At 41.4% G+C, this 1091244-nt stretch overlaps 8 protein-coding genes and 3 long non-coding RNA genes across 36 annotated transcripts; 6 read left to right on the top strand and 5 right to left on the bottom strand.

Moving 5' to 3' along the window:
* Positions 1–83294: 83294 nt before the first annotated feature.
* On the bottom strand, positions 83295–135133 carry PTEN (phosphatase and tensin homolog). The gene is made up of 9 exons (XM_083740748.1): positions 133412–135133; positions 112427–112511; positions 109411–109455; positions 106304–106347; positions 105010–105248; positions 93930–94071; positions 91779–91945; positions 87436–87663; positions 83295–86141 (listed from the first exon to the last, which is right to left on the bottom strand). Exons 1-9 carry the CDS (start codon positions 133488–133490, stop codon positions 85956–85958), a joined length of 1215 nt encoding a protein of 404 aa, XP_083596874.1. The 5' UTR covers positions 133491–135133; the 3' UTR covers positions 83295–85955.
* An 8734-nt stretch (positions 135134–143867) lies between these two features.
* Positions 143868–165099, top strand: ATAD1 (ATPase family AAA domain containing 1). Of its 2 annotated transcripts, none has more exons than XM_083740198.1 (10): positions 143868–144087; positions 151145–151320; positions 153110–153208; positions 153778–153898; positions 154996–155196; positions 156650–156756; positions 158531–158620; positions 159099–159149; positions 159476–159609; positions 160566–165099. In XM_083740198.1, exons 1-10 carry the CDS (start codon positions 144075–144077, stop codon positions 160684–160686), a joined length of 1113 nt encoding a protein of 370 aa, XP_083596324.1. In that variant the 5' UTR covers positions 143868–144074; the 3' UTR covers positions 160687–165099. The 2 variants fall into 2 exon arrangements, with proteins under 2 accessions (XP_083596324.1, XP_083596325.1); XM_083740199.1 differs by lacking the exon at positions 143868–144087 and adding an exon at positions 147199–147386.
* A 2883-nt stretch (positions 165100–167982) lies between these two features.
* On the bottom strand, positions 167983–212530 carry PAPSS2 (3'-phosphoadenosine 5'-phosphosulfate synthase 2). Of its 2 annotated transcripts, XM_083740706.1 has the most exons (13): positions 212211–212430; positions 187633–187747; positions 186523–186758; positions 185551–185689; positions 184931–185049; positions 184687–184800; positions 182063–182174; positions 180968–180997; positions 176266–176471; positions 174745–174880; positions 173395–173663; positions 172031–172260; positions 167983–171166 (listed from the first exon to the last, which is right to left on the bottom strand). In XM_083740706.1, exons 1-13 carry the CDS (start codon positions 212235–212237, stop codon positions 171025–171027), a joined length of 1875 nt encoding a protein of 624 aa, XP_083596832.1. In that variant the 5' UTR covers positions 212238–212430; the 3' UTR covers positions 167983–171024. The 2 variants fall into 2 exon arrangements, with proteins under 2 accessions (XP_083596832.1, XP_083596833.1); XM_083740707.1 differs by lacking the exon at positions 180968–180997 and having other exon boundaries at positions 212211–212530.
* An 18290-nt stretch (positions 212531–230820) lies between these two features.
* On the bottom strand, positions 230821–255727 carry MINPP1 (multiple inositol-polyphosphate phosphatase 1). Its single transcript, XM_083740716.1, has 5 exons — positions 254107–255727; positions 246911–247108; positions 243615–243712; positions 241507–241640; positions 230821–232739 (listed from the first exon to the last, which is right to left on the bottom strand). The coding sequence occupies exons 1-5, from the start codon at positions 254696–254698 to the stop codon at positions 232328–232330; spliced, it is 1434 nt and encodes a 477-aa protein (XP_083596842.1). The 5' UTR covers positions 254699–255727; the 3' UTR covers positions 230821–232327.
* On the top strand, positions 255352–255821 carry LOC310845597. Its single transcript, XR_014564858.1, has 2 exons — positions 255352–255451; positions 255718–255821. It is a non-coding gene; the product is annotated as an uncharacterized lncRNA (long non-coding RNA).
* Positions 255822–256913: 1092 nt separating this feature from the next.
* Positions 256914–258264, top strand: LOC310845595. The gene is made up of 2 exons (XR_014564856.1): positions 256914–257030; positions 257115–258264. It is a non-coding gene; the product is annotated as an uncharacterized lncRNA (long non-coding RNA).
* A 15497-nt stretch (positions 258265–273761) lies between these two features.
* On the top strand, positions 273762–345016 carry SGMS1 (sphingomyelin synthase 1). Of its 11 annotated transcripts, none has more exons than XM_083740738.1 (8): positions 273762–275392; positions 306380–306438; positions 316155–316226; positions 333096–333936; positions 337166–337283; positions 340712–340865; positions 342589–342755; positions 343390–345016. In XM_083740738.1, exons 4-8 carry the CDS (start codon positions 333317–333319, stop codon positions 343567–343569), a joined length of 1239 nt encoding a protein of 412 aa, XP_083596864.1. In that variant the 5' UTR covers positions 273762–275392; positions 306380–306438; positions 316155–316226; positions 333096–333316; the 3' UTR covers positions 343570–345016. The 11 variants fall into 11 exon arrangements, with proteins under 11 accessions (XP_083596864.1, XP_083596863.1, XP_083596866.1 ...); XM_083740740.1 differs by having other exon boundaries at positions 275134–275403; XM_083740744.1 differs by lacking the exon at positions 273762–275392 and adding an exon at positions 275466–275526.
* Positions 345017–379168: 34152 nt separating this feature from the next.
* Positions 379169–1009974, top strand: PRKG1 (protein kinase cGMP-dependent 1). 3 transcript variants are annotated; one of them, XM_083740692.1, is made up of 19 exons: positions 379169–379429; positions 437827–438240; positions 564550–564716; positions 706355–706468; positions 830401–830506; positions 860736–860799; positions 885067–885144; positions 889146–889240; positions 927400–927465; positions 939655–939729; positions 973257–973353; positions 989566–989705; positions 990888–990977; positions 993327–993468; positions 994899–995062; positions 997518–997640; positions 998169–998231; positions 999010–999076; positions 1003331–1009974. In XM_083740692.1, the coding sequence occupies exons 1-19, from the start codon at positions 379272–379274 to the stop codon at positions 1003427–1003429; spliced, it is 2322 nt and encodes a 773-aa protein (XP_083596818.1). In that variant the 5' UTR covers positions 379169–379271; the 3' UTR covers positions 1003430–1009974. The 3 variants fall into 3 exon arrangements, with proteins under 3 accessions (XP_083596818.1, XP_083596819.1, XP_083596820.1); XM_083740693.1 differs by lacking the exons at positions 379169–379429; positions 437827–438240 and adding an exon at positions 510537–511476; XM_083740694.1 differs by lacking the exons at positions 379169–379429; positions 437827–438240; positions 564550–564716; ... (3 more) ...; positions 885067–885144; positions 889146–889240 and adding an exon at positions 924577–924801.
* On the bottom strand, positions 487267–496074 carry LOC310845582. Of its 3 annotated transcripts, none has more exons than XR_014564840.1 (4): positions 495839–496074; positions 491298–491463; positions 489633–489679; positions 487267–487532 (listed from the first exon to the last, which is right to left on the bottom strand). It is a non-coding gene; the product is annotated as an uncharacterized lncRNA (long non-coding RNA). The 3 variants fall into 3 exon arrangements; XR_014564841.1 differs by having other exon boundaries at positions 495876–496074; XR_014564842.1 differs by lacking the exon at positions 495839–496074 and adding an exon at positions 492260–492278.
* LOC310845579 (uncharacterized protein) lies at positions 945994–1045952 on the bottom strand. 10 transcript variants are annotated; one of them, XR_014564833.1, is made up of 5 exons: positions 1045660–1045950; positions 1044890–1044993; positions 1003444–1003494; positions 1001370–1001490; positions 997418–999829 (listed from the first exon to the last, which is right to left on the bottom strand). XR_014564833.1 is itself a non-coding variant. In XM_083740814.1 (4 exons), exons 1-4 carry the CDS (start codon positions 1018991–1018993, stop codon positions 946427–946429), a joined length of 315 nt encoding a protein of 104 aa, XP_083596940.1. In that variant the 5' UTR covers positions 1018994–1019402; the 3' UTR covers positions 945994–946426. The 10 variants fall into 10 exon arrangements, 2 of the variants coding, with proteins under 2 accessions (XP_083596940.1, XP_083596941.1); XR_014564834.1 differs by having other exon boundaries at positions 1045432–1045923; XM_083740814.1 differs by lacking the exons at positions 997418–999829; positions 1044890–1044993; positions 1045660–1045950 and adding exons at positions 945994–946548; positions 1018973–1019402.
* DKK1 (dickkopf WNT signaling pathway inhibitor 1) lies at positions 1027803–1031218 on the top strand. The gene is made up of 4 exons (XM_083740796.1): positions 1027803–1028213; positions 1028365–1028527; positions 1029633–1029770; positions 1030601–1031218. The coding sequence occupies exons 1-4, from the start codon at positions 1028004–1028006 to the stop codon at positions 1030849–1030851; spliced, it is 762 nt and encodes a 253-aa protein (XP_083596922.1). The 5' UTR covers positions 1027803–1028003; the 3' UTR covers positions 1030852–1031218.
* Positions 1045953–1091244: the final 45292 nt, after the last annotated feature.

Raw genomic sequence — 1091244 nt, 5'->3', positions numbered from 1 at the left:
CATGTGGAGTGGAGCTGTTAGAGAAGAGCACATCACTCGAATTTTGAGAGTTCTGTGTTGGCTGCCAGTGACCTTTCAGGTCCCCTTTCAGGCATTGGTACTAGTGTAAAGGTAAAGGTAAAGGAACCCCTGACCATTAGGTCCAGGCGTGACTGACTCTGGGGTTGCGGCGCTCATCTCGCTTTATTGGCCGAGGGAGCCGGCATACAGCTTCCAGGTCATGTGGCCAGCATGACTGAGCCGCTTCTGGCGAACCAGAGCAGCGCACGGAAACGCCGTTTACCTTCCCGCTGGAGTGGTACCAATTTATTTACTTGCACTTTGACGTGCTTTCGAACTGCTAGGTTGGCAGGAGCAGGGACCGAGCAATGGGAGCTCACCCCGTCATGGGGATTTGAACCACTGACCTTCTGATCGGCAAGTCCTAGGCTCTGGTTTAACCCACAGCGCCACCAGCGTCCCTTGGTACTAGTGTACAAAGCCCTAAATGACTTGGCACCCAAGGAGAGCCTTCCTCCATATGCCCAGATTTAGGGAAGGCGGACTTCTCTCAGCGTCACCCCTGTGGGTGGCAAGGAGGACAGGAATGCAGCAGAGATCTTTCACTGTGGGAGCATCCCCACCTCTGGAATACCTTTCCATGGGATGTAAGACTGTCCTCTTCCCTGTCCACGTTCAACAGAAATTTGAAGACATTTTTATTTGTCCAAGACTTTGTAAGGAAATAGGTATTGTTAAGCTATGGGTTAAACATTGCTGTCATGTTAATTTATGGACATTGGATATTGTTTTGTTTGATTTTATGTTGTTGACATAAAAATTTTATGCTGGAGCTTTTTTGTGATCTAGCAGAGCTCTCCTTATACTCTTCTTCTTAAGGAAGCCTGCTCCCATTTAGATAGCCCTGTCTTAGTTTCTGTTCCTTGGTCACACTAGAATGTGACATAAGGTTCAGAGAATAAGACAAAAAGTTTGAAGCTGGATCTGATGTATATAAAAATCTGCATTGAAGAAGACCAAGATTCATCTGTGCCTCATAAAATTTCCAGAATCTTCTACTGATATTTAAGCACCTGTTCAAATATTAAATATATATTCCTTAAAGGTTGCAAGTTGCTCTCTGACCTGATGAAGGCTGTGTAGTTTCAGATTATAGATAGGTAGGATATACTTCTACAGATAAGGTGCATATTATTATTATTTTAAGGAAAGATACTTTATTTGTTTTTGTAATTTTGTGTTTTGTTTTATTTTCATGTATTTAGGTTATGGTTTGTATGTTTAGTTCTGTCTGTATGTAATCTAATATATTTGAGCTATGAAACTTCAAAGAATTTGGGTTTGGGAGGGTTAAAAAAGAGATTACCCCCAAAAAAATCAGGGTGGTATAAGGAAAAAATATGGTTCTTGGTGTGGTACACATTTAAGAACAAAGCAGAGGAATAGAATTTCCACAGATCCAGAAACTTGTGGTCTTAACTAACATCCTAGCATAGATTCGCTTCCAAGATATTTGTGGAAGATCAAATTCACTGGTGTCATCAGTCATGACTTCAGAGCAGAAGTCCAGGGCCCCACTTAGCTGAATGAGCTACAGGTTCCAAAAAACAGTAAGGCTGGCTTAATACATTTTAAAGTAAGTGAAATAATACTCAGAACCATCTAAAAAGCCACCCAGGTAAGACTTTGAAATCCGGTGTCTAAAATTACCTCTGCTCCTATTATTTGTTAACTTTCATATTATATGTTTACTCTTAATTGTTGAAAATATAGATGGATTTACCATCTCTACACTGTGACATAGGATTTTCATCTAGCTATTAGAGGAAAAAAGTAAACTAAGTCAAACTTAAGCTGTGGATGTTTGTTATTCTGCAAATGAACAAGGAAAGCTGTAATGTATGGACTGTAGGCTTCTTTTCTGCTAAGGCCATTCACAATGTATTTTGGAGGGATGCAAAAGCTCATATTCACTATTATAGAGGGGTGTTTATCAGTTGTGCATCAGAGCTGCATCAACTTGTCATCATAAATCTGCCCAACTTTCAAAAATGTTCAGAGAAACCAACTGGGAAAGATGAGAAATGTCAGAGAGGGTAAAAATAGAAGACGAAAAAAAGATGAAAGATAGTTGGTTTTTAGGTCCTAAACAAGGCTTTGTGAGGGGAGATGAAAACCAACATAGGCCTCACAATGGATTTGGCCACTGAAAATCTTGTTCCCTAAAGTCTTGTTGAAGAGAGATCTTCCCTTGCTGCCTTTCTTTTTCTTTTAAAAAAAGGGCAAGCAAGAAGAAGCCCTTGAAGCACACAATGTGTACACAGTGACTTACTAGCTTCATCCAGGTTGAGGGTGCCTGTCATGTGTGTCTAGTCTACATATGTGGTGTTTTGAGCAGGCCTGTGAATTCTACTCCAGCCTTGAAACTTGAGACATTTCACAGCATCTCAAATGTGTTACATGTGGTAACCAGCATCACTGAATAGAGCCACTGGGGTGTCGTGGCTAGACTGCTGGGGTTCAAAGCCCTATTCAGCCATAAAGTCTGCTGTGTGACCTTGGACCAGCCAGTCTCTCTCAACCTCACCCAACCTCACAGGTGGTCGTGAGGATAAAATGAAGAGGGAGAGAAGAAGTATGTAAAACCACCTTGAGCTCCTTGTATCAAAGGTAGAATATAAATGTAGTAATAATAATATAAATGTTTTAAGTGGATTTCTAGTATAAAAAAGAAGCTTAAAAAAATCAAGCTTAGGGTTCCATCAAGCTTACAGTCTCTATCTATGGATGTGGTTTAATTATGTGTTTAAAAGCAGTGCTCATCCACACTGTCTTCTTCTGTTCACTGCCTTACCTCTCTTTACTAGGTACAACTTCCTGGTATGTCCTCTCCATTTAAGCTAATAAATTATTCCAAATTGCCTGCAACAGACTATAGTCTTTTGCAGGCAACTTGGGTTATATATAGCACTGGTTCACATATATGTACAGTGGTACCTTGGGTTACATACGCTTCAGGTTACACACTCCACTAACCTAGAAATAGTGCTTCAGGTTAAAAACTTTGCTTCAGGATAAGAACAGAAATTGGGCTCTGGCGGCACAGCGGCAGCAGGAGGCCCCATTAGCTAAAGTGGTGCTTCAGATTAAGAATAGTTTCAGGTTAAGTACAGACCTCCGGAACGAATTAAGTACTCAACCCGAGGTACCACTGTATACCCTCAGTTCAGTATATTGCATCATCATAACAGAAATACTATACACCACATATGGAATCTCCTTAACACCTTGCATAGACTCAAAAGCAATGTTTTTCAAAGGAGTCAAGTCACACACTCAGCTCCTAGTCCTCAAGCAAAGAAATATTAAGTGATGTACATTGTGTAAGCAAACCACCAAACTTCAAGCTAGCCCCCCACCACTCACTTAGGCTGTGTACACACTATACCTGTAAACTGCTTTTTTTTTCTAGAAAAAGAGGTGCAGCTACTCACCAAGAAGTTGTTACAGTAAGTGCCGCACTTTTTAACAACAACAACAAAAGGAGGTACCAGTACTGCGTACCCTTAAGTACTTTGGGGGGGGGGGGAGCACTGCCTGTAAAGCACATTCAAAATACATTATTTCCCTCAAAGAATTCCAGGCACTGTAGTTTATGCCTTACAAAGTTACTATTCCCAGCCTGAGAACGGTCTGTACCTGGTCAGGTGGAAGCGAATTAAAACATATCTGTGTGGTGGTTGCTCCAGTCAGGGATGTGAGGATAGAATTGACACACTGAGCCATTTCACTACTCTTACTGAAATCCTTTTGGTTTCCCTTGAAATTATTCTAATGTTTCACCTAAGGAGGGCCACCCCATTTTTTCTTCTGCTTTAGGTGAAATTTCAGGGACAGTACCTTTCTTAAACATTAGCTCAACCTCGGTTAGCAGAAGCACACAGATTTTGTAACAGTTGTTCCTAAAATTGCAGATGGTTACAAACTGGCAAGTTCCTGTTTGAAAAATGCAGAACTAGAAGGCTGATGCGGCACAGCTCTGTGGCATTAGGTTTTGCTCGTCGCATCGTAGAACTACATGCTCCCTCCCACCCACCAGATTTAACTTCACAAACCAGAAGTGAAATAATGAAGAGTAAGGCTCAAATGCCTGTCATTAAGGCACAGTTATGAGTGGGCTAGACAACAGTGATTGTGTCTGGCGGATCAGATGATCTGTTTGAGAGAGAATAAGGGATCTTCTTCCTGAGCCTGTTTACTCTTGAGCTGGCGAGCAGACATTCAGGAGAAATCGGGGGGATGTGATTTCCTCCCCCCCCTTTCTAATCCTGATTCTGATGTGCAGTTGGTAAGCTGCTTTGCTAAAATCCAGAGACATTGATGATGTCACCTTCAGCCACTGCCCCAGGCATTGTATTAGTTGGATAATAGCAGTTTCTTATGGGTTGCACTTTCAGTCAAATCAATCTGTACCCAGAATGGTACCAGTATACTATTTGGGAAAGTAGCTGATATTAAACTGGTTGATAAAGCAGCCCTACATCACACTGCCCAGTGCCAGCTTTGGAATAGTTATATAGTCCCTGAGCCAGCGAGGTTGGTTGATGACCACACAGGGAGATAAATGCTTATTATAATTTTAGTCTGGACCACTAGAGATTGAAAATTGGTGCTAGAAATGCATAATTCTTTGCTGTTGTTAGAAATTGATAGGGAGGCCCTGCAGTGCAGCTTCAGAAATCTAGCCACAGGCAAGCTCAGATGAATGGTTGACAACACAGAGAAGTCAAGTGTTATGATCTGCTATCACTTGTTTCCTATCCCTCCTGAGTTCTTGACTATTTTCCTGATGCAGCCATTGCAATCCTGCATGCCTATGAACACACTGTTTCAGTATGACTCACACACACAAACACACTCGCCTAGGTGGTACCAAAGGTACTAATGGTCAAATTTGATATCTTGGCTCCTTGACAATATGTGTGTGTCTTTCTGAAATAGTATGCATGAAGGTCTCACTATCGAAAACAATGCATTCACAGGATAGTGTTAGGCAAGCATTTGCATGATGAGGCAACAATTTCCATTGATCTCTATGGGGAAATTTCTAATGTGTTCCTGACCACAGAATTTTGACTCTGGAAAGGGGGTGGGGACAAGAAAACCCTGTGAAACCTTGCAAAAGGCAAATGTGGAAATGAAAAATTCTCTAATATGACCATTCCCTCCCCCTTCCTAGCTCCTCCCTCTTTCTCTCCATGGTTTCTGGCAAAACGGCTATCACGGACCAACAAAACACAAAAAGTAAGGCTTGTTTAAGGTTGCTTAATTGTGTACAGTACTGCACACAGGTCCAGTTGTTTGGATATCTGAATCTGCAGTGTGTATAGTGAGGTTTGGGTCCTAATTCCTCAAGTTTGGATAAGTGAGATTTGGGTAGCAGGACATGCAAGAACAAGCAGGCTTGCAGCCACTATGTCAAAAAAAAAATAGGCAAGGGCTCTGAAGAAAAGGTTATCTGCTGAGTAAGGCTGGTGCTATCCATCTCATGCCAGAGTAAAGCCTGCAAAAAAATTAAACATTCCCGACATTATATTTTGAGCTCCCTGCTGTGTTCGCCATCTACAAACATCTTATTGGGGGAGAGGAGATAACTGTCCCGTTTGATAAGCCATTCAGGGTTATCATTAAATTACAAGTGGAACGACGAGAGTGCATATAATCATAAAAGAAAATTGAACTGCATTAAAACGACCCATCCAACCACCCCCACCCAGCCTTCAGTCTGGGAGGATTAGTGCTAAAAGCCATTTCTGCAATCACAGACGATATCTTAACCCTTTGTACACTACGTGCATCCCACACATTTTAAACATCCTCCTGTTCTTGTCAGTGATTCACAGAATACACCAGAGAAATAGTGTGTAGTCCTCACATGGCATCTTAAATTGCCATTTTAGATTTATTTACTGGTTTATAGGGTTATTTTTGTTTTACAAGCGGTGCACAAAGTATCTCTGTAGCTTATGACGTTTTAATTGTGCCTTTATTTGTGTGTACGTGTGCGTGTGTGTGTGTCTACACACAGAGAGAGATAACTATAGACACATGTGTTTCCTTTTTTGTATGATGCCTTAGACTCCATATTGAAGGAAAGGTAGGGCATAAGTCCAACTGATAGATTAAAAAGTGGTGTATAATAAATCAATAAAAGTCATTCCAATAATAATAATATAATCCTAATGCACGAACACAACCAGCCATATAGGCAGCTGAGCATATACTCGCACACACTAAAAGCAACCTTAACATACGAAGGATAAGGAGAATGCTAAGTAACAAAAGACTAGGGCTATGCAAGTATTTAATGAAGTGTCTACAGCTATACAGGAATGCATCCTGCCACATGCCCAGAAAAAGAGAACCCTGGAGTTTTGGTGCCACTACTGAGAAGGCTCCGTTTTAGGTACACATCAACCAACACCGAGGGCAAGGAACCACTAACAGGACATCAACAGAGCTTCTTTGATTCCTATGGTTATATAAGGATCTGGCTTCCTCAAGTATTGAGAGACGACAATGTTCCATTGTCCTTAGACCTGGAAGAGTCTTTGTTCATTTCTGGCCTTCGTTCTTTTATAGAGAAAGAGATCGTGCTTGACTCTCATGCTTTCTTGAACTGTGGGAGCACGTACATCCATAATGCACTCAAAAGGCTACTTATGTTTATAAGTGAAAATTTTAAAGGAAGAATGGGTTAAGCTGATGCAATTAAAGGACAGAAGTTTGTTTGTATTGTGAATGTTCTGCTTAAGCCTAAGTCACAAGGGTTGGGGGGGATGTCTTAAGCCTTGCTGCAGCCAGCATCTGTAATGCACAAATGACCTCTGCATGCATGCAGAGAGGTTTTGTGCATGGGCACACCCATATGTGCACATGTCTGCATTTCTCTTACTGTGGGAAAATGAACTTGCTTTCAGTCGCCTTATGCATCTGACCACTCAGCTGATCAGTAGAGCATTGTGGTAAACCACAGCTAAGCTTCAGAGATCTTTTTAAGAACATAGTTCCGGTAGGACTGGATGGTACCTCTTGCATCACCTGCTCCTGCACCGAGATGGCCTTCCTTCCTCATCTTTTATCTTTTCTGAACATGGTTGCATACTCCTTGATAACACCATTACAACAAACACACGTCAAATCTTTGTCTGATTAGCAGATCGATAGCTTCTCGGGTTAGTTGTCGTGTGCACGACAAAGGATGCAGCCAAGTACACAATCTGCAGCTTAACTAACAACAACGGAAGGTTTGAAAACAAAAATACAGTACGCTGATTAAATAAAGAGGAAAACGGTGTTGCAAGTTGAGTAGGATTTAAGCAACAGCATCACACAAGAGCATCCAAACAAACAAGACTTAGATACATGATTTCTCAGCTCTTGCAAGATCTTACCATGTAAACTACACAAAATGCTTATGTTCAGATATAACGATGCTGCTGTAAATAAATAAATGAGGGTAATGTAAGTAGTAATGAATTAAAATAATAGGGATTCACAATTTAAGAATTTGGTGCCCATGAAAAAATAAGATAAAAATGTACAGGTGTATGTTATGATTTTATGATACTGTATAGGTGGGAAATTTGAGGCCTAGAATCCAAATACAGCCCACTCAGTCATCTCTTATTGGGACCTCAAAACTCCCTCTAGGACACAACCCTCTCCCAGGACCGGGGCAGCTCCCTCAATGGGGCAGAGGTCCCACTGCTGCTTATGTGAGGTGATGGCAAGGCTGGGGCTGCACAGATGCACCAGCAGGAGTACTGGATTGGCTCTGCTGGTGCACCCACACAACACTGACCTCACTGCCCACTCTCAGTAAACAACAGAGATGCCACTGCCAGGAGGGTTTCGCTGTAGCTTCACTCCACTGGGTGAGCCATTACACCAGGGGAAATTGCTTTGCAAAAATATGTACATTAGCCAAAATTGCATACAAAAACAAATTGTGATATTAGATATGAGTATCTGAGAGCTTTTCTCCTAGCATTACTTTATGCTGTTACATGCTCTGCTGATGCAAAGCACTGCTCATCCAGGATAGAGACAAGACGGCTGTACAAAGCCGGCTATACTCCTCCATTTCCAGCTTAACCAACTTAATGCAATGCAATGCAATGCTTAGCTCTCTTAACACGCCTTACAGAATATATAGGTCAGCTTCTGCTGGAGTCCTCTGCCTTGTAGGGCTAGCCCCAGAACAAAGCTGTACAACCCAGTCTGCACCCCAAATGCTTGGGTCTGTGGTTTATGGCCCAGATCCAACAAAACAAGTTTCTGGGAAGGAGAGCCCTGAGAATGGCCATGGGTGGGAGGAGAGGGGAGATCATTCCACCTGGCAAGCTCAAACACTTGAGTTTATGGCACAAACATAATCTGCATGAAGTTGAATTTGTCATAATGTAACTAACATCCGAATATTTGACATATTTCCATGTCCAGTTGCTTCTAAGGACCAAACTAGATGTGACACCATTCGCACAATTAACAATTACATTAAAAATAAAATTAAAGATGAGGCACGAGGTCCCATATCTGGATCAGGGCCACAGTGGGTTATGGTCAAAGGGATGAAGTCCCTTTAAACCCTCCCACCAGAGTCTCCATCTCCTATTATTTACTTCTTTTTTTTAAAAAAAAGCTTTCATGATACTGCTAATTGCTTGCAGGGTCAGTTTGCTGATTGTGGTCAAGTTTTGGCTGGTTGGGTTATTTGGACACTTGAGGCAGAAAATCCCCCAGGGAGTAGGGAATATAAAAATAATAACTAACAATTTACTGCCCGCAATCTGTTGCCTGAGGCAGCTAGCTCACTCTGCCCAGTGGTAGGGCCGGCTCCAATTGTTCAAATAGTGTCACATCTTGTTTGGCCCTCAGTAAGTGAGCTTACAATGTCTGGCTCTAAATCTGCTTAGATTCTAAACATGATGGTAAAAGGAGAACTAATTTGCATAAATTAAAACTGCTCAGATCCGTCCAGTCCATGTCACTTTGGAGCTTGAATTGGAAAACCGAAATGGCCCATAAAAACTAATTGGCAGAGGACACGATCCACCAGAAAGCCCTCTTACAAGAATGAGAGCTTCACAAAAACACATGAGTACTTCCAGCCTAGTTCCTATGCCTGTGTCTTCAACTATGGGAGTTTAATCAGAGTTCCTCCCAAGCAAATGTGCATAGGATTCCCATCTGAAAAAGCAAGGCAGAACAGAAATATTTGCATGTCGGAAGCACACGTCCTGAATCAAGCATAGCACCCACACGCTATGTCATATTCCCTTTCAACCAGGGAATGGGGGAAAACATTTGAGTCAGTTCACACTTAAAGGCAACCCCCCCCACCCCCCCAATTTGCATTTTTTAAAACAGTACTTGAACTGAACCGCAGCCATCCTTCAAACTTGGCACTTCTCTAAATTTTGCAATGCACTTATACAGCCAAGTAATGTGTACAGAAATGCATATATTAGTGAAAAGGATATGGGAGGAAATGCATTATAGCAGGGGAAATCATTTTGTTAAAACATGTAAACTAGGCTAAAGTGCATGGAAAAACTTGTAACAAGAAATTCGCACAGAAATGCTGGTGTGTTTTCATGAGGACTACGGGGGAGGGGAGCCATAGACCATTGTTGGAAATGGGGAGAACTGAATTTCAGGTTAGAAAAATGAGGAACTGAGAGACACTGAAATTGACAGATTTGCCCATCTCTACTTTCAACACAACCGTGTGCCAGGACATGTGAATTGCAAGAGGGGTACAAAAAAAAGCCTTGCACTTCTTATTTTTGAAGGGGAAATGAGCAAGGCCAAGAACCACTAACTAGCATCTTAACAGCCATCTTAACAACTACAACAACAAACAGCTTCTTCTTTACACACTACTCTAGAAGATAGACAACTCCTCTTCTACATATTAATTACCGACTTGCTAACAGTACTGTTCACATATTCGCCACCATAGGATGGGAGGCAATATTCACTGGGCAAGCAAATGCCTGCCTGCCTATTCTGAAAAAGTTCGGCACACCGGTCTTTACTGAAGTAGGAAACAGCTTCATGTGGTTAGTACTACTGCTGCTGCAACTTGGCCAGGAGAGCAGAAAGAAAGGGGAACAAAAACATTGGCATCTTTGACAGATAACTCCTGAGCATGCACAGAATCCTTATCCAGATATTTCTAGAGATTTTATGTTGCATAGCATACAGAATTCAAATTGCAATCTGAGGCAACATTCCTACACGGTGCGTGCATATAGTTACGACAGCAAAAACAGCTCAGCAAAAAATTTTCTTTCTTATTCTGGAAACTGGCCAGGAAGATGAAAATTGGGTGTGCCTGTAAAATTCCAGGAAACCTACAACCCTGAAAAGGTGAGAATGGAGAGATGTGATGGGGAAGGGAGGGAAGTCAAGCGAATCAGACCCTTCTACTGCATAGGGAGTGGCTTTATTTGCCAATGACATATGGTGAAAATATGGGTTAAATGGCAGAGGATGTATGTGGAGTCTCTATACACGCACAATAACCAAACTTTTGAAGGCAGAGTCGGTGTCACTGTATGCTGCAGTCAGAGGATGTGGTGATGCATATTGTCATTGGCAACGTCAAAAGCAGAAATTCAGAGGGGACAAGAAATTTTAAAAAGAGCAGAGGGAAGTTAGAGACAGTCTACAAAAGTACAAAGAAATACAATTCAGCAAAAAAAAATAATGATATGTCCTTCAGTTGTGCACGGCTCTGGCTATCCCAGGGGAGGGAGTACAGCTCTGCAGAATCGGAGACAACCCTGCATGCATGGGCACGGACAAACTGCAGCTTTGAAACGTTTAGCTCTCGGGGGCTCCTTTGAGAATGCAATTGTGTGTAAGGGCTGAGGCTGTCTATGGCAGATTTGGAAAGCACTGGCCCCAGTGCCCTTGGGTGAGCCTGCCGCTTGCTCCCCCACCTCCTGCACTGTAAGAACAGCCCGATTATTCCTTGTCTTTGCTTCCTTAACCAATTGCAGAACCGTAAAAGAACTAATCCTTCTAGGCCAGCTTTCATAGGCATCTGCTTTATACCAAGTCAGACCATTGGTCCATACAGCTCAGGGCTGCCTACGTTTGACCAGCAACAGCTTTCCATGGTTTCAGATGGGGGACATTCCCACATCTGCCCAGAGATGCTGTGGATGGAACCTGGGACTTTCTTACACACAAAGCAGATGCTACACACAAAGATGAGCTATAGCCGCCCCCCAATGTTTTTGTTACCCATGCTAATAGCATTTCTGTAATTCTGTGCCCTCCAGACGTTATTGAACTCCCATCATTCCCAGCCACGGGCTGGGGCTGATGGGGATGGGAGTCCAGCAACATCTGGAGGGCACCATATTGGCTCCCCCTGCTATAGTTATTCTGGGATGTAAAATTTTAAAAAAAGCAGCCCAGGCAAATGCTTTCAACATGCAAGCTAGTGGTTGTTTCGGTTGGGGGTTTTGCTTTGCGATTTGTACCGCAGTCCTCTGCGTGTTTGCTCCAAGGTAAATCTCACTGTGACCAGTGACGCCTCTCCTCCCTGGTGAGTGTGCAGTCCAAATCTTGGATAGATGAAAGAGAAGGCCTTTTATGCCTTGCTCAGAATCTATGCCACTTGGCTGCCTGAGGTGAAGCTCAAGATGACATCCCCTTTCCGTTGCACCTGCAGGGTCCTCCCCTACACCTGAGGGCAGTGCAGGACAGATCATATGGCTTATGCAGCTCCATCCTCCAGGGCCTTGCTGCGGCTCGCTCACTGCTCTGCCCAATACCTGTTCACTATCCACTCAAGCAGGACTGGCCCTACCATGAGGCAGAGTGAGAGAGGCACCTCAGGTGGCAGTTGCTGGGAGATGTGGTGTGGTGCCCCCCAAATTAGCCTGCTGCCCTCTGTTGCAGAGCAGGACACCACCAGAGTCCATGTAACATTCAGCTTCTAGTTTGGTCAACTTACGTACATGGCAAGGAGAGGCACCATCTTGTCTTTCGTCTCAGGCTGCAATATTTCTCGTGCAGGCCCTGCACTCAAGACAAATGCAGAAATGCAGCCAGCATTTGTCACATGAGCAGGTCATCACGCACCTGCTAGAGTGTGCAGCCTGGGCTATCTTATGCACACCCAGCATGCCTAATGGTAGGGCTGGCCTTGCATATCCCCCTACTACTGAAATCTGGAAAGTTACCATAGGCACATAGACCATTCACCTGATCCAGTAAAAGCCAACTTTACAGCACTGAGATAATGCCTTCTATTGAACCCAGCCAGTTTAGGTCCTTTAATCCAGGTTGCCTCAAATTTCACTAATGTGTTTTTTTTTTGTCCCTATGTGTCAATCTGAAACAATCAAATGCTGCACTGTTTTCAGATGCTTGCCTTTTTAAAGGGGGGGGGGCGCGGAGACACACCCTCCCTAGCCTTCCAAACGGCTGTATCAGTTTCAGCACAAATCTGTTCTTCAAACGGCCAGCACATGTTGAATCTTGCTGTCCTCTGAGTTTACAGGAAGAGGCCTCGGATGGGTTAACCGCAGTGGAGCCAACCTTTTCAAGTCATTTAAGGAAAAGAAAAATACGAGTGCTTGCCCCACAATGAGTCGAATCATCGCAGAGGCTGCAGGAAACCCTGACCAAATAAGTGGGGTGGGGGGCAGTCATTGGGTCCCTGTCTCTCTCTCCCCCCACACCCCACCCCAGGCTAGCAGCGCAAGCCAGCAATGTTGGTTCTTAATAAGAGAAAACGCAGGCTTTGGGTATCAGTAAACAGTCACATAACCCAGATTTGAAGCTGCTCCTAAAATTACAGCTGTGGAGCAGACATCCCGGCAGTACAACCTGCTCCTGCGTGCATTTCTCCAACTGCAGCCGAGTGATGTCATTCCTCACTCCTAGGGCTCTCAATTATTGCTATTCTTGTTGTTTTCATAACGTCTGGGAAGAAGCTGTCTGTTATTTTTGTTAGCCGAGCATGAGTGTTCTGTAAATTCCCACCACGTCGCTGTGCAGCTGACATATTCCACGTATCTCTTCGACTCCCACTGCTTTGGCTCAGAGGCTGGACTGCCTCCTTCCCTGGGTGGGAGAGGACAAATAATGCACAGCTTTATGGGAGCTGAGGATCAACCCTAATGAACCCACCACCCCTTGGCAGGGTCGCAAGATAAGAAAGCCCTGTTGTTTTTCTCTTCGTTGCTGTCCACATACACACACATTGCACACAAATTTCAAGTGTATGCTCAGGTGGTGAAACCGCTGTTCAGGAACTCATTTTGATCAGGGGCCGCATTCTGAATTTAGCAAGGGCTGAGGGGCCATCTCTGTGGGTGGTGCTGAAGGCTAAACAAGATTGTATGTGAAACGTGTCATTGCATCTCACCGATCTGTTGTGCTTTTCTAAAATTCAAATAGCAGCAGAAGGGGTGTTAAATCTCCCTACCCCACTTGCAGTTTCAAATCGGTACTCTCACACACACTGATTTGAAACGGCAATATGGCCTGATAAGAGAAGCTGTTGTTGATGCCACACACTTGGAGGTAAGTCCAGTTGCGACCAAACTTAAGTCCAACAGAACTAACAGAGCAGGAGCGGGAATGAGAATACCACGTCCTTAAATTGGGGGAAAGTTGCTGGGTATAAAACAAACATATTTACTGACCTCCACTGTGAATACACTTTCAGTCTTTCTATACTGCGATACTCAGTGTAGATGGTGTGACATTTCTAATTATATAAACATAATTAAGGAAGATTACACCCAGCCTCCTTCACTTCTGGAACATGAATTGCCCCAACAAGGTTTCACCATTAACACCACAATAAACCATACACTATAACTATTATATCTACAAAGACACTCGTTGTAGCTAGTGCTACGCTGTGTTTAAGGAGAGGGCTGTATCTTTAACATGCTTTGCATTTGCAAAAGTCCGAAGCAAATAAAACTGGGGGGGGGGGGGCGTAAACCAAGGGTCTGACTCAGCATAAGCTATGTTCCTAAGCTAGATCAGGATCCTTCTCAAAGCAGAATCTGAAACAAGCCAAAATTTCACATCCTGAATTAAGTGGTGACCATTGTTTGTGTGTGTTAACCATGGTTAATACTGCTACAGGCATGATAGTTAGCAATACTTAGAGACCCCTGTTTCCCTCACAGAGCTAAAATGCCCAATGCAGTTTAGCAATCCCACTATGACTGCTTAACATGGTGTGATACTGCTTTGAATGCCTAGTAGAGATCAGGCTTCATTGGTCTTTCTAATATGACAGAATAACAAAGTTACAATTTTGGACTTTAGTCCCATTTCTATTCCTATTGAAGGGACGCAGGTGGCGCTGTGGGTTAAACCAGAGCCTAGGTCGGCGGTTCGAATCCCCGCGATGGGGTGAGCTCCTGTTGTTCTGTCCCTGCTTCTGCCAACCTAGCAGTTCGAAAGCACATCAAAGTGCAAGTAGATCAATAGGTACCGCTCCGGCAGGAAGGTAAACGGCATTTCCGTGCGCTGCTCTGGTTTGCCAGAAGCGGCTTAGTCATGCTGGCCACATGACCCGGAAGCTGTATGCCGGCTCCCTCGGCTAATAAAGCGAGATGAGCGCCACAACCCCAGAGTCGGTCACGACTGGACCTAATGGTCAGGGGTCCCTTTACCTTTACCTTTACCTTTACCTTTACTATTGCTGAGCTGCACACAGTTTCGCATGTGATTTTGAAACACCTTTTGTTGCCAAAGTTGGGACCCCTCGCCACAGTTTCAGCAGCGGCGATTATAATTGCAGCAGCGGCAAAAGGGAAATAAAAAGAATGTAATTGGAAGTCAGTAACCTGGAAGGCTGGGAAACGCTGGGACATTTCAGAAACAGCCACAAGTGGCACGTTCTCAACAAGCAGAAAACAGGAAGTAGGAGGCCGTCTGCAGCTTCAGAAGCCCCAGGAGGGAAGAATTCTTGCTGCTGACTCAGTTAGAATTTCTCATGGGTTCTCTCCCAGCAGAAAAGCATACAGCTGCCATAGCAACACCTTTCCCCTCTAATTATTTCATGCATTTGAGAAAATGTGCTCCGTACAGCAAATCAAAGCAAATCTAGTAGACTCCACTGATGAAAGGAGGAGATGAGGATTCCTCCCCTCCATCCACCAGCAAGAGATTAATAGTACATCTAACTGCAATGTATGCATTTTGCATCCAGATAATTCCTACACTTTTCTCATGTGCAAAGACATAGAGAGCAAGAGAGGGGGAAGGACAGGAGCAAAAGTTTCTTTGAACATCTGTAGATGATGTATGTGTGTATTGGGCACCCCTGGGACTTTTTTTTACTGCAAAGGATAAGGGTGACTTCCTTTCAGGCTGTGCTTCCACCAGAAAAAACTAGTTGGACCTGCATTCAGACAACGAACTGTCACTAGTAATGTCAATACATTAGTCACTTGCTGATGCTATGTGGCACTATTGATAGCAAGGTGGTTTTCTGACACAGAGCAGTACCATCAGTTCATCCATCATTCCTTTCGTTTTGGATTAAACCGGTGATTTATTTTTTTATTTTATTTTTTAGCTTTTAATTTCAAAACAAAAATGGACAAAATCATTTTAGAAAGCTAGCAAGCAGAAAAAATTCTGGAACCCTGAGTTTGACTGGCAATGATGTTGGTCAACAGGGCTGAGTTATCCTTTTGGGGTGTAACTTTATGTCCTAGGGCTGATTCATGCATGTATGTTCAACACTGGATAACAAATGTACCAATTGATGCCATGCATGTTCAGGTAAGTCAAAATACTATAACCAGAAAATGTTTCTATCACTTTCCAACTAATTCAGCTCAGACACACCTTCAGCTGCTGGTCATCAAATGCCAGAAAACCAAATGCAAGTGTAAACCAGAAATATTAAAGAGATGCTAGTTGATGTCCCTTTAGAACAGAAAGGCCATGATTCAGAACTCAAGTCACATATGGAGCTTTCCATGACATTGAAAAGGATAGGCAAAACTGCTGTTCGTACTGCTATGTGCTCATTTGGAAGCCAGCAAATGTAACTGAATCCTAGGCTTGAGTATTCGAGTATTATCACTCTATGGTCCATCTCCAAATATATTGTTAGATTCTCAAAATAAGAGGCACTTGTGTAGTTTGGTTGACATTTCCATATTGCTGTGACCCATACTCTGAAGCCATGTTGGTCATGGCAACAACACATGCCTTAGTCACATCATAATTGGATGCATGCCATTTTATTATTATTATTCTGGAACTGGCTTTGAAAAGTGTTTGAAAACTTTCAGTTGACCAGAGCTAAGCATGGGGAGTTAGAGCATGTAATTTGTTGTTGGTCAAAGTATACTGGCTTCTAGTCCATGTTCAGGTTCAGTTCAAAATACTGGCTATTATTTTAAATGGCTTGGGGCCAGGTTACATAAAGGGCCATCCATGCAGGCCATCCAAGGAGGCCTCCAGATTCCATTGTGATCCAAAAAACACTCAGTTGGCAGGGACATGGGAGAGGGATTTCCCCACTGGAATGCCCAGGCTCTCCAGAACAGTTGTGCTATCTATTTTTTGGATCACTTTTGATCACGCACAGTGCTATCTGTTTTTTGATCACTTTGAGATTTTCTGATGAATATTTTAAATAAATAAATGGTGTCTTCTGCTTTTTGTAGTTGAATATCAAGGTGTTGCAAGATATTCTTAAATGTTGTGTTGTGGGCCACCTTGGGTGGGTATCTGCAACTGAAAGATTAGATGTGCACATTTGAGTTAATAAATAAGAGTGGTTTTACTTCCTGCACCAGTGCCACCCCTCCTCAAAAAGTCATGGCATTTGGCATGGGTAGCTGTGCCAACTTCTATGTGGTTTGCCCATTCCTCATGTTGCCCATGTGATATGGGAAGCAGCTGCATAGAAAAGATAACCATGCTGTTGGTGTTCTAAGAGCTGGCTTTAACAGAGACCCGCTTTTAAACTGATGCTTCATCGTTCCCTGGCCAAGTACAGAATTAACTGAAGACCAAAATGTTTGCCGTCACACAGCTGATTTTTAAAATAGCCGGGGAGCGGGGGGCAGAATTGGGTCAGAACCATTAACCATTGACTCTTTCCAGGGTTCCAGTTAGAATCATAGAATCATAGAGTTGGAAGAGACCACAAGGGCCATCGAGTCCAACCCCCTGCCAAGCAGGAGACACCATCAGAGCACTCCTGACATATGGTTGTCAAGCCTCTGCTTAAAGACCTCCAAAGAAGGAGACTCCACCACACTCCTTGGCAGCAAATTCCACTGTCGAACAGCTCTTACTGTCAGGAAGTTCTTCCTAATGTTTAGGTGGAATCTTCTTTCTTGTAGTTTGGAACCATTGCTCCGTGTCCGCTCCTGCGGAGCAGCAGAAAACAACCTTTCTCCCTCCTCTATGTGACATCCTTTTATATATTTGAACATGGCTATCATATCACCCCTTAACCTCCTCTTCTCCAGGCTAAACATGCCCAGCTCCCTTAGCCGTTCCTCATAAGGCATCGTTTCCAGGCCTTTGACCATTTTGGTTGCCCTCCTCTGGACACGTTCCAGTTTGTCAGTGTCCTTCTTGAACTGTGGTGCCCAGTTAGAATGTGGGTGCACCAGTTAGAATGTGGGAGGATAGAAAATTGCACTATTTCTAGTTTTGAAGAAAGCTACACAAAGGCAAGCTTTATGACAAACCTTCACCTCTAGTTTGGCCCTTTGGGGCAAACAGCTTACTTAAAATCTTTATATATCCCCCTTTCTTCAAATCTGCATCATTTCCCTCATCACCCGTTAGCAAAAAGAAAAAAAAGAAAAGGTCTTGCAGCCCCTGTGACTGCTGTCTATTCTATTGCTCCAAAGGTTGGGAGAAATAGCGGGATGGGATTGGCGGTAATTGTTTACAGACAGCAACCCAAGTGGCATGGCTTGATTTATTATCGGCCCACAGGATTCAATCCCCGGGAAGCCAAGCTTTGTGCCCAGTAAAACTGGTAATTTTAGAAAGAACATCTGTTTGAAATGAATTTTTATGCTGATGACAAAAGTTGATGAGCAGACCCCTACATGTGTGTTGTGTCCATATGAGCACCACACTCTTTCTTGCCTCTAATGAGAAACATGTACAGCAGATCTCAAAAAGGAGGGAAACAGAGAGAAACAAAAAAGGGGAAAAAAATGAATATGAAAGAGTTAATCCCCTCCTTTCCCTGTTCCCCCTCCCTCTCATTTCCTCTGAATAATGAAATTAGTTGTTCCACAGTCTCTTGAAGGACTAGTCTTGGTCTTCTTACAGAATAATACATGCTGAGCTCGCTGTGAGAATGCTCTTCCAGTGAACTTTAATCTCCACATCTGTTATAGAGAAATAACTCTTATTCCCAATTGGCCATTACTAGCAGAAGACTCGGAGTTCATCCATGCTTTAGTGTGTGTGTGTGTGTGTGTGTGTGTGTGTGTGTGTGTATCAATGTACTTCAGTCTTACAGGCATAATAGATTGTTAGTTGCTATTTATACACCTCATTAAAATGCATCCACAAGTTTTATTCTTTTCATTTGACAAATGGGAGCCCAGGCTCTCATTTTGCAAAAGGTGAACAGTTGACCATTATCCAGCATTACCCTTTGGAATGAAAGAAAGAGAAAATGACTATGAAGCGAGGGAGTGGAGGGGGGAGGGATCAGTTGCTTATTGCAGATGTGCAAATGACATCGTGCAAAGACTTTCCTCGGGGCTCTGTTGCTTGATGTTGCTGCTTCGTGTATGAATTAACATTAAGTGTCTTGGGGAAATTGTTGCAGGAAATGATTGATAGTCGCCTAATCTTTCAGGAATAGCTTTTCACTTTCTTGCAAATTCTGTCCTTCTGGCCCCCTGCCAATGCTCTTGCCTTTAATTTGGTTTCGATGAAATGATTGGGACAGAGACTAAAGGCTCAAGTGATACGAGTTCAACTCAGATATTCTCGCTTACTGCAAAGAGCACTGACATGCCTCCTCTTTGTGTATCTCTTTTAAAGAAACAGTTTAAAGAAACATCTCCCAGACTGATTGGATGTGATTTATGATTTTAAAAAAACTGATTTGATGGCCTCTGCTCAATACTTTAAAGGCTAGGTTCATATTTGATGGGTTCCAATCCTGGTGGAGAGAAAAACTATCTCCTAAGATTACAAAGGCCAGCCTTACCTAGGGACTTTCAAAGGTGGCATTGACATACAGGGGGAATTTCCAAAAGGCAGTGCTTTGTCCTGGATCTTAGGCAAGTCAATCAAAATATCACTTCAATTTTGGCATTTTTGGAAAAACAACTTTGGGATTGGTCTAAAAAAAAGCTCAACAACTTTTGGGGTGTCCTGCCCATTAGTGTAGATAATATTGAGCTACACTCAGTTTGTGGTCACTGCCATTCGGCGCAGACAGTGCTGAGCTGCACTCAGTTTGTGGTTGCCACGACCCCAACGGGGACCCCTCAGGGTGCCCCTATTCGATGCAAGTCATAGGGCTCCCCCTATTGGTGGTTTACCCTTAGTTGGACTCCCTGCAGATGGGAGGGAGCCGAGATATAGCCTGGCTTCACCCAATGCCTAAGCCAAACCGCTCACTTCTGTAACCAATTAAGTTGTGGCCTATTTGAACCCATAAACCTAAATACTCAGGTCCATGTGTTTATTAACTGCTAGGGAACTGCGGGTCATGGGGCCTTGGCACGGAACTGAAATGGACAGATCCTTCCATCTCTATGCTGTGAATCGTCCTAGAGTCGGGTGCAGAGAACACACCTACTTCCCCAATTGCCCCTCTGCTCAAGCCAACGGTCAGAAGATGTGCAGCAGTATCAGGTATCTTTCATGTTGGCTCAATAGACCCATGTCTGAAAAGGCATTCCAGAGTTGCTGTTCACCATCATATGAGTGGTTCCAGATTGAACAGAAGGGCTGCAGCAACAGTTGACAGAGCTGCGCCGAAGACATTTGCTGATAAGATGTCACCCACCCCCAATTCTACATGAAGGAGCCAACCAGGCTGATATTGAATCAGACTTCAACAGTGGCTGCCTACACAGCACCTGAGGGCAACAGGTGAGCTTTGGGGGCACATAACAGATTGCCTGGCATGCACACACCTCTTTCCTTCAACTTCCCTCTCCTCCAGCTGCCCTGCTCTGCCCAAAGGTAGAAACCAGAGAAAAGCTTTAAAAATGGAAAAGAAATCAAACTGATTAGCAATTGTTGATACTTCTTACAGTTCGGTAAGGAATTTTTTAGAAGTGAATCACATATGTAGAAGTAGATTCTTAAAGGAACATGCTTACCTTTATGTATGTATGTATTTACTTTTTTATTTTAAAAAATTGAAAAGCAATTTTAAAAAAACCAAAAAGATGTTGTCTTTATTTTCAAAGAAAAGGAAGCTATGCTGAAAAGCAGAGAAGCGATTTTAAAAATCAAAAGAGTGTTCTTTGTAATTCATACTGCAAAAAAAAAAGAGGGTGGGTAAAATGTAAACTACAGAGAGAGAGAGAGAGAGAGAGAGAAGGGGCAAAACACACAAACGGTGGAAAGATTTTCACAGGTCTCGATTTGTGTATATAGGCAGGTTGTGTTAGTACAGCAACATATACACTTCCAACAGCATGATGACAGATGGTGACTCAAGCTGCTGTAATAAAACCGAGTGAAAAGCGGTGTTGGGTTGATGGGCGCTCCTCAAGCGCCACAGAGGCTTCAGATGTTGCATTATTTCTCGGTACAACATTGCAATTAGGAGAAAAATGCCAAATTAACATTTACCAAAACTTCGCTGATTAACAGTCTTGCCTAGACTTGCCTAGAGGGGTGGACACTGCAGAGACGGGTATTTTTGTGCGATAATTGCTCTCGTGTCACAGGTGTCTCTGCAGTTTGTCAGATGCCGCTAGGTGGAAGATCTAGCACCACAGATTTAAACTGTGGCTGCCATTGGAGTGCCAGCTCCCATCCTGTGAAAAGAGTGGGAGAAGTGCGGTGGGGAAGAAAGTGGACGGAACAAGAATAGACCTGCAGAATAAAGAAGAAGGGACAGAGAGAACTTGTGCTGTGCATTCTAGGAAGTCGAAGAGTACCAAAACAAAACGCACCTGCCATTTAAATGACAGGTTCCAGGATAAAGGGCTTCATTAGGAGTATGTGGTAACAGTGGGCTAGTAAGAGGGTGAACTTATTTGGTGATGTGTAGGAAAATAAAGCATATTTTCTAATATTTATCAAGTGAAATAGATACGTTGGCTCAGCCTTAGCTATCAAAAGCTAGGATTGCACTAACTAACTGCATTGCAAACAGTGCCGATGCCCCTAATACCTTGATGGTTGTCTTGTTGCTTTACCCCCTAAAATATGTGTCAGACTCTGGGGAATTCTTTCCCTCCCCTGGTGGCTGCAAGGAGCAGATAAAAACAAAGAGTTCTTACTAATGAGTTTATTCAATCATCACAGCAGGAGACAAAGAGTGCAGGCTGCCTCCCTTGATGTTGTTGCTCCAACTGAGCTCCTCCTGCCTCCCTTCCTACCAACAGCACTTCTGTTTACGGTGTCCGTCAGGGGCTAATTGTCTCTGAGACCTTTGCCCTTGCACCCTCAATGAATGCTGAGTTCTGGGAGAAGGAGGGTCAGAAATACTCTCCAGTGATAACCTGTCAGCTGGCTGCTCTGTCTCTGTCTCCCCTGTCTCTGTCTTCCCCCCTCCCTTCTTCCAACACCTCCCAACTCTTCTGTTTGCCTGTCTCTGAGCTGTGACCTTCCTCAAACCACTGCTGTAGTTCAAGGCTGTCTTCCTCTCCTCTGGAAGCTCCAGGAGAAGGGGGGAGGCAACCTCCACCATTCCTCAATCTTTCCCCCTTCAGCCCAGTCCCTTAGACCCAACAGGTACAGATGACGACAACTTTGTGGGCAGTTTGTGAAATGTGCCTCCTTTTTCAGGGTATGAATAGCTTTATACAAATTCTCCCATGAACTGAGAACATAGGAAACTGCGATGTAGCTACACTCATAGGAAGTTCTACCTTATTGGGGACTGAACCATCACTGCACCACACCACAGCATACCTAGCCTAATTATTTATTTGGCACCGCCAAGCAGCAAGCTCCAGAAGCTGCCATCTCAACACATCTTAAATTGTTATGCGTCAACCGGGGCTCTGTTGCAGACCCCAAGCGACACTGCACTCGGAGGCCAGTCAGCATGCACTAAACTTACAAGAACGTCTCCAACCCGTGGCAAGGATGAGCATGCAAATCATTCCCCCTTACTTAACTTGGGTTTATTTTGCTTATCATCCATCTCAGTTCTGAAAGATAATGCAGAGAGCAACCTTAACTCTGCCACATTGGAGGTTTATTTTTGGGTTAATTTCTATTGTCCGCAAGGCTCTTAAGTGACATGTGTGTGATAACAGCCTAGAAATGCAGTTGGAGGAGGTAGCAAGCCAGACCTCATATCTGGAGCACTTCTTAAATGTCTACTTGTATTCATATAAATCTTGACTCTGTAAAAAGCTTCATTGTTCCCTATCCCTCTCTCTCTCTCTCTCTCTCCTCAAATTTAAATGCCAGCAATCCAGCAGCCTTCTTGAGTAAAACTATACAATAAAGAGCCCTTTCTCACTTTCCATGAACGGCAATGACGGCAGCATACATTAGTCTAATGGTTTATATACTGTAATGGCCTGGTAATGGGGATTTGAAAGGGGGAGTCACAAAGACTTGCCAGCCACACTGGTATATGTGGCAACTTTTCCAGCAAGGTATTCTCTATGCCTAGAGCAATGTTTTCCAGCTATGCTTCTGGGCTCCACTAGCATCCCCCAGGAGTGGCCAAAATGTTAGTGCCCACCATGCCTTGAGTTTACGTTTGGTTCATAATATTGGAAGCATACCCAAGATATAATTATTGATGTTGTCTTTGCATTATGCAAATTGCTCTGGGGAACTGCCATGTGGCTCAGTGGCTGAGCATCTGCTTTGCATGTTCAATCTCTGGCATCTCCACATCGGGCTGGGAGAGACCGTTGACTTGCAGCCCTGGAGAACGGCTGCCAGTCCTTGTAGACAATACTGATGTTGGCGAACCAGTGGCCTATCTCAGTATATGCCACTTCTGATGTTCCTTTGATCTAGTTGTTAATCAGATTACTTGTTATCCGTTTTTACCTTGTGGGGTGGGACCAGGACAGGGAGAGAGGGCTGCGGTTTTGTAGGGTATCACACTGAGTTTCAGGGCTTCCTTAAGAAAGGGCTGGCAAAACCACCAGCCTAGAGAATGGACTTGCTAACTGTAGTCAGCCCTGCAGCTTTGAGATGTAACCCATCTTATATTCTAAAGGGAGAACCCAAGGCACTTTCCCCTTGGAAATTTCTACTTTTGCTACACCTGAAAAGCAGGCTTCTCTCGGTGGCTTCTGCTGCTAGTCTCTACTCCTAGGCTGGAGAAGGAACAGTACTTTTAAAACCAAAACAAAAAGGCATATTTCTCAGGTGAGTTGCGTGCTGCAACAGGAAGAAGAAAGGAAGTTGCAGCCCTGCCAACCCAAGAGAGAAACCTTAGAACAAAACTGAACTTAGAACAAAACTGCAGCCTCCTTTCCCAAGAACAGTTTTACAGATGGCTATGATTTATTAATGTGCTAAGTGCCATCAAAGCATGACACGAAAAAGCAAGTGTGGTGATGAGTAGGTGGTGGTGCCATCATCTGTCCTTTGTTATTTGTTTATAACTTGTTTCTAGACATCACCAGAGAGTAGTGAAAAAGTGAATCACTCTTGCCCTTTTATTTGCACTTGGAGGCCGGTGTGCAAAGGGGTAGTGGGTGTGCCTCTCCACGCATGAGAAGTCCTGCATCCAGGCACCATCAAGAGCCGTGCATCCTCCTCTTTACTAGAAGTAAACTTAGGCAGAGGGAGAAGTCATGGATTTTACATGTAAACCGAAGTCATGTATTTCTTCAGCAACCAGGTCAATCGTCCTCATCCCCACAACTAGCTTTTAAATCCACTAACAGAGGATCGATTCATTTTACCTCCCAGAAATGGTTCATTAAAAAACAAAATAAAACTTATTAAGAGCATAAGCTTCTCTCGACTCCCTTACTGCCTCCTCAGTAATGCTTTTTAATAGTTTTAGGTATGCTCCAACTAGTCACATGTCTAGCATGTTGCACTTGTATCTCTTCTCAGCTACATCAAGGAGAAAGCAGGGAATCCATGGGTCTAAGCTGATACAGACAAACTTCTAAAAAGCAGTCATCATAGCTGGCGACAATAGATGGATAGACAGACAGACAACTTGCATACTGCCCTTCATCCGAAGGTCCCAGGGCAGCTCACAACATAAAAATACAAATGAGAACACAAAATACACAACAGATGTGTCAACTCTAGGGGACAGAGGTGTCACCAGCCCCCACAATATTGAGTGGGTGGAGAAAGCTGAACCACTGAGCTTAGTGCGGTACAGCATCAAAGGCAGGCTGCTCTTGAGCATGAGACAGGAGGAGTCGCCCAGCGCCACACAGCTTCAATGGCTGCAAGGCCTCCTCCCAATGACACTCCTCCCCTGACGAGGCTGCGTGATGTGACATCACATGGTGCAAGTGTGATGTCACGTGTGTGCCCCACATCGCTGCACCCCCAGTCTTCAGCCTGAGGAAGATAGGAACATAGGAAGCTGCCTTGGAAAAACATCAGACCTCAGACTCCTGCAGAGGACTTTCCATTTCAAAGAATCTTGGCTTCGTGCAAACTTGGTTTAAAACAAACAACGACTAGTGGCTCTTGCTGTAGAAGGCAGCTTCCCAAGTCCATGGGATTCTTTTATGAGCGTGCTGTGGGTGACCCAGTTTCATAAAAATTGCCGCATGATTTCAACCACTTCTAACCTGTAACTGTATTTGGGATTCAGCTTTGGTCATGCTACCGGTAACCCACATTTAGGGTGGTTTGCAATGGTATGACAAAAACGGAATCCCACATGTGGCGGAATGTGCACATGACAAGCTTGTCATGAGCTGCAGGCGTGGCTGGAGTTAACACAGGGGTCAGCGTTTTCTCAAATGTTTTCACATACAGCGATGAGTCAAATGACTGTTGGCATGAGCACACACATGCCTTTATCATAAATCTTCCTACAAGATCAGAAATGTTCCTACAAGACCTCAGGTGGGCCAACACTGACACCAGTATATGCCACTGCAGAACATAGGGCTGAAGCTCCGAAATGTCCTAGCAGCACAGCATAATGCATTTATATCTATATACATGGTATGACATAAGGCATGGTTGGTCTGCAGACAAGTCTGGATGCAGTGATTGCCAATGAGTATCTCATATATATGGGGAGGCAGGTGGTGCTGTGGGTTAAACCACAGAGCCTAGGGCTTGCCGATCAGAAGGTTGGCGGTTCGAATTCCCGTAATGGGGTGAGCTCCCGTTGCTCGGTCCCTGCTCCTGCCAACCTAGCAGTTCGGAAGCACGTCAAAGTGCAAATAGATAAATAGGTACCGCTCCGGCAGGAAGGTAAACGGCGTTTCCGTGCACTGCTCTGGTTCGCCAGAAGCGGCTTAGTCATGCTGGCCACATGACCCGAAAGCTGTACGCCGGCTCCCTCAGCCAATAAAGTGAGATGAGTGCCGCAACCCCAGAGTTGATCACGACTGGACCTAATGGTCAGGGGTCTCTTTACCTTTACCTTTACCTATCTTTCATATATATATATATATATATATATATTTGCTTTCGTAGATTTTCACGGGTACAGGAATGCAGGTTTTGGTGTCCTCGGGTGTCTTCCCGTGTAAAAGTTGGGGTGTCTAGGCGACGTTTCGACGAGGTCTCACTCGTCATCTTCAGGCTGGTGCTTTCGGCTTCTTGTTACTGGAACAGAGCGGGATCTCAATGTTTGAGTTCCTATAAATACTGTAGAGGGGGTGTGGTGTCTAGCCTCCAATGTTCTGGGCAGAGAGGAAGTTCCCAGGCTAGTGTGCCTTTTCTTCTTTTGTTCCTTAATTACTTGAGAGATACCTTGAGTGATTTCTTGAGTGATATCCTGAGTACCACTTAGGTGGGTCATTAGGTGTGGATTAGTTGCTAAAGTCTTTGTGTCTTGACCTCTTGAACTTTGTGAAGAGTTTTCCTGAGAAGATGGCTGTATTGCACTTAGTTGTGCTTTGGCTTGGCTTCGTGTATAGGGGCGAGCTGTGGTTTTGTGGCTTGTGTCAGCCAGATCTGTGTAGGGATTGCAGGGGGGTGCAGCATCCGGAGGTGCCACCATGGATTGGCTACTGGATGGTGTCAGTAATTCATCTGTGGAGAGGGTCTGGGTTTGGGTCTGGTGTGGTTGATTGGTGTTGGCGTTCTGTGTGCCTCTGGATCTGGTGTCAGTTTTTGTGGGGAGGGCTAATTTCCAGATGTCTGGCAAGCGGGATGTGTCGTCACGCTTGTTCATGTTGTGAGGGTGTTTCTCTATCTCGATGGCTTCCATGATTATTCTCTTGTGGTGATGTTCCGTGTTAAAGAGCAATTTGGAATCTGCAAAATTAATTTCGTGTCCTGTTTCTTTCATGTGTTGGAAAAGAGAGGAAGTTTTTTCTTCTTTTTTGACGGCATTCTTGTGTTCTGCGATACGTGCATTTATTCGTCTGTTTGTTTGTCCAATGTACGTGGCTGGGCAGACTTTGCAGGGTATTTCATAGATCCCTTGGTTTTCCAACTGGATTTTATCCTTGGGGTTTCTGAGGATATTGGCTATTTTTTGGTTGGTGCAAAAGGCTGTTTTGATATTGTGTTTATGGAGGATTTTGCTAATTTTATCTGTAGTGCCCTTGATATAAGGAAGGAGGGCCATGCCATTGTTTTCTTCTGTGTCTTGGTTTTTGGGGGGTGTTTCCTTTTGGATTAGCTTCGTAATCCTGTTTTGCTGGTATCCATTGGCAATTAACAAAAGAAGAAAAGGCACACTAGCCTGGGAACTTCCTCTCTGCCCAGAACATTGGAGGCTAGACACCACACCCCCTCTACAGTATTTATAGGAACTCAAACATTGAGATCCCGCTCTGTTCCAGTAACAAGAAGCCGAAAGCACCAGCCTGAAGATGACGAGTGAGACCTCGTCGAAACGTCGCCTAGACACCCCAACTTTTACACGGGAAGACACCCGAGGACACCAAAACCTGCATATATATATATATATATATATATATATATATATATATATATATATATATATCCAATAGTAAAAATTATTGGAAGTAGCAGCTTCATCAAATACAGAAACACTTCCTCTTTTTACTATTTAGGGATCCTTCTTTTGGATCAGCTTCAAGCCTATATCTAGTCCAGAAGCCACCTACAGCAAACATTTCTTGCTGCCCCCTCTGGGACTGAAATATTTTTGTCTTACAAGGCCTCTCAGAAAGAGAGAAAGCAGGAAGAGGAGTGTTTTGGAAGGTCAAGCTGATAGCTCGAAAGTGATTGTTTCCACATGTATACTTGGTCATATTTCCTTGATATGAACAAGGACAACAAACAAAAATAGCATCACCCCACCACAATCTATTAAACCAAGGCCCCGGGTTCCACAAGCCACCTAAAGCCATGGCTGATATGGCCCTTAACAGAAAACGAGTAGAATGTTACGATTGTTCTATTCTGGGTGTATTTCTAGCTGTGTCAGCCTTGTGGGAGAGGGACAGCCGTGTTAGCCAGTCTGCAAATGGAAAAGGTCAGAGTTCCACAGCAAGACACCATAATTCTTCAAAGAAAGAGGCATCAGAATGTGGATGTGATGATACCATTTTGCTTTACCCCACAACTTGTTCATGTCATTTCACCAATGTGATATTTTGTTATTAAGGAGAAAGGAAGATGTGCTTTGTCATTCAGCTGTCTGCTGAGAAGAATAAACCAGCATTGACTCTCCCCTCCTCCCCAAAAATAAAGCTGCATTTGTGTCACCTTAAATATTTATTGTCACCTGTGCAAAATGAGTGCAATGCCTTGGCAAGAATGGGATGCCTTAGTTTTCTTTCAAAAAGAGACATCTAAAAAAATCAGATGCTGAAAAAATCAAATAGCAGAAAATTATATTATAGCCTAATGAGAGCCCTTTTGGAAGGAGGCATAAAGGGAAGTGGGATTTGATCTCTCTGAATTAGCTTTGCTTCAAAAAGTAAATTTCTGGATGAAGCTGTTTATAGAACGTGGGTGTTACTGGAAGAAATCCAGCACCCCCAGCTTCTAAAAGTTGTTCAAAGGTCAGAAATATCTTTTTGGTATACTATCACTGAAAAATATTATCTCTTTGTTTCTCCCTTACCCCTGTCCGATTACTGCAGCTTTACTTCCTCTTCCCAGAGATCTCAGGAGACTAAAGCTGTGCAAACAAACACCCCCAATTTAAAAGGCTAGCTGATAAAAACCAAACATGATTTGTCACTTTCCCTACATAGCCATTCTCCCAGTTGGCTACCATAAGTAACTGGGGGAAATCCACAGTCAGGAGCTTAAAGAGTCTGCCTGCAGCTGGTCAGGAGGGTCAGGAGGCAACTCACTAAGCCTCGTTAGAGGGACCTGCTTACAACAAACATTTCACCCGTTTTGCCCCCTGAGCTACACAAGCAAGGCTATCTCTTCTGTCTGGTTCCCATCCTTCGTGGAGCATAATTCAGATGAGTCAGCAGTGAGGTTTTCCATATTATTTTTAGCTTTTCATATGTGGTGACCATATGGAACAGATCACCATTCCCAAGGCCAGCCATGTGTGTGTGTGTGTGTGTGTGTGTGTGTGTGTTATCATGCTCCTTCATTTCAGATACTATTACTGCCCAAAATGATACATAACATGTGGCGGTGCTGGAAGTTTACATTCTGTTCTGACTACACAGATGCACACAGAGTCCTTCGTCTGACAACAAAATAACTCCTGGTTCTTGCTTAGCTTCACAGCATCACCATTAAGTAGCGTAAGTGTCACTATGCTTCAATGAGTTTCTGTCCTGCGATCAAGAAAAAACACACTACCGAAGCTGCATGGGATCCCACCACAAGCCGATGGCTCCCACCTGGTTGGGTAAAGGGCATTAGAGAAAACATTGACTGTGATATTTTTCCAGACCATCTTACAAGGATGGGGTTAGAAGGAGCTGCTTTCTGACAGTTTCAGGCCTCTCTTGAGGGTCGGTTCCAGGATATAGCATTGGGTGGGTTTCTTGCTCACCCCCTAGCAGAGCCAGCCCAAGACATTTTGATACCTGAGGCGAAACACAAAATGGCGCCCTCCCTGCCCAGGGAAGAACGGATGAGCAAAGATCTACATCAGGGTTTAATTCAATATTAGCTGACAGTTGAAGCAGAAATCTAAAGCTAATAAGGAGGTGCTCTAAATTACAGAGCCCAGGGAACCCCAGAAGGCATCTTCTGCCGTTTCCTTCCTAGGGGTGGGAGGAGACCAGCAACATCCCCTATTTGCTGAAAGGCCATTGTGGGGACAGCACTTGGGGGGTGGCTGTCGGGGAGGCAGCAAATCTTTCGTCCAGGGAGTGTGCCACAGCTGTTGCTGGGGACGCATTCCTTGGAGGCTGGATCTGCTACCCCTGTGGTTCCTACTACCCAAGGTGGTTGCCTCAACTTGCCTCCTGGGCTGGCTGGCCTAAGTGCCTAAGGCCATTGGCTTCTTGTGTCCCACAGGGCTCAATCACATCCCCATGTTATTTAATATTTGCATGGAATTGCTGGGAGAGATCATCTGGGGATTTGGGGTGTGCTACGTTCCATCTGCTTATTAGGGACATCTCTCTCCTTTTCAACTTGTAATTGTGGAATTTCCTTCCAGTTGACAGGACCCCTCTCAACTGAACTTCTGATACTTACTGAAGACATAAAAAATAATAATATAGCAGGCCTTTTAATAGAATTCATATTTTATAGTTTTCTCTTGTTTTTGTTTTTATTGTGTTTGATCTCCTGTGGCTAAGCAATATACCAATTGCCAATACAAGCAAACAGTAAACAATATCAAGGAAGCTGTAAATCTTATGAATCAATGCTTGGAATCAGTAATTGATTGGATATGGGCAAACTTAATCCAGGACAAGACAGAAGTGTCATTGGTCACAAAGCATTTGGACCCGGGAGTAGGAATGTAACCTGCTCTGAATGGCATAGAACTCCACATGAAGCAGCAGCTTCACCATTGGGTGGGGGGTGTTGCTACTGGGTTTGGATTTAGAGTTGCATGATCAGTGGTGGCTGTGGGTCAGGGGTGCCTAAAGCTAGTGAGCCTGCCGCACGCCTTGGTTGCCACACGCTCAACATTAGGCTACTTTTAGAAAATCCTTGGAAGCTTTTGCTGGTCCAGAAGGCAGCTGAAAGGATACTGGGTGAGCAATACATTCTCTGCCACTTGCAGGAACAAAGAAACTCAGTGCAATGACATTGAGTCATGCATATATCTTTTTTATTAGGTTTATTTATGGTGGGAGAGAGGGAGGAGATGCAGGGCTGCTGCTTTTGGCATCAGCACCACAAGCCTCTCATAATATCTAGTTCCAGCCTTGGGAGCAAAGTTGTCGAACTGGGTAATTGGTTGGGTAGGCAAGAATTTCAAGAAGCACTAATGCAATTAATCCAAAAAGAATGCAAATAGGAGTTCCAAAAGCCAACTACTAATCTGCCATTCAGTCAAGAACGCTGCCTTTGGATCATCCCATGTAGTATTGTTTGTTTGTTTAGCTTTATTACAGCTTGCTTGCAGTCATGTAGCCAAGGACATGAAGTCTGCTGGGGATTTTTTCCTTTCTTCTTTTTTGGTGTTGCCTCCAAGGATTCATTATTCTGAAATATAGAGTCAATAGACTTTCCCATGAATGTTTCCAAGCCACTTTTGACTTCACACACACAGAAGGGGGCTCTTGCACAACTGGGTGGAACTGGTGTCAAAATTCAGTGTGATGCTGGCAACTTGAAAGCAAGGTCTGGGTCATTCTGGGGGCTTATGCAAAGCAGAGGAGAATGTCTTTCAGGTTTAACAGAAGCCTTTGTTATTAAATGAATTTTAAAAAATAGGAATAACAGAGCTCTTTAAAATGTGGATGTTGTTCTTTGTTGTGAATAGTCAGGAGGAGGTGGGATTTGTGCTTTGGGATTCTGTAGGGTTGGACGCTGTACCCTGTGCTGTACAATATCTACTAGAAATTGCTGAGCAAGGTTCTCCAGGTGTTTGAAGTGCTTTGCCATCAGCATGCAGATGGCATGGAAGCAATTCTATTTCTCTTATTCATCTGGCTCTGGTGAAGTGGAAGAATATGCTAGACCAGTGCCTGGCTGAGGTAACGGGACTAGACGAAGGTGCGATCCAACCATTTATGACATAGCACTGTAAATCTCTAGAAATGGTTTAAATGGTTCTTTCGATTTTTGGGGGGGGGGTATTTTGTTTAATTTTGATCTTGTACACAGATGCCATGAAGTGCAAACTGAAGCTCAATCCACATAAGACAAAGGCACTGTTAGGAGGGGCTCCTCCACCCAGATGGGGTAGCTGCTTCCTCCACCAGCTTCAGCTGAGTGGCCACATGTCCAAAAACAGGTCACTTCATGACATTGTGACACCAGTGACTGACAGGTGGATGACCCCACCTATTCAAACTTCACCTATTTAGGGCAGAGCAAGAAAAAGATCCAATCTGCCAGTTGGATCTAGTTCACCCACCTTAAAGGATCGTGTTCATGGTCAGGGGGTCTTCAGCTCGTGGATCCATCACTGTCACTGGAGATGCAACCAGCCACAATGCCAGTTACCCCCCCCCCCTTTATTCTTCCAACACCCATCAGCCCCAGATAGCATAGTCAACATTCAGGGAAGATGGGAGTTCAGCAACATCTGGAGCGCCATAAGTTAGCCATTCCTATCTAAAGGAACACCTCTTCCCATATGTATCTCTAACTGTGCCCTTGGGTGGTCTTTGGAGGCCTTGCTCTGAATGGTCCCTCCCAATGAAGTGCAGAGGGTAGCTATGGGGGAAATGGGCCTTTTCAGCAGTGGCTCCCTGTCTGTGGAATGTTCTCCAGTACTTGGAATGAAGGGGATGTGATATTGGTGAGATAAGCACCATGCCTGAAGGAAGCGCATCCTATTGCATCTGCTTCCTGCAGCAACTTGTAGCTCACAGAAGCAGCAGCAGCAGGGAGGATACATGTGGTGGTGAGGCAACTGAGCAGCAGTAGGTGGTAAGGCCAGCAAGCCTGTGCCTGTATGCCATGTGGGTGGGAATTTTTATTGTTGTTAGTGTTGCATGTGTGGGAATTGTAGCCGGGCAGAGAGTGGCAGTGCACCAGTGAGTTCAAGCAGCAGCAAATGGTGGTGCTACTGGCATAGATAGGTCACAAACCGCCCACCCATTGCAGGAAGAGATCCAGCGTGGTGTAGTGGTTGGAGTGTCAGACTAGGACCTGGGAGACCAGGGTTCAAATCCCCACAAGGCCATGGAGCTCAGTGGGGGATCTTGGCCCAATCACTGCTGCTCAGCCTAACCTCCCTCAGAGGGTTGTAGTGGGGATTAAATATGGAAAGGGATAGCCACATACACCACCCTGAGCTCCTTGGAGGAAAAGGGTGGGATAAATAACTAGTGGCCTGTATCTGGAGTCTGGAAGAAAATTTGGCCACCACCAATACCTCTTATTCCAAACTCAGCAACACACCCCAAAACCACTGTGCGGCCCAATTATTCACCTAACACTGTGTGTGTTGGTTTCTTCTTCTTCTTCCTGTATTTTTTATACTTTAGCAGGGCAATTTGTAAAATTCTGACGGCTGACAAAGATTGCCAAGCACCAAGACTGTGAATTTAACTAGTTCCCTTTTGGAGGAGGTGAATTAAAGTGAAACTAATTCCTTTTTGAAGAAGGTGAACTGGAAATGGAACTACTTCCTTTTTAAAATGAACTTTCCAAGCACTGCCTAGGACCGAGAAAGCAAACACACATTCCTATCTGAGTACAAACAATAACTATTGCCCTCTTCCAGTTTGCCTCTTTGCAGACTCAGAAAACCACTAGTCCTTTCTCCATGGGACTGGCACCAATTTCCAAAGAGCACCAGCTCAATTTCAAAGTCAAGGGAGTGTAAGTTGAATCAGAAGGACCATAAGCTACATGTTGTTTGTGAGCCACAGATTGGCAGGCACCATACTCCCAGCCAGCTCCTTTGGCAGGGAAGCAGCAACCCTATTATTTGCATTTCATGCCCACACTGTTGAGTTTGCTTGCTCATTTTCAGGATTACAAGTCAAAGCAGGGCACATGCTTTTTAAAGGGCATTTGATATTATCTAATGCAATCTTACAAGTTTCAAACCACAGCTTCAAACGAATTGCTTCCTGTAAGAGATTAACATAATTGGGCTAACTAAAATGTGGCCTATTTACCAAACATAGGGAAACCCACTTTTATTTTCCTCCAAGAAACAAATGTTAAAAAGCAAGATTTGTTGAAATCAGACCATGTGTGCAAAATATGTAAGTAAAGATGCTTCAGTTGATAATTAGTGGAGACGCATAATTCAACCTACTTCAAATCCGATAGTAGTAGAGCTCCTGGCTTCTATATGGATTTCAAGTATCACGCAATCTGACTGAACATCACTGCCCAAGCATAATTTCCCTGGGACTAGCAGAAACTTGTTAACATATGACGCCCATAGCCAAAGGTACCTGAATAAATAAAGTACATTTATCAGGGCCAAATAAATGTCTTAAAGTACTGAGAAAGTTTTGAAGTTCCCCATAATGCTTCTTCAGGCTGGATGTTAAACAACTTGGGGCCAGGAAATCTAAGGACCACATCTTTCCCCATGAAGCTTCCCATCAACTATGGCCTTTTTATTATCTGAAATGTAGCAGTACAATAAAATAACTTCTATTCCAAAGGTGTTTGGTCCACATGGAAATTTCAACTCTTCCCACCCCAAGTGCACCCATGCCTTCTTTAGAGAAGAGCTAACATGGTGCCCTCCATATGTTTGAACTACAACTCCCATCAGCCTCAGCAAGCATGGCCAATAGTAGAGGCTGGTGGAAGCTGTAGTTCAAAATGTCTGGAGGAGACCATGTTGGCTATCCCGGTAAAGACCTTTAAGTATTCTTCCACCCTCTGAAAGTCCTATCCCTAGAATGCTCAAGCCTCAAAAGGCACAACTGACTAAATTAGCAAACAAATAGTGAAAGAGAAGCAAGAGGGAAAAGAGAAATATAATTATGATAAAATAATAGTAACAGCACCAAAAAAGGAAGAAGGGAATGTCTGATATTCTCAGTTAGCCACTCAGTGTAAGCAGAAGACCAACACGCCCTCTTAATTCCTGAATAGGTCAAGAAAGCCCTGCCAAGTATCTTCAGATATAGCTAGTTTCTCCCGTTTCATGTAAATCAGTATCTCATTGACTGCAAGGGCTAAGACCTGACAAAAAAAAATGTCAGTTTTGGTTCCTCTCCATTTCTAACTTTTTCATCCTTAAGTTCAGCTTGCCCTCGGCAGTTTAAAAACTTTTCTTAAAGTTTGCATTAAAATATGTAAGTATTTTTGAGTACGTTTCTTCTAATATACACATTTTTTAAGCAATTTCCCCAGTAAAATGCATTTTTGCATGCTGTTTTCACTAACACGGGCATATTTGTACAGACCTTTTGTACACTTTTTTATTTTTGGTGCAAAATTGGGAAAAATGTGGATTTGAGAGACTAGCTATGTTTTGGTTCATATATGGTTTCAGGAAGTGCACAATAGATACATTTGCATTTAAATGTGAACAAATTCCTCCCCCATGAGACCAACGATCCATATCTCAGCCTGTTTTGTCTTTCTAGCTTTTTCAGAATCAGCCTCTTGGACAATTGTAACAATCTCAAGCTAGAATGCAAGAGGAGTTATGCAAACTTAACTAAATCATGCTGGGTGAAGACATACCAAGAGCTTGCTCGCTAATTTGAGATATTTGAATAGTCATAATCAAGGTATTACCCTCTGTCACATTTAGATTGCTATTGTTTTTCTTAAATGGACCACAGGGTCACCTGCAATTTTAGTGTCATCCTAAAAGTATTTGAAAGAGCTTCTGTCAGAAATGGAAAACTTCAATATAGCATGAAATATGATTTTATAAATGGGAAATCATGATCTGAACTATGTTGTGCAACCAGAACGGCAAGTTCAGCTAGCTAGAGAGAAGTAAAATGATACCATCATTTTTATGATTGCTTTAAAAGAATTTGGCAAATTGTAGAGATGATAAAATTGACTAATTTTGTGTGAGTCAGAAGTCACCAGCCATCTGAAAGTTTTAAGGATTATGTTCAGCTATGACTTGCTAGTATTTGACACCTGCTGGATTTCTTCTTGTTGTTTTATGTGCCTGATATGGGCACGTGTTTGTGTGTGTGATGCTGAGTGTGATCCTGGCATATCTGCCCCACAAGCCAATCAAATGTCAACTGTGTTCAATGCTTAAGTCTCCCACCAAAGTCAATGGGACTTCAAAAATGCCTAATTTTGGCTAGATAGTGCTCTTGGAGTTATATTTGGAGTATTTCATTTCTTGATATAATGCATTCCACATTTGGATTCTCAAGACCTTATTGGGATGAAGTTATATAATAATGTTTTGACTGCCTGGAATTAATTTGCATTTGACTTTCTTTCATGCCTCCTGTTTAATGGCATTTTATAACTACATTTCTGTTGCCAGTGTGTATTCATGTGGTTATGTTGCATTCCTATTATTAAGAGTTCTTGCTTTTGCTCTATAGCTCTAACATGGCTGTTATGTGTTTATTTATTTGTTATTTAATAAATTTCTAGCCTACCCTTCATTGCTGTCAATACCAGGATGGGCTTAACAGCATGAAATCACAACATAAAACAAAAAAAAATCAGTTACAACAGACAGGAGCTTCTGTGGCATCCGCCCTTCATAAAGATGGGAGTGAGGTAATAGATTTTTGAGTGGTTTTTAAAAAATGGACCCTCCCTGTCAGAACACTTGAGAAGTCTGTTATTAACTGTATGTGGTAGCATTTCTTGATAATCAGCAGCAAGGTATGGCAATTGTGTGAAAGGGAAACTTGTGACCACTTATCCTTGACTCAGAGGCTATGCTTTGGCACTTTTGAAACTAAACTAGAACTTCACTTTATTTACACTCCAAGAGGGTTATAGCTTCATGGTTACATTGAAAGGGCACAACACTTCGTTTCAAGAAAACACTCTTTACAGAGATAGCTAATAACTTTCTTAAAATTCACACTTGAAACCTGTCTCTAATTAGACGAATTCCTCATAGAATGACTATTGGTCTTACACCACAATTAGAACACCCCCAGCCACTTCTAGAGTCTTTACTTTCCCCTGAGAGAAACAATCTGATTTGCCCAGTCTAGCAAACCCCTAATTCAGCCCTAGTCAGGTTCAAAACTGATCCCCATCAGCCCTAACTTGGAAAACACTCAGTGATCGACAAGCCCTATTTGGTAGAAGAACTAACTCCCTACCATCTTCTGATTGGAAGATCACTACACCCAGCCCTGATTGGTTTCTGGGTCGCCAGGAAGCTCACCCAGGGGCTGGCTGTGACAACATCACTGACACAACATTTATTAAACAATCCCTAACGTTTCCACAACACTACACAATTGCACCAGTTTCCATAGGTTAACAGTCCTCAAAGACCTGAGCAGATAAATGGATCTCGACCTGGAAAAAGAACGAGTGCCAACAGAGGGGAAAGGAGTTCAGAGACAGTGGGGTGCCACCACAAAGGAGGCCCTTTTTGTTTCATAACATTACAAATGTCTCCCCATATCTGGAAGTAGAGAAGGGCCTCTCATGAAAATATTAAAGATCTGGTGAAATATTTCATTGAGCCTGTGGGAGTTGCTTGATTTCAGAGTGTGTGTGTGTGTGTGCGCGCACACACACACACACACGCGCGCACACACACACAAGCACACATTGTTTCCCATGAAAGCATCTTGAAGCAATTAACAATAAAAACACCAACAATTTCAAATCCAATACAAATACTGTCTGGGGGGGCAGGGGAAATCCGTTTAAAGACTTGTTGAAAAACAAAGCTCTCTAACAGTAGAGATGGTTCCTATCTGCCTCCTATGTATAACTCCTTTGTAAAAGAAACTGTGTTCTTCTACATCCCAGTTAAGGTTTAATAAAGAGGGTTTGAAATCCCAAATGTTAATCAATTGGAATTGGTAGATTAATTAAGTAAAGCTGGATTAATCATGCTTACCTAGGAATCAACCACACTGAATACACTGGAACTTCTTTCTAAATAAACATGCAAAGGATTGTGCTGTTATTTGTTTATTTGGTGAGGTCAAATTTTAAACTGGAGCCAAGAGCACTTTATTATTATTAAAATCAGAGGCTAATTTATCTCCGGTGTTTTATTATGAGAGGGGATGAAATACTAAAGATTGCCTTTCCCTCTAATAAATGAGGCTTAGGATCTCATACTTGCTTTACTCTACATAAAAATCACCTATATTGAGATTTGTATAGTACAGTGATTTATTTAAATGTGATTTGAAACAATTCTCTGAAATAAAAGGCAGGTAATTAATCAACTAAAATAATTTTATCTGTAGGCACCATTAAGTAATAACGGAGCATTTGCTTACAATACAGTATTCCTATTCCACAGTATGGACAGGACCATATAAAGCAAGGCATCATCCCCTTCCCAATATTTCAAACAGCTGACGCTACAAAGGATCTGGCAGCAGCTTGAGCATTTTACTCATAAACTTGTTTTGGACACAGATTTTCAGAGTAGCCCATGTCAATGAGAGCACCTTGTGTCAAATGGCTGCAGCCTGTAGGAAATTATTCATCTCTGGATAAACACCACCACTTGGAAAAGACCATTCAGGGATTGCTTGCATCACAACGTGAGGAATATCTGTTGTTGGCATTTGGAATTTGGGGATATTCCTTAACTGTACTGTTTGGAATTTTGACACGGCCCCTTAGGGCAAAGCAATTGCTTTAGTTCAGTTTAAGTTTCAAGCCTGTTTGTTAGTGTGGTTGTTAGTTGTGCCCAGGCAGGAACCAGAAGATTCTTTCTCTGGGTGTAACTGAAGTTCTCAACTCTTGTTCTACTGGGTGTTTGTGGAATTATTACTGTTTTTTAAGGACTTCCATTCACATTGTGGCTCAGGAGCTGAACTTATACCTGTTCCACATGGTATTATCTTATCCCTTAAATACAAAACAAATCTCTGTGCCCTGCAGATTCCACCTTCTTGAGAGGTCCGTCCCACACAATGTCAGAATTGGGTCTTGAGTGTGGCATTACCTGAGCCTTTTGAACACTTCCCCATTACATATCAGACAAGCCCCATGTCTGCTGTATTTTTTTCCTGGCATCTGCTGAAGACTTACCTCTTCCAACAAGTCTTCAAAAAGGAGATTTTATTTTATTTTATTGTGTCCCAAGCAGGATATGTGCTGGATTTGTTTTCTATGTGTGTGCACGTAATTGTTTTAAGTGTTTTTCTGTACGCGTTAAGTGTGTTCAAAAATTGCATTGAGGTGCTTCATAGGAAGAGGTACATAAATGAAATGATAAATAATGTGCAAAATCAACTTCATTTAGGTCTCCATGGCCATCTGAAAGCATTTTGCCATGTGAGGTAGAGGAAGAGCAAACATGGTGCCCCTCCCATTTCCACATACAGAAGCCAACTAGACAGGCAAGCAGATTTTACTTCACCACTGCCACAGGAGCAGCATCCTCCACAGCATCAGAGAGCAGGCGGCTTATTTAGATACCACAGCCCAGCTATGTGTTGCACACAGTGCTCTAGCCTCCACCAGTCCCTGCTGCTCTCATTGAGACAGCTTAAGACCATTCCCCCCCCCCCCAATAGTGGAAGACAGCATATCCAAAGAATAAAATGACAGGTGCAAGCTTATATAGAGAAAGTAGGTTCACGGTAGTAAAGCTTGAGGGAGCAATCCTAATTTATCATACCGGCTTGGTGGGATTTTACAAAGTGGCAAGGCCACTGGCCCGTCACACATGGCAACTGGGACAAAAGTTGGGAGCAGGCAGCTCTTTGTGCCAGACTGGAGCTGGTGCAGTGATCAAGCCTAAATAGATGACAGTGGGGCAAATTTGGGATCCAGTGAGAACTAGGGCAGTTCAATCATTTCTCCCACCTGGCCCCAGAAAGCCTATTTTTTGGGGGGGGGGGTGTTTTGTTTTTGGTGGTGGTGGGGCTTTCTACTGGATGCCATGTCAAGATCTGCTGGAAACATTTCTGGAAACGTCACATTATAGCTGGCAGCCAGCTGGAGGCCAATGGAGCCCAGTACAGTTGGATGAAGAGACCTCACTAGCCTACCCTATCTCCCACAGCCCAGCATAAAGGATGGAGGTTGCATTGCTCTTCCCAATGGCCATTGGAGAAATTCTGGTGCAACCTTTTCTTTACGTGTCCCTTTCCTTTATGGGCTTACCTAGGCCCTGATATAGGCTCCTAAGCCCAGCTTTCTAATCAATTTTGATGCTGTATGTTAATGTTCTGAGTCTGGTCTGCAACAATACTGAACATCACGCCAACGAGGCGCAATGTTTCTTTCTCCCCTCTGCTTCCCCTTCTTCCTTTGGCTCCCTTCTTTCCTTGTATGTTCATTAGTCTGCTCTACAAATCACATCCTGGGTACTGCTAATCCTACCTCAAATCTGCTCCACAAATTGTAACGGACACTGTCCCAACATGACATGCACTAAATGCACGCTCGAAAGGGTAAAATAAGGTTGTTCTGAATACACACATCTTTCATTCCCTTGCTTTAACTATTCTCCCTTCGTGTTTTCACATCTCACCAGCTCAGTTTCTTGGAAGCCTCTGCAGTTCACTTCTTATCTCCTGTGTTCTTTATAGGCTATGATTTGTACCACGGCTATTTTAAAGAGGCAGAGTTGAGCAAGACTTACCAGACGTTTTATGATCTGTTTCTTAGAAAGGTTAAGTATCTCTCAAGAAAATGTTCTGATAAAGTCAGAGAAGCGGATTAGGATCTCACAAGACTGGATGCATTTGAGGACTCTCTGCCTTGCCTCCTACATGAGTGCTTGTGGTGAAGTGTCCCAAATGCTAAGGAGCAGCTCTGCAGTCCTGCTCTGAAGGGGAGGCCTTGCTCAAGAAGCCATCTATAAGAGGACTGGGAGTTCCAGTGGGTTTTCCAGAAGAGAACCAGCCCTTTTTTAGTCTTATTTAATTAAATTGGGGGGTGGGGAGTTCAAGGTAAGAAACATGTTGTAGCCACAAAGTCAACTTGTAGACTCAGTTCCAAGATGGAGACTGAAGGATGGCAGCCATTTTGTCATCTTCTAACAGGTTAGAAAACCGATCACGGCACTGAACCCCTATGTCAGTGCCCAAGTAATAACATTAATGACTGGGTGTCCTTAATAGTATGCCTCCACTATAAACATCTAACATAAACTTCCTCTCCAACTCTGTTAAAAATGTCTTGCATAAGCTGATCCAAAATGTTAACATCCTAATAATGATGGTTAAGGAAGTTTTCTTCTGCAAAGCAGGTCTCGGGAGTTATTAATCCATTGGTGAAGAGCTGGGGTGCGTATGTGTTTTAACCACTAAAGCAACAAAACAAAACTTTTCAACCACCTGGACTAGCTTCTTTTCAAGCCTATCCCTGCCTCTGATACTGCTTGAAAAGTGAAATGCAATCAAAGAGGTTTTTTTATTTATACATTATTATAAACAGGATAATCGGCTGCATAAATGGAAGTTAATGGGAGCAAGGACTATAGGCTTTCACTTTGAGAGTTTACTCAAATCATACTTTGACTCTGTTTTCACTTTTAAAAAAAAGACCTGGTGTGTGTATACAAATGCTTTTCCTGAGTTTATTTCTGCTGGTGCAAAGTAGTCGCCAATTAATAAAAACTATTGGCTAAATCCCCATGTGACTACTTGGGTGGGTGGGTGGGGAACTGGAATATGCTTCTCGGCAATGATGGTAGCAAGCATTAAGCAGCTGCCAAAATGCTACTGGTTTGCAAAAAGGTGCTGGGCAAAGAGGAAGGCATTTTCCAACCTTCCACTCCACTCTCTTAGCCAGGCTCATGGCTCAGTGCTCCAAGAATAAATCAGTACAGCCCTCCGCCATGCCCCAGATGTCATCTTTATGGTGCATTCATTATTATCTGTGCTTTCATAGAATCAGACAGTCATATGGGATCCCACTTTCAAAACTCTGTGTATGCGCAAAAGTATCAGAGATGCTGCTTCGTTTCCAGTCGGTGCACATCCTATAACCTTCTGCTGAAATCCTGTAACTTTGTACACCACAGATATGTGCAAGAGTGCCCCTCCAGATGGCAATAAAGCAGTAACATTGGGAAAACATAACAGGACAAGTCAAAGTGGAATGAGGTGTGGCCAGTCCACTAAATTCACCACTAATGTGCTACGATTGTGCCTATGCTGCTGCACTCCCAGGAAAAGAAAAGAAAAATCAATCTGGGTTGGTCCTATACCTTCTTTACTCAGACCAGAAGTTCCTAGTTGTAGGGGCTCTGAGAAGTCTCTTATGGGGGGATTTGGCTTGGAAGAATGGATTGGCTGCCACAGACAATTCCCCTTACCTTTCAACTGCTAGGAGATACAGCGGAACCTCAGGTTACAAACAAACTGGGTTACAGGCTCCGCTAACCCGGAAGCAGTACCTCGGGTTAATAACTTTGCCCCAGGATGAGAACAGAAATCGCGCACTGGGGGAACAGCGGCAGCGGGAGGCCCCATTAGCTGAAGTGGTACTTCAGGTTGAGAACAGTTTCAGTTAAGAACAGACCTCCAGAACGAATGAAGTTCATAACCTGAGGTACCACTGTAGTTCTCCTCGCTGCAGGAAGTATTCTATTGGGTGGGAAATTGAGTTCAGAGCTCCATCCTCCCCATTCATACAAACCCTGCTTCAGCTCCCTCCCTCCTGCACATTTCTCCGCTTCCCTGAGTTTCCTCCTCCCAGTTGCTTAAAGGTACTGCTGAACTTCCTGCCAGGGAATCAAATGGTGTCTTTGTGTGGTAGGGAAATGGCATTTTGGCAATGCTTTTGCCACATACCTTAGCATTCTCCCCCACCAGAAGCAACGGCATCCTGCGTATTCCTCGAGCTCTTTGGCACCAGGTGTATCTCCATATGGTGCACCCAGTTTAAAAATGGCAGGAGGGGTGATAGAAACACAAATCTGGCCATTCCTAAAGATCCCTTGCTCAGTTTTGAAACATCCAGAGATAAGATGGCCTTTCTTTTCATTAGCTTCTTTTTCTAGAGGGACATTGATATGTAAGAAGCAGGGCTGGGAGGTCTTCAGTGTGATTCATTGGCATGTAGACTTCACAAAGTGTAGGTGGCAAGAGCTTACACGCCAGGGCTTCAACATACATTGAGGAGCAGCACGGAATAATAATTTAACCACATCTTTCATCCCTCTCTGCAGGGGATCCATCTGGACCTGGCACTTTCTCACAGTTCTGGTTCTTAATGGTGGATGTTATTGATCTAGCTGCATAAAGTGAAGTCTAAGATCTGTCAAAGAAAAACTTGAAGATCATCCGTGATACATTTCCATTTGCAACGGTCCCATACGGGACTTCCAAAAATAACATAATTGTATAAATCACTCAGATCCAAAGTGTCTCAAAAAATGGGAGAAATGATCCCTTGCTTTCTGGAGACCTGGTCTGGAATATACTGGACAAATCTCCATTGCCCAGATGTGAACAAGTCAGTTTAACGACAACAAAAACTCCAGCTACTGTAATAGCCAGGTGAATGGATTCCACCCTTTGCTTCTTTTTCTTTTATCAATCTCTCTGAAGGTGACTAGACTTTTAGTGGCCAAGGAGCCTCTTTTAATAATAAGTTGAACTTTTTAAAAATTTGGTCTGACACAAGTACCCAAAGGCCTCATATGGTCAAGAAATGGAGACTTCATGTGCTGATATTTAAATGCTGCATGCAGTTTCTGCCTGCTGCTAACTTTGTCCAGATGCGGGTACTCTGTGTGCCCATGGAAATTAGACAGATCTCTTTCTTTTCAGCTTGTCCAAGAATCTTTGCACTCTGACTCACTCCCAAAAAGAAAGAAAAAGAAAGAATGGAAAGAATGTGAGGCAACAGCATTCAGTACATAGTATTTTATTAGTGCAAGGTCTACTGGAAAATGGGGATCTCAGCACGCAAACAGCAAACAATTGGATATTTTTCAAAACAATTGGATTTTTTTTTCCAAAAAGAAAAGAAAAGATTATGACATGAAAAATATATTCCCTGAGAAGGAAGGTGATGCCCAGTTATTGATTTCTTATTCATGTCTTCTTACTCCTGTGTAGAAAAATAATTTGTATGGCAGTCCCCTTGAGACTGTATTGAATATTGAATGTATTTGCCCTTCCTCCCAAAGGAGTGTAGGGCAGTAAGCACATATTTAGGAAGAATTTGAAAGAATCTTAAAAATATTTCCAAACAATAAAACATTACAACAAGTGTAGAAGCAGATGAAACCAAATGTGTCTGGATAGGCCTGCTAAAACCTAGAGGTTTTACACAAGCATCTATAACAGTATTGTGAAGGTGCCTGCCTAATGTGAAAAGTGCAAGAAGTGAAAAGGTCAAAATGGACCTCCCCATTGAAAGCAGCAGCTGAAAAGGACATCTCACTATTGCCCGCTGGTGTTATGATAAGTGGCCTGGGGAGGTGGGCCACAGGTACAGTAAGGTCTCAGGTGTTGGTCTGAGCATGTACATTTCTATGAGCAGCGGCAATCCTGCAGATATCCTGCAGGTAATTATTGTCTTCAACAGCACTTAGATCAGTGGGGGAACACCAAGAAGTAACAAGAGGTTACTGAGCCCTCCACCCCCCAAATATTTCCCATTACCCAATTTGCCCTCCCAGGTGCGAGTCACGGCATATGTATATTTAATGTGCAGAGCACATCCTTACTCCCCAAATTTGCTAACCTTTCACTCCCGTTATCTGCAGCCTTCCCCATCCATAATTTTTGGAGTTGCCGTGATAGAAAGATAGGTAGACACACTCACGCACAAGTATTATGATGAGAGGGGTCAGGAAGGTAGATGAAATGTCCATGTTACAAGTGGTTATCTATGCAGCAGACTGATACCTATCAAAGCCGGTTGCAAATGCTTTGAGGAAGATGCTACCGGTACATGGAACAGCAGGAAGATACATTAGTCACAGTCGACACCATCAAAAGTCTTGGCAGGGATTGGCAAGTACTGGCTCACGATGAGTGCAGTTTGGAAAGCAAAGGAAATCTAAAGAGTGCAGAGAGTCCATAATGAAACCGATACGCACACAAAACGTGATGTGTAGACCTTCTCGGTGTTACACTGCTTGAAAAAGAAAATGCGAGAATGATGGATTTGACTGAGTATAGCGAGCGAGCTCATTAGAACTACAGAAAATGTGGTGGCAAAGGAAAAGTACAAGGACGGTTCCAGCCCGAAGAGCTTGTTTATTGAGCTCATGGCTTAGTTTACAAGTGCAGAGGCAACAGATACTAATAATACATAGCACTTACATAGTAGAAGTGTTTTATATACATTACCCTAGTGAGTCTTACAATAATCCTGTTATAGATCAGGGAGGGGTGAGTTTGATATATGGCAGCAACCTCAAGGTCATGGGAATTTTCCTCTCTGGAATGTCAAACATCGACAGATACACTTCTATCGTTACAAAGGCCCCTGAGTAAAACAAGATCCAAACTGGTGAGAGGCAAGCCAACTGGACAATAAGCCCAAAGGCTGCTAGTGTCACCCAAATGGAGGGTGGTGCCAAGGACACAATGTGTAAACTGAGAGATGAACCCCAAGCATTGTACCTGAAACTGAAAAAGAGGACCTGCTGCTGTGCTGTTTAGAGGCCTGGGGTGAGTGGGTAGACTCTTCGAAATAAGAACCAGGACTAAAGCTATGGTTGTTGTCTGAAGAGGTTTATTTTAGAGTACTGTCTTTGCTCACAGCTACATGCAGACTGGTGTTTTTCCTTACAGAATTCTCTGTAAGATCTGGTTGGAGTCATCAGTGCATAGCCCAGAACAGCTTTTTCTAACCTTAGGTCCTCAGATATTGTTGGACTACCAACTCCCATCAGCCCCAGCCAGCATGATCAATTATCAGGAATGATTGGTTCAAAACAGAGTACTTTAATTGCATAACACAAATATGTGAAACTAGTAATTACTACAGAATTATGGATGCTAAGAGAATTGTGACTGCGGATTCAAATATGTTATTTCATGTGCACAGGAGTTGCAGCATCACTGCCAAGACCCTCCAAGTGTCCCTATTTTCCAGGGACAGTCCCAGCTTTACAAAAGCCAGCCTGGTTTCTAATTTGATCTCAGAATATCCCGTGTTTCCTTAGGATATCCCTATTTTTATCAGAGAAATGTTGGAGGGTATGTACTGCACCTTCCTGTGCCTGAAGTCACATCCAAAGCTGCTCATTTCAGAAGCCAGTGGTAACCCGAGTTAGTGAAATGTGGCTTCTCCTTAAGGAGGCACTGTTCCCATGTGGTCCAGAATGTCTTCTGTTGCCCAGGCACAGCAGCAAAGGAAAGAGCAGCAATGCACATTGAGGTAAAAGGCTGCATGCCAGTTCAAATGTATAACAGAGATCAAAACAGAGAGCCAGTGTGGTGCAGTGGTTGGAGCATAGGGCATGAAGCTTGCTGGGTGGCTTTGAGCCAGTTGCCTCACAGGGTGGTTGTGAAGATGAGGGTGCGGGGAGAGAATCATATGCAGGACTTTGTGGGAAGTTGAGATATAAATGCCATACTACTACTAATAATAATAGAAATAAATCAAGCTGAAATACCTGCAGGAGATCCCCCATCCACCCGCATTTAAATGCATGGCCCTCTGGAGTCATGAGAATGGTTTCTAAAGCCCCCAACAGCCCAACTGGAGTAGACTTTTATACATAGAATTTGGCCTTTCCTGCAGCCTCCCAAACATAGGGATATCCTTCTTTCGTCTAAAGCAGATCCATGAAATTTCATGGTAAACAAAAGCGCTCTTGTGCCTTACGAGTCAGGGCGAAACATGCCAGCTAGAAATCTGAAGGTTAAAGTGTAAATTCCTTTTGCACAGTCACATGACTAAACTTTTCTACAACCGCATGTGAACAGGCTCTGCAAACTCACGAGAGGCAGTTTGCTCTGATGGAACCTCTTAACTTTTCTGGGTTTTGCAAGGATAGGTTTAGCCAAGGGGCTTTGGAGAAAAGTATGGGGGGGTTGCATGCCTTTGGATACAAGATGTGAATCTTTCAGATGCTTGTGTTCAGTTCAGAATGTGAGAGATTAACACATTTTAATAGTGTGAGGGGTTTTTTTATTTAAAAGTTTATACAGAAAAATAAGGAAGAAAAGTGGTGGCGAAAAGAAGGAGAGGGGGAGAAAGATGAGCCTGACAATAATAAACAAGTGGATTAAAAATAACAGATGGCAAGGAAAACGCCCCTGGCCCTTCCAAAACCACCATTACAGCCTCCTACACCCTGGCCAAATTAGAGCGAGTTTGACATAATGAAGTCAAATGCTGCATTTGTGAGAGATATTTTCAACAAAAGCAGCAGGGATTGTAGGGGGGCAGGAGAAAGCAAACAGGCTGGATCTCAGTGGGGCTATTCCAGAATGAATAGTTTGGGGATCTGAACGTAAGTAATGAATGATCGGTTTCCCACATAAGTTTTGATGTGTGGGGCTATGTGGGGCTTTGAACTTTTCCTCTGAACCCAAATCGCTCATTTGTAGCTGCACTACAAAGCGGCATTAATTGTATTGTTACATGCCACCCCTATCTCCACAGCAGTGCGAGATTCCAGGGGTCCAGCAGAGACTTTGGTCTCTTTATGATATATGGTTTATGGTGCTGGAGGAGACTCGTGAGAGTCCCATGGACTGCAAGAAGATCAAACCTATCCATTCTTAAGGAAATCAGCTCTGAGTTGTCACTGGAAGGACAGATCGTGAAGCCGAGACTCCAATACTTTGGCCACCTCATGAGAAGAGAAGACTCCCTGGAAAATACCCTGATGTTGGGAAAGATGGAGGGCACAAGGAGAAAGGGACGACAGAGGACGAGATGATTGGACAGTGTTCTCGAAGCTACAAACATGAGTCTGACCAAACTGCGGGAGGTAGTGGAAGACAGGAGTGCCTAGCGTGCTCTGGTCCATGGGGTCACGAAGAGTCGGACATGACTAAACGACTAAACAACAACAACAAGATAGAGAGAGTGCGGAGCATTCACATCCCAAGAGCGTCCTGTTCCTCCTGTTGCCACAGCCTCAGATTCCAAGAGACCCTCCCTGAAGCATAAAACTGACTGATTGCCTTGTGCTCTGCCCCCTCCCTCCAGCTTGCAAAAGGGGCTCTTTTTTCCTGTTCGTTTACTTTATTACCCACTGCAGTTCTGGAAACTTCCCTCTCCTGACTCTTTTATCTTTTGCTAATTACCCAGGTCTCAGGACAGGGTCTCCCTCTCTGTGTCCGGGAGTCTCTTGCTTTGTTGGTGGCTTTCATTGATGGGTTAATGACTGACCATCATCTTCTTTTGCCCTCCTAACAATCTATACTCAGCGAGCTCTACCAGGCTGGCCTGCTCATTAGCATAAACAGAGCCCAGGGATTTCAGTGCTTGGTGCAGTTTAATCAAACCTTGATTAACCCTTTTACTAAATACAGGAATTATGAGGAAGATCTGGCACCCAGAGGCTTAGGAGATCCTTGGCCCCTCAAAAACTTAAAACAGTATACATGTTTTAATTGTCATGGCTTTGTCTCCAATAATGGTTTGTGAGTTTGTGAGGTGCTGGGAGCTCTCCAGTAGAAATCTCTACTCCTGTTTAGGGGATTTCAGTGGGGCTTATACCCAAGTAGATGTGCATCAGGTTGCAGCCTTCATCTCAGGTCTGTAAATATGCTTCCTCACACCATTAGAGATTTCATCTTTCTCAGAGTCTTCAGTTCCTTCTCCTTCCTTTCATCTAACAACCAGATCATTGCCAAGTCCTCTTGCTTCAGAGCATGTCAAAAATTCACCCTTTGTTGTATGTATCTATTCTTAAAAGATTGTTCTAGGGGCGATACCGTGGGATCCCTTCCAACTCTCTGATTTCAGTGTGGGTATCTCTAAGACAATACCTCTCAAGGCCTGGCAAAAGACTATAGAGAGCCAGAAGATAGCTGAATACATAATAGGTGGTACAAGGAGAAAACTCCTTCCCACTGTCCTAGGGAGAGGAGATATACCTGTGAGAAAGATCAAAGCAAGCAACCTGCAGTTGTTTGGGGGAGTAGACTGAGTTGAGGCAGAGGAAAGGAGAGAGACAGCTGAGCTGCTCTCTGTAAGAAATATGACAGAAATATTTCTCTGTAAGAAATATGACATTTCCCCTAGATATCTGATGGGGCAGCAGTACATGTTGGGGGCTTAATGTTGTGAAACCTGCCTATATTTGTGTGTAAATCAATCCTGTATCATAAAATGCCAAAACCCTTCCACAACCTTATTTCAAAGGGAAACAAAACCCTGAGCACCCACTGGACCCCTGGAGTTTTCACTGCTCAGAGAATTGAAGTGTGTAAGCCCCTACCATTTCTTATCCCAATCCCTTTTCCACTTTGATTAGTACACCCACTCATTGGCCTTCATGTTTATCCTATGTCTTCACTTCAGTCAAGTAAAAAGTGTTCTGCAAATAGCTTTCCTCCCTGGCATGATGATTGTACTTCCCTTTGAAATGAAACTAGGCAGGCTACCTGTCCTGTCCCTCGTCCAATCCCCACCCTACATTGCTTTTTGTTTACGCTTTTATATCCTAGTTTTGATCACTTACAGTGCAAGCCTACATGCGTCTACTCAGAAGTGTGTCTTACTGATATTGATGGAGTTATTTCCAGGTAACTGGATATAAGCTTACAGACACACATATTCAAGGTTACTATATAGAGAGAGAAACACAACAACTAGAACATAACACAAATGTAATATTAAATACAGCCAAAATCTTGATAATTAGATACAAAGTCAGGCCTTTCCTGATGTGGGGCTCCACCTTTGGAACTGACACCCCAACTAAGTTCAGCTGCAACCTCCAGTTACAGAACCCCCAAGTGTCCCTATTTTCCAGGGACAGTCCTGGATTTACAGAAGCCATCCTGGTTTCTGATTTGATCCTGGAATGCCCTTCTTTTCCTTAAGGTGTCCCTATGTTCATTGGAGAGATGTTAGAGGGTATGCAGTTATCTTTTCAGCAGTAAGCTGAAACCCTTCATTTGCCCAGAATGTTTATTACGACGGATAGGTTTATCTGGCTTTTAAAATGGACTTCTGTTGCAATTATGTTTAGTTGTACTTTGAGACAACACCATTTCACAGTTTTTAGACTGTTTTGGAAGCTGTGCACCTGAAAAGTGGTGTGTGTGTGTGTGTACTTCGAATAAGCAGATAAATTAAATCAAGCAGCATCAGGGTATTTTCAGTTCATCATAACTCAGTCTAAATGCCCAGGGGGCAGCAGGGCAGAATTATCTTCATGACACATCAAGACCCAAGAACTAAGTGATGAGTCACAGAGCCAGACAACCTTTCCAGGAAAAGGGAGTTTCAGGGACAAACTAGACATTTCTTAGATATGCAGCATTTAAGTACATATCTAGGTTTTGTGCTGTTACTTAATTGCTGGCCTTACTGGAAAGGCAGCATATAGGGGTGAAGCCTTATTTCAAGGGAACTGGAGATTTCTCACACACACCATGAGACGAGGAGCCTTGCCAGTGGGATTCCCCATTGGTGCCAATGGCTCTCTCCATTCCAAAGGCACTTATTAAATAACCGATAGATATGAAGCTTCATGCTACATACCTAAGTGAACATCTTCTTTCGTCTCATGGCTGTGTGGGAGCAATCACCAAAAAGTCCCTACCTAGCCTGTGTGATCTCCTGCCTTACATCAGATGAGAGGAAGGGGAGCATAAAGCTAAGTGAGGAGCTGAGTAAGCAGGCAGGCTCATATGGAGGCCATATTAACTCAGGGACTAAGTACATGTTACCTGCAAGTGTGTTGAAAGGCTCTGTGTGGTAAAACAACAACCATGATTAGTCAGTTAACCAGTTCCCTCCTTAAGAACCCTCCTTAAACAGACTTTCTCATGAGCTATGGTTTGCTAAGAAGTCAAATTAAGTGGCCCATTTCTCAGCAGATCCTTGAAGGGAGTAAAAGGGGTGGAATGTAGGATGTTGGAGTAGATGGGACTGTCTAATACGCCATTCCATTCGCTGGAACGCCAATTCCCACTGCAGCATTTCGCTGCAGGCTCCACTTGTTGAAGTGCAAAATATCCTTACATTGCAACAGGAGGTTAGACTCAATTATTCTGAGCCATTTCTACCATTATATATTGCTTTTCAATCAGTTAGGATTCCTGTATGGAGCCTCTAAAGCCATGCCTCCACAGGGAGAACCAAAACTCTGGGAGGGTAGGTAACTTGCAGCTTAACACACATTCAACTTTACACGCTTGGCAAAAAAAAAAAAAGTAAACAATTAAAAAGGGTCCGGAAAGGAGGGGTGTGTGTGTGTGCCCAGGATGAGTTGAGAGTTGCCTGTATGATGGAGAGGATTGCCTGAATTGGCACTACTCATGTGTAGATGTACATGCAAAATACCCACAGCATCCTGCCCTGATGAGAGGCACCTGCCCCTTTTGTTTTGCTGTAAGATTCCTTGCAGGCTGTGTGTCTGAACCAACCATATATATATATATATATATATATATATATATATATATATATATGGGCTCTGAACCCCCATGCTACACTTGAGTACGCCACTTCTGCCCATGTGGTTGAGAGAGAACAATATGAAACCAGTATGCAGTGCAAATGACTGACTTCCCTCTAGGAAAGGCATTGGCTCAGTGGCCAAATATCTGCTTTGCATGCAAAAGCTGTCAGGTTCAACCCCTAGCATCTCCAGCCAAGGTTAGGAGAGAACCCTGACTGTAACCCTGGAGGGGCACTGCCAGTCAATGTGGGGGGGGGGATAGTGAGCTAGATGGAATAATGGACTGATTTGGTATAAGCTAGCTTCCTGTGTCCCGAAAGCAGGAATACTAGTAGTAGTACTAATAATTTAATACATGTATATAGCCGCAATAGAAATAGATACAAACACAACATTAAATTATGGTTTTTAAAAAAATATTTGCAACTGATATGAGATTTCTCTGCTCTGGAAACTTTCCTTGTTATTACGACATCGTTGCAAGCTTGCGAGCAGATGGTTGTAAGCCTATCTGCTAATGAAGTTGCACAGGACTGTGGCGCCAGTCACTATTTAGCTATTTTTATATATAATCAAGCCCAAAGAGTTAAGATTCAAAAATGAAGAGGTCAAGATAACCTAACACTGAAGTGTGACACAGCCCAGCCAACTAAACGCTCAGCTGAGATGCTTCAGTTTAATCCAGCATAATCCTACTGAAATCAATTATTTTGCTTAACTCGTTGTTGTTTTTAAAGTGCTTTTATCATTCAAGAAAATTTCCAGTTCACCAGAAGTCTCAGTTTTCATACAGATCAACAAAAGGTATAGTAAAATGATATATTTATTAGAACAACCCAAAGTTCAGTGTTTTAATTATAAAGTTAAATAAGCATATTTAGCTCCTACTGGATTCAAAGGGAGAGAGAGGCGCATCTTTCCTCATTGAAATTGGGGTTTTCCAGCTTTGGCTCTTAAATCAAAGTGTGCTGAATGTGAGCTTTTAGGTTACACAAAACTGGTCCGCAAGCTGGATGTTCAAAACAATTCAATAAGGGGGAAATATATTTCTTGATTTAGTCATATATACTACAGTGGTACCTCAGGTTACATATGCTTCAGGTCACTAACCCAGAAATATTACCTTGGGTTAAGAACTTTGATTCAGGATGAGAACAGAAATCATTCGGCGGCGGCATGGCAGCAGCGGGAGGCCCTATTAGCTTAAGTGGTGCTTCAGGTTAAGAACAGTTTCAGGTTAAGAACGGACCTCCAGAACGAATTAAGTACGTAACCAGAGGTACCACTGTATCTGTTGTGTACTATCTAGAACACACAATGTATATGTTCTTGCAGGATACCAGAGAGAGTGATATAGTTACTCCACACTGCTGAAAAGAAAGTACCGGAAGCCTGAATAAATTTTGTTGTTTTAGAGCAGCAATGGGAAGCCTTCCACGTGGTGTTGGACTGCAATTCCCATCATCCTGTCCACTGGCTTGTTGGCTGGGGATGATGGGTGTTGGAATCAAACACATCTAGGGGGCCAGTGGTTCCCCACACCTTGTCTAGTGACAAGGTGGTGTTGGCCTGTTCTTATATATTGGTTTGAGACACAACATGCAGCTTGTTTCTGTCTCTTAACGTATTATGTTGTTTAGTCATGTCCGACTCTTCGTGACCCCATGGACCAGAGCACGCCAGGCACTCCTGTCTTCCACTGCCTCCCACAGTTTGGTCAGACTCATGTTTGTAGCTTCGAGAACACTGTCCAATCATCTCGTCCTCTGTCGTCCCCTTCTCCTTGTGCCCTCCATCTTTCCCAACATCAGGGTCTTTTCCAGGGAGTCTTCTCTTCTCATGAGGTGGCCAAAGTATTGGAGCCTCAGCTTCATGATCTGTCCTTCCAGTGAGCACTCAGGGCTAATTTCCTTAAGAATGGATGCATTTGATCTTCTTGCAGTCCATGGGACTCTCAAGAGTCTCCTCCAGCACCATAATTCAAAAGCATCAATTCTTCGGCGATCAGCCTTCTTTATAGTCCAGCTCTCACTTCCATACATCACTACTGGGAAAACCATAGCTTTAACTATATGGACCTTTGTTGGCAAGGTGATGTGTCTGCTTTTTAATATGCTGTCTAGGTTTGCCATCGCCTTTCTCCCAAGGAGCAGGCGTCTTTTAATTTTGTGACTGCTGTCACCATCTGCAGTGATCATGGAGCCCAAGAAAGTAAAATCTCTCACTGCCTTATAATGCAGTGCAACTAAGTTGAAGTTTATTGAGAAAGAGAAAGAACAGATTTAAGAGCTTTAAAAGCACTAATATTTCATTTCTACTCATTTTGTTTGTTTGTTTGCAGGAGATTCTGCAGTTTCTTTTATAGCAATAATATTTCATTTCTGCTAATTTTTGTTTGAAGGGGAGGAGACTCTGTAATTTTTTCATCTCCCTCCTTTGCATGCATTTGATCGCGACAAGCTGTTTTAAAAATGAAGAGTTGTACATAGCTATCCAGTGGGAATGATAACATCAAACTCAATCTGAACATTGATGCGAAACATTGGTTTTCAAATAGCCTAAGGAGTCACTAATGTTCTCGAATGGATGGAATTTCACAAGAAATTATGTACTGTCAAATGGAAAAAGAATAGACCGAACCTGTCTTCTGCATAAGCAGCTGTGAGAGATTCTAATCTGGGCCTGGGCCCTTAGTGTATATGCAGATGTATCTTGGATAAGCAGTTAATTGGTGTGCACATGCTCTGTATTGTGTATGTGGTTCTCCCTTGAGCATCCTGGCAGGTCTTTAAACAAGCTAGAGCATATGATATTTTGGGGGTTTTAGAATCAGCACTTCCTTAGTGTTTTTAAAATCAAAGAACTGAATTGCTGTTTCTGAATCCAGCCCCCCCACCCCCAGCCGCCGCCAGAAACCAAACTTTGTTTGGGCATATCTGAACTGCAACAGAGAGAGCCAACAGAGTGATGGATGGAGAAAGATCAGAGTAGGACTGTGGGGCGAATACATCAGGTAAAAAACCTCTTATCTATAAGCCTTTGGATTTAAAACTTTTCCAGGGAGAGAGCAGCTCACTATACACACCCAAATAGCAAACTTTTTTTTAAATTAAGTTTGAATATTCTATTTGTTGATTTAAAAAAAAAGAACCTCCTAGCTTAAGATCGGAGTTAAAACTATCTCATGTTGGTTCAAGCCCGAATAGAGCACATTATTAGTTTTCACCAAAACTGAAAAGAAATGCAGAATATACTTTCTTAAAAACTTGGGGGGGGGGGGAGGCTGTCATTTTCAGCACTTGATTTGCTGGACTGGGTTTGAAAATTGGCACTTTTGTAGATTTTAACAGGTGGATCATGTCTGCCAAGTTTCAAGTTATTAGCCCAACAGATGCAACTCCTATAATCTATAGAATTTTTATCCTTACAATGACAGAACTTGTTGTATGCTCCTAAAGCAAAACAGCTTTTCTTATGGAAGCAATGCATCCACTACATATTAATTTCGAACAGGAGCCTTAGCTGTACTTGGAACTAGGACTAAAGTATTGTAAAGATAATCCTGTTGCATAGTGCCAAGTGAAGAAGAGATCATCAGGCCCTTGTTTAGGTAATTACTAAAGATGGGTGTTAATGGCTAGAAAATGCCATCTTTGTAGACTTTGACACCTACTAGTTACTGGACAGGGACGCCGGTGGCGCTGTGGGTTAAACCACAGAGCCTAGGACTTGCTGATCAGAAGGTCAGCGGTTTGAATCCCTGTGACGGGGCGATCTCCCGTTGCTCCGTCCCTGCTCCTGCCAACCTAGCAGTTCAAAAGCACATCAGAGTGCAAGTAGATAAATAGGTACCACTCTGGCGGGAAGGTTCGCCAGAAGTGGCTTAGTCATGCTGGCCACATGACCCGGAAGCTGTACGCCGGCTCCCTCGGCCAATAAAGCGAGATGAGCGCTGCAACCCCAGAGTCGGTCATAACTGGACCTAATGGTCAGGGGTCCCTTTACCTTTACTAGTTACTGGACATACAGCTGGAGACATGGAGACATGACTGGTCAGCACTGGAGAGAAGCTGAAACCAGACATGGCAGCTCCCAAAGCTTTCCTAGTGCTACTTTTTAGCAAGTAGCAAGGACAAAAAACATCAGCACTACTTTAATTAGAGACTAGTTTGTTAAGCTATGAGCAGACTGACCTGGGTTAAAATATCCACATAGCCATGAAACTCACTGAGTGATCTTGGACTACTCATTATCCGTCAGCCTGAAAGGGATTAGACCAGGCATAGGCAAACCCGGCCCTCCAGGTGTTTGGGGACTACAACTCCCATCATCCCTGACCACTGGTCCTGTTAGCTAGGGATGATGGGAGTTGTTGTCCCAAAAACATCTGGAGGGCTAAGTTTGCCTATGCCTGGTTTAGACAAATTAAATGGAGGACAAAGCTGTCACTGACTTCTAGTCATGATGAGAATCAGTGGTAGTATGACTCTGAATGCCAGTTGCTCAGGGAAGTATTTCTTGCTCCCAAGGGGAGGCAGTGGTGGCCGCTAACTTAGATGGCTTTAAAAGAGGATTAGACAAATTCAGGGAGGAGAAGGCTATTGGGGACTACTGGCAACAAGGGCTATGCTCTGCCCTCACAGGTGGAGACAGTAATACTTCCGAATACCAGTTGCTGGAGAACACAGAAGGAGAGAGGGCTTTTGTGCTCAGATTCTGCTCATGGGTTTCCCACCGGCATCCAGTTGACTACTGTGAGAACATAATGCTGGAGTAGATGGGCCATTGGCTCTTGTTATGTTACTAGTGTGTTCATATACCGCTTGTTGTCTTCCAGTAGGCACCTGGCTGGCCATTTCAAGAACAGAATAGTGGGCTAGAGAGACCTTTGGTCTGATCCAGCGGGGCTTTTCTCACATCAGCCAGCTAGAGGTCTCAAGAGCATTGCCTTCATCCTTCGGGTGGGACTGAGGCCAATGGCACTGATTTGGGAGCAGTAGCTGCAGCAGTAGGAACCCTGGTGTAAGCAGTAGAAAATGTGATTATAGCCACTACTAGTTAGGGAGCTTTAGGACATTAGAAGGAAAATAAAAAGGGAGTCAAGGGCAAAACTCAAAACATCCATAATGCAGATTATACCATTACTTCAATTGATTAAGGTTGCTTTATGGTCCCTCTGATGGTACCTATTTCTATTTGGCTTTAAATCCCCAACTCAAGAATAATTCGTTTGGCTAAAGTTTATGATACAGATCAGATCAATGTTTGTCAACTAAGTCCGCAGTCTTGGGGTTTTCTAACTTGGAAGCAAGTTCAACTGAATAGCATCATGATTTGATGACAAGGTGTGTGGGATCTTAATACAAGAGATAAGAGAGAGAAGGCAGCTGTGCATGTGGCTGTGATGAACAGACGACATTGCGCTGACTGAACATCCAAGACCTCATATCTACACCACAGACTTATAAAAGTTTTATATCCATTTAATTGCCACCCATCCTCAAAAATGAATTATAGAAATTGCAGCAACAGACAGCATCAGAGATGTACAGGAGAGAAGACACAGGATCAACTAAAACCCTCAAAAGGAGGGAAAATAGAGAAAGAATAAAGGTCAAGTAAAAGATGAGCAACTGGAGTAAAGAATCTCTGGAGGAAAACAGTCAGCAGCAGGTTCTTTGTGGTGCTTCTCTCTGTGGCAGAAGGAAGAATCTGGACAGAACAGAAGTTAGCTTGTCCTCTCAGCCAGGCTACGATTTACTTGCTACAGTGTGCATGTGGACAGCTGGTAATAAAGTCATATATAATTTTACCAATATGTATCATTTTCACATGGACTGCTGGCAAAGCCAGGTATCCCCCAGCTTATATTTGTGCAACTAGTGATTCCTGCTTGAGTACCTAACAAACCTAACATTTGTCCCTACTCAAAACAAAAAAAAATTCCTTCCAGTAGCACCTTAAAGACCAACTAAGTTAGTTCTTGGTATGAGCTTTCGTGTGCATGCACACTTCTTCAGATACACTGAAACAGAAGTTTTTTTTTTTTGTTTTGACTATGGCAGACCAACACTGAAATCATTTTGTTAGTTTTGGTCCAGTTCTCCAATCTGTTGCTGGGGAATTTGGGAGAGAAAATGAACTAGAAATCAGAAGATGTCAAAATGGTGAGTGCTGCAGAAAAACTGGACTCCGGGAACAAAAAGAAGCTGGAAGCTGCACTATATCAGCATTGTGGGATGGGCTGACATTGCTAAACCTTGGCTTAAATATGAAAACACTAGCCCAGGTTTCAGGGGATGCATTTTTCCATATCCCAACTGTGTTTATGGTTAATTGCTAGAACTGCTTTTGACTTCCCCACCCAGAAATATCTTAACTGCAACTTTAATAGCAATCAGTTTAATTGCTGCTTTTCAAACATTTTAATAAAAACTTGGTTTGTTTTTCCTTGGCCGGATGCCTTTTTTTTTCTTCTTCACCTCAGCCTAATTGTCTTAGCACACTAATACAGAAGCATAGCAATCCAAACCGGGGGGGGGGGGGGCTGGGAGAGACCAAATGACAGAACCAGCACTGCATCTATCAGCCAGGGAGGAAAGTGGCAGTGTTGTTTTTTTTAAAATATCTGCTGTGCCAGCTCCAGGCTAGCATAGCCAAGGGGCCCAAGGATCAAACCCTTTGGAGAATCAGTGGGACTACAGATGACTATACTGTCTGGACTCTGTTGCCTGTGGGAGAACCACCAGCAGAAGCTTACCACTCATTTTGGTCTCTGCTGCAGAGAAAGCCATTCACTGGTGCTGTGCCTCCCTTCCAGTGAAGGCTAGCAGATAGAAACCTATTGCCCATCCTGACTTTAGTGGAGGCATGCAAGAACTAGCAACATCCAGTTGGTGACATCCAGTGAGAAGCATAGATGGTGCTAGGTTAGCTCTCTAGTAGCCAACATGGTGCTCTTCAGATGTGGTGGACCACAACTCCCATAATCTCTGACTATGGCCTATGCTGGCTGGGACCAGTGGAAGGTATAGTTCAAAACATCTGTAGGGCACCACTGCATTGGATATTCCTGGATTAGCTGGCTAGCTTGCCTCCTGTCCTTCTTACTAGGCAGACTACAACCCATGCTGTCACCTCCCCTCCTTTTCTTAGACAGATAGTGGTGAAAGCATCAGACAAGTTTGTTGTGCATCTTAGTAGCATGCAGTTGATCACTAAAACCATGTATTTGTTGCAGTGACTAACCAAACAGAAATTTTAAAATCTTATAGCAAAACGTTTTGGCTTTCACCTTTATCAGTTGCTCCAATAAAAATGAGGATAAATGATATACGTATGTATATTTTCAAATGGAAACCAAATCAGAAAATTCATCTTTGCTCGACAGCAGTATAAACAGCCTAGTTTTCAATACCATTCCATAATATAAAGCTGCACACGGAAGAGAACTGCCATAATAAAATAGGTGCTACGAAAGCACAAAGGAAATCAAAATACATTTTAAATCATTCTTATTTTTATCTTTTTGCAAACTTTCCATGACCTGCAGAAGCAGCTTTAAAACTAAAACAGATCTTGCCTTGGATGGAATAATAATTTGGCTGACCTATATAGGCAGGAGGGGATTTGAGAAGAACATAGTATGATACCACAACCTAAATCTGGCACAAATGTCAACAAACACAAGGGAAGTATCATTCACAAGCAGATCCGGTCTACTATTTGAAAGACACACAGTGTAGACAGTCTTTTGAGGGATCGTGGCCAAGAATAACTGTAGGCTTCAAGCCGTCCAAAACACGAACTTGAAGGGCAAGTCATGCGCACAGCAGTAGTTCAGGGAACATTGGGGCGCCACTGAACCTTATTCAGGTTCCCCTGAGGAGAAGATCAAGAGCAGCAGAAAGCTGCCCTGAGCGTCAACTTGACCAGTCCCCGTCATTACTTCTCCTCCTCAGGGATGCACAGTCACGAGAGAATGTGTTGCGCCTTTTAGAGTGAACTCTCAGTTCATGGCAATAGTATCGCTTTCTGGCTTCTGCCATGTGTAATTGCAGAGTGTGCCCTACAGTGTTTACCAAAGTTCTCTGTAATACTCAGGCTTCCTTGGCGTATGTTTAAAGTGCTCCCAGAGAATAGGACATTTGCCCTGAGCCTCCATCATTTTCAAAGTCAGGAGGAGCAAAAGGCTATTAGAAAGTAAATAGCAACATACTAAAAACTTCTTAAAAAAATTAATCACATCTCCTCACACCAATCTCTGTGTCTTTTTCTTCATGTGCCCTATTCTTTTCCTTCCACTTTCAGCGTGTACCTCTAGAAGTAGTTCAGAAACCACTTTTGACTGTGTAAGGCAGGCTTGAAATGGGACTGCATTTTTTCCTCCCATTAAAAAAGATTTGCAGCACCATCCAACTCAGACTGTCTACTCGGAAGTAAGTCCTACTAAGTGCCAAGTACGTGTGTAGGGGATTGCAGCCTTGCTGCACCATTATATGTTCTTTTAAAAATCGGATTATTCAGAGTTAACATCCCATTAATTGGCCTGTACCGTTTGCTGCCAGCTATTCAACTTTTCCATCTGAAGTGGTAAAGTGTAACCTATGAAAGCTGATGCTGTATTAATAATTAGTCGAAAAAAGCACAACTCAATTACTTTAATACTGCAGCCCAAGACTATTGTGGCTGTTGGAATACACTTCTGGTTTACAGTAATTCACTAGAGGTGAGACTGTCTTAGGGTCAAACTGACATTGCCTCTAGTGTAACATGAGCACACGTAGGTGTATGGCCACTGCTTTAGGATCAGTATTTCAAAACAAGGTATTCATTCATCCTAAAGCTGCAGGAGTCATCCAGAATAAGTTGGTTGCCAATGACAGACAAAACCACCCTCTGCTATCCTTCTGCATCTGTTTGAAATTGCCCATTCATCTCCATTACAGCACAGATTTCATTCAAATTATCTACGCAAGTATGTCCGTTTCCTTTCCACAACAGAAAAATTTATTTTATTGCTTATTTGGGCTCTAGTTCTGCAAGTGTAAACCTAGACACTACGTGCCTAAGCACATAGCTGCAGCAGAAACACAATCCTAGTCTATTGCATCCATGCAGCATCTATTATCCCAAATAACATGTTTAATTCGCACGCGCTGCTCATCTAACACCAAATAAATGCTTGCCAAATGACTGAATCTGTAAGTAAACGTAATTTTGAAGGGGCTACATTTGATCTTGATTATAATTAAGTAGACCGTTCCAAGCGATTAGGGCTTGTAGTGACTAGAGCCTTGGCAACCCACAGCTAAGGAAAACGCAAGATGTGTTTCATAATGTCTACTCCTCAAAGGGGTTGGATTAACCACAATGCTGAATAAGCTATAGTGGAAGGCCCAAGCCCAATCCAAGTTTCTGCTGTGGCATAATTGTGGGAGAGTTTCCCATTGTGTGATGATACTACTCAACCTTATTCTTTTTTCATCAGTCTCATGCAAAACACTCTGCAGCTTCCTTATTTATTTGTGGCATTACTAGGGTTATCAGGGTGATGTACAAATGAGAAGGGGGGTGGGATAATGTGTGTGTGTGTGTGTAATGATTGGCTCCTCCTTCATTGTGAAAAATGGGAGGTGCAGCTGTTTGCACCGTCCTTGAGTTTTTCAGCTCATACATCCCACCTCTACAGCGAATAGCAATACTTGGGGTAGGTTTGGACTGTGGGGAATAAAAGTTAGACTCTCCTTTCCCTTATGCCATTGCCCCAGTCCAAATCCCCCCACCTCTGTAACTATTTTTTGGAGGGGTGGGAAAAGAGATGCTCCCAATGGGGCACTCCCTAGTCATGCCGCAGATGAAAATACTGATCTGTGTACCTTTCAGGACATTAGATAAACAATGCTGGAGCACAGTTTTAATTGTGATAAGATAAATATTCATTGAGAGAATTGCGACCACCAGGATGATTGCTACAAGCAAGGTGTGGGATATGCTGTGGCAGTTAGTTGTTCATATTATGAGGAGTGAGAAGGGAAATTGTGCTGTCCACAGCAATCCTCACGTGAGGCGGTCGTGGGGTTTGAAATTCTGCACTTGCACCTCACAAGTGCACTAACCAGCACTGGACATCGCTTTCAGCATCCTGGGGATACTAGCCTTCTTTTAAAAGTATCAGGCTTGTAGTTTTTAAGAATGTGAAGAGGGGTTTCTCTTTCTTTTTCTTTTAAGCCTCAAAGTGAAATGCTAAATTCCCAGGGATACTAATTTATGTGCCTCTTCCTGAAGACTTGGGCCCTCAGCTATAGTTTATTCAGCAATGTGGTTAATCCAGCCCTGCTGAAGAGCTGACATTTTATAGGCAACACTTGCATAATATTACATGTGAAGTGTTTAAGAGACTCCGACAGCTTTGAAACAATTGGAATCTTACACAGAAACAGGAAAGGGGCTGTGCACTGAAATATATAAATATCTTGTCATCATATATCAGTGCTTTGGGATTAATTCATCGGGTTGTTTTATGGCGGGGTGTGTTTGCGGGCATTTGCCCTGGACTTGTAGAAAGCTCCATAAGGCCAGGAACAGCAGAAGGTTGGTGGGAGAGTTTTAATGTCATGTTCCTTCACCATCTCCCTTAACTGTCCTCCATCAAGACAAGTTAATAGCTTTATATTGAATGGCATAATCTGCTTTAAACTGCCTTGGGGATCATTTAAATACAGAGGCAGAGTATTCATCTCCGTAATAACAACTATTTCACAGTCAAATGGCGGCCAGGGTGGGGGGTGAGGGGAGTGGAAATATTAGAGATATTAATCCCTAAAAGTATTTGGCAGTGCATTTTGACAAAAGAGGCCAAAACCAGCACCATGTATGAATATCAGAGTAATAATGTAAGTGACAGTGGATCAAATATAGACTTTCCACATTAGTGTACATGATCCAGATGGGGGAAAGGTTTTATTCATTGTTAGTCAAATGATAGAAAATGCTTCTAGCAGGGGAGGTTTGGGAACCTCTGACCCCCCTGCCCCAGATATAGTTGGGTTGCAACTATCATGATCCCTGACTATTGGCTGGTGGGATTTGTAGTTCAACAACAGCTGGAGGGCCACAGGTTCCATTTATCTGTCCTAGACCCTTTATTTTTTCTTCAGGACGATACGCATGGATCTGTGTATTCCAAGCATCTTAAAATGGTCTGGAATTTGTCACAAAGGTCACCATAGCTAGTAAAAAACCAAATTCTGATTGTGTGGATTAAATTTATTTGAAGCTTTTTAAGTATTATGCTCTGAAATATTTTGATGAAGGGGTAGTTCAGGAGTATTTTAAATGAAATAAAATACATAAAATAACTTCCTTGGTTGAAACATTGCTCAGTCATAACACGGTGTATTGCCAAAATGTAGAAAAAGTAATAAAATATACACATTTATGTGGCAATGCTATACCTTCTTACCTGGGAGTAAACCCTACTGAACTCAATAAGACTTACTTCTGAGTAGACACATATAGGATTGTGCTATTAAGAGATGGTAAGAAGCAAACAGACTTTTTGCAGGATGCCATTCATTTTATGAAGGTGAAGAATAAATTGGATCCACATATGCAAATAAGTCTTTTTCTCTAAATCTGTTTAATATTGGAGATATTGTCTTACAGTCTATATTTTCTGTTTCCTGGGAATTTTCCTACCTTGTTAAGTTCTGTTTAGTGCATTCTTCTTCTTTTTTTAAGAGTAAATGTGAGGAGGTGAGGACTCCATGTGCACAGCTGTGCATTTGAAGATCTCAATTCCAAAGTTTATTGGTCAACCAAGTTCAAGTTATAGCCAAAAAGGGGGGAGGGGAGGGGAAAAAACAAATGAGCAAACAGATTTTGACAGACAAGCAAAGATAATAAAAACATAATAAAACACACACACATAAAACATACAAGCACGTTTGGAGATCCAGCTTGTGCAAGTCTAATCCTTTATGGATGGTGAATGAGTGTGTAAATCACTCTGTGGCTTATAGTCTTAATGGCAGAAGTGACTTTGCGTGGCCAGCGTAGAGCAGCACATTCCACTGCCACCTCCATACAGAGGGCAACCAGGTAATAGTTGGTGCTTTGGCATCACATTCACAGCCGTCTTAGATAAATACGTGGTCCCTACTGCACAGCGTGAAAATCCCATTGTTCTTATTTCTTTTACACTCATTGCTTAAGATCGCATTTGAAAGTTCAGCAAAGGACTCCGAGACCTTAACATACAGCTGAGGTGTGCTGGCAAGATTATTCCTCAACTAGGCCAAGATACAGATAGCACAGTATTTGCAAAGTTTTATGTAGTCCCCAGTCACTCCTTAAAGCCTACCTAATTTATATCATGCGTATCTTTCCCTCCCTTCCCTGTTCCTCTTTTTGCAAAAGCTAAAAACAACACACCGCATCCAGAGAGAGAGAGAGGGAGAAAGGGCAGCGAGAACTTGTGCGTTTCTCTAACCACTCCAGCAGCTCCCAGCAAAAACTGGCATCAAACCCCACAGAGGTATGCCCCTAAAACCCAGTGGCACAACTCAAGACAGTCCACGGTGCCTTATAAGCTGTCGGGAGGAACATTCTGCCCTCATTTTTTCCTCACCGGGTCTGTTCTAGCGCAAGAGCAAGCCACCAAGACCACAAACAGATGTCAGATTCTGGCATGCATTTTTCTGAAAGCAGCATCTGTTTGGCATCTTCCCATGCTTGTTGTTTGGCTCCACAGCTGGCTGCTGGGGTGGCTTCAGCCCTACCCATGGGGCTTCCACAAGCTTACCAAGAGTCCAGATTATTGTGCCCTACTGAATTGTCTATTCCTTCCCATTCCCCCCACCCTCTCCAGTGAATATGGCAGGAGCCTTCAGAACATTTATCTGTCCTTCCAAAGTGGTGACTTGCCAGCTCATTCATAATTATGAATTCCCCCACCCCACCCCCCACAAACAAACTGCAAAGTAAGAATCCCAACAGCAGATGTTTGAGCAAACACACGACCCCTTAGAAACTCAGGGCAAAAGGTTTAAGATGAACACTGTCACTTTAACAAAGTTTTATTCCTGTTATCAGACCCATGCCAAAAGCTTACAGCACTGGAAGGTTCGTAAACATTAACACATAATAGGCTTGAAAACATCCCTGTCCGCAAGCAAAGCGTGGGCAGAACAAAATAACATGCGAAAGATTTTATAGAACAGAGGGGGAGGGGGGATAAAAGCATGGACTTCCGTGCACCTTGGGTTTCTTGCGGACTCCAAGATCTAAAAACTGAGAGGCAAAAGCTTCATGTTATATTTCTTGGCTGAGTCATGTCATTTCATGCTGCCACTGGCGGAGGATCAAGTGTAAATTGTCCCCCACATAAATCCATTCCACCTAGGCTCACCCAAGATGCCTGGGGAGAAGGGCAAGATGGGATGCTCCTCCTTCCCCTTTAGAAGGAGACCAGTCTGGCACCTGTATCTGGTGTGGGGAGACTGTTCTCCTCCATTGCATTTGAGGGATGCAGGCTGAAATAAGGGGTACAGACTGCTCTATCCCACAAGTCCTCACTCCTGCTGCCTGAGGCAACTGTCTCACTCTGCCCAATGGTCTGGAAAGGGTTACATTAGAAACTCCCCCCATTGTGCTAGTTTTGTAAGAACATCCAAACTGCCCGCCCTTCACATTCAGTATGAAACGGCAAAGCCTCAGATCACATTGTTTGGCTAAGGAACGTATGCCTCCCAAACCCCCTAAAAACGGGGCTTTTCCCCTCTCCCTAAAAAGCTCAACAACTTTCGCCTGAACCCCTAAAAAACAGGGGTAGATCACTGCCAGTTTTTAATTTTGTGAGCAGATCGCAGTCTATTGGAAGTTGGCCACCCCTGTCCTATGGTACCCACAAAAGGGCTTATTTTCCCAGTTCCAGCACCTCTCAGGTGAGCACCATTGCCATTCTAAAAGTGTCCAGAACCTCTAGCCTACCTGGCAGCAAGTCAGTAGGTCCAGTCCAGGGTTAAATCCACATGTCCAAAGTCCCGCAGAGATCCTGGCACACCCAAGCTGAAGTCCTTCAGCATGGGCTATTGAGCAGACACAGCACCTCAGCTCTGCTTCCCTTTTGCACTTTGCCTGCTGATTGCAGTATCTGAGCTTGATGAGGCATATGACCCTCACCTGTTCCAAGCCTACTCCAACTGAGGAATCAAACACTTCCTCCCAGAGCTAGCGAGACCCACCTGGCCAGCTAGGGAGCTGGGCTGTGGGCCCTTGCCTGCCTCAATCTACTGGACTGCCCTGTCTGCTGCTCCCTATGCCTCAGAGCCCCTCTGGCTCTTGTGATGGGTCCTGCTGCTCCAGTTCCTGTGCACTGACACCCCCCATCCCCTTATCATTGTCCATCACCCTGTACTTCCTACACCAACCTCTCCTTCCCCATCCCCAGCTTGCTCTGGCATGTCCCAGACCTGGCTACACCCATGGCTGGGATTCTCTTCCTCCTCCCCATTGCCCTGCCAGTTCGTGACATCAAGGGAGGAGTTTGTGGTGATTTCCGGCACCTCTTTTCCTAGAAACGTGGCACTGGTTTCAGTAACTATCACCTTAATAACCCCCATGCACAAGAGGCTGTTTGCTCCTCCTGCTCACTTCCTGTTTGTTCTGGCATGGCCTTTCTTACATTAAACGTGCCCCTTAAGCATGTCCACATTTCACTGGATGCCAGGACTTGACAGGTACTCTCCCTGCTGTTCTGAACAGAGAGTTGCAAAGAACTTCTTTCTGCAAGTGACCATAGAGATGACTGATGTAGATGCCTTTTTTACATGGGTGGGTGTATGCATTGCATATAAAGACCCCCAAGACCTCGCAAAGAAAGACACAGTTGACACCAATATTAGTTTAAGGTTATTGGCATAATGTTGGCCACAACTTTATTGATTACAGGATGTGAGTGGTTAGGGTTAGGCATTGGTTCGACTAGCTGCACCTACACTGCTGGCAGGGCAGCACTGACAACTGGCAGAAGTCAGTAAGGGTAAACATACTGGGGGAGCATTGGCCCTACCACAGATGCAACCTCACCTCAAAATGCTCCCATTGCTCTGGTGTTACCCTAACCCCTGGAAAGGAATCGGACAAAAGCATGGCAAGCACCTGGATTCCTTTAACGGAATACCCTATCACACATTGGGAGGGACAGGTGTGACAACCTTCCCTCACCACACCTTGAACCAATGTCTAACCGCCAAACCTTACAAAGTTGTGAAGATTTGCTACGCGGCAGGAGAAACCCAAGTGGCACCAGCCAATCAGCCAAATGGGAAAATTCCTACTGGGGCCCTGCCCCAAAAGCAGACAACCCAAACGGCATAGCAAGGTCATAATGAACCCTAAATATAGGGAGGGTGGGCGGGTGATCCAATGCACGATGCGAAAAGAGGAAGCTGGACACAACGTGCAGCAGTATAAATAGGTCCCCGTCTGCCAATTCTCTCAACCCTATTGGCCAGAATTACCCCAGCAACCGAGGGACCCAATCGGGTTGTTGTGGCTATCCAAACAATCCCACCCACACAGTGAGGTCAGTCTTCGTGATCTCACCGCAACACGTGCTCTCCGTGAAGAGGACACGATTACTCACACCATTTTGTGTCTCTGCTCTTTTTTCTTTTCTTTTGAAATGTGGTGGCCGTTTTGTGTTATTCTGCTGTCCCCCATAGCAGACATTTGGGGTTATGACACACACACCCCATAGCAGACATTTTATGTTGTGGCTCATCCCCATGGCAGCCATTTTGTGACTAGCACCCACAGCACTTTCTCAAAATTCCAGATATATCCACTTGTCCAAAAAAAGGGTGGTGAACCAGAGCTTAATCAATTAAATGCTGGGATCCAGTTGATCCAAAACATTTAATTAACAAAATAGGTGTCCCTCATGAATTGGTTTGTTTGTTTTTCAATTAATAGTCTCTGTGAAGACACTATCATTTTAAGAGGGTTGTACCTAAATACTATTGCTGTGTAATTTTACTTGCAGCCTGTTAGTTGTGTGATCAAACATCATAGAATCTTAGAGCTGGAAGGGACCCCAGAGGGTTATCTAGTCCAACCCCCTGCAGCAGTCCTGTCTATTTTTAACCTTCATTAATGACTCCTTATTAATAATGTAAATATTTAAGAAGGTTTTACAGTTGGTTTGCCTCCTTTTGGGATCCTGAAAGGTACAAAGGCAAGAATGTGACACCATGTTGAAAGAGGCATTATTCGCACATCTCTCGCAGACCAAAAGAATGCCTCTTTTGAGATAACCTGGTGCTACAAACTAAGAAAGAAGTATGCATCAGAAATACTTATACCCATATGCAAAATTTAAATCAATAGGTTAATCAACTAAACCTCTTCTGATTGATTGGGTTGAAGCCTCATAGAGCCCAACAACAGATTCATCACCTGGGGCTTGTCGGCTGCAGCTCTTTATTCACTTTTCACTGCTTGCTAAACAGAGATGACCCAAATACTAATAGAAAAGCATATGCTTTGTATGCAGAAAGCTCAGGGTCTATTTTTTATATTTATTATTATTATTATTATTATTATTATTATTATTATTATTATTATTAGAATTAGAATTAGAATTAGAATTAGAATTAGAATTTATATACCACCCTACACCCAGAGGTCTCAGGGCAGTTCACAGAATAAAATGAAAATATAAAACCACAAAATACATAATCAAAATAAAAACAACAACCCAATAACCCCCCTCAAAAAAATCCACATTTTAAAAGGGCATAGGATGTCAATCAAATCAACCAAAGACTTGGTTAAAAAGGAATGTTTTTGCCTGGCACCTAAAGGTGTATAATGAAGGCGGCAGGCGAACTTTCCTGGGGAGAGCATTCTGTAGATGGAGAGTCACTGCAGAGAAGGCCCATTCTCATGTTACCACCCTCCTGACCTCTCAAGGGGGAGGCACACGAAGAAGGGCCTTAGAAGATGATCTCAAGGATCGTATGGAAAGAGGCGGTCCTTGAGGTATTGTGGTCCTGAGCTGTTTAAGGCTTTATAGGTCAAGACCAGCACTAGGCCTAGAATCTAACTGATAGCCAGTGCAGTCAGACCAGGATCAGTGTTATATGCTCAAACCGTCTTGCTCCAGTGAGCAACCTGGCCACTGAATTCTGCACTGAAGATTCCAAACCGTCTTCAGAGGCAGCCCTATGAATAACACATTGCAGTAATCTAACCCTGAGGTTACCAGAGCATAGACAACAATAGTTAGGCTATCCCTGGCCAGATAGGGGCGTAGCTGGGCCACCAGCCAAAGCTGATGGAAGGCACTCCAGGCCACTGAGGCCACCTGAGCCTTGAGCGACAACAAAGGATCCAGAAGTACCCCCAAGCTACGAACATGCACCTTCAGAGGAAGTGTAACCCCATCAAGAGCAGGCAATCTCCCACCCATCTTCTCGCACCCACTAACAGTGCCTCAGTCTTATCTGGATTGAGTTTCAGTTTGTTGGCTCTCATTCAGTCCATTACTGAGGCAAGACACTGGCCCAGCACTTCCACTGCCTCACCTGCAGATGTAAAGGAGAAATAGAGCTGAGTGTCATCAGCATACTGCTGACAACATACTTCAAACCTCCGGATAACCCCACCCAGCGGTTTCATGTAGTTGTTAAACAACGTAGGGGATAGGATTGAGTCTTGTAGAACCCCACATTGAAGGTTCCATGGGGCTGAAAAGCATTCCCCAAGCAACACTCTCTGGGAATGACCATCCAAGTAGGACTGGAACCACCGCAAAGGGGTGCCACCCACCCCTAGTTTGGACAGTCACTCCAGAAGGATATCATGGTCAATGGTACAGAGAAGAATTAGCAGGGTTGAGAAGAATTAACAGGGACATGTTTCTCTTGTCTCTCTCTCAATAGAGGTCGTCATACAGGGCGACCAAAGGAGTTTCTGTGCCAACACCGGACCTAAACCCGGATTGAAATGGATCCAGAAAATCAGTTTCTTCCAAAAGCACCTGGATCTGGTCTACATATCCAGCATCTGCAGGGCTGGAGACTTAGCAGGCCTCCTCCCCATCGGAGTAGATGGTGCTGAGCTTAATGACTGCACACTCTGACTCAGTATAAGGCAGTTTCATGTGAGCATTTGTCCTGCAGTTGCTTCTTGCAAAGTAACTGCAACCACATGTGGTTAGCTGTAAAACTGATGAACTGATAAGGAGGATAGTGGGGAATTTGTAAAATCTGACCCACTTTGTGCCTGGAGCCTCCAGCTGATGACTGGCTCCTCTTACAATACCAGTCGCCTCTCAGTGAACTTTTAAGTGGTCAGCACGGGACAAGCTGTCGCCAGGATCGAGCAATTGAGACACAATGCTAAAAAATTGCCCCAGACATAAGAGATGTTAACATAGAATGCTTCAAGTTAAAAACTGTGCTCCAGAGCCAGATATTCAGTTGGTGGGGGGAATACTGAGAGGCAAATGAGCTTCTGGGGTAGAGTTCTGCCTCACACATGCAAACTATTAAGAGAAACTCATCTGCTCCTACAGTAGCTGCCAAATTCCAGTTGCACCTCTGTGACTGTACCATCAACCTAAGATACCAGAATATAGGAAGTGAGCGGCACATAACGACAGCATGAGCAAAACCAGGAAATTCAGTGGTGTGGTAGCCACAGCTTGAAGGCTGGTTCTAAATTAGGGGTCCTGCCATGATCCATGAGTTCAGGACACGGGCAGGGCACTTGTTGTTCTAGCTCCATAGTTTAAAGTGTCAGGCAGCACTATGCTTGGATAATTGGTAGTAGCCAGTCTTCTGTCCACTCCTGCTATATTAACACACAGCTCCTAGGCCAGTATAGGCTCAGAAGTGTCAGAGAAATTAGGACACCAAGCATGCACACATGGAAACTAGCCCTAAATCTGGAATTGGCATGCAGCACACACTAACTTGGAGAATCACGGAAACATCTGTCCCTGTCAAATACCCTCCAGAGAGCAAGCTCCTTGGTTCCAGCCTAGCTTACCATGCATCTGTGACATCAGAGCAGCTAAGCCAATGGCAACAAGAGGGACTTTGAAATCTCTCTGCTGATTCATCAGTATGATCAGTCACTCTTAGATGACACTGGCCTTTTCAAATGGCACCAGAAACATGACCCTTTTTTTAAAATGGAAGAACATAAATGTAGCCCACTGACTGGCAGTCCCTTCACTAGTAATTAATGCCAGCTGTGCCACAGGAGAAGAGGTCCATGCTGCATAATTGCCTGCTACCACTTCTGAAGCACCAGCGCCTTTGCCAAATGCCAGGCATGTCATGTGGGCCCCCTAATGCTCCGCTGGCCAAGGCACATAGAAACATGGAGCCGGGATTGGTTATACAGAAATCTCATGCATTTCATGATATAGATGTGTGGGACTACAATCCAATTTGGAGTTCAGTGAACTCTTAGGTTTGGGAAGGAAATTGCTGTTAATGAGTTGCAGCAAAGACATAGGCTTGAGGCCAGTGCAAGGAAAAATCACTTTAATGGGCAGAGCAGATGTTGCTTAAACTCATTGCAAAAGTTAGGCAGGCTAAGAGCCAAGAACTGCTTGGAGAAAACAAAGAAGCCTGCTTTGTTTTGTTTTTGTTTTTTTAAAAAAGTAGTACTTTGTATAAGGAGTCCTTTGATGTGAAGCATGATCAGATAGGATGACTAGAAAGGATAGAAGGCTCGGCTCTCTAATGTCAGTGGACATACTGCAAAAAGTTGTAGTGCAAGCACAACAATGCCAACTTGGTTGATGTGCCTAGAAGGAGGACCTCCTGTGCATTCATCATCCTCCTAACGCAGAGGTGAGGAACATGTAGCCCTCCTGTTATTGTTAGACTGCAGCTCTCCTTATCCCTAAGCATCACTGGTCCCGGCGGCTGGACCTGATCAGCAATGGAGTGTAACACTATTTGGAGGGCCACATGTTCCCTATGTCTGCTCCAGCACAAGTCTATACATTATTAGCCATTGCCATGGCACTCTTTACACTCCCATCCTAAAAAGGTTATTTGGGAGATCTTAATCATTTCCATGGGATTTAATTTCAAACAATATACTTCCACCATGTGAGAATTTGTCCCTACAATAATCCTGTGGATTGAGGTCATGGTTTTCCCCACATGACTGTTATAAATCCCAGGTTTGCCCAGAGGGTCTACGGGTTGGTTCCAAAATGCAGGAAGTCTTAGGGAAGTTCAGTGGAACACACAGGGCCATAGCTGGGCTTGAACAGAGGTATGAACAAGCACCACTCCAGAATTTATTTATATGCATGCATCTCAATCCACAAAATTGCTTTTGCTCACATTTATGGCTTCTTCGCTTTGCTTCTTGCAAACTCTCTTTTGGCTTTCTTTCTTTTTTTCTCATCTGGCCCACACTCTCTGGGGGTAGTGTGCTGGTGTGAGTCAGGCCTAACCCAAAAGTAGGTGGGGCCAAAGCCCAAAGGGAGGAGGCCGTTCCCTTTATCTCCATCACCTTATTTCCTCTCCCTCACTCCGCCACTTTCCCCTCCATTCTTCTTTCCTCACCACCCACGTAAACTGATCTGAACACACAGTGTGCAAAGTGTGTTATTATGCAATCCTAACAACTCATTTTACTGCAGCCCACAAGACCTGAACTCAACATAAGTCATTACCCAAGGGAAGACTCAAAATGTAGTAATAAAAACATGGGTCTAGTTAATTAGAATATTAGACAAAGAACGGTACATATTAAGAGTATGACAAAAACAGAGAAAACTCCATTCCTTTAAGGCAGAGTTGCCTTTATTTTTCTCTCCTACTTGGGCAGGGGTGGGGAAATAGTATGTTTCCAAAAAACTTCTGCCGTGACAAACTACAGGTCAGCTCTTCTGGATTCCATGACAGCAGAACAAAACTCTTTACTTTTTACCACACTACCACAGCCTTGCAAATAATGGCACCACAATTTATCAGACCACGTTACTTGCATGTGTGCAAGTTTCACAGTGTCTTACAAGGTACTTTCCCACAAGGAATCCTTAGCAATTCACTTTCCTAATGAAAACAATATGCATGGCTGCTGTACTCAGTGAAGGATGCCCACAAATGTAACACACACCTCTTGTGTGTCTGTGTTTTCCACTTAACATTTTACTGATTTTGTTAAGAAGTGTAAACATAACAAAAAGAAGAAAAGCAAAGAATAAAAAATTCTTGGAAGGACAAAAGTAGAAAGGTACAGGGCAGCTCCAAAGAAGTAGTCTGATTCATAGAAAGATTCCCTTTACAAGTAATAAAGTTATGTAAAAATAAAAGTATCCTCCACCTGTGAGTGACATCATTATTGAGAGCAAACAATTAAGTTTTGGACCAGCCAGGCGTTTGAATATTATGGTGACTCTGAGAGACCTTGTGCCTCAATATTCTTACGAGAAATAAAATCATGCCATAAAGCAAAAAAAGGAAAAGGGGATGAAAGGTCATTCGAGTCTGCCCTTTAGATATTTTTAGTTGATGAGGTATATTTCCAAAGAGGGCAACGCACGCCACTTGTGAGCCATTGTGGACAAATGCGCCCAGCTAGCTATGACTCTCCCCCTACCAGATACTCAACATTCCCCTCACTTCTGTGGGTGCATCAGAAACTGCCTTATACCAGGTTTGACTGTTTGGTCCATAAACCTACTAACTGATCCTTGTAACTGGAGATGCCAGGGATTGAAGAAGGGACCTTCTGCATACTGTTGGGGGGAAACTACAGGGCCAGGAGATGAGGTGGTTGGAAAGATCCACAAACACTCTCCAAGAAAGAATGGAAGATTTGCATCCAGTGTCAAGGTAGCAGCCCTACCATATAAGGTTTGAGGTTCCAACCCATGTGACTGAGGTAGAGACATTACTTTTAATACAGGGTTTGCAATACATAGCAGGTCTTCCATGGCACCCAAAGGGTACCTCCCCCTACTGAAATTGAAAGAAACATTCTGTTGTAGCCAATAAGTGTAGCTTGTGGTGCGTGAAGTATGCCCAAATGTTTCTCCATTGCACAAATGTGCCCATGGGCCCCGAATGGTTGGGGGACCCTGTTTTAATAGCATTGCCCAACTTTGTAAGCAAACAATGCTGTTCTCAAAACACAAGGGCAATTCTTCAAGGGTCAAGAATGGCTTGTCTTCATGTGACTTTTTAACAGACCCAGCCTCAGAAGTGCTTAGAGCTGTTTGCAGATTTGCTAATCTCAACTAGACAGTCCATTGGTGCTCACTGGAAATTGGTCAGAACTACTCATACTTCATACTCATACTTGGGGTCTTTTCTAAATAAACTTGCATATTTTAAAATAGATGCACAGTGTACAGACAGCTTAACAGAGAAATTTCGTACATTTATAGATGAAGCAAAATCATGATGTCTACCTGTATACTTTATTTTCCCTTATTTACTTGGCTTTTAACTATTTTAATCTTTCTGATCTAATATCCATGTATTTGTGATTTCTCTGTATGTGTATGTAGGCACATTTGCCCTTGGTACAGATCAATGAGATCTTTAAATATGTTGGCTAGTAAGAGGATATTTCTCAATATCTTAATAATAAAGAATGGTTTTAGAATGACTTAGGAGTGCTGAATCCACTCTAAGCACAACATCAAAGAAGATGGGGGGGAATCCACGCTGACCAATGTCAAGCCAGCACTTCTCTCTCCATTAAAGGCTGGGTAAGGACTCCCCTGCATTCCTAAATGACTGTGCCTTTGATCTACTGTGTACTATTTGCTTTTGAGGCATTTGTTTTGTTTATTCATTTGTTTTCATCTTTCCTGGTCAAAAAGGCATTTTCCCACATACCCCAATCTGCCTCCAATAAAAACCTGCCTGCTAGCATTCATTCCAGTCAATTTTTGCTCTTTCCCCCTCCCACACCCTTAAATCTAATTTACAGGTCGTAACTCTAATATCTTGTCCGAAATTGCCTGCATACATTGGCTAGGCCCATCTCAAATAACCACTTTCAACTTAAAAAACAAAACAAACAACAGCTAATTTAAAAGTATGGAAAGCTTGCCATACTTGAATCCTCTTGCCAGACAAGCAAGTTCGCAGTACTGAGGAAGCAGAACATTATCTATTCTGAGCAGCAACAAAAATAGGGACAAGGACAAGGAAGATCTTGGGAACAGATGCATTCCATGAAGTGTCTTCAGTGAGTTAGCTGGGATACTAGAGCGGGTTAGGTCAGGGTCACCGCCATTGCCATTTTTCTTGGCTTTTTTATTATTCTTATTTTAAAAAAAACCTTGTCACTCGAGCATAAACCCTGCCTGAATCCTAAAATACATCAAATATTCTCAAAGGGTTAGTGCCTTTCCTCTTTTGTGAGAAGTAACCCGAAAGAAAATGTACATATGGTATTGAAAGGTCTCCTAGACAACACACTTGGCCTCATAGAAATACATTCTGCCACCTGAGGCAAAGGGACAGATGCCACCTTTCCCATTCCACATCTGGACTGGCAGCTGAATTTTCCATTAGCGGTGTTGAAGTGACACCATCCATCATACCTAAGGGAGACACTACCTTACAGGGCACAGGGAAGGCCATGTGGTACATATAGCTTTTGGCATCCCCACCCTCTAGTTTATGGCACTTTACTCTGCCCAATGTTAGGGGCTGGCCCTGTCTCAAAAACCAAATCAGCTATCAACACATGCTATTCAGGAAATACTCCCTCCTGTCAACATGGGGGGAAATGCAACCTCAGTTTACTTGAAGTGATACAGTCTGAAGAGCAGCACATCTAGTGCAGAACCCAGTGCACTAAGGCCTTCCTCTTTCGGAGATTAAGCGGGGAAGGGGCCTTTTCAGGGATGGCACCCCAACTCTGGAATAGCTTCCTAGGCTTCCTATACCTCTTACTGATTTGTGGTTTACTTTGTTGCTGGTGAATCATTTTAGATGCTGTCAAAAAGCTACTCAAATGTTTTAAAATGAAAGTCTCTCCACAAACAGAAGTTTATCACTTCTTTTGCATGTTCTTAATTGATAATAAGAGCTTGTGAGACAATGTAATCATTTGAGAAGTGTAAAATAAAAGCGCTTTTCAGTTTCCAAAGCATGTTTAGCCACTCATAAAAAGCACTATCGTCACTCTTTTGGGGGCTGGACTAATGTTGCCAAGCAAGAAACTATTCAAAATATATTTGAGGCTGCTTTTGAACCTACCATGTGCCATGATGAGATTTGAGGTTTCTTCTAGATTGCCCAGAGTTATACTGCCTTGCTTTTGTACTGGTTGGAAATTTCAGCATATGCAAGGTACAAAGTTGCCCCCAAAAATGCTATTTGGAGCAAATTGCTAATAGATGTGCACAAAGCTGGGTTAATAAATGTCAAACCCTCTTAACTCAGCATGGACTGTTTCCCAACCTCCTTAAGGTTGCAACTCCGATAGCAAAAGCAGTGATTTAAAAATAAGGTTAAAGAGTAGGATCTCTTGCTAACTAGATGTGATCTTCAAGCGATGCAATTTTCATCATTTTATTATTCTCAGAAATATGATTATGGTCTTTCAGATTACTTTTCTGAATTATCTGCTTATGCGGTGGGGAAAGCATTTACAGCTTTGAAACCCCAAACTATGCCCACAGGGGAGATATGCTAAAATACCTGTAAGCTGGCATTTGTGCATTTGCAGTCAGAGGATTGGAAATGATTGTTCCACAATGCATTATATTGTTCTCTCCACAGCTTCTCTTTGAAAGAGATTCTTCAGACAGTTTGACTATGTACACATTAGCAGCTTGAACTGCAGCGAGGGCACCCGTTGCATTTCAAGTTGCATTTTTATGCTGATGTTCACACCAGAGTCTCCTGCCAACCTAGCAGTTCGAAAGCACATCAAAGTGCGAGTAGATAAATAGGTGCCGCTCTGGCGGGAAGGTAAACGGCGTTTCCGTGCGCTGATCTGGTTCGCCAGAAGCGACTTAGTCATGCTGGCCACATGACCCAGAAGCTGTACGCCGGCTCCCTCGGCCAATAAAGCGAGATGAGCGCCGCAACCCCAGAGTCGGTCATGACTGGACCTAATGGTCAGGGGTCCCTTTACGTTTACCTTCACACCAGAGCATAGGTGGGGAGGCCTTCACCCAATGCCCATTCCCTGATTTATTTCCCTCACTGAACTCCAATTCAGCGGAATGCTGTGGACATAGTGTATCTTGATTTCAGTAAGGCTTTTTGACAAAGTCCCCCATGGTATTTGTGCGGAGAAGATGGCAAAATGTGGGCAGGATGAAGTTGCTGTTAGGTGGTTTTGTAGCTGGTTCATTGGCCGACGAGTGTTCACAAATGGTTCCTCATCATCCTGGGAAAAAGTGACAAGTGAGGTGCTGTAGAGTTCTGTCCTGGGCCTGTTGTTCAGTGCCTTTATAAACAATTTGGATGAAGGAACTGGGGGAATGCTCATCCAATTGCTAGATGACAGGAAACAGGAGGGGTAGTTAACGCCACAGAATGTGGAATCAGGATTCAATACGACCTTAACAGGTTGGAGAAGTGACCCCCCCCCACTAACAAAATGAATTCCAATAGGGTCAAATGTAAGGTTCTACATTTATACAGGAAGAACAGCTGCACAAATATAAGATGGGGGAAGCCTGACTTGCTAGTAGTACATGTGTAAAAGATCTAGGGGTCTTAGTAGATCACAAGCTTAACATGAGTCTACAACATGATACAGCAGCAAAAACACACAAAAACAGCCCTAATACTATTCTTGGCTGCATCAACAGAAGTATAGTGTCCCAATCAAGAGAAGTAATAGTACTGTTCTATTCTGACTTAGTGAGACATCACCTGGAACAGTGTGTGTAATTCTGGGCCCCACAGTTTAAAGATACTGACATGCTGGAACGTGTGCCCAAGAAGATCAAGGGTCGGGAAACCAAGCCTTATGAGGAACAGTTAAGGAAGTTTGGCATGTTTAGCCTGGATAGGAGGAGGCTGAAACGAGATATGATAGCCCTTTAGACATTTGAAGATGGCTGTCACATGGAAGATGGAGCAAGCTTGTTTTCTCCTGCTTTGGAGGGTAGGACTCAATCCAATGGCTTCAGGTTACAAGAAAGCAGATTCTGACTAAGCACCAGGAAGCACTTTCTGAGAAGAAGAGCTGTTTGACAGTGGAACAGACTCCCTCAGAAGGTGGTGGACTCTCCTTCATTGGAGGTTTTTAAGCAGAGGTTGGATGGCCATCTGCCATGGATGCTTTAGTTGAGATTCCTGCATTGCAGGGGGTTGGGAGTAGATGAGCCTCAGGGTCCTTTCCAATTCTACAGTTCTATGACCTTTGGACTGTGACCAAGTACATCATGTGTTTTTTGCATCAAACACCAGTGGCAGAAGCATGCTGAAACCTGTGTAAGTAGCAAGGTATACATAGCCTTAGTTTGCTTCTGGTAGATAGCAATAAATGTGTTTACATAGGTTTCTATGTCTGCTGCAGCGGCCCAACTTTGTGTTTTCAGAAATCACTTTTATGAAGGTGAAGGCTATAGCTAGTAAATATTTTGAAGACAGTAAAAGGAGTTCTGCTCACCTCTGTATCACTTTCATTTTGCATAGCTCATTAGTCCCCTTTTTCCTTATGAGAGGAATTTAAGTCAATTCCATGCAGCTTTGTTCAACCCTTTTAATGCTGGAGTCAAATTCAAGAGCTGGGTGAGCGAAAGTATGTAAACTGAATCAGACGGAATTTATGGACCTTGGAGTGGACAGTTCTTTCGCTCAAGTGATACACCCAAATATCTGTCAAATATGGTGAACCTTTAAAATGAATAACGAAAGCTGACTGTACAAACTATCCAATCCAACAACAATAAATACCAGGAGGAAAGGAACAGTATATGAATAAAGCAAAACTACAAAGACAAAGACATCCAACATGCTTTCTGCCAAAGCTGGTGGTAGCATGCCTAAGTTTTCCTTCTCCACTGGCCTGAGAAGAGCTAAATGGAATATAAAAGGACAGAAAAGAAAAGCAGCTTATATAATCCTTAAGAGGCAAGATGGCCTCCTCCATATGCAACTGAATGCATCAACTGAGGGCACAGCAACTCAGGTTGATCATTTACCAGAGTGGTGGGGAACTTCAGGCCCAGAAGTATGTCCCTCTGGTCTCTTTCCAGGCCATGCCCTCTATCCCTAGACTTTGCCCCTCATGGTCCTACTCTGTACCTTCAAGTGCTTTTTTCTGGCTGGAATGTGTCCTTGAACTGTGGCAATGCCCCTTGCTTGACTGGCTGGAAGATGCTGAGGAAGATGTGGGATTTCACTGTATAAAGGTAAGACTCCTACCTAAAGAAAGGGATTTTTAAGATGATACAGAAGGGATTCTATAGAAATATAAGGCTATCTGTAAAACAATAATGGCATTAGAACTCACTCACTACATCTTATCTAACTCAACATCTCTCATTAGGTCTGATGGAACATTCTCAACGTCAGTAAATTATGAAGTTTACTCAAGACAGAGGAAGGACTGCAGCATTTGCTAAAATTGTGGTTGACAAAAGTAACTACCTTAGTTGCAGTGAGGGGAGGGAAAGCAGACCTAACATAAGAGCCAAGCTCACACAGCAGCAGTGCAGGAGAGACCCACCAATTATGCAGGACTGTTGGCTGCAGTGAACTGCTTTGCTGACGTGTTCCTGCAGTGAACATGCCAGCATACCAGGATCCAGCAGGATTGAACCATTATGCTCTCTATGGTTCATCAGGAGGTGGGGAAACAAGCTGCAGTGTCATTGTCCCCCAATCCCTAATGAAACATTAGCCTCATTCCCAAACTGATCTAGACCTGGACTTTTTTATTATTACTTTGCTAATTTTTATTAAAGCTTTTTTTTTGATAGGTAGGTAGGACTCTAGGGTTGTGCGCTCATCTTACTCTATAGGCCGGGGGGCCAGCGCTGTCCGGAGACACTTCCGGGGTCACGTGGCCAGCGTGACGAAGCTGCTCTGGCGAGCCAGCTCAGCACAGCACACGGAAACGCCGTTTACCTTCCCGCCATAAAGTGGTACCTATTTATCTACTTGCACTTAGGGGTGCTTTCGAACTGCTAGGTGGGCAGGAGCTGGGACCGAACGACGGGGAGCTCACCCCACCGCGGGGATTCGAACCACCGACCATGCGATCGGCAAGCCCTAGGCGCTGAGGTTTTACCCACAGCGCCACCCGCGTCCCTTTTTTTTTTTTTTTTTTGGATACAGCAAAATAAAAGGGGGGGGGGAGAAAAAAGGCGAAAAGAAAAGGGACTTCCAATTCTCCATCTGTCAGTTACATTAAAAGAATTATTCAAAACATTTGCTCCATGACAACATCCAACTATTGCACTTTCAATAAAAAAGTATTTTCCCAATCTTCAAACCCAAATATTGCAAAAAAGGGTCCCAATTAATAATATTGATCTAATTAAACATAACAATTTTGCCGCCAACCATTTCAGCAACCATGCCTCTATGGTAAATTATGATGAATCTTTCCCGCTCTTTGCTGGTAAGTCTCTCTGCTGTGAACACATCGAGACAATATTCCATATCCATTGGTCCACGCTCAGTTCTGTATCGTCAATTTCCACTTCCTGTTGTATCTACCATGTTTTTCCAGCCTTCTCTTTTCAGTTTCCATATGCATTTCTTCTATTCTTTTTCCAAAAAGAATACCAGGGATTTAATAGCTCTATCCCCTGGGATCACTCCCAAGTCGTAGGTAAAACGCTTCCTCCCTCAATTCCATAGATGTCAGATTATCAAAATATCTCTCCATTTTTAACTTTGTTTTTCTTTTCCAGAATCTCAGCTTTATCATTTAGTTTCTTCATTTCTCCATAGTGGATAGTGGATTCTTCCACCTGATCAGTTGCTCCTTCTAGCTTTGCCAGTTTCATCCCTCAGTCCTACCTGTTTTTTATCATCTAGAGCATCTATAACATTTCTGATCCCTTTTTCCATTTCATTCATCTCCGATTTAGTTTCATTGCTCATTTCATTGACTGTTCCTTTTAATCTTGTGAAATTTTTATCTATTTTCCCCCTCTAAAACCTCCATTTTTGCATTATGAGACTGTTTGCTCTGTCAGTATCTGCTTAAGAATATCCACAATAAGAAGGAACCCTGAAGATCTCCTTTCTTCCACCATTTTTCCTTTTGCCTCCTTTTTTCCTTTTCATTCTTGTGATATTCTGGATTTTAATGCTTTCCCTGCATTTTTAAAAACCCCATATTTTTCCGTGTATAATACACCCCCATGTATAAGATGCCCCCTACATTGAGGGACCCCAAATTTAGAAAATGGGCATATGCACTATCCTTGTATAAGACGCCCCCAGATTTTTAACCTTATTTTAAAGTAAAAAAAACCCTAGTCTTATACACAGAAAAGTACGGTATATTACTTCTCTCTAAACAGCTTCCATCACTACAATTTCACAGCTTGCACCTGCCTCGTTTTGAAAGAAGCATATTCCATTCCCAGGACGTGTCAGCTGGCAAAGTAACTTTCAATTTCCTAAACACACATTCGCCAAAATAATAATAAAAAATAATCCACTTCAAGCTGCATAGATTCCCCTTATCAGGTTAAAACTTTCTCATTCCACGCCATAAATCCAGCTTTTCGTCACTTTTACTTGACGCTATAAGCAGTAGCTTTTTCCTTCTCCTTTATTCCAGAAAGCAGTTAACCTACGATTTTCACTGGCAGACGCAGAAACGCTTCCGAGTTGTAAATTATCTTGTTCTGAAGATAATTAAGAAAGGGACGTGTTTGCGGTCAGTGTCCATAATACGACTGCAGCATGGTTTGGGCAAGATGACAGTCCTTGGCCTTGTGTCACTCAACCCACAAGGCAGGAAAATTTGCAATCTCCCTATCTCACAAAGAACAAACTTCTTAAAGCAACAGTTCCATTCCTTCGGTTCAACTTCTTTTGACAAACATGTGTCTGGCTATCATCAGAGGCTACACTGCTATGTCCATCAGTAAGAAGCCGATGAGAAACCTTCAGTCTGCCATGATCCCTCCCCTCTGAAACACCCCGGACCTGGCTTTGTGTATAGCCCAGAAATCAACAAATTAAACAATCCATTAATAAATCTTGGAGGCTGTTGTGTTGTTTTGGTTTCTTATCATTCCCAAGCAACACTGGGTTAACTACCAGTTAATTTCATATATTTTGCATACCGGTATTTTATACTTGAAAAGTCTGTAATTTTATTGGGGCAAGTTGTTTGTTTACTGTTGCAACAATTGTTTTCTCAAAATGAACTTTCTGTACCATGAAAAACAAATAAAAACATTTTTTTAAAGTATGCAAGAACTTCAGATAAATGTGTCATCAATGTAGCCCTCTTCACACATTATGTGCATGCAGAAGGAAAACCATGGTGGAAATGGTTAGCCCAGACCCCCAGAATTGTGTTCCTCCTCCTCCTGCTCCCATCACCGTGCTAAGCATACTTTCTGCAGCAGGGGATCTTTTCTGATGGAGGCTCCTTACAGGGTTTAGAACCTTGATAGAACATTCTGCAGCTGTTAATTTTTCTTACATTTATATCCCGCTTCTTCTGTCATTAAATTCAAACCAAATGTGGCTTCCAGGCAGTCACCCATCCAGACTAAGGCCTGCTTTGCTTTAGCAGAAGGTAGGCTCATGCGCTTTCAGACCATACTCTGGGAATTACATTCATCACAGTGGCAGTGGAAGCAGGAGAGGTGTGACTTTAAAGGTGGAACTTACAGAGTGTCTGAAAAGGACAGTTGTGTCCTCATTCAATTTAGAATGTATGTTTCCATATGATGAATGGGGAAATCAGGTAATATATAATGAGCAATACATGGGTCTTTTCTCTCTCTTCTTCAAGTGTTACTATCAAAAGCTTGACTACTTGTAGGAAAGAACTGAAAGGTTAGGGATTTTTAAACCAACAGATAAGCAAGCACTCCAACATGATTTTGGGACTATGCATCACAAAATGGAAAAAAATCTGAAATGTAAGTGTATCATAAGGCTCAACTTTTCAGTTTTCATTTCATGTAAACATGGAACGGTTACAGTACAAGGCTTCTCTGAGCCTCCATTAACACTATTCTGTGGTTTTAGACATACATTCATATTATTCTGAAAGTACTGTACAAAGGTCTAGGACAATTAGGAGCAATCTTTGCCCCATACAGCTTTTCACAACTTAAGGTATTAAATGAACACTAACATGGCAATGCTAGAAATTAGACAATCTTGCCTAATTTAACAAAAGCATATAGTTTCCTTTCTTCACGCTTTATAAAAAATGGTAAAGCAATATATAGTGTCCACTGTAAGGCTCTTTTGAGTAGGCTCTTTTGAGCACAATAAATACAAAAAACTAGCATCAAAAACCATTCTGGACCAATGGGAAAAAAATTGATTGTTCAGTAGCAGTCACCTCTGAAACAATACACCAAAGCATTTGATTTCTTACACAGGAACAGGTTGATAGAAATACTTGTTTCTGGTGGTAATATTTTTACAGCTACAAAATTAACCCATCCCGGATGTTCAAGTTTCATTTACGTATTCAGGCTGACAGTTTACCATGAAAATAGCTAGGTGTGCAAATTGTCCTGTGCTAGATGTATATTAGAATGAACAGGAATAGTTTAATTGCTCTAGATCTGCACAGATATAAAGGAGTTGCCAAATAACCATTTTAGACCAATGGCCTATTTAGCAGAGCACTGTCTTTCTTAGCTCTAAGGTCTCAAACAGGTTTTTCTCATCCTTGCAACTACAGTACTAAAAACAGCCATTGAGGATATGCTCTGTATTAACCTTGAACTTTATTATGTAATGCTTGAGCTTTACCCCACTAAGCTATACCTCCTCTTTCCTGCACCAGAAAAAAGTTCACCATACTGAAGTTATTACAGAAGATTCAAAAATACAAAACCAAATTATGTAGTCATATTCATATTCCTACACTAGTCTAATCACAAATTGTCAAAACCCCACCAATTTCCCCCCCCCCATGAAATTTGGGTATACTTTTGAACATGTTCATCTCTATTAAGCAATCCCCAGGCTTTTAATCACATGTGCTTTTCATTATTTTACTGAAATATAAGTGATTTTATTCCATGTGCTTCCATATAATAATACACCCAACACAGTGACAAGAATGAGACTTTAATCAGTTTTAAGTGGAGTTTTAACACTACGATAAAGGGCTGTTAAACACAATAACAAACGGACATCTGATTTGTATGAGACATTATCCTGTACATGTCATTTTCTTGTTTTGTGTATCCTCGGTGCATAGCATTACACACAGAGCCACTGTTGCACAGCACAATAGTATCTGAAGAGGCTGAATCAGAATAAGGCTGCTTAACAGACTTTTTTTCTTAGTGTATATATATATGTATATATATATGTATATATATATATATAATATTCTATATGAAAACAGACTGAGAATTTTGAACTGGCGGAGTAAAGAGGCAGCTCTACCAAACATTGCAGTTAAAGCCTCCTTTTAGTGCACAGTTCCACCCCTTCCATCTGCATGCATGACACATTTTAACAGTATTTTAAAAAGGTAAACGAGGCACTTTGTGGCAACCACAGGCATCGTTAACATATTGCACGTTTGCTAGAATTTTAAACATGGAACTGCACACTGGCACCCCAAACTCTTTTTCCTTAAAGCTGAAAACAATTGATGCTGCATGTAAACATCCCTTCAGTTTACAATTTGTGCCACAGCATATAACCTTGGTGCTATTTTATACAACTGCCCTTTAACTACTGTGACAAACTATTTTAAATGGGGCTACAGATGATGAGGGATGGCACAGGGCCTAAGAGTAAGCTCCTGTCAAAGTGATGCCTTCAAGTAATTTCAGACATGTAAGCTGCTGCACATCCAAGAATTTAAGCACACAGTCCAGAAACTCAAGAAATTACCTACAAGAATGCATTTTCAAGCTAAATGATGAATACTGTCATAAATAAAGTTTTAATTAGGACTCAAACCTTTCAGTCATAGTAATTCTTGCCATGTTCTATGGGGATGGTAGCTGAAATAAAGTATAGGAGAGTATGCATAATATATATTATATATATAATATATATATAATACCATTTTCCTTTTCCAATGACTATACCATAAAAACGTAAGCAAGGCTTCTCAGAACCACTGACACATTCAAAATCCAAACCCTCATTCAGACCTTCACATTCCAAAGGAAGAACAGTGCAAAAGGCCACTGAAATATTTCCAATCTGACCCTCCCATGTTACACAGTAGAACTGTACAAGACACCGAACACTGTCAACATCCAAACATTTTAAAGCACAAACTTTTTAGTTGGCTAATGTGGCTTTCAAATTGTCTTAACATAAATCAGGCTCAACGTAAGTTGCAGGAGAAAGTCAACGGTGACACGGTTGTCACCTCTCGCCAATAAGGTCCATCTATGGTATTGTAGAACTGGATTGAATCTGAGGAAATCTGAACATTAACTTTGAAAAAAGTTTACGTAATAGATGAAAGCTATGATCCTGTGCAGTTACACGCAAGTTCCACTAAAAATAATATGAAGTTATAGGCACACAACTACACAGATTAGAAAAGGGAGCAAATTTACCAATGAATGTTGAAGCAGCATGCTGCCCCTTTGTTCGGTATTCAGCCTGAGTTCTGCCTTGACTAGTTACCATATATACCCTTGTTATCAATGCTAACGGACTAGGAAAAATGGATTATTCCAAATTCTTTTACTCAAATGGGACAATAATAAACAAGTTTAACTCCAATAAACCAATGGGATTTTACACCATGAAATTCGAAATAGCAGTTCCAAATGTTTGAAAGACAAGGATTTTTTTTTATTTTCTTTTTTTAGAAAAAATATTACTTCAACATTTATCATCCACAGCTGGGGGCATGGCAACTGTAACACACAAACAACTGTGTAAGCCCATTTCTGGTAGACAGCCTCCACATTTGTATGGTTAAGTCATTGTTACGGTGTCTCACATGTAACCAAATTTTCATATCCCTTCATTTGTAGATCTTTTAAGATGCTGTAGAAGGTTCATTCCTGTACCCCTAATACAGAACCACTCCCTCTAGCTGCCTTTTCTAGCACCATTATGCTTTAAAAAAAATAAAATGCACAAACAAGCAGTGACAGCGGCAATTCCTCAAATGTCCAGGATTTATTACTGTAGCATGCTAAAGAGGTGCATGTAAGTAAGCTGGAAATGGTACACAGTCCAGGGTCCAGCACAAAACAATCCTTTCTGAGCTTCTCTTTCCACTCTCCTACCCATATTACATGCATTTGAATGTAGTAAAACCCGTTACTTCTCCAAGCCAACTGCAGACTTATCTGTTGCCACATAAGTGCAAAGAAAGGGGCAGGATGTGAACCTGTGTATTAGAAAGAGCTTTACAGCCACTTCAATTGGTGACAGAACACAAAAGGAAAATTCCCTACGTATACACATCAGATCTGTCTCCACTTTTATAAAACTGGAATCAAATGGGAAAGTGCCATCTTTGTGTTTTCCTAATTGAAGTTTAAATGTTCTCTTGACACGAAAAGGTATATACATAACATAGCTACGTAACCTTTTTTTTTCAACTGGACAAGAAGTGTCAAGCCCAGAGACTTCATAGGGCAAAATGAGATTGGTCAGGAAAAGAACTGTTCCTACAACTGATAATTGTGACACAATGTCCTATTGCCATTTCAAAAGGTCCATAATTCAGTTTATTCAAGTTTTCTTCTTTGTGGTATTTTTTCCCAAATAAAAAAAAATATTCAGACTTTTGTAATTTGCGTATGCTGATCTTCGTCAAAAGGTTCATTCTCTGGATCAGAGTCAGTGGTGTCAGAATACCTATAATGATCAGGTTCATTATCACTAACATCCGGTGTTACTGAAGTTGAGCTGCTAGCCTCTGGGTTTGATGGCTCTTCTACTGTTTTTGTGAAAAATAGCTTCACCTAGAAAAAAAGACAAAAGATATCAGTCCATATTTGCTTGGAAAAGAAGGAATAGGTTGCTCCCTGCATCTGTAGTTCTTTGTGTGGTCATCTGTGCACAGCAGTTATGAACAAGAAAAGTGAATGCAGAATATTATCACAACCTAAGCATTAACACTAAACAGAAACCCAAATAGCAAGTACTTTATGTGATTAACTGGGGATCTTTAAGGCAGCACCAGTAATTTCAAGGTTTATTAGTATCTTACATTTTTCATTTCTTCTAGACTGACTGATCCAATCTTTTATTAATATGGCAAAGCCTCATATTTTTAGCTTCTTCGTAGTTATTCTAACTGTTATTCTACTCAGGATCTGGTCACTGTCTACTCTATCAAAAGATTTTAGCGAGATCCCGGAAACCTTAAGAAAAGTCTAACAAAGTACTTATTAAATGTGTGCTTCTGAAATAGAATTATAAAAGGAAGCTATTCCCCCCCCCCCTCACATACTATAGACCAAACATCAACTAAGAGAATTCAGCTTGGGTTCTGCCAAAATCAGCTCTTGCTGTATTTGTGTGCAGGTACGGATAACACAAATGAAAGAGGAAAACAAGTCAGTGTAATAGTAGTTTTAACATACAAATAAAACAGTTTAACACAAAATTCTCTCAAATTTGAACATCTTCCTGTTATTGATATTCAAAGGTAAGATTGCCAGAGTAATTCATGCTCTAGTAACTGCCAGTTAGATCACTATAATATGCTTTACAAAGGGGTGCCCTTGAAGATGACCCGGAAGCAGTGCAGTCTGCTGGAAATCTTATGATACTGATTCTGAAGCTGCCACTCTCATTTTATATTTATTGGACAGAATGATGTTGTGTTTTTGTACCATACACTGGGATCACTTGTGATGAAGAGTGGGCTAAAAATATTTTAAATAAATAAATTCATTGCTGGGTTGTCACACATTTACCCTTAAGATATACAGTGGAACCTCAGGATACGTACTGTCTTCCTTACGAACGCTTTGGGTAACGAGCTCTGCTAACCCGGAATTAGATGCTCCTGGTTGTGAACTTTGTCCCAGGATACGAGCGGAAGTCGCGCGGCAGCAGCGGAAAACCCCATTAGCGAAAGCGCTCCTCATGTTAAGAACGGTTTCAGGTTAAGAACGGACCTCCGCAACAAATTAAGTTCATAACCAGAGGTACCACTGTACAATAAGACCCCGGATTTACTATGCATGGCATACTTTCAATCTCTCTGAGTACACTTCAAGTTTCTTTGATGCCTCTGAATATACCTACCTTGAAGTTTGGAGAAAAGTAACGATTTGCCTTGTCTTTATTTGCCTTGTCCAAATCATTTTTTGTTAGTGTAAGTATTAGATATTCCTTATCATTATCTGAACGCTCTGTACTGAAAATCCCATCAAGTTCCTGATCTCCAAGAAGACTTCCGTTTTCTACTTTGTCAGAATTTTCTTCTGGTCCTGGTATGAAGAATGTATTTACCCAGAAATGAAACATTTTGTCCTAGAGACAAAAAGAAAAAACTTGTTTTAACATAACATAAACATGGCACAATATGAATATATTCTATTGAAATTTGGCTGCACAAATACATACACAGGAAGTTTTATAGTGAGGAGAGTTTTCCCCCATCTTCATTTCTGCACTGACACATATACCTCCACTGCCCTCCTTTCTGGTAGAGCTGCCCCAATGCCTAGCATGATTATTCATTAAACTTTTGTTGAGTGCTTAATTTCAAAATCTTTTCTCCTCTTTTTTACCGTTTGAAAATTGACTGCAATAATAAGTAGCTTTCTAACTGGCACAAAGACCAGATGATCAGTGCTGCATATAAGGCCTTCTCTGAGAAGAGGGCAGATGACACGATATGAAAAATTGGGGAGGTTACCCCTAATTCCAATCTTGGGGAGAAGGCTGTATGTGTTAGAATTCGCTGCATGCTCTTCCCACTCTGAATTTATGTATACCTGTATACACAGCTGTTACATCCTGAAATCTGGTCAGCCGAAATCATGATATGAAACATGTGAATTAGGAGCATGCTGTCCCCCTAACTGTAACTACCATGGCAAGAATTTGAACACAACCCCACCCCACCTCAGTCCAACTCTTTACTGGCCTGGGGAACTGAACTTTTTCTTCCTCTTCTCTCCCACTTCCTTAAAAATTGAGAAGTGGCTTGACATATTTCAGGAGTAATTATAATTTGAACTTGTGATGATTGCAATGAGGTTGTGATGGGGTCACCTCCATCCTCAGCTTCCTTTTCCAGCAGAAGGTAAGCTGTATATCCACTTTATACAAGTGCTGGTACATAGTTTACTGGTACAGCATCAGACCAGTGTCACTGGAGGAGCAGGAAGAGATAGATCTTCCTTTGCTACTGCTGCAGCAGCCACCACCGTCAAGTGAATGAACAGGTGCAGAAAAACAGTACGGATGGCAGTTGGAAGGGAAGGAGAAAGATTTGAGTTCTCTCGCTCATATTCAACCATGCACTAAAAAAGAATGCTCTGTAACGCTCATCCTCTTATTAAAAAGCAAGCACTATAAACCAGGGTTCATAATCCAGGCCTGGAGGTTACAAGATGTGGCAGCATCAGATGCAATTCATTAGAGGCTTTCCAACAATTAAGGATCACTTCAACTAAGTACCACCACTCTGTACAAGTACAATTAAAACAAAACAAAACATTCACAACCTCTGATATGTGTGTCTACTGATGTTAAACATCCATGAAAGTCTGTATGGTAAATTAGACACCGCTAGTGGTAGCTGCAATTGGTAAGAAATGAAAGTACCCATTAACCAAGGAATAAAATTAACCACAATGGGGATACTGAAATTATCCATTGCTACAGACAAATTCCCTTCAAGAAATGTTTTCCATGATATACTTCCTAGAAGAAACTGTTCGTTTTCTCACATGTATATTCTGTCTTTTAAGTTGAAAAAGGAGACAACCTGCTTTTCATCAGTGCAAGGAAAGCATAAAAAGTTGCCATATTAAAGAAACATTGTTTCTATAAGGAGTAATTTTGCTGTTACAGTAATGTTAAAGAAGATAAAGAACAAGATGTTGCCTTACACTCCACTAGAAAGCTATTGCCATCCCGTCCCTCCCAAAAAGTTTGTGCTGATTGTTTTAGTCAGATGTTTCATAGTTCTATACTGAAAGGATCATAGAAAAAACAGAAATGATTCTAGACTTCTATATTTACTTTCCTGGTCTGGGGATTCTATGAAAAGGCTGCTAAACCGAGCACCTGAGATTGTTAATTTGGGGTTTTCATCAGCTGTACGCCATAAACATCACAATTATAACAAATAAAGGCTTGACATATCTCGCTTTGCATGTCATGAATCTATCTCATATATTAGTTTCACCTTTTAAGTTGAATTACTGAAATAAATGAACTTTTCCACAATATTCTAATTTTTCGAGTTTCACCTGTATATATACAAGGTAGTCATGTACGCAAGATGGCAGATTACATTCCAAGTAAAAGGTAAAGGTACCCCTGCTCATACAGGCCAGTCGTGTCCGACTCTAGGGTTGTGCGCCCATCTCACTTAAGAGGCCGGGGGCCAGCGCTGTCCGGAGACACTTCCGGGTCACGTGGCCAGCGTGACGAAGCTGCTCTGGCGAGCCAGCACCAGCGCAGCACACAGAAATGCCGTTTACCTTCCCGCTATAGAGCGGTACCTATTTATCTACTTGCACTTAGGGGTGCTTTTGAACTGCTAGGTGGGCAGCAGCTGGGACCGAAAGACGGGAGCTCAGCCCGCCGCGGGGATTCGAACCCGCCGACCATATGTTCGGCAAGTCCTAGGCACTGAGGTTTTACCCACAGCGCCACCCGCGTCCCACATTCCAAGTAGTTATGTGTATTAAGACACCATTGTGATAGTCAGGATCATAACCTTCTAATGTCTTAAATGCACACTCATCTGTGCTTTCAGGGCATAAAGCCAGGTAAATCCACAAATCTCTAAAGGCAGACCAACATAACTAGATTCCAGAATTATTTAGGAATTACTGATTTGGATAACTGTTGATGATCTGGGTGAAAGATGTTGGCTGCAACTATATCTCATTATTACAGTGGCAGAGGACACTCTGGTATATAGGATACAAGAGGTTACTAAAAATAGGAATGAAACTTACTAGAAATGCAAATTTGTGCTGAAGCCAATTATAGCAACATCTTTTAAAAAAATACTCTCATCGTGCAAAAATCAGCAGCAAAGAAAGCTTCCTTTGCAGGTGGTATGACTGTACCAAAGCACAGTTCAAAAGTGCTCCCAATGTCCTAGTGCAACTGGGCTGCTTCCATCCCAGAACACATTCTGCTAATGCAATACATCTGAAGCCAGTTCAAAAACAAAAGTTACTTTTGTTCAAAGCAGCTCAATTAGCACAGGCTGAAAAACTGGGTACAGTTGAGCCAACCTCGTCCTACGAAATTATGTTTCAGTGTTTTTGCTCATTTCTGTTAAGAAATGCTGACTGGTAGTTAGAAAAACTAACTACCAACCGGTCAGCTTGACATCAATACTAGGAAATGTTGTAGAACAAATAATTAAATGGTCAGTCTGTGAGCACTTAGAAAAGGATGCTGTGATTACTAAGACCCAGCATCAGTTTCTCAAAAACAAGCCATGCCAGACAAATCTCATTATTATTATTGTTGTTGTTGTTGTTGTTGTTAATTATAAAGTTACAAGCTAGGTGGATCAGGGGAACGCTGTGGATGCAGTGTATCTTGATTTCAGTAAGACTTTTAACAAAGTCCCTCTTGAGATTACTGCAGAGAAGCTTGTAAAATTGCAATATCTCATGCCAATATCCTCTGACTACAAAGAACAGCTTTTCTGTGGCAAGGGGAATGGACTGTAGCTGTGGGAAAAGGCTGGGAAACCCCAGTTTACAAGCCCAGTACTACTGGTACCACTTGCAATGTTTGGGCTTCAGCCCTGCAATCTCATTTTTCACAAAAGGTTGCTCAGATGATAACAGCAAAAGAAGATAAGATTGTACCAACATGTTCCCTTTTATGCTAAGATTAGACCTATCCTACCCTAATTCTTTACACATAAATAGGGCAGGCATGTGAGCAGCAGCCTGCCATAATATTCGATTTGGCCCTCAGACTTGAAGCACTTGTGGGTCCACTGAAGCATTTAGAAACATTTAACCACCTAATTAGCAAGTTGCCATTCTTTCTGATTTGGGCTCAACAACCACCATTCATGAATATATAAGCTAAAGACTTCAGCAACTGATGGTTTGGAAACTTCAGATAGTGCAGAATGTGGTAGTCCACATCTCTAAGGTAAAGTCATGGAAAACAAAGCAGAAATCAGTCATCTGCACTGACTTCCTATAACATTTGATACAATACTAAGTGGGCAGATGGATATATACATTGTCCCCTTTCACACAATATCCAGAAGCAATGACAAGAAAAGCATGAGTGAGTCATATCTCCTTCCTTATCACTTTGGTAGAATGCCTAAAGCCACCAATAGCAGACTGAACTGCAAGGATTTTTTTTTTTTGGGGGGGGGGGGGGGTTGGAATCAATATTTTTTCAGATTAAAACAAACACACCTTTTTCAACATCTTGTTTTGCTTATGGAAGAATTCCACCTTGATATCACCACACACTGGCAATGGCTGAGGGAATTCGAAGTACATGTATTTGTCTTCACGTCTTGGGGGTCCTGAAGAGGAGGTGAATATCTTTACCTTAAGTTGGTAGACCACAAACTGAGGATCTGCAAGATAAAAATAGCCAAGCAGTTTAAAATTAATTTAAAGTCCAGAATTAGAAAGACACTTACCTAAAGCAAGTATTTTTAAAGCTTTTGAGTCATGACTATCAATATGAATGTTGTTATACTAAGCAGTCAACCATTCCAAGTTAAGTCTGTTGTGAACAGTGACATTTTCAATACATACATCAATCTAGCACTGGATTACTTACGAGCCTTCTATAAAGGTAAAGGTACCCCTGCCCGTACGGGCCAGTCTTGCCAGACTCTAGGGTTGTGCGCTCATCTCACTCTATAGGCCGGGAGCCAGCGCTGTCCGCAGACACTTCTGGGTCACGTGGCCAGCGTGACAAGCTGCATCTGGCGAGCCAGCGCAGCACACGGAACGCTGTTTACCTTCCCGCTGGTAAGCGGTCCCTATATATCTACTTGCACCCGGGAGTGCTTTCGAACTGCTAGGTTGGCAGGCGCTGGGACCGAACGACGGGAGCGCACCCCGCCACGGGGATTCGAACCACCGACCTGACAATCGGCAAGTCCTAGGCGCTGAGGTTTTACCCACAGCGCCACCCGTGTCCCTTCTATAGAAGAATGTTAATACAGTGAGCCTCAACTAGAACGCAAGTGACTGGCAATTTAATCAGCTGAATTAGCTAGAAAACGTCTAGCCAACCAAGGATCAGAACTACTCAACAGAACCAAAGATTTAATATAATGGCCTGGTTTGCATAACGGCAAGCAAAGCTATGGCTTACTGGGACTATGTGAAGGCCAAACTAGTTTGTTCACTTCAGACTCATAGCAGCAAAGTAATGTTAAGAATCAGTTATGCTTTTCTAAACTGGGAAGAAAGTTTGTTCTATATACTTGATCACATACAAGTTTAAATTAATGCAAACAGTTAATATAATAAGAGTTGAAACAAATTAAGCTCTTGTCAAATTGTCAAATTACACGTGTAAAGATACTGAATCTCTTAAAAATTAGGTATTCTTGCTGCCAAGTATCCATGTGGCAGGGGAGCTCATTCCTTTTCCCCTTCTAACACAGCTTGTGCTTACTGAGGACAGAGTTTAACTATAAGCCATGGGTCAGACGACACACTAAGCCAATTCCTGGCTTGGTGCAGCAGCAAAAAGGACCAGGGAGTAACAAAACAGCTACAAGCTTCTCTCTTGAGAGCCCATATTCTCACCTCTAAAGCTTCTCAGCATCTTCTCACCAATTATGTATATTATGATATGATGTAAAGTTTTTAAAAAACCAGAAAATACAGTAATGAGAATTTATGGCTTGAACTAAAGGCTAGTATGGAAAGGTCTTACCTTGCCTGTCCCAAGAATTTGGGCAAAAGCAAAATAAGCTTGCTGACCAAGACAACAATCCTATGCATACATATGTGGGAATAAGCTCTATTCAACTCATTGGTACTTATTTTTGAACAGCTTAAACATGCATATGATTAGGCTGTGTGCCTCTTACATGGAATGTAGAGTGGGAATTTCATAATTCATTCTGAATTACAAACTAAACTAGAAAGGAGAAGCGACAGAAAAAAAATGTAATGAAGCATTTAGGTTAACAAATGAATACTCCAGCCAATTTCTTTAGCAGGCAGGGAGGGAAGAGAGAAAATGGAATTCAACGTTGTACTAATATGATAGTTCCATCAACACAAGAATTTTTACTTGCCAGACAAATGGACTCCCCTCTCCTCGCATGTGCTGTTTTAGGTGTCTCCTGACCCTCCAGAGAGGATCTGAGGGAGGAGGGGGGCACAGAGGAGGAAAGCCCTATTGTGCTAGTATGAGTCCTTACACTAGCTGCCACTGTGCACCAGGCTAGTTGACTCTGACCCTTAGTCTACAGACATGGCTAACTCTGCGAAAATTAAAGTGGTTATGAAATGAGATCAACAGTGAACAGATGTAAATACAAATATTAGAAGACAACCTTTCAAAGTAAAAATGTTTAAAAAGATACTTACTGCAAGTGCCGCCACTAAACATCGGAATAGTTTCAAACATCATCTTATGAAACAGGAGGGCCACTGGTCTGTAATCCAGATGATTCTTTAACAGGTAGCTATAGTAATATACATAGCGCCTCTGACTGGGAATAGTTACTCCCTAAATAAATAAATAAATAAATAAATAAATAAATAAATAAATGAGCAAGAATATTAATCATGTATGCCATTTTCACACTTTGTTACTTGACTTTCATAGATTTCTGAATATGAATCTTATCTCTCAATTAATTCCAATGCTCCTTAATATGTACACTTCAAAGCCAGTATGAGAGCACTTAAACATTGGCAAGCCTGTAGCATGTTATAAAATTAACTGTAACCAAAAAGAAAAGAAAAAAGCTATCAGTAAATGCTTTCCCATTATGTAAATCTTGGAATGGTTTTCTATGTATATTCAATGTTTCTTGAACTTCTTCTTTTATAACAGTTTAATTCCATATTCTGTCACTCACTTCCATGATGCTGCATAGAAGACTGGTTACCTACAATAGTTGTTTTTTATTATTATTAAAGATTTTCTTGGTTTACAAAAGTACGTCTTGTGTCTTTTTACAAGTTGTACAGTCTTTTCTACAGATCATTTACCTTTGTTATAATAATAATAATAATAATAATTTTTTTTTTATTTATACCCCGCCCTCCCCAGCCAAGGCCGGGCTCAGAGCGGCTTACAAGCAATAATAAAAGCAAGATGAATGATTACAACTTAAAAACAAAATAAAATACAACATTAAAATAATGGAACATTAAAATATTAAAATGTAGCCTCATCACAGGAGGAGAAGGAAAAGAAAAAAGAGAGAGAGGGAGGGAGGGAATCAAATTGGCTCCAAGCCAAAGGCCAGGCAGAACAACTCTGTCTTACAGGCCCTGCGGAAAGAAATCAGATCCTGCAGGGCCCTGGTCTCATGAGGCAGAGCGTTCCACCAGGCCGGAGCCAGTGTTGAAAAGGCCCTGGCTCTGGTTGAAGCCAATCTAACTTCCTTAGGGCCTGGGACCACTAGGGTGTTGTTATTTATGGACCTTGAGGCTCTCCGTGGGGCATACCAGGAGAGGTGGTCCCGCAGGTACGAGGGTCCTAGGCCGTGAAGGGCTTTAAAGGTCAAAAGCAGCACCTTAAATCTGACCCTGTACTCCACCGGGAGCCAGTGCAGCTTGAAAGCACTGGGTGAATATGCTCCCATGGCAGAGACCCCGTGAGGAGCTTCGCTGCAGCATTCTGTACCCGCTGGAGTGTCTGGGACAGCTTCAAGGGCAGCCTCGTGTAGAGCGAATTACAGTAGTCAAGCCTGGAGATGACCGTCGCATGGATCACTGTGGCCAGGTCGGGGCGGGAAAGGTAAGGGACCAACTGCTTGATGCGGCGAAGGTGAAAAAATGTCACATTTTTGAGATATTATGAGATATTAGTGTTGAGTACAGTATGAGGTCAGGAAAAAGAGCGGAGAGAGGAGGGGTGGTGGTGAAATTTATATTTTTTACAGTGTACGTGCGGAGTTTTGTGTCAGCATCAACTAGATAGCTTATCTTTCTAGTCACTTGTTACTTTTCCTTGGTAGTGAGAGAGTTTGGAGGCCCAGGGTGTGGTTGGTTGTCTGTGATTAGTTGCAATGGGGTGTGTTTGCATGGGGGGGCGGCTTGCTGGGTCAAGTAAGCCAGGTTGATTTGTATGCTGTTGGTGGGTTCTTGTTGTCTTGCTGGGCTGTGTATGTGATGAAGTGGAGCCATATTGGGGTGAAGGCGCCCTCTTCTATTTGTCCCCGTGTCAGTTCCAGTTTATAGGTTAGCTTTTCTAGCAAGGCTGTTTCCCATATGATTTGGTACCACTGGTCCATGTTCACCTTGACAGGTCTCTCCAGTGTCTGGCTATGAGGCTTCTGGCTGCTGAGAGTAGGTGGGTTATAAGCTCCGTATAATGTGAGTTGTCATTATGGTCTTGGAAGGTGTTCTGTAGTGCCAGTTCTGAGTTGAGTTCTAATACAGGTTTAGCTATTTGGCATATTTCTTGTAGGACTGCTGTCCAGAAGAGTTGGATTTGGGGGCATTCCCACCACATATGGAGGTATGTGCCTGTGGAGGTGAAATCTCTCCAAAATTTTGGTGAGGTTCCTGGGCATATCAGCCCCTGTTTCCATAGTGTTAAGTACCACCTGTAGGTGAAGTTCAGGGCGAGTTCCCTTCTTTTGGCTGAGATGGAATAAAAGGGAGATTTAGACCACATTCTAGTCCATTGGGTGGGGTTAATTAAATAGTGGATTATCCAGGTCCTGTCTTCCATTACAGCAAAGTTACATGCAAAAATACATAAGTAGTTCATTATAAGTAGAAATATAAGAAGAAATGGGCAGAAGGAGAAATTTCAGCAGGCCCTGTAGTTCTGATATTTTAATTGGTAGCAGGAAGTATCCACAGAAAGCATCAAGATAACACTAATTTATTCTACTAGACTCCACTGATCTTCTGCTTTTCTCTACTTTACCATGTATAAAAATACTAATACAGAAGATTAAGTTCCAGTTCAGTTGTTCAAAACAGACTACACATCACCAACTATCACTAGTCATCCTGTTATTGTATGGAAATAAGTACCAGTCCTTAAAACAAATAAAGTGCAGTCAACTGTTTTAGTCAAGGAAATCACAGCTGAGTTGTCATAGTTTATCTGAATATAGGCCTAAATTCATATATATTCCACACAGAGAATAGGATGGATTATTTGTACAATTCTGATCATGAGAGCTGAGCTGAAAGTTATAGTATAACCACTATCCTTTTCCTTTGCAAACCAATACTGAGAATCGTAAAACTGTTTTCAAAACCAGGACTGTACATTATTTTTCCATTCTGCACTTTACTTTGATCTGCATGCACATGAAAGCATCTGCATTGTAAACTATGGAGGCTTTTTCTTCTATAATGAAGTAACTATTTTTCAGAATTTTCTATTCACAGACATGTTCTTTTCCAGTTTCTAAACACACCAGTCATTTTTCAGAAGTTTGGAATATAGCTAAATATATTAATGACCGAACTTTGCAGCACATACAAAATATTTTGGTATACTGAAAACATTTTATTTTAAACAAGGGGTAGTTCTCGTAATCTATGCCATATTTGTTCAATACTGTAAGCCATTTACATGGTACAACTCAAAACAAATGTTGATTCTATTCAGCCCAAAATGAAACAAGGTATTTATTGAGATTAGAAACTAGAAAATCATGTTGTTTGTTTTTATTACATTTTCTGTTTTACAATTTCAAATACTCATTTTAAATCCTTAAGATATCAGTGACTTCCATTCTTCTCTTTCCATGGTTCATTTTACATATCTTAAATCCCTGCATATTTTACAAAAACTATACCAATCAGTATTCCATTATTGCATCCTTCAAGACTTATTTACACTGTTGAATTTATCTTAATGCTGCCAGCGTTTTCAGCTGTAAAGAATTATTTTACATATATTCAATAAATGTTTAGAAAATCATTTTGACCTTAACCAGTGCTGAGCATCAATACACTCAGGTATAGTTACGTAAAGTGTTCAGACTCACTCTTGCCAAACTGCATCCAAATGAAACAAAAATCACTTGAAAATTTCTCTCATTAACTTTCACAGTTCGTAACATTTCTATCCTCCAGATTCTTCTTCACATGTAACTGATTTCTTTTTCAAGCTATAAGTCATTGTTGTTGTCCCCAATCATAAATGCAACACTAAAACTTCAGACAAAAAAAAAAACCTCAAGCCAGAATGTTGAACCAGGGATATCACCTGTAGAAAATCACTAAATAGCAGTACATTAATGTACTGAAAAGGACAACTCAACTCTGATAACACTGAGTTAATCATCCACTTCTGAGGGTATATACAGAATCCAACTCCAGCAAGGTACCCTCAATTCTGCATTCCAAATGAAGAGAAAAATATTGATACCTGTACATTCAGAGATTTTCCATTTGTTTTGATGTTCAGCCTACTAAAGCAAGATTAATTCTGAACCTTTTTAGGCGCTTTAAAAAGCAGCTCAATTCTGCAAAAACCTCAAGGCTCCAAGCAAAACACTGTATTTACAATAAATTTCTTATGTCACAATACCGAATACATAGATATCACATCCCCCCTCCCCTCCCATGAGCAAGATCAACAGGAAATGTATTCAACTAGAACTACAGAGAACAGGGACCTAAGTGAAAGCATAAAAATGTTACTGGACCCCATGTGAAAAGAAATAGTTATTAAGTTCAGAGCTACCAGGGGATGGGAAGGTGGAGAGAATTAAAGAGCTTCCAGGTATGCATCCTATTAAGAAAGGTAGCTTGGAGGATTAAACCTGTTATCCTCCGAAATATATTGCAGTGGAGAAGCTCGTATTCTTCATAGGCTGCAATGCTGTGGAAGAAGAGAAAGTTAAAGAACTCCAGTTACCTCCTGAAGCCCTTGCCTGCTCAGAGATCATGGATAATTAAATACGGCACCTTGGATTTTATAATGATAGTGCAATTAATATAAGACTTTGTACAAGAACACTAGCACCATGATGCCTCATGTTTTTCAAGGTGAATCTGAATAGAGTTACTGCTTTTCCACCTCGCAGCAGCACTATAAAGATTGATATACTATGACGATCAAGCACTGCTATTTCACACACCAGACCATGCCCCTACCAGCCTAGGTCTCTCAACTTGCTAATGGAAAGTAGCCATGTCCAAATAATACCGAATTGATACAAGAAGCAACCATGCAAGTTCTGTACTCTAAGATTCTATCAATACTGATGGCTAAAACTCTCTGCAAGTTCAAGCACAACAGCATGTTCTTCTCCAGAAACCTTAGAGGAGGAAAAACGTTGTGAGTAACTGTTGTGGAAATCATGAAATTAGTGGATTAAAAGCAGGTAAGAGTTAACATGGGACGTGGGTGGCACTGTGGGTTAAACCACAGAGCCTAGCACTTGCCGATCAGAAGGTTGGCGGTTCGAATCCCAGTGACGGGGTGAGCTCCCATTACTCTGTCCCAGCTCCTGCCAACCTAACAGTTCAAAAGCATGTCAAAGTGCAAGTAGATAAATAGGTACCGCTCCGGCGGGAAGGTAAACGGCATTTCCGTGCACTGCTCTGGTTTGCCAGAAGCGGTTTAGTCATGCTGGCCACATGACCCGGAAGCTGTACGCCAGCTCCCTCAACCAATAAAGCGAGATGAGCGCCGCAACCCCAGAGTCAGTCACGACTGGACCTAATGGTCAGGGGTCCCTTTACCTTTAAGAGTTAACATACAAAGCTGAAAATTCACTAATATGACTGGCTGAAGTAAGTGCCAAAGCAACAATATTGTAGGATCACAATTTGTACCCTATCTTAACTATAGGTTCCAAGAGTTTACTTATGACTGATGGAAGCGCAAACTCCAGGTGTGGTACTCAAATTAAATATGACAAGAAAGTTTTTCACTATGGCATATCAACCACAGCATCTTGTCCAGAGGCAAATGGGAAGCCCAACCTACCAGTGCATGTACTTTGATCAAAGATCAAGATGATTCACTACTAAGTACTATACATAGAGGCACCCTAGGAGGAAAATAATCAAGAAATCCAGAGAGAGAGAGAGCCGTATGCACTTAGATAAGCAAACCTTGTGGGTGGAAAGTTTTCAAGCATTAATAAGTATATCCACACTCCCCTCCACCAAACATGAAAGGTGGACAAATAAGAAGTGAGGTGTATTGAAAATAATGGACTTGAAAGAGAAGTGCTTAACTGCAATGGTTACATGACATGACCAAAGAGGTTATGTAGGTGAAGCCAATAAGGTCACATGGGCAGGGCCATTTGGTTTTATCCCATCCTCTCTTGCAAAGGTGAGGACACTAAATCATTGCAGTTACATACTTAGTGCCTAACCAAACTGAAAAGTGTCCAATCTTCATTTAGAAGGGATCCCTGCTGTCACAATTTTGAGTGTGTGTTAATATCACAATAACCATATATTGCTCAGAAGTAAACCGACTAAATTTCATGGGGATGGCTCCCAGATAGGACCAGAGCCTGAACTGTTTAAAGGTGCCAATCTGAACTGCTAAAAAAGGTAATGCCCTAAACTTTCAACCCTACTGATAATATAATCCCCACCCCAATGTATTCACTTCTTTGCCTTTCCAGAACATGGAAGGACTAGGATATAGGAGACCAGAGTTAAAATTACCACAGAACTATGAAGCTCCCTGGGTGACCTTGGGCTACTCACTATCAGCCTATGTCTCAGTCATAAGGATAACACTTGGAGGAGGAGAATCATAAATTCCAACATAAGTTCCTGATAGGACAGAAATACAGTTGTTTTTATTCGATGAGATATATCTTCAAAGAAGAAATTACAAACTCAGTGCAATCAACTACTGTAGAGCCAGATGCCATTTCCCAAATCATAATCATTTGAAAGTAACCTTGTATTTGTTATCAAGGGAGATTTAGCGGCCATGGAATTAGAAATAACAAAGAAGGTAGGTTCCATAGCTTCAGATCTAGAAAAAAAATATCTCAATGCCAAGATATAAAAAGTAAAATATCTCAATGCCAAAAATTTAAAGCTAATCATCTTGAAAGTGGAAGGCTTGCATGACAACTTTGAGGACAGATGATAAGTCTTTGAAGAAGTGGACCCTGTAGCTTGCATGAACAACACAGAATGAGTGACCGTCAGAAGAGAGTGCCAGAGGGTGTTGAACACAAAGTGCGACCACATGATAGCCTAAAAGTATTTGTCCAATAAACATTAAGCTTTCTGGGTTTGACCATTCTTACTTGTGTCAACAACAGGATCCTCTCCCAAGCAGATGCCATGTACCGTATTTTTCGCCCGATAGGACACACCGGCCCATAGGGTGCACCTAGTTTTTTGGGGGGGAAATAAAGGGGGGATTTATTCGCCCCCAGCCACGGCTTCAGCACACCCCGCGTTCCGGGCAGCAGGCTGCTATCCGCAGCTTAGGGAGCCCTACGGGAACTCCTGCAAGGCTCCCTAGGCTGCGGATATCTGCCCGAAGTGCGGGGCGCTCTGAAGCAAAGAACTCCCGCGGGCTCCCCAGGCTTGCTGATAGCTTCCTGAAGCCTGGAGAGCGAGAGGGGTCAGTGCACACAGATTTCACCTTCATTTTTGGAGGGGGAAAAGTGCGTCCAATAGGGCGAAAAATACGGTAAATGACTCTGAGATTTTACTACTGCATTTTCAGCATGCCTTAGAACTCATTTTGTAAGTTGCTTTGAGAGCCCTTCTGGCTAAATGGCAGGGTATAAACGATGAAAACAATTAATAAAAAATACATAATTTCTAAAGTAAGGTTTCAATTATTACAGAAGCAAGATGAAAGCCACTATGTTGATGAAAAGGTGAACTAAGAGATTCAAACACCACAACTGACTTACAGAGCTCCCAAAGAGAGGTCCCTTTCTGATGCTACTTCCTGTGTGGTCAGGAAGAAACTAAAGCGGAAATTACAGCCTCCGATCCCCATGAGAGAGTGAGTTTACTGCATGATTGGTAGGCAATGCTCCTAATTTTCGAGAGCTTTTTTAGGTTCCAATGGCAATCTGTACAGGTGTATTCCTACATATAGGACTGCACAAAGCCAATTAGTATTTGGATTAAAATATAGTATGACAGAACCTATAGGGTAACAATTTAAAAAGGTAGAATGTCAAAACACCCTTAAAATTATTGTAGTCAAATCAGTAATGTTTTTATTATATATTTCTCTAGTGGAGACTGGTCTATTAGGGCTAATGGTCCTTTCCTGGTCCTGCCTACCTGCTTACTTGTCTCCAATCAGAAAGGTGGCCCTGCCTGTCAGTTTCCTCCTCCTTACTCTCAGTGTTGCCCTTCTAGAACACAGCTGGGAGGAGGGTGGGGAAGAATTAGTTGGCTCTGCCCTTCATTGGCTCTGTCTCCACCTACTATGGGGACTGCCAGGCTTCTGTCCTACCAGTCCCAATGGGCACCAGCAACTACTTTATTTCTCATGCTTCATGCTCAAATTCAGATTCTGAAATAAGTAATCATATACCAATTATATTACACTCCATTTGACTGTTTGAGCTGCTATTGGAAGGAAGAAGAGGCTCGGCATCTGTGAACTGAAGACCTATCTTCTTTTGGCAGAACTTGTGTAGATGCTATAATAATAATAATAATAATAATAATAATAATAATAATAATAATAATAATAAATTATTTATACCCCGCCCTCCCCAGCCAAGACCGGGTAGGAGAAAGGAAAAAGAAAAAGGGGGAGGGAATCAAACTGATTCTGAGCCGAAGGCCAGGTGGAACAACTCTGTCTTACAGGCCCTGCGGAAAGAGATCAGATCCCGCAGGGCCCTGGTCTCAAGAGACAGAGAGTTCCACCAGGCCGGAGCCAGTGTTGAGAAAGCCCTGGCTCTCGTTGAGGCTAATCTAACTTCCTTAGGGCCAGAGACCTCTAGGGTGTTGCTATATATGGACCTTAAGGTCCTCCGTGGGGCACACCAGGAGAGGCGATCCCGTAGGTACGAGGGTCCTAGGCCGTGAAGGGCTTTAAAAGTTAAAACCAGCACCTTAAATCTGACCCTGTACTCCACCGGGAGCCAATGCAGCTGGAAAAGCACTGGGTAAATATGCTCCCATGGCAGAGACCCTGTGAGGAGCCTCGCTGCAGCATTCTGCACCCGCTGGAGTTTCTGAGACAGCTTCAAGGGCAGCCCCACGTAGAGCGAATTACAGTAGTCAAGCCTGGAGGTGACCATCGCATGGATCACTGTGGCCAGGTCGGGGCAAGAAAGGTAAGGGACCAACTGCTTGATGCAGCGAAGGTGAAAAAATGTCGCCTTGGCGGTTGTTGTAACCTGCGCCTCCATGGAAAGGGAGGCGTCAAGGATTACACCCAAACACTTAACGGAAGGCAATGGCACTAATTGGGACCCCGCAAGAGAAGGGAGTTGGTCCCTCATCCCCATACCATCCCGACCCAGCCAGAGGACCTCTGTCTTCAAAGGATTTAGTTTCAATCGGCTCCCACAAAACCATCCAGCCACAGCTTCCAAACATCTGGTCAGTGTGTCAGGGATCAAGTCGGTATGGCCATCCATCAGCAGATAGAGCCCAGTGTCATCAGCATATTGGTGACAACCCAGCCCAAAGCTCCAGATAATCTGGGCAAGGGGGCGCATAAAGATGTTAAAAAGCATCGGGGAGAGGACTGCGCCCTGCGGCACTCCACACACCAAGGGGTGGCGCGCCGACAACTTCCTCCCTAGTGCCACCCTCTGTCCCCGACCAGAGATAAAAGAGCACAGCCATTAATGGACTATGCCCTGTATCCCCACATCAGCGAAGCGGTGGTCCAAGATCATGATCGACTAGTTCCAATAGAGTCTAATCCATCTCTGCGATGTTACATTATCGATGCACACTTTAATATAGGAGAGTATAGCATCTGTGTATCTATGCAGATCTTGATGTTCAAACACGCTCCAATCAGTGCTCTCAAAACAATCCTGGAGCTGACTAAGAGCACCCTCTGGCCAAATTCTAACTGTTTTTATAACTGACTGAATTCTTCTCCTGAGAGGGATGTACTTCGGACATAGAAAAACTGAAGAATGGTCGGATGAGCCTAAGTGGGGGAAGGGGATTGCCCTGTATGCCTGTTTCAAGTTGGAATACGTGAGATCTAGAATATTCTGTCCTCTAGTGAGAAATTTCACAAACTGTTCAAACTTAGAAAAACCGTCTTTAGGCAGGCTTGATTGAAGTCCCCTGCCACAACAACGGCACCCTTTGGGTGGATATGCTGCTGCTCGGAGATGACGTCATATAGCTTAGAAAGTGCCACACTGACATTAGCATCAGATAGAATATAAACAGCTATAATAATGACAGTTCCTTCTCTAGGCAAATAAAATGGCCGACATGTAACTGCCATCAATTCTAGATCTGGGGAGCAATACTTGTAAGCTACTTTGCTATTAACGCACCAACCATTGTGTATGTAAATACAAACTCCTCCGCCCCTAGCTTTACCAGAATTACCATTTCTATCAGAGCGATAAATTATTCGATTTATCAGCTCAACTGCCGCATCCGGTACTGCTGAATGTAGCCAAGTTTCTGTAATAATTACCACACAGCTCCCACAAAGAAGCTTGTTTGCTGCCATCAGCAGCTACAGTTGGTCAATTTTGTGGACGAGAGATCTGGTGTTGGTAAGGAAGACGCTTGGCAGTGCTGGTTTCGTGGGTCTTTTTCGAAGCCGGGTTAACAGACCAGCTCTGCAACCACATTTTTGCTTTCGCTCTTTTCTCTTTCGCTTCTTTCGGCACTTCCCCCTCCCTTCGACAATCCATAGAGATCCTGGAGGTCTTACTATGCAGTTTGGTATACAGTGAGACCTTCGAAACGCTCTAGTTATCTCTATTTTTCTTGTGAGCCCAATGTTTACCAGTTTTGTGCGTGAGTAGGTGAGGTATTGGGAGCTCAGAGCTGCAGCGTATGAATGCGCCGCCATCTTGGAACGGAATTCCTGCCCATACCTAATACAGGTAGGTAGCCATGTTGGTCTGCCGTAGTCGGGGGGAAATAAAAAATAAAAATAAAAAAATTACTTCCAGTAGCACCTTAGAGACCAACTATCTGGAGGTATCTGGAGGTATCTGAAGAAGTATCTGAAGAAGTGTGCATGCACATGAAAGCTCATACCAATAACAAACTTAGTTGGTCTCTAAAGTGCTACTGGAAGGAATTTTTTTATTTTGCCCATACCTAAGACTGAGTTTCCTCTCCCCCAACCTTTTATTGGCAAAGGTTGCTGACTCCATTTGTGGAAGAAAAAAATCTTAAAAATTGTACCATTTTTTGAATTACTGTACATTCATGGCACAAACATAAGCATGTCAAAAAAGCAAACAAAAAACAAACCACCCACCAGTTTCAAGATACCCTACACAATTGATTTACAAATAAAGGCATAATGCATATGTAGTAAAATCTAGCTTCTTACCTTTTTATCTCTGGTCCTTACTTCACCATAGAAATCTAGGGCTTCTTGTGCCTTCTGAAATCTTCCTCGATGTAACAAATATGCACAAATCATTACACCAGTTCGTCCCTTTCCAGCTTTACAGTGGATTGCTGCAACATGACTGCCATCTTCACTAAGCCATTGGTCAAGATCTTCACAAAAAGGTTTGATAAGCTCCAGCTGTGGTGGATTATGGTCTTCAAAAGGATACTGTGCAACTATAAAACAGAGTGTACTGATTAGTCAAGAGTCAGATTACTGTTAAATCTAACATATCAATATTAGATGTTTTAATCATTATAGGATTTACAGTATACAAATTACATAAGCAATCATCTATTAAAGGCTTGTGTAATTTGTCACATACTATGGCAAATGCAGCCCATCAGGCATTTATTATGACCTGCCAAGTGTTTGGGAATCCCAGTAAGGCAGCAAAAAATTAAGTCACACGTGGGCTACTATATGCTGTTCATGGCCTACACAGAGTTTGGTATGTCATAATTTGGTGTGGAATAAAACAGAGCCAGCCAAAAATCAGTAATTTATATTATCAAAAATTTATAGAGAGACTGCAGTACATAGAGCAGCCTGTTATAGCCATACTGTTATATCCAAAAAGTCTTCACTGCCGTTTAACACAGGGTGGGGTGGGGCTCCTTTTTGGCTGGGTATGCCAGATTTTTATCTTCCTCCATTCCGCGGGTCAACTAGACAGGTGGGCAGGACCCACAAGTAATCGTTTGGTGTCATAATGACATCAGGTGACTGACACCTGAGAAAACACAGTGCTTTATGCACAGACATTGTACTTAGTATCCATACATGGGAATGTCAGTCCTTGCCAAGTACAAGTCTCTTCTGAATAAATTTTGAATGATATAGAACAGGAAAAATTCATTCATTGAAAAGATAAATTCCTTTCCTAATCATTATTTACTGTCTGGGGCAATGTAAAGACCCCTTCATCGTCTGTTTAACTTGCTGCTCGTTTTCCCTCCTTTTCTATTTTGTGGGAAGGTTTTGTTGGCACAGTATGTAATGAATTTTAATATTTTTAACTATTGTAGTGTTGATTTTTGTGCACAGGCATGGTCCTCACAATAAATGGATTTTGACTTTTTTTTTACTGTCTGGGGCCAACACAGAAATTACTGGATATCAAATTAACAGGAAATCTGTGGCTTGCTACATTAGCAACATCCCTCTCTAATCACTTGCAATCCATTTTGCTTCTTAGTTTAGGAGAAATAATATGAAAGAACAGGCATACCTCTGCAGTTAAATTTGGCGGTGTCATAATGTCTTTCAGCACATCTGAAATAAAAGTTGCAATACATTAACTACAAGTTCAACAAAACTACTCACCAGGGAGAAAATTTATCATTTTCAAATACATTTTTAACTAATACTATATCCATATTAGAAACAACACTTCCATTAAGCTTTATATATATGTTTAGCCAGAAGTTTCAGATGTTCTTCAAGCCATATAAATAAATATGTGGGGCATGTAAGTCCACAGATATGGAAGGGAGGGTAAGTCTGTAACAGTGAGGCATCAGACCTGGATCAGAGAGAACCAAATCCACATTTCCATGCTCTCATGAAGCTCAATGGGTGACCTTCACGCTCTGTCAGACCACCAACTCCTGGCCTAATAAGCCTACTCCAAAAAGTTGTTATGAAGACAGATTTAGATGGAGGTTCCCTTTCTATTATATTGCCATATGACATTTTAGAAGATTCCTTTATTTCGTGAAATTTTCCTTTTTTTTCTTTCCTACAGTTTTGGGGATCAATTCTATCCCTACTGGAATGACTGAGAAAACTGAAAACCATACACAGATGTTCCTGTGGGTCTATGTGACCATGTAGGCTGCTATGTATTAGGTACTCATTATGTCTACAGATACTTAGCACAAAACTAGTTCTTTAAATTTATTGTAAAAGAGGAGCATAGAGGGTAAAAACAATACTTTCAAAATAGACAACTTTTTCAGTTTCCTTAAGATCACTACAAATGGTACTGTGAATTTAATAGTACCCCATAGGTTTACAAAACCCAATGTATATATTTGGTCCCCAAAAACTAAATGCTGTATTCCGTCCTCCAACCGCAATCAACAGGCTGTTGGTAAACTGCTTTATAATGGTAACATTCTCAACTGGCCAGCAAGCTATTTCTGAATTTTAGATTGAAATCTGCCCTGGTGAAAGGCACATTTTGAGAGTGCTGTGAGCACCAATTATGGCAGTCATGGAAAGAGCATCGCATAGCACATTAGAGAGACAACACCACCCCTGACATGCTCATCACAGGAAGTCAGCTATATGCTGCTGGTCCCGATTCCTGATTCTGGAGACCACATACACAGAGAAAGAGAGAGATGCTGTTGCTGTTTAGTAACAGGGAGCATTTCTCACTACCGGGGAGGGGGGGAATGAGGTAGCCACACTAATCACTTTAAAGATACCTGCACATTTTGCTCCACAATTTTTCTTCTAGGAGGGCTACTTTTTTTAAAAAAATGAAAGCTCAGAGTCTGGGACACCTACTGGGTTGCTGATCCCTGTGCTAGATCAATACCACAGCTGTCATGAAGCCAGTTACTGAAAAGTGTGCAATTTCTTCTAAAGCTAATATGGTTGGAGTTGTAAAAAATGCTTCCATTGCAAGTTGTATATATTACATTTAAGGAAGCCTATGAAATGCAACATTTTGAATCTACCATGGAGTTTTTAAAAAGGTATTTAAAAGTTCACCATGTACAGTATCCAAGTGACAGTCCTGAGTACCACATAGGTAAAACATTTAAAGCCAGTAGAAATAGGTGAAGTTAAAACAAAAAGAAGCTCAGCAAATCAAAATACCAAGCAGATTATTCCACCAAACTGAATTACTATTAATGAGTAACATTCTGGAGAAGTAACAGATATTACAGACTTGAACAATAAAATGAACCTGTAACACAAAAAAGGAAGAAAGCTTTGCTACTGATATTCTTAGTTAAAACCAATCATTTTGCAGAATTTGGATGTCACTGTGATTAGTTCTAGAGGGAAAGCTTTCAATTTTCTCTGTGCATGCACAAACTAGGAAGACAGACAGAACAGTACAAGTCTGAGGCTTGTGTAGGCTTATTCCTGTAACATAGGGTTGAAAACCTTTTTGGCCCAATGGGCCAGCTCTTTAGCTGACCCCAAACTGCCAGCTAACTTTGACGGAGGGGCATGACAATCAACCTGTCAATCTGATCTCATTATGACAAAAGATGGGTGACAGGTAGGTTGTCATGCCCACATAATGTAGCTGGATAGTACTTCTCAAGTGCCTGACAGCCAGCTGTTTGTCAGGCACCTGAGAACTGCAGCATAAGAGCTTTGCTGCTCCAGTAGCACCAAGTGGTTTGCATTGAAACTGCTGCTAAAACTGAGCTTTCCCCCTCTATTTTACCAGCTGTTGCAATGGAAACCACTTGACACTATTAGAACAAGACTGAGACATGTTGGTCTGATCATATTACATCTGGGTTGAAAAAGTTTTATTGGGTCTTACTGAGTTCCCAGGCACAATTCAAATGATTTTGACCTTAGGTACTTCAGGGATCACTTTCTCCCATATGAATGTAAATTTATGTTGTTGTTTTTAATGGGCAACTGATGGCTACTGCTCTTTTTATTGGTTTGCTTTGCTCTAGCTGTTACATCAAGAAATGTTACATCATTTCTTTTATTAAAAATCCTAAACATTTAACAGCTTGAAAAACATAACTTTTTTAAAATGGTAAACTGTTCTGGATTTTAAAAAATCAACTGTTCAGTTGATTAAAAATCAAATCTGGAACATAAGTATCATGTGTGGATGTAGTCATTCTTATGTTTTTCTTTATATATATATTTCAATTGATAAAAATGTTACTCATACATCTGTTTCTTTCTAGTTTACTATAAGCCCTAGGATCCTTGACATGAAATTTAACTATATAGCAAAATCTGAAAGAATTCAATATATAAAATGTAGCCTGAGAGTAGCAAACTAAGGCTTTCCACAAAAAGTTTAATGAAACACATAACAATTTTGCTTCAATGTGACGATGTCATCAAATCAACAAAAGCTGCCGGAATAATTTCACTTTATCATAAGGTTACAAGCTGCAAAGTAGGCATTCTACCATGTTATTTAAAGCAGCCCAAGTAACATTAAACTGCACGATACCTCCACCCTTACAAAATAAGTTCCCAATGCTTACATTCAGCATTTTTTCATGTTTAAGTCTGTTGAATATCTTTGAGATCTACCTCTCAAATAAAAAGGAACTTAACTTCCTCTGTTAGAAATGTTTGGGTCAGTATATGTAAGAAGCAAAGTATACTTACAGATTGTATATCTTGTAATGGTTTTTATGTTTTGAATCCAAAAACCTTAAAGAAAAACACACACAAGTCACACAAACATATATTTGACATCATTATTTTACATAGTTGCTCGATAAGACGTATCTATCGCCACCTAAATGTTGATATCAATTTGGAGGTGTATGTAGTACCTACTATTGCTGCTGCCCTTAATTTGCACAAATGTTTCCTCACAATTACTAATGTGGGAAAGTGTGTGAAATTAAAATTGCAGTTTACTCCACGAAGCATTTTTATTGATAAACTGAAGCAGGTGTTGTTCTAAAGATGTCCTTATTGTTCTATGCAAGGGTAACAATTAGTACTCTTTAATACTAGCATTTAATTTTAGATTTCATAGAATCTGCCTCAGAATAAGGGATTCAACCTCAATTTAGATGAGGAAAACTAAAGCAGCTAAATGAAAGTTAATCACAAACTACATTAATTGCCTAATTCCAAATAACTTGCAAAATAAATGCAACTGAGAAAGTGCAAGCCTTAATCTCATATAATCAATCCCTACTCATTGCATAACCAATGAAAAACACTGCCTATTGTTCTATGCACACTTTCACTTTTGCACAATTCCCCAGTACTCTGCTCTCACAAAACAGGGAACAAAGCAAGGTCACAGTGAGGAAGCAAACAAGAATTTAGCAAGGGTCCAAACCATGGGTAGGCAAACTAAGGCCCGGGGGCCAGATCCGGCCCAATCGCCTTCTAAATCCGGCCTGCATGTAGAATCAGCATGTTTCTACATGAGTAGAATGTGCCCTTTTATTTAAAATGCATCTCTGGGTTATTTGTGGGGCATAGGAATTCGTTCATTCCCCCTCCCAAAAAAAATATAGTTCAGCCCCTACAAGGTCTGAGGGACAGTGGACTGGCCCCCTGCTGAAAAAGTTTGCTGACCCCTGGTCCAAACCTTAAGCAGAAAGCATTAGTTATTGGCACTATGCCACTTTTGATATGCGGTAGCTCTTTCACTTACAGGGTAATAAAGGCCACTGAAACCAACATCCCTGATAAAATTCACTAACTTATTTAGATAGATACAAGTATATCTTGCAAAAACATCACCTACCTTTATGAATCAATACCTCTCAAACTCTTTTTTTTAAAAGCCCTGATACCTGCATATCACTTAAGTATCTGCTATTTCCTTGACCATTTCATGTTAAAAATATGACAAGAAACTCACTCTATGGTTTCAATAGCAGCCAAATTTTCTCCCTCCCCCGCTCAACTGCATTGTTCACCAAGTAGTCTGATGAAGAATTCTGAAGAACTTGAAAGCTTGCAAAATATTTTAATATGAGCTGTTTTTTGGTTGGTCTACTAAAGTTGTTAATAAAGGTTTGTGCTAATATTTGCAATTTTCTTACCTTTACTTTTTGTGTAAAAAAAAATTTTATAATGGTTTTTAAAAAGAATTAACTCATATGTGGCTATTCCTTTCTAAATACACAGAAGTGCTCCATTGTAAAGCTATTAGATAACCAGCATATCAAACCACAACTAACTAATAAAAATCTAGGGAACTGCATAGTAGCCACCAATATGAGGACATGCAAGCTCAGTAAGTTATCGTGATGCTGTGCTCCATACATTTTTCTCACACAATCAACACCTAACCTTTACTGGCCATGAACATTTTGTGTATATGATATGTGAAGGAGGTATGTGCTAGAGATTGTGGTAGGTAATGAGAAATTGGACGAAGGTGGAAACACCTGAACTACTTTGTGAAAGGTTGTAATTTTATGCACAGATGCAACTGCAACATCCAAAGAGTTCCAGGTGCTTATACATATGCCAGTGCAATGCATTTTCTTAAACGCCCCCCCCCCCATTTTTAACAGGTGAAAATGAAATGCCTATGTTGGAGATAGAGCATGAACATTCATATTTCAGAAATCATCAAATTCTCCTTTAACTCAATTGATCTCGTAGAAGCATCTACTTAGCTTAAAGTTTAGTAACAGGACTTACATGTTTATATCCATATTTAATATTAGTCTAGCATGTAATATGATTCCCCCCCCCCAAAAAAGTGGGGTTTCTTTTAAAATAATATTTTTATTAAATCATTGATCTTATTTACCCTGGTTTTAGATGAGTTTCACCTTTCAGCACTAAAATATGATACTTCTCTATCACCAGAACTTTGTGTAGCTGCCCTCCCGCAGCTTTTAGATTATAACGCTAAAATAAATTGTTATAGTCACCCTAGAAGTCATTTACGGTGGAAAATTTTGGGAGGGTAAATACTTGAATTACAGTTTCACAAAACAATGACAAAAAAGGAACAAGACTATATAAAATCATCATGAGGTCATTCCTGTTCTGTCATCCCCCTCCCTTTCTTCCATCTATTGTACGTGTGTGAACTGCTATCTGTGGGCTGGCATGGAAGGAGAGGATTAGAAAAAAAGTGAAGGGGATTGGGATTGGAATCTGTTAATGTTACACCTAATACGCAGATTTCACATACTAGCAGAGATTAAAATTAGAGAGGCAAACGTTCATTGAAGAGCTGGAGAATTAACAGCCAAGCTTGTCAACTAATTTCTGCCTTACACAATATGGCTATTAAGTGCATAGATGAATTCAGAGGTACTAGATTTGCTGAACTGACACCAAACTGCAGAATTATACAAAAAAAAATAATAGTAATGATGAATGCACTAGCTAGATTAAACATAACGCTGATATATTGTCATGTAAAAAAGTAATACTTCAGTTAATTACCTTAAAACTTCAAATCTTAATATTTGCTTTTGTTTCAGATTTGGCAGAGAAAAACACACTGCATTGTAAAAGATACCAAAACATTGTTTTAGTTCTCATTTGAATAAAATATGTGATAATCTCAGAAATGGGGAAACCTGTGGAAGGGAACATACAGAGGGATGTAACATTTTGTCCCCAAGAAATCTCATATTTATACATTTACTCCCAGATGACATTAAGATGCACAGACACAAATTCTTACCTCACAACGTCATCAATATTGTTTCTGTATACTCCTTCAAGTCTTTCTGCAGGAAAACCCATTGCAATTATATTTGGATAAATATCTGAATAGTCAAGTTAAGAGAAATATTTACAGAGCAACATTGTGAAATAGTACATAAAGTGTTAAATATTTCAAGTAAGTAACTATAGAGACTGGATTTAAGCAACCATTTCAGACACTTTCTATAGAGAAAAAGGTTCTAGTATTCCACCATCAGGGAAACAACTGTTTGGCAGGCTAAGAAGAACAGGACTGGAAGTACAGAGGGGCACAGGCGGTGGTTTGCCAACCCATAAGGAAGGTCTTTGAGGATTGCTCACATGTAATCTTAACAATTACAGTACTTGGAAGCAGAATGGTCTTGTTTTCAATAGAGAGAAATTAATATCTACCATTTTGAAAGATCAAGCAGTGTAACAACAGTATTATATGTCATATAATTCACAATTTTATTCAGACTACCCTTCAGCTTGAGGGTCAAGAAACTGTTTCATACCCATGCAGCCCCTATCATCAAAACAGCCACCATGGATCTAGTGATTTATGCATAGTTGACCACTAAGTTTGACTTAGTTGCTCTCTAGTGTTTCCTAGCTGCCAAGACACAGCCTTGCAAGGATCAGATTACTGAAGAGCTACAGAATCTCCACATCCAGGGCGCTTCCTTCCCTTCACCAGAACCTCCCAAGTTGCAAGCTTGCTCCAGTCAGACCATCTGTGGAGTACAAATAGAAGCATTCTGTCCATTTGGGCTACTTCGGCAAGCTCTGAGTATTCAGAGACTGGGTAGCTGCATATGCTGCCAAGAGAGATAGAACATCTCCTGTTCCTGTACCACAGCATCATATGGCTCCAAGCCTCTCACACACAACACAGGGGAGAAGAATGCAAGTCCTGGGAGCTTGAAAGCAGTCCTTCAGCTCTTTTGTATGCATGAAGGTACATATAAATCTGCATATAAACACAGGGAAAAGAAAATGTTCCAATTTGTTAAGATCTAGTCTCTACTCCAAAAGCCATCATCCTGTCTCTCACCAGAATAATGCACTCAAATCCAGCTCACACTATTTTATGTACTCCAAGTTTTACAATTTGTTAAAGTCTCATTGTTATAAATATTTGTTCATAACTACAAAACTAGACTGACACTTGCCTTTCCATCATCTGCAGCAAAATGCACCTGCTCAACAGACACCAGCTGTTATCTCCAGAACCTTCTGTATAGTAATATCCACTGAGCCATGATGCTCACTGGATTACCTTGGGTCAGTTATGGTCTCACTTACCTCACAGCCTAACCCACAGCATAGGGCTGTTGCAAAGATAAAATGGAAAGGGAGAGACCTGTGTAGGACACCTTGAGCTCATTGGTGTAAAGGCAGGATATAAATCTAACAAAAGAAAAAAACTTTTCCATGCATGCCACTCATTTTAAACTGATGACAGCAACTCATTTCACCCAATCAGAGAATTGTGATTATTATACATGGTAGGAAACAAAGCCAGGATCGTGAACCATATTTTGAAGTTGGCTTGTTTCCCGAAATCATAGTCAAGTCTAACCAAACAAAAGCAAAAATCTTCACTTGCACCTGCAAGTAAACAAAACAGGTAATTACAAACCAAAATAGCACTTATCCAAGTGGAAAGCATCCATGTTGTTTGGTTGATCATGCTACTTTTTAAAATTTGCAACAATAATTCATATAGACACACACAAACTGTGTTATGTAAATAAAGAAATACACAAACGCCTTGTCCTCAGAAGTAATTTTTTTTAAAAAAAATCTTCTACACAGAAATTCATATCGTATGCTTGACAGAAATGAGATTCATTTCAAGGTAAATGCAGAATTATCTGATTTTATCTTTAAAAAAAACAACCTGTACACTATCTTGTACACTAGTAACTTTTGTGTTGGAGTAATTTGCAAGACATCCAGAAAGAGGGTAAGTTCTTCTATTCTACACTTTTCACCAGATTATACATAATATGATTTTTAATCAGTCTTTCGCTGATTTCTGCACTTCATTGGGAACTTATGTAAAAGGAAGTGAAATCTTAATTCCACTGAAGCAATTTACATGATCTAAGTACAGGTATAGTTCAAAAATAATAGTAAGCTACGTTCTGACATTAACATGCTTGGGCCTTAGCCTTGCTGACATGGGATATCCCTCTCTCCCCTGCTGATGTAAGGTAGCCATGATGTTCCATTTAATCCAAACCAGCAAAAATATGGTTTGCCCTTGCCCTACTAACTAGGAAAGAAGATCTAATTTTTAAGTGGGTTTTTTTAAAAACAACACTTACCATATTTTTTGTCCCATAGGAGGCTCCATCCCATAGGACGCACCTAGTTTTTTTGGGGGGGAAATAAAGGAATTCCCCCCCCTTTATTTCCCCCCCAAAACCAGGTCGGGGAAACTGAACCAGGTCGAGAAACCGCGGGATGGCGGCGCCGGACGGCAGGCTGCTATCCGCAGCGAGGGGAGCCCTGCAGGGAACTCCTGCAGGGCTCCCCACGCTGCAGATGTCTGCCCAGCGCAAGGGGCGCTCTGCTTCAGGGCGCTTCTCGCGCCGGGCGGCAGGCTGCTATCCGCAGCGTGGGGAGTCCTGCAGGAGTTCCCGCAGGGCTGCCTAGGCTGTGGATGTGTTCCCAAAGCGCCGGGCGCTCTGCTTTCAGCGCAACCGGCGCTCCGGGAAGCAGGCTGCTATCCGCAGCCTAGACAGCCCTGCGGGAACTCCCGCAGGGCTGCCTAGGCCGCGGATGTCTTCCTGAAGCCTGGAGAGCGAGAGGGGTCAGTGCGCACCGACCCCTCTCACTCTCCAAGCTTCAGCGAAAGCCTGCATTCGCTCCATAGGACGCACCCAGATTTCCCCTTCATTTTTGGAGGGGAAAAACTGCGTCCTATCGGGCGAAAAAGGGACGCAGGTGGCGCTGTGGGTAAAAGCCTCAGTGCCTAGGGCTTGCCGATCGAAAGGTCGGCGGTTCGAATCCCTGCGGCAGGGTGCGCTCCCATCGTTCGGTCCCAGCGCCTGCCAACCTAGCAGTTCGAAAGCACCTCCGGGTGCAAGTAGATAAATAGGGATCGCTCCGGCGGGAAGGTAAACGGCGTTTCCGTGTGCAGCTCTGGCTCGCCAGAGAAGCGATGTCACGCTGGCCACGTGACCCGGAAGTGTCTCCAGACAGCGCTGGCCCCTGGCCTCTTAAGTGAGATGGGCGCACAACCCCAGAGTCTGTCAAGACTGGCCCGTACGGGCAGGGGTACCTTTACCTTTACCTTTATCGGGCGAAAAATACGGTAACCATGTTGAGAATTTTATTTAAGTATAGTATATACATATATGTTAAAAAATAAAGCGAGGGTGGAGAAAGCAATGAGGCCAAGAGTCCAGTCAGGCTCATTTGCATAGTTTCAACCATCACGGGCTATACACAGCCTACATTCCTCTTAAGTAAAACTACAGATAATTTTCTATAGGTTCTCATACTGGATCTTTTTATAGCTATCTCATCCAGGAATTGAAATAGCATAAATTCAGCAAACAAATAGAAACCTCACGTTAACATTAGATTGTCAGTAAGTACTGTAATAAAGAAGCAAAGTATCATATATTTAGCCTGATATACTGTACTCTATCAAATTACCTTTGCACAAGCACTTAAGCCTACTAAAAAGGAAAGGAACCATTTTTCTTGAAATACGTTTCTCAGATGGCATGGTGGGCTATGCTACCCATTTTTGCCCAAAGACACAAAACACAGACCTTTCTCTGTTCCTTGCTCCTTCATCTCTTGACCAGTCTGTTTCATTACTCATATACAGAACAAATCACCAAAGCAATGCAGCACAGGAGAAAACCTAAGAACATAAGAGGAGTCCGCTGAATCAGGACAATGGCCCTTCTAATCCAGCATCCTGTTCTTACAGTGGCCAATCATTTGCCTGGGGAAAACCAGAACCTGTGCTGGACCTGAACACAAGAGTATTCTCCCCTTTTGTAGTTTCCAGCAACTAGTATTCAGAAGCATATTGCCTCCAACTGTGAAAGCAGAACAATCCTCCCTACATTCATTCATTCAATTTATATAACACGCTTCATTATAAGATCTCAGGGCAGTTCACAGAATTAAGCATTTATGCAGCCTGCCAGTCATCCCCAAAATTCAAGGACCTACCATGTGTTCAATGCCTCTGAGAAACCCCTTTCAAGTGAGAGCAAGGGTTCCTTCTCTAGAGGTGCTAATATATGGTATGGTGAGATGCACTAAAGCTAAAAACCTCTCAGTGGCAACCATGCAACAGTTGCCTATTAAATAACCTGCTGGAGGACTTCCTCCCCAAAGCTGCCTTTGCTGAAGAACATTTATCAATTTTGTAATGCCTAATGAATGCTGTTGGTGTAGCCTGCATAGCCACTCTGCATACCTTGCAAGAAGGCGCATTTGCTGAAAAAAGCTGCTGAAGTTGTCATGGTTGAATATGCTGAGATGTTCTGGCACAAATAACTTCAGTGATTCATAAGCTAATGTGATGCATGCTTTAATCCACCTAACTAAGGTGTAGCTTCTTACTTTCTATCCCAAGGTATTAGGGTGGAAAGAGTTTGTTTGCCTCAGTAGTTTGTTCTATTAACGTATGCTCTAATAGCTCTTCACACATCTAAAGAATGCCAAGCCTACTCATGGAGAAGTGGGATAAAACTTTGGCAATATCAATTCTTCTTGTTGCTGCAAAATTGAATTTATTTTAGGCATGTCCTTAGAACCACCCTGCCTGAATGAAAATACATACAGATGTTTTGCTACTGAGAGCTGATACATCTTAAACTCTAGAAGCAGGAGAGACAGGGTACAGCTAAACAACTTTCTCTTCAGAGAAGCTGAGTGAAATGAAACAAACAAGAAATCAGATTGTCTGAAAGGTTAGGAACAATAAATTAATATCAAAAAGTCCTGCACACATCAAGAGACCGCCACCATTCTCAGAAGGTTAGGATGTGACCATGTGGAGATTCAACAAACTTCGTGTAGGGTATTATTTGCAAAAACTGCAGATACTACCACCAATCTGCAGAGTAAGTCATAAAGTTAGATGGAACAGGTAATTTAGAGTAACCTTCCCCAACCCTATGTCCCCATATGTTGTTGAGACTACAATTCCCATCATCCCTGACCACTGAGCCATGCTGGATGAAGCTGATGGGAGTCATAGTCCAACAACATCTGGGGGACTCAAGGATGGGAAAGGCTATGTCAGAGAATATGAAAGCAAGGAAAATATAGCCTTTTATTCACCTTGCTCTGGTGGACGCTCCCCGTCATTTTGGCTGAAAAAGGTTAAAGAAAGCCTCTGACTGCCTAAACTGTTTGGTTCCCAAAGCAAACCTCAAAGCTCTTCACACATCCAGACAATACCATGCCCTTTCCAAGGCTGGAAAGCAACAGGTTGTAAGGACAAGCTCCTGCTCCTGCTGAAAACGGAAGCATGTTTATGAGATGAATGACAAATTTGTGCAAAGAACAACCACCATGACAGACTGAAGTGATGACAACTAGGGGTAAAAAAAAACCAATCTGAGAAACAACAAAGAGACACAGATTTTAACAACTCAAATGGCAGCTTCTGCAATGCTGACAAGGTAGTATGAAGATGCTGCAGTAATCCCAGCATTCTTTAAATGCCGTTGACCTTCTTTACACTGTCTAGGAAGACTGCTCATGCAGAATAATAAATGCAGAGCACGGAAGGATACCTGGATGACAGAACGGTACCTACCACTTTAGGTGGGTGGCCTTTAGAAGCCTTCTATTCAACTTCCAAGCAGAGACATTCAGCCAAGGCAGACTGGAATGCAGAAGCATACCTTGAGACATGGTCTTCTCAATAGTGGCATTGGTGGAAAAGTGAAAAGGAGACCTGATGGCTATGGTGAGTGCAGAGCAGTGGTCTAGAATAGAGAGTGTTAAGTTTTCTTAACTATACAGCTAACTCACAACTTACGTGCATTTAACTTGCAAGCATCCAGCTTTACACAGTAGGCAATTCTTTATTTTTAGAAAATTGAAAAGGAGGCAGAAAGAGGGCAGGTGTCCAGGAAAAAAACTATTACTTTGGCAATCCCACCCACCACTGAACCCAAAATGTGTTTTGACTATATGAGATTTTGGCTTTATGCACTATCCCTGGAATGTAACTCGCGTGTAAGTTGAGTCACCTGTATAGGATTCACTCCTTTGCAATCAGCACTATGCTCTCCCTAATAAAGAGGCATGGAACCTGACAGATATTTGACTACTTGCTGAAGAACCCATTAAGCACTGCACTGCATGGTCACCTGAAAACTTCAGAATTCTACTGAAAGTATAAGCCAACTGCACTGTTTAGGCAACTAGAAGTTGAAAGTGCACAGATGAAGTCTTGAGTCAGATAAGCAATCAGCACTGGAAGAAATTCTGAAAGTTGAGCACTTGAATGAAAGTAATGTTCTAGCGCAATTGTCTTCAGAAGCCTATCAGAGTTCCTTGTGGAGCTTCTGGCATTCGCAGAAAAGACAACACACTTCATGGAATCCACGAACGGTGGGGAGTTCCCTTCCTTGACAGCCTCTATTATTATCTTAAGGCTTCACATGTGTTTACATACTTAAACAAAGAAAATGGAATAAATACTCCAAAACATTTCTGGCTCAGTACCTGAACTACAACCAGAATACTGGAATAGATATATCTGCTCAGCATCCTGCAATCAGAGGACGAAGAGAACCACTAATGGGCAAAAGAAACAAAGCCCCACTTTAAAGTCAGTGAAAGAAAGTAGTATCTTCTCAAACCTCCAGGCAATGGCAGAATATTGTCATGCAATAAGAACTTGCTCAGTGCTAGTCATCTTAATCTGAAACTGCTATTTAAATGGACACAAAGGAGCAGTATAAGACCCAGAAACCTTATTTTTGGTTTAATTATACAATATAGAAAGACTCATCTATTTGTCTTTGATTCTAAAGTACTGACATCTTCAAAAACTATCCAGAAGACTATCTGTCAAAGAAACGATTAAAGCCAATTTAACTTACATTTAAAGTATACTTACTTTATTATTGTACTGTCCATATATACATAGTATCTCAGCTTGCATCTACCATCCTGTGTAAACCCTCAGCCAAGTCACTCAAATTCTACCAAGAACTAAGTACTATCAAAGGTGTCATTTGTTTTAACTGTTTTAATGATGAATTTTAAACTGTTGTAACCCACCCTTCGGACCTGATGGTGAAAATCAGATAATAAAAGCTGGAAAAAAATGATGTTGTGGGAAAAGACCAGTAAGGTAAAACCTGGAGGGGGGACTTCTGGCAAGCAATACAAAACACAGATCAGACAAAGACCAACCACACACACCGACAAAATGTATTTAAAACACCAACCACAAGTCTGAGGAGTAGGCAACTGAGGAGTACACACACAGCTCTGCTCCTGGTCAAGACAGGAAACAGACTGGTCAAGAGGAGGAAGGGAGCTATTAATGGACAAAGGTATGTGTTTCCTGACTTTCAGCACAAGAGGGCAGCATAACCCACTATGCCTTGTGTTCACCACCTCTGCACAATGAGATATTCAGCAGTGAAATCTATTACCGTAAATTACACTCCTAGAGATTATTCCAATTTCTACTTATCAAGCTTTCCAAAAAATTGTGGGGGGAAAGATTAACAGTAGCATTGTAGCTTCCAATGAGTATATGCGTGAAAGAGCAGCACAAACACTTCTGAAGACTAGAACTCAAAAATATTATATCTATAGGTACACCTAAAGTGCAGTTATGACCACAAGAGACAACTGCTAATACCTGTGGGTATGAGGAGAAAGACCAGTGAAACAATTTTACTAAATTGCATTAACAAGGAAGCACAGATAAGCAAAGGCTACAATCAAAAAAAAAACTTTAACTAGCCATCCAGTCTGCAACCTGCGAGGGAAACCCAGTCACTGTCCCCAGTCTTAGGTTGCATCATACTTACTCACCCTACCCATCCACTATTGCTGCTATTCCTGAAAAGCTATTTTAGGAGTCAGGTGTCAAAGCTAATTGCTGCACTTCTCTACCTTTTTCATATTTAAGGGCCAACTAATATAAAAGCCTGCAAAAGAGAACATAGGCATGCAAACATACTAACAACCACAGTTCTATACTGTTTCACCTAGTTAGGAAAAACTGCAGCACAGTGCTCTATTACCTGTTAGTTCTACCTCAACATTCTATCACCCATCTCTTTCAACCACAAGTGTTAAAGACTTACGAATCCAGATATCCTAACTATGTAGATTTGATACTGAAGTCCAGTTATCAATTAACCTGACTTTTAAGCTCATGGTGAAGTGTCGCAGCAACAAGAAGATAGCACATTTATAGTAGGGGTACAATAGTAGAGGCAGAATGGGGTAGGATGAAGGAGCAACAGCACAAAGTATACAGGGTTAGTTAGGGCGGGCAAACATTCCCTGTGTAATTATTTGCAAAGCTGCTTAAGATGTTTACATAGACTAAGGAGCAAACCAGACATCATGGCAGCAAACCAGTGTCTGAGAAATCTAGTCACTGCTGATTTCCGGGGGGCCGGGGGGGGGGGGGGTATAAAAGTGCAACAAGGACAGGAAGGAGGTTTTTTCAGTCATAATAGCTGCCCAGCTGTTCTTCCCCAGGTGGGGCTGTGTATAAAATGGAAGGACCAAAAAAAGAAGAAGAAGAAGCTAAAATGTAGATGGTTTCCAAGAATCACTCCAGCCTATTGTACTTTTCTACCAGAGACTTACCTTTGCAATAAGAAGTCTAAACCAGTGGTTCTCAACCTCCCTCACCCTAAGAACACTAGAAAACAGCTGATGGTCTTGGTGGACAGTTTAATGGTTTTTCTGCCTGTTGTAGAGAGTGTATGAGGTATACTGTATAATTTTTTATTGCTATTTTTTTGTTTCTTTTAAAAGAAGCAATAAAAATGCAATTAAAAATCAGTATGAATATTTAATGGTAGACATACCAGATCACCTGAATGAAGATCACAGACCATTGGTGGTCCATAGTTTGGAAACCCCAAGCCTAGACTCTAAACATGAGCAACTGCCAAATATTATATATCATTTATGCATGCCCTACTTAATGTGGTGGACTGCAGACTGGTGTTGATTTGCAAGCCATCAGCTACTGGTCCCTGATGACTCTACCACAGCCCAGTTTGTGTGGGACACTTCAGGGACAGGTCCCTGGCTTATTTGAATGGGGAGGGTTTACAGGTCCACCACATCAGATAGCTTGAGAAGCACTGATTTATATAGCCTATAGATGTGGACTGATCTCCAATTTACAAATAAACTACTATCAATTTTAGGAGGTTTAATGTAATAAATAATTAATTTATCAGCACTCCTGGAAGAGTAAGAAAAAATAGTTGTCACTGCATAACCTCAGTGTGCCTTAACATTTTTTTAATGCTGTTTCAGCACAGCTATAATGCAAAGAGGTTAAAAGCTTGTTTTAGAAGTGGAAGCAAGCTACAGTTGAAGACTTATGGCTTATTAGCTATTGGCAGTGAATTTGGTTTTGCTATTCTACCTGATGTCCAGCATTCCTCTTTGCTAACATTTTAGTACAAAGTGATGGAATGGGAGAGCAATGAACAGAGCAGGAGGGGAACATGACATCAGAAAACATAAACTCATCTTTCAGGAACAACAAGTTCTGACTGACCAGCTTAAATATGCAAGTATTAATCTCCAGGAAGAAATCATATGTGCACACCCTTAGTCACATGCCCTATTTCTTTCTCTAGCACTTATCAACCCTGCAAAAACCTCTTTGTAAAAGGCCTCAGCCATTGCATACTTTTAAATACCTGGCATTTTAGGAGATATCTTACTCCACCTCTCTGCAGTTGACAGCAAGATATAGTTACGTTCTGGCTGGAGGTGTCCCAAGTAAAACATACAAAACCAATACTCTTATGTTGAGCTGCACAGTACAGCATAGGGCCTGCAGAAAACACAAACTTGTGTCCTATCTACACCTATTTCAGAATAGGCCCCATTGAACTCAATGATAATTTCTTCCTAGAATTCTTCAGAAAAAGACACCAAAGGATTTATTATCAGTGTGCACTTAACCTCTGAGAATGCTGATCTAGGCGCAGGCCAAGGAACAGCTTTTCCCCCTCAAAGGTACCAGCCATCTCTGTACAGCCATTAATTTAAAAACTTGCCTCCTTAGCATCTCATGGTTTGATAAAAACAAAAGCCTAGTTTCCCCCATATTGTTTCTTCTCTAGTAGAATGCAAATTACTGAAAAACTCATCTAGCAGCAGCGAATTTCTAGAAAGCATTGCTCAAATGCCTAGGAATGATTCAAAAGAACCAAGTACCAAGGAATGGTTCAAAAGAACCAAGTACAAAGTCATACAAATTAAGCAAAAGGTATGCAGTGCAATGTGACTTAATTATGTAAGGAAAGCTATTTATAAAAAATAATAAAACATAGGATATTTCACAATGGGGAGGGGGACCAAGGGAGAGGAAAGGTCACAGATCACGAATTTTAATTTGTTTTAGTCTGTTCTATTGTGCTTTTAACTTTTTGTATGTTTTAAATTATGATAATAATTTTAAGTAATAATTTTTAAATCTTTTTTTGTAAACTGCTTTGAAGCTTTTTTCAACAATCAAGTAGTATGTATATATGTGTGTATGTGTGTGTGTGTGTGTACACATACATACAAGAGTGTTTTTAGCAGGTGACAAAAAGAGTATGGTGAGGTTATTTATTTCATATATATATATATATATATATATATATATATATATATATATATACTTCACCATACTCTTTTTGTCACCTGCTAAAAACACTCTTGTCTGGACAAGCATACTGAGATACTTAGACAGTTGAGGTAATTTTTTATTTGTTTTAGTATTTTAATTTTTCTAAGTACAGTATGATTATGAATTTTTCTCAATGTTGTTTTATTTTTTTGCACCCTGCTTTGAGGGGGGGGGGGGTTACCATCAAGTGGTATATAAATAACCAAAGAGGAAATCAAAGAAATATTGGAGAATGTAAGCATATTCAAGTCGGCAGGTCCTGATGACATTCACTCAAGGATCCCATGGGAGTTACGCTGGTCTCTCAGAACCACTAGTAATTATGTGTGTGAACTCATGGAAAATGGCATAGTCCCAAAAGACTACAGAGCAAAAGTAAAGTGCATCTTTTTTATTTTAAAAGGAAAGCAGAAAAAATTATTCTGGCTTCTGCATTTTAAAATTGGAGCACATACTGAAGCACAGAGAAGAATATGAGTGACTAGCATTCAATGGTTATAAATTGTACTGAGCCAAACTAAGTTGCTTTTTTAAGAAGTCAGACTGGATTAGGTAGAGAATAACCCACTGATATATCTTAGCTATGCCGAGGCTTCTGATCTCCGTCTTCATGACAACCACACCAGAAAGGTTATTTGGGAGGGTAGCAAACAAACAACAAACTATTGCAAGAGAAATATAATTTGTTGAAAAACTGCACAAAGAAATAAAATAGATCACTATCAAATTGTAAAGAGATTTCCAGCCATGCTGGTAATTCTCTCTTCAATTTCTTAATCAACACAGCGGAAGATGACCATACACCATGTTGGATCCAAAATAAAGGGATTGCAAACACTAAAATGTTAGATGTATCTATGAAAAGTAAGGTACACAGCAATATGATAAAAACAAAAAAAGTTGTATATTTAAAACAAAGAACTATACAGAAACACACATACAATACTGTGGGCAGGGGAGACGACGGAGAAAAAATTTAACTGGGTGAACAGCTGCACTTCTAAAAACTTCAGCTTATAGGGAATAAACTGAATGAGTCAATGTGATGTAGTGGAACAAAATAGCAATGCCATTATAGACCACATTAAGAGCAATACTGTCTTTAAGATACAAATGAATAACCATAGCATTCTATTCAGCACTGATGAAGATCTCATTTGTGTTCAATTCTGGGCAACAGAAGTCAACAACGATGTAGATAAACTGCAAAAGATTGATAATATAATAAGAGCAGCTTTGCTGGATGAGAACAAAGATCAATCTAGTTTAGCATCCCGCTTCTAACACTGCCTAGTCAGATACATCCAGAAAGCATACTACCAGGTCATGCAGGTAACAGCCATCCCCTACTGTTCACCATCCCCCAGCAACTAGTCTTTATTAGTTTACTCTGATTACTCTTTACTCCAAGTAAAGAGATACAGGCAAGTAGGAGACCATGGGCCCTCCTACATTATATTCAAATTTAAAATGACAGCACTAGTTAGGAACCACCACTTTCTAACTGAACTAATACATCTTATGGCAGACTTACTTGGCAGTAAACCTCACTGAGTTCATTGATATTTATACCCAAGTGTGCATGTATATATTTCAATCTAAGTTCTTAAAAACCTTAAAGATCAAATTCCAGTACATTAGTGCATGCATGTAAACACCAACTTCTGGGAGGAAAAAGGTCTGGGCATTACTTGTTTTGAAAATCACTCAATTGGAAAGTTCTATGCATACATCATGTGAATAAGACATAATAAAACACCCTTTTAGGTGTTTTATTCTACTGTCCCCCTATCAATGTAAGGATTTTAAATTTGTAGAGACTAAGGACTCATTTTCATTTAGTTGGGGAACATACAAATGGCCTGTTAAAACAAACAGCAAAGTAGTAATGGATTCTTACTGTAAAAATGGCATTTCTCTGAGTTTTCAATCAAGTCTTCTTAAAGCTACTGAACTGTACCATTAGAATATTTACCAAAGCAGCAGTATGATGTTATTAACCACTGATAACTCATATATATGTGCATAACACACACATGCAAAAAAAAAAAAATCCCTGCCAGGAAAAATACACTTTTTAAGCCAAACCAGAACTATTTTATAACTCATTATTCCTTTTCAGAGTCATCGCTACTTTCCCTAAAAATATGCACTACCACAAGGAAACTTTTCTGCATTAAAATATTACTGTATTCTATCATTATTGTTCATGAGATAGGTACAGACGCATTTTTTTTAATCCAAAAAAATACAATCCACTGAGGATGTCAAATATATGGTCTTAAACTATAATACTGCTCTTTTCCCAATGAACATCTGGCGCAACTTTCAGAACATTTATGACCCGACTTAATTTATTTCATAGCAGAAAAAACATTTACTATCTACCGATCAAAAAAGCCTGTCCAGGGAGGAGGCCCCCCCATAATGGTTTTTCTATGGCAGAAGAATAAAATTCCCATTTTACGTGAAACTTGTTATATTGCGTAATATGAACTTTACCAAATTCATAAAAATTATGATTAGAAGCATAAAAAATGAGTAACAGCTTTCACATACCAATATATGGCATGGGATGACTGTATTCATTGCACCAAAGGAATCAATTTATTTATTTTACTTACTTATTCATTCCATAAAAATTTATACACCATATGATTGTAAAAAATCTCAAAGCACTTTACAGAAAACAAAACTGTAAAATAAAAAAAAATTACAACCCTACATTAAAATCTACAAAAGTTAAAGTAATAAAACAGTTTAAAATTATCTCAACTTTCTAAGTATTTTAGTAACCTTGTCTAAACAGGAATGCTATTAGCAGGTGCCAAAGAGTATGGTGAAGGTGCCTGCTTTATGTCAATAGGCAGGGAGTTCCAAAGTGCAGCTGCTGACAAACTAAATAATTTTGTTCAAATAGCACTGAAACTACCTTTTTAAAGTATTTAACCCCACTGCTTTTTAGGTATTAGTAACAATATACAACAAAAAATGTGAGCAAAGGACCCATACACTGCAGGAATACCAAGGGACACAATGCTTCTGTAAGCTATGTTAGCTTACAGTTAGAAGAATACATGACATTCTTCTGCAAGAACCATGTTAGTGGGGGCCAAGTCACATAATATTAAAAGAAACTGTGCTTAATTTGCACTGACCAGTGTTGCTAAGTACAAAGCCCATAGGAAAGGCATTCAGCAGTTTTCAGGAACTAGTGGGAAATGGAGATAAATATCAGATTTACAATAGAATTATTTCTGGTTTCTTTGCTGCCAAGAGTAAATGCACATTGTACATAGTATCGAACTTTATGAAAACGACGCATCCTTTCTGAGAGGAAGTGTACAGATTAGAAACACTATTTAGCCTTGTTTGCCCAACCACTGGAGAAATGGGAAGGTTCTGCTATTCAGAACTCTTCTTCCCCACCCCATTTTCTTTGGCACCACAAAACTAATGCCTTTACCAGTGTACCCCTTCTGGATGAAACTTCATCTACAGAACCAATATTGTTAATGTACATCACATACTTGCTTGATACACACACACGGAGAGAGAGAGAGAGAGAGAGAGAGAGAGAGAGAGAGAGAGAGAAACACTGTATTTTAAGTTAGATATATCTTACAAATGGAGCCGCTAAAAATCTACAATCTGAAGCATTTTGTTTTAAGACATATATGTATGCGTATATCTCTGTGCGCACAAATAAACACAGAATGAATCCAGTTCTCAAAGTGAATATCCTTACATAGCAAAAACAGGATCATACAAACTCCAGAGAGATGCATCAACAGGCTTGGGGGGAAACTAAGTTGTGTAGAAGTAAAAGCAAATTAGGAAATCCCTAAGGTGGGGGTCCTCAAAAATCAGGACAACGACTGAGCATGCTCAGCAGCTATAGAGTGCAGACTGACTGTTGCAGGGGGGAATTACAAATCCTAGCGGTAGGCTAGAAAGAGCATGGTGGTTGGCTGACACCCTGAATGGGAACACTCCATGCTGCAATCTTGTGTCTTCTATTTTAAGTGCCTGTCATAAGAAAGTGCAAGTGCATACATGGAAATAAGCATCAAAAGTGGAAAGGTCTTCCAAACATTGCTTCCATTCAAACCCTGCCTTTCATTCTGGAACAGATTGTATAGCACCCTATCTGTCAGAAAAGACATACTACAATCACAAAAGTCATTGTGGTATAGTTAGTGGCAAGGACATCTGGCTTACAGGAGAGAAGACATAGCTTCAGATCTCTCACTCAAAAAAGTCACTAGGTGACCTTGGGCAAGTCTGTCTCTCAGCCTAATCTATCTCAGATTATATACTACTCTATACTGCTAAAGTATAGCCAAGTATTCACAGAAACATGCATTCAATTTAGCCAGTCCAATAAAAAGGCAGGTTATTTCTGGATCCGTTTTACACAGGAATTACATTTTAGGCTGGTCCAACCTAAATCCACAATACCAACACCTATAGGTTGATTTACAATATTTTGAACTCTTTAAGCAAGATAAAATTGACATACTAAGAATAATATTTCATGATCTTCACAAATACAAAAGTTAAACAATCTTATCTGAAGAAGTGTGCATGCACACGAAAGCTCATACCAAGAACTAACTTAGTTGGTCTTTAAGGTGCTACTGGAAGGAATTTTTTTTGTTTAATCTTATTGAAGTTAAACAAAATCCTATTGAATCAGCTAGCCAAATATAGCCAAAAGGCAGTTCATAGCTGCACAGGAGCAGTGTTGCCATTTTGATTTTGCCTTTTGTGGTAGGATGCAACCGGCTAAACCATGATGCAGAGAGAAACTAAACTCCCAAGACAAAAAGCAGGACCTGTCTCTAAAGGCTAAAAAAACCTGGGAATCAACCACTCAACCACTCAAAATGCACCTATCAAGACTGCATGACCAACAGTCAATTCAAATGGAAAGCTTTGCTACTGGGGGTGGGGGGAGTAACTACCTGTTGAACCTATGCTGAAAAAACAGAGACAAAGTGAAAGGAGTTCCATCTCTCTGGAAAACTACAGTAAGCCACTGAGCATTCCCAGAGGCAGAAAGAAGTCCAGATAGAGAAACAGTCTCCCAGAAGCCTGCATTATATTCACTAAATTAAAAAAAGGATGAAAAAGATTATTACTAGAGATGATGTGTTTGTGTTATATAATCCAACTGACAAGGTACACTCCATTGCAGACTACCATCTACTTTGTGTGGTACTTGGCTCACCTCAAAGCAGGTAAAACATTATTTGAGACCCAAGACAGCAAATGAAAATGTGCAGTTAACACCCTGAATTTCTACAAATTTTCCATCTTTGAAACACTTGTGTTAACAAGGGACGCTACTGACAGAGTAAGCCATTCTACCTTCTGCACACCATAATCTGGATATTTGCAAACTAAAATGTTTATTTTATTCCTAAACTCTTATGAATATGGGTATATGGAAATCCTGGGGAAGACTCAGCTTTAAGGCACTTCTATGCAATATCTAAAAACCATGATATTTATAGGTATCCATTATATGCATCATTACTCTGAAATAGTGGTTTTGTGTCAGAATTAGTGAAAATAAACTGTAGATGCCAAAAAATTATTTTCAGTGGGACATGGGAAGTGTACTCCTTACCCACCAGGAAGGACAGAAAGTGGTGTTTTCCTTGCTACTTGACAGATGTTGAAGATGCTTATGAGTGCACAGATTGACTTGTAAATTACAGATATTAAATGTGTAATTTGTAACACAGTTCAGAATCTAAAGAGATTTAAAATATTGCTGTAAAAATGCATTGTGTCTCCTACGTCTAAAATAAAGCCTCTGATTAATCTATCCTCAATATGGGAGGAGATACTTTAAAAAGCAGTTTGAAGTGAGTTTATAAAGACGGATGCACAAGCATCAGAATATAACACATTTTGCATTCATAAAGGCCCAAAGTTCAAAACATAGAACTCCAATTAAAAGGTGTATTCAACAGTAAGGCTGAGAAACACCTTCCTGAGGTCATGGAGTGCCACTGCCAGTCCAAACAAGCAATATTAATCTAGACAGAGCAATGGCCTAACTTATACACACTCACAAAGTCATAATCAGGGGAAAAACAATGCCATTTTCAGTGCAAATTAATGTATAGGTTACCCACCATTTCAAAGTTTCCACTAAAACACAGATCATATAGGAACTGCTTGTACTACAACTATTACTGACGAAAAGAGGACCAAAAGTTGAGACTTAAACTGTGTACACAGTAACACTTGTTAATTGTTAACTTCATGTTTAACTTGTATAACTTTACAAATCTGCACATTCTATATACAACTTTCTAAAACACAAGTTAAGTAATTCCAGCTGAAGGGGATGCCATTCCACATCACTTGAAAGAACTGAGGAAAACTCAAAGGAACTGCAAGAAGAATCAATCAGGTATTTAAATTTACCACTATGTACCAAAACTATATGATCTCAGACGTACACACAATAAGAGAATCTATTAACTATCTATTTTAATGACTTTCGAATTGGCAAAATAGAATAATTACACCTTTTGCAAATAAAATGTGAATCTTAAGGAAATTAAGGTAAATTCTACTACCTCTTTCAGGATCAAATATCCACTCTTATTCACATACTATGACTTACATTGTAATCATATACAGAGTAATAGCTAATTTTTAAAAAGAATGCAATCTTTCAGATTAGGCTGCAGTCCTAAACACATGAACATGTAAACTGCATTGAACACAGAAGATCTTACTTCCATGAAAATATCCACAATTACTCCATTTATCGGGTATTTTAAGTGTACAGCAATTTAGATTTTGATAACAATGGCCCTCCTAAAAAGAAAGGATGAAAAGACAGATATACTACAGAAACAGAATTTAAAATATACGAAGTTATGTCTGAGAAATCAAGACATCCCGTTCTGTTTTCATTAAAGCTAGGTAACTAAATTCACAAAATCCAAACTGCAGCACTGCCTTAATCATATGTACTCTGAAGTAAGTTCTATTTAATTCAATGAGACTTATTCACAGGTACATGAGTTTAGGACTGAAGTCTCCCAAGCCCACTTACCTGGGAGTAAGCCCCATTACATTAGGTATTACATTCCAGTGAAAGAAATGGAAGAGGATTTACAATATGTAATTCTAGGCATGTATACTCAAAAGTAAAGTCTCCCCAAGTTTAAACAAGCTCAACCAAGTATGAACAGGATTGCAATTAGCTGCAACTAACTTCTGTTTGATCATGTACACTGTCTTTCATATTAGCGAACAGGACATACAATTACTTGTCTCATCAAGTTAAGTAGGAAGCACAATTTTCTACAAATGGAAGAAGTGAAATATTTCCAGGCTACATCCAAGGAAGAAATACCCATGCCACAGCACAACTACAATCCTTAGGTACCGTAATTGATTCCAGAGGAGTAATTCTGAAATAGGTATTTTCATTTATTGCTTTTTGTATATATGGCTAAGAAATGCCTTGTACAATATTTCTATGCTTACCAATAGGTTATTTCTATATATGAGTTGATTTATTTTTGTTTGTCTAACAGCACAGCCATAGGTATGTTTTCTCAGAAATAAGCCCATCTAAGTTCAATGGGACATGCAACATAACACTATACATATTTCCTTGGAAGCAATCTGTGTTCAGCGAAGCTTATTCCCAGGGATAAGTTTGCAACCTCAAGCTCTAAGAAATGTTGCTAATATTGCAGAATAAGACAGTGATGTGCAGACCTCAGGTTTGCAGAATCTACTTATTTTTTACCTTAACTCCAAGACCCAACAACTAAAGCCAGGTACAAAAGACATTCACTTAGAATTAAAGAAAAGAATGTCTCTGAGCAGCTACTGATCAAAAGAACCAAAAATGAGTTCAGTTACTTCCTACAAAAATCTATTCTTGGTTACCCAAAGGTTTGCTTATGTCAGCGACTTATTTGGGGAGGGGGACACTTTGCTGTTCTTATTGTTAAACAATTTGAGACTCAGATCTTTGGATTATTGCAATAGATCAAGAATATCTGTCAGTAGATTCTGATCTAACTTCTGCCTGTGCCTGGCCTAAGAGATTCATTTTAACCTTGTGATGTGTGAAGAGATTTCAATTTATTAAATGGCTGGAAGATTCTCCAATACACTGGTGACACTTTACTGTTCCAGTATCAAATATTTAACCTTTGGATTCTCCGTGCTACAACTTCACACACACTGTCCAACAGTGAGTTAAAAGAGCTGTCTTTCAATTATGTATTGGAATAAGAACTAACTAGTTTTCATTTTTAAATATTTTTGAATGCTGTTAGCAGAAACACCAGTAGCAAGATAATTTGAATTTTCTTGCTCTATGATCAAAAATCTTGCCATGTAAAAGCAGCTCTATTATTCATATATTTAAAATAATCAGTGATATAATTAAGTTATCACTTTCATGCAGTGTGAATTGCTTGCTACAATATCAGCAGCACAAATATACTATACATATTTACCTGGCAGTAAAGCCCACTGAACATAGTCATACTTCTGAGGAAACATACACAAGTACTGCAAATGTGGTAAACTAATTGAAAGAGGGAATGTAATTTGAGCTAATAAAAAAAAATAAGTTTTGTTGCTTAAACGAGTATTTTATTATAAGAATATGTATCTTTCACCAATTAAGAATACCTAACATTCAAAAGATTAGAAAAACCACCAAAGGGTTAAGCAGATGTAACAAACTGTTTGGTAAGCAGTTCTGAACACTTGAGATTCCAATTAGAGAAATCTAGAGTAAGACCACAGAGCCTCTCAATACAAAATCTTTACAAATTTAACAGCCTCCCGCCCCATAAAACCACCTATCTCATCAGTATTCCTTCTAAAGAGATATTAGCCTAATGCTGGTATACTGTACTGAAAATGTGTTCCCACTTTCATTGTTTCTCAAATTTACTAGGCTACAATTTAACACAGAATCACTTCCCTATAACATGCTGTTTCTATTGGGGGAGGTGAAAGAATTCACCATGTTAAACAATGTAGGCATTTGCAGATGCAACATAAACTATTGGATGAAAGTTTTGTTAAGAACCAACTTCCCAGTTCTAACTGCTTTGGGGTCATATTATCAATGCAGTATTTTAGGACTGTTAAAGAAAATTGTCTTCTCATCCCTATGTATTTAAAGTGATGCTGCCATCAACCATGGGTACATCAACCACACCAACACTTTAACAGAAAATAGTTACTGAAGTAATAGTCTGAAGCTTATTAGGTACTTTTAAGTAGGACGTAACACCCCACATTAAATGCATGTTAAATAATGCCACGCAATAATTTTATTCCAAATGACCACTAATACTCTTTGCTTAAAACATATAAATATGCATTAATCTATGTGGCATTATCATTTAGGAGTTTTATTTTAATAGCTATGTTAAAACACAAAAATTGCAACTTATGAACAACCCTCAATCTACTCATTCTACAGGCAAGAAAAGGAACAACACTAAGTACTGTAAATTGACTCAGTGTGCATTTTCTATACTCCAAAAAGGAGCATTTTCCAGAAGACAAAAGGCATTACAAACTAACCAACCAGATCTTTGTCACTGTAACTGGTAAAGTCTTAAACAGACGAAGCTGCAATCCTAGATTGCACTACACCATGTAACGCATTATACAAAAAATACTGAAACATGCTAGATAATCGCTGCATAATTCTGATGCAACAGCTGTATGTGCACTACTGCTTTCCACTTGAATTTCATCTCTACCTTTTAGTGCCAGGCCTAGGCCTGAGCCTGCCAGATTCTAGCTGCTGCAAATCAGCGAGGGGGGGGAGGGGAGGCGAGGCGAGGGGGGAATCACAGCAGCTTTTTTGAAAAAACTACCTAAGGGGGAGAGAGAAAGCGATGAGGGACAGGGGGACACAGGTCTCCCTTTGACTGAGGGTGGGGGTGGGGAGTACAGGGAGGGTGGGGGGGATTTAAGACATATGGGTTCCACCTCCCCTAAGGAAGAAGAAAAAATGAAAAGCGTCCCCGGCCCAGCCAGGCCAGGCCTGCACAAAATTTGGGATACAGGTCAGGTCTAAATCGAAGCCATCCTCCTGGTATCGCCTTTTGTTCCTGCTGACGATCTCTTTGATGATGGCGGTCATGTCTGGGAGCCGGGAGCCGCTTAGGAACAGCGCGGATAGGCACGGCGGCGGCTGCAGGGCGCAGATGGCTCGGAGCCTCGGCGGAGGAGGCTGTTCCCCCACCTCTCCCCGCCGCCGGTGATGAAGAGGGCGGCCGCGGCGGCGGCTGGAAAGCGATGCTGCTGCTGCTGCTCCTTCTTCGGGCGCTGCGAGGACGGCGGCACCGCGGACAGGGCCCGCTGCTGCTGGTGGTTGCGGCGGCAATTCAGGCGAAGGCCCCGCAGCGGCACAAGGGCCCTGGCCAGAAGGCGGCGGCGGCGGCTGCTGCTGCTGCAAGGAAAGTCCTCCTGCCGCTGCTGCAGCTCCCGCCACTGGCGCGGCTCCCCTCAGCTCAGGCAGGCTATACCTTGAGCGCGGCGGCGGCGGGGGAGAAATGGGGCCCCGAGTCTCCTTAGCGCTGCTGGTGGTGGGCGAGAAAGAGGAACCGCCGCCGCCGCCGCGCTCCCTTTCCCTCTCGCTCGAACGGCGGCGCTCCAGCACAAACGGTGACAGCAGCTCCGCGGCCGCGGCGGGGCTCTGGGCCCCCGGCTGGCTTCCTTCTCTCCGCGCCCCCCGCCGAGCACCGCACCCCGCGTGAACCGGGGCCGGGCGGGCGGGCGGGCAGGCGAGCAGGCTGAGGCTTTTCCGCGGAAGGCGGCCGGCTTGAAAGTTTCGGTGCTCCTTTGGCTCGCACCTCCGGTGGTTTGGGGGGGGGAGCAGCAGGCGGGGAAAGGGGGGGGAGGAAAGGGAGGGGGAGGCGGCTGGGCCTGGAGGGAGAGGGAGGGAGGGAAGTGGAGAGGGAAAGAGCAAGCTCAGGTCCTGAGGGGCGCGCGGGGCTGGAGGCTGCCCCGTGTCATTTTCCTTTTCTCTGCTGCCGCCGACGTTATAGTTCCTTCTCCCTCAGTCCATCGGGGCGAGCGCGCTCCCTCGTCGCCTCAGCGCCAGATCTCTGTCACCGCGAGCGAGCGAGCGCCACCCCCCCTCCCTCACACCGCCGCTCCCGCGTCGTCGTCGCTGCTGCTGCTGCCGTCTCCTCCGCGCGCCGGCTTCCACGAGCGTCACTGCCGTCAGTTCGTCCGACCGTTCCCCGGCCGTTGGGCTGTGGCTCCCGAGCCCCAGCGCCAACCGCCTGAGCTTCAAACTGCCATCATGGCTGCAGTTTCCGAGAGGAGGGGGGTGGAGGAGGAGGAGAATGAGGGAAGGGAAGCAGGGAGGGGGGAAGGGAGAAGAGGGAACGGCAGCGAGAGAGGGAGAAAGAAGCGGATGGGAGGGGGGAGAGACTCAGAGAGAGAGAGAAAGAGAGAATCGGAGCTACGGCACCACTCCTCGCTTAGGTCCTTCCGCCGTTGCTGCCGCCGCGTACGAAAAAATTAGTTCTCTACCGCCACATCACCGCCTCCTCGGCTCCAGCGGGCTCGCTGCGCGCTCTGGCCAAGTAGCAACCCCCTCCCCCTACCGCCGCCGTCCAGGTTCCTTATAGCGCTTAACGAGAGGAGGTTTGGCTCTTCTCACACGGAAGGGTCTGGCCGAGACATAAGCGATCAAAGGGGGGGGGGGAGGGCGGGAGGAACAGGGAAAGCGCGCGCGCGCACACACACGTACTGAGTGGCGGAAGGATACAATAGACTATTGCCTCATTGCAATGACGGGCTGATTCCCTGCGGAGTCACGTGACGAGCGCTAGGAGCGGGGGGACTTCCCGCTTCCCTGTCTCCCTACCCACTGCTGCTGCCAGCTTCGACCGCGCTCCTATGCAGCGACGGGGCTCCCCCCCCCTTCTTAAGTGGTCAGGTTTTTTGTACTTTAGTAACAGGGACTGGCGATATTAGACGTTGGCCGTTGCAAATCTTGTCTCTTGAAGTCCGGGCCGTTTGCAAATATGGGAGCCAAAGTGACGGGGGGGGGGGTAGCCTGACCTCGCCTGCTCTTGCGCTTTTTGCAGCAGTTTGGTTTTTGTAGAAATCGGCAGGTGCAAGTTTGCAACGGTTATCGCCTGATAATGTCTGCAGATATGTGCGTGTGTGGGCTTTAATGTTGGTAAAATTAACAGATTGGGCCTTGGACAGCTGGTTCCTTCAGCAGCATTATTCGATAGAAAGCGGTGGGCGAAATGGGTGGCTGCGTCGTCCTTTCTGCAAAGCTGAGCGTTGGATCCCTGCAATGTGGCTCTTAGCCTCCTGCCTGGTGCTGGATCTTTAATTAAATAAAAAAGTGTTCTTTCTCAGTCCTGTAGACACCTGTAAACTTTTAACAGGGAAGAGATGCCTTTCGTGGCTTTGCGTGCCTAGTTGCTGATGTCACCCGGCGCTCAAAAAACTGACAGCAAAGTCGCCCTGGTCACAAGTGGCTGCAGGAAAAGAGAGGCCAGGCCAGGCGAGTCGGGGCGATCGTGCAAGAGCAAGTAGTGATCAAAAGCAGCGGGGCGAATACAGGGAAGTGCCAAGAGCAGCCCTGAACGCGGTGGCCCCCAGGTGGCTGCAACGCAGCGCGAACTATCAGCAGCAACCCTTCGCTCCATGGCTTCCGTCTGAGCTTGGTCTTTAACAGCGAAGCATGGCAAGAAACGGATGCAGCGGTCGCCAGGGCTGCTGCGCCACCTATTGCCTTGGAAGAGGAAACCGCAGTTGCAATGAGCGCACGCAACGCCCGACCTCACCCCGCCGCTGTCCTGCTCCTCAAAATTCCCAGGGCCACCGGCCCAGTCGGCCCCACCCACCTCTTGTTAGGGCACCCAAGCTATGCTTCAGTGCTTGCACGTCAAAAAAATAAATACACGGGCTACTCCTTAGAGAGAAGGGGTGGGGTAATACTCAAAGCCCAACAACAGCGAAAAGCAAAACTGATCACACACCTCTGCTTTCCCAACCTTTAAAAAATGTTCTCCATTATGTGGGCTAGAGAAGACATTAAAATATTTATCAGTCCCTTAGGATTCCATGGTCTTATGTGGAAACTTATCTTGCACATGCTGCAGATTTAGAGTTGCCAACTGATAATTTTTAGCAAACTAGATCTTGTGTCTTTTACAGTACAGTACTTTGCTTTGCATCAGTTTACAGTCTTCCCGCCCCCCTCAGGCTGATGAACATTTTTCAGCTGATGGTCCTTCACCTTTGTGAGGACAGATGGGGAGAATTCATTAGCTTTCTGCAACGTTCCTGTCTTAAGTGGTTGTCTTATGCCTTGATGCTCTGGTGGCCTGGCTAGTTCTTTGGTAATTTTCCTGCCTTTAGTGAATTTTAATGTATCTTTCTATCATGAGAAAGTATGAGCACTTGGATTTTACTCGTTTTAGTTATTCTGTTAGAACCTGTGGCTGTGAACCATTAATATGCACACTTTAGTTTTCCTACTTCCCTTCCAGGAACTCCCTCATCAAACATCCCTAAAAAGCTTTTAAACTAACTTGAATTTTAAAAAGGCTAAGGTGCTTCTAAAAGGGTTCACAGAACACTCTAGAGAACATGCACTATTTTTAAACGCTGATTACTATCCTACGATTTTTATTACTAAACTCACATCAGAGTGTGTAATGAAGATTGTGATTTCTCCCCTTTCTTCAAAAGATGTAGAAATGTATTTTATTCATTTATAATAATGGTTGCAACTTCCTACCAGCTAATAGTTTGCTTATGGAATCCACTCCACTTGGGGCTCCGATAAAAGGGGGAGAGCACAGTGGTTTCCTAAACAAAGCAAGTGGAATTGCATCTATCTCATTGTAACTACTTTCACAGACTTATTTCACTTTAGAATGAAGGAGAAACCTTTAGGACAGTAGATATTTAAGTTGATGCTACACCATTTATGAATGCCATGCCATGCCATGAGACTGCTTTGTATGGCAACAATATTGCTGCACACCACTCCAATCCCCGAACAGTGCAGGATTCCAGGCATTCCAGGTTCCATGCTTACACGGGGTGCATGTTTCCTTTTGGAAATGAGGCATAGTGGAGACTGTGGTGTCTTTATGTTATGTGGTTTATTTACATATATATTCAGCCCAAGCCTGCAATGGAGGGGTTCACAGCATTAACACCTCAGAAGGGTCTTGTTTCTCCCATAGCCGCAGCCTTGCATTCAGCCACAGCGCTCTCAGCCTTCATCAGCCAGCAACCTTTTTTTGCTATGGGTCACATTACAGCCAACTCTCAACTCTGACCTTGTTGTTTTCGCTATTTAAAAGCTGGAGGAAGGGCCCTACACATTTGGTGTCTAGCACAGAGTCCCCCCTCTCCTTTGCTCTCTTAATGGCCTATCACTTTTCCTTTGCTCTTTTCTTAATGGTCCATCATTAGGAGATTGCCTGAAGCTTGCTTGGTTTATATTTTTAGCACTTTTGGATACAGGGATTTAAAAGGTCTGGCATCCAGTTTAACATCCCAAGCCCTGATTAAATTCTAACACTTCCTGGATCCATGTATTATAGATGTCTGGCACCCACAAACTCATAGCATTATGCTCTCGTGAAGAGAATAGCTATTCTGAGTATCAGTCCACCAGTCTTTATTATTGCACTAATACCCCAAGTCCATTCTTACTGTCGTCAAAACATCATTGCTATAAAGGAATTGTTTGGACAATAACATTTGAGTTCGCTCACAGTCCAACTTTATTGGACTTGTAAGTAGAGTTCTAAGAATATTTTTTGGGAAAGCCCACGAACTTAAGGTCCTGAGAACTGCATGTAGATGCTACATGTAATAACAGGTTCAAAGAGAAGATCCAACTCCAACTTCTGTGCCTTGAACATATCGTGTGAAATTGCTGTGGCGTGTACATAACATAATTGGAAACTTCATCACCATGCATTTCGGAAATAATTGCATGCTCACATACATTTTGTTTTTTCTGAGGCAACTTCAGCTATTCCTAGGGAGGTGTTGGTATACTTTGGTCTCTATTGTTCTCCTACATCCTCTCTACCTCCAGATGCTTACTGTGAGAATTGTGCAATTGTGTATTCATTGAAATCATTTGTACCTGCTTTAATTAAAAATGGTTTTGCATTTTCAAGGTTATTTCCTATCTAGGAGCCTCTAGAGACACATTTAATGCATGCCGCAGATTGCACGAGGGTAGAAAAGATTGGGAGGGGGGAGATTGCTTCACCTTGGTAACAAGTAATCATTACGGGGCAGGAACTAAGGAGGGGGCAAGAACAGAACAAGCTGGTCACAGATGAGGCCTCTGGTGTCCCATTTGCATATTTTTGTCTACAAACATTTCTGAAGTGTTTGAAGAGGGGAAGCCCCTATTCACAGCCGTACTGTCTGATTTTCTTTGCAGTAACACAGCATGTTGACATCACAGCTCAAGCAAGGCAGTTCTGGTACATCATTTATAACTAGCTCCAAACAACCAGCTGGTTTCAGAGGGAGGTGGAATGCACTCCACAACCTCCTCAATGGTTGTATATGATTACTGCAATAGAATGAAACTGGCCTATACTAGGTGCTTGGCTCATCTGCATAAGTGCTACATTTTTTTCATTAGTTGCAAAAACTCAGCACATCTACAGTGAGGATGTAAAAGTTAAGTAACCTTCTAGCGTTTGCTTCAGCCTTTCAGCCTTTTCAAGGCCAAAATATGTAACCCAATTATTGCTTATGTACACCTGTATTCGCTGCTTTTTACCTCCCAATTATTTCCCTATATAAAAACTAAATCCCAAAACAAAAATGATGGAACAATGCTATCAGTGCAAGCCATGCTAGGTAGCATGTTCCAAACCAGCAGCTGAAGACCGTTAACTGATAGTTAAGAAAACTGAGGTACAGTGAGAAAGCAAATACTCCAGAGACCTATAATGGGCTATATAGCTCGCCACTTGAAATGTGTCTCAGTACCCACATTAACAAAAGCAAATGGCTTTAATTTCTAGGCCTACTTGTCTCAGTTTAAATATATTATCATCCAACAGCTCAGCCCATGCTGGACATTAGCTGCAAAACCATGAAAGAGTAGAACAAACATTAAATCAGATGTACAGTGTAGGGACTTACTACACATACTTGCCTTTAAAAAAAATAATAACTTTGCTAGGGGCAAAATTGTATCAACTCAGGATTTTCTCTTACAAGTCACCTTTAGCAGCAGCTATTTATATAGCAAGCTCTTCAGGGTAAAGAACACATCTTAATCTGTGTTTGCAAAGCACAGTGTAAATTTAAAGTCCTGTAAAAGTGGAATGTCCGGGAATAATAAAGCTGTATGAGCTTTATAATGAACTGTTTGCCTCTCAAGTGGGATGAAATAGAATCCTCCAAGCCAGTTTTTGTTTGGTTTGGTAACAGCTCCCCCATCATTTTCCCCCACCCACTTTACAGAACACGACAAGATGAGTCACACAACTCTCTTTTCGGGAATGTCAACAAAAGAGACTAAAGACTGTGCAAAATTACATAATAATAAACTATATTAAATGGAAATTAGCTTGCCATTTGCAAACTGCAAGGCTGACAATTTTCATACAATAGTAAGACCACTGTAGTTAAACTAGTGTTTTCATTATTAGTGGAGTAATATGGAGTAGCCAGGAGTAGCCCTCTGGAATTAGTCTAGCAGATGTAGACCAGTGGTATGTAGGCTTGGTCAGATGGTAAGTAGTCCAACAACATCTATCAGTCTCTACAAAAAAACAGTAAAAAGCCTGCCTGATAAAAGCCACATCTTAACAAGACAGCAGAACAAAACAGGAAGGCTTACTTGAGAAGGGTATTCCATAATCCTGACATGGCAAATGAAATGGCCTTCTTTCACAAAGTCAATGGTGGAACCCAGTGCAGGATCTCTTGAGTTCTCAGGAATGAATGTATGGAATATGGTCCCTAGGCCATTCAGTGTTTTTCCAGACACCTTGAATTAAGCCCCCAAACAAGCAGAAAATCAATGGAAATTACAAAGGGGCATAGTAATGTGCTCTATCCAAACAGCCCCAGACAAAAACCTGACAGCAATCTTTTGGACCTCATGCTTTTCAATGGCAGCTCCACGTAAAATTTGGTAAAGGTGACTAGTTTGGAGTTTTTAAAACATGGAAAAATCATAAAGGTTTATTTATTTTGATTTTCATATCCTACTCTGGTTTGGGGAGGTTGTGGGAGCTTATTACAGAATTAAATTTTATATATTCCATGTCTGTCACAAGACTCAAAATTGCAGTGTATAAATTATCCCAGAAGGAAAAGAGGAGACTAAAAGTTGGCCAAGGTCCAACTCTCATTAGTAAAGCTGCTTAACTAGTACTTGTCCTAGTTCACACTGTGGACTCCATAGAAAGCTCCATCTTACTGCAGCTCAAGCAAACTAACAGTCCATCCTTTCGATTCTTCAAATTTCTGCCAATATGTTCAGTAAAAAAAAGACAGGTCACGTGATTACAAGGTCAGAGTTAAGCAAGCCTACCTGGTATGGGGAGGAAAGAGTTATGGTGGATGCAGTAACAAATCTGAAATAGATTGGGAGCAGGCAGTGTTTTTCCTCCTCCCCTCCCCTTTGCATCCGTGGGCCCCCTTCACTCAGAATGTTCCCTGCAATGGTCCCAGTGAGAGGGAAAATTAGTAAATCAGCTGGCACTTCCGCCCCCTGTTTCCCCTTCTCAGGATTGAGAGGACTTTGGGATCCAGCATTCCCTCTTTTTACCATTACAGCCAGCATGACAGCAAGAAGAGTGAAGGGCAGTTCTGAACATGCAAGAGGGAGATTTCCAAGGACAAACGTTTTCATTCATGGGTCTCCCTCTTCACAAGCCCCATAGGATCGTTCTATAAATCTCCTATTTAAATAAATGGGACTTAACTTTGGCTGCATTGTGCCCATACTGTACATAATATTCATATCATAATATATAGCTCTAACAAGGGGATCTGCAACAAAAGTTGTTGTGTATAGTACTCCTGTTCAGGGCACAAACCACTCAGGAAACCCATCTGCTGTGCCTTCCGCCACCCACACTTCTGCTTTTCCTGTTCCCCACCCACCCAACAGACAACCAGCATTTCATAGCCACTGAGCATGCTCACTGAATTGGTATATTTGGGGTAGGGGGGGCTGCCCCCTTAGGGTCTTTTTTTCTAAGGGGGGGGGAATATTTCTGCAAATCTTGGGGCTTGTACAAGTCTGCTGATACCTTTCTCTTGTACCTGGTGTCAAGGATCAACACTCAGAGAACGAGTTTGCTACAGTATTCATATATCATATGAATTTGCAACTAGCTGGTACATTGTAGTGGTCAGACAGTGTCAAATTCAGATCTGGGGGTATCCGGGTACAAATTCCCACTCAACCATTAATTTCACTGCTTAATCTTTGGCCAGCCATTGTCTCTCAGCCTAACCAACCTCACAGGGTTGTTGTAAGGATACACCGGAGAGGGGAGACAGACATCTATGCCACCTTGATTTTCTTGTACAGTAATAAAGAATATACCATATATAAATATGATTAATGCAAGTGTGTTGCAATAATTCTATAATTACTACCTAGTTCAGTTTGCCATAGCTTCCCAACCACTCAGAAATAAAATGAAGTGGTGACATACTGTTTTACAAATACATTCAAGGGCATTCTTCCACATGCAGGTAAATCAGAAGTTGCAGGTGGCCTACTTACAATAACATAGCTCCGGGTTATAGAGATAGGGAAAGCGAGCACAGCTGAACAGTTAGGAAAACACAGCATCTGGAACCATTTTATGCCTCATCTATCAATCTGCTTTATGGGACTGGAGAATTAACATTTCAAACCACACATCATTGCTTCATGACTGATATATCCCAGAACTGTGGTCATTACTTCACCCCAAAGCAATGCGGATGGACATCTGCAGAGGTCACATTGAAGGATCATGGGTAACTACCTTCCAATGTCTTTCAATTAAAAGTTGCAATAAAATTTTATATGTTATAAAGTTAGCAGAGACTGTAAGAAATATTCCAATATAACCCCACATTTCCACATCTCCAAAGGTCTTTTAAACATCTCAGTAAGCTTATATTTCTCAGTGACAGCAGGGGGGCCAAAAAACCATGAATACCTTCAGATAAATGCAGCAGTGTTTTTTAAAAAAGTCATTTCAAAGTTAAGAGTTTCTGCATAACTTAAGAGGCTTGGTGTCCTACAGTGTAGCTCTTGTATTATTTGATAATTCTACCCCCACCCCCTACCCCCCAAAAATGAAGACACATTTAGGAAGTGTTGTATTAAGAACTATTTGTCATGCTGGAATAGATTGGCCAAGCTATAGGAAATATATTTGATATACTGCTTCATCCCCAATCCCAGCCCACAATTTCACCAATGTAGCGTTGAAGTTGGAGAAGGGCAGGATCTACTCATAGGCTTTTATGGTTCATTGAAGCTGCAGAGATCTGCACAGTCCTGCATCAGCCACAGGGACTGGAGTTTCCAGAGAAGCAGGGCAGTCTCAACTTGCTCAGCATTGAATTCACCTTCACTGGCACAAGCCACTACTTGCATAGCAGCAGCTTAGGCCAATAAAACAAGGTCAAGGTGCTACATAGAATGTTATCTCCCAACGAAAGGTTTGCAGAATGTAAGGGTTTGTCTATACGGCAGGCAGCAAGTCACGTGTCAAAATTGGGTACAGTTGCAGCTGATCCCAGTAGTTATACTTGATACTAATCTGGGAGGAAAAATACTTATACTGTACCATAAGGACAGTGTAGTGGGGGCAAACAAAGCACCCACAAATCTGTAGACAGTCTTTTTCATACTAGAAAGTACTGATTAAGTCATGGGGCAGTATTCTAACAAGTCCCGTCAGGATTTCCTATTGCGCAACAGAACTTCCCTTTCTCTCCTGCGGTGAGGCCTATGATGATAATGAATGTCATTGTTAAATTTTATGCCACATTTACCCACTGCTCAATTTTTATTATTGATTCTGTGGGTCATTCTTCAGCCTTGTATTGCCTGTTTGTACTTGGGAGGCGCCCTGAGAAGACTTTGGGTGCTTTTCAACTAAGTTTTACTCAGAGTAGGCCCATTAAAATTAATAGACCCAACTTAGCCATATTCATTCATTTCAATGGGTGTGCTCTGGGTAAAACGTAGCTGATTACCAACCTTTATGTTGATGCATATGCATCTTAGAAACAAAGTTATGATTTTAGTTTATAGACTGCAGATTAAAGGCTAGCAAAATCAGCTTCAGCTCAACCTATCTCTGTAAAAGACTGACACATTAGTCAAACTTTAAAGATATTCAAAATACTACTGTCTTATGTCTGTGCTGCTCCCATACCTACTGTATTATTATGCGTGTGGTAGTCACAAGACCATTGTATTATGCCTGTACAGATCACACATCCTTAACATGTGGCCTTGCTGATTTTTTTAAACCTGTTTAATGCACTATGTAAATGCCTTGAATTGGATTAGGTATAATATACTGTGACTATATAAACAATCTAAATTTGCAAATAAAGAAGAAGGATGGGATGAGGAGCCAAAACAAGAAAATGGGAGGTGGAAGAGGGGACTCACTAGTTAGTTTTCTCAACTGTTAAGACAGCAAGTGATTATACCACTTAGAAAAACATGGAATCTTTCGGTAAGGCAAGAAATACCTGAAATATTGTTTTTTCCCTTTTACTGTATCATTTACATACGGGCAGCAAAGCCGTTCAATCTTTCTGAGTTGTATCCAGGTAAGTCAGATTAGACACACTGATTAAGTTGGTCAAAGCTATTGATTTCAATGAGACTATTCTGCATGTGACATAGGCCGCAATCCTAAACTCAGTGATTTTTTTCCTGGGGGCACTCAAGGGTACGCAGTACCTGCACCTTTTTTCTGGAAGAAAAGCACTGGTTTGAAATGTGGCACTTAGTGTAACAACTTCATGATGAGTACTGGCACCTCCCCCCTCCCCCAGAACCCCACTGGTTTCAATAGGACTTCTCTGAGTAGACGTGATTTGGATTTTGCTGCTAATTGGCTACAACGCTTTGATTGTAGAAGCACTGCCATGAGTGCATTCATTTAATATTGTTGTACACCAACCCAATCTCTGAGCAGTGCGAGATTCCAGGGGCTTACTTTATACTTCAGGAATAAGGCATAGTGGAGACTGGTGACTTTTAAAATACATGAGTTATTTACACATATATACAATATGTATATATGCCTACAATGGAGGGGTTCACAGCATTAGCATCCCAACAGGGACTTGTTTCTCTCATAGCTGCAGCCTTGGATTCAAACAGAGATCAAACATTACTCTCACTCTTTCTCCAGCTTGCTGCTTTACTTCTAGGTCACATCACTGCAACTCTCAACTCCAAAATCTGGCTTCCTTCTTCTAACTAACCACAAGCTGGGGTCCCACCCATTTGCTGCCTCATATAGAGCGCCTTTCCTTTGTTTCTTTTAATGGCCCATCACCCGGCATATCACCTTAACGCAGGAAGATAGCCTGGGTTATATTTTAACACTTGCTGGATCCAAGAGTTAGAAGGATCTTGCATACAGCCTACTTCCTCTACCCCAAACTCAAAACAATATGCATATCCCACCTCATCTAATTTGTTTGTGACACCTCAGACTCCTTACATTAAGACAAGAATGAGTTGACAGAAAGTAGATTTTGATGGTGAGGTACCATGAGAATCAGGACCATGTTAGGCAAGTTCAATGAAAATAGATTTCTCTATAATATCTTATTCTGATGGGTAGTTGTAATCTTTCCTTAAGATATATTTAAGGTAGGCTACAATATTGCCAGGTAGAGTCTAGTTCACAGTAGAACAACTACAAATACAAATGTCCATATATCTGCATATATAAACATGCAGCAAATGATGTGGACCTCTTGTAGAAAATCTATTTTTCTCTCATGATTGTGGAGAAATGGTGGGAAACGTTCACGAAACCCAATCCATGTCATGAGTCCTTATAATTTCATTCATTATTGGGCCCCACACTGTTAAAAATACAATTCCATTTTGGAACGTCGTGCCTGTGCAATATACTGTGGAATTAAGGTCATCCAACATGTTTGCTGGAACTGTGATATTTTGAAAGCAAACCAACTGTAAAATAGGGATTTATGGAATCACATAGCACTTGCTCTGGGTGGCATCTTTGTATCATGTACACTGTCAGGATGTGATACTACGAAAGCTTAAAAGGAATGAATTACTTCCTTTTAGAGACCAGTTGGTAAAGTATTGGTATTGCTCCTGGGAAATTTTGACCTAATCTCATTTCAGACAATGACTCATTTAGATAAGTCACTTTCAACCTCAGTTCCTTAATCTGGGTGGGGATTTGTAACATTAGCCAACCTCACCAAATTGGGGGGGTTTTCTCAGGGCAAGCAATAAAATAATGTAACACTCTTCATAGTAGAATCCTAGGCATGATTACTTAGGAGTAAGTTCCAACATGTCCAAAGGAATTTAAGGTTGTAATCCTGTGTACACTTACCTGAGAGTAATCTCCACAGACACAACAGGACTTCTGAGAAAACATACAAACAACTGCAGCCTTAGATTGTAGTGTGCATGTACAGGATTACACCCTCATCCTATTAAAAATATAAATACTTTGTGATAATTAGCATTTAACTAGAGCTCAACTCAATAGCCATACAGTTCCTACGCAATCAGATCTTGTGCCTCATTCTAAAATATATCCTCATTCCATGCAATTTATCACCTGACCTGTATTTATTAAGAATATCCCACTGAGATCTAGAGGATGTAGAAATGAACTAAGAACACCAAAACCACCCCCAATAATCTGCTTTTAAAATCTGACCAAACTCTAAAAGAAAATGTTTTTTTTAATAATAATAACTTGCTTGTTTAATAAAAGGCAGAGTAGAAGATATGTGTGGGTTACATAGGGTTGCCACAGCTCCCCACCATAATGCCAATGATTCCCATCAGCTGCCCGAAAGAGACCGCTTTTCACAACTTGGAAGTACGGTGAAAGTAAGAACTTCACCTGCTGAATTTCTGCTTGTCGCTGCCAGTGTGGTGATGTAGTGGTTAGACAGGGAAGACTAAGGATGGGAGTAACCCAGGTGTGAATCCCAATTCAGCCACGGTATCGTGAGAGTTGTGAGAATAAAACGAGGGAGAGAAGGGGGAACCATTTGGGAAGCCTCGACCTCCTTGGAGGAAAGTCGGAATGAAAATGATTTTTTGATATATATTTTTTGTGCACGCTCAGGAACTTGCTACGAGGAAAATACCCAACTTTCATATCAGTTGTGCTGCCATTAATTCCTCCCCAAAACGAGTACAGCGCAGGATTGCAGTTCATTTAATCCCCCAGAACGCTGCGATGTACTGACAAATAAGCAAGGACAGGAAGGGGCTCCCATGATGCTTAGGACTCAATAAATATATTTGGGATTGTGCTGCCTTTACATCCGAAGAGGCAGTTCTGTATAGGGAAGCCTTTTAACGCGTAATGTTTATATATACATATATAGAGAGCCGCCCAGAGTGGCTGGGGGTGACCCAGTCAGATGGGCCCTGGGTACCAATGATAAAATCATCATCATCATCATCATCATTATTATTATTAGCCTGGGCTCTTGAATTGCTGCCTCAAGAATGCGTGTCCCCACCCCGCAGCGCGCGCCCAAAGTCAGAGCAGAGGAAGTCCTAGTAACGAAACCACCCCCGTTCGCCGTTGCCACAGCGGCAGCTCTTCCCCCTTCCGTCTCGAGCGGAACCTTTGCGACGAGGCTCCGGGGCAGAAGCGGAGGGAATTCGCAGGCGGCCCTGGGGCAGGCGGGGAAAGAGGCGAGGCCTACAAGGTACTGGCGGCTGCTGCTGCTTCTGTTGGTGCCGCTGGAAGCCGCTTCCTTTCTCGTCGCTTGCTGGCCGGTCGGGGTGAGTGTCCCTCGTGCTGCAAGCCCCGTCTCCTTTGGGGGCTCCGCGCCCTGCTCCTCCTTTGTCCCGGCGCCGAGGAGGAGGAGGAGGCGCTGCAAGGGGAAAGGAAGCCGGGCGGGAAGGTCACCGCGAGGGAGCCCAGCGGCTGCGGCCGCTCCTTTCGCTTTCGTATTCCTTCACGGGCTCGTCTGGACCGTGTGAAGCGCCTTCCTGTGCAACCTCTTTCGAGAGGCCTCAGACCCTGGGTGACTTTGCGGGGAGGAAGGCGAGTCTCTGGGAAACCCAGCCAGGTGGGCGGGGTATCAATAATAAATTATGATTATTAATATATTGTGTCTCCTCCCCTTATGTGGTCTTGCTTTCCCTTTTGTGCGCTTGCCAGGCTCAAAGCCCACCCACCCCGCTTTATGGTCAGTGTCTCTCCTCTCGCTGACCCAAGGTCACCCCAGGCATTGGTTTCTCCATTTCCTCCCTCCGCATCCCTCCACAAAAGCTGCCTGTACTGGTGTCGTTAATACCGCTCAGAGCACTTGGCATCTATGCATTGCTTTGCAAGCAGCCTTCCCCAGCCTGCTGCCCTCCCTGACCAACTCCTACCCTCCCTGACCATTGGCCATGCAGGCTCGAGGTGGGGCAGGGGACAGGTAAGGCATCCCTGTTGGTAAACAGACTCCAAGCTTTTATGGGGATTTATATACTGATAGCAACACCTTAAACTGGGCCGGGTAGCCAAATTGGCAACCAGTGCAGGTTTCTGAGGAGAGGTGTTGTATGCATGCATGCATGGTCTCATTCCTTTCAGCAATCCTGGCACAGCATTTTGCAGTCATAGAAGCTTCTCGTCCAAACACGAGGGACATCCCATATAGAGTGCATTGCAGTAATCCAGGCTTGAAGTAGCTAATACAAGAACTACTGTGGTGGTAGTTTACCAGTTGCAGATAGTAAAAGGTCTTCTAGCCACTGAGGGCTCATTCACACTTCTGCTTGTTCTCTGCTTTCTAGGCACAGGTTCGAGCTGTCTTGCCTTTGCCATGCTGCTTCCTCCCTGTGGAACACACTGCCAGTGGAAATTCAGTGGGCGCCTTTTGTAAAAACTTTTAAATGCCTGCTGAAAACTTTTCTAGTCTGTCGGGCCTATGCAGGCAATTAAGAGTACATCCCCCATAATTGTCTACTGAAGTTTGTTTTTAATTATTTCCCTTTTTTATTATTTTACTGTATGGTTTAACATTTATATATTGTTGTAAACCACTGTGATATTTCTGTGATACAATGGTATATAAATAATTTTTTTACAAATAAATAGCACTCCCTGCCTTGCTTCTCTGAGTTTCCAAATAGTTGTCCAAGGCTGCAGTCCTAACTCCCATTTACCTGGAATAAGTCCCATGGAATTCAGTGGGACTTCTGAGTAGATAGGGTTAGAATTGTGCTACAAATGTTGTAACATGCTGTTCATCATGTCAATGCTTCTCACTGAAGTTGGAGCTATCACAACACAGGTTAATAGTACTGTGGTCCTGGCTCTTTTAACTCAGCTTTTTAAAGAAACTCAGAAAGCAGGTAGAGAATGTCATACAATGCCTATGCACTTGGCACATCTTAGCTAAGCAGCCTGGCAGCATAGGACACTGGTGATATGTGAGGTCTGTCATGTTCTTGATGAATCCAATTTTTGCCTGAGCAGGCAACAAGAATTATGACTACAATGCACCTGACAGGCCACAACTTATTGATAATATTCTGTATATGGCTTGAGGGCTTCAGCTTTTGGCTGTATGTGGCATACTAGCTATGGATGCTTGACCACTTTCTGGCAGATAAATAGTACCTCTTGTAGTCTACTGGCCTTACATTTGATTTGTATTTGCGTCTATATAAATGTTCCTATTTAAGAAAAGAGAAGACTTAAGAGTGGTAAACTTAAATGTAACTCTTTAAGTCAATATATAATATTGAGTGATGTAATTGGCTCAACTTTAATGAAACTACAGTATTCTTCTTTTCACTGAAGAGCTAGGAGAGGCAAATAGCTGTTTGTTGACATTCCCATTATGTTATGGACAAACATTTAGAGCTAAGTTAACTCAGTTGTTTTGAATGTAAGAAGAAACACTGAGATAATGTAAATTTCCTTCTGTCTTCTCAAATATCCTTGTTGTGGGCTTTGGTGCTCTGGGGGGGGGGGGGGACATTTTCCACTGAAAAAGCTATTTTTAGTACCAGAAGTTCTGCTTATAGTAAATTAAGCACTGTTGAAAGGGGGGGAAATGACGCATGTTATGAGACAAAGATAAAAAGGTTGTGTTTAGTTGACACAAAATCTCAGTTTGAATTAAGATTAGGAAATATGTTTGGGCATCAGGATTCAGTCTCTGTGTGGAATTGCTTTGCATTAATTCAAAATGCAAAATTATCAGTCTTGTTGGTTGCAGGGAGGGAAGGGGGGACCATAGAGCAGGGTATGAAGTAAAGTGACAATAGATGAATAATTCTGATCAATAAGTACTTGTAAGAAATGCAGCCATAATATATCCACAGGGCAAATAATCAATTTGACCCAAATACCAAGTTGATCGTTGTGTGCCTCTCTCCAGTTATCCTCTTCTGTTGCAGTAGGCTCTGGGTCGGCCTACGGCCTGAAGCCATTGAAGTTGATGTGTTTTAATTGCAATCATTAGTTGGAGCATAAGCTGTATGGAAGCAGAGTGGAAAGTGAGAGCAAAGACTCTTACTAGGTGCCTTCTTTGTTTTTCTTGGGCTTCAGCTCCTTCTATGTATGTGAGATTTGGTTGGAACTCCATCCACGTTGTATGACTTTCTTGTACTGCCTCTGTCCCATCAGTGGTGTAGTACATTTTTGTATCAATATCCTATATGAAGGTAATGTATTCTCATGTTTTATCTGGAGGATCCATTCTAAGGGCAATGCCCACAGATCTCCAAAATTATGTAGTTTTGGGGGCGTGTATCAGATCTGGCTCCTGGCAAGAGTTTGTACTTGAAGAAGGGCTGAGACATTTTGTGTGTGTGTGTTCAACTGATACGCGACCACTGATGCACGAGTCCTTTTGGACCCAGAAAAGGGTAGAACAAGGGGTGTAGCAGGCTTATGCATGCTCGGCCAACACATGCAGAGGCCAGGAATGGAATCCCCATGCAAATTAGTTGCCACCTCTATTTGTAAAGGCAGTAGTAGAAAGCAGCATTTTCACAGTACAAGGCCTATGAATTCAGGTGATGTTTGCAGTTTGCAATTCCCTCTAGTATCCAGAATTTAGCAGCTGTAATTCTTGCTTGGTGCGTCCAAGGTTGAGGACATTCTGCAGGCTTGCATACAGCGGTACCTCGTTTTGTGTCTGCCGCATTGAGCGTCCATTTTGTTGAATATCCGCGGCAAACCCAGAAGTACCGGAACGGGTTACTTTCGGATTTGCTGCATGTGCAGAAGCGCAAACTGCTCCGTGCACGTGCGCAGAGCAGCGTTTTGCCATGTGTCCTTTTAGTCTAGTGTCCGGGCCTCCAGAATGGATCCCGGTCGCAAAACAAGGTATGACTGTAGTGGTATAGACTGTTTTTAAATACTGTCTATCTTAAGATGGGAACAGTGCTTCAGATGACGGCAGTTCCTTGATAGCAAGTAGGAATAAAGACACATGAGCTGGACGCATCAATAGTCTTGCCACTTTGCCAGTTAAACACAATATGAAAATACTCTTTTATAAGAACTTTCTCTTTCCTTTCTTTTGTCGTAGGTGAAACAAGCAAAATGGTACATGCTGAAGCCTTCTCTCGTCCTCTTAGTCGGAATGAAGTTGTAGGTTTAATTTTCCGATTGACAGTATTTGGTGCTGTGACCTATTTTACTATTAAGTGGATGGTAGATGCAATCGATCCAACAAGGAAGCAAAAAGTAGAAGCTCAGAAACAGGTAGGAGCATATAAAAATATTTCTTCTTAAATATCAATTATTCAGAATGTTCTTTTTGGAGCATAAAAGCTTATGAATGGGAAGGCCAAGTGCTCAAGGACGTTTTCCAAATCCTTATTGTTGTCATTAATGGCTGCTAATATTTAGACATGGGAGTGAGGAACTGAATCTGGCCAATGGTGGGCCATTTTTAGGGGAGGTACAAACTAGTCAATCATCTGATGTCACTGGTGTTAGGTGACCAATTTTCCTATGTGCTGTAGTGAATTAAGCCACGCTAGAAAGGAAAATCCAAGCCCAAACAAACAAGGCTTTAAAGTGACTGCCAGTGTTATGCTCCACTTCTTGCTAGATCTCACAGAGCTTAAAGTCAGCACCTGTCAGCTGAGATGTTTGGAGCCTGGACTTACTCTCACTAACCTGTCACATCCCTGGCCTAGGATATTTTTAAGGAACAGGGTAAGCAGTAAGGCACTTGGCTGCTTTCCAGCTTGACTTTCATGGGGCATTTCCTCAAATTTGCCCTGAGCAAGTGGTGGCAAAGCATTCAGCTCCCCCCCTTTACCAGGATCCTTTTTGCTATGTCCGCTGCTCAGCATGGTCTGAGTCGCAAGAGCACATTTGATTTGCTGCTCCCCTTCAAGCTTCTGGAAAGTACTTGCTACATTTTTTGGATTTGCATCACTAAAGGCGGAAGAAGGAAGGAAAAGCAGAAGCCAATTTTACACGCACACAGTGCCTTTGCTAGAAGCCTGATGTGCTTTCCCATGAATCATTTCCCTCTTTTTCGGATCCACACACAAAAAAATCACGAACCTGCATACGCACACCATCTAACTGATACAAAATCAGCTGAGGAGCAGGAAGAGGTGTGTGTACATACACATGTAAGTGTGAAGTGGCTTCACCCACCACGGATGTGTGGACAACGGCCAACTAGCCATGAGTGAGTGAAGCCCTAGGGCAATAAATGGTCCTCAGCTCCTGGGCTAGTTAGAAATATAGGAAGAGGAGTCAGACCATTGATCCATCTATCTTAGCATTGTGTGCTGACTGGCAGTCACCTTTCATACAGGAGTCTTCCCAATGCTACCTGGAGATACCAGGAATTGAACCCAGGATATTCTTCACACAAAGCCCTTGCTCTGCCACTGTGCTATATCCCTTCCCCAAGCGTTGATTTACGTCTGCCCTGCATCTCTTACGTGGGTGTTGCATTGTTCCTTTTTTGAAACCACAGGTGTGGGTTTTTTTGTTGAGGAAATATTATTTTCCCCAATAGTGTATGTTGCTGTATGAAATTCCTGCATGAAAGTCAGCTGAGTTTTTTTGTCACAGCATCTCCCTTGAATATTGTTTGTAAACAGGGCAAGGGAAATTTGCATCAAGGCTGTCCCCCCCCCCTTTCCCCCTTCCTGCCCCAATCTGTTATGTTTTGATAGGATGTTGTGCTGCTGCCTTACTCTAACAGTAGTAAAATGCAGGTGGGGCTTGCCTTCATTTATCACAGAGGAAGACCCTGAGACAGTGGCCTCGTTCTGTGTACTTAACCTGTTGAACAATTATCAAATAACAGAGGAGTCACATTTTAACTAAAAGGGGTGGGGGTGAAGTCACGCTACATTCAAACAGGTGAAAAATTTGATGGTTCTGTGTAAAGATCTTCGAATTTCAATTCTTTGGCCTTCAGTGTTTTCAAGTAACAACACACCTCCAAATTATTAACTTTAAAAAGCGAACAGTGTAATGTTATTGAATGTTAACTTCTTTTTAAAAAACCTCTTTATAGGCAGAAAAGTTAATGAAGCAAATAGGCGTGAAAAATGTGAAGCTTACAGAGTATGAAATGAGCATTGCTGCACATCTCGTAGACCCTCTTAGCATGCACGTAAGCATCTCTTTTTCTCACTTTTTCTTACTTATTTAGAAAAACGGTGCTTCGGGGAGACAATAAAGTGTAATATTTGGGATAAAACTTTGTAAAATGCAGCTGCTGTTACTCATGCAGGGATTACACTCTAATAAATGAAGAGTCTTCCTAACTTAGGAAACTTCCAAGTGTTCCTGACTGTTTTCTAGCAGGAAATCATCTTCTATATTTTACAGAACAGGAAGTGGGTCAGGAGACTTTACTTCAGGGCCAACTATAATCTGCTTTGCATATCACAAAACTAATTATAATTGCAGTCATATCTGTACAATAGAGATAATGTGATCCTATTCATGTTTACTCAGAAGTAAGCCACACTTAATTCAATGAGATGATTTAGGATTGCATCTTAAATTGACTTAAAACATGATAATCAAAAAAGGAATACCACAAATCTTATTGTGGCTCCACTCTTATCTGCTATATCTGAATACACACAATTACAGATAGACATAAACTTCTTTAGCTGAGAATGTGACTGTTTTCTTACTTGATGATGATTCTTTAATATTGTAATTGTGCCTCAGGTAACATGGAATGACATTGCAGGTTTAGACGAAGTTATTACAGACCTGCAGGACACAGTAATTTTGCCAATCAGGAAGAAACATCTGTTTCAGAACTCCAGACTCTTACAGCCACCGAAAGGTAAGTATAGAGAGGTCATAGAGGATGTTTTCTTGAAACTAGCCATGGTAGATTTCAGCTGCATTCAGACACTTGTATCTCATCTTAATAAACAAAGACATGAACAAGCCTTTTCAAGTGCACACACAGAGCCCATTTTCAGAGCAGGTGAGCAAATAAATCGGGAAGTCTTCTCTTAACTACAATTTTTTTTCTTCTGAATCAGGAATCTAGTTAATAGCTTTGGCATGATTACCAAGCCATTATTATGATTAACACTTACACTGATTGTACATATATTAAAAGGTAAGATAGACCCTTCCTGCAGGCTAGTAATCCAATAGACATACAAAAGGAAAAAGAATGGGAAGGGAAGAGGAAGGAAAGCAGGCACTAGAGCAGCCGCTCTTTCACTGGCCGGTGGAGTGATTGTTCTGCCCCTTGCCATGATATTCCTCCGGAGAGGCAGGGGCTAAGATTTCAAATATTCAATTCGTAGTAATCAAAAGGTTTAAAAGATGTTTCCTTAACAAAAAGCAAGAACCCTTTATGTCGAGAGTTGCAGAACCTGTATTTCTCCAGGTGTTGCCAGACTGGATTTCCCATCATCCCATGCTGGCCGGGGCTGATGAGAGTTCCAGTGTAGCAATATCTGGAGAGCCGCAGGATCCTCTCTTACTCTATGTGAACAGAAGAATGCAGATTGAAACGTTACGACCATTTCCTATGAATATTGGTGAAACACAAGGCTATGTGTATTTACATGAGAGCAACTTCCGGTAAACTCGGTGGGATTTATTTCAATGCTAAGCTGTATGGAACCAGTGCTCTTTAACTTTCAGCTGAACAGATCTTAGTGACAGTTTATGCCTCTGTTGCTCCCTTTTCTCTTCCATTGAGATCACTTTTGTTTTTAACAGAAAGATTGTAGCCTGGACAAAGTAACATGTTCAGGATTCATTGGGTATGGGAGCCATATATGAATGGCGGTGCAAATCTTGAGTATCCGAAGACACTTAGGAGCAATCTTATTAATAGCAAATGTGACTCCGTTGGTGTTCATGCTGTGTCTGTCAAACCAAGCGGCAATAAAATGTTAACAATGTGTTGCTTTTTAGGAGTACTTCTCTACGGCCCTCCAGGCTGTGGTAAAACCTTGATTGCCAAAGCTACAGCAAAGGAAGCAGGTTGCCGATTTATTAATCTTCAACCCTCCACACTGACAGACAAATGGTACGGGGAGTCTCAGAAGCTGGCTGCAGCTGTTTTTTCTCTTGCTATGAAGCTTCAACCTTCCATCATCTTTATTGATGAAATAGGTAAAATACGTACTTTCTGTATGTAGTCAGAGAAAAATATAATTGCATTGAAGTTTTAAAAATGAAATGAATCTCATCAGGTATGCATGCCTTATTTGGCAAAATATCAATGTTAAGAAGGCAGTCACTCTGAAAATAAGGAAATGCTTGGTAGCACAAGTTTATCTTGGTTACAGCCAAAGATGTTTATTGCTAATGCCACATATATGTGTACTCAATATCTGGTGTTTACTACAGGAAGAAATTGAAAGGTTTTCTGCTTTCATTTGGATGCAGAGATTGCTGATGTAACAGAGTTATCTCACCCACTTCAACCTTCATTTACATTCACTATGAAACTCCAAATTTCAAATGTAATGTACAAATTAAACCTCTTTAAATTTTTGCATATTTTAATTGTTTAGCTCTTAATTTATTATTTATATATTGTCAATTTGGCTATTCCAGGAGCTGAACAGTTAAAATATGGTGGGAAAAAATTAAAGTAACATTTGCCTAATGTTGTGCTTAGGTGTGAATATTATATGTTGTATGCCACTTAATTCTTACAAGAGTGAGGCAGCAGGCATGCTGGGGGGGGGGGGGGAGAATTCTGGACCAAGCAAATACAATTTATTTGCCCAGAAGAAATCAACAATAGTTTGTGTTAAATCAGTTTAGCAGTCCTGTACATTTGCATACTTCATTCTTCGTTGAACTTGCACTTTTTCATTCACTTTTTAAAATAGTAGTTGTGTGTTGGCAGATGGATGTATTGGTTAGGGAAAATGGTTGGAGGTGATGCTACTTAGCAGATATGACAGATTCTTCTTTTTTATGATGGCACATCCAGTTCTCTGAGAGACTAATCCTTTTCATCTAGAAAAATGAACAGCATTAGGTGAGGCAGCTTGTATTGCAGGATCTGAACAAAATCCACTTAGTTTGACATTCCTTGAAGTCTTGTCTCCATTCTTCCCATATCACAATCAGAAGTAGTTTATGGCAGGAGAGGAACTGTGGGCTTCTTGCTTGAGAAACACCAGGCAAGACCCCCGCCCCCCTTAAGTATATACAGTGGTACCTTGGGTTACATACGCTTCAGGTTACATACACTTCAGGTTACACACTCCACTAAGCCAGAAATAGTGCTTCAGGTTAAGAACTTTGCTTCAGGATGAGAACAGAAATTGTGCTCCAGCAGCGCAGCAGCAGCAGCAGGAGACCCCCATTAGCTAAAGTGGTGCTTCAGGTTAAGAACAGTTTCAGGTTAAGAACGGACCTCCGGAACGAATTAAGTACTTAACCCGAGGTACCACTGTAGAACTAGTTGTATGGTTTCTGGGAATCTTCTAGTGTTTTGTAGTTGGTGCATGTTTCTTCAGTAATGTTCAATACAGTAGCGGTAGCCAGAGTAATAAGATAAAATAGCCATGAGCACAAGCTTTAATTAAAGCGCTCTCTTAAAATTCAGATTCCTTTCTACGAAGTCGTTCAAGTTCCGATCATGAAGCCACAGCTATGATGAAAGCCCAGTTCATGAGTCTCTGGGATGGCCTGGACACCGACTATAACTGCCAGGTTAGTAATAACTCTAAGAGAAAAGGGCAGAAATTTATATGCATAAAAAGGCCAGGACAATTTAAATGCTAAAGAGCAAGGAAATGCAAAATTCATCCGTTTCTGCTAACTGCAGCTAAACTGGTATTTTATTTTACCTTTTTGCCGTTCTTTGAGCTCTCTTTTCCTTGAGAGCAAGGAATTAACACCAAGGTTCACTTTCCCATGTGGAGGTTTTGAAAGGTTGTACAGGAATGCCCCTCTCAAGGCAGCTACACAAGGCAGGCTCCTGGGACTTTGGCTTCAGTGTTTTGTAGACGGCCACCGATCTTTCCTGAGATGATTGTCATATTGGGTATTTAATTGGATTCACTCTTACTTGGCTTGGTCGTGTGTGTAATTCAGGAAAAGGGTAGATGACTCTGGCAGTTGAGATCTGTATCTCTGAAGCATCTCAGATTAAGAAACTTGAGGTGGTGATCTCATAACCACAGAATTTTGTGGTTGCCACCACAGAGATCAGAGAGGGAAAAGGCCTCAAGTCAGCTTTGCAGGAGGGAAATTGGCCTGCAAGTTACAGATAAAGCCTCTCTGTCCAGTATAGGCTTACAATAGGAAGCCTCCAAAATTTCAACGAGATCCCATTTGCTCAGAGGCCCTGGTGATATTCTTGGCTCTCACTACTAATGACTAGTGTCCTGTTGGCAGGCCAGTACCTCACTTTCTCCTCTGCGTAAAGGGGAATTCTTTTGGCATGGTTTGTCTTTTCAACTCTAGAGGGCAGTCTCTCTCTCTCTCTCTCTCTCTCTCTCTCTCTCTCTCTCTCTCAGCAAATAGAGCAGTATTTCGAAGCCAGGCTCCTTTACACATTGCATTTTTCTCTGTATAGGAAAATAGGGTTGTCTGTGGCACAAATGTGTGTTTGTCTCATTGTGGGTGTTGTACAAAAAGTGATGATGCTTGGAACAAATCTAAGCCAGTGGCATTTGCAGGGCAAGGGTACAAGACTGAGAAAGCAGTACTTGAGGATGAATGTCAAACTAAATGAATTAAAAAGAAACCCCCACTCCACAAAAAGTCTCAGTATTTATGCTTGGTCAAGTTCAAGTTTGGGAAATGGTCGCTGGGAGACACGTAACCTAGAATGGTTAAATATTACTTTGCATCAGTTGTAGAAGGTGAACATCAGAACTTTCCCCCATTTGATCTGATACTATTTTATGTTTCTGAAACCACATGCAACTTTGAAAATGTGACAATTGACTCCAGATACCAGTTTTGTTACTAGCAGATAACTTTTGGGGTGGAAGGCTTCTAAGACTATTCCCCAGCAATTTATTCATGGCATCTTTAATCAGCCTGTTTCTTTCATTGTTTAGAGGCAATATGGTGGTATTTTCTCAGGTTTTTGAGACTGACTATTTAGCTTCATATTGGGCAGGAGAGCTTTTTAAACCAATTACACCAAAGCACTTTAGTACTTGAGGAAAATTGTGGAATATATTATGGAACATACTGCTTCATAAAGTACATTGAGCTGAGCCAAACCTTTTAGAATCTCGATTGTCATGCCAAAATTTTCATCTTCAGCTGTGGTGAACTTTTTTTGTCTTTCAAAGCAGGAAGTGTATCTCTACTTTTCACCCAAATCCTGGGCACTAATCACTTTTGGTTTTAAATACTCGTGGGAGCTATATATTCCCTGAGTTTGTCTGGCCTGTGTTGACTTCTGATTCTGATTTATCTTGCAACAAAAAACCTTTCTGCTCTTCCTTCCTTTTTTGACTTCTTTTAGGTGATAGTGATGGGAGCTACCAATCGCCCTCAGGATCTTGACTCAGCTATTATGAGAAGAATGCCCACACGATTTCATGTCAATCAACCTGTAAGTCATAGAAGATTCACAGCCGTGAATTGTATGGCCTGAATCCTCAGTTATCTGTTGACCATTATTATTTATTATTTACAGCTACTTTTCTGACCAAAGGATCCCTAAGACAGTATACAATATACTGATAAAAATGTAATACAATCGGGTAGTTAAAAAAAAGTTTAAAGTTCCTTTCCCTGGAATTTATTGTCCCAGCCAGTCCTAGTTCTTCCTTGAAGAGGGAAGGGAACTTTGGGCGCTGCTAATGGGGGGAGAGTAAAAGCCTATTGCTTCAAGGGGTAGTCTTCACTTACTTTTGAAGATTGTGAATGTATTACCACTCTGCTGTCCTTCTGTAGGCCCAGTGACACGAATGGGAATTGCACAAGCGTGATGCCGTGCCATTACAGCATATCAATTACTGTTTATCCAAAATCAGTGAGAATGCTGCCACCCAGTTCTTTGTAACAAATGTTTTGTTCTCAATTTAAAGGCACTGAAGCAGAGAGAGGCAATCTTGAAGCTGATTTTGAAGAATGAGAATGTAAGTCGGTTGTTTCTTATGCAGCAGAACTTGGAAAGGTTTGCATTATTGGAAGGGCTGTAGGATCCATAATGGTTTCAGCCAGCTATTGCATCCCAGTCATGGTGCTTACTTTTCTGTAATGGATGCCGGTTAAGCTGAAAGGGCGCAGCTCTCACTGTGGATTGTGCCCATAGCCTTTTGTTGTTGCTGCTGTTTGCTAAAGTCCATGTTGGAACAGAGTCAGTTGTGATAACGTTTCTTAATCCTCCTTCAATCTGAACCGCTGTTAGAACTTGGTAAAATGTTTTCAAGGCATTCACATCCTGCTGCTTGTTTGCTGGTAGGTGGACAGGCGTGTTGATCTCCTTGAAGTTGCTAAGGAAACAGACGGGTTCTCAGGAAGCGACTTGAAGGAAATGTGCCGTGATGCCGCGCTGCTCTGCGTCAGGGAATATGTTAATTCAACATATGAAGACAGGTAACTTTCATTGAAACTACAGAGATTTTTAATATGAGCTCTAACCCGGTGTCTATCTTTAAAGTGGTTTTTTTAAAACAGAAATCATAGACTCATAGCATTGTAGCGTGGGAAGGGGGGGGTGGAGTACCAAGGGTCACCTAGGCCAACCCCCTGCAATGCAGGAATCTTTTGCCCAGCTTGGGGCTTAAACCCATGATCCTGAGATTAAGAGCCTCGTGCTCTACCAACTGAGCTATCTCAGGATGTTGTATTGGAGAGTACAACTTCACATTTACTTAAATGTACACAGAGTACAAAGGGACACGGCTGGCGTTGTGGGTTAAACCACAGAGCCTAGGACTTGCCGATCAGAAGGTCGGGGGTTCGAATCTCCATGATGGGGGGGGTGAGCTCCCGTTGCTCAGTCCCTGCTCCTGCCAACCTAGCAGTTCGAAAGCACGTCAAAGTGCAAGTAGATAAATAGGTACCACTCTGGCGGGAAGGTAAACAGCGTTTCCGTGTGCTGCTCTGGTTTGCTAGAAGCAGCTTAGTCATGCTGGCCACATGACCCGGAAGCTGTACGCCGGCTCCCTCGGCCAATAAAGCGAGATGAGCGCTGCAACCCCAGAGTTGGTCACGACTAGACCTAATGGTCAGGGGTCCCTTTACCTTACACAGAGTACAACAAAAACGGGAATGACATCCTTGCTATCCCTTCACTTTCCCTGGTGGGATCCGTGTGCCCCTGAGGCAGGAACAGTGTGCACATCTCTCTGCCTATGGGGGGCAGAATATTCACTAATTCCACATTGGACTTTACAGAGAAGTTCAAAGAACAGGAAGTGAGAGTCATTCAAAGCACTCACCTTTTATATGTACCGTGCTCTTGGTGTGTTTCCTTACTGAGGATTAAACTACCATACTTGTGTTGCACAGCATTTAAATCCTCTTTACGCTTTTTGGGTCTTTTTTAGTAATGAGGAAGATGAAATTCGACCCGTGCAGCAGAGGGATCTGAACCGGGCAATTGAGAAGATGAGGAAGTCCAAGGATGCTACAAATCAGAGTGTTCTAATGCACGTTAGTTTAGATTAAGGCTAAGGAATGCCCTCACACGGTCTCACTTGGTGACTGTTTTTTTTGTCGTTTAGATAGTGGAAATGAATTGGAAGCAGAAATATCCTTTTAATAAGTGATGACAGAATTGTTTTTTTATATGCAGATATCTTAAGTTATTGAAATCTGATAATATTGCAAAATTGGATATGGCCTCTGTAACAGATCATGACATGGAAGAATGTAGTCTAGCTCGAAAACAATGTCTTGCTTCATGGTTTCAGCCTTAAAAGCCTGTTGGTTGGTTCAAGTATGGCACATTGTTTCTTTGGGGAGGAGCAAACTCAGTTCATGTATATATATATGTATGAGTGTGTGTATGATATGTGTATATATATATATATCTCCACACAGTTTTTATATATAGACATAATGTGTAGATATCTTGAATATGAAAAGCCTTCTCTCTCTCTCTCTCTCTCTTTTTTTTCTTTTCCCTCTTTTCCTTAAAAAAAACAACCTCATTTTCAGGATCAAACCAAGTCAGGGGATTAAAATATTTCAGTAAACATCTATTTTTTGTGTAGTACCTTAATATGAAGGAAGAAAACCTGCTTCAGGAAAACAAATTTCTGGAATGCAGACAAATTTGACTTCTTCCATTTAACTTATGGTATCCACTGGTGCCAATCAGTTTAGGTAGAAAAAAACACATAATGCCTCGTGAACCTTTTGATTTTATATGAATCCAATACTTTTTTTTTAATAACTTTTTTTATATGGTCACATGATAACCATTACGGAACATCAGTAACTGCATATTACCAAAATTTATTTTTCTACTTCTGAATTTCTGAACTTCAAAGACCTGGAGGGCTCCTATTGCTGAAGTTCCTTTATCACTGTAAGACTATATTGTCTCACTTGCTGGTATCTATAAGTGGTCACAACATTATAACATTAAGTACAATGATCTTAAACATTTGCTTCATTTAATTTCTCCCCTACCTTTGCTCAATTGAGAAGTTCTTCACAGGTCTTGTAGTGGATAGAGGGAATGGCATAACATTCAGATATTCTTCAGTAATGGTGAGGTGGCATTTCAGCATAAAGAGTAAAAAAAATTTCACCCTTAAAGCTGTTCAATGGTCATATGAATCCACACTAAGAAAAGTAGCCAGTTACCCAAAACAGTCACAGCCTTCATAAGCTGCTTCTTCTTCTTTTTTTAGTAATTGAAATGAGTGTTGAAAAAGATGCGTAAAAAAGCTGATGAAGGGAATGATTAATTCTAGACTTCCCTCAACTCATTTTATAACTTGATTATGGTTATTCTTGCAGGTGCTATTTTGGGCACAACACGTTTATATAAAATGCAGAATGTTCCTGCATCTCAGCTCACAGGCTTGCATTTTCTTTCAAGGAAGGAAGTTAGCAAATGGTTTGTGGCTAAATAAAACCAAGTGCAGTGCAGGTTTCATGTCAAGATCCAGAGGGGCTTGTGGGTATGGGTTTATAACCTGTGTTTACATCACTTTTTCTCAGTTTTCTTCCCAGAAGGAGCCTGTAAGAAAATCCCCAGATCCGTTTTACTATTTGGGTTAGATTGAATAGGTATTTGAGGTTTTGCATGAAGCATTTCCTTCTTTAAGGGGAAATATTGCTGCAGTATGTGATTTCTTTTACTCTGTCTTTCAAAACTTCTCTCATCCAGTCCCAAAATGGTTATTGGGGACGATTTTGTGGAACAACTTCTAGAGGAAAATCCTGATGCTTATTTATGTGCTGCTCTGGATTTCAGCCATTTTTTGTCTGAAATGTTGTTACTTGTTCTTGCAGCTAGTGTCTACCGATACATCTGTGTTACTGAATCCTTTTAAGAGTGAGCTGCTTTTGCAAAACTGAATCCTTGGACACTGGAGTGCATAGGTAGAATTATGACAAAAGTACTGCTTTGTACAGTCTGTCACCTGTCAGTTCCTTTTGATAATCATGAGTGTCTATATTTTGAGAGAGTGAATAGATAGCATTTTTATGTTCATGCCCTTCATTTTATTTTTCTGAATTTCATTAAAAGCACAGAATTCAAAATCAGTATAATTATCTGAGCACCTCATAGGCGTGCTGTTTGTTTCTATCATTTCCTATTGCTTGTGAATAAAAAGGTCACACAAATTGAGCTAAACCTCCAAATAATGAGTTCATATCAGAAAATTTGTGCCTTAAAAATAAGAAGTTGTCAGTGTATTGTTCCTGCTTGCATTCTACCTAATATGTTAATTTACAATTTTGTTAACTCAGGCGCAAAGCAGCCCCAAATAATAGAAGGTGTGCCATTCAACAGGAAGGTTTCCCCCCCCCCCCGCAACCAAGTGAAAGGCTTTATTGAATCCCTTTTCCAGTTATTTACAGTTGCCAATTTTCCTGGAGGAAAATGGAATTTCGTTTGCGATTGCTAGGCTCCAAAGGTAGTAGCAGCTCAGGAAACTCAGCATCGTCTCTCTGCCTGCACAGAAATACTAAGTGTCCATACAAGTCTCTTTGGATCCTGCTCAGAATTCCTGTGATTTCAAACAATAGAGCCTTTGAAACAAGAAGCCTAGCTATATCACTATATGTGATACATTATTTGGAAATTTCAAAGTCTTTGTGTCCCCCCCTCCCCCAACTGCTTTTCCCATAGTGCTTGTTTGCTGGGCATGATTTAGAATGGTTGAGGGCAGTAAACCATACGAAGATTTTAAATTACTAATGCAACATAAATTGGACCATTCTGCCATAATAATTCCCAGAACAATTCTTTGGGCATTTATCCTTCCAAATAATTCTTTTATACTTATATTTCTACCTGCTTTGTCGCTGCATGTTCTGCACATTTAGCTCTTGTCTGCTGGTATGTCTCTAGCTTTCCAGCCAGTGACTTAATTCTTTACTATAAGTGTAGGTTCTGAAGTTGCTATACTAAGTTGTTATTCGCAGCATCCTTTCCCCACCCTCTCTCACTACATAGGGTCATGTTAAAGTTTCCGGTTACTTCCTCAAAAAGGAGAGATGCCCCAGTCCAGCAGATGTCTGCCTGAGTTTTGGGCACTTCTCTCTCTCAGTTAAAAATCAGGCAAATCACATTTTCTCTGGATTGAAGTCTTTACTGTGATAACATTATTTTATTTTTTTATTGCTCCCTCAAATACCCCAGTAAACCCTAACAATGTTTTTTTGCCTTTTTGCTGAAACAACTGCCTTCACTGCAACCAAGCCATCTCTTCCTTACATTAATTTCAACTTAATGCTCTGCTCGTTTTCTCCATGTTTTTCAAGGCTCAGTCTTAAGCAGTATCCAGTCACTTATTCTGGAGAAATCTTTGTGGAGCTTTTCACAAAGACAAATTCCACTTGGGATTTGTTGTTGGTGGCGGTGGCGGCGGTGGAATTGTCAAGTTATGCTGCTTCATGGCTTACCCTACTTCTTGGAACACTGTAGATTGATTCAGCAACCTTTTTTTGCACAGTGAAAAAACGTTTGAACACCTTTCCCCTGTACCATGCACTTAACATGTGAGGTTGGGGTTCATTGTGTGCACCTCTTGGAAAAGAGACAGAGAAAAGATCAGGTGTACATGTTATGTACCATGTAGCTGTACATGGAGCTTCTGCCGTGTGTGTGTGTGTGTGTGTGTGTGTGTGTGTGCGTCTGTGTGTGGGTCTGTGTGTGGAGGAGGAGGGAAGGAGTCTATACTTGTTTCTCCAACACACGAAGATGTCTAAAGTGGACCTGCGAACAGTAGTTTTGTGGGTGGCCATTGCTTATCCTTCCTCGTTTTGAAGGCTGAAAAGTTGTCTTTCTTTTCACTATTTTCTCCCATTTGCTTGAGGAAGCTTTGCTTCGGTGAGTTACCGTATTTTTCCATCTATAAGACGCCCACATGTATAAGACGCCCCCTATTTTTGGGGACTCAGATTTAAGGAAATGGGGGGGATACATCCGTGTATAAGACTCCCCCTATTTTTTTACATATGTTTTAGGGGGGGGAACCTAGACTTATATGTGGAAAAATATGGTACTTAACATATAAGCAACGAACAAAGTGCTTTGTCTCTAAGGCACACCTGCTCCTACCTGAATGCAAAGCAGAGTTCCTCGGGTCTCAGGAGAAAACAATACAGCTACTACCATTAACCAAGAATTGTTATCTGTACGGTCCCAACCCCCAAATCCAAAAAAAATATGTTGTGACAAATGAGACTGGCCTTGGCGCTGTTTAAATGGATGACAAAGCAATAAGCTTGATGCTGATTGTAGCAAAACATTTGCAACTGTGCTTTTTTTTCTGTGTGCTGCAAAAACATTTTCCACATGGTTTTTAGGATCAAGCAAAAGTACACATATTAATGGTGAAATGTAAATGAGGGGGAAAGAAATAAATCTCTTATCTGGCCTCCTTTCGAAGTCCAGCTCTGTCTTTGTGTTCCATTTCATTTCCCAAGAAGATTCTTCCGTTAGGGTGGTATGGGTCAGTCCCCCCCAAGTACGGGGACTGGGCGGAGGTGGGGAATAGAGGTCTAGCCCTTTCTGTCTGTGTTGCTGTGAGCTCTGCTACAGATTCCCCTGCTTGAGTTGCTGCTGTTAGTGTGTTCAGGATTACAGTCTTCGGCCTGCATGTTTCCCTTGCCATTGCAAAGGTGTAAAGTTGGTTGAACATAATAAGATTTTGCAGTGCAGCTTTATTCAGTAGTAAGCTTTTCCCTCAGTGACTAGCAAGACTAGAGCGGCATCTGGTTTAGCACGGCTCTCTCCCTGCTGCCATTATAATCCAAATTAGGAAGTCCCATAGCTTTTATAAAAAGAAACTTGCATTGGAGTGATGGCAAGCAGAATGTTGATGGATTTGAGTTAATGACGTTTTGAATTAAGCTTGCCTCCTTGAATGCCTGAGCATAATTTGTATGACCCTTGTAGAAAGTTGTAATGTTGGCCTCCCCAAAGGCCTTTGCTTGTCAGGAGAATTATTGGTTTCCTTTTGCAACTTATTTCTGACCCTTTATTTAAGCTCATAGTGTTTCATTCACGCTGGAGGACTGTCTCTTGTTCTGAGTGTTACACTGTGAAATTTGTAAGCAAACTGGAATGGATTACTGGGAGGGCAACAAAGATGGTCAGCTGCATGGAAAACAAGTCTGATAAGGAAAGGCTGAAGGAACTGTGTGTGGCTTTCCCAGAGAGGACTAAGGGAGACCATGATGGCATTCTTAAAAATACTCGAAGGGCTTTCTCATAAAGGAGGCTTTGTTTCTGCTACTAGAGAGGGCAGAGTAGATCTAATGGACTTAAGGTTCAGGAGGGTAGCTTTCAGTTGACCATTAAGTTCTCCTGTCCGTAAACTCAGTTCAACAATGGACCAGTTGCCTAAAGGGATGGCGAAGTCTGCCTCACTAGAGGGCTTTAAGCTGCATCTGGACAGCCATCTCTTGGGAGATGTTCTAAACCAGCTTTTCTCAGCCTGGTGCTCTCAGATGGTGTTGGGACCAACTCCCATCAACCCCAGCCAGTGTGGCTAATGGCTGAGGACGATGGCAGTTGTAGTCCAAAGAACGTGGAGGGCACCAAGTTGGGTGAGGCTGCTCTAAACTGGACTTTCCAGCTCCAGCAAGAAGTTGACAAGATTCCTCCAACTCCAATCTTACCTGTATTTATGGCCCAACACAGCAGTTTTGCCTGGGTGCATATTAATTACATGCAAATGCTATTTAAATCCTGCTTTCAGAGTGCAGGATCTAATATCAGTTCCTCTGGATGGAGACCAAAAGCATAATGTATGTCCTTGTGCTAGTAAATGCTGTTCTTATCAGCCCTGCCTTGTGATTTCTGGAATCTCAGTGAACCTGAGTGTTCTAGGGCTTGCCAGGCAGCTGCCACACCCTGCTGCCTGTGCACAAGCGATGCCAGCAGGAAGGAATTTGGGGTCTTGTGTGTTGTTGAGAAATCAGGTCACCTTGAGTGGCACTCCTCTTTTAACATGCTCTGTACTAGAGTTCACATAAATTTGCTTGAGCAAATTTCAATTTAGCCCCTATTTTCTCCCTCATGGTAGTAAGTGCCAGATGGTAGTAAGTGTCAGATGGACCTCAGGCCGGATACCTGAGTAAAGTTCACAAACATACCTACTTCTGGTCTCAGACATCCCTTGTAAAGAAATCTGTTGTATTACAGAGCTCTAGAGCTTAACACTTAACCTTGTCCAAAAAGTGCTTGTTGTCCTTCAAGTGAGCAGTTAAATCTCCAAAGTGTGTACATGGAAAAATAACTTCCACTCCCCCCCTCCTAATCTCATTTTTCATTAAACAGGAGCTCTTTTTTCTCCCTTAAAATAATTATTTAAGCCACTAGAGGTCTTGGACCATTTCATGCTGATTTGCTGTGTGACTTTTACATATGGCAAAGCACACGAGCAGGACTCAGGTTAGCACATCTCCCCTCACCGTATGTCAAAAGCCTACTGCCTGGATTGGACTTTTACGTACATCCTTCCATGCATCTATGCCTCACCCATCTGTGGTGCATGACAGAGCATAGGGACTGGACATAGCTGCATGCGTGTTTCAAGCCCAGTCCCTTCTGCACATTCTTGGGCTGCCCAAGCACAACCTGTCATGTGCAAACTGGTTGTTTGAATGTGAGACAAGTGGGGAATAAGTGGAGAAGAGTTGGGTTTGTAGAACATGTAACCCAATCTCAGTGCAGAGCCCTCCCTACCTGAAGCTCCAGTCTCATTCCATATAGCCATCTTCCCCATTCAAACCAGGTTAAAACCGGGTTACTTCATTCCAGTAATAGTGTTGCCATAACAAAGCAGCAGGGGAAAATCAGCTGCCAGAGGTTTCTGTCTCGCCTTTGGGTTTTTTCCTCAGCTCTCTCTGTGCTTCTGCTTAGTACTTCCGAGACATTTCCATGGAATCATCTTACTGACTCCATTAGCTCTCCTTTTGATTTAAAATACTTAACATCATGCTTTTTAGCAAAAGCTTGCCATGTGATTCCTTCCTATTATGTTCTCGGCCTTCACTCTGCACAATGCGTACACACACCCTGTTTGTTCCTGCCTCCACCTTGCCTTCCTAGTAACAGCACATAGCTCTTCTGCCTATGTAAATGAAGCTTCGCTTTCTTCCAAGTTGGACCCTGACAACATTCTGCCACTGGCAACTTTACACTGAGCATGACACAGTGCCACACAGAACATTCCATGACATCACAGCATCTTAGCCAATGGCTTTTGGGGTTGCAGACAGTAGGCAGCAGACTTTGGCCTTCGATAAATAAGAAATGTCAGGAAATAGTTAAACAGAGAAATATTTATTGATATTAAAAGCAAATTCTAGTAGTAGAATACGAAATTCAGAAGACGTTTTAATCAAGATAGATATATCAGTTAAGGCATACATTCCAGTCTCGTGTCTGTAATAAATATGCTATAAAATATTACAGAATATTCTTCTTTTAACTATTTAAAAGGAGTAGTACCCCATATATATTTGAAATGATGGCAATGGATATAGTAGTATAAGGTTAAAAAGAAAAGAAATATATAAACACTATTTAAAATATCAATTAAATTATAAAATGGCAAGATCGTTTCTATCTTCAAGGTCCCTTCCAGAGGGCTTGGATACAAAAGGCACTCTTGTTAATATACATTAGCTGATTTTCAATCTCTAGTTAATTCATTGCAGTTTGCTGCAGATCCCATGCAGCCTGTTGTACAGCAAAAACAGCTGATTCTCTCTGCCCAGTGGCTGCATTTGTTTCACACAAGTTGTAAGAACACATGGGCTGTATCTGACCAAGTCATCCCATCAGCTTCTGCTTGCACAATGGAACTTCCCCTTCCTCTTCCTGAATGCTGCCGCACCCCCAACCACAAATCTGTTCTGGAGTTTTGGAGGAACCACCAGAACAGATCTGGGGTGCACAGGGGGAGGAGGAATTCCAGTGCACAAGCAAAAGTCCTTGCGCCAACAGAACAACTTTTGGATGCAGCCCTACTATACTTTTAGGGTTTTTGTCATGAGGATTCCAAAACTTTAAAAGCTGGAACTGTTAAAAGGCATTCTCAAATACGATTTTGAGACGGTAAAGATGCGTTTGTTGCATGATTGCTACAGGAAATAAGAACATCATTTCACAATCTTTAGAAACCTTATTATTTCATTCCTAGATAAGACAGATGGAGAGGCAGATCCTTTTTTAAGTTTGCAATTTGTATTGACTTAAACACTTGGCCCAAGTTTGGGCGCAATCCGGTCCATGCCCTGGCCTAGGGCCTCTGTTGGGCCAGCTCAGCTCTCAACATGTTGGGAGGAAAACTTATCGGAAGAAGAGCAGGAAGGGAGGGAGTCCCACATATGCAATCTGCTCACATGGGAGAAGGGTTTGGTCCCCCGTGTATTGTCATTAACCTGTTATATTCTTAACTTTTACAGCAACTTTACATACACAAGTACTGCCTGTTTCTGTGCTCTGTCCCTTGTACGACTGAATAGCATTCAGATCAGGTGGATTTGGTGAAATTGACTTCAATGGGTTTGTGTTATCTTAAATCCAACTACTACTACCACCAGCATTTTGTGAATTCTGCGGATAAGCTGTCCTCTTCTCCAAGACAAATAGATGGGACTCTCTCTGCTAAATCTATGGTTCCTCTTCTAAATCTATGGATGCTTTTCATGACCAAAACACATGCTACGGTTCCAGAATCTGTAATTTGAATGTAAAACCTACGTGGGCTACAAAATACATTTCTCTTTGTATTCCATATACTCACCCAAGAGTAAGCGGCATTAAACTTAATGAGACTTCTGAGTTAGCATGCATAGGAATGCACTGTTAAAAAAGGCATTTTTAGCAGACTAGGGAACTATTTAGTTACTATTCTGAAAGAATAAGGTGGACTGATACCAGTGTGCTAGCTCTTGTGCCTAACTCAGTGTTGGGCTTCAAGTGCCTTTTTTATTTTAACTACAGCAGTTAAGATTGAAGAGAAGGAATATAGCCTGCTTTCTCCCCCCCCCCCTCTATGCTAAAGTCTCATAATAAATTTAATATGCAGTCATAATCGACTGAAGCACTGGCACAAACAACCACTGCTTTTGTAAGCGTATTAATATTTGTATAACAAATCGTGTTTGCACTCGAATGCCTAGATCACATTTCGGAAGAACCTTAGATTAACCAGAAACCTCAATGAGGTTTAGTACAACTATTGCTAAATTGTGAGAATATGACTAGCAGCTGGAATTCCCATACAGCGCCAGGGATGGCTGATCTGTTCTGCATTATGGAACAATCTTTGCCAATACAACATCCAGTTTGCATTCATGAAGGCTAGGGGTTCACTTAAAAAGCTTGGATTCAATAAAAGTTCCAGGCTGTTCCAAAGAGCTTCACATATTGAATGTGGCAGACAAACCTCAGCAATGGATTCATGGTATCAACCTCAGACCACAACACCCTAGTTCCCTCACGGCACCTGCAATGTTTACCGTCCAATGTGTAAAAATCTAGGAGTTCAAAAGTAGAACAATGATCAAACCTGCGATGTTGGATTTATCAGCATCATGCTCTAACCAACTGAACTGAATTTTCTGCCTAAGGTGCCAAAATAACTTGACTGGCGTTGGATACTATGCCCTTTGAACTGGAAGGCAGGGCACTGTTTGCTGTTCTGCCTCAAACAACAAAGTGCTCTGAGCTGGCCCTGCAACCCCTGCTAAGTGTTAAATCAACTTCTCAGGACTCTCCAAATTGCTTGCAACAGTTTGAAAATTGATTTGAGATGATGGGAGAAATCTGATGTGGAATTATGAGGGTTTCTGCAGATGAATCAGGATGCTGGTGTTTATTAATAATCACCATAATTTAAAAAACAATGTCGCATCAACCTGCAAAAAAGGGATATGAAAGGCCATGCCAAAGTTAGGCAGAAGGTAAACTTCCCATTTAGTGCTGCTCAGGAGGAGGAGGAGCAAAAGTCCTACTTAATTGCATTGAGCAAGCTGGGAATGAATTAAAAGCAAAAAAAAAGAACATAATTCTGCACAGTTCAGACAACCTCTTTCGAAAGGCTGTGATAAATCAGTATATGGCTTTGGACTCCCATAATCTTTCTCTTTTTATATATATATATATGTACAATAAAATCTCTTCTATGGCTTTCCTTTGAAATTAAGAGGAAATTTCCTAATAACTTCAGAGGGGGGAAAGCTGGGAAGAAAATGCCCACAAACAGCAGAAAAATTCAAAGTAGAAGATGTAGAACAGCATATAAATCAATTGAAAGAGCCCATCTTTAAAAACCAAGACGCACTTGGATAAAAGCAAAATTAATTATTTTTCCCCAGTGACATGTAGTATTCAGTTAGCACTTTCCAAGCTTTTGGCGCCATGAATCCTTCAGGGGGGTTTTCGCCTTCACGAGCCAGCTTCCTCATTCGTGTGCCAGAAATGAAGTCAAATTCATTGTGCCTAGTAAGCAAAAAAAGTTATCCATGAAAACATTACAAATACAGTTCTACCTTGGTTTTCGAACAGCTTAGTTCTCGAACATTTTGGCTCCCGAACACCACAACCCCGGGAATGAGTGTTCCGGTTTGCGAACTATTTTTGGAAGCTTCCTGCAGCCAATCAGAAGCAATGCTTTGGTTTCTGAATGTTTTGGAAGTCGAAGAGACTTCCGGAAAGGATTTTGTTTGACTTCCAAGGTATGACTGTAGAAAGAATGAAATACCAGCAGCAAAGCACAGAAGTTGCAACTTTTCTGTTCATCTTAATGAACATACAAATGAGATGAATATGGTTGCAATGGCCTCTCCAACAAACCTAGAACTGAAACCCAGATTTCAAGATTGCGCTTCACAATATCACGCAGGAACAAATCAAGCCCATGAACCAGAACGTAATGTTTGCCGTGCTATTTCTCTATGGGCACTTATCGACTGGGCAGGTCTTTTTGTAAACTCTGATTTTGTGATTTTCCAAAATGAATCTTGGACAGGGCGAGCTGCCACACAGCTACAGGCAGTTATATTTCAACATCCTGGCTAATCCAAAACCCAGAAACAGATTTTTCAAACATTTTCGCATGCTGCAAAATGAGCCTCCCCACAGTTTTGAGCAATTTGAATTAACAACATATACTTTTTTCATCTGTGAGGCTTCAATTGCCTTTCAACATACCTTGTGCCATTTCATTTGAAGTCTCATCATAGTTCGTGTGGAGGAGAATGTGGGAAAGGAACGTTTCTGATGCACATGGGCACATAGGCCTAGGTAAGCCATTACAAGACCACTAAGCCTCTGCTACAGGTGGTCATTTACCGTGTCACTTACCTGTCTGGATCATAGAAGACCATCGCCTTTTGTACTATGCTGTATGCTGCTACTCGGAAGGGAATGATTTCCACAGAGTTCAGTCCTGGAGCCATGCTGAGCACCTTCCCACCTTGTGTGGGTTCGTACAGATCTTTCTTGGTCTCTGGGTGAGGCATACCGGCCGGATCACGGCCCACAATGTAGAAATTGGCTCCAGCAATCATCCGAGCCCGACAGTGCCACTGGACCTGAGGAAGTGCCACAGGATTAGAGTTTGACGGATGGATGGATGGATTGAGTTTGGCTGAAAAAACTTTGAGGGATCACAGAATGGTAGACTTGGAAGTCCACAACTCCCTGCAATGCAGGAATCTCAGCTAAAGCATCCATGACAGATGGCCATCCAACCTCTGCTTAAAAGCTTCCAAGGAGGGTTGGATGAAAACCCATAACAAATTCATGGTCCTCCCTCAACTTTCAGCAGCCATTCCATCACAGTGTAGGAGAGGAGAAACGACAGGCTACAGGACTTCTCTCTCGGCTTTGCTGGAAGATCAGCAATTTTACTCCCCTCTCCATTTCCCCCCAGCTCCATATGCTCACCACAAAATCCCTGTAACTAAGAATTAGTGCCTGAACTTGATTTTGCCTGCTCCCTCCCAACCCCTCTTTTGTGTTGCATCTATAGTGAGCCGTGGGTGGTGCTGTGGGTTAAACCACAGAGCCTAGGACTTGCTGATTAGAAGGTGGCGGTTTGAATCCCCGCCACAGAGTGAGCTCCCATTGCTTAGTACCTGCTCCTGCCAACCTAGCAGTTCGCAAGCACATCAAAGTGCAAGTAGATAAATAGGTACCGCTCTGGCAGGAAGGTAAACGGTGTTTCCGTGTGCTGCTCAGGTTCGCCAGAAGCGGCTTAGTCATGCTGGCCACATGACCCGGAAGCTGTACGCCGGCTCCCTCGGCCAATAAAGCGAGATGAGCGCCACAACCCCAGAGTCATCCACGACTGGACCCTTTACCTTTACCTTTATAGTGAGCTTGAGGGCTGTGACTGATATTTGTAAGCCCTTTTGAGCTTACAATGGTTTTGCACCAGTTTGCAATGTTTATCTCCAAAGAATCCTGGAAATAATAGTTTAGGCGAAAATCCTATACACATTTACTTAAGAATAAGCCCCACTGAACTAAGTATGCACAGGATTGTTCTGTTAGGGCATTGGATTGTTCTGTTAGGGCATTGGTCATGTTCTGTGGGAGATTTGTAGTCCCCATCACTGCAGCTACAATTCCCAGGGAATTCCCAAGAGTTAAGAGAAATAATTTAAAAGGAAAAGAATCCCACTGTAGGGAGAAGCAAAGGAGGACAGCAAAATGATGCATACCTCTGTTGGTCCAGCATACAGCATTGGAGAAGGGAAAATGGCCACAATGGTGGACTTTGGATCCAGCACGTGCTCCTCCAGCACTGCAGCATGCTGCTTCATGCGCCACTCGAGGGGCACATCATCATCCTTGGTCCATCCCCCGAGAGGGTGCAAGAGCAGCACAGGATGCTTATAGCCCCTCTCAAGGAGGCGCCGTTTGGTATCCTGCATCAGCAGGGCATGTCCGTTGTGCACAGGGTTGCGCAGCTGGAAAGCAAACACCGCATCTGAAACATAAGAAGGGGGAAATGCAGATGTGAAAGGATCCAGGACATGCAAAACTGCACCATGATGTTAAGCAGTGAAAAGTAGATGATATGGACCTACATTAAACGCAGCAGCTTTAATACTTACAGGCTTAATAATAATATAAAACATACACACAGAGATCCCTAAACCAGGGTCGTTATAAAGTAGGGATGGGGAATCTTCCACATTGGATGTTACTGGACTGTAATTCCCATCATCCCTGACCGCTGGTTGGGGCCAATGGAAGCTGGAGTCTAGTGACTTCTGTAGGGCCACTGGTTCCCCATCCCTGTTAATAAAGCCAACATCAGCATTGGAATTCTAGCATGAATATCATTCACTCCTGGGAGGCCTTTGACTTTCTATAGTAGGAAACTCATTTTTTCTCTCCAAGGCACGATCCAAAGAACATAACTTTTCGTTCTCTCCCCACCTTCCATGAACGAGAGAATCACATTGTTTTCATTTCTAAACATTTTATGGTCCGCCTCATTTTCAACATCTCTTGACTTCCACAACAACAAAAATCCTAATAAAAGAACAATAAAGCCGTCACAGAGACACTTGCAAATCTGTACATCAGAAACAATCATCCTAATAAGAAAATTAAGCATCCTAAATCAAAACCTCTCTCCAACATTGGTCTCCAACAGAGCTGCTCAACGCCAGCTATGCACTCAGGAAAACTCCTGTTTTACTGCCTTTTTGAGGCTGTGAAAATGCTGCTGTCCCATCATTTGGAAGAACAGGACAGCCACCACTGTGTTAGTCTCAGTGGACTATAGAGCAGGGTCAAACCATCTGCTTCTGCAGAACACCTGGAGGGTGGGAATAGATGAAGGCAGGAATTGGTGCCTGCATGGTGCAAATCTTTTTAACAATTTGCCTTAGTGGGGGATGCCACTTGGGCTCAACATCAGGCAACATAATGTCTTGGATCAGTGTGGTTTATATATGTTCCTTAACACTTGCAGGGCATCTAGTTCCAGAGTGTTGGAACCCTCTGCTCCCTGCTCCCTGTCACATGATATAAGCAATGTTGCAAATGCAAACACTTACCAGCATTCATTTCTGTGAATTTCTGTCTCAGCTCCAAGGGAGTCAAGCGGTATTGGTCCAGCCCATCATTCCACTTAATTCTCTCTAATACAAGGAGGTCTCCACCAGCCAACCAGTCTCCACTTTCCATCACCATCTATCAAAGGACACCACAGTTAATTAAGGCAAAATGATACTTATAATGTAACTGTGGGGTTACAGCTGCTATCCATGGTAAAATGAAGGAGGGACCTTATCAAAGAGGTTTTGTGGTGCTGACTGCTTAAAAAGCAGAAATTGTAGCAGGAGTGGCAGGCAAACTGTGGATTCCAGGCAGTTCAAGAAAGTTCAAGATAATTTGAAGCAGAAAATGACAACTTTCGCTTCTCCTCTCCCAGCTACATGTTTAGAAAAACATTGCTTGAAAATTCTGATATCATGGCCATATTGCCATATACTTAGATCTCGGAACTTTGCCTATTTACAGTATAAATTGTCTACTGTTGCTAGCTTCCGATTCATAAACTTGATTTTGCAATGAGTTCAGAAAGACTTTCCAGGATCTAGGTTGGAAGGAGTGACATGTAGAGCCCTGAGCATGCCAGGGAGGGCAGATTCTGTTCTCACTGGTGCATTCTAATCTGTCCCCACCCCCCATGCGCTGCCATCCTTTCAATTTTTCAATTTTCAGGCAGTGCTTAGGTGAGAGTTGCAAAGGCTCAGGCTTAGCTGGAAGGCACAAGCCTTCAGCAACCCCAGCAGCCATTCAAAAGGCCAGGGGGTGGGAGGTGGACTGGTGTAAAATAGCCATTGAGACTTCTGCATGCTTCCTTCTTATGAAACTTGCTATCTTTAGCTCCTAATACAAAGATGTATTTATTTCAAACCTTGCCAACCTTCATTTAAAAGAAAAGAAAAGAAAAGAAAAGAAAAACTCAAGGCATTAAAAAACCCAGTATTAATAGCCACAGTAAACAACAACAACCATGTGTTGTATTCAACGTAGTGTTAAGCATATTGTTCTGTCAGCACAGGCATTTCTCACTGTACAACGGAATGATCTCACCCTCTCCTAAACCCCCTAAATCTGTTCTGGGGGTTCCACTAATTCTCCAGAGCACAACTGGAAATGATGTAAGTGGCACTTGGGGGGACAACCCATTACACTAGTGCAAATCCTTGCACTAGCAACATAATTTAGTTGAAAAGCGCCCAGTGTAATTACAAATGCGACTGTATCACCTTTCTCACCTGCCCCCAAATAGAAATGTTGTGAGCAATTTAAAAACATAGCAAGTGGCTACTGAAACCCCAAAGTTTTTCCTGATAAGTGAGTGAGCTTTTACATTGCCGTTGGGGGAGGGTATGCAACCGCACCTCTTGAAAGAGTCCTGGGGCCACTCCCGAGGAGGCCCTAATTCTTGCTGCAGGAGAATTTCTATTTTCTATTGAAGTGATGCAGAGCTATCAATCTAAATAGGTAGACAGGTTGCTCATATTCATCGCCACAGAAATAGAGGAACTTATTCTGTGATCACTTGCCTTTACATGCGGGTGCTTTGCACATGTGGTTCCCCAAACACGTGCACAACGTTCTTCTTTCCTGTGCTCAAAAAATTCTGGATTTTGAAGTATGGCCACCCTCCGCCCATTGTACTCCAGTGTAAACGCATTGCATCCTTCCAGGCGTTTCTTGTCTTCCGCAGTTATTGGTAGTACAATTGGAATGGTCAGGTTAATAACGCCATCTGTTGAAAGAAATTTTATTTCAATTAACTTTTTTTATATATATATGAAAAAGTACATCAGGGATGGCTCCACAGATGTTGCTGGGCTCCAGCTCCAGCCAGCATGGCCAATAGCCACTGATGATCAGAGCTGTGGCTCAACAAGATGGGGCAGGGCACACAGATATGTGAAAAGGATGGTTAAGTTGCTCATCTGGAAGCACTGAAACAAGAAGGTCCTTTGGCGATTTACTTATTTATTTAATCAATCAATCAATCAATCAATCAATCAATCAATCTATATATCATGCTTTAATGTTAAAACAAAACACCCAGGTAAGCTTACAACATAAAACTTAAAAGAAAAGAAAAGAAAAGGGTAGTACCCCCAGGATAAAAACAGCAGCAATTAAAAACAGATCCAGCATAAATTGATATGTAAAAGAGAAAAACTTGTCCCCATCCAATTTCTCCATGCTGAGACACCTCCCAATCAGCTGCCCCACTTCACAGTCTAACAACCATATTTTGAACTAACTGTAGTTTCCAAACAGTCTTCAAAGACAGCTGCACCTTTAACATATTGCAGTAGTCTAATCTGTAGGTTAGCAGAGAATGGATCACTTTGCTAAGGGTGTCTCTGTCCAGGAGCTGTCACAGTTGACACACCCAATGGTGAATGTATTTGTTTTATAAATGAACCTTTTGGTGTTTCTGCTCCAAGGGCAATACCCTTCAAAATGCAATAAAAAACCATTTGCAATAATTAAAGCATCGGAGCAATGAAAAACATTTTACATTAAATCTGTGATTAAAACCAGGTTAAATAACACCAAAACACGGGGAGTCACAAGAGAGTACACTGGATGGCATAACCTCATACTTTGGACTTAACTTGAACTGACTTGAAAGGTTGGACACCAAATGAGCTACTAAATAAAAAGTTTATTCACCTTGTAAAAAACAAACACCCTTTCATACCACTACAGTTTGTTGGTACCACATCAACCTCAACAAAGATGTTAGAGGATGCAATATCTACCTCCTTATTGGACTTTCAGGTTGTTGCTTTTATTTAGAACGTTACAGATCCATACACACTGGTTCCTCGCATGTTGCCACAAGAAATGAGCATTCAGGTGCAAGTAAGGATTTCTTCATCCACTTCAATAGGAGGAGCTCTGTGTCAACATCCCTTTATGCACACAGTACTGTGCCCTCTTATTGGAGCGAATGGGGGAAAACACACAGGAACACTTAGGAGTGGCTGTGCAACTCCTGGATCAAGGACAAAGTGAATCCCTTAGTTCAGAACCAGAGTTCAGAACGATATGATGTCTTGTAATGATTACTGGTTTGTTTGCTGATTGCTTCCAAGACTCATATAATCGTTAGCATTTTATATGAGTGATCTTCGGACCTTTGCTCTTCACCAGTAGCTACTCTCTTCTTTTTTTAAACTAAGGTTCGTTTTCTTTGATTTTGCAGCAAAATTTATCTATAAATTTGTAGGGTTGCCATATTTTGAAGAGCGAAAAAAGAGGAGACATTGGCCAACTTCTACTTTTAATTATGGATCTCTAGGATGACTCTACCCATGAAAAAGAGGAAGTGTCCTGGAAAAAGAGGACATATGATTGCTACACTGATCAAATGACATATATAGCCATAAACTCTGCACAAATTGCTCCTTCAAGTAGGTGACTCAGTGGAGTCACAGCACAGCTATAGCAAGACTGACATTTCAGTTCAGTTCGGTTCAGTGTGCTCTCACATCAGCAGAGTGGCCTGCTCAATTTCTTCTGCCACAGCTGTATTTTGTCTGCAGAATTAAGCTGCCAACCAACAAAGCTTTTTCAAAGTGTTTTTAGAAGGTCTGCCTCAGACTCAGTCCAGGCCTATATTTGGTCTGGTCAACTGAAAGGCCTGACTAGGAAAAAGAGGAGTCTAGTGAGCAAAACCAAAAGGGATTAATAAATTAGTAGGGAGTTCTCTGGATTACGGTAGTTCACTGACTGGATCTCCTCTGCCTGTTATACCCAGCTGAAGTTAGATATTTGTCTTTCATGCAATGGGGGAAGGAAAATGGTGAGTGTAGCACTCCTCCAAGATATGTATCCATACATATATACATACATGTGAACTATGTTTTAATTAATGAAAAATTGGGTCATTTTGTGCTGAGAGTGTGTGCTCCATGGATTTGAAGGGCAAGGTCAAATTCTTTGTAGGGTCATCAGTTTGCAATAACCCTTCTGCAATCCTCACCCGTATATTTGCTACCAAAACCCATCATGCCAGCACCAAAAGGCTGGTAAGTGCAAACACTGGACTCAAAATGAAAAGCAGGACCCAACAATTTGTGGAAACAAAACACTTCTAATACATCCATTATAATATAACATCATTATAACATCAAAATATATAATAGAATATCAAAACACCAGCTGTGTTTGAAAAGACTGAAGAAGGAACACATGGTGTGAGACACTCCTAAGGCACAAAACAGGAGTACTTTGAGAGTATTTACAAGGATGCAAAGAAGCATTATCTTCTCAAAGATGAAGGTGCAGCAAAGGAGGTTCTGGCCCCAGAGAAAAAAGTCTTTTAATACAGTAATATGGAAACTCAGTGCATTCTTTCCTTACATGATTGTGTTCATATTGCCCTCAACACAGTAAAGTGCTTAATAAACAAATATACCTAACATGTCTCATCCCTCACACCAATTTTTCCAAATGCACATTATATTTCCAAATGCACATTATTTTTCCAAATGCACATTTTCCAAATGCATATCCACCCCGCCCCCACCACACACACTAAAAAACCCTGTTACTCATTCTCTTGCTCATTCCAGTATGTACAATACTGGGTAATACCCAACATCAGACCTACTCAGAGTTATGTAAATTGATTTATTTCAATAGGTCTACTCAGACTGTGACTAATGTTGGCTATCACAGGTTGAGTTTATTCCACTTCTTAGCATCAAAATATCACTTTGCCTTTCTGTTTTGTTGTGCATCCAGTGTTCCTATGCCAGGATATTTACAATCAGTTTTGTTTTGCTGTTGTTCAAACACAACATTTACTTTGTAAAAACTATACCCTCTAGTAAACTTACCCAATTTTTTTTTAGCTGGTGGTTGTTTTTAACGCTCGCAAACATATTAAAACTTTTTTTGAAGCTTTCAGTTCATAAAAAATATAATCAATGACAAATTTGAAATGAAGTATCATGGCAGTTTTAACCATTGAATGCATGTGATTTTCATTACAATTTCAAAGTAAAATTTTAATGGATTTGGTTATTATTTGCACTACTCTAACTATCCTTGAGATTATCCAAGGATCATCTTGGTTATGGGTTGGATCCAAAGACGCACAAACAAAAAGCAAGTACAGTCGTTAGCACTGTTCTTTGAAGACTTTATTTAAATCCTTTACATTTGGGCAAAGCAAGTCTTAATGGCTGGGTTACAAGCTGAAGGTCTAATGCAATAAAGTATCTTGGACTACACTGCAGCATCCAAATTAATTGTGCAACTACATTGGACACATGCCGTTCACCCCTGGAAAGTATGACATCATGGCTAGAGAGCAAACATGTCCCCATTGAAAAGTGCTTGCAATAGCCACTTAACAAACATTAGGAAAGCCAGGCTTGCTTGGCTCTTGGTGCTTGGGGATTTTAAATAGCTGTGTTTGCAAGTGGCTGCTGTAAGTGCTTTTCTGCATTCCAGCTGCGAGGGCTTGCTTTGCACATATGTCGGGGATGTAAAGTAAAACCAGTTACTGTATGGAATCCAGAGCAATAATAGCAAATGGTATTGCGGAAACAGAAGAACTGTTCTTATGCAACACTCTTCCACAGCCCTTCCATGATCAAAAGAGGTTTTCTGCTCACGGAGGGGTAACCTTTGAATCCAAGCCACCGTGCAGATTCTGCTGACCTTAGTTTAAATTTTATACTTACCAAGTCTATAGGTCACCCATATTTAATCCATGCATAATCAGGAACTTTTAATATATTCATAGTGCAATTCAACCAGATGCATTTTTATTTAAGTCTTGTCAAAAGCTCTTTGGAAATATATAGATTTTAGAGATAAAACTTCGGATTCTGCCAATGGCCTTATCATCAAATATTCAGCATATGGGACTGGAGAGCTGCATGTGGGTCAGTGGTTGACAAGTTGCACATGGCTAATATTCAGTGAGGAATCGCCTTAAACAAAAGAACTGAGTGCAAGCCTGATCTATGGAAATTAATAAGAGCTTTGCCAATCAGGGATCAAAGCCAATTAAGACATATCCTTTCCCAGCCAATAAAAATGCTTGAGGAACCTGGTACTGGTAACTGGTTGGATCACGAATATACTCGTAACAGATTGCAGCCCTCTACATCAAAATTTCATTTCTATAACATACATTTTCTAACTTTTTAAATGAAAATCTCATAACTGTAATTATTTTCATACCATAGTGGGGGAAGAAAACAACTGAATACGTACCAAGCTCGGATATATCAACTCTACCCCTTCCTGGCAAAATATAAGCACAATTATCAACCATATTTTAACTGGCCCACCCCCAGGCAAATAACTTCAATTTGATGTTCTAACCCTCAACATCCTCTTGCTTCATTCAGACCAATGCAGGAAGAGAGGAAAAGGTTCTCAAGGGTGCAGCTAACACAGGTGCAGTTGTGCATCCTGTTCTGTATTATGAGGCAAGGCTGGAACCCACTGACTGAATCTGTCCTTTTATGCAGGTGAGAATGTAGGTTTTTATTTGGGGCCGCTAGTTGCACATGATAAGGGCTCTGAGGTTTTCCTATTTTATGTTAATAACAGCAACTCCATATAGTAGGCAAGATTAAAAGATCACATGTGTTATCTCACGAAGGTTCTTTGCAAATAAATATTATGGCAAGCAGTGGAATAGGACTTAAGTGAAGAGGGCTCCATTCCACTTTCCTAAGATTTCCAGGTTGTGCATTCTTTCAAAAAAACAAAATCCTATTTGCAGGGGGCAATGGTGGGACATAAGAAATGTGTGCATACCCCATGGGAAGTAAAGCATCCCTTAAACTACTTTCAGCTCTAGGTTTCAGGGGAATTTACGGTAGTTACAACTAACTTTTGCTGCATTGTGCCCAGTAAGTGATCCAAGATAACTGAGTGAGATTCATGCATGTGGGGGTTTGAACCCAAGGCTTCCTAGACCAACACTCTATCCATTACACCACAAATAGCATTTTAAAGCCCAGCGACTTGGGAAATAAAGAGGAAAGCTTTTATGACGGCCTGAAATGCTCCCCCAAAACAAAGGCTTAGGCTTTGTGCATTTTCTGTGGCCCTTGGGAGTGAGGCTAGGTCTAGTTCAACTGGACATGCCCAGAATCTGGCATGGATGCACCTGTGATCAGCAGGTTTTTTCACATCTCCCAATACAGCAGTAATGTGAACTGTTTCATTCAAAAGCTATGCTCCAGTCACCTCAACAGGTAAGTGTTCTGAACTGATTTATTCTGCTGAATTTCCCGCAATGTGCATATAGGCAGGCAAAAGCTCTAAAGACAAAGTGTAGGAGCCGGCAAATCATACCATCAAGCAAGGTGCCAAAATGGATAACTTGCAAGTATTCTTTCTCCCGCATAAACCCTTTCAATGGGCTGGCCCAACCTTCACTTAGGACTTGAACCCACTGTAGATCCAACTGAAAAAAAGAGAACACCATATGGCAGATTTACAACACAACTAAAGACTGTCTGTTTTCACACTTTTAAGTATTGCAAATTACTTTCTAATTAAATACAATGGAGCGTCCCTGATTCTTGTTTGGCCCCCTCAATTATGCAATTAATAATAATACACACACAGCCCTCAAAAAAAAAAAAAAAGCTAGCATTTCTACAGAAGCAGCCGGATATTAATTTCTAATCATGCAGTTGTAGAAGCGTAAATGGCTGCACCTGCAAATATTAGCCAGTAGATGGCCACAGGTGTCGTGGGAATCATTTTGAGTCCAATTGCATTGGGATCAAAAGCATCAAAGATAAAAGAAGCCTGGAATAAACTCAGTGTTGACTAGCGGTTGTTAAATCTTCATTTTATGTTTGTTTGGTTTTTTAAAAAAAGAAAACAGCAAGGGCATTGCATTTAAAGAAATCTATTCTTAGCTAGTACAAGGAATTTCAAACATCTTGACCTCAGGGAATCCTTTCTAAACTGATTTGTCTGTAAGTCGGCCACAGGACACCTGTGTGTAGCTGAGTACCTTAAGGAATGTTTTAGACCCTGGAATTAACACAGGGTGCAGACTGGGGCCACTGGGCCTTGGTGTAGTCCTGGCTGAAGTGAATGACTAACCTAGAACATTGGTCTTCAGATGGTGAAGTTCCCTCACACTTACATGGTTGTGGCCTGATCTGAGGTGGGCCACAACAACAGCACTACCACTATACAGATACACAGTAAAAATAATAATAACAATTAGGAAATGGGTCCCCAAACTCACAGGTAAGTTAAAGGTTGGTGGCCTAAGCATACATCAAACACTCTCCTTTATCAACTTAGTGCATTCTAGAGGGAGACTGGCAGTGGCAAACAAGCAGCCTTTTACTCCTCTTATTATTATGAAAGTCTGGATAAGCTTTAGAGGGTTCCTTAGAATACGGTTTGAATATTATGGAACTGGGAAAACCTAAGGTACACGCAGGATTTTGGATTCTGGCTCCCTGAGGCATAATGGCAACCCATCTTGTAAACTCTCTCATTAGCATGTCCATGACAGATAAGGGGGCCAGCAACTTCTGCCAGAGTTAGCTGAGAGGAAACAGGTCTTTCTGAGGAACCTTTCCATAGTGTAAATCAGGAAGGGAAATCCTTAATTCTCCAGATGTAACTCCCAACAAGCCCAGCCTGCATAGCCAATGGTCAGAGATTATGGGAGTTATAGTTCAACAAATAGTTCCTCACCCCTGGTGCACCCAATGATGGCACAAGGCATAAGGTAACAAAGAAATGTTTTAAGTACTGATTATATATGACTGTATTTTACTGAACACACTGAGAAGGATACATATATTTAGCTAGACCCTGATTTCCCTAGTTACACAGTAGACAGAGTGATATGGATGATTACCTAGAACAGAACTATTTATCCAATTTACTCTCCCATCTTGCATTTGAATAAGTAGATCCTAGTCTACAAAGGCATATGCCAAAGTGAATGTGTCAGTCTTTAAGGTGCCCTGGGAATGTTTATTTACCACCTTTGCCAGCCGCCTCTCTACCAGGTAGGTGGACAAGGTGACGGGCAATGAAGTTACAGTAAGTTCATAATTAAAATCTGCAAAGATCACTTCCAAAATGCAATACAAACAGGAAAGCAACTATTTTATAATTAACATATATCCATTAAAATCCAGAAGTAGTTAAAAGAAGCCAGTAAAAATCTAGGATTGGAAAGCATTCAAAAGGCAATCCAAGAGATTTTGATACCCGATGCAGAACGTTCAGATGGCACCCCTCCAAGAGTAATAAAAATATACTAAAATTGGCAAGCTGATGCAGTTTGCTCGATCGGCTTGATGGCAGAGCTAGTTCTGGGTCTTTTTTTTTGTTATCTTCTGATAGAACATATATAGAAATAAGGATTGGAGAGCCTTCTTGGGAATATACTGCCACAGGCTTTAGTCCCATCTGCACTACACATTTAAAGTAGCATCATTTCACTTTAAACAGCCAAGGCTTCTCCTCAAAAGAATCCTGGAAACTGTAATTCATTAAAGGGTGCTGAGAGTTGTTCAAAGACCCCCCTCCCCTTTACAGAGCTACAATTCCCAGAGAGGTTTTAACAATCAAGCCCTCTTCCCAGAGATCTCTGGGAATTGTAGCTCTGTGAGGGGGAATAGAGGTCTGCAGTCCTAACAACTTTCAGTGCCCTCTAGCAAACTACAGTTCCCAGGATGCTTTGGGAGGAAGCCATGACTGTTTAAAGTGGTATGATGCTGCTTTAGATGTGAATGAAGACGGTGGTGAAGAGGCACCAACAAGAATTAGTGGCTCCATGCACTGATAGACCTCCCTGATACACAGTGCACCAAACAATGCATAATCCTTGGAACACAGGAAGGAATGTAAGGGTGAAGAAATCCACTACCATTGGATGGTTTTGCTACAGCAGATTAACACAATTTCACTCCTCCAGGTTACTACTCTCTTACCTTGGTAATCTTCACAGACGGCAGTGTATTGGCTTCAGCCCGAGCTTGTTCAACTTTATTTTCAGGGACAAACAGTTCAAGAACATCTTTGATCGCAGTTGGCGGAACAATGTTCTAGAGGATAAAAAGAAGATGTGTAGGCCCTTAGTGACAATATTCATTTTTTAAAATGGGTCTGGGAAGGCGGGGGGGGGGGGGGAGAGACATTCATGCTTTTCTAGGTTTCGTTACTTAAACAGTGTACCTGGTCTTGCAAGAGGTCCACAATCTGCTGGATGCATTCAGTGACAGAATATATGTTGGTTTTCAGCACAATCTCAGGCGCTTCTGGTTTCTCATAATCTGAGTCAATTCCAGTGAATCCTAGAGGGTGGAATATTCATTTACATAAACATAAGCATGGCAGTCAAGCGGTTAAAAAGGGCAAGGAAATGTGTTCTCTTTCAGGACACCCATGCTTAGGAATGGCTTTTGCATTTTTGCATGAACTGCTGGAGACCTCTCATCAACTACTTAAGTGAAAACACGACAGAGAAATCGTTACATTCCAAGGCAGCAGAGTTTCCTATCTAGCTCATTGGGTTTCAAACAGGAGAATGTGTCACCAGTGTGCCCCTTCCTTCCTGCAACACAGCTGTGTTGGGTCCATAGCTGCAGCTAGCCATGGCACAGCCATGGGAGGCCCCTGGCATCTCTCAGCTGGGTATCTAGTAACACACAAATTCAGACTGGAGCAGAGTTCAGCCAAAGCAAGTCTGCTGCTGAAGGGAGACTTCTGGAAGAAGTGGTGTGGCGGGTGATGTGAACTGGGGATTTCATGTGGGGAATAGAATACATTATCAGTAGGCGCAAAAACTGGCATACCTTTTATTTCTCCAGCTCGTGCTTTTTTATAAAGGCCTTTCACATCCCTGCTCTCACAGATATTCAGGGGAGCATCCACAAAGATTTCAAAGAAAGGAAGTCCAGCTGCCTCATGAATGTTTCTTGCATTCTGGCGGTCCTGTATAAAAGGAAAGCAGAGTAAATAATAGCATACCAATGCTAACATTTGTTTCCCTTTACGTTACAGTACAAACACTCACACTCACACAGAGAGAGACAGGACAGGACATTGATACAAAGCGCTCTCTCTCTCTCTCTCTCTCTCTCTCTCTCTCTCTTATATTATTTGTTCATTTGTTTCTAGGTATTTATCCTGCTTTTTTAGGGCATCTACCCACAAATAGCAGCAAAGCAGCACTATACGTCAGCATTAAGATAACATTTAAAATAAAAGAAGAGATATACCCACATTTAAAATACCAATATCAATCCAAACATGGGATGTATCCAGACCTACAGGGCACACAAACACAGGACACAGCCCCCCCCTCTCTCTCTCTCTCTCTCTCTCTCTCTGCCAGAAACATGCTTATATTTTATAAACAGAATTCTTTTGCATAATGCTGAATAAAAATATTGGACCAACCTCCATTCCAACACTCCTTGACAATGCTTTACATGGAAACAATATATTTAAAGGACTGTATTTTTAGCCCCCAAATGTTGAAAGAGGAAGAAACAAAGTGAGGTTTGGCCAAAGGGGTTGGCCTCTTTCCCTTGGCCTTCACCCCACCCCCAGCTGGCCGTCCATTGTCCTCCCAGGCCGGGGGCCGGACGATAGCCACCCTGACCCAGGTGGGAGGCACCAGACCAGGTAAGCCCGCTCAGTGTCGCAAACCACGCCCACCTGTTGGGAAAGGAGGGCGGAAATTATGTATCTTCTTTCCAAAAATACTAGGAAAAGTAGCTTTTACAGCATGGGAAATATACTGTTTTTCTTGAAAGGTTTACCTTTGAGAATGGAGAAATGAAACTTGTTATACAAACAAGTCCGGCATCGGCAAACAGCCTGGCAACTTCAGCAATGCGACGGATATTTTCTTCTCGGTCATCAGCAGAGAAGCCAAGGTTTTTGTTGAGTCCGTGACGAATGTTATCCCCATCAAGGGAGTAGCAAGGGATGCCATGAGACACAAGGTACTCTTCAAGTGCAAACCCAATGGTTGTCTTGCCAGCACCAGAAAGACCTGTATTAATAATAGGCAGTGCATAAAATCTGTGATTTTTCATGTAAACCAAAGGACCCATCACATTCACAAATGTGTCATAAAATAAGTTCTCAAAGATCATGCAACTAAACTCATTTAATAAAACATTTTTATTCCTTTATAAACAAGTTATCTAACTTATCAAACAAAAGGTATGTGTGTTTGTCTTTGGTCATGTATGAGTCTCTTTATCCATTGACTGAGCTGCTGGGAAATGTTCACAAATATTCTAACTGCTCAGGGAAAAGCTGTCTACAGTGGAGTGTTGACTAACAGAACAGTTTGTGCAAGCTTCTTTCAGTCCATTTTGGCTACAGATAGACATAAAAAAAAGCTCTAGCTGGGGAAATGGGAGCCAGGGAGCTGCTGTGGCCACCCAGGACTGCTCTACATGAAGTATGGCTCTACATGAAGTCTCAATTTCTGAGTATCCAGTGACAGTAACAAATACGTTGCCTCACATATGCACCTATGCCACACGGACCAAACACACGCAGATACAGGGCACACGTAGATCAGCTGACACACAGGGGTTGTCACCCCCTAACTATTTGTCAGATGAGCCACGCCACTGGCAAGGTTGGTGGGTGTCTGTGGCAGGAACAAATGAAATAAAAATAAAATGGTTGGGGAGACAAGCACAAACCATGGGCCGGCAATTCACCACCGCTGTATTAAAGCATTTGGAACTCACACCTCTTGGCCATGCTGAACTGAACATTAAACAACACCTCTTTCTCCTTATATGTGACTTATTATAATGGACCCATCAGTTGCAATACAGTAATTTTGTTCACTGTGTGAATAGCTTTTCCCATGCGCCAACTTGCTGAGTTAATCATGAGTACAATACCTGTGAGCCACACTGTACAGCCTCGAAAGCCACCTCTTGAGCCCACGACTTGCCCTCTCTTACTCCTGCTAACGTGGTGAGCTTGGTAGACCACATTGGTGGACCTATGGAGATTCTAAGCACACAGAAACACACACAGATAACATGAAACGAAACCGTTTATGTCATGACTGACAGTAACGAAAGAACCTGAGCGTATCATAACGCAAAAATAATAAGAAGGAACACATGTTGCTGCGCAACCACAGGGCTATGAGGCTTTACAAAGGGGGAGGGGTTTGATCCTCAGGAATCAACCCCCAACCCCAACCCCCATGCTTGCAGAACGTACTTCTGTTCATACGAGACAGGACACTATACACTGAACCATTCTGTGCTATATTCCATACTGTTTTGGAGCACCCTTCAATCCTCAGGAGCAGCTTTTGGGCTGGGGCACAGGTGGCTGAGCAGGGCAGGGGGTTGGAACCAGTGAAAACCAGGTTCTCAGCCATGCACAAGCAGAAGTCCTTTCAGTTAGCTTAAAGGTCACCATTGGACAACCCTCCCTTATCTCAATAAGTCTTACAACAATCCTGGAAGTCAACACCCCCGCATATTTTGATTCTCAGACTGCAAAATCAGGGACTAAGACTGCAGATACATTTAAAGCACATTTCCACCCCAAAGATTTCTGGCAACTGTAGTTTACAAAGCTACATTCTCCGGCACCTTAAACTAAATTTCCCAAGATTTGATGTGGCAAGGTGTGTGGTTTAAATGTATGGTGTGTACACAGCCTAAGAGTCACAGACAGAAGCTTCCTTATCACATTGAAGAGAGATTTGAAAGGAGGACTTTGTATATCGCACTCTTTGAATCTTCACTATAGCATCTCCCAAAACTCTATAAAATTCCAACTAAAATCCGTTTTTGTTTATCACCACAGAGTCCCAAGTAAGAAGCTTGTCTTTATAAACTCTAGAAACGTTCAAGGTTTGTTTAGCTCTGTACCCTGCTGGAATTATTTAGCTTGCAGGAAATACCAGCATGGGCCCAAACTCCCTTTTGACCTGTTCTTTCTTCGACTTTTAGCTGAATCATTCTTAAAGAGACAAAAGTCCCTAGCAGCTGTGTTTTGTGCAGAATAAATCCACACTCTTGTTCATCCCTCCCAATAAATATCCTGTTGTTTTCAATATGCAAAAGTTTCATATTATTACAGTCAGGCAACCTTACGAACCTTTTTAAAAAATCAGATGGGTCGAAAGCAGTGTTCGAAACTCCCATTGTTTTAGGTGCATTTTGTGACAGGGAATTTCATTAGCGCAAGCAGTTTCTGAGCTCTGGGTGCAGTACTGTGCCCAAGATTTCAGATTAAAACTGCAGAGTGGAAGGAAAGGAGGAGCTTTTTCTGCCTCCCCATTTCCAGCTACTCTCTGAAGACTGGAGAAGAGACCCTCTTAAGAATAATTAGGGGGGTGGGCAGAAGGACTAGATCATGTGAAAAATGAACATAATATTTTAGTTCATTCATTTTCAGCTTGGTATTCTTATTAAAAAAATGTGCCTAGACATTCTGTTGTTGCACCCATAACCTAAGCTTAAGATGCCATTTAGCTCCTAGCTTTCATATCTCAGTTTCTAACACTGTTTGAAAGTGGGGTATACAAGGTCTGATTGTTCACCAGGACATACCGCCTTAATTCACAACCATTCAGAAACGTAAACAGCAACAACTAGAGTACAGTAAAAAATGTCGTCATCAAAACTCTCTGTATATATATCAGACGTTTGAGAATGATTCCTAGAAGAAGATTGCAACTCTATAATATAAACATAATGTTGCTATGTTTTTGTGCAACAAGTTGTAAGCAGAATATATCTGCTTTGTTGGGAGAGAAATGCTTATAAAATTTTGAGAAACGCGGAAAGCTGTTTTTACCAGTACATATAACTGAAATCTATCTTTCTGATCTAAAAGAAATCACCGTTATTCATAGACCTTATCAATCTAATGCATTCTAGAGAAACATGTATATTTATAATGCCATTGAAGTCCCAAGTCTTTAAAGAGAGAGAGACAGTGTCGGTTTTTCACAACACATCTGCATCCCAGATGAAGCAACCAATCTAGAAAGCATGAAGGAGCAGGCAAACTGCAGACTATCAACTACTCACCCACTTCCTAGGCTTCAAACTATAACACTGCTAATGTGCAAGGGAAGTGGGGTTGGGAACGCTGATACTTTTGAAAATCCTGTTTCAGCGACAAAAACCCCCTCCAAATTAACATGCAACATGCTTGTACCTACTACGGCATCCTAGGTAAAGGTAAAGGACCCCTGGACGGTTAAGTCCAGTCAAAGGCGACTATGTGATTGTGGCTCTCATCTCGCTTTCAGGCCGAGGGAGCCAGCATTTGTCCACAGACAGCTTTCTAGGTCATGTGGCCAGCATGACTAAACCACTTCTGGCGTAACGGAACACTGTGACAGAAACCAGAGTGCACAGAAACATTGTTTACTTTCCTGCCACAGCAATACCTATTTATCTACTTGCACTGGTGTGCTTTTGAACTGCTGAGTTGGCAGGAGCTGGGACCGAGCAACGGGAGCTCACTCAGTTGCGGGGATTCGAACCGCTGACCTTCTGAAAGGCAAGCCCAAGAGGCTCACTGATTTAGACCACAGTGCAACCCACGACCCACTGGCATCCTACCGCGATACAGATTCCAAAGTAATAATAACATACAGTTTCTGTTCTTTGTCACTTTCAGCATTCACACTCCCAGCCTAGCCAGAGTTGGTGCTGGGCACAAGTCCCAGCAGGGACAGAATTAGAGCCTGAGAGCATCTGCAGAAGAACCAAGGTGGAGCAAAGGTAGCTGAAACCAGCAAGACTGTTATTAAGAGGCAAAGGGAACACCTGCTTCCCGTCAAAACTTGCTTGTGTTACTTACATAGCACCAGCAACAAGGGCAGAGTGCAGGTTCAGAGCCTCTCTAGACCTCCCCCCTTACTGCGCATTCATGATGATTTGTGCTGCTGATGACATTGAGGGAGTTAAATGTGTCCTTGCTGTCCTTGTGAGAGCCAGTGTGGTGTAGTGGTTAAGAGCAGTAGACTCGTAATCTGGGGAACCGGGTTCGCGTCTCCGCTCCTCCACATGCAGCTGCTGGGTGACCTTGGGCTAGTCACACTTCTTTGAAGTCTCTCAGCCCCACTCACCTCACAGAGTGTTTGTTGTGGGGGAGGAAGGGAAAGGAGAATGTTAGCCGCTTTGAGACTCCTTAAAGGGAGTGAAAGGCGGGATATCAAATCCAAACTCTTCTTCTTCTTCTGTCGGTCCTGTTTGCAGCTGCAAGGGTTTGGAGCAGTCTTAGTGCTTTGTTTTCAATCAGCGCGTGTCCCATAACTCAGAATAGGCCCCATAACTTCCTGATGGAATCCTTTGGTTTTTCTCCATAGCTGGGGTGTGTGGCACTAGTGGGGGGTTTTTGCCCAGGGTGAAGCTGCCCGAGGGGCACCATGAAGCTCCCAGCCTGTGCATGTGTGTGCAAATGCACATGGGAGGTGACAAAATGGGTCTTTGACCTGGGTGAAACAAAGCCTAGTTTTGCCCCTGCTTGAAATACATTTGGAAAAACCAGAGGTAATCAGCCTTTGGAAGGGGGCAAGGACAGCAGGTGTGATCACTCCCTGCAACACAGAGAGAGAGAGCATACATTTTGAAACATTTTTTAAAAGAACAGCAGAAAGGAAACTATTTACCTGCATCCCCAAGGAATGTGATGCAAACGACTTTATCCTAGATGGAGTTGAATAGAATTAAGAGTCAGCAACTGGAGACTCCTGGGCCAAATCTGCCCCGCTATGAGGCAAAACTTGCTCCCTCAAGTGCCGATGTAGGCCAGAAAATAATGTGAAATAAGGTGGGAACTGAACTTGCCAGCAGGCCCACTTAGGAAGCCAATGGAGCTGAGGAGATGGGCTATAACCCCTCATTCAGTTCTTAAAGTGTTCTTCCAAGAAAGCTGGCTGACAGCCAGGGATCTAGGTTGAAGTTAAACTTTAAAGAATAAAGTTTAAATCAGAGCAGCTCGTTACAGTAGCAAGTCACTAACAGTTGTACACCTTGTACCTTTTGAGGTTTTTCAGGGAAATGGTGGAAATACACATTCAGGGAATATTTTAGATAGCAGGGCATCCTCCCTCAGAATAGGCAGGCCCCTGAACAAGATGTTCCTTTAGGAACTCTACAGTTTGTGTACACGCTGTCCTCATTCACTCCTGCGTAGTGCATAATTGAGCAGGGTATTCCTGAGTCCAGCCTTAGTCCTCAGTGTCTCCAGTGCCAAAAAGGCTTCCTTGTAGCCTAAAAAGCAGCAGTCTGACATGGAGGTACAGAATCTCCTACATAAATATTCATTTATTCCATGGCCTCAGCTATAGTTACCTACCAGTGCCAGAGCAATTGCTCTTTCAGAATCTCATTTTTCATTCAGTGCTCTTTGAGCAAACTTGAGAGAAACCACTTTTGCCCACTGGTACAATCTTAGCACTTTGTTCCTGTTAATTTTGGCACTAGTATCCCAGTCTTTCGCCTCTACTGGGATATGTAACACAGAAGGTTTTTTTTCTCCCAAGGAGATCCACAAAGACAACCTAGTTACCTCAAACAAGCAGCTATTCAGCTTGGAGACAGACAGACCAAAATGCCAAGGTCTCTGAACTGACAAAAAATTTCCTCCTCAGCTGCTAGCCCAACAATACTCTAGCTGTTAAGAAATCAAGCTTTCATGTATCATTCAACATGAAATGCAGCACATAAAGTTCATTTTAATATACCTAGATCTTTCCGTCTGTGGAACTGCAAGTGCTGTTACACTGAGGCATAATCAGAACCAATTAAGAATATACAGTCGAACGCCTTGCAAGTCAAACGTTTTGGCTCCCGAACACCACAAACCTGGAAGTGAATGTTCCAGTTTGCCAATATTCTTTGGAACCTGAATGTCCGACGCAGGTTCCGTGGCTTCCAATTGGCAGCAGGAGCTTCCTGCAGCCAATCAGAGCTGCGTCTTGGTTTCCGAACGTTTTGGAAGTCGAACAGAGTTCCAGAACAGATTCCGTTCAACCTCCAAGATGCGACTGTATTTATATAGGTGTTTATATGTCACTGTGTTTCTGTTCACTAAATAAGTAATTATCCATACTTCAGGGACCCATCAGGAATATGCCACCCATTGAGGGGAAAGAAAGGAATCACAAAGCTGTGACAAAGTGAATATTTCATATTGGTTTTATTGATTTGGCTAAAACATTGCTAAAATATGACAAGGAGAAAGTGGCAGTTTCAAAATTTGTTACAAAGTGTGACAAACCTAATGGATAGTCTTCCCAAAACAGAGAAAAACAATGTGTTTCAATCACATAGTCAAAAGAAATCCACACTGTTTTGTCCTCCTGCAGCGATGAATCAGCAGTTTCATTAATAAATTCAAAACACATTTTGCATAGTAGCATATAATAAAATACAACCTTTCCCCCTTCTATTACTAATAAATTAAGGAAGCAATTTATAGCCATGGTAAATTATAGCAAAATGAAGGAAGCAATAATCTTTCAACTGTAAATCGTCAGTTTACAAGTGGAGATTTTTTAAGAGATCCTTAATCATTTGAGGTGGAGCGCAAATTTGTTCTGACGTTCTACAAGCAAAAAGGGTGCAGCAGGGCTAACTAATACGGTGCCCTCCTTATGTTGTGGGACTACAACTCCCATCAATCCTGCCAACGTGGCCAATGGCCAAGGATTATGGGAGTTGTAGGCAGCATGTTGGCACAGGTGCAGTGACATTGGGAGAGGCACTCTGGCAAAATGGCGGAATGGGGCCATCTTGGGGAAAGCATAATGGCAGCAAACCCCTGTGCCCTTTAAATCAATGGCCACAACCCCATGGATGGCACAACTTTATACCAGCCCCAAACCTGGTGCAAGAAATCTCTCCCCCCCCAATAAAGTCAACATGAGGGTTTTTTAAAAAAACCAAAAACAAAGCAGTACTCTGTCAACAGATCTGCTCATGTCACCATGGCAGAGCCTAGATTATAGTGTAACTCCACATGCACCCTATGAAAACACATTACAACCAGTATGCAAGCCCCACAATGGTGAGACCACTTCTCTGATATTATGGCATGTGGCATGGAGCTGTATCTCTCTGGCCCCATCTTCTGCACAATTAGACCCTTGCACAGCAGAACTCTGGTGATGGAAACCTGGAGAAAGGGCACTTCATACAAAAAAAGGGATACCATTGCACAAAACAGTCTGTCTTCAGAACACACCTGAGAACTTAAGCTCACTGCTACACTTCTCTGCCTACAGCTCTAAAGCACCTCAGCTCGAGACTCCAGGTACAAATACGCCATACCAAACTCTACGCCACTCCCAACAACTGGGGGTACCAGGCAGAACTGTGTGTACTCTCTGCAGCCCAAGGGGAGCTTCATGGGTGCTGCATTGTACAGGCTGTCCTTCCTCCCCTTTGCATGTTGGGCTCATAAAGCAGTGCTTGGAAGGAGCATAAGGGGGCTTCAGACCACTGTCTGAAGGGATGCTTGGGGTTTGGCAACTGCAGACTTGTTGCGGGCTGAGTCTGTAGGGCCGATGAAACTGGGGCACTGCAGGATTGTCTTGCATGTTGTGTATATGGTGGTGCAGGGATGTGGACTGGGGGTATATCCTTATCACATTGTGTTGGCTCTCCCCATGTGTGAGCAGCATTGGGTGTCATTGCTGGCACAGATCTTGACTGGTCCATTGGCAGCATTTCTAGGGATGCTGGGGAAAATGCCTGTCATTTTCATGCCATTTTTGTATTTTCTAGCTGTATGGTTTTTCCATCCCCTCCCTGAGTATTCATCACAGCAGCAGTATAGCTCCAGTCCTAGTGAAATGTGAATATGTGTGCCCTTGGGTAAATGGGAATGTCTGCAATGCCTGTTTTCCAACACAGGAAGGGCAACTGCACATAAATAAGATTTTAAAGCACACAAGAAAAACTTGCCAAACAGAATCTTTAAAGTCTGTAGAAGTTAACACACCATCCTGCTGCATTGTAAACGCACAATACATATATTGTATATCACACTATTTTCCTCTCAATGTTGAAATGAATCGATTATTTTGAGTCATTTCTGTAAACTGGTGAAATTTGTGTAGAAGGCTTGAAAAGTAAGTTTTGCCAGATGCCTGGGAATTATTACCCATGAGCTGGACAATACATCCAGAGTGGCCCTGCTAGCCTGAGAGACCAGTGAAAATAATAATAATAATAATAATAATAATAATAATAATAATAATAATAATAAAAATTTTATTTATATCCCGCCCTCCCCAGCCGAAGCTGGGCTCAGGGCAGCTAACAACACTAAAATAGTGCAACATTATAAAAACATTATAAAAATTAATTAAAATCAAAATTGATGGCAACCATAAACTAAAGCTCTGTAAAGATTGCCAAAGGAGGGAGTCAGGCTGCGCCCTGACCAAAGGCCTGGTGGAACAGCTCTGTCCTGCAGGGCCCTTGTCTCTTGTGACAGAGCATTCCACCAGGTTGGAGCCGTAGCCGAAAAAGCCCTGGCTCTAGTTGAGGCCAGCCTAACCTCTCTGTGGCCTGGGACCTTCAAGATGTTTTTATTTGAAGACCGTAAGTTCCTCCGTGGGGCATACCAGGAGAGGCGGTCCCGTAGGTACGAGGGTCCTAGGCCGTATAGGGCTTTGAAGGTTAAAACCAGCACCTTAAACCTGATCCTGTACTCCACCAGGAGCCAGTGCAGCTGGTATAGCACCAGATGAATGTGATCTCGCAGCGAAGACCCCGTAAGGAGTCTCGCCACGGCATTCTGCACCCGCTGGAGTTTCTGGGTCAGTCTCAAGAGCAGCCCTATGTAGAGTGAGTTACAATAATCCAGTCTGAAGGTGACCATTGCGTGGATCACAGTGGCTAGGTCAGGGCGAGAGAGGTAAGGAGCCAACTGCTTAGCTTGGCAGAGATGAAAAAATGCCGCCTTTGTTATAGCTGCAATCTGCACCTCCATGGAGAGGGAGGTATCGAACATTACACCCAAACTCTTAACGGATGGTGCTGGCACTAATTGCACCCCCGCAACAGATGGGAGTTTTCCCCTCAAACCCATATCGTCTCATCCCAGCCAGAGGAACTCTGTCTTCGAAGGATTTAACTTCAACTGGCTCCCACGTAACCATCCAGCCACAGCTTCCAAGCCTCTGATCAGTGTGTCTGGGGCCGAGTCAGGATGGCCATCCATCTACAGATAGAGTTGGGTGTCATCAGCATACTGATGGCAGCCCAGCCCAAAACTCCGGACAAGATGGGCGAGGGGGCGCATAAAGATGTTAAAAAGCATCGGGGAGAGTATCGCACCCTGGGGCACTCCACACACCAAGGAGTGGCACGATGACAATTCCCCCCCAAGTGCCACCCTCTGTCCCTGACCAGAGAGAAACGAGCACAGCCATTGAAGGACTGTGCCCTGGATCCCCACGTTGGCAAGGCGGTGGTCCAGGAGTTCGTGATCGACCATGTCGAAGGCTGCTGACAAGTCTAGAAGAATCAGCAGCCCCGACCCGCCTCGATCCAGCTGCCTGCGGAGATCATCTGTTAGGGCGACCAGTGCCGTCTCGGTCCCATGACCAGCGCGGAAGCCAGACTGGAATGGATCCAGAGCCAATGTTTCATCCAGAAACCTACCAAGCTGTTCAGCAACTGCTCTCTCAATCACCTTACCCAGGAATGGAAGATTCGAAACCGGGCGGTAATTGGATCGATCTAAGGGATCTAATGATGTTTTCTTTAAGAGCGGGCGCACCACTGCCTTCTTCAGTTCCCCTGGGAATGTCCCGGTGCCAAGGGACAAATTGATGATATCCCCCAGGGGGGCCCGCACCTCGTCTGGACACGCTCTAATCAGCCAAGACGGGCATGGTTCAAGAGGACAAGTGGTGGGCTTTCCAGCTCAGAGGAGTCTGTCCACATCGGCCAGGGAAATCCGGTCAAAGTGGTCCAATACTGGACCCGAGGATAGTCGAGGGGCCTCCAGTTCCTTTATTGTATCCAAATTGGCAGGAAGGTCACGGCGGAGCAACAGGACCTTCTCCGCAAAAAAGCTCGCAAATGCCTCACAGCTGTATGTCAAATTGTTATTTAAATTTGGCTGTCCTTCGAGGGACGTTAAAGACCGAATTATACTAAACATTTAAGGTAGTGGAAGATGATACAGCAAATAAACAAAACAGAACACCAAAAGTTACACATGAGGTTCGTGCGTTTTTATTCTTTAAAGAGAATTGCAAAAATAAAAATCCAACTGCAATGTTGAAGTTGCTTTTGTTCACTGTGGCTGCTTTTGAGAACTGCCATCAAAGTTACTCTAAACACTGCTTTTAATTAAATGGACTTGAGTTGAAATGCCAGCTAGCCAATCCTGTCTGTTCATTAGTCCAGCAAATTGAAGGGTTCCACTTCACATTAGTTCCACAATCTAGTGAAAAACTAGATCAACTGATTTCCAATCCTATGTTGTGACAATAATATAGAGGGAAATCCAATGTTGCAGGAGTAAACCTGCTCATGCAATGGAATTTTCCCTTCTTCCACTTGCTCCTACAGCCCCCCTATCCCAAAATGTGCTCTTAAGGGTTGGGGAACCCAATAGAGCAGCCCATGGAGGTTGATGGGACCTACAGGGAGGATTTTTTTGACAGACCGTCTCTTATTTTCAAGTTAATAAGCTACTCCATGAAGCATTTAGGGTTCCTCAGTTTGACAGAATAATTACTTTCATGGTACTCTTTTAATGATAGTGACTAGGTAAAAAAAAAAGTTAAGCAAATATGAAACATAGGTGGAAAAGGGGGAATAAATCTCATAGCATACATTTCCCCCAAAGCAAAGTGAATGCAAGTTTCTACAAAACAATCAAAAGGGCCAACGCACATGAATAAAAAATGGAAAATGCACTTGAATGTTCTGTTCCTTCCAAGATCAGCCAGTGTCTGAGTATTAGTCTTTTTAGATTATATTAGACACACTTTTCTTCCATTGTCATTTCCTTTAAAACACATGCAAAGATCACGCAAAAGCCAAGATCCTGGTTTTAAAACAGCTTGCTGACCACTGAGGCCATCTCCCATTTTTTGTGTGAAGCCCTAGACAAGAAACAGTGGCTATTTCTCCATCCCTCAAGGAAAGAGTTTATCATTTGCACACTTCTCAATTCACTTCTTCCTGATCTTCTGAGCACAGGAACTGAAGAGGGTGGATAATTACGCCATATCTATGGTTCAGCTTGATGAGCCCTTCAAACAACCATCGGCCCTGAACAACTGCCCTGCCTTTCCAAATGCCATTACCAGCCATATTCCTCAGGCAGAGCAAAAGTTTAACCCTAGACTACCTTATCCTAGCTTAAGTTCACATATAAAATCCTGTCTAAGCATGTACAACAGCAGCCAAAAAGGAGCTTTGTATTCAGAGTAAGGATGGGTTGCCTATGGCAAGCAACATGAAATTTGCACAACATAGGCAAACTATAAACATATCCAAATTGTTATGGAAGGATCCATAACACTGAAGGACAACCAAAGCTGAATCCTGAGCAAATTCATCATATTTAGATCCCACTGGGCTTAAGTTGATCGTGACCAACTTTCCACAAATAATAAGCTCCAAGCCCATGTACTATACTGTAGCAATCGAAGAGCAGGTTTAAAGAAAGTTCCTGTTTTAAGTCACTACTTTAAAGTTGTAGCAGGACATAGTTTGTGGGCTTTCTACACTTTGCATATATGTGAAAGTAGAAAATCCTTAGGTACTATTTCAGAGCACACAACATACCTTAAGCAGCTGCCTTGCACCAAATTCAATTGTCACTCCATCTAGATAGGTATTATCTACACTGCTCCATCAGGCATCTTTCCCAGCCAGACCCAAAGATGTGGAGGACCAAACCCGCAACCTTTTGTATGCAAATCACATGCTCCATATGGCCATTCCCCTCTGTTCTTCACTACCTTAAATGAACCTGGGACACAACTCAAGTCCCTTCTGTCCAAGGGGTAACCATAAAAGAACATTACCTTTGTTACTGCTGTACCAGTTCAAGATAAGCAAGATAATCTTGATCATCATATATCATAACACAATCATCTGTTAACTGCAAAGCTTATCTAAAACGGATAAACCCAAGATTAAAAACAGAATGTCTCCCACTTTTAAGGAGTCGTATTGAAACATAGTTGTTCTCAAGTTAATGCAAGCTTCAAAACCATTCTGATGAACCAAAACATAGCTCCTGATAAGGTTGGGGAAATTTCATTCTTCTCCATTTTCCTGCTAAAAACATATGACCTCCAGCTCAAGAATTTTTATTTATTCATTTGTTAAATTTGTATACTGCCCTATAACCATAGATCTCAGGGAGGTTCACAATAAGGAATCCCCTTGCCAACAAAGGTCTGTATAGTTAAAGCTATGGTTTTCCCAGTAGTGATGTATGGAAGTGAGAGCTGGACCATAAAGAAGGCTGATCACCGAAGAATTGATGCTTTTGAATTATGGTGCTGGAGGAGACTCTTGAGAGTCCCATGGGCTGCAAGAAGATCAAACTTATCCATTCTTAAGGAAATCAGCCCTGAGTGTTCACTGAAAGGACAGATCGTGAAGCTGAGGCTCTAATACTTTGGCCACCTCCTGAGAAGAGAAGACTCCCTGGAAAAGACCCTGATGTTGGGAAAGATGGAGGGCACAAGAAGAAGGGGACAACAGAGGATGAGATGGTTGGACAGTGTTCTCGAAGCTACCCGCATGAGATTGACTAAATTGTGGGAGGCAGTGGAAGACAGGAGTGCCTGGCGTGCTCTGGTCCATGGGGTCACGAAGAGTCGGACACGACTGAACGACTAAACGACAACAAAGTCCACAAAGCTAACCAGCACTCCTGTTGCTGTGCTTGACATTAGCCCCGCCAGACAGATCAGTTAACAGGGCTGATAATCTAAAGAAGGAGAGAAAGGAAGTGCCTGAAGGCGGACTGGTGCTGTGAGGGTCCAGGTGGCTAAAGCAAAGAAAAAAGGATTGGAGGAAATAACACTTTTTATCTGAAAAGTTAATATTAATATCAGTCTCCCGAATGCCTCTATAGCAGCTGGCTCTCTGTGTCTGTGCATAATCAAACTTGACAACCCAGTGCTGCTCAACAAAGCAGATAGCATTAAAGTCAACCTAAGGCAAGTATTTTACACATTAAAGTGCTGAATAAATAAATTAAAAAATCTGCTTTCCATATTGAGATGCCTACTGGACCTGAAAGATATACTGAAACTAAATTATAAAGCAAAATGGAGCGTCATATATTTTAGACAATGTTTATTTTGCTTTACAAGGCTACAAAATCTCTACTAACTAGAAATAAACCAGCTGTATTTCACTAATACTGTGTAACGTAATGGCATTATATATCACAGCTTGGAAGTAAACACACTTGAGGGAAAAATGTCAAGGGGGAAAAATCCATCATGTACAATTGCAGTAAAATCAGTTTATTGCAGTGTTGGATGTTAACATTTCACTATTATTATTTTTTTAGTATCTGCGATTTCTTGAAATGTGCAGAGCAAATTTATGATGTAGTTACTGGCCAACCTTATGACATTTTGTGCAACCTTATCTAAATATTCATACCATTCACGACACATAATAAATCTCCTTTTTTTTAACATTATGGTTTCAGCTGAAGATGTTCAGCTAATGCAATGTACTTAATTTCTGCAATAATACAAGAACATTGTGTTTGTTTAAAGTAATTGCTCTTCTCCATAAAATGTTCTTTGATAAGCCATTGTAGAATTGCAGTCTCTTTGACCTCAGTCTAGAAATATTTCAGGTGTTGAACTCTGGCGTTCAAATTCTGATTGAGAGAGGAACCCAAGTTAGTATTTAACATACTTAACATATTTGCTGAAGTAACATTTTACCACTGTTAAGGAACAAGGAAGAAACTTGCCCCAAGGCAAATCAGAGAAGCAAGGGGTGGGATGCAGGTCATATTCACACCAAACATCCAATGCACATAGCTTCCCCCAAAGTATGCTGGGAACTGTAGTTTGCTTAGGATACTTGGAATTGCTTAGGATACTTGGAATAAGGGGATAAAGTGCATTTCCCCTTATTCTTTGGGAGAAGCCATGTGCATAAACAAACAAAAGAAATTATATTTGCCATAGTCCTGCTGTACTCATGTAGGGATTCAAAGTTATGCTAACACCAGGTCCAAATATTTGCATCAATGTATTGGTACAAACAAGGCATTAGGATGTTCTGGCAATGCAATTATTTGCACACTCCAGTCTAAGCTCTTACTGCACGTGCTCTGTTCTTAACTATTAAAAAGTCACTTCCCTTTGAATGATAACCTTTAAACTTCACATTACAGTCTTAAAGCAGGCAGTAAGGTGGAATGTAAAGAAATGGCTTTCTTGCTTGCTTGTTGCTCTTTGTAGCTATAACTTTTCAAAAGGGTTGCAGACATACAGTTATTATACAGTATTATAATGTCCAAAACTGGTTAGAAGATCTCAGGAAGCTCCAATCTTAGGGCCAAGAAATAATGCACAAGAGAGGTGATGGTGGGGAGAATGGCAGAAAACTTCTGTTATAACAAACAGATGTTGCTTGGCTCTACAGTTGCTCATTGAATCCAACAAAATGCCTTTTTTTTGCCAAAAATAAACTAGAAAAGAAAAGAAAAGAAAACATTCACTTGTGTTGCATAATCTTTCTGCAGCCCTAGATCACCAGTCTTCTGAGTTCTTAATGGTTTGGGAAATGAAACTCTTCTCCCCTGAATATATACATGAGAATGTATCTCAACCACTGTTTACATTCACGACCAAAGTTTTAAATGAAATAGGCTAGCTTACTGATCCTGCCTCCCATGGAGCCATGCAACTGATAGCAGCTGGACTACTGAACTGTTATTTGTGGATCAGTTGTAACAGCTTGTTTCTCTTCCTGTCTAGTATCTTTTTATTGGTGCAGATGTACTCTGTGTATCTTACTCGATTTGTGTTTTCTGAGCGGCCTTGGTTTTGTGCACTTTGTATCTAGTGAGTTGCGTTTGCAACTCCATTGTTAATGGACAGCTATAATTCTATCTGTCTCTTTCTGTGTGTAGTATGTTGATCCATTTATTTTCTGACACCTGCCATGACTCTTGGGAAGTTGGCAAGCAAAGGCATGAATTCTAACTTGACCACTCTCAGCATTGCTGCTGCTGCTGCAAGCCTTTAAGTTTGCAAAGATGAGAGAACTATCCCTCAAAACCACCTCATCAGCAGTGACAAAAGCAGATCCCATCTTCTTCCGTAACATTACATTGGCATTCTATACTTAGTGATATATGTGGGTGAAATGTTTTCATTCAGCACCTGAGCCTTCCACCAACCTATTAACCTATGGTGTCTGAGAAGAAACTAGCTGTTTGTGACAGAGAATAACATAATAAAGGAGAGCAGTAGGGAAGAAATAGTTATTTTTCTACTTGAGGGAGTTTCTGTTATGAAAATAAGAATCCCTAGTGTAACTCATATCTTCTGGGGGGAAAGTAATTTCCTTTTTTGGTCTTCACTGGATAAATCTGCTTTATATAATCTGGAACCAAATTAAAGTTTTCACATGGCAACAAAGTCATAAACCTTAATTTCCACAGCATCACAATGTTTACACCTCTAACACATAAATGGGGATCACAGGAGAACTGTACAAAAAACCTTATGACCCAGTTTCTTACAGCTCCACATAAAATATACCAGCTGCATTGGATGCCCATACATTTTTGTTTGAAGTTACAGTGCTGGTATGGACTTTTAAAGGGACCAGGTTCTCTGAAGGGCTGCCTGCACTCCTATGAATCTGCCTGGGCCTTGAGAGAAGCCTCAGAGGCCCTGCATGTGTGCCTGAAATCAAGATCTACTAGACTGAAATAAAAGCTGTAGAATTCTGTCCAATTTCAGAGATGGATGGGACTAGGATACTATCTTCCGCTTGTAGGGCAGATGATTTTTAGCTTGTTTTGCCTGAAGATCTGGACAAACTGCTTGGAATTTTAAGACCTACAACTTCCTTGCTTGACCCTTGCACTTCATTTTGAGATTTGGGGGACTGGGTTGTTAATGCCACTTTGAGAGAGGGAATGGTTTTTCCTTACCTCAAGGAGGTGACAGTGAAACCACTCCTTAAACAGCCAAATTTAGAACCTTTGGTAATGAACAACTACCATCTAATCTCTAATTTGCCCTTTTTTTTGCCAAGAGAATAGAGTGGGTGGTGACTTCAAAACATCAGTCATTTCTACTCATAGGCCTGCTGTACAAAAGCCAAATACTTTTGATGATCATTCAAACGTGTAATTAGCTACTCCTCCGATAACTTGGGGAGACCAAGAATTCTGTCCAGTTGACCAGGCTTGGAAACTTTTGAAAACTTTTGAAAACTGACTATAATTCTCTCTTAAGGTCCCTCACATTTCAGAAATAACTAACGTGTCTTTGTGTGGCAATACTTTCAAGACCTAGTTAGCAAGGCAGTAACAGTAACTATCTGTACAGAATAGTTTTTAAGTACATTATTTGAAGTACAACAATTCTGCTGTTTGGAATGTTGGGCATGTCTCATTCTTTAATTCCAAGGAAACGGTTCCGTCTGGCCTTATTTGAGCTGTTTTAGCGTATATAAAGTGTCATGTGCAAAATAAGGTACAAAATAGTAATGAAGATTAATCACTGCAGATTTGTGGATTCCAAACAGGCTTTTACCAGTAGGAAGAAAGAATGTGGAATTATTACAATGAAAGACACACAGTCATACGTTGACCTGATCTACAACGGCCTTGCCATGATTACACCTTGCAGTTTTCTAACACATCTTGGCACAGGACACATACAACTGAGCACACAGCATAAGCTAACCAGATTTTACATCCTTTGGACTATGACAAGTCCCATGAGGATCTCTCTCTAATGATTTATTTCCAGCCAAAGAACTCCCCTAATGAGTAGTGACTAGGAAACAGCACAATTAATGTGGAAGAACAACAAAAGCAATGCAACATGGTTTTGCTGCCAAAAAGGACATAAATATTACTGTAAACCGTCATCTTATGCACACTCTGTTGATTTCATTGTTGTCTGAGCATGCATCCACTCTTCTAAAATTTGCTAAAGTCGGTTTATGTGATTATGTGTCAATTATCAGTAAAAAAAAATAATGCATTGCTGTCTGAAGCAGCCTTTCAAATACTGTTGAAAACCCACCCAGTTCCCACAAGTCATTTCTTCCCCTGCCTAGCTGCTCACCATTTCTGCATTCTGTAGTATTTCCCCAACTCAAAAAGAGCACCAAAGCACAAGTTCACCTTTCTCTCTCGGAGTAATCACAGATGAGCAGCAAACCATACCTTATGGTTCTTAAGGTTTAGATTTAAAACAGGTATAGCACAACTCTTAAAATAATTGAGTTATCTAGAGCATGTCATTTGAGGACAGCAGTCCTGGGTCTCAATCTACAACATGTTTGCTTTAAAATAAGATCCATTGGAATCAATCAGTCTACTATGGAGCAAGCTGAATAGCTAGAAGCCGATTAAATGTAAGTTAAATTTCAGGTTTTGGGGTCCCCCCCCCATTTTTAAAAAGGAATAGCAAAGCAGAATGCAATTCTTACTTCTAGGTCGATTCCTTCATTGACCTCTGTATTGAAAATTTTAAACAAGTTTTAAACCCAAGGTTTATTAGCTCACAGTCCTGAAGTGTAGACTGACAGATTTATGAGCTTGATTCAGTCTGCCTTGCCAGTACATGTCAGCCATGAGTGGCCTTCAGACTCTGCTCCCGATGTGAGAAAATCATTCACTCGCCAAGTGTATTGTCCTTTAACTTCCAGGCTGCCAACAAGGTTATCAAGTTAACATTTATTATGGCAGCAAGTCCATAAGGTTGACAGCTTATCCACTCATGTCCTGCAAGATTATTTCACTTATATGTATTACAGAGCTGTTATATAACATTCATCTAAGGAATTTCTAGAGGGCAGAGTAATAGTCTCATCCATCCTGGTGACTCCTACGTAGAACATTAATCCACAATGAAACTGTTACGATTTTGAAAAAATAAGATTGTGAACTAGTTAACAGTGTTTAGGTGACCAATTTCCTGGATTTTAACAAATTAATTTAAATGTTTTGCATATTACCAATCATATTAATATGTATTGTCTGCATGCAAGGAGAAGAGCCACAGCTCAGTGGTAGGGCATCTGCAGAATGTCCCAGGTTCAGCTTCCAGCATCTCTACGTAGGGCTGGGAAACCCTGGAGAGCCGCTGCCAGTCTGCAGACAATAGATGGTCCAGTTACAGGGACGCTTGCTCTGTCCCAGCTTCTGCCAACTTAGCAGTTCGAAAGCACACCAGTGCAAGTAGATAAATAGGTACCGCTGCAGATTAGTACATAAAAAATGATGAGAGCTAACTAATCTACATTCTCTGAACTACAGAGTTGTTATTCCAATGCATATTAGTAATGCTGGTAACAGAAGAATGTAAGGAAGCAATTGCCTGACTACACTTCCTATGCAGAAAGCTGTCCGTGGACAAATGCTGGCTCCCTTGGCCTGAAGCGAGTTGAGCGTCACACCCCATAGTCACCTTTAACTCGCCTTAATCATCTAGGGGGCCTTTACCATTTACCTTTACACTTGCTATGTATAATGTTTGTACAAATAGAGCTGTTAATCCAGGAGAAGTGTTAAAAACACTTATCTGATTTTTACTCAGGATTTGCCTGTGAACTTGCGCATTACCCATGTTTACATTCTGCACCTGTGTATTTAGGAAGCATGACCAAGTAAAGATGGATATCCAATTACATTGCTCAGTACCTTATGGTTTAGTCAGGTCAGGTGGCATGGGGGGTCATTTTGAAAGAGGCTGAGAGTGAGAGGAAACCTGGGAAATAACAAGTCTAAACCCAGCTCACTGTGAGGTAATGGTAACTCACAGGCAGTCTGAGTATAGGTTATTTCCTGCCTATACTCCCAGAAGTGAGGGGCAGGCAACTAACAGGTGCCCTATGTCCTAGGTTGCAATCCTATGCACATGAGGGCTTCTAACTATCCAAGAAAAAGGGGGAGTGGCATTCTTGTGTGCCTTTCAGAAAAGCTGGATACGCAGAAAGCAGCACACAAACCTTTTGACAGCATGCAGAGAAACATCACCATCTGATTGTCAGTGCTTGAACATCATTCTGCTGTCACAGGCAAAGCTACAGTGGCTGGCTGGCTCAAAGCCAGGTAACCCCAGAGTACAGTGGTACCTTGGGTTACAGACGCTTCAGGTTACAGACGCTTCAGGTTACAGACTCCGCTAACCCAGAAATAGTACCTCACAGGTTAAGAACTTTGCTTCAATATGAGAACAGAAATCGCGCAGTGGCAGCATGGAGGCAGTGGGAGGCCCCATTAGCTAAAGTGGTGCTTCAGGTTAAGTACAGTTTCAGGTTAAGAAAGGACCTCCAGAACAAATTAAGTTCTTAACCCAAGGTACCACTGTACACTTATTTGGTAGAGCAACCCTAGATCATGCCACACACTGACTCAGGAGGAAGAACGGCCTCCACTGGAAACAATAGGACTTAACTTTCCAATACAGTGGTACCTCGGGTTACAGACGCTTCAGGTTACAGACTCCGCTAACCCAGAAATAGTACCTCAGGTTAAGAACTTTGCTTCAGGATGAGAACAGAAATCACGCAGCGGTGGCAGCAGGAGGCCCCATTAGCTAAAGTGGTACCTCAGGTTAAGAACTGTTTCAGGTTAAGAAAGGACCTCCAGAACGAATTAAGTTCTTAACCTGAGGTACCACTGTAAATATGACTGGGATCAGGGTACATAAAGTAGGCTGAGGTAAGCCCCAACCCAAAGCTAGGCACTTTTTAGTCTCATTGATTTCCCATGCTTAAACAAATGGGACTTGGTGGTACTGAAAGGACTTTGGCTGCAATGAGCCCTTAGTTTCAACTTTTAATATCCTGGCAAAGTTCCTATTGCCAAGAATTGTCAAGCAGTTCAATGTAGATTATATGTAAATACACTGGGTATTTTCTTTTCAGACAAAAACAAACAAACTACAATACTGTTTAAAAGCGTGCATTCCACTCACCCAGCTCTAAACATTTTTAAAAGCAAGGGGTCACTAATTCTGCTTTGTCTGTTGTCATCAGTTTATTTATGGGGTTCCCCCCCTTGTTAGATACAATACACCAACATATCCAGAAAACATGACAGCTGCACAAACCCTGAGGTGTCCCCTGTGACAATGTTAAGCATTTAAACTGTTGTGAGATGCAATGTGCCTAATTGGCTGTGATTAATGTTGGTGAGTGAAACTCTTTATCTGCACATCCATTCCTGACATTTGGAGTTGTTTCTTAACAAGCACAGTTCGGATCTAAGCCAAGGACATGAGGTTCTAAAAAAAATAACAAATAGTTATGTAAGTGTAACATCCAACTAGGGAGAAATGGACTTCTTTCTTCTTTATTTTGTTTTCATATACTGAAAGATGACAATCAGCTAGAGACAAAAGTAATCATGGTTTATAAGACCCACCCAACCTATGTTGGCAACAGTGCTACAAGCTTTCATGCTTCATAGTTCTCTTCTCTTGTAAACAGCTATGTGAAGTCTGAAAGTGCACACACCCTGATTTGGGGACTGCAAAAATCCCAGGCACATCAAAATATTACGTTGTTTCCTGGGCATATATGACATCTTTTACAGGCCTTCTATAAGTCTGGGTCCTACAAACATGATTCAAAAAGACAAAGAAAAGAAGCAAACTTCAAGCAGGTATAAAAAGAGAGTATTTATTCATTCAATTACATTTCTGAACACATTCAGGGAAAACATTCAGAGCCACATTACTGTTTGGTGCTGTCCTTTGTTGTTGCTCCCCCCCCCCCCCGCCCCTAAACAATTTCAAATATTTTCCCATCACTGCTCACCCAAAAGAAATTAGAGCAATAAAGAGTTACATCTTCTGTATTGTCACTTCAGTCCTGTGTACAATAAGATTTTTGAGAGAGCCTTCAAACAGCCTAGGAAACACAAGTCAAGAGTGCCAATTTGTCAAACAATGAAGCTGAACGTTAAAAAGGAAGCAAATGAGATTAGAGAGCTTCCTAGGCTGCAGTAATCACAATATGAAGAAAACCATGATAATAGTGGAGGGAGGGAGGATCTTACAGTGTTTCTACTCTCCTGTCATCTTATATCTCTTAGCTACTTCTTCAAGAATGCATTGCAGTTGAAGCAGAATATATGCTACCAGCCGAGTAACTCTGATGAAATAATGTAAATAATACAGCGGGATCACCTAGCTACAGGATATAAGACTATAATCTGGGCCCCAGCCTTGTCACTCTGACATCTCTGTACCCGAGCCCTGACAGCAGTTTCTGATTTATTAACAATCTTGAAAGAACCATATAACCCCAGCCCAGCCACAAGATTATATGCTCAGTATCTGGCAAGTCTCCTAACGGGCACAGAGGATGATGTTGTAACTGCTAAGCATTTCAGAACACTAGCTTTTCTCTTTGCAGTTTACACTGCTGGTGGTTTTCTTGCCTGAGCCACCTAGGTGTGTCTTGCTAATATCATTCCTTCTCCTGAAACAACCTCTCGCTTCCCGTACTTTGGGCCCCTCTTTCTCTCTGCAGAAACACTGCATTCTGGACCATAATTACTACAAGGAAGGGACTTTCCAGCATTCTGTGCTCAATGAGGACATTTCCAGATACAGAAGTTGTGTCCTGCAATCTAACTCTACTGGCACCTTGGAAGAAATGGCAGACAAAGCAGTTAAGGTGGTCACTGTGGAAACTTTGCAAACTTTGCTGTGCAAAATAACTCTATCTCCCTAGTGGGTTTTGTTAGGTTCCCCACCCCTACCCCCGGAGTACCCCTTTCTCCACGCTGCTTTTCAGTGTTTTGCTATAGCAATCAACTGCAGTAACTGTAGCCTGGTTTTAGCTGATCTTTATCCTTAAATCCAACACAACTGATATTTATTGCTTGTAAGCATAGGTCATTGCAAATACAGTAAAATGCTAATTAGCACAGACCTAAAATGTGGATGGGGATGCAGGTGGCTCTGTGGGTTAAACCACAGAGCCTAGGACTTGCTGACCAGAAGGTCTGCAGTTCGAATCCCCGCAACGGGGTGAGCTCCCGTTGCTCGGTCCCTGCTCCTGCCAACCTAGCAGTTCGAAAGCACATCAAAGTGCAAGTAGATAAATAGGTACTGCTCTGGCAGAAAGGTAAACAGTGTTTCCGTGTGCTGCTCTGGTTCACCAGAAGCGGCTTAGTCATGCTGGCCACATGAGCTGGAAGCTGTACGCCGGCTCCCTAGGCCAATAAAGCAAGATGAGCACCGCAACCCCAGAGTCGGCCATGACTGGACCTAATGGTCAGGGATCCCTTTACCTTTAAAATGTGGATAAATTATACTCCATTTAAAATGCAACCAAATTTAAAGTACATCTTAAAACGTCCTGGGGTTAGTCTTAGATTTGGCTTTTTCAAATTAAGAAGTCTCCTTTACAAACCCCTGACATTTGGATCAAGTGTCTCACTTGGATTTTCTTTGCCGCAGTTGCAAACAGTGCAATGTAATTTTATGGAATCTGTATCTTTTGCCGCATCCCAGTATCCAGTGAAATGAATCCAGAGTTATAAATGCTCTTAATAAAATAACCACACCTATCTTTTTTGAAACAGTTGTATATCTACACAGCGTGACTTAACATATTGTTATCACTCATGTCTACTATGCTGATGGGCAGGGGGCCACATAGGTTAAACTTTGGGTTTCTGTGCAAAGAAAATGATGCTGGGTACTGAAAGGAAAGATAAATCAGCTAAATCACCCTGTCAGGTAAATGTCTCAAATACATCCCCCACCATAGCTAAAGCCCTATGCAGTCATGCCCTAAGCATCTTGACACAATACATCAGCACCTGAATACTATGGCACCACAAAATAGACACTTCCAACTTAGGCAGCTTTCACAAGTCATGCCAAGAAAGTATTTGAATCTATAATTCACCACACATGTATGTTCCTGTAAATGCCAGGGAGAATGTCGAAGGAAACCACTTTTAAATGGAACATATATTTCAGACAATATAGAATTTGTACATAAATTCCCACGGGTGTAGGAAATGCTAATAAATCAATATTAATCAAGCACCCCTTGTTAAAAACTTGTTATTTTAAAATGTTAATTTAGAAACTTTCGAGCAAGCATTGAACTGATTTAGGCTTCAAATCCAGAATCTATTTTCAAAGCTTTTGATGCATGGAAACAGACTTCTTTCCTCTGTCCATACGTAGAGTGTTTTTGCCCTGAATAATCACAGTTGCCACAGTAGGCAAGCAAGAAGCATCATCAAAATTCCAGGACGCATTCCAACCAAGCAAAAGCACTTAGGGTGTGAAGCGGGACCACTATGGGGTGTGTGGCCTGAAGAGAGTTCCAGGGGCCAGATAGGGGGACCTTGGGGTCACTTGGGGGCCATGGGTGTGAGGCTCCCCATCCTTGGCATAAACAATCCATAACATACCACTCATTGAGACAGGGTGATTGAGAAGAGGCAGGAGCAGCTGCTGAGTTTCCATATAATTGCTCAGACTGTTCTTCTCTTGACAGGAAGGATCAGGCAAAGGATGGCTACCCCAGTGCCTCTCATTGCTTGCACATCCTTGCTCCCTAGGCTGTGCAATGGAATGACTGGGCCCCAAAGAAGCCCCCAGATGGATGAATGAGTGAGCGAGCAAAAAGAGGAAATGGCCACTGCTTCTAAGAAGACAAAGCCCAATCTGCTCACTCTCTTACTTGCTCTCTACAGGTAGTGAAGCACAGCTGAAGGTCAGGGAAGGAGCCACTTGACCACCTGTGCTCTCCCTGTAGGCGGCACTGTTATGTGGACTGGGATGACAAAGAGGGTGGGTTAGTAGACAGAGGTGGCTGCTTGCGGTTCATGTCCAATCTCCTCTGCATGGTGCCAAGAGAGGAGAGCTTATGTTTTCCTTGAAGTTCCATTGTACGTAACAGGACTTGCACACCATTCTCCTGAAACCGAAGCGGCTCACGTTTTTAGTGTTCCCAAATGCTTAGCTTTGGAGCATACAGAACAGCAATTCCTCTGTGTCCCTTCCTGAACACTTTCACCAGAGTGACCCTAGGACCCGATCCTCAGCAGCTGACTCACCTCTTTTCACTCTGTCTCCAATCAGCACAGAAGGTGAGAAGATTTCTTCTCAGTAGCTACAAAGCTCTCATTTCTTGCTGACCAGGCAGCTCTTAGTTGTTGGAGGCAGGGGCCCCTCTAAAGAAATAATAGTCACAAGGTCTTTGACTCTCCCCCTGTAAACCTAGACCAGGACACCTGTGGTTACTTGGCCCTGAGACTTGCAGCCAAATTCCTATACTAGGAAGCCCCACTAACAGTGCCAATTCTGAAGACGATGACTACTATGCCTTTAAAACACATTTGAAGAACACACACACACACACAGAGAAAGTTTATTAAGGAGTCCTGGTCACTGTAACTCCATGATGGTTAGACTACACTGCCCAGAAATCTTTGAGTGAAAGAATAATAGCATCGTAGAATTGTAGAGTTGGAAGGGACCCCCAGGGTCAGCCAGTCCAACCCCCTGCAATGCAGGAATCTCAGCTAAAGCATCCATGAATGTGCTTCAAAGGTGCTTTAAGGGTACCATGCGTCTGAACGCAGCCACGACTCTACAACAAAAACAGGATATTTGCCAAGACACGGGCATCATGACCTCAATGTCCTCTCACACACCAGCCTAGCGGACTCAAAAGTTTGCTCAGCATTCATGGCCATAACCCTGGGGTTTGGGAAGACACCCCGACCATAGCTGTCAACTTTTCCCTTTTCTTGCGAGGAATCCTATTCGGAATAAGGGAATTTCCCTTAAAAAAAAGGAAACGTTGACAGCTATGACCCCAACCCACCTCAGCCACAAAGTGCCAGTTTAACTCTTAGCCACAGGATGCTAACGCAACCTACCTCCTCCTCTAACGAGGGTCTCTCTGACAAATATCACCTTTCTGGCTAGTAAAGGGAGAGGACTTCCCCTGCCCCGCTGGTGGTAGACCCGGGGGCTGCTGCGCGGACCAGGATGGCATCTTCCAGCTGTGCCCTGGCGGGACTGCCTCTGCCCCAGCGGAGAAGGGGGCTGCCGCCAGCACGCCCATCAGCGCGAAGAGAGAGAAAGAAGAGCGCGAGCGCAGTGTGGCGGGGCAGATGCTTAAAAAACAAAAAAAGGCGCCTCCCGCAGGGCGCCGGCACTATGCCGCTGCTGCTGCTGCTGCTACTGCTGCTTCTGCCGCCGCCGCGAGAGAACTGCTGAGGCAGCACCTACCATCCTTTGCTTCTTGGTGTCGGACATGTCGCCGGCTTCGCGGCTCCCTCGGCTCCTGGCAGCAGTGACGGGGTGGGGTGGCGGGCAGGAAGGCAAGCGGCTGGCTCCCGCGGGCTGCTGAGAAGCTGCGAGGGGAAGGGAGTAGGTATAAAAGCGGCCGAGGAGACACGTAGCACTTCCCCGGACCGCCTTTCCAGCCCACGGCTCACACCCCGCGCCCTCCTCTGGCTCCTCCCCTCGCTGCTTGCTCTGCTCCCGGCTGCCACAGGCAGGAAGAGTGCGGGGTTTTTTACCTTCCCTGTGAGGGGAAAGGGCTCCGCGAGAGTATATTCACAGGAAAACTTTTCTCCTCTCGTGCCTGCGTCCTCTCCCCCCCCCCCCCGCGCCAGTTAGGACCCGCGCTTTTTTATTGTTTAAATCGCCTCAGACGGCGCTCGCTTAACAAAAACGTGCTCGGATAGGGGACACCGTCTCACCCACGCGTTTCCCTGGCTATAGGTTTGCAGGCTGGTGCTGGACGGAGGCGAGGTCCAACCCTCGCCAAGAATCTCACCTTTGTGCAACGAACAAAAGCAACAACAACCCCGGGCTTTCCCTCGCCTTAAACGCTGGTTTAGGGAAGCCTGAGAGCAAAAAAAGCAAAGTACTGTATGTCAAAGGACACTCTGGGTGATTCTGGGCTGGGAAAGTGGCTGCCTATTTTGTTTTTCTATACGTATAAACCCTGCTTCCCAGCCCAAAGCAGCTTGCAGTGACACAGCCACACAGGCAAGTAAAGGCGCGATATATTAGGGATACTTGGAGGTGTTTATAGCACTTCCTTCTGGTCCTCGGCAGTTGTTATCATAGCCTATCACAGCCAGCCACATCCTCAGCACACCTTTAAAGCACTCTGATGACACTTAGAACAGTCATGGAGAATCAGCGGTTTGTCAAAGGCTGCTGACCTTAGAGAACTACAGTTCCCAGCACCCACGGAAACTACATTTCCCAGGATTCTCTGTGGCTGCTAAAGTGGCATAAGAGTGCTTCACATGTGTCCTAAAAAGAAGAAGCTGTAAGGTGGAGACATGGGCCGATGGATCATAGTAAGAATAACGACCCAATGGTGTGTTTCAACCCTACAGGCAGGGCGTGAGGTGGCAGTGCTACCAGCACATTTAAAAGACACACACACAGCTTTCAGGCACAAAAGCAACACCGTGGCAGCTTCAGGCAGTAGTGCCATGAAAAGTCCTCTCCTCCATAAAGGTAAAGGGACCCCTGACCATTTGGTCCAGTCGTGACCGACTCTGGGGTTGCGGCGCTCATCTCACTTTATTGGCCAAGGGAGCCGGCTTACAGCTTCCGGGTCATGTGGCCAGCATGACTAAGCTGCTTCTGGCAAACCAGAGCAGCGCACGGAAACGCCGTTTACCTTCCCGCCGGAGCGATACCTATTTATCTACTTGCACTTTGACGTGCTTTCGAACTGCTAGGTTGGCAGGAGCAGGGACTGAGCAACAGGAGCTCACCCCGTCACGGGGATTCGAACTGCTGCCCTTCTGATTGGCAAGTCCTAGGCTCTGTGGTTTAACCCACAGCACCACTTACCTTAATTCTTCTATCCTTCCTCGCCTCCGCTTCAAGCCAACTGCATCCCTGTATTTTCTTTCACTCCAGCTGCAAAGAAGCAGCAGTGCTAGGAGAAGCTCACACACTTGAGACAATTTCCACAGGGGCTGCTCTTGCTAGCCTGCTGCTACATAAACAACAGGAAGCTTAAAGACGGGCAAATTTTATTATGGCATAAGATTTTGTGGACTGGAGCCCACATCATCGGACAAGGCCGCCATATATAATACAGTATAGAAAGGGCAGGGATTCGTTGTTGTTTTTCAGGAATCTCTAGTATCAAGAGTAGAAAGCCAACAGTGAAAGATGCGCAGCCTGCCTTGGCCCTAAATTGTTAAGTGTTGCCTTGGGGAGACTGGGAATGTGACACTAGCTGTGTGTGCCATGGAGGTGTGAGATGTGTGAGAACTTCAAATGTTATAATAATAATTTATTATTTATACCCTGCCCGTCTGGCAGGGTTTCCCCATGTTGGCCCCAAGGAGCTGCTGCAGATACATTTAGGTGGTCATTCTTCATTTACTGCAGTGAGAAAGGCAATTTAATTGGAAAATAAATTTATGACACCTGTTCTTTCTTCTTGTCATGTGTGTAAATAGTCAGGGCCAGCCCAAGACATTTTGGCACCTGAAGCAAACCACAAAAGGGTCTCCTTTCCCCATCAGGGAAGAATGGGAGAGTAAAGGTCTACATTGGGAACAGAGGGCGGAGATATAAAGCTCTACATCAGGATCTGCTGCCCCTGTGGATCCTGCCACCTGAGGCAGTCATCTCACCTGGCCTCCTTGTTGGGCCAGCCCTGTAAATAGCATTATAGTGGGAAGGTAAACCCGGCATACATCTTGTGGTTCATTGCACTAAAATAAACCCTTTGTACAGAACAAGCAATTGCTCTGTCACACATTTTAAGTGATATAGAAGGAGAACATGCTATACTCTATAAGCAGTTGATTACATAGATAAGAAAATGTAAAAGCAAGCCATAAAACGTGAATAGCTAATCCACAGAAAGATACTTATGGTGTGATAAAATTTCCATTATGTCACACACATGAGTTTGAACCAACAACATGATTAGAGTCTCTGTACTCATTTGGAATGTAATCCATTGAGATGTGTTTGTTTGTTTGTGGCTCCAAGAGTTAAAACCGGGCTGGAAGATCCAGCAAAAGCTTTGCCACAAAGGAAATTGAAATAAAGTGTTAGAATACTATATAACTGATGTAACTCCAGGTAGGTACAGATAAGCAGAGAGCCTTTTTTCAAAAGCAGCACTCTTCTCACTCCCTTCCTCAAAGAACTGCAATCTGTACACAATATTTCCTGGATAACATTTTAAACTGTTGGTCACTTTTGCTATCAAATATCTAAATAGAGTGAATATGTTGGCCTGAGATATTTCTTCTTGAACAAATAAAAACTGCCCCTCTGGCAACACAACACAGCTCCCTTCTTGTAATAATGATGATTAGTACAGATTAGTATACATTTACTACATTTATTATTCTATGCTTCTGTTGTTTCAGAGGATTTACTTACACACTGTGAATTCTCTCAGGGTTGCTTTTTGTCCTACAGCTGGTGAAAAATAATATCTCATGAGCACATATTCTCATACTTGTGACAATGAGCTTCCCTAAGACAAGAAACATTATTCAAGCTTATTCAGGTATTAGTAAAATTAAGATGGCTGGCTGGGAAACTGGGAAAAGTGGGAGTGTGTGTTACTTCCCTGCACACATATCCCAGGTCTTCTAGCAGTTCATAAGTTGTTAAAAAATAAAAATAAAGTGTCCACTGATAAGAGCAAGGGAAGGGGCTTGGCCTTTTGCTTTTTTTGTTTCCATACACTGGCCCATTGACCAATGTAGTTGCTGACTGTTATTCCTAAATATGGTTTGTTCTCTTAGAACAATAAATTGCAAAACCTGAAAAATGCATACTGAACATTCATAGGTAATGAAGCGAAACTGATTTACAAACAACGGTCCAGTTTGCATGTGAAGCCAAGCTAAACTATGGTTAAGCAAGAACACAAGGGTGTGAAAGTACAGGCTGTGACCATTTTGCGGGCATTCAATTGACTTGTGGGTCATTTTGGACCCAGAAGAGGGCAAAACGGTTGAAACGGCAGCTAATAAATACCAGTTATTGCCAGGGAACATAATCCAACAAAAACAAACTCACACCTCAAATAAGTCAAAGGTCTGCATGAAGAGGAAAACTCAAATTGATGTTTGTTCCGACTGAGCACTTAAGAGCAGTTTTCCCCAGGACTGGGAGGAAGCAGTGGGTCAAGAGGAAGTGTGGATAAACCCACAGTGAGTGCACAGTAAATGGGAGTGTGAACACAGTCTCCACAAAATGAAACCAGAGATCCATCTCACTGTCTGGAGAGGGAGGTTCCAGGTTTTTATTGGAAGCGATTCAACCTCCCCAAGGATGGAAGTGAGTGCTACCATGGAAATCAGTGGAGAACACCAACATCTTAGTAGTGGCTGGGCAGCAGCATGCCTACTGCCATGCAAAAGTATCAGCAGAGATAGGATTTACTACTCTATTGTCATATTCCATGAGAAAAAAACATTTTGAAATAATCCTGCCAATGAAACGCCAGTGTAAATATAATATATTATTCCCATATTGCTGTTTTGGAGGTTGAGAGAGAGCAAGAGAGAGGTTCACAACAGCCATGCAATGGAGCCAATATCAATACTGCAGGTTACAGGTCAAATGCTTGTGAAGTTTGTCCTTGCATAATAGGTTTTAGGAAAAAATAACAGGAGCTTTTTTAAAAACAAACAAATGTGTATTAAGTTAAGCATGTAAAATACTCTCCTGTTTTGATGAGGTGTTGAAATACCCTTGTGTCTGCCCAAAGGAAACAGAGCACTGCACTCATCTTTAAAGAGGTTTGTTTTCCCCCCCTAATCTGAGGCTGAACATCCATAGTAACTCATGGGATTTTATCTTTTGCTGGGCTGGTTGCTCACTTATGCTAGATTCGTTGCTTGCCCAGCCAGAAGGGACTGCAGCTAGAAAAGCGGGGATATTGCTTAAGAGGTTGCAAGGCTCCAGAATCCTGTGGATGGAAGGAATCAAGGAAACCAGTCGAAGTGCCTGAGGCTGCTTTTCATGGGAGACTACGGTAACTGGAGGGGAGCAACAGGCCTAACACACACACACACACATCCCATTTGTTGCAGTGCTTCCCAGGTTGAACAGGTTGGCAGGAAATGTAGTACAGTTTGCTCCTGAAATAAGCTGGCAGGGGCAGGATGAATTTTACAGCCTGAGGACCACATATCAGAGGCGGGTAGGGCCTGAAGCAAAAGCGGATGGAGCAATTAAAGTACAGTTTACCTACACACAGTCCAGAAGATGGGAAACTGCAAGCCTCAGCTCTGCCTCCTGAACTTGCAAAAGGAGCACAGACGATTGGGCAGGCTGTTGAGGAGGATGAAGAACTCTTAAGCCACATGTGTTGGATCCAACCTTAAGGTGGGGTGTGCTAGCCCTGCTGGACAAAGTGGGGCAGCAAAGGGAGGGGATTGCATGGACAGGTGGAGTCCCCCCAGCCCCAGGCGACTCCCGAGTGGAATAACAACTCAAGACAACGTGCTACGGGATTAAAATTGGCCACAACTTTGTTAAAGTTTCAGATGTAGGGAGACCTTGGCTTAGGCATTGGGCATTTATCCCTCCCAGTCCCTGGCCGGGGATCTGGGGAACATCAGGGTTATCCAGAATGTGTGGGGATTGGGCTGGCTCTGGAGAACATATGTTCAAGCAGGGAGCCCACCCCCCGTTTCGCCGCCATTGCAGGGAAGAGCAATGACATCCAATTGGCGTATGGCCAAAGCCTCCCCTCAAAACAACCCCTTTAACAGGGAACCCTGGGATCACCGCTGCAGGGGGAGCGTGGGCCACTGCTTCAGCCCCCCCCCCCCCATTAAGGGAAGATAGAGTAAAGGATTCTGCCCAATGCCTGAAACCGCCAAAGTTGTGACATTTTGCTATAAGGAAGGCAAAACCTGCCAATGCAGGAAAATTCCTTTCCGGCCCTTCAACAGCGACCATAATGTAGCACCGCCCTTGTACCTGTGGAGAAGAGATTAACCTGCAAAGGAAGGCTTAACTGAGGGAGGGCAGTGTGGGAGAAGCTCTGGAGCCAACTGACAATTCCCAGGTAAGATCCACCCTCTATTGTGTGAGTATGGCGGTCCCTCCTCCTACCTGGCCAGGTCCCCTGGCAACGCCTCCCCAGGTGGGATTGGGTAACTGCTTGAGGTAGGTGGAGACCTCCAGATTTCCAACCTGGGAAGGGCAAAGCTAGGCTATATGGCTGGGAGCCACATAGGATCCGGGGGGCTGCATGCGACCACGCAAAAGGTGCCCCCCATTTGATGTGGGGAGCGGTCATTCCTGTCTTAGAATCTGTAGGGCTGGTAATGATGTTTGGAGAGCGCTGCAGGGTCAGGGAGAGGTGCAGCATTTGGCAATGTGCCACAATTGTTAATTAGAATTTACATTTTTTAAAAGGTTGCAGTCGTGTCCACAAGCTGCTTAACACCAACCAATCTAAGCGAGTGTTAGTTAGGCAGCTCAAATGTTTGCTTAATGGTACCCATGTTCTCCAACACTGAATCGATTTCAGTAGCTTACTCTGAGGCTATGGGAAGGACTGGGGCAAAAGTTGCTATGAAGCCCCAGGCAGCGTAATAATTCTTCTGAACAAGTAAGAATGCCTGTGCAAAGGCTTGCACAAATATATTGCATGACCTGGAAGATGTCAGGTGGTAACGACCTCAACAAACGCAGGTTTATGATATACCGCACATTTGTAGGGAGAGATTTCTCATGCAATGCTTTCATCACTGTTAATTGCACTCCTCTTGTATGTAGACAGGATTATGTTGTTGTGGCACAAAGGGGAGCCTAAAAAATGTAACCTTTAGTGTGAGTTTTGTTACCTTGCTCACATCAACTGCCATTTATCACCAATATTTTAAAATGATACTAGTTTGCCCCTTACAAAGCTACAGTTCCAGCACCTTTGAAGAATTACAGTTCCCAATATTCTTTTTTTTTAAAGTATGTGTTTTAAATGTGCTGCAATGTACACAGATAAAGGTAAAAGGTAAAGGTACCCCTGCCCGTACGGGCCGGTCTTGACAGACTCTGGGGTTGTGCGCCCATCTCACTTAAGAGGCCAGGGGCCAGCGCTGTCCGAAGACACTTCCGGGTCACGTGGCCAGCGTGACATCGCTGCTCTGGCGAGCCAGAGCCGCACACGGAAACGCTGTTTACCTTCCCGCTGGTAAGCGGTCCCTATTTATCTACTTGCACCCGGAGGTGCTTTCGAACTGCTAGGTTGGCAGGCGCTGGGACCAAGCAACGGGAGCGCACCCCGCCGCAGGGATTCGAACCGCCGACCTTTCGATCGGCAAGCCCTAAGCGCTGAGGCTTTAACCCACAGCGCCACCTGCGTCCCTTATATTTGTTGGCAAGTCTGCTGTAGTAGGGAATGATCTGCTGATCCCAAACACTCTCCCAGCTAAATTAACCAGGGTAACACCCAGCACCACAACATTGTATTTTGCCAATATTCAGATTTGTTTATTCACCCACATCTAGCCCATTAATATCCCTCCCGAAGCAAAGATCCACAGTGGAGAAAATGACTCCAGGTTGACTGAAAATGAAAAATAGACCTTCAGCCTTCAGATGATCTCATCCAGCCCCTTCTTACAATGTTAAATGGGACCATTTACCCGTCCTGGAGAAATACTTCATAGTGGCTGGCCTTTGCCTTTGTTTACTTCTTACAGGGAAAGTGCAAGACTTGTTCAAGGGAAACACTTCAATGGAGTATAGGTAAGAACAGTTCCCAAGTTCTTGTGTGTCCTGGAGCTCCTTTGGGCTTCAGCTGTGCTGTTTCAGCACATTCAGCCACCCCAACAGCAATAAGGACTGGCCAGGTAGACCTTAAGTGGGTCCTACATGAATTCTGGAATGTAGTTCAGTAAACATTTAGGATGATGACACAACATAATCAATGGAGTAGTCTTGCCAGAAACCTCTTCTCTTGTAATAGCAGCCAAATATATTAACAGAGATAACCATCAGCTGTGGCTTAACTCCACTGCTTTGGTACCGCACCGCTTCATCCAATCTTTGGCTCTGAAACAGGAGTAGCCAACACCCTCCAGATGTTATTGGACTACAATAATCAATGTTTTATATTTGCTGTTAGCCGCCCTGAGCCCAATTTTTAATCTGGGAAGGGCGGGGTATAAATAAAGTACTACTACTACTACTACTACTACTACTACTATTATTCCACATCAGCTGTGGGAAAGGGCAGTAGATCAATGGCAGAAGGTCTTAGGTTTAATCAGCAGCAACTGAATGCAGGGCTGGGAATGCCACTTTCTGAAATCCCAGAAAGCTGCTGCCAGTCAGTGTCGGCTCAGTATAATGTCACTTCCTATGTTGCTCTGCAGCACTACACTGGCTACCCCTGGCCTAAAACTTTAGATTCTAGACTAGCCTTCCTTAACCTGGTGCCCTTTTAGATGTTTCACATTACAATTCTCATCGATGCCAGCCAGAATGGCCAATGAGTGATATTTGTCATTCACTAAAATACCTGGAGGGCACCAAGTTGGAGAATGAAGGATGAATGGGGATGGAGAGAAGCCCCAGAGACATAGTGTGAAAAGGGATATGCAATTTTGCCCCCCCACCCCAAAAGAGAGTCAAAGTGGATTATGCAGGTCTGAAAGACCAGGCCTACATACATCAAATGTAATCGCTGTCTTGGGCCAATGGTTTTGTGAAACTATCATCGTATTCTGGGTGTAACATTTTGTACGGCACTCAAAATCTGTCTTTGTGCTTTTGAGGAATCTTATCTGGAAATGACCCAGTGATTAATTTAAAAGTACACCCACACCATTTCAAGATATGGCGTCCTAGCATATGTTTGTTCTAGCTTTGCTTGAAAAATGTATGAGGCTTTCTGTTGCTCAAATTATAATAAAATGTTGTGGTTGCACAGTGCTGGTAAATTACATTTCATTGTCATCTTTAACCTCTCTCTTTCTCTGTGCTCTAGATGAATCATGTTAAGCAGAAGTGGAACAAAAAGAAATATTATTCACACAGCGCATGCTGAAGAAAAAATATCTAGAATTTATCTGGTTAGCCTTCAATATAAACATACTAACTAGGGAGAAAGCCCTTTTCAACACAATATGACTTGCTGCCGTGTGAACATTGCATAGGATTGCAAGGTTAATACAACTTTTGGCTTTAATTTTGCATCAATGTTAATGTTTTCCCCTAGTTAACCAAGCTAAGAAAACAGCAAGCTTTCACACAGCTAAGATGTTTGGCAAGAAGTTCTCTGAATAGAGAGGGGCGGAGAAGCAGTACAAAAGTTCTATGAATGTGTGTCTGTTATGCAACAAGCCCTGTGCAATTCCTCTTTTGGATCGTGGCAGTTATTTTGACTCTGCTAATCTTGACAAGTATTGGGTGTGTTCATAAAGTATGCTTGAGATCTTCGGGGTGGGGGGGATCTTCACCTAGAAGCACTCAAAACCAGCAAGGTAATTTGAAGGGATTCAGTTAAACAGAATGGAGGGAGCTCAGTTTCAGATAATTCCCATTATCCCCTTTTCGTAGTTGCCTTTAAGCTAGTTATCTAACATCACACAAAGTTCACAGCCTGATCAAGGTACATTTTCTGCAGGTAGTTATTTGCTCACAGTTTTGTTTTTTTGTCAGGACTCTGAACAGAGTTGTGTAAATGGCTGATTCAGCTATTTGCCACTCACATCTAAACTCAGGCTATGTACACACCAGCAGCTCAAAAAGCAGCAAGGTCATTTCTGCCACTATCCCCCCCTGCCACCCCAGCGTTTCAAGTCACTTTTTATGTTGCTCTTCACACTAGAGAGGAGGTGTGGATGTCTTCTTCTGGTGCCCATTACCTGATTCGTTCCCCAGTGCCAAATTCCAATTCATCAAAGCTGTCACCTGCATGCGCTGTCACCTGTTGCATGTGCAACACCTTCCTGAAATGTACACACCACTTCAGTTTAACCATGAATTCCGTTTGCTAATTGGATGGAAGATGGTAAGAGCGAAAGAGCAACAGATGGGGCCATTTCTCAAGAAACCACACAACACCTTTGCATTGCGGCTAATGTCTTCTTCAAAACAGCAGAGGTGGGAGCGCTCTGGAGCCAGAGTAAGCGGTAAAATACAGTATACACAGCCTCAGAATAAATCCTTTTGCCAAAGGATTAAGAAGGCAGGGGCATTACTGTGTAGAGGTCCCAAGCAGCTGAAAAATGATCTAGTTGAGAACATTTTGCTTCCTTCTTGCCTCCACATTGACCTCAAGCAACAAAGAGGAATGCATTTGAAGCTTTTGCTAACACAAAGATGTGTTGGATTTCAAACAAATGCGAAACTAATCTTGCCTCTGGCAAGTGTTCAGAAATGAGAATTACTAGTTTCCCAACAGCTGTGTTAGTCTTCAAATTAATTATTACTAAGCAGACCGATCCTGTGCACATTTACTCAGAAGTAGACCCTGAGGTGTTCCACTTCCTCCCACATAAAAGTACGCACAATTAATTAAGGAGTATCCCACCTCATGCAGTTTTATTGGTTGCAGATTGATCACACAACACCAGTAACAAACAAACAAGGACCCCCCCCCCAAAAAAAAAACTAAAATGCAGCAGCAACGTTAATTTTATGCACTGATGAGTTGAAGCAATGTGTCTTGCTACTGTAATGTGAGTGTTTTCTTTATAGGCTTACTGGAAAAGGTGTGTTTTCATGAGGAATCTAAAAGAAAAGAGGGGGGAGAGGTAACTTCAATGTGTGGGGTATTCCTGGACAGGGCAAGGCAAAACTGGCTGAAAGGGAGAATGAACTGAATAACATAAGGGAGGAGTCCAAGAGACAAAGTGAAGGCCATGGGCAGTTTATCGCAGAAAATTATGACACAGTGCTTTTTTTGGGGGGGGGGGTGTACTCAAGGGTACGCAGTACCAGCACTTTAAAAAATAAAAAAATCATCGGATGACAGTAAGACTGGAGGAGGAGACTGTAATGCAAGAAGGAACTAATGTGATTTAGAAATGGTTTTTGTGTGGAACAAGTTCTGGGTGACCCCATTAGGGAAAGGAAGCTAAGAAGACCTGAATCATTTCAGTTTTGCATATAGTTTGGTAAAAGGTAAAGGTAAAGGGACCCCTGACCATTAGGTCCAGTCGTGACAGACTCTGGGGTTGCAGTGTTCATCTTGCTTTATTGGCTGAGGGAGCCGGCGTACAGCTTCCAGGTTATGTGGCCAGCATGACTAAGCTGCTTCTGGCGAACCAGAGCAGCGCATGGAAACGCCGTTTACCTTCCCGCCAAAGCAGTATCTATTTATCTACTTGCACTTTGATGTGCTTTCAAACTGCTAGATGGGCAGGAGCTGGGACCGAACAAAGGGAGCTCACCCCATCACGGGGATTCGAACCACCAACCTTCTGACTGGCAAGTCCTAGTTCTAATCCAGTATCTGAGGCTCAGCTAAGATGAAATTGTTTTAGAACATAGAGCCAAAATGCTTTGTGAAGGGACATTTTTAAACAGGAGCCTCCTGAACTCATTGTTAGTAGATGCATGAGGATAAGCGGAACGTAGAGCTCTACAGTGCCATAGTGGTACAAGCTGTGGAGTGGAGCCACTCTCTTGACACCAGAGCCACCTCTGCTACTTTCTTGAATGGGAGTAGAACTGGGCTATGTGAATACTGGATTGGCTCCACTGGGCATTCACATAGCCCTTCTCCGACTACTGACCCATCTCTATCCTGGTCAGGTCAGCCACAACAATGCCAGCGTTGGGAGGCTGGTTCTTCCACGCTATATTACCTGGGAAACTACAGCTAAGTGTGTACACACTTGATTCCAGTGGGGCTGTTCAGAACAAACAGCCTTTGCAGAGGGTTAGATTTTTGTGTGTGTGTGTGTGAGAGAGTAAACAGGCCAAAAGTTGACAAAGGGAGTTTTCAGTGCGGCGGGGGAACACCTTAAAGGAACAAGCTGGAGGTGTAAACCTTTGCCCCACTACAAGCCAGAAACTCACATAGGGAACATTATCATTCGAAAATATGCCTTTTATGCATTAGTCTAAAGTGAACAGTTAAGAGAAGACAAATCTTCCATTCATGTAGAAGTCAGTCTAATTATGCAATTATACACTGCATACGCAACATACGTCACACTAGTAACTGGTAGAAGTGCTGGATCAGGCACAATGCCTGTCACACTGGAACAACACCATGGTAACAGCTACCATTGGTAGATGACAATGCCTTTAAAAAAAACTTGTCTGCATGCACCCATGTCCTACAACCTTGGGTCCCCAGATGTTGTTGAAGTATGACCACCCTCAGCCACCATGACCAATGGTCTGAGATGACAGGAGTCCAAAAGCACCCTAAGGTTGGGGAAGGCTGCCCAAGAACTTGTTAGGTTTCAACCCTTTCCACTGGATTTTCTCTCAGGGTTGGAGAACCTCAGGCACAAGAGCTGAAAGGTCCTTCAGGTCCTTCTACCTAGCCCTCAGAACTGTCTCCCGAACACAACCATCAGTGCTTTCGTCTGACTAAAATGTGTCCTTGAGTTCTAATAATACCTCTGAGGGAAGTGTGAATTTGTGTAGCAATTAGGCCACTGCAGGGAGGTAAGATTAGCATATCTCGCTCCACCTGCTTTTGCTCCTGGCCCTGCCCAACACTGGCCTGCGACCTTCAGAAGGTTTTATAGAATTGTAGAGTTGGAAGGGTCATCAGGCTCAACCCCCTACAATTTAGGAATCTTTGGCCCAGCATGGGGCTCGTACCCTTGACCGTGACTCTCATGCTCTACCAGCTGAGAATGCAGCCCTTGGGCTGAAAATGCCCCTCAGCTCTGCTCTAGAAGTTACAGTTTGGAGGGTGTGTGTGTGTGTGTTGCAATCTGACTTCAGTGTGCATGCAAATAAATGCATACGTGAGTGTCATGCCCTTCTACCTCATCCCCTCAATAAATGTCTGTATACACAGAATAAATGTTTATGGGTGTGCGTGACCTGCATCTGTTATATAGGAAGAACAGCTGAAACGATTGTGATATTGTGCTTTCCTGTTTCTTTTTAATAAAGCAAACAGCTATAGTCAGATTACTGTCAAGCAGGTGAAAGAGAATCTCCAACTATATGGAAGGGAATGGTCTAGCATTGGAGTGGTGAGAAGAGAAGCAATACACACACACACAAACATGTATGTGTCTCTATTCTCATCTGTGACATATAACAAGGATAAGAAGCTGCCCGCTGCAAGCTATACTTCCTGTGATGCATTTTGAGTGATTTTAGCATCATTCAGCTGCTAAACAAGAGTCAGGAATTGGAGAGAAGGACTGCTGAAAGAATTACTCAATATTTACAGGGAAACATAAGTTGCCAAGTCATCACGAGTTACTGGCACGCACATTTGAGCCCAATCATTAGGAGAGCTATGTCCTTACGTGACTACAAAAAATGAACTCATCATACTATTAGTTCTGCATGAACTACTTTCCAAGCACCTGTGATGTTGAAATTCACAGCCAGTTGTTCAGATGATGGGGGGCATGGGGTGCTAGGAGTGGAGTAGTACTTCTGGTAGTGGACATGATGTGCTCTTTCTGGGGTAGTTTGTCCCCCTTCAGTCCCAACTCTGCACTCAGCTCTCACCTATGGCTCCTAGAAGCTGTTAGCATAGGACAGTAGCCACACCCTGGGAAGAGCTTCACCTGGCCGGCTAAACCAGGTGAGGATAGCCAGTGGGTCTCAAACCCTCAGTGAGTCTGGGACTTCCCCTGCATGTGAAGACAGTTTCCAACAGGTTGAGCGGACAAGACCAATAGTGGGTCCACTGGTCAGGAAGATGATTGCTGTATTGTAGAGGGGAGTGAGTGGCAGATGGGGTTCAACCACCTCTGAAGGTAGCTAGGAGAAGGAAAACTCTGATCCTAAATCTCCGCTGCCTAGCGGGATATCTGGGGGAGAAGAAATGGCTAAGGAGTAAACCCTACACAAATCTAGAGTCCCTAAGATGGTTGGATGGTGCCTTGAATGCTTCCTTCCAGCAACTCCTGTAGCCAAGCTGGTTCCCAACACATTGCTCTGCTTTCCTTTGGGCCACATCAGTGAGGCCAAGAGGTGGGGTCTTGTCATCTGGACAGCCCAGGACCTCCATACACACTGCCCAGGCTTGCATCCTGGAGAGATCACTTCAGTGCTGCTAATGCAACCAGTTTGACTTCACCCCTGGAGGCACACTCCATTGTCTATTGAGACAGACAGAAACCAATCCCAAATGCTCAGATGATGATAAGAAACGTGACTTCCCACAATGATTTATATGCATAAGCATACTATACCATTCACAGAAGACTATCATATGGAAGAGATACTATCACCCTCTTCTCTCTTTTGTTGTTATTGCTAGTAAAAAAATTGTGTATATAGGTATTAGGGGAACTCTACTCCAAGAAGATGGGAGTAAGATCAATTCAAAGCTTTTAATTCAGCTATAGGTAAAGGGACCCCTGACCATTAGGTCCAGTCGTGACCGACTCTGGGGTTGCGGCGCTCATCTTGCTTTATCGGCCGTGGTAGCCGATGTACAGCATTCAGGTCATGTGGCCAGCATGACTAAGCCGCTTCTGGTGAACCAGAGCAGTGCACGGAAACGCCATTTACCTTCCCGCTGGAGCGGTACCTATTTATCTACTTGCACTTTGACATGCTTTCAAACTGCTAGGTTGGTAGGAGCAGGGACCAAGCAACGGGAGCTCACCCCGGCACGGGGATTCAAACTGCTGACCTTCTGATCGGCAAGTCCTAGGCTCTGTGGGTTAACCCACAGCGCCACCCACGTCCCTAAATTCAGCTATATCTAGTATCTATTCTGGGAAATTGTTCATTGGTCCACTGTGCACTTGGACACCTCTTAAGATATCATAATCATTTTTTTTACGTGATGGTTCCTGAGATCAAGAAGCAGGGTTTTTACCTGTTTGGATACAATTGGATTCCATGTTGAATCAAGATGGTGGACTGAACCCTTTCAAAATTGTACTGATTTTTCTTTTTTTCTTAGGACTTCCAAGCAATGCCAGACACAAGCCTGCTAGTAATTAATGTTTTAGGAAGGTCCTAAAATCTATAACGCTGTGTGTGCAAAAGCCTCTGTTCACGTGATGTATTAACACGTATGCAACTTGCTTTTATGTGTGTGCATTATTCCACCTTCACTTGGGACTGTTTCATCAATGCAAGGGAGGGTGTGGTGAAGAGAGGCTGAAAAGGGAGTCATAAAGCTTTCCATGGAGAAACTGTGGCTTTTCACTACGGAAACAAACCCACACCTTTTCCCTCCTAAGAGCTGCAAAGAACAAACAAGCAAAAAACCCAACTGACTGCAAAGCTGGTTATACAGGCTTAAATACTTTTGCTGCTGCTGCAGCTAGACAGCCCTCTACTTCCCTTTCCCTCCATTTGCCTGATTAGAAATATCTTTGCCACAACATGCAAATAGTCAGTATTACCTGTTTCAAAAGGTTATGTGTCACTCAGGTCCTCTAAGTCTAAGCATGCATGCAAGGCCTATGGAGATAAGGAGGACTGACTTTGCATCAACATGTTTACTCTTGCATTTTAGAACATACAGATTGCTGCTGCAGTCTAAGGCCAGTCTTCAAGAAGTCAGGCAACTGTTTGCCTTGCTTTTAGTCGAAGATTGGGAAGTACACCCAAAGATCTTACAGATCGTCTATTAGGCAAATCGTATTCCAAGTACCGGCACTAGCTACTCCAAATGAGAAATGAGGTTCATTTACGGATGCTGCGATATGCGAACAGCAAATGAAAGCGAGCAGCAGAGAACGTTTATGTGAGCAAGCATTGCATTGTCTCCTCATGACAAGGTAGTATAAGTGCAAGTAGATTTCTTTATAGAATTTGTAATAAATTTACCCACGTTATGACTCACCAAAATATTTGCATGATGCCAGAATTCTTCCTATGGTTGAAAATGCAGAAAATCTTTCTAGAGCAGAGATGGAGCCACAATTAGAGAGCCACTAAAAAAGTCCATTTTGTTATTTTGTTTCTTAAGAAGGGTGTTTGTGAAGCGCAATGGATTGCTAAGATATTTTTGCATGTGTGTACAAACTGACTGCCTTGTGAGAAGGAAATTTCTCTCCAGTGAGCCATCAATGTGACTCTTAGCACCTCCATCTGTCTGCATAATTTCTCTATGCTCTTATTTCTCTGTATCCAAAACTGTGCATTGCAGTGTATTACCATTATTGGGTTCGGACTGTACACAGAACAATTTAAGTCTGAACCTTTTTCTGTCTCTCTCTCTCTCCCTCCTCCATCCCTGTTCTAACAAATGATCTGTGTTTACAATTCTGCTGTGTCAGCTTCCTGATCAGCAGGAAGGTAGAAAACTCATATGGGTAAATTGTGTAACCATTCAAGAAGAGTTTTACCTTAAAAAAAAAAAAAGCTTAATTGTAGGGAGTTTAAATTTCTTTGAAGCAATGTAAACAATACTTTTTAATCCACTTGTCATCACTTCATTGAAAGTTGTTGAGGACTAATGGCTTGCTGCCAAGAAGAAAAAGCTTACATAAGGCAAATACAATGCAATTGTTACTTTGTAGGTAGTAACTATTTTGGGGTACCATTGCAAAGCTGCTCTGTAAACATGAAACTGCATTTTCCTGGACATTTGACTACAGTTAACATTATACAGTCGTACCTTGGTTGATGAACGCCTTGTGACTTGAACGTTTTGGCTCCCAAGCACCGCAAACCCGGAAGTGAGTGATCCAATTCACAAACGTTCTTTGGAACCCAAACATCCAATGCTGCTTCCTGAAGCCAATAGGAACCCATGCCTTGGTTTCCAAACATTTTGGAAGTCGAACGGATTCCGTTCAACTTCTGAGGTACCACTGTAGTCTTAAAATATGGAGATATCTTAAGTGTTATGACCCATGCTAGGACTACCAATGAACAGCTGAATGAAAGACCCAAGGGCTGCCAGGTTAAAGCTCAAGGACAGAAGCATTTGACCCACTTTGTAAATTACAGAATCCAAAGCCTGTTCCTGCACTAAAATACATTTCCCCACCTTCTGCAAACATTTTTAATTGATTGCAAATCATGTCCCCGTTTTATCTTCAATGCTTTAAAAGTAGCCGCTCAAATCACTATTTTAACAAGCACTTAGGAGTGGCAATTTAGAAAGCAGGTGTGCTACCATAACCTCATACCACATTTAAGTAGGGCATCAGGTACGAGTCATCATTATTTCTTCAAATAGCAAACTGCAGTGAATGGAGCTACCTTAGTATTATTGTTTATATACTTCAGCTTTATTCTCCAAGAAGCGTAAAGTAGCATAAATAGTCCCCCCCCATATAATCCCCACAAAACGACCCTGTGAGGTAGGTCAGGCTGACTGCCAACCTGAAAGTGCAGAACAATAATTAAAATGTTTTATTTAACATACAGAAAGGGGCACCATTCTTTCACCCTAGTTTTCAAGTAATGAAATACTATATTTTTTGCTCTAGAAGACTCACTTTTTCCCTCCTAAAAAGTAAGGGGAAATGTGTGTGCGTCTTATGGAGTGAATGCAGGCTTCGCAGCTATCCCAGAAGCCAGAACAGCAAGAGGGATTGCTGCTTTCACTGCGCAGCGATCCCTCTTGCTGTTCTGGCTTCTGAGATTCAGAATATTTTTTTTTCTTATTTTCGTCCTCCAAAAACTAGGTGCGTCTTGTGCGTCTTATAGAGCGAAAAATACGGATATAGTTCTTCCATCTCCCTGCCCTGCCACAAGTAGAAAGGAAAGCTGCATGATGCCTCTAGTTGGTAGAGTTATTCATCGGGAATTGCATGCATTTTTTGCATCTCTTCATTATTCCACCTTTTATCTACATAGCCCTGCTCTATGACTCATCACTTCCTTTTGATGACTCATCACTTCCTGTTGATTCTTATCTTAGGACATGGGTTGCTGAACAGGTATAAAATTGTGCGTGTATATGTGTGTGCACATACAGGTATATATGTATAGAATACAACTTCAAGCAGAGAGGCAGAGGCTGCAATGGGAGGTGCTAAACCCTTTCCCAGCCCTGTCACCACAATACCTTCCCAAAACTGAGCTCATTTCCAGTCTCCAAGCCCAGATAGGGGGGAAAAAGCAGCTGGCTGAGAAAGGCCTCTCTAGTTTGCTCTTCTTCCACTTGAAATGACTACTCCCCACATTTTAGGTCTGTATGGTGCATTTTGTGCCTTAAGCCTAAACATCTATCCTGCATTTAACAAATGAGACAAATCAGTCCAATAATTACTTTTTTTATTTAATTTTTTTTCTTGGAATGGCGTGATTTAGCTATCTGACAACATTTGAGGTGTTTAAACAGCTTGTACTATCGTGAAGTTTTCCTTCCTTTGTTATACAGCAACCAAACCATTATATGATATGCAGGAGTTTGAAACCATAAACTGAATTATAGGCACACAAAAGGCTCCACTGTAAGCACACACCTTAGCAACCACATTGCTCACAAATACGTACTTATATTCATCCAATATGAAAGCAGCTTTATCATGTGATATGCTACATTTTATTTCTCCTGTGGAATTGGATAGAGGAGACTTCAGTGTCAACAGACCTATCCTTACAGGTTTGTTCACCTGACACTCCCAATTAAGAACCTCCCCTCCCCACCCCACTCCCCCAAATTGTCAGTATAACCTTCTCTTTAGAAAGAGCTCCCTTCAAAATGGTGGTGTATGGCATCTCACGTTATAGACCAGCAATTTAACACAGAGATATGCTGCACAATGTATAACCACGATGCAGTCTCTTTTATGGATAGTTGTTCTTTATTAATTTTTCTTTAAAGCAGGGGTTTTTTAGCAGCAACTCTTGGTAAAAACCAAAACCAAAATCTTCAAAGTGTTTAGCAATACTGTATCCAAGATAGTGCCCCACTAAAAAAACAACACTCCAGTTTCCAGGAATGGTTCATAGGAATGAAAAAAAGCTACAGAGAAACAGACAAAAAAAAAAAGCCAAGACTGAGGTGATAATACTATTTTCAATTCTGAAAAACTAATTCCTGCTTCAATGCATGATTGAATATATTTAGTTGGGAAAAGCAGTCTCTTTACAGTTTAAATATGGAAACCACACCCAAGAATGGATTTAAAGGGGGAAGCCATATTAAAGCATCATGGATTTCCTCTTTAAAATGTACACTATGCACTACAGTTGTACCTTGGTTTTCCGAACAGCTAAGTTCTCGAACATTTTGGCTCCCGAACAGCGCAAACCAGGAAGTGACTATTCCGGTTTGCAAACGATTTTTGGAAGCTGAACATCTGACGGGGCTTCTGATTGGCTGCAGGAGCTTCCTGCAGCTAATCAGAAGTCATGCTTTGGTTTCCAAATATTTTGGAAGTCAAACGGACTACCAGAATGGATTCCGTTCGACTTCCAAGGTACAACTGTGCTCTCTCTAGCTGAGCAATTTTGTTCGTTTTGAAACTGAACTCAAAGCAGTGACCCCCTTCTCTTCAATGTCATTATTATAGAATACCTGAATGCCCATCACAGATTGGCATCTGCCCAATTGGCAAACGTACGACGCCTCTTTTTGAAGCCACAGAACCACATTATTGCTGGGCAAAAGCTATCAAAACAAAACACAAAAAAGACTGAATTATGAAAATAGATTAAGCAGCACTGGTATTCTCCTATTGCTTTACAATTTGGGGGTTGTGCGCAAATAGGTCATATTCAGAGCAGACCCATTAAAAACAGTAATTAGTAAAGTCCATTATTTCAGTGGACTATTTTGAGTATAACTTAACTAGATGCAACCTTTTATGCAAGGTCTCCAAAATACTTGGCAAAAACCAATTATTTTTGTAAAACCTGACCATGAAAACCACCTGGAATCTTATATAAGAGATGTTTGTACTTAGGAGATGTTTGTACATAAGAGGCTGTATTCACAAGTGAATATTCCAGTGAAGCAGCAATTGAGATCCACGATAACTTCCAAACTATTCACATTAAATAACTGGTATAGCTATGAAGTAAACTGTATGCCAAATACCATGTGGTTACACCTAGATCATTATTGATCCTAAAAAAGGCAGCTTTTTTTTTTCCAGAAACAGCTTCAGAGGTTTGTTTGAATGTTTTGAGATGTCCTGTATCTTTGTTTTTGTAATTTTGTTTTTGAATTTGAGAAACTAGTTTATGAAGTTGTTTTTTTAAAGTGTGATGGTACATCTTCCTAAAAAGTAGCAAAAGCAAAAGAGCTACATTTTATCAAACACTTCCACACACAAAAAACGCTTCCTCTACTTTGTCCCCTTTATATACAGATCACCTTCAGTAGTATTTTTTGGCATGTCACACACTTCAGAAAAGTGACAATTTTGGAGGGCTTCATTATAGTGGTTTTTCAGGTCGGTGTACAAAGCAACTGTTTCTCCCGTGTGTGGAAATTGCAGCAGCTTCTCGTTGAGCAGTATCTGGATCTTGTATTCTTCCTTTGGAGTTGCGGCTTGATCACAGTGATAAAGCACAAACAACAGGTTTGCGGCATAAGGGACAATGCGGCCACTACGAAATTTCCGGTGCATCTGCCTGTGGTAGTTGTTAGCTTTAAGAGGCTCTTTGTCTTTGAAGTAGCCCATGAGAGCAAGGAGAGGTTGAAGGGTTTCTGCATGTCCAAACTGGAGGATCACGGGAGAGGAAATAGGCTTCGAACTAGAAAGTTTAAAAGCCAAGCAAAAGATGGTTAGTCAGATGAATCTAAGGGTGGATCTACACATTCGGGGGAAAACACGCTATAAATAAGTCAGAAATTAAATCGTTATAACAAAAGAAAAAGAAGCGCTATGGAAAATCACATAATTTTTTTTACTCTCCAGCACCATCTGGTGTTGCATGTTTATAACGCATTCAAAACGCTGTTTTTTTACTAATGTAGTGGAGTTCTAAGCAGTGAGGCACAACTACTGTATAGTTACAAGAATTAGCAAACTATGCTACTGTAAAAGAGTTGTTTTACTTTTGGTGGTCTGAACCGTAGGAATGGCATGCTAAAAAACACTTGGTCAAGAAATCATTTTTAAAATAATAATAATAACAATAATATGTTATTTTAAAGAAAAGAACTAGAAGATTACAGAGTTCAATCTCATTCCCGGTTAAGAGATGACCTGCAGTTACAGCTGAGATCATGTGGATATTGGGGTGCAGTGGAAGAGAGCAATTCTCTAAAGAGAATGAATGGCAAAGCAGAGAATGTGCAACTCGCAAATCATCTACAGATGATGCGCTCACTCTGTAGTGATTTTTTTGGCACATGAATGGCGACGACTTCATTCATCCTATTGTCCAGGCAAAGTGTCACAGCTTCTCTTGGATTAGTTTCTCTCCACTGCTACCCACCTGTTTAGAACGGCCATGTTATGGACCTTTCTCCCTGTACAACATACTAAAAATCCAACTGTTCCTCTCTGTCCTCGTGGCTACAACTCTGGTTTATGTAAGCCCTCTGGCCTCTTCCTCTTTCACATCTTAGTCCTCTCCCATCTATCGAGAAACCAAAACCAAAATTATTCTCATTTCTCACTGATCTGACCACATTTGTTTCCTTCCCTGACTTCCCATGATCTTCTATAGTCAACAGAAAGCCTGGCCTTCAAGACCTCTCTCTGCCCCTGCTCAACCTATATTTTGACTCCTATTTCTCATTTTATCTCTGCCCATGATCTCCACTCCTCCACCTTGACAGTCAACTGACCCAATGCCTGTTTCATTTCAGATTGTAAGTTCCTACAGCGTCTATGTTGCTTATGTAACTCTAATGTACCGCGGTGATGGTACAATATAAAAAAGTAATGCAAAAGCAGCTGTCTAGTTTCTTCTCCCCAAAACTATTATCATCACTACTATTTATAGTTAATATATTTTTTAGAAAATTTAAAGGTCCGAGATCCCATGTTACTCATGATTCCATGTGCTCATGTTATAGTAAAGCAGAATGTCAACTCCAGTATTTTTATTCTTTGTATGCTTTGAAGTAAGGTTGTGGATTTTTCTCAGTTTTATCTTTTTGTAAACTGCTTTGAGGTGTGCCCCCCACATCAAGCGGTGTATACATTTTAAGAAATGAATAAGTATGTTTAGAGTTCCAGCTAAACCAAGCTTCTCAGTAATAAGCTTGATAAGATACTTATCACACTATGCTGTCCCTACCTTTAAAAGCTTGTAACATAATCTATATAAAGGAACATAGAGGTGTAACTATAATTTGCATTAGGGGACACCATGCTTTACATATGTTGTGTTTTGTGAATGGAATAAACAAAGCCCAGTTCATAAATCCAGGTTTTCTTCACAATTAAATGTAAAAACTTTCAAGCCTTAGAATTATTAGCAGCAGCTATGACAAGCACACGAAGCACACAAGCCAAAGCTAAAATACAGTTTTTAATTCAACAGAGGAAAGTTCTTGGTACTTTAAGTTAACCTGTAACATCAAAAAGGAAATAAAATGCAACTACTTGTTTGACCTGTCCCATTTAGAGAAGAATGCTTTGAAGTATCCTGCTTCTGAAGTTTAAAAATGACACTTTGACATAATAAAGTACTGCACAAGTTATGTTATATCCTCAATTCTTTATAACCGGTCGCAAGCATTAAGGAAATAAGATAGATTACTCATTTCTCCAAGAATTCATATACATATTTTTGTGCTTATGGTGGGGTAGTACAGAAGAAATTCCCCACCATACTGTGATTTAGCAAGCCCAAGAAATCAGACTAAAAACTGTTTTTACATAAGGAAATGAAGGTAAACAATTACCCCTTTCCCACAATTACTGACCCAATGCAAGCAACAAATACCAAATTTCCTTCTTTTTCTTTCTTTCTTTTATTTTATTTTATTAAGAAAACCAACACAAGTGAATTTAGTCTTTGGTCAGGATGAACATTTTAGCTGTTTGATGAGATGCCTCCTTTACCAAAGTAATTGCTTCCTATAGTCTTTGCCATGTGGCTAGTGCTTCTTAGTACATGCTTCTTACATTCAGGTTTCTCTGATGCATAGCCTAAAGGTAAAGGGACCCCTGACCATAAGGTCCAGTCGTGGCCGACTCTGGGGTTGTGACGCTCATTTTGCTTTATTGGCTGAGGGAGCCGGCGTACAGCTTCCAGGTCATGTGGCCAGCATGACTAAGCCGCTTCTAGTGAACCAGAGCAGCGCACGGAAACGCCGTTTACCTTCCTGCTGGAGCGGTACCTATTTATCTACTTGCACTTTGACGTGCTTTCAAACTGCTAGGTTGGCAGGTGATGCATAGCCTAATAAGGCGCATAAGAATAAGCTAGGTAACTCCAACATAAAACTCAAATAAATGAAGCCTGCACCAATGTGCTATCGCACATTTTTGAACACTGATCAGAAATCAGTATCAAAATTCTGGGAGCAGAAATGTTTCTGCCAACATCTGACATCTGAAAGAACAACACAAATTGCTTTCTGTTTAGTAAACTATCATAGCAAACAGATCTTTGTTCTTTTTCTTTAGGCAAAAGGTGATGTTTGGCATTTTCATCTGTTGGCTGCCAGCTTAGAAGCCTCACCCACAAATGAAGGCAGTGTCTGACTGGTTTAGAAAGAAGGCGTTTCTCTCAAGCATGAACTCAGGAGTTTAATGCCTAATGAGATAGTCCACTGTATCCAAAATTATCTTCTGACCAAACTGTGGGAGGCAGTGGAAGACAGGGGTGCCTGGCGTGCTCTGGTCCGTGGAGTCACGAAGAGTCAGACACGACTAAACGACTAAAAAACAACAACATCCAAAATTCTCTAGCTTGTGTAATAAGAGTTTGGGAGTAACGTACAAACTCATTCAGTAAAGAGATATCAGAAAACAATCAAATCTGAATTTACATGCTGGCATTTTAAAGTTTTATTTCTGTTTCAAAGAATCGGAAGTGGGTATCCCAAAGTCAATTCAGCACACAGAATACCTTGCCACCAAGCTGTCAAGATGTGTTCAGAAACCCTAAAACCTATCCCTTGCTATTGGGTGAGCTGCTGCAAGTCACAATACATAACACAGGGCTGCATCGGCCTTGGTCAATCTGGCACTCTCCAGATCAGGCTTCCTCAAACTCAGCCCTCCAGATGTTTTTGGTCTACAACTCCCATGATCCCTAGCTAGCAGGACCAGTGGTCAGGGATGATGGGAATTGTAGTCTCAAAACATCTGGAGGGCTGAGTTTGAGGAAGCATGCTTCAGATGTTTTGGACTTCAAATACCACCAGTCCCAGTCTAGACTCTACAACAGAGATGGGTAACCTCCGGTCTACAAGTCTAGTCTGGCCCAGCATGGGTTCCAGTTTGGTCTATGAGACCATTTTCCCCAAGCCACACCAACCTGCCCGACACCTGATATTATCTGCAATGTTAAGTGTGGAGCAGGTAGAGACGTGTTTGCCAACAATTAGGAGCCTTAGAGAGCACTCTCTATTGTTCCTTGACAAATCAAGGCTTGCTGTCAGTGCAAATAAGCAAGTCTGCGGGCATTGGAGTTCCCATTGGACCCCATCTGCCTGTCACGATGGCCCATGAGAGGAGGTGGGAGCTTTCAATATGGCCCCAGGAAAAGATTCCCCACCCTCTAGAGCAGTGTGCTTCAACCTTGGATCCATCCAGTTAGCCAGTGGTCAGGGATGTTGTCGTGGTCCAACGTTACCTGGGAACCGAAGGTTGAGGAACACTGTTCTCGCAGATGGACAGGTGGTATGACTCAGAAGAAGGAAGGTGTTTAACCAGACTACATAATCTCAACTTCAATAGTTGTTAAAGGACTCCTGTTACTCCTTCTGTTGACTACCAAATGCCTTTTGAAATGATATAATAACTAGAAGCTACCCTCGCATTTCTAAGCTGCAATGAAGAAGAAAGCTCAGTGTAAAACTCAATTCCAGGCAGCATGTTGGGAGTTGTAGCCCTTGTAGCCCTAGAGCATTTGAAGGACACTGTATTGGCAAAGGCTGAATCTGATGAAATAACACTGGAGCTATCTGACTATAGTGGCAGTGTCTTCAGTTCTTGCTCTGCTTCTCCCTGCCCTTCTGAAAAGTATCTGACAGTGTAAACCTGTGCATGTCTTACGCATACACATGCCTTACTGCATTCAGTTATGCTTGTAAAGCAGTACTACGCAGGAAGACCAAAAATAGGCAGAAATTGGCACCAAGCTTATAAGGCAACAGTGACAGAACTCGGCACTCACAGCTCAACACTGAATTCTCAAACCAACCCTAATGCTGCCCTCCCTACCACCTGTTGGCCTGATGACAACCAAACAGCTCTGATCTGTGTACTGTTCTCAGTAAGGAAGAGAATGTAATGCATTATCTCTATTCGAACATCAGCTGCCAGCTGATAGCGTCCCAAAGGTCACTGGGTTTGCAGGTATAGTTGGACTAGATGAACCTTGAGATCCCTTCCAATTCTGCAATTCCATGATTCCAACTATGAGGACTGCCATTGCTCCTTCTAAGTTTTCTTCAATTTCTTTCTATAGCACGCAAGAGGACTAAAAACATGGCCGTGTCTTTGTAAAAATAAACGGAATCCACAACAGAAATGCAACCATTCACTTCATAGGGCTTTGAAAAGTTCAGTGTGCATTGTTCAGAAGCTGAGGCTGTGGCTACGGTCCACCAGGTGGAGTCTTAACTTCTGCCAGGAATTAAATGAGAGAAGTTGTTCCTCAACCTCAGGATGCAGTTTTAAAAGTCACTGCGGTTGGGACAAGTCAATTTCTCCCCTAAATTGTTTAGAGCTCTTAAAAATCTTTACAAGGTTATATAATTAAACATTCCATAAAGCCATTCCAAACAAAGCCAATCCCTAAACACACAAAGATTAGTACACAGAGGAGCATATCTCATACAGGGTCAATAATAAGGCTGTCTTCTGATGTCAAATAGTGATCCCTCCCAGTCACTGAAGAGAATCTTCTTTCTTTCTTTCTTTCTTTCTTTCTTTCTTTCTTTCTTTCTTTCTTTCTTTCTCTCTCTCTCTCTCTCTCTCTCTCTCTCTCTCTCTCTCACACACACACACACACACACACACCCCTCCACTGATTCAAATAAATCCTTGGTCATAAGGTATTAATGAATCACAATGCTGAATAACCCAATTGAACTTCTGAACGTTTAAAAGTTGTGTAGAAGAAGATTTAAGCACACGAAGTGTCTCTTATCCATGCATAGGATAGGCTGCACCTGCTGAAATTCCTCCCTCAGTTAAAAAGCACAGAGGCAGTGCTTTCCTTTGCATATGGTCACTCTATTAAGGCAGGGGTTAACCTTATAATAGGGAACGCGGGTGGCGCTGTGGGTTAAACCACAGAGCCTAGGACTTGCCAATCAGAAGGTCAGCGGTTCGAATCCCCGTGACGGGGTGAGCTCCTGTTGCTCGGTCCCAGCTCCTGCCAACCTAGCAGTTCGAAAGCATGTCATGTGCAAGTAGATAAATAGGTATCGCTCCGGCAGGAAGGTAAACGGTGTTTCTGTGTGCTGCTCCGGTTCGCCAGAAGCGGCTTAGTCATGCTGGCCACATGACCCGGAAGCTGTCTGCGGACAAACACCAGCTCCCTAGGCCTATAGAGCGAGATGAGCGCGCAACCCCAGAGTCGGTCACGACTGGACCTAATGGTCAGGGGTCCCTTTACCTTTACCTAACCTTATAATAAACATATCATATACAAATTAAAATTCTTAAGGGGGGGGAAACAATTTACGAAGTGAGGAGGAAGAAATTATGAAGCAACTATGCATCTGCCTTGGATGCTTTGCTTGAGATTCCTGCATTGCAGGGGGCTAGACTAGATGACACATGGGGTCCCTTCCAACTCTACAATTGTATGTTTCTATGTAGCTTAGTCCAAGCATAGGCAAACTCGGCCCTCCAGATGTTTTGGGACTACAACTCCCATCATCCCTGACTACTGGTCCTGTTAGCTAGGGATGATGGGAGTTTGCCTATGCCTGGCTTAGTAAAATGTCTGGTCATATATGTATGTGTGTGTGTGTGTGTGTGTGTGTGTATATATATATATATATATGAATGATACTGAATGGAATTGTGGAATAGGACATATCTAGAGATGGGCACTTCTCAAAATGTTACCTTCGCATGGAAGAAAATTAAGTTCTACCCCAAATTATAATAGAGTTTAAAGACTTCCAATGATTTCACAGTGTTTTTTAAACATTAATTCATGTTGTGGGAAAGAACTGTTTGCCTCTTGGTACAGGTAACACTGATTAAATACTCTACTATTCCATACTAAGTACATTTTAATAGAAAAATGGTAGATAAAAAAGTGGCTTGTTATTTTGAACGAGGTATGAGAATGCTTATTTTACATTAGCTCTGCATACATTATCTCATCTAGCTGCAGCTTTAATTGGGGATTAGTGGCTGGAAGTTAAACTTATCTACTCGATTCTAAGTGTCACATACGGCAAGTCACTTTGTTTCCCTGTGTGTCTCAACTCACCCTCCATAGAAGGCAACAGCTGCCCTCTGCTCTCTTGTCAGGATAAACAATGATCAGTATTCAGAAAAAGCTGGTAGGTGAAAGAGGCAATTAGGTACTTTAGTTTACTAAGCTTAGTTAAGAGAAACCTATTCAAAATTTAGATTAGCATCTTCTGTTTATACTGCCATCAACTGTTAGGAAAAGGAACAGCACTGGTTCACAAAGCTCCTATTATATCAAATCTAGACACGATGCAGGCAATTCATAACTGGGATCTCCTGCAGCTTTTTGTTGTTTAACGATCAGCTGCCTACAGACTGCCACTATTTTTCAGGAGGGATTCAATAGCTTATGGATATTTAGGTCTGCACAATTTAAAGTGCTCTGGTGCAACAAATCCATTTTTTAAAAAATTAAAAATGACTTATTGCAGTAAGGAAAGTGACAGGGAAGGGCCCTAAAAACTGGGATAATGTTTGATGGGAAGTCATACTGCCTTTCTGCAAATGATTCAAAATAAATGCTCACTAAAGAACGGACACCATATGTTCTCCACTCATTTTAGAATATAAAAAGTTATAGTCATGTGCTTGATATCCAGGCATCCAGAAACAAACTGAAGGGAGGTTTTGCCACAGATCCAAACTGAAGTGGGAAATCAGTCGCAAGTGGGCTGCAAGCCAAATAAAATACCTGCTCATACACCTAACTGTGACCATAGTGGTTCAATTGAATTTAAATCTAATAATAATAATAATGATAATAATAATAATAATAATACAATATATTTTATTTATACCCCGCCCTCCCCAGCTAGAGCCAGGCTCAGGGCAGCTAACACCAGTAAAATTACAATAAAAACATAATAGGAAAAAGAAAAAGAAAAAAAACAATTTAAAATACAAGTTAAAATACAATTTAAAATGCAGCTTCATTTTAAAAGTAGCCCATAGATCAAAACCATAAGGGGAGGGAAACATAAGGGTCAGACTGAGTCCAAACCAAAGGCCAGGCGGAACAGCTCTGTCTCACAGGCCCTGCGGAAAGATGTCAAGTCCTGCAGGGCCCTGGTCTCTTGTGACAGAGTGTTCCACCAAATCAGGGCCAGTACTGAAAAGGCCCTGGCCCTAGTTGAGACCAATCTAACCACCTTGTGACCTGGGACCTCCAAAGTGTGTCATTTGTGGACCTTAAGATTCTCCATGGGGCATGCCAAGAGAGGTGGTCCCATAGAAGACACTTCTCTCAATAAATCATCCTCTTGTTTTGTAAGCATCTGACATTCAGGACTTTTTCCAGGCCGTCCCCTCCTCCCTAGGCCACTTTCCCTGCTCTGTGGCCTCAAGTGCTTTTGGCTGGCTAGAATAAGTCCTTGAATTGCGATGCTTTGGGCTTTTCTGATGGTAGGAAGAGGCAGGGGTGTAGAAAAACTAGCCTACTGTACAAAGTTAACATTCAAATTTGTTGCTCTGCCTCTTTTTGTCCCTGGAACATAGCCCAGAAGGGTATGCAACCCTTGGGCTGAAAAAGGTTCGCCAACCCACATTCCCTGTCCCCTTCTTCCACCACCTGCTACACCAGAGCTTTTCAAATTGCATGTTACACCACATTAGTGTGTTAGCTGCAGTGTGTGGGTGTGTCATGTGAATGCTCCCCACACTCCTCCTGGGGCTGGAAAGGGGTTAATTTACCCTCTGGTTAGCTAGTAAAACTGAATCACAAAATGATGCATGTCTAAAAAGTGTGTCACCAACATGAAAAGTTTGGAAAGCTCTGTGCCACACGCACACACTCATTTTGGTCTTTTAAAACATAAAAAAGAATGCTTACATATATTGATCATTCCACAAATAGCAGCTGTGGCACATTCAAGAAGGTGGAACCATTTTAGTGACACCTAGAATGGGACCACGAAACAGAGTATGTTTTCCCACCACCACCACACACTTTTTACCTTTTACTCTCTGTAACAGCCTGGTCCAAATGTTTGAAGATATCCTGCATAAGAATGCAGCTGGAGCGGCTGTTGATAGGATACCCATAAGCTCTCTTCCAGTACTGCTTCAGATCATTCAGATATTCAAGAACCTAGTATCACACACATTTAAAAGTTGTTACAGAGAAGGATTATTTTACACGCAACAAAATATTTTAGTAAATTGCAGGCAGGCCATTCCAACACACACAAACTTTCATATAACTATTGGTACCTAACCCATCAATATAGATAGATAACACGTTTTCCACCCCAGGCAATGGGTTCTTTCCTCTTCCCACCCCACCACCATTGCAATCAGGAGCAAATGCTTTGGCAGAGACCTGCCTTTATAACACTGCAGTCGAAGCCTCCCAGGGGCAAGCCAGGAACAGCAAACGGGAATGAGCACTGAAGTCTACAATTTAATAGGAATATGAGTGATTGTTTTCCTGCACAGGAGTGAAGTCAATAGGTGCAGCTAATGCTAAAGACATTGGTTATGAGCCCTGTTAAAAGCAGATGCTACTTTTAGGAACTTAGTATTCCTTAGAAAGAGACTGAAAAAAGCCAATATATATGCATCTGTTACCCTAAGCATCTACATGCAGATGTTCAGGGTGACAGGCTGGAAGGTTGGGCAGAGTAGGAGAGGGTATCTAACGAGAGCAGGAATGTTAAATGACACTCCCCAAAACCAAACCGTGGTGGTACCATTTGTATTTGCCTCACAGAATTATAGAGTTGGAAGAGACCACAAGGGCCATCGAGTCCAACCCCCTGCCAAGCAGGAAACACCGTCAGAGCACTCCTGACATATGGTTGTCAAGCCTCTGCTTAAAGACCTCCAAAGAAGGAGACTCCACCACACTCCTTGGCAGCAAATTCCACTGTCGAACAGCTCTTACTGTCAGGAAGTTCTTCCTAATGTTTAGGTGGAATCTTCTTTCTTGTAGTTTGGATCCATTGTTCCGTGTCCGCTTCTCTGGAGCAGCAGAAAACAACCTTTCTCCCTCCTCTATGTGACATCCTTTTATATATTTGAACATGGCTATCATATCACCCCTTAACCACCTCTTCTCCAGGCTAAACATGCCCAGCTCCCTTAGCCGTTCCTCATAAGGCATCATTTCCAGGCCTTTGACCATTTTGGTTGCCTTCCTCTGGACACGTTCCAGTTTGTCAGTGTCCTTCTTGAACTGTGGTGCCCAGAACTGGACACAGTACTCCAGGTGAGGTCTGACCAGAGCAGAATACAGTGGCACTACTACTTCCCTTGATCTAGATGCTATACTCCTATTGATGCAGCCCAGAATTGCATTGGCTTTTTTAGCTGCCGCGTCACACTGTTGGCTCATTTCAAGTTTGTGGTCAACCAAGACTCCTAGATCCTTTTCACATGTACTGCTCTCAAGCCAGGTGTCATCCATCTTGTATTTGTGCCTCTCATTGTGCCTCAGTAGACTGTTTTGGTCAAATTAAATCATGTTAAGTGAGTACCAGATTTCAGCTCATGGTTAGAATTCAACTAAGTTTTCCTCATGGTAGACCACTGAAATTAATGGACTTAGCTGAGTAATGCTGATTAATTTCAGCGGCTCTAGGTAAAGGTAAAGGGACCCCTGACCATTAGGTCCAGTCGCAGACGACTCTGGGGTTGTGGCGCTCATCTCGCTTTATTGGCTGAGGGAGCTGGCGTACAGCTTCTGGGTCATGTGGCCAGCATGACTAAGCCGCTTCTGGCGAACCAGAGCAGCGCACAGAAATGCTGTTTACCTTCCCACCGGAGCAGTACCTATTTATCTACTATTATCTAGGTTGGCTGGAGCAGGGACAGAGCGATGGGAGCTCACCCCATCGTGGAGATTCGAACCGCCGACCTTCCGATCGGCAAGCCCTAGGCTCTGTGGTTTAACCCACAGTGCCACCCGCATCCCTTTCAGCAGCTCTACTCTTGGCTGAATACTACCCGCTATGTTCTATATAATTCTGTGAGACCGAATAATAGTTTTTTTCACAATACATTGCAACATTCAATTCTCCATTTCTTTAGTTAAGGGGGTTGCAGATGTGTACACAGTACCTACCTTGGCATCTTCTTCACTGAAGAGCGAACACCAGGGGGAGCTAATGTTTTTTATGGCCAGCTCAAATGAGCAAGTGAAAAATGCCACCTGAACCAAATCTGTTGTAAAGAAAAGCAACAGTTAGCAACACACCGACAGTACGTCAGGCAGGATGCCACAAGCCATCAATGAAATGTTTACGCAGAAAGGGCAAGACACAAGGACCACATCAGTGGTGAACAAAACGCCCCTTTACAAAACTGCTATGAAGGTACGCAATAAAAAGAGATACAATCTGGGAACCAAGTCCTGTGTATAGAACAAGGCTAGGAAACCTTTTGTACGCTGAGAGTCGTATTTCCTCAGGGATAACATCTTGGGAAATGGATAACAAGCGTGGGGGGCAAGGTCATGATTTTCTCTCACTTCTGAACTCCTATCCTCCGTACATCCATTAGGCTTTGAAAAAAAAGCTTCCATTGGCAACAACAGAAGCTTTTTTCTAGTCTAATTACTGTGTCAAGGAGGGGCAAAAAGGGATGAGACAGAATGGATCCAAAGGGATCAGGAGCTAGATCTAGCCTGCAGGCAAGAAATTCCCCTATCCCTGGCACAAACAGAGGGGTGACGAGCAAGAACTATGTTTGCAATTCCACAAATGGGTCCGTAGTCTTCTGCAGCCCTGGAATCAATACATATAATACACTACAAACTATAAGCAAAAAGAAATGAGCTAGTGAATATGGGATTTTTATGTATTTCAAGCATGTTTTTAACATATGATATAAACACGGAATACATGGTGGGTATTAAATATTTGCAATGAATTATTTGATTAGATTTGTATGAACAAGAACACATCAGTGCCTGGAGTGTTTTCTGCATGCATGTGCTTCTGAAAATATTCACAAACTTGTTCAAAAACTCAACTTAATTAAAATTGCAAACTGTATAAATATAAGCCTCGTTTTTAAGGCTGTTAGGTGAAACTTAACATGTTAAACTTTCTACCATTGAAATAATCATAATCATATATTCTGTAAAAAAAACCCAGCATGCATCCTATAAGTGAATACGTATACTCAGACAACATCTGACTACCTGCTCTTGTTTCAATCACTCTTAGAAGGGTTATGATTAAAGTAACTAGAAATCATTGTTGCATGTACACTACAGGAAACTCAATATTCTTTAGTTAGTTCAGATGGTCAAGTGAAAAAGGACACCAGAACCCAATCTGTAGAAAAGGCAAGTGACAAATGAAACTGTCAAAACTGCATTAGTTGGAGTTACGGAAGTGTCAATACTATATCATATGACACTGACCTTCTTTACTGCATTTATATCTGCATATCTTAGAGCTCCTTCTCCATCAATTATGGTTCAAAATCCCTTGCCTAATGAATTCAAGAGTGAGACAGAAAGGACTTTTTATGCTGCTAGAAAACTTGAATTGATGCACCTGCCTTTATCTATCACAAATAAAAACAGAACAAAAAAAATTCCTTCCAGTAGCACCTTAAAGACCAACTAAGTCAGTTCTTGGTATGAGCTTTCGTGTGCATGCACACGAAAGCTCATACCAAGAACTGACTTAGTTGGTCTTTAAGGTGCTACTGGAAGGAATTTTTTTTGTTTTGACTATGGCAGACCAACACGGCTACCTATCTGTAAATAAAATCAGGATAGAATTGTTTGCAGTGGCTCTGGGGAATAGTGAACTGTAATAATGATACTACCTATGTTCATCCAATAAAAGTATGTCTTTCCCCCACTTTTTGTGTTTGATTGGTGCTTAGTGATGTTCTGTTGTATTTTAAATGGAATGTTAACCACCTGAAACGGTTGATAGGAATGGAATGTTAACCACCTGAAACGGTTGATAGGAAGGATAAAATACTGTGGAATGAAATAATACTGCCTGATTCAGTAAAAGGAGATCCATAATGCAAATAATTAATTCAAATGCACATCCAGATGCCCATTTCACTGTTCATCTGTGTCCCACTAAACTGGGTGCATGTGGGTTTTTAGTACCAGACTGGAATACCTAACACCGTCTTGATTCACAAAGTTATGAGGAATATCTATCACCAGTGCTTTTCTTCTAAAAATATGTTTAGGGGTACTCTCATTTTCCTACTCATATTGAAATACTGTCCCTCAATGAGGCCAAACTTAGATTCACAAAATGTTTAGGGGTATGCTTACCCCTGCGTCCCCCACAGAAAAAAAGCACTATCACCATCTGGATCCATAAAGTTTGTACAACAACAGCAAGATGAGGACCTCTCTTTTCTCATGAAAATACTTTCTTCCTGGTAAAATCTAATAAAGTTAGCCTGTGGCCCAGGAAGGGGGCAAAGGTTGCCACAAAGAACTTGTACACGATAGTTGGTTTCTCATGCTTCTTAAGTGTTTGACCACAAGTCAAAGCATTCCTTTAGGCAGCCCCAAACATCTGCATGTACCCAGGAGAAACAGACTTACAAAGAAAACCAACCACAAACACCCTTCCTCTATGCTTCACCACCAGCAGTTCTTTAAACAACTCTGGCAGCAGCCAGTTGTGGGTAGATATCAGCTGGGCACAGAGAACTAGTCGTACATTTCTTCTAGGCATAATTTTGGAAAAGTTGCAGCTCTTGTGGTAGATAGTTTTAGTTGTTTGCTCTTCCTACAGAGGTTCTTGAAATTGTGCCGACACCAGTAGCTTGTGCCACACACCAAAATAAAGCTTATTAAAAGACAATGTTGATAATGGGTCGTGACATGGATATTGTTAGTTACTAGCTACAGAGCTTGCTGGTAGTGGATGTTTTGTAGTTAAAAAGAAAAAGCACTGTAGCAGTGAAATAGGCATGTGTGCACCATTACCTGAAAACCGCATGCAAGAGTTGATAGGCCATTTCCTTTCTGCATTCCGCACTTCATCGTACAAATTTCCCCAAGCATCTTCAATACTTCTAAGAGTGTGTCTCAATGGAGCACGACTGTCTGCTCTCTCCAGGCTACCACAGAAACATGAACTAGGCTTCAGTTTTCGCTCTGCGTGGCACAAGGGTGCATCTCTGCACTTGTGAGAGTCATACAATGCATGCAGCTGAGATACTTTAACTTATGTGAACCAGTCCCTAAGAGCGATGAAAATGAAAACAAGGCACTGGGGGGGCGGGGGCGGGGTAAATATTTTATGTCCCCAGTCAGGTTCAACAGAAGTTAACCTTTAAAGCTTTTCCAACAGATGTTTATGTTTACTGCTTATTTGCTCTTCGTAATAACTGAGAACAGGTAGGAAGCTGATAAAAGAACATTACCTGCGTTTAAGTCATTCACTGGTAGACACAAGGTATTTGCGATTTTCCCCACTACTTCCTTCATCTCAGGACCTTCCTTGAAGGCATCCAGCTCATGCATAGCCGTATCATTGTCTTCTATATCTTTAACAAATCTTTCACATAGATCAAAAAACCTCATCAGTTTGTCGTTGGTTTCAATTCCTTCTGTCGTCGTGGCTGAAAATGAAAGGGCAAAAGGTTGTTAAATGTCGTAAGTGGCTTTAAAGTGGAATATAAATTCACAAAAGCAAGCACGTTGCAAAATAAGGTAAAGGTAAAGGTACCCCTGCCCGTACGGGCCAGTCTTGACAGACTCTGGGGTTGTGCGCCCATCTCACTTAAGAGGCCAGGGGCCAGCGCTGTCCGGAGACACTTCCGGGTCACGTGGCCAGCGTGACAAAGCTGCATCTGGCGAGCCAGAGCCGCACACGGAAACGCCGTTTACCTTCCCGCTGGTAAGCGGTCCCTATTTATCTACTTGCACCCGGAGGTGCTTTCGAACTGCTAGGTTGGCAGGCGCTGGGACCGAGCAGCGGGAGCGCACCCCGCCGCAGGGATTCGAACTGCCGACCTTTCGATCGGCAAGTCCTAGGCGCTGAGGCTTTAACCCACAGCGCCACCTGCGTCCACACTCTTAAAACTGAATAATCTTCTGTCAAACACTGAGTTAAAGGTAGTTGTTTCAAGTAAACTACAGGGGGCATATGCTTTTTTATATAAAGCATTTTGCATAGAATTTCTCAAAAGGGTTCTGAAACCAAGGGTTCTGTGAATTCCTCTATTCACATAAAACTTTGCTAAAAGTAAACTGGATGAATGGTTTGCGCAAAGAATATTGTGGGCTTGATTCTAGAAACAAGGGACCATAAAGTCACATCACCACAGGCAATGGCCTGCCTGACACTATTCAGGGTCTCACTAAAATCAACCATCTGAATGATCATGGACCGCTCTTATTTTATCCTTTCTAAATACCAAGCTCTGCACTTTCCCTAGTTCATAAAATTATGATTATCTTCCCAGTAACTACCACCCCTCACTTCTGGGCACTTGGAACTTAAGGAAGTGATTTTGCTCAGTGCCCTTTAGAACATCCATTATTCCTTATTTCCCAACTTTGTGCTACAGCTCATTAGCATTCTGAGTGCCCCTACCTGAAATCCCAGTACAAAAATCTGAGACTGATCTTCCTGTCCCCCAGTTCCTACATATAAACAGAATACACTACCTTGGAATGTTTCATGTGTTTCAACATGCCTATCTTCTGTGTAACAATTAATATGAAAATCTCATGTAAATTTAACCTACTCTGACATCAATCACATTGGTTTTTCAATCTGTTGGTTGCAGTTCTCAGTATGCACTGTTTTTATCATGAGCGAGGAACAAATGGCCCAAACGTTGAATATGACCCAAGGAGCCTTTGGTTCAAGATTAATTTTAACTGCTGGCATACGCAGTACTATCCAGTTATCAACAGTGTGTCTTATGTTATTTGTTTATTTAACACAATTAGTGTATCGCTTAATCATTGAAGTGATTTACATAAAATATTTTCACTTTATTTATTCATTTTAAATTTCCTTAATATTACTAAAATTTGTATGTTTAAATATACTGCAATATATTTCATACCTGAAATGTCTTAAATGCCAATGTTTCCAATCTATACTGAGTATCATGTTAGTTCCTATGCAAGCATATCTGCCATGTATTATTAGTAGTAAGTGCTATCTCTGCACAGTACGTGTCATTTCATACAATAACAAAAGCAAATGCACGCACAAACGTTTTTGAAGATCCAATCCTAACCAGGGTGCAGGGGAGAGAGTGAGGCTAACTTTTGAGGATCAAGGTTAGAGAATGATAGTTATACACTTCAGCTTAATTTCTGTTGTGGAATAAGATTTAATCTAAAGGTTCTGTGGGAAAGCGGACACGTGTAACGTGCAGGAATTCTGTGATTTATTAAATAATCCTCAAAAAGTAAAATGGGTAGGTATGGCTTTTTGAAAAACAGCTTGAGTAAGCAAAAGATCAATAAAAAATCTGGCTGAACTAGTTCAAAATCCATCTAATTTAGCCTACTGTTCCATACAACAGTTGCTTCCAGGAAGCTCATAAAACAGGACACAGACATGTTGACCCTCTTTATCCACCTTCTGATATTCTAAGCCACTGCAAGTTCTGAACTTGCAGTTTCCATTAACTTACTTAGCATGGCAAATAGATATTGATAAATGTAGAAGGGTGAGGGGGGGATGTCAATTTAAGGATGAATAAAAACATTTAAGGAAAGTTAGGAAACAATTCATAATTTGCCAGTTCTGTTCCGGAAGAATAAACAGAACCTGTAAGGCATTTTATGAAAAAATAAAATAGAAATGCTTGCTATTATGAACACAAGGAAAAAGAACAGATGTTCCTGATCATAATTGTTGCTGGTTTCTATCAGTCTCAGGAGCCAATGTAGGAGTGTGCCTTCGAGGATAAAGTTGAACCGTTGGGAGACATACAGCGTCTGCTGTGGCTGTAGAGACCAGTAAGGGAGAAACATGTTTTATTGCAGCTGGGACAGATGAAGGAGTCTGGCTGCACTGATGCAGGTGTACTGTGGCATTTCTTCTGTCTGCGTTCCTCCGAGTAGTCATTTCTTCTCTGGTCACTGCTGTAAATGCACAACCTGTCTGTTGTTCTCCAGGCACTCCAATCATCTGCAAGGGATTCCCATACAACAGGACTGATGTTGCCAGCCTTTGTGTCATGTTGGCAGCCATCTTTGTAATGCAGATTTGGTCTGCCAACAGGTCTAGTGACAGCTCCCTTTTGGGGATCCTGCCATCTTCCATTCTGTGTACATGACCAAGTCAGCAGGGATGTCACTGAGACAGAACTACGAACATGCTGGGAATGTGGGTTTGGGAGAACATACCTTTATTTGAGACTCTGTCCAAAATCTACCTGATGCAATGCATATGGAAGGCACTGAGGCATCACTCCTGGTGGGTATAAGTTACCCATGAACTTACTTCCATAAAGCAGCCTGCTCAACACACAAGCCCAATAGACCTTCATCTTGGCATTGGTTGATAGCATCACATTCTCCCTTACCCTTTTGAAGAGGAAAACCATTGCCATAGATAGATGCCTTGCCAATGCACTTGTTCAGCTCAGCATTGATGGAAAGGTTGCTGGTTATGGTGGAGCCCAGGTAGATAAAAATGTCTACCACCCTCAATGCTGATGCTGGAGTGCTGGTAACATCTTGACCCAATATGTTGATCTTCATCAGGGTGGTGGTGAGGCCGAAGTCCATGCGAGCTTGGACAAAACTGCTGACGAGTCTTTTCAGAGCTTGCTTAAGAGTGTGCTGTCAAGGCTGCATCATCTGCAAACAACATTTCGCAGACAAGAAGCTGCCACACTTTTGTCTTGGTGTGGAGACATGTCAGGTTGAACAGACCTCCACCTTGAATGGTGATCATTAGGCCAGGCACTCCTGAGCAGACCTTGTTTCTTCCAATAAAGAATTAACGTCACTTACTCTGTGTAATTTATTCCTGGCATCCACTTCTGACACTGTGGTGACACATGTCTTGTGGCATGGATCCTTGTTTTCAACACTGCAAGAGAAGGCTGTGGAGGTGTATTATGAGGGAGAAATTGAGGCCGGCTTTCAGCACTTCTGTTGGGATTCTGACCTGTCCTGGGGCTTTACCACATGCCTGAGAGTTGATGGCATTCCTCAGCTTGCCAAGGGCAGGAGATGAACCTAGCTCTGCTGTCAAGAGTCTGGATGTTGAAAATTGTTGTGTCAGATAATTGTTGTTTTCCTGTGAGTATAACTCTTAAATGTGCCCTGCTTCACCTGCTTGCTGCTGTAATAATCTCTCCAGAATAGGTTTTCAGTAGTGCAGTTTTCCTTACTATTGGTCCAAAGGCTGCCTTCATACATTTTGCGAGTGTTAAACCACAACAATAAAGGCTGGTATTTAAGTTAGCTGCACAGTGAGCAGGAATATTAGATAAGCACATTAACTATGATTTGAAAGTTCTGGCCAGGTCTTCTTTTTTTAGGAGAGGGACCAGTACCACACACAAAGGGGGACAAAAGCAACCCTTATCAAGAGAAAAGGGCTGGGACTGGGGTCTTAAATGATTATCCAACCCCCTAAGTTCAATCAGGGTTTAGACCCAGTTTTGGCACAGAAAGAGGAGAGAGACAGGGAGATGTCCCCCTGTTGATTCTCCTCAACCTCTCACCAGCTTTCAATACCGTCAACCATGAAATCCTTCTGGATCAGCTGTCCAAGTTAGGGGTGGGTGATGCTGCTTTGCAATGGTTCCAGTCCTACCTGGACTGTAGGAATGAAAATCACGGGAGACGAGTAGTAGGTGTCATGTGAGAGGCGTCTGCCGGGGAAGTCCCGGGAACTCTCTTTTATTGAATATTACAAACATTGCCACAGGTGTACTTGTGGCTGATTGGTTGATACAAACACAAAGAAACTCATTGCCTATTGGTTAATGCAAATGCAAGGCGGGAATTACATGTGAGGAGTGGGAATCACATGTGAACATTAATCACCGGTAGATTAAAGGCTGGGAAATGAGGTTGGGACTAGACAAGCATGAAACCTCCTAATTAATTACAGTGGTGCCTCGCTAGACGAAATTAATCCGTTCCGCGATTCTCTTCGTCTAGCGGTTTTTTCGTCTTGCGAAGCAAGCCCATTGACAACTTAGCGGATTAGTGCTAGAGCTGTCAAGCGGCTTCCAGCGATCAGCTGTTAAGCGGCTTATCAGCAGAACAGCTGATAAGCGGCTTAGCGGCTTAGGAAAAGGGCGAAAAAAGCAAAAAAAAAACCCGCCGGGGGGCAAGATTTTTTCGTCTTGTGAAGCAACCCCATAGGGAAATTCGTTTTGCGAAGTGCCTCCAAAACAGAAAAACCCTTTCGTCTAGCGGGTTTTTCGTCTTGCGAGGCGTTCGTCTTGCGGGGCACCACTGTATAACTAAAGATTAATATAACATGAACAATTACTAATGATTGATCATAACATGAAAGAATATAATAATCAAGTTCTATAGATGTGGTCAACTATGCATGGAGAACAAGTCACCATGAACTTAAGGTGAACTGAGCAATGAGGGAATGTCTTGGTGTTTGGAACAGGTTCGTACAGTGTGTGCAGAAACAGAGAAAAGATTATAAGCGAGAGTTCCCAGAATGCAAGAGAAAAGAAGCAATACTTCCCATAGCAAGAGTTCCCATAAGGCCACAGTTATGTGTAGAAAGAGAACGATGCAATGCTTCCCTATAATGCAACAGTTATGTGCAGAGGGAAAACATATGTGCAGAAGGAAAACTTCCCTTTATCTCCCCCTTTCTTTTCTTTTTTGCGAGGCGTTCTGGGTAAATAAGGCAAAAATATTTCGGGATTAGTGGTGTGCCAGCGAATGCCCAAAATAGGTTCGCCAGGGAGGATGGGACAAAAAATACTACGAGATACGTGGTTTGCCAACGCATGCTCGAAATAAATCTGCCCATATCTCCCCTTTGGTTTTCCTTCCCTTTACTGGACCATCATTTCCAGTGCATGATGCTTAGGGAGTGCTGTACAGCCCCATGGAGACTTCAATGTGGAGTTCCTCAGGGTTCGATTTCATTCACCGCGCTGTTTACCTGAAACTCCTGAGTGGCGTTATCTGGCATTTTGGAGTATGTTGTCAGCAATATGCTGATGGCACACAGCTCTGCTTCTCATTTACACCTTCAGGGTGTGGTAGTGGATGTGCTGGATTGTCCCGGGGCGATCTTAAAATGCTGGCGAGCGGTAGCGAAGCCTTCGCTGCCGCCCGCCAGCATTTTACAATCGCCCCAGACAGCGGAGGACTTCTCCGCTGTCCCAGGGCGATTTAAAAGCCCCCGGGAAGGCAGGCGGGGGGACAAAGACTTTTGCCCCCCGTCAGCCTTCAGAAGAGGTCCCGGGGTTTTTTAAAATGCTGGCGGGCGGCAGCGAAGGCTTCGCTGCCGCCCGCCAGCATTTTAAGATCGCCCCGGACAGCGGAGAAGTCCTCCGCTGTCCCGGGGTTTTTTAAAATGCTGGGGGTGGGAAGAAAAGCCCTTGTCCCACCCCCCAGCCTTCAGAAGAGGTCGGGGGACAGACTGTCCCCGGACCTGGCCTGTAGGCGGTTTCCATAGGAACGCATTGATTGATTTTCAATGCATTCCTATGGGAAACCGTGCTTCGCAAGATGAAAAAACTTGCGGAACGAATTAATTTCGTCTTGCGAGGCATCACTGTACCTCCAGGGCTGCCTCTCCCCATTTGAACTGACCCAGACCCTGTGATCAGCATTGCAGGACTTTTCCATGAGAGTCCCAGAGGGTGGCAACACCAGAAGGTGCCTTTTATGCAGTGCCTCCCAACTTACAGAATGCTTTCTCCAGAAATTATTGTCTGGCGCCATGATTATATATATTTAGACGCCAGCCTGGCATTGCCAGGCAAAACCTTTCCTCTATAACTAGGCCTTTAACTATCTCTGTGGCCTTTTAGAAGTGGATGGGCTGTGTTTTAATTTAATTCTTTCCCTCTTGGTTTTAATGTATCTGCTTGGGGGTGGGGAGGGTCTCATATTGCAAACCTAGGCTTCTCTACTGACAACCCTGTCCTACTGAATTCAAAGATGACACTTACTCCCAGGCGCCAAACTGCTTTCACGTGGTGCATTTCATTTTGATGCTTTTTCTTTGCCTAAAGTGCCTAATACGTGCAAATAATAATAATAATAATAATAATAATAGTAAGTGGGCTACATTATTGCCGCCTTGGGGTCTTTAAAAGGTCTGGACCTCTGTACCCACACCCCAAAGTGCCATCAGCTATCATGGGCATAGATGGGGGTGGGGAGCAGGGGGGCAGTCGCCCCTCCAAATACTTAACTGAAAGTAGCAATTGTAGAATCACTCTTGGGGTCAAAAGAAAGTGGTAAAAAAACTGTTGTTGAGACATATCATTCGGAAACTGCTGGACAGAGCCAAACAGAGGACGATGACAGGTGGGTGTCCCCGCCCTCACTAACATAAATCCTAGCTACGCCCATGCAGGTTATAATGAAGCAGAGAATGGACGGCTTGCTGGGAGTGGGAAGGATGCGGGGTTACTCTCACCATGCTTTTGGGACGTGCCCTGCCGCTGGCCGTCGAGCGCCTGCCGGAGCCCTTCGCGGAAGGCGGCGGCGCTGTCCAGGCACCGGTGCTTGGAGCTGCTGACGAAGGCGAAGCGTCGGTTCCGGGCCAGGAGGCTGGGGAAGCGGCGGGCGAGGCGCCTGGCCAGCATCTCCATGTCGCGGCGCCCCGGAGGGGCCAGCTTGCCGTCCATGTCCGGCCGGAGCCACATGGTCCAGCGCGCCAGGCGGGAGGCGGCGCTGGCGTTGCATTTCCCGGCGTTTCCCTGGACGAGTCCGTGGAGGCGGCCCAGCTTCTGGATCTGCTTGCGCGTCGGGAAGCGGGTGCCGTGGCGGAAGACGGCGCCGAGCTGCAGCGGGGCGCAGGAAGCCGGCGGCAGCGGGAAGCCCGGCTGCGGCGGCCCGAGCGACAGCGGGTCCCGCAGGAGCTCCGGGTGCAGCTCCTCGTAGCGGGACTTGGTGCCGAAGTAGGGGCTCAGCCTCTCGGCCGCCGCCTCCGCCTTCCCCTCGGCGGGCCCCGGCGCCAGGAGGAAGAGCAGCGGCAGCAGCAAGAGGCAGCCGTCGGGTCGCAGCATGAGAGCGGCAAGGAAGCGGCTGTTCTCCTCCTAAGCGCGGTGCCCGGACCGCAACCCCGGTGTAAAGCGCGAAGCCCACGCAGGAAGTCGAGCCACAGGAGCCTCCTCCTCCGCGCTTTGGCTTTTCCTTTCCGCTGATTGGTCGGCGACTCCCCGCCCACTTTCTGCTTGCCCGCACCCAAAATGGCCACCTCGCCGCATGACTTCTAAACGCTTTAAGCCACTGCCTCCCTCAAGCAAGATGGCGGTTGTTGCTTCCCATCCCTCCCCGTTCTCCCTGCCATCCTATATATACAACAGTGCCCAGCCCTAAGTGGCGTTCAGTCTCTTCGGGAACCTGCTGAGAAAGGCTGAGGAAGCCTGATAAGATCTTCCCAAAGCCGACAGGGCAGCTGAACAGAAACAAGCACCCCTCTACCACTATCATGTATTCTTCCCTTTCCCTTGTTCCCTCAAGTCCATTCAGCGCCTTGGGAAGGCCGAATAATTGTGCAAAATAAGCACACGACCATATATCTTACTGAGGGTCTTGTCAGAAATACTCAAACAACAAAACAATGCTGCTGCGGATCCCAGTTATTATAAGGCTGCTTTGACTGCAGGTTGAATGGACTTTGGGTGATGCCAACGCTGTTATTTTAGATATGTTTAGACTACCCACCCCCGTGGCTCAAAGTAGCCCTGTGCTCATATGAAGCTGGGGTCAAGGCTGAGTGAGTGGTTAACAACCACCTTGCAATGCACTCCAGTCTAGTATCCTCGTAATCTGGGAAACAGAAGAGGCTAAGGCTGAAAGATTTACAGCAAACTTGCAGTGCAATTTCTCTGTAATTGTTACATTCTAAGGAACATCTAGGTCCTTACAACAAACAGGCTCAAACTGTAGATAATACTGGCAAATTGTGAAAGATCTGGTGGTTTTGCCTTTAAAAAGCGGAGGGGGGGGGGGTAGAGAGAGGCAGTGCAAGGCTACCAAGCTGCTTGCTTGCAGGAATCAGAGACAATTCCTGGTCTGAGAGGACCCTGTGCAGGGAGCTGAGATTCTCACCCCTCCGGAGAGGGGAGAGCTGTTCTTTATGAATATTCTAGATCCTGCTATACCTCAGCCACACTCCTGCAAAAAGCAAACCCCCCCCCCCAAAAAAAACCCCCACCACATTGGGGAGGGAAGAGGGGAAACTGTATATTGAGCATATGCTTAATTTCTGCATCCAAGCTACAAGATTCCAAAACAACAACAATGTGCAGTGATTCATACCCATTGATGAGAGACTTCTCCTTGGGAGAGCAGGGGAAATACTGAGGCTATCTAATAAGCAGAGTGCCAGCTCATAGAAACTAACCAGATTGCTGTTATTAGCAGGCCACAAACAGATTATTAAGCATTGCAAACATCCCTCCCTGGCATCTTGCAATCAATGGATAATTTACATACAAGGCGGATAATAAGCATGGAAAAACTAACGTCAGTGTTTAAAAATAGAACCAGAAAAGCTAGATGAAGTCTGGCTAGCACCCTGAGTGGGATGCTTCAAATAAAGAGTTGTAATGTGATACCACAGATAGAACATGCATTTATGTCTCAGTGCAATTGTTTCTCTTTAAGTTGTCAAATAGCATGCCCAGCAAACTAGGTATCATGTCAAGGTACTCAAAAGACTGCCTTGTGCAACGTGATTCTGTCTTTCCGCTCAAGTCTTTGGCAGAGGGCATCGTCCGCCTCCTACCACAAACTGAGGTTGGTGAGGACATAGCAAGGCCTTTTCCATTGTGGCACCCAGGCTTTTGTGCCCAGGGAGGCCTGGCTGGCCCCATCATTGATGGTGTTTTCATGCCTTAGACAAACACTTTTATTTTACCATGTTTTCACCTAGAGCAGAGATCGGGAACCTGTGGCTTTTCAGACACTGTTGGACTACAACTTCCATCATCCCTGACCGTTGCTTAGAGATCTCTGTGTGATAGATCTCTGAGTGAGATGAAGTTGTTTAACATTAGCAGCAAGAAACTTATACCCCACTGCCCCAAAACGGACACTGCTGAAATGAAGAAAACTCAGGTGGGGATTGGTTAACCAAGGGCGGGGTTTGTGTGGGAAGAATGTAAGCTCCGTTCAGTTTTTTTAGAAAACAAACAAACCATGGCCCTTCAAATTCCTTAATTCTTGGCCTCAGAATTCTTTAATTTGGAGTGTTACACCAGGCTCCAGCACTCAGTACAAATACAAGAAGAGTTTCTTGTGCTGAGGACCTGGTGAGTGACACAGAAGAGAATGATTCTAATCCTACACTTTTCACTAAATATGTAAAGAGGCTCACACTATTTAGAAGGGGTTTCACATAGAAGGGGTATGTGAAACCCCTTCTAAATAGTGTGAGCCACTTTACATATTTAGTGAAAAACTAAATAGTGTGAGCTACTTTACATATTTAGTGAGGGTGAAGAACTGTCTCAAAGAGACAACTCCCAGTACCAAACACACTTTTCCTTAAAAACTACAGAGCAGCTCCCTTTTAATAGCTTTGTTCAAACACATGCGAGTCAGTGACTGAGAAAGGCACATCTTTAATTAGTGCAGACAGGGAAGCAAACAGAAGATGTTAGGAAGAAATGGGAGGTATTCACAAATACATCACCACTGTGTACTCTGAAAGAAGCTGCAACATCAGCAAAGCAAAGGTAGCATTTCTGGCAGAAGGAAAGTTTGATCATCTGTTTTGAGTCCACGTGGCTCTGAGTCATGTCTCTTTCCTATTCAGTCTGTGGTGTTGGGTAATCTTTGCATTTATAAAATGAAATAATGAACAGATCATCACATTTCTTTCCCTGTAACTCTGAATGAAGGGCAAGCGCTGAACAAATACATGCAGATTTGAGCACAAATGTTTTGGAAGCATCTGGGCTTGGTGTGTTACAATTCCAAGGAATAATGAAAGACCCTTAAAATGGCCTAATTCAAATCAGATTGAAGAGAAAGGCAAATGTATCAAAGACTGATGCAAATACTGATTTATTATTATAAATGTATTTATTTGTTACATTTGTATCCTGACTTTTTACCCACTGTGACAGTTAATATAATATAGATGCAAAGAAGTGTAATAAAAGACAAATAAAAAACAAGGCACATAAACATAAACAAACACAACTAGTAGAAGCCAATTTATACAGATCGGCATCAGGAGCCTGAAAAAGTAGGCTTTTGCCTACCAGTGGAAAGTCGTAAAAGACAGTATTATCTTGGTCTTCTTTGGCAGGTAGTCTGAGAGCAGCCGCCAAGGAAACCCATGGTGTTTGATTTATGTAAAATAAATGAAAAAGCAAATAAAATAAATGAGGTACCAAAAGCAAACATAACACAACACACTCTGTGTGGCTCTACTCATGAAGGCAATCCAGAAACCAGTGCCAAATGCAGCTAGAGTGTTGAGCAAACTAGAAGCAAACAGAAGCAATTAAAAGCATATTTGAAACTTTAGCTACCATTTAATCCAGGCATGTCCAAAGTCTACTTTGGGGGTCTAATCCAGCCCCCGTGGCAGTATATGTCCTGGGGTAAAATCCTAGCTCAACAACTTTGGTCAGCCCTCACACATGTTCACTTCATCAAATCTGGCCCTCTTTGAAAAAAGTTTGGGCAGCCCTGATAATCTATTAGTTACCCTGGGACTTCAGAACTGAAGGGAAGCCCACATGGTCCCCATCCATCTGACAGAGGACTCAGAGGCAATAGGACACCGTACTATTTCTTTTACAGAAAAAATACAAACGATCCATGGTATGAGGAAGATCAGACAAGGCCCAGCCCTTGGCTAGAAAAATCACATCTTCTTCCACACCCACTGCCAGTAACTACCAGGTGCTCTGGGACTGTGAAGTCAAGGGACAGTCTGACTCTATTTCATTGCCAAATAACTTGAAGCCAATGATAATTTTTGTTACTGACTCTAATCATGGGAAGTGGGTGGCATAATTAAGTGTATTATGAAACATATTCCTTAAGCTTTAGAAGAAAGTCAGCTTTATGGCTCCTGAGTGTACTAAATCTTTTATACACACACAGCCAACCACATGCCCAGTGCTTCAACATAATTGTTGCATAGCTTTCTGCCCAGCCTAGGGTAACCCTGCTTTTAGTAATACTAGCGGGGACATGATTCATACTTGGAAAAACACCCTGCACTTTTATTGTTTATAGACCTATTACTGATAATGCATCCCTCCCCCCCCCCCCGAGTGTCTTCAGTTTGCATTCAAATTGGTGCAGTATGGGTGTTCTAAAAATATATGCCTGCATGTGTCCCTGAAAAGAAAATATACCGTATTTTTTGCCCCATAGGGCGCACCAGCCCATAGGACGCACCTAGTTTTTTGGGGGGGAAATAAAGGAAAAAAATTCCCCTTTATTTCCCCCCCCCCCAAACCAGGTCGGGGAATCCAAACCAGGTCGGGGAACAGTGGGATGGCAGAGCTGTCCCCTAAACTTGCGTGGATGGCGGTGGGGAGAAGCCTGCTTCTCCCCGCCGCCACCCTTCAAACCATGTCAGCCTTCAAACCATGTCGGTGCGCACCGACCCCTCTCACTCTCCAGGCTTCAGCAAAAGCCTGCATTCGCCCCATAGGACACACACACATTTCCCCTTTATTTTTGGAGGGGGGAAAGTGCGTCCTATAGGGCGAAAAATACGGTAGTCTGATGCTAATATAGCAGTCACATTTTTTTTGTCTTTAACTCCATATCAAACTTTTGAAAAAGATCTGTGGCTAAATAGGGATTGGAACCAAGGTCTCCTAGTCTGATTAGGGGGCATATTTAAGGAACTCCACAGAAGACGTCTATCTTAATAAGACCATCAGAGGTGAACCTGAGAGTGAATGGAGGAACATGTTAGTGACATGGAATCATAGAATCGTAGAGTTGGAAGGGATCCTGAGGGTCATCTAGTCCAACCCCCTGCAATGCAGGACTCTTTAGGCCAACATGGAGCTCGAACCCATGACCCTGAAAGGAAGAGTATCGTGCTTTATCAACTGAGCTATTATGAACAGAGTTCTAAACATCTTGCCATATATGTACTCCATATGATATATGCAGTGATTTCCTACTTGCAGACTAGATGACCCTTGGGACGCCTTACAACTCTACAATTCTTTGATTCTATTACTGAGTAAACATGTTGTCTAATTATTCCATTGCTGCATGTGTGAAATACAATGTGCTGCAATTACTAGTCAATTGCCACCAATCCCACTGGTAGGACTGGCTCAGCCAGCTGGTATGTAGGGTAACCTCCTCCTCCCACGAAACTGATGTGGGCTGGAGTGGGTCAAAGTGATCCCCAAGCTTATACTGGGGACTATGAGTTCCTACCCCCCACATTATCCTGCCCCCTCCTATATCACTGTGCCAAGTTGCTTAAGAAGTGATTACCCTATAAAGAATATTTTTGAACCATATTTATTTAAATGATTCTTATACTACTTTCCCCAGCGTACAAAGCAGTTTACATAGCAATAAAAGAATACATTTTAAAACAACTTAAATACCACCAGCAATACCAAATATTCTAAATCTTAACACTTCCTACAGAAACTGGGCAAAAATCTGGTGGAAAAGATTACATACTCCTGCAGCCCTTTCAAAGGTCCTGGCCTGCAAACTTCTTCCCTTCCACTGGGAAGATATTCCAGCGTCAGCTACTGTAAAAATCTTAATATAAGCTGCCATGCCTACTGCAAAGGTGGCACAGATGAGAAAACCTGTAGGTGGGCTTTTATAGGGAAAAGCAAGGGACTGGGGTCATGGAAGGCTTGAAAAGTTCGAACCAGTGTTAGAAACTGAGATATGAAAGCTAGGAGATAAATGACATCTTAAACTTAGGTTATGGCGGCTAATGGATTGAAGCTGAATCCTGACAAGACAGAAGTACTGTTTTTGGTGGACAGGGGGCGGGCTGGTGTGGAGGACTCCCTGGTCCTGAATAGGGTAACTGTGCCCCTGAAGGACCAGGTGCGTAGCCTGGGAGTCATTTTGGACTCACAGCTGTCCATGGAGGCGCAGGTCAATTCTGTATCCAGGGCAGCTGTCTACCAACTCCACCTGGTACGCAGGCTGAGACCCTACCTGCCCGCGGACTGTCTCGCCAGAGTGGTGCAGGCTCTAGTTATCTCCCGCTTGGACTACTGCAATGCGCTCTACGTGGGGCTACCTTTGAAGGTGACTCGGAAACTACAACTAATCCAGAATGCGGCAGCTAGACTGGTGACTGAGGGCGGCCGCCGAGACCACATAACACCGGTCTTGAAAGACCTACATTGGCTCCCAGTACGTTTCCGAGCACAATTTAAAGTGTTGGTGTTGACCTTTAAAGCCCTAAACGGCCTCGGCCCAGTATACCTGAAGGAGCGTCTCCACCCCCATCGTTCTGCCCGGACGCTGAGGTCCAGCGCTGAGGGCCTTCTGGCGGTTCCCTCATTGCGAGAAGCAAAGCTACAGGGAACCAGGCAGAGGGCCTTTTCGGTAGTGGCGCCCGCCCTGTGGAACGCCCTCCCATCAGATGTCAAAACGATAAACAACTACCTGACATTCAGAAGACATCTTAAGGCAGCCCTGTACAGGGAAGTTTTTAATGTATGATATTTTAGTGTTTTCTGGTTTCTATGGAAGCCGCCCAGAGTGGCTGGGGAAACCCAGCCAGATGGGCGGGGTACAAATAATAAATTATTATTATTATTATTATTATTATTATGGGCGCAGCAACAGAGTGTCTAGGCACGCTTTTTTATAACAAGAATACAAAGCTAAAAATGAAAGAACTGCAGCTAAAATATTATGTTCATTTTTCACATGGTTTAGTCCTTCCCCTGCCCACCCCCCTAATATTCTTAAGGAGGTCTCTTTTCCAGTCTTCAGTGAGGAGCTAGAATTGGGGAGGCAGAAAGGGGTCCTCCTTTCCTTCCACTCTGAAATCTTAGGCACAGTACTGCACCCAGAGCTCAGAAACTGCTTGCGCTAATGAAATTCCCTCTCGCAAAAATGCGCCTAGAACAATGGGAGTTTCGAGCACTCGTTCAAACTAGTACCTTGAACTGGAACTGGAAGCAGACTGCCAGAAAATGTATGGCACAGAACAAAACGGATATGGGTGAATCCTTAAAACCACTTAGAAAGCGCAGAACTGGAATCTGTACCTGTTGAAGCTGCATAGTAGTCGTCAAGTGTAGCCCCACGTTGAGCACATTGCAGTAATCAAGCCTAGAGCCGCATGGCAAGGTCTGGCCTGTCTATTAGAGGAGGAGGATTGATTAGCCAAATAAAAGGTAAGAGGTACTGGCAGCACATGTGACCTGTTTCTCATGAAGTAATACAGAAACTAGTTAGGCGTATCCCAGGCGTAAGCTATATGCAGCAATGGGAGCACTCTAGCCATGGGTATCGCCTCAGCTCCTTCCCTGCACTGTGTACAGGAACTCATTGCTATAAAAGGGGGGGGCATATGGGGCACATTGCAGCTTCCCTCCCCATGAGCTTGGCTCTCTCTGCAAAATCACTACCTTCCCCTTTTACAGAGCAGTCCTTTCCACAGCAGTCTCCTATCTACATCACTGAGGAAAGATATATCCGAAAATAAAATCTGATATAAGGAATGAAATGTGAATTAGAGATAAATATGTAATATCAAGCAGCAATGGGGGGGGGAGTAGAGATGCGTCTAGGGCAAAGAGTTGGAAGCCAACTTTTTTGGGGGGAAATAATTTAAATCTGATATGATTTGATATTGATTCGTTAAAAAATTGGAAAATTAAAAAATATTATTTGACAGAAAAGAAAACATATATAATGTGATGCAAAGACAGCAGTCACATATTTTGTCTGTTCTGAGCGAAAGTTAAAATTCCTGGGGCAGTACCTCCCATTATCTGTGCAGCTCAAGGCTTTTATTTCAAGATATGCACTTTCAAGCAATACCATCCCTCTGATATAGGAAAACAGCATTACAGCTTGCTGTGGCCAAAAAGGATACTTGCAGGGTACTGTTTTTTACAAGAGCTTCAGAGTCAGGTACACACCCGGTTTCAACCCAGCACATGGGATGAATGCCATATGTGTATCCAGTCTCTGTCTACATAACCAGCTTGAATTTTGAATGTAGAGGTGTTCCCAGTTGCTAGTGTAAATACCCTCCCACTGCCTCTGTTAAATAATGTAGGAGGCAAAAATCTCTCCTCATGATGGATTGTGGTTTGTCCCAGATTCAGATTTACATTCCCAGCCTCCCTTACATTCCCTTCCCTGCTCCACAAATCTGGTGTTCATTTAAGAAACTAGCACATTCTGGCAATCCGTTGTCCAAATGGACCAATTGTTACATTGAGGTAATGTACGTAGTCCAGGTGCCAAAGAAACTGCATAAGAAAATAATATTTTCAGATGTGTCTAAAATGCAAGATATATTGGAATCCATGAATATCAGTTGTCTGTCAGGGGAAAACCCAAGGAATTTTGATACTCTTTTGAGTCCGTCACTGATGTCAAAGCAAACCATCCATCTATATAACCTGTAGGTTTTCAGTTTCCTAATTTAAACATCTAATCATAACTGAACTATTGAAACACCTGCACTGTGTGGCAGATTTCAACTTTTGCTTTTCTTTATGAAATGTCCCATTGAGGGGCTGGGAGCTGGGGGCACTGTCCTACAGTGGTTCCGCTCCTTCCTCCTGGGCCGTGTTCAGAAAGTGGTGGTGGGGGGTGAGTGTTCAGACCCCTGGGCTCTCACTTGTGGGGTGCCTCAGGGTTCTGTCCTCTCCCCCATGCTTTTCAACATCTACATGCAGCCGCTGGGAGAGATCATCAGGAGGTTTGGGCTGGGTGTTCATCAGTATGCAGATGATACCCAGCTCTACCTCTCTTTTAAATCAGAACCAGTGAGGGCAGTGAAGGTCCTGTGTGAGTGTCTGGAGGCGGTTGGAGGATGGATGGCGGCTAACAGATTGAGGTTGAATCCTGACAAGACAGAAGTACTGTTTCTGGGGGACAGGAGGCGGGCAGGTGTGGAGGATTCCCTGGTCCTGAATGGGGTAACTGTGCCCCTGAAGGACCAGGTGCGCAGCCTGGGAGTCATTTTGGACTCACAGCTGTCCATGGAGGCACAGGTCAAATCTGTGTCCAGGGCAGCTGTTTACCAGCTCCATCTGGTACGTAGGCTGAGACCCTATCTGCCTGCGAACTGTCTCGCCAGAGTGGTGCATGCTCTGGTTATCTCCCGCTTGGACTACTGCAATGCACTCTACGTGGGGCTACCTTTGAAGGTGACTCGGAAACTACAACTAATCCAGAATGCGGCAGCTAGACTGGTGACTGGGAGCGGCCGCCGAGACCACATAACACCGGTCTTGAAAGACCTACATTGGCTCCCAGTATGTTTCCGAGCACAATTCAAAGTGTTGGTGCTGACCTTTAAAGCCCTAAACGGCCTCGGTCCAGTATACCTGAAGGAGCGTCTCCACCCCCATCATTCTGCCCGGACGCTGAGGTCCAGCGCCGAGGGCCTTCTGGCGGTTCCCTCATTGCGAGAAGCAAAGCTACAGGGAACCAGGCAGAGGGCCTTCTCGGTAGTGGCGCCCACCCTGTGGAACGCCCTTCCAGCAGATGTCAAAGCAATAAACAACTACCTGACATTCAGAAGACATCTTAAGGCAGCCCTGTTCAGGGAAGTTTTTAACGTGTGATTTTACTGTATTTTTGGTTTTTATGGAAGCCGCCCAGAGTGGCTGGGGAGGCCCAGCCAGATGGGCGGGGTATAAATAATAAATTATTATTATTATTATTATTGAATACTGGTACTGTCTACACTACACATTTTAAGCACTTTTATTGCATCATGGCTTTCGCCAAAGAGACATGGGGATTGCAGTTAGTTAATGGTCTCCTAACAACTCCAAGCATCCTGACAAAACTACAGTTTCTAGGTATCTTTGCAGGAAAGTCATGATTGTTAAAAGTAGGAGACGAGTGTTTTAAATGTAGGGTCTGGATGTGCCTGAGACAACACATTTGAATCAAGCGACAGCTTATGTGAACCAACTCTAGTCATTCTCAAAAAAGTGTCTGCGTCTTTCACACAGGACTGAGTAATGATCCTACTCTATGGTATATTTTCAAGAAGGGATGCATTTTATTGCCAAGTGCACACAAGTCATCCTTTGAAGAGCACTTCATTCTATTTCCTGGATTTCGCTTTCTTTACTGCTAGAAAGCAAATTAGCTTCCAGGAACGAATCTGTATAATTTAGACAGTGCATTGCACCACCCCTACATGCACATACATTTTATTTATTTTTTTAAAAAGATCTAATCAGAATATCATAGAAGGTTAAAGCTTTGTGAACTTAGAAAATATCCCTTGCTCTTCTTTATACTGCCTTAAGGTGCTGTGTTGGTATATTCCACTTGGGGGCATTACATTTCTATACTACCAAACAGGGTCAGAGAGGCATATACTAAGTGTTGATTATGGCTGGATCAGCCTGTTTTCAGTCTGTGTGAATTGTGCATGCAGGTACTCATTCACAAGTCTGTTCTCCCCTGTTTACACGTTAATTTGTAAAAATATATCTTTTTAAAAAACCATGAGAATTATATTTAACTTTGATTTCCCCCCACAAAATATGTATCTTATCTCAAAGTATGTTTTTCTAAAAACACATTTTAACACAAAATATACATTTTTAAAATATGCATTGTGGTATATTTTTGAGCTGAGAAATGTATAGGGAAAATTCAGAGAAGTCTGAAGGAGAATTATGTTCCAATCCACATGCTAGTTGGGGTGACGTGGATCAAGTCAGTCCACTTTGGAATTCACAGATATCAAATTCCACCTGCATTTCTAATGATAAGTAACTTCTTTTCTGTTAGCTAATTAAGAAACAATGGAAAATGCTGAGTATGTTTCTGATTCAGCAGTATAAATCAGGAGGCATCTTCATGCCTTCCCATATTTTCTTCCTGATATTGTCCCTCAAATTATTTAGACTGATAGTTTTTCAGGTATAGTTAAAATGCTATAGGTTTTAAAAAACTATTTATCAGTAAAGACCATAGTTGAAAATGACAAAATGGGCACTTTGTCAAAACCCATTTTGCAAGACAGAAACATCATTCCTTACAATTGGTGTTAATCCATGTTAGGTACCCAATACATTTAGTAATGAAGTAGATCCCAGGATCTTTGGTGATGCTAAAAAGTCAAATAAATCCACAAAATCCCAGGAAAACTAAATTACATTTTTGCTAAGTTACATTTTTGCTATATAGACTTCATACAGCTCCAGACTGGATTGATCCTCTTGAGAATAGGATTTTAAATAATAAAAACAATAACAAATAATTTACTTAAAATAAATGTGCATAGGATTTCAAACTTACACAGCAATTCTAAGCTTACAAAGAAGCACCCCCGCCAAGTAATTAGTGTACATCCTTGCATCTAAATATGCTTTGGATCAGATACTTAAATTAGCTTAAAAAGCCAAAGATATATGACTGGGTCCAATTGAGCCATTCCCTGAGCAGTACAGCACCTTCAGATCCAATCCAGAATCTCTTTTGAAAATTGTTGAACTTATTTTCCATTTTTTTGTTTCCTCTTGCTTGATCTTCTCCCTTTTATTTATACAGACAGGTTCCAAAGTGGTGTTTTGAGCCAAATCGTTTAAAAAAGCATCCTCTGACAGATTCCCTATAGTTTAGCTAAGTTTCTAAACTAATTCAATTTACATTCTCTTCCTCAAGGGTACTGGTTATTTTTTGTCCCTGGCGTTGGCATTATAATGGGTGGCATGTCAGCATTAATAAAGATTAATGGTAATGTACTTCCTAGCAGGGACAATGCGAGCACTAAAACTCAAAACCTGTTTTCTCCTCCCAGCGTTCTTCTTACTGATCTTGGTTTCCTAATGTTAATAGTTCCATTAACCTTTCTTATCTTTGTGCTATCAAAACACCAGAAATTTATGGCATCTTTTCATTGGACTTTCCTAACTCCTTAAATGTTTGAGCATGCTGGCAAACGCCAACGAGTTAACCTTATCCCAATGTGCACTGGGGATAGGTTTATATAAAATTTACAAGCATTTTGAAGGGACTGGATGGGGAAGAGTTATTTATACACAGTGCAAAAGCTCAGGAACATCCAATGGATCTATAGGTTTAAAGTAGTACTTAGAATGCATATGGGCCATTGCTCAGTTGTTCAAAACCTGTCTTACATGCAGAAGTTCCCAGACTTAATCTCTGGCGTTTCTGAGCAGGGCTGAGAATGTCCCCCGTCTGAGCTAGATGGAACAATGCGTCCGATTCAGTATAAGGCAGATTTCTATGTTCCTAAATAACACCATTTTAAAAATACAAACAAAAATGGCTGGTGGTTGTTGAAAGTAAACCTCACGGTCTTCCTTTCTTTTTTAGCTTCTGCAAGTACCATAATCACATCTTGTTGTAGTGGGGAGGTGTTCATTCTCAAAAGTAAAAAAGTGAATTAAATAATTTGAAATTAAATCTAAAAGCGGCAGGGGGAGGACGTTTAATTTTCTCAGTAACACTATAATGCCTGCCCCCCCCACTTTTGGGGGTTATGATAGTTTTTATTCACTTTCATCTTTAAACTGTTGAACATGGTTCCACTGATATATACATACAGTGGTACCTCGGTTTAAGAACAATCCTGTTTACGAATGATTTGGCTTACGAACTCCGCAAAACCGGAAGTGGTGTCCCGGTTTGAGAACTTTACTTTGGTCTAAGAATGGAATCCGAACGGTGGAAGGGCACTGGTGGCAGGAGGCCTCATTAGGGAAAGCGCGCCTCGGTTTAAGAACGGTTTTGGTTTAAGAACGGACTTCTGGAACGGATTAAGTTCGTAAACCGAGGTACCACTGTATTTGTTTACTATAGAGTATTGTACAATTGCATAAAATGAAAAATGAAACAATAAACACTCAGGTTCCTTCTCCCCTTTTAGCCAAAAAAATCCCTATCGATTTCCTTTCAGTGTTGTTTTCAGCTTTTTATGAAGAAACTCACCGCAGGCCAGGTTAATGGTTAACAGACTCGATTTCTGATGATGTCAGGGAAACTGCTTCTCCAGTCCGCTCTGAGTCCGCTCTCTGGGAGCAGGCTTCCTGGGTCATAGCTTAAAGGGCTTCGTGTATAGGGGCGAGCTGTGGTTTTGTGGCTTGTGTCAGCCAGATCTGTGTAGGGATTGCAGGGGGGTGCAGCCAAGCCAAAGCACAACTAAGTGCAATACAGCCATCTTCTCAGGAAAACTCTTCACAAAGTTCAAGAGGTCAAGACACAAAGACTTTAGCAACTAATCCACACCTAATGACCCACCTAAGTGGTACTCAGGATATCACTCAAGAAATCACTCAAGGTATCTCTCAAGTAATTAAGGAACAAAAGAAGAAAAGGCACACTAGCCTGGGAACTTCCTCTCTGCCCAGAACATTGGAGGCTAGACACCACACCCCCTCTACAGTATTTATAGGAACTCAAACATTGAGATCCCGCTCTGTTCCAGTAACAAGAAGCCGAAAGCACCAGCCTGAAGATGACGAGTGAGACCTCGTCGAAACGTCGCCTAGACACCCCAACTTTTACACGGGAAGACACCCGAGGACACCAAAACCTGCATTCCTGTACCCGTGAAAATCTACGAAAGCATATATATATATATATATATATATATATATATATATGTATGTGTGTGTGTGTGTGTGTGTGTATGTATATATATATATATATATATATATATATGCAGGTTTTGGGAGTTGTAGGCCAAAAGCATCTGGAGGGCCGAGGTTGAGGAAGACTGTTCTAGATCTCAGGATCTAGGAAACTTAGCAGAAGAAATGGGAATCCCATCTATACAAATATACTAGTTTCAGTCATGTCATTATAACCCAGGATGAACTCTATACAGATTTAATCTAAATAATTATGCTGAGAAGCTGTTTAAGTTTCCTGTAGTCAACATTTTGGAAAACCCCACATTAAAAGAAAGGTTTTGGAATGCAGCCACACAGTTTACATAATCTTTAATAAAGATACCAATATGATTATGCATTAATTGTATGGATGGAAGAAAAAGCTTTAAATGATGGGAAGGGCCAAACTGGATAATAGCAGACTGGAAAAAAATATCAATAGTGGTTCTCTTTCATTTTTCATCTTGCCAGATCATGTATTAGAAATCTCAAGAGCAACCTCCCTTGCTCACTGTTTGAGCCACTGCTAATGAAATACCACTGAAGGAGCAACAACAATAAATTGCTTTTCTTTGAAGCCACTAAAGGATCCCAATTATTGTTATGAAATGTTCTTGGGAGTCCTACAACTGGGAACACCACCTTGAGAAAGCAGGATAGTTCAGTGTCTTAAAGCTAAAGCTGACTTGAATACAGTACTGTATTCAAAACTAAAAGTTTAGCAAATAGTTAAACAAGGACATTATGGATGTGATTATATCCTCTTTTGAGAATTAACACTACAAAATTTAGGATGAACTAAGTCACACTAAGGATAGGCTCACAGAAATCAGTGGATTTGACTGGATCTATTCTGACTAATGTCAGAGACCACCTTTACAAAATATTTGAGAAACAAGAAAGAGTTATCCTTGTCATCCGGAAAGCAATGAACCTCGGCGTACATATACAAATTGGTTTTCCTAAGTAAAAATGCACGAAACCTAATTTTACAAGCGAATATAGACAAAGGCATTAGGTAAAGTACCACATACTAAAGCCTGACACAGGATCTACAGGATATAGTCTTGCTCTTATTCCTTTAGTGTCAACAGATGAAATGGCAATCAGCCCAGAAAAAGATTCTGTACCTCTACAACAGATGCTGCAGAAATAATCTTATGGGAAAATTGCACTGGCTTACGTGGATTTACTATGCAGGAACTCAACAACCACCAGATCGCAGTCAAATCATATTGGAAAATCTCCAAGGGGCCCAGGCTGTTTCATTAGTGTTAATAATTATTATTATATTGCAATACATTCAAAGCCGAAAGTCCTCCCAAAGCTGCTCACAATCAAAAGATTATAGACAAACCACACAACAATACAATAAAGCATAATCAAAATTCCATTGCTAAGATCACATATAAAATTTTTCGTGAAGGTATTAATCTGTAAAGGACAGCCCACACTTTTATGGAGAGCTGTATTGCGTCAGGGGGGTGGGGAACAAAACAAGATATACACATATGCCAATTCACTGAAACTAAAGCAATCTACAGTGGTCAAATGCTTAATGTAATGCAATGAAATCTGAAATGAATGCCTTACTGTTTGAATATGTACTATGCTGCTGCAATCACCCAATTTTAAGAAATAGGCTAAATAATAAGGTCCTTTCATTCCCCCACCCCAACTCATCTCTTATTAAAACATTGTGCCGTATGATCTTCAGTGGTTATTACCATCAACTTGGTAACAACTGACCTGCTGATCATGAACCATCATTGGAATAAATGACCAGAAGCCAGGCTGAAGCACAAGTGAAGTCAGGCATGTCACCGTATTTTTCGCTCTGTAAAGACGCACTTTCGCCCTCCTAAAAAGTAAGGGGAAATGTGTGTGCGTCTTATGGAGCGAATGCAGGCGGGAGGCTCTGCTCAGCACTCCCTTTAAAGAGCCGCGTGGAGCGTGTGTGCAGCGGCTCTTCGGGGAGACTTAGCCGTGCGCAGCTTCTCTCGGGCAGCACAGCGGTCCTGCTTGCTGTCCTGGCTTCTGGGACTCATAATATTTTTTTTCTTGTTTTCCTCTTCCAAAAACTAGGTGCGTCTTATGGTCTGGTGCGTCTTATAGAGCGAAAAATGCAGTAGGTAGAAAGACAACCACAGAAAAGCTCATTGTATAAATGAGGCCAAAGGTATACTTAAGAGTGAAATTCACACAAAATGGAATAAATCAATAGATGCAAGGAGATGGAATCAGGGATAGGTCAGCAATAAAACAATAAAACAGCCAATGTCAGAGAAGTTAACTCTTTATTCAAAGAAAGCAAGCAGGTCACTCCTAGCAGCTGCAACAACCCTTCCCAGTAGGTCTTGCTCCAATGAAGCAGTTGTGAGGACTGAAAGTCCTCACCTTCCCACCACTGAAGCTCCCCACCCCCTGGTTCCTTCCCTAGCAGTCTAAGGCTTTGTCAACTTGCCTCTCGTTCATTTCTCTGCATGTTCTGAGAGACCAGGGGAGAGGGGAGCTGGTTGCAGCAGGAGTGGGGGCTTCCCTATATTCTTCAGCAGCCTGCCTTATCTCTATCTCCTGGGCCCCCCTCCTTTTCTGCCTCTGAGTCTGGACTGCCCTCTGCCACAGCCTCTTCCTGCTCACTAAACTCTGTTGCCTCTTCAGCTTCCAACGCCTCCTCTTCCCAGTCTTCTCCCTCTGACTATTCATCATCCCACCACCACTCCAGTGGCTCTGAGCCTTCTTCCCCTGGGGGTTTCCCAGCTGGTGCCTCCCACCACTCCATGGCATCCAGCCAGTTCATGACAATAATTAACAGAAGAGTTTAGGCATGCTGTGGTCTTTGCCTTCTGTCTTTCAGAAATAGTTGACATGAAACACATATGTACAGCTTGAAAGAGGATGTGGGAATGTGCTCCCAAGTCTGGTGCCACCACAGGATTTTTGTATGAATGTATTTGAAACCTCAGGGACTCTAGTTCAAAACCAACCAAGACACTTTCCCTGCTGTCTTAAAGGCACCAAAAAAAGTATTTTCATTGCACACAGTCCAAATAAAGCAAGGTTTGATGGGTTTCCTTCAAGTTCCCAGAGGGGAAGCGGCAATAAACTAGTTGCATAAACCAGAAAAACTGCAAACCTTTTGAATAAGAACAGCCAATGGCTGTGGTAGCAGCTTGAGGTTAGAAGCACACAGGAGGCTGCCATGGATTCTGCTTTCCCAGTTTACTAGTCTTTTGAAACCCTCTTTAATCACTTTCCATTTTCCTGGATTCTCTTCTAGAACTTCCACCCAATTCTTTTTCTTTCTTTGTCTTTCTTTCTTTCTGCTTGCCTCTTAGCTACTTTGAAGAATGACATTGATTTCATGGGGTTCTAGGTTTTATTTGATATGTTGTATTTTAACAAAATGTTAGATTATGTTGAATCTTATTGAAATGTTCTGAACTGCCCTGAGAAAAGGAAAGCAGGGCAATGTATTTGGCACCAGCTTGGGGACAGGAGTTGCCGGAAGGAGGTGTACAAGACGCCACCCAACTGTTTTAGGGACACCACTCCAGATTTGTGTAGGGTTTACTCCTTAGCTCTTTATTCTCCCAAAGATGTCTCACAAGGCACTGGGTGTGGATTTTTCCGTGGGGTTTACTTCTGAAGCCTGTGAGAGTAGAGTAGGTATAATTGTGCTGGGTTTCCAAGTGGACAAGGGCTACTCCTTCATTGTCCATGCAGGTATGCTGTTGCATTATCTGCCTTCAGGAGAGTTTGCCTGTTGCAATTCTGCATGAGCTTCTGTTCTGCACTTGCCTTCTGTGCATACTTTTATTAAGAACACATGCTGTACATGCAATAAGTCAAAGCTTCAGTAACTGGAATCTCCAGCTACAAGGATTTCAGATCCAAAAGATGCTTGATGCTGAGAGCCAGATTATGTCTACTGGCATAGACAGACCAATTGCTTGTAATGTGTTTCCTCCCAGTGTAATGCAGTTTCATGTGCATTCATTTATAAATGTTTATTTGATGTTAAATGCTTTATACTGTTAAAAGTATTCAAGGTTGGGCCCACTCAGCCACCTCCTCCCTTCATTTTAGAATGCTATATAATAAATATTGATACCTGTAGAGGCACACTGTTTATCATTATGATTGGGGAGAGGGCAGGATATATAAAAACCCGAGCCCGACATCCCAAGAGGAGAAAGTGTGTTTTTCTACAGTCAAAAAGTGAGTGGCAGTTTCAGGATAAATGGAAATGAAATGTGACAATGAATGATAGTGTAGAAGTTGCTAAAACCAAGATTCACCTTGTGGGCAGTGGCCTTCCTTAAAAAGGAAGCACAAGCAATTGAAAATAATAATAAAAACTCCTGCATGTTTCTCCCCAAGTATTTTGCTTACTTACAGAGGACTCCTCTTTGGCTGAGATGTCAAGCACTGAACACTAGTTGTATTATACAGTCAATTTTACAGCCCATTAGTTGTTGAATTTATGTAGGAGAGATGAACTGCAAAAATTCCAAGTCAACACCTAATGTTGGCTAAGTGCTTATTCTCCTTTTATCCAATTTATCACACCTTGTTCTTTCAATACACCCCCATTCCAATTATTTTTAAAGTCCCTTCTTTGTTGTCCTTCCTTGTGATGTAGCCTTTTGTGTTTCTCTTCCGTAACTACTGAACTAATTGTCATAGAGCTAGGTCTAAAGCTTATTAAAGTTATTGGACTTGAAGTATAAGCATTTGTATAACTGTCATATGCTATGGTTGCTATTTAGAACAGTATTCAAGGCTCCTTTCATGCCAGTTACTGCCTGTAATGTTTTATTAACCTCTCCCTTACCAACAATGTATGGACATTTTAGATATATTTGTTGAGAATTGGTAGGCAGGGGGGGGGGCAATCATACATTGCTTTCTAGGTTCACCCACCACAGAGAAATACTCCCTTCCTAGAGAGCAGAGTGTGAGCGGAAAAGATTCTAGGTCAGATATACTGATTTCAGGATGATTTTATTTATAGGGGGAAATAGAGAATGTACTTTGGTATTAAAAATATGTATGTAATTAATATAAAGGGTGCCCTTCCATATTGTTTACATTTTATATTTAAAAGCCCCCCCCTCTTTTACTTAAACTGTTATGAGGAAGCGGTGTTTTTTTCTAGAAAAAGAGGTGTCGGTATTCACCATGAAGCTATTATAGTAAGTATCACACTTTTTAACCAAAAAGAAAGAGGTGCAGGTACTCACCATTGAGTTGTTACAGTACGTCAAGTGCCACACTTTTCAACAACAAAAGAGGTATCCCCTGAAAAAAAAAGCACTGTGAGGAAGCATTATAGTATAGTGACTATGAATGTAAGCTAGACAATTTGCAGTTCAAATCCCATTTCAGCCGTCACCTTTTCAGGTGGCTTCAGACAAGTCACTGTTCTCTCAACTTCTATCTTGCTAGTCTATAATACAGAGACAGACAGGTAAAGTTTACTTTACAGGCTAGCATCATCTGAAGTATTACAAAAATTGTGTATGTTGAAGTGGTTTCATCACTGAGGAAATGGAGCTATTTATAAACACCAGGCACTGTCTATTGCTATTTATGTCAGTCTCTTTCCTCCTCTCCAATAAAACCACTACTGCTACTCTGCACCAGCAAAATTTCTCCAGATCAAACTCCCAAAACCAGGGGGGTTGTCTGGGGTGATCAAAATACTGTTTTGTGCACAAGTCTTCTCACATTTACAGGGTGTCAGAAATTCCCATTCTGTAGCTTAGATATATGCTAGGGACATGCTTGCTTGGAAACAGATACTACTGTACAAAACAAAGAAAACTTCTTTGAAGTTACCCTGGGATAACTACTCACTCTCTGTAAGCGAATGTAATTCGCTTTAGCAATCTTTTAACAGTAAACTGCCATGCAGAAATAATAGCAGCTTGAAGCTCCCAACTAACCCCAATCCGTATATACCGGGAAAGGTTTTACGCGTTCAAATGCCTGCATGTGGGGACGCAACCCTCCACACCCTTGTTTAGGAGTTCTGGATCCCGGTGGGATTCACTGCTCAGTTAAGTGCACAGGCTCAAGATGCAACCCTGTGCACATTTGCTCCACTGGGCATAATGGGGAATATTTGAGCAAACCACTCAAACAGCACACACGTACTCCCAGCTCCTAGTTGGGTTTCCTCAGTCGGTGGTTTGTCCCTTTTTAATTCCTACTCACACGGACACTCCGCTTGGCCACCCGAGGAGCTCAACTCAACATGCTTCTCCCCCCCCCCCCACTCCCATTTCACCCTCGTTAACAACCCTGCGAGGTAGGTGAGGTCCCGAGTAACCTGGCGGCTTTCACACCAGAGTCAAGTCACCGGCTTTTTTCCGCCAAAGAAAGCGGCGCCGGCGGGTCTCCCGCTGCCCCTACAAGCCGGCCGAGTAGCCACCCTTGCATGCATCACGTCCCTTTTCCCCGGGCCGCCTCCTCTTTCGGGAAACCGTCTAGGCCGCGCCTGGGAAGCCAGCTCCGAGGCCGACGGGATGCCGCTGCCCTGTCGCCGCCGCCTTCTTCCAGGAGGAGGCGCGGCAAGGACGCAAGATGGCTGCGCAGGATGACACTGCCCGTCACGTGGCGGAGCCGTCGCTTTCCCTCCCTCCCTCTTTCCCTGCTTGCCTCTGCCTGCTCGCCCGCCCGGCCGACAGTCCCCTCCTCCTCCGCCTCCGTCCGAGACCGCACGGGCCGCCGCGCGCTCCCCGTGTTGCTGGCGGGCGAGGAGGCGAGGCAGCCCCGTCCAAAGAAGCCTCCTCCATCCCGTCGCGAGCTAGCCCAGCCGGCGGAGAAGCGCCTGCTGCAGAACCACAGCTGCTGCTGTTGCACGCCAGGCACTGGCAACCGGGAGCCTCCGGAGGGAAAGCGGCCCACGGAAGGTAGGTGAGTGCCCGGTGGGTCCCCTCGGGAACCTTCCCCCCCCCGCCGCCCGCTTGCTAAGCAGCGGCGCCAGCGGGAGCAACCGGGATTCCCAATATAGCTCTTGACGCGTCAGGGGAGCGCGGGCAGAGGGCCAGGTATGGAGACATATGCGAACTGGTGGCTGGAGGGGGGGAGGCGGGAGCAGAGGCGAAACGCGCCGAAGTTGGGGGCGAGGGAAGCGCGAGTGTGGGGTTGGGATGTTTGCAAGAGTGGCCGGGGGAGGGGGCCGGGAGAGCGGGGGTCGACACTTGAGGAATTGCACTCCAGCTAGTCGCAGCAGCAGCAGTAGTAATAGTAGTAATAGTGGTGGTGGTGGTATTTTTTCGTCCTCCTATTAAGCCTTCGCTCTGGTAGCAACGTCGGGGCGGCTGAGGGCGGCGGGGTTTCTGCTCGAGCGAGGAGATGCGGCCGGGGCGGGGCGCGCGCTGGCGAGGAAAGGAGAGCAGAAACTCCGGCGGCCGAGGTCGAGGTGCGGCTGGTGTGTTACGTAGGACGGGGTTGCGGTTGTTGGCCAGGTGAGTTGCTACGATATGGGGGGGGGGGCGAGGAGGAGGAGGAGGGAATTGAGGCGGAGGGGCCTCGTCGCCTCAGCCAGGAGCCGGTCGAGTCGAGAGCTGTTGTGTACACACGCCTTGCCCGTCTGAAGTGACCAGGTGAAGTATTTCGTGAGACCAGTTGCTGGGGAACGTGGACGGCAGAGAGTGCTGTTGTGCTTTCCGCCCCGCTTGTGGGTTTCCCTCACCTCCCCCAGGTATCATCTGGCTTGGCCAACAGAAAGCTGGACTTAACTTGGTAGGCCTTTGGTCTGATCCTGCAAAGGCAGCTCTTAGGTTCTTAAAACTATGACTGGAGGCAGTTACAGGGCCAGGGCTCTGTGTGTGTGTGAGTGAGTGGGGTGAGACAGCAGCTTTGTAGAAAGGCTGGGCCTATGAAGTCCCAGTGACTTAAATGGGTTTACGCTCAAGTGTGCATAGGATTACAGCCTGGGGTAAATATATAAGGCAGGAAGTGGGATGAGGTGGGGCTGGTGATTCTGGTTAAGAGTAGTAAGGTTTTAACTGTGTCTGTGTGAACAGGAGGCTACGGGATGTTTTGTAGTGAAAACTAGATAACACCTGTTGTTCCGTCAAACTGCTTTGTGTGCATTTATATCAGTGCACATGCACAGTGCGGCAATATTAGACACCATGCAGATGAGGGGCTTTGGGTGATGGCATAAAGCAGGGGTAAAACTAGGCTTTATTTCACCCGTGTCAAAGACTCAGTTTGGCTACCCCCCCATGTGCATTTGTGTACACACACACACACACAAGCTGGGAGCGTCAATGGCACACCCCTCTGGAGACTTCACCCAGGGCAAAAAACCTGGCTAGCTGCCCCTTAGCTACGCCTCTGGCATAAAGCCATCATTTGAGTTCATACCTGATGTTGGCTTTGAACTAGTTGCTTAGGAAGCAGCTCTAATCCCACTTATGTAGAAGCAATCCCTGTCAATTCTTTTGAGTAGAAATTATTAGAGTTGTAGCCTTAGCATGCTATCTGAAGGTGTGCTAAGATTAAAATTAGAGTTTTCACCATAGAGGAAATTGATTTGGAAAGAAGATTTGTGTGCTATCTGAGGTTAATGTGAAGGTTGGAGAGGGGTGTGTTTGGGAAATATTGGACCTGGCTAGTGTGCTGTTCGTTAGTCTCTTTTAGCAGTGCTATGGATAGCAGTTCTTAGGAGAACATTTAAATAACCATATCACATGCCATGTTGCATGCACTGTTAGAATTGTCAAAGATCTTCTGTGGTTGTAAAATATTTTTTTAATACTATACCTAGTTCTTGGTCACTGGAGGAGTGGAGCATAGACGAAAAGTTTAACTTTGCTTTTAGAAGGCAGGGTCAAAACTATATTTTAAAAAACGGTTTGCTGTGGCTGCCCAGAAGAGGAAGGAACCTTTCCCCCACAGTTTTGACTCTTTTAGTTGGAGAGCATGACTAATTTTTAGGTCTGTGTGCTTTGCAGGCAGGAGCAGTTATGATTTCTTTTCCTTTTCCTTTTCCTTTGCTCTCCAGCATCACATCTTTTGAAGGAAGGGAAGCTTCTTATTTTATCTTTCGTTCACACCCCAGCATTGTAACCAGTAGAGACAGGGATCCAGATTAAGGGGAGGGTATATCTAGAGGCCCCTTCTGGCTCTTCCCCTCCCTAGCGTACCACCTTGCAGAGGGACAACAACATGCTTTTGTACAGCTTAGCATGTATCTGTCCTTCCACCCCCTTTTCTTCCTGAGCAAACAAAAAATTGGGGCAGTGCTAAACACAGCATGGCTAGCTCATGTTGGTGCTCTGTTTCTTTGGGGCCAGGTTGATAGGCAAGGAATGTGCTCCAGGCAGCTCTGTGTCTCCTCGCCATCTCTTAAAAACAGTAAGGAGGCAGGTTGTAGCAGAAACTTTGGCCCATGCCAGTTGCTTGGGAATACAGACTATATGTTTTGAGAGTGTAGGGAAGGAATGGAAGGCCCAACATGTCTCTTAGTGAGAAGAGTGGGACGTGCTTCCATTGCTTGCGAGGCACCATCTCCTTGGATGGAGGGAAACTTCAGACAAGAGCTTTTATCTGGGGATAGCCCTGCTGCAAAGACAGTGAATCCTTCAGGGGATCAGATCCACTTGCCCACAGAGATATTGGGCTGGCTTAATGAAGAGGTTATGAAAGAAACACTTGCCGAATGTATTTCATGCCTGCCTAGGCACTGAGAGCATAGATCAAAGAGACAAAGGGAACATTCATTCCCCCCACCATCTTTCTCTTTTTCTTCATCAGCTCTTCCAGAAAGTGCTGCAGGGACATAACCTGTGGCTCAAACCCTGGTAAGGCAATCAATAATCTAAATCAAGGTTGTCCACCATACCTTTTTTGTAGGGGGAGGGTGTGTGAGTTGTTCTTCAGTCCTTGGCACTGTTGGCCCAGCTGTGGCTCATAGGGGTATACTCGTATCCTTGTGTCAATGGTAAGATGATCAGGGTCTTTCCTACACCAAATCAACCAGGAATGTTCAGGTTATTTTTTTCATCATGAACCCATGCTCCTTCAGATAAGAATCACTGGAAGAGTTCTCTCAACATTTAATATTAAATTCAACATCTTGAGGTGACCATAAGCACTGCTCAAAAGAGAGAGAACTGGCCAATCCCAAGTTTTAACCATTAGACCATGGACTTTGCTTGCCTTCAGGGCTCCATGGCAGTCATCAACTTGCTGCCCTAGGGCAGTTCCATGCCAAATTCACGGGCGCCCCGTGCTCCGTGCTGCAGGCTGCCGTCGGCAAGCCTTGCACGCCCGGGGGGAGTTCCCCCGGGCGCTGCAGGCTTGCGGACACCTGCGCAAAGCACGGGGTGTCCTCCGGAGGGCACCCCGTGCTCCGCGCTGCAGGCTGCTGCCCGCAAGCCTTGCAAGCCTGCGGGAACTCCCGCCGGGCGCGCAAGGCTTGCGGAGATCTGCGCGAAGTCTGAGAGCGAGAGAGGTCGGTGCGCACCGACGCCTCTCGCTCTCCAGGCTTCAGCGAAAGCCTGCATTCGCCCCATAGCACACACACACATTTCTCCTTCATTTTTGGAGGGGAAAAAGTGTGACCTATAGGGCGAAAAATACTGTATATTAGTAGAGATTCATCAACCAGTGAAACCACACATATTTGGATCAGCAAACTTTGCTCACATTGTTTGATGAGCGCACATGATAACATCATTGCATGGGAACCAAGTCAGTTGCTCTGTGGTAGGCTTAATATAAAACTCTCAGGCAAGAAAAGAGAAATGAAATTCAGGAGTATTTCTACAAGCACAAGACATTTTTCAGTCTCTTGCACAATCATCATCTAACACAAGACCTAATACAGCAACTTGTACAATATGTCAGTATGCATGCTTGTGCTATGTTCCATATTTTGCTAACACATTTTGCAACATTTTTTGTGGAAGGCTTTCCAGAGGTGCACATGACACAGTCTGCCATTTGGAGGCTAGAGTCCCAGTAGTCTTGGATTTCTTGAAGGCAGATCTGAAGCAAGGCCTTGCTCCCAACATTTTTAAACACCAGCCAGTGGCCCTGGATAGCATTATGTGGGTACCAGAGTACATCTCAGTTTTTGTGAGTGGCTTCCATAATTTCCCCTCTGGTAATCCACATACCTCCTGACTGGGATGTCTCCTTTTATGCAGAGGACCTTCATGGTATCTTCCTTCAAATCATTGGGTTCCATCCCACATGAACTTATGTGGAAGTTTGTGTTCCTGGTGGCAGTTGCTTCCATGAGGAGATAGGGAAATTGTGGGTGCTATCAATCAGTCAGTCAGGAACTATGTGGCATCTATCCTGAACTGGGTTGCCTTGCATCCTGATCTCAGTTTCCTACCCAAGGTGAACTTTAGTTGTCACCTGTTCCTGGGGTCTATATTGCTTGACTTCTCAAAGCTAGGAAAAAGCTAGGAAAAGAAAAAAGAAAGTATAGGAAAAGAAATGGCATAAACTGGATGTCCGGAGGGGAGTCTGGATCTATTTGTCATGTACCAAAGAGTTGAAATGCACAGAATCCCTATTTGTGTTTTACAAGGCAGAGGCCCCGGGCAAAGAAAGTGTCCAGAGGAACCATTAACTGGTTGGTCAGGGAATGTATAGCACTGGTGTACCTACCATTCTAAGTCTCAGCCTATTCTCTTAGGCACTGTGACCCATTCTATCTTAGCCAACCGCTAAGCCCATTGCTTCATCTTTGGGAGACTCGGCAAGGGAGACAAATATGTCCTTGACGATGTGGCCTTTAGCAGGAGGGTCCTTCAGCAGGTCCTGTGACTGGAAATTCTCCCACCTAGTCTTGTGGATACTGCTTCTGAAAGAACATTTCCTGTGTGCTCCAGTCCTTGGCTGACTGACAGTGGAAAGTTGAATTTACCATGAAGTGTTCCTCTGGAGCAGATAGCCCTGCCTTGTGAGTTCAGCCTGGAATATTATGAAGTGGGGAGAGATTTCTGTTTTGTATCTTCTGCACTTTGCAGTGTTCCTTTCACTATTCTATCTCAGATTTATTCTGGGTTCCTTGTTCTCTTCTAGTTACCTAGTTCTGCTTTGCCACTGCTCTAGAGTTGTCTGTGGGAGACACTGTTATTGCTAGGACCAAGTCTATGGACTGGGGGACTGACCCCCTCCTCTTCTGGATGGTCACAGGAAGCTTAATACCGTTTTGACCTTGCCATCTAGAAGTGGAGTTAATCCTTTCCTCTGTGCCCCACTCTCTGCTGACTAGAAGAATAATTAACAGTAAATACAGCTTTCCACAGAGTATAACAGAATCTTGGTCAGTTCTCCTGATGAGTAGGCAATGAGAGCTTGAGAACTTGTGTATTGCAATAAGGAGCTTGGGAAGACAGTTACGTTGTGTAACAGTGGGATTTCGGCCTAGTTAGGAAGCTGAAAAGAATTGTAGGAGGAGCTTGCATTTAATTATTTTTGGCTTATCTTCCACTTGCTCTAGTATAAATGTAGCAGCTAACAAGCCTGTAATCCATAGCATCTCTTGTTAAGCCTGGGGAAAATTGCTGTATCGAGTCCTGGAGAACTGTTGCCAATCAGCAAAGAAGGTAATGACCTAGATGGGCCACTGGTCTGACCCAGTTCTAAGGCAGTTCCCTATGTTTCCATGCATCTTGCATAGTAGGACTTCTGCCTAGCAGAAGGTTTCCTATGATGGTGAGAGAAGAGCATGTGGCTTACCTCAGTCCTCTGGGTCAAGTAGCACTCATTGAGCTAGCAACTATTTGTACACAATACAGAGCAGCTTAGTTGAGTTTCACATGTTAGCATTGGCAGTGATCTGCCTGCTTATAAAACCGGGTGGCCAGCTGCCCTTTATTTAAGGCTTTTCAAACTATTGAAACTTGATTGCTCACGGAAGAAAGTTTCTGCATGAACGGACTAGAAACTTTAACATTGCTACTTGTCCTAGATGCCATTGTACCATAAAGTCTCTCCACCCATCCCAAGTCAGTTCCAAATGTTGCACACAGGAGCTGCAGACGTGATGTACAAGTCACTTGTTCATCTGCTGTTGCAGCAGATAAAGTTGTGTTTAGAAGCTGTTGTCTTTGATTTGGAAACAATAATAAACATGATATTTAAACAATTCTTCTGGAGGGGTGGAGTTTTTGCTTTGAAAAGTGCTTCAAAGTAAAAGAATGTTAGGTCCTTTTTCTTCCCACACCCTCTTCTCTTTTGTAGTTGAGATTACTCCTGAGCTTACTGTATTCCAGCTGTGGCTTTGTATGAAATATTAATAATGGTTAATAACAGCTAAGTGAGATAATGCAATTTTCAGTTACAGGAGATGATCTGAAGAGCTGGCATGAGAGTTTTCACTGTGAACTCTGCACAGCAGGGAATTCAACTCATAATCAAGATTCTTACAACTTGACTATAATGAGGTTACCTGAAAGAGACTCCTGGCAATTTCAATGAACCGCACTTGCAAGTGTGCTAAGATCTTATATCTTTATTCAGTACTCTGCTGTACATAGGTTTCTGCTTTAGCTTTGCCACACAAGATAATCAATATATCTGATAGTTTTATTTTGTTAATAGTTTGACATCTAAAAATAAGTTTGTGTTAGCTTAACTTCCTCGCAAAATAAGTCGTAAACTTGGACTTGTGTGTTGTAGTTCATCAGTAGTTCCCTTTCTTCTTTAGGTTTTTGATATTTAACTTTGATTGCTAGGCCTGATTTAATGCTAAAAGATAACCTGGAAAATAGGTTATCTATAAGATTAAGGCCTGTCCCTGCTCAGAAGATACATTTTATACAAACATGTTTGTAAGCCATTTTAGAGACCTAGATAGCAGAAAGTATGATATAAATCTGTTCCATTAATAAATAATGCTGAACAGGAGAGAATATTATGGGGCAGGAGTAGGGAACCCCAAACTCTTCCAGTTGGTGCTGGATGGAGTACAGCTCCCGTCATTTCTTACGGTGTTGACTGGGGTTGGAGAGAGTTGGAGTCCAACAACTTGTGGAGAGCTGCTAGGATAGGGCTCCCTTACATATATATTTTCTATTCCTATTTTATGTTTCTTCTTGCAAGAAATGCACCCACAAGCTTGGATTGTCAAAAACCAAAGGAATGAGGCTGGACGTGAATTTATGATTATTGTTGTCAACAGCAGGGGGCTGCTGTCTGTCATTTCAGGGCTTTTATTTTCTTGAAGGGGTGATTTATTAATAGAAGGTGGTATGGTCTATATGCTGTATTACAAAGATAGAAAACATATGTTCCTTACTTCTAAGTAACCTCCACTGGACATAGAGCTTACATTTGTGTAAGTATGCATAGGATCAACCTAACAGTTAAGAGAGCCAGTGTGGTGTAGTGGTTAAGAGCGGTGGACTCCTAATCTGGGGAACCGGGTTCGCGTCTCCGCTCCTCCACCTGCAGCTGCTGGGTGACCTTGGGCTGGTCACACTTCTCTGAAGTCTCTCAGCCCCACTCACCTCACAGAGTGTTTGTTGTGGGGGAGGAAGGGAAAGGAGAATGTTAGCCGCTTTGAGACTCCTTAAGGGGAGTGAAAGGCGGGATATCAAATCCAAACTCCTCTTCTTCATCTGGCAGCTGTTTGAGGGAATGACACACAGCAGTGTTCACCTAAAGTAGTGCTTCAAATATTAATGCAGTCTTTCATAGTGATGTTTCTAGTACCTTCTCTGCCACTTCCTGCTTAACATGTGGGTTAATTTTGTTGTTGGCTTTAACACGTTCTGCTGAAATTGCGAATGCCAGGTAGCTTGTTGTGGCTAAGATTGCAATACTAAGAACACTTTAACTTGGAAATAAGTCCTATAAATCAGGAATTTCTCTTATGGTTGGGCTGCAAAATACATCAACAAGTCTCTAGAATGTGTCTCTAGAACGTTGTCATTAAAACTGAATAATGAGTACTTTCTTGATTGTTTTCTTTTTCTTTTTTTTAAAAAAAGCAATATATGTAGACTGTATAGAAAGTCTTTCAGATAAACAGTACTACATATATTACAGCACTTTAAAATCCTTTTTTTTTTAGTACTGCATAACCCTTTCTGCAAATTGTTCATTTTTGTTACCTTTCATTTCTTGTCTCCTGTCTTCTGTGGTTATTTTCAGTAGATGTTGTAGATAGCAATGGTATCCATACAGTATATATATTTTCTGTATCTAAAGAAGAGGCTGGTTGCAATGATATTGAGGAGGGTGGGAATAAGAAAGTTTCTGTTTACTGTGCACTCAGACTTTTAAAATTGATACTAAAAGTAGTATCCTCTCTAATACTCTCGATGTGAACAATGGAAAGAATTCTGGCAGTGGTACTGTTTTGTAAAATGTTGCACAAGAGTTAGCAAAATGTGGAACATAGCACAAGCATGCATATTGACATGTTGTACAAGAAGCTGCATGAGGTCTCGTGTTAGCTGATGATTGTGCAAAGAGATTGAAAAATGTCTTGTGCTTACAGAAGCGCTCCTGAATTTCAATTCTCTTTTCTACCTGAGGGTTTTATATTAAGCCTACTATGAAGCAACTGACTTGGTTCCCATGCTATGATGATTCATGTGCTCTCATCAAATAACGTGAGGAAAGTTTGCTGATTCAAGTATGTGTGGTTTCACTGGCTGATGAGTCTCTACTAATATAAGCTTCATGCCTCATCCATAGTGACGCAATGCTGTCACTTGTCACAATGACTGCATTCAGATGGCACTTTCCCCCCCATCTTCCTGATGTTTCCTTACCTGTTAATTTCCACATTTTATCTGAACTTTTACTATTTTTTGTTGGGAGCCACCCAGAGCGGAGTGGCTATGCAGCCCAGTCAGATGGGTGGCATATAAACACCAACACCAACAATTATTATTATTATTATTATTATTATTATTATTATTATTATTACTACTATTATTATTACAACTTAAAAATCACTTTTGGTAATCCAGTAGAGTCTAGCAGAAATCTAGTGCTCATTTCATGTTATCCATTTTCGGATAAAAATGGTTAGCAATCCTGTTAGCTTGGAAAACCACAGAGATTTGCATTGTGCTTTTCCTCAGGTTTACATGATTGCACCACTGCTGATGATGTGTTGAAATCTTGGGTGGTATCTTAGTATGCCGTTCTTTCCTTCTATATAAAAGTTAACACAACTTGGCAGTATATGGATAAAAAAAGCCACGGTTCCATAAGACAGTAGGTACTGCAGTGTAAAATGAATGGTTGAAATTGGGACAGAAACACTAGCATTATCAGTAAAAATAAAGCAATAAACCCCACCTCTAGATCCTGGCTGGGTCTTGGGTTTCTGACAAAAATGGGTAGGCAGCCCACTTCTGTAGCATCAGTTTTGGAGGCTACTTTGGTCATTACTTCAGTGCTGTTGATTGTGGTAGTATGCTGGCATGACTACCCATGCATGTACATCTCATTTCTGAAAGACTGAAATGATCATGCATAGGGTTGAGCCATGAGTATGTGTGTTATGTGTAATAGCTATGTAATCAACTGAAGTTTGTGACAACCATCAGCAGCAGATTTCTGCCTCTACAGCAGGGGTGCCCATACTTTTTTCAAAGAGGGCCAGATTTGCTGAAGGGAACATGCGTGAGGGTCAACCAAAATTGTTGAGGTTTTCTTTAGGATTTTACCCCAGGACATACGCTGCCACGGGGGCCGCATTAAACTGACTGGCGGACCGAATTAGGCCCCTGAAACGGACTTTGGACATGCCTGCTCTACAGTATTGTGCCCTTTTAGGTAGACTGTCTCACTTGCCATCTCAGACTGCTCCTTAAGTTCATGAAATTTTCTTGTATTGAACCTTTGACCTCCTACTGCTGACTTGGTATACTATTGTCAACTTCTGGTGCAATCTTCCATTTGCTTTAAAGTAATAACTCACCATGCTATTGAAGTTCCTCTTGCTCTGCCAAACCAGAAGAGACCTATTTATATACAGATTAGAACATAAGTATTGTGAAATGTTCTGCAGAACTACCACCAGTATACTGAAAGGAATTGTAAAGATACATGCTTGGACTCTAGCCTAAGGAGGCTCAAAGCAATTAGTCAGACCTTTTCAAAGGTGCCACAGCATTTTTCAGTGTTTGGGCTCTGCAGTGTAGGTTGGAAATTAAGTATTTTTCTTCCTAATAGGGGCAATATGAATCTTTGAACTCTGTCTGTAGCACAGACCTATATTTCCTACATTTTAAAAAAATGTAATAAATAATTGTTCTGCAACATAAATGTTCTTTTTAATTCCAAAATGTAGCACAACAAGTGTTTATAACAGAATAATAATAAAAAATCCTATGGGGAAACCCATTGGGCATGTAAAACAATATTGCTTTCTTTGTGTCTGGAGAATACACTTTCTCGTCATAATAGAAAACAACATTTCAGGTGTCTAATTAAATGAAGTCTGGTTGTACTCCCTTGGTTTTCACATTTGGCATCTACTCATAACTATCTAAGTAAGAAAGGAATTGGTTTCAAAGTCAAAGGGTGGAATCCAGCATAGCATTAAGGACAGCCATTCATCAGCATAAGGATTTCTGCTTGTGCCACAGAACTTAATCCTCTTCTCCTTCCCCATGCCCCTAAATCTATTCCAGGGGTTCCCTCAACCATCTGGAGAAGATTTGAGGTAGGTGCTGGACTCGTGTGGGTGGAGAAGAGGGTAGGAAAGGCCTGTTGTAGAAGTCAAAATCCTTGCACTGACGAGACTCGTTAGTGGAATACTGCCCAAAGCTCTACCAAAGGAAATACCACTTTTCATTTTTTACTTACAGGAGGTTCCGCTTAGTCACTTCAGCAGAGTACCACCCAAATGGGAAGTGAAACCCTGAGTTTTGTCAAGATAAAATGTCCATCTTATGAAACGACAAATGGATTTTAGTACTTGGTAAACTTACAGTGATGTACAGGAAATGAAGTGAGTGATTCCTTGTCTGACACCAACATTCACCAGTCAGCACTGATATCTAGCCTTTCTATATCTCTTGAAGACACCAGACAAGTTTTCAGTTTAGAGAGGGAGCAAAAGGGTAACAGTGATAAAGGCTTTTTGGGAATTATTTGAGACTACAAAGAATGTAATGCGATTACAGGTTTAGTGGAATCCTCACAGCATAAACTATGTGTTCCTCTTTTTAGGCATATAATAAAAGGCAACTGCAACCTTGAAATGTATAGGTGGATAGAGATTGGGTAGTCAAGAAAAAGGAGGAAAGTTCTGGGATACTTTACAGACTTAATAATTTTATTGCTGCTTTAGGTTTTATGGACCAGAGCACATTGGGTGGATTAACTATTTAGTTTTAAAAGTTGGTAGGTATTGAGGGATTGAGAAGAGGAAAAGTAATTTGACCTATTGTGGCAAACCAAAAAGGGCAAGATATGTCTTCATTAGGGTAGGAGACTAACAAGGCTGTTATTTGGGAACTATTAAAGACATTTGAGAAATATGTATTGCAAATCTGGTTATTAGTTGCTGCAGAACTACTCTGTCATTCTCTCTTACCTTTTGGCTTGAGTGAACTGCAATGTCTTGCTGTGAGAAGTGCAGTACACAGCTGTTTGGGCAAGATAGCCCAATAATAACAAGGATACCATTCTGTAGCTTAAACAAAGAAGCAGTTTTGCTATCAAATGAAAGCAAAAGTTGATAGGGAGTTTGATTTATAATGTGAGTCCCTGGAATGTGGCAGTGTTTCATGTGCTGGGCAATACAGTTGCATTGCATTGCTTAAATAAATGCCATTCCATCCAGGCACAACATTTCTCTACAGGATAGAAAAGTTTCCCTTCCCCTTCCCCAAGATATTTAGGGGAAATGAGAACGTTGGACAGTTAGTCATGCAGCAATTGTGCTCCGTAAGCAATTCAGTAGAGAAATTCTGGTAATATTTCCAAATCTTTTCTAGCATTTGGTACTTTGAGTTGTTAGCAGCTTCAAGTAATGGGGGACAGGAAAAGGAGAACATTGTTTTATTTACTCAGATGAAACATGTATATGTGTGTTCACATTTTTTTCTCACATGTGCTGCATGCCTTCAACAGTTTCTTATGGGAGGTTTTGTTTGCCATGTCTCTCTTACCAGCTGATACTTCTGTTTAGCTAGTATGCCCAGGAGTCTTGTAATTGCTAACTCAAACATGTTTGGATGAGAGTGAGAAACAGCATACTTGACATTCCTTTTTGCCTTCTGAATATCAATCATACACCTCTTTTTCCTAACAGTGGATGCTGGAAATTTATTATTTGTGTATTTATGTCAAAGAGCGAGTTGGCAGTAAATCAGACCATTCAAAGTTGGGAGTTAACTCTTTGTAAGCAAAAACATGATCTCCACAGACTTGGCAGAGTGTCAGGCCTAATGAGCACTGCACCTCATTCCTGGTAGGTCTTATCCCATGAATCAGTTGCTGAGACCGAAAGTTCCCGCCTTCCCAGAGTTTTCTAAATTCTCTCCTTTCCAGGGCTTTCCCCAAGCAATCAGACACTTCACCTGCATGCAGCCTGTCACTTCTCCGCCCGTTTCAGCCCCCTTCTGGTTCTGGGATATGGGGAGGAGGGGTGCTTGTTGGCATAGTAGGAGGGAGAGATACCCATGATTCTTCACCATCCTGACTCGTTTCTGCCTCTTGCCCTCATTTCTCCTCCCACTCGCTGGCCTTGGCTTCCGCCTCTGATTCTGGACTTCTCTCTGCCATAGACTCTCCCAGCTCACTAAGCTGTGTTACATCTTTAGCTTCCAACACTTCCCTTTCCCAGTCTTCTCCCTCTTCTCCCTCTGACCAGTCGTTGTTGTCATCCTACCACTGCTCCCCTGGCTCTAAGCCTTCTTCCCTAGGTGGTTTCCCAGCTGGTTCTTCTAACGATTCCTCTGTGTCCAACCACTCAGTGACAATTTGTTACTGTACTTAAAACAATTATATCCTCCCCTCCATAAAAGTCCAGGGCAACTTACAGTCAAAAAACAATAAGCAGTAGTATGAAATAACATTTTAAAAAAGCAACTCTCTCAGCTGAAGCTAAAATATTTACTGTTTTTGATAGTCTTATAAGTGGGGGTGGGGAAGAGAAACAAGATTGAGAATTGAAGCAAGGGAGAAGTAGCTCCTTTCCATGTTGTTTGAGAACTGGTACTAATATAGATGGTTAAACCACTTTCCTTTGGGCATTTTCCTGTTGAAAATTTTCTTACCAAGCTGCTTTTACATTTGCAAGGGAAGAGGCTTTACAGGAAGAGACTGGGCTCAGATCTGGGCACCACAGTTTAAGAAACATATTGACAAGCTAGAATGTCTGCACAGGAGGGTGGCCAAGATGACAGAGGGTCTGGAAACCAAGCCTTATGAGGAATGGTTGAGGGAGTTAGGTATGTCCAGCTTGTATAAGAGAAGACTGAGATGTGATATGATAGCCATCCTCAAATAACTGAAAGGCTGTCACATGGAAAATGAAGCAAGCTTGTTTTCTTCTGCTCCAGAGGGTAAGCTCTGAACCAATGGATTCAAGTTACAAGGAAGGAGATTCGAACTGAACATTAGGAAGAACTTTGGTTAGTAAGAGCTATTTGACCGTGGAACAGATTATCTTGGAAGATGATGGACTCCCCATCATCAGAAGTTTTTAAACAGAGGTTGGATGGTCATCTGCCAGAGATTCTTTAGTAGTGATTTTTGCATTGCAGAGGATTGGACTAGTTGACCCTTGGGGTTCCTTCCATGTCTACAATTCTGTCATTTTATAAACTTATGGGGAACAGACAAGCTGCTTTCTTGGTGCAATTTTAGGATTTTAGGTGCAATTTTCAAACATATGGGAAATTCATATGATTATTGCACTATATGGATACACTCATGTATAAGTATTTTTTCTCAGTGATTCTATTTTGCAGTACATTAAATATTTAGACAATGGAATACTTAGAGGTGTGCATGAGCACACTTATGGCTGTAGCCTGTGAAACTGTTCTTAAAAGAAATGGCAAGCATGTGTATGGGCTAAGTAGCTGGAGCTGGGAACAGGCTTTGAACACTACTAGCATGTTGGACATCAGCTACAACTATTTGTCATTCATATTGCACTTGTCAGAACAATTATGACTAAAAAGAGGTATACAAGATCGTAAATAAAATGCAACTATCACAGCAAGTTGAACTTAAAAGTTAATTAACAGTGCCTTTGCATGACTGTTCCAGTCACACACAATTAGTATGCACTTCTTAGGTTTCCCCCCAACAGAAAGTAATTTACAGGTTCTGGAAATCTGATAATTAGCTCATTAATGGCCATCACACCCCTGTTTTTGCACTGTTTTTCTTTTATGTTTCATATTTGCAGCAGAATAACTAGCTTTAGTGTATTATGCACAACTTTAATACTTAGAACAACAAAAATAAGGTAGTCCATTGATAGGATTCATATCATTTGGAAGTGAAACTGAAGACCAAAATGTGATGTGAAAACTCATTTGAAGATATATGGGTTACACCTCGAGGTGTTTTGGACTAAAATTCCTGTCTTCCCTGACCATTGGCAGGCTGGCCAAGACTGGGAGTTTGAGGCCAACAATATCTGAAGGACACCAGGTGAGGGAAGGCTGGTTTAAACTGCGATCTCCTCTAAACTATGGGGTGAGAGCATTCGCAGAGCCTAACCCCTGAAAGCAGTGTTCGAAATTCATCAGGCACCAGGCGCATTGTATGTAGCTTGTCACTAAGTGAAGATGCCTGGGTGCCAGGATGGCGCCTGATGTCTCCACCATCTGGAGGTGCATGCCTAGGAATCCTTGGATCTTGCCTGTTTTCCCAAACAAGCAACAATAATTCTATCTGTAATATTTTATTTGCACAATCAGAACAAATTTTAGGAACCAAAAATGCATATTGAAAAATACGACTTTCGAGCCATCTGGCCCCCAATGGCAACTAGGAGCCATTTGGTGCCTTGCTTACATATCTGAGTTTCTAACACTGCCTGCAAATGTCCAGTTTATTATTCTCAGGCCTCAGGAATTGAAACTGATCCCACAGATCTGCAGGACCTGCCTCAACTGTGGTGTCTAGTTTGATACAGATGTCTGCAGCTTTGTTCTCGGTGCTTTTGTAAATACATCCCAGTGCACTTCTGAGTGATTAGCTGTTTCTCCCGCCTCAGATTGGGTTTAACCAGCCTGTTCAGCCAGAGCTGTTCTGAGGATGCAATAGAGGCAGATAAATAGACTTTCCACTCTGCCAACAGCGCCACATGGTAGCCATGGTTATATGCTTTCACATATTCTCTGCTGTATTCACCCAAGACTCGTGCCACCTGTGCTCTAACCATCCAGCCCATTTCATTGCCTGGAATTCCTCAGAAGATCAATAAGGTTTCTGGGTTTCCTGCAGCCAGAGAGGGTACTGGGGAGTGATCATGTCACTCACAAATGCATCCAGTGTTGTTGTGTATGCATTTCTCCATCTCCATCCACAGTCTTGTTGATCAGTTGTCTTGTTATGGTCCCTGGGGCTTTGCTATAAAACCATATTGAGCTGCTGCTTCCTCATGCTCGTTAGAAAGCAGATAATTGCTAATTCTAGTTTTGAAACTTAAACCAGCACATAACAAGACAGGGTAAAGGTAAAGGGACCCCTGACCGTTAAGTCAAGTCGCGGACGACTCTGGGGTTGTGGCACTCATCTCGCTCTATAGGTTGAAAGAGCCGGCGTTTGTCCGCAGACAGCTTCCAGGTCATGTGGCCAGCATGACTAAGCCACTTTTGGCGAAACCAGAGCAGCGCACAGAAACACCGTTTACCTTCCCGCAGGAGTGATACCTATTTATCTACTTGCACTTTGACTTGCTTTCAAACTGCTAGGTTGGCAGGAGCTGGGACTGAACAACAGGAGCTCACCTCATTGCTGGGATTCAAACCGCCGACCTTCTGATCGGCAAGCCCTAGGCTCTGTGGTTTAGACTACAGCGCCACCCGTTTCTCCAACAAGACAGGGTACTTTTATTAAAAAGAAGAGTAGGATTGGCTCAAGGTCCAAGCCATGCACATGGCTAAACCTTCTCTTATGAACAAGATACTGAATGCTCGTAGACAAGTCAGTAGGTTGACATATATAAAGTGGAGTTTTTCCCACCAGAATTAAAGGACAGAAGACCTAAATTCAATTATATAATCTTACTGTTACATATTTTACTAAAAATAACCAATAGGTTTGTGGTTGTTACCAGGACTTTTTCTGATTGAATTGAATTTTGTCTGCTTTATAAAACTTTATTTTCATGTTTCTATGTGTATGCCAGGCTGGGCCGCCAGGAGTGTTATCCTGCTGAAAAGACAAACAAATTTGCTTTGCCGATATTCAAGCATTTAGGGTTTAAGAAAATTGCCGTTGAGAGCTGGAGTGACAGTGATTGTGTAAAGAATCTATCTTAGAATATTACAAGTATAATATTCCCGATCTTGCCTTGTTGAGGAAGATAATGGTAACCCCGTGTGTGATATATTAGAAGAGAATGTGTTGAACAAAACTACAGCAAAATAGAAGCAATATCTCTCTCAGGTTTTGTTATGACCTTGTAGGTGTGTGTTTCCAGAAAACAAGATAGTCAGTGTTGTTGTTTGTAGACAATACGGGGAATACATCCATAATGTGGAGCTTTTTCAATTAGCTGGGACTTTTGTTGTCCTATGTAGCAAGTTATTCCCTTGGCTTCCCTCACCCTGTCCCATAGCAAGTACATTAGGTCCTGAAGGAAATGTCTATTGTTTGCTGAACACTTGATCTCTTCTAAGAATATTTTGAGCTGTTCTTGAACTTTTGTTTTGCTCTTCAGATAATAGAGCTATTTTTCTAGAACTGCTTCCTTTTCGTGCTATAAATACAAACATGTTTTCACACAGATATCAAGCAAGAGACATCAAAGTTTAAAATTAGTTGGCAGTAATTTACATTTGATCAAGAAAGGGTGTCCATTAATTTTGTTGACCGCCTCATTTATTAAGCAGGCAATATTTTTTTCATAGCAAATTTTATAGATAAATGGAATGCGCACAAGACATATATGCACAACAATTTCTGCCCTCTTCTTTTGAAGGGAAAGGTTTGCATTCAGTGAAGCTTTTGTGCACCTGGAGCTACAAATATGTATTGGAGTTGCTGGAATCAAAGCGTTTGAGCTAAAACCCTCTTCTTCCTTTTGGTTTGTAATTCAGAATTCAGTAAATGTACTAAGTTACAGAAGTTAGAGCTTGCTTTTGTCTCGTGGAGAACAGTAGCTTGTTGATGCTGAGGAATTCTTTGTTTGCTACAAAATGTCCACTCAATCTTTGCCACAGCAGTCTTTTCTTTTCACACTTTTGTACACCTGACATACAAGAAGCGTCAAAATTATGTTTCCTGCCCCATTCCTGCTTTAGACCCTGAGTAGAGATTAGCCTTATCCTATTAAAAGACGCCTGCTTCTTGGGAGAAAAGCAATGACAAACCTAGACAGCATCTTAAAAAGCAGAGACATCACCTTGCCAATAAAGGCCCGTATAGTTAAAGCTATGGTTTTCCCAGTAGTGATGTATGGAATTGAGAGCTGGACCATAAAGAAGGCTGATCGCTGAATAATTGATGCTTTTTAATTATGGTGCTGGAGGAGACTCTTGACAGTCCCATGGACTGCAAGAAGATCCAACCTCTCCATTCTTAAGGAAATCAGCCCTGAGTGCTCACTGGAGGGACAGATCCTGAAGCTGAGGCTCCAATACTTTGGCCACCTCATGAGAAGAGAAGACTCCCTGTCCCTCAGACCTTGTGGGAGGCCGGACTATATTTTGAAAAATAAAATAAAATTGAATGAATTCCTATGCCCCACAAATAACCCAAGATGCATTTTAAATAAAAGCACACATTCTACTCATGTAAAAACACCAGGTAGGCCCCACAAATAACCCAGAGATGCATTTTAAATAAAAGGACACATTCTACTCATGTAAAAACATGCTGATTCCCAGACTGTCCGCAGGCCGGATTTAGAAGGTGATTGGGCTGAATCCGGCCCCTGGGCCTTAGTTTGCATGCCCATGGTCTATACAAAATAAAACATTGTTGTTTAGTCGTGTCCGACTCTTTGTGACCCCATGGACCAGAGCACGCCAGGCACTCCTGTCTTCCATTGCCTCCCTCAATTTGGTGAAACTCATGTTAGTAGCTTCAAGAACACTGACCAGCCATCTTGTCCTCTGTCATCCCCTTGTTCTTGTGCCCTCAATCTTTCTCAACACCAGGGTCTTTTCCAGGGAGTGTTCTCTTCTCATGAGGTGGCCAAATATAGTTATTGTTAATTCTGGGTTTGTTAATGTTGACATTTTGGGGCACATGGGTCCAAATGCTGTTCAGTTGGAAAAGAGGCTTTCTGTGTCTCCAACATTTTTAGAATAATGTTAGCTTGACAGTTCTGCAGAAATCTTTGTGGAACCTGGGTCTCTCTTTCACGAGGGACTTTAAAATTCCTGCCAAGCTTTTCACTTATGTAAAGACTAACAATGGAACACATTCTTTTCTCCTAGAAACAGCAGTGACTAGCAGCACCCTATGAATTCAAACTTTGCTGCTCTTTTTCTCTCCCTTTTCTGTAGTAAAATGCTATGAATAATTTAGGCAGATGTTAATGATTGTCTTTTCAGTGTGCTATAAATTAATACTGTAATTGACACTTTTCTGCCTTAATAAATGGAAAGTGTTGGCAGATCTTCCTGCCTTTGATTGCTCTCTATGTATTCTTGCAAATAAATTGTTTTGCTGAAATAGAGAAGAATTGGCTTAAAGCTTGTAGGCTGCATGGATTCTGCATTTTTCAAAAGCTGCAAGATAGACTACAAAAGTTCATTGTAACCTGTGGTGGTGCTACGATGGTCTCATGCTGACACCATCAGTACCATTATACAATGCTGACCCCCACAGAGACTTTTGAAGGCAGCACCATAATTGTAGAACAATTTGATGTTTTACAGCTTTCCCTAGATGTTCATCAGTGCTCTTTATAAAAGTCTACTGGAAGTGATATAAGAGTTGGAATTATGACCAAAAAATAGTACGTATTTTGAGGCAATCATTGTTTTTCAAAAGGAACTTACGCATTTATGTCAATTGCATGAAATTTTCTTTCAGTTGTAAATCAGTACAGGAGCACCCTCTGGATTTGCCACATGGACACCTCTGTTTATATGTATATTCTTTCAAAGGCATTTAATTACACTTCTTTAGAATTATTCTTAAATTTTAATTTAGTCTAAGTTATCTATAAATGATGACTTTCTGATCCTAATAGTTTCCTAATGTTGTTTTGCCAAATGAATGATTGGGGGAAGGTGGATTTGAGTAGCAGTGGGTGGTGGGGCTGGAGCAAAAAGTGGGTAGGGCTACCCATTGTCACCCTCACATACAATCTTTCTTCTCATCCTAGTGCATGGGTAGGCAAACTAAGGCCCGGGGGCTGGATCTGGCCCAATCACCTTCTAAATCTGGCCCACGGACGGTCTGGGAATCAGCATGTTTTTACATGAGTAGAATGTGTCCTTTTATTTAGAATGCATCTCTGGGTTATTTGTGGGGCCTGCCTGGTGCTTTTACATGAGTAGAATGTGTGCTTTTATTTAAAATGCGTATCTGGGTTATTTGTGGGGCATAGGAATTCATTCATTTATTTATTTTTCAAAATATAGTCCTGTCTGACACGCAGCGTAAATTAATAATGCAGTTTTAAAGAATAAAAGCTTTACTGAATTAAAATAAACTTCTTCATAAACAACATGGTTCCAAACAGTTTGACTGAGATTACATACTGACTGTTCACAACTGAAACAGACTGACTCTGACTGACATCTTACAGAGAGCACAAAAGGGAAACTGGCTGCTAAGTCAGATGTCAGAGTGACTCAACAGTTAGCAGTTAGGCCTGAATAACCTTTGTAGGCCCAAATGATTGTGCAGTCCCAGCACTTCCCAGCCTGCTTTGCGGCTTCTGCTCTCATGTGTCTTTGTCACATGACACGGTCCCCCACAAGGTCTGAGGGACAGTTGAAAAAGTTTGCTGACCCCTTCCCTAGTGGGTTACCTTGGAAGGAAGAAATTGCTGTTGTCTGAGGTCTGAATTGCATGCTTGAATAGGGCTTTCCCCCTTTCTCTTCACATTGCTCCATTTGTTTTAGTATTCACCCTCCATTTCTCCTTGCAGACTCCCCCACCTCCCTAAATTAAGCTGAGGGTCACAGGTTTCCCACCCTTCTTTATCTCAGTGAAACCTGATAATCAATGTATGTTGTTTGTATTAAATGGATGTAAATGTTGATAGCCATTCAGTCCCTTATGTACATATTTACTTATGCCGGAGTCCAGGCGGCCAAATGTCCTTACACCCAGTGGGCTATAGGAGCTTCTGGAGCAGCTTCCAATAAATATAAGAATCTAGCTACAGCAGTTCATTTAATCAAGTAAAAACAAACCACCCAAGGCTGTAATCCTACTATACCTGTGACTAAGCTCCATTTAACTCATTGTGATGTACACTTATCTTGTCCATGTCTACTCAGAAGTATGCCTTTAGTATGTGTTGGTCAGGTCTAGCCAACATGGTGCTTTCCAGATGTTGTTGAACTTCAGCTCTCAGCAGCCCCAGGCAGCATGACCAATAAGCAGAGATGATGACAGTTGTAGTCCCACATCATCTGGAGCACATCACATTGACTACCCCTAGTGTTGGCCATTGATGCTCTTTGGAACTTATCTGTTGTTTACACATTCTTTTTGAAAGTGAGTTGTGTTGAAATCAGTGGGATCTTAAAGAATTTTATTGGTTTTGATTGATTTGCATCTAACCCTTTACCCATGGGTTTTAGAGCAGGATCTTAGCCTCACGGTGAGCCTGCAAAGTAGATGTAGACTGAGGAATGATGTTATCTCAAAGGCAACTGTTAAGATTCTAAGTTAAATTGGCTATTTGAACATGGGATATTACACCCACTTCTAACATAGTGAGAAAGTGCATTTTGGAAGTAAAACTGTTTCCCTTTGGGGAATGTTTTGTAGTGGCATTATTTCATTGCCTGGCTTTAAAAAAACCCAAGAAACTGTTATTTTCTTCTAGATCATCTTGCACGGTAAATATGATACATGCTTCAAATAAATATTCTCCCAGCTTTAACAATTTATTGCCTAGATAAAGGAAGTCTCATAGCACCTGCCAGGTTTTGCAAACCTTCAATAAGAATAAATATCCTGTGCCAGACAAGGTGCCATTAAGGATTTACAAGGGAAAATAATTGAACTTATTTATCAAATTCTGGTTTCAGACAGCAGGCAATTAGCAGTGTTCTTTCCATTTAGGAACATCATTATTTGCAATAGTATGAATAGTTTTAGTAGTGGATGCATATATTTTCACTTTTTTTTTCTTTTGTTCTCCACTACAGAATTGATTATTGGAACTCATTTGCATTAGGATTCTCTTTTTTAAAACCCTTCAACTTTGACATTTCTGTGATTTTCAAGTACGTAGCTGCTATTTTGTCTCATAGAAATAAAGGAAGACTAAAAAAAGTAAAGCAAACACTTAAGAGTTGCACATATGTAGAAATCTATATCCCTACTCTCCTCTTGTTGCTGATAAATGGATAGATTCGGGTTAATTTATTCAAAGAGACTGCGGACCTAAAACTCAGGTAGGGGGTAATACAACATTAATCTTCACAACAGCCCTATTGAGTATTATTCGGTGAGTCTTTCTGAGTGCAGGGTCCTCAATAAAAGTCCAACATCCCATATACTGGACCACCGTTCTGATTCATAGTTAAGAAGCATAGAAATATATGTGTCTAAAATTTCACCATTTGACATGAAGGGTTTCGAGCATCCAATAGGCTAGATGTGATATGTTAGTAAAACAATTTTTCTCTTTTTCTGGCTGACCAAGTAGCAATAATCTCCAGCCAAGCAGGTGTGCTTATACTGTTGCTGGGGTTAAGTTACAACACTGTTTGCATAAGGCTGCAGTATGAGGATTGGTTGATAAGTTGATAAGAGCATGGTGCTGATTAATGCCAAGGTTGCAAGTACAGTGGTGCCCCGCAAGACGAATGCCTCGCAAGACGAAAAACCCGCAAGACGAAAGGGTTTTCCGTTTTTTGAGGCACTTCGCAAGACGAATTTCCCTATGGGCTTGCTTCGCAAGAAGAAAGCCCATAGGGAAATCTCCGGGGACCTCTTTTAAATGCTGGCGGTGGGGAGCAAAGCCTTCCCCCCCCTCCGGCCTTCAGAAGAGGTCCAGGAAGGCCGGCGGGGGCCGAAAGGCTTTGCTCCCCACTGCCAGCATTTTAAAAGCAGTCCGGGATAGCAGGGAAGCGCTTCCCGCTATCCTGGACGGCTTTTGAAGGCAGGCGCGGGGAGCAAAGACTTTTGCTCCCCCGCCGGCCTTCAGAAGAGATCCAGGACCTCTTCTGAAGGTGGGCGGGGGGTGAAAGTCTTTGCTCCCCCCTGCCTGCCTTCCCGGGAGAGCGGAGAAACGCAGCATGTTTCTCCGCTGTCCCGGACAGCTTTTGAAGGCAGGCAGAGGGGAGCAAAGACTTTCGCCCCCCGCCCGCCTTCAGAAGAGGTCCAGGACCTCTTCTGAAGGCGGGCGGTGGGCAAAAGTCTTTGCTCCCCCATGCCTGCCTTCCCGGGAGAGCGGAAAGTCTTTGCTCCCCTCCACCTGCCTTCAAAAGCTGTCCGCTCTCCCGGGAAGGCAGGCACGGGGGAGCAAAGACTTTCGCCCCCCGCCAGCCTTCAGAAGAGGTCCAGGACCTCTTCTGAAGGCTGGCGGGGGGCAAAAGTCTTTGTCCCCCCTGCCTGCCTTCCCGGGGGCTTTTAAATCGCCCCAGGACAGCGGAGAAGTCCTCCGCTGTCCCGGGGCGATTTTAAAATGCTGGCCCGGGGTTTTTTAAAATGCTGGGGGTGGGAAGAAAAGCCCTTGTCCCCCCCCAGCCTTCAGAAGAGGTCGGGGGACAGACTGTCCCAGACCTGGTCTGAAGGCGGTTTCCATAGGAACGCATTAATTGATTTTTAATGCATTCCTATGGGAAACCGTGCTTCGCAAGACGAAAAACTCGCAAGACGAAAAAACCTGCGGAACGAATTAATTTCGTCTTGCGAGGCACCACTGTACAGGACAGCTGCATATTCCTGCATTCCAGGCATTGGACTCCATGATTCTTAGGGTCCCTTCCAACTTTACAATTCTATGATTCTATGAAATCCAGCGGGTTCCCTTCTAGTTTAAAAACACACAGCTGAGCTACGGGTACTCATCTCCATTTTAAGACTTGGCACTCTCTGGGTGGCTTTAGGCAAGACAGCGTTGTATTCAAGTATATGGTCTTTCTCCGGGTATGAGGCTGAGAAAGGGGGGAAGCCTCCCAGGTGGGAGCTAGGAGGAGGAAACACTGTATGTAGATGGAAGATTAAGATTAAATGATGATAGAGACCTATGTACATAAATATATAACTTCGTGTTTATTAGAATCAGTACTATTATGGCAGTTGTTACTATTTTGTTTCCCCCCCTCTCTCCTGCCTTCTTTCCTTTTTTATATATTGTTCTCTATTATTTCTTTCTAGATTAGTTAGTTTCTTATTGTATAGTGTGTTGGAAAACCTTAATTAAAATTGATCATAAAGGAACAAATAAATAAAAAGTGGCACATTCTGATCCTGGAGGTAGCAGATAGCCATCGTATCATTGATATGAGTTTGTCCAATCCCCTTTAGAAGCCTCCAGGGTAGTGGCCATCACCACATCTTGTGTTGCCTAATTTCATAGTTTTTGCACAATGCGAAGAAGTCCATTTTGTCTGTTCTGAATCTCCCACTTTTTTGACTTTATTGGATGGCCTGAGGTTCAGTATATTGAGGGATGGGTGGAAAAAGAAGCTTCGTCTAGACCAGGGGTCGGCAACCCGCGGCTCCGGAGCCGCATGCGGCTCTTTTACACCTTTGCCGCGGCTCCGCAGGTCCTCGGGGACCCTGAGCAGAAAAGCAGAAGCGCCAGAAAGAGGAGGGGGATGGAGCTGGGCAGCCGAGCCGGGCAAAGCAAGGCGGCGGCGGCAGCGGAGCTCGAGAAGTGGCGGCTGCTGGGATGAAGGAGGAGGCAGCGGCGGCCGCAGAAGGGCTGCTGCTGCTGCTGCTTCTGCCGCCGGAGGGAAGTTCTGCCAGGCGGCTTCATGGCTCATAGCTTCCCCCGGGGTAGGACAGGCGGCGAGGGGGATGCCTCGTCTGGAGGACGATGAGGAAGCGGCCGAGCAGCTCACGGCGGCGCCTCTTCCCTCATGGTGCAGGGAGCGAGGAGGAAGAGGAGGGCGGTGGCAGGAAGGTGTGCTAGGGCGCAGCGACGGTTCTCTCCTCAGGTGGACGCAGCTGCCACTGCCACCGCCGGCACCTGCCACATGCAGGCGCGTTTGCTTTCGCCGTTGCGGCAGCCCGCCCGCCCTTAGGCGCCGCGCGACATCGAGAGCCGCCCACCCAGGCCACGCTCTCCTTAGCCCAGTGTGCGAGGCACCTGAGGTGAGGGAGAGAGAGAGCGCGCTTGAGGGAAATGGCGGGGCGGGGTTTTTGTGTGTGTTTGTGTGTGGGGGGGTGCTTCTGGATCCTTTTCCGTGCCTTGCTTCTGAGTTGCCGCCGAGTTGAGGGAGAGCACCTGAGGTGAACCACAAAATGGGCCTGCCCTCCCTGTCAGGGAGGAAGGGGTGAATTACTCAGTGATGAGGAGGGGGTCCAGAGGTAGCCAGCAGGAGAGGAGGGGGAGCACGAGAGCAATTGCAGAGGGAGGGGGGGGCTGTTAGGCACCAAAATCCTGCATGCGCCATTTCCCCCATTCTCTCGTGCCTATGCAATTCCTGCCCTTCTCCCTTCCCCCTCGAGATTTGCTGCAGAGACAATCAAATGAAGAAGAAAGGGAAGAGTATTAGCTGACATGTCCCCGGATCCCATGGAAAGCACCACAGATTTCTTTGCTTACCAGCTCTTTTTATTTTAAGTTGGCTTCAAACCTGTAATTGTGTAGGTGTGTGTGTGTATACATATACACACATAAATATTCATATCTCTTCCCTCTCACCTTCCTTTCACCCAGTTTCTCTGGCACTGGTTTATAAATGCTGCTATGTAGAAATGATGAGAAAGTTGCACCAGCAGAAGGAATGGATATGTGCTGTTAGTAAAAAGAGAGGGAGTTGAACTGCAGGGAGGGACAGACACTTTTCTATGTATTAATTTGTATAATGCCCTCTATGCACATGGTGCTTTGCGAAAAAAGGAATATGAGAGGAACCATACCCCTCTTTGCTATCTGAAATAGACTCAGGGAAAAGAGAGAGAATGGGGGAAGGGGAAGAATGTGTGGTTATTTACATTTGGCTTGTTTTGCGGCTCCCAGTTTTTTTTCCCCCCCGGAAACGGGTCCAAGTGGCTCTTTTTGTCTTAAAGGTTGCAGACCCCTGGTCTAGACTCTACACCCTTGCAAGGTTTTTATGAACGTTGATCATGTTCCTCTGTAATTTCCCTTTTGCTGAACTACAAAGTGTTGATGCATCCGTAAAGTTAGTACCTAGTATTTTTCAAAATCCCCTTACATGGTTGCTAACCACATGATTTAACATATTGTCTAACTTCAGCATAGGTTCAGGGAAGGCAATATTCATCCAGAGCACGGTGCACAGGAGGAGAGGCTTAACCCCTTCCCTACCATGCTTCTAATGAAAACCAACCCTTCATGTGACAGTATGCATTCCAGCTCAGCTTCTTTGAATGCGTTTTTGATTAATCCTCAAAGGTACAATTCAGTATAGTGTTAAAATATAAAAGTGGAAATTCATGCCCCAAACCCCCTGAACCTATTCTGGGTTTCCCCCCAGCCCTCCAGAGCAGATTTTTTTTTTTTGGGGGGGGGGAGACTGGGGAAGTCCCATTGCACGAGCGAACCTCATTCTACTCATACAAAAACTTAGTTGGATCCACCCACAGTGTTCTGGAGAGAATTGAATCCATTGGCTTTCCCTTTTAACTTTTTTATTAGCCCTGTCATTTTAGATAAATTTCCTTTTATGAAATCAAATGCAACAGTGTTGGACTTTCCTGCCAATCTCTGAAAATGAAACTATCTAATTCTCATTTGCTGTTTAATGTTTCACAAATTACAAAATAACCGGTAGTGACTGATTTCTGTTATTAGAAGGTTGTAATTTAAAATGTGTTTTTAAAAACGATATTTGTCTTGAATTCCAAATGAAGGCTTGTTCCTTAGAAACCTGACAAGAGAGGCCCAGGTTCTTTTTTAAAAAAAACACCACAAACTTCTTTTGCACCCCTTTATAAGGTAAAGGTAAGGTAACCCCTGACGATTAGGTCCAGTCGTGACCGACTCTGGGGTTGCGGTGCTCATTTCGCTTTATTGGCCGAGGGAGCCGGCGTGCAGCTACCGGGTCATGTGGCCAGCATGACTAAGCCGCTTCTGGCGAACCAGAACAACGCACAGAAACTCCATTTACCTTCCCACCAGAGCGGTACCTATTTATCTACTTGCACTTTGATGTGCTTTTGAACTGCTAGGTTGGCAGGAGCAGGGACTGAACAATGGGAGCTCACCCCGTTGCAGGGATTCGAACCGCCGACCTTCTGATCAACAAGTCCTAGGCTCTGTGGTTTAACCCACAGCGCCACCCGAATCCTTCACCCCTTTATATTCACTTTTAAAAAGGCCATTCACTTGCTAAATTGACAGTTGTCACTTCCCATAGTTTAGGCAACAGTTCCTTTAAAAAACAAAAAAACCCAAACATTTGAGCTAGAATCTTACTTCTGGAATATTTCATGTATAATTCTTTCAGGTACAATTATATTTCCATGTGAAGTACTTTGTTTTAAGCAAGGAAATGTTGACCCTGTTTGAACCAGATTAATTTCCCTGTGCGGTAACACCACACCTATATTCCCAACTGTTGATATTGCAGATGAGATTCCTGTTGCAAGGACCCCCAGGCTGATAGATACGCGAGGTTCGCACAGAACAACGCTGTGATTCATAATGTTTATATTAATTTTTTGTCTGATGATTGCTTTGAATTTCGACATAATTGTATGCCAGAGCAATGTCAGGTTACTCCCCCCCCCCCCATTTGCTGGCTTTTATAGCTTGATATTTGGGTGAGGTTTTTGGATATTTAGTACAGTATAGCAATCAAATAAGTATTCAGTTCATATACAGATACAAATATATTAAATTACTTGTGCTACATCCTGATGGTTGCAGGGAAATGGCAAATATTTTAAAAGTAGGTTTCTATCACAGCAAAAGGAAACTTGCAGTCCTTTGGTAAGGAAAGGGAATTGCTTTCTATTTTGAATTATTTCTTATGCAGAGGATAGCAGGTTAATGTGAGCTTATTCGGTCTTGTCGTAGAAAGTGAGATGATGCTTGATTAGACAGAAACAATGTACTAACTGTAACAGTGACGAAAAGTTCACCTTGTACTGTACTGACACTCAGAAGAGAGAGGAATGCTAAGAAAGGCAAAGCTAGAACAAAATACTTGCAGGAAACAGAGGGAACACAGTACAGGTGAGGGGGGAAAAAAGAAACACCGTATTTTTTGCCCTATAGGACACACTTTTTCCCCTCTAAAAATGAAGGGGAAATGTGTGTGCGTCCTATGGGGCGTATGCAGGCTTTTGCTGAAGCCTGGAGAGCGAGAGGGGTCGGTGCGCACCGACCCCTCTCGCTCTCCAGGCTTCAGGAAGCTATACGCAAGCCGTGGGAGAGCTGCCTGCACCCCGAAGCCTGGGGGCGCGCTGAGCTCAGCGCCCCCCAGGTTTCGGTCTTCGCGCAGCTCTCTGCAAGCCGTGGGATGGCTGCACGAAGTTGCACAGCTCTCCCATGGCTTGTGGAGAGCTGCCTGTTCTGGGGGCTGGGGTCGGGGGAAGCTCAGGCCGAAAAATACGGTAATAAAGAATTTGCCTGAAAGTGCTCACTAGGGTCTCCTCATCATTCTGGGGGAAAGGTGACAGGTGGGGTGCTGCAGGATTCTACCCTGGTCTCGCTGTTGTTCAACATATTTATAAACAACTTGGATTAATGTATTGAGGGAATGCTAATCAAACGTGAAGATGACTAGTGGATTCAAGTAACGAGTAAGGAGATTCTGACTAAACAGGAAGAACTTTGACAGTTGAAAAGACTCCTATGAGAGGTGGTGGTTTCTCCTTCATTGAAGGTTTTTAAGCAGAGGCTGGATGGCCACCTGTCAGTACCCTGCATTTCAGGGGGTTGGACTAGATGACCCTTGGGCCCCCTCCAAATCTACTATTCTATGATTATTTGACAGCTGCAAGAATGGAAGTGTAAACAGATATATGCAGAGGTCCCTCCAACATTTGGGGGGGCATTGCATGTGCATGATGTCACACGGCACCCCCCAACCTGGCCAGGCCGACTTGACCCGCCACCCACCCACTGCCAGCTGCCTTACCTTCATGAGACGGATGCACCGGGGTGAAGATGCTTTGCCATGCTGCGTACAGTGGTACCTCGACTTACAGACGCTTCAGGTTACAGACTCCACTAACCCAGAAATAGTATCTTGGGTTAAGAACTTTGCTTCAGGATGAGAACAGAAATTGCATGGCGGTGCGGCAGTAGCGGGAGTGGTACCTCAGGTTAAGAACAGTTTCAGGTTAAGAACGGACCTCCAGAACGAATTAAGTTCTTAACCCGAGGTATCACTGTACATGATGAGAATGGCCAACACTCCTATTAGGACTGTAGAGGTCAACATAAGGGAGGAAGACTGGCTTTCTTTGTATAGGGCCTTAAACTGGGAAGGAGCAGTAGGAAATGGTATTAACCACTGATTTTGGAATAAGGATGGCGTTACTATCAGCTAATTGGAGATCTTCAGCCATCCCCAATTCACAACAAATAGGCAGAATGCTGTTGCATGGTCTATACGATTTTTGTGTGTATGTGCCTTAATTTATTAACTGGAAAAGGGAACAGTATGTAACACATGACCCAAGATACCCTGGAGAATGTGCCAAGCTAATGTGGGTTAGTATGAAAGATTACTGAAATTATATAATGGACTTTGCCTAGATAGAGAATCTTCACAATCAGTACCAAAGCTTGGGTCACAGATTTTAGGATTGGGTAGATTGAACATTGAAAGGAGTTAGATTTAACTCTTTAACATTTAACTTCAAAATTTCCTTGGGTTGGCTAGGTTTATGATACAAGAGCTCAAGGTCAAGAAGATAGATTAGGCTTCAAGTGCTAACCCCACTTATCTGTTGAATTCAGTAGGATTTTCTTCTAAGTAGACATGATTAAAATTGCATTGTTAATGTAACTCAAGATGGAAAAGGCGAGTGCTTAATGCCTGCGCTACTCATAGGACATGTGGTATTAGATGCCACTGCTCCAAAATATGGAAGATAGTGGTGTGTTCCCATAGGAACACATGTGTAGTTGCAGTCTTTTATTTAAATCCATGAAATGTGGACTTTCCCCATTATATTTCCCAATAATTCATATTGTATCTTTCTGTGGAACATGGTGTGGATTTGTAATGGTGGCAAGGACAGCAGTTTCTCTATGTACAGCTGAATCAAATGACTGTTGGGGGCCCCATTCTGTTGAGCATGATAATACCGTTGGCTTACTATTTGTTTCCTGTTAATTGGGCTTGTCACATTAGCATAAAGTACTGATTGCTTTGGATGCTAGGAGGATAGGTATGCACAGTAAAATGGTTCTCCTGTGACTCAGGCAGGGATATAACAATCCTTCATGCTGCACAGAAAGGTCAACATTTCCTTTCTTGCCTGAGTCAGCCACCAGATCGGAAAAATGTGCAAAATCCTTCCTGATCCCTAACATAGCAATCAATTATGCTCTGAGACCAAAAATAACATTACCCATAATATCAGTATCCGTTGCTGTTTCCTACTGCACATACTGCACAGCTTTTGATGGCGGAGGGAACTAGTTTGTTTTAGAAGTTATCAACATGCTTTCCAAGTCATTATTCACAGTAAGAAATAACAGTAAAATTATGGCTATAAAGCACATTGACGATGCTTCATTTGAGGGCAAAATCCAAAGTTACACTGGATTTCATCTGTGTCGTAGGCATCATAAGTAAAATTTCTAAGTTATTCCTAGTTAAAGTGTAACTAAATCTGGTACTTAAGTGCATTGGCGTAGCCAGGATTTAATGGGGGGGGGGGAGGCAGGCTTTATGTTTTGGTGGGCAGAACCGACTCATCTGTGATGCAGTTGGCCAGTTAGTTAAGCATTTTTATTTATTTACTTGAATGGGGGGCAGCTACCCCCTCTTCCCTATGCCCATGCTTTCAGCATCAGAAAAACCTGGCAAAGAAACCTGCTGGCCGTAAAGAAAAATAATGCTTTAGCCTGTTAATGTATGTAATTAATATGGTTGGTTACAGTGCACAAGGCATGGGAGAAATAATAGTTTGAGAATATTTGAGCAATATCATGCCTGAATCTAGGACCCCTTCAGGAGGTTTTTTGTTTGGTTTTTTTTTTTTACACAAAGATAAGCTGCCTGCAGGGAAGAATGCACACACCCTTGAGTGTTGTTTCACATGCATAGTTTGGGAAGCCAAGCTGCAGCAAAAGTATTGTGTGCATGGGATAGGTAATGATGATAACCCCCTTTTGTGTATCCAGTGTTCAAGAATGAGAAACTAAGCAATGGGGAATGCATTCACTCTGAAAGCTATAATTATCTGAAATATTAAAAAAGAACTATAGGCTTACTCATTCTCTCTCTCTCTCTCTCTTTCTAGAAAGAGACGTTTGAAGCTAAGAAGAAGATTAATCTCAGATGGAAAATTGCATTATGATGGTAAATTCCCACTATTCTGTTGAGTTTGTTCAATTTAGAAAATAGAATGCACTTATGTGAAACTATGTCAATGATTATTCTGGGACAGTCCGTGTAATGAGTGGTTTCTTAAGGTGCTTTTCACCTATGTTGTTAATGGTTTTTTTAAAATTTGCATAGCCTTTGGGGAAAAAAGTGATTAAAAATTACAAATTTGTTTGCTGCATTTATACCTTCCTTTGAAGACGCTCAGGACAGCATCAATAGTATTCTCTGCCTCCCCCCTCCCCATTTTGTTAGGCAGATTAGGCTGAAAAATAGTGACTGGCCCAAGGCCCCCAGCCTGCCTGAAGGGGGATTTGTGGTTTTGTCAGCCCCTCTATTATACTTATTCACAACTTGTTTTTCATTTTTTTTTGCTTGGTATTGTTAAATTGCTTAGCTATTATTATGCAAGTGTACATTTTCTACTCCTGTAAAGCTTTTCACTGATCAGTCAGTTAAGTAAATTAAATTTAAAATATTTTGATTACTTAAAAGCTGCCCTTGAATTAATTGGGCAACACATAAATATACAAATAGTTTAAAAAGGCTAAAAACCAACAACTGCAGACAATCCCTTTGTGGTTATAGTTGGAGCACATAAAACCGTAATTTCAGAAGACCAAAAAACTGACAACTTGTATAACAACTGAGCAAAATAGGAATTTTGGATCTTAATGAAAGCCCATTGCTGAAAGAGGTTTCATTAACAATGAGCACCCTGCTCTCTCCAGTGTTGTTGCCCACATGATGTAACAGATTATATAGCTGCTCTTTCATATACTAAGTCAAATTTAGATGTATTGACTGTAAAAGAGTCAAAGTGTGGATGTTTCAGTGTGACCTCCACCTCTTATTTTAATGTTCCTACCCTCTAGATCAGAGTAATCAATGTGATGCCTTTCTGGCCTCGGTGGCCTACAATTCCTATCATCCCTATGCATTGCTGGGACCACTGGCAGAGGAATGGGGAGGCAGGGGGAGAGCATCGCCCCTGGCAGCATGGGGGAGGGGATTCCGTCATGGCCGCCCCCAAACGCACCGTGCACCCCCCCCGTCGTGCCAGGCAGCGCGCCATGCCCCCGGGATGCACATAACGCCCCTGGAATGTGCGCCAGCCACGTCCCCGCCTGCTCTCCACCCCAGCTGCCGGAGCATGCAGCTTTGCCACTGGCTGGGACTGATGGGTGTTGGTTTCCAACAGCACCAGGAGATCGCCATGCTTGTAACTTTGCTTATTAACGTTTTGAATCAATCACTTTACACAGATAAAATGTCATTTGTTCTGCTAGGAGGTTTGTGTGTTTTTCTATGTGCTCCCCACGCAGACTTGCACTGTACACAGATTGGATTTGGAAGGGCCAAGACTCCCATGTGTTCCCATCCCATGCTGTGAGGCAGAGGCATTCATGCAGTCCCCCCACCCTTTACTTAAATGCTGATTTTCTTACAACACGTTTTAATTAAGGGTTTGAGAAATAAGTAATTTGCGTTTCGCTTGGAGGAATATTCCTGTTCTGAATATTTTAACACATCTAAGAAAAATACTTGAGGCAATATTGGGAGGGAAAAAATGTAGGGTAAGAGAAGAGGAATTAGTTTTAGACCAGATGCAGCAGAAACCACCTTGCTTGGTTTCCCCCCGGTTTGTAATGGTGCATTTGGGATTGTATTGCTGTTTGTCTGCCACAGGGTTTCTTCAGTAGTTCATTCTATGATGACTGTGAGAGCACTGTAGGATGTTCATGCAAAAAAAATAAAAACGCTTTCTTACCTAGCCTTATGAGAATAAATATAAGGATATTATTTTTTTGAGATCTGCTTTTAAAAATACTGTAATAAAACATCAAGTACAGCTTCCAAGATCAGTTGTCAGATAATGGTACAAGTAGAAGAGAATTACACATCTATGGACCCTACAAAATGTATAGTGGAAAATTAATACAAAAACCAAATAAAAAATAACACCTCACACACCCCAAATTCAGTTGGTGTACTTAATTCAGAAATGATGAATGTTGATCCTGCTAGCTCCAGCCAGAGGTTTAGAGCAGGTTGGAAAAAGAGTTTGTCACTGATATGGAATAATTTGTCCTAGTTATTCTTCTGTGTCTCTAGAATAAAGACAATGTATCCTTAGGTACATAATAAAAAAGATTATGATGAATAAGTGATGCATTCTGGTTCAGATAAATAGACAAGTCTCCTTGTGCAGTCAGGGATATAATACTTGCTGCGAAAGAAAAATATTGAGTGTTAACATAAATGTAACATTGGTTCTTTTTTTAGTGTAGGAATATGCCAGTTGGGTGCAATGAACCAAATATTTGAAAAACTGTCACTTCTTCATAGAGCCGAGCATACCATATGAAATTATTTGAAGGGTTAGACCTCCATGTACATAGGTTTGTAAGACAGCCTATGTCAGAAAGGGTATCTGCAGTGTACATTAATTTCTGCTTGTACCAGACAGCACTCCACAATGGGTAGTGTCTCTTCTCATCCAGTAGGAGCCTACTTCTTCCCAAGATCTATTGGTTGATGAAGATTTCCATTCCCTCTTGAGTCAAGCCACCACTAGATCAGAGAGGAAGCGGGTAGCCATAACATGACTGATGCTCGCTAGGAGGCTAGGATAGCAACCTTAGCCTCCCCAGCCCTTTTCTGTTGCAGCCTGTCAGTGGAAACAGAAAGTTTGGCTAGCTAGACCTGCCAGTAAAGAGCATGAATTTTGCTACAACCGTAGCTGGCTTCCAATGGGAAAGCCTCTGTTGGTGGTGGGTTAGTGCTGGCAGGCCAGCGCTAATGGGATGGTCTTGAAGGGTGAAACACTGAAAGGGTTTTCCCACTTTTTTGTGGCATGATGAGAGTGAGGGCACTCTTCCTGGGCAATTTGTTGTAGATGGGCTTGCTTCTAGGTGAGAGGTTGTGGCAGCTGAGCCATGGGGTGGGAGGGATATGGGTTAACTTGGTTTATGGGAGAAAGTTATGCAGGGGAGCTGTATCTGTAGTGAGAGCATGAATGCAGCTTACAAACTCCGACCCAGTGTGGCTGGCAGGTATTTTGTGATGTTGCTGTCGTACATTGTTTTGATTTACTGTATGTGTTGTATTTTTACTGCATATTTATTCTGTATTAATATATTCACTATTTGGGGGGTCGGTGGGTCAAAAAGCAGCATAAAAATAAACCATAATATAACCTATTTTAGCAACTATTAATCAGGCCTTGCTACCTGAAGGATTGGAGCTTTCCCTCCATGTTTTTGAATTTTTATTTTGCCATACTTACTGAGGAATTGATCATTCCTTAAGAGAAAGGGAGGTTTGCCTCCCACACCCCTGCCTGTGCAGTTTATATTAAGATAAGTTCCTGACCCCACCCTCTCATACCACCCTCCAATTTTAAATGGTGCATTGTGCCTTTTTGGGACTCTTTGCCAATTTCACAATTTTAGAATTCCACTAGTGAGTTAAACAGTGGTGAAGTGGGTATGATGGTAATTTTTCATACTCGGCATACAGTTTTACCTCGGAAGTTGAACGGAATCCATTCCAGAAGTCCAGAATGTTCAGAAACCAAGGCACGGCTTCAGATTGGCTACAGGAAACTCCTGCGGCCAGTTGGAAGTCGTGGAAGCCCCGTCGGATGTTTGGGTTCCAAAGAACGTTAGCAAAATGGAACACTCACTTCCGGGTTTGTGGCGTTTGGGAGCCAAAACGTTCAACTTGCAAGGCGTTCAGGATCCAAGGTACAACTGTATTATTGCTTGCTGCTATTCTCTTGATAGTATTGCATATAATTTCCCAGTGAACATTGCAGTCTCGTTCAGAGTAACATACAGTTCTTGACTTGTTATATATTACAGTTCATAAAGTGCCCTTTCAGTTTCTGTTGAAATCCTGGCAGTTCAAGAGTTGCAAAGAGGACATGACAGTAGTAAGTTGCAAAGACAGTGTAATCACAAAGTAAATAAAAACTCCATTGCATGCTGTTTCGAACCTAATAAATGGGCCAATGTAATGTGATGGGATGCTATGATTCTACACATGACTGTGGCCTGATGGGAAGTCTTGCACATGACTGTGGCCTGATGGGAAGTCTTGCTCCTAAGCTTCACTTCTGTACATAATGCTGCACAAACCATTCTAATACTAAGACATTGACTCACCACCTTAGAATGTTCAGTTCACATTGAGTTCAGGAAAACATTGTACCTGACCCGTTCTTAATGCATAGTTGACCACATCTACGGATGAATGCTATATCAATCACTAGTAAAAGTTCAATAAGGAGGTTTTCACGCCTGTCCAATTCTGTGTTCCCTTTCCCAGCCTTTAATCTATTGGTGATTAATGCTTATATGCAACCCTTGTATTGTATTTGTGTTAACCAATCAGCAACAAGCACATACATGGCAATGCTGTAATATTCAATAAAAGAGACTCCTTGAGACTTGCTCGAGAGGTGCCTCACAGATGACACTCGCTACCTGTCTGTCGTTATTTCAACCCAACAGTAATGAAACCTGTTTCTGGACATGTGCTGTATTAAGAGTGTAGCAATACTGACAGAGGGTAGAATTTATTCTGTTGAAGGCAGAGTAATTTTAACTGGACAAGGTATAGTATTTGTGATGTAGATGCATTTTCACTATGAGTTTTCCACTGAACTGGTAATAGTGTTGCATCTTGGTTACTTAAGCCTTTGAAAAAATAATTGGATTTCTCCCGTCAAACCACATCATGCTATCTATCTCATTCCTGGTAAGCACAGACTTACTGGATTATTGAACTGCTTGGAGTAGCAAGTCATTCTAGGAAAGTCATGCTAAACAAAATGAGCTCTTCTTTCCACAAAAAAAGAGCCCAAGCTCTTGTTGCTCCTGGAAAGTTGATAAGTACTACTAGTTTATTAACAAATTTATCTTGCACATCAGTAGTTCAGAGCAATGCCTTAGATTATAGGACTTCCAGTGACACCTATGATAAACAGCTCTGAGTACATCAGGTTCTTTCTCTTTCACAGCTGGCAGCGAGAAAGTCCAGCATGTGCTCTGGATTGTGGCCAGTGTTTAGAAATTTGGACTCTTTCATAAGATCACATCTTCTCTCACCTTTCTGTTGGTGAAGATGGAACTGGTTATTGACCTTTATGATTTGGTGCTAGCAACAGTAGTGAAATTACAGAAATTGACTTTGGTTCTGATCCAGTGGAAGTTACAGTGGTACCTCGCAAGACGAAATTAATCCGTTCCGTGAGGCTCTTCGTATAGCGGTTTTTCCGTCTTGCGAAGCAAACCCATTGACAGCTTAGCAGATTAGCGCTATTAGCGGTTTAGCGGCTTTTAGCGATCAGCTGTTAAGCGGCTTATCAGCGGATCAGCTGATAAGCGGCTTAGCGGCTTAGGAAAAGGGGGGGAGGGGAAAAAACCCGCAGGAACTCGCAATACATTTTCGTCTTGCGAAGCAAGCCCATAGGGAAATTCGTTTTGCGAAGCGCCTCCAAAATGGAAAACCCTTTCGTCTAGCGGGTTTTCCGTCTTGCGGGACACCACTGTAATCACAGTGAAGTTCTGTTGAAACCCATAGGCCAAGTTAATTGCAGATCAAAGGCCTCTAGTCTACCTCAGGAATAATTCAAAGTGCATGCAGTAAGCAATGAAGTTCTGAATGGCTTGGGACCTGGGTTTCCAAGGGACACCTTCAAGCTCATGAACCTCATATTTAGCTTTGGGCATACTGAGCCTGAGCAATACCCAATCCTGATCCTCTTTAGTAATTTTTATTTATAATAACACTCTGGATTACACTTGCTTAGTACATACCATGTTCTAACTCAGTTTTGTAACTTTTTTGGGGGTATTCTGCTCAACATAGTGAAAAAGAGGCCAAACTGTGTTTTGATGCCAATTATTGTTTTTCAGTTCCCTGGCTAGGAAGTTCTCAAATGTTCAGATTCTGAGTCTCCCTTGGGAGGTGGTAGACTTTCCTTCCATGGAGGTTTCTAAGCCACCTGTCATGGATATTTGAGTCGAGATTCCTGCATTTCAGGGGGCTGGACTAGATGACCCTTGGGTACCACAGGCAACACTGAATTTGATTTAGTTCTTCACTTCAGCATTGTCGTAAAGCTTGTAAGATCTGCGGCTCACACCAATTGTTTTGATCCTATGCTGTTAACATTTATTTACTTTTGATTCCTATTGTTTGGAGTATTCCTGGAGCTGAAAAATGTGCTGAGAACCCAAACAACTAGCAGTGTGTTCTGCAATACAACAAAGTTGGCAAACTGCCCCGTAACACGTGATATATATATGTTTGCTTTCTTTAACTGCCACTATCCATAGTGTGATCATCTCTTCACCCTTGTTGAAAACCACATTTTTCAGTTCCAGGAGTACTCAAATCAATAAAGCTCTCAATTCCTGGTGTAGCTACAGGTCTACCAGTAACTAATAGGAGAGGAATAGCCTTCAGTTTGTCATCCCTTCTTGAAGAAGTAGATATTGTGAATTTTATTAATTTGATACTCGTCTGTGTAATTCCTTTTCACAGTTTTGCTAAGCTGTCTGTGAGCATGCTGTTGGAAGGGCAGGATGTACTTTTAATAAATAAATAATGTGGCTAAGCCTGCAGTTAAGTTGTTGGTTAACAGAAATATTTGATGGCACTTGGACTACCAAGTTTCAAGGAAATCACTGGAGATTGCTGGCAAAGTTCTCCCAGGTCAAGAACTTTGAGAATAACTTTGATGGCTGCTAAAAAAGCCTACCTGATGGTGGAGGTGAGCCTTACAAGTTCTCTGGTTTATTTCAGTCTCAGATTAAATTCCCTGCCCACCTTTCTCTCTCTCCCCTCCCCACCCTGGTGATATATAGGGAAGGAAGATCTATCCCCTTCCTCCATTTCCAGCACACTGGCACAAATGCCCTTGATATGTATGAACTATGACACCCAAAGTGCCTTTCTCCTTAGTATACAGTATAGCAAAACACTAGAGTGATGAAGAGGTGCTCCCGTTTCTACACGCCAGTAACCAGTTGGAAGGTGGGGTGTTTGGAGGGGCCAGCAGGAAAGTTGTTTTAGAAGATGCAAGATCTGTTGTGCATGGGAGGAACACATTTTCTAAGCCTTGAGTTGTCTTGGAAAATGATCACAACTCTTTCTGGAGGTTTTTTCATGTGTTTTTAAAGAACTTGGATAATTGCCAAGGACAGCAGAGGAAAACACATCTATCTCTTGGGATTTATTGTACTTGATTAACATGCATCTTAACAAACCTTTCTCAAAATGAGCATATTTAATAGCTTGTGTGGAGACCTGCTCAGTGTTTTTGATGCAACTTTAGAAGGTGTATTTGTAAAAGCACACTGCTTCATCATAAGGTTTTGGGTAAGGTAATAAAGGTGGCATTTGTCTGCCACTATGGCAACGGATACTGACATGGAAATGACTGACTTGAAAGTATTATGTTATGATTCATTTCGGGGAAGAACTGAAACTGTTGCTGTTGAATATTGCAAATTATTCATGGCTGTACAATTCAACAGTTTTTGTTTTGGAGCTGTTGTCACAGCAAAGCATTTGGGGAAACACCCTTTTGGCTTAAGAAGGCTGAGGCAGGCTGCATGTAGGAAAGTGACTGCAATACAGCCCCTTATGCATTATTTTTTTTTTGGTCAGACCCTTCCAAGAATACCATCTGCTATGTGTTTATTTAAAGTTTCTAGTTCTTACTGTTAAAGATGGCAGAAATGCTGAAAAGATTGAAGAGGGGTTTTTTTTGGTTTGTTTTTTTAAAGAGAGACCCAAACTGTGGTTACTGTGCATGTAATCAGTCAAACACCTTCTAGAGTTTTTACAATTCTAGATCAGACTATTGTAAAGTACGCACATGCATACCCCACCCACTAAAACTTGGCATTTGTCCTTTGTTAAACAATTTATAAAATAATACGCAAGTTAGCTGCAGTCCTGCAGGTTTTACACACACACACACACACACACACACACACACACACACACACTATTTAATGTTTGGGCTGAGTGCTCCTATACCTCACCCCTTCTAGTTTGTATTAAGCCGCCGTTCCCTATTGCATCCAAACAGGGAACCCTGGCTTAATGTCTGTATGTCTGTCTTGGCTTATTTTCCTGGTTTGTTAACAGCATGAAGATGGAGAGTATAAGAGAAACTCTATGCATATAACTTACATGGTATGCCCTGTGCAGTTATTGGTAGCCTATCATGCAAGAAGATCACTGATCTGATCTTGTTCCAAACCACTGAAGACAGCTGAATTTGAAAGGCTCCACATTCTCTTAGGTGACTTGCAGAAATCCTTATTCTGTATCTTTAGAAACCAATAAAAGTAACAACCCGATTCATAGTGTGCAATTGTTGAGAAATGTGCTGCTGAGAATAGGCATCTCAAATAAAATCAGAATGGGTGACCATTTTTTTATTATATATAGCCAGCTGATTCAAGGATCTTTATCCCAGAGAGGTGGGATAAAGCAGAGAGAACAGTGACTTGCCCTAGACATTCTGTGAATATTGCAGCTGAGTAAAGCTCTTTAATCTGGGTTTTCCCACCCCGAAATCTAGCACTCTGACCACCACTCCACACTTGTGTAGCAATGTGTGCGCCTGTTCCTGCTGTTTTTAGTTTGAAACAGCATCTGTTTCTGTTCCTGGAAGCTGGTCAAATTCTTCCAGCATAGCTACATTCTTCTCAAAATGTATAAGGTTGGTCTTGTTGCATTCTGGGGCCCTGTATCTCAGTAGATCAAAGAATGTACTTGTTTGGCTTGCAAACAAGGGACAGGACAATCAAGCAAGGAATTTTCACCTCAGACCTTGGGCTGGCCGCCTACAAGTGCTTTGTCTGGCTCTTGCTAGATATATGCGTGTGCAGATATATGATAATGAGATGTTGTAGTTTCAGTAAAGTACAGTGGTACCTCAGGTTAAGAACTTAATTCGTTCTGGAGGTCTGTTCTTAACCTGAAATTGTCTTTAACCTGAGGTACCACTTTAGTTAATGGGCTTCTTGCTGCCGCTGTGCCGCCGCCGCAAGATTTCTGTTCTCATCCTGAAGCAAAGTTCTTAACCCGAGGTACTATTTCTGGGTTAGCAGCGTCTGTAACCCGAGGTACCACTGTATTTTGTTTTCTGATGAGTTAAATGAATTTTCCTTAACTGCACTGCAATTACAGTTGTATTTTACCTATGTTAAGTAGCTGGAATTGTTTGTGAACATTGACTTTCAAGTGTCTCTATGTGATGAAGCTTGATCTTCATTCACTCGCTGAAAAGTGATTGATTGAGGTAGTTGAAATTTGGCACAGATACTGTTTTAACTCCCCTTTGCCTCCTATCATCACAGCAACTGGCACAGAGGCACAGGAATGCTGCCATGTGAGTTCCAAATAAGTATTGGATTGGGAAAGAGGACATTTGTAGTGCTGCCCAGGAATAAAAATGAGACCAAAAAATATACATTGGACTTTTGTCCAATCCTCAAGATTGTGTGCGGGTGGGGTATATGAGGAGAATTACAGCAGCAACCAAACATGTTTGCAAAATTAAATTTGTATTTCCTGGTTTATAGAATGTATGTAAGAAAAAATATATATGAAACAATGTCATTGAGTGAGAAATTAGTGAAAAAGTTCTTCTTGCTTGGTAGGAGACAAATGAAAGGCAAGACAGCAACAAATTGAAAGGATGGGTGACACTATGACTTCAAGGAGCAAGATAGGTAAGGCAGTTCCATTTCTTTATTTTTAAAACGTATATGTGTAAAGAGAGAAAAAGAGAGAAAAAGACTGGTGCTGTTTAATTCGTGCAGGCATGTCTTCTTAGCCCAGTTTCAAGTCACCAACTATCTGCACAGTTGAGTAGATTCTTTCAGAGGCCATATTTCTGAATTAAGAATTAAGAAGAGGTTTTCCCCCAACATGTGTGACATCTGATTAAATATTTGTTTCAAATACTTGTTTGTACTGTTCATGATAAAATAAAAAGCTTTAATTGCATGGAAGAGAACTCTGATGTTGTATACTTAAGATGTTAAATTTGTTCCTGCTAGGGTGTTACAGTAGCCAGTTTAGGAAATAGTATAGATAGATGTATTAGTACTATGTAAGAGTTGTCTAAAAGCACCTTGCAAAGTTCAAATCTTAATCTGGCTATTTCGCACATTTTATAGTAGTTTGGGTTTTTTTAGTGTTCATTTAGAATATACAGTCATACCTTGGAGGTCCATTCGACTTCCAAAATGTTCAAAAACCAAAGCACAGCTTCTGATGGGCTGCAGGAAACTCCTGCAGCCCATCAGAAGCCGCACAAGCCCTGTTGGATGTCTGAGGTCCAAAAATAGTTTGGAAACTGGAACAGTCACTTCTGGGTTTGCGATGTTTGGTAGCCAAAATGTTTTGACTCACAAGGCGTTTGAAAACCAAGGTACGACTGTATTTTTTTTTCACCTTCAAAGTTCATACTATCCGGTTTGTTTTTACAAATACTTTGAAAGCAAAATTGCAATGTAGTTTGGTTCAAGTGTAAGTGATCCTTTCATTTGCAATATCTGGGGAAACTTTGAAGCCAAGTTTTTTTTGTGTTTTTTTTTTTTAAAAAAAAAGCATGTGAAATGTGTTTTGTTGTAAAGTCTAGATAGAGGGAGGGGATCTCTGGATTTTCACAAAACAAGAAAGCTTACATTCCTGAGAAATGCTAGTAACTTTTTTTTTAAAAAAACCCCAACAACTTGCAGTTATCACTGTACTGCATCAGTCATCCCTGAAGGTAAAATCTCTTGCATTCTTTCACCTCTCCCATGTACTTTTGCAAGCACCATCAAATCTCTCCCACATACAGACATCTGTGTTTGTGTGTGTGTCTGTGTGCAAACACAGGCTACAGTACTAAAAGTGAGCACATGAAGTAACATCAGCTTGACTAACAATGTGGGATATAAGATTTTCCTGCAAGTTTCAATTCATATTTTAACGGTCCTGACATTTGCATTATGAAGGGAGGTATATAAATGTGCTAAATAAATATTTTGTGCATTGTTTTGAATAGCTTCCCAAATATGTATTCTAGTGGCTGACAATCTTTTTTTGTAAAGGTTCTCACCTGCTTCATATAGCAGGGATGTCCAGCTTCCAAGAGACTGCGATCTACTCCCACTATAAAAAAGTGGCAATGATCTACCCATTGATTGAGCTTTCTTAGGGGAGCCTTTACCAAGGTTGTTGAGCTTTTTGGGGAGAGGAACACCCACATTTGTTGAGCTTCTACGAGGGAGGCTTCAGCAAAGTTGTTGAGGTTTTTTTCTCTCCCCCCCCCCCCCCCCCCGCTGATACTCCTGCAGGTCCTGAAACAAGTTTGCCACTTTACAGTTTACTTCCATAGATTATTTTTTGACTGTGTGGATGTGGCTAATCTTCTACTATTCCCTCTTATTTTCTTTTTCATGGAAAGAAAATAAGAGGGAATAGTATATTTAAAGCAAGGTTGCTGTTAAGCTATAATGCTACTGTCTCAGCCAGCATGGCAAATCAGGAATATTGTAGTTCAGCACTATGTTGGCTACACCTGAGCTGGCCCATGAACTGTAAGGAACCACTCTGAGATCTATATCTGATACGAGATTGCAGAATGTACCCCATGCTTTTGAGGTTCATAGTGCAAAGAAGCTTATATCATATGTAGAATTTGCTAATCTTTCTGCCTTCATCAATCAATCTCTTTGTTATGGTCAATGACCAGCATTATTCTTAGAACATAAACTCTAGGGGAGAATATAAATCTTTGGGCTAATCTTTTGACCTTTGTCCTGTCCATAGTCCACATAACACATGTTCTGCGTTGGTGATGTAGATGGCAATTCTTATGGAAAGGCAGTGGCACTGAGGCAAGAGAAAGAGGCAATGCCTGACCTTTCTGTTTAATCCTGCGCAGACTTGAACTGCATTTTGCGTGGGAAATGTTAAAACTCAGCAAGTACACTTGCCTTCTTTCTCCTTCCTATTTTGATTCAAGAATTAATTTTACACTTCCGTTTAATTTTTGTGACATTGCATTTCAAGAGTACCTTACTCCAGCAGGCACCACTAGCAGAGGGACTCAGGAGCGGTGACGGTTTCACCAGCGATATATCGCTGAGTGAAACTGCCATCCCACTGCCCTCACACGACAGAGAAGAAGAAACAAGCTGTATCAGCTAGGTGTGGATAGAGCTTGTTCCTCCCTCTGCATCTTTAGACTGCTTGACTGAGGGGAGTTGCGGTTGCCGCTCCCTGCAGTGAGCAGTTAAAGGAGCCCCGATGATCTTGCCGTTCACGTGCCAGTGGCGAGAGCACCGGGGCTGTCTCAGCCGGAGGGGGGGGGATGATCCCTTCCCACACCTGAGAGGCACAAACAAGCTGCATTGTCCCAGCCTGTGAGCCTGGGTGAGACCGCCTCAGCTCTCGAGGTGAGAGCTGGGGCAGTTTTACCTGATGTCTTGCGGGCAGAGGCCAATGCATCTTGTCTTTTCAGCATTGCGATATATTGCCAAACTACAGTGTATAGCTGGTGATACACTGCGATGTTGAAAATCATCGCCCAGCCCTACTGTGCATACTTACCTGTGCATACTTACATTACCCCATTTAAGTCAGTGGGGCTTACTTTTCTATAGACATGCATTGAATTGTAGTTCTGGTTTATTCCTTCCCCCATGTTACCATACTAAATGATTTTCTATGAATGTTAGTTATTTGTTGCCTGGCTGAAGTTGCTTTGATATTCTCTCTGACCACACATGAAACAATTTCTACCTCTGTGTGTGTGTGTGTGTACTTGTAGTTTTTTCATTCTTATTTAGGAACGTGTGCTGGAACTTTGATTATTTACACCATGTGTTGTTTTTTACTTCTTGACTCTTGCTCTTTCTTACCTCTTCTGCTGACTCTCTTAAGTGCTAATATTTTTAGCAGTAGTTGTTGCACCATTGGTATGCTACCAACCGTGGTAACTTCCGGTGAGAATGTTTACTTGAGCAGAACTCCGCCCACCTCGCCACTTCCACTGCTGCTGGAACACCCCTTCTTGCTGGCAAGAGGAAGGCATTCCAGCATGCAGCATTGCTGCTAGTCTTCCCTCACCCAAGGTGGAGAAGCTGAGAGGCAACGCTTTGAGGAACACTGCCGAGCTCAGTGAGAGCTGGGACATTTCAGTGTTGGTGGGAAAGTAGGAGGGGGCAGGAGGTGGTAATTCCTGTTTCGCCTCAAGTGGTGAAATGGGATGGGTCATGTCTAAGAACCACAGTAGTTATTGGGGACAGCTGTTATATCTGGAGTGTTGCATTGGAGAAGTGTTTCTAAGACCAGCGGTAAGTGTGTATCAGTAGTGGCAAAGGAACATTGAATGGCAGTCAGACTTTGTTACAGGTGTTAACTAGTAGCAGGTAGCAACTGCAGCTACAGTAGTAGCATTACAATATGAATTGGTCTATAAGCTCTTATACTGTCAAAAAGATCAGATTGGCACAGTACAATCCATTGACCTCTGATGTGTCTCTGTTAAGGTAAAGGTAAAGGGACCCCTGACCATTAGGTCCAGTCGCGGATGACTCTGGGGTTGCGGCGCTCATCTCACTTTATTGACCGAGGGAGCCGGCGTACAGCTTCCAGGTCATGTGGCCAGCATGACTAAGCCACTTCTGGAGAACCAGAGCAGCTCACGGAAACGTCTTTTACCTTCCCACCGGAGTGGTACTTTTTATCTACTTGCACTTTGACGTGCTTTCGAACTGCTAGGTTGGCAGGAGCAGGGACTGAGCAACGGGAGCTCACCCCGTCGCGGGGATTCAAACCGCCGACCTTCTGATCGGCAAGTCCTAGGCTCTGTGGTTTAACCCACACCGCCACCCGTGTCCCGTGTTCTGTTAAGGGAACTTGGATTTAAAAGATCAGTTTTAGAAACCTCCTTTTCCCTGTAATTGTTTAATATTTTGACAGAGTAATTTGGTAAAAATAGGATTGCCTTTTCTCAGTTTACCCCCTTAAAATCCACTCTCTGTGATTTTGCACCCTTCTTAAAAGAATTAGCTTTGTTTGTAAAACCATTCAAAACAAAGGCTTTCTTTACAGTAACTGACTGTTGTGTTTTCAATTTGCAAATTTAGCATCTGCAAATACTTACATAGGTAGGAATTGGAATGAATTTTGGATTGCCACATTAATATACTTAAGATACTCAAAACTGGAATTTAGTAACTCAGCTTTAATTATCTAGGTTGCAGATACTTTTCAGGAGCAAAAAAGAAATTAAAAGCAATGTATTTTAATCCTAAAATTGCCCCACCATTTGGAAAACTGAGCTTGCTGAATACCACCACACCCAACATACCATGTAATCTACATTCTCTTGGCACACCCTTCCTCATTCTCAGATCTGTGAAAGCTGCAGTGAAATAAATCTAGCATTTGTGAATGGCGATAGGCTTAAAGTTCTCTCTAACGGTACATAGTTCCTCCCACATAAGTTACAGGCTTCCTCCAGATGAACCAAATTCCCCAGTAAAGTCTTCTCCTCCGCTTCTTTTTCTTAAAAGCTACTGATGTCACGCTTTGTACACATTGTATGGAGAAATGCAGCTGGAGGGGGGGAAACGTGAGTGTTTTATTTAAGAGCTTTATCTAGGCATGTATGACTTGGTCTGTTGTGGCGTTGCTGCTCTCTGTGTGACTTTCAGTGAAGTTCCGACTCTTTTCTTTTTCCTTACGATTTCATGTAATCGTAGCCTCCCCTTACTCTCTGATCACACAGCATGGGGGAGTTCTCACTAAGGCAGGGAAGTAGCAGTTCTCAAATGTGAGCACTCTGAAGCCAGTCTGCCAAAGTGCCTCTTGCACTTGCACATGGCAAAGGCAGCGGTTAAAGAAAACAAGGAACCAAATTTTCTCACTTGAAATAGGGATAATGATTGCAGTGTTGTATTTCACTGTGTGGACCTGCCGATTGGTTGCTTAGAAATTGTGATAAATTGAAAAGCAAATTAAAACCTACTTAAGACTTAACAATATTGTTCTACACCAGGGGTCAGCAACCTTTTTCAGCCGTGGGCGGGTCCACCGTCCCTCAGACCATGTGGTGGGCTGGACTATATTTTGAAGAGAAAAAAAATGAACAAATTCCTAGGCCCCACAAATAACCTAGATATGCCTTTTAAATAAAAGCACAAATTCTACTCATGTAAAAATACCAGGCAGGCCCCACAAATAACCCAGAGATGCATTTTAAATAAAAGTACACATTCCACTAATGTAAAAACACACTGATTCCCGGACCGTCTGCGGGCTGGATTGAGATGGTGATTGGGCTGAATCCGGTCCCCGGGCCTTAGGTTACCTACCTCTGTTCTCTACCATTGTATGTTTTAGAATATAGAAGTTGCCATCACTGTTTCTCTTTAGGGTGCACTTTCTGTATCATTACAATAGTGGGCAATTTCAAAAGCGAACAGGTTTCAAGGTCCATTGTACTGGCTGTTTAATGGGCACTTTTGTCGGCGTGTTTCTTTCATCCAGCTTTCCGTAACAAAGCTGTCTTCATTATCTGGGTCAGCTGTAATCTCTGTATAAAGGATTCCAGCCAAGGGTGCCCTAATACTTTAGTAGTTAACTTGTTTAGGACTGTGCTGCGTCTTTAATAGTCACTTGGTGACTCACGGCATAATAGGATTATGCCATGGCACAATTGTATTTTTAGCATCTTCAAATGCAGTGTAGGTGTTGGGATCTGAGGAACGGCCAACACCTTAGCAATGGATCACAGTCTGTGAACTTCAGACTAGTGTATGAGGTTCATTGTCTCCATGGTTGACTAAACAATTTAGGTAGTATTAGGAATTCCTGATGGGAATTCTCCACTTACTGCAGCTACATATATTTTGTAAGTGAAATGAACACTAGTGAATGCAATTTTAGTACCCCAAAGTGCCTTGAGTCTATTACGTTTCTGCATAGTGTCTTGCTGAATTTGAAGATATTGCGGAAAAAATGCTATTCAGCGTTGGCTGCTTTATGAGTAACAAGGCAAAATCTCCAACTAGAAACACTAAAAATATCAATAGACGTTGACTGTAACTTTAGGTAAAACCGTAGTAAATTTGCTTTCCCCAAACATTGTAGAGATCTTGCTCATCTTTTGCAGGAAGGCTTGAGTACTGGACTGGTTGTACATAAGGAGAGATTATGAAGTGAGGTAATCTTTATAGCTAAACATTAGTAAAATAGTCTTAAAAGATTTAACACTTTTTTCAGACAGGAGTGCATGCACAATATGGATCCCCTGTGATGAGTGGGAACTGTGCTGGTTGAGCTCTATGTAAAGGAAGAAATGCATCCTCAAAAAAGTCAAAAGAGGGCACAGATCTATGTTAAATGTGCATGTGCTAATTTACAGGTACACGCACAAATTTAGAAAGAATTACTATACGTAGAAATATTATATACCTTGCCAATAGCAAATAATAAGACTGAACAGGTGACCACTGTGTCTTTCTTGGTCTGATGTCCTGATGTTAGCTGTTAATGGGAAAATTCAGGGGCTTTGTTCTCCCCTTTGAAAGTTAGCTGTCTGTTAAACTGGACTTGGACTGGACAGCCCTCCCAACAGAGGACTGTCATCTGTAGTGTAGGACACTTGGTCACTGTGGGGCCAACACATTGGAGGCTCAAGATGGGGGGGGGGGAGCAAAACTATTCAGGTTCACATAAAGTATTATGCTAAAGTCAAAAGAGCCAGGACAAATCTGAAGTCTCCAGTTGTTGTTTTTAAAGAGAGTGGAAATAGGCTGTGCTATGTTCTTAATCTTTAGCATTTCAGATGCCACTCCCAGAAACCCACTGGGCAATGTCTTCAGGATAATTTGTGGGCAGTGATGTAATTAGGAGCAGCCATAGTTGTTGTCTCAGAGAAGCACCACACAGTCTGCCCTTTTGCACCTCCCCCCATACTGCTCCTGCGCCTATGGCTCATTCTCAGTATCCACAACATATGTGGTGATCTTTTGAAATCACTGCAGTTCCACGTGAGTAGGGAATAAAGATAGTATAACTGGTCGAAGCCGTAATATCTGTTCAGGACCAGCTTCAAGTTACGTAAAAGCACACAATTCAAACAACTCTAAGCTGCAAAACTAAGCTCAAATCTTGGCCACAACCCAGAGAACAATGTGACTAGCTAGGAGGCACACGCTCTCCTCGAATCAAACAGCAACAGCAGCACCCTCCCCCTCTTTCTTTCTTTCTTTCTTTCTTTCTTTCTTTCCCTCTCTCTCCCTCTCCCTCTCCCTCTCCCTCCCTCCTGCCCATCACCCCAGGTCCATGGTAAGCTGCTTTAGAAATTAAAGAGGAAACTCTCTAGTAGGCCAAAACCACTGGTGCTTTCTGGATTGTTGCTCTAGCATGAGTGGAAAGACCTAGCAGCATGTTAGTGCTTTTCAAATTGTGACTAGAATGGGTATTAGGTGACTTGTCCTAATTCTGGAGAGTGTCTCCTGTTGAAAAACAAAATTAAAGTAGTGTGGCTAATGTTTTGCAACCATTTAACACTTGTTTTCTTACACTAGGTAGGAAAATAATCATACCCTGAAGTTGTTGGGAAACTGGCATTGCTAGTTTTGGGGGGGTTTTACTTATACTGTACAAGTGTTAAGATATGATAGCAATATTCAGCCTGTTTTTCTCATGCACGCCAGCCTACAAAGTTATTTTGCTGAGGGTTGCAGTGTGTTGTTAGTGTAGTTCCACCTTCTCTTATCATAAGGGTCCATTCAGCCACACTATAATGTTCTGTGATGGAGAATTACTTCGTCTTATATGCGCAGAAACAGCCTCTATTTCTCCCTGTTGATTCATCAGATGTATGAAACAGTTTCTGTTATACTCCCTCCATTATTGTATGTTTCAAAACCTTTTAAGCACTGCCACCATGTGATCTATGCTTTACTGTTTACAGACATGTTAAACTATAACCCAGTAGCCAAGCAGCTTTGTAAGCAAATCAAAACAACGAAATGTTCTTTATTTATTACCACCCGCAGGGGTAAAATAAGGGCAATACTGCAGTTAAATTGGTCACTAATGCTTGCTTTTATAACAACACTGTTATAATGACAGTTGCTTTCAAATACAGAAATTGAATTAAGATGGATTTGTAAAACGCAGTTCCTAAAAGTGCCAATTATCCATAGTCTCTTTTCCTCAGGCATGCAGCTATCACCACTATCGGGTGCAGATGGCTTCTGCTGGTTTTCCTATCAGCCAGGCTTGCCGGAATTTCTCTCTGTTCAGCTCCAGAAGCTTTCTTGCTATAAACTCTCCCTTCACTGCTCACAGACTTTTCATGGTTTCTCTGCTAATCTTTGGCATAAGCCAGTGAATCAGCTCTTTTGGGGGCAGACTGTACTTCCTGGTTTTCCCTTGCCTCAGTAGCCTCCTGTCCACCCAGAAGCCTTCTGTCTTCTATCCCAGCTTTTTCTTTTTTCTACTCCTTCTGGTCAACACACTCAGAACAGTGGTAGACCCAGTCTGCTTATATTCTTGCCAGCCCACGCTTCAATCAATCAGATTTGAGTGGCATAGAATTCTCTCTCCTCATAAGACCGCTTTTCCTGGGTGGCGAACGATCCAGAATTTCCGTCCAGCAGGCCAATTAGAAGTGAGGTTTTACAATTCCTCTAGCTCAGTATAAAAAGAACCCACTTTTCCCAGGCTAGTCTTATGTGACAACCACCAACAGATACAGTACTTTGTATTTTGAACTGAACCTTTCATGTAATCCCACATACATTGTGAATTTATGTACACTGCGTATATAAAACAAAACCATGTCCCAATATGTTACAAGGTAAAGTAGCCATAGGGACGCAGGTAGTGCTGTGGTTTAAACCACAGACCCTAGGACTTGCTGATCAGAAGGTCAGAGGTTCGAATCCCTGTGACGGGGTGAGCTCCTGTTGCTTGGTCCCTGCTCCTGCCAACCTAGCCGTTCGAAAGCACGCCAAAGTGCAAGTAGATAAATAGGCAGGAAGGTAAATGGCGTTTCCGTGTGCTGCTCTGGTTCACCAGAAGCGGCTTAGTCATGCTGGCCACATGACCCGGCAGCTGTACGCCGGCTCCCTTGGCCAGTAAAGCGAGATGAGCATCGCAACCCCAGAGTCGGTCATGACAGGGTCCCTTTACCTTTACCTTTAATGTAGCCATAGATACCATGCATTACAGGCAGGGATACATCATAACCTACAGACAGAATAGTGGTGTAATGGAATGGCTTTAGGCATGTGGGTTTGAGATGAAAGTTTCATATAGGTAAAATTTCCTTGGGAATTTTAAGACATGACATGGGATTAGGGGGAAAATGCTGGCAAAAGCAGTGTGAATATTTTGTGCTACTTTTGGTTCAACAGTAACTGGACAATTTTGTCAGGTTTTGATATAAGAGAGCTATCTGAATAGGAGTCCCAAAGAAAATACTGCCTTTTCCTACATACTTGTGCCCTTAAGTAGGCTTCACGTTTGTGGTAGAAGACAACATTCTTCTCTCCTCCTTTTTCTTTTTTTGCCCAGTGCATATACACCAGGTAATGCATACGTGCATTTAAAGATCAATCCAATGTCATTTAGGCTTTTACTAACTCCTTTGTTTGGTTTGTTATTTTGTGTTTGCCCTTGCAATGCAATTCCAGGCATTAAATGCATAAGAGCCAAGCGGGTTGAGTAGAAAAATGGGTAGTTTTAGATCTCAGTTCAAATTCTCATTCAGCCTTGACTTAAATAGATAGTAAATCAATAGCAGTCAGTCTCTCTTCTTCAACTCTGGCTCACCTGGTTCTTGGGGTAAATATTTTAAAACACTCTCCTTCTCGGAAGGGTATTTAAAATGACAAATGTCAGACACTGATATGATACTTATGGTGAAGAAAATTTCCAGTTAGTATTTTAAAATTACTTGCATTGCATTTTAAAACGGCAGAGGCTGGAAAGTTTGCTGATTGGGTTGTAAAGAAGTAGGAAGTTTGTTTTGCTTGCCATGGTTTTTCTGAATCACCTCTTTGGTTTAGGTTGACAGTTTAGTGTTATTACAGTGACTCACTCTTTTGTATCACAAACTCCTTTAGCTTCACAATAAACTGTCAAGGAAATTGGTAATGTTATAGTTGGCATCCGTCTGTCTCAAGATACAACTGAGTGCATCTCTGGGGGTGAAGTCAAACTGCTGCGTTAGCTGCAACAAAGCGACCTCTCCAGGGTGCAAGCCTGGGCGGTGTGTATGGAAGTCCTAGGCTGTCAGATGACAATACCCCAGCTTCACTGATGTGGTCGAAAGCAAAGCAAAGCAATATGTTTGGTACCAGCCCGGAAGAAGGTGTACAAGGCACCATCCAACTGTCTTAGGGAGTCCACTCCAGATTTGTGTAGGGTTTACTCCAGGGGTCAGCAAACTTTTTCAGCAGGGGGCCAGTCCACTGTCCCTCAGATCTTGTGGGGGCCCGGACTATATTTTGAAAAAAATAATAATGAACAAATTCCTATGCCCCACAAATAACCCAGAGATGCCTTTTAAATAAAAGCACACATTGTACTCATGTAAAAACACACTGATTCCCGGACTATCCGCGGGCCGGATTTAGAAGGCGATTGGGCTGGATGCAGCCCCCAGGCCTTAGTTTGCCTACCCATGGTTTACCCCTTAGGTTTTTCTTCTCCTGAAGATATCCCACAAGGCAGCATAGATTTAGGATCAGAGATTTCTTTTTCTTAGATGGAAAAGGTTGAGCCTCATCTGCCCCTTACTTCCCTCTACAGCAGGCTTCCTCAACCTCGGCCCTCCAGATGTTTTGAGACTACAATTCCCATCATCCCTGACTTCTGCTCCTGCTAACTAGGGAGTTGTAAGCCAAAAACATCTGGAGGGCTGAGGTTGAGGAAGCCTGCTCTACAGCATGTGAAGAAACTGCCTTCTTGACTGTTGGGCCCACTATTGGTCTTGTCCGCTCCATCCGACAGGGTCTATCTTTGCATACAGGGCATGTCCCTAACTCACTGAGGGTTTGAGACCCATTGGCTACCCTCATCTGGTTTAACCAGCTAGTTGAAGCCGATCCCAGGGTATGGCCACTGTCGCATGCTGACAGCTTCTAGGATCCACAGGTGAGAGCTGAGTGCAGGATGAATAATATAGCAAAAATGGCAAATAACTTGCAACTGTTTCTTATGTCTCCCCTTAAGGCAAAGTAATGTGGCTGAGTGAAGAAAACTTCACTAACTGCATTGCTGCACAGCAGTGAAATGCTTCATCTTGCCCTGTTTATCTTTTGCAGTGAGTTCAGCAAACGTGAGGGAACAGAATTTCAGCAATCCATAATATGCTTCAAGGTGGCAAAGCACAAAATAAATGTATGCTTCTGAGTCCCTGCAGATTTATTCTGATGGCCAGATGCTCTGCGTTTTAATTTGAAAGTAAATCCCACTAAAATCAACAAGGCTTAATCTGAAGTAATTGTACATAGGTTTGCACTATATAGCCCAATGTTGTGCAGGCTACTTCGTAATGAATTGCTTCAAGGTTCAACATAAATGTACACAGAACTACAGTCGTAGTATATTTTTTATAAACTGCACTTCAAAAGCAATTTTCCAAAGTCCTCAAAGTGCTTCACGTATAACATCTCAGTAATTCTTATAACAGCATTGGCTTGTTATCTCCAAGTTGTAATGGGTAGCAAAAGGATGAGGCTGATGCTACCAAAGGGTTTGCAAACGAATTCTGATGGATAGCTGCCATTCTGCAGCCTACTTCAATAAGATTCCTTTTGCCTGTCTGTGAAAGTGAACCTTTAAGTTATGGTGAAGAATTTAAGCTGTTTCCCTACCACCTGATGCATAAATATGGCATCTCAACCTTTGGATGCCTTCCTGTTTTTCCAGAGTTCTGTGGCTCTCATGAGACAGGAAAAAATTCTATAATTGCATCTAACATCGCTCCTTCTCTTCCCTGTTCTTTCATTTTCCTGTAGCAAAGCTCTTAGGATTCCACCTCACAATTCAAAATTGGGTGACTCTCCATCTCTAGTCTTATCTCTGCTACAGTAACTAAGCATATAGACCAGGCAACACTTTGGGGTAGCCTGTGTACGCATTAGTTTTATAGTGGCATTTCAAGTTGCAGCGACATTTTTTTGCTTCGGAATCATTTTGTTTTGTCACGTTACTACCTTTAAACCTTTTTTATATGAATAAATATCACACTTGCAACAACAGTGTGGTTATTGTTGGCTCTGTGGAGCAGGCACACTAATATCAGGTTCTTATTGGTCTTTGCCATATCTCTTGTAGTAAGCACCATGTTCAAAGCCAATGGTGTTCTGTGTGTGCACAATTGTCACCAGTAAAGTTCCCAGCAGTAATATTGCTAATTCCCCAAAATTAGCTTTTCTGTGAGTACCTATTTATGACCTTGGAAACAACTGGATCCAGGTTGCTGACAGGAAGAAGCTTTTAACTGAATGGAAAACATAAAAACAACTGCTTGCATCATATTCTAGTGTACAGTACACCACAAAATCTAGTCTCTCTACCCCACTTTTGATAACCAATTTCACAACCGATTCTCTTAATCACTAGATTACATTGTAGTGTACTAGTTCTCTTTGAAAAGTCACACATTAGTTTGGCTGTCATTTATGAAGCAATTAATAGAAACAGTTATAGGGAAAGATCAGAGCAAACTTTGTGTCTCTTCCAGCACCTGTCTCTGTCTCCTAGGGTTCCTGAAAGTGACCATTTACAGACCAGTTGTTTTGAAAGTAGTCTACAAAGAAATAACACTCTGGCACATTTTTTTTTTTAATGAATAAAGTTTCCACTGATTGTGTTCACAGTAAGCATACACTTTTGCCCTTTTGTCTTTTTAATGCTCTGTAGCCTTACTCACAGAAATAACAGGCTGTCAGCACATTATTGGCTCAGCCTGGGATAGTTTGAACATTGGTAAAGCCTATTGCAGAATTAATTTGAGTTTTGTTTGAGCTAGCAGATAGATTACAGCATGGTTTATGCATGTCAGATTCTTTTTATTTTACCATGGGCAGATTATGCCTAAAAATGCTTCATTGAAATAAATTTTGGGGAAGAGATGTGACATAGGCCACTACAATTTTGGATACATCAGTTTGGCAACTCTGTTGGGCTATATATACAAAAATGTCTGAAATGCACAAGCATGGAAACAAGCATAAGAAAATAAGCTAACCATTTTTAGAACTAGTGCTCACCAATTGCATGAGATGTGGTAGAACCAGAAATGCAGGAAGAATAAGAAATGAAACATTTTTGTAAACTACAGCCTATTTATTGCCTATGCAGTCAAGTGCTACACTGCTACCAATGATGCAAATTCTGGAGAGGAGAATTTGCAAAAGGAGCAATACTTTAAGTTTAACAGAATGCAATGAAGAAATTATTTTAGCTCCTTACTGATATAAAAGGACCCAGAACCCTAATAAATAGTTAATTGGAAAACCTGCAAGTGACAAAACAAAACAGCAATAATGAAATGAATAATTCCTACATATGTATTACATCAAAGGAATGAATCGGATTAGTCACTGATCATTCTTTATTCTTGCCTCTATTCCCCTCCTCTTCCACTGCTTTTTATTTCTTTCATTATCTAGACTGTAAGCCCCTTGGGCCAGGGAGTTGTCCTCTAATTCTTTGTAAAGCCAACACACTGCTCTCCAGATGTTGTTGGACTATAACTGCTCATCATCCCTAATTACAAGCCATGCTGGCTGAGGCTGATGGGGGTTGGAGTCCAAAACCATTGGAGGGCACCATATTGGCTACCATTGCTGTACATATGGATGGCAGTATGTAACTATATGATTTTTTTACTTCTTAAAGCAGAATCTGTCATCAGAATCATGATACCAAATTACATTGGGCCATTTTGGCTAGTTAATCAGACCATACATTAGCAAGCACAATTTTTCAATGAAAACTTCTGCCTTCTGCTTTATATATTTCCTTGGTTAAACATGTTTACTTTATTTACTTGAATCTACATGAACTTCCAAACAATAGATTGAGTAACAGTGTGTCCTGAGTCCCTATTACAGTGGTACCTCGGGTTAAGATCTTAATTCGTTCCAGAGGTCCGTTCTTAACCTGAAACGATTCTTAATCTGGAGTACCACTTTAGCTAATGGGGCCTTCCGCTGCCACCGCGCAGCCGTGCGATTTTTGTTCTCATCCTGAAGCAAAGTTCTTAACCCGAGGTACTATTTTTGGGTTAGCGGAGTCTGTAACCTGAAGCGTCTGTAACCTGAAGCATCTGTAACCCGAGGTACCACTGTACTGTGTTTATATGGGAACAGGTTCAGTATTGCTGCACCCATTTTTTTCACCCACTCCATTTTTTTCACCCACTCAGTTTCCAAACACATGCTCCCATCTTATGTTTTACTGTTCAACCCAACCTTTCACCTACTTGGATTGCACAGACAATTAATAGGCAGACATCTCTGCTGAATTCTTGAAAAATATTAAACTGTTCCTCTGCCAGCAAGTTAGCCTTGTGCAATCCCTTGTCTCTTGGTATCTCCACTGAAGTTAATACTTTGCTTTATCCAAGATTATTTACCCAGATGTCATTTTTCAGCTAGCATGCTGTTCTAAAGGGAGAAGTAACCAGCATAAGGCTAAACAAATCCCAAAGAAACAGATTTCATTTTGAACTGCCGTAATCCAAACGACCCCACTATAAAAGACTTGGATTTGCACACACAGGGGTGTTCCAACCCCAAGAATTAGCTTCTTATTCTGCCAAAGAACCTTTTGAAAACCAGAGTTTCTGGAGTCTTTTTTCCCTTGCAATGTGGTTGTGGGGGCTGCTTTGGGGGACTTGATATTTAAAAGTCTCACTATTCACAAAGCTGACTATATTGCCTTATGCATGGGGGTCAGGGAGAGAGAAGGGTTATATGTGTCTCTGTGGGTGGATGTGAAATTCCCTTTTCAGCAACAGTAGGCTGTCTGCCCACATGCACTGCCCACATGCGTCCAGGCTTTTCCCCCCCCTACCTCCAACAGTAGGGCTAGGGACCCGTTTTCATCATGTGTTTTGTTCTCTTCATTGACTTGCAGAAGGGTGAATGTGACTTGCACTTTCAGCCTAAGAACCTCTTCTTGAAAGTGCCCTTTAATTCTCTGTGTAAAGGTAAAGTGACCCCTGACTGTTAGGTCCAGTCGCGGACGACTCTGGAGTTGCGGCGCTCATCTTGCTTTATTGGCCGAGGGAGTCAGTGTACAGCTTCCGGGTCATGTGGCCAGCATGACTAAGCTGCTTCTGGCGAACCAGAGCAGTGCACGGAAACGCCGTTTACCTTCTCGCCGGATCGGTACCTATTTATCTACTTGCACTTTGATGTGCTTTTGAACTGCTAGGTTGGCAGGAGCAGGGACTGAGCACCGGGAGCTTACCCCGTCGTGGGGTTTCGAACCGCTGACCTTCTGATCAGAAACGTCTAGACTCTGTGGTTTAGACCACAGCGCCACTCGCGTCCCAATTCTCTGTGTAATTCACTTTGAAGGAAAGCTATGCTTAAGAATTGCGGCCCAAGGTATTGTTTTCTGATTCTCCAAACAGGTTGCCTGTTGGTACTTATGTGATCTCAAACCATCTTCTCAATAGAGTGATTTTCCCACCCACACCCCGACACTTGCCAGAAGAAATTGATCCGAATGACAATTTCATCATCTCTTTTAATTTTAAGGCATCACAGGTGGAATCCCTTAACCTCCTGTGGTCCATTGAGATTGCACCAGTGAATAAAGCCTTCCCACTTAGGACAAATTGCTTCGTCTTGGGTCATGCAGTATATTTTTGCCTTTTGTCACATACAGACACAGTCACAGCCACAACCATACCCCCCCACCCCCATGCTTTGCTATATGGCCATCCTCTGTCCCCTATCTTGCTGCCCTCTGGTGCAGAATGAGATGCTGTCCTGTTGCCAGTGTCAAAGTAAGATTCAGCTGCCTGTCTGGTTGGCTTCTGATCATTGAAGGGATGGGGCTCCGGTTACCTTAGTCTCTACTTCCGCCAGCAAGTTCATGCCATCCGTGATTCAAAGTGTTTGGAATGACACAGACACACATTGGCCATGATTATTTGCTGGCACAAAGTAAAGAGAAGCTACAAATTGTGGAATGAGTCCCCCCTCCCCCAAATCATTATATGTTTTTATCCAGGCCTTTGGTTGAGTAAGGGTTATCCCTCCTGCTGAATTGATGTTCTGTGCCAGTTTGTTAATTTCACAGTTTTTATTTTATGGGTTTACTACAATTGTAGCTTATTTTAGTTTTTTAGCTGCTTTAATTTTGTGGGGGTTTTTTTGTAATCTTCCCTGGGACCATTGGTGAAGGGCAGGTTGTGAGTACAAATAATAAATAAATGAAATGCATCTGATTCTATTAAAGCAGATATTGCCTGAATATCATGTCTTTTGCAGCAGTAAGAAAAATGAATGTTCTAACTGCATTTCTCTCTTTCTCTCCCTTAACTGTAGAAAGGCAAATGCAAAATGAAGTGAACATTCCTTTTACATGCCACATGTCAATATCTGTACCAGGCGATTTGAAGCTGTTGTGCATCAACCTGCAAAACTGGTTTCTACTGATCTTTAGACAGGATGAGCGAGTCAAAGAAGGACTTCCTGTTAAGCAAAAATAGTGACAACTGTCCTGTTTAAACGTGATTTTTAAGACTGCAGGCAAGTGTTTGGACGAAATGAAAGAAATCGCACTCTGGTCATGCGAGGAAGTGGTCGATTGGTTGTCAGATGTTGTGCCAGAATACTGTGAGCCATTGAAGAATTTCACTGGGCAGGACTTGGTGAACCTAACGAAGGAGGATTTCAAGAAGCCCCCTTTGTCGCGTGTGTCTTCGGACAATGGCCAACGTCTGCTGGACATGATAGAGACTTTGAAAATGGAGCACCATATTGAGGTACACAAGAATGGGCATGCCAACGGCCACTTGGTCATCAGTACGGAGGCCCTCACCAACGAAAATGGTTTCAGCAGCAAAAGCAAACCAAACGGGATGCCAAATGGGTACAGGAAGGATATGATACAAATCCACATGCCAGAACCGGAACGTTCTCAGTATCCCATGGAATGGGGGAAGACATTTTTGGCTTTCTTTTATGCACTTTGCTGTCTAGTCCTGACAACAGTGACAATCTCAGTTGTCCATGAACGAGTGCCTCCCAAGGAGGTGGATCCGCCCCTACCAGACGCTTTTTTTGATCACTTTAGTCGAGTTCAATGGGCCTTTTCTATCTGTGAAATTAATGGTTTGATCCTTGTAGGACTCTGGGCAGTTCAGTGGCTGCTCTTAAAATACAAGTAAGTACATGCATATTTTGATAATATTTAATTCAGTCCCAGATACTAATATTATTTTATTTTTTATACTTTGCTGATTTATTTTTTTCAAGCTGACTCTGCTTCTTTAATAATGAGCCTGGCTTGTAAAATGTGGTGGAGAGATGTGTTAAATACAGTCGGAGGCAAGAACTGTAATTTTATGAAATCTGTATGTTAAACAGATATATAAGGATTTTTTTATACTAAGATGTTAACTTGGCTTGTAAGTAATTATTTAGAAAGAAGTTTCCCACCAGCCCCAATACTGCTCACTTGCATTGGTAATTTACCCCTCCTTTTCCTTGCAGGATGTTGATGCTTCTCCATACTAGTTATGTTGCTCTCCTCTAGTATCAAAGGACCATTTTATTCATTTTGTTTTCCTTCCTTCCATGCAATTCAAGGCAGTTTGCATGGGAGTCCCTGGCAGTGTCCCATCCAGTTAATACATGGACCTGCTTAGCTTCAGCCAGGCTGCTGCATGATGTGCCTTCAGAGCCATGTCCATAGGAGGGGAAAGCACTTGGGCTGCTCATGCAGCTAAGATCACTGGTGCCTGATCTGCTGAAGCCCTTAAAGCAGACATGGCACATCTATGACCCATGGGCCAGATCAGGCCCATGAAAGAGCCTAGAGCAGTCAGCCTTTCCTCTGCCAAAATTGGGCACCTCACCTTACTTTGGAAAAGTGCCTCTTCTCTCTCTGGCATAGCACCATTAAAAAGAAAGCTGTAGAGGTTTAGGTAACAAGGGAGGGAGTTTTCCTTCCGGGGGTTGGGGGGGGGCATCAGAATGTGTGGGGTGTATGTATGTCAGCACATGTGCATGTGTGAATGTGCATTGGCCCCTTCAGCAATTCCTGTTGCTGGCATGCCGCTGTCAGAGGGTTGGCCAACTCTCAGTGCTGCCACCTGGCTGAAAAAGACCGCCACTCTTGCTTTTAAAGGGCGTGAGGAAGAGGGCCCTTTATAGTAGTATTGCAGCATGGTTTCCCCCTAGAATGCTGCCTGCACAAATGCAATCTCAAGCCTCAAGTTCATTTTTTGTTCGTTTGTTTAGTTTTGAAAATGTGTTGATGTTTTATGAGGGAAAGATTCCATTGTATTTCAAAAATAGCATGTGCACAAAGATAGCTCCGTGCATCTAATAAAGCTTTTTGCATAGCAGCTTCTGCCTGATGGCATGACATTTTTTAAACTGGGGAGGCAGGAGGGGGATTTGCAAAAGCAGTATGAGATATGGCCTTGGTTATGAAGTGTACGTTTGCACTTAAGAGAAAATAGCCTAAAGTCCCATGCCGTTTTGGATCCTGTTCATTGTTATCTACATTACACCTCAAACACATTTGTGTGTGTGTGTGTACATTATACACAATATTGTGTGTGTGTGTGTGTGTGCTTGTGCTTGCGCATGCACACACATATATTCATTCCGTGAGTAAATCCTCTGTTCTCAGGTCATTATCTTCACTTCCTAAGAGATAAGAATAAAAATTCTCCACAGGCTATAATGCACTGATAGTTTGGAATGTTATGAAAATTGTTTATAACCACACTTTGCTACCAGTACAGCTGAAATTCTGCCTTATAAGGCTATAAAGAAAACTTCAAAATGTGTTTCATAATATTTTTTTTCTAATATATAAAGTACTTACTAGTTCCAAATGTAAAAGGAATAGCAATAAATGGCATTTAATGTCTTGTGATATTTATTTATGTTCCAAGCTAGCTTAGTGTAGATATCAAAAAGACCTAGAATGAAGCTATACTAATTGGCTGGCTGCACTTAAAATTGGCCTGTACAGAACAAGTGAGGTGCCCATAAACATGGCAAGATACATTTATTTTTCTCTCTTGAATGCCTTTTATTGGCTTATGTGAAAGAAAGTTAAGTCTGTGTAAACAGGGAGGGGGGGTTGTTGAGGCAATAGGGGAGCCTACCTTCAGGTCTTCCCGATTTTCTCCTCTAAGCCTCTTTCTTCCATAGAAACAAATGGTTCACACTGATGTACTGGAGAAACAGAAGCTTCTGCACAATGTTCATGGAAGCCTGTTGCCTTCCTCTGCAGGAGCATTGTCATACTGGACCTCCAGTGCACTTCACCTTTCCCCAAAGGAATAAATGACAACCTCTCATTTATGGGGGCATGGGGAGAATAAAGGCATTTATTTAAGGACCCACTTGGAGTCTAGGCTGTATTTTGCCCCTTTAGAGGCGGGTTCTGCCCAGTGGCGTGCGGTCATTGGACTAGGGAGACTAGGCTAGTCCCCTAAATGTTCCCCTGGCGTCTCCTTCCCAAACCCTGGGAAGCTTCTACCAGGCTTAAGGAGGGAGGCATGATGCTCCAGAGGGTCCAAAAGCCTGCCCATGGCCTTCCCAAAGCCCACCCAGCTTTGGGAAGGAAGCAGGAGGGCTCCCAGCATCCTGCCAGAGGGAAGCACGATGCTCATGTGCGTGACGTCATCTGCCTTGCAAGCTGGCGCCTCTGGCCCTGACTGTTCCCCTATGCAAAAATTCACCACATGCCACTGGTTCTGCCCCTCAGCTGGATCCCAGATTACAGCCTGTGCTTTGTCCAATAGCCTGCTGATATCTGGATGATTCTGCCCACAGTTCTGTTCTTGGTCAGGTTAGGAGGGAATGTTTGGAACTGATTACTCTGCTGCCATTGCTATCTTGATTTTTCTGGTCTATTCCACTAAGTGAGAATAATAGCTTCCATTTGTTTTTAAATGAATGTTTCATTTACCAAAATGAATATGAATTATTTATTGTCCTAGAGCACATAAATTGCATCTAGAGCCCCATGCTTATTTTGCCTTGAAAACACTTACAATCCTGCTAGGTTAGAATATGTTAAGATAATTATAGGATAGAAAACAGAGGAAGATGGAAAAGAATTGCTGAAACAATTAACAGAAGTGGAATACAAAAAGGGAGGTGTAAGGAGGTCGTTGAAATAAGTGAATGAAAGATAAGATATTGAAATTGATTGATGTGTTTTAAACTGTTTTTATTTTGTTTTGTTAGTCTAATGTGTTAGTGTTATGTAGTGTTTTTATGTTATGTTATGTAGTGTTTTTGTATTGTATTGTTCATTTTGTTTTGTGGTGTTTAAATTGTTGGAAAAGCAATAAATATTATTTTGAAAATACTTACAATCCTGAAGAACTTCAAGTGATGCATAATTTCCTCCCTTTTCTCTCCAGGTCCATTATTAGCAGGCGATATTTTTGTATAGTTGGCACACTGTACCTGTATCGGTGTATTACGATGTATGTTACTACCCTCCCGGTACCTGGCATGCATTTCAACTGTTCTCCAAAGGTAACTCCCCCCCCCCCTTTGTGTTATTGTTGTCTAAAATCTTACTCTTTATTTTCCCAAAGATTTGGAAAACTTTAGTCAGGGTGAGCTGCGAATAGCTGGCCAAGGAGAATTGGCAACAGTTCTTTCACGGCTGATCAGTATTGCTTGTTGCTCAACCGTAGTGTTTGATAATAAACAGGTTCTATCAAAATTTAGCTCAGTACCACCTTCCTTGGATCACCTGAAACAAACAGTGTTCAATTTGAGAGCAGTCATATGATTGCCATTCTGAAGGCAGTCCACATTCCCACCAGCCCTCTTGAAAGGTGATCAGCACCGTCGGAGCTTGAGCACAACTACTAGTGACTTCCTCACTACAAAGGATAGAGCTGTATACATTCCCAGAATGTAGGGAGTCCCCTATTGCCACATTTTGAACATGGTTTTTAGACATTACTAGGACTAACCTGTGCTTATACCATCAGCTCTGCTGGAGACACATGTAGCAGGTTGCTGAAATTTCGAGGAAGCTCAGTAGTGTTGATTTCCCTCTGCTGGTATAGAGATGCAACTCATACTATGGTTTACTATATCTCTGCCTCGTGCTTAGGCCAGAACCTGGACAAGAACTATAGTACCGCCACTTCTACAGGTGCCACATAATGTTGCTGACAAACTTGCAGGGAATCATCACTTTCAGTGCAGTGGTGCCTACAGTACACTTTGGAACTCCTTGCCCATTGATATTAGGCAGGTGCTTTTGCTGTACTGTTTTCAGCAACCCAGAAAGGGTTTTTTTTGTTTGTTTTTGAGGGAACCTGCCTAGAGACATGCATTTGACATGTGTTTAAACATGTAGTTTGATTTACAATGCCTATTTTAAAAACTCTTTGATTTTATTTTGAAAACCTTTAGGCTAACTTTGTGTTGGAATACCTGAGTTTTATTAGTAAATTTTGTAACTCACTTAGGTTTTGATGATTAAACAGTATATAAATCCTGCTAAATAAATAAATAAAAATCCTTGAAAAGCCAGGGTAGTCAGGAGCTGAGTTGCAACCATCAAGTCACCATCCCTGAAATGATAATGCGAAAGACTGGTTCATAATTTATGGGATTGTTTGTGACTACCATCTTCAGTGGCAATTGTTACTTTTATACCATGCAGTAGAGCACTGGGGATGCTTAGTGATTTTCACCAAGCAGGACAGATGAGGTCCGTTGGTTGTACAAGCAAGCATGACAGGAGGTTGTTGTTGCTATCTCTGGCATCAACCTTGTTCTACCAATGGCATTTCAGATTATATACATGCAAGCGTTGCTATCTGCACAATATCCCACAAAAACGCCATAACTCTGGAAGAGGAGTAGCCTCAACAATCCTCTATAAGTCTCCATTGCATGATAGAGGGCAGACACAATAACGGGAAAGAGTTATATTCCTCACTGCATAATATTTTCTCAAGCACTGTGCATGCCATTTGCAGCAAGGTTTTTTTGAATCTCTTTACCGTTGTTTGCCTTGCCATCGCAAAGCTCCCTGTTTCTAAACAAACCTAAGGAGAAGTGGCCCTACAGATGATGCTGAACTACAGATCCCATAATCCCTGACAATTGGCTATGCTAGCTAGAGCAGATGAGGCTCCCACAACAGCTGGATGGCTGCAAGTTTGTCACCCCTGGGATAGAGAAAGAGGAGCTCCTAAATATACCATGTCAAGGGTTAGCATACTATTCCAGTGGACCTGTAGGTCTTTATTGGATGCCAAAACAGTCATTGATGTCGATGTACAAATCCTGCAGACCAAGTCTTGTATATACTTGTATATCCAAAGGTGAACCTTCTTATTTTGTAGAACTAATGTTGGGGTGAGAGGAATCCAAGACGATGGCGAGCAGCTTGTGAGAGGCAGCTGGAGCTTCCTCTTTATCTGTTTTGACCCGATTCATGCAGAGTTAGTGCCTGCAGGGCTCCACTGGATATTGCAGTTTGACAAGTTTAATTACTATTTGGCTGAAATAATATGAAGCCATGGTACTTATAAGGAACATCTCACACATGGTTGCTATTGGTTTATTGTCTATGTTCCAGCACTTGTATATTATAGAAGGCAAGTGCTAGATACAAGATTGAACAGCTGTTCTTCTAGGAGGAGCTCTACATCTCTCCTTTTCATTCCACAGTGTGCTGCCACAGTTTACAAACCATTCTCAATTATGCCTTTATAGCTACTGAGAGAATACAGACAAGTTACCCATTTACATGGCTTGAGCGGGAACACTTTTTCTACACAGTAATGGGCATCATTTAACATTGTGAGCCATGCACACCCGGTTGGGGGCAGGGACAGGATTTTAAATGGGAGCACTTATAAACGTTTCGCTATTCCTTGCTAGTTTTATTTTATTGTATCTGAATGGCCATTTATCTGCTGTTAAGATATGCTCCCAGGCATGGTCATTGGAGGTGAGCTGCTTACAGCCTGTTAATTATCTTTAGCTCCTTTTGTTGCAGAGGGAAATCTCAGAGAGAAAGAGAGAGAGAGAGAGAGAGAGAGAGAGAGAGAGAGAATGTAATAGCAGTGAGAGTAATGATCTCAGAAGCCAATGTGAATCCCATATGTTTTATGAATTCCAATATCATGATTTTTCAGGCGAGATTTATAATGTTTCATAGGCATGTGTTTAACATGTGAGACCATTGGCAATTAAAAGTGTGCAACACTGGCTGGATCTTGCCTTATGTACATAGTAGCCACAGAGGATAACATGCATGTCAGCCATTTCTTATCAGCCAACAAGCTTCTTTAAAGAAGATACCAGTTGATTTCTCTTTCGCCAAATTATTCAGACCTAGCAAATGATGGTTATGGGCAAGTTATTTGCTTTTTTGGCTTTGGGTTGTATCGAACAAAGTCATACTACTAGCACCTGTGCAGTGGGAGTTCTTCTCTCTGAATGCCTCCCAAATGTGTTCAGGGGGTTCCTCAACCCTCTGGAGCTGATTTGGAGGGAGGGGCAGGGAAGGTATGAGCAAAGGAGAATAAATCCAATTATGCAAGCAGAAGTCCTAGCGCTAATGGGATGGCTTTGTTCGATACAACCCTATATTTTTAATTACTCATGCATTTGCAGTTGAACTAATTAAAGTGATATTATTTCAATTCTTAAGTCTTTCCCTTGCTGAAAAATTCATGAATGCAAAGACATGGTTGTTGGCTTCTTAGGATCGTGTGTGTGTGTGTGTGTGTGTGTGTGTGTTTAAAAAAGATATTTATTTATTGAATGCTATGATACATTAAGTGGTATAGAGTTTTAATGCCTAATAAGATTTATTTTTTTTAATTGCCAGGTTCTGAATGTAAATTAAGCTTTCTTTTATAAGATTATTCTAAATGGTATCGATGAAATGTGCTGATGTTTCCTCCCCCCTCTCCTTCCACCAGCTCTTTGGAGACTGGGAATCGCACATGAGGAGGATAATGAAGATGCTTGCTGGAGGCGGGCTGTCCATCACAGGATCACACGATCTGTGTGGTGACTACTTGTTCAGCGGTCACACAGTTATGCTAACACTTACATACTTATTTATCAAAGAGTGTAAGTTTGACTTTTTCAGTTTCGGACTAAAAAATGTATCTTGGTTAATATGAGAACACACTGTAAAATACTGCCTTGTACCTTGATATTTTTGCTAAAAAGTATGTCAGTGGAAATAAATATCCAACAATGAAAGTAAACACAGAAACTCTTAACAAAGAACGCTAGCCTTCCTTTGAGCATGTTTTTAGAGGAACATACAATGGGATTAAAATGTAATTTAGCCCTTCTATCCAAACTCATTGCACAGCATTCTCATCCTTCTCTTATTATGAAAACAACAACTTACGGTGTAAAACAAACTGGGGGGGAAAGGAAAGGCACATCTCATCTTAATAATATTTGTTTGCTGGGATTGGAGTGTAGTCTATGTTAATGTATTTTCCAAGGAAAATAGTTGCTGAATAAAAGTTTTACCTGACATCACATCTGAATGCTAATACAGTTATGCTGGTCTGGTGTGGCTGGCTCGGTCATTTCTGATCTGCAGCCAAGATTAATGGGAAAACCAATTCAACTCTAAAGCAACTGAGATTGGAAGAAGATTAGCCTAAGTCTTTGGTTCTCTTTGTCATGATTAATTCTCTGCTACCAAATTTCAGTATTAGCCGTTTATAAAATAGTTGCAGAGTTGAAGCATCAATAAATACCCATACACTTGTAATTCTTGGAGAATCATGATCCTCCCATTCATTTTGGTTCTTTCAATTTTGTTTTTGTATGCTTTATGGCTGATAACTGCTTATTAAAAGTGGAAACCAGTACAGTATACAGGCAACTCCCCATTTATGTTCTGAGGCACTGCGTGTGTAAGTGAAATTGCATATATTTGAAACACCATTGATAAAGCCTGCAAACACCCCATTCCCCCACCCCATCCCATTCCGGCAAGGTGCTCAAGAAGCTGGTGGCAGTCCAGCTTCAGGCATGCTTGGAGGAAGCTGGTTATTTGGATCCATTCCAGTCTGGTTTCAGACCACTTTGCTAGCCGTGCTTGATAACAATTATTGAGGGAGAGATGGAGGGAGTGCAGTGGTCTGTGGTTCCCTTCAGATCTCATATGACCCCTGTTTAAAACAGCTGCACAGGTTGCCAGTAAGTTTCTGGGCTCAATTCATGTGTTCATGTTAGTGTTTAAAGGCCTAAATGACTTAGGCCCCAAATACCTGGAAAAAAGCCACCTCATTCCCTACAGACTGCCTTGGATAGTAAGATCATTGGAGGGAGCACCCTTCCACAGCCTTCAGAAGGCTTGGAGGGTGATGGTCCAGAGAGAGGCATTATCTGTGGCAGACCCTAGGCTGTGAAACTCCCTTCCAACAGAAGTGTGTCTGGCAATTTTAAATTGCTTTAAACTGCTTTTAATACTGTGTTTTAATTGTGGTAATCCACCCTGGGGCTTGGGGGTGAAGAAGGGCAGGTAATAAATTGTAGTGACAATGATAGCAATAGTAAGTAAACAAGAAATGCATGCTTAAATTGAGCTCTCATTTGAATGGCTGCACTATTCCCTGAAACGTTATCAGGGAGGCAATGGCAGCTAGAGTTCTGAAGCCACAGATATCTATGATATTGTTACTATCCTCTTTCCATTCCACAGAATGCTGGGGGTTATCCCATTTGAAGATGTTCAGCTTATGATACTGTGTTTAATTCTTCATCCTGTGAAGGAGAATGTGCTATGTGCATGGCATTAATGCTTTCCACCTTTCCTTGCCTTCAGATTCACCTCGGCGACTCTGGTGGTATCATTGGGTTTGTTGGACTCTCAGCTTAGTGGGGATGTTCTGTATCCTCTTGGCTCACGACCACTACACTGTGGATGTGGTGGTGGCTTACTACATCACTACAAGACTTTTCTGGTGGTATCACACAATGGCCAACCAACAAGTGAGTCTCTCTTCCCCCAATAGCTTAAGCTGACCTATTCCAATACATTTGTTCTTGTACTGGATCTGATTTTTTATCCAGACCCTCTGGGAAGGCAATATATATATATATGTGTGTGTGTGTGTGTGCATTCACACTTTCTTTCAATGAGGAGGGGACTTGGGGGGAGAGTGAGAAGCAACAAGCTCAAACAAGTTTGGCTACTCATATCTGCCTTTCAGGCTTGTCCTGAATATTTTAAGTACTTCCTGCTCGGTGCTTTCCTACTTGTGAAACAGTCAGGGACAGGGTTTTTTTTTTGGAAACCATTATTAATAGATAGTATGCAAAAACATTGATTGCTTCCCGAGATATAATAAGGTATGATAAGGAAAAAGAGTTCCTGAAGCAAAGCACATTTAAATCATAGTTTCCATGTGCCACTTCTGTTGTGCTCTTCTTTTCTGTTGGTGTGATGGGGTACATAGTAAGCTCTCCCCTGTGTTTCTTCTGTCCCCCAGCCCCAAAAAGTAGTAGTCATAATGGGACCCTAATAATGTGTTTCAGGCATGAAATATATTGGAAGAGCAAATAAACTGCTGCCTGTGGGTTTTCCTTTATTGAGGCTTCATTTGTAAACACTGTTGTTTTGCAGGTGCTAAAAGAAGCTTCCCAGACAAACCTCCTTGCACGAGTGTGGTGGTATAGACCCTTCCAGTACTTTGAAAAGAATGTTCCGGGCATTGTCCCACGCTCTTACCACTGGCCATTTTCCTGGCAAGCTCTCCGACTGGGTAGACAGCCTAAGTACAGCAGATTGGTGAATGACACATAACAGCTACAAAAAAGAAGAAGAGATGGCAAAAGAACTGTCCAAAAGTGCTAAGAACTCCGCAAGAAGAGATGCCATAAAAACTGAACTGCTCCCTTTCCTCTACCTTTTAACCATTACCTTGACTGTAATCTAGTCTCTTACCTGGTAAGCACTGTGATCTTTTTCTCTCTCCAAAGGATCTGCGATGGACAACAATAAGGAAACCGTAAATTATCATGCACTGTATACATTTCTTGTTAATAGATTTTGGATTTGCATTGCTCATCACCATGTTTCTTTGTATATGATGCAGCAGCGTAAACAGAAAAAGAGGCTTTTATATCATAAGTTCTGGTCTTTCCAGTCTCGTCTGGGAACAAAGCGTATTATTTTCTTGGGAAAACATAATTTTCATATCTCTTGCCCCAAAGATTGGGCTGTAAGCCATTTTCTAGCAAATGTCTATATGAAGGTTTCTAAATACCTGATTGGGATAATAATATACAGGAATCTTTCTACCTGTTTCACTGAAGCTACTAATGATAGACACAGAAAGGTTTGGTAAACTTTGATTTTGTAAATCTGCAGTGACAGTGTCAAAAAGTGCAAAAAAATTATTCTGTTGTAAAGTGATTTTTCTAAGTATTTCCTAACTTTATTTTTCAAAATGATATGCGTAAAAATAAAATCTAAAAAAGATTTTTACATGTCAGAGAAAAGAGTTAAAATAAAAAAAAGCTTCTTGGGAGAGAGATGTATCTGTTTCTAGTGCCTTTCTTGTCTTGATAGTATGGTCAGTAGGCAGTCTTTACAAGTTTTAATTTAAAATAAAGTATTCCATGAAACAAATATTATATGTATTGTATACATTACTAAATTTTGATTTTATATCTAAATTAAATTGGGAATCTGCTTGCAATGTTCAGATGACTAAATTGGAAGAAAAACCAAATACCATAATCAAGTCTTCACATATTGTGGAGATGTTTGAGTGAAATTTGCTTCTTAAATTATTTTATTGTCCATTCCATACATGGATTTTAACTATAGCAAGAAAACAGCTATGGATTCCTTTTTATAAGATTATTTTTCTCTCCAAATGATTAGCAAATCAAAAATCAAACTATAAACAATGTCTCATCCCTGAATGAAAATTTTGTTGAAAAACAATTGATTTCTTGAAAACAGAATTGTGCAGAAACTGCATGTAACTCTAAAATTTCAGTCCTGCCATACATATTGTGTCTGGGGGAAGTATTCTATCCTATACTTGCCAATGTGCAGAACAAAATAGTTTTTTAAGAATGAAGAAGCATATATCTATCTATCTATATAAAAATATATATATTCATTCTGTATTTTACGTGAAACAGAGTTATCTTCTGTAGGGTTTTTTGTGTGTTCAACAAGGTGAAATTTGTATTGTAAAACAATAATGGTGAAGGAAAATAAAAAGGCTTTTAAACAAGTAGTCTCTTTTTTATAACGTTAATGCCATCTGTGTTGGCTTTGGCTTTTTGTGGGGCTCATTCTGTTTGGCTTGGCTTTAAAACTTGGCTTTAAATGTTCAGCTTTGCTAGAAGGATTGTACAGTTTTAGCTATGCTGAGTTCTGCAAACAAACAATATATGATTTTTCTCTTTACCCCTCGGAATTTTGAAACTATATAGCTAAAAGTAGTTCTTTTTGTCCACAAAGCAACCTACGCTCTGATCATAAACAATATACTTTTAGCTCCCTCTCTCTTTCTGTGTCTCTGGATAATGTAACGGGGTTAAAAAGGAGGGGGGGGGGAATGGTATATGGTAAAAGAAAAACAAAGAAACATGAATCCTGTGCCTTATTGAAAGTGGGGCCAGAATTTTAATATGTTTAAACCTGTTCTAAATGTAGTGGATCTCATGCTTTCACACCTATCCGACACCTTACTGAGTGTTCCCACCTGGCTCCTGCATTTCTTTCGCGGCATCATCTTCATCCACTTTCCAAAATGCTCTTATTGTGCCATTTCATCTCTCCAGCTTGCTGCATCAGTTGGGAGTTTTCTCCTTAATGGTGGGGATGACTGCGGCAACACCAAACACCAACTCTGTGCACTGGTTGCAGTCGGTTCTTGCTTGCAGCTTCAGATTCAAACTGCAATGAACACTAGGTGAAGCAAGTAGCCCATCAAAGTCCAGTATCCTCGTTTCCAGCCATAGGCAGCTTGGGATGTATGTTAAGGAACTTGTAACAATATAGAGCCCTGTTGCCAGCGCTGGTTGAAATCTTATCAGTCTATGTGCTGCTGTACAGACTTAAGCCCAAAAGACGAGCTTTTGCTGAGAGAAGCTGATGTTAAGGGGCAAGGGGTGGGTATGAATGAATACATGTACTTTAGATGCTGCTACTGCTACTATTTATATTTATATACCTCCCTTCCCAGTGTGGTTCACAGGATGATCGCAGTGTGGTTCACAGGATGAGAACACAAGATAAAAACACAGCTTAAAATTTAGCCGGTGATGGTGACTTAAGAGGGTAGGCCAAAGGTTTTACCAGCAAGGTGAAGCTTAAAGGTGGGGATCTGAATGAAAACAAAAAGGGAGTACTATCTAGATCAGGGGTAGCCAACGTGGTGCTCTCTTGGTGTAATGGGCTTGTATTCAACCTAACAATAAGGAGAACATTCCCCCAATGCAAGATTTCTCCTTGTACAATAGACTGTTCTCACACACACCATGTATCCCCAAAATCTGTACTGGGGGTTCCTCCAACCCTCCAGAGCAGATTTGGTAATGGTTCAGGTCACACAGGAGGGGAGGAGAGGGAGGAAATCCCATTGCACTGGTGCAAATATTTAATGGAATATCACCAGTGGAGTGCATCTCCCATCATTCTTCCCCATTGGTGATGCTGGCTGGGGCTGATGAGGGTTGTAGTCCACAAAACATCTGGAGGGCACCACGTCACCTACCCGCTTGCTAGATACTCTTGGAAGTAGGCATGAGAGGTAGCAAGGGGGAGTAGGTAGACCGGGTGGCTGAGCTGGTTTCAAACTGGAGGACTGAAGCTCATGGGGAGAGATAGAACTGGAAACAATGGTACAAAGATAGGGGTGAAGATATGGAGAGAGCTAAAAAAGGTAAGGATGCAATTTGGGTGTTCTCTGTGATTCAATGTTTCTGCTTACCCAGGTAGCATTGGTCTCTAGAAACACTTTTACCAGCTTTTGCTAGGCTGCCAAAGCACTGGTTAAATTCAGACTGGGCTACTGGCATTGCTACCTGTCTGTGGCTGCCTTTGGAGATTGCCGTTGGTTCGATATGCAGCCAGTAGGATGCTGAAAGGAACAAAATAATCAGCACATTCTACTCAGTGCCGGGGGGGGGGGGGCAGAGGACAATTTTAAATATTTTGTTTAAAATAATTTCAATGAAAAGTATTTGTAGGGAGGTTAAGTAAATGATGAGGATAAGCAAAAAGCAAAGGAAATATTGCTTTATTAATAGTAAGTTTGCCTGAGCCTGTGGGAACAGGGCAGTTTAATTAAAATAATTACATCAGCAGTAAAGGGGGGGCATACGAGAGTATGTATGAAATTAGACAATTTTATTGCGGGGATCCTAATAAGTGGAGCAGAAGGGTGCAACCAGCTATTCTGGTTCCTGCAGCTAAGTGTACAAAATGTTCCAGCCTCAAATGAGCACACCAAAACAAAGAATTCAAAATAAAGTTGTTTCCTCAGGAGAATAAAATGTCAATGTATTATTCATTGCAAATAACCCCGACATTGCATTAACAGGTTCCTGGTGCAAAGCAAGCACAAAAAAAGTTTTGTCAGATTTCAACTCAAAAGTAACTGAAATAGTGTGGGATGAAAATGGCAGAAGCAGCTGCAGCAGCAGCAATGGAAGAATAAACACGCCCTTTTCAAATGTGTAGCAGAGCAAAAATACATTGAGAATGGTTCTATTTATGTTCCAGCCAGCCTACACTTGCAACCAACCAGTCAGATTTGAGGGGCATATAATTCTACCCCCTCACCAGACCACTTTTTTTGTGTCCAATAAGTGACCAATAATTTCTACCCAGTGAAATTTTACAATCCTCTTGATTCATATAAAAAGAACCCGCTTTTCCATGAGCATTCTTTTTGCAACTGAGTAGCTGCCAACTGCCATCTACCCTCAGATTCATGGTATTTTAAACTTAATCCTTCATATAACCCCACATCCACAGCAAACTTTTATTTTTTAAAAAACAAAACCCTGTCTCAGGAAACACATTTTAAACGGTAATTTCTCCACACATCAGACTCTAATTGACAATGATTTATATTTGAAAACACATTTTAAAACCATTTAAAATATCTGTGCTGTATTTTCTAAAAGCCAGCAGGGAAATAGCAAATAGCCTATTTAGAAACTAGGCCGCAATCCCATTTATACAGCAATATTTGCAATTAGCTTCTGAAGGCCATAAAAAAGGCCTGTTTAAAATTATCCAGGGGCGGGGCTTGCCTGACCTCACATGGGATGAAATTCCACAGCTGTGAGGCCACCTCTGAGAAGGTCTTGTTGCATATAACCACCAACCGAATAGTGTTTGTGATACAAAGTCTGGTGATGAAGTCCTTCAGAATTGCACCCAGACCCTGATGACCACCAAGACAGCTAGCTGGAGGGGGTGTGTGTTTGTGGAACAGCACTTTGGAGGGAAGAATAAAAGGAGCAGTTTCTGAGGGACAGAGTTAGGGATAGAGAAGGAACTGAGGGTTTAGTTTGAGAGAGAGGGGATGGGAGATAGGGATTAGGAGAGAGTTTGTCTGAGAGAATCTGATTTGAATTGAACATCTGCTCTGAGGAGACCATCGACAGCAAGAGGAAAGAGCTTCGCAGCAGATAGGAAGATGGCGTTGATTGTCTGAGGAAGGTAAACAGACAGGAGTTGACTGGAGGGCTGAGTCTGAGGCAGAAGAGGTAGAAGCTGTGGGAATACAGACTCCCTGGGTCTCATTCCAGTCAGGAGGAGAGAGTTTTTATAGGAAAAGATTCCCAAGCCAGTAACAAGGGGTGAGGTAACTCCCTGGGTACTAATTGGAGTACCTCAGTGGTAGAATTGCAAATAGTGTGGATAACTGACGAAAAGTGTCCCTCACTTGTGAACCAAAGTATTATGCTGTGAAGTGCCAAAAGCATTTTAACTGTAACACCTGTCATTAACTCAATAAAGAAACAAGAGTGAAGTAACAATATGGGCATGATATGCTCTGACTGACTGACCCCGAACAGCATTTTGGAGCAGCTGAAGTTTCCAAACCATCTCTAAGGAGACACCTACCCACATAGCGTTCATTGAAGTAGGGCATCCTGGATAATAAATAAGGCAAGGTCCATTCTCTCCAGGTAGGGCAAGCAAACCTAAGTTGGTAGTAATAATAATAATAATAATAATAATAATAATAATAATAATAATAATAATAGCACCCCTGGATCTGAAGGGTCATGAGGCAACCACTTTGCTGAAGTTACACAGGGAATCCCATGCAATCAGCTTGAATTCCAGGAAGGAAGGAAGGAAGGAAGGAAGGAAGGAAGGAAGGAAGGACGGAAGGAAGGAAGGAAAAGTTGGTTAATAAATAAGCACCAGCACTTTGAATTCAGTAGAGAAGCAAACAGGAAGCCAATGAAGGTGGTTGAAAAGAGATATACTATCACACCCCCAGTTGAGTATTGTACAGTGTTACTCATACTGAAATTAATGGAGATGACTACCTTAGGTCTATTCATTTTGAAGGGTCTACTCTGTGCAGAGGTTAGCTGGCTACAACTGCATGTTGTCAGTTTAGCCATTGTGTAATGCTATGCACCGAATCAGTTATCATCTTACAATTTGACATCTGGCTGTTTGCATTTTTATTCCAGGCTTTTCACACTTTACTTGCAGAGGAGAAATATTCAAACACTTCAGGAAATGAGCAAGTAATTCATAATGATGCCTCGTGGGGCCTCAGGTGAGCAATTCTCTGGTGACTTCTTGCTTTTTAAAAAGGCTCTTCTCTGTTGAGAATTTTTGACTTAAGAGGATTATAGATACAGATATATAAACACCCACCCACACCCCGAGGACTGCAGGTGTGTCAATCTTTGCCTTTGCCTCAAATGCGTAGCCTAGTCTTATCAGAGAGGGGAGTTGTACCCTTTCCTAAGCGCTCTCATGCTTTGACCATTGACTTCCTTGCATGGGGAAAAAACCTGCTGGCTTCTTTTCCTGCTATTCTGCTTTGCAGACTTTGACCTTGTGTTTATGCAACTTCCCAGCACTAGAAGGCTGGCGAAACCTGTCACAAGGCATCTGTTTCCCTGTTACCTTTTGCTGCCTTACATATGCCTAAGGTTTGTTCTTTCATGTTGCATCTTTGACGGTTTTTGCTTTCTATTTCTTCTCTTTGGAACAAGCTGCCTCCATATGTCAATTTATCTTACCTATTCAGGCTTGCAAGCAGCATCTAATCTAGCAAGAGATGTTGATAGCACAAGCAGGTTTACAGATGTGCAATGAATGAGACTGCAAATGTGAACCTGAATACTCATTTGTATCCATGCGCTAATGCTCAGCTGGGCCCTATTAAACTAGCTCGATAACTTCTTTATATGAATCCCATCCAAGGCTTTTAACAATTGCAGAACACTAAACCTGGATCATTTGTCAATATCCCTTTCTCATTCACTTTCCCCAAACTTTTCCATGTTTGGATTATATTTTAACTTCCTTATAAAAAGAGTTTAGGATGGAAGGCATTTAGTAGATGCTGATAATACTGATTGACACTTTCAATCTCTCTGTGTGTGCATGGATAATGCACTTGGAATTCTTGGATATTATCTCCCAATTATTACTGACAAAAATATTTTCTAGGGATAAGTAATCCATTACGCAGAATGCATGAATAGCCATTTCAGGTTCAAAGACAGAAGGAACAACGTGATGATTGAACGCCCTTTTCTACCTGTTGCATTTGTAGGTGTCCTGAAAGAAGGGTATGTGTTTTTTATCCGTCAGCTAGGGGTTGGAGTTGGGGACTGAATTCATTTGCACATTCTGTGTCAGAAAGCCCAAGGCAGAAATGAGCTCATGAAAAGAACAAGCCAGGAATAAAAAAAATAAAGGAGAGTTGGGGCCAGATCTGAAGTGATTTTTTTTTTAAAAAAACAACTTCTTGTGCAATAGCAGTGTAAAGCTATTGAATGTGAACTGTCCATTGCTGTTGTCTTGGAGATGGCTTGCCCTGCACCCACTAAGCTAGCCGTTGGCCTTCAGGTGTGGTAAAAGACACTGTCTCATTGCTAGAGTGTTGAAATATGATTTAATTTGCCAATCTGCTTGATTTTTGTATGTGGAATGAGAGGGTGGCATCTTGCCCTTTGCTTCAGGCAACAGAACGTCCTGCATTGGACATTTCAAATATAGGAAGCTTCCTTGCTCTTAGATATTATGGTCCATCTCAGTACTGTCAACACCGACTGTCAGTGAGTGGTTCCCCAGGGCTTCAGACAAAGAGCATTCCCACCCTTAGCTGGAGATGCCAGGGATTGAACTTGTAACCTTTGGCATGCAAAGCAGATGCTCTACCACCTAGCTATGGCTGGCCCTGTCTCGGAAGCCAGTGGGCAGGTTTGGCCGGTTGGAGAACTTGAGGAAGTTGCTCAGCTACAGTAGCTTACTTCAATACGATAACAAAAATGCTCCCTTTTGTATGTGAGGGCTAGGAAACGCATAAGTTCTGTGGAACAGATCTAGTACTATGACAGTGTTAGAATAGAATTGACCCCAATAATTTCCTTTTCAAAAATGTGCTGAAGTACATTCCAGACATGCCTAGCTTGGCTGCTCCTTTCTGGAAATCATTAAACTGTGATCTTTACACTTGATTGATGCCCTGTATTCTACAGCCACTAAGGTCAGAAATGTGCTTACTTGCTGCTGCTGCTGCCACTGCTGCCATTCCTCTTTCTGCAAAAAACAAAACAAAAACGAAACACCAGAAAACCCTGAAGCCTTGTTGATATACTCCTTTTTCATAGACCTTGGTTGTTAGGCCTGTTCTTGAATGCAATGGAGATACTGTTCAAAAAAATAAAACTGTAATGAATACAAGGAACCACCGGGTGTCACTAGTGTTCCACATAAAATCAGAGACCTCCCTAAGAAAGCATCCCAGTAAATTCTAGGCTGCTTTTTTGTTTGAGTTTATAACTTTATTCTAATAAGACTCATGCCCCAGGCTTTAAACAAGCTCTGCACAGGCCTGCTTGCAGAGGTTGGGGTGCTGTTATGTCTGAAGAAGGGGAGGGTGGGTGTAGGGCATTTACATCAGACACCCTTAGCATGCCAATCCATAAAGTCCAAGGACAAAGGAGGGACATGTCACTTTTCTATATGCAAGAAATGTCTATTGGAGGGGGAGCATTTGGCCATTTCATTACCCAGGGCTTTATTTCTAGAAAAAGAGGTGGTGGAACTTGCTGAGCACCCACCCAAGGTTGTTGAGCTTTAGGACCTCCACCTTCTAAGAGCCGCCAGAATTCAGTTCCAGGGAGTTCCGGTTGAAATAAAAAGCTCTGCCATTACCCCTCCTTCCATCTGACATGGTACAGTCCACAAACAGGTTTACCACCTCATCTGCTCTTTGGGAGGACTAAGCCTAAAGTAGTGCCCTTCAAAGCATGACAGCGCTTTCAGCCGCACCAAGCAAGAAAAGGAAAGGAAGAGGTGTCTGAGCAGCACTAGAGAAGGCAGGGCTATAACATCCTGTTTACTGAGTGTTCATCCTGATTTGCTTGTGTAATGCTAATGGGGAGGTTAGACTACTATGTCTTTTCTTGCTTAGGTGTTTGTTCTGACTTGTTTACGGGAAGGTGATATGACAACAAACAAGCACTCATCCTGATTGCGTAGTGTTCATAGTGTTCATAGGGACGCGGGTGGCGCTGTGGGTAAAAGCCTCAGCGCCTAGGGCTTGCCGATCGAAAGGTCGGCGGTTCGAATCCCCGCGGCGGGGTGCGCTCCTGTTGCTCGGTCCCAGCGCCTGCCAACCTAGCAGTTCGAAAGCACCCTCGGGTGCAAGTAGATAAATAGGGACCGCTTTCTAGCGGGAAGGTAAACGGCGTTTCCGTGTGCAGCTCTGGCTCACCAGAGCAGCAATGTCACGCTGGCCACGTGACCCGGAAGTGTCTTCGGACAGCGCTGGCCCCTGGCCTCTTGAGTGAGATGGGCGCACAACCCCAGAGTCTGGCAAGACTGGCCCGTATGGGCAGGGGTACCTTTACCTTTACCTTTACCATATGTCTTCCCATGAATCTCTACCCCACACTTTTCAATGAATTTCCCCATTACTTTCCAAACTGCAAAAAGTCCACTTTTTTTTTTACGTGGCTTTATTGTGTTAGGCCAAACAGAGCACTTTAATCCACTCCAGTTGTGCAATCCCTACATGCACTTGAATCCTTCCTGCAAAACCCTAACCAAAAACACATTTTTTTAAAAAAAAGCAATTCCTTGGTCCTACCAATGAAATCACCTGAAAATAATTGAAAAAACACCAGAGTTCGTTTGATTTTATGGTTCCCAAACTTCTTTCTAGCTTTCAGCACATGGAATGCCAGAAGTAAAACGAGTCTTTATATGTGCTAAAAAATGTGCCTGGTTGTCTAAGCATGCTTATAGATTTTAGGTGTGGTTGGTATGTCTGGGTAGTGGTTTGTTTTCTAGTTTTCTCAGCGCATCTGAAACTATTTCACAAAAACAACCCAGCGTGTAAAGGGAAGGACAGCTGAGTGCCAGCATAATAAACTGAACAATAAATGGAATTGTGGGTGGGAATAAATCAATTTAACAGAGTTTCCAAGTGTCGCAAGAATGGTGATGTTGCCCTGTTGTGTGCTATTGCCAGGGACATGTGACTGTTCTGAGTGCTCTTAGGATAGACTGTGAAGTGCCACTGTTCTTTTTCTGCTCCCAAGTAGCCCCTTGAACACCACATGGGGCTATAAGGCTAGTTGGAGCTGACTTACTAATCTAGGCTAAAATCCAACTAAAATTCTGCACCTGGGCAATTCTAAGCCCATGGCAGGCCACAGTAAACTCTGTGACATGCCCAAATGGTACATATCAAGCAAATTTGTATTTTTATCTTATTTCCCCACCTCATCTATATTGAAGTTTCCCATGTTTTGCTAAATTGTAGGACACAGTGAATGCTTAGCTCCACCCACTGAAACTCTTATTCTGCCATCTCTCTGGTACTGTTTCGGGGGGACAGGTAGGTGTGGGAGACTCCCTGGTCCTGAATGGGGTAACTGTGCCCCTGAAGGACCAGGTGCGCAGCCTGGGGGTCATTTTGGACTCACAGCTGTGCATGGAGGCGCAGGTCAATTCTGTGTCCAGGGCTGCTGTCTGCCAGCTCCATCTGGTACGCAGGCTGAGACCCTATCTGCCCGCAGACTGTCTCGCCAGAGTAGTGCATGCTATAGTTATCTCTCACTTGGACTACTGCAATGCGCTCTATGTGGGGCTACCTTTGAAGGTGACCTGGAAACTACAACTAATTTAGAATGTGAAAGCTAGACTGGTGGCTGGGAGTGGCTGCCAAGACCATATAACATTGGTCCTGAAAGACCTACATTGGCTCCCAGTACGTTTCCTAGCACAATTCAAAGTGTTGGTGCTGATCTTTAAAGCCCTAAACTGCCTTGGCTCAGTATACCCGAAGCAGCATCTCCACCCCCTTCACTCAACTTGGACACTGAGGGCCAGCTCTGAGGGCCTTCTTCACTGTGAAAAGTAAGGTTACAGGAAACCAGGCAGAGGGTCTTCTTGGTAGTGGTGCCCACCGTGTGGAGCGCCCACCCTGTGGAACGCCCTCCCACCAGATGTCAAGGAAATACAGTGGTACCTTGAGTTACATATGCTTCAGGTTACATACGCTTCAGGTTACAGACTCCGCTAACTCAGAAATATTACCTCAGGTTAAAAACGTTGCTTCAGGATGAGAACAGAAATCGTGCTCCAGCGGTGCGGCAGCAGCAGCAGCAGGAGGCCCCATTAGCTAAAGTTGTGCTTCAGGTTAAGAACAGTTTCAGGTTAAGTACGGACCTCCGTAACAAATTAAGTACTTAACCTGAGGTACCACTGTAAACAACTACTGTATCTGACTTTTAGAAGACATCTGAAGGCAGCCCTGTTTAGGGAAGTTTTAAATGTTTGATTTTTCAATGTGTTGTTAATATTCTGTTGGGAGCCAGTTAGAGTGGCTGGGGAAACCCAGCCAGATGGGCGGGGTATAAATTATTATTATTATTATTATTATTATTATTATTATTATTATTATTAATTTTTGGCAAGCATCATCCAGCCGGCTCATGTTCACACATATATTTATAGCCATGAGGAAAATCATAATTGGGGCAGACCCATTGATGCTAATGAACATGACTAACTTAGGTCCATTTGTTTCAATGGACCCACTCTGAGTAGGACTAATCGGATAAAATCCTCGGTTAGGTTTATTATTATTAATATTGTTATTATTATTAAAATGGAGATTCTTGAGAATGCAAATTTTGTGCTCATGCCCATTCCATGTCAGGGAATTTAAAGGTACAATGTAATGATTTAATTGCATTTGGAGCTGAAACACAGATGCCTAACAAAACCAAGGGCCTTTTCACAAGCACACCCACTTTTTAAAAGATCTCCGATATTTTCCCCAATCAGACTTTGAGGTCTTTTGTATAGGAAAATGGTAGCTGAAGTCAAAACCTCTCTGGTTGGCAGAGTACAGCACATCCATAACAAATGAGGATGCCTCATTAAGGAGGCAGCAAGAACCTAATTTTAATGCTACCTGTTTCTCCCTCTGGGAGAAAGAAACACAACTTGTTTCACTGTAGAATACAGAATTAATGCAAGAATGGGAAGCTATAAATATTCCAGAAGGCAGGTTAGAGTATTCCTCAGCCTATTTTCTTCACTTGGATAAGATCAGTGGCAACAAAACTGAATTTGCTTCTGCGGGGATTATACAGGCAAAAATCCATTATCCAAACTGTGCACCTTGAATGATACACACCTGCATTTGAAATCACATCTCACTCATTTCAGTGGGAATTTGCCTCTATCTCTTTATTATTCTCCTCCTCCTCTCTGCATGAGGAGTAATGTCTAGACTTTTCCTGCGCAGCCAGCAATGAGGGGGAAATAAAGAGGCACTCAAAGTTATGCCCCTTGAAAGGCTGGTTAAAATGTTCTTAAAATGGTTCCCATTTTACAAGCCCTACCAAGAGTTGTTGTCAAGAGGTAGCTAGCAGTCCATCTGATAGCAAACTCAGGTGGTGAGTGCTGACAGAACTGGAGTCAAAAGAAAACAACTGAGAAATGAGGAGGTTATCAGCATGCTTGGGGGATCCTTGAGATTTGCAAAATGGCAAGTAGAAAATAGGACCTTAAAGATGCAGAAACTCACAATGTTCCAAACAGCCCAATGAGGACTGAGCATGCCACAGAGTTCTAATGACTGGAAGAAGAAGAAACTAGTGCTGTGGGATGGGATGGAATTAAGTGGAATGGCCTATCCTCCTGAAATGGGACATGGCTGACTAAAACCCTAAACAGGAACACGGCTGATAGAAGGTGAGGATTTACTGCAATTGTTCCAATTGTATATATTTAATGTAGTGTAACCCACTGGCAGTGCCTGTGCTCTGAATTTAGAAATCACCAGATTCACTGCCTAGCTTTTCCAGATAAAGGATCTTGGTAGCAGGATCCATAGAGACTTTCGCCCTTGAAGAGCTGTTTTTGGTTTGAATAAGCAGCACCGGACAAGATCAATGAATGGGGTGATTTGCTGTGAAAGGCTCTCCTGTTAAAAGCAAAACAAACAAATAAACAAAAACAAAACAAAAAACAATCATGAGAATATTTAAACATAATAAAGAGCCTGCTGGATGAGGTCAATGGCCCATTTAGTCCAGCATCCTGTTCTCACAGTGACTAACCAGATACCTGTATGTAGGAAGCCCACAAACAGGATCCAACAGCATTCTCTCCACATGTGATTTCCAGCAACTAATATCCAGAAGCATACTTCCTCTGATTACGAGTAGTGGAAATGCAGAAGATGGATGGTTACCAAGGAGGTGTAGGTGGCCTTGCACAATGAACCCTTCATGTCACCATGAGCTCAGCAGCAGTGATTCTAATGCTGAGTTCTGCTGACTTGACTGCGTTCACAGGAGGGCTTCTGGTACAAAATTACTTTGCCTGCCTGCTGGCCTAGCTCATGATATCCCCAAGGCGGGTGAAGGTAGTAACAATCAAGCCAGGTGAAGGTAACTTGGGGGGTAGCAGTATTGATGCAGGCCTAAACCGATGAGTGTGCTGTATAGTCTGGCCAGATTAGGGTCTACTCTGCTGCTACATCCTTGGTGCTTCCAGCAGCTGAAAGGGATTCTGCCATTTGCCTGATATGTTAGTGCATTCTATTCTTGTGTCTATCCTTGTGTAAAGGAGGGATTGTTGCTTGCTTGATATCCTTGTGTAAAGGAGGGCCTGGTAATGTTAGTCTATCTTATCTTGTGCCTATGCTTGTTCAAAGGAGTGATTCTGTATCCTCGTGTATGAGAAACCTGCTGCTCAATAAGTTTAAGACTTCCTTCACTGCTTGTGTTTTGCATTTGCTTCATACATCCCAGTTAAAGAACCCATTGACAAAACACCATGAAGGCAGAACATAGCTAATAGTTGTTGTTGATAGTTTTAATGTATCTGACAATATAGTTCTGCCAGCGTTTCATTGCCTGATGATCCACCCTACTGTCCATCATCACACGTTTCCTGTCTGGGCTTATTGATAGGTCTTTACATTGGTTATTTAAAAATATGCTTTAAAAGACAGCTAGCAACAAATAAAGTTTGACCACCTGGAGCTCACAACACAAGAAAATGCCCTTTGAGAAAGAGCACACCATCTCAGCAGACGTGTGCAGTGTATCTGAGTGAAAGGATGGTACATACATTTCAATGTTTATTAATATCATTAAGTGTATATACTGCTTAATTGGCAAGGTGGCTTCTGAGCAGTTCACACGAATAAAAATAAACCTTCACAATTAAAATGGAGCAACAAAACAAACCTATTAACACAGCACGGCAATTAAAACTGTCAAGCCAGCGATTAAGACAAGTAAAATAGGAGGTTGAATCGGGAGACTGTTTATGTAAGAAGGTGTATCTTTAAAAGCTGGTGGAATGCCAGTACTGAATATGACTCCCAGTATGTCAATAGTACCTTGGCAAGAGAGAAGACTAGGAGTTTCTTTGACATACCCATCTGTTATGGATGCATTAGTTTAGATTCCTGCATTGCAGGGGGTTGGACAAGATGACCCTTGAGATCCCTTCCAGCTCTGCAATTCTATGATTCGATATCATCTTTGCATGTGCAGGGAGTGGGGCAGGACAAGGGTAGTGGGGCAAAGTCCCAAGGCACAAGCAGAAATCCTTGCACTGATGGGATAATTGCTTAGCGTTGCATTGGATACAAGCCTTGGTACATCACAGAAAAGACCAGCTAGCTAGAATACTTAACCCTCATGTGCATACCTCCCATTTGCAGGAAGGGTTTTTCTGAGAAGGGTTGAAATCTGACACCTCCCATTCTGTAATCTGAGATGGAACAGTTGCAGGAAAGGCTGCGGGCTCCGTAGATCTGCTTTTAGTGTCCCCCCAAAGGAAGAGAAATTGGGAACAGCAGAGCTCTGCGACATCCAATATCTTGCCTTTGTACCCTGGTTAAATATAATTGCTATTTTCATTGACACCTCATAGCAAGTAGGTCATTGTTTCTAGTGGAAATTCTGGCACGCAGGACAAGGTTAATTGTGCTGTGCATCAAAATGCATTAAGCAGCCTGGCATTATCTTTTGAGACAATGACGCCACTATTGCCGTTCGTCAGCACAGCTGCTTATTTCAGGCATTGCTTTACTCAAGATAGCAAAAACTAAAAGACAGCGTGGAAGCGATAGAGAAACCTGAACTTTTGCAGACATGGCACCAAATGAACTGCAGCTTTCAGATGTCAGTGAAGGGGCTGACTGCCAGGCGTACATAACCCACTGGTGTAAATCGGAGACATTTAAATGCTGTAAATCTTACTCCAGGAAAGGGTTTACGGTAACTCAAAAGCGAATCCAGTCATTGCTTACAAACCTCAGTGCAGTAGCAGGCCATTTGCAGTTCACTGCCTTATGCAGCTTGGACTAGTGTACTGTTTATCTCCACTATATTTACCCTTTCTGGCCAAGTACTTACACTTATTTATGCCACTGGTCAGTGATAGATGCTGGACTGTTCCTTAGTTTTCCTTCATTCTAGTATTAGCCCATTTTAACTGGTCTAATTACTTTTTGTTGTTGATGTTAATCTGTCTCCTGCTTGTTTTCTTTCCCATGCTGAGGATTAGTGTTAGTATTATTATATGGCTACAGGGCATCAGCAGCGTGCATGTAAATATAGTCTTTGAGACCGCTGTAACTGGAGTCAGCAAGCTTTCTCTAGATGGTTTCCCTCCCTAATCTATGACTTTGATTAAAATATAGCTTAGTACTTAAATGTGACATTCCCTTGCACAGTCCAAATTATGAGCAGAAAATGAACAGGCCAGTTCTATCATCCCATAACCTCCTTCCAGTCTAAAGAACATTGACACAGTCCAGTAACACCACATGAGCCAAGAGCACAGATGGGACATGCATTGCCCCATCTTTACAATGACAGAAGGATGCAACGGATACTGTGTTAAACACTGCTGGTCTCCATTTAGTTCATTTGGATTTGTTCAGCACTGCCTTGCAAGAACCACTTATTCCTGGGCATTGTTGCACAGTGCTGATAGTTGATGAATTCATCCTGCAGTTTTCTGCACAATTCATGCTACGATTTGCTGCTGTGAGCAAATATGTTTGACTACAAGGCATCACTCCTACAAAATGGCAAAGATTCAAATTTTCAATTTTATTACTTTACACATTTTTCACTAAACTGAGCTTTAAGACTTATCAACTGCAACATCTGAGATTTTTAAAAGGTTGTGTCCAAGATATTGTTGTTGTTAACTATCTTAATTTAAAGCATGTTTGCTTTGCTCCACATCGGAAAGCTCTCAGACCAGCTTACAAATCTATAAAAAGACAGTCTCTGCTTGTATGTAGGCTTACAATCTTAAAAGACATGACATGAAAGGAAAAACGGCTACGGAAGGAGGAGGGGTTTTAAAAACGAGAACTCATGCCTCGTTCTTAAAGGAGGCATGTATCATTTCACAACACAGCAATTCAGTTTTGCATCATTTCGTGACACAGTAATTCAGTTTTACTAACAAATCAGAGGTTAAACTCACCGCTATCCAGCCCTGGGAGGAGAGTGGGCAGCGTTTGCACAAGACACCTACACACTGCAGCTGACACACTAATGTGTCACGACCAGTGGCGTAGCGTGGGTTGTCAGCACCCGGGGCAAGGCAAGTAATTTGCGCCCCCTAACCCATGGATTTTAGCACTCAAGTGCGAGCGCCCCCCCGATGTTGCGCCCGGTGCGCCCGGCCCCCCTGCACCCCCCACGCTACGCCACTGGTCACGACCAGTGCTTTTCCTAAAAAGATGTTTAGGGGTACTCTCATTTTCCTACTCATATTGAAATGAGGCCAAACTTGGATTCACAAAATGTTTAGGGGTATGTGTACCCATGCGTCCCCCCAGAAGAAAACCACTGGAAAGTTCTGCTGTAAACCCTACACAAATTTGGAGTGGAGTCCCTAAGACAGTTGGAAGGTGCCTTGTATGCCTCTTTCCAGCCAAGCTGGTGCCAAAAGTATTGCTCTGCTTTCCTTTGGACCACATCAGTGAGGCCAAGAGGGAGGTCCTGTCATCTGGGCAGCCCAGGAACTCCATACACACCACCAGGCTTGCACCCCAGAGTGGTCACATCAGTGCGGCTAACACAAGAGGTTAATTTCACCCCTGGAGGCGCATCCCATTGTCTCTTGAGACAGATGGATACCAGCAACATCAACATTTTGTGCTTGCTGTTGTGCTGGTCCCGGGGGTAAGGTACCATGGGCGTAAGCAGAGTCCACACAAAGAGGGGCGAGGTCCGAGGCGGAGAGCCGGGCGGCGAACAGGAACGCTGGAACAGGAGGCCGGGCAGGGAACAGGAACACCGGATGGTCAGGAACAGGAGGCCGAGCAGGGTACAGGAGCACCGGATGGTCAGGAACAGGAGGCCGAGCAGGGATCAGGAACACAGGAAGGTCCGAAGCCAACAACGACGTTGCTCCCGCAACCTGGGACCGGGCTGACTAGGCTTTTATCCTCTTCTAAGGCCAGGGGCGGTCCCGGCCCCCAGGAGCCCCGCCTCCTCTGGCCTTAAGGCGAGCACTCCTCCTGGGAGCAACCAGTTCCCTTCGCCTCTCTGCCCTAAGCCTCTGCAGATCAGGAGAGGCCGAAGGGTTACTGGGCCCTGGAGGAGGCTCACCTGTCGCCACTGAGTCCTCAAGCACCTCTGGGGCCAGAAGGGTTTCACCTGGGGCCAGCTCCTGGTGCTCTGCCACAGGTGCAGGCTCTTCAGCATCTAGGCCTTGCCCCAGTTCAGCCGGCCCTGGAGGCGGGGACTCCTGTGCAGGCTGGGATTCCTCTGGTTCATCCTCTGAATCTGAATCCCAGGCCATCACAGCTGTGCATGTTGCATATATGATGTCTGCCAGAACAATCAAGAGGTGCCGATGAAACTAGAATACTACTAGAATTTCAAGACTGGAGGGATATATATTCACAAGCACAAATTTGAATGTAGAATGAAACATATTGCTTTCAGTATTTGAGTGATGAAACTCGACATTTTGATAATTTTTTAAAGAAACTTTTGGCCCAGCTCTTGAATTTGATGTATTTTAGCATGTTTTAGATTATTATTTCTTAAAAACAATTGTTAACCAGTCACCCTAAGTCTGAGTGAAAAAGGAGTTGGGAACTAAGTTACCTTTGCTCAGAAAGAGCCCTTTGGTTTTGATGTGGAAACTCTGATGGCCCTTTGAAGCACGAGAAATGGGGGCTTGTTTAGTTGCTCATGAAAGGTAAAATGAAAAAGTAGCCATGTGCTTTGAAAATGGTTGGGCTTCCTGCCTCCCTCCCTACCCCCCCACCCACTCTGCAACAGGTCAGGTCTGGCCACATTCAAACAGATGCTGTTATCTCACGCTTTGGAGAGACCTTGACTGTACAAAACAATTTGCTATTATCTGACCTGATGGACTGCAGTTGCATGGAAAAACAGAGATTGCTGTGGTGATGTTTTTACTGTGCACATATTGTATTGTATTGTATTGTATTGTACTGTACTTTCTGGAGTTTAGAACCTAACATAAAATAACAGAAATATGCAAGTCTTTTCAAATGTTCAAGCTATACATTGGGCCTCTTTTTAGGAGAAACAGTCCCTCCCCCCATGTGAATTTTCTGCTCAGTTTTCCACTTCTGTTCAGCGCAGGGCATTTCCAAATGACTGGTTTTGTTTTAGCATTTATCCTGGTTAATTTGTAGAGAGATTAGATGGCGCTGACTATTTAGTGAATATTAATCCTGATTTGTTTGCTGGGAGGTTAGATGTTTCTTGTAACACAGCAAGTGTTGTCCCACACTTCGTGGTGAATTTTCCTGCCTCTTTCCTTATCACAAAAAGTCATTTGTTTTGGAGGCCTCTGCATCTTGCACTGAGGAAGGGGCTTGCTGCCATTTGCAGGACCCTGTCTGTCTGTCATCACATTTTATCCTACCCTATCCTACACTTACGACAGCCTGCTAAAATAGGCTAGGCTTAGACAGTGACTTTCCCAATGCCACATTTTAAGCTTGATATCTGAGCTGAAATTTGAACTCTGCTCTTCCTGATCTAGCACTGACAGTCTGTCAGTCCCTCTACAGTATGCAGGATCCTTTTTAGGTTGGCTACAGTTCCACCCCCCGCCTCCCTCGCCATGGCCCTTAACTTTGCAGCCACTACCAGTGATGGTATCAGGGCAGGACTTTGAGGCAAAATTCCAGCAGAATGAGCAGGGGATTCCGAACCCCAGCCACATTTTGGAGTAAATGAAGTAACACACATCACCATGTAAGATGTTTTTACTGCACACAGATTGTAGTTTCTGGAGTTTAGAACTTAACATAAAACAACAGAAATGTGCAAGTCTTTTCAAATGCTCAAGCTATACATTGGGCCTCTTTTTAGGAGAAACAGCTCCTCCCCTTCCCATGCAGTGTAAGTCCTTTGCTCCTATGGATCTGGGGCCTAACTCTGACAAGCGGTAGTGACAAGGTTCTTCACATCATTTCTACAACATAACTGGCACAATTACCAAGGGGAAAAAAGGAGCCCAGCCTCCACTAGATGGCACAATCCATGTTCTTTCAGAACACCAGAATGTGTACCTAATGCACAGTTAGTGGAGATGTTGAATCCTGATTTCACGCACCTTTGCCCTTTGATGCAATTTAATTTCATTGTTTTATTTGCCTGATTGTGGCACACCTAGTGGAAAAGTGCCAGCATGTATCAACACAGTATACGGTGTCTATAGGAGAGGAACCAGGCAATTGCTGGCCTAGACTTAAATGGGCATTTATAGATGACCCATGCATCTTGCAGTAAACGTTGGGTTTCAAATGTCATGTTTCATGTTTCTGTTTTTAAAACTGCACCAGCAATTGCTTTTTAAAGAGCCAGACATTCTAGAAGCCCTGGGCAATATACCTAGGAAATATTGCTGCTGGGTGGGCTAAGGGGCAAAAATGGGTGGAGTAATGCACACTCTTTTCCATCCCATACCCAGAGAAAGTAAGGGGATGAGCACAGTTCAGGGACAGATTTCAGCCAGGGAAAAACATGCAAGGAGGGTAAAGAGCTGTTTATTAAAAACAAATAAACAAAGGAAACTCTTTTAGTCTGTTTACTAGCACATCGGATTCAGAAACCAATGCAGAATATATTGTTACGGAGTAAATTATTGCAGAATATAACCAACAAAGAACCTTTAGTTAGCAGAATATAGTAGCAGAGAGGGTCATGATCCTTGGTGTGAGAATGAGAATGTTATGATGCCCACATAAGAGTGTTCCTACTTTCATCCATTAAATGTTGGATGGAGTGGTTTCAAGTGGTCAGAAAGAAGACACCAGTTAATATGCTAGGGTTGCCATACATCTGGAATTTTCTGGACATAGCCGGAATTTGGTAGTCGGAAACAGTGTCTGAGCGGAAATCGCTGAGATGTCCAGAAGTATGTATGGCAACTCATGTTGGAAATGTAGCTATTGGTGAATTTCCTAAGAAATAGCTCAAAAACTATTTGTTGTTATTGGGATTTTGCCCCCCCCCCGGGAAAAAAGCTCAACAACTTTGCTAAAAGAAGCTTAACAACTGTGGCCATAGATAGATGGCCATGGAAGTAGAATCAGATGTTGATATTCTGGTGGATGTTAAGTGTTGTTGGAATACCATCTTTTAAAGATATCTGTCAGGCAGAATGCTATAAAAGAAGCAGACACGTTAACATTATTTAAGGAAGTTTAATCATTTCTTAACGTCCATTTGATCACAATTTGATTTACAACACAGTTTTACAGAATTTCACACCTGACATTATTTTTCTTAATTGATGGCTCACTATTCAATTTGCTGAATTTCCATTTTTGAAATGAACAGTTGTTCCAAATAAAGTTACCTCCATGATTTCACAGTGTTGCCGCAGTTCTATACAAAGACTACTAAAAGTATGAAAAATATAAGTGCTTTTATGCACACATTTTAATACTGTTTCTGTGTCTCAGGCACCTGCTTTATCTTACTGTGTATAAATAATAGCTGGGGGGGGGGAGTATACAGTTAAATAAAAGTAAGAAATGATTTCAACCAGATAGAAGTATTTTGTTGCTAACATTAGAGGTGTGAATACAGTGACACTAGGCAAGTTTCACAAGTGTATAATTAACAAAAATGATTTAGGTTGAACTCACACATGGAGGCTGTTTGAAGACCCCTATAAACTCACCCTCCACCTACAAATTTGGTGCTAGCATGGAAAGAAAGTTCTAATTTAGCTTGATTCCAATGCATACATATGGATCATCCAAGGTGGCGGAAGGTGGATTGGTCTGCACGTGTTCAGAATACTGGACCTTAGAAGTGGGATCATAGATGAGTAGAATGTCATAAGGTTCCAGGTTCAATCCCTGTCTGAAGTCCAGGGATGGCCTGGACTTTAGACAGGGGCATCACCTCCACGAGGCCTCCACAACCCCCAAGTTCTGCTGGGATGGGGTTCAGCCCCTCCCAATCTTGAGGGGGCCAAGGAGGCCTGGAGGTAAGTTGCCCTGGGCTGTGCAACTTCTCCCAATGCAGCACAGCTTGGTGTGAAGTCGCTCCTGGTCGTGACACATTAAGAGATGCTGCACAGCCTGGCAGGATGTTTTACCACGCCATGCACCATTGGGAGAGGCCACACAGACTAGCACAGCCTGGCAGGCAACTGTCACACCAGGAGGAAGCCTTGTCGGGGTCTCCTGATGCAGTAAATCATTGTGCATGCAATGCACAGCTTCCTGTCTTCCTGACACAGAATGTGGTTTTCTAGCAATAAGGTTCTGGCAGTAGTCTAAATGTCAGACACCTGCAAATTGTGGTTGGTCTTGGAAGTCACCCCATGTTTCTGGCAGGTGGCAAGTTTTTGCTTTCTTACCTTGCTCCATGGAAGCAAATTAATGCTGCCCTTCTGCATCTATTGCTGAACAAGCAGAGGTGATTTTTTTTTTTTTTTTGGTGGAGGGGCAGCAGCAGTCCTGTATTTGGTCTCACTGCAAGCTGCAGCCTGACAAAATTATAGAAGAGGCATTTTGCATTCCTGTGTTGTCACTGGAGGCTTTTTAGAGGCTTTCCCTGTTGGTCACCAGGATTAAATTTATGGTCACTGCCACTGGACAACTGGACACATGAGACAACTATGTTTGTGGACCTCTGCTAGAGGTCCCTTCTTTATTGCAACTTCTCACCAAATAGTTGGCAATCTCCATGACACTGTAAGCCATCTCAGTAGTTGGCAACTTTGATATTAGAGGCCCTCTAAGAACCACAAGCTTGAGACTCGCCTGAATCAGCTCAGACAGGCACTATCCACACCCATTGCAGTTGTGCTGCAATACAATAGCCAAATCCACTATCACTATCTCCAAACCTGCTTTTATTTCCTTTCAGGTGCAGTACTGCAACATGACTTTTTGGGGGCAGGTGGCCGGGCGCACAACATATTATCCTCCCCCAAACCCATGCGCAAATCTGTCAATTTATAATCACATTTGTGAAGATGCTAAAATAACACCTTAAGTCGGGAAAGCATCATTTCTAAATGATGCTCATAGAAGATACAAAATGATCCTTCCCATCTTTCTTTTGGGTGTATATTCTAGTTTATCTAAGGTGTTCCTTTGGTTTACAAATGTGGGGATTGGATTGCACAATTCAATTAAAAATCACTTGAAAAATCACTATGCATGTTTACTTGGAAGTAAGTACCCATTGAACAAAGTGGCTCTTGCTTCTGAGTAAAGTTGAATAGGCCCTTTCTTTAATATTTGAAGCTAAAAATTCCAGAATAATTATTCAGCCATATAATGTTTCTAAAAGATTGAAAATGAACATTCGGACCAATTTATTTATCTTTGAGACATTGCTCCCATACTTCTAAGCTCCAATATACTTTCCAGCATGCAGGACAGAAGCCAGTGGTACCAATGAGAGCCTTGGATGAATAGGGCAACCGTAGGAGAGGAAAGGGTTAAATTTCCCCATCCTGTCTGCAGTGACCTCAGCAATATTCAGGGTCCCCTCCCCTGCAGTGTCTGCTATTTGCATTAAAAAACACCTTTAAATGCAGTCAAGCATCTAATGGAGCATTAGTTTAGCCCTAAGATTATAGCTAGCACACCATCATAAGCAGGATTCATACCTACATGAAATGCTTTACAACAAGAATATCTGAGAAATATAAAAGCCCCACGACTTAAAAAACTCTACGTCAGAGGTTTTCAACTTTTTTGAGTCCACGGCTTCCTTGACCAACTACATTCTTTCTACAGCACCCCTGTGGGGCTCAGGAGCCCAGTTATGTCACCCCTTGCCTGCAGAGCTGGCAGCCTCTCACCCTTGTTTGAACACCCTCCCTTGTGGAGTGTTCCCTTAGCCTCCTCTCCCCTCTTCCTGGGAGTCCTCCAGGCAGCTGCTGCCCCTGCCCCAAGGAGAGGTGCCTCCTCACACTGCCCTACAGGGGCCTGGGAAGCACCCCCTGGCCAGCCCCAGAGGCACCATTCGCCTGGGAAGCTTGTAGCCAGGGCTGCTGCAAAAAACAGCTGTGCAAGCCTTGGGGAGGCAGAGATGTGAGAGGGCATTAGAGGAAGGGAGGGGAGGAAAGAGGGACAGAGGCCAGTGTTGCCCATGGCCCACTGACCATCATTCAAGGCACCCAAGGGTGCCACGGCATACTGGTTGAAAACCATTGCTTTACATTATTACAAAAATACTATTGAAAATTGCAATTAAGGACCATCGTTTGTAAACACAAATGAAAGAACACACTCTTTAAGTTTTATTTTCCTTCTTAGGTTAGGCTTACCCCCCTGCTTGTAAAAAAAGAAGAAGTGGATTTAAAAATAAAAATCAGTGTCTACCATTATTACACTGCTATTCTAAAAGCAGTGAAGCCTTGCTACATCAGAATTTGCCCTATCACTAATTCAGAATCATATTGAACCTGACTAATCATTAGCTTGAAGTAGCTCCTGCCCCCTGCTATAGCTTGATTAAATGTAAGACATTGCTTTATATTACACAGGCCATTTGGGTTGTTTTTTTAGAATGCTCCATATCCATCACTCCGAGTAGCTACTGCAAATGCTGGATAAGCTTCATAGGTTGCGTAGGTTGCCAAATCTTGTCCCAGAGTCACTGCTTGCTTGAGTTGAGTAGCTGCCACTGCGGCAGTTGCATTAGCAATGTATCCTGCAGGGACATTAAAAACAAAACAAAAAACACAAGGCTATTTTGCTATAGCTGCAGAGACTGACTATAATCCTTTATTCACTTCTTTATTTGGGAACAACTTAAACATTCTTGTTCAAGGACTTTGATTTAACTGAATGTGCAGATTTGGCTGCAAAATGAATATAATAGGGTTGCTGTATTTCAAAAAAGTGAAAATCCAGACACAAAAGTAGTTGAGCCTTTTTGGGGGCAAAGTTGCTGAGCTTTAAACAGCCATGTAAAATATATAATAATGAGGATTTTCATTGGGATTTCTTCCTGCTAAATAGTGCCATTCACCATTCTAAGAGATACTATTGGCAAAAACCTCAGCCACCCTTACAGTTACTTCTGGGTTAATGTCAGACAGATAGAATCTGATATTTTCATAGTGCTGTGATGTTAGACTACCCAAAAAAAGGGGGGGGTAGCATGGGTTTGCTTAGCTGGTTGTACAATGGACAGTAGAAAAGAATATGCGATTTCCGCCCGGATGCTGTTTCCAATGGCCAAATCCTGGCTATGTCTGGGAAATTTCAGGCTTATGGCAACCCTAAATTACACAAAACCCCTAAATTACACACACAAAAATCACACAAGCCAAAACAAAATTACGAGGGTCATCTAGTCTAACCCCCTGCAATGCAGGAATCTTTTGCCCAACATGGCGTTGTTACCCACAAATCTGAGATCAAGAGTCTCATACTCTACCAACTGAGCCATCCCAGAGCTATTGGTGCTATTTAGTTTTGTTTTACTGTTGCCATATATTGCTTTTACTGATAGCGCCTGCCTTAATTATTGACACTTATAGCATAACCCTTTACTCAAAACAGTAGAATTACAGCCTTGATTTGTTTTATCTTGCTTTCTATTTGTACACTTTTTTATATACACATAAAAATGGTAAATAGATTGTAAGGAGGTCAAACATTCATCCAACACTACAGTAAAGAATAACATCTTTCCCTTATGTAGCCTCTATAAATGACACTTAGCCCTGTTTCAACAATGAATATCTAAACAACTCCATTCTTCCACCAATAAGTGGAAGAAAATATTCTTTAGAATGATGCATTTTCTGTTAGCTTTGGCTAACCTGAGAGATTGTTCCCAGACTACCAAAGACACCTGAACTGGAATGGAGAAAAGGCACCTCTCAGTCTTCCAAGTCATATGTAACAGAAAATAAAGGAAATAGAGAGGTCATTGTAATTAAGCCGTAAATGGCACTGGGTTCAATAAAGCATCAGGGTATCTTACATAATGCGGAGGCTTGAACAAGCCTAGACAAATTGATTTTTCTCTGTGGCAGGAAGCTGGATAGATTTTAAACTTTTTTTTCCTTTTTTTAAAAAAGCCTTGATGTTCCTGAAAGATTCCATATTAATCAACACATATTAATATTAATGGGCACATATTTCCAGTAATGTGAAAGAAAGAATTATAAATACAGTGCAGAAAGCTTTACTTATAATGTTATTTCAATTTATGTTTCAGCTCCTTATATGCACTAATTTACCTAACCAAGCTTTCTTTATACGAAAGATATTCTAAAAAGATGTTAATTAAAATAATCATATTGTTCTAACTAGCTAATTCATAATATGATCAGTGTGCTATGAAACAGTCTTCCTTTCTCCCATTTGGCACCCATGAGTGCTGCAATGTGTACAAGAGACCTCCTTGGTGCCTGTGAGACCCCTGATGACTTATTTTAAAAGATAGTAGTACCTTGGTTCTTGAACTTAATAAGTTGCAGAAGTCTGTTCGACTCCCAAAATCGTTCAAAAACCAAGGCGTGGCTTCCAGTTGGCTGCAAGGGTTTCATGCACTCAAGAGGAAGCTGCGTCGGATGTTCAGCTTCTGAAAAATGTTCAGAACACTTACTTCCAGGTTTGCAGCGTTCGGGTTCCAATTTGTTCGACAACTAAGCTGTCTGAGAACCAAGGTCCCACTGTGTTTATTTACCTGGCTGCTGGGTGTGTAGTAAAGTGTGCATTGCAAAGTAAAGTGTGCATTGCAGGGGTGGCCCCCAGGGATCTCTTCCAACTCTAGAATTCTATGCCTCTATGAAAGTAAACAGCTGGCCACCCACCAACTTCATTTCCCTAGAATGCATCTGGGATCCAAAGAGACAGGTGAGGACTGGGAAGGAGAGCAGAGTGAAATGACCAGGACCCGGGCAAGGGGAAGAGCCAGAGAGGGAGAGGGTAAACAGAGCAAGAGATAGAGAAGTTGCACAACACGCATGCATGCACACACACACACACACACACACACACACTAGTGAAAAGATGCTCATGAATTTGCATGCTCATATTTGAGAGATCAATTTTCAAACCATGTGGGGAGCCTAACATGTGGTGCGGCACAAGTTTTTACTGTGCATTATTGATAATTATTTAATATTAGTATAGGTACACTGCTTAGAATTGCCTTTTTAAAATGAAGTGGCTAATAGACGGGAACGCCACTCTGTTGAGTTTTTGTTTGTTTGTTACATTTATACCCCAGTTTTTCTCTAAGGAGCTGAAGGTGGCATACTTGTGATCATCTCGGCAATCCTGTGAGATACATTAGGCTGAGTCTGTGTGTGGCTGGGCCAAGGTCATCCAATGAGACCCTCACAGATGTGTTGGGATTTTAACCCACGTCCCCTTGGTCATTGTCTCCTGGGTTTCAGGCAGACAGGGAATCTTTCCCAACACTACCTGGAGATGCCAGAAATTGAATCTTGGACCTTCTGCAGATTCTCTACCACCAACTGTGGCTGAGCTACCTATGAGGTGCAGTTAAATAGCCCAGAGAAGAAAATGTTTGCACAACCTTAACATACCTGGGAAAGTTGCTGTAGCCGCAGGGGCCTCTGTTGCTTCAATGGAAATGCCCAAGGTCTGAAGAGTATATTCTGCTGCATATGTTTTGGCTTCATCTACATAGGCACTTAGCTTGGATGGCGTGAAGGGATGCCTGCAAATCAGTGGTAAACATTAATTTCATTTTCCTATGGTTGGCATCTTGGCAAACATCCATCGTGTCCTTTGATGCAAGATGTTAAAGTGTTGTTGTTTGACTGAATCACCGAAACCACTAATTAAATAATGCCCCAAACTCTGAAAATCTGCTTGTTTAAAAAATTGAGAGGATAATGGTTCAGGGTATGTACAATTTGCACCTGATGGCAAACCGCAATTTATGTGGGTGGAATTCAACAGAGCGCTAAAGAGATTGTTCTGTTAGCACAAGCATTTCAGCTCGACACATGGAACAATCTCCCTTCTTCAGCTCCCACATGCTGTTTTGGGGTTTCCACAGAGCCCCCTGAGCCAATTTAGGAGTGGGTGGGATGTGCAAGGGGAGGAGAAGGGGCAAAAAGCCTTGTTGTGCTGGAGGAAGACCTAACAATGGCTTCTGAAAGCAGGACTGTTTGGTTGAAACTAGCTCTAAGTATTTTTAAAATATATTTTAAATTATCTATATTGTTAACGTTTCCCCTTCTTCCCAAGTTGCATATATTATAAACAGTGCATTGTATGACTGAGGGATTAGTGGTGATATCAAATGCCTTAATTTTATAAAACTTTACAGCCCTCCCCCCACTCAAACACAAGGGTTAAACCCAGCAAGTGCAGTAGTTACATACATAGTTGGATTTTGATTGGCAAGGGCAGGAATGGTGATTTTGTACAAGAACAGCTGTCTTTGGTCTTGCCCAATGGCAGAATGAAGTTGGTAGACTGGCTGTCCCCAGTTATTCTTCTGGCAGATCTCTTCTAATATCTAGGATGAAAAATGCAGTCATAGAATAACAGAATACATTACTGCAGTCTGGAAACTATATTATCACATCCTTTAAATTTTTTGAATACATTATATTTGCCCGGTTATTTGTGCCCTTGATACAGGGTCACTGTTTCTTGAGATCAGCAAACATACTATTGTATTTAGATGCATAGCAATGGGAGACAGGACATTTTCTGGGATGGAAACTTCACTATAGAACATCCTTCCTGGAAATACTTGCTTGGGGCCCACTTTTATTCTTTAGGCACCCAAGTGAAAACTATTTTTTCTCCAGATTTTTAGTTCATGACATTATGATCTTATGTCATCTTTATGTCTGCTGCTAATTGACTTTGTTAATTGTTTTGTCTTTTGTTGAGGCTGATAACTTTTATTACTTTTTAGGCTGGTCATATTGATTCTTTTAAAATGATGGATTGCAAGATGCCTTGAAGTCTAGACCTTGAGGTGGAAAGGCAGGATATAAATTATGGGTTGGATCCAAAGGGCATGGGAAGTGACTTCAGCTCATGTGAGGGGGATATCCACTGCTGCCTTCCTCCATCCGCAGACCCCATGCTATTCTCTAATGACCCCCCCCCCAACCCTTAGGACCAACTTTTTTGAAGGAGTGCAAGTAAAAGGATAAAAGCACTGTTTTGCAAGCAAAACAATTTATTCAATCCAAGCAATTTAAAATAAACTGAATAAACAGTTTGTAATTTGAGACACACTGATGCTGACTACAACTAAATTAAACACGTATCTTTCTCTGAGTAGTTTCTAGGATCTATCCAGTCTACAGACCCAAATCAGTCTACAAGACCTAATCAGAAAGGCCACAGTGCAATGGCGCAAACAATGTTTAATCTGACCTCATCAAAGCTATCCTGATTTGTAATTTGCAGATTGTTTGGCTGGAAGACACTTTCCTTCTGGATCAGTCCCACAAATAACATTTACATATATTACCCTAATCTGATCTTGCTGTGTAGTAAGCCTTCTGTAAGGGATGAACTGGCCATCTCCTGCTCTGATGGATTATCTCTAGTTTCCAGGACACAGGAACCTGCCTTATACTGAAGCAGGCCATTAGTCCATCTCAGCATTGTCTATAGTGATTGGCAAAAGCTCCTGCCTGGAGATGCCAGGAATTGAAACTGGGAACTTCTGCATGCAAAGCAGGTGCTTTCCCACTGAGTTACAGTCCTAGTAGCTGGTAACATCCCCACAAATAGATGAGGAAAGTGGAGGAAATTTTTTTCTTATGGACATTTTCCACTTAAAAGATGGAGCATCATTTATTCTAAATATGTCTTACCCACCTGTGGAGCAAGTTTGATTCCTTGCGGTTTTAAACTGCCATGATTCATTGGCGTAAGCTCCATTCCTGGCAAAAGGTCGTAGAGCTTGTCCTCCCCTTTTTTCTCTCCCTTGAGCTGGTATGCACGACCGAGGGCAGGGTTAGCCAAGTAGCCACGTCCTCCTAGTCCTCTAACTCCGGCAGCCCCTACAGGTACATTCATGTAAATTTCTAGGAATGTAAGAAGGTATTAAACTGAATCAAATTACCGGAAAATCTCCGATTCTTAATTCATTGGAAGACTTTGATCCCACACACTGACACATGATTACAGAGACTGGTGATGGTGATATAAAATTCTATTGGGCGCCATGACCAGCTCAACTGTTGGGCAAGGCAAGCCCTACAGTTAGATAAGGAGATGTGGCTGAGCTCAGGCAGAAGATTTTGACAGTGCTGCGTAGACAATTTTTTAATCACGTCAATATATTTAGCCCCACCAGTGTGGAGTAAAGCTTTTATGGGTTGCATTCAATGCTAGTCCAACTCAGATTAGACCCATTGAAGTTAAGAAACATGACTGACTTAGGTCATTAATTCCAGTGGGACTCCTCTGAGTAGAACTTAGTTGAATACAGCCCTATGCCTCTGATACTAAAGTTTATTGTGCAGTTTCTGTGTTTACAGAACACAGTTCAATGAAAAGTAGACATGTTCAAAGCACATAATCCCTTTATTGCCTTTGAAGTGAAGGGTAATAATGTGCATGGACATGCACAAGCACCGATGGGACTGTACTTTGTGGAGGGGTTTGTTATTTTTAGTATCTGTAATTTTAGCTCACAAAGCTTCAGGCACCTTGGGTTCATTTTTTTTAAAAAAGGCCTCAGTCAAGAAAACAATGTGAACTGGGGAACTGCAGCCTGCTGCAATGTATACGCCACAAGTGCATCCTTCCAGCAGTATCATTTTGCACTGAATTCCAGGCATACTGTTAATAATACAAGCCAGGTCTCGGGCCAGTCTTCATTTTGTGATTTGCCGGAATACATGGTGGTTTGGGTAAAAACATATTAATTATATATTGCTCTCCTCATCTCCTTTCTTCTGTTTGGCTTAATATGAAGCTTACCTTTCCACTGAGCTCATGCACAGATTATTTTGATTTATTATACCCATTTTTAAATCTATCCCCATTTTATGGATGAAGAGCAATAGCTACAAATTAGACTGATCAACATACAAAGGAGTAAATTTAAATTTATCAGTTTCGGTGTTTACATTTGACCCCATTTTCATCAAACTAGGAGCTTATTTTTATATGCCACCCCAATCCTATCACAGATTCCAACTGAGATTATGGGATGGTACACACTCACATGTATGTACCGGTAATTTAGTAATTCATCCCTCACAGTGCAGTCCTATATGTGCCTACAGAGAGGTAAGCCCCATTGAGTTATAGAGGACATATACCACATTGTTTAAGATTCTTTGTGCAATTTTATTTTCATTTGCTTAAAGTCTAATTTTTATGTGGAGACTCATAAATGGGAGAGGTGGTACTTAAGTTAGATGTGAATGCAAAATAAGAGGGGGGAGAGACTGTTAGGGCAAGGATGGAGAATTTGTGGCTTTCCATATGCTGTTGGACTACAACTCCCATCATCCTTGGCCATTGGCCATGTTGGCTGGAGCTGATGGGAGTGTGAGTAAAGCAACATCCACAGATTGCTGGAGGAAGGGCAGGATAGCGAACTATAATAATAAAATATGTGGTAGCACAGACAACTGTATTAAGGGGAACCATTGTAGTAAGCGTTAGGGCTTTGTGGCCCTCTAGGTACTGACAGACTACAACTCCCACCATTCCTGATCATTGATTATGCTGGCTGGAGGGCCACATTCCTCCTTTAAAGGCAAACTGATGGTATGCAACAGAACGTTGACTTTTGCTTTATTTCTAAGCACAGTTCAATAACTGGTGCTTACCTGAAGGAATGCCTGATCCCAACCTACCTGTGCGCTCAGGTTGCCTATGGAAGCTATTATTTAGTTGCCCTACCATCTGAGAGAAAGTGCCCAGGTTTTTGGTTTTTTTTACTGCAATGATGTAATTACTTGCCATGCTATAAAGGATGTAAACAAGATTCCTCTGAACTTTGGCTGTACTGGTAACATTATATACTTCCAGTGAGCAAGCATTACCTCTGATGGATGGTGGCCTGATAATGCCCCTGTTGGTGAGATGTCCTTTCGCAGCAGGAAAATGAAGGTTGGGAATAGCAGCATAGGCTTGAGGTGCATAGAATACTGGGGCTCCCAAGTAGGCTGCAGTAGGATCATATACGTGCCCAAATGTATAAGTATATTCTGGCAACACTGTTCCTCGCCCTCCTATGCCTCTGGTGTATCTAACATAGCTGTCTTTGTCTACTGGCTTGGCTAATGTGACTTCAATGGGAGAGCCATCCACTACCTTTAAACAAAAAAAGACATGACAGAAAAATGAGGCATATCAATGCACGAATACACTCTCCAATACTGTGGCAGATACTAAACCTCTCACATCTCAGATATGATCTGGGATCACAGTACCTGAAGGGATGCTTCCTTCTGTATGGAGCTTCCTCTCATATGAGGTCACCCCTACAGGCCCTGCCGTTTCCCATCTAAGAGCCCTCATGTGGAAGGTTATTGAAGATGTCTCCATATAACAGTGGGTCCATGTAGGAGGATTATGATGTTTGAAAGCCGGCCATCACATGGGTGCATGGGCAGTTTCCATGCCAGCACCATGCATTCCTGGTGCTTTGGCCACACGATTGCTCAGTGGGCAAGTGGCAGTCAAGTGGTATATGAATTGTAATCTGACGGTTGACCTTTCCAGAGGGAGGGGAAATTGCATAATGAAAGGGGAACGGTTTGCACTGGTACTTGGAACAATTCTAGAACCATAAATAGGAAGCATGATTTTAGTCTTACTGCAATGGTGTCAAGATCCAAACCATAACAATGGAACAAGTATCACAGATTTGAAAGATCAGTAAATAATTTTAGCGTAAACCAAAGCCATTCAGGTCAAACATGCACAACTCTGGCAAGCCTCTGCTAGCACTATAGTGCATATACACACATATACACACATTGTAAAATCTTATTTTGCCATATACATGCAACTCTCTCTACATCCCTTCTAGCCAATACTAAATTAATGCAGCATTACCTTTCCATTTAACACTTTCATGGCTTCAACAGCATCTTCTCTGTTATTAAAGTGCACAAATGCATAGTCTCTGATTTTCTTTACCCGTTCCACTGACCCTGTAGAAAAGATTTGGAGGTTAGGTCTGTCTTGGATATTGCTACAGTGGAAAGTGTCTGCTTGAGTTGTGTCCTTGGTCATTAATCTGCCATGCTAATATGATTAATTTTTTAAAAAATATTCTACAGTAAATAAATATTAGATCTGGGCATTGCAAGCCATGGACCATTTATAGAAACTTACTTATGTACCCAGTCTTGCTTATTTTGTCCTTTGGTCTGCAGAAAGGTGCTCCTAAAATGGGTATGATGAACCTCTTGGCACATTGTCATATCCACCTATTAGGAAGCATATGTTAATATAAAGACACCCCCTCCCCAAGTGCATGTGAAAAGTAGTTCTGAGACATGGTCTGATTTTGTGTGTGGATGTCAGCCTGATGTAATTAATTTAAGAAAGGTCAGGGTTTAGCTTAAAAGCAAAATATTTATACACTATCTCAAATTGTTAAAACATTTTTATGGTGAGGAAGTCCATAGTTAGAGAGGGGGATGTGGGTGGGTAGTGATGAGAAGGTTTGCAGTCCTTACTTAATCCTCACAACCTAATGTTCCAGATTTTCTTCTCGAGATTTGAAACCCGATTTTCTGGATGAGTGGGAATTTCCCAAGAATTCTTGCCCGAATCATCACTTTGCTGATAGATAAGAAGCAGAAGCGACTACCAGCAAAGTTCCTGTGTCTAATCTCAGTTACTTAAAGTTGAATGCACAACAATAGATGAACACATGGCACTGGGAAAATGGTAGAATGAGGTGCCATGGGTGGACATGTTTGGGCTGTGGTTTTGATTTCTGAACACTTGGGTATTTTACGTCTACTAAATTTGTTGTGAACCCCTCAGGGATAGAGGAAGAGTAAAAATCCAAAGTAACAGAACTGTAATATTGAATAAACACACATATAACTTCAGGAAAAATAAAGCTTAAAAAATATCCTCTCACAGAAGCTATATCTTTAGCTAAGCATGTAGACTTCTGAAGCTGAGTATAATTGCTTCTCTTATCACTCAGTTTTTATATCGTAGCTTTGGGCCTATAATGAGCCACTGGAGAATTTGTGTTCAGAGTTCTGCGCAATGGAATGGAAGTTTTACGCCTGTTAATTTCTGTTTTGATGGCCGATTATGCAATATTTTATTAAATTATTTCAGAGAGTATGGTCTGTTTAAAATGTTAATTGAGGTCCTGGGTTTGCAGAACCAAAAAAACAGAGGGGGGGGTTAGCTTTCTTCCAAGCATATGCAATTAAACAAATCTGAGTGTTAGTTGGTTTATGGAACAATCCTAACAATCCAGTTTAACAGAGTGGAGGAGCCACCAATGATGCCATAACTTGGTTGCTTGCACAGGTCAGAACACAAAAATAATCTGCATGCTGGCTATGCGGTGTGCCAGTTCCAAGTCCTGGTCTGACAATTTGATCATTATATCCTTTCATCAAATATTTCTCCTAAGGACTTCAAAGTGGCATGCATGGTGTGTGTATGTGCCCCCCCCCTAGTTTTATCCTCAGGTTTGGCTGAGAGATGGTGACTAGCGCAAGGTGAGCTTCATGGTTGGGTAGGGATTTGAATTGAGTCCCCCCCTAATTTTAGTCTTGCTCTCCAACCACTACACCACTGCCTCCTGACATTGCAATGAATGACATTGCCTTGCTCATGCCATCTTCTATGTGCTGGAAGGGTGGGCAGGAAATCTTTGGGGTGTAGGTCTTGAAGAATGAGCTTGCTGAGTTCTTGAAAGGGAATGCAATGCTGAATTCTATAAAAGTGAAATATTGCTCTTAAGAACATTCCATACTTGTTTTGAAACCTGAGCACTTAGTAACATCTTAGATTTCATATGATTTAAAGCAGTCAGTAGTCAAACTTCATACGAGTAGGAGAAAGCATATCTGTTTTCTTGTCAAACTTGCAGAGGATTGCCAATTTCTCTCATTAAAAATATCCATTCTGGCCATTTTCTAGTTAATGCATCATCCTGAATGAAATAAAGTTCTTATATTTTATTATATTTCCTAAATATATATTATAATAAAACATTTCCTATATATATATTTCCTAAATTATATTAGTATATTATATAGCATATGTATTCTAGTGTTTAGCTCTGGATCCACAAGAGGAAAGTGGAGAAGATATATTCTCATAGTAGCGTGTAAATTGTGGTATTCTTTTTTCAATCCTAGATTTTTCATGGAAAATGCTTTGTTTCTTTCCTGATATTCCCACATAAAAAATATTTCCTTTTAGTACTTTTGAAAAACAGTTTATTGTTCTTGCATTAGTTTACCAACAAACTCTGAACAACTCTGACCAAGCTGCCTTTTAAATTTTATTTACCTGGTTTAATATTGTTGAATTCTTTTTCAATTGTCTCTTCCGTGGTTGATAACATAAGATTTCGCACATAGAGGATTTTGACTGATGACATTGTATCTTCATCAACCTCAACCTCTGGCTCTGCCCAGTCTACAGCTATGGGATGTCCCCATAATTGTATCCTTCCTGTGGAGTAATCAAAATTCCACAACTATGACAATAAATAAAATGAAAGATAATGGGACGAAGAAGTCCAATTAAGTCCTACTCAAGAACAGTTCATTGAAATCAAGTACATTGGTTTCAGTGTGTCTACTCTGAGTGTAACTTAGATACAACCCATTAAGTAAGTGATTTTGACAATACAGGTTTTCTCTACTTAAGTTTATTGCTAAAATGATTTTACACAATTGTAAAATGTGCTATTGATTGCATATAGATGAGAACACACAGGCTCTCATAGTTACTATTTGATTTCTTCATTGCTCAGGCGTGCACTGTGAGTGAAGCTTCACTTTGTGAAATAATCAGAACTGTGCTAACGCTTACCCTAAAATGCTAGCATATAATGTACTGAATCCTAGGGGAATTTTTCCACTATTCATGTTCAAATTATATATAAAAGAGGCACAAATGATAGCTAAAAGCCAATACGCATAAGGAATGGAGAAAAGTGAAGAGTGTAAGACATGCTAAAATCCCCTTTCTTTCCACATTACCTGGCAGCAGTTTCCGCCTTGCCATAGCTGCTGCCCGATGGCTTCCATATTCCACAAAAGCGAAACCACGATTCTTGGCTTTATCGGCAGCGCTGGGATATACAATGACATCAATGACACCATCTGTAACTTTCCTCATCTCTGCCAAAATTTCTTCCCTCCTCTTCGTTTTCGGGATTCCTCCTACAAATAAACGGCAGTTGTCTACACTGGCACAAACCCCTAGGAGTCGACCATTCCTGCATACAAACAACAGTTCCAGGTTTGTTTGTTTTTATGGTGAAACAGGCATAGCTCTTTGTGAAATATTGACCCATGATTAAAGTTTACAGCCAATGCTCTCATGTCAAACTTTCTGAACAGTGTAGTTAGTCAAGCAGAAGTCAAGTGAACCAGCCCTTAAAAATATAAAGCAGGCATAGGCAAACTTGGCCCTCCAGATGTTTTGGAACTACAACTCCCATCACCCCTAGCTAACAGGACCAGTGGTCAGGGGTGATGGGAGTTGTAGTCCCAAAACATCTGGAGGGCTGAGTTTGCCTATGCCCTGATATAAAGGGCTGCAGAATACCCAGTTTTCATTACTTAGCAAAAAAATTCAGAGGTGGTTTTTTTTAGAGGAGAAATGTTAAGAGTAGCCTAGAGCAGGGATAGTCAGGGTGGTTCTCTCTAAATTTTGCTCTGCTACAGGTCCCCTCATCCCTGACCATTGGCTATGTTGGTTGGGACTGATGAGAGCGGTAAAGCATCAGGTGAATATCACACTGGCTATCCCTGGGCTAGAGAATTTGCTCATGCAAGTAGTTCTCACCAAAAATAATGATATTAACAAGATAAGGTTTCACATGCAACAAGCACTAGTTAACACATAATCAACAGATGTGTATTTATTCTGTGACAAAAATAGTAATGATTTCTTATTGTAGTGGTAGTAATAGTAGTCATCTCTAGACACCAACTATGCTTCTCAAAGTATCACTTTGTCAGTGGAGTTGGGGATCAACTCCTCTTGCACCCAAACTGGCCTTCTTGAATTCTCTTTTGCCACGAAAGCCACTTTCCTTCCATGACCTTCTTGCTTCTAGTTGGCAGCTGTGGAGTCTTAGGCATACAGTCATGGCCCACAGGCTTTTCAGCTGCTGATTAGTAACATGACGCTTTGTTCTGCTGCACATGGTTTTAGGCAAGGAGCACCTACTCCTGGTGTTAATCACTGCAGACAATACTAAGCTAAGCAGGCCAATAGTCCAACTTAATATAAGACAATTTCTATAGTTTTTCCTTTTTTGTTTTTGTTTTAAAGAGCACAACTTTTATTGCATTTGTTGCATTATATTCAAATTGAGACCTGCTTTGCAGGTGTCAGCGAGATATGCAAAACTACTAAACAAACAATGCTTACCTAATTTCATAATTATTCAGTTGCCTGATTGCATTTTTGGCCTCCTGTTTGTTAGAAAATGTCACAAAAGCATATCCCCTGTTGTTTCCATTGAAGTCCATCATCATCCGCATTTCATAGATTTTTCCAATCTGCAAAAGCAAAAGCATGAACTTCCATAAACGAGCACAGAAAGGGAGCTTTTGTCTGCACTAGAGAACATCTATGGACAAAGTTCTCTTGTTCTTGTGATTCTGTTTGTATTTCTGCTTCACTCTAGATTAGCTTGGCCATTGCCTTGACCATAAACCAGAGCACATTTTACTCAAGATTTGCTTTCTGACCCATGTACAAAGTCAAAATAAACAGAGGCAGCATGTATCGAAGTCCAGGCTGTGCTGAGCTGGAGCCGTTGGGCAGGTTAGCAAAGCAAATGACCTCAATTAACACACCTTGATAACACCCTGTCTGAGCTCCTGTGTGCAGATAACACCATAAACCTGGGATGGGGGACACACACGTGTGTATCTATGTCTTGCAGGGTCCTCTGGCTTAGAGCAGCTTTCACACATTAGACAATAACACACCCTATATTACTTAGCTACTGTTTGGATTTGCCGGGTCTTGCCTTCACCCAAAGGGTTATCATGACTGGATCCCTTCCAGCCCTCATTAAAAGCCTGGGTATAAATACTGTACCACTAGCCAATTGCCCCTGCATATTGGTGGTGTGTCTCATGAGAGGGGAAGCATGGTTTGTGCACTCACTAAGAATCACTACAAGGCATCAAAACAAGAAGGTGTTGGCATATGACGCAGGACTGTGTCTGTGCTAATGATGCCCTTAGTAGTCTTCACGGGCATTGCAACCACACTTCAAAATTCTGATGAACAATTCCAGTTCCACAGACAACAAAAACCAAAGCTCTGATAACAGCAGAAAAGACAATGCTCCATTGCACATGAAGATTTAGCTAGATACTCATGCAATGCAGTTTTCTTTTCCACATCTTTAACAGCACTGTCATGAGCAGTGGCCATACTTTTTTTTTTGGCTAAGTAGGAAATGGGCTGTGGTTGAGGACTTGTCATATTTACCCCATCCACCCATTATCTTCCCCCCATACTTTGTCTCATCGCAGAAGCCTTTGACCCTGTTGCCAAGGCTTGTTTCTCTAGGCGGTACTGTCAAAAATAGTTTTACTGATGTTAATGGGAGCAATGATGTGAATAAAGGCTATAGGAATGTTCTCTCAGGACACAGTTATAGTAATTCATGTCTAAAGAGCTCACTCTGCCATATTCAGAGGTTCTATCACTCAGAACTAAGCTGCAAGAAAGTGATTATTACGGTGCTGAATATAAAAAATGGGACATAGATCCCAAAATGCAGGGATAATCCTATTGGAGGAAGATTTGTACTGTTTATTTTATCATGTTTGCTTCTTGTTCTTCTTCCAAGCAGTTCAAGAGAGTATATGGTGTATTCCCATGATATCACCACAAAAACTTGTGAAGTACATCTGGCAAGGGGGGCAGGTGCAAAAGAAGACTGTGCTGCTGCACATTTAAGAGTTGTGTGGAGGAGGAAAATTTCACTTGCTGAAATTCCATCTTCTATATGAATATCAAAAGTGCAGGCCACCTGGCCACCTGATTACTCACTGAGTTTCATAGCTGAGCAGGAATTCAAATCCTGGTCTTTCCAGGCCCAAACTCTGTCCATTGCACTGTATGGGTGTCACTAGTATTGTCAATATCAGTATTACAAACAATACAACCTAGTTCAAGATACCAACTTTTCCTTGTTTCTCCTGATTCTGCACTTACATTTCAACCAAGATAGTGGGATACAGGTGGAATAAGTGATGAAGTGATATGGTGGCTGCTGCTTGATTGGCAGCCTTGCGCATGTAATAGATCATCCCAACTGCTCTGGCGCTCCCCATTTTAACCTATGGGTTTACATTGTGAATCTTAATATGAATTGATGTTTCCAAATGAACGTGGATTGGTTAATGTGGCATCTCAGCATAGAAAGCAATTGACTTGTTTAGGTATTTTATAAATGGGCTTTGAGAATACACAACCCAAAAGCTACAGAAGTTTGTCCGCTGCAAGAAAAAACAGCAATGAATCCTGTGGCACCTTTAAAGACATTTAATGTCTCAGGAGACGAGAGGAAGCAAGTGTCAACCTCATCAGATGCAAGTTACCAGACATATAAAATATGCTCAAAACATTTATATAAAGCAGTGGAAACTATTGTAAGTATTTGTGGTTGGTTCCAGCTACTTTGGTGAAGGGGTATCTGGATCTGAATTAGCATTTCAAAATTCCCGTAACTGGAAATGAAAATAGCACCATATGCTCCATAATTACATTCAGTTAAAAAATTCTCTTTCCATTTTATATATCTCACTAACAACACTTAGAAGTGGCATAGACAAGGCTAAAAAGTATTCTTAGTATCACTTGTGAAATCATTCTTAGGCATTGCGCACACAAAAGTCCTCCTGATACTATATACTTAGCTTTCTGTGGCTTGCACCCTGGAAGCTGGAAGCTGACTTGAGAATTGTATTTGCAAATTAGCGACCTCCAGTAAGTACTTAAAACCACACAGGGTCATAGTCATATGCAAATTATTAGAACTGTGTTTTGTTCAGAATTGCATCATAAGAATATAAGAATGGCCCTGGTGGATGAGGTCAAAGGCCCATCTAGTCCCCCATTCTGTTCCAACTAGATGACCGTGGGAAACCTGCAGTCTAATAAGCTCAAAGCAATATCTTGGCCTTATAAGAATCACTCAGCAACTATTAGGTTGAAAGGTAGGACTTTTATGAGGCCACCTAGTTATCGCTATAGTCAACCAGAGATTTGACCCTGGGCTTTAGACACAGAAGGCTAATGCTTGAGCCACTGTGGCACATTGGCAGTTTCCCATATGGCAGTGTTCTTCCTACTGGAGACATTCTCAGAGTAGGAAACATGCCTGTCCTATTATGTGTGAAGAGCTGCACGAGTCTTTTCTATTTTACCACCCTGATTCCGCTGAGAGGTTCAGGATTGCTGCTGTTTGCACAGTCAAATTCCGAGAATATGAATGTGTCTGTGTGTGTAAGTGAATGAAATCTGCCCAGTTTAAATCATTACTTTTTCACATAATGGGATGAGTTCGTCTTCAAAGAGGTCACGGGGTAATTTTCCAATGAAAATCTCACAGCCTCTTTCTGGTGGTGGTCCATCCCAGCCTGGTGGCGGCCCTCCATATTTCCTTTGGCCATTTTCCTGAATTGAAGAGAACAAAAGATGTTGTGAAAACTGGCTTAATTCTCAACACTGCATATCTTTTTATACACACCAGAAGGTTTTCTTTGCCTGGTCATAACTTTTGTCTGTTCTTGCATCTTGGCTTTCATTAGACACATCTTAGAAAAATTGGGAGTTTTAGTCCAAAACAGTTGGAGGGGACCCAGTTCAAGACTTCAGCCAAGTCAATATATTTGGTGCCCCCCAAAAAGCAACACTGTCCCATAGCCCACTTGATATTATGGGACCAGGACAGACTTGAGAGGGTAGAATATACAGATAGTAGGATTTGTATGGTTGCAGTGGACTTTTGTTTTGCCAATTAAATTGCTTACATTGTAGTGCTTGACTGTAGAGCTATCATGTGAAGCTGTCAGAGCATGCAAATGCTGCCCTCACCATGCGAACGAAATGTCCCATTGCATGCAGCACTGTACCTTATAACAGAATAATGTTTATATTTTTGCAATACACATTTGTGGGTGGGAAGGGAGAGACAGCTTATTTAAGCACTAAGTTCTGAAAGTCATTGATCGAACTTTAGCTGGGGTGCTTAATTTACCTTTAAATTAGCAGTCCCAAAGGAGAAATAATTTGACAGGGAAACTCCTACCTGAATCAAACTATATCCCGTGCGCTGCATTAATGTGCGGAGGGTAGCTTCTTTCTGTGTGCCGGCCAATCCATCCCCGGATTTTTGATTTGATTCCATTGTGAGTGATTATCACCAAAAAATCAGGTTAATTAGGAGTGCTCACTGTAATCAAATTTGAGATAAATTAAGCAGATTAATATTTTTGAAAAAGAAAGCACCACAATATGGGTGGGGATACTGTACATGTATCATTCAAAAGAATTAGAAAACAAAAGTAAAAGATCCAACACCTGAATGAAGCAAAGAGAATCAAGGGGGGACTTTGTGGATTTCTCAGGCAAGAAATATACAGCAGGCCTCACTGCAAAGTGAACTATAAAGGCTATTTTATTTTGAAGATTTATAAAACACTTCACACCCACAAGCAACCCAGGTGGTGTACAAAAAGATGAAATACATAAGACACAGACTCAATAAACTAAAAACAATACAACAATTTCTACAATTGTACAGTTAATATTGTATAACATGACTGGGTCATGTTTCAGAAAAGCCTTCTTCAGGGAATGGTTGTGTTTAGGGAATGTGTGATTTCAGGTAGTAGGCTTTGAGAGAAGTTGTATTTAAAAAGAGAGAGAACAAAAAGTCCCCCCCCCCCATGGTCAAGTTCAATGAACTGCCTCTTGTACCATGAATGTGTCGGCATGTTTCTCAATCACATCAGTATCTCTCTCTCTCTCTCTCTCTCTCTCTCTCTCTCTCTCTCTCTCTCACACACACACACACACACACACGTCATTAACTTGCGTCATTGAGGGGCAATGGTGGCTGTTGTAGGCACCTGGCCCACTTTCCCTTAATGGGCCATATTTTCGGTTAACAACCCAGCATAGCAATTAACACTGAGGGGGGTGGGGTGGTGGAATATCCCATTGGTCCCCTTGGAATGTTTATTTCCTTAAATTGTGGCATCCTGTATAGTTAGGCCCTTACTTTATCTACAAAGGGACGCGGGTGGCACTGTGGGTTAAACCACAGAGCCTAGGACTTGCCGATCAGAAGGTTGGCGGTTCGAATCCCCGCAATGGGGTGAGCTCCCGTTGCTCGGTCCCTGCTCCTGCCAACCTAGCAGTTCAAAAGCATGTCAAGGTGCCAAGTAGATAAATAGGTACCGCTCTGGCGGGAAGGTAAACGGCATTTCCATGCGCTGCTCTGGTTCGCCAGAAGCGGCTTAGTCATGCTGGCCACATGACCCGGAAGCTGTACGCCGGCTCCCTCGGCCAGTAAAGCGAGATGAGCGCCACAACCCCAGAGTCAGCCACAACTGGACCTAATGGTCAAGGGTCCCTTTACCTTTACCTTTATCTAAGGCCTTACGTTTATCTATTTTTTTTTATAATAATTTTTATTGGTTTTTTAACAAAAAGACAAACAAAACACAAAACAAAAACATATAAAAAACATTTAAAACATGACTTCCCCATACCTCCCTTTCACTGCACCCTTGTTTTACAACTCTTTAGCAACCCTTCAGTCAATTTCTCTAGTAGTTTTCTTTAAATTTCCTTAATGTTAATGTTTACAGCTGTAATTCTCTATTTCTTACCCCCAGACATCTTATCAGTCCTCAATTTTACAACAATTTTTAAGATATATTTTAAATTTCTTCCAGTCCTCTTCCACTATCTCTTTCCCCTGGTCACGGATTCTGCCGGTCATCTCTGCCAGTCCCATAAAGTCAATCACCTTTGTCTGCCATTCTTCCAGAGTAGGTAGTTCTTGCATCTTCCAATACTTTGCCAACAGGATCCTTGCTGCTGTGGTCGCATACATAAAAAAAGTCCTATCCTTCCTTGGCACCAACTGGCCAACCATGCCCAAGAGAAAAGCCTCCGGTTTCTTTATAAATGTCCACTTAAGGACTTTTTTGATTTCATTATAGATCATTTCCCAAAAGGCTTTAATCTTTGGGCAGGTCCACCAAAGATGATAGAAGGTACCTTCAGACTCATTACATTTCCAACATTTATTATTGGGCAAATGGTAGATTTTTGCAAGCTTGACTGGGGTCATGTACCACCTATAGATCATTTTCATTATGTTCTCTTTTAAGGCACTACATGCCGTAAACTTAATGCCGGTGGTCCATAACTGTTCCCAGTCAGCAAACATAATGTCATGACCGATATCCTGTGCCCATTTAATCATAGCTGATTTAACCGTTTCCTCCTGTGTATTCCATTTCAACAGCAAGTTATACATTCTAGATAGATTCTTAGTATTGGGTTCTAGCAGTTCTGTTTCTAACTTTGACCTCTCCTTCTGAAATCCTAATTTCCTGTCCTGCTTAAATGTCTCATTTATCTGATAGTAATGTAACCAGTCTCGAACTTTAAACTTTAGCTTCTCATGACTCCGGAGTTTAAACTTTTCGCCATCTTGTTCTAGGATTTCACAATATTTTGGCCAGTTAGGTTCCATATTTAATTTTTTCACCGCCTTGGCTTCCATTGGTGACAGCCACTTAGGGGTTTTACTTTCCAACAAATCTTTATATCGAATCCAGACATTATACAAAGCTTTCCTAATAATATGGTTTTTAAAGCCTTTATGCACCTTTACCTTGTCATACCATAGATATGCATGCCAACCAAAGTTACTATCATACCCTTCTAGGTCCAAAATGTCTGTGTCTTCAAGGAGTAGCCAGTGTTTCAACCAGCAGAAAGCCGCTGATTCATAATAGAGTCTTAAGTCCGGCAGGGCAAAACCCCCTCTATCTTTTGCATCAGTTAAGATCTTAAATTTTATTCTGGGCTTTTTGCCCTGCCAGACAAATTTAGATATATCTTTCTGCCACCTCTTGAAGCAATCCATCTTGTCTAGAATCTGTAAGGTCTGAAATAAAAATAACATTCTAGGCAATACGTTCATCTTAATAACAGCAATTCGGCCTAACAAGGAAAGTCTCAGCCTAGACCATATTTCTAGATCTTTCTTAACTTCTGTCCAACATTTTTCATAATTGTCTTTAAATAAGTTCACATTCTTAGATGTTAAATTCACCCCTAGGTATTTCACTTTTTTCATTATTTCCAAACCAGTTTCACTCTGAAATCTCTCTTTTTCTTCCATTGTTTAATTTTTCCCCAACACTTTCGTTTTCTGTTTATTCAGTTTAAATCCTGCTACTTGACCAAATATCTCAATTAATTCTAATGCTCTTTTGGTACTAGTATCTGGCTGTTGCAACGTTAACACTAAGTCATCTGCAAATGCCCTTAATTTATAATGTTTAGCTCCGACCTGTATTCCTTTAACCAACTGATCCTTTCTAATCATGTTTAACAAAACCTCCAGGACAGATATAAAAAGCAAAGGGGATATTGGGCACCCCTGTCGTGTACCTTTTTCTATAGGTATTTCTTCCGTTACCACATTGTTCACTATTAGCTTTGCTTTTTGTTTAGAATATATTGCACCTATACCGTTTTCAAAACCTTGGCCTACCCCCATCCCTTGGAGATTCTTCATCATAAAACTCCAACAAATGTTGTCAAAGGCTTTCTCCGCATCCACAAAAATCAAAACCGCCTTTCGGTTAATGTCAACTTCTAATAACTCCAAAATGTCTATAATGTTCCTCACATTGTCTGACATATGTCTCCCTGAGAGAAAGCCAGCTTGATCTTTATGAATCTCCCCTATCAGCACTTTTTTTAGTCTTTTTGCCAAAATGTCTGCAAAAATTTTATAATCCACATTAAGTAAGGATATAGGGCGGTAGTTTTTAACCTGGTTCTTTTCAGTCTGTTTTCGGTATAAGTGAGATGAAAGCCTCTTTCCACGATTCAGGTGCCTTTTCCCCCTCCATAATTTCATTACAAACTTCCTTCAATGGTTGTATTAACCATTCCTTCAACGCTTTGTAATATCTAGCAGTCAAACCGTCTGGTCCTGGAGATTTTCCCAATTGCATGTTCTGAATGGCACCCTCTATTTCCTGATCTGTTATCTTTTCATTCAGAATCATTTTGCTTTGTTCTGAAATTTTTGGTAAACCATATTTTCTAATAAATTTTTCTATTTCTTGTTCATTTACAGGCCCTTGTGCATACAGTTTCCTAAAAAAACTTTGAAAACAATTACTTATCTTGTTGGGTTTGTGGATAATCTTTCCATCCATTTCTAAACTTGTCACCGTGTTCAGTTTCTGCCTTTTTTCAGTTGCTATGACAGAAGTTTCCCACATTTGTCTGCTGATTCAAATGTCTTTTGTCTCATCTGCTTTATTTTCCATTCTATTTCTTGGTTCATCAGTTCCATGTATTGCGTCTGATAATACTTTATTTCTCTCAAAATCTCCTGAGACTTTGGTCTGGACCTCAATTTCTTTTCTGCTTCTTTTATTTTTCCTAAGATTTTTTCTTTCCTCTCGTTTTGTTTTTTCCTCTTTATAGAATTCTGTTGAATTAGAAAACCTCGCATCACGGCTTTGCTAGCGTCCCAAATTATTCTTTTCTCCACATCTGTTCTCAAGTTTACCTCAAAATAATCTTTCACTGCTTTTTGGGCCTTCTTGTAAATCTCTTCATCTTTGAATAGGGTGTCATTCATTCTCCATCTAAACGATCCAGTTGTTGTTAATTTCATTTCCATCTTTACAGCATTATGGTCGGAGCAGGTTTTTGGGCAGATTCCTACTTTTTTTATTCTTGGCGCCAGGCTACTAGTAACCCATATTTGGTCAATTCTTGTCCATGTCATCTTTGCTTCAGAAAAGAAGGTTCCCTCCCTCTCCAGAGGGTTCCTTGTTCTCCAGATATCAATCAAATCCATAGTCTCAGTCATTTCAATAAAAGTCTTTGGTAGTCTCCCTTCCTTAGAAATCACTTGTCTCTGTGCTTTATCCATGTTTGTGGAGACAACTCCGTTCATATCTCCCATCATTAAGATTTTATAGTCCAAGAAGTCCATTAATGTCTCATGCAGCTTCTTAAAGAATTCGGCCTTCCCTTCGTTTGGTGCATATACTCCTATTCTCAGAACTTTTTCTCCTTGAATTTGAATTTCAACTGCCAGGTATCTTCCTTGTTCATCTTTAAATATCATTTTTGGAACCAATTTTTCTTTTACATAGATCACCACACCTCTTTTCTTGACTTTGTCTGATGATATAAATTCTTGTCCCAATCTCTTATTTGTCAGAAGTTTCCTGTGTATCCTGGCAATATGGGTTTCTTGTAGGCATATTATGTCTAACTGTTCTTTCTTTAAAATATGAAAAACTTGATTTCTTTTTCGGGGAAGATTTAGACCGTTACAATTCCAACTCAGAAGTTGCAGAGACATCTTGTTACTGGGTACCTTTTCCACCGACTGCTCCAAGCTTTTGTTCCTCCTCGGTTGGTATTGGGTTAAGTCCAAATGATAAGTTTGCAATGTCAGTTGTTTCTCTCTCTCCTACCGTTCCTTTCCACAGGTCTTCTAAATATCTCTCCAAAAACTGTTCTTTGTCTTGAATTGTTTTTATTTTTATCTTCTTACCTTTAAAGTTAAAGGACAGTCCTTGTGGGAACTCCCACCTAAATGGGATAGTATTTTCCTTTAGCAGGTCGACTAGGTCTTTATAGAAGGTTCTCACCTCCAAAATGTATTTAGGGATGTCCTTGAAGATCTGTATTTGACAATTCTGGATCACCAGTGCCTTTTGATAATGTAGATTCAATATTTTATCTCTTTCTTCCTTGGATCTCAACGTGATTAGGCAATCCCTTGGTTTCTTGCCCTGTCTCCTGCCCAACCGGAAGGCTGTAGTTATCACAAACTCCTCCTCTTTCTCCAGTTCGTCTTGCCAAAATTCCACAAAGTTCTCTGTAAGGAATTCCACAAGGTTGTCCCCCTCACCTTCAGGAACCAGTCTTAGTTTCAGATTTTTCCCTTTCCTCTCCAGTTCCATTAAGGCCAAAGTTGCATCATGCTCATTCACTTTTTTTGCAATTGGCACAAACCTTTCCCTTGTCTCCTCTGCAGTACTTTTAGCACTTTCAGCGATTTTTCTTGTTTCTGAACTTTCTTGTATTAATCGATTTATGGAATCTGTGTTACTTGTCACAGTTGCCGTGTTCAAGTCCAATCTCGCTGTCAGTTCTGTCAATTTTTTAGAATTTTCAGTAGACTGCTTTGTCAATGCTTCCAACGATTGATTTATCTTAAGCAGTGCCTGTGTCATAGAATCCATTGATGCAGTTGTTACTTTTTCCTGTGCAGCTGGTACCGCTCCTGACATAGAGCCCCTTTTCTTTTGTGCTTGTGCTTGCTTTGTTTTTGATCTAGTTGATATCTCCTCCACTGGGGTGCTCATATCCAAGGTCGTTCTCACAGGAAATATTTACAAGTGGAAAATCCCACTGCTTCTTCCTCAATGGAACTGTTTCCCTTGAAACCTTCTAGAGGGAGCACATTGTATCCAAATAGGAATAAGCCACAAAGAAACAAGAAAGCATAGAGCGACGAAAAAGTTCAAAAGTCCAATTGTAAATCCTTACTTTGTTTCAGTTCAAAATTCAACAGTGTAAATCCACTAAAGTCCCGTAATTTTGTTACAGATAAAGTCCCACTTTGTATCCAAGATCCGTCTGACAGATCGCTTTCCCGGTGCCTTATTCAGGCAGCCCGAGTCAGAGGATTCGACAGTGAAAGATTTCCCATCCAAATTATTTAATGCAGGTTAAACAATGTCCCAATTATCTTCCCCCCTTCTCCTGCCGGATGGGGGGAGGTCTACGTTCGATGTCAGGTTTGCTGGATTAGAGAGAAGTTTCCCTTTTAAATACAGCTTGCTTTTTCGTTGCTTTGTTAGTCATGCAGATCGGGAAGGCAGACTTCCTTGATTTATACCTTTCCCGTTTTCAGCCGAATGTCAAAATTTTTAGTGTCCCGTTAATCTTATTCTCTTGTTCTTACTCACGGGTGAAGTTGTCAATCTTTAGTTTCAGGAAGGAATCGGCGCTCTCCGTTGATGGCGACGCAGCTTCACTCCATGGGCTGGGTAGCGATTCTCAGCACCGCGCTCACACCCGGTGCCGCTCCGGAGCCTTTAAAAAGGCTCTTTCACAGTACCGGGGGGCGCAAAGGTGCCCACCGAATCTCCTTGCTCACAGGCTTCTGCGCCTGTGATTTTAGGGGTCCCCCGCTCGCCGTAGCGGGTCAGACCCGAACTCGTGGAGCAGTCCTGCTTCGGAGCTCGAAGCAAGGACCGCCATTAACGCTGGCGCCGACCGGAAGTCGGCCTTACGTTTATCTAAATGTGCCTAATGAGCACTATTTTAAAAATGTGAGCTGAATCAGTTTGTGGGGGGCAAGGAGGCTGATGGGCTGAGAGCAGGTGTGGAGAAGAAATTTAAGGCTTTCCTCCCTTGGTGTGGGTCTTTTGAAGTTAGTGTTTCATGTCAATGGGAGATTTCACCCATAGCAAATACTGGAGGGATTACCCTCTGGATCACAACACAAGAGGATGAGGTTAAATTCACCTGCCATGCCTTCTCTGGTCTTTTAATTTTCAGCTCCCTCATCCTGCTGTTGCAATTTGCATTAAAAAGCAACAGCACATGTAGAGAAGTGCCTTTTAGCCCTAACAGAAGCAGTGTGTGGATTTAAGGCAAACTATTATCGCCCCCTTCTCTTTTCATTACTACTTGCTGGAGTTTTGTATATATGGAGCTCCTTCTCCTTGTAATGCGCTTGCCAACCTAGCTGTTCGAAAGCACGTCAAAGTGCAAGTAGATAAATATGTACCACTCCGGCGGGAAGGTAAACGGCATTTCTGTGCGTTGCTCTGGTTCACCAGAAGCAGCTTAGTCATGCTGGCCACATGACCCGGAAGCTGTACGCCGGCTCTCTCAGCCAATAAAGCGAGATGAGTGCCGCAACCCCAGAGTTGGCCACGACTGGACCTAATGGTCAGGGGTCCCTTTACCTTTACCCCTTGTAATATAATAATGAAAGTTTCACCACTTCACATATCCTGCTTGTGTGACAGTGGTTGGTGATTTTAAACCAACGTGAAAACTGATGGTTTGCTTTGCTTTGTCAGTTTGAGATCTGTACATACCTTGAGTAAATGATGATGGCTTTGTGACTTTATGTAAACAATGTGTTGGAATGAACACCTGTACAAAGAAACTCAAATTTTAGGAGCTTGTTTGTATTAGGATAGTAAGTGGGTATGGGACTGCATCCTAATTACAGCATAAAATAGAAGTTTTAATTTGGGGGAGAGAATCTACATTAAGTAATGCTCAAGTTAGCACCAATGAGTGATGGATAGTATTTATTTATTGCATTCTATCCCACTTTTTTCTCCAAGGAGCTTAAGGTGGTGTACATGGTTCTCTTCCTCCACACTTAATCTCTACAACAACTCTGTGAGGATGGTTAGGCTGAGAGGCAGTAACTGGCCCAGCTTCATGGCCATATTTAGCCTGTGACAGCTTTGCAAACTATAGTAGCTTCCAGAATTTAGCAGACACCATCTTAGCAGTAGTAAGATGAATCTGAAAACAATAACACTCAATTTGGAAAGCCACTACCATCAAAGGATAATTTAAAATGTTTAAACTAGGTAAATAAATTTGACATACCTCTCAACTGTCTCAGTCTGTTTTTGCAAGATCACAGAGGCTCGCAAATGCACAAGATTGCAGAGTCCCAAAGTGCACTTTTCTGGGCTCTGTGATCTCATGTGGGTCCTGTGACTCACGTGGGAACATGGCTGGGAAGATGTGCATGGCGGTTTTTGGCCTAAACATGCTGGAGGATATGCTTTGATAGGTAAGAGTGAAACGAGATGTAACAGGGCAAATACATGGATTTATGTATGTATCTGCCCCTTTCACATATAAAACGGGGGAATGGGAATGTGTGAAGTGTTGTGATACCAGAAGCAAGCCTGGGGTGGAGGATACAAATGTTTGAAATCATAGAACACAGTGGGTGGTAGTCAACTAAGTTTTAGTCAACCCTACTGAAATTAATGGACCCAACTTAGTCAAGTACATTGATTTCAATGGGTCTGCTCTGAGTAACAGTTGGCTGAATACCACCCAGTGAAGTATAAGTGCCTGGGGTGTGTTGGGGGGGGGGGTTAGCTACCCTCACCCATGCACTTTTTACTCCCCCCAAAAATGTGCAGGCATACCCATTAATACATATGGCTGCCCCATTCATATCCAGTTTTAAGCCTTTGTTATCAAATTACTTCCCTGCTTTAACAGGGGAATTTAACAATTTTTAATTGTTGTTTGATTGTGAAGTACTGTCTGAAGTTGCATTACCATTTCACATTTACAGTATCTCACTTCTTCTAAGGTGGCTTCTGTTAAACACTGGAAGCTGCCAATGTTTGCAAAATTGTTATAGGGTGGATATTATTCACTATCAGATTGCTTTTAAGACTCTAATTTCCTTAGTATTTTGTAGCTCAGAATTGGAAGTGCAGTGTTACAAAAAGAAAGGGATTCTATTGGCCAGTTAAAATTAGAGCATCTTTTGTATTCCCATTCAAAAGCTGCTTCAGAAGGGGACTTTTAATATAATTTCTCCTTTTTTTAGTTGGAATACTTACAATCTTTTTACCCTTTTAATATAATTTTGATGTGGGCATTGTCAGCTCATGCAACAAGTAAAATAAATAATTAAATCTGAGTACAATAGAGGCTCCCTTTGTCTAGACACCCATTAAATTCCCATCTTCTGGGAATGTATCTCAGAGCACTGAAACCAGCAGAAAACCTCAGACAATACACATGACTGTATCTAAATTACTTTGTAATACATAGCATATTTTGGATCACCAAGGGAAGGAAAAACCTGACTGACACTATTTTGCCATCCAAAGCAACATTTCCCAATTATTCTCCCACAGACCAGACCACACAGTGTGTTTCTGCATAAGATGCTGATTGGAAGGAGGTGAGCCCAGAGTGTTGGAGAGAAGAAGTAGCAGCTAGGAATGTGCACCGACTTACATGTGCACCCCAAATTATGCAAATCAAGGGGAAGCAGGGAAGTTTCGCATGTTTCCAAGTCGGACTTCACAATTAACAAGGCATCTCAAGGCCGATCAGGGACTCTGAGCAGTCACTCTGTAGCCTCGACTGTCCAAAAATTTCACAACCATTTCTTCCCTCTTTTTCTTGAAAAACACAACCAAGCTGACTCGGGAAATGACCAGAGCTTTATAAGGCAGGGGATAGAGAGGTGAGGAAGATAATTCATTTTGACAGACAGATCTAGTTTTTAATCACAGCGAATTATTTTTCCAGGGCATTCCAGTCACAGGGATTTGGTGGAGGTTAAAAACAGTGTTTGCTTTTCATGTGAATCTATGCTTTCCCCTGTGAAATATTCATTATATCTCTGCAAATATCTCAGGGCATAAGTCCACCTCACACCAGCGACCCTTGGACAAAAAGAGTTCTTGCTGGGTGTTTTGTTTTTCACATTTTCTCCACCCCAATCTTTCTGCAGACCCATGCTCTCTCCACCCCATGATTTATATTTTACCCACCCAAAAATGGTGAAGTCAGAGAATCACTGTCACGGCTAAAATGGCCGCTGTTTCTTTAATGCTTAAAAAAGCTGGGTCAGCATGAGTCAGCGGCCTGCACCAGGTTGTATATATAGAGTGAGAAATGTTAGTTTGGTGTTGAGTTGGGTTGGTTGGTTAGTTAGTGAAAGCTGGTAGTGTTGATGTGTGTGCAGTTGGTCAGTTGCTTTTGCAGAAAGACTTTTAAGAATAAAAGCAGAAAGTACTCTGCAAGGATACTTTTCTCATGGACTCTTTTATGCTGACAAGGGTCCGAGGACCAGGCTGAGGTGACAAAGGGAGGTCAGAACCCTTTTTTTGCTTTTTACAAACACTGACAACCACTGCAGCTAGTATTCTGAAATTCAGAAAGCTTCATCCCCTTGGAGGGGGAGACCATGCCGCCAAATCACATCCAATTCTAGCAGAAAATTTAAAAAGGAGTTGAGGTCCAGCAACATCTCTGATGGTCACAGTTTTCCCACCCCTGGTCTATAGTGACCAGGAACAGTTCTCCAGGGATTCAGAGAGGAAATCCTGCTTGCAGACACTGGGATTAAACTGGGGAACTTAACCCCATTCTTCCCTTTTATACACTCAAGTCTAGATTAGAACAGCAGACTTTTTCAGTCAGATGGTGACAGACTGAAGGTTATCCAGTGATCTTCATAGCTGAGCAGGTATTTGAACCTGAGTCTTCCTTCTCTAAGGTAGGACTCTAGCCAGCACACAAGACTTATTCTCTTCATTTCATATATATGGTACATAAGTAAGAGTTCCCAAGTAAACTGGGGAAACATATTCCTTATTGCTCACTGTGGCATTTCATTTCTGGGGTTGGGGTGGGGAGGTGGGTTATATTTCCCTAACAGTATGTCATCCGTTATGCATTTAGTAAGTGGTTTTGGTTTTTTTAAGGAATAATAACTTAAGAGAAGACTGCTGGATGAGGCCAATGACCCATTTAGTTCAGTATCCTGTTCTTGCAGTGGCCAACCTACGGCTTGGGGGAAGCCCACAAACAGTATTTGAGTACAAGATCTTGTGGTTTCCAGCCAGTGGCATCCAGAAGCATTGCTGTCTCCAGTTGTGGAGGCAGAGCCTAGTCATCATGGCTAGTAGCTTTCAATAGCCCTCTCCCCCATGTTTTATTTTTAAACCAACTGATTACAGCATTAGATTATATAAGATAACTATCCCATTACCATCTCTTTTCATCTCAATCATTGCTAGTCTTGCCAATATATAAAATAGTCTTGAAGTGTTGGTTAATATCTGTGTTTATTATTATCTTTTAGAATGGGGTAAAACTAGGACCCTCTGCATGCATGGCACCACTGAGCTGTGGCCACCCCACCTTTGCGGCATATTCTTTTGATGCCAGCTCCTTTTTGTTTGCACAGCCATGGGCAAATAATAACGCCAGCATTGCTAAATAACCAAAGATTGACAAGCCGTGCTACATGTTGCGCTCTCATTTGAATGGCTGGCTCTTGGTTCCCTTTGAGGATCTAGCTGGAACAGTCTAATTCATAATGCTTCACTCTGCTGTGGTTTCTCCTCCCCCTCCTCTCCCAATCTGCAGACACATTTGTCTTGACTGTTCAAAGATCAATGCACACTGCGAAGATAGAGATCGTGGGATTTCTCAATCTGATGGAAACACAGGTTTCCAGTGTATTACCATTCCCTCCAGGCTCCTGCTGTGCTTTCCCCCCCTTTTTTGCTTCTGGAGGCTGCTTGTTAGCTGCTCTTGCTGGAAGCCTAGTAACTATGCCCATGAATAAGATAAGAAAAATGGTGTTTGTCTTCTGCAGATCAATAGACCAACTCACTTGAAAACACTGACTTGCCAGAGACACTTCTAGACAAATCGCATTGGAATGGTAAAGGACAGTATGTTTGGAAACAAATAAAAAAAGCAGACCACAACTTCATCTTAGGTGAACAGATGTTATATCTACATACATTTAAAGCATGCTTATAGCACTTTAATCCTGGGAACGGTACCTTTTTGAGGGTGCTGGGAATTGTTGATGTCTGCAGAGGTCTCGTGTCAACTCTCAGCACCCTTAGGAACTACACTTCTCAGGATTATTTCGGGGAAGCAATGACCCTTAAAGTGCTATAAGAGTGCTTTAAATGTATGGTGTGGATGTAGCCTGAGTGGGGAACAAAACGTACTGCAAACTACAGTTGCCAAGCAATTCATGATTGGATTTTTATCACTATAAGATACCAGCAAATTTCAGTATATATTCCTTGGGCTTGAACAGAAATTATTCCTACTTCCAAATCTAGGATTTTTCCCCCAAGAGTGGAATAGGGAGTTAGCCCTCAAGTTGATGCACTTGCCTGTTCTCCCCTCTGCCCTGCCAATATTCCTTTCATTGCTGGGAGAGAAAGTAAGAATTATTGTTGGAGCCCAAGATCTCCTACCTGAGGATAGCAGCTGACAGTATGCCAGCAGCTCCAATACTGAAACAAACACCTCTGATTGTGTGAGATAGGATTAGGGGTTGTGTGTGTGTGCTTGTGTTTGTTTGTTTGTTTGTGTGTGTGTGTAAGCAACACATGTATATGTCACAAGGCAAGTAGTCTTCAACATCATGCACAATCCAGTTCATGATAAAGAATAACACAAAGCTTGCCCTTTTAAGGTGCAGCATGAGATAACTAAACGTGGTTGGTGGGAACTACACTAATAGCAAACTCATTTCTCTGAGTGCTGTTCTCCTGTGTAGCCAAAATGACACCAACTTCAATCAAGAGAGAAATGTCAGCATAGTCAGGAAAGCCCCAAAGTTACAGAACAAAAAAAATATTTTTTTGTGGGGTTATCTAAGCGTACCAACTGTTCTGCAAAAAAGCTCAAGGAAGTCTGAACATGCTCAGGGGCTACAGAATGCTGACTGTTAGGAAGGAAAACACGAGAAACCGAGGTGCAGGCTGAATGGAATGGGGTCTCCTGAAAGAAGAAACGGCTGTCTTGAACACTGAATAGGTGTGCTCCACTCTGCAACATTTTGTTGCTGATTCCACTTGTACAGTAGTTGCATTTCTCTCCCTGCTTTGACTGCCCATGATACTGCTTCTTTAGCAAGAAGTAGTAATCCATTGAACACAGAGGCAACAATAAGGCAAAATACATCATCTCTTTCTCCCATCCCCTCCATCCATAGATGTATGCTTTAAGTTGTGCTCAGTTTTTCTTGCAATGGCACTGTATCAGTAATACAGATACCTTTATTTGTTCAGTCCCTGCCCTCAAAGGTATAATGTATGTCATCCTCAAAAGGTGACTCTGGGCCCACAACACTAATAATTTAGCGGGTCGGTCTTTTGCTGCTACCCTATTTGCATTAAATGCTGAACTGTCAGCGGGCAATTTAATATGAACCATTTTGTTTAATTTGGTGTTCTGTTCATCTTTTCCAGATCTAAAATAGAGGCCAGAGGTAATAGTTGTGAGTAAAAGATACCACTTGTTATCTTGCATTCCCTGGTTTTAAATTATAGTGCACACTTTGGTACACGGTAGTGAAAGGCACCTATCTTGGCTAGCCATGCAGGTGCTTGCTTACAAACCAGACAGCTATGGATGCAGAAATAGAACAAGAATTCTGTTTATCTTAGAGAGTAGCTGCTTTGTAAGTGAAACATTCACACAATGATTAGCCTCCATGAGTTGTGTTTTAACAAATCTAAATTGAATTGGTGGAGCGGTGGGGGTGTGTGTCAGGAATTCTTCTTTTACCTTCTCCTCATTTCTTTCTAAATGAAAGCAACCAATTTCTCTCTGGTGGCTGTTTGGTCTTGCTACCTTTCCTATAAAACTGGATGCAGTGTCTGCATTTGATGTCCAATGCTTTGGGCGAAAAGCTAGAGAAGGCAAGCCATGCAAACAACAAGAAGGCAACTTTTTAGCCTTTGCTGCTAATGTATCTATCCCAGCAGTTGTCTGCATCTTGCAAATACTAAAAATCAACATTCTCATGCCACTAGTAAACAACTGATTACCAGCACTGGGGAAATTGTATGATAAACACATGATTGCAGACAAAGCCATATACATCCTGCGAGCTGCAGACTCATGCAATTGAATTTTTACATTTCAAATGCTTCTCTTGTTCTGAACAAGCTGAGATTAAGTCATTCCTTACAAATTATAACTGACAGTAAGAAATTTAGCAGCCTACCCCCTATTTTTAAATAAGGTATCAGAGTGAATAAAACTGTACCTGAGCAATTTCAGAGATCACCACCTGGAAGGGTTCTCCTTGATTATGCTGAATTTGCGACGTGTCACTCTGGTTATACTCTAATCATCATATCAAACTCCAAAGGTTCAACAAACCCCAGGTTGGTTTACAGTTCTGTCGGTTAAACTTTAACTGGCCGTATCTCTCTGCTCCATGCAGCCCTTTGACCAGATAGCTAGGTCATTGCAGCTCACTGTCTACACAATGTTTACAAAATGCACAAGGCAAAAGTCAATTGTGGGTCTGAATAAATGTGTGCGAGGTGAGAAGGATATCATTTGAAAACCAGTCTGCTAGGTTAGCTGGGGAAATGTTATTTCGGACAGAGAATTTTTAACTGAAAGTAATTGACTTTATCACATAGCTGAACGTTCCTTAAATAATCCTTAGAACTTCAAAAAGTTTGGATTGTTGACCTGAGTTTGTATGATGTCTAGCTTTTAAAGTCATATGATCCAATGACAAGGTTTTCTATATTGCTTGATAAGAATCTGTGTCATAAACAGAAGTGCATGGTCTTGTGGGGAGGGATAATAGATCTTACTGTAACAAAAAAATGCCTCTTTATGATGATTTCAAATTTCCTTCTCTGTCTTGAAGAATTGTACAAGGATGTATAATCCAACAAACAGCAAAGGGCACTTAAACCTGTAATTTTTTTTAAAAAAAACCACACACATTAAAATGAGTGCTTTTTATTGTAGTTTTTAAAAGAAGTTTTGTTAAACAGATTTGTTATTTAAAGAACAGAGAAACTGCAAGCATAGGTAGTCACAAAGGTGACAACCCTTAGGAATAGTATATTTTTATACAAACACAAATGAAAAATAGGTCTTTTGAGTGGGTAGTTGTGATGGACTAACAACTTAAACCCTAACTCAGTACAGTAACTGGGATAAATTACGCTGACATAATATTCTATTAATTAAAGTGAGTGGGGACAGTCTTTGGGTTGTGAGAAGAGGCCTCCATTCGTCTTTTGTCTTCTGGAGGCTTGGCACCACATTGCTATTCTTGGAAAGTGGGTTGAGTAGTCAGGTAGTAAAACTGGGATCTGAGCATGAAATGAAGGGATCACATGAACACTTTGCCACATACTCACTGCAAAAAGTTCAGCTTCTATTTACTCACCCGTCTTCTTGCTACCAATTTGCAGTTAATGATGTAACACAAAATACACACAAATGCTAATACATACCAAACATGAGAGATGGAAAAATACATAGTTAAATAAATTATTAAACAATATGTATGTTAACATAGATTTAAGCAATATTTTTAGACATGAAAAACCACACACACCATTGTCTCTCTTGCATCAGTTTTAGAGAAACAGGCTGTTTTTGTAGGGAGGTTAGATAATGGAAACTCAAAGTGAGCAAAATCTATTTTTGTCTTAAAAGCAGAATCTGGTTTCTTTTGTTCATGTCTCACATTGTGCTCTGTAAACAGGACACACGGCGTTAATTAGTAAACAGGACACAGTGTTAATGAATTCATGCCTAGAACAAGATAACAGATTCTCAAACTTCCGACACAGCAGTTTTCATGAGGATAAGCTGAAGGGGGATCGCAATGCAATCCTATGCAAGGTTCCTTTTAAGTAAGTCTCGCTGATTTTGGTGCAGTTTACACCCAGGTTACTGTACATAGGACAGCAATCTTAGACAATGTTTATCCCAATGCCTAATGCCAGGCAGGTTTTTCTAATCTTCATAGCATCAACGTTTTTGCTTATTTGCATATAATAATACGTTATACGATCAACCCATTTCTATCTTTTTGCTGCATAGTGTTTTTTAGTATAGAACATGACCATATACCAAATAAAATGGATGTAAGTCTATTCAGAGCTTTTTTGTGACAATATTCACCAGAACGGAATATTGGCACCAATTTTCTCGTTGCCCATGGCAGTGGCGTAGCGTGGGGGGTGCAGGGGGGGCGGCCGCACCGGGCGCAACATCTGGGGGTTAGGGTTAGGGGGCGCAAATCCACGGGTTAGGGGGCGCAAATTACTTGCCTTGCCCCGGGTGCTGTCAACCCATGCTACGCCACTGGCCCATGGCCACCATTATGTGCAGGCACCCATAGCGCTTTTAGCAAGATGTGAATACTGGTACTTAATTTTTGAAAACAAACCAAAAAAAGCACTTATTGTATATTGACTGGATTTCTATCCTGCCTTCACCAAGGACTCAGCCTGACTACAGTGCAGTTTATGATTATCTCAAATATGTGTGTATATAGACATATATAATATATAGAAAGTATGTTTGTGTGTGTGTGTGTGTGTATAATGATTTGCTGTTCACATGAGTCACATGGCAATTTGCAAACATACCATAAAATCAATTAAAAATTCTTTTAAAAACTGTACTAAGGAAAACAACTAAAGACAGGTATGAGTAACATGCAGAATAAATATCCAAGGAAGAGGCCTTTTACTGTAGGACAGTGGAATAGGGGCATGAAAAGCTAGCTCTGTGGATAGTGAATAACTCTAGTGAACAGTGTACAGACTCTGTGGTTTTGGTTTGGTTTTTGGAACCTAAATTAAGACCAATTCTTCTCTCTCTCTCTCTCTCTCTCTCTCTCTCTCTCTCTCTGTGTGTGTGTGTGTGTGTGTGGCGTTTGTGTGTGTGTGTGTGTGTATATATATATATATATGCTTTCGTAGATTTTCACGGGTACAGGAATGCAGGTTTTGGTGTCCTCGGGTGTCTTCCCGTGTAAAAGTTGGGGTGTCTAGGCGACGTTTCGACGAGGTCTCACTCGTCATCTTCAGGCTGGTGCTTTCGGCTTCTTGTTACTGGAACAGAGCGGGATCTCAATGTTTGAGTTCCTATAAATACTGTAGAGGGGGTGTGGTGTCTAGCCTCCAATGTTCTGGGCAGAGAGGAAGTTCCCAGGCTAGTGTGCCTTTTCTTCTTTTGTTCCTTAATTACTTGAGAGATACCTTGAGTGATTTCTTGAGTGATATCCTGAGTACCACTTAGGTGGGTCATTAGGTGTGGATTAGTTGCTAAAGTCTTTGTGTCTTGACCTCTTGAACTTTGTGAAGAGTTTTCCTGAGAAGATGGCTGTATTGCACTTAGTTGTGCTTTGGCTTGGCTTCGTGTATAGGGGCGAGCTGTGGTTTTGTGGCTTGTGTCAGCCAGATCTGTGTAGGGATTGCAGGGGGGTGCGGCATCCGGAGGTGCCACCATGGATTGGCTACTGGATGGTGTCAGTAATTCATCTGTGGAGAGGGTCTGGGTTTGGGTCTGGTGTGGTTGATTGGTGTTGGCGTTCTGTGTGCCTCTGGATCTGGTGTCAGTTTTTGTGGGGAGGGCTAATTTCCAGATGTCTGGCAAGCGGGATGTGTCGTCACGCTTGTTCATGTTGTGAGGGTGTTTCTCTATCTCGATGGCTTCCATGATTATTCTCTTGTGGTGATGTTCCGTGTTAAAGAGCAATTTGGAACACACTATCTACCAGAAAAAAACACACACCAACCGCTACTTACATGCACAATCACACCACCACCCTGCACAAATAAACTCCGTAGCCAAGACTCTCATCTCCAGAACCAAACGCCTGGCTGACAAAGACCACTTGACAACTGAGTTACAGAATCTCTCAAATGTGTTAATTGCCAATGGATACCAGCAAAACAGGATTACGAAGCTAATCCAAAAGGAAACACCCCCCAAAAACCAAGACACAGAAGAAAACAATGGCATGGCCCTCCTTCCTTATATCAAGGGCACTACAGATAAAATTAGCAAAATCCTCCATAAACACAATATCAAAACAGCCTTTTGCACCAACCAAAAAATAGCCAATATCCTCAGAAACCCCAAGGATAAAATCCAGTTGGAAAACCAAGGGATCTATGAAATACCCTGCAAAGTCTGCCCAGCCACGTACATTGGACAAACAAACAGACGAATAAATGCACGTATCGCAGAACACAAGAATGCCGTCAAAAAAGAAGAAAAAACTTCCTCTCTTTTCCAACACATGAAAGAAACAGGACACGAAATTAATTTTGCAGATTCCAAATTGCTCTTTAACACGGAACATCACCACAAGAGAATAATCATGGAAGCCATCGAGATAGAGAAACACCCTCACAACATGAACAAGCGTGACGACACATCCCGCTTGCCAGACATCTGGAAATTAGCCCTCCCCACAAAAACTGACACCAGATCCAGAGGCACACAGAACGCCAACACCAATCAACCACACCAGACCCAAACCCAGACCCTCTCCACAGATGAATTACTGACACCATCCAGTAGCCAATCCATGGTGGCACCTCCGGATGCCGCACCCCCCTGCAATCCCTACACAGATCTGGCTGACACAAGCCACAAAACCACAGCTCGCCCCTATACACGAAGCCAAGCCAAAGCACAACTAAGTGCAATACAGCCATCTTCTCAGGAAAACTCTTCACAAAGTTCAAGAGGTCAAGACACAAAGACTTTAGCAACTAATCCACACCTAATGACCCACCTAAGTGGTACTCAGGATATCACTCAAGAAATCACTCAAGGTATCTCTCAAGTAATTAAGGAACAAAAGAAGAAAAGGCACACTAGCCTGGGAACTTCCTCTCTGCCCAGAACATTGGAGGCTAGACACCACACCCCCTCTACAGTATTTATAGGAACTCAAACATTGAGATCCCGCTCTGTTCCAGTAACAAGAAGCCGAAAGCACCAGCCTGAAGATGACGAGTGAGACCTCGTCGAAACGTCGCCTAGACACCCCAACTTTTACACGGGAAGACACCCGAGGACACCAAAACCTGCATATATATATATATATATATATAGTATATATGTATGTATGAATCAAAAGATTTACATTTTATTACCCCCCCCCAAGCTGTTATAAAGTGATAGCTTCCACTCATAAAGTTGGAACCAGAAACTTTGAAAGTCACCTATAATAAGTCCCAAAGTGGGCTGCCTTAATTAGCAGCAATGCAGATAAGTTTGAGTTTAAAGTTTGGGACTTTAGGAAGAAGCAGAAAAATGTTAGGGAAAATGGCCTTTGGAGATAAATAAGCCATTTTCATGTCTTTTTCTAACATCATCAAGATTGCAGTGTGCCCCCCTTTTTGTACTATAATGGGAGACACATGGAAAATCAGTGTTGAAATATATTTGTCAGAGTTCAGGAATGCACGCTGTTTAAAAAGGGCCTTGCGGATATTTTAAGCAAGACCAGCCTTCTTATGATGTAATGGCAAGTGGTTGCTTTGATGACAGATTCCAGGAGGGGGCTCCACATTCTTGCTTCCAATGCTAAGGATAGACAAATTTGTCAACTATAGTTTCACAAAAAATGGTTAAGGTTTCTGTGCACATCTGACATAATGTACACCTATTTGTATGTAATTTTCCAAGCAATTCTCCCTAATACAATGCATTATTTTATGTTAATTTCACCAATACAGTGGTACCTCGGGTTAAGAACTTAATTCGTTCTGGAGGTCTGTTCTTAACCTGAAACTGTTCTTAACCTGAAGCACCACTTTAGCTAATGGGGCCTCCTCCTGCCTCTGCACTGCCGCTGCATGATTTCTATTCTCATCCTGAAGCAAAGTTCTTAACCCGAGGTAATATTTCTGGAGTCTGTAACCTGAAGCGTATGTAACCTGAAGCATATGTAACCCGAGGTACCACTGTATATGTATTTGAATGCATGTTTCCGCCCTGATATATGCATTTTGCACAACTTTTATGGGTTAGAGAGCTGCACTGAAAAATTCAGAGAAGTGCAAAATGTGAAGGAAAGCTCTGTTTCAGTTTGCATATTTTTTCCCCTGGAAGTGTGACTCAGATAACTTGGAAGTAAATTGTGAAATAAACCATATTCCCCTCCCCCACTCCTACAACTTTCATATCTTTGCTAGGGTTGCCATACACCTGGAATTTCCTGGACATATCTTGAATACTGCAGTTGGCAGCAGTGTCTGGCAGAAATCATTCTAATGGGCAGAAAAATCTGGACATATGGCTGCCCATGTCGTCAGTGCCATTTTTGCCGATTTCCCATAAAAATAGCTCCAAAAGGGCCTTTTTTGTGATTTTCACTGTTTGAAATATGGCAACTATCTTTGCATCATTTGGTAGAAGGAGGTGCTTTGGTTCAAAGCACTGTGAAATATGTTTCATTTTTTCTTTTTGATTTGGTACAAAAATTATCCAAAGCCAACATGGATTTTTGCTCTTAGTCAACCTGATGCTCTCCAGATGTTGTTAGACTACAACTCCCATCATCACAAGTCAGCATGGCCAATAGTCAGGGATGATGGGAGTTTTAGTCCAATAATATCTAGAAGGTATATTGGAAGGATACCTCTGCCAGGGTAGAGCTTTGTGCTAGGTAAATAAAGGGTGAGATTTCTTGAGGTATCCTCAAGACCATCCTTTATTGTACTCCTATTTTCAATTCTGGTAAAATATAGAAATGACAGGTTAAAACAGAACTGGCACATTGTGGGAAATTCATCATGAACACACAACAGTTCTTTTATATTTGTCATATTAGAAAGAAAGTGCTTCTTCACACAGCATATAGTTAAGCAATAGAACTCACTTCTACAAGGGCAGTGATAGCCATCAACTTAAAGGTAAAGGACCCCTGTCAATTCAGTCGTGGGGTTGAGGCGCTCATCTCGCTTTACTGGCCAAGAGAGCCGACGTTTGTCCACAGACAGTTTTTCCGGGTCCTGTGACCAGCATGACTAAGCCACTTCTGGCGAACCAGAGCAGATCACGGAAACGCCATTTACCTTCCTGCCGGAGCGGTACCTATTTATCTACTTGCACTTTGACGTGCTTTCGAACTGCTAGGTTGGCAGGAGCTTGGACCGAGCAACGGGAGCTCAGCCCATCACGGGGATTTGAACTGCTGACCTTCCAATTCGCAAGGCTCAGTGGGTTAGACCACAGCACCACCCATGTCCCCTGCCATCAACTTAGATGGTTTTGTAAGAGAATTGGACAAATTTATGGAGCATAAAGCTATCAATGGCTACTAGCCACAACGGCTGTTTAGTGGCTCCACAGTCATGTACTGAATACCAGTTTTTGGAAGTCACAGGAGGGGAGTGTGCTCTTGCACTAAAATACTGCTTGCAGGTTTTCCATAGGCATTGGGTCAGCTACTGTAGAAACAGGAAACTGTACTAGATAGGCCAGCGGCATGATCTAGCAGACTCTTCTTATGTACACATGCTGATAACAACCTCAGATTAGACATCATCTTCTATTTTTGAAGTCAGTTCAGGGTATGTATAAATTTTTTAAAACAGAAAAGTGAGATATAAATATATAATAGTACTGTATCCTTCAGGTAGGTTTCACATACTTACGGAGTGATGCAACTTCAAGACATTTCCTAAACTACCTAGCTTCATCAGGTGCCCTCCAGAGGTATTGTTGGACTACAAGACTCATCTTCCCCCCTAACCATTGGCTAAACTGGCTGGGGATGATGGGATTTGTAGTTCAACAATATATGGGAACTCAAGGTTGAAAAATACTGTCCTAAACTGTGTATCTCCAACATGGACTTCTCAAAGTGTGTGGAAATAAACCTTAGCACACAATACGTCACACATAATAATTCTGCCCACTTTTCCCACAGGAAATTATTTCTCTCAGGGGGTGGGAATCATTTGTTATATAGTCCTTAGTCACATGACAGTCTGAAGTTGATGTTCCTTTTGTTTTTATTAAGAACACATTGCTTAGTTCTTTTCTCTCTTTGTTTTCTATTCCCCTTTGTAGTGTTTGGTATAAATTCCTGCCTGTGTTCTGTGTAACAGATCAACTCTTGACCTAAGACTCATTTTAAAAAAATCAAACTGAAACCAGTTGACTGTTTCAGCCACTGAAGCTTTTTTTTTATTTAGTATTTTAGAAAAGCTATGTCATTTTGATCTAGCTTAAAAATTTGGGCGTGTTGTTAAACATTTTTTATTTAAAAATAGTGGAATGGATTTCACTTGCTTTTACAGAGACAAAATTATTCATCTCCAATTGTACTGAGGTTGTGTAGAACAGGTTTATAGGGTTGAGGGTGTGAGGAAGCATCCACCTCCTGCTAAAGCTCTTTAGTCTTGGTGCTCAAATATCACATTAGACCTGATCATAATTTAAATGCTTGATCTGCTGTAGGTGGCACACAAGAACTATTCTTCCTGACTGCCCAGAGAATGTCAACTATCTGGTGAACTAATGATGGGAAGGAAATAAATGCAAAGGCTTAAAGGGAGAGAAGACTTACAGTGTGTAAATGCCAGGCATTTTGAAGGCTGTTGCAGAAGGGCATTTTGGAGTTGGGGGGGGGAGTGAGTTTTTATTTTTATTGACTTCTATTGTGTTATCTTTTTTCTCTGTCTCTTCTAGCCAGGGGATTGGCAGTGGGCCTTGTTTCTTCCCTGTATGTCAGTTGAGCTAGTCAAGAAGATGCGCTGCCCCACCGGCTTGTGCGAGCCAGAGGGGCAGTGGAGCTTGCTCAGCTGATGCACGGCGAAGTGACAGCTGATGAGCTACCCTGCATGTTAGGACATCCTCTTCATGCTCTGGGGAGGGTCTCCTTGCGAGCCAGGAGAACTCTGCAGGGTGCTCCCCATTTCCGGGTTCCCGGCACCACGTTTATGCACAGTCGTACGTAAATAGAGCTTGTGTAAATGGGGAATTGCCTGTATTTAAATCATAGTAATTCTTTCTAATTTTTCAAACACATACAACCATATGCAAATCTCATGCAAAGTGGTGTGATTTTTGGTCCTCTCTCTCTTTTTGGCAGTGCATAACATGCATTGTCTAATTTCTCTCCCCTCTGGGGCTGCAAAAGAATTGTAAAACAATATTGAACATTCCTGCTTTTCCTTGAGGATATGAAAAGCAGCACTCGGGAAACATTTGGCTTGAATGTTCACAGAAAAAAGAAACAGTGGAAAATGTAAATGTTTAGCTTTTTATTTTAAAAAAGAGTTACATGCTTGGGTGATGTGGGTGGGATCATTCTATGGAGAAAAAGGGTAGCTTCTCAATCCAAATAGAACATTTTACAAGGTACAGTATACTGTAATTTCAGTATACCACTGAAATTAACATGCAGTGGTGAACGAGTTTCTGCTTTGGCAGATCCTATTTTATGTGTGCCCTTGTGATTTGAAGGTGTGAAAACTATAATCATATTGGAAGTGTGTGATGAAAGAGTTTAGAAAATGTATGAAAAGGACTTGTTTAATCTTTCCTTCCCAAGACTGGTGGCTCTTTATTTTGAGTTTCATATTATTTTCCATTTTCATTTCAGTTTTAATCATAGTGACTACATCTACCTGGTGTGTTAGATATTTGCACCAAATTTTGTTCCTTGCTGGTTTTATACAGCTTGTACATTTTATATGACTTGTAAATGTTTTAGCTGCTTACACTTATGCTTGTTTTAGATAATTCTTACTGCTGTGATTTGTATATTTGATTTTAGTGTTTTTACTGGGCAAGAATGGGGCTCGCTCTCAGGTAACTGAGCACTGGATTTCAGCCTTCATGTCAATGTTTGCTTTTCATTTTCCCTTCACCGTAGGTGTCTAGTATGAAATACTATTTGGTCATCATACCATCCATATTTTTCTCTCTCCTTTTCATCTGAAGGCTAGTATTATTGATATTTAGCCACTACTGCCATGGCATAATGATGTTTGGAAATGCTACTATTTTCAAATGTTGACTTTTAAAACAAACCACTTGTGTGTGTGTATGTTTAAACAGGAGCCAACTTTCAGCCTTAAAAGTTTCCTTGTATCGTCGTTCCCTTTTTTCTTTTTTAAAAAATGTGTTAGTTTAAATAAATAAAAAATTCCACATCTGTGAGAGTATTTTTCCAGTCCCGTTTTCCAAACTGTTGTACAGAAATGGCAATTCAAGTAACTGAACAAATATTTCAGGTTCATTTTTTAAAAAAATCTTTTCATAAAGTCTATTGGGGAAATAGTTTTTGTAAGCTTTAGAGCACAATCTTGTAGATTTCTGCTCAGAAGTAAGACCCACTTAGTTCAATGGAACTTACTCCCAGGTAAGTGTGTATAGGATGCCTGCCTCAGGAAGCTGTGCTCTTGCAGTTTTTTAGTAGTTTTAGCACACAGAAAATGCAGTGAAAATGAGCAGGCAGGAACAGTGTGTAAAAAAATAATATTGAATCCTGAATCCAGGATCTGATTTCTTTCCGCAGGGCCTGTAAGACAGAGTTGTTCCGCCTGGCCTTTGGCTTGGAGCCAGTTTGATTCCCTCCCTCCCCCCCTCTCTTTTTTCCCCTTCTTTTCCTTCTCCTCCTGCGATGAGGCTACATTTTAATATTTTAATGTTCCATTATTTTAATTGTTGTGTTTTATTTTTGTTTTTAAGTTTGTAATCATTCACCTTGTTTTTATTATTGCTTGTAAGCCGCTCTGAGCCCGGCCTTGGCTGGGGAGGGCGGAGTATAAATAAAAAATTATTATTATTATTATTATTATTAAACTTTTCAATGGATGTGGGTGGTGCTGTGGGTTAAACCACAGGGCCTAGGGCTTGCCAGTCAGAAGGTTGGCGGTTCGAATCTCCGTGACGGGGTGAGCTCCCGTTGCTCGGTCCCTGCTTCTGCCAACCTAGCAGTTCAAAAGCACGAAATACAAGTAGATAAATAGGTACCGCTCCGGCAGGAAGGTAAACTGATTCCCAGCAGCTCATATTCAGAGGCATACTGCCTCCAACAGTGGAGGTAGATCGTAGCACTTGAGGCTAGTAAGCACGGTTAGTCTTCTCTTCCATGAATTCATCCAATACCCTTTTAAAGCCCTCCAAGTTGGTGGACATCTCTTGTGGGAGAAAATTCAGCCTGAATGCCCAGGTGGGAGAGAGGGGGCTGCAAGGCCAACCACATTAGTTCAGTTGATAAGCCATCTGTCATCTGGCTCCCCCCTTCCTTGGACTGCCTCTATTCCAGCTGGTCATTTTAAGATCTGTATTGTTTTTTGTTTAGAACTGATTATATATTTTCTTTTCCTTCTCATTCCTTTTTCTTTTTGTGCCATATCTTCCAGATTGTGAGGCTGTGGGCAGAGACTATCGTGTTTTAATCTGCGTGCGGTTACAACACCTTACACAATGTGCTTAAGGCTGTTCCCAGTGCAAGTAATTATGTCTTCCTGGGGTCTTACTCCAGTTCATTATATAACAACATGCACTAGCTGGCTACAGTTGCTGATTTCCATTAAAAGTCTTCATACAGCATAAACTTGATAAAAACTGATGGACCTGAAGATAATACAATGGGTACAGTTTTTCCTGCATCATACGCTTTGCTGATGCACCATGAAAAATGTACTTGATCAAAGTTTGATCTTAGATATAAATAAACGCACTGTCAGATTAATATTATTTTCCTCCTTAAATTATTTTATTTCCAGGTAGTGATGATGTGGGGGGGGAGCATAACCCATTGCAGTTAAATAACGAGCAGTGTGAATCTATCTCAGTTTTTTTTTTAATGTGCAAAATTTAAATTATAGGAAATACAATTCAAGCATTCACTACGTGGCTGACTCAGTGTTTCCACAATTTACATAAATAATTATAGAATGGGACCAAAGCATGACTAACCAGCCCATTATAATAACATTTTTATGAAATTTGAATACTTCATTATTTAGCCTTTGCACATATGATTAATCAACCAATCTTACAAAAATGTGCTAGTGATTGTTTAGATCAATAGTCTTTAACCCATTGTTTTTAATTATTATCATTTTTTAAAATATTTTTATTTCTCCAAGAACTTTCATTAGAGGATCTGGAGACCATCCTGAAATGAGGAACCCACTTCTATTTTATTTTTTCACTGTATATATTATTCTCCTTTATCTGCTTGCCCCTTAATTTAAGTTTTTTAAAAAAGAAATTTACAGTGGAACCATTGATGCATTTTACCTGACTTTGCACCTTCCATCAATTGAAGAGTCATGCTTCAGTATGGGATACATTGTGGTTCATACAAGGTGATCCAATGTCCCGCTTCCACTATAATGATACGATAGTTGAGAGAAGTGCAGAAAGAGACACTTCAGTGATGGAAACAATAACAGTGGTACCTCTGGTTACAAACTTAATTCGTTTTGGAGGTCTGTTCTTAACCTGAAACATTTCTTAACCTGAGGTACCACTTTAGCTAATGGGGCCTCCCACTGCCACCATGCCACTGCCGTGTGATTTCTGTTCTCATCCTGAGCTAAAGTTCTTAACCCGAGGTACTACTTCCGGGTTAGTGGAGTCTGTTACCAGAAGTGTTTGTAACCTGAAGTACCACTGTAATAAGAACCAATTTAATAGGAGACAATGATTAGAATCATTGCCAATATAAAGACACCTGAAAGAACTTGAATAAAAGGTTTTGCAGGTTTAATATGATAGCTTTTTCCTTTTCCCCTCGTGGGAAAAAAAAGCCCTAGTTCATTGACTCTACTAGCAGACATTCTTCATTTAAGTAAATTAGGATTATGGCAGTAGAGTGGTTGAGACCAGGACACAGCCATAAAAATATTTTTATTACAAAATATTTGTGTGATTCAAAAAATGTTCTCTGAGGGAAGATCACAGGAATATGGCACAACCACACCTTAAATATATAGTTAAAAAAATTTTTTTTAAAGAAATGGGCAGAAAGAGAGAGGAAAAAGCACTTCTTAAAAGGATACTTTTCTGACTAATATTTCTATGGCTATACCTCCAAGGGAGAAATTTATAATGTCAAAATAACCCAAAATACTGAAATTACATTCTGCACACCAAAAAGAATAAGAACAGGAGAACATCCAAAGTAAATCCGTGTATGCAGATTATTAACTAATATTAAAAATTCATTATTTTGTACAATTAATGGTCACAACCCAGCCAATGGTAGGAACCTTAGTGTTAATGCAGGGGTAGCCAATGTCGTACCCTCTAGATTTTGTGAACTTCATCTCTTATTAGCCTCACCCAGAATGGACAGTGGTAGAGGATAATGGGCACTGCAGTTGAGCAACATCTAGAGATCTTCACATTGGTTACCCATATGTTAATGGGATAGTGACTCATGTGTTAAGTCTCTCCCAGTGCAATCAATATAACTAGAAATGCTTGATTTGATCAAATCCTTTGACTGGTGTTCCACAAACAATGGGCAGAACATTTTTAACTTTTCTTCACAACTTTTCTTCTTCTTTAGAAATCAAAGACCACCTTGAAGAGCTTTGTAAGGTTCCCCTAAATTTTGCTTTTGAAAATCTGTCCATGCTGTCAGCTACCTGAGTTTTCAAGGAAACCCCTAAGAATTCTGTAATGGCAGTAGCAGCACCCAATATATCCTTGACGTCAGAATGCCTGTGTGTAAAGAAGAAATACATATGGCAGAGATGTCTTTGGGGTGTGAACCAACATTACAGTCTAGCACATTATAATCCACTCTCCCCCCATTGTTAGTTATAGCAGTGGAAATTGGCCAGTTTGTGTGAATGCTCCTCCTTTCATAGTCAAGGATAAGACCATGGATTGGTGGTTGTGATGGGTGTATGCGCCCATTTTGGTTTCTCTCAGTTTTCCAATTTTTCCACTTTTAAATTCAGTTTTTTATATTTCTGTATTTATCTTCGTGAAAATTCACCAGTTGTTGTTTTTTTTGAAAATTTCTCCTAATGTACACATTTCTGCAAAGTAATTTGCCCTAATAAGATGCATTTTGTAAGTTTTCCCCTAGTAATATTTGCATTTATATATTTACTTTACCCTAGCATAATGCATTTTTGTACACTTTATTTGCTGATAGACCTGCATTGGAAAATTCAGAGAAGTGTGAATTTTAGTTTGCACATTGTTTCAGGCAGTGAGAATTTGCTAGGTTCATCTTTAAATGAGAACTGAATCAAATGTCTCTTCCACCCCTACTAGAGCCCTATGGTGTTTTGTAATATTTGAGTAGGCAAGGGTGGATGCACAGCTGAAAAACTCTGAAACTTCAGATTCACTGCCAGCATAACCTCTCCAGAGAGAGGCAGTGAGCACCTACGATGCGGTTAGCTTACAAATTACTATTATTATTAGTAGTAGTAGTAGTAGTAGTAGTAGTAGTATATTAATTTGTAACCCACCCATCTGACTGGGTTGTCCCAGCCACTCTGGGCAGTTTCGAGCATATATAAAAACATTCTTGCTCCATTGTCTTATCTTCAGCTCTACATCTAAGCCATTTTACCACATAGTGTGCTGGAAATGTTCCAGCTCCATTCTATCTCTGACATGACCCTTTTTTCCTTAGATCGTTAGCCATAATCTCAAAACTCTAGGTACTCATTCTAGCTCCAGGATTTTGGAGCAACCTTTGTACTAGAGAACAGCAGAATGTATATATTTGTGTAATTGCTTTACCCAGGGACCTGCTGGAATTCTTTGCTATTGACTGCTATGAAGCACAACCTGGAAATCTAAGTTATCAAGGATTTTAAATTTCTCTTCTATCTTAACACAAGCCTGCTTCCTTTCCCAGAATTGTTTTGCCTTTCTTTGTCAACGTTGCCAGAAGAAATGACATGAACCCTCAAGAGTTAATGTTTTGCAGTCCGTTTCTCCCTATAACTTTATTATATTAATATAAACCAAGAAAAGAAGGTGGCCTTTTTGAAGAGTACAAATGTGCTGGGATTTCCCCCCTCTATTAGTTGTGCTTTCTTTGAACTAGGAGCTAGCCTGAAATATATCTGAAACTCAGCAGAGGCTTTTCTCTGTTTGATTTCTGGCCTCCAGCTGAGTTTTGGCAGCCGAGTGCTCCCTGATTCTACCACATAACATTTCAAATTGGAAAGATTCCACATCAAAATCCTTACAAAGTTCTTGACATCACCTAATTACGACTAGCTTTTCTGGTCTAAATTTAGACAGAAGTTTTCCAAAAAAATGCTGCGTTGTTCCGGCATTCTTTTTTTGGGCAACGTTATAAGGTTCCGAGTGTGCGTTTAAAAGCCCTCTTTGGACAATATAGCCCCAGTCCAGGAGCAGCCAGAGGTTATGGATGTGGCTTCCCAGAAGCAGTATTGGGCATTGAATGGGATGCGTGGGTTTCAGGGCAATTAGGATGATTGAGGCAAGCTGAACTGGCTCCCCCCGTGCACCTGGACTGCCCTTACCTCCTGCACCATCCCAGAAGGCCGCAGCACTGCTAGGGTGCCAGGTCCATAGCAGCACCCCTCGCTGACAGCCACTCTTGCCCCACCCCTTAGCATCCACATGTAGAGTGCTCAGCCAATGGAAGCAGACAACCAACAATAGCAGACCCCTCTGCTCAAACATCTGCTCATATGCTACTGGACCAGGTGCAGGGCTCTTGTGTTGAGATTCAGAGCCCTGAACAACTCGGATCCAGGATGCTTTAAGAGGTTACTTGAGCCCTTAAATTGAAACCTGGCCACTGAGATCACCTGGAGGAATGCTGCTAGTTTCACTCCCCCCCCCCCCCGCATTACAGAGGCATGACTGGCCTCAGCCAGAAGTTGAGCTTCGCCAGTCCCAGGCTGTGGAATGCTCTTCCAGGAAAGATTGGGCAGGCGGCCCCGCTTTTGATTTTCAAATGTCTCTATGCAGCTATTTAAAACTTTATTGACTAGCCAGCCATTTCAATGATTGTTCTGCATAGCCTTGAAAAGCTTTTTTAATCACTGTGTTCCACTCTGATGTTTGATGAGAGGGCAATATATATATAGATACTTTTGTAAATAAACAAATAAATATTCAGGGCTCAACAAATAATTACATAAATAATGTAGGCCGCTTACCTGGGTGTGTGGCCCATTGAACTCAGTGCGACTTATGTCTGAGCAGACATGCATTGGATTGCAGTTCTCTTTATCTTAAAGCTTAGCGATGCGGGTGGCGCTGTGGGTTAAACCACAGAGCCTAGGACTTGCCAATCAGAAGGTCATTGTTCCAAATCCCCACAATGGGGTGAGCTCCTGTCCCATCTAGCAGTTTGAAAGCACGTCAATGTGCAAGTAGATAAATAGGTACTGCTCCGGCGGGAAGGTAAACGGCGTTTCTGTGTGCTGCTCTGGTTCCCAGAAGTGGCTTAGTCATGCTGGCCACAGGACCCGGAAGCTGTATGCTGGCTCCCTCTGCCAATAAAGCGAGATGAGCACCACAACCCCAGAGTTGGTCACAACTGGACCTAATGGTCAGGGGTCCCTTTACCTTTACCTTTATCTTATCTTAAAGCTTAGAAACTCACCCTTCCCCAATAAAGTGGATTACAGTACATTACTTCATTAAATGCAGTCTTTTTTTATTTATTTAAAAAAAGCAATTTAAAGAAACAAACATACCATAATTTCTATAAGAAAGCCTTGCATTGCTAACATCAATCTACAAGCGAATGTCAAAGCTTCATCGAGGCTTACACAGGTGACCCTGGCTGTCTGGTCTAAGAGTGGAGGTATAATTTGACCAATTGTAATAAATGCAGAGTGAAAGGAGTCGCCTTGAATACTTGCTTTTGGCAGATTGCTTTATCCTTGTTTGTGAAAATCATTTTCTACAAACAAAACAAAAACACTGAAAAGATTTTTAGAAGAAGTTATATTGGTTTTATTTCCCCTTCAATAATATTCCCCCTCCCTTTTTATTCCAATACAATAGATCTGTTGCTAGGCACTCACCAACATTTCCAAGAGCCAAGCAGCATACTGTTTCTCAAACTTTGTTTCTACGGAGTTGGGCAGACTCATTATTAAAACCACATTGCCTCTTTTAACATATATATGCTGTTGAAGACATGCAGCCTGATTCAGCAAAGGCAATCTGTGTTGTTTTGTGTATGGGTTCACTTCTCTGAGTTCTTCTTGCTTTGCACCCACAGAAGGAAGAACGCTGCATCCATCACATGAATATGCTCCCTCTTTTATACATTATTCATTTGCATTGGGTCAGCTTGAGGTTTCAGAGAACAAAACTGAGCTCAGATTTAATCTCCTTCTTCCCCAACAAGTAATCAGAACCACCAAAGCTGACAATACTAATAATCTGTTTGGGGAGACGTGTGTTTGTGCCTCCATGTGTAGTAACAGTTATGCAGCTCACTGCCTTATTAGGATATCTTGATGAGAGATTTGACTTTTCCCCACATTGTTTTAAACTGTAGCAAATTCCTTTCCTTTTTTAAAAATCCAGGTGTTCTCACTGGACTGGGAAATCACACAACACATCTGCTGCATCTGTCATTTGAATACACTGATTAGCAGAGCCCATGCAGAGGTCTTTTAAATGCAAAAAACTGTCTCAGAGCTGGAGAAGCTTAATGGCTCAAAGGCTGAGGTCCAAACAAGGAAGTGCCCCAATTTAAATCTCACCTCTCTGACCTAAACTCACAAGGTGGCCTTATAGTTTGCAATAAGTTTGGGTTCAGTATACTGAGTAGGGAAACCATCTACAGTCATTCTATAGTCTATGTTCCAGGGGTCCAAAGATGAAGTGACTGTTATTATCAGTCATGTTGGTCATCAGTACTGTAATGAGTAGCTTTCACACATTCAGCCCAATAACATTTTAATTAGGGCTACATACATACTACTGCCAAAGAAGAAGCCATACATACTATACATTTTAAATGCATTTAAAGCACATAACCTCTCCCACAGAATTCTGGAAAATGTACTTTACTCTTCACAGAATTGCCATTCTCAGCACCCTTAACAAACCACAGTTCCCATGGGGAATAAGTTCGTTGAACAGCTCTCGGATCTACAAGGACTTTAGACCAGCTTTGTTCAAAAATTTAAATCTCCCACTTGGGAGATCAATTGAGTATTTAATTAACTTTTTATTAGGGGACAGGTTTCCCATACGTCTTGGAAAAAGTGGCCTGTTTCGCCTTTAGAGTAGCAATCTTAAGCAGAAAAGTTTGTGGGGATGATAAGTTAAATTATTCAGGGGACCAAACTCTTATCTGACAGGATGTCTGGTTTTAATAATTATTTTAACTGTGCAATGCACTTTATTTTGTTTGCATTCTGTTTTGTTTATTTTATCTTTTGTAATAGTTTCAGCTAGAAAAAAAATGATAAATAATAATAATAATAATACAATCATATAAAATAATTCTAAGAGCTAGTGAAATCAATAAGAATAGCAGCATATGCTACAGATCAATAAATTCAGAAGTTCTGAACTGTCCTATCAAATAATGTAGCATTTATCACTTGATATCCAGCAAACAATAGCACTTTTCAGGTGTTCAAAAGAATGTGCAATGACTGGGAAGAGGGCATGAGTGTGCATGTGCTGGCTTCACCCCAATGTCTAAGTGTACACCCTCCTCTTCCTAGACCCATAGAATTGTAGAGTTGGAAGGGACCACGAGGGTCATCCAGTCCAACTCTGCAATGCAGGAATCTTTCACCCAATGTGGGGCTTGAACCCATGACCCTGAGATTAAGTGCTGTGCTCTACCAGCTGAGCTATCTCAATGACATCAAGGTCTACAGGGACTGCAGCTGTGTTCAGTGGAATCCTTCCTTTGATCAGGACACCTGTTTGTGAAGATGTCTGGTTCTGGACAGTACCTGGGCAACTGCTTAGAACCCACACGTTCATAACTTTAGGCCATATTGTGGAAGAACGATGGGATACATAGGTAAGAAAGCAAGTACGTGAACTATTTTAAAGTCCCTTTTGGCTTCACAGCACTGCTTTAACGTTCACCCTCAGGATGCTGCTTTGAAAGCAGTCCCTTTGTGATTAGTATCGTTGAGAACTATGGCAAAACGAGTAGACTTGTCTAGGAAAATGGCTATATTAGTTGTGCATGGAGAGAAAGTCTTTATGGCTTTGAAAGTATAACAACAAGGCAGAGTACATCCAAGGTGATCACAGCTAAGCTTTCCAGGCAACAACAGAAATAGAATAAATGAGATCGGGTTCTGCAAGCCTCATACAGAGTTGTGTGCCAGGTCTAAAAAAATGCAAATTAGCATGTTCTGAATTTTATGCTATTCTTCGCTTCTGTGAATGTCATAATCACTTCATAAAACAGAATGTAAAATAATAACTAACTGGCAGGTGCACTTAACAGTTTCCCGGTGACTCTGCATGGTTTCTAACACTGGGTAATTACAGAGTGTCTCTTAAACCACATGGAGGCAACCCATGGATTGGACGCAGCTCCCATAAACTGCCCTCCCACCAAATTCCCCAATCGCCACCTGCCTATGGCCAAATCATGCTGCCCAGGAATTCTGCTGCCTACCTATGCAGCACCAATTTTTAAAATTAGGCACTATTTATATACATGCACAGAGACAAAAAGAAAAGAAAAGAAAATTGTCCAAGTTTCAAAATGAAAAGAAAATTGCAAATACTAACATCGACCATAACTTGTGGTTCTTGGGCTTAATAATAATAATAATAATAATAATAATAATAATAATAATAATATATAATAATATGTGTGTGTGTGTGTGTGTGTGTGTGAAGTTTATAGCTAAAGCCTATCCACACTCCTTCTCACACACACCAATTTTTATTTTTTTGCTTTCTGTAATGAGAAGGATGGGGGGTAAGTCATCCCCAAACATCCTCCTCCTGAACAGCTGTAAATCATCCAGAACAACTCTTAAAACACACAGACTCGCATTGTGAAAGAGCTTTATTGTCCAGTGTTGTGAGGGATCTATTTTTGTATTGTATGGTGTTTTTGTATTGTATTTCCATATGAGAGCTAGAAGCATAGAATTTTGAAAGAGTCCTCATATGGTCACATGGAGAGTGCCCTCTCATCACATACTTCAGAAAGGAACAATATGAATTGCCCCACTTTTATGCAAAGGCTGGTTCAAGCCTACATCCATGTGCATCACTCAATAGACTCTCAACAGAATTTGTGGTCTGATTTAAATGGTACTGCAGGGGAAAAAGCTTTCAGATCATAGCTTTGTCCCTTTCTGTTATGTAAATGCCACTGGGCTAGTTTCAGATTTCAGCTTAGTTGGGCTGTGTATACATTACCATTTACTGTGGCTCTAGTGCACTCCCCAAACTTGTGTTTGAAGATGAGAAGACGGGACATTTTTTTGCATAGGAGTTCTGTAGTTTCTTGAGTAATACTGGTGTTTGGCATGTTTTCTATCAAACCAGCTTCAGATTGGAAAATGTAAGCCAAACTGAGGTGTATGGATTTCAGACATCTGTAGCGTATGCACAGATCACAGCTTCAGTAAATGAGAGTTTGGGGGTGTTGCAAGCATGGGAAAATATATCAGATGAAACAAAGCAGGTAATGGAAAGTACTTCTTCACATAGCACATTGCTAGACTATGAACCTCACTTCCACAGGAGGCAGGGATGGCCACCACTTTGGATAGCTTTAAAGGTGGATTAGACAAATGTACGGAAGATAAGGCTATATCAATGATTACTAGCTTTGACGGCTAAGCTTTGGCTCCACTGCCATAGGCTGTAAGCTTCTGAATACCAGTTGCTGCAAATTGCAGGAGGGGAGACTGCTCTTGTGCTCAGATCCTGACTGAGGGCATCTGGGCGGTCACAGTGAGAACAGGGTGCTAGACTAGATGGCCAGATCCAGCAGGTTCTTGTTGTCTCTCACACTGTCATAACATATATCGATAACAGCATGGGGGAAAAACTTCTCTGTTGTGGTTATGCTGCCCTGGAAGGGTTTGACCACTGGGCAGGAGTGATGGGAGCTGTAGTCTACAACATCTGGAGGACATCATGTTAGCTAACCCTACCTTACATAGTACAGCGTATGATTCAGAAAGGAAAGTTCAGAATTTCAAAAGGGAAAGTTTGGAAGCTATGTGCATACTGAGGGTTGAGACTAGCAGATAACCAAATTTTCTGTGTAACAGTAAGTCTGTTGAGTCTTTCCCCCCACCTGAATACAACCCAGTGGTACCTTGAATATTCTGCAGAAGCCACACAAAAGATTTACTGGAATGATACCTAAATGGATAACTGCAGCCACTGTGTGAGTAATGTCTGTGTGATTCTGTCTTGTAAAGTGATCTCCTTTTGTCAGAGGGAGTTCTCAGTGAGGAATGAAGGCACCCGCTCTTCCTGGTTCAATAGCTGGCGAGTCTTTGATATCTACTATCTGCAGTTTCTTTTCTGCAGGGGTGGGGAGTAGTAGTAATAATACCATTAGGAGTTGAGACAATGTTCTGGCAATCTTGGCTGTGTAAACCCTGTGAAGTTAATGATAAAAAAGCCACAGAATGACCCCCCACCCCAACCCCAAGCATAACCAGAGGTTAGATTCTTTGAAAAAATCAGTGGCTAATTTTTGTGATTAAGGAGGAAATCAGGGCCAGGTCAGAGGCTGCTTCATAAATCTGTGAAGGACCCACTGGTTTTGCTATGTTGCCTTTTTTTAGCTGTGCAGTACACTGGACTCTTAGGAAGATCAGATACAGAGCAAGTCTCTCTTATAGTGCATCAAACTTCAAAGGATCCAGTACAAAGGGAGATAGGCTGCCCCTTGAGTCTTTTGTGCATTGCACAGCCAACAAAAGGGACGTGATGTTCTCAGTGTTCATGCTGGGCTGCCAGGAAGGTTGAAACAGCACAAAACTGTGATGCACAGGGCTAAGGATGGAGCAGGATCTCATTGCATATGCCCCAAAAGCAGGTAAACCCAGAGAGGTCAGGAGATAAAGGATCAAATGAAAGCTGGGGGAATGAGGGTTCTTTAAAGCATTGTTGGTTTGGGTGTCTCTGGCACTTGCCGATTACTCATCAGGGAGTTGGCCTGTGGAGTGGATTCCATAGAGAAATCAATGCAATGGAATATATTTGCACTGACTTTGCATCAACGTATGGTGCCGTACAGTGGAAAATCTTTGCCTGCTTATTTGGAAGTAAGCTCAATTAAACTTAGTGGCACCTACCTCTGAGTGAACAGGTTGCACGTGTATCTGTGGTGTACTTGAACCAGAAAATTAATTCTTCATACATGCACAATTACAGTTCAACTCTTTTTCAAAACTTCCATGCCTTGGGAATAGTTTCAATTGCCGCCGTTTGAGAGAGAACATTGGAGGAGTGTAGCAGGGCCTCATTGGAACTGGGACACCCCACGAGCCACGCACTGTAGTCTGCTAGATGCATGACAATCCCTGTTTTTGCATTCTTTGGTGGGGGAGGGGAGAGAACAAAGCCATAACTTTGGGCCCATCCAGGTTTCATTACAGGTGTCTGCAGAAACCTGTTGCCAACAGCACATTTGAAGGGGATTTATACTGGACTGACCCCATGTTATCCTGTATTATTAGGTGTTCTGTGGTGCTTTCCCAAGGTTCCTGCTTTATTTCACCCACAATTTAACTCTGCCCATTCCATTGTCTATGTTCCCACTATCCTTTGTTAAACCGCTTGGAAGTTTGCTTGTTTTTTACAATCAAGTGGTGTATACATTTTATGAAATAAATAAATGAATCCTCACATCTCCCATTCCTGCCTTTGTGCAAGTTAATTGCCTTATGATGCCACGCCACCATACAGTGGTACCTCGGTCTAAGAACAGTTCTGTTAATGAACGCTGCAGACAACGACCTCCGCAAAACCGGAAGTAGGTGTTCCAGTTAGCACACTTTGCCCTGGAAGATGAATGGAAGGCAAACACCGGCAGTGGGAGGCCTCATTAGAGAAAGTGTGTGCCTCCATTTAAGAGCGCTTTGGTGTAAGAACGGACCTCCGGAACGGATTAAGTACGTGACCTGAGGTACCAACTGTACTTTCATTTTTTACACTTTTGAAGTTTTTGTGGTCAGGCTGCAATTGCTGTGCTAAACCATCACTCATTTCCACATGCATATACAAGGCCCTCGTGGGAATGCCTCTATTTGGAACATTTAAGAAGTATATGCAACTAGCTATGCCACAAGGAAATGGATATATTTCAGTGTATTGTCAAGGAACTCTTGTGCTATAAAGCACATTAAAAATGGGAGTAACCCCCCCCCCCAACAAACAGAATGCCTGTAGTACAGAAAGCTACAGGATCCTAGCAAGAAACTGTGGGACACACATCAGTTGCAGCCGAAGCAGTACCATTCTAAAACTTTTGCAAGCACAAATGGTATTGAAAGCATGATCGCGTATAACTGCCCTGACAGCATCCCAAGTACTAATCATGAAGAATGCACAATAAACAGTATGTCTTGAAGGTCCCGTCATACATGACTGATGGCCTAGGTTGGGCTTGGTGTGGCAGAAGTTGTGCAAGGGTGAGTCTGAGTAATGTTTGAAGGGTTAAGAGAGAGGAATGGTATTCTCAAACTGTAGCTCGCAATAATACTGTGGTTCACTTTAGCTCGGACATTTATTCATTTCTTCCATTAAAAGGCACCTCAGAGCAAAGGAATGGAAGTTCCCCACATGAAGGCCTCTGGGAATATTCCAGCAAACAATCTCCCTGAAACCACAAACACAGGACTATTCCAGGATTAAGAGCATGACCTTTTCTGACTTTGTGCATCAGGTGGTTTTAAATAAATTGCCCTTTTTAATCTGCTTTCAGTTTTAATAAATATAATTTAATATCCTTCAAATTTTTTTAAAAATAATGTGCTCAATCTCTACATCGTGGTTAACTTGACCTATTAAGATTAGAACTGAACATAAAATACCAAGTACGAAAAGTAAAATTGTCATGGCATTCATGTACTACTTAGAATATACAAGATCACTGTCTGAGGGGCAATTAGGAATGAAATATTATGCCATGTAGGTCCTAAAATAACAACTGGTCTTCTAGTGTTTCTACCAAACTAGGCCAAATGTATGCTGATTTCCAGGAGAGGCAGAAATGAATTCAGTAGCTGGCAAATGCCTTCTGTACCAGCCACACCATTTAAATATGACACAGGTTGGCATGTGAGATAACAGTGACTGATCCTGAAAATTAACAAGGGCTCAGGCCCGAGTGGATTCACCCCCAGAATATTTATTTCCCCCATTTTTTTATATTAAAACCACTGACAGAATTATAAACTACCAGAAACCTGCTTTGAAGTAGGGAGCGGTGGAGGAAATAGTCGGCATACTGTGGTATCAATTTATTTATTTTAACCAGGAAATGTGTCTGGCAGCTTATCAGGCCGATGCCAGTGACATGTGTTGCCAAATGGCAAATCATTTATGCTAACGGCAGGAGGTGTTAAATTTCAGCATTGAGAAACTTCTGCAAAAATTTCCTGCAAGGTGTTCAAAACCTATTTTTGTACAGCACAGGGAAAAAAGAGAACTTAAATCCCATTAAGACCTAGCATGATGCAGCATTTCTACCTAAATCTTAAAACAATATATGGCTGTAGTCCTAAACTTGCTTACCTGGAAGGAAGAGCCAAGATAGACAAGTGTAGGTTAAATCAGCAATATGGTTTCATTTTGACCTAGGAGCAGCTGTGGTTCAGAGGAGTTCTTGGCCCTTTCTCTCTCTCTTCTGCAATATCCTAGGGTTGCATATTTCAAAAAGTAAAACCAGGACACCCTGAAAATTGTTTTAGGTCAGGGAAATGGCAGACTGCCTATGACAGGGATGGAGAGCCTGTGGTCCATCAGATGTTGTTCAACTCCAGTTCCTATCACTCATCTGGTGGACAATCTCATCCTTTATTTCCACACTGTGGCTCCAGACCAAATCATCTGTCAGGAGAGCTATGACCTGGTCAGGGCCATCATTATTTTTTTAATGATACCATCATTTTTAATGATACCATCATTGTGATATAAATTACTTAGAGATGTTTATAAAGCTACAACAAAATGCAAAGAATACAGAATCACAGAATCAAAAGAGCATTCCATGCTCAAAACAAAGGTTGCATGTTCTCCAAAATAAAAATCAAAAAAATCCAATAAGTTCCCATGGTTCCTGGGAGAGCAGAGAAAGAGGTATCCCTGCACCCCCTTCCAGCCAGCATGGAAAGAACCATGCACATATCTCTGCACAGCCAGTGGTGTTGCAAGGGAGAGCGGGGTGTGTGTGTGTTCGCCCCGGGTGCCAAGTCTGGAGGGGTGACAAGAAGGCATCCCATGGGGTGTTTGCCACGGCGGTGCGAGCAGCCATCGCGCCGCCACAGCGGCATGTGGAGGATCTGACCACCGTCTGTACAACGCTCGGGTGCTGGCGGCAAACTGCTATGTACAACGCATGCGCGGTGTCACACGCATGCGCTGTATGTAGCAATGCTGCAAATATGCTGTACATAGCGGTTTGCAGCTGGCGCTGCCCGAGCGCCATATGGACAGCGGTGGAATCCCTCTGTTGCCGCTACAGCTGCGGACGATCCCGCCGCCACTGCAGCCGCAAGCAGAGGATCCCACCACCGTCCGTACAGCACTCGGGCAGCGCTGGCAGCAAACTGCTACATACAACACATGCACGGCGTCACACACATGCTGTATGTAGCAATGCCGCACATGCGCCCTACATAGCAACGCATGCGTCGTACGTAGCGGTACAACGCATGCACAGCCAGTGGTTTGCCCTGCTCCAGGTGTTGGTTAGCCTTTGTTCACCCCTGTGCACAGCTGGGCACTGGCAAGTTCATAACTGTGGTATCGGAGAGTGGTGGGCTCACCTCTCTACCACCACATGAAGCCCTTTATCCTCATTTCATTTATGTACTTGTAATAACCAAGTCCAAAGGCTGCTGACTTTTAGTCCAAGTCCACCAGTCACAAAGACCTTTTGTACACCCTGACCGCAACACATTCAAGCTGCAACACATTGACTTGTGGGCCAGGACATTAAACGTAGACGTTAAACGTAACAACTGCAAACACACAAGATTAGGATTATTAGGATTATTATTAGGATTATTAGGATTAGGATTATTAACATTAGGATTATAGCTTGATTCCATCTGCAGTTATCAAGATCATTATAATGGCTGGGGCTGTTGAGAGTTGGGAGTCCCATCAGGCTTCCCATCCCATCACCTCTCTTTACTGTCAAATAACTTCTCAAAACCCATGTTTCCTAATTTGACATAAAACCCTACGCAACTTAAGTACTAGTGAAAGAAAAGGCACAGTTGTTCTTCCACATTATTTTTTCTCCCCTCTATTTTTGGTCTTCACCTGCACTGAAAATTAGATTGTAAGCTTCTTGGGGCAGGGGACTGAAACTCTGTAGCAGTCTGTAACTGTAACAGGCAATGGGTCATATGTAATGAAATAATAATAAATAATAATAGTAATACAGTCCCCCCCCATGCAGTGCATCACTTAAAATCATTGCTTGCTCTTCAAATATCCTTTAAAACAGCAGGCAAGCTTAGAAAGCTAAAAACAGCCCAGCCAGGGAACCAGTTTAGACTGCTACAACGTCAAATACCTTTCACCAAGTATCATTTTAGTTTTGTATTCTGGGACCATGGTCATATTTCTTTCCACATCCTTCAGTGCTCCAACAAGGTGCTTTCAGACACGAGAGGGCGCTGTTTTCCTTTTATTTGCTTTTTTAGTTTGTTTTTTTAAAGAAAAAGACCTAACCATGCCTTCTGTTACTTACAAGTAACATGCGATATAACATTTAATTCCCTTTTAGGGCTGCTTTCACTTGGGAAACTTTCCCACTCCATGCTTCCATAAACAGGAGGGAGCTTAATTCTTCAGATGAAATCAACAGGACTTGAGTAACGCTTCATTTCCCCTGATTTGTGTCCAATGATTTTGTGCTTTCAGAAATCAGTTTAAATATATTTAAGTCTGACCAGGCCAGAAACTTATGAAGTAGCTTATGAAGAAACTATTTTCTGTCGTTAGGTAGGCTAATCTAAAATAGTGAGAAAGGCTTCCATCTCATCATTTTAGAACTGATTCTTTTTTTTCCCATGAGAAGATTTTTTTTAAAAAAATAAGGATTCCTTAAATAGCAACTTGAACTTTCTTTAAATAAGCCTCCTCCCTCCTCTCTGCTATGTTTTTGGCAATTGCCTGAGCGCAGCCCTTCTCAAGATACTCAGATCTCCCACCATCCTTCTCCCTGCAAAAGGATGGAACTACATGCAGAGTCAGCACATGTGTGTTGCCAAATGCATATTTTCTTAAGAGTTTAAGGGCAGGGTAAATGCTTGCAGAATAAAATCAAGCAAGGGATACAAATGTCTTAAACTCCACACTGCGTGCCAGTTCTCCACTGCACTGTGGAGCCTGGCAAGGGTGGTGGGCGGGATTCAAAACTTCCCAGGGTGGATTTCAGGGGAGTATTGGGCATCCCTTTTTAAATTCTCCCCAAATTACTGTTATGAAACATAAGCCCTTTTCACACATTACTCAAACGTAAGGCATGGCCATGTTTACTTTGGAGAGGGGCCATGCTTTTAGCCCTACTTCTGAAACTGCACCACCTTCCTCAAAAGAGTTGTGCCTTTCTTCTGCACAGCTGGGGGTCCTGACTGCTTGAAGCCTTTACAGGTGAGCAAGACCACCTGCATATAGATTTCTCTACAGACAAATAAGCGCATCAGATGGTTGCTTGTCTGGGGTGGCAATAGAAAGCACAGGCCTGCTTCCGGCAATGCCATGCCTTTGTGTAATGTGTGGATAGGGCCATAGAGCTATTGGTTACATCCTTCTACCTATCAAAGTTTATGTAACGTAATTTCTATTTTAGAAGCATTTTTCATTTTTGTTAATGACCCAAGTATTCCATCAAAATATTCCATAAAAAGTCATATCTGCCTTAGCTTTGCACAAAAGTGTTGTGTTTCACCATGGCTCCCCTTCCCCATCCCCCATAGCTAAATTCCTTGCCTACCCATGAGAATTGTTCAAGTATGGTATGCATTTGCAGAAGCACTGACTGGATGGAATTCCATTTTCCTTTTTGGATAAGGACACTCCCTAAAGAGCCTTCCCTCTCATCCATTCTCATTGAGCTTGAAGTGCCAGCTTCTACCAACAGCCACACATCTGTGTAAGGCACCATTTGAAACATTTGACAGGAGCAGCTGTAGAATATCTGTTTTCACTTAAACTCTGTTTTTTGCCTGCCACCATTTCACCTGACTTTTATCTATTTATTTACACCTCACCTTTCCTCTATCTATCCTATTCATCCTTCCCACAAATCCCACAAAGTCAGTTAGGTTGAGAGTACTGATAATAATAATAATAATAATAATAATAATAATAATAATAATAATTTATACCCCGCCCATCTGGCTGGGTTTCCCCAGCCACTCTGGGCGGCTTCCAATATTTGTAAATTTTGGTTCACCTTAGTTTCTCACTTTTATAATCTTAAATTCAGTCTTCCAGGTTTCTGCAGCAATTTGCTTTAAAAAAAGAATTCTAAAGAAATCCTTCAGCATTTCAATGTGAATTTCACCTAATAAAAGCATACTATTGAATAATGTACCCATTTTTGCAAGCAATTTACATTTTGTATGTTATTTTTACTAGTATATTCACCTTTATGCCCATTTCCCCCTAATACATGCATCTTTCAAAATGTTGTTTGGATGAAAAACTGCATCCCAAAATTCAGATACAAAATTCAGAAAAGTGCGAATTTTAAAGCTATGTTTCAGTTCTTGTGCTGTTTTGGAAATTTGGCTTTAAATGTGAACTGAATCAAATATATCTCCCACCCTTTGTTGAGAGAAAGCAATTGACCCAAGGTCATCAAAGAAGCTTCATGACCAAGTGTGGATTTGAATCTAGCTCTTCCAAGTGAACGTCTGGTGCTTTAACACCACTGAATTGGCAATTGCTTGTAATATTTGAGTAGGGGAGATTTGCACTAAGAAGATGTAACAGACAGGGCAGTATTCAAGTAATGTGTTCCATCCATGCAAGGATATCTGCTTGACAATGGAACTCCCCCCCTTCTCTTCTCCCCACATATACCTCACATCCTCCCCAAATCTGTTCCAGAGGGTTGGAGAGAACCTAGAACAGATTTAGGAGGGAGTAGACTGGGTGGCCTGGTGCAGGGTCTGACACACCTGATAGCAATCCTTTGAGCATCTGGGTCCAATCCAGCTGGGAGGAAGTTATGCACAACCTCCATTGGCATATCCAACTTGCTTCCACTGTATCTGGGCAGTCAACTTCAAGGTCACCAATGACTTAAATGGGCTTTATTTTTGAAACTCTTCCCCAAAGCAGAAGCCAACACCACTTATAAGCTGCCTGTGAATTGTCTCCCCAAATAATTCCAGTAACATTGGCAGGAGTGGTTCTCTAGGGGTGCTAAATGTGGGAGAGTGGCAATGTGCTGAAACTGTGGGGCTTATGAAAAATAGATTATGTACGTGACTGATAGGAAATAGTATAATTACAACTGCATGGAATAAGATTCAAGCATCATGCTGGCTGTAAATTGGGATACAAGGTGTTCTAATATGCCTTTATAATTTGCTGGTGAAACCTAATTGGTTTCATTTTAAAACTATCTAACTTTCCACTTAATTACATCATGATAGTTTCTTCAAGAAGTGACATTTTCAGGTTCCTGGTTTTTTTTTAAATATCAAGCAAGGCTTGCTAATTATGTCTCTGATATATCATGTTGGTGCTATTTAGAGCTGTCTCTCTCCTTTTTGGAACAATAGAGAGAGTTGTATTTAATTTTCTTTTTTAATGTGGAAACATTTAAGACTACTTTGCAAATAGCACCATAAGGCTACTTCTCACAAGGCAGCAGTGGCAGCATGAACAGGGATTTCAAAGCCTAACGAATTTACAAGGAAAACTCACATATAACAACTGAATGCCTGTGGGCATTGTTTATTTGATGCTGTGGATGCGTTGATAAAGAGAAAGGAAGATAATGGGGAAATCTTCACACACAAAACTCAGAATGGTCATATCCTAGCTGTATTGTTTTTTATTATATAGCATTGAAGAAAAAGTCACAGTTGTATGTTTCCAAAGTTCAGTTTACAACCAATATCTTTACCAAAGATACGTTCACACACAATTCAGGGTTTGGAGGCTGCAAACAATAAGTGATGACTTCCTGTTGTGGTGTAGCTATCAGAAACCCAAAAGTTCATGTAATCAAGCATAGCTTTCTCCCAAGCCAGTGCCCTCCAAATGCTTCAGACTACAACTCCAATAAGCCCAGTCAGCGTGATGGGAGTTGTAGTCTAAAACAGTTGAAAGTCACTGGGCTGCTTTCAGTGGAAGCTATTCATGTGCTCAGGAGCAAATCCATGAATGATAAACATTACCCTATGTGCAAAGTTCTACTATTCAGAAGGAAGCCCCACTGAGTTAAACGAAGCTTACTCCCAGGTAAGTGTGCATAGCATTACAGCCTAGGGATGCAGGTGGCACTGTGGTCTAATCCATTGAGCTTCTTGAGCTTGCCAATCGTAAGGTCAGCAGTTCAAATCCACACAACAGGGTGAGCTACCATTGCTTTGTCCCAGCTCCTGCCAACCTAGCAGTTCAAAAGCATACCAGCACGAGTAGATAAATAGGTACTGCTGCATCAGGAAGGTAAACAGTGTTTCCTTGCGCTGTGGCACTCATCGCGGTGTCTCGTTGCACCAGAAGCAGTTTAGTCATGCTGGCCACATGGCCCGGAAAAGCTGTCTGTAGACAAACGTCAGCTCCGTTGGCCTGAAAAGCGAGGTGAGTGCTGCACCCCATAGTTGAATTCAACTGGACTTAACTGTCCAGGGGTCCTTTACCTTTACCTTTTGCAGCCTAGGTCTTACCTTTCATGTGTTACATTATCTTACTTGCAGGTAGTGAGGACAGCAGACATTCAATTACAGTGATGGCTCACAACCATAGATGCAGGATGGTAGCCATCCTTTCTCATTAGGTGGGGCTGCCGCATTTCCAGGTGAGGCTCCATCAGAGATTTCTGTAACTCTCTCAAAGCTCCACAGTCTCTGTATATTTTAGTGTCTGTGAGTTGTTAGCAGAAGAAACATGTATGCTGATAGGGACCATTATTTTTAAGTTCAGAGGCTTTTACTGATACATCCACAGCACTTTCCTTAAATAAACTAAAGTTTATTAAAAGTTCTTTAAAGTTTCCTGAAGTTGCCCCTTTAAGCACTCTGCCATTTCTTTCAGTATAATCAGGATCTCTTTCAGGATCATTTAAGTATAATAAAAGTGGTGATAATGATTTTAAAACATCCACCAGGAAGAGTTTGGGATAGGCAGAGCTTATTGGGTAAGCTGGATAGTATTTAGAGCGCTATTATTTTGGGTGGCACAAAATGATATTTTTGACCCCCCCTTTTTTTTCTTAACCAGGAATTTACATGTCATTTGGTTCTGCTGGACCTTTCAGGATTGTTTGATGCTGTTGACCATTGTACACTTCCAGACAGTCTGAAGGGAATGCACCCAGGACAGGGCTGGGGAACCCATGGCCCTCCAAGTGTCGTTAGGCTCCAACTTCCACCAGCTCTGACCATCAGCCATGCTGGCTGGGGCTTACAAGAGTTGTAGTCCAACAACATCTGGAGGGCCACAAGTCCCCCACAACTCCTGCCCTAGGAGGTACTGTGCTATGGTTTTGGCTCTTCATTGAGTGTCAGAAAGTGATGCTGGAGGACTAATTAAATGCCTTGGTCATTTGCGTATGGCATCACTATCTTCTTTGGTAGGTTGTTCAATATCTACATACTACTGAACGGGGTTGTCTGAATGTTTAGAGTGTGTTGTAATCAACATGCAGATAGCACAGAGTTTCATTTCTCCTTTCCATCTAATACCAAGTTGTTGATGTTCTGAACTGCTGCCTGCTGATAGCAATAGGCTGGAGGTGAGGGCTAATCAACTGAAGCTTAATCCAGATGAGAGAGCTGTTCCTCATCAGGAAGAAGATAGACTCTAGAATAGAACTTCAAAGTGGGGGTTTTTTTGGGAGGGGGGGGAGAAATCAAGTATTGAGTTTGCAGGTTGAAGAATCAGGTATTCAATTTGTGGATGTTCCTAGATTCATCCTTTAACCTGGATGCCCAGGTGGTGGCAGTTGCTAGGAGTGCCTTTGGCTAGCTTAGCTGATGACCAACAGTGCCTTTTCCTAAAGAGGTCTGATTTGACCCTAATTAAATGTGCCTTGCCCTTTAGTTACATCTGGACTATATTACTGCAACATGTTCTACATGGAGCTAACTTTGATGAGTCCTCAGGAAATTACGTTGGTCCATCATGTGTTGGTCAGGATGTTTGTTTGATCACATTTCACTTGTCATGCAGTAACTGCACTGATTACCAATTTGTTGAGGTTCAGGGTGTTGGTGCTTGCCTTTTAAAGCACTAAATGACTTGGGTCAAGGACACCTGAGGGATTGCCTCCTCCCATGCCAGCCTGTCCATTCATTAAGATCTACAGGGAAGAAATAAGGCCTTCTCAGTAGCTGAGTGGTTCCATCTTTGATGGCCTTTCACCAGCTTATGAAGACTTCTTTATTCTAGCATGTGTTTAATTTGTTAGGCTGGGTTGATTCTAGTGACAAACTTTGTTTTATGTGCTCTGCCTGCCCTTGGCGAATTGCATCTGTCACCTGTGGATGTTACGCTGTGATTTTTATATTGGCGATGTTGCTTTTTTATTTTTATATTGTGATTTTAATTGATGTAAGCTACTTTGTGTAATGCATGTGAGGTTGCTACAATGGTTTTATTATAAATAAAATAAATATTCCCAAAATGTTTTTACTTTAATGAAAATGTTACAAATTGTATTGTATACACAGATTTGTATACAAGGCAATTGTATGTTGCCTTGTGTTTGTTGGTAGTGAATCGGTAGTCCGAGTAGGGCAGTGCATGCTCTAGCCCCACCTCAACCAGAGCTCTGTGATAAACATGGAAAATGCAACTAGAAAAGCAAAGCTTTTCCTTGCTCTGTTCAACATCGGAACCCAGCCAAGCTGCTCATGGGGACCACACAATTCTTCAGCAATGGAGATTAGCAAAGGGGACAACTTAAACAACCTCCCCAATCTTTAGTTCCCAGATGCTGTTGAACTGTAACCGCAATACCTCAAAGACCTTCTCTCCCCTTATGAACTTACCCAGACCCTGAGATCATCATCTGAGTCCCTTCTTCATGTGCCTCCTCCATGAGAGGCCCAGAGCATGGCAACATGAAAATGGACCTTTCCTGCAACAGCTCCCCCTTGTGGAATGTTCTCCCCAGTGAGGCTCACCTGGCTTCTTTGTTTCATATCTTTAGGCACCAGGCAAAAACATTCCTCTTCTCCCAGACCTGTGGCTAAGTAAACAATCTATGGCCTTTTAAACTGGGGTGGTGGGGCGGGAGGGGGAGTATTCTTTTTTGTTACTATGCTATGTATTTTTGCATTTTTATATTGCAAACTGCCCTGTGATCTTCAGATGAAGGGTGGTATATAAATTCAATATAAATATATAAATTCAATATAAATAGATAATTAAATAGATTTCAGTGGAACTTATGTCTAGGGCATGGGTGGCCAATGTGTGGCACTACAACTTCCATTAGTCCCAAGTAGTATGGCTGGTGGCCAGAGGTAATGGGAGTTATAGTCCTACAACATCTCAAGGGCTACTGGTTTCTCCATCCAGATATGCATCTAACTATTTTGTAGTTATTTTGTAGAATTGCAGAGTGGGAAGGTACCCTGGGGGTCATCTAGTTCCAATCCTTTGCAATGCAGGAATCACAAGGAAAGCATCCATGACAGATTGCCAAAATCTACAGTTGCCCCTCCCTGAAGCAGAGTGTGACACACTGTTCTCAGCCACCTCACTTAGTAGTAATAACTCACCTGTCCACAACAGCAAGATCCCCACCCCCACCCCACTGCAGATAATAATAATAATAATAATAATTTATTATTTATACCCCGCCCATCTGGCTGGGCCTCCCCAGCCACTCTGGGCGGCTTCCATAAAAGCCAAAAATACAGTAAAATATCACACGTTAAAAACTTCCCTGAACAGGGCTGCCTTAAGATGTCTTCTGAATGTCAGGTAGTTGTTTATCGCTTTGACATCTGCTGGAAGGGCGTTCCACAGGGTGGGCTTCAAGCTTTCAGCAAGGCCTTTTTGCTCTCAATTCTCCTTTCCCACCCCAACTCCTTTCTCCTCCTGGTCGCATCACCTCCTGGCAAATAGAAGGGGCAGAAATGGAAGCAGTGAGAGATTTTGCTTTCTTGGGCTCCATGATCACTGCAGATGCTGACAGCAGTCACAAAATTAAAAGACGCCTGCTTCTTGGGAGAAAAGCGATGACAAACCTAGACAGCATCTTAAAAAGCAGAGACATCACCTTGCCGACAAAGGTCCGTATAGTTAAAACTATGGTTTTCCCAGTACTGATGTATGGAAGTGAGAGCTGGACCATAAAGAAGGCTGATCACTGAAGAATTGACGCTTTTGAATTATGGTGCTGGAGAAGACTCTTGAGAGTCCCATGGAGTGCAAGAAGATCAAACTTATCCATTCTGAAGGAAATTAGCCCTGAGTGCTCACTGGAAGGACTGACCCTGAAGCTGAGGCTCCAATACTTTGGCCACCTCATGAGAAGAGTAGACTCCCTGGAAAAGACCCTGATGTTGGGAAAGATTGAGGGCACAAGGAGAAGGGAACTACAGAGGAAGAGATGGTTGGACAGTGTTCTCGAAGCTATTAACATGGGTTTGACCAAACTGCGAAAGGCAGTGGAAGACAGGAGTGCCTGGCGTGCTCTGGTCCATGGGGTCACGAAGAGTTGGACATGACCAAACGACTAAACAACAACGCTAGAGTTAGGGGTAAGAAACCTGTAGCCCTCCAGATATTTTGGGGACTTCCCATCTAGCAAGGGTAATGACCAGAGAATGAGTAAATTGTAGTCCAACAACCTATGGACTTATCCCCTTAAAACAACAACAACAACCATTTTTATTTGTACCCTGCCCTCCCTGGCCGGAGCTGGGCTCAGCGCGGCTAACATTATAAAACTAACACAGTATACAAAGAACATAAGAACATAAAAACAGGCAATCAGTTAATTAAAATACATCTTAAAATTAGTTCAGAGCAAATTAAAATATGGGCAGATGGCAGTCCATGGGTAAAATGAGAGTGGTTAATATTCTCCAGGGCCAAATGTTACCACTGGTCTTATAAAGGACCTGTGAGCAGGCTAGGAGGCCTCTTTAATGCTTGTTCTTATACAGAAAGAAAAGAATCAGACTGAACCCCGACCAAAGGCCTGGCAGAACAGCTCTGTCTTGCAGGCCCTGCGAAAGATGGCAGATCCCGCAGGGCCCTTGTCTCTTGTGAGAGAGCATGCCACCGGGCCGGGGCCATGGCCGAAGAGGCCCTGGTCAAGGCCAGTCTAATCTCTCTGGGGCCTGGGATCTTCAGGGTGTTATTATTTGCAGACCTTAAGGTCATCTGTGGGGCATACCAGGAGAGGCGGTCCCGTAGGTATGAGGGTCCTAGGCCATATAGGGCTTTAAAGGTCAAAACTAGCACCTTAAACCTGATCCTGTACTCCACCAGGAGCCAGTGCAGCTGGTAAAGCACCAGATGAATGTGCTCCCATGGCGAGGACCCCGTGAGGAGTCTCTGTGAGGGCCTGTGAGACCTGTGAGGGCCTGTGAGACCCCGTGAGGGCATTCTGCACCCGCTGGAGTTTCTGGGTCAGTTTCAAGGGCAGCCCCACGTAGATGAAAGATGTGCAGCTGGAACATCCTTGAACAGCATGAAAGATGTGCAGCTGGAACATCCTTGAAGAAGCACAGCTTGCCTGCAGCTATGGCCCTTTTAGGATTTCCACCTGGTGCTGCAATCGTTTCCAGACTTTCTCGAGGAAAGCCCCATTGAACCCAGTAGGTGTACTTGAGAACATTGCCTTTCAGCACCAACATCTAGCCATTGAAATCAGTGGGACTTATTTTTTTGTTATTATGGAAGGATTACACTGCACAATATGAGAACAGTATCTTCGCATATATGTTATTGTGAAGATTATATACTCTAAATGCATAGGCACTCACCAAAGCAGCACTTGGGGTACTCGAAATGGGAGCAAAAGAACTCTGCCCTGGAATTCTGAGAGGCCCAAGTAAGGAAGGAATAAAAAGATTATTAAGAGTAAAAAGGTAAAGGGACCCCTGGCCATTAGGTCCAGTCATGACCGACTCTGTTGTTGCGGCGCTCATCTCGCTTTATTGGCCGAGGGAGCCGGCGTACAGCTTCCGGGTCATGTGGACAGCATGACTAAGCCGCTTCTGGCAAACCAGAGCAGCGCACGGAAACGCCGTTTACCTTCCCGCCGGAGCGGTACCTATTTATCTACTTGCACTTTGACGTGCTTTAGAACTGCTAGGTTGGCAAGAGCTGAGACCGAGCAACGGGAGCTCACCCCATCGTGGGGATTCGAACCGCCGACCTTCTGATCGGCAAGTCCTAGGCTCTGTGGTTTAACCCACAGCACCACCCGCGTCCCTATTAAGAGTACTATGGTGTAATAGCAGGCCATGAGCTGACATGTCCTCAGTTCAAATCTCACATCAGGTGACCCTTATGTGGTAGGGTAGGAATCAGAGGTCAGCAATAAACTAGCAAGTTTTCATGCCCAAGGAAAGTCAGCTATGTTATTCAAAAATGGCATCAGGAGTGAGCAGCGAAGTTGCCAAATTTATTTGATTATGAAACTCAAGGTAGCCTGTGAATAAATATTGGAAGGATTTCTCCATACTGCATGAAGGTACAGCAAAATGGTGAATGAGATTTAATATAAGTACCGTAAGTGCATAGTCATACACATTGGGGTGAAAAAGAAAACCCACAACAAAACCAAAAATCTATATACACACACTGATGGGGTCTGATTAATCTACGACTACCCAGGAAAGATTAGTAGTGAATAGGTCACTGAAAATGTCAACTCAGTGCGTAGCAGCAGAGAAAAAGGCAAATTCTATGTCACGAATTATAGAAAAGAGGTCAAAAAGAAAACTGCCATTGTCACAATGCCCTTATGCAAATCTGTGCCCCAGCCACATTTGGAATTTTCTTGTACTGTTCTGATCACACCATCATTAAAAAGAAAAAAGAATACTGCAGTCCTGGAAAAGATATAGAACAAAAACAAGCCAGTTGATAAGAAATGTTATCCATACAAGAAAAGGCTACACTTTTGGAATTGTTTAATTTGGAAGGGAAGGGGAGACGTGACAAAAGTTAATACCGTAAAATTATGAATGAAAGGAGAGATTTCCCTGCTCCTCTTTTAATATTAGAACTTGGGGTTATCTAAACAATTTAATTGGGAACAGGTTCAGAAAAAGAAGGTGCCTACTTTTTCAAACTATGCAGAGTTAACTTGTGGAATTAGTTGCCACAGGATGCGGTGATGGGTTTGTTAGGTCTGTACTATAGGTCTATGACCCTCCCCCATGAGCTGTAATAGCTGAACTTCGATGTTCAGAGAAAAGTATATCTCTGAATAGCAAACACCAGGGACAAATGTGCAGAAGCCAATTTCCTTCATGATCTGCTCCTTAGCTTTTTGGAGGTGCTTGGCCGCAGCTTTTGGAGCCCTCCTCACATTTACCCTACATGTCCTATTAAGCGAGCCACCAGTGCCTTCGGTTCCCAATTATAGCAAGCCGGTTAGTAACACTGACCCACTTTACAAGGTTGTTGTTAGGATTCTCGAGGAGAAAAACGCACCAGGAGTGCTTGGAGCCCTTGATATACGCCTGGCCAAATGCTAAGTACCATTATGAAGGAACCAATTTGTGGAGGTTATTTTGAGGGGAGGGGAGGGATCAATAATTTATGAAGGACATCTAATTTTACAACCCCGGACCCGACGCTTTGGTTACAGGGAGCTGTGTCACCCTTCAGGCTGCATAGTAATAATGGTTGCTATTTTAAGGACTGCATCTCTCTCTCTCCATCAACTTTCTTCCTCTCTCTGTTGTCTGTACCACTTAACACAGAAGATGTGGTGTGGTGTGTGTGTGTGTGTGTGTGTGTGTGTGTGTGTGTGTGAGAGAGAGAGAGAGAGAGAGAGAGAGAGAGAGATGGAGGAAGGGAGAGCTCTTGTCCTGATGAGAGAGCTTAGGAGTTTGGTGGGGCTGCTGTTGGCTATTCGCATGCCTCTTCTTTCCATCCTACTCCTCCTCCTTCTCCTCCTCTTCCTCCTCCCCGAGTGAATCCGGTAGGTATGAAGGGCGGCGGCGGCAGCAGGAGGGTAGCTCTAATTGCTTTCTCAATGAAAGATAATCACCCGGTCCCGAGGGACGCTTCCAGATTAGCACTCAACATCCAGTGATCTCAGCCCTCTCTCATCCTGCTGCCTCCATTTACAGCCCATTCAGCAGTAAGTGGATCGAAGAAAGCCGCTCACCACCACCCATTAGTGACAGCAGATCTCTCCCCACTGCTTTGGACTGACTCCCCCCCCCTTCTTTTTCACTCCCTCTCTTTCCCCTTTCCTCTCTCTTACTTAGAGGCTCCATTCACTCCGCGCTCGCCTGGGTCGCTACTGCTGCTGCTGCTTTTGCTGCTGCTGCTCCTTCGCTCCCCCGCTCGCTTCCTTACGGGATACCAAAAAGAAGAAGGAAAAAAAAGTTGCAGCGGAGCGAGGGCTTTCGAAACATGAGCGAGCTGGAAGGGGACTTTGCCAAGCTCTTGCTGCTGAAGGATGAGCGGATTAAAGAGCTGGAGAAGCGCTTGTCCGAGAAGGACGAGGAGATCCAGGAGCTGAGGAGGAAGCTGCACAAGTGTCAGTCCGTGCTGCCCGCGCCCACCACCCACATCGGACCCCGCACCACCCGGGCGCAAGGCATCTCCGCCGAGCCCCAGACCTATCGCTCCTTCCACGATCTCCGGCAGGCGTTTCGGAAATTCACCAAATCCGAAAGGTAGGGACGGTGGACGACGAAAACGGAGAGGGTGTATGTGTGTTTGGAGAGGGGAGGGGGATACGTCCGCGCGTGAGCGCGTGCAGATACGTGTGTCACATCTTACACCCTTGTCTCCTCCAGCCCCAAAGTCTCCTTAAAGCTGGATGGCTACAGCCAAGTGAGGGGCGGAGTTGGGGTGTGTGCAAACCCCCTCCTCGCTCTCTGCTGCCTTTTCTCCTTGGCGGGGCTGCCGCTTCTCTCCCTCTCCCCCCCCTCCAACCAGCCCCGCTTCCCAAGGTTAGGGGGACAAGTTTCTCAAGGGTGAAGAAAGCGGTGGAGCCTTCTTGCCCTGCCCATCACGTGCTGCCTTGGAGCGGTGCAGAAGAGTCCAGTAAAATAAAAAATAAAAAATAAACCCGGGCTGACAGCAAACCCTCTCGGGCATCTGAATAGTGCGCTCTCAAAGCGTGGCAAAGTTCCTCCAGGAGTTCTTGGGGATATTTTGGAAGAGTCCTCACCCACCTCCTGTGCCCCCCTCCCCTCCCCTGCTTCTCTTCTTTGCAAGCCCATCGCCTACCGAGATGAAGAGCCTCTTTTGCTCCCCATCATTTGGCAGTTGGGCTGCCCTTCTATTTTTGTTGAGCATGCCTGGATGGCCGGGCATGCGTAGTCGCGACGGTCGAAGCCGCTTGCCCTTTCCTCCCTTTGCCCTTAGAATTGGCTGCTCTTACAACGGGGGGGGGGGGGCGGAGGAGGTGTAGAGTAGGCAATCTAGAGACGTTTGGGAAATAAAAAGGGAGGGGAGGTCCTGGTGGAGAGAAGCCCAAATCCCTCCCTTTTCCTTCACCCCTTCCTTTCTCCACCCTCTCCCGGCGCTCCAAAATAATCCCGCCTCCTCTAGCCCGTCCCTTCCCAGTCTGGCTTATGCTGCTGCTTTTTGCGAAAGAAAAAGTAAAGAAAAAGAGAGAGAGATCGTGACACCAGAGGAGCCCCATCGATCGGCCCCAGCATTAAACCCCCTGTGGACATTAGCGAGAGGAAGTACAGAGCGCATTATGAGCTTTTAAGCCGCTGGAAGTGCAGAGCTCAAAATGCATGTTGCAGGATATTGAATATCCCATTAAACGGCGTCTCTCCTTCTCCCTCTCTCACCCCACCCGACTCTTTTCCTTTCATCATCATCATCTGTTACTCTCCTGCCTAGTTTGAATGATCATACCTTGGAGGGAGGGGGAAGGATCTTAGTGAGAGAGGAGAGGTACCAGGCACGTGCTGGACACGTGTGTTTGTGTGTGTGTGTGTTTGTGTGTAAACTTAGAACTCGAGGGGGCCAAAGTTTTGTCTGGTAGGGATGGGACGGTTTGAGTTAGAGACTTGGTTTTCGTGCTGATGAGGATTTCAGAGTTTGTATGTATTAGAATCAGTTGGAAGGGACCCCGGGCAACACAGGAATTTCAACAAAAACATCCATGACAGATGGCCATCCAAGCTCTGTTTAAAAACCTTTGAGGAAGGAGAGTCCACTACCTCTCCCACTGTCAGAAAGTTCTTCCTGATGTCCAGCTGGAATCTCCTCTCTTGCCACCTTTACTGCTGTGTCCGTATTTCTCGACTTTTTAAAACTGGCCCTCAAATCTCTCTGAGACCCTTTTGCATTGTTTGTTGTGTAGAAATGTTAACCTGAGGTAGGCTCCCAGAGCGATGAAGGTGAGCAGGAGAGGTCATTGGAGCGGCCACTGTTCCAAGTATTGGGATCTGGGAAGCACAATTACCTTCCAACTACAATAGGAAACGTAAAAGATTCCTTCTTTATAGCGCTACAATAAACTTAACTGCTCAGAATGGGCATGGCTCGTTTTCTCCTTTTTCAGGGATGACGACAGATTTAAAACCTTCCTGCATCTTCATTCACTTTAATTTACGTTTAACTGTAAGCTTCTCACTGCAGGGATCCAACCACTTATATGGGTCTACAGTACCATGCACCTTGTTGACACAATAAGAAAACAATAAGAACAATAAGAAAAAGTGTCATTAATAAGGATTTTTTTAAAGTACTTAATGAATCATGAGTTTTAATTGATTTGCCCTTGAACAAAACAATAGCTCTAAAGGGGGGGGGCACCTATAAACAATTTTTTTAGATGATTTACACGCACTGCAGCAGACACTATCTGCTAGAAGAAGCAGTGCTTCCTGTGTGTGTGGAAAATTCCTCTTCTGTGGTAGTGCTTTATATTCATTCAAGTAATAAAAAGGTAAAGGTAAAGGATCCCTGACAGTTAAGTCCAGTCGCAGATGACTCTGGGGCTGCGGTGACCAGCATGACTATGCTGCTTCTGGTGAAACCAGAGCAGTGCACAGAAACACCGTTTACCTTCCTGCCGGAGCAGTACCTATTTATCTACTCGCACTTTGATGTGCTTTCAAACTGCTAGGTGGGCAGGAGCAGGGACCGAGCAACGGGAGCTCACCCCGTCGCAGGGATTTGAACAGCTGATCTTCTGATCAGCAAGCCCAAGAGGCTCAGTGGTTTACACCACAGCACCACCCGCGTCCCCCATTCAAGTAAAACAGACATAATAATAATAATAATAATAATAATAATAATAATAATAGATAAAAGTAATATATAAAGTTATTTCTATAATAATAAAAGAATATATATTGCATGTTTTATTTATAAACACTGCTTGGTTACTTGAGGGGATCTTTTTTTAAATATATGAGAATGTTTTTAGTCAATTACATAAACACTGCTGACTCTTGTGACATCTGTATGTTGGCTGCAGGCCTAACCATGCTTGAAAAAAAGTTCTATTGAATTCAAGGGAACTTGCTCCCAGGTAGCCTAAACCGTATAAGAAGTTGTCTAGAACGGGGAATCAGCAAATGTGAAATAATTGTTACTGATCTTAAATCTAGGAGAGGGAGTCTGGATGTGGGGGGGGGAGAAGATGAGGTTGTCTGAATGAGGAACAGTAAAGATTTGTTTCTGTTGAAAAAGAAGTTGCTGGAGTGACAAAATTACACAGCGGTCCAAGTGGTCTCTGTAAAACTGTGTTAGACACATCCCATACAAAAAAGCCAGAAGGGTGTGATTAAAAATTGGCTTCCTCACAGTGTCAACTGTGGCTTGAATGTGTGTGAGTGTGTGGGTTTGGTGTAGTTCCTTAGTTTATTTCTGTTTTTGGGTGTCTCATCTTTCAAAACGCCTGGAGTTTGGGAGGTCGGGGTAGGATTGGGGAAGGCTGTCATCATCTTTAATACACCCAGTTCGCTTAGAGGCTTTTTGATTTTTTTTAAAAAATGGATGCACTGGCCCCTTTGCTGCAGTCACCTTTTAAAAATAAGGCTGCATTAATGACTGGAGTTATTTTATGAATTTTGAAAGTCCTGCTTCTGAAGCCACAGCTTCACTTGAAAGAGAGCACTGTAGGTCTTTTGTGTCAAAATTAAACTGGCCTTGTAAATATAGGATTTAAGTGAGGGGTTCCATGAGACTGATATTCCCACTGGAAAAATGACTTTCAAAGAGGTTTTGCAAGGCTGTGGATGTCGCACTCCTGCACGCCTCCCCGCTCTTTCCCAAACTGGGAAACTTGTGGGGATGGAGAGTTAGTCTCAGTTCACAGAGACAGATTTATCTCTTCCATCAGATGTCAAGAGCACACATTTTTCTTCCAACATTCATTGCAATTATTAAGTCCCAACTTCCTCTTCTTTGTGGTTTACACTAGGACAGAGGGTAAATTCTCGCTGCCGCCCCCCCCTCAATGTTTGGGCTTCTGCTTTCGAATAGAATACAAGCCATGAAGTTTATTTTCAGCACACTGACTCACTGTAACAGGGAGTTATGACAAGTATAATATATGGAGATAGTAATGGTTGGAATTGAGGGTGGGAGAGATGCACAAGAACGTTTAAAGGAACAGAATGTCTTTTTAGTAACAATACCACAGGCAGTTTTCTCTCTACCCCCACCCCTAAAAGATACAAAATGTTGGCTCTAAAGGTTTTTAAAAAAGTTATATCTGTGTTATTATATCGTACTATGGTTTTATAGGCTTTACTTTAAAGTATTTAAATTAAAACTAATTAATTAAACTAAATTAATACCCACTTACCTGGGAGTAATCCCCTTTGAACTCAATATAACTTACTTCTGAGTAGATATGTATACAGTGGGTCTCAAACTGCCCCCTCCCATGGACCACTGGAAAGTTGCTGAGGGTCTTGGCAGACCACTAAATGATTTGTCTGCCTGTTGAAGCAATTTTAATTCCATAGTATTCAAACTCTAAGGCAATATAATATGCCTATAATAAATAATTCTTTTTTTAAAAATGGAAGAAGAAATAAAAATACAATTAAAAATCAAGATGAACAGTAAGACCACAATTTACTCGAGGGTTTGGTTCCCAGGAACCATGTGCAAACACAAAAAGGTGTAAAGCCAGGAAGACCATCTCTGCTTTTTAGCTCTCCCACCAGTTGAAGAGGAAGCTATCTTGCATTTTGGGGCCATGCTTCAGATCACCTCGACTTGCTCTTAGACCACCCTTCTCTCTGCTCTCGCTAGGACTCTCTGATGATGAACACACTCCCAGGGTGAGTGCAATGGCTGGTGGGACTGCCAATTGTTTCCCCCACACACCTCCTTTTGACGTTTTTCTACTGATTATTTTGATTCCCCCTGCATTTCCCCCATTTATCTGTTTTTCGATTAACCACATAAGTTTGCATCCATGTAAAAAAAGTGAGCAGAAGTTGCGAGTTTAGTGTATTCAGTGGGGCAAGTGGGCTAGCCCCCATCTTCTATCACAAATCCACCGACCAGTGATGGTCCACAAACCTCAGTTGAACTCTATGCGATTAACCTCTGATGTAAGTAAACAGAGTAAATATGCTTAAGATCAGGATGAAAGAGTATTTTCTGGATTTCTCTGCTAAAAGATGATGATAAATAGTGACAAATTAATAGTGATAGATTTAGTGCTGGGAATGGAAAGGGCCTTACACTGATGGATTGAATGCTAGAGATGGAAAGACGAATTGAAGAGTCCGGTCAAACACAGATCCTAAAGTATACAGAGTGAACAACAGCTGTTAAAATGGCAGGATCCTTTAAAAAATTTGTTTTACTGAAACTCTCCACCTTGACCTCTCTCATTGTTGGGAAAAAAAATACAAACACTGTATGTTTCATTCCCACTTAAATATTATTCCTATAATATTCAAACAACACAACTTCTGTTGGGCTGAGATTTCTCTGATTACGGAGGTGATGTCTATGAAGCATTTTGAGCACACGATATTCACTTGGTAAATGCTAAGGGTTTTTCCGGTAATAAAACAAATATATACATTAATCAAAGTCTTTATGTTGATTTATGTGTCAACACATGATATGCTAAAGGTTCCTGTGAATGATATGAAACGTTTATGGCATTTTTCAAGTATGTGATTAAATTATTGAAATAGTACCCCTTCCCTTTCCCTCCCTCAGGAGTCCAAATGCACTGCTGAATAATTTGGAGTCCCTCTGGCAATGCATAGTGCAGATTGGCCAGATTGCTTGAAAACTGTAGTGAGGAGTCTGAATCCAATAATAGGAGCTGATCTGACATTTGGGCAATGTGACAGCTGGACATTTAAGGTGTGGGGGAGCAATGCTAAAATCTGCTCACATAGCGGACTCCATGCACCCTTTTTTGCCTCGTAAGAAGTGCAAACATAAAAGATGCTGCAAAATCATAGAGTTTCCCTACGCCATGCAAAACAACTTCCTGGTTCAGAGCAATGGTCCAAATAGCACTATTCTTGATAGTACTAGATACTTCAGACTGGAGGTATCAGTTCTGTCAGGCTTCATTGATTATTTTTAGATTTCAGCAATCACTTATTTGGGCACATCAACTGTATCATAATAGATGGCCTGGTTCACCATTCATATTTTGTCACTGGAATATTTGATTGAGCCATCTGACACAGACAGAACTTTCGTATCAACCATTTCACACACAGTGGTTATTAATGGGGCGTGTTTTGTTTGTCCAGGACAAACAAAAAATGCACATGCATGTGTGAATTTGTGCTCAGTTAATACGAACCAGTGATCCTCGCTACTACACTCGTCACTCAATAAAATAAATCTCAACCAATTTACAGTATGAGTTCTAACACTGCAATCCTATGCAGAAATACTTAGAAATCCAATGGGGCTTTCTCCAGGTAAATGTGTATAGGATTGCATCCTAAGTCAATTTATTGCATCCTAAGTCAATTGTATAGGATTGCATCCTAAGTCAATTTATTAAGTAAACTTCTTTATGATAAAAAACAATAGTTTGGAAGCATTCTTTCTTAGATGTTGCATGCAAATGTTTTAGAACAGGCTTTTCCTCTTAGAAAAGGAGGGATGTCTCTTTTCAAAAGGTCATTTCAGTTTGCATAACAGGGTTAGCATTTTGTAATGATTAGCATTGTAAGCCTGGAGGCCTTGGCTAAGGGGTCAGCAACCTTTTTCAGCTGTGGGCCGGTGTACTGTCCCTCAGACCATGTGATGGGCCGGACTTTTTTTTGGTGGGGGGATGAACGAATTCCTATGTCCCAGAAATAACCCAGAGATGCATTTTACATAAAAGGACACATTCTACTTATGTAAAAACACCAGGCAGGCCCCACAAATAACCCAGAGATGCATTTTAAATAAAATGACACATTCTACTCATGTGAAAACACGCTGATTCCCAGACCGTCCGCAGGCCAGATTGAAAAGGCTCACTGCAGGACCTTGAGTCATTCACTCTCGACCCTTACCAACTTCACAGGGTTGTTGTGAGGTTAAGGGGACTGGGGAAATCTTGAGATCCTTGGTAGAGAGATGGGAGTGAAATCTAATAAGTGTTAAATAATAATAATACATTTAAAAAATCTGCTGCTTGGGCATCTTACAGATTAATCTATTAAGCAATAAAGCCCTAATATCCATGTCTTTCGTGAACTGCTTGTTCTGATTTGGCAATGGAAGCTTGGTACTTGTGTATGCTGAGGTTCTCCAACTGAGCTCTCATAGTAACTGCAGAGAGGTTTGAAAGTAATTTCGTTGTCCCTGAGAGGGGGCAATGACAATAAAGATATTATTATTATTATTATTATTATTATTATTATTATTATTATTATTATTATTATTATTATTAAAATATAATAGAAAAAAACTACCCAGCAAAGAGCCTAGAAGCTAAGTTGCAAATTAAGAGCCACCCAGCTTAATTGTTTTTTCCAATTACTATTCTGTTTAATTCCCTCCAGCAAGGTTTTAAAGAGTTGCTTCAAAAGCTCTTCTTCGCCCTTTTAGACTAAGAAAAAAAGCTCATGACCAGAAACATAGCTTGGGATTCATAATGCAAATTATGTTACGCATGCGAACGAAAAAATGGAAAATATTTGTGACTGTCAATATGGTTTATTTCTGTTGCAAGGCCCTGGATTAGTTCTTTGCAGTATGCTATCCAGATGGGCATTATCACATGACATTACACAAAATTCCAAAGATCAGGCATGTGCTGTAAAAAAAACACTTCCTTTGGTTCATGTGATAGTGTTGCAAGTTCTCTACTCCTGGTATGTGTGAAACGATAAACAAATCTATCATAATTGCTTGTAATTCCTGACTTTATATACCGTTAACATGAATCCTCCGCAGCCATTTCTGTTGAGAATTTTGAGATCTGTGATGTTGTTAGTGATGAGCTGACATCTTTGCTTGTGGCAAAATGATATATGAAGCTGTTCTCTTATCTTTTTGTTCCCCAGATTTCTGGTAGCCAAAACACACTTTCTTTCTGAATTGAAGGCACATTTCCTGTTGCACCCATAAAAAGTTTCCTTTAGCATGAAAAAAGTAAAAAGGGTTCTGAACAAACCACTCCACACTTTCACAGCAGCTTCCTGGAGCTTGGGCCACTGCTACCCTACAACAAGCAGCATTTTAAAGTGTAATAAAAAGGCAAAAACCTGCTGCCACCACAGTAGCATACCCTCAAACATTCAACAGATGAAAATTGGGACAGATTATAATAGGGAAAACAGGGAAATGCAGATTCTCCTCCCTCCTTCTCCAAGCCTGGTAAGACCTTGCCCAGTTTTGGGAAGGAGGTGCGGTGCTCTGGCAGGGTCTGAGAGCATTCCTGCTTCCTTTCCAAAGCCCGGTAAGCACTGGTGGAGGAAGAGGAGTGCGGGGGGAGCTCACCGCCCCCGGCAGCGTGATCCCCAGGGTGCCATCACAGCTGCCCCCTGCCTATGCTTGGCACCCCGCCCCAGCAGGCAGCGTGCCCCGCCCCCAGGACACATGCCAGCCCCGGCCCCGCCTGCTCTCTGCCACTGCCGGTAAGTTCTTGCCAGCTTCGGGAAGGAAGCAGGAGGACTCTAGGATCCTCCCTGCAACCCCACCTTTACCCAGGCACCCCAGGCCCTTCTACATTTCCGGGACATTCCCAGATCAAATCAGAAGCCAAGATGGCTTCTGTATTTCTGGGGGTGCCATGGTTAAATCATGGCACTTGGAAGGTATGCGGTAGCTGCTTTTTCCTGAAACTTGAAAGCGGGGATGGGAAGTCTTTTTCTGTCTGAGGGCCGCATTGCCTTCTGGGCAACCTTCCTCGGGCCACATGCCAGTGGTGGCCCTCTCCATCCTACCTTCAGGCAAGGAAGAGGCATTATCAGAGTTGATGGACACAGGCTAGATCGAAAAACTCAAGGAACGTGTGAAGGAGGGCCAATGATGGTTGAGGTTTGATGAAAGGGGGTATGGCTGGGGAGTGTCCTGACGGTCAGATTGAGGGGTTTAGAGAGACACATTTGTCCCCCAGGCATGAGGTTTCCTACCCCTGCTTTAAAGGAAAGACTGGGAGCTGTCCTTGGTGCCCCAGTAGGTTTTGTTTCTCACTCACAATACTCGAAATGTCACCTCTCCTGACATCCCACTCCATCCTGAGTCAGGAGAACCAGTGATTTTGTGTGTGTTTAGTTCAGCCTCAATGTATATCTTACATAGTAAAATGGTACCTACCACTTGCTGGATCAATTGATGAACAAGTTACAGTTACCTAAGTAAGTACATAGGACGAACTTCTGCAGCAGTGTAATTGTATGCGTGTTTACTCAGAAGTAAGTCCTGCTGTTTACAGTGGGACTTATTCTTTAGCCACTGTGCTTAAAATTGGAGCCTTAGCCACACAGATGCAAGATAGCGAACCTCAGAATAGTTTGGGTGCAGGTAAGGCAGTGGTGGGGGACCTTTGGCTCTGTAGATGTTGAAGGTCTGTGACTCGCATCATACCTGACCTTTGGGTCTGCTGGCTGGGGCTACTGCAAACTGGAGTCTCATCAGGAGAACCACAAGTTCCTTTCCTTGATGTAAGAGCTGGACTTCCTTACTGCCCTTTCATCAGTGTGGTGAAGGTTCTTCTTCAAATCTCATTGAGTCTTCCATTTCTGGTGGCAGCTTGAAGAAAAGTGCAAGAAATAATGGCTAAGCAGGGACATGTCTAAAGCACAACTACTGATTAGCCATAGAATCATAGAGTTGGAAGGGACCTTGTGGATTATCTAGTCCAACCCCCTGGCAATGCAGGAATATGCAGTTGTCCATTATGGGAATCGAACTTGCAACCTTGTTGCTATTAGCACCATGTTCTAACTAGCCAATTGAGCTATCCTATCCCTTCTTTGAAGTGGTGGCAGCATTGACTCCTACAGAGAGGCTTACCTGGCATTAGGCAGTGGACATTTTGGCACCAGATGAAGAATTTAGCTTCCCAAGTTTTTCCATCTTAAGATCTTTTAGATCGGGGTGCAGATCCTCAGGCCCAGGGGCCAAAGGCAGCCTTCCAAGCCTCTCTCTCTGACCCTCAAGACACTCCCCAGAGTTCCCTGCAAAGAGGGTTTATTGTTAAACCACTCTGGAAATCATAGCTCTGTAAGGGGAATATGGCTCTCCAGTCCTAACAACTCTTAGCACCCGTCACAAACTACAGTTCCCATAAAACAAAAAAAATTCCTTCCAGTAGCACCTTAAAGACCAACTAAGTTAGTTTAAGGTGCTACTGGAAGGATTTTGTTTTGTTTTGACTATGGCAGACCAACACGGCTACCTATCTGTAACTGGAACTACAGTTCCCAGTATTCTTTGGGGGAATCCACGAACGCATACAAGACCTAAGCTTGGATCCATTCTTGTGTTTTAGTTTTTATTTTTAATTATAAGACACCCGGTGTAATTTTGTTCTCGGATGATATCCAATTATTGTAGATCAAAAGCAATAAAATGTATTCTTAATCTTTATTCTGGACCTCCTTTAATAATACCTTGTGTTGCAGCCTTGTTAAATGCTATAAGGAAGGGGCAATCATTTGGGGAAGGTTTGCATGTTCTTTTATATGCGGCATTTGAATAATATATGTGTCAGCAAAAGGTCAGCAGCCTGAGGAGGAAATCTAGCTGGCAGCCAACTGTGTTAGGTAGGAGAGGGGGAAATGCACAGCATGGTGATGTCATGTTATGGGTTGTGTTATACTACATTAGGGATGGAGAACATGTGGGCCACCAGATGTTGCTGGATTGTAACTCCTATTATCCTTGACCTTTGGCCAAGTTGGTGGGGGTTGATGGGAGTTGGAGTGCGGCATCATCTGCAGGGTCACAGATTCCCTACCTCCATACTCCTTGTTTCTGGGAGGAAGGGAGGAAGAGAGAAGGAGTGGAGACAGCTCCATGAATCTTATACTGTAACTTCTAGTTCCATCTTTATTTGGGAAGTGCTAGCTATTTTAAAAACATTGCAAAGCCCTATGCATATTGAAAGTGCTATATAGCTAGCAGAAAAGGGGATGGTCATCACGAGTTTAGACGTCAATAGATTGTAGTATATATACTTTAAATTTAGAAATGTGTATACCTGAAGTGAGAAATTTAGATTTCCGAAGTGCAGCTAATTTTAGGGGTGTGTGTGAAACACAGCTCTTTGATATTAAATATCCACCCAGCCATTGCAATTATGGTGACAACAGCTGGTAGTCTTCCCCCTCCCCCGCCCCCTTAATTAATGCTGCTTTGGTTTATTTATTTCTAGGGTGCCCTTCATACAGTCAACTGTAAAATTATACTTGAGTACTAATTTAATGTGTGAAGTTTAGGGCTGTAAAGCTTGTTTTATGCCTTGGGATAGCCAACAGTCTCTTGAAGGAGAACTTTCCTTTCTCTCTCTCTCTTTCTTTCTTTCTTTGCAGTTTGGCATAAAAATAAGGCCACAGCTAATTGCAATTCTCTCCAAGCACCACCTTTGCCTGAAGAATTGACAGTGGTGAAGTTCGTCTCCTTTCCTGTTTTGCCAACAATTTCTGATCAACAGGCATTCACTTGTGGGGTCAGACACCCTCCGTGGAGATAAAGCTGTAACCAAGCACAACTAGTAAACAGAACCACTAGCAAAATGGGAACGTCACAATTATTGATTGATTTATATGAGGGATGGGGAACCCGTGGCCCTCCAGATGTTGCTGGACTCCAACTCCCATCAGCACAGCTGATGGTCAGGGATGATGGGGGGGTGTAGTCCAAAAACACCTGGAGGGCCACATGTTCCCTATCCCTGATATTATGCTGCTCTTTCCTTTGCGCCTGCCATTCAAGCAAGTTTGCAAATTACAATGAAACATGTTTAGCTTGTTGTTATTTATCAGGGCTGGCAAACCTTTTCTTGGTTTCGTTACTGTGCTGTAATTATGAGGACCGTAGAATGGTGCAGTTATAGCTAGAAGGCTGCTTTTCTGGCTTTATTTGCATAAACTGTGAATGGCATTGAATAGCAACATAAGACCCCTGCTGGGTCAGCCAGTGGCCCATTTATGCTAACATGCTGTTCTCCTGGCAGCCAACCAGATGCTTATGCGAAGCCCACAAGCACCAGGGGGCGAAGAGCAGGCGGGGGTGGAGCTGGCCTGTGTCTCGGGGGTGTGGCATGCGTCCTAGGGACGGGGCATGCCACACATAGGGGCGTGGTACGCATCCTGGGGCGTGGGGCCCAGCACGGGTGGGGGGGGGGCAGCCATGATGGCACCCCACCGGGATCGCGCTGCTGGGGTTGGTGCACTCCCCCCGTATGCCTCTTCCTCCACCAGCGAGCAGGAGAACTCTTTCCTCCTGTGGTTTAAACCACCTAGTATTCAGAAGCATACTGCCTGAAACAATGGAGGCAAAGCATAGCTGTTGGGGCTAGTAGCCATTCATAGGCTTATCCTGCACAAAACTGTCCAAATTGGTGACCCTCGCTGCCTCCTGTGGGAATGTATTCCATTGTTTAACCATGTGCTGTGTGTCATAAATTTATTTCTTGCTTCTCCACCTAGAAGCTCAAGGTTTTGAATGTTTTCTTCCTCTCCACCTTTTGTATTTGCAACAGCACTTTGAAGTAGGTTGAGCTAAGTTTTTAAAGAATGTTTATTTTTTCAAATTATTATGGAGCTGCAAAGACAAGTAAACAAATAACAAATATTTAATAATATATCCCACTAAAGACAGGACATACAAAACCTAAGCTTATTAAATAACACCCAATATAAAATCATGACCACCATCTTTTTTCTAGACAGCAAAGATACCTTTAAATCTGAAACTAAAATATTTGAAATAAAATCCCACCATACTGAACCTTACTTGTCCCTTAGAGACTCTAACTTATGCCTTATTTTTTTGTCCTGCAATAACCAAATTTCAGAGTTTTTTTAAAGTCACATTTAAAAAAAAGATTTCTGCTGTTGTGCTACAGACATCCTGGCAGTTGGCAGTGTCCATACCAAAACTTCCTTTTGGTGAGATGTCTTCATAAGTATCTGTCCACATATTTAGTAGGGTTAACTGGGGAGAAATTTAAATATGTTGTTTTAATAATCTTTGATATCTCCTGATAAATTTTATTTCAGAATAAAGCAACCTGTATGCATTCACACCAGTGATGCAAGAAAGTCACTTTAGTCTCACAACCTAAGTTTATTTATTTATTACATTTATCTCCCACCGTTTCCTCCAAGAAGCTCAAAGTAGCCTACACATTTCCACCTCTTCATTTCATCCTCACAAGAGCTCTGTGAGGTAGGCTAGCTGAGTGACAGTGACATGCAGTGTGTCTCTTAATGCCAGTTGCTGGAAACTACAGATGAGAAGAGTGCTGCTCCACTCAGGGTCTACTTGAAAGCTTCCCATGAACATCGGGCTAACCACCATGAGAACAGGAAGCCACTGGCCTGATTCAGCAGGGCTATTTTTATGGTCTTATGCTGGTCTCCAAGGTCTTGGATGGGTCACATGTCATTCCCACCAACTGTTACCATGATCCCTTTGCCCAAAGAGGCCAAGAAATGAATCCGAAAGTTTCCGCTTGTTAAACGTGCCCTCTACCGTAGAGTTATGGTCCCTGAGTTATGGTAGATTGAGATCTGAACAGGTGAATAGATACCTTGAGGGCCTGCATGGTGCAGTGGATATAGTATTGAGCTTGGTTCTGGATTAACATAGACCTCAGTTTGAACAAATCCACAAGGAAGTTATGGCTGTTCTACTTTTTGAAAAAAAATATAATCTTTAAAGGTGGCTAGTCTGAAAACTCTGGGAGCTATCTTCTAGGAACATTCTTTCAGCTTAACCTACTGTACAGTATTGTAGGAAGTGGTAAAATGGTGAGAGGGAGGGATCCATACCCTGATTTCCTTGGAGAGATGAAACCATAACAAATGTATAAAGAGTTATTGAGACTAGAACTACAATAAAACTATTTTAATAGTAACTGAGAATATTGGAAAAGAAGTATTTAACCTGGGGTATTTTTGTAACCATTTTTACATTCTCATAACTTCCTCAAGCCATTAGGAAGCGTCATGTTTCCAGAAATGGTAAAATGCTATTTAAAAGTGTCATTAGAAGAATAATATATGGCAGATATATATGTGTGTGCCTGCGTGCTAATACAGCTTTATGATTGTAATCAGGTTTATTTCATGCACAATTGAACAAAAGTCATTTAAAACATTTCATAAGCATTTGGAGCAAAAAAAAAAAAAGCTAATAAGGAAAAGCATTGCCATTTGATCCTATTTCCATTTATTTTAGGTAGTTTGACTTTTTGTCTGCGTCAATGTAGATTGAAAACTGGCCCTTACAAAGTTTTATTCTTCTTGCCATACCATGAGGAGGAGGAATAGAACCTCATCCTTTGTGTTTTCATAGTGTGTTGGAAGCCACCCAGAGTGGCTGGCGCAACCCGATCAGATGGGCAGCATAAAGATAATAAAATTGTTGCTGTTGCTATCCTGGAAACTGGACAGAAATAACTGTTCCTTGTATGGGTCTCTGGATCCATCTTTGTACCTGGAGGAAGAAATTATAGTGGTACTAACAGTTACATGTGAGAATAGAAGACTCCCTGGAAAAGACCCTGATGCTGGGAAAGATTGAGGGCACAAGTAGAAGGGGACGACAGAGGACGAGATGGTTGGACAGTGTTCTCGAAGCTACGAACATGAGTTTGACCAAATTGTGGGAGGCAGTGGAAGACAGGAGTGCCTGGGGTGCTCTGGTCCATGGGGTGATGAAGAGGTGGACACGACTAAATGACTAAACAACAGTTACATGTACTGTAAAAGTGTCTTCTAAGAGTTACATTAAAGATGAAGGTACTGCCTCTTCTCAGAGAAAGGGAATCTGACCACCCACATCCACATGTGCACACCCTTTTGGCTTGACTACTGTAATGCGCTTCATACGGGGCAGCCCTTGAAGACAATTCAGAACTTTCAGCTCATGCAAAGTGCTTTGGCCTGCCTCCTTAATAATGTGAAGAGGTGGGCAAATAGTCAACAAAATTTGTGCTGGCTGCACTGCCTTCCAGCTGCATTCTGAGCCCTGTTCAAGGTTCTGTTTCTATTCTTTAAATTCCTTTGCCACCTGGGACTGACAAACCTTTAAGCCTCCCCCTCTCCCCACCTGTTCATATTTGCCAAGGAAGATACTCACTGAATGCCTGGCTGCCTTTTCCATCATTGTAGGAAGTAAGGATAGCCTCTACAAGAAGCAGGCCATTATTTGTACTTGCCCCATGTAAAGAAGCCCACCAGAGTTCACTCTTGCATGCATTCAGGAAATTTTACAGAATTTCCCTTTGTGCTAAGACTTGTTATGAATACGGCAGTGAACAAATGATGCTATAAGGCGCCATAGTAGCTATTTTTCTGCAGCAAACCAAAATATCTTCTATTATAATGCAGAATGTTTACATTCCTGTGAACACAGAGGAGAATCTTCTAGCAACAGAGACATCCTGGCATCAGAAGCTGCTTGCCTGGTGGTGCAAAGCCTCACTGCACAAGCTTCTTAGCAAGTGAAGTAGCTGTTGCTCACTGGAAAGGTATGGGACAACATGGTGCACATTCACCAGCAGAAGTACTGGGTAGACTCTGTTGGTACATTTGTCCCTTCCCTCTCTCTCCCCCTAAGCAACAGTGCCTGCTGGGAAGCTAGTGTAGTAGCTTTACCCCATCCAGCACGCTTCTCCTGCCTGGAATAGTAAGCCAATTAAGACAAGTACGGCAGATCCACACCATACATTTAAAACACACCCAACACTCATTTAAAGCACATGACAACCCCTGAAGAATTTTGGGAACTGTAGCTTCCCTTAACAAACTACTGTTCCCAGAATGCTTTGAAGGAAGTCATGTGCTTCAAATGTATGTTGGCACATAAGCTTTAATAATGTTTTTAGATTCCAAATACCAAGAGTCCCAGATTATGTTAACAAAGGGGAAATGTAAAGGATACAGCACATTTTGAGGTAAAATTGGATATAATGTGGCAGTGATGGACTGCTGTTCATTAAAAATGCCTATATTTTTTATCTCTTCCCTTTGCTAATGTTGTTTTTCTTAATATACCCCATTGCATATACACAGAGAGTTATGCCAAAAAGTATTTATTTTTGTTTTAAAGCTCTAAACTCCAATTTCTCACAGGGCTGTCATGCAGTTAGCCACAAGATGGCAGCGGGAGCTAAGGTTTAACTTGCATTATTGGGGTGGGGGGTGTTCAGTTTTCAAAAAGTCTGCCTTTTCATCTCCAGGCAGCAGTGGCTTTTGGGGGGGGGGGATACTTACCAGGCAGCATTAAATGTGTCTGTTTCGTTTTGCAATTTCAGGGACACAGACTGGTTTCCACTATATATTTCTGTGGTATTATGGTTAGTTATGGTAGACCAGAGTTCAAATCTTTATTCAGCCGTAAAGCTTACTAGGTGACCTTGGGCCAGTAACCATCTCTCAGCCTAACCTACTTCACAGGGTTGTGAGGAGAATCATGTGCACTACCTTGAAATCCTTGGGAGAAAATTTGGTATATAAATGTAACAAATTATAAGCAAGTAAATAAAGCAAGTTCCAAGTTTTTAAGATCAATAAAATTTAACTTATTCTGTAAACTTAGGCAGTTTACAGAGTTAGGCAGACATGAAACAGCCAACACTTTAAAAAAGCCCCATACAATGCCACTGGAATGTTTTATAAACTGCGAAACTTCCATTCCTCTATGGACACAATTCTATCCTGTCTATTCAGAATTAAATTCAGTGGGACTTACTCCTAGGTAAGTGAATATATTATGGCAGTCAGATTTGCTTTCTGCCATCCTACATCATGATGTAACTTTATGAAAGAATTAATAGTACAGTGGTACCTTGGGTTACATACACTTCAGGTTACATACGCTTCAGGTCCCAGAAATAGTGCTTCAGGTTAAGAACTTTGCTTCAGGATGAGAACAGAAATTGTGCTCCGGCGGCGCGGCAGCAACAGGAGGCCCCATTATCTAAAGTGGTTCTTCAGGTTAAGAACAGTTTCAGGTTAAGTACAGACCGCCAGAACGAATTAAGTACTTAACCCAAGGTACCACGGTATCAGTGGCGCAGCGTGGGGGATGCAGGGGGGCCCGGCCGCACCGGGCGCAACATCTGGGGGTTAGGGTTAGGGGGCACAAATCCATGGGTTAGGGGGCGCAAATCCATGGGTTAGGGGGCACAAATTACTTGCCTTGCCCCGGGTGCTGACAACCCATGCTACGCCACTGCACGGTATTGACTGAAGGGGGGGGGGTCGAGGGGAGAACTCCCAAAACAGGGAACAGGTAGGAGGAGTGGGGAGAGATAATTCTATCAAGCAAGTGCAGAAGCACTTGTGCTGATGGGACAATCTCCTTAGTGCTGTGTTGAACTCCTATTGTTCTTTAATTGCCCTGGCTACTGGGCTTTATTTTATATGCCAGATTACAAAATAGTCAAGAAAGGATGAGTGTGCAGAGTGTTTTCAGTTTTCCCTGCATTTCAGACCCCATGTGATATTTCCCCCCGGTTCTGTGTACCTGACTATGAAAGTCTGCATATGTACTCAGTAGTGGAGCTTACTCCCTAATAAGTGTGTTTAGGATTGAGACCTGACTATTATTATAATAAGCAATTGGATGAGCCCAGGGCTTTTTTTCAGCCAGAACTTGCTAGAACTCAGTTCTGGCACCTCTCGGGTAGGTGCCACCGCCATTGTAAGAGTAGAATGGAGGCGTTCATGGTGAATTCTGGCACCTCTTTTTTCTAGAAAAACAGCACTGAATGAACCAATGCACTAGGTATGCTTACCAAAGGTACAAATTCATTTGCTTGGAAATAACCACAGTATTAAAAATAACCAAATACTTCAGCATGGATCCAAAAGTTGTTAAGAATGAGGGAGATCCAGATTCAAATCCCCACTCAGGCATGAAACTCAATGGATAAACTTTGGCCACTTACTATCTCTCAGCCTAAGCTACCTAACAAGACTCTTGTAAGGGGAAAAATAGAAGGGAGAATCATGTTTGCTACAATGTGCTGCTCAGAGAAGAAGCTGAATAAAAATGTCAGATAATAAAGTGCCCTTCTACAAGAAGAACCTATTGTAAGGCAGAAGTGAGAAACCTATGGCCTTCCAGATGTTTGACTACAGATGGAATCCAACAAAACTTCTTGCTTAATGGCTGTTTCCAACCTAGCAGTTTGGAGAACAGTGAAAGCAAATCCAGAGGAGTTATCCCATCCATGAAGGTGTCTCTGTGTGAAGTGTGTGAAATGTTGCGGTACAAATACCATTCACAATTTTTTTTAAGTGTGCATGAAAGTGCAGAAACTTTATAAAGTCTCTCCCTCAAAGAAGACAGTATCTAGGAAGTGCTATCAGCCTTTTTTTGTTGCAAGGAAAAGATCCATTTCCCACTGATGGGGTAGCACAGCAGGGAATGAGATATAATGAGGTCATGTCTAATTGACTTCAATTTTCTGAATCAATATTCCCCTGGAGCATTCCATTCAGCATTTTGCAAGAAGGTGATTTCATTCATTTGTACCTGCCTGTAATCGCAATAATCCTCCAGAGCCTGGAAGTGAAGCAATCTTTTCTGATGTCATGGCTTGCATTTTATAACACTCAGTATGAATATTCCACAAGAACATTAATGTACAAGTCCATCAATGGAATTGTGCTAAGGTGGTTATGAATAGCTGTGGGCAGATTTTGCATGTTATAGCTGGCTAATTTTCAATCTCCCTGATCCCCAGTGCTGCTTGCACAAATCATCTACTTGTACAAGCAGTGTAACATGTATTATGGGAGCTGATGTAATCTGGGAACAGCAGTAACTAATGGCATCAAGGAATCTTAGAGTTTCTCTAATAACAAGAGTTGCTTTCACACACTTTTGTTGGTGTCCAGTTTACATTTATACTGCTTATGTGAACAAACCACTCATATGAGAGCTGGAGAAAAAGGAAGGCCAACATCCAATTGTACCGTGTGAATAAGGCTTTAATAATTCCTTTCAATGGACATATCGATAATGTGAATAGCAGCAAGTGAAACAACGTCCTGTTTATTGAACATTCATTTTTACAAAGCTCATGTTAAAGTTAGACTATTTGGGAGGTTTTACGACAATGAATATTTATCCTGATTTGCTTGTGCGGTGTTTATATCTTTCCATTAATTATTCATTCATTGCATACTTTTCAATGCATTTCCTCATTACTTTCCTAATTGCAAATGGCCTGTTTATTTTTCCAAGTTTATATGTTGCACTATGGCAACAGAGCATTTTGATCAGCTTTATTTGCATAAACCTAAATTTCCAGTATGTACCTGAACACCTCCTGCAAAACACTGGCAGTTTGAAGGCAAGCAGTGGGCATTGTTGCACATGAAACCTTATGCATTTCTTGCTGCAGTTGGTTTTTAACTGCTTTCAGGGGCAAGAGCCCACTTTGACAGATGCATGGAGTCATCATCTAAAATAGATGCACCCTCTCCACAGTAATGGCAAGCAGTTTTTCACATGAATACCTTGAGAGAGACTCAAAGACAATGACATCATCACATATGATACCCTAGATCTGATAGTGCCAAAGGCATAATTTTGTGTTTCTCCAATTCTGAGAGTAACATTTAAATAAACCCAAGGTAGGGATCTTATTAACTTGAAAAATTACTGTGTACAGTGGTACCTCGGGTTAAGAACTTAATCCGTTCTGGAGATCCGTTCTTAACCTGAAACTGTTCTTAACCTGAGGTACCATTTTAGCTAATGGGGCCTCCCACTGCTGCCACGCCACCGCTGCACAATTTCTGTTCTCATCCTGAAGCAAAGTTCTTAACCTGAGGTACTATTTCTGGGTCAGCGGAGTCTGTAACCTGAAGCGTATGTAACCCGACTTCAACAGCTTGGGTTACAAACCCTTCGGGTTACAGACTCTGCTAACCTGGAAATAGTACCTTGGGTTAAGAACTTTGTCCCAGGATGAGAACAGAAATCATGTGCCAGCGGTGTGGCAGCAACGGGAGGCCCCAATAGCTAAAGTGGTACCTCAGGTTAAGAACTGTTTCAGATTAAGAACAGACCTCCGGAACGAACTAAGTTCGTAACCAGAGGTAGCTCTGTAGTTAATTTAGTTGGACCAGGCATGTGCATATATTTGTGAGAGTTATAGGATGAGTATTTCATGCATTCCCTCCCCCCACCCGAAAAAATGGGATTGTTCCCAAGAGTGTTCACTAAAATGCTTTTTTCTGCCCACTTCCAAATGACTGAAATGATAGGAGGTTCCCTCAGGGAAGTAATCCACTGTCTTATAGATTTCACAGGATTTGAGATATTACATTTTAATACAATGTTCAGCCTGCAGAGATTTTTCATGGCTTTGTTATGAATTTTCAAAAATATGGTTATACAGAAACCTAAGAAATATTGTGGAGGTGCTTCAAGACAATGCTGTGATAAACTGCTCCAATTGATCACATCTTTCATATGAGCTCATTTTTTAAATTGCAGGAAAACGTGTTATCTATTCTTTGCATAATTCCCAAGATAGCATGTGGGCAGGATAGAATTCTGCTGTGGCAGACACTTTGATATGAGTTGCTGGTGGTAGGATTAAAAAGGGCACTGTTTTGAAATCCTCAAACCATGTACTTCGGGGAAATGGCTGTGTTAAGTCTGTATAAACAAGAAGGCAAAAGTGTTCTGGTACCTTAGGAACCAGCAGCACATTCCTTTAGTTTAGAGGTTTTCAACTGTTTTGAGTCCACTTCTCCCTTGTCCAAGTACATTATTTCTGTGACATCGCTGTGGGACTCAGGAGCCCTTGCCTGCAGAGCTGGCAGCCTCTCATCCGTTCTCTTGTGAAATGTCCCCTCAGCCTCCTCTCCTCTCCCATCTCCTTGAGAGACTTTAGGGAGCCACTGCCTTCTGAAGATGTTTTTTTAAAAAGTCCCATCTAATCCTAGCCTGTTTTACAGGACAGTTGTAAGGATTACTGAAAGAATATATGGAAAGCCCTCTGAATACTGAAAGTAAGCTATTTAAATGCTAAATATTGTTGTGAAGAAGAGACAAGTGGCTGCCAAGCATGTCCTCATATCAAAAGGAGCCAAACTGCAACTTCACAGGTGTGTGGATTGGGTAATGGGAGATAATGCTTTATAGCCACAGCACAGATTTCAAATCCTTGAGCAGGCTATAGCTGCAGTGCCGTTCTAGGTGCTGATGAGGAGTCAGAAGTGAAATGATGGCTTTTCAACTAAGTCATTGTTGTCTTTTTCTGCATGTGGTATTGAATTGTTTCCGAATTATATTTTACTGGGGGGGAAATGACATTGTCTAGAAGAATGTACATTCAGGCTGCAATCTATGCAGGAATTTAAAAAATAAAATAAAGACAGAAATAAGTGAAAAACAGTTTACAACTAAAACTTGTACTGTAAATGCCAGTGTATAGTGGTGGAAGATACAACTGTGAAAAATATGCACATGGTGTTGTATCTAAAGGTTCCATTTGCCTTCCATGGTAAAAGATGTACAGTGAAGAAAGGAAGGGTTCGTCATTCTTCCTGCTCAGCATTTCTGTGTATTTCTGAAGCAGAATTTGAACAAGTACCTGACAGAAACATGCACAAGCTGTCCTTTCCTTAGAAGCATCTCACAGCAAGAGGATGTGTATTCATTCTAGTTGAGACAGTGCAAAAATAGATAAATGGACAAACAGAATCAGCTGCTTGCACTTCTTGCTGTTGATCAGTTTCATTGGTTTTCCAAAGTATCTAAGTAAGCCTTCTCTTAGCACAAGGATTTCCCTTTGTGCAATGGGACTTGTCACTCTCTTCTCCCCCCATGTGCCCACTAAATCTGTTCTGGGGTTCCTTGCCAACCCTCTGGAGTAGATTTGGGGTGGGCATGAGGTGTGCATTGGGAGGAGGGGCCCTATTCCACAAGCGAAAATCCTTGCATTTGAGGAGCTATGCCAGTTGCATACCACCCATTCTATCCAAAGCTATCTTTGCTCAAATTTTGAATGTGCTCATAAAATAAGTACACCTTGACATGATTATTCAGAATCAAAGTGCTTCAAAGAGTATTCATGAAGGCTGATTTTGCCTGTCTAATCCCCATTTCCCCAGGAAATTATTATGCTTGTTTTCATTTCATTCTTATTTTTACATTTATATCCCAGCTTTCCTCCAAGGAGCTCAAGGTGGCATGCATAGTTCTCTAAATTTCATCCTCAAAACAATCCTGTGAGGTAGGTTAGGTCACCCAGTGAGCATCATGGGTGAGTGCGGATTGAACTTTTGTCTCCTATATACTTGTCCAGCACTCCCAACTACTACACACTGGCTCTTTTGCCTTAGAAAGAAATTTTGGGGATTATCATTGTAAAATGTTACTGCATATACAAGTGGAAGGTTGGTTTCCATTCCCCACCATTACTCACTGACCATAGCTCAGTGCTAGAGCACAAGCTTTGTATATAGAAGGTTGCTGGTTCAAACCCAGGCATCTCCAGGTAGGGCTGGTAAAGAGACCCAGTATGAAACCCTGGAAAGTGGTTGCCAGTCAATGCAGATATAACTGAGCTTTGTTGACCAATGGTCTTGCTCAAGACCAAGAATTAGATTTAAATTGCTCACAGACCAAAGAGATAGGGGTGGTCTTGCGGTTCCAAATTTGAGGTTATATTACGAAGCTGCATGTCTTTGTTGGGTAAAAGACTGGATTGTCATCAAAAACAAAAATTTGTTAGATCTAGAGGGGTTTAATCTAAGATTCGGTTGGCATGCCTATTTATGGCGAGATAAAGGAAGGGTTCATAAAGGTTTTTCTAATCACATTTTCAGAGGGCCACTGCTGGAAGTATGGGAAAGGAACAAAAAATTGTTGGAGCAGAAAACGCCCTGATGGTTATCACCAATTGACATTCTAACAATTAAAAAATTAAACATTGAGGGGGAAAGATGGACATATGAAGATTTACTAACCAAAACAGAATCCGGGTGGAGGATTAGACCTTATGAAGAAATAAAAAGCAAGCTGACTGGTTGGATTCAATACCATCAAATTAATTCAATGTGGAGAGAAGATAATAAGATCGGAATAAATGACAAGAAATCTAGATTTCAGATTGAAATAATAGAAAGTAAAACAAAATTATTATCAAAAATGTACAACCAGTTGCTTGAGTGGGACACCAAGGACGAGGAAGTAAAGGATGTGATGGTGAAGTGGGCGGTAGACCTAGGGTACAACATAGAGTTTGACAAATGGAAGGCATTGTGGTGTAAAGATATGAATTTCTCAGCATGCACGACACTAAAGGAAAACATGTATAAGATGATGTACAGATGGTACATAACGCCGGTAAAACTACATAAAATGTATAGAACAGGCGATAAATTGTGTTGGAAATGTAAGAGCAAGGAGGGCGATTTCATCCATACGTGGTGGACGTGCGAGATTCTCAAAAAATTTTGGGAATCCATCTATAATGAATTAAAAAAAATTCTTAAATATACGTTTGTTAAAAAACCCCGAAGCCTTCCTGCTGGGGATAATTGGTAAGGATATCAAAGAAGAAGATAGAACCTTTTTTCAATATGCAACGGTGGCCGCCAGAACCCTCATAGCACAGTACTGGAAAACACCAAAAATCCCAACACTAAAGGAGTGGCAACTTAAATTATCCGATTATTTGGAGTTGGCTAAACTGACACAGAAAATAAGAAATCAAAGAAGTGCAAAATTTAACAATGAATAGGATAAATTTAGGATATATATGGAAATAGAGACAAGGGGAAAATCAAAATGTTGATCAGAAACATATATGTACTTACAGAAATCACAGTAGGCATGAGATAACGCTTACTACGTAAAAAGTTTTATTAAGGAATAGACACAGCAGATAGATAAACAAGGTAATATTTTCCGAAATCGAGATACAGGGAAGTCGATCAATGTCATTTAAAGTTGAATGTTTTTCGTGTTTTTCTTTTTTCTCTTTTTTCTTCTTCTTTTTTTCTCTTTTTCTGTTTTTTCTTTTTCATTTTGTCTTTTGTACGTTTGTGAAATATATTTATGTCAAAATTTAATTAAAAAAAAGAAAAAAAAAGACCAGGATAAGGTTTTCTATGTTTCCACCCATCCACTCTTTGCATCTTGCAAATGCATTATCTGGATAGTACACACGTTTGAGTTGTTCCAGCCATGCTACAATAAGTGAGTATCTAGTTAACATTATTCAGTTTTAAAGAAATAGTTTATGTTATGGTAAATATGCTAATGTGCCACCCTTCAATGGCCATTGCAAGGCAGGCTACTGGAGAAACACACACCCCCATGTGACTTCAGTAGTAGGTCTGAGTTAACTGATTCAGACATCTAATCCTTAGTGTGACTGTAGTAGAGCTGTGAGCAAATGGCTTGTTCCATTTTTCCACCCTATTTATGGGCAAAGGAATTGGGGAATTTACTATACCACATTTCTCCAGGAGGAGAATAAATTCTCTAGCAGTTTTTCTGAGGTGACCATTAGCAGTGGCACTGGCATAGCTTTTTCTCCTTTCCTGATACATGTTTTGCTGCCATGGCAAGGAGCAGCAGTAGCAATAATGCTGGCCACTCGGCTGCCGTTTTGTACCATCCACAACAACCCAGGCATATTGTCAGTCAAGGAGATTGCTGGGTAGCAGCTGGCACAAAAAGAATTCTAAAAAGTGGAGAATATCCTGAATACTCCTTTTGGGGGGGCATGGGTAGGGGATGGGAAAGAGAAAACTGATCAGATACAAAATGACCCCAGACTCAGGTTTGACATAAATGGCGTGTACCACTGAGAGGCTGTGATGTAAAAATTGCAACTTTAGACAAGAAAAAGCTAGTGGCTGCTATAACTTCAAACCCCAGAGGACATGACATTGATTAGTTATTCTCTAAAGACAGCCTCTAATTTGAGTTCTTTTAAATTGCTTTCAGAGGTGGGGCAGGTAGGGGTTGAGACAGCCCTAAAATGAAAGCAGTACTTTATGTTAGATAAGAGCAGGACCAAAAAGAAACTCAATCCGACCCTACTGGACCCAAGCACTGATTTTTTAAGAATTTAGTTATACAGAAGCCAGTAAAACAGTATGAGTTGTTTTACAGTTTTTCAGTTTAAAATGTTACATCTCTGATGTGTGCTTTTCTCAAAAGGGAATAAAATCTGTTCAGAATTATTGCCTTTCCGAAATACTTTTGGACACTAAAAAAAAAAGTGAAATATTTTCATGTGCCTAAAAATAACTAACTATATAAAGGAAACTGTAAAAATGGTTTTCAAAGGCAAAAGAAAACCAGCAAGTTAGACTATGGTAGAAGCAGCAGAGGAGGAAAAAGCCCCATTTTAAGAAGCAGTTTGAATGCAACTGCTTCAAGCAAGGGCAGCAAGCCCTTATGAAGGATGGCTCCCAGGGCCACTCAGCTGATCAATGCTGGAAGAGGGCCTTTGAAGGAGCTTTCTCCCTATCAAGCCCCTTCCTAGCACCATTTTTGGAAGCTGCTTGAACGCAAACCACTTTGAAACAGAACAAATGAGCTCCCTCAGCTGCACTAGGGTGTTCCCAAAGGGCAAAATGAGTGTTTGGGTGAACTTGAATTTAACTAGTTTGTTTTGTAAAAGGATGAATTGGAACTGGAGTTAGTTCCTTTTTTGGACGAGATGATTCCTGCATCTGCAGGGGTTGGGGCTAGATGATCCTCGTGGTTCCTTCCAACTCTGTGATCCATGAACTGGGACGAGTTCCTGTTAAAAATGGACTTTCCAAGCACTGAAATTGCCACTGGCCTTCAGTGTGCACAATTTTCAGACCCCAGGACATAGGCTTCAAAGGCTCAATGCTAAGTCATCACCTCTCTTCTTCTTTTCTACCCACTTCCCATCTAGCAGTGTACCTCTGGTTGCATTTTCAAGATCATTTCAGAAGTAATGAAGCCAGTGTAATTTAGTGGTCAGAGTGTTGTACTTGGATTCGGGAGACCTAGGTTTAAATCTCTACTTAGCTACAAAACTCACTGGATAACCATGTACCAAGCTAACCCACCTCAAAAGGTTGCTGTGATGATAAAGTTGGGTTTTGGGGGGTAAGGGTGGGGAGCCATGCATGCCACGTTAAACTCCTTTACATGTAATAGGCAAGTACATTTTCTTCTGTGCTTGGGTGCTGAAAGGATTACTAAAGCCTTCCTCTAACCCTCCAGATGTTTTGGACTATAATTTCCATTAGCTCCATCAGTGATGGGAGTTGTAGTCCAAAACAACTGAAAGGCACCAAGTTGGGGAAGGCTGGATTACTAAAAATGAATTTTCCATTCCTTCTCTCCTCTTTCAGTATGTGTGCTTGGACTGGTTAGTGTTTCTAAATTGTGTCTGCAGTGGTGAGCTAAATTAAATTTTTACATAATAAAAGGATGTGATTATTCATGTATACTTTGGCTTCAAGCCTAGAATTTTGCTAGGACCTTCCATTTTTTGTTCACATTTCTCTAGAGATATCACCCTTTTTTGTATATAGCTGCTGACAAATGTGACTTGAGTCTAGCTTGGAGAAAAGGTGGATGATTATCACACAAACATAAAAGTGTGAAACTGAAGTAAAGCACAATATTTCTGCACACTATTAAGGAAGAAATTCACTTCTCCCATTATATATATATATATATATATATATATTTGCTTTCGTAGATTTTCACGGGTACAGGAATGCAGGTTTTGGTGTCCTCGGGTGTCTTCCCGTGTAAAAGTTGGGGTGTCTAGGCGACGTTTCGACGAGGTCTCACTCGTCATCTTCAGGCTGGTGCTTTCGGCTTCTTGTTACTGGAACAGAGCGGGATCTCAATGTTTGAGTTCCTATAAATACTGTAGAGGGGGTGTGGTGTCTAGCCTCCAATGTTCTGGGCAGAGAGGAAGTTCCCAGGCTAGTGTGCCTTTTCTTCTTTTGTTCCTTAATTACTTGAGAGATACCTTGAGTGATTTCTTGAGTGATATCCTGAGTACCACTTAGGTGGGTCATTAGGTGTGGATTAGTTGCTAAAGTCTTTGTGTCTTGACCTCTTGAACTTTGTGAAGAGTTTTCCTGAGAAGATGGCTGTATTGCACTTAGTTGTGCTTTGGCTTGGCTTCGTGTATAGGGGCGAGCTGTGGTTTTGTGGCTTGTGTCAGCCAGATCTGTGTAGGGATTGCAGGGGGGTGCAGCATCCGGAGGTGCCACCATGGATTGGCTACTGGATGGTGTCAGTAATTCATCTGTGGAGAGGGTCTGGGTTTGGGTCTGGTGTGGTTGATTGGTGTTGGCGTTCTGTGTGCCTCTGGATCTGGTGTCAGTTTTTGTGGAGAGGGCTAATTTCCAGATGTCTGGCAAGCGGGATGTGTCGTCACGCTTGTTCATGTTGTGAGGGTGTTTCTCTATCTCGATGGCTTCCATGATTATTCTCTTGTGGTGATGTTCCGTGTTAAAGAGCAATTTGGAATCTGCAAAATTAATTTCGTGTCCTGTTTCTTTCATGTGTTGGAAAAGAGAGGAAGTTTTTTCTTCTTTTTTGACGGCATTCTTGTGTTCTGCGATACGTGCATTTATTCATCTGTTTGTTTGTCCAATGTACGTGGCTGGGCAGACTTTGCAGGGTATTTCATAGATCCCTTGGTTTTCCAACTGGATTTTATCCTTGGGGTTTCTGAGGATATTGGCTATTTTTTGGTTGGTGCAAAAGGCTGTTTTGATATTGTGTTTATGGAGGATTTTGCTAATTTAGCAAAATCCTCCATATATACACACACACACACACACACACACACACAGTTGCAGTGACAGAGCATTTCTCCCTTGGGGACTTAAATCATTTCTGCTATTGGTCTTTACACATTTATCACTGGAGGGCAATAATGTCTGAAGAGAAGATGAAAAAGACCAAAACTTTGGATAAATAATACATAAAATGGTATGGATTTCCATTTTTCTCTTATGACTTCACTGCTGTTTGTGCTCTGCAAGTTGTACACAGCATTGATCATTAGGGTAGGAGGTTTTTCAAAACTAGCCTGGAGCCTTTTGGATTTTTACTTATTTAACAATTTCATCTTCACCTGAAACTCTCAAGGTTCCATCTGTGACAGCATGAAAACCACATATAATTTCAGGGAGATAGAACTGCCTTTTCCCCCCTTAAGACTTCTGTGTGACTTTGAGCCAACAGATTCTGCTAGTGTTTTTCTTTCTTTCCGCCTTTATAAATGGTCGTACATTTCTGAATATTGACCCATTTGATCTGTGGATCTAAGCACCTTTACTTCAGATAGACAACAGCAGCATTCCCTGCTGACCTTTTGTCTATAATTTATCTTCTCTGCCTGAGACATCTGTGCTGGTGGGGCTGCCACATTCCCAGGGAGGGCTTAAGAGAAATGAATGGTAATCAATGTAGCATGCAATACCTATCTCTTTAAGAGCAGACCCGGATCGTAATAGTAGCTCTTCTCCTTGCTTTGGTGAGGGTGATGGCCTTGGTTATATTTGCTTGTATATTCAGCTTTTTAAAAATATTTTGTCATGTCTGGCCCCAATGCAATGTAGCAGAATTCCAATTTTGAAATCTTTTGGTTTGTTGTAATCAATGAGGCTTATTTCTCAGTAGAAGCATAGGATTGTGCTGTATCAAAGCAATCCTAAAGTGGCAGTGGAGGAGAGATTCTGTGGCAGAGAAACAACCAGCTTGTGTTAGGCAGGGGGTGGTGACCTGGTGTGTGCATATGTGTGTGTACATTTTCCATTTCCTCCTATTTGGACTCCCACCTCCTCCTCTCTTCCATTGACCCTGATAATTGTTCCAGCTCTGGGGAAGGTAGACTTTTCAACTCTTCTTTCACCCTTCAAAAGAACAAGGGGGCTTTGGATCTCGCAGATCCAGTGCTCCAGTGAGATCTGGTCAGCTCTCAACACAACCTTTTTTTCCCCTTCCCTTTTACCACCACAGAAGCATTTATGCCTTTGGAGTTTTCCATGGTTGTAGTGGGAGTTCCTGGGGTCTCCTCCTGGTCTGTATGTTCCAACCTCACCAAAAATAGCTTGTTTCCACTAGTGAAGTGGCAGCTCTATAAGATCTTATACAACCCATTAGGGACCAGTTCAATATGCTGTAAGAAAGATATATATCACTATTAATCATAAGAAATAGGAACAGTACATTTTTCACCAGGCTTCTAGTGGTTGATGGGTTATCTTATAGTTCTTTTAATTATATTATATTATATTATTTATGTAATGTATGAGAATTACACCTTATATTTTAATATTTTTGTTATGTATTACATTTTTTAATAACCCCCTTTCTTCTTCTTTTTGTAAACCACATTGGGACCATTTTTGGTGATGGGCGGTAGAGAAATCTCTGAATAAATAAATAAATGACCAGGAATGTATTACATAAATATCTTTGGCTAGCAGTTAAATGAAGGTTGTTTTTTCCCTTTGTAAGCCTTGGTTAAAACTTACCCTTGCGTAAACTGTAATTTTTTGTTGTCATTGTTCATTAATAATGCACATTTGTTTTTGTTTTCCAAAGCAAATATTCTTTAATGCTTAAACAAAATTGTAATATTGTGGCACATTAAAGAAGCATTACATAAAGGCATCACAGATTTTAAATTAACTCATCTAATAACTTCTTCAAGAATATAGGAATGTTGATAATGTGCTTCTGAATAAGCTGTTACTCTGCTCCTGCCACCCTTCCTTTCCAGTTGTTGTAGGGACATGCTATCTCATTGCCTCAAAATAATTTTTTATTAGTTTTCCAATAATAGCCCAATTATAACAATAGCGATTGCTTCCCGATAAATACAATTACTCAAATACCAATTTATTCCCAATTCATACATTTTGGTTAAAGCAGCTCCCCACATGCTGGATTTGATGCATTTCTGATCTTATATTTATGTGCTTTTCTTTTTCTGGCCTTGATGTCCCTACCTCATGTTCCCACAGTTAGCTTAATTTGTACAGTGGTGAAGCCTGCTTCTCCATGGGATTATCCCATACCTCCCATATTCTTCCAACTTTGCACTCCAAATTTAGGCAGCGGTATCTGCATGTTGGATGAGGCAGATGGAACCTGTGTGGGTCCTCCATTATGACTAAATATTCCTCTCACTGGTCCTAAACTGCTTATTGGCAAATGCCCATAGCAGCCAAGGGAAGCACCAGGCATGATGCAAAATAAACAGTCCAATCCCTGGCTTCCAGCCATTCTTCCCCATTACAAAGCCATCTTACTTTAACTTATCAAAAAGAGAGAAATCCATGAAGTATGTCCCCTCCACCCTTGATTCTATTTACTTCACATTTTAAAATCTTTTTTCATACTCAAATGTTTTTTGTTACTCTTCCTTGCCCTAATTGTTTTTTCCATCACAAGGTGTAAGAAGCTTGGGTTTCAGGAAATGCAGTTGCTCAGCCTCCAGAAAGTAACTTGATCTCTATGTTAAAGCTGGAGGAGGGCACACAAGGTAAAACATCAGCTTTCATTTTCAGTGATGATATGAAAGAGCATTCAGAAAGATAACATTCCAGGCCATCCTGTTTTTTGTTTTTTCCCCTTCCAAAAAATACACCACTTTCAGGAGAGTCATCAGTACACAGAAGGACTGGGTGGATTATGTACCAGACTTCCACTGCACCAACAAGCACCGCTCTTCTTCTGCCGCTACTAAAGGTTGGGGCACAAAGACTGGATTACACTCAAAGAAAGAATGAAATGGCACTTTCAGTCAGTGCTGGCCTAAGCCATTTTGCTGCCTGAAGTGGAGCCCAAATGGCATCTCCCTATTGCTTGGGCCAACACTGAAAACAAAAACCTTGCTGCAATATACAAACATCAGTTCCTTTCTTCATCTATCCTTCTTCATGGTGCCACACCTGAAGCAGGTACCTTCATCCAGTTGCATGGCAGGGCTAGCACTGCTTACAGGGTGGCCAATGGTCTACCAAGATAACTGCAAAACTATAATCCTTCCAGTAGCACCTTAAAGACCAACTAAGTCAGTTCTTGGTATGAGCTTTCGTGTGCATGCACACTTCTTCAGATATGTATCTGAAGAAGTGTGCATGCACACGAAAGCTCATACCAAGAACTGACTTAGTTGGTCTTTAAGGTGCTACTGGAAGGATTTTTTTTTTTGTTTTGACTATGGCAGACCAACACGGCTACCTATCTGTAACTGCAAAACTATAGGTGCACATAGTGTTTTCTTTTAAGCATTTTCTCTTGACTGTGAAGAATTCTGTCGAGCTTGGTGAGTAAATATATCACTAGCATTTAGAACCGTTGCTCTATGCTACACCAAGCTTGTCAGCTTGTGGTTTTCTGCTATATGCTGTTTGAGTGTAGGGGTCATTTTCTGTTCTGCCCTGCATTCATCACATGCAGCACTGTTTATGTTCTGTTGCAGTTCATCTTCTGCTAAAAAACTACACTATTTCTGTCCACTGTGCTGAAAATACATACCGTAATTTACACAATTTATTATATCATTACATTGTCTTTTTCTCTCTCTACCCAAGTCATTTCAATGAAGGAAACATATGGTAATACAAATGGGGTGGAGAGAACATAAACAATTACACAGTGGTACCTCGAATTACAAACGCCTCAGGTTACAAACGCTTCAGGTTACAAACTCCACTAACCTGGAAGTGTTACCTCGAGTTGAGAACTTTGCCCCAGGATGAGAACAGAAATTGTGTGCCGGTGGCGCAGTGGCAGCAAGAGGCCCCATTAGCGAAAGCACGCCTCTAGTTAAGAACAGTTTCAGGTTAAGAACAGACCTCCGGAATGAATTAAGTTCGTAACTAGAGGTACCACTGAATATAATTTGTGGATTGAAAGCAACAGTGGCATTTACGGGTAATACCAATAGTATTTGCTGAATTGAATTCTGTTCTGGACATGGAATGAATAAGCAACACCGGCAGTTTCTGATCCTGTTTCCATTTTTATTGGAACTCTCTGATATCTCTGCAATTGGTGGCAGTTTAGCAGTGGGAGAGACCAAATTCAGTTCTCAGGTGAGGTACGAATGGGATCATCCTTGCAGTTTATTTTATGCAATACAGTGGTACCTCAGGTTACAGATGCTTCAGGTTACAGATGCTTCAGGTTACAGACTCCAATAACCCAGAAATAGTACTTCCGGTTAAGAACTTTGCTTCAGGATGAAAACAGAAATTGTGCTCTGGCAGCACGGCAGCAGCAGGAGGCCCCATTCGCTAAAGTGGTACCTCAGGTTAAGAACAGTTTCAGGTTAAGAACGGATCTCCAGAACGGATTAAGTTCTTAACCCGAGGTACCACTGTATTTTATTTACTGGAGGAAGTAAGCACATACTGATCCTATTTTCAGGTGATTAAAAAGGAGGAGACATTTTACATTTCTGATGTAGTTGTCAGAGACCACAACAGACTTTTGAAAGTGATTTTATGAACACGGGCACATAGGAATGTTATGTGGGAGTTATCCTTTCCATTATTCATCAAGCTCTTTCAGTGGAACTGTGTCTAAATATTGGATGCAACAAAAATCTAGGATCTTGGGTAGTGGAGCAGTTCTCACTGTACCTTTTCTACTTGGAGGTACTCATATGCTTGCTTTAAAAATTAGACAATTTTTTGAATAAAGCCCTGGATCAGAAATATCCCACATATGGAGAAGAATCCACAAATCAAACAGAATGAACTGAATTTAAGTAACAGACCTGCTGAACTTCAGTAGTGTAGAGTTCAAGGTCATGCATCTGGGGACAGATAATTAGCATTTGCGTCACTGGGTGGGACATTCAGCAGTGGGAAATGATTGAAGAGGGAAAAGATATCAGTATAAGGATTTTATCTAATGTTAAATTAACCCCTAAGTGTCTTTGATGCCCCAGTACAGAAATTAAGTCTTCAGAGATGATCAAAAAATGTAACTGCACTATGGGCCAAAACACATCTGACGTGAGAAAATTGTGACCATTTTTATTATTTACTGCAAAGCAGGCCACATGAACTGAAAATTAGAACCAGAACATGAGGTGGTGAGGTACAGAACTCTTTTTATGGCACCATTCCCCAGTCTAAATTGGCACCTGACCCCCATAATCTATTATTCTCATTTTGGAATATCAGCTTTGTTGAGTACGAACAGCTTTGGAAAGTACTGACATCCTTGTAGCAGGCATTGTTAAGATTGTGCGTTCAATAATGTGCCCACTCTAAATTATTAAGGTTGAAGAAGGAGGCATTCATGCTGAAACACATGAGACCAGGCAACCAAAATGATCAGAGGAAGAGACCATTTATCTTACAAGCAGATAATGATAAAGCTTGTTCTGTTAAGGCAAGCAAAAAGGTCATGGAGGGGGATATGATAGCACCCCACAAAAGCATCACAGAGGCTAACACAGAAAAAAAATGGCTAATTAGGTAAAGGAATGCTATAGATGCAAGAACCAGTGTCTACAACTTTAATGCATTTAGATTAGACACAGATATGGCTTTTAAATGTTAGATGCATGCAGAAACATAGAACCATCACAGACTCAAGAAAGATCTGGATACATCTGCATGAGCTGGATAATGTGGTAAGTATTCATCCTACTATCTGGGCCCCCCAGAAGGTAAATGCTTATGAATCTGCCCAGATACTGCCATGTAATTTGTGAGCACATGAAGTGTAAGCACTCCTGTAAAATTATTATGAACAACTGCCTAACAAATATGAGAACTTTAAGTAGTTAACTTGATGCACCCATGCTGTGAATTGTTGGAGTGCAATGGATGTAAATTTAAATTGTAAATTCATGCATTAAACTGCCAGCAGTGCAGCTTTATTGTTATACCAGAATGTTCATCTTCTACATCAGTTCATCTATAGATTTAGTATTATAACATGGAATGAAAAAGGCAGCTATTTGAATAAAAAAAAATACTACATGAAGCTCAGGTTTGCCCCTGTGTTTATTATTCTTGATACTTGATTTTTCTTTGCCTTGGCATTCATCAGTAAGACATGTTATATTTAATTATAGCAGGAGAACACTTCTCTTGAGTGCGATATTTAGAAGAATAAATACTTGTCAGGCTCAGTTAGTATAAAGTACAATTACAGAATTTAATTCCTGAGTGCGTATGAGAGGTCCCGAGATAGAAACTTTTGCAGGGAGTAATAGCCAACTTTTACCATAGACTCTCTTACATATAAGGCTTTCCTCATACGCTATGCTTCATGTGCTCTGGAGTTTTGCTTTGTATCAACTTGTATCCTGTGCATGCTCATTGCAGGTGACATCACCTTGTTCAAATAAGGTTGTTGTTGTTGTTGTTTAAGTCGTTTAGTCATGTCCCACTCTTTGTGACTCCATGGACCAGAGCACGCCAATCTGAAGCTGTTATAGCTACATAGCAATTGTTTCCTTTCTGTCTCCCACACTTTATGCAGTCTGGTATAGCAGCTCTAAATTGTGCCATAAATTGTGACTGTGGAGCAGGGTTTGAATAATTGCTGAATTTAGGTGCAATCCCTAATCCCACTTATTGGAGGGTAAAACCCATTGAATTCAGTAGGAACTTACTTTGTGCTATGCATTATTTGCTGGCGTTCTCCCATTTGGCATATGTTTTTAGAAAGGCATCTGTAATCCATGGAAGCTTCTAAAGCCCATTGACCTGTCTATTTTCATCTTCTCTGCCTGCCGTGTTTGCAGAGGGTGCAGAACACCTTGTTACAGCTGAAGTGACTTATCTAGAGATCAAACAGGCTCAGAAAACACACAGGTAAAGATTAAGGAGCAGTTGTGCAGGAAATGATAGTACTCTTCATTTCTGAAGCATTTCAATATACACCCTTTTACGAAAGATAATGTAACCTTTTACATTAAAATGTGGCAGTTCAGTCCATGCACCCTGACCATAGTGATGATTAGTATGGTTAAGATAAAGAAGTAGACCTACTCAGAAACAATCCTCAAGGTAACAACTTGCATTTTATTGCAGTGCAGTGCAGAGCTGCAGTTGTGAAAGGAATAGCTTGTGCTTGACTGAGTACAACTGTACCTTTAAAGCACGTTCAAAGCACATTCTTTCCCTCGAAGAATTCTGGGCACTGTCATTTATCCCTCACAGAGTTATAATTCTCAGAAACCCTTTGCATGTTCAGACCCAGAGACCTCCCCCCTAAATAAAAATACATTTGACTCATATTTTAGTTTGGTTTTTGGTGGAATTTAGGCCACAACTTTATGGATTACAGAAAGTGAGTGGTTGCATAGGCTCTGGTTCAACTAGCTCCCTGCACCTTTGCAGGTAGCGCTAACCCAGAGCTCTGTCATAGGTCAGCCAAGGGTGAACACCTGGGGTAGGTGGAAAGCCTGGGTACAAGCTATGTCCACTCCCCAAATGCTCCCCTGGACTCAGGCACGGGCACAACCCCCTCCTGGGGGTTGACCAAACCACGTTGAGTCCCTGGATTCCTTTAACAGAATATCCTTCACATAGGGATGGCGAGACCATTCCTCCATCCCTATCACCTGAACAAGTGTCTATCCGCAACCTTACAAGTTGTGACGATTTGCTATGCGGTAAGCGAAACCCAAATGGCAACAGCCAATCAGCCAAGTAGGGGAAATTCCTGTTGTGCCCCTGTCCCAATGACAGACGACACACGACGGCATAGCAAGGTCAATCACAAAATTCCCTAAATATAGGGAGAGGTGGGCAGGTGTTCCGATGCACAAGCTGAAAGAGGAAGCTCTGGGTCATGTGCATTGGTATTTATAGGTCCCTTGATCCACTAAGACAGCACCCCATTGGCCCGATTAAACCCAGCAACGGGGGACCTACCAGTCGGGTGTTGTGGCTGTCCAGTATACCCACCCACAACAAGAAGGTCAGTCTCCAGGTCTCACCGCAACACATGCCCTCTTTTAGGGAGGACACGCTTTACAAACTTCAGTGCCCAGAATTCTTGGAAGAGGGAAATGCGCTTCGAAGGTAGAGTGTGTAAGCAGCCCTGATGTAATTATAGCAGCATCCTAAACTAAGCAAAGGGTGGTAATGATTGCATCCTGTTATGATTTATGTTGGTTGCAATACCCTTTATAATTGCTTTGCTTAGCAAGTGAGTATAACTGTATTTTTATTCCTGGATTTTAATGGGTCTGAGGGTTCCTTAATACAGCCTTAAGTCCTTCCACTAGCCTGACATTTTCCTCTCTTCCCACTTCTCTGTACCCTATAGTACTACATCTGTCAATGGTAGCTGTTTCCATGGTGTTGTTCCAGTGTGACAGACATCGTGCCTGACCCAGCATGGGTAGTTACTAGTGCAGCTGTTAAGAGAATTGTTAAAATGAGGTTAATACTTGAATGAAGGCTAATTGGGTGCTTAGTAACCCAGAGCAAAGTGAGGTTCTAGCGGAAATTAGCAAGGAACATTTGTAATACAGTATATGTGGTTACTGTGAACAAAATTAATTGCATATTCACTTGGAACCATACAAGACAGTACTTTTTCCTTTTTCTTAAAGCTGGTCTCGAGCATTAAAAGAAAACAGGAACAAATTATGCACTTTCTGGAAACACAATAGCTATAAAACAAAACTTTTTTGTCCTCATATTTTGGGGAAATGCATCTTGATGCAATGATCCTTTTTTAAAAAAATGGCATTAAAAGGTTGTAAGATTTACATCTACATTGCTGTGAAATCACACTTCTATATTATGAATTATATTAGTTTTATACAGTTTGCCAGATGGGCAGACTATGAAGGAGGAGGAGGAGTTTTGCTGTCAGGCCAGGATTCTGGGAATTGTAGTTTGGTAAGGACCTAAAGTTCCTCCCACCTGAAAGTACAGTTCCCAGAGTTCCGGGGGGGGGGGGAATCACTGTTACATCAGTTTAAGATTGTTTTTATGCCCTCTTCCACATCTCACAATATGATTGTCCCATCCAAACACCCCACTCCCAAACCCCCAAATTTCTCTGAGAAAGGAGAGAGCTTCTTGAGTAATTTTTTAATGGGAAAGGGAGAAAGGTACAACTAGATTCTCTATCATGTCAGCTCTGACCTCATGGGAGAGAATAAGTCACCTAGGGTTGCAAGTTTGTGTAGGAGGGTAGGCATCAGAACTCCAGTATTAGATGCAGTTGCCTGTTGCTAGATTTCATAGACAGGGCAGTATTCATGTTTCTGCTGTCACCAGGACCCAGGCAAGCCATGCTAGGATGCCTTCTCCAAGGACAGTACCATGTCCAAATTCAAGTGGTCATCATGTGGTCCTGCATGATGAAGAAGAATGAAAAGGAAGCTCCGTATCTGGACACTGTTCCATATATATATATATATATATATATATATATATATATATATATGGCAAGAGGTTCACTTCCATTTGATTCACACATAATTATGTTTGAAAAGTAGGTAGTTGCAGATATTTAGCAGGAAAAAATAATGCTCTTTAAAGCTGCATTCCTGTGTGTACCTTTTCCTGATAGCAAGCCCCACAGAACTTCTGAGTAAATGTGCATAGGATTGCATTGTAAGTGTTGTGTGGGACCATCATTTTAATTTCACTTCCAGCTGATTGTACAAGAGCAATAATGCCTCAGCCACATTTAAAGGCCTTGCTGCAGAAGCCCCATAATATTTGGTGTAGATGTCATCTTAGTAATCAGCACACTGGCAGGCACTAACGCAAATTCAGGAAAGCACCACAATTGGGGGCAGGGGGCTGGTTGTGTCACCCAGATCCATAATGTATCATAAGGGATGCTGCTGTATATGGAATACTGTAGCATGTGCAAGGAAGTACCGACTGTGAATTGCTCCCTTGACACGTTAGGTTGCAATGTGGGTCATGTAATCAGTATCACAGCTAGGCCTGTGACATCTGAAAACAAACTCATGGAAATTATAGTCTCAAAATTATCTGTAGCTAGATAATTTTAATTTGCCCTGTATTTATAATAAGCAACAATTACAATTAATTGTCAGACTGAAGTTTGCTCCACAGCTGCCTACCCTTTTAAAGTCCATTGTTGCTCAACAATATTATATTTACATGAGCTGTCAGAATTGACTGGGCTGTGATCAGAGTTTGGTGCCTATGACAAAACAGAAATCCACAAGAACCACCAAGAAGGATTTGTTTAGTTGAAAGCCAGAATATTGTTCACTTAACTCTGGCTTTTGATAATACCTACAGTATAAGCTTGTAATCCTAAACACACCTTCTAGGGAACTTCTAGACTCATGTCCAGGTGTATTCCACAATATGTTTTTAACACAATAATAGTACATTTGGGGTGGATTTATTCTGTTCTAATTTGCTCTGCAATGCTTCCCCAATATTACTACTACATTATTGCTGTCTGGACAGGCTATAGTGCAACAAAAGTGATGCAAAAATAAACCAGATTTGTGGTATAAAATGTTACAGGATTTCAGGAGGAAGTTATGGGGTATGCACTGATTAGAAATGAAGTGTGACCACCCCAAAAATTTTGCAGCCGCAAACTCTATTGAAAGTGGGATTGTGCATGACTACTCCGGTAGCATTATGAGCACAAATAATCATGAATGCACAATAAAAAAGACATCTAGAGTGGCTCTAGGTTTTACTGAAATTAGGGGTCCTAACTTCTGCTCTCTAAAAGTATTAAAACAGGCCTGTGACATTTCTGAGCCACCACACCAAATGCAAATCACCAGAGTGTATGGCACTCCTCCAAGGACTCAATAAACCTCTTGTTGCTGCCTGCCTGGGACTATAAGAACAGTAATTTTGTCAAGGTGTTGTGTGTGTGAAAGGGAGCTTCACTGTCTGAGCAGGGCTAAATTAAAACTATATTGTTTCAATACGGTGCTAAGAAACCAAATGCACAGACTATTCCTTTAGGAAGCTTTGTGCCAGTAGGTACAGTACATTGTCCTCTCTTTTTTAAAAAAAAATACTATTATTTTGCTGGCCTAAGGTAAAGGTAAAGGTAAAGGGACCCCTGACTATTAGGTCCAGTCATGGCTGACTCGCTTTATTGGCCAAGGGAGCCGGCGTACAGCTCCCGGGTCATGTGGCCAGCATGACTAAGCCGCTTCTGGCAAACCAGAGCAGCGCACGGAAACGCCGTTTACCTTCCTGCCAGAGTGGTACCTATTTATCTACTTGCACTTTGACATGCTTTTGAACTGCTAGGTTGGCAGGAGCAGGGACCGAGCAACGGGAGCTCACCCCGTCGCAGGGATTCGAACCGCCGACCTTCTGATCGGCAAGTCCTAGGCTCTGTGGTTTAACCCACAGCGCCACCCACGTCCCATGAAGCTGGCCTAGTATGCAGCAAATATAAACAGGCCCAACCCCACCATTAGGCAGACTGATGCAGCTGTGGGGAGTGGACTGGACTGACATGCCCTGCATCCCCAAAGGCCCCATCAAAGCTTATAAATTTAAAATAATATCATACTACTTTGAACAGTTGATTGTTTGTGCTTTTCCCCAAGGAATCCTGGGAACTTTGGTTTGTTAGGGTACTGAGAGTTGTTAGGAGATCTTCACAGAGCTGTATTTCCCAGAGTTCCTTGGGAAGAGGGATGAACTTTTTAAACCACTCTTGTGATAGTCAGCTGTGTCCTAAACAGTTCCTGGCATCCTTAACAGACAACAGTTCCCAGGATTCCTTGGGAGAAGCCAGGACTGTTTAAAACGAGATGATAGTGCTTTAAATGCTTAGCACAGGTGTGGCTGGGCTGTTGCCCTTAGGTGCAGTGAAGCATATTATCCCATCACCAGTACTGAAGTAAGATTCGACTGCCGGTCTTAGCTTCCCTACGTGGCTTGGAGGGAGTTGTCATTTTGCCCCTCACCTTAGGCAGCAAAATGTCTTGGGCCAGTCCCGAATAAGAAGGTATCTTTCCCCGTATATTATTTTTGTGCTGGAGTGCTTTGTCATGTTGGGTAGTTTATGGAAATAGTTGAGCTTCTCTCACAGAATCCATGCGACTGCCAAACATTTAAGCTGTTATAGTAGTATGCTTATTATGCTAGGCACATTGATGTGAAGCGGCTTGGTCTGGTAAAAAAAAAAAGGCACAGAAAGCATAAGCAATGCCCTTCATTATTATAGTCATTTTTAATAGATGTGAGAGAATTATTTAGGTTCAAGACAACTGTGAGCACACCATCTATTCAACCATTAATGACTGCACATTGAAAATCAGAAGGCAATTTTCTAAGTATTAAACTGGCAATTAAACAAAGTTAGTAGTGCTAGTTAAGTTGAAAGGAATGCATCCGAGAAGTATAAAATTATGAAGTGCTCTCCCTGAAAGGGTTGTGAGGGAAAAGAACCTCTTTTGTGTAACTAGTGTGTGGGAGACTGTGGTTTGGTATGTTTTGGAGGGAGAAAACTCCCCAAATCCTTTAAAAGAAAACTATGAGCAAACAGGCATCAGAAACTAATACAATTTTTAAAGGTTTTAACAAAGCCAAAAGAAAGCAAGACACACTTATTGAAAGTTGTTGTGTGCTGATATTCCTTGTACTGTTGTTTGTTACTGATTTTTAGTGTTACTTTAAAAAGGAAAGAAAAATAAAGTTCTATCCCTTTAAGAATTTTGGTATGTTTTTTGGTGGGAAACCCTCTGGAAGGTTTATTTATATTTAACTGCGGCTGGGAGTTATGTGCAAGGCAGCTAGCACAGTTCAGAGCTAAAACTATTCCCTGAAACAACATTATATTGAAGAAATCTGATACTTGTCTTTCCTGGTGAATTTAAGAGAACTTTACAGCAGGCTATTTTGTGATTTGAATTACCTTGCATTTTACTTGTGTCCCATTTGCAATCAGGCAGGATGCCCCTCAGTAATATCCTGAAGCATATCTGCGTTAGAAAAGCAGCAGAGATATTTAAATATAAATAGAATGAACATTAATAAAACATGTTTCTTCCCGTAAAGCTTGTTGCTTGGGTCATCTGAAGCAAGTCACCTCAGTGTAGTGCAGCTGAGTCAGCCTCGTTCTTTGCATGCTCTAGGCCACTGCGACCAAACCTGGGTCAAGTGGGCCAATTGTGCTTCATAGGTAGAGGACCTTAGGACAGTGATTGCTTCTGATAATGGCCTTCTTGTCCTTTTTTTGCTTCTGTGTTTTGGTAAATGCTTGGAAAGTGGAGGTGATTTTAATGCGTTCTAGTATTTTAACTTTTGTTATGAGTTAAAGTATGACTGTAATTTTTTCCTTGATTTTTCTTGGGTTGGTTTGTGGTTGTTGTTGTCTGCGAACCACTTTGAGAGATTTTCTTTTTTTAAAGCAAACAAGAATTTCATAAATTGATTACCTCTTGATTTACCACTCTGAAGCACCGAAGTGTGTGTGTGTGTGTGTAGAAAATTCTGTCTTTTGCATGGTTGGAATGTAACCTACTGGACAAGTTTCACTTCAGTTGCTCTGCCTACTTTCACATCTAGTCCCACCCACCACTAGTATGTGGCCCCTAGAATGGGGAAATGTGGCTCTCAGGTTGAAAAAGGTTCTGGTCATATATATTGTTTTAGAAGGTCCTGCATAAAGGAAAGAAGCACATATTTCAGAAAAGTTTACAAATGTTACAAATTATTCCTGATTATGATATTTTATGCTTGTTTGTATTATATTTAGAGTCAGATTGACTACCAAAATGGCTTACACTTACATTACATTATACATGGGTGTTTGTGCAGCAGTTGAAGTCAAAGTTCATGTTCCAGGGCTCTTTCCAGCAAAGGGAAGAGACAGAACAAGCTGAAGATGGACTGTGAAACTGTATGGTGGCAAAGATTGCTAGTATTGTTTGTATTATTGGTACTAGATGGTGAACCAATTAATGCCCATTTTCTATTTGACAATTTGACAGAGAGTTAATCTCACAGTTATATGTGTTTCCTCAGAAGTAACTCCCATTGAGTTCAGTGGAGCTTAATCTTAAATAATTCCTCACAGGATAGTAGTGATACATGCTTATTTAGTCAGGTACACTAGGGACATCTAAGGCTTTGAAGAAGTTTGCTCTTCCCACTATCAGCTGGAAGTATAATTAAAATTGAGGTTCCATGCAGCAGTTAATATGCCAAAATGTTCCCCATAACAGTTGCACAATGCCTGTCCCTATAGTGAAGATCAGTACATGTACCTCAGTTTGTGCCTTTTCTTGCCTGCATCTGTGGAGACTGTGTTGTTGTCTCCTTTCTTGCAAAAGTTTGACTTCTGCCACCTGAGAAAAGATGGAAAGAGTGTGGGGAAAACAGAGGACACTGTTTTGATGATAATATGTTGATACCCCATAAAAACCAGTGCAGAGCAGTGAATGGCAATTATGTAATAGTCACCTAGTGTGGAAATAAGTTCACTGAGTTTTCCAGTAACTTTGCTAAAGATTGCAGCCTTAGTGCCAGAGAAAGTGTATATGGGTTGTATCTAATGAAGCTTTCGCATTTACACTAGGACTTCAAATTGCACAGCAGAACTTCCTCTCCCTCTCCTCTCTTTCTTGCTCATCCCCACTCACAAATCTGCTCTGGAGGGTTGGTGAAATACTTCTCACAGAGTTAGTGTGCACAGGAGAAGGAGAGGTTGAGGAGGTTCTGCTGTACAAGTAGAAGTCCTTGTGCAAACAGGAAAACTTCACTAACTGCAACCCTGGGTCAACTTGGCTAAAGTGTGCTGTGTGGCTATTTCTCTGTGAGCTCATTAATAAGGAAGCATGTAAAGAGCAATTTGGCATATTACATTTTTCGCTGCAGAGATGTCACAATAAAAAGTTGTAAACCCTAGATGCACAGTCACGTGTGAAAATTGACAGAGCACATAATTTGCCTTACAAAGACGTGTGGTGCTTTCTAAAACATGTATGCGTAACAAAACATGTACTTGTGAATTACATGTGTAATGGTATACACATGCCATATTTAGTATCTTACATCTTGTGTACACATATGCAAGAAAACAGTCAAGCCAAATGTCCTTCTGATGCTGTATTTTTTTTAAAAAAATCTAATTCTTTAGTGCTAGCATTGTTAGATTTTAGGCACAAAACTTGGTCCATTGGAAATTAGTCTGTAAGGATGAATGAAAGCCATCTGTTGATACATCATAGGAAAGTACAATTTGCATTTCAGAAAACATCTTTGATTTTACTTGCAAATCTCAAAGGAGGCCAAAAGAGGGTCATTCAGCTCTGGAAAAGACTTGTGTTTTATTTACGATTAAATCAGTTGAGACCTAAACATATTTCATTTTATTAGGGGAGGTAATGTTGGAAGATATTTGTGCATATGCACTGTTACACATACAAGTTTTTTGCTATGACACATAGATATAGCAAACAAGAATTATTCTCAGGATAACAAGGTCTTACTAGTTTACATTTAGTCACCAACAAAATCACATTTTGTTAATAAATAAAGGTTAGATTTGGGGGTTTGAAGCTCTGAGTGATTAAACATGAAGAAAATGCAAAACTTTCAACAACAACCACTCTTCCACTCCCATGTAACATAAAAATTAGCCTATGCATGATGGGAAATCCAAGCCAAAGCCTGCCTAAAGTTTAGTTTTCTATTTAATACAAAAAAATGAGACTACAATGTGAAAAACCAAAAACTTTTTAAAAAGAGAGCAAACTGGAATAAGCTTTTGGCCATATGGTACTTCAATGTTTCACAAACATGTTCAGCAATGGCATTATTTTACTACTTTCTTCCCCTGCTTCTGTTAATCCCTGGTTGCTAGGATGGGAATAAATCATCTACTCATTTTAGGTTTGAATGAAGTGGATGGAATGGTTAGTGGATAAAATGGGTAGTGAATGTGAGCCTTTGGACATCTTGATAAAAAGTGTTCTGCAATATGTTACTGTTACAATTAATAGATTATAGTTCCTATGATGTTGTTAAGGTCAAGTCTTGGGCTTTAGTGCTCTACAAATTTATTTCCCCTTAGAGTACCTGATCTGCTTATCGTCCTAAATAAGCCTGCTGTTTTTATTAGCCTGGGTTACTGTTTCCCACTATTTCAAGTGTAAATCTAATGAACTTTAAGTAACCTTCATATAGCCTGGGTTACTGTTTCCCACTATTTCAAGTGTAAATCTAATGAACTTTAAGTAACCTTCATATAGCTATTTATTTCAGGTATTGTTAGTGCTGTGCTATCATAGTCCTTTGTATTCCAATAATTGGTTACAATCAGCTGTGTTTATTTCACTGTTCCTTGCATATTATTTATGCACGAACAACCATTTTCTGATCCAATATGTAAGTTCTGTAGAATGACCAGTAGGTTCACAGTAGAACGAACACTTCTCTTTGGTGGGTGGATGGGTGCATTCGTGCATTTGTGCTAGTGTGCCTTTGTGAAAAAATGGGGCTTTGTGATCATGATGCTACACTATGCTACTGTGTTGCTAGCTAGCTGTCTAGGAGCCAACACTTCACAGAATCAGCAGATGACGCACAAGAAAGTGCCTTGAATTAAACACTGTATAAAATCGTGGGTGGGGCACATGTCATTCACATTCAAAGTTCCAAGCTACTTTGTGTCTGAATGCAGCTGTCTCTTTATAGTTCAGGAAAAGGCTAATGAATATTTTAACTATGAATATCAGAGTAGCATAAAAGGTTCTCATATTGATTTTTTTTTAATGCTCAGTAAGACAATAAATATGCATCTGTCACAACCTAAAAGATAAGAAATCTGCGTACATTTCCATTTATTGTGAATCCTTTCAAGCAATGCTTTGCTGATACATTATCTCACGCTATTAGGAGCAGAGGTCTGACTAAGATAGCACAAAATGGAGCTATATCTCAATTTATTGGGGCCGCAATCGAAATAAAGAGACTTCTCAGGCCAGAAATAAAGAGACTTCTCAGGCCAGAAAGACTTAAGAAAAGAGGAAATGTCAGTTTCTCCCACTGTAAATTATTTATGGATTGCATCTCGGAACATATCCATGTGAGGATTATAATGTTTGATCTGGGCTGTAACTAGCTAGTATGAGGGTTTCTAATGCTTGAATGGGAGCCTCAGAGTCTGTGGGTAGGACCCAAGCTAGTGAGTCTTATGTGTTCAGGTCTCACCCACTTCAGGTGTAGAAGACAATACAGTTCCTGTGTTTGGCAGACGGTATAACACCTCTAGATTGGTTGGAACTGATATGTTTTAATCTGTTTTAAATATTGTGTGTTAATGTTGCAGGCTCCAGTATCCACTGACCTCAGGAGAACACACACACTAAGTCTAGAGATACACATATGGTGGTCCACAGTCACAGTATGGCTCTGAATCCCAGGAACAATTCCTACAACTATTGCAGGAAATGTGTGCTGCCATGGTTGCAGAAATTGCAAATTACAACTCTATGCATGAACTAGCAGGACCACATTGTATTCTTAATGTGAATGTGTCCTTGGAAATAGTCAGCGTTCCCTTTTTTTTAATTAAAAAAAAAGTTTCAAGTGTCTAAACTACAGAACAATGCATGCGTAACGTTGAAAAGAAATGATTAGCTGACATTTCATACAGAGAAGTAACATTTTGGAGATATAATGGATCAGTTAAAAGTGAAATCATGGGCATCTGTCAAAGAAATATGAGTATATTTGGATTAGGATCGTGACACTAAATTATTATTATGGCTATGTACTTGGATTCTGCTCAGACCAAAATTATGGGGTTGGGGCTAAAGGAGGCAAGCCACTCTGTAGAGGGGGAAATAAAACATGTCAAAGATCTATTGAGGAGTATTTCACAGTAGTTTTGCAAAAATCAATAATTGAAATAGTGTAACAAACAGCTCATTGCTAGTTTCGAGAACTGAGTATGTGGTGTTTTCAGTTCAGAAGTTATAATTATGGGTGTGTGTGTGGTGGAATCAAAACATTTCATGCAACTATCAGCTTCGTTTTGTCAGCTCATTGTCTGACGTACATAAGGGTGAATGTTTAAGAATGAGGCTTGATGAGGATTCATATTAAAGCAGTCCATATGAGCAAGTGAGCTGGTTGAAGTCCCTGTCTTACTGCGGAACAGTGGGATACATTGGGCTCTTGCCTGGAGATAGTTCACACCTTTGTTTCCCCCAGTGTTTGTACTTTATACAATCAAACACCTAACATTTTTCCAGCTGCACATTATAAATCCCTGTTATGCTCCCCCGTGACTTTTTTCCCAGACGAAACAAAACCTGAGTAAGCACTGCACCCCTGGAATTTCTCACCATTTGGAAAAGTTAGGGCAAGCTTAAGAGTATAATAGCTGCAGCCAGATTCATTGTGAGATTAAGTGTTCTTTAACTTTTAAAAAAAACAACCCAGCAACCTTAAGCTCCAGGGGCCTCAAAAGTAAGTCTAAACAAACAAATAAGGAAACTGTGATGAGGAAGCAAGCCAGTGCAGAACAGTCTGTTGCAGAGTAAATGAACACAACACAGAAGAACCTTCTACAATGTGTAATAGTGCGCGTGGGAGTTCTCCGGCAGCAATCCATGGTGTTAGAATAGGGCTGTTGCAAGTATGCTGGTGTGCGACTATTTCCATCTGTGAAATGTTAAAGGAGATGCAAATGTATTAGCACTAAACACAATTCACAACACAGGAAAACCTGTTCCAGATTATGTTACTTGTTCAAGAAGTTTCAGAAATTTTCTTTAGTTTCTATATGCACGTGAGAGATTTGGATAAAAAGAAACAGTGCAATCTTATTCATGTCTACTCAGAAATAAGCTCTATTGAGGTCAATAGAATTTACTTCCAGGTAAGTATATATAAGATTGCAGCCTAAGGCAATTTCAAGATGAAGAGCTAACAGTGAGGCAAGAGTGTCAGAGAGCAAAATCTGTGCCGTGAATGGAAAATGCTTTTAAATTTGGGGCTGCATGTTGTCCTTTCATAGAAAAGAGCCTCAGAGAATCCTGAAACACCAAATTTTCAAACAAGGTTTAATGTTTTGTCTCTCTGTGTGTGCTTTAAACAAGCTACAGTACATAGTGCCACATTCTCAGTGGGGTTGCACAGATATAAACTGAGGCTGGTGTTGGGCCTGGCAAGGCGAGAGGGAATGAAAGGCTCCAGTGTTTAATCACTGGTATTTTTATCAGTTCTAACCCTAGAGAAGAATTTGTGTCAAATCCACCCGACTGGAAAAAAAAACAAATGTTAGGTGGGGAGAAGCCTCTGAGGTTGGATTCCAAACAGAATTGGAATGCAGCAAATACTTTTACTGCTGTCAGAAAACTATATATGGAATATCCATTTTAGATGGCTGGAAAATGCCCAGACAGAAAAGTTCACTAACCTAATGTTATTAAAATGGGAGGTGGGCACCCTTATAGAGATTAAAACCATGGCTGGGGGAGATGGATGCTCCACCCTTTTCCTGGATTGTTTTTTGCAGAAACATGCTGGGGTGACTTTCCCTCAGTTGTAGATTACAGCATGCTTTGCATGCAAAAGGCCCCATGTTCAGTTCCTGCCATCTCTAGCTAAAAGAATCAAGTAGCAGATGATGCGATAATCATATGCCTGAACATCTGGAGAGTCACTGTCAGTCACCCCTCACAAACCTTCAGAGGTTTTGGGCTTCAAATCCCATCAGTCCCAACCAGCATGACCAAGAAAGATGGGAGTTGTAGTTCAACAATCTCTAGAGGCCTTCAGTTTGTGGGCTGGAAGAATAAATATTCTAACTGAGCATAAGGAAGCTTTCTATGTTTTTGCTTCAATGAGATTGTTTTTCTTTTTGCCTTGCCCCCTTTTACACGACCGTTTTCCAGCAGCTGCAGCTGCTGTGGGCTCCTCTTGGCTTTTTTGTGGCATGGAAGCCACTGCAGTGTCACCCTTCCCAAAGCTCAAGAAGATAGTGTCAAAAGTAAGAGATCCTTTGGGAATAGTCTGCACTATGCCTCCTTCCCGTGCCAGTGCTGTTTTAGTTCCTTGCAAGGGTGATGCTGACATGGGAAAGAGCAGTGACATGGTCTTCTCTTCCCTTTCCAGGGAAGGAAAGGGTGGCCCTAGTGAAAATCAACCCCCTCCTTATGCCTGCTACTAATGGGGGGGGGGGACCTGATTTGGTCCCCAGTGATATTTAGTGTCATGTGTAATGGGGCCTTAGTTACACTTGGGAAGGCTCAACTATTTGTTATTTTGATTTGAGGAGGATTGCAAACCTCTGGTCTAGAACAGAAGCTTAGTGGGGGTGGAAAGCGATCTGTTTATTTTTTAAAAAGTTGTGCTGTTGCCATATTGTATTTTTGAAGCTGACCATTTATTCAGAAGTGAGGAACAACTAGCAGCCCAGTACCCAGAATGCTCGGGAATTTTTCACACCCCCCCAAAAAAAACACCACCACTACCACTGCTGTTTTGAAATCAGTGATTAAAATTAGTACAGTTTTGAAAGGCTTAGCCCACCATCTTTATTCAAAAGGCTATCCAGTTGTATTGAAACATAGATTGATGATGCAGTGTAAGACGTCTAGTCAATGTAAGAGGTCTAGTAATTGCTCAAAGAAGCTAAAATTGGACACTGTGGGGTGGGGTGGGGAGAAAAAGTGAGATAGGAATGGGAAGAATATGCATGCTGTTCAGTTACAGCTGAATTACAATCAGAAGTGACCTGCCAAACAGGTGAGAGCCACAAAACTAGCTTCCTGCCTGGTGGGTAGCAGCCACTTACCCGGAGCAGGAGGTGGTAGGGATGCCAGTGTGGTGCAAACGAATCAGCAAAAGTACCAGATTAGTTCCGCTGGTACCATTGCACTATGTCAACCTCCCTGCTGTTTCACTTCACCACCCGGTAAGCAACAGCAACCCATCTGCCAGGTAAGTGGCATGGTGGCTCTTGTCTCTCCTAGTGAATTTATGAATGTAAATTTGTGCCAACACCTTCATAGCAAAGTTGGGTTTTGAGGAGTGAAGTAGTATAGTAGAAGTATGCCAGGCAAAGGGAACAGTAAGGGACAAAAATGGATTTATTTGAGGTGCAAGAGGTCTTTTGGGGGGGGGCAGTTTGAAGGTTCTGGAGTTGGAAGAGTGAAGGTCACGGCCAAGGATTTAATGGAATATGCGCTAGACAGTAAGTAGAGAGGTAATACAGAGTCTTCATCATTTGATGGAGTTAAAGGCATGTCCTGCATCTCTTCGGTAATCCACAGATGTCATCATGAGTAAGCCAGCCCCTTTCCCTTCCCTGTGTAGTTTACCCTCATGAGACAGCACTTTGCTTTGTCTGCCAAGCCTAATAACCGCATCTGGCTCCTAATAACTTCCTTGAATGAAATAAAAAGATGTAAATAATTAATATGTCTTAAATAATTCAAGCTCGAAATACAGTACATAAATTTAGCAAACTGACCATGATAATGAGTAATTATCCTTAATTAATCCATAAAGCTCACAGCTAGGAGGAAATTGCATATTAAAGTGATATGGTTCATATAGTTGTGTTAGTGGAAACTGGATTATAAAGTATAGGTCTGACAATATCTAATGTATATTTTGAAAAATGGTTTGTTTGTTCTCTCTGCGTTTGGATACCTCTCAGGATATTGTTGCAAAACTCATCTTGGGGGTTTCTGAGGTGGGGGTGTTGGCATTGCATTTGAACCCCAGGCGCCATTTGAAATAATTTTCCTCCTTTCCCCCCTCTTATTAAAAAATAAAATGTTATTAAGATCTTCATAATACATTACAATAAAAAAACTAATCTAAGCAAAACCAGAAACTTAAAGAAGAAGAAGTCCTTTTTCATAGATAAATCTTAACTTGCCCCACATAGAGAAAGGTGAATCCTCCCAGGTTTTCACCTGGGGGCTTCCTTTTCTTCTCCCACCCTGCTACCCTGGGAGTTCTTCCCTTCCCCACATCACACTCAGGGATCTTCATCAACTATTCATCAACTTCAGCTGCATGTTAGCCCCTCTTTAATGCTGAATAGAGAACCACAAAAAATATAAAAGACCAAAGCAGAGGACAAACAAAAATAAAGCAGAAAAGGAAAGGGAACAAAGAGATAATATTATTAAAGGAAATAATATAGGAATAAAGAGGAAAATAAAAGATATAAGTAAAAAGGATTTTCAACTATCCATGTCAGTTGTAGATACAATAATTCTTCAAAATAATCAAATGTTACTCCTCTGAATTCAAACCTCTGCTAGTGTTTAAAACTGCCCGTGTTTAAAACTGCCATAAAACCTGCCTTCTCTTTTGCTCCCTTCCCCTACTCTGACTTTGTGCAAATCCAGAATTGGGATGAGGCACTACAGATTCTCCAGTGGTGGCTCCATTCTGATTTCATGCAATCCACAATTATGATAAAGGTAAAGGTAAAGGTACCCCTGCCCGTACGGGCCAGTCTTGACAGACTCTGGGGTTGTGCGCCCATCTCACTCAAGAGGCCAGGGGCCAGCGCTGTCCGGAGACACTTCCGGGTCACGTGGCCAGCGTGACATCGCTGCTCTGGCGAGCCAGAGCCGCACACGGAAACGCCGTTTACCTTCCCACTGGTAAGCGGTCCCTATTTATCTACTTGCACCCGGAGGTGCTTTCGAACTGCTAGGTTGGCAGGCGCTGGGACCGAGCAGCGGGAGCGCACCCCGCCGCAGGGATTCAAACCGCCGACCTTTCGATCGGCAAGTCCTAGGCGCTGAGGCTTTAACCCACAGCGCCACCTGCGTCCCAATTATGATACAATTATGATACCGCACTACAATTATGATACAATTATGATACCGCACTATAAATCCTTCAATGGGGACTGCACGATGGCAGCCTTACATTTTTATGTATATAGGAAGATACACCACTAACTATCAAAACTAGTTGAATAAAACCTTAATAGAATTATTGGCCAAAAGCCTGAATGAATAAAATACAGTCTTTGCATGTTTCCTGGATGTAGTTAAAGAGGGGGATGGCCTGCTTTCCCTTGGGTGAGGTGGGGTGAGATCCATAGCCTAGGGTGCCACTGCCAAGAATGCCCTATTGTAGGTTCCTGTTCTTCATACTATTCCTGCTGGTGGGACCACTATTTGGCCTATGTCCTAGATCACAAATTTTGAGTTGAAAGGTATTGGAGAAGGCACTCTTTCATATATGTACTTGCTCCCTCAGGGGGAATGTTACATAGACCAGAACAGGTCAACATTCCAGTTACTGAACCTGTGTATTGTTGACCCACAGGACGACTGTCAGTGTCCAGATACTGATTCACCTGAATACCTTCTCTTGATTCAGGTAGAACCAAGAGATAGTATTGAGTATCATCTGCATGCTGCATGCATAACAGCTTCCAATAGTTTTATATAGATGTTAAAGAGCAGTGGGGTTAGATGGCCCCTTGAGGAATGCATAGCACATATACATACCATGGACCTAAACAGTAGTCATTCAGTACTGTTCTTTGGTAATGAACCTGTAAGCAGAAGTTCAGAGTGATCCCAGAAGGATATCATAATCAGTGATAGCAAAAGCTGCAGAGATATCATGGGAAATCATAAGCGTGGCACTTTCACTATCTCTCTCCCAGTAAAGGTTATCAGTGAGGGGGACTAAGGCTGTTTTGGTACCATAACCAAGCCTGGAGCTCGACTGAAATGTGCCTAGATGAGTAACATGCCTTTAAAATTGCTCAGTATATAAAAGTTAAATTCGGTCATCAGAAATCTGACAAAGTCATTTGACTTACGATCTTCAAATACTTCTCTAAAATATATGCTTATTTCATTCATTTTGAAAAGTTTGGATGAATGATTGAAAGCCTAAAGGCAGGTTTGTGTTGCATTCCGGTGAAGTGATGTGATGACTCAAATATGGTCATGGAACACGAGACACTAGAGGGCACAATTGTACCTTCAGATTTTGTATTTTATCCTTCCCATAAATTAACACAGAAAGAAAATCTGATGAATGTGGTGCATGGTAAACCTACAGCCCATTTAAGGCAACAGAAAAAATGCTAAACAAAAAAAGCAACAGAAAAAAGAAAGGAGGGGAAATAACTTTCTGATTGTTTTCGGCTAAAGTAAGAAGGAAAAACATGGCATCCGCTTACTAGAAGGATAAAAATACAAATTATATTTGAAAAAGAGAAGTCAATGTATTCGCAAAAGAACAGTGACATTTAAGAAAAATGGCACAGAAGTTACACTATTGTATTTGAATGGCAGAAATGCATTATAAATCTATTTGCTGTTAGATAGCCTATCATTATGAAAAAAGGCAAGATGTTGCAAGCATTATCTCTTTCATGATGTTATATTGGCAATGCAACCACTAATAGAATGTTTAGTAACTAAAGTGAGAAAGCTTTTTGGCCGTGCAGATCTGCAGCTTTCATGAAATGTCACCAAAGCTATTTGATGCAGAATTGAAATAGTATGTTAGCTTTATAGCCTTAACAGAAGGGATAATTATCATGACCTCTAAACGTATATTTAGAAAGCATGTAAAGACTTTTAGGAAGGTCATAGACTAAAAAGGTCACTTTGTATCCCTTAAAACTCTTTAAGAATGCCATTCATGCCAAGTCACATAATAATAAAGGAATTTGTAGGTTTAAAAACTGAGTTTCACTTGGACACATGCCACTGTTCTGGGGTACTGTCTGAAGGCACATGGAGCAGCACCCTTGTTGGAACTAAGTGGACCAGGCCTAGTCAATGTTTGAATGAAAGATTGCCTGGGAGTCCAAGGTATGTGCAGGACAAAACTGTACTGTGCAGGACAAAAACAAGAATACCATTTCGGGGGGGGGGGGGCGGCGGTTTCACAGCTTGCGGTGCCCTCTAAAGGTTGAACTATAAATCCCATCATTCCTGATCATTTACTATACTGGCAGGGACTGGGAGAAATGTAGTTCAACAACAGCTAGAGGATGCCACATTTGCTACCCAGCTGTACAGCATATCTTTGATACCATAATGGTTAGAAAGATACTACTTTTTAAATGGCTAATATCACATTCTTCCCATGCTCCTGTGGAATCCCAGACTTCATGCAGGTTATAGGAGTAGCACCCTTTTATTACTTACGGTTAGTACACACTCCCTGTAGTCCCCTACATTATATATTATTTGAGAAAGACAGAGTTGGGTAACTATGACCCTGTTCCCTCTTCTTCTTGATACTGTCATGCAGTGTGGATTGCGTCATTATATAGTTTACTGGAAACCTTGTACCCGGTGTTGCTTGGGAATTCTAAGAAACCACAACACAAAAATCGGGGCAGTTTTAAAAGCTTAACTTCACTATTTTGATCCAAAACGACATCTAATTATATCCAAACATAGACAAATATTTATTTATTACATTTATATACTGCCTTTCATCCGGATATCACTCTGCAATAATATTGCACCCATATTACAGATGAGTTGGAATGAGGCTGAAATATACCATGCCCATATTGTGGGAGTGGGGCTGAGACAGAAGCCCTAAAATGTAGTTTGTTCTTCATAGTCTTGTTGTGTTGGGTAGTTGAGCTCTATATGCTGAGAGAAACTGGCTTGTAACTTAGATGAAAGTACAAGTCTTGTTGCATTGCCACCTCTATTTTCCTCTCACCCCACTCACTTAAATGCAGGTTCTGTGGATTTGGTTTTTACTCCTCTCTCAGGATCAGAAAGTATCTGCAATATCTTGGCTGTGAATCCTGGAAGACCTGCTCCCTGCCTTGCAGGCCCTGACTGACTCCAGCCACAGAAGCTGAACAGACTCTAGGGTTGGAATATTGTTTAGGGCATTTTGTTGGGAGGTTCTAATACTGTTATTATTGCTCTAATTGTATAAAATGGTTTTTAACTTGTGTGTTTCAAAATTTGCTTTGTTATGATTAAGGAATGTAAGATGTTCCAGGGAAGAGAGGAGCAGGGGAGAGCAGGGGTGCCCCCTATCAAAGTAGTTCTGGGCAAGGGGTGGGGTGGGGTCACATTAGATAAGGGGCACACGACACAGGCAGTTGGTGACTATGCCATGCACCAGCCCCTCCTCCAACCTGGGGAATTGCAGTTGTCCTACCAGCCAGCCCTTGGGTCTGCAGCTGCTGTTGTTGAATGCCAGGTCAGCTCTGACTAAGTCACCCCTCATCCATGGTGTGATTATGGATGAGGAGGCTGATCTGGTCTGTATCACTTAGGCTTGGCGACTGGCTCAGGACTCCATAGCTGCCATGACAACAATGGGGCTGTCCCAACATGTCACTGGCCCAACATATGTGGCAGGCCACACCGGACCTTGTTTTCTCAAAGGGATAGGGAGAGGATGATCTGAAAGTGGTGGATATTGCATCAGTCCCTTGTCATGGTCAGATGCTTCTTTCAGCATCTTTTCCCTTCTGCAGAAGCAGGGGACTGATTAGGATGGTCCACTCTCAGAAGCTGATGAATTCAATGGGTTTCCAGATGGCTCTGGGGGATTTTCTGACTGGTATGATTGGCACTCCTCTGGGACATCTGAATGGTTTGGGCTGATGATACAATTGTCCCTGAGTGCCCCCTCCCGCTTCATGGAGACTGCTTGGCTCCCTGGTATACTCCAGAGTTTAGGACAAGGAAACAAGCTGGGAGGCAGCTCAACCGTGAGTGGAGGAAAACTCTGGCTGAACCCACAACCCTTAGATTTAAAGACTCATGCTCACTGACTGAGCTATCCTTGCTGTTGCTAATGGTCCAGGGTGGCTGATAGTTTCTCAGTGAACTCTCATAGTACCTGCATATCACTCTTCAGCTTTTAACAAGTTTATTCTTCCCACTTCCACCCCAACTGGGGAGTGTGTGATGATATAAAATATATTCATGAAGGGACGAAAGAAGCAGAGTGAGCAAGAAAGAGCTAAGAATTAGGGTGTGTGCTCATTAGTGTCTTAGAGTGCAGTGAAGTTGTGATCTCTTGCCCCATGTGTTTCACAGCTCTTTATGCCCAAGCTGTTCACATCAGCATGATTTCATTAGTGTCAATTTCATTTCTATTTGTGTACGCACCAGGGGACATCAATGGTGGTGGGGATGTCTTTTACCCTATCCAAAAGTGTTTATACCTTGACTAGAGATGAAGAAGGAATGGCATAAGGACTCCAGTTGGTGTGAAGCTGGTTTGAGAAACAATACACCAAACAGTAGGATTTTATAACAAAGTAGAGGATACATATGCATTTTGGATAACATCATGTTAATGTGGGTTGAAAAAATGGCACTGGAAATGCAGTGAAGGTGCAGTAAACAGGAGCGTGAGCACGGTTTAAGTTGAAGGCTGGGAGCATCCTGAAGCACAGGGTATATTTATGGAGAATTGATGTGAGGCACCCAAGCTTTTGCCTGGCAGGAGCATGTATTCTGCTTGCTTCCTCTTGTGCTTTGGGTATTGTTGCCCTTGGAACTTCTTGCTATTTGGGAAAGTCAGGAGCATATAAATCTGCATATGGATCATTTACTTAAAAATTATCTCTCTGAGCCTACTTGGTTACTGTTCCATTACTTATACTGGTACTATAGGGGAAAAGAAAAAAGAAAAGAAAATGTTATACTGGCACATCAACTAACACAGATGCTGTTTCCTGTGTCAGTTTATGTGAGACAGCTTAAAAATGATCTATGAATTATCACTCCTATTCATGGATGCTTTGAGTCACATGCTGCTTCCTTCATACACTGCAATCATAATGCCACTCCACATAAAGATCCTAATGTCTGAAGCAGTCCTTTTACTTCTACAGTCTTTCTCTCTCTCTCTAAAAAGAGGAAAATGAATGGGTGAATGGATGGCTGGATGTGGTGCCACTGATAAACCCGCCTTTGCTCAGGGGACAATCAAGCTGTCAGTCATAGGCCAATGGTCTATGAGGGAAGGACTGTGTAGCAGGAGCTGCCCTGTCCTCCAGGCTTGGACCAGAAATGTCACCAGGATATGATCTGGTGTGGGGGAGGGTGCTTAGGAGAGAAACTGCTCTTCATCAAGGGCATGACAGCCAGAACCACCACTGACATTGGCGAGGAGTTGCTACTCTTCTAAACATCCAAAATCTGCATAGACAGAACTGTATAATTTGCATTGCAAGAACCATAACTTGAAGCATTGTGACTTGGGCTTGAGCTTGCTTTCCCTTCCCCCTCCCATTCCATTTTTTGGGTGTTGCTTCTTTTTTAGATTATGAGCTTGAGGGCATGAACCATCTTAGGACTGATTCTTGCAAGTTGCTCTGATACCTTTTTTGGCTAAATGGCATGGAATAGATGCAATCGCATCAATCAATCAATCAATCAATCAATCAATCACAGGTAGACAACCTGAGGCTTCCAGCTTCATTTTATGTGCCCTACCCAATACCTCAAGTTCCTTCCTTATTATTTGTTTCAACCTCCTGCTTTTTCTGGGCCTTTTAGAGCACACCCCACTCTTTCTATGTAATTTGACGCAATTGTAAGGGGCAGTATTTTATTTGATAAAAAAATTAACTGATGTTTTTAAACCTTTTCAGATTATATTGCTTGGGAAACTTTTTTTTACACTGCATCATCCATATGAGAACAAATGTGTAGGATTTTGTCAAGGGTATGTGTGGAGGACACTGAAGTCAGAAAAGCATTGCTTTCACTTTTTTGCCAGAACTGTAGTTGTATTTATCTGTTGTACTTAAAAAAAACCAACAACCCCTCTTCCTGCTTACTTGAGAGTAATCCTGTTAAACCTACCACCAGCATGCAGCCCCCAACAGATTTTCCTTTCAACAGAAGAAAGATTGTCTACCCCTTGGGTAGTTAGTAGTATTCTTAGGACTTCTGTGCTTGGAATGCTAAGAATGTGAATTTTCATAAACGCTTTCTGGAATTAATGATTATGCAGAAATGCTTGAGAACATGACTGCAGAATAGTGTAGCATCTTAAAGGCAAAAGGGTAGAATATTAAGATATATTACAATTATTGGTAAAACCCAGTGCTTTGTAGGTCATTATTGAGGAACATACAGGGAAGCGGTAGCAGTATGCATGGCATACTATAATTACAAAATATTTACTTGGACCTGGATTGTCAGGACTGAGGAGCATTGCTCATTGCATATGTGTATGCACAAGAATGTTATGTCAAATGTTGCCAAATTTGGAACTTTGTGTAGGCTGAAGACAGAAAGAGATGTTGCTCTCTTTAATTCTAGGACACTAACACTAAGGATGGGAGGGGGAAAGAATGTAATGGCTGATTGCAATAGTCCTCTGTGGTGAAACACAATAAAGTCAACTTAAAAATAAAATTAAAAAATCCAACTGTGTTTCCCCCCACATAAAGACTTTAGGGTTATCTGTACATTAAGAATACATTTTCATTAAAAATGAACCTGGTTACTAAACCAACCTCTTGTCAATTTTCAACATATAATCTTATGATCAGAGGAATTAAAAGGAGACATGTTTTTTAGAACTTAAAATCAGTTTTTCCTGCTATAAGTTTTGATGGAAACAGCAGAATTTGGGTTGTTTTTTGTTTTGATTTTAGCATTGTCTTCTGTAATTAAAGCAAGTGACAAGTACAGAGTCAGCCCTATACATGTTGGTGCTATTCCCCTTCTTCATCTTTACCTACTTTGGTTTTCATACAGCAGAGATAGTTGCCTACTAACCACACTTCTTCTGCTATCCTAAGTCCAACAACATGGCAAAGTCAGGAATTAAAAAAATGGCTTAGCTGTTGTGATGTCACAGGGGGATGACATTCTGGGGCCTCATGATTGACTGCTTAGACTTAGATAGAGGCAGCGTACACACCATACATGTAAAGCACCCACCTAGAATCCTGGGAATTTGAGAGTGCTGGGAATTGTAGCTCTGTTAGGGGAAAGCTACAGTTCCCAGGATTCTTGGAGGCAGATGTGCTTTAAATAGATGGTGTGTCCATAGTCTGGAGTGGGCAGCATGTACATTGGGGGCTGCTGGGAGAACTCTGGGTGATTTGCAGCAGATCGACAGAATTTCTGACTCAAAATTGTTTTAACAATAGCAACAAAGGTGTCTCCTCCTGCCCTAAACTAAGACAGTTTGGGGAAAGAAGAAACATGGAATACATTTTGGTTTAATGGAATGTAAACTCAATTCTAGTACTGAGACAGATTTCTGGGCTGTACACATACTGAGATGCATCTTGTTCCTTAATTCTACATGTATATCCATACTCACTCACCCCATCCCACCAGCTAGGCTTAGGAGTAATATGTATTTGAATTACAGCAAGCAGAGGGCCGTGTGTGTGTGTGTGTGTGTGTGTGTGTGTGTGTGTGTGTTTACACAAACACACACACTTTTTGTAACTGTAATCCTGTACAATATTAAATGCAGAATTGCAACTTTGATCTCACTGACATAATGTTCATTTATAAAGGATCCACTTCCGAGTATAAGAAATCAGCTCTTCTGAGGACTTGCTATGTAACACATGGGCCTAGTTGATTATAAATTATAGCAAAGTGGTCTATTACTGGCAGGAGGAGATAAGGTGTGCTGCTGGGCTTAGAAGGCTGTTGGATGAGTAGTCCGGAACTCCAGACATCAGACGTTGATAGTACAGCTAAGACTGTTGGTACTGGAAGCTAGCAAGAGCAGAAGCAATAAAATATAAAATGAGCTATTTATACATACATATATATAATGACTAAGGTATCTATGAATGTCTTTCCATTTCCTGATATGACTTACAGTTGTGGCTTTTCTTAAATTTGTTATTCTAAGCTGTTTTATTATTGTCTCACAGCTACAATAAAAATGTATTCTGCATTTTGTAAGAATTGCTGTAGGCTTCTGGAAATGGGAGATGACATTTCTGGTGTTGTGAGATGAGTTACGTTGAGTGCAGATGCTTGATCTTAGCTGCCACAGCAAATAATGCTTTGAAAGTAAACAATGCCATAGTGGTAACACGAAAGCTAGTGTACAAATAAATTTGATATATTTTACTCAGCTGTGTTATAACCCATATTTATGCATGAGATCGCCTAACATGATATTGAAGGGTGATGCTACAAAGATGCTATTGAAAGCTTCAGGAGCAAAATGTTGAGGAGGGAGGTTGCCATATATATTATACATTCATTTAGGAAATTCTGACTTTGTTTCATACAACCAGCTTTAAAAATATATCAGAAATAGTTAGGTCAAGAATAGGTCGAGAACCAAAGGCCAGATGAAATATTAAGATAGGAGCTGTTTTTCTGATACCCTGCTCCTGCAGGGATGTGAGACTGAACTTCTACAGTCAGGTTACAATGTCCTGGGAGGGAGGGAGGTTGCAATAAAGTAGAGCCAACCAACACCAAGGAAAAAAATTGGGTCTACAGTAGGCCCTCAAAGCTGTGGCGGAATAATCTTTGCTCCTCACACCAGAGAACTTAGATATAGGGATCAGCTGCCTTACCAAATCACCTGTTCTGGCCAACTACTGCCCAATAACCTTTTTACATCTAGTTTGTGGTTTCACAGACCCAGCCCACAGCTTGGGTTGCTTGGATATAGGAATCGTGAATGGCAAACAGCATGAATTCCTGCCCAGCAGGTTTGAAGTTCCAGGTCCATTGGAGTGGTATTAATGACACATACAGATATGGTGAAGTACAAGATAGGCAACTCAGGTAGCTACCTAAGCAGCTGAATTAGGTAGTAGAAGACAGAGGTAGTGAACTGAGGCAGTAACGTGGGGGAACTGAGGCAGCTGGGGGGAAAGGTGCTGGCCTTGTTCTCTCCTTGCTGTACTAATACTCTACTTACACAGAGGTGTTTTTTTGTTTTTGTGTGCGAGTGTGTGTGTGGTATTTTTTAAAAATGTTATGAAGCACTGAAAAGTGTGGTTGCTGAGGCCAGCTCTGTATACACAGCAGATTGAAAAGTCAGAATCCTGACATGATATAGAGCAGGGGTAGGGTCAAAACTAGGTCATCTGCAAAAGCTTTAAGTTTATATTGTTTCGCTCCGACCTGAATCTCTTGCACCAACCGGTCCCCTCTGATCACATTCAAGAGCACCTCCAGAACCGAAATGAATAACAAAGGGGAAATCGGGCAGCCTTGTCGTGTTCCTTTTTCAATTTTAAACTCTTCTGTAACCACATTGTTAACTATCAATTTAGCCTTTTGTTCTGAATATATTGCTTCAATCCCATTTTCAAAACCCCGTCCCACTCCCATTTCTTTCAAATTTCCCTTCATAAATTTCCAAGAGATATTATCAAAGGCCTTCTCCGCGTCTATGAAAATTAGCACTGCTTTTATGTTTATGTCTGTTTGCAAAAGTTCCAAGATGTCAATAATGTTTCTTGTATTAGCAAACATGTGTCTACCTGGGAGAAAGCCTGCCTGGTCTTTATGGATTACTTCATTTAGAACTTTTTAAAATCTTCTTGCCAAAACGTCTGCAAATATTTTGTAATCCACATTTAAAAGGGAGATGGGACGATAGTTCTTGAGTTGTGTCTTTTCAGATTCCGCTTTGGGTATCAATGTGATGAAAGCTTCCTTCCATGATTCCGGCGCCCTCTTCCCCTCTATAATTTCATTGCTGACCTCCATCAGTGGTTGTATCAAATAGTCTTTTAATGTCTTGTAATACTTGGAGGTCAACCCGTCTGGTCCTGGAGATTTGCCCAATTGCATGTTCTGAATGGCTTGTTCAATCTCTTGTCGTGTTATTTTACTGTTCAGGAGTGATCTATTTTCTTGTGAGAGTTTTTTAAGTCCATTTTTTCCCAAAAATTTTTAATCTCAACCTCATCCTGTGGCCCTTGAGTGTATAATTTTTTGAAATATTTCTGAAAACATTTTCTAATCTCCACGGGGTTCTGAATGTTTCTTCCTTCAATTTCCAAATTTGTAACTGTATTTAATTTTTGTCTCTTCTTCAACTGCCACGCTAGCAGTTTCCCACATTTGTTTGCCGATTCAAAGGTTTTTTGTTTCATTAGTTTAATCTTCCACTCTATTTCCTGATTTATCAGTTTAGAATATTGTGCTTGATGAAGTTTGATTTCTCTCAGAATCGGCTGTGACTTCGGATTTAATCTTAACTTCTCTAATTCTTTGATTTTCTCCAAAATCTTGTCTTTCCTCTCGTTTTGTATCCTTTTCTTTACAGCATTCTGTTGTATCAAGAACCCCCTCATCACGGCTTTGCTTGCATCCCAAATAGTTCTTTTTTCCACCGTAGTGTTCATATTTATCTCAAAGTAGTCCTTCAAAGTTTTTTGGGCCTTCTTAATGATCTCCTGATCTCTAAACAAATTGTCATTCATCTTCCATCTAAAGGAACCGGTTGGTAATAGTGTCATATCCATTTTCAGTGCATTATGGTCGGAGCAGGCCTTTGGGCAGATTTCCACCTTTCTGACCTTGGGTGCCAGACCTCTAGTTATCCATATTTGGTCGATTCTTGTCCAAGTCAGCTGGGCTTCAGAGAAAAATGTTCCTTCTCTTCCCAAGGGGTTTCTCACTCTCCAGATGTCAATCCAATCCATATTGTCTGTCATTTCAAAAAAGGTCTTCGGTAGTCTTCCGTCTTTTTATACCTACTGCCCACCTTTTTATACCTACTGCCCACTAATGCACCTTTCTTGATGGTAAAATTTCCTTACCGCCCACCAGTGATTAGTGGAAGGAGGATTCAGCTTGTGCCATAGAACCCCCTACCGCCCACCTAGAATCCTGAAACGCCCACTCACTGGTGGGCAGTAGGGACCAGGTTGACAACCCCTGGAGTAGAGTGTTCCCAGCTGAGGCATGTAAAGGCCCTGCAAGCAAAAGTTACACATCAAAGACAAATACTTTAGCTCTGCTCATTCCCTGTTGTGCTAGTGTTCTATCTGCAGGGACTTCTTCAGGTAGGAGAGCAGCACTCAAGTGCAGCCTGAAGTGGTATGGTCCATTCTCCAACTCATTCCCAATTAGTTCAGTTGCAAGTGCAAACAAAGCCTCAAGAGTCTGGACCTTTAAGAAATTACAAGAGCACAGAAGTGGTAGAGTTAGAAGTAGTCTGTAAATGGTCAATTGATGGTGCAAAAGTTTCCATTGCCCGCTAGATACAAACCCTCCAACATTTTTCCAGTGCAAATAGGGACATTGTATTTAACAACAACAACAACAACAACACTCTGAGCAGTGTCCAACATACGTACAAACATAACAAAACATCAAACATTAAAAATAACTTCCCTGTGTCTTCTAAAGGTTGTATAGCAGGCATGGCCAAACTTGGCCCTCCAGATGTTTTGGGACTACAATCCCCATCATCCCTGACCACTGGTCTTGTTAGCTAGGGATGATGGGAGTTGTAGTCCCAAAACGTCTGGAGAGCCTAGTCTGGTCATGTCTCTTGTATAGTTACAGTCGTACCTCGCAAGACGAATGCCTCGTAAGATGAAAAACTCGCAAGATGAAAGAGTTTTTCGTTATTTGAGTTGCTTTGCAAGACGAATTTCCCTATGGGCTTGCTTCGCAAGACGAAAACGTCTTGCGAGTTTGTTTCCTTTTTCTTAAAACTGTTAATACCCAGGGAATCCGTGCTTTGCAAGACGAAAAAACTCGCAGAACGAATTAATTTCGTCTTGCGAGGTACCACTGTACTTATCTCCTTGGCTCAGGAACCAGATAACTGCCACACCAACCAACATTTCTCCAATGAAAATAGGGACATCCTAAGGAAAAGCTGCATATTCCAGGATCAAATCAGAAACCGGGACGGCTTCTGTAAATCTGGGACTGTTCCTGGAAAATAGGGACACTTGGAGGGTCTGTAGTTATCAGTTCTTCCTTTTGTTGCTGAATTAACCTATTTCCGCCTATGCCTAGTTCTAATGTCAGCTAAAGTTTTTTGTGAGTCTGAATGAGACAAATACTATTCTAATTTGGAACCAGATTTGGCTATATGAAAGTATCTAAAGCTGATTTTATTTATTTTATTTTTTATAGAATAACCTACTAAAAACATTTCAAAACATGCCATGCTTGGCTCATGCAAGGTTTCTGACTGAATAAACAGCATTGTTTGGCTTAATTATCTCCGGTGCGAAAGTGATTACCTGTCTCTGAGACTTGTTTCATCTCAGCTAAAGAAACCCTGCATGAGGCTTTCAGTTATGCTCATGGCTCATTGCTGTATATTAACTTTTATCTCTTTACAATCTTATAGAAAATAGCACTGCAAATTGGGCCCTCTGCGCCAGCCCTGGTCTCACCGTCAACACTACTGGGCGTACACACATGGGGTGCGGAGGATTCACGGAGCCCATGTGCCAGTTCAGCCCTGGCCACTGGAGCCAAGCAGGGCTACATTGTGCCCCAGCCCACCCATGCAGGAAGGAGGCAGGCCCTTGGTGGACAAATCCCCCTGACACTGGCCAGGCGGCCATTCAGCAAGGCAGCCGGGGATGAGGTGGCGAGACCAGGCTCCAAGGTCCAGACCCCCAATGGCAGACATGGCAGGATGGGGATCCTTGCATGGGGGCATCTGGCTCATGCCTCCTAAAAATTGTGTGCCCGGGGCTATGACCCCCCGGGTCCCCCCGCACACTGTGTCCCTGGTGCACACCCATCTGCGCATACATTTGCATTACAGAACTGCTTAAGGATGGGTATAGCAAGCTATCTGGAAGGACATTTTACTGAACCAGTTTAACTACGCTGCTGTTTTTCTTCTACCCCACAAATTCATCAAGGATGAAGGGATCTACCATATTCAACAACAATAATAAACAAGGAGAAGTTGGTCTTTGTGAACATATTTTCCCTTTTATCTTATTTATTATTTTGGGAGGTGCAAGGAAATACAAAAATAACATTATCTGTTTATTTTACAGAGCATGGGATGATAGAACAGAGGCAGAACCGACTAATTTTATTTGCAAGTGCAGTAATGCTTCAGTTTTAAATTGCGTGACTGCCATTCATTTTTGCTGTTCTTATATTATGGCTCTAATGAGATATAAAAAGCTAAAGTATATTACCAGTTATAGCTCAGTGCATCATTTATTTTTAGTCACTGCAGCAGGTGTCTTTTTTTTCTTTCTATTGTAGCATAGATTTGGTCTCTCTCTAGCCCCCTCCTCTTTGTGAGCCATCTGCTTTTAGTTACCTAAACTCTTCCTTGGTTTCAAAATACCATTCTTGGCCAGGTAGCCTTGAACAGACATTTGCTCAAACAAATGCTCTCTCTAAACATTCTTTCTGGGAGGGTTTTTTAAGCAAGAATCTACATTTTGAGGTGATTTCAACTATTTCACAAAGTCATATAGGTCATAAGATGAGTCATATATGTAACTTTATATGCCTTGTGTTACCTGTGACCTGCAACCAACCCTTCAGATTCTGTCGGTTATTACTCTCTCACACTCTCATAACCTTCTGTAGTAGAGGTGGGAACAAGTAGATATTTTTTTTCATATTATTGCATTGGATGTTAATTTATAGCAGATGAACAGGTAAAAGGTAAAAATGCAACAGTATCAATATATGGAACATTTCTTTCAGAGATACCAGAAAGGCAAAATTCATTCCATGCATTTGCAAATGCAGCAGTAATCTTGATAATTGAATTATCTTGAATAGAAAAATCTCCATGGTGCAACGGTCATAGAAGACCCGTTGTTGACTCCTTGCATTGAGCTCCTTGCATTCCAGTGCTGCAGGAAGATGGTGGCAAACGTTTTGCCTGCTTTGCAGTTGGTTCCGGCTACTAGGCCTGGGTGATACCTGGTTTTCAACATCTCAATATATCACCAGCTAAACATCATGATAACCCTTATATAATGATGTCTGAAATAAGGATGAAGCTATGTAGAGACACTGGATGGCCTCATGGTTCTCCCCACATAGTGATCTTTGCAAAGTGCATGCAGAAACACGCACAGACATCATGATTCATAATATATTGCCAGGTCAAAAATTATGAAACCAATATCATATTTTGGTTTTGGATGATATATCTACCAGTCCTACCGGCTACTGCTTTTCTCCCAAGTATGCAACATAGTAAGATAGGTCAGTGGGAGACTGAGAAATGGTGGCTTGCTGAAAGCCATCTGGTAAATTCATGGTTGAGACGAGATTTGAATCAGGCTCACATTCTGATTAGCCCTTCTCGAACATCAACTCAAGTGATGGCCCAAAACATTTCGCTGCATAAAGCAGAGCCTAAATGGCATCCCCCTTCCCACTATAATATAATTTTAAACTGCCTTGCTGCACAGTTTAGATGCTAATTCCTGCCTTTATCCAATCCCTCGTTTTAATGCTGCCTGAAGCAAGTTGTTCCAGGCTGCTACATGGCAAAGCTAGCCCTGCAGCAGTTCTAGGGCCACTGAATCCTAGGAAGGCCTTTATCATTTGCAGTTTGTGATTTGCATTCTAAGACAAAATAATGTGTGTGTGAGACTGGAAGGGGGCGGGGCTTGCTTGGAAAGGGAGGAGTTGCACAAAATTATTCAATCTACACAATTTTCCTTTTCTGTCTCCTAGCCCCCATGACCCATCCTGCATTGTTTAGGAGGGGCCCCTGATCTTCTGAGGAGACTTTTTAGGGTACTGTAAATGGAGGGGGGACAGGAAGCCTTATTCAAATGAACTTGTTGAGTTGACTTATCTTAAAATCCAGGCCAATGTACTTTATTATATTTTTGTTTTCATAATCTTTCAAAACCAAAGAACCAGCATCCTTATGAATCATTATCTGTGTGAGAATTATAGATTGGATGAGCTGTATGTGCACACGTATCTATGCCCAGAGCTGTCAATTAGTTGTTACAGAACACCATTGGGTATGTGCTGCTTCATAAATCATATCATTCCTGACCTTCTATGCTTGTTATGGGATTATTGATTGTATATAATGGTTTGGGCTCCCCCCTTGATTAATATTCAAGAAGCCCACTCTATAAAACACTTTTTCTATGACGTTTGAATAAATCAATATACGATTGTTCTTAAAAAGTTATGGTATTGGGATGTATGTGCTTTGCAGCAATAGTCTTAGTTTTGCTGGTTCTGCCTGATAAATATTATGACAGTAATCACTTTTTAATGTGGAGAAAGAGAAGGATGATGTGTTCTGAGATGAGCTGAAAGAAGGAATGGCTACTTTCATAATATCTAGCTATTTAACTTCTTTTCTTCTTGCATGTAGCTGACTGTACACACACCACAGTTATGTAGTTCAGTAATGTTGTGTTGTGCTGCACAGACCTTTGTGTAGGATTCCAGCCCCACAAGTATTTTGTGTCTTGTACTTTGGCAGACTGAGCTGGTTTTATTTCATGGTGGTTAGGTTTTTCCCTTTCATACAGAAAGAAATCTTTCTGATGTTAAGCATTTCTTTATAGCATTAATTGCAAACCCTTTGATCTTAGCAAGGCATTAAAGAATGTGGCTGTGCGGATTGTCTTTAGAAGGACATCCACAAACCACTAAGATTCAAATGTACAGACCTTTAGTAACCTAAATTTTTGGAAATTCCAGTTTTATCAAGGCTGTAGCACATACTACTATTGTGAAACTTGTAATGGGAATGGAAGGGGCTGGGAGGAACTAAAATATGTCTCTTGAGAAATGTATGTCAGAAAATGAAACCTGCCTTGTCAACTATAAAAACAGAATGACTATCTGTCCTTCTGCAGTTTCATTAATCAAATCATCTTGAAATATTTTGAATGGAGTGCTTGACCTGCTTTTGGTGTCTCTACCACACTTACTCTGCTTTAAAGGAGATAAATTCAATGGAGACAAGGGCAAGAGGAAGACTGCTCCACCAACCGCAGGCTGCCCTCAGCCAAACCCCATCTGCCTGCCTTCTTACTTACAACCAGGCTAGTTGGTGGCACTTCCTGGCTGGCGGTCTCTTCTGCCGTAGTCTCTGGGTTGCCTCTGTAGAACTCAACAGAGGGGAGGATGGAGATAAAAGCAGAATTAGGTGGTGCCAGCTATCATTGGCTCTAGCTCTGACCGTGATTTGCTCTGGCTCCTTATTCTGTGATTGCAAAATTTTCTCAGGACTGTTCAGTGAAGAACTTGGTCAAAGGCTTTGTGGAAGTCTGAACATACAATGTTTACCAGATTCCCCCCTCCCATCTACATGCTCATTGATACTATTAAAAGAATCCTGAGAGATGTGACTCAAGATTGTTACAAGTTGTTTCAAACACTTACAGCTGATTTTGATAAAATGTTTTTCTCACATGAATACTCATGAAATTATGCATTTGCTTGTGAAACCGTACAAGATGAGCACTTGGAGTACTTCCAGAGGTTGAAAGCAAGTTATTCATCTGTAATATGAAGATTGAAACAAACATCACATTACAGATGTTTACACAAAATAGTCTTGCCCTTCTATGGACCCCAGCACCACGCACAAATACTCCCCCAAGCCTGCATTTGATAGTGTTAAGACCATTAACTACTAGGAAGCTGTACTGTGATTTCAAACATGACTTCATAATATACCCGTCATTCCACACACCAGTCAACCACAGTTCAGTCCACAAACTTTCCTGCCAAGAGACTCATGGGAAATGATTGCTTGATTTAAAACATTTGTTGCCCTGTCTTTCTGCTATAGTATTCAAGGCAGCTAAAAATGATCAAAACAAACAGTATTCTATAAATCATTATAAAGATTTTAAAAATAATCCAAAAATAATATTTAAGAAGGGGAAATGCAATTCCCATTGCATCACTTGGATTCAAAGCAAAGATGAACAATAGCTGAGTAGAATCAGTATACTAATTAATGTCCCAGCACTACTTGGCACTTTCTGTCAGGCAGGAACAAAACCACCACAAAACAGAGCTACTAGGGGAGTGGCTGCTTTAACCTTGTACTTTCAATCATTTTTCTGCTCAAAACCTCAGTCTCACTAGTCTCTCTCACTAACACACACACACACACACACACACACACACACACACACACACAGAGGGATTGTCCCAGGGAGGTTCAAAAATCTTGCCTCTCCACTCTGGCTCAGAGTGGCTATGAGCCCATCCACCTGCTTCTTGGGCCACTCCTCCGTTCCTCTGGATGCCTCGGTGGAGGAAGTCCTGCGAGGCCCCCTCCCCAGTTGGCTGATGGCACTATTAGAAGTATGAGTGGAGGGCCCAGCAGGGCTCTGAGTGAAGGCAGACAGAGAGAGTTTCAGGAAAAAGGAAGGAAGGCAGGAAGGCAGGAAGGTAGGAAGGCAGGCAGGCAGGCAGGCAGGCAGGAAGGAAGGAAGGAAGGAAGGAAGGAAGGAGAAGGGAAAGCAGCAAGCAGAGGGAAGGAGGAAGCAAGGGAAACAGATAGACGGACCGATGGAGGAGGGGGGAAAACAGAGCAGGGCAGCCTAATCCTAATAGATCCAGAGGAAATCACTGGTGGGGCGTGAAAGGTGATGAAAAGCTAAGTTGTTGAATTTCTGGTACATGATCTCTCCCAGCTTTGGATATGCTTATACAGCTCTTTGCCAAGGGCACAAGGAATGGGGGATGCCAATATGGCTCCTTGCCAAGGGTGCAAGGGAGCCTAGATACAACTCTACAAACACAAATGGTGCCTATACTTTCCAGGGGGGAAGGGAGTGGGGGAGTAGAAGCCACTGAGGTATTATTCTTAGCAGAAGAACATAGCTGGTGGGCGTGGAGGACAGCTTCTCTTCTGGCTAGTCCTCCATCCAAGGATGCTGTTTCTTTAAAAATGAACTGTATGTGTTGTTTGTAGTCTCTTCCATCAGAGTCGAAGCATTTCTAAGAATCCAGCCCAGAATTCAAAATCTTCACAGATCTTTCTTCTAGTACAAGAAAGTTCTGTAAGAAGGGATTATAGTGTTATCTGCTCGTGTTCATAGATCTTTCTTGCACAATCCATGTCAATTTTCCATTGTAATGTAACATTTTTCATGAGTGTTCCTCTATGGAGGAAAAATGTCAAGCCTCATTGTACGCCTGTTCTTCATAAAACTATGAGCAAACCTGCCAGCTCAACTACTTTGAAGTGTACATTTCTTCACTAGGGGCATATTACTTTCCTGCAGATACCCTCCCTCCAAATTTGTCACAAACAGAAACATCACATCTGTCTTTACTGACACAGCTGCCCTCATTATGGTGTTTGGGAAACAAATATAATAATTGCTCCAGTGCATCAAGCCATTCTAAAAATGCAAACAATAAATAACTCTAAAAGAGTTAGGCAAGGAAAGTACTCATCTCTAAGAACAGAAAAAAATGCCTTGCTGTATCTCACTGAAGACCTACGTTGTCAGCCTCTGCCTTCCATTAGCTCCAGCCAGAATGGCCAAGGGTCTGAGATGGTGGGAGCTGTACTCCAGCAACACCTGGAGGGCCACAGATGTCCATTCCACACCCCTGGCCTGTCTAAACCAGCACTGTGCCCAGGAACAGCCAGCCAATTGCCACTGGGAGCCAACAACCAGAGAATGATGAATACTGCCACCCTCATTGTTAACAGTTTATAGTCTGGCTCTACTGCCTCAGTACATAGAAGTTCAAAGTTTAGCTGTGATGGCTAATACCATTAGATAATACATCTCTCCTGCTAATTTACCTTATGTGAGTATGCCATTTCAAACTCTTGATATTTGCACCACACATGTATGTTTATCCCTTGGTTTATTAAAACCTTAGTACTGAACACTTGGTTGGCAGTAGCTAAATGTGTGAACTGACTCTACTGAAAAAGCTTTTCACTTGAGACAATGTGAGGAGATACTAAAATTCTGTGATGGTAACTAATAATGATAATAATAATAAAAAATTATTCCGTGGCATGTGAAGTTGATGCTATTGCAGGACAAACACATATGTTTGCATCAATCCTGTGAACCATGTTTGTAGAAGGATCAGTGTAAACTTGATTTTCATCTGTGTGACATGTTGTGTTTAACAGCCTGACTACTGTTGTCCACGTACTAGTAATTTCCAGTTTGAACCACTGGAAGATGCTTTTTGTATCACTGAGGTTGAACTGGAAGCTGCAGCAACTATGACATGCATCAGCTTAAGTACTCACTGCAGCAGAATATCTCTCATCATTTTATGCTGCTGTTGAAAGACTTGCCACTTAGGTAGTGGGCAAAGTTCAAGATGCTAGTGCTGGTGTATAAAACTTTGTATAGCTTCCAACTAAGATATCTAAAATATAATCTCACCCCTCATTTACTGTGCTCTGCAGGAAAGGACCTCCTGCAGATACCATCTCATCAGGAAGTCCATTCCATATGATATATGAATCAAACTTTCCAAGTGGCAGCACCTGCCCTTTGGAACTCTCTCCCATTATATATCAGACTTTTACTGTATTTTCAGCACCTACCAAAGACCTTCCTCTTCCAACAAACCTTTTAAGTAGACATTATTTTATAGTGTTCATCTGCATTGGCCAATAAATTGGGTTTTTTAATGTAGATTTTGTTGTTGATGTTTTTATTGTAAAACCACTTTAGGATGTTTATTTGGGAGCATTTCATTCTATAACATAGAAGTGAGCTGAAGAGCAGCTCCACCTTTGAGTTTTGTGGATGAGCTTAACTTTTATGCAGATTTGGCAGGATTAAGAAGCCAGAATTGTAGTTCTGAGTTTGCACATAAATATATAAGGCAGAAATAGCCTGCAGAAAGAAGCATGAATAATCTGTTTTTGCCATGATATGTCATATCTTAAAGCATTTGTAGTAAGACGCATTGCACACTCTACCTCCTTTCTTCTTCTGCAGCAAAGGGGTTTCATGGCAGTGTTTTGTTTCCTGGTATGAGATTTGGAATTGCAGGTGGGAAAGAATATTGGCTAGAGTGTGCAGGATCCAGGTGCTTTATCATGCATCAGTTGCTAAGTAGGGACAGCCTGGGCCTAAATTAGTTTGGATTTTGGTGCAGAATGAAGGCTGCACCTGTTTCTCTCCTCTGATTACACAGTTTGAGGGTGTGAGGCCAAAACCCAGCAAGATCCCAGGTTGATGAAACTCTTACCTTTCAACCCATTCATGCCTGAAGCAAGAATGAGTATGATTTATTTTTTTTTAAAAAAACAAAAACTTTATAGTGAGCAGCCTTTTCCAGTGAGCTGTTCCAAAGGTTTTCTTTCAAATCCCATTTAAAATGTTACTTTTCCCAGCCTCTGGTCAATTAGTTGTTTTTCTTTTCAGATAATTGCCTTCTTTTTGTGTGTGGCTGCAATGGAACAGTGGGTGAGTGAGTTTACTACCCAACTGTAATACAGTAGAACAAGCGACACAACTGTCCTGAGAAAAAGTGGATGTTCTGTAAAAACTAATTATGCCCTGTTTCCTTAAGCTTTCAAAAATAGAAATTCAGGTATCAGGAAGCAGAAAGACAGAAAACCCCTCCAGGTTTGAAATGGCCTGGTAATGGCTTCACAATGAATATTTTAGATATGTGTGTCTCTAAGTGTTTATATATTTGCTGGTGCTACAGATAAATCTTTCCCTAAACCTGGAGATTGCTTTGGGCAGGCTAGGTTGCTTTGGGCAGGCTATTGAAGATCTGTCTTTTACTAGGAGTGCTTAAGGAGAATGTGGAGGAGCAGTCACTGTGTTTTCTGCAACATGTGGGGCTTTGGCATATACAGAGTGACTTGCTTTCCAACTGAGTGACCATAAACAGTCCAAAATATATATTGGGGGTTAGTTAAAGCACTTCCTACTATTAAGTAGAGTGCTTCTGGGTGTTATAAATGGGGAGCGAACTCTTAGTAATTTAATTGTTGTTGTTGGTTTTTTTTAAAAAAACCAAACCAACCAACCAAACAAACAAAACCCTGGGAAATAAATGCTTGTGCTATTTTCTGCCTTGGGTTCCAAAGCAACCTGTCCAGCGCTGGGCACTATGCACTTTAACTGGGGCTGAAAGGGGCATTCGCCAACCCCAGACAGCAACGTGCCTCCGGGCTGGCTCTGCAGTCCCTGTTGCTTCTAATTTATTTGTGCGTTTTTAAACCGCAAGGCACTGCTTGTGTGAGATCTTGCGTGTGCCCATCGTCCAAACGGAACTTCTACCACAGCTGGAGGTTGCTTGGGGGGACGGCTGGAGAAGGTCTGGCCAAGCCCTTACTCCTGTGGATGTTTATAGCCGAAGTGCCTGTCTGCGTGCGTAACTAAGGCTGTCTGCCCGCCCTCCCGATGAAAAGTGTCCAGAGAGGCTGCACATTCCTTTGCAAACGTGGCGTGCCCATTTCAGCGTGAAGTGCCTGGCATGCCACACCGCCCACCCCCTCACCTACCTCGAGCAGGCGGGGCGGCCAGGGGGGTGGGAGTGGGGAGAAGCGAGCCGCTGGCTGTCTAGTTGAGCCGAGTCCTAGTAGCCCTCCGAAGAGCGACGGAGGGAAAGTGCCTGGACTACGGCATGCTGCAGACGCCCCTCGCGCGCTCTCTTCCTTCCTTCCCTCCCTCCGTTTCCTTCTCTCTCTCCCCCTCTCTCTCCCTCTCGCTGCCTTTCTCTCCAGTCTAGCTTGACGCAGGCAAGATAGAAATCACAGTTAACCACCCAGCCGTCGCTGAACTGGTGCCGATGGGGCACCATTTAAGACGATGATGTTTCTTCGAAGCCTCCTCGCGTAGCCTGAATCGCCGCGCCGAGCCAAAAACAGCGCCGACTCCAAGCCAGCCAGGCTGGAGGAGGCGCGCGTTAAAAGGCTAACAGGAGCTGCGGGCGGAGGTTGCGGCGGCGGCGGCGGCAACAGCAGCAGCAGCAGGTCGATCGGAGGAACGATTGGCAAAGTTGGCTTGAAGTGGGACAAGCGGCAGGAGGAGGAGGCGGCGGCTACTACTACTTCTTTGTGGGGCGGGGGGGAAAGTTGCCACGCGCGGAGAGGGGGGCGCAGGCAGGAGCCCCACGGAGGTGGAGGAGGAGGTGGTGGCGGAGGAGGAGGTTGAAGGATGGGGACGCTGCGGGATTTACAATATGCCTTGCAAGAGAAGATCGAGGAGCTGAGGCAACGGGATGCGCTCATCGACGAGCTGGAGCTGGAGCTGGACCAGAAGGACGAGCTGATCCAGAAGCTGCAGAACGAACTGGACAAGTACCGCTCGGTTATCCGGCCCGCCACCCAACAGGCGCACCAGCAAAGCTCCACCACCTTGCATGGCGAGCAGAGGACCAAGAGGCAGGCCATTTCAGCCGAGCCCACCGCTTTTGACATCCAGGACCTCAGCCATGTCACCCTGCCTTTCTACCCCAAGAGCCCACAGTAAGCCAGGGGTTAAGCGTTGTGTCCGTGTGGCGTCCCTGTGATGTGGTCTCGGTCTCTCTCTTTCTCTCTCTCCCCCCGTGTATATGTCTCTGTCGCCCGCACTGCCCATTCACTCGCCTTGTGGATCCCTGTGTGCCGCCTTCTGCTTCCCATCGCTTTCCCCCTCAGCTTCAGAAATTGCTTCCACCCAATCTGCCTTCCCTCCCTCCTAGCGCTAAAAACTCTTTTATCTTTTGAGCTGCCCACATTTCCAACGCCACATTCCTCTGTGTCCTTTTCAGATATCAAGGTATCCAAATCCCCCTGCAGAAAAATGAGAGTTCCTAGAGTGTGGAAATGTGAAGGGCGGGGGAGCACAGTTTCTCTCATTTTATCCCCTTCTCCCTTTCTCAAAATTATCACAGCAGTAACCGCATCATCAGACTGTCTCTTCCAGTGTGGTATGTCGTTTCTGTCTGGGATTTTGATATTGTTGTGGCTTTCTGCCCTGAATTTAACTGGGGACTGCCTGCCATTTGAACTATGTGAACCAAATTCACGGACCTTTTTTTTTTTTTAATTGCACCCGTTTCCTATTTACAAGGTATTTATTCAAGAGAGAGGGGTCTTTTTGCTAACATGTTCTCCTATGAACCTAAGTTTTCTTTGGAACCTACTCAGGCAAAAATATTTGGGGTAGTTTCTTTAACCGTTCTGTGTGACATAAAAAGGTGACCTGGATGCTCTTTATCTGTGACATATATCTATGACTTAGTAGCTCTCTGCAAAGCTGCTTTTCACTTCTTTGCCTGCAAGGCCATCTATCTGCAAGCTGAGCATTGGTGGTATCACAAGGTAGAGGTAAGAATGTGAGCGACAACCTTCCCCACTCAGTCACTTTCCTCTTTCTGTTCCCAGTGAGAATACAAAGACTATAAGGGTTTAGACAGCCCCTTCACAGTACAGTCCTATATGTCTACTCAGAAGTAAACCACTTTGAGTCAAATGGTCAGTGAACACTGAATTGCCATCTTTATTGTCCTCTCAGAATCTAAAGAGGCAGCCTTATCTTTCTACACCTCAGAACAAGTTTCCTTTTCTACTGTGGATAATTCTTTGTTCCTCTGACCCTCAGGTGGTTGTTGTTCTCTCCTCCTGGGTAGTGGAAGGCTTTGGGTCTATTTACTCTTTCATTTCAAACTTTGCCTGCAGTTCCTTTACTGGTGTATTGAGGTGGGGGCTGTGAGGCTGCAAAGAAAGAGAGGAAACACCAGAGCTTAATTTCTCAAAAGAAAAGTGCCCATAATTATTTATTTGTTGCAATTATTTGGTGATGAAGTAAAGGCAGGGACACTGTGCACACTTTGCATTTATTGGTTACTGCATCCCATGTACGGGGGCAGGGGAGACTCAGTCCTTGCACTCAAAATATGTACTGTGATAGCCCCATTCTCTGCATTCTTCTGAGTGACCCTGAGAAGAGTGTGGCTTACTCTTAGACCTTCATCTCTTCTGTCTTTCTTCTTGGCTGTACTGCTATCTGAAACAGAGAGGTGCCTTAGATTTATACTGCCAGTGCTGGTCCGCATGAGTTTGCAGCCTGGGCTTTCTCTAGTACATAATTTAGTGTGTCTCTGGGGCACAGCGACACCAGTGCAGGACTTCCTTCTGATTCCTCTCCATTCGCCAACATTACTTATTCCTCTCATCTCTCTTGAGTATTTTTGGAGAAGTCTGGTCCGCTTCACCGTTCACAGCTCATCAAGTCCACCAAGGCAGTCAAAACTGACAAGGCTTTTTAGAGAGAGAGCAAGGGGGAAAGGTGTCTGTTTTGCTCTTTCTGACAACCTAAGTTAGAATTTAAGAGGTGTCAAAAGCTAATGCAATGTTTTTGCTTTGAAAGCAGGAAGCTATGGGTTGCAATAGTCGACAAATGTTGTTGTGAGTTCAGTTGTTCCTTTGGACAGTATGATCCTATACACATTTAGTAAGCATTAGGGGGCATTGAGTTCAATTGGACTTACTCCCAAAGGGAGTAAATACAAGGGCTTTATTCTTGAGTGAAGAACACCCATCCCATATCGTTCCCTTTTCCTCAGGATAAATAAATCCAGGACTACATAATGACAAGTCTGTGGAGTAAATCCCATTGAATTGAGCCGTACTTCTGAGTAAAATTGAAAAATGAGTGTTGGAAACTTACTCACATCCATAAAATATACATTGCTTTTCAGTTTCCTCATGTGGTTTCAAATTCTTGTTGGACTTTGGGGTTCTCTGAGTTACATAGTTTTTCTTTTCTCAGCTTAAGGAAAACTTTTGATCAATATAAGCTGTAGTTCTCAAGGCACATATATTTGTGTAAATCCCTTAACACCAGGTTTTTATTACTGAGTGAAAACATTTTAAGAATAATCCCCCATATCATACCTTTTTCATTAGGATAAATAAATTCAGGATTACATAACAACAACTCTGTATATTCCTATACTCATAATCATCAACACAAGTTAGAATTGCTACTCAGGATGAAAGCATGAATTGAAAGACTCACAGGAACTTACCGTGTGTAACACAATGTGTTAGAACACAGAAAATGTGTTTGATTATCTTGGGATTTCACGTCTGGGTTATCGTTACCGTCAATCCATATTTGTACATTTTTAGAACTCCCTGGTTGGCCACAGCATATGGAGGACATCATGCCGGTTATCCCTGTTGCACTAGAATGAAACTCTAGCAAATTCACTTGTGTGCTTATGTGACTTTTTATGGCTCACACTCTGGAAGCTAAAGATGCCTCCACACAAGCTTATGATTGAGTCGCATATTCAAGAGTTGGCTCTCAGTTTGTGGCAACATTAAGGGAATCCATTGCATGTTGGAGCCGGCCATTTGGATAGGCAGTTGTCAAATTGCTCCATCATTGCCACATTTCTGTTCAACCAATGATGTGAGTAATTCCTTTCATCAGCTTTCAAGGCCAGTTTAAGCCTATCTGGGTGTACAAACAACTGGTCAGCTGGAAAGTACACTGAGGTGGCTTACAGTTTGTTTGTTTTTTTGTCAGATGAATAGCCAGCCCCATGTTAGAAGGCTCAAAGAGGCTGAAAGAAACATTGGATATAATTTACCCACATGCAGATTAAATCACTGAATTGTAAAGGTTCACGCAGTTAGCAAAAACAAAGAGTTTTCTCACTTCAGCGTTATGTTCCACTGAGAATACAGAATAAGTAAAATTCTGTTAAAACAAATGCCCCAGTTTACATTCAGCTCTGTGGAGACATGAAGTACTTTGTGATTCCAACACCAGGGCATACATGCTTCTACATCACCATCAACAATATATATGCAAAAACGCTCAAAGGGTAGGAGTATAAATGGTTTTCTTTGTTTCCCAGCTCCATAATGTTCTGATACATATTTTTCTATATGACTTCTGTGAAAACATTCCCTTTGTTCAAATGCCTGAGAATATGTTCCTCTTGGGATTTCCTTGTATCACTGATGCCTGCTGTCCTTCTGTATGTGATAGAAGAAAGTGATAACAGAGGATGTAAGAGGTGATTTAGCTTGTCACTTGTCAATTGCCATATTTTTCGCTCTATAAGATGCACCAGACCACAAGACACACCTAGTTTTTGGAGGAGGAAAACAAGAAAAAAAATATTCTGAATCTCAGAAGCCAGAACAGCAAGAGGGATTGCTGTGCAGTGAAAGCAGCAATCCCTCTTGCTGTTCTGGCTTCTGGGATAGCTGCGCAGCCTGCATTCGCTCCATAAGACGCACACACATTTCCCCTTACTTTTTAGGAGGGAAAAAAGTGAGTCTTATAGAGCAAAAAATACGGTTATTGAATTCACTGGCTGTTATATCCAGAGCCACAGATAAAGGGGGCACGGTAGGCATATCTTGTATGGGGGAGTATAACTTGTGGAGGGGATAATTATTCAGTTAGAGATTCTCCCTTCCAGTGGGAGTCAAAATGCAAATTGTGGGCCAGCCCATAACACAGGAACATGAGAAGCTGCTTTATGCCACTGTCTGTCCATTTGGCCTGGTATTACCTTCTCTGACTGGCAGTGACTCTCCAGAGACTCAAGCAGAGGTATTTCTCACTTGCTACCTGATTATTTTAACTGGAGATGGAACTAAGAACCTTCTTCGTGCAAAGCAGGTGAGCCATCATTACTCCAGAATATACTATTGGGGGTCCTAATCATGCCTATTTATCTAATGATGTTTCTGGCCCTTTTAAAAATAACAATACATGTTCAGGTAAGGAAGAATTTGCAAAGTGCATTTCCTTTACGGAGGACAGATTTGTGGCATCCCATTGGATTTATACATGGCTTCAGAATAAAAAAATGACCAAGCAATAAAATTATAAGAAATGACAAAATGGGAGAGAGGTTGTGACAGTGTGTTCTGAAAAAAGGGGGAGGGAAGGTACAATACTCTCATAAAACAGAATCCTATTGGAAACCTTGTGGGCAGCAAATTGTGGAGCAACAGTCAATAAGATGCTGCTGAGTGAATGGGTATTCAGTGTAGGGAGCTCCTTATTGTCTGACATTCTTTGCAACTAGCAGAAAAATCAGGGAAGATCCATTGTGACAAAGATAAGATACGGAGCCTGAACATAGCACACAAGTCCCATTTGGCACTTACTCAGAGGATTGCCCTAGCGTTCCTGATCTTGCTTCTCTCTGTGGTTTTGAAATGTCTTCAAAGGAGAGGAAGAAGAAAAAAGAATCCTTTCAGAATATTTTTTCTGTGCTTGGCTTACCTGCTCAGAAAGGACAGTTGTAATAAATCTGACTTTGAATCTTTTAAAATAAATTTGAGGGAAATAATCTATTCTTGATTCTCACTTGCTGCAACAAGTTTTTGATTGAGAAATTGAAACCTCCGAAGAAGAAATACAGCATCCTTCACATGATTCTTAATTTCCTTTCATGACTGTCCAATCAGTCTTTATGTATATTGTTTGGTAATCATGAAAAAGCATGCATACTTCTTTTTTAAAAGAAGCAATTCATGGCTTATGTCAAAACACACTATGTGATTTAATTTATTAGTAGCATCCCAGTTGCTACTTGCATTGGTATTTTGCAAATAGAGTTTATTTTGACAAATTTAGATGGTATATTAATAATTACTGTGAGGTAGATAAAATACCTGCAGTTGTGAGAAATCTTTTCAAAGATAGACTATATAGCTTAAATGTTGATTTTTGTAAACACAATGTTGCTGTCTACGTTTCCCTATTTGATACAGCTCACTGATGAACTAATGTTCTGTTTAGCCATTTGACATGATCAAATGCATGTTCTGCTTGGGGGTTATGCATAACCATCAAGCTTTTCTTTCTTAGAGTTAACATTCAGAACTGTTGCTTCTGTGGAGAGTTTCTCCCTTACTTATGGTCACTTATAAGTAATCATAGACCAGAAGGAGAGAGAAACCTCATTATTTCAATGTCTAATGTTTATGCATAACATTTCCCTCTTATAATATGATCAATTAAATTGTGAATGAAGGCAGGTTTGCTGCTCACTGCTCTGAATAGCAAGGAATTATATTACACATTAGCTCTCTCATTCAAATAAATACTATAAATGAGAGCGTTCTTTGCTGTTTGCTGGGATCTGTGATTATTGTTTTCTTGTTAGTTTGCATTCTCTTTTCCTATAGAAAGGTGACTCCTATGCAAAATAACCTGGGTGTAAGTAAATCCCAAGATAAGCAGTAAAAATTGCACCTTAAAGGCTACACTATTTTTTTTTTTGCCCCATTGCTGTCTTGGGTCCTGTACTTGGAGTAATATGGGATATAAATAAAACAAACAAACAAATAGCAGTATTGATCAAAATAAAATACAGGTTTATTTTGCACTTTAAACATTCAGTAAGTTTCAAGCGTTGCAACTAAGTTGGATGTTTCAAAATGAGGCCTGTCTTTACTCATCTGTTTCTCTTAAGTGATAAATCAGGAAAACTTTTTTTTAAAAAAATCTGTTTAACAAATTTTTGGATTATAGGCTATCCTCCCTCTCCCCATCTCATAAAACAATAAAGTATGTAGTCGTACTGTTTATTCAGAAGTACATTCCACTTATTTCAGTGGGAATCTATTTCCAAGTAAATATATAGGCTACATTACAACACTAGGGATGGGCAGGTCAGTCGTTGCCCGTTTTGCGTATGTTCATTCCATCCCATTTCCACATTAAGCTGCAATTTTTTTTAAAAAATATGGAGTGTGTATTTTATCTTAAAGTACACATCTTTATATACATTTTTGGACCTTATTTTTTGAACCACTAAGTACATGGTAAAATATGGAGATGTGAAATCTGCGGAGTAACTACATTCCAATCATTGCAGTAGCATGGGAATTGTAGAATCAGGTTAGTTAATGTATAGCAAAGAACAAATTTTTAAAGCATCTCTGCACAGCACACAAGTGCCATCAAGGTCTATTGCACAATGATCCTAGTCCTTTACAACTTTATGTTTGCAGAGTTACCATTGTTTCTCATTGTGGGAGTTTGCTGAGATTTTTATTGTGAGGCTGGGTTTCACCCTTTGATTAAGCCTGAGCTGCCAAACAGATATGAGGCAAAATGCTTTTGAAAGTATTCATTATGTACCTGCAGACTTCATGAGAAATTTTGGCACAGACTGTAGACTGATTTGTATAAATGGGAGGTGAGGGAGAGGACTCAAAAGGATTTGCGTAAATTGTATTTGCATTTACTCAAGGGGAATGTAATTCTCTGACAGGGTGGTGAATATAGGCCAGATGCCTATGATCAGGGCTAGCTCAAGAGCTTTTGCTATTATGTGTGGGGAAGGGGTAGGAGCAGCGCAAGAGAATCCATACACAAAATGAAGTGCGTCCCAAAATCCATTTCAGTATCACTGAGGAGGCTTCTGAGATCTTGCTGATAGGGCATGATTGAGAAGATGTGAGGGGGAAATAGGAAGTGCAAGTGTCATTTCCTGCTTGTGTGCGGGTGTTTCTCCACAATGTCCCCATGGGGAGATGTTCACATGGCCCAATTTGTTGAAATTAAAGTGGGGACAGGGCTTTTGCATTCAGGTCCTACAAGCAGGATTCACATAGGCATATGGTGGGCTACTGTGAGAACAGGATTCTGGAGTAGATGGACATTTGACCTGATCCAGCAGGGCTCTTCTTATGAGCTTATCCCTTCTCAGAGAAGTGTGTGAAAATTCTATTTGGAATGTTGTAGAGATGCTTTCATGGGGAACCAGCTCAGGCAGATGTAGTGCGTAAACCTGAGCTTTTACCCTATTTCCAGAAGTGTGGTTTTTTTTTATATGTGCCATTTCAAACAGCTGCCTGAATGGTTGTGCCAACCCAGTCCTAGCTAAGCTATCTGGATAACTAATGGTTTTAAAATAAAATAAAAATGGGAAACGTGCACTATACATAGCAGCTTCCTTTTGAAAAGCGAGTTAACATCAAAATAAAGAAAGAAATATATATATAAGATAGGGGAGGCTTAATTCACTGTGTTGTGTCAGTATTTGCTTCAGCCATTTCAAAATAAGTTACTTTGCCAGTGTCATTCCGTTTAAGGAATTCAGTTACAAATGATGCATTTTATAAAATTGTTTCAGCCACCTTTAGAGCAATGTAGGAGAAAGTTGTGGGTTGTTCTATAACACGGGGGAAACTTTTAATTGGAATAGTTCACTATATGTCTTAGCGAAGTTTTAGAATACAGTTACTTTAACAACATAAATTTAGGATTTGTAGGACTGTAATCTTCAGTCCCTCAGAAACTGTGAAGTCTATTAGAAGGAGTGTGTTATGATCATCATTAAGCAATACCCATAATATATTTTGCTGTTGGCAGTAATAACTGCTAGAACCATGCTGTTGAAAAGAAAATGCAAACATTGAGATGATGTGAATAATCTAGCCCTGTTCAGATGCTCATATGTTACCAGACGTCCCCGTATTTGCAAATCAGCCCCAATACAAAATCCATCTATTTAGTAGGAAGTTGAAAAATGTCCCTCGATTCATTGAAAAAAAATCTGGTAACCTTATGACATATTCAAGGGATTAAAGTGGGGAGGGGTAGCATGCATGCAAGGCCTACCCACAGTGCCCTCACTCAGGCAGGGTCCTCTTCAGACCTTTGCACAAAGGTCTGAAGGCGGCTTCTACATTCGCTTGGCTGAACACATGCAGAAGCCTTCTCAGGACTGGAAACCCTGATAAGACAGGGGACATGTGTAGTAGATGAGTTCTTCATACCTTCATGTAAAACACACATAAAGGTCTGAAGAGATATCTGGATGCACGGGGGCACTGGGGACAAAGCTGAGGCAGTGCCCTCTCCTCATTTTATGTCCTCATGTGTTCGGACAAACAGCCAAATAAGACTCCTGCTTACGCTCGTTAACCCTTCAGCAAAAATTTCCTGGCAGTTTTATGTGGAATGACACTGTAATCTTTCAGATAACCTCTCTTGCATTAATAACTACTTATTAAAGAAGAAAATAATCAGAATTGATCTCTCTCTCTCTCTCTTTCTCTCTAAATAAAAAAGAGCCCTGCTCATTGCCATGGAAACCTTTAGGACATTGATAAGATAACCTCTAAATGCTCTAGGGGGTAGGGGAGATTTGTGTCCTAGAAAACTGGCTTTCAATTTGCAGACTGAATGGCCATTAACCAGAGGCCCAGTGTCTGTTGCTCTAGAATATGAATTGTCTTTCTTCTCCTTAGCCTACTGAGTAACAGTTTCCAGGTTTGTAAAGCATATTATTTCACCGGAAACTCACATCATTCGCTAGTGGAAATGGGCAAGAGGAAGCAGCATCTTTCTATTGTTACTGCTGTTTGTCGATAGGGCCTAGGCACATATTATTACTTATTATTATTATTATTATTATTATTATTATTATTATTATTATTATTTTCTCCCTTGTCTGCTGAGCAGTGGAGGGTCTCCACAGTATCCTAGCAACCACAGGCTAAAATGCTTGGCTGCTGGTCTTTTTGCCATCTCTGCCTCTCTCTCTCCCCCACCCATTTAGTTGCCTTGACTGTGTCAATGAGGTGGCAGGACTGATGCCTTGGGGAACTCGCCTCAATCTGAAGGGAGATCTCTAGTTTACAGAGGCAGGTTCTTCAGGTTAAGTAGCATCAGAGGCTGCTACAAAACCTGAATGGTGCTGTCGCTTCTCTGTTTGTTCTTCCTGCTCCTTGTTTTAGAATCCACTGTGATGAAGCCTCAGCTGTATGCTGTAAAACTATTCAGTGTTTGATGGGCAGCACAGGCAGAGGACAGTCTCTTTAGATCTGTCTTGTTTCGCTCACTTACTTCAGGTTTTTGTCTCTTGCGGACCCAGATAGCACATGAAGGCTGATGCAGACCTGGATGTTTAATGCAGATTTGCTCCACTGATATGTAAGGAATAAGGTGACATTTCAAGGGCTACAGTAGTATGTGAGTGAGAAAGCATTCAGAGCCTTTTCCCTGCTTGCTGTTCATAACCCCCAGTCCATCCTTCCAGGGATACTTTTCTTCCAGTCCAGTTTAAATTATAGTATCAGAGAAGGAAGTACTACATAGGGAAGCATGGAGTATGTGGGGACGTCACACATTCTTGTGATTTGTGATAGTTCACCCAGATGTGAGCTGTTCAGTTCATGTTGCAGTGATCAGGTTGTGAAAATGTGTGTGTGAACCATTAGCAGTGGCGTAGCGTGGGGCGTGCAGGGGCGGCCGGCCGCACCGGGCACAACATCTGGGGATTAGGGTTAGGGGGTGCAAATCCATGGGTTAGGGGGCACAAATTACTTGCCTTGCCCCGGGTGCTGACAACCCACGCTACGCCACTGACCATTAGGACTTTGGGACAGAAATCCGGGGGGGGGGGGGCTTCCAAAGGCAGCAAGACTGACTTCCCAATTTTTGAAATAAATGAAATAATACATGTTACTAAAGCTGGTGGATGTAAGACCACTGAATTATATTCAGCACTGTGTGAGAATTCCATTTGTACAATGGGACTTCCCCCTTCCTCTTCTCTCTCCACATGCTCCTCCCATCCCCATCTGCTCTTAGAGTCCTCTGGAGCAGGAGCTGAGGTTGTGCAAGGAAGAGGCGAGGGAAGATTCCATGGCACAAGCAGAAGACTGTTGCACAAGTGGAATGGCGGCAATGGATGCAACCTTTATGTCCAAAATTATGTAACTGCATCAAGCAGGCTCAAGTCCATACAATTCAGACTGCAAACAGGAACACCACCAGCACATTTATAACAACAATGCTCTTCCCAATAATAATACTATCCCTTGTGCCATTCTGTAACCAATAACTTTCCCTTTGTCCTTGCTGGTTTGTTCTCAGTTTCTAGGAAGCTTGTATTTTCTTTGTGAAGGAATAGGGCATTCACAATAGTGACTAAGTTGCTGTAGACCTCAGCATCCCCTTCTTTCCTGTCTTTCCAGCTGAAGTTTATTTTCACAGATATTTTGCCCTTTTAAGGCAAATAGCTTGATCAGTGCTGAGTCTCGATTTTAAACAGACTACACTAGCAGTGACAGAGTATCAGGACATTTTTTAAAAAGCTCTCTCTTTATTTCCTCTGTCCATCCCCTGCAAACATCTGGCTTTCTGCGAAAAATCACTGAGCTACGTGCTGCTGCTGAAAGTACTAATCGAGAGGAAAAGCCAGGAGAAGGGGAAGCATGCTAAAAGAAGATTGGGGTGGACAGTGAAATGGGATTTAGCATTCAATTTCTATCCCCCTTTTGGGTCTTTCATTACCTCCCAATTCCTCAAGATAATCTCCCAATAGCACTATTCTTCTGCAACAGAATCCCTCCCCCCAAAAAGAGACAGAGCCCAAACCCTACCATAGGGGTTGCCAATGTTGCACCCTCTAATCTACATGTTTTGAATTACAATTCCTGTCATAGGAACCTAGGAAGCTGCCATATACAGAGTCAGGCCCATTGGTATTCTGGCTCAGTATTGTTTACACTGATGGGCAGCAGCTCTCCGGAGTTACAGACAGGACATCTTTCCCAAACTGAACCAAAGATGCCAGGGACTGAATCTGGAATCCTTTGAATGCAAATCAGGTGATCTACCACTATCTACAGCCCTCCCCCTGGTTGGGCACCATGTTAGCACCCCCTGACATACCATGAAACTAGTATTTGGAAAGATGTATATGAACATTTTATTTCAGACTTGGTTATACTTCTGGCCAGCATCAAATCCCAAGATGTAAAACCTGGATCCTGACATCTTCTAGCAGTCACAACAGATCAGCATAAATTGATCCATGTGCAAACATTGCAGCTGATACCTGTCTCCTGTCAAAGGTTGTGCTTTAATTCTGTAGTCTGAATTCAATGTGGAGACTACCTTTGTTATTTTTATTAGTACATTTGCATGATATTGATTGGTGACTGATAGGTTTGAATGCAAACTGTATCCACCCATCTATGTAGATTTTTTTCTAGCTTTGGGAGTCTTTTGTGCAAAGGTGAAAAGTGGTCCCTTCAGTATATGAAAGACAATGCTCATATTTTCTGTATGTTTTAACAAAAGCATTTTACTAGCAACTGTATTTCATTTTACCTGTTTGTCTAAGGAATTGAAATACTTGACCTAAATCCATTCTCTAATAATATGCCAGTTCATGGTGCTTGTATTTTCTCTTCCCCAAACACCAATGGAACTCTCTGCCTGCCTCTGCTGCTATAAAAAAACGTGTGTGTGTTTTAAATGATGACTAATTGTCTTTCTGCATAATGAGAAATGGATATTTTGGGAACTTGGATGCAACACACCAACACACCACTGTCTATCATGCTCTCGATTATATACTAAGAGGATTGTACAATTCGTGACCCACCAAGCTGAACCAGCCCACCAGCAGGTTGGCCAAATGTGGGGGGGGGGGGGGAGAAGACATGACATAACTCCTGCACCTTTCATAGTTAAGCAGAGTTGAGAACTTCAGCAGATGTCGCTTGTCATTCTACCTACTCCCCAGTCATGATGATAACTTGACAGCTTCCCCTGTATTTGCAGTTCCAGTAAGCCAGCTACACAGGGCAACCATACATATGGGCTGCATTTGCTTAATGGGGCATATGTCCCTCAAGCATGCACACGCTTTTTTAAAAAACAACTTTGCTGGTGTTCTGAATGTTTGTGAGCTAAATTTGTCAGGTTTGGGGGCCATTTGCTAAAGATAAATGGTCACACACAATTCTCCAAATAATCTGGAGAGCAAAGAAGTTGCTGAGGACTCACAGGCTCACTCCTCCCCATGCTATCTCAGAATTTGGTTATTCAATCTTATGTATGCTTATTCAGGAGTAAGTCTCGTTGAGATCAGTGGTTCTTATCCCAACCTAACTGGATTGTGTTGTTACTGTTAACACAGACCATAGTTTCTCATATAATATCAACTGGAAAATTACAGTCTGTACTTGCCCTCCAAAGAAGATATTGACCACGTATTTTAATTATGGGATTTTGACTAGGTAGATTATTACATTTTAATGCAGCTGTTCCCTAACCTGCTCTCAGGGCAGGAACACCTTCTGGACTACCATAGCATCTGTCTAGGAGGTTGTATTTTTTCTCTGCCTTTCTGTACCATTAAACTCTCTGGTAAGTTGCTACATGTTACTAATTGTTCCTGATAAGGCCCATTTCAGTATGTAATTTAATCATTATACCTTGGGCTAAGATTGTCAATATGGAATGCTTTATATGCAGGGTGAATGTTTAATAGAATTGCAAATAACTTTTAATGATAATAAGCTTCATCTAATCAGTGTCAATGACTAGGTATTATTTTCATTCCTGGTTTTAAAATATGAAAATGCATTCAGGAGATATAGAGCATACAAAACACATTAAGTGTAATAAGAATTACTAGAGATACTGGGGCATTCATTACAGAGGGAAAATAATAAAAAATAAATACATTCATTATGAATGCATTATTATATCATAAATCTGCCTATTACACTTAAATACTTTGAATAACACTCCAACAGACACTGCTGTTGAACAGTCATTATTCACTTCATTGCAATTTCTCCAAGGAATTATAACCCCTGCAAAATGGATGTTGTTTGCAGAATAGTACCTGTGCTGGTGAGCTGCATTTTATAAATGCAGTTGTATATTGAGAGAAAGAAAAATAGTACATTAATAATTATTCTTTATGTGCATATCTAGGTGAATTTCAAGTGTGTGGAATTCACACTTGAAACAGAGAGTTGCGGAAGACAGTCTATAGTTCATGAACTAGGACAAGAGTTTCTACAGCTTTTAATGTTTGGTTTATATACATCAGATGTTTTTCTTCTCTTTTTAACAAACTATGGTTAGTCATTATGCTTAGTGTCAGCCATGGTTTAGGGACCAAACTGTTTATAATCCTGGTTTCTCCTAACCACAGTTCTTGGCTTAGACAAAACAAATAACCGCTGTTAGTTTAAAATGGAAGTGAAAGCTTCTAGTCTCTTCGTGGCTGCATGTGAGCCTGTGGCTCACTCAGGCATACAGTAGTGGTAAACTGGTTTAGTATTCTGTCCAGTTGCAGCCATCCATCTTTTCCTGAAGGCTGTATCTTGCATGTTTCTGAAGAAGACATCAATAGCTATACATCTCCTTTTTAGAAGTCATTACTAAAGTGGATAATGACTGAATTGTAAGGTTACCAGAAATTTGAACATAGACAAATGCAATTTGTTTTTACTACATTGTTTAATCTTTTTTTTTTTTTGCCAGAAATATATGTACTGTATTATTATTGTAAAGAGCATGGTACGTTATGAGGACATAATGTCTAGGAATGGTGCTTAGACATTCTGGCACCTGAAGCAAAAAAATTGAAATAACCTCTGTTAGAAGGGATAAACTAGAGTAATCATCACTGATATATATCTCCTGGATGTAATAAAAGAAGAAGGTGATGCTTAAACTAAGGGTTCTTTGAGACCGAATCTTACCTGAAAATAGGGACATTCATGTGCCAGCAGATTCAGGTTGTGCAATTAAAATTCCTTTAGTGAACAACAAACTCATCCTCCCTGCACCCCCAAAATTAGACTTTTTGCAATTAGGAAAGTGATGGGGAAATGCAGTGGAAAGTGTGGAATAACATTTGAATGGTGCAACATCCTGTAATCCTGCCAGAAACAGATCAGAATAAATAGCCAATGGCATTTAACCTCCCTGCAAACTTGATGCCCCAAAATCAGGGTGAATTCTCAATAAAAGATTTGTCAGGAAATGACCTATGCCCTGCAGGACAGCCTCCAACCCTGAAACTGCTAAGGTGGGAAACTGTGATTGTGAGAAGCTAAGATAGGAGACTTCTTCTCAAGGACCCAGGAAGAGTTAAGGTATAGGAAGACTCACAGCCAGCTGCCAGATAACATTATTTACCTATAAAGCTGCTCTCCACCCCCCTTTTTTTGGAGGAGATTCTTTCTTTGAAGGAGATTCTCCTATCTCAGAAGCAGCTGTTTTTTTCAGTGGTGACTACAGCAGGGAAGTTTCTGTCTCCTCTTGTTTTTGTTTCCAGCATGCCACACTCCAGCCTGAATTGATAGTTTATGAAAGCTTGAACCAAGCAAGCTTGATAAAGATGCAGCACTTTGGTCAGGGCAACCTTGTTGCTTCAGAGCTTGCTCCCCTCTTTAGCCAGCAAGTGTATCTAAGCTTGTATTTCGTAGGAACATACCGGTGCTGCTCTGCTCCTTACAAGTAGGTGTGTGGGAGAAAGGCTGGGTTGTTATGACTCCTCAGTGGTTGCTGACTGCACTCTCGCCACCCTGGCCTTGCAGGATCTTTCCTACCTCACCTCAGTTTGCATCATTATTGCCTTAGGAATTTGGCTTCAGTTTAATTCTAGATTTCCATCTCCTTTTCTAACTCTCCATTCGAAGGCATTCAAATAAGCTGGAATTATTAACTCTTACTGACTGCAAAACTTCTTTGCCGATTAGGCCACCTGAGAAGAGCAAAATATAATTTTGAGGAAATTATGGACACAATATATTGACATCTCCATTCAAAGAAGATGTGCAGACAATCGCACCCTGAAATTTACTGAAATAAGTTCCCTTGGAATTCCTACAGATATTTCACTCAAGAGGTACTGATTAAATCAGCTTGGATTTTGTGATGTAAAGACAATGCATCTTGAAATGTTTTTGGCCTTGGCTGTCCATTCTAACCCTGCTCTACTTCTGAGATTCCCGCATCAGCCTGAAGCATGTACCTGTATAGAGAAGGGGTAAGGAACCCTTTTCAGCCTGTGGGCCACATTCCTTTCAGGGCAGCCTTCTGAGGACTATGTACCAGTGGTGGGTGGGGCCAGAGGCAAACAGTGGTGAAGCAAATAATGTAAATTTTATCTGTATAGTGTATAGTGCTCCCTCTATCCTCCATCCAGACAAGGAGGCTTTATCAGAGTTTAGAGGCACTTTCTGGTCAGGCAAAAATACTTGAGGTGCAAAGAAGGGCCCATGATATTGTGAACTGGGAAGAGTTCTGAGGGGCAGGTGGACCAGATTTGGCTATTGTGCCTGAGTAAAAATCATCTCAAGAACATCTAAGGCAATGTAAGTTGCTGGTTATATTGATGGCTATTACTTTCACGAATTCTTGGATTACTGACCCCCCCCCCCATTTTAACAGTGGTGCCATCAGGGCAGGGTTTGGGGGCAGAGGCCCAGGGTCCCATTCAGCAGAGTGAAGAGGAGGGCCCCTAAACACAGCAGGGCTGGGTTACCACATTTTGAAGAAATTGAAGTAATTCCATTATTAGGGCTGTGCATGGTCTCCCTCTATTCGATCTGGCACTTTGTGTCAGCCCTCACAAAACCCAGGCCAATCTGGGACTGACCCAAACTGGATGTGGGCCCCAAATCAATTTAAGAGAATCCCTAAAATTCAGTTGGGATTTTAAACCCTGTTAAATATGTGGCAGAAAGGGAGAAGACGATGCTGTGGTTTCTCCTTCTCCATTTCCCAGCCACATGTTTAATCAGAGTTTTAAATTCCTAATTAAACATACAGTTGGGAGGGGGTAGAGGAAGATGGAGGGGGTGGAGGAAGATGGAGATTCATTCCCTCCTGAACACACTACACAGAGCACGACTGAACCTTCGACTCAGACTTCACTTGTGCTGGGTGCTGCTCCAACAGTGTGTTCCTTGTGGAGAATGCACTAGTGAAGCAAATCCCTGCAGAGAGCAGGATTGGATCTTTTGTTCACCAGTTGATGAATGGCGTGTTCAGTCGTGTTGGGTGCTTCTTTGCCAGTACATTCACTGCAGGGAGAGGGACACAGGTGGCGCTGTGGGTTAAACCACAGAGCCTAGGACTTGCTGAGCAGAAGGTTGGCGGTTCGAATCCCTGCGACGGGGTGAGCTCCCGTTGTTCGGTCCCAGCTCCTGCCCACCTAGCAGTTTGAAAGCACGTCAAAGTGCAAGTAGATAAATAGGTACCGCTCCAGCGGGAAGGTAAATGGCGTTTCCGTGCGCTGCTCTGGTTCACCAGAAGCGGCTTAGTCATGCTGGCCACATGACCTGGAAGCTGTATGCCGGCTCCCTCGGCCAATAAAGCGAGATGAGCACCACAACCCCAGAGTCGTTCACGAGTGGACCTAATGGTCAGGGTCACTGCAGGGAACATGCTGGCAAAACACATCCTATGGAAGCCATCTGTCTCTCCTTCCTCCCCCGTACCATCTGACCGGCCCACTGTTTGAGCTCCCCAGATTGCTCAGGTGGAGTGATCCAGGGCTGTCTCAACTTGATCAAGTCCAAGCTTGAATCTGTCTGAATTGGCCTGATTTAGTTGATGATCTGGTCTTTAACGACATCCTATTCATAGCCCTTCCCATTATTTAAATGGGACCCTGACCATTAGGTCCAGTCGTGAACGACTCTGGGGTTCCGGTGCTCATCTCGCTTTATTGGCCGAGGGAGCTGGCGTACAGCTTCTGGGTCATGTGGCCAGCATGACTAAGCCGCTTTTGGCAAACCAGAGCAGCGCACAGAAACATCTTATGTAAGAAGAACTGTAAGAAGACCGTTACATTTAGACTAGTCTCTAGAACTACCTAACTACCCAAGTGTACATAGGAGCAAAAAAAGAGGTATTTGGAAAAATGGGAAAAGAGGTGCTTTTAGAAGGCCATTACTCAGTAGTAGAGCATCTTCTTTGTGTGCTGAAGGTCTCAGATTCAACCAGGTAGGGCTGAAAGAGACCCGTCAGAAATCCTGGAGAGCCACTGCCAATCGTTGTAGACAGAGCTGAGTTATATGGATGAATGGGCTGTCTCAGCATAAGGCAGCTTCCTATGTTGTAGAAACCTTATTTTATTAATATCTTCTTGTTCTGTTTCTACATGTGCTTCACTCTAGCTTTCTCAGCCTTCTTTCCTCTCTCCAAATGAACAAGCTTTTTCAGTGTTAAAAAAAGTTGCTGTTAAGTCTAACTCAACATGTGAACTTTATTTTTGGGGAAAAGGTGTGTTTCCAAAGCTTGTGTCAGTGAAAAACCAGTTTCTGTAAACAATACTCTGTTTATTTGGAAAATAAGGAAAATAATGTTCCTACCACAAATATGTTCGTGCAAAATGGTTAAGTACGTAAGTTGTGGCCTTAAAAAACACAACATGAATGGATCAGTCTTTTATCCTAGCCTGGAATGAACTCTCTCATAGCAGTTTGTATTACAGAAAACTATTTTTAGACCGTGTGCTTCAAACTGATCCTTAACAAATACTACACTTTATAAGGGCCCTTCTATTATTTCTTCACTATGGGAAAAGAACTATGCTTTTAAAAAATGCTTTCTTTTCTGATGGGCAACAGCTGTATGCATTTTGAAAACTGTACAGCATGTCCCTGTGGAAATCACAAACTTTGCTGGGAGTACATATTTTATGTCAAACAGAATAGAGAGTCGAGAGGGTACACATTCTACATTGGATCCCTCTCCAGCTCTCTTCCAGAGGTCACTGCTATTAGTCATAGGGGAAACAGGACTTGGATGACTGATTCAAAAATGCATATCCATTTGTGTGTATTGGTGTACAAGACTGGAGTAGCAATTCCAGTCCTACTGTTAGGCAGAGTGAGGTGGTTGCCTCAGACTCCTCTGAGCACCATAAACTAGCCTGCCCTGCACTCCCCAAGCTAGCCTGCTGCCCTCAGGGGCAGTGTGGGGTGCAATTCAGCTGCTAGTGGTGAAGCACAATTCAAGTGCCTGGCTTTTCAGCTACTGCATATGAAATTGGGAGAGGAGCACCATCTTGTCCTTTGCCTCAGGCAGCAAAATGTCTTGGACCAATCCAAAGGAGTGTATTCTATACAGAGTGAGTAATTTGACAAAAAGAGAAATCGATCTGTTTTATCTCTTACAAAGTTTTTATTCTGCAGGGAACATCAGATTGAGAAATTGACTGGAATTTCAGGGATGGGGTACTGAGGGTGGTGATGCCTGAGAAACCATAATTTTGCAGTGGGCAAGCAACAAAACCAGTCTCTACAAAGTTTGGAGTGAGGCGGTTGTAGTTATAAGTATTTGTCATCAAGGTGGAGTTCAAGCCTTACTTGACCAAGTATTTTATAGCCCTTCCAGATTGGGGACTCCAATGGACTGCTTGGATGGATATTATGTGCTCTAGCTCAAAAGGTTCCCAATTGTAGTAGCCTTCGTAGTTGTAAAAAAAAAGGAAAAGAAACATATCTAGACATTTTTTATCTTAAAGAGTTATAATTTTCTAGTGAAGTGGCTCAAAACATTTTTTGTGCCTGGGGCAAATGATCAAAATCACCCATTCCCGTGTAAAACAACAACATCAACATATTAAATAATGGACAATTTGTTGCCCTTTCATGATGGCCAGCACCTGTTGCCTCAGATGCCACCTCATTGGCCCTGGTTCTGTACCTAGCCATGAGGAATGTGCAAGCTGATGCACAGGTTAGAGCCATATCACATGCAGTTTTTATATTTTGAAGAAAAACAGTTGTGGTCATCCTATACGTGACTTTCCTGTATTTTTTCCCATGGAGGTGCTGTCCCCTCTCTAATGTTTGAAGCAGCCCCCAGGAAAGTCACAAAGATCTAAGTTCAACTAACCCTGTGTATTTGGAAGTAAATCCTAGTGATTTGAATGAATTCCAAGTAACAGCCACAGGTGTTGCCTGGGATCCAGAGAGCTACTTTAAGTAAGACCTATTCAAGGACTAGCACAGCCTTCCCCAAACCTCCAGCTGTCCAAAACAGCTGGAGCCAGGTTGGGGAAGGCTGTGGTAATTTTAATTAAAACCTACCCAATTAATATTAATCAAACCATTACGCTAATCGAAACACAACTAGCCTTTGAAATTTGCACTCTGAATTGTGTGATATGGTTCTCCAACTAAAATACACATATATTAGGGAAGCACATGCATAAAATTGTATGTATTAGTGGAAATAACATAATATTGCATTATATTAGGGAAGATCGCTTGACAAAATTTGTATAGTATAGTATAGTATAGTATAGTATAGTATAGTATAGCTTCATACAAAACACAATTATTAGGAGAAATTTATACTAAAATGCTACTGAATTTCCATGAGGATTTTAAAATTGCAACTTGCTGCAGAAATGTGTAAAATGGGGAGAACTGCATGTAATATTGTTTCTCATTTTTTCCCAAAGACAACAGGTGTCTCCATCCCTAACTGGTGCATTCTCAAAAGGAGCTTTGGCTTTATGTTTTTGGAGTGGTGGAATAACTTTCCAGACTTTTTTTTTTTTAAAAAAAGCTGTGATGTCCTTGGCTGAGCTTGCTAGCAATTGCAGGAATTGGGGGGGGGGGCTTCCTATTGTGTAACAGCAGTTCATATTTTTTAAAGCAACACATTTTTACTTTTGAAAAAAATCATTGCAGGTTCCCCACCCACCCTGTAAATGAAAGGAATGGCTTGCCTTAACAACAAAATCAGTGAGTGTACCAACCTCAGGCATTCAGTAGCAGGCTTCTCTAGTTTTCCATCCTTCAATTAAAGCTCAGGGGAAGGCAGCATGAAGCAATTCGTCCCATGGGTCTTTTTTGGTTCAATGTGCAGGTAGTTAAAGAGGCTGCAGGGCACTGGAGAAGTGCTTAATGGGGGGGGGGGGAATACACAACTCTCATCCACTTCACAATTATCCACAATATCACATCACCAACCATTCCTAAATAAAGTACCCTGAGAATGAGGCAGAAAAAATGAAAACCACTTTCACAGGGAGAAAGGGTTTTAGAAACCAGAAACCAGATTTTATACACTTTATATAAAGAACTGTTCTACACATTCAATGAAATTAACATCCTACCTGATGTGCTAGTTTTCTCAATACAAGTAAAGTGGTGTTCGTTTGTTTTTTTAAGTGGGAGTCAAATATATGTGGTCTGAACTAGTTTAATCCAGAGTTACTACGATATTCAGGGCTTGCCCATGACATTTAGCTGTCTGAAGCAAAGGACAAGATGGCACTCTCTATTCCATGTACAGAAGTTCACTGAACTGGAGAATCTTACTTCAACAATGGCAATGGCTTAGTGTCTTCCAATGCTCTGATCTTTTTTACAGAGGGGTTTGGCTGGGGGCTCAGGAGGAATGACCTAGGGTTTGGGGCTGCTACTGCCCCTCTGGCATCTCTCACTCCAGCATCTGCCACCTGAAGTGACTGCCTCACTCTGTCTAATGACCACATCCTGCAAAATGTGTAGAACCGTACTTCCATGATATCACTGAAATGCTTTTTGTAGACATGTATAAAGGTCTGCAAATGTATGGCACTCTTCCAAGATTACGCTACAAAACAAACAATATATCTAAAAATTGTAGCCAAACAGTTTTTGACACACTTTCAGAAACAGGCCTAAGAAAGTCATAGCTTTCCAAGTTCTGAAGTGAGGCTGAAGGCACAAACGTTTGCAATATTAAATGTCTATCATACAACATTTTAAAAACAAAACATTTTCATGCTGCACTGTGAGAAATGGTATATTGCGCCAACAGTTGTAATTGATGCATGAGGCCTTAGTCTTGGTGCGCTCAACTTGACTCTACTTAAATAAAGTTATGGCACCCAGGCATAGTTCATCAGGCCCATCTGGGGGATGAAGCCTGGTGCACCCTGGGCATAGCCCAACAGAAAAAAAAATGCAGCCTAGTACACCCATGGCATGGTGACCACAGAAACCACTGTGTTCATCTAAGGCAGAGTTTCAAAACTTGGGTCCCTATCTGTTTTTGGACTCCCTTCATCCCTAGCTAGCAGGACCAGTAGTCATGGATGATGAGAACTGTAGTCCAAAACAGCTGGAGACCCAAGTTTGCGAAACCCTGATCTAAGCTGTACAACTACTTGTATGCACTTCTAAGTCACCTATGTATGGTTTTAATTTTAGGAGGATTTTTAATTAGTTAATTAAAAGTTTGATCTGGAAGCTCCTTCTAAACTTCCTTATCACTTTCACCTGGTCTGTGGAGCTTTTGGTCATCCACTGGACTTATGGTGTCAACAGAACAAATGAAGTTATGGCTTAATCTCACTTACAGTTTAACCTTTAGCCTATGGTTTAACCTCTAAGGCAGTGTTTCCCAACCTTGTGCCTCCAGATGTTTTTGGCCTACAACTCCCATCATCCCTAGCTAGCAAGACCAGTGGTCAGGGATGATGGGAGTTGTAGGCCAAAAACATCTGGAGGCACAAGGTTGGGAAACACTGCTCTAAGGGAATAAAGGCACATAAGCATATAAAGAATAAACAAAAGAGACATTTCTTACATTCCAAGACAGCAGGGATATTGATGCTGATCTGGACCACTGGACCACTGTTGTGACATAGTCCATAAGTGTAGGGGTGCAGTCCGTGTAAGGTGATGTGCCTCAATTGCAGTATTTCGAAATACCTCCTTTTCTACACGTGTGAATTTGGCCTCTGTCCCAGAAGTCAGACACATGGAGTGGTAGTCAACAAAGTTTTACTCAGAGTAGACCCACTGAAATTAATGGACCTAACTTACTCATGTTCGCTAATTTCAGTGGGCCTACTCTGAGCAAAACTTAGTTGAATATCACCCATGTACTGTCTATGAGTGTCCCAGGAAGTCCATAGGTGTTTACTTCCCATCATGTGCCTCTGACCTTTTCATTTATTCTGCTTGCTTTCTATTTTTGATTCAGTCTAACCGCAAGACTAAACACATCTATTTTTCCTGTTCTGCTGCAGACAGCTTTTTACGATATGTGTGGAAAAAGAGCACATGCCCTATTTCACCTGCCACTGAGCAATACACCCACAAATCACATCAGGCTAACACAGATGACCCTTATACTGCCCAAACTATATCTGCATCACATGCAGAAAGCAAGAACTGTAAACATTCATGCAGAATAAATAACTCAAGCTGGGGAACTCAGCTGCATACTACCTGTATGATACACACATTTGCAGCATACTGTTAAGAACTGAGCATTTAGAGAACATTCTAAAAATTATGCTCCCATTCTGCTAATGGTGAGGGTCACCAGTGAATATATGGCAGAGAACTCAAATCACATACAGAGTGAATCATTCAGGAAAATGTCAAGCCATAGGCAAAGAAAATCACACACATGCATTATGTGGTCATAGAATCAAGCACATAGAAAACACAAATGGTTGTATTTACCATGGCATGAGGAGTTCCGCTTTCATAATGCAACTTCTGTTTCTGCCATTTCATCCCCCCCAAAAAAATCTGTTCCTGGGGGTCCCCCAATCCTCTGGGGTTGATTTTGAGGGCACTGGGGGCAGAGAAGAAGCCTGTTACAGCAGTAATAGAGAGCATGTGGGGCTTTGCTGCTCACATGACTTCCTTCTAACTGAGTGGCTGCTCCACAGCCTGATGGAGAGAGGAAGGGGCAAGATGCTGGTGAGGTGCAAATGTGCTGGCAGGAGCACCAAGTTGTCTTTGGCAGCCTTGCCCTCCTGGTATTCAGCCTCATGACTCAACTAGAAAAAGATGAAGTAGCAGCACAGCCCTACCACACCATCAGCTATTGGTCAGCAGAGCTGCCACATTAGTCCAAACATTTCTCATGGATTGCGTGATCCAGATTCATTATAGACTGATAACCTAAGAGGGATCAGGAATTTGTGGCCCTCTATGTGTTGCTGTGACTCCAATTCCTGTGTGATGGTTGGGGCTGATGGAGTTGGAGTCCAGCAACATCTGAAGGGCCACATATTTCCCACTCTGGTCTAAGATCAGATCTATGAAGTTTGCTCTGTTTCTCTCCTGTCCTGCTCCTTGTGTTCACACAGACCCAGGCTTTCCCCTCTCTTGTATAGGAACTGGGTATCCAAAACCCGCCTGGGTCATTTTCTTCTTGTGCAGTTGGCATCCTTACTTATCATGTAGCAAGTTATGAAGAAAGCCTCATGTTAGCACCTGACCTTTCTGATAATGATAAAACTATAAATGTTTGTTTTGTTGTATAAAAATAGTAGCAAACTAAGATGTCTTGCCATTTGTACGACTAAAACAGTCTGAAAGGGAGGGATCCTCTAATAAGCTGTCACTGTTCTGTTAGCTCCTATTAGCACACATAGACTAATCCTGCTGGGAAACTGATAGAATTTTAAATGAATTGGCTGTCATCTTTGTTAACAAATACAATTTATGTGCTTGTGTGTGGGAATTCTGTTAATTCTCCATTGAGTGACGTTCAGGAGCATCAGTAAGATTCAGCTACCTTGGAAGCAAGAGACTTGCTTTCCTAATATTTTTACACTTATCCACAGTGGGAGGTAGTAATGCTTCTGAATACAAGTTGCTAGAAACCACAGGAGGGCTCTTGTGCTTAGGTCCTACTTCCAGCTTTCTCATAGGCATTTGGATGGCCTCTTTGAGAACAGGCTGCTGGATTAGATGGGACATTGGCCCTTCTTACATTCTAAGGAACTGATTGTATACACATAATTTATGAGATACTGCATGGAGATTTTTGGCCATGATGTATTCTCTGCATATCTTGCAACATATTACGGTACTAGAGTTGTTTGATAAAGTTGTATCATCTGTTTTCTTCTTGCCTGCCAGGCATAAGGGTTCCTCAAATCTTTACATCCCACCTAGACAGTGTGTGATTCACCAAGCTAAACACAGATCACCTGCCATGTCTCAGTAGCATAAGTAGCATAAGCTGCCTTAGGCTGAGTCAGACCACTGGTAGATCTAGCTGAGTATTGTCTACAGTGACTGGTGGTGGTTCTTTAGGATTTCAGAGAGGGTTTCCCCCATGCCTACCAGGAGGTGTCAGGGATTTACTCTGGGATCTTCTGTATTCAAAGCATGTGCTCTACCACTGAGCCACAACTATTCCCATTGCTTAATGCCTTTTACTGAAAAATGATAGGGACATAATTAAGTACCTGGCATCAGGACACCCACTCTCGTTTTGCCACCAGAGGCAAAACAGGAATTGCTGCCTCCTGCACCCTTGCCACTATGCACCCCTTTCTGCTGCCCTCCCACCACTTCCTGGGAAACTGAGCAGCAACATAGCATGCAGGAACGCCCCAGCTCTTGCCAAGCTATGGGACACAGGGCATCCCACAAAGCATTGTTGTTCGGCTTCTCCACCTGAGAGTGGGGAAGTAATGTTGCATGCTGGAATGCCTTTCTCTCAATGGCAAGAAGGGTGCATTCTGGTAGTGGTGGAAGTCGTGGGGTAGGAGGACCATTGCCTCTTGTTTTTCTGCCACCTGAGGTCTCACCTTGCCTTATGGATGGTTCGGCTTGTATTATTGATCCCATATTGTACTAATGGCATTTTTTTTGAACCTCAGTAAAGGGAGTTCTGTTTTTTTTATCTGGGTGGGTAGAGGGTGGCTCTATTCCTGGTATTAAAATAGTGTTAGTGAGTGGAACTTTTTTCAGGTGTAGCATTTTATTTTATTTTAAATCTCTTTTCAAGGAGTTTATCTTGAAGATTATGCCATCTCAGCTTTCTCTGTGTTTAGAAGTAAATCCAACAGTCTTCAGTCTGTTGCTTGAATCAAATGCACTGTTGATTGTTGTAGGCTTTTAAGAAAAAAACCATTGAACAAACTGCAATGGGGGTGGGGCGGGAATTGTTTCCCATTTTTCATATTCAACATTGTTAGAGAAACGTTAAGTAAACATGTACCTAACAAAGATCTTCAGGTGCAGGCAACAGTATTGAGGCAGGACCTTCTGTACTAAAACATTACTGTAATGCACTTATGGCAAATGATTCTAGATAGCCAAACATAGCCATACCAGAGGCAGAAGATTAAGGATAGAAGCCTTCTCCAAAAAGTCGCACTGGTTCATAGGCACAAAATCTGACAAACATACATTCCCTATTTTTATTCTTTCTGAGTGTGTTTGCCTTGCAATAGGCCAAGCTAAATATATTTGTTCACTTCTAATGCAGCTGGGATGTACAGCTAGTGGTTAATTTCTAAAACAAGGAGTGCTGCACTTAAAGTGTAACAAGAACTCACACTCTCCCATAGAAGCCTTTGCATATAATCTCAGGGGTGTCTGTAATAATGGAGTTATGGTAGATGTGTGTCAGTTTATAGCAAGCTATAGACACTCTCCTCCCCATCCTCCTCCTTTCAGGAGGTCTAGGTTTCCCTAGACAGCTCCCTCCTCACCCCACCCCTCATTTAGAATGGATACAGATGTGCAGTGGACATGCCTTTGAATTTTTCTTCAACTATAAAAGCACCAGTAGCAGAGCATATGCATGTATACCTTCAGCATTGTGGACTTTTCGGTGCAACAACAAACAGAAGATCCCTCCCACCCCATGTGGAAACTAGTGCATAAGAATGTATACCAAAACTTTTAACACTAGACTTTGGTTTTTAATATTACCAGCAAATAATAGGTGTTAAGATTTTAAAACAGGGATGCAAGATAAGATTCAAGTGATTGTTTTCCCCTCCCCTGGTATCAAGGCCTGTAGTGAAATCCATGAGGAAGCTTTCCTGGGTAAGCTTCACCAAAATACGTACCTTGCTCTTGAACAGGTCATACTAATAATAAGGTGGTTTATGCAAGACAACTTTCCACTGGACTTCCACCCGGGAAAGCCCAAAGCTCCCTCACCATGACCGCAGTACAAACCCAGAACCGCGTCTGAGTCATCATCAGAGGTCTGAGAGGACATATCACTAGATGAGGTGGAATCACCATCTCTGTGCCTCTTGGCTCTCCGCTTGGAGCGACGACTCCTCTGCTGCTTGCCACCAGATGAAGGGACTCTAGGCACCGGGAGATCCTCCTCTGAAGACTGGACACTGAGCGCCTCCCTCGCAGGGGCCAATCAAACCTGCACAGAACTAAAAACATGTGAGGTGCTTGGCTGGGAAAAGACACTTCCACCCACATGTTGAGGCCCAACATTCCCAGACCCTGGGGGTGCTGAGTGCGAACAACGCAGTCCCGACCAAAAGGCCCACTGCATCATGGCACTCAGACTCTTATGGCAACCCCTAGGACTGGCTAGAAGGGGGATCCTGGAAGGCTGAAATTGAGAGGGCAAAGCACCCAAAGGGTCATAAGCCTCACTCCCCTCACTCACATCTGAAGGACCATGAGCCTCAAAAACAGTGGATGACGTGGAAGGGCCAGACTGTAAATCAGGCAGCCTCCCAAACTGCTGGGCCAGGGTCTCAAGTTCAGTGTTGAACCTAGCAATTGCAGCAGGGTCTGAATCGATATTAGCCACAATTGCACCCAAATGATCCAGCGTGTGCCGGGGAACCGCAGAGGCTGGCACAGAACACAGGGATTGCGACTGATCCCTAATCATCCTCTTAGAAGGGAGAGCAGGGCTGGGATTCCTTTTAATAGGCATCTCTTTTGATCCCTTTCTTACTGGGTGGGAGAATGTTGAATCAAGGCCCCCACTATAAATTAGACACCCCCAACACTTAAAATGGTGCTCCTGCCAAAACAAGATGGCCCCTCCCGCCAAAACCAAGTGGAGCTGAACCTCTCCCAAAGCAAAAAGGGAACCCAAAATGGCAACCGGGCGGGGGGGGGGGGGAGATTCCCGCCCTTAATAACAAACTCCAAATAGCCTTTTTACCCAGACTGAAAACAGCAATTCTTTTTAGGAGAGGGAACTCTCATAACTGGAACCTGTTAAAGGCAGCCGCCCAAGGCGGCAAGAATCGCGAAATCCTCCAAGCTGCCCTATGGCTATAAAGCCCTGAAGCCAGCCAGCCAAAGTCCAAGAACAAAACCATTGCAACTGTGCCCGTCGGCGGAAATTAAAAGGAGCAGCGGCAAGCTCCATAGCCAGGAGCGCTCAAGGGGCTTAAAGCCACGAGGGGCAAAGCCACCGAAGGAAGAGAAGGGATGGGGAAGGGGGAGGGGAAGGGATCAACTTAAAATAAAGGGGGAATGGAAATAAATAAATAAAATAAAATAAAATGAAATGAAATGAAATAATGAAATGAAATGAAATGAATGGAATAACGGAAAGGTATCACCAAAGATGATCGTTGAAGGCAAGTCTCTCGGCTACGCAGAGGACATGCTGTTAGCTGTTCCGATGCACGAGCCAAAAGAGGAAGCTCTGGGTCATGTGCATAGGCATATATAGGTCCCTCAAACCGTTTAGACTGCACCCCATTGGCCAGATTAAGCCCAGCAATGAAGGACCTACCAATCAGGTGTTGTGGCTTGTCCAATATACCCACCCACAACACAGGAGGTCAGTTTCCAGGTCTCACTGCAACACGTGCCCTCTTTGAGGGGGGACATGCTTTAGATTATGAAAATATTTTCTGGAGATGTTAAAATGTAAAACAACTGTTATGACATAACAGTGCTACCTCAGGATGTGAACGGGATCCGTTCCGGAGCCCCATTCGCATCCTGAACAGAACATAAGACGTGACAGTGCGTCTGCGTTTGTGCGGGTCGCATTTAGCTACTTCCGCGCATGCGCATGACGTCATTTTGACTGTCTGCGCATGCGCAAACAGCAAAACCCGGAAGTAACATGCTCTGTTACTTCCGGGTTGCCGCGGAGCGCAACCCGAAAATACTTATCCTGAAGCGTATTCATCCCGAGGTATGACTGTAGCTACATTTTTCCAGACCAAATATGAAATTATGTAGCATTTTGATGGCCTGATCCAAATTATTATGGGTGTGTAACAGACCATTAAAACATATGTAAGGCATTTACAAAATCCACTATTGAATGTATCTCAGAAGGAAAGGCATTCTTGGTGATCCTTGTGAAAACAATCTAAAGGTTTGCTATGGAAAATAAGAGACGATACTATCTTTTTAAAATGTGGATAAATGCGCTAAAATGAACAGATTTAAAAATAAGGAAGTGAACTCAGTTCACATCTTTAACTATATTTGTAGACAAGACCTATTTAATATTACATGGTTATGGAAATCGTTATTGCTTCAGCTGCACCCCCCCCCTTTTGAACTGCAGTTTGAAAAGTGTGTGTTTGCATCTGTACTGGTTCAAATGCACTGTGCATGACAACTTGGATCATACTACAGCTTGTTTAAAAAGTATACTTAAAAATATGTGCCTCAAAAGGAATTAGTCTTTGAGGGAAGAAACTGTATTGGTTTCTGCAGCTTGGCAACCACAAATTCATATAATACCTTAGAAAAATTAATTGCAGACATAGAGGCTTTAAGTCTTCTTTTCATCCACTTCACATCACAATAACAGCGCTTAGAATCTGCCATTGCTTATTACTCTGTCTATACACTATCTGATGTGACTCGGGTAAAAAAAATCCATCGAGGAGGAGATAAATTGATTTGTGTTTTTGTGACTCTAAACGTAAATGAAGAAAACTGCTTTCAGGATACGGACACCATGTCTTAATGGACAGATAAGATTAAATGGATTAAATCACATTTCAGAAGACATTAAGTCCAGATTCTAATTGTACTGTGGTATGCCTTTTATGAAAATTTGGAAGTGTGTGTAGCTTTAGTGGACCAGTAAACATACAAGTGCAGTGCTCTTTGTATTAACAAAACAAATGCCATTAAATAGGATGGGAAAGAGTTGTAAAAAGTGGTTTTACATTATATCAGCCTGATTAGCTACTGTTGCCAACATTTGCTATAATTCTTTGTAAAGGTGGTGGAGCCCATGAAAAGGTAGGAAACCATGAAAGTCTTTTCTGTATGTTACACACCTTATTTGTTCTCTCAGTGAGCTGGTAACCAGTAGCTACACTTGCAGGTAATAATGCTAAGCTTAACCATTGCTTAGCATCAATGTATAGGCTCCCCGGAAGGAGACTGCAGCTGCTTGACTCTTCCTTGGTCCTTTTAGCTCAGTATGGTGTAGCAGCTAAGCCAAAGTTTAGAGTATCATCTGAACCTGGGATCAAGGTTAAGCTCCTCTCCTTAACCATGAGCTGTAGCTGGGGCTTGGCTACAGCTCATGGTTGAGAGAGTTTAACCATGATCCTGGCTGCAGCCAACATGCTAAGTCATGGCCTGAAAGAACAGGGATGAAGGAAAGAGAGTTGGCACTTTTGGGGTGCCAACATATTTGTGTGGTCCTGGTAAGCCAGAGTTCGGCGTACCATGATATGTGAAGTAGGCCAGCAAGATGAACCAGAACTCTCTTGAATCTTACATTGTTCACAGAATCTATTGGCTATTGACATGTCATGTTCCTAGTGCAGTATCTGAAGCAGGATCTCATCATGCTTTTCCCCCATGATACAAATTTCCAGGTGTGGAAAGTGCTCATGCATTTCATCACAGGGAGAGGTTAATGAGCTCCTTCTTGAAAGCTACACCAGAAGTCACATTCATCTGCGTTTCCACCATTGCTGCCTCTGCATAACCTTTGAAACCACTAGCGGACATGGTATGACAGCCGCAGCAGCTTGCTTCGTGCTCCAGATCTCATTGACATTGAGCTATACTGTATAGACAAAATATGATCATGCAAACATTGCGCTGAATGAAAACCCAGCAGTGATTGTTTTTATGTCTTTCTGCAAGTCATCATAATAAAGGGGAACTTTGATTCTACTAGACTATTATAAATCTTTTCATTCCTAAGGATCTGATTTACCAAGATGTGGCACCAAATTTGGGGTTAATAGAAGTAGCTGAATAATTTGGCTTCATATTTGCATGCACTTCAGTAATTCCATTGTTTGTGTCAGTGGAAGTAGAAAAGGCAGGAGAGCTGTTTATCCATTCATGAATGTTTGTATGCTGTTCTTTCCAAGTGAAATAGCTGAAAATATGCCTGGGGGAGAATATGAGTAAAATTTGCTGTACCATTATTGGAAAAAACAATGGTTTGGATTAAGGAAGTTTATATAAGAGATGGCTGCTATGGAGAGTGGAGGGGAAATTCCTATGCACTTCCTAAGTTAGTATATTACAATTCAAGCCTGACTTGAGGTGATTCACCCTTCACCCCACCCAAGCAATCCCTCAAGTTCTATCCCATCTTATTCAGGAGGCTCCTGACCTCCAGAGAGTCTCTCCAAGAGACCATGGAGGTGGCGTAGGGAGTAGAGAATTTCTTCCTTCTGTGCAATTCCTTAATTTAATGCAGCTTAGAATTCAAACCTATATAATTAAAATCAGCTTTCTAGGTTGCTTCTGCTCCTGGAAGAATCCTATAGCAAAGAAAACATCATAAGGCTCTGCTTTAAATTAATTTCCAAATGGCACAAGTGCTCTCAGCCGGTGGTCTTTCCTAGCCATAGCCCTGCCTATAATTTTTGGCACTTGACATGAATAGGCTACTGTTGGAATGGCAAGGAATAAATCAGTGAAGCACAGCTGGCATGGTGAGGCTTACCTGATCGCAATTTCCATTCAAGTGGTTGATTATTGCTTAAGCAAGAACTGATATAAGAAACCTGACTATCTGGATGTAGATATATGTAAATGTTTAAAAGCACAATTTTGATTAGTATTCCTTTGGCTTGCAGTTTTATTTTAGAGTATAAACACGTGCTGCCCTTTGCTATTTGAAATGAAGTTTCTCACAATGGGAATAACTTTCTCATTTTTTTTGGCCTTCCATAATATAAAGTGGCAGGGTTGTTTGAATTCTGTTCTTTTTCTTTTGTCAATTGCTGTCATTGACATGGCATTTCATGCCCAGAGATAATGTTGGCAGAATAAGGTCTTATGTCATTCTAAGGAGAGAAATTCTATCTCTCCTTCATATTCTTTCCATTCTGTGGCCATATACTCTTTTTCGTTTGAAAATCTCCAGGGGATGAGCCACTTCTGAACTACCTTTCTCAAAGCATTTGATAGATTTATTAATCTGGTTGATCTGGTTGCAGGAAGAAGGCCAATAGGGTGTGGGGGCATTTAATTGGGGAAATATGGCAAGGCTGAATGGCACAATTTCCCCACCAGCAATACAAGCCCTGTCCTTTTTTGTGTGCCATTCTTGTTTATTAGATATCAGGCACAAGGGGGAACTCGCTTTGATTCTCATACTGCCAGATCCCTGCTCCTACTAAGCAACAACATCTGCTATGCCGTCTGCTTTTCCAAGTATCATTATCTTCTCCATCAACCATCCTGGTATATTTCTCAGAAACATCTGTTATCCAAGACCAAGAACAATCTAGCTGTCCCTCATCAAAACTGGCTGCCACTTTTATGGTGGTCTTCTGAAGTTTATCAATTAGCCAAGAGGGAGATGCTTATGAGTCTTCAGATCATCAGCAGTAGCATAGGGCAAAATGAGGTCTGAGAAAATGATTGCAGCTTACATTGTAAAGTAATGCTGAATTCTGCAGATATGCTTGTCAGCTTATCAGCTGGTGATATTGCATACGTTGGAGATGCTATGCAGTGCCAAACAATGGAACTGTTGTAGTAAGGCATATTCTGAAACTCTAGCAACAATCTGTGACTCATTTGCTAAGCATTTTTCTGAAAAAAAATTGCTCAGATCTTCTTAGATGTGGATTCCATGTTGGGTACAGCACTATCACAGGACATCCTGAGAGATGTGCCAAAACTTAGTGGTAGAGCACCTGCCCTGTATGCAGAGGTTCCCACATTCAATCCCTGGCATCCTCAGGCTGAGAAATGTATCCTTCCTGTGAAGTCATGAAGAGCTGGTGGTGGTCAGTGTAGACAATATTGAGCTAGGTGCAATAATGGTCTGTCTATCTCCTTATCCATTTTTGCTGCTATTGCTTGAATGAGCCTCATTTACTGCCGCCTGAAGATGCTGTTAGGCACTAGGAGAGTGTTGACCTACAACTAGCATGCTCAACCACTGCCCATGTTGCTTAATAACATTCATCCCAGGAGGTGTCTGATTGGCTTTAGGAAGTTGTGAATTCCTACATTGTCCATCAAATGATATGAATCTGTATGGCCTACAGTTAAGAGGCTATGTGACTGCAATTCCCATCATCCCTGTGTTGTAGAGATCTGGCTTTGGCTCACCTTTCTTTCCCTTTGTGCCTGTTCGTCCAGGAATGGAGGAAGCAGAATTGCCTTAGACAGGATGATTGGAAGCTGCATACAGAAAAGAAAAGGGGAGGACACCTCTAAGGTGAAGGGAGAGGAACCAAAGCAGCCTGATGTAGACTGAGTCTGCTCAGTGGCCACATAATGCTGAATGACTGGGTGGTGTGGGCAAGGGAGTTGCAATGGAGTATTGTGTAGGAAAGAATGGCTGACAGGCTGGGAGAGTGAACAAGAACACTGCACACTGCAGCATTTGGTGCAGTTTCTACTTGAACCCTCCAGTATATTTTATCTGATGAAAGCAAGAGCATCTCTTTTATATTACTATGGAAGCTACCTTGCTGCAGTTTGTCTAGGAAGCAAACAAAGTAGACACAGTACTTCTGTGCAGTCTGGTGCAGCCCACTGACAATACTGCAGAACTTCAAACAGACCATTGCCATAACAACACTTTAGGAGGAAAAAAACTTGTAGACAACAAAATGGATATATTTTCAAGGTGCTGTGTAAATCTAGCTTTTACTCGCTGTGACTGGTTGCTTTTAAATTTATTTTAAACTTATCTAAAATGGCCAAGAGAGTAATTGTAGGCAGTACAGTATTATTAAGCAAGAGTGCAAGATTTGCAAAGGCTTGTAAGAAAGGTAACTGTCTCCCCCTCCCCCAGAATAATCACAGCTAGCAAAGGCAAAAGAGTGTTATAAAGAAATCACTGTCTCACTATACTCATTCAAGAAGAAACAGCTGTTAGTCTTAGTTAAGAACAGAGTGTAATTTAGCTGTTTATTTTAAACTATGCAGCTAAGCTTAGCCTTTACTAGTTATTAGCCCTTATTCTTCCTGTCACATTTGTACTTCTGTTTCTAGGCCTAAATTCTTAAAGTAGTTGTGATGATTTATTTCAACATTGTGTTGAAAGGATAGTAGCTGAACTAAAGCCTACCACATGGTATCAAATATCAAGACATAGATGAGGTGTAAGATGTGTAATTGGAATATCTTGATTATTATTTTAACCATGAAGCAGTTAAAGCAGGGCGGGGGACACACACCAATATCTTTTATTTGTTTTGAGTGTGTGTGTTTTTGCACTTGGAGGAGTGTGTTGAATTTTTTCCTACATGTAATTTCTGTATGGCAATTCTATATGGCAATTTACATGTTGGAAACACTTATTGTAATGCAATAATTGTACTCCATCAGGTTTTAATACTGTTCTTTGTATTAGCTTTTTAATTCTTGTACATTGCTTTGAGAATTGTGTGGGAATCAACTCATAAATAGAAATAATACTAAGAATGTGGGTGGCGCTGTGGTCTAAACCACTGAGCCTAGGGCTTGCTGATCAGAAGGTCGGCGGTTCGAAGCCCCGTGACAGGGTGAGCTCCCGTTGTTCGGTCCCAGCTCCTGCCTACCTAGCAGTTCGAAAGCACATCAAAGTGCAAGTAGATAAATAGGTACCGCTCCAGCGGGAAGGTAAACGGCGTTTCCATGCACTGCTCTGGTTTCGCCAGAAGCAGCTTGCTCATGCTGGCCACATGACCTAGAAAAACTGTCTGCAGACAAACGTTGGCTCCCTCAGCCAGTAAAGCGAGATGAGCGCCGTAGCCCCAGAGTTGTTCGCAACTGGACTTAACTGTCGGGTCCTTTACCTTTACCATTAATTTTTTTATAGAAATGCATGGTAACCAGGTGACGAGTGTGCCTGCTCAGTCCAGGTAGATGGGCAACTTCAGGGGACCTGCTGTCCCTCCTTATGGCTATTTATCTTTAAAATGAACTTGAACTGAACAGTCCTTCAAGCAGAGGACTGTCATCTGACAACCCTTCTTTGAGGACTAGAACATCCTCTGTAAAGCAGGACACTTGGCATTCTAGGAACAGGTGAAGACCAAGCATGTCTCTCAGAGATGCACAAGGTTCAGTGGTACTTGGATCGCCCTCCTTTTTCTTGTGGAACTCTCCTTCTGAATGCTTATTCTCCACAGTAAGTCACAGTATGTCTGCTCAGGAGCAAGCCCTATGTATTTCAATGGAACTAGCACCAGGTAAGTATGTCCAGGATTGCAAGCTTAATAGACACAGTTGTTCTTTTAGTGCCAAGTTGTCAGGAAGCATTTTTGTGCTAATTTATGACATCCTGGCAATCTGCTTCATTTATTACAATCCCTTCCAACTGGAAGTGCCAAATTGTTACTCTTAAATGGAGAACACAACCTTAAAGGTTTATTTTTCCAGAATGGTTGCAGATATAGTGGTCATCTTAAAAAAATAAAAAATAAAAATAGGTTGTTTTATCTGCAGGCATGAAAGTGAAGCAGTTTACACTGGCTGAGAAGAGATCTATTGCAATTTACTGCTGACCTAAGTGCATTCTTACATTCTTGTAGCAGCTCTTTCGTTCTGTTCTTTGTAATGGCAGATTATGTTCCTCAATGTTAACTTTTAGTTTGTAGAATGAGAAAAGGCATGCAAGTGAGGGGAGCTGTAAGAGTGTTTAAAACAGGGATCAACAAACTTTTTCAGCAGGGGGCTGGTCCACTGTCCCTCAGACCTTGTGGGGGGCCGGACTATATTTTTTTTTGGGGGGGGATGAATGTATTCCTATGCCCCACAAATAACCCAGAGATGCATTTTAAATAAAAGGACACATTCTACTCATGCAAAAACACGCTGATTCCCAGACCATCCATGGGCCGGATTTAGAAGGCAACTAGGCTGGATCCGGCCCCCGGGTCTTAGTTTGCCTACCCATGGTTTAAAAGGATAATGGTCAGAAGAGTGACTTCCAGTGTGTTCAGTAAATTTCAGAGGTTGTAATCTTTTGTTCCTGGGTGCATTCAGGGCCAATTACTTTTGTAAGTTTCCAACTTTGAAAAGAAACTTTTGCTATGAAGAGGCTTTAGGTTGTCAGAAAAACTTGAAAATTGTGGTAACACAAGGTAAAACTCTTGCAGTCCTGCAACCAGCTACCACACTTGCCTAGTTATTTGTAGTAGGCATGAATCTCTTCCACGTGATCACACAGGAAAACCTTTATAAATTGGATAACTATCCCCCTTTCTTTTTCTTGCATGCCATCTATGTGGCACAAACATGGGTATGTGTGGGTGGACAGACTGACATGAATGTTTGGGCTAGTAACTTCTGTGGGCTCATTTGCAAGACTGAGAGAACAGACTTTGTAGGCCTTCTAAACACAACTGCTCATTATAATTACAGAAAACCAGCAGTCCTACCATTAGGCAGAATGACTGAGGCCCAGAAATATAGACACAACACATAGGCTAATAACTGTTAAAGCATATATAATAGAATAATGATATCATTCAAAAAATTGAAAAAAATCTATTAGAGTTCATATATACAATATAGCAGACTAGTGGCACAGAACATCAAGCCATGTGTTCAAGATAGCTGTGTGATCACGTGACCTGTGTGTCTGCTCATTTTGCTGTATCCGTGCTGCTAACTGTTGATGGAGAACTTCAGAGTCCCTGCTCTCCCTTCTAGTGGTTCTTTATCTCTAAAGTGGATTAGGACTGGAGACATTCATAGATGGAAAGTACCAACAGTCCAGCCTAGGAAAGAATGGCAAGCCAAACTGCTGGACTATACTGAAATGGCAAAAACTGACTGGGAGACTCAGGAATCAGGAAGATAACGACTTTTAAAAAGAATGGGGAAAATGCATAACTTACTTAGGAGACCATTGTAAACAAATAAAAACATTAGCTGGACTTTAAAAATAACTTGTAAAGAAACGAAAGACATGGATAATTTAGAGAGATGAAAACTGTGGAGAACGTAATTGTCAGAGCTGCCCCAAGGTCCCAGCTCACAGAGGACCAACGCCAGGTCGTCGTTATATACAAAAGTCTTTATTGAAGTTCAGTTTCCATTTCAAAGCCGTAGCGTGCAGCTCTACGTCTTAAACCCTAGACCGCCGAAGTTCCGTCTGAATCTCCTCCCCCCTGACACCAGTTTAAGATTCTAGCCCTGCTCCACCTCTTCCTCTGCTCTCTCCTCCTCTGGGTCCTCCTGTCCGCTGAGGCATTCCCCTTTCTGGACTCTTCTGACGCTGAGTCCCCTGACTCCTCCCCCTGCCTCCGGTGGGCTTTAGGACCTGGTTCCCAATCCTCGTTCTCTGCTGTCCCGCGCACCTGTACATTTGAACTTGGCTCTCGCGCCAACCCAGTGACCTTCCTCCTGACCGTTACACTGCTTCTATCACTGCTTCCCTCTTCCGGGATGCTGGCTGGACCTGACCTCCCCTCCGTTGCCTGACTCTCCGATGGAGGCGTGGTCAGCCATGACTCATCTTCTCTCCCTGCTGGGGGATACGCTGGCCCCAATACCTGGGACTCTTCCCCCCCCACTATGCTCTGGTGGGGAAGCTGGTCCTGATCTCCAACTGCTGCTCTGGGAGTCCCCGCTGGCCCCTTGCTTCTGGAGTGTCCCCCTTGGGACCCCCCTTGCCCTGGCCACCGGCGCCCCCTTCTGTGAATCTTCCAATTCGCTGGAGAGGCTCATGGAATCTCTCGGGCCCCTGTCATCTTCTCCTACGCTGCCCTCAGATTCTTCCCCTTCGCTCTCCATTTCCTCTCTTCCCTGTGCTTCTGCTCCTGAGCCCCTGACAGTAATGATATGTAGTCTTAGAAAAATTATTTTAAGGACCCTTGCAAGGGATGGGGGAAGTCATGAGATTCAGAAAATCTCATATATGGATATGTTAAAAAGTTTTTCTTCTTCGTTGTTTTAAATTTGTTCTTGTAAAAACAAAAACAAAAATATTTCGAAAAAAGGAAAAACCAACCTACTTGTTAAAGTGAATGTACTTGATTCACACAGGAATAAACAGTAAATTACAAAGACAAGGTAAACAAGGTTCTCTATCTTTCTAATCAGAGCAGCAGAAAAGGAGCATAATGTATACAAATGACATTTTGTAGTGGCTGCAGAAGAGAGTAGAATGTTACCCCTTGTTTCTCAATTCCGAAATACATGTATCAGCATTTAACAGTCCATGTTACAGCTGCATCTCAAGTGCAATCAAAGAAGGAAAAGGGGAGGGGGGAGAATTGTTGCAAGTTGTCTGTCACTCAGGATAGTAGAAATCTTTTGAGATAATTTAATCAGTTGATCCTTCTGGCTCTGTGAGTAGGTCTCCTGGGTATACTCACCTACAAAGAGAAACTAGCAAGCCTAAGAAATCGCTAAGCTGATTTCCCACTGGCATTTGAACTCCAGGTTTTGTGGTGGAATAAATGACAGGTAACTGTATTTAATTTCAATTGGGAAACAAAAAGAACATGGTAAATCACAGGTGTATCTGGTCTGGGGTGGTCAAGTGTTGACTGACCATGTCCTTATTTATGACTATATTCCTTTCTCAATTTGTTCTCTATCACAACCAGCATTATTTCTGCTGTCATATACTTGTTAAAGAGATGCAGAGCTCAAAGAGAGTCTTAAAAGGTTCATTAGCTTTTTGAGGACCTAAAGGGTGAATCATCATCTTTTCAGACAAAACAGCTCAGCTTCCATTGATAATTTAATCTCCTAAACACGTTCTGGAAAGGAATTTTCCCAATATAGAGCATAATACAATACAGGAAAGTTTGTAATTACACTAAGCCATGCATTTTAAACTTGTAACATTAAATTTTAGTGTTGATGTAATATGTTTTATTAATGCAGCCTGAATATTTATAGCATCAAGGAAAGAGAAGAGAAGGAGACACCACAAAATGTGATGTTCATAATTTTTCTCATGGAAAAGTCAGTATTAATGAATTAGTAACCTCTGTTTTCTTCTCTGGTAAAGTGCCTCTAAGATGGTGCTGGCCATACTTCCTACATGCAGACTTCTTAGGGCAGGGGTACCCAATGTGGTGTCTCCAGATGTTGCTGGACTATAATTCCATTCACCCTCCTCCTCCTTCTCCTCCTCCTCCTTCTTCTCCTTCTCCTCCTCCTTCTCCTTCTCCTCCTTTGGCGATCACTTGTAGCCAAGTAAGATTGTCTTCCATGAACACAGTCTTAACAGCATATCTGTTATGTACTGAGTTGAATAGGATCCAAACTGCAGCAGTCTGATTGGTCCTAGAACAATAGGATCCAAATTGCAGCAGTCTGATTGGTCCTAGAACAATAGGATTCAGAATGCAGCAGTCTGATTGGTCCTAGAACAATGCAGCAATATGATTGGTTGGCAGGAACCACCCAATCATGCTCCAGATATAAGTGAATCCACAACCTGATTGGCTTACAGTAGAATTCCAGAATTAGCCAATCATGTGCAGCCCATTGTGTAAATAATGTATATAAAGCAGATACTTTGAGGGGACATTCATTCATTCCTCCTCACCACTATGAGCTGAATAAAGAGCATGAAATCACTTTGCGACTCTGAGTATATTTCACTGGCGACGAGGATGGGATCCCGCTGAGCTGACTGCCACGCACAGCACCGCAGCACCGCCACCTGCCGCACCGCTGCCTCGCACCATGTATCCAGGCTTCAGCTCCGGGACACAAGGAACTCAGAATGGCAACCAACAGCAGCTTCTCGCCGTTCAACCCAGCAACGGGAGACTGGGAAGCGTACGCCTCCCGTTTTACCTTCCTCCTAGAAGCCAAAGGGGTCACCGATGAAGAAGACGCCAAGAAGAGGGCGATATTCTTCCGCGTCTGCGGAGAGGAGACATTTGAAATAGCCCGGGCTCTCCTTGCGCCTGAAGACGTCGCTACTGTTCCATACAAAACAATAATGGAACAGCTTAAGGGGCACTTTTCGCCACAGCCCTCAGTGGTGGCTCGTCGAAATGCCTTCTACGCAAAGCGGCAAGCCCCTGGGGAAACCATAACTGGGTTTGTGACCTCTCTCCACCAAACCGCCCGGTTCTGCAACTTCTCAGAGCTGGAGAACATGCTTCGGGACCGCCTCGTCGGTGGCCTGAAGGATGAGAAGCTGCAACGACGCCTCTACGCTAAGAAGGACCTAACATTCCAGGTCGCGCTGGAGGAGGCCCTGGCAACGGAAGCTGCCGAGAGGTCGATGCAAGAGGCACGGCCGAGCCAGCCGTCCCAACCGAGGGTCCACCACGAAGACCTCACCAACGACTCAGGATCCGACAGGGAGGAGGTGCACCGAGTACAGCAGCGCACTCAAGCAGCCCACATACCACAGCTGCCTCGACGAGAAGGAGGGAACTGCGCAAGCTGCAGGGAAAGTCACGAGAGGAGGACCTGCCGTTTCCGCAACGTAGAGTGCAGGCAGTGCAGAAAATTGGGACACATCGCCCGGGTGTGTCGGGCTCGGCCCACCCGACGCCAGGCATCAGATGACCAATCCAAGAGCCCCAGGTCCCGGGGCCCAACGCACCAAGGCAACTCGACGGAGCTCACGGACGTCCAGGTATACCAGTTGCCCTACCCCAACATAGAGAAAATTTATGTAGAGGTACGGATAGAGGGGGCCCCATGCCGCATGGAGCTTGACACGGGTTCAAATCTATCCATAATATCGGCAAGGACCTTAAGGAAACTGTGTCCTACTGGGGGTCCCAAACTCAGGCCAGCCCCATTCACCCTCCGGGACTTCCAGAAATGTAAGGTCCCCACAATGGGGGTGGGGACCTTCAGGGTGCAATACCGAGGACGGACGCGGCAACTGGACTTGCTTGTGGTCAAGGGCCCCTACATTAGCTTACTGGGATTGGCATGGTTTGGACCACTGGGGCTAGCCATCACCGGGGTGAACCACACTACCTTACAAGTGGACGTGGATGCCATATGCAAGGAATTTCCAGAGGTTTTCGATGGGAAATTGGGACAGTATACGGGGCCCCCCCATTGCTCTACAGCTTGACCCCGCAGTACAACCGGTCAGGCTAAAGGCCCGCCGGGTCCCGTTCGCCCTGAAACCCCGTATAGATGAGGAATTGGACTGGCTTGTGGAGCAAGGAGTGCTGGAGCCGGTGCCCAATGCCCCCTGGGAAACCCCAATCGTCACACCCGTCAAGCCTAATGGTTCAGTCCGCATCTGCGCCGACTACAAATGTACCATAAACAAGGCCCTCACGGCCCATGCATACCCAGTGCCAGTGGTCAGCCATGTCCTTGCCACCCTGGCTGGGTCGAAAATTTTTGGCAAGCTGGACTTGGCCCAAGCATATCAACAGCTTCCAGTAGATGAGGCCACAGCAGAGGCACAGACAATTGTGACGCACAGAGGAGCGTTCAGGGTAAAGCGGCTGCAATTCGGTGTCAGTGTGGCACCAGGCATATTCCAGAATCTAATGGACTCGCTCCTTAAAGGGATTCCTGGCGTCACCCACTTCTTCGATGATGTGTTGATTGCCGGGCCCACACCAGAGGAGTTTGAGGACCGCCTCCGCACCGTTCTGCACCGTTTCCAGATGGCGGGTCTCAAGGTGAAGCGGGAAAAATGTCTACTAGGAGTGCCTCAGGTGGACTTTCTGGGATTTATGGTGGACGCAGAAGGGGTCCACCCAACTGGGGACAAGGTACGGGCCATTTGTGATGCCCCAGCACCCAAGAGCAAGACTGAACTTCAGGCCTTCTTGGGACTATTGAACTTTTACCATTCCTTCCTTCCCCACAAAGCGGCGGTAGCGGAGCCCCTACACAGACTCCTGGACAAGTGGGCCCCTTGGGTGTGGGGCCAGCGCCAGGAGGCTGCATTCCAGGCAGTCAAGGACCTGCTTGTCTCAAACTCGGTCTTGGCACACTTCGACGAGAGGCTGCCGGTGGTGCTAGCATGCGACGCCTCGCCCTATGGCATCGGCGCTGTCCTGGGACACCAACTCCCAGATGGAAGAGAGGTACCGGTAGCATACTTTTCCCAGACACTCAACACAACCGAGCGGAACTACTCGCAAATAGACAAGGAGGGGCTCGCAATCGTGAAGGGAGTAAAAAAATTCCATGATTTCTTGTACGGGCGGCCCTTCACCGTGGTGACTGACCACAAGCCGTTGCTTGGCTTGTTTGCTCCCGAAAAGCAGACCCCCCAAGTGCTGTCTCCTCGTGTCCTCAGGTGGTCAATTTTCCTTGCCAGCTACCAGTATGCACTGATTCACCGCCCGGGGAAGGCGATGGGCCATGCGGACGCCCTCAGCAGGCTACCACTACCAGAAACAGGCCCCGACCCAGCACCTGCACAAGAGGTTATGAGCCTGGAGCTGCTTCCTGACCGCCCCATTCAGGCACAAGAAGTTGCACACCATTCCAAGAAAGATAGGGTCATCTCCCGGGTCCTGGACTGGGTGTGGAGGGGATGGCCCAGCAGCAGTCCTGCTGGGCCAGAATTCGCTGGCTACACAACCCGCAAACATGAACTGTCGGCCCACAAGGGGTGCCTGTTATGGGGAAGCAGGGTTGTTGTTCCCCAGCCCCTCCGCAAAAGGGTCCTCACAGCCCTACATGAGACACACCCAGGGGTAGTAAGAATGAAGGCCCTGGCCAGGAGTTATGTGTGGTGGCCAGGGATCGACGGAGAGATAGAGGCCTGGGTCAAACACTGCCAGGCCTGCCAAGAATCCCGCCCAGATCCCCCAAGGACCCCAATCCAGTCCTGGGAGTCCGCCCGAGCACCATGGTCACGCCTGCATGTGGACTTCGCTGGCCCCTTTCAGGGGAAAACATTCTTCATAGTGGTGGACTCCTACACCAAATGGCTGGAAGTTGCACTGGTACCGTCCACTTCTACATCCGCAGCCATCCAGGTACTACGCAGGCTCTTTGCAACCCATGGGCTCCCTGACACTCTCGTCTCAGACAATGGGACTGCATTTACGTCAGGAGAATTCCAAACCTTCACAGCGCAGAACGCCATCCGCCACATCCGTTCGGCGCCATTCCACCCTGCCACCAATGGCCAAGCAGAACGCATGGTGCGGACCACCAAGGACACCCTTCGCCGCATGACGCAAGGGGATTGGGAGTACCGCCTTGCCACATTCCTCCTAGCACAGCACAGCACCCCAGCTCAACAACTGGCCGGAGCCCCGCTGAACTACTAATGGGTCGGCGCCTTGCAATCAGATTGGACCGCCTTCACCCCGATAGAGCTCAGGATGAGGTAGTGGTGGAGGAAGGCAGGAACCCCCGGACCTTCAAGGCCCAGGACCCAGTGTACGCAAAGAATTTTGGGGCAGGCCCAGCATGGGTACCTGCCACAGTCACCAGGGTCACTGGCCCCGTGTTGTACGAGGTGCTAACGGATGGGGGGCAATGCTGGCACTGCCACTGCGACCAGATACGGCGACGATTCCCGGGAGAAAACCAGGAGGAGGAAAGGTCAGAGGAGTCCCAAGGGAACAGCGGGGCAGCGAGGCCCATAGAGCAGGAGGGGGCAGCAGGAGAGGCAGAATCAGTAAATACAGAGAGGACCTGCGAGGCTGAAAGGACACCGGAGCCAGAACCACGACTGAGCGAGCCGGTTGCGCCAGACCAAACAGCCCCATCACAGCCAGCATCCTTGGAACACGAGCCAGAACCTGAACCCCGGACCAGGGAACACCCCAGGCCACAACGCACACGTAGGCCGCCGGAGTACCTCGAGGACTATGAATGCGACCTCCCGGGCAGGACTGGAACTTAGAGGGGAGGGGTGTTATGTACTGAGTTGAATAGGATCCAAACTGCAGCAGTCTGATTGGTCCTAGAACAATAGGATCCAAATTGCAGCAGTCTGATTGGTCCTAGAACAATAGGATTCAGAATGCAGCAGTCTGATTGGTCCTAGAACAATGCAGCAATATGATTGGTTGGCAGGAACCACCCAATCATGCTCCAGATATAAGTGAATCCACAACCTGATTGGCTTACAGTAGAATTCCAGAATTAGCCAATCATGTGCAGCCCATTGTGTAAATAATGTATATAAAGCAGATACTTTGAGGGGACATTCATTCATTCCTCCTCACCACTATGAGCTGAATAAAGAGCATGAAATCACTTTGCGACTCTGAGTATATTTCAATATCCATAAGTAACTGTGGAGGCCATTTCTGGATCCACACATCCTTCCACAGTGGAGACAACATAGGTTTCCAGACAGGACTTTTTCATGGTGAGGGTTTGCCATATTGACTAACCCTGTCCTAAGACCCTCTTGGAATCATGCAACCAATGACACTTTGCATGTGCTTCCCTTCACTGTCACAGGAGGTCAGAGCTGGTATGCTGAGGTAAAAAGGGTGCATATCGTAAAAATCAAAATGTGGCATTTCCACATTGTACCCCAAGTCTACTTGCAACTACTTCGTCATTATGCTGATATTGAATTTTTCTGAATGAGTTAAAAAAGTTGGAAACAGATTGTATTAACTATGTGTTTTGCTTTGTTTTTAAAAGCTAAATATTAGATAATGGTAACTAGTATATTCAGTTGGATTGTGTGTGCTTAATATAGAAAACAACACCACTGTATATTCAAATCCTGGAAAGCAGTGTTCTCAGTCTTGGCATCCTTTGGCCATGGGAAAGCTACCAGAAATCATTTTCCCCTGCTGCCAGATCTGTAAGCCTTCCAGAGACAACCATCCTCCTTCCTCTGTCCTAACAATTTGTTACTTTGGCTTTTCTTCCCTCCCAGTTAAATCTTGTCAGATTGTTTTACAGTCACATTGTTTACACATTTCTTTCTTGAAACTTTCACACACACAAAAGTTTTAGCTGCTGTTAGGGGGGGCATGTGACCTGCTTTTAAATAAAGAACGGTCCTCTGTTTGAAGGGCCCCAATTCCAAGTCCACTTTAAAGATTAAGAACCTTGAAGTTGTCCACCAACAGTTAGCAACACCTGGATGGCAGACTGAGCACATAGGTCACCTGGTCATACTTGGTTCCCCACTATGATGAGATGTATTACATTTCTATTTAAATTATCGTAATTATTGCTAATTTTGCATATATACTTATGAATCACCATATTCATATTTTATCCAAATCTGAGCATTCTGAGTCATAATTCAGCTCTCAATGAATTGTGTATGTTAGGTAGGCTTGTTTGTTTGTTGGTATTTCTGCAAATCATAGGATTCTCCTGAACATGTTGATACCTCCCTCTTGTTTCTTAGTTTCTTAGCCATGTTTTGGCTCCATTTCTGTCAGCACTCACCACCTGATTTCTGTATTAATGTCACTGACTCTAATTCAGGCTTAGGAAATACTTCTCTCCGCTTTAAGCAAAAGAGTTCACAATGATCACATATGTTCTTTTAAATTTCACTTTCAATAACAGCCTTTAAGTAGAGCAAATTAGTGACTTTGCCTGCGCTTAGTGAAGTCAAATTTCCCAGTGACCTTTGGTAGGAAGAATTAGCCTCCAACTCTGTATGAATGACATTGTCTAGTTTAATTTGGGAACCCTAATAATTCCACAGGTAGGGTGGTGGAATGGGATTAAAGTGAGACAGATGCTGCAGTGTTCATTTTCAATAAATTAAAGTGAAAAAATATTTTCTCTGGGTTTAGGCCTATATCATTTTTCAATTCCCATTTGAAGTGACTTCCATTTCTAAAATAATGATACTATTGTTTAGAAAGTTGTCTTGGTAAACTGGTTGATGTATAATCTTATTAAACCTTCTGCAATAGATAGCTTTGGGGGGAAATATTAGATACATATGTGGTATAGAGGTCTATCAATGAAAATGAGGAATGATAACCAAACGATGCCTTAACATGCCTTGGTCAAACAACACTTTCATGCCCTGCTTGCAAGTTTCAGAGACTTCTGGAGAAATGGATCTTCAGCTATTCATAAAATCAGAGGAATATAGGAAGCTGCCTTATGCTGTCAGATCATTGATCCATCTAACTCAGAATTGTTGACACTGTCTGGTAGAGGCACTCCATGGTTTCAGATGAGTCTTTCCCAGCTTAATCTGGAGATGATAGGGGTTGAACCTAGAGCCTTATGTTTTTAAAGTATGGGCTTTACCACTGACCCATGGCCCTCTCCCTTGCAGCAGACTCCCATCCAGGTACTGACTTAGTCTGGTCCCAGTGAGCTTCCCAGATTAAATGGGATTGACCTTGTTTAGGGCAGTACAGCCTCCACTAATCCAGAGAAACAATTCTTAAATTTTAAATATTTCAGTGCTTTGGCTTGAAGACTCTAGTCAGTGAGGAACAAAACATGTTAGAATCTCCTGCTGTATTAAGTTGCAAAGTAGCAGTGCAATGAAAATACAAAGGCTAGTTAGCCTGTCACCAGCATCTGTATTAATTTTATACAGTACTGGGTTCATCTGCCATCAGGAATTGCCATCAGGAATAAGGAGGAATGAAAGAAAGGCCATGCCTTCACCTTCCCCCACCTCTTCATTCAAGCAAACAAACCTGCCTTCACTCTCTGTGATTCCAGACTATTGCCACTTTTCAATGGCATTCAGTCACGTACCAACAAACTCAGGTTGCATAAATATAATTGTGTGGGTTGCATTGCACAACAAACCTGCTTCCCCGAAAGGCCCCATTCACTTTGGGCTGTGGTCTCACCCACCACCACTGTGTGGTCCCTCGCAGATTACTGTCAATATTGCCATACACAAAAAAATGAATCTGCACTCCTGGATTAAATGAACAAATAAAGAAATGTGCATTGGCTGTATCCGCTCTCTGCCCTTTGGAAATGTTGACAACCTTGGTGTTCGTGCTTCTTTAGAGCTGTTTTTGATGTCTTTTGTGGTACAAAACGCAGCTGAAATTCAAGCTCGGTTGTATGTCACGACACCTTGTGCACCTCCTGAGCTGTTAAAAGTCTGAACCTTAATATAATGTAAACTCATCAGGTGTTCAATCCAGTTCTGAAATTCTAATCTCTGCTCTTTTATGCTTTGTGATTGATTTAGAAAGAGATGCTAATTAACTTTTGTCATAATGTTTATTATATGTGACTGATGCTATTAACCCTACGAGGAATTAAAACGTCCACATTGTCCAAATGTTTTCAAAAGACTTCCATAAACAGTAATTGTGCTCTGTATAATTTATGTATAACTGGCAGATTAACTCTACTCAATCACTGCACTGTGAGCAAATTACCTGCTAATTATACTAGTCTGAACTTCTCTTGTTTTCTAAGTGTACAGCACTTAATGGTGTTCTGTATCAGTGATCACATTAAACCTTTCTAGTCTTATGAAATGCAAAAAAGTGAGAGGCTTACATTGTCTTTTGGTATTATTCCCTAGAAAACCAAAACAAACCGCAACCCCCACAAATCAGCCAAGCAACAGTCTGTTCCTCCCCACAACACTCCCCCCCCAAAAAAACACCCAACACATCACCCTCCTCAAATTGTAACAGGCAGCACTTCCAAATGCTCTCCCTTCCCATCATTCCCCCAGTTCTTCCAGACACCTATCAGGCAGTTCCTCTTCCGTTCCTTAAAAAAAATAGAATAGAATAAAAAGTCCGCTCAGATGTGCAAACTGGAAAGCAAAGCACCAGCTCCAAGCGCCCTTCATCCTTTCCTATTCTAAGAGTGCCTCTGGGGCCAGGTGGAGTTCAGAGGCATTTTGGGAGAAGACAGTGACTGGAAACTCAAGCTTTTCTCCCAGTGGTAAAACTACATATCAGTGAACCATAATAACTCCCCAAATTTGCTACTAATTAGGAAGGACAGGAAGCATGGGGTGGTGGTGACAATGGAGATGTCGGGGGCACCTCTAAACACAACGTTGGTGGCCCCAAGGCTAAATGAATATTCCCAAAAGCCTACCTGCCTTGAAATGTGTCCAGTAAAAATGGTAGGCTTGTTTAGATTGTCTCTAATAAACTCATCCTTTAGCTCAGTTCAATGAAGTGGCTTTTTGTTTCCAAAAACAAAGGAAAGTACAGTAGCCAAAGGCTATTTGTTGTCCCGAAAAAGAAAAGCAAAGGATGAGTTAAATGTTTTATTTCATAGATAACAGAAATTATGTAAAACTTAAGCACAACTGTGTGGGTTTGGTTTTTAATAAAGTATGATATGAGGTTCAGATACTTTCAGAACTGTCCCTAATATCAATGTATTTTTATCTGAAGTAACTATTCAATTATACAAGATGTAAACTGCATTTCATTAAATGCTCTAGAGGAAATTAATCACTGCTGTTTGGCAGGTACCTGGGAAAAATGTGAATGTACAAGATTTGCAATGATGCTAAGCTGCTCTCATGGTCTCTGTAATGAATTAAACCTCACCAAGATGAAAAACACGTACTAGTTGTATTTTAATTAGTTATCTGCCATAACACTGTGTACAACTAAGTAAGGCAAAAAGATTATTCCACCGCTGCTACACTTCTGCTGTTGTTCTTTTGACTAAAGTACATGGTAGGATGAATGAACTGAGTGATATAAGATGGGACTTAGGAGAAACATGATCAACTTTTGAAATTGAATCAAATGATAAAATTGTGGTTTTAAGTGTGAGATTACATGAAATCAATACAGTGGTACCTCGAGTTAAGTACTTAATTCGTCCCAGAGGTCCGTTCTTAACCTGAAACTGTTCTTAACCTGAAGCACCACTTTAGCTAATGGGGCCTCCTGCTGCTGCCGCGCCGCCGGAGCACGATTTCTGTTCTCATCCTGAAGCAAAGTTCTTAACCCCAGGTACTATTTCTGGGTTAGCGGAGTCTGTAACCTGAAGCGTATGTAACTGGAGGTACCACTGTATATGGAAACTGTGAGCACATGGAGCTTTTATAAGCATTGGCAGTTGTAGAAGTGTTGCTCACAAATGATGTGTGTGTGTGTGTGTGTGTGTGTGTGTGTGAGAGAGAGAGAGAGAGAGAGAGAGAGAGAGATTGTATGAGAGAGATGCCAACTCCAAAACCGTTTTAACAGGGAAGTCTTGAGATGCAAATATCACTTTCACTTGGAATTTGCTGGTGTTAATTTTGAGGGAAATTTGGTTTAGATTCCATTTTAATGATGCTGCTATTATCAAGAAACATCACTTAGTTGTACAAAGAAACAGTATAATTGCAGCCGTTCTACAAAGCACTTGTCTACACCTACATACTTTGCAGTGTGATCATTGTATATTACATTATATATAATAACTTTTTAGTAAAATGCACAACATTTGTTTGTATTTTACATGAAAATCCCTGTCAGTGTAATATTTGGAGAGCAGTGGTGATGATAATGGGTTTGAGGAGACCCAGAGGCACACGGGTCAATAAAAAAAAGGTGGACATATCATTCTGGATCTTTGCTCCACCAGCAACGGTGCAGTCATTGTAGAAAAAGTTTAAAATGAAGAAGAAAGAAAACACATTATGTATGACCTGTGTCATTAATGTGGCACTATCATTTTTGTAAACTGCTTAGAGGTCTCATTACAATCAAAGGGCAAATATACCAGTATTTTGTTCAATGAATGTAGGACCCTCTGTAGACCAACCCTAGTAGTGTCATTGTTTGAGAAGCTGTATCATTTTACTAGCAAGAAATGTGGCTTTAAATATTTAGGTGTGTTTCAGTTCACTTCTTTCTGCAGAGCTTTTCAATCCCCCCCAAATGCTCAATTCGAAGTTTATGTTAGCAGCAGGTTTATATAAAAAATACTGTGCATAATATTTAATTTGCTTGTGGGATTTGTCCAGGGTGCAGTTGTCCAATTACTGCAGGAACCTTTCGCTGTTGTCATTCTCAGTTAAGTATTGTTTGTTTACAATTTTTGTCTAAAATCCCAGCTTGCAGGGCTAGCACAAACCATAATTTGCAAGTTTGGGAGGAATTTCCGTGTGCAGGGGGGAAGATAAGAGAGAATCTTTGAACACATGCTTAATTCCAAGCTCTTCAACATAGTGCCAAATCGTACTAGTTTGCCATCATGTCTGAACTGAGCCAGAGATGTCTGTCAAAGGTCACAGTGGGTCAAGGTATACAGAACTGGAAAACAGTTTGTATTTGATCAAAGACAGAAGAATAGCTAGTGGAGATAACTGAAAATAATTTTTATGCAGTCTGCACAGCTAACAAGGCAAATAATCCTACTGACCAGAATTTGAGAAAGATGTACTAAACTAAAGGAAGATCAGGGAGAAGGAAGTTCCTGTACTTTCAATAAAAGGTTACAAGAATGAATTTTAAAAGAATAAAAGAACAAAGATCTTTGTATTGTGGTTGAAACTTGAAGGACATACTGGAAAGAAATGTTAATAACCTACAGCTATGCACACTTACCTGGGAGTAAACCCCAGTGAACACTGACTTACATCTGAGTAAACATACATGCATTTATGTTGCAACTGTATAATATTCTATAGATTGAAAGTTGACTGTTATTATGGAAGAAGAGCAATGTGGCTTTGTTCTCAAATAGGTTACCTTGGTGTTCTTGTGAAGACGCTTCTACCATATCAATTTGGGGGGTAGAGACTATGCGATGCATTAAATATAATTATGCATGCCACTTAGACTCCTGGCCATGTCTAGCTCTAGCAGCTGGCATGGCTGGGCATGTGCTGTATGATCCAGACTGGTTCAGCAGCTAACCAAAGTGACAGCATGCAGAGATGTCCCCAGAGGCACTGCAGAGGAGATAGTATTGAAAGACTGACTTGTATATCTTTTTGGAAGAGTCACAGATTACATTGTGTGTATTTTTTATATATAAAAAAGAACAATACTTCTAGTTTGTGCTGTTAAAATGCCAAGGTGTACAGTTTGGTGAGGTGATTAAAATACGGTTGCAACAGACTATCTGATAGGGCAGCATACATACTCTCCAACATTTCTGGTGAAAATAGCGACATCCAGTGCTATTTTTCTAGAAAAAGAGGTGCTGGAACTCACCACGAGCACCTCCCTCATTCTCTTAGAATGGCCATGGTGCCCACCTGAGAGGTTCTGGAACTGAAAAGGCCATGGGGATGTCCTATTCCATACCCTCCAACATTTCTTTGATGAAAATAGGGATGTTCTAGGGAAAAGCGGGACATTCCAAGATCAAATCGGAAACTAGGATGGCTTCTGTAGATTCGAGACTGTCCCTGGAAAATAGGGTCACTTGGAGAGTCTGAGTATAACAGCATGAGAACATACAAAGCTTGAGGATGAGCTTACTTATGCTGAATGGCCTGATGATCAGCTCAGTGCTATGAATGAAGTAACAACAAATTGTAACTCATTACGAAGACCATTGCTCCTAGATGGGTGCCCCTTATTTAGAAGGCTATGTATAATATTGTTATGAGTTTTTTTGTGGGGGAGAAAAGAAGGCTGTAGGCTTGAGCCCCGCTTCAAATTCCTGGATGCAGCATGGATTCAATTGCTGGAATAGCCAGGCCAGCCTTGTAATGGTCCGTTAAGTAAGTATGTTAAGGTAACAAAGGGAGTGGCTCTGTGCCAGAGGAAAAAAAACGAGTGGGTCTCCTTCCCTCTACTGTCTGTTTGTTAAAAAGACAAAAGGCCAGATTTTTGGAGAGTTGAGTGATGTGAGCTAGAAGCCAGAAGCAAAACCAGCAGGCTAGAAAGGTAGAGAGAGAGAGAGAGAGAGAGAGAGAGAGAGAGAGAGAGAGAGAGAGAGACCTGATTTCTGTTGGAATCCAAGGCTATGGCTATGGGAGAAGCAGGACCTCATCCAGGCTATCACCTCAACACAGGAGGATAGCCTGGCTTATATGTAAACCTTTGCTGGATCCAGGGGTTAGAAGAGTCCCAAATTCATGACACTACCTTGTACTCCCCAGCAACACCAGGAGAGCCACAAGTTTCCTACCTCTGTATAAGTTTTTGAAAAAAAACTGAGAGGGGGAAAACAACCTTCAAAACATAGTTCTCTAAGCAATTAAACCAGCCAACCTTCTCTCCCCTGGTTAGTTGGAGAATTTAGGAAACAGCAGATGTTTCTGCTCCGCACATTGTATGTGAAGTGCTATTTGCATGCACCCACAGTCACCCACATGCTCTCCCTTAATGTTGAAGCTACCTTGAGACCATAAGATATTTATTTGACATATATTTAAATAATAACTAAAGGCAGGATTTGGCAAACAAAATTAACCAAGAATCTCACAAATACACATGGATGTATGATATTTATCTTTTGAATGTTACCATTTATAAATTATGTTCTTTAAGCCCCTGTTTGTTCACATTTATAATTTTCAGATGCTCATTTGCACAAAATCCCTTAAGAAGCTTTTAAACAATTATTGTCTGTAATCTTTATGTTGTTCACTGTATTATCAGATGGATAAAGATAGATTTGATAGACATACTGGGGGAAATTCAATATGTAAATTATGATGACTAGAGCACAGTTAACATTTGTGCTTGAGTGATTCAGAGTAGTAGATAATTCTTCAAGTCTTATGCTGATGCTTCATTAAAAGCTTTGTAAAACATTATGACAAAACAAAGGGATTGGTCCTACCTGCATTGTTGAGATACTGAACTATGGGGATTTTTGAAAAGGTTATTCAAAAATTACAGAACTATTACAAGTACCACTGGGAAGAACATGGTCCTTTTAACGGTTATTGAAAAATATAATTACGAAAAGCTATGTGGTTACTCTATATTTCTTTCATTAAAACCAGACGACCTCAAACCTTTAAAGAAGTTTTTATGTAACTAAGATACTTCTATAATTTTTGGTATTTGAAGCTGGGGGAACTGCTGAGGTAAAGTTGGTGGGAGTTAATACATGAAGTTATTGTTGTTCATAACAACATTCCATATTTTTCGCTATATAAGACGCACCAGACCACAAGACGCACCTAGTTTTTGGATGAGGAAAACAAGAAAAAAATATTCTGAATCTCAGAAGCCAGAACAGCAAGAGGGATCGCTGCGCAGTGAAAACAGCCATCCCTCTTGCTGTTCTGGCATCTGGGATAGCTGCGCAGCCTGCATTCGTTCCATAAGATGCACACACATTTTCCCTTACTTTTTAGGAGGGAAAAGGGGAGTCTTATAGAGCAAAAAATATGGTAGTTTTTCTTGCGGAGATGTCTGAATTTTGGACTGCTTTATTCCCACAACATGATTGCAGTTTTTTGTATTTTTGACTAAGACAGAACAATTAACAAGTCCCCAGTTTATGTACATTCTGTTTCAATGGGTGCTAAGCATAGACCAAGTAGTGACAGTATTTGCATAACTATCCTCCTCTTGTGGTTCATAAACAGGAAAGGTCAATGTTAAAAACAAATTCTGAACATACAGGTGTTCAGCACCCCACTTCCCGCCCCCACTCCCCTGCTTCTAGATTTAGATTTTGTGAATAAGTTGTATTTTATATGCATGCAATGGTGTGTGGGTGTGTGTGTGTGTGTGGGTGTGTGTGTGTGGGTGTTATGTGAATTGTTTGTTATAAGGATTTTCCCAAACTGAAAAGTAAGAAGTTTTTTTTAAAGAAAATTTCACATCACACAATGACATTCACACATGCTGCTTTTGGGAGTTGATTAGCACATTTTGACATATCTTTCCTTTCTCTCCATAGGTCAAAGGATCTAATAAAGGAAGCTATTCTTGACAATGACTTCATGAAGAATCTAGAACTGTCACAGATCCAGGAGATTGTGGATTGTATGTATCCAGTGGAATATGGCAAGGACAGTTGCATTATCAAAGAGGGAGATGTCGGTTCACTGGTATATGTCATGGAAGGTATGTTGTACAGCTGTTTCATTCATATATATATATATGTTTTCCCTCTTAGCTGCTTCCAGAGGGACTATTGCTATATTACATGGAACATTCCATAGTGGCTAGAGGAGGCTACTCTTGTAAAGCGTTTCCACTCATTGCATGTTGCTTTCATACCCAGTATGGTACTTTAATACTAGAATCCATCTTTAACTATATCAGTAAGTGCAGTGTATCTGCCCTTACACCAATTCAGGATTGGGAAATCTGTGGCATTCCAGGTGATTATTGGCCTCAGTCTCCTATTATCCTTGACCATTGGTCCTGATGGCTGAGGCTGATAGAACTGGAGTTCAACAACACCTGGTGCAAGGGTGGGGAGAATTCATATTTGAGTGATCTTTTTTGTTCTTTGCTCAAACCCTGAGATTTATGAGCCAGAGCCTAGTGCAAAAGACACACACTTAGATGTAAAGAATTCTGAGCCCAGGACTTGTTTTGAGTTCTAGAACTGCCTGGAGCTCATAGTCCACTCCTTGTTACCTTCAAGGATTCTTCATTTCAATGCTATAATTTAGGGTGAGAGGGGAAACACGTCTTGTTACTGCTGTTCTTAAATAACTACAACTAAGAACTCCTTGTCTATTTCAAACTACCCAGAGACCTTGCAGTAGATCCATATCTGCCCACTCCTGGTCATTAGGGCTACAGGTAACTCACCCTGATTACAGTGCATTGTTTTGAACCATACCGCTGAAGTGAGAGTGTTGCAAATCTAGTCTCTTTCACTTTGAGTGAGAAACCATGTGGTGGTGTGTGGTACCCTGCTGCTATACAGAGGTTGTGAACACACTTATCTGCAGATTGGGTGCAGGGCTAGAGTACATATTGAGTGAATGGATTGGACTACACTGGGCAGAATCCAGTGCAGATTTTTGTTGATACAGACACAACCTGAGAATTGCTTCCTAATATAACAGTTTAGAACACTGCTATATTGTGCATATTCAGCGGAGTGAAGGGCACACACATTGCAGAACTACTTAGGAAATTTCACTATGCGTATTATCTAGATGTATATTTTAATCACGTTTGCATGATGTTTTCAGATCTGGGGATGATTCACAGTTTCTGTGAAATTCTAAACTGGAAAGCGGACTTAATACTTTGATCATACCCTAGGGTTGTCATATTTCAAAAAGTAAAAACCAGGACACCCCAAGCTCTTTTTTTCCTTAAAAAATAATGCCGAAATAATGCGATTGATTTGCCTAAGATCCAGGACAAAGTGCCGCCTTTCAGAAATCCCCCTCGGACCTCAATTCCACATTTGAAATCCTGGTAATGTCTGGGAAAATCCAGGCATATGGCAGTCCTATCATACCCTATCATCTCTTTAACTATTTGGTTACATGTGGAATCCTGTTGTCATCTTTGGAGTACACAACATAAGAAGGTAGTGACTGTAGTTTTAGACTGTCAAAAAACTAGAAGTTTGAAGACCTGTATTTGAAAACTTGAAATGACCTGTTGTCATTACTACATATACCATATTTTTCGTCCTATAGGGCACACCGGCCCATAGGACGCACCTCGTTTTTTTGGGGGGGGGGAAATGAATAAAAAAATTATTCCCCCCCCCAGCCACAGCTGCTGCCCCAAGCCTTGCGCACACCTGCCCGGCGCCCCCTGCTTCGGGCTGCAGGCTGCTGCCCACAAGCCTTGTGAGCCTGCGGGAACTCCCGCCAGGCTTGCAAGGCTTGCGCATAGCTTCCTGAAGCCTGGAGAGCGAGAGGGGTCGGTGCGCACCGATGCCTCTCGCTCTCCAGGCTTCAGCGAAAGCCTGCATTTGCCCCATGGGACGCACACACATTTCCCCTTCATTTTTGGAGGCGAAAAAGTGTGTCCTATGGGGTGAAAAATACGGTAGATCATTCATTTTAGGAGATCAGAAAAGTGAAAAATTATCACTTAGTGCAGTGTTTTTAATACTAAGATTGCTGATTATAAAGTACCTTGATAGCTTCATGCATTATAAGTATCACTTAATTACAAAATATTGTTCTTATCCTTAATTTGTATTACATGATGTAAGAAGTTTTATCATGTTGCTACAGCACTGTCAGATGTTCTGAAAGGAGGAACTGAAGAGCTTTACAGTCTCAAGGGCCCAAGATAGGTTTAATAATCTATCTGTTTCTTGTATAACAATTTAATTTCAGAGAATATGACAGGCTTCTGAGAACTGACTGAGTTTTCTCCTTGTGTTTTCAACACCTTTGAAAAACAGCTGCTGGTGCAGTTGTTGGCACTGCATTTATACATGTTTTATTTGTCATTATCAAAGGGTCTAATTTGGCAGATTTTTGTTCATGTTTGTGGGTTTTTTTTGCACCAGTAAACAATCCAGGCAAATTGATACATTTTCTGGTCACAACCTAATACCATGGATTTCCAAGATATTTAAGGCTGCTTGCTAGGGGTTGGATTGTAGAGTTTTTACAGGGCTCAGTGCATCTCCTATAAGTCTCTAGCTTTCTGGTTTGGTGTGAAAAAAAATGGACCTATTACTACAATATTGTGTAGTATATTGATTTTCTGGGTAAAATGGTCCAGCCCGGATTGAAGCATTTTTAGTTAAATGTTTTCAATGACAGAAATTTAAGCACATACTTACTCACCTGTTGAAATCTATGAAACAATGTTTAACTTTGCCTGTGTCAATCATGCCCTTCCTTGTTTTGGTTGCTTAAATAAATAAAAGGAGCCTCAAAGTTACAAATTATGCTTTGAAATGTAATTTTATTCCAAAACCTTAATGCTACTCTTAAATCACTTTTTTAAAAAAGTTGCTGTCGTAAGTTTGTTTTCCTATCCTTTTAAGGCTAAGCCCTTTTGTCGAAGAGCAGTTTTGTTTTTCTTTCAGCTTTGGGAATGCATGCTTGACTAGAACAATGTTGTGCATTATGAATTGGTGACTGAGAGAGGTCCCTGAACTTGGTAGCTCAATCCTAACTATGTCTACTCAGATTTAAGTTCTATCAAATTAAATAGGGTTTACTCCCAGGTAAGTGTGGTGGTTATGATTGCAATTTTTCCATACTGTGTAGGAAGCAGTACTAACAAATTTTATGTTGCAGTTTCATATAGGAAGCGATAACTTCAAAATTTCCATTGGCATAATATATGAGAACAAAAAATACATTACCAGGAAATAATGGCGTTTCTCAAAATGTTAGTATTATATTGATATTTAAGTGACACTGGCAGAGGAGAACTTCAGGTTCAATTAAGAGTGCTTAATCCTCCCGCTACAAAAGTCTCCAGGACATTTTTATTACCTTCCCTCATCCTGGCAGTCTCTGAGACCAGAAAAAAACGCAGCTAGGGGGGAAATGGTCTCAGGGATGGGACTTTTGCAGAGAAGAATCAGTGGGTGCTGGAGGGTTATGCACCTCTTCCTCCCACCTAGTGATTCTCCCCTGCAAGTGTTGCCCTCAGTTCATGTTATACTTTTGGGAACACTTATCACTTGACACAATTATGCGGCATCATCCTAGGTGAAATAGCAACTACTTTATTTTGTAAATGAGCTGCTTCCAGCATCTGGATATGTTAAAATGCATGGGCATGGGCACATCTTAATTTTATTTGAAACGGAAGTACTTTTCAAAATGAAATTCTCGTATTATTTATTTATTTATTAAAAAAAACTTGTGTACCACTGTATCATAAAAAATATCAAAGCAATTTACAACACTATCAACATATAATAAAAACAATGTAAATGCTTAAAGTCAAGAGCCATCAGCTATTATGAAAAGAGAATTGCATAATTTTCTCCATAGGACTGGTGGCACAGAAGTGCTTTCAGCAGGTGTTGTTAAAGCTGAAACAGAAGGCACTAGCTGAATCTCTAGTGGCAGAGCATTCCACAAGACTAGGCCAATGACACTAAAGACTTGGGTTCTTGTTGTCTGATGAGGCTTTCCAACTCCAGAGCTAGCCAATGACATATCTTGATGACTGAGCTGGGATATAAGGGTTTTGGCTGTTCCTAAGGTACAGGGCTTTGTAAATTAATACAGATGGACCATGGTTGGTCTAGAGTGAGATAAACCAGGAGCCTGGTTTTGGACAATGTAATGTTAAGCCAATCCATGGCTTACCTCACAGTTGTGCAGTAGTGGCAAGAGGGCAGAAGGAATAAAGCAGCTGCTACCTTATCTCTGGAAATCTACAAAGCTTCCCATTCACACTAAGCCATGGTTTGGCAGACTGGGTCAATATATAGATATAAATGGGGTCCCATTTCTACAGAGCTCTTGCAATAAATAGAGAACCTTAAAAGGTTGAGAATTAGTGCTAACCTGGATTGTAAGAATTCTTGTGCCACAGTACTATTGGCTCCCATAGAGTTGTAAGGTCCCTGCAATGTCAGCTAGCTGTTACTGGGAAGTACAGCCCAGTCTGTTGATGGTCACCAGATGTGATAATGCAGAGAATGCTTTCAGGCTTCTGGAATTTATCTGGTTTAACCAGTTTAGGTGTATCTGCGTACTGAAAATGAAATTATAAAGAAATTAAACAAAGTAATGGATAATGGCAACTAGAGTGATGTGATGGTAGCAAGATCAAATGCTTGTTTTCACTGGTAATATACATTTTCACTAGAGCTTACTGATTCATGACTACCTGCAGAATATACTGCTTATTCTGTACTCATTTACCACACAGAGGAGCATATATTTAATTAGTTGACATATTTTGTGTTTCAACATTTATGTGGAACCTTAGAAATACTTCCAGAAGTGTCTTCTTCTACCTGCACTACATCTGGTAGAAAACACATTTTTTGTTCTTTAAGCTTCATGAAATGTTGAGCTCCATAATTCCAGGGTCTTCCTGGGTCAACTGTTAGCAGTGATCCAAAGTGGACCAGCCTCCCATACCTTCCCCTTTCCTTATTTTCCTGCACAACACATATCAGCATCAGACCTCAAATTATTTTTAAGAAACAATTATTCAGAGGGGGCCAATCTGCTTTTCAACTGCAATAGAAATTGGTGCATAGATGAACGTTCTCCTTTCTGCTGCCCCTAATGAATTTTCTTCAAACAGTTTTAGAAATCTGTATGCAGTTTGCAGCATATGTAAACTCTAATTGCTGCTGTGGAGTTTACAAAACCCAAAGGTGCAGCTTACAGACATTCTAAGCTCTGCATGCTAAAATGTTTATGATGTCCACAACTGCAACTCTAGTGCAATAATTCCAGTATATAGAGTAAAGACTGAAGTGTACACTAGATACATTGCCTGTAAAATTATACGGGTAGAACTTGGATGTTTTATGGAATATTATAAAGGGAACAAAAGTGCATCAACTCTAGTTCTCTTCTGGAAAGTGGGGCAATCAAGCAGGCCTCCTCCCCAACGCACACTATCTAGCAACAATTTGCCAGTGATTAAGCTCTGTGAGGATTCTGGACTAGACGGTTCACTGGTCTGATCCAGCAGACTTTTCTTATCTTCTTTGGAATCTTGTGTTATCCTTGTTTCTTCATTTGCAGTAACATGTTCTACTGCTTTACTAAATGATTTACTTTACTTTTCTGTGAACAATGGTGCAAGGGATGGTTATGCATCCAAGAGAACAAACTGAGTGGAATTCACTGTTGCGTTATGATGTATTTTCAGTGTGTGCAAGCACTGGCGGAGGAAAGGGGGGCAGGGGGGATGTGAGGGAGGAGAGGGTGATTGTTCTTTGCAGGGCTTTTGCTGATGGAGCTCATTAGGTGAATTCCACCCATTATGTTTAAAAGGGAAATTAGTTACATAGACGTATTACATTGTATTACTTATATTGCATAGCTACCAATATTTTTCTTTATTGTTATTGTCTATGCCCATGAGTGTTTGCAATTTCAATACATAATTTTGGTTTTGATGATTGTGTTATTAGCTTGTCTGAATTTTCCTAAACCCACTTGATTTTTAGCAGTGTTTTGTTATTACACTTTTGGCAGTGTTGGTCATGTTTCTGCATGGGAGATTAGTTGTATAACACCATGCAAAAAACAATATCATAAACAGGATGTGTTTGTTGTGGTTATACATTCCCCATAAGAGCACTCAGTGAAGAAACATGGCATTTATTAGCATGAATTCCGGCAAACACTTTCCCCTCAACCTGTCAACGATTTTTTCCCCAGTCGTCTTCTGACCTCCCACTTCTCATTGGTGATTATGATACACATTAGTGTTTTATGATGCCTAGCATGTGCTAAGCCTTTTAAAAACCAGGACTGGAAAAAAGAGAGAAAAGTCTGAAAGGTTATACAAACCTGCACTTTCTCCCTAATAAGGATGACTGTCACTGGAATGGTATGAAATAGCCATGCACTGCCCCTAGTCATGGTCATTGGATGCACTAACAGAGCAGTGTCAGAGCAGCCATCAATAACAGCAACCATGCTTCCATAAGGGTTGTGCTGTTTGTGCATGAAATGAGATAGCACATACTCCATTTGTACTTTGCTTATTGTTATCATTGCAGGCTTCCCCCCACTTACGCAGGGCTTACATTCCAGGCCCCTGCATGATAAGTGCAATCGCATAAAGTGGGGAGCACCCCACTTTATAAGGAGGGAATGTGAGGAGGAGAGAGATAGAGAGAGTGCACAACATGACTCCAGAGTAAGAAGACTTGGAAGCTGGCGACGCAGGAGAGGCAGTGGTGGGGGGCAGGGGGAGTGAGGTGGACCAGGCGAGTGTCAGGGGGATGAGGTTGGGCTAGGCAGGTTGACCTTCTGCCCCCTCCACTTTCTCCCCAAGCCCAAGCATGAGCAAAGTCAGGGAGAGAGAGAGAGTTGGTGCCTCATTCCCAAGCGGGGGATCGGGGTGCTCTGCATGTGTGCAGGCTCCACCCCAAAGCACACTGGCTGCAACATGCCACAGGCGGGCATGGAGCGCCGCCCAGATGGGGCACCAGGCAGAGGCAGGTGGACAGTCTCAGGAGGGTGAATGTGCTGCCCTGGCCAAAAGGCAGGCGAGCGAACAAGCAGGTGGTCAGAAGCCAAGCTGAGGCACCTCTCCCTCTGTGCGCCAGGAGGGCTCCGGCTACTTCAAGACTTGGCAGTTTTGAAAGTGCTGTAGCCCTTCCCTTGCTTGGTCAGCAGCTCTGAGCGACTTCCAGGCAGGAGGGAAAGCCAGCCTATTTATTTATTAATTTTGCAGAGACTTGGATGCAACTAAGGGGGTGGGGAGGGTGATGCTTGTATTACATTTCTATCCCATGTATCCCCCATGGAGCTCAAGGTCATGTACTGTCCTAAGTATACCCAGCTTCCAGTGAAATCTCTCTGCTTCTCTGCCACTGATGGCAACGATAGTCAGGGTTCCCATAGGGTCACTACCCGCCTAAGTGCACATCATGGGTGGACCAGCGTACATACCTTCACTTCAGTGACATCGCCATTTAGTTCCCATTGCAAGAAATTAGATTTATTTCTACGAAGTTGAAAGTTCAGGATAGCGAAGACTTTGCAGTTGTGGGATGGTTGGTTTTCATTTCTGTGCACCTGCTTTAAGGCATCAGCTGAGGCTGTCACACCCCATGAACCTGAGCAATACCTGGAGGTAACTTAGCAACCATGTCCTAGAGCGAATAAAGTGTTGGAAGATTTGTGTGTGCGGTGTGAGTAAATGTCCTCTGGAGACTGCTTGAAAGCATCAGGCTAATTCTCCATGACCTCTCAGAACTCCTAAATTCTGCTAGAATGCTGAAGCTGACACAGAAAAGGGAGAAGTGAAAGAAAGGAGACTTTTAAAGTTGAGGAGCAAACAAAGCAAAATTGGGCTGGACACGTATAGTACAGTCGCCAGGGCCAAAGCCAATTATCCTTTTTCCAATTATACTCGGCCCAAAACATTGTTACAGTGTTCCAACAGCGTTTCAAAGAAATGTAGTTATGTTTACTGTAAAGTCCATGAAATAAATTTCTGTGCGATATTCAAAGCCACGCTTCCTGCCATTGAGGCTACAAGGCAATAATTTTTGGTTGGTTTTCTTGTGGCCTTCCAGCTGTTGTTGGGTTCCACCTCCCATTATTCCCAGCAAGCATAGCCAATGGTCAGGGAGTGATGGGAGATGTAGTCCAATAACAGTTTGAAGGCCACACTTTCCCCACCTGAGCCAGTATCTTTGCTTAGTTTAGATACAGAATAAACAGCTGAAGCTCAGAGCTCAGTTATACTTCATTTTGTTATCTTAATGCAAAGCAGTAGTTCACTGTTCTGCTTTCTTTGTGTGCTTCCTTTTGCTAAACATGTTCAGCTTTCTTCAGTCATTATTTTTAATTAAACTATTCGCAAAGGTCATTATGAAGAGATGGTGCGGCATTTTAATACCACCAAGGCTGCACTAGGTTAACAGCTATCAGATGTGTGGGTGTTGCTTCTTCCTAATGAGGATCAATGTGTTATTTCACATTTTGGAAGTAGAAATCTTTATCCTATTGCGCTTCTTCCAAAGGTGTGCCATATTTAACAACTGAATCATCATGATTCCCCTACAACAATATAATTGATCACTTAAATGATAGCCCTATTATAAGCTTTTTAATGAATGCCAATATAAATAAATTTACAGTTTTAAAATATTATTTCACAAGAATTGCAGTTTGCATGAAATATGAGGGCAAGTAATTAATAATATTTTATTTTAGAGCTGGATGCTCATAGGAAGAGATCAAATTTTGACTTAAAGCAAATCAGATCCCTATATTTAAAATACATAAACTAGAGGTGTTTGCATTACTTCACAAAATGCTAGAACAAATAAATGAGGATAGACTAGCTGAAATTCCCTGTTATGTTGAGCTATGTGATCTTTTTAAAAACAAAAGACCCCCAAAAACTAGTCTGGGCAGACTGTGAAGTGGAGCGGGGAAAGGGCCGGCAGGGCTCAACATCTTCTCTGGTTGTCTTTCAGTTCATAATCAACTTCCTCACAAATAATTTTCACTCACTGAAGTAGGATCAGGGTCAGCAAGGGTAGATAATGGATTTTGTTTATTTACTTTATTTAAATATTTTTTAATCCTGCTCTTCAGTCAGAAAAAGTCCTCAAGGTGCTTTACAGATCACAAAAAGGAGGCAGCCCTTTTGACACTGGGCTTCTAATCTAAAAAGGCATGACACAAAAAGGAAAATGGTTTGAGAAGGAATGTAAGGAAACTCCTGTGCACATTCTTAGTTGCGAGTTCTTCTAATGAGCAGCTTGGGTGAAAACATTCAGAGAATAGGAAGCAAAAGTTGCTTGTTTTTTAGGGGCTCCAACAGAGTATCCTTTCTCTTTCCTCTTCTGTAGCCTGATGTGATGGCTACTGCCAAGTGACTGCTTATAGAGGGAGGAGCTTGGCTCCCAAATTTACGTCGGAACAGGGAAATGGAATCTTGTAATTAATAGCAACAAACTTAATGCTGATGTTGATAGGATTGTTTTCTCTGTCCGCATTGCAGAAACTGCGTGCATAATCTATGTGTATAATCTGCACATAGTTCAGCTCAAATTTTGTTTATTAGATAGGACACTAGAGACGAAACAGAGTGTTTCATAAAATAGCAATGTGTTGCTGCTGCATATCAACACAGATGATATGGTACAGATCATATGACACAAACTGACATAGAAATAATTTGGAATTTCAGATGTACAGTGGTACCTCGGGTTACATAAGCTTCAGGTTACAGACACTTAAGGTTACAGACTCCGCTAACCCAAAAATAGTACCTCGGGTTAAGAACTTTGCTCCAGGATAAGAACATAAATCGTGCTCCGGCGGCGTGGCGGCAGCTGGAGGCCCCATTAGCTAAAGTGGTGCTTCAGGTTAAGAACAGTTTCGGGTTAAGAACAGACCTCCGGAATGAATTAAGTACTTAACCCGAGGTACCACTGTACCCTCCATTCTGCAGTACTGATTGGAAGTGAAGGTATTTAGCTCAGGGAAAGTCTTTGCAAATACTGAAATGACAGTTACATGATCATTTACAACATAGGTGGACAACCCACAACCCACCCAGGATTTCCCAGTGCCCTATTAGTCTGCTAAACAGGGAGTATAATTTACATTGGTAGGAAGGTGTGCATGAATAACTTTCCCCATGCACCTTCCTGCCCATCATAGTCACTCTTCCCTCCTTACCAAACAGCTGTTAGTCAGGCTATGGGAAGCATAACTGCCAGCAGCTATCATCTGGTGAAAGATGGGATCACTGTTTGTTGTGCCCCTCTATCTGATTCCCAGCTGATGAGTATTGAGAATTCCCACACTTGCATGCCAACGAACGTATTTTTCCGTCTATAAGACGCCCCCATGTATAAGACACCACCTATTTTGGGGGACTCAGATATAAGAAAATGGGGGGGGGGAGATGTATTCATTTATAAGACGCCCCCTAATTTTTGACCTTATTTTTAAGGGATAAAACCTAGTCTTATACATGGAAAAATACAGTATGTCTGCCTTTGGTTGGTCTATGGTTTGTTCTGGTTTGTGTCCCATGATTCAGCATAATTCAAAAGAATGAAAGGATGGGGTGGGAACAGGAAAACCCAGCAAATTCAGAAACATTACATTAAGGATTAATAGTCAGGTGGAATGGCTGCTATTGCTGGGAGAGGATAAACAAAATGTCAACTGAACTCCTTAGTCTGATGAAGTGGGCCTCACTCTTCTGCAGCCAGGTATAATATCCACGAACAGATAATAGTACTGAGAGGGGAGGATTCAAATGGCCTTTGGCTGAACATGAGCTGATGACCATGAAGCTTTATATTCAAAAGCTACAACAATAGACATTGGATGAGTATCCATTACCAGTTGCAAACTTCCTGTAGGCATCTAGTGGCCACAGTGAGAATGGGATGCTGGGCTAGATGGGTCTTTGTGTGATCCAGTAGGGCTCGTCTTATGTTCTTAGGAGCTGGCTCTGGTGGTTGGAATATGCTGTGCTATTTTTGTAGTAGTTTAGATTCACAGCAATGGATATTTTTATTTTATTTATTTTTACTAGCATGGAACAAAACAATGTTTCGTTAGTATTGTTAAATGATATCTAAAAATGTGTCTCTGTTCCTTTTCTTGCAACACAAGTCATTTTTTTTTAAAAAAAGTCTTATGATTTAAAGCCGTCAGCTTTTTGTTAATGTACTGTGAAAAGCTTGCAAGAAAAGAAAATCAGCATAAATTATGCATGAAATCAAAGGGGTAGTTATACAGTTCCTGCAGTAGTGCCTGAGATTTGGTACAAAAAGTGACAGCATATTTTGACATGTAATTGAAGCCCTTATGCATATAAACAGTTTTGGTAGGATGCAGAAGTCATACAGAGAGCTCCTTATTCATTACATAGCTTTGAAATAATAATAAGGAAGAGACTGAACCACTCAGAAAAAAATTGACATAGTACCATTTGCTAAAATGGGATGGGGGACTGTTTTCCCAGAGACTCTCTCCACTTTCACTTTGATATGGAAAAAGTTAGCACGGGAATATGAAACAGCCTTGCAGATTTCTAGAAGCAGGCTGAGAGTTTAGGCTGCTTCAAAAGCATTTGCTTGCATGCCTTTCCAATGAACTGTGTGCTCCCACACCATATTTTACTGGGGGAGGGGGAATCATTCAGTGTGGTAGAAACTTTACTATAGAAACTGTATATAACAGCAAGCATGTTAAGTTAATTAAGGTAAATATATTTAAGAATAATTTTGAAAATGCATAATAAATCTTATCAACAAGTTAGTAAGCTGTCTTTGCAACAGAAATATCAAATTTCATTTATGCAATAAGATCTTCATATTCTGTACAGTAATGATAAATAATCTCTCAGCCTCACAACCACTTGCAGCAAGTGTTTCTATTCAGGTTCAATGGGTTTGATGATTATGATTATTCAACAGAATACTTTAATCAGTAGCAGTAACAATGAAAGAGCAAACTTTTATGAATTGGATTGTTAGAAGAAAGAAAATACGTTTTGTGAAGTATGGGAAGAGAAAGAAAAGCTGCTGCAAGTCAGGAACTATTGCCTTTTTCCAGGGTGTGGAAGAGTATGTTGATCAGGCCCAACAAAATGCTTTTAATGTCTCGCAAGACCCCGGTAAAATTTGTGCTGCCTGAGCTCCATGAGTGGTGGCTTTCAAAGGGAAGGAGAAACATTTTTGAAAGGAAAGCACTGGACAGGGATATCTTTCTCCCCATCCAGGAACCTTTCCATCCAGGCCAGTGTGTAATAGGAAGGAAAATATCTCTGTCTGCTCTACAGAAGTTGATCTTCACTCCTCCTTCCACTCCTCTACTGATTGGCATGGATTGGCAGAGGAAAGAGGGGACACTATTATGTCTTCCTGCGTGTCTTTCCATAAACTGGCTATGTCAGTTTTCACTTTAACATGCACATCACTGGCATTATTTGGAAGATTAGCCAGCAGTCATTGTGGCCATTGGTGTGATAAGGGTTAGGTGCCCTGATATTATTATTATTATTATTATTATTATTATTATTATTATTATTATTATTATTATATTGTGTATGGCTAAGAAGACCTTGGTTGGAATCATGAAGGATACCCTTCTCCCCATGTCTAGTTGTAAACTTGAGGGAAAACGAAAGTCATCATATCTTGGGGGATTGCTTTTGCTTTTCTGCCTTTTATCACAAGCTATCTGAACACATGTAACCAAATGGCCTGCAAGCATCTTTAACACAGTTCACCTTGGAAGTTCCCACTGATTCTGTGTGACATGATGAACTGCAGGCTAAACTGTGCTTTCATTTTTGTGGTTGTGTAATTCTCAGGTTGCATAAATGGACAGTGAGAACAGTCGGAAGCCCGGATATAAAGGACAACATTGTAACATACAAAATAATGTACAGAAAGATGAATTGGGGCAGTCATTTTTTTAAAAAAAAAAACCACACACCATAAGATAAACACAATAAGGCATCTAGAGAAACTGAAAGGTGCCCTATTTAAAATGGTTAAAAAGAAGGACTTTTCGAAACACATAATTAACCTGTGAAGCAAGATATCATTGACTTAAAGAGATTAACTTTATTCAGAAAGATTAGTCATTAATGAGATCATCCACAGTTACATTGTATGGGATTAACAACAACATTTGGGAAACATCCTGCATGCTTCGTGGATGGGGGCTGTGGGGGGAGGGATTTTAATAAGAAATATGAGAAGTGACTACAAGAGATGAGCTTTATGCTGTTTTATGTGAGTACAAAGTTACAATCACTCTCTGCAATTATTGTTCTTAAGAATTCTTGGCACACTTATTTCAGCCACTTCATAGCGGTTATTTATTTAGTTCATGCACAGATCCTCATATGTGCAGAGATGTATGCAACTGATAGACTATATGGAACTGGCCGAGATGACTGGCAGAATCCGAGACCTGGGAGAAGAGACGGTGGAGGAAGACTGGAAGAAATTTAAGACTTATTTACAAAAATATTGTAAACTGTATGAATGCTAAGAAGGATGCCAGAGTATAAAAAACTTGGCACCATTAAGCTAGGTGAAGTGAAATATGAAGAGAAGCTAAATTTAAGAAAAGGCAAAGTTTGGGAAATTTTAGGTTATATTTTAATTTTTGAGATTTGAATTAAAGTTACCTAAATTAGAGAAACAACATCAGAAAATAGATAATAAGAATAGAAAAAAGGGGATAAATTTGCTGGATAGAAATTTATTGTCAGGAATGCAGGAGGGGAGATGTGAGGGAGTCCAAGAAGTTGAGAAAATTATGTTAAAAGATGTGTTATATTATATTGTTTCTTTGGTATTGTAATTAAGATAAAAACTATCAATAAATATTATATACAGTGGTGCCCCGCAAGACGAACGCCTCGCAAGACGAAAAACCCGCTAGACGAAAGGGTTTTTCTGTTTTGGAGGCGCTTCGCAAAACGAATTTCCCTATGGGGTTGCTTCACAAGACGAAAAAATCTTGCGTCCCCCAGCGGTTTTTTTTTGCTTTTTTTGCCCTTTTCCTAAGCCGCTAAGCCGCTTATCAGCTGTTCCGCTGATAAGCCGCTTAACAGCTGATCGCTGGAAGCCGCTTGACAGCTCTAGCACTAATCCGCTAAGCTGTCAATGGGCTTGCTTCGCAAGACGAAAAAACCGCTAGACGAAGAGAATCGCGGAACGGATTAATTTCGTCTAGCGAGGCACCACTGTATATAAAAAAGAATTCTTGGCACACTTATTTCAGCCACTTCATAGCGGTTATTTATTTAGTTCATGCACAGATCCTCATATGTGCAGAGATGTCTGGTTTTCATCCTTAGTAAATAAACTTCCTTCTTTTTGTATGTACGGAAGAGAATTTATTCTCAATCTGTACAAATGGACCACAGGCATGTATGTTTTTAAAGTGGGTATGGCATGGGCAGGCATCCTAGGAAAATGTACTAGTTCAGAAAAATAGCAGGGAGTAGAAATGACCTCCTGTCTTACCCTTCTGTCTAGCACAAGCCCATGTGGAAACGTTACGGCAAAACTCTTCCCCATGAGAGATCAGAGGGTGGCAACATGAGAAGGGCTTTGTCTGCAGTGGCTCCCAAATTGTGAAATGTCTTTGACTGATTACTATGCTATACATCTTTTAAATGTTTTTTTTTTGTGGGGGGGAGGTTATTGGTTTGTGTTTTTTTGTTCTTGTGATTATTACGTAGTTTATGTTTTTATATTGTATTCTTATATTGTGACCCAGCCTGACATCTATGGATGAAGGGTGGTATCTCTCTCTCTCTCTCTCTTTTGACGAGACTGAACAAAAGGGTCTTTTAAAAAACAACAACATATGAATGAAACAAATAATAACATTTCTATTTTTATGTTGTGAGCTGCTTTGTGTGCATGAGTACAGAAAAGTAAAATGCAGTTGTTTATTATTATTATTATTATTAAATAATAATAATAATAATTAATAGCACCATATGTAGCAGGTCTTACAAGAGGATCTTGGCACTTAATAATGTTCATATACAGTGGTAACTTGCGTTAAGTACTTAATTCATTCTGGAGGTCTGTTCTTAACCTGAAACTGTTCTTAACCTGAAGTACCACTTTAGCTAATGGGGCCTCCTGCTGCCGCCGCGCTGCCAGAGCACGATTTCTGTTCTCATCCTGAAGCAAAGTTCTTAACCCAAGGTACTATTTCTGGGTTAGCAGAGTCTGTAACCTGAAGTGTCTGTAACCTGAAGTGTATGTAACCGGAGGTACCACTGTAGATGCTATATTGTCTGGTGGAAGAACAATCAGGCAGGACATAGTCACTTCTGTGTACTTCTTTCATGGATTGTTCTTTAGCTGTATTTGAAAATTTAAGAGTACTCTTGAGTACTGGTGAGCGGAGGCCTTTTTAAAATAAAACCCTCAAGCAATGCATTTGTTTGATAGTTAATCCACTCCGACAGAAGTGTCAATGAACGCAACTGCGGTTAATGAAAGCTTAGTGGTTCAAGTTCTGGAGGAAACAATTCAAATATAAGCTAATGAATATGATATTAACAAATTGCCTTGCAACCCAATCAATTATTAATTATACAGATTCTACAGTAACTAAATCTAGGAAGCTTTGTCTAAATTGTGAGCAATAGAAAAACCAAACATTGATATAGTACTGTTTGCCCTATACATTGCATTCAGCCTGTCTCCAGAGGCGTGGTACTATCTCTGTTGGCAGGCATGTAAATACAGACTTTAAATTGCTCTGTGGGGAAAATCCCATCTCTGAATCATGTATGAAATTGACCTGGAGATTTTGGCAAGGTATTAATAATTTAAAGGTGACACACTGAGTTTGCTTTAGGACTTGTCCATATTCACCTTTTTCTGATTAGTCCTGACATTTTGCCCACTGTGTGTCCTTAGCTTTCTTTAAAATATTAGCTTCTTGCTTTCTTCCCTTTGCTTAAAGGTTAGAACTTCAGTGTTCAACGTGCAGAAAGGATAGATGTAAGGATGACATAAACATATTAAAAACAAAATGGATTTTTGTTTCTGATTATAAACAATCAAACTGATCTTGTTCTAGCCTGTGCTCTTTTAAAGACTTTTGCTACCTATTAGTTTGTTGCCAGTTTTACATTCCTGAAGAAAGTCAGTGAATTCTATGCTTTTCCTTCTTCTGAAATCATAGTTGATGCTGATGTTGTTTGTGCCTGCTTCTTTCCCAGCATTATAAACTCAAGCAAAGCTTTCTTTTATCTAGCAGATCACTTAGATAATGGACTCATTTATTTTCATAGAAGTTAATAGAGTCTCAAGAATTTTCTTCTTGTCAGCCCTCCTTTCCCATCACTCCCACTAGATACCATTTATTTTATCTTTTCTAAAAACACCTGAAATATATCACAATAAGGGTTTTAATAGTATTCTGTTTATTTTTATTTATTTCTTAAATTTGTATACCACCCTTTATCTGAATACAAAATACATAATAGCAAGTGGTTCACAACAACATTCAAGAATTCCTACCATCTCTCCCTCTCTCTCCCTCTCTCTCTCTCTCTCTCTCTCTCTGTGTGTGTGTGTGTGTATCTATATAGCGTGTGTATTATTTTTATCCTGTGAACAGCCCTGAGACCTGTGGGTATAGGTCAGGATAGAAATTCAATTATTATTAATAATAATAATCCCAGTGCTGGGGAAAGGAGCTAAACAGCAGCTTCAGGGAGCGGATTTTTGTCAGGGCTGTGGTCAGGTCTGCTCAGCTTTCTTCTCAACTGCTGTTTACACAACAAGAAATTTACACATTTGTTGTTGAACTCCCATCAGCCCCAGTCAGTATGGCCACCAAGGGTACTGGGAGTTGTAGTCCAACATCTGGAGGGTTGCAGATTTCTCCATCCCTTTGTTAAATCCTTCAAGGCAGCTCATCACATTCCAATACCTTATGCTGTCCTCTCTGATACAGTCCAAGACACAAGTCCTGCTTGCACCTGCTCTTAAGTGGAAGTCAGTAAAACTCAGAACAGTAAAATGGATGAAATTGGGGGTAAGGGGATTTTAAAAAAATGGATTACTTACATAAGAAGCCTGTCCAAATCACATTACACAGGCGGCATTGTTCCAAAATGAAAGATGCAATTAAGAGAGGCTTTCTTTAATTTTCCTTATGCCCCATTTAAAGCTAATTTACATTTACTTAGTTGCATTCACACCAAAGCTAAGATTCCAATTATATCTAATTGTTGCAGAAGTTTATTAGACGTAAATTCAGTTCCTAACTTGCATGGATTCAAAGGGTTTTGAATGGATGGCATGATTGGATCTCAGGATGAATGTCTTGGCTCTGCAGGTGGGTTTCTTGAAGAAATTTCATCAGCCTTTGCTGTGATAAACCTGGGTGGGAGTTTTGGTAAGGCTCCAGGATGGATAAAACGTCTGTAATGAACCATGGATGTGTGTGTATTTCTCCACCATCTGCCTTTTGCTTATCACCAGAACAGTCCTCTTGGACTAAAGGTAGGAAATGATTGCAGGAAAGTTGCAAAGGTAATTGTATAGCGGTGCATAAAAAGAGTGCTGCTCGATCAGCCCTAAAGCTCATCTAATCCAGCATTAGGCTCCTGGAGTGGCCAAGCAACTGCCTTAGGAAGTGCACAAGCATGTCATGAATGGAATAGTTGTCTTCCCCCCATGAGCCCCAGGAATTGGTATTCAGAGGCTGTATTGATGACAAATAGCCATTGGTAGCCTTATCCTCTATTGATGAATTGAAGTCATCCAAATTGCCAATGATCTCAACATCTTATGGACTAGTTTAGCTATGCATTGGGTGCAGCTTATATTCGGGCCAATACGGTATAGAACAGCAAGTTAGCAACATAACACATTTAATATCAAAAAGTGTCAGTAAATGTGGTAGATGCAGACAGAGCAGATTTGCATGTAAGCCACTATTTTTTATTATATTATTTTTTATTTTATTTTATTTTAATATTTTACAATTACACCATTGTAATCCTTATTCAAAAGAGGCTCCTGTATCACTTGATGAATTATTATTATTATTATTATTATTATTATTATTATTATTATTATTATTATTTGGAAAAGAGGTTGTAAGTAGGAATGATAAAAGGGTGGATTGCCACAAAACTGCGAGTGAATGGGGAGATGAATTGCTGGGGAAAGGGGATGAGAGGACTACTTTCTTGAGCTCTGTTGTCACCTTGATAAATTCTTTATTGCTGAAATGGGGAGAATGGAATGATGAAAATCACTTTTTCCTGTACATTTCCATTTGAGTTCTCCCTTGATCCCCTGGTGCCCATTGGTGGTGAGGAGAGAAATTTGGTTTCAGAGACTTGCATCAACTAAATGGTGTTTTCTGAGGTGTGTGCTGTCTCTTAATTCAACTTTTCTTCACCTCACCTCCAAATCCTGTGGTTGCATTGAAGAAGAAGGTTTCAGCCTCACTTTGCCACCAGACAGCCATGCTAGCAGTGGGAGAAGGAGCAGGGAGGGAAAGTTGCAGGTTATAGGCAACATACCAAAAAGTCCAGTCTTGAAGCCCAATTATTTCCTCCTCTCCTTTTGCCCTGAAGGCATCTGCAGGAGATAAGGATTCATGGCTCATTTCATTGGCTAGGCAGTGCTCATCCAATGCAATTCATCCAGAGCTATTTTTGGGGGGGCAGGGCAGAGAGTCTATTCTATTCTATTCTAGTCTAGTCTAAGCATTGCATTTTATTGCTTAATTAGGCTTCTGCACTGATTTTCAGGGAAGATTGTCTCTGAAAGCAGTTTACAATAAAAAGAAAAACAATAAAGTACCGGTATTTAAAAGCACATAAAGCATTTAAAATTACAAAAAAAAGATAAATATTTTACAATGGAAATATAAAAACCAGCAAAAGACAAAACAGCACAGCTAAACCTATTACCAAACACCAACTTTTTAATTTAAGTCCACACTCAGAATTGACTACCAGAATGGGGGGGGGGGGGGGCTACTATAAAGAAGGCCCTGTTTCATTTGCCCACCAACCTATTTGTTTATTTTCTTATTTCTACCGAAGTGTCATGCATCTGGTTTTATGGAGGCACTGATTAGATCCAGATCTGCTTAGCTTTAGAAAGTTGGTGTCTTTATACCATTCCCTAGGACCATGATTTTTTCACCCTACTCCTTAACAAAAATATAGTTAAAGAGACATTTTCATCATCCTGTATTTTTCTACAATACTAGGATCTCTTTTACACTAGTAAAGATCCACTCCTGCCATGCTCCCTCTCAATTTATGATTTCAGCATGTCCACATGCTTCTTCCCTGCTTCCCTGCTTTATCTATATATAGTAGGATATAATCCATATCTATTTATCTATCTGCACACACATGCACACTGGACACACTCACAAATGAAAGAAAACATTAAACATTTCTCATCTGTCTTGTTGTCAATTAAGAACATAACAATGAGTGAAAAATTATGACACCTTTGGATTAACCTGATTTTTCTGTTCCATTTCAGCTTCTTATAAAATCCTTTGATTACTTTTTGAGAAGGGTGGAGATTAATAGTAACTTCAAAAGGGCTTTTCTTGAGCTGAGGAAAATTGCATAGAAATTTTCTCTCTCTCTCTCTCTCTTTTTAAAAAAAGATTAATATATGGGTGTAAGAGAGAAACAATTATTTTTATTCTCTCTTGTTCACTTTTTGCTATTGTCAGACTAAACAGTCACACAACAAAAAATGTGTATTAAGCTCCCAACTCAGACTACATGTCCAGTGCCAGAATTCAATCCAGCATCCATTCCTATATATATTTTAGCTAGCTTCCAGTTGTAACTGTCTATGTGCCTGTTGCTACTGGGTCCAGCTTTGATTGTCTTTTTGCATGCATGGCAGAACTCACATAGACTGTTGTTTTCCTGAGCTTAGCCCAAATATGTTCTGGATTCCCTCCCCCCACCCTCTGGAGTAGAAACCAGGGTGGCGAGCAGTGGTAGATAAGGAGTGCACGGGAAGAGGAGAAAGAGGGGAAGTCCTGCTGCACAAGTGGAAGTCCTCATACAGATGGTTTACCTTTTTTATATGTACCTGATGTTGTGTGTTTGAGTTCCGCTCATGGCAGCACATTGATGAGGCCTGTGTCATTATATTAGTGAATGCTGAGCATACGTTTCAGCTGCTTATAATTTGACTTTTGTGGAGATGCGCAAAAAACCATTCAGCGCAGTATGCATCAGTGGTACTTGTGTAACACTGGTAGCTACATTACTGGGTATTTTCTGGAGGCAGAAACGCACTGTGGTGGTTGTGTGTTTAGGTTGTAATTCAGCCCAAATCTTCCGCTGGTGTATTTGTAAGTAGTACTGTACAATATATTATTGCAATTGTCTTAGTAATATGCAAGTTACTTTTGCTTTTATCCACTTGAGAGTCATTAAGATCCTACGCTTGGCTTTGAGTAACAGTGGAGTACAAGATCAGATGATGAGCCTCAAGTTGTTCAAAGTGACATAATCACCACACTGGTGTCAGCTCTCTAGAGAACTTATTGCATGGTTCAACTGCTTGTGGAAAACCTCTGTGTGGCTTCTCCGGGAAAGAAGAGTGCAAGTTCAGACCGGCTGAAGAAAATGTTATCCTATGCTTCATTGTACATCTCATCTCCTTTGTACAACGCTAGCATGATACTAGCATAATTAGCATTAGCAAATTGCCCTTTCAAGGGAAGAGAGGGTTTTCTAAAGGGAACAATACCGTTCCAGTTAATTCAGCACAACTGTCTGCTTGATCCACCGAAACGAAAGTGAGAGGACTGAGTTGGGCTTCCGGCAGCTAAATAAACCTCATTAATATTAAAAAGGTACTGAAAGAAAAGGTAGAACAAATATATATGTAAGGCCTTTCCGAACAAATGTCAAGTAAAAAGCATCCAATATCTTAATTAGCCACAGAACTTGAAAAATATGACATTTTGTCTCCAGTAAATAACTTGTTGGAAATAATGCCTAGAAATTGTCTCATTGTCCCATTAGTGTTCAGAAAACTGTTTCCCCTCCTAATTCTGTGTTATGTCAAGGACTTAAATACACTGAGTTTGCCTTTCTCATATATTCCTATTATTTGTCTACAAGCTGTACTGAAGATAAATGATTCTCATCTTTTATTTTTATGACGAGATACTCTACATTATGCTGTTAATCTATCACACTGATGCAGAGGCATGGGAATTGTTAGTATTACTCAAATTTATTTGATGAGTTGATCCTTATACTCACAGTGCTTCTTTACAACACTACCTCATTTGGCCTCTTGAATCACAATGCACAATGGCAAGAGATAATTTAGGAGTATCTCAGTTTTGAAGAAAAAAAAGGACAAAAATTTCACAGTGAATAGTATACCTTAAGGTAGCACAGGTGAGAACGAGTGCAAGTTCAGGAGTGTGTTGTTCACGTTTTTTCCATGATGCTTCCATCTGACACTGTTGATTCCCACAACTGCCATTTCTGATCTTCGTATTGTGTTATGGGTCCCTGTGGCGCTCTTGATGCTTCACATAATCTTAGAATTTTACAGATGGAAGAGACCTTGGATGTCATCTACTGCAACCCCCTGCTAAGTACAGGAAGTTAACAGCATCCTGTTTATACTTTTGTAGTATCTTATACGTGGTGCTGACTTTAAAAATGGTCCAGATACTGCAGCTGGTCCAGAATATGTGTAAAAGATTTTTAAGTGGGTTGATCATATTACATTTGTGCTTTGTTAGCTGCACTTTCTCCCAGTCTGCTTCTGGTGATGGCTTGTTTAACAACTCGTGTAGTTTGAGCCTCTTGACAAAAGTATTTTTGCTTAGGACACACTATGAGTTTTGTTTTCTTGCTATAGTTATGTGCCTTTTTATTTTATGGCTTTGTTTTGTACTTAGATTGTTTTTTAATAGTTATTTATTGTAATCTGCCCAGTGGACCACATGTGGTTGGGTGGCATGCAAATGTCCTTTTAAAAAATGAACTAAAATCCCTGAGAGCTCCAGCCTTTGTTTAAATCACATGGAATCATAATACTCAGTAATGATGCTAGCTGGCTGATCATAGGACAACCACTAGCTCTAACCCTAATTTAACTGAGCTGTTGTGAGCATAATATGGAATAATCCACAGTCATAGAAACATGATTAAAATAGAAACATACTTATAATTTAATGGCAAAAGTTGTAACTGTTAGAGACTGGTTGGATGATGAAGAGTGGTGGGAGACGCCAGCCCAAGAACCCCCAAAGGATGACACAGAGGAAGAAGACTTAGACGCGGGACAGTGGTAGTGGGACACTCAGCACTGGTCTGTGGAAGGGTCAAACTGGGAGGTGATAGAGGCAGGAGGTGGCTCAGAAGAAGAAAGCCATTCCAGAAAGAACTGGGTGCCGAGGGTCGCAGTGTGAGCACAGACTCTGACTGAGAGGAGAGGTAGCCCTCTACAGCTAGCTCTCCTCCTCCATGGACACCCACATCATGAAGAGCCTTGCACATTGCTGATTGGCACAGCACTAGAGTCAAATGGATGCCAACAATATGAAAATAGTAATAATAGCAAAAGCTTGGTTTGCATGAATACACAGGAAAAGAAAAATGCAATTCAGTAAAAAAAAGTTGTCATAAACATAGAATGCAAAATGCAGTAATAAAGGGGAAGAAGTGTTGGCGTTATTACCAGCAGGTATTGTTGTTGGAATTCAAGCCACTATCGGGACAAGCTGGCATCTCTCCCAGGCACCCGGCTTGATCTCCGGTTGATCTACTCTGGCTGCCCACGTCCCGGCAGTCCAGGCAGACCTTGATAGGCGACCCTCCCCAGCGTGGGAAGAGCACACCCACTCTTTCCTGCCCCCTGGCAGGGGAAAGAGATGGTCAGAAACGTCTAATTACATGGCTTTATTTCTGACTCTTCAGCATTACAAAAATCATGTCTGCTCTCTTCAAGCATCGGCAAACAAGTGAGAGATACTTCCTGTACATACGCAAGAGGAAGGTCTCATATTACACTCTGAGCAAATTCCGGTGAACTGCCCTGTGAACTGACTGAAACGCTGTTTCCCACAGTCAGCCAAATCACATGGTGTAAACAAGCTGGATGTAGGCAGTTGCGATGAGCTCATATGCTGACAATTGTATGCCTCACAAGTAAACCATGAGCAGCAGTACTGCAGAAAAGCATTAATGTAGATTATCAACATGTATTACTATTTATTGCATTTATTCATAGTTTACTACAAAAATGTGTCAACAATATGAGGTTGCCCCATAGTGTTGAAATCAACCCACTGTTGACATCAGATTGCCAATCTTATACCTGTTTTTCCAAACTTGTAGCTGATATTTTCCACACATGCCATGTCATATAATGCAAATATCTTTATTTGCAGAGGCAGCAGTACCTCCGGTGATATAAAAACAACAGCCCACCTTGGAACATAAAATATTTTGTAATTATGATTAATCTCTACCAGGTATTGCTATAATACAGAAGATTATGAAAAAGCAGAAATTAATATCAGCATACTGGCATCCCTGGGAAGCAACTTATATAAATGATATTTATGTTGCTATTAAATGTTCTTACCTTGGCTTTGATTATAACTTTGTAATAAAGGTGCACTGCAGTACATGTGAAAATGGAGAATTATAGCATATATTCAGAGTGGAATATTATTCAGTTAAAAAAACTACTCCTATTCTCAGTGAGCATTTCACTATTCTTATGCTAATCTACCCTTGGGTATTAAAAAAATTGCTGCTGTATTATATATTGTAAAGGAAGTAGAAAGCAAGGTGGTACACTGCCTCTGAATGGTGTAGCAGTTGTCACCCCTACTCATGAGCTATGCCAACAGCTTTAATCTACATTGCCTCCCAATAGAATAACATTTTGTAACGGTGCATACATTAAATTTCTAATGGGCAGAATTAATACACTTTTTTGTTTCACTCTCATTCTCTCTCTTTGTGTGTGTGTATGTGTGTATGTAGTGGATAGAATAAATGACTGAATGGACTACGATTGCGCTAAACTTTAAGCCTGGATCTTCCACATCACATGGAAGATATTATGTTACAAGCACAAGGCAAGAGCCAGCAAGATGTGCTACCAGGTTGTCCCCACTAAGTAATAATAGCCCCCAAGTGACCAAGTGAGGAAGTGCTATTTCATACCGTGATTTGTGGAGCTGGCTTGTTTCAGTCATAAACTATAAACACGCAGCTCAGTTTACAGTCATTGCTGAAAAATAAAGAAATAACTTGGCAGAAATTTATTTTTGAGTCACAGAAGGAAAATATTGGGGTCAGTTCAGGGTCTTGTAACCTCATTCACCTGGTTACTATATTGCTGGCTCTGTTCCTAACAAAAGGCTGCCACACAGAAATTTAGCAGGGAAAAGTTGTTTCTATGTTCTTAAAAGCTTTGCCAGCTTGATTTCTCTGCGCAATGCTGCTAGTAAAGGCAGGGCCAACAGAAAGCAAGTGATCCTAGATATGCACCTTGAGGTTAATGTCTACTCAACTGTATAGTGACAGCATTCTGACTTCCTGTTTCTTAAAACAAAAACAAAGAGAGAATGTGCTTAGATTACTACAGGGGCAGAGAACTGTATCTGGCCAGTGGGAAGGACCCTTACCTCCTCTTGCCCACCCCCATGGGACTACTGTGACTGGTGGGTGGGGCTTCCCATCTCTTTTTTTAAAAAAAAATAATATTTATTAAAGGTTTAAAGATTACAACAAAAAAGAAGAAAAAGAATTAAACAAAACAGAACAATACAATACAATACAGAAACAAAAATACTACATACACTAATCTTAAAAAAACAGGGGCTTCCCATCTCTTGATGCCATTAGGTAGCCCTGTTTTTCTTTGCCCGTGCAATTGGAAACCAAGCAGCGACAACCAGCTGATCAGAGGCAGTTGTAAGACCCTGTTGTGCTTTGCAACCTCCATGGACCAGCTGTTTAGTGGTGCTTGCAAAGAAACAGGTGTTACAAAGGCATAGCTAGTCAGAGGTGTCTGTAAAGCCTGCTCTTAGCAAGCTTTTACCTGCCTCACACCTGATATTGTATATGACACAGTGTAGGGCAGATGCGGGTGGCTTGGATTAAGCAGCTTCCTGGGTCAAATGAGGAGTGGCAAGGGGCTTAGGAGAAACACGAAGGTCTCTGCTGTCCCTGTTCTCTCAAAATCATCTGCCACCTGAAGCAGTGAAATGGGTGCATTCTCCTTTGCCTTATCTTTGAACTGAAGATTGGCAGCACTATCAATGATCTGGCTGGAGCTGTTCTGTCTGTGCATGTAGTTGGATTGTTCCCATTTTCTTTTGGAAACTTGCTAGCAAATTTTCATAACTAGGTGGTCTAATAAAAGTTGCTGTCTCACCATAGTTGTTTAAAATGCAGTACATTATCTTTCGTGGCTGCATATAAATTTTGTGTCCATTGACTGCTCCCTTGCAATATGGCTTATTAGTTACGTATATGTAGTAGATATGATCCCATAATGCTTGAAAGTTCAGAAATATTGTAAGTAAATAAAAGACATAAAATGCAGCAGTTGTGCTTTTGATCTGCCAAAAAGTATAAACCTGTTGATACTGGATCATTATCACACTGATTTTTTTTTAAATATAGCCGCTTGCCATATATGGTTCATCATGACAGTGATGCTGACAGAGCAACTGAGCTCTAAATCTGATCTTAGGTTGTATGAAAAGAAAATTAGCCCCTGTGAAAATAGGTGATTGCTGAAGTACTTGAAATGTGCTTGCCAATATCTGCAGCTAGCCTTATTGTAAACACCCTTTGTTATAAATCTGGGCATGAATGTGTTTGAAAATTACTTCTAGCCTGGCAGTATTATGGTTCAAACATGTCATGAAGCCAAATGGATTAGAGATGTGAAATTGAGTGACACACACCTGTTTTGTTACTGAATATAACTTTTGTGCAGTTCTGTTTAAGCAATATTACTTATAGAGGTTTCAAAATACCATGAAAGGGGGAGAAAAACCACTTGCTAGGTCTGTAAGAGACCACTATAAATATTCAAGTCATTTTATTGCCTCTCTTTTATTAAGCCAAATGGATGGCATTTTGTTAATGATTTTATTTCAGCCCTTGAAACAAATAGGCAAAACAAAACATTAAGTTTCTGAACTCTCCAATATTTGCATTCCCTGAAGGTCAAAGTAGATACTCATTTGTGCCAATAGGAACTTCAAATAGTACCGTATTTTTTGCTCTATAAGACTCACTTTTTTCCCTCCTAAAAAGTAAGGGGAAATGTGTGTGCGTCTTATGGAGCGAATGCAGGCTGCGCAGCTATCCCAGAAGCCAGAACAGCAAGAGGGATTGCTGCTTTCACTGCACAGCGATCCCTCTTGCTGTTCTGGCTTCTGAGATTCAGAATTATTTTTTTCTTGTTTTCCTCCTCCAAAAACTAGGTGCGTCTTGTGGTCTGGTGCGTCTTATAGAGCGAAAAATACGGTAATTTTGGTGAGGTTTTTTTTTGTACTGTGCAGGGTGGGAAAGAGAGCAACTTCCCCATACCAACACTAACAATCCCAAGGCTGCATAGGCTTGTTCACAGTTGTCCTGTACATTAATAAAAATGTGTATGTTAACTGCAATTCACTTCATATCTAATTTCGCCCTTGGAATCTTTCAGCAGGGGGCATTCTAGATTATCATGAGACACAGTATGTCTGGTTAGCTGGAACTTCATGAACATGCTGGCTCCTGCTTGCGCCTGCTTGCATCTGGTCCTTTTAGCTCAACATGACTTAGCATGGCATGGGTTCATGGTTAAGCTCTCTCCTCACTAATGTAATGTTGAGGAGAAAGTTTAACCACTATACCACGTTTGGATGATACACTAAGCTAAACTTTGGCACAGCTGTCACACCATATTAAGCCATGCTTTTACTTAGTATTGTGTGGTAAGCAGCCACAGTCTATTTTTCTACAGCTAAAATAGGTCCAGATATTTAAAGCAGCTGGGGTAATGTAGAGGAAACACAAATCAGTTGCTTGGGGGAGACACAGAGGCTCTTCATTGGATATTCTAAATCTAAATAAACCAACAGAAATTTAATTCATTGCAGTTTTTCTCCTTCATTTCTCAGTTGTGAAAGACATCTGGGTCAGATAGTTTTCAGTTCATTTTTTTATGCTTTTGCAATATGTGGGTAATAAGAAAAACGTGTTGCAGGGGGAAGTTGCACAATGCATTAGGTGCTTCTGTCTGAGGTTCACACATTTCATTGCAACAAAGTTGTGCAAGTTACACTTCAGAAGTTGCAACTATATGCATAGAACTTAAATTACAAACCACACTTTTTATTTCTCCCTTGAAATGTAAAATCCTAAACTAGTCCTAGGCTTCATTCCTAAAACTGAGAGTAAGCCCCATTGAACAGAGTAGGGTTCTTTACAGTGCCAGATTTATGTATAGGCTAAGTAGGCTGAAGCCTAGGGCCTCTAAATCTAGGGGGTCTCGCCAGCCCTCCTGCTCCCATCGGGCAGTCACCCCTCTCCCAAAATTGCAAACCCAAGACTTCATGAGAGGGCAGGGCAACTCGGGCCTCTAAGTCTAGGGGGCCTCACCCTTCTGCCCTCTCCCCAGTGCCGCAGTCCCCCCTCTCCCAAAATTGCAAACCCAAGACTTCATGCAAGGGCAGGGCAACTCAGGCCAAGCAACTATGAGACTCAGGGCTAGCCAGTGGGGCCCAATTTGAAGCTGTGGGGCGCAACTTTTTTTTTTTGCAGGGCACCAGTTCACAGCCAAAATCTGCAAAATCTTATAGATATAAATAAAATCCATCTAGATTGCCCTGGTGTGGGGGGCCCCCTAGGAGAGGCATACGGGGCCCAATTTGGCCCAGTTGCTCCAATTGCCTTAAGGTCAGCCCTGATGAGACTGTGCAGGGGTTGGACTGACAAGCCCTGCACCTTCTAGGTCCCTGGTGTCACTATTCAGAGTACAGACTCAAGGACTTGTTATGGAAATAAAAGGGGAGCACTTATTGGAAATCAGTTTTGTCACCTCTTCCCCCTCTCTTCTAAATCCAGCCCTGGTTATTTTTGAGAAAATAGCCATGGGATTTAGCTATGTTTGTGGGGGGAAAGATGGCTTTCTGCAGCCTGAGCTATTGGATGACTGTCTCCCCACACTGTCTCTTAGATCCTCCTTGTGAGACTTTTAAAAGTTGACAAATAGCTTACAAAGGATCTGCTGTTTCCACCCTGTATTACATCTGATGCTGTAAGGAGGGCCAATGCGTATCCTATAGAGTTGAAAGGCTGCTGCGTGTATCAAGTTCATTGAGATATCAAAGGCAACCCAAGAGGTCTTGCTAAAAAAGGAATGATTTGGCAAGCAATCAACTTTCCTATTTGTCAGTCTCAGTAGGAGACCAAATATTTAGTTTTCCCAGGTCAGCAATGCATTAAAAAAAACACAACCCACACAGATCTTTTTATTTCAGTCACTGTGATGATGCAGATGTTAGTGCAGCTGACTTAACCAATATTTCAGCACAGTGCAAATTTGGCAATTCAAAATGGTGATTAAAAAAAAAGCTGCTACAGGGATGGGGACACAGAATTTCATTTACCATTTGGTGTGTGAGTTTGCTGGTTTTCCTCTACCCCTCCCCTTTCCATTTTGGGTTGTGCTTTTTTATATGATGGGCCTGACATCAGGGACCATATTGCTTTTATAGATATGTAAGCTATTTTGGGAGTCTTGGCAATATCCATGTTTTGAATAAATAAGTGGCCAAGGGTCCCTGTCCCTCCATCCCACTTTACAGTTCTGAAAAAGCCTTGTCATATCTGTCTGCTTATAGGAATGCTGAGTCTTTCTACACGGCAGCATATATTTGCTGCCATATCTCCTCAGGCAGATCTTTTCATAGCAACTGACAATGGTCTCAAAGCAGTGACATTTCCTGAGGTTTGGGCCAGAAGAATGTGCAAAGGAACCTTCCTGTTGAATGCCCAGTAAATGTTGTAGGGAAGAAGTGTGGGCCTGCACAGAAAAGCTTCACACTCACTATGGGGGGATGCAATGGGCCTTTCCCTGCCCCCAGGAGATGCAATGGGGAAGCACTGGGGCCAGGCAGGGAGCTGCCTCATTGCTTGTCACAAGAGGACACAATGAGAATATAAAAAAACCTGAAAACAGGGAAGGAACTCTTATTCCCCTTGTAGTACACTAGAGTAAATTAACCCCCTTGAAAAACTCTGAGAATTTTACTGCTCTGCCCCCTCAAAAAAGCAGCAGAATTGGTATGTGTGTTGCAAACCCAGGAGTGCCAACTTGAATAAAATATTGTTTATTTTATAATCAATCAAATGACACAGTGCACACACACCATTTGAATGGCAATGCCCATCAACTTTTTGGGGGCATTGCCATTCAAATATCCAAGGATATTTTATGGGGGGTGAAGCCCCCACGGCGCCTAGAAGTTGACTCCCATGTGCAAACCTGTGATTTTCCTTCTATGCTTGGAGAAACCAACACTTGCTTTAGAGAGGGAGATGTTAGTTCCACTGACCTGCATTCCGCCCCGCCCCGCCCCCCCCCCCCCCCCGTCATAGAGGTAGGACTGAAATCTTCAGTTTGTCTTTACTTGTCAGTCATGAACGTGTGCTAAATTTGCACGGGTAAACAACTTCAGTAGTATCTGAAATACCACTTACTGCATACCCTACAAATCTGAATCCCTCCAACAAATGAATATATAGCAGTTGTTTTTCCTGCTCTCTTTCCCCTTGGAAATTAAGCAAAGTCCTGGATGTAGGATTTCAGTGTGCTTGTGGATAATAGAATGAATAAGCCAGTGTACAGACTTGAGACATGATGGTGAGTAATTAAAAAACCACTGGTTTTGGTTTGTTGCTAATGTGTGTTAATAAAATATCAAACCAGCTCTATAAACAATATGCTGAAGACTCCTTTCATTAGCTCTGTTTGCATTTTGCAGACTGCAGAGCTCATTTACATTAGCTGTGTATACAGTCAGATGATTGGACAGATACCATTTAATTATGCTTTTTCGTTTCTGAATGAAGGTACTGTAATGCCAAAGTAACTTTTTCTGGGAAACTGGTCTTATCTTCTAATATTAATTCTTTCAATTATGCTGAAATATTAATAAGAAATGACAGCAGGGGACCTTCTTAATTAGCTAAGGAGTGGAATATAATTAGCTTAAGAGGAAATGTTCCCCCAAACCACAACGTTTTTGACTCCCACTCACCAGCATTCTGAACTACCACAGTTCGCATATTAGATTTTTAAAATATTGCACCAAACTGATAGCGTGAATTTGGTAGGTGGGTTGGGCAGTTAGGAGCATGACAGGATTAATTCCCAACATTTCTGTTTGGTAAAATGAAAGCTATCTGCATATTAAGTCCAAACTCCACATAACATTTGAGGGTGCCAAATATAGACACACCAAGCTAGAAGACACTTGATTCCTGTGCTGTCTAAAAGCTCAGAGTTCACGGTTTTGTAATGTGAGTTTTCAGCCATGCAACCATGTGCGGCAGAGCTTGGTATTTACATTCCCCAAAAACGTCCACACAAAACAAGGGGAAATCAAAGCTGTATACAGTATGTTAATCAGAATGTTTAGAAACATGCTCAAGGTTTTTGCAGTGCCTGTAATTATGAGAATATTGGAAATAATTGTCTGGATCCAAACTAAGGTAGTTGCACTGATTTCCCATGACTAATGTGTCCCATTGATTTCATTGGGACCAGTGCTATTTTTCTAGAAAAAGAGGTTCAGGAACTCACCATGAACGCCTCCCTTGTTCTCTTATAATAGCAATGGCATCCACCAGAGTGGTGCCGGAACTGAGATTGGGACCAAAGTTCAGTTCACTTAAGCCATCTTATTCAGGCAAGTATACCCTTAGTGATTAATTTCCCATGAGAGGGAGGGAGGGAGCAGAGCTGTATCCATCAAGCCCACCCTGTCATTGTGTCTTTACCAGTCATTCACAAAAAGACACAATACCTGGCATGTGACTTAAGAGTAAATGTAGAGAAATTATTGAAAGGCCAGTCAAAGACAATAATCGCAATGCGTGGCCCTCCTGATGTTCTTAGATTCAAACTCCCACCAGTCTCAAACATAATGGCCAATGTTCAGGGATGCTGGGAGCTGCAGTCCAGCAATATATTGGGAGCCACATGTTTCTCCCATATGGTATAGTGCAATCAATATATAAATTTAATCAATGCACATGCCACTTAACATATTTTTTAAAAGACCTCTAAGTGTTTTACAAACTAAAAACCATTAAATGACATTGCTAAAATGCAAGTAAAAACAAATATATATATATACTGTCAATAAAAATGCAGAATACAAAAATAAAGTTCAATAAATTAATTATAAGGAAATGTCCTCTGCAGTGTATGACTATAAGGGAAGACTGCATGCAGCATGTGGACTTCTGAATTAAATAAATTAATTTATTAAATATTAAATAAATGAGAGTTTTTGACTACTGCATATGTTGAAAAGAAGGCAGAGGCATCCAATCCTCAGAAGGCAAGTAGATCACCATTCATGCGCTCTGTTAGTCTTGCTGTAGCTGCAGCTGCCTTTTCAAATCCCCCATCCCTAAAATGACTGTGTAGCATATGGAAGTTGTACTGGTCCAAACCATCTCTACCTCTTCCCTAGAAGATGCAGCACAACATGATGCTACTTCACTTACTGCTGGCTTTTAGGTACCTGATGTTTTGTAAGTAGCGTGGCAAGACTGGAGACCACTTGAATGGTAGCTGAAGGCTCTTAGAGAACTTATGGGTGCTGAAATGTAGAGTCCCAGATATAAGAAGACATATATGTGCACTGCAGAAGTTTCAGTCTCCCAAATATCTTTAATGGATATGTATTCATAATTATTTTCTTGATTAGTGTGAGGCTGTAAAAGACAGAACTATTTACTTACTTACTTACTTACTTACTTACTTACTTACTTACTGCATTTCCATTCTACTCTTCCTCCCAAAGAAGTCCAAGACAGCAAACAGATATAGAAATGAGAAAACCCTTATAAGATGGCTTAAAATATTGTAATAGCAATTGCAGTTAAAAACATCTAAAATCAGTTACAGTTGCAAACATTCTTGGGTTTGCCAGGAATTGTATTCTTCAGGCATACTGTTTCAGGGTAAACAGTAATGTTTTCAAATTCCTGCTGAAAGTTAATAATGATAGAGGCAGACACACCTCTTTAGGGAGAGTATTCCACAACCTGGGAACCACCACTGGAAAGGGCCTGTAGTAACAACAACAGAAACTTCCTTAATTGGGCAGTAGATGAAATTAGGGTGGTGGTCTTCAAGCTCATGACCTTTAATCAGTTACATTTCCGTCCTTTTCTGGGATATGTCCTGAAACTGAGATTTGCCCCAGTGATTATTCCCACCTTACTCTGACTGCTTCTTTGTGAGTCAACTGGTTCTTCACAGCCCTTCCTTTCATATCCTGGCTTTCCTTATTACTCAACACTTTAGACTCTTTTCTTTCTAATGAGCTCTGATTAAGCTATAGAGACTGCTAGTTGCAATTTTCTGAATTGTGTTGGCTCTGAATTGTGTTCTCTCCCCACACCACTTGTTGTTTGCCTGGTTCCAATGGCTTGCTATGCCACCAGTTGCCTATGCCCATTTAAACCTCATTGTAGCTTCAAGCTAGTGGCAAAGCTTCAGTGAAGAGTTCGAGGCTCCCATTGGTTCTGGCTCTTGACATTTTGCAGGCTGACTACCAGAATACTGTCACTGATTATTTTGCAGCTATTAAACCCAAGCACTGGCTCTGTAAGAACTGTCATCTGCTCAGACAAGGGTATAAGCTGGCAGTCCTTTATTTGTAAGGAAAAAGGACAGCAGACCGGTTTCTTTTGTTTCCTTTCCTTTTGTGTAAAGTTCTTTTTTCTTCAGGGTATTTGAAACCAGCATGGAAGACTGATTTTGTACATGAAGGAAAACTTCAAGACATCTAAGACAGAAGGGCAAGTTCTACTTCATGCAGTAAAAAACACAACGACTGCAGTTCCGCAGAGACCTAGACTGCACCTTTCCAACTATAACATTGACCACAAGGGGAGTTAAGTAGCCTAGATGTATGCAGGATTGCAGCCCCAAACAATATGATTTTTTAAAAGGTTGGGTTTTTTTTTTAAAAAAAGTACTGAAGCATATGTCAGCTGTGTTCCTGTGATCAGGAACACTGGAAAAGGCAGAGTCAGTCTTCAATCACGTATTGTAATGTACAAAGTGACTTTAGTTGGTTAACTGTAAAGCAGATTTATGTCAATTGACATTTTAACCAGTCTGTTGAAGCAGGGGTGGACCTCTAAGCTGGAAAATATATATATATATAAGATTTCAACATGAATTTTATTCCTAGCATTGATATCTGACTCTTTCTTCGTATAATAAGGAAGTCTAATGTGGCACTGTACATTTCTAATAAGATTGAGCTGCAAAATTTGGGTTTGTAGAAACTCTGCTATTTGTCAATTTTGACACATGTTTCAATAATCTTATATTGTAATTAAATATCAGTGAATTGGATCCCAAGCCCCCTGAGGCAACCTACCTGCTATTAGCATTTGAATTGCTTTCTTGAGTTGGACCAAACTTTAATTTTCAATTTCTCGATACTTCTGCCTTCAAATTAATCAAATGAATCAAAGATGAAATGTTGATGGCTTAGTTTCTATAGTTACAAGAATCACACTTCTGCAACCTACAGGCAAGGTCAATTGTGGGATGATGTTTCAGTAGTTTGTGGTATTAATGCTTAGGTTGCAATATAAATGACAGAGAGGTCAAGCTTCTACAAAGCAGAGGAGGCATGATTAAGATCCCAGTGTATTGGAGAGGACCTATTTTCTTCTGCCTATGTATACAGTCATACCTCGGGCTGAATACGCTTCAGGTTGAATACGCTTCAGGTTGAGCACTTTCGGGCTGTGCTCTGTGGCAACCCGGAAGTAACAGAATGCGCAGAGGGTCAAAATGATGTCACGCGCATGCGCGGAAACGGTGAATCACGACCCGTGCAAACGTGCAGTCACGGGTTGTGTTTGCTTCAGGGTGCAAACGGGTCTCCGGAATGGATCCCGTTGGCATCCTGAGGTACCACTGTATATTCAGCATATTTTGTAGCCCAGGCTACTGTGATAGACAAAAAATTCTAGTTATACGTGGGGAGGGGAGCCAATTATTGTTTTAATGTTATGCAAATGCTTCAATTCTATATGTGTGTACTGAGGCGTAAGCTCCACTGAACTCAGTGGAACTTACTGTGATGTTACCATGTATGAGAGAGTGCTGGAGGGGAAATAGTTAAATGGGTTGCACAGACAGGACCCAGGGGGGTGGAGTCAGTGGGTCTATAAAGGAGTTCTGGGAGGAGTTCTGGGGGTTAGTTAGTTGGGGTTGTGGGTGGGTGGTTGGTTGGTTTGAGTGGGTTGGCTGGTTGGGAAAGGCAGTTGGTAATAGAGAGACAGTTAGGGCAGTTGGTCCTTGAGTGTGGGGAGGTAGCAGAGATAGAGAGAGGAACATAAGATTAAGAAAGTAAAGAGGAATACCGTTTGGAATGCTGTAAAAGTTTTGTTTTATGTCTGAAATAAAATACACTCTTCTTTATTAATTGAAAAGCTGACTGAGACTGAAGTGATTTTACCAGGGAGGACCTGGTTGATGGCAGCGGATTAGTGGTGTACGGGTCAATAGTCCATGAGAAGACCGGGGGCTCCGTACGAACGCCACACTTACTTCTAAGGAGATAATATAGAATTGCATGGTAAATCTGTTTTATGTTTTCAGAAGCGTGGAGGCTGGTGGTAGTGTTGTAAGAAGTGTTGTAAGAAGGCATTGGTTTTCATTCTGTCCTGCACATGCAGCAATATTTCTGTTCTGCTGCAGTTCAGCTTCTGACAAAATCTATGATGTACACCTCACTGTCTGCAATGCTAAAATTTTATGTAATTTCACTCTATTCATTTCAATGTAAAGTAATGTAATGCAAATTGTAGTGGGAATAATCAGTTATACATAATTAAATAACTTATGTGGGCTTAAAACAACAACAGTGGATATTGATTATATTCCTGAACTGATTTCATTTTCCAGACATGGGAAGAATTAGGGAACGTTGGCAATTTCTGCTCCTATTTCTGTATTTGTTGGAATTATCTGACAGCTCTAGCTGATTGCTTTCCTAATTGTAAAAATATAATTTTCAATAGCTTGTTGCACAACAGTCACCAAACATTCAGTAAGAATATTTAGGATTTTTAGGAAAGGGATAGTAAGAAATATTTAAATTATCATGGCTCTCCTGGAGACATGCTTGACTCATTCATAGCTTAAAATATTGGGTTCAAGTATGTAATTTACTCCTTGTGAGGGGGTATAGTTGATCAGGGAACACCTTCCATGTAAGAAAATACTGAAAAGAGTTGAATGGAGAGAGAAAAATGGTTAAGAGGGAGGTGATTGACACATTAGAATTCTAGAGTAGATAGAAATAAAGTACCATCTCATCTTAACCTTGTGTGGTTGAAAGCAGATTGGTTAAAATTCCACAAAGCAGACAGCTTAAAAGCTCCTTTTGCACCGGGTTTTCCCAGCGTGGAAAGAGTTTTTAAGTTCTCAGATTTGCCTGCTGGGCTCTGGGGTGCTCTTGGGAGATCTCGTAGGAACTTGGGCAGTCCCGTGAGACCTTGCAAGAGCATCCCACACCCTGGTAATTAAGACAGAGACATTAAAAGCTCTCTGCTTTGCTTGGAAGGTAAGGATGGTCTGTCTCGCTGGGGCTGTTTCAAGTGTGCAGTTTGGCTATGCACATTTTGGTGTATATGCACTATCCCAGGAACATGCAGGACACAGTTGTACTCGGTGGGTTGAGTGTGTATGCTTGTGTTTGTTGTGGTGCCCCATTAATATAACATTTCCCCTAAGTAGGCTCCTCTGGCAGCTTGTTGTTGTTGTTTAGTCGTTTAGTCGTGTCCAACTCTTCATGACCCCATGGATCAGAGCACACCAGGCACTCTTGTCTTCCACTGCCTCCCGCAGTTTGGTCTAACTCATGCTGGTAGCTTCAAGAACACTATCCAACCATCTCATCCTCTGTCTTCCCCTTCTCCTTGTGCCCTCAATCTTTCCCAACATCAGGGTCTTTTCCAGGGAGTCTACTCTTCTCATGAGGTGGCCAAAGTATTGGAGCCTCAGCTTCAGGATCAGTCCTTCCAGTGAGCACTCAGGGCTAATTTCCTTCAGAATGGATGTTTGATCTTCTTGCAGTCCATGGGACTCTCAAGAGTCTTCTCCAGCACCATAATTGAAAAGCACCAATTCTTCGGCGATCAGCCTTCTTTATGGTCCAGCTCTCACTTCCATACATCACTACTGAGAAAACTATAGCTTTAACTATACGGACCTTTGTTGGCAAGGTGATGTCTCTGCTTTTTAAGATGCTGTTTTGTCATTGCTTTTCTCCCAAGAAGCAGGCGTATTTTAATTTCATGACTGCTATCGCCATCTGCAGTGATCATGGAGCCCAAGAAAGTAAAATCTCTCACTGCCTCCATTTCTTCCCCTTCTATTTGCCAGGAGGTGATGGGCCCAGTGACCATGATATTTGTTTATGTTGTTGTTGAGCTTCAGACCATATTTTGCGCTCTCCTCTTTCACCCTCATTAAAAGGGTCTTTAATTCCTCCTCACTTTCTGCCATCAACGTTGTGCCATCTGCATATCTGAGGTTGTTGATATTTCTGCTTGGGATTCATCCAGCCCAGCCTTTCTCATGATGAATTCTGCATGTACATTTAATAAGCAGGGAGACAATATACAGCCTTGTTGTAATCCTTTCCCAATTTTGAACCAATCCGCTGTTCCATATCCAGTTCTAACTGTAGCTTCTTGTCCCACATAGAGATTTCTCAGGAGACAGATGAGGTGATCAGGCACTCCCATTTCTTTAAGAACTTGCCATAGTTTGCTGTGGCCTCTGGCAGCTATCTTGGTGTATTTCCTAGGTTTGTTATCACGTTATGTCATTGATACCCTATCATAACACTTCCTATAATTCATGGCATGTTTTCAATCCTACTCTCCCTTGATGGTATTCATTTTCCTTCTGCATCATTGGAAAGAGCCTACTATGTAGCTTCATTTTTTGATGCTTGCTCTAAGGCTGTGTACATACCATGCATTTAAAGCACAGCTCCACCACTAGAAATCATTGGAACTGAAGTTCACAAAGCTGTAATTCCCAGTGCCCAAACAAGGTCATTAATTACACAGGTCATTAATTGGTGTGAAGATTGTGTAAAGCTAGGGACCACACCAACCACTCTTGAGCTTCACTCCTGTTTTTCGCTCCTTTTGTTTTAATTTGTGTACCCTGATAGCAATCCCTATGGGACATAATGTCAATAGAAGAGAATGTACAGGGAGAACCGTGTGTGTTGTGAACTCCTATATATTTAATGCTGACAAGAAGCTTAGAATGTGCTGCAGAATTCAATGCATCCTAACAGTGTATTAATATTCCCTTTCCTCTGCAAACATCCCAGAAGCTTGGGTCCGTTTAGTGTTTTGTCATTTGAAATATAGTATACACCTCTTTGACTTATGCATAGATAAGAGCATAGTTATCATTCTGATTATATACTTCTCTGAATTTTGAAATGCAGTCCTTGGATTAAAAAAACACATATTAGAGCGTATTTTAAAATCTATACTGTGAGATAAAATAGATTTACAAATGCAAATTCAGAAATATGCAGTTATATACAAATGCTTGTGTGGATTTTTATATATATTTATATATATATGCTTTCGTAGATTTTCACGGGTACAGGAATGCAGGTTTTGGTGTCCTCGGGTGTCTTCCCGTGTAAAAGTTGGGGTGTCTAGGCGACGTTTCGACGAGGTCTCACTCGTCATCTTCAGGCTGGTGCTTTCGGCTTCTTGTTCCAGTAACAAGAAGCCGAAAGCACCAGCCTGAAGATGACGAGTGAGACCTCGTCGAAACGTCGCCTAGACACCCCAACTTTTACACGGGAAGACACCCGAGGACACCCGAGGAGACACCCGAGGACACCCGAGGACACCAAAACCTGCATATATATATATATATATATATTTAATCACAGAGTGAATACATGTAAAAGTGTCATGAAGCAGAAATAGACTAATGAACCCGGCTTCCATTTCCAAATGTAGGCTGACATCAAAAATCAAGCAAATATTGGGCTACTAATCTCAAAGATTTAAGTGGAAGTAAGTAGGGACGCGGGTGGCGCTGTGGTCTAAACCACAGAACCTAGGGCTTGCTGATCAGAAGGTCGGCGGATTGAATCCCCGCGACGGGGTGAGCTTCCGTTGTTCAGTCCCTGCTCCTGCCAACCTAGCAGTGTGAAAGCACGTCAAAGTGCAAGTAGATAAATAGGTACTGCTCCAGTGGGAAGGTAAACGGCATTTCCGTACGCTGCTCTGGTTCACCAGAAGCGGCTTAGTCATGCTGGCCCCATGACCCGGAAGCTGCGGACAAACGCCTGTTCCATCGACTTCTACTACATCTCATATGGTACATTCCTACATATTCAAAAGTAAATATTGGTATTCTAATGTTAAATGGTATAAAAACTGGTGTAATAAAGAAATTACATAAAAAATAAGCTCCCTCGTGACCAAAGATATTTATGCCAAGGAAAGCATACTTAAAAATTACAACCAAACTCTTTCATGTAGGATGGAGGGGGGGAAACAGAAACTTTCAAGTAATCTAAAACAAATGTCTGCAGAGAGAAGGAAGTGAAATATTTTAATTTGTTCTAAAAATGTAAAAGGATGTTTATATTCACTATATCAGCTTATTTTTCATAGATGTTTCCAAGTTAAGCCTGGGAAATAAAATATGAGAAATGGCTAGCCATTCTTAATAACATAGATATATACTTCCAAAGACAGTGCTAATTCAGATTATTGTTATGCTCTTTTGTTTTTTGGCAGTGTGGTAAAATGGCTAAAATAGACATTACCCATGGAAATGTTAGAGTTATTCTCTCCTCCATTCTATCTGCAGAAGAACTACAGGGGTAAATGCATTTCTGCAGTATAACTTTATAATGCCTCAGGGGTCGGTAACTGGCACTAGCATATGAAGATGAAACTTTACAGATAGAAATAAGCTCTGTTAATATATATTAAAAACCATTCTAAGTGGCATGCAGCTGTCTCATCTTGGAGAACTTCCTACCACCTCTCTGTCATTGTTTGGGATTTTCATAAGTTGGTAACAATATGAGATCCAAAAATACGTGTACATCAGTTACCATTTTGGCTGAGTGATAGATGTGGTTATTTAAATCAGTGAAAAATTTATGTCCAATAAATGCCTATGTATGCCTTGCATTGAATGCAATTGGATTACATGATAATGCCCCACTGGTATCGTACAATGCATGTGTTTTATCTCAGCTTTATTAAATAAAAGCTGTAAGCTAGAGAACTGGGTTATTGTTCACACAAGTAGTTAATACAATTAGTTCCCCAGTAATTGATCTACTCAGGAAATATCTATTTATAGCCAGGTTCTGTAGCGGAAGGCTAAATTTGATGCTAATTTACATGAGGGGAATGCTTAGCCTCTCCAAAGTAAATCAAATGAGTATTCTTCAGATTTATTACTGCAAAAAAGAAATGAAGATGTCTTATATGTTACAGCATTTGAAAATCGTAATGCAGTATATATAGATTATTTGTTCTTAAATGAAGCTACCAAGCCCCTTTTATTTTTGGGGACAGGACAAGGCGACAGAGCAGGAGTGATTAAGCTATAGTAGTGCATGGCACCTTTGGGGTCCTGTGATTACAAGATCCAGGAGGAAAGCAGAAGGATTGCCAGATCCAGTTCTGGGTAGCTAATGCGTTCTCTGTCCAAGCTTAGTAAGTGTGAGGGGCACAATGCGGACTTTCAGGATTCTGTTCCATTAGGATACCATCTTACTCTCCTGGGGCCAGTAAACAGGCATACCTCCCCCCATGCTATTTAGTCCTGTGCAGAAGGATTGGACAGTATGTTTCCAAGCACAATTCAAAGTGTTGGTGCTGACCTTTAAAGCCCTAAACGGCCTTGGTCCAGTATACCTGAAGGAGCGTGTCCACCCCGATCGTTCTCCCCGGACACTGAGGTCCAGCTCCGAGGGCCTTCTGGCAGTTCCCTCACTGCGAGAAGCCGAGTTACAGGGAACCAGACAGAGGGCCTTCTCAGTAGTGGCACCCGCCCTGTGGAATGCCCTCCCACCAGATGTCAAAGAGAACAACAACTACCAGACTTTTTAGAAGACATCTGAAGGCAGCCCTGTTTAGGGAAGCTTTTAATGTTTGATGGATTACTGTATTTTACAGAGTGCCTGGGGAAAGCCAGCCAGATGGGAGGGGTATTATTTATTATTATTATTATTATTATTATTATTATTATTATTATTATTATTATTTAAAATGTCACTGAGGTTTACTGAGCTTTCCTTTACTACGGAACTCCCATAAAGAAGAAGAGTAGAAGAAGAGTTTGGATTTGATATCCCGGTTTATCACTACCCGAAGGAGTTTCAAAGCGGCTAACATTCTCCTTTCCCTTCCTCCCCCACAACAAACACTCTGTGAGGTGAGTGAGGCTGAGAGAAGTGTGACTAGCCCAAGGTCACCCAGCAGCTGCATGTGGAGGAGTGAAGAAGCAAACCCGGTTCACCAGATTACGAGTCTACCACTCTTAACCACTACACCCACGCACTGTATTGGCAGCATCCAAATCAATAAAATGTTTCCATTCCATGCTTGTACAGCCCAGGAACCTTGTTTTGGAGCACTAAATGAACAAAAAAGCCTTTGTGCTTTAGCAGCATGCTAATACACAAGGTCCTAAGGAGTCTCTGAGGGGACCTTCTTGCAGGGAATACCCTCAAAGCCAACTCTCCGGGAATTACAAAAACAACAACACACATTTTGGGGAACATTCTCCCTTCAAGGGTAGCACCTCTCTCCATATCAACCTATCTGGACCCTGAGATCATCCTCTAAGGTCCTTTTTTGTGTGCTTTCTTCACGAGAGGTCTGTATGGTGGCAACACGAGAACGGGCCTTCCTCTGCAGTGTCCTGCAGTAGAATGTTTTCTTCAGGGAGGTTTGGTTGGCACCTCCATTATGTACATTTAGGTGCCAGGCGAAATATTCATTTTCAACTAGGCCTTTGGCTGACTTACAGCTAATGCCCTTTTAAATGTGTTATGAGAAAGGAGATTGTTGGTTTGTTTTATTCTTTATTCTGTGTTTTTTTATATTGTAATTTTAAATTGTGTCACCCTAGAGTGGCTGTAGAATCTCAGTCAATTTTCTTTGATGAAAGTACGAAGAGGGATGGGTGATGTGGTCTATTTCTGGTCTACGCCACTTTCCCATGTTTCACCAGTAAGTCAGTTCAGTCCTGTTTCTGCATTAATCAGCATTTTTTTAAAAAAAATATGTATTTTTAAACATGTTCTCTCTTAAAACACACATTAAAAAATGGTATCTGAAGAAGTGTGCATGCATACGAAAGCTCATACCAAGAACTAACTTAGTTGGTCTTTAAGGTGCTACTGGAAGGAATTTTTTTTATTAAAAATATAACTTGGAAGCATTTTTCTGAGCCAAGGAGAACATTGGAGCAGTCAAGAAAGGCAGATGTTGGTGGAGAACAAAGTTCCAATTCTTGCATTAGTCTTGCTCAGTTCAAATCAAAATTTGCAAAAAAAAACCAAACAAAAAAAAACTAAGTCCTCAACGGCCCTTAATTGCAGTACAGCTTATTTCCAAGTAAGGAGCTAGAGGAGAAAGTCCAGGAGATCAGGCACCAGCTTTTAAAATCTGAATCCACTTTGGAAGCTCAGATGTGAGACTTGAACGGGGCCTCTCAAGTTATTTCCTAAACTGTGCATACAGTCATTATGCTTCCAGTAAATAAATAGTTATCCTAACTTTAAAACATTTCCTCCTATCTGACTCAGATGTTCAGGGACTCAGCAGAAAACTGTAGCCCGCTTTGTCAGGTTTTTTAACTGTGCAGCTCAGTTCAGTAAAATGAGATGGTGAAAATAAACCAAACAAAAAAAATCTAACTTAATCAAGTGTTGAAAAGTGTTACATGTTCAGCATTCTATGTTTTAGGAAAGTGCTTAGTACTTCATAAGAGCCCTATTCAGGGATTTGCTTTCTTGAGTGAGCAAATCAACAAGGGGGAGAGGAGAAGGCACATGCGTGAATATGCTAGCTCCACCACGCACCCATGTTCATGTCACCTTATGCACGTCCAACAATGGAAAACTTTCCCAAGGTTCCACAGCATACAAAGGCTCCCCACAAGTACAGGATAATTCTCTATTGCTGGAGTCACCCTTGAATATATGTAAGGTTATAGGGATGGGCAAGCAGAGGGAGCTGGCACACTCAAGCATGCTCCCTCTCCTTTTCTGTGTTTGGGCCTGGGGTTCCCCATCTCTGGGTTAGTAGATGCCAAATGTGGTCATTGAAACATTTCAGTTTTTCACCTGCACTCTCTCCAGGCCACACATGATCCTCAGCCATGCACCCTTTCCCCAGGATACACCCCTCACCACCCATGCTTTGAATCCCCCTAAAGTGTTCTTGGCTGGCTGAAACAAATATTTGAACTCTGATAATACTTCTTGCTTGCTTGGGTGGATATAGTAGGGTTGCCGCCAAAATAAAGATCAGGTCGGGCAAAATATGGGACAGGTCAATTGGGGAGCTAAAAATTACTTTACCTGGTGCAGAAATGACTTCAAAGTAATCCATTAAAATGGTACACAGGGTTTGCAGTGGATTATTCAATGCAGAAACCCCTCTTCCTCTCTGACTCCGAGTCTCCATCTCTGAAACACCCACTTCTGCTCATGCAGAAATTCTCTTTCTTCCCTGCTCTCCACCAGGGCCATGCAAACCCCATATCTTGCTCTCTGAGTCTGACCCACCCCTGACCCTTCTGCCCACATTAAAAGCTCTCTCTCCCACACCAGCCCAGCCCCCTGCAAACCCCCTCATTTGCTCTCTGCAACCCACCCTTTGCCTGCACAAAAACTCTTTCTCAAACTCCTCCTTCTGGCCCCACACCACCCTCTGCTTGGGTCACCCAATAACTCTCACACTCACTTTCAGCTCTCCTCCCCATGGACCCATCCTCTGCCCACAAACTCCTGCTCAGGCTCTCGCTCTCCCCCCCCCCCCCCGCACTGGACCCACTCTCTGCCAACACAGTTTGAGGAGGCAGAGGAGGAGGAGGAATTTGAATACGTGAAAAAAGGTACTCAATTTGAAGTCCAAACAGGACAGGTGACACTTTTCTCCCCAAAAAAGGTGATCACATTTTTCTAAGGACATGCGGCAACCCTAGTGGAGAGATGGATAATAGAGAGGTGTGCAGGTGCATCTAGAAATGGTCCTACTGCACAAAAGTAATATTCACATTTATTGCTCTGCTCAGTTTTGCCTCTGTCTGCCGGCAGCTTGCACATAAGGGAATGCAGCCCTTGGGTTGGGTTCCCCAAGAGTGAGTTGAGTTGTTAAGGGGAAGCAGAGGAACTTTTATTGATATGGACATCTTGGTCTGGTTGTTGTAAAGGCCCAAGTTAAGAGCCTAGGAATAGAAGTTCCTTGATGGATCTGGCCAAATATTTCTGTCTGATAGTTTTATAGTCCTCCTCTAACACATTCCCCTTGGTTTTCTCTTCTACTCTAAAAGGCCTTTACTTCTAAAGCCCTTCTTCCAATAGAAAATACTACCTGAAGAGGTTTTTTTAAAAATAACTGTGCATGTCTACTCAGAATTAAGCCCCAATGAGTTCATTGGGGCTTACTTTCGGGCAAGTGTTTTGTAGGATTGTAGCCTGTGAAGTGATTGATGATTGATTTAGGTTAAGAAAGCTGAACTTGGTATGATTGAGAGACTTCCTAGATGCATTGAGGAGCACTGAGTGGTGGGGCTTATGCACATATCCCACCCTTTTTCTCTTTAAACCCATAGCTGCTCACTTTGGAGGCCTTATACAAACTATGTAAACTGTCTGCAAAACCAAAATTGACATAAATGCTCTTAAAAAGCTCATTTCAATGGAATTGTACTGCTTACTCTAAACATGAGCACATAATAGATATAAGACAAAAGCACTCTGATGTGCTGATATATTTTTATAATAATTTCCAACACTGAAAGGTCCTTTTTAAAACCGCCTCATACCTTGAGCGGATGTTTTCAGTGACCTTTCAGCAAATAATCTATTTTCTGGGTGATTTAGCAAAATATTGGGCCTCCATTGGCATAGATGTGTTTAGGTTTATATCACTTTTGCAATAGATGGTTTTTTCCAGTACAGATTAGTATATAATAGGTCAGTTTCCTTTCTCTGCCTTTCTATTGATCTGGTCATAGTTTCCTTTTGCTTCAAAGTGTATGAAATACATCTTTTTAAAAATGCTTTTAGCCTCCTTGGTGGTACTAATCTTCCTGTCCTGCTGTGTTCAGAAAATCTGTCTCATGCAGTGCTGCCTGACTGTTGACTTTTGAGAAAAGACAACCTATGTGGAGTTGGTGAGTCAGAGGGGTGAAAAAGGAAATAAGAAGCCTAGCTGAAAACACATAAGAAAGCATCCAGCTGTGAGATACTGTGAGATATTTATTTATTTTAAAGTGAGGATGCTAAAGTTGTACATCAGCAGTAAAATGACTGCTTACCTTGAATCTACCAAAAATATATATATATAAAAAGGTGTCAGGCGTTTTGATCAGAGTAAGGATGAAAATTGTCAGGCTTTGTACTACAGACAGATCGTACTTTCCACCGAAACATGCTATGGAGACAGAAAGTCAATAGTTTTGGTCAAGTATTGTAGCAACTTGGGAGATCTTTTTCCTCCTGAATATATTTCCTGCCACTTCATCTCGTCCCCAAAACCTAGGAGACCAAACAGGCAGGCAGGAATTTTCCTTGCCTGTAAAAATGAACACCCGATTCAAATGTTTGGTTTTACCAGTGCCATGTACAGATTCTGTCATTATTCAAAGTACATACCACTGTTAAAACTTTCAGGCAAATGCATTCCCGAAGTGTTGGACATATTTAATGTGGCTTTGGATTTCTGTTCCACATGCTAGTTTTGCGACACAGTGCTTATTATACCTTTGTTGTAAACAAAAATTGCCCTTTTCCCTTATGGGGTATCCAAGAGCCCATATAGAGTCCTTGCGTAGGTTCCCTATTGGTAGGAGAAAATAACAGAGGCCAACCAGAGAATATTGAGAAGCAAAGCAGCTAGTAAGCCTGATCTTTATTCATTTGTTGCAACAGGGTCCTCACTCACCACACGAAGGAGGGAGGAGGAACCCAGAACAATGGTGCGCAAGGCCTTATATGGACTTTTGAAATTGCCACCCTATAGATCAAGACCACCCCCAGAAACATCATACATACATCACAGAAGGGGTGTAACCTAAGACCACCCCCCAGATACATCATACCTACATCACAGAAAAGGCGGTCTAAAACAGAAATTTGAATGTTGTTTTTCCTGTTTGCCAAGTTATCTGATTGCCTTTCCTGATTGTCTTTCCTGATAGTCTGATGCCGATTAAAATGCTGATTACTCAATGAGACAATGGGAAGGCTCCCTGATCACCCCCCCCCCTCCTCGTAAGGGAAAACATTTGGTCAGTTTGGGAATCAAAATGGTTTCAGGTCGGTCTTCTTGTGCTGATCTATGTACATGCTTGGCTGGTATACTTATGAACATTTAACATATATCTTAGACCTCAGAATTCCTATCACACCTTCAAACATAAAAATACAGCTCCTGTTATTGAGATTTTAGGCACTGGTGCTTCCCTTTTAATTCTCCCTATTTTTAAAATGCTCCCCTCCTTTTTTTTGCTCTCCTGTTGATTCTATTCCTTCTTTGCTTCTCCAAACGCTCATACTGATCTTTCCCATATTTAATGCTTCTCATCTTCAGGCTTTTTGAGAAGAGCTGCTGATTGGAGATAACAGGAATCTTGCAGTAAGCAACAGGGAGATTCCTGATGTGACAAATTCCCAGTGGTGACTAGCACCTTGGACTTCTTGTGGAAAGGTTTGATGTATTCGGTTCAGTGTGAAAGAGCCAAGACACAGACATTAGCCTGTCACAAAACAAAGATCACACACAATTGGTACAAACACAGTGTTCCTTGGCCCTTAGCGCACAATACAGGACAGGGTGGATGTTTTAAATGAGTAGGTGGTTGAGATGAGTAATTGGAAAGGCTACATTGCATATTTGTTCCAGTTTTAGTAGGAGAATTATTAGTATGTTAGTAGTTTGCAATATTCGGTACCAAAGCACAAATTTTGTCAAGAGAAGGGCATGAATTAAGAGGTAGAGGTATGAATAGAGACTACATGACCCATAGCAGATTTCTTCCTGAAGATAAATTATTAGTCTGATTTTTCCACCTTTGCAGAGAAGAGATTGGGGGGAAAGTATCTGGTGATTCATGAAGCTGAAGAAAGTCTGAGTCCAGTTACAAGGTTTGAGGCAAGATTCTTCCTTCAAATCCTATGAGATTACTTTGTGTTGTTCAATTTGTAGTTGGCCACAAGCAAATGGAAAGAGCTACAAAGCTGAACCATGCCAGAGGTAGAAGAGAAGAAATAGATTGATGAACCCTACACAGATTGCTTAGGCATCATGATCGGGTACGTTTGTGCAGGAGAATGCTGGTGGATGTGGAAGAGGTTCACTCTTAATCACATATATAACAATGAAGTGTAGAGTATGAAAACAATGAAGTTGTCCTTGTCTAGTTTCATTATTGGCATTTATTTTACATACCCATATAAGATGAGAATGCTAGGGATAAGAATGATAGTGGGCCAGCAGTTTACAAAGGACATTTGGAATATTCATTCCTTTTGCTCATCATTACTTTTCGGCAGTGCTTATTGTCCCTACACCTATTGCTCTATGTTTCAACAGCCATTGAAATGAAAAGGAAGAACTCTACACCACATAGTGCTTCTCCCATTTATTTCAGCAAGGCTTATACAGGATAACTTCTCGTTCTGCATGATCATTGCAACAGGAAAGGAAAAAATGTAACACAGTTGCCAGATTTAGGTCCCCCTCGCTACAGATATCTTTTTAAAAAATTGTATCTGTTTTAACTATTTTCTAATTGTAACAAACGAATGAACAACACCAAATAAAAAGGCAGAACAAACTGACAGAGATGTACAGAAACGTCAAATGCATCAGGTTATTAATGTATCTGCTTTTGCTCCAGATAACCTTTTTATTGCACATTTAACATGATTTCTGCTCATGATTTATTGGGGCAGTTACAAGTGATCACATTTTTAATACCATTTGTGACAGCCATTGTTTTGGGGTGATCATACCACTTTGTTTGCAGTAGTTGCATGCCCTGTAGTTTCCTGTTAAATTCCTGTAACGTTTCCTACTTTCTGGGTTTTGTTCTGTTCCACTTCTGTTGTCCTGCAGGGCAAAAGTGCCCCTCCAGATGGCTGTAGTGCAGTAACATTGGAGAAGCATTGCAGAACAATCCATAAAGTAGAATAAAGTGTGAATGATCCAGTATGAATTTTCCATTAATTCGCTGTTATTGCATCAATGGCATGTTGCAGAATATACATGGGGCAAGGGGGGGGGGGCAATCTGGAGAGACGTTTAGATTCCAATTAATGAATGTCCTATTTTTCTCATTGGAAGGGCAGTTTGAATCTTACACATTTCATATTATTTTGCATATCTCACATCTATTTTTTTGGTGGATTCTCCTATTAGACCATAATCCAAATGCTTCAGGACAGTCAGATTCATTGTGAGCTGTGGTTTGGTAGAAACATTGTTTTTTGTTTTCTGTTTTAAATGCAACAAAAGCTAGTGTAGAATTGTAAAAGGTTCACAAAAAGGCAACCCAAATGGTTTTGGTGTTGGAGCAGCTTCCCAGTTAGGAAAGGTTTGGTTTAGACCTTTCTGGTTTAGTCTCGAAAAAAGGGAAGAAGGGATATGATAGAAGTGAATAAGCTATGTATGATGTGAAAGAAGTGGATAGAGGACATGGTATGCCTGTGACCTCACATATATATGCATCCCACCTCTCATATAATAAGCAAATTAAAATGTTTTAAAACTGTATTTTTAAAAACAATTCAAACAAGGCCTATTACAACACCCTGGACCTAGTCAGTCAACCCCCACACCACTTGCCCGCCACTAGCTTGAATTACCATAGCTATGAGGGGCTAGGCTCCAGATGGCCTGTGGTCAGCTGAACTTTTGTAACCACCTCGTCCACATCCTCAGGCCTCAGAGGTGGAACTGGTCCCATAAAACCAGACTAGATGGTACACTGGGATGTCAGCTGGACCCATTGCCAGAATGGTGTCCAAGTAGTTGTTCTTCCCAAGCCTCTGTTGTTTGCTTTTGGGTGTTTTGTTATATGAAAAGCTGTTTAGGGGGGAAAATGCCTTGTGTTTGTGCACCCACTAAATGGTAATGACTTTATTAAGTATTTTATAGGCTACGGGAAAGTAATCTCTCTGGCCTTAAATTAGTTTTCTCTGTAAACATGTTTATTTTAAAGGTACTTTCCCCCTATTAGGGTAAGGGTGAAGTTGCGTTTGCTCCTTGGCAGCTGTCTTCGTTTTTGATAATGAACAACTTTTGTCAATAGGTTGTTAATTAGACTAGTTTAATTTTCTTTGTTTTAAAAGCATTCAGCTTCTAAACAAAAGGCACCATCTGCTGCTAAATTGTTTCAGGTAACAACACATCTCAAGCCTTGATGTCTATGTTTTTGTGGATGATTCTAGTAATTGCAGACAAGGGACAAGTATCTTTGAAAATTATGTTTGCAAGAAAAACACTGATTAGGAAAATAATGGAAACTTGTGACTCATCTGGTCACTTTGGGTGAATACAAATTGTCTTTAGGCTACCAGCCAAAGAAGTTTTAAAAAACATTGCCCCTCTCCCTTTTAGGCTGCAAATTTCTCTCATTGATATATGCGGTCAGGCAGGCGAGTGAAAATATACATTGATTAGTGACTTTGGGGAACTTACTTGCAAGTCTAGAAAGATGAAACTCAAGTGCTTTCACCTCCATAAGAAAATGAGCCTATAAAGCTGCCCAGAAACTTTGCAGTGTTCAAGGAAAGTACATGCAGCAGATAAAATGCAAGAAGTGTTTTGCTGTCGTAACTATAAAGTAGGTGTAGGTTTTTTCAGAAAGTACACTATTTTGAATCTTAATTTTGCTTTTTGGGTTATAGAAAGTAACTGCATATTGTGCATCCTGCTGTATTCTCAACCAATTTCAGCAAACTGTCATTTTGACAGCCAAACAATGACAAGTAATTTGATAGACTAGACTTTTTATTGGCATATGAAAGATACAGCAAGAGGGTAGCAATTGTCAGACACAGAAGGACAGGTATGCAAATTTACTGATGCTGTGAGGAAAGTGCTGAAGTCCACCTGAGTAGTTTCAAATAGGTGAAAAGGCGTTGTTTTTGTGCTGGCAGCACAGTGCTGTCTTGTCTATGTCAGCCTTAGAAGAGAAACCTAATGCATGGGGCCGTAATGAATTGTATTTACATCTTTTTTGAAAAGTTAAGATAACATTATAAATTCAATTATTGCTGTCAATTCTTCTTAGTGAATCCACCCCCAAACTACTTTGAAGTTGTTTGGTTTCTTTTTTTCTTTTTACTATCCAGCGGTATATAAATTTTATGAAATAAATAATAAATGAAGTGGAGAAAATGCTGTCAGTATACTTGATTATCAATCCCTTTTAAATTGAGAAGGGTAGCTAATTTTTTAAGACAGCTGTTTGCCAGTAGGTTTTACAATGTTTAACACTTTCTATCTATAGCTGGTGTGGCATGGTGACTACAATATAGAGCAGAGCTTTCCAAACTGTGTGTCACAACATGTTAGTGTGTTGTCTTCAGTGTGTAGGTGTAGCATGCGAACATTCCCTGTGCTCCTCCCAGGGCTGGAAAAAGGTTTGTTTAACCTCCGGTTTGCTAATAAAACTGAATTACTGTGTCAGGAAAAGAGGCATGTCTAAAAAGTGTGTCACCAATATGAAAAGTTTTGAAAGCTCTGGTATAGGGTTTCAGTGCAGGAACACATAATTCTAGAATGTGAATTGAATCAAGACCTGGGCAAGTCACAGTCTTGCCATAATCTGCATGGCAGGGTTTTAGTGTGAATAAAATGAGACTATCCTATGCAGTGCACCCTGAGGTCACTGGAGAAGGGGAGGGGAGGAACACAATTATGACAAATTGATATCGTCTGTCCCTTACCTCTTCATTCATGCCCTCTTTAAGCCTCTTCAGTGCCAACTGATGACATCCACATTCTAGAATACCTTTGATATGCTTAACTTTGAAAATACTATTTAAAACATTATCTCAAGATGAACAGTAGTTATTTTAATATTTTACTTCATTCATTAGGTAGCTGAGGTGGCTTTTTTCTCTTTAATAGACTTCTATGTACAATGTGGGGGACGTGGGTGGCGCTGTGGTCTAAACCACAGAGCCTAGGGCTTGCCGTTCAGAAGGTCGGTGGTTCAAATCCCTGTGATGTGGTGAGCTCCCATTGTTCATTCCCACCTCCTGCCCATCTAGCAGTTTGAAAGCACATCAAAGTGCAGGTAGATAAATAGGTACCACTCCGGCGGGAAGGTAAACAGCATTTCCGTGCGCTGCTCTGGTTCTCCAGAAGTGGCTTAATCATGTTGCCCACATAACCCGGAAGCTGTCTGTGGACAAACGCCGGCTCCCTTGGCCTGTAGAGCAAGATGAGCACTGCAACCCCAGAGTCGTCTGTGACTGGACCTAATGGTCAGGGGTACCTTTACCTTTACTTTGTACAGTGTGAAAGGGCAACATTGCAGCCCTGAAGCTATTGCTTGAAGATGTATGCATGCAGCAGTATGTGCCGCTTTGCCACTTACTTAGCTTATACTTTAGCTGATAATTATGGTTTGAAAGTGGCATTCAATCACATTGCAGTTAGATAGGAAATGTAATGTCTGTGTTTGCTACTGCTTCTAAATATATGATGCTAATGGTGATTGATGAGATGAGAAGACTCCCTGGAAAAGACCCTGATGTTGGGAAAGATTGAGGGCACAAGGAGAAGGGGACGTCAGAGGACGAGATGTTTGGACACTGTTCTCGAAGCTACTAACATGAGTTTGACTAAAATGTGGAAGGCAGTGGAAGACAGCAGTGCCTGGCGTGCTCTGGTCCAGGGGTCACGAAGAGTCGGACATGACTAAACGACTAAACAACAACAATGGTGATTCATTTCAAAAAAGATAATTCTGATTTAATATTGAAACTGTAAGTAAATACAGTTAAGAAACTGTATCAGAAGGGCCATATCACACATGAAAGTAGCCTGTGTGGAACCGACTGGGTGTTAATGAGCTAGAATGCCCATCATCACTGACCATTTGCCCTGTTGGCTGAGACTGATGGGTGTTGTAGTTCGTAACATCTAGAGGGCACCACATTGACTTTACCTTTTCTGTGCAATCCCTTCTCAGCTGTGCTCTCATGTGGAACCATGTTGAAAAATCTGTGAAAAGGGACTATAGAGAGCCACAACCAGCTAGTGGCTAGCAGCAGTCTTTGAAATAGTGTCATTGAGCTGTTTTTACTGCCATCGTTGTCATCATACTTGGATTCTGCTAGCTCTTGTGTGAACAAGAGCAGTTTGCTCTGGCATTCCTCATACCCCATACCCATGGATGTCTGCATGAAATGTATGTGTGATTTGTATCTGTGAACCAACCCTTAGCGGTATTAGTGCTTGCAACTAATATTTCATTAACAAGGCATGGGAAAATACCTTGACATGTCTCATATGTTAGGTTATAAGAACCATTTATTACATTTATATTCCACATTTCCTCCAAAGGAACTCAGTGTGGCATGTATGGTCCCACTACTATTTTATCCTCCCAACAATCCTATGAGAGAGAATGATTGGCCCAAGATCACACAGTGAGCTTCATGACTGAGTGGGAATTTAAACCTATGTCTCTTCAACCCTAGTTCAACATTTTAGGTTTGTCCAGTACACCACACATTCATTGTTCAATTGCAACAGCCCAATCTTTTCTATGGTAAGTGAGAAACATAGGATGTGAGGCATACATTGGGTTATGTAAAACTACTCAGGGTAGACCTACTGAATGGAATGGACCCAAGTTAGATATAGCCATTAATTTCAGTGGATCTACTCTTACGTAGAGTGTATATTGGCTCTGGCATTGTTTAAAAAGGTGGTTTGTGGAAGGTTATGAGTGTATGTGGAGTTTAAGCCAACCCTTCACCTCCAATGTTATTTTGTATTTGTCCATGACAGAGTGTTGAGTGTCTGATAGGCCCATTACCCTACAATGTTTATGCAATTTCCAGGAATTTTATTATCTGATCTATTGCTTATTTATAGCTAAATTTTAATTTAATTGTTCTTCCTCTGTGGCATAAGTTGAGAGCCTTCAGATTTTATGTCAAGGAAGGTCTGAAGCTTGAAGCATTTCACAGTGTTGAGGGTTTCAAAATTCAGAATGTCAAAACTGCATTATAGCAGTAGCCTCATCAAGCACAACTCTGCCTTCATTTGAAAGGGGATGGGATTAGAAGATTTTGCTTTTACTTTGTGTCAAACCATAATACCTCTTCAGAAATTATGCAGTTAAGGAGAACACACATTCAGGTAGCAGGACCCGCTCCTGTTATCCATGCATGCAGTGCAAATGTCTGTAATGAAGGAAGAAGCTTTCTGCATGTACAGGCTTCCATACGATTTGTAACCTTCAGTGATCATGGTTCCAAATCGCAGAGCAACCTTTATACACAAAGCACTCCCTCCTTCAGATATTAGCATGCTTGAACTGTATGGATAGATGCTGAACAGAGACGGGGCTACCCCACACAGGCCCACTCTATCCTTGCATGTTCCCCTAAATTGTAAATATATCATCTGAAGCGTGTAGTAACTGCAGCACACAGGCACTGTGAGCAACCCCTTCTGTTTACATCGGTCTTCATCTTGGTCTGAAGACATGTCGAACCATAACTTCTTTAACAGCCATTATGCCTGCAGTTAAGGAGAACATTAACTTACAGTAAAGGAGTGGGGCTATTCCTCCTGCTATCCATATGTACAGCACAAGTGTTTGGAAAAAAAGGATGTACATACAAGCTTCCATAGGATCTGGAACCTAAGTAATCAGGGTCCCATTTGGAGTGGCAGCCTGTCTGTGCAAAGGTTCTCTCCCTATAGAGGTTCTAATCTCTGCACTGTGTAGGTAAGCATAAGAACATAAGAAGAGTCTGCTGCAACAGACCACTAGCCCTTCTAGTCTACTATTCTGTTATAGTTGCCAACTAGATGCCTATGGGAAGCTTAGAAACAGGACCTGAGTACAACTATCCCTGCTTGTGGGTCTCAGCAACTGGATGCCAAGAGGAGGAGTAACTCACTGCAGACACACTCCCTCCTTGCATGCTCTTCTTATCAGTAAGTAACTGCAGATATTATATTCCTTAACTGTATGCATAACATCTGAGGTTTGTAGTGGCTGAATGCAGCCACTGTGACCCCCTTTCCTATTGCGTCATGTCAGAAATGGACCATTGCAGCTTAAGCTCCTGGCCACCGTTTACTAACTTCAAGAAATATCGTCTTAACCCAGAGACTCCAGGCCAAATCAAACTGACAGTAATGCTGTTCATTTGATGGAAATGCTTTTAAAATCTCAGGCTTGCTGCTGTTAGCTTTTAATAATAATAATAAAAAAATCCCCTCATGGTAAAATATATAAACAGCAACCCCCAGAAGCTAAAACTCTAATTCCCTATCAGGGTAAACTGAATGATCTGGATTTTTCATGTTTCAGTCTTTGTATAATCTGCGTTTTTCTGCCATGGATTTGAACAACAACAACAAAAGTTATATAGAGTAAGCAGAGTCCATTATCTTCATTTCACACTACAGTGATTAGATCTTTCAGAAACTTTTCCTATTTTATTTTTGTTTGTTTTTATTTTGACTTAACAATATGAAATTATAGGCTCCTTACCTCTACTCAGACAATAATGAATTTCTTTCCAGAAACCAATGAATAAGATAGAACATGCTGTAGAGATTAAACTTTGCTGCTACTGGTTCAGGAATAATGCAGTTTCCTTGGTACCTCTAATCCTTCTTTCGTTTAATATTAGCAATCATGTTGACATTGGCTTCATCAGAATTTTTGTCTTCGTTTTCACACTTCAGGTTAGCTTCACATTACCAGAAGGAAGGAGCCAGTGGGTCCAGGTAGAAGCAATATTTTGTATCACAGTTTAACTGTTGTGAGATTACATGGAAGAATGTCACAACTATATCATCTATAGCAGGAATCACCAGCTTTTTGGATCAGTGGACACATTTCAGATTTTGAGAATGTGCTGTGGGCACCACTCAAAAAACAGCTTCTCCACACAATCTGGTACCTCACCATCAACAAAGTCCTATAGGGTAGTTAAAAAAGTTGTGAATCAATAAATCCCAAAATACAAGACATGTATTAAAAACAGCATTTATGCAATGAACACTAAACCATCAAGTCCAGCATTAAACCAACACAAACTGAGTACAAAGGCTAACATCACATCAGAATAAAATCCACTCAAAATAGTGTAGGCAAAAATAATTAGTGTCAAAGATCCAAAAGGTGGTAAAAGCATATACAGTGGTACCTCATGTTAAGTACTTAATTCATTCCGGAGGTCCGTACTTAACATGAAACTGTTCTTAACCTGAAGCAGCACTTTAGGTAATGGGGCCTCCGGCTGCCACACTGCCGGAGCACGATTTCTGTTCTCATCCTGAAGCAAAGTATTTAACCCGAGGTACTATTTCTGGGTTAGTGGAGTCTGTAACCTGAAGCGTCTGTAACCTGAGGTACCACTGTAACTAAAAAGCCTGGGGAAAGAAAAAGGGTATTCACCTGGCATTAAAAAGACCACAATATAGGCACCCAGTGAGACACTCTGGGGAAGTCATTGCATATCTCTGGCACCACCACCGAAAAGGCACTTTCCCTAGTAACCGCTTCCCTTTATTTGGTGAAGACATGTAGAGATGATCTTCTTTGTGGCTTGAAGGACAAGACCACACCCCACTCCACATGCACAAATTACTTGGAGGTTCAAGACAGACTCACCATCACTCAGCATATGCTACCTGAGGTTTCTGCCTCACTCTGTCTAATGGAAGGGCCTATAAAAGGCCAAAAGAGCTTTCTAATTACCTGGGCAGGTTAGTTCCTGACTTACACTGAGAAACTATTTTTAAATATCCTAGGGAGGGAAAAGAGAACAGCCCATGAATATTAATTCACAAGTTAAAACAATTTAATACATTTGGGATTGGCTGTTTGTATTCACCATTGCCCCCCACCCTCAAAACACCCCATTTAGGGAGAGGCTCCAAATGGAGGCAAGGGAGTCTAAAAAGGCCAATAAAGAGTGATGCAGCTCAATGGGCAAAGAATGCTGTTGGAGCATGGAAGGGAGGAAAATGAAGGGGATTAGATGGTGTGGAATGCTGGGACTCTACACTGCCACATAGCCAAAATGGAGGATTTACTAACTACACAAGGCTTTCTTTGTTTAGCCAAAGATAAGGAATGGTATTAAGTAACTTAAAGGAGAAGATGGAGGAGTGGAGACAAAGATCTAAACAGGGTAGAGTACAATATCTCATCGTTTGGATAGGCCATTTCTTGGTTCACACTGAGAAACTATTTTAAAAAATATATTCCCAGGATTAGAAAACAGAGACACCACAGGGTCTAGGCAGGATTTGGTACCAGGCTCTGTCTCCTCAAACCCCCACATAGAGGGTGGAAATACAAAATGTGTGTGGGGGGTGTCTCAAAATAAGGACTGAGATGCTCAGTGGGCAAAAAAAAAAAAAGGAAAACAGACTCAAATGGAAGGGGAATAGAGTGTGTGGTGTCTTGAAGTGATATTGAATTAGGCTTTTTTTAAAAAAAGACCTGCTTAAGACATAGAGGCGATTCACTTGGCAAAGCTAGCCAAGCGGCGAAGATATACTAGCATGTAGTTGCAGTAAAACAGTTCACAGACAAGGATAGCTCTATAATGCATATTTGGAAGCATGTGTTAGTTGCATTTACAATTTCAGATGTACAGGTATAATAGGTATACACCTAAAAAATAAAGTGGGCTTTATATAGTGTCAGTGTGAATTCTGAAACATGTTGAAAATATCTGTAAACAAAGCACAGTAATCAGGTTAGGCTTTTAAATCTGTATTTTAGTGGTAGCCCAATGCCTAGACTAGGCAATATTCTGTTTTAATGAAGTGCTCTGTGCTCTCCCATATTTTTCCTAATGACAAAAGCCATTTCTGCATTTTCAGCATAGAAATGGACTTGAAAATTCATGAAGTCAGCCATGCATAGCAGATGGCTTTCATTGTAGATAGGGAAAGAAATCAAAATGTTCATGAACAGTGGCCTATATTTTTAAAGCAATTATCTACTCTGCCAAAGGTGTCATAGGTCAGTTTCCTTGCTTCTGATGTGAGTAAAGTTTATCTTTGCCAATTTTGCTGTAATTCTTTATATGAATAAGCTAAATGAAGATCAGCTCTTTCAGAAAGTATTTTTGGTTATATACATAAGACATGGTTTTTTCAGCAGAGGTGGTGATACTGACAAATGAATGTACTATAAGCTTCCTGTCTATATATTGACATGCTTTGCGGAGGACATAATGAATTATGGAATAATTGCATATGTTTCAAGCATCTACATGTGTTCTTTTTCTGATATGGGAAGCTCCTTTTGAAAGAGCTTGGCTCATTGTTTCTTATTTACATAATTCCATTGACATGCATGGCACTTGACAGGGCAACGCAAGCAAAAAGGATTGCCCCCTGCTTTGAGGAGCTTAGGTAGATTTTGCTGCTGTTAATTTTGCCAAATTATTTTAATTTGGCTTCTAGTTGCATTTTCTACACTGGGATGCTTATAATACTGCTACCTGTGCCATTTGAAATTATCCCTATGGCAAATCAAAGGATTAATAAACTCAGATTAATTATCTGATTCAAATAATCTTTCCCCCCAATCATAATAGGATACAAATAGGTAGGTTCTCTGTAAATCCATGCACTATCATTTCTTCTCCTTGTTCCTACAAATCTCTCTTAATGTTTGGACAAGGAGCAGAAAAGAAAGTAGTGCCCTTTAGTCAGGACATGTTTTTTTTTTTTACTGTTCATAAATTTGCAAGAGGCCAAACCAATTGCAGCTGGGCCACTACTGCTATTTTTTTGTTGTTGTTTAGTCATTTAGTCATGTCCAACTCTTCGTGACCCCATGGACCAGAGCACGCCAGGCACTCCTATCTTCAACTGCTAATTTAGTCAACTTTAATTTTGTCACCTGTTAGTGACTGCTAATAGGAAATAAAGGAATGAAGATTGAGTTTCAAACTGATATGGTGGTTAACTAGATTGTACAAAGGTGGGAAGCAATCTATTGTTGTCATCTATTGTTCTGTGGAAAATACGTGGCACTCTCACAGTAGTCATCTAGATGCTTAAGGGCTTCCCATAGTCATATGGCTGACCACTGTGGGAACAAAATGCTTAACTTGATGGCCATTGGAATAATCCAGCAGAGATCTTCTTATGTTGCCCTTTATGAGCTCATTTGGCATTTCAAATTGGAGATGTCTTGTTTCCGTGGTAGAAACAAAATGACATTTGCCTGCTTATTAAGTGACTGGAAGCATGGTCTTTAATGTTGGCTTATGCAGCTGCTGCTTATTTTGTGTGGGAAGAAGGTGAATGACATGGAAGGAAGATAGCAAAGAGGGAAAGGCTGAAGGAAACAGATGGTGTGGGACAAAGTGAAAAAAACGGAACCCTGCTTTACAATGCACAGCAATCTTTCCAAGTTTTCCCTTCAAATTGGGGTTCGTATTAAGTAATTCAGTATACTTGTTGATTTGAGCTTTCTTTTCTAAAAAATGATTTTTATTAAATATTTTCTTGGTTTACAAAAGTACGTGCATTGTCTCTTTTTTCATGTTATAGAGTCTTTTATACAGATCAGTTACATTTGATGTGGGACATTAGTGTTGTATACAAAATAAGGTGGGGGGGAGAAGAAAAGGGGGGAGGGGGAGTGGTAAAACATATGCTTTTACTTAGTATATATGTGGGGGTTTTATGTCAGTGCCACTTGGGTATGTTCTCTTTCTAATCATTTATTATATTTCCTTGGTAGTGATAGAGAGGGGTGGTGGGGAGTTGAGGCTTTCTTACAGAGTGCCTAGTCACATTAGGTGTCCTGGAAGCTAAATATGTCCCTTGTTTCAGTCTCCATACCTTTCACATTTTATTTTACTCCTCATAAGTGTTACTTCCTAACTGGTAAATGGATGTTTAATGCATAGCTCTTATTGAAGTCCATGTCCAGCAGGGCTTGATTATTTAGCTTTATTTGCATGCTTAGATGCTAAATGTTGTTGCTTAGATGCTAAAGGATGGTGCTTGCAGCATCTTGAAGGAGGCATTATTTCACAATTTTATGCTCTCCTGCTGCCACCACCTTCATAGTCACTATGAAGCTAAGGATGTGGGTGGCGCTGTGGTCTAAACCACTGAGCCTCTTGGGCTTGCCAGTCAGAAGGTCAGCTGTTCAAATCCCCATGACGGAGTGAGCTCCCATTGCTCTGTCTCAGCTTCTGCCAACCTAGCAGTTTGAAAGCATGCCAGTGCAAGTAGATAAATAGGTACAGCTGCGATGGGAAGGTAAACAGTGTTTCCATGTGCTCTGGTCTCCATCATGGTGTTCCGTTGTGCCAGAAGCGGTTTAGTCATGCTGGCCACATGACCTGGAAAGCTGTCTGTGGGCAAACGCTGGCTCCCTTGGCCTGGAACTGAGATGAGCGCCGCAACCCCATAGCCACCTTTGACTGGACTTGACCTTCTAGGGGTCCTTTACCTTACCTTTTTACCTTACCTTTATAAAAATCATGGTAAATAACATCCCTTCTATTTCTGATGGTCAGACGTATGTGCCATTCCTAGGCCATTTTGAAAAATTAATAGTTTTGTCCCCTAATGAACATCCAGACCCAGCTAGTGGACACCCAATATATATTATTTCGAGACATATTATAACATTAGGTAACACAGGGGATGAATTAAAGTCATAGTGACATAGCAATTGTAAACATACATTTTTAGTAACATTTAAAAACATGTAAAATGAAGTCACAAGCCTAATTTCAAACAATATTAGTAGTTCTGTACTAACTACTAAGTACATCAAGCATTGCAGTTAAACCATACTAAAAATGTGTTAATTCTAGGGCTGTGCAGCAGATTTGGTCAAATCCTGAGCTGAAATGGGATGCTTTAAAAGGATTCTGGGCTTGCCTGAGATGAAGGAGGGTCTGCCCTGTACTAAAATGCTTTAGGGGATATGAGCAATTCAGATGCTAAAATAAAAGTATCTGCAGACACTGTTTCTGATAAAAGGGAAAGTATGTCTTTAAGCTTACCATATATGGAAATTGCCAAGGTATGACAATTTCCTTTGCGACTGACAGATCTAGTTTGTAATCAGAGGGAATGATTTCACAAGGGCTCTGCAATCATAGTGCTCTGGTGGAAGGATGTTGATGCAATGAGTAGCTTTGTTCTCCAGTGTTTCTTGCTCTTTTGTAAGAACTACAGTCATACCTCAGGATAAATGTGCTTCAAGTTAAGTATTTTCGGGTTGCGATCCTCAGCAACCCAGAAGTAACGGAGCACGTTACTGCCGGGTTTTGCCGCACGCGCATGCGCAGATGGTCAAAATGGCGTCATGCGCAGAAGCGGCGAAACGCGACCAGCGCACGCGCAGACGCGGGTTGCATTCACTTCAGGATGCGAACGGGGCTCTGGAATGGATGTTACCAGTATGTTCCAAAGCATATACTCAGTTTTTAAATTCCCCTTCCCCAAGTCTTCCTTTTTCATTTATTCTGTTTTGACTTAATCTTGCTGCTCTTTGCTTTTGACACTGCCTTAAGTGTTGCTTACTCTATTACAGCGGTACCTCGGGTTGCATACACTTCAGGTTACATATGCTTCAGGTTACACACTTTGCTAACCCAGAAATAATACCTCAGGTTAAGAACTTTGCTTTAGGATGAGAAGAGATATCGTGTGGTGGCGGTGTGGCAGCAGTGGGAGGCCCCATTAGCTAAAGTGGTGCTTCAGGTTAAGAAGAGTTTCACGTTAAGAACGGACCTCCAGAACGAATTAAGTACGTAACCTGAGGTACCACTGTATTTTGAGGCAGAGGTATCCCCCTTTCCTTTAGAATAGTCTTGACTAATTTTGCTTTACTAGTCTGCTTTATAGTATAGTTTGTCTGAAGAGATTTTTTAAAACCTTATGCTTTCTTATATTACTTCTCAGTCGCTCACTCAAACTTTTAAAAATAAATTCATTTCTATGTCTGTGTGTGTCTGCCAAACCCAGGGAAGTCAATTGCCATGGAGGGAGGAGGCGATAGTCAACAAATATATTAAGTTCCGATCCACATATTAGTTTGGGGTGTGAGTGTCTAAAAGGTTCTACACACACCTTACCTGGGATTAAGTCCTGTTGAACTCAGTCAAGCTTATTTTGGGGTAGATATGCATGGGGTTGCAATGTTAATTTCATACATATCAAACTTGCAGTCTGGTAGTTTTCCCACAACACACTCTTGTTGGCTTTAGTGCTGTTTTTAATGATCTTACACAGCTTTCTATGACAAACTAATTTTGTGCTGATGCATTTTTTAAATTTGTTGTTTTAGCTGTTGATCGATTATAATTGTATGTCTTGGTTATTGATTTTAAATTATGAGCTGTGCAGATGACATGGTTGATGGGGCAGTGTATGAACGCTAAAGAGAAATTAACAAATAAGCCTCACTTTATTTACACTTTTGGACAACAGGACCTTGAATAACACAATGTGCAGTGGACCTGCACATCTTACGTTAAATTGTGGATGAGTTGACTAGCATAAAATTATATGCCAATATATTATGCTCAGTCCAATGGATGTTGAACAGTGCTTGGTCTTTTCTGAGGTTCTGAAGCAAGCATTCTCTAAGCAGTGATCTATCCACTGCCATTGTGGAAGGATTGGCTGGAGTTGTTGAGCTTTTTTGCATAAAATCGCTCACACAACAGTCTGCCGTCCTCCCTTGTCCCCCCACTCTGTAGCGGCAATGCAACATAGCACCATGGTGAGCTGTGACGCGATCAGTCAGGTGAAAGCAGGCAGTCACTTACTTTAATCCCACGGTCGATCTGGAGCAACACAACAATCTACCTGTCAATCGAAGTCAACCAGTTGAACATGTCTGGACTATACTGATGTCTATTAGTAATGAGCTGGTTCATTCTTTGCGTGGCAATCATGTTTGTCATTTGCTACATCTGGTATCTATGACAGGGTCCAAAAGCACATGATGTTACAAATTCCATGATTGAAATGTCTGATGTCTTTTTATTTTCCAAAAAGCAATCATGGGACTGCAGAGATTTTTATTGGGGTGGCAGTTTGGAGTTTGCACTGCAGCCCAGATCCAAATCCCCCCCCATTTGTGTGCTATTAGCCATGGGTCAAAAAAAAGTATAGGCTGATAGCAAATACATAAAGTGTGGACTACACACTTGTGTTCATAAGACAGCCCGTAGATAGCCTGTGTACATGTTTCTGGGGGCCTTGATTGGCCATGTATTTCTGATATATATGTCATTCATACTGGTTTGACAAGGTCACTGGGGCTGTGTGGCATTCACTTGAAAGTCCTTAAAAAAACTCAAATGTGACATTGCTTAACCATTAACTGCATTGAAACATAATGCATATTTACTTACTTAAATTACTGAAATAAAATGTTGTCATGGCCACTAACAGAGATGGGTTAGGGAAGGTATTTCATAGTGATTGGTGTTGGTTGCTAATAATGTAATCTCCATGATCAAAGACAGTAAGGTTCCTTGTTAGGAGGTATTGGGGACAAATTCCTTTCGGCATCTGGTTGGCAGCATCAATAACTCTTAAGAGGACTGTGTCAAATGTCTGCCTATGAACCTTTTCAGTGTGAAAGTAGGTGTGGCATCCACCCTTGCCCCCTCACCATTTTTGCTGATTATTTGCTATCTGGTAAGTATGCTTTTTTGGACTGTGTGTGTTTTCTTTGAAACTGGCTGCTTCTTGATGATAATAGATCCCAGTCAACTGGGAATCATGTCCTGATATCTGATGACATGAAAAGGTCACATAGCCAACCATGTGTGACTGAATAATGATATCACAAAGCCATAATGCTTAAAGATGTGTAGGCAAATTGTTAGTTGTGTAGTTAGGCCACAACTGCATAGAAGACCTGACATTGTATCCCAAGTACAGGAAAACAGGGTTTAAAGGGCATTTGCATCTTAAATAATCAATACCGTACATATCATAGTACCATGTCTTGCTATAAATACAAATCTGTAGGGAGATTCAAACTGTTTGGAGATTCAATAAAGGGAGTGAAAGAAGCCACTAAAGGACATCACTCAATATTCCCTCTGACCCCACCCTCCACCAAAAAACCAACAAGACAGACAAGGCCCTGGAAGCAATGAAAAGAAGGGGTTCTCTATATGTTTGGACAAAGTTCAGAGAAGCATTATGCTTGGGCACTGACTGTAGTGGCTTCTGTTTTATTGGAAAAAGACAAAGGCCAGAATAAACAAAATAGGGAAGATCACGTTTACATAGTATTGAAGCACTAACAGATAAAAACTTCAGAGCAAATGTTCTCACTTTAAATGAAGTAGTGTTAATATATTTGAAAGACATGCCAGCAATTTTCATATGCACTGCTCATGGGCAAAATTAGGTAAAATTTAGATGGTTGAGAATCCAGTGAGAAAGGAACAGCTTAACAGAGTAAGCCCAACACTTGAAATAAAAACTGCTGAATTAGACACGGCTTCAAGTTAAATATCATCTTCTTAAAGGCCAGTAGAATCCTGTATCCCAGAAATCCATATATCAATTCTGAGGTTAATGTGTTGCTATGGTTATCTTTTGTGAATTACTTTTTGGGAGAATAGGATTTTCTTTCACTTGTTGTATGCTATACAGAAAGCTAACTAACTTAAGGGAAGATAGAGAGAAATGTAGAAAAATGAGATGATATCATGCTGCTTTAATTCAGAGTAAATTATTAAAGAACTAGCTTGAGGCTTAAGCTAAAACACACAGAAAGAAGCTTAACATGTATCATGAGACAGATGTTTTCCAGCAGCAGATTTCAGGAAGGCTGTCATTCTTATCTCTTGTGTTCACAACTGAGTTACGGTCCAAAGCAAACATGGTGCTAGAACATTATCTATGTATTCATTTATTTGATGTATACAGCACCTTATATTGGTCAAACCCATAAAAGGGTCATTTTGACACTTTGCTTCAGGTTCAAAAATCAAGTCAAATGGCTATTTTTTTTTAAAAAAAAATTGAAAGTTTGTATTTCATTCTGAAACTATGAGGTGACTGTCACCACCACATGTAACAGTGAACATGGTGGTCCTGTACATATAAACAGGGCAATGACTGGGACTCATCATAGAGTTTCTATGCCCTGAAGAAATTCACTATGTATGCATAACAACATTAATTTTTAAAGCATGCTCATTACCCTTCTTTGAGCCATGGAATATCAAGGGCAGTTGAGCATCAGTTTTTAAAAAGTGGGGTTTTGCCTTGGCTTGTGTGAGCCCCAACAGTTTATACAGCTTGCTGATTATTCATCCCATATTTTATATTTGTAGCTATATAAGTCTTACACATTCATCAAAAGATTGCCAGTTCTTTGCTGCGGACAAAGCTGACCTTGTAAAACTCTTGTTGATCTGCTTCTTCTTAGCACAGGGGGAGCCTTTGCCTAAGATGTGCTTGTGTGTGTGTGTTTAGCATGGAGGCATGGCTTTCAACATCATAGCATTACACTATGTCAGGAAAAGATTAACCTGCAGATGTTTTCCCTACCATACAGTTGTTACAAATATGCTTCTTGTAAGTTAGAAACTTGCCCCCCACCATGACGCTACAGCTAACCTAGCTTGCTTTTGTTATGAGCATGAATAGGTTGTGCCTTTTTGATATTAAAGCAGCTGCAGTTGCACATTTTTGGGTTAAGAATTTGACAGTTATGCACTACAACTCAAGCAAGACCTGTGAAAATTTTTTATCACAAGTTTTACACGTCGGCTGAAGTGTGACAACCTGCCTCATCCTGCAGTTAAATAGCTATGCTTAGGTGATGAGCTTGATAACCGCTGGTGGCTTATTGAGATGATGGCTCTCCACACCTGCTTTTGCACAGCACTTGTAAAATGAAAGAATGATGAGAACTACCGGTATTTAAGTCCTGGTCAGTGGCATAGCGTGGGGGGTGCCAGGGGTGCCGGCCGCACCGGGCGCAACATCTGGGGGGGCGCGAGTCCAGAGGGAAGGGACAAGTTCCTTCCTCTGCCGGGCTCCCCGCCGCTGCCGCGCTCCACTCACTGCTCGCAGGAGGAGCAGCCGTTGCAGCAGCGCCGACGCCGCCACCGACGCCTGGCCGGGCACGGGCAGCCTCCGCAGCCCGACGCCGATGCCATCCCCTCGGCCCAGCCACAGGCGGCGGCTGCTTCTGCCGACGGGGAGGGAGGAGAGCTCTGAGGGGCCTCGCCGCGCCCTGCGCTCCCCAAAACCCTCCGAGAGGAAGCCGGCGGGTGGGCGAGGGTCTCCCGGCGGAAGGGGGCGCCGCTGCTCCGGCTCTCAGCGCAAGTCTCAGCCGCGGGGGGGGAGGGGCGAGGACGGAGCGCGGCTGGAAGCCCCCGGACCCGGCCGGGGGGAGGAGAGGCGCTCGCCAAGCCCGGATCTGGAGCGCCTCGGAGCGCGGACTCCACCTACAGCCCAAGGAGAGGAGGGGGCGGGGAGGCGCCCGAGGGGAGGGGGCTTCTGCTGCCTCGGCTCGCGGGGGCTCTGCAAATAATAAAATTAATAAATTCCTGCTGAGCCTTAAGGGGGGTCCTTGGCTCCTTCGCTCGCCCCCAGCCCCAGTGGCGTAGCGTGGGGGGGTGCAGGAGGGCCGGCTGCAACATCTGGGGGGGGCGCGCTCGCACTCAAGTGCTAAAATCCATGGGTTAGGGGGCGCAAATTACTTGCCTTGCCCCGGGTGCTGACAATCCAGGCTACGCCACTGGTCCTGGTCTTCCTGCTTAAAAAGAAAAAGCGCAAAGCTTTTACTTGAGTCATGGCCCATCTGAACTTATTTCCAGTGTCATGGCTAGATGCTTCATATGTGAGATAACATCTGACCATGTGCAGGGAGCATCACTGAATAATCACAACCAGCCTCCATTTGTCCAGAATGAGAAATAACAGGTTTTTTGGTGGGGTAGGGGGAATAGCCAGTTTAATATTCCATAAAGGATAGCGTAGGTTGGCTGAGTCATCACATGACTCACCTGACTAAAAGTTGGCTTAAATTTGAATAGATTAAACCAAAACCAATAAGGAAAGTGATACACCATAGGCACTAGCTCCTAGGAGCCAAAGCACAGGACATCACATCAGGCCCCCTCAATCGTGCTGAGAAGCTAGAGCCTTATGAGGGGGGGGGTGTATGTGACAGGGGGGGGAGGGAGAGAGAGTAAATACTGTATCTACCTTTGCTCATTACTTTATTAAAATCTCTCGAGGCCCTTTCTTTAAAAAACAATAAAAATTGCATATAAATCAGGGTTGTATAAAAAAAAAATTCAGCAGATACACTAGGCCATTGACTCAATTACTATGGAAACAAGCTTGCTGTCTGAGCTACAAGTGCATCACTGGATGATAAAATTTGCTCACAAAATACCAGAACATATTATTTTATATTATTATTATATTATTATATTTTTATATTTTTATCACAGTTCCTTGGTCATATGAGGAGTTCCATCACAGACTCAGATCAGAGCCAGCACACTATCGCCCAAGCAACTTGAAGGCTTGTCATAGTATCTTCAACCTCAAACTATGTCTTGTGCTTAGCTTGGAGAAGCTGATACATTCATAAATCTTCTATGACCCAAAATAAGGTTTCTTAAAATAGGCAACGCTATGATGAAACAAGTAACAGCCGCTGGAATATAACAATAAATTTGCATTATAATTAAAGTCACCTTAGTGGGGGTGTAGACAAAATGACAGATAATATCTATTGTCAATCATCCTGACAGATGAAGCTGACCTGCTATGGCCTCCCTGGAAATGCATTTTGATGTTTTGCCCCCAAACCAACTTTGATCAGAATCAAGTAAAATATAGCCTAGATGCTTTTTAACCCAATTTATTGCATTTGCACTGATTTTAGGTGGGAACAGATACCCATTTTACCACACCTTCTATCACAGATCTGTGTCCAATGTGTGGTAAAACTAAAATCGTTCTAGGGCTCATTGAGACTTCCTTTCGTTATGTGTTTCTAGGCACAGGTCTGTGTTTTAAAGCGCTGTGCCTGAGTGCTTTTATTTATTTTTTGTCCCAGCGCTTTCCCCAAGACAACCCACCTTTTCCCATTGAATTGGGGCAAACTGCAATCTGCAGAAAACCAAAATTGCTGTTTTTTTCCCGATTCAGTGTTAAAGAGCAATTTTCCACAGGGAAAGCACCATGACAAAATAATGTTTTTTTAAAGGACTTGGACATGGCACTTTAAGCGTGGACCTTTGCCTAGAAAGTACAGGGCTAAATGAAAGTGTAAACCCATAGCAGGATGATACAACCAACCAAGCTTTAGTGTAGTCGCCCTCTGCGAAGAGGAAGCAGTGATCTGAAGAAGAACCCTGCTAAGTCTGTGCAGACGAACTTTTCATCATAGAGTAAAAGTTGTTCCAAATGTTGAAACCACAAAATCTGGATTGTTTGTAAAACTGCAGGAAACCCAGCTGTGGTGATGCTCAAAAAAGCACCTCTTTGGAAACAGTTTTAGTGATTGGAAAATTGTGGACAATTTTTAAAAGAGGCTGCATACAGTACTTTAGCACTTGTAGAAGATGATTTTATTAAACAAGCAGGGCACGTTGCCCATACTTGCGCAAACTGTAATCCCCCCTCCTTTTCTATCGTTTTAACCCAGCACTCTATATTCAGAGAACTGGCCATTAGATTTCACAGGTAAGGTACATCTGTGGCATACCTTTGCCTGCAAGACAGGTTTTTTTTTTCTTTGAAGTTTTCGGATATATAATTTGATCCTTGATATCATGATTTTCTTGGAGGGTAGTTTGGCATATGCCTTTTTTCCCTGAGATAAAATGAATGAATAAGATAAATCATCCTAACTGATATAAAGTGATGTCTGCTTGAAACAATGTGGAATGTAAGCCGAATGTTGGGAGATTCAGGAGAGATAAAACTATGGAATTTGCTCTCTCAGGTGGTAGTGATGGCCACCAACTTGGATGACTTTAAAAGAGGATTAGACAAATTCATGGAGAGAATAAGGCTATCAGTGGCTACTAGCCGTAGGGGATGTGCTCTGCTTGCATGATTGGAGGCAGTAAGTCTTCTGAATACCCATAGCTGGAAACCAGAGGAGAGGAGAGTGCTCTTGTGCTCCAGGGCTTCTTGTGGGTTTTCCACAGGCAACTGGCTGACCACTGAGAGTACAGGATGCTGGACTAGAGGGGTGTGTGGCCTGATCTAGCAGGCTCTTCTTATGTTCTCAGTTGTAAAATATCTGTTTGCATTTCATGACAAAACTGAGCTGCTGTGATGGCTTGTGTATGCTCTTTGCAATAAGCACTTCTGCTCACTCAGAGATATTTACTGTTCTTTATTTTACATATGTACAGGCAGCACATTACAGTCATGCATCTGAATCATCCAGTTCAGATTGTGGCGTGGCTTTTGAAGGCTTCTCCTCCAACAGCAAAGATGGGGAAGTTTCCTGTGACACCTCTCCCCGCTCCTCTTTAACTCTCTCCTCTCCTGCACAGATGGAATAGGCACCACTTCACCATCGGTGCCAGAACTTCCTGTGCGGTGCTGGGGCTCTGCTTCTGCATCGAAGAGCCTTTCCGCCTCCTGGCTCTCTCTCCCTTCCCCATCTGTCACTTCCTGTCCACCTCCCTCTGAATGTTCCTCCTCCTCCCCAACATTCTCTGGCAGTCCCATGACAGCTCCTAAGGCAAATGTCCGTTTATGTAGCATGGTTGATTAAGCCAGTGAGTTGATCCATAATTTTACACATACAATAGAAATATTGCTTCTCTTTTTGTTTTTAAAGATATAATATGATACATTGCAACATTTTCAAAAAATGCAGATGGAAGGACCTCACTTTTGCAGCAAGAGTTCTCAATAAAAGATAGTCCAGAAAATAAAATCATATATTTAAAAACCCTGGGGAGAGTATTCCACAGCCTAGATCCTACTCCTTAGAAAGAAGGGCCATGGCTGAATGGTATGGAACTCTGATGCAATGTGCAGGAGAGCATGAGGTTGAATTCTTCCCTGGGTTAGGAGTCAAGACCATGTGATGGATGCCAGTACTGTAGCCATAAACATTTTTGTCATCAGTTTTTCAGTTAAAGGCTGAGAGTTGCCAGGAGAAAAGGATATAGAGAGGATGTGTGCTCTGGAGTGCTCTTCCAGATTGATATTCAGCTTCATAAATTGTTTGTTTGCTTAGCATTTTCCAGGCCCATCAATAATATTCAGTTCATGAAGTTATGGTTCATCCACATTCCACTTTCAGCATAAAGCTCATTGGTATTTATGAAGATTCTGTAACCACAGATGCCCAATTCTTGTGTGCTCGTAATAATGCAATGTGTGTGTGTGTGTGTGTGTGTGTGTGTGTATTTATACCTATGTATCTTTTGTAGCGGCATATATGTTTATATGTTTCTCATGTGAAAAACATAATAATTTAGAACACTTCTAAATGAAACAGTAAGCCAAACAGTGTACATTTGACATTTTCAGAGACATTTTCAGTACTTAAAAGAGTAGCAAAGTGCAGGAAACAATTATTAAAGCCAAAGTTGTGGAATCAGGCTTTTACAATGTATTTTGTCAATTTCAGATTTTACACAACACAATTAACAAAAATGTTAATGAATATACAAAGAAATAAGCAATGTCAGCAAGTCATGGGTATATTTTAAATATGTTTCACCTCTGGATCTGTTTGTTATGCCCTCACCCTCCGCAAGTACTCTTTATCTGTTCAACAAGACAAAAAACTAAATAAAACAAAAAATAAAGTTTGGGATGTAAAGTAGTCCATGGCACAGTCAGAGCACTTCCAAATGGGCATGAGAGAGGGGAAATTTGTCCTCCCAGTTACAGCCTTAATGCTATTTCAAATGCTGCTCCCCCAGTTTCAAGAATTGCTATTCAGGACCAAAAAGTGGTTCAGTGAGGCTTTGTGGGAGCTTGAAAAGACCATTGTGAGGATATTTTACAGTATATATATCCTTTTTGTCATCTGGCAAATTTATTATTACTACCACTACTATTATTTTTAAAAGCTGTCTTGAGGAGAAGTATCAGGTTAATTACCCTGTGTAATTGTATTATACTGTAGATGAGAGCTTGAACTGTCCTATATATTGAAAGCTATCTAATTTCATCGAGTGCTCAGATTAATTTAATGTAAAACTGCACTCCAAATTTCAACCAGCAAATTGCTCATCTCAGCTCTAGCTTGTAAAGCAAAGGTGGAGCTGAAAGGAAGAGTGAGATGTAGCCATTTTCAGATAATAGAGATGATTATTTGTGTTACATTTGAGGGGCAGGAGCAGCATGACAGCCATCCAGTTACAACAAAAAGTAGATAAAATTAAATTGAAATCCAGCTAATAATAGCAATTATGTTTTACCAAAGAGAGCCATTCCTCTCTACTTATAGCACTAATATTGTGTGCTTTTTTAAAAACAACACCAACACTTGTGGCACTTGGAGGTTGACCCAGTCTGTATAATTAAAGTGTTGTTGCGGGTTACCTACTACCTTTGGCAGAAGAAAATTCTCTTGCACAAACCCTATTTAAATTAATAGATCTAGAACAAAGGGTTTTTCACATTTCCCTTCTATTTTCCTATTTTCTATACAGTAAAAGTTCCTGGTGAACTATGCCTTTGTATTATCTAGTCCATACTACTTATTCACATGCAAACTACTTTTTCATTTGGTAGGGGACATAGCTTAAGCTTTGCATGCCAAAGTTCCATTCATCATCCCCATCCTTCCTTCTTTAAAAAATAAATTCAGGTAGCAGAGCTCAGAAAGCGCTCTACCAGAAACTCTAAGGGGCAGCTTTCACATTTGAATTGCCATTGTGTTGTTTCTGTTAGCTCCACCAACGCCAACATTGGCTGCAACAACATACAAACATTTTTTTTAAAATGAAAAAAGAACTGCGACCACAGGTTAGTCTGTCTTATGCACCCTTAAATTACCCCATTTCGCCTCATGCCCCCCTAATCTTGACCCAAAAGTTCCCAGTAGAAAACCCTCAGCTCAACATGAAATGATTCTTTAGCATTTGCCTTGTATTCTTAATTTACCACATGTCTGATACCTGTTTCAATCTGTTTCGAACTAATTATTTTCAGTAATTTAAATTAGCAGTATCTGGTTCTTAATCTCCCAGCTGACCGGAAGCCTAAGTTGTTATTAGCCTCACTTCCCAATACTGTATACAAAAATATTGTTTCTGAGTCCTTAGGATATAAGATGAACCCTACTAGATGAGCCCCAAAATCCATATATTGTCTGGTTGGTCTGGTTTTAACACTCACCAACCAGATGCCTGTGGGATATCACAAGTAGAGCATGAAGGCAACAGCTGTCCTCTGTTGTTTTACATCCTTGCAGTACCAAAATATGCATACTGAAATTATTAGGCTAGTAGGTAACTGCCTGGGAACTGTTAGCTAGATAGTCCTTTTTTATTTGATTCACTAATATCTAGCGTCTATGTCTTTGTCATCTTCTATGATTTGCTTCTCAGTTGGTTAAATGTTTCTGTATCTCCATACTTATGTTTTAAATTCTTGTTTGTTAAAGTGAGGAAATCTTATTCAGAAACACCCTTTTTTATCTGGAACTAAATTAATGACATCAGTTGATTATTGTCATCTTAAGGCAAATGCCTAAATAGTTTGCCTTCATCACATTTTCAGTATCTCGCTGTTATTTTTCTCTTTCCCCCTTATATCTCCCATGTCATAACTCACCTCTCCTTGCTGTCATCAATCTGTACTGCCAATTTCCCACTTTGCTGTCAACTCCTCTGTTTTCTCTTTTCTTTTCTTCCTGTCTAGTTCTTCTTAAAAACCTTTCACTCTCATGTTCTTTCATCTTTGTCTGTATCACATTTCTACCCTTTGCTTTTCTCCTCTGACTTTTCCTGCTTCTGAGGCACTTTGTGATACAAAAACTGAGTTTGACAAGACTACCAGGTCATTGAGTTAAGCTTTTGCTGTTATATCTGGCTTACTGTTTTCATGAAATCACTGCAATTGCCTTCCTTTCAATTAAGATACCAAGACATGCCTTCTTTATTTCTTACACGATAATTTCTATAAGTGTCATTCAACCTTAATACTGCATCATACTATTCTTGTTTTAGTATAGGCAGACAGAAAAGATTGTGCTCTTATAGATAATTACATTTTCCCATTACATTGGTAAAAATACTTCCAGTAGGTTTTTGTTCTTGATGTTATGATAAACACCCACCCAATCATCCTGCAGTTGCTGGCCAGTTTTGCTAAGAAAGTTTATCCATGCATAGAAGGTGATGGGATTAGTCCTTTTTTGACCTTGGTCTTACCTGCCACCGTGTTGGTGGCTGGAGTGGTTAGGGTGTGAACCTCCCAAAATGAGGCATATTGGGCTATGATGGAGGTGGGGTGCCAGAGGTTTGAGATCTGCTGGATCCTAAGCCCCATCAAATCCCTGAAGGGCCCAGTCCTCAAGCCTTACTAGCTTTACTAGCTGGAGCTGACATACAAAAACTGGTACAGAAAAACACCCTCCACCTTCTCTCCTGGGCAGCAGGAGCCAGCAGTGTTACCGATGTAGTGAAGGATGTACTGTTCTGTGCCTCCCCTGCCCCTCATCAGGATTTCTATGTTCATAAATATCTGATCAAATAAGTCTTAAATGTTTTTCAGTAGGTGTATTTATAATTCCATGCTCTTTAGGGCATGCTATGGTACAAAATGCCAAAAGTCAAGGGACATGCAGCATTTGTCAAATGTGTTCAAGCTGATGTGATAGAGGCTTCCCTTCCATTGTGTACTTGGGTGTACTCTCCCCTTGACAATTACTGTGATCAAACAGGTTCCATATGTTTTTTTTGAAACCTTTTGCAAAAATTGGAAACCCATTTGCTAGAAGCGAAAATGGCATGAGCAGCCATTTCTCTTTCAAACTGCCTTCAACTCTTTACCCGTCCTTATGTCTCCTTACAGCCAAAGTTAATGACACTGCCTAGTAATAGTAGCTTTTTGTAGGGGAAAAGAAGTATTTTGTACTGGCACAGGTCCATGTAAGCCCACTGTTCTCAAGATTTATGTACTCAGACCCCTTCTGAATATGCTAAAGACTTTTGTCACCAATTCAACACTAGTACCGGTACTTTGTTTGTGGGTGTGTATCCCATTGCTGTAGACAATGATTTGTAGATCAGGGTAGATGGATATCAACTAATACTAGCAGGAATGCTGCTCCCATTCCTCCCTCTTTTGCTTAGCTCCAGTATCACAGCTGTTTCATCCAAGCAGATAGACAGCTTCTGTTTCGGAAATGTGCACCTTCTGTCTCCATGCTTTTTGCATAGCTTGTGGTGGAAATGCAACGAAAAAGCTAGAGAGGGAGGGGGAGGGAGAGAGAGATGCCATGCGTGTGTGCATGTGCATGCATACACACTCAACGCACTTCTGGGTGAAAGAAACATTTCATGCACCCAATGCAGCAGTGTCTTCTTGTAAAAGCAGATCATGGCCTTCCGTCACTACTTCAGCATGGATGTGTACCAGGTACAAACCAAACACTTGTCTGAAACAGTAATCTTGTGATTAGACCGTTCCAGCACCATTTGCTTCCCCTTTGCCTGAAGAAAATCTTACTTTGTATGATGGGAGGGGGAAGGAGGTTGATCCAATCAATTGTTGTGACTGCTACCTTCTTTTTCCTTGTCTTCACAACTTTCATACAATTCATTGTGGATAATTAGTTCTTTTCCCACTTGTGTGGTGTCTCAAGTGCACTCCAAACTTACTGGCTTTTTAATTTTATTTACAAAGGACAGTGTAGCACCACGTATGTGGTGCTTAATACGTTCTGTTAAGTAGCTCCTGCTCTTCAGCAGGTACTACTTAACCTTGTTCCATTACACCTTCCATGCATTAGAATCAGGATATGGTGTTCATATACTGAATCTTATTTCCAGCATTTCTTTTTTTTAAAATCAGGAGTTGTACATAGGAGTTTTAGCATAAAAGCAACATAAAAGCTGTTTAGCAAAAAAGGTGCTATATTATCCAATATTTTTCGCTCTATAAGACACACCAGACCATAAGACCATAGTTTTTGGAGGAGGAAAACAAGAAAAAAAATATTCTGAATCCCAGAAGCCAGAACAGCTCTTGCTGTTCTGGCTTCTGGGATAGCTGCGCAGCCTGCATTCACTCCATAAGACAGACACACATTTCCCCTTACTTTTTAGGAGGAAAAAAGTGTATCTTATAGAGTGAAAAATACGGTAATTTGTAAAAGTGGTCATAATAATAAATAGAGTAATGCAAACAGAAGTCCCAGGATTAAACTGGTGCAAATGGTTCCTGTAAGAAAATGAAGGGGATCTTTAGCAGGGATGTAATAATGACACTTTGAAATAAGTCCAGTCTATTCATATAGCCAGTGTCTGGAGGGAAAAGCTGGACCAGCCTCATCCCAGTATCTGTCCATTAAAAAGAATGTCAGCAGGGTGGGAGAGGCTGTGTGCATACATAGGTATGCATAGAGTCTCTCCCTACCAACAGGAGTCCCAACGCCACAGTGGTCCCTCTACGGGGACTCTGCACATCCTATATGCATTTACTTCCCATTGATAACAATGCACACAACACACAGACAGTGGTGCATGGCTGTAAATGTTGTGGGTGGGACTATCAGGGTCAACTTCTTGCCCCCTCCACACATTGGCTGTACAGATGGAACATTCACCCTTACAGTTCTGATGGTTCCTTCCATCTGTATTTATAGTATATTCTTTCTTCTGAAGTTGTTGTCTTGAAGAGCTGAATGCGGAAACAAAAAACCCTTTATTAAAAACCTTCTTTGACAGAAAGGAATGCAGAAAATAAAACCTCCTCCTGCAGTGAGAAACGCATGATGTGCAAATAGAAGCCCAAGCTAAAAGCTTTGATAGCTGTGAGCTAGTAATACTTAGCTGGTGTAGGATATGAACTGGCAGCAAACCACTTAAAGCCTTAAGTACATGTCTAAAATATCCTTTTTTTGTACAATAAAAGAATAGACCAGGGATAATACAAATTGTACCACTTATTGTTTCACTTATCTCTTTTGTCTTTCTCTGCCTCTCTCTTTCTCTCTCTCTTTGGTGGGTCAGCTCAATTGTTAACTTAATTCAAGGAGAACTGTCTGAAGTTTATTTGTACAAATTTTCATATTGCATTTTATCATGTCTAGAAAACAAAGGCTAAGAGTGCTTAAGCTAATTTGAGAGAAAGGCTGCCTGAAAGATCAGGGGACTTACCCAGCCAGGAGGTGGATTTGAGGTTTGAAGGTATTTGATGAGAGGCCAAAGAAAAGCATTCAGCCAAGCACTGCTGCTCTCCAGCCTTCATTAATCTCATGCTCGACTGCCCTTAGGGTTCCTTTTGTCTTTTGCTAATGCCAGATTGTAACTGCCAAGTGCCCTCTCAAAGCAGGTCCATGCAATCTACCAGGCCAAATATAGTCCATCAGCCTTACCTGGCTGCTAGTGAATGTTACCTGATAGGTGCCTGGCAACTTGCTTTTTGCAATCTCAGACAGGCTGCAAAATCAGGAAGGTTATCGAGCTCCTGATGGGGCTTGGTAGTTTATGACATGTCAGTCAGTAAAAGGACTATTCCCTTCCTGTTTACAAGTGAAATGTTTAAAACTGGTGATGGAGGACTTGCAGAGTGGGTGGGATTTCTTGACTTTAAATAAATACTGACGGCAGAAAGCAGTTTCAGTGGGGAAGGAGCTGGATTTTCTCTTAGCATTGCAATCAGAAGTTGAGCACAAACAGGCGATCATTGCTTCAGCAATTTTTGTTTGCCTAAGTTGTGCTAGGCAATACCAACCACCATACATGCTTGTGGAAGATAAAAATATTAAGCTCTACTTCTGAACAGGGCAAAATGGCTGTTGCATTGAATAAACCATGAAATCCAATGAAGATTTCTCAAAGCTATGTTCTTATTCCAACACTGAATCTCTTAAGCTGTTGGAGTTTCAGATCTGCTGGGTCACGTTTCTGAGGACTAAAGTGAAAAGGCTAGTATTTCTTCCCCACTGAAACCTGAAAATGAACACACAGTATGTACTAATGGAAGCTGATGATCTAATCTTGTATGCTGACTGTGGCATGACATTACCTTATTTTTTCCATCCTGAATGATATCTTTATACTTCTATTCACTTCTCATCCGCTGTGCAGCTCACAAAGGCAGCTCTATCTTTCATGTATAATTAGCTGACCTTGCTTTCTCAACAAATCTGAGTCAGAGGGCAGATATTTCCATTTATGATTATTGTAGTCACTTTGTTTGCTGAAATAATTTATGAAGCAGATCATAAAGAGATAAACATTCCCACTTCTGGTTGGGGGAGAAATCTTAGCACCAGAGGCAAATTATATTTAAATATGAACTTACTTCACCAACATACGAATTCTCATTTGCTTGGCCTTTTGTGCTACGGCTGTTGATTATGTCCTATAATGAGGTGCCATTGCTTCAAGTTATTACAAATAAGCAGCATTAATTTTCAGACAAAGTAATAGCTTCGTGCTATTTGAGAAAGAGGGTGGGTGTAATTACTGTTCAGTTCCATTGAAATGGTGCATCCTTAAATATTTTAATGACTATTTTTTCATCTTTCTTTTTTTAAAAAAGAAGGGAGGAGTGGAGATATTGTTTACCTTTATTATTAGGGGCAGGATGCCTTTGAAGTTACTGTAAGAAGAGGACAGACACATTCCTGTTTTCTCTGGCCAAGCAACTACGCAGAAATGAGAAGAATGAACCTGACCACTTAATTTTTTGAGAGGCTTGTTCCCAGCTTGTTCAGGGTAGACCCATTGAAATTAATGGGCCCAGGTTAGCCATACCCATTATCAACCAAGTTGTAACTTAGAGCCCAGCTAGATATTCAGTGGCAGACCAGAAACATGGAAGCTAGGTGGCTGCAGGGCATGCTGCATGGAAGCCCATGGCTGCAGGGCGTGCTGCATGGAGCCTTTCCGCTGCCTCCCCCTCAGCTGTAGGGCGGTAAGTGCCGGCCGCCGCAGTGCGGCGCCCAGCGCCAGCCATGTTTCTTTACGTTTGTTGACTGAACTAAAAAGTTTTGTGAGCCCAGTTTTTTTCAACTCATCTTTTTGGCCTTTTCTCAACCCCCTCAATGATGACACCCGGGGTGGACCGCACGCCCCGCACGCTCCTTCCTCCATTACTGAGTAGAGAGATGGCATGATATGCTGCAGAAAAGTAGTAGAGGAGATGCTTATAACTTTCCCTCTGTGCCACTTTCCCCTCACTTCCACCATAGAAAGCCACATGGAGTTTTAAGCACTGCTAATTGGCTGACTGATTCCGCACTACAAAATGTGCTCACTCTCCATTGTTTAGCAGCAACCAGGATTCCCAGATCATGGTTTCTATCAAAAGCTCAGCTGAGTCCTCAGTAACTGACTCCCCCCTGTCATAAATATATTTAATTATATAAATTGTTCTGGAACCAATTTTGCTGAAGGGTAATATAGAAATATTTCAAATAAAAATAAATACTGGGGGAGGGTGTGATTTAGCTCAGAGATTGGCTAGTTTCTGTAATCTTGGGAGGCCTTTTTGTGCTCTAGTCTAGATAGTAGCCTAGGAATTTATTGTGCCACATAAAGTTGATCAGTATTTATGTAATAGGTTGATGCCGTCAAGCATAAAAAGTGTCACAGAGATAGAGCACACACACTCAGATGTAGCTTCATGCCTTACATTTCAAACCTGTTATGTAAAATATGCTGTTGAAAAGTTGAATCTTTTAGTTTTGTGAATTTGGCCAGTAAATAGAGAGTTCCACACAAGTCCTTGTTTCCATTAAATAAATAGGGCTTGTGTAACAATTATACATTACCAGTAATTACCTTTATTTAAGTATCATTTCCAGTTTTTTATTGGCAAATGATGCTTAGCAGTCCACATTGCAATGATCAACTCAGTAAAAAGAATCCTATTTCAAATTATGTCCATGTGTGGTTTGTCCTACCAACCTTGAGAGAGTAATTTCAATTTGTATGCAGAAAATGTTTGTAACCCTACTGGTCCTTGAGAGGAAATGGAGCAGCCTACACTTTGTGATACATTTAATTGGTAGCTGGTATTTGTTGGCCCATCTTTAAAGATTCAGAAAATGAGTATTTTCTGTATTATTCACTTTTCTGTCTCTGACCCTCTAGTCTACAAATTTATTTTCTGCTCATTATCTAGGAGAATTAAGAAATGAACTCAAATGTTAGATACAGGTTTTTAGATATTGTTAAATACACAAAAATAACTTGCTTGAAAACAAAACAAAACAGAACACTAATTCATTATTAGTTCATGACAACCCACAGTGGTGACAAAAATACTTGTGTAAAGCTGCAGCTCTGTTAAACGTTCTGCAAAATTTCATCTGTACATTTTTACAATTGCCAAGTATTCAGTATTCAGTGCCAGTGTTTGACATCTGAAAGCATATCACTTCCATATTTGATTTTTATATTTAATAACTGACCCTTCAGTAGCTGATGTGCAGTTGTATTTAGAATTTTCTAGCATTTTGTGTGAACTGTGAGGCCTGCATAGGGCAATATTTTCTTCCTGATGACCCTGTTACCTGGGTGGTGGAAAATCAGGTCTCACTCACTGAATTCACCCACTCTGTGACTGTCCCACTGGATGGTCACAAAGGAGCACAATATTGCAATGCAGCCTATACATATATAAAATGCTAAATGAAATGCATGTGAGCTCCCAATTAAAGGAGTGATTCTCAGGCTGTATGATGGAAATGAATTGTGAGTTTAAGGTTACACACATTGGGTTTTCTGTACATATTTCTTATTCAAGTCTCATAATCCACCTGGTGGCTTGTGGGTGGCAAGCTGTGATTTTTGGCCTTCCTTTCAGAGCAAATATTGGCTACACATGCATTTTAGTGTGAGAGAAATCATAGTTGAGCTTTTACTTGAATGATGGCTTTAATTATGGTTTTTGTTGTGGAATTTTTGACCCATATAAAAGAAGGAGTAACAGGTAATATTCCTTAGATGAAAACATATGGTGTTTGTTACTAATTGAAATCAGTGATTCATTCTCTTGTGTTTCTTCAGTCAAGGTTGCTGTGGGCAGTGTACAATCTGGAGAAGCTGGAGAAATGTTTTATGTCATGTTATAGGATGGATAGCCTCACACTTTTCATTTCTGAAAAAAAGAATACTTTTTAATATGCCATATTATTTATATTTGTAGAAGTTGATTTTCTGACCAGCTGTTAGTGTATGAAACTAAGTGGCACTCTTTAACTGCTTTTCATATGTGTATTGCTGGTAAATAAATTACATGTATATATCTGAAAAATATGTTTTAGAAAATTTGAGCTAAAATAACTAATGGATGATGAATTCAAAGAGTGGCATAAGTGGTGGTTATCTGCTCCAAATTACTGTTTCTTGAGGAAAGCTCTGACCTTGACTGATAATCAGTGTTAACTGGTTATCCAGTCTATGCAGAAAACTTTGAGATGGTGACTGAGGTGTGTGGTATGTGTGTAGGGATTCATTTTATCCCCATATTATCACCTCTGAGGAATCAAATCAAATGTGTAGAAAGGAAGAAAAGAGTCCTGATCTAACCCACATTATAACTATAGATACACAGATGGAAAAAAATTAAAATATGGCAGTGCATAATAAAATATTTGATTGCTTGGGTGTAGCCATACTCTGGAACTTCATTTAAAGCTCTCAGTTAAGATTAATTGGGGGCAGCGAACAACAAAGAGATGGGTTTTCTGACTACTGGCTGTGGAAGGGGAAATAGCTCCGTGAACTTAAGGAGATCTATCGGGTGTACAGCTGTCACAGAAAGCTCCATAAAAATATGGAGTTCTGCTTAGATGCATTGCATATTTGCAATTTGGCAAAGTTGAAAAATTCTGATCTTTAAGAAATGTTATGCAAAAATACCATGAAATATTAATTTAGTTGAGAGAATATCATCAGATGCCTTTTAAAAGTTTAAGCTATCCTATTTTGAGTTGAAGTAAAACACATTTTAAAAAGAAAAATGAAAGAGGAAATGGTATCACACTGTTTCATATTAACATAATATGTGAAATCGTTTTGTGTTGGATGAATCAGCGCCATAGAAATGCTATCTCACTAGTAGAGGAACTCTGAGAAATGTTGCATTCTTAAGCATAAAGTAGATTGATTGCAACATCTTTTTATGGAGCATAACAGGTTCACATGACAAGCACTAGAACAACTGTTCTCTCTGGAATTGCACTCCAAATGATAACCATTTATCAGGCAGATGGAAACAAACCGTGCACAATAAAATGAAGAGGAAATGAGATTACTCAGGGATCTTTGCTAGAAGTGTTAAGTAGATAATAAAGTATGTTCTTGGGAAGAAAATAAATACAAAATTAGTGAATTATAATGGTTTACACAGATTCCCATGAGTGCATACTCAGTTAAGAAACTTTATATTTTATCTCTCCAGTACTTTATTTTCCTAGGAACACATTGCACATACGTAGTTGAAGGAGCTGGTTGTTTTCTTGTGTGGGGCTGAATTTCTTTCAAAACTACACAGAGTAGAATGAGGTTCTCTTCAGGGCAATAAATGTTCCTGGTGGTGCATTATGCCAAATGCTATTCTGCAGGATACATTTCCAAAATTAAGAAATGGAGCCATGGTTGACCTCAGCGGGGCTTAATTCATGTCCTAATCCTTCAAACACACATTGTGTTCAAAATATTTGTCAAAATTTGCTCATTGTCAACAGTGAAATATTAGCTTGTAGCTAAAGTATGTGTTCTTCCTAGATTGACAATGTGTTGATATGTGGAAGGTCATAACCAAAGTGAAAGAAAAGGAGCTATGAATGCACAATGGAGAGGATAGCAGTGAATCAGTTTGTGTAGTCATTCCTTTTCTTTCAGTCTGTCATTCTGATCATTGCTGTTACGCCCCAATGTCCTCACATACACTGAGTGTACATGCTATATCCTCAATCTTTCTGTGCTGAGCAGGAAGATCTGAAGTGGGCTTTTATGAAGCCCACTTACCTGTTTAAAGGTGCCACAGTGTTGTGGGCTGGCCACTGTCTCCTCTAACACTATCCTGGCAGGGATAATGGAATATTCTTCAACAGCAGGCTTCGGGGCAGGCACTCAGCCAGAATGGGCCCAAGTGAGCCAGTAGGCTTCACTTGGGACTGCTCCTCAAGCATATAAAGAGGCCTGGCTCCTTCCTCCACACACAGTTCCTCCTCGAATCTCCCACCCAACCCTCCCTTTTAGTTTTCTTCTCTGTATATGCATAGCCTTGCTATGGACTATGTTGGTCACCATATTTTGGGCCAGGCAGAAATCTTTCCCTCTGGTTAATTGGCCCTGTCCAGGGTTTTTGCCTATCTCATAGCAGTCATCACAACTTTGGTGGTTTGGGTATTGGGTTGGCCTTACTATTTGTGGAGGGGAGGTTGTAAGCTTCTGCCCACGCCTCCAAGGGAAGGGGTATCCCATTAAAGGGATCTAGGAGGAGGTGCTCCATAGCCCAGGAGGGGGCTAAGCCATAGCACTCTTCAAGGCAGGAATCCCACAGAGCCAATCCTCTTCACCTCGGGGCCAATCCCTATGGTTATATTTCCAGCTAGCAGGCTGGTTGTTGATGGTTATACCCAATGGGTATGCCAAACCTCCTACATCTGTAGTCAATAAAATTTGTGGCCTTATTTGACCCAAAAGTGTATTGTGTCTTATCTGGTTATTATTCTGAAAGTCGGGGTGTCAGGTCTGCGGGCACCTGGGCACGCAAGTCTACCAACAATCAGAAATTAGGATAATGCAGAGCTCCTAATCATGGTGAGGAGTTTCAGCAGTCCTACCTGATCAATATGGAAAGGTTGTAGGCAGAGCCAGCGTTCATGAGGATGGGAGGGTGCTGCTCCCCTACATACCTTATGCCCATGTGCATGCATAGGGGAAAAGTATTGGTACCAATGAATCTGATACAAAATTAGTTCACTTGATATCTAAAACATTAATGTATCGAGAATTGACATTGAATGAGTTTTTATGGCAGGGTATAAAACTAAGGTTTGTGACACAGAATGTTAAAACCAATTCCCATGTAATATTTGGTATGAATAGTAAGAAAACAAAAATGGAAACTGGTTACCTGCATAACATTTGCAAGCATGGATCTCCCAAGCAGGATTCTGGATGTCTTTTATGTAGGTATTGGAGCACTTTCAGCTCTGGAAATACAATATTAGTCCTGACCTAGTCTTTGTTCACAGGATACTTCAAAAAATTGATGTTACTTACCAGTGCTAAATATTATTTTGCCAGAGGTCTGCAGTGCCATGCTTCCATTTGCTAGGTATGCATGTAGGGAGATACACCGCTTGCTCTGTCAGGTGGATGTTAGATGAGAATATTGTATTGCTAATGACAAGAATAGAATCTCCAGTGTGAACTGCAGACAGTGGTTCATTATGTAAGGAGAGGTTATCAGCAGAGAGATTTACATCTGTTTATGTAAAACAGCCACACTAGAGAGGACAGATAAAATCTTCACTCCTTTTTCTCCTCCTGAATGACAGACAAGTTGCCTCCTTTTTCTGAGAGATAAGCAGCCCAGCAAGTCACTCTTTAGTGGGGGCAATATGAAGGAAGAAAAGTATGGGTCTGAGGATTCATCAGCCATCCCTTGAAAGATAAAGGAAGTCTAATGTTCACGGCTGTTCTTTCTGTTCTGGGCCTCCTGAGGCTACATGAGTGGTGGGCTGCAGTATACAAAATGATGCAGATACAGGTCCACCATCTATATCTATATAGTTATATATCTGTTGGCATCCAGGGTTGGAGTCAAACTGCTGTGTTAGCAGGACTGGAGTGACTTCCCTGGGGTGCAAACCTGGGTAGTGTGTATGGGGGTCCTGGGCTGCCGAGACAACAAGACGACCCCTTCAGGCTTGTAGATGTGGTCCAAAAGAAAGCCAAGCAATACATTTGGCAACAGCTTGGCTGCAGGAGTTGCTAGAAGGAGGTGTAGAAGGCGCCATCCAACTGTCTTAGAGACTCCACTCCAGATTTCTATAGGGTTTACTCCTTAGTATCTTTTCTTCTCCTGAAGATATTTCACAAGGCAGCAGATGTTTAGGATCAGAGTTTTCCGTCTCCTAGATGGGCTACCTTCCCAGGTTGATGAGACCCATCTGTCCCTCACTTCCCTCTACAGCATGTGAAGAAACCACCTTCTTGACCCTTGGACCTACTATTGGTCTTGTCTACTCAATCTGCTGGAGCCTGTCTTTGCATGCAGGGGAAGTCCCTAACTCACCAAGGGTTTGGGTCCCATTGGCAACCCTCATCTGGTTTAACTAGCCAGTCAAAGCTGTTCCTAGGATGTGGTCACTCTCACATGCTGACGGCTTCTAGGAACCACAGGTTCCTGAGTGCATGGTTTTAACCCAAAGTGGACAAACTACCCCAGAAGGAGCAATATGTGTTCCCCCACCAGAGGTACTACCCCTTCCCAATACCCCATACACCCCATCTATATATATAGATATAGATAGATAGATAGATAGATAGATAGATAGATATAGATATATCTATATAAAAATTTATATATCCCGCCTTTCAGGTTACAAATCCTTCCAAGGTGGCTTACAAGTAACATATAGATACATTAATAAAATCACAATGAATAATATTAAGATTTTACCATTCGTTAGCATCCTTTCCATAGGGCAGTTGGTGGTAGAAGTGAATAGGGTAGCCTTCATAGCTACATGTGCACATTCTGGATCAGCTACACTTGTAGCTTAGAGCAGGCATAGTTCACCTTCGGGGCACATCAAACCTATATGTCTTAATAGATAACACATTTGAATAAATATCAGTGCTTAGGCAAGACTTTCCTAATTATTTTTATTACAGAAGTGCTCCTAAGAGCTTCTTTTTTTTTACACAGATGTGCACTGTGGGATGAGCTTTTTTAAGGAGACCACCCAAACTGTTAAACTGTTGAGCCCCCATAAATATAGAGCCTGGCAAATACTGCCTGCTTTGAATCAGATGATATTTGCCCGTTAATGTTACTTTAATAAACCCATCAGTCTGTGTGGTGTGGTGGCTGCACCTGACCTGAAACCTTGCTCAGTCATGAATTATCTTGAGGTGCTTGAACAAGTCATGCTCCCCATATTTAAAATGAGAATATCAGTGACCCAGTATGTGACATTTAGTAAGGATGGAATGGAACATCTCCTGAAAGTACTGATGCAAACTTAAATAAGAAAAAAATATGCTTTCCAATAAAGGTCCGCTGTTGTCACATTTTAGCAGTTTAACACACTGCTTGCAGAATGTTCCTCCTTTTGCCACAGACACCACATGGAGCCTTTTGGTTAAAGGTGCTATCCATGGTCTTTCACACATACAGTGGTATCTCCGGTTAAGTACTTAATTCGTTCCAGAGGTCCATTCTTAACCTGAAACTGTTCTTAACCTGAAGCACCACTTTAGCTAATGGGGCCTCCTGCTGCTGCCGCACCGCCGGAACACGATTTCTGTTCTCATCCTGAAGCAAAGTTCTTAACCTGAAGCACTTTTTCTGGGTTAGCGGAGTCTGTAACCTGAAGCCTATGTAACCTGAGGTACCACTGTAGTTTTATATGTTTATAAAGTGTGGTGTGTATGTGTGTGTGAAATGCCTAAAAAGCATAAAGCATTGAATGTGGTAAGGTACATAGCTATACCTGTGAGGCAGTTTTTGCACATTGGTTGTGACACATGTTGCTGGCAAACATAGGTATGTTGCCATGTTGACATGTGAAACGTGTGCAAAATTTCACCATGTAGCAATTTGGTTTGCTTATCCCCAGTACTCCTGTATAGCCTGCTTAAACCAAATTGCTCTTTGCAGCAATATAAGAGCGCCATATAAGGTGTTTGACGTTCCAAGATAACTACCTTCCAGAAGCAGCGAATGTACTTAAATGAAGAAGGTGAATAATCCAGATTGACATGCTATCCAATAAGTAGGAACAGAATAGCTGTATTATATATGCAGATGGTAAGACACAGATGGAAGGCAGCTGACTGCACACACATTTCCAATGAAATTTGCTATGCTCTGGAAAATCACAGGTCTCATTTTTCTATGGAAGAAAGTATTAGTTCTTTCTCCATGGGATATTAATTAGCAAATTAAATCTTATCATTTAGTAATGGGCTACAGTGTCATACTCAGATCCTTATGGGAATGTCTAAGGCATTTCTTTTGTTTTACTGTTGCCTTTTTATAACTTGTTTTTAGGTATGATGCTTCAATGGACATTAATCATGTATAGTGAAATTAATTAATCATTTAAATGCATGTATTACACAGCGTTTAAAGTTCAAGAGTTACAACACAGGCAAATTACAATGGGGAGCTAGAGCACAGATAAATGACAAGTAAATTATATTTAATATGGCTGCAACCTGAGACCACATTATATGCACGCTTACACCTCACTGGCTCACATGTAAAGCATGTGCTCCTTGACATTTTTAACAGCCTGCAGCCTGGATGGTTTTAAAATGACTTCAAAAACACAATGCACATTTATCATAATTGCTCACATTCCTACTGTCCTCTCACATAAATTTCTGTCTAGAAATCTTTTATTTATTTGAGCAGATAATTGTTATAGGGATCAGCTTAGAGAATAAATTAGATAATTTAAATATCTATTGATGACCAAAAGCTTTATACTCTAGCCCTAATAGTTCACATGTGTATTTATATGTATGTTACCGTATTTTTCGCCCCACAGGACGCACCGGCCCATAGGACGCACCAAGTTTTTTTGGGGGGGAAATAAAGAAAAAAAAAATTATTTCCCCCCCAGGCGCTTGTGGGGCCAGCAGCAGGGAGAAGGCTCTTCTCCCCGCAGCCCGCCTGCAGACCAGGTTTGGGGACAGAGGGAGGACGCGCTGCGCCTCCCAACTGTCCCTGGAGCTTGCGGGGCAGGCAGCGGGGAGAAGCGCTCTTCTCCCCGCCGCCTGCCTGCAGATCAGGTCCGGGGACAGAGGGAGGACGTGTTGCGCCTCCCAACTGTCCCTGGAGCTTGCGGGGCAGGCAGCGGGGAGAAGCGCTCTTCTCCCCGCCACCTGCCTGCAGATCAGGTCCGGGGACAGAGGGAGGACGTGTTGCGCCTCCCAACTGTCCCTGGAGCTTGCGGGGCAGGCAGCGGGGAGAAGCGCTCTTCTCCCCGCCGCCTGCCTGCAGATCAGGTCCGGGGACAGAGGGAGGACGCGCCGCGCCTCCCAGCTGTCCCCGGAGCTTGCGGGGCAGGCAGCGGGGAGAAGCGCTCTTCTCCCCGCCGCCCGCCTGCAGATCAGGTCTGGGGACAGAGGGAGGACGCGCTGCGCCTCCCAGCTGTCCCTGGAGCTTGCGGGGCAGGCAGCGGGGAGAAGTGCTCTTCTCCCTGCCGCCCGCCTGCAGATCAGGTCCGGGGACAGAGGGAGGATGCGCTGCGCCTCCCAGCTGTCCCCAGAGCTTGCGGGGCAGGCAGCGGGGAGAAGCGCTCTTCTCCCCGCCGCCCACCTGCAGATCAGGTCTGGGGACAGCGGGAGGACGCGCTGCGACTCTGGGGTTGCGGCGCTCATCTCGCTTTATTGGCTGAGGGAGCCGGCGTACAGCTTCCGGGTCATGTGGCCAGCATGGCTAAGCTGCTTTTGGCGAGCCAGAGCAGTGCACGGAAACGCCGTTTACCTTCCTGCTGGAGCGGTACCTATTTATCTACTTGCACTTTGATGTGTTTTTGAACTGCTAGGTTGGCAGGAGGAGGGACCACGGAACGGGAGCTCACCCCATGGTGGGGATTTGAACTGTCAACCTTCTGATCGGCAAGTCCTAGGCTCTGTGGTTTAACCCACAGCGCCATTGCAATTTATCCCTCCAGGCACACGTGTGGCGGTTTATCAGAGTTGCAAGATCACATCCTTGGCAAAATTAAAAGCATAGCCATTAGACTATAATAACCCAAGGTACTATTTCTGGGTTAGCGGAGTCTGTAACCTGAAGCGTCTTTAACCTGAGGTACCACTGTACAGTGTAAGTGCCTAATGCTGGAGCAAGCAGAGGCATGTCTGCATCCAGTGCTGGTTAAAGCAATGCTTCTTGCTCTCCAGGAGAGGAGGGGAAATGACATCACACAGAGGCCCCTCTACTAATTGCATTTCTATGATCTGAGTATCTGCGTATCACCAGTACAGCTCTGTAGTGTTAGCCCCTTCTCATGCTAACTAGCAAGAATATGCATTAGTTAGGTTTGGTTACTGACCTCCCACAAAGCGGCTCCATGAAATGACTGGGGAACAGAGCTGTGCTGCTGGTCTCCCACCACCCTACTTTCAGGCACATCATTGGCCAGCTCTTTCGATTATCCAGATTGGTGATCCCAACACCAGAGGTGGGGCCTGTGCAGCCCTGCTCCCCAGTCATCACATAGAACTCCCCTCATACCATTAACACACAAAAGGGACTAAAGATGCAAGGAGAAGCAGGAATTCTAGCCCATATTTCAATCTCACCAACTGGAATAGAAAGTAAGTTGCTGTCTTAATTGCTTGCATTTTTCCTGCTGCATAAAAGGTTGATCTAATCAGAGTAGGTAGAATGACTATTTAGGCCAGGCATCCCCAAACTCGGCCCTCCAGATGTATTGGGACTACAATTCCCATCATCCCTGACCACTGGTCCTGTTAGCAAAGGATGATGGGAGTTGTAGTCCAAAAAAAGCTGGAGAGCCGAGTTTGGGGATGCCTGATTTAGGCAGTGAAAGGTGGAGGGGGGTTGAAAAAACTATCCAACACCAGAAGATTAAGCATATGATGTTTCCATATTATGCATATTAAGGGGAAGACAACCTTCTATGGCTTATGTGACCTTGAATTCACATCTGACTCCCTGTGTTTGCTAGAACTCCTCCACAGAAGACAAACAGCCGAAAATTGAATATGAGGGGGGGGGGGTTGTGCTTTAGAAATCAGAGAGCTGCACAGGTTGACCAACTTGTAAAAATCAGGCTTCTTTCGTGACATTGGCGTATGCAATGTTCATTAGTATTAGCTTTTACTTTTACATTAGTATTACTGACTTCTGAATTGAGTGAGTTAGTAAATTGTTCATAACAATCACAATCTCTTTTTCATTTATGTTACTTTTAAATATATGTCCTGTGCCCTGTTTTTAAGTCCTCTAGAAGGGGTGTTCAATTGATTTGGTTTTTTTTCATAGAATAGATGCAATTCCGATCTATTCAGCAGTGCTGGGAGGTGTCATGTGGTAGGAGGGATCAGGATATAAGGAAACCTAGTGCGTATTGGAACACATTAAAATGTCTCTCCTAAAGACAAAACAAGGACTATGATTTATTGGTTAGCACCTGGTGAACAGGGATGGTTGAAGCATATGACATACTCTTTTTATGACATAAACTTGCTGCTGTTTCAGATAATATTAGCATATACTTTAGGAGAGCTGCTTGAATTTACAGCCCACATGTCTCTCGTGATGCAGTGACTTTTAAAACTCCGATGCTTTGCAATATACAGCTGAACTTAGGATAATTAATTGCACAGGGAATTGGCATAGCACCTTTATGAAAGATGGAAACAATTGTGAATGGCCCCATTGCATTCCTTGATTAAACACAGCATTATGAGAAAACAATGTCAAAATAAAGTGTTTGATTTATCATAACATCATCATTTCCCTAGAAAAGGCCCAGAGCCAAAACAGTAGGGGAACATGTTTTGTTCCATATTTCCCTTTATGACCATAATATTTTCTACCTCAGTGTTTTGTTTTGTTTTTGAAAGGCAGGCCTTGTGTGGAAGTGAATGCAGTGGGAATAATGTATATTCTGAGTTCAATAACTGCCACGACTGCAAACAAAACACATTTTTCTCTTTGCTATAGGGCAGACAGATTCTAATGCTAGTGAAACCGATTCCCAAAATGTTTGCTATTGCTATTGCATTTTCCCCAAAGCTAAAGACTATAACATTTTATTGAAAATCCAAACTTTCTTTAAAAAAAACAACAAATACTGCAACTCAAAATATGACCCAGTATTTACTTCTGATTCTTTTTCCCCTTTGCACTTGCTGTAATTTCTGAACACACTTTCAAAACTTTTAGTAGCATTTGAAATGCATACCTACAGCATAATATTGAGGTTTGGTGGAAATGCTTCTTTATAAAGCATCTAAACAACTACACTTCCTTGAAGTACATAGGATAGCCTGGATCATCAATATTAAACCTAAACTTTGTTCTATGCTTGTAGCCTTATTTGTGAATTGTGTCTGAAACAGAAATGAAAATGACTGCTGTTCATGTTTTCGTCCCAGTTCTAGAACAGAAAGCAATCCAGAAAATATCATTGGTATCAGTCCGGTGAATGTGATTGGTATTCATTCACAATATTCTTGTGTTTTTTAAAAGCCTGAAAACGATATGTATTTCCCCCCCTTTTACAATCCCCCCCTTTTACAATGTTTTTATGACATTTCCTTTACATTGAAGTTAATTTTTTGGAAATAATTACATCATTAATTACATTCACATCACAACTTTCATAAATTGTGTAAATACACAAATAATGTCAAATAGCAGATGGTGAAATTAATAGCTTAGTATTTGGTGGAAGCCAAACTGCAGCAGAATGGAAACAGTACTGGGATGGATGAAGGCAGATTGGAAAGGAAATAACTGCCTTTTTACCTCCTTAAACCTTATGGATCTCAGGGTCTTAAAGGTATTTATTGGAGTAAGACGTACTGAGTTATCAAAGTATCCTGTTTGGCTGTTTCTCTTGAAGCACATTTTCTGCTTCAGAACTGCACAGTTTGTGATTGATTAAGCTGATGTACTCTTTTGAGTGTTATATGGACACTCACTAGGAACTGCCACTAGGTTTTGCCGGTGTAGCTGTAGGTTTAAAGTTTCTTATTTCAGCAGGCATTTTAAAATAGCTTTAGATTTTTATGAAGTTTTAATTGTACAACATCCTGATTAGGAGGAGTGATGGGACATGGGTTGCTGGGAAGCATGCTCCCCCACTCCCCATTTGATTGGATGTGCAGGCCCTTTGGAGGAAGTATGGTGTAGAGTCGGTTGTGGTGAACTTTGCACAGAAAGACCTGGGTCCAAATCCTCACTCAGCCATGAGCCTTGGGCAGGCAGGAGCCCGGATAGCCTTGGACAAGTCTTGCACCCCAGTTTAGCTAATGTTGCATTCAAGCAAAAACAGGAGGGCTTCTCTTCAGCAATCCAAACTTCAGATCTGACAAGCAAGAGCTACCTATGGCTTGCTATTCTCTCTGGTGGCAGCGTAACAGGAGAGCAGTAAAGGTAAAAGTAAAGGGACCCGACAGTTAAGTCCAGTTGCCGACGACTCTGGGGTTGCGGTGCTCATCTCGCTTCACTGGCCAAGGGAGCCGGCGTACAGCTTCCGGGTCATGTGGCCAGCATGACTAAGCCACTTCTGGCGAACCAGAGCAGCACACGGAAAGGCCATTTACCTTCCCGATGGAGCAGTACCTATTTATCTACTTGCACTTTGATGTGCTTTTGAACTGCTAGGCTGGCAGGAGCTGGGACCGAGCAACAGGAGCTCATCCCATCACGGGGAATTGAACTGACAACCTTCTGATTGGCAAGCCCTAGGCTCTGTGGTTTCGACCACAGCGCCACCCACGTCCCTTACAGGAGAGCAGTAGGCACATGCAACCTTTACCCTGCACCAATCTGGGGGAAGATTGCATAACACCCCACCTCCATTGGTAACTAAGGGCTGAATAAATCAGTGAATGATTCTGTAGGCAACAGGGACCATGTCAGTACTGTGCAAACAACAGTTTTTCATAAAATGCTCCTGAGAATCATGAAATATCTGCAGACAGCAGTGTGAATTGTTTCCCGCAACCTTTCTGCTTTCAAGCAGGGAATTACTATTAAAGCATTATAACCAGCAACAGCCAGAGAGATATATGGCTTTAGGCAGAAGAAAAAAATCACCTTAATATGTGGACTAATAACGGAGTTGAAGCAGGCCAGCTTCAAAATTTCTTTTTGAAAAGCAGAAGTGTATAAGTACGTCAGTGCAATGCTGTTTCCAAGGCTGAAGCGCAGAGCATCATTAACTCAGTTGATGTTTTTCTGATTATTATCTAAAAAAATCTGAACTATTTTTTTTCTACCAGTATTAGGGGGAAAGTTATACTTTTCTTCTTTGCTTTGGTTCATTAACAACAGATTAATGGGAATTTGATTGTCTTGAAAGTTAAAATTGAAGAAAAGCATTTTAGGAGGGGATAAAAATGGATTTTCGCATATTATCTGGTGTGGTTCATCTCCATCATAAGATTAATAAGTGACTGATGAAAACATCTGCCTAAGCAGTATGTATGTACTGTATGAGATCATGCATGGGACTATTGTTTTTATGCAGCATATTCACTTAAATTTAATATTGTTTTCAGCTTGATTTCCCCTTCATCCTTCATAGAATTGCAAAGGAGCGGATGCAATTCTGTTATGTAGGTAGTGGAAATCTCACTCTGAGGCCAACAAATCACACCTATCAGGTGGTACCAAGAACAGGAAAGAAGAGATACTTTGCATCCTCCATTTGTCTTCTTGGTCCATAGGTTGTTGTCTGTGGAGGGCACACCTCTGGATTCTTCAACGGCCCACTGTGACATGTTTGCATAAGACTTTGAAAATAAAGTCACTTGTATTTAGGACAACCATATGATGGCAGTTCCTAGGGAGGTGTTTGGTATTGTATCTTGTCCTTTTTTGTGAAATCGACTTCAATTATTCAATTGATTCTGATGACCTTGTGATCCCTTTCAGCTCTACAGTTCTATGGAACTGGAAACTGATGAACAGTTAACAGAGATCATTCAAGAGGCGATAAGGGGGCCCCCTCCCCACACAGCAGGCTGGAAGCAGGCTGCAATCTACAGAACTTTCTAAACCATGGCCACTCTGGAAAGCTGCACCCCCTCCCCAAGAAATCTTGCTACTTGAATAATAGGGTAAAGACTTTGGCCTTGCTATGGACTAATGTCAGATACCTTATTGTTGAGGTCAGGTAGGAATTTTTCCACTTGGCAAATTGGCACCAGCCATTTGGTTTTCGCCTACCTTGTAGCAATCCTCACAACTTTGTAAGGTTAGGCGGTTAGGCATTGGGTAAGCCTGGTTCATGGGAGGGAAGGTTGTTGCCTTTGCCTGCCCCTCCTCGTTAAGGGTATCCTGTTAAAGGGATCCGGGGGTGTGGATCCTGTCCGAAGCCTGGGCGTGGGCTAGGACCATGCCACGACCCCATCAGTGACCCTGGGGGCACTCTTAATTGATGTATATCTTAGGGCTCCCCCTCTCTGTGGTTGACCCTTTAGAGACTTTCTGTAGATGGGCAGGAGAGTCAGGATATAGTCTGGCTTCACCCAAACGCCTAAGACAAACCACTCATGTCTGTAACCAATAAAGTTGTGGCTTTATTTATCCCATTAACTCAAAATATGTGTGGCCATCTGTTTATTATCTAAGGGGAACTTTGGGTCCCTGGGCCTCGCCACACAAGCTGCATCCCCTCCCCAAGAAATATTGCTACTTGGATAATAGGGTAAAGGCAGTAAACTTGCAATCGAAGGCTCTGCCTTGGAATGCACTGACATTCCAGCCCTTATTGAATGGTATAGTAAAATAGTGTATGTAACAGAATATGAGCACCAGGGCCAGTTCCAGGTTTAAAGGGCAAAGTGCCCTTCCTTAATGTGATAGTGAGTTTGCTGGTGCTGCTGAAGGCGGCAGCAGCAGTGCTCTGAGGTGTGCTCTAAGCAGCATTGGGAAACCGACACTAGCTCTCATTTCAATTTCCTGCAGTATTCCTAATGTAAGATCATTCTTGGGCACTGTGAGAAATTAAGATAGTGGCCAACAAGCTCTACTAAGAGTATCAGGCTGGAAAAAATAGTTTAAAGGAGAACCTAGAGAGGGTATCAGCTGTGGACTCTGCAGGAGTGCCAGGGTCCTGGCAGCTGTCCCGGGATGCCAACTTGTCCTGATGTTGAAGCCACCTGCCCCTGATCCCATCTCTTGGGAACATTCAGCATAGTTGTAGAAGAGCGTGCAGGTGTTCAAATAACATTGTGATTGTGGAATGGACTCTTTTTGAGGGGGCGGGCTGGGAAGGAGTTTGAAATATAGGTGCAGAACCTACATGCATATAGTTTATGCACTACCATACCTTCCTTCCTGTGCACATGTTTACCATAACTTCTAGAAGGGTTTCTGTTGACTGATCCATTGGGCTGGAGACAAGGGAACAGCTCACACTCCTCTTGGTAAGTGTTTTGTACTGAAGCTCTCACCCTGGGCCAGCAGGGGGATACTGTAGATAGTTTTCACTCAGGTCCACATATACAAATAAAGGATTGAAAAAGACGTTCAGTGATTGGATAGTTACAGAAAATGGTTACTGTTGCGTTCTAGTGCAGCTCTATATAAGCAGGCTGGTTGAACCCTTCAGTTCAGTTCTGTTCTGGCTTGTGAATAAACAAGAGCTGTTTGAAGAATCGCTGTGCCGTCTGATATGTTCACCCACAACTTAACAGTAAGCATCTATGCTTGACTGGGAAGGCCTGCATCACACTTCAAGCCTCTGCTTCAGCATGTTTCCTCTATGGCTTTACTGCTTGTGTGTAGGTGGGAAGAAAATAAAGCACAAAACCTAAACTTAGGGAAGCATATAATTAGCTGAAGGGATGTGGGGTGGGGGGGGGGAGAGAGAAAAAGAATAATATATTGTAAATGTTTAGTTGCTTTTAGTTTCGGGTGCGTCATTCAAGCCCATAATAATTATATTAGTACCTGACTTTAAAGCATATTGCAGTCATCATTGTGATGTTGACGTATTCTTACTGCTTGTGTTTTCAGAAGGAACCAGGGCACTGCTTACTAGTGGCACATTGCTGTGTTGGGGTGTAAGCTTCCTTTTGTGGTGTTAAACTGCTAAATCTTAGCATTTCTTCCCATTTTCAACATAGCAGGAACATCTTGTCTAAATAATACTCTCACACTTCCGCTCTGCTTCCCTCAAGCGGAGGAAACCAAAGCTTTGCAATATATTTATTTTTTTACACCCAAATCAGGGAATGCTTTTTGCAGAACAGAATGGTCAGCAAATGCTAAGTGTTAAATAAATGTGTGGGTTTTTATTTAAAAAAGTGTTTGTGCTCAAATAATGAAGCAAAGGGAATCTGTACATAATTAAGGTCATTCTAGCACACCAAGATGTCAGCCAGCAGCAAACTGTCAAGAAGCAACTATCTTTTTTTGTAAATAGAATGCAAATGAGGCAGCACCTATTTAAGGCTGTATCTTTTCACACTCAGTTCTCTTTTCACATTCATTCACATCCATTCACATGCTGTTTAGGGAAATCCTCAGCAGCCCTTTTTTATTACTCTAAAAATAAAGGCAACTGAGAAATATTTATTTCCTCTCCTTAGCTTACATGACAGGGGGGAAAACTCCAGCTTCCATCAGCCTGATTCACAATCCATTCAAGCTATTGCATTGTGATTGAAGCTGATATGCAGCATAATCCCAAACAGGGATTAATTTGTACAAGAAGAATTAAAGTGTGTATGAGAGAGAGAGATACTGGAGCTTAAAACATAACCACTCCGCTTCTGACAAAAGACGTGCCTTCACAATAAGCCTAAGGTGGACTTAGATGTTCTGATGCAACTGGGAAATCTGGTTTAAATTCAAGTGATGAATAAATTGCCCAGGCAAACAAAAGAAGAGAGAAACCTTGAAGGTATATTGGCCCAGGACTTGTTACTGCTTCATAGATCATCATGTATTTAAACTGGACAAGATTTCCTGCACTAGATGAGTTTGATTCCAAGAATATCTGGTCAGTTAATAAAACCAAGGAATATGGCATTGCCTGCTGGGGAGAGCCAGTGATGTGGATGCATTTGGAAGTAGGGGCTTGAGGAATTTAGGGCAGATTAGATCACATCAGGGAGTTTGCTCTAATTAAGGAAGGTAGGTTAAGGGGGGGGGAATCTTCCGGCTCTGGTTTATTCACAAAAAACCAGATAACACACCCAAAAGAAAAATACGAAAGTGTAGGTAAAATAGTGGGTGACCCACAACCTTAAACAAACCCCACCCAACCAGTCCCTTCAGATATACGCTCCTTAAATTAACTTGGAAAGTGTCTAAATAATAAAACCTTATCATTAGTATCTGTGTATTGACTTCTAAGTTGAGGTGTTTGATATCAAAGCCGCATGCATGCATAACAGCTGTTGCTTTGAGAAATCTTGTTAGGCAATGTGCAAACTATTTGTCATCATACAAGAAATCTTAAGAACATAAGCATTGCCTTGGAACACCCCCTCCTTTAATTATATAAATAGAATACCAAAAATACAAAACAAAACACAACCAAGTTACTATATCTAGCTGCAGCTTACTGGGGAACAGTAGCCAGGTAACCTGTTCCCAAGTACACCTGCTTCTCGAAATCTAAAAACAAGGTTTGTGCAAGACATTGCACCTCCTAAGGGTGTTCCTACCTACCACTGCATCCCCTCCTTCCCCCCATTGCCTTCTCCTCCTGACCTCAGCTGCTGCCTCTTTCATCTTCCTCCACAATTCACTGCCAAGAAAATGGTGATTGTGCAGCCTTTCCATGTCACAATCTCGGGGTTCCTTCCTCAGAGTGAGGGATTGTAAGTGAGGTGGCTGTGGACTAGATAGATAGATAGATAGATAGATAGATAAACTCCTCACCGTCTAATAGCTTTAAAGAGTAATTTGGTGATGTTGTGGCAAAGCAGTGGTTATGAAGATGCTCCATAGCTCTCTTCACCTACAGTGCCTCACACAGAGTGAGGCTTGGAATATCTGACTGCTGCTGCTTTCTCAGCAGTGGGCGAATGAGCAAGAGGGAAGGAGCTGAGGAATGGCAGTCAGAAGGGCTGGAGCACTGACACAGTGGGGACTGGCAACGCAGTCATTTGTGCTGCCTTGTAAGTGGCCGTTCAGGTAGCATCCTTTGGATCTGGTGCGTGAACCCACATGATTCTACATAACTCATGACAAGGCCAGTTGTGTCTAAATATGCCTCTTAAGGTTGCTGGGAATCAAGTGGTGAAGATGCATCCCATATTCATCTAGTTGGCACCATAGGTACATAGACCTATGGACTTTCGATCTGATAAAGCAGAGCTCTCCTTATGAGCCTTTCATTTTTTAAAATCTGTTTTTATTTAGAACTATAATTTTGCATCCAGTTATTGTATGTACCCCTGCTTGTGTCATAATCAGCTCATTGTTCTGGAACACCTAATCATATTCTTATTATTTTTAAAAAAGGAAAACAATATTTGTATGTCTATTTGTGAGTTGTTGGCATTGTCAGTAGGTTGATTCAGATGAGGCTTTAGGTTAGTTGAGTCAATGTAGGGCAGGGGAGCAGATCGTGATTTATTTTTATTAAATTTGTATACCTGGGTGGCGCTGTGGGTTAAATCACAGAGCCTAGGGCTTGCACATCAGAAGGTCGGCAGTTTGAATCACCGCGACAGGGTGAGCTCCCGTTGCTCGGTCCCTGCTCCTGCCAACCTAGCAGTTTGAAAGTATGTCAGAGTGCAAGTAGATAAATATGTACCGCTCCGGTGGGAAGGTAAACGGCGTTTCCGTGCGTTGCTCTGGTTCGCCAGAAGCGGCTTAGTCATGCTGACCACATGACCCAGAAGCTGTACGCCGGCTCCCTTGGCCAATAAAGCGAGATGAGCACTGCAACCCCAGAGTCGGTCATGACTGGACCTAATGGTCCGGGGTCCCCTTTACCCTTTTATACGTCCCCTTATCTGTAGATCTAAGGCAGTTCACAACAATTATAACCTGCCATGGTCCTTGTGGTTCCTTTTCTGCCCTCTCTGGGCCTGCTAGTTGGCTTAGTCATGCTGGCCACATGACTCAGAAGCTGTCTGCAGTGGTTCTTCAGGTTAAGAACAGTTTAAGGTTAAGAACGGACCTCCAGAACGAATTACCGGTAAGTACTTAACCCAAGGTACCATTGTAATGCCTGTTCATGGGTATTTTACAAATGCATAGCCTGAGTAGTGGGAGAGCAGGCAGACAGACCCAGACAGCACTGGAACTAATCCTGAAGCAGCAACAGTTTCTCAAAAACAAGAGCATGACCATGAATCTCTTCCAGGCTGCTTCTTGCCATTTGTCTCTATCCAGATTTTAAAAAATTAGCTTCTCTCTAACTGGTAGGATGGATGGTGCAAATTCCAGTGACTTGGAATAGCCACGATGTATCAAAAAGCATTAATCAGGAGTGTATCGCAACAGTCAAGAGCCAGCAATGCATAAGTTAGATACAGCTGACTTCTTTACATACCTGCAGACCATGCCTACTAGAATATTTCATATGTTTATAGAGTAAGATTTACAGGTCTGGTCCAACAAATGTTTTTGGTTTTTTTAACCGCTGACAGTCTGACTTTGCACCGCTTCCAAATGTTATTAGAGTGCTTTGTCAAGTAAAAATCAGTTAGAAGTTGATTCTCTATTAGATATGATGCTCTTGTGATCTAGCCATACCAACTCTATCTTTTCAAATAACTTTTTGGGATTAATCGGCATGGGTCCTATTGACACTAATGGGAATCATATGGCTAAATCCACATAACTCTTTGAAAACACAAACATTACTAAATCTCCTCTTATCAGGAAGAAAGGTTGTTTCTTTGTGCTTAAAAAAAACATATTTAAGAAACTTTAATCCGTAGAAACAGTCCTATAGCTAGGACATTGCTACAGAGGAGGCAGATTGCATCACTGTGGGGTAGGAGTGAGGAATGGGGTGTGGGGAAACACAGTTGCATTTGTTAATATACTTTGCAGCTTCTGTCCGAAGCATTTCAAATCTCTATTTTTCTTCAGCAAATACGAACAACTTACACTTAGTAATTGTTCCATATAGGACACATGTTAATTGTACAGTTTTGTAAACATGCAAAATTACATTGAAGAAAAGAAGAATTAGAAAGTGTAATATAGTAGATATTCATGTGAAATTCTGAGAGGATTAGACATTAGATTTTTTTTCTTTTTAAATGTTGCCTAATGTGGACCCTTTCCTTCATTTTCATGACCCATTTACAACTAACACCGCAACCTTAGAATGGCATGGAGGCAGTATTCTACTCAATTGTTTACTAAACTTTAAAATATTTCCTTTTTATTTTTGCCACCTTTCCTGGTCCTTGTGTGAGAAAGAACCATTTTAAATAACTTCTAGGGTTTGATCTAGGCAGGACTATGCTGTAATACCATAAAAGATAGGAAGGAAATGAATTTGTAATAGAACTTGTGTTTCAAGGAGATATGTCATGTATGCCATCATTCTTCTTTCCTGCTCTGTCACTTTTTCTTTGCCCTCATATTTTGTTTGTTTTTCGTATTGGTGAGAGCAAAACAAATACGCTTTTCCCCCCACACTTGAACTTCTCTTCTTATGCACACTAACCAAGGCTATATTTCATTGTTAAACAAAGAAAAGAAATGCAAAACTTTGGCAATCCTGGTTTTGTCCCTGAACAAAATAAGAACATGAATACAGATCATACAACTGAATATTGTATTGTATTGTATTGTATTGTATTATTTCTCAGATAATATTCCACCGAATCAGGTATTAAGCATCAAGAGGAAGAGGGACCACTATGGATAAATACTCAATAATGAAAATATATAATGTACAAATAAGGATAATCAGAAATCAGAATGTTAGAACATTGAGACTTTCCAACCACTATAGACAATGGTTCAGTTCTGAAGACTTCTGGAACAGTTTAGTAAGGGGACTGACAGTTAACTGGGATGGGCGAATTTATCAATTTCAATTTATTTCAGTTTCTCATTTTTTCCATTCTTAGGTTCAGTTCTCCTACATCAATTTGAGATTTGTTTTCTTTTTAAAAACAGCACGAGAATTAATTATCAAACTTCTCTTTTGCCTAAGAGACTTTTGTAAAGCAATGCCCCCTAACATAATGCATTTTTGTGTGTTATTTTCACTAATATATGCACCTTAGCATATCAATCTTTGTACGCATTACTTGGCTAGAAAACTGCATTGCAAAATTTGGAGAAGCTTGAATTTCTAAGGATGGCTGTGTTTTGTTTGTTTGATTCACTTTGTCAGTTTGATTCACTGAAATGCAATCTGAAACAAATTTCTCCCTCAATGTTACTGGTCACACATTCTGTTTTCTGAAATCGCCATTTAAAAGCTAGTTCCACAACAGCAATCAGTCCATATAATACGTTTCATAACCTGATATATGCTTTTCCAGAATTCAAAAAGTACATTTTGTGCTTCAAAGCATTTCAAACCGTGGGAACTTCAATGCAGAGCAACCCATTGTGGCACAAATGGCCACTGTAGCGAACAGGATGTTTATTGTTACTATTATTATTATTATTATTATTATTATTATTATTATTTATTAAAATTGTATACTGCCTTTCACCTGAAGATCTTGGGGTGGTTCAGAGGATGTTGAACTAGTGGGTACCTGTGGTCTGATCCATCAGAACCTTATGTCCTCAAAGGACACTCTGTACATTGACACACATTTATTTCAGCAGCACTCAGCTTTTTCAAGGAAGCAATCCTCCTGGTAATCTAATGCTAAAGAGCCATCCTAAAACTAAACCTATATCCAACAATCCATCTTAATGTTTAAATCCAGCTGCTATACATTTGCATTAACATGTTAGTGGGACAACTGGCTGGGTTAGTGATCCATGGCAGCATGCTAACATTACACCTGAGAGCCCTGTTTTAAGCATACAGCCAAGTGAAGCGGTCACCACATAGGAATGCAGTTTTAGTAATCTAGGAGCATATTTAAATCAGGACCCAATCGTAATCCTGAAATCCTTAATGTAATTTGGCTCATGCCCATAAATCACTGAGCTACAGAAGGGGAGTAAAAGGTGCTTCTCCTCATCCCCAGTCTTACTAGAGACTTCCATCGCTCAGTCTGTATATCAATATATAGTGATTGCTGTGTTTTAAAAATAAATTTTGCCTGGAGACAAAGCCCTTAATAAAGGAGGGGGGATGAACCTTTTAGCTGTTGAACACTTAGCTTTCATCGCTAACCTGTCATTTTTTCTTACTTTTGAGATCTCTCTCATGTAATCTCTTTGTTTCTGCACAAAGATAATAACACAGCCACTGCAATGCAGTAAGCTTCAAGGATTTAGGTTGACACTTGCAAGTAAGTAAATTTGTACTGTGGCCAATGTTTTTTTCAGAAGTGTGTCAAGCTTTTCTTCACCGAAACTATACACACCATTCTTTCTAATAAAGAGATTCATTTTAAAAAAATAACTAAATACTTATCTGGACTACTATTCTGGAAAAGTATTGCATTTCCAGACCAGTCTACAAGATCAGCTTTCCCCTACTTGGCACCCTTAGAATGTTGTTGGACTTAACTCCCACCATCCCTGATCATTGGTTCTGCTGGTTGGATCTGATGGGAGGTGTAATCCAAAAAGGTTGGGAAGGCTGCTATGTATGATTTCTCAGTTGCGTGTCGAGGTCCCCAAGCCACCTCTCAAATAACTCACAACTCACACATAATTTTTGTTTAAGGTTTTTGGCATAATTTTAGCCACAACTTTATTAAAATACATAAAGTGATGGCTTAGGCAATGGTTATAACTATCTGTCCCCCTGCCCGGGGACAGAACTGACTTCTGGATTCCAGTGAAAGCCATTAAGGGAAAATAATATTGGGGAGAAATGGAGCTGAGCCACAGGCCCTCACCTCTCCCTGCATGCTCCCCGGGGCTTGCTGGCCCTAGCCCCATTCCAGGGATTCGGACGAAAACATGGCAAGCCCCTGGATTCCTTTAATGGAATTCCCTTTCAGCAGCAGCATTGAAGGGGCAGGCACAGCCAATCCTTACCCCTCCTCCAACCAATTTGATGACCAGTGCCTAACCACAACCTTACAAATTGTGATGATTTGTTACACAGTAGGCAAAAACCAAATGGCCCAGCCAATCAGCCAGATGGACAAAATTCCTACCAGGCCCCTGCCCCCAAAGCAGACAACCCCATGACAGGCATAGCAAGGTCAACGCAAAAACTCCTGAAATTAGGGCGTGTGGGTGGGTGATTCGGTGCACGCAGTGAAAGAGAAATCTCCAAGCTGTGTGCACATAATATAAAACCTTTGATCCCTCCCACCAAATTGGCAACATAGAAATTACCCCAGCAACCCAATCATCCAACTGTTGCCACAGGCCATCTTTCTAACCCTGCCTGGCAGCAGAGGGGTGGCCTGGCAGACCCCACCACAACATGTGCTCCCTATGAGGGAGAACACACTTTGTCCTTCCCACTGAATTCAATTGGACTTTGCAGTGGATAAGTTTGACAGCAATAGGGTGCATATTTTTATTCTATAAAAGTAAAATAATAATATTGAATCTATGTAGATTTAATAGTTTAACACATACATTTTATTTTTAATAAATTTTGTAATGTAACTTTACTTTTTGACCAACCATCTTCAAGAGCAGCTTTCCTTCTCATGGATATTTTTCCATAGCTAATTTATGTTTACTAAAATAAGCTCGTGAGAGAAAGTCCTAGCTATTTCGGTGCTCCAGAGAATGCAGCTGTGTGTGTGTTTAAGAAGATTCCAAATTAGGAAGAATCAGTAGGGAGGCCTAAGGGGTAAACCATTATGAATGCGGTTATTATGGACAGCTGTATGTAGGTTTGAGGCACCATGGAACTGCAGTGAGATCTCATTAATTCTTAGGGGATCCTGCCCATCCTTAATTGATTGACACCTTGAAGTATCCATTATAATCATAGAGTAAAAACAAAAAAAATCCTTCCAGTAGCACCTTAAAGACCAACTAAGTTAGTTCTTGGTATGAGCTTTCGTGTGCATGCACGAAGAAGTGTGCACGAAGAAGTGTGCATGCACACGAAAGCTCATACCAAGAACTAACTTAGTTGGTCTTTAAGGTGCTACTGGAAGGAATTTGTTTTGTTTTGACTATGGCAGACCAACACGGCTACCTATCTGTAACTGAATCATAGAGTAGTCCTTGTAATTGGCTTGGCTGTGCTGTTTCAATTAGGCCACTCCAAAAAAAAAGTTAATTTATATAGTACTACTAAATCTGGCACAGGCAAACTCTGGCCCGCCAGATGTTTGGGACTACAACTCCCATGATCCCTAGCTAACAGGACCAGTGGTCAGGAATAATGGGAACTGTATTCCAAACATCTGAAGGGCTGGAGTTTGCCTATGCCTAGTCTAAATATACTGAGTGTCCCAGCTCATCCCTATGACATTGACAATTACTTGTTGAGCAATATGAATTACTGGCTCTCTTAGGTACATACATGCAATGGTGCTAGTTTTTGAAAAACTGGTGGCAAAGATGTCAGGCCAAGAATGGTGAAGATGAACCCACAAATCTTTTGGGAGGCATCACACCTGATACTTCATATCTGAATATTTTTACTTCCCAAAATGAAGACTGAATTCAGCTAATACATTTTCTGAGTTAGAATTATCTAGTGATCTAAATTTACTTGCTGCCACCCACACAGTCTCATGTCAATGGTACGTTTATGTAAGCAGCACATCCTTTTCATCTGCTTTTTCTTTCATTGCCTCAATGTCTTGGATGTCCATGGTGTCACTTAAATAAACAGGATTATCTATACCACATCCATTATATGTGTAGCACAGGAGTATAGAGACAATATTAGCAAAATGTTATTTAATATGTTCTTTAATGTCCTTGTGCTTCCTGTTTATGCAGTATGAGCTTTCTAGTTTTCTGTCTTCGTTTCATGATGAGTCTTGGAGGAGCTTTGCGTAAACAGGGCTTGCATTGGTTATAGCAGGTTGGTACATATAGCAAGAGCATAGCACTGTATATCCACTTGCACAATGGGAAGTGGAATTGGGAAACAAGGGTGGTCTGGGACGGATACTTCAGCACCCTGGACAAAAATGTATTTGCTGTTACTTAAACCCTTAGCTGTATCCTGCCTCCTGTGTTGGAGGTGGTATGCCTCTGGTTACAAGTTTCTGGGAATAACAAGTGGGGAGAGTGCTGCCACACTGATGTACAGCTTGCAGGCTTCCATAGGCATTTGACTGGCCATTATGAGAACAGGATGATGGACTTGATGAGCCAATGGCCTGATCCAGAAGGGCTCTTCTTATGTTTTTGCACACCCACCCCCCATCCGTATCTTAAAGGGGTAGCCCTCAAGCCTGGAAGCTGACACTCTTGCCTGTCCATAATCTCTCACTTGGTACTCTAACTGTGATGGTCAACTGGAACATGATAAGACCCTTAGTGGTATCCAGTCCAGAAATACAGTCTTGAGGGATACCAGTTCAGAAACTTCTGCTTTTCATGTCTCTAGTTTAGGAGGTTCCTGGTAGCTAGAGTTAGAGCTCTGATCCAGTATCTACATAGTCTGTGCTGTGTAGGCTTTTGTTGGTATTCTGAGTAAAGCTTATGCTTTACAGTAAGGCAGGAAGTGCTCTTGTTCTCAAGCATGTTTCCCATAGGCATTTGTTTGACTACTGTGATGCTGGACTAGATGGGCCATTAGTCTGAGCCATCAGGCTCTTACATATTTACCTTTCACATTTCACAGTCAAATCATGGTTTGATTGCCAGGGCTATGCCTCAGGCTAACGTATTTCCTCCTTACCTTGTGCACTCTGATTTCCTCCATTGGTCCTGGTTCATGATAACCATAACTCGTAATGATGTTCACATTTGGCAAATGATGGTTAACATGAACAATTGAATACCTGCAAATTAGAACTGCAATTGTAGCTTGAACTTGGCTTGAATTAGAAATGAAGGTTTGAACTAAGCCCAAGGCATAGTCCCGATGATGCATAGGACATGGATTGGTCATCCTGTGTCAACTGGGCCAATTTAGTACGAAGCAATGAAGGTTTTGAAGGTAATGATCTCTCTGATGCTGCTGGACTTTAAGAAAAATGTTTTATTTTTCTTTGGGCAGAACAACAGCAGAGGATAGGGTAAAGTGGAGTAGCAGCTGAAAAAAAGGCCAAAATAGATTGTAAGAGTTTTGTTAGTGCTTTGTGGACTGCTGTTGTTTTTTAATGATGGAAATTCAAGCTCACTCGTATATGTTATTTAGGTAAAGGTAAAGGTACCCCTGCCCGTACGGGCCAGTCTTGCCAGACTCTAGGGTTGTGCGCTCATCTCACTCTATAGGCCGGGAGCCAGCGCTGTCCGCAGACACTTCCGGGTCACGTGGCCAGCGTGACAAGCTGCATCTGGCGAGCCAGCGCAACACACGGAACGCCGTTTACCTTCCCGCTGGTAAGCGGTCCCTATTTATCTACTTGCACCCGGGGGTGCTTTCAAACTGCTAGGTTGGCAGGCGCTGGGACTGAACGATGGGAGCGCACCCCGCCGCGGGGATTCAAACTGCTGACCATGCGATCGGCAAGTCCTAGGCGCTGAGGTTTTACCCACAGCGCCACCCGTGTCCTATTTGTTATAAAATGAGCAAATAAACCTCATGAAATGCCTCTCACCCTTGTTAAAATACACCACTTATTATTTATACGTAGAGGACTTATTAATAAAGATACTGAATCAGAGTTTTTGCTTATGTGTTCTTCTATTATTTCTGCTTCCTAATTACAGAATTCTGGTCATTGTGAGGGACAAAGCAGGCTGACGACCTGTCACTCCTTTCTGATTTCCAAAGAAAGCATCCTTAAGTACAGTATCTGAGTTTTGGTCTGTCGGTCTGTCTGTCTGTCTGTCTGCCTGTCTGCCTGCCTGTCTGTCTGTCTGCCTGCCCCCCCTCCTGTTTGTGTGTACTAACATTTCTGGCAAGCGTTTTGAATACATAGCCAATCAAATTCTATCCAGCCACAGTTACCTAGCAACGAACACAGAAATAAAATTTAAACTACCTGCTTCTTGATCATGTCTGAAATGCTTAAATATATGAATATGGAACAAACTTTATGTTGTTTGCAAAACAGATGGAAATGGGCTGGCAAACTTTATTGGTTCTCCTTCTGTTAATTATCACAGATAAAAGCAACAAAATAAATGCAGAAAACAGCAGATTAAGCAACTGAGAATTTAGATGTGGGCACAGGTTCCCAGTAAAACCAATAGAACATGCTAGTCATAATTAACCTAAATCCATATATTTTCAGTAGGACATAATCATTACTAAGCTTGGTTCTATTGTGGTATGAGGTGTTCAGAACCAGTTCATATGATCACTTTTATTCCTTGGAATCAAGCAGGCCTGGTTCAACTTTTACAAAGTTTGTCTCCTCATTTTCAGAAAGTGGTGAATTGTTATCTCGACAGATGATGGATGTAGCATTTACAAGATTGGTTGACCCTACAAAAACCACTGGAGAAATCAAGTTGTGATGACATTACTCTTAAAAATCCGTCCTGTGGATTGGCACTTAATAGCTAGATGTTAGAGGCAGGACAGGAGACAGACATTAAAATGGTGTTGTGAATTCAGGTCCATTGACCTCAGTAAAATTGCACTAGGGAAAGTGATACAGAGGCTTGAAGCATTTTATTAATAGACTTTTAAAAAAACACCCCTCTTTACTAACATTTATTATAGTTTTCAGATAATTTTTAAGTTATTTACAACTTTTAAAAAAACACTGCACCCAATCTGCCTCATTTTACTAAGCCGACCATGGCAGAAGCATTTTATAGTAATTATTTGTTTTGCAAATGATGCAAAGGCAAGGATGTTACAACAGGTGAAATCTTAGCCTTAAGAAAGTGTGTGTCACAACAAAATGGATTGGGAAGTATAAAATCAATTAAGATGATTGTGTTCATTTTACAGAACATCCTCCTACTGTATATTATTTTTGCATTGACAAATGTTCATGTGCTCAGAATATAAAAATGCATACATTAATCATTACTAACAAGCAAGTCTTTTTGACCCTGAAGACCACAATGGGAAACATCTGATGTTCAAACTTACCTCTGCAATCAGGAGACTTGATAGGATTTCAGCAAACAACTAAATAACATTTGGCTAAATGTTGGGGTCAGGGTAAGGAGAAAGGAAAGATGATAGCTTCAGATCTTGGGTCATATAATTTTTTCCTTACTGAAATGTTTCACTATATTCTGTCAGGAACACCTTTTAGGAATGGTGTTACCTCCCCTCACCCCCTGTTTCAGACCATTTTTAGCTGCCCTTTTTTCTTTGATTAGAATGAAATATTTAAAAGTAACCTCAACAAATATTGGGATAATTATTCTTGAGTTTTGTCGATAAATGTCAGTGGACACAAAGACAAATGATATTCCATTTGTCCTCTGGGAAGAGGGTTGGAGATGCTTCTTGATGAGCTGCCCATAGAGACATATTAACCTTTATTCCCTCCCTTCAGCCTGGTCTGAAAGATATTGTTGTCATGTGTCTTCTGAGCTTTTCTGTCACTGAGCTTTAGTGATATATTATAAAAAATCACTTATCCATAGACACTGGGAGCCTGAAACCTATATGGCCTTTACTTTTTCATGGTCTTCACAGGTCACCATGTGACTAATGAAGTGACAAGGAAGGAAGCTCAAGTGATGATGGGAAGAAATGCACTCCGAGTCAGATTGATAACAGCAGAGAGAATTTTTATGTTCTAGTGCTGGGAGTGTGACAGAGACAAAGAAGTTGTTCTTTGCTCATGCTGTGACAGCCAGCTGAACAGTTCAGAGCAATGGGAAGTTTTATGAAATCTAAATTCCTTTGCCGTTCCACATTGTTAGGCTCTCTTTGAGGCTGAAGCATTTTGCAAGAGCAAGCAGACACTTGCAATTCTTCCAAGGAATGAAGTATCCAGTAAGATCAGGGCGTTCACATTTTAGATTTCATTGCTCTGTGCAGTACGGGCTGACCATATAGTGCTTCAGGAATAGAGTATTTATCTGTGTGCCTTTAGTCTCCGGAAACCTTGGCGTTTGAAGAATGGAAGCCACTGTATTGTTGCTCCTTTTCATGCAATGAAAGTAATACCAGAAGCCATGGGCCACATTGGTTCAGGTTCCTTCACACCTGCATCACCTCATTTGGTGAAGGAGGAAACATTGAGGTCAGAAAAAAATATCAGTGTAGCCCATGGCTTCTGACATTGCCATTGCAATAGCAATATGTGAAGGCAGTTTGTTGCAGCAGTTCCCACACCATAAATTTGACATGAGAAAGCCTAGGAATCTCTGATTAAATGGGGAAAGTGTTACTGGGCATTTGTTATCCATTTCCTCAATTGAATTCCTGTTCTGGTATCATTTAAGATAGTATTGTCTGGAAATCCTCTGGTAAAGTGGCTTAGTTAGCCCTCTTAGATACTCCGGGTGGTATGCAAATCAATTTTACTCAAAGTAGACCCACTGAAATTAACATGGCTGAAATTAACATGGCTAAATTGGACTCATTAATTTCAGTGGATCTGCTTTGAGTAAAATTTAGTTGAAAACCACCCCAAGAGAATGACTTGTTGCTGTAACTCATTCAGGATATGGGTGTCATGCGGCTCCTCTTGAAAACTATAGGGGGGAAGTAAGCATCTCAGGGGGTCAGCTGATGAAGAGCTAGCACAAGTCAAAACACTTGGGGACCTCTTCATTTCCTGTACTGCTACATATAACTTATTTAAGTTTCTTGGTTTGTGACATTAAACTCTTCCTTCATTGTCAGTATCTATGATTGTAAAGAAAAAGTTTCAACAAAAATAATTTTCATTGTAGTCAGTGTTGCTTCCCTGCATAGCGGTATGAAAATCAAGAGCTATCTTTTCCCATCCAGTGCAAACCTCCCTTCCCCCAGCAGTCCTTTATTAACCATATTCACGGTTCACTGTTAACTTCTGCACCGGTGCTAATAATGGTTAATCCTAGCTAGATTTCCCATCTTCTTATGTGTTCAGGTGTCCTAGCTGATTTGCTATAGCTAGTTCTACAGAACTATCCATGTGTAAAAAGAACACATGAGAAAGGATGGGAAAAGGAGACAATAGCATCCATGCTATTGATTTCCATCTTGACTTGTGGAAATTCTGTGTTTCAGCCCATCTTAATTTGGAAGCTGCCTTGGGGTTAGCACAAAGCTGGCAGGCCTGCAGCACCACCACTTTTCATTGATTTCATGTACAGGGGTACCTCGGGTTAAGAACTTAATTCGTTCTGGAGGTTCGTTCTTAACCTGAAACTGTACTTAACCTGAAGCACCACTTTAGCTAGTGGGGTCTCCCGCTGCCGCTGCGCTGCGCCGCGCCGCTTCTGCACTGCTGCCGCGCAATTTCTGTTCTCATCCTGAAGCAAAGTTCTTAACCCGAGGTAATATTTCTGGTTTAGCGGAGTCTGTAACCTGAAGCGTATGTAACTTGAAGCGTATGTAACCCAAGGTATCACTGTATAAGAATTCTGAAGGGTTCCCAACCATTTTTCACCCTGTTGAAGTAGCAGCAGCAACACTACCTTACAGAAAGCAGCTGGGTGTTTACTAGATTTGCAGTAATTGCTTCATTTAATTCTTCTAAGTACTAGGATATTAGGCTTGAAATTTCAGAACGTTGCCATTTGTCAAGTGTCAAGACTTCATTCTGTACTGCATCTTAACCATGTTGTGAACGTGGTTTTCACTGATTGATGCCTTGCTTTTATGATTCAGTGTTTAGGATCTGGGGAGAAGTAAGGAGAAAGTCAAGATAAACAAATGAGATTATGTTAATAGGAAGGACAGCTTTTGGAATTTCCTCAGGTTTTGTAATATCTGCTCCAAATGCCCTCCACATGCATTTTGGAGAGGCTTGTATACACTGAATGAAACAAGATAAAAAGAGGAAGAGCAGTAACAGCTGTGCAGAAACTATCTAGAGGAAAGGGAAAGGAAAGCACTAAGTGAGCTTAAGTGCCAGGTGGGAGCTGTGAGATGGAATGTTGGGTTTGACCACAGAAGAGTCAGATTCAAAACCTTGTTCAAACATGAAGCTTATTGGACATCTTCCAACTCACTGTAACTGACACGGTTTGGGTTACGGTGCATTGAGAAAAGAATAGGGAAGGAAAGGCATTGAGATAAATTAAGTTTCCCATTGATTTCAATGGGAAGAACTTTTATTTTTGGTATGGGAGAGTGTGTATCTATTACCTCTTCAAGTGTCATTTGAGGTAATTAACTTTTCTGTGGAATTCAATCTACTCTGATTTATTAAGTGAAAGGAAATCAACTGTAGCAGCAATTAGGCAAGTTGAAATGGTAAAGATTTGCAATTTTAAAGTCCGTGTGCTCTTACCGAAGCAATTGTTTCTCATTTCAGTAATTCCTAATACTCTTTTGGTCTCATTATGCTGGCTCCTTTTTCTGCCTTGGTTCCTCCGTTGTTGCCATATAGCAGCTGGTGGGGATAAATCTTCCAAATCCCAAAGATGCTGATGTGCACAGCACCTTTCAAAAACAAGGCATGTATGGGTGAAAAGAACCCTGTGGTGTATCAGAGCATGCAAAATGCCAGCTGTCAGGACTTGTACAAAAACAACCAAAAACACCCCTCCCCTGTTCCTGCTGTAAGAACTACCAGGGATCTCTGGATTCTTTCAGTGTTAAGTATGAGGAATGGTTAAGCAATGAAACTGTGAGTAATTTCCCCCCACCTGGTAATCTGTTTTTATAGATACCATCAAGGAGTTTGGGAACAATTAGCTCCATTATCAAGTGATGAGATGAATAATTTCACACACGCCTGGCTAGAAAAGAGCATGGATTTTGATATTCATGAAAGCTGCTGTGTTGGCTCTCAGCCTAGTAAATGAAACACAAAAGTTAAATCCGTAAGAGGTAACAATAAGCTCTTGAACCTCATCAGCATTTTCATTGGTCAAAATGTCCACTTTGAGGTGGATTTAAGGGGTAATGGTTGAGCATGTTGGTGAATTGTTTCTGCCAACAATGATGATAAAGTATCTCTTACCTGATGTTGCTTTTGTTTTCTTTTTCATCATGTTTTGTAAACAGAGATGACCCAACAGGTTCCAATCACAGGCTACAGGCACATCCACTGCCATCTTGGACAAAAATGAAATGGTTATAGAAGCCTTGGCAAATGCTTCCCAAGCCCTCTTCTTGTCCTCTTGTACCCAAGTGCGTACTGATCCTCCCAATATCTATCTTCTTATTTATCCATCTACCATGTTGACCCTACCATTAGGCAAAGTGAAGCAGATGCTTCGGATGGCGGGTTTGGGGAAAGCAGGGAGTGGCAGTAAGGTACAGAAGGACAGATCTGATCAACATTCTATAACACCCAGATACTTCATGCACTCCTTGTACAATGATAAAATACTGTGCAGATTGCATTATTCAAGAGAAAGGCCAGTATCTGCTGTTCAGCATATGGAGAAGTAATTTGAGCAGCATCCTTGTTGGCTTGTTCTTGAAGGCTGCCTAATTTTTTATTTTTGGTGTCTGCCTGTACCTGCTTCAAGTGTTTTCTTCATTTTCTGGGGTTTTACTACCCTAATTGTGGACCTTTTGTCCTGTGTTTGGGGCCGCTCCAGATGACCTATTTTTGGGCATTCATCCTCATTTGCTTGCATGAAGCTTATGTAGTTCATTTATATCCAGTCTTTACGGAGTATTTGTTCTGACTTTTTTTCTTGGATGGTGATACGACAAGGAACATTTGTCCTGAATTTATCCTGATTGGCTTGTGGAGTATTTATATGTCTTCCTATTAGTCATTCATTCGTCCCACTTTTTCCAGTATATTTCATCATTACTTTCCGTTTCACAAAAAGTCTGATTCTTTTTTTAGAGTGGATTTGTTGTGCTATGGTGACAGAATCCTTTAATCCGCTTTAACTGAGCAAACCTAAAGTTCCGTTACGCACTTGATTTCCTCCCTCACAGTAGTGGAGCATCCATTGAAAGAGGCTGCTACTGTAAGTAATATTGGGATTCAGTCCTATCCTCCTGCAAGCTTTAATTATCAGGGTTAAGTAAACCCATGGAAAGGTCATGGGAATGAGTGCTGTCCACCTGCTATCACCATTCTGATCATCGTTCATGAGCTGGTTTAAGAAGCTGGCTTGTTTCAATAATAGTTCAGGGTACAGACATATTGCTGAATTGTGGTTAATCTAAAACATAAGCACAAGTTTCCAACCTCCTTGTCACCACTTTGGATGAAGGCAGCTGGGAACAGGCAAGCCCTAAGGCTTATTGAAGTTTGTCCTCATAATATATACATACACAATTGTATTTGTATGCCACCTTTCCACAGTTCAAACCATGCTCAAGGCAGCTTATAGCATGAAAAAATATGTAACTGCAACATTAAAAAGTAGTCATAAACAAAACATCAAAAAATACACAGCTAAACTGAACAATTTCTATATAAATCACAAAATCTAAAATAAGAATACTAAAAACTAACATCAAGAACAGCAACATCCCCCCCCCCAAAAAAACCCCCAAACAATACCCCAGTCCAAGAGTTTGCTAAACTGTGGTTTAGTGGTAGGTGTGAACCATTGCCAATTAATGGTATATCTGGTATTAGGAAAGCAAATGGTCAGCATTTCTGGACAAAAAATAAAAAAGGCAGGCATGATGGGAGCTATATGTGCTCCTTTGTGTTAATAGCAAGGATAGCAGATTATTTCCACATACTGTTTCACCAGAGCTAGCCAAAACTTGGTTTCTGATGTCTAGTTATTGTTAGTACTGTAGATGAATTTGAATAAACCTCAATATTTCAAGCCCTCAAAAAAATGAATGGAATCCAAACACTACACTGCAGCTTAATGTACTGGTCTTTATCAAATGTCAAGTTTTATGGAGTCGTTTAGATCTTTAAAGAAATTCAGAAATACTTCCATGTGTTAGGTAGGTAGATTAATATTATCTTCCTCCATTTTCCAGACTGGTTGGCATGGCTTGTGGAAGAGGACAAATTGTTCAGTTTGTATTTGCCAGCAGAAGCTGTCACACAGAAGTGGTGTCTGGTATAATAGCTGCTTTTACTGGAGCAGTGACAGTGAAATTCTCTTTAGAAGTGTTGAGTTCATTTGCTGACTTCATTTCTCTATCTAATAGTGCAGAAGACTGCAGTGAAACTCATTTCCTTCTATGTTTTCTTTTAGTCTAAGCATCAGAGAGCCTCCCACTAGTTCATGATCTTGATCTCCATAGCTAAGGAGGACTCTGGATGTTTTAGTATATCAGTTCCTTAAAAGATGCAAAAAGAACTATTTATATCCCACACATCTTGCTGGATTGCCCCAGCCACTCTGGGCAGCTTCCAACATATATAAAAAAATAGAAGAACAGTTAACATTTAAAAAAACCTTCCTTATACAGGATTGCCTTCAGACGGCTCGGGGGTCAGATAACTCCATATCCTCCAACATTTCTCCCATGAAAATAGGGACATCCTACCACGTTCTCCGAGGGATGCGGGTGTCGCTGTGGGTTAAACCATAGAGCCTAGGACTTGCTGATCAGAAGGTCGGCGGTTCGAATCCCCGCAACAGGGTGAGCTCCCGTTGTTCAGTCCCTGCTCCTGCCAACCTAGCAGTTCAAAAGCATGTCAAAGTGCAAGTAGATAAATAGGTACCGCTCCGGCAGAAAGGTAAATGGTGTTTCCGTGTGCTGCTCTGGTTCACCAGAAGCGGCTTAGTCATGCTGGCCACATGACCCAGAAGCTGTACGCCGGCTCCCTCGGCCAATAAAGCGAGATGAGCGCCGCAACCCCAGAGTCGGCCACAACTGGACCTAATGGTCAGGGGTCCCTTTACCTTTACCATGTTCTCCAACATTTCTCAAATGAAAATAGGGACATCCTAAGGAAAAGTGGGATATTCTGGAGTCAAACCAGAAACTGGGATGGCGTCTCTAAATCAGGGATGTCCCTGGAAAATAGGGAAACTTGAAGGGTCTGCAGCTGATGGTTCTAGCATGATAGAAGTCACTCATCCCTGCTCTAGTATCTATAACCCAAAAGGCTTGATATCTTGATATATCTTTTAATGTTTAATAGATGACCACTGACCATTGTAACAATGAGAGCAGGGAGTGGCTGAATTTGCAGGCTATGTAGTGGAAATACATGTTTTATTTTCCTGTGTAAGAAATCAGTGGACATGGAAGTTATTCTTTGCTCAAGTAATAAATGAATATTGAAGCAAAAGGCTGCTCTTAAGCAAAATGAAGAGCTTGGTTATAATGTGAAGAATTCCTTAATTCCCTTTCCCTGTTAATTTATTGCTTGGCATTTTTAAGGGCTGGAATGCACAAATCTTTCAAAGGCCATCATAGAATGTAGTAAAGAATCCAGCTGAGACATGCCAACATTTCAAAGTGCCAAATGCCTAGATTCAGGCTTCACCATCCAGTTTTATGATTTACTAATAAAACCAGGTTAGTTGTTCTAATATTTGGATTCAATGTTATGTTAAAAGCCAAGACACTTCTTATTGCTATATTCTGTCAGACCTGACTTGTTGGCAGTGCAATAATGCAAAGGCAGAGGGAAAGCAAGGCAAAGGCAATTCAGGTCTTCAGTAACTGCTGTTTACTCTTGTGATACTTACAGAGATATAGCTTCAACTTCTCTGATCTTCACTCTTAAAAAGTAGAATTTGTGTTTCTGGTATGGACCCAAGGCATTGCTAACATGTTGTGCACAGTGTTAAATAAAGATGCATTAACAGTAAACATCTTTCTACCATTTAGAGTTGTGTATGCAAATGTCACACCAAAAGTGCTTTTTCTGCACCTCAGATCAGCTCAGTAGTTGAACTTATTTGCAATAAACAGAAAGGGCAGTGCAGTTTAATTGTGTAAAAACATTAATAGACTCCTTGGAGATGTGTGTACATTTTCATAGTAATGGTTGCTCCCCCCCCCCCTTTGGTGATAATCCAAGGGTTTTAAGTTTCCTTAATAAGCATACAGATAATGCATGGAAAAAGTGGAAATTAATTTAGGAACTACGTATGGTTTGCATGCTGGCCCTAGGAAAGTAAAACAAATGCATGCTTAATATACTTTTTACCTTCCTGCATATGGCCATCAATGAAGGGTCTGGGCAAGTCTTACTTGGGAGACAGCTCCAAAGTCTGGATATAGTCCCTGAAAGGCCTTTTCTTGAGTTTTCACCAAATGCAGTGGTACCTCAGGTTATAGACACTTCAGGTTACAGACACTTCAGGTTACAGACTCCGCTAATCCAGAAATAGTACCTCAGGTTAAGAACTTTGCTTTAGGATGAGAACAGAAATCACGCAGAGGTGGCAGCGGGAGGCCCCATTAGCTAAAGTGGTACCTCAGGTTAAGAACAGTTTCGGGTTAAGAACGGACCTCCAGAACGAATTCAGTTCTTAACACGAGGTACCACTGTATATCTTAAATGTTGGTTGGACAGATAGAATGAAATATTGGGAGGATATCAGCACTTGAGATAGCTTGATCTTAAGCTATTTAAGGATTTGTAGGACATAACCAGCGCTTTGAATTGTGTCTAGAAATGGACTGGCAGACAGTCCTGTAACTTAGGATGCTGTAAGGATTTCAGCTAAATAATGCATTTCAATCAATTTGAAGCTCTGAAAATGCTATACTGTTAGTTAAAAAGGTAAAGGTAAAGGTAAAGGACCCCTGACAGTCCAGTCGTGAATGACTCGGGTTGCAGCGCTCTCACTTTACTGGCCGAGGGAGCCGATGTTTGTCCACAGACAGTTTTTCCGGGTCATATGGCCAGCATGACTAAGCTGCTTCTGGCGAAACCAGAGCAACACACGGAAACGCTGTTTACCTTCCTGCCGGAGCGGTACCTATTTGTCTACTTGCACTTTGACATGCTTTTGAACTGCTAGGTTGGCAGGAGCAGGGACCGAGCAATGGGAGCTCACCCCGTCACGGGGATTCGAACCACAACCTTCCAATCCGCAAGCCCTGGGCACAGTGGTTTAGACCACAGCACCACCCACGTCCCTTTATACTGTTAGGTAGTGTTGCTATTAATAGCTTTTAGACACCAGGCCAAGTCTGTCCTGTTTGCCTGAGAATATAATAGCAATTAACACTGCTTAGCTCTAACAAATTTATTGGTATTTTTGCTGCTGTTAATGTGCATCACTAATTTGTTTTAGACTGTTTATTGCTTACTATAAATATTCTTGCTCTTTTAAATTTGTTTTAACAGGTATTGCAAAGCATCTTGGTGTCTATTACAATCAAAAGGCAGGATAAAAATCTTTAAAATAGATAATACTTAAATACAATATGATCTGCAGCCCTGTTCTGCATTGGCACTTTAGTAGATGTGCCTTCGCAGTGGTGACTTGGAGGGGGGAAAGCAACAAGTAAACGGTACTATGTTCACTGGAAGTTCAACTCTGCCCCCATGTGTCTCTTAAAAGTATCCTGTGAAAATATTTTGCAGTACAACTTTGTAGAATATGGAGATGAGTCACTGGTCCTTTGTGCTTCACTGCAGGTTGCAATGGTGAAACAACAGACCATGTCTCTTTGAATACCCTATCCACTTTTTCATTACTGATGCACAAACGTTCATAGGGCCATGCTGCAAAATGTACAGTACACTGTTTCCATTTTTTTCCTGGTGCAAATCTGCATTGTAGAATGTTAATGGAGAAAAAAAATGGTTTTGGGTTACTATGATCAAATTCAGTAGGAGTATTCGACATTTTTCTCAGTTCTTTGAAACTGAGGCAGACAAGTACCTAATAATTCTAGCTTTTTACAGAGGGAAATACTTATTTTAAAACAGCATTAAATTGAGGGTGTAGCTACTCCCAACCACATTTGAAGAAAATAGGTCATATATACATGGAATTCACAGTATGGTTCCTCTCCATACCGACAGCACTCTGTCTTGGGAGCCATGGGAAGTAACCACCACATAATGAACACTGCTACATACAAGATCACTTCACTTGAAATAATATTGGGAGCAGAATGAAAGCAGTTACATTACCACCGCTCCCACACTGCTTCTGAAAACATTGAAAAAATGTTAAATTAACTTTATAAAATTATCTAATCTGTTCCTGAGAATCAAACCATATTTGCACATATTCACTGGATAAAATGACACAATAAGCTCACAGCATAACATTGTTTCACATTTTACTGTACAGTTAACATTGGGAAAACATGCAAGTTTTTAAAATAAAGATTTTTATTTATATGACAGAACTGTACAGTATCAAAAATATTCCATATAACTCAAAAAAACCCATTGTTAAGAAAAGAAAAATTCTAACTCTGTAGTTCTTGGATATGTTGTAATAACATTTGGGTCTAATAATCTTGCTATTCTTAGTTGCCATAATAATTTGTAAATCATATACCTTTCTATTTTTATGTATCATATGGAGAAAGACAAAAGGGAATGAAAATTAATAGTTCTTACAAGTAATATTGAAACAGAAATAAAAAAACATTGTTACTAAATGTTCATTATTAGGGTCATACTTTCAGTGTTATAGATGATGGAGGATATTCTATCCTTTGATTTGTACATGAAAAATTTGACATATTGCATTAAAAAACTTGGGTTTCCCTATGCCCCTTATCAGATTCATTTGATATATTATTTTTTCTTGTATAGTCATTTTAAACAGATTTAATAGAATGGCTGGGGGAGATGCCTTGGAATTTCCCCCTTCTTTCATAATAGCCATCTGCTCTATGAAATTATTTAAACCTTAAATACCATTTAGAACAAGACATTACTTTATGTTGTCTGGGAGCATGTTTTCTAAATAACAGCAGGAAGCTTTTGAAACAAAATGAAACAAATGTGAATGACAAGTCAACTTTTATGCTAAAAATAGTGACTCACTACCTACAATGGAAAAAGTATTATTGGTGCTGTTTGCTAGATAAAATACACAGTTCATAGTCACAGGGTAGGTATTTATGGTCTAATTCACACATCCACATTTGTAGTTGAGGACTACACGTTAAGGGATAAAATCCATGGGTGAACGAGCTATTGCAGTGGCACACTGAAAAGAAACCTTTTCCTTTGCGAGTCATCTCTCAGACACAATTATTTTCAAATGTGTCACATTCTAAACCACTGAGCCTCTTGGGCTTACCAATCAGAAGGTCGGTGGTTTGAATCCACACAATGGAGTGAGCTCCTGTTGCTCTGTCCCAGTTCCTGTTAACTAAGCAGTTTGAAAGCACACCAGTGCAAGTAGATAAATAGGTACTGTTGTGGCAGGAAGGTAAACAGCGTTTCCGTGTGTTCTGGCTTCCATCTCAGTGTCCCATTGCACCAGAAGCAGTTTAATCATGCTGGCCACATGACCTGGAAAACTGTCTGTGGACAAACGCCAGGTCCCTCAGCCTGAAGCAAAATGAGCACCACAACCCCAGAGTCGCCTTTGACTAGACTTACCCATCCAGGGGTTCTTTTTCCTTTTTTACCTTACACACCATACATTTAAAGCACTCCACAAATATTCTAGGAACTGTGGCTTGTTGGGAGTGCTAGGAATTTCATCTCTGTAAACAGTAAATTTCTAGGGGCAAGTGATCCTTTGGGAGGGATGCAATGTGCCTTAAATTAATGGCATGCACGCAGTCTTAGAGTCATCAAGGGCTGCAACTAGGGCAACACTAGCACACGATTGATCCGAATTCTGAACCCAGGAGCTTTAAGCATTCTGGAGAGGCACTTTTATGCTTTATTTTTATTTTTAATTCGTTTTCAGGAAGGTTCTACTGAAAAAAGTGATGTTTATTCTCTGTTTTGTTCTCTCAACTTAGATAACAATCCATTTTCTCTTCAAAGAAGCTTTAATGGCCCCTGAAGCCCCATTTAAATGTGATGCTGGGGTTTGTACGAAAAATATATTTATGAGACATTCATTTCAAAAGGTACTATGTTTAAACTGGCCCCCAGCTGCTGCATTTGCAGTGCTAACACACCAGTACACCCCTGCTCCGTGGTGTGCTAGTAATGCATGCATAGTTGAGATAAAAAGAGTTTAAATGAGATTTTCTTACATGTCTTGCACTGCATTTAAATTAGTCCTCCTTGGACCTGGGAGGAGGGCTTCTCTGACATCTTCATCCACACACAAATTCCTGGGTACTGAGGAAATGGCCACATTGCTTTCTGTCTTCATCTCTGCTCTCTCTTCTCTGCCCAGTTTTACCTTTTTCACCATCCCATTCCAGGTTTGCTGTTTTCTTCATCCTATCCTCCTTTCCCAGCTACTTGCTAAGCTTATCATCTTTAGGTAGCAACAGAATGATTACTAAGAACAGGAGTTTCGCCACAGAAAGAAGAAAGTGCCATTGAGGAGGATGTAGTGGTTAGTGTTTGATTAGGCCTAGGTTCAAATCCCCACTCAGCCAATGAGGCTCACTGGATAACGTTGGCTCAGTCACCATTCCTGAGCTTTGCATACTTCACAGAATTGTTGTGAGGATAAAAAAAAGATGCAGCGGATCATGTACACTGGTTTGAGTTCTTTGGAGGAAAGATGGGATATAAATCCAATAAATGCATTTACGAATCCCCAGAAGTAACTGCAAGGCTGAAGATTGCATTATCAAGACCTCTGAATTGTTGGTTCAGGTTGTAGAATCTCTGGCAGTAACCAATGAAGATCTTGTTTGCATCACTGGTCAGCAGAGGAGAACAGGCTTCACCCTGCTGCCTAAACTGCTGTTTATTTCTTGTCCTAATTCTTGACATTTTCTTTATTTTGTTTTATGTGTTCAGCAGCTGTAATGGTTGAATATTTCAGTGGCATGCTGCAGTGTTTTCTGTGGTCTCTACAACAGGCAGTTTGGCTTAGGCAGTGTTGTAATGTCCAGTAAGAAATGTTAGCATTTGTGCAGTTTTCCGTATCAGTGGAATGCATGCTCTTGATGGCTGCCACTCTGTTTTACACTTCAGCTTTAATTATCTGCAGAATTGCAGAGTGGAGCTCTTGCTGTATGCATGTCAAGAGAAGATAAGTGTTGAAAAAGCAGTAAATATTTCATGACTTCTTCTGGTAGTAAACTGAGGAAGAGCAACAAAATAGAAGGCTGATTTTTAAACCACAATACAAATAAAAATGCAACAGTGTCTCTTCACCAGTGTGGGTTAGTGGTTAAGAGCGGTGGACTCGTAATCTGGTGAACCGGGTTCGCATCTCTGCTCCTCCACATGTAGCTGCTGGGTGACCTTGGGCTAGTCACACTTCTTTGAAGTCTCTCAGCCCCACTCACCTCACAGAGTGTTTGTTGTGGGGGAGGAAGGAAAAGGAGAATGTTAGCCGCTTTGAGACTCCTTCGGGTAGTGATAAAGCGGGATATCAAATCCAAACTACTACTCTTCTTCTTCGTTTCATTATAGGGATAAATTTTATACATCGCTGTGGCAAATAGCTCCTATCCACCCTCATTTACTCAGTCTTCTGCTGAATATTTTAAAATACTATATATATTAGTCACCACCAGTAACAAGAACACATTGTATATATTACCCTGCCATGGAACAGTAAAGCAGCTGGAGGAGGAGGAGGAGGAGAGGACAGAGGGTGAAGAAAGAGCTGTAGCTGGAGTGGGGCCCTTTCCACATCCTCTGGAGCCCCTAGGAAACTCAGCAAACCTGCAGCACCTGGAACTGGGTATGAATGGGACACAGCTTTGGGCAGCCTGAGGAAGTACCAGGCACATTTGGGCCTGTCCATAAAAAGCAAGTCTAGAGCAAACACCTCTGTTTCCAGGAACTCTTCTCATTGTGATATTTTTGTGGGTGAGTTGCTTGCTTGTTTGTTTGAATCCTGAGTCAGTGGCGTATCGTGGGTTGTCAGCACCCGGGGCAAGGCAAGTAATTTGCGCCCCCTAACCCGTGGATTTGCGCCCCCTAACCCTAACCCCCAGATGTTGCGTCTGGTGCGGCCGGCCCCCCCTGCACCCCCCACGCTACGCCACTGTCCTGATTGAAGACCTGGAGGCTGAGGGAGGGTGTGTCAGAAGGAAAATGAATTGATACTGATTTTTATATATCAGCAACTTAGTATTAAAGTAACATTTTTATATGTACAGTAACTGCACAATTTTGTAATATTTAAGTGCCTGTCGTTGCTTCAGGTTTTTGTGCACAGCTTAGAGATTTATAATATATTAAGCAAAGCAGAAATTAAACAATCAAAATAATCAAGAGATGATTTGCACTGTAGCAGTCATAACTGGGAAGTTGCCCCTGTATGAACAACAGGCATGGTCAATATTCTAAATAAATAACCCAACCACAGACTATGACACCCCTAATTCAGCTCTTATATCATGTATATAAAGTGCCTGGTTCTCATCACTTTCTATGTTTCATGAAACCTTCTCAACTTCACTGACTCTCACCAGTGAGTGTGAGGAAGCAGAATATCAGGGGAGTTTAATATATGTTGCAAACTTGACTCAGATTTGCTGTTTTTCATGGCAGTTGTAGTTGTAGCATGGCAGTAGAGAGCCAGTGTGGTGTTGTGGTTAAGAGCGGTAGATTTGTAATCTGGGGAACCGGGTTCGCGTCTCCGCTCCTCCACATGCAGCTGCTGGGTGACCTTGGGCTAGTCACACGTCTCTGAAGTCTCTCAGCCCCACTCACCTCACAGAGTGTTTCTTGTGGGGGAGGAAGGGAAAGGAGAATGTTAGCCGCTTTGAGACTCCTTTGGGTATTGATAAAGCAGGATATCAAGTCCAAACTCTTCTTCTTCTTCTTCTTCTTCTTCTTCTTCTTCTTCTTCTTCTTCTTCTTCTTCTTCTTCCTTATACTATAGGGTTGGGAGCATTTTACAGTCCAAGGGTCGCATTCCCTCATGAGAACTTTCTGGAGGGCACATTCTAGTGGTACTTGGGGCTGGGGGTGCAGTTTTCTCTTTTTTATGCCTTGGTGGGAGGTGTTGCAGCACATGGGTAGAAGAGGATTGACCTTCCCTCCCTATTTGTGCCCTCCCCTCTAATTGCCTTCTGGGAAATTATTTAAATCCTAAAAGCTGCTTAGGGAGAGGGGGGCGCAGAGGTCATAATGTATGGAAAGCACAATTACGTTTTAGGGGGGGGGACTTTTATTCAATGGGAGCTTTTTAAAGCTTAATTACTGCATGAGGATGCAGGTTTCTGTGTAGCATCCGCTGCTACATCCAGCTTCCCTGGGGCAGAGGTTTCCCATTCTTATTGTTATACATTATTCTACCGTGAGAGTCGTGTATACCAGAAGACTGAATTTGGTTCCTGGTTTGCAATCATATTCATTAAAAGAATACCCTCTGCCACAAAATGTTATCTATGTATAAGGAATCTGTGCTTCAAGGCTTCTGTTCCTTATTCACTCTCCAACACATAGTCATATATAGGCATCTTTATTATCTACCATATGTGGGAAGAAAATAATTATATTTACATAACTCTTATATCTTCACAGTTTTGTAATTGAGTCATGATATGTATCATACTTTGGAGTGCCTTCCACCTAACTAAACTAAATAAATCATACAGGACGCCAACAAAGGGACAAAACAAGAAAGCAGTAGTGAGAGTAGCAATAATACTAGCAGGCAATGCAGAAAAGATACACTGGGCCAAGAAAAGGCTTGCAAAAGAAAGAAGTTTTGAGGAAGAGATTTAAAGGATGAGATCTTGATAGGAAGGGAAATGACTACAAAATGAAGGCAAGAGTGGGGGAAACAAAATTAGAAATGTGAGGATTCAATTACATGTGGCATTAGAAAATCTGGGGAGGGGGAAGGTTGTGGTGCAGATGTGTCCAGTTAGGACCATGGTGCTCGAGGGGAGACTATTACTTTCTTAATTTTTGTGTGGGGAGAAATTGCCCAAGTTTGCAGCTGCAAAGGAAAGGGTTAAACCCTCCTGACCTTGCACACTGTGGTCTGATGTTAAAAACCCAGTGTAAAAATTCTTGTGCTGAAAATCTAGATGTAGTTGCTAAGTATGCATTGAAACTAATGCTTTGTTTGAAAGAATCTATTTCCCCAATATACATAAAAATGCAATCCTGTCTTTGCATTGGAAGATTTGTAGTGCTGCATCACAATCTTGGATTTGCATGCAGTTAGTGGGTGGGTGGAGAATAGTAGTTTTAAACAGTAGCACATGGCTGAATAAAGCAGGAATGGATGGAAACAGAGGAAAGGTGGTGATGAGTTTAAACAATGACAGAGGTTTGAGTAACATACATGCAAAACGGGGCTGCAGAATAGAAAAGGGAAGTGGCTTCAGAAATTGGGGTGGGAAGGAGAAGCTCTGGGGGGGGGGGTGTTGATGTGAGGGGATGGCTGGGGTTTTGGTGAGCAGACTGAACTGGTGTGCAGCATGTGAGAATCAAGTTATGTGGTCGGATGCCTTGATTCAGGGGCCCCTGAATTAGATTGCAGCAGCCTCATTGTGGCTTTTAAACTTTCCCCCTGATACATTTTTCCTAGTTGATAAGGAGAAAAGTTACAATCTCCCTTTCCCGCCAAGACTGCAGTTATCCCTACTGAAGGAAATGCGCAAGTATGTTTCCTTCAGTGGAGCAAATAGCAATGAGTTGGGGGAATTGGTGCAAGGACTAAATCACTATTCCCATCCAATTTGGGGACCATGTGACTGCTTTTAAGTGAAACACCAAATATCAGATGATCTGTCATATAACGCATAATTTGGCAACACACCTAATTCTTTCCCCCTTTCTTAAAATAGAAGATGAATGTATCTTGGAGTGCAAAGAAGTAAATTTTGTTTGCCTGGTGGAGCTGATATGTGATATTTATTCTTTGGGATCATGAAACCATAAACTTTGACCCTTTTTCAATTCCTGTTTCTAAAAGGAAAGAAAGAGAAAAATAAAAATAGAAAGAAAGGATTTGTGGTATTTCAAGGTCTGTTGTAATTGTGTAGAGTTTCTTTCTTTCTGATGAAGCCTTGGTACTCTAGCCCTGTGAAGGAGACTGAGAAGAGAAATCGGTTGGTGATTGAATTGCTACCAGTATGATTAATCCTGCTTGGGTGCACACACAGTCCAAAAGGTGCTGTCTGTGATATACAGGGCCTACCCTTGATACTGTCTGGCATGTCATCTTTGTTTTATGCAGAAATATTTATAGCGTTACATTTTCTTTTATCCCTGAAGAGAAATTCCAAAGTGTCATCTCCATCGTTAATGTTTTCTCTCACATTGTATCAGGGACTCTTTCATCTGGATGTTACTTTTCTCCAGACTGTTTTGAGTCCTTTAATTTCTAAGAAGGCAAACATAAAACAACCAAAATGTAAATCTGGGTGGGCTACGATAAAATTGATGCCATGAGCAACATTTCTTATCTGGCAATTCTAAGATACCACAGCAAAACAAAATTGTAGAGTAGTATGTTAATTACTTTTCCCTGAACAGCTTTGTTGTTCAATGACATTTATTGTGGCAAGGTGCATAGATTAACATTTCCCTTAATATATTTTTTATAACGTGGCTCTCTCTGACACATACAAGATGAATCATTTGTAGAGATATATGTTCTTGATTCTCCTTGGCATTCTTGTCCTTTTCCACATCTTCACCCCTGCATAAGCAGATTTTTCTAAGCTTATTTCTTTTTCTTCCCCCTACCCACATCCTCCCTAAATCTAATTCCGTACCAGGTTGAGATAAAAATTGCAAATGTTCAACGATACACGCTGACACTCTTTTGCAGTTCATTTTTGATATTGACAGTATGCTAGAAATGTTGAAGCAACTAATGTCTAAACGTTAATCAGTGGCTTAAACATTTCTTATCATTTCAGCCGTCTCTCACAGCTTCAGCTTCCTGTCAGTGTTAGTGATTTGTTTGCATTAATGCCAAAATAAAGAGGGAAGAGTCCCTGCTGCCTTGGACAGCTATTTAAACAAATCAAACATGCACAAACAAATCAGAAAAAACTTATTACGGAATTGTGTTTGAATAGCTAACATAAGCTCCAAGCTTGAGCTTACTCCCCTGGCAAGAGGTCCCATTGAAAGCAACGGGAATTCTTATAAGTTAAGGGCTGAAGCATATTTGTCTTTATCAAATTCCTGAGTGTCAGAACTTTTAGAAATATTCTGAAGAGCTCAAGGCGGCGTACCTGTTACATGCCTAGGTACAGGGATTATGCTGCCCAGCCAGGCTGCTCCCCACCCCTTGGGAAGAAATAAGAGAACATTATTATTTGGGTTGAAATAGGCCACAACGTTTATTGATTACACATGGAGTAGGCTTTGGTACACTAGCCAGCTGATGATGGGCTGGGTCAATCCTGGAAGGGAGATCGCCCTATGACTCAAGCCAAATTGGGGTGCTCTTCCCCAAGATCACCATCAGAAAGGTGTTATGGCCCATCAGTCCCAGACAGAGACACCCTCCTAGACACTCTTTAATGGGGTACCCATTTAGCTAAAATTCCAACCCATTGCCTTAAGTTGTGACAATTGCTATGAGGCAAGCAAACACCTACAGACAGTCAAGTCCCAATTTCAATATTCCATAGTAATTTCTAACTGGCAGCTGCACGCTCATCTTCAGGCTGGACCAACCAAAAGGGGAGGGAGTGGGGACCCAATGATGATCTAAGCATTGTGATGATATTTCAATGCCAACATCATCACAGAGGTGTCTGTGGACGGGATATATTCATTGAAAATGTTAGCTTTTCCCTCTTTTCTTTTTTAAAAAATGTGTTACGTCTGGCACCAGAAGTCCTTCTCTAAATATCCCTGTCACTCTGTAGGCTTTCTTAATAATAATTACTATTATTTATATATTGCCATGTGAGTGGGTTGCCCGGAGAGCCACGTTTTAGACATACACACACACACACACACACACACACACACACACACGATTGCACTGGATTTTAACTGATTTTATATCTGCTACTTTGTGTATTTTTATTGTTGCTACAATAATTGCTTTTGTTTCTGATGTTTTGATGTTTCATATTTGTTTTATGGTTCTCTTTCGTAGGCTATCTTGAAAATCTAGATTAATAATAATAATAATAATAATAATAATAATAATAATAATTGTGATGAGGTTGTAAAAAGGCAAACTAAACATTTTTACATCCTTGTAGAAAAACTCAAGAGAAACTGCTATCCTTCAGTCTTTTTTGGTGTTGTTTTTTTTTTACTAGCCTGTTATGGGCTGACAGAGGAGAGGTGGAGAGCTCTGTTCCTCGTGTAGCACAGTGCTGCATTTCCGTCTTAGCATCCTTGCTGGGTACAGAGGAGAGACAGAGCACTCCATCACTCTTCTTCCAGCCGACTGATTTGCTTGCATGCAATTTCATGCACTCACCTACATGCAATTCCTTGTCACCTTTGGAGTTTGCATTGCAACATTCATGCTGCGAACTGATGTGTGTATGTGGGACATGCAGCTGGAAATCAGGAGGCAGGAGGGCTTGCTTCTCTTCCTTTGTCTGTCGGCTCTCCCTTACAAATCTTTTCCTGTCCATGCATCCCCACTGGCAGATAAGAACAGATGGATTACATTTCTTATTCATTTATCATTTATATCTATTACTTACCTTTTCATAATCTGGATTCTCTGGGTGATGTTTTGAATAAGCACATTAAATAAAAATGATTTTATGCCAATGTTTCCTAAGACTATGTAGGCTTCTAAAATTATGAATGAGCTGAACATGAAAACTCAGGGCCACTACTTAGATTGTTTTCAGATGTGGTTCTGAATAAGCGTGTGCTATTATTTCCTTCATATAGGAAGAAAATTGGGTTTGGGATTGGGGTATTTTGGAAGTGGTTGCCAGAGTTACATTGTAGCACTTTTCCTTCTCTGTTTGTCTATCTAAACTAAAGTAATGACTTTTGAACCATTTTATTTAAAAAATAAAGCCTGCAAAAGTTTTAGGCATCATTGGACAGGATTGTGCTGATTTATTCTGAAAGTTGGAAATGACAAACATTTTATATATGCCACAAGTAATGGAATTTGGATTGCAGGCTCTAAACTAGAGGGGAAGTGTGTGAATTTTGGGATGAGCACCTGATTAAAATGAGAAATAGTACTCCAACTTTTGCAGGCCAAAAGTAGAACATTGTGACATGTTGCAGCCAGTAGCCTAGGACAGAATGGATAATAGAAACATAATCTTCCTTATTATGAGCACATTGGATAAATCTTACTGCATATATATATATATATATATATATATGCTTTCGTAGATTTTCACGGGTACAGGAATGCAGGTTTTGGTGTAGATGACGAGTGAGACCTCGTCGAAACGTCGCCTAGACACCCCAACTTTTACACGGGAAGACACCCGAGGACACCAAAACCTGCATATATATATATATATATATATACAGGGTTAACTTTGTCCTGACCTTTTTGGAACAAAAAGAGCTTTTATAAGAGGTCAAATATTTAAGTATGTGGTTATCACCTAATACTTTGTTATTGTTTAGTCATTTAGTCGTGTCCGACTCTTCGTGACCCGATGGACTAGAGCACGCCAGGCACTCCTGTCTTCCACTGCCTCCTGCAGTTTGGTCAGACTCGTGTTTGTAGCTTCGAGAACACTGTCCAACCATCTCATCCTCTGTTGTCCCTTTCTTCTTGTGCCCTCCATCTTTCCCAGCATCAGGGTCTTTTCCAGGGAGTCTTCTCTTCTCATGAGGTGGCCAAAATATTGGAGCCTCAGCTTCACAATCTGTCCTTCCAGTGAGCACTCAGGGCTGATTTCCTTAAGAATGGATACGTTTGATCTTCTTGCAGTCCATGGGACTCTCAAGAGTCTCCTCCAACACCATAATTAAAAAGCATCAATTCTTCGGTGATTAGCCTTCTTTATGGTCCAGCTCTCACTTCCATACATCGCTACTGGGAAAACCATGGCTTTAACTATACGGACCTTTGTTGGCAAGGTGATGTCTCTGCTTTTTAAGATGCTGTCTAGGTTTGTCATTGCTTTTCTCCCAAGAAGCAGGCGTCTTTAAATTTTGTGGCTGCTGTCACCATCTGCAGTGATCATGGAGCCCAAGAAAGTAAAATCTCTCACTGCCCCCATTTCTTCCCCTTCTATTTGCCAGGAGGTGATGGGCCCAGTGGCCATGATCTTCGTTTTTTTGATGTTGAGCTTCAGACCATATTTTGCACTCTCCTCTTTCACCCTCATTAAAAGGTTCTTTCATTCCTCCTCACTTTTTGCCATCAAGGTTGTGTCATCTGCATATCTGAGGTTGTTGATATTTCTTCCAGCGATCTTAATTCCGGCTTGGGATTCATCCAGCCCAGCCTTTGGCAATCCCCTAATACCAGAGATCATATTTACAGCATTTCGAGGTAAAGTGTTTTTTGAATGTCAGTATGCCTCATCTGCATACCCCAAAGAGCTACTAGGGTCAGTGTAGATAGCACAGACCAAAGCATAATGTAAGGCAAGCCTCTGATAATAGCTGGGCATCTTCACATATATTTTACTCCACCTGTGTGAGTTAGCATTACAACAGTGAATCAGGGGAAGCATCAACATTCTTAACTGTCTGAAACTCTCCAGTCTTAGTGCATCGTTTTTATTGTTACGGAAAAAAGAGTGCCCTGGGTTTTGATGATCTAGGACTGTGACATCCAGCTTTTCATTGTGTGAGGCAGCTTTCACAAATGTGATGATGGGAAACCTGGTTTTTCTTTCTTTCTTGCAGGCAACAGGCAGGTTTCTCCTTCTTACCAGCTGAGTGTTACACTTTGCATTCAGTTCCCAGCTTCATGTTTCATCTGGCGGTACAGCAAGCTTATTCCATGCAATTAAATTGGCAGCAGTTGCTTCTTTATTCACAGCTACAAAGCATGGATAGCATCACTTTAGACTGAGGTCCTGCATTATAAGCATAAAAAGGTAAAGGTAAAGGTACCCCTGCCCGTACGGGCCAGTCTTGCCAGACTCTGGGGTTGTGCGCCCATCTCACTCAAGAGGCCAGGGGCCAGCGCTGTCCGAAGACACTTCCGGGTCACGTGGCCAGTGTGACATCGCTGCTCTGGCGAGCCAGAGCTGCACACGGAAACGCCGTTTACCTTCCCGCTAGAAAGCGGTCCCTATTTATCTACTTGCACCCGAGGGTGCTTTCGAACTGCTAGGTTGGCAGGCGCTGGGACCGAGCAACGGGAGCGCACCCCGCCACGGGGATTCGAACCGCCGACCTTTCGATCGGCAAGCCCTAGGCGCTGAGGCTTTTACCCACAGCGCCACCCGCGTCCCATTATAAGCATAGCTCCATGCAAATAACGTAGTCCCATCTTGGCTGCCAGGATGCCTTGTTTCTACCATCAGTTATCTCATCACGTCCAACTTCTTACTCTTCATCACTTGTTTTCTCTCTCATGCTTAAGTTCTATTCTTTAGGGTTCTTTTTCATCGGTCTTCCATTCATTCCCTTCATTCGCACAAATTCGCCCCCCCCCCAAAAAAAATGCTCAACAACTTTGGCTCTACCCCTCTAAAAACAGCTCAACAACTTTGGTCTGCCCTCCTAAAAAAAGTTCAACAACTTTGGGTTAGCATCCCCCAAATGATCCCCCAAAGAAATCATTCTTTTTTTTATCTGGGAGTAGATCGCAATCTCTTGGGAGTTGGACATCCCTGATTTAGAGTGTCATTTCTCCCATTTCCGCCACCATAGCTGTATGGTTTAGAGCAGGCAGGTCCAACCTCAAGTAGGCTGTGATCTACCAACAAGTATCAAAAACTGGCAGTGATCTACCACCCTCCAAAGTCATTTAAGTTAAAGAAAGAAAGAAAGAAAGAAAGAAAGAAAGAAAGAAAGACAGGCAGACCCACTACCAGCTACTGAAACACTGTTTCTGTCTCACTACCCTGAAATAGATGAAGATCAGATGGCACCTAAGGGTAATATATGTCAAATCACAAAAAATACAGTTTCCCCAAGTGAGGCTTATCTCAGTTTCACCAGTAATAAATGAAAGCCACATTTGCAATTGATTAATATGTTATTATTTCAGAAGCTTATGGCAATTGCATCTTTTTACAGGGGAAGCAGTCTATAGGAAAGAGTTAAGAAAAAAAATCAAGATAAGGTACAGAACTCTGGGCAGAAAAGAAAACAGGAAGTCAAAATATCATGCTGATTATAGGGTAGAAAGTTCATGGCTTAGAAGCAACAGTAGGTTTAATCATATTTTTGAGAATGTGTATTGTTCATGTTTTATGGATTTTGTTCCAATACGATACTGGCTATTAAGTACTATTCTTTGCATTACTCTCTGATCTTCACCAGCCTCTGTAATTTAAATCACTTTCAGCATTGTTAGATAATATATTTTTCTTGGATTGGTAGCAATTTCCTAGACCTTTGCTAACACTGTATTTTTTTGCTGCAGTGTTAACACTTTGTTTATGAAATCAGTATGTTTTATTCCATGTTACTTAATTCAGTTGGAAATGATACAGTTTTCTCTGGGTTAAGCATTTGAAAGTTGTTGCATGGTATAACTTAGCACAGGATGAGTGAGTGATTTTTAATAACTCCTTATACTCTAATCTGATTATTTGCCTCAGTCTTAATGATATTGCTTTGTTATGTTTATCGTAAATGATTCCCATAGTCAGGAAACTGAACTGAACATGTCAATGTTTCCATTGTTTAATACCAGTGGTGTTCAGATTCACATGATGTCCTTGGAGTCAAATCACATGTTTAATCACATTAAGTCAATGTTACAAACAAATCAAAAGATAATAAAAAGTACACATTTCAGATATTAAATATCAAAGATATTGGATTAACTAGCAATATGACAAATTGCAGCATTATTGGTGTAAAAGTTTGCTTTGTGAAGCTTGTTCAATGTATACTTAGTTGCACACTTAATTAAAATGGAATTTGCCTTCTTAGTTTCAGACACCTGAGATTGAAAACTTGTATACACTGAATACAACTGTTGCTACACAATATCAATAGTTACTTTTCCTGTTTAACAATTTGACTTTGTGAGCACCCACTCACAACCTCCTGCAGTTCTTCCTGATTTTTTTTTTTAAAAACTCTCTTACGTTTTCCCTCTGTTGTAAAGTCATCACTTCCTGTGCCTGGCTTGCACTCCGTCCCAGAAACAAAGGTTTAACTTATCAAATTGTTTTCTGCTCTCCATTTTACAGCATGTGAAAACGGTATTTAGGGAAGGAGCAGCTTTCTTTGCATGCATTGTAGAAGGACAATGAAAAATAAGAAGTGATTATAGATCAGTGTTTATGCGTTGTATCACATAAAAAAATAGGCGTCAAGATGCGAGGCAGTAAAATCTAGTAGTGCTGTTTCAACAACATATGGGGCGGTGGTATTCGACTAAGTTTTAAGCAGAGAAGAACCACTGAAATCAATGGACCTAATTTAGTCATGCTTATTAATTTCAATGGGTCTACTCTGAGTAAAATATAGTTGCATAGACACTATTGGATGGGATTTGTACAATGGGGAGGGGGCTAAGAGGTGGCCCTCCATCTCTTTCTAAACTCCTCCTCCTCCTACCAGCCACAGCCATCCTACTCAGTGGTTTAGAATGAGATTAGAAGAGTTGCAGTTTTGGCTTGTTTTGCCAAGTTTGCTTGTCTGGTATCTGAGAAGTTACACAACAGGGCAATTACTTCATATCTGCTATAAGTTAAAATGTACTCATTGTTCTGCCAACATGATTGTCCATAAATGTGAGAAGAATGTCATTGTCCTTGTCAAAGAGATAATCACCAGCTTTGGCCGTGTTTCATTGTCCGTCATAATGAGAGACTGCAATGTGTTCCCCCCTCCTTTTTCAGCACAGCAAATACTAAACATGTGCTCCATTGTAACAAAATGAATTAATTAAAGTTGCCGTGGATGGTCAGCTCTAATATTTCATGGGGCTATAATTTCTAATGCCTGATTTATTTATTTATTTATTTGTAAAGCCTTCAACAAATTTATAAGACACATTGAAAAGCCAGGAAATGAAGAGCATAACCCTGAAAGGGAAAAGAATGGCTGTTGTGGTTAAAATATAAATTTGAATGGTATAATCCAACAGCTGTTTAGGACTGATGAACATAATGAATCTTGTCTTTTAGGTGATTATCAGAGACACTTGAGATAGTGTTCAGAAAGTAATCAGATCTCTTGAGTGACATAAGCAATCTAGGTACTTCCAAAATAAATCAAGGGGTGCTTTTGTCCTTTAGTTACAAATGCATTTATTTTTCTGAAAACGAGCTGATGTGATATTGTATAAAGGGCTAGTAAGCATTTAATATATGAAGAGTTAACACCAAGATCTCCCCTAAGGTTGGATCAGAGAGCTAAAATGGATTGTAGGAAAACTGTCTGACCCAGGTAGAATGCATTTATTAACAATTGTTCAAATATGACAGTGTTTATTTTTATTAATTACTGTATTTCATGTCAGGATGTTTTTATTAGGTAGGATGTATGTTTCTATAGACTGCTTGAGTTATGAATTTGATAAATAAATATTTGAGCTGAACTGGCTGGCCGCAGCCCTCCATGTTATTCAACACCCACATCAGGGGGCACTGCATAGAATCATTGAGTTTGAAGAGACCCTGAGGATCATCTAGTCCAGGGGTCAGCAAACTTTTTCAGCAGGGGGCCGGTCCACTGTCCCTCAGACCTTGTGGGGGGCTGAACTATATTTTTTTTGGGGGGGGGGGAATTAACGAATTCCTATGCCCCACAAATAACCCAGAGATGCATTTTAAATAAAAGCACACATTCTACTCATGTAAAAACACGCTGATTCCCAGACCATCCGGGGGCCGGATTTAGAAGGCGACTGGGCTGGATCTGGCCCCCGGGCCTTAGTTTGCCTACCCATGATCTAGTCCAACCCCCTGCATTGCAGGAATATGCCAGCTGTCCCATGTGGGGATCGAACCTGCAACCTTGGCATTATCAGCACCCCAACTATGTTAGTATTTAATGAGTTTCCAAATAGGAATGATTCTATGTTTAAGTTTTGAATTAGAATAGGGCAGTCACTGCCTCCTAGTTTTTGTTTTCAAGTAAAATAGGAATAGGAATAGGCTTAACATGATAATTAAATGGACTGGGCATCATTGTTCATGGTACAGTGGTACCTTGGTTCTCAAATGCCTTGGTACTCAAACAACTTGGAACCCAAACAATGCAAACCCAGAAGTAAGTGTTCCGGTTTGCAAACTTTTTTCAGAAGCCAAATGTGCTCCGTTTTGAGTGTTAAGTTTCTGATTTGAGTGCCACACTTCTGTTTTGAGTGTCACGCTGAGGTCTGTCTATTTTTGCTATTTATTTTGTGTTTTTGTTTTTGTGGCTTTTTTGTTTTGTTTTTGTGACTGTGTGGAACCCAGTTCAGCTATTGATTGATTGATTGATTGATTGATTGTGTGACTGCAGTACAGTGTTTATTGCTTTCACTTTATGGATCAGTGGTCTTGTTAGGTAGTAAAATGTTAAATTGGTGTTTTAGGGGTGGTTTTTAAAAGTCTGGAATGGATTAATCCATTTTGCACTACTTTCTATGGGAAAGCGCGCCTTGGTTTTGGAATGCTTTTGTTTAGGAATGGATTTCCAGAACGGATTAAGTCTGAGAACCAAGGTACCACTGTACTTCACAAAGGCTCTTCCTCTTCTCTCTGAAACCAGTGGTCATAATGTGTGCCTGCTCCCTGTGGCAATTTGCAGTAGACCTGAAAGAACTTGCATCTCTTCTGGCAACAGCTTGCATTGCCATAGTATGACCTCTGGCCTCAGATGACAGTATAGCCAGGGCAAAGGTCAGAGCAAGATTTCCTTAGTCTACCATTCTGTTCCTAACAGCAACCAGCTAATGCCTCAATAGCACTCACAGGCCAGTTATAAAGGTGACAATGACTTTCTGCCATAGTTTGGCCCTAGCATCTGGTATTCAAAGGCATACTGGCTGCATTCAGATATCATTATGAACTATGGTTTATTGTGCTGAGAATTTATTTATTTTTGCAATGTATACAATGCCCTGCTTTTCACTATTTGAGTCCCAAAGCAGCTGACAAAATAAAAACAAACAATATAGAACATTTAAAACATAATTTAATAATTGAGGAATTAAATAATCAGAGCAGCATTCATGGTGCAAAGGATCCCTGGAATAAAACAGTTTTAACCAGGCATCTGAAACTGAGCAAAGACAGTGCCTGCCTGATTTGTTGGGAGGGAGTTCTATGAAATCAAAAAAACTCCATATTGGCTGAGTCATGCTACAGGTCCATGGGGGACTACAGTTAGTGCTTCCCCATATGATCTCAGTGATCAGCTTTGGATATGTAGGGCAAGGTTGTCCTTAGTTGTTATCCTGGGCTAAAGTTGTTCAGCCCTGCCTGGAGGTGCAAAGGATTGAAATTGGGATATTCTCCATGCACAGCAGATGCTTTGTCACAGAGCTATAGCCCTTCCCCATAGTTGTTGCATCCGTGTATCTTAGGAGATAATTTAGGAGTGCACCTTTGGGGGAGAAGTCAAACTCTTGGAAGGTTATACTGCCTGCTGTGGCTGTAGAGACCGATACAGGAGAGACATGTTTTGTTGCAGCTGGAGCAGATGAAAGCGTGCGGTTGTGCTGCTGCACATGCACTATGGCGTTTCTTCTTTCTGCACTCGTTTAGTAAAATATAAATAAATCATAAGGCAGATTATTGTGATATCAAGTTCTTCCGCCTACTAATTACTGAAGAGCATCTCTCTTCAATGGGCATTTGGTGTCCCCCAAATACTTTTCTTCACCTCTCTCTTTAATGCATTCCTCTCATCTAAGCTTTGCAGTAGAATTTTTCAACAGCAAGACAACTTTAACTGTGTGTTTGTATGAATTCCCAGATAGCTGCCAATTCTGTTATGTGCCCCCAGGCTTCTGCCTGCAGATTTTGAGGCTCAGCTCTCCTATTTCCTTTATATATTTTAAATCCTTTCCCCCTCAAGACTTCTTAAGATTAGATTTCAGCTTTGCGTACCTTCAGTAATATAGCTTTGGGGGCTGAAAAATCTGAAATTGTTACCTCTTAAAAGTCTCAGGACTCAGTCTCAAGTTGTGTGCGTCATTTAGTTTTCATAGGTGAACTCATTCCTCCTTAACATGCCATGTATGGAACGTTGTTTTTTTATAATAATATTTATTAGAATTTCAGAGAATTACAAAAATAAAAGTAAAAAAAGCCAAAAAATACAAAATACAAAGAAAAATAAAAACAATTAAAAACAAATCAATCTTTCCATATCTTATCTTTCATTTACTTGTTTCCCTGACCTCCTCACACCTCCCTTTTTTGTATTCTAATTCAGTTAGTTATTTCAGCAAATCCTTTCCATTTTTTCTTTTATCTTAATAATTTATCTTAATATATTGTATCTTTACATTCTCACCTATTCTTAATCCAATTTCACTTAATTCTATAATATTACTGGTAAAACCACATAACTTCATTCCAGCATCCTTCTAACATTCCTTAATTTTACAATGTTTCTGTAAATAGTCTTTAAATTTCCTCCAATCTTCTTCTACCGACTCTTCTCCCTGGTCTCGGATTCTGCCAGTCATTTCATATGGAACGGTTTTGAAACATCAGAGGGCTTCTGGATTGCTGCCTAAGTATTAATGATGTGAGAGGCAATAAAAAATGAACACAATGGTAAAATAAAAGTGGAAGAAATGTCAGCAAAAAATGCGTAAAGAGTGGGCCTCTTGTGACAGTACTCACAGGTATGAAGCAACAACACCCCTTTTTATGCCCATGACATCCATGCTGTGCTGCTGCCTATGGCACCTTTATTGCTATCTGAGTATCGCTCCCTCATTCCTCCCCCAAAAATGTATTGCATAAAGGTGACCCAAGAGTTGCTATTTTGCCAGAGGCCCTGATGGAATGGGTGTGTGAGGTCCCATCTCTTTTGTACAAGTAAATTTCTGGAAAAGGAACTAAATAGGTCTATCAGGAATGTTGGCAGACTATGCAGGAAAAACATGGTGAAAGAAGCCTAGTCCCTGATTTGTAAGCTTTGGACACGAAGAAAGATTTAAATGTGGAAGTATCATCTGCACATATGGGAGATAAGATGTTTCCTACTTATGATGATTTGAATCAACTTAGATTATTGCTATCTCTATATTTCAGACAATGTTTTTGCAAGGCATACTCAGTGTCAAATCAAGACTCTTTCCAGGGTGGAGCTTCTTCCTAAAAGAAAATTAGCTGTCACTAAACTGAGGGGACTTTATGCTGCTGCAGCTAATAGGTTGGTGAGAAGAGGAAGTAGGGTTTCTATCTGTATTTCTGTATGTGTGTGAGTAAGCACATTGTAGGACATAAAATTCTATCATTGAGAACCTGGAACGCAACCCCCCTACAAACAGGGAGTTGTTGTCAAAGAAAAAAGCCCTTCCCCCAATTTTTCCATTTTGACTGGCAGGACTTTGTGTTTGATGCTCAGAGCAACACCAGTGCAGAGTTAGTTTCTGAAAAGTTAAGAAACAGTTGAGAGTGATAACCTCTAGAAGACAGTTCCACAATGATAGTGTCATCACTGAAAAGTTCATGTCTGATGTAGTTGTTGGTCTGGGCTTGAATATGGCATTCAGAGCAAGGTTGCAACCAATATCAGTGCATGTAGGGAAGTGCTCCCCCCCCCCCAAAAAAAAACCCCTGAATGCAGAGTGGGGAATTGTCATTATCAGTGAGGAAGCAATACATAGCTCATAGACTGCATCTAATTTTGTGGGTTACAAGCTATACAAGTCTGTATTATAGCAGCAACATTAGTAGAATTATTTTGCTAATTCAACCAGAATAAAGATGCTATATATTGATAAAGGTGCTTTTGAATCAAAACGATCTCAATAAGTGTTTCGATTTCATAAAACTATATTAACCCTAGACGGCAAAACTGGAAGTTAGTAATAAACCATTAGATTATTGGCCATTATAAGATTGACATTCTCAGAGTCTGTTAATCTGTTTTTCCTTCTCCCTGCTTGCAAGAAGTAGAAAATGGCCATTTAATTATTGGAAGGGGGGAAATATCCTTACAATAAATGAGAATGTGATAGGGCTGTTTAGTTTATAGACCAATTTATGAGAGAAACGCAAGTGCAATTCTGCTAAGGATGTTATTTAATTTTTAATTGGTTGGACTGAATGTGCTAAAAGTACCAAATGTTCACACCGTAACCGAAAAAAGCAGCCCTTAGTTTATTTTCGCTTTCATTGTGGAGGACAAGAGAATGTGCGATTTTGCCTCCATATTGAGTTAGGGTTTTTGAGGATCAGAGCTTGTATTTGGATTGAGCAAGCAGACTTCACCAAATAGAGTAGAACAGAGATGTCACTTTCCAGTATATTCGCAGGCCCTTCAAAATACCCAACTTGATACGAATATGCCTCCTTGTGAATTTTGCAAAGAAAAATCTTCCACTTGAGGGCAAACCGCATGATTAACTCCATGTGCTGTTTAGTTCTTGGGGTTGTAGTGGTGTTCATATACTTTCATATACTTTGATAAAATTCACCATCCGTTACTGAAGTAATTTGCCTTCCTTGAAATTCATTGGCTATTTTGCCAAGCCAGAAACATCAGCATTTCTCAGTAGTCAAAACGCAGCAGCTGCAGCAGCTCTCCCTGGGACCTGGATCCTGAAATAATAGTCTACATACTATCTTCCCTAATGAAAATGTTCATTACTGGTCGTTTGCCACTGTATTGCTATTTTCATTTGTTCTTCTTTCTCTGAGTGCTGTTGGGACCGGTGATGTCCAACATTATTTGTGCAGTCTCCTGACTTAGTGAGTTAATGATTATATTCATTTGTTCCAAGCTTCTGGCAGTTTTAAACAAGGGACCTTAATTATGCAAAATCCTGTTGTTTATCTGGAAAGCCTAATGTACGGATGCAGGCAATGAAAATCTACCCCCTCCCCCAGCTCTACAATGGCAGAAATTGCCCTATGGCAGTTCTGTTCTGGTTGCTTGACTCCTGACTGGTACAACACATTTTTGGAACTTGCAGAATAGTATATAATAAATGAGCTAACAAGGATTTTGATATATATTTTTATTTTTAAAAATTGCAGGATTATTTTACCCTCAGGCATATTTTTAAAGAGATCAGGGTACTAACTATTGTAACTGGAGTGCTTTCAAATTACAGTTAACTGTAGAAATATGCATATCTAATCATCAAAAAGTTGATCAGTTTCCTACAGAGATCTTCAGACATTCTTTACATGAAGCATGTGTATGTGTGTGCAAGCAGTAAGCCCTGCCTTCAAGCGACAAGCTCTCACTACAAGAACAATTACTATGGGCAGACAAATTGTGCATAGACTTAGTGTGTCCATATAGTTTGAATGTACACTGCCTAGTGAATCTATGCAGGGCGGGGAGACAGCTGCTATACCGAATAACTGATGGGGTTATTGCTCCCCCCCCCCCAATTAGGCTTATTGGTTGCTTTTCTTACAAAAGTGCAAAGCGACTTACAACACTAAACACATACCTTACAATGTAAACTATATATATATATATATATATATATGCAGGTTTTGGTGTCCTCGGGTGTCTTCCCGTGTAAAAGTTGGGGTGTCTAGGCGACGTTTCGACGAGGTCTCACTCGTCATCTTCAGGCTGGTGCTTTCGGCTTCTTGTTACTGGAACAGAGCGGGATCTCAATGTTTGAGTTCCTATAAATACTGTAGAGGGGGTGTGGTGTCTAGCCTCCAATGTTCTGGGCAGAGAGGAAGTTCCCAGGCTAGTGTGCCTTTTCTTCTTTTGTTCCTTAATTACTTGAGAGATACCTTGAGTGATTTCTTGAGTGATATCCTGAGTACCACTTAGGTGGGTCATTAGGTGTGGATTAGTTGCTAAAGTCTTTGTGTCTTGACCTCTTGAACTTTGTGAAGAGTTTTCCTGAGAAGATGGCTGTATTGCACTTAGTTGTGCTTTGGCTTGGCTTCGTGTATAGGGGCGAGCTGTGGTTTTGTGGCTTGTGTCAGCCAGATCTGTGTAGGGATTGCAGGGGGGTGCAGCATCCGGAGGTGCCACCATGGATTGGCTACTGGATGGTGTCAGTAATTCATCTGTGGAGAGGGTGGAGGGATCTGTGGAGACACATCCCGCTTGCCAGACATCTGGAAATTAGCCCTCCCCACAAAAACTGACACCAGATCCAGAGGCACACAGAACGCCAACACCAATCAACCACACCAGACCCAAACCCAGACCCTCTCCACAGATGAATTACTGACACCATCCAGTAGCCAATCCATGGTGGCACCTCCGGATGCTGCACCCCCCTGCAATCCCTACACAGATCTGGCTGACACAAGCCACAAAACCACAGCTCGCCCCTATACACGAAGCCAAGCCAAAGCACAACTAAGTGCAATACAGCCATCTTCTCAGGAAAACTCTTCACAAAGTTCAAGAGGTCAAGACACAAAGACTTTAGCAACTAATCCACACCTAATGACCCACCTAAGTGGTACTCAGGATATCACTCAAGAAATCACTCAAGGTATCTCTCAAGTAATTAAGGAACAAAAGAAGAAAAGGCACACTAGCCTGGGAACTTCCTCTCTGCCCAGAACATTGGAGGCTAGACACCACACCCCCTCTACAGTATTTATAGGAACTCAAACATTGAGATCCCGCTCTGTTCCAGTAACAAGAAGCCGAAAGCACCAGCCTGAAGATGACGAGTGAGACCTCGTCGAAACGTCGCCTAGACACCCCAACTTTTACACGGGAAGACACCCGAGGACACCAAAACCTGCATTCCTGTACCCGTGAAAATCTACGAAAGCATATATATATATATATATATATATATATATATATATGGTGTTCATATTTTTAAAAGGCAGGATTAAAAAAAAATCCCATCCACTCAAGGAAGCTACATATGATCAAAAGCCAAAGGCCTGACAGAAAAGAAACGTTTTTGCCTAGTACCAAAATATATGCAATGATGGTGACAGGTGAGTCTCCCTGAGGAGGGCATTCCACAAACAGGGAGCCACCATTGAAAAGGTCCGTTCTCATGTTGCCAGCCTCTGGACCCTTCCATGGAGGGAGGCACACAGAGAAGGGCCTAAGATGACGATTGGAGGTTCTGGGTCAGTTAATATGAGGAGAGGTGGTCCTTGTAGTATTGGGATCCTGAGATGCATAAGGTCCAGCACTTTGAATTGGGCCTGAAAACTAATTTGTAGCCTAGCAGCTGAGCCAGGATTTGTTTTATGTGCTCAGACAATCTTGCCCTGGTGTGGAACCTGACCACCAAGTTATACACCAGCTTCAGTTTCCGAACCATCTTCAAAGGCAACCCCATGTGTAATGCATTGCAGTAATCTAACCTAGAGATCAGCAGAGTGTAGACAACAGAGGTTAGGCTATCCCTGCCCAAATATGGGCTATATAATATTGGTAAGACATAGAGGTTGGGAAATTCATAAGACAGAGGTTGCACACATGAATTCTCCAGCAAGCAATGGCTGGTGTTATTCAGTGCTTGATAAGGGGCATCCTTACCTTGCGTTTTGTGGAAAGACCTTTGAACATGTGGCTGCCATTAAGCACATTGATGCTTCACCCAAGAACCCCTTTGGTCCTGCATGTACTCAAGTGTTTCCTTGTGTACACAGTGTTTCTGTAAGTGCAGTCTGGAGACTGTCTAATATATATATAGCTTCAGAAATGATCTCCCAGTGTGTTTGAATTTACCTAGGTTACTCAATTTTGTAAAGATGGAAATGTTCCATGGCTGCCTGTTGCAATATATCTGCCATCAATTTCTTGTGATTGGTATAGATTTGCTCTTGCAGTGGTGGATAATTATATATTTAGTGAGTGCCTGAAAAGCCAGACTTGCTGGTTGGTTGGGAGGTCACAGGTCTTTGAAGTCTACACAGATGTAACACTAATTCCCTCAATTATGAAGAACTGCAGAACATATTTACTCAAAAAAATATTTTTGCACAGAAAGGGGTGGTGACTGGGCAACTCCACATTAAGTGGGCTCTAAGGACCTTGCATTTTTGGTAGTCAAACCTAAAGCATACAAATACATTGGTGTATCATGCCAGTTGAAGTAGACAGATTGGCCATGGCTTCTTTCTGCCTCTAGATATGAAATGCTTCATTTTAGACATGATAAAATTAGATTAATTTAATTTAAAGACATGATAAAATTAGTTTAATTGTTTTGAATGTAAATACCATGTAAAATGCAAATTATGCAATGGAAATGGGTCAAAATAATTTATTTTGAGAACAGCTTCTTTCTTCATGGATGAATGTTCACAAGGATTAGGATTTTCCCCCTTTTAAAATGACCAAAATTAGTTGCTTAGATTGCTTTATAAGAAAAGGGCTTGCTGAACTGAGTATCATGACATTTAACTAAAAAAAAGTGAGTTTTGTGCTTTCTGGGAAGATGTCAGTGTCCAATCTTTTCAAGTTCAGAAAAAAAGTGGGAGGCTAGACTTTTTCAATGTCTGTTTTATTTACTACAGTTCCTGGAATTAGTAAAAAGTAATTCCCAAATGATGTATACAGATTCTTACACTATGAGTCTACATCTTTGGCAGCCAAGGAATATGTTTATTTAAGGAGTGGGGGTGGGAACTAGGGCCCATTCCACGGACTCTGCTGAGAAAGTGCTGCAGGCTCTGCTGCAGCCTGGTGGAAAGCCTGCTCTTAAGAAACAGTAGAAAAAGAGACAGCTAGGCTGGTTCTGCTCAGTCTAGCTGCACTTGACTCCACTCCCTCAATGGTCACTTTTCAGCTGCCATTCACCATTGGAACAGTAGAGGGAGAGTTGGGATTGCAGGGTCACTCAATCAGCTAGGCTGAGATATCAGCCTTGTTTGGCTCCCTTTCTCCCTGAACTGTTACCATTCGTCTCCCTAAGAATTTTGCAACTTTAAGAATTAATGTCTAGGTTTGCTTGTTGTTCAATGCACAGTTACCCAATCTTCAAAGCTTATCCACTTTTGGTTTTATATCATTTGAGGCTCATTTCTGGATATGTAGAATGTATATGTATGTGGAAATGTCTCCCTCAACTACAGATTGAAAAATTAAACAAATGGAAAACAAAGCATACTTACACTGTAAAGCATGGCATCATTACAACATTGATTTCTTCACCATCTATGCAAAGTGAGAGGGCAGGGATGGGGAAGCTGTGATCATATAGATGTTGTTGGACTCCAACTCCCATCACCCCCAGCCAGCATGGTCAATAGTCAGGAATGATAGAAGCACCATCTGAAGGGCTACAAATTCTCCACTCTTGTTACAGCAGTTCATGCTCATGAACTGTTATGCATGACAAATTCTAAATGATATAAAAGTTTGTGATGTGGAACTGTTCTTTGTTCACAGATGGAAAGGTTGAAGTGACAAAGGAAGGTGTGAAACTGTGCACCATGGGACCTGGCAAGGTATTTGGGGAACTCGCTATCCTTTACAACTGCACCCGGACAGCCACCGTCAAAAGTAAGGATATTTTGGAGTTTAATCCTGAAGTCATAATGTTGACAAATACTGATATTCAGTCCAGACACACTTCGGTCACTTAGCAGTTTTGTGAAGTGCTCGTATCTGTAAAAAGAAACAAAAACGCTCCAGGTCTACACATTTTTGAGGAACGTTTGTTCTTTCCAACGTTTGTTCTTTGAAGACTGAGTGTATCATGGCATGCTATAGAAATTCATGTTTCGTATGTCAACAAAAATTGGTGTTTTACAGAAAGTGGTTTAGATATATGACAGTTTGCAGAATCTGTGTTTCGGAAGTTCACTCAATAGATTCTGCACCCTCCCTCCTTTAGTTCACAAAAGCTTCTGCAATTGAAACTGTTCCATTTCCTATGCAAATTAAGAAAAAAATGCATTAAAAAACACATCTAAAAGAGTAGATGATTCTAGTAGATGAGCTAAAGGAGCTGGTGGAGAATAGAAGTGTTGCTGTGATAAAGATATAGAGTCTCACTTATTTTTTCATTGTTCGCATGCCCTTCTTTTTGCACATACTTAGGGCAAACAGGCTAGAAACTGTTAATGTGTATAGCCAGCCAGTGCTGTTACACCTATTATTCCTCACAGCATCTCCCTTCTCATCCACCTCCTTCCCAAGATGTTGTTTTGTGTCTGATATTTAACAGCAACTCTCTTTCCTCATTAAACTGGACTGGTGGTGAGGCCAGAACTATTGTCATCCTGAAATGAGAAATTCTGAAGAGAAATTGGCAGTATATTTGTTAGTAATTTTGTACTTGTTTTATCCCTCCCCACCTCCACCCCATGGATGTTTCAACTGATGGCAATTATGCAGCTTCTGTAGGCAATGGCTTTGTGCACAATGCCACTTAGAATGCTAACAAGTGACTTCATTGTAATTTCACTCGCTCATTAATGCATAAATAACTGAATGGCAGTCATAATTGTAATTAGCTTGATATTCCTTCGCTCTGACAGGGAGGTCACCAGTTAGCATTTGGAGGCGTTTCTGCTAGTTCTAGATAAACACATGCAATTCCTTGAAGTGCAGAGAGCTTATTTAAGAAACATTATTGACTAACACATTTACATTATTGCTATTACCTCTGAAACTGGCTGGAACATCTGTCTATTCTGTCTAAAGACAACTTGGCTTATTTGTTGCAACTCTGAATATGCAGCTGGTAAGAAGGAATGGCAACCGTATGGAAACAGTGATAATGTTAAGCATTCAGCTTCAAAAATGCAACCTGAAAAGTTTGTCAGTTCTGGCAGAACCATTTCTCTTTAACTGTTGCATCTTAAAACTTTGTTCTCACCTTTCAGAGTAACTTTAAAGTTCTGCAATGAGCCGGACCTTTACAGTTCTGGCTCTGTAGCTTTGGTACCGGAAGAAATTCATCAATGCTCCTCATTTTTAGTCTTCCTAAAGAAGTGAGGTGTCAGTCTGCTTGCAAGGGATTTTGGGATCTAGTTGTGTCTTCTGTGATAATTTAAGTATGCTTTGTTTTTTGTTTTTTGATTTTTGTAAATAGTTTTTTGTAAGCTTTCTCAAATGCCAGTAAAATATTGTTACTGGCCACCCCAACCTCTGCTGAGCAGTGTACAAGATACCATACCAAGGGATATTGGCACTCAACCAGGGTGTTCCTTTGGGGAAAATGAGGTGTGGCGGAGTCTGCAGCATCTTTGAAATGATTTATTTACACATATGTACACTGGAAGCTTTCAAAAGAGATTTCACAGCATTCATATCTCAGGAGGATCCTGTCCTTCACAGCAGCCCAGTATTGGATTCTCAGACATCTCTGCCCTGCATGGCCTGTGCCTGGAGTGCTGGCTCCGCCCTTCTTCCCAAGAACCCTTGCTCCAAACAACTCTTCCCCATCTGTCTGCTCCCCGCCTCCCCGACCTGGACACATTTTTTCCTGTGTGACATAACACCTCCTATAACCTCCACCACCCAACTCTGCTATTTCTTCTGCTAACTAACACACAGCTTGCCGGGGGTGGGGGGTGGGGAGGACAGCATCTGCACGATCAGTTGTTCTTTAATGGCCCAGTACATGAAAATTGCATGACTTGAGTCTTGAAGGTTGCATAGATTAAACATGTCAATGGCAATCAGGCTTGTTGTACAGCAAACAAGGAGGCCTTAAATGCAGTGCATCTCATGTATTGCCCAATGGCAGTGGTACTGCAGTGTAGTATTACAATAGGGTAATGACATTTAGAAGTGGAGCAATCCATATATATATATTTGCCCGAGAGGTACTCAGTTGGATTTTGAAAGGTCACTGCACCTAAAAAAAATTCTTACTTTTTGCATCCTGCTCTTCAAAAAGCACATGATATTGATGTTTAAAACCATGTCTTGCATGCTCATACACTGCATCTGTAAATGTGTGGATTCATATCTTTACAGTATTGCTACCTCTGTGTCTCTGCTGTGTTTGCATGCCTTCCCATTCAAGTCAGTCACTGGCACATGATAACACTTGCTCTTGCATTAGTTCCCCCCCCTTCCCAAATAATCAGTATGCAAACACACACACACACACACACACACACACACCAGCCTTCTCTCTGAATAAAATAAAGAGTGCTGCTTGCGGGGCTCAACAGTTTCCTTTTGTGCTAGTTTTTACACTTGACAGCTCCATTTGTTCATATTAAGTGATGGGTCACTGATTCAAATTCAGAATAAAGGAGACAGCACATAAAGTATTATTGATAAAAAGCAATTCTCTGATCTTTCAGAAATAAGATATTAATCTTTTTTCTTGTTAACAGATGGATATTCTAACTGAAAAAAGCCCTGGCTCAAGCTGTCAGATCCAGTAAAAGACATACAAATTGGTTATTATATCTTACAGAATTATCTATTTATCTCATTAAATCATATTGACCCCAAAACTAGTTAGTCATTTGAAGTTGCACTACAAGTGGAACGTACAACAAAATGTTGCAGTATAGTGTGCTCCTGTTATAGGACACTACATTATATTCCTCTTCGTTTTCAGAGTTTTGAAAAAATAAAAATAATTAAACATTTTTCTTTCTGTGGCTGCCGAGCATTTTCAGTTCTTGTTGGACTAATTTAGGGGTGAAGGGTCTACTTAGGCCCCCCCAAAAAATTGTTTTCATACTTCTACAAACCTTAGAGTTCCCATAGCCTGTTGATGCTTTTCCCTCATGTATGTGAGGTGCAGTTTTAGGCATATAATAATCAGCACTTACACCTGAACATCACTATTATTGTTTTTGTTTTAACTATTTATTGTGAGCAATAGTGGCAATGGCAGCCTTAGCAAGGAAGGAGGTTCAGGGCAACTTCAGATGATTACAGCTGCACCCCAGTCATCTGAGAGGTATAGGACCAACCACATTATCCACCTGAATTAACCAAAACTGCCTGCAGAGGTTTAGTGAAAGAGCAGTTTTATTTCAGCTTCTTTGAACTTTACAAAAATAACAAATAACTCTTCCTGCTCCAGCCACTCAAAAAGAGAGCAGCAAAAAACAAGTTAAACAACGTAAGACTATTAAGAAAATATCACGGATATTGATGATGTATGGAAGAGAAAGCAGAAATCAGGGCAGATGATTAACTGCTAATTTTTTGCCTGTGATTGAAATGGTTCCAAATAATTATTTCAAAAGATTACGCATTCTACAGTGCCAGGATAGTAAACAATTAAATTATAAATGGCACCATTAGCTGTGGTGCTAATAAAGTAGCATGACTGCAGTGTTATACTTGTTTTTCACCATTCTAGAGAAAGTCAAGAGATCAACGTACCCTGATAATTAGAAACCTATGTCATGTCTATTTGGAAACCAAATCATGACCGGGGGTGGGGGGAGGTGAGAATAACTGTTCTTTGTTTTTCTAGTAAGATTTCAACATTTACTACTGGGGATCTAGGTAAAAATAAAACAAAACCAATTGAAATGGATCTAGAGAATCAGTTTCCTCCAAGAGAACCTAGAACTCATCTGCAATTACCCATTCAAGAACATTGCCTAAGAAGGTGAGACTGGCAACTGGCCAGTAATTAGTTAGATTTTCTGAATCCAGTGAGGGTTTCTTGAGGTGTTTTTACCACTGCCTCCATAAAGCAGGCTGGATTTGTAGCCTTGGATGTTACTTTTGCTGTATTTTACTGTTGTGATTTTAATTATCATAAACCACCTGGGATAGTAAGTATGCCTGGGCTATATATCTGTATGGTAAATAAGCAAACATTTTTTTCCAGAGAAAATATAGACAGACACACTTTTCTTTTAGTATTGTCAGTGGTGAAAACGTAACCTAAAGTCAGTCAGCATAGTGGGATTGTATTGTATTGTATTGATCTTTATTACGGCCATTGGCCCGTTACACGACAGTTTCCCATACCAACATATTATACTTAAACCTCCAAATTTAAAATCGCCAAAACTTACAAAAGACAAACAGTAACCGAAGCAAAACAAAAACCACCATCATACATTACAATAAATTTGTAACCTATACATCACCCTCTGCTCATAAATTAATCAAGGATATCAATGGTGATATCGCCTAAAACATAGATCATGGTTTAAAACAATGGTGATATCACCTAAAACATAGGTTATGGTTTAAAGGGGTTATCCGAATCACACAGGAGACCGGTAATTAAATACCGGTAATTGCATAGATCTTTCAAAAAAAAAAAAATTAAAAAATTAAGGGTAATGTGGGTGGGTGGGAAGTAATTTATCATTGTCATTTATCATTGTGGAAAGCACAGTGGAAACATCCTTATAAAACCTTGAGACAGCTTTTCCCCCCAGCTAGTCAGCTGTGTATACATGAGGTTCACTTCTGATCTGCTGAACAGCAAAGAATCAGATACAAATGCAAGACAAGTTCCTGCTGCATTTATCATGTAGGTTTGAGCTGTGATAGGACATGCAGTAGATAAGGCCTTTTCATTGTTCCAGTCATGCTATATCTAAAAGTCTTATTCTTCCCTCCAGAGCAGTTTTTAGTGAATACGTAATCTTAGACTCGATATCACAGTTGGAACTCATTAGGACAGCTGATGCCCTCTGGAAGAGTGATATGGCCATTTGGTCTTACAATAGCTCCTCTGTGAATAAGACGATGATTTCAGTTTCTCAGAGCTGTGTAATGCTGTGATCACGGCACACGAATGTAAGATATCCACTGCACACTGTGTGTGTATAATGCATTGCAAACGGAAATGTTGTTACTTGAAACATTTTGAGCTTTTAAGTAACTTTGAGCTTCTAAGGACACTGAGATCCAGTGCCGAGGACCTTCTGGCGGTTCCCTCACTGCGAGAAGCGAAGTTACAGGGAACCATACAGAGGGCCTCTCTGGGTAGTGGCGCCTGCCCTGTGGAACGCCCTCCCATCAGATGTCAATGAAATAAACAACTATCTGACTTTTAGAAGACATCAGAAGCAGTGGCGTAGCGTGGGTTGTCAGCACACGGGGCAAGGCAAGTAATTTGCGCCCCCTAACCCGTGGATTTGCGCCCCCTAACCCCCAGATGTTGCAGCCGGCCCCCCCTGCATCCCCCACGCTACGCCACTGATCAGAAGGCAGCCCTGTTTAGGGAAGCTTTTAATTTTTGATGAATCATTGTATTTTAATATTCTGCTGGAAGCTGCCCAGAGTGGCTGGGAAAACCCAGCCAGATGGGCGGGGTATACATAATTATTATTATTATTTTTAAAAGCCAATAAGCAAAAAAAACCAACCAGAGCTAACAGTAAAGTACTGTAAAGAATAGGGATCCTACAAAAAGATAACAGTGAATTATGTAAAGGAGAACCATAAGTATGTGGCTGTGGTTCAGTACAAACCTCTTAGACAGGCATAGGCAAACTCTGGCCCTCCAGATGTTTTGGAACTACAATTCCCATCATCTCTAGCTAAAAGGACCAGCGATCAGGGATGATGGGAGTTGTAGTCTCAAAACATCTGGAGGGCTGGAGTTTGCCTATGCCTGCTCTTAGAGATCTTGAGCTTGTTACCTCTTCAAGCATGATGTCAATTCACCACTTTGTGACAATTGCCCAAGAGCTTAGTATTACAACATTATCTCTCTGCATCTGTGTAACATTCCAAAAGAATTCAGAACTTTAATGAGAATCAGATGAACTGGCAAACACAACGTATACTTTTCATTAACTTCTGCATGGTTTTCAAATCAGAGTGCTGCAAAGCATGGAGACTCAGAGGAATTAAACAGGTGAAAAGATTGCATTTTAAAAATTAGATAGAAAATATCAAGGAGAAGACAAATAAGCACAGCATCGATAAGCAAATAATGTTTTGAGTCTTAACGGGGTGTTGTTATTGAACAACAGAAAGGAGACCAGATTTACTGTATATTTGGATTGCTCTAAAGTGGCTACATGCTATAGTTTAGATGTATAGAAGCAAGCAGAAGAGCAAAACAATGGTTTTTAAATTTTAATTTTTGCCTAGGAATCTTTTGGGACCTGGAGCTTCTCTAGTTGTAGACAAATACAGCAAATATGGCAAAACTGTACAGAATAATGTGGGTTCAGACACTTTACACTGTAACTAACAACGATGGTTGCGTTCTGAGTGCAGATTCAAGATTATATGAACATAATTGGTTGCAGCTTTATCTCTTTTCCCAGGCTTTGAAAAGTGTTAGCCATTCCTCTTTGGGAAAATCAAAACCATATTTCCATTTCTGGACTTTAAGCTTGTAAAAATATTTTATCAGCACTTTTCCTATGCCAAAGTCAGCTAAGTTCTGGGTAAGGGGGAAGATTTGACACAATATACTTTTTCTTTTTTCTTGTATGCTTTTGGTATTCGGACATTCTCTTTTTAGGTAATAAAAACCTGAAAAATGTAGAAGCAGCTTCCGCCCTACAAGAAGCATAAAACATGTAACATTTCCCCTGAAGAAGAATGTGTGCTTTCAAACTGCACTGGGAATTCTGGAAAGCACTAATATCTATCCTTCAGTAAATCACTGTTGGCTTTGACCTTCTGTTTTTGTGTGTGCGTGTTTGCAGTGTACTTCAGTGATAATATCCAGGTAGAAATTTTCAAGGCATGTAGCTAATCTCCCAGACTTGAGCAGTTTATTTGCTGAGAGTGAGCCACTTCCAATATTCCCAGGAAAGTAACAAAGAGAAGACATATGAACTCTGCCCCACGTGCTTCTTGGTCTCATCTAAAGGGGGAAATGTGCCCACAAGGGTGCTCAAGTACTCAGGCGCTGTACCCAATCATTTGTGGCTTAACAAACTATGGTTTATTAAACAGATGTCATTTTGTATGGACTGGGACATTCTCTTTCTTATCTTTTCTTTGTTTTTGTTTTTTAAAAACTTTAACAAACAAAAATGGAAGTAGTGCCTTTGCTGCAATTCACATCAGGTTTCAAACAATCCACTTACGGGCCATGAATCATAATTCAAAACATCATTATAGTGACAGAGGCTTATAAAATTATTAATTGTCAGCTTTTCTCAGCATTTTGTAGGGGTGAAGGCATTCCTGAAGATTGATTCATCATCTTCAGGGTGATGGTGGGAATTCTTAGACCTTTCAAGGTGGTGGTGGGGGGTGGTTACCTTCTTCCATGGAGAAGTAATCATGGGTTTTCCCTTTATTATTGTCTCCTTTTGATAAGGAAAAAGTCTTGCTGCTGTTTCAAGAATGCCCCATGGGTACGGTGCATCATTTCAAGGGGCATTCTGTCCTCAGGAATGCTACTTGGCTGCTCAGAACACCCACATGAAGCAGCAAGACTTTTTCCCCATAGAAGAAAGAAAAATAATAATAAAGAAAAACCCACAGCTGACTCATGTTAAGGTAATGCAACCCTTCCCACCAAAGGTTTTTAAATGTTGACTGTTTCCTGCCAACACCTTCACAGAGGACAAATGACCCAGGAAAAGTGTATATGTGTATCACATACCTTTAGTATGAATGGAGTGGAGAGTGAGCACTCAAGCACTCAAACTTTGTGTTAATCAATAATACAAATGGGTGAGAGCATGGTCCACCCAAAATGAGTGCGACTCGTGCAGGAACGCGACCCAGAAGACGTGCACCCTGGTTTTGCACTGGAACATATTGGAGGGTGTGGTGGCACCATTCACATATCACAAACTACCACAAAGATACTGGCATTCCCATGGCTTGGCTTTTGAAAAACAGGGGTTCCACATAGCTGATTGGGAACCACTGCTTTGTGCAATGCATAATAAACTTATGGGATTCTTTGTGGCAGGGAAGGATAGCACTTAATAGCTCTTTCAAATAAGAATAGGATGCATTCATGGAGAAGATGCATCCCTAAGGCACTTAGTCAAAATACCGCTACTTAGGAATGGAGCCTCCCTGTTCAGACACAATGCACAATGATTACTGGATGCATTACATGCGACTTGACTCTGACATAAATGGCAGATTCTGAGGGCAGATAAGGAAGCTAGTTTTGTTCATACAAAATTATTTTCCATACACTTGAGTCCTAATACCAAGAACTGCAGGCAATAAATTTAAAACTTGCAGAGGACAATGCTAGGTTTTTTGTGTTGTTTGTGTTGTTGTTTTGTAAGTTACCAGAGATGTAGTCAACCTCCAGTTGGCAATCTGCTTGACTTCCCAGTTTTTAGCAAGGATTTCTTTGAATGCCTTTAAATGAAAAAAACAAACAAACCAATACAAAAACTTTCCCGAGGGTTTGCTATTTGTTAAACTGGCTAGATTACATTGCTGGTTAGTTCTTTTGTATGTGTTTATGCTTAACAAAATTGAAGCTTTGATTTTGTTCGCCTCTTGGGAAGCATTTGGGATCTTTAATTTGTCTTGCTCCTCTACTTCTTGACTCATTTCTTGTTCTTTAGTACTCACTTATTAGAATTATTTGTTTGCCTCTAGCATTTTCAGTGTTCAGCCTTCCTGCTTTATTTCCTGATGCAGAGAATATTGTCACTTAACTTTATTATATCTTAGTCCTATGGGCATTTTCTGTTGTTTTCTTGCTAACTTTGTCTTCTGTGTGGTCTGTCTCTCCCATTAAGCTGTTTTCATAATATTCTTTTACTTGGTCATATTATCCAATTCCCATAGTTCCCAACTTTTAAAAAATTCAGAACTTGACAAGGCTGCAGTAATACTGAAATACACATTGCAACAACTTTCATAAAATTTGGTAACGCTTAATGTAAAAGTGAACAGAATGGGATTTGGCTGACTCTGCTGACTGATCCATGATGAACCTAAAGCCAAGACTACCAGGATTGATACTTTTATTCTTCTAGTTTATATTTGTAAATTATAATTTCAGTTATATCTGGTATCACTGCACTTAATCCTTGGATATGTACTCATATGAGTTAACATAATGTGTCTGGAATGTTCTCTAATTTTCCAAACTATTGTTTGGAGAATAAGGAATGAGCTGTGTGCATGTTCTTTCCACCCTTCCCCTTTGCTCTTCTTATGGTCTTAATAGCATGCTTACTAGTTTATTAAATCTCAGTTTGTTGTTGAACTGGAAAACTATGGTTTGATCAAGTCCTAAAAACCAGGATTGCAAACTTGGATCAAACAGTGGTTGGCAACTCTGGTTTGTAGAGATGAATCCAAAAAGTTTTCCATTTTGATTGACACAGCAGAATGTGGTTTGATAAACCAGAAGTATGTGAAGGGAGGAGGAAGCATATTCACACATACCTTATTCACTTGGCAGACTGAGGAAAATGATGTCTGTCCAACTAGAAAAATCATACTATTCATGTAGTATGTGTACCTGGATTACTTGAAACTGTTCACATGGACACAAATTGAACTGTCCTATCAGCCTCGTTACTCCACAGAATGTATATTTTAATATACATGAACAGGATTGGCCTGCAGGTCTGTTTTCGAAGTTATAGATACAACTGCAGGAAGAGTTCAGAGCAGGCTCCCTCAAACTCAGCCCTCCAGATGTTTTGAGACTACAATTCCCATCATCCCTGACTACTGGTCCTGCTAGCTAGGGATCATGGGAGTTGTAGGCCAAAAACATCTGGAGGGGCAAGTTTGAGGAAGCCTGGTTCAGAGTAAAGAATAGAATAGGGACAACTTTTTTTCTTCACTACTTTAAAGAACCCCCCCCCCCCCGTAGTACATAGGTACAATGTGCTTAGCTTTGGGCTGGGCAGTTAGCCCTTTATACAGCACTGCGGTAGAATTCTTCAAGTGGCTGGGGGAGGAGGAAGTGTTATTTACATGCCCTCACCCCCAGACACAGTTTCAGCCAACCCAGCATTTTGTTGTGCAACCATATCGTAATTCCTGACTTGCCAGCTTGTATGTCAAGATGACATTGAGATTTCTGCAGCACTGGTAACAAGCTTATTTGGTGTTTTAATGAAACTACATGTTCTGTGCAGAAAAATTGGTGTAGGATATGAATGCGTCCCTATAAGAGACTGAAATGTTCTTCTTAAAAGAGAAGATTACTAGCATTTCTGTCTTCTGTTGAGCTAGATGAACATGTGCAATTTCTGGTCAGTTTACACTGTGTGTATGAGTGGGTGAGTGTGTGGGATTGCTGAGTTAGAAATAGTGCTATTTTTCTAGACAAAGAGGTGCTGGAACTCACCATGAACACCTCTCTTTTTCTCTCAGAATAATAAATAATAATATTTATTTAAAACCTGCCCTTCCTGGTTCCAAAACTCGGCTCAGGGCGGCTAACAACAAATTTAAAACACTTAATTGTAAAAACAGCATAAAATACAGTATAAAAACATGAATAACAATAAAATTCAAAATTTAGAAATCAATTTAGGGGAAATAAGCATTAGATAATCCCTAGGGCTAGCTGGCTGAATTGGTCCTACTTGGGCCAGCGAGGAGGTCATGGGAGAATAGCTGTGGGGTCTCAGAGCGGGTAATCTTCATAAAAGGGGAGGGGAAGGGAAGAAAAGGGAAATAAAAGATCAGGCTGAATTCAAATTAAAGGCCGGGCAGAATAGCTCTGTCTTACAGGCCCGACAGAAGGAGGTTAAATCCTGAATGTCTCATAGGACAGAGCATTCCACCAGGTCGGACAATAGCAATGGCACCCTCTTGAGAGGTGCCGGAACTCACTGAAGAGGTTCCAGAACCCTCCTGAGAGGTGCTGGAACTGAGTTCCAGTGAGTTCCCCCTGAAAAAAAGCCCTGGCTAGAAAGCTGACCTGTATAGATCAGTCCTAAATATATTTATTCATGGATTCAATGGAGCTTGCTTCTTGATATGTCAGTTTAAGAATCTAGCTATAAGAGCACCAGTGAGAGATTCTTAACTAGAAATGGGAAAATCTTTCAGTTTTGGTTTCTCATTTTCCAATGTTTAAGTTCAGTTAACCTTATTCCTGCGTATTATTCTTATTTATTTATTTAATATCCTGCTCTTTCTTTCAAGAGAGTGGCTTATGTCAGAATTATTTTTTAAGTCTCTATGAAAGTTCATACACATTTTCATGCACATTTCTCCCAACATATACATTTTCAATACAATTTTACATAACGTGGCTTATTGCAATCAGTTTTCCCATAATAGAATGCATTTTTCTACACTTTCTGTATGAACCTTTCACTGTTGTATGCAATTGTTGTGTGCATTCTTTGATTAGAGAACTACATCACAAGGGAATTTAGCATGAAAGGCGTGCTGTGGTTCATATACTGGTTTGTGAAGTCCATATCTGGAGGTTCATACCAAAATGCAAAGTGAACTAATTTATTCCCCCTACAAGGTCATGATGCCAGTGGCGTAGCATGGGGGTGCAGGGGGGGCCGGCCGCACCGGGCGCAACATCTGGGGGTTAGGGTTAGGGGGCGCAAATCCACGTCTTAGGGGGCACAAATTACTTGCCTTGCCCCGGGTGCTGACAACCCACGCTACGCCACTGCATGATGCAGTAGTAAGAAGAACCTAGAGAAAACTATTGGTGGTGAGATGGGGGAACTCAAACAGAATTTCTATTGAAAAAACACCAGCTTCTCCTATTACTGTTATGGTTAATTACAAAGTACTACCATACAGGTTATAAAGTACAGAAGTTAAACCACGGACAGAAATCAAACCCAGCTGGAGATCAGCTACCAGAAGAAGCAACTGTCCAATGTTAGCCTGATTCAGAGCTTAAAGCATGTAGGTATGAAGCAGAGAAGCTGGTGCTTGTCTCATCAACTGATCTTCAAAAGCTACAATACATCCCAGATCACTTTTGTGACTCCAGAGAGATATGGAAGAAGGGCCATAAGATTAATTTTTAGCTTCAAGGAACCCTATTTTAAAAGGTCTTTTGAAACTTCAACAGATCAGGTTACAGTAGCCCACTGTCAGATACTTTCATCATCATCATCATCAATCCCTGGGTTTCAGATCACTACTTCTGCAATACAGGTTTTTCATTATTATGTGTGTGTGAATCCTGCTTTGTGAGGGCTCCCCGAATCACAGGAACAATTAATATTTTTGGAGCTGCTTGAGCTGTTTTATCAAATGAAGATATTGCAATCCTATTTAATGGCACAAGGGAAAAGAAAATGCCCTGAGGTGCTTTGTGAGGCTCATTGGAAGTCTTGGATACAATTAAAGCTATTTGCAGTATTCCAGGGACATTAGGGAACAGAAAATTGAAGTATTCGTCTGATTATGTACCTATTTTAAGCAAGTGAGACCTCCTACTGAAGTAATACTGAGTGGATTCATTTGAACACCTCATGTGATTAAAGCTAGACTATTACTTAAATACCTAGCTCATTCAGGGTCTTCTAGGGGCTTTGTGAAGACTTACAGTTCGCCTTGAAAGACAACGGTTTCTCCCTGTTTTTCCTCCCTCTTACCTTTCAAGTGATGAGTCTCAACAGCATATACTTACGGGTTACATACAGTTTTCTGGCAATGCAATGCTAGGCAGACATTTCAGGAGTTACCAGTTACAGTTTTTCATTTCTGATTGAAGTGCTGTTGCTTCTGTGCAATGGGATTTACTCATTCTCCTCTCCCTTGCTCCCAACAATAAGTTCCTCATTGTCATAATGTATACCTTCTGAGTTGGTGTAATGCATATTTGAAAGAAACATTCTTTAATTAGCATTCTGAAATTAAGAATTTATGAAACACTAAAATGTGCCTGACAGTTAATTTGATTTTCTGAATATTTTGATATCTATTACCTGAAAAATATATCAGGGGAAAAGCAACAGATCATTAAAATTATTGAGTATTTCCATAATTTCAGTAACTGTAAAATAAATACTGGAAGAAATACTGATTATGTGCAGATTTCTGATATTATAAGCCTGTGAACCAACAGTAGGCTGTCTTGGGTGTAATATTAAAATATAGTTTAGCATTACAAAAAATGAGTCTAGGCTCCTTGCTCCCCTCAGGCTTTGTATGGTCCTTTATCTCTTCTAGTTCTGCTGCAGTGAGGAATTTTAAACTGTCCACTTATGTTTATGAATAACTAGTTTTCTGTTTCTTCCAGATCTTAAACTTTGGCTTATCTTAACTGTGGCTAGTAAAAACAAACTATGGTACACTATAGTTTGAACTTGGAAGGTGTCTTGCTTCCACTAGCTATAGTTAAGGCAAATCACATTTTGCCTAGATTTAGATGGCATGGCAAACTGTATTCAATCTAAAACGCAAGTTTCCAATCTCCTTGCAGCTGCACTAGAGAATAGGGGGCAAAAGAGCCTTGGCTCATTCTTGTAATGCTTAAACCATAGTGCAGCTTACATCCAAATACATCCTTTGTTGTTGCAAAATTCACTCTACACATGTACAGAATATGGAGAAATTTGTTGGGACATCTTCATCAATTTAGCCCTGCGCCTGAACTCCTGAATTGTTACTCCTTGTCTGGATAAAGATTTCTTTCTTATGTTGTGGATATAGGGCATAACATAGACCTAAACCTCTGGGAGAAATTATGGAAGAATGATTTGACATTTACCACGTTATACTTTGAAAGAGAATTATATGAAAATGATGCCTAGATGGTATTTAACCCTGAGAAGGTTGGTCAAGATGTATAAAGTTGGATCAGATCTGTGTTCGAAATGCAGAGAAATGGAACCATTTTTTCACATGTGGTGGCCATGTAAAAAGTTAAAGGCTATTGGGAAATGATTTACAATGAGTTAAAAACAACAACACTCCCCCCCCCAAACCCGAGGCTTTTAAAAAAGGAATAGTTCAGTCTGAAGCTCCCAGTTATCAGGGGGGAAAAACATTTATGTATGCAACCACAGAGGTTCGAATTTTACTAGCCCAAAGATGGAAAGGGAGCAAGATCCCTAGTGAGGAAGATTGGCAACTTAATATAATAAAATATATGGAAGCAGCAGGCTTAATTTATAGAATAAGAGAGCAAGAAGAATATTTTTGCTGAATATTTGAAAAATAATTGTGTACAATTGAAAATGCTGGTAGCATTTACATAAATTCAACAGTATGGTAAATATTTGAAGGATGTAAAATGGAGAAACAATTAGATTGCCTATAGTAAAATAGGCAGGAATAATAGGTAAGTAAAATGAAGGAGGGAAGTCACTTGCTACATGGTATTATGTAAAATGTTTATTTTGAGATATATAAACTGAAATATTAATAAAAATTGTTATATATAAAAAAACTTTCTTACTTCCATGAAACAGTCTCTCTCTCTCTCTCTCTCTCTCTCTGTGTGTGTGTGTGTGTGTGTGTGTGTGTTGGATGGCAGAGCACTTGGCCCACGTTCCTATATTGACTAATGCCACTGTCTGAATAATTGTGGACCTGCTTCTTAGGCATGCTTGTTGGGACAAGGGCTGGTGTAATTCAGATGCTGCTGCTGTTGGGTTTGGCGTGATGTGTGGATCTAGCCATCTTCGTGTCCCTGCCAGCACCCAGCAGAGCCAACTTAGCTGTAGAACCAGTGGGACTTTGCTTGGGCTCTGACAGGTTCTTAGTATGCCCTGGGCTGCCACTTGGCATGATCAAGTGCAATGACTACACAGGGAAGGTGTGTGCTTGTAGGATAGCAACTCCATTAGAACATTGCTCTGGAGAAAGAAGTAAACGCAGACCAAAAGTACGTGTAAAAATATTCTGGTTCAGCCTCAGGAAATTACACTTTTGTTCAACCTCTAAATTAAAGACTTTATTAATTAAAGTTACAACACACTGACAAAGTTTCTCGTCTCAATAGATCCTCAGGTATCAAATGATAATTTATTTAATTTAAATTTGTCTTTAACAATTCATATGCTAGTGACCAAATGATTCAAAATTACCCTTTGGCACGGGAATATTTTATTTCATTAAATTCTGATTCGTGGTGTAGTTGACATAGAAGTAAATTATGCATATTTATTTCAAAAGTTTCTACACCTGCCAGTTTAAAATATTGTATCTCTTCTGACTTATATTTTAAGATCTCACAATGAGATTGGGATCATAACATAGGCATAATTGACAAATGTACATTCTCAAACGGCTCAGAAACACTGGAAGGAGCTGATTCTGGCTACGTATAGAAATGAGAAACAGTACAAAACCGGAGTGGGGGGGGGGAGTGGGATTCAAACCATGGAATACAGAGGGCACAATACTTTTCAGGTATCTTGTCTAATAGAATGCTATTATGCATTCTTATTTCTGACGTGTTCAGAACACAGAGAGTGCTGGCTTAATATTAATATTAATGTAGTGCAGGAAGTCTGAGCATGGAAACTGCAATTGCTTTCCATCAACTTCCATATAAATCACTAGATAAGGAAATATGTGCTGTGTAAATTCAGGTATGTGGGTATGTGAATAATTTGGGAGGGAGGATTGAGACTGTTTGAAAGCCACCCACTATCTAAGACACCTGTTATTTTGCTACCACAATATCTCAGTATTTAATATTCACTTCTGCAGTGTGGGAGGAAAGCAGTTTCTTCTTTGAAAACCAGAACTAGGAAATTGTGAAGTAGCCAGGTGGGAGCAGAGCTTGTTCTACCAATACGTTGGGAAGAAGGAGCCTGCCTCAAGGAGCCGATATTGAGCTACAAGGAAAGGGCAGAAAAGTTGCCTGCTACTTGATTTACTGTTACGTTTTCACCAATGGGAAGCACCAATTATTTATTCTTTCAAAGGCACCAATATGTATTTGGTTATCTCTGGTTTGAAGTAGGTTACTTGTTGTTGGTTTTTTTTTTAAAAAAAATTTAGCTGATCTCAGTTAAAAACTTGCATCAGGACAAACAATGAATGATTCCTTGACAGAAAGAAGGGGTAGATGAAAGGGATGGCAAAAGTAGAATCTGTGTGGAATTTCCCAGGGTTTTCTGAGAAGGCTTTGCCTGACAGTTTTTGAAACAGAGAGTGTCAGCTGCGAGGGCTAGAGAGGAAAGTGGATGGTAAAGGTAGAAAATAAATTAACTTGCTCATGCCACTAACATTTTACTTACAGTGAGTATCTTGGAGGTGGAAGGAATACATACTTCACTGTTCAAGGATGTTTCAGAAAGACACATTTTCCCCATTTTCCAGATTCACTACACTCACCCCCAAGCTACAAAATGTTTATGTTCTGCTCTCTAACATAGAAGAGGAAATCTCAGGGAAGGGGAAATAAAAAGATAGCATTTTCCTCTTTCTCCACTTATGTTCCCCCTTTTTGTGGGGCCTCAACAGGCTTACAAGGCTCCTTCAAGGCTGCAATTCACTGTGACATTTCGTTGCAGGGTAAGTCCCACTGGTTTCATTAAAATGCATATCTATGGCTTATCAAACTGTATCAAAAATGTATTTTCAGCATCAAGAAGTATTGGGAAGTGATGAGTCATGTGGGTAATGCATATTGAAAACCATGTGCAATTCATTAAAAATGTTTTGTTTTTTTAAAAAAATCCTGTATACCTTTTTCTTGGAATAATAACATTTGTGTATAGTACTCAAAATTCTGATCTCTTGAAATAAGCTGAAATTCCTTTTCTAACCAAATTCTGAATGGGCTATGAGTATCCTATATTTCTAGCATTGTGCAATATCAGTTATACTGTTGTTGTTGTTGTTTATATACCGCCCTATACTCAGAGGTCTCAGGGCAGTTCACATGGTTCACAGAACAAAATCAAAACATAAAACCACAAAACATATAATCAAAATAAAAACAACAACCCAATACCCCTCCCCCCTGCAAAAAACCCCACCCACATGCTAAAAGGGCATAGGATGTCAATCAAATCAACTAAAGTGCTGTGACAATTTTCTGCAATTGGGATAGCAGAAGTCTGAAAAGCCTATTGAAACTATCTTTATTATCATTGGCAGTCAAAGCATTAGCTGGAACAAAGCTGTTTTTAAATATTCTTTATTTTTTATCACTGGCTCCCGTCCATCAGGGATTATATACTTAGCACCATAGCATTGCTTTATTTACGACTATGTTACAGCATCACCAAAGACTAACAAAGCTCTTGCATATTTGATGGGCCACGGAGGCTTTCTGTTCCTTTGCCAGCACTTTGCCCTTTCAGGAGGCCCCTGTCTCAACCACCAAGGACCAATCAGATAACGACTCCTGAGGAGACTATGTTTGGACATTGCCTGAAGGTTCCACCTGTGTTAAAAGGAGTAGGGTGGGGCCTTCTCATAAATCTGCCTGATGGGCGGGAAGGAGTACAGCTGTAGAGCCTCAGCCAGAATGAAGGTTGGTTAAACCTGGAAGATATAGACTACCTCACAGAGCGGGGAAGAAGTCCAGAGGATAGTTTGGGGCTGCTAGGCCTCCAAGTGAGGGCTCCTCCACACAAAGAAGGGAGGTTTGGCCCTACTCCTCTGCCAGAGACTCTTTCCCTAAGCCTATTGGGTTGGGCCAAATATGGAATATCTGCATTCCACCTCTACCCTGCCCACTTCCTCCATAGGAAATTCTGGGCTATTCCTGCTGAGGCAAAGGGCACAAAAGCCAGGTACCCCAAGACTAGAGGCCTCCAGGTTGACTGTACTTATTATTGAGAGTAACCTGGGATATGGTCGAAGTTTGCCTGTGAAGCGACAGACCTGAAAAGAAAGCCATCACTCCAGCAGTTCCTTCTTTGACCTCTTGGTCAGGTGTGGGCCCATGGAACATACGGAATACCTCTCATTTGATGTGCCGCCTTCTGTGAGGTACAGTTCCCTAAACTATACTGTTTGTTTCATTGCCTGCCTGGCGGTGCTGTGTGGGAAGCCATTTACTCCAGCCCAGCTCTAGTCACACATAGTTTCATGCAGTAGTCATGTAATAATTAGGGCAAATGGGGGGACTGCTCCTCTAGTCTGTCTGCCCTCAGCCAGTCCCCACTTGTCAGGCTGCCTGCCTTCTTATTTACAGCCAGTCCATGGTGTGGCACTACTTGTCAGCTCCCTCCTCCTTAAGTCTCAGGGCTGCTTTTGTAAAACTTGGCAGGAAAGAGAATGGGAACAAAACTGGAATTAGTAGGCTTTGCCTTTCATTGGCTCTGACTCAGCATACTGTTGGTCTTAATGCCTTCTGCCCTACTTGTCCCAATGGTGGTGGTTCTGGAAAGATGGATAGAGATGTGCATTCGAATATGCCTCCCACAAACATAGTGTAGATAAATGGCAGCTCTGTTTACATTCTGCTCCAGCTAGTGATATGCAACTATGTGTATTTGGATGGGGGAAGGTATCATTGCTCAATTTGCCTTGGGTAATTGTGATGTACTTCCTCACACACTTCTTGTGAATGCATTTATATACTTTCAAAAAGGGGTAAAAGAAATCACTGAAAAGAGAAACACATAGAAGAAAAATGGATATAGGAATAGTACACACACACACACACACACACACACACACGACTAGTATATTTATGGGGAACTGCTGTATTTTGAATTACGAGGTGACACATTTAATTTATTTGCAATTTTGTCCAAAATATATTCCGTGATAGGTTGGATTTAAAACCCGACGGAGTGAGAATCTTTTAAAACCTCTTGAATATAGAGTAAATCAATAAAACATCAAATAGACCTTTGAATAAAAAATGGTTCTTAGCATTGCTAGAGTGAAAACCTCATTATGTAGCAGGAATTGCCTCTCCTTTCTGAAGGTAATTAGAATGGAAAACTTTTAGTTGTCTCGCGACAGATTTCGAGAACCCCCAGACAATAGACTTTGACAACTTTATTTGTTTCTTGATGATGATTGTGCAAACCTTTACATCGGTGCTGAAAAACAATCAGTACTTCAGATGCGCTGGAGATGGTTTCCAGTCTCCACAGCCTCTACACTGCCTCGTAAAATGAGAAGAGGCAAAAACATTATGTTGCGGCAGCAATGGCAGGCAGAAACATCATCAAGACGCTTGTATCGCCAATGCTTTGATTTAACAATATCGGGTACAGCTAGCACAGACTGAAAAGAGACTAGACATAATCTAGAATCAAAATATGTTCCAAGGCTCAGAGTAAGGGTTTGTGCTAGCTGAGTGGATTTTTTTAAAAAACAAACATTGAGCTGACACCCCCCTCCCCCACCATATTGCAAAAGCAGCTTTTCAAACACTTCTCATTTTCTAAAAAAATGCTTTATAACGTAACAAGGTTCAGGGCAATGCCTTGGTGACAAAGCACATGCACTACAGAAGATCCTGGGTTCAGTCCTTGGCACACCTGGTAGGACTGGGACTTCTGTTTGTAGTCATGGTGAGCCACTTCCAGCATAGACAATAAGGAGCTAGATGGACCAAAGGCCAGACTTGGTTTAAGTCAATCTCTTATATGCAATGAGTGGTCTAAATTCATTGTGGGTCTGAAACCCAGCCAACACAGTAGTAGTAACAATCGATTTATCACTTATACCAAGAGTAGCCGACATGGTATCCTCCAGATGTTATGGATTATAACTCCCATAATCCCCAGCCAGTATAGTAACTGCTCAGTGGTGATGGGAGTTGTAGTCTACAACATCTGGAGGGCACCATGTTGGCTACTCCTGGATTACATAGTCAGATATATTAAATCAGGTTTGCTGGTAGTGGAACTCGGGCACCTTACTCCCTGCACTGTCATAATAACTTGCCAGAGTGACGAACTGCTGGCCTTCTCTCAGGACAGGAACATGGTAGTATTGTGTGTAGTCATCACCTCAAGTGACACAAGAGTTGCAGATGGTCCAATGAAACCTTTTGCTTCTTTCTGCCTTGACTCCTCAGCCTGACCAGTAGAGTACAGGCTTGGCTACTTTCAATCTGGTTGCCTGCATACTGGAATATGTCTCTGTTATTGATTCTGCTAAAGCTTTTCTGCCTTCTTGCCACATTTTGAAACCTCTTCCAATCCTCATTTTGAAACCTCTTTCATCCTCACTCAGTAGGGCCAATGGTCAGGGATGCTGGGAGCTGTATTCCAGGACACCTAGAGAGCCCCTTGTTGACTACCGCCACTTTAGTACATAGATTATTACCTTTGCCAAGAGTTGCACAATCTGTCAGGAAACTGCAGTCAGAGTTTGCAGTATGTCCCTGTACCCTCATCAACCTAGTTGATGGCAGCAAAATTTAGCAGATATCCTGCAGGTATTTCTATGCCTGTCTTATAGTCTCACTTGGTCCAAAAATATATTTGACCCTATTCCATTAAGGCAATACATTTTGCTAGAAGCTTCTACCTGGTCTATCATAGAAGAATCCAGCATGGGAAGACATTAGGCAGGAGTTTCTTGCCATTCATCTTTATCTTCCCCTGGTTCAGATGTAGCAAAATCCAGTAGCCACAGCTGCTTCTCCTCAATTTTACTATTCATGGAACATTTCTACTTATAATTAGTCACATTGATTTTAATGACTTTTACTTCCAAGTAAGTGTGTTTAGGATGGCAGCATTAATTACTCTATTTAACATTTAAAAATGTTAGTGCAACCACTTCATGGCATAATCTCTGTGTCAAGAATTTGGTGTATGGGAACTTGCTAGAAATTGAGGCTAAGTGATTGCTAGCATGACAGAAAATTAATGTGGTACATTTAGAGTGTGCATCGAGCCACTTGGTGACAAATTTTGTTTTCTCAAAGAGAATTTTCCTCTGCAGCTCTCTAGAAAAAACTATAGCCCTGATAGGTTAGAATGGAAATTGTGTTTCAAAGACAAAACCATTTAAAGGACTACAAGTGCTGTCAGTGAAGTAATTTTGAGTGCATCACATTTAATGTTGAACTATACTACTAAACCAGTACTTTGTATCTTAGTGGTTATAAGTTTGCTTGCTTACAAGTTTGCACCAAACTGTGTTTTAATATAAGGTGAGGCTGGTGGTGAGGTTGCCAAGAATTTGGAATCTTGTGTGGTTTTATTGGTCTGTCCATGGCAGTATTGCCCCTCCTAGATTGGGGATCTACTGGAATCTGGGAGTTTTTGATGTTTTCGCTGATTATATTGGTCATGTTGTTCATCCATGCAGTCCTAATTGTGCCTATCCACAATTAGGCCTCTGAACACATGCTACTTACAACCTTACTGATTGTGGATCATATTCTGGATGTTCAGAAAAATCCAGTTTTTGTGTGTGGTTGATTGGGAGGAATCTTGTTTTACTATCTGTTTTAAGATTAGAACAGTGTAGATGAAATTTTGTGCATAGTGCTGTTTGTGTTCCGTAGGTCACAAATCTGCATTGATGGTTCAAAATGTTGCTGGGTTGTTTTTTACAAATCATGAAACGGTCAGTTATGTCCTTAAATTGATTTCATTCATACCATTTACTCACATGTGCCCTGAAGAATGTGCTGAAACTTCTGATATTCATAACTCATACAAGATCGAGGTGATTTTAAGCTTAGATGCTTTTCAGCTATATAAAGGATTTTTTAAAAATGAAGAGAGAGGAAGGCATGATAAAGAATTTCTTGCAAATGAAGAAATGTTCTGCCTTCTTCACTGGAATGTCAAACCCTTATGTTTGCACAATAAATTTATCTTTCTTTCTTCACATGCCAGTAATTTATATAAAAATGTCCAATGTAAGCAAAGTAAAGCACTATTTAAGTCCCCCCCCCCAGTTTTTTTGAAGCCCTAATTAACTGAAACTCATCCAAATGTTGAGTGCCATTCCTCATATTCAGAATACAATTCTATTAGATCAAATTTACAAAACTAAAGTTGTAATCCTTGCACACTTATCTAGAAGTACCGTATTTTTTGCACCATAACACTTTTTTCCTCCTAGAAAGTAAGGGGAAATGTCTGTGTGTGTTATGGAGAGAATGCCTATGGGTGGCGGGGGGGATCTGCTGCAGTCGTGAGCAGAGGATCCATGGTTCCCCTTCCTTCCCTCCTCTGTGGCTCGTTTTGAAACAGCAAAGCGGGAGAAGAGCCGCTGAGTGGGGAGGAGAGAGGGACAGAGAGCCTGCTTCTTTAAAGGAGCAAAGCGGGAGAGGAGAGGAGCCGCTTACACGAGTGGAAGCAGCTCCTGTCTGGTCGGTTCCTTTAAAGCAAGCAGGCTCTCTGTCCCTCTATCCTCCCCACTCAGCTCGCTACATAGCAGCAAAGTTTTTCAGCTCGCTAAGCCGGGGATGAGCAGGGAGGAGGGAGAAAAGCAGAGCCTGCTTGCTTTAAAGGAGCAAAGTGGGAGAAGAGAGCAGCCTTCTCCCCTTATACCCCTCTTCTGCATTATTAGCAGCATCCTTCTCCACACACCCCACGCGTGCTCCTTGTCCCTTGAATGCTTTTCCTTCCCTCCCACTTAAAATGTGGTTACAGAGCACGGATCCATATGGATCCTCAGGATTTTTGCATTGGGCTATTCCAAACTCACTGTCAGATCACATGTCTGTGGCCACAGCATGAACCACAAAAATCATACATCCACTGTTCGTTTAGAATATTTTTTTTCTTGTTTTCCTCTTCTAAAAATTACGTGCGCGTTATGGTCGGGTGCGTGTTATAGAGCGAAAAATACGGTAAATTCCTTAGAACTCAGCTAGCTTTACTTCATAGAATCAGACTGTATGGTTGTGGGCTATTTGGTAGTCCTCAGACTATTGTGGACTAACCCTATCAGTATCAGTGGGGCTACTCTAAAAAAGTGGTTAAAAATTATTGCTTAATTCTTCATTTTAAGATGTACATTAGGAATGAAATTGTTTTTGTTTCTCAGTGCTCATAATCCCTCATATGAAGGACTTTCTTATTAAATGATTTTATACTGCAGATAGGTGGATTTACTCCTATTTAATTAGGTGCCATCCATATAAAATTACTGCTGTTTTAAGAGGCTGCATTTCATGGCTCAATGTTTGGGAAGAAGCAGTTTGGAGGACCAAAACTTCACTCATACAAGGCAAATGTATTAATTTGGGACAATTAGTGCCTCTCCTATCAGTCTTCACAATTCACATTAGGAGGTTCCCCAATTCTGCAGAATGGCTTTGGGGGACCCTACAGGGGAATAAAATTCATTTTTCTGAATTTCTTTCCTTTCAAAGAGCTCAGATTCCAAGCCATGCTCCTTAAAATAAATAGCTGTTCCATATTATTATCCCCATATTTCTGATGAGCAGCTGAGGCTATGAAAGAGCAGCTTTCCTAAAGTGAGTTCATGACAGAGGCAGTATTCAGCTTGGTGACTTTCTGCTTCATATCACACTCCTGTAACTATTAGACTTTACCAGATTCTAATATAAGAATATTGTAAAAAATAAAGTTACTAAATCTGTAAGTGGAAACACATATGCTGAAAATGTATACGATTAGCAGCAACAGCAACAACAGAAATTTCCTCAAACAAAAGTAACTTTTTGAACTAGATGTATGAACTCAGTTTGATTTGAATGCCTATCAGTGTCTTAGGGATTCTAATAGATTATGAATGCTCGTTGTCTCCTTTGCTAAGGATCCTTTAAAATTTTGGACATTTCTGCTCCTCCTGAACAGCAATAATGATGGCCCAGATTACTCTGTTCCCTTACTTTCTGAAGATGATAACTGCATTTGACACAGGATCCCTGGAGTGCATTGTGTTCAGAATATTTAACATAGAGGTTTTCTGTTGCAAACACTTTCAGATAGTAAGCTTGGAGAAGCATTCCTGAGTTTACTCATTTTTCAGCTCCCTTTGGAACACAGTCAGAGATCTAATACTTCATAAAAAAAGAAAAAGAAAATGTGCATCCTGTGTGTCTAATGTGTCCAAGACAGATTTTTCCTCTAATATATTTTATCAAAGCTGTTGAGGACATCGGCATACCAGTAGTATTGCCATGTTTTGTCCAGCTCCTCTACCATAAGTTTTTTTCCTACAGAAACTAGCATGTGATAATGTTTGTTACTTGTCCTACAAAGCTTTACAGTGGATTTCTGCATATCAAAATTCTGTCAAAGGCACAAGAGCAAGACAAGCTAGCTATTGATTATCAAAAACTAAATATTTTACAAAAGCAAATCTCTCATTTGCTTAAATCTGAAGCTCTAAGCTGCAAGAGCGGACAACATTTTTGTCTGACGTGCATAAAAACAAGTTGCAAAACTTAGTAAATGCTAAAAAAAGAAGAAGCCAAGCGTTTAAATATGAGATGCTCTTTGAGCTTGATGCTCGGGCGAAATGAGCTTCTTCTCCCCCACCCCACTCCCACCCCCGACTGGCCCTAATACCTGCAGCTAGATTCCTGCAGGGACTGGACATTGTAGTACATTTTTCATGCGGAATGTGGCAGGTTCAATTCTTAACTAGACATATCCATTGAAAGGAGTTCTGGTTAAGATCTTTGGCAAAGACCTCTGCCTACTTATCCTTATCAGTCAAAATATAGTACTGTACTAGAAAGACCAATGTTCTGAATCCCATGAAGCAGCTTCATGTGTTCATGTTTGTTTGTGTGTTTGTGTGTGTAAATTCAGGAGGAAGCGGGGATGATTTCATGAGTAGTTTATTCTGTGTTAGGAACAGTCAAATGTCTTTTAAACTTGGATTTACTGTCAGTTCAAGTCATTGTTCACATTATCTGAAAGTTTATGTGCTGTGCACGCAAGCCTGATTGATGGGGAGTGAGTATCTAGGAGGTTGAATGATGTGGCTGTGCACAGCGACCCTCCCCCCTTTATTTTTTTGGTCAGGAGCCGCACTTTTCTGTCAGATTTATACTACAAGAGAAGAATTTACATCAGAAGAATTTATACTCTGTGAATAGCTGCTTTTGTAGTCCTTTCACCTCCTTTTGAGCTGAAAACCTGCTACTTTCTGTCTCACTAGTTCTGTCTCTCTCTCTCTCTCTCTCTCTCTCCCACACACACACACACCCCTACCTCATGGGACTAAGAACATATCTGTGTGTGCTTCAAATATCACAATAAGAAGGGCTCTATCCATCTGCAGCAGAAGAGAGAAAGAAACTTGAGCAGGGCTGCTTTTTTACTCTCTTTGCCCAGAATGGCACCTGCATTTTCTACTTATCTACAAAAACTGAACAAAAAGCATGTGGCACACTATTAATGCTCTGCCTACAGCTGTATGGACCACTACTACTCTTACTTAATTCATCTAAGAAAAAAACCAAACTTTTGCTTACCTTGAAATTCTGTATATCTGATTGGGTGTGTGTGTGTCTCTGTGTGTGTGTGTGTGTGTTTGTGTGTTTGCTTTCAAGCAAAATTGCATTGCCAGCTCTCACATTCTCCTTTATTATTTTCAGTTCTTTTTTGTGAGGAAGAAAAGGAAATTCTCTGTGATTGTAGCATTCCCTTAAATACAGGGAAAGATACCCTTATGGGACAAACACAGTAATCTATCCATTGTAACATAAACCGGGAAGGTGTTTATAGGATTGGCAGCTAAGCTAATTGCTCTCATAGCTCTCAATTTGCCCTGTTACGGTGTGTGACTGATATATTAGGGGTTTTGGGGGGGGGTTACACTTTTACTCATTGCTTATATTTTCCTTGACCTGCAGTGCAAAGGTTGGTCCTGATCCTGGAATAATTGATAGGATGCTGACCTGTTTGTTCTTTACTCTTTCACCTTTTATCAGCTGTTGTGCCATATAAATATTGTTCTATTATGCTCATAAACACAAAATGTTGACTCAAACCTAAAGTACAGACCTATCCTGTTCTTATAGTTCTTTGTGTGGACAAGAACATATTGTAAATAGAATCAGCCTATTCCTTCAGGTGTGTGTGTGTACAGTGGTACCTATGGTTATGTACTTAATTCGTTCCGGAGGTCCGTTCTTAACCTGAAACTGTTCTTAACCTGAAGCACCACTTTAGCTAATGGGGTCTTCCGCTGCTGCCTCCGCACGATTTCTGTTCTCATCCTGAAGCAAAGTTCTTAACCCGAGGTACTATTTCTGGGTTAGCGGAGTCTGTAACCTGAAGCGTATGTACCACTGTGTATATATATATATATATGTGTGTGTGTGTGTGTGTGTGTGCGCGTGTATGTATACGCCAGATACTTGGGTAAACCATATCTTTAGTTACTCTGCATATATATATGTAATAGTTTGTTTTTTAAAAAAATATTTTTTATTAGTTTTATAAAATACAGAAAGAAGAATAAAGAACGTATTATAAAAGCAATAAAGAAAAGTTACAAATTTTTCTTACCCTTCTTTCCAAATCTGTTGGACTTCCCCACATCCTCCCAACCCTGCATTCTCTGTAATACATAACGTCTGCAATTTGTTAACTTATTTCAATACTTATTGTATCTTCCTTTTTATCATGTTGCCCAATTTCAAATATATTATAACCCAAATCATGTACATTTTCATTTTAACACAATAAAGTTGTTTCATTATTCTATCTCTGACTCCTTGTACCTTAATTTCCATTTCTTAAATTTAACATTACTGAAGCTAGGATTTCCTTAAAGGTGCATTTTTTAACATTCATACAACTTATAATGTTTTTCCAAATAGTCTTTAAATTTTCTCCAATCTTCCTCGAATGTTTCTTCTCCCAAGTCTCGGATTCTGCCAGTCATTTCGGCCAGTTCCATATAGTCCATCAACTGCGTGTGCCATTCCTCCAGTGTGGGTAAATCTTGTGTCTTCCAGTATTTTGCAATCAGAATCCTTGCTGCTGTAGTGGCATACATAAAAAAAGTTCTGTCCTTCTTAAACACTCTCCGGTCTACCATGCCCAGAAGGAAGGCCTCTGGTTTCTTAGGTAAGGTAAATCTCAGTACCTTTTTTAGTTCATTATGAATCATTTCCCAGAAGGCCTTCACTTTCGGGCAGGTCCACCAGAGGTGAAAGAATGTCCCTTCCGCCTCTTTACATTTCCAGCATTTATTATCAGACAGGTGATATATCTTAGCAAGCTTGACTGGGGTCATGTACCACCGGTATATCATTTTCATAATGTTTTCCTTCAAGGCGCTACATGCCGTAAATTTCATTCCGGTGTTCCATAATCTTTCCCAGTCTTCAAACATAATGTTATGCCCCAAATCCTGCGCCCACTTTATCATGGCGGATTTGACTGTCTCATCCTGAGTATTCCATCTAAGCAGCAGGTTATACATTCTCGAAAGTAGTTTACTTTTTGGTTCTAACAATTCTGTCTCTAGTTTCGATTTTTCCACCTGGAATCCAACCTTCTTATCTACTTTAAAGACCTCTTGAATTTGTGCATAGTGCAGCCAATCTCGCACCTTGTTTTTTAATTTTTCCAAGCTCTGCAACCTCCAATTGTCTCCAATCTTTTCAATAATTTCCCCATATTTAGGCCAATTGGCTTCCATATTAGGTCTCTTACGTGCCTTGGCCTCCACCGGTGAGAGCCACCTCGGAGTCTTACTCTCCAATAAGTCTTTATATTTTGTCCAGACCATTAAAATTACTCTCCTGACAATGTGGTTTTTAAACAATTTGTGCACTTTAACCTTGTCATACCACAAATATGCGTGCCACCCGAAAGCATTGTCAAACCCTTCCAGATCTAGGACATCAGTGTTTTCCAGTAAAATCCAATCTTTCAACCAGCAGAAGGCTGCAGCTTCATAATATAACCTCAAGTCTGGCAGGGCAAATCCCCCTCTTTCTTTCGCATCAGTTAGTATCTTAAACTTTATTCGGGGCTTTTTGCCCTGCCAAACCATATATATATGTAATAGTTTGGATGGTTGTTTTTTTTATTTTTATGGCTTGTGTTTCATCTGATATGCCTTGAATACCCAAGTAGCCAAACTGCAGAACACTTGGTTCCATTATAGCAAACATTGTTATAGTTATCCATAATGGGCAGCTGTTGCTTGCATAGCAGCTTATTGTTTCCTGTTTGTTTGCTTTTGAAGTTGGCTGCACCCTAGGGAAATGTAAATGAAAAAATGCATGTATTTTTAAACGCTATGCATTCATTCAGTCTTGAAGTATATCTTTAACCTTTCAAAAACTTGTAAGAGTCCTTATTAAAAAGTCATTTCCCAGAAACTTTATTAAATCTTCCTGAATCCTTCCATTAGTTTTAAATATATTTGTTTATCACTAAGCTATTAGTAAGCAAAAGAAATACAAGGGAAGAAAAATACTTATTTAAGCATGTGGTAGGGAAGCAGCACCAAGACATGAAAGTACCATAATTGCTTTTGTTAAATCTTCAGGGCAGGGCACACGTCTGCTAATGAATTATTCCTGGAAATAAATAATGACGCTTCTGCCTAATTAGAGACGCTTCTGCCTAATTAGAGATTTTATTTTGTGACGTTGACCATTTGCAGATCACCAAGCACAACAGATGCTGCATAAATTTATTTGGTGACACATGAAGGACACATTAGGAGCAAGGGGAGGGATCCCCCATAACCTAAAATCCAAAATGTCATCCCAACTCCAAATATGGCTGGTGTAAGTGCTAAATAGATTGTTGCTTGTTCTTTAGATACATGGCTTTCTACAATAACATAACCAACAAAAGGCAGGTCCCTGCCAAAATGAGCCCACAATCCAAGTTTCAACAGTTCAGCAAACAGCAATCAGGAGAAAAACGAGGAGATGGAAGGGAGAGGCAAGGCAAACATAAACAGGGAGCAAGTGTCATCAAATGTCCTTTAATTCCATTTGAATTGAAGAATCTTCTTCTTCTTCTTCTTCTTCTTCTTCTTCTTCTTCTTCTTCTTCTTCTTCTTCTTCCTTATTTATTTTATACATTTTTCAGATTTTGAATATACACCATACCTTTTTTGCAGTGGCGTAGCGTGGGGGGTGCAGGGGGGCCGGCCACACCGGGCGCAACATCCGGGGGTTAGGGGGCGCAAATCCATGGGTTAGGGGGCGCAAATCCACGGGTTAGGGGGCGCAAATCCATGGGTTAGGGGGCACAAATTACTTGCCTTGCCCCGGGTCCTGACAACCCACGCTACACCACTGCTTTTTTTGAAAGAAAAGAAAAGAAAAGAAAAGAAAAGATAAGAAAAACACACATACTTCCCTCAGACTTCCTACTCCACCCCCCATGGCATTCTAATCAAACCTTATTTTGCTGCATATCCTTTTCTTCCATCCTATTTTATCCGATAAACATCCTTTATTGTTGGTAACTGCTGGTCATACTGTTATTCCTATTTGTAAGTTAATGTAAATATTATCTCTCTTTAAATATTCTCCTGGGTATTTCCACTCATCCTTTATCTGAGTTTCATCTTGGTTTCTTATTTTCGTTGTCATGCATGCTAGCTCTGTGTATTCTATCAATTTATTTTGCCACTGTTCTTTGGTCGGGATTTCTTTCCTTTCAGTTTTTGGCATATATTATTTTGGCTTGCTGTGGTTGTATATAAGAAGAGAAAAAGTGTCTTTTTAGGGATATCATCATAGGTTATGCCTAGTAGGAAGGGCTCACATTTTTTGGGAAACGTAACTGTTTTTAAAAAACTTTTTAGTTCTACATAGATCATTTCCCAATAATCCTTGGCTTGTTTGCGTTTCCTCAACCTCTTGACACTTCCAGCACAGTTTGGATCCTTTTTAATCCATTTTTACCAATTTGCTGGGTGTCAAGTACCACCTGTACATCACCTTTTGCATGTTTCTTTAATAATTTTTGGGAAATGTATTATGTATATTCAGAATCTGAAAAATGTATGAAAAATAAATCAGTGCAAAACTGAGTTGAAGAAGGCTTAAGCCAATGGCTTTGTGGAATACATGGGTGCATTCACACAGCAGTTTATTTCTTTCCCCCAACATTTCCCCAACTCTTAATTCCCACATTATATGCAAGCTTACGCTCAATGTAAAAGCCACTTCTAGAAAATGTAGCGGAATGTAGTGGAAGTTTAGTGCTCATTTCCATGTTAATTGCATCAATAAAAAATAATTTGCAACCCCATTAACCCAGAATATTGCTGGAGGAAAGTTGCAGAATGTTGGGCAATCTGCTGGCATGCATTTCTTTCCTGCTGTTTTCGTGGGGAAGCAGAAGCATGCATGTGCAGGAAGTGTGAGGGGGTTGCAACTTCGTTTGTTGACGCTTGTTGTGTTACACAACACTCACTAGTATGAGTGAAACCTAGCATGGCAAGCTACTACATTTTTGACCACACTTATTGGTCAAAAAGCCACAGTGCATCAGGTACTGCAGTGTGCAAGGAACATCATAATCTACAACAGAATGCACCTGCGGTCCTGCCCGTCCTGCACTGTCCTAGAATAGCCCAGGATACTTGTGAGATTTTCATGAACTTAAACCGTACTTCCTCCCCCTCTCCCACTAGGTCTACCAATAAATGGAGCTGTTAAAAAGCCCCAAACTCAGTGAAACTGTCTCACTAAAATCTTCCTCATTCCAACCCACGTGATTATATAATGGGTTGGAGGACTAGGACTATCATGAGATGCAGGAGGGCTTACAGAGTGTATGTACCATACATTTGTATAAACTCAATCAGGCAGATTTAGGCTGCAAAGTTCCCTCCTCCCCTGAATCCTTTGGGGAAGCTCGGGAGCTACACAGGTCATTAAAGGTAAAGGTAAAGGGACCCTTGACCATTAGGTCCAGTCGCGGACGCCTCTGGGGTTGCGGCACTCATCTCGCTTTATTGGCCGAGGGAGCCGGTGTACAGCTTCCAGGTCATGTGGCCAAGCATGACTAAGCCACTTCTGGTGAACCAGAGCAGCGCACAGAAACGCCGTTTACCTTCCTGCCAGAGCGGTACCTATTTATCTACTTGCACTTTGACGTGCTTTCAAACTGCTAGGTTGGCAGGAGCAGGGACCGAGCAATGGGAGCTCACCCCGTCGCAGGGATTCAAACCACCGGCCTTCTGATCAGCAAGTTCTAGGCTCTGTGGTTTAACCCACAGCGCCACCCACGTCCCACACAGGTCAGCCACACAGGTCAGCCTTTAGAGTCTTAAAAATTAGCATTTTGGAAACAGGAAATTTTGTGCTTCCTTGTGCAGCATGCTCTCTTGAGAACGACCAGTCCCACAGTTCTTTGTGACTAGCCAGGAGAGTAGAACAAAATAATAATCAAGCAGGGATATTGATAACTCATAATACTGGGGGATAGTGATGCTGCAGGCAGGGTTTCCAGCCTAAATGTGAATAAATTTCTTTTCAAATTTAAGACATAATTCAAGAGAAAGAAAATATGAAGAGACAGACTTGTCTTGAGAGCTACAAACTGAGCACTGTATTGTTTTCCATGTCAGTTTTTTCCTGAAGCAGTAGTAGTATGTTGGTAAACTAAATGAAGGCTATTCACTAAATGTATGTTATCTTATATCTGGCTTCAATACACACTCACAATCTTTTGGAAGAGAGTGTAAATCCCTCCATTCCTTCATCTTATTTTCGGTGGAGTGTGCATAGTCCTATGGGTTATTTGCACACAGTCATTGACTGTGGTAGATGCTGAGAAGTTTGAGCAAATTGGTACTTGTGAAAAACAGCGGGTGTTTTACTATGGGGCAAGAACAGTTCAACCACCTAGTTATTTTATCTGTTGATAGTGACTTTGCAAGATAAACTGACTGTGGGGAAATAATTAATGGTTCTGCCATTAAAGGACAAGAACAATAAAACTTTACAAAACGTTTGCAGCCAAATGGGTCCTTTAGAATAATGATTGTAAAAAACTGAAACATTGACAAGATAATATCTTTATTAGGACCAAAGAAAGTTATAAAATAGTCAACAAGCTTGGGCAGGACTCTTCTTTAGAAGGAGTGTTACATTTTTTAGATATATATTTTATTTTATTTAATGTAATTTCAGAATTAAAATAGAATGTTTTCTTTCATGACTCATTAATTTATGTACGGGATGGGATTATGGTATGCATGTGCAAGGGGCCCATGTGTTACATATTTGTACAAGCTTGAAAAATGGTTGCTTGAGCCCTCATTGTACACATTTTTAGGATCCTAGAAAACCTAGGCTTTTTACAGCATAGTATGCCAATTAATTTGCTCTCAGCTATTCTGAATTGCTTATAGGGTGTTTGCTTCTGGAACTATATACTTGCTATGCAATATCTAGCAAGCCAATTCTAGGGCATGTCCAAAATCTAGCCCTGTCTTGCTTTTTTACTAGAAAGTTTGGCGACTGTTACATTGCAGCCTAGCTTCCAATCTAATTTATCAAACTAATTTATCAAGTACATTGATTTCTTAGATTTCCCATGCCACACAAGAAAAATTGCTCAATTTAACTTGAGTGGTCAGCTGAGAATTTTGGCATAGCCACCCCACTCTTTTCAGCTTTATGTGCTTTGCCAGCCATGTTCTTAAATGCAGGTACTTACTTTAAGGAGTTATAAGTTGTTTAATTTTCAAATAAATAGACCAAGTCCTCTCATGTCATTTGTACATCACAAAACAGCATAGATTTGCAGTAATATCTACAACATATGGTTCATTATTAGTGGTCAACATGGTTCTTAGTTCATGGAGTGGTTTAAATAAAAACAATAACAATGGAGAAACGGGGCTTGCCGAGTTATAATTTTCATCATGTGGTGAATTCTTAAAGGAAAGAGATTTCATGTCATCACCATTTGAACAGGTAAATGTGCCTTAACCTCCTTCGCTGCTCTGTCCACCACCAGTCCCAATGAGCAACAACCACCACTACTTGTTTTCACTAATGGCTGAGTCTAGGACTAGTGTAGGTAGATGAAGAATCATAATCCAGAACATGAACACAATGGCTAGCTTGTCTAAACTAGGCTTCAAACAGGAACATAGGAAGCTGCCTTATAGTTAGTTAGACCATTCTCCTCCTCACTCAGCACTGTCTACACCAGGGGTAAAGGTAAAGGGACCCCTGACTGTTAGGTCCAGTCGTGACCGACTCTGGGGTTGCGGTGCTCATCTCGCTTTATTGGCCGAGGGAGCCGGCATACAGCTTCCAGGTCATGAGGCCAGCATGACTATGCCGTTTCTGGCGAACCAGAGCAGTGCATGGAAATGCCATTTACCTTCCCGCTGGAGCGTTACCTATTTATCTACTTGCGCTTGACAACCCCTGGTCTACACTAAGTAGCAGCCATTATCCCATGTTTCAGATATAAGTTTGCCAGCCTGATCTGGAGATCAGACTTTTTTGCATGCAGAACATGTAGGCTTTGTAGCAGCATACAGCTCTATGGTGCTCCAGTAGGACGCATTGCTCACACAATGAACCCCCCCCCTTTTGATTTTGAGTGGCTAGTACTGATAGCAGCATGAGGCATAAGTGGCTGGATTTGCTGTCATAAGTACCACTTTAATTTTCCCACAAGGAAATGCCTGCAGCACATATGTCATGGGCACTACATTATGAGGAAATAAAAATGGTGGCATAGCACCAGCAAATCCAACAGCATAGGCTCTTGCAAGATTCCTGTCAGGTGCTTTGCCCCTATTACTAGGCCATCAGAAGCAATGCTGAAAGGTATGGCTGTTCTATGAAGCTGGAAGCTATGGCAGCAATTTTAATTTATACATAATGCAATCCAGGCTCTGTGAGTCCAGTTGTGCAAGTCGAGTGCTTATCTCAGCTCTGCTTTCAGTTTGCGTGTCACCCTGAGCAAACTCCTGCTACCTCCAGTCAGGTAAGCCTCATGAATTAGGCTTCTCGTTGGACTTGTGATCTATATGGCAAATACTTTAATCCTTTTCTTTATACCCAGAGGAGGTTGTCCACTATGTCTCTGCTGGTCTCGACTCCTTGTCATCCTCTACTGGGGGTGCACAATTCCTCCCTGTCTCTCCAGCAGGTGCAATTGGATCAATCATTTCCAATAAAGAGGCACAACAGAATTACTTGTCTCTCAAGGTGGCACACAGATATCAACAAAACATGCAGAAACAGAGTGTGTGGGAGTACATCAACACTTACTCTTACACACTTAAAAAACAAAGCTTTTGCAATCAAGTGCAAGTCATATTATTATTTTTTAAGCTATTGGAAGTTAGAGAAACCTTGCAGTACAGCATTTGTGCATGCATTAATGACAAACTGATGGAGGAAAGTTATCAACAAGCACAGAGCTGAGCTTGTATGAGCACTTCTGTGAAACTGTATCAGGTAACAGCTTTGGCTTGAGACTTTCTTTGAACACACTTGATTCCAGTTAAGGCAGCTAAATTCCTTTGGTCTTCCATTTCCAAACACTAAAGAGTTTAATCTGTATGGAACAGTTTATCTTGTACAATAGTCACTGTCCAAAGATAATCACCCACCGGCAGAAGGTATAAGGCCATATTAAAAAGATTACAAATGCAGACTTGGCTGATCTGCCCAGAGTATGCTATATTTAGAAACCAAGCTGAGCTAAAACAGAGCGTATCAAAGTCGGAAATCTTCACAGCTTCCTTTGGCAGTCTGCTGGCATATATTCCTTTCCTAGAAATTCAACAGAATCCCATTTGTATAAGGCAGGCCGGCAGACAGGCAGGCAGGCAGGCTGTTATTTGCAGCTAAAATGAACAAACTAATTTGATGAGTGTCAAAGGATAAATAAATAAATAAATAAAAATTGAGAGAGCTGGCTCTCACAATTTCTTGCATCTCAAGTAGTCTGTCCTGGAATATGAATTTTAACGCAAACACAAAGTATATAATGTGTATCTAGTTAGTAGCAATAACTGATTGTAACATCTGGAGAAAGTCCTGCCATAAAAATCAGAATCACTGTCTTCAGTTTCTGTGATTACCTGGCTTGCATTTTACATTTATTCATGTGAGAAGATTTCCCCAGAGTAGTGAATATTGCCCAAATGTAGAACAAAATATCCTGTGAAAACCAGGCACTCTGTTAATGAATTCAACATTACAGTGGTACCTCGGCTTAAGTACTTAATTCGTTCCAGAGGTCCGTTCTTAACCTGAAACTGTTCTTAACCTGAAGCACCACTTTAGCTAATGGGGCTTCATGCTGCTGCTGCGCCACCACACGATTTCTGTTCTCATCCTGAAGCAAAGTTCTTAACCCGAGGTACTATTTCTGGGTTAGCGGAGTCTGTAACCTGAGGCGTATGTAACCTGAAGCATATGTAACCCGAGGTACCACTGTATTTGAAATTGTCCCATTAGGAAAGAGAACTCAGTAATTATGTAACTATTTACTCTTTTCATATTTGATCCCTCTTAGATCTTCTATAATACCTTTAGTGTATTGAATCCAATATTCCAGCCTCTTTCTACATATCCACACTTAATATAGCCAATTTACTTAAATTTCCAACCATTCCTTTATGGATTCTTGTGAGCCATCTCCCTTTTAGTTATCCATTTCTCCTTCTCCTCCTCTCCAAGTCTCAGGATCCTTATGTACTTGGCATTTATGTCAAGATAAGTTTCGCATTCTTCCTCTGAAAATATAATAAAAAACAGGAAAGCTCAGAAGAACTAACCTAAGTTGAACTAACCCAGTTGGATGAGATCAAAGGTCTGTCTAATCTTGTATCTTTTGGCTAGTCAAATGCCTCCGGGAAGCCCACAAGCAGAAAAAGGCAATATTCTTCCCCTGCTTTGCCCCTTTCTGAAAGCATTTCTCCTTTATATACGGGGAATTATTTCCCTCCCACTTTGTTTTATTAAAAAGTTCTGGTCACTTATGAATCCATAGCACTCACCACTTAGGCAGTCAATAAAATGAAAATATTTTTATGACCAATTAAATGTGTTCTTTAATAATAATGAATAAGGCTTGCAATAAGGTTGCAATCCTAGGCAGATATCTGCTTTGAGTAAACACGCATAGGATAATATTTTCACTCACATTGTAAGATGCAGCCATAAAAGAAGTGAAATAGAAATGTTACACATCACATTTAGTGTAACCACTGAGAGGCTATGATAATAAATAGTTTAAAGTATAACATTCACAGAGACTTGTTTCAGATATTTTCGATTGGAAAAATGCAGTTGGTTCTATTGATCCAAGAACTTTAATCTTGACAATCTGCTAAAGGCTAGTATTAATTTTTCACACATTTTCATCTGCTGAAATCCTTATGACGTAGCAGAAAGCTGTTGTCTTTCTAGATAATAAAGAATATATACACATTTTCCCCTAAAAGCCACACCTCTATAGGCCTTGGGACGTTTTTGGAATTAAGATGCAGAAACAATAGTAACCAATGAATTATTGATTTCATTAATTTCTGCTTTTGCATGTCACTTTTCAGTCTAAACCCCTCCCAAGTCCGCTCACATTGAAATAGAATATGAAAGCATTGCTACACAATGCTTCGTTATACAAATTAACACACACACAATCAGAATTAGACAACACACACCATCAAACAAACATAGAATTTATAAACTGAAATCAACTCTGGGAATTTTGAAAGATTATCTGCAACAGCATTGCATCAAACAGCTACTTGATTATTCAAGTCTTTCAGGAACACTGTAAATGGAATTCATCAGCATGTAGACAGTGATGTGCATAAGCTATACCATTCCTCTTAAAACTGTGACATTGCAAACAGCTTTCAATACAGCACTACGTTTGTTATAGTATAACAGTCTTAGCATTGAATAACTTACTGCCCAACCCGCCAAGCCAAAATACAGCCTTCCAACCATATAGGACAGCCCATCAGGGACTTAATCAACCAGCTGTTTCTGGTGCTTGCCTGAGACTTCAAAAACAAGGAGGTTATCAAGAACCTGGCAGCCACAATACGTAGCTAGTGAGCTGCATACAGCTTATTGGGTCGCAAGCTGTGCAGGCTTGAACTGCTATGTTAAACGACAACTTAATTTTTCTTCTTACAGTTATTTGCCTATGGTGAGGCTCACATTATGAGCCTCATACAGAATTGAACTATGTCACATATTTGTTTTTCCCCATACACCTTTTAACTTTTGTGATAGAGCAGAATGCATTCTATAGCTTCTATAATCCTATAATTTTAGACCACAGAATGAAAATAATCGGTCAATTCGGGGACGGGGGACAATAGTCATACATCATGTGCTTGGCAGCTGTGAACACACACACAAAACAGATGCAAAACCATTTTACCTTTAAATTGCTAGGATGATTCTGAGAGGATAAGATAGATGATGAATGTCACTGAAATGACTGTAGCTATCTGACATCAAGTCACTCTTTTCTAAATGTAATTGTCACTTAGCAACTTCTAACTGTGAGTAATGTCTTACATATTAAGATGCACTAATACAATTACTGGCATCGCTGCTGCTGATTCAAAATACTGAATAATCTGACTTGATTCTCCTTCAGCCTGCATATTATTAAGCATCAGGTTCAGCCTTTAAAAAGGTAAAGGACCCTTGACAGTTAAATCCAATCGTGCACGACTCTGGGGTTGTGGTCCTCATCTCGCTTTACTGGCTGAGGGAGCCGACATTTGTCCGTAAACAGTTTTTTCCGGGTTATGTGGCCAGCATGAGTAAGCCGCTTCTGGTGAAACCAGAGCAGTGCACGGAAACGCCGTTTACCTTCCTGCCAGACCCGTACCTATTTATCTACTTGCGCTTTGATGTGCCTTTGAACTGCTAGGTTAATACACATCTGAGTATTCTAAAACTGCTGCTTTAGAATATTCAGCAGATGTCACTGGGAGGCAGTCCTCCAAAATAAACCTTCAGATGTACAGACATGTTTGCATACTGCAACATTTTAATGGGGTTTTGGACTCATTACATTTCATTCTTGTTTACTCTGTGCCAAGACAAAGATTTCGGTTTATACTCTCTGGCACAAAACGTGGGATTTTGAAAGACCCGAGTGAACCCACATGGGATGCTAATGGTCCTAATGGTCAGGGGTCAGGGGTCCCTTTACCTTTAGTAACCCACAATAAAGTGTAAGGTGGCATGTAGTTTTTTAGTTTTGGTTTCTTTCAGATGAGGCAGGTGATCTGTTCTCTCTCAGCATGGTACAGCTGCTATGGACATAGAAATGATGAGCAGGATGACCATGTTCCCCACTCCAGAGGGAGATGTTAAACTGGTGAAGAACAAGAGTGTACACATCCTCATTACTAAATTATTTACTTGTAGGAATGTTACATAGAGCTTTCTTTTCAACTTTCCACATATCCATTACGTAGCCTGACTTCTATTGCTGAAGGAATGGAAGATCCCTCCTGGATAACATCTATGTAAGTCCATAGTAGTTTAAATCATATCATTTGAATGCAGACTTGTTTCATTCAGCTATGACCTTGTTTTTCCAAGTATATTTGCAAAGTTTATTTAAAAAAATTTGATCTCATACCCTTACCTTCAAGACCATTGGAAACCGCATGCAGCCAAATGTGCTATAGGGCTACAGTCATATTAAAATACATTTCTAGTTTATTTTGTTTCAGCTGGCTTTATGATGATCCTTTCTTCAATGGAATCAATGGAATTCTCAGAACAAATCAAACATATGCTGTAATAACCTTGATCTTCTTTTGATCTTCTTAAGTGTGGATTTGCATGATTATAATTCTGATACAGCTGAAAGAAACAATACGTTTTTGCATAGTGCAACACAAGACACCCAGAATTACAGAAGTAATTCTTTTGTAAATTCAAGGGGTTTTTTTTATTAATGGAAAAGAAAAGAGTCTCCAGGTTGATTCTTATGTATCTGGTAAAGGAAAATGATGCCAGAGAAACAAAAACTTCTGCTGCTTTGTGTTGTATCACCTTCATCATATCACCTATCTGCAGTGTCACTACATGCCATCATCAGTCCTGTTTCTGTCTTTATTACTGAGACTCTGCCAAAGTGCTTACTGACAAGTGCTTACTCTTCCCCACCATGACCCTATCCCAATATGGGACATATCCAGCAGAAAAGGTCCACTGCTACCCTGGAGACTTCATGCATATTGTATCAAAGAGCCTTCCATGACAAGAGAGACCCAGTTGGATTCCCTGGCTACAGAGACACAGTTTTATACAATGCATAACCATCAATTGTCTACTAAACTTTAAATGATGTAGAATTAGCAATGGGTTGATGACCCTGTAGATCATAAGGAAGGAAGGAAGGAAGGAAGGAAGGAAGGAAGGAAGGAAGGAGGGAGGGAGGGAGGGAGGGAGGGAAGGAAGGAAGGAAGGAAGGAAGGAAGGAAGGAAGGAACCAGAACACATACTCAGGATCTTCAGCACAAGCATGTGGACCTGCTGTCTGAGCTCTTGGAAGATTGCTTCTGTTGGAAACAAGATGTTGGGACTAGATGGCTTTTTTTATCTGACCCAGCAACACAGTTCTTAAATATAGCACTATGAAGTCGTCAGTGGTTATAAACAAATTCTAGAGTTCACCATTTTTTGCATTTTTTAAACGCAAAAGCAATGTGTGATTAGTACATGAAGACCAAACTAATTTAAGCACATTTATTCCATTAAAAACCATAAGCTTTTCCAGTGTAATACATGGAAGGATTACTTGGCACTGGGCTGGGTCTGCTCTTCTAAGCTAGCCATTTTTATCTCACAACTCTGACATTTAAAATCTTTTGGCAAGAATCTCATTTATTATGCATTGTCAGCCTAATTCATTATTTGTGTGACTTTATAGGCAGAAAAAGAAATAATGGATTATATCAACTGCATGTCACTTAATGAAGATAAAGAGTAACTTAATTTCCATATTAATTTCTCTATTAAAATGACAGTAGGTAGTAGTGTAACCTTTGGGGTCAGGTTAATTGTTTCAGTTATGGGCGTCTAGACAAAGTATAATGTAGTTTTAAGTTTCCATATGCTCCTGATCCATTTTATTCTCAAGTACCAGCACTGCCACCCCTCTTGTGAAAGTTAATTGGGAAAAGAATGTTCAGAGTTGAAGGGCAGCATTTCTTATAGGAGCAGTTTCCATTTGCCCTAGTGATTTATATGAATGTGCACATTAGAGCAATGTCGTATCATTCATTTCAAAATGTCAGTTGCGGAGTGAAGAGACCCTGGAGTCGATTCTTCTCTTTTTTTTAATGTGTGGATTCTCCCATGGGAATCTTGTTGCCATGGAAAGAGTTGTGCTCCTGTCACCATGCTTGTTTTTTGTGCTTTTTCTTAGCTTGCAACTATTAAGGGTATAATGCAAGTGTTCCCATGTTAAAGCTAAAGATAAGGGGACCCCTGACCATGGGGTTGCGGTGCTCATCTCACTTTATTGGCTGAGGGAGCCGGCGTACAGCTTCCGGTCCATGTGGTCAGCATGACTAAGCCGCTTCTGGCGAACCAGAGCAGTGCACAGAAACGCCATTTACCTTCCCGCCGTAGCGGTACCTATTTATCTACTTGTGCTTTGATGTGCTTTCGAACTGCTAGGTTGGCAGGAGCAGGGACCCAGCAATGGGAGCTCACCCTGTCACGGGGATTGAACCGCCTACCTTCTGATCGGCAAGCCCTAGGCTCTGTGGTTTAACCCACAGCGCCACCTGCGCGGGGCACTATTACCCATAAATGCTATGCATACATAAACTTTGATATCCATTTTCTTTACTGCCTGCCAAAACTCCTAATAAGCTCAAAGAATAGTGTGCAGTAAGTGTGAAAGATAAGCCCAAACTAAGCCCTCACTTGTAAAAGAGGGAATCATGAAACAGTCTCTTTTGGTTTCTCATTGGATTCACTTGCTAGGTTTTAAGCTTCTAAAAACTCAAGTTTTCAATGTAACAATAGGAAATAAATGTCCATGGCTTCAATTCTGTGCAGCCATTGAACTTATTGACTTATTTCCAAGAGAATCTGCTGAGGACTGGACGTCATACTTTTAAATCCACAAGAACCATGGTCACCATAGGCCTGGTAATACTAAGCCAAACTATTAGTAAGCTTGAATGAGTGAGTGTTGAGTGCTTGGAGGGAAAATTGGGCCTATGCATCTCTTCCTCGTTCCTGCTTCTGCCATTGTACCCAAAGCTAGGCTATGGTTTGACCTACCATTATATCTGAACCCAGGCTTATGGTTTGTCTTCCTTGAGAAAAACCGCCAGCTGTAGCCACAGACTGTTTTTAGCCTTGTAGGCCTGTGAACATTTGGGACTTACCTGGTTGTTTTCTTTGTTTTTGATGTTCTTAACTACATTAGCACTCAGTACTTGACTTGGGGATGCGGCTGAATTTGAAAGCTAGTTGGATGCAGGAAATTGCTGTAATGGAAATGGAGATAGATGTTGCATGCGTGTGTGTGTGTGTGTGTGTGTGTGTGTGTGCTGCATGTATGCTGTTGGATCCTTTATTTTCAAAAATGTCAAGCAGCTTGAAGATTAAAATGAAAAGCAAACCAACTTCACATAACATAAGGTTATTGGGGAGGGAAACCCTTAGAATTTGCAGCAGAATAGAAGAGCTACTGTATGCATTCACATAATAAATATCTGTGTTTTCTTCATCTCTTTTAAGTCTTCTGTGAACAATTTATAGCCATACTTTTCAAACATTATACCTTCACAAGAACCCTATCCACATTAATTAGTCTATCAAGCGATCCATGGACATTCGATCTTCTAGGAAATTATTGGACGTGTTCTGATATGCACACCCATTCCCGTTGATGTGTTGTTCAGGCTTGTTGTTGACCTATGTGAGGAAAGAGTGTCCCTAAACATACTATGCTCTCTCAGGTGGTTGCACATTTCAAGGAATACCAACAATGGTGGGCAAACTGTATTTCAGAGATAATTGTTAGGTAATTTATTATTATTATTATTATTATTATTATTATTATTATTATTATTATTATTTAGAACCAAGTATTTCCATGTGATTGACAATTTACAAAGTAACCAAATATCTCCTAGATTTAATCCAAGTGTGTATCTTGTTTAGGTATTTATTGTCAGGAGTTCAGTCTACAATTGAGTAGGACTCTGGCAGAGACACATGCCCAACTGGCATGTTCCCTCCCTCTTGGTCGATCATTCGGGAGCTTCAACAGCTTTCTTCTGCCCAAACATCACAGCGACCGATGCCAACCGACACCGGCACACTTAGGGGTCCACAGAGTTTGCACAGTTGTGTAACAGACCTCAGCAACTCAGCATTTTAGCTAATCTACTTTATTTACATATAAACACACACGGAGCACTGCAACATGGCTCCCTCTTTCTCTAGCATCAGACAGCAAAGAGAAAAAGAACAAAGGGCAATAGTTCCACTTCACGGAACACAGTAACACAAACATCCTGTCTTTGTCACTTCCCACTCTGTGGAGTCAAAACATATACTGTCATGTGAAAGACAAAAATCCTATGACTGCAATCATGGAGCAGGAATTCTAACATTTATATGTACTATAGTAGTTGGTTTATTCTCAGAGTTTGCCTCCAATGCAAGGACAGGTGTATTACTCTAATCAGCCTTAATGGCATGAAATGTTTCTAAACATTTGCAAGCCATCATTTCCTTTAACTTTTTAAATTCCTTATTTTTATCTTGGATTCTGTCCCAAACATTTGAAAGCTAATTCATTTATATTTGTTTTGTGTACACACACAGGCACACTGAAATTTGTTTGCAAGCAGCAATTCAAATTGAGGAAGAGGGGGTACAAAAGGCTTCTCAGTTATCAGTAGCAGGCAGTTTTATCCCAGGAATTATGTGGTCAATGCTAGAGGTTTATAAATGTCAAAAATCCTAATAAGCTTTGATTATGTCAGGGGCTGCTTTTCCATTCTTCTCAAGAGGAGCATATTTCTGTATAATGTGAAATGGTAGGAAAATGTCTGCTGTTAAGAGGTCACAATATGAATTTGATTATTATCCTAGAATTGTTGCAAGCTTTTGATTCCACCAGGCTTCCCAGTGCGTTCAAGTCAATTTTGTGGCTGGCATATTGCTCAGCTTTGCTGAATCAGATCCAAAGCAGATTTGGCAGGCTCAGATTCTAGGAATGACATTATTCTAGGCTACAAGAGGGATTGCTCCATGACTTGACTTGTCCTCATGCTTCTTTTTACAGGTGTTGCTTAGCTTCTTACAACCAGATGCCAGAAATAGCAGGAAAAGTTGGGCTGGGGGAAGCTTATCTTATGTATAAGAGAGATCAGACCGGCAACCTGGCTGTATTAGCAGTTGTCAGATTTGGAATGGCCCTTCAACAATCCAACAAGTTGTAGTGTCAGATGGATATACAGTGGTACCTCTACTTACAGACGCGATCCGTTCTGGGGTGCCGTTCACACCCTGAAAAGTCTGTAACTAGACCACCGCTTCTGCACATGCATGTGACATGAAAGAGCGCTTCTGCACATGTGTGAAGTGTGCAGATCACTCCTGCGCATGTGCAAGCGGCGAATCCGGAAGTAAACACTTCTGGGTTCGCCGCATTCATAACCTGAAAAAATGCAATGTGAAGCAAACGCAGCTCGACTTATGACTGTAATGCTAAGCTTGTTACAAATGCATGGCCTATGGCTGGTGAGTGTTGCCAGAACAGTTGCTGGAAGAGTTGCTTCCAGCATGTGATTCCATGTACCTCTGAGGTCTTTTCTGGTTGCGGGGCCTGAGTGGATTGGGCCAGAGCTCCAGATGACCCCCTTGTTCAGTGAACTGACACAGGGCTTGCAATACCCCTGCAAAAGGGATGTGTTGTCTACCCATGATGAACATTTATAATCCTGCCCACATAGTACCACAGGAATTGAGTTCAGAGCCTCTTGTCCAAGCATGCTAGTTAACCTTACCCCAAATATAAAAGCTTACTCCTTGGATAAGAAGTGCTCCATTAGTTTACAATTTGTATAGAATTCAATGATGACATTTGCCCTGTATTTTCATTTCAGAATTATGGCTTAACACTATAGATATTAATTTTCTACAAGAGTTATTTCCCTCATCATTAGGTAGTTATTTTTGAGATGCTTAAACTTGTTCTCCCTGACAGTAGTTTAAAGGAGCATTCAGGGAATGTAATTGGTTGGGAAATTACACTCTTTACTACTGCTTCATGAATGCAGCTTTTTGCATGTTATCAGAAATAATTTTGCTCTCTTGTTTGCGTCAGCTTCTTCACTCTCTAAAGACTGAAAGCAAAGCTCTCAAAAGAGACAAATAAGATAATAATCACTCTACAGAATACCCCACAGTGTTTCTTTAGCAAGAAAAAATGAGAGGGGCGGCGATTGTACATGGATTGGCATGCAATATATAGTTTCCCCCAAAACCATGGCAACAAAAACATAGTTCTTAAAAAAAAATCACATGAAAGCTCATACGAATAACAAATTTAGTTGGTCTCTAAGGTGCTACTGGAAGGAATTTTGTTTGTTTGTTTGTTTTGACTACGGCAGACCAACACGTCTACCTACCTGTAAATAGTTCTTTCAAATAATCAATTATGGAAAGTAGCAAGTTTTTTTTTCTTTGGTTGCTTTGGGAAGGGTTCCCCTGATATATGCTGGATGTTTCTTGTTGTGCATGGCCTACTCAGGGCCAATCACCACATGCAAACATGTAATAAAATGGGGGGTGGGGGTGGCAAAGACTAACAGAATTATTTATTTATTTAATAATTATTTTCTCATTATAACAAAAATAAATGTACACAACCAATTTAAGACTCCAAATCTTAATATTGACCTCCCCCCCTTTTGTGGTTACTTATATATATATTTACCACTGCATATCCAATTCAAATCTGTTTACTGGTTATCTATATTCTATTCAAGTTATTCTTACTGCGTGTTTTTATGTGAATCCCGCTAATGATTTAAGCTGTTTACAACAATACTTCAACTAATCTATATCTCTCCCCCCTTTTGTATTAAAACATCTATCTTATTGGTTTCTTAATCTTCTGGTAAGTTTTGCCATTTCTGCATACTCCTGCATACTCCGTTTTTGTTGCCAATCTTCCTTGTTTGGAACCATTTCCTCTTTCCATCTCTGGGCATATATCATTCGAGCACCCATGGTATCATACATAAATACTTTTTTCCTGTTCATTGGGTACCTCTGAACCAATTATTCCTAAGAGAAAAGCTTCCGGTTTTTAAATAAAAGTTATCTTCAACATTTTTATCAACTCATTATAAATCATTTCCCAGAATGCTTTTGCCACCTTACATGGCCACCACATATGGAAAAAGGCACCCTCTTTCTTGTTACACTTCCAACAGATATCTGATTCTGACACATATTTTTTTGCTAATTTACTAGGTGTCAGATACCATCTAAGGACTAACAGATTTATTATGGCACAAGCTTTTTTGGAGTACAGTTATCCAATGCCAGTACCCACCCCCTTTAGCTACTTTCCATAGAACAGAAGCTGCCAGTGGGGGTCTTTCTATTTCCTTTTTCTTGTAATGTGAGGCTGCAGTTATCAAGTGATAAATATACAGGCGAACTATCCTTAAAAAATACCAAGACTGAGGGTAAAAATGCACAGCCAGTGCTGACTTGCATCGCAGATCAAATACCACAGGCTTTTTACATCATTCCAGATCTCCTATCTGTGATGCACTTAATAATAAATAAGTTTTGGAAACAATCAACAAATTTAGTCATTAGGGCTAAAAACATGGCCTTATTTATCTATACAGACATGCATCTTAAGTGTCGTACACATATGATTTATTTCTTTTGATTGCCCTGATTGTATTTGTTAGTACAAGAAAGATATTATTTTTCCCTGGAAGGAAATGGATAAAGATGTTGGAAAGAAGAGATACTGCTTTTTAAAATCTTCTCATGTAAAGCCCCCTCTTCTTTGGGAGCTGTTTATAACTACAGAGACGGGCAGTGACCCTCCGGGGTAGTAGTATAACCCTGCTATCTCAGATACTGTATTTATTAAATATGGCCCATGCAAAATATGTACTCTACTGGTGAGTAAGAGCCCTTCCTAATTCCCAGGAATTTGCTCACACCTGTGTCTCTAGTTCAGGAGACTAACATGATGTCTGAGGCAGCCTCAGCCAGCACTCATACAAATAGTCAACCTGTGCTGAAATTTAATGCCTCTTTAAAACATGCAAGGAAGAACAAAAAAGGAATAAAAATGTACTGCATGGTATTTAGTTTCTGAAACAGACTGTGACAGTTAAACCTTTCAGGAGATGAGAGTGATCACAATGATTGATTTAAATTTGCTTAGCAGTAGCCATTCAAAATAGCTTTTAAAGTAAGCAAAAAAAAAAAAGTGTCCTGCCAAGCTCTACAGAACTTAATAGGGCTTGAATGGAAGTGGTACTGGGTTCTCTACACTCATTGAGCCCACTGTAAGCATTTCGGCATATTTCACTGGCTTCGTGCCCCAAGGGAAAATCTCAACCAAATTTGTCGTCTGATGTACAACTATGGACCTGTACTCATCAGTACATATGAGTTGTGATTTTCAGTCAGGTTATGACAGGGTTCAGCAACCTTTTTCAGCCGTGGGCCGGTCCACCATCCCTCAGACCATGTGGTGGGCTGCACTATATTTGGAAAAAAAAAATGAACGAATTCCTATGCTCCACAAATAACCCAGAGATGCATTTTAAATAAAAGGACACAGTCTACTCATGTAAAAGCATTCTGATTCCCAGACCGCCCGCGGGCCAGAGAAGGCGATTGGGCCGCATCCAGCCCCCGGGCCTTAGTTTGTCTACCCATGGGTTATAAAGATGTTTAGGTGTGCTGTCCTCTTCTCACTAAGTTCCTGAACACTTGCGGTACTTTTCAGCAGCAAGACCAGCATGGGCAAAAACAGCAACAGTTTCCAGGGTAGATTCAAGGTCAGGGTCTGAGTAATCAGAGTCCAAAACAAGGGGGTGAGGCAAATGGCAAGATCAGGGTACTCCAGGGTCATGTTCCAATTGTCCCATGGCAAAGAAGGGAATACAATGGTACCTCGGGTTAAGAATTTAATTCATTCTGGAGGTCCGTTCTTAACCTGAAACTGTTCTTAACCTGAGGTACCACTTTAGCTAATGGGGCCTCCTGCTGCCGCCGCACCACTGCCACGCGATTTCTGTTCTCATCCTGAAGCAAAATTCTTAACCCGAAGTAATATTTCTGGGTTAGCGGAGTCTGTAACCTGAAGCATCTGTAACCCGAGGTACGACTGTACACACGATAGATTAATTTTATAAATAGTACTCTGGAAGAATGCATGAGACAGGTCACGGGCAATCCACGGTCAGGTTCTGACTAAGAGGCAGGAGATTGATAAAGCATAATGTTGGTCTATTATTGCGGTCAAACAGTTGGCATTGTTTTGTTACTGACATTTTTTATGCTGACAATGCTTTATTGTTGGTATTTTATTGTGTACCACTCTTAGATCCCTTGTACTGAGGAATAGGAAAATGTTATAAATAGATTAATAAAGTCACTTGTTTGGAGCATGGTAGGACACATGAGTCAGTGTGGGATGGTGAAAAATTGTGGTTGTTGCAGCCTAAAAGATTTGTGAGAATAACACAGCAGACGTAATACAAGTCCAAACTTTACTGTTCTTCCTCTCCACATAATGAGGCAGCCCAGTAAAGGGACTGCAAATGACATTACATATCAGTCTTTGGTTTATTTCTGTGTAATGAAGTTACATACTGTTCTGCATAGTGGTGTGGACTCAAGAGATGCTACCTTTATTTTAAGTTGCCACTGCCACCACCTTTAAATCTCCTGAATAGAAGCAGGAGACAGTTCAAAATTATGCATAAGTAAGGAACTGGTCACTGTCAGCTGAATGAATCTGCATTATTAATGTGTACTTCATCTTACAAATTTATAATTTTGACTAATCCAGCCTCTGCCAGCCTGTTGCTGTACAGATTTTCTGCATGACAACTCTCATAAACCCCAGCTAGCACTGGCAAAAAGTTGGATTAAGCCAGAGGTCAGCAACCTTTTTCAGCAGAGGGCTGGTCCACTGTCCCTCAGACCTTGTGGGGGGCCGGACTAATTTTTTTTTGGGGGGGGGAAATGAACAAATTCCTATGCTCCACAAATAACCCAGAGATGTATTTGAAATAAAAGCACACATTCTACTCATGTAAAAACACCAGCAGGGCCCACAAATAATCCACAGATGCATTTTAAATAAAAGGACGCATTCTACTCCTGTAAAACATGCTGATTCCCGGACCATCCGCGGACTGGATTTAGAAGGCGATTGGGCCGCATCCAGCCCCCGGGCCTTAGTTTGCCTACCCATGGATCAAGCATTTCTCCCAATGCTTAAAATAGGCTTAATGGGTATAGCCAATCAAGTACCTCTACCATGCAAGCTCTAATAAGTTTTGTAGAGCTTGGCAGGGTGCTTACCTTACAGCAGAACTTTCCAGACTTTTCATGTTGGTGACACACTTTTTAGCCATGTATCATTTCGCGACACAGTGATTCAGTTTTACTAGCAAACCAGAAATTAAACTAACCCCTTTCCAGCCCTGGGAAGAGCCTGGGGAACGTTCGCACGACACACAATATGGAAAACTCTGTCTTATGGTATCAACAATCTTCATTAGGTTTGCTTTTAAATGGCTATGACTAAGCAAATGTAAATTTAAAGCTAGTTATATGTGAGTAAGACAAGTCCCGAACTATACATCAAGTCAGTCAACTTTAGACTTCTGATTTTCAGTACATTTTGAAGGTTTCAGTTAAGGAATTAAAATAATAGGCTGCTTTGGAAACAAAAAGAAAACATTAACTTTATAACTAACGCACTAGAGGCAAACCCTGATGTTTTTGGCCTTCAACTCCCATGAACCCTAGCTAGCAGGACCAGTGGTCAGGGATGATGGGAATTGTAGTCTCAGAACATCTGGCAGGCTGAGTTTGCCTATGTCTGCACTAGAGGTATACTGGATTACTACTAAGGGGACTTTCAGCACTTACTTAATGAACAGCATCCTTTATATGTGGAGCATAAACCATAGATCACTGTGGTGTAACAAGCAGAAATCTCCAGGCAGACTAAGACAAAACATGTAAAGAAAAATAGCCATGTTTATGCTGCACAAGAAGCAAACAGAGTGTGTGCTGCATGGGAAAAGGTGACAGCATCAAAAGTATGTTGGATGCTGCTAAATGCGTCATGCACAGAGAAAACAATAAGTATCTGGAAATGTCCTCAAAAGGTGTAAAGCTGAGGATATTTCTCTATTTTCTGCCAGAAGTTTTGCAACTCATGAGCTGACCATTTTGGAGAATATGGACAAAAAGAAACTTCCTTGCCTTGCAAACAAGGGCTTGTTAAACAGGGCAGAGGTTCTTATACAAGAAAGGCTCAGATTTTGATCATGCATTGCTAAGAGAATGAAAGGTGGCTTGTTAAATGTGTATTTTGTAAGACCACCTAAACTTAAGTATGAAATTAGTGACAATTGTGTTGTTGTTTTAACAGAATCTTACATTGAAGGGAAGATAATTCTCATATAAATCGCTGCCTAAAATAATGGGATGTGCTATGATTAGAAACCAATTTCAAATTCTCTGTGTATCTGGTAAATCATTTGCTGATCCAGTGTAGCATGGCATTATTTAGAGGACATGTTTTCGTTGTATGTCCATAATACTATTTGAGAGTGACAACTTGATTTGCACTTTCCTGTTCATGCAGACAAAAGTGATTTGTTCTCCTTGTTGTGGGGAAACAAAAACACCAAACAAAATAAACAGACAACACAAACAACCAATTTGTGAATATGAGCAGCACAGTGGACCTTATTAATCCAATATTGATAATTGTTCTGGAAATAGCTGCTGAGTAGCCTGGGAACAATAAAGCTGAGGAAATAAGAAATGTAAACAAACAGGGGGGGTATTTGGGAAGGGGAGAGGTTGAAGCTGTTTTTAAAAGCACAACAAATGCTAAAGGTCTCATCTGTATCTTCCAAATAACACAATAATTTAAAATTTGGTATATTAAGTCCTACAGTAGACTTGTTAGGCAAAGCAAACAAAAATATCACCACTCTGTTGTAGGCTGCCATATATGGCTGGTGGGCTATATCTGGCGTGATGGGTCCAAAATCCTAGCCTCTGCCTTGATGTTTTTGGACTTTCTAATAATAAAATGTGGCCTGGTTCCATTTCCTGGGAAAGGCAAATGATAGAATTGATTTTCTCTTTCCCAGCACCAACAAAAATAGGGTGTATTTACCCAAAGTGTGGTGGGTTTTGGTCTGGTATTAGAATTTTCAAAATATAATTTGAATTATAGGCACCACAACTTTATACTCATATCGTACCTTTTGGGAATTTCATTGCTGATTATTGGGAATTCTACTTTCTAAAGACTAACATATATACCTGTTATACATTTTCTTACAATGGTCATTTTAAAATATTGCTTCTGAGATTAAACAACAAATCTAGATGAATTCCAAGGTCATTGTTCCATATAAGACACACATGGTTTCATGCTGCTGAAGAAATTGCTTTAGCACAACTAGTATTTTTCTCAGCTGTGACCTACGTACAAATTGCTCTCTTGTTTTCCTCAAATGGATCCCTGCTATATTGCTGGAAATTCACATACCAATAGGACATCAGCAGCATAAAATCAACATCTTTGATATTGACTAGAAGTCAGTAAATTTAATAGATAATAAAAATATGTTTCTTCCTTAATATCCTCTGGACAAAGTTTAAGTGCATCTTGTTATAACTTATACCACAAAGAAGTGTTTTAAGGTGTAATCAACTCATCTTATAGGAAAATCATTGTTGCCTATCTGTCCAAAATTAATGTGTGCTTCATTGCTTGACAAGCTCTGACGTGTGTGTGTCTACTGAAGTAAATGATCAAATCGTAAGAATGCACAAATTCTGAGAAAATACATTAGCTCTGGTGGAAAATTGTACCCTGTCAGGCTTCAGTATAGACAATTTGTTTAACAGTTTTTAAAACCAAAATGTTTATTTATTTATTTTTTTGTAATTGGACCTGCCAAGCAGCATTGACTCAAAATAAAAACTAGCCAAACACTGAATTTATCTCGCAGCTGTTCAAATCTGTCAGTTTTGATTTCCTTTGCAGCTGAAACTTACTGTCAAAGTTGGTGAGATGAAAGTTTGCCTGTAAGTGTTCTGAAATAAATTTTCTAACATTCCCTATCGTTTTTAAAATATCAAATTTGACACTCATTTATTTTGCTGTATAGTAAGATAGACACATATTCTTCTAGGCCTCTGCTTTTCATATCATTACAAGTGACTTTTTTTTTAGCCTGCCAAATAGAAATCTCTCAGTTGATAAATGTTGATGGCGGCCTGTGTGAACTGCATTTTGCTGATGAACATTTAACTGGATTACAAGTGCACTCAACTTTTGGAGTCAATACAACAACAACAGAATGTGTTTCCTGTCATGTAGGAGACCTGACATCCTTGACTGACTTTCTCAGACTTACCTAGAATGTTCCTAGCAGGTATTAACCATAGATCTGCAGTATAAAGGATGAGATGTAAATTTTGTCTACTGATACAGCATTAGTGTGCTGATTTATCACCAATTTCTCTTGCTATCTATCACTCTGAACTTAAAACTTGTTCACAAAACCAGTCAGGGAGAAGTTAATTTAAATTGGTCTATAGACTACCTGGAAAACAATTAATCTCCTTTGCATAAATATCAGGGATGAGTGGTGGCTATCCTGGACCTTTCTAGCTTTTCATTCTCTTAGGGATCTATTAGAAGAACAATAGGGATGTGTGTGGTGCTGTGGTATAAACCACTAAGCCTCTTGGGCTTGCTGATCAGAAGGTTGGCAGTTCGAATCCCTGCGACGGAGTGAGCTCCCATTGCTTTTCCCCAGCTTCTGCTAACCTAGCAGTTTGAAAGCACGCCAGTGCAAGTAGATAAATAGGTACTGCTGCGGCATGAAGGTAAACGGTGTTTCTGTGCGCTCTGGTTTCTGTCACGGTGTTCCGTTGTGCCAGAAGAGGTTTAGTCATGCTGGCCACATGGCCCGGAAAGCTGTCTGCAGACAAATGCTGGCTCCCTCAGCCTGAAAGCGAGATGAGCGCCACAACCCCAGTTGCCTTTGACTAGACTTAACCATCCAGGGGTTCTTTACCTTTTTACCTTACCTAGAAGAACAATACTGGATCCAATCAATTGCTATGACAATGCTTGTGAGTTTTTAAAATCAACCTCTCATACTTCTGTTTTAAGTAAATTGATATTAGTCAAAAAAAAATGTCTGGCAGATTTCTCTTACAGTGCCTTGCACAGGACATTACTATCCAAATTTCATCATGTTGGGTCAGTCAGCCAAACTACAAATAAAGTTTCCACTTATAATTTCACTTATTGAAGTGGAGCATGTGAGGAAAGGGCAGAGGCAGAGCATGCAAGCAAGCAAAGGCTCATACGTGTAACACAGGAGTGGCAAATCTGTGGTCCTACAGATGTTGTTGGACACAAAATCCTACCATCCCTGACCATTGGAAATACTGACTGGGACTCATAGGAGCTGGAGTCCAATGGCATCTGAAGAATGACATGTTAGCTGCCCCTGTTGCAATACCATGGTTTCACATTACGTACATGTGAACTGGCCCATTGATACTTTATATTGGAATGGTCTAGCTTCTAAGCTTTTAAAATAATTGTGGTGTTAGGAATTAATGCAACCTAATAACGCCTGTTTTAACCAGTAATGTGTGCAACACTTTCTATCAATGTGCATTTTGCATAGTGAAGAATGTTTATAAATTTACAGCTTACTTTCTTGGAGTACCTCTGATCTAGGGCCTGAATCTGGCCCTCCAGGCCTCTCAAGCTGGCCTTCAACCCCCCCCCCCCAGACCACAACCTCACTGGCTGTGCTTCACACCCCAAGTGTTTTGCCTAGTTATAATGTATCTTTTAATTTTTATCATTATTATATTCTTTATCTGCCCATCATCCTAAAATCCCAGGGCAGATTGCAGCATTTAAAATATTACTATTGCTATTATTATTATTATTATTGGATGGAGGATAGAGAGATGTGTGTGTAGAAATTAGCTTTTGCAGAAAGGAAGATGAACTTCTGATATAACCCAGCAGTAACTGACATGCTTCACAATTAATGTTAGAAGCGCCCTCAGGAAATTCTACTCAACCAGTTCTTAGAGATCTTTCCTCTTGGATAAGTCATCAGAAAACCTTCTGTACCTCAGTCTTATGTGTTGTAATTCCCTCCCAACTATTGCTAGTTCCACCCACCATTCTGCTTCTGCTATCCTAATTATCTTGTGATAATGATCTTTATTCTCTGTAAGATGAGACTATTAGTCTTGATCTCCAGTGGGTTTTAGACACAAGACCTGTTAGTTGCCACAAACACCCATCATGTGGGTTGTTTATACTGTGGAAAACTGTTTATACTTCTTTTACACACAGACACACACACACACACACACACACACAGAGAGAGAGAGAGAGAGAGAGAGAGAGAGAGAGAGGTGATGCCACATAATTGTGAATTAGATTATAAGTACCTGAGCAATGAGTGCATTTATGCATAAAAATTAAAATGTTTCTCAGAGCTGTGAAAAATTATTCTTCATCGCTTCTGCGTAATGTTCCCAAGGTGAAGTGGCAGATGTTTGAGTTATTAAAGCTATCCCCCAAAGCATGATTAACGTAAAAATTGGGAGGGTTTCTCACCTCTCTTGGATATGTGTAAATGTGCTGAAGAACTTACATAATTGTTTATGAGAAAATTAACTCTGTTTAAGCTAACACAGCAGCCTTATAGGGCTTTTTCTTCAGTGACTGTAGAGCAGACAGCTTTATGTAGAAAAGAGATAAAAAGGTAAAGGCAAAGGTACCCCTGCCCGTACGGGCCAGTCTTGACAGACTCTGGGGTTGTGCGCCCATCTCACTTAAGAGGCCAGGGGCCAGCGCTGTCCGAAGACACTTCCGGGTCACGTGGCCAGCGTGACATCGCTGCTCTGGCGAGCCAGAGCCGCACACGGAAACGCCGTTTACCTTCCCGCTGGTAAGCGGTCCCTATTTATCTACTTGCACCCGGAGGTGCTTTCGAACTGCTAGGTTGGCAGGCGCTGGGACCGAGCAGCGGGAGCGCACCCCGCCGCAGGGATTCGAACCGCCGACCTTTCGATCGGCAAGTCCTAGGCGCTGAGGCTTTAACCCACAGCGCCACCTGCGTCCCTAGAAAAGAGATAGCAACATGCTATATCAGTCATTAGTATCTAGCACTTTAGAGATTAAACATGTATAAATATCTCAAACACTGTATCATTTGCTAATCTGGTTGTTGGTAGGCAACTCACTGTTACCTCTTGGAAGGGTATTATTTTAGATTATTTGCTGTGATTGTGAAAGCTATTTATGACTCATTAATCTGACAATTAGAACAAAATAGTGTGACTATCTACTCATAAGTAAGTTCCATCAAGTTCAATTAGGCCAGGGGTAGTCAACCTGGTCCCTACCACCCACTAGTGGGCGTTTCAGGATTCCAGGTGGGTGGTAGGGGGTTCTACAGCACAAGCTGAATCCTCCTTCCATCAAGTGAGTGAGAGGTAAGGAAATTTTACCATCAAGAAAGATGCATTAGTGGACGGTAGGTATAAAAAGGGTGATTACCCCTAAATTAGGCCTACTGCTAGGAAAGTGTGTGCACAATTGTGGCCTTAGACCATTATTGTAACAGATAAAAGCAATTGATCTCCTGTAAAATTTGCACTTGTGGGTTAATACAGCTGTTTGTGGGTTAACACTGGTGATGATGATGATTTTCAGATTAATACCATAATTTTCGAGTTGTATACCGTAAGGTTAAAAATAAAAATAAGATCAGTTCAACTGATCATAAAATCTGAAAATTTACTCAAAATGGCTGCTGAAATAAAAAGATTGTTGCCAGGGATTAGAAATTCAACAAGGGGGGGGGGGGTGAGGCGTGTCTAATCTCAGCTAGGGCTCTCCTGGCTCCTATCCAGACCACAAAGACAGAGGCTCTTATGTGACAGTAAGGAAGAAATATTTATGGCAGCAGAGAAGGAATTCAGGCTCAGCAATGTGTAATGAGTCCCAGTAGCTGTTATGTACAGGCTACATGACAGCAAAGGTGAGGCTGGCTGCACTAGGAGCAGTGGTCCAGGTTTATGGAGTCTAGGGTCAGGGACAGGAGGTCAGAACTGTACAGAAGCAGCAGAGTCATCTTAATGGGGTGGGACTCCCACCTGCCAAGTTTTTACCTAGCAAAGTCATCAATCATTCTGATTTAATGCCATGCAACACCCATCATTTGGGGTCATTATAACAAGTGTGGGGTATGTATAATGCTAAATTTAGAAGTTTAGCATAATAACCGCTAACCTCCAAATTGATCTGCACCTGGAAAGACAAGCCTGCACTTAAATCAGTAATGGTCCTGTTTGAAAAGCATTTGCCCTTTCATCACCACCAATACAGATGTTCTGATTGCATTAAATAAATAATAGGTGGTATCATATTGATTTCAATAGAATCAGTATTCAATAGCATGAGTCACTGGGAAAATTTCACTTCCGACTTCACTAAATTTCACCCACATTAACTTAAGTTGCAAGTGAATTGTCTTTTTGAAAGTATCCAAAATGGTTTGGATGATGCTTTCAATTGGACCATTTGTGTTAGCAAGATAAAGCTCAGAATTTATTTAAAGACAGGAAGAAAATGAAGGAAGGTGAAAAAACCCTATGCTCACATGAATTTGCACCATATCATTGTGCTGTAATCAGAGAGGTTGATTTATCTGATGTGTGGCATTCAGGGGGGAAAGCCCATAGAAGTCGCTAGATTGTTTGAATGTAAAATAATCAGATCACTTTTAGGGCACAATGAAGATGCACAGGTGAAGTTACTAAAGCTTTTCCTTCTTTGGTAACAACATGATAAGGTAAATATTCATACAATTATTGTTCATCTACTGTGTTACCTTAGCATTATCTAACCTGTGCAGTGACATATTTGCATTATAGAAGCTGATATAAAATGAACATTTGTTGGAAATAATCCAAAAAGGTACTTTGAAGATTTCTGATGAGAGCCTTTTCCATTTGAAAACAACATATTTCTGCAACCAGAATAAATGCAACAAACTTTTTGATCAAACTAAACCATCAGGTCCTGCTGTGTGTTCAGCCCAACACAATCCTGCCCCATCTTAAAAACAAAAGTTTCATCTTTACTCACCTGCTACTAAGCTGCTTTCATTTCCCATGAGATGTTGAAGTGCCTCTGAGAGAGAACTATCAGATAATGCTACTTCCCTACTGAATCAGCTGGTGAGCCAACAAGCAAGGTTTGATAACTCTCATGGGCCCTGTAGCAACATTTAGTATCTGCCAGCCACAGTGAAAGACCCCAAAGGATTGTTCTAATTGAAAAACTGAACGGAAATGTTCTGATGCATGGAAAAAAATAATTTGGAAGCTATCAAATTGGTGTTGGAATCACTCAGATTAAGTTAAGAACCAGGATACAAAACAGAGTAAAACTTGCTAAAACCCATATCAATCAGTGGACTTAAGTGTGTTGGACTTCGCTCTTGCTAGGTTGAGGGTAAGCTAAGGAACCTGGAGGTTGATTCACATAAAGGATCAGGAAGATCCACAAACAACTCAGAAGCCAGAGACTGACTCATTCTGACTAGTTCTGGCCTACTAGTGCAAAAAAGGTTTCCTTGCTAGTTTGGGTGGCCTTTCCCTAGGGTGACCACTTACAAATTACCCCTCATCCCATCTACCACATATTTTGGAAAGTGGTTTTATCTATTGGTCCATCTGTTCTCAATAGTTTTCGACACTTCTTGAGACAACATTGTCAAACTTGGCACGAGAGTTCACGAGGTAGGGGGGATAGCCTTCATAAATGATGGGGTGCTAGGTGCCATTTTGAATCAAGACTTGAATGTGACTTTGGTGTGACTTTGCCCAATTTTGGGCATGATGGACTCAAACTACGCTGATCAGGACATGTCTGAAGTTACTGTCACCCAGTTTGGCACGACTTTGCCAAATTTAGCATGATTGATCCAACATGTGCCGATTTGGATGGCTCTGAAGATATTGTGGCCAAATTTGGTGTGCTTTTGCGTCATTTGGCATGATGGGATCCAAACTACAACCATTTTAAAGTCCCTAACAATATTATCACCCAGTTTGGGGGTACCATCACCCAATGTTCAAAATTGCACCTGATCAGATACCTTTCAAAATATTGTTGCCCAACAAGGTTTTCTGAGGTGGAGATGGCTTTTACTATGTTTGGATGACATTGAATGCACTGAACCATGTGTCAATGTACGTATGTGCACAACCCCCAAACTCACAAATTACACTATTTAAAAATGGCAATATTATTTGGTTTCTTAGAATTCCTGGGCAACACCAGGCACCCCATAGTCACCTTTGACTGGACTTAACCATCCAGGGGTCCTTTACCTTTTGTTGTTGTTTAGTCATTTAGCCATGTCTGACTCTTCATGACCCCATGGACCAAAGCACGCCAGGCACTCCTATCTTCCACTGCCTTCCGCAGCTTGGTCAAACTCATGTTCATAGTTTCGAGAACACTGTCCAACCATCTCGTCCTCTGTCGTCCCCTTCTCTTTGTACCATCCATCTTTCCCAACATCAGGGACTTTCCCAGGGCCAAAGTATTGGAACCTCAGCTTCAGGATCTGTCCTTCCAGTGAGCACTCAGGGCTGATTTCCTTAAGAATGGATAGGTTTGATCTTCTTCCAGTCCGTGGGACTCTCAAGAGTCTCCTCCAGCACCATAATTCAAAAGTATCAATTCTTCAGCGATCAGCCTTCTTTATGGTCCAACTCTCACTTCCATACATCACTACTGGGAAAGCCATAGCTTTAACTATACTGACCTTTGTCGGCAAAGTGATGTCTCTGCTTTTTAAGATGCTGTCTAGGTTTGTCATTGCTCCTTTACCTTTACCTACCCTCTTTTAACCAGAACTAGGTGCTAGAGAACAGGCTAAAACCCCCTGTGATGTTCCTCAGGTCACCTGCTCAAGGCAAATTGCAGGCTTGAGTCTTGTTTTGGATTTGGGTCAAAATAAGCCATATATATGACTCCCCCCTTCCTCCATGTAGAACTCACATTCTCAAAATTATATTTGATCTGAAAATGTCAACATAAATGTCAATCTGTGAACTGGTTCATTATTATCAAGTGCAAAATTTTGAATTAAAACAAGGTGAACTAGCAATGACAGCCTTTTAGAAGACATCTGAAGGCAGCCCTGTTTAGGGAAGCTTTTAATGTTTGATGCATTACAGTATTTTAATATTTTGTTGGAAGCCGCCCAGAGTGGCTGGAGAAGCCAGATGGCCGGGATATAAATAATAAATTATTATTATTATTATTATTATTATTATTATTATTATTATTCTGTTTGGATGGGAAGGGATTTTTTCTGACTTTTTAAAAACTTTTTAAAAAGCAAGGTTTGTCTCTTTCCCCCTGTATTTGAGCTAGTAAAGCAGCTTGAACCTAATCATACCCTAACTTTTACTGCCGCATGTGTGTCTAGTCCTTCTGGAGTTAATGTATTTGCTTTTCAAAGCAAAACACAAAGATTGCATGAAAGAATCTGCCATAAAATCATTTAAGCCTAGCAGAGTTGATGTCACTTTTGGACCAGAATGAGAATAACTCACAAACAGGTTTCAAGTTATCTCTGCAGTTGCCTGTGGCTAAGCAGCAGGTCCCCCCCCCCTCCTGATATTATATTCATCTAACTAGAATATAAGATATATAAACACAATCACAGTGAAGAACAGCACATCACATATTGCTACATGCTATTTGTGAGAGATACAACATTCCAGGGGTTCAAAATGCACTAACCCAAGGTCCATGTTTCCTTTAGGCTATCACCCCGTGGAGGCTAGTCCTGGCTTAATTAGCTTTTGACACATGCTGGTTCCAGAGGATTGGAAGCAGCTAATGCACAGCTGGAATACACATAGATTTAGCACAATTTTAACACTGAACTCAGTAATTTAAAGGAGTCTAGCACCCACATGCTCATAACAGTATAAATCAAAACTGGTGTGTTTGAATATCCTAAAGATCGAAGAGCCACCCAAGTTTTTTGTTTTTTTTTAGCAGTGAACGCTATCATTATTACAGCAACAACAAAGGTTTAGCTGTCAAAGTTGTGACTGTATTTGTTTGAAGAATGTGTGTGTGGTCCCAGTTTCCCAGGTCTTAGTAAACTCATTAGGCAGAATTTCATTACAACCATCATTCTTTTTGTTTATCTAGTCCACCGATAGTCAGGCCCTTAGGTTTTTTAAAAAATCTCTTATCTTTGCAACTGTCCTTTGAGATGCGACAATATACATCTTTGCAGATGGCATATGATACTTTGAGATAATGGCTGAAATCAAATATCATCCATACAGGTTTTTTTTATATAGATTATACAATACTGTTTGTGCTTCGCTATGGGTACAGTCACCCATGCTTCCAAAAGTCCTGCCATATCCCAAACTCAGAAGTTTTAAAGGAAAAATAGATTTGTTTATATATGTAGCATGCCCTTAACCCGTCTAATCTGGGGGTTGAACTTAATTTGCCACTTGCCCTGGGCTAATCATGGAACCTCTAACAATAGTTGGGATTTGAACCCCATGTTTTATGTTTCTTTCCTTCACCCCTATTACCTACATTAAAATTCTGCCTATGATCCCGAGGACAGAAGTAACTGAATGAGGGCAGGCAATGCTAAATGAGAGTGAATGCATACTTTCAGAGTTGCCTGTCAATCTATATGCCATGTAGTTGTTGGTTTTTGCCTCTTATATGGCATCATTATTGTGAGACTGAGTGAAAGCTCCAACCTTTTTCATGCAAGCTACCAGCAGAATCTATTGTTAATAATGTTGTAGGTAACCAGGCAGTCAAGGGAATGTCAAGAACAAGCCATCAGGTGGTAACCTCAAATGCATGTCAATAATGGCTAGTGATAAGCAATTAAAAAAAAATGCATTGTTAACGTTACATGCAGTTGTTTTCCAGCTTTCAAGAAAAAAGGACTGGGGGACACCAATAGGAATGGAGAACAGACTATTTCTGCTGCACAATATCCATTTCTTGACAGCACAATGATATAGCCACAAAAGCAACCAAAAAGTGCCATGTTTTTGTAAGATGAGTCTTGAACAAGGCTCTTGGCAGAATTTCTTTCCTCTCACTTTCTGTTCAAAGACAAATCCCCTGTGTATAAGCTTAGTCATAGAATGGATGTCGGAGGTGGAATGCCTTTTTTGTCATTTCTTTACATTCATTTCTTTTCAAATCTGTGGTTAGGCCAGGACATGAAGTTGGACACTGAAGGGTATTTTTTGTTGCTGCTTCAGTGACAGGTTTTCATACTGTATGTTTCTGCATTTATTTATTTTTGTCTAGTAAAATGTTGGTTCTTCAACAGTATACCGACTTCTGAAAAGCCATAAAAATGACCTAAAGAGCAATTTCTGGAAAGTAGAAATAGCCAAAGATAGCAGAAAGTTACAGATATTTTATGTTTAGCATTTGCCTTCACACTTACCACCTCCACAGCCCAGCCCAGACTCACATACAAAGCAAAGCAGAGTGGCAATCACTGTTTGTTTGCTGTTTATTGAGACATCCACCCCACCTCTGCTCACTGCCCCCCTAACTACATCTGTGGCTTCTTAGTGTTTATGTAACAATGCCATCAGCTTGATAATAATGAATAATTATCAAGTGCAAAATGCTACAATATTATTCCATATGTGTCAGGATTTGAAACCTGCCAGATGTACATTTATGGAAGAAGTGTGCTATAAATTATTAGGTAAATAGGGTGAAGGCAGTTCCTAGTGTGCATGTACAGGTGTTATATACTGGTGAAAATGGAGACTTCGTATAAGAGATATTTGTGCACTTGGTCACTCCCCTTTCTTGTGTACCATGAAGAACCATATTGCCCGGTGCTGTAGGGTTTGAACCATGCAGGATAGTGTTACCATAACTCGGGAACTGTCTGGCCTGGGAAATCAGATGACACTACAGGACCTCTGTTTGAAGGGCTGTTTTAAAGATAAGGAAGAGCAAGCGCCTTGAAGTTGCCCATCAGCAATTAGAACCTGGAAGCAGACAAAGCAGACACCAGATAGCATCTAGTCTCAGTCTCCCCCATTATGGTGAGAAGTGCATCCCCTCCTAAAGAAGACCACCCTGGATCCTGTGGTTTCTAACAACTATCACCCAGTCACAAATGCTCCTTTGTTTGGTGAGGTGGTGGCCAGGCAGCTGCAGGACTTTCTGGAGGATCTGAATTACATGGATCTATGTCAGTCTGGGTTCAGGTGCAGTTTTGTGACTAAATCAGCCATGTTTGATGGATCACCTGTATCAAGAGCAGGACAGGAGTAGTACCCTCTTGGACTGGTTTTGTGGAATAGGCATAGAAGACAGTTCTACAGTGGCTCCACTCCTACATACAGGGTCATGTCCAGATAATAGCTTTGGGAAACTGCATTATCACCTCAATGGTCCTTGCTCTATGGTGTGCTGTATTTGGGGTTCAGTAAGCCAATAACTCACAGCTCCATAACATCTGAGATAGGAGAGTCTGTACATGAGCTGCACTATTGTCTAGGCACAGAAGTGAACTGGATGAGGGCCAATACACTGAGCTTGAACCCTCAGATGATGGAGGCACTGTGGATGGGTAGGAGGTCAGGAGAACCCCCTGAACAGCTTGTGTGGGAAGGGGAGGAGGAATTGTTCCATTTGACAAACTGAAATGTGTGACATAGAATTCCATCCACTGCATTCAAATAAATGTGATCCACCCATTTCATTCAATTCAATACTTCATCCCTGCAGAGAGGGGAAGAGATGCAAGAGAGACTCATACCGCTTAGAGAAATCTCGCTAGAATGCGCTAAATGAGATTTGAAGTTATCTTCTAAACCCTAATAGAGAAAGGGGGGATAAAAAGCTTATAAAAGTAAGTGTTATCTGTAAATAAACACAAAGGACAAAACAAATATTTAACAGAGAAAGCAAAAAACTCAGCTTGATAGTACTATTTTTCTCTTTAGTGCTTATTAAACTGTAAACTGTATGAATACCATTGAATAGGCTGACAAGAACCATATTGTTATTTTTAAGCATCCAGGAAGATATGGTCTTTTTAAAAAACAAACAAACCCCAAAACAGTAAATAGAAAAAACACATTAAAAAATTATAACAGTGCCTGAGTTAAACTACGAATGATTTCCTGTATTAGAGGACACTTGTAATTGTGATCTGTTTTTAGTTAATATTAATATCATTGTGAAGATGAATGGGAACTATTCCTTTATTTATTTCCCTCATTCATTCATTCATTCAAGGCAGCTTTTACAGGATTAATATCCTTGGGAAGAGGGAATACTGGAGATGTTTCTTTACAATAATCTAAGCATAACTGTGGGTGTAAATACCGGAGTGCACCAATTTTAGAGGAACATGAACTCCTCCATCCAATCCTAATTTGCTCTGAGAACAGCAAAGTCCAGTCTTCTTAAAAAGCCTTGCAATTTCAGTTAGCCTAGGCCCAATCGAAGGGTCTGTTCAAGGGTCATATTGTTTGCAAGCTTTGCAAAGATTCCATCAGGTAAGAGTACAGCAGAGATGGGGAACCCTTTGTCGCTTCATGGACTAGATCCTTAGCATGATCGGCCACATGGGCCACATTTGATAGGTGAGTGTGCCCACCTGTCAATTATCTGTCTTCACAATGAAGTCAGTGCAAGGTGCTTTGAAGTCTTTAACGAAGGCCTTCAAAGCACATTGCAAGGCACTGCAAAAATTAAGGTTTTCTTGCCTGTGCTTTAGCGGGGGTTTCCATGGACTCTAGCTGAACTGAGCAGGATTTGAGCCCTTCTCCATCAGGTGATGAGGAGGGGTTAAATCCTACTCAGTTTGGCATTGCACTGACTTCCTGCTGGGCACAGATGCATTGAGTCAACACAGGATTTAACCCTGACCTCCCACCCATCAGATGACATCATGAATGGTTTGGGGAAAATGGCCTCATGGGCCGATTTGAAGCATATTTGGCCCATGGGTCAGAGGTTACTTACCCCTAGTGCGCAAACCATTCATGTGATTAGGAAGCTTATAAGGCTAGGTGGTTTCCAAATCCACCAACTCTAAGAAAAAATAATTGCACAATAGCATTTCCAGTTGTTTCAACACTGAAACTGTAAATATTGAATCTAAAGCAAGCTCCTGTTGTTTCCATTTATTTTAAACATAAATTTAAGGTTGTATAAAAGTAATGTTATTAATTTAAACTGGTGTAGGAAAGATTCATTTTTGTATTATCCGAAACAGTGCTATAGATCAATGAGAAAAATAATTTGGAATAAAGTTGGAAATCATGTTTCATAAGACACATTGCAAATACAGAGAAGGATCAAAGGAATAATGTTAGAATGCACTAGGTAATTATGTTTTGTGTTTGGATTTCTGAAACCTTGTTTACTATATTTTGTAAAAATAAATTTCAGGTATTTGTCACACCTTACAAAACATGAGCAAAGGAACTCTTGATAATTCAGAATTAATGATGCAGTATAAATGCAAGCTATTCCTGCAAAATGAATCTACACAAAACATACTTGTATATATCAAACCAGTGGTTTGCTTAGTGACTCATGCCTGATCTTGATTACACCGGCATAAAGCTTAATTTCCTGCAGCTATCACTACATAATTTCACTACACAATTCAGATATCAAAAATAATTTCAATTTTCTGTTTATATACTGAAACTGAGCACAATTATACAAAATGTTAAATTTCCATGTTTTTGATGATACCATTTTGTAAAAGCCTGAAAAGAAGAAATAACTTTAAACACAAATACTCTGGGAAAATTTAGTTGCTATAACAACACACTGCTGTTCTGGTTGAGGCATCGTTTTTAAATGTATTTTTTAAAGTTAGGTTGCCATAACAATAGAATGCATTTCTATATTCAATTACCATTGTTTTTGGCTTTAAAATAACAGAATGAATATTGCATGCTTAATCAAAAATCTGCAGGGGCCACTTATATTCCTGTGGCCCTGCTTGCCATAGGATATTGTATTCCCCAGAGTGGCTGGGGAAACCCAGCCAGATGGGTGGGGTATAAATAATAATTAATTAATTAATTAATTAATTAATTATTATATTGTAGACCTCCTGCTGTGCAGATCCTCCTTTTACTAGCAATAGAAAGTTCTACTACTGGGGTAACATAACATTTGGTGTTTCATAGGTTGTTAGGGCAAAAGGAGTGCGGATGCTTTGGGGGTATTTAAGAATATAAAAATAGGCTGTTGGATCAGGCCCATCTAGTCCAGCATCCTATTCTCATGATGGCCAACCAGATGCAGGATTTGAGCATGAGAGCACTTTCCCCTTCTGTGCTTTCCAGCAAGTGGTATTCAGAAGCATTGCTTCCTCCAACTGTGGAGGCAGAGCACAGCCTTCATGGGTAGTAGCCATTAAGAGGCCTCTCCTCCATGAATTTGTCTCATCTGCTTTTAAAGCCATCTAGGTTGGTGGCCATCACTGCCTCCTGTGGGAGGGAGTTCCACCGCTTAACTATGCGCTGCATGAAGAAGTACATTATTTTATCTTTCCTGAATCTCCCAGCATTCAGCTTCATTGGATGTTCCTGAGTTCTAGCATTATGAGGGGGATAAAAACTTTTCTCTATTTACTTTCTCCGTGCCATGCATAATTTTATAAACTTCTATCATGTCACCTCTTACTTGCCTTTTCTCTAAACTAAAAAGCCCCAAATGCTGAAACCTTTTCTTCCTAGTGGAGTCACTCCATCCCTTTGATAATTTCCGTTGCCCTTTTTGGAACCTTCTCGAAATCTACAATGTTTTCTGAGGTAAGGTGACCAGAACTGTACACAAATGTGGTTGCATCACAGATTTATATAATGGCATTATGATGGCGGAAGTTTTATGACCTACCGAAATTTAAGGACCTAACATAGGTGTGTTTTTCAATTGCAATGGACACCAGCCTAAGCAATTAATCTTCTAGTATGGTTATGGGGGCACTTCAAATCTTAACTTTTTACCATTTTTACATTAAAGCTAACAGTGGTTTAGAAAGCTCTGATTGGGACCTGCCAGCCTTTCCAAAGCTTTCTTTACGTTAAGGGTTTATATTGAGACTTTACAGTATATTGAGGGTTGCAGTAGAAAAATTGAACAATGTTGTGGGGCTAAAGAAATGGAAACTGTTATTCAGTAAAAGGCCTTGTTTCTGGACTTGCAGTGCGACCCTCTACACGTCTGCTAAAAAGTTAGCCCCACTGAATTCAATGGGATTTACTTCCAAGTAAGAATGTATAGGGTTGCAGCCTTAGTAAATGTTGATAGTTCATAAAGCCTGGTAAACTTTGATGTGAGCTTAGAAACTGATGCAACTTCCCCTCTACCTTTGTTGGTCTTAAAGACACGTATTTGAACCACTGGTTGACATTTTCGTATTGTTTTTATGACTTCTTGGTTAAACACTAAATTTGACTTGGATGATTTTTTAAATTACACTTCTGCCACCTTTTGAACTACAAAGGCTGCCTAGCATGTGGCAGCTTCAAACTTATTTTCCTCTTTAGTTAACTCACCAAAACCTTTAGAGATGCTGTGTTAGCTGTTTATTAGAGTATTTAAACATTTTACCCCTCCCACCAAAATTGCAACATAACTTTTACCCCAGCAACCCAGTGAACCAATCACTGCCCCAGGCCATCTTTAGAGACCCTGCCTGGTAACAGAGGGGTGGCTCAGCAGACCCCACCGCAACACGTGCTCTCCATGAAGGAGAACACACTTTCTGCCAGAATTTGTTTCTTTAACGGGATAAGGAAGTAGTGAAACTTGAAAATTATTTAACAAACTTTCAGAACTATTCTCCTAAATGCTTTTTAATATATAATATAAGCCTGTAAAAGTAAGAATATGACCAAAGAAGTAGAAAGATTAGGACACTGCAGATTTTGTGATCAACTTTTCCTCTCCTATGCTCTCCTAATTTTCTGTCATTCTCAATTCCCTCTCCTTGCAGTAAGGAAGATGCTAAAAATATACTACTTCTTGTTTAACTACTTTAAGTGGCAAACATTCAATTAGGACTACTTTAAATTAAAGGGGAATTAAGTAAACAATGAAGGAGTCCCTCCGTTTTAAAGTTGTTTTGAGAGCTTATGTTGCATAATGGCTACAACAGAGGCTGAAGTGTCAACTAAGTGTCAAGTAAGAGTCAAGTAAGACACTCCCAGATCAATTCTCCCCTTTGCCCTGCACTGGTCTTAGCTAAGCTATTATCATTCAGCCTCAGGCCCCTATCTACAGTTTGGAAGTACACTACCCTAAGAGAGTGTTGTAAGGATGATAGCTAAGAGAGTGTTACAAGGATGACATATGTTACACTAAGCTATGGTCTTGGAAGGGCATGAATGAGCAACAATAAGTATGTGCTCCCCCTTCCCTTCCCTTCCCTCTCCTCTTCCATAGCTACAAGGAAGAAATTGGAAGCTTTTGCAATTTAGCATTATATCCAGATAGGAACAGATTGTTCTTAGTCTAAACTCTGGTTTGCTGAAACACCAAACTGTGGTTTATGAAGCTGACTTGTTAAATGATAGTTAAGGCTAACCACTGTTTAGAATTTAGCAGTAACACTAAAGTGTAGTTAATTTAAAAATGTATGTGAAAGCTTCCATGCAGCTATGCTAAAGGAGGAAGGAGGAGAGAAAGTATTGTGCAAGTCCAAGGCTCCTAGTTTAGCACTATGTCTTAATGAGGCCTCTGTATATGAAGGAGTTTGAGCAGTTTAAAGTGATGTATGGAATTTAATCATTATTTTGTTCACTGAGTACATCTTTATTTCTTCCTTATTTCTTTAGATTGCTTTTACATTGTTTGTCAGTCCTATTGTATGTCTAGGCTCAAATTATCTATGAACTTGTGCTATAAGGTGATATAAATCTCTGCTTTTGTACGTGTTTCTAAAGCAATATTGCCGCATCTTGTGAGCATGTGCATATTTCCAAAGCAATAGTGCCATCACTTGTGGAGAGAAGAGACACTTCCCGGTTTTAGATATTTGTAGTATTCTTGATTGAATGTGAATTTTATGGAAGGCAAATACTGCTGGAATAAACTCTCACATGATGAAAAGTTCTTGTGATCGTCCCTTAAATTCTGCTGGTATGTTACTTGAATACTGATAGTAGATTAGATTCTGACAGAATTGGTTCTGAGAATGCCTTTCAGTTGACAACTTTGTGGGAAGAAAAAACCTACCTGAGATAATGTTACCTTGTAACTTTGCTTTCCCCCCTTTTCATCTCTCAGCTGGCATTTTCAAGGCTGTTCAAAGGAACACACTGAAAATAACTAAAGCAAAGACAATAGTTTCATTTTAAAAATATATATATAATTTGACTGTTGAGGGGGATGCTAGTGCTTTATTATTATCTTGCTTAGGTCTGATCACATTCATAGTTCTCAGCCTCTGTCTGCGATTTCTCATTTGCCAGGCACCAAATCAAAGCACACTGTGTGATTGTTCTAACATGTACAATGATAAAACCTTACTGCTTTTTAACCAACCTGTCATATTTCATTGTTGCTTCTTTGTAAATACAGTTGGTGGGAGCAACAGGATTACATTGGAATTTAGAGAAGGTGTTTTGTTCCCAACAACTTATGGGTAGAATGGTCATCCTTAAGCTTTGCAGAAACCACTGTGTTTGTGTGTGAATACATACCCACACCCCAGGAACTTGAAGCGGAACAGTCCAGGCTATTAGAAGAGTCCAGGTGCTTAGCACTTAAAGGTGAATACATAAAAAAGGAAAGTGCTTCAGTTATTGGCTGCATTATGTATGCCTGGAGCTGCCAATCGGAGCTAAGGTCCCACAGATACATAGTGGGAGGACAGAAAGTATTGCAGTAGTGATCAGCTCTTCGGTATTTTCTATGGATGTTATTTTCTTCTTATCAGCGAGGAGTACCAGTTCTGAAGGTAGTATAGTGAAAGCACTCAAAAGGTTAGGGCCAACGCCTGTTGTCTCACCGAGGGTCAGAATGAGGAAATTGTAGTTTGGTCTCCTGCCTAATGGAGGATGTCTGAAAGAGTCCTGATATGATGGCTTTGTGTGACATTGTAAACTATCCTGTGATCCTTGGATGAAGGGTGATATATAAATTTAATAAACAAATAGGCACAACATGGAGAGCCTTCCTATGACTGTCAGGCACTCCAGCTTTTGGCTGTAATGAATATACTTTTCAAACAGTTGGGACAATGCATAAGTTGACTAATACTACATGTTAGGTCAACTACAAAGCCAGCCCAAGGTGTTTTGCTGCTTATCCAGCAACAAAAGATCCTTACCTTAACTCCTCTCTCAAGGTGTGTAGTACCCAAGATTGGTCAAATTATTTTGACGCTTGAAGCAGCAAATCTTACAAGTTTGGGCCTCATGTCTGCTGTCGGAGGCAGTATCCCTTTGAATACCAATTTGGTGGAAACCACAGGAAGGGAGAGTGCTATTGTGCTTCGGTTCTGCTTATGCACTTTACACATGCATCATGGTAGGATTAGTCCTCAGTGAGGCACACTTTTTTCTTCATTGAAATTAAACCCACAGCTTGTTGTTACAGGAATAAGCATAACCTTGAGCCCACCCTGCCTCTTCTGCAACTTTCCACAAATCATCCATGAAGTTCCTTTGAGTGCAAAGTGGACAGGGCTCTTCTATCTTTATCTCTTACTCACACCTGCTCGCTATTCTATATCAGATAATAAATCAAACCAACATTCATGTGGTCACTCTTTTGAATCTATTATTTTGTCACTGGATTACTGAGTTATGCTCCTTATTGTTCCAAAGGCTGTGTTAGCTGTTAAGACAGCGTAGCATTTTGAAAGTTCTGCATAGTATGATATTTTTATATAAACATAAATAACTTGGTTAGTGGCATCTGCCTGCTTTTGGAGGATGGAGAGCACAAAAGGAACGAGAATTCTATAAAATGTTTTGTTCATATATTTACAGTTTTGCCTAGATAATCAAATCAGGTTCCAACGTGTCACTAATTAAAAATTGTGTGGCTATTACTTTGAGTAAATAAAACCATATTTAGCACAGGTGTGTGCATAATTATGATATATAAAAGCATTACGTGGTCAGTCAACCTAAGAAGCACTTAATATGATCTTTGTGCAGTGATCTAGATACCAAACTTCAGTGAGAAACATTCATGTTTATAAAAGACTAGTAAAGAAAGGTTGCTTTTGGCTGCCACCAGAAATCACTCCCCCTCCCCCACACCTGGTTTAAGTGTTCAGTTGCCCAGATTCAGTTAGAATCATGCAAGTAATGCTCTCTCTGTCTTCTTGTTCTCAGTCTTGCTATTGCCCATGCACAGATGTTTGTTTATGCATTTAAAATATATTAATTTAAAATATTTATAGATAACCCTTCCTCCAAAGGAGTTCAGGGTGATTCTCAGAGAACATGTAAGCATCATAATACAAACAGCGAAAATATAGCAGTAAGAATAAATATTAAAACACTGCACCAGACTTTGCTGCAAAGGATTAAAGACCCAAGCCACAAAAGATAAAGATCTTCAGTTGCTATCTGATGACGAGCAATGAGGGCAGCAGACATGCTTCCAGGGGGGTGTCATTCTAGAGTCAGGGCCACACCACAGATAAGGCCCTTCTGTGTGGTGCTGTGGTTAAGAGTTGTAGACTTGTAATCTGGTGAACTGGGTTCGTGTCTCCGCTCCTCCACATGCAGCTGCTGGGTGACCTTGGACCAGTCACAGTTCTCTGAAGTCTCTCAGCCTCACTCACCTCAGAGCGTTTGTTGTGGGGGAGGAAGGGAAATAAGAATGTTAGCTGCTTTGAGGCTCCTTAGGGTAGTGATAAAGTGGGATATCAAATCCAAACTCTTCTTCCTCAAATTCTGATGGGGACTGTAAGAAGAATTCCCCCACTTCCACCCTTCAGTTGGCTGGCAATGAAGGAGGCCAGTTATTTCTGTGGGCTTTCCTGACAGTAGCTCTCTGGAGTCTCAAACAGATATCTTTATCACCCCTTGCTACCTGATTCTTCTGGCTGAGGATATCAAGAATTGAACTGGGGACCTTCCACATGCACTCTACTGCGGAGCTATAGTGCCCTCCTAATTACCGTACATCTCCCAGACCTCACATAGGCCACAGCATGCCATCATACCTGCAGGAGCCCTAGTCTAGAGTACTGACCCCTCATTTGGATGCATACCTGTGATAGCCAGCAGACTCATGACTGAGTGCTAGTAGCAGGCCTTGCAGGGTGGGGGGAGCCAGGTAAACTTGTACTGGGCCTTGAAGGGCTCATCTTATAAGCCTTTTTGTTTGAGTTTATAACTTTGACAAGACTTCCGCCCTTGGCCTCTGATCAGCTCCCCACAAGCTGGGCATATAGCAACTTGCAACTGGGCTATGTGCCTTTTTGGAGCCTGTGCTTAACTGATTCACATTATCAACAGATGTATAGAAAGTGTTGGAGTTTGTGTGGGGGCTGGAATGGAAGCTTGCTAAGCATTCCTAAACTAGTGCAATATATTTGTCTTACACCCCCTTCATTCTAACGGTTTATTAAACTACAGCAGTCAAAACATGTAGAACTGAAATGTTAACCTATAAAGATGCATTTGTCATAAATGGGGGAGAAATGCTATGATGAAGCCACCGGTCAAAGGTCTTTCTTAATAATAAGTCAATTATTATTCAGATAGACAAAATATGCTGCCAGAAAAGGCAGCTGTTGCCGTATTTTTAGTGGGCTGTTATTCTTCTTGTTGTTTTCCCTTATACATAGGGCTGGACACTCTTCTTATTAATATTTAATTATTTCAAAGCAAGAAGTTCTTTCCATACACCACAGTTTATTAAGGCTGGGGTGTAGGGCCAAGCTAGATGTTCTAAGGCTGTCATGTATTCATTCATTCATTTCAGATACTATTTATTCCTCTCTTCAGTCCCAAAGGACTCCTAGAGTGGATTACAGACATTATTTTTTTTAAGAGTAGAACACAAACATCAATAAAACTGTACAATGAGTAGGGGGAAATGGTAGAGCAGGCATGGTACACAAATGTTTAAATACAAATCTAGAGACTTAAAAGATATCAAAAGCCTGGACATTTAATTATCTTTCATATTGTACCCCAAAACCTCTTCCAAAAAGAAGTATGTGTATGTCTGGGGTTGTACTTTGATTCCATTTACCCCTTTTTATGTCATATTGTCAGAGCTGCCTCTAGGTCCCAGCTCACAGAGGACCAACGCCAGGCTGATGTAATGTACAAAAGTCTTTATTGAAGTTTAGTTTCCAATTCAAAGCCAGAGCGTGCAGCCCTACGTTTTAAACCTTAGATCGGCGAAGTCCCGTCTGAATCTCCTCCCCTTCCGCACCAGTTTAAGATCCTAGCCCTGCTCCACCTTCTGCGCTGTTCTCTCCTCCTCTGGGTCCTCCTGCCCGCTGGGGCATTGCCCTTTCTGGACTCTTCCGACGTTGAGTCGCTTAGCTCCTCCCCCTGCCTCCGGCGGGTTTTAGGACCCGGTTCCCAATCCTCATTCTCTGCTGTCCCGCGCTCCTGTACATTTGAACTTGCTTCTCGCGCCAACCCAGTGACCTTTCTCCTAACCGTTACACTGCTTCTATCACTGCTTCCCTCTTCTGTGACACTGGCCTGATCTGACTTCCCCTCCGTTGCCTGACTCTCCGATGGAGGCGTGGTCAGCTCTGCCTCGTCTTCTCTCCCTGGTGGGGAAAGCACTGGCCCCGATACCTGGGACTCTTCCCCCCCACTCTGCTCTGGTGGGGAAGCTGGTCCTGATTTCCAACTACTGCTCTGGGAGTCCCTGCTGCCCCCCTTGCTCCTGGGGCGTTCCCCTGCCCCTGGCCACTGGCGCCCCCTTCTGTGAATCTTCCGATTCGCTGGAGAGGCTCATGGAATCCCTCGGACCACTGTCCCCTCCTACGCTCCCCTCGGATTCCTCCCCCTCGCTCTCCATCTCCCCTCTTCCCTGTGCCTCTGCTCCTGAGCCCCTGACACATATGTTATCAAATTAGTACTACTTACAGAAACAGGCTTATTAGCGCCTGTAGTTGCTTAACTTCCTTTACTCTGTTGCCCTCTTGCTTTCTCCATTTGCTGTTGGTCTGAGTCACTTCCTAGTTATCGTTCTGTCTCCGTCCTTTCTGAGTCACTGAGTTATTCTTCCTGTCTGCTTTCCAACACCCCCTACTTAGTTTCACCCACGTTGATACAAATGGGGTGTTGAGAAACAGCTGCTGATGTCACAAAGGCACTGATGTGCCCTTAAAACTAGGAAAAGCTATTCCTCTATGGATTTCATGGAGAAAGAAACATTTGGGGAAGGGGGCACATTCCATTATGTTCCCTTTACTCTCAGCTTTCCAGTTAATTCTCTTCAGCCCACACCAACAAAACTGTTAGGAGGAAAGACAGACAAACAGAAACATGACTATCACCTTTGTTTTTCAAATAGGTTGCGTATTTACAGTACATTATATAAACTAAACTATAAACCAATAAGATAGGAGGTTGAGAAACATATTGCCAGTGCTGTGACACATTTAGACTGAAGCACTAGAGCATGTAATGTATGTAATGTTCTGAGATGCCAATCATAGGATTCCCCCCCATCACTAAGTGCTCATAGACCTCTTTGCACTTCACACTTCAGGTACTTGATGTGCCTATACAAATTCAATGAATTGATTTCCATCTAATAATGATATTTAAAGATTTTTAAAGTTCCAGTAACATGGGGCGTTGAAATTTAATTTGCTAACATGAGTGTATTTTAAAGTATACTCAGGGTATGGAAGTTGTGGCTGAAGGACACCCTGAAAGTTGTTGAGCTTTTTAAAAAAGAGCTCAAATTTTTGATTAACTTTCCTATGATTCAGGACAAAGCACCACATTCCCCTCGGACATCATTTCTGCCTTTGAAATCCCAGACGTATGGCAGCCCTGGTTTTCCTAAGCAACAGAACCTTCATAGCAGATTTATCTCTGTCCACCATAAAGTTGAGTTCCATATTGGAAGATACTGTGCCAGTAATAGACTAGCAACTGAAAGAGAGTTAAATGGGAGCAAAAATAATACATCATTTCCTGCATTGGAAGAGTAACTCCACAAATGGCGAAAAGTGAGACGAAGACCTGGTCCACAATGAACACAAAGCCAAAACATAGCTTTGCATGAACAAGCAAATGTGGGGCTCATGGAGCAAAACTCACAGCTGCTGCACTCCTTAAGTCCTGCTGCTGCTGCTGCTGCTGCTGCTGCTGCTGCTGCTGCTGCACTCCCCAGGTGGTTTGGCTTAGCATCCTATCTATACCCCAGGTTGTGGTTTGTCTTGCTCCAGACAAACTAGTCTGGTTCAGGCATAAAGATCAGCCAAACCTAATGGCTGGGCCGGCTCTGCATGGACTAATATGAGCATGGAGCTGCACAGAGAAGCCTTGATGGGCAAAGAAAGGAACACAGGCCTTGTGTTACCTACCACTGACTTTGTTTACTATCCCATGATACTAGAATGAATGTTCAGAGGATACTGAATTGTAGCTGGTTCTTCTTTCAGCCTATAGGTGAATTTCTATCAGAGATGAATACTTACAATGGCTTACTTCAATAAAATTCTTAGGAACCCATCCCTAGGCCTAAGTAAGACATACAATCAACACAGTTTTGAACATGAACTTTGGTGAAATCAAGCCCAGTCTCTGCTGGTCAGGGATATAAATAACTCCCAAAATAGTTGGGTATGCAGTACATGCCAGACAGAAAAAAACATGTAGGGCCATATTACAGCAAACATAGAAGGCTTTAAAACAAAATTGGTGCAAGCCAAAAGCAAGAGTAAATGGCTATCTATGTGGATTTTTGAAATGAAACTCAGCAGGTGGAAGCATCCCACACATCCAAAAAGACATTGCACATCTGTGTACTAAGGAAGTTTTTTAAGCCCTGCTGTTTTCTCTCAAATAGCTGTAATTACCTCTGAATCCCAGAAGAAAAGGTCTTAAAATCACAGCCTTTGTAGGACATTGTCCACAATACAGCATCTATTACAAATTATTTTAAAGTTGGTCACTGCAAAAACATAGTGTAATTTTTGAAATTCAAAAGTTTCTGCTTTTAATTTGATCACATAAAATGTGATTCTTGCTGACTTTTCAATTAAAAAAAATCAAACTATGTTATGGTCATTAATCCATGTAACAACTGCTAGAATCAAGGCAAACAAATAAGCATAAAAACCTCTTTGAAATCAAATATTGATCTTCTGTTTTGTTTAGGAAATGCATTCCCCTTGTAAAGCTAAAAAAGGGAACAGAGAAAAGTTAACAACTAGGCTGGAAATATATTTAGATATAGATATACAAGACCATGCCACTGTCATGCATGCTCCGATAACATTTCAACTTGATGAGTGCATTTCATTGTAGTTGATGCTGCTCATGAAAAAAGTTTGGGAAATTTCAGTTGGTTCATAATATGGCAGCCCTCCCTTTTACCTGGGAAGGACCACTGGTAGAAAATGACAAATCTACCAGTTTCTCTGTCTACTTTCTTCAATCTAAAATTCAGTTCTCCACATTTCTGCAGCACAGACTGTAAAAGGATTGCAACAAAATACAATGAGATGTATGAACAGTATGAAAAGAACCAGCTGGCAAAGTTATTGTAGCACTGACAATTCTGTTTAGGAAAAATAACCATGCATTGCTCTTCAACTGGGGAAAGGAAGGTAGCTATGGCAATGTCTGATTTATCCTAATATTGGGTTATAAACTGGAAATCTTCTGTATGTATAGGCAAGCATGTGACAGTAGAGACTATGGGGCTTGGACTTGGGCCTCATTCTTTAAGTTTGGGACCTAGCATAGTGTACTCTAGACTATGTGTAATCAGCCCTCAGAACCCCCATTCAGGCATAGAATGATGAAATGGTGGAATGAGCTCCAGTCATTGGCAGTAGGTGTATCACCTTTAATTGTTGATTAATCCTTTGGATTAATATATTAAAATCCAAAAAGGTGTCCCTGATTATTGGGGCAGACATTAAAGAAAGATAACTTACCTTTAATATAAGACTACAGACAGCACGCCCCATCTTGGAAGAGACCATCACCCTTCACATTCGCACAAGTGGGAATGTCCTTATCATTGTAATTTTCCTGCAGAGTTTGCTTCAGCAGGAGGAAAACCTGTATATCTTCCTGCTTGATCCTATTGTAGCTATTAAATGTCTGCCATTATTTGACCTAAACAGATAGAGGTTAATTGAACTTGAGGCTAAAGCATAATTGCCCAAGTACAATTTAAATTCTCAAGACACAGACCATGTTTAAAATGGAAGTATCCACTTATCCTTAGTGAGTATAAGATAGACTATTCTTGAAATACATTATAATTTTCCTATTAGGCCTCAAATTATTTCAGACTCTCCAAAGTATAAACATTTGTCAGGTGGACTTATGACAGACAAAACAAGTAAAAAATAAAATGTAGTTATGTTGGGTCAGAGATTTATCTAAATTATTTTATTATTTTTGAAAAACAACTCAAATTACTATTTGTTAAATGGGGGTTAGCATTTCAGACTCCTCAAGAAGAATCTTCCTTTGTCTCCACAATACTAACTTTTGATAAAAAAAACCTTTCTGATTATATCATATCTGCAGGTTCTGGCCCACAACAAATACTGTCAATGTTGAAGTCACAGGTATAGATTCTGACTAAATATAGGTACAGATTCTGACTAAACACCAGAAAGAGCTGGTATGAGCTGTTCAACAGTGGAACAGACTCCCTCAGAACATTGTGGACTCATTGGAGGTTTTTAAGCAGAGGTTGGATTGTCATCTGCTATGGATGCTTTAGTTGAGATTCCTGAATCGCATGGGGGTTGGACTAGATGAACCTCAGGGTCCCTCCCAACTCTATGATTCTATGAAAAGCAGCAAAACAGAGCATGGAAGTCAAATTTCATGATTTGGTGAGAGAAGAGAGTTTGTATATCTGAGTTTGACATGTAAGAAGTGAAAATGTATCAAATGGCATAGAATTCTTATCTTCCTTACCCTTAGAAATGTGTAATTTGTGTGTATGTGTGAGTCCCGTGGCACTTACTGTGACAACATGGTGAGTACCAGCACCAATTTTTCTAGAAAAAAGCACTGCCTGTAGGTTATTTGAGAAAGCTGCGCAGGAATACAGTGCTGCCTATGCTGAATTTTTAAGAAGCATTCTTTTATATAGGCTGAGATTGATTTGTAGGACTTAGGATGCCCATATTGTATTCCACTTAGAGTCATCTATTTTTAATTGTAGGTCCTTCTCCCAGGTAAATGTGAAACCTAATAGGCCCACAGAAGTATCAAGAAGCTTGTGCCTTGAGAATAGGATCAGCCAATAAATGCTGGAACTGACAAATACGCAGCTAATTAAGCCCTGGACCTCCAACGACTAGGCTGACATGTTCAGTATAAATTGGAGTACCATTGTTATAAAAGTTACATGAGCTGAACAAGTTCTTTTTCTATTCTACCACAATAAAATGATTATCTGCAAACCCACATCTGTAACCTGGAGCTTAGTGGCTGGAGTGCTGAACAAACTGGAGAAAAGCAGCACTACCATTTTCCCCCAAGATCCTCAGTGTGTTTAGAGTGCATGGATTATGTATAGGTTGCAGAACAGAAGGAGACAGATTAAATGATGGCAAGACACAGAAATATTTTTCTTGTATCATACACAGCAGTTTTGAAAGGTTTATTTCTTCATCTTGATTAAAAATCGTGTCCAGCTGTATCCAGACATAGACAAAAACCTGCTCATTGATCAAACCCTGCCCAAATAAATACAGAAGTTAAATTACTTCTTTACATTACTGGAAAGAACAGCAGATGGTATTTTGAGGAGTTAAGACTGGTATCAGGTGGGATACTTGAATGTTGAAAATGAATTATTTAGAAATCTTTCAGTGTTGTAACCTGTGAGGTAACCTGCCAGCTGTTTGATCTATAAATGTCCTCCTTGTGAGGACAGAGGCAAGGTATTTCCCCTCTCTGCTAGAATGCATTCACTTGTTGTAGGGGCTTCTACTGTGTAAAACTTATTTCTCCTAAATTATTGCAGTCAGATTATTTTTCTGTACTAGCAGAAGCCCTCTGTTTGATAACTACCAGTATATTTTACAGGAAAAGCAAATCCTTGGGTAATGTACCCATGTGGAAAACACATGGGCTAAAAACTCATTTTGGAAAGGGAACTGAGGATTTTATAACAAAATCCATAGCCTGAGAAATGCTGGGAGGAAAACTTGAGGTCAATTTAATTAATTAATTAATCAATCAATTTAATTAATTTTACCTATGGCTATAAGTATGGAGGGGGGAAGGGATACTTTCTCTAATTTTTCACTTAAATTTGAAAGTGCAAAGGAATGCATTTTCTTAGATAGTACTTGCCACCCATGTCTTTGTCTTTTATGAGAAATAATTAAGTTTTGAGGAAAGCATCTGCTTTATGATTAGGGACATTAGAGGAATCTGTTGAAAACATACTAAAGCAAATTTCCTCCCAGCTACTCATTAGGCTACATTGCAGAATGACTCCTATGAAAAATATTTGCCTTACTTCTCTGCTCTGAACCTTTTTTAAACCTGCATGCCTATTCTATGCATAGCTGTCAATGTTTCCCCTTTTTAAAGGGGAATTCCCTTATTCCGAATAGGATTTCCCTTAAAAAAAGGGAAAAGTTGAAAGCTTTGATTATATGTGGTGCCGTCATTATTGATGAACAAGAGTTACACTTGTCAAAGTATGTTACACTGAGGAGTCAAGATTTTGAGAAGGATAATGTGTAAAAGCTTTGACTCAAGGCAGAAATGTAGATAACAATCAATGGACAAGGCAGTAATCTATTTAAGAATGCTGCTCTAAAGCTTTGACAAATTGAAACAAACTTAGATTAATAAATGTCAAAGTGTTAAAAGATTTTGCACAGGTACTGGAAAATTGAGATGTTTGTAAAACAGCATAATAATTGGGGGATTATTTTGGTACTGGTCATCAATAAAATGGATTGTATCACAAAGTTAAGTACTTACTACATAATGAATTTTTCTTAGTATATTGGAAAGGCACGTGTGGACTGGTTAGGGACTCTTAGGGTTTCAGAAGCTGGGAATGAGGACAATGCAGAGATCTAGTTTCTTCCAAAGAGCCTAGGGCTGTTGAACCAGGCCCTTCTGAAGGCATTTGTGGTACTCCAGAGACCAGTGACGGGGGGAAACAAAAAGTATAGAATCATCAAGAGTACTGTCATTAAAGTACTGTCTGTACATAGTTGCTGTTTGGATATAATTCCCACTGCCAAATAATTCACAGATAGGCATTTCGATTCCACATTTTTATATTAGTTTTATTCATTTTCCTACCTTTGGGGGGGGGCCTAACTGGAATTACATCACATTGTAAGAACCACAGACATTAAAAGACTGCAAAGACTTGAGAAGTAAATATGTCATACGCCATAATGTTTTTCTCCTTATTTGTTTAACCACCACTTTCCTTGGCTATTGAATTACCAAGGGAATACTGGAGCTAGATATCTAAGATACCCTTTGAATTGCTGTGTGCTTTTAAGGCATGTAAGTGCAAAGCTTCAAATGCTTTCTTAAATGAAGATGGAGAAAATGCTTTCGATGTATAATGCTGTATGCAGCCTATGAAAAGTATAATGATTCACATTTATTTGATGAAGGCTTTGTTCGCATTTCCGATCAGCATCCCCACACTTGAGATATAGTGATCCTCTGGGATGCTTCAAGCTGTACAGGATGTCTCCAAGCTGTATTTGGCCCAGAGTTCTGAATCACAGACACTAAGTACTCAGTGAACAAATTAGCAGGAAAAGTCAAGAAAATAAACTTAATTAGAGGGGAACAGAACATTACAGCTATGAGATAATGAGTAAATGTACTTTTTATTTAGGGAATTTAATGTGTGGTCAGACACCAGTGTACACATTATATAGGTGTTTATGTATGTAGCCTGAGCCCATAAGAGCAGATATTATTGCACATAAGAGCCAACTCCTAGGGGCCATGGGGACTTCGGCCCCTGCAATAAAACATTTGAGGGGGCCACCCTCTCCAGTTGATGGGCATTGCCATTCAAATGGTGGGCGTACACCATGTCATGTGATTGATCATGCAGGGTGGAGCATACTTGGTCCCCCCTCAATATTTTATTCAAGTTGGCACCCCTGTTATTGCATATTATACTTTTTTCAAGTGTGCTGGTGGTATGCTTTTGACCTGATGCCTAGATAGGAAACATGTAGTAATCCAGGCCTAATGTGACTCTGGCCAAATGTACAAATATTGTACTGGAATATAAAGTGTTTGGCTTACAGAAGACGTTAGGGTCTAAGTAGGATAGAGTGAAAGGCCATAGTGGAGAAGTACAACTGGGGAAGTAAGGTTAACTTTTTGTCCTTGCACTGCTTTCCTGAGCAGAATATCACCTCCCCAATTGCTGTTGGCCTGTTTTGCATGAAAGCCAGGCACGATACAGGCATATGTTCGTTTCTTCACTTGGGCTAATAGCTGCTCAGAAAGTTAGGAGACCTTCTATCCTAATCAGCTTTGTACTGCCACCACCCTTGTGGCTGCATTGTATGCTCTCCCACGTCTCATATTATCTTAAATTATAAAACACATTGAAAGACCTTATCTGTAATAGTCTTTTCAATAGTGTTCATCCTTTTCTCGCCAGCAGCTGCCAAATAAGAGAGCTATGCATGTGCTCTCTGCTACCACCAGGCTACTTGTGAGGAGACTGTCCCAGCATACAGCATACACTGACACAAATGTCACTGTCATGTTATTATGTATTGAAATTTTGGGTAGCCTGTATTCTAAGGTATTGAATGCAGACTCAAGAACAGCTGCACTAGAACTAGCTGCTTGTATTTCATTAAAATGCAGGCCAGTCTCTTCTAATACAGTTTGATGCGAAAATCCAGTAGGTGTTTAAAAGAAGATTCAAGAAACTAGAGCTGTGGTTTCTTGGACATGAAAAAAGATTGAGGTGTGACCCCTGTGAGAATATGGTATTTGGCTTGTAAAGGTTATAAGGGCTGCTGGTAGTTGTGTTGGAATCTAGGTACTGTAGTAGATACTCACCAGGAAACTTTGGTCTAAACCTCAGACTGATATGCAAACTCTAGCTGTGTCCTCCTAAATAATGCATATAAGTGAAGTCTACCAGTGACAAGTCTGGTAATGAAATGTATAAAATGTCTAGACACTACACAGCGAAAAGTTAGTTCAGCTATGAAAGCATCCCAAAGGGACATGTTAACTTTACAGTTGTTTCTACAACTTGAGATACCAGCATGACTATAAAATTGGGTGAACTTTCCTGACATCTGACATGCCAGTGAGTAATCTAATGCCTCCAAGTTTTCCTTCTAGATTTGCAGACTGCCACAAAGGGCCTGACTGCGCATTTCTTACACACTCAAAATATCTAGTGCCATTTTTAAAGGCTATGAATGGAGGATTGTAGCTCGTATCTTTTAGTCATAAACCTCAACTGCCTCCCTCCAACTCTCTCTGCAACATAACTCACTTCCTTTGGTGTGGCTAGTACAGTGCCTCAGCTATTTATTTTTCTAAGGAAAAACATGGCCCAATGCCCCTCTGGTAAAACTGAAAATATTCAAGCAGGGACACTAGGGAGCCATGTTTTAATGCCGTAAGGTCATGTTTTGCTGTAAGTTAACTTACGACAGAATAATATATATTTTGTCCAGAATGAAGCAACTGCAGTATGATATATTCCCTTAGTTCTGAAGTACAAAGCGAATATATGGAATTGTTCATGTGTGTACAATGGCTAAACTCTTAATGAGTTGCATTCTTTAATAATGACACATTCATGACACATAGCTTGACATGGATGACTCCATTTCTAGGGAAGCACACATTGCCTGCTGTACCAGACTTGAAGGTTAAGAACCTAAAAGCATTTTCTTGGCATTGATTTATTTCTAAATTTGCCGGAGTCATTTCTACCAGTAACGCTGACGAACTATGATTAGACATACATAATAATGAGGATGGTTTAATTTGCTGTGTTATAATAAGATGGGACTTGACAGTCCCTCCTTCCACCAGCAAAAGTAGCATTTTTTTTAAAAAAAGAAAGATCTAGTTGAGCACAGTTTGATAAATTGCTGCAATTACCAGAATAATGTGATAATTAGTTTGTAAAAATACCTTTATAGAGAAGAACAGTATCTTGTGCCATTGACAAATTAATGAAAATAGGTAGAAAATGCATCTCCTTCAAAGGTCTGGAGGTAGACCCCAACATCCATTAAATTTAATGGCTCATCCTTACATGGAGGGTTCATAAGCAAGGGCTACAAAAACTGCACTCAAAGCATAGATTTCAGTGTAAAATTCAGCATCCAAGATAGTTCTTATAGTTGTCAAAATAGTGATGCAGTTTACAAGTATAAATTCAATCATAAAATATGCGTACATAATTAAAATGAAGAAATAAACAATTCCATCAAAACAGAAAAAGCATCTGTAATTATATTATATAGTAAATCAAGCCCATTACAACATACAGTATAACAGTTAAAACAGTTAAAAGAACAATTTAAACATTTAGATCGAGGAGTCCATATTCAGGGGAATGCTTGCTAAACAGGAGGAATGGGGCCTGAAGCACTGAAGTCGTTCCACTACATTGGTGCCACCAGTGAAATATCCTGCCTTGTTACCACAATCTGATAACCATCCGTTCATGGCAAAACACTGGGTAATACACTGAATGGATGGAAGCAGCAGGGCTTTAGAAATGGTTCATTGGTTAAGAGGAAGCTAATGCAGATTCCTTAGCATTGGCATGATATGTGTTTGACATGAAGCACTATATACCACCCAAGCCATACCATCTGTAGCCTCCGGGCCAACCAAAGCTGAGTAGCTGAAACAGAATGAATTATGCAACATAAACAAATCCGGTAGGATTATTTTGATTTCCTTGGCGTAATATTTGGTTTACTTTGCCATACAGTTTCATTGGGTTTATTGCCGAAATAAAATGTCCGGGATTCAATGAGGCTTTGCTCCCACCAGTGGGAATATTTTGCAAGTGGGGTTCTCCCCAGGGGAAGATTCCGCCACTGGAGGCACTGGCAAGAGCCAGTGTGGTGTAGTGGTTAAGAGCGGTAGTCTTGTAATCTGGGGAACTGGGTTCGCGTCTCCGCTCCTCCACATGCAGCTGCTGGGTGACCAGTCACACTTCTTTGAAGTCTCTCAGCCCCACTCTCCTGACAGAGTGTTTGTTGTGGGGGAGGAAGGGAAAGGAGAATGTTAGCCGCTTTGAGACTCCTTAAAGGGAGTAAAAGGCGGGATATCAAATCCAAACTACTACTACTACTCTTCTTCTTCTTCTTCTTCTTCTTCTTCTTCTTCTTCTTCTTCTTCTTCTTCTTTCCACAATATCACCCCCAACACTGTCCTGAAGGCTTTGGGGTCTGCCTGCAACCATGTGGGATATGACACTGTAACCACAGGGGAAGGGGAAGCTCCACAAAAGTTCCTTCTACCCCTCCATCAGTGGGATCCCTCTGCTGGATTAAAAGTATTCTGTGGATGAAAATGAGTGTTTCCATTTGCAGCAGGCAAAGTCTGGATCAACCCATATTTGGATAGTGGTTTCATGTTTCTAGGGCTGACCCACTGCTGCACTGCTACTGCTTCTCTACACTTTTACCTCTGGCAACTGGTGCCTTGCTCTTTGTCACTGACATATTTTCTGCATAAGGGGGTCCTCCATCACAGCCCCACTGCAGAAGGTGCCATTGGTTTTTGCTAGGGCTTGGCTGGCTGCACATGCATTGGGTGGGTGCTTTGGATATTCTAGTGCACTGGTATTCAAGGACATGCCAATTTCTGGTACTGTCTGCAAGAGAGATAGATGAACCTGTATTATTTCAATAAACATGTTTATCACCAGGTTCTACCCTTCTGAAACATTATACTGCTCTAGAATAATCTGTTGAGGCTCATGGTTCCACTTACATGGCATCTACTGCAGAAACAGGACCCAAACTCCGTGTTTGAACACTATTTTCCCCATGCTAGAAGGCATATTACTGAATTCTTCACTAATTTTGGCCTTCATTATATTTAATAAGGAATGGTATGTTTATTTTAAACCATAGCTTTATATGAGAAAATACAAACACTTTATGCAGCAGTTTGTTTTGTAGTCCATTGTGGCTGATAATTAAATACTGGAAATATGATTATTTGGTTTTGTTGTTCTAATTATTTCATTTATAAGTTTTTCTTTAAGAATTATTCTCAGTTAAAACTAGGTTAGCCCAACTTGTGAGCCTTCAAGCAAATGGCAGCCTGCTAGCCATAGGGCTTGATAAACCACTTGTTTCTGCTGTTTGATAGGGGGAGGTATCGCTCAGCTGTAAGCAATACATGACTGGTAGCATTTGGTTTTGTGGTTACAAGTTGTAAAGGCAGGTTAGAGCCTTTAGTGAAACTCTGGTAATGATTCTGATTTCTGATCATGGAAATTAGAAAACATTCATTTGATACACTGACTTGATTTTATGGTGAATGAAATAGCACTAACTGAAGTATGATCCTTCTAGAAAAAGGAGAAAGTAATTTTTCCTTGTTTCACTTCAATTAGAAGAGTCTCAAATCATTCTATATTCAGTCACAAAACACTGCAATTATGCACATTTATTTTCTTATACAAACAGCTTCACCTCTGTCTAAATCACAAGCAAGAAAAATGAATACAGCTGATGACTAACATCTTTTGAAACTCTGCCTTATTCAAAGATTTTCAGCCCAAATGCCTTGTGAGTCAACAGTTTAAAAGATCTTGGGATGAAAAGCAATTTGCCTAATTGACAGATGTCGGTCTGGCTAATTCGCCACTCTTGATTACATCCCTCTTTGAAAGCTAAGTACCAACCACAACTTGCTCTCTAGCATTTTATATAGGATTTTCACTAACAACTCTGCTCCATCTTACAGATATGCATACTTGCAGTACTGTCATGCAGAATAGTTTCAACCTTAATTCCAGCAACATGTAGCATGTGGGGATACTATCTGTGCTGTTTACGACTTACAATTTGATTATAAACACTTTCCTCAATGAAGGAAGAGTGTGAGGGGCGGCTTCCTCCTCCCAACTCAGGCTGCACAGTCTCTTGAGCTGCCCCTTATGATACTCTATTCTTCTCCCCTTTCCATTTGTTTTTTATGTCCCATTCTTTGCCTTACCCCACCTGTGGCAACAGTCGTTTAACGTTTTGGGGCCAGTGAGCACATTCAGTCTTCCCTGAATTCTTTTGGAATCTCCGCCACCCCGCCATTTATGAATAGACTTTCTTTACTGATACTTGGAAAACTGCTTGGGGCAACTCTTTCTTTCTTTCCTTCTTTCCAACTCACCTAAGCCGATTACAATATAACCATCCCACCAGGATGGATGTGGGTATGGGGGGGCCGGTAGGGGGTGCCTTGGAAGATCGCGGATATTAACATCTATCCAGCTCGCATGATGTAATTAGAGGCTGATTATGGGGAGTGTATCAGTCTCCCTTCATCTCTCCAGGGGGAGAGATGCTGTTTTCACCCGCTGTTGCCATAAAACACCCCTGAGTTCGGAAGAAGGAGGGGGTGAGGCACTGGGTGCACAACTCTCGGCGGGCCTCGGAACTCCTCCGAAGCTGCTTCCAGGTGCAAAACTAGTTGCGTTACTTAAAAGGAAAAAAATTGGGAAAGATAATGCACATGCTTCAAGAGAGGCAGGAGGTTTTTATCTGCTAACAATTTTACCACTGAAAGGAAGAAGACTGAGACGGACTGAAATGGAAGATTACATCAAAGCACTACAAATATGGTATGTGGATTGGAATGCCGGAACTAAGGGGGGGGGGAATGACTTTTTATTTCTTTTGCTCTATGTGATTATTAATAACCCTCCCTCTGAAGATCTGTCACAGAAATTAATTGCAAATGGGACTAAAAATGAATTGTGTGGGAATAATTATGAACTTAAAGGTTTTACTCTGTGAAGGATTTGGAAAGAAGAAGGGCTGTCTCTTGTGACGCAGTAAGAATGGAAACTTGATAAGAGACCTGTGTTGCTGGAGTTGGTCTTAGGGAGGGCGAGCCGAAGATAAATAATTTTCGAGGAGATTGCGAATTGGAAGGGGCAGCCCTCCTGGAAAAAGACTAATTTACAATGCAACAGGTCGGAAAAGCTAAAGAGCGAGTTTCTAGACTGTATTTCATCGGAACGACAAAAATGGCGATTACTCGCTCATGCGGAAAGGACTGTTGGAGGAGAGTGATTTACGAGTGAGCAGCACAAAGCCCACACAGAAATACAAATAAAACTGTCTTTTTCAACCCACTTGCGGAGCATATCGGAGGAAAATGGAAAGGAAAATGAGTAATGACAAGTATTGAGAAGAAGAGACTGGAAACATCATTCTTAATATGGAAGCAGAACAAATATTCGAGGATTGGACTCCTGCCAATCAAGAAGCATGGGTACCACCCACAAAAATTATAATTTGGAAAACAATTGGATTATATGATATGTATTGTTATAATTTGGACTAATTGATTTGATGTGTTTAATTTGGAAATATGAAATTTAATAAAAATTATATATATATATTTTTAAAAAAGGATGGATGTGGGTATGAATCCAGACAGAATCTAGACTCTCCTGCATTTAGTTTTCCCTCTAAAGATGTTGTAGTTCTGCAACCATGACTTTCTCCCAAGCCTGTTGATACCTCCCTCTTACATGTGGAGGATTTCGTTTTAGCCACGCACACACTCCACACTTGAAGACTTGAGACTGCTATTTAGATAGAAAGATCGATGTATCCATGGAAAGGAAGTAGGTTTCTGGCAATGTAGCTGGCTTCCTGATGACCAAAAAGAACAAGGTGACTGAATTGTATTTTGCCGTCCCACTAAGGAGCACAAGGTGGCATATATAGAGGGGCTTTTCCCTATCACTTTACCTGTTCCCTGTTGTACCATTTCTCTACTCTCTTTCTTGGCCACATAGTGATTTACTGAGCAGCACTACCGCATGCTCCTGCCCCAAATGAGAAGAAGTTCCAGACCAGGGTAATGATTCTGATGAGGCCCTGTGTTTATAGTCAGCAGATTGTCACTTGGTGACAACATGGAAGTAGGTCTTCATGACGATCGCACCCACCTTGAATGCCAACCCTTGAGGAATCTGTACCCAAGCTTTCAAGGACTCTCACTCTTAATTGTCAATGTTTTATCTTCTACACTGCTCAGTTTTATTTTAAAAATATCAGTTGATTATTTTACGTTACATATGTCAAAAAACCCCACAAAACCCACATACATACAGTTCTACTTTGTTTTTATCTGGTTTTAGGGAATTTTATTGAATACAGTTGTATTTTTACTGTTTTTATGTAAGCCTCTTAGAGATTTCTATATTATAGCAAGCAGTACAATCTCCAGTAAATAAATGACATACAAGGGCCAATACACCCGGGAGGATTCAGGAAGCAAGGCAAATAACAAAAGAGTAAGAAAAAAGTTTAAATAATATATGTAAGTTCAAATCATATATGTATTGCAACACTAATAATAAATAAATGAGGGGGGGGGAGTTCAGAGCACAGCCAAGGGGAGTGATTAATAACACTAGCCGGTCGGCAGCCTCTGCCTGCTTCTTTTTTTAAATAAGGTTTATTGCAAGGATACAGGGCAGGACAAGTGTCCTCAGGTGAATTTCTATAGCAAAGCTGAGCAAGGCTTAGGAGCCATTTCTGATAACTTTTGAAAGTGAAGTGTCTGGGTGCATTTCACTGCAGTCCCTTCAAGGGCTAGAGTCCTGTTCCGGAGCAATATGAAAATTAAATTCCATGGTATGTTTGAATGATTAAGCGTTCAAGATCTGGATTAAAATAATGAAATTTAGTAGTTTTTCCTCGTTCTATCCCTTTCCCCCAAGAATAGCATTTGGGGGGTTTGTTTCTTCAGGAACGATCACCATAGGTCATTTTAATTGGGTGAGTCTGTTGAATCATTAAGTGCTTGTTGAGACATAATCAAGTTGATGTAATTAAAAGAAGGGGTTTTTGGTGAGAAAATATTAATGCAGTTGCTTCTTAGATAGCCCTTTGGCATGCAGGGACAAAATATTATTTCTATCAAATCTATGCTAATATATCTATCTACTTGTGTCAAAATTTTGCAAAGGTTAATTAGATGTAGCAATTGAAACTTGAAATCCTCTGATGAATAGTCTGTGATTTTGTGACATTAGTTTCAAAGCAATCACCCCAAGTTTTGGGAATAAATATTAATTATAGGATTTATGCATAAGCAGGTGAGGGATTACCTTTGCAGTAGCATTGGGCCGGTAAATGCAAACACTCAAAGAAGAGGCAAATTTAAGCTTATGGTGACAACAAGTAAAATTAGTTATAAAAGGTATAATATACCTTGCATGGTCTCTAGAAAGAAATGCCAAGATGTAAACTTGGAAGTCCAGGATTTAATTTCCACCTGTGAACTTCTTAAGAGCTGAACTAGTCTTTCAGGTGAACTTATTATCTGTTAAAACTTCTGATCAAGCGTTTATACTTTTAGATAAAGACTCTCCTCCTGCAAGAGAGGGGAGTGGTTGTGGTCGGGAGCCGGACTCCGCCTCAAGCAGGGGGCATTAGCCCTCTGCCTCCCACTCACCTGGCTGGCGCCCACGCCCACGGGCAGGCACCCAACCAGGTGCCTGCAAGGGGGCGTGTTTAGCAGCATAAATTGCTGCGATCAGCCTTCCGGCCTCACTTTTCGTCATCCCGTCTTATTATCTGTTAAAACTTCTGATCAAGCATTTATACTTTTAGATAAGCAACTGATACTGATACTGATACATGTTCCTTGACATGTCAGTCACAAGTGTCTAGATCACATAAGAATATAATAATTTCTGTTTTTCTCTGCTTCTTGTTTTTTAAAATCTTTTAAAATCTTAAGTTGTTTGCCACATCTTCATGTCAGTTTGCATTTTTTAAAAAATATATAGAGAATCCTCTTGAAAATGCATTGGCATTTTAGTGGACATTTCTCCTAATATACAGAATTTTCTGTGCAATGTTATGTAATATACACACTTTTGCAAGCATTCCCAATACAATTCAGTCTGTATATTATTTTCAAGAATGCATGCATTTTTATGCATACTTTCTCTCCCCATGCCTAGATTTGGTCCTGAGTGATCTTAACTAAATAATTGTGTTCTGATTTTGTGTTGTGTTCTGCAGAAGAAAAAAGAAAGTGAATTGGTGGGACAAATGTTTTAAATACTCGGCAGTGTTTTCCATATTTAATAATAATAATAATAATAATAATAATAATAATAATAATAATAATAATACAGCCTAGCTAGCATGTTGCTGCCACAATAATTAAATTGTCTAGATACTTGTTACCATTTGATTTTAATCTTTCTGGAACTATGACTGTCAAATTAGACCTGAAACAGGAACACTGTAGGGTAATTCAGTGAAATGCTTAAATGTGTGCTTAAGAATTAACACCTGAATGAAGTACAGAAAGTGTTATGGTATATTGTTGTTTAGATGTCTTAGTCGGGTTCGACTCTCCATGACACCATGAACCAAAGCAAGCCTTGGAAACTCTCACTTTCTTCTTAAAGCTTCTCCTTTTTTATGCCCATGGAGTTGTCTTGGCAAAATACTGGAGTGGTTTGCCATTTCTTTCTCCAGGTGGATCACATTTAGTCTAAACTCTCGGCTATGACCTATCCATCTTGGGTGGCCCTGCACGGCATAGCTCATAGCTTCTCTGAGTTATTCAAGCCCCTTCGCCATAACAAGGCAGTGATCCATGAAGGGGTTATGGTATATACCATCAACTTTTTTGATGGTAAGGTCTTGAATGCTCACCAGCCTGCTGAAGCAAATGACTAGCAATGTTACAATGAATTAAGGTGTGATTGGCTTTTGCTGAGACATGTACCAGCTGCATTAATTTTAGGAACAGGGCATCCACTACTTCGTCAGCATAGGAATTTAGTGGCAACATGAACTACTTTACAACATCACTAGTCCATGTGTGAACATTTACAGTTTTGTTTTTTGCTAGTGCTGCTCATTATAAGTTTCTGAGCACGTGCAGCATCTCCACACTTGAACTGGGCAAAGCAGACCCACCGTCATCCATCAGTTTCCCATTATTTTCACCAAGTGTGATCTGGCTCTGCAAACGTTATTAGTCTGATAGTTTTTCAAAATCCTAATTAAAATGAGTAAGCAACACAAAAGACTATTGTATCTACAGCTTCTTTCATAAAGATTTTGGCATACTTCTTAAATATTATAAGCACTGTTGCTTATATTCAGCTGCATGTTTTGTTCAAATTTTCACTCCTGCAGCCATCAATTATTGCCAGACAAGCAAACCACATTTTTAACTCCCATGGTTCAACAGAATAGATAGCTTATCTGAACAGAAAGAGTAAAAAAATAAATAGTTGGAATGATTTTCAGAATTTTATTTCAGCTCTGCCTAGCACAAGTTGCTTAGTGACCATCCTCGATCAAATGATCCTTCTGTAATGCAGACAGTTTTCAATGAATCTCTGCAACTTTTGAGCTTCTTTTTGCAAGGCACATCTTGGGCTCATTACAGATTTCAGGGAGCCTAGACTCTAGAAATGTCAGGCGCAGCGAGCTGTTTTTCATCTAATGATCATAGGTTCTATGCTTGGCTTATAAAGAGGTTGCAAAAGAGGTCATTTTGCTGCCCCTTTGAGAAATGCATATTGTCAATATATTCTTTAAAGCCTCTTCCAGCAAATTTGAAAGGGAAGGAAATATAATGTCAATCTGAAAAAGGGTCGAGTTCAGAACTGTGTGTAGGTTTTAGGCAGCAGTCTTTGAACTGGAGATGAAACCTGCTGTGAAGCAGAGCCCCAAAGGACTGTTTAGCACCTTTGTTGGGCGACTTTGGTTAGCAACTTGACAGACAACTGACTGAAGTTGGTTTATCCTGTTTGCTATTCCCAGCAATGCTGTGTTTGCCCTGGGGCCATAAAGGCACCTGATGAGGAGTGAGAGTGTTTGGGTACCTTTCTGACTCTTTACTATGATAATAGGACTGTGAAGTATGAAAGTTTTCATTATTCCCCCCTCCCCCCCCCGAACTAGAGTTGGTAATGCTGCTAAAGTCAGCCAATTAAATTGCTGGCAAATGCTAGCGGTTTGGAATAATTAATAACATCTGGCTCAATGTCACACTAATGCCCATCACATTTCCTCCATCACAATAAGTCACACTTTATTGTTTACCACAAACACAACAATCGTGTCTGCCTTGCTCCTCCATGCTAGCATGCAGGAGAACCAAGCCACAATCTCTAGTGTTATGTGCAACCTGGGGGTCATAGCTTATCTAACTCAAGGCAAACCGTGATTAGGAGATAAACCTTGGCTACACATATTGGTTTGTTAGAAAAGAAACAAGCTAAATCCTTGGTTAAGACATAAAGCCAGGGATCATTATCCCCTCTTCAAGGCATTAGGAGAAGCAAATCATGCAGTACCAACGTACCAGAAGTACTTGTCCCCACATTTTATTAATCACATACTTGGTATGAATAAGCTTCACTAGCTGACATTCTGTCTGTGAGACATCTTATAAATTGTGTGTGATTCCTGGTTTACTTTTAGAACCTACATTTCAGTGTAGAAGTTTGTAACATTCTGAATACTGAATTCTGATTTTTCTTCTTCAAATCAACTTTTTATGAACTTGAGCTGAACTAAGCCATTATGTAAAAGGGTGAACTGGAAATAATTCCTTTTTAGACAGAGTGAACTAGAACTAGTTCAGTTTTCCAAACACTGCCAGGATTCCTACTCTTTCCTGCTATAATCTAATGTCGCAAAGTTGGTACCTCTTAATGGGTAACACATTTCCCCGGGAAGAAAGAATTAGAATTAGAATTAGAATTAGAATTAGCAACCTAACCATGGATATGAGCTGAGATGAATTACGGTAATCACACAGGAAAGACAGCTGGTGCCAATATTTCCTAATAAACTTGCAAAGAGTAAGATAAATATTTCAAGCAACATCTTTACAGTGTTTACAGAGTACAGTAATAACAATTTGTTTTTTGCAAGCAGTTGAAACAGTCACAGAAATACTTAACTTCCTTTTTTAATCATCTAATGAAAAACTTGATCCATAATGCTCTGATGACTTGCTGATCATTTTGACCTTATCAGCCAAATTAAATCATTTGTTTCCCGACAATGAAAGGATTTCCTGTAAGGCTTTTGTGATACATTAAGTGGCACTTATGGTACATTTTATTTTTTATGAATTTTGTTTTGCTTTTAATCAGTTCTCTATGAAAAAGCATCAGATAACTATAGCCACTTGAATTAATTCTGAATTACACACCAAATTTAGGGATGATTCATTGATATACATGTGTCAATAAACATGGCATGCAAAGAACCTTGATGTAGTTAAGAATAAAATCACATCAATATTACTTTTAACTAATTTTTAGCTTTTCCTGTATTTTCTTGTACAATGCTTAGAGACATTTATTTTTATTTATTTGTAGATAAGCGGTAAAGTGGTACCTCGGGTTAAGTACTTAATTCGTTCCGGAGGTCTGTTCTTAACCTGAAACTGTTCTTACGCTGAGGTACCACTTTAGCCAATGGGGCCTCCTGCTGCCGCCACGCTGCTGGAGCACGATTTCATCCTGAAGCAAAGTTCTTAACCTGAAGCACTATTTCTGGGTTAGCGGAGTCCGTTACCTGAAGCATATGTAACCCAAGGTACCACTGTACAGGCAATGACCATTTCAAGCGTGGGGTTCCATTTCTGGCCCCCACACATGTCAATGGAGCGCATATAGGTGCCCCCATTATGTCTTGCATCACTCCTGTTCTGCCCTCTTCTGTGTCCAAAAGGACCCATACATCGGTGATCAGATGTCAATTAGAAACGCCTAAAATGGTTGTTGCTTCTATATAAATTGTTTCGATAAATAAATATTAAATAAGATTGCTAGTAAGCACTCTTATTTACAAGAACCATTAAAGAAGTGTTGGAGGGGGATAAAATTATATACCACTTAATAGTGAAAGAAATCTGTAACACGGCATAGTATTAGTATTCACAGAAAAAAGCATAATGTATTAACTGAACAAAATACAAGAAAGAGGGGCCTCTTTATTTGCTCTGGCCACACCAATATTATTAAAAGAGGGGGCTTACTTATTATGTATTGTTCACATCAGGGTTTTTTTTAAAAAAATATGTGGGAGCATGCGTATATTAATATGAACACAGTGGAAAATTTAAATACAGTGGTACCTCCGGTTACAAACTTAATTCGTTCCGGAGGTCCGTTCTTAAGCCAAAACCATTCTTAAGATGAGGCGCACTTTCGCTAATGGCACCTCCCACTGCTGCCGTGCCACCGGTGCACGACTTCCGCTGGCATCCCAGGGCAAAATTTGCAACTAGGGGCATCTACTTCTGGGTTAGCGGAGCTCGTTACCTGAAGCATTCATAAGGAGGATGGTATGTAACCTGAGGTTCCACTGTAAAAAGGTAAAGGTAAAGGTACCCCTGCCCGTACGGGCCAGTCTTGCCAGACTCTGGGGTTGTGCGCCCATCTCACTCAAGAGGCCAGGGGCCAGCGCTGTCCGGAGACACTTCCGGGTCACGTGGCCAGCGTGACATCGCTGCTCTGGCGAGCCAGAGCCGCACACGGAAACGCCGTTTACCTTCCCGCTGGTAAGCGGTCCCTATTTATCTACTTGCACCCGGAGGTGCTTTCGAACTGCTAGGTTGGCAGGCGCTGGGACCGAGCAGCGGGAGCGCACCCCGCTGCAGGGATTCGAACCGCCGACCTTTCGATCGGCAAGTCCTAGGCGCTGAGGCTTTAACCCACAGCGCCACCTGCGTCCCCTCAGTGCTTTATACAAAATTCAGAAATAATACAAATAATAACATTAAGAAATAATAATAGAAAGTAGAATAAGACCTCTCATCTCTACTGTGCAGCATGAGGGTTTGTGGTGATCAGTGAATGACATTTCAAGTTGAAATACTGTGGTAGTTGGGAGTTCCTAAGCATTGCCATAAATTAAACATAAACCAGGAATGGGGCTATTTAAACCAGTTTCCTGCACCCCTTTCCACTTAATTTGAGCCACTCAGTTAGGCTTCATGCCTATCCCCCTATTTTTTTTTTTTTTGCTATCAAGAGCATGTGCCCTATTTTTTCTCTCAGGGAAATACTTTTAAATGGATCACATGTGGTATGTTTTTCATCCTCCCCAGATACTGATGGAGGGTTCAGAATGGAGCCAATTTATACATGGGAATTCTTAGTAAAACTCAGCAGGTGGACCAGCGGTGGAGGAGGAGCTTTTGGGTGGAAAAGAACACACACACACAAACACACACACACACACAAATAGTTGGATTATAGGGAAGTGATCAGACAGCAGTGGATACTGTGGTTTCCCCAGGGATAGCAAGGATAATATATGGATGGTGGTGCTCAGGAGACTTGAAGAGATTATTGCTCATCCTTGGTGGGAGGGTCCCCTTGCCCAAATATAAACAGTTCAGGTTAACCAGAGGGCTCATGGAACATTTGTGGCAGGAGAGCCAAACCAGTCTTTTCTTCACCATTGGCCTGGTTGTTGTTTACTACATAAATCTGTGGCCTTTTAAAATCCAGTATCAGGTCTGTCTCTTTTGTGCTGTCTGCACTGGAGAATTTCTGATGCATTGGTTCCGCCTGGGAAACAAAACCAAGCTCCAAAACCTGGAGAGACGTTGAGATTAGGTGAACTTAAAATGTGTCCTAAAATGAAGCTTTATTTTCTGTACTTAAAGCTGCTCATATTGTTTTCCATCTGTTTCTTCGCTTCTTCAGTGAGGAAACACATATTTTTAGACACAAATTCTTTCAGTGATTGTATATTTAAAACAACAAATGGATCGTCTTTCTGTTTTCCATCCTACTCATACATGAATTTTTAAATGACCACCCGTGGTTGTTTGGCTTTGTAGAGTTATATGTTTTGACAGGAAGACATTCCTTGAGGGGGCACAACCAGTTTTGCAGTATGCAAACAAGATCAGACAGTGGTTTCATTGTATCATTTATTATTTTCCCCCATGATAATGTTTGTTACTAATGAGCCTGTGTTATTCATAGGGTGGATTTTTATATGCTAAAAATATATGTACCCCATAAGTGCTTTTGTGGCAGCACTTCACAGCTGTCAGGTAAGATATACTCCACTGCATTTATTAATACAGCAAGGAGAGGAAATGAGAGGCTAAAACAAACAAACAGCACAGAGGAAAAAACCAAGTTGATTATAAATAGTAAACAGAACTCTTGACCTTTCTACACTTTGTGTGTGTATGAGTGTGTGTGTGGTATTGGAATCAAATAAATCCCAGTTAAACTACTTTTGTTGATGATTCCAAATTAATGTAACAATTTATTAGGATATTATTTAGAGTATAATCACAGGGGCGGTAGGGTAGAACATTATGATGGCCTCACACACTTCTGAAACCTTTCCTACTCACTTCTTACCTCAAGTCTATACATGAGGTTGGGGTTCAGATTAACCACTCACATTTAAAAACATGTGAGGAGGCTTTAGGGTCACACTGTATAGCCTCAACCCCCAAAAGTATCATTCTCAGCCACATGTTCAGCAAGCATGAGGTGGTCTACATGTAAGGGGTGGATCCTGGCTCAGCCATGTATAAAGATTGCACAAGGAGCATTCCAGATTGGCCTAGGTTTCCCCCTTGTGTGTGGAATCCTTTCTAATGCTTACCAAACATACAGCGATTTGGTGTTTTGGCCAATGGTCATTTGGGGAACAGGCAGGGCTGTGCTATACATCATTACATGTATGGGGTTGTACTGATTTGCTGTCTTCTAGTTAAAATACGTGGGGTGGGGGGGACCACTGAATGATTCCCTCCTCCTTAATTATCAACGTAAAGTAGGTATCCTGCTGTAAAGTTAAAGTTTTCACAGTGCTGGAGTAATTTAGGTCCCAATAACATGCTGTTCATTTTTCTTCTCATGTTAACTGCAATTTAACTTACTCTAAATCCCTTTTGATGAAATCTTCACACCATTGGAACACATGCAGAGTTTGAGAAAGGGGTATGAAATGTCACAGAAGAATCTTCCCCTTTGTGGAGAAGAATACACCATCATTATTAGTACTACTACAACTATTACTTACTGTATATACTGCATAATGCCACAATAAGTTTTTAAGCAGTCACAAAGTATGGATACATAGAATATAATCATGAGGGAAGAAAGCTTTTTTTATCTTTTATCACTTTGGGAATGCTATGAGCCCAAATAAAGTTGATACTTAACATTTAACCCACATAAATGTGTAACTGTTTATCCCACGCTTATATTGCAAGGCTGTCAACAAAGTGTGCTAAATAAAATTCAGTTCCTTTAGGCAGCTGAGTAGGCAGCCAAATAATTTCTTACACCCAGCAGGATATCTAGTGCTTTGTTAAAAAACACAGTGATGGGAGAGGAATGCGTAAAAGAAAAAAAAGTAGACTGAATCAGGAGCGGAACATGTTTCAGATTCTGTTGTTATCTCAGAAGTGCATAAGCGATAAGGTTGTAACCAGTGGGCAAAGATACTGATTCTAAAACCCTGAGAAGGATGTTGGAAGAAAGCAGTGTGTTTTAACAGAAATTATCTGACTATAAACAGATGCTACAATAAATGGCCTACATCTGAAAGAGAAGGAATACTCCACTGATTTTATCAAGACACTTTATCACAAACTTCTGTGACAAGTGTATTTTTTAATCACTGTCCTTTGCTCCCTTGTCACTGAGATATCCAGTTCTTGGATTACCTGGGGGACACAAAAACAATAATTTCAGTAGTGAAAATATGAAATCAAAGGATTGTAGTTTGGAATTTGACCACATTGAAGCTAATCCACAATTTTTTTCCTGCTTTGTGAAACTTAATGCTGGGATCATAAATAAAATAAAAATTGTATTATAATACTGTTATGCAAATAGGTGGTAAAAACACATTTTGAATAATGTGTGCAGTTTGGTCACCTAAATTTAAAAAGGTTATTGTAGATTTGGAAAAAGGTTCAGAAAAGGGAAACTAAAATGATCAGGGGTGTGAAGAAACTTCTACATGAGGAAACTTTACAGAAGTTAGCGCTTTTTAGTCTTAGAGAAAAGGCAAATAAGAGACAACATGATAGAAGTGTGTAATATTTTGCATGGCATAGAGAAAGCGGGTAGAGAAAAGAGAACTCATGGACATCTTGTGAAGCTGAATGTAGGAAGATTCAGAACAGACAAAATAAATTATTTCTCCACTAACTATGAAATGCTCTTTCATTAGAGCAGTGCTGGCCAATGGCTTGAGTGGCTTTAAAAGAGGATTAGACAAATTCACGGAGGACCACGTTCTTAATGGCTACTATTCACGATGGTTATATTCTGCCTCCATGGTTGGAGGGTTAAGCTTTTGAATACCATTGGCTGGAAACTGTAGGAGGTGAGAGTGCTGTTGTGTTTAGCTTCTGCAAGTATGCTTCCCATGAACATCTGGGTGGTTACTGTGAGAACAGGATGTTGGACTTGATGGGCCATTGCCCTGATCCAGCAGGGATATTATCAGTATTATGTTCCTATGTTAACAGGTGGTACTGGTTGTCTAGTACGATGAGAGTCCACAAGCTTTTTTATCGTAAAAAGCATGAATATTTATGGTACTTTTTGTAGGTAGCTCAGGGACTGCACAATGCCCTGGATTATTGAAAGCCAGCCTTTGGAGGCTTTTGCATAGTGCATTCCAGTTTTCCAGGATTTGCAAGATGAAAGATAAATGAAATTCTGAAAAGGGAACTGAAAGTATAGAGGTGGTTTTTTTTAGCAATAATGACAATGAAAACAGAACTAAAAAGATTATTTCAGCTTAGCTCTGCTTATGTTATGCCTTGGGGGTTTAGCTGTCATAAATAACGCTTCATAGGCTGCAGTCCCATGCAGTATTATAATTTCCATTGAGCTCAGTACAACTTGCTTCTAAGTAAACATGTTTAGGGTCTGTGTATTTCAGTATACAGCAAGATGCAGGACCTCTGTTTTTCTTTCTTGCTTCAGAGGTGAGCCACAGTTCCAGCCACTTAGGAGTTGCTCCATTATCAGAAAGCATTCACAAAATGAACCAGAAGTTTTAACTAAAATAAAATTAAGTGTTGCCTTTATAGTAGCTGCATGAGAGCACATTGTTGCTGCAAAAAAATCTATTAAAATGGAGAAAGGGTGCTTTATATCTCAAGTGCCAAAGCAGATGGAGAAAAAATGAAAAGTGCTTTATTAAGTGGTGTTTCAGCTAGAGATCATATCAGACCTGAGCTCTAGGAGCTACACTGAGTATTAGCTGAATCGTGGCTGGTGTTAAAACAAGTTGGTTTTAGCCTTTATTTTGGGATCTGCAACAATTCTAGGTACTTCCGTTAATATAACTTACTTAATAAAGAAAATCTGTGGCAGATGGGTATGCACTTTAAATGTTTTCCAGTTTGGGTTTGTAAACCTTTCAAACCTTCAAAACACATGTGTCTTTTAAATAGTCTTTTCTAGTTCTGGGAATGTATTTTACCCTGGACATAGGTTTCTAGGAACAATTTTTCTTAGAAATGGACCAAACCATTGGTTTCTTCAGAATAAATCATAGCCCGATAATTACAGGAGATCTTCATGGAACATCCAGGGAATCAGTCAGAATTCATTGGTTCTCTCTTGAGTCATTGCAAATGTTTCGAAGCACCAGCCCTCAGTGATAAAACTAGCACATGCAAAACTCAGTTCAGAAGTTTGCCACAGGTTGACAAAAAAAGGGGGGCAGTTTGCAGAAGAGAAAATACCAGTTTTTTTCTTACTTAAGTTTCAGACAACCAACTAGATATGTGGTGGCTCTAGTAAAATCCGCTTGATGAACTGCAGCTTTTATTTGCCATGCCCAATAATTCAGCCTATATTTGGCAAAAGCCATTTTTCAAGCATTTATTAGATGCTGAATCAAACATATGAGGTAAGGCCTTTCCCACAACTTGTAAGAGCATACATGGTTCTGTAAGTATCCACCCTGCCTCCTGATTTCCTCCAGGGAATCCTGCAATTGTTTTATTTCTTGTGTGTTAGCACCCATGCCCTTATAGGCAGGGCTGAGACAGCCGCCTTGGGTGGTGGAACCTCAAGAAGTAGGTGCCCCTTCAGGCTTCCTGCCCAGCCTGCTGCCTCTGCTGGAGAAGCAGTAGTCTCTTCTGGTAAGATCTCACCGAAATCTGATCTTCCCCTAGCTCGCGGTTAGTTAGAAGAATTAAGCCAGAGTTTGGAGTTGAGAGTTTGCAGTAATGTGACCTGGAAGGAGAGTCACAGCAAAGTTTGAGAGCAATGTTTGAATCTAAGGCTGTCGTTATAGGGGAAACAAGAGCCTTTTGGGGTGTTAATGCCGTGAACCCCTCCCTCGTAAGCTCAGGTTGTGTATGTGTGTGTAAATAAACCATATATCATAAAGAAACCACAGTCTCCACTGTGCCTCATTTCAAAAGAAAACAAAAACCTTGGGTAAACGCCTGGGACCCCTAGAATCTTGCACTGCTCAGAGATTGGGGTGGAATGTGATAATATCAAACATCAAGAGAGCAACTGGATAAGATACTTCAAGTAGAAAGCAGAGTGTGGGGAGCAATGTTTGGTCTAGCATTTACAATTCCGAAGGATTCATTTCATGGATTTTATGAAAGAGATGTCTTGTTGCATTAGAGGAATAAGGAATTGAAAACAAATCAATACTAAAGTAATACCAAAGTTTATATGGTTGCTTGAGAAATGATAGAGCTGCCAACATTTATAAGCTTAATAATGCTGAGTTTGTTTTGATTGTGTGAAGCTTAGCACAGCTTTTGGTCAATTTAGCAGAGTTCTCTTCCAAAGAACCCCATTCCACTGATTATTATTTTCTTTTAGGCTGGAATTTCTGCATCAGAAAGCTTGTCTCTGTTCCATATCCCAATGTAATTGTCTGTCTAACCTTCCAGAATCAGTGTGCCCTACACTCAAAAAGCATTCCATCTGGAGGTCTCCTGAGAATGAATAATTTTAGATACTAGTAGTAGTAATAGTAGTAGTAGTAGTAGTAGTAATAATAATAATAATAATAATAATAATAATAATAATAATAATTTATTTGTACCCCGCCCATCTGGCTGGGTCTCTCCAGCCACTCTGAGCGACTTCCAACAAAGATTAAAAATACATTAAAATGTCACACATTAAAAACTTCCCTCAGGGCTTCCTTCAGATGTCTTCTAAATGTCAGGTAGTTGTTTATCTCTTTGATGGGAGGGCATTCCACAGGGTGGGTGCCACTACCGAGAAGGCCCTCTGCCTGGTTCCCTGTAGCTTTGCTTCTCGCAGTGAGGGAACCACCAGAAGGCCCTCGGCGCTGGACCTAACTGCCTTTACCAAAGACATTAGATTAAGCTTAACATGAATAGCAATAAAAAGCTGTTTCCTTTATTAAAAGAAACCTGACATACAGCCTGACTCTGCATAGACGTTCCTCTGCCTATGAGGAATGAGCAGTTATATTTAATTTCACATGAGAATTATCTCCTGTCGGAAATATTCTGTACATGTTTTCTTAATGCTTTTCATCTTGTAGTAAATTAAGAATAATGTTTGCGTTTTAGCTGGTGACATTTTTGTTTATTATAAATACATAGAATGGAAAGAGTAATAAAAAAATCCATAAGCATATGATAGCCTGTAAAGACAGATTTATATATTCAGCTGTCCCAACAAAGCATGTGCTTCTCTAATGCATATAGAGTCCCTGGCTTTGCAGGCCACACTGTTCATTTCAATGGAAGTAGCACTCTGTGGCAGAGCTTTCCAAACTTTTCATGTCGGTGATACACTTTTTATACGTGCATCATTTTGCGACACAGTACTTCAGTTTTACTAGCAAACCAGAGATCAGCATAACACACCTACACACTGCAGCCAACACACTAATGTGTCGTGACACACAGTTTGGAAAGCTCTGCTCTATGGAGTCATGTCTGCATGTACACAGGAATGCCTCTACATGCATAGATTACATTTCCCAAATTATACCATTACATTTCCCAAATTATACCATTTGTAGATTCTAATTGTAGTTTCATAAAATAAAGTTGAAGCTTCTTGACTTGTTAATCCGTTGAAAAAAATAAAAGACTGACTGGGAGTCAACTTTCAGATGGTATGAAATGATGCGTCTGAAAACTAACCAGAAGTCATCATTGCGCTCAATTTTCTGAGTGCCGGTCCTCATGTAGACAAAATAGCAGAAAACATAACCCCCCCCCCACACCAAACTATGTCATTAAAGCTGGAACTGGAACTGCTTAATGAGGGTTGACTGACTGCTGTCGGGTATGGGATTGAAATGAAGTATCCTTGAAAGGGGCATGGCAGACTGGCCAGAACCCTGAGTAGGAGCACCTCACAACACAACATTATGCAGCAAGCACCACTTGTTTTGTATTTGGTTTTAATATGTCCTGCCATAAATAGATTGCGGAATGCAATCTTGCAGCCCAATGTTAAATACCGTATTTTTCGCTCTATAACACGCACCCGACCATAACACGCATGTAGTTTTTAGAGAAGGAAAATCCGTAGGCATGCCACCCATAGGCATTTCCTCCATAACACGCACAGACATTTCCCCTTACTTTCTAGGAGGAAAAAAGTGAGTGTTATGGTGCAAAAAATACGGTACATTCTGTGGAAAGTGAGGGATGGTTCATAGATGCATGTACGTCATTTTACTGCATATGTAGACAGCATTTGTTATGTTTTATAAATGCTAATATTTAGAATAATACTAGTGTGGTTTTGTTGCCAAAGTTGTCCAAGAGGTTCACAAATGAAGATAAGCACCGCAAAAGATAACAATGAGTAGCACAATCAGGGCTTGAAGTGAACTAGTTCACTTTAATGAAGTTCGCTGAATTAGTTCCAAAAAATCTGAAATATACATAAAAGTTGTTCTCATCACTCCTGCGTGAACTGACTGTAAATTAAATTTGTTTCGGGGTAGAACTTTGAATGATCTCTAGTTAATCTTCAAGTTTATCCTCTTACATTTTTTGTTTTACTCCTTATTTGTTTTTATTTGTTATTTATTTATTGCACTTACATCCCACCTTTCCTCCAAGGAACTCACGTGGCATACATAGTTTTCCTCCTCCCCATTTTATCATCACAACAACCCTGTGAAATAGGTTAGGCTAAGGTTACCAGATTTTTTTCAATGAATCCAGGGACACTTTTCAACTTCAATGGATTTTGTATGGGGACTGATTTGTAAATCCGGGGAATATCCCTGAGAAACGGGGACATCTGGTAACCTTAGGTTAGGCTGAGAGTTAGTGACTGGCCAAAGGTCATGGCTGAATGGAGATGTGAACCCTGGTGGCCCAGGTCCTTGTCCAACACACTAACCACTACATGGCACTGACTCTTTGGGCTCTTAAAGATCAAAACTGCTGGGGGAAATAAACTAAACAACTCACATCCTACTGCATGTGTGCTTTGATGATTTCTTAGTCTCCTTAAGTATATTTTACACTTCAGCACAGCAGCTTGTAACATTATGAATGGTTAAAAAAAATGCTGGCGACCATTTGGATTAACTTGAATTGAATTATGAACAGAACTTGTTTGTTTCATAAAGAGACAAATGTGAGCAAAAATTAGTTCCTTTTGGGACATGCTGGACTCAAACTACAGATAGTTCCTTTTCAAAACAAACTTTCCAAGCTCTGAGCACAAGTAATTAAAAACAATTATTTAAACAGATGGCTATTTAAAAAGCAGCTAACTAGGTAATGCCTGACAAAAAGCTGTATTTCTGAAGCTCAGTAAAGGGTGAACCTGGCGTGTCTGGGAAGTTGATTCTGTAACGATAGGGAAATCACTATAGTATATTCCGGACTCCCCACCTTTCTTCCATTAGAAGGACACTCTGAGAATTGCCTCCTTTGTATAAGTAGGATATAAAATGACAATAATTAAACTTCATGATGATGGAGAAAGAAAGGAGCAAGAAAACCCAGGTGTGGGTAAATATAGCTGAGCTTGAAGCACAGATGCTTGCCTTTGTGACAACTGCCATTAGCACAGCTAGTGTAGAGACTGTCAATTGTTACTGGAGTTACCAATGAAGGCAAACTCCTGGGAGAGCAAGAGGATATGCTTACCCTTACTCAGTATGTTTTGGGCTTTGTTTTGTTCAGGTTGAACTGTCACCAGCTCAAAGGATGCTGAACTGGTTTTGAAACACTGTTGTGTTTTCTGTGCTGAAAAGCCCATTAGATGCTATGTTTATGTAATATTAAAGATATCCTGTCGGCTTCTCCTTCTTTCCCTCCCTACATCTTTCTTTTAGGCTGTAGTCCTAAACCTATTTATCCAGGACTCGGCCCTGTTGGACACTGTGGAACTTGATTTTGAAAAACCGAATGCAGGATTGCATTGTCATTCTCATCCCCCCTCCCAAATCAAAACACCTTCTTTCCCTGTGGGTGTTTTTATCTTAGTATTGAAGTTGACTTATATACAATTAATAATCAAATCCATAAAGTGTAACTTCAGGTGTTTTTCTTTAATGCAACATTGTCATTTGTAAAATTTGGCAGGTTTCATTTGGAGCGAATTAACTCAGTCTAATGTATAATGTGCCTTCTAAAATATTTGCTCTTCTGTGCCATCCTTTTAATTAGTATACAGTAATTTATATATGCTTTTCTGTAGAAATGTCTGTCTATCTGGCTTTCACTCTTGATATGAATGGCATCTGTTTAGATTTTTGTGTGTCTAGATTTGTAGGTGCTACACAAATACAGTGGCCCCTTGGGTTACGTAACTTTCGGGTTGCGAGCACGGCAAACCAGGATTTTGCCATGCGCAGAAGAGCTATATCATGCTGCCTGTGTGCGCAGAAGTGGCACCTCTAGATGTGGACTTTTTGGGGTACATACGAACCCCCAGAACGAATTAAGTTCATATCTGGGGGGAGGGGCATCCACTGTACAATGAAAAGAGGTACAGTAAGGAGAATGAAGGAGCAAGATAAACGGACAGTGTGTATTTGCATCTATTGCATTTTTCATTGAACTTGGTTGTGTGTGTGAGGCTGACTGAGTAGTCCTGGAGGTCATGTGTGCAAGAAGTAAGAAACATGGCTAATTAGTCTTCTTCAAGTAAACCCTTTTCTAGATAAACAAGTGGAACTGAAAATGTACTCTGAAGAAGCTGGGTTTGTTTGAAGAGAATGGCCTGGTTTGCATGTCATGTGATGCCAAACTATGCTCCCACACATGCAGGCTCCTGGGGAGGAGATTGTGGACATTTTATTCCTCTCTGCTCTTGTTGCTGCTGTGCCACACTTCCACAGGTTGGCTTAGTATAGTGATGGAACCCAGGCTTGTGGTTTAGCTCTCTCCAGACTAACCATGAGGCTGTAAAAGGAATGTTTATCCTTGGTTTATGTTGGTGGGTGACATAAATTATACTATCACATACCTAACAAATAACAAATACTATGCTGAAGTTGGTTATTCATTCTCAGTCCCCTATTTGCATGCATGTTCAAAACAAAGTAAATGCACAGTTGAAGTCTATATATGCACTTCAAAAATAGCTGAAACATGATGATAGAAAATAAGGAACCAGCAGAGGCCACTGAAGAATATGCTTTGGGCCACCACAAGTCATACATCCAAGCTTTTGGGAGAGTGTTGAATCCTGCCAGGCCAAAGCTTCCTCAAGAGATGGTCAAGTGCATATAACCCCCCCCCCAAATGTGTAGAAAAAGAATAAGGAAGTGGGGGTAGACACCCAAGATGATTCTTTGGAGCACCACAGGTCAAATGTCCATACATCAACAAGAGAGTTCTCTGCAAAATGGTGTTTAATCCCACAAATGTCCATACTGGGCAAATGCACATCCAAAGCAGCTTAAAAGAAATAAGTTTAATACAACAACTCAGCCTCAGAAAGATTGAAGAGAGCCAGGAAAAAATAATAATTCGACTAAACGGCTACCCTGCATTTCTGACACTGCTTTCTTCATTATAATTATTTATATCCTGCTTTACTGGTGGGGTAGAAATTCAATTCGGTTCACATTTTTGAACAAACTTTAAATAACTCACACTTTCTGAAATAATATGCAAATGGAAACACAGCCTTCCCTCGAAATTCACCCTTCTCTGAATTTTGCAAAGCAGTTCTCCAGCCACAGACTGCATACAGAAATACATCTAATAGAGCAGTGTGTGTATAAACAATCACATATTCATAAAAATAGCATAACATGCATTATATTAAAGGAAATGGCTTGCAGAACTGTATATATTATGAGAAATTCACATTAAAATGCTCATAATTTTTTGTGAAGACTTGTTTTGATCTTATTTACCGTATTTATTTGCAAAGCTGGTGTGGAAATCTGTAGAACAGATTAGAAAACTGAGAAGCTGAAACTGACAGATTCACCCATCCCTATGTACTGGGGGTGAGTTTACAAGTTGGACTAAAAGACATTGATAAGATCACATTAAACAACAGTAAAATTGTAGCAAGTAATTGGGAGTGGGGGGAGAAGCCATAGCCTCATGGTAAAGCATTTGGTTTGCATGCATAAGGTCCCAGGTGCCATTTCCTTTTCTCCTCCACCTCATCTCTGAGTATTTATTACAGCAGTTTATGCTCAGTGCCGGATTTACTTAAAAGCTAAACAAGCTATATCTGAGGGTACCACTCTTTTGGGGACTCCTATGATGTAAGTAATGGGCCCTGCCTGCTAGCCTGCTCCCTAAAATATTCAACACATAAAACAGCGACAATTTGTTGTTGACAAAGGACAGCTGGACATATAAAGGGCCCCATAACCTTCAATAGCTTAAGGCCTCATCAAACCTAAATCTGGCCCTGTTTATGGTGGATGAGCTGGTTGTTCACTGGCCCCATAGACTCATCTAAGAGTGTTTCTGGACTTCACCCTGCATGGCCATACCTTACTCCTTCAGATACCTCACTTTCCTCCCCTTGAAGAGGAGGAATCTGACTCCAGCGTAATGGAAGAAAACTACTTTTGTAAGAGAGCAAACCTTGGCCTTGATCTTGAAGCCACTGCCTCAATAGTGCTGTCTCTGGACACAGTGGAACAGCCCCTGCTACTTAGGTTGTGTTGACATGAGCACTGTTCTATGGGTTGGTTTTAATTTCTATTGTACAAGCTGCTTTTGGAATGTCAGCTGAAAAGTGATATTCCATAAATAAATGAAAGCAGTAAGTATTCCTGTAGCCATAATTCAGTATTAAAAAATGTTTTCTTTTTGTGCTAAGCAGAGTGTCATATGCTATCCTTTACATAGGTCTGTACTCTTTCAATGGGGGCAGGAGTTTAATTATGTTTATTTCAGCTTCCATCATTTTAAAGATACGTGCATTTCGAAGATAAAAATAAATCAATGCAACACAGAAAAACCAGTTGCTACATCCATTTGGCAAAATCTAAAATGATGTCTGCTGTACAGAGATCAAGTCCATAGAGGGACCTTAGGTAGCTGAAATTTTGTTGAAAATCTGCAGTACCAATGAGAGGAAGTAAAAAGCAGGTTTTGAAGGAGGTATAGGTAATAGACACTGAAATATTTCCAGCAGGAGCTCGGGAAATTTGCTTTTAAAAGCAAAACACAGCCACTTCTGCAAATGATGTCATCCTCTCTGGTTTCCCAAAATAGCTTATGCTTCAGGAAATCTCTAGTTCCCTTTGAAGCTGCTCTGAGGTAACTCCATGTGCAAGGGTAATATCTGGGTGATGTAATGCTCGTGGCTTGTTTAGCATAAGAAACAGAGTTACAAAGAAAGCTGTTCCATAGAGTGATATCTGTAGAACCAAGAAATATCTTTGTTTCCTTGGTTGAGTTCTGTTGTTTTAATGTGTACATATCACAGACTTGTTGGGTATCTGCCATGCTTGAAGGATAGGAGAAAATTTCAATTCAGTTGACATTAAAAGCTGAATCTTATCAGACTTGCACCTTCTCAAACAATATTAGAACAGGAATACATCCATCCTTCAAAATTTGTATATATCCCAGTTTTGCAATGCAGTTTGCAGTCAACCAATGTTTCTAAAAATGCATATAATGGGTAAAATGTGCATACAAATGAATATGTTAGTAAAATAGCACACACAAATGCATTGATTAGAATGAACTGCTTGCAAAAATGCATACACTATTCAAAACCTACATACAAAAATAGGCTTATTGGGAGAAATGCACTAAAACGCTGAACAATTTTCGTGATTTTTTATGGGCAAATTGCTGCAGAAATGTGGAGGGGTGAATTTAATAATGGGAAAATGAGAAATGGAAGAAGAAGAGGAGTTTGGAATTGATATCCTGCTTTATCACTACCCTAAGGAGTCTCAAAGCGGCTAACATTCTTCTTTCCCTTCCTCCCCCACAACAAACACTCTGTGAGGTGAGTGGGGCTGAGAGACTTCAAAGAAGTATGACTGGCCCAAGGTCACCCAGCAGCTGCATGTGGAGGAGCGGAGATGCGAACCCGGTTCCCCAGATTGCGAGTCTATCGCTCTTAACCACTATACCACACTGGCTCTCTCTGGGAGAGAGCAGGCAATCTTTTCATTACTCCTTGAAGTGTATTCATTTTTACTTTTGGGAACACATGCTAGGAAACGGGGGTCAGTCATAGCTCACAGAGGCCTAAACCTGTAGTTTTGTTTATGTAGGATGCAAAGGCAGCTTATAGGTATAACTCACAACTTCTTTAAAATGGACCATGTGAAGGAACTGTCCATAATGAAATTCTGATACTGAGGTAGATTGTGGACTGCTTTTATTGCTGATCTCTGTGATAAGTTGAATTGTAAAGACCAGCAGAATTGCAGCCCAGTCCCATGGAAAACTACATGTTCTCAGCCCACCAGATCTATGGTATTACTTACACCTAATTGCAGCCATTGTTGGTGTCTTACAGTGCAATACTATGCCTGCTTGCTCAGAAGTAACTCTATTTGTTTCAATAGGGCTTACTCACTGTAAGTGGGTATTAGTCTCTATTGACATCAGTGCACCTGTATGAAATGCCCACTAGGAGAAAATATGATTTTCCTTAAAGATCTATTTCTCTCTACAAAAGAGCTCCCTTAGACCCTATTCAGCATGAGTTCTCATTTCAGACAATGATTTAAGTGAGGGTTTTTTTGGTTTAAAAAAGAGATTGTTTATAACAGTAGAATGGTGCCTTTGTATTGCAGCACTATATTTCTATTCACTTTTCTATATTTATTAACAGCTCGTGTTAGATGTGCAACCCACACAGTTTCAAAGGAAGCAGAAGGAGAGCTGTTTTCCCCCCCTTAAGTGCCGTCCTGCAGTGTATTTTGAAAAGCCGCTGCTTTATCTAATAAAATGTACAGAATTGTGTTTGATTTGGTATGTACTCAATAGCTTGGAAAATAGCCAACGAAGTATAAAACTCATTGACAAAGAAAATGAAGGGATACATCTACTTAAATTTAAACAGTACAGTGGAACCTCGGGTTAAAAACTTAATTCGTTCTGAAGGTCTGTTCTTAACCTGAAGCACCACTTTAGCCAATGGGGCCTCCTGCTGCTGCTGTGTCACTGCTGCACGATTTCTGTTCTCATCCTGAAGCAAAGTTCTTAACCTGAGGTAATATTTCTGGGTTAGCAGAGTCTGTAACCTGAAGCGTATGTAACCTGAAGCGTATGTAACCCGAGGTACCACTGTATATTCTTAATGTCTGGATGTGATGTCAATAGAAAGAACATACCAAGTTGTGAGTCATCTTTCAGGTTTTAGCCAGGAAAAAATGACTTATTGTTTAAGAACTGAACTCTTAACAGGATTCATGATATTTTGCAAGAGCGCTTTGCCATCCTGGGAGAGCCTATGTGAGAGACTAAAGAGGCTGGCTGTGATTTTTCTGTCATGACCAGAACAAGCACAATCTGATTAACTGTAGGGGAATATCCATTCCATCTGTTTAGATGGTGTTGATTCATCATGGACCAGTGAGGACTGAGCATGCTCAGTAGCTAGAGGATGCTAAATGTTGGTAGTAGAAGTAAAATGAAAAGACCGGGGGGGGGGGGAGAGAGAATGGGATAGCTGGAACCCTGAACATGAGCACACCAACTGGGAAGAATAACACTGATTTGGTCGCACTGGGGCATGGAGCCTCTGGGGCGCTGCCAGGGCCGCCACTACTATGAGGTAAAATGGAAGGTGAGAATCAAAGGGGGTGCCAAATTTTGCTGTTGCACAAGGTGCTGCTGAAATTTAAGACTCCGAGGTCCACCGCTGGTTGAAGGTCCCATTTGTAACATAATTAAAAATAATTTAAAATGCATTCACATATAGACTGCTCCTAGGCGAGCTACTATGCATTATTCTAAGGGCCACCTCACACACAATATTGTTTTGCACTCTTCATTTGCCTGAGTAATAGGGGTGGATGTCGCATCATCATTTTCTTTGTGAGTGCTAAAGACTGAGGGCAGAACTGGATTTTATAATGACAGATATTTTCCCCAAACACGCACCTGCTGGTTAATGCTAATCTTGGAGCAGAGGCATTTGGAAGGAAGGATTAGTAGGCGAGAGAGGGATGTTGAACATTTTCTGCATTGTTGATTCCCTTCAGCAAATGCCCATGGGATGCTTTTTCTTTGTTGCAGGTTTCTTTTGGTCTCAAAGCCTGGGGTGGAAAAGGGGAGACAGAGAGACACCTTAAAATGGCGGGGGTGGGCAGCATTTGCAGGAGAGATTTGGAATGCAAAGAAATTATTAAACACTCTTCCTTCTTGCTGATTTACATCTGCAGATGTCTGCCTTTGTGTTCACATTATGAAGGAAACGGGTGGGAACAAAATCCTGTGTCTCCTCATGAGCCAGGATCCAAAGAACCACATGGCGTGTGGCTTGCATTTCTAGCAGATACCTATTTCTGATCACTCAGAAGTCGTCGTTAATGCTTAATCCACTAAGCAACAGGGGAAATAGCTTTTGGGGCAGGAGGTGCTATTTCTCCCTGCACAGTGATACAAAGCATTTGCTGTTGACTGAACCTCTGTAAAAGGAATGGGGTTCCTCTTTGACAGATTGTACAACCCTTCCTGTTCTGGAAGTTAGATAAGCTTCTGTTGCTCAGAACTTGACTTTTCCTTATGTGGCCCATCTTATTATGGGAGATTATCTAAATTAACAATATGGGTTCTGTTGCTGCAAATGGTTTCAGTGAAGTGTGCACAGATCAGGCTTTTCTTCTGAAATCTTTAACTCTTTCTTCCTTGCACTCCCCATATAAGCCAGCTAATAACCAGCATGCAGTAGTAAGTTTGGTGCTCCACTGACCTAGCCAGATTTGAGCAATGACCCCAGAGGTGAAGAGCTTTATGTGCTATTTCCAGTCTCTAAGCCACACAGTCCCCAGATAGAAAATGGTTTTTCTTTTTCTTTTTCGCACAAACAAAAGTTCAGTGTTAGAGCAATGAGCACTTTGATTGAATTCATGGGAGAATATTGTGAAAGCCGTTCTTATTACCCACTGTTATCGGTTATCATCAGAGGCAGCTGAAATATGGTCACTAGCTTGCAAAGCTTGAAAAAACACTTTCCTTTCCTCCTGGAAAAAGCTTCACTGGCAGCAAATCCTTCCTGTAATCCAGCTGATTTGTTTTCTAGTACTATTATTATGAAAAGAAAGGATGGCACAATGATTAGATACTGACATCCGATCCAATCTCTTCTAGCTAAAAGCAAGCATGGCGACATCAGCAGAATGTTTGCCACCTGAGTCGGATGTTTTCCATTTGGAATTCTTGCTCAGGCTCCTAATCTGTTGAAGTGATCAAGAGAGTATCTGTTTAAGAAAAAAAAACCATGCAAACCATTCTGATCCATCTATAGGAAGTACCCCCAATCCATCAAGGCAGTCCTGTGGTTGCAGCATCGTGAAGAACATACTCCAAATATAGCCAACCCTTTCCAAGCTCATTCCCCCTCACCTGAAACATGTGGGCCATCCCCTTGCCCTGAAGGCAGGCAAGTATACTCCTTTGTGTGACCTCCTACTTAGTGTGCTCCTTGCACTGTTGGGCAGCATTTGTGAAATGGGTGGGTGTTCAGATGAATCAGGCTTGGGTGAATTCATCCTACCTTGGATTCTGCATGCTCCTTACATGCTAACCTCATGTTCAATATTAGGAACCCATTTCAGTTTTTCAGCCAGTGATGCAGAAGCTTTGGACATGGCCAGTCATTTCCCTCTGAACTTGGAAGCTAGGGCGATGACATACCTTCCCATACCAAGAGTCTCCATCATCACATCTTCCTCTTCCAGAACTTGTGCCAATCCCTCATCGTTATCAGAATGTGCAACCCTGCTACTGTTTCCTCATACCCACACCAGCCGTTGCAGTCCCCTCCTGGCCTCCATCTCTGCACCATACTTCTCTGCTGTATCTCTCCTCAACAAGCCCCACTCAAGCCTCTGCTTACTCCTACTAAATCAGTAAGAAGGCTATCTTTGGTAAAGTATTATTATATGCTTCCTATCGGATTGCTATGAAGGAGACTGAGTTCCTTAATAGTTAATGGCAACTTCCAACCATATCTATCATCAGGTAGATTTTAAGCAAACAGCTAGAATAATGTAAATAAAAAAAAATCTAGAAGGTTTTTCACTATCTAGGGCATTTTTTTGGTAGAAGTAACAGACACGGAATTGCAATACTGTATCTATTAATATGGAGCAAACCTTTAGTAAAAAAAAAAATGTTTTAGTTGAACAAAGCTGCCTTTTAAATTCTCGAGACCACTCTGAGCTTATTAAGGGTTTAGTTTTGATTTTTACTATGTTGTGCATAGCCTTCCCACTTTATTTTCATTTATCAAGGACTTTTTTAAAGCCAAAAAGTGATTTGGCAAGTTGCAGAGCTTTTTCTATCTTGAGTAGATTTAATGCATCTGTGGCTTAAGCAATAATCTGCTTAACATTGTTGTGGTTAGAAATATTAATTATCTTCTACTTCATTTCTGAATTTGGCTTCCATATGTGTTTGAAAATGCTGTCAGTAAACATGTAGCAAAAGTAAACATACATGAACAATGCAAACCTTTAATATAAATGGATTCTCCCTACCATTTCTGGAAATAAAGAGTATGCTTTAACAACAGCTGTGTCTTCTTGAAAAGAGGGAGAAAGCCTACTCATTGCTTTGGCATTGGCTTTCTAAAATGGATCATTGTGTGGCACATTATCTTCAGCTGTTCCACCCTGTAGGGCTGCAGTCTATTATAGCTCTCTCCAGAAATGTAAATCTCTTGCTGTGCTTTCTCTGAAGCAATGTTCTGCAGACAGTGAAGCTCCCTTTGTCTGCCTTGTTTTAATAAGTATTTGTTCATCATCTGTAGCAAATGTTAACACCTGGCATTTAGTTCATTACTATTTTTTTTTATTTTTTAAGGCTGAAAGTGATTTATAGAGCTTCATGTAGTGAGATTGGAAGAAGTTAATACTACTAAATTATATTTCTTCCATCTATTAACAGTTTAACTTTGGTCATGGTGCTTGTTATTAATATATATTATATGTGTGTGTTTAACACACACACACATACACACCAAAAAAGGAAGGTAGGAGGGATACGGAGAGAGGAAGGGAAAGAGATTCATTAGATGCTAGAAAGAAGAAAAAGGGAAGTAAGTAAAGATTTGGGGAGAGGTGAGTGAATGTTCAAAATGGGAAAGGAAAATGGAGGGGTGAATTATACTTGAAGAGAGTTTTAAATAAAATAGAACATCACCATATCGGCAGTGAGACAGAAAAGAGTGCAGGGAGAAGAACGTTCAACAAAAAAATGTGTGTGGAAAGGCAGGTAAAGAGATAGTAAGGAAGAGGGATAGGGAATGTCAGGCCCATCAATACTTTTAAAAATTAAGATGGAACAACTTTATATGATGGGGGAAGTTGATGATGAGAAAAGCGAAGATACTTGATCATTCCAGCAAGGGAGCTATATAACACAAGAAGAAGAGGCAAAGATGTATTTGCACTATGAAACAACTGAAAATAAAGCTTTGCAGAAATGTGCAATAAAAGCTATAGGATTTTGCTGAGTCAGTAGAAAGTAAAACATGAATTTCAGCGACATCATAAAGAAGCAATATGACTTAGCTGCAGCATCAATTTAGAGATAGAAAGAAAGAGAGGGAGTACAGATAATGGTCAACCTTTGACCATGTTACACAGAGTGAAAGATAAGTTTGTACATAGAAAGTGGTTGACAGAAATGAGTCCAGGAGGAAATTCTACATTGCAAGATTAAAATTTGCTTGAACGAGAGAGGTGTAGAAAGAAAATATTTGCTTCTAGTGTGCATAAGGCAAGCACAAAGTATTAGAAAGGATGTATTAAGCAGATAAAACAGGTTTCCATTTAAATAAAGGACTAACATATTCAGACACCATGAGTAATTTCTATAGGTAGTGTGGAGAACATAGTTTCCTTTCTAAGTGCTTAGCAGATGTTTGCTATAGGGTTTGAGGATGCATAAATCTGCCAGGGGCTTTCATCCTCAGATTTAAGAAAGCAGACAACACTGGTATATTATTGTCCATTAAAAATGTTGAAAGAAATAAGAAATGTCGCAAAATTCAAGAAGGCAAGTTTGTTAGGAAACATTTTAGCGGAATTCTATACAGGCGTGTCTCCACTTGCACACGATCAGCACACGCGCTGACACATGTGCCAAAAATGGCCCTGAACGGGGATAGAGTAGAGCGGGGCATGGGCAGAACAGGGAATACCCACTTGTATGTGTCATGGTGATGTGCACAGTGACCCAGAATGGAACTCCAGCTTTCCTTATAGTACACCAAAGGTGCTCAGATTAGTTTTGCCTCTTATGTACCTCAGTCCTGTATATTTATTCTGACAAATCTCCCTCCATTCCAGTACCATACTGTGTTTTGTAATACCCTGATAGTACAGTTTTGGGCATGTCCCTTCCTAAACATATATGTTCAGAATTTGCTTTTTAAAAATCTGACTGTAATTCCCCCCTGCCCCCCAGCCCTGCCAATGTACTGTATTCTTGGTGTGTGGGTGGTTTTTGTTTTAACTTAATTTTATCTTATCTTTTTTTACTAAGAATTAGTGCTGTATGTAAGTTTTTCTCTCCTGCTGAAACAATCATTGAGATTGGGGGAGTTTACTAGGATGAAACCTTTTTACATTCTCAATGCTGTTCAGATTATACAACGTTCTGTGATTCCAAGAGAGAGACTGTTAGATGAGAAAGTAGTGAAATTGTGGATGAAACCCTGGGGGACTTAATAGGCTTAGCAGTAAACTCTGTATTCAAAAGTGTCAGGTGCTACCATGCATAATATAACCATGAGTTGCAGTAGTAGAAGGATGTTTCGATGCTTGTTATACTCTGCGTAATGAATGGGGTTTCTCTTTCTGCTTTTACTAATGTTTGTGGCTCTAATTAGAGGCAAGAGGTTTTTATTTTTATTTTGAGGTATTCAAATAATAAAAAATGAATTGCTGTGAGATGCTCTGTGAGTTTCTCAAACACAACAAAGCCATGCCCAGTCCTCATTCTCTCGCCCTCTCTCTTTTTGGGGGTTATTATTATTCATGAATTAAAGTATCCAGCAGGGCCGGATTGTAAGTGAAAGTATCTAACTGCGTAAATGGATTTCCACATGGCTTCATGCTGGTCTGTTGCTTGAATAAGCTTTATAAGGAGTGTGCTCCACTAGCCATTTTCCATATATCTGTCCAGCTAATGATGTAATATCACAAAAAGCATCCTTTAGAATTGGAAGGACATGAAAATAATGTCTTTTTTTTTAGTTATTATGAAACATAATGAAATTAAACTACCTCCCACAATTTGTTTAGTCATAAATGTATTTTACCAAAGTGTTATGCGATTGACCTATCTTGAATGAATTCTTTATTTTCTAATCTGTCTTCTTAGCCTGCATATAGCTTTGCACGACTCTTGAATGCTGTACTTGGATCTCAGCTTGAGTCTTTCTTAAGCTCTAGATGCACATGGGCAAGTCATTTTCTGCCATTCTGTAAAAGAACAGTAACAATCGCCTATGTCAGCAGGCTATCTTAAGGACAAATATGATAATTAGTCTCCAGACTAATGTGCTGTAGAAATTATGTAGAGATGTGCTGTAGAAAATATGAATGGTGACAGTATTATGCATGGTTAAATCCTAAACATTAATCCAAGTGTTGTTGCCATCTGTTTTCCTTTTTCCTTTTGGTGAGTAAGAGTCCACAATTCTGCATACTGGTGGACTTTTATCATTCTCTTTTATCAACAAGGTGGGGACATATTTTCAGTTTCTCAGATTTGATAGGTTGATAATTTAATCATTGTGTTCAGCCCATAGAGAAAAATCCAACACACAGTAGTAGATAGCATGTGGGTCTGCTGCTCTCACCTGTCAGTTGATTGAGGTGGCATAGTGCAGAGCCAAGCTGGCACTCCTGGCTGGTGTGTTTGCACCATGCTGACCTCCCTACCTCCTTGGTCCTCCTCTCTTCCTCACAAATTAGTAGTGGTTCAGCTGTCAGAAGGTCAGGTGAACACCACACCATGACCATTCCATCTACTCCTGCAGTGGTGCAGTAGATGCAAAACTGCACATGGGACCTCACCACCACGCCAATTATTATTTTTCTCACCTTATCCAAATGCTTTTAGCTTTCGGCAAAATTCCTCAGGTGTTTGCAACATGTAAGAGCCATCAGTTGTTAAATTTGATGGACAACTAGTTAAGACGAACAGTTCTGAGTTGAATTTTCATATATGCCCTTGTCACATGCTGCTTTTCTGCCAAATCAGCTGTAATGCAAGACAGGGCTAAGCCACACACTGTGGAGACCCTCATTTCTCCTCTTGGTAAGGTCTGGGCTTCTTTATAAAGCAAGTTGGAACACAGCATCTCACTGAAGGGTAGGGCAGAGCCATAAACCAAAAGAAGCAAGTTGAGGTCAGTTCACCAAAACAGAAGCAGACAACCCACCCACCCCGGAAAACAGACAGAAAAATATGAAGATAGTCCCCTAGCACTGGCCTCACTGCCATTGACCAGGATACTGAAGGGGAGAGGCAAGGTCAGGGTGGTGGCATGGGCTCACTGATGGGAGCACTGGATTGTCTCCACTGGCGTGTTTGCCTTCTGCAACCTCACTACTGCCTTGAACCTCCACATCTTTGTGCATAGCAGTGATCCTGGTGCCAAGAGCCCAGGTCTGTGGCACCACCCCCTCCCTGCAGGCTGCTCCTGTTGCAAACTCCATTTTGGCTTCCCATTTCTCCTCTTCAGACTCCAAGCTCTAGATCCAAACAGCAATGCTGTACATATTGCAGTCATAAATATATTGGGCACAAGCTCGCTGTGAATGTTATGCTACAAATTTAGCTAGACATTATTGAAAATTCTGGGTGTTTTGCCTGACCTATTCTCTGACCTATATCTTCTTGCTAAGGAACCACATGCTTCGTTTCTGACCTCCATAGCAAATCCGGCTGCAATTTCAAAATCCCCTTTTGCCTTCTGACCAGCTTCAGAGGGACCCACGAATATACTATCACAATTCTAGCTGCCAATGTACAAGCTTCTTATCTAGTTACATACCAAGTTGATTCATATTATCATCTGGATACCTTTTTTATCTTCAATTCCAAACTTTATAATGTTTCCTTAATCCACATTAGTACAACATAATTTTTATAGCCTAAAAACAATGGTGTACTTGGGAGATGGAAAGGAATGAATTCCTAGCAAAAGAAAGAAAAAGAGTAATGCCTGGTGTATACTACAATTATTGTAACAATTCAGAAGAAATGTTGAACAGAACAGTTCATATTTGAAAAGATAATCTGCAATTCTTTAATAGATTTTCTAAAAGCTTGTCAAGATGATTTTACATCTTCTGTACATTATTGTGGTTACATAACAAGTGTTTAATCTTAGCATTCACTTCAAAGTGTCATATCCAATCCTGTTGGTGAAAATGCTCACTCTAAATAAGATGTAGCATATACCGTAAATCAGCTTGCTTTAAATCATCATTTTGGACCATTCCTGTGGTATCAGTAACTTACTGATGGAAGTAGGTCTCATGAATTTATATTACGCTCTTGCCTGGTTTTGAAGCATAGGGCATCACTTGACCTTTTTCGGACATAAAAGAAAAACTACTAAATTCACTTGTGCTGCTTCTTGATGAAATTTATTTTCTTTATCCCTTTATCCAGAAAACTGTAGGAAGTAGAAATCGAAAGAAGAAGAATATTCTGTACTATTAATTTAAAAAAAATAAATAAATAAACACTTTCTTAAGCTAACAGTAAAAATGTTCTTTTCGATAATTTATGTGAATAGAAGGATAAGGGCAGGTTGTATTAACTGGTAGGAGCCAAAACTTGGCAGAGGCAGAAAATTGGGGGTGGGCCAGCATTCGCTGCTCTAGGTGCCATGATCAACAGCAACCAATGTAAGCAAGCTGTGCCAACATACTGTACTACTGGATTTTAACCCTGGTTCACCTTTTTCCTTTGCTGCCACCTAGCAACAAGTACAACCAAACATGTCAGAATTGTGCTCCCTCCCCATTAATTGGGACCACCTGGACAGTGCACTCCATGTCTTGCTGTGTCTCTCAGTCTGTACACTAGCGCTGCTGAGGTGGATGATTAATACATACTAAGTTAGACGGTGGGGGTAACTATTGCATATGTTTTGCTTCAAATTTGGCAAATTTCAGGTTTTCAGGTCTGGCTTCCGTGTTACATATGCAGGGTAAACGCGCTCTCTCTCTCTCTCTCTCTCTCTCTCTCTCTCTCTCTCTCTCTCTCTTCTCTCTCTCTCTCTCTCTCTCTCTCTCTCTCTCTCTCTCTCTGTGTGTGTATTTGTGATGTATATTCTGCATTTGCAGCAATAGATGTATAAAAATAGTAGTAAATATGCAAGATCATAAAAGGGTAAATTAAAACAATACATCAAATTCGGAGGGATTGGAGAACAAAAAGTCTTTACTTTGGTCTAACAGGATAACAATGTGGGTGTCAAGCAAACTTTTCTTTACAAAGGTAATTCCAAACATTATGTGTGTGTTGCAACAAAGAAGGCTGTCTCACTGGTCACTGCCTGTCTCACCTAAGACTGAAGGAGCACTCAGTGGAAAGCCTTTGTAGATAACCTTGGTGCATGAACAGGCTGATATGGGATCAGGCATTCTCAGATACCCAGGTCTCCAAACTGTGTATGGTGTTAAAAGTGAGTGCCAGTACTTTGACATCTGCTAAAAAGGAAGAAGAAAAGACAGGGAGCCATTTAATCTATTAAAACACTGGTGTGCTATGTTTCCTGCACCCAGTCCCAATTATTACTACCCAGCTTGCTGTATTTTGTATTAACTGCAGTTTCCAAATAATCATCAATGGCAGCTTGATGTAGAACAAAATACAGCAGACATTCCTGAATGTCACCAGAGCATGGATAACTGTAGCCAAGCTATCTCTGTTGAGGAGAGGAGACAGCCGGCACAGCTACCTCAGCTGGTAGAAGGCACTAAGCTCCACAGAGGCTGCTTGTTCTTGAGCATCTAATATCAAAGATGTATTGAGGGGCACCCCAAGCAGTGTACCTTCCGGGAGAGTGTCACTGCATCCAGAAGTTGTGGAACCCCATCTTCATTAGCAGATGAAACACGTACCTATGCAACTTCCATCTTGCCAGGATTTAGCTTCAGTTTATTCACGCATCAAAGTTGGGTGTCACATACCTTAAGGTCCAAACTCGGGGCAGACAGCAGTGTTTTGGCATCTGTGGTTCCTGTGAACTTTTTCTCTTTGGTGAAAGGTGGACAGTTGGAAGGGAGAAGAAGCAACAGGAGCTCAAATAAGGGGCAGCAGCCCATCCCCTAGTGAAATTGTAAGCCTGGACTAAAATTACATTTATTTGCGCTCAGCACAGTGAATGCCGAGTATAATATTACATATATTTGAAAGTAAACCATTCAAACATGTAATCACAACTGCCACAATGTTTCTTGAATATTTTAGTAGCGGGTGAATTATAGCTCGAAGGAAAAACAGTGACATTATAATGGTCTGTCTTACTGGAAAACGGCTATAGAGAGGTTACCGTGTATTATTATTAAAATACTGTAGCTTCAGCCTGATAGCTCTAAGCAGACTTTAGAAGCGTGTGTGTGTCTGTGTCTGTGTGTGTATGTATATGTGTGTGTGTGTGTATATATATATATATATATATATATATATATATATATATCCATCCACTCTGGAATATGAAAAGGAATTAGCCTTTTGCTTGTGTTTTACAAAAAGCTGAGATTGCTTTCTATTCCATATATACTTTACAATCACTTTCCCATGCTTCAGCATGGAATAAAAATGACAGTTTCAAAACAAGCCTTTGACTTGCATTGACAAGCATCATTTTTTTCTCTCTCTGCCCCACAATTCTACTTGTTTTGCTCCTTTCTGAATGGCATTATTTTCTCATTTTGCTTTTGATGCCATGCAAACGCAGGTCAGTTTATATTTATTTTAAAATTAGAATATATATATAGAGAGAGAGAGAGCGCTTGAGTTTTACTTTGTTCTGGGGTATCATAGCTTTGGATCGTGCTGTAGTAAACCCTGTCCTAAACAGTCAAAAGCAAATTCACACTCTGGATCATTCTGTAGATTCTTTCTAGTAGTCCTATGTTGAATTATTATTACTACTATTCAGATGTGTGCACAAATGTAGAATGAAAGACAAAGCTCTTAACATCCCAACCCCACAAAGTAAGTGAGTTCACTGTGACTTAGCCTGAGGAACACGAATATGGATTGCAGCCTAAAGCAATTTACAAAAAAAGTGTTTTGTTCTTTTACTGTTGGATACATTATTATCCTCAGAGTGAGAAAGATGATAGTCCTTAGACACAATTCATAGTCCTTGGCGGAACCCAGAGATTATAATTATTCATTTGTGATTTGTTTTTGTTTTTGCATAGTACCCAAATGTGTACTAAAATGTTAACTGCGTAGTCCAGCACTTAAGTGTTTTTCAGGTTCATATATTAATTTGCAGCTGAAAGGGGCAACAGCATAAACAGCAGCCGTTAAGTGTGATTGATTATAGGCCAACCTAATTTACCTTTAATAAGTAGTCCATGTACGTTCATTACATGGCATAGACTTACAGCAATAAGTTTTTTGCCAAAAGCACACTAAATTGAATTCATTGGGCCTTTGATTGTGAAACAAATTATAAACAAGTATGAACCCAGCAAGTGCATTAGAGCAGTGATCCTCTGAGATATATTTTGTGGTGCAAGGGTGGTGGAGAGGGAAAGATGTTCTATTTCAGAATGCCTTTGCTGATGAAGAACATACAAGTGTCTACATGTGGTTAATCGCAACACACACACACACACTTTGAGGTGTGTTTCGAATGAATGTAGTATCTTCACAAACCATTGATAAGTTTTTATGAATCTCATTGTAGCAAGTAAAAGATACTTTTTATCTAAGCATTTCACTGCAGTCACATAAGATACTCCTGATCTCTTGCACATAGATCTACAGTGGTACCTCTGGTTATAAACTTAATTCATTCTGCAGGTCTGTTCTTAAGTTGAACTGTTCTTATCCTGAGGCACGCTTTCGCTAATGGGGCCTCTTGCTGCCGCTGTGCCGCCAGCACACGATTTCCGTTCTCATCTTGGGGCAAAGTTTGCAACCAGGAGCAGCTACTTCCGGGTTAGCAGAGCTCGTAACCTGAAGCGTTCATAACCCGAAGTACTACTGTATGAATGGCATGTACAGCAAGTTTCAAGGTGCCACAACAAATTTATAAGAATTATGCATTTCTGTCTAAATAGAGACGAGTCTCCAACTGTACCTGATTGAGACAGGCTAGTGGTTATTGAAAGTGTGAGGGAACTGCCACATTCAGTAATGTTTCAATTGGTTTTTGAAAACTCACTGGAAATCAGTATCAGGGTCACTGCAAACATGGAACCCCACTGGAAAAGGCTTCATGGGAAAAGTGGGACCAGGTCAGGGTTACATACCCCCTGCTTTCATTTCTAAGATTACTCTTCTGTAAGCTGATTTCGTATTTAAAAATGATCAGTGGAGTAATGTTGCATGCCTTTATTTGTTCTTGATAAATATCTTGCACTATCAAAGTGCTAGTAGATTACATTTTTTTATTATTATTACTATGTATATATCCTGCATTCTCTCTCCCCTCCCTAATAAGAAGCTCAAAGTAGCACCCCCTCCATCCCTGCGGACTGCAGTTCCATGAAACAGGTTATAGACTGAAAAACAATGATGGTCCCAAGGTCATCCTATGGACTTTGTGCCTGAGTGGCTCTCCTAAATCCTAGGCTGAGAATCTTTAACCACTAAATATCACAGCAACTATAACTAAAATTGATATTTGTGAATTTCTGTTATATTAGTGGATATTCATGGAAGTTGATAATGTTGCCTGAGATGACGTTCCTCAGTAAGGCAGACATTAGTAGAGGGTATCTATTAAAAAATGGAGACTTGGAGAAGAACTATGTATTGTGAAGGAAATTCACCTTCACCTCAGGATAGTAATGCGGAGGTGGGACTGAGACAGGATTTGCAGCAGACAGCTAATGGGCAGGTGCCATTGTTTAACCCTTCCTGCAATTCTTTCTTGCACATGCTACCTGGCCAGGTTTCCCCTATTTCCTCCTCACATAGAGAAATAACTGAGGAAGGTGAAGTTATTTCCATTTTAAAATTGACTAACTCATGAAGGGTTAGCAACACAAACACACGAAGCCATTTCTGCCCAGCAAATGCTTTCCTTCATACTGCATTTATCACCAGACACATCTTTGGGGAGCAAGTACAACATGTTCTTCTTTCCCTAGGTATTTTAGCTGATAAATTCAAACACAAAGTGTTCAAACACAGAATACCAAGTCAAATTCAAAAGCGTTTTCATGTCTATCTCCACTTCACAGCAACGTCTGCCCTCACAATTATGCCTTTGTATTATGTCTACATATGAGATAATATTTATATGCACGGATATAGGTAATCCCTCAGCAAAACTGAACAGGTGGCTATTGATGAGTTTTACCAGATGCATGAATGCACCAGAACATTTTCATTATCTTCAAGGCAACTCTTCTGATTTTTAGTTTTTTTTTTGTGTGTGTGTTTTTACTATTCAGCATTTTGAATCGTTTTGTGATTGATTTAGAGAACCAGAAAAATAGGCCAAAAAAGGATGCAGCAGGCATGGCAAACTTCAGTGGCAAAATTCTAAGTGACTTCTTAATCCAGCTTCAAACGCATGACAGCACACTGCCTCAATTCATTCTGCAGTCGCTCTATCATCTTGCAGACAACCAGAGTATTTGCTATTCAGCACCATGCAAGTGGCCATGCATTCATTCAGGGTATGGAAAGCCCCAGCCTGAAAAGTTGAATGACAATCCAAACACCTAATGCAGGAAGTTTTCAAATCATGAGATCATTTGAAATTTTCATTCTGCTTTCTTAGTTTTGGACTCATGTATTTTTGCTTTTAAGGAACTCCCCCCTCCCCCAGCTCTATTGAATTAAGATAGTTTTTTCTATGAAAGAAGAATTGAACATGGCATTTAGAGGGAGGAGTGGCTTTGGTCGTTTCTGGTTATTAATCCTAGGGTGGAGCCAAACTTTCTCAGAGAAGAATTTTTTGAACACCGCCCCCCCCCATCACACAGCATATATTTAGGAAGTCAAGTTCTACATGCTGCACAAATAAATGGAAGCTTTTTCTGTCAGGATATATATCATTTGGCAGGGTACTGTGGGTAGGAGAAAGTGTGATCTGTGGGGCATCTATTATGGAGAATTTTTGAGGGTGAAAAACACATTGTGGCCGGAGGGGGGGTGGGTGGAATTGAGGAATGGAGAATATAGGTGTTGTGGTTATGGGGAGGGAAACAGGCTGGCAGAGGGAGGTATTGTGGTCCTGGAGAGGGATATTCTGTGGGAGAGAAACTGAGGCTGGGAGATTGGGAGTTGGTGAGCAGTCTAGTGTCTAAGCCTTTGAAATGCATGGCCTTCACATTGTCATGGTCATCATCATAAGAATGACTAGGCATATTTTAAAAACTGATGTAGATATTTGGGTGTGAAAAGTCAAATCAGCTTTTTAGGTTGATGGACTGTTACACTGGTTAACTTCAGTGCACACTTGTAGTTGCCAACATTGTGAACTTAGCAGACTTTTGAAAAGTGAGAATTTAAAAAAATGGTTATATATCCTAATGTATATATTTTGTTTGTTTTTTTTTTAAACTTTTCTGTAAAAGTCATATGACTCAATAAACTATTATAATACTAGACAGTCATAAATAAGTATTTATTAACTCGTATTTTGTCAGCTTTTCATTGGAGAATCCTATTTGTTATTTTAGATGTACTTAGGAATTTGATTGTTTATTTCAAACAAAACAAGAGAAATGAATTTATTCTACTACATATGTCATATGATGATATGAACTTAGGAAAGGGTTGTGCCGTGTCAAAAGGTTTTTTATTAAATTACTAGGTGTGAGCTCTGCTTAAGAAAACTCATTTTGTATCTTCCTTTCATTATGCTTGAGGATATGACTCTTTCTAAGTTTGTTTCCAAATTTATGATGAGATCTTTGAATCAGCTGATGATGAATAAAACTTCTTTAGTTAGAATAATGCATCTGAAATCCATTGCTTGGTAGATTTTCCTTCCTTCTTTCTTTCTTTCTTTCTTTCTTTCTTTCTTTCTTTCTTTCTTTCCTTTTAATTTTATAGTTTGGAAAAAGAAATTGATCATTCTCACGTTTTCTCACAAATTATTTTCTTTGCAATTCACAAAGGTTTTTTCCCCTCGAATTAAGATTTGCTAATTAAAATTTCCCCTTGTCTTGTTTTTTTTTTCCAGCTCTCGTAAATGTGAAACTTTGGGCTATTGATCGGCAATGTTTTCAAACAATAATGATGAGGACAGGCCTCATCAAGCATACAGAGTATATGGAATTTTTAAAAAGGTATGACACTTGTTTATTTTTTGAAACACACACTAAATTTGCTGCCCTCACTTCTTGGGTTTTTGTGGGGATCTTTTTTTCTCTTTCTTTTTTGAATGCAGTGTAATGAGCACTCATTTCTGCTCATCACTTTTAATTTTATGTTTTACCCACTTGTTTGGCATAAGAGCTTGAAGAAGGGGAAATGATAACTGAAAATCTCAGCCTCATTAACTGTTTGCTTTTTACTCATTATAATTCATCTGCATGGTTGTTTGTGGAAAAATAACACCAACATCAAACATACAGTAAGCATATAAATACCATTTTCAATATGTGCAAATCAAAGATCTCTCATTAAAAAAAAGACATGTTGAAGAAAAATGTGTTTCAGAAAAATGGTATATGACCTAATTTGCAAACTGTTCCACTTAAAACATTTTTTCATATATATAACTTCCAAATAGAGGCAATTTATGAGGCTTAAGAGAAACAAAAGCTTTTTTGCTGGAGGCATCTGCAAATATGGGTCAAATGAGTCATAGAAGAAGAGAGGCATAAGGATGTATCTTGTTATCCCTTAAACTTGAATTTAAACTCTCAAAAATTATGCTAGTATTTCTTCCCCGCCACATCATCATAAACCTACCACAGTGTGAAGATATATAACTATGCAATGGTTGCTGATTAATGTATATATTAGTTGCATTTTAATTATAAATAATCAAAGATTAAAAATAAACATGTGGTCCTTGTTCAAAGAAAAAACGAATATCACCAAAAGCCACCAGGAATATCCAACAAGTCTTGTTGCCTGGGCAACAGTGTTCCCATTAGCCTTTTATCCTACTCCCATTGAATCTTTCAGCCCAATGATTGGTTTGTTTCTATGTGTCAAGCTTGCAGAGCCCTGAAAAGAGAACAGATCTTGTAAATTAATGAACTGAAGTACTAAGTAAATATGCTAAAGCCATTTCCAAATGAAGTCGATTAATCTCATGGTGAATTTGGAATTGTAAAAATTAAAGCCATTATCAATAAATAAGCTTTCATCTTGATCCCATGCGGAGTTAGGGATAATGTTGTGCAAGCAGGTATGGCTCCTTCCTCTATTCCCTCCCTGCAGCCCCCCTCACATCACCAAAATCTGTTCCAGAGAGTTGGGGGCTACAGGGCAAGTGAGAAGAAGCAGAAGCAGAAATTTGTTTTGCAACATGATGGGCATCATTGTATGTCTCCCAAGAGGCTTAGGTGTACCTGACTCAGCATAAGGTTGGAATTTACTCTGCATGCTTATGTTGAATTACTAGAGAGCAAGTCTCATTGAATTTCTCTGAACTCATAAAGATCAATGGAAGCTCCATAGTGCCCTTTGATAAGAATGTACTTCTCCTTCCTCTGCTTGTCTGACATCTGTTGCTGTAGCAACTGAATACTGGGTGGTGGTACCCTAGAAAACAGCTTTTGGGAATACAGTGGTACCTCAGGTTAAGTACTTAATTCATTCCGGAGGGCCGTACTTAACCTGAAACTGTTCTTAACTTGAAGCACCACTTTAGCTAATGGGGCCTCCTGCTACTGCCGTGCCGCCGGAGCACAATTTCTGTTCTCATCCTGAAGCAAAGTTCTTAACCTGAAGCACTATTTCTGAGTTAGCGGAGTCTGTAACCTGAAGTGTCTGTAACCTGAAGCGTATGTAACCCGAGGCACCACTGTATCTGATATATGGTTTCTGGACATTCTCATAGTTTTACTACTGGGAATATCTGGGATCATAAAAAATGTGTCTCCAAGCTAGATTGCTTGTTTTTCCTTCTTCTGGGGTGGAAGAGGATTGATTGACTTGGCACACTTACTTGAATTATCCAGAGCTATTTGCTTTGAACATAGTAAGCTGAGCCAGATCATTGGTCCATCTAGCTACACTGACTTGTTAGGGGCTATCCAGGATTTGAGATAGGATTTCAGACAGGCGTTTCTTCCTGGAGATGCGAGGCGTTGAACCTGGAATCTTCTGTATGAAAAGCAATGGTCTACCACTGGGCTATGTCTCACCTTGTATTTGCATCTATTACACTGGGCTGGTATTATGTTGTATCACTTTGCTTATATGATACTATATATATAATATTTCATGGGTGAATGGGTGATGAGAGCTGAAGTATAAGGGATTTTGCTATACAGTAGACAACTTGACATTAATTCTGAGCCTTCTGTGTTTTTCTGAAGGATTTTTTTTTTAACGTGGGACCTACTTATAAGATTTACTAACCTTCAGAGTCCATATAGTATGTCCCCAAAACATACAAATGCTGCTTATATCTATTAATTGAGCGTGTCTGATGTAGGTCTGGACAAATCAGACTATTTCCAATCCATGTTACTTTTGTATGTGTTCACTTTTAAATCTGGGCTATCTTTTCCTCTATTAAGCTATGAATTATTATTTCTTAATTGCAGAGTTTTACATAGAATTTTAGAAACATAGAATCATAAAATTGGAAGGGACCCTAGGGTAATCTAGTCCAACCCCCTACAATGCAGGAATCTCAACTCAAGCATCCAAGATAGATGGCCATCCAACTTCTGCTTAAAAACCTCCAGTGAAGGAGAGTCCACAGACTCCCGAGGCTTGTTCTTCCTGAGGTTTATTAGGAATCGGCTTTCTTCTAACTAGAAGACATTGGTTCGAGTCCTACCCTCTAGAACAGGAGAAAACAAGCTTGCTCCATCTTCCTTGTGACAACCCTTAAGATATTTGAAGATGATTATCTTATCTCATCTCTGTCTCCTCTTTTCCAGGCTAAACATGCCAAGCTCCTGTATTTGGTCTCAAAATATTCATTTTGATATTTTTTAAATTGAGCCAATAACTGTGTTATGACATTGGGGAAGTGTGAAATAACCTGAGTTCCAGCCTGCACATTATTATGGGTAGTGTGGATTAGATCAGCTGGTATAGTAATTCATGAAGCATGCCTAATTTGGCATAATTTGTTAAGAGAACACTCTGATCAGCATATCTTTAATGGAGGAAAGAACAGTGTGGTTAGAGCACCAGACAGTGCAATGTAGACTGGATATACCATGTGAAAAAAGTATATTAAAATTCCATATAATCAATGAAGTCAGAAAATCTGAATAGTTATTAAATTTCCTTATTTTGTACAAATTTAAACATTTTCGAATTTCCCATATAGTAATAAGGATTGCACTCTTCATAGTGCCTGAAATGATCTTTATAAAATTGTCTTCTTCTTATTCCCTAATGCCACCACCCTCTTTATAAGCATTGTCACTACAATCTGTCACAACGTGCTGTCTTGCACAATTCTAACCTACAACACAATAACAAGGAGTGACAAGGGCTTGAGACTGGAGTGGAAATCTTTTTTCAGCTTGATTGAAAACAAACAGGGGAATCTTAACATTAGGACATGGACTTTGGTCCAGCCAGTTGTGTTGCTGAAATTCAGATACCTGCTCTATTACATTGAGCCCCAAAGCACAGCAAAATGACAAATGATTTACTGGATGTGGAAAATACTGAAAGAAAAACTTTGAAGACTGAAGAATCTATGCCTGTACACTCACATAGTAGAATTGTAATGTATATGTCACTTAGATTTTGTTCTGAACTCCTTAGCTGAGGTCTAGAAATTCAGATAATTTGATCTTCCCTTGCTGTTTTTATTCATTAGTGAATGGTTTTAATTATGCATTCTGTTCATTAACAGAACAGCTCTTCTAGTCCTAATGGGCTGAGTGGGCTATTAGGCCCAACTAAAGCTTAGTTCTTAGTGAGGTGCCAATGTTATGTCTAGCGTATATTAAATTATGGGATGGTACTGTAGTGTTCAAATTATAAGAGAAAGGTAGAGGGGGCCGTAATGGAATTCACAAGTCATTCCTTGATATCTCCAAATTTTAGCCATTTGATATCTCCCTGTAGCTTTTTACAAGCAGTCACAAAGATGACCAACAAAACTGGTAAGGGCACCAGAATCCCCCCATGACCAGTGTAATTCAATAGATTAGAGCTCACATGATAAAGAATTGGGTTCTGTGTAGACTTTGTGTCAATTCTCCACAAACAAGGAGCCACCGCAGAACAGGCCCATTCTTGTGTGGCCACCCTCTGGACCTCTTGTGGAGGAGGGGCACAAAAAAGGGCCTCAGATTATGGTTGCAGGGGCTGGGTTGGTGCATATGGTGAGAGTTGGTCCTTGAGGTATTGTGGTACTGAGTTAGAAAATACAAAAACTGGTGTGAGAGCCAAAATACTCTCTCTCTCTCTCTCTCTCTCTATATATATATATATAAACACACACACACACATATATAACTTATATATAGCCAAAATACTATATATATATATATATATATATGCTTTCGTAGATTTTCACGGGTACAGGAATGCAGGTTTTGGTGTCCTCGGGTGTCTTCCCGTGTAAAAGTTGGGGTGTCTAGGCGACGTTTCGACGAGGTCTCACTCGTCATCTTCAGGCTGGTGCTTTCGGCTTCTTGTTACTGGAACAGTAACAAGAAGCCGAAAGCACCAGCCTGAAGATGACGAGTGAGACCTCGTCGAAACGTCGCCTAGACACCCCAACTTTTACACGGGAAGACACCCGAGGACACCAAAACCTGCATATATATATATATATATATATATATATATATAAAACATATATATGTATATATTTTACATTATCATAATGTATGTATATATATATATGTATATATTTTACATTATCATAATTGCAGTGCACCGTGCAAATATAAATGATCATACTGATGATTACAGAATGATAGTAAGGGTCCGTTTCAACTAGATGCAATCTATTGTGTTTGTACATCACAAAACCCAAGGGCAAGCAGTGATTCTTACCACCAGGTTTTGATAAAGTAAAACCATTTGACATTCATGTGGTAAGAGTGATAGGTTGTATTCGGGGGGGGGGGTTTACGTTAATTAATGGCATAGGTAGTAAACTATTGCAAATGGTACAAGGACTGAGTCATAACAGGAGGAATTCTGTTATCTCCATTCAGGTGGATGGGTTGCAACTTGGCAGAATTTCTTATTAGAATCCAATACAAAAATAATTTTCCTCAGGAAAATAGGATTTCGTTATACTACACCTAGTTGAAACAGACTTGGTATGATTACTCATAGTTTGTAAAGTGAATTGCAACTATGATACTTCATATATATATTTTAAATTTTCTGGATCTTATTATTGCTTGTAGTTCTGTAATCAAAACAAAACCAAGCAGACTTTGGATAGCCTAATACTGTATTTAAGGCTGATTCTGTTCCTATTGCTGGTTCATAGCAATTGAGTGGAACAGTGGAGAAGGAGCTACATAATAGCCTGAGCTCAAATTATGTTGCGTTAAAGACACTCATGTATTAAAAGGCAAATGCAATGGACCATCTAACTCATTGTACGAATATGTTCAATAATCATAAGCATAATGACACTGTAGTGCTTATGGTTGATTCAGTCCTTAATCGTCACCAGGATGCGTAAGGCCCTAAGTAACTGCAGCATAGACATATATAGAGCTGGAGACATTTCAAGACATTTCTGTGTTGGCCTTTGGCATCTATTATTTCTTACAATAACCAGTTCACACCAGGGACATAGTGGTCACTATCTCATTGGTTCCAATTTCCTTGTTGATTTTGGTCAGTGCTAAAAAAAACCCACAGGAAAAATGATCTGATTGAGTACACCGATTAAGTTATTATCTTGCCTATGTATTGTGCAATCAGCCGCTGATAATTACTTTTGTTGCACTTGGTTTCCATCCCAGTCTAAAAGAGAAGAGATGATCTCCATGGAATCAAAGCTTATTGTTTAGAAAATATCCCAAGATGCCAGTTAGTTTCATATAGTATAAGGTAATGTAATCAAAAGTTTTAAGTGGAAACTATATTGTTGACCAAAAATAGAGAGAAAATAACATGCCTCTTTCAACAACCAAAATGGCAACGAGACATTCCATTTTGGCAACTGTAACACTGGTTTAAGGAGCCTTTTGGCGCCTAGCTTATATATCTGAGTTTCTTACACTGTACAAAATGGTTCTGAATCATGATCACCACAGATTTGTCACTTTTTACTTTATTTTGGGTGAAGGCATGAAAATGTTGGTTTGTTCTTTTAAGGAGATTTCTGAAATCATGAACCCCCCAAAATGATACACTGACTACTTTCAGTTCCAATCTCAGAATTATAATTTTATCCCTCTGTCTTTTTCAAAGCTCTGCCAATATTAAGTGATTAAGCTTCAGATTTTAGTAGAGCTTTTCTAAAAGATTGTCAAGATTAATTTAGATGCAGACTTCACAGAGTTTGCTCATCCTTAATTTGAAAGCAAGCAGTATGTGACAGAAATTAAGAGGAGCTTTCTAATACTGGCCTGGTGCAGATGTAAAGTCTCTGGATTTCCTAATCATTTCTGAGGCTCACCAAGCCCCTTCCTCCTCTTGTCTTCCCCATTCCTTTTAGGCCTGTGACCCAGGACTATAATAAAACTTATAAGTATTTTTTTGACCCATGCTACATTCCAGTTTATTCTATTTCTGGAAACAGGCGAATGCCCACTCTCCACCAAAGCATGGTGGGCTTCCTTGAGATACCGACTCAAGATCTCAGTATTCGGCCTGGGGAAGGGATTATTAGTACATTTAACCAACAATAAGTTTGTCAGCCCATGGCTAAAAACTATGGTCTGAAAAGCCACCTCGATTGGACTGCCATCATCCCTCTTATATCATCTGGGTTCCGACACTGCCCTTGAATCCCTGAGGCAAAGGCTTTGGGACATCTTACATAGTGACCTGCGATCCCAATCTTATGTAATTTGTATCCCAGTATCAGCTGGAATCCAATACAGGTACAATTTTCAGATACCCTCATACCTTAGGAATTTCTCTGTACCTACCTATCGGGGTTTATTTACCAAAGCCAGACTAAATGTATTTCCCTTGGAAGTTCTAAATGGCAGACTGAGAGGCATCCCCTATCAGAATAGGCTTTGTTTATGTTCCCAGGACATCAATTGTATGAAGCATATCCTACTGCATTGTGGGCAGTATGAGCAAGCAAGGGATCAACTGATCAAACCCTTACTGGCAAATTTGCCAGGAAAATCCAAAGCCTCCCATATTAAATATCTTTTGGAAGACAGGTCAAATGATATTACACTGGCCATGGCAAAGTTTCTTTCGGACGCTATAGGAAACAGAGATCATTATGCCCTGGATAAAACAAAATGACTGCCTTGGTTTCTTCCATCTGTCTGTCTGGTCTTTAACTGTATCTTGTTTTGAAATTGTTTTGTGGGTCTTTGGACCGCAATAAAGTATTGGTTTATTTTGGGATACTAAAATGCCCCACCCCACTCCCCAAATGTGATGTCTGTAGATATTCGCTTTCCTGGATCAGTTATTGCTTGAAAAATAGGATGGAACGTTTTTGCAAAAATCAGAATTTCTTGGGGCAGTCCCCCCCCCCCAGGCTCTTTTTGGTTTTCAAAAGAACATTTCTAAACACTTACATCTTCATCATTGGATGAGGTTTCAATTACTACAGTATGTTAAGATTAACTGGTACAAATTGACATCCCAGCAGCAAATTCAAACGCTCCAGAAACATTCTGTACAATTTTTGTGCCAGATACAAAGCTGTAACGTTAAATGAAATTCGGGGACATTATTTGCTTCTATGCAGGTATCAAAAGCTAAAATATGAATGGAGAATCTGTAGAACTGAGGCTCCCACTATATTTGACTATTGACCATGATGGCTGAGTCTTATGGGAGTTGGAATTCAACAACCTTTGGAGGGCCACAGGTTTTCCATCCTGTCCTAGGATGACTATGCAATAGGTCTACTTCTGTGTAGATTCTGCAGTGAAAAGAGGACTGGGGATCCAAGATCTGGATCCCAAGTTCTCTTGGTACAGCATGTTGGAAAACGTCCTGGAGTGTCCCTGCAGCCCCCAAAGTCTGAACGTCCTCTGGTATGCGCAGCTCTGGAAAAGGCATTTCCCTTCTTCTCCAGTGCGCTTCAGCGACATATATCAAATGATATATGCACACTAATCTTCTAGCATAACACAGCAAGAAGTATGAGACATTGTAGAGCTAATCTACATATTTATTTACACACTATGTACAGACAAAGGAATCATGGCGTCTCTCTCTCTCCAGCTCCAAGAGAAGATATGGGCAGAAGTAAAAGCAAAAGTACAGTACAAATAGTACATACAGTGGAAGAGATAAGACTGTCTTCTGTTCCCACACTCTTCCCCAGACAAGCATGTGATTTACACCAATCTCATCTGCAGCATCAGAGGTGTGAAATGCTAACACAGAGTGTGTTATATCTACATTAGCTAAACAGATTTCATTGAAGGCTAGTGATAACCTAATTCACCGAACCAAGATTTTGGCAGCTTCCATGTCACACATTTGCAGACATATTTATAATGTCTTCCCTATAAAGAGCCGATTGAAACAGTTCTTACATGCTGAAGGCATATAAGAGCGCCAGGGAGAAGAATATGCTAAAGAGATTTGGGGTGAGAATGCAGCCCTGCTTCGCACTGCTCTTTAGAAATAATAAGAACAAAACTATTATTAAAAATAATAGTAATAATAAATAATAAACTGGCTGGGGCTGATTGGAGTTGTAATCCAAAACATCTGGAGGGCACCAGGATGGCAAAAGCTGTTCCTCCTGCAGTATGTGGTCCTCCAGATGTGTGGTAGGAAGATTTATTTCATCACCAGTGAAATACCATCAAGCACTGGCACAGACAGGGCAGCTTTCAAGCCACAGTGCAAGTTTCTTCCAGCGTTGGGTAGTTTTTTTACGAGACAAATGTTGGGCTTAAAGTGGGTCCTCAGGGCAGCATATGGCACAAGTTTTATAAGAACAGCAGGTCCTTTCCTTATTTATCCTCTTTTTCCATACTGCTTTAAGTGCATCTAGAAGTCCAAACACATGGATATTATTTCTGAAGGAGGTTTGCTTGTAAAGAACTGAAAGCAATAAGGTGTTTTTCACTAAAACTCTGAGCACAGCCAAGCAGTGGAGCAGAACTAAAGTGCCAAAGTATCAAGCTGTCAATTTCATACTCCCCATTTTAATAAGTTTGGTGTGTTTTTTTTGCCTCGGTCAGTTGACTTTCTATTTTTATTTAAAAGTCTGCATAGGATTGGGATGGCATTTTGAGAATTTTAACATTGGGTGTGAAAGTTTAATAATCACTTCTCAGCCAGGGTAACACCGAGCAATGACTCTGGACTTTTTCTCTGGACTGAGTTTTTCTTAGGAATTTTCTCTGGGGTGTCTCCTGTAGTGTTAATATGCCCCAGCCGAAGAGGAAATCAGTGAGAAGTGTTAAATAATGCTTGTGCCTTTTCTGTCACATTTTTTTTAAAAAATGGTTCACTGGTTTTACACAGAAGGAAATCTGAATAATGGAAATGAACTTTTCCTTAACAAGTCTGTGGGGATTTATATAACATACCTTAGGCCTACTTACAGGTAGTAAAGTGATTTTAAATTAGGTATTCACTGTATTCAATATTTTGATTAGTAGAGCCTTCACTGATTCTTTACTATCATTATAAAGTTCAGGGACATCTATGGAGCACTCACTTTAATGCTAATGGTTCCTACAGCTGGAGAACCCATGCATATCAATAAGGGATTGTACTGGAAGCTAGATGTGATTCAATGTGAAAGTCAGCTAAGTTCAGAATTAAGCATGAGCTTCAAAATATTTAAATAGCAGACAGCAAGAAAAATGACATGTCGTTAGTGGCCAGCTGTAGTCTCTACAGAAGGTAGTACAGTAAAGATTAGAGATGCTATCACATTTAAGAGTCACATATTGAAAATTAATTTCCAGATATCACCACCTGCAGTGTCAATGGCATCTATTTTAGATAAATTAAGGGTGAAATCCTATGCACACTTACTTTTGAGCAAACATACATAGCATGGCATGGCATGGCATGGCATGGCATGGCATGGCATAGCATAGCATAGCATAGCATAGCATAGCATAGCATAGCATAGCATACATAATAATGGACCCAAACAGTTTAGCTGTGGGGGTGGGGGTGGAAGTAGTAAAGAATGAAAAACACAATCGGCACTGGATAAAAATAGACCACAACTTTATTAATTACAATGTAACAGGTTGGGCATAGGCACTGGGCATATGTCCACATGATCAACCAGCTCGTTGTTTGACAGCAGGGGTTGACAATTGCTGAGATTCACCATGGTATGAGCCCTTACTGCTCGCAAGACACAGGAGCCGTGGTTGGCTGAGCACCCCTCTCGAGCGGCTGCCATTTAAAGCCACTCATCGTCTCTCGTTCATTCCCCTCCCCCCAAAAATATAGTCCGCCCCCCACAAGGTCAGAGGGACAGTGGATTGGCCCCCTGCTGAAAAAGTTTGAGGACCCCTGGCCTAATGCCTCCTATGCCACCAAAGATGGCAGTTTACCAGCTTGCTGACAACCCTATTGCTCCTGCAACCATTCTCAAATACCATTTGAGATGTCCGTAAGCCAAGCGTTGGTACCCTCTGCATACAGGTGTACACCACCAGGCCACTGCAGTTCTTCATTTTTGTATGAAATAGAGGAACAATGAGAAATTCTTGCTCCTGCTCTATTTCTTTTTCAGTCTTGGGGCAAACCAGTGCATATATATTTATACAATAACCATAAATTATCTGTTCCCTGACTTTCTGTGGAGATGGGTCCCTGGTGGATATTCTGAGGCATATCTTCTGAGAAAGAAGGCTACTCATTGGATGAATCTGTGCACAGAACCCACAACTCCATTTGGCCTTGTGAGTACCTATGGCTTTTGCCCCTTCTCCAAAGGGCTCACCCCGGGAGAATATTGGCAGAATATTTCCCACAAGGTTCTCCTACCTTCTTCCCAGTAAATTGCAAACTAGGAGAACTTCTTTTATTTCTTCTTTTATCTCATAATAATATAGCTCAGCACTAGCTTCCGTAACTAAGAACAGTGGTTCCCTGAAAAGATGTAGAAACAATTTGGAAGGAGACATGTATATTGGGCAATATTTTCTAAATGAGATAAATATGCATCAGTATAATGAGAATGGCAATTAGGTTGTAGGGCTCTGCCCTTGGCAGTTTAGGTTGTCCCCAAAAACTTTTGAAACATGGAATTCTCAAATCCATTGATCCCACTCTCTTAACTTTTCAGCAATGGCAGCAGCTGAATAAGATCATGTGGTTTCAATCTACAGCTACATAACCTGGTGTTTATTATAGTTATATAATTACAGGTTCTGCAACAAACACTGTTGATGCTTTCAGTTTTCTTTTATTTCTTATAGCTGCCACCTGTATTTTCGCTGCTTCTTTCATATGGATATGCTATTTTGCGTTCTTACCAAAGGCCTGCCTAATAGCTAAAAAAACCAACACAATACATCCCAGTACTATACATATGATTACCTCTGCCCAAGACAGTTATAATTCTGACTTGTCAAATAATTCACAAAAGGCTGGGAGTTGGCTGTTCCTGTTCTCTGTAATGTCCATCTGTGGGGCAATTTAGGGCTTTCCTGAAATGATGAATTGGTATGTCTGCTAGGAAACAGCTTGTTATAGAGAACTGTAGCACATAAAAATGAAAGCCACAGACTCTGCAACAGAGGCCACAGGTGGTAGCAGGTAATAAGACATCTGCGGATGTTAAGGATTTTGAAGTATTTGACTTTTTTAAAAATGTCCTTTTCAATAGAGCCACGAGTTTTCTTACTGGGATAAGGTCTAATTTGCCAGAGGGTCTGTTGTTTTAGAAGATATAATGTTAAGTTTCAAAGCAAAGCAAACCAAGACCTTCATTGTAAGTGTTCTTTTCACTAGATTTACTCTGCTGGCTTCTAATGAAAGGAAGAAACTGCTTTTTGTTGGCAAAGAAAAGGCAAATGATCTGGTTTAGTTAAAATAAACTTAACACATAGCTTGGTGGTGTTTGAAAATGTTATCAATGCAAACTGTAATCCAATTAAGCTGTGTGTGTTTATGCAAAAGATCGGTGCATACAATGAGGGCTTTATCACAAGTCTTATAGCCAACCAGTCTCCAAAGAGTGGTGCAGATCTTTCCCTATAAGAAATGCCAGTGTAAGATCTATTTAGGGGAACTGTGATCCTTAACTGCATACACAGTTATGCATCTGCAACTCCTCTAGCTCACTGCCACAACATAACTGGAACTTCTGCAAGCAAATTACAGTCTGCACATGTGCAGAAGGTTGCATAAACCTTGGGATCTGACCAGACCTCCAAAATGGATACCGTCTGCAGCCGGAGGTACCACTGTATATAAGTTTGCCTATGGATTCTGATGGAAGAGTTACTGTGAGATTCCTTGGATTTTGTTGGGTCATCTCCCAATGAAGCATGCATTTGCATAGCAATAAAAAAGGGAAGGGGAGGGTTTTAAAGTACAATACAGTGGTACCTCGGGTTACATACACTTCAGGTTACATACACTTCAGATTACAGACTCTGCTAACCCAGAAATAGTACCTCAGGTTAAGAACTTTGCTTCAGGATGAGAACAGAAATTGTGCTCCATCGGCACAGCGGCAATGGGAGGCCCCATTAGCTAAAGTGGTGCCTCAGGTTAAGAACAGTTTCAAGTTAAGAACAGACCTCCAGAATGAATTAAGTACTTAACCCGAGGTACCACTGTAAAAACAAAATAATCAAGATGATATGTAGGCTGATTGGTTGGTGTGCCAGAGAAGCAAGATCTACCTTATAACCTACCTTCCCATAAATTTACCCACAAAGACCCTAAACCTTCCCTAGGTTTCCTCTCACTCTCCCAGTGTGCAAGTCTATATTCACATTGGGAATGGAGGTTTTGTAATCTAGATTAGGTAGAGGCTGAAACTGTATTTAGCATGAGCTAAAAATGCGAGTAGGCATCAGGGTGTGCATGCAAACCTTGCCCCAAACATCCCTGCATGTGGCTGTTCCACTTCAGCGTTTTCCAGCTTATCAAGATTTTCAGTCATGGGGCAGATTTAAAGCGCATTTAGCTAGACATACTCTGAAGCCCCTTCATACCTCCCCTATCAGTGCAGGAAGATCTAAAGTGTATCCAGCACATGTGAAGACCCTGAGGCAAGGCTTACATGTGCACCCTGCCTTCTCCCCACTTTTAGCCCACAGGTTTTGGGCAAATGCCTGCATAGCCTAGGCTTTTATAAATCTTTGCTTCTATTATTGATATGCTGGTGTAAGAAGCCAATGAGACAGCCTTCTATTTTTGCAAGGTTTATCTAACTTCAGCTGTCTGTATTGTTTTTAGTCCTTGTTAAAGCTTAGCAAATTTCAAGTACTATTCCTTTCTCCCCCACTTGGCTTGGGAATGATAATTCATAAAGTTTCAGTGGCTTTAAAGAGAGAATTGTGACCAAGTTGGCTACACTTTTTGTGAACCTTTGGGAAAGCAATCCCCCTTGGAAGAAATAACAAGTGGATACAGTAGGTGACCATCGCGTAGACAGCTGGATGGAATAGTACAAAGAAGCCTTTCTGACAAGAAATTGGCTCAATTAGGCAGCAATTTTCACTAAATCATATTGGCCCTTTAGGTGTTCAGCTGTATCTTCAGATATCGGAGAAATAGCTGTAAGCAATCAAGTGACCTGTCTCACACTATAAACAAGAAAGATGGGGTCACTGCTCTGGCTGCCAGAGATTTGGGGATTTGCTCTTAGGTTTTTCAATTCTTCCAGATGTATGTCTGGAAGCTTTACAAGGAGTTATATTTGATTTTGTTCTCCCAAGTTATTTGCTGCAATTTTCAAAAAAGTATCCTGTAGTCCCTGTTGCAGTCCTAACATACATAAAACATCTGGCCATTCAACTTCAGACATTTGTTTATGCTGAGCAGCATGAGCTTGGAATCACTGCAATAGAACAAGTTTCTTGCTTCACATGGGTGTATAAGTGTATCTAGTTCTGTTGATTCACTTCAGTCGCATGAGAGGCCCTTTCTTGATGCCTTTCTTGTGTAAATAAGAAAACTTACTATATTATTTGGTCATAATATAGTAAAGTTTATATACTAGCTTACAGCTATGCACTGTATATGTCAAAGCCTTGTAAGTGGAAATAAGTAATTATGTTCGACGGATTCCAAGTCCGTAGGTACATAACAGCTTCCAACTGTAGATTTTGGAGCAGCCAAAGGAAGTAAAGGAGATCAGTGCTTATTTTAAAAGAGAAATATTTGTTGAGGTGAGCCTGTTTTCAGTCTACAGCATACTGCTGTTTGATATTAAGTGGTTTATCAATGCCTTTGAATAAATAAATAAAATAGCAACCACTTTAAGGCTACTGAGCTAACTTATACTAAAGAACCGTATTGCCCATTGGCACTGCCTCCTCTCATAGTCATCCTGTCTCCTGTCCCAAATCATCGAGCTTTATTTGAAAAGTTGGAATTCACACACTTATTGAAGTAAGGAAGATAAATTAATTTGTGGTTAATAAATAAAGACAGGTTGTCAGATATGGTTAGGGATGCTTTACAGATGTTGCTCAGATTACAGCTGTATGTAGGATATTGTGTACAGTGGGATCCAGTTGGTGCATTGGTGACGTCCTCCACCCTGATCTGAAAGGTCTGAGGGAGCCAATTTTCAGCTTTTGCCAGAGGCTGCATGGGGGAGAAATATGCAAATATCACTTTCCCTCTTCTTTCATTGGTGGAGGCATCCACCAGACCAAAAGCCTTTACATATGTAAATAAATACGTGTGCATGGCTATGTGTGACTATTTCCTCATCGGTATCCTTTGCAAGAACATGCCATGATTTTTCTTTAAGAAAAAAGATTAGTTGCAAATATCTAATCTACAGCTGTTTCTGTTTTAAACTGCTTCTTTTAAAATGATTCTGATATAAAATGAAACAGCATTGATTTTTAATTTTATGTATGGGTGGGGAGCTATGCATTAATTTGTTTGTGGTTGTGCATTCTTTCACTTGTTTTGAGGTGCTCTGCAAAACAGGATAGAGGATACTAATACAAGCATTAAATAAAAAAGAAATAAGGAATCCAGCTTTCCTGCCCAGGATAAATGTGTGAAAACAGAGGTGTTTAAGAGTCTGAGAAGACCCTGTAACAGAGACTTACACTGGCCTTGAAGACCCACATTTTTGTTGTGGCTTTCATTGGCTAATTTTTAATTGAGCTGTGGAGACAGCGTTGTGGTCTGGTTTTTGGAGTTTTCCCTTATGCTGGGCTACTGGCTGCTTTTGTACTAACTTTTTTATAGTATTGTTTTGATAGTAATATTTTAAATGGGAAATTTTTTTGGGGGGGGGGAATGTTGTAAGCTGCTTTGTGAAGGATGCATTTTAAAACACGAATTAGAAGTTTGTTAAACAAATAAATATCACATCATTCCAAAGACTATCAGTTCAGTAGTCATAGAATTTTTGTAGAGTTGGAAGGGACCTTGAGAGTCATCTAGTCCTGCCACAGCCATCAACCTTCTGGTTAATAGCCAGACACACTGACCCATTGCGCCACCTGAGGTATTGCTACTTTTATGTATATTGGATTGGTTCCAGAATAAGTTAGTTACATTTAGGTACCATTGAAATAAATGGGCAAGATTAGTCATTGCTTAGTTCTCATTGAAATCAATGGAACTTAAGTTCAAACAACTTAGTCTGGTTCATCCCATTCTCAGGAAAATTGCCAGAAGATGCATACAGAAAGTCTATTTCTAAAGTACACCCGGGCAGAAGTCTAGCATTTGCCACAAAAAATTAACAAACTTTGTTTCCACTGGCTACCATTGTGCTGTTACATCACTGGCTTAAAATGTCTCCATATGGGTTATATATGATTACTGTGGCTTTCAGCTGCTATATTTTATAATATGCTTGCATGTATTTTTTATTATTGATATTCATGCTCTCTCAGCTTCATCTTGGATGAGGATGGACAAAGCTCAATGAATGTAAAAGTATTTCTTTTCAAAAACAAAATAAAGCAAACGCTGGACATAAGTCAGCTGTATAGGCTAATGTTTGCATGAACTACTGCAGGGCCAAAGATTCATCCTATTTACAGTTGTACTAATCAGGACAATTATTTAATGATAATATGTAATAGAACACACATAATGACGATTGGTTATCGTGGCCATGGGTCTGTATTTATTAATCTACACAGCTGAGCGATGGTAATTTTAAGCTACTTTAAAAACAAATAATAATAATAATCTCCAGTTATATTTGTTCTAAATACATGAAGTGGAACCAACGTGCTTTATATCTCTAATTAAGAAAATGAAAGCGCTTTCCTGACTTTGTTTTGCTGTGGTTCCTTGAGTGCAAGATTCTTTTTTTCTTTTTCTTTACAGATTTCCTGATCATCACTATCTATTTTATTTTCACAGATTTTGTTCCTTCATTTCCTGATTAGAGTAATTCACACTCGTGGAAAAATGAGAGAGAGCTATCCAAACAAATGTAAATTGACTAATTTTAGGCAATTATCCTGTCAAATGATTACGTTTGCTCACATTATGAAAGGAAATTGAACAGCACAAACAGTGGTTCATTACGGCTGTGTGTAGGAATGTGTGTGTAGGTTGAACTGCATACACATAAATAACTATAATTTGTTATTAATGTTCTATAGTGTGTTTCAGTGCACAGTGTTATTTGTTAGTATCAGTAGTCTCTGGGTTACCTATGGATTTGATTCTTCAATATGCATTGCTAGAGTGGCCAGATGATTGATTGATTGATTGATTGATTGAGGTGGCTTGACCTGGTAGCAGTGTTGAGCTGGAGGGGGCCAAAACAAGTGAAGCTTAATGCACACAAGGTAGCGGTCTTTCTTGCGAAGAACAGGAATTTGGTGTGTTTTGGATGGGGCAATACTCCCCTTGAAGAAACAATATTATTATCTATTTATTAAACTTCTATACCACCCTTCATTTAAGGATCACGGAGCACAATAAAAAAGCACAAAAAAATACATAACATAGTAACAAACAAAAACCAATAAGCCCACACACAGTTTGAAAGGCCATAACTAGGCAAAGGCCTGGGAGAAGTCAAATGTTTTTGCCTGGTGCCTCAAGTCATGTAACAAAAGGTACCAGGCGAGCCTCCCTGGGGAGAGCATTCAGTAAGCAGGAAGCTGCTGCAGAAAATGCCCATTGCCATCCTCCAGACCCCTCGTGGAAGTAAGCACATGAAAAATGAACTCAGTAAAATCATTGAGTTATTTGAAAAACACCCAAAAACCCTAAAATGACCAAGGCGTCGCAGTTTCTCTCTCACACAGACACAATGATTTTAGTTGTTGCTGTCTTGTAAAAAGGAAGGAAAAGTTATGAATTTTTATTGAGTGACAATTGAAAACAGGGCCCATTATCCTTTTTTTGTCTGCTTCATAGTGACATTTCAGTGGAATTTCATGTTGTCTTAACAAGCTAAAGGATATTAAATAAATATCTGGGGGGGGGGGTGTTAGGGGGATGATTTACCTTTTCCCACATGTAAAATGGTTGTGTGAACGCTGCCTGAATTTAGATGGTGACTTTTTATTAAATCTTTTGAACCGTTGTCACTTGATTGACTGCAGTGATTTCCAAGCAAAAGATGGAAAGGACTGAAAATAAATATTCTTCAAACCCATTTCCAGTATTTAATACAACAGCAGACACATCCTTTGGAACTGAGCAAATCGAGTGCCTAAATACAATTGACAAGGAATAATAATATTTTATTGACTGGGCAATTGGTCATTAATTATTACAGGGTGATTTAGGAGGCAGATCTGGAGGATTAGAGGATGCCACTTCATATATAAACAAATGGCAATGATTTGAAACTTAATTAAATTCAGATTTTCTTTCTCCCCAAATGTAAAGTTCCTTACCCTGTTGGTTCAAAAATTACCTACTGTAACATATCAGAAAGATCAAGAAAAAATGCTCAGTCTATAAATTACTGAAATGTTTGATCATGCAGAAGCTATGAGACACTTCTGTTACACATTTCCCTGTTTTTTTCTGCAGAAGAGTTCTCACCGCCATCTAGTTTCCCCAGCTTGTCAGCCTTTTCCTTGCTTCTGTTTCCAGCTTTCCCAGTAGCATGAACTGGTGAGACCATCAGCCAGTCAGGAGAGAGTGGAGTTTAAGTGAGCTGCTGACAATTTAATAGTCAGATAGGGACTTTCTCTCTGGGTGTGCTGATGAGGTCTCTGTCTATCTGAGTGGCACTCAGATAGGATACAGTACTCTGTCAGCGGAGACAGATAGTGAACTAGCTCTCAGAGATAGGGATTGTCTGTGGGCAGACAAAGTTGGACTCTTGAGTGGGGTTAGCTAGGCAATGCAAGCAGGTTTTGATTCCCTGAGGGAAAGTCAAATCCTTGGAAGGACTGAGTGGGTGTTGCTGTTTAGGAACATTGATCACCATTTTAGATGGGAAGAGTCTACCTGAGACTTGGTTGGAAAACAGTGCTGATTAAAAGTTTATCTGTTAAGAGTTTACGGTAAACTAAGTTTTGTGCCTCACTTGCAAAACCATCAAGCATTAAACCCTTATAGAGTGTAATTAAATAAAAATACAGTTTTGTCCTCCTCCTTGGAACCTTTGGGTGGGGATTAAGTGGATGATACACAACTTCAAGGCCCCTGCCCTTGGGATTATTTATCTTTAAATCAGACTCGGACTAAACAGTCCTTCAATGGATTAATCCAGTTTATGATTGGTACAGCCCAGGAGCACATCTACTCACAGTTTTCAGCACGGGATGACTGTATATTTTGAGCTGCACTGAATCTGTAAAAAGGCCGTGTTTGTTACTCAAATCCCAACTGCTTGCATGTAGAAAGATTCTATTGAATTCTTCTATTAACATGTTGCACACCATCTATTTTGAAAGTTCGGAAGTTGTACCTTCCACTGAAGCATGTGCTGCTATACTTCATTCATTCAGGCAGCATAATGTGAAACACCAGTTCTTTCTGCTTGTTGCACATGGAGGTCTAGATTGCATTACGTTTGGTGGCAGACAGTGATTTGTGAATCCTTCTGATGGGAGTAGGGTGAATTGTATAGCATATAAGAAATTGTCTAAGGCACTTAGGGGTTGTAGGCAATTAAGTCCTACTCAGAGTTAAACCACTGAAATTAGTAACATTTGTTAATTTCAATGGATCTTCTCTGATCATGGCTAGTACTTGATTCAACCCAGAATTTTTGTTTTCATGCATGTATTATGTCGTCTCTGTGCATATCTTCATTATCTGAGTTGCTCTCACCTCTGTATTGTCATAATTATTGAAAATTGATTTTAAAACCCCATTAAACTGTAAATGGTTTTTTCTTCTTCTCTTCCCTCCTCCCCAATGAATTTTAACCAGATTCCTGCTGGGGGGGGAGTGCCTTTTGGGTACCTTATACAACCATATATAGCCTTCCTACTTCAAGCTGAGCTATAATTCATTCAGCAAAATAGTATACTGAGAATGATGACCATGAGATATAAAAGTAGGGCAGGCAATACAAGCTTTGTTGCTATGGCAATGATTTAATATCTGGTTTATATAACATTGAGGGTGACTTAATGCAAGGGCCTTTTAAAAACTGTATTAAGAAATACAACCCAGCTTGAGTTCTTAAATGTTGCATATTACTTTTCTTATGGTGATCTGAGTTGTAGTTCAGAGTATCTCCAACTTGCTAATCTTCCTTTTGTAGCCTGAATTAATGTTAAGACTTAAAAAAAACTCAGTAAATGTAAATTATTATAACTGCAATGCTCTTTCATTTCTTGTGAGTGCCAGTTTACGTGTGAGAGTGAGAGTCATTTTCATTCTCAGAGAATTTACTTCCAAACCCCTATATAACTCTTCACCATAGAAACTATACAGATTTGGCTTTAAAAAATCCTGTGTATTTTAAGGAACTAGCTACATCACTTACACAAACTGGCTAAATAGTCACTATTTCCCCCCAGGGAGTCTTGGACCAGTAGTTATACAATGACACAACACTATAGTTGCAGGATAGGGGGAGGAGTGGCTCTGATCCCTGGGGAAACCCAACCAGATGGGCAGGGTATAAATAATAATGAATAATTTAAATTCTTATTTTTTGGTAATTTTTATGCCCCTTTTGTTTCCTTTTTTACCTCTTGTTTAATTGAAATACTTTCAATGCAAAAACTATAAAAAGACAGCCTAGAGTGCCCTGTATCGTGAATATATTGAATGAGCAACTCAATAACCACTCCAGCCACATCCCAAGCCCTGCCTAGATTCTTGATTCTCCCCCTTCAGTCTCAGGAGTGAAGGTAGCAGCAAGCCCAGTGGGAAGCCTAGAGTTACCACAACACCAGAGCAGCAGGTAATACCAGGGAGAAGATCCAACTGCAAACAGTGACCCACAACCAGAAAATAAAAGATACTAGCAGTGAGGGTATATGTGTCTCAGTATCCTCTGAACTATTACTATTGAGCTATGTAATGTCTAGCTCACTTAGTCAGCTCCCAAACTCCCCAGTTTACCTGCTGCTCATCTTCATGCTTTATTTGTATTCTGGAAAATAAATAAGGAATGGAGAAGGTGATCAAAACCTGCTTTATATAAACCTGAAAAATGGTCATAAAACCCACCCCGTTGGTGCAAACTATCAAAATTCTCAGAATTCGTAAGAGATAGGAAAATATCTAGTATAGTTCTATTCATCTATGACCTTTTCGGCAACTATCCATGCCCTTTTTAGAAGGCCTTCTCTACACAACTGCAAAGGGAGGGCTAAATCTTGTCATTTGTGAGAATGCTTTGACAGATATTTTGACCTTTCAATTTACTTGTTGCACAGACCATGATTTGCAATTGACTCGAGATTTGGCATTTCGCCACAAAGTACCCATAATGAGCTTATCCTAAAGGGATTATACAGGCTGAAGAACTAAGATATCAAATGTATTTTGATACATACATATCAGTGTTTATAATTAATAGAAAATAAATTATAAGAGAAAGAAGCAATGTCTAATGGAGACCTTATTTAAAACCTTATGTTTAATACAGTGTGTTGTATAAAAGCAGTTGTAATTTAACTTCTTGTTGACTATGACTCACCACACATGAAATCGGGGGAACCCAATTTGCTTTTTTTCCTTGTGGCAAAATGGGTGGATTACTCACTGTGGTAATCTATGAGAAATGAACAGCTGTTCATAAGTGCTTTTGCTAAGATGTTTGCATGGCTTCTGAGAACCCCTGCATTTCTTTAATGTGTGACATGAAAAGCAGCCATCTGAAGCTGAATATACTAAATAACGTTAGAACAGAATTGAAGGATCGTACACTTTTAGTCCAATATCCTGTTTGTAACAGTAACTTCAAAGGAATTGTATATCACAGCCAGCAGCATTCTAAAGCTTGGAACATGAACATGTCCTGCAGTCTTGAATGATGAAATACTAGCATAGTCAAAAATAGTAGATCAGCCTTCTAATTATAACACTTTTACTGGGAAGTAACTTCTATTGATTTCAAATAAAACTACCTAATCATGGAACCTGGCAATCAGCAGAACAAGACACTAAAATATCTAACTGTCTTTAAACAGTTTAGTTTTTAATGGTGTAGTGGCAAGGAATTATCTATTGCTATGGGACAGAGTGAAATATATCACATTTCTGTACTCCCAAGTCTAAGTTAGAACAGTGAACCCAGACTTGTGGTTTCTCTCACATGGCCAAGACATGCCATGAGTTTGGATTTGGATTACTGCTAAACCCAAGCCATGGCTTAATTCTGGGTGGTGTGGCAGCAGCACAATCACATGAGGCACAAATCACCCATGGTATGCAGTCAATGTGCTTGCATGCTTGCACATGCATGCTTAGCCATGGGTTGGGTTAGATATGTTACATGCAAACTGGGCCAGAATTGTGAAGCTTGCAACTACTTGCATGCTTTACTTATCATAATCAGTGTCAATGTTGGGGAAATCTTGAGCAGAACGTCTAGCAACTCTTGGAATGTGGCATCTCCATTAGCCCAGTTGTGCTCATGATCCCCATTCTCATTGACCTCTAATCCACACCCAGGTGAGGTTGGGATGTATTTGTATGCAAGATGTATTTCTGTACTGTACACATTTTGGTAGATTTTAGTAAAATGTGCACTTTTGGTGCTGATCAACAAGTTATTGAAATAATCAGATTCCATTATAATGGGAAAGCGGTAGGCCAGATCATCTGTCGAGTTTCATCCTGGCCAAAGCATAATAATATTGATAACATCTGTGAATGAAGCCCTAATATGCTGAGACTTTGGAACCAGTTTTGTCACTGTTTCCATTGTCAAGAGGAAGAGATATTTTACCAGCAGAGAACATGCTTCACATGCAGAAATTGTCAAATAGCCACCACCAAATATATCCCCAAATGGATATTTGGTCCAGCCCTACTTTTGTCTGTTCATTTGTCAGATTAACAGTAATTGTTGGTGCTAGGATATAGTGTCTGTGGTTCTACTAAACCACTAATTTTGTAGCAGAAGGAAGGTTTCTTTATGGAAAATTGTGTGAAAAGTAGATGGTTATCTGTAAGTAGATAAGTGTAGTGGTACATGCTGAACTACAAAGGACACAATTATTGAACATAAGTCCCTTACATGTCAAGTTAAACACTGGGACAGAGGTCAATACTGAACAGTGATAATAAAAATCAGGCCTAAATTCTGAATTAAAAACATCAACTATTCGTTAGTTTTCAGGAATCCACAGAGGGTAAATGTCCTGAATTACAAAACATACAATCAATAATGGCTGTTCCATTTATACTTAGAAAACCAGCAAATGAGAAAATTGCAAAGATAGTGGTGACATTTCTTAGAATAGGCATAGACATGTTGTCAGTATATTATTGCCTTGGGCAAATCCTGAAGTGGGTATTCTTCCTCCATCTCTGCACAAGTCTCAATTACTGAAGCATTCTGCTTAGGTTAGCCTTTAGCTTGTGCAGGTTATATGATTAAGAGGATACTTTGTTCTTCGCTATGTTAGATGGGAGACACAGGAATTAGTCAAACAACAGCTTTCATGGAGTCCTGCCACACTAATTGAACTGCTCAGTGAAAACTAAAGATCTCTGAACCAATGTATCAGCCTTTCAAGAGATCTGGAACACCTTTACTACTGCTGTTGGCATCTCTGCTTGTAAACAATTCTAAATATATTTGGATTCATTGTGGAAAAGATCCCATTATCAATGCATTATAACATATACCTCTTTTGTAAGATAAATATGAATACCTATTTAGACTATAAAAAAAAAATATCGTGACCATTTCTCAAGGGTAGCAATACCTTCCAGACAGTTTAGTCTTCCTTATTGATATCAAATATTATTTGATTATATTTTACCATGTTTTAGTTTAAGGCATTTTAAGCCATCTTGAGTATATTTATTTTATTTTATTAATAAATTTCTTGTTACCCTTCAACTGAAGAGCACAATATAAAAACACAATAATACATAACACAATAATAAACAAAAATTAGTAACTCCCTCACAGTTTAAAAGGCCATAGATTGTTTCATTAGCCAAAGGTCTGAGAGAAGAATGTTTTTGTCCAGCTGATGCAGTTCAGCTGGGAGTGATGTGGCAGATGTTCCTTGGAGCTATTGAGTCAGAGCTTCAGTCCAGCGAGGAGCTGTTAAGTTGTGGGTTGACATAACAGACGGCACAGCGATTTCTCCAAGTAGCTCTTTATTTTGTAAGCTGGAATAGAACTGACTGCAAACAGCTCAGCCAGCCTGCTTTTATAGGCAGCCGGCTGTCAACATTGTAGCAACAACAGCCCAGAGTTTCCCGCCTAAAATAACTGACGCGGACCTGAGTGAAAACTATCTACAGACCTGAGTGAAAACTATATACAGTATTCCCCTGCTGGCCCAGGGTGAAACTTCACTACATAACAGGAGCCACATACCCTCAATCCACTGCAAAGGTGGATTTAGGGGAGCACAACTGGTCCGGTCGCACTGGGTACTGAGCTTTGGGGGTGCTGCAGGGGACACCACAACTGTGATTTAGAATGGAGCATGAGAAGCAATGGGGAGGCAAATTTTGGCATTGCACAGGGCACCACTGAAATTTGAGACCCCAAGGACCACTGGCAAGCAGTCAACTGGCTCTTCCTCCGATGCTCCTGGAGGACCTTTCTCTCACAGGGGTGCTGTGTATACATTTTGCATCCACATTCAAGATACACATTTTAATATAATTAGAAACAATAAATTCCTTCCTTCAAGGGGTTTGCATCAGAGGTTGCATCTGAAATTTGGCAAAGCAGAGTGTACTGAATGTGTTAATATTGCATGCAGTGAAAAACTTGTTGCATTTCTTTGTGAGGACCTACTTTATGCTCAACACAATCTGTTTGTACCAAAACTACATCAGAAAGGGTATACAATTATTTTCATACAGAAGATCCTCATTTGCCGAATGATTATGCACTAGGAAAAATACAGCATGGTGTATGACTGTATAGAATTCTGTATAGAAAATGTGTAATATTAGAAAGGAAGTCTATTTTATTAGATGAATAATACAATTCCTTCCTTTTTTGTTGAAAATAATGAGAAAAATGACTTGCATTTGTCCTGCCAAAGTAATATTCAAAACATATTATTATGCTGATATACTGTCAAATGTAGCAGGCATAGCTGTTAGACTGAAATCAAATGGTCAGTTGAACTTGATTTAGGTTATCATAAATATCCTTTGTAGATATTGTCAGTGAATATTTAACTAGTTTTGAAATCATAAGGCTCATATCTCAATGAATGTAAATTGCAGTGTAGTGATGCCTTTTCTTCAGTTAGAAGCTTTGACATTCACTAAGACTAAGGAGCTAGTGTTGTCTGTGACTTTGAGCTTCAGCTTGTCTTTTACAAAGACAGTTTTGTTTTTATTATCTCTAAAAGTGTCAAAATAGTAAGAGGATTAGGTTTTGGCTTTTTTCTCCCTCCAGTATGCTTTCTATGATTTTATGGGGATTAGATGCTCATTTTGCCATGCAAAAGAATTCATTTAGATTGTTACATCCAGTGAGACCCTTTTAAAAAAGATATTCTATGGCTGGGATAATGCCTGCAAGCTTTGCGTTAGGGCTGGGGAATTTTTTTCCCACCCATGGGCAACCTTATAGGAGCTGGATGCCAGTGATAGGTGGAGCCAGGGGGCAAAAAGTGTGTAGTGCAATAGATGTGACTTAACTTCATACGTCAGGCTATACTCCAGCCACACAAAAAATCACAGGGTTCTGCACACGCCCAAACACCACCCAGGCAAGCAAGAGGCTTTGTAGCTCAAGGGCATCTTTCAGTCAGACAAAGTACTTGAGGTGGGCACAAAGCAGGGGCAATGTGGGGTGTGTTCTGGCGAGAGTCCTGAGGCTGGGTAGAGAGGCCTGGAGCATTTGGCTCCCATCACTGATTGAAGACATATCGGCCAGGGTTCAGTACCCCTTGCGCTAATGATCCCATTGGTCTTTAAGGAGATTAATACCCAAATGTCTAAATATATAAAAATAGCCTTTAGAGACAGTACTTCCTTGGACACTCTTAGAAGAATGAATGCACAATTCTGAAATAATATTCCAAGTCAAGGATGCCTATGTAATTGTTACACTTGTATGGATCATATATTCTGTGTAGAAGCAAAACTTTGTCCATTTGGTACTCCCTGTCCCTTTTGACAAATATTAGTATGGCTGACAGATTGGTAAATGCCACGCTTTATTGGCTTCTCCTGTTAAAATTCAATTTTCTTACACTCCCTTGAACAATGCAATGGCTGTCCATGCAGAAATCCCTGAATACCAGGTGTAACATCTTGTTAGTGCCAACATCATTCTTAGATAACAGTGTTGCCACAGCTCCAGCTACTTAGGCTTCTAAAGTTGTCATATTGTACCTATAGCCCTTATCACACATCACTTCTGTTTTCAGGTAACTTGCTAAACAGAAAAAAGAAAACCTATTTCTTTATGTCAGGGTACCATGCATCTTTCTCGGAAAGCAACCTGTATTGCATACTATTGCTTCCTGGTGGTCTTCAAAATGATTGTCAGTTGTATCCAGTTTGCTGACTAAAGACTCTTTGATTCAGTGGAAGCTCCAATCAATATAATGGGCAAGGATGCAATTTTCACTCCCCTCTCCCCACTGTTTTGAAAGCATATCCCAAACTAGGGGTGATGGAGCTGAAGGGAGGGTGTAAATATTGGGGGGGGGGGAATGTTTAGTTTTCCTGTTCCACTAACAAATGCCCCTGCAGATACCAACAGCCTTCAGTTATCAAATGGGCATGATTGAATACAGCCTCCTAGGTTCAAATGTCAGAGTCTTGAAGTAATCTTGTGTCCAACAGATCCATAAATATCAAAAAGAAATTGACTGTCAAATAATGCAACTATTCTTCTGAAGACTTTTTTTTGTTCTTATGTTGAAAATCAGAAACCTGGGGGTGACTGAGGTCTCTCTATCTGACCCTCACCCCCCCTTCGCCACCCATCATCTGCTTCATATTCCTCAAGTGCTTTTGCTTAGCTGACTTGAAGTGTGAAGTATCTTCATTGCCTGGCGAGGAGGATGGAAAGTGTGTGTGTGTGTGTGTGTGTGTGTGTGTGTGTGTGTGTAGAAACTTCTGGCTTTAGTGTGGCTTGAATGTAGCCTGCTATTCAAAGAGTGTTATCGCATCCATTGCTCCACCCACTTTCACCTCTAGCTCCGCCCACCACTGCTGTGCAGTTCCCAGTTGATTCTCCAGAGGGAATGTGGCTCTTAGGCTGGCAAAGATGTTCCATCCCTGCCTTACACAGTAACTCATGAAGAGTCATGAGTGTGCTACAGCCAGCATGAAATTGTGGGATCCCATGCATAATAAATTATGTTGCCATACTTCTGAGTTGCTGCAGAAATTTTGCCTGCTAAATGCAGGATGGTATCAGAGTTCATTTCATCATTCACACTTCAGGCAACCTAATGTAATGTGACTTGATAGCTCCAAATCATGTGACTGGCTAATTTATTTATTTTGGGCATTTTTATTATATATAGTTTTTCCTTTTGGGTCATTTCATGTACCATCCTGCCCCAATTTTGTTACATGATAGTTTAAAAACGATGTTGTGATTGGAAAGTACATGCTGTGGCTCATAAGTCACAGAAGCATGGGAAGAAATAGAGAGTTGTTCCCATGCTCATTATAGTACTTTGTTCGTTCAATATACACATCTGTAAAGACTGCTGGCGTAAGGAAAAAGTGAAGGATAAGCACGGCAGCACGATTACTACTAAATGGCTTTTGTAAAACGTTTGTTCCCCTTATCAACAGATCGCAGAAGTGCAAACTAAAATCTAGGCTTTTAAAATAAGGAATATTGAAGTTCCTTGATAAGATCAGTACTGATGGAGAAATATCCCTCGAAAAACAGCCTTTCTACCCTTCAATATGCAACTGTAGGGGAGCTTTTATATTTTCCAGGTTACATCTTAGTGCATGTGAGCCACATTGACCCAACAGAGATGGTGATTTCCAGAATCCTTTGCAATGCACAGGAGATGCTTTGTAGCAGAGGAATTATTGTTAAAGTTAAAGTTAAAAGTGCTTAATGGGGAAGGAAGTTTGAAAACCAGTGGGCCATGAAATACTTATGTATTTCATTTTGGCATTGCTGTGATGGTTCTCCTCTACCTTTTCCCTCCACACCCATTTCCTTGTATGTTATGCCTTTTTAGTTTTTAAACCAAAGGGCATGGTTTATCTCATTTTTAAAAATTGATGTGAGTTGCTTTGGGAAACAATATTTGAGAAGTAAGATAGAAATAAAATTAATTCCAGGTGCTAGAATTATTTTGGTTTTGCAGACATTTAAAACTTCAATACATGTAAGAAAAAAGACTATTTCAGAGGGGCTGTTCTGTACCCTGCTCCTAAATAATGCATCGTGACAGAATAGATTTGTCTTGCTATGCTGTATAATCCTAAACCTGTAAGATCTCCACCATCCCCAGCTGGAAAAACCTTACATCGCAGGAGGCATAACACTTACTGTTTTTATATTGATTTATTATAGCCTTGTATTTTAAATGTTGTTGTAAGCCCCTCTGAGCAATGCAAATGCACTGGAAGGACCATATTTAAACCTCTCGGGTTGGCTGATAATAGATAAAGAACTCCCCGCCTTAAAGAATCTCCTCTGCTTGTTTTCTATATGCATAGAAATTCCACAGAATTTTATGTGTGGGCCATGCTGTCAAATCATTTACTGAAATGCTGTTAAGTCCTTAGTCATCAGTTTGATGATGCCAAGGAACTCAAGCATATTTTTTGCTGATAATTCAAGTATGAAATTCTGCATTTATACATTCTTGTAAATATGTATTTTTCATCGAGCTCTTTTTTAAAAAAAATCACGCTATCTCAGTAGTATAAGGTATAAGTATATAAATGCTGTCACTTTCCAGGTATTTAGAAGCATTCATGGGTTATGTGTACTGTTGGCAATCCTTGTTAAAAGTGTCTTGTTTACTATACTAGTAATTTTGTCACTCTGGGACATCATTTATTTTGGACTTGTGTTCTGTCAACATTTCTAATTGCCTAATTATCTGCTCTGTTGCTGAAATAATGCTTTAGAAATGAATGCTCCCCCTCCCCCCAATTTTCCCTACTTACGTGTGAACTTAATTTGCTCCTTACCTTATATTTGCAACGTTGAGATTTTTTAGTTCATTGAGATAAAGTTCATCAGATATATCAAAGATCGAGGAAATGATTTAATCAAGTCCAGCAGCAGCCCTCACAGAAATCTTTTCCCTGTGGGCATACCCTTTGGTAGCTCCATCTTTATCCATTATTAACAGTTTGAAATATCATTCCATTTTCTGCCTGCACTAATTTGCTGAGTTAGCTTCTGTTAATTATGACTTTAATCTGTGATTCAGAGCACGGCAGGGGGCAAAATTAACCAATTTCCACAGCAATTTTTTACTGTGCTGCTTCGTTCTCTTTTTTCCCCCCAAGTGACAGTGTGGAACAGAGCTGGTGTGAATACGTTGCCTACAAAGAGACCTGGGCATTACCACTTTGTTGCCTTTGTCTTTTCACTAACCATATTGCAGACTTGCACAACATTGCAAGAAAATACTTTATCTTAGATAGTATGCTCATGGATAGGAATTTTAAAGTTCTCAGAAGGATGGATCTGTGGTTTACTGTTATGTGAAATGTCTATTGCTTATGTTACTGTATTCTTGTGAAAATCTATAATATATATATATATATATATATATATATATATATATATATGCAGGCAAGGTAAATATAAGGAAGGACTTCCCATTTAAAAACAAACCACGAAGAACGCTGATTTGCGGCACTTTGTAGCCAGCTTCCCATGCTTCAGTTAAAGCCCAGGGAAAGACATGAGTTAATTCTATCCATGGGGCATTTTCATATCAGGAAAAGTCGGCAGCAGAGCGCTAGAGAAATGTTTAATGGAAAGAAAAACACATATATTGCAGTGATAAGTGCAACCTCCCACTTCCCAAAATTCTAAAGAAATTTTAAAGTGCCCTATGAATGAGCAGAAAGGTGGAAGCCTCTTTTTTTGGTGAAAGAAAACTTTTAAGAAATTAGAAGACAAATTTTGGTGCAACACTGATTTTCTATTTTGTATTCTTACTCACATCCTTATTGCCAGGAAAACTCAGAATAACCTAATATCATTAAAATTGTGGTGCCGATTAATATTACAGTCCTTGATCTCCTTTTGCTAGACACAGAAGTTCCTCATGAGTATATGCATGTACACAGTTTGAAAAGATACACAGAATTTCTGATCTGTCTCCTAAAATGGTGTCAATTTTTTTCTGTTAGTATGTTCTAAACACTTTGATGGTTCTAGCTCAATATAAAATTGGCATTTAACCTTTTATTTGGAACAGAACTATTGAACCTGTGTTAATCTGTATGGATGTTTAAAAGCTATAACTTACTTTGCTGTTGTAAGTGGTTACAAGCTTCTAGATGTGATTTTATCTATACCCTTATGGCCTTTTTCACTTTATATTACAGCGTTCCTACATTCCAGAGCCTTCCTGAAGAGATACTCAGTAAGCTTGCTGATGTCCTGGAAGAGGTATTTAACTTTTAACGTTTTGTGTTAGTAAGAAGAGTATAGTAGAAAGTCTTTTGTTTACAAAAGTAGTTCACCTATGCCAGCCACTTCTGGGGCACTTCTATTGAAGTAAAGTATCTTCTCTTGGATAATGGTGTTTATGGTACAACTGATGTTCTTTGGGGAAAAAATAAGGTGAAAAGATCAAGTGGCATATAGTCTACTTCAGCAGAAATTCTGTTTCTAAGGAATTACAAAATTGACATTTTCCTGAAGACTTGTCCACACAGCACTTGTAGACTAAACACTGTGAGTGAACAATGAGATCACACCTTCAAAGTTGGAAAAAACAACAACTTTAAAAGTGTATTTAGCATACTCATACTCATTGTATTGGATGTAAATTAGCACGGCACCAGATACTAACCTCAGTCCTCAATTTGGGTTTGGCATTCATTTAATAGTGGTGCTTGGTGCTGTTATGGGGGTTGTGGTTGGAATTGTGAATTCAGGAATGATCCCCAGCTCTTTACAACCTGAAGCCTAACAGCCACCCCACCACAATCAGCTCAGAATCTCCTAAACGTAGCTTCCAGTGGGAATGGAGAATGGCTTTAGATGGTAGGGGATGCCTTAGTCATATAGCAGCCATAGTTGCCAAGAAAGCCAAAAGCATCGATTTCTGCCTGGGAGCTTAGAGACCTCAGGAAGAGGTCTCTGCCATTGTCAGTCTTCACTGTTAGGTTCCCTTTCCTCACCTTGCAAGGGAAATTTAAGAAAATTTGGAGAGCAGAAATTGTGGAGGATTGGTAACAACTCACTTGGGCTCAGTCTTTCCAAGCTCTCTCAGAGAAAAAAAAAGTGTAAAATATCTAGTCAATTAAGATTTCAGCTCAGGGGAAATCACATGTCCAGTTGTTAACCACAGCTTTTTGTACAGTTGAGTTCCGCATGTACAGCTGACATAGTGCTCCTGGATGTCAGACTGGCTGAAAACTGTAAGTGATAAAAGACCTGAAGGAATGTTAAAACAGGGTCTCAGATACCTCTCTACCAGACTTCCTTGTCTTTTCTGACTGGTCTGGCACTACAGAAGTTTTGACCAACTTATGCTACTTGGTCTAACAAATGTTTCCATTGAAATTAAGCTCACTAGGTTTAAAATACATTGCCTTTCGGCAGTTACACTGCTAGCATGAATCTTTTTAAAATGAATACATGTTTCACTGCCTATAGGAGAGTCGGTGCCTTCTTTTTCTCCATCACTCTTGTAGCCTTATGCCTTCCATCTTCTCTGCAGTTCTGCCCCATCTCACTTTTCAATGGAATTCTGATAAGCTAGGCCTCATATAATTCCATGCAATTAAGGTGTACTAATGCTAGAATTTTGATGAACAATTTTTAATGACCCTCAAGTCCTGGGGGATGTGGGAAGTCTTGTATCCGCTCATTCAAAATGTATTAAATACATGTTAATTTCACATCAAGCAACTTGTGAATGTTATTTGTAATTTGCTTCCTAATTACTACTTTTGCACCTGCAAAATTGCATACTAGCAAGTCCTGTAGGCACAATTAATGTCCAATTAATGTCATCTTATGTGCATTAATTATATGACATCTATACATGCAAACTGTGTGCTGTTCTCCTTGCGATTATGTATTTTCACATGTTCTTAGTTTATACAAGAAAATAAGCTGTGTTTCTTGAGCAACAACTCACTATTTAAATGTTCACAAGGATAGTTTTGACATTTTAAAAGCAGTTACCATCTGACCTTCATTAATATTTATATACTGACTTTTTCTGCTTTTATCAAGCTGCTAGATTCTAGCACATGGACAATGAGATTGATGTGCAAGGAAAAATAGTAATTTGGGGAAAGAGCTACAAATTGTATAACATGTAAACTGATCCTTTGAAACATAAGGTATATGGGGAAAGTGGTGAGCCTGCAGAACAAACACTATAATTAAATATTCCCAGGCCACACCACATGTTAAGAAAAATTGATGCGGGGAGCCATAGCCCCCTTTTCAAGTACCTGTTTTTCTCTTTCTAGTGCCCAATGTTATTACAATGAACATTTCTTTTGCCTACTCTACATAATTGGCTGCTGTTAGTGCGGATCTTAATGATATCAGGCTGAACTAAATATTATTCAGTGAAGGAGCCCTTTGTTCTTTATGTTGTATAGTTCCACCCTAATTTTGCATCCTAATTTTAAATACATCAGCCATCAATAACGATAAGAAGCATGACATGAGATGTACACAAGTATCAGACTCCTCCCCTCTAGAAATGAAAACCATTCTAAAAAATCTCAATGTTGGGTTATTCCACACCATTTCCCCCTAATTTCCGTCTTGCTCCTTGCTCTCAGTTTCCCCATTCCAGCTTGCATTAGAATATAAACAACTACAATTGTGTGCTCATGTATTATATGCTTGTAAACACTGCTTTCAATTTTTTTAAAATATAGATTAAACAGTATCAAACTGATCTAAGTAAGTAAGTAAGTAAGTAAGTAAGTAAGTAAGTAAGTAAATAAATAAATAAATAAATAAAGTAAGTGTCTATAATGGATATATCATTTTAGCAATTTCCTTTTTCTGCATACATTGCATTAGGCCATAAAAGAAACTTCAAAAAATGTTCAAATCAGTTTCCACTTCCTTTGAGAATGGCATGGCCCTAGAGAAATCTCTCTCTTTACATAACCGAAGAGTTGGTCAAGTAGGTAACTTGTTGACATAGGAGCTAATGGCTGGAAGCAGAGTAGAAAAGTGCATGCAAGCCTTCTCAATAGCTTTTCCTTTTGCAAATACATCCAGTTACACTTCCCTCCATCCCATTCCCATCCCTCTGATCAGTGGCGTAGCGTGGGTTGTCAGCACCCGGGGCAAGGCAAGTAATTTGCCCCCCCCCTAACCCTAACCCCCAGGTGTTGCGCCCGGTGCGGCCGGCCCCCCTTGCACCCCCCACGCTACGCCACTGCCTCTGATTGCATTTAGGATACTAAGGGCTGGTTTTGGAACTTCAGCCTCCATCAGACAGCAAAGCAGAGGAGTTTTAATTAGATTTTTTTTTAAGGACCCCAAGCTGAATCAGGTGATCTGCAGAGCACATAAGCAGGGTCTGAATCAAATTCTGTGGTTCTGCACACTGCTGATATATAGGATTGCACTATTACCAATACGTGTGCTTAGGAGCACAGCTTTTCTTTTTCAACCTTATCTAATATGGTTTATCTCGGAAGGTTTTCTGGATTTCTGTTTTGTTTTTATTTATGGATAGCATTCCATATGCATGATAGAAATCTCTCTGCCTGTGATGTTTCATCAAAATCAAAGGTACTTAAATTATCTTTCAAAGTAACTGCATTTTATCTAGGTTGGTAGTCTTACAAGCACTGAATGAGAATAGCTGACAGGCACTGTTTGAGGCAAGGAATAATCTCTCCTTTCTTCATAGCACAATTTAATATCCTCTTTCTCCTTATGAAACTGTGAATAATCTAGCATGGCTGCAGTGCAGCTCTCTTACAAACTGTTAGCTAATACACAGTAGCAAAAAAAGCTACTTGAAATTGCCCATTAGGTGATTCTTATGCGCAAATGCTGTTGTGAGGATGGTGGTAAAAAGGCTGTTATGTAATGAGATCACATCTTTAAACTTGGAAATTGTATGATGATTTTATTTAGCATACTGTAATGGATGTGAATTATCAAAGCACCAAGTCATCAGGGCCGTGTTACCCATAGGCGCTAGGGGTGCAGGGCTCTCAGGGGCGCCAGGCCGAGAGTCCGGGGCCGAGATTTGGAGTCCGGGAATTGGGAAGAGCCGACAGCCGCTGCTGAGCGGAGCGGAGCAGAGCCTGTTGGAGCGCCGCAGCTCTTCTGCTATGGGCGAGCGAGGAACTGAGTCAGCTGGCCGGCTCCACCCTCCTGCGCACGCTGCTAACACGAGGTGGCTGGCTTTGCTCAGTTGCCACCGCTTCAGGCGGTGTTGCACTGGGCTCTGGTTGCTCCTTCCCCGGCGTCTGGCCCAGGCCTTGCTCTGCCGCCACTGCCTCGGGCTACTCTGTTGTTGCTGAGATGGCCGGCCAGGCCAGCTCTGCCGTGTGTGCCTCACCGGCCCACCCTAAAAAAGGGTCAACTTTGGGCTTATCCCCCCCAAAAAAGGGGGGTTGACCACTCTGGGCAACCAGGGGGGCGCCAGGCAGATCTTTGCACACCAGCACCACATATGCTTAAGACGGCCTTGCAAGTCATCATCCTATGGCATGCTTAATATCAGTGAATTATTTTAAATATATATAGTATAAGAATAATACTGATCATTGAACTAAAATAGCTTAAGACCACAATTCTGTGCAAACATTTCTGTCTGTTCCAATGCACAGTGCAACTTTAGACTAAAGGTGAGAGCTAACATGATTGAAAGCTCTTTCACACAAAAATAATACCCTCCCCCATCTCAGTGTGTGTGGATGGTGTGCACACCAGCCCCAAGATCTAGCTTGTATTTGTAGCTGTGGGAAGCAGTGTGATTTGTTACTCTGGGCCTTTCCAATTTGACTTGTTTTACTTTAACAACTCTGGTTTCAGCCCCATTCACTATAATAGGGAATATAAAAATGGCTGCAACTCCCCCTTTCCCCACCCCACATAATTTGAACTGTAGTATACCTCTTCAGAAGGGGCAAGCTTCAGAATGCCTGCAGTGGTTCTCCCTTAAGAACAGATCTCACCTTGGAGCTGGGAGTGAAATAGGAATCATAGCAGGTAAGTAATGGGGGAGGGGGAAGGCACATGGATCCCAAAGAAAGACTGATGTGGGAAAATGTCTATCCTCAGTAAGGTCCCTGTTGCCCAAAGGGTTGTTGCTGAGAAGTGGACTTCTGTGCCTTGCCCACCCCCAATTTTGGGGGCTATAGCCTATTTTCCCTCGAGACAAGAGATCTCTCTCTTGACTTGTATAGGTGGAAAAAGACTCTGGATGACCAGAGAAGATGGTAGTGGAAGAAACTGTCCCCTTTCTAGTAAGGGCCCTCGTATCACAAGGTCTTTGGTGGTGGTGAGCTCCCCTACCCCTGAGTTTTGATTCTCACTGGGGGAGAGAAATCTCTCCATTAACTTGAGAAGAGATTGAGGGGGAAAGAGGGGGGGAAGACCATGGATCCTGAGGAAAGACTGGGGCTGGATCTAGACACATCAAAGAAGTGTTTCAGTTTAAAGCATTGTAAATTTAACCAGGGAAAGCAGGTAGAGAAAAAATGGGACTCCATATCGCCATCTGGTAGTGCCATGTCATATCGTCCATACAACGCATATACGGTAAATCGTTTTTTCTTTACCAGTCTAGTTGAGTCCTGGGAGAAATGTCATCTTCCCAGCAAGGATGATTGCTAAGACAGGACTTTCTGCCCCAACCACAGATTTTGGGGGATACAGCCTCTATCCCATTAACTTGCATAGAAAAAAGGTGATAGTAATAACATTAAAAAAACAAAAAAAAAACCCAGCAGAGGTCCAGGTAAAAAACCTGACTTTTAAATATTTACAATGTTTACTGGATTTGAGCAACAGTGTTGGCATTTAGCAAAAGATCCAAGCATAGATCTGGTGCATATGTGTTGTACAGACAAAGACCATTTTGTGTGTGTTCAAGGCACGCATGACCGTACATGCATGCACCATGGTTGGACACTGAATAGGGCATAATGTGGTGGGGTGGACTTACACATGGCCTGCTATCGCACACAATGACCCGGAAAGCAACCCCCATGCAAATTGGGGGTTGCCTGTATCTGTATGCATTGGTTTAAACTGCCTTGATATTTTATGCAGGTGGTTGGTTTATAAATATTTTTTATAAATAAAGTAAGAAATTGCAGCCCATGACTGCAGTCATGCACACACGTACCTCTGTGTATGACTGCAGTCATGCACACACGTACCTTGTGTGAGTCTTAAGTATGGATATGTGAATCATTGGATGGGAGAAAAATAGTTCCCCCTATGCTATCAACAAAATTCTAGCATTTCAGTTTAACTGGCTTTTAGAGCAAGCTGTTAAAGTGACCTTTTTTTTTTGTTTTGTTTCGTCAGACTCAAGTATTTGTCACTAAAAAGTATTTTTGAAGTGGGGAGGACTCAATTGTTCAATGCTCCCATAACAGGTTTGTATTCAACTCTCTGTGAATAATGAGAGTGGAGAAGCTGACAGAATTGAATAGCATACCTCATAAAAAGAAACTGATCTGTAAACTCAAGATAAATTCAAGTGCAATAGTGTGGCACAGAACACTCTGGGAGCATAAAGGAGTCTAGAATAAAAGGTATGGGGAAGTCAGTCCCAAACTTCAGGAAGAAGAGAGGTAGATTATTAAATTCTAATGTCTAGCTAACACAAAAACAAAACTAGTTCTGAACATTAGATTGCACAGTCTGTGCCAGCAAAGCACATTGATTTCTAAACAGTAGCTTACTACAGTTCAGCCTAGACAACCAAGAATCTCAGTGCACTTTAATCAAATAATATGTTCAAGGGAATAAAAGAGGTCCATAGAGCAATAGTTCCATGAAACATAAACAAGTGAGCCAATCCACCTGCCATTCTGTAAGATGCTTTTGTTAGGGCTAGGGTTTCATGGGGATTTTATTCTATTTCCTGTTGTTATCAACGTGACCATAGAACAAATGACAAGTAGATAAATGCCCTTCCTCGGAGGTCAAGAGGCAATATGAACTGGAGGTGGGCAGAGGCTGTTGTGCTCATGTGCTGCCTGTGACTTTCCCAAAGGCATCTGCTTGCCCACTGTTAGAACTGGATCCTGGACTAGATGAGCCATTGTCCTGATGCCACATGCTGTTCTTACATTATTAAATAGTATAGTTATATAGAAATCTGCCCATTAACTTTTCACAGCTGGAAGGTCATTTTCTCACAGCGGAGAGCATTTGTACTAAGAAATGCAAACTTCTTTCTCCTCCCAAGATTGTTACATTCTGCAAGAACAGAGCTGGCCCACCCATAAGGCTTTGTGAGTCAGCTGCCTCAGGTGGCAGGCTGGGGGCAGCTGGGAGGGTACGGCAGATCCGGGTCCATGAGGAGTGTGCATCTCTCCACCATCCATACTTGTCAGCCACTTTCCTCACCCTCTTCTGCCCCCTCACTGCTGCCTGCTCCTCTGTAGCCTCCTGTTTCCTCCCCTGCCACCTTCAGTCACCTCACTGCAGTATCTCCACTGGTAAGAAATATGTGGCAATGCTTATAAATCTGAAGCAGTCCTATGCCTGGTTTTACAGAGTTTAGTGTGCTTTACTTCCACGCAAACTGTGCATATGATTGCACTATTGATTGGTGTAACTAGGGGCACAAGTTCTCTGATTCTTGTACACTATGTGAAGCACAATACTAATTAGGTTTACTCAGAAGTAGAGCCCACTGATTTTAATTGTACTTACTATTAGGTAGGTGTACACAGGATTACAGTAATAGTGCTTTTTTCTTTTAAAAAAATTTAGGGGTACTCTCGTTTTCCTACTCATATTGAATTACTGTCCCTCAATGAAGCCAAACTTAGATTCACAAAATGTTTAGGTGTATGCGTAACCCTGCGTACCCCCAGAAAAAAGCACTGGTCATAGCAGATCCCCGCCACCCACAACAAGAAACATGGTCTTTGATTATGTAATAAAGTAAAGGTTCCAACTTATGTGCTTGGAATAATGTCTTTATAACCAGAATAACAATACTATCCATACCAATGTGGTAATGGATTCATAGAAACATAGGGTTAAAAGGGACCCCAAGGATCATCTAACTGTAACACAACCCTCTGCAGGAATCTTAACTAGATCATATATAGTGTCATGTTTTTCTCTTGTTGGGTCTCCAGTTTGGCACTGACCCTGTTCTATAGTGGTCCATGCCCATTTCACAAATGTATGAATCTAAGCCAATGTGTGAAGCTAAAGAAGTAAAGGATTTACATAATTACACAATTTCCTTCTTGGTATTTGTCAACCCCTAGGGGTTGTGTTGGTGTTTTGTTATGTAGTTGTGATAGAAACGAAAGGATTGACCCAGCGATGACACACCATCTTTGTTTTAAGCAAATAACAAAGTGTGTTGAAATCCAGAAAACATTGAATTGCAAGCATATAAAGCAGATTAAAATGTACCTTGTGATCATCTGCTGGTGGTTTTATAAATTAGGGTGTTAGCTCTGGAAAATTGTTCAGAAGGGATTTAAAACTGCTTTAACTTTTCTGAAATTCAATTAGGCCATGTATGCACAGCCATCTCATAAATATTATATTGATGAACACTGAAATGCTGTAACTCAGAACATGGTGCTCTCCTCAGCATTCATTCACCTTTTCTATAATTAGTGATGGCTTTTACTCACTGCAGGAGAGCAGTAAAGAGGGATAGAATGGGAGGTGCATCAATCATGCACTTCCTCTAGTGGTCTGCATATAAAAAATAATACTAATTAGCTGTGTCATATACCTTCCGTAGAATGTGTGTGGGGGGGTGGTGGTGGTGAAAATTCTTCCCAAAAAGTGTTTTCAGATTGAGCAGTTTAGTTACTTTCCTCTCATTTCCTCTCGTTAAAATTAAAAGCTAGGCAAAAAAAATTCTAAGTTTCTCTCTTACCTCAATGCTAGTTTCATCCTGTCCTTGGTTTTATGAGATGGATTTTTAATATTTTTGTTTTTATTTTCTGACATAATCATCATTTTATTTGTATGCCACCTTTCCACAGTTAAAACAATGCTCAAGGCAGCTTACAATATGAAAAGATTTACATAATTACAAACATAGCAAAGTAGTCATAAACATAAATAAAACACATCAAAACTACATAACCAAACTGAACAATTTCCACATAAATACAAAGAAAAGAAACAAAAAATAATAATATAAAAAGGTAAAGGTAAAGGACCCCTGACAATTAAGTCCAGTCGCAGACGACTCTGGGGTTGCGGCGCTCATCTCGCTTTAAAGGCCAAGGTGGCCGGTGTTTGTCCACAGATGGTTTTTCCAGGTCATGTGGCCAGCATGACTAAGCCGCTTCTGGTGAAACCAGAGCAGCGCATGGAAATGTCGTTTACCTTCTTGCTGGAGTGTCGTTTACCTATTTATCTACTTGCACTTTGACATGCTTTCAAACTGCTAGGTGGGCAGGCGCTGGGACCGAGCAACGGGAACTCACCCCATTGCAGGGATTCTATCTGCTGACCTTCTGATCGGCAAGCCCAAGAGGTTCAGTGGTTTAGACCACAGCACCACCTGTGTTATAATTAATATAAAAAACAGCAAAAACTCTTGACAAAAATTTCCCCAAAATACCCCAGTCCTTGCTGGGCAGGAGCAGCAGCAGTTCTTATGAAACCTGTCAGGCCCCGCCCTAGGTGGAAAGAGGCAGGAACGGGGTGCCTTCAGGTCAGAATCCATCATTTACCCTTTTGCTGTTATTTCTTTCCCCAACAGTTCTTTGGGAAATATTTTTTAGTTTCTATATTTCAGTACATGGAAGATAGGGTGCTGGTCAAAAGTGCTAATTGTTGTTAAAGGAGAAGTTACATTTCATATATATATATATTATAAATTGTTATAAGTTTATTCTTACAAAGAAAAAAATTGAATTTCTTTGGATTTCTAAATAAATAAATAAATCATAATTTCATATATTGACATCATTTGTGATAAATATTTTTAAACACAGGGCTCTTTTCTGGTTATTTCATCTGGTATAATCCTGAGTGGTTCTGAGTGAACAATTGGAACAGAGCCTAATAGACAGCCAAGTAATTAAAGGACTGAAGAGCAGAAAATGACTGTTTTAATAATGAATTATTCATGTGTAAACTTAAGGCTGATGAGCTACTATTTAAAGAGTGTGGTGTTATAATACTGCCTTAGGGTGTTGCTTCAGAGAAGTTTGAACAAGTGTGTAACTTTTCCTTAAGACATATTTTTAAGTGAAAGACAGGATGAAAACAGTTTTATAAATAGTAAAATAGGAAGCCATGGCCTTTTGACCTTATTCATACATCTGAGTACCAGATGATAGAAGGGAGAGGTAAAATTAAACCATTTTATTTTTGCCCAAGATACACAAGAATAGCTGTTGTTGCTTGCCATTACCATCTGTAGTAACACGTAGCACTGGTTAAGGCATATATCATCAACATAATGGAACAACATAATCTTGTCATATACATAATAATGGACAACATAATCTTGTCGCACATCTCCTTTCCTTCCTTTGCTCCCACAGTCAGCAACACTGAGCCCTTAACACAGAGCTTTCCAAACTTTCCGTGTGGGTGACACACTTTTTAGACAAGGATCATTTTACAGCACAGTGATTCAGTTTTACTAGCATGCTGGAGGTTAAACTAGGTGCGACAGACCTACACACTGCAGCCAACACACTAATGTGCCGCGACACACACTAATATTAAAGCTCTGCCTTAACAGAACCCAGGCTACTGTGGAACCCTTGAGGCAAGAGGAGTGAAAATTTATCCTATTACAGCCAATGTACATTAGTTCATATCAATGTTTAGGCAACAACCGATTTATGCGCATATCACTGTGACCCGGAAGTGGCCAGAAAGGGGTCGTAACAGGGTGGCGTGGGCTTATGCATGCTCTGCCGTCACATGCAATGACCCAGAGTGCAATCGGGGGTTGGCTTTTTGCACTCGATTCACAGACAATGGAACACAGTGCTGAACATCACTAGAACCACTTACACATATTACAGAATATATGTATGTATACACAAGGGAGAGAGAGACCCACAGAAATATGTACAGTGGTACCTTGGGTTAAGTACTTAATTCGTTCTGGAGGTCTGTTCCTAACCTGAAACTGTTCTTAACCTGAAGCACCACTTTAGGTAATGGGGCCTCCTGCTGCCGCTGCACCGCCGGAGCACAATTTCTGTTCTCACCCTGAAGCAAAGTTCTTAACCTGAGGTACTATTTCTGGGTTAGCGGAGTCTGTAACCCGAGATACCACTGTATATATAATCTTTTAAAACATGCTTCTATCCCTCAGATACTATGCTTTCAACATACACTGAAAATTAAACTTCTGAAATGGCACTCATTCCCCACTAATGACTAATATACAGAGGTGGGCATAGCCATTAGTTCTTATGTCACTTTTTCTTTTTGCTTTGCCATATGATTTATTCTCATATTGCCATGTGGGCTCAATTCTGCAAGAACCGCTGAGCAATCTCACTCAGTACTGAAATCAGCATGTTCCAGTGCTGCCCTCTGCCATGATGCAAGCCATACTGCCCCAGTGCTGTGTCTGTCTCTCTTGCCGGATGACATTTCATCTTGGATTTATATCTTAGATTAGAAAGCTTTATGTAGTGCTCTGCTACGGCACTTTGCCCTATCACTCTGATTTATTAGTTGACCCTGGCTGCTTTTAGAAACGTGTGCAGTTTTATCTTTTTGTATAAAATATAGCAGCCCTGAAGATCTCGCCTCATATTGGCCGCATCTTTCTGTCGCAGTGAAAATAGATTATTACTCTTTGTGACCTAATTCATATTGTGAAGCAATGCTGAAGATTAAACATAGAGGGTGAAATGTTTTAGAGAATGCTATTCTGCCTTGCTTTTTAAAAATAATCAATAAGAATATCTATCTTTATCAAAAGTGTGTGTGTGTGTGTATATATATATTCCAAATTGCTCTTTAACACGGAACATCACCACAAGAGAATAATCATGGAAGCCATCGAGATAGAGAAACACCCTCACAACATGAACAAGCGTGACGACACATCCCGCTTGCCAGACATCTGGAAATTAGCCCTCCCCACAAAAACTGACACCAGATCCAGAGGCACACAGAACGCCAACACCAATCAACCACACCAGACCCAAACCCAGACCCTCTCCACAGATGAATTACTGACACCATCCAGTAGCCAATCCATGGTGGCACCTCCGGATGCTGCACCCCCCTGCAATCCCTACACAGATCTGGCTGACACAAGCCACAAAACCACAGCTCGCCCCTATACACGAAGCCAAGCCAAAGCACAACTAAGTGCAATACAGCCATCTTCTCAGGAAAACTCTTCACAAAGTTCAAGAGGTCAAGACACAAAGACTTTAGCAACTAATCCACACCTAATGACCCACCTAAGTGGTACTCAGGATATCACTCAAGAAATCACTCAAGGTATCTCTCAAGTAATTAAGGAACAAAAGAAGAAAAGGCACACTAGCCTGGGAACTTCCTCTCTGCCCAGAACATTGGAGGCTAGACACCACACCCCCTCTACAGTATTTATAGGAACTCAAACATTGAGATCCCGCTCTGTTCCAGTAACAAGAAGCCGAAAGCACCAGCCTGAAGATGACGAGTGAGACCTCGTCGAAACGTCGCCTAGACACCCCAACTTTTACACGGGAAGACACCCGAGGACACCAAAACCTGCATATATATATATATATATATATATTTGCTTTCGTATATATATATATATATATATATATATATATATATATATATATATATGTAGCTGCATCAAAAGCAAATTTCTTCCTGTTTAACCTTCTGTGGTATAAATACATTGCTAAGCTGAATCTAGTTTTGTGATATTATGGACTTGTGATGCAAAATCAGATTTAATAACAAATTATTTCAATTAAGGAATAATTAATATTGTCTCTACATACACACCACAACCTTCTGCCTCAATCCAGATGTCAGTGCTCACCTCGACACCAGCTGCTTTTACGCATTTGTCTTTTGTTGTCCCTGGCAGATATTTCAGACAATCTGGAAACCAGCTGGTACCACATGTGGCCACTGGTGTGACTGTTGAGGCCAGACAACATATTTTATTGATACGTTTAAAGTGCTGGACTTGACCTTTAAAGCCCTAGTTTGAGCCCACCTTGTTTAAAGAACTGCCTTTGCCACACAAACCTGCCCATGCTATAAGCTTGGCATTGGAGGCCGCATTTTACTTATTGGTCTTGAGTTAGACTGGTGGGCTGTAGGGACTGGGTTATCTTAGTAGTGATCCCTGCCTTGTGGAATCCAACCCCACCTAAGAGTTGTGCTTGGACCCTTCATTTGAAGTATTTCAAAAGGCTTTGAAAACCAAGCAGTTATGCATGTCTCTTAATGTATGTTTTATTGTCATGCTGCTGTTTTATTGATGCTTTATTGCGATGCCTCTGGAAATGGCTTTCATACTGGTTGGTTTTCATGTACTGCCTTCTGACACATATTAATTTTAAAGTTTTATTATAATACTGCATTGTGTTGTTATGCATTTATTTTGTTCACTGTCTTGCCTGGACCTATAAGGCAGCATATAGCTTTAAAAATAATATGCCTTTATGTAAAAAGGACTTGGCACTAATATTTTATTTCATACTAGGAATGATTGTTCAGTATTAGATCTCACCACCTATTGAGTTATATGCTTTGAGAAGAATGCTCTGAATTTAACACGAGGGGTAGAAGATTCGTTGTTGTGACTTATAGGTGTTTGGATTGGGACATTTCTCTTTCATTTGTTCTGTATATTCTTTTGAACATGACATTTAACAAGTTAATAAAGTGTATCCTAAAAAAACAAAAAACAGCCTCTAACCTTTAGTCGAAAAGGTTGATATTATAAACATTTTGTTCAAACAATTATTTTCCATTAAATAGAAAAATGGTTTTCAGCTCACCATCATGATTGTTTGTTTGTTAATATTGTTTCAAAGGATTCTGGGCATTAAAATGTCACCCAGCAGGGTCAAATAGCAATACACAAACAGTGCACTGAACCAAAGTTGCCAAAACGTGTTAGTACATGGACCAGCATCTTTGCTTGCCAAATGAGGTCTAGCTGCCTGATTGGGAAGACACACAGCCCGATGCTATCCCAAATTCTCTGTATCCATGAGCACCCAAGATCAGTTTCTGGAATCTACAATTTAGATCAATCTTATGTAGCAAGGCTGGGAAAGACCTAAGACCATACTGCCAGCCTATAGTCTGACCAATAGTAAGGCATACCTATATGTTCCTATGTAAACTTCACAATGCTCTTTTGCTGTTCATTAGAATACAACACCATTATGTTAAACAAAAGTGAAAAAACCTAGTGTGGTGATGTCGCTCAGTTTTTCACAACAGTTGTGCACTTTTTCAGAAAAGCACTAGATTTATACTAGCTGTGGACTAATACATGCTGATATTTTTCAGATATGAAGCCATGTGGAATAGCAATGCCTGCGAAGGTAATTAAACATGGCATAGCACACACTGACTTCAAGCAGTTGTGCACTTTTTCAGACACCATTGTGCATTGGTACATAGTGATCATTTTCAGACATTGGAGCATGCGGTTCAGCACCAACTTGTTAGGAGGAAAACAATTTGCCTATCAGATGGGTATGAAAACATCAGAAACCCAGCTTCCCGGTGGAAGAGGGAAAGTGTACATTAAATGCCCTCATAAAAATGGAAATAGTTTTCATAGGAAAACATAGGCAGAAAAAAGAAAAATTTGCAGGCTTTTGTAAAGAACTTGAGCCGTCCCTTTCAAATACAGCTTTAGATGTTTATTGTTTAACAGGAGCAGATACATCCAGCTGCACAATGTGCAAGCCTTAGTGATTCCTAGATGTTACACACCAGCTGCAAGGGCAAGTGTCAGTTTTGAGTGAATCATGTTTGGTTTCTCTCTATGGACCTTTGTTATACACAGCAAAAGGAACTTTAATCCCCTGATTCATGATATTTGATTCTTCATCAGCAGTTTACAACTTTGATATAACAGATGTCTAGCAGTAGAAATGAAATATTAGCTGTCACAATGACTATATGCTTGGAGGCTATAACATGAGCTGCCTGCATCATTTTTCTTATTTACCAAATCCCTATAGCTAGGTCAGAACTGACAGATGTGGTGCGGCAGAAGCCCCTCTATGTGGAGTGGGCCAATATTGTATTTAGATTCCAAATGCAGGGGAATCCTCTGAGCGCTGAGCAAGCAGCCTGGTTGACATTCACAACTATTACATGGTGCCAAAATGATGGCATACTTGGAAAACATACTCCAACATTAAAGCAAGTAAACTCGAACACTTCTCTGTTGTTTTGTTTAATTAAGAAATGGGGTAAATTAAAGAATATTGAGAGGGGGGAACTAAAAAGAAGAAGCCAGTAACATCAAAATGAATCCTAACATTCCAGCAGGCAAGAGGTTTCAAAGGGGATCTAATAATCACATTGCTGTTTCTTTCAAGTGATAACATACTTATCTCATAACTAAGGATGGAACTCGCTGCATCTGGTTGACCAGTTACACTGCTGGACTAGGTCAGCCTGACCCAGCAAAACTCTTCTTGCGTGACTTGGCTAAGATAATACAGTTAGCTTCATGGACGAGCAGGGATTTGATTTGACTCACTTCCCTTGGCTGGAATTAGCATTTTGTCCAATGTACTGCACCCTTGTTATTTTATTTGTCTTGGATTTTAGGAAATAGTAAGCCATTTCCTATAGGAACTTCTGTTCCCGGTTTTCTTACGTTAAAAAATTTCACTTGCTTAACAGGCGATCAAGTCCAGAAGCTAGGCAGGAATCTGGGCATTGTTTTTTCCTGCCTAGGTAAAATACCAGCTACAAATGTATATCACAAGTGGTATAATTATGAAATCAAGATTTCTAGTCAACAGAATGATTCAAAAGTGCCACAAAATAAAGTGTGTGCTTTAGTGTAAGCTACAGTTGTCAGCAACTCAGTATGCCAAAGTTCAGAGTCCGAGGGTTGATCCATGCAAGCAAAGTTCAAAATTCAAAGATCAGGAAATGAGGTTCAGGGTCAATCCAAGTAGCCAAGGCCAGCAGTCAAGACACTAGAGTCAAACCTGGAGCACAGTCCCATGGAGGTCCAGGAGCATCCAAATCAAGGCCCATCAACATAGGCAGTTGAGCAGACACAGCACCTCAGCTCTGCTGCCCCTTTATACTTTGCCTGCTGATTGCAGCATCTGGGCTTGACGAGGCTTATGACCCTCACCTGTTCCAAGCCTACTCCAACTGAGAAATCACACACAGCTAGTGGGCCCTTGCTGCCTTAGCCTCCTGGAGCACCCTGCCTGCTGCTCCCTACGCCTCAGAGCCTGCTGTGTTAGCGGAGACAGGGCCTACTCTGGTGATGCGTGCTGCTGCTCTGGTTCCTATGCACTGGCTCCCACCTCATCATCCTCCTCCCTGTGAGTACTTCCTTTACCAACCTCTCTTTCCCCATCCCCAGCTTGCCCCAGTGTGTCCCAGTCCCACCTACAGCCCTTGCTGGGATCCTCCCCTTCCTCCCTCTGTTGCCCTGCCAATTCATGACATCTAATATCCCTTTTTCTTAATAACTAGTTTCTGGTGCAGAGGATTACTCCATTTTAACATAGGTACTGGGATTATTTATGTACTGGGATTATGGTTCAGAGAGAGTGGTTTTTGTTTTGTTTCATTGAAGCGTACAGGTCCAAAATGTTTGCCTGATTTGTATTAGAAATAAGCTTGGTTAGATTTTCATTTTTGGCTCTGGACCTTCTAGGGAGGAAAATGGATGTTAAACATTCAAATTGATTCAGCCATATTTGCAATTTGAAAGGAATGTTTGTGCTTCTTTTCATTATCATGGCACCCTACTATTTTAGGTGGAAAATGTGTGTGTGTGTGTGTGTGTGTGTGTGTGTGTAATTGTAAAAAAAATCTCTCATTTTAAATAGCAGCTTGAGCAGACTATTGTTTGTAGTGACTTGCTGCAAGGGTGTAAATAAGAACAAAAGAGGAACCCTGCTGGGTCAGATTAAAGGCCTATGGTTCAGTGATCTACACTCGCAGTGGCCAAGTAAATGCTTTTGGGAAGCCCATAAGCAGGACATGGACAAAAGCACCCTCTCCCTAATTCTCCAGAAACTGGTATTCAGATGCATGCCACCTAAGAAACTAGAAGCAGTACACAGCCATTGTGGCTGGTAGCTATTAATAGCCTTATCGTCCATGAATTTGTCTAAACCCCTTTAAAGCTGTCTAAGTTGGTGGCCATTACTACAACTTGTGGCAGTGAATTCCACAGCTGTGTGAAGGACTGCTCTGTGCTCCATGATCAGATCGAAGTGGCTGAGGTTGGTTAGAGCTTGGTGCTGATAATCCCATGGTTGCAGGTTTGATCCCTGCATGGAACAGTTGTGTATGGCTGCATTGCAGGGGGCTGGTCTAGATGACCCCCCTTTCCAACTGTACAATTCTATGTCTTTCTCTTTTGCATAATTCTAAAGCTATGCAACTCAACAATACTGTAAATTTTCTCTTGGCTTAAGTAATAATTTCTTTGTTGATATGTGCATCTCTTAAGGCCTTGTGATTTGTATGGTAAGCCTTGCAATCTAGGCTCTAAGAATACAATTATATTGCAGCATGTCACTGAAACTGTATGAACAGCTCCAATTAATCTTTTTTTTAATCTTCTTTCTTTTAAACCAACACCCTGTATTTCACGAGAAAAAGTATATATATATTTTCCTTGTGGCAAAATATGAAAAAGGGACAGAGTTGGGGAAAGGAAATGTCTTTCAAATTAAGAGGAAATGTAATCGCCAATATGTTGGTTTACACTATGTATTGTCAGCTCCTGTTGCACAATATTAATTGATTTCCTATTTAGTATTTGTGCAAATGATGTAAGGATTTATTGAAGGAGTAGTAATGCTACCCTACAAAGGGGGTCTGGAAATATGCCAGTCCTCTTTAGCCAAATAAAGGCAGCAACGTCATGGAAAGGGTTCAAATTTATTGCAGAAGAAATGATCCCGAGGAGTTCTCCAAATTCTGGAGCGCAAATACAAAATTCAAGATACTTTTCTTTACATTTTCTTTACATGCTTAGCTCATGAACAATCCCTTTCAGCAACATGATTGGATAACAGAATGTGTGGACAGCTTGTGGACTCCTCATGTTTACTTCTAATTGGTTTACAAATAAGCAAGGCAACAAATAGTTCTGAACAAAGTTTATAAATTCACTCCTCTTCTGTCTTGTTCAAAATGTTGCATTTTTGGTAGTCTGTTACATGAAGCGATCATTTTGGAGCTTCTAGTCTCTTCAAGGCCACTTCGCATTTCTGGTATGTGAAGCTGATAAGCGAACCCCTGCTTATTAGCAAAAAGGCAGGTTGAGGTGCATGAAAAATCTCTGCTTAGCTAGTTATATACCTTTATGCAGGACAATGGCACAGATATGTTGTGGTTGTGACTGAAAATGTTTATGCAGGCTCAGCAGGCTGATGTCAGTTGTGTATCAGAAACCTGTTCTGTGACAGAGGGCGAGAGCATGTCAGTATAGGGGTATTCTGTACTTCACCTTCCAGCTAGCCTGAAGGAACTTGGCAGATCTCCTGCGTTCTTAATCGGCACAACCTCTCCTTGCTGTCCTGCTAGCTGCTGATAGTGGACTGTAAGCTATTGTTCAGCAGAAACTGACTCAAAGCAGAAATATGAGTGCTGCGAAAGCAATGTATGAAAGCAATGTATGCTTAGAAATGCCTGCCTGCTATGTTGACCCCAGTGGGTCTCAGGTCATGACATTCACCTGGGTCCCAGGTAATGACACTCAGGTATCAGTGAAACTTGATCATTGTCATATTTGCTTTTTGAGAACAAGTTGAGAAGTTAAGAAATAAAAATGAGTTAATTAAGAAAGCATACATGAAAACAATCTTCCCAAATGGGGCATGTTCCATGACATTAATTGTATTTTGGCAACAGTTAAATAAGTATTTTTGTCAAGCATTTGTTGATTTTAATAACAAGTTGTGTGTTGGTTTTTTTACTGTGGTTTGTTGTGTTGATGTTTAGAGATACTGTTGTTTTAAAATACGCAGTTTATATTTTGAAAGCTGACCTGGAATTTGGTAATGTAGGGCAATATATTAAACACCTAAAATAAGCTCTAGTCATCATAAACTCTAAATACAGATTACAGTCAAGACATCTGTCAAATGCAATTATAACGCCATTCAAGAGCTTGGTTTTACAACATTCAGCAGCCCAGAGAAGGCACGCTGTCATCCAGTGATGTTTAGCAGAAATTTTATGCTACCACTTCTCACTTCCTCCAATTAATAGAATAACCAGAGAATACATGACTTGAGGTTGTTTTCCAGCTATTATGTAACTGCTGAATAAGTGAATGGCTCCAGGAATTAGATCAAAATAGGGGAAATTGTGAAGGGCTTGTAAATCCTCTTCTTACCACTTCTTGGGAAGTGAATGCAATATTGATGGAAAGGGGTTGTTTTAGTTCATTTCATGCAGCAGACTTCCTTCAGGAACTGTTTTTGTGATTGTTTTAAAGAGGTTTTATTGAGTATGCTTTATATTTCTGTGTATTTTGGTAAGCTATCTTGAGGACCTGTTGACCAAAAGGCAGACTAAGATAAAAATCTTAATAGCAACAATAATAAGCAGACAGTGCCACACCCCACTGAAAGGTTCTCATTACGAGAGGCAATCATTTGCCACCTGCAAAGAGATTCATCACCAGGCAGCAGACCTAATAACAGTTCTCAATTTTTGTTAATAACTCAACTGCTACTTTCCTAGCTGTCCCATATTCCTAGACTGATTGTAAGTACAGTAGCTGGAAGAATTAAATTATCAACATGGAACAAACTATCTTTGATTATGATTTGTTGTCACCCTGCTTAACCTAATTGTTCACCTGGAATTTAATCCTGCCCACAAGTACCACTGACAGGATTGCAGCCTTCATTCTAAAACTCCTAATTAGTTGTATGTGTTTTCTGATAGCATCCTGGTCTACCAGCCTATCTAGATGACTAGCCCCATTCAGTTGTCATAAATTATTGTGATTATTAGTCTGCTCTAGTTAACTGATGGATCAATAAATTAAGCCATTGGCCTTTTAAGACAATAAACGTTCATTATTAAATGTTGTAGAGTAACCAAAGGAGATGAATATTACCATAATGCCTCTGGTTTTAAGTCTCTGTGGAACATTTGGCTAACAAACCACTGCCAGGTCACTGTAGTTTCCCAAGGAGCCCGAGACCTTAATATGAACATCCAGCATCCTTAAAGATACATGTCCCATGTGTTACTGAGCACTGGGATGTCATTTCCGACATCTCCCCTAGGTGTTCAGGTACCTCGGGAAAAGATTCAGCATCCCCAATACCAGGAGGGAGGTTAGATTATGAGTTTGACTAGAATTTTGTGCTTGTCTCCTTTAACCATCAGGAGTGCCACCTCTGAATTGTTGTATACTGCTGTGGTTTAACACCTATTCATTTGTTCAGTGTGTCAGTATTCTACTAAATGCAAACTGAATCAGCTAGAAATCTAATTACCAAAATTTTAATGTAAACCTTCACGTGACAGTTTTAAATGGTAACAAACTTTTTATTTTTATAATCCTGAGAGGATCTAGCAGGTGTTTGACTTTGCTTCTGAGAAGGGGTTATTTGAATAAAACAAAAACTAATTGCTTGATTGAGGAAAACAAATAATCTACAGTGGTAAAAAAAACACACCACAAATTGTTTGGGCTTTGCTGGGTATTTCACAAAAATGACCCATTTTAGATTTCCTGCACATATACAAACTTATAATGGAACTGCCAAATAAGTTTGGCAGTTCCATTAAGCCCTCTGTGGGGAGAGAAAAGGCATAAAAAGTGCGGACTGCATCTGTGCAAGTGAAAACTATGTTCCCCATTTTGCTCATTGGATAGTGCAGTAAACTTTTCCACTGAACTTAATGAGAGATCCAAGTAACTGTTATTGGCAACACTGCCTAATTGTCAAGATTCATGTGATCCTTCAGCTTCTGCTATTAGTGAAAATACCCCATTGTGAGCCCTATTATTCTTGGCTAACTGCTACCTAAGGGAATTGCAGCTGCGTTCCAGAAAATGCAAGATGTATCTGCAGAGGGCTTCCGTGGGGAGATATGCCGGATAGCAAAGTTGAAAAATTGAGTCATTAAGACAGCAGAAGACCTTAGGGCTATAGCAAGAAAAACCCAGAAAGGGGCAGCATGCTTTTAACATTATACCTTGCCTCACCTACTGCCCTGCCATTTCATCACCAAGTGCTAGCAAGAACAACAACCCATATATGCCACATATAAGCAGATTATCTCTCAGGGTTTTGACTGGCAAATCTCAGTTGTGTTTATGCAATATATAAGGCACCTTCCCATCCTGGCTTGGGTATAGCAATGAGCATTATTATTATTATTATGGCACTGTGGTCTAAACCGCTGTGCGTCTTCGGCTTGCTGATCAGAAGGTTGGCGGTTCAAATCTGCCGGGGTGAGTTCCCATTGCTGTGTCCCAGCTCCTGCCAACCTAGCAGCTTGAAAGCATGCCAGTGCAAGTAGATACATAGGTACCACTGCAGCGAGAAGGTAAACAGTGTTTCCTTGCACTCTGGTACTCGTCACGGTGTCCCATTGTGCCAGACGTGGTTTAGTCATGCTAGCCACATGACCCGGAAAGAAGTCTGTGTGCAAACACTGGCTCCCTCGGTCTAAAAGCGAGATGAGCCCCGCACCCCATAGTCACCTTTGACTGGACTTAACCATCCAGCGGTCCTTTACCTTTTTTATATACTGCTACTACTACTATATTTCGGACCAACAATTAACTTATTCCAAGAGGAGGAGGATTTAATAATGCTTGGCCTTTCTTAACCTTAGCAATTCAACTTCTCTAGTGTGAATGAAATTCAATGTCAGTCACAGTAGTGCCATTCACATTAGTGGAATGGAAGTAAGTAATTTGTCTCCTGTATTACTATCTATACTGCATTGCTCTACATGGGTAAATTGCCTGGAGTGTGATTTGTAAGAAATGGGATAGAGAGGAATACAGAAAACACCATAATGCTATTATAGAAGTCAATGGTTCATCCTCACCTGAAATACAGTTTGCCATACTGCTGACCTCATCTCAGAACGGATATTGCATGACTGAATGTAGTTCAGAAAGGGCAGCTAGAACGATTAAGAGCATGGAGTCTAAAAAGAGTGAAGGTGTCTCTTTTGGAAAGGAGATGGGGAAGGGTGCTGCTCTTTCAGAAATAAATAATTAAAACATAAGAATTGGATATAATTTCAGGATGGTATTCTATAAACTTTTACCTGGGAGAAAGCATCACTGAATCCAATAAGACTTAATTCTGAGTAGACATGTATAGGATTCTGTTGCTACTCTGGATAATTTTACAATAGAATTATTTGCCTCAGGGTATTGGGTTGTAAAAAACAACAACAACTAGTTTGCATATATTTACAAGTCTTAGAGTTATTGTAATGTTATGCTAACAGTTAATAGAATACATTGAAATGCATGTTTGCCTCTAAAAAACAGGGAAAGGAAAACGGGGGAAACAAAGAAAATTCTGGATTCTTTCAGGGCTTAATTAGCTACAGCGTCTATGAAATGTTATGCTATTTTATTGGATAACTGAGGCCTTCCTATTGGTCCCCCCCCATGAAGAATTTATAATTTCTCCCTGAGGTTAATAAAAAAAATCCCACTAATAAATGTATTATTTACATTGTACAAATAATTGCCATGCAGTTAGTCCTGTCAGAAATTAAAATGAAGCATCTTACTATTTCTAAACCTCCCCCTTTAAAAACAATAATGTGATTACTTCCAAAGCTGGCCAGATATATTTTGGCAGCTGAGTTTAACCACAAAATGGTACTTCCCCGCCAGAGATAAGGGAGAGTGAAGATCTACATTGGGAACAAGGGGGCAAGGAATCAAATTAACTTCACCCAACAGCTGAACTGGGAAACAAAGGTCATTACAGGATGAAGAGGCCTGTCCAGGACACCCCAGAGGGCAGTCTCCACATTCCCTTCTCAAGGGTGGGAGGAGACCAGCAGTGCTGCGTCTTTGCCCAGAGGTGCTGTGGAGGTAGCGGGGGGGGGGGCTGCTGAGGAGGAGGCTGACCCAGCCTCCAAGTGGCTACAGCCACTCTTGGCACTGTAGCAGCTGGTAATGTGCACCTTGAGGCTGGGACACCCCTTTGGATCCTGCCCCCTTCACTTTGCCTCATGGGTGGGTCAGCCCTGATTACTTCTCATGGAAGTATTCACTGTCTCCGAACCCCAAATAGAGACACAGCGATCACAGCCAAAGTTTCTTGGTTTAAATTTAGGACCTAAGCAAGCAAGATGTGGAAAATTCATTATCTTCTCCAGACAATAATCCCTCAAGGCCTTCCCCTATACTATTTTCCTGATTTACACACAAACACACACACACTTGCTTTTCTCATAGTTGAGGGACAAGCATATTGCTGTGACTGTGTTTTATATGGGAGCTATAATAAATAGCTGACATTGTCTAATTTCCTTACAAGCAAATCAGGATGTATGGTGAACAACTTTCTGGAAGCAAACTGGGTCTATACTTTGTTACACCTTTTCAATACTCCTCATTTTTTATGCTTCAATGCTTATTTGTTTGGGTTTTTCTTTTTCTTTTTACATTGAATTCCACAAAATAGAATGTCATTTAATGAACAATTTAATTTAAAACTTTGATAATAGACACTGTCCCCTGATTATCCTTGCTGGAGAAGAACTGACTACCTCAGTGGACTTAATTTTTGGGCAAAAGGAACGTCCCCGTCCCCTGGCTTTGGGAATGTAGCCTCCGTACTGACATCAGCTACCTTTAACTCATGTTCTGCCAGAAGGACCTTTCCTTTTTTTTTTTTTTTTTTTTTGCAGAACTGTCAATTTAACAGGAAAATATGCCCTTGGATCCTCTGCAAATGACAACTTTGGGACTGGATGTTTTGGTGGGTTAGATAGCCAAATTCAGACTGGTTCAGAAATAAAATTATATCTTGCCATTTCCATCATGACTACTGATAATGGGAAAAGTGAAAAGCAGAATTATTACTACAAACAATAATAGGAGGACTTGTGAAGTGACACTTATATGTATATGACAGTGTGTGAAATATACTTTGATGAAAGCTATGAGAAAGACTTATTTCTTTTGAGTTGTTTTACTCCTTGCCACAGGTATTTTCTTAAAGTTGCAATGCCTGAACAAAGTTGTTGTTGTTGTTGCTGCATCACTAAGAATTATGTTATGAAACCGTAAAACTGCAAGTTGGGTGACAAGCATTCAACATTTCTTTTGTTCTTGTAATTTTTTATTTTCTGCAGACGCACTATGAAAATGGAGAGTACATTATCAGGCAAGGTGCTCGCGGGGACACTTTCTTCATAATCAGCAAAGGCAAGGTAAGCTCTTGTGGCACCCTATTTAAAGTGCATGTCATAAGCAATAGTTGCATATTATAGGGATGTAACACCAACCCTCGCTTTTTCCCCATGCAGTGCCAAGGGGGGTGCAATATTTCACATTTAATTTGATGTTGTGACTTGGTGTTGGTGATGGAGGCTGCACTTTTCAAATGAAAAACCTAAAGAGTTTTATTACACAGAGCTGTACACATTTTTTCCTTGCAGGGATCACATGATTGTGTAGCTGTTAAAACTAATTTACCTGTTACATTTCCCAAACACGATAAGACTCCTGTGAACGATCCCCAGATCTGTACAGAAATATAAACACGCTGGTTTATAATACAACAAAGTTATATCCAGGAGATCTGCACGTTTCTCTGGAGTTTTTGCATCTGTTTTGACACGTCAGCCCACTCAGACTGTATAGCAAACGGCTTTTGAATCTCAACAGTTTGGAAACTTGGTACTTACATAAATTGTGAATTACAGTCAATGTGCAGATTAAAGATGAACAGGCTCAGATAGGAGCTCCAGAATTTATTCTTTGGCTTCTCCAATACCTCAGACCTCCTCACCATCAGTTCATTGATTCCCTAATACCTTTCCCCCTAAATAACACTTGTAACTGGAAAGTGGGGCAGCAATAGCATTGGCAGGCAGCATCAGAGACTAAGATAAGGAGACCGGCAGTAACCCTTGGAAAAACTACAACCTGCAAGGGCTGCCAGGACTTCTGGTCCTGCATAGTAGCAGCATATTAGAGGGAAAGATTGGAGAGGGCTTATCTCTGTCCTTGCTGTAGTCTTTACTGCCATTTCTGCTCCTAGTGTGCCATCACTAAATATAATTTGAACAGAAGGGTATAAGGGGTTTGGGGGCATCAGGGGGATATCAGGGAAGACAATTCAGGGATGGGATGACTAGGCAAGTGGGAAGGGGTGGGCAGTTAGCTTGCCTTTTTTCTGAGCCAAACTATCTTTATTATTTTCTGGAAAGGAGCTCAACTTTTTTTTATAGAAAATCTGGTTAGGATGGGAGGACTTGGCCTGTCACCAATGCTAAGTCATAGTTGTGTTGTGGTCGGTGCAGAATTCTGTGCCCCATCTATCATGACCAGGTTATGAGAGCACATTATTCCATTTCTAGATTGTCTGAAAAAGCTTTCTTTCTATTTTTCAGACCAATTCAATGTGCTGCTTATCATCTTTACTTGTCTAAATAGTCTGCACCATATGAATCTTATGGCTTGTCTCTAGCTGATTCATCTGATTACTATTCTGTATGCCCTTCTGTTGGCTCTCCAATCTGCCAGGCCCCATGGTAGGTGGTAGGGTTTCAATGGAAGTGCCCACTCAGTAGAGTTCTTTATTTATTACTAATAAACAAAGTAAACCAAAGATGTAGAGCATAAATAAATACTGTTACAGCAGGCTGAAAGTAGAGTTCTTTTCTGAGAGAAAAGCTATTTCCAGTTTAGTAATATTTTAATCTGGCTCTGAGATTTTACTGTTGGTGCCTTCTACATTAAATTACATGCTTTGTATTAATTATACCCCAATAGTTTTGCTGTACTCTGTTTAAATTTTTATTAATATGTTTTGTTTAACAAGGATGAAACAAATTAGTATGGCAGACAAAATAAGTTAGATGGAAAGTCCTGAACATGCATTGCCTCTTATTGCAGAGATCAGGTTTGTTTATCGAGAAAGGATGTAGGGCAGCCTGCCAGAAACATGGCCTTCAAACTTGCAACTGTCTCTGACCTGTTATGGAGACCCCCTTCTTAAACTGCATAATCTGCAGTTTTTCTGTTTCTCAGCTACTGGATGTGAACTTTGCTTTATCTGTTTGCTTAATGTGGAGGGTAATTAGAATGAGCAAAGACTAGTTGGTAACCGAACATAATGACCCTAATGTTGGATATTTGCTTAAGCTCAAAGCATAAGTTATGTAAATACCTTAGAAATTAATAAAGTGGATTTATTATATTTATGTTAAGTATACTACATATTAGTTTTCTCTCCTCCCACCACCACCTCCCTGGCCATAACTCCAGCAATTGATTTCATGGCAACTGTGTTTAGGAGGAAACATGTGGAGGATTGGCTTTTCTAGAGGGAATAATGAAGCTTAGTATCAGTGGTAGGAAACCTCAGCCTACAGGCCTAATTACAACAGTTCAGCCTCCCCATTTGACCTGTGCTGTGACTTGGCCCAAAACACACCCATCTGCCCATCATCTAATGTCATATGATACCAGGCATGGGACAGGTAAAGCTGTAGTACCAAATTCAAAAGAAATTGAAATGCACTCCCAATTCTTCCTTTCCCACCTGTGGGTGGAGTTCAGTTTTTGAATTTGACGCCTTTTTCTGTCTCTCGTGTGACTGGCAGGTGAGGAGCCCCACCTTTCATAATTGCCAGCAGAAGTTGGGCCAGTTCTGAGTCTGAAACCTCACCTTATGACAGATATGAGCCCCTCACCCACATGCCTTTTTCATTCTCCCTTAAATATCTGGAGATCCTTGATGTTGCATGACTTTATTACATTGCAAGTTTCCATTCTCCACTCTTAAACAGGAAAACTCGCAGCTGTATGATGTCGTCTGTGTCCCATGTAGCATATTGCTGACATTATGAACAAGGGGGTAGAATGAGGGGCTGCTATTTTGGGCAGCAACCCAGCACCTGCCATAACATTCAGTTCCAGCCTTGTGAAACTATTAGGAGAAAAATATATCAACCCAAACTGGGAATGTGAGTGAACATTTCCTGCGCCAGGCTCAGGAAAGAATTTCATGGGCTTGTTAAATTGCCTGTCTCAAAGGGGAGATGCAAGCTCTTAAAACCTTCATTCCCCCCACCCCCGCTTGGATGAAAATCCATCAGGAGAAGAATTACTGCCTTCTCCGCCTGAAAAATGCTTTGTACTGCCTGAGCAAAGCCTTTGTCAGCCAGGGATTGTGTGCGCTTTGGCAATTGTTTCAGCTGGCAAAGATACCCACAACCCTCTGAAAGTTGGCCACATACCCACATTGCATTGCATATTGATGGTTTTAAAACACGTGAGGGCCAAATCTAGGGGTTGGACAAAGTCCCCATGCCCCAGTGAAGGCCTGCCCCCCGCAGATTTATCTCCTGCAGCATCTTTTCCCCACCCCTATAGTAACCGATGGAGCCAATCATACTTCTGGGAAAGGAAAAAAAGATTCCCGAGTATTTTCTCAGTTCTTTAAAATATAACTTGAGTTCTTTGTGTGTGTCCTATAACCCTGTTGTTGAACTGCATAAATGGTTGAGTATTGTTTAGTATTTCTGTTGTTTTTCTGTTTCAAAACAGGATGAGCCAGGACTTATATAAATGTAAGACTTAGAAAACTGGCCCAATCCAACTCTAGTTATGTGTTGTGAATTATGTGAAACAAAATCTGTTGGCTTTGGGTGGAGAAACACATGATATTCTGCATCAAAGATGCTTTTACAAAATCTAGGTATTTGACATCACAGTGTTACGATGAAGAGGATAGCAAAGTATTGATATGACATCTTTTCTTTTTGCTCTGTAAAAGGTAAAAGTACCCCTGACTGTTAGGTCCAGTTGCAGACGACTCTGGGGTTGCAGTGCTCATCTCCCTTTATTGGCTGAGGGAGCCGGCGTACAGCTTCCGGGTCATGTGGCTAGCATGACTAAGCCGCTTCTGGCGAACCAGAGCAGCACATAGAAATGCCGTGCTCTGTAGTATAAATTAACTTAGTAACACTTGCATTAAATTAACTTAGTAACACTTGCAAGATTCCTAGTCCAGTATTATAGCCCCGTTTTTCAAGATGGGGGCTACATTTGAAAATGCTAGCTTGGAAAAGGTCTCTTTAAGGCTTCATTATGGAACTGGCATATGAACAGAAAATTTAGTTTACAGCTTTTTCTCAGTACAATATACCTTTTCAGAGCCAATATCCTTTCACTGTCATTTTTTAAAAACTCTTCTGTTCAGGTAAATGTTACTCGTGAAGATTCGCCTGGAGAAGATTCAATCTTCCTCCGTACTTTAGGAAAGGGAGATTGGTTTGGAGAAAAAGCACTCCAGGGGTAAGTATTAAACTTTGCCTACATACACAATTTAGATTTGCTTCAAGTAATGTTTGTCTTGAATAGCTGAAAAATTAGTGGCATAAATGCCACATTATAATGAAAGCTGTGCTAAATTGTAAGCTAGAACTTAAGGAAATAGAATTCTCAGCCACTCTCACTCATCGTTTTGTACTAAAGCAGAAGGCAGGCTGCATATGATTTATAATTCTTTGCAATTGTATGTAAGCCTTGTTGTGATTCTAAATGATCTATCAAGCTGCTAAAATGTTTGCTTTCATTCCTGCCTCCCACTTTCCCCCTTTTCTTTTCTCTTCATTGAACTTTGCTGGGGCATTGCAAGAAGTCAAAAGATGAAAAATAAAGCTGTGGTTGGATTGCTAAATAGACTTTTCAGATTTCTATTTTATTACTTTATGCAAGAATGGTGAAGAGAAGACTCTGTGGCTGGTGGGGCAGTTCACTAGTACAAACCGATGATCATAGCTGTGGTGTGAAAAAATCTCCTTCTTTATTCACCTGTTCCAGGGTAGTACTGGAGACAGGGGGTCATTATCCAACAATGTACTTCCAAGAATGCAATGACTTTTGGCTGAAAAGTAGAATTTCCCCTCCTTCCCTTGCACCCCTCCACACCACCCCCAATCTGTGTTTTCCCCAAACACTCTAGAGCAAATCTGAGGAGGGCCTGGGGTGGGAGGGAAGGGAGGAGAAGTTCCATTGCACTAGCAGAAGTACTATTTTAGATACTGCCCAGTGAGTGCTATCTAGAGAAACATCTTTATCTGCCCTAAGCCTGTCCTGTTGTTTTCATTAATTTGCATTGTATATTTAATAATTCCCGCACAAATTCACATTTTAATTCATATAAACACCCCCCCCCAATTTCTAAACATTTCCCCCCTCAAATAGCATTTTGAAAAGTATTTTAATATGCATTTTGAGCTGGGCCATTCAAGAAATGTGAAATCTAGTTGATCTAAATTCTACTCTGCACATTAGTTTGGGAGGTGCACATTAACTCAGTTTATATCAGATTTACAGAGACTGAATTCCTCAGGCATCCCTACTTCTAAGATAGGCATTAATATTTACCAAATATTATTGTATTGTACACCTCCATTCTTTCATATAATAGATAATACACATTTTCCTAAATAGTCTATTGGTACACAAAGCACAGAGTGTTCCTCATCACCTCCCAGTATTGATACTTTATAGATGTCTTGTTATAAACTATCCTTCATTAAATTAACATAAAAACTAGAAGAAACCAAACTAATCCATTTCAGCAGAAGACCAGATGCTCAAAATGAAATGATGAATCTCCCTAAGCAGTTTGTATTGATATTATTTATTCCAAAATGGCAGTTCTTACTCATTTGAATTCTTATTCATTGACAAGGGTACATGGGCAATTTTTGTACATTAAAATACTCCATTACTTTGATTTCTGAAATTCAGGTGAAACAGTGGGAATATTTATCAAGCATTCCCAGTTTATAGAGGAAAGCTTAATTATGCAAATCCTTTTTGAATGAAAATACATTCTTGAACTCCTGCAGGGCCTAGATTGCTAGCAAGTTTGTTGTGTTCGAGAAAGACTTGATTTCAGCAATATTTGTTAAATTGCTGAGATATCGCTACATATCAGTGAAATATGCTGGTGAATAGTTGCCCAAGATAAGCAGCTGGCATGTTATTATTTTCACAGATTGGATCATTTTTCCCCACCTGCGTTTGTATATTTTCAAAGCCTCTTTGGCATTTTAGCTGATTGTTGTCCGTTGATTCTCATACGGGGCAAGACCTTTAAACCAGTGCTGTGAATATTTACTCTGTGATTATGAGATGTTAAACTTTTTGAAAGGACAATTCCAGCTCTGGGAATCTCTGCACAACAGAAGTTGCTGCAGGGCGGCTCCTTCACAGATCACTCAAGCAAAGTCAGAAGGCATGGACCATATGAGAGCAGGTTGCGTTGTATGTTCTCCTCACGGCAGTGTCGCCCCACTTTATAGCATAAGGAGCGTGAAGCTCCTAATGATGAGCTGATTCTACAATCTTATCTAATTTCTTACAACTACAGGAAGAAAAAAAAATTGGGGCGGATCCAACTTCTTTTCTTTTTAGAGCAAATTTTGCACTTTTACAAGATATTCCCCCCCCCCAAAAAAGCCTTCCTTGGTGCTAATTCTCTCCTTTTTCTATAGTAGTTTGCATAAAACAACTGCTGCAGCAACACTATGTTTTCTTTCTTCTTCCTCTCTGGCAACCTATACATACAAATAAAATTATGACAGGAATTAAATTATATCCTAGAGGGCAAATGAAGCTAATTGCCTTTCCCTCACTCTGAATGGCTAATGCCTGAGGGATTCCGAGGCAGCCTGGCCCATCACACCCTATGATAGCAAACTCAGATGCTGAATGGCGACAGCTATGTTGCCAAACCTAGAACACTGGGAAACAAGAAGGCAGTTTTGGCTTCGGTGAAGTCCAATTTGCAGAAGTACTATTAATAGAATATTGGGGGGTGGGCTGTGAATACACATTCCTACCCTTATTTAGTAAGGGCTGGACATGAAGAAAGACTACATGATGCTGCGTTTCTGTTTGTGGAAAACAAACCAGAAAATCAGGCTAGGGGTGAAGAAATGGAAAACAGTATCCTGAAAATGGGCATCTTTGGCTAGCTCAGGGGTCTGCAACCCGCGGCTCCGGAGCCGCATGTGGCTCTTTTACAACTTTGCCGCGGCTCCGGGGCGGATACTAGCGAGGGGAAGAGGCACATTGTGCGCCCCAACACTCCCCACTGTGGCGGGCGCTGTACTGGCTGTGACGTCGCATGGCTGTCCCGACGTCACCTTCCCGCCCGCCCGCTACATTGTAAGGGGCATGTACGCTGGTCACTGTTTTGAAGGGAGTGAAGAACACACACACACAAAAAGGTAAACTGTTAATTTAACGTTTATTTCTATGAGGAGGAGTAATTCTGAGGGGTCAAACAAAGAAATAATAAAAAAGTGACAAAAAAGTTATTTTTATAATGACGAGTTTTGCGGCTCCCTTTTTTTTTTTCCTTCGGAAACGGGTCCAAGTGGCTCTTTTTGTCTTAAAGGTTGCAGACCCCTGGGCTAGCTGGAACCCTGAACAAAAGCATGCCACCATTAGAGATGGGGAGAAATTTGGTACACCTCACATTTTAATGCAAACCTACTTAATTTGCAATTAAAAAATAATAATAATACACAAAGGGAAATGCAGCTGTGCTTCCAAATTCTCATTTCTTCCATTTTTGTGAGATGGCAGTTCTCTAACAACAAAAAGTGTACAAAAATGCATGTCAGTGCAAATAACATATAGAAAGCCATTGTATTGCTTTTTTTTAAAAAAATGTGGCCCTTAGGAGAAATGTTTTGTACTAAAATTCTGGGAAATTTCCATGAGGCTTAAAAAATAATCTGGAAAGTATGTGCACATCAGGGAACTACCCATCTTTTATACCATGAGAAGGTCTGTTGATGGTAACTTTAGCTTGACTATTGCTGTCTGATGGACCATTTGACAAGGGTACTGTACTATTCTGTTTACTGGTCCTTCCCCCCTTTTAAATCTTTAAATGCTCCTTTGAACACAAGCTTTGTTATGCTTCCCTGTGTGTGACATTTTCCATTATAATCGCTATTTTCTGTGGTCTGATAGATATCTACAATGTGTTCCGTATCCTTATTGCACACTAGTAAGTCTTAAATTAATGCCATCCTTTTGTGTGTCCTGTGACACACAAGGAGGAACATTTCTATAGGGTTTGCCCCAAAACTAGGAGACTGCACTAGATATGACGTTTAGATTTCATGCAGTTTTGCATGAAAGATAATCTGTTCGGGATTTTATTTTTGGCTCCTCTTATGCTCCCTTGCCTAATGTGCAGTGTCTTTTTGCTTGTATTCACTAGAGTTTAAAAACCCCCAACTTACTATGAATAGTTAGAAAAAATGCATTAGGAAAGGTTGGTTTTCAGATATAGAATTTTTTAGAGCGTAAAATCTATATAAAGTTTTGTGGATTGTAAAAGGAGCCAAAGAGAGTTTCTTAAGAGCTTATAGAAGATTATATTTGCCCAGAAATCAATATGCATTAGAACACTAATGCACTGTGGCTTGGGCAATGTTGCTGATTTTTTAATATATACCTGTGGCGGGTGGGGGTTATGCATGCATGCTTTAATTATTCAGAGGCACAAATACAAATATTATATTTTCATTTTAGCACCTATTTTTTCTGTTCTAGACCCCGGGAGGTTTTCTGTGCAGTATAATCATTATATTTCTCATCCTATTTGTTTCTTATTTCACATAAAGCCAAGCAGAGTAGGGTATTATTTTTCCTTGAATGGAGGAACATCCCAAAGCTATAGCTGATAGGAGTCAATTCACAATCCAACAGAGCAAATAGGTCTTGTGCATCTGAGTTAAGTTGTATATTCCACTTTGAATCAAGATCAACCTTTCAACGTTCAAGAGTTCACTCAGCATCATTGCTGTCCAAAAGAACTTTGGGAATGTGTGGGATACCATATTGATCATCAGTAGCTATGATGGATTGGAGAGAGAATGCTTGCTGGGATTTTTCTGGGTCTGAGAGACACCTGGCATACATGTAAGGCTAACCATGGTTTGTGTAAAGCCAATGTTTTCTTAACAAAACATGAATTATTCATGAGTTTTCCCACAAGTGATGGAACAAACTACAGCTTGCCCCCCCAAATTCATCTTGTTTTTCAGTCACTTTTGCCTAGTGTTTTTGTAGTTTTGCAAATATCTGCAGTGGGGTGTTCAAACAAGTCCCAGTTAAAAGAGATGCTGAGTTTGCATATAACACTGATCTATAGTTAAAACAAACCAAGTTTCATATTTTAACAAACAATGACTCCAGACTGTGCTTTGTTGGCAGTAAAAAAAAACTATAGTTAAGCTGCTGGGAAGAGTTCACACATAATGCTAAGCCATGGTTTAATAAACTATAGTTTCATAAACCATGGTTTAGTGTTATGTGTGAACCAGGTCTTTACTTCAACACGTTGCAGAAGATCTGTCTGCCATTCTTTATTTCCAGCATAGAACTTGCACCATCAAAGTAGAACTGTAGCAAAATTTTATCTATCCTGTCAACATAGCTTCACCAAGCTAGGGTACAATATCAAGGAACAATAAAAACCACCATGAAAGCAATAAAACTGAAACCACAGCATATAAACATTCTTTTAAAACAACAGCTAAACAACAGTAAAACTAAAGCTATCCCACACAATATGTTCAAAATAATTGTACTATGTTTACTTGAGTTACTGAACTGAGATGCATATTTTTTTCCATAATTGCTTCTTAATTTCCTCCCTAGTTCAAAATGTTGAAAAATGTCAAAATTTTGAGCATCTATAGTGTGTGTGTGTGTGTGTGTGTGTATATATATATATATATATATATACTTGTTGCATATTCACAAGGTGGTAAGGGGCACGAACCATCTGCAAGTTCTTCTGTATAAGCCTCACTGAAATGAACAAAAGCTGTGTAAAAGCTCTGGTGCAATTCCCCACCAGAACTGTAGCAGACCCAGAGGATGTGGTCTTGAGCTTAGTCTTCCTGAGATTTGTCTTGATATTCATATTCATTTCACTGCCACTTTCATGTTAGTGACACAGGATAGCATCTAGGTAGATTCGGCCCCAGTTTAACAAGGCAACTGTACATTTCCACCAAAATCTCAGGTACAAAGTGAGATTCTGTTGAAGCTAGTCTCCTGTTACAAATAGAAATAACCTGCTCTTTCAGTCCATTGTTTGCCAAATGGCTTCCTATTTTCCTCTTCATTTGACACAGGGATGTTACAACGTATTACAAATCACCTGTTGGGATAGATAATGCAAGTGTTAATTTACTAAATTCATTCTCATTTCTCTCAGTCTATGCTATGCCTGAATAGTTGTGTATTTTAATGCCATTTGAATCGCCTTCGGTAGATTTATCATTAAATATCAACATGGTGCATCAGTTCTGGAGTCAGTCTGATTGTATAATGCCATGCCTTTCATTTGAATCTCAATAGCTGCTGGATTCTTAACACAATTATCTCCAGTTTCTGTAGAAAGTAGGATTTATTAGACAATTTATATCAACAAATCTGGAATTTATTTAAGCGATCTTAGTGTAGTAAAAATACAGCAAATTCTAGTTACCTGTAACTTCTTTGATGCTTGTACCTTCTGATCCTTAAAAAGAGTGTGAGAGGAATAACCTCAAGTTAGGGCAAGTTTTAGTGAAATCTGAGAGCAATTTCAGGTTTTACAGGTGACTTGTTATCAGCTACTGCCTAGGTTGTTTTTACTTACACAGCCAACATAGTCCTTTGCACTAAATCATTTGAACATTGCAAACAAGTTCTTAAGATAGAAGTGTGCAAGTAATTGTGCAGGCAGCTGGTGGCATTTGCGTGCAATGCATGTTCAAAGCCACTCTGAAAATACCTTAGTGCACATGAGTGCCCCTGTGGAGATCTTCCTGATGCTTCTGACAGTCTGTTTGCATGGATGTGTAAATGCAGCTTAATTTGCTCCAGATAGACCAGGTGCTGGGAGCTTTTTCATCCTGAGCTGATTAGTAAAATGACTTAATATATAAACCAAAGGGATGAGTGGGAAATAATATATATGGCGATATTTAATGGAGGAAAGACTTGCTGTCTCCCACACCCCGCAAATGTGTGTGTGGTGGCAGTGGTGGAGAATTGGAAATATGTGTAATTGTGTGTGTGTGTGTGTGTGTGTGTGTGTGTGTGTGTGAGAGAGAGAGAGAGAGAGAGAGAGAGAGAGAGAGAATAGGGGGATTGATGACTGTCTTTATGCGTGCCACATTGTTTATCTTATTATATATGTTTCTGTTATGTAGTAAACCAATAGTAAGAGTGTGGGAATCCCAATGATTAGGTAAGTTTGATCCCAGTTAAGTAAGATTTCGGGTGAGCTCCAATATACAAGGTGGGAAGTACTAGAGAAAAAGATAGTATTTCTACATTCCTGTAGTAAAAATAAGATATTACGTTAAACTAACCTCTGAGCTCTTCTTTTTTTAAAAATAAAAATCTGCTTAAAGTTCAGAGAAATGCTATTCAATAAGACAATGAAAAATGCTGAAGCTGTGTTGTGTACATCCCCTGAGCTAAAGCTGCAGACCTACGCAATAGAAATGTCCTTAGTAGCTTTGTTTTGATTGAATGTGTGTTTCAGCAAAGTTTATTTCATATGATCAAAATACTGAGAGCACAAGCACATACATCATGTGCTTTCAGTATAATTTTAGTCAATGTGTTTTTTCCAGCCCTACTACATGAGGTTCTTTACACGGAGATGCTATAGGTTTCACCTGTACCTTCTGCATACAAATCATGACGCTTCCCAATGACCTATGGCCTTGCTCCAAATTATAGCAGCAGACACCTTTGTTTGTTGCACATATGTGGGACCATAGGGACTTATGATCACATTTTTTTAAAAAAAAATCATACTTTTAGTGGTTGGCATTGTCATGGAGAGCATGTTGCTTATATTCAGAAATAACCTTCCAGTGCTGTACATGTGATCCCCTTGGGAAAGGTTATTATAGTTTCCTTTTAAAACATGAATTCAAGAACATCTTTAATACTATGGGCATGTAGGCAGCTTAAATGACATCCTATTTTATTCTCATTCGTTCAACGTTTATTTATAAGATACTGTCATTTTAATTCTTCCATTGTTTATTTGAAAACATTTATTCGAATTTGATATCCAATATATTGCATATTCCTTTTTAGTATGTCAAAACTTATTTTTGCATACATATTCTGGAAAATGGCAAAAATAAAAAAAATACAATTGTAGTATTGACGGTGTTAATAGAGACAAGTTTGATGGAGTTCAAGGCATGATTCAGGCAAACGTAAGCACCATACCATAGAGTTCAGTGGAAAAGTTAAGTACTTGCTTAGCATTCAGAATAAATACAAAATGGTTGGAGTATGATGCAGGCAGCATTTTTGGAGAAAGGGCCATCACTCAGTTTTACTTATGCTTATGGAAGTTGATTGGCATGGAAGATTACAGCTTGCTTTGAATGATTCAGGCAATCACTTCTTCATGTTCACATTGCAATCTGTGCTTGAGGAAAAAACTGCTTCTTCAGATGCATAGATATCATGTGAAATCAGCAGCTGGTCATCTTGAATTCTGATACATTAGCAAGTATCTATACACAGCAAGTGTGCATCTGGGAGACTTTTCCAGCTGACATACCTGAGAGAATTTTCATTAGGTTTTTCAAGTGGGAACATGAATGTATTTGATGGGGAGGGATTATGACTTAAATGAAACTCTTTCGAAACTCTGTTGTATTAGTCGCATAAAAAGACTCTAGCCATATTGGAGTTAAGTAATGCAAGAGCTTGTTTTATTATTAAAGCAAGAGCTTATTTTTCAACTTTTCAGCAAATGTCTTAAGACTTTTTGAAATGATGTGCAATTGCCTGTGTGCTTTTATGTAGATTTCCTATATAATAAAACGGAACCACAACAATTCATCCCAGTTGAACAACATTAGCAAATACAGCACTATGGGTAATGAACAAATGAATATAATATACACTGGAGCTGGAAGATCAGTGAACACTAAAACTGAAATCTTTTGTGCCTTATCAGCTGTCTGCCTTCTGTGCTGAATTTCAAATTGCCACTTTGCATTTCAAAAAAACATGTTTACATAAAACACAAAATAATGAAATGCATTAGATACTCAAAGGAAACAATCGTGTTAATAAAAATTCCATGAATAAAACCTGCTTTCTATGTACTGTAAGAGGGAGAAAATGCCAAATTTTAATTGACTGCCTGATAAAAAAATAGATCCCTTGGCAAAAGTCTATTAGAAGATAAATTATAGTTCTATTTAATATGCATGAATAGTTTATGCTTCTTTCAAGAAAAGAGAAGTAAAGTTGTCCACTCTTTTTTAATCTGTAAGACAAGTATTTTTATAAAGTGAAGTTCCAAAATCAACACAAGGCTTCAAGCAAAGGTAAAAAGCAGAGTTTAATGAAAAAAATTCTTTGGAACCATTTGTTTTTGTGGGAGGTAGAAGATTGGTTGACTTTGTCAGAAATTTCTTATTTAAACTTCCCATGTTCTTGCTCTGATCTTGCATTTCTTTGTCAGTGCTCCTGATTCAGAAGTGCCATAAATGCAGGGCATTCCAATCCAGACCTGGAGCTTGCGCAAGTGATTCAAAGAGTTTCAAGTGGCGCTGTGGCTTGCGCATGGCTTTTGGTACACATGGTATCACAGAGAGCCCAGCTGTGCCTCCAGTTTGTGAAAGCCTAGCTTCCCCTACTGGCAGTGTGCTAATTTAGGAATGACACAATTGGTTTCTTTCTAAAAATAAGTTTTTGCTGGGACTGGAGATTTAGGCATAATTCACTGTTGTGAAATTAGAATCCCCCCCCCCCCAAAAAAGTCTCTAAGAATGTCCTATTTTGACAAATATGGGTTACCCCAAATGAAGAGAAATATAATTAAAATATAAATTAAAGCTGTTTCCAGGTAAGTTAGTCACACATTTACAAAGAAAAAATACTAGGTCAGGCTTCATGTTTAATTTGTCTGGCCATATTTTAAAACAACTGTATGTCTGTCTGTGAAGAAATCAGATCTTTATTGGGAGAAATTCTCTTCTAACAGTTAACCGTGTGGAGGGGAAATGACTGACCTTACCGAAACTAGACAGATATTTGGGTTCAGTTGACAGTCTACAAGAACAGATAGAGCCGATAGTGTCACTGAAGACTAGAGACTCAGCTACATTAGTCAAAATACAGCTATTTGGATGTGTTATAAACATGTAACTTTTGAATTATGGTGCTGGAGGAGACTCTTGAGAGTCCCATGGACCGCAAGAAGATCAAACCTATCCATTCTTAAGGAAATCAGCCCTGAGTGCCCACTGGAAGGACAGATCCTGAAGCTGAGGCTCCAATACTTTGGCCACCTCATGAGAAGAGAAGTCTCCCTGGAAAAGACCCTGATGTTGGGAAAGATGGAGGGCACAAGGAGAAGGGGACGACAGAGGATGAGATGGTTGGATAGTGTTCTCGAAGCTACCAGCATGAGTTTGACGAAACTGCGGGAGGCAGTGAAAGACGGGAGTGCCTGGCGTGCTCTAGTGCATGGGGTCATGAAGAGTCAGACACGACTAAACAACAACAACATAAATACCAGATGGCACCAGAGAGCACATAACCTTCTTATAGCATTTTTACATAGCATTGTCGTCCCCCCCATCTTTTGCTGTAATGATTTAATTTATAGCAGTTTTTCCCCTGTGTTTAGATCCACCCTAGGTAACTTGTGAGGTTTTTAGTAAGAATGGCTGTGGAATTTAGCTTTTAAATGATGGGGTACAGTTTAAAAGGTCATTTTGTAGACATCTCACTGAAACCAATTGGTTCACAGTTACAGGCGAACAAGGTTTTCAATTTTCAATAAGAACCTGGTGATTGATTGGAGGGCTCTGGAGAGAATAAAAGGGTAGGCTCCATTTAGCAGCCATTAAATCAGTTGGCTGGTCTATAGGAGACTTGATGTGATTTGTTGGGGCACTAAAGAAGAAGTAAGAGACAGCTTGAGAGCAGGCCTGTGCCAAGGGTGGGGGCAGCCAGGTACAGTTGGCCCAGGCCTCAGTGGGCTAAGACAGCCAGGAGGTCCTGCCAGGGACCAGTTGCTTTTTTTGTTTGAGTTTATAACTTTATTCTAAAAAGACTCACACCCTAGGCTTCAGATAAGAGGAGCAGGAGCTGCTGCCACCAAGGGAAACTACCAGAGATAGGTTAGCAGGTGAGGGAGCCTTCAGACTGGGGAGCACTGGGGCAGCACTATTTGGGGGTCAGTCAGTCGGTCAGTGTCATCCAGCAATTCTGCAGAAGAGCTAACAGTCAGCTGGGGGCAGTTTTCTTCAGGAAGCAATGAATCTGACCAGAAAGAAGACTTTAGGTAAAGGCCCTGGTGAATTCTGTAGGTTTACTGGGTGAATGAATCCCTGAGCGGAAGGAAGACTTTGGATGAACTTCTCTCTGTGAATTAACAGAGGAGGAGAAGCATAAAGGCAACTGGCTGTTAGTTTAGATTAGGAAAGAGAACAAGAACAAGTAAATAGTCTTCTCTTTAAAGTATGTATTACATCTTAAAGCAAATAACTACCAAAGATGTTACATGTTACTTGTCAATAATATTATATCATATTGTATTCCTAAATACAGCCATTATATTGGGGAAAAGGTGAATACTGGAATTATTTGCAACTAAATGGTGGCAGTGGAGTTATAGAAGGGATAAGAAAAGCACTCACCTTTAATACCTGAAGTGCAGAAAAATAATTTTAAGGATAAAACCGGGGCAAGTGGCTACAATCACCTTAAAAAACATACCTAATAATGTAACAAATGAAGTTCATGGAAATAAAATTCCTTGTCCCCTTCTTTTCCCCTGCAGCTACTTGTGCTCCACCCCAAAAAGCCTCCTGTGAAATGGGAAATGAGAAGTAGTGTACTGCTAGGGAAGGAGAGAATTGCCCAAAATAAGCTAACTCAAGGAAGTTCATGGGGGGAAAGCTTCACCGCCGCCTTCCCCAATAGCCCCTTGTGTGAATCTAATTAGGTGAACTCTTAGTACAGTACCAGTTACAGATAGGTAGCCATGTTGGTCTGCCATAGTCAAAACAAAAAAAAAACACCTTCCAGTAGCACCTTAAAGACCAACTAAGTTAGTTCTTGGTCTGAGCTTTCGTGTGCATGCACACTTCTTCAGATACACTGAAACAGAAGTTTCCAGACCCTTCTATATAGTGAGAAGGTGGGGAGGGGTATTACTCAGAAGGGTGGTGGGAATGGGTGATTGGCAGATAGCTGTGATGAGCCTGTTGACGACTCTTAACGACTGCAATAGGTCTTACAGGAAAAAGCAAGGGGTGAGAAGGTGAAAAATGGCTTTGTCATGTATAATGAGATAAGAATCCAAGGTCTTTGTTCAGACCAGGTCTCTCCATGGTTTTAAGTTTGGTCATAAGTTGCAATTCAGCAGCTTCTCTTTCCAGTCTATTCAGCTCTCTATATTGGACAAACAGGCCAGACCTTACGCCAAAGAATAAACGGACATAAATCGGACATCAGGAATCACAAGACAGAGAAACCAGTAGGAGAACACTTCAATCTCCCAGGACATTCTATACAAGATCTCAAAGTAGCTGTTTTACTACAAAGGAATTTCAGAAATAGACTGGAAAGAGAAGCTGCTGAATTGCAACTTATGACCAAACTTAAAACCATGGAGAGACCTGGTCTGAACAAAGACCTTGGATTCTTATCTCATTATACATGACAAAGCCATTTTTCACCTTCTCACCCCTTGCTTTTTCCTGTAAGACCTATTGCAGTCGTTAAGAGTCGTCAACAGGCTCATCACAGCTATCTGCCAATCACCCATTCCCACCACCCTTCTGAGTAATACCCCTCCCCACCTTCTCACTATATAGAAGGGTCTGGAAACTTCTGTTTCAGTGTATCTGAAGAAGTGTGCATGCACACGAAAGCTCATACCAAGAACTAACTTAGTTGGTCTTTAAGGTGCTACTGGAAGGAATTTTTTTTGTTCTTAGTACAGTAGCTCTCTTTCAGAATAGTTTGGTTACAACCTATGGAAACACTCAGGTAATACAGAAGTGGTTGATCTTCATAAATTTTACTGTACCATTTCTAGTCTTTCAGTTGCCTATGAGATAGACGCAGGCAATCCTTTATAACACAGGAGATTTCTAAATAGAAATTAAGAGCCTTCTCACTTGCTTCCCTGGCCTGAGATTGCTCCAGCATTTAATGGAGCAAAATAACATGTCTGTTTCTTACAGCTTACTGTATTTTAATTTTGCTGCATCCCTGTCTTCAGCTTATCATCTCTCTCTCCCCTCCCCGGCCACCTTTTTCCATTCTAATTATTTGAGTGCTAATGCATCCCAGAAGGATTTGCTCCCACTTGCGAGGGTTGCCTAAGGTATAAAGGGCTGGTTTTGAAGCAAGTAGGGAAACATTGGCTGTGCTTTGTGCCCAACCCTAAGACTGATCTCCAAGGAAGCTGGAAATGGAAGCAATTAAAGTATGTGAAGGGAGAGAATGCAAATGAAGATGTGGGAAAAAGTTACTCAGCACAACCTTTTCAGTATTTATAGAGCTGGGAATGGTACTTGAAGTCTTACAGAAAGATTATAGTAAACACAGAAAATAATTTAGTGGAACCTTAAGGAAAAGGATTCTGATGAATGGTACACAAATCCTATTCCACAATGAACCTAACAGGGTTCTAGAAGGTTATTTCGTCTTGTAAGTACTAGAAGATTATTTTTGTATTTTCTTAAAATATGCTGGTATTTTAAGATAGCATTGTATTAGAAAGAACCAATTGGACATCTAGCCCAACTTCTGAGGAATCAAACACCCTCCACTCATTAGCCTCTAACTTCCCACACAAAAGCGCTCACACACCAGTTAACTGGCAAAGTCTTGACACGCTTGAGAACAGTATTTTACATTAAGAGTATACTCAATAACAATTCATTGTACAGGAGTAAATGACTAAATTCCACCGTTCATTTGCTTTCTGTAGAACAAGTATGTTTCTGAAAAGAGGACAAGAAAACATGAATAGACAGCACAAGGAAAAATGATTGCTTCCCAATTACTTTCGCTCCTCACCCCACCCCACCCAGTCTCTCTCTCTCTCTCTTAACTGGGATCAAACCTTCCTAATCATTGGGATTCCCACACTCTACATATTGGTTTAATACATAACAGAAACATATATAATAAGATAAACAATGTGGCACGCATAAAGACAGTCATCAATCCTCCTATTCATTCTCATTCTCTCTCTCTCTCTCTCTCTCTCTCTCTCTCTCTCTCACACACACACACACACACACACACACACACACACACCTCACTTCATTCACACAGCCTCTCAAAGAGCATATTCTGTCTCTCTGTCCTGCGGACAGGAAATTCCAATCTGCCAAACTGCAACTGGTCTCAGTTCACTTCATAGGTGTTTGCATGAGGCTCCTGAATAAGCCCAGCTGGAACAAGCAGGAGCGCTGCTTGGTGCATTGTGCCCACAGTGTTTAAAAATACGACAGTGCTATTAATAAGCGTGGTCACATGTTTTTAAGTAAACAAGAAATCTGAGCATGGCCTTCCAAATGGAATACATATTGTTCTTAACCTTTGCATGCATAGAAGGGGTTGTTCTAATGTCATTTTCTGTTATCATCTGGATACTTTTCTCACTGTTATCATATGTACATAGAAACAGGGCTGCCTCAATCCTTGTACCCTGACTCTGGAACTCCATCCCCCTGGAGCTATAAATGGCTCTGTCACTGATGAGCCTTTGTCGCTTAATTAAAACACATTCATTCTCCCAGTCTTGAATTCAAGGGCCATATTTTAACTGTCAAAGGGGACAGCACCTAATCAGAGGTATTTTTGGTGGCTGTGCTAGATATTTTGGAATCATCTTCACGATTATAGCTATAGTATGTTGGGAAGGAGAGGGAATGATTTGTGATGCAATAGGGTTCACCTTTTGAGAATTTGAGTAGCTTTGGGGGAAAATATCCTAGTGTCAAGATGAATCTGACTTAAAAATAAATAAGGTGATTTAATTTGTTATCTTTTAAAAGTAAGTAACAGAAAGGAGAAAACCAAGAATGTTTGAGTCATAGCGTAGTGCTAGAGAACATACATTTCATTCAAAAGGGAATGTGCTTTGTCAGCTAAAAGCTTTGCTGTGAGAGATGCTGTGAGAGATGTCTGCCTACCTTAGGCAGGTATTGCCAGTGGGGTATGTGGCCCAATGCTGTGGTGGAGCAAGCCGATCAGGCGCCTGGGGCGGCACGGGGGGGTGGGGAAGCCGCCTGCGGGGGTGGGGTGAGCCGATGTAGGATGTTCCGCAGGGCCTCCGAGAAATCTACCTGCCTCCTCCCACTCAGCTGCCCTACAGCTGGGGGGAGGCAGTGGGCGGACTGTTTGGGCAGTGTGGAGCCTGCGTGCGCCAGAACCACCACGTCTCTCCCATGAGAAATGCATGGCTCAGGCGTGCTGCAGGCCCCGTGGTGAGCGCCGCCTGGCATTTTGTCATCTCCCCCTCAGTGGTGACACCTGGGATGGCCCGCCCCCACCACACACACCTTCCTCTGCCCCTGGCCCAATGTGGGTTTTTATTGTTGTTGGTTTTTTGCTTATTTGCTTTGTATTTTGTATTCTCATTTTATGTTTTGTGTTGCATCTTCGGATGCAAGTTGGTATACTAATAATACTAATACTAAATAACAACAACAACAAGGGAATCATAAGTTCATGACTATACCTGTTCACTCTGAGGTAAGTCCCACTGAGTGCAGTGAACCTCCCAAGTAAATGTGGAAAGGCCTACAGCACTTTGAGACTAAGAAATATATTCAGGGATATAAAGCTGTTATCTGCATGGAGCACTTATGACAGGGTGAAAGATAAACACATGTAAATCAGTAAACCTTTAAATGCATGGCATTATCATTTATTATTGACCATCACCATGCTAACTTTGTACATTTGAGTTCAGTTCACTGTTCCTTCTTTTACACTCATGGCTGTTTACCAGAAAAATAAATGTAACTGTGAAGATTTTCTGGAACACTTTGTGAGTTTGTGGAATGGATGTTGTACTGCCAAGTTTTGGTATAACCTTCATAGTTTAAATAGTAGCAGAACCAGGGAATATGATATCAAGAAACATCTATTATTGTGTGGTTCACTTAGCACCCTCGCAGAAAAGGGCCTTGATTTCTTTTAAATTCAGCTCTTGGGAAACTTCTTAAAAGCACACATTTAGGAGTTTTAAACATTTGCATCAAAATGGTTAGACATGTCAATGGGAGGCTAGTATTTAAATGGTAAACTACGCAAGTGGTATATTCTTGACAAGTATGACAAAAGTGAAATCATCATAATTCAGGCTTGCATAACATCATGTATCTGCAGATAAACGCAGCCATCTTTGAATTTTTTATTTTAAGCAACTTGTTCTCTCTTCCATCAACTGTTCCTCTTGGCTACGTATCAGATGGTTTTCCTGTTGCTTGGGCCATGAATTGAATGTTAGTGTAATTGTAATTAAGAGTTCTTTGACATAATGTCAAAGAAACAAAGATATTTCTGTCATTGTAGCCTTGCAGAACAGAAAAGCCTTTGCAAAGTGGTCAAATTTGTTTGAAATGCTTAATGATTACAAATAACACTTAACAAAAGTTGTAGAATGGGGAAAAAATCTTATTTCCCAATGCATTAAAAACCTGTGCACCCTTTCTTGGGAAGAAGCTATGTTGGGGCTTACTTTTCAGCAAACATACATAGTAAATGTATACTATTAAATCAGTATACAGAGAGAAAGAAAGTACTATTTTAAGCTTATTAGCTGAGTGCAAGTGTCTAAATTGATCGACAACCACATAGGAATGTGTGTGTGTCACAGAAAGTGCTAATTTACCTCAAGAAGTAATTCTAAAGGGAAAATTGTTTACTTTTCAAGGAGATGTACGCTTCATAGTGGCAACCTAGACCAAACCTAGGTCTTACTTTACATAGTAAGTGCATGGTATTTGGTAAGCAATACCAAATACCATGAAGTGTGCAGGAAATGGCTGCTCACCAGGTTCCAGGGTGGGTGGCTGTTTCCATTTCTTCTACTCCCATAGTTGGCCAGGGTCCTGGAGGTGGGGGTGGGGCTCTGCATCTAGGTACATTTAAAGCCCTATATGGCCTAGGACCCTCATACCTACAGGACCGCCTCTCCTGGTATGTCCCACGGAGGACCTTACGGTCTTTAAACAAAAACATCTTGGAGGTCCTGGGCCACAGGGAGGTTAGGCTGGCCTCAACCAGAGCCAGGCCTTTTTTGGCTGTGGCCCCGATCTGGTGGAATGCCCTGTCACAAGAGACTAGGACCTGTGGGACTTGACATCTTTCCGCAGGGCCTGCAAGACAGAGCTGTTCCACCAGGCCTTTGGCCAAGGCATAGTCTGACCCCCTCCTTTGGTAATTCCTCACAGAACTCTAGCCCAACGATTGCCATTAATTTGATTTTGAATTGATTTTAAAATGAATTGATTTTAGAATGCTGTGTCACTTTTATTGTTGTTAGCCACTCTGAGCCTGGCTTCGGCTGGGGAGGGCGGGATTTATTTATTTATTTATTTATTTATTTATTTATTTATTTATTTATTTATTTATTTCACAAGACAGACAGATATCTCCAAATACTTGGGCACATGTGGTGGACCATAAGAACCATGGTTGGTACTGGGCTTGCTGGTAAAAATCCACTGTGTGTCCCTGTTGGCAGACTTACATTCCTTACGTTTTATGGAGTTGGAAATAGGAAGTCATCTTATATAGATTCAGAACACTGGTCTGTATAGCCCAGTACTTTTAGTCTGGTTTGTACGGGTTTTCCAGACTCTCAGATCTCTTCCAAGATCTTTTAATTAGAGATGCTAAGAGCCCAACATGGGATCTTCTGTAGATTGCAAGCAAATTATGTATCAGCAAGCCTTTAGCTCTGCAAACATTGGTGTCCACATAGCTGGCGTAAAATCACTCAAATAGGACAATCTCAAGATGAAGATAAAGTTCCACTTCCAAGATTAAGATCTTCACAAGTGGTTTTATTAGGTGCTTTGACGCATTATGCTGTGAATGATGTATTTGCACTGAATGCCACTGACTTCATTTTTAATTCTAATAGAGTGCCATTTATTTCATTCCGGTGTTGTAATGTTGCGTGAGGCCATTTGTGTAGGATACCTGCCTTTCAGCTAGACAAAGAGCCACATCCTGTGAGCTAAAGGTTTCACTCGTCTCCAAGAAATAAATTAACAGCTTGACATTTTTGCAGAAGAAGGTCCTATGTAAGAGACTTGGCAATACTTTGAACACAAAATTCTTTTGTTCCTGTTGGTGTATTGCCCTGCTGCTGCAAAATAATTACAAAACGGTTTAAGTTCCATCCTTAATGCCATTGTGCGCTTGTGAAAGATTTGACATTTTTCAAATATGTTTCCAAGCACGAAATCACAGAGGAATACAGACTAATTTAGAAAAGCATGTTATAGTTTAACACAGTTCTTCTTGTTATGTCTAAAAAAAATGTTTGTTTAACCTTCCGCAGAATTATGCTCTCAATTTACAAGCAAAGGAATGAAACACCGTTTCTTTTTGTGTGCTGAACTGGAGATATCAAATGAAAGGCAAAGGGCTGTTCTGTTTCCCCTGACTAGTATATTAGTGACCACATTGTCCCTTCATTGGGGCAAGAAGCTGACACCAGATGACCTCTGCCTGTGTTTATTCCTCTTAAAGCACAAGTGGGCCACCAGTGACTGGGGGGGGCACATGGACCCCAACCTCATTTTGTGCAGGCCCTAACACCTCCATACACACCCCAATTTTCTCATCCCTTGAAAGCTCCTTCACTCCTGTATATTCTATTATTATTTTTTCTGGCTTTTTAAGGTGTCCTCTATAGCTTTAGAACAATTGGGAGGCATTTTATTTGATCAAACCAATTTCATTTCATTTCATTTTTGTTGTATGGATTGGGGAAAAGAATCCCACCCTACCTAGGTATCTGAGAACAAACTGGCAGGCTTTGCGATGTGTGCATGTGTGGCACACTAAAGTCAGGCAAGAATTACTTTCTGTTGCTTTCCAGAACAGCTTTATCTTTTATTGCAGAAAAACCATGTCTCTGTACTCTTATTGAGAGAGTAACCCCATAAAACACAATTGAGGCTTACGTCCGCATATACCTGCATAGGACTGGGAATTCTAATTTGAGATAGCCATACTGAAAATGGAAATTGAAGAAGGGTGACCTTTAGCTTCTGGCTCTGAAAGGTCACCAATGGCAATGAATTGGGGGAGGACGTGAAATAAATTGCAGGCCTTGTGGAGTGGACAAGTGATTCTCTTAATGCAGAAATATACTACTTAGCCCCTGAGTGTGGTGTGGCCTTTTCAAAATCTTAGTCCCTTGTTTTCTGTAATTTGTTGTATCAATTCAGAGATTAGATTGAGTTGAGTATAACAGCAGTCAATCTGCTACTCTTTTAGAGTTTGGATTTGATATCCCGCCTTTCTCTCCCTTTAAGGAGTCTCAAAGCGGCTAACATTCTCCTTTCCCTTCCTCCCCCACAACAAACACTCTGTGAGGTGAGTGGGGCTGAGATACTTCAAAGAAGTGTGACTGGCCCAAGGTCACCCAGCAGCTGCATGTGGAGGAGCGGAGACGCGAATCCGGTTCCCCAGATTACGAGACTACAGCTCTTAACCACTACACCACACTGGCTCCAGGTTTCAAAAACTACCTTGATCATATTAAATAATGATCAAAATTGTATTCTGTGAACTCTTTTGAAACAACTCATTCATAACCCTGAAAGTCATTTGGGAGCCTAACATGATATTGGCTTCATCACTTTATTTACAAGTAGAGCAAGCAGCAAGCAAACACTCAAGAAGGCAGTGCTATTCCTAAACCAACATCAGCCTCACACCTCAAAATTGCTTATTAACTAGAAACCCTGAGCACCTGGGGTTAGCTCCAAACCCAAACATAACCTGTTCTCCTTCAGCTCACTTGGTGCACATTGTTTTTCTCCAAGACTACAAATTAGCTTTCAATTCCTACTCGGACCACTCTAATTACCTCAAAATACTTGGGATAGTTAATAGATTTCTTTCCCCTATGATGTCATGCCAAGCTCAATGAAGGAGCCACATTCCACAATAGAAAAACATGCCTATAACAATGGGTGATATTAATTTCAGTGGGTCTACTTTGAGTAAAATTCTGTTGAATGCCACCCATTGTTTGTATTGTCAGAGAAATATTAATACAAGGAAAACCTCCACCCACCATTTCTTCCTTACTTCCCCCTCCTTTGTAAAATTTAAATGTGTGAGAATGCCTTAAATTAGGACATGAAGGAAAGGGAGGGAATCCATATTCTTGACTGATTCTATTCAAGTTAATCCAGAGAGCATCTGTTTTCCTTAGCTAGACTTTGATCCTAGACTTTCCTCCTATTTAATTACACGAAATTCAGCTCATTAACATGATTTGAAAAGTCATTGATTCCCCAATAATAGGGCTTTGTTTCCTTCCAGTAAATGCTTTTGATCTTTTAATCAGATTTAGTTATAACTGTATCCCAGGCTAGGCTATACTTCAAGAAGAATGGATTCCCATATGCTTTCTTTGTATAGACTGACCCTAATGACATTATTAAATGTATTTGGGGCAGAGGTCTCTACATAAGCACATTTCTCAAATGCCAGCCTGTTTTATTTTCTCAAATGCCACTTTTCTGCACTCAGGAGTCCTGAAGCATCTTTAGAAAACATTGTCACACAGATCTGTAAATGGCATTTAAAGATCGTTATGCATTTCTGCTATTCGTCTTTCTATAGAGTAGTCAGTCAGTATGATGTTGCTTTTCAGAGATTCAGAGTGGGGGGAAGGCAGCAACTGAGCTAACGTGGAACAGGCCAAATAAAAGATGAATATACATAGTTTAGGTCCAAAGAAATGGAAGATGGACAAATCTACAGATAGAGATGGTTTGATTCCGTCCTAGACATGACCTATCACAGAGAAAAGGTTTAACAGAAACTCCAGTCAGTACAATGCACATGGGTGTTATCCATTGACAGGAGCTCTGGAGATTAATTTCACTGGGGTTCCTTGCACCTAGGATATGCAGTTGCTATATTCCAGTCTCTGGAAGAGAGACAGAGAACATGACAACGGGAGGCAGAGACCGCCAGAGAGGGTAAAGGACAGGGAAGAAGAGAGAGAGAAAGGCAGTGGCAGGCCTTAATCATGTGCCTGTCTTGATCTCTAAGGAGGCTTTCTTCTAGTACCCTGTTTACTTAACTCATGCAACAGAGAGAGTGTTGGCCACTAATGGGGGGGGGGGAAACTGTACATAATGAGGAAGAGGAGGAAGACCACTGATTGAAGGTAAGCCCTGCTGGAAACATAGAAGCTGTTTCCTCAGAAACTTCTCTACTTTGCAGACCAGCCAGACACATTAACCTCTGAATTGAAGGCTTTCATGTGGAAGGAGAAAAAGCAACAAATATTTTTCCATGTCATGAAAGAGGCTCACATTCCTTAGAAACAAACAAGCTGAAGGGCATCTGCACATACCTTTCTGAATCCAAGAAAGCTTTGGACTGCAACCGATGCATTTGCCATCTTCAAAGGTTGCCTCAGAAATGTATTCCCTGAGTCTTCAAGTAGCTTCTCAGTGGGAAAGGGTTTACATGGGGAAGAAGTTGACATCAAATTCCACAACTGGGATTTTGAAATGCAGCCAGAGGCTGTGAAAGAAGCATGTACAGTTATTGTTATCTCCCCGCATCTGAGTTGCAAGAATAGGTAAAAGACACCTGTACTTTCTACTTATCTTTATATGCCAACTTTTCCATTTACCGTACTAAGCTGTTCGTATTCAGGTAGGTAAATCGCTTTGTAACTTTAATGAGAAATACATCTACATGGGATATTATTTTTTAGCAACATCTTCCAAAGCCATAATTTCAAAGGACTTAATTAAATGGCATAAATATCACATTATCTTTCATGGTATAAATTTGGAACATCCAGTTTTTTCTTCATGCTGCAAAGAAATATTTGGCTCAGTGTTTATACACTGGGAAATCTTTTTCACAGAAAACTCCTTCAAGCTATAACATAGAAAATGGTAAAAGAAATAATATTTATTCAAGAAATCTCAGTGCATTATAAACAAACTGAACTCTTTTGGGGGAATAATTCAGGGGAACAAGCATTGTTCTCTAAGCACATGGATTCCATTAAGAGTACTCTACTTGATCCCCCCTACTTGATTTTAGGTAACAAGCTTTTTGCTAATTTTACCAGTGAACCAATAATTTGTTGTACTGAAAGAGTAATTTGTTAAAACAGCTAACAGAATTTGTGAATAGTTTGCATTAATATCTTAGTATCTGTTTTATTTCATTTGACCTTTAAAATTGATTTCAAAACCTAAAATAAAAGTGCATGTTCATATGAAGATTCTCTTCATATTCCCTTATTAATTACTATTTTTTCCTCTACTACCTATTATAGTACATGTATGCAGGAGAAAATCCGAGGACCAAACTACAGGTTATAATGGCTTTCCGTAAATAGAACTTCCAACTTAACGTTCTTTTTCAAAAATCAGCCAGAGATATTTATTTGTTTAAATTATTTATAGCCTGGCTTATACCACACTGGTCTCAGAGCACTGAAACAATGCTGAAGTCAGCGCCAGCCAGACCTCAGAGAAGGGGAGAGTTTCCACAGGCAGGGTGCCACCATGGAAAAGGTCCCCCTTTGTGTCCCCATAGCTCCTGAAAGTGAGGTGCAGAGAAAGGCCTTCTCAGAAGATTTTAATGCTAGAGCAAGCCAATACAGGGAGAGGCACTCAGGTTGAGCTGTCTAGGTCTAGATGTCTGCCTCTTATATAGACTGCATGTATCAATTTTTGATCAAAAACTTTTATATAGTCATCTTCCGATTTACATTAAGCAGAATACCCTTCCTTTAGATTTCTGCATGCATTAAATAAAATACACTAAACGCTTGCAGCTGTAAATGGCAGGTAAAATAACAGAGAATTTCTGAAGCTGCTTTGCAAGACAACAATTACCGCTACTTCATTATCAGTCTTACTATCTATGCAATCAGGCTAGTAGGCCTCTTCCTGTAGAATGTGTTGTGTAAAAAGCTAATGACAGAAGTGCCTTCTTACACTGTTTACAAAGTGTGACCCATAACTGATCAATAAACCATGAGCACCAGAGGAATTCGCCTCATTTGTTGGATTTTTCTTTAATTATCTAGCATTTTCCACAAATTGCTCACAACCTATGTGACTATGACACCAATTAAATAATTCAGTGGGAGTTAGAAAAAATTGTTGCAAGAAGGTAAAGAAAATCTCTGAACGGGGCTGCTAATAACATGAAAACCTGTAAATAGAATATTTCTGAATTTCTTTTGTTTTAATGTCAACTAACTAGAAGGAGCAAAATGTAAATGCTTAGATTTATTCCACGAGTCCCTGAGGTGAAAGTGCATTGCAGTATTTGTACAAATATAATACATTTTATATATATATACATCAAGGGATAAAATAAAAACAATCCTTCCAATAGCACCTTAGAAACCAACTAAGTTTGGTATGAGCTTTTGTGTGCATGGGACGCAGGTGGTGCTGTGGGTTAAAGCCTCAGCGCCTAGGACTTGCCGATCGAAAGGTCGGCAGTTCGAATCCCTGCGGCGGGGTGCGCTTCCGCTGCTCGGTCCCAGCGCCTGCCAACCTAGCAGTTCAAAAGCACCTCCGGGTGCAAGTAGATAAATAGGGACCGCTTACCAGCGGGAAGGTAAACGGCATTTCCGTGTGCAGCTCTGGCTCGCCAGATGCAGCTTTGTCACGCTGGCCATGTGACCCGGAAGTGTCTCCGGACAGCCCTGGCCCCTGGCCTCTTAAGTGAGATGGGCACACAACCCCAGAGTCTGTCAAGACTGGCCCGTACGGGCAGGGTTACCTTTACCTTTAAATTGCTTTGAGAGCCTTGTTTTACAAACAAGCAGTGTATGAATTTAAAATAAGCAAATAACATGGCGCTTGTTGGTGATTTTTAAAGAATTCAACGAAGAAGTACCAGGTACAAAGTCTAGAAATGCCCCTTAACCCGTCATTATGCCTAGATGCTCATGCTGCCTTAGTATGTTGCCTTAGTATGTTGATATACCTCTTTAGCTGATTTGCCAGCTGTGGCCTCTTCCTAGAAATCAGAGACCCTGCTTCCAAGACTGGCCCGTATGGGCAGGGGTACCTTTACCTTTACTTTTGTGTGCATGCACACTTTGATAGTACACAATAGAATTCATTTTAAAGGATCCCCACTTATCAGTGCTCTTGGATATAAAGGAATATATATAATGGGCCAGCAGAGATCTTCCTGCCTCAGGAATTGAATTCATTTCAACACATTTTTGTCTAACTTGCTTTGAAAGTTATCCAGCAATTAAGATTTCACCATATCCCCTGTGCAGCTAGGATATTCTGCTTGTGTTATGTGGAACATCCAACCCTGGTTTGTTTGAACTGATTATTTCCTGTGCATAGTAGCCAACTGAACCTTATTTACACTTTGGTCATATCCAAACCATACATTTTAATTACATTTAATGAATGTGGCTTCGCCAATGAATCCTTGGATCTATAGTTTGTTATGGGTTCTAGGAATTGTAGCTCTGAGAGGTATTCTCGGTATTCATTGGAGGAAACCATGTGCTTTAAATGTATATTGTGGATGTGAACAATGATAACCTTATATCTTGTGTCTTCCCTATCTTCTCTTTTTCTAAGCTAGACAGATGCATCTCTCTCTCTCTCTCTCTCTCTCTCTCTCTCTCTCTCTCTCTCTCCATCTCATTAACCTTTCTTGGCCCTTCCTCTAATACAGGGATGTCCAACCAGTAGATCGCAATCTACTGGTAGATTCCTGGCTGATCCTGGTAGATTGTGGGATCCTTATCATGTGCAAAATGCTTTAAAACTCTGTGCAATCCTCCCCAAAAAAGTTCAACAACTCTGGGCACTTCCCTCCTAAAAAAAGAAAGCTCAACAACTCTGGGCAATCCACCCACCCCCCACACACTCCTCCTCTCTCCAATGACAGTGGGTAGATCACTGCCAGTTTTTTATACTGGGAGTAGATCACAGTCTCTTAGGAGTTGGACATGCCTGCTCTAATAACAAACTCGAGTAGTGACTGCCAGTAGAACCAGTGTCAAAACATGGGAAATAAGAGGGGAGGCATCAGCTTGTTCAGTGGAAAACCAAGTTTTGTGGAATTACAGTAAATCACTAAAACAAAAACCCTAAAGCAGGCATGGCCAAACTTGGCCCTCCAGAAGTTTTGGGACTACAACTCCCATGATCCCTAGCTCACAGGACCAGTGGTCAGGGATGATGGGAACTGTAGTCCCAAAACATCTTGAGGGCCATGTTTGGCCATGCCTGCCCTAAAGAGACAAAGCAACCCCAATCAAGATTGAGCATTCTGTCTGGAATAATTTTGTATAGATCTCACTTGTAGTACAATTATTGCAACCCTGCATGCAGGGCCGGGTTTAGGTTTGATGAGGCCCTAAGCTACTGAAGGTAATAGGGCCCTTTATACGTCCAGCTGTCCTTTGTCAACAACAAATTGTTGTTGTTGTTTTGTGTTGAATATATGCTATATGGTAATTAATTGACCTAATAGGTATCTAAAGCCATTTGCACATAAAAAATATGTATTTTATCAAAGTAATTGTTGAACTGAAATACAAATAAGAAGAATTTAAATTTGGGGTAGGGGCAAGAGAGTGGGGCCCTAAGCTATAGCTTGTTTAGCTTATACATAAATCCAGCACTGCCTGCATGTCTCGGATGAGGAACCTCTAGATGTTGTTAGACTCAAACCTCCATCAACCCCAGCCAGTATGACCAACGATCAGGAATAATGAGAGTCATAATCCAAAAACATATGGAGGTCCACATATTCCCTATTCCACCTGTGTGGTGTTTGCTGTCTAGTTCTATTAAATTAAATGTATCCTACTTCTCTGGCACTTCTTAATTTTGTCAACTTTTATTTTAATCTAGATTTCTGATTTATCACTTCTCCCAAATACTAATAATGAAATAAAGAAAGTAACAAATGATAACTCTCTCTCTCTCTCTCTCTCTATATATATATATGGACTGTGAAACATATTCTCTGAAAAACTGTTCATCTAAGAAATCAGTCTGCTTAAAAATGCAACCAAGTTGTTTGCCGCCTACAAACAGTGAGATCGTGAATTAAACAAAAACTAGAGTAGTGAAGTGAAATGTTGCTGTTCTCTGTTCCTTGGAGCTGTACTTGATTTACAGAGCAGGTGTCATGGGAATCTATTGAAGAATCCTCACTGAGAAGCAAGAGAATATAACTGTCAAAACTTTGCAATTATAATGCTTTAAAACAGATAACATGCTATGCACAAGTGGTAACAAAGAAGAGCATACATTTCTATATATTTTCAGCACTGTTAAAATTTTATTTATTCATTCTACATGAATGCTTTCCCTCCAACCTGAATCCTTCCTATGCTACTATGATAGCTGTCTGTCAAACCTTTTACTGTTGTGGAAACCAAACAGAAAACTTTTCTGAGTGCCTCATAAAAAGTGATCTGATCCAATGTTGCTCTGCAGATCATTCAGGGCTTCACAGGTCTTTTATTAACAACCTTAAGAAGCTGTTTGTTAGGGGAAAGGGGCAGGAGGGACTGAGTTCAACCCCCCAGTGCTCCTCACATCATTATGTAGCTTTTTTAAAAAACACACACACCAAAGTACCCTAGATGGGCTGCCCTGGCTAACTGAGCTGAGATGGAACTGCACACGAGGCCATAAGTTGCACACATGATTTCCTGTTCAAATGGGTCATGTGTGCAGAAGGCAGCCGCTTTGTATCATCACATGGATTAAGTGGGTTAGAGCTGTTTGCTGTTGACAATATGCACTGTATGTGGCATTTTTCTCCTCTTTTGCTTGCATTGGCCTTGTTTGTCTTCACTGCTGTTTGATTTGATTGGCTGTGGAGACCTTTATTTTCATTGATGATGTCATAACACTATGCCTGATGTGATGACATCACTGATATCCCTAAGCAAATCCCATTAGCTTCCAACCAATCAAATCAGGCAGCAGTAATACGCTGAGTGCCATGAGGGCAAAAAAGAAGTTAAATGGTATTGAGAAGCAGCAGCAAAGGGAAGCAAAAGGGCATCGGACAGTGAAATAAAAACACCCTATGTTTAGAATGACCGCTCCCCGCTTAAAACGGGGGGCGCCCTTTGCGTGGACGCGTGCAGCCCCTAGATCTGGAGCGGCTCCAACAGCATAGGCTTGGCTTTGCCTTCCCTCAGGTGGGATACCTGGAGGTCTCCGCCTACCTCAGTCAGTTGTCCAATCCCACCTGGGGGAAGAGTTGCCAAGGAGACCAGGCCAGGTAGGGGAGGGATTACCTGCCCACACAAAGGAGGGAGGATCTTACCTGGGAATTCTCACTTGGCTCCAGAGCTTCTCCCACCCTACCCACCCTCAGTCAATGTCTTATGTTGCAGGTTAATTTTCCTCACAGGTTTTGCAGGTTAACTTTTCTTCACAGGTATGCGGGCGCTGCTACGTTAAGGTCGCTGTTAAAGGGCCGGAAAGGAATTTCCCTGCATTGGCAGGTTTCGCCTTTCCCGTAGCAAAACGTCACAACTTTGGCGGTATCAGGCCTTGGGCGGGATCCTTTTGTCCATCTTCCTCTTTGCAGCGGCGATACCAGGGTTCCCCGTTAAAGGGGTTTCTGAAGGGAGGCTTTGACCGTACGCCGGAAGGTCATCATTGCTCTCCCCTGTGGCGGCGGCGTTACGGGGGCGGCTATCTCTGCTTGAACATATGTTCTCCAGAGCCGGCCCATCCCCCCCACACACACTGGATAACCCTGATGCTCCCTAGGTCCCTGGCTGGGGACTGGGGAGGGAGAACGCCCAATGCCTGAGCCAAGGTCTACCCACATTTGAAATTTAATAAAGTTGTGGCCAATTTAATCCCATAGCACATTGTTTTGAGTCGTTATTCCACATGACGGGGGGACCGCGCAGGATCTGAGGACTCCGCCTGTCCACGCAAAGGTCTGCTTAAATCAAGCCATCCTACTCTGCAGTCTGGAATTATAACCTTGTGGGTCACAGGCCTGAGTTGTTTATATTGTTCAGCCAAATAATATGTCACTTTAGGAGTTCCTAACAGTCGGCCCTTTTTCATATTTGATCTTGATCTCTTAGTTACCAATGTTAGTAATTTTAAAGATTTATGTCAAAATTGTAAAAAAAAATCATACATCATTTAGTTGAAAATAGATCCTTGGATTTTAAATACAACCAAGTGAATTGCAAAATAAACAAGTGAAATTCAGAGCACGTGGCTATCTGACAGTTGCTGTATATCATTCTAATGAAATCTGACATTTGTGGAGGTAGTCTCATTTTCCTCTGTGCTTGCTTTCCCTGTTTGGTAGTTACATGATGTTAATGACCTAAAGAATCCCTTTGCCTTATGTAAATATGGTTAATCACATATTGCACTTAGGAAATTTGTGTGAAATGAGAAGGGAATAAGAAGACTGTAATCTTGTTTATTTCTTTAAGTGTGGAACTTTGCTAAATTAATCTGCAGTTTATGGTAAATTAATGCATCTAATTAATCAATTATTCAGAGCTTACTTCTTATTGGGAATAAAATTAACTGTACCTATTGCTATATTCTTAGACACATGTCAGAGCTGCCCGAGGTCCCAGCTCACAAAGGACCAACGCCAGTTCGTTGTTACATACAAAAGTCTTTATTGAAGTTCAGTTTCGATTTCAAGGCCGCGGCGCGCAGCTCTACGTCTCAAACTCTAGACCGCTGAAGCTCCGTCTGAATCTCCTCCCCCCAGACACCAGTTTAAGACTCTAGCCTTGCTCCACCTCTTCCTTTGCTCTTTCCTCCTCTGGGCCCGCCTGTCCGCTGGGGTCTCGCCCTTTCTAGACTCTTCTGACGCTGAGTCCCCTGAGTCTTCCCCCTCCCTCCGCCGGGCTTTAGGACCTGGTTCCCAATCCGGGTTTCCTGCTGTGCCGCGCACCTGTACATTCGAACTTGGCGTGCGCGCCCAGCCGGCAACCTTCCTCCTGACCGTTACACTGCTCCTGTCACTGCTTCCCCCTTCGGAGAGGCTAGCTGGACCTGACTCCCCCTCCGTTCCCTCACTCTGTGATGGAGGCCAGCCCTGATTCATCTTCTCTCCCTGCTGGAGGAGAAGCTGGCCCTGATACATGGGACTCATCCCCCCCACTACGGTCTGGTGGAGGAGCTGGTCCTGATCTCCCGCTGCTGCTTTGGGAGTCCCCGCTGGCCCCTTGCTTCTGGTGTGTCCCCCCTGGGACCCCCCTTGCCCTGGTCATCGGCGCCCCCCTCTGGGAATCTTCTGAATCGCTGGAGAAGCTCATGGAATCTCTCGGGCTACTTTCATACTCCCCTACGCTGCCCTCCGATTCTTCCCCTTCACTCTCCATTTCCTCTCTCCCCTGTGCCTCTGCTCCTGAGCCCCTGACAACACACAAAAATTTTTGCGATAGAAAGGGCACTTTCAGTGTTCAGTATAAATGCCGTGTTCCATTATTGCTCTGAAAACTCACTGGGAAATCTAAGGATTTCTAGAATGATTTGAAATGCAAGGAGACACATTTTGAATATAGTAGCATAAGAACACTTGCCATACTTTCTAAGTGTTGTTGCATTGTGTGGGACTTCCTTGTATGTGATGGGGAAATATAAATGGATGGAGTGTCTATAGTATATTAAAGATATTTTAATAACATCTAATACCAATTGAAAACTATTTCTCTAATAATGTCCAAAGCAAAAATTTTCAAAATTGAATAGTATGGCTCATGAACTTCCATAAAAATATATAAGAATTAAAACAAACTGAACAAATAAAGGTAACAGCCTTAAGCATAACCAAGCACGTTTCAACCAACATGGTCAGAACCAAATAACTAGTTTTGCAACTAATAAGTCAAATACTGTATGTGCAAACCTCACCTGTATGTAAACGTGCTTCGTGGCTCTAAGAAGCTATATGAAAGAGATATGATCAAATTGCCGTTTGAATACAACTTTTTGCAGGACAAGGCCAAAAGGAACACACACACATTGTTTGAGCATTAAATAGGCCACAAACATCTATCAGGTTTTCTGCAAATTGACATTTGTTCCAATTCAGCAGTAAACAGTGGGTTTTCATGGGGAAAACAGCAGGCCAAACACAAAACTTCTCAGGCCTGTGACTTGACAAACAAAAGTGTGGCTGGGCCCTAAGTGGCTTTGTCTAAACGTGTAGAAACCTTCTTGTGATTTAGAACACTGATAATACAGATCCCAGTTATAGGGAGCCTTCAAAATGTTCTTAGCTGAACCTGCGTTGAAACTCTGTGCAGACATTAGTGTTAAGCACACAAAAGTTGGGAGTGGAGAGGGTAGCACATGGGGTGCATCCCCCCCCCATTACCCTACACTTTGTCCTCCCTAAAGTAGGTCTTTCTTTTGGGAAACCTCTTCCCAGTTTCTTGGAGGAAGTAACTGGCAACTTATAACTGGTTCTGAGATTCCCTTACCATCTCAACACATTGCATATTGAGGTGATCTGTTTTTGGAATTTTCCATCATCTAACAGAATAGCTGTGCTGCTCTGTTGTGAAACAGAATTATAAATATCAATACGCTTTCCAAGAAACAGAATGGATGGCTCCATCCTTCATCTTGAAGTTTTGAAATCCTTCAGGAGAATGGTCCAACATGCTTATTCAAGTGTTTCAGAAGTCAAATTTATACCCTGTCTTTCATCTTTTCCCATCCCTCACTGTATGCAGGCTAAAGCTGTGACACATACATAACAGCAAGCCAGAAAGCAAGTGTTAACAGCAGAATCAGTAAGAACTAAAACCCTGAACACATTTTGCAAGCTTGAAGAGGTGAGGGAAGGCAAGGTCATGAAGGCAAAGCATTCTGACACCATGTCAATAACCAATTGTGGCTCCTCATAGTTTGCTAAATACCAAACCTCGACCTGTGTTCTAGCTGTATTTTATCATATGCAAATGAACATATACCTAATTTCCATAAAGTTGACAAAAAATGTAATTAATGCATTGGTTAGAAGTCAGAACGAAAGCTCATGGATGGATTTTCCAGCATAAAAAGAAAAGTAAAGTGGTACCTCGGGTTACATATGTTTCAGGTTACATATGCTTCAGGTTACAGACTCCGCTAACCCAGAAATATTACCTCAGGTTAACTTTGCTTCAGGATGAGAACAGAAATCGTGCTCCGGTGGCGCGGCGGCAGCAGGAGGCCCTATTAGCTAAAGTGGTTCTTCAGGTTAAGAACAGTTTCAGGTTAAGAACGGACCTCCGGAATGAATTAAGTACTTAACCCGAGGTACCACTGTACAAACTTCGATAAGCCTGCTCTTTGATTTTAAGATTCGATTTAGAGAAGAGTTACATTCAACAGCAAGGCATTGTCTGTGTAAAACACAGAAATGAAAATCCATCCCTATCCTTCTGGGAAAATGGTGGATGACAGCCCTAATTGCTCTCTTAACACTCCTATCATATGCCCAGCAACATAATTTCCTGTAGGTCGAACTAATGTCACCCCCCACTGGAGCTAGAGAGTAGTTAATTTCTTTTCAAGTCAGCTCCGTACTTTGGATGGACTTTTTAAGATTACAGAGCGCAGCTTTGCATAAAATATTTATGATACTTCAAAAGGAGTGTCGGTAAAAATTCATTTTAGAGTTTATTTTCTTAAAGCTAATATCTGGTAACATAAAATATGTTTTTGCCATTGGCGCTGTTTTAGATTCGAAATTATAAGATATTGCTGTGTTACTTTCAGCTGTGATTGGAGTGTGCAAACAAACCAATACTCATGCCTCCCTTCTTCCTCAACCACTGCCATAGAAGGCAGGTGGCATTGTAATGATGATGATGGTGGTGGTGAAGCATCCTTTCAACACAAAAGCTGGAAGCTTTCTGCTAAACAAACATAAAAATCCTTTGACAGTATATCTTACAATTTTGAAGCTACAGTTATCCCAGTGGCAAAAACATGTTTTAAAATGCCAGAGATTAAGCTTATATCCCTCAACCAAAACCCCTAGAGGTCCATTCTGTGACCTCTTGGCATTACTAGGGATGAGTGGGCGTTCTCAGCTCTACTCTGTTACCTTTGGGAGGTTTCATTATTCCTTGTGTTCCACTCTTGTTGCCCTCCAGCAAAAAGGAGAATTTAGAAGCATTTATAACACATTTTTCACAACAAAAAAAGTTAATTGCGTGCACAGGCGGAGTCCCCAGATCCCGAGTGGTCCCCCCCCCGTCATGTGGAATAACGACTCTAGACAACGTGCTATGGGATTAAATTGGCCACAACTTTATTAAATTTCAAATGTGGGTAGACCTTGGCTCAGGCATTGGGCGTTCTCCCTCCCCAGTCCCCAGCCGGGGACCTAGGGAGCTACAGGGTTATCCAGTGTGTGTGTGGGGGGGGATGGGCTGGCTCTGGAGAACATATGTTCAAGCAGAGATAGCCGCCCCCGTTACGCCGCCGCCGCAGGGGAGAGCAATGACGACCTTTTGGCGTACGCTCAAAGCCTCCCTTCAGAAACCCCTTTAACAGGGAACCCTGGTATCGCCGCCGCAAAGAGGAAGATGGGGACCTCCAGGTATCCCACCTGAGGGAAGGCAAAGCCTATGCTGATGGGGCCACTCCAGATCCAGGGCTGCACGCGTCCACACAAAGGGCGCCCCCTGTTTTAAGCGGGGAGTGGTCATTTCTTTGAGTTTTATGAATATAAAACATTAATGATGATGCCTGGGCTGGGGGGATTACTTTGGCTCATACCCAAGATTATGGTTTGACTCAAGCAAGGCTAAAGACTGATATTCACTGATCAGTGAATCATACGGCCCATACAGCCCAGTGACCGTATGAAACCCCAAAGACTGCTTCTGAAGATTGGGGCACCCTTCAGAACAGAATGGGATATAGCGTGGGGGACTTGGGTGGGCCATGGGGAACCTCAGGGCCAGGGGAGGGGATCATTGGTTGCCCTCTAGACTTCTCTATGTGACCGATGAGATTCTCATCAGGCCACACACCCACTCTTCAGGCCCCTTGCTAGTTCTGCTCCACATCCTCCTCCAGTTCTTTTGTCCAACTGGAATGTGTCCTACAGCACAGCAATGCCTTTTGCTTGTCTGGATATATATCCATATGTGTGTGTGTGTGTGCGTGTGTAGAAACGGTGGAATTTTTCGTGGTTGGACTTCAGCCTACTGTACAGAGATAAGAATTGCATCCGTTGCCATACTTATTCCTGGCATTTGGCCCCCATAATGTTGCCTCTGATGAAATGCAGCCCTCAGGCTGAAAAGGGTTCCCTACCCCTGAATTATAGTCTAAGGGTGGTGTTCCATGTTGTTCCCAAACTTATGCATGCCAAGATCACACACATGCATGGGCATAGACAGAGGTGTACCGGATTGGTGGGGGAAGATGCCAGTCACAAGAGGATGCAGCCACAGTAGAACATATAAAGCAAAGGCGAATAATATGTCTTGGCACCAGAAGTTCTGTGGTGCTAGCAAGGGAGTAAAAGAAAAGAATCTCACAGCGTGAACCTGCTAACAGAAATCAGAAAGAAGTGCATGACTAAATCATGATAAAGGGGACATTTCAGAAGCATCTCATCTCCAGGACTCAGTGATGGCTATGAATTACACACAGCTGATATAATTTTCTTCTGCCTGCTCTGTAATCTGAATCTTCTTTGGTGAATTAAGAAAAAAATTAATACTGTCAGTTCAGCATAGCCACCTGCTTAGCACAGATTGTGTACAGCAGAAAACTATAGCTTGACTGTATTAATCAGGGGTTCATTTGAAAAGCTACACTTAGCAGGGTTTCAGTGGCAATTAATAAAAAATATTTAGGAAACATGGCATATGGTGCCATAAATTATATACTCAAGCATAATGAATATTAAATCCATTTCCTTCACAACTTCTCTTCCATTTGATACTGAGCAATGAGATCCTCAGCTTTTGCAGTTTGCAGCCACTGCAGACAACTGTCTTTTATTATGACGGCCAGTTCTTGGAATGCTTTCATAGCAACTTGGCCAAAAGAGGTTTAACAGGTTCTGGTTTCCCTGTCAAAATCCTGCATTTATAGAGATTATGCCAAGGTGCAGACTCCTGTTTGTTTCCTTTAAAAATAAATAAATGCTTGCATTCTTCTTTGCCCTTCAATTTACAGTGGCATGAGATACTCTGTCAAATGTGCAACCTCAACCAGGAACCTCTTGTCTCCTTTTTTGAAATGGCATGCACTTGGAACCACAGGGATTTATTTCAATGGGTTTTGGTGGGAGACATGTATTTCTCATTCATATTTGCCTGGAGGCAGTGTGGTGAAGTGGATAGCATTTGACATAGGAGATTAATGTTGAAATTGTCATGACACTATCTGGGCAGCCTGGAACAAGTCATTATCACTCATCCTACCTCAAAGGGAAGATAGATAAGAATTGTAAAACACTTTGGCCACAATCCAACACAGGATTAAACCCATTTAACTGTACATGAGATTGTAGGCAGGATTTCCATACTGATATCAGATGTAATAGTACTTTGTGAAGATCCCAGTAAAACATGACGCCTGTGTCTGACATTCATTTTTAAAAACATATATTTTGCATTTCTCATTTGAAGTACAATCAAATGACCAATAATTTAAACCTCAATTTTTCAAATAATAGTTGTTACCCTTCATTTTTCATATTTCAGGTGATTTTCACAATCAGATGTTAATGAATACAACAGCAGAAAGTTTGCATTTCCCTGCAACCTACAAATAACACTTAACACATGCATTGATATAACTAGAAAGAGATAAATATATCTGAATTATATTTATGGACTATTATTTTTATTATTACTATTAGCATGAATATTCATGAAAATTTATTCTTCTCCAGAATAACACGTGGTGTATTTCAATTAATAGTCATATTGTTCTAGTGGCCTGTTTGGGGCTGCAATCTTATTCATACTTGAGTTCCATTGCAATCAATGGGTTTTACTTATGAGTAGCATTGTCATAAAACTATTATGCATCTTGAACCAATTCTAGGAATCATTAACCGAATAAAGCTCCTCCCCACCCGCCTTTAAGGGTTTTCTTTTTATTTTAGCAAGCAACTTCATTTTTATACTGAAGAACAGAATGTGTTCTTCACAAGGAACTGTAGGAAACTGCTGAGCTAGAAAAGAAAATAAGAATAAAAAAAAGTTTTGGCATGCAGATTAGCTCGATCTCTTGTGGGGTTAACAGGTGTCATGTTTAAGTATGTGCTAGTATAAAGCATTTGCCACTACATCTATTGGCGGCAGAAGGTCTCAGTGCAGCAGAGCTGTTAAGAGAGTGCGGATGATGAGAGGAGGTGCCTTCAAGTAGATGAACTTTGTGCTGCTTTGTGGCTCAGCAATATGCTCTGCTTATATTTTGCATCCTGCTTGCAGGAGATACTTCCCAGAGCAGCTGTGACCTTTTCCAAGCCTAAAAGGTTTTAAGCTGGAAGGTCTGTAAAATTCCTGAGCTGTGCCAGAGCCCAAGGTAGGGTCGTTGGATAGAAGGGAACAGTAGTTTTCCCAAGGAGGAAAATGGTAACCGCAAGCTCTTAACTATGGGCTACTCTGACAGTGAAAGTGACTCTGAGAATGAGGGTTATCTCTCTGGAAGTAGTGATGAAGAATACAGCCTAGAAGTTGAACAAACCTGCGAGTCAGTGCTCACCAGATTGTATTTTCATAATGATTTTATGCTGGTGGGTTGGGGGGGGGAGCGGGGTTGGCACTGTGATTGTCTACTGTGTACTGCATTATAATGAACATTTGGATTAGACTAATAGAAAGGAGTATTAATAACTTGCTGCATGTTTGGAATTGGAATCATTTCTCACATCTTAATCTACTGACGTAAACAAACTGTTATTAACTTAGAGGTATATTAAGCACCATAGCCAGACAGATATGTAACTTAATGTAATTGGGTTAGTATTCCTAAATTGTAATTAAACTTGGCTCTTTTTTGCTAGTTTTCTAAAAGTTTGAGCTCAGTTTCTAAAATAAACTGTAGTAAGCTCTGTTACGTTACTGTTTTCATTGTGTGTGACTCTTTACGTTAAAGAAAACATTAAGTAACATTTGTTTCTTCCTGATCTACCCCTGCCTTCACAGCCAGTACTGAAATGCACTTTAAAAAAAGAAAAAGAAGGCATGTGTAAATTCTGTGTTTTGCACATTGTGCTTCGGCACTAAAAATCAATTTTCACTAGGCAATACATATAGTGTCATCAATGACGGTAACCAAAAGGCAGCATTAAAGATGCATACACAATGCAATGAAGAAATGGAGTATTCTGCAATTAACTAAAACTTTGAAAGCAGTGGACCAGGATTGATGTGTTACTGCAGGTTTGCTGATACCATAATTTTATTAAATACATACCTTTTTAAAAAGCCATATTACACTGCCAACTTCATATCAGATTTTGATTTATAAAGTTGAGAGTCAATTTGTATACTTGTATATCATATAAAAGTATCATTTTTATCAGTAAGAGAACAGAGTTCTTTTGTACTAAAACCCCTTTTGATTGAGCAGTACTTCTACGGAAAGTGTTGATAAGCTATCAGTGCAATATTGCAAATGGCCTTCAAACAGCATTACAGAGATGGTGTTGCAGGTACAATATAAAATCCAAATGTGAGGATAACAAGTGGCAGCTACAGTGAAATGTTGTAGTGTGACATTTTCTTTTCCAGAAGACTGTTCCATTCAGTTCCCCCGCCTCCTTTAATAGTCACTGTATATTCTATTGCCACTGATCATGCTCAATCTTCATTGGGCCATTGTGACTCCCACCCTCAGAGGCCCTGCTGAAGTTTTAGCACCTTATGTATTGCCTCCTGAGTTTGCAATATGTATATATTGAGGGGTGAGGGACCTATGACTCTTCAGATTTCACTGGATTAAAACTCCCATTATCCCTGGCTGTGGGCTATACCGGTACTGGCTCAAAACAATGATGGTATAAAGGCCCAAAACTACATGACTGTGGCAGACTGGTGGTCTGTAAATGGGCCCCTGCCAACTGCTTTTGTCCCTGCAACCCATCTCTCCCTCCCTCCCTCCCTCCCTCTCTCTCTCTCTCTCTCTCTCTCTCTCTCTCTCACACACACACACACACACACACACAAACTGACAGTCCAATACCAGAAGGTGGTCTACTAAAAGCTTTAGGGGGGAACCCAAGCAGAAGGGGAGGCTTAGTACATTTGACTATTTAAATTGCAACTCAACTGCCTGTTGTCAGGTACAAAGGTGAGGGCTTTCTCTGTGGTGGCCCCATGACTTTGAAGTTCACAACCAGCAAAGCTGCTGCATTCCGGTTCCTCTGAAAAGCCTTGAAGACCCAATTAATTATTTTCACTGGCATGTATAGGTGTGATTCTCTGTGATGCTGCATTTTAGTTCTTTAGTGGTCTTTAAAAAATGCTGTGTTTTGCCTTAGGGCTGAATGTGTATTTGTTTTCACTAGTTTTAGTAATTGGGTTTATGGGAAGTTTTGTAATGTATTATATTTTATTATCATAAGAATTGTATTTTACCTGCTATTTTGCATTTGGTATTGAGTGATTTCAACTTGTAAAAGTGGCCTTTAAATAGTCTAAATAAATAAATAAATAAAATAGATTTTAATCCTGAACAGGCCTGCTTTTAAAGCCGCAGTTCTGCAGCAATCTCATCTAGTTTGGGATTGTTCTTCTGAAGAACTTTTTTGGCATCTTTAAAAATGACGTGCAGATAATGATAATAACACTCAGTTAAATATTCATGCTGCTTACGTGGCCCTTGGTGCTGAATTAGTTGCTCATTTCTCTCATACTGAACCGCAAAGTCAGAGAGACCCATAATCAAGATAAATGAATTTGTAAAAAGGCCTAGAAATGACTGAGTAACCTTTCTGCTGAGAAAATGACTTCTTATGATAATGTTGTTTTGGAAACATTTCTAAAGAGCCGCAAGATTTAAAACAAAACAAGACATTATATTGTAATGGTTTAAAATATAATAAATCACATAATTCTCATTTGTTTACTGTAGAGACTGTTGGCAAATTGTGTAAAATGCATATTATTGTCCTTTCAGGGAAGATGTTCGGACAGCCAATGTTATCGCTGCTGAAGCCGTAACATGTCTTGTCATCGACAGAGAGTAAGTGTGCCATTTTTTACCCTATGATACCAATTATCTCAAACTGATCCTTATTGAAGTTGTGTGTATTGCCCTTCATCATACAAGTGATCACAGGATAACTTTTAAGACAATACTGTATACACTTAGCTCCCGCTAGCCAAATGCTCTTTATATGAAAAATTCACTTATCCAAACATGAGGAATTGGTACCCAAACCTCACTGTACACATTGTAGATTCAGATACTCAAACAGCCACACCTTCACATAGTATGGCAAAGAAACAAGCAGCCTTAAACAAGCCTTACTTTTTGTGCTTTACTGGTCCATGGCAGCGGTTTTGCCAAAGACTATGGTGCAGTTTCCGGACCATCCTCAAGGGAAGCATCGTGCAGTGTGTGTTGTTAAAATTTGTTTACTACCCTTAATGCAAAGGTCCCAGGGCAGTTCACAACAGAAAAATTCAGCAGTTCCAAGCTTCCTGGGGATGTGAATTTTTTTTAACAAAAAACCACAGAATAATTAGCATTTCTTTATCTTAATTCCTACATCAATATGAAGCAATTATTGGGTTGCTAAATGAGAGTTTTCATTTAAATTACAATATGTTGGATGCACTCTTATTTCACTTTAATCAATCTATAAATGATCCCCATACCCTTTTAATGAAATCCTCAAATTGAAATACACTCAAAGGGATGGAGGGTGAAACATTAGATAGTAATGTTGAGAGAATACATGGAGTATGGCAAAAAGTTCTAGATTATTTTGTTACTTTTGAGCTCTATTGTGACCATAAATGTGTAAGGGGGGGGGTTAAAGACATACATACATACATACGTACATACATACATACATACATAATAGCTGCAAGAAGTTAATTTCACAATGTATTCTATTTATTGAAGTGTAAGAAAACACTCCTTCAAAGGAAATACATTGTTAATTTAACTTACGACCCACCGGAATTTCACAGGGGCTGTATCTGATATAAACAGATGGGGGCTGTTAGGAATTTGAACTAAATAGCTTCTGTGACACATTTACAAGAAAGGTTCCATGTTACATAAACCAGCCATTATGCTGCATAAATCCATAGGGAAAGATGGAAATTAATGAACCCAATTAGACACATTCGACAGATATTCATTGAGGAAAGCCGCTAAATAATTACTCACATTTTATTTGAACTATTCAGTACAAACATTTTGCAACTGGAACTTAATCATAATCAAAATAAATAGGTAGAATTAATCCAAAATTAGTCTTTAATCATTTGGTAATTATTTTTGATTCTTATGACAGTAGCTTAATATGCTTTTCTTTTACTACTGACAATGTCCTTGAAGTAGCAGGAGAGTGCATATATAACTCTAAACTTCTGGGACTCAAAGTTAATCCACTGCGTACCAGAGATTTCAACAATGTCGTGCAGCTGAGTGTGACTGCATTCATGCTATTTATAGTGGAATATGTACTTAGTTGTATTGTGACCCTGGAGAATCTGATTTTGCAGTCAGCGTATCCATTTCCAACACTCAATTAATTATATACATGAAGCTAAATGGAGAAACTCGTTGTAGATTATGGAAAACCTATTAGGCTTTGTAAAAAAATAAATAAATAAAGTACATGCTTGAAGTCTCCTTTAATAGCTTACGTCAATGCTTTCCCCCCTCACACATTATTCAAGTTGCATATAGAGGATGTAGTCCTGAAACCATTAATCATCATCATCATCTTGCTTATGTCCCTTAAAATCAATGATGTCAAACTTACATATTTTATTGTGGGTGTCAGAGCTCCCTTGATGTAAATGAATATTCTCTGATTAGTGTATGAAGGTCACTGCCACAAGAATATGACAAAGTTAGATGGCTTTAAAAGGAGGATTCGACAAATACATGTTTAGGTCCATCAATAGCCACAAGTCATAGTGGCTATATGTTATCACCATGCTCAAAGGTATTATGCCACTGAATGTTATTCATACGTAGGATGCTGCCTTACACTGAGTCATCCCATTGGTCTATCTGGCTCAGTATTGTCTACATGTACTGGCAGTAGCTCACCAGAATTTGGGAATATCTTGGATTTTCTGCATGTAAAGCAGATGCTTTATTAAGCCACAGCTCTTCCCCCAAATTGCTGGGCTACAACAACAGCAAAGGGTTATTTTCTTTAAGAATTGTCTCTGGGTTTCTCAGAGGAAACTTGTTGTCCACCACCACAAGAAACGGGTTGCTGGACTTAATAGGCTTTTGATCTAATCCAGAGGAGCTGCTTTTGTATTCTTAAATTCTATTCAATTCCGTGAAGGTGGCGGCTCATTAGGAACAAAGGGAGTGGCCCCACAGAACTATCCCTAGCTTTGTAGTGAATGAAATCTGCTCTCACAAGACCACTGAATTTGAAAACTTGAGTGCAACCCCAGAGAGAGTTAATCACAGGTAACAGAGAATCTAAATCCCTTGGATTCCAATTTAACCAGGCTTGCAAAATTTTCACACTTGAGTATTTAATCACATTTGAGCCTCTCCTGTATAATCCCATGAAATGGTTAAATCTGAACAGAAAGCATAAAGAAGGTTTTTGTTATGAGAATTACCATTTACCCATACCTGCAATGAAAGGTCAGCAGATTGGGTCTTGCTCTGCCCGCAGCTCAAAGGTAGCTAGGAGCATTTGGGGATGCAGGGCTCCCAGAATTCAGCTTGCTTATGCTTTTGTTGAGTGTAGCCAAATCTCCATTTGTCCCATTCTTTGCTCTCTCCTTGGGTGTTTTTAATATACATACCTTGTCTTGCCCCTTCTTACATTGCTGTTTTTAATTCATTAGCTTGTTCTTGCTCTGTTCTGCTGGTCCACAAGCTCCTTCTCTGGTGTTTTCTCCTCGGTTCCTTCTCTCTTTGTCTTTTCCTGTCAAAATTAAAAAAGGGAGTTAGATCAGCTTGCCAGAAGCATTTACAATTTCTGCCTTCACTAGGCAAGAATGTTGTTACCTCATACCACACAGATAAGCGGGTAGCCAGAAAAGACTTGGTGGCAAGCATTCGCTGGGGTGGGAAATTGCAGGGAGACCCCTTTCTTTCTTGCTAAGGCACCTGTTGCCTCAGACCACTTTTGATTTTTCTCCTCCACCTTTTCAGTCAATAGAAGCCATGCTTATACAGATTAAGCAGGCTGTTTGTGGACATTTTCCTTCAGGAACCCTGCTCCTGGCCAGTGGCACAGCATGGGTTGCCATCACCTGGGACAAAGAAAATTTCCACTCTCAACACCCTCCAGACTTACAGGTTCCTGGTAAACTTCAAGAAGAGCCAATCCAAACAATCAGCTAGTCCACCTGAAAACCCTGCTGGGCACCTCCAGAGTCCCAACTTCTCTTCCTCCAGAACAAGTAGAAAAGATCAGCTCAGAGATTTGGATCTTCACCAAATCCAAGAAAGAGGATCTCATGTCTATTGCATGGGTTCTATTTCTGTGCATCTCAGTGACACACATCACTGTGGGCAAAGCACCACACCTGTCCTCTCCATTGGGCTCTACTGCCCTACCAGTAGACATCACATCAAGCAGACACCTGCATGTCAAACTCTCCAAACACCTCTGCCGAGCCTCGTGATCCAACCAGCAGATGGGTTCTCCTTTTCACAATCGTGACTTTTGAGGCAAATAAGTGCCTGTTCTGAAGTACAGCTCCATGTTTAAACATTAGGAAATTGAAGGATAAAAATATTGTGGCACCAAAAAAGAAAAAGAAAAGGTTATCTGAAACCAACCCTATGTTAACAACAGATGTATGAGCAGACAGGTTAGGACTTAAAATAGCTTGGTCTAGGGCAGCTGGTATAATATAACACTAATGGATTTACTGAGTATTCCCAACATCAATTCTCTGAATTTGTTGTTCTGGTTCTTTTTTATGTTTTTTTTTAAAGAGAGCCTCATTAGTGCTGACAGAATACTGGTGATATGAAGTGAAATACCATGCTGAGAATAGCTTACAGGATTAAAGGAAATATGCCAGTAAAGTATTTGCAGCAATTTCCCATTTTATCCACTAGCCAAATGAGTATATGTGTTGAAGTCCAAAGTAACAACAAAATAGAAAATTGAAAAGTAAATAAAAACACAATAAGAGCCTTGCTAGATCAGATGAAACATCCATCTTCACCCTAGGACTGTGCTGAACATTCTTTTGAGAATATTTTTGGCACATTCGTGAGGGTGTGGGCAGGGGAAGAAAACACAATGGCATGAAAACATTATCAAGATGCCTGGAACACTTTTTTGAGCAGTGACTTATTGTTATAAGTAATTCAGTGTTTCTCCAACTTGGGTCCCCAGCTGCTGTTGGACTACAACTCCCATCATCCCTAGCTAGCAGAGCCAATGGCCAGGGATGATGGGAGCTTGTGGTCCAACGGAAGCTGGAAACCCAAATTTAAGAAACACTGTAATCTATGAGTCACCAGCAGGGGCTTCTCTCCCCGCCCCTTCACTTTTTATAGATTTGTATAGATTTTATCAGCATAGGCAAGTGGTGGCAATGATCACCCCCATTTCCAGGGCATTGTCACCACAGCGCATCTGAGGAAGAAATTCATAGTTTCATTTACAGATAGAAGAAAACACGATTGTCTCCTGTTCCATACAGTAGCAGTAGTATTAGTAGTAGTGGTAGTAGTAGTAGTAGTAGTAGTAGTAGGATGGTGGGCTTGGCGATGCCTCCTCCCGCCATGCACTCTGAAGGATACTACAATGTGATGTAGATTTCTTCCTCAGATGCTTTGCAGGCAAAAATGGACCCAGATGGGGCAGATCACTGCCACCACTTTCCCACAAAGGCAAACCCATTTTTAAAAATAAATAAATAAGCATGTAAATGACAAATAGAAACATCTCCAGTCTCCCAGAATTCTATAACGGTAAGTTCCTCACTCATCTCCCACTCCTGAAAATCACAGCAATTTCTTTAGTGCTTTCTCAAATGTGCAGAAACTGAGTTACCATCTCTACAGCCTGAGAACAAGGCTTCAGAGATGGTGAGCCACTTTCAGGCCAGTCCTACCTTCCCCAACAGATAATTGCCGGAAGCCAATAAGCAGGATATGAAGGTGACAGCTTGCTTGCATTGTTTTTTCTCCAGCAACGGGTGTTCAGAGATGTACCCCCTCTAAACACAGAAACAGTGTTCCTCTGAATATGAATTATCTTCTTCTTCCACAGACAAACATAGCAATCCCAACTCCCCACTTCCACCACTGTGGCTCTGGAGAGCAGCAGAACAACCACCGTATCTGCATCATGGTGTCAGAGGTTCAGAGTGAGGTGAGGCGGGCAGATTGGGCCTGACCCTGCACCAGCTCCAGGCTGAGGATGCTGTTTCTAAAGCCACAATCAAATTCATAGCAAAACCCTTTGGAGTAGATGTTACAACTTTTGATGTCCTTTCAAATTAAAAGTAGCATCTACCATTATCTAGCTTTACATCACTTTACCAAATGATCTGACTAATTTTATAGAAACCTACTTGCTGCATCTACTTTCAGTACCATTTATTCCTGTCAGTTTTATACCCTCTTGGTCACGGAGCACTTACATCTGGTGATTGTTATAATACCAAACACATTTTATTTATGCAGTATAGGTTTCAGTCATGGTTTAGATTTCAAATACTTCTTTATTTTTATGGACTGACTGTGGCTCAGTTCAATCTCTTTGGATAAATTATTTTTTCCTCAGGCTTTTTGAAGAGCGTATGTAAAAAAGGAGTGACTATAGAATCTAGTTTATCTGTATTTCAGGTCAGTCACCCCAAGCAGATTTTTATTTTTATTTTCTACTTCAGCCCATAGCTGTTTCCTAAAGGCTCTTTCAAAAATCCTAACCCCAGCAGTCAGTGCATTGTCACATCACAAAATGCCTGTTGATCAGGGATGGCCAAATTCTGTAATCTTGTGGGCCATGCTACTCTCCAGACAGTGGTCTCAAGAGCAGCCAGCTCCATAATAAAGTTGGCACTATTTAGCAGTAAATATTCAACAGTTGCTGGAATGAGTTTGTGGCCCGAAACAACTAAAGTTGTTCTGTGGGTATTCACAGCTAAATCCTTATGAAAAGATTCAAAAACCTGCATATAATAAATATAAAAGCAGAAGAGATTTAAATGTTGAGCCAAGTATACATGCTTGGGGCAGCATGAGGGAAACAAATATTGATTTGCCCAACCCCATGCAGTTAAGACTTGTTTTGTTGTTTTCCAGTGTCTCAAATAGGAAACTTCTATGGTTGCCTGCTCAGACTACATAGTTCCCACCCCCAGCCCCCACCTCTCCAGTTGAACAGTAAATAAAGGACATAACACAGCTTGAATGGGCTCAGATCAGGTCACAACTTTATTAACAACATATGAAAGAGGTGTGGCATAGGCTTTGGATAACCATTTACATCCAGTCCACCTGCCGGAAGTGATGTCAAGGGTCAATCTGGCAATGGGGGTTCCTGTGACTTCCATCAAATGGGGGGACCCCCATGGGGGTTTCTGCCTTGAGGAGTGCTGAGGTCCAAGCCCCCACCTGGGCATACAGACAGAAGCAGCTCCTCCCAGACCCCTTTAACTGGATACCCTAGATTTTGGGAAGGGCAGGCAGAAACTACAACCTCCCCCAGCCAAGACAAATGTTTGCCCAATGCCTAAACTTCCAAAGTTGTGATGATTGGTATGAGGTGGGCAAAAACACCAGGCTGGGGCCAATTTGCCTAGTAGACAAATTTCTGCTCAGGCCTGAACATGGTGACCACCAATACCATAGCAAGGTCTGAGACAGCATGAAAGGAGGCCACCTTAAATCTCCTGGGAGTGGACCTGAAGGGAGCCTACCTGCTCCATCAGGCCCTCCCCCTGGGACAGCTCTGTCTCCAAGCCTGCCTGTCATTGGCCAATTTGCAGGCAGGCTTGGATCCAAGACACCAGCCAGCAAGGTGAGCTCTAAGCTGTCCCATGCCAGCAGGGCAATCCTCAGATGCCAAAGTCCTCATCAGGTCTCAGTGCCAGGAGGCACTGCCAGCCTACAATGCGGCTGCACCCAAGGTGGGTAAGCAGACTGGTCTAATTAATATGTATACACAATGTTAAGAGATAAGCTGTTGAGCTGCATTTCATTTTTTGCACATGAGAAGGAGGTTTCACCTTCACCACGTCTATAACCGTGTTTCATTTTGCTTTGAACTGAATTATGGTATCACAGTCTTCCCCAAGTAACTTATTGTTTCTTCGTTTAGGATATTTGGTTGACTCTGCAGGATGGTATATTAAAATAATAGAATTATTCAGCTTTTATTACCCCAGGCAGTAGGAGGTTTGAGCATCATTTGCCAGGGCATTGATCTTTGGAGAAAAGATCATTGGAGTTGTTTGGTGAATTTGTGAAAATATATTTGTTGTTAGAAGTCTAAAGCTGAGAAGGAATGGTAGAGAAGGAACAGCCAGCTTAGACTGATGGATTCCCAAGACAGAATCCAAGCCCAACAAACTCAGAAAACTCCTGACTGTTTCTGCCCAAAGCCCCAAACATCTGAAAAACCCAGTTCAAAACTACTTACAGTTCCCTTAGACTCACATTTGAAGTCTCTGACTGTAATCAGGTTTATCTGCTTTCCCTACCGCAGTTTGCATCACTGAAGGAAGGTTGCCAAGCTCTTGAAATCAGCGGTTTTGATACCAGCAGTTTTTAGGAGGTCTGGAGCCACAGCCCAGCACAACCATTGTTAAATCAAATTAGGCACATAGCAAGAAAAATAGGAAGGAATGAGAGTGGCTGGGGAAACCCAGCCAGATGGGCGGGGTATAAATAATAAAAATTATCATCATCATCATCATCTTGCATATCTGGCAACTAGCCAAAGAGCAAATAAAAATAAAAGTGGACATGCCATATTTCCCCACACCCCTATTTATTGACAATTGTGCACTCTGAAATGCAGATTGTTTTTTTGAGTGCTTAGGGGATATCTATATGCAGTTTAAATTTCAGCACACCATTTTGGTATAGTGTGTATGCTATTGTTGCTTCTTAATTGTGCCCCCTTTTGACTGGTTTCTATATTTGATTGATGTATTCAGCTGAATACTGCAGTATGTTTCCTGCTAGAAGGAGTATTCATATTTAGGATTCCTCTGCCGCCTCCTCCTCCTTGACAAAGTAATAATAAAAAATAAATAAATAAGGATAAGAATGTGCACCCCACCCCCGAGACCATTCCAGTGAAACTATCCAACCTCCCAAACACCTCTTGCGATCATTTGTACAAATTCTACAAAAACTTTCCATATCTCCTCAAAATCATTTTCCTGCATATTTAGCCATGTCTTTCTCCAGGATATTTAAGGGGATAAAGCAGGGCATTCCATCCTTGACCCCAGTTTTTCATTTTCATTTTCCAAATGGAAAAGGAATGTTGATACTCCCCCCTTTTTCCAGCCTTATTTAATGCCTGTGTTTGCTATTAGAGGGAGTGATCAAAGAATGAGGAAAAAGTGGAGCTGTTAATAGCAGAAAAATATGTTGTCCCTATGTTGGGAATGCACATGTCATACCTTATCATGAAATCAAACTGGAATGTTTGTCCTCTTGTTCAACGCATCATCTGCATAATTGCTTGACTAGGTTTCTTTCTTTTATTACTGCCTCTGAGTAACAGGAACAAGTAAAAATGTGCTGATTGCTGCATTACATGTTCTCAGGCTTTTCAGAGTTACAAATTCGCCATTTGCTCAAAGTACCTTTCTAAATTTTTAATGTGATTGCTGTACCATCTCTATAAATCCAGTTAAGTAACTACATCTTCTGCTATCAGATAAAACAGGAATAGTGGCTTCACACTGGGTGAAGGAAAAATGAATTTTGGTAGATTTGGTTTCCTGTGCGCACACCATGCATTGAAAGCACATTTAAAGCATGTAGACTTCCACCAAAGAATGCTGGTAACTGTAGTTCACACGACACACCTACACACTGCAGCTGACACACTAACATGTCATGACACATACCGTAGTTTGGAAAGCTCTGCTATTGATATTGTAATTTTGAGGATTGTTCAGACTCTGCCAGCAGCTCCCAGCCATTTGCCAGACCCATATCTTTCAATCAGGCTGTTGGAATCGAGCCATTTGCCAAACCCATATCTATCAATCAGGCTGTTGGAATCGATGGCATTTAGACATAGCATTGTACTGAACTGGCCCAGAATGTTACTACAGCTGGCCAACCTATGAATGCTACTCTATTCACATGACTGGTGTCATGTCAGAGGAAGAGATTCGCAGATGATCTACTTCCATGATTTTAAAAAAGTGCAGTTTTTCTACTCTCGGGTAGAATTTGGGAGCTCCCAACTCTAGTCCCTGCTGCCTCTAATTAATGGGTTTCAGCTACAAACTTTGGAACTTTGCAGAGTTTCTGCCAGATGGACTGGACAGTACTTAGCTAGATGAACCAAGAGCCTGAGTAAAAGGAAGCTCCATAATATAACCTGGATCATTCCCTCAACTTTGCATTATTCATGCACCATTATTTCTACAAGAAAACTGGACGCAGTACTGTCTCCACCAGCTTACTGTTGCATCCCATAAAATATCTATCTAGCTATGGAATTTCTGAAATAAGTGTGCTGCAAGATTTAACTGGTGCCTAGACTGAGAATGGAGATCTGAAATCAAAGCCAGAGCTTGACGCAAAGATGTTCCAAGCTGCAGTTCTGATAGCTCACCAGATGGAGCAGCCACTCACAGGTTCTATGCATGCCCCCTTCTGAAATTAGGGTCATCATAGCTTTTAAATCAGGCATAGGCAAACTCGGCCCTCCAGATGTTTTGGGACTACAACTCCCATCATCCCTGACCACTGGTCCTGTTAGCTAGGGATCATGGGAATTGTAGTCCCAAAACATCTGGAGGGTCGAGTTTGCCTATGCCTGTTTTAAATATTTAACAAAAGTATTTTATTGCAGTAGACTAGTGTATTCCAGCAGACAGTATGGAAAGCACTAATCCAAGGCAACATTGCCCTGGATAGACCATTCCTTCATTTTCCTTCCCCCGTTCAGGTATTATGCCACCTTTTTTTCTCAGCTGATTGGCAAGGCAACATGTCTTTCCAGTTGGCATGGAGGAACCTTAGCCCTGGAAAACATGTGCATTAAATGTTACAATTTATTTCTGTAAGTGCAAAAACAAGTAGGTGCAGCTGAGTATGTGCAAAATATTTCTCTCTTCAAAATATTGTTGGTTTATGATGCCTAAGAGATGAATCCCATCATATTTTTAATGTTAAATGATTGCAAATAAAATTAAAATTTGTGCTTATCTCAACCATATATTTTAACTAATCACATATGCCATAGTCTCCATTATTCTGGAAATGTTATTTGATGTATGACTTAAAAGTGCCAAAATATACATGTTGTTAATTAGTCAAGGATGTTGATGTGCTGTGATTTAGGGGGAGCTCCACCCCCTTCAGTGTGAGAGAAGGATTAATATTTACCTTTGAGAGAGGGCTCTGTATTTTCTTTGCTCTTCCTCTCTTTATTTTTTGATGTTATTTTGTTTTGCTTTAATTTTTTTTAGATTAGATTTTTTTTTAGTCTATTTTACGATGAAAAGTTTCAATACAATTTATGGGGTGGGGGAAAACCTCCCATGTTTGTGTGTGTAGATACCTTTTTTAAAAAAAGAATGACAGGTAAAGTAGAAAGCATAAATGAGTGGCTGGAGGGGATTATGAGGAATCATATAATTCTGCATGTCAAAAACTGTGAAATCCTTTTGCTATGGTTTTGTTATGTTTAATAGTATGTTTATCTCGTATTTTACAGTTGAATAAAAAACAGAGCCAAAGCAGCAACCTTTTTAATTATTAGTTCAGAGAGTTATTAATTTAGAAAGTTGCTGAAGTTTAATTTAGTTTCTTACATTTGCTTTGGGCAATTACCACTAGCAAATAATTAATTAATGGTTTGTATTTGTTGTTGCTATGATCAGCTTAATGCTCCTTATCTCATTTCTCAAGGTGATACTTTAAGAATTGACTTTACTGGCCTATGTCCCTAATATTTCTGCATTCCTGTTGAAGTTCAAAAATTGTGAAAGTTAAATACATATTAATGTTCACTCTGCCAAGAATTGATTTCCCCAATACTCTTTATTTTTAAAATACCATTTTAGTTGGTTATAACATATGAACCCTCCTATAACCTTGCATTTCAAAGGAGAATTGAACTCTGGCCATGTTGCTACTGTATTAGCAGGCAGCTTGTTCTTCTTTCATTGATATACTAATGTGAGAACATAAGAAGATCAGGCTAATGGCCCATCTAGTCCAGCATCCTGTTTTCACAGTGGCCAACCAAATGCCTGGGGAAAACCCACAAGAAGGATTTGAGCACAAGAGCACTGTCCCCTCCTGTGATTTCCAGCAACTGGTATTCTGAAGCATTGCTGCCTCCAACTGTGGAGCCAGTGCACAGACATCATGGCTAATAACCACTGAAAGCCGTCCTCCATGATTTTTTTCTAAACCATTCTTTAAAGCCATCTGGATTGGTGCCCCTCACTGCCAATGGAGGGAGTGATCTCCAACACTAGGAGAAAGGTCTCCGTAGTATGAGATAAATAGTGCTGATTTTGTCAAAAACGTATCCATTGTTTGCTGTGATGAGCAAGTATTCTGGTGGTTAAAAGCTGTCCCATCCCCCTCAAAAAAACCCTCAAATAAGTAATCACTAAGATCCACCCCATATTGAGCATCCCATTATTATCCACTTAATTGTTGGTTTTCTCAGGAATAGGGCACTTATATTTGTTGCTGCTCATTAAAGGCAGATAATTCTTCTGTTGCATGTTACCACAGAAGCAAATTTGGTTCTTCTCTGTACTTCATCTTTCAGTCCTTCTTAACAATAAGTTGAAGCCTCTGGCAGGCCCACAAAGGCTTTTAAGAAAGCAAGGCAACTAGGCTTGATTACTGGCAACAAACAGGACCAGTATAGAATTGCAACCTCTATTATATTCCATTCCCCTTCTCCCACCATGATGTTTTAGAAGTTTCTTGAAAGGAAGATGTAATTAATGAGTGGGGTTTTTTTTAACGGTGTTTTTATTATACTCAAATATTTTTTTTAAGTATGTGCCTTTTACTTTACAGCTCTTTCAAACATCTGATTGGAGGCCTGGATGATGTTTCCAATAAAGCGTATGAGGATGCCGAAGCAAAAGCAAAGTAAGTGTCAGTCAATGGTCCTTTTATATACTTTCTTTCAATATACTTGCCTTTGTGCTTCTTTATTTAAAAGAAAGGGGAGGGGGAACCAAATTAAAATATTTCTGAAAACAGTCCTTTAGTGTTGTAAAAGAAAACTCCTAAAAATATAAAATTAAAGAAATGTGATCAGTACCAATGTATATACAGTGGTACCTCGGGTTAAGAACTTAATTTGTTCTGGAGGTCCGTTCTTAACCTGAAACTGTTCTTAACCTGAGGTACCACTTTAGCTAATGGAGCCTCCCGCTACTGCCGCACCACTGGTACATGATTTCTGTTCACATCCTGAGGTAAAGTTCTTAACCCGAGGTATTATTTCTGGGTAAGCAGAGTCTGTAACCTGAAGCGTCTGTAACCCAAGGTCCCACTGTATATTTTTTTTACCGTATTCCAAAAGTACAACTATGTTGCACAGTATTTCTTTGAGACAATAAATAAAAGATCAACAAGTCAAAAAAAATGTATGGCTCTCAAGTAGTGCAGACCTGGGCTGGCTCCTATAGCAGCAATTATTCCCATTGCTTGTCCTGCCAACGAGGAGTGGTGACACAAGGAGATATGGGCCTGGGATGGGCTGGAAGGAGGCAGGCAGTTGCCCTTCTGGCCTAAGACATGAAGAAGATGAGCTGGTAGATTCACTCTTAACACCAAAGCAAGGCAGCTACATCCCAGGAAGGGCTGAGTGACCACATTGCAGCAGCAATTGCAACCTCTGGATTGCTTGGTCCTGCATATAGAAAGGAGAGGACAATGGAGAGGAGGACAGCCTGATTTCTCCCTTTACACCATCTTTTTCACCCCTAGTTGATAAACCCAACTCCCCCCCCCCATCAGGAATTATTACACAAACTGCAGCTAAAAATAACTAGCAGGTTAGAAAGGTTGGTTTGACAGACTAACTAGTGCTTCAGTCAACATTCATATTAAGAAAGGAATAATATTCCCACCAGCAGACTAGCTGGAATCACGACACCGACAACTTGGGAATATGTTCTCAACTCCTCAGAAATCTGTATATAATAGTACACATTCCAACAAATGGATGATAAGGGCTGCTATAATTGCGACTTAGACATTCTCCTGCCTGAACGATCTTAATAGAAAGTCTTACAAGTGTGCATTATAGTTTAATCTTCTCTGTGAAACCAGAAATGACTTCTATTATTTTTTTTTTTTGCAATAAAACCAGCAGAATTCAAGGTTCTTGAGAGGCACAAATTGAAAGGTGCCTAAACAGTATAAAGTTTAAATGGTAACTTGTTATTGCCATATTTACAACTACTCTAGGGTATTGTTGAGAAATGTGTACGAGAGCCTAGTATGTTTTTGATCCTGATGTTAAGTCAGAACATTATAGATGTCTAGCAAGCTCCAGTGGTAGCCAGCAGAGGAACCTGACACAGGGCATTAATTTTTAGGGTGGTGGCAGAGCTGAGGCATTCATAGATCTGCTGAATCATTTCCCAGAGGGGGCCTGATTTGGGCCTCTGCTATGCCAGCCTGGGGCTAGTGCTGCAAAAAATAATCTTCCATTGTTCCCTCCTGGTTGACAGGAGCTGGCAGGGCTGAGGATGCTATGGATAATCTGCTTCTCCACTCTTCCCAGGCCCCTTTTAAGACTGCTCTGCCCATGTCTATGCAATCCTAAAGTGGCTGAATTAAATGGTCTTTGACTTTGTTAAGCTGAAGGTATCACTGCTTCATACATCTAGAAGTTACAAAGCACAACAACTTTTCAGAAAATATATTAGTCAAATACCACACAGAGATTTGCTACGATTGTTGAAAGTATCCATATGGAATACGTTGTATCTAACAGAAGCCATACTGAAACCTGCTTCATAAAGGTGTTCTGTTCAACAGTTCCTTCATCTGGCAGAGCTCCTATAAGATGGTTTTTCATGTTGCTCTAATTGACTTCAACTAATTGCCTTTCAAGGGAATATATTTCAAGTATCAGGCTGTGAATTGACAGCAGGAGATACAGTTCTGTGTAAGCAAGGTGCACGCTTGCTAATAAGATAAGTGGCAGAATATTATTCTTTTCTGTCAGTTTGCACTGGAAAATATCACATTATTGAGCACCGATCGTAGTGACTTTGAGGAATGTTTAAGTTACTTATTTATATATAGAAAGCTGACTCAGTGATTGATTCCTGGCCGCAATGTGTGCAATTCAAAGATTTATCACATCTGAGGTTCCTTCTAGTTTGCTCTATAAAAGAATATAACCCCCCCCAATGTGCCCAGGTATTTCACATTGTGCAGTGTTATCTTTCTTGGAGAAGGGAATGGAGAATTCCCCTCACACAGAAATCTCATTGTTTGCATTTGAACTGCTGGATTGCAACCAGTGGCTTTATTTTGGCCTCTCCTACTAGTGGCAGTGACAGAGAAAAATACTAGATGGGGGGAGCGGCGCAGGTACACAAACAGGAGAAAGTGAATTTCGGGGAACCAGCTTGTGAAACATAACTTTCCCTCAGGTAACCAGAAGGATTCATCACTTGCAGGGACATAGACTACTTGTTTGGCAGCACCTATGCCCGAATCCCAATTTCACATTCCCATGCATGTTGCTGTCTCCTTTTCCCATCACCAGATCAATGTTAATCTATCATGCTGAATAATTCTCAGCCAATGAGCATTGGCTAGTTATCTTGTACATATCAATAATATCACTGTACTTGGTTGTTGTCAGCCTGAGCTACTATTAGTAGCTTCGGATAAAGTGGCGTTGCAAAACAACATGATGTGTGCAAGGGAACGCAGACTTTTGATATCACTCATTTGTGGATGTGCAACAGAGACGTGGGAACAGATTGTGCATTTCCCAGATAGTGAAGAAGTAATATATATATTTCAGATAAAACAGTGTCTTAAGTAAGCTTAAAGTGTTTGTGATTCTTCTTCCACAACACAATTGCATATACAGTGGTGCCCCGCAAGACGAATGCCTCGCAAGACGGAAAACTCGCTAGACGAAAGAGTTTTCTGTTTTGGAGGTGCTTCGCAAAACGAATTTCCTATGGGCTTGCTTCGCAAGACGAAAATGTCTTGCGAGTTCCTGCAGTTTTTTTTCCTCCCCCCCTTTTTCTAAGCCGCTAAGCCGCTTATCCGATAAGCCGATAAGCCGATAAAAGCCGCTAATAGCGCTAATCCGCTAATCCGTCAATGGGCTTGCTTCGCAAGACGAAAAAACCGCTAGACGAAGAGACTCGCAGAACGGATTCTTTTCGTCTTGCGAGGCACCACTGTAACCTGCTATGAATAATGAAAAGATTTTTGCCATGTTTGGATGTCGCTCTAAACCATACTGTAAAAAAGGTAAAGGACCCCTGACAGTTAAGTCCAGTCGCAGACGACTCTGGGGTTGCGTCTCTCATCTCGCTTAACAGTTTTTCCGGGTCATGTGGCCAACATGACTAAGCCGCTTCTGGCGCAACGGAACACTGAAACCAGAGCAGGGCACAGAAACACCGTTTACCTTCCCACCAGAGCGGTACCTGTTTATCTACTTGCACTTTTTTTTGGCATGCTTTTGAATTGCTAGGTTGGCAGGAGCTGGGACCGAGCAATGGGAGCTCACCCTGTTGCAGGGATTTGAACCACTGACCTTCTGATCGGCAAGCCCAAGAGGCTCAGTGGTTTAGACCACAGCGCCATCCGCATCCCTAAACCATACTGTAGTGCAGTGTAAATGAGCTGGAATGAGCTTCAGCAAGCCTTGGGCACTTGCACTCCCCTCTCCCCTGGTATAGCTGCAAAGAGCTCAAAAGCTGTTGCTTTCATTTTTACTTAACCACAGCTTGTCGTGTCTGAACTGACAAACTGGTTAACGTTAACCGTTTTTCTCTGAAACAAGCACAGTTGAACCCGTGGCTTTGTGTGATGTCTGAATGCAGCCTTTGTGCTGGCAGTGCTCTAGAAAACTTTGCTTTCTTCCTATAGACAAGCAGCCACAAGGGGATGCCTTTCAGTACCACATTATCTTAGTTATGGTATAGTCATAAATACTGTCAGCCTGGTAAATGCATATACAATACAAATATTCTCTAATGTATAAATCCTACATATGAGTAGAATTCCAGCAGTAACATCAAGTAAACAATGAATGACATCCTGTAATGTGCAACTGCAATTTGTTTGCACAGTAGAACATCTCTTCTCACCCTCCAGCCCATTGTGTCCCCTCAAAACCTCTGCAGGGTCCCCCAACCCTCCAGAGCAGGGGTTTTTTTGAACAGGGGCAGCTGCCAGGGGTGGCAAAAGAAAGGAGAAACCCTACTGAGTGAACAGAGACCCACTTGCACTATGGTGAATCTCACCCAGCTACTTACATTTAAATACTGATATAAAATAAACAAAAATTACAGTGCTTCAGTATATCATAAACAGACATTTCAAAGCAATTCCTTCATAAATTCTGCTTCAAATATCAATATTAATATCATGTTGCAAAAAAAATATGTGGTACAAGAATACCACAATAATCTACACGTTTTCCTTTAAATATTCTTGAGTTCTCAAAAAAAAAAAAAAGCATTGTTTTATTGATGGCTTAATTATGCTGCACATGAAATAAGTCTGGAAAAGAACTCCTATCAACTTAAATGAATTACAGATGGCAACACTACAAAAAATAATTTCCAACCCTATTTTCGCTCTGCATTTTAGATTAGGACTTAATTCTTGTTGCCTATCTGTGAAGCAAATTCCATATGCAACAGCTGAAGAAAGCAGTTGACTCATTGCCAGCAAAAGTCTGCTTTTTTAATGTTTAATTTTCTTCCTAAGTTATGGAATATCTAAATCTTTATTATTTTGGTCTCCTGTCTTTCCTTCAAGACACTTGGTTTGGCATACATATGTATTTTTTATCCCATTTTCCCTCACAGCAGACAGGCCCAGTTCTGATTTGGGGAGAGGGGTGAGCAAATGGCTTTGTGGGAGCCTCGACACACCCTGGGAGCTTACCAGACAAAGATGTGCTGATGAACCTGCTTAGTTTTTGAAAACTAAATATTTTAAAGGCCCATTGTTTAGTGGAGAAGAACCGGGCTGGGTGGCTGTAGCAATCATACTCTGGAGCAGCACTCTGTGTGCTATGACAGGCTCCTCGTCAGTAGTGATTATTTGTTCTGTCTGCCCTTAAAGGGACATGGCCAACAGTGTGTTCCACTTGTGCGAGAAGAATTGGATCTTACCTGTTACGTAGAGTTGGCCCTTCCCCCTCCCTCCCTCCCTCCCTCCCTTCCTTCCTTTTTTAAATTCGGGACTCCTTGCCTTTAATAATATGAAAGTAACAGCTACAATTGGAACCTCTGAAAACCCTCCAAATCAATGGTGGATGGATCAGGATGGAAAGGAACACAGTGTTTGGCAGCATGTCTTTTGCTGTGTGCTGCTAGCTCTTCAACAGCTCTGCACCATCATAGTGCTGCCTTTAGCACCCCTATTTCTGCTGTCTCTCCTCTCACTGATGCCTTTTCATAAGAAAGTGGAGGAATCATCTCCCCCTTCATTGTCCCTCAGCAGTTGCAGCTCACTAGTATGTAGTTGTGCTGTTTTGAATTATTGCTTTTAATTTGCTGTGTATTTTGGAGTGATCCACCTATTATGCTTTTTTTAAAAAAAATCCTTGAAGGGGTTGCTGGGAGGCTGTGTAGAAATATAATAAAATAATAATAAACTCAATATTCATAGAACCACTGTGAACTACCAATCTTTAAAAAGAGTCAATCTCCTATAATGGGAAGCATCAACTTTGGATATCAAAGTTATCCATGATTGTTTAGTACATTTAGATAGATTAGATAGATAGATAGATAGATAGATAGATAGATATAGATAGATATAGACAGCTTGGCCTTACCTGCCTAAAAATTATGAGTAATATTCAGCTAAGTTTTACTCATAGTAGATCACTTTATGGCCTTTGAGCAAATGCTGTTGCCTAATGCATGCCCTGCTGTCATTTTTATGGACTGCTCAAGAAGCAATTGGATGGCATATATTTGTCACGTGATGGTTTGTGTATATACCATAGACTCCCAAAGTGGTGCAAAGCAGATGAATATAAAAGAAATATACAATAATAGTACAATAAAGTACACATAAAGTTATGTGTAATGTTTATCCTTGGTCCCATGCATTATACTTGGGTCACATCAAATTAAAACAAATTACAATTTTTTATTGATGCAAAAATCCCTTCTTTACATTTACTTAAAATTAAGCAGACTCCAATTACTTTTTACACATACAGGATGTCATTTTTGGGTTCCATTGCATTTCCCCCCCCCCCATAAGGAATTCTCTATTTTAATCATGTTTGGCAAACTACCCTTCTTCCCAGGATCTCAAGGGGGGCATACATGGGCCTTTTGTTGTTGTCGGTGCTATTTTTGTAGAAGAAGAGGTGCCGGAACTCACCAGCCTCCTTTGTGCTCTTATAATGGCAATGGCGCCCACCTAAGAGGTATAGGAACTGGTGAGTTCCAGCTGAAGAAAAACCCTGGTTGTTGTCTTGCATGTTATACTCACAACATAAACTGTGAGGTGAAGAGATGGTGACTGGACCAAGGCTTCATGGCTGAGCAGAGGGTTGGTTTCCAAATCTGTCCAGCATTCAGCACTGGCTTTTCCTCTAGCTTTAGGCAGTTTTCCTCATTGGAATTATTATGCTGCTGCTCAGGCTCCAAGAGCAATGTAGGGTAGATGGAAACAAAGCACTAGAGGCACTGTGGGGAAGACGCTGAATGGCTTCGTTTTGATCTTTAAACAAAGAAAATACTTGAATAAGAGCAACTTTTTACATTTAAAAAGTGCCAACAGCTAAGAACATGTCTTGAAGGCTAAGAATGTTTTCCTCCTTATCCATGAAACTTCAGTAAACTTGCCAATGAGTGGAAGAAAGACCAATTAAGCTAGTTCAAGGGAAAGCTATAATGAGAAGTTGAATGTGTTTATTGGCCCTCTATTCCCAAATTAAACATCTTTCCACAAAGTAATGGGGCTGCTCATTATGTTAATGTTTGAAAATAACAGGATAGTGCTTTTTCTTTTCTTTACAAAAAGTATGTTCTGGCTTATGTAGATTCTAATGTTGTGAAATCTAACACTGCTTCAAAAAGACCACTAAGTTCATGTGAGTGAAACATTCAACCCAATTCAATTAACAGAAAATGTTCCTGCTTCACATGTTGTGTTAAAGGCCAAAAGCAAGTAGGGGGACAGTTTATTTGCCGCATATATTCCAGTCCTGTTGTCTTTGTCCATGGAGTTTTCTTGGCAGAGATACTGGAGTGGCTTGCCGGTTCCTGCTCCAGGTGGGTCACATTTGGTCAAAACTCTCCACTATGACTAGTCCATTTTGGGTGGCCCTGCTCAGCCTAGTTCATAGCTTCTCTGAGTTATTCAAGCCCTTCGCCATGGCAAGGCAGTGATCCATGAGTTTGACCAAACTATAGGAGGCAGTGGAAGACAGGAGTGCCTGGCGTGCTCTGGTCCATGGGGTCATGAAGAGTCGGACACGACTAAACAACAACAACAACATTCCAGTCCAACCACCATGTTCATAAATGATAGTGCTTTTAATAGTGTTGTGCAATTCCCACTGTGTGGTCACCAGGATCAGATTATTCAATGTGGCACCCCTGATTGTGTGGAACTCCCTTCCAGTGCATGTTAAGCAAGTTCCTTCTGTACTAGACATTTGCTAAAAATGTATTTGTACACAGTTTTCTCTGAAGTGTGACCAGTACTGCAATGTTAATTATCTAATGTTGAACAATGCTTTTCAATGACTCATATATAAATTTGCTGAATTAAGCCATTTTTCTAAGTAAAAGCTGTACACCTACCCCACCCATCTGCTCCAATTTCTGCTTATAAAGGCAGATTCATTTGTGATTCATTTGTCTCACCCTTCACATAAAGCCACAACTGTAGCCCTTATAATACAATGGAGGAGATTTGCTAGTCCAAACTATTTAAGACAATGTCACTATTGATGTTTCATTACTATGAAATTTCATTGCTGTTCAGCAATGTAAATAATGCAGATAAAGCTTAGCTGTGTAACCATCTTAGGTAAAGGATTTTGAAGCCTCTGGGAGGCCTTCAAGATCCCATGACTGCCATATCTAAAAGAGGAGAAAAATAGTGTGGGCAGTTCTCCCCATCAGCAGGCTGGGGGGCACATTATTCAGCTACTGCCACTCTCACAGAGAGAAGCTGTACTGAATGGGATAGACTGGGGGGTGGGCCTCAGATCTGGGGACCAAATACGGGGCCTCCATAGCTCTCTGCCTGGCCCTCTGGACTGGCTACATCCTTCCCAAGCCTCATCCCTCATAGACCCTGCTTCATACCCTCCTTGAGTGTTTTTGTCTGGCTGGAAAGTATCCCTGAACTCTGATCATTCTTCTTGCTTGCCTATATGTAGTCTAGAGAGGGGTGTGTTGAGTGTGGAATTAATATAAGATGATACTCAGGGATAACGTTGAATGTGGTTCAATTGATCGGGGCAATAGCTATAATAAAAAATACTATAATAAGCAATAAGCTGTAGTAAACAATAATAATGCAAAATAAAAAAAGAAGTGTGCATGCACACAAAAGCTCATACCAATAACAAACTTAGTTGGTCTCTAAACTGCTACTAGAAGCAATTTTTTTATTTTGTTTCGACTACAGCAGACCAACACGCTACCTACCTGTAACTAATAATAAAGCAGATTGATCTGAGTATTGGTTTTTATCTGCACTTTTTGTATAGTATGCAATTCATGTGTATTTTTTTTTTTTTTCTATGTTTAGAGCATGCCTTGGTATCAAAAAGGCTGGGATAAATAAAAAAGCAAAACAAATAAAACAAGAATAATGCTTAGGTTGTTTTATAAAGGCTAAAATAACATACATTTAAAGCGTCTACTTGCATATTTAATATAACCAATTTTAGTTGGAAGAAAGACAAATGACTCTCTGACTCCTTTTAAATTATTTCCTATGAAAATTTGCATGTGTTTCTTTTTATGGTGGTTTGTAGCTCAAAGTATCTGAGTTCTAATTGCTATATGTTTTACCCAGTTTATTTATGAAGTGAAAATGCTGCTCTAGTCTCATCTGAAATTTCAGGTCCCAGTGCAAATCTAAATTACTCTTATTTTGTGTCTTTAATTCATCAACGTATCTAATTTACAAAATGCATTGTTTACAGCATCATAAAGTGATTCCCTTGGAAAGGATCAGGACATACCTTTGAGTACCAAAAAGGTTTCTGAGATAAGCATTATAAGTTGTTAAAATAATTCTGTTATCAGCAATAGAAGCTGTTGTTTTAGTGAAAGCGACTCCTTATCGTATCAGATGAAATGAAACCATATGTAAGGACAACTCAATTATCTTTGCATCTGTTCCTCTAAACTGCTCTAAGCGTTCAACAGCTTACTCATGAGAAGTTCTGTTAAAGTCAATGAGACCCTTGAGTAGTTAATTAGTTTCCTGATTGCATTCTTAACCTACATTTGCAAAGGTGAAAATCTTTCAGTTGATTGTGTGTTTGCAGCTCTGCATTGAAGTACAGATTAGCCATACAATGGAAGGAAAGTAAGATAGAAAAATATACTCTGTGTGCATACACACCTGCCAGAAACAGGTGTATATAAATTGGGCCTGAACCAAATAATTATCAGTATTCACTGGGATAGTGTCTTAATACTGGATATTTGCTTTAAAATTTGCATATGTGTTCCAAATAACAATAGCTGAAAAAATACTTTGCCAAACATTGAAAGTCTCTTATTTTCATAGTTCAGCTTAATTCTTGTTCTCACTTTCCTTGGCCCCATTGGAAACCATTGATATGTTATCTGATTAGCTGTGCTGATACGTGTGTGTGTGTTGTGATATTTATGACATCAGACCTTTAGAGGTAGCATCACAGTGGTCAACAAAACCACCAGGCGCATCACAGCCAAACATATTTAATGCCATAATGGCAAGTTGGACTGGCAGCAAGGACAACCTTTTTAAGGGTCTAATAAACAGCAGCAGCCACAGAGACAAAAGAGTCTCAAATAGCATAGAAATGATGTAAATATATGTAACACACATAGTTTTGTCCCAGGCAATCTGGTGGCATATGTGGCAGAAAGAGCCCATGGATAGCCATCTGTACTTAAAAGTTGTAATAGCCATTTGATTTCTACTTCAAGAAAGTTTTTAAGCAAGTGTGTTTTCCCATCCATGTCTCATGTTTACTTCTTGTAGACCTGTACTATTTATTTTAAGTTACCAAATAATTGTACTGCTTTAATCAAATTCATTTCTCAGCTGTTGTAGATTCTGATGCAAATGTCACACCAAAGCTGGAGCACCAGAATTTCAACAGAAATAAACAGTAATTTTCACAAAATATGGTGATTGAATGTGCTCAGTTTCTAATATATAGCAGATTATCTCATTTAGCACAAGTGTGTGCTATTAAGGTTTATCGACTAGTTTTCACATTAAAACGCAATATCACTTTTTACAATACTTTGTAACCTTTCTAGGTTTATATCTAGTTTGTTCATTCCATAACTTCTTGGCTTATTTGCATTTTTATGTATTATGAAACATAACATTGTCAACTTAGTCCTGCTCATTTAGATTTTACAATTTCCCTATTTCGTCTCAGTTTCCATGGAAACCTGAATTGGTATGACAACAGAGAATAAAGAGATGAAGACAGTTCTTCAAGGATATAAATGAACTCAATATAGAATTCCATGGATTATATACCCGTCAGAAATAATCTAGGTATTAGCATTTGAGCTATGTATATTCTAGAAAATAAAATTGCAAATTTTATGGAGGGAGAGTGGAAAGGGCATAGTCTAATTTCCTAGTCTGTTTGTATTAGTAATCCATGCACCTATACTCAAAAAGACTGGCTGGAATATTGGATAAAGAACATAGAAAGTAAGCATTCATAAGATTACAAAATTGCTTACATTTGGGGAAATGTTTTTATAGAGATATCAATGGGGAGGTTCTGATCTAACACACTTGACTCTCACAAGCTACAGGGGTACTGAGGCCCTCATGGTTGGTTTAAAATGGAAGAGTGGGGAATAACAAGACCAGCATGTATGACACAACCCAAATGCTAGATTCCACCCTGTGGTTTTTTTACTTTCTTTTCTCAGTATATCTTTCTAGTTTAGCACTTAAATTATCTCACCAACACTATGGAAAGTGTCCTATCTGGGGTACATCCAGTATCCGTTGTTTGTCATGACAAATGCTAGCTATCTAGTTTTTAATCTCATTAGCATGGAAATGCATGGAATCTAGATCATCTCATGTTAATCCCTTTACTGTTTGAATATGCCATTAATCATCTTCAACTGTACTATCTGTTATGCGAGTCAAATTAGCATAATTAATGCTAGTTGAAGTGCAATGTGGGATCACTGTAAGAAGCAAGTAAGGGTAGTTTTGTCCTGTGCTACATCGTTGACATCTGTCTGTCTTGGGAGACAATGGAAGAGTGCACCTTCAGGGATGAAGTCAAACCATCAGAGAATTACAGTGCCTGCTGTGCCTGCAGAGACCAATGTTTAAGAGACATGTTTTGTTGCAGCAGAGGCAGATGAAGGCATCGTTCTTTCTGTGGTCCTCTCAGTGGTCAGTCTTCCTCTGATCACTGCTGTGGATGAACAACCTGACTGACTGTCTCCAGGCACTGCAGTTGTCTGCAGGAGGTTCCCACATGGCGGGTTTGATGTTGGCAACCTTCTTGTCACATTTGCAGACATATTTGTAGTGCAGAGTTGGTCTGCTGACGGGCCTGGTGCCTGAAGCCAATTCTCTTTGGAGCACATACTTCAGGATCCTACCATCTTCCAATCTGTGGACATGATCAAGTCGTGTAGACATCGATGATGTGCAAACATGCTGGGAATGTGGTCTTGGGAGAGCACATCGTTGTTTGAGGCTCTGTCCTGCCATCTGATGCCCCAAATCTGCCCGATACAGGGCATGTTGAAGTCACTGAGGTGGAGATAATTACATGATGATAGATGATAGCCAAGGTAAACTTAGCTATCAAAATTCACTCTAGAGATAAGAATGAATGGAGGATTAACCTCTGATGCTCTGGAAAATTCACTAAGTTGGGAGACTGAGAAGCTGCCAGCTCCTGGGAACATAGATGAGGGTGGGCAACTTAAGAGGAACCAACATTGTGCCCAAAAGCCATGTAAGAGCCTTAATTGGCAATTAGGGTCTGCAAGCTTCCCTTTCTCTAATTATCTCTATCCCTGAAATGGGTATAATCCATGATTTTGAAAATTTTCTCTGTCTGCCAATGGAAATTTACATATGGTGTCTGAGCTTCTTTCTGGCTTTGAGAAGAGCTGATTATAAAAGGCTGAAGGGAAAACAAAAAGCATGCTCTTTAAACCAAGAAAATTTTAAACAAACAAAGGAATTCTGAGTGTTTTATTTTTAATTTTCTGTATTCCTATGGATATCGAAAGTAATTTTTCTACATCACATATCCTCCCCTGGGAAAGGAATGTGGTTCAAACAGGAAGAATGCTGTGAAGGTCTAATAGTGGAGATAGGAAATTGAAGTTCTTAAGGTGGAGACTGTGATGATCTTAAGGTGGAGATTAAAGACCAAGAACAAGACCAAGAACATTCAATATGGCAAATACATTGTGGGACATTCCATTGATTCTTGGCACCTTACAGCAATTATTGGATAAGCAATTAAAAGAAATTAGAACTGGGATTGATGAAATGGAGCATGACAATGGAACAGAGAAGGATGAAATTAAAGGGGAATCAGAGACTTCAGATAACAATATTGATAATGGATTGTCAGAACAGGAGAGTGAAATGGTAGAATTGGAGGCAACAGATGGTGAAATAGAGAAGTCCTTCACACAGGTGTCTAGAAGAATTGAAACAGCCAAATGGCAGAGTTGTGATGTTGGAGGAGTGGAACAAAGGTGTGGATGGAGAGATCAACAGATATTCTAAGATGGCAGAGATAGAGTTCAGAGAGAAAGGATTCTCTGTATAATTTGGAATGAATTCAGAGGAAAAGGCTATAAAACCTCTCGTGCTTCTTTGGAAAAAGAATGGAAGAAAAGGAAATGGAATGAAAATTATGGCAAATACAACAAGAAATGTGACCGAATATACTGAACTGGGTGCAAAATAATGAATACATAGTAAGAAAAGAACTATGGAATAATATCTCAGTATATTATTATAGCAGAGAACATAGACATAAACCCTGGGGGGCTCTGGGTGCCTTGGCAGCCACAAACCTCCACTGTGGGTGCCCAAGCATGTCTGTGGCCACAGCAGGCCCCAACAGAGAGCAGGCAGCAGGCAGCACCAGAAGGCAGAGACTATACAGCGGGTGCGCACACATCATGTGTCATGTTGCACTCGCGCTGCTGGGCACCCACAATCTGGGGCCCAAGTCAGCACCGGTGGCAGAGAGACACTTATATAGACAAAGATGAAAAGTTTTATTGTATCATGAAAAATCTTTAATAAAATCTTATAAATAAACCCAGTCTTGGAAGAGGCTGACACCTGGCCTTTATCCAAATAGGAGATTTCATACAAAGGTATGTCCATAATAAGCTGAAAACTATAATATGTTTATTTCAATAGCTACTAAATTCCTACTCCTAAAGAACAGTGGTTTTCAATGGACCAAATCAGTCTTATAGAGATATAAATAAAAATCATGGTGCTGTAAATGTCTAAAAGGAAAACATAAGTATATTGTTGTACGATGCAGAGGACATGTCACCATGTACCGAATATATTTATGACCATGAAACAGTGTCTTTTTTATCTTTCCACTGGTGCCTTTCTGCTTCAGTGTTGAGAATTCACATGTTGCTGAGATAATGAATTCTTACATTTCCACAACAGCGTATTTTCCATGACATTTGAAGGACACTGTGTGTATGGGACCATAGTTCAGACATAGACTACATGCTTTGTAGGTCCCAGGTTACTTTCCTGGCTTCTGCTAATAAAATAATATTGAAAGGAAAAGGAATTGGGTAGATGGTAATGTGAAAGACTGTTTTTCAGAGAAAAGCATACCTGGATAGATGAACAACTGGCCCGATACCTTTAGTATGTATGCATGAAAATATGTGGGTAAACTTGCCCCTGAGAGCATTGAATGGCCATGTGAAGCAGACCTCAGGGTGTATTCAACTGACAGCTACCTCACAGAACTAAAGTTGGCAGGCAGGGGTCCTGAGAATTCAGTGCTTTCAGCATAGGGAAGCAGCCATGCCCGCTGCACGGCCTATTCTGTTCAACTTAATTATTAACTTGTTCTGGTCCTCCTGACAAAACTAAAGTGCCTGGTTCATTTATGCACTGAAATGGGAAGTGCTCTGAAGGAAAGAGCTCGGTGAGATTCCCAAAGGCAGCCCAGTGTCAGACCATATGGTATAAGCAGTCCTTTTTCTTTACTCAAGGGTATGAAGTACCAGCACCTTTTTGTCTAGAGTAAAAGCACTGGCATACGTATACATGAAATTATCCCCATCCAACTTTGTTCAAATTGCAGGGGTTCACAGAATAATCTGTTGGAGGGTTGTGCATGACCAAAAAATATAAGTTGCATCACCAAAGAAAACTATAAATTAGGACACTACTTTGCATGTGGTTGTTTTTATGTCAAATTTATAAACAATTACTATAGTGTTATGAGTTTGTGGGTGCCAGATACCTATATAGTCATACCTCAGGTTACAGCTGCTTCAGGTTGTGTTTTTTCGGGTTGCGGACTGCAGAAACCCGGAAGTCCCGGAACGGGTTACTTCCGGGTTTCAGTGGTCGCGCATGCACAGAAGCGCTGAATCGCAACCCGTGCTTGCACAGACACGGGTTGCAAATGTGCATCCTGCACGAATCATGTTCACAACCCGAGCGTCCACTGTAATTCCTTAATCCAGTATGTGTTAGAAATTAATAAAGTTTTCTTAACCCCTGGATTCAGTGTTTTTGAAAAAACAAGGCAGGTTAGCTTGCTCATGAGGTAATTGGCTGGGTGATGGGTCATTAAGAGAAAAGAGGGACTTTGATGGTCCATTGAGAGAGCAAAGGGAAAGACAGCAAATGGGTGGGGCCACTCCTCCAACTCTTAGAGGACAAAAGCCTGAGTTTAGAGGTGAGAATTGGCAGTAATGTGATGGAGAGCAACGTTTCAGAGCAGTGTTTTATGTCTGTTTGAATCCAGTCCTATGGGAGAAACAAGACGCTTTCAGGGTGTTGATACTGTGAACCCTTCCACCATAGGCTTAGGTTGTATATATGTGTAAATAAACCATATATCATAAAGACATAACAGTCCTAGCTGTGCCTCATTTCCAAAAGGAAACATGAACCCTGGGTCAGTGCCTGGAACTCTGGAATTCCACACCACTTGAAGATTGGAGTGGTGTGCAGCAGTGCTGTAAATAAAAATGCAATCTTACCACAGTAGAGAATACGGAAGGGAATTTGTATATCTGCTGAGTCTGCTAGCCATGTGTTTCTAATTGGCAGCTTCAGGCTCCTCTTCTGTTTTATGGTTACTTATTCTCAAACCAGACTCAGACTAGAGAGCCCACAAATCTTCAAACCTACAGCCCATGGGCCAATCTGAGCCCACCGGAAAGTCCAGTTTGGCCCACAAGCCCATTTTTCCCAAACCATGTCCAGCTGTTCATCAGGTGCCATAATGGGTGATGTAAACCCACCTTGCCCTGATCCCTTCAGTCTCCAAAAAGAATCAGCATGTGCAGTGAAAGCAAGCAGACTCTTGTTTTTCTTTCTTTCTTCATTGCTGCATCCCTGCCAGAGGCAATGTCTGCTTTATACAGGCATTGACTCTGACAAGGACCACCCAGTTGCACAGTGATAAAGAAGCAGGCACATGTTTTTCAGCACTATTTGAAGCATTGTCCCCCACCCCTCCAAAGGTTGCTGGAGTGATCTTTAAAGGGGCGTTGAGACTGCTGCAAAGAGCATTGAGTCCCAGCTCTCCTGTGTTCAGACAGGATTGTGGGGTCAACCTTAAATGGTTGGCATAAGAGATTTGATGCCACATGATAGACAAGTGTATTACCCCACCCGTCTGTCAAAGTTGGTCCACAAAGTGCCAGCAAAGTTCCCCACCCCTGAAATAGAGGACTCATCTGAAAGCTTCTGAGAATTGAGAATTGTCATCTGTTAAACAGGACACATGGCCACCCTGATCTGTCTGCTCCCCTTGGTGCAAGTAAGGTTCCACTGAGAGTTTCACTCTGAGAGTCAACTGCCCTACAAAGGAGGTGTATAGCCCCCAATCAAAGTCAAAATAAACCCCAAAGAATTTTAAGCAATATACTGTCTTTCTGGGCCACTTTGCATTTATGTGACTGCACAAACAGATTTGAAAAAAACATGTATCATATGTGATTAGTTGCAGTTCCCTGCTGAATGTACACTTGGTTTTGCCTCTGCATAATGTGTGAAATGATTCTCTGTGAAAATTTTGACATTAATATTTTAGATATACTTCAAGCCATTCTGAGAATTGCAATTGTACCATAGGGCTTTTCCTGTTACTGTATGACTCCCATACTATTTGTTTTCTGTTCATCCAACATATTTTCTACTGCTATCTTGATGTCTTTAGCCTGTGTACAATTACTGTCCACCCCCCATTCAATTAGGGTGTAAAAACTGCCACAGATCATTTTTCTTTGCTTTTTTCATTGGAAGCAGATGTCTAGTAGATAGTGAGATAGATATACTTAATGAAGTCCTCAGGTAATGAAAATAACATCTTTAACCAACCCATATATAGATTGCCACATTATATTACACCACCTGATGGAGGTGCTCAGTTGTTGCAGTTAAAGCTTAGGGACTTCTGAGGGGCAGCAAATTTTGTGATGTGAAGGAAATAAGCAGTTATCCTATCTTCAAAAGACATCTGAAGGCAGCCCTGTTCAGGGAAGTTTTTAATATTTAATGCTGTATTGTTTTTAACACTTGATTGGGAGCCGCCCAGAGTAGCGTGGGAAACGCAGTCAGATGGGCGGGGTATAAATTATTATTATTATTATTATTATTATTATTATTATTATTATTATTATTATTATTATTTTGTGAGTCAAGAGATGCATGCCCCAGTACATTTGAGCTTCATGTTGTTATGGTTTTCTAATTCTCTCTAAACCAGTCCTGTGTTCTACCAGGTCCTTTAGAGTTGGGTTAATAATCAGCATGTTTAATCATTGAACTGGCTAGACATATGGTTTTCCTAAGGAATAATCATTATGGAATACAAGGAGAGGTAGCACTTCTGATGGATTTACATTCCCCTTCTTTCTATGAGATGCAGTAATAATAATATTCTACTGAAGTTGTCTTCCAATCTTTTCACAATTCCTGGTGAGGACCCTGTGGCCCTCTAGACATTGTTAGATTCCCAACTCCCATCAACCCCAGCCCCTGCTTTATATAACAATTGCCCCCACTTGGACTGTGGATATTATGTTGTGCATTCTGCTCTCATGTCATCTCCAAGTCCAGGATTATTGCCCGTGGCATTTCACGATGCCATTTTCAGATTTGAATTTTCTGGGGCTAGGAAAAGAGAAGGTTAGTGGTTTCACTACTGTTAATCAGACAGCAAATTCTATGTTATAGTCAGGTGTTTTACAGTAAAAGGCCCAGGAAAGTTCAGACTTCTCAAGTGCATTTCCAGCTCCAGATTGTAGAAATAGATACTAATTTGAAACCACTAGTGCTAATTTCCGGAAACATAGAAGCCATTAAAGCTCTGCTGGGAGTTTCAATTGACAATATGCCCATTAAGGGAGAGGAAACGCAGAAAGATGATCTTCAGAATAAGAGGGAAGTGTAAAGTTACAGAGCTGTTTCTCCTAAAGCCATTTTTCTTTACCTTTGCTTGAGAATGCTCCCCGTCCCATAAGCCTAATTGTAGCATGGAGTGCGTCGATTTAGATTGGGGAGATGATGCTGCAAAGGGAACGTTGACTTGTTTTTCGCACATGGGTCTGATAACAGATTTGAGAGAGGGGCTTTAGATCGCAAAAATGGTATTGGAGAGAATGGTTACCTTCCTCACTTATGCAAACTGGTAGAACCCAGACCCCAACTGCACTTAAATATATATACCAGAAAATACAATCACTGATCTCTTGTGTAGTGTATAGCTTTACCCTAAGGAAAAATTCACATTGATATCCGTACTCTGCCCCCTTTATTGAATGATTTTAAGTGTTCTGCTGCTGTTGCTGTGGTGCTGCTGTTTTGTTTTGCTGGTACTATTGTGCTTTGTAGCCATGTTAGCTGAATTTCTTTTATATGCTGGCTATTTTTAGGGATCCAAGGTGTATTAAAGCATAAAATTGTGCTTTGTATTGTTATCATATTGTTACGATTTGTGTGGATAGGCTGTATGCAGAGACCCTTCTAACTCCTGGATCCAGCAAGTGTTAAAATTCAAGCAGGGACTCAAATTCTTGGAATAGCCAAGCTTGCTTCCTGGTAAGGTGGTGTAGCTCTGTGCTAGGCAGCAAATGGATGGGTTCCCTTCCTCAACTGGCTAATAGTTAAAAAGACAAAGGCGAGAGTTGAGGGTTGAGTGACAGAAGCTAGAAGCAGCAGGCTGGGAAGCCAGCGGGGCAGAGTGATGCTTGATTTCTGGTTGAATCCAAGTCTGTGGCAATGGGGAAAGCAAGGCCCTCTTGCAGTATTAAAGCTGCCAACCCCTCCATTGTAGGCTCAGGTTGTATGTATGTGTAAATGAACCATATGACTCGCCAGCTGGATAGCTCAGCCTGTAGAGCATGAGATTCTTAACCTCCAGTTCGTAGGTTCGAGCTCCATGTTGGGCAGAAAGTTTCCTGCATGGCAGGGGGCTGGACTGGATGGCCTTTGTGCTCCCTTCCAGCTTCTGTGGATAAAGACACCTCAGTCTCCTCCGTACCTTATTCCAAACGAAAATACCCTGGGTAAGCACCTGGAACCCCTGGCAACAGGCACCGCTTGGAGTTTGGGGTGGCATGCAACAATATGTTATGTTTGCTGCTTTGTGAGGAGATTCAAAAGTGGAATCAGCAAGTATTAAATAGATTAAATGATGCATAATCAGATTGGTGGGCACAAGAGTCAAGGCCCTTTCAGCAGTGGCCTCATCTTTGTGGAACGCTCTCCCACAGGATGAACATTTGGCCCCCTCATTAGCCATTTCTAAATGAGGCTTAAGTAACTCACCCCCCCCCTCAATCCACTAGTAATAAAATCTGATGGATTTTAAAAATACCACTACTTAGTCTCATGTTTTCTGTGGATTGCAGAGCTGGGTTTTCATTCTATTAAGTTGTTGTTTTAGTTAGAATATTTCATTTCTGATACTATTTTTGTTATTACTGTGAGCTGTCTTTTTATCTTTTCAGCTCGGAAACATAGCACATTAAATGAATGACTGAATAAATAAATAAATAAATGTTTACATAGGGGAATCGTTTTTTCCCCTTAAGACTGCATACATTATTTTTAAATGCAGGCTTGTGCTATATTCAAATAGTTGCATTTTATAGCACAAAAACATGGAGAGCAGGGATTCCTCTGAAAGCCCAGTTATGGTGTAGATTTTTAAAAATAAATAAATCTAGATTGGTAAGAAATCGAAAGGAAATCCCAAAGCTTACATGATATAAAAACCTTTCCTCAAGTGAATGTAAATCCATCACTGTGTATGCTAAATGAATGACATTTACAAGAAGGGCTTCTTCCTTTTTAAAGACTAGAACATGTTTGCCCCCCAGTGGAAGTATAAAACATACCTCACAGCAGCCTTTAGCACATGTTAAGTCTCCTGTGTAAGAGAGAGTGCAAAAACTTTTTTCAAAACTACCACTTCACTATACAGAATTCTGTGTTTTGCATTGCATATGCAATCACCACTGTTCTCAGGCCATTATTTGGTATCATCTTCTTATTTATTAAACCTGTATCTATGTGCACTGATACTTACACATGGACAATTTTACACAAAATCAATTTTAAATGAACTTAAATTGTTCTTTTTAAATCTCCTAAATGACTTTTTAAAACTCCAAACAGCACAAGTAGCCTTTTAAAATATATGTATATGTGTTGAAATCCTGCAAATCAGCTGTTTAGAAGGAAAATGAAATGTGAGTGTGGGGGAATGAGGAAATGCATTGACTCTAGCCTCCCCTCCCTTCTAGACAGAGTTTTGTAACTATTCAATCTGCTAAACTGGTAAAACAATCACTATTAACTAATTATAGGGAGACCACTGTAGTTAATATGTTCTTGTATGAAATCACCAGTTGCAACAACGAAATGGGAAATATAAACAGACAACACTGATTAGAATATATTCGCCTTCATTGTTTTGTTTAAAAAACTCAGTCCTATGAAATCAATATAGATATGGTCCTGATTCTTCATTGTTAGGAAATATGGTTGAATACTTTGATTACAACTTTGGAGTTGGGGGCAGAACCAATAAGGATGGCAATAAACGTTCATTATTTTACACTAGGGAACTTTGTGGCACGGGCATAGCTATAAAACTAAAGAGTTTAAAATGTATTGTTTAAACCTGAGTCACTATCAGAGATGATGTTTACGTTTTTTAAATACTTGATGAATACAAAAATTGATTTTTGGTTTTGACAAAATAGCTAACTAAAATCCAAATGTATTCTTCTCATATTATTTATCTCTTCATCTTGCAGACATCTTACTATAAAATGTCTCAAAATGATTTACAGTAAATAAAGATTTGTAAGAAGAAGTCAGTACATATAAAACATACAATGAACTCAATATTCATTGTCCTTGGATATATTTACAGGTCCAAGTGCTTAAGCTTGGAGGCTATGAATTTGTCAAGGGAATATTTCCAATTGATTTTTAAAGGAAATCTTTGAACATGGAACAGGTTAATATGATAGTTTCCCAAGAGCCAGAGATCTGAGCAATTGCAATATGACTTGTTCCCCATTGCAATTTCAATCAATACATAGTTATTAAAGGACATGAAGAGCAGGACAAATAAATATGCACCATGCCAAACAGGTTATATATGGCAGGCAGATGGTATGTGATTCTTTTTCTCCTTTCCATTTTTTTTGTTTCTTTTTTTAAAAAATAAACAAAAAGAGCAATTAAGTTATTCAGCAGAGCATTGCTGTTGCCGTGGTGAACATTTTATTTATGCAAGCCATGCTATCTTTCAGTCTCCAGACTAGAGACAAGAGGCCCATCAAGTATTTACATGCTTAGATGATCAGATTTTGAGTTTGCGGCCTCTAATTAACAATGTGAAATATATTTATCTGCTCGTGAGACTTGGTAAAGAGGTTGGGTAGAATTCACTGTACAAAATTAGCACAGTTGACCAATTAGGAGCTCTTTGCCAATATTATAACATCAGTGGAACAGTCCCATTTGCTGACTAATAAAAAAAAATGATCATATTTTAATCCATTAGCATTGCAGAACTCGATATGTATTTATCTGCCTCACTTAAGCTATTGAGAGGTAGAAGCAAAGACAGGTATTGTAGGAGAGCAGCAGTTATTTATAGATGCAGATGTTTCACAGAAATCTGCATGAACGGCAGTACAACCCAAGAAAATAATTGCAGAATCCTGAATGGGGGTATTCAGGAGAGCTCAAAGTGCTGTTTGCTGTGGTCACCTAACATTTGCCATAATGATGCACATGAACATATGGGAGATTCCCACAAGAATCCTTAAAGAAGTTTCATAAACCTAAAGCCTCATGCCCCTCCAAGGGTACCAGTGTGGTGTAGTGGTTAAGAGCGGTAGTCTCGTAATCTGGGGAACCGGGTTCACGTCTCTGCTCCTCCACATTCAGCTGCTGGGTGGCCTTGGGCCAGTCACACTTCTTTGAAGTCTCTCAGCCCCACTCACTTCACAGAGTGTTTGTTGTGGGGGAGGAAGGGAAAGGAGAATGTTAGCCGCTTTGAGACTCCTTAAAGGGAGTGAAAGGCGGGATATCAAATCCAAACTCCTCCTCCTCCTTCTCCTCCTCCTCCTCCTCCTCCTCCTCCTCCTCCTCTTCTTCTTCTTCTTCTTCTTCTTCTTCTTCTTCTTCAATAGATGTGCTTACATCAGGGCCGGCCCAAGACATTTTGCCACCTGAGGCGAACCACAAAAATGGCGCTATCCTCACTGCTAGGGAAGAAGGGGTTAGTGATAGTCTACATCTGGAACAAGCAGGGGATTAAATCTATACATCAGGATCTGCTGCTCCTGTGGTTCCTGCCACCTGAGGGGGTTGCCTCACTTGGCTTCGTGTGTGGGCCAACCCTGGCTTACATCCTCTGATTATCTGAGAATGTACATGATGTCTCTAAATGTGTGTTAGGAGAACTGCACCTAAAATTTGGAAGAGAAAGGTAGAAAAATAGCTCTGTTTCCCATGGCTACACTGGTTTTTAGAAGCTGATCATGTGATACAGAGCCCTGCTTGGTTTACTGCCCTGTCTCCATTGCCTAATCTTATTGAGATTTTCCACTTTTCTTAGTATTTGGATAATACCTGTATTCCTTGCTTGACCAATAAAGATTGGATCACAGTGGCATGCCCTAGTGCTTGTTTTGAAATGAGAAGAAAAAGGAAATAAGCCCTACCAAGCCTGAATTTAACAGGTACTAGGCCTACACTATCTATGATATACTATGGCATAGCAATTTGAGAATTTTTTGCAATGAACCAAAGAGAGTATCAGAATATGGTGGGTTCTTGAGACCAAGTCATTGACCCAGAGCTGTTGTTTTAGAGCAGTGAGACTATCTATCATAGTCAACTGCAACTGATTTATATTGCCAGTCCATTAGTGTTTCCTTTGAGTTTCATGAGTAACAAAGCATCATAGTTGGCAGCTTCATCTTGGCTACTTTTTTTATAACCTACACCTGCATTCAGCCAGGCCTAGACCAAATGTTTCATCCAAAATCTATTATTACACAGACACATAAAAAAAACAACACCATGTTGGCTTGCATAGCTATTTGGCTGAAGTGCTTTTATGCTAGCTTGAGCCAAGGGTTCACATTAATCTTGGCAGCGATATTTGAGCACAGAAATTATGTCTATACTAGAAAGGAATTTCTTCTCACATATTCCTTAAGAGGATCGAAGCCAAACATGAGTCCTGGCACCATTACCTTGAGAAACAAACACACGTTATAATGCTATCTTTGTTTAGCTGTACTTTGCAACTGAACATTTGCCCCTTGCTCTCTCTGCTTTAAAATAATGTATGCACAAAATGTCCTGAATATACTTTCTTCAGCATAGTCTCCTTGAACTCCTATTATATTCTTCATGTGGATATATCTGCAAGCAGCCAAGGGGATACGGGGAGCAATTTTATTCAGTTCTCATTTAAAGGCAAGCCTACATAATTCTCACTTTCTGGAACAATATGCAAACTGAACAACAACCAGCCTTTGAAATTCACAAATTTTTACAAACGCAGTTCTCCATTGGACAAATGTGTACAAACAAGTATATACTAGGGTAATGTGTGTATAAAAGTGCATGTATTAGTGAGAATAACTTACAAAAATACATTATATTTAAAAAATTGCTTTGCAAAAGTGAATATATTAGGCAAAGTTGAATACAAAAACGTGATTTAGGAAAAATTCACACTAAAATGCTGGTGAATTTTCATTAGGACTTTTTTTTTTTTAATCAAATGAGGAGAGCTGAATTTAAGATAGGAAGAATTAGAACCTGAGAGGAATTGAAATGGATGCACTCATCTGTAGTTAGGACAACAAATATATATGTACATACAGAACGTGGAATACTTCCTGTTTAAGTACATAGTAGTACAAAGACTACAGTGATATGCAACCAGCAATAAACAAGATAATGGGTGCCTGTTCTGCCATCTGGGGGATGAAAGGGAAGAAGTTAAAACAAGGAAGGAAGGGGAAGGAAATTAAGCAAGTGGGAGTGATGTGGGAAGGAGCTGCAGCCCAAACTCCCATCTGCTTGCCAAATTGACGGGATGTGCAAAAGATATAGGGCTGATTTTTCTACCTTGAGCTGGCTACTTGAGTACTCAAGGAATGTGTCATTGTTTAGAAGACGTCCAAAATGTGGCTAACCAGTTAGGGAAGTTGCTACCACTATATTTTGACTTGTAGCCTTACACATTATACTACAGTGGTACCTCTGGTTACGAACTTAATTTGTTCTGGATGTCCATTCTTAACCTGTAACCATTCTTAACCTGAGGTGCCACTTTAGCTAATGGGGCCTCCCACTGCTGCTGCGCCGCCAGCAAACAATTTCTGTTCCCGTTCTGAGGTAAAGTTCTTAACCTGAGGTACTACTTCCGGGTTAGCTGAGTCTGTAACCTGAAGTGTTTGTAACCCGAGGTACCAATGTACTTGGAATCTTTCATGCAGAATGCATGAACGTTCCTTTTGAAAGACAGGTCTTCATCATTTAATGTTAGATTATTTTGATTTCAGATATTGCTGTCTCCCAGCTGGCTATAATTCCTGTCTACATAGTAGTTTTCTGTGTAGCTGAATTAAGCTATGCTGCTTATCTGAGAGGATGCTGCATGTAACAGATGTCTGATGTTTCTCAACACATCTCCTTTATTTACTAAAACCAAATTCATAAACCTAAAGCGGAATAATTACAAAACTCAGACCTCATTTATCATTTTGTGAATGATTAGAACTGTGGTTCCTTTTAAGTAAAATGGAGCATTTAAACATAGGGCTTGCAACAATTTGCTTCTCACACACTTTTGCCTATTTGATATGCCCTTTTCTACTATAACAACAAGAATTGTTAGAGGTTTGCATTGGCACACTTTTGGAATATCTTTGTTCATTGTTTTACAGATATGCTGCATTTTGATTAGTTATATTCCAATGTGCCATTAATAATTAACTATTTCATAGCAGCTGTTGTATAAAACCAGGACTTGGAATCAGGACAGTGAGTGGGAATGTGTCCATTGGGAAAGGGAGAATCAGCCCACAGCCACAAACCTGCCATCACAAGTAAGAACCAGCTGAGAAACCACAAGAATAGGAACATTTATGGAGAATCCTACATAGAAGATAACACTTACAGCTTCCTAACTCCATCTTACCCATTCAAATTCCCATGTTTGAGAGGGAAAGGATTGCTCACTCTTACACATAGGTACCTCAAAGTATCCAGCCCTTACAACCTTTCTGTGCCCATTCTTAACCAAACACCCAACTTTTATCTTTTGAAATGATAGATGTCCTTTGCTCAAATCCCGCCCCACCCCTCACAATTCATCTATGTTAAGAATTGCTAATTCATAATGGTCCATTCAGTGGGTGGAGCCTGAGACACCTCTGAAACTCTCTGTGAGTTTTTTACTGGGCACTTAGAGGACAAAGTCATTCATCTCTGTAGTGAGCTAGATGCCACAATAGATGCAATCTCATGAGGTTTCCAATGACATAATAAGCCATGTTTTGTGGGATCAGTTTTACTTTTTGCAGCCTGATGAGGTTTACAGGGGGCTTGCAAGTATGAGCCCAATGATGGGTCCTTTGGACCCCCTGCCAGTCATGGCAATGTAGCTGCAGGCAGGAACCAATTATCTTTTTTTCCAAATTATTTTTATTGATGTTCCAAATTTCACAAGGAGGAACCTGATTATCTAGACCCATTCCAATCTGAACTCATGCCTGGGTTCAGGACTAAATCTGACTTGGTTGCCCTAGTGGATGATGACTTCTATAGAGAGAGGGGCAGGGGGAGTGTGACCCTGTTGCTCTTACTAGATCTCTCAGCAGATTTTGATACCATTGACCATGGTATCCTCCTGGGGTGTCTATGGGAGATGGGTATAAGGGGCACTTTTCTGCAGTGGTTCTGGTTTTATCCCCAGGGATGGTTCCAAAAGATAGCACTGGATGAATGCTTCTTAGCACCCTGGTTCTTGAGCTATTGTTTGGACTTGCTATTAGTGGTTAGTGTCTTAATTTGAAGTCAACTCACATTCGTATTTTTCATTTCTCCTTCCTTGACTTAGAATGCCTCATAGAATTGTAGAGTTAGGACCACGAGGATCATCTAATTCAATGCCCTGCAATGCAGGAATCTTTTGCCCAACATGGGGCTCCAATTCATGACTTACTTGACCACCTATCTGCTCAATTTCAATAGTTGCTGCTCTTGAAATCTGGACATCTTATTGATGTTTTGCAAACTGCCAATAGTTTATTTTCTTCCCCTTCTTCTGTCATTAGATATATAATGGAATATTTTATGCTATAACACTTTCCTATTATATTTCCACCCTCAGTCTCAGAAATTGGTCTGTGATTTATTCTGTACTTTTCTTTTTTCTTACGAAGTCTACAATACTCCTGATACTTTGCTCCAGTTGTTCAGGCTGTCATTTTCAACTCTTGTCACCCAACTTCCCCTCTCCCACTTTTCTTATTGTCAGGCCTCTAAAGTGCTTCTAATTTCCATTCTTATTGGAGGAATTTGCTCATCCATAGCTCTTGACAGTATTCTGGGTGTTTTGTTTTGTTTTTTGATTTGCTCCAGGGCGATTTTGTTACGTTTTTACAATGCAATGCTTTTCTGCATATATAGAGTGTATGCAGAAACATGTGCCTTGTTTGTGGGTGACCCAGTTTCATTGCCCTTCTGGTTGGCTCAAAGCCACCGTATTTGCTACTAGAGGGAATGGTTATGTGATCTGTGCGCCAATGAGCTAACAATCTAAATTTTGACAGTGTATGGGAAGAAGACTACAGATGGAAAGGTAAAAGAGGAAGGAGTAAAAAGAGATGAGTTTAAATGTAGCCGTGTTTTACATACTTAAACTTCATAGCCTTGAGATTGGATTTTTCTTTGGTGTTTGCTGCTATAATTGCCTGTTACACCAAGTTCAGCCCAGGTGAACTATGAAACACTGACAGGTATACACAGGAGTTTCTTAACTTTAGAACAATAAAATCTCCCTGCTGCTTTTGGGCTTCTTTGTATGAGCTCCTTCTGTTCCCCCATAATGTTGATGTACAAGTTCGATCCTCCTAACAGAGGGTCCATGTTGTGCTTGGCCCTGAAACTCTTCCCTAATCAGCTTTTGGTGGGGGTTGCCACACTCCAGGCCGGTGGTGCCACAGTTATGCCAATTAGCCAATCAGCAGCGTGGCAAGGCTGGGGGTATTTATTTGGCAGTACGACGTAGGGACCTCCTTTTGCTTCACGCTGCCGAACACCCACCCAACCACCCATTAATTAGGTCATGTTTGGCCTTGCTTTGGACTTTGTTGGTCGCCAGTTTTGGAATGGGGGCCAGGTAGGAATTTTTTTTCCAATGTGGCAAATTGGCTGTGGCCACTTGGTTTTTGCCTACCTCTTAGCAATCGTCACAACTTTGTAAGGTTTGGCTGTTAGGCATTGGTTTAGGGGAATGTGGGGAGGGGAGGTGCAGCCATCACCTGCCCCTCAAATGAATAGGGTATTCCTTTAAAGGAATCCAGGGGTCTGGATCTTGTCCGAAGCCCGGAGAGGGGCTAGGGCCATGCCAGGACCCCTGGGAACCCCAGGGGTGAGCACCAGTCTATATACATTGATGGAGCTCCCCTTGCTGGTTGTTTACCCTTCCAGGCTTCCTGCAGGGTGGGGCAGGAGCCAGATATAGTTTGATACCAATGCCTAAACCAATACTGGTCACATCTGTGTATTTTAATAAAGTTGTGGCCAAAATTTGCCCATTAACATTTAAACTAAATTCTGTCTCCACTTTGTCTTTATTTCCATGGGGGATGGGTTTGGGGGCTCGAAGCACAAACGGATTTTCTCTTTATATGAGCAATTCACTTTAAAATTAATAAAATGTTATGTAATATAACTGGTTTCAGAAACATGATCAGACAGAAATTTAGCTTTCTTTTTGCTCCAACGCTATGTTGCTTTCAGTACATTTCAAAGAATTGCATTTGAGATTTTGTCATTCCAGCTGCATCGTGCAGCATTAGAACTCAAGTGGTGCATGTCCTTGTAGGTATCTGAGTAGAGAGGTCACCAAACCTGGTTTAAAGTGAGTTCTTGGAGCTTAGATTGGAAGGAAAAATGAATGTTGAGGGGGAGAGGAATAATGAAATTTGATAGGGGTGGTATTGGCACCCAGAAAAACATTAATGCAAGTTGCCCAACTGTGTTGTGGGCTATCGTCTGCTTCTTACCAGGATTAGGGATTAGATGTCCTGTTTGGTGTTCTGAAACAATTAAGAAATTCTGTGTGGGCAGCAAGGGTGATAGTTAGGGAATGCCTTTGAGACAAAAGCCTTTGCTCCTCACTCAAAAAAAAAATGCAAGAGGGTCCTCAAATGCAGCAAACCTGGCTTACCATGTTTAGAATCCAAGTAATACACATTGCCATCTATAACAAGAGACTCCCATAAGACCAGGTTTACAGTGACTTAAATGCACCACTATTGTATCTACCAACTATTCCATGAAGCATGATTTCCAGGTGAATTTGGAAATTCTTGCTCAAGAGAAAAAATTGAGGAGTATAAAGAGGAACAAAAAACTGCAACACGACTAGTAAATTTTCTGATTTTGCTCATGGCAGATAGGGCATGAATCTAAAACATTATTCTCCATGCTTGGATGGCCAGTAGAGGCAAGGACTTATATGTAGCAGCTGTGAGCTAAAAGCTACATTTTAAAGGATTCTACAAAATAGGATGTTGGCACAAAAATCAAATACAGTGGTACCTTGGGTTACATACGCTTCAGGTTACAGACTCTGCTAACCCAGAAATAGTGTTTCAGGTTAAGAACTTTGCTTCACGATGAGAACAGAAATCGGGCTCCGGTGGCGCGGCGGCGGCAGGAGGCCCCATTAGCTAAAGTGGTGCTTCAGGTTAAGAACAGTTTCAGGTTACGTACAGACCTCCGGAACGAATTAAGTACTTAACCCGAGGTACCACTGTAGGCATTTCCTTGGACTGTCAGTGTGGCTACAATTAGGTGGTGAATGTGGTTGTGATTACTAGGATGTTGTATAAATATGCAAACATAAGGAAAATACTCCTGCTGCATCACACCAAAGGCCTATCTATTCCAGCTTCCTGTTTCCCAAAGGAAACAAGATGCTATGTTATTTTAACAATGTAGGCTTAAAGTGGATTCAGACAATGTGTTTAACAGCCCATTAATATGGAACTGTCTTTCCATTAAGGAATAGACCTTGTATGGCTATTTACTGTTTTATTAAATGCAGGTTAGGGACGCGGGTGGCGCTGTGGGTAAAACCTCAGCACCTAAGACTTGCCGATCGCATGGTCGGCAGTTCGAATCCCTGTGGCAGGGTGCGCTCCCATCGTTCGGTCCCAGCGCCTGCCAACTTAGCAGTTCGAAAGCACCCCCGGGTGCAAATAGATAAATAGGGACCACTTACCAGCGGGAAGGTAAACGGCGTTCCATGTGCTGCGCTGGCTCGCCAGATGCAGCTTTGTCACGCTGGCCACGTGACCCGGAAGTGTCTGCGGACAGCGCTGGCTCCCGGCCTATAGAGTGAGATGAGCGCACAACCCTAGAGTCTGTCAAGACTGGCCCGTACGGGCAGGGGTACCTTTACCTTTACCTGCAGGTTATCTTTTAGTAATCATCATGTGAATGGTGTGGTCCTCCAAATCCATTCTTTTGCTGTAATCCTCAACAGGGAGGATTCTTCTGAAGCACTTGTTTCTGGATTAGTGAGACTTGCTAATCATAAATAAGATTAGTAATTTCAGTTAAGACCTGTGACAAATCAGAGGGACGCAGTGTCGCTGTGGTCTAAACTACGGAGTCTCTTGCTTTAGACCATAAGGTGATCCAAAGGTCAGCAGTTCAAATTCACGTGATGGGGTGAACTCCCATTGCTCTGTCCCAGCTCCTGTCAACCTAACAGTTTGAAAGCACACCAGTGCAAGTAGATAAATACGTACTGCTGTGGTGGGAAGATAAACAGTGTTTCCGTGCGCTCTGGCTTCTGTCACAGTGTTGCATTGCGCCAGAAGCAGTTTAGTCATGCTGGCCACATAACTCGGAAAGCTGTCTGTGGACAAATACCGGCTCCCTTGGCCTGAAAGCAAGAAGAGTGTCACACCCCATAGTCACCTTTGACTGGACTTAACTGTGCAGGGGTCCGTTACCTTTACATTTTACCTACATTACAAATAGAAACATCCTAGTATAAACTATGATGGAAAATGTAAGAGCTAAAAAAAGCATCCTAACTGGATTAAAAATAGATCTGTGAAGTACATTGACTAGGTTATCACAATATGTTCTTTATAATTCAGCTATGAAGAGATTTGTAAGCTGATCTTCCATTTGGCAGCATTTTAGCCTTCTACCCCTTTAACATGCACATCATGGCAAGTGTAAAATGATCAATAAGCAACTGTGTCAAACAAGGTTATTCCATGAACCACCACAGGCTCTGAGCTGATTAGCTTCCAAGATCAGATGTAATGTATTGGCCATAGATGCAAGGTTATGGAAAGGGCCTAATAAACAATCAAATGGAGTTTACTTTCCATCAGAACCTTTTGAAATAGGATTACCAGAATTGCTTCACAATATGCTTTTGCAGTTTTTTAATTTACTTTTGCTTTTTGTAATCTTCTTTTGCACCTCTGACTTCTAGCATCCCCCTCCCCACCTACGGCCATTAGGGGACAACATAGTTGGGAAGCTGCCATGGCCCAAGTCCCAGACAGCAACAGCTGACTGGAGCCCTGATTGGAGTTCCCAACATTGTGTCTGAATTTTCTTTATCACTGTGTGTATGCTCCTCAGTGCTCATAAGATTATCAGCTAAGGGAGGTGCAGCAGCAACAGGGACTACCACAAGAACCAGAGCCTTCTCCCTCTGGGTCCATCAGGTAGCAGCAGGAAAAAGGATGAAGAGCATGAACTGCCACATGGCATGCCCAGAGAGAGAGGGATGTTGGTGACTTTTGCTGCAGCTGCTTGTCACCTTTATGTCTGGACCCACTGAGTAGTGGACACAAGGAAAATAACAGCTGTAGAGAGAGTGGGAACACTCTCTACCTTAAAGCTAACCCATGTTTTGTGAATGGACCAGTGGATCAAGGGGCAAAGAAGACAGCTGGCCATACCTCAGCCACCCACCCAAACAAAGTTCTTTGACTAAAGGAGAGCCTAAGCAATGTACAGTGGTACCTCGGGTTAAGAACTTTGCTTCAGGATGAGAACAGAAATTGTGCTCCAGCGGCGCAGCGGCAGCTGGAGGCCCCATTAGCTAAAGTGGTGCTTCAGGTTAAGATCAGTTTCAGGTTAAGAATAGACCTCCGGAACAAATTAAGCACTTAACCCGAGGTACCACTGCACTATATGCGGGGCTTCCCTTACACTTTACCTGGAAACTGCAGTTGCTGTCAGCATGTGACACCTCTGCTCAAAGATCTGCACTGGTTAACTTGTTTCAGTCTGTGGAACCAGCACTGCTTGCTTACAAGTGTCAAATAATATCTGTGCTTGTAAGAAATTTGTACATTGTGTGGCAGCTACACTTTGGAACTTCCTGCCTATTGACATCAGGCAGGTGCCTTTGCTGAACTCTTGTTTGCACCTGCTTAAACCATTTTTGTTTACACAATCCTGTCCAGACACATGGATTAGATTCTAAACAGTTACAGGTATGACAGAATCACTGCTATATACATATAGTAAACTGGGAGAAAAATAATATTCATGAAGGTCTATCAGAATTACATTCTTTTTTTAGTCTAGCAATGTGAATAAAGTGTTGAAACCTTAGTCAAGCATAATGTCTTAGGGTTGCTTTGCACATGCATTATATATATATATATATATATATATATATATATATATATATATATAAAAAAAATATGTTGCTGGTCATGTTAGCAGTCAAATGCGGTTATTTTTGGTCATGTGATTTTTTTGTTGTTGCTGGTAGTATACTCTCCGGCACAAATGAAGGTGTGCATTTTAGTGTGCTCCCGAGTAATGACAACCAGCAGAAAATAAACATGTGTAATTAATAAAAAATGCCATTAACACCAAACATTCACATTTTTATTAGGCATGCTAGTAAATTAAACACACTGACCAAGGTGTAACTAGTTTTAAATGCCCAAGAGTTTCTTCTGAACTGTGTTCACCCCCATAATACATGGTCACCTGTTTTTGAAACCTAAAGGAGTATACTTAAAAAAAGAAGCAGCGCTTTTGAGTGTGTTTCAGGAAGACACCTACATCCAGCTGGAATAAATGAGCTAAAAGGGCATGGCTAAATAAGTACCCTCTAATTTTTACTTAGCCCATGTGACCTTACACATAGTCTGTTTTGGAATGCTTGAGAAACCATCTGTTCTGTACATGGTAAATGTTAGAACCATATACAGTTTCTGAAGAACAAAGGTGGCAGCACATGCGTGAGGTCTTTTCTTTTTCTGGCACCCAAGTACTTCCCAGATGAAACTTCAGTAAGTGAGTGGAACCTGTTCTCCCATTTGCCCTCTTAGCCTTTCTAAAAATACTGCAATCCCCAAGAAGAAGCTATTTTGGGAGATGCATCTGCATGGGTATACCCTTGGGAGGCTTAGTTTTGGCATGCGCACATGTGTCAGTTTCACATGGCTTACATAGCTCGTACTGTGCACACTTATTACAAGCCTCTCTGTACACAGACTCGAGAGACAACTCCTGGATCTGGGAACCACAAAGCTTTTGAATTTGTAGGCTGAGGTTCTAAACGTAGGAGGAGGGGAAATGTTCTTTTAGAAATGTTAATGGGTGTCTGAAATAATTCCTTTCAGACATCCACACGCCAGTTCCTCAGCTTATTGGATCTGATTTCATAAAACCTGGCTGTGGTTTCTCTCCGGGGACCTTAATGATCTTGCCACTTTCAATAAACATTTATAGAAACTGCCAGCTTGCGGACAAGAGAAACTCATATGAAAGACTTTATCTTCCAGAAATATTGAAAAGCAAAAAAAAAAAAAAAATCCTCCAAAAAAACCCCCACCCCTCCCACCTTCACGAGAAGATTAATAGAAACTGTCAGGATGTAGCCTTCAGTTGATAACTGGAATTGAATTATAGCGCAAAGCATTTGCATTACACAGACATTCTGTTGGCACCTCTGGTTTATTTTGGGGGTGGAAATGCAAACAGGTTTTGAACATGGACCAATAAGACAATGGGCAAGAAAACAAAGAAACTTTGAGAGACAAGATGGAAATTAAGCTTGTAAACTCCGTTCAGCGCGCATGTCATCCAGGAACAGAGTTATGTAGCACTCATGTTTGCACTTCTAAGAAATTTCCATTTTTTCGCATTAAAAAATCCAGATATGAAGCCGAAGCTGCCTTCTTTGCCAACCTGAAACTATCTGACTTCAACATCATTGACACACTTGGAGTTGGAGGTTTTGGAAGAGTTGAGCTGGTAGGTAACAGTTCTCTTTTTAACATGTTAACTCTGTTTTGTGGGTTTGCTTGTGGGGGGAGAGAGGGGATTGGGAAGGATACTTATCTTTTCCTTGTTCAGTACCCAATGAAGAGAAATATTGGTGAAGATAAGGGTGTAAATCTGTCAGTCACTAAAAAGCAGTGATAAACTTTGCAGTAGTGAGAAAAAAAAAATCTGAATAAACTCCTGTCACTGCCTTTGTAAGTCTGGGTTTTTCATTCTCCAGAGTACCATGTATTTAAATAATGTGACAGCTGGGGAAACAGGGGAATCTTCCAGCCAATATATTGAAATAAGGACTCACATGGGCTGTGGTACAGTTTCAGAAATAATGCAATATTAATCATTTCCTCATTGCTATTATGTTTGCTCTGCTCTAGGTATTTGCAATTAAGATAAAAAACAACCATTTTCCAACTTTTAAAAGAATTATGCAATAACCAAAATAGCAATTTTAATGTGCTGTTGTTGTTGCTTTAATTTTATATATTCTGTTTGCATTCTGTTTTATATGGTTTTGTATGGTTAGGTCCCGTGGGAATTTATGCTGAAGGCATGTGATATATATGACACAAAGGTTTATGTTGAAGGCATGAGATATATATTACATAAATAAGTAAGCAATATTGATAGAATTATATTGACCTTTAAATATATATAAAATGAAGATACTGGTGATCAATATGTATTTTTTTGTTCTATACATGTGTATGTATCAAATGTATAAGAAGAGAATATATTATTAGTTGGGTGACTCATTTGTGAGTAACAGATTTATAGCAACAAGGAGGACTCCCTGATACGTGACACCTGTCAGACTCTTAGGAACTCCTTTAAGTTATGTACAGTGCAGTAAACAGGTTTTCTGCTGCCTTTCCAAAAATAAAGGGATATCCCTTCCATAAAAGCAAGGCAAGCAAGCAGTCATGCCATTAACAACCTTTTATTTGGATTGACTTGCAGTTTGTTAGCACAATCCAGAGATGTACACACAGTACACCCATAATTATTTGTATTTAAAGTTTAAGCAGGCGATTGCTATGAGCCAAAGAATTTTGCAGCTAAGGCTGCAATACTAAATGCACTTACCAGGGAAGAAGTAAGCCTCACAGAGTGGGAGTTACTTCCAAGTAAATATGCATATGATGGTGCCATAGTTCCTTGAACAACAGCTCATACAATGCATATTGAAACAGACGGGGGTTCCGGGTGAGATTGTGATATGGCATGGGGGGCCTGCCATTTGGGAGGGATGCCTGGCATTTAACTGGGCATGCCCGGTTCATCTACCTTGACTAAGAATAATCTCAGCCAACCTAACTACAGGCATGTGAAAAGAAAACGCTAAGCTAAAAGACTTCATATCAAGCAAGTTCAAGAACTTTGGAATGGGTTAGACCACTGTGAAAAGTGGACCAAACCAATTTCTTCTCCATTCCGTGCCAAGCACCAAATTACTGTGCAGTGACAGGTGTAGAATGTCATGCACATCTGGTTGGTCACTATGCAAACAGGATGCTGGACAAGGTGGGCCACTTACCTGATCAGCTTGGCTCTTCTTATGTTCTTAGAGCTGTATTTTTTATTTCTCTGGAAAAAAAATTAAGTAAAAAACAGCAACACATTGCTTAAATGCTGTTTATAGCACTAACTTGACTTTTGTGGTGGGAATTCTCCCATCACCAAGGTGTAACTTTGCTATCATGTAATCAGTGGTAAGACTGAAAACCGGAATGTCTGTGATTCAGAGCTAGTACTGGCTGGTGGGCTGTCAAGAATGCACTGGCCTACAGTTTAATGTTCAGATGTGGCTTGTTATAAGTACATGGATAGTGCTCCAGATACCTTTGTGAGTGCCAGTTGTTTTAAGAATGTGTTCCCTGGACCAATTTAGATGCAGGTACATGTCCATTAAACGAGACAGACATTTAAATAATTGCCAATTCAAGGAAGATTGGAATGACATTTAGGAAATTTGGAGTTTTCCTCAGCATAAAAGGCCACATCATAGTAAGCCACATCATAAAACTTAATGCAGTGAAAAGTGTGAGCTATCATATGCAGTAATGGGGTCCCTCCTATATAATTAGGTTGTCTTTTTGTTAATAGACATTTCCAGAAGACTTGTATTCATGGAATTCATAGAGTACCCTGGGTGGTTTTTTTGTTTTAAGAAATCTGGCCTTAGTCTCATATTACTCTATCTCTCAGTAGGTACTATTTTAGTCCTGTTCTTCACCTCAAATGGCTGGTGGTGTCCATAAGGATCTTGCAGAAAGAGACAGGAAGAGACTTGTTCTATTTTCAAGCAAATAGTATAAACGGCTTACAGAGTTGGGTTTTTAGTGAGAGTAATTACAAATCTATCTCCACACATCCACTAAGAACATAATGAAATTTGCAAAGTGCTTAGAAGCCTATTTTGGCACCCAGTGGAATATAAATAAATAAATAAATGCCGGTATTAATACAGATAATTCAAACAGAATAGCCTTGGTAATGTTGCCTTTAGAAATCAGGTTTTTGAAATATGGGTTACGTAATCATACAAAGGACTGCAGGGTTTGTAACTCTAGCCCCTCAGTATTCATTCCTATCAAAGAACCATAGAAAATAGCCTACGCCTTTTGCCCCCTTAGTCTGTTTTTGTAAATAAATAAATAAGTAAGTAAGTAAGTAAGTAAAGGATGTGCATAAAAATAACAGTTTAAGATGCCCACAATCTACACCAGGCATAGGCAAACTTGGCCCTCCAGATGTTTCAGGACTACAACTCCTATCATCCCTAGCTGACAGGACCAGTGGTCAGGGATAATGGGAAAATTGTAGTCTCAAAACATCTGGAGGGCCGAGTTTGCCTATGCCTGGTCTACACATTTATCAGACTTAGTGACCTCCTAACAGCCACCATCATAAATCTCCACTGAGTCTGCCAAGTAAGTAGAGGCTATTCCAAGAAATGTCCAGCTCATGTTTCTGCCTAAGATGAAATAAAAGGAAGCAATATAAGATAGCCAGACATCCTGTTTTAACAGCTATAGCGCCACAGAAATAAACAAAGTCATTCTTGTCTTTTGACTAAGAGATGAGCTACACATTACCTTCCCTCTGGGAGGATGTTTCCACACGCTGACTTTTTTTATGCCTGACTATAAGACCTCATACATTGCGCCATACGGAACATCTCTTCTGTAAAGTACATAGGCTGTAATGCAAAAAACTAAAATCTAGCCTTTAGCAGCAACTACTTCAATGAAAGACAGGAAATGAACAAATCTAACTGGATAAGACCCTGCTTATACATTGAAGACAGTTGTCAGCTGCTGTCAGAGGAAAGCCAGGTGCTGGGAACTAAGAGTTGAGTCAAGGATGAGGGCCAAACCAGGAGGCAGAGCTGAAGAACACGTCAGAGTCCAGATAGGAAGATTTTATACTTTGTCCTGTCTTGGAAGAACCAATGGGCAGCATGGGTGGGTGGGGAGCAAATCAGAGCATGGGAAGTCCAACAGTTCACTGCCTAAGAAGATTCTCTCAGCTTCAGCCATGGTGGCTCATTACATGGAGTAGCCAAAAATAGGAAACCAAGAATACCTGGTTTTAGTCCCAACGGGGCCTGTTAGCTATCAACAATTATGAATGCAACTTAATATTTTCTGCATAGTGGCTTCCAAACTCCCTACCCACAGTGAATCCTGTCTTCTCCAGAGAACTTTAGGGCGTATTCTAAACTACACACTTAATTCCTAAAGGGTCTGGTCAGGCCTGATGGGCCTTATCATTCAGGTATTCCACCTCTTTTTGTCCTTGTAAAAACCAGGAAAAAAATGTAAATAAAAATTAGATGCAATTATGTATTACTTTATTCTCTAAAAACATTGCCAACTTGCCTTGCATGAGTAAATATTGAAACCCACATTTCACTAACTGTGTCTGGCATAAGCCTTTAGTTAAACTACATGAAAGACACACTAGCAGTGGGTTTCCATTGAGGCATCACACTGCCAAGATCCTTCCATATGAGCACACACTTGGAGGGAGATTTTGATGGTAGCAGGGAAGTAGCAGTCATGAGAGCCTAATATAAAATATTATCCAAGTTGATGCTAATTGTCATTTGCTCTTGATGCATGAGGTTCACTGACATGTGCCAAAGTTTTGAAAGCTGTGGGAAAGTTATTTTGTTGTTGCTCCTGGAAAAGAATCCTCCCAGCAGCTGGATCTAGGCTTATTTCAATGTATAATCCAAGTTTTTGAGTTGGGTGCAGGGGGCTCGATCTCCTATTGATAATGAATGTAGGGTGTTGAAAGCAAGACAGTATGATCTCTCTGCCTTCCAATGGGGACCTGACCAAGAACTAATAATTATTATTATTTGTTGTTGTTATCCTGCATTTCCACGATTAAGCATCCAAGGCTGCTAACAACAATACAATGCAGGTTTATCCCATGTCCCAATGAGATAATGGTGATCCTAGAGCAGGCATGGGCAAACGTGGCCCTTCAGATGTTTTGGGACTACAGCTCGCATCATCCCTAGCTAACAGAACCAGTGGTCAGGGATGGTGGGAATTGTAGTCCCAAAACATCTGGAGGGCCAAGTCTGGCCATGCCTGTCCTAGAGTGTATATCCAGAAAAAAAGGGAGTGCATATACTGCTCCCCCATGCATTGATGTACTATTAAGATCACCATCATCCTCGTGGACTCTTGAAGCTAAACAGAAGAACCTTATTACTGAAGTTGACTACTGCTTTTTAGTGGCTTGCGTTATATGTTTTTATAGTTTTATTTTTTTAACTTTTATTATGTTGTAATTGTTATTTTGTATTGTTCGCAAAACTTGGGTGTATAATTGTGGAAAGGTGGGATAAAATTGTTTGAGTATATGGCGGGGAACACTTTTAAAGTTGAGAATATTTATAGAAAGACAAAAAAGAATAATCAGTGAATACAAAACATATCTGAAGCTTTTGGACACTTTGGCAGAAATTATAGTCTGTTCCCCAAGCCCTGTCAGTCAGAACTATTGATTTGGAAATGCTTTCCGTTTACCACTGTTCTTGTGGGTCCATTATATAGTGGCTGTCTGCTGCAATACCTATCATTTCAGCATAACATATTGCTATCAGAGAGGTTCTGTTATTGACTTGCTGTGTACAGATCTTGTCAGTACATTGGTACAAAGCCCAAGATTCCACTTCAGTATATCATTTCTTCCTATGCTTTAAAACAGGAATAGGCAAACTCAGCCCACCAGATGTTTTGGGTCTACAACTCCCATCATCCCTGACCACTGGTCCTGTTAGCTAGGGATGATGTGAGTTGTAGTCCCAAAACATCTTCTCCTTTCCCTTAAAATCAGCAGAGTATCTTTTTTACAATGTCACTGGTGCTTCAAGTTCAAATAATATTTCTTCCCCACCCCCTTCTCCACACATATACATGCACAAAATTATGATAGAGGAGCTTTTTTCTAACTGCTTGTCTCTGTAGACTGCACTACCCACTCAAGAAGGCCTTGCAATATATAATACCTCTTATCACCCATTATAACAACAACACCTATAGGTTAAAATGTGTGTGTGAGAGAGATTCAGTTCCTGGATTCCATCTTTTTGTCACACCAGTATGGCCAAGAAATGAGTCACAGGACAGGACTGTCTAGAGTGGATAGAGGCAGTCTTGCTTTTTCCGTTTTATGGTGCAGGTTTATCCCATGCTCCAATGAGATATCCTTATATTATAAAAATATTATTTATACCCCGCCCATCTGGCTGCGTTTCCCCAGCCACTCTGGGCGGCTCCCAATTGAATATTAAAAACACAATACAGCAATAAACATTAAAAACTTCCCTAAACAGTGCTGCTGCCTTCAGATGTCTTTTAAAAGTAGGATAGTTGCTTGTTTCCTTAACATCCGATGGGAGGGCGTTCCACAGGGCAGGCACCACTACCAAGAAGGCCCTCTGCCTGGTTCCCTGTAACTTTGCTTCTCGCAGTGAGAGAACTGCCAGAAGGCCCTTGGCGCTGGACCTCAGCGTCCGGCTGAACGATGGGGATGGAGGCGCTCCTTCAGGTATACAGGACTGAGGCTTTAAAGGTCAGCACCAACACTTTGAATTGTGCTTGGAAACGTACTGGGAGCCAATGCAGGTCTCTCAGGACCAGTGTTATATGGTCCTGGCGGCCACTCCCAGTCACCAGTCTAGCTGCCACATTCTGGATTAATTGCAGTTTCTGAGTCACCTTCAAAAGTAGCCCCACGTAGAGCTCATTGCAGTAGTCCAAGCGGGAGATAACCACTCTGGCGAGACAGTCTGCGAGCAGTTATCCCATTCAGGGCCAGGGAGTCCCCCACACCTGCCCACCCCCTGACCCCCAAACAGTACTTCTGTCCTGTCAGGATTCAACCTCAATCTGTTAGCCGCTATCCATCCTTGAGAATGCTTCTTTCCCTGTTCCCATAAATGCATTTGCAGAGAGTTGGTTGGACTCAGGACTGAAGGAAAGTATGCTCTTGTGCCTATCCTCCAATGAATTAATACTTCTCAAGTGGTGCCTAGGCATCACTTTTATCTTTACAAATGAAGACCTCTACATGTGGCCTGTCAGAAGTACACATACACTTTGTGGATCCATTAATTTAAAGGAGGGTTTGAAGAAGTGGGGGCCCACTTAACTCTCCCAACACAGCACATACCAGGGCAGGTGGTTTACATTGGTTAGGATGCTGTGTCCTATAAAAACTGTGCCATTCTGCAGAGCAGTAATCACTCTTGACCACTCTAAATGTTCTCAGAGTGAATAGAGTCATTCAAAAAAAAAAAAAGAAATGCATGTAACCATACTATGGAGCATAAGCTCATGAAACAATGTAAGTTCATACACCAGAGGGCCTAGATCATTAACTTACATCCTGTGGAGACAAATAATTGTGAATTAGTTGATTGCAATTTCTTCATCTAATCAATATTCAAAGGTTACATTGATGAAATGAATAGCAGAATTCTAAAAGATTGTGAGCATTCAGAGTATCCTTTGCTTTGATATGTCCCTTTCTTTCCTCTCTAAGATAATTACAGTGTTTTGTGCTTCCTGGTCTGCTTGCTTGCTTATTTATTTATTTATTTATTTATTTATTTATTTATTTGGGCTACATTTTGGAAAAAGTTAAGCACTTTTCAGTCCCATTAATTCTCCCCTTGAGACAATTTCTAACTTAAATTGTGTAACCTTCATTGGATTGTGGCCTTCATTTATCTTTTTAAGCTTTTTACTAACTTAATCAATGGATGAGATTCAGTTATACAATAGAGTTTAAAGAGCAAACCCAAGCAAGTATTTGAAGCAGAGAAAATAAGGCAAGACATGCAACTCTTAATTATTCACAAGTGTGCTCAGGAATTCCTTACTCCAAAACCTGTAAAACACCATGAAGCTTTTCAACGGGGTGGTTCCGTCATTTGTTAACTCTCCAGCAAAATGAACATTTATTTAACAGTTGATATAAAAAGAAAAAGATCAAAATATATCTATCATTGTTTGAAATGATACAAGAAAAATGTCAAACCTTGTATGCAATTAGTGTAGCAACCTAGGACCAATTGCTACAAGGAAACATTTTATATGAAGCTGAGTGAACCATACACATGTCAAGAAAATGAAATGGGAACTTCAGGAACAGCATGGGAGAATATTCTGCCTAATTTTAGCACCTCCTGACCCAAGTGATCTTATGTGCAGTGTTCAGCAAATTTAATCAGGTACAAAATTAGTTGAAAAATAAAATTAGAGCCTGACTACAAGTCTAAAGCTCCAAGTTATTCATTGTAAGACGAATGTGATAAATACTTTGGATAAGAATTAGGAAAACAAAATAATACCATAATGTTGTGTGTAAAACAATCAAATTAAGTGATAGTACAATCGGTGTAATCGGAAGTCAACTTTATTTTCTCTTAATTCTCTTTCTTTTCTTTTTTCTTTCTGTTCTGTAGATTAGTAATAGATAACAGTAATGATTGATGATGTATAGATTGTATAGTTTTGTGTTATTGTATTCTGAAGTGAATTATGGTGGGATGTTGTTTAATTTAATGTTGTTGTTTTTTAAAAAAAACTTACTCCTTGTTTCTAAGATATCTCAGTGAATATGTACTGTACTTATGGGAACTTTAAGAACTGAGCATTGTTCATGTAGAAGAGTGATCAGATATGAAAGGGCAGACTTTACAAATTGGCAGTACTTCATCTATTCCTGAATCAGTTTTAGAACATGATGTGATGTCTGCATGGAATAGGCCTGACTGGTCTGTATCATAGTTGTTGGATTTTTCATATAATTCATAGAGCCCCGTCATACGCAGGATTTTTAATGTGGAGATATTGGTTGAATACATGTGGTTTGAGATTTTCCTCAGCTGAGTACGTGCTCATGCAATTGCTTCTGTGCATGTCTTGATCCCAATCTACACTTCCACTCTGTAAGTTGACAAGTGGGTTAGATGCAGAGGGTTTAAAACAAATAGCATAGTATATCTTTACCTCATGGGGGTAGGGTATATTGTTGTTGTTGTTATTTCTGCCATTCACCTAAGGTCCCAGGGCAGATTACAACATTAGAACACAATATTTAAAACAGTTGCAGAACAACTTCCAGTCATGGAAATAAGATTGATCTTAAAAATATGCATCTCAAATGTCAAAAGCCAGGGTAAAGAGGCATGTCCTCAGCATTTGCTGGAAGCCAGAGGTTCATCTGGCTGAAGTTGCCAGATGAACCTCTGTGGGGAGTTGCACAACTTAGGAGCTATATACTTATGCAGTTACAGTATTCTTAAGAGACCTGAGTCCATGTCCAAGGCTATATCTAGGACTTAGCAAGGCTATCACCTGCCTCCATTATGCTCCAGCACATATTCTCCATGACAACAAAAAAGAGGATCAAAATTACCCATGGCAGAGAGGTTAAACTGAAACCAGTTCTCCAAATGAAACCTGAATCTCCCAGAAGTGAGACTCTTAACTTCAACAGAAAAACACACAGATAGTTTTAATCATGATTCCCCCCTCCCCCCCAAGGATATTCACTAGTGTGTTTAGTCATTGTTGTACAACACTATTATTTATTTATTTTTAAAATCTATAGCCCTCCTTTCAGTCAAAATTTTCCCACGGTTGCAGTAGTACAAACACAGACACTCCGGCTCATGCATATGCCTTAAATCCAGTAGCTTTTAGTTCCCTGGGCAATGACAGAACCAGGACAGGTTTTCCCTCTTACTCTGCAGTCCCAGTGTTCTTTCTGGTAGGGAAGGAGGGAGGAAGCAAATCCTCTGCAACTTCTCCTTCTCTGGCCAAAGGATAGGGCTAAGCTGGTCTTTCCTTTGCCATGTTTTTCTTCCTAGAACGCGAAGGGATGCAGCCTCCCTAATGCCTTAGGTTTCCTGTCTACAATGTGATTCCCTCCTGCTCTGCACTCCCAGACAATTCACTCCCCCATGCTCCTTCCTTCCAAACCACAGTTAAGCTTGTCAAATCTATTTTAATCAGTGGTTTCTGAATCTATAAGATGTATAACTTGTGAGACAGAGAAAAAATAAAGGTGCTCAAAGCATGGTGACCTCGTTCACTTTGTCTGGCAACAAAGTTGATTAGTAGGTCAGCTGAGCATCTGAAGAAAAAAAAAGAAAATGGACAAAGATGTACAATTATTTAAATTATTTAAGATATTTGGGGGAGAGGAGAGCTAATTTCCTGTTGTCATGGAGATGGGCCAGAAATTTATATAACCTCTTAGAATTGAAGTTTGTAAGGTTAGGCAGGCCAAATCTTTCCCATATACATAAAGACGAAATATTCAAAATTAGCTTCAATCCAGTTTCCTAAAAATGGGTGTAAATCAGTCTGGAGGCTGATCAACATCTTTCTTGCACTTTGTATTTGCAGCAAGCAGCACGTACAGGGTGTTAAGAATGCATGTTGTTCTGCACATCCCAATCATGGATATGTGAGTAGTTTCAGAGGTCCAGCCGTACCTTGAGTTTGGTTTCCTTGGAATGAGGATTACTTGAGCCTGATGATTTTATTCACACAGGTTTGTATTCATGTAGGCTAAGCCTAATGTGGGAGGTTCAGAGCATCAACATTCCGTCAGATCCTACTCCCCCATGTTTCTTTTGTTGGTATCTGCCTATCTTGGGAGACCAGGACTTCACCTAAAATAAGTTCAGAAGCACTGAACTGCTTAACTGTAACTTGTAGTGAAGGAGTTTGCTCCAGGAAGGAAAAAACCTGTAGCAGGAATGAATAACCCATGGCACTCAGGATGCTGTTGAACTCAAGCTCTATCAGATCAGCCCTAGCAAGCAGAGCCATCAGTCAGGAATAATGGGAGCTGTAGTTCACAACATCTGGAGATGCTGCAGCTTCTTTGCTCTCCAGGGCAGTCTTTCACTACATAGTTAAGCAGTTCAAATACTTTGAAAAGGATGGTTTCTCCATCCCTGGGCTACAAGGAGGAAGTGCACGTTCATGAAGCTGGCTCCCATTTTTTCACTGTAATTAGCAGGGAACCAATGTTACATCTTCATTGGCCTGCTCTCTATATGTATCAGGACCAGTTACAATGTCCCCTAAAATGTTTTCCATGGCCAGCAGGGTCAAAAAAATGGGCAATGAGACAATCCACATAACTTTTGCGGAGATGCCATAACACACAAAATTCAGCTGATCTTGTCACCATGAACATAGCAACCTGAACAGGAATACACTGTACTGACCACATGCATTGGCTAAATAAGGTTCTGTTGTTTAGTTAATTATCCATGCAGCATTTTAGGCATGATGGTGTTTGATGAAGCAAGGCATTTCAGAAAATAAAAAGGACACAGCTTTTCTCAAAAGCCAGCTTGTGCTGGCTAATTTATTTTTAACCAAGGATTCGTTTTGCTCATGTCATTAGTCTGCAGACCATTTCCCCCTCCCTCCAAAGAGAGAGACAGAGACCCTCAGTTCTATTTGTGTGCCTCATGTACAGTTATGCTGCAAATATCAGTGTGGGATTCAAGCACCAAGGTTACTTTTAGTGTTTCATTATGCATGAGAGAGCATTCATTTACGAGAATCCATAAAGAGGACATGCACAGACCCATGCTATGAGCAGTCCAGATCATATCAAGTATTGTTGTTTCTTTGCATTTTGTTATTCAGTTAATGCCCTGCAGAAATAGACCTTATGTCCAAACAAAAAGATATTTAGCAGAAACTGTAAAATATCTCCTAAACAGGGTACAAAGGCATGAATTGAGGCCAATTCTGGATGGTTAGCATTATGAGTTGTAAAATAAATGAGACAGCATTATAGCGTACACATAAAGCTTCACATATGCTTTTTCACAGCCTTTACTTAATATACATAGGAAGCTCTTCAACTATTCATGCACTTGTGAGTATGGGAATAGGTTTTGCAATACTGAGTTCCACAGTAATGTGGTTACAGTTTATCCTGCACAGTTCCAGATAGAAAACATGGAGATCTCATTTTATTATTATTGGTATTATTTACATATCACTTTTCTACCCTAAGTAGAAATACTCCACAAATATTGTTTTCATCAAAACAAGGAAAACATTGTGAAACATTATAAAAAACCTAAAATATCATATAAGAGCAAATAAGTAATAGCAGCAGCCAGCAATTTAAGAACTTAGCTCCGAAAGGATTGGGGTAATAATAATAATAATAGCTTATACCTGCCTTGTTCCCAAAAGGAGATGTGAATCCCAAAACTTATAAATTCTGCTGGGGGTGCGGAAAGCCTTCGAAATAAACTGCAAAATAAGCACATTCTGTAAAGCCTTAAAAGATTACCCAGCTGCAGGATTTGGGCCCACTATCACAGAATTTGGAATGTTACAATGAAGAATTTAAGAGTTTTAAAATGTATGTATGAAGGGGGAAAAACCTTTGCTTGTGAACTTTCCATTCCCCCCCCCCCCTGCAGACAAAATGTTCATAAAATCATTGCTTTATTGAGTCTACACAAGAAGTTCCACCTATAATGACCCTAGATACAGACAGTGTGTGGATGTTTGTCGGAGACATCAATCACTTTTACTCTTTGCCCCTAGAAAAAGCGACAGAAGTTCTTGACTTATGTATGACACAGTTTATTTAAGATTGATGAATTCTAATGATATCAGGAAACTTAAGATAGATAGCACTCCTTCAGATTACTTAGATTTTCTGCACATTGCTTGCCAGGGATCCACTTTCTGCAAAGGTTCTTGCCTGTTTGAAGAAAAAAACTGATTTGTTTCAGAAAAGCAAGTTGAACGGGGTTCATTTCTTACTTGTTTCAAAAGCCCGGTGTGCTTAAACTATTACCACGGCTGTCGGAGCAACTGTGTTGTTGCCTTTTGTAAAAGGAAAATGGATCCTATGGAATAAGAGGCAATATATTTTTCTGAAATTCTGAAATTCTTCAATCTGGATCCAGCTAGAAGTCAGGTTCCTAGAGGAGACTCATGTGTGTAAATGAATGCTGAATACAGAATTCCCCACTCCAATCTAGCAACCAAGATGCTACATACAGAGGCCAATAAACAAAGAGCTGGAATCCCAGGAAATCTGGAAGAACAGAGCACTGGATGCAGCTCTGCCCCAGCTTCTCTTTCCTGTCAAACAGTGGGATCCAAGCTTCTTTCACTGACCAGGCTATGTGTGCACCCCCTTGGTTGTTGCACAAACATTAGGATGGATCATGGCTTTGGAGTTTCAGTATTATTTCATTTCTGGTGTTTGAGCTTTTCCATTTTTGGCTATCAGTTTCAGTCCATGGGAAAAGGGTCATAGCTCAGTTGCAGAGCAAATGTTTGTATGCAGAGGTTAAATCCCAAGCATCTACAGACAGGCATGGGATTGTCCCCTGCCTGATACACTAGAGAGCCACTGCCAGTAAGTCTAGAGACTCTAGTCTAGACAATACAGAGCTAGATGGTCCAGAGGTCTTATTCAATATAAGGCAGCTTACTGTGCTCTACCAATACTCCTAGGCTGACATAACTACCCTATTGCAAGGAAGAACAGTTCTGCTTTTCACAAGGTTACACTCATTCATGCAGCGCTTACATTTATGACTGCAATTGATGTAATAATGTGTAGTTTTGTTGGTCAGCTGGAAGGAAAATGTTTTCCTTCAACTTCCCACTGTTGGAAGTTTTGCATTTATCCTCTATTTTGTGTGTTATGTCTACAAAGCTTTAAAAATTAGTACTGTATTTACTGCACAATCCATTTAGCATTGCCAAATTGCCCAGGCTCCTCTCAAAATTATGCATTCAATAAAAAGAAAACAGCTGCCAACATGAATAATTTCAAACAAAAGCAAGTACGCCATCCAGGCTAGTAATGCAGGCATTACAAATAGGATTTGTTTTCTTTTGTCATTTATTTTTATAGCTGAATAGTTCTGCGACAACAAACCAATACATAAACAGAAAATCACTGACAAACCCTATAAAATTAATTTTTTAAAAAAATAAGCATCACCCACCTAATTTGAATTGTGTTTGTTTTTATCAGGCTGTGTGTATTTTGGTACCCCATATAAGCATCCCTCACAGTCCATCTGTACTTCGTTTACTCTGGATTATAATGAATTTTTGTAGTTGTCTGAATGGTTTTCAGAGCAATAATTTGCCAGCTGTATTATGGTGAAGAATCATGTCAATTGGGGAATGACCCAGTAGCCTCTTTCCTCAAGCAGAAAGGAGGGCATGGAAGAGCTCTGTCTAGGAATGTGTCCTAATTCTGCTATCCCTCCCTCTGTCAGCTCTGAACTGCTGTTGAATGTTCAGCTGTGATGTTAAGCCTTCTCATGCCATAGGACAAACACAGATGCAACTTTTTAAGAACAATGGGATTGGTTCGTAAGCATCTTCATTACATTCAATTCATACAAACTTTTTCTGTCCCAAGACAACTTCTGAAACTACCACTTCAATCCAGCAGCTCCATAGTACATATAGCTCTCTGCATAAGCTGTCCAACTCATTTTAATGTTGGGGAAGGCCCCAGGAACCCCACAGGTATTTCATTCCAAGCTTATGTGCTTTTCAAATGTTAAAAAGAGGTTCACTTAGAAGCCTTTTAAAAACACTTTGGTTTAACTCTCCCATTGAAATAAATTGGAAACTTCTTAAAAGTTAATGTCTATTAATTTAATAGACATATGAGTTAATGTGCTCATCAATGGTTCCTCTTCATCCTGGAGAAGAGTGACTAGTGGGGTGCCACAGGGTTCTGTCTTGGGCCCGGTCTTATTCAACATCTTTATCAACGACTTGGATGATGGACTCAAGGGCATCCTGATCAAATTTGAAGATGACACCAAACTGGGAGGGGTGGCTAACACCCCAGAGGACTGGATCACACTTCAAAACGACCTTGACAGATTAGAGAACTGGGCCAAAACAAACAAGATGAATTTTAACAGGGAGAAATGTAAAGTATTGCACTTGGGCAAAAAAACAACAACGAGAGGCACAAATACAAGATGGGTGACACCTGGCTTGAGACCAGTACATGTGAAAAGGATCTAGGAGTCTTGGTTGACCACAAACTTGACATGAGCCAACAGTGTGACGCGGCAGCTAAAAAAGCCAATGCAATTCTGGGCTGCATCAATAGGAGTATAGCATCTAGATCAAGGGAAGTAATAGTGCCACTGTATTCTGCTCTGGTCAGACCTCACCTGGAGTACTGTGTCCAGTTCTGGGCACCACAGTTCAAGAAGGACACTGACAAACTGGAACGTGTCCAGAGGGCAACCAAAATGGTCAAAGGCCTGGAAACGATGACTTATGAGGAACGGCTAAGGGAGCTGGGCATGTTTAGCCTGGAGAAGAGGTGGTTAAGGGGTGATATGATAGCCATGTTCAAATATATAAAAGGATGTCACATAGAGGAGGGAGAAAGGTTGTTTTCTGCTGCTCCAGAGAAGCGGACACGGAGCAATGGTTCCAAACTACAAGAAAGAAGATTCCACCTAAACATTAGGAAGAACTTCCTGACAGTAAGAGCTGTTCGACAGTGGAATTTGCTGCCAAGGAGTGTGGTGGAGTCTCCTTCTTTGGAGGTCTTTAAGCAGAGGCTTGACAACCATATGTCAGGAGTGCTCTGATGGTGTTTCCTGCTTGGCAGGGGGTTGGACTCGATGGCCCTTGTGGTCTCTTCCAACTGTATGATTCTAACTGCAGGGTTACTTCCGGAAGGTGGGATTGGGTGACTTTTGCTCTGCTCAATGGCAATTAAGCTGTGGAATACCTCAAGCCAGTGGGAGTGGTAATCAGGGGATTCAGAATGTGATGCCATCAGTATCTACTTCTAGCCATCTGAATCAAGTGAGCAGGATAAGAGCTAATAAACTGGATCCTGACAAGATACAGGTGTGGGTTTGTGGTTCTCAGCTCCAGGTATCAGGCATATGACATACTCTAGAAGGGGTTACACTTGGAGGTATTTCTAGGCCCAGCTGTGGACTGGGTGACCTCAGTTGCTTGAAGTGTGTCTAGCCCACTTTGGCTGGTCAGCCAGCTGCAGCCATTCCTGCACAGAAAATCCACAGGAGCCCATCCTCTGGTAGCCTCTTGATCTGATTACTGTGATGACCTTGAAGATGACATGAGAACTGCAGCTGGTGTGGATAATAGGGATTATAGGGTTTGTTTTTTGTTTGGTAAACATGTTTTTAATATCAGTTTGAAGTGCACATATATCAAAGAAGCTCATCTGTTTTGTTGGAACTGATGAATTTCTGAATTGAAATCAATGCTAGCATGTGGTTCATTGCAAAAGGCTCTGTAACTGAAGAATACATGATGCGAGGAGACAGGATGCAGAGTTGGTGAGCATGCTGGAAAGGGAAGTTTGCAAGTCCTTCCAACAGTTTGAGACCAACTATTCGTGTGTGTGTGTGTGTGTGTGTGTGTGTGTGTGTGTGTAAATATGTGGCCACCTATTTTGTGTTTGCACTTTTACAAACTTTATAGGGTCCAGATATTAAAATATATCAATGGTATTAACTTTTATCTTCACTTGTAGTTCAAAGTTCAGCATTTTAGCTACTTGAGAAGTCATTGTGTGCCCTGATTCCAATCTGCCATTTTCTCCCCCCCCCCCTTTAAGGTCCAGTTGAAAAGCGATGAATCAAAAACTTTTGCAATGAAGATACTAAAGAAACGCCACATAGTGGACACAAGACAGCAGGAGCACATCCGCTCAGAGAAGCAGATCATGCAAGGGGCTCACTCAGATTTTATTGTGAGGTACTATTGTGGTTTCCCTTGATAAATCCTTACTGGTTGAAGGTTGTATCTCAGCATTAGAGCATTTGTTTTGCATGCAGAAGGCCCCACCCCACTGTCTCCAAGTAGGGCTTAGAGAGACCTGTCTGAAATCCTGCAGAGCTGATGCCAGGCAGTGTTGCCGATACTGAGCTTAAAGGATCTGACCTACCATAAGGGTGTGTTCCTATGTGTGCAGATGGAAGGTGATTTTCAACCCCTCTTGCAATGTTTGATTAAACATAGATTATTCCTTATGTGTTCTAAACATTACAGCTGACATTCAAACGGCCTGAGGCATCAAATGCAATGCAGGAATTGTGACGCAGAGCTTTGATTTATACCAATACCTTGATAATCCAATCTCAAACCCTTTCAAGGAAACTTCAAAAGCATGGGAGAACATTCAAACAGAGGACGGGAACACTCCTTCCATCCCTTCTTCGCTGGCAGTTTTGGCAACCTTAGCAAGAGAGGGAGGAAGGGGTGGAGCAAGCTGTGCTTGTGCATGTGTGCATAGTGTGTGAATTATCTTTTATTCTATCTTTATGTACGATTTATGTGAGAGTTGCAGTGTAGTCTGTATTTGAAGGTAAAACCTAGCGCAATATAAAACTTCCAAAATAAGAGATCAAAATACAGGAAAATATATATATGCATTTTATTAGTAAAGATACAAGGCATTTTTCTTCCAAGTGGACTCAACATAAGATGGGGGGGGGGGACAAGCATGCTAAGTTTTAAGTCCCATTGCTGTCCACATCACTTTCAAAGAGTTGGAATGTTAACTTCTGCAGCCAGGTGCCTCTCTGCCTGTATAGGCTGCCCTATACAATGTTGCTGGATGCATCTATTGACTAAGTGCAATCATATGCATGTTGACTTAGAAGCGAGCCCCAGAGTTCAGTGAGTCACATCCAAGCAAATGGGCATAGCAGTATAGTTTCAAAGTATCAAAAATATCATCCCTAAACTCTCTGGAGATCAGTACTTCCTTCCTGCCCCCTAGATTATAATAATACATAGATTATATTGATTAAAATGTTCAAATCCTAGTATTAGTATTATTAATTAAATTTGTTTAACACCGCCCGCCCCCCATACCTGTAGATCTCAGGGCAGTTCACAACATAAAATTACAGTTTTCTTCTCCCTCTCGAATAGGCTATACAGGACGTTCAAGGACAGCAAATATTTATATATGTTGATGGAAGCTTGTTTAGGTGGAGAGCTTTGGACAATTCTCAGGGACAGGTAAGGAAAACTGCATCATTCCTTTGGATAGGAAATGAAATTCTTCCAGCATACTGAATGATCACTCTGAATTAAGAATTAGTGAGAAAAAACTACTGATAATAGGGAGAAAGTTAGTAACCAGCTTCATTAACATAATAGCACAACAAAGGGAAGAAGGGTATAATCATTATTTATCAAAAGTTACTTTTCTTTTGTCCTTCAAAAAAAATTCATTAGTAAATTCCTAGCCTTTAGTAAAAAAAACAAAACACAAAAACCACACACAAAAAAACATTCAAATTGCAAGGTGCTGGGGTTTGTTTATTTACTTATTTTAAAAAAACCCTTTGAAATGCTTGTAATTCTTTTTCTCTGCTAGTCATGGTATATACTGCCATCTAGCTTTGAAAAAGGTTTATCATTTGTTTTTCCTCAGACCATCCATTAATATTACTTAGTAACTGAAACATTATAGCATCAAAACAGCATTCACCTCTGGAAATAGAAAAAGTTTCAGTAGATTTAAAGGTAATTTCCTGACCAGTTATAAGGCAGAAATAGCTTACATTGAAATTCAAGGCAGAAGCTGAATTTATATTGGGGAGGAAATGCTTGGTACAATATTTAAATGGCTCATAAATGATTGGATTTTTGAAACACTTTCTAAGCTTCAGCCCAGGGTTTAAAGTGCTCTCTTTAAAGTATTTGTGGGGAATGTAAGAGTAGAATAGTTGTTGAAAAAAAGTTTGTACCTGCAGACTTTTTTTCTATTAACGGGGGGTGGGGGGCATACTGCAAACAGCTTGCTAATAAACAGTTTGGAGTATTATTAAAGAATTTAAGATCTAATATTTCCAGTTCCTGAAATACAATGTTTGACAGCTGACTGTAATATATACCAATTATTTTCGACCTTGCGGTATGCTCGTGAGAATATTGTGGTATCGATACCTTTCTTTGTTCCCACTGGAATACTTTTATTTTTATTTTTAGTGCAGCATGTGAGGAAGATATTTGTGGCTTTTAAAAAATCATAAGCCTTCAACAACTAAGCAAACAAGCAAAGAAATATGATTCCATGATAACCTTACAGCTGTTTCACAGTAGTGTTTTTCTGGCAGCCAGTGGGGCTGCTGCAGTCAAGTCATTAAATATATGAAATATGCTTTCCTGACACCACAAGTCCTTTACGTTGTTTTTATATGCATTACATGCTAAAAATGGTTGAACAATGCTTTCTCGGTTTGTAAGGTTTACTGCTGCCAGTGGAGATAAAAGCAATTACTCCACACTTAAAACCCTGTATGTAGTTACACAAGTCACTGCAATGTCCCCCAAAGTACTTTTCAGCCATGCAAAAACAAACCTTTCTTATAGTGCAGACCAAAACTAATCTGATGCCTACCTTCATAACCATGGAGCTTCTAGGTTCTTTGCATCCCAGATCAGACATGCTCTGTGGTTCTAACTGGCCTGTCCCTGCTATTTTGATCCTTCCCTACAGGGTAAGGGGTGGGGGTATTTGCCACCTAGGATTTAGTTTTCTAAGGAAAATGGACAAAGTGGCTTATGAGTGTTTAGGGTGGTTTGTGAGAGATTAGCGATTGGTGAAGCCTTCTCTAGTATGACTTGTAACCAAGCCCAGCAACCAGGCTCAGCAATTTCCCCCTCCTCCATCCAAACAAAACTGGGAGATATCTAGGCTTATTCTGAACCCAATTACTAGTCAGATTATACTGCAGCATCCACTGTGTCATAACGAGGACCATTAACAGGGTCAGATTCATCCTCAAAATCCCCAAGAGGCCTCAGTACCCAGTACCTGCTCAACTAGCAGGTATAGAAGGAAAGAGATGCCTCTTTGTTCCTTTCTATATCAGTAGCACTAGGAGAGCCCTGTCTCACTATATGTCAGATGGTAGGGGGATATAGCACTGGGCATCAGGAGATGAGCTAAATTGACTGGTTTAAGTTTATATCAGAGGAGAGAGTCCTTAAAATGGTATGTTTTGCCTCTCTGCTTATTCGTACACTGGAGCTGGTGTTGTGTAATAGCGAAGACATTGAGCTATGAACCAGGGCGCCCTAAGTTCATTTTAACCTTTGTCATGAGATGATGTCAATTTATATCCTGCCCTTCCTCCTGAAGGGGCCGATGCTGGCAAGTGGCCTTAAGGTAAGTTGCTACTGTATTTCATTATCTGCAACATGGAGATTAAAAAAATCCCACAGATGTGTTTGTTACAGAAACAATGTATATGAAACGTTTTAAATACAAATAGGTTCATGTGCAGCATAAATGTAAAGCACTGTTGATCTCTCAGTCTTTCTCCTCTCACTTCCCACACCCCATATCCCTGGTTGCAGAGGTTCATTTGAAGATTCTACAACCAGATTTTATACTGCATGTGTGGTAGAAGCTTTTGCCTATCTGCATTCCAAAGGAATCATTTATAGGGACCTCAAGCCAGAAAACCTCATTTTAGATCACCGAGGTTATGCCAAACTGGTGAGTACTCATGATGTTTTTCTTCCAAATAGCAATAAAATATTACATTGAGATGCTCACTGCATTGTAGTTAAGGGTCTGTCTCCTTCGCCATTATAATAAAATGCCTTCTCCAATGGGTTTATAACAGCCATAAAATAGTGCTTCTGGCTGAACAGCAGTACTCAGCTCTGTACTGCCAGGACAAATCAGTTTGTAAAAAGGACTAATGAAAACAAATTAATCTCACTGTTTCTGAATCTTAGACGAGCAGAAGTTGAAGTTCACAGTTGGTTTTAAATAGCCTTTGTGGCATTATGCTTGGAAATTTATTGTTCTTACCACATGATTCCACTACTAGATAAAGAGCTTGACATCTTCCCCAACATTTCATCCAAAGAAACACTGAATTTATAACTGCTCTTTTTCAAACCATACCTTTATTATTTCTGCGAATAGTCCGTCATTTCAATCCCCTGGTTTTTGTGTGCTGTGCTACACTATTATCGATAAAAAAATAATTAGGCCTCAGACATGCCTGACTTATTACATGCTGTTCTTGAAAGAGATCATCATGGCTGCAGATGGGACAATTGTTAAGGCTGATGGGAGTGCCTTTCCTTTTATGCTATAAACCATCAAGTGTTCAAGTACAAACCACACAGCATCACAGAGCTGGAGGAGGGGGCTCATTGCCCATCTAAACCCCTGCTTGATGCAAGAAATCCAGAACTAAAGCGTTCCTAACAGATGGTTGCTCAGCCTCTGCTTGAAGACCTCCAGTGAGAGAGAGCTCACTACCCATCTAGGCCATTAGTGCCATTAAGAAGCTTATTCTAATGTTGAGACAAAATCTACTCTCTTGTAACTTAACCCCAATAGAATCATTTTGAAACTAGGGACAGCTGAACCTTTTTAACACTGCTCTACGTTATTTATTTACAGGCAACCCCTGCTTTGCGTGGGGGTTACGTTTTGGGTCATTGCGTGTGTTGGTGGAGTGTGCATAAGCCCGCCCCCACCCCACCCTCTTCCTGATTCGGAAATGGCCCATGCGTGCATGGTTGCACACTTTTTGAATGCGAGCAAAACGGGAGTTGCCTGCATATGGTTAGCTCCTAAATAAAATAGCCAGTTATGATGGCTGACGGTCCAATTATTGACCATCTGTAAAACTTGAAGTCTTAAACAAGTGTTATGAACTCTTTTATTTTGTTTTTGTACAAATCTTAAGTCTGAAAGATGTTCCTACATAGCTTCCTGTACTTCTGCTTTCTGTGACAGCCCTATATGGCAATCAACATTCTCACTCTCAGTATATTCCCATGAAAGATTTCTTTCTGAACTGGTTTATTCTAAGCAAAGCATGAGCGTCTCCACAAGCCTTTCTGTCTGCATAATTGCTCTTTATTTTTTTCTTTCTTGATGGGTGTGTGAACTTTCTTTCACAGGTTGATTTTGGCTTTGCAAAAAAAATAGGATTTGGAAAGAAAACATGGACTTTTTGTGGAACTCCAGAATATGTAGCCCCAGAGATCATCCTGAACAAAGGTCACGACATTTCAGCAGACTACTGGTCACTGGGAATCTTAATGTATGAACTCTTGACTGGCAGGTATGGGCATTGAATTGGAGCTACTGATAAAAATAGATCAGCAAATTAGAGAATATTTCTGCCTTTGTCACTTTGATTAGGAGCACTAGAGATTCAGAGCTTGCATATGCAATGATTATGCACTACCCCCCCCCCCCAAAGAAAAAGGTCTAAAAACGTATTGTTGAGGCTGCTCATTATTATTTTGCCCTGGTTCACAATCAGCATTCTAGCAAATAAAGGGTATGGAACAGACAGCAGAAGGGGAAAGGTTGGACAACTGAGGTGCAGAGTTACAAATTTAAATCTTTTGGTTTCCATTCCTTGTTCTTCTGGCAGCCGTTTGTTGTTTTTTGTACAGCAAACATGTGTAAAACAGGTCTGTTTTTACACTTTCTAAGAGAGGCAGCATAAGCATCTGTCAGGAATGATTTAACTAACAGTGGGTGGCTAACCTGTGGCCTTCCAGAAGCATGGTCAGGGATTGTGGGAGTTGGAGCCCAACAACATCTGGCCCAATAAACATCTTAGCCTTTAAAGCAGGCATCCACAAACTCGGCCCTCCAACTCCCATCATCCCAGACCACTGGTCCTGTTAGCTAGGGATGATGGGAGTTGTAGGCCCAAAAATAGCTGGAGGGCCGAGTTTCGGGATGCCAGCTTCAAAAGGACAATGGATTCCTTAAAGCACTTTGAATGCTAAGATGTGGTACTGAAACCATTTCTAATAACAATAGCACACCTTGTGTAATTTCCAGATATTGTAACTTCAGAATACTATGTACCGTATTTTTCGCCCTATAGGATGCACCATCCCATAAGGTGCACCTAGTTTTTTAGGGGGGAAATAAAGGGGGAAAATTTATTTTCCCCCCAGGCGCAGGGCTGGGGCGGGGGAAGCCCGAGCTTCCCCCGACCCCAGCCCCCAGAACAGGCAACTCTCCACAAGCCGCAGGAGCCCAGCGCAGGGCTCCCGCGCCTTGCGGAGAGCCACGCAAAGTCTGGGCGCGCTGAGCTCAGCGCGCCCAGCCTTCAGCATGCAGGCAACTCTCCGCAAGCAGTGGGAGCCCAGCACAAGCTCCCACGGCTTGCGGAGATCTGCGTGAAGTCTGGAGAGCGAGAGGGGTTGGTGCCCACCGACCCCTCTCACTCTCCAGGCTTCAGCGAATGCCTGCATTCGCCCCATAGGACGCACACACATTTCCCCTTCATTTTTGGAGGGGAAAAGGTGCGTCCTATGGGGCAAAAAATACGGTAATTTGGTAAGCAGACAAATAATCACTTGTTGTCTAGAAATAACAGAATAGTCACAAAACGTTATTCTGTTTTAACTCATGCAGGGCAAAACAATTTCATGATGCTATGGTCTAGGTCCTCATTATTTTAGCATTAGCAAGCTACAATTCACAAAACATGCTGGAAAAATATTGTCCTCCCAAATATGTTTTGGCCATGGTTAGTGGCATTTTTTTTAAGAACACAAAGGCTATTATTCAGCTAAACTGTTGTGCTAGTGGAATGTAAAAGTTAAAGGAAACATTACTGTGTAAGACAATATTTCACTTAGTTGGGGAGTCATTAAGGCACCCTATCCTTTCCTTTTTGTATCGATGAACTTTAAGCACATAGGAATTCTGAACCAACCCCTTTTCTCTCTCTCCTCTACAGGGGAGTTTTCAGAATTGTTGTGCGATAAAATCAGGGTCAAAAATATGCATTTTAAAGTACCTTTGACTGTTCCTAGAATGATGCACTTCTTCAGACCATAATTCTCAGATTTCCCCAACATGATGCCTATATTGGTTTAATAAATCCATGTAGAACTGGAAAAGTATTCTCACGTTGCAAAAAACCAAGATTTTCAAGTGAAATCTCATCCCATATATATAGCATGCAAAATTATATGAATACAACATTATTGTAGTACCTGCTCTTGTAAAAAGGCACAATTCTTTGCCAGGTATATAGAAATAGGTTCATCACTTTATAGATTTACAACTCAGAAGGAATGATGACAAGAGCTGTATTACCTTACACCAAAGAAACACGAAAATTCTGCATTCTGTCATAGTTTAAATAAATAGGCATATTGCATTAAAATGTGTGTTTCCCTGTGTTTAAAGTTGCAGAACTTAATATGTATTTGCTACTGGTAACATGGGTATTGCTGGTTTTAAGGGCCTACACATCATTCTTTCCCAACCTGATGCCCTCCAGATGTTTTGGACTACAGCTTCCATAAACCCCAGCCATTGAGTAGTAGTCTAAAACAACTGCAGGCAGGGCACCACAATGGGGAAAGCTCCTGTAGATGGTACAGCATCTAGTAACAGCACTAAAATCAGCTTGAACGTAACGGCTATATAATGAAAGCTCTTTCAGGAGTTTAACACATTTTTATTGCCTTATCTTACAACATTTGACAACATATTGAAACAGATTTTTTAACTTTGGGTTTTTCTTTTCTTTTCTTTAGTCCACCATTCTCAGGCCCAGACCCCATGAAAACTTATAACATCATACTAAGGGGGATTGACATGATTGAATTTCCAAAGAAGATTGCCAAAAATGCTGCTAACCTTACTAAAAAACTATGCAGGTAAACACTTTGTAGATTGCATTAGTAGTTTTGTCAAGAAGGGAATGTGAATTAGCACCACAAGTTCATGCTATTTTGATGCTGGTTGTATTCTATAGAATTTTTGTGCATGTTTTGGTATTCAGGTTGGTCCTGATGTACTTCTGAATAGATGATGATGTTGTTATCAGTTCTTTTACCTACCCTTCACCAGCAGGTCCCAGGGTGGATTGCAACAACCTAATGTTCCAAATTAAAGGCAGTTATAAAGCATACTACATTCACAATAATAGGATGGGTCTTGAAAACATATCTCAGGTGCCAAAGGCCTGGGTGTAAAATAGACATGGTTGAGATTACAGCCTTAGAGTCATACTTGGAGTAGACAGTCCACTGTTTTGATTGTTAGCTCCCTTGCATGCTATTGAGAACAACAGTGGGATAGAGAATGTTTAAATAAATAAAGGATAGCAGAGAATGGAATTACCTCCCAGCTTTTTCATTCTACTCTGTTGTGTGCTGGGGTGTTATGTTTTCTTTTTCTTACAGGGACAACCCATCAGAAAGACTAGGGAACTTAAAAAACGGTGTCAAGGATATTCAAAAGCACAAGTACGTATGTTTCAGATGCTGAAAAGTTATTACCATCAGTTCACAGGACATTTTCCAGATGGTATAAGAAGCAACAGTCCTGTCCCAGTACTAAACGGAGGGAGAAAATTCTGACAGAAGCAAGGGCAACAGGAGAAGTATATACGCAGTGTTTAGGCTTTCTTTTAGTTTGAAGCTTGAAACAAGTTCATTGCTTATTATGAGGCATCTGTTTTGAATTTAAACCACCTTAGGCTTTTGGGGTGCAACCAATATTTCTTTGTGCAGTCCCTATTCCCAGTGATGGGAATTCAATGGACTTGAGCTTTATAGCTCCTAAAACTGGGTGCCATTGGCTCTGTGAGGTATTTGCATTGAAACAAATGCATGGAACGTTGGTTAATATATTGGTGGTTTTTAATTGACAATATCTTCAAAGAACATAATCTATATTTTTAAAAAATACCAATGCAGGAATAGTACCCACTCAACATATAATGAGGTGCCAAACATCATGCTTTCTGTATATATATATAAGTCCCATTTTGTTTGACATTTACCATGTATAGAGAAATGCCATTCTTGTTCCTATAGTGCTATATGCAGTGTCACTTTTCACTAGCATAAGTGGTTGTGGGTAGTGCATAATGAGGCACTCCATTTTCACCATTCCCCCTACCAACTGCCACCCTCTGTGCCATATCCCATACAGTTGTAGACAGTTCCCCCAACCCTCAGGAGACTTAAGGGGGCTGCAAATCCTGCTCCTGACCTTATATTATCATTTCCCTGTTTTTAGGTGGTTTGAAGGCTTTAACTGGGAAGGTTTAAGAAAAGGTACATTGACACCTCCTATAATACCAAGTGTGAGTATACCATTTATTCTGTTATTCGTTCATACGTGCTAGATTGGAACAGAGAATGAAGAAAAAAATTTGAGACACTCTGCTACAACAGCAGCCAGCTTTGGTTGAAAGCCCTGTGGGCCTCCAGCTATACTGGAGCTTATCTATATAAGCATGTTTCTCACTGACGCTGTTGTCCAGGGCATGCATTAAGAGTGCAGAGTTTTCCCTGACGTTAATGCATCAGAGCTTGTGCACATATGTAGAGATGGAGTCCTGGACTGAGATCTATTTCCAGAGACATTTTGTTTTCTTTTTATTGTAGTAAAGCTGCTTGTTCTTCTTTCTTAGCCAGTTTGCTTTAGGTCTCTTGTGCTTCGCCTTACTCCTTCCTCTTGTCTCTCCAACATGCCCTTTATTTACTTACAAAGTGCCAATTTCCTGCGATTCTATACCAGTGCTAAAGGCTGTGCTTTTGCTGTCAGGCATATATCTACCACCTGCAACTGCTGTACTAACTCCATGCTAGTCCAAATGATAAATCAGGGACTAAGCAAAGTCAAAGCTGATGGCACACTCCTCCCCTGCCAAAAAAAGTACAGTAGTGCAAAATAGTTTGCTTTTTGGTACCTCTTCTTTGTTGTAATCACTTCCCTTCCATCAGTCATACAAAAGATTCCTCCAAACACAGTAGTTTATAAGTGACTGAACAGAAGCACAGCTGTTTCTGTACCAGAGCTCCAAACTTCATGGATGTACCTCCAGGTTTCGGTACTGAATGAAGCAATGGGAGAAAGCTCTCTGTAGTAACCCTATACAGTGGTGCCTCGCAAAACGAAATTAATTCGTTCCGCAAGTTTTTTCTTCTTGCGAGTTTTTCGTCTTGCGAAGCACAGTTTCCCATAGGAATGCATTAAAAATCAATGCATTCCTATGGAGACCGCTTGCCAGGCTGGCGGTGCGGAGAAGGGCTCTTCTCCCCACCGCAAGCCTTCAGCACAGGTACGGGAACAGAGGGGAAGGTGCACAGCGCTTCTCCTCTGTTCCTGGGGCTTGCGGTGGGAGGAGGGTTTTTCCTCCCCACCGCCAACATTCAGAACAGCATTCTGAATGTTGGCGGTGGGAAGGAAAACCCTCCTCCCACCGCAAGTCTTCAGGACAGCCTTCCGAAGGCTGGCGGCGGGAGGAGGTCTCTCCACCCCACCGCCAGCCTTCGGACAGGTACGGGAACAGAGGGGAAAGCGCGCAGCGCTTCTCCTCTGTTCCCAGGGCTTGCGGTGGGAGGAGGGTTTTTCCTCCCCACCGCCAACATTCAGAACAGCATTCTGAATGTTGGCGGTGGGAAGGAAAACCCTCCTCCCACCGCAAGTATTCAGGACAGCCATCCGAAGGCTGGCGCGGGGAGAAGGTCTCTCCGCCCCACCGCCAGCCTTCGGAGGAGCCTTCCGAAGCCTGGCGGGGGGAGGAGGTCTCTCCGCCCCACCGCCAGCCTTCGGAGCAGCTTTTCGAAGGGTGGCGGGGGGAGAAGGTCTCTCCGCCCCACCGCCAGCCTTCGGAGGAGGTCCGAGGACAGTGGGGAAGACGCGCTGCGCTTCCCCGCTGTCCCGGAGATTTCCCTATGGAAGGAAGGAAATCCATAGGCGAAGGAAGCCCATAGGGAAATTCGTTTTGCGAAGCGCCTCCAAAACGGAAAACCCTTTTGTCTAGTGGGTTTTCCGTCTTGCAAGGCGTTCGTCTTGCGGGGCACCACTGTACTTGCAAACATTCACCTTTTAAGCCCACAGACCTTTCCAAAAGGAGGGATGGTGAAAGCTCTGGTTGTCTTAGGGTTTTTCTTTGGATACAATCTAATTTGATATATTTTATTTTAGATAACAAATATTCTCAGATCCTCAGCAACCCTTTCCCCATATTATATAGCTAAGCAATGTATATCCTGAAAGCATGAGCTTCATGACTTAACCAAATTGTGTTTTTCCAATGTTCGAATGAAAGTGAATTTTTGATTTTGATTCATACAGTGAACTATGCTTTAATATTTCACTTTTCTAGTTTTAAGAATTCACTGTGAAAACTGAAGCACCCACTTCCCCATCTGCAACTCATGTGATATACTGAAAAACAATCCATCAATTTTGAATATCCCTAAAACAAATAGTAAATTACAAATTAAAGCAGTAAATTATGAGTGAATTTATCACTTTTAAATGTACAAAACCTTGAAATTTATTTAGGAGTCATGAAGCTTAGTTTTCTGAAAATAGTGGGTTCCCCTCTATCTTTAGGTACCGACTGTTACCTTCTCCCCACTTACCCAAGCAGTCAGAAGTTCCAGGGGCAGCGCTTCCGAGTTTAGTTTCCTTTGGATGAGCGAGCACTGGAGACTTAAGGTGTCTTTGTACTATTTGCTTTATTTCCAAATATCCAAGCAGAACCTAAGTGGAGACAAACAGGCAGTCTTGAAACCTAGAAATTCCATTATGCTGTATGGATCCCTAGAGAGAGAGAGCTCCTCCATCACCCCAAGATGCTTTGCCTTCAGCCAACTCAAAACTCTCTTTCCTTCTCTCCATGTTTCCAAATTTAACACTGTCACCTGTTGTTTCTTTTCAAAATATACTTATATGGATAAAATAACATTTCCTTCACTACCAACTTCTGCTGTGGTCAGGGGCTTTTCCCCCTTGACCCTATAGAAAAAGAAATTATGAGAAATATAAAGGATGCATAAATAGCTTTATGAATTTGTAAACTTTATAACACACAAATGTGCGGTCTCCTGGAGAGGAGCTAAATCAAGGCTTGGCTTCCCAAGTTGTCCAAACTGGGATTTGTGGTTTAGCAGGCTCCTCACTAATTTTGAGCTGTAATCAAGAACAATCTTGGCTGCAGCATTCATGGAGTCACAGTGTGGCTTACTGTGTCATGCAAACTAGCCCACGTTATCACTGGCTTTCATGTTTATAATACAAACATATATTTTTGTATCTGTGGAGCCCTATGCTTAACCATTGCTATTTGGGCCCAACCATTTCTAATTATGTCTGTTCTACTAGCGTTGTGTTTATTCTGGCCATTGTACTGGTTCTTGTTTTTCTACTGCAACAGCCATTTGTATATAATTCAATAAACAAATCAATTCTTTTCAAGATTTAGTTAAACACAAAGCATGTACAGTACTATTTTTATCTGTACCTTCTAGAATTTGTATGATGATTATTGCTACATTTGTGCCCCACCTTTTCCTCCAAGGAGCTCAAGGTGGTGGCCATGGTTCTCCCCGTCCACTTTATTCTCAGAACAAACCTGTGAGGTGGGTTAGGCTGAGAGATGGTGAATTGCCCAAGGTCACCCAGTAAGTTTCATGGCTGAGAAGGTTTTACAAAGTCTCCTTTTGTACCCTGACCCACTCAGCACATTTCTCTCATGTCATTTTATGCCTTTTCCAAACTGCTGAATGCTCCTGAACTGCTGTTTCTCATGCAAAATATTCCAAGACAGTGACAGAGCATTCGTTGTGGGCGCCCAATGGAGCTAAACAGGGCTGTGCTGTGCCACCTTCCCAACTGCACAGTGGGAAGCCCAGTCCTGCTTCTAGGGGCTCACTCATGTCACCTATGCAAAACCCAGCACTGCTTTGCAAGACTTACAAAAGTGGTGCAAGTCAGGCAAGGTGCATGCCTGTTGCATTCTTCTCAAGCCACCCTCCAGTTTGAGAGCAGCCGAGAAGGACACAACAAGGCAGGGTGCAAACTAGAGCTAGGCTTGCAAGCACTGTGAACTCTTGTATCCTTCTCATAGCACCCTCCAGCTATGGGGGCACCGTGAAAAGGACACAACAGCTCATGACGGGCTGGCAGGGCATCATAAGAAATGTGCCCCCCCAAAAACTGTGCCCATGCCCCCCCATGGCTCTGTTCCAAGCATTGATCACAGATCCCATTGCTGCAGATAAATTTCTCATCCAAGTGACCATCAACAGCCAGTAAAAAAACATTTACATTAGTCAGATCGCAAACTATATAAACAGAAATGCAAAATCCATGACATGCTTGTTCAGAAAATTTAAACAAACAAAACATCTCATGGCAGTACTGTAAATGGAAACTCTAGTATCTGAATTATTGTGCTTTCCAAAGCTGTTCTTTGGAATTCTCACTGGCAAGCATGAAGCTATAGTTTTGAAATCGGAAAACTGTCTAATGATTCCAAACAGCTTGGGCATAAATCATCATCATCAACAGTACAAAGTCTGTTTTCCTCCCCACTGGACAGGTTGCATCTCCAACAGATACAAGCAATTTTGATAGCTTCCCTGAGGACAACGATGAACCACCACCTGATGACAACTCAGGATGGGACATAGACTTTTAATGTATTTCTCTTACCTGCTTCTGCCTTGCTGAAGACAGCTTCCTGAGACATGGCTGCCAGCAGACCTGAAGGAATTGGGAAGGATTAGTGCTCGGGGTCACCATGATGCCTTGATTGATGCTGCTACAGTAACACTACAGTGGCATTAGGACTTCTTGCTTAGATGACAATAGTGCTCTTCACATGTTTTCTGTTTGAACTTAACATAGCAGTTGACATGGTGGTCCTGAAGCAAAGCCTTTTTCACCAGTAATTAAATGTGTTTTCTATCACTGTAATGAACTCGCTCCAGTTGTAATTTGAAAGTTGATAGAATAAGATGCACATAATTCTAGCTGCAATATCATTGTATTGCTAATTCTGTTCTGAAATGTTAAGTACTGTAGAATCTACAGTGTAGGATCTGGGATACTCCCAAAAAAGCAAAAGGAGTGTGTTGGGCCTCTTAAAGCGGGCCAACGTATTAAACCAATGAGGACCACAAAGCTATTTGGTCCTGGAGTTCATGTCAAAGCAGTGCTATATAGGTTGTCTTTCTTTTCGAGCAGTATTCATGACAAGAATGAATGTTACCCTTTTCCATATTTAATTTCTGATGTGCTTTTCCCCTCCCAAACTGATAACAAAAGCACAACTGCTACAGTTTTTATTGAACTGTTAAAGCAAGTATGGGTCGGTCGGTTCTCACACGTATCTGAGAACATGGTATATCTAACATTTAATTTTGTTGGTACAGCTACATAAGAGCATGTAGAAGATTATTCATAAAACTACTCATTTTACATATTATATATATATATATATAATAACTATATTATAAACAAAGACAAATGTGCTTATCAAAAGGTCCTAAAAAGGAAATGATAGCAGCCAACTGGTCCAATAGGAATTTACACTGAACTTAAAATAACATTTACCTTTTAGAGCCCAAGGAGGGAAAATGCAAGGCTCACTGCATACTATATAGGTGCTATGTACATTTTTTAATCCATGAAATAACCAAACATCCACAATCATTTTTCAGGAAAATATGTAGCAAGGAATGTGATTGTCAACTAAAATCTCAAAATAATAGTCACACACACACACACGTTTTTGCTGCTCCTTCATATAGCATTGCCATCATTTGTTTTGCTTTTTGCCAAATTCTTAGTCCCACTGTTTTCTAGCTGTATTTTGATTATTTATTGCAAACATTAAATAATTCAGCTCTCCTCATGAAACATAACACAACCACAAGTTATATCAATCAGTCTAAAAAGCATGGAGCTGAAATGTGTGCAGCTGAAATGGGCCACTTCAAAATCCCATTCATGTCAAAGGGAGAGTTGAGTGCATACGGAAATTAATGAGAGTTTAAAATGTTCCAGTTTGGGTGAATCATACTTACTAGGCTCAAGCCTTCTAACATATATGTGTCACTCTTTTGACAGTAATAGATTATAAAAACATAGAATAATGATAGCAATCTCGGTGAAGACATCTACCAGGAAACGTGTGCTTCCAATACTTGCACCTTTAGATGAAGTAATCTCACTGCTAATGCAGCCTTACGTATACAACAGTTTTTATTAGTTCAATAAAAAACAACCCCTACAACCCACTTTTAAGATGCCATCACATAATATGAAATGCCACTGAAGATAAACACATCTATCCCCTTGTTCATTTCCGTCAAAGTAACACCACTGCAGTCTTACAATAACCGGAATCCAAAAAAGCAATTTTCATCTCCAGTTTTGCTCTTTATGAGTTAACTTAACCCTCTCTCTCTTTTTTAATCCGTGTTTCTCCTAGCTTCCATCTTTTTTGTACTTACACCTCCCTCCTCCTTGATTTGCCCTTTCCAATATTTCACTTCCTTTGGGATTAGAAGGGTTTAAGTTCAGGCAAAACTAACTTCTTTAACTTACTATAAAATCTTGACTTATTCATTGATTCCAGATGGGACTTAAGTTCAACTCACTCACAGGATGATCCAGTGCATGCTTTACTCAGAAGTAAATCCCACTGTTTTCATGCAAAGAAAAAAATGCATAGGATAGCGGCCTCAGTGTAGATCCAACCCAATTTGTTTAATGTAAATTTTCAAACCCTCCCTAGATTAAATGCATTCAAAGTCGTTAGTTATAACTTGTCTGTTAAATGTATGCCCCTGCAATTTTTTAAGAATTATATGATTTAGGAAACAAAGCAGAATTGTGCTTTGAGTTTGCAATGCTTAGATACAATGCAGTTTTTTTACAAACTCAATATAAACTGCGAAATAGCCCTCAAAATCTTCGTTTCTTAAAAATTGGCAGCTGCTCAATCAATCGTTTCAGTTTCCCAAGGCTGCCAGGCTCCTGGTCGCATGTGGGTTTAAGGAGTGAAAAAGAGATACCATGGCCTTCCTTATATACTTGCACATTTGACATTAGCATAACTCTTTCAGGAGTCATTCCTGTTTGACACTGGTATACATTACAGCAAACTTGTAATCCTATTTCCACCTCATTACTGGTGGAAATAACCAAAATATTTAAGCCCTTTTTAGGGGCAGGAATGCCTTCCCACTATTTGTTGTGGCATCCACCTGATTGTGATAAAACAACCATGAGCATTAGTGGTCAGGAACCACATAACCGCTGGATCTTAAGAAAGCGCACTCTTCTTCCAGTACATAGGAATATTTGTGGGAACACTAGGATCCAACCACAAAGGAAACACAGCAGCACCATTTGCAGTCTACTTCAGAGCTTCCAAAACGTACACCACTATAACATGACAAGTCTTCCCCTACACTGGTGCATTTGAACACTCTTCCTCACACAGCTTCTTATGAGCTACTTAGAGTTGTTCTGGCCAAACCCAGCATCAGCAAGGACTATGAAGCCTTCTTGGCTAGTGAGGTGCAGCTAGACAGAGATATCACCATTTCCTAAGTACTGTACTGGATTGTGCTGAACCTGAAGGGGCATGCAATTTGTTTGCTTATCAAACGAGACATAAAAATATATTAAAATATTGCAATTAAAATATGGGTAAGTAAAGCAGAAGGAAGTGAAGTAAAAACAAAAATAAAGTGCTACTTTTATAAAATCAGTCTACAGGAGGTACTTTATTGTATACCAGGAATTATTACAGAATCTGCATATGGTAGCTGTAATCACAGACCTTCCAGCATGCAAAAGCTAGTTAACCATTGTGGCAATAATCCCAGATAGTGCTGGATGGACCCATAATCTTTCCAGGGGTTAGCAAACTTTTTCAGCAGAGGGCCAGTCCACTGTCCCTCAGACCTTGTCGGGGGCCGGACTGTATTTTTTTTTTTGGGGGGGGGGGATGAACAAATTCCTATGCCCCACAAATAACCCAGAGATGCATTTTAAATGAAAGGACACATTCTACTCATGTAAAAACATACTGATTCCCGGACTGTCCACGGGCTGGATTAGAAGGTGATTGGGCCAGATCCGGGGCCCGGGCCTTAGTTTGCCTACCCATGATCTTTTCTGTCCAAATCTGGACAGACTTTTTAAATGAGTAAAAAAATTGGGGGTCAGGATTTTTCTTTGTAAAATTAACCACATTTACCTTGATTTTACCGTTTGTCAAAATCATTAAACAGGGTTCTCTTTGCTTGCAAGTGCATGAAATCAAATATGCCACTTCAGAGCATATCCTACAATTTAATCCAACAATTCTTCACATTCATGTAGCTATCAACAACTTGAACAGAGGTTTTCTAAACAGATATACATGATTCTCCAATAAGTAAATATATCAACAGTTTTCTGGAAGAACATAATTTCATGTAACTCAGGCTTCTGAAACTAATAGTCAGCCTCCTGCTTTTTAAAGTATAAACCAATAAAAGACAGGAAAAAAGCTTTACATCATCATTTATCATTTCTGCTGCTCATTAAACCAGTATAGCACAGCATTTGTTACATCTGCCAATTACTTTTATACACCATCCAACACATATGCAATTCTAAACTTAAGCATTTGAACACTATCCGAAGCATTTCCTGACATTTTATACGATAGGGCTAGAACATGACTAGTCATCTTGGTCAAAAGTCACCTTGTTTCTACATTGCAGGTGGACTCACTTCTAAAAAGCACTCCCAGAACCTCAGCTGAATTCATACTCCTATGCTGAGTGAACTTAAATGCAAAACTTGTTCTTTTTGATTAATTGACTTTTCCTGGTTATAAACACGAGAACATGCTGTTTCCACTCTAAATAGTTCAAATGACAATGTGTTAAACTAAAAGCATTCAGCTGAAGAGTAGTCACACACAAATTTAGTAATAATTATGCAAGGAAAGTTTCAAAGTGAGCTTGGTATGAATTATTAGGCTTGATTCCTTCCGTTTGTCAATAGTATATAATTGGTGCGGTGTGCACTTAATACAGATTTATTTTTTCATATGACTCACTTGCATCTTCTTCACCAAATGTATTTTAAATATCTTAAGCTAGCGTGTATTAATAAACCCTGCATTTATAAGTAATACATTTTATTCACACATATATATACAAAAGCATATACACACACATTCACATTTCAGTGTACTGCAACTTACAACTGGTGCACATGCTACTCTATCCATGCAGATACCACAGGAGAATGGAATCCATCCCATGGTGAGTTTTCTGTGCCTGGCTAGGACATGAAGCAGGGCCATACTATTACAGACATCCCTAGCTCCATAACATATCATTAGTAGCTGCAGGCCAAAGTGGAAAAACCACACAATTTGAGGGCGGGGGGGGAGGGGAATAAGTCAACTACATCCTATTCAGAGTAGACCCACTGAAATCAGTGAAGCTAAGTTGGTCATGACCATTAACTTCAATGGGTCAACTCCCAAGTAGCACTAGGACTGAATATCACCCAGTGACCCAAGTCCAAATCACATGGCTGGGAATGAAAGCTTGCCAGCAGTTCTGCTTGGAAATATAGTATGCGGACTACTTATTATTTATGGCTGCAGTCCTCAGATCAATTTGCTCATGAGTAAGGTCCATTCATTTTGGTAGAGTTTACTCCCTATAAACGTGCTTGGGACCTCTGCTTCCCTTTAACAAATGAAATGATGGTGTATCTGCATAAAAAAGAAATTTGCTGTCATAATGGAGACACATTTGCTAGAACTGGGTTCTAAAGGTACAGGTAAGCTTTAGCTTATTATTACAGTGCTGCATCATTCACAGAAAATTCTTATTTAATAATAGGACCACAAGCAAATATTTATGTAAATAGATATTTTTTTCGTGTTGATATTTTGTGGTACACATATAGCTTTTTATTTAGAAATTCATTGCATTATTCTTTCATTTTCTTATTTGTAAGGTAATGTTTTTAGATCAAAGTAGACTTGAATTAATGTCATAATTGTCAGTATTACTGAAACTTATGTCAACTGTACCGTTGTCCATCTGTCCCATAGTTTTTAGATCATCATCTAGTTATTTGGCATTGTTGCAAGTGCCTTAAAATTCATGGCATCCTATTTAAAAAAAAATACAAATTTGGTGTTATGCTGCATGACAAAGACAAACACACCTCAAAATGTTGTCCTTTCTTAGCTTGCTGCGTTTTACAGTTCTTTCGGCTAACAGTTTATAAGCCTTTATTATATAATATTGATGAATTACAGAAATGATGAAGTTGTTCTCTTATTTCTGTTATAAATGTACCAGAGCTGTGTATCTGTTAATGAGATACAGCGTCATTTCTGTGAAATGTATAAATGTATGTGCAGGTCAAATTAATATATGACATACTATCAGTCTGTATACAGGTATTCCTGTTTTGCTAAGCTGTGCAAATTTTAAAACTGTAGTGCAGTAAAAGTTCTAACATATCACATTTTATAATAGGCTCCATTGCAAAAATATTCCGATCAGACCAATGATTAGCAAACTGACTGTCAAATTTACACCAAACAAAAAAAAAACATATTCTTTCCATTGTGAAACCAATGACTGCAGAAGGAGTGAATCTTGTTGCACCACTGAACAAAACAGGACCAGTGCTTTCTATGAGTTTCCTTGTATATGCAAATGTTTCTGAGACAAACTCTCAGTAGTACACCTAGAAAGCTAAACACTGAAAGTGTGTTATTTGTCCTCTTCCTCTGTGAACAGTCCACTCCATAAACAGACCACAGCACTGAGACATTGATGTTTCAGGCTTTAATAGCAAAGGGAAATTGATTCAGCGTTGCCTACTACCGTACTTATTCCAATGTATGCTGTTTTTACACTGGTGGCTTCCTTTATAATCTTAATGGCTATTTTTCCGTTGGTTTTCTTCTTACTGAGGATTCTACATGAAAGAGGAGGATTTAGTTTTGTTTGTCCAAGAATACACTTTCATCAAATGGTCTTTGACCAGTTGCACTCTTTTGATGTAGACTAAAACAAAAACAAAAACTTTTTATCATAAACTTAACTGCTTTTGTTTTGCTCTGTATTTTCCCTGCAGCTGTAATTGCCGAGTGCCTGTTGTATACTTTATAGAGTTGAAATAAAAAAAATTACTTTTGAATATTTTTGCCTTGTTCATATTTCTACCTTCTGATGTGTTTCGAATTGCATTTTAAACAGTTGTTAAGCTGTCAATTATTTCAACACTGAATACTAGCTGAAGGAAAGACAGCATACAGCACGGGTCAACAAACCTTTTTAGCAGGGGGCTGGTCCACTGTCCCTCAGACCTTGTGGGGGGCCGGACTATATTTTTTCGGGGGGAGGAAAATGAACGACTTCCTACGCCCCACAAATAACCCAGAGATGCATTTTAAATAAAAGGACACATTCTACTCATGTAAAAACACGCAGACAGTCCGTGGGCCGCATTTAGAAGGCGATTGGGCCAGATCCGGCCCCCGGGCCTTAGTTTGCCTACCCATGGCATACAGTATTGTCCTGAGCTCAGTACTTTCACAACTTTGTGGAATCATATCCCTTACTCCTCATTTCAGGGTAAAGAAGTTATGCCTGAAGTTAATACACACACAAATTCACACACCCACAGCCCTGTGTGGGTATGAAACCATGTAAAACCTATTGACAGGCAACTGCTTTTGCAAGGCGGTAGGGAACCTACCCTAAAATATTTGTAAAAAAAGGGGGGACGCAGGTGGCGCTGTGGGTAAAACCTCAGCGCCTAGGACTTGCCGATCGCATGGTCGGCGGTTCGAATCCCCGCGGCGGGGTGCGCTCCCGTCGTTCGGTCCCAGCGCCTGCCAACCTAGCAGTTCGAAAGCACTCCCGGGTGCAAGTAGATAAATAGGGACCGCTTACCAGCGGGAAGGTAAACGGCGTTCCGTGTGCTGCGCTGGCTCACCAGATGCAGCTTGTCACGCTGGCCATGTGACCCGGAAGTGTCTGCGGACAGCGCTGGCTCCCGGCCTATACAGTGAGATGAGCGCACAACCCTAGAGTCTGTCAAGACTGGCCCGTACGGGCAGGGGTATCTTTACCTTTTTTTAGGGAGCCTAATGATATAGCCCATGCCTCTCTGCACACACCCTGACTTAACTCCCACTTAACTCATACCCTCCAACATTTCTCCATCGAAAATATGGATGTCCTGTTAAATAAATAAATAAATAAATAAATAAATAAATAACATTTAAACATTTAAAAACTTCCCTATACAGGGCTGCCTTTGGATGTCTTCTAAAGGTTGTATAGTTACTTATCTCATTGGCTTGTGAGTTGCATAACTTTTTCCTCTCCAACATTTCTCTGATGAAAATAGGGACGTCCTAAGGAAAAACAGGATATTCTGGGTTCAGATCAGAAACCAAGACAGTTTCTGTAAATCCAGGACTGCAATCCCTGGAAAATAGGGACACTTGGAGAGTCTGTTAACTTCTGTTGCTACCTCTCTACTACTGTCTTATTTAATAATTAATTGGCTCTGTTTAATCAATAAAGCAGATTACATACACCTATTTTGGAATTGTTCTCAAATAGAAATATTCCAGAAATCCGTTCAGGCTAATATCTCTGATATTTACCTCTGGAACTTAAATGATTTCTGCTTGGTTATCTCAAAGACATTACTTATTACCAAAGAATACGTGCAAGCCAGCCTAAGAGGTTTATAGGGAATGGATATGTTTTACAATATTTTGGATCAAAAAAATTCATTTATAATGTCCGACTTTATGCTGCTTTCAACCTGCTGTAACTTCTTTTTGCTCTTTATCTTTGATTTACTTTATTAATACAATAAAAATTAAGTAGACATGAAATCTATAAAGAAGCATTAGTGTTAAGAATACTACACAGCTGTTGGACAGTTGTTTATATGGTCTTGAGTAAAATATAGAAAAACCAGGGTCTTTTAAGTAAATATTTTAAAGTATTTTTAAATACTTTAAAAATGTAAAACCATGACAGCCACACTAGTCAATTGATTAAATTAACAAACATTTTTATAAAAAACTAACATTAGAAGAATTGTCTGGTGCTGAAATGAAAATAAATATGGTGCCAATTGATAAGTTGGTTCAGGGAATAGAGTTCCACATAAGAAAAGACCCCATATCCCAACTTACTACAGATAGTGTTGGGACCTGGAGCAGAGCCTCAGAGGCTGATCTTAACTCGAGGGTACATTTATACAGAAATAGGCAGTCCCTCTTATATCAGTCATAGTTATATAAGCGATTAATAAACAGAATGCAGCACCAACAGCATAATATAAAACTTTAAAGTGATGGGTGGAGTGGAAGAGGGCGGTCCACTAAAACCGTCAGAGCATTTTAAAGACAGGTTAAAAAGAAATATCAGCATGTTATACAGTGGTACCTCGGGTTAAGTACTTAATTTGTTCCAGAGGTCTGTTCTTAACTTGAAACTGTTCTTAACCTGAAGCACCACTTTAGCTAATGGGGCCTCCTGCTGCCGCTGCGCCACCAGAGCACGATTTCTGTTCTCATCCTGAAGCAAAGTTCTTAACCTGAAGCAATATTTCTGGGTTAGCGGAGTCTGTAACCAGAAGCGTGTGTAACCCGAGGTACCACTGTATTGGTGTGCTCCAATCTCAAACCATTCTAGAAATGGTGAGAATACCCTTTTCCTTTTTTTCTTCCAAAAAAAAAAAGCAAATCCCTTACATGACAAAGAGTGTTGCAGTTTGCAATACTGAAAAGGTTTTCTATCTCCACACACTTACTGGCCTTACCTAAATTCCTTGCAAGACCTGACAATATCCTACCCACAACAATGCTGCCTGTGGGTGGTCAGTTATGACACAGCTGTAATTAAAGGATTGTATTTTATGAAATAAACACCCAGTTTTTAAGGGAAATTAATATTTATAATCTGTACTGCTTTGATGAAGTGGGTACTGGTGCAATCTTGAGGGGGATTTTTTATTGCCTGCCTCTTTCTGCCTTCAAAACCATTTTCATGCTGATGATAAGTTTAATGATATTTTTATCTATCCTCAGTGAAGGAAATCAGTAAAATGAATTGCCTGTGCTCTCTGGGAATATTGAGAAACTGTTCAAAGGAATCGGAATGAATTAAGCAACATGGCTCAGTGCAGGGGAAATTAAGACCTGATGGAACCCCCTAGCGATGAATGCATTTGTCTCAGTGCCACTGCGATACACCATTCTCTCCTTATAGATTAGGCAGCAACTGCATCCTTTCACAATGTCAGGAGGGGACATATAATCTGGAAAAGCTATCTTATGCAACTCATCAGGAATTCTGTAATTGGCACACAGAAGAACAGTGTGAAAATCTATTGATTTCCTGGGTTTAGGCAACATGCCGAACTCTGCACAGAATGCCTGCAATCCTATACACACTTACTAAGCAGTAAGACCAACTGAGCTCCACGAGAACTACCTCATGCATTGGATCAGGCTGCAAGCAAAGCTATTTGCTGCATGCTTCCCTAAATAACAAATTTCAGTGATAGACTCCGAATAAATGCTTGTTCCTCAAAACATATGTATGGTAAGTTTTCCTTGCTTTTCCTAAAAATAAACTCTGTGGACTCCAAGGAACCACATCACACCACCACTTGAGCCTGGGAGCAACACTGGTTTTCAGTCACCCGTGCAACGTTCAAATAGTGTTAAATTCTATATGGATTAGCTCCTTACAGAAGACTGCGTTGCCATGCACTACATCATCTCATCATAAAGTGATCTAAAGTCAGCACAGGATTGAAAAGCATGGTTTCCATAGACTTGAGGAATCATATAACCCGATTTTGACTGATTTTTTTGGTATTAAATCCCAGTTGCTCTGTCACCTTTTCATTTTATCAGAATTTTCACAGCTTGGTGGCATTTTCAAGAGACACAAATCCAGGATGGGGCTTTAGTAACTGGTTTATCAGCTTCCCCTGCTGTCCTTATTATAAAGTGTGTTAGTTTCAGGGTACTGGTGTTCAAGGGGGGTGTCATAGCACCTATTCCTCATTAGAAAGTAGAATGACCAAATAAAATGTAACTGCCTTCGACCTCCATCAATTTGAAGTCCTGCCTGTGGTCCCATTAAATTAAGACCTGCAATTTGGAATACCTGAATTAGGACTGAAATTGATGGGAGATCTTGACAGTATAGGAAAGGTCCTATAATGTAATTCCGCTTCCTTTATGCACAGATTAAAGGGAGGAAATTTTTTTTATTCATTCATACTCAAAATAAAATCAGTTTATACTAGTAGGTTTAGGGGTCTTAGTGGACCACAAATTTAACATGAGTCAACAGTGTGATTGATGCAGCAGCAAAAAAAGTTAATGCTATTCTAGGCTGCATCCACAGCCATCCAGATCAAGGGAAGTAACAGTACTGCTCTATTATGCTTAGGAGTACTCAAATTGCCAGTAGCAGTATAAAATTCATTCAAACCTATTTGTGTGGTATTGTTACCCATTTATGGCATTACAGCTGAGCTTTGACCAACACAATAAAAGAAAATGGAAATACTGGATTGTCTCTCCAAAATGAAATGGTTATAAATCAAGCCCACTTGTCCTATTTGAATTTAATTGTTTGGGGCATGGTGGGTGATAAAACCCATTGGCTCTTTTACATGTAGCAGCCATTATACCAAGCCACCACAGAAGACATGTGTTATGCCTCAAAGTCCAAATGGCTTGTGACCAGGGCTGGATCTACACTGATCTGAAAAAACGCTTAAAGAAATATAACTCTCAATACAATTTCCCATTGACGATGGATTGCTGCTCTACAGCACCTTCTGGTGTCAAATTTTTATAACGAGTTTTTAATGTTGTAACTGACCAGTGTAGATTAGCCCCAGGTTTACTTGATGGCCACCTTCCTCCATATCACCTTAGGTAAGAACTGATATCTTCTACAGAGGCCCTTCTCACCATGTCTCAGGTATTCATAAGGTGACAACACTTGAACGCTCTTCCCTGAGAGGTCCATATGGCTCCTTCATTGCTTGGGTTTAAGAGGGCAGTTAAAGCCTTTCTTTTTAATAAGGATTTTGAGCCCTCCTAGATGTCATGGTTACTCATTCTTCAGACATGGCAGTTGCAATTAAGGCCAGTCCCTTGGGATCTACGTTGCCTGCATAGTTACTAACCATGACATCTGATGCATCCTCATGGATTAAAGTCTTCTGACATTCTCTGATGAGCATAGGAGCAACTACAGGTAAGGGAATGTCTAAAGGAGGTCTAGCAGGATACTTGCAAGGAAACAAGTCAAAGCCTGAGACAATCCATTATTCTTCTATATGGGATTCTAAGCACATTTATTTTACAAACGCATCAGGTTTATATCACTTTAATTGCCATGTCTCTCCCCTAAAGCATCCTGGGAATGGTGGTTTAGCAAAGGTACATGCTTTTAGATGTTTTTAATTGCAATTGTTTTTAGAATGTTTTTGCTTTCCTTTTTGTTTTTAACTTGTATATGTTTGTATATTATGTCTATTATTGCTGCCCTGGGGTCCTTGGGTGGACTATAAATGCCCTAAATATTAGTAAAAATAATATTAACTTTTTCAAGAAATTTACAAAACATTCCTGTTTACAGAGGCTTCTGCTGGCTGAAAGTTCTGACCCTAGAAACCCTGCAATTGAGAGGACACAATTACTTTTAGCAGTTTCAAATTGTTTTTTAAAAGATTGTTTTACACTATCCTTTAGAAATTTTAATTGTATTAAGATGGATATGCTTGTAGCTCTGGGCTCTTTCAGAGAGAGGTGAAGAGTATGGATCCAATAAATGATAATACCAATGCCAGTGAAACGTTACACTCTGGGACCCAAACTCAGAAGACATACCCTCCAACATCCCTCAGAGGAAAAAAGCGACATTCTACATCGGTATCACTGGTGGGGGGAGGGTTTTCTTGCACGTTAAGACTTTTAGCAAAGTTTTTCATGATAGTCCAATATAAAGTATACATTCAAAGCAGCATAATTAACAGGAAACCAAGATTAATACCTCTCCTCTGAACACCAGGTGCCACATAGCACAAGAAAAGGGAAAGAGCATGAGGCTCTTCATCTCAGAGTTGTGGGTTTGAGCTCCACCTTGGGCAAAGGATTCCTGCATTGTAGGGGGTTAGACTAGAGGACCCTCAGAAACCCAGCTCTATGATTCTATGATTCTATGACTACAGTATTGAGGATCCACAACAAACAGTAAACTAGATATAATAAAAATTAATACAAGTTATGGGGGGCACTATCTTGTCCCTTTATACTGTACTCTACTGCTGTGATATTCTAAGGGACAAAAAGTTTTGCATTTGCACGAGGGCCCTTCCAAGCTGCCCTAGCCATCCACCTGGATCTAAGGGAACAAGGGAGGTGGGAGTACATTTAATTGCCCGGCACCAGAACTGGGGGCTCTGGGATCTGTTCAGGGCTGCCCCGAGTCTTCTGCAACTTATTGTAACAACTTCATGCTGAGTTCCGGCATCTTTTCCTCTTGGGGGAAAAAATTACTGGATATGGCTATGGAACAAGTTCTACATTCACAGGCTGTGTACACACCATACATTTAAAGCGCATACCTCCAAGAATCCTGGGAACTGTAGTTCACCTCTCATAGAACTACAACTCTCAGCACTCCTAGAAAAAATTATAGCGGGCCAGGGTTCCCATTACCCTTGGGCGCTTTAGGGTGCGTACACAGCACATGACAATGTAAATTCAACACTAGATGCACCAGGAAGATAAAGAAGCCCAGTGTTGCTACATCACCATATTCTAATAACCTCATGCTTCACTTCTCATCCCTTCTCCCCTCTTACATGAGAACATCTTAGTGGAAGATCTAAGCGTTAGGTGGTGGAAAGTTAGTTTGCTCTTATAAACTCTGTGTAAACTCTTTGATTTTGACTTTGCATTCAGTGGCCCAGTTCCTTGGAATACATCTTAGCCTGGGCTCACTTACATTCCTCTTCTCCAGTAACAGAGGCAGAGCTAGGAAGAGGGTGAAACATAAGCTCCTCTCTCTGACAACCTTCCCTTCCACTCTAGGAACTGGAAGCTCTGTTGCTGCTGTTAAACCTTGAGTCAAGCGGCAGGAACCTCTTGGCTGCTCCAGGCAGAGAGCAAGGAAAAGAGGCCACAAGAGTCATCTAGTCCAACCTCCTGCACAATGCCAGCTGCAGTTTTAAACCAGCCTTTCCTATTTCATGCAGAAAATGCAACACTTAATAGCACAGCCCTATGTCTACTCAGAAGCAAGTTTGCACACAGAAGATCCCAAGTTGCAAAAAAAACACAAACAGACCCTTGCCCTCGTTTGAAATCACAGTGAGCTACCATTTCTTGCAGGATATTACAGTAATAATTATCTCTTGTCTCTATGCGAGGATCTGCTATTCTTGCACTGCATCACTCCCTCCCCCCCTTTAACACACACACTTACTGGGTATATTCGGAGGGGGGCAATTCTTCACAAGCACCTCTTCTTTCAGAAAGGTGGCGTGTTGAGTGGGAAATGTATTGGAATTACAGTGTGTGACAGGAAAAAAGGCTGGAGTTCAGAATCCTGGCAGGGCTATGTCCCACTTCGCCCACAAGAGGGGCTTCCCCTAGTAAGCCCACCAATTTCAACAAGGCTTACTCCCATGTTAGGGGTGTGTTGAGAGGGGGAAATTTGGAGGTGCGGGAGAACAAAGTGAGCCCCTCCTGCATGGCAAGAGAAAAGCAAGAGGCTTCTGTGGGCAGGAGGCAGAATGGCTCTCTGACAAGGCCCCCCGGGTGCTTCCCCCTTCCCAAAGCCTAGTAAGCACTAACTAGGGCTTGGGGAAGGGGCCCTCGTGATTCCTTCCCAAGGCCAAAAATGAGGCTCTTGAGCGGTATGGGAATAGAGATACTTAACATAAACAGGCCTGGCCTGCTCCTGTGCCTTTCATGCCAGCTTGGTCCTCACCTCAGACTACCAGCAGGGCCGTGACACTTGTCCCCATGCCCAGAGAGAGCTCACCTGCACAACCTGCCAATTAAAGGGGGGGCATTCCTGCCCTCTCTGCTTTTTTTACTGACATGTGGTTGCTGTTGTTTTAGAGATCTTGAATTTCGTACTCGCCTGCATCCAGATCATCTCTACACTCCGCCAGATCTTGCAATTGCTGCAATAGTTGCTCTTCCAAGTTCTGCTTCAACTCACTGGTCTCAATTGTTCCCCTTCAAGCCATTTCAAATTTTGTGCATAACAAGACCACCCTAAACCAGGGGTGGGGATCCTCTGCCGCCGCCCCCGCCCCCGCCCCCACAAACTTACGCAGCCCCACGCCCCTCACTGGCCTCACACCCTCTCCTTGAGCCTTTTTCTGCATGGAGGGATTATCCCGCCTCTAGTAATCCTCCTTGCTGACACGAGGAGAGGACCGCTCGAACTTGAGAGAAAACATGCCCAGCAGTTTTCTGAGAAAAAACACGTCATGATTAATAAACCGCCCTCCGTAGCCAAGTCCCAAAAGGGAAGAAAGCAAGAAAAAGCCATTTTCACGGAGGCGCACAAGCCAAAACTTTGAAGTCTCCACCAGAGGGAGCCGAGCGAGCCCAGTCGCCCGGCGAGAGCAAAGCGAAGCACCGGCGGCCGCCGTTTATTTCTCATCTCCCGCCCTTTCATTAAAGCCCCTTGAATGCGCCTCGTTTGTTTGCTGTCCGGGCCAAACAGGCGGCGCCCGTGGTCGTGTGAATGGCTTTGAGCGGGGCTCGGATGTGCTGAGCGCGGTGTCTACCGCGAGAGAGCCGAGAGAGCAAAACGGGCTCAGCCAGCCGGGCTGATTAAGGCCTTGGGGTGGGACAGGGGTCTCGGAGGCGTTTGATCTCCCGCGCTTCAAAGGGAGTTATGAGCTGGAGCTTCACTCGACGCCGCTTGCCCGGAGACGGCTTGAGAAAACACGGCGCAGGCGCCAAAGGCAGCGAGCACATTACGGCTTCCAGGCAGCTGCGAGGCCGCTAGGGGCCGCCCGGCTTGTTTGTTTTTTCAGGCAGTGCCACCACAAGTCCCGCGCGCCCGGTTTGGCTTTTATAGCTGGCCAAGCAGAGCGGCCGCTTGCTTACCTGCAACAGGCGGCCTCCCATTTCGCTTCAGTGCCTCGCTTTGTGTTCAAAGGCCGGTCAGGAGGAGTATTTTGCGCAGGGCGCACAACCCCAGCTCTGTGTGTGTTGTCCCTGCCTTAGATAAAATTCCCCTCCAGATCTAACTCGGGGCAGGTCTTTCCCTACCAAAACACAGGCGCTAAGAGAGCCCTGAGGCGTGGACCGGGGCAGTTCTCAGCACAAGACAACAACTCAGCTGTAGCAAATAATTCCCGAATTGCGGGTACGCCCAACAAGTGAAGGAAGCGGCCTTACACACCCAGTCAGGCCATTGGTCCACGTGGCTCAATGCCGTCTACACCAATTGGCAACAGAATTCTCAAAAACGGAGAGGATAGAAAGTTCCATTGCGTTACTGCCGTGTATTGGCACTTGTACACATGTAGTCATATTACAGAATGAGAGCGAATATACATAAAATGGGAGGGGGGGCAGAGCGAGCCACCATAATTCTGCCTTTGTCTGATGTATGTTCATTGAATGTCTGAAGAAGGCTGTTTGGAACATTGAAACCTTGCCCACATTTGGAGTACTGCTCCATCCAACTCAGCACTGTTTACACTGACTGGCAGCAGCTCTCTAGGATTTCAGAGAGTGGGTGGCCTTTCACAAGAAATATCAGGATTTGAGCCCAGGACCTTTTGCAGACAAAGCAGATCACCACTAAGCTGCAGTCCTTCCCTTTTCTAATGGTACCACGACACAGATACATTTAGTTTCCTTTTGTGCTACTATGTACACCTATGACCCATCTCAATGCTCTACAACACATCAGGGGGAGGGGCTCCAGGTAACCCAGCATCCAGTGAGAGCTAGTGAGACCATCAGCCAATCAGGATGGGAGGGTGGTTAAGTTAAGTTGGCGCCTCAGTTGTGACACCATCACACATTAAACCCTCACAGGGTGTAATTAAATAAATGCTTAGGATAAAATATTTGGTCTTCAGAACTGAAAGACTTTGCTTCTGGCAACTACCAGCCCCAACCCGTGTGTATGTGTGTGTTTGTGTTGGGAAGGCGGGTGCTGGTGAAAAGCGAACTAATCCAAGTGGCCTGGGAAATTGGCTCCTTTGCTATTTGACTCCATTACTTACAATATAAAAAAGAATTCCTTTACATTCATCATGTGTATAGACCTAGTAACTGAGGATAACCCTTCAGAGAGCAGATGAAGTGAACTAAAGTCCATCAAAACTTAAAGGTAAAGGTACCCCTGACAATTAGGTCCAGTCGCGGATGACTGGGGTTGCGCGCTCATCTCGCTCTATAGGCTGAGGGAGCCGGCGTTTGTCCGCAGACAGGATGACTAAGCCACTTCTGGCAAACCAGAGCAGCTCACAGAAATGCCGTTCTACTTGCACTTGACGTGTTTTTGAACTACTAGGTGGGCAGGAGCTGGGACCGAACAATGGGAGCTCACCCTGTCGCAGGGATTCGAACCACCGACCTTCCAAAGGGCAAGCCCTAGGCTCTGTGGTTTAGACCATCAGAGCTTACGCCATAGCAAATATGTCAGTCTGCTACATGCTGTAGGGCTCTCTGTTGCTACGGGGGTATGTGTGGCCCACTTTAAGGTAGTGTTACAGCAATAGCATTCAACTTCCCTATGAAGTTGGGTGGCCTGTCTTGTGCACTGGATTATGCTCCCTAGGATTGTATAGCTTAGTATATGCAAGCAGCAAACAATTCTTCCTGCCTAATTACTTTATCTCTTAACTCCCTCTCCTGGAATTTAATTCTTTCTTGTCGGGAGATTTTCTTTTGTTTCAAAGCCCTTGATGTATAAATCAACCCACTCAGCCTAGCAGTCACTCCCCTCTTCTTTTCCTGTTAGTAATTTGTTCAGACTGCTCTTGAAAAGCTAGATGGCATTAAAATTCTTCCTTTATTTTGTTTTTTTATCATCAAGAAGATACAGTAGAAGAATGTACTCACCTATTTCCTAGTAGCCCCCAGACCGACAGCCCTCATAAAGGACTTGGCTGGATGTATGGCTCACAAAGTAAGTGCCACAGCTAGGGAGACTTCCTGCCCTCATTAAACAGAGTGCTTGTAGCTGTGATAATTTGAGGCAGCTCTCCAATTAGAATAGCTATCCAAACTAGGGTATGGGTACCCACCAAACAGGGAGAGTTTATCGTAAAGGCAAGGTAAAATGGGTTTAGGTTACTCTGCAGCAGCATTGAGAGGGCTACTACAGCAGTGAAAGGGAGAACTTTATTTCTATTCAGAATGTGTGTGTCTTATGTCCTGGAATGCATTAAGGAAAAACAGCATGTACTGCATGCTCTCTACTACTAAAAGAACACACAAGCAGACCACGTTGGGTTGTCATTTGCAAAAATGGGATTCTGCCCTTTAATAGTTTTGTAGATGTGGGAATTGCAGTAGGTGTAGCTTGTCATGCATGCTACACCTGCTGAAAGTCCCTGTTCTACACAACCATTAAAGCTGCAGAGGTCTCATCCTCCCTTGCATCTGGTCACGATTACGATTACGATATCTTTATTGTCATTGTCCCTTGCGGAACAATGAAATTGAAAAACTACATAAAACTACCACAAAACTACATAAAAACTACATAAAACATCCAAAAACCCCAATTTAAAATACACTATACTACAGAGACCCCTTATGCTGCGTTTAGAACCAGAATTGCATTAGCGTAGAAACTTTAGTCCACCACCCAAATGCCTGGATCAATTCAGAGATGTGACTTAGGAGTTGAAGCCTGGACTTCCCATAGGCATTAACCACTGCTGGGTGCTTCCCTGAACAGGGAAGGAAGCATGAGCATTCCTGATCACGTGATTCTCCCTATTCATGTACATCTGGGCATACATAGATATCATTTTTATGAATTTGGCTAAAGAGACATTGATATCAGAGGTGTGACTTATACCCACAACATTGGTGTCTTCTGCTTAGCACATGAAAAAATGCACAGAGAAGTAAAAGGTTTGAAGTTTGAAATCTGGCTATAGATGTCGGGGTAGCAGACCACCAAGGGAACCTACCACAATTTCTACTTCTACAACAAGATGCTAACTTACTTGGAAATCACTGATTTCTAAGAAAAATATCTCAGAATCTAGGCCTGCTGACCAATAATAACTTGTAACAGTACTTTTAAAAACTTATTAATTCAATGCATACATTTTGGAAGTGAGCACCATTGAACACAGCTATATTTACTTCTATACAAATATGCACAGTCATAGTAACTTTTAGGATAAGGTTTTCCTATTGTATATAAGCCCCTATGCACACTAACAGGCTCTTCTCATGCAGTCAGCTGAATGCACCAATGTCTGGGCTATGGCCAGGATGAAACCCTACTGACATCAACAGGGTAAATTACTGTCATTTCCTCTTCCATGCCTATGAAAATGGGGACCTGTGAACAGGACTTAACATTTTAAATCATAATCTTATTCCAGTTGCAATAGAATCATAGAATCATCCAGTTGAAAAATATTTTTTTTCCAGCAGGCAACTGTCCTAAGGTGCAATGTATTTCAATGATTATTTTTTTTACAGTGTCTTATGGTTATGTAGGTGTCTATAACCATAACCTCCTTTAGGCAGATATTTCAATATCCAACTTTACTCTCTTAGGTTTCTCTAGCTGGCCATAGAAATAAGGAAGTTAATGGTTCAGAATCCCTGGTACACAAATCAACCCACTCAGCCACACACACACACACACACACACACACACACACACACACACCATATTGTTAGACTACATTTATTAGTATTTCCTAGCAGGACTTCCTCACTGCCTGGAATTTAAAAACTGGAGGTACACGTCAATCTGATACAAAGATACAGCAGAATGGTCAATTCCCAGCAGCAGTTTGGGACAAGTCAAGGCAAGAGCAATTAATCATGCTAAGATATGGCAGACAACCCTCTCCTGTGACTGGTTAATTTAGAAACTGAACTCACTTAAACAAACAACATCAAGTCCTACAAGAAATCTGCAAAATAACAAAACAGGTATTAGAATCAACTCCAGAACTGGCCCTATTAAACAATTTCCAAGACAACAACATTACAAAATGCTCATAAGACACCTACTCTCAGCAACTAGGAGCATCATAACTAGACACTGGAGGGACCTATCAGGAGTGACCATAGACCACTGGTACCAAACTGTATAGGAAACAGTCCCACTAGAAAAGCTAACCAATGAATTAAAACTAGCACGGGGGACAAACAAAGAGCCCAACAAGACAACAACCTCACCCCGACCTCGACAGCATATAAATTAATATGGCTAACCTGACCCAACGATCCCCCCCACCCCTTCACACATGCAACCAAACTTTGCTGCAATAAACTGAATGCAACCAACCAGGCCCTGGGCTCTCTGACCTCTCACGCTACCAACAAAAACAACAAAGGAATACATAAAGAACCTACCCACGTGACACAGTCACAAAACTTCACGCATAAACTATCATTACCCCACCTCTTTCTCCCACTTCTCCCCTCACAATGACTATGATAGCTGTGTCTTGCAGCAAATATAACTGACTTGTAGAAAGGATTTTATGAACTGAAAACAGGCATTATGTGTATCAAATTAAAAGTGTGTACTATAGTGTGTACTATGAAAGGACGCGGGTGGCACTGTGGTCTAAAACCACAGAGCCTAGGGCTTGCCGATCAGAAGGTCGGCAGTTCGAATCCCCGTGACGGGGTGAGCTCCCATTGTTCAACCCCAGCTCCTGCCCATCGAGCAGTTCGAAAGCACGTTAAGTGCAAGTAGATAAATAGGTACCACTACAGCAGGAAGGTAAACGGCATTTCCGTGCACTGCTCTGGTTCGCCAGAAGCGGCTTAGTCATGCTGGCCACATGACCTGGAAGCTGTCTGCAGACAAACGCCGGCTCCCTTGGCCTATAGAGTGAGATGAGCGCGCAACCCCAGAGTCGTCCGTGACTGGACCTAATGATCAGGGGTACCTTTACCTCTGCCTTTACTATTACTTAATGATTGGAAGAGATGTGACTTTCAAAATGCAAAGTCTTCAGGGGTCAGAAAATTGTATTTTCAGGGAGTAGAAAATAAGCAGCTCAGAAGAGCCTAGTAAGGCACTCCCGCCTGGTTGGATTAAGTTAAATTGTGGTTGGTTCATTTTAATTGGACAAATGAATTGTTTAATGCAGAGGTGGCTAACAAATTGCTCTCCAAATGTAACTTCCATCATGCCTACCCATTAGCCATGCTGTCAGGGACTGATGGGAACTGGAGTCCAACGATATGTGGAGGATTATAGGCTCCTCATCGCTGGTCTAGTGTAATAAATCTTTAGGAATTGAATATTATTTGATTGCCTACTGAAATTATTTTCCCGGAGCCAGCCAGCCCATTTTCAGTTTTCATTATTATATTGAACATCATTATTTGCAGCAATCATTGTTGGATTTATTTCTGGTGCGTGACAGTCATCAGCTTGGTCAAGATAGTTATATTCTACCTCCACTTTTGAAGGCAGTATATCTCTAAATACCAATTACTAAGGATCATAAGTGACTGGGGTGCTGTTGCACTCAGGCCTGCTAACTGGGCACTGTGAGAACTGAATGCTGGACTAGCTGGGCCTTTGGTCTGATCCATTTGTTTTTTGTTTCATTTTTAAGCAGTACTCTCAATGTACCTGTACCACAGCAACTGAAGAAAAGTTATATAAAAATAAACCTAATATGACTACTTCATTTCTCATTTGTTACAAACTTGCTTCAGTAAAGTGATTCATATGGATATGTTCTATCCTTGCATAGGGATAAATTTGAGGCAATAAAAAAGGCCCTTCCCAGGTATACCAGAGAGCTGTTAGATGTCATAGTACAACACAGCCTAATTACAAAATGCAAACTGCCACGATAACATGTAATTGGATACAAGCAGAAAACAGATGACATGAACATTCCAAAATGTTTATGAACTAGATATGCCAAGGTTATGGTGGCAAGGTTAAAAAGATAAGTACCTGCATAAGAGGGAATCTCAGCCGGTGTAGCCCGCATGACAAACTGCACCCACTGAAATTTGCTCCTATCTGCAATTTAATGACAAGAAACACCTGCTGAAATTATGCCAAATAATTATTAAAGGTGCAGGAGCCTTTTCTTCTTTTCCACCTGGCCACCCTAAGTTACAGTTTTTGGTGGAAAAGTTCAATAGGCTTTAGGTTGCAACAACAGTTTATCTAAATCTGTTGTGCTATATGTATGTTACATATTTGTTCCAATGCTATAAATATAAAATCTGTATCTGACTGTATTTTATAAAAATATTGGCTCAATAGAGCTTCTAGCACACTGCAATCCTTAACATACAACCTGGGAGTGAGTCTTTTGGACACAGTGGAATTTACTTCTGAGCAAACATGCAGAGGAGCGTAATATAAATTTATTTATTTTCAAAGCTATGATTTCTCCTGAGATGTAAAAACAGGATAATTAGCAGAGTTTATTTTAGATGACAGAGACTGATGTTGTCACAAGGAATTCCCATCTATTCGCTCTCTAGTACATATGGCACAGCCATTGTTTTGAAGGAACAATGCCAATTTAAGAACAAAAGGGACACAGAAATGGTTTGTGGATGGAGTGGCTAGCACCCATTAAAATTGTTCCTCTTTGAACTCCTTGAACCTAAGCTCCCTAGGAAGATCTAGGCCCATGGCTAGAAACAATTAGCTCTCTGCACCTCCAAAGAAGCTGCAGTTCAGAGGATTCCTTATCAACATGAGCTGATCAAACTACATATGGTTTGAGAGGGCTAAAAGGGTGAGAATGATTTTTGTTCATAGCCTGTATGATATCTTTGATCTCCATTGGCTGTTTAACTAGCATCTCCAATGATACCAAATTCAAAAATCTTAGCAGTAAAATAAAAATGCACGATAGGGGGAGGGGGGTGGAAAGCAGACTAGGCTAATCTTGCATTTAATTATTTATTTTCAAATTCCACAGTGCAACTCATCCCCTCTCTAATCTGCAATTAACAAACTCCAGTCTATTGCCTTGCCTCTTAATAGGCCATCAAAGAGCAACTTGAAAGCTCTGTTCCCATTGGTCCATCTCTTTTGATGCCCCGAAATTAAAAAATGAAGCCTCGTTATATAAGTTTGCCCACACCAAAGGTAAGAGTGGGAACGGCTGGATGTGAAACATCAAGAGAAATCCAGTTGTGGACAGTTTGCAACCCCCTATTACGAAGTTCTGCAATGAAAAATATATCTTTAAAACAGGAAACTGGAAGGTGGGAGAGGGGTCCTTTCATCAAGTTGCTTTGAAACAGCCCAGAATCCACAGACACTAGTCGTAAGATACTTCAGTGCAACATCAGTGCCATCTCAGAGGAAAATGGCTTGCTTTAATGTAACCTGTGGAATCAACTACACTGAAGCATCTTTGATAGTCGTATCCAGGGCTGGCTCTATCCTTAAGCTGAGTGAGGCAACTGATTGAGGTAGCAGATGTTGAAGAAAGCATAGGCCTTTATCTTCTTTGGAGGTCAGTGCTGTGTGTGCCATATGGGCAGCCCTGCATCCACTATTCTGCCCCCAGGTGTGGGGGAGAATGTGATGCCATGAGGAGCACTGAAGTAAGATTCAGCTGCCAGTCCAGTTAGCTTCTGTACATGGGATGGAAGGCAGGAGCACCAGTGTGGTATAGTGATTGGTGTGTTGGATGGTAAGACCTGTGAGACCAGGGTTCAAATCCCCGCTCTACCATGATGCTTGCTTGGTGACCTCGGGCCAGTCACTCACACTCAGCATAACTTGCCCCACAGGGTTGTTGTGAAGATTAAATTGAGAGAACTACATGCACCACCTTGAGCTCCTTGGAAGAAAAGTGGGATAGAAATGTAAACAAACAAACAAACAAACAAACAAACAGAAAAACACAACTGTCTTGGGCTTGCCCTGATCATCACCTTCAGTTATTATTAATGTTCCATAACAAAGGAATGTTGCCCTGTTCCACTGCAACTAATTTGTTAATGGTAAAAATCTTGTACATGTCTACTCAGAAGCAAGCTCTACTGTGGTCAGTGGTACCTACTTCCAGGAAAGCTTACTTAGGGTTGCAGTCTAACATTGATTGCAAAGGTGACACTCTCTTCTCACTAATAATCCAATTCGCTACTGAATATGATAGGGGCTGCAAGAGAAAGAGGGGTGACATTGTTATAAAGTCAGAGTCACCCTTCGTTCCCCATCTTCTCTTCATTTTACTCGAAAGTAAACACTATGTTCAGTGCTTCAAAGTTACCGTGCTTGAGATTGCAGCCAGACGCGTTCACTGGAAAGGGAGTGTTTTATTATGCGTTTTTACTCGGAAGTCATTGCCACAGAGCTAAAATATGCACAGGGGGGTTGCCCGATTCCCTAGGCAGCGCACCTTACATGGACAGCTAAAACACGGAACTGTCTGAAGAGAATTCACACCAATAAATTTCCTCTTTGGGTGCTCCGAAGGGATAGCTGCTGCGAAGCCAGCGGAACACTCACACCCCCCCCCCCCCCGCTTTCTATGAATAATCGTCTGCATCCAAATCAAATCAAGATTCATGGCGTTGCAGCAAGTGAGAATTTCCCTGCCGGCCGATCCCCAATTAGGACATCCGCCCAATGAGCGAATGGCTTTGCGGGGGTGCGTCGCATCTTCTCCCCCCCCCCTCACCTCCGCCGGATGATCCTTTTGTAATCCCATCCTCGGCGGGGCTGCGCGCCCTCCCCCTCCCCCCGAGGGGCGGGAATTAGGACCCCGGGAAGTATAAAGTCAGCTCAAAGGAAGCGAGCGGAGATTCCTAAACTCCCCCGCAAGGCTCGAAGGACCCTTATCTCCTGGGAATTTGCACACACACTCTACTTGGGGACTTTGAAAAATAAAAATAAAAAATCAAGACCGAGTTGGATCCGAACCCGTGACCTTTCGAGCTGCTATAAAATATTCTCGCCGTCGCAAATATGCTAACGTTGTGCGCGGACGGATCCTGCCGTCTAGTTACAGTGATGGTGCTCGCTCTCTCTTTCTCAGGCTGCGTCGACGCCGCGGAGAACTCCGCTTCTATCTCCAACGCCATCATTAAGAGCTCGGCGGCGGCCGGATTTCCAGTCACCCCGGCGCCGTCGGTGTACGACGGAAGTAACACGCACCACCCAGTCAATCCGCACCAGGTATGAGTTTGGGGTGTGTGTGTCTCCTTTTCTGCGCGCGAGAGGGAGAGGCGAGGCGGGGTGGGGTGGGGGTCACCGTCTACCCACGGGGCTCCTGGGAGCCTTCTCCTTTCCGCTGGCGCTTCCTCACTTGGATTTTCCTCGCCTGCAGGGCTATCCGTGCATCGGGGACGACGACTGCAGAGCGGGAGAGTATTGCGCCACCCCTGCCCTGCCGGGCTACCCGGCGGCACAGATATGCCTTGCCTGCCGCAGGCGCCGCAAGCGCTGCCATCGCGACTCCATGTGCTGTCCGGGCACTTATTGCAGTAACGGTGAGTGTTGCTTGGCTTTGGTTGTTTGCCTGAGGCTGGACCTGCCGGGTATCGATAAGACCGGCATAAAGTGGGGGGGGGGGGCAAGGTGCTCTAGTGCTGGAGGCAGAAAGCGCCCTTCCTCGAATGATACCGAAATAAAATGATGTGGGTGTTTAAAGAGCACACTCCCAAAACCTGCCCGTCTGGCTGCGGGTGAAGTAATGGAAAGTCTATTGGCTTTTTGGCCAGCATCCTACCCGTCAATTGAGTTGGGGGAGAAGCTTGGCTGGCAATGTGCAATTGCTAGAGCACTTATCTAGGAGTAAGCACCGTTGACTATAGGGAGAGACTGACTTCTAAATTAAATGCAGGATGTGCTTGCTTATGGTGAATGTTTGGGTTTAATCTTGCCTGAGAGCCTTGGGATGCTCGCTCAAAAGTTGATGGTATAGTGGGGGACTATTACTTACGCAGGCCGACTGCTAGGATTTCAGAACTGATGATAAAACACAGTAATAAATGACACTGCATTAGCTAGAGTCACTATTGCTACATCTAGGCTGGCATTGTCTACCCTGAATGGTAGCGGCTGGAGAAGAGGGCTTTTCCATCATCAGCTACCTAATCTTCTTAAATGGAGATGTGGGAGATTGAACTAGAGACCTTCTGCATGCCTGACATGTGTTCTGAGTTATGATCCCTCCCTGAAGTTGGCTCCAGAATAGATTGTGCTGTCTCAGGCTAAGCGTTTGAAGAATACAGAGGAGCAAGCCCATTCCAGTGCTTAGGCTTCTTTTCCTTACTGGTGGTGTTTCAGGTTTTCAGTAACACCTGAAGGAGGACTCCCAACAGTAGGAGAAAGAACTAGCTCAATTACCCAAAACAGCTGGGTTACTAAGCACTAGCACGGAGGTCCTGAACAGGTTATAAGCTTCAGGGATAAGAGGCATGCAACTGAGTATTAGTATTTCACTGTGTAAATGTGTTTTATAAACGGAGCACCAAGATTTTCTCCAGCATCTGAGGGAGTCTACCCAGGAACAACAAAGCAGAAGACTGAAATAGTTTTCCATAGCTATCAGCTTGTTTTCACTGAGTTTTGGTTTTTGTTTGTTTCTATTAGCGATCTGTGTACCAGTGGAATATGATAAGTTCCATCCTGGGGAGATTGAGGAGACTATCATAGAGAATTCAGACCATGGCACTTTGGACCTTCACCCCAAAAGGACCACAATTTCATCCCAGTTTCACTATGCAAAAGGTAAGGGTGTTAGCAGGCTGGGGTGGGGTGTGAAAGAAGGCAAATATGGCACTGCTGAAAAACCTTTAAGGTTTTTCAAAGTCTGGGAACAATTGTAGATCTTGACTGATAATATTGTCCCACTGCATTCTGCAAACTCATGTGTTGTAGAGACTGCTGTTTTGACCACTGCAGTGGTGCTTTAAAAATTTGATAGCTTTATGCCAGTCCCTATATAGGCATTTCATCCCTTCCAGGGTTCTCTTAAAATTGATGCCTTCCGCTGTGAAGGCTTCCTTTCAAAACCTCAAATGGTGACATTCTCAATAACTATGTACACATTTCTAGCACTTGGGTGGCCAATATTTTGAGCATGTTTCCCCCACAAAGTTTTCCTTGCAACGGATGGTACTTCTATAGTGGGACGCACATGTCAACAACTGTTAGCAGCAACCCAAAGACATGCTCTCAGAACTGGGCAACATCCTTTGTCAGCACATGGCTTGTTCGGTCCAATGGCTTGCAAATTCCTGTTTATGGGGAACACTTTTACACAATGGATCTGCTAAGGAACTCTTAATATTGTCAAGTTGTGTTAGAGGGTTCTATGGCACATACTCAGCTTGTGTGGCACTGGCCTTTGGCCTTCCTATGCTCCTGCATAAACACACATATATACCTGTGGTATGTGCAAAGCATGTGTGAGTTGTGGTGAAATTTTCAGGGAAGCACTTTGAAAACCGTTGGTTCAGTGTCTTCTCGCTTTCACTACAGTTGCTTAAGGAGAAAACAGGACTAGGGATAAACAAGTATCGCTCTGTTCTCAATTACTCTTTCCTTTATTTCCTCAGGTGAAGAAGGTGACTCATGCCTCCGCTCCTCAGATTGTATGGAAGGACTGTGCTGTGCCCGTCATTTCTGGTCCAAGATTTGCAAACCAGTTCTTAAGGAAGGCCAAGTGTGCACAAAACACCGCAAGAAAGGTGCTCATGGTTTGGAGATCTTCCAGAGATGCAGCTGTGGGGATGGATTGACTTGTCGGATACAAAGAGACCACACAATCAGCAACTCACCCAGACTACATACTTGCCAGAGGCATTAACTAATGTATTTTTATTACTAAACCTGATGGACTTAAAGAGACTGAGGTGTGGGATACTCTTGTTCCGGAAAAATCACCTCCAAGGACTGACATGTTTTAGAGTTTACACTAAAGTACTCCAGCATCTTGCCCCCTCAAAACTGGAGGATGAAGCATGTTTCTTTAGGGAACTATTTTTAAAAGTGACTAATTACAGTAAATTACTGTGTCTGTAAATTCTTGGGTGTGGCACTTAACTGTACATGATGGGAGATTTTAATTTTTCCTGAAGTGCTGCATGATCTTGTCTATTGTGACATGTGTTGTACACACTGGTTTTATTTTATTGAGCCTATTGTTTTGACAAGTGAAATAAATTTCTTTTAATTATCTGTTGGGTAGTGATTCTGTTAGTTGTAATAATTATAGCCATCATTGGTGAATCTTTTTGTAGAGTAATATCTGATCACGTACTGTCTCCGTGAGTGCAGAAGCACCAACCTAAGAATTATAGGGCGGGATTATACTTGCAAGTTAGAAAAGGTTTGAAACATCTGACACTCTTCAGTTTTGATCAAACATTGGGGAAGAGTTTCAGATCTCTAATTGTAGGTGTGCTAGGCTGTAACTCTGGTAACTGTTTCCCCATCACTTCAGCCCATTCTGTGGGTTGCACATTTCTACTGCTGGGTTTCTACAGTAAGTCTAGAGAATACCTAGCATGAAATATTACTCTTCCTCTCTCCTGGCAATTTCAGGGGTGGGTTCAATAGCAGTACAAGTATAGGGGTTGCAGCAAATTGCCATCTAGATAAATTTTCTATCTCTGCTAAATGAATTGGGCTCTGAAAACGTGTGTACACGTATTGCACCATTATGCTTGACAACCCTCAAAATTAAGGTAAATACTGTGAATACTGAGCACTTAAGTTGCATGAATTCCCCCCACCCACAGTAATCTTCATTCAGAACTTTTTTTATAAAGTATGCTTTCTCCAGTGAATAGACATCTAATGTGTGTTCTGTTTGTAATTCTAAGAACACATGTTTCATTGATATTTCAAGGTAGCTAACAATAAAATGTGCAGCTACCCCAAGCAAGCTTGAGGTGCATTCATCTGCATCTCAAATTGAACTACTTTGGAAATTCAAGCAAGAGCTGAAATGCCATCATATCATACAGGTCTTGCTGAAGCTTCCCAGGATCTCATTGTTGAGGGAAGGATGGCTGGGACTTGAGGATGGTCTTGTGAGTACTTTGAGTTCTTTACTTCGTTGCATTCCCTTCCAGCTCATCATTCAAGAGACAAAACCTAGGGAACACCAATTCTTCTTGATAGCAATACTTTTGCTTTAGGGTTGTGGATTAATTTTAATGGGATAATACGTTGTTATTGCATGATGGGGCTGTTGAAGATGGAGCTTTCTGATTACAGGAATGCTCCTTCATTGACAGAAGGTGGTCTTAACAAATGCCAACTCCAGGAGAAAGCATTCAGATAGGGCTGCTTGTCATTTCTATTTAGTTTCCTCTTCCCAGATGGATTTGGTCACTCTTCCCTTCCCCCTGCACTTTTTTTTAAAGCTAATCATTTGACTGTGAGGCCTTTTCAGCAGTATACATTCTCTTGGCATGGTGAATCAGCACTTCTTAAAGGTTAAGGCACACAATCCCCCATAGATCATTATCAGCTGCATTCTTTATTCAGGCAAGGTCAGCTATTGCTCCATTATTTGTATGTTTCTCCAGTGCCATCTTAAGCTTCAGTAAATTGGCCTGAGGGGCTTTGCTGCAAAGACATCAGGGTGGTTTCAAAGCAAAGGAAATGTGATTGCTGTGACACTGCCTTGCGGAGGGGTGGCCTGAACTGATGAGGAAGGATTAATTTCCCCCCTCCCTCTGCCAGCCTTTATCTGCCACAAGAAGATGCAGCTCTCCTCCCAGTGATCATCTGTGGCTAGGGTCTCAGGAAGACACAACAGAGGAGAGGAAACAGGAAACCGCTTGCTGCAGAATGAAGAAAACATCATTTGCAGGGAAGTGACAGGCAGCTCCTTAGAGGGAGAAAAGCTATTAAGTGTTCCCTTTTCAAACCACATCCTCCTTCCCCCTTCCCAGCCCTGCTGCCACTTACAATGGCCCAGATCAAATTCACCTGTGCAGCCTTGGGAGACATAAGGCCAGAACAGAGGAGGAAAACTCAACCCTGGAAAATGACCTGAATGAGGAAAGGCAGAATGCTGCTTCTATAAGAACTCCTGCATTAACCACCATCATAAAGGGAGCTCAGTTGAATGGGCACAGAGGCAGAAGCAGTGAAATATTGTTTCTCAAAGGCACGTGCTGCACGCAAAGTCTTCCACCTGCATCCATGCAGCATCTTTTAATGTTTCATTTCGGGAAGTACTGTGTTGAGGATTCCAACCTAAACACGTTATTTACTGGCAATAATGTAGTGGCCCGATGCAGTCTTCAGTGGAATCCCTTTGCCTGGCATACAGATGATACATCTGAGCACATAGCACAGAGACTCCTCCCCGGTGTGGGACCTTTGTGAGATGAAGGAATTTTATCCTACTCATGTTCACAAGTCCCACTGAGCTCAATTAAAATTTACCTACTGCAATCTAAGCCTGAGCAGCATTAGGCATGACTAAGGCTATTGAAAGCAATGTGTTTAAATACATCTGATTCTTCATGAGCCTGGGCTGTTTTATATAGAGTTGCTCATTTGAGAAAATACTAGCTTGAGGTTACTTAAACTATCTTCTTAATTTTGATATACATTTTATGGGTATAGTCTGGGGACAAAAAAGGTTCAAGTAAGGGTTTGCAAAATAAAACACTGCTGAGCTTTGCTTCTATGAGAAACTCCAATTTTTTTGGCTTCGACTCCCCTATTTTATCTGCCTATATAAATTGCGCTTGTTATGCAAACCAGATTAGCGCATTGATGTGGGTTATCTCCCAGCTGTGGCTTCTTTTTGAAGGCAGTTTTATGTTTAATAGGGACACCCAGCATAATAGCTCTGCAAACATAATGCAGTGCACACACAATGGTGCTTCACTTCCTTTGTATCCCATTTCAAACTGTAGCTTATACCTTCGGCTTCCCTTGGGAATCTATTAGCACTTTGAGCAAAATTAAACCCTATTTCCATCGAAAGAGAAGCCAATGCGCTCAATGTGCGAATGGATGTTGCGGATGAGAGCAAGGAGCTACATGACCATGAGACTTCTGCTTTCTACATTCATTTCTACTTGGTTCATGTATGAAGGGGACTTGAGAATTTGAAGAGCGGTTAACGATTCCTAGAACTACCTACGAGCACCCAGGAAGGAAAATGCAGTTGCAAAGTGGATAGTATAAAGAGACAGAAATAAAGAAAGGTTTAGCCCTGTGAAGGTACCATGTAAGAAAAGTTGGACTAAAAGATTCAGGCAGGAATAGTTGAAGATTTGAGAGACAAATTGAAAGCTGACTGTGGATAAGGAAGCATCTCAAGATTGTGGAGAGGAGAACAGCAGCCTTCTGCTCACTTGCAACATTGCATGCAAATTCCATAATTCACAACAAACAGTAGCGCAGGGGTGGGGGAGATTTTGGAAAGAAACTGAGTCTCGGGGGCCACAAACTAGATTCTGGATGGGGACCTGTATGTCCCTTGTATATCTTGCCACAAGAAGTGACAACAAGGAGAGGCTGGACTAACTGAGCATTTAATCTGAGCACTGATACTGGATCTGGAAAGAAATAAGGAGCCGATGGGATGAAAAGCATCAACTCACATGATCACAAAGCTGCTAAGTGGATAAAGGTGGTCGTGCGTACTGGGCTACTCCACCTTTAAGAGTTCTGTAGAAAAGTGGATTGTCACAGAAATTACACCTACTGAAATATCCATTCTTTGCACAACCATTAAAGGTGTACAAGCCCTGCTACACACACACACACACACACACAATTATATTATATTATTATATTATATTATATTATATTGTATTATTATTTTTTGCATCTTGCCACCTAGTATAGGCAGCAGAATTCTTAACAAGAAGTGAAGCTGGAAGAAAAGCTGGCTGGAAAACAAAGCTTTACACTAATCCAAATGAGAAGTAATCAAAGCCTGAACCAGTGTCTTCAGCAGGTGATTCCTGTACCTTGTTGGAGCTGCCCATGCTTTTGTATGCTTCAGCAAGTCCCCCACCCACCTTGGCAATGTGCCCGACCCTGAAGTTTTAACAAGCTGAGATCAGAAGCTCCCTGCTTTTATCTCCCCACCTTGAAACGCCTGCTGCGGAGCGCACCTGAAGCAAATGTCTTTGAGTTGTTTCCTATATCGCTGTCCTGGATTGTATTAGATGTTTGATGAATGTGTGTATTTCTCATATGTAAGCAGTGATATTAATATATGATTATACGCTTCCTACATTGCCGAAATAATCACATCTGTCTGAGCAATCTCACCCACTGAATGCTACAAACTGTTCTTCCATTACAGTGACCTTCGCCATGCTAAGTCCCTGTGAAAATGCATGGAAGCATCTAGATATCTAAACTCAGCTTTGAATAGTTAGATGAGGCCCTGTCTCCACAGCCACTGGACTCTCTGCACCATTAGCAGAGGTGGACTTGGGTAAAATAATGCACTGAGTGAGGACAAAATTCAGCATCCTCCCTTCTCTCGCAGTGCGTTCTGTGCATGCTCTCAAGTGCATTTTGTCATGGTTTTGCACCCCATCTGCTCGATGACCTGGAGGGGGGCAACTGCCCACACCACCCTAAAACTAGCGCTGACCATTAGACTGAGTGAGCTGACTACCGCAGGCAGCTGATTTGGGGTGTCATGACAAAGCATCAAATTGGAAAATTCTAAATTTATTGTTACTGTATTCTTCATCCCAGGGGGAGGTGCTTTGGGGGGTTTTGGCCTCAGGTGCCACTGTGATAAAATAGTTTAACTCCTAGGTGCAGGGCTGTTTCCAGAGAGTAATGCTGGGTGGCTTCTGCTCTGTCCAGTGGCAAATATTCTGTATAGTTCCACGGGATTCCACTTTGTCCCCAATGCTTTTAAATATCTGTATGAAGCTGCTGTGTGCAGTCATCAGAGAATTTGGGAGTCTGGTGTCATCAGTATGCTGGTGACACCTTCCTCTACCGCTCTTTACTATCTTAGCCATATGTGTTGGTGTTGAACCACTGCCTGGAGGCTGCATTGGATTGGAACTGGGGCTAATAAATGGAAACTGAATCCTGACAAGACAGAGACCGATGCTTCTTGTATCTGAGCTGGATATTTGATCTGTTCTACTGAGAGCTGCACTCCCCCTGAATGAACAGGTACTGTAGGTGCTGTTTAGCTTTGTTACTTGAGCACACCTGACCTTGGTAGCAAGGAGTGCCTATTTACAGCTCTGGCTGGTTTGCATGCATTGCTTGTCCCTGTGATACAGCTTTATATGGCTACAGCTTTATATGCTCTACTGATCTCATGTCTCAACTACTGTAATATGTTTTGCAAAGGGCTACAGAAGAATGCAGTGTTTCGGCTGGGACTTCTATATAATGTCATGCAACATCTGTTCAGCAGGATCTGCAATGCCTGCCTATACATTACTGGACCCAATTTAAGGAGTCAGTGTTAAGACACAAAGCACTAAGTAACTTTAGATATTTGGCACAGTCGTGCCTCCCCACCCTCGTTTCAGCTGACCTGGGCCCTGAGATCAACAGGGGGCCCCTTTCCCAGTGTCCCACCAGCAGGTGCAGCTTGCTGTGAAGTGACATGGGGTAGGGCCTCCTCTGTTGTGGCTCCCCAACTGGAATTTCATCTCCCATGGATGGCCACAACATAGTGGTTCTTCTGTTACTGAGTGAATACATATTCTTCAGATTATCTATCCCTTCTTAAAGTGTCCTTTTCCAGATTAGATGGTCAGAGCATAAACAGTATTCCAACTGCAATCACACCATCAATTAGAAGCAGCTTGAACAGACATTCAGGAAATAAACACATTGAAGGGGTTCTTCCACCTCTTCCAAGGACTTCTTTGATGGACATTCAATTGTCCATTTCGAAAAAGTCTGGGGTGCCCTGAATTCTGGGTGTGTGTTTACTTTCTGATCATCATGTAACACCTAATATGAATCTTCCCCTACTTTAAAGATAGTTTACATACAATGTTCTAGTCTAGAGGGTTTTTGTGGGTGTGGTGCCTTTTTAACATTTATTTTCTTAAAAGAGTGCTTTGATAATATGAAGACAGAACATCAAAGTAACCCATAATAATAGCTCTTTGTATTTACACAGTCCCATTAAGGAGAGGATCTCAAAAGTGTTTTCTGTTTCTAAAATAACAAATACAATTAGTTGCAAAATATTGTTTCCCCGAGGTCACAGAAGCACCTAATCTGAGGTCACTTACTTTAACTTCACAAAAAAATTCCCCTGGAACAAATGGTTGGCTGCTCTCTGCCACGCCATGCAATTGCCTTCTGAAACTTTCCCTGTTAGTCATTAAGCACATGGGGCCTGCAATCCTGTGCACGCTTACCTGAGAGTAAGCTTCGTTGAACATAGTGGGACTTCTGAGGACTACAATGGACATAAATCAACAAGTTTCCTCTGTAATGGAGCTTGGTTGAAATAATTTATTGATTCAAATGTGATATTAATTTATAAATCACATCTGACCATTAAGATTTTTGTTCGGTTGTAAACTAGAACCAGGTGCCTGATCACACAAGGTCAAAAAAATTGTCTGCAATTCTTTGTACATTTATCTGAGACTAAACACTTGGAACTTACTTTTCAATAAACGTGCATAGGGATGAGACAACAAATGGCCACATTATGATTCAGGCAATGCATTTAAACTCACAGGATTCAGGGGAACCTTTGACCAGTGCAAGGCTCTTACTCTATAAGGCTTTTTCCAACTTAGCATACATTTGTTGTGTGAGAAAAAAACTGAAATTTAGACGTATACTTCTCTTAGCGCCAGATTGTTGAGTCTATTGCACAGTACCTCAAGATGCCTACCAGCGTAATGCACTGTAAAAACTCTTACACCCTGCCTTGCAAAAGGTGTACTGGCACAAAACTTTGTACAATCTTATGCATAAGGTTTGCCTAACTCTCAATATGTTTGCTGGTTTGCAAACACCTTTGCTAACTCATACAGTAGTTTTCAGGCACTACCAGCATGTTAAGCCTGAGAAGAAGACTAAGGGGAGACACAATGAGAGTGCTCTTCAAATACATGGACTGTCACAGGAGATCTCTGCTGCCCCAGAGGACAGGACTACTGGTATATTGAATGGGCTCAAGTTACAGGAGTGTAGATTTCAGCTGACCACTAGGGGAAACATTGCCATGGTAAGAGCTGCCCAACAATGGAATCAATTATCTACAAAGGTGCTGGGCTGTCCCTTCTATCCCTCTCTGGAGGTCTTGAAGCAGAAGATGGACAGAGACCCGATTACAAGATCATGAAGGTCGGAGTCTAAAATTTTCCTAAATGCACCACTTATTGGAGTCCTAAATTAATAGTGGGGAAAGTCTTGCAAGCATGTAGCCCAATCACACGTATGTTTATTCATAGGTAAAGGTAAAGGGACCCCTGACCATTAGGTCCAGTCATGACCGACTCTGGGGTTGCGGCGCTCATCTCGCTTTATTGGCCACATGCTGGCATGTGGCCAGCATGACTAAGCCGCTTCTGGCGAACCAGAGCAGTGCACGAAAATGCCATTTACCTTCCCGCCGGAGCGGTACCTATTTATCTACTTGCACTTGGATGTGCTTTCAAACTGCTAGGTTGGCAGGAGCAGGGACCGAGCAATGGGAGCTCACCCCGTCGCAGGGATTCGAACTGCCGACCTTCTGATTGGCAAGTCCTAGGCTCTATGGTTTAACCCACAGCGCCATCCGCGTCCCTTGTGTTTATTCATAAGCCATGGCTATTATACTCAGTGGGCTTTATTCTAAATTAAATGTGAACAGCCTTTTCAAACAATAACCCCCTTTGTCAGTTTTGATCATTTTAGATTGCTTGTACTTTTATTTTTATAACATTGTTATATACCTCGGTTGAGGTATGTCCCCAAATGTGGTATATAAATAACACTGCAAATAAATGCATGAACGAGACTGCAACATTCATTATATTAGATATGCCCACAATGTTCAACTCAGGATACACAATTTCCCTCTTAAAACAAATGCCACCCTCCTGACAATTTACTTGCCAAGCATGTGTAGTTTTAATTCCATTTTGGCCGCAGAAGGGTACAGAGAATCAGGTTAAGCCTTTTTCAAGCTTCCTTGTTTGATCCCACTAAGTAAGTGATATGTACAGATTTTTTTAAATAATAAAAAAACCACTTACTGAAAAGCAGGGGGGGGCGGGAGCAGGTGATTTGCTTTCTGGTAGAGAAGTTTTAATGATTAAACAAAAGAAAAGAACAAGGTACGCCACCTGCTTAAGCTGTTCACTCCTGTTCTTCTAATTTGGCTACAGGGCTGGGTAACTGAATCTTGATCCCATTTGAGGTTGGGAAATGCATACAGGTGGCCAAATATCCAATTATTTCAGTTCTAATAAAAACTACTATTGTAAAGGGGGTGTGTGTGTTGTTTATTAAACCTCATCTTTTTCTTCAAGAAAGGGATTACATCCCTGGGCAATTAAAAACAATGCTTTAATTTTGTTTGTTTATTTATATGTGTTTAATTCTGTTCTCTCTCTCTTTTTTTGCCAATAATTAAAGGTTTTGGAAATAGTATTGAGGGTAGGGAAGTAGGTTAAGGAACATCTGCACTGCCTGTGTTGCTCCATGAACGCAACAGAAAACAGGAGGAGAACCCACTTATTGGCTTATATTTCCAAAAGAAAAACAAACAACCCCCCCCCCCCCGCAAGTGAATGCCATTCTGGAAACAATGAAGTCACAGAGGGGACCACATCACCCTGCTTTCTCTACACCTCTGTGCACTAACCCATTTATCATAGGAAAATGTACTTTTTAATCTGGAGTTAAGTCATGCCTTGACCTCAACAACCTAGATTGATTCTGCTGCCCACAAGGGTGGGTGTGGTTACTCAATACACATCTGTAAGCCTTTCTACACCTTTTCTTCCTTGAACATCTCCTGGGTGAATGAAAAAGGAAGTGGTGATTGTGATCTTGTTATACACCCACCCACCAGGTCACTAGGCAGGTGTGGATACACACCCTCCATTGTAAGGACAGTTTTAATCTGTTTTCAAAGGGGCACACTGTGTAGTAATGCATAATCAATCTACAACGAACTTTTTGGGTTTTTGTTTATTTTTATTTTTGCAATGAAACTAGCTGAAATGCTTTTTAGGAGCAAAAAAAAAAAAAATGCAACAGATTTTCCTATGCAGGAAAAAAATTACCCACTCTTCATCTGCAATAAAATGTTGTGCATTAGCAACCTAAATTGCTCACTCCAGTCTGGAGTCATTTGGAAGGTGGAATCTGAACAGAGTGAGGTGTGGTGAGGGAAGGTTGTTGCAACTGGCAAGTTTCCTGGGAAAAAGTGGGAAATCTTGCATCGCTTATTCTTGAGTTGAGTTCTTGAGCACACCTAATACACCTAAAACAGTGGTACCTCAGGTTACATACGCTTCAGGTTACAGATGCTTCAGGTTACAGACTCCGCTAACCCAGAAATAGTACCTCAGGTTAAGAACTTAGCTTCAGGATGAGAACAGAAATCGCACGATGGCAGCGCAGTGGCAGCGGGAGGCCCCATTAGCTAAAGTGGTGCTTCAGGTTAAGAACGGACCTCCAGAACGAATGAAGTTCTTAACCCGAGGTACCACTGTACAGGGATTGCAATATTGTCGAAATCATGCACAGGGTTATAGAAACAGAAAACTGAAATTGTGGTTCCTGATTTGAGCTGTTTCAATGCATCTTGATTTATAACTTATTTGCAGTTCTGACTTAAGACGTAATGATAATCAGCAGTTTGTTTAAAACAGGAAGCTGATGTTTCTAATCTGCTCCTAGCAGTCTCACTGGATGGAAGGAGGAAGCACTCATGCTCCATAAGCTCGATCAGGCTCACTGCTGTAATGTTAAACTATGTTACATACAAGCTGGTCCACAATATATGTTCTGTTTCATATTACGCTGCTCAGGTGGTGAACCAACTGGAGCTGTTTTACTGTAAACGATTCTGTACATGGATTCAATTAGAGTTGCCATACGTCCGGAAAATACCAGACCTGTCCTTTATTGTGGGGCCTGAATGCCCATCTGGGGGGATTTTTAGAATTTAAAGCAAACTTTTTGTGTCCAGATTTTTACCTCTTGGAATATGGCAACCCTAGATTCAATGGACCTGTACTTATGCATCTAAATACACTCCAACATTTCTTAGATGAAAATAGGGAATTCCTATTCCATAATAACAACAATAATAATTTTATTATTTATACACCACCCATCTGACTGAGTTATCCCAGCCACCCTAGGCAGCTTCCAACATATATAAAAACGTAATAAAACATTAAAACATTAAACATTAAAAAACTTCCCTATACAGGGCTGCCTTCCAGATGTCTTCTAAAGGTTCTATAGTTACTTGTCTCCTTGGCCCAAGAGAGAGTGGCTGGGGCCTGGTGGATGGAGTATAAATAAAATAAAATAAAAACAATGGAGTGGGATGTCCCTATTATCATCGGAGTAATGTTGGTAGGCATGTAAGTGCCCTTGCTTTGAAAGGTAGAGATGAATGTATGCTACAACTAGTTCTGATTTGAATATATGGGAAACAAAAATGCTTAACTTTGGCTGGATCATGTCTATTTATCTAGATTCTAGAATATAACATTATTAATAAATTTTGGAAAAAAGTATTTTTTGGTCTACATTCTTTAATAATTTAATATTTAATATGATAGTTTATTGTTATGCACACACACTGTGTCTCTTACATAGTACCTGCCCTATTGTCCTTTCTAAATTAAAAGCCTGCTTTTGGAAACATCTGAGAATATAAATGTCAGAGTTGCAGCCCAGTATTACATACTGTTTTTAGGCCTCCCCTGGTGAAAATAGCCAATTCTCAATTTATTTTCATATTGTCAACAGACAAAGAGGCAGAGGAAAAGTAATTATGAAAACCATATAATTCTATTCTAAACAAATATTGTCTGCTCTCCTACCTTCAGGTGTTTAAATACTACTGTTGCACAATTCCCACCCCAATTTCTAAGCAGTGTGAGATTCCAGGGGTTTAAGGCATGTTTACCCATGTTGCCTTTTGGGAATGAGACACAGCGGAGACTGTGGTGTCTTTATTATATGTGGTTGACCTAAACATATATACAGCTTAGGGTCTTGTTTCTTCCACAGACACAGCTTAGGATTCGAAAAGACACCAGCTATTGTATACTGACGCTCTCTCCACCTTGCTGACTTTAACAGCCTGGAACCTCCCTTCCCCACCCCCCAGGTCACATCCAGCCAACTTTACTTCAAACTCTGCCTTTGTTTTCGTACTAACTATCTTAGAGTTGGAGGACGGGTCCCACCTACTAACCTCGGGCATAGAGCTTCTCTCCATAGTTATCTTAATGGCTCATTTTTCAGGCAATTACCTCATCAGGAGACTGGCCTGATATTTTAACCCCTGCAGGATCTAGGGGTTCAGAAGGCTTGATTAAATTCCAACACCTACTAGACCCAGGAATTCAGGGTCTCTAGTACCCACAAACTCACAACACTAATTAAGTCAATAGGAGCCAATGTTACTAGTTACAGGACTTGTTGCTCTGTGGGAAAAAGTTGACAATGAAAACTATTTGGAAACCTTATACATTTACAGGTACTTATTGTGAACAGTTAATATCTTTCTTTGTGAATGTTTGGAAGTGGGAGCATGAGCATATGGAATTATACCAGGTATGTTAAGGACTACAAACTTACTTTGTCTAAAAATGCAAGCTAAGTTTCTCAGGATTCTGTAAAAGTTAACATAGTTATCCACTGCACATGCCACAGTAGTTTTCTAAGCCTTCTGCATTTGCTCACTATAGTGGTACCTCGGGTTACAGACGCTTCAGGTTACAAATGCTTCAGGTTACAGACTCCTCAAAAATAGTACCTCAGGTTAAGAACTTCCCAAAAATAGTACCTCAGGTTAAGAACTTCAGGATGAGAACAGAAATCTCACGGCGGCAGCGGAAGGCCCCATTAGATAAAGTGGTACCTCAGGTTAAGAACAGTTTCAGGTTAAGAACGGACCTCCAGAATGAATTAAGTTCTTAACCCGAGATACCACTGTACTGCAGATGTATTTATAAACACCTCTTGGATATTTGTCTTGAAGGGCAAGCTGGAGAAACTGTGAAGCAAGGAGCAGGTTGGCTGACAAGTAATGAATGGAACTAAAGTATTACTGCTGGAGACAGCAGCTGTCTGGTTTCTAAGAGACGGAGTGCATTAGCTGCATGGAGGGCATGATTTCTGAAAACCTAATTTAGTTCTCTTTTATGAGAGGATGAGACCTGAGGCTGTAGAAATGTGGAGGGATTCAAGAGGAAATGAAATTTCAGGTCTGACAGGTTATGTGTGTGCGAGAATGATGAGTCAAAGAGTTTGTTGTGTCTGGAGATGAAAGATAACCTGATGATATGTACAGAGCAGAAAGTACTATTTAACTAAGGATGCTGTGTTGCCCATCATGGAGAAAGGATGCCCTACTTGGACAACTCAGAAAGCCGCTTTGCTGTATTGCTATCCCACAAGGACCATGCTGCTAGAAGACATTTATTATAATTTTGATGTAGTGTTTTCTTTTTAACCTATTCTATTACTTAAAAAAACCTCTCTTTGCGCCATAGCATGCACTCTCTGCATCGCTACAAATCATGCCAAATCTATTAATAAACCTACTTTTGCTTCTCTATTGCACAGCACTGTAAACAGATTCCTTTGCTTAACTCCTCAGTAAACATATTGTCCCTCCCTGACCCGACACAGGTCTGAACCCCGTCTCCATTAATGTAACAGGGATTGCAGTGCAAAAGGAATGTTAGAAACCAGGACGTAAGTGCTAGCATTATAACCAGTAAAATGAATGCAACAAACCCCATGTCTGAATGCAGCCATAGAAACATGCACTTGGAAAGGACTGCCAAGGGAATCTAGTTCAGAGCCCAACAAACACAGGAAACTCTCTACGATCACAAAACAAAACAGTTTCTCACTTAGAAGTCAAATGAAAACATTGCAACTTATTATCAGAGAACCATAAAGTTGGAAGGGACTCTGGGAATAATTTAGTCCAACTACCTGCAATGTGGGGCGCGGGTGGCGCTGTGGGTTAAAGCCTCAGCGCCTAGGACTTGCCGATCGAAAGGTCGGCGGTTCGAATCCCCGCAGTAGGGTGCACTCCCGTCGCTCGGTCCCATCGCCTGCCAACCTAGCAGTTTGAAAGCACCCCCGGGTGCAAGTAGATAAATAGGTACCGCTTACTGGCGGGAAGGTAAACGGCGTTTCCGTGTGCTGTGCTGGCTCACCAGATGCAGCTTTGTCACGCTGGCCACGTGACCCAGAAGTGTGTGCGGACAGCGCTGGGTCCCGGCCTCTAGAGTGAGATGAGCGCACAACCCTAGAGTCTGTCAAGACTGGCCCATACGGGCAGGGGTACCTTTACCTTTTTACCTGCAATGTAGGAATATGCAGCTGTTCATTATGAGGATCAAACCTGCAACCTTGTCAGTATCATGCTCTAGCATAACCGTGTCATTTTCTGGCTATTATTATTACAACACATAACATGCTTAAATGCAGGCAAGCTGTAAAATAAAACTTGACGTAGATACAAGATGTCATTATGTAACGTTTACTGTTGGTTTAAATAGATGTTACATAAAACATTTATGGTGTTATTCTTGCTTTACGGAGATAGCTAGGTATTTGCTCTAGCTCCTTTCCCTCTACAATAACTTGAGACAAGTGCCCTTCCTAACTTCACCCTCTATTAATTAGCAGGCTTGTTAAGAGAGTTTTACCTGAAATGCTCCCTCTGGGTGAGTGTTAGGTTCCTTTCTAGCTTTACAAAGGGCCTCATCAGAAGTCTTCTCTCAGGACAGCTTCCCTCTGCAGTCACTATGACCTAGAGATAGAAGAGAAATTGGATTTCATTCATATTTAAAGACAAACCAACTTGATTCAATAGGTGAACCAGAACACAGGCATCATTTGAAATTCCCACTTTTCTCAATTTTGCAGCACAGTTCTGCAGTCAAGCAAGCTAAGGAATTTATTCAAAAGTGCTTATACTAGGCTAAGCATAAAAATGCATGCATTAGTGAAAATAGCATACAAAACCCACATTTTTGGTAATATTGCTGGTTTTAAAAAAGCCTATTAGGCAAAAGTTGCATACAAAAATGTGCGTACAGTATTGTATTAGGAGAAATGCACACTAAACTGCTGATGATTTTCATTTTAAAACTGCAAACTGATGTGGAAGGATGCAGAACTGAATTTAAGATTATAAATATTATAAATACTGAAAGAAACCAAAATGGACAGATTTGCCCATCCCTACCCTGTCCTCAGCTCTTCCAAAGCCTGATGCTCAAATCACTCACTATGCTCTTGGAAGCCTTCTTAGCTCTCACCTCAAGTAATTTCAGATTCCAGGTGGGCTTCCCCAGCTGCTACTACTTCAATCTCTCTCTTTCTCTCAGATTATTTTTTTTGGCTTTCAGAGTTTGTTCTTGAGTCCTGGGCTGAAGCTGTTTACAGTACACCAAAGACTGTCCAACTGACTTACTTCAAACAGTGCCGGACCTGACCTTAAATTCCTTTCAGTCAAGACTATCAAGCCAATCCATTTGTTCCTGTTGGAATTCAAAACTTTCATTGGCCTATAATTACAGACCAATAGATTTGGATGGAATGTCCACCAAATGACCAGCCATCAGCTGTCCACATTTGGATGCTACTGCTTGGTATATATATAAAAATCAAAACACAGCATGTACTCTGCCATCTTCTTAGCACAGGGATCAACTTCGACAGTTTAACTGTCACTTGGCCCACTGCTGGCTGACCTTGTATATTTCGGCTCTAGTCAATGTAAAATACATGTTTATTCTTCTTACAGTTAACTCTTTACATTCTGACCAGCATTTAAAGTATTAAAACATTCTTACAATAAAACACTTCCCAGAATATGGTTTTTATACAGAGGAGAAAGCTGTATCTGGAAGAATGGCAGCCTTCGCAATTTGTACCACAAATACCGTTACTTCAAATAAGACATCTCCCTGCCAACAACAGAAATAGGGACAAGAACCAAAAAACATGGTCAGAGCCTGAGAATATGTAGAAAACACAAAAACGTGATTTTTAAATTGATAGGGTTCACAATTTTTTAATTGTGAGTTCTTAGGGCCGACACACCAAAAACCAGGTAAAGTTGGTCCAAAGTTGCATTTCAGTCCACCACCTTGCACCAAAATGGTACCCAGCTTCCATGAAGACCACCAGCCTTATTTTGGAAGCATTCATGCTGCATTTGGCAATGATATTTTGAGAGGCGGCCGAACCTATGCCAAAATATGGGCAAAGTCATGCCTAAACCATGTTTTGGACTGTCATCTTGATTCAAATTACAGCCAGCAGTCCAACATTGACAAAAATTGCCACCCACAATTCAGAAACCCTTGTGCCAAGTTTGGTGATGATATCTCAGGATGTGACCAAACCCACAGAGCAGTAGCTTTTAACCAGTGTGCCATGGCACCCTGGGGTGCCTTGAATAATGGTCAGGGGTGCTGCAGGCACCTCTTTCCTTCACTCCCTCCTGTGATGCTTTTTTGTGTCTCTGACTCCCACTGGCTTGCACAGCTGTTTGTTGCATCAGCCCTGGCTACAAGCTCCCTGGGCGAATGGTGCCTCTGTGGCTGGCTGGGGGGTGCTTTCCAGGCCCTGGTGGGGCAGTGTGAGAAGGCACCTCTCTTTGGGGCAGAATGACCCAGAGACCAGGGCATCAGCTGCGGCTGCCCAGAGGAGTCCTCAGGAGAGAAGAGAGGAGAGGAGACTGAGGGAACACTCCACAAGGGAGTGTGTTTGAAAAGGGGTGAGAGGCTGCCAGCTGTGCAGGCAAGGGGTGACATAACTGGGCTCCTGAGCCCCACAGGGGTGCCACAGAAAGAATGCAGTTGGTCAAGGGCGCCGTGGACTCAAAAAGGTTGAAAACCTCTGCCATAGAGAACAGACAGACAGACAATCAAACCACTGTTCAGAATATATAATAGACACACACCTGCATGTTGTGCTCCTAAACATGCACAACAGAGAGTTCAGTTTATCTTCTGGGTTTCTCTGCTTTGAATCCACTCAGTATCTTTCTCTACATATTACCTTGAAAAAGCACTTCTTAGCTACCTTCACTGAGCCATCCATTCTTCTTAGGTCTTTTCCATATGTTTCTGCTGAAAGCAGTTTGCCACAGTTGGCTGTTTCTCCCCCATAGAGATATACGTTGCACTTAAATAAACATGATTATACCCTATGCGAAACTACAGTTTTCTCCAAATGGTAAAAATAAAGCAGCCAAAGTTTAAATTAGATTGTGGGTTGCCCAACAATTTAACTTCCAATTGGCTTGTGGTTCTTCTCCTTAGCAAGGAGATTTATGGCCCTTGAACTGGGGTTGGGGGGAATCTTTCTAAGAAGGACTGACTCTGAAGGTCTGACTCTGACATGCCTGAAAGGGAGACGGAGCTGGATGGATCATCCATAATACTAATCTGGGTGTGTATGTATGTGTCAGCCAGTCAGTACATAGTGTCAGTCAGAACAATGTATTATTTGTGCAGGTAAGATACTGGAAACATATTTAAAGATCCAATCCTATGCATACTTTTCTAGGAGTTAAGTCTGACTAAACACAGTGGGACTTGCTCCTGAGTAAGCATGCATTGGCCTGGGCAATTACAGAGCAATCTTGAAGCAGCTTGTAGGATGAAGCATGTGGTGGAGCTACCACTGTATTCACATCCTTGCCAACTCCTGCTGTTCGGGGTGGAAGGTGGTGGCATGTTTTTCTTGTTGCCCCAGCTTCAGGCTGGCACAACAGAGGAACTGTATATGCTTTGGATCCAGGGCAGACACAGTCAACCTCAGCCTGCCAGATGATTTGGGACTACAATTCCCATCATCCCTGACCACTAGCCCTGTTAGCTAGGGATCATGGGAGTTATAGTCCCAAAGCATCTGGAGGGCTGAGGTTGCCTATGCCTGATCCAGGGGGTCCATGGCCAGTCAAGACCCACCCTGCCCCCTTTTAGGTGCCTTCTGCCCACTCCCACTACCAGGAACCTCTTACTCATGGACCAATGGTCTGACACAATACAAGGCAGCTTCCTATGTTCCTAAACATTGACCCCTCTAACCCAATATTGTCTATTGAACTCTGGCTGTCAGTGACTCTCCAGAGTCTCAAGCGGGTCTTTCACAACACCTGCCATTTGACCCTTTTAACAGGATATGCCAAGGACTGAACTAGGGATCTTCCACATGTGAAAAGCATTGCTCTACTACTAAGCTATGGTTCTTTCTTTGGAAGAATATGCCAGCACTAAAGGGCAAGCCTTCTTTTTAAATGAAGCAGCAGCAAACACAAGTAAGGCCACCCCTTTGCAAAAGCACTTGCCCTCCCTACCCATCACATGAGGATTACATTTCGCTCCCCTATAGCACTGACGATAAGAACTAGTTGTGATTTTTTTTAAAAAACAAAAACTTAAAAAGATAATAATTTAGAGATCTCCTTGTCACATTACATATTTATGTGTGCCATTAAGATGATGAAGTATGACTAACCCTTTGCATGCCTGCTGATATTGCTGTCAAAATTGATCCCCCTCAAGCTATTTTTTTTTGCTCTGAAGGGAAAAGGGAAACAGATTTATGTATAACGCACTGGTAGTCTTGTCAGGCAGCTGTGACTGATGTGTGCTCAGTCGGGAACTCTGCTTGTCTGCATCTCCATAATGTGCCCACTTGGCCCACAGTAATTATTCCTTTCCCCCCAACCCAGCCCCACTATATTCAGAAAAGATCAGCAGCATCAATTCTTGTGGATCATGCCATTCAGCTAGAATGGGCGATGCTGTGACCTGCGGCACGAATTTGGTGTCAGCTGTAGAAGTAGCTAAACAACAGGAACAGGAAATAAGTACCCAAGGCTTGCCAGCTGCCAGCCAAATTCCAACCTGCTTAAATGACTTTCTAGTCCAACTTGCTAAAAACTGTGATCTTGAGTTAAAGATAGCACATTGCAAATAACATAGGGCAAAGGTTGGTTTGAACTGAATGGACCCTTAGTTTTAGTTTACCAAACTTGGAATAGCCACATAAGTCTTGTTTATTTATGGCTTGACAGTACAAAATACTGGGCATCTACTCTAAGGTGCCAAGCACCCTCAATTTTCTAAGCACAAAGAGAGACCAGAAGACCCTTGATAGCAGGTTGCTTGTCTGTTTGGCATGCACAGTATATTTAGGGATATGCTGAAATGAGAGACTGTGGACAAAATAAGGACTTAGCATCTCTCCTTTAAACTGAACAAATGCACTACTGGCAGGCTGGATTCTGGGTTAGGCCCAAAGCCTAACCAGAATTCAGTGTCCACTAAACTTCTAAAAATTAATGTTTGTAGACCAACCTTCGTTTATGTCCCAATGCTTTCTCTACTACGTTAGTATTAGTCATGTTCCATTGATGCAAACTGGAAGTGTTAAGTGTCCAAGTGTTCCATTAATGTTGGTACACCAAAGACATGACTTGATGATTCTTCCTGGTGTTCAGCCTGTTATGCTTGCTTTTGAGAGACCCTGCTCAATCAATGTGGGCTGCTCCATAAGTGTGAATGGGGCATTGTCCCACCAACCTCAGCCTATTCTCAACTAGCCCTCCCCATCCTTTTTACTTATGCGTCCAGATGTCAGGGACTGGGCAGAAGAGGAGGGCACTGGAGGGGGGGTGATGTCGAGAAGGAGACCACCTCCCCATCCTGACCCTTCCAGGGAGACAGTGTAGATTTACAACAGTGGTTTGTGGGAGGTCACAGCTCTGCTGTGCCTCTCCCAACCGCGGCTCCTATGCCTGCTCTTGAGAGCTGCAGAGGCGGCGGCGGATGGACCAGCGGCCCCAAAAGGAGCCCTTTTGGGCTGCTCCTTCCTCCTCCTTCACCTTTGCCACTGTTGGCGGTGGCGGTGGAGGAACGAACAGCCCGAAAGCAGCCCTTTTAGGCTGCTGCTTGTTCCTCTGCCGCTGCCACCACCACCAGGTTTGTGGTGTGGTGAATCGACTTATACTCGAGTCAATAAGTTTTCTGTGCTAAAATTAGGTGCCTCGGCTTATATTCCGGTCGGCTTATACTCGAGTATATACGGTAGATCCTGACATCCATTAATTTCTTGGGTTTAGGGGGTTCTTCCATCCTCATCTTGTAACAGCATAGCTCCCTAAATAGAAGTGATTTCAGTGAGTAGGTCCTGTGAAACTTCCAGCACTAGGTATTTTCATCTGTTTCTTCCTTGGGATGCTTCAATGAATTTAAGCCCTGGGTAGCCTATTTATTAATTGAACCTGAAGCTTCATTTATTAAAAAAATAAATAAATTAAAATTTAAAACATCTCACTGCTTGGCTTTAATGAGCACTTTTGTTGGAAACGAATATGTCCCTCCTGTAAAGTTAAACGGACTGAGTTGGACTGCTCAAAATTAAAATGATTTGAAAAACTAATCTTCTCAATTCCCAAAGCAAGTCATTAGCTGCTTTCATATCACTTAATTTTGCTAATAGAGCGGAATGTAATGTTGTTCACTGCCAAGAAAGAACACTTAACTTTAGGGAGAAAGCATATTGTTCTCATTAATGAAAGAAGAAAATAAATTAACAAAAAAGTTTATCTTTATGGCAATTAAGTCTTCCATAGAATCAGCATAAAATCCAGTTTTAATAATTAACCTTATAGCTGGAGCAGAAAACCAAGGGAAGAGGATAGGGCAAAATGGTTGCTTGACCGCATACAAGTAAACCTTCCTTTCAGCTGTGATGCTCTAGGAATTGATGAAGGCAAAGTTGACAGCAGGGATGAGGCATCTCAGTCCTGGGGTGGGGAGCAAATGTAGATGTCTAGGCCTCTTTGTTTGGCCTTCAGATTGTTCTCATACACACCCTGCTCCAGCCCTGAGTCACATCCTTATTGAGTGTTTTTGTCTGGCTGGAGTGTATCCTGGAACTCTGATACAGCCTCTTACTTGTTTGAATGGAGAGGGATGGTTGGATGAGTGTGTGCAGAAGATAACCTACTGTGCAAAGGTACAATGTACATTAATTGCTCTGCAAATTTCGCCCTCTAGCTCTACCCACCACTGCAGAGGCATAGCTAGGAGGGACGGTGGGTGGGACACACCAGGCGCCACACCATGGGGGGACGGCACTTACCATGGGGCCTGCAGCACACCTGAGCCATGGGTCTCTCCTGGGAGTGATGCAGTAGCTCTGGCACCTGCAGGCTCCACACTGCCCAAAATGGCAGTGCAGGGCTTGCGTTTCCCCACCACCTCCCCCTCAGCTGTAGGGCGGCGACAGGTGGACAGCATGCAAGCTCCGTGCTGCCCGAAACAGCTGCGTGGGGCTTGCATGCGCCCGCTGCCTCCCTCCCAGCCACGCTACTGCTGAGAGGGAGGCAGTGAATGGACTCCTTGGAGGCTCCACCGGGTGCCCTGCCCCAGCTCGCCCCGTGCCATGGACAGCTCACCCCACCCCTGGGGTCAGGGCATATGTGCTGCCCGAGGCACCCTTGCTGCTAGCTACACCATTGCATCATTGGCATGGGTTTCTCAGATGGGAATGCAGCCCTTGGATCATAAAAGGTTCCCCCACCCCTGGTTTAGAGAGAGAGGGCTTCCATGAGGCAGGAAGAGACCATTGCCTCAGGTGGGGGTGGATGAGCACCCTCATCCCAGCAGAGTTTCTTTCCACTCACAGCCCTTGCATGTGGGATGAGGAAGCACAAACCCTAGTTGAACCGTTTGACTTTTTCCTCTAATGCAAGTTCAGCCCTGGATGAGACCAAGCAAAATGCTTTCATTCATATTAATAGTGCAGCTAGGTAACTGTGATCTTTTAAAATTGTAATTAGTCCAATATATTTGTACTTGTAACCCTCAATAACTTATTAACCTCTTTATCATGAACACATGTGGGCAAGGAAGGAAGAAATATATTTAAAAATCTTGCATAACGTAGGAATAGATAAAGGAAAGAATAGGCCTTCTTCCCTCTACTCTCATATTATCAATCCGCTCATTACAAATGATCATGTATGAACAAACACAGAACAGGAAGAGATGTTGCAAGTCCCAGGTGGGCAGATGCAAACAGATATGAGATCATAGTATCGGTTTCCTACTCATGCAACTCCCTAGGTAGCTTTCTAAATAGTTGTTATGCTCTGGATCTAGTCAAGTCTTCGATATGCTCCTGGGAGGCTCATAAACAGAGCATGATGTAATAGCAGTAGAGAGGATCCTCTGATCCTATAGATATGGGAAGTGTTCTAGTAACAGGTAAATGCATCTGTGTCCTACTGAAATTTGAAGAACCAGGGTTCATTAATGAGTGGCTTTTGAAAACTAATTAAAGCCTGATCAATTGTTAACAATGGAGGTTTAAAGCTAATTGTTTTCCTCTCCTAGTCTGAAGTTATACATGCAAGAATCTAAGTTGTTAGTGTGAATTACAATGTTTCCAGCAGTGCATATTGTTCCACCTTATCTTGTGTCTTGTTGCACCAGTACATAACAAAAAGGCTCCATTTTTCAATGAAGTGATTATTCTTCCCCATCTCTTTGTATTGTCCTCCAGTGTTAGTGCATTGATTATTTCCACCAAGTGTAACTAATAGTTGTGTGGGCTGTTAGCAGATGTATAACCAAGACTAAATCTTTAGTCTATTAAATATGCTGGTAAGTCACACCTAATAGTGATTTCTATCTATTATAACAGCTGTTCAGAAATATCATATCTCTGAGCAAGACCAAAAAACATGGTATCTATCACCATTAATTGCTTTAGACTCGAACATAAACTATTTAATCTCCCATAAATATTGAGGGTGTTCAATCAATCAATCAATCAATCAATATTTCACAGCAGTGCTGTTTGTTTGCTGTGAAACCTACTGTCACAAATATTTTCATGCAGATACAGGTATTTCATGTCCCAGATCTCTTCGTGTTGAGCTTGATAGGTTTTAATTGCTGTTATCTATCTTCATAATACCATATATTTCGCTCCATAATTTCTGAGACTGATCTTTTAGCATCAGAGATTCAAATTCGGTGTTTTCTCAAATAGGGCCATGTTTTAACTTCTGGGTAGTTCATAGTTGTCCAATATAAAGGATCTGTTTCTAAACAATTTTTAATCTCAGTCAATCTATACATTTTCCAGAAATGAAAATTGCCTGGCAAAGTTGCTTTTTTACATTTATTCTTTATAAAATAAAGTTGTTGTTGGGGATAATCCAGGACTTAATTTTCTCTTGAATTTACTGTGTAGCAAGCAAAGCTTTTGTACATGGGGTAGTTCTCACCAACTCTTCTTAAATAAATAAATAAATAAAACCCCCAAACAGTGTTCTCTTTTGCAAGTGGGATGGACAGCACATATAGTCCACCAGGTCCAGAAAATCCTGCTAGCAACTGTTTTCTCAACATCTTTGGTACCCTCCTCTGGACATTTTCCAATTTGTTGATATCCTTTTAACACTGCAATGCCCATAACTGGACACAGTACTCCAAGGTGAGGTCTGGCCAAACAATATTAATGTTCTATTTCTCACAGTCTTTGCACAGATCTCTGTTGATGCAACCTAAGATTGCATTAGCCTTTTTGTAGCCACATCACATTTCTCATGTTTAGCTAATATATACAACATAGTACGTACAACTGCTGCTGCCATTCCCAAGAGTCAGGGAGATTCATTGTTAAGACGGGCAAAGTTTGTTTCACCCCTGCTTCCAATAGGCTGGAAACTGTGGGAGTTATGTTGGGTCTTGAATGTGCCTGCAGAGATTCAATGAAATGCAAAAAGACAGTGCGTAGTTTCACCATTTGCCCTCTACAAAACACAGACTTCAGCCAAGACCAGAAGATTCTAGAAGTGTCTCCTTTGGCTCCACCGGCAAGCAAGTAATTGAAGAAAGAATAGGGAGCACTTTGATCTCAGTGAGGTGCTAATTTGTAAGATCTGGAGGCTGTTAAGAACTTAGGAAGCAAGGAATCAGTACATAAACAATGACCTTTATCTCGAAGGCCATTACTGACGCATTACTCTTTGGATACATTCATTTACACAACTTTTTGAAGACAAGACAATGTGTCAATAAAGGAATTAGACCAGACACCTTGAGTCCATCACATTTATCTCAGTTTGCTGACAGGAACAGTAGGTGACACTAAGTCACAGAAAATACTTCAAAGTCTCCTGGGCCCTAGGTTTTCCACAGAAGCCAAACAACATTTACTGCTTTGGTAACAACAAACAATGTGTTGGGATAATGCAGCTGTAAGATGAAAGCCTAGTCCACTTAGCAAACACAAAGCTTTCACATCCAGTATTCTTTAACCAGATTTAATTCAATTGCCATTGGCTTTTGAAAATTGAAATTATTTCTAACTTTCATCTTGACCATTTTGAAAGGAACACTTATTTTTAAAAAGGATGTAGCAAGGTTGAAAACTAGGATGTTTAAAGCCATGAAAATCCAGAGTATTTGCTTCATGCTGTTTAGAACAAACACAGCATGTGGTGAGACTAAAAGGTGAGGATCATTTACCAAGAAAAAAACCCCTAATTTTCTCTGTAATAATTTGGACTTCTGCAAACAGTAAGTTTTTCTTCCCAACCCTCCCCACTATACAATTTATAATTGTTTGTAGCAATGGAATAGTTCTCAAAATTGTGCAGGGCTTCCAAGATGCTATGAAATAGAAAACCCAGGTGAGCTGAGCGTGCTTTTAATAAAGAACTAGGTTCTCCCTTGAATAAATATCCTGTTTACTTAATGTTGTCGGTGGTCAAATCTAAAACTGGCAGGGTCTTTCAATAAAAAAAATAAAAAAAATTTGTTCTGCATTTCACCTACAAGAAAACTGAAACATCAGTCATTTGAAAAGTAATTCTGATAAACAACAGCAACAATTCTATTATCACCTCTTTTAAGTCCTGCTGGCCTCACCACCTACGGTGACTGTAGCTACAATAAGGCCACTGATAAACAAGAAGGATAAACTGGCATGCAATATCGGCAGAAGTACGACACTTACTTAAAACAAAAATCTCAAGGGGGGCAAAACCGTCAATAGCCCAGTGAGAACTGAACATGCTTCATAGCTGTGGAATGTAGAGTGGCATGTCATATCACATATGGAGAGAGCCCTCCCATTCTCTCTTTTTCTTTCCCATCATAGAAAAATAGTACATGGTTGGTGGTGGGGTGTGTGGAATGACACGCTTGGAGGTGTGACTGGACAGAAATAGAGGCACTATTTTTTTTAGGAAGGTCAGGAAATATTTCAACGTTTTGTTGCAGGTCACACATATTCATAATTATCCTGCTTTAAACAATCTTTCAGAACACCTTACAAAGATTAAGAAGACCAGTAAAATTATATGAAGAATAACCAAAACTTTAAAACAATGCTAAAAGCAGTTAATAAAAGAGATTGTTAAAACAGCATATAGTTTATTTCGTCAACACCAGTGTAGGCTGGTTGACTTTCGGTTGAAGAAGGCGACGAGTAAGGCTGCTTGTCCTTGAGCTCCATGGTCTGTTTTAAGTTGTTTTAATTTTGAATAGTTTTAAAGTCAGTTGACTCAGCTGTTAAATGTTAATTGAAACATACAGGCAATCTGTTTTATCTATTTTACTTTTACTTTTACATGGGCTTAAAAGCCATATATTTTAATTGGAGGGCAGGTGGTGGGATAACGGCTGTTTTGGCTCAGCGCTTAGCTTAACTGAAGGAGACTGCAGTTTTAATATGGTTACCACGCAAGCACAGACCTGCAGTGCTTCAGATAAATCGTCCGGAACTCCATTGCCAAATTTAGTCCAGAAATCTATGCTAGACTCTTGTGAATCAACAACTGGAGAAGCCAGAGCAAGAGAGGCAGAAGTGACTGTAAAGCATTTGTGGCAAGATGCAATTCATTTGTCTTCTATGGACAGTCCTGGTTCTTTACATGCTGAATGTGCAAGAAATGGGGCTGGAAATGCCTGATCTCAAATAAGACGTTTTGCAGCATATTCCTCTAATGAAAGCTTAACCAACTTTAATCTGATAACTTTCATTTGATCAATTAATCCAGACTTGTCAGGAGCCAATACATATGCTCCCAAGCAACCTCAGCTTCCTCCATATAACAAAACCTCAACCATGCATAGTAACAATTTTGGCATAATAGACTTGGCCACAACAGAGGCTGAAACTCCCTCACCGTGGGAACTTTCACGTGACCAATGTCTCTTGACAAAACAAACAGCAGAGGGAATCTCTAGCAGAACCAACATATTGGAAAATGAATTTCCAGTTCGAATGCCATCATTAATACTTCTGTAGTAAAGTACTACGGCTAGTCATCCTCATCCTCACTGTCACTGTCAATCATCAAGTGCGTTTATAAATCACTTCCCATAAGACCACCTTAAGCAATTCAACTATCTGCATTTAAAAGGCTTCTGAGAAGAGGAAGGTCTTCAACAGGGGCTGAAGTATTTCCACACAGCAAACACTACTGTACCAGATAGGCATTTCTTTATTAGTAAGATTGGTTGTTAATGTGGTGATTAATGTTTCCTCAATAGAAGCTAATAGTCGAGATTGATTTTAAGTATTACCGGTAGTCATAAGATGGAGGAAGGGGCTTATGTAAGGCATGCAAAGTAGTAGTAGTAGTCGTAGTAGTAATAATAATAATAATAATAATAATAATAATAATAATAATAATAAATTTATACCCTGCCCATCTGGCTGGGCTCCTCCAGCCACTCTGGGCAGCTTCCAAGAAAAGATTAAAAATACATTAAAACATCAGTCATCAAAAGCTTCCCTAAACAGGGCTGCCTTCATATGTCTTCTAAACGTCAGATAGTTGTTTCTTTCTTTGACATCTGAAGGGAGGGTGTTCCACCGAGAAGGCCCTCTGCCTGGTTCCCTGCAACTTCTCTCAGTGAGGGAACCGCCAGAAGGCCCTCAGAGTTGCACCTCAGTGTCCGGGTAGAACGATAGGGGTGAAGACGCTCCTTGAGATATATTGGGATCAAAAGAAGCATTTTGGGGGACAGAGAAAAACGAAGCATAGAGAGAAGAATGAGCTGAAGGCTGGAAGCATCTTCGGTCCAAACTAGAGATGACTTTAACTTGAAGTCTATGGTTTGTTTTTAACCATATTCCCCCAGCAATGATTTTCATTGGGACAGCTTCACACAGGGAGGGGAAGTTAATCCTTTGCTTCCTTGCTGTGGTCATGATGAAAATTCCTACTGCTATAGCTCTTAATAATAGCATTTCCATGTTTAGCATCAAGGTTGGCAGTGGATCTGCTGCCTGGTAGGCGTGCAAGTGCTGTTTCCCCTCCACCTATGCTCAGCTTCTAAATAAGCAATATATATATATAATATCACAAAACAGCAATCATAATTCTTCAGTGTTTTTTCCCTCCAATAGAAGCCAAATCCAGATAGTGCTGCCCCTGGATCTTTCCACTTCTCAGGGAAGTGGGGTGTTTGTAAAAACAGTAAGTGTCATTACAGCATATAAAACTTTCTTTATATTGTTTAACAGATTGCAGCCTGATTAACTGATTCTTTTGGCTTGGCCAGTGCACATCTCAGACCAAGAGCTGCACGACAGTTTTGCAGAAGAGGATAGAGAAAGCAAGGGTTGTGTAGCTCCTTAGAGCTTCCACATCTTCCTCAAGTCCCTCATGTTGTTCTTACAACAGCAAGAGGATTTGATACAGTGCTTCTCCTCTTCCTATTACTCCCCCTTTATCCCCAACTCTTCTAGCTGAGTTATGCTGCAGTTGCAACTCAAGTCTGAACTGCGCAAATGTTGTTCTTTTGGCACACTAGGAATGTTTATGGGCTAGGTCGCTTCTCCATCCCCCTCTCCTGCTAAAGCACTACTTTTTAAAAAGAGCAAACTGCCTGTATTTACACTGTCACTCCTGAAAGTTCCATGTAGATTATTATCTATGTACCAGGCTGACAAACGGTTTCAGCCTGCCAACAGTCACTTCAGAATAAAGTATATATAATTTTAACTTATGCTTATGATTGTCGGCAACTGGCTCCTAAACACATTATTCAGTAAACAACTTGCACATTAGACAAAATGGTGATCAGACTAACACAGTCTTTTCACTGTAGTGTGTGTGTGTGTGTGTGTGTGTAAGCACGCGCACCCACACAACCATCCTATGTTTCAATACGAAGTTTGCCAGCCATGGTCAAGCTTATGATTTAGGAAGTATAGACCAGCAGGCTAAATGCGGTTATCCTGTCCCAAAATGAAAAATTTCAAGGCTAATTGAATTTTGATTGTGAACCTATAAGATAAATAGGATCATCTTAAAAGATGGTCCTGGTTGCAGGCAGGCCCTCAACCCAGATCCCCCGCTCCCTGGCGTGGGTGGAGTAATACCCTCACGCCAGGGTGGCACCACGATCACCCCAGGCCTCTTGGCCAATCATTTTGAATGGGGTGATCGTGAGGGGGTATAAAGGTGGCAGCACGACGTGTGCCAAGCACCTGCTTTGCACTGTCAAACACCCGCCCACCCACCCTTTAATTTAGGTGTCCTCTGGCCTTGCTTTGGATTTTGGTTGGTTTGCCTGTCTTAGGACGAGGACCGGGTAGGAATTTTTTTCCATTTGGTAGATTGGCACTGGCTACTGGGTTTTTGCTTACCTCTTAGCAATCGTCACAACTTTGTAAGGTTTGGCAGTTAGGCATTGGCTTATTGATGTGTGGGGGAGGGGAGGTCGGCCATCGCCTGCCCCTCCATTGTCCAAGGGGATTGCGTTAAAGGAATCCGGGGCCTGGATCCTGTCTGAAGTCCGATTGAGGGGCTAGGGCCATGCCTTCTGATCGGCAGGTCCTAGGCTCTGTGGTTTAACACACAGCGCCACCCGCGTCCCTGTTGTAGCTTACTGTGGGGGGAAAAGGTGAGGCAGTGGGGAGGTTGGCATGATGCAAATGCACTGGCATCAGTGCTTTCCTCCTTGACCATCCACCTTCTGGTAAGTAGTAGTGACCCTTCTGATGGGAAGCCTGCACAGCAGAACTACCCCACCACCAGTCAAGCCACTTCTGGACCCAATAGAGAATAAGTAGGCCCATTCCTTCATTTATCTCCCTATTGGAGCCTTATAGGCAGCTCTGCACCCATACAGGTTTGCTCCTAGGAACAGAACGCATTTGTCCACTTGCAGAACAAGTAGTGATGCATTTGAAAGTGCAGAAGGCCTCCCATACATCAACAGTTCTACTGTTGGTTTACACACAAAAAAATTCCTTCTTATGTACTTTATTATTTTTAATCTCTTGTTTGCGGTTTACAGTGTTGTGCTGTCTTCAATTTGTGGCCATTCGCTAACCACCAGTTGTGATTCTCTGCCAGAAGCTGTCCCCATTACAGAAGCTCTTCTGGGCAGCCACAAAGATTTGGAGAATTGGGATGCAGTGGAATACTTACAGTGGGATTGTTCAGCTGTTGGGAGAAACAAAACAAAACCAACAACAACTAGACAGCAACGCTCTAAAAATGGTAGATGCCAGTAAAGAAACAACAAGCAGGAGTAAATTTCTGAACACTGTGCAACAAATCTAATCATTTTATCATGTCAAATCTGACAGACTAAAGACCTATCTAATCTGGGTATGTGTAAGATGATGCTGGAAACTGAATTCTCACAAGACCTGCTGAAATCCAGCTTGCCTCCTCCAGCTACTAAATGACAGATGGAGGAGGGGCATTGCAAAGAGCATCGCCTCCCACATCCCCATTGATTGCTCTTCCTTTGTACCATGCATACTAGTAGTGCATGGTTCAAGAAGGTCTTTTCAGACGCCATGAAGTAGTAGCTAGTATGGTGCAAAATAGAGGGCTGGACTGCAGTGCAGTTGTTAATATTTATACTAAGCATTATACGGATATTAAAAAATAAGACAGCCTGCAGGCTCACCATCTAAATCTATGATGCAAAAGGAGAGCAGAGAGGAGGAAAGCAAAACTTGGAGACTATGGACCACACAGGACCAGAAAGCCACAAAAGAAGATGGGGGAAAGGTAAACCCACAGAGGCTGTATACATACAATACATTTAAAGCACTTTTTAGGACCCCCTTGAAAGAATCTTTGGAACTGGAGTGTGTTAAGGGTGCTGGGAACTTTAGCTCTGTGAGCGGTAAGCTACAGCTCCTAGGATATTTTTTGGGGTGTGTGTGTGTGCTTTAAATGTGCTTACATAGCCAGAGACTATGGTGTTAAGTGGTATACAAACTGTTGAAACAAGCTATTGCCCAAACATAGTCTATGGGGACAGTCAACAAACTACCTGTAAAGCACAATCCTATTCAAAGCAAATATTACTTGATTCAGTGGGTCTTACTCTCAGGTAAGTGTATAGGATTGTGGCCTTAATGAAGGAGTGATACTTTTCTCCCTCTCCCTGCCTCCATGATTCAAGATCCAAGCCTAAATAAGAAATTTGTCCCCAATGTCAGCTTCCTAAAATTGCAACATCTGTTTTTATTTGGTATGCCTCCAAATCAGAATTTGAGAAGCCAGCTGGAAAGCACACGTATGTACTGTAGGCCTTTTGTATATATTATCTCAAGGCACTCCCCAACAAGGCTGTTACCTTCTTGTAGTGTTCTTACTGATGGGATGTGTGTGTGTGTGTGTGTATGCAAAGTTTACAGTTTACAGCTAGGGAGTAGAGAGTTTGGGCAGAACTACACCATATATTGAAAGTGCATCCAGCACACATTTAAAACACATGATTTAAAGCACATGGCAAAGGATAATGGGAATTGTAGTTTCTGTGGGAGTCAAACCTAACCTAGTTTCTGTGGGAGTTAGTATATGAAGGGGTTAAGGACCACAGAGTTCTAATTGCTGAAGTAGTGTCAGATATGCCACATCTCCTCTTCTCCTAAGAGGGAGGAAGTAAGTCTTGTTTCCTGTTTCTCTTCCCCCTTCCCCTCTCTCCACACTACATGCAATGGAGTCAGACATTCCTCAACATAGGTATCTGTGTCAAACATGTATTTGAGGCTCCCTTTGCTATATTTTTCTACCTAAGAACATATACCTGCATTTCTTATTGCTACATAACATAACACAACACAAGATTGTGACCTTGGATCAAGTAAGTAAATCATTTTTAAACTTACTTCAGAGTGTGGTCTGTTTCATAGCATTAGGGTATTATTATTAATTCAATTTATACACCGCCCTATACCCGGAGGTCTCAGTGCGGTTCACAAACAAGACCACAACATATAAAATCAAACCAAAAACAATAACCCAATAAAAAAACCCCCAAAAGAGCCACATTCTGAAAGGGTGTTGGATGTCAGTAAGATCAACCAAAGACCGGGTTAAAAAGGAATGTTTTTGCCTGGTGCCTAACGGTGTATAATGAAGGCGCCAGGCGAACTTCCCTAGGGAGAGCATTCCACAGAAGGTGAGTCACTGCAGAGAAGGCCCATTCTCATGTTGCCACCCTCCTGACCTCTTGAGGAGGCGGCACACAGAGGAGAGCCTCGGAAGATGATCTCAGGGTCCGGGTAGCTTCATATTGGAAGAGGCGGTCCTTGAGATATTGTGGTCCAGCTGGAGTGTATTAAACATGGTTTAAAAGCCTATTCCTATGCTTCACTAAATCTGCCTAATGATGAATTTCTTCATGCTGCACTCATGAAGATTGTACTTTATTATAAATGCTCTCCAAACCGCTTCTTACCCAAAAAAGTTACTGGTCCTTGATCATGAATATGCGCTGCAAATAATTGTTAGACTTCACACAGAGGCTTCTACCAGCCTGTTTCCTTGCAAAAGATAGAATATAGATTTTAATCATTAAATGCCTGAGAACTACTTGGGGAATGGCATAGATTGCCTTACCTCACGTGTAGGGCAAGATACTTGGATCTAACACCGCTATGTCCTACTAATGCTATTGAATCAATTCCCTCCTGCTAAATTAATTTAACTTAATTAGCACAACAGATTACAATGCATGTTAAAGCAAGTTTGCGTAAGAGACCAACAGTGATGAGTGAAACCTAAGTACTAGGACTTCAGCCATCCAGCATGAAGCTTTAAGAAGCAGGCAAGTCAGGCTTTTAAGTTGTGCAAAAAGTCTGAACGATCATATTAGATAGGTTCATGAATTCATACATAGTGTTGAATATTTACAGTCACAGTCCGCAAAGATGATATTTACCATGTCCAGGGAACAAACCCTTTCCATATACTGGGGAATCTGATCCAGAATCTTAGCATAGTACTCCTCATGTCTCAGTTATTAATTGGCATATATATAAAATGAAGACGCAGGAGTAACTTGAATGAACTCTCCCATGACTAACAGTACAATCTGGTACGTGTTTATTCATGCCAGAAGTAAGCCTCACTGGTTTCAAGTTGGGTTTATTTCCAGGTAAGTGTGGAAAAGATTGCAGCAAGGGTAGCCAACATGATGTTCTCCAGATGTTGCTGGACCACAACTCCCATAGTCTTTGGCTATGATGGCTGAGGCTTATGACAGTTGGATTTGAACAACATCTAGAGAACTCCGCGTCACCTACTCCTAGATTGCAGCCTCAAAATTATAATCTGGGAAACTCACGCCTATGAAGAAAGGAAAAAACAACTACCGTAATTTATTCTGTTGGTATACACCAATATCCTTTCATCTCTTCCAGCAGTGTTGCTTTCCTGCTGATTTACATGAGAGGGTGTGACCCAATCAGTCCCAACAACCGATGCTCTTCCTAAATGCCTGCATTCCTGGTCTGAGCAGTATACTTCTCCATCCACTATTTTCACTTGGGTTTCCTCCATCATGGAGAGTGCTACTAGCTGGAAATCCTTAGCACCCCAGATGAGCAAAAGTATAGCAGGAGTGCCAGAACGAATGTAAACAGAGAATTACCTTATTACAGCTGCATGTGGTGTTATAATTAAATAAGACTGCAGCAGAGCCACTGGTGCATCACATGCGCCACAGTGTCGCCAAATCTGCAGATTTTCATCCTTACTTTTATTAAGCATGACGATGCCCAGCAGGATCTATTTTGTCTGATTATACTCGACTGGAGAAGAATAGTAAAAGGCAAGATAATTAGAAATATATGCCGAAACAAAGGATGTGTCTACAATTCCTTTTTTCCAAGGCTTTGAAATAGTTCAAATTTCTCAGTTGGCTCATATGTATACGGTACCCAAAGGATGTCTTAAATTTAGACATATGTCTTCAGTCTGTTTAATGTGCCAGAACAAAAAACATTGCTTGAGACCACCATGAATTGATCTCCAAGTGGCGGCTTGACAGAGTGATCCTAATTTTTAATATGCAACGCATGCCATCATCATATATCTACAGATCTTTGTGGAGGAAACTGCTGCAGCCTCTTGTTCATGATATTTCTGAACTGCTGTAAGTTTTCCCCACTCCTCCCTGTAGTAAAAACTAGGAAGTCTTTGCTGACATTCTCATATGAGATCTTAATTTTAGAAAATCATTTCTTCGAAACACACAAAACAGCAGCAGCAGCATACACATACTGAACTATTTGCTGTCTTCCAATTATGTGGTTTCTCAACTTACTGAATGAGTAAATTAAGATAGACATGTTTGTGTACAAAATGATAGCCGTTTAGCAGCAGTAGTGGCCACAAAGGCAGAAAAAACACATATGGATGGAAGCTGTACATGATGCATTTAGGCTGATCACCAGGCCAATAATACTTGCTCCCACCCAGAGGACAATGGCTGTGCCTTGTTTTCTTTTCAGGCTCCATAAATAAAGGCCAATCCATGTGTTATACATGTATAATCAAACAAGCAGATTTCCTTCTAGCAGTTAGTACTGGCAGCGGTGACTGGAGAGAGCCCCAAATAGACCACTTACTGGCTGCTATGGGGGGCAGTGTTTGTGGTCTGGCATGGCCCCAATGGTGACTGGGCGGACTTCCGGTGCCGGAACAGACTGGAGGAGGATACCACTTCCTTCTCCCTTGACTTCCAGGGCCTGCCCACAACTGCAGCTAATTGTGGGCAAGCTGAGGGGCATGGCTTCGGAAGTGGACCAGAGGGGAAACCTCTTTCCTCTGGTCTACTCCCTGCCTATATAAGCTAGTCATGCTCTGCACCTGGGCTCAGTTAGCGCTGAATTCCCTACCATCCCACACTTAGTGTTACATTCCAGGTCTCAGAATTTTTCAGCTATTGTATTCGGGGCCAGGGAGGAATTGGTCTTCAGACTGCATTGGACTGGGGCTTTTGCACAACCTGATAGCAGTTAAGGCATAGGGTGGGATTCTTAGTCAAGGTGGACATCCTTGGAGTCCCACCCATTGTGATCCTAAGGAAGCAGGGTATTTGTCAGGGACTGGGCAGAGGAGGAGTGGTGGAGACCACCTCCCCATCCTGACCCTTCCATGGAGGAGAAAGTGGAAGACAGCATAGATTTACAACAGGGTTTGAGGCAGGTCACAGCTCAGAGGCAGATGAGGGGGAAAGCTGGGAAATCATGGGAGAGGGGGAACAACACGTTGTCATTAAAAAGCATTCCAGACCCTCCATCTCCCAGAACCCGATGATCCTTAAAAGTAGGAGAGCAAAGAGCTCAAAGACAGAGGGCACGTAGCAGCACCCATAGAGGGGGTGATGATGATGACGGATGAGGAAGTGGGAGAGATGGGGCAGTGCTGATGGAGATTCACTCAGGACAACACCATTATCCAAGAGGCTGGGTTCTATAGCCTCTCTCTGTAAAGACAGAAATAAAAAAAGGACGGTAAGAAATTTTTCTTGTCTTTTCTGGGCAACCAGCCGGGAGCCGCTGACAGCATCCTGACAATATCCCATTAAGGCAGCCTTTCTCAACCTGTGGGTCCCCAGATGTTGTTGAACTACAACTACCATCACCCCTAGCTAGCAAGGCCAGAGCTCAGGGATGATGGGAATTGTAGTCCAACAACATCTGGGGACCCACAGATTGAGAACCGCTGCATTAAGGGGATCCAAGGGGAGGTGCTTTTGTCCAGATGCCCAAATGGTGGCTGATGGTGATCTCAAAATGGTGATATTGGAGGGTGGCCCCCATTTGATGTATGTCATAGGGCAAGTCTTAACCTTGGGTTAACCCTGCCAAACAATCAATCAGCTGTGGATTCATTGATACAGTACTGGATACTGGATATCTGCCAAGATCCTTAATCACTCAAGTTGTGGCCTATTTTATGCCAAAGTGATTGAACTATGCAGAGCTGTCTTAAGCATATGCGGCGCCAGGGTGCACAGATCTGCCCAGCGCCCCCCCCCAAGGTTGCCCAGAATTGTCCACCTTTTTTAGCAGAGAAACCCAGCACAACAAACCAGCCCAGTATCTGGGCAGGCCGTTGAGGTGCACACGGCAGATCTGGCTGGCCGCCTCAGCGGCAGCAGAGAATCCCAAGGCGGTGGTGCCATCGCCTGTGTGACCTCTTTATTTTGAAGTAAAACTGCTCACACAAGGAGACCGCTTACATGTGTCACTAAGGTGGCTACGGTAATATTGTTGTCGACCCTTCTTAATCTGTTATTTGCTAAATTCAAGTTTTAGTGGGCTATAGGACAAGGACCAAAGAAAAAAAGCATTATGGGAAATATAGTTTGCTAAAGATACTGAGAGTTGTTAGGACAGCCCTGTTTCCCTCACAGAATTACTATTCTCAAGAGTGGTTTAACTATCAATCCTTCTTCTCAGAGAACTCTGCAAGAGTGTATTTTTTCACTTCAACTCTTGTTTGCTTCCAAGATACAATTGAACTGGTTAACTATTTTATTTTTAAAAACTAACCCTATGACTCAAAGATGGCGCTTGTAGCTATAAGTGGTCTCTGGCCTTGGAGCCATTCCTAGTGCCTCCAGGAGCCAGCTGGGAGATGGGCCCCTGAATTTTCTGCTAGGAAAGGAACTAAAGGAATGAAGAGGACGATACCTGTCCCTTTACCTGCAGGTATGGATGGGCAAATATATCAATTTCAGTTTCTCATTTTTCCAGTCTCCAGTTCTCCATATTTCCACATCACTTTGTGATTACTATTATTATTTTAAGAAAAGCACTCATGAAAATTCATCAGCATTTTGTGCAAATTTCCTCCACAATACACATTTTACAAGTGTGTTTGCCTAATTGTAGACCGACTTGCTTAACAAAAACTGGTGGAAATTATTTTAGATAAAATAACCAAGGATGTCAAAAAACAAGACTTTCTGGAGCAGAAGCAGCATGGCTTTTACATAAGTAAATCCTTTCTCACTAGCCTATTACAATTTTTTCTTTATGCATCGTTACCTAATGTTCACATTTTTGAAAAGCAATTTCTCTTAATATAATGCTTTTTTGAATGCTATTTTACTAATATATGCATTTTGGTGCACACTTTACTCTAGTGTGTTTACACACACACTCTTTACTTGGATGGAGAAGTGCATTGCAAAATTCAGATAAGTTTAAATTTCAAATGGTAGCTGTATTTTGCATTGCACATTGTTTCAGAAAATATGGATTTGGTCTTGTCAAACTGCAGCAAAAGCTTTGTTTCAAGCTTAGCATAGTAATACTTTCAACAAAATTAGGAGGAAAATGTTTCCTGTGTGTTAAGAAAACACACTGCAGTTCTCATCAACTCACCTATGGACCTTAGCCCTAGGAAGGGACCCATCCAGTTATCTGTCCTTGGTATGTTAGCATGCATGCATGCTAGCAATTACTTTTCCATGTGTTCCTCTGAGATTTGATCTGCTGATAAAACATTTTGTTCAGCATGCAGCACTTATCATGTGAGGTCAGATGGAGGTGGCACGCCCACTTCCTGTTGACTGTTTGCTGCCACACTTCCTCCACTATTACACGAACAGTTGGACACTAAGCATCCTCTTTAAGGAGGTTTTTAAAAAATTTCCGGAAGTGTCGCTTACACAGTGTTTAACCATGTGGCCCAGAGTCCTTTCCAATGGGAAGCTTGCTGTAGCACTCTGCTGTATTGATTTAATTCTTTTGTAGTCCCTAAGACTCCCCCTCTGTGTCTGTACAATTGCCAGAGCCAGAAGATTAAAAAAAATCACATCAATCTCATTAAGAAGCAGTATCTAGGCACATCCGGTTAAGAGCTTGCTTCTACTTTTTTTTTTTTAGCATGATTGAATTAAAGGCAGTGTTCAGTCAACTGAGGAAGGAATAGGAGACCTCTCAGCTTTTTATGGTGTCTATCACCTTGTACCAAAAGCATCTCAGTTTAGTGTTTCTGCTTCTACAGTTTCTTTTATTGCTTCTGCCTACATTCTTATCTCAGACAAAACACTGACTCGCTAGTATTCCTGATCTTCCACTGGAACGGTTGGCCTTTCAATATGCCAGACCTTTGAGGAGTGCTGTAGTACAGAGCTGCCTGTTATTATTATTTTTTGTGGGGATGGATATTCCCAAAACCTCAGAGTTGCTTCGATTGTTTCAGTACAGCTAGGTTACCTTTTCATTTGAGTTTGGTGTTCAGCGAAAATTATTTCCTTTCCTATAACCCTGCAAGAAAAGAAGTCTCAAAACTGGCCTATACCTACGTTAGCTTGTTATTTAATATAAAGATATTAAAAAGGTTTGAAATGCATGCATTTTAATTTGGCTTGGTTTAGCATACACACACACACACACACACACACACACACACACACAGTGGCGTATTCCAGGTATATCTTGTCCTTTCCCTTAAAAAAAGAATCTATTTCATTAGTGTATACTTGCAATCAGAAGTGCACAGAGCCCTTCCCTCAATAAATTGGGAGTGTTTTTATCATGTGCCCAAACACCAATTCCTGGATATGTAGGGATTTGTTTGGCACCATTAATGTTAGACGCTCCACAACCTTTTGGATATTGTTGGTCAAGCTGAACTGAATATGCACCCTCTTTCACAGGACCATTTATCACCCCCAAGAAATAGGAGTGGGATGTCTGGGGACTAGGAGGGTGGAGAGGTGAACGTTACAAATGTTCATCTTATCATAATTATAAGGTTTTTCTCTTTATTTTAAACAAAAAACTGGTCTTGTTCCCACTTTGGAATGCCCCTGAAATGACAATAAATAGGTAGGTTATAGAACTGAATTCAACTAAGCTACAGATGAAGTCTCACAAATTTAAGGATTCTATTGCTTTGGCTGCTATAGTTTATAAAACAGGAGGGGAAATTGCAGGCGAGAAAAACACATGAAACCATTTCTTCCATATGATTCTGGCATTTTCTGTGCAATGTCATCTGATGGAGGGGGAAAAAGTATTTAAATATAATTCACGGGGGAGGAGAAGGATTTCACTGAATGTATTGTAAGAGGAAGCAGTTTATAGGAATTATCTGTGGTTTACAAGAAAATAATCCTTTTGCATGAAACATAAAACAAACTGACAAACTAAATAAAACAATTCCTCTGAACTGTGCTTTCCTTTGACAGTTTAAAAACCATCAAAGCTCATGGAATGTTGAAACCAATGTGAATACTTTTCCTAAAGGAGAAGCTGAAAAACAATATTCTTTCAGTGGATCATCTATTTTGAAAATTATATAGCTCGTGGCCACCGTTTAGATAATTTCTGTTGTTTACTGGTTTATGCCATAGCATGCAAGTGTCCTTTGTGGCTGGGAATGCCTTTTAGCAGCTTCATCTGGTTCACCAGCTATTGCCATTCCTGAACAGGGATAGCCTAAACACTATAATCCATGCGCTGGTAACCTCAAGGCTAGATTACTGTAATGTATTCTACGTAGGGCTGCCTTTCAACAGTCACTGTAGACAATACTGGGCTTGGGTCTGGTAATGGTCTAGTTCAGTACAAGGCAGTTTTCTATGTTCCACTGCTAAATTGAAGAAAAGTAAGATAGAAATATAAATATAAAGATCCAATCTGTTTTATAAGACAACACCTCATTTTCCCCAAAGACACCCAGGCAGTTCAGTTAGTTTTCTTAAAGCCTGCTGTTGCCCCAAACATATTGCACACTATCCAAGGTACCATGTAGCAGTTATTTCTAAGTGTTGGTGATCACTTAGAATCCTATTAAGGGCTGCAACAGTTCAACTGTGCATTTGGCTGGGCAACCAGGCACTCCAATCAGCTTGTAAGTATATCTTATTGGTTGGTGCAGGATTTGACGACAATAAATGTCTACCAGCTCCATCTGGTACATTGGCTGAGACCCTACCTGCCTGCAGACTGCCTCGCTAGAGGGGCACATGCTCTGGTTATCTCTCGCTTTTTGGGAGCCAGGAGACTGGAGTTTTCACTAAGCACTCATCTTTTGCAAAGCCAAAACTCTATGGAACTTAAGAGCTCATAGGAAATATGTCTTTAATTATCAACAGTATAAACCACCAGCAAACAGTACAGAAATTAAGGAAGGAAGGAGTTTTATGTCCTAATTTAGTGGAGGGTTTCTAAATTGTAGCACATAAGTTTGCAATCCCACTGCCATATATATATTTTTAAGGGTGCAGCAAAAAGCATATGTATTGGGTGGTAATGGTGTTTTCCTTAAACAACACATTTCCTCTGTATAGCTAGCATACTTTATTCTACTATAAGCAGCACATCCTGCAGTTGTGACTTAACATGTACATTTTAATTATTTAAATATAGGCCAGAGCTGGACTGAGACCATGGTTTGAAGCTGATATTAGCCATAGCTATCAATGGAAGGTCCCCACCCAGACATTATTAGTGGGACTGAGGTGCCTTGCAGGATATCTTCGGGAGAAGAAAAGGCTAAGGAGTGAATCCTAAACCATTCCAGAGTGGAGTCCCTATGACGGTTGGGTAGCGTCTTGTACGCCTCCTACTGGCAACTCCTGCAGCCAAGCTGGTGCCAACTATAGTGCTCTGCTTTCCTTTGGACCATATCAGTAATGCCAAGAGAGGGAATTGTCGTCTGGGGAGCAGGACCTCCATACGCACTGCCCGGGCTTGGTTTGACTTCACCCCTGGAGGTACAGTCCATTGTCTCTTGAGACAGATGGATGCCAACAAGAGGTACATCAAGGTGCAAAGGAACCTGACCCTCCTCCCCAGGCCCTACAGTTAGAACCCTGCTCCCTCATGACTGATATAGTTTGAAATTGCACCAAGACACATTTCAGAACTGCTACCTGCTAATATATAAAAGAAGAAACACTGCATTCAGGACTGTTCTTGCCACTGGCAGATGCTGCAAACAGTAGTTCTGGTGACATTGTGTGCATTGGTTATTTGAAGCTAGTTGAAGCACTACTCTCCTCATCTATCAACTGACTGTTCTGCTTAGCATTTTTCCATTGTGGAAATGGGAATTCATTGGATTATTGAGTCAGTAATAGACTCTCCAAATCACGAGTGATTTATTTGCTTCATCATAGTCATTGATTTGTTGGACAATGACTGATGGACTCCTTTACACACGCTAACCTACATTAGAATCCCCATCAGTAACAAGTTAACTGCTTAACTATGTCAAAAGACAGCCAACATCCATATATATGCAAAGCTTCCAACTCTGAAGCATATATGGCATATAGTCTTTTAAGGGATATATGAATTTTGTGCATGTGTGTGTACGTATACATACATACATATATACACACAGTGCTTTTTTCTGGGGGGACGCAAGGGTACGCATACCCCTAAACATTTTGTGAATCTAAGTTTGGCCTCATTGAGGGGCAGTATTTCAATAGGAGTAGGAAAAATGAGAGTACCTCTAAACATTCTTTTAGAAAAAAAAAACACTTTGTGTGTGTGTGTGTGTGTGTGTGTGTGTGTGTGTGTGTGTGTGTATTTGCTCATTGGCTTGCATGAATAAAGAGGCAACATATTATGGCTACTCACATTCCGCCCCCCATCTTTTCTGTAAGCAGTAAAAAAAAAGACATTTCAAATGTATGCATTGTGTTATATCCCTTACGGAAGGCCTACACACTGTGTGCTTTGTCACTGATGGATTTTAATTTTATGGTTGCAAGCAACAACCTGCAACAACCTAGTAACATTTCCTTCCGCTGGTCTTCCACACATACCCATAAAAGTATTACATCACACATGTTCTTCCTCCACCATATGGACAACATACAATCAGGAAGTAGGCCATCATTTCACTGGCCTTGTTGGTAACATGGTTACATTCCTTTCATGGTGATCAAGCTTTTCCCTCCATAGAAGGAATTCTATCAAGAAATACAGAAGCATCAAAACATGATCCAGAGCTTACTTGGCTAATCATACTGCTCTTTGCTGTATGGATTGGGAATTGCCCTCTTTTCCTTGTACACCTTCATCACACCATGTGTGTGTGTGTGTGTTATATGTGCACATAGTGTGTGTTTATGTGTGTATAGATACAGATATACATTGTAGTGTCAAAACACTAGTAACATATTATGCGGAAAGTGCTGCTTTGGGCAATATATATAGTTTGGTGATAGAACTAAATGGTCTTTCGTCCCCTTCAAGTTAAAAATTATTTAAACTCTGAGCAGCTTGCAACAAGCAAGAACAACAGACTGGGTGGAGTTAGGATAGTATGCAGGGGTGCCAACTGGAACAAAATATTGGGGGAAGAATGAAAGCTTCACCCCATATAATTTATCACAAGAGATGGGGTGCACACACCATTTGAATGGCAATGCCAATCAACTTCAAATGTGACTGTGTTGGATTTTCTAAGCAATTGGACATTTACATGTAGATTTAATTTAATAGCACTATAATCCCTGCTCCCAACTAGTTTAATAACACATCTTACACCAGATCTTGGGCGCCCCTTAAGCTCCTTGATAAAATAAAAACCAAAGTACTCAACTTGTTACACTGGTTGTATGTGGAGTTGTTACGAATCCAATTGCTCAAAATGCTCCTAATAATTGCCTGCATTAATATATTGCCTTAATACAAGCACAACATACGAGGATTGTGAGATTTTAAAAGGATAAAAAATCCCCCCTCCCCCTGTAGGTAAGCAGCTCAAATCTTCATTGATTTCACTGGATGTAGGATCAGATATTTCTTCATTTTTGAACTTCTTTCCTTTATCTAAAATCATTGGAGCCCTGATTCATTAATACCTCTGCCAGATATCTGATGTAAGAAACATAATTACAGCTCAAGACCTTGTCTTACATCATTAACCAGAACTTTGGCTTTTGTGCCCACAATGATTTGAGTGAAGAATTGCTTTTCAGAGGCTGTCATGACTAAAAAGTCATTACAATCAAAATTTCCATTGTTGATTTATTCCTGCTATTTGGACTCTTAATTTTCAGGGCTTACCAATTAGTTCCGATGATTAGAACGAGAGCTGTTACACTTAAACTAAAGGATGTTGCCTCCATTCTTCAGAGACTTCCGTGTTGGTTTTTTTTTTTAAATAAAAAACTAAATGGACTTCTCTTATTGTTCATGTTTTCTCTCGTCTTAGGTTATTAATTGCTATGGCTATGATGGGCTTTGATTTATTTAAATCAAAACAGGCCTATCTGGCTTCAGTTACTCTTCATTTAACTTCACGTAGACATTGTTAGAAGTCTTACTGATACAAAGCACATCTGGTTTTGATAAATGACATCTGGGGATGCATGGCACCAGTCAGCTCCAAAAACATCCGCAGTTTACCATGCATCATTAGATGCATGCAAATTTTGTCTATGGCTCTAATAACACTGAGTTGATTAAGAGGGTAGAGGTGGTAAAGCACAGGAAACTCTCAACAACACAGCGGTTCAAGAAGTAGACTATCGCAAGGAGGCAATCCATATTATTGCAAATAGAGAGGGAAAAGGTTATACAGCCATATATTGTATGAATTGTGTAAAAATCTACAAATATAATTGATAAAGGTGTGCATATACACATTCCTATACATAATAACTTGGGAGTTTTTTTCTGCCCTGCAAATAACAGATTGACTTCTAAGTCTGAAGATGTTGAAATCGTGCGCTGAAAATGGGTTTGGAAATGTGCATTTTAATTTTAAAAGCATATTTTGAAAATAAGTCACATTAAAATTAATAGGACTTGCTTCTGTGTAGTTAATTAAGGCAGAAATTACTAACCTTTTGGATCAGTAGACCAAAATTTTGAATTCTGAGAGGGTTCTGTGGGTGCAAGTCACAAAATGGCTACCTGGGGATATGGCATAACAAGTCAAATTGTGACTTGGTGTGGCATTTCCAAGCAGCAACTCTCTCCAACTTCCCTTTCTTTCCGTTCCAGGCATGCCTACATCTGCTGTCAGTTCTGCAGTTCCTTCCATGTTCAAGTTCAATTCTGCTGAAACTCATAGCCCCAGTATCCTGTGTGTCTGGCCATCCATAGCCCCAGCTGTCAGGAAGGCACCAGCTATAGTTACAGATATATGTATATTTTGGCTACTTCCCTGTGGTCTGGCAAAAGTAAAAGAACAACAGCAGATACCCACAGCAACAATTCTTGTCATCATGGCAGTGAGAAAAAGTGCAGCCACAATAGCGGAAATTGCAGCCAGATGCTGCTACCTCTATCTGTGCATACTCAGCCTGGTTCACACTGACATTATCTATGTGATCCAATATTTAGAAATGATGACGAGTGATTTTCATGAAGATTAAAAAATGTGCTGCTTGTATATATACATTAGCTCCTAGTTATCATAGAATGGGGGGGGGGCAGGAAAATATGATAGAGAAGTAAGCGCAAGAACGCTCAGTCACTATTAAAGAAATTAAGTAAAAAGTAATCAAAACAATCTGGGATTTTCAATCTGAATTAATGAAGCTGTGCTAGATCTGCAAAATTGTAATAATAATAATATACTCAATGCTTTTATGTTGGTACCTTAACTACAATTATGGGCGTGCAATTTCTGTAATGTTGGTTTTCAGAATAAGATAGAAAGAAAAAATGATTTCTTATTCTGGATGCAGTCTCATTCCCTGGCAGTAACAAGTGTATTGTTTGTTTAGATGTTTGTGTCTTAGGCGGGAGGAGGGGGTTACTCCTTGATCTATGTTTCTTGAGACCCAGGTGGTTTTGGTGGCTGTAATAGCCTATTTCCAGCCATTCCAGGTAGTTCACCAGCTATGGCTGTTCCTGGACAGGGATAGTCTGACAACAGCGATCAACAATCTGCTAACTACCAGACTAGACTACTGCAAAGTGCTCACTGTGGGGCTACTCTTGAAGATGGTTCATAATTTGAAACTAGTGCCGAATGCGGCAGTAAAGCTGCTGGTGGGGGTTTCTGGCCAGACACACATTATCCTGGTCTTGAAATATCTGCACTGGTTGCCAATTTGCTACCAAGCTCAATTTAGGGTGTTAACACTGAAATATAAAGCCCTTGGGCCCCAAATAGTTGTCAACCTGTCAACCTGCCTGGGTGGTTAGGATTAGTGGGGAAGTCCTGTGGGACTGCTGCTGCTGTCTGTGGTTTGAGACAATGCATGAGAGAAAGAGCCTTCTCTGTGGTGGCCCTACAATCTGAGGAATGCCATCTTCTCTAAGATGTGTCTTGGGCCATCATTTAATGCTTTTTGCCAATTAGTCAGCATGTACACAAGGCTTGGGCTGAGTGAATGTCTTATCTCTTTCTGCACTGCTGTTCTGAGTTGCTATTTTGTTAACTTTGTTATTGCTTAGTTGTATTCATATATTTTATGATTTTAATATCATTTGTGTTTGTTTTAATTGTGGTATTTTTTGTAACCTGCCGGAACCATTATAAAGTACAAATAATAAATAAATATTTTATGGATCTTGAAAAGCAATGCAGAGGAAGATTTGGAGTACCATGTTAAATGCTAATGCTCTTTGTTCAGCTTTTAGAAAATTTGTTTCAATTTCGGAATACAATGAACAGAAACTCAAAAAATGCTTCTGCTATAAAGATAAACATCTTTATTCATAATCTCCCTGGCCTGATATTTCAATAATAATAATAATAATAATAATAATAATAATAATAATAATAAAATTAAGCAACTGTTGAAGATGAGTTCAAACTAGCAGATCTTAAACTGTAGAAACTGCAGATCTTAAACTATTGAATGATAACAAGGAAACATTTGGAAAACTGCACTCTTGGTAGTACATAAAATAATTTCCTATTTCCAATGACTTGTCTATATTATGAATTTAATGGGTAACTAAAATATACGTTGGAAAAGAAAATGGCACAATATTCCAGAGAAGTGTTTCCATATGTATCTTAGAAGAAAGGCTTTCTACTGGCTAATAGAAACATGTCCTTTAATCTCAGTGAGTACAATCAAATGATAAGGATCCCAAGTATAAGACAAGGCTCATAACGTTTATAAAAATTAAGGCTACAAAACAGAATTAAAACATTGTGTAGTATTTGCTGCTAATCACCCCATCCTCTTTTAAGTTCTGGTGCCTCATGTAATCAGTTGGCCAGATCGCTTCCTGAAAGGGCTATTTTCAGTTTTGACAGGGTGCCTTTCTGGGTCCCTCAACCCCTGCTCACTCACTGAAGGTCAAACTGTGTTGAGTTTATAAGCTGGTTAATGAAGGGAGTACATTCGAAATGGATGCATGAAGTGCATTGATTAGACCTGAGCTTAACAATATTAACTAGTATGATTTGTCATTGTGTTAACATTTATGGATCTTGAGAGACATGGTAAAGTAAAAATGCAGATATAATTCTTCCATCATTCATCATGCTATTTCATCAGAATGTACTGGTGCCCCAAGGAGAAAAGGATTAGGAATTTAGCCACAATTTTATGTTAAATGCTTGTTTCTTTTATATCACCATAAACCTGCATTCCACTTATTTTGGTTGAATCACTTAAAATCCTACATCATTGTATGGGATGATAATTTCAAGCATCCTAGAGCCAGGATACATATTACACATAACATTTAAAAAGAATCTAGTCTGTCTCATTTAAAGTCAGCAGCATTTTCTTCCACAAGATATTCCAACAGGAAACAAAGAGTAGACATCGGGTGGATTATTGAAATAGCTGAAGATAAAGTTCAGGAAACTTTATCTTATGTTCATGGAAACAGCCTTTGGCTATCTTGGTGGAACAACTATACAAGAAAAGGGGCAGAGAAAGTGTGGCCTCACTTCCTATGGCTGCTTTGATAGGTGGGCAGAGGTGCCCAGCTGCCAATCACCTGACATCACCAGGTGACCCAACTCTGATTCTTTCAATTCCTCCTTTTCAGCTCAGCTTGAACTCAAGTTGAGCTACAAAGGAAGAGCGTTGCTGGAAGTGCACTGGAAGTGCACTGGAAGTGCTGGAAGTGTAGCCACTGCATATCAGCTGATCAGCATTGGATGCCAACCTCAGTTTTGGCTTGTCTGGATAATTTCCACTCAGGAATTCCCAAGTTCAGCTGATCTCAGCAAGGTTGCAGCCACTGCCCACCAGCTGATTAGCACCAACTGCAACCCCCTCCTTTGGCCGGAATCGGCTGCAATCCAGAGACTCTTGAGTGGAGCTGATTTCACTCAGCCGGCCATTGCCAGATGCAAACTCCAATAGGGAAATCCCAAGTGCAACCAGTAGGTTTTGCCTTTGGCACCAAATTTAAATGATGTCAAATACAAAGGAATATGCCTACCAAGGAATATGAACTTTAAGGTTCCTTTTTCTCTCCCCCCCGACATATCTTTACCTGCCTCACACCTGGTGCTGCTTATGGTGTCAGGTGAGGGGCAGGTGAGTGTGGCTTGGGATAAATTAGGCTAACAAGCTGGATATTTCCACTGCTATCTTAGTTTTTCCAGAGACATCAGTAACCTTCTGAATCACAGTAGGAGCCACCACCTTTAATCCCTTAAGGATCTGGCTTGCAGTTGTGAGCGCACCAGGACATGCAAGTGGAGTACTTAATACTCTATTAGGAAAGCCAAAATTTATTTTATATCATGGAGACGGAGATCTGTGTGTCTGTATTTGTTGTATATATGATAAAATTCCACCGAACAGGATAGAGTTTTTCAGGATCCTCTGAGCCTTTGGCAACATGTGGTTTATGAGTTATTTTTTCAGCTAATGCTCAGCTCCGTATTTTGTTATAACAAAGCAACAGTCTCAAGTCCTGTAAAGCGCTTGCTTTCCCCTGCCCGTTGTTAGCCAGCAGCAATTTACAATGCAGCACCTAGGTATAAAAGGAAAACTGCAGCTACTACAATCCTGAATCCGTTAGTCATTCATTCCAAGGAGCAAAAAAACCCTCCTGTATGGCATTCTCCAGTTTCTTAAGATATTTACTCTCCCCTTTCAGAGCAACTTCTGTTGGCTCTAAGCCAGTTCAGATTCGTTTGGCTCAATGCCAGTTCAGATTTACATTTTAGTGGGAAATGGGAAAAAAGGAACTATTGCTGTTAGAACATGAGCTGAACAAGACTTGATTGATACCTTTGATCTGAAAATGCATAGTTTATAAAGAAAGGAAACAATTATATCACTTATTTGCTCATACATAGTATAGATAACCATTTCACCTACATTTTCCATAACATGGCATGGCATTTGACATTAAGTACTATTTATGTGCCCCTTATCAGCCCCTTGCTTATGATAAAGCAACTTAATGGCAGCTTCAATACCTGTAATTGCTTGGGATACCATACCATTAGGCAGGGAACTATAATTATCAATTCTCTAAAGGAGACAGCCTTGAAGACCAAGGAGCTAAAATGTGCAGTATCCAAACTACTTAAATACAGGTCTTCCCTGATTCTTCATAAGGTTGGTCTCTTAGAGCCAGACAATGTTAGTTCATTTCTTCTGTTTACTATGCTGCTCGAATATCTAGAGGCAGCTCTCTTCCTGAGTTGTAAAGTCCAGGAAACTCTGTGAATGATAAGCCTGAATATATATTACGGCAATTGTGCTTTTAAAAAAGGGCCCAGGCACACTTGGGTGAATATGATTTTCTGGATCCATTTCAATCATGGTTTAGTTTGGTTTCAGTACTGAAACTTCCTTGGTTGCCTTGTGGAATGACTTATTCTGGGAGAGTGCAACCCTACAGCTTCTTCTGGACCTCATGGGGCTTATGATTCCATCAGCCATGGTATCCTTCTAGATAGACTGTCCTAGTAGAGTGTAGGTGGGACTACTTGACCTTTAAAGCTCTTTATGGCTCGTGCCCACAGTATCTGAACAATCGCCTCTTCTGGTATGCACTTGAAACCATCAGTGACAGGGCCCCTCTCTGATTGCTACTGTCAGTTAATATATAGTGGGTAGCTACAAGAGAAAGGCTCTTCTCAGTGGTGGCCCCATTGCTATTGAATGGGCTCCTCAGATAGTACCTACTTTGATATCTTTTTGGCAGCAGGCAAAACCCTTTCTTTTCTCTCATGCTCTTAAAACTTGCTGCTTTTTAAGCTGGCTTCATTTAAATTTCCTGTTTTTAAATCCACCGTTTTTGTAGTTGTTGTTTCTGCTGTTTGGTATAGTTTTTAGTCCTTTTTTCGGTTTAAGGATGTTTTCATATTTGATGCTGATTTTTGCTTTGTTTAAATTTCCATTTCTTTCCCCCTTTTCTCTTTCTCACATGCCGAAAGAGCAACAGGTATTAGCTGTCTAATAAAATCAGTGAGTATTTTAACTAAATCATGGTCTTGTCTCTAGATTTTTGTATAGCTTGGTGATCAGAGGATGCCTTGAACCACTGGGATTTGAGACATGTCTCACCTTCCTGAAGGAGACGGTGGAGCAGATTGTATTCAGCTGGCCAAAGATCTCAGGTTTTAGCCACTGGCTGGCAAGAAAAAAATAATCTCAGGACTGCTGCTAATTTTGGGGATTGATATTGTTTGAGGAGCTGTGCTGTTATTTATCCTGTGCACAGAGTTCAGGTTGTAAATAAATGGACTGGGTTAAAACACGTCCTCTCTCCCTACAAGGAAAAGGATGGTGTGTGGAAGCCTTCTCTTGGAATATCCTACCACTCAGGAAAACAGGGAGCATGGAACAATATAAGCCACAGTACTGATAACTGGTTGATGTATGGGAGATTTTGGTTCATTAAGGCATCTCAGATGAACAAACTCCTAAGCCAACAGTAATGAGAAATGCTTAGACTCAAATTGTAGGAGAAAGTTCACTGACTGATCAACCTGAATCCACACGTAAGAATCGTAGAGCTGCCTGCCCAAACCCCTGACCATTCCATATTGAATGGGGAAGTCTGAAGGCTGTTTGTAAGCCCATTCAGTTGGACACACAAGCCTCCTTATCAGGCTTGGACACACAAGCCTGATAATGCATTACAACACAAAGACCTTCAATGAAGGAAAGTTAGAGTTGGGTGGAATTATTCTATCACAAGAAGCTAGGAACCTAGGAAGTTGCCTTACACTGAGGTAGACCCAGGGGGCGGAGAGCAGGCAGGGGTGGGACGCACCACCCGGGGTTGTGGCACACTGCCTGTGGGGGGGGGGGTGGCACCCTGCGTGGGCAGGGGGGCAGCTGCGATGGCACCCCACCAGGATCGCGCTGCTGGGGGTGGTGCGCTCCCTTTGCACTCCTCTTCCTCCGCCACTGGGTAAACCATTGGTCCATCTAGTTCAGAGGCTCACCAGGATTCAGAAAGGAGTCTCTCTTAATCCTACCTGAGATCCTAAAGATTAAAAATAGGTCCTTCTGCATGCAAAGCAAGCACTCTTCCACTTAACCATGCCCCCTTCCAGGAAATTGCAAATTTGCAATTGCAGCATAGAGGACATAGTACTGCAGAGGAAACGGCTTTAGTCGGAGATAAAGAACCTTTGTATCCAGCTCAATATATTTGAGACATGATCAGTCTTTCAATGCTAGTTCCCCATTTCAGAAGGGGCAGAACTCCCTGAAACCCGGCAGGGATGCCTTAATGTTACCCGTGCTCATTATGAAAATGTATGGCAATATTCCGCATTGTGCTAAGCTAAAATAAATAATCTGAATGAGGTTCTGAGACCCCCCTTGCTAATCTTCAGATTTCTCTTCTTTGATGGAATGCCATGAGAAAACTGCTTTTCATGGTAGTTCCCACTATAAGCACATGGCTTTCATCTGGGCTGTAACCACAAAAAGAAAACCACGTGTTTATGGCTTGAGAACACCAAGGAGAGAACCCGTACTCATTGAATTTCAGGCTAGAAGAGATGCGCTACGAAAATGTCTTGATTCTCTTGCGTCACCAAGTCCTACTATTATTATTAAACAAGATCAAATGGGTCCAGCCAAGATTAACATGAAAGCAACAGACTTTTTTTTTGGGGGGGGTGCAGGGTTGGGGGGGATAAGGCAGTGAAAAGGAAGTGTGGAAGCAATAGAGAACAAACACTGTGTGCAGGAATTTGTAATTTAACTTTTAAAAATCCACCACATTTGGTATCCATGTCACTTCCAATATTTTAAAGACATGCATTTCTGAAACCTACATAGACCTAGTGTATTAAACTGTGAAGTCTCACTGGAATGCCATTCCCACATTGACTTGACATGGTCAACAACAAGGAGAACTCCATGAAAGCAGGCTTGTGGAGACCAACAATCAGTGGCCAGCAATTTAAGTTCTCAAGGAGGGAATTCTTGAGTCTTGAAATCACTGTATGTGTAAGTGCATGAGTTATAGGTGTGCAACTGGCAATTCTGAAGTAATAAGAAAATTTTAAAAATGTATAATTACTTTTTTTCCTTACTTTGAGTTTGATGTGTACAAAGTTCATCTTATTATGAACAGCTTAATCCAAGATTATAATACAATTAATTTTAAAGGAACACACACACACACACACACACACACACACTTGTTATTTCCCCCTGCCCCAGGCTAAAGCTGCTTTCAAAAGCCCCCCTCTCCCATGTCTTAATTTATAATGTAGTTCAAATGGTGTCAAGGAAAATATCTTACAGCTTAAATTCTAGATAGGCAAAGGATTTAGTAATATGCCTAAACTATCCAAGGAATGCTTTGTTGTAAAACATCATCATCATTATTATTATTTTACAAATGGTTAGACTCTAGAGTGTATCATTTGATTCTCTTAAATTATATTTTCATTCCCATGAGATTAACACAGCACCCTTTTTTGTAGATTTGTGTGTGCTGTTGTTGTGTTTTATCTGACCTGATATTTCATTGTATCATTTGATTAGCGCTTTCATTTTTTGTGGAATTAAGTTGTGCACTATACAGTGGTACCTCAAGTTTCAAACGCCTCAGGTTACAAACGCTTCAGGTTACAAACTCCACTAACCTGGAAGAGTTACCTCGAGTTGAGAACTTTGCCCTAGGATGAGAACGGAAATCGTGTGCCGGTGGCACAGCGGCAGCAGGAGGCCCCATTAGCGAAAGCATGCCTCTAGTTAAGAACAGTTTCAGGTTAAGAACAGACCTCCAGAACGAATTAAGTTTGTAACTAGAGGTACCACTGTACATGTATCTTGTTAGATACTTGGCATATGAACTGAGATATCACTGCACCATTTTTAAATAGAAAATGCATCATTATCACATGTACTGTGCTACACTATTGACCAGAAATGTGATTAATAGTAGGTGATTTTATTTTCAACTTTGCAACAATCATAATGCCCTTAAAGTGACTGTAGATACCACAATAGAAAGTTTTGCTTTTTAAATAATGTCCTTCATTTTAATATTTCAGCTAGAAACCGTAGTTTTGGGATCTCCGTGTAGTTTTCTTAAGACTTTTAAGCAGATTTCATTTCATGTTGTATTTGTCCTTAACTCATTCAAATATATCCCCAATTAAACTACTTTCCCCATAATTCATTTTCTCTACATCCAATTACAGCAGTTTAACTTTGTCATGTGGTTTTCACCATTGCAAAGAGGAAACTTGAGCTCTGCACAAATTCATGAAAACTCAGTCAAAGATTTACTGAAAACAACCCCACTGAGGAATGTTTAGCATTAGGTAGTTGTTGCCTTCTTGTAGAAACCACAGCTGGCAAACCTTGCTTAATGATCTGTCTTAATTACTACCATAGAAAATGAACAGATTGAGTCTTTTGAATACAAAAGGTGCCTTCCTACCTACTGAAGTTGTATATTAGAGCAATATCAATTACTACTGATCAGAGTAGCCAAATCATAAACAAGGTAGGCTTCAGTCCCAAGCAGTAATAGGATCAGGAAAAATGGTGACATTGTATATCCCAAGAAGGTAACAATTTTGCCCCTCTGGAACTGATGTATTTTTACAGGTTGGAATTATGGGGCTTTTAAAAATTCCTAATGTGATACGCTCCATGTGGCTGGCAATATGATGAACTGCTAACTGGGAGTTCTTAAACAGCACACAAATGGAAAACCTCAAAATATTGTCTTGCCCAGACTCATGTGTTGAAGAAGTCGGGCTTGGCACTCAGTTTGTTGCACTCTATTTATAAACCTTTACACAGAAAATGCACTTTTTGCTGGGCCAATATGCAAGCATTTGGCTTACACAGAAATATGCCACAGCTTTAGGTTTTCAGAGCCAAAATTTTCTTATATATTACCCAGCTGAATCTGCTTGCTCTTCCCAATGAAGAAACCATATTGTGGCAAAGCACTATCTCAACAAGGTCTTCAGACTTTTTTTTTATTATGTGCTTTAATTGTATGGCTCTTCCACAATGTTATAGGAAACAGGGAGATTGTGTTGCTCTTTGCTTCCCCCTTAAAGAAAGCTACAGCAGTGGGACAATGTCCTCTTGCACATAAGAGTGGTTGCACAGATTCAGTGGCAGAAACTGTTGTGAGGGCTATCTCAGAAAGGAGCTCATAAAGCAGTTGCTGAATGAGTGTCCAACACTTGCCTGCATGCAACAAACAAGAAAAAGGGTCAAAAGCAATATGATTTGGGAGAAAAAATTGTTTCCTTATTTGCTTATTTAAGGAATTAACATTTCTAAACAATGTTGCATTGGTTATTATTCAAGCCACAGGCGAAGCCCAGTAGAAGACGCTCAAAACAACCACCTTCCATATTGTAACCACATTATGAATAGTAGAATTAGTAGGGATGCATAGGATCAGATTTTCCCAGTAACAGTCTGTTGGCAGATGGGTACAATATACATATGCTATCATTTTGTAACAGGATCAATGTCTTCTTGAAGGGGAATATTTGGATCCTATGCAACTGCTCATTTATTTAACACACACACACACACACACACACACACACACACACACACACACACACAGTTTGAAATGTCATTTGATTGCCTTGCTGGGAATGTTTAAGTTACAGATAGCCAAACAAACGTATCTATGAAGCACATCTCAATGGCTTGATTTGGACAATTGTTCACAGCTTCCAGCCAGGAACAAGTGTTGGGGTTGAGTCATTTTTCACATGCACCTCAAGATTCTTGACAAGCACACCATTGGTTATGCTGTGAGTAAACCAGGAAATTCTGGCTTAATGTTGGGTAACAAATTGGGCGAAGACGTCAGGATCATATCTAACATTAAGCCAGAGTGGCGCAGTTTTTCTGTAAACAGGAAATCTGCCTTAATACAGACCAGGTTCTTTCTGCCAAAGCCAGCGTGTGATAGGACTAAGGGATGTGCTTGACCACATCACAAGTTTCCAAATGCATAAGTGATGGACTCCCTTGGAATGAGGTGTACTCTCTTTCATTGAAGGTTTATAAACAGAGGTTGGATGGCCATGTGTCAGGAATTCTTTAATTGTGATTCCTTAGCTGTAATTCTCGCATTGCAATGGCTTGCAGTATATGATCCTGGGGATTCCTTCCAACTCTGTAATTCTTTGAAGTCTTGAACCATCATTTGAACCATGCCACTGACTTTGGGTGAACTTATTTCTTGACCTGCCAGTTGAGAATGACATTTCATGCATCTGATGAAGTGGACTTTAGTCCATGCAACATTATACCACAAGAAACACATGCAACTTTAAGGCGACCCAAGATGTGCTGTTTTTGCCTAATTTTAAAGGTTTTATAAAATGAATTACTAAAAAGAAATGTTAATGTGGTTGTAACAACTCCCAGGAATATTAAAAGCTTTATGTTCGCAGGACTCCCTACAAAAGTCAAAGCTGCAGCAAGTCACATTTGCTAATCCTTGGTTACAGAACTTTGGAAGATAATACCCCTAGAGAGGGAAAGAAAGAGTGTGTGTGTGTGTGTGTATATATATATATATATATATATATATATATATATATATATATACTGTCTTGTTGAAAGTGGTTTGTGAAATGATAATTCCTGCCCACCCAGTATATAGAGGATTCAGTGCTTTGAAATAACTTGTTACAGAAATCTATTTTTGGTGATATTTAATTCAGATGTAGGAAGGGAGGCCTACTGAATACAATAGACACATATAACAAGAAACATCTTATGGACTGCATTTGTGTGTGCATGAGTAAACCGACAACTGACACACAAATCTGTCTCTGGGTGTTTTCATTCTCCCTTTCTCATATATCACATGAAGTAAACAATATGTTCACTTCGACAGGCTCATGCTTTTATTCTTGTCTGTTCAAGAGAAGCAAAACAGTGAAATCTAAACTGCTCAGCAATCTTGCATACCCACCAACATTCCTCAGATGAAAATAGAGACATTTCTCACACTCACCCAACTGATCCTCCTTGACCCCTCCCCATTTTTTGTGTCTCCCCCCCCCCAAGCATTTCCTATCAGAAGAAAGGCAAAAGCTACCACTACAACCGGACACAGCACACCCACCCTCCACTGTCCCGAGAAAACTCCTTAATCCGTTTTTTCATTGCTTTTTGGTAGGGGAAAGATTAGATGTGGACAAACAAAGCATTTTTAAAAAACAAAACAAAACCAAGACTCCTTGAACTCTGCTCTGCTCACCCTTTCTTCCCTTCCAGGGTGGCCCTGCCCTCTGCCTGCCCCTCAGAGCTAGCAAGTCACACAGGGCTGGGCCTTTCCTCCTCCTTGCCTGCTCTCCAGCAGCTGCTATGAACTGTCCAAGGGAGGAGGGCTGTCAGCAGCGTCCATGAAGAGGCAGTGGGAGGGTCCCTCGCAGCTGCCACTACTACCACTACCTGAGCTATCGCTCAGGACAAGCGTTGGCTCCTCCTCCTCCTCCTTGAGCTTGGCACTGGCAAGGAAAATGGGGACATTCCAGGATCAAATCAGAAGCTGGGGTGGCGTTCATGATTCTGGGACTGTCCCTGCAAAATCGGGACGCTTGGAGGGTATGAGCTTGTGATTGACCTTCCCTTCCCATGTGTTGGCTTCCTTCGCTGACACATGCCAGTGTCCTTAAAAATAAATTAGATCAGCTTGGTCTGCAGTGCTCTCAAAGGCCCTCTTGCTTTAAAGCTGACAGAACCTCACATTTGTCTCTATTGAAATTAATTTTGTTAGCTTGGCACAGATTGGAGAAACTGGGCCAACGCTAATGAAATAAATTTCAACAGGGACAAATGTAAGGTTCCACACTTAGGAATCAGCGCAATAATATAAGATGGGGGGACACCTGGCTTGCCAGTAGTACATGTAAATATCTAGGGGTCTTAGTACACCACAAGCTGAACACAAGCCTACAGTAAGATGCAGCCGCAGCAGCAATAACAAAAAAGCTAATGCTATTCTAGGCTGCATCAACAGAAGTCTAGTGTCCCGATCAAAGGAAGTAACAGTACCAACTCTATTCTACCTTAGTCACAATTTTGATGGATAGCTGTGTTGCACTTCTCATATTGTTTTGGAAAGAGTGATTTTTTATAAATTTGATTCAGTTTGCATTCATTGCCAAATTCATCTTCATTTCTATCCATGACCAGCAATAATTTTGTGCAATGTCACCAGTTGTGCCAGTTATAACTTACCCTCCATGCACCCACACTTTTCTTTGGTTGCCTATGAAAGATGTCATATCAATTTATCAATATAATGAGTGGGCAGTGGAAACATTTATTTATAGATATACACAAACAATAAAATGTCTGCAGACTGGACTAAAAGACCACTTCCTGACATTAGATTTATTTTGAGCCCAAAGCACTGCAATTTGATTTCTGAAGGTCTTGCGCTCACTGCTTTTAAAGTGTACTTCCTGCCTTTGACCAAGCAGTTGGGAAAATGTATAAAACAGAATTCATGTCAAATTTTCACTCTGTATTGGTTGCTTCTCTTCAAATATATGTGAACACCTCTGACTTTAAATAATAATTCAGGGGTATCATTTCAGATAAATATTTTATAAAGCTATTGCTTTATAAAAGAGCTCTAAGCTCTGCCCAAACCTTGCTCACATTGTTATTGTCATTCCTCTGCATTTCCAGATGTTACCACGATTGCCATTTTGGGAATCTGAACCTTAAAATAACAAACACATCCAACTTTTTAGAAATCTGAGGATTAGTTGATTAGACTTTTAGTTAATCCTGGTACGTCAAGGAACACAGAATGTAAACTTTGATAATTACTGTAAAATCAAAGGCCTCTATGACATACCTCTTCCAGGAAAGAAAAAGGCATATTTTATATTAGAGCATGACACAAAGTAAACAGAGAAATGTTGTTATCTTACAAGTGCTGTTCCGCTTCTTCAGTTTCCTCTAATTATTACTCTTTTTAAAAAAAATCTACGGCAGTTTAATAATCTGTGCAGGCATCTTTTAAAAAGGTAACTAAAAAACCATGCAATTAAGTACCATTCAATGCACACATACCTCTGGGTTGTGTGCAAAATATACATAACTGAATACTGACATTTACATGTAAATGCTGACAACAATCCAACATGCCTTTTGTGAATGAATATATATCTCAGCTTTTAGGACATATACCAATGAATGCTTTGAATTGCATCAGTGGCAGAACATCTGCTTTGAATGCAGAAGGTCTCCAGTTTAGTCCCACGTTTCTCCAGGTAGTGCTGGCAATGTCCTCTCTCTGAAATCCTGGAGAGCTCCTGCCAGTCAGTGCAGACAGTATTGCGCTAGATGGACCAATGGTCTGACTTAGTATAAGGTGGTATCAGGGACAGTGTTGAGGAGGGCAGCACTGAGGAAGAATGGTGGGAGTCACCCCCTCCTCCTGACCCTGAATCTTCCCAGGAGCAGGAGGACAGTATAGATTTGGAGCAGTGGTTTGCAGAGGGGCATAGTTCAGAAGGCAGAAGCTGGGAAATACTGGATTGGGAACAGCTAGCAGGAGAAACACTAGGAGGGAGAGAGTTAACAGATTCACAGTCTCTAGAGAGTATCCACCCCCTCCCTTTCCAAAGTCACAGAGAGCTCAGAAAGTGTCAGAACAGAAAGTGCAGAGGTTACAAACTCAGATTACAAGACATAGGAGTGACATATATTAATAGGGACAGAGTGGGGAGTAGCCCTTAATTGGGAGCACCGCCACTCTAGGAGACATGTTCTTTGTTCTCTCACTGTGATTATTAAAGATTCCAACTGGTAAGATGTTCCTTTTGTTTGATCCTTTCTTTACTGCCACGGGGAGCAAGTCGATTCCCTGAAGCCTGACAGGTGGCTTCTTATGCTCCAGAGCAATCCTCTCTACTAGGAGAAGGCCCAGAGTCTTGCTGGCTAGTAGCAGCTAAGATAGGAAGTTGGGGGAGAATACGTTTATAATTTTGTCCCCTCCCATTGCAACCAGTGGGAGAGAATTTACTATGCCTGCCCCATGGCTGGTAAAACTCCAAGCTTTTTGAGGACATGTTGGGGGAGCATGTCTCACTCTTCCAAATTCCTACTCTATGTACTTTTTAAGGAGGCAAAACGATAATCCTCCACCTGACAGCAAAGGGTCCCAGAGGCTTTGTGGGGATCAGACTTCAAGGGTGCCACATTTGCGACCCCTGCTGTAAGGGAACGTTTTCATAAGTTTCCAAAATTAATTCAGACCTACCTTATTTTACTAATTGATTAATAAGTACGTGGAGGAAAGATATGGAAACACTCTCCTGCAGTACGCATTTCAAATTGTTATTTAGTGATGCTGAAAATTACTTCTAGGTAGTGGTGCCTGCCTACTGTAGAAGCCTGTGGTCTCTGATAACCGGATTCTAGTTAAATGAGTCCCATTTACAGTGCAACTGAGATTTAAAAGGGTAAAAGCCCAGCAAGTTAATAGATGTAAATTTAAGTAAAAGCGCTAGACCATGCCTGCTCACTAATATCAAGACTCGAGCCAAACAATTTGCTTTGGGCATCCAGAAACTATTAAATTTGTTTTGCACATTTGATGGTGGAAGTCATGCAGAGAAACAAATGGATTCGTGGAAATGTGGGATTCAACTATAGTTATAGATTTAAATTCATAAATTATATAGTCATAAAGAGATATTAATGTAAAAATAAACATGAGCATATTAAATGGGCTGGGATACAACCCAGAGGCTACTGCTACTTTCTAGAGCAGAGAATGGGGAATGTCTGGCCCTCTAGGTGTCATTAGCTTCCAAGTTCCATCAGCCTGAGCCTGAGCTAGTGGCGCTCATGATCAGGAATGAAGGGAGTTGTAGTCCACCAATATCTGGAGAGCCACAGGATCCCAATTCTGGTCCTAGAGGATTCTAGCTTTGATTAAAAAAAAAAAGATATGTGTAGGGCCAAACAAGAAATGATGGTGTTAAAGCCATCACTAATAATAATAATAATTTAAACTTCACCCATTTGGCTGCGTTTCCCCAGCCACTCTGGATGGCTCCCAACAGAATTAAAAGCACAATAAAACATCAGACATTGAAAACTTCCCTAAACAGGGCTGATTTCAGATGTCTTCTAAAAGTCAGCTAGTTGTTTATTGCCTTGACATCTGCTGGGAGGGCGTTCCACAGGGCGGGCGCCACTACTGAGAAGGCCCTCTGCCTGGTTCCCTGGAACCTCACTTCTCGCAGAGAGGGAATTGTCAGAAGGCCCTCAGCGCTGGACCTCAGTGTCTGGGCAGAACAATGGGGGTGGAGACGCTCCTTCAGGTATACTGAACCATAGTGTCTTTTTTATTGTTAATAGCCACTGTGATCGTTCTACAGTTTTCACAGGGAGGAAGGTTTATTCTTTCCTCCCTGCTGCAGTCCAGATGAGATTCACCTCTTCCCCATGGTGACTTTTCAATCCAGAAGGCAAGCTCATATGGACATTGCCAACCTGGCTGCCTACTGGATTTCTTCTTCTTCATTTTGCATGTTGACTGGTGCGTTTTACTTCAGCTGTGATTATGGAAACTAACAAACTAGTTACCTGGATTGACTTTACTACAGTGCCAGGTTGTTGGTCTGCCTTTGGCAATGTAAAATGACTAATAATACAGATTTTTGCAAACAATTTCCCCAAATATAATCCACATTATATGCATTGTGTTTTACTAATATTTGCATTTTCTATGAACACCTTCCCCTAATATAAGTATTTTTACACAATGTTTGGCTGGATAACTGCATTACAAAATTCAGGGACATAAGAATTTCAAAGGAGAATTGTCTTTGAGTTAACATATTGGTTTAAAAAATCAAAATTAGGTAGTTACTCAATAAAGTGCAAACAAAATTGAATTTCTTCCCCATTTCTAGGTGCAAATTGGTTTCTCAGTTACACAAATTCAGATGGAGGAGCAAGTTACATGACTGCATACTCTTCCATAGCAATCATTAAAATACAAGGGGGCGACCATTTTAATCAAATGACACACAATTGCCAATGCACGGGTCCTTTTGGACCTGGAGGAGGGAAGAATGGGCCAGAACAGAACAGGGCAAGATGCGCTCATGCACACACAACCAACATGCACAGGGGCTGGGAACGGAACCCCTACACGAAATGGCCGTTGCTTGTAAAATAAAATCCCCCACATAGCAAACTAGATATCAGGAAGTGTACAAGCCTAATTCATCCCAACATGCACATTTTCTATGCCCTGGAATTTTTTGGTATGGAGGAACATGAGGTTCCTATGAATACAGATGTATGGGTTAGGACTAGGTTTGTGCACATGCCCCAATCCAATCTGGGGCCTGATTCAGCATTTCAGAACAGCCTCGGAATGATCTGGGGTCGACCCAACCCATATCCAAGTCCTAAACCTGGGATATTTACACAGTGTGTAATTAGTTTTCTAACCTTATTCAACATAAGGTTATGTGATGGGGGGGGGGGAGAGGAGAGGGAGAGAAGGAGACACAGGCAATATTGGTCCACTTCGGTTTGGAATCTGTGATTTGGGCAGAGTAATTGCACAGCTCTAGTGAGGACAAAACTGACTTTAAAATGAGTATGCAATATATTTATTAGATATTACTTTATGTTCTGCTAATTTATATTTGCACGCTTATAAATTCGCATTACATTTGCATACCACTCTCTGTCAGAAGGCTATCAAAAGGTATACTCAAAAGACTTTATAGTCTCACAACATCTCACTCTCTGCTTTTCTAAAGTCTGAGAGATCCCAATGTAGAAACCACACAGAGTTAATGATAATTGAGATCATGTGTTCTTTATCAAAGCTTCCTCAAGAAAGCAGCTTAAGGGGAAAACCCATAAATCTGTCTTGACCACAGTCTACCAGTCTTCTTCCACATTGCTGCCTTTAGCTAATTTGTTGCTTTAATTTGTGTAGGAAGAGGAAAGTCCATAAGAATTATAATCGAACGTTGTTCAGATAATCAGATAAAAATAAGCTTGATTCAGCAAAAACTCTCGCCTACCTTTTGCAATCTTATACCCATTTACAAGGGAGTAAGATCCGCTGAACTCAATGAGACTTACTTCTGAGTAGACGTGTATAAGATTGCACTGTTAATGATTTTTAAAGAACATACTGCAATTTATTATATTTTAGTCTGATTTTATTTTGTATTATTGTTTTTGTAAACAATCTGGGAATCTTTGCTGGAGGGCGATACATAAATATTTTAAGTAGTAATAGATACTACAGCCTTGCTATAGGGTAGCTGATATGGCCAGTTAAGGCAAGGAGTAAAATCTTTTCCTGGTCCCATTCACTAGAGATTGACACTGTCCAC

The sequence above is a fragment of the Podarcis gaigeae genome, assembly GCF_964106915.1.
Source record: "Podarcis gaigeae genome assembly, chromosome: 5".
Classification (NCBI taxonomy): domain Eukaryota; kingdom Metazoa; phylum Chordata; class Lepidosauria; order Squamata; family Lacertidae; genus Podarcis; species Podarcis gaigeae.
The sequence above is the reverse complement of the archived record's forward strand: the minus strand, read 5'-3'. Positions and strand labels throughout refer to the sequence as shown.

Coding starts and splice junctions, on each gene's coding strand:
- PTEN (XM_083740748.1), bottom strand. CDS start 133,490: ATGACCGCCATCATCAAAGAGATCGTCAGCAGGAACAAAAGGCGATAC. Junction 105,249..106,303: donor CGCCAAATTTAACTGCAGAG/GTATGCCTGTTC, acceptor TCTGTTTTATAG/TTGCACAGTATCCTTTTGAA. Junction 94,072..105,009: donor TAAGGACCAGAGATAAAAAG/GTAAGAAGCTAG, acceptor TTATTTATTTAG/GGAGTAACTATTCCCAGTCA.
- PAPSS2 (XM_083740706.1), bottom strand. CDS start 212,237: ATGTCCGACACCAAGAAGCAAAGGATG. Junction 174,881..176,265: donor CAAAGCACCCGCATGTAAAG/GCAAGTGATCAC, acceptor GTCCTTTGATAG/ATGGTGATGGAAAGTGGAGA. Junction 171,167..172,030: donor GTCTTCTATGATCCAGACAG/GTAAGTGACACG, acceptor TTTGCTTACTAG/GCACAATGAATTTGACTTCA.
- SGMS1 (XM_083740738.1), top strand. CDS start 333,317: ATGAAAGAAATCGCACTCTGGTCATGCGAGGAAGTGGTCGATTGGTTG. Junction 333,937..337,165: donor TGGCTGCTCTTAAAATACAA/GTAAGTACATGC, acceptor TTTTCTCTCCAG/GTCCATTATTAGCAGGCGAT. Junction 337,284..340,711: donor ATTTCAACTGTTCTCCAAAG/GTAACTCCCCCC, acceptor TCCTTCCACCAG/CTCTTTGGAGACTGGGAATC.
- ATAD1 (XM_083740198.1), top strand. Junction 153,209..153,777: donor TAGACCCTCTTAGCATGCAC/GTAAGCATCTCT, acceptor ATTGTGCCTCAG/GTAACATGGAATGACATTGC. Junction 156,757..158,530: donor ACACCGACTATAACTGCCAG/GTTAGTAATAAC, acceptor GACTTCTTTTAG/GTGATAGTGATGGGAGCTAC.
- PRKG1 (XM_083740692.1), top strand. CDS start 379,272: ATGACATCAATGACACCATCTGTAACTTTCCTCATCTCTGCCAAAATT. Junction 995,063..997,517: donor TATGAACTCTTGACTGGCAG/GTATGGGCATTG, acceptor TCTTTTCTTTAG/TCCACCATTCTCAGGCCCAG. Junction 998,232..999,009: donor AAGGATATTCAAAAGCACAA/GTACGTATGTTT, acceptor CCCTGTTTTTAG/GTGGTTTGAAGGCTTTAACT.
- MINPP1 (XM_083740716.1), bottom strand. CDS start 254,698: ATGCTGCGACCCGACGGCTGCCTCTTGCTGCTGCCGCTGCTCTTCCTC. Junction 247,109..254,106: donor GGGCACGTCCCAAAAGCATG/GTGAGAGTAACC, acceptor TTTCATTTTCAG/CCACGACGACAGAAGGAATT. Junction 241,641..243,614: donor TCAGTGAAGAAGATGCCAAG/GTAGGTACTGTG, acceptor GTGTGATACTAG/GTTCTTGAATATCTGAATGA.
- DKK1 (XM_083740796.1), top strand. CDS start 1,028,004: ATGCTAACGTTGTGCGCGGACGGATCCTGCCGTCTAGTTACAGTGATG. Junction 1,028,214..1,028,364: donor ACCCAGTCAATCCGCACCAG/GTATGAGTTTGG, acceptor CCTCGCCTGCAG/GGCTATCCGTGCATCGGGGA. Junction 1,028,528..1,029,632: donor GGGCACTTATTGCAGTAACG/GTGAGTGTTGCT, acceptor TGTTTCTATTAG/CGATCTGTGTACCAGTGGAA.
- LOC310845579 (XM_083740814.1), bottom strand. CDS start 1,018,993: ATGGGAGGCCGCCTGTTGCAG. Junction 1,003,495..1,018,972: donor TGGGAGGCCGCCTGTTGCAG/GTAAGCAAGCGG, acceptor CAATTCCTTCAG/GTCTGCTGGCAGCCATGTCT. Junction 946,549..1,001,369: donor TGGAACTTCTGACTGCTTGG/GTAAGTGGGGAG, acceptor CTTTGTTTAAAG/ATCAAAACGAAGCCATTCAG.